Source organism: Madurella fahalii (assembly GCF_045866475.1).
Source record: "Madurella fahalii IFM 68171 DNA, scaffold_4, whole genome shotgun sequence".
NCBI classification, from domain to species: domain Eukaryota; kingdom Fungi; phylum Ascomycota; class Sordariomycetes; order Sordariales; genus Madurella; species Madurella fahalii.
In genome coordinates, this window is record NW_027263974.1 from 3,509,707 (window position 1) to 4,594,417 (window position 1,084,711).

The 1,084,711-nt window shown below is 54.3% G+C and overlaps 303 protein-coding genes and 9 non-coding genes across 312 annotated transcripts in view; 161 read left to right on the forward strand and 151 right to left on the reverse strand.

Moving 5' to 3' along the window:
* Positions 1–2,446: 2,446 nt before the first annotated feature.
* Positions 2,447–2,821, forward strand: MFIFM68171_08017 (uncharacterized protein; the record flags this gene model as incomplete). Its single annotated transcript, XM_071063437.1, has 1 exon — positions 2,447–2,821. One exon carries the CDS (start codon positions 2,447–2,449, stop codon positions 2,819–2,821), a length of 375 nt encoding a protein of 124 aa, XP_070919538.1.
* A 7,777-nt stretch (positions 2,822–10,598) lies between these two features.
* On the forward strand, positions 10,599–11,406 carry MFIFM68171_08018 (uncharacterized protein; the record flags this gene model as incomplete). The annotated part of the gene is made up of 3 exons (XM_071063438.1): positions 10,599–10,668; positions 10,788–10,885; positions 11,047–11,406. 3 exons carry the CDS (start codon positions 10,599–10,601, stop codon positions 11,404–11,406), a joined length of 528 nt encoding a protein of 175 aa, XP_070919539.1.
* Positions 11,407–12,630: 1,224 nt separating this feature from the next.
* On the forward strand, positions 12,631–13,160 carry MFIFM68171_08019 (uncharacterized protein; the record flags this gene model as incomplete). Its single annotated transcript, XM_071063439.1, has 2 exons — positions 12,631–12,770; positions 12,830–13,160. 2 exons carry the CDS (start codon positions 12,631–12,633, stop codon positions 13,158–13,160), a joined length of 471 nt encoding a protein of 156 aa, XP_070919540.1.
* An 814-nt stretch (positions 13,161–13,974) lies between these two features.
* On the reverse strand, positions 13,975–14,601 carry MFIFM68171_08020 (uncharacterized protein; the record flags this gene model as incomplete). The annotated part of the gene is made up of 1 exon (XM_071063440.1): positions 13,975–14,601. One exon carries the CDS (start codon positions 14,599–14,601, stop codon positions 13,975–13,977), a length of 627 nt encoding a protein of 208 aa, XP_070919541.1.
* Positions 14,602–18,547: 3,946 nt separating this feature from the next.
* Positions 18,548–19,813, forward strand: MFIFM68171_08021 (uncharacterized protein; the record flags this gene model as incomplete). The annotated part of the gene is made up of 1 exon (XM_071063441.1): positions 18,548–19,813. One exon carries the CDS (start codon positions 18,548–18,550, stop codon positions 19,811–19,813), a length of 1,266 nt encoding a protein of 421 aa, XP_070919542.1.
* A 1,302-nt stretch (positions 19,814–21,115) lies between these two features.
* MFIFM68171_08022 (uncharacterized protein) lies at positions 21,116–23,248 on the forward strand (the record flags this gene model as incomplete). The annotated part of the gene is made up of 1 exon (XM_071063442.1): positions 21,116–23,248. One exon carries the CDS (start codon positions 21,116–21,118, stop codon positions 23,246–23,248), a length of 2,133 nt encoding a protein of 710 aa, XP_070919543.1.
* A 464-nt stretch (positions 23,249–23,712) lies between these two features.
* Positions 23,713–26,577, reverse strand: MFIFM68171_08023 (uncharacterized protein; the record flags this gene model as incomplete). Its single annotated transcript, XM_071063443.1, has 1 exon — positions 23,713–26,577. The coding sequence occupies one exon, from the start codon at positions 26,575–26,577 to the stop codon at positions 23,713–23,715; it is 2,865 nt and encodes a 954-aa protein (XP_070919544.1).
* Positions 26,578–27,688: 1,111 nt separating this feature from the next.
* MFIFM68171_08024 (uncharacterized protein) lies at positions 27,689–28,346 on the reverse strand (the record flags this gene model as incomplete). The annotated part of the gene is made up of 2 exons (XM_071063444.1): positions 27,689–27,903; positions 28,049–28,346. The coding sequence occupies 2 exons, from the start codon at positions 28,344–28,346 to the stop codon at positions 27,689–27,691; spliced, it is 513 nt and encodes a 170-aa protein (XP_070919545.1).
* Positions 28,347–29,202: 856 nt separating this feature from the next.
* Positions 29,203–29,856, reverse strand: MFIFM68171_08025 (uncharacterized protein; the record flags this gene model as incomplete). The annotated part of the gene is made up of 1 exon (XM_071063445.1): positions 29,203–29,856. One exon carries the CDS (start codon positions 29,854–29,856, stop codon positions 29,203–29,205), a length of 654 nt encoding a protein of 217 aa, XP_070919546.1.
* Positions 29,857–31,409: 1,553 nt separating this feature from the next.
* On the forward strand, positions 31,410–33,099 carry MFIFM68171_08026 (uncharacterized protein; the record flags this gene model as incomplete). The annotated part of the gene is made up of 8 exons (XM_071063446.1): positions 31,410–31,598; positions 31,666–31,772; positions 31,832–31,991; positions 32,046–32,158; positions 32,217–32,400; positions 32,478–32,639; positions 32,737–32,926; positions 32,987–33,099. 8 exons carry the CDS (start codon positions 31,410–31,412, stop codon positions 33,097–33,099), a joined length of 1,218 nt encoding a protein of 405 aa, XP_070919547.1.
* Positions 33,100–33,963: 864 nt separating this feature from the next.
* MFIFM68171_08027 (uncharacterized protein) lies at positions 33,964–34,902 on the forward strand (the record flags this gene model as incomplete). The annotated part of the gene is made up of 2 exons (XM_071063447.1): positions 33,964–34,153; positions 34,211–34,902. 2 exons carry the CDS (start codon positions 33,964–33,966, stop codon positions 34,900–34,902), a joined length of 882 nt encoding a protein of 293 aa, XP_070919548.1.
* Positions 34,903–35,840: 938 nt separating this feature from the next.
* MFIFM68171_08028 (uncharacterized protein) lies at positions 35,841–37,394 on the forward strand (the record flags this gene model as incomplete). Its single annotated transcript, XM_071063448.1, has 3 exons — positions 35,841–35,969; positions 36,164–36,608; positions 36,700–37,394. 3 exons carry the CDS (start codon positions 35,841–35,843, stop codon positions 37,392–37,394), a joined length of 1,269 nt encoding a protein of 422 aa, XP_070919549.1.
* Positions 37,395–39,477: 2,083 nt separating this feature from the next.
* On the forward strand, positions 39,478–41,019 carry MFIFM68171_08029 (uncharacterized protein; the record flags this gene model as incomplete). Its single annotated transcript, XM_071063449.1, has 5 exons — positions 39,478–39,827; positions 39,881–39,977; positions 40,058–40,260; positions 40,494–40,897; positions 40,985–41,019. The coding sequence occupies 5 exons, from the start codon at positions 39,478–39,480 to the stop codon at positions 41,017–41,019; spliced, it is 1,089 nt and encodes a 362-aa protein (XP_070919550.1).
* Positions 41,020–41,568: 549 nt separating this feature from the next.
* On the reverse strand, positions 41,569–42,601 carry MFIFM68171_08030 (uncharacterized protein; the record flags this gene model as incomplete). The annotated part of the gene is made up of 3 exons (XM_071063450.1): positions 41,569–42,182; positions 42,232–42,494; positions 42,546–42,601. 3 exons carry the CDS (start codon positions 42,599–42,601, stop codon positions 41,569–41,571), a joined length of 933 nt encoding a protein of 310 aa, XP_070919551.1.
* Positions 42,602–43,373: 772 nt separating this feature from the next.
* Positions 43,374–44,714, reverse strand: MFIFM68171_08031 (uncharacterized protein; the record flags this gene model as incomplete). The annotated part of the gene is made up of 1 exon (XM_071063451.1): positions 43,374–44,714. The coding sequence occupies one exon, from the start codon at positions 44,712–44,714 to the stop codon at positions 43,374–43,376; it is 1,341 nt and encodes a 446-aa protein (XP_070919552.1).
* Positions 44,715–45,960: 1,246 nt separating this feature from the next.
* Positions 45,961–47,599, forward strand: nop56 (Nucleolar protein 56; the record flags this gene model as incomplete). The annotated part of the gene is made up of 2 exons (XM_071063452.1): positions 45,961–46,130; positions 46,192–47,599. The coding sequence occupies 2 exons, from the start codon at positions 45,961–45,963 to the stop codon at positions 47,597–47,599; spliced, it is 1,578 nt and encodes a 525-aa protein (XP_070919553.1).
* Positions 47,600–48,164: 565 nt separating this feature from the next.
* On the reverse strand, positions 48,165–49,601 carry VPS4 (Vacuolar protein sorting-associated protein 4; the record flags this gene model as incomplete). The annotated part of the gene is made up of 3 exons (XM_071063453.1): positions 48,165–48,386; positions 48,443–48,893; positions 48,961–49,601. The coding sequence occupies 3 exons, from the start codon at positions 49,599–49,601 to the stop codon at positions 48,165–48,167; spliced, it is 1,314 nt and encodes a 437-aa protein (XP_070919554.1).
* A 564-nt stretch (positions 49,602–50,165) lies between these two features.
* Positions 50,166–50,706, forward strand: YKE2 (Prefoldin subunit 6; the record flags this gene model as incomplete). The annotated part of the gene is made up of 4 exons (XM_071063454.1): positions 50,166–50,226; positions 50,281–50,351; positions 50,404–50,528; positions 50,589–50,706. The coding sequence occupies 4 exons, from the start codon at positions 50,166–50,168 to the stop codon at positions 50,704–50,706; spliced, it is 375 nt and encodes a 124-aa protein (XP_070919555.1).
* A 247-nt stretch (positions 50,707–50,953) lies between these two features.
* On the reverse strand, positions 50,954–51,689 carry MFIFM68171_08035 (uncharacterized protein; the record flags this gene model as incomplete). Its single annotated transcript, XM_071063455.1, has 2 exons — positions 50,954–51,579; positions 51,641–51,689. 2 exons carry the CDS (start codon positions 51,687–51,689, stop codon positions 50,954–50,956), a joined length of 675 nt encoding a protein of 224 aa, XP_070919556.1.
* Positions 51,690–52,705: 1,016 nt separating this feature from the next.
* On the forward strand, positions 52,706–54,356 carry MFIFM68171_08036 (MPN domain-containing protein; the record flags this gene model as incomplete). Its single annotated transcript, XM_071063456.1, has 3 exons — positions 52,706–52,846; positions 52,907–54,114; positions 54,173–54,356. 3 exons carry the CDS (start codon positions 52,706–52,708, stop codon positions 54,354–54,356), a joined length of 1,533 nt encoding a protein of 510 aa, XP_070919557.1.
* Positions 54,357–54,873: 517 nt separating this feature from the next.
* On the reverse strand, positions 54,874–56,900 carry MFIFM68171_08037 (Beta-lactamase 2; the record flags this gene model as incomplete). Its single annotated transcript, XM_071063457.1, has 4 exons — positions 54,874–55,813; positions 55,891–56,155; positions 56,203–56,319; positions 56,372–56,900. 4 exons carry the CDS (start codon positions 56,898–56,900, stop codon positions 54,874–54,876), a joined length of 1,851 nt encoding a protein of 616 aa, XP_070919558.1.
* Positions 56,901–60,551: 3,651 nt separating this feature from the next.
* MFIFM68171_08038 (uncharacterized protein) lies at positions 60,552–60,992 on the forward strand (the record flags this gene model as incomplete). Its single annotated transcript, XM_071063458.1, has 1 exon — positions 60,552–60,992. One exon carries the CDS (start codon positions 60,552–60,554, stop codon positions 60,990–60,992), a length of 441 nt encoding a protein of 146 aa, XP_070919559.1.
* A 280-nt stretch (positions 60,993–61,272) lies between these two features.
* MFIFM68171_08039 (Long-chain-alcohol oxidase) lies at positions 61,273–63,764 on the reverse strand (the record flags this gene model as incomplete). The annotated part of the gene is made up of 4 exons (XM_071063459.1): positions 61,273–61,914; positions 61,991–62,076; positions 62,136–62,220; positions 62,274–63,764. The coding sequence occupies 4 exons, from the start codon at positions 63,762–63,764 to the stop codon at positions 61,273–61,275; spliced, it is 2,304 nt and encodes a 767-aa protein (XP_070919560.1).
* A 1,616-nt stretch (positions 63,765–65,380) lies between these two features.
* MFIFM68171_08040 (uncharacterized protein) lies at positions 65,381–65,876 on the forward strand (the record flags this gene model as incomplete). Its single annotated transcript, XM_071063460.1, has 2 exons — positions 65,381–65,383; positions 65,451–65,876. 2 exons carry the CDS (start codon positions 65,381–65,383, stop codon positions 65,874–65,876), a joined length of 429 nt encoding a protein of 142 aa, XP_070919561.1.
* Positions 65,877–66,912: 1,036 nt separating this feature from the next.
* MFIFM68171_08041 (uncharacterized protein) lies at positions 66,913–67,623 on the reverse strand (the record flags this gene model as incomplete). Its single annotated transcript, XM_071063461.1, has 1 exon — positions 66,913–67,623. The coding sequence occupies one exon, from the start codon at positions 67,621–67,623 to the stop codon at positions 66,913–66,915; it is 711 nt and encodes a 236-aa protein (XP_070919562.1).
* A 3,083-nt stretch (positions 67,624–70,706) lies between these two features.
* On the reverse strand, positions 70,707–71,450 carry MFIFM68171_08042 (uncharacterized protein; the record flags this gene model as incomplete). The annotated part of the gene is made up of 1 exon (XM_071063462.1): positions 70,707–71,450. One exon carries the CDS (start codon positions 71,448–71,450, stop codon positions 70,707–70,709), a length of 744 nt encoding a protein of 247 aa, XP_070919563.1.
* Positions 71,451–73,575: 2,125 nt separating this feature from the next.
* AVO2 (Target of rapamycin complex 2 subunit avo2) lies at positions 73,576–74,592 on the reverse strand (the record flags this gene model as incomplete). The annotated part of the gene is made up of 3 exons (XM_071063463.1): positions 73,576–74,311; positions 74,384–74,458; positions 74,561–74,592. 3 exons carry the CDS (start codon positions 74,590–74,592, stop codon positions 73,576–73,578), a joined length of 843 nt encoding a protein of 280 aa, XP_070919564.1.
* Positions 74,593–76,898: 2,306 nt separating this feature from the next.
* MFS2_1 (MFS siderochrome iron transporter 1) lies at positions 76,899–78,738 on the reverse strand (the record flags this gene model as incomplete). The annotated part of the gene is made up of 2 exons (XM_071063464.1): positions 76,899–78,447; positions 78,509–78,738. The coding sequence occupies 2 exons, from the start codon at positions 78,736–78,738 to the stop codon at positions 76,899–76,901; spliced, it is 1,779 nt and encodes a 592-aa protein (XP_070919565.1).
* Positions 78,739–81,012: 2,274 nt separating this feature from the next.
* MFIFM68171_08045 (Acyl-CoA-binding domain-containing protein 4) lies at positions 81,013–82,456 on the reverse strand (the record flags this gene model as incomplete). The annotated part of the gene is made up of 2 exons (XM_071063465.1): positions 81,013–82,228; positions 82,308–82,456. 2 exons carry the CDS (start codon positions 82,454–82,456, stop codon positions 81,013–81,015), a joined length of 1,365 nt encoding a protein of 454 aa, XP_070919566.1.
* A 1,084-nt stretch (positions 82,457–83,540) lies between these two features.
* On the forward strand, positions 83,541–85,172 carry MFIFM68171_08046 (Protease PrtS; the record flags this gene model as incomplete). The annotated part of the gene is made up of 3 exons (XM_071063466.1): positions 83,541–84,302; positions 84,513–84,740; positions 84,834–85,172. 3 exons carry the CDS (start codon positions 83,541–83,543, stop codon positions 85,170–85,172), a joined length of 1,329 nt encoding a protein of 442 aa, XP_070919567.1.
* A 3,268-nt stretch (positions 85,173–88,440) lies between these two features.
* Positions 88,441–89,250, forward strand: MFIFM68171_08047 (pH-response regulator protein palF/prr-3; the record flags this gene model as incomplete). The annotated part of the gene is made up of 2 exons (XM_071063467.1): positions 88,441–88,850; positions 88,914–89,250. The coding sequence occupies 2 exons, from the start codon at positions 88,441–88,443 to the stop codon at positions 89,248–89,250; spliced, it is 747 nt and encodes a 248-aa protein (XP_070919568.1).
* A 1,527-nt stretch (positions 89,251–90,777) lies between these two features.
* Positions 90,778–92,676, forward strand: MFIFM68171_08048 (Transmembrane protein; the record flags this gene model as incomplete). Its single annotated transcript, XM_071063468.1, has 1 exon — positions 90,778–92,676. One exon carries the CDS (start codon positions 90,778–90,780, stop codon positions 92,674–92,676), a length of 1,899 nt encoding a protein of 632 aa, XP_070919569.1.
* Positions 92,677–95,623: 2,947 nt separating this feature from the next.
* MFIFM68171_08049 (Putative proline-specific permease put4) lies at positions 95,624–97,449 on the forward strand (the record flags this gene model as incomplete). The annotated part of the gene is made up of 3 exons (XM_071063469.1): positions 95,624–95,769; positions 95,834–97,173; positions 97,250–97,449. 3 exons carry the CDS (start codon positions 95,624–95,626, stop codon positions 97,447–97,449), a joined length of 1,686 nt encoding a protein of 561 aa, XP_070919570.1.
* A 1,141-nt stretch (positions 97,450–98,590) lies between these two features.
* On the reverse strand, positions 98,591–100,281 carry MFIFM68171_08050 (uncharacterized protein; the record flags this gene model as incomplete). The annotated part of the gene is made up of 2 exons (XM_071063470.1): positions 98,591–99,959; positions 100,013–100,281. The coding sequence occupies 2 exons, from the start codon at positions 100,279–100,281 to the stop codon at positions 98,591–98,593; spliced, it is 1,638 nt and encodes a 545-aa protein (XP_070919571.1).
* A 1,154-nt stretch (positions 100,282–101,435) lies between these two features.
* MFIFM68171_08051 (uncharacterized protein) lies at positions 101,436–102,287 on the forward strand (the record flags this gene model as incomplete). The annotated part of the gene is made up of 1 exon (XM_071063471.1): positions 101,436–102,287. One exon carries the CDS (start codon positions 101,436–101,438, stop codon positions 102,285–102,287), a length of 852 nt encoding a protein of 283 aa, XP_070919572.1.
* Positions 102,288–102,697: 410 nt separating this feature from the next.
* Positions 102,698–104,933, forward strand: MFIFM68171_08052 (uncharacterized protein; the record flags this gene model as incomplete). The annotated part of the gene is made up of 4 exons (XM_071063472.1): positions 102,698–103,298; positions 103,484–103,828; positions 103,958–104,080; positions 104,335–104,933. The coding sequence occupies 4 exons, from the start codon at positions 102,698–102,700 to the stop codon at positions 104,931–104,933; spliced, it is 1,668 nt and encodes a 555-aa protein (XP_070919573.1).
* Positions 104,934–105,472: 539 nt separating this feature from the next.
* On the forward strand, positions 105,473–107,593 carry MFIFM68171_08053 (uncharacterized protein; the record flags this gene model as incomplete). The annotated part of the gene is made up of 2 exons (XM_071063473.1): positions 105,473–105,710; positions 105,768–107,593. The coding sequence occupies 2 exons, from the start codon at positions 105,473–105,475 to the stop codon at positions 107,591–107,593; spliced, it is 2,064 nt and encodes a 687-aa protein (XP_070919574.1).
* Positions 107,594–109,452: 1,859 nt separating this feature from the next.
* Positions 109,453–111,372, reverse strand: MFIFM68171_08054 (uncharacterized protein; the record flags this gene model as incomplete). The annotated part of the gene is made up of 2 exons (XM_071063474.1): positions 109,453–110,530; positions 110,681–111,372. The coding sequence occupies 2 exons, from the start codon at positions 111,370–111,372 to the stop codon at positions 109,453–109,455; spliced, it is 1,770 nt and encodes a 589-aa protein (XP_070919575.1).
* Positions 111,373–114,819: 3,447 nt separating this feature from the next.
* Positions 114,820–115,218, forward strand: MFIFM68171_08055 (uncharacterized protein; the record flags this gene model as incomplete). The annotated part of the gene is made up of 1 exon (XM_071063475.1): positions 114,820–115,218. The coding sequence occupies one exon, from the start codon at positions 114,820–114,822 to the stop codon at positions 115,216–115,218; it is 399 nt and encodes a 132-aa protein (XP_070919576.1).
* Positions 115,219–117,132: 1,914 nt separating this feature from the next.
* MFIFM68171_08056 (uncharacterized protein) lies at positions 117,133–117,715 on the forward strand (the record flags this gene model as incomplete). The annotated part of the gene is made up of 2 exons (XM_071063476.1): positions 117,133–117,259; positions 117,345–117,715. 2 exons carry the CDS (start codon positions 117,133–117,135, stop codon positions 117,713–117,715), a joined length of 498 nt encoding a protein of 165 aa, XP_070919577.1.
* Positions 117,716–120,917: 3,202 nt separating this feature from the next.
* On the forward strand, positions 120,918–122,375 carry MFIFM68171_08057 (uncharacterized protein; the record flags this gene model as incomplete). The annotated part of the gene is made up of 6 exons (XM_071063477.1): positions 120,918–121,111; positions 121,172–121,334; positions 121,399–121,471; positions 121,524–121,897; positions 121,964–122,146; positions 122,220–122,375. 6 exons carry the CDS (start codon positions 120,918–120,920, stop codon positions 122,373–122,375), a joined length of 1,143 nt encoding a protein of 380 aa, XP_070919578.1.
* A 1,684-nt stretch (positions 122,376–124,059) lies between these two features.
* On the forward strand, positions 124,060–124,704 carry MFIFM68171_08058 (uncharacterized protein; the record flags this gene model as incomplete). Its single annotated transcript, XM_071063478.1, has 2 exons — positions 124,060–124,230; positions 124,285–124,704. The coding sequence occupies 2 exons, from the start codon at positions 124,060–124,062 to the stop codon at positions 124,702–124,704; spliced, it is 591 nt and encodes a 196-aa protein (XP_070919579.1).
* Positions 124,705–125,043: 339 nt separating this feature from the next.
* Positions 125,044–125,706, forward strand: MFIFM68171_08059 (uncharacterized protein; the record flags this gene model as incomplete). The annotated part of the gene is made up of 1 exon (XM_071063479.1): positions 125,044–125,706. One exon carries the CDS (start codon positions 125,044–125,046, stop codon positions 125,704–125,706), a length of 663 nt encoding a protein of 220 aa, XP_070919580.1.
* Positions 125,707–126,586: 880 nt separating this feature from the next.
* Positions 126,587–127,455, reverse strand: ARP2_2 (Actin-related protein 2; the record flags this gene model as incomplete). Its single annotated transcript, XM_071063480.1, has 2 exons — positions 126,587–126,624; positions 126,687–127,455. The coding sequence occupies 2 exons, from the start codon at positions 127,453–127,455 to the stop codon at positions 126,587–126,589; spliced, it is 807 nt and encodes a 268-aa protein (XP_070919581.1).
* Positions 127,456–131,727: 4,272 nt separating this feature from the next.
* On the forward strand, positions 131,728–134,406 carry ACE2 (Metallothionein expression activator; the record flags this gene model as incomplete). The annotated part of the gene is made up of 3 exons (XM_071063481.1): positions 131,728–131,964; positions 132,010–132,505; positions 132,572–134,406. The coding sequence occupies 3 exons, from the start codon at positions 131,728–131,730 to the stop codon at positions 134,404–134,406; spliced, it is 2,568 nt and encodes an 855-aa protein (XP_070919582.1).
* Positions 134,407–135,706: 1,300 nt separating this feature from the next.
* On the forward strand, positions 135,707–139,467 carry MFIFM68171_08062 (Deformed epidermal autoregulatory factor 1-like protein; the record flags this gene model as incomplete). Its single annotated transcript, XM_071063482.1, has 2 exons — positions 135,707–135,929; positions 135,995–139,467. 2 exons carry the CDS (start codon positions 135,707–135,709, stop codon positions 139,465–139,467), a joined length of 3,696 nt encoding a protein of 1,231 aa, XP_070919583.1.
* Positions 139,468–142,277: 2,810 nt separating this feature from the next.
* MFIFM68171_08063 (Cell wall integrity and stress response component 1) lies at positions 142,278–143,192 on the forward strand (the record flags this gene model as incomplete). The annotated part of the gene is made up of 2 exons (XM_071063483.1): positions 142,278–142,656; positions 142,720–143,192. 2 exons carry the CDS (start codon positions 142,278–142,280, stop codon positions 143,190–143,192), a joined length of 852 nt encoding a protein of 283 aa, XP_070919584.1.
* A 2,111-nt stretch (positions 143,193–145,303) lies between these two features.
* MFIFM68171_08064 (Enoyl-CoA isomerase/hydratase fer4) lies at positions 145,304–146,412 on the forward strand (the record flags this gene model as incomplete). Its single annotated transcript, XM_071063484.1, has 2 exons — positions 145,304–145,725; positions 145,800–146,412. The coding sequence occupies 2 exons, from the start codon at positions 145,304–145,306 to the stop codon at positions 146,410–146,412; spliced, it is 1,035 nt and encodes a 344-aa protein (XP_070919585.1).
* Positions 146,413–147,265: 853 nt separating this feature from the next.
* Positions 147,266–147,828, forward strand: MFIFM68171_08065 (uncharacterized protein; the record flags this gene model as incomplete). The annotated part of the gene is made up of 2 exons (XM_071063485.1): positions 147,266–147,464; positions 147,602–147,828. The coding sequence occupies 2 exons, from the start codon at positions 147,266–147,268 to the stop codon at positions 147,826–147,828; spliced, it is 426 nt and encodes a 141-aa protein (XP_070919586.1).
* A 932-nt stretch (positions 147,829–148,760) lies between these two features.
* NUP37 (Nucleoporin Nup37) lies at positions 148,761–151,094 on the reverse strand (the record flags this gene model as incomplete). Its single annotated transcript, XM_071063486.1, has 2 exons — positions 148,761–150,969; positions 151,045–151,094. The coding sequence occupies 2 exons, from the start codon at positions 151,092–151,094 to the stop codon at positions 148,761–148,763; spliced, it is 2,259 nt and encodes a 752-aa protein (XP_070919587.1).
* Positions 151,095–154,512: 3,418 nt separating this feature from the next.
* MFIFM68171_08067 (Zinc-ribbon domain-containing protein) lies at positions 154,513–155,076 on the forward strand (the record flags this gene model as incomplete). Its single annotated transcript, XM_071063487.1, has 1 exon — positions 154,513–155,076. One exon carries the CDS (start codon positions 154,513–154,515, stop codon positions 155,074–155,076), a length of 564 nt encoding a protein of 187 aa, XP_070919588.1.
* A 928-nt stretch (positions 155,077–156,004) lies between these two features.
* Positions 156,005–156,075, forward strand: MFIFM68171_t111. Its single transcript has one exon. It is a non-coding gene; the product is annotated as a tRNA-Gly (tRNA).
* Positions 156,076–156,347: 272 nt separating this feature from the next.
* On the reverse strand, positions 156,348–157,322 carry MFIFM68171_08068 (NAD(P)-binding domain-containing protein; the record flags this gene model as incomplete). Its single annotated transcript, XM_071063488.1, has 1 exon — positions 156,348–157,322. One exon carries the CDS (start codon positions 157,320–157,322, stop codon positions 156,348–156,350), a length of 975 nt encoding a protein of 324 aa, XP_070919589.1.
* A 620-nt stretch (positions 157,323–157,942) lies between these two features.
* On the reverse strand, positions 157,943–160,831 carry MFIFM68171_08069 (Thioesterase domain; the record flags this gene model as incomplete). The annotated part of the gene is made up of 1 exon (XM_071063489.1): positions 157,943–160,831. The coding sequence occupies one exon, from the start codon at positions 160,829–160,831 to the stop codon at positions 157,943–157,945; it is 2,889 nt and encodes a 962-aa protein (XP_070919590.1).
* A 2,218-nt stretch (positions 160,832–163,049) lies between these two features.
* Positions 163,050–165,730, reverse strand: MFIFM68171_08070 (uncharacterized protein; the record flags this gene model as incomplete). The annotated part of the gene is made up of 3 exons (XM_071063490.1): positions 163,050–163,330; positions 163,402–163,624; positions 163,808–165,730. 3 exons carry the CDS (start codon positions 165,728–165,730, stop codon positions 163,050–163,052), a joined length of 2,427 nt encoding a protein of 808 aa, XP_070919591.1.
* Positions 165,731–167,583: 1,853 nt separating this feature from the next.
* MFIFM68171_08071 (INO80 complex subunit B-like conserved region domain-containing protein) lies at positions 167,584–168,540 on the forward strand (the record flags this gene model as incomplete). Its single annotated transcript, XM_071063491.1, has 1 exon — positions 167,584–168,540. The coding sequence occupies one exon, from the start codon at positions 167,584–167,586 to the stop codon at positions 168,538–168,540; it is 957 nt and encodes a 318-aa protein (XP_070919592.1).
* A 565-nt stretch (positions 168,541–169,105) lies between these two features.
* On the reverse strand, positions 169,106–169,666 carry MFIFM68171_08072 (Cytochrome c oxidase assembly protein COX20, mitochondrial; the record flags this gene model as incomplete). The annotated part of the gene is made up of 1 exon (XM_071063492.1): positions 169,106–169,666. One exon carries the CDS (start codon positions 169,664–169,666, stop codon positions 169,106–169,108), a length of 561 nt encoding a protein of 186 aa, XP_070919593.1.
* A 712-nt stretch (positions 169,667–170,378) lies between these two features.
* On the forward strand, positions 170,379–177,303 carry POL2 (DNA polymerase epsilon catalytic subunit; the record flags this gene model as incomplete). The annotated part of the gene is made up of 3 exons (XM_071063493.1): positions 170,379–170,998; positions 171,053–171,198; positions 171,248–177,303. The coding sequence occupies 3 exons, from the start codon at positions 170,379–170,381 to the stop codon at positions 177,301–177,303; spliced, it is 6,822 nt and encodes a 2,273-aa protein (XP_070919594.1).
* An 862-nt stretch (positions 177,304–178,165) lies between these two features.
* On the reverse strand, positions 178,166–179,743 carry MFIFM68171_08074 (CCCH zinc finger DNA binding protein; the record flags this gene model as incomplete). Its single annotated transcript, XM_071063494.1, has 1 exon — positions 178,166–179,743. One exon carries the CDS (start codon positions 179,741–179,743, stop codon positions 178,166–178,168), a length of 1,578 nt encoding a protein of 525 aa, XP_070919595.1.
* Positions 179,744–180,990: 1,247 nt separating this feature from the next.
* Positions 180,991–181,527, reverse strand: MFIFM68171_08075 (CFEM domain-containing protein; the record flags this gene model as incomplete). Its single annotated transcript, XM_071063495.1, has 1 exon — positions 180,991–181,527. The coding sequence occupies one exon, from the start codon at positions 181,525–181,527 to the stop codon at positions 180,991–180,993; it is 537 nt and encodes a 178-aa protein (XP_070919596.1).
* Positions 181,528–184,215: 2,688 nt separating this feature from the next.
* MFIFM68171_08076 (Efflux pump FUS6) lies at positions 184,216–186,680 on the reverse strand (the record flags this gene model as incomplete). Its single annotated transcript, XM_071063496.1, has 5 exons — positions 184,216–184,877; positions 184,931–185,477; positions 185,548–185,889; positions 186,012–186,422; positions 186,480–186,680. 5 exons carry the CDS (start codon positions 186,678–186,680, stop codon positions 184,216–184,218), a joined length of 2,163 nt encoding a protein of 720 aa, XP_070919597.1.
* A 2,124-nt stretch (positions 186,681–188,804) lies between these two features.
* On the forward strand, positions 188,805–190,169 carry MFIFM68171_08077 (uncharacterized protein; the record flags this gene model as incomplete). The annotated part of the gene is made up of 1 exon (XM_071063497.1): positions 188,805–190,169. The coding sequence occupies one exon, from the start codon at positions 188,805–188,807 to the stop codon at positions 190,167–190,169; it is 1,365 nt and encodes a 454-aa protein (XP_070919598.1).
* A 706-nt stretch (positions 190,170–190,875) lies between these two features.
* Positions 190,876–191,521, reverse strand: MFIFM68171_08078 (uncharacterized protein; the record flags this gene model as incomplete). Its single annotated transcript, XM_071063498.1, has 2 exons — positions 190,876–191,263; positions 191,331–191,521. The coding sequence occupies 2 exons, from the start codon at positions 191,519–191,521 to the stop codon at positions 190,876–190,878; spliced, it is 579 nt and encodes a 192-aa protein (XP_070919599.1).
* Positions 191,522–193,549: 2,028 nt separating this feature from the next.
* MFIFM68171_08079 (Ribosomal protein subunit S4) lies at positions 193,550–195,776 on the forward strand (the record flags this gene model as incomplete). The annotated part of the gene is made up of 3 exons (XM_071063499.1): positions 193,550–193,741; positions 193,877–194,750; positions 194,806–195,776. The coding sequence occupies 3 exons, from the start codon at positions 193,550–193,552 to the stop codon at positions 195,774–195,776; spliced, it is 2,037 nt and encodes a 678-aa protein (XP_070919600.1).
* Positions 195,777–196,180: 404 nt separating this feature from the next.
* MFIFM68171_08080 (mitochondrial 37S ribosomal protein uS2m) lies at positions 196,181–197,499 on the forward strand (the record flags this gene model as incomplete). The annotated part of the gene is made up of 3 exons (XM_071063500.1): positions 196,181–196,211; positions 196,266–197,124; positions 197,202–197,499. 3 exons carry the CDS (start codon positions 196,181–196,183, stop codon positions 197,497–197,499), a joined length of 1,188 nt encoding a protein of 395 aa, XP_070919601.1.
* Positions 197,500–198,273: 774 nt separating this feature from the next.
* Positions 198,274–200,565, forward strand: SPT10 (the record flags this gene model as incomplete). The annotated part of the gene is made up of 1 exon (XM_071063501.1): positions 198,274–200,565. The coding sequence occupies one exon, from the start codon at positions 198,274–198,276 to the stop codon at positions 200,563–200,565; it is 2,292 nt and encodes a 763-aa protein (XP_070919602.1).
* Positions 200,566–200,843: 278 nt separating this feature from the next.
* CCT7 (T-complex protein 1 subunit eta) lies at positions 200,844–202,689 on the reverse strand (the record flags this gene model as incomplete). Its single annotated transcript, XM_071063502.1, has 4 exons — positions 200,844–201,982; positions 202,039–202,360; positions 202,421–202,587; positions 202,644–202,689. 4 exons carry the CDS (start codon positions 202,687–202,689, stop codon positions 200,844–200,846), a joined length of 1,674 nt encoding a protein of 557 aa, XP_070919603.1.
* Positions 202,690–204,028: 1,339 nt separating this feature from the next.
* Positions 204,029–206,567, reverse strand: MFIFM68171_08083 (Ankyrin repeat domain-containing protein 17; the record flags this gene model as incomplete). The annotated part of the gene is made up of 4 exons (XM_071063503.1): positions 204,029–205,126; positions 205,179–205,444; positions 205,580–205,826; positions 205,908–206,567. The coding sequence occupies 4 exons, from the start codon at positions 206,565–206,567 to the stop codon at positions 204,029–204,031; spliced, it is 2,271 nt and encodes a 756-aa protein (XP_070919604.1).
* Positions 206,568–207,549: 982 nt separating this feature from the next.
* MFIFM68171_08084 (Satratoxin biosynthesis SC1 cluster protein 4) lies at positions 207,550–209,137 on the reverse strand (the record flags this gene model as incomplete). Its single annotated transcript, XM_071063504.1, has 7 exons — positions 207,550–207,985; positions 208,060–208,155; positions 208,211–208,587; positions 208,647–208,714; positions 208,776–208,812; positions 208,864–208,883; positions 208,942–209,137. The coding sequence occupies 7 exons, from the start codon at positions 209,135–209,137 to the stop codon at positions 207,550–207,552; spliced, it is 1,230 nt and encodes a 409-aa protein (XP_070919605.1).
* A 1,734-nt stretch (positions 209,138–210,871) lies between these two features.
* On the reverse strand, positions 210,872–211,551 carry RPS26A (40S ribosomal protein eS26; the record flags this gene model as incomplete). Its single annotated transcript, XM_071063505.1, has 4 exons — positions 210,872–210,977; positions 211,123–211,225; positions 211,337–211,447; positions 211,512–211,551. 4 exons carry the CDS (start codon positions 211,549–211,551, stop codon positions 210,872–210,874), a joined length of 360 nt encoding a protein of 119 aa, XP_070919606.1.
* Positions 211,552–212,107: 556 nt separating this feature from the next.
* ubi3 (ubiquitin-40S ribosomal protein S27a) lies at positions 212,108–212,638 on the forward strand (the record flags this gene model as incomplete). The annotated part of the gene is made up of 2 exons (XM_071063506.1): positions 212,108–212,482; positions 212,549–212,638. 2 exons carry the CDS (start codon positions 212,108–212,110, stop codon positions 212,636–212,638), a joined length of 465 nt encoding a protein of 154 aa, XP_070919607.1.
* Positions 212,639–212,904: 266 nt separating this feature from the next.
* Positions 212,905–214,187, reverse strand: CHT4_2 (Chitinase 4; the record flags this gene model as incomplete). Its single annotated transcript, XM_071063507.1, has 2 exons — positions 212,905–213,726; positions 213,801–214,187. 2 exons carry the CDS (start codon positions 214,185–214,187, stop codon positions 212,905–212,907), a joined length of 1,209 nt encoding a protein of 402 aa, XP_070919608.1.
* Positions 214,188–216,488: 2,301 nt separating this feature from the next.
* On the reverse strand, positions 216,489–217,170 carry MFIFM68171_08088 (uncharacterized protein; the record flags this gene model as incomplete). Its single annotated transcript, XM_071063508.1, has 3 exons — positions 216,489–216,538; positions 216,601–216,786; positions 216,849–217,170. The coding sequence occupies 3 exons, from the start codon at positions 217,168–217,170 to the stop codon at positions 216,489–216,491; spliced, it is 558 nt and encodes a 185-aa protein (XP_070919609.1).
* Positions 217,171–223,802: 6,632 nt separating this feature from the next.
* MFIFM68171_08089 (Glycoside hydrolase/deacetylase) lies at positions 223,803–224,636 on the reverse strand (the record flags this gene model as incomplete). The annotated part of the gene is made up of 1 exon (XM_071063509.1): positions 223,803–224,636. The coding sequence occupies one exon, from the start codon at positions 224,634–224,636 to the stop codon at positions 223,803–223,805; it is 834 nt and encodes a 277-aa protein (XP_070919610.1).
* A 4,182-nt stretch (positions 224,637–228,818) lies between these two features.
* MFIFM68171_08090 (Monooxygenase) lies at positions 228,819–230,063 on the reverse strand (the record flags this gene model as incomplete). The annotated part of the gene is made up of 6 exons (XM_071063510.1): positions 228,819–228,964; positions 229,023–229,141; positions 229,198–229,327; positions 229,386–229,483; positions 229,552–229,844; positions 229,908–230,063. The coding sequence occupies 6 exons, from the start codon at positions 230,061–230,063 to the stop codon at positions 228,819–228,821; spliced, it is 942 nt and encodes a 313-aa protein (XP_070919611.1).
* An 820-nt stretch (positions 230,064–230,883) lies between these two features.
* Positions 230,884–232,645, forward strand: MFIFM68171_08091 (Pisatin demethylase; the record flags this gene model as incomplete). The annotated part of the gene is made up of 4 exons (XM_071063511.1): positions 230,884–231,091; positions 231,203–231,399; positions 231,469–232,470; positions 232,523–232,645. 4 exons carry the CDS (start codon positions 230,884–230,886, stop codon positions 232,643–232,645), a joined length of 1,530 nt encoding a protein of 509 aa, XP_070919612.1.
* Positions 232,646–232,926: 281 nt separating this feature from the next.
* On the forward strand, positions 232,927–232,997 carry MFIFM68171_t112. The gene has a single exon. It is a non-coding gene; the product is annotated as a tRNA-Gly (tRNA).
* Positions 232,998–234,651: 1,654 nt separating this feature from the next.
* MFIFM68171_08092 (Alpha-acetolactate decarboxylase) lies at positions 234,652–235,368 on the reverse strand (the record flags this gene model as incomplete). Its single annotated transcript, XM_071063512.1, has 1 exon — positions 234,652–235,368. One exon carries the CDS (start codon positions 235,366–235,368, stop codon positions 234,652–234,654), a length of 717 nt encoding a protein of 238 aa, XP_070919613.1.
* A 1,407-nt stretch (positions 235,369–236,775) lies between these two features.
* On the forward strand, positions 236,776–236,868 carry MFIFM68171_t113. The gene is made up of 2 exons: positions 236,776–236,811; positions 236,833–236,868. It is a non-coding gene; the product is annotated as a tRNA-His (tRNA).
* A 570-nt stretch (positions 236,869–237,438) lies between these two features.
* Positions 237,439–244,654, reverse strand: ags1 (Cell wall alpha-1,3-glucan synthase ags1; the record flags this gene model as incomplete). The annotated part of the gene is made up of 5 exons (XM_071063513.1): positions 237,439–238,065; positions 238,157–239,739; positions 239,795–243,788; positions 243,843–244,244; positions 244,301–244,654. The coding sequence occupies 5 exons, from the start codon at positions 244,652–244,654 to the stop codon at positions 237,439–237,441; spliced, it is 6,960 nt and encodes a 2,319-aa protein (XP_070919614.1).
* A 1,974-nt stretch (positions 244,655–246,628) lies between these two features.
* On the forward strand, positions 246,629–247,375 carry MFIFM68171_08094 (uncharacterized protein; the record flags this gene model as incomplete). Its single annotated transcript, XM_071063514.1, has 3 exons — positions 246,629–246,838; positions 246,902–247,024; positions 247,082–247,375. The coding sequence occupies 3 exons, from the start codon at positions 246,629–246,631 to the stop codon at positions 247,373–247,375; spliced, it is 627 nt and encodes a 208-aa protein (XP_070919615.1).
* A 774-nt stretch (positions 247,376–248,149) lies between these two features.
* Positions 248,150–249,236, forward strand: MFIFM68171_08095 (Galactose mutarotase-like domain-containing protein; the record flags this gene model as incomplete). Its single annotated transcript, XM_071063515.1, has 2 exons — positions 248,150–248,676; positions 248,735–249,236. 2 exons carry the CDS (start codon positions 248,150–248,152, stop codon positions 249,234–249,236), a joined length of 1,029 nt encoding a protein of 342 aa, XP_070919616.1.
* A 76-nt stretch (positions 249,237–249,312) lies between these two features.
* Positions 249,313–252,006, reverse strand: MFIFM68171_08096 (DNA ligase; the record flags this gene model as incomplete). The annotated part of the gene is made up of 2 exons (XM_071063516.1): positions 249,313–250,941; positions 250,999–252,006. The coding sequence occupies 2 exons, from the start codon at positions 252,004–252,006 to the stop codon at positions 249,313–249,315; spliced, it is 2,637 nt and encodes an 878-aa protein (XP_070919617.1).
* Positions 252,007–252,501: 495 nt separating this feature from the next.
* MFIFM68171_08097 (Eukaryotic translation initiation factor 3 subunit K) lies at positions 252,502–253,436 on the forward strand (the record flags this gene model as incomplete). Its single annotated transcript, XM_071063517.1, has 2 exons — positions 252,502–252,665; positions 252,884–253,436. The coding sequence occupies 2 exons, from the start codon at positions 252,502–252,504 to the stop codon at positions 253,434–253,436; spliced, it is 717 nt and encodes a 238-aa protein (XP_070919618.1).
* A 316-nt stretch (positions 253,437–253,752) lies between these two features.
* MFIFM68171_08098 (Programmed cell death protein 2 C-terminal domain-containing protein) lies at positions 253,753–255,177 on the reverse strand (the record flags this gene model as incomplete). The annotated part of the gene is made up of 2 exons (XM_071063518.1): positions 253,753–254,991; positions 255,052–255,177. 2 exons carry the CDS (start codon positions 255,175–255,177, stop codon positions 253,753–253,755), a joined length of 1,365 nt encoding a protein of 454 aa, XP_070919619.1.
* A 353-nt stretch (positions 255,178–255,530) lies between these two features.
* On the reverse strand, positions 255,531–257,434 carry CCT6 (T-complex protein 1 subunit zeta; the record flags this gene model as incomplete). Its single annotated transcript, XM_071063519.1, has 6 exons — positions 255,531–255,769; positions 255,826–256,825; positions 256,877–257,113; positions 257,167–257,188; positions 257,241–257,335; positions 257,393–257,434. The coding sequence occupies 6 exons, from the start codon at positions 257,432–257,434 to the stop codon at positions 255,531–255,533; spliced, it is 1,635 nt and encodes a 544-aa protein (XP_070919620.1).
* A 470-nt stretch (positions 257,435–257,904) lies between these two features.
* On the forward strand, positions 257,905–259,879 carry MFIFM68171_08100 (Prenylcysteine lyase domain-containing protein; the record flags this gene model as incomplete). Its single annotated transcript, XM_071063520.1, has 5 exons — positions 257,905–258,007; positions 258,147–258,670; positions 258,722–258,814; positions 258,874–259,451; positions 259,507–259,879. 5 exons carry the CDS (start codon positions 257,905–257,907, stop codon positions 259,877–259,879), a joined length of 1,671 nt encoding a protein of 556 aa, XP_070919621.1.
* A 472-nt stretch (positions 259,880–260,351) lies between these two features.
* On the forward strand, positions 260,352–262,923 carry vid27 (Vacuolar import and degradation protein 27; the record flags this gene model as incomplete). Its single annotated transcript, XM_071063521.1, has 2 exons — positions 260,352–260,370; positions 260,495–262,923. 2 exons carry the CDS (start codon positions 260,352–260,354, stop codon positions 262,921–262,923), a joined length of 2,448 nt encoding a protein of 815 aa, XP_070919622.1.
* A 487-nt stretch (positions 262,924–263,410) lies between these two features.
* Positions 263,411–264,172, reverse strand: MFIFM68171_08102 (uncharacterized protein; the record flags this gene model as incomplete). Its single annotated transcript, XM_071063522.1, has 1 exon — positions 263,411–264,172. One exon carries the CDS (start codon positions 264,170–264,172, stop codon positions 263,411–263,413), a length of 762 nt encoding a protein of 253 aa, XP_070919623.1.
* A 3,660-nt stretch (positions 264,173–267,832) lies between these two features.
* Positions 267,833–268,447, reverse strand: MFIFM68171_08103 (uncharacterized protein; the record flags this gene model as incomplete). Its single annotated transcript, XM_071063523.1, has 1 exon — positions 267,833–268,447. The coding sequence occupies one exon, from the start codon at positions 268,445–268,447 to the stop codon at positions 267,833–267,835; it is 615 nt and encodes a 204-aa protein (XP_070919624.1).
* Positions 268,448–270,092: 1,645 nt separating this feature from the next.
* Positions 270,093–271,877, forward strand: MFIFM68171_08104 (uncharacterized protein; the record flags this gene model as incomplete). Its single annotated transcript, XM_071063524.1, has 1 exon — positions 270,093–271,877. The coding sequence occupies one exon, from the start codon at positions 270,093–270,095 to the stop codon at positions 271,875–271,877; it is 1,785 nt and encodes a 594-aa protein (XP_070919625.1).
* An 835-nt stretch (positions 271,878–272,712) lies between these two features.
* Positions 272,713–276,586, reverse strand: MFIFM68171_08105 (uncharacterized protein; the record flags this gene model as incomplete). The annotated part of the gene is made up of 2 exons (XM_071063525.1): positions 272,713–276,093; positions 276,185–276,586. 2 exons carry the CDS (start codon positions 276,584–276,586, stop codon positions 272,713–272,715), a joined length of 3,783 nt encoding a protein of 1,260 aa, XP_070919626.1.
* A 423-nt stretch (positions 276,587–277,009) lies between these two features.
* MFIFM68171_08106 (uncharacterized protein) lies at positions 277,010–277,888 on the forward strand (the record flags this gene model as incomplete). The annotated part of the gene is made up of 1 exon (XM_071063526.1): positions 277,010–277,888. One exon carries the CDS (start codon positions 277,010–277,012, stop codon positions 277,886–277,888), a length of 879 nt encoding a protein of 292 aa, XP_070919627.1.
* A 1,426-nt stretch (positions 277,889–279,314) lies between these two features.
* MFIFM68171_08107 (Mg2+ transporter) lies at positions 279,315–283,253 on the forward strand (the record flags this gene model as incomplete). The annotated part of the gene is made up of 9 exons (XM_071063527.1): positions 279,315–279,880; positions 279,954–279,993; positions 280,084–280,507; positions 280,580–280,755; positions 280,817–281,593; positions 281,653–282,111; positions 282,177–282,454; positions 282,506–282,722; positions 282,831–283,253. The coding sequence occupies 9 exons, from the start codon at positions 279,315–279,317 to the stop codon at positions 283,251–283,253; spliced, it is 3,360 nt and encodes a 1,119-aa protein (XP_070919628.1).
* An 853-nt stretch (positions 283,254–284,106) lies between these two features.
* On the reverse strand, positions 284,107–284,403 carry MFIFM68171_08108 (Hypervirulence associated protein TUDOR domain-containing protein; the record flags this gene model as incomplete). The annotated part of the gene is made up of 2 exons (XM_071063528.1): positions 284,107–284,184; positions 284,251–284,403. 2 exons carry the CDS (start codon positions 284,401–284,403, stop codon positions 284,107–284,109), a joined length of 231 nt encoding a protein of 76 aa, XP_070919629.1.
* A 1,398-nt stretch (positions 284,404–285,801) lies between these two features.
* Positions 285,802–286,551, reverse strand: MFIFM68171_08109 (uncharacterized protein; the record flags this gene model as incomplete). The annotated part of the gene is made up of 3 exons (XM_071063529.1): positions 285,802–285,998; positions 286,098–286,343; positions 286,488–286,551. The coding sequence occupies 3 exons, from the start codon at positions 286,549–286,551 to the stop codon at positions 285,802–285,804; spliced, it is 507 nt and encodes a 168-aa protein (XP_070919630.1).
* An 839-nt stretch (positions 286,552–287,390) lies between these two features.
* On the reverse strand, positions 287,391–288,139 carry MFIFM68171_08110 (uncharacterized protein; the record flags this gene model as incomplete). The annotated part of the gene is made up of 2 exons (XM_071063530.1): positions 287,391–288,074; positions 288,137–288,139. The coding sequence occupies 2 exons, from the start codon at positions 288,137–288,139 to the stop codon at positions 287,391–287,393; spliced, it is 687 nt and encodes a 228-aa protein (XP_070919631.1).
* Positions 288,140–290,852: 2,713 nt separating this feature from the next.
* MFIFM68171_08111 (ATPase AAA-type core domain-containing protein) lies at positions 290,853–293,168 on the forward strand (the record flags this gene model as incomplete). The annotated part of the gene is made up of 4 exons (XM_071063531.1): positions 290,853–290,905; positions 291,071–291,743; positions 291,811–292,333; positions 292,408–293,168. The coding sequence occupies 4 exons, from the start codon at positions 290,853–290,855 to the stop codon at positions 293,166–293,168; spliced, it is 2,010 nt and encodes a 669-aa protein (XP_070919632.1).
* Positions 293,169–293,943: 775 nt separating this feature from the next.
* On the reverse strand, positions 293,944–294,935 carry MFIFM68171_08112 (uncharacterized protein; the record flags this gene model as incomplete). The annotated part of the gene is made up of 2 exons (XM_071063532.1): positions 293,944–294,758; positions 294,905–294,935. The coding sequence occupies 2 exons, from the start codon at positions 294,933–294,935 to the stop codon at positions 293,944–293,946; spliced, it is 846 nt and encodes a 281-aa protein (XP_070919633.1).
* Positions 294,936–297,372: 2,437 nt separating this feature from the next.
* MFIFM68171_08113 (DUF676 domain-containing protein) lies at positions 297,373–298,664 on the reverse strand (the record flags this gene model as incomplete). Its single annotated transcript, XM_071063533.1, has 4 exons — positions 297,373–298,094; positions 298,152–298,224; positions 298,293–298,524; positions 298,591–298,664. 4 exons carry the CDS (start codon positions 298,662–298,664, stop codon positions 297,373–297,375), a joined length of 1,101 nt encoding a protein of 366 aa, XP_070919634.1.
* Positions 298,665–299,173: 509 nt separating this feature from the next.
* Positions 299,174–300,925, reverse strand: MFIFM68171_08114 (Cytochrome P450 alkane hydroxylase; the record flags this gene model as incomplete). The annotated part of the gene is made up of 3 exons (XM_071063534.1): positions 299,174–299,750; positions 299,808–300,712; positions 300,788–300,925. The coding sequence occupies 3 exons, from the start codon at positions 300,923–300,925 to the stop codon at positions 299,174–299,176; spliced, it is 1,620 nt and encodes a 539-aa protein (XP_070919635.1).
* Positions 300,926–301,521: 596 nt separating this feature from the next.
* MFIFM68171_08115 (Nephrocystin) lies at positions 301,522–305,207 on the forward strand (the record flags this gene model as incomplete). The annotated part of the gene is made up of 3 exons (XM_071063535.1): positions 301,522–301,589; positions 301,669–302,778; positions 302,831–305,207. The coding sequence occupies 3 exons, from the start codon at positions 301,522–301,524 to the stop codon at positions 305,205–305,207; spliced, it is 3,555 nt and encodes a 1,184-aa protein (XP_070919636.1).
* A 4,388-nt stretch (positions 305,208–309,595) lies between these two features.
* On the forward strand, positions 309,596–313,053 carry MFIFM68171_08116 (uncharacterized protein; the record flags this gene model as incomplete). Its single annotated transcript, XM_071063536.1, has 8 exons — positions 309,596–310,976; positions 311,266–311,300; positions 311,641–311,904; positions 312,013–312,312; positions 312,445–312,525; positions 312,592–312,621; positions 312,744–312,869; positions 312,940–313,053. 8 exons carry the CDS (start codon positions 309,596–309,598, stop codon positions 313,051–313,053), a joined length of 2,331 nt encoding a protein of 776 aa, XP_070919637.1.
* Positions 313,054–314,081: 1,028 nt separating this feature from the next.
* Positions 314,082–316,223, reverse strand: MFIFM68171_08117 (Tetracycline efflux protein; the record flags this gene model as incomplete). Its single annotated transcript, XM_071063537.1, has 3 exons — positions 314,082–314,743; positions 314,798–315,724; positions 315,872–316,223. The coding sequence occupies 3 exons, from the start codon at positions 316,221–316,223 to the stop codon at positions 314,082–314,084; spliced, it is 1,941 nt and encodes a 646-aa protein (XP_070919638.1).
* Positions 316,224–317,049: 826 nt separating this feature from the next.
* TPS1 (Trehalose-6-P synthase/phosphatase complex synthase subunit) lies at positions 317,050–318,753 on the reverse strand (the record flags this gene model as incomplete). The annotated part of the gene is made up of 3 exons (XM_071063538.1): positions 317,050–317,953; positions 318,006–318,378; positions 318,447–318,753. 3 exons carry the CDS (start codon positions 318,751–318,753, stop codon positions 317,050–317,052), a joined length of 1,584 nt encoding a protein of 527 aa, XP_070919639.1.
* A 2,549-nt stretch (positions 318,754–321,302) lies between these two features.
* Positions 321,303–323,108, forward strand: MFIFM68171_08119 (Trichothecene C-15 hydroxylase; the record flags this gene model as incomplete). Its single annotated transcript, XM_071063539.1, has 5 exons — positions 321,303–321,356; positions 321,455–322,005; positions 322,084–322,351; positions 322,407–322,721; positions 322,782–323,108. The coding sequence occupies 5 exons, from the start codon at positions 321,303–321,305 to the stop codon at positions 323,106–323,108; spliced, it is 1,515 nt and encodes a 504-aa protein (XP_070919640.1).
* Positions 323,109–324,263: 1,155 nt separating this feature from the next.
* Positions 324,264–329,563, forward strand: MFIFM68171_08120 (uncharacterized protein; the record flags this gene model as incomplete). The annotated part of the gene is made up of 6 exons (XM_071063540.1): positions 324,264–324,318; positions 324,380–324,794; positions 325,007–325,539; positions 325,605–327,223; positions 327,693–327,842; positions 328,763–329,563. 6 exons carry the CDS (start codon positions 324,264–324,266, stop codon positions 329,561–329,563), a joined length of 3,573 nt encoding a protein of 1,190 aa, XP_070919641.1.
* Positions 329,564–329,593: 30 nt separating this feature from the next.
* Positions 329,594–331,114, forward strand: MFIFM68171_08121 (Isoflavone reductase IRL; the record flags this gene model as incomplete). Its single annotated transcript, XM_071063541.1, has 7 exons — positions 329,594–329,624; positions 329,845–329,883; positions 329,943–330,013; positions 330,075–330,107; positions 330,386–330,439; positions 330,504–330,792; positions 330,873–331,114. 7 exons carry the CDS (start codon positions 329,594–329,596, stop codon positions 331,112–331,114), a joined length of 759 nt encoding a protein of 252 aa, XP_070919642.1.
* Positions 331,115–354,162: 23,048 nt separating this feature from the next.
* On the forward strand, positions 354,163–356,079 carry MFIFM68171_08122 (uncharacterized protein; the record flags this gene model as incomplete). The annotated part of the gene is made up of 1 exon (XM_071063542.1): positions 354,163–356,079. The coding sequence occupies one exon, from the start codon at positions 354,163–354,165 to the stop codon at positions 356,077–356,079; it is 1,917 nt and encodes a 638-aa protein (XP_070919643.1).
* A 581-nt stretch (positions 356,080–356,660) lies between these two features.
* Positions 356,661–357,449, reverse strand: MFIFM68171_08123 (Cerato-platanin; the record flags this gene model as incomplete). The annotated part of the gene is made up of 1 exon (XM_071063543.1): positions 356,661–357,449. The coding sequence occupies one exon, from the start codon at positions 357,447–357,449 to the stop codon at positions 356,661–356,663; it is 789 nt and encodes a 262-aa protein (XP_070919644.1).
* A 531-nt stretch (positions 357,450–357,980) lies between these two features.
* Positions 357,981–359,096, reverse strand: MFIFM68171_08124 (Asparaginase; the record flags this gene model as incomplete). The annotated part of the gene is made up of 1 exon (XM_071063544.1): positions 357,981–359,096. The coding sequence occupies one exon, from the start codon at positions 359,094–359,096 to the stop codon at positions 357,981–357,983; it is 1,116 nt and encodes a 371-aa protein (XP_070919645.1).
* Positions 359,097–360,554: 1,458 nt separating this feature from the next.
* On the forward strand, positions 360,555–361,992 carry MFIFM68171_08125 (uncharacterized protein; the record flags this gene model as incomplete). The annotated part of the gene is made up of 2 exons (XM_071063545.1): positions 360,555–360,758; positions 360,823–361,992. 2 exons carry the CDS (start codon positions 360,555–360,557, stop codon positions 361,990–361,992), a joined length of 1,374 nt encoding a protein of 457 aa, XP_070919646.1.
* A 265-nt stretch (positions 361,993–362,257) lies between these two features.
* MFIFM68171_t114 lies at positions 362,258–362,357 on the forward strand. The gene is given in 2 exon segments: positions 362,258–362,294; positions 362,314–362,357. It is a non-coding gene; the product is annotated as a tRNA-Ser (tRNA).
* A 1,145-nt stretch (positions 362,358–363,502) lies between these two features.
* On the forward strand, positions 363,503–366,028 carry APL2 (beta-adaptin; the record flags this gene model as incomplete). Its single annotated transcript, XM_071063546.1, has 5 exons — positions 363,503–363,738; positions 363,818–364,455; positions 364,505–365,073; positions 365,127–365,303; positions 365,375–366,028. 5 exons carry the CDS (start codon positions 363,503–363,505, stop codon positions 366,026–366,028), a joined length of 2,274 nt encoding a protein of 757 aa, XP_070919647.1.
* A 359-nt stretch (positions 366,029–366,387) lies between these two features.
* Positions 366,388–367,857, reverse strand: MFIFM68171_08127 (Regulatory P domain-containing protein; the record flags this gene model as incomplete). Its single annotated transcript, XM_071063547.1, has 2 exons — positions 366,388–366,657; positions 366,724–367,857. The coding sequence occupies 2 exons, from the start codon at positions 367,855–367,857 to the stop codon at positions 366,388–366,390; spliced, it is 1,404 nt and encodes a 467-aa protein (XP_070919648.1).
* A 1,765-nt stretch (positions 367,858–369,622) lies between these two features.
* Positions 369,623–370,143, forward strand: MFIFM68171_08128 (Lipocalin-like domain-containing protein; the record flags this gene model as incomplete). The annotated part of the gene is made up of 2 exons (XM_071063548.1): positions 369,623–369,678; positions 369,735–370,143. 2 exons carry the CDS (start codon positions 369,623–369,625, stop codon positions 370,141–370,143), a joined length of 465 nt encoding a protein of 154 aa, XP_070919649.1.
* Positions 370,144–371,956: 1,813 nt separating this feature from the next.
* On the reverse strand, positions 371,957–372,427 carry MFIFM68171_08129 (uncharacterized protein; the record flags this gene model as incomplete). The annotated part of the gene is made up of 1 exon (XM_071063549.1): positions 371,957–372,427. One exon carries the CDS (start codon positions 372,425–372,427, stop codon positions 371,957–371,959), a length of 471 nt encoding a protein of 156 aa, XP_070919650.1.
* Positions 372,428–373,357: 930 nt separating this feature from the next.
* MFIFM68171_08130 (uncharacterized protein) lies at positions 373,358–373,765 on the forward strand (the record flags this gene model as incomplete). The annotated part of the gene is made up of 2 exons (XM_071063550.1): positions 373,358–373,596; positions 373,651–373,765. 2 exons carry the CDS (start codon positions 373,358–373,360, stop codon positions 373,763–373,765), a joined length of 354 nt encoding a protein of 117 aa, XP_070919651.1.
* A 3,178-nt stretch (positions 373,766–376,943) lies between these two features.
* Positions 376,944–379,759, reverse strand: MFIFM68171_08131 (uncharacterized protein; the record flags this gene model as incomplete). The annotated part of the gene is made up of 3 exons (XM_071063551.1): positions 376,944–379,137; positions 379,197–379,596; positions 379,729–379,759. The coding sequence occupies 3 exons, from the start codon at positions 379,757–379,759 to the stop codon at positions 376,944–376,946; spliced, it is 2,625 nt and encodes an 874-aa protein (XP_070919652.1).
* A 1,732-nt stretch (positions 379,760–381,491) lies between these two features.
* Positions 381,492–381,998, forward strand: MFIFM68171_08132 (uncharacterized protein; the record flags this gene model as incomplete). Its single annotated transcript, XM_071063552.1, has 1 exon — positions 381,492–381,998. One exon carries the CDS (start codon positions 381,492–381,494, stop codon positions 381,996–381,998), a length of 507 nt encoding a protein of 168 aa, XP_070919653.1.
* Positions 381,999–383,278: 1,280 nt separating this feature from the next.
* Positions 383,279–384,064, reverse strand: MFIFM68171_08133 (AB hydrolase-1 domain-containing protein; the record flags this gene model as incomplete). Its single annotated transcript, XM_071063553.1, has 1 exon — positions 383,279–384,064. One exon carries the CDS (start codon positions 384,062–384,064, stop codon positions 383,279–383,281), a length of 786 nt encoding a protein of 261 aa, XP_070919654.1.
* Positions 384,065–385,120: 1,056 nt separating this feature from the next.
* MFIFM68171_08134 (AB hydrolase-1 domain-containing protein) lies at positions 385,121–386,914 on the reverse strand (the record flags this gene model as incomplete). Its single annotated transcript, XM_071063554.1, has 1 exon — positions 385,121–386,914. The coding sequence occupies one exon, from the start codon at positions 386,912–386,914 to the stop codon at positions 385,121–385,123; it is 1,794 nt and encodes a 597-aa protein (XP_070919655.1).
* Positions 386,915–389,223: 2,309 nt separating this feature from the next.
* MFIFM68171_08135 (uncharacterized protein) lies at positions 389,224–393,188 on the reverse strand (the record flags this gene model as incomplete). The annotated part of the gene is made up of 10 exons (XM_071063555.1): positions 389,224–389,393; positions 389,444–389,458; positions 389,540–389,639; positions 389,703–389,834; positions 389,931–390,263; positions 390,328–390,584; positions 390,654–391,224; positions 391,300–391,368; positions 391,424–391,723; positions 391,881–393,188. The coding sequence occupies 10 exons, from the start codon at positions 393,186–393,188 to the stop codon at positions 389,224–389,226; spliced, it is 3,255 nt and encodes a 1,084-aa protein (XP_070919656.1).
* A 4,399-nt stretch (positions 393,189–397,587) lies between these two features.
* MFIFM68171_08136 (uncharacterized protein) lies at positions 397,588–399,715 on the forward strand (the record flags this gene model as incomplete). The annotated part of the gene is made up of 2 exons (XM_071063556.1): positions 397,588–398,555; positions 398,704–399,715. 2 exons carry the CDS (start codon positions 397,588–397,590, stop codon positions 399,713–399,715), a joined length of 1,980 nt encoding a protein of 659 aa, XP_070919657.1.
* Positions 399,716–402,637: 2,922 nt separating this feature from the next.
* Positions 402,638–404,941, forward strand: MFIFM68171_08137 (Tail specific protease domain-containing protein; the record flags this gene model as incomplete). The annotated part of the gene is made up of 3 exons (XM_071063557.1): positions 402,638–402,797; positions 402,855–403,304; positions 403,374–404,941. 3 exons carry the CDS (start codon positions 402,638–402,640, stop codon positions 404,939–404,941), a joined length of 2,178 nt encoding a protein of 725 aa, XP_070919658.1.
* A 1,680-nt stretch (positions 404,942–406,621) lies between these two features.
* Positions 406,622–407,220, forward strand: MFIFM68171_08138 (uncharacterized protein; the record flags this gene model as incomplete). The annotated part of the gene is made up of 3 exons (XM_071063558.1): positions 406,622–406,817; positions 406,891–407,132; positions 407,209–407,220. 3 exons carry the CDS (start codon positions 406,622–406,624, stop codon positions 407,218–407,220), a joined length of 450 nt encoding a protein of 149 aa, XP_070919659.1.
* Positions 407,221–407,465: 245 nt separating this feature from the next.
* On the reverse strand, positions 407,466–415,202 carry MFIFM68171_08139 (Nonribosomal peptide synthetase 7; the record flags this gene model as incomplete). The annotated part of the gene is made up of 1 exon (XM_071063559.1): positions 407,466–415,202. One exon carries the CDS (start codon positions 415,200–415,202, stop codon positions 407,466–407,468), a length of 7,737 nt encoding a protein of 2,578 aa, XP_070919660.1.
* Positions 415,203–416,341: 1,139 nt separating this feature from the next.
* MFIFM68171_08140 (uncharacterized protein) lies at positions 416,342–417,407 on the forward strand (the record flags this gene model as incomplete). Its single annotated transcript, XM_071063560.1, has 2 exons — positions 416,342–416,446; positions 416,499–417,407. The coding sequence occupies 2 exons, from the start codon at positions 416,342–416,344 to the stop codon at positions 417,405–417,407; spliced, it is 1,014 nt and encodes a 337-aa protein (XP_070919661.1).
* Positions 417,408–417,910: 503 nt separating this feature from the next.
* MFIFM68171_08141 (uncharacterized protein) lies at positions 417,911–419,413 on the forward strand (the record flags this gene model as incomplete). The annotated part of the gene is made up of 1 exon (XM_071063561.1): positions 417,911–419,413. One exon carries the CDS (start codon positions 417,911–417,913, stop codon positions 419,411–419,413), a length of 1,503 nt encoding a protein of 500 aa, XP_070919662.1.
* A 263-nt stretch (positions 419,414–419,676) lies between these two features.
* MFIFM68171_08142 (uncharacterized protein) lies at positions 419,677–420,537 on the reverse strand (the record flags this gene model as incomplete). Its single annotated transcript, XM_071063562.1, has 1 exon — positions 419,677–420,537. One exon carries the CDS (start codon positions 420,535–420,537, stop codon positions 419,677–419,679), a length of 861 nt encoding a protein of 286 aa, XP_070919663.1.
* Positions 420,538–422,950: 2,413 nt separating this feature from the next.
* On the reverse strand, positions 422,951–424,126 carry MFIFM68171_08143 (uncharacterized protein; the record flags this gene model as incomplete). The annotated part of the gene is made up of 2 exons (XM_071063563.1): positions 422,951–423,594; positions 423,658–424,126. 2 exons carry the CDS (start codon positions 424,124–424,126, stop codon positions 422,951–422,953), a joined length of 1,113 nt encoding a protein of 370 aa, XP_070919664.1.
* A 1,803-nt stretch (positions 424,127–425,929) lies between these two features.
* MFIFM68171_08144 (uncharacterized protein) lies at positions 425,930–430,579 on the reverse strand (the record flags this gene model as incomplete). Its single annotated transcript, XM_071063564.1, has 3 exons — positions 425,930–429,080; positions 429,175–430,047; positions 430,128–430,579. 3 exons carry the CDS (start codon positions 430,577–430,579, stop codon positions 425,930–425,932), a joined length of 4,476 nt encoding a protein of 1,491 aa, XP_070919665.1.
* Positions 430,580–435,358: 4,779 nt separating this feature from the next.
* Positions 435,359–436,116, reverse strand: MFIFM68171_08145 (uncharacterized protein; the record flags this gene model as incomplete). The annotated part of the gene is made up of 2 exons (XM_071063565.1): positions 435,359–435,812; positions 435,884–436,116. 2 exons carry the CDS (start codon positions 436,114–436,116, stop codon positions 435,359–435,361), a joined length of 687 nt encoding a protein of 228 aa, XP_070919666.1.
* Positions 436,117–436,856: 740 nt separating this feature from the next.
* MFIFM68171_08146 (uncharacterized protein) lies at positions 436,857–438,521 on the forward strand (the record flags this gene model as incomplete). The annotated part of the gene is made up of 1 exon (XM_071063566.1): positions 436,857–438,521. One exon carries the CDS (start codon positions 436,857–436,859, stop codon positions 438,519–438,521), a length of 1,665 nt encoding a protein of 554 aa, XP_070919667.1.
* Positions 438,522–443,316: 4,795 nt separating this feature from the next.
* On the reverse strand, positions 443,317–444,269 carry MFIFM68171_08147 (uncharacterized protein; the record flags this gene model as incomplete). The annotated part of the gene is made up of 4 exons (XM_071063567.1): positions 443,317–443,353; positions 443,417–443,679; positions 443,738–443,973; positions 444,056–444,269. The coding sequence occupies 4 exons, from the start codon at positions 444,267–444,269 to the stop codon at positions 443,317–443,319; spliced, it is 750 nt and encodes a 249-aa protein (XP_070919668.1).
* A 754-nt stretch (positions 444,270–445,023) lies between these two features.
* MFIFM68171_08148 (uncharacterized protein) lies at positions 445,024–448,535 on the forward strand (the record flags this gene model as incomplete). Its single annotated transcript, XM_071063568.1, has 9 exons — positions 445,024–445,061; positions 445,117–445,458; positions 445,526–445,740; positions 445,808–445,859; positions 445,914–446,101; positions 446,151–446,219; positions 446,272–447,624; positions 447,844–448,097; positions 448,344–448,535. 9 exons carry the CDS (start codon positions 445,024–445,026, stop codon positions 448,533–448,535), a joined length of 2,703 nt encoding a protein of 900 aa, XP_070919669.1.
* Positions 448,536–449,972: 1,437 nt separating this feature from the next.
* Positions 449,973–450,446, forward strand: MFIFM68171_08149 (uncharacterized protein; the record flags this gene model as incomplete). Its single annotated transcript, XM_071063569.1, has 1 exon — positions 449,973–450,446. The coding sequence occupies one exon, from the start codon at positions 449,973–449,975 to the stop codon at positions 450,444–450,446; it is 474 nt and encodes a 157-aa protein (XP_070919670.1).
* A 500-nt stretch (positions 450,447–450,946) lies between these two features.
* MFIFM68171_08150 (uncharacterized protein) lies at positions 450,947–451,633 on the reverse strand (the record flags this gene model as incomplete). Its single annotated transcript, XM_071063570.1, has 1 exon — positions 450,947–451,633. One exon carries the CDS (start codon positions 451,631–451,633, stop codon positions 450,947–450,949), a length of 687 nt encoding a protein of 228 aa, XP_070919671.1.
* Positions 451,634–452,841: 1,208 nt separating this feature from the next.
* Positions 452,842–453,855, reverse strand: MFIFM68171_08151 (uncharacterized protein; the record flags this gene model as incomplete). The annotated part of the gene is made up of 3 exons (XM_071063571.1): positions 452,842–453,222; positions 453,277–453,697; positions 453,764–453,855. The coding sequence occupies 3 exons, from the start codon at positions 453,853–453,855 to the stop codon at positions 452,842–452,844; spliced, it is 894 nt and encodes a 297-aa protein (XP_070919672.1).
* Positions 453,856–463,229: 9,374 nt separating this feature from the next.
* MFIFM68171_08152 (uncharacterized protein) lies at positions 463,230–464,785 on the forward strand (the record flags this gene model as incomplete). Its single annotated transcript, XM_071063572.1, has 3 exons — positions 463,230–463,724; positions 463,786–464,237; positions 464,308–464,785. The coding sequence occupies 3 exons, from the start codon at positions 463,230–463,232 to the stop codon at positions 464,783–464,785; spliced, it is 1,425 nt and encodes a 474-aa protein (XP_070919673.1).
* A 13-nt stretch (positions 464,786–464,798) lies between these two features.
* On the forward strand, positions 464,799–465,032 carry MFIFM68171_08153 (uncharacterized protein; the record flags this gene model as incomplete). The annotated part of the gene is made up of 1 exon (XM_071063573.1): positions 464,799–465,032. The coding sequence occupies one exon, from the start codon at positions 464,799–464,801 to the stop codon at positions 465,030–465,032; it is 234 nt and encodes a 77-aa protein (XP_070919674.1).
* A 1,757-nt stretch (positions 465,033–466,789) lies between these two features.
* On the forward strand, positions 466,790–467,926 carry MFIFM68171_08154 (uncharacterized protein; the record flags this gene model as incomplete). Its single annotated transcript, XM_071063574.1, has 1 exon — positions 466,790–467,926. One exon carries the CDS (start codon positions 466,790–466,792, stop codon positions 467,924–467,926), a length of 1,137 nt encoding a protein of 378 aa, XP_070919675.1.
* A 3,147-nt stretch (positions 467,927–471,073) lies between these two features.
* On the forward strand, positions 471,074–471,914 carry MFIFM68171_08155 (uncharacterized protein; the record flags this gene model as incomplete). Its single annotated transcript, XM_071063575.1, has 2 exons — positions 471,074–471,809; positions 471,865–471,914. The coding sequence occupies 2 exons, from the start codon at positions 471,074–471,076 to the stop codon at positions 471,912–471,914; spliced, it is 786 nt and encodes a 261-aa protein (XP_070919676.1).
* Positions 471,915–473,030: 1,116 nt separating this feature from the next.
* Positions 473,031–474,721, forward strand: MFIFM68171_08156 (uncharacterized protein; the record flags this gene model as incomplete). The annotated part of the gene is made up of 5 exons (XM_071063576.1): positions 473,031–473,264; positions 473,342–473,522; positions 473,586–473,712; positions 473,795–474,391; positions 474,499–474,721. 5 exons carry the CDS (start codon positions 473,031–473,033, stop codon positions 474,719–474,721), a joined length of 1,362 nt encoding a protein of 453 aa, XP_070919677.1.
* A 3,948-nt stretch (positions 474,722–478,669) lies between these two features.
* On the reverse strand, positions 478,670–480,597 carry MFIFM68171_08157 (uncharacterized protein; the record flags this gene model as incomplete). The annotated part of the gene is made up of 8 exons (XM_071063577.1): positions 478,670–478,744; positions 478,800–478,980; positions 479,060–479,626; positions 479,691–479,715; positions 479,769–479,939; positions 480,040–480,116; positions 480,175–480,378; positions 480,434–480,597. 8 exons carry the CDS (start codon positions 480,595–480,597, stop codon positions 478,670–478,672), a joined length of 1,464 nt encoding a protein of 487 aa, XP_070919678.1.
* A 2,191-nt stretch (positions 480,598–482,788) lies between these two features.
* Positions 482,789–483,868, forward strand: MFIFM68171_08158 (uncharacterized protein; the record flags this gene model as incomplete). The annotated part of the gene is made up of 3 exons (XM_071063578.1): positions 482,789–483,022; positions 483,085–483,728; positions 483,811–483,868. The coding sequence occupies 3 exons, from the start codon at positions 482,789–482,791 to the stop codon at positions 483,866–483,868; spliced, it is 936 nt and encodes a 311-aa protein (XP_070919679.1).
* Positions 483,869–484,994: 1,126 nt separating this feature from the next.
* MFIFM68171_08159 (uncharacterized protein) lies at positions 484,995–488,790 on the reverse strand (the record flags this gene model as incomplete). The annotated part of the gene is made up of 2 exons (XM_071063579.1): positions 484,995–488,613; positions 488,693–488,790. The coding sequence occupies 2 exons, from the start codon at positions 488,788–488,790 to the stop codon at positions 484,995–484,997; spliced, it is 3,717 nt and encodes a 1,238-aa protein (XP_070919680.1).
* A 970-nt stretch (positions 488,791–489,760) lies between these two features.
* MFIFM68171_08160 (uncharacterized protein) lies at positions 489,761–493,772 on the reverse strand (the record flags this gene model as incomplete). Its single annotated transcript, XM_071063580.1, has 7 exons — positions 489,761–489,805; positions 489,866–490,675; positions 490,783–491,146; positions 491,214–491,548; positions 491,780–492,101; positions 492,169–492,331; positions 492,395–493,772. The coding sequence occupies 7 exons, from the start codon at positions 493,770–493,772 to the stop codon at positions 489,761–489,763; spliced, it is 3,417 nt and encodes a 1,138-aa protein (XP_070919681.1).
* A 575-nt stretch (positions 493,773–494,347) lies between these two features.
* On the forward strand, positions 494,348–495,241 carry MFIFM68171_08161 (uncharacterized protein; the record flags this gene model as incomplete). The annotated part of the gene is made up of 1 exon (XM_071063581.1): positions 494,348–495,241. One exon carries the CDS (start codon positions 494,348–494,350, stop codon positions 495,239–495,241), a length of 894 nt encoding a protein of 297 aa, XP_070919682.1.
* A 547-nt stretch (positions 495,242–495,788) lies between these two features.
* MFIFM68171_08162 (uncharacterized protein) lies at positions 495,789–502,649 on the forward strand (the record flags this gene model as incomplete). The annotated part of the gene is made up of 8 exons (XM_071063582.1): positions 495,789–495,808; positions 495,881–496,247; positions 496,501–496,716; positions 496,812–496,944; positions 497,084–501,787; positions 501,843–501,975; positions 502,028–502,263; positions 502,405–502,649. The coding sequence occupies 8 exons, from the start codon at positions 495,789–495,791 to the stop codon at positions 502,647–502,649; spliced, it is 6,054 nt and encodes a 2,017-aa protein (XP_070919683.1).
* A 6,747-nt stretch (positions 502,650–509,396) lies between these two features.
* MFIFM68171_08163 (uncharacterized protein) lies at positions 509,397–510,257 on the forward strand (the record flags this gene model as incomplete). Its single annotated transcript, XM_071063583.1, has 1 exon — positions 509,397–510,257. One exon carries the CDS (start codon positions 509,397–509,399, stop codon positions 510,255–510,257), a length of 861 nt encoding a protein of 286 aa, XP_070919684.1.
* A 546-nt stretch (positions 510,258–510,803) lies between these two features.
* On the reverse strand, positions 510,804–511,679 carry MFIFM68171_08164 (uncharacterized protein; the record flags this gene model as incomplete). Its single annotated transcript, XM_071063584.1, has 3 exons — positions 510,804–511,076; positions 511,139–511,358; positions 511,441–511,679. 3 exons carry the CDS (start codon positions 511,677–511,679, stop codon positions 510,804–510,806), a joined length of 732 nt encoding a protein of 243 aa, XP_070919685.1.
* Positions 511,680–512,888: 1,209 nt separating this feature from the next.
* Positions 512,889–513,562, forward strand: MFIFM68171_08165 (uncharacterized protein; the record flags this gene model as incomplete). The annotated part of the gene is made up of 2 exons (XM_071063585.1): positions 512,889–512,986; positions 513,199–513,562. The coding sequence occupies 2 exons, from the start codon at positions 512,889–512,891 to the stop codon at positions 513,560–513,562; spliced, it is 462 nt and encodes a 153-aa protein (XP_070919686.1).
* Positions 513,563–513,954: 392 nt separating this feature from the next.
* On the forward strand, positions 513,955–515,946 carry MFIFM68171_08166 (uncharacterized protein; the record flags this gene model as incomplete). The annotated part of the gene is made up of 1 exon (XM_071063586.1): positions 513,955–515,946. The coding sequence occupies one exon, from the start codon at positions 513,955–513,957 to the stop codon at positions 515,944–515,946; it is 1,992 nt and encodes a 663-aa protein (XP_070919687.1).
* A 2,777-nt stretch (positions 515,947–518,723) lies between these two features.
* MFIFM68171_08167 (uncharacterized protein) lies at positions 518,724–519,695 on the forward strand (the record flags this gene model as incomplete). Its single annotated transcript, XM_071063587.1, has 4 exons — positions 518,724–518,746; positions 518,828–518,976; positions 519,040–519,222; positions 519,283–519,695. 4 exons carry the CDS (start codon positions 518,724–518,726, stop codon positions 519,693–519,695), a joined length of 768 nt encoding a protein of 255 aa, XP_070919688.1.
* Positions 519,696–519,911: 216 nt separating this feature from the next.
* Positions 519,912–522,846, reverse strand: MFIFM68171_08168 (uncharacterized protein; the record flags this gene model as incomplete). Its single annotated transcript, XM_071063588.1, has 8 exons — positions 519,912–520,396; positions 520,465–520,542; positions 520,601–520,722; positions 520,792–520,795; positions 520,863–521,108; positions 521,186–521,390; positions 521,460–522,485; positions 522,568–522,846. 8 exons carry the CDS (start codon positions 522,844–522,846, stop codon positions 519,912–519,914), a joined length of 2,445 nt encoding a protein of 814 aa, XP_070919689.1.
* A 2,649-nt stretch (positions 522,847–525,495) lies between these two features.
* Positions 525,496–526,682, forward strand: MFIFM68171_08169 (uncharacterized protein; the record flags this gene model as incomplete). Its single annotated transcript, XM_071063589.1, has 2 exons — positions 525,496–526,509; positions 526,566–526,682. 2 exons carry the CDS (start codon positions 525,496–525,498, stop codon positions 526,680–526,682), a joined length of 1,131 nt encoding a protein of 376 aa, XP_070919690.1.
* A 181-nt stretch (positions 526,683–526,863) lies between these two features.
* On the reverse strand, positions 526,864–528,008 carry MFIFM68171_08170 (uncharacterized protein; the record flags this gene model as incomplete). The annotated part of the gene is made up of 3 exons (XM_071063590.1): positions 526,864–526,937; positions 526,979–527,611; positions 527,735–528,008. The coding sequence occupies 3 exons, from the start codon at positions 528,006–528,008 to the stop codon at positions 526,864–526,866; spliced, it is 981 nt and encodes a 326-aa protein (XP_070919691.1).
* A 1,895-nt stretch (positions 528,009–529,903) lies between these two features.
* MFIFM68171_08171 (uncharacterized protein) lies at positions 529,904–531,604 on the forward strand (the record flags this gene model as incomplete). Its single annotated transcript, XM_071063591.1, has 3 exons — positions 529,904–530,484; positions 530,547–530,833; positions 530,916–531,604. The coding sequence occupies 3 exons, from the start codon at positions 529,904–529,906 to the stop codon at positions 531,602–531,604; spliced, it is 1,557 nt and encodes a 518-aa protein (XP_070919692.1).
* Positions 531,605–531,974: 370 nt separating this feature from the next.
* MFIFM68171_08172 (uncharacterized protein) lies at positions 531,975–533,449 on the reverse strand (the record flags this gene model as incomplete). The annotated part of the gene is made up of 3 exons (XM_071063592.1): positions 531,975–532,362; positions 532,436–532,787; positions 533,332–533,449. 3 exons carry the CDS (start codon positions 533,447–533,449, stop codon positions 531,975–531,977), a joined length of 858 nt encoding a protein of 285 aa, XP_070919693.1.
* Positions 533,450–538,277: 4,828 nt separating this feature from the next.
* On the forward strand, positions 538,278–539,234 carry MFIFM68171_08173 (uncharacterized protein; the record flags this gene model as incomplete). Its single annotated transcript, XM_071063593.1, has 1 exon — positions 538,278–539,234. One exon carries the CDS (start codon positions 538,278–538,280, stop codon positions 539,232–539,234), a length of 957 nt encoding a protein of 318 aa, XP_070919694.1.
* Positions 539,235–540,308: 1,074 nt separating this feature from the next.
* On the reverse strand, positions 540,309–541,923 carry MFIFM68171_08174 (TRP C-terminal domain-containing protein; the record flags this gene model as incomplete). Its single annotated transcript, XM_071063594.1, has 4 exons — positions 540,309–540,642; positions 540,746–541,501; positions 541,605–541,717; positions 541,771–541,923. The coding sequence occupies 4 exons, from the start codon at positions 541,921–541,923 to the stop codon at positions 540,309–540,311; spliced, it is 1,356 nt and encodes a 451-aa protein (XP_070919695.1).
* A 1,444-nt stretch (positions 541,924–543,367) lies between these two features.
* Positions 543,368–544,011, reverse strand: MFIFM68171_08175 (Cell wall protein PhiA; the record flags this gene model as incomplete). Its single annotated transcript, XM_071063595.1, has 2 exons — positions 543,368–543,636; positions 543,699–544,011. 2 exons carry the CDS (start codon positions 544,009–544,011, stop codon positions 543,368–543,370), a joined length of 582 nt encoding a protein of 193 aa, XP_070919696.1.
* A 1,097-nt stretch (positions 544,012–545,108) lies between these two features.
* Positions 545,109–546,142, reverse strand: NOP1_2 (Small subunit processome complex component; the record flags this gene model as incomplete). Its single annotated transcript, XM_071063596.1, has 3 exons — positions 545,109–545,319; positions 545,382–545,991; positions 546,052–546,142. 3 exons carry the CDS (start codon positions 546,140–546,142, stop codon positions 545,109–545,111), a joined length of 912 nt encoding a protein of 303 aa, XP_070919697.1.
* A 1,017-nt stretch (positions 546,143–547,159) lies between these two features.
* On the forward strand, positions 547,160–547,612 carry MFIFM68171_08177 (uncharacterized protein; the record flags this gene model as incomplete). Its single annotated transcript, XM_071063597.1, has 1 exon — positions 547,160–547,612. One exon carries the CDS (start codon positions 547,160–547,162, stop codon positions 547,610–547,612), a length of 453 nt encoding a protein of 150 aa, XP_070919698.1.
* Positions 547,613–555,164: 7,552 nt separating this feature from the next.
* Positions 555,165–555,932, forward strand: MFIFM68171_08178 (uncharacterized protein; the record flags this gene model as incomplete). The annotated part of the gene is made up of 1 exon (XM_071063598.1): positions 555,165–555,932. One exon carries the CDS (start codon positions 555,165–555,167, stop codon positions 555,930–555,932), a length of 768 nt encoding a protein of 255 aa, XP_070919699.1.
* A 2,217-nt stretch (positions 555,933–558,149) lies between these two features.
* Positions 558,150–558,937, forward strand: MFIFM68171_08179 (uncharacterized protein; the record flags this gene model as incomplete). Its single annotated transcript, XM_071063599.1, has 2 exons — positions 558,150–558,616; positions 558,817–558,937. The coding sequence occupies 2 exons, from the start codon at positions 558,150–558,152 to the stop codon at positions 558,935–558,937; spliced, it is 588 nt and encodes a 195-aa protein (XP_070919700.1).
* A 518-nt stretch (positions 558,938–559,455) lies between these two features.
* MFIFM68171_08180 (6-hydroxy-D-nicotine oxidase) lies at positions 559,456–561,495 on the reverse strand (the record flags this gene model as incomplete). The annotated part of the gene is made up of 3 exons (XM_071063600.1): positions 559,456–560,459; positions 560,513–560,904; positions 560,954–561,495. 3 exons carry the CDS (start codon positions 561,493–561,495, stop codon positions 559,456–559,458), a joined length of 1,938 nt encoding a protein of 645 aa, XP_070919701.1.
* A 1,937-nt stretch (positions 561,496–563,432) lies between these two features.
* On the reverse strand, positions 563,433–564,578 carry MFIFM68171_08181 (uncharacterized protein; the record flags this gene model as incomplete). The annotated part of the gene is made up of 2 exons (XM_071063601.1): positions 563,433–563,754; positions 563,893–564,578. 2 exons carry the CDS (start codon positions 564,576–564,578, stop codon positions 563,433–563,435), a joined length of 1,008 nt encoding a protein of 335 aa, XP_070919702.1.
* A 1,093-nt stretch (positions 564,579–565,671) lies between these two features.
* MFIFM68171_08182 (uncharacterized protein) lies at positions 565,672–566,474 on the forward strand (the record flags this gene model as incomplete). The annotated part of the gene is made up of 2 exons (XM_071063602.1): positions 565,672–566,375; positions 566,459–566,474. The coding sequence occupies 2 exons, from the start codon at positions 565,672–565,674 to the stop codon at positions 566,472–566,474; spliced, it is 720 nt and encodes a 239-aa protein (XP_070919703.1).
* Positions 566,475–567,254: 780 nt separating this feature from the next.
* On the forward strand, positions 567,255–568,625 carry MFIFM68171_08183 (uncharacterized protein; the record flags this gene model as incomplete). The annotated part of the gene is made up of 2 exons (XM_071063603.1): positions 567,255–567,649; positions 567,719–568,625. 2 exons carry the CDS (start codon positions 567,255–567,257, stop codon positions 568,623–568,625), a joined length of 1,302 nt encoding a protein of 433 aa, XP_070919704.1.
* Positions 568,626–571,755: 3,130 nt separating this feature from the next.
* MFIFM68171_08184 (Rieske domain-containing protein) lies at positions 571,756–572,355 on the reverse strand (the record flags this gene model as incomplete). Its single annotated transcript, XM_071063604.1, has 2 exons — positions 571,756–571,998; positions 572,068–572,355. The coding sequence occupies 2 exons, from the start codon at positions 572,353–572,355 to the stop codon at positions 571,756–571,758; spliced, it is 531 nt and encodes a 176-aa protein (XP_070919705.1).
* A 928-nt stretch (positions 572,356–573,283) lies between these two features.
* On the forward strand, positions 573,284–573,670 carry MFIFM68171_08185 (pyruvate decarboxylase; the record flags this gene model as incomplete). The annotated part of the gene is made up of 1 exon (XM_071063605.1): positions 573,284–573,670. One exon carries the CDS (start codon positions 573,284–573,286, stop codon positions 573,668–573,670), a length of 387 nt encoding a protein of 128 aa, XP_070919706.1.
* A 10-nt stretch (positions 573,671–573,680) lies between these two features.
* On the forward strand, positions 573,681–575,004 carry MFIFM68171_08186 (Pyruvate decarboxylase; the record flags this gene model as incomplete). Its single annotated transcript, XM_071063606.1, has 3 exons — positions 573,681–574,667; positions 574,771–574,860; positions 574,921–575,004. The coding sequence occupies 3 exons, from the start codon at positions 573,681–573,683 to the stop codon at positions 575,002–575,004; spliced, it is 1,161 nt and encodes a 386-aa protein (XP_070919707.1).
* Positions 575,005–575,850: 846 nt separating this feature from the next.
* MFIFM68171_08187 (Phosphoglycerate mutase-like protein) lies at positions 575,851–576,925 on the forward strand (the record flags this gene model as incomplete). The annotated part of the gene is made up of 3 exons (XM_071063607.1): positions 575,851–575,905; positions 575,971–576,183; positions 576,273–576,925. 3 exons carry the CDS (start codon positions 575,851–575,853, stop codon positions 576,923–576,925), a joined length of 921 nt encoding a protein of 306 aa, XP_070919708.1.
* A 1,566-nt stretch (positions 576,926–578,491) lies between these two features.
* Positions 578,492–579,997, forward strand: MFIFM68171_08188 (3'(2'),5'-bisphosphate nucleotidase; the record flags this gene model as incomplete). The annotated part of the gene is made up of 1 exon (XM_071063608.1): positions 578,492–579,997. The coding sequence occupies one exon, from the start codon at positions 578,492–578,494 to the stop codon at positions 579,995–579,997; it is 1,506 nt and encodes a 501-aa protein (XP_070919709.1).
* An 89-nt stretch (positions 579,998–580,086) lies between these two features.
* On the reverse strand, positions 580,087–583,094 carry MFIFM68171_08189 (Cora-domain-containing protein (Fragment); the record flags this gene model as incomplete). The annotated part of the gene is made up of 7 exons (XM_071063609.1): positions 580,087–580,403; positions 580,461–580,554; positions 580,636–580,767; positions 580,839–581,198; positions 581,261–581,493; positions 581,556–582,057; positions 582,111–583,094. 7 exons carry the CDS (start codon positions 583,092–583,094, stop codon positions 580,087–580,089), a joined length of 2,622 nt encoding a protein of 873 aa, XP_070919710.1.
* Positions 583,095–585,840: 2,746 nt separating this feature from the next.
* MFIFM68171_08190 (Carbohydrate esterase family 9 protein) lies at positions 585,841–588,787 on the forward strand (the record flags this gene model as incomplete). The annotated part of the gene is made up of 2 exons (XM_071063610.1): positions 585,841–587,037; positions 587,087–588,787. 2 exons carry the CDS (start codon positions 585,841–585,843, stop codon positions 588,785–588,787), a joined length of 2,898 nt encoding a protein of 965 aa, XP_070919711.1.
* A 1,541-nt stretch (positions 588,788–590,328) lies between these two features.
* MFIFM68171_08191 (Transporter) lies at positions 590,329–591,646 on the reverse strand (the record flags this gene model as incomplete). The annotated part of the gene is made up of 6 exons (XM_071063611.1): positions 590,329–590,735; positions 590,823–590,906; positions 590,981–591,055; positions 591,153–591,440; positions 591,502–591,579; positions 591,637–591,646. 6 exons carry the CDS (start codon positions 591,644–591,646, stop codon positions 590,329–590,331), a joined length of 942 nt encoding a protein of 313 aa, XP_070919712.1.
* A 400-nt stretch (positions 591,647–592,046) lies between these two features.
* Positions 592,047–592,950, forward strand: MFIFM68171_08192 (Sphingoid long-chain base transporter RSB1; the record flags this gene model as incomplete). The annotated part of the gene is made up of 2 exons (XM_071063612.1): positions 592,047–592,106; positions 592,159–592,950. 2 exons carry the CDS (start codon positions 592,047–592,049, stop codon positions 592,948–592,950), a joined length of 852 nt encoding a protein of 283 aa, XP_070919713.1.
* Positions 592,951–598,946: 5,996 nt separating this feature from the next.
* MFIFM68171_08193 (uncharacterized protein) lies at positions 598,947–599,855 on the forward strand (the record flags this gene model as incomplete). The annotated part of the gene is made up of 1 exon (XM_071063613.1): positions 598,947–599,855. One exon carries the CDS (start codon positions 598,947–598,949, stop codon positions 599,853–599,855), a length of 909 nt encoding a protein of 302 aa, XP_070919714.1.
* A 519-nt stretch (positions 599,856–600,374) lies between these two features.
* MFIFM68171_08194 (uncharacterized protein) lies at positions 600,375–602,049 on the reverse strand (the record flags this gene model as incomplete). The annotated part of the gene is made up of 6 exons (XM_071063614.1): positions 600,375–600,566; positions 600,625–600,756; positions 600,859–601,475; positions 601,540–601,721; positions 601,779–601,840; positions 601,894–602,049. 6 exons carry the CDS (start codon positions 602,047–602,049, stop codon positions 600,375–600,377), a joined length of 1,341 nt encoding a protein of 446 aa, XP_070919715.1.
* Positions 602,050–606,101: 4,052 nt separating this feature from the next.
* On the reverse strand, positions 606,102–607,476 carry MFIFM68171_08195 (Rhodopsin domain-containing protein; the record flags this gene model as incomplete). Its single annotated transcript, XM_071063615.1, has 5 exons — positions 606,102–606,511; positions 606,576–606,643; positions 606,701–606,818; positions 606,894–607,263; positions 607,327–607,476. The coding sequence occupies 5 exons, from the start codon at positions 607,474–607,476 to the stop codon at positions 606,102–606,104; spliced, it is 1,116 nt and encodes a 371-aa protein (XP_070919716.1).
* Positions 607,477–611,190: 3,714 nt separating this feature from the next.
* MFIFM68171_08196 (Beta-lactamase-like protein 2) lies at positions 611,191–613,415 on the forward strand (the record flags this gene model as incomplete). Its single annotated transcript, XM_071063616.1, has 7 exons — positions 611,191–611,541; positions 611,600–611,747; positions 611,809–611,819; positions 611,867–611,981; positions 612,044–612,392; positions 612,461–612,612; positions 612,751–613,415. 7 exons carry the CDS (start codon positions 611,191–611,193, stop codon positions 613,413–613,415), a joined length of 1,791 nt encoding a protein of 596 aa, XP_070919717.1.
* A 3,982-nt stretch (positions 613,416–617,397) lies between these two features.
* On the forward strand, positions 617,398–619,286 carry MFIFM68171_08197 (Glucose-methanol-choline oxidoreductase N-terminal domain-containing protein; the record flags this gene model as incomplete). Its single annotated transcript, XM_071063617.1, has 2 exons — positions 617,398–617,533; positions 617,587–619,286. 2 exons carry the CDS (start codon positions 617,398–617,400, stop codon positions 619,284–619,286), a joined length of 1,836 nt encoding a protein of 611 aa, XP_070919718.1.
* An 851-nt stretch (positions 619,287–620,137) lies between these two features.
* On the forward strand, positions 620,138–620,464 carry MFIFM68171_08198 (uncharacterized protein; the record flags this gene model as incomplete). Its single annotated transcript, XM_071063618.1, has 1 exon — positions 620,138–620,464. The coding sequence occupies one exon, from the start codon at positions 620,138–620,140 to the stop codon at positions 620,462–620,464; it is 327 nt and encodes a 108-aa protein (XP_070919719.1).
* A 267-nt stretch (positions 620,465–620,731) lies between these two features.
* Positions 620,732–622,001, reverse strand: MFIFM68171_08199 (BZIP domain-containing protein; the record flags this gene model as incomplete). The annotated part of the gene is made up of 2 exons (XM_071063619.1): positions 620,732–621,792; positions 621,863–622,001. 2 exons carry the CDS (start codon positions 621,999–622,001, stop codon positions 620,732–620,734), a joined length of 1,200 nt encoding a protein of 399 aa, XP_070919720.1.
* Positions 622,002–622,892: 891 nt separating this feature from the next.
* On the forward strand, positions 622,893–623,945 carry MFIFM68171_08200 (uncharacterized protein; the record flags this gene model as incomplete). Its single annotated transcript, XM_071063620.1, has 5 exons — positions 622,893–622,934; positions 622,993–623,151; positions 623,216–623,322; positions 623,383–623,699; positions 623,755–623,945. The coding sequence occupies 5 exons, from the start codon at positions 622,893–622,895 to the stop codon at positions 623,943–623,945; spliced, it is 816 nt and encodes a 271-aa protein (XP_070919721.1).
* Positions 623,946–625,452: 1,507 nt separating this feature from the next.
* On the reverse strand, positions 625,453–626,738 carry MFIFM68171_08201 (uncharacterized protein; the record flags this gene model as incomplete). Its single annotated transcript, XM_071063621.1, has 2 exons — positions 625,453–626,306; positions 626,369–626,738. The coding sequence occupies 2 exons, from the start codon at positions 626,736–626,738 to the stop codon at positions 625,453–625,455; spliced, it is 1,224 nt and encodes a 407-aa protein (XP_070919722.1).
* Positions 626,739–627,601: 863 nt separating this feature from the next.
* On the forward strand, positions 627,602–629,483 carry MFIFM68171_08202 (uncharacterized protein; the record flags this gene model as incomplete). Its single annotated transcript, XM_071063622.1, has 6 exons — positions 627,602–627,848; positions 627,913–628,079; positions 628,146–628,353; positions 628,428–628,759; positions 628,830–629,251; positions 629,318–629,483. 6 exons carry the CDS (start codon positions 627,602–627,604, stop codon positions 629,481–629,483), a joined length of 1,542 nt encoding a protein of 513 aa, XP_070919723.1.
* A 9,283-nt stretch (positions 629,484–638,766) lies between these two features.
* On the forward strand, positions 638,767–639,714 carry MFIFM68171_08203 (uncharacterized protein; the record flags this gene model as incomplete). Its single annotated transcript, XM_071063623.1, has 4 exons — positions 638,767–638,845; positions 638,932–638,978; positions 639,035–639,072; positions 639,135–639,714. The coding sequence occupies 4 exons, from the start codon at positions 638,767–638,769 to the stop codon at positions 639,712–639,714; spliced, it is 744 nt and encodes a 247-aa protein (XP_070919724.1).
* A 2,588-nt stretch (positions 639,715–642,302) lies between these two features.
* Positions 642,303–643,298, reverse strand: MFIFM68171_08204 (uncharacterized protein; the record flags this gene model as incomplete). Its single annotated transcript, XM_071063624.1, has 1 exon — positions 642,303–643,298. The coding sequence occupies one exon, from the start codon at positions 643,296–643,298 to the stop codon at positions 642,303–642,305; it is 996 nt and encodes a 331-aa protein (XP_070919725.1).
* A 7,653-nt stretch (positions 643,299–650,951) lies between these two features.
* On the reverse strand, positions 650,952–652,532 carry MFIFM68171_08205 (uncharacterized protein; the record flags this gene model as incomplete). The annotated part of the gene is made up of 2 exons (XM_071063625.1): positions 650,952–652,163; positions 652,257–652,532. 2 exons carry the CDS (start codon positions 652,530–652,532, stop codon positions 650,952–650,954), a joined length of 1,488 nt encoding a protein of 495 aa, XP_070919726.1.
* A 7,656-nt stretch (positions 652,533–660,188) lies between these two features.
* On the reverse strand, positions 660,189–661,068 carry MFIFM68171_08206 (uncharacterized protein; the record flags this gene model as incomplete). Its single annotated transcript, XM_071063626.1, has 2 exons — positions 660,189–660,839; positions 660,910–661,068. 2 exons carry the CDS (start codon positions 661,066–661,068, stop codon positions 660,189–660,191), a joined length of 810 nt encoding a protein of 269 aa, XP_070919727.1.
* Positions 661,069–662,757: 1,689 nt separating this feature from the next.
* MFIFM68171_08207 (uncharacterized protein) lies at positions 662,758–664,258 on the reverse strand (the record flags this gene model as incomplete). Its single annotated transcript, XM_071063627.1, has 5 exons — positions 662,758–663,068; positions 663,132–663,413; positions 663,481–663,589; positions 663,645–663,877; positions 663,931–664,258. The coding sequence occupies 5 exons, from the start codon at positions 664,256–664,258 to the stop codon at positions 662,758–662,760; spliced, it is 1,263 nt and encodes a 420-aa protein (XP_070919728.1).
* Positions 664,259–667,144: 2,886 nt separating this feature from the next.
* Positions 667,145–667,997, reverse strand: MFIFM68171_08208 (uncharacterized protein; the record flags this gene model as incomplete). The annotated part of the gene is made up of 3 exons (XM_071063628.1): positions 667,145–667,433; positions 667,489–667,853; positions 667,911–667,997. 3 exons carry the CDS (start codon positions 667,995–667,997, stop codon positions 667,145–667,147), a joined length of 741 nt encoding a protein of 246 aa, XP_070919729.1.
* A 3,196-nt stretch (positions 667,998–671,193) lies between these two features.
* Positions 671,194–671,829, forward strand: MFIFM68171_08209 (uncharacterized protein; the record flags this gene model as incomplete). Its single annotated transcript, XM_071063629.1, has 2 exons — positions 671,194–671,489; positions 671,568–671,829. The coding sequence occupies 2 exons, from the start codon at positions 671,194–671,196 to the stop codon at positions 671,827–671,829; spliced, it is 558 nt and encodes a 185-aa protein (XP_070919730.1).
* A 1,241-nt stretch (positions 671,830–673,070) lies between these two features.
* Positions 673,071–676,048, forward strand: MFIFM68171_08210 (uncharacterized protein; the record flags this gene model as incomplete). The annotated part of the gene is made up of 8 exons (XM_071063630.1): positions 673,071–673,401; positions 673,457–673,543; positions 673,608–673,970; positions 674,018–674,063; positions 674,133–674,292; positions 674,359–674,767; positions 674,848–674,956; positions 675,088–676,048. 8 exons carry the CDS (start codon positions 673,071–673,073, stop codon positions 676,046–676,048), a joined length of 2,466 nt encoding a protein of 821 aa, XP_070919731.1.
* Positions 676,049–677,655: 1,607 nt separating this feature from the next.
* MFIFM68171_08211 (uncharacterized protein) lies at positions 677,656–678,506 on the forward strand (the record flags this gene model as incomplete). The annotated part of the gene is made up of 2 exons (XM_071063631.1): positions 677,656–677,912; positions 678,032–678,506. 2 exons carry the CDS (start codon positions 677,656–677,658, stop codon positions 678,504–678,506), a joined length of 732 nt encoding a protein of 243 aa, XP_070919732.1.
* Positions 678,507–679,234: 728 nt separating this feature from the next.
* On the reverse strand, positions 679,235–680,215 carry MFIFM68171_08212 (uncharacterized protein; the record flags this gene model as incomplete). Its single annotated transcript, XM_071063632.1, has 1 exon — positions 679,235–680,215. One exon carries the CDS (start codon positions 680,213–680,215, stop codon positions 679,235–679,237), a length of 981 nt encoding a protein of 326 aa, XP_070919733.1.
* A 1,553-nt stretch (positions 680,216–681,768) lies between these two features.
* Positions 681,769–685,608, forward strand: MFIFM68171_08213 (uncharacterized protein; the record flags this gene model as incomplete). Its single annotated transcript, XM_071063633.1, has 1 exon — positions 681,769–685,608. The coding sequence occupies one exon, from the start codon at positions 681,769–681,771 to the stop codon at positions 685,606–685,608; it is 3,840 nt and encodes a 1,279-aa protein (XP_070919734.1).
* Positions 685,609–687,349: 1,741 nt separating this feature from the next.
* On the forward strand, positions 687,350–689,078 carry MFIFM68171_08214 (uncharacterized protein; the record flags this gene model as incomplete). The annotated part of the gene is made up of 4 exons (XM_071063634.1): positions 687,350–687,383; positions 687,678–687,861; positions 687,940–688,376; positions 688,459–689,078. The coding sequence occupies 4 exons, from the start codon at positions 687,350–687,352 to the stop codon at positions 689,076–689,078; spliced, it is 1,275 nt and encodes a 424-aa protein (XP_070919735.1).
* A 180-nt stretch (positions 689,079–689,258) lies between these two features.
* On the forward strand, positions 689,259–689,519 carry MFIFM68171_08215 (uncharacterized protein; the record flags this gene model as incomplete). The annotated part of the gene is made up of 1 exon (XM_071063635.1): positions 689,259–689,519. One exon carries the CDS (start codon positions 689,259–689,261, stop codon positions 689,517–689,519), a length of 261 nt encoding a protein of 86 aa, XP_070919736.1.
* Positions 689,520–690,338: 819 nt separating this feature from the next.
* Positions 690,339–691,760, forward strand: MFIFM68171_08216 (uncharacterized protein; the record flags this gene model as incomplete). Its single annotated transcript, XM_071063636.1, has 2 exons — positions 690,339–690,679; positions 690,743–691,760. The coding sequence occupies 2 exons, from the start codon at positions 690,339–690,341 to the stop codon at positions 691,758–691,760; spliced, it is 1,359 nt and encodes a 452-aa protein (XP_070919737.1).
* A 1,479-nt stretch (positions 691,761–693,239) lies between these two features.
* Positions 693,240–695,334, forward strand: HIP1_2 (histidine permease; the record flags this gene model as incomplete). Its single annotated transcript, XM_071063637.1, has 3 exons — positions 693,240–693,850; positions 693,957–694,166; positions 694,260–695,334. The coding sequence occupies 3 exons, from the start codon at positions 693,240–693,242 to the stop codon at positions 695,332–695,334; spliced, it is 1,896 nt and encodes a 631-aa protein (XP_070919738.1).
* A 1,211-nt stretch (positions 695,335–696,545) lies between these two features.
* Positions 696,546–699,138, forward strand: MFIFM68171_08218 (uncharacterized protein; the record flags this gene model as incomplete). The annotated part of the gene is made up of 2 exons (XM_071063638.1): positions 696,546–696,753; positions 696,818–699,138. 2 exons carry the CDS (start codon positions 696,546–696,548, stop codon positions 699,136–699,138), a joined length of 2,529 nt encoding a protein of 842 aa, XP_070919739.1.
* A 1,192-nt stretch (positions 699,139–700,330) lies between these two features.
* On the reverse strand, positions 700,331–702,249 carry MFIFM68171_08219 (uncharacterized protein; the record flags this gene model as incomplete). Its single annotated transcript, XM_071063639.1, has 3 exons — positions 700,331–701,215; positions 701,280–701,463; positions 701,537–702,249. The coding sequence occupies 3 exons, from the start codon at positions 702,247–702,249 to the stop codon at positions 700,331–700,333; spliced, it is 1,782 nt and encodes a 593-aa protein (XP_070919740.1).
* Positions 702,250–704,156: 1,907 nt separating this feature from the next.
* Positions 704,157–705,698, forward strand: MFIFM68171_08220 (uncharacterized protein; the record flags this gene model as incomplete). Its single annotated transcript, XM_071063640.1, has 1 exon — positions 704,157–705,698. One exon carries the CDS (start codon positions 704,157–704,159, stop codon positions 705,696–705,698), a length of 1,542 nt encoding a protein of 513 aa, XP_070919741.1.
* A 301-nt stretch (positions 705,699–705,999) lies between these two features.
* On the forward strand, positions 706,000–706,503 carry MFIFM68171_08221 (uncharacterized protein; the record flags this gene model as incomplete). Its single annotated transcript, XM_071063641.1, has 1 exon — positions 706,000–706,503. One exon carries the CDS (start codon positions 706,000–706,002, stop codon positions 706,501–706,503), a length of 504 nt encoding a protein of 167 aa, XP_070919742.1.
* A 58-nt stretch (positions 706,504–706,561) lies between these two features.
* Positions 706,562–707,686, reverse strand: MFIFM68171_08222 (uncharacterized protein; the record flags this gene model as incomplete). Its single annotated transcript, XM_071063642.1, has 3 exons — positions 706,562–706,698; positions 706,750–707,155; positions 707,216–707,686. 3 exons carry the CDS (start codon positions 707,684–707,686, stop codon positions 706,562–706,564), a joined length of 1,014 nt encoding a protein of 337 aa, XP_070919743.1.
* Positions 707,687–708,793: 1,107 nt separating this feature from the next.
* MFIFM68171_08223 (uncharacterized protein) lies at positions 708,794–710,128 on the forward strand (the record flags this gene model as incomplete). The annotated part of the gene is made up of 1 exon (XM_071063643.1): positions 708,794–710,128. The coding sequence occupies one exon, from the start codon at positions 708,794–708,796 to the stop codon at positions 710,126–710,128; it is 1,335 nt and encodes a 444-aa protein (XP_070919744.1).
* Positions 710,129–712,266: 2,138 nt separating this feature from the next.
* Positions 712,267–713,915, reverse strand: MFIFM68171_08224 (uncharacterized protein; the record flags this gene model as incomplete). The annotated part of the gene is made up of 5 exons (XM_071063644.1): positions 712,267–712,663; positions 712,719–712,785; positions 712,837–712,925; positions 712,980–713,005; positions 713,133–713,915. The coding sequence occupies 5 exons, from the start codon at positions 713,913–713,915 to the stop codon at positions 712,267–712,269; spliced, it is 1,362 nt and encodes a 453-aa protein (XP_070919745.1).
* A 472-nt stretch (positions 713,916–714,387) lies between these two features.
* MFIFM68171_08225 (uncharacterized protein) lies at positions 714,388–715,669 on the reverse strand (the record flags this gene model as incomplete). Its single annotated transcript, XM_071063645.1, has 2 exons — positions 714,388–715,323; positions 715,382–715,669. 2 exons carry the CDS (start codon positions 715,667–715,669, stop codon positions 714,388–714,390), a joined length of 1,224 nt encoding a protein of 407 aa, XP_070919746.1.
* A 784-nt stretch (positions 715,670–716,453) lies between these two features.
* Positions 716,454–718,738, forward strand: MFIFM68171_08226 (uncharacterized protein; the record flags this gene model as incomplete). Its single annotated transcript, XM_071063646.1, has 4 exons — positions 716,454–716,795; positions 716,845–717,572; positions 717,621–717,851; positions 717,925–718,738. The coding sequence occupies 4 exons, from the start codon at positions 716,454–716,456 to the stop codon at positions 718,736–718,738; spliced, it is 2,115 nt and encodes a 704-aa protein (XP_070919747.1).
* A 493-nt stretch (positions 718,739–719,231) lies between these two features.
* MFIFM68171_08227 (uncharacterized protein) lies at positions 719,232–722,530 on the reverse strand (the record flags this gene model as incomplete). Its single annotated transcript, XM_071063647.1, has 3 exons — positions 719,232–719,272; positions 719,325–720,317; positions 720,379–722,530. 3 exons carry the CDS (start codon positions 722,528–722,530, stop codon positions 719,232–719,234), a joined length of 3,186 nt encoding a protein of 1,061 aa, XP_070919748.1.
* A 575-nt stretch (positions 722,531–723,105) lies between these two features.
* On the forward strand, positions 723,106–723,188 carry MFIFM68171_t115. The gene is given in 2 exon segments: positions 723,106–723,142; positions 723,154–723,188. It is a non-coding gene; the product is annotated as a tRNA-Gln (tRNA).
* Positions 723,189–724,227: 1,039 nt separating this feature from the next.
* On the reverse strand, positions 724,228–727,995 carry MFIFM68171_08228 (uncharacterized protein; the record flags this gene model as incomplete). Its single annotated transcript, XM_071063648.1, has 7 exons — positions 724,228–724,560; positions 724,671–724,919; positions 724,990–726,612; positions 726,660–727,066; positions 727,136–727,328; positions 727,381–727,619; positions 727,680–727,995. 7 exons carry the CDS (start codon positions 727,993–727,995, stop codon positions 724,228–724,230), a joined length of 3,360 nt encoding a protein of 1,119 aa, XP_070919749.1.
* Positions 727,996–729,291: 1,296 nt separating this feature from the next.
* MFIFM68171_08229 (uncharacterized protein) lies at positions 729,292–731,469 on the forward strand (the record flags this gene model as incomplete). The annotated part of the gene is made up of 4 exons (XM_071063649.1): positions 729,292–729,574; positions 729,631–729,645; positions 729,697–731,077; positions 731,136–731,469. The coding sequence occupies 4 exons, from the start codon at positions 729,292–729,294 to the stop codon at positions 731,467–731,469; spliced, it is 2,013 nt and encodes a 670-aa protein (XP_070919750.1).
* Positions 731,470–734,638: 3,169 nt separating this feature from the next.
* Positions 734,639–735,607, reverse strand: MFIFM68171_08230 (uncharacterized protein; the record flags this gene model as incomplete). The annotated part of the gene is made up of 2 exons (XM_071063650.1): positions 734,639–735,190; positions 735,254–735,607. The coding sequence occupies 2 exons, from the start codon at positions 735,605–735,607 to the stop codon at positions 734,639–734,641; spliced, it is 906 nt and encodes a 301-aa protein (XP_070919751.1).
* A 3,967-nt stretch (positions 735,608–739,574) lies between these two features.
* MFIFM68171_08231 (NACHT domain-containing protein) lies at positions 739,575–742,000 on the forward strand (the record flags this gene model as incomplete). The annotated part of the gene is made up of 5 exons (XM_071063651.1): positions 739,575–739,975; positions 740,032–740,086; positions 740,141–740,249; positions 740,336–740,897; positions 740,950–742,000. The coding sequence occupies 5 exons, from the start codon at positions 739,575–739,577 to the stop codon at positions 741,998–742,000; spliced, it is 2,178 nt and encodes a 725-aa protein (XP_070919752.1).
* A 2,721-nt stretch (positions 742,001–744,721) lies between these two features.
* MFIFM68171_08232 (uncharacterized protein) lies at positions 744,722–746,406 on the reverse strand (the record flags this gene model as incomplete). Its single annotated transcript, XM_071063652.1, has 2 exons — positions 744,722–745,359; positions 745,422–746,406. The coding sequence occupies 2 exons, from the start codon at positions 746,404–746,406 to the stop codon at positions 744,722–744,724; spliced, it is 1,623 nt and encodes a 540-aa protein (XP_070919753.1).
* Positions 746,407–749,899: 3,493 nt separating this feature from the next.
* Positions 749,900–750,643, reverse strand: MFIFM68171_08233 (uncharacterized protein; the record flags this gene model as incomplete). Its single annotated transcript, XM_071063653.1, has 2 exons — positions 749,900–750,197; positions 750,282–750,643. The coding sequence occupies 2 exons, from the start codon at positions 750,641–750,643 to the stop codon at positions 749,900–749,902; spliced, it is 660 nt and encodes a 219-aa protein (XP_070919754.1).
* A 2,152-nt stretch (positions 750,644–752,795) lies between these two features.
* MFIFM68171_08234 (uncharacterized protein) lies at positions 752,796–758,322 on the reverse strand (the record flags this gene model as incomplete). The annotated part of the gene is made up of 3 exons (XM_071063654.1): positions 752,796–757,321; positions 757,514–758,094; positions 758,156–758,322. The coding sequence occupies 3 exons, from the start codon at positions 758,320–758,322 to the stop codon at positions 752,796–752,798; spliced, it is 5,274 nt and encodes a 1,757-aa protein (XP_070919755.1).
* A 1,735-nt stretch (positions 758,323–760,057) lies between these two features.
* MFIFM68171_08235 (Rhodopsin domain-containing protein) lies at positions 760,058–761,558 on the forward strand (the record flags this gene model as incomplete). The annotated part of the gene is made up of 5 exons (XM_071063655.1): positions 760,058–760,249; positions 760,316–760,547; positions 760,600–760,867; positions 760,931–761,026; positions 761,102–761,558. 5 exons carry the CDS (start codon positions 760,058–760,060, stop codon positions 761,556–761,558), a joined length of 1,245 nt encoding a protein of 414 aa, XP_070919756.1.
* Positions 761,559–762,699: 1,141 nt separating this feature from the next.
* Positions 762,700–764,171, forward strand: MFIFM68171_08236 (Beta-cyclopiazonate dehydrogenase; the record flags this gene model as incomplete). The annotated part of the gene is made up of 2 exons (XM_071063656.1): positions 762,700–762,891; positions 762,948–764,171. The coding sequence occupies 2 exons, from the start codon at positions 762,700–762,702 to the stop codon at positions 764,169–764,171; spliced, it is 1,416 nt and encodes a 471-aa protein (XP_070919757.1).
* Positions 764,172–766,284: 2,113 nt separating this feature from the next.
* Positions 766,285–767,324, forward strand: MFIFM68171_08237 (uncharacterized protein; the record flags this gene model as incomplete). Its single annotated transcript, XM_071063657.1, has 2 exons — positions 766,285–766,341; positions 766,398–767,324. The coding sequence occupies 2 exons, from the start codon at positions 766,285–766,287 to the stop codon at positions 767,322–767,324; spliced, it is 984 nt and encodes a 327-aa protein (XP_070919758.1).
* Positions 767,325–767,932: 608 nt separating this feature from the next.
* On the reverse strand, positions 767,933–769,877 carry PHO89_1 (Na+/Pi symporter; the record flags this gene model as incomplete). The annotated part of the gene is made up of 4 exons (XM_071063658.1): positions 767,933–768,135; positions 768,193–769,335; positions 769,400–769,726; positions 769,805–769,877. 4 exons carry the CDS (start codon positions 769,875–769,877, stop codon positions 767,933–767,935), a joined length of 1,746 nt encoding a protein of 581 aa, XP_070919759.1.
* Positions 769,878–773,101: 3,224 nt separating this feature from the next.
* Positions 773,102–774,918, forward strand: MFIFM68171_08239 (Putative HC-toxin efflux carrier TOXA; the record flags this gene model as incomplete). The annotated part of the gene is made up of 2 exons (XM_071063659.1): positions 773,102–773,478; positions 773,580–774,918. 2 exons carry the CDS (start codon positions 773,102–773,104, stop codon positions 774,916–774,918), a joined length of 1,716 nt encoding a protein of 571 aa, XP_070919760.1.
* Positions 774,919–775,301: 383 nt separating this feature from the next.
* On the forward strand, positions 775,302–777,284 carry MFIFM68171_08240 (uncharacterized protein; the record flags this gene model as incomplete). The annotated part of the gene is made up of 1 exon (XM_071063660.1): positions 775,302–777,284. The coding sequence occupies one exon, from the start codon at positions 775,302–775,304 to the stop codon at positions 777,282–777,284; it is 1,983 nt and encodes a 660-aa protein (XP_070919761.1).
* A 1,713-nt stretch (positions 777,285–778,997) lies between these two features.
* MFIFM68171_08241 (Subtilisin-like protease 9) lies at positions 778,998–780,277 on the reverse strand (the record flags this gene model as incomplete). Its single annotated transcript, XM_071063661.1, has 2 exons — positions 778,998–779,921; positions 779,969–780,277. 2 exons carry the CDS (start codon positions 780,275–780,277, stop codon positions 778,998–779,000), a joined length of 1,233 nt encoding a protein of 410 aa, XP_070919762.1.
* A 2,670-nt stretch (positions 780,278–782,947) lies between these two features.
* On the reverse strand, positions 782,948–785,106 carry MFIFM68171_08242 (Cytochrome P450 E-class, group IV; the record flags this gene model as incomplete). Its single annotated transcript, XM_071063662.1, has 7 exons — positions 782,948–783,135; positions 783,193–783,294; positions 783,374–783,675; positions 783,791–783,918; positions 783,997–784,328; positions 784,405–784,599; positions 784,683–785,106. The coding sequence occupies 7 exons, from the start codon at positions 785,104–785,106 to the stop codon at positions 782,948–782,950; spliced, it is 1,671 nt and encodes a 556-aa protein (XP_070919763.1).
* A 13,102-nt stretch (positions 785,107–798,208) lies between these two features.
* MFIFM68171_08243 (uncharacterized protein) lies at positions 798,209–798,561 on the forward strand (the record flags this gene model as incomplete). The annotated part of the gene is made up of 2 exons (XM_071063663.1): positions 798,209–798,445; positions 798,511–798,561. The coding sequence occupies 2 exons, from the start codon at positions 798,209–798,211 to the stop codon at positions 798,559–798,561; spliced, it is 288 nt and encodes a 95-aa protein (XP_070919764.1).
* A 557-nt stretch (positions 798,562–799,118) lies between these two features.
* Positions 799,119–799,599, reverse strand: MFIFM68171_08244 (uncharacterized protein; the record flags this gene model as incomplete). Its single annotated transcript, XM_071063664.1, has 2 exons — positions 799,119–799,182; positions 799,292–799,599. 2 exons carry the CDS (start codon positions 799,597–799,599, stop codon positions 799,119–799,121), a joined length of 372 nt encoding a protein of 123 aa, XP_070919765.1.
* A 316-nt stretch (positions 799,600–799,915) lies between these two features.
* On the reverse strand, positions 799,916–801,093 carry MFIFM68171_08245 (chitinase; the record flags this gene model as incomplete). The annotated part of the gene is made up of 2 exons (XM_071063665.1): positions 799,916–800,129; positions 800,198–801,093. The coding sequence occupies 2 exons, from the start codon at positions 801,091–801,093 to the stop codon at positions 799,916–799,918; spliced, it is 1,110 nt and encodes a 369-aa protein (XP_070919766.1).
* Positions 801,094–802,792: 1,699 nt separating this feature from the next.
* Positions 802,793–804,151, forward strand: MFIFM68171_08246 (Putative FAD NAD-binding domain-containing protein; the record flags this gene model as incomplete). The annotated part of the gene is made up of 1 exon (XM_071063666.1): positions 802,793–804,151. The coding sequence occupies one exon, from the start codon at positions 802,793–802,795 to the stop codon at positions 804,149–804,151; it is 1,359 nt and encodes a 452-aa protein (XP_070919767.1).
* Positions 804,152–804,228: 77 nt separating this feature from the next.
* On the reverse strand, positions 804,229–806,368 carry MFIFM68171_08247 (Putative flavin-containing protein; the record flags this gene model as incomplete). The annotated part of the gene is made up of 2 exons (XM_071063667.1): positions 804,229–805,472; positions 805,588–806,368. 2 exons carry the CDS (start codon positions 806,366–806,368, stop codon positions 804,229–804,231), a joined length of 2,025 nt encoding a protein of 674 aa, XP_070919768.1.
* A 955-nt stretch (positions 806,369–807,323) lies between these two features.
* On the reverse strand, positions 807,324–814,733 carry MFIFM68171_08248 (Lovastatin nonaketide synthase; the record flags this gene model as incomplete). The annotated part of the gene is made up of 1 exon (XM_071063668.1): positions 807,324–814,733. The coding sequence occupies one exon, from the start codon at positions 814,731–814,733 to the stop codon at positions 807,324–807,326; it is 7,410 nt and encodes a 2,469-aa protein (XP_070919769.1).
* Positions 814,734–818,029: 3,296 nt separating this feature from the next.
* On the reverse strand, positions 818,030–819,310 carry MFIFM68171_08249 (nitric oxide dioxygenase; the record flags this gene model as incomplete). Its single annotated transcript, XM_071063669.1, has 1 exon — positions 818,030–819,310. One exon carries the CDS (start codon positions 819,308–819,310, stop codon positions 818,030–818,032), a length of 1,281 nt encoding a protein of 426 aa, XP_070919770.1.
* Positions 819,311–820,661: 1,351 nt separating this feature from the next.
* MFIFM68171_t116 lies at positions 820,662–820,734 on the forward strand. The gene has a single exon. It is a non-coding gene; the product is annotated as a tRNA-Arg (tRNA).
* A 745-nt stretch (positions 820,735–821,479) lies between these two features.
* Positions 821,480–822,429, forward strand: MFIFM68171_08250 (uncharacterized protein; the record flags this gene model as incomplete). Its single annotated transcript, XM_071063670.1, has 2 exons — positions 821,480–821,697; positions 821,763–822,429. The coding sequence occupies 2 exons, from the start codon at positions 821,480–821,482 to the stop codon at positions 822,427–822,429; spliced, it is 885 nt and encodes a 294-aa protein (XP_070919771.1).
* Positions 822,430–827,599: 5,170 nt separating this feature from the next.
* MFIFM68171_08251 (uncharacterized protein) lies at positions 827,600–828,715 on the forward strand (the record flags this gene model as incomplete). The annotated part of the gene is made up of 3 exons (XM_071063671.1): positions 827,600–827,808; positions 827,862–828,485; positions 828,547–828,715. The coding sequence occupies 3 exons, from the start codon at positions 827,600–827,602 to the stop codon at positions 828,713–828,715; spliced, it is 1,002 nt and encodes a 333-aa protein (XP_070919772.1).
* Positions 828,716–829,169: 454 nt separating this feature from the next.
* TMP1 (Thymidylate synthase) lies at positions 829,170–830,279 on the forward strand (the record flags this gene model as incomplete). The annotated part of the gene is made up of 2 exons (XM_071063672.1): positions 829,170–829,303; positions 829,364–830,279. 2 exons carry the CDS (start codon positions 829,170–829,172, stop codon positions 830,277–830,279), a joined length of 1,050 nt encoding a protein of 349 aa, XP_070919773.1.
* A 634-nt stretch (positions 830,280–830,913) lies between these two features.
* Positions 830,914–834,142, reverse strand: MFIFM68171_08253 (uncharacterized protein; the record flags this gene model as incomplete). Its single annotated transcript, XM_071063673.1, has 7 exons — positions 830,914–831,694; positions 831,753–832,096; positions 832,286–832,488; positions 832,546–832,826; positions 832,883–833,268; positions 833,497–834,018; positions 834,095–834,142. 7 exons carry the CDS (start codon positions 834,140–834,142, stop codon positions 830,914–830,916), a joined length of 2,565 nt encoding a protein of 854 aa, XP_070919774.1.
* Positions 834,143–836,715: 2,573 nt separating this feature from the next.
* SOD2_2 (Superoxide dismutase [Mn], mitochondrial) lies at positions 836,716–837,587 on the reverse strand (the record flags this gene model as incomplete). Its single annotated transcript, XM_071063674.1, has 3 exons — positions 836,716–837,018; positions 837,089–837,354; positions 837,455–837,587. 3 exons carry the CDS (start codon positions 837,585–837,587, stop codon positions 836,716–836,718), a joined length of 702 nt encoding a protein of 233 aa, XP_070919775.1.
* A 401-nt stretch (positions 837,588–837,988) lies between these two features.
* On the forward strand, positions 837,989–838,662 carry PSF3 (DNA replication protein; the record flags this gene model as incomplete). The annotated part of the gene is made up of 3 exons (XM_071063675.1): positions 837,989–838,030; positions 838,108–838,476; positions 838,525–838,662. The coding sequence occupies 3 exons, from the start codon at positions 837,989–837,991 to the stop codon at positions 838,660–838,662; spliced, it is 549 nt and encodes a 182-aa protein (XP_070919776.1).
* A 570-nt stretch (positions 838,663–839,232) lies between these two features.
* BIO2 (biotin synthase) lies at positions 839,233–840,555 on the forward strand (the record flags this gene model as incomplete). The annotated part of the gene is made up of 2 exons (XM_071063676.1): positions 839,233–839,556; positions 839,632–840,555. 2 exons carry the CDS (start codon positions 839,233–839,235, stop codon positions 840,553–840,555), a joined length of 1,248 nt encoding a protein of 415 aa, XP_070919777.1.
* A 67-nt stretch (positions 840,556–840,622) lies between these two features.
* MFIFM68171_08257 (8-amino-7-oxononanoate synthase) lies at positions 840,623–842,057 on the reverse strand (the record flags this gene model as incomplete). The annotated part of the gene is made up of 2 exons (XM_071063677.1): positions 840,623–841,179; positions 841,235–842,057. The coding sequence occupies 2 exons, from the start codon at positions 842,055–842,057 to the stop codon at positions 840,623–840,625; spliced, it is 1,380 nt and encodes a 459-aa protein (XP_070919778.1).
* A 410-nt stretch (positions 842,058–842,467) lies between these two features.
* Positions 842,468–845,130, forward strand: MFIFM68171_08258 (Onanonoxo-7-onima-8-eninoihtemlysoneda; the record flags this gene model as incomplete). The annotated part of the gene is made up of 4 exons (XM_071063678.1): positions 842,468–842,658; positions 842,780–842,876; positions 842,929–844,235; positions 844,320–845,130. 4 exons carry the CDS (start codon positions 842,468–842,470, stop codon positions 845,128–845,130), a joined length of 2,406 nt encoding a protein of 801 aa, XP_070919779.1.
* An 827-nt stretch (positions 845,131–845,957) lies between these two features.
* Positions 845,958–846,470, forward strand: DIM1_2 (Dimethyladenosine transferase; the record flags this gene model as incomplete). Its single annotated transcript, XM_071063679.1, has 2 exons — positions 845,958–846,135; positions 846,217–846,470. 2 exons carry the CDS (start codon positions 845,958–845,960, stop codon positions 846,468–846,470), a joined length of 432 nt encoding a protein of 143 aa, XP_070919780.1.
* Positions 846,471–847,754: 1,284 nt separating this feature from the next.
* Positions 847,755–849,716, forward strand: MFIFM68171_08260 (Glycosyltransferase Family 34; the record flags this gene model as incomplete). The annotated part of the gene is made up of 3 exons (XM_071063680.1): positions 847,755–848,046; positions 848,120–848,717; positions 848,816–849,716. 3 exons carry the CDS (start codon positions 847,755–847,757, stop codon positions 849,714–849,716), a joined length of 1,791 nt encoding a protein of 596 aa, XP_070919781.1.
* A 1,131-nt stretch (positions 849,717–850,847) lies between these two features.
* Positions 850,848–852,243, reverse strand: MFIFM68171_08261 (Galactose mutarotase-like domain-containing protein; the record flags this gene model as incomplete). The annotated part of the gene is made up of 4 exons (XM_071063681.1): positions 850,848–850,935; positions 851,060–851,903; positions 851,965–852,064; positions 852,118–852,243. The coding sequence occupies 4 exons, from the start codon at positions 852,241–852,243 to the stop codon at positions 850,848–850,850; spliced, it is 1,158 nt and encodes a 385-aa protein (XP_070919782.1).
* Positions 852,244–853,682: 1,439 nt separating this feature from the next.
* Positions 853,683–854,764, reverse strand: ERG3_1 (c-5 sterol desaturase; the record flags this gene model as incomplete). Its single annotated transcript, XM_071063682.1, has 3 exons — positions 853,683–854,025; positions 854,081–854,147; positions 854,203–854,764. 3 exons carry the CDS (start codon positions 854,762–854,764, stop codon positions 853,683–853,685), a joined length of 972 nt encoding a protein of 323 aa, XP_070919783.1.
* Positions 854,765–855,298: 534 nt separating this feature from the next.
* On the reverse strand, positions 855,299–856,124 carry MFIFM68171_08263 (uncharacterized protein; the record flags this gene model as incomplete). Its single annotated transcript, XM_071063683.1, has 2 exons — positions 855,299–855,987; positions 856,040–856,124. 2 exons carry the CDS (start codon positions 856,122–856,124, stop codon positions 855,299–855,301), a joined length of 774 nt encoding a protein of 257 aa, XP_070919784.1.
* A 1,308-nt stretch (positions 856,125–857,432) lies between these two features.
* On the reverse strand, positions 857,433–867,477 carry MFIFM68171_08264 (ubiquitinyl hydrolase 1; the record flags this gene model as incomplete). Its single annotated transcript, XM_071063684.1, has 3 exons — positions 857,433–858,862; positions 859,018–866,883; positions 867,165–867,477. The coding sequence occupies 3 exons, from the start codon at positions 867,475–867,477 to the stop codon at positions 857,433–857,435; spliced, it is 9,609 nt and encodes a 3,202-aa protein (XP_070919785.1).
* Positions 867,478–869,839: 2,362 nt separating this feature from the next.
* Positions 869,840–871,566, reverse strand: MFIFM68171_08265 (Cyclic AMP receptor 1; the record flags this gene model as incomplete). The annotated part of the gene is made up of 3 exons (XM_071063685.1): positions 869,840–870,923; positions 870,979–871,245; positions 871,307–871,566. The coding sequence occupies 3 exons, from the start codon at positions 871,564–871,566 to the stop codon at positions 869,840–869,842; spliced, it is 1,611 nt and encodes a 536-aa protein (XP_070919786.1).
* A 4,454-nt stretch (positions 871,567–876,020) lies between these two features.
* MFIFM68171_08266 (Alpha-glucuronidase A) lies at positions 876,021–878,546 on the reverse strand (the record flags this gene model as incomplete). The annotated part of the gene is made up of 1 exon (XM_071063686.1): positions 876,021–878,546. One exon carries the CDS (start codon positions 878,544–878,546, stop codon positions 876,021–876,023), a length of 2,526 nt encoding a protein of 841 aa, XP_070919787.1.
* Positions 878,547–879,711: 1,165 nt separating this feature from the next.
* On the forward strand, positions 879,712–880,775 carry MFIFM68171_08267 (uncharacterized protein; the record flags this gene model as incomplete). The annotated part of the gene is made up of 2 exons (XM_071063687.1): positions 879,712–880,061; positions 880,121–880,775. 2 exons carry the CDS (start codon positions 879,712–879,714, stop codon positions 880,773–880,775), a joined length of 1,005 nt encoding a protein of 334 aa, XP_070919788.1.
* Positions 880,776–881,518: 743 nt separating this feature from the next.
* On the forward strand, positions 881,519–884,191 carry MFIFM68171_08268 (uncharacterized protein; the record flags this gene model as incomplete). The annotated part of the gene is made up of 6 exons (XM_071063688.1): positions 881,519–881,931; positions 881,986–882,519; positions 882,893–883,112; positions 883,180–883,233; positions 883,435–883,446; positions 883,514–884,191. The coding sequence occupies 6 exons, from the start codon at positions 881,519–881,521 to the stop codon at positions 884,189–884,191; spliced, it is 1,911 nt and encodes a 636-aa protein (XP_070919789.1).
* A 328-nt stretch (positions 884,192–884,519) lies between these two features.
* On the reverse strand, positions 884,520–885,662 carry MFIFM68171_08269 (uncharacterized protein; the record flags this gene model as incomplete). The annotated part of the gene is made up of 3 exons (XM_071063689.1): positions 884,520–885,002; positions 885,168–885,475; positions 885,593–885,662. The coding sequence occupies 3 exons, from the start codon at positions 885,660–885,662 to the stop codon at positions 884,520–884,522; spliced, it is 861 nt and encodes a 286-aa protein (XP_070919790.1).
* A 4,496-nt stretch (positions 885,663–890,158) lies between these two features.
* On the reverse strand, positions 890,159–890,862 carry MFIFM68171_08270 (uncharacterized protein; the record flags this gene model as incomplete). Its single annotated transcript, XM_071063690.1, has 3 exons — positions 890,159–890,334; positions 890,481–890,563; positions 890,624–890,862. The coding sequence occupies 3 exons, from the start codon at positions 890,860–890,862 to the stop codon at positions 890,159–890,161; spliced, it is 498 nt and encodes a 165-aa protein (XP_070919791.1).
* Positions 890,863–893,323: 2,461 nt separating this feature from the next.
* Positions 893,324–893,560, reverse strand: ANKFY1 (Ankyrin repeat and FYVE domain-containing protein 1; the record flags this gene model as incomplete). Its single annotated transcript, XM_071063691.1, has 1 exon — positions 893,324–893,560. One exon carries the CDS (start codon positions 893,558–893,560, stop codon positions 893,324–893,326), a length of 237 nt encoding a protein of 78 aa, XP_070919792.1.
* A 10,231-nt stretch (positions 893,561–903,791) lies between these two features.
* On the forward strand, positions 903,792–905,387 carry MFIFM68171_08272 (uncharacterized protein; the record flags this gene model as incomplete). The annotated part of the gene is made up of 1 exon (XM_071063692.1): positions 903,792–905,387. The coding sequence occupies one exon, from the start codon at positions 903,792–903,794 to the stop codon at positions 905,385–905,387; it is 1,596 nt and encodes a 531-aa protein (XP_070919793.1).
* A 1,226-nt stretch (positions 905,388–906,613) lies between these two features.
* On the reverse strand, positions 906,614–907,995 carry MFIFM68171_08273 (WSC domain-containing protein-like protein 6; the record flags this gene model as incomplete). The annotated part of the gene is made up of 3 exons (XM_071063693.1): positions 906,614–906,762; positions 906,845–907,251; positions 907,304–907,995. 3 exons carry the CDS (start codon positions 907,993–907,995, stop codon positions 906,614–906,616), a joined length of 1,248 nt encoding a protein of 415 aa, XP_070919794.1.
* Positions 907,996–909,950: 1,955 nt separating this feature from the next.
* MFIFM68171_08274 (uncharacterized protein) lies at positions 909,951–910,540 on the forward strand (the record flags this gene model as incomplete). The annotated part of the gene is made up of 2 exons (XM_071063694.1): positions 909,951–910,033; positions 910,084–910,540. The coding sequence occupies 2 exons, from the start codon at positions 909,951–909,953 to the stop codon at positions 910,538–910,540; spliced, it is 540 nt and encodes a 179-aa protein (XP_070919795.1).
* A 1,939-nt stretch (positions 910,541–912,479) lies between these two features.
* MFIFM68171_08275 (uncharacterized protein) lies at positions 912,480–914,006 on the reverse strand (the record flags this gene model as incomplete). The annotated part of the gene is made up of 5 exons (XM_071063695.1): positions 912,480–912,837; positions 912,906–913,411; positions 913,554–913,766; positions 913,823–913,945; positions 914,001–914,006. The coding sequence occupies 5 exons, from the start codon at positions 914,004–914,006 to the stop codon at positions 912,480–912,482; spliced, it is 1,206 nt and encodes a 401-aa protein (XP_070919796.1).
* Positions 914,007–914,186: 180 nt separating this feature from the next.
* On the reverse strand, positions 914,187–914,851 carry MFIFM68171_08276 (uncharacterized protein; the record flags this gene model as incomplete). Its single annotated transcript, XM_071063696.1, has 4 exons — positions 914,187–914,258; positions 914,329–914,567; positions 914,624–914,731; positions 914,794–914,851. 4 exons carry the CDS (start codon positions 914,849–914,851, stop codon positions 914,187–914,189), a joined length of 477 nt encoding a protein of 158 aa, XP_070919797.1.
* A 750-nt stretch (positions 914,852–915,601) lies between these two features.
* Positions 915,602–916,748, forward strand: MFIFM68171_08277 (uncharacterized protein; the record flags this gene model as incomplete). Its single annotated transcript, XM_071063697.1, has 6 exons — positions 915,602–915,789; positions 915,859–915,997; positions 916,058–916,096; positions 916,165–916,268; positions 916,451–916,698; positions 916,741–916,748. The coding sequence occupies 6 exons, from the start codon at positions 915,602–915,604 to the stop codon at positions 916,746–916,748; spliced, it is 726 nt and encodes a 241-aa protein (XP_070919798.1).
* A 371-nt stretch (positions 916,749–917,119) lies between these two features.
* MFIFM68171_08278 (uncharacterized protein) lies at positions 917,120–917,881 on the reverse strand (the record flags this gene model as incomplete). The annotated part of the gene is made up of 1 exon (XM_071063698.1): positions 917,120–917,881. One exon carries the CDS (start codon positions 917,879–917,881, stop codon positions 917,120–917,122), a length of 762 nt encoding a protein of 253 aa, XP_070919799.1.
* Positions 917,882–927,193: 9,312 nt separating this feature from the next.
* MFIFM68171_08279 (Glycoside hydrolase family 94 protein) lies at positions 927,194–929,572 on the reverse strand (the record flags this gene model as incomplete). Its single annotated transcript, XM_071063699.1, has 1 exon — positions 927,194–929,572. One exon carries the CDS (start codon positions 929,570–929,572, stop codon positions 927,194–927,196), a length of 2,379 nt encoding a protein of 792 aa, XP_070919800.1.
* Positions 929,573–932,194: 2,622 nt separating this feature from the next.
* On the reverse strand, positions 932,195–933,454 carry MFIFM68171_08280 (uncharacterized protein; the record flags this gene model as incomplete). The annotated part of the gene is made up of 1 exon (XM_071063700.1): positions 932,195–933,454. One exon carries the CDS (start codon positions 933,452–933,454, stop codon positions 932,195–932,197), a length of 1,260 nt encoding a protein of 419 aa, XP_070919801.1.
* Positions 933,455–934,303: 849 nt separating this feature from the next.
* On the reverse strand, positions 934,304–935,012 carry MFIFM68171_08281 (uncharacterized protein; the record flags this gene model as incomplete). The annotated part of the gene is made up of 3 exons (XM_071063701.1): positions 934,304–934,464; positions 934,529–934,565; positions 934,992–935,012. 3 exons carry the CDS (start codon positions 935,010–935,012, stop codon positions 934,304–934,306), a joined length of 219 nt encoding a protein of 72 aa, XP_070919802.1.
* A 466-nt stretch (positions 935,013–935,478) lies between these two features.
* Positions 935,479–936,631, forward strand: MFIFM68171_08282 (GMC oxidoreductase; the record flags this gene model as incomplete). The annotated part of the gene is made up of 2 exons (XM_071063702.1): positions 935,479–935,879; positions 935,932–936,631. The coding sequence occupies 2 exons, from the start codon at positions 935,479–935,481 to the stop codon at positions 936,629–936,631; spliced, it is 1,101 nt and encodes a 366-aa protein (XP_070919803.1).
* A 183-nt stretch (positions 936,632–936,814) lies between these two features.
* Positions 936,815–937,396, forward strand: MFIFM68171_08283 (Glucose-methanol-choline oxidoreductase C-terminal domain-containing protein; the record flags this gene model as incomplete). Its single annotated transcript, XM_071063703.1, has 1 exon — positions 936,815–937,396. The coding sequence occupies one exon, from the start codon at positions 936,815–936,817 to the stop codon at positions 937,394–937,396; it is 582 nt and encodes a 193-aa protein (XP_070919804.1).
* A 13,040-nt stretch (positions 937,397–950,436) lies between these two features.
* Positions 950,437–951,687, forward strand: MFIFM68171_08284 (uncharacterized protein; the record flags this gene model as incomplete). Its single annotated transcript, XM_071063704.1, has 1 exon — positions 950,437–951,687. One exon carries the CDS (start codon positions 950,437–950,439, stop codon positions 951,685–951,687), a length of 1,251 nt encoding a protein of 416 aa, XP_070919805.1.
* A 1,827-nt stretch (positions 951,688–953,514) lies between these two features.
* Positions 953,515–954,621, reverse strand: MFIFM68171_08285 (PHB depolymerase family esterase; the record flags this gene model as incomplete). The annotated part of the gene is made up of 1 exon (XM_071063705.1): positions 953,515–954,621. One exon carries the CDS (start codon positions 954,619–954,621, stop codon positions 953,515–953,517), a length of 1,107 nt encoding a protein of 368 aa, XP_070919806.1.
* A 1,374-nt stretch (positions 954,622–955,995) lies between these two features.
* On the reverse strand, positions 955,996–973,383 carry MFIFM68171_08286 (uncharacterized protein; the record flags this gene model as incomplete). The annotated part of the gene is made up of 2 exons (XM_071063706.1): positions 955,996–958,692; positions 958,753–973,383. 2 exons carry the CDS (start codon positions 973,381–973,383, stop codon positions 955,996–955,998), a joined length of 17,328 nt encoding a protein of 5,775 aa, XP_070919807.1.
* A 669-nt stretch (positions 973,384–974,052) lies between these two features.
* On the reverse strand, positions 974,053–974,568 carry MFIFM68171_08287 (SnoaL-like domain-containing protein; the record flags this gene model as incomplete). The annotated part of the gene is made up of 2 exons (XM_071063707.1): positions 974,053–974,180; positions 974,238–974,568. 2 exons carry the CDS (start codon positions 974,566–974,568, stop codon positions 974,053–974,055), a joined length of 459 nt encoding a protein of 152 aa, XP_070919808.1.
* Positions 974,569–975,569: 1,001 nt separating this feature from the next.
* On the reverse strand, positions 975,570–976,817 carry MFIFM68171_08288 (4-O-dimethylallyl-L-tyrosine synthase; the record flags this gene model as incomplete). The annotated part of the gene is made up of 2 exons (XM_071063708.1): positions 975,570–975,693; positions 975,754–976,817. 2 exons carry the CDS (start codon positions 976,815–976,817, stop codon positions 975,570–975,572), a joined length of 1,188 nt encoding a protein of 395 aa, XP_070919809.1.
* Positions 976,818–983,762: 6,945 nt separating this feature from the next.
* MFIFM68171_08289 (FAD-dependent monooxygenase cctM) lies at positions 983,763–985,273 on the forward strand (the record flags this gene model as incomplete). Its single annotated transcript, XM_071063709.1, has 6 exons — positions 983,763–983,814; positions 983,876–983,913; positions 983,966–984,262; positions 984,321–984,612; positions 984,677–984,970; positions 985,026–985,273. 6 exons carry the CDS (start codon positions 983,763–983,765, stop codon positions 985,271–985,273), a joined length of 1,221 nt encoding a protein of 406 aa, XP_070919810.1.
* A 197-nt stretch (positions 985,274–985,470) lies between these two features.
* On the reverse strand, positions 985,471–985,770 carry MFIFM68171_08290 (uncharacterized protein; the record flags this gene model as incomplete). Its single annotated transcript, XM_071063710.1, has 1 exon — positions 985,471–985,770. The coding sequence occupies one exon, from the start codon at positions 985,768–985,770 to the stop codon at positions 985,471–985,473; it is 300 nt and encodes a 99-aa protein (XP_070919811.1).
* A 1,568-nt stretch (positions 985,771–987,338) lies between these two features.
* AES1 (hormone-sensitive lipase HSL) lies at positions 987,339–988,579 on the reverse strand (the record flags this gene model as incomplete). Its single annotated transcript, XM_071063711.1, has 4 exons — positions 987,339–987,667; positions 987,743–988,209; positions 988,272–988,356; positions 988,411–988,579. 4 exons carry the CDS (start codon positions 988,577–988,579, stop codon positions 987,339–987,341), a joined length of 1,050 nt encoding a protein of 349 aa, XP_070919812.1.
* A 1,861-nt stretch (positions 988,580–990,440) lies between these two features.
* Positions 990,441–992,023, reverse strand: MFIFM68171_08292 (RGS domain-containing protein; the record flags this gene model as incomplete). The annotated part of the gene is made up of 4 exons (XM_071063712.1): positions 990,441–991,402; positions 991,473–991,648; positions 991,709–991,790; positions 991,852–992,023. The coding sequence occupies 4 exons, from the start codon at positions 992,021–992,023 to the stop codon at positions 990,441–990,443; spliced, it is 1,392 nt and encodes a 463-aa protein (XP_070919813.1).
* Positions 992,024–993,699: 1,676 nt separating this feature from the next.
* On the reverse strand, positions 993,700–994,271 carry MFIFM68171_08293 (uncharacterized protein; the record flags this gene model as incomplete). The annotated part of the gene is made up of 3 exons (XM_071063713.1): positions 993,700–993,841; positions 993,912–994,057; positions 994,116–994,271. The coding sequence occupies 3 exons, from the start codon at positions 994,269–994,271 to the stop codon at positions 993,700–993,702; spliced, it is 444 nt and encodes a 147-aa protein (XP_070919814.1).
* Positions 994,272–995,523: 1,252 nt separating this feature from the next.
* Positions 995,524–996,444, reverse strand: MFIFM68171_08294 (uncharacterized protein; the record flags this gene model as incomplete). Its single annotated transcript, XM_071063714.1, has 1 exon — positions 995,524–996,444. The coding sequence occupies one exon, from the start codon at positions 996,442–996,444 to the stop codon at positions 995,524–995,526; it is 921 nt and encodes a 306-aa protein (XP_070919815.1).
* Positions 996,445–997,008: 564 nt separating this feature from the next.
* MFIFM68171_08295 (E3 ubiquitin ligase complex SCF subunit) lies at positions 997,009–997,707 on the forward strand (the record flags this gene model as incomplete). Its single annotated transcript, XM_071063715.1, has 1 exon — positions 997,009–997,707. One exon carries the CDS (start codon positions 997,009–997,011, stop codon positions 997,705–997,707), a length of 699 nt encoding a protein of 232 aa, XP_070919816.1.
* Positions 997,708–998,546: 839 nt separating this feature from the next.
* On the reverse strand, positions 998,547–999,826 carry MFIFM68171_08296 (uncharacterized protein; the record flags this gene model as incomplete). Its single annotated transcript, XM_071063716.1, has 2 exons — positions 998,547–999,460; positions 999,523–999,826. 2 exons carry the CDS (start codon positions 999,824–999,826, stop codon positions 998,547–998,549), a joined length of 1,218 nt encoding a protein of 405 aa, XP_070919817.1.
* Positions 999,827–1,000,804: 978 nt separating this feature from the next.
* On the reverse strand, positions 1,000,805–1,000,899 carry MFIFM68171_t126. The gene is made up of 2 exons: positions 1,000,863–1,000,899; positions 1,000,805–1,000,840 (listed from the first exon to the last, which is right to left on the reverse strand). It is a non-coding gene; the product is annotated as a tRNA-Lys (tRNA).
* Positions 1,000,900–1,001,616: 717 nt separating this feature from the next.
* Positions 1,001,617–1,002,407, reverse strand: MFIFM68171_08297 (uncharacterized protein; the record flags this gene model as incomplete). The annotated part of the gene is made up of 3 exons (XM_071063717.1): positions 1,001,617–1,001,926; positions 1,001,996–1,002,128; positions 1,002,215–1,002,407. The coding sequence occupies 3 exons, from the start codon at positions 1,002,405–1,002,407 to the stop codon at positions 1,001,617–1,001,619; spliced, it is 636 nt and encodes a 211-aa protein (XP_070919818.1).
* Positions 1,002,408–1,003,126: 719 nt separating this feature from the next.
* Positions 1,003,127–1,004,951, forward strand: MFIFM68171_08298 (uncharacterized protein; the record flags this gene model as incomplete). Its single annotated transcript, XM_071063718.1, has 6 exons — positions 1,003,127–1,003,288; positions 1,003,354–1,003,619; positions 1,003,715–1,003,871; positions 1,003,956–1,004,067; positions 1,004,166–1,004,597; positions 1,004,671–1,004,951. 6 exons carry the CDS (start codon positions 1,003,127–1,003,129, stop codon positions 1,004,949–1,004,951), a joined length of 1,410 nt encoding a protein of 469 aa, XP_070919819.1.
* Positions 1,004,952–1,005,512: 561 nt separating this feature from the next.
* Positions 1,005,513–1,009,803, reverse strand: MFIFM68171_08299 (uncharacterized protein; the record flags this gene model as incomplete). The annotated part of the gene is made up of 3 exons (XM_071063719.1): positions 1,005,513–1,009,318; positions 1,009,373–1,009,674; positions 1,009,739–1,009,803. 3 exons carry the CDS (start codon positions 1,009,801–1,009,803, stop codon positions 1,005,513–1,005,515), a joined length of 4,173 nt encoding a protein of 1,390 aa, XP_070919820.1.
* Positions 1,009,804–1,010,276: 473 nt separating this feature from the next.
* Positions 1,010,277–1,010,632, forward strand: MRP10 (mitochondrial 37S ribosomal protein mS37; the record flags this gene model as incomplete). Its single annotated transcript, XM_071063720.1, has 2 exons — positions 1,010,277–1,010,385; positions 1,010,463–1,010,632. The coding sequence occupies 2 exons, from the start codon at positions 1,010,277–1,010,279 to the stop codon at positions 1,010,630–1,010,632; spliced, it is 279 nt and encodes a 92-aa protein (XP_070919821.1).
* A 1,574-nt stretch (positions 1,010,633–1,012,206) lies between these two features.
* On the reverse strand, positions 1,012,207–1,015,486 carry CDC24 (Guanine nucleotide exchange factor for Cdc42p; the record flags this gene model as incomplete). The annotated part of the gene is made up of 4 exons (XM_071063721.1): positions 1,012,207–1,013,726; positions 1,013,775–1,013,961; positions 1,014,030–1,014,815; positions 1,014,884–1,015,486. The coding sequence occupies 4 exons, from the start codon at positions 1,015,484–1,015,486 to the stop codon at positions 1,012,207–1,012,209; spliced, it is 3,096 nt and encodes a 1,031-aa protein (XP_070919822.1).
* Positions 1,015,487–1,018,642: 3,156 nt separating this feature from the next.
* MFIFM68171_08302 (F-box/WD repeat-containing protein 1A) lies at positions 1,018,643–1,021,834 on the forward strand (the record flags this gene model as incomplete). The annotated part of the gene is made up of 2 exons (XM_071063722.1): positions 1,018,643–1,018,835; positions 1,018,959–1,021,834. 2 exons carry the CDS (start codon positions 1,018,643–1,018,645, stop codon positions 1,021,832–1,021,834), a joined length of 3,069 nt encoding a protein of 1,022 aa, XP_070919823.1.
* Positions 1,021,835–1,022,232: 398 nt separating this feature from the next.
* VPS60 (Vacuolar protein-sorting-associated protein 60) lies at positions 1,022,233–1,022,883 on the reverse strand (the record flags this gene model as incomplete). The annotated part of the gene is made up of 1 exon (XM_071063723.1): positions 1,022,233–1,022,883. The coding sequence occupies one exon, from the start codon at positions 1,022,881–1,022,883 to the stop codon at positions 1,022,233–1,022,235; it is 651 nt and encodes a 216-aa protein (XP_070919824.1).
* Positions 1,022,884–1,023,559: 676 nt separating this feature from the next.
* Positions 1,023,560–1,024,474, forward strand: MFIFM68171_08304 (NmrA-like family domain-containing protein 1; the record flags this gene model as incomplete). Its single annotated transcript, XM_071063724.1, has 1 exon — positions 1,023,560–1,024,474. One exon carries the CDS (start codon positions 1,023,560–1,023,562, stop codon positions 1,024,472–1,024,474), a length of 915 nt encoding a protein of 304 aa, XP_070919825.1.
* Positions 1,024,475–1,025,378: 904 nt separating this feature from the next.
* MFIFM68171_08305 (uncharacterized protein) lies at positions 1,025,379–1,026,642 on the forward strand (the record flags this gene model as incomplete). Its single annotated transcript, XM_071063725.1, has 2 exons — positions 1,025,379–1,025,704; positions 1,025,772–1,026,642. 2 exons carry the CDS (start codon positions 1,025,379–1,025,381, stop codon positions 1,026,640–1,026,642), a joined length of 1,197 nt encoding a protein of 398 aa, XP_070919826.1.
* Positions 1,026,643–1,029,219: 2,577 nt separating this feature from the next.
* Positions 1,029,220–1,031,964, forward strand: MFIFM68171_08306 (uncharacterized protein; the record flags this gene model as incomplete). The annotated part of the gene is made up of 6 exons (XM_071063726.1): positions 1,029,220–1,030,060; positions 1,030,123–1,030,550; positions 1,030,615–1,030,706; positions 1,030,790–1,030,925; positions 1,030,973–1,031,415; positions 1,031,478–1,031,964. The coding sequence occupies 6 exons, from the start codon at positions 1,029,220–1,029,222 to the stop codon at positions 1,031,962–1,031,964; spliced, it is 2,427 nt and encodes an 808-aa protein (XP_070919827.1).
* Positions 1,031,965–1,032,448: 484 nt separating this feature from the next.
* MFIFM68171_08307 (Beta-lactamase/transpeptidase-like protein) lies at positions 1,032,449–1,033,907 on the reverse strand (the record flags this gene model as incomplete). The annotated part of the gene is made up of 3 exons (XM_071063727.1): positions 1,032,449–1,032,595; positions 1,032,657–1,033,732; positions 1,033,805–1,033,907. The coding sequence occupies 3 exons, from the start codon at positions 1,033,905–1,033,907 to the stop codon at positions 1,032,449–1,032,451; spliced, it is 1,326 nt and encodes a 441-aa protein (XP_070919828.1).
* A 1,957-nt stretch (positions 1,033,908–1,035,864) lies between these two features.
* Positions 1,035,865–1,038,450, reverse strand: MFIFM68171_08308 (uncharacterized protein; the record flags this gene model as incomplete). Its single annotated transcript, XM_071063728.1, has 1 exon — positions 1,035,865–1,038,450. One exon carries the CDS (start codon positions 1,038,448–1,038,450, stop codon positions 1,035,865–1,035,867), a length of 2,586 nt encoding a protein of 861 aa, XP_070919829.1.
* Positions 1,038,451–1,039,012: 562 nt separating this feature from the next.
* Positions 1,039,013–1,040,319, forward strand: MFIFM68171_08309 (Terpene cyclase; the record flags this gene model as incomplete). Its single annotated transcript, XM_071063729.1, has 2 exons — positions 1,039,013–1,039,599; positions 1,040,070–1,040,319. 2 exons carry the CDS (start codon positions 1,039,013–1,039,015, stop codon positions 1,040,317–1,040,319), a joined length of 837 nt encoding a protein of 278 aa, XP_070919830.1.
* A 12,413-nt stretch (positions 1,040,320–1,052,732) lies between these two features.
* On the reverse strand, positions 1,052,733–1,053,222 carry MFIFM68171_08310 (ShKT domain-containing protein; the record flags this gene model as incomplete). The annotated part of the gene is made up of 3 exons (XM_071063730.1): positions 1,052,733–1,052,806; positions 1,053,018–1,053,034; positions 1,053,098–1,053,222. The coding sequence occupies 3 exons, from the start codon at positions 1,053,220–1,053,222 to the stop codon at positions 1,052,733–1,052,735; spliced, it is 216 nt and encodes a 71-aa protein (XP_070919831.1).
* A 7,821-nt stretch (positions 1,053,223–1,061,043) lies between these two features.
* On the forward strand, positions 1,061,044–1,062,873 carry MFIFM68171_08311 (Factor for adipocyte differentiation; the record flags this gene model as incomplete). Its single annotated transcript, XM_071063731.1, has 2 exons — positions 1,061,044–1,061,707; positions 1,061,774–1,062,873. The coding sequence occupies 2 exons, from the start codon at positions 1,061,044–1,061,046 to the stop codon at positions 1,062,871–1,062,873; spliced, it is 1,764 nt and encodes a 587-aa protein (XP_070919832.1).
* Positions 1,062,874–1,066,788: 3,915 nt separating this feature from the next.
* Positions 1,066,789–1,071,395, forward strand: SIT4_2 (sporulation-induced protein; the record flags this gene model as incomplete). The annotated part of the gene is made up of 3 exons (XM_071063732.1): positions 1,066,789–1,067,454; positions 1,067,515–1,069,752; positions 1,070,364–1,071,395. 3 exons carry the CDS (start codon positions 1,066,789–1,066,791, stop codon positions 1,071,393–1,071,395), a joined length of 3,936 nt encoding a protein of 1,311 aa, XP_070919833.1.
* Positions 1,071,396–1,072,471: 1,076 nt separating this feature from the next.
* Positions 1,072,472–1,073,790, forward strand: MFIFM68171_08313 (Alpha/beta-hydrolase; the record flags this gene model as incomplete). Its single annotated transcript, XM_071063733.1, has 2 exons — positions 1,072,472–1,072,725; positions 1,072,797–1,073,790. 2 exons carry the CDS (start codon positions 1,072,472–1,072,474, stop codon positions 1,073,788–1,073,790), a joined length of 1,248 nt encoding a protein of 415 aa, XP_070919834.1.
* Positions 1,073,791–1,074,115: 325 nt separating this feature from the next.
* MFIFM68171_t117 lies at positions 1,074,116–1,074,203 on the forward strand. Its single transcript is given in 2 exon segments — positions 1,074,116–1,074,153; positions 1,074,168–1,074,203. It is a non-coding gene; the product is annotated as a tRNA-Tyr (tRNA).
* Positions 1,074,204–1,074,405: 202 nt separating this feature from the next.
* Positions 1,074,406–1,075,410, reverse strand: MFIFM68171_08314 (Retinol dehydrogenase 12; the record flags this gene model as incomplete). The annotated part of the gene is made up of 1 exon (XM_071063734.1): positions 1,074,406–1,075,410. The coding sequence occupies one exon, from the start codon at positions 1,075,408–1,075,410 to the stop codon at positions 1,074,406–1,074,408; it is 1,005 nt and encodes a 334-aa protein (XP_070919835.1).
* Positions 1,075,411–1,075,950: 540 nt separating this feature from the next.
* On the reverse strand, positions 1,075,951–1,076,262 carry MFIFM68171_08315 (uncharacterized protein; the record flags this gene model as incomplete). Its single annotated transcript, XM_071063735.1, has 1 exon — positions 1,075,951–1,076,262. One exon carries the CDS (start codon positions 1,076,260–1,076,262, stop codon positions 1,075,951–1,075,953), a length of 312 nt encoding a protein of 103 aa, XP_070919836.1.
* A 439-nt stretch (positions 1,076,263–1,076,701) lies between these two features.
* On the reverse strand, positions 1,076,702–1,078,638 carry MFIFM68171_08316 (Fluconazole resistance; the record flags this gene model as incomplete). Its single annotated transcript, XM_071063736.1, has 2 exons — positions 1,076,702–1,077,639; positions 1,077,705–1,078,638. The coding sequence occupies 2 exons, from the start codon at positions 1,078,636–1,078,638 to the stop codon at positions 1,076,702–1,076,704; spliced, it is 1,872 nt and encodes a 623-aa protein (XP_070919837.1).
* A 702-nt stretch (positions 1,078,639–1,079,340) lies between these two features.
* On the forward strand, positions 1,079,341–1,080,729 carry MFIFM68171_08317 (Ribosomal lysine N-methyltransferase set10; the record flags this gene model as incomplete). The annotated part of the gene is made up of 1 exon (XM_071063737.1): positions 1,079,341–1,080,729. One exon carries the CDS (start codon positions 1,079,341–1,079,343, stop codon positions 1,080,727–1,080,729), a length of 1,389 nt encoding a protein of 462 aa, XP_070919838.1.
* A 418-nt stretch (positions 1,080,730–1,081,147) lies between these two features.
* Positions 1,081,148–1,081,244, forward strand: MFIFM68171_t118. Its single transcript is given in 2 exon segments — positions 1,081,148–1,081,184; positions 1,081,201–1,081,244. It is a non-coding gene; the product is annotated as a tRNA-Ser (tRNA).
* A 929-nt stretch (positions 1,081,245–1,082,173) lies between these two features.
* On the forward strand, positions 1,082,174–1,083,655 carry MFIFM68171_08318 (Glycosyltransferase Family 1; the record flags this gene model as incomplete). The annotated part of the gene is made up of 1 exon (XM_071063738.1): positions 1,082,174–1,083,655. The coding sequence occupies one exon, from the start codon at positions 1,082,174–1,082,176 to the stop codon at positions 1,083,653–1,083,655; it is 1,482 nt and encodes a 493-aa protein (XP_070919839.1).
* Positions 1,083,656–1,084,102: 447 nt separating this feature from the next.
* Positions 1,084,103–1,084,711, reverse strand: part of MFIFM68171_08319 (Carbohydrate Esterase Family 4) — a gene marked incomplete at both ends in the record, with an annotated part of 875 nt that continues 266 nt past the window's right edge. Inside the window, 3 exons of the mRNA XM_071063739.1 lie at positions 1,084,103–1,084,179; positions 1,084,239–1,084,606; positions 1,084,658–1,084,711. The exon at positions 1,084,658–1,084,711 is cut by the window's right edge and continues 266 nt beyond it. Coding sequence (XP_070919840.1) covers positions 1,084,103–1,084,179; positions 1,084,239–1,084,606; positions 1,084,658–1,084,711 — 499 coding nt within the window. The remainder of the gene's footprint in view (positions 1,084,180–1,084,238; positions 1,084,607–1,084,657) is intronic.

The following is a 1,084,711-nucleotide window of genomic DNA, read 5'->3' on the forward strand; positions in this document are numbered from 1 at the left end:
ACAACCTGCCTAACGGATGAGGTACCTTACCCACACAGAACGAGGTACTGCCGGAGAGAAGCACGTTAGCACCTCCGCGATGCAGGAATGCCCATTCACACTACGCTCTAAAGTAATACGCTCTGAAGGCTGAATACGCTCTGAAGGGAATACGCTCATATCGTCCGCACGTGTCCAAGATCCCTCTCGTGTAAGCTGTAGATCTCCGAAGATCCCGCTCGTGTAAGCTGTTGATCTCTCGAGGAGGCTCCGTGCTGCGGCAGTCCCTGGATCCTAAGATTCTGTGACAAGAGGCTTGTAGATGAGAGTGCTACGACTGTAGATATATAAACTAACGTTCACATCTAGTCAAAAGCATTTCTTCATTCAGCAAAGCCAAACAGTTCCCAACATCATTGAAATCATTCTTCCAATCTTACATTCAAGAAAAGCATTCTTGGTGCATTTAACATCTTGAAAATGCATTTTTCCAAGCTCCTCATCGCCGCCGCCGCCGTCTTCATTCAAGGCAGCTCTGCAGTCAAGGTCTTGGTCTACGAAGGTTATGACTGCACAGGCGCGGTGACCGATGTCGTTGTCGACCATAGTGCAGCCTGTGATGGCCATGTCCCCCGATTCAGGTCTTACAGGGAGAATGGATTTGGACCGAGCAACGGGCAGAGAATCGCGTTCTATCAATCAGGCACATGCACTACGGAGTCATTTCTATACGACACATACTCATATGATGGAGATTACTTCCATTCACACCAATGCTACAACATCAACGGTCATTCGGTTTCGGACACCGCTGCGAGTATGAAACTCTATTAGCTCGGTGTGTTGGTTAGGGTCGGGCTAAGGGCGTCAACTCTGCGCATCAAGCAAGCCATCAACCGCCTTTCTAGCTCCCGCGCGGCCGGCATCGCCTCTTCGACCGCGGCCAAAAGTCCTGGAAAGGCTAGAAAATGAAAGTATTGTTACGGCCCTGGCCCACGCAGCTGGGGAGGGGGGATATCATGTGAGCAGTCATATGACTGAAGTTGGATCGTTTCAGGGTAGGCGTATAGACGCGCCCTCTTTTATGTTTACTTCATTCTGTCCTTACCTTACTATGTTCTGAATCAAGAGGTACTGCAGCTATGCCTCGTTTGACACTGTTACTAGATTCAATTAAGTCATTACCAATCCTGCCTTTACTGATCCTGTCCTCTCAATGCCTTCGGCGCGAATACAGTTTTTGCTCACTACGCGGCTAAAAACTGTCGCGGAGCGATATTTACGCTGAAGTAAGCAATATTTGCCGACACATCACACTCATCACAGGATCCAAGCCGCTTCAGGAACTTCTTCCATTGCGGCAAAGTAATCTTTGGCGAGCATCAACGTCCTTCGTACTGGCATACCCACCAGCCTGGGAGACGGCCCATGATCAGCCCGATCGGCATTGTGTCAGTCTCGACAATAATGGGAACAACCAGGAAGCCGCCATGCTTGAGCATGCTACACACGTGCTTCATTGTGTTTTCCAATGAGCACGTGGCGTAGAAGCAGTCCGATGCGAAAACCGAGTCGTATGAGTGCTTGTTGAAGCTTTGTTCTGCACTGTCCTTCTTAATGTCGAGGGTCGTGAAGACCATCTTGTCGGTCCATTTGTGGAACCTGGCAGAGGCATTGTCGAGAACCCAACTGAGTTGTTGGTATATATGTACGAGGTAATGGCACTTCGCGACTAAATACTTTGAATGTCACGCCGCCGGTGCTAGCGATGACCTCGAGGATGTCTATATGGGGAAAACTTATAAAAGCATACCTAATCAGGACTTCACGCTTCCCTTCCGATAGAGAACTTTCTTCCTCTCGGTTAGTGGACTCGTCCGCAAGTCTAGCTACTGGCCCGGTATCAAGTGCTGAGTACTTCACTACCTACGTCCCAACTAGACACAGACTCACACAGCAGACGCGGCGATTTCACTACTTTCTTGATGCTCTACTAAGTCTCCCATCTAACCCAGCCGTAATGGGCTTGCCAGACTGCAGAAGGGTCGCCCGAATTTACTAGTTGACGGTCCGACTCCTGTGGCATTTACAACTTTCTCAACAAAGGGCATATCACCTACAAGACTATAGCTACACACTCGAAAGAGCTCGAATGAATAATAGAACTGTGGCAAGTTGGACAAGTAGGCGCCTTGCCCGCATCACTTAGCGTCGATGGGACCCCTGGATTTCCCCTTAATAGACTTGCAACGCTTTGTGGTGATGGCAAGGCAGACTGATGTAACTGATACGACTTCTGCTGCACCTCGTACCCTTGACTCCATGAAAAAATATAGAGCGGAGCTGGCGACAAAAGTCCTTGAACTACCCGAAGCGGTCTCTCATCCCGGGCTTCTTAGTCTGCGTTGCTTTCATGACTATCCAGCCCTGCAAACAATCCCCTGCGTTGAGACCTCATCTGTCCCAAATGATCCTCCCTGACCACGCGGCATATCAAAAAGCCGAGCCCAGCACCACCTTCCCTTACTCCTCGCGCTGGCGGCAAGATGGCGTCGTCGACAAGGATGTCCTCGCGCGGCGACAGGAGAGGAGAGGAGGGGAGCCAACCTGTGAAGGCGGTCTTCGTAGGATATCACCCGTCGTCTCTGACTTGGCACACGGCGTCTCCGGAGGGTGTCTCATCCTCATGCTGCACCTGCATGATCTCGGTCCCTCTCGTTATCATGCCATTTCCGAGACCGCCAATGGCACGGGCAAGATCTCACAGAGATGCCTAGTACGCGCTATCGTCTCAGAATATCCAGCCCCTTACCACGGTCAAAATCTGCCTCACCGCCACTGAAGACACACCACCATGCGCAGGAGGTGCAGATCCGTTCACCAACGCTCCTTATCTCGGGATCCCTCGTCTCCTGCTTGCTTTTCGTATTGCTGCCTGGACGTCCTTCGTCTCCTCCCTAAGCGCATCCAATCGGACCACTCGTCAACCGAGGCAAATCGACGCTCCATGGAACAAGGGATCGTGAGCCGACTGGCCCTGCCAAGTCCAACCCAGCGCAGATGGCGCCACACGCCGGTTGCCAGCCCACGATTGTCAGGCCGTTCACCCGATACTAAGGGACTAGTCCCCTTTGGTGCCACCTCTACCTTGTCGATGTCTAGGCAACATTGTTAGTGTTCTGTCCAATGGTTCCCTGCGTCAAGAAGTTGGAAGTAGGTTGGCCGCCCACTTCATGCTTCGGCTTCATACCCCGTGCCAACTATGGTCGCCGTTGCCCCCCTGTCTTCTGTTCTCTCCCCTCTAGCGGTCTATAAACACCCGAATAGACAGTGCGGAACGGACATGGCAGATTTCGATAAGAGAGAGAATCGAGCGAGGGGACGCAAGTCTGAGTATCTACTGCAGGATGGCGCGCATGAGCTAAGAAGAGCCGCCTTACTCCCGCTGCGACTCTGAAGTCTCATCCCTCCCAAATCCCCCTTTCCCGAGTCTGCCTCGCCTACGTCGTGGTCGGCAACATCGAATGAGCGGACAGGGTATCAGGGCGCTTTACTGACGTGGCAGACACGAACAGGAGGTCAGCCTCAGTGTTACATACCAGGTCCCATTCGACATGGCATTTCATCCGTCTACCTTGAGCCACTGGAGTCAATTCCGAGCTGAGTATACCAGGGTGTGCTAGGGGATGTTGCCTCAAATCAGAGGTACATGCGACTCACAGGATATAGCCCCCTGAATGCTCCTATGCGGAACCGGAAAGACAGCCAATGAGTCTCCATGCGCAACTCCACTCGCTTGCTAAATTCTGCCTCGCCTGGGTGAACTGATGGATCGGGGACACTGAAGGGTCATGCGGTCCTTGATGAGCTGGGACATCTCACTGACCCCACTGTACCGCTATCTTATAGGCGAGGTAGACTGGGAAAACCGGGACCGGTGGGAACTTGGGTCGATACACAGACCGAATTCTTGAGGACATACAGCGGCAGAAGGATGCCCTCATGCCCGTTATCAGCGGGCTTCAACAGCGGCATCTGGCCATCAGCAACTCGCCACCCGCTCCAAACGATCCTTCCTCATCCCGCGCCTTAACATCCTTGTCGAGCTACTACCAGCACAACCGCCTGGTGGCCCTCCTCGGTAGCCACGACAACGGCGTCTGGCCGCACTTCGTATACTTTACCCCAATGGCAGTGCTCGTGTTTGATAAGTAGATCATCCTGTGGCCTTGGAGCCACGAGGGTTGAAAATGCCCCGAGGATTTGCCCGAGGTTTTTGGGCCCTGAGAACTTGGTTCCTGACGATATGGACCCCGAGGCCCTGATTCCTCTCTTGGTGAACATTTAGAAACGTTTTCATTCGAGGCTTTACCCGATTCAAAGACACAACACAGCTCTCAAAGATATAACCATAGCGAATAACATTATCTCCTGTTGATATATAGCTAGAGCCTCAGCAGGCAGCAGCCGATATCCAGACACTCTACAGCTGTTACTATCGCACACCGCCTACAGGGAGAGCAGGATAAGGACCGATTGGGACACCAATAAACACTAATATCGTTCCGCCGTACAAGAGATATAGCTTCGACCACAAGTATAGTCTACCAAAGCCAAAGGTACTTTACTCCTTAGCTAAAAGTACGTCTTCAAACACTTAGGTATCGCACAAATCTGAATAGGAAGGCAACGATATTTATTCCTGGATACGAAAGGGACAGCAAGGCAATCATCAATCCTAGTAGCGTTCGAAAATCGGATATTCAGGATAACTCCGTAGTAGTCTCATATTAGCCATTTAGTCTAGTGAAAGACTGAGTCTGTACCTTGAGAGTCACTCGGAACGATTCTAGTATCCGCTGATGACCGTGGCAACGATCCTACGAACCCGCCATGCGAATGTGGGTTTTCGAGCAAGAGACAGATTGCAGGGAGGGAGGGGCAGATTTCTCGAGGGGTCGTGCATTATGTTTGCCGGCTGGGCAATTGCAACTAACTCCTTTGCTGTGGCTAGTGACAGACAGGGTGGCCAGATGCGGTGTGAAGAAGACCTTATACCGGGATTGGCGGGCGCTCTCTATTATTTGACGATCATTCTATTGACTGTGTTGGTCCGCTTGGAGAGGTCGGGATGACGAAAATGCGGACAAACCAGCATTTGTTAATGTTCATATGATCGCTTACTGAAAATCTTTCTACCGCCGGCCGGAAGCATGCACAGATGATCTGTTGCCAGCTGCCTGGGGGAGTCCGTCACAATCATGGCCTCAATACACCAATATATGGTCTGAGGGTGGTCCTCAACAACGTGGGGATGTTTAGTATTAAAGGGCGGTAGTCATGAGCTACATAAACTCATCCAGATTTTTATCCATTTGCGCGTGCGAAGTTGTCCCTCTAAGCATGACTTCCTCTCCTGCCACTCTGGCCTTGAGTTCAGATGTGCAGGTCGGCGATAGCTGCGGGGAACAGTCAGTTTCGGAATATGAAGTCGGTTATCTGAGATTTGATTGTCATTTCTATCCAAGAGCGGACCCTAATCGTCCGTCCAAGGGGATGCTATCCGCGCGTGCGCTAACTTAGGAGCTACTTCTAGTCGTGGGTCTTTTCACAAGCTCTCGCGGAAGATCTTTCGAAGTAGGTGTCTCAAGACAATATTGCCGCCTTCTTGGTCGAACGTGTTGCGGAATATCTTGCCTGTCTTCTTGGTGTAGGCTCGTAGCTCTGCCACACTGCGGAAGGTCTAAACTTTTCCCTCACTTTCACCTCGTCCCCATTGAATCAAATCAACGATATAGACGTGTGTCCTTCGTGCAGCCCATGATCCACATCAGCATGCATCTACCAAACTACGTTCGCACGGTCTTACCTCCTCGCATGTTCACACGTTTCCGGAAGTGGCTCGACACCAATTGCGCGACAAAGCGCGTGCCAAGCTGCTAAATCGTCCTCTTCACCATACCACATATGCAGTTCGCTTTCCAGCGCAATTTGGTATCTATTCCACGCATCCTTTGCCTCGGCGTGGCCACGGTGCCAGCCCTTGGGTTCCCGTAAGTTGGCATATGAAGTAGCTGGGGGGAGAGAATGATCATAATCGAAAGTTGGGAAAGAGCGGAAAAAGACATCCAATGGAGTGTTCGGATCCTGTTGGTGAATGCGAGAGTCCCGCAGATGCTGCTGCAGAGCCCAATACCGTCCGCTAACCTCGCTGCAGGATTAACCTCGGCTGTATTGCGCTTCGTCATGAACCATGCATTACACCCCGTAGACCCTGTTGGTCACCGCAAGATTTCAAAAGTGGCATTTCAATACTTGATTTGGCTACCCTACAGTAAACCTAACTCTAACCTTAACCACGTGCATTCCGCTACGCTCCGTTGCATCATTATGTGGCAGAGGTTGAAAGCTGTCGCTCGTGGCCCGTTCGCTCGCAGCGGGACTAAAAGTCGTTGAGGAACCATCGCGCGAGCCACGTAAAGAGCACGAATCGGAAGTAGTCGACGGTCGCCGCGCCGACCTAGAAGCCGCCGCGGTCGTAGCGGAAGAGGTACTCCGCCAGCGGGATGCAAATCCACTGCTTGGGTCTGCGTCTGCTCCGTCCCATCCCGGACGTGGCGGTGTTGGACAGTTTGGCTGACTTATTTCAATATGCCTTACAGTACCTTGCAGCTGACTTGGGAGACAATCGGGGATTAGCCAGCGGAGCTCCTTCTACTCAATCACCAATGAGTTGGATGCAACCACATTAGACAGTCCTCCATATTCCTGACACAACACAACAAGCCAAGTGCTGATCGATCGTGCATGCACCCGTGGCCTTCAATCTGTTGGTGATGTGGACAGGGATGTACGACGAGCGGAGCGGGCCACTGGAGTACTGACCGAAAACTCCCCTTAGCCATCCGAAACTTACCTGACCCGTCTAGACACGACGAGACGGCTCTGAGCCGCGACTTCCTCTGCATTGGACTCGGGGCATTGAAATGGAGCGGAAAACACACATCCACTCCATCAACAAAACAACAAGATAACAAAACTAGGGGAGGGACAACGACTGAGAAACCCGACAACAAACCAGGATTCTCAGCAACGTGGCTTGGACCAAAGTAGTAACAAAGACAGGCAGGACTCCCTCTGATCAGAGGGAGGCCGCAAAGACAGCTCCCAATGGAGTAAGCAAATCGAAAGAAAGAATTGGTTGAACTGTTGATCTTGATTGTCCTTGACTGTAAAGGCCGACAGTCAGGACAGTCTTAAATACAGAAAAAAAAGTGGGTCCTCAGTCCGATCACCTGATCCAGCCCGGAGGGCCGGGAACTGTCAAAAAGGTTTATATGTCAAAAGGGTCAGGAAGCTGGATCCTGGATCTGCAAAACACGAACCCGGATCAGTGTGATCCGGATTAGTGCGACTCGGATAAGTGTGATCCGATCTCTCGGAGACCCGTCAACCCGGGTCTCCGTGGTCCAGGAAATTGGGAATAAGAAGGAAGTTCACCTCCGTTAGACAAGGAAGAAAACAGCACATCCTCAATTTTTCCATCCTGAATTTCCATCCTAAATTTAACTCCGAATGTTCAGAGGTGCTGTGCATCCGACAGGACCAGGTGGCCCAGATCCTGGGGTCCCCGTAACCTCTGAGATTCTAGAACCTTCTGCAGGTACTGGCCCACTTCCTGTCATATATTTCGGTGCTCCCGCACACTCTGCCCAGAGCTTTCTTAGACAGCGCGAATTTTATCTTATTTTTGAAATCCCACGTAACAGAGCTAGTAGGATCTTTACCTGTAATTTGTATAAGAGCAGCCTCCCGGTTTGTCGGCCTATCCCAATTCAGGATCCGTAGGTTGCTATTATAATCGTTGTTCATTGTAATGTCACGGACGGTCTGTATATATATTAGAGTCTTATAGGCCTGTAAGCAGAAGGGTGATAATTTATAGGCAACTGCATTATAGTCGTAATATGCTTTGTGTTCTTGGGGAACGCTGATACTCTCTGCTTGACCTCTTATACGGTATACCCGTTAGGCGGGGGGTTGCCACTAGGGGATGCCATTCTGTACGGGGACTGAATGGGCTCTCGGCTTTGACGGGTGCTGCACGATCTTAAGAGTTCCTCCTCGACGTCCCCGTAAGATTGTTCCTCTCCAGTCGTAAGATCTTCGTAGGGACTGTTGGTGTTATGGAGGTTATTCGAGTTCGTGATGGTCGAGCAAGTGGTCGATATCTGGGTGTTGACCTCGGGGTGTGAAAGCTCTTCTTTAGTGTGACGGGCCTGCTCCGGGTTCTTGCAGGTCCTGCTGCCCTCTGTAAGAACAGTAGGGTCGTCGACTTCAACTGAGGGCAGCGGTCCCTCGCAGTCGAGGAGCTCTTTGTCTGAGAGGTACGGTATAAACTACGAGGGAACAGGAGCTGTGTAACCATCAGCAGCGCCCGGAAAAAAATACTGCACATATAACTCGACTTACAGAATTGATTGACAGTGCCCGCAGAGCCGTAAAACGGGGGCGCGCGGTGGCTGTGACGGGCTTGGCAGTCGGTAAGTGAGTGGTTGTGGAAAGGAAGTAAGGTGGGGCGGCAGGATCGGCTAAAAACAGCAACATCACAACCAGCCCGCGAAGCGGGCTGACAACCACTAGTATAATGTACGTTATAACTATATTTATATACTATTAAGTTCTTCTTCTTTTAGTCTATACTACTCCTATAACCCATATTTATGGTATTAGAGATATCAGATCTCGAGTAGACTGGTCATTGTCTAATAGGAGAACCACAACCGGGCTGCTTTTTGCTGCGTAATAGGTCAGTCTCTACATTATTCCTCGTCTATCAGAATGCCTCAGATGGAGATGGAGGGCCTATAACCTTCGAGATGCGCCAGAGAACCTCGGTTCACGTGATTAGGTTGTACTCCATGTTTTGTAGGGTTGTCACCCCTGAAGCGGGGCTCCCCTTTGAAGTTTGAGGGCGTGCATTCACACCGCCACCATGTTGATCAACATTGCTGGTGGCCGTGAGTGAGCGTTCTAATTCCTCCCAACCCATCTCCTTCGTCCGAATACCATGATGACACGCTGTCATCGTGAGCACAACCTGAGAGCTCATCACTGAAATCATCGTCCACCTGAAGCCCTTCCCGCCTCGCGTACTACCTATAAGTAACTTATCAACACCAGGCAAGAGACGCCTCCTTACCATCCAATCAGACTGTGTCTTCGTGAAAAATTTTGTTACGGCAGACGTGTCGTCGTTATCATTGCCGTACCTACCTAAGGCGGCTAACTTTGAAGCTGCCCTCTGTTCCCGGGCAATGTATCACCAGTCAAGTTTCGGCCTGGCTTCATCACCTCAGAATGAAGACCAGATGTGTGCAATGTTTCGGCTTTACCGGAAACAAACAATCCTGACGTGCCACGATGATGACTGTAACATGCTCCCTTCCTGAGACGACCCCTTGGTATTGCCCATGCGTACCGGAACCATGTGCTCTGGAGAAAGGGAAGCATTGCAACCAAATTAACCAGGTCCATTGCTGGAGAAGATGATAGTGTCATCGCTTGCTTGCTTCCAAGCCCGGCGATGGCGCCTCCGGCAACCATGTCCGTCGACGCCCCGCATGGCGTCCGCGGCGAAATTGTCCGTAGACCCCAGCCAGACAACGGCGCGTTTTGGTCATCTGTGTACATTTCCCATTAGTCACCTAGAGAATCTCTCTCCAGTATGACATCCTAGCTGATCTCACACGGGACTCACCGATGTGTCTTAATTAACCTAAATAGTAAGTAGCAGCACTGTACGACTTGTTCTTGGCTACTTACCTACGGTATGCAAGGTCAAGCCCCGCGAGTCCATAAGCCCTATATGCAAACCTTAACTCCTCAAAGTTCCGGTGCAAGTCGAGGCCCTCCAAGCTAGGTGCCGGTATTTCTGCGATAGCGACGGGACTGCGTTTCCTAGGTTGTGGGGCGGCAAGTACAAAGTCGGGCTAGTTTGTGGACTGCGTCCCCTGCTTTGAATTTGAAGGTGGCAAAGCTGCGATGAAGAGTATGTCCGGATTCGTCCGGAACATACTTACCAATAAGGCGGAAAATTGTTGGGGCTGCACGAGGTGAATGTTGAGAGAGGAAGGCCTGCACACTTGATCGAACGTCGATTCGCCGCTCCATTGCTACACCGCTGTAGCGTCTCCGACTCTTGGTTGATTCGCGAATCGCGAACGCTATCGTCCGGGCTAATCGATGGGCTCTGAAAATCCAGTCTGTATTCAATAAGTAGCAGCCGTCGAAATGATACAGTCAGCTAATGAGTCGCCCACAGAAACCAGAAACAGATCGTCGAAACCAGCGTCCGGCAGTGATATCAGCAATCGCTCGGCACGGTTTTCGACCTTGACCCCCCTCATGCAGCCGATCAATCCATATCAACGAGGATCATGCTGTCGTTGTTTCCCATCGGGAATCTGGAAGTTTGCTGGTGGCCGCGAAAGGCGTTGTGCGCCTTGAGGTGCGAGAATTCCGGTTCATGCATCCTCGAACGAGCGCCTCGCAAAAGGATAAGTAAACTGGAAGGCATCCTACTCACATGCAACCGAGCTCTATTAACGTCGGGGTCCATGAACAAATCGAGCCATCGCACCCAAGCGCACCATTCGTCTCCGACCCGCCCCATTCCGCAGTGGACTAGTAAGACGCGCGTTCCCTAGTCTTCTCGTTTCCCTCGCCGCCGTTGCCGCCGCGTCAGCACGCCCTTTAGTGCTAGAGCCGCGTTAGGCGTCACGCGCCATAGGCTTCACTCGCCATAGGCTTCACTGACTGCTCCATTACCGAGAACGTGGCGCAGGGCCATGTGGCTGTGGGTGGGCAGCGCATGTGGAGCCCTTATGGCACCAGCGCAATAGTGGTCGGATCGTGGACCAACACAAACCCAAAGTCGTTGCCTTGTTCGACCGGCGGACGGCCGAGAACGGCAAGCTAACGTCGTTGTGGGTGCGGCTCTGCATCGTTACTCAGGCTAGTGTCAACCTGAGCGAGGTCCATCGACTGATCGCTAACGCTCGCTAGGACGCAGCCCCGGGCGCCACTATCTACATCGCGGGCCGGCAGTTGTACGAGCTCGGCCGGTCATACTTCCTGGCCGGCACCGGCAGAATCGAGCCGACGAACCGGCTGGCTAAGGAGGCCGCCGAGGATGCCGCCCTTAACGTCACTTATCCCGGCTCCTTCGTCCGGCGCAAGAACGAGGTGTCGGACGGATGCCACACCAATAGGGGCAAGCAGAAGTCTCTGGGCCAGCAGGCACTTGCTTTTTTGGAAATAGCCATGTTCACAGCCGCTATTAGGGAACGATTGTCGAAAGACAAATTGCCACTAGTCGATGGTGTGCGAGATGCAGAAAAGACAACTTCGACTGCATATATGTAGCCCGAGCAGTCACTAGTGGTACCATAGACGTGCTTGTACAAAGCACAAAGGTGTACATGTCCACGCATCCAACATACCGGTGTATGTTAGCCGATCGAATCTCAAGCTGCTTACAGCTACTGGGGCTATAGATCTTACTTTCGTCCCATGCCTGTCCTACTCTCCTGGTTGCCATTGGGTCTGTTTGCGTGCGCTCTGGTGCATCTGCGTTTCTTCGCCATCCGATCAGCAACCTCCCTGTCGGTATCATGATAAGCTAACATGATTTGTAGATCTGTGACCGGTTGTGGGCGGTCTACGTAAACATCTCTGGGAGAGAAGGATGTAATTTAACTCGAAGAGCAGAGTTACATACGCGACATGAAAGACCCGCACACCCTTTGACGGTAAAAGCGGTGTGGGAAGAATAAATAATCCTATACGCGATATGCCTGGGGCAGTATCAAGTTCGCTAAGCGCACACGTCCCATCAGACTGTGGATCATGTGGTCATCGCAGCTATTTGAGCCGTCCCAATACCTAAGTATTCCAGCTACTTGTGCAAACTGACTGTGCTTCCGACCCTTCCGGGGCGGCGAAGCAGTAGCCCCGTGTTAACCCCGTCGTCACTGCCATTGCGACCGGCTAGAGACGATTTCGGGAGCCATAAAGCAGTTGAGGGGATAGCTGTGGTTTCGGAAATAGGGTTCTATGATACCCAAGGTGCCCTACGCGGTGGGCAGAGGTAGACTTTTGGACAGGGCTTCGTCGTGGCTCTCACCTATGGTTCCGGGGCACGAATTATTCCCTGCCGATGATCAGCCCTTCTGTTGTGGTTGGCAAATCAAACGTAGTCCGAGTATTCGTGACGGAGGACACCGCCGTGCCGATCGGTTACGGGTTTTGACGAATCGGGGCATACCAGCACCAAGGGATGGGCTAATTTAAGCAACGCCGCTCCGCATTGGCTGGTACTGCACAGTACACCCGTTCATACGTAGTGTAGAATAGCGTGTGATCGTTGGGAATACGAGGCCCGCCAAGCATTTTTGACAATCCTTCTGAGCCAGAAACGGTTCTGGTACAGACGTCACCGGAAGCACAGCACTACTATAAATCAAGGGACTGAAGCGACCAGACTGAAATTCCACAGCTGGATCCGTGTGCTTGAAATATCCTAAATCACATCACCCCCTCATCAAGACAAATACTATTCGCAGCACACACAAGTGTCAAACCGCCGTCATGAAGACCATCTCTGCCATCCTCCTTCTTGTTGGTCTTGCGAGCGCCAACCCGCTGCGGCAGGAGACCCGGCAAGCCGTGGGACCCTACGACGTCAGCGGTTTCACCGCCAGCAAGGCGCACCTGAGCGCATACTGCCGGTAAACCCCCGGATCTTCCTTAGGGCTTCCTTGGTTCCCGACTAATCCGACCGCGCCAGGTACGATTTCCACGTTTCGGCACCTGCTCTTTCCGCGCCGGCTCACTGCTCGGCGTACCTTGACTCGGGTTTCTCGGGCGCGACGTGGCTGGCGTACGTGTACGAGGGCGCGGGGAACTGCGACAACGACGCCGTGACATGGACCTTCTTCCATCCCACCACGGGCGGCGCCGCGACTTTCAATGTGACTATCGATGGGGCCAGGGGCACGTACGAGGTGCCGGCATCGGACATCACGGTCAGCCTGAACGATGAGGAGAACCCGTTCGACAATGACGTGGCGTACACAGGGCCGAGGGATTTCCAGATCACCGACATTGCACAAGCATAAAGGCTTTTTTCGGGGTTTAGAATGGAAGTGCGGAGTCCTTGGTTAGCTGTGGACTTAGAAGACAGATAGTATAGAAGGTTCAGCGACAGATTAGTTTACATAAGTCGTCCCGAAAATATGACACAGCAGCATCTCTTACTCAGATGTTGCTAGGGTTTATTTAAAACAATGAATAATGGGAACAACCACATAGTATATCCCTGGCAGATCCGGGAGCTGTTGTCGTTGTCTTATCTGGAATCAATTGTTAACAATAGCTGAACCTTAAGATCCTACTTAGAATCCAAGTCCAGCTGCGATTGTCATTGTAGACACGGTGGACAAATAGTAAAACCTAGTGACTGGGGGATGCAAAGGCCCTGAAGCCACACCACATGCACTTCGAAAATATTAGTCAGGTTACTACCAATTGTGCTAAGAGTGCCAGGTGATGGTAATATAGTAATAACATAACAGACCACCTTCACCCAAGAAAGTATTAGAGCGAGTTGAAGGCTAAGGGACAACTTTATATTGCACTAGCGGTTCCTAGCCAATGATGAACTCGGTACTAATCTAGAGAGAGGAGGCTTGTGCCGAGAAATACATCATTCTTAGAGGGGGGAGAAAACGATCGTAGGAAGGAAACTTGATAAATAGAACCCAAATCCTCTCATTATCTCATCCACCGCTACCTTTCAATCCAACTGATATCCCCGTTACGCAACTTGCCGCCTCTCCTACCCGCCACGTTCTTCATCTCCAATGTGGTGTCGACGGCCGTCTGGCCAAACGGCATCCCCGTTTCTAAGCAACATCAGCACTCATTATTCCCCTAGGGCCGCAGGGTCAGGAGCAGTAGCGCATTGAACTTACAGCAAAGGATCTGGTTGCGGATATCAAAGACAAAGCGGTCATTGGAGAGGAAGCCAGAGGCGCCATTGCTCGGCTGCAGTTGCAACCGGCCCTGGAGGGTAAAGTTGACATTCTGATTGTTAGAATCGGGCCTGTCGTATCTGAAGGAGACGGCATCGCGGATGGTGTATATCTTGTCGATGGGACCGTTCCACTCCCGGTCGGGGCTGTCCTGCATGACATTCCCCGGGGACACGGCATACTCTCGGGCATGGAACTTGCCCGTGACGATGTCCGGCAGCGTGACCTGCCCGCTGACGGCGCCAAGCGCGATTCCCATGATACAGGCAGTGGTAGGGAAACGGACGGTTAGGGTAACCGAGCAACCTCTCTCACGATCGTTGGGAAGACTGACGTGGTAATCGGGCAGGGTCACGTTGGCGACTTCGCGGGTCTCGTCAAAGGCGACGCGCACGTCACCACAGCTTTGATCGGCCCCGAAGCCGTCGGTAAACTTGGCTCGCTGAGTAGGTTGGCGGACCGCGACCGTTGGATTGGCCAACGCCGTCGCGGGAAGGAGGAGAGCAGCAATGGTAAGATATTTCATGGTGATTGCTGGGTTGAAGTATGTGGTCTAGGACTGAAGTCGATGGATGATCGCGGGATACGTACTAGAGACAAGTGTTGGAATGAATGCGTCGAAGATGTGCGTGCTACGGATGGGAATGGAATGGATGAAGTCTGGGGCTTCGTGCTCATATTTATGCTCGAACGGAGTTGGGCATACGGTCATGTCTAACACCATCTCCGTGCAGACCGCTCCCTATAGCAGAGCCTCGCACTTCCGTGATCGCCGGCTTCGTTCGATTCTCGGACCTGGCGGCTACTTACGGCGAACCTGGGAGTTGAGGTACTCGTGTTACTTGCTCTTCTGAGTAGTATCTTGAAAGGAATCGCATATGACAGACGCTAGAACCGGTGACTACCAATGATTGCAGCCGACACCGAGCGTCAGTAGGGTGGCTAGTATAAGCCAACGCTCCTCAGGATGCATCAACGGATCCATCAGCCCGGACATTCCGAACGCTGGTATGGTTGGATACTTGCCACGGTGATTCTCTTAGCACTCAGATGATGATAATATGCATCATGTGGAACACGGCCGCGGAAAGAAGGGACGCGTATTGCTATGATGTTGCCACCCCTTAACGTTTGAGCTGAGCGTTGGCATTAACCTCGGACAGAGTCCCAGTAGCACCTGACTAGAAGGCACCGGCGCGATAGAACTGCGCACTCGCTGAACTACGAGTGGTGGCGTCATTCTACCATCTCCAGCACCAGGCTGCCGGCTTGCAGGCAGGGAAATGGTCTTTTCCTGCTTGGTATGGAACCAAACGAACCTTGGACGAGGACTTCACCACACCATTTCACATTTCGTACTTAGTACTAGGAGTACCAATTATCCCACAGAAGAAAACTAAGCCCGCGCTTGCTCACTCACCACGGGTGTAACGTTGACGAGAAAACGGGGCGTTACCTTCCCTTTCGGCCTGCCTACCTTAGTCTCACAAGATACTCTTCCTCAATTAACGCAGACGCGATGCAGATTCGGCCGCTTGGTAACCAATTGACTTTCAAGTAAGGTATCTTGTGACTGGGGGTGAGCGTAGTGCCTGCTCGTGTAACAGTAAGACTCACGTCCAAGTCAAGCAGCGCAGGCTGATGCCAACATGAGCCGAGAGTCATTTATTTGGTACGCAACTTGGTTCTCGCTCCGAAAGCGTGGTTCGGTTCCAGCCTTAATGCCTTGTTGGTGCGGAGTCCGACGTCCCGCGCTCACGTCTAGTTCATTCCCAGTACCTGGTCAGGACTGAAGAATGTCACAACCCACCGTGCCATCTTCGTAGTAGAACATCGGCACATGGTGGATCCATAAGTAGTGCTTGAACGATCATCTCAGAAGTCAGTTCGAAAAGTTAAATTTATGCCTATGGTAGACGCCAGGACAGACACATACTCGTTAACGCTGCATATGGGACAAAGTAAGATACCGGTTGTGGACAACGTAAGACAAGGCGAACTTGCCAAGGCCCAAATAGCCCTCCCAGTCACGTCGACGCTTCCATCCTGTGCTAACCTTTGAAGCGCTCTGGGCTGGACCGGCCCCTACAAGTCAGCCAAGCTATCTCATCGGCCTTATTCATCAACTCAAGGAAAAACCCTCCGAAAGACATATTCAGAACACGGATGGGTAGTTGAAGGGATCTGGTTCTTCCATCCCAGAACTCAATTTAACCGGGTTAGGCACCCGAACACGGGCTTCCATTTTAGTCCTCCTGCAGCTTGGTATGCTGTTGGCGCGAGTTCTGGGCTGGCTTATGCAGGTGATATGGTGGCTGTGGGAGGGCACTGTAAGATAGGAGGAACATGTAGGGTTGAGGGGAATGATTAAACCGACCAGAGCCTTTTTAGGTACTGGGTGGAATGGTAGGTGTGGAGGGTACGATTAGCTGGGACGCGGGAAGCGTAGCCGATAGGGCTGTCGAGTGCTACAGTATTTGATTACCAACCAACAATTTCTGAGGCCCCCAACGTTCCCCGTTGCATAGAGCCCCTTGGATTGCGCGTTTTAAAGTCAAGAGTGAGCACAAGGGTGGTGTGATCAACGTGCCGTGGCCACAAACCCATGCCATCCGGTACCGCAGGAAGTTGGTCTCAGATGAGGTTCAGTTCGTCAGAATCCTCCCCTCAGTCGGGTTCCCCAAGAGGACAAGTTCCTTTCCCGATGGGGTTATAGGCATACGCATGTCGGGTATCCCCTAGGAAGTCAAAGCAGTTACATAGAGAGTCGTCTATTCCGAGGTTAGGTTTGTATGCCATGGTATTGCACTGTCAGCCAACCTCGCCATACGCAGAGATGCAAATCAGAGCCGCCGATTAGTAGCCGTGCTCTGTTCACGCGGCGTGCATTAGGTAAGAACTACTTCCTAGGATCTCCCACTGCCTGTGGCTGTCGTCTTGGCTCATCATGGCTGTATGCGGACATCAGCACGGGTCCCAATCGCATCTAGCCCCGGGTACAGATGGTACTGCTAGCATAGGCTCGCACTATTACCCTAGACGATTTAAGTCTTTTTACCACTCTCGATCATCCGCATTATCTGCTCCTACCTGGGGTGTGTAGGTCAGCAAAGCCGAATGCTACACGTGTCTGAGGAGTCTGATCCTAGTGGAGGCCAGACGACCATTCAGGATGCCTTGGGAACACCATAGGACACCCAAACCAGGGCTCCAGGCGGGATTCCACGTGGTTAATAGGTTTAGAAGACTGGATTCCATTAGCACTAATCAAACAATAGAAGCCCGGAAGGCCTGTAGTAGCTGGAACTTCTACCAGGCCATCCCTGCGACAATTTTATGTATCACATAAGAGGCCCCGAACCCAAGAAAGGTAACTTAAGTCCTCAGCTCCAATGGAGTCATTTATCAGGAAGTTGGCACCACCACAAACCCTACCCCGCTGATCCAACTCCGTACCGCTTGCGTCCGTAGAAAGTTAAGGACTATCCACAAATCTAAAATACGGCTTCATCCAAAAGTAGGAAAATAATTGCCCTCACCACCGCTAACTATCGCTAATGATACTGTTCTTAATGACCAGTAAAACACTTCATTAGTAGCTCCAGTAAGCTGAAATACCCATAACTATTTATCAATCAATGCATTTAACTAGTAATCATAGTGATGTCTGGACTGGTGCGTGGGTGATTGGCTGATTTGCACTCCTACATATCCGGTTTGGACTATGCTCAGTGGTAAAATCGTACCCGGCAACTCGATCGGCGGTTAAGGTCCCGGCAATCCATCTACTCTGCGTTCCGTGGCTCAGGGGCAGTTTCAGGGGATACACATGCGGAAACTGCCCGGGGATAATAAAGCATGTGTTGCATTTCGGGGAGTTTCGGTACTCGGTCTATGGCACCCATCCGGCCTGCCCGCTGTGCATGGGCAAGGAGCTTTGTACCAGCCATCTGCAATATACGATCAATGACAGTTGGAGGGACGCAACTGAGGCAGAGGAGGAGGGGACGGAGCAGAAGATTCACGTGCGGTTGAGGGGTTTGGGTATCTCCGCTTCTATCAGAGGAGTCAACAAATAAGGTGCTTTGTTGTAGGCCTCATCGCGTTTTGTAGGCCTCATGCAATCCTGATAGGCCGCATGCAATCCTGATAGGCCGCATGCATCCCCGCAGGCCTCTATGCCTTAGGTACTAAGGTAGGTACCTTAGGTAGTTGGGGATTTGGTCTCTCGTACAGTACATTCTGATGTAGTCTTCAGAGCGGGATAGGAGACAAAAGTTCGCTGTCACAAAACTTCGAGGCTGGATCCACTCAGGATCTTCTTAACGTACTATACTAGTGTATGCCTCTACCCGACATTTTCCCTTGCGACGGTTTATATTATCCGCTTGTTGCAGCAACCCCCCCCTCCTCCGCATTGCTTAGCTCAAGTGCAATCGCCCACAGAACTGCCACACAGGTATTCACATACTATGGCGCTCCGCCAGAAGCTTAGAAAGCCATTTGTGGTCGAGCCAACCTTGGATCAGTGGGAACATACCCATACCGTCGTGTTCCTGCACCGCTTCCCCGAGTTTACACAAGACGAAGAACTGCCTGTCAAGGTGCTCTCGTCAAAGCGAACCAAAAATCACAAGACGCTGCGCGAACAGTTCCCCAGCGTTCGCTGGGTCTTCCCTTTCGCTAAGGCGGGCGCACGGCCCTACGCAAACCTCACCGCCGACGACAAAGCCGCTATAGGTCTGGTCACAACTAATCGTTCTCCCTACATCACCCAAATCCTTCTCCAAGAGGCCGAGCGGGTGGGTGGTCTTGATAAAGTCATCTTGGGCGGCCAGGGCGAGACCGCCGTCGCCGCCCACGAAGCCATGGCCTCGTTCCCCGAGATCCGCGCTGCTTTGCTTGGCCAGCCCGACGGGATCGCCAAATTCCTGCGCAACACCTTCCACACCCCGTCATGGACCAACGCCGCCACGCACCCACGCCTCGCCGGTTTTGTCGGCATGCACGCCGAGGCGCGTGAGGTGACGCGCGACATCGCCAGCTACAGCATCGCGCGCAAGGCGGCCAACGACCCGCTCCTGGTCAACACGTCCGTCGTCGTCAACACCCCGCACTGCTTCATCCACGGCGGGTACAAGGTGCAGACGGCCACGTGGGACGGGCGCCGCATCGACGACTTTGCCAAGTTCCTGGAGGTCGATCTGGGCGTCTACCGGGTGGCGGACGCGGCGGGGGGGCCCGGCGGAAACGAGACGCTCACGCCCCGGGACCGCCGCGTACAGGAGCCGGCCCGGGAGAAGGAGGAGCTCAACGACGCGCAGAAGTACGCCATCGAGCTCGCCAGGGACAAGAAGGCCAACGAGGCCCTGGTCGACAAGATCAGGCGGCGCATCGAGGCCGACAAGGTGGAGCGCAAATTCCGCCAGGAACGCGAACGTCAGGCGCGCGGAATTCTGCGGCGCGCGACTGAGGCCAAGGCTGGGAGCGGCTCTGCTGAGGGCGGAGATGACGGCGGCGTGACGTATAAGGAGGGCTTGGACGGCGACTATGCGGATGAAGTGCGCTCTCATACGAAAAAGTCCAGGAACCAGCCGCCCGGACGGCGCGCTGCTGATGGCATGAACTGGGAGAAGCCGGTCGAGGCCCGGGGAGAGATGAGCGAGGCTCGGATGAGGGCTTTTGGGTTGATTTCGGAAGAGAACAAGACTGTGGTCGAGAAGGCGGAGGATGCATGAGAGACGGTGTACGGGGTTGGGCAGTCTGGCACTCTGCTTGAAGGGCATCATTGCATCAAGTGAAGACTTTTGCGTTGTGCGTGGTTGCGTGCTTTTTGATAACACTGGATCATCTACCCATCATTACATAGCTTCAACAAACCCTCATCGAGCATCGCGTTACGAGATTCGTCACAGCTTGAGGACGAGCTCTTCGAAGGTATGAATGGATAGTAACTGCTTATTCTTGGCTCTGACTGAAACGCTGCTTGTAAGATAGGACTCCCTTGTTCTACGGTAAGCTATTGTAAGCTCTATTGAAGGTTTAGGTCGGTTAAAGGTTACGAAAACGATTTGCGCAAGTTAGAAAGAGGGTCATGCTAGGTTCTAGTAGCCCTGGATGGAGGAATAGTGCGGTCGGAATTATGACGCTAGAACAGGCTAGCTGCCTCGAATTATACGGACACATTTAGTACCTTAACCAGACTAATGTACCTAAATACGGAAACCGCATAGCTTGTATGGCGGCTGTGGGCATTGCTCCGTCCTAGGCATTTTCTTATAGCTTGGCCATCGTAACCCTTACCACGACACTCATCGATCGTAACACTTACTGTACTTCTATTTTAATTGTAACTGCTACATTTTTATATCAAGTAGTAGCCGTATCTTCCAAGTTATCAACCTATCCATTCAACTATGGAGTTGTAGATCGCTCTTAGGCAAGCTGTATAACTACTTTATTGTTATTATTCCTACACCATTTTATCCACTCGAAAAGCATTCGTAAGTGAGTGATGTGCTGCAGCTAAGCGTCGTAGGTGAGAGACAATGGATTTCATTCTAAACCTTTACGCATTCATTGCCCTCGCCAGCCCCCAGTCAATCACATCGTCTCCCTACTCATTTGGAGGAATCCTTACCTGATGTAAGTCATCCATTTTGCTGAGTTAAGAGCAGCAGAAACAAATCATCTTCCCCGTCTAATCGACCGAGCAAATCGGCGACAATTGCCACGACGATGGACGGTTGTTTCTACTCAGTGCCAAGTCGGGGCTGTGCAGATTGCTTAAATTTCGGGGCTGAACTTCCCATCCCCCGCCACCTGCGTCTTGTTTCAAAGAATGAGCGGCAGCTGGGTGCCTAATGCGCCGACATCCTGCCCTTTACAACGACTCTTGGATCAACCTACCATCTCTCAATATGTCTACCAACAGTGTCCCGAAGCCCGTGGCTTCGGCCCCAGGCTGCAAAGTGTGCACAGTCGCATCAACCCTAGTTCAAACAGGCTCAAATCCATCGCCATCCCAAATCACCCAAAGCATGCTCGGGCCAGCAGCCCTGCTTGGGACCGTTAAGGACTGTGCCCAAAGCGCAGCCGCATGTTTCGTCTGTCGAACTCTGATCGAGGAGCTTGCCTCGCAGTCTGCACATAACAAACTTCGGCAGCCTGCCGACGATGATATGGTAGAGATGGTCTACATTACGTTCATGGGTGTTTGGGAGATAGCCGTCATGCCACCAGAGAACTCCTTCAGGTGGCCGGGTCCGTCGTCAATAGCATCCCTGAATCTCATCCGCTATGTCGAGCCTCGAGATGCGGCCCGACCTACTTTACATAAAAGGGAGATGTCGGCATATTTGACGGACCGTTCAAGAACGGATTTCTCACGGATCAAGAAATGGAAATCTTACTGCGATGTCAACCATCACGGTACATGCTTTGCCATCGGGGACCCATGGAAGCGGATGGATTTGGCTGATAATCTGTTTCTCATCGACGCCGAGGCCGAATGCGTCTTGCGGCAGCCGGCTTTGAGTGCATATCTTACCCTTAGCTATGTATGGGGTGCTGAAAGCACGCCACTGGTGTCGACGACGGCTAACATTGGCGCTCTATCCAAACCGCACTCCCTGGCAGGATCGTCCACGCTAGGCAGGCGGCTGCCCAGAGTCATCAGGGATGCAATGATGGTAACTCTAGAGTTGGGTTACCGCTATCTCTGGGTAGACAGGTTGTGCATCGTTCAGGATGACGAACCTCATAAACAACAACAGCTGGCCGCCATGGCTGCCATCTACGCCAACTCGTCGATCACCATTATCGCTGCTCAAGGAGGTGACGCACAAGGTCTTCCCGGCGCCAGCCTAATGGAGTCGCTGGAACGGCGTCCCTTTAGCACTATTTCTCTTCCATCTGGCGTCACTCTTCTCTTGGATAAGCCTAAGCTGCTCGGAGAACCATACGAGTCGCCAAAAGATAGCGACTATCGTCGACGCGGATGGACACTCCAAGAGGAAATGCTATCAAACCGGACGCTGAAATTCGGCCATCAAGAAGTCAGGTGGATGTGTCGAAAGATGCGGTGCAGGGAGATATATGATGACGACCTCCAGGTTCAAGATAATCGGCGAAGCTCCAACGAACTCCAACTTTTCAAACCATACCCGGATATTCGCACCTACGGGCATTTGGCCGTCGATTATACTAGCCGGATCCTGAGTTACGACAGCGATGCGGTCCATGCCTTTTCCGCCGTCATCGCTGCTTTCAGTAGGTCCATGCGGGGAGGTATGTTGTATGGTCTCCCGGAACTGCTATTCGAGGGCGCATTACTGTGGCAACCGCGGACGCCCCTGCGCCGGCGACATTCCCCTTCTGCGGCACCGTCTTGGTCATTTCTAGGCTGGCAGGGCCCCGGCCTGAACCTGGGGATTTGGCAGGAGCTCTACCTCAACACGGCCCGCGACCTACAGGGCCAGTACTTGTACTTCAGATCAGTAGTCCGGCTTACGTCATGTGTTGACTACTACAAGACCGATATTCTAACCGGAAACCGCTCACTGGTCCTAAGCTCCTACGACAACGAGACAAAACGGAGACTTACCACGCGAGAAAGCAGCCCAGGGGGGAACCCAAGCCCCGTACGGCCCACTTGGACCGACGACAGCCACAAAGTCCCACTCCCTCGGGAGCCCTTCGCACCTATTACGGGCTCCTGGGCACCTACACTGACCGTCCGAACCCAGATGTGCAGCATCCTTGCCGGCGATGTTCTACCCAGCGATCGAGACCCACGTGAGGAGTCCTGCAAAGACATATCTCTCCTTGACAATAATGGCTCAGTCATCGGAGCCGTCACACTGAACAGCAACCATCACGGCGATGTCTCCGGAACAAAGCTATGCCTTGTGATACTTTCCAGGGGCATCATCTCGTGGCGTGCACATTCATGGGCGATGCCCGAGCTGGGTGTGTTCCATGCCGGGTGCCCACAGCCGTGCCCCGCCTCTCCATCGTGTCAAGCGGAGGAGCGGTTTGTGCCATATGATTTTTACAACGTCATGTGGGTGGGTTGGGAGGCGAATATGGCGTACCGGAAGGGCATAGGGCGGGTGCTGGTGAGCTACTGGGACGGGCTGCGGCCGGAGGAGACTGAGATCGTTTTGGTGTAGGCGAGCCGGGGCCGCTCCAGCCGTATGTATGGGTGTGGACGCCGCGCGATAAATCCCGTCATCTAACTACGCCGGCTCGAATTGATAACTTTCTCCGAGCGGTAGAAGGTCCTCAACCGGCAGCTGTTGAAAGTCCAACAGACACGTATCTACGGTAGCAGACATTGAGGAGGCAATCATTAAGATCAAATCACAGCTCTCGAGGGCTACGATGTTGACGATGTACTAATTATGATGGATTTTATCTCGTTGAAGACATTGCGGGAGGGATGAGAAAATGACTGCTTTTTAAATTCTACTTGTTAATGAAACTTGTACTAGGGCTTACGATGGATGAGAAGCCATGGTACACTTCAGTACCCTACGAACAGCGTTGCGTGAAACGATTAATTTGATTGGTACCCCCGGAAGCACAATGGCGCGGGCAGCACCGACGGATGCGCGCTATCTGCCAGGACGCTGACCTACTTGGGGACCTCAGGATCGGGCGCCTTGACCGTGTACTCGTAGTACACTACATTGGAATCCGCGGGCGCTAGCTCAGTAGCATCGACGATATGCGCCTGGAAACCCAACTTGATCGTAGCGTCGACCGCGACCACCGAGAGCTGTGCGATGGTCTTCTCACTAATCCGCGGTACATCGTCACGGCTCCGAAGCGCGAACGTAGCTGAAAACCTCCCGGCCCGACCCGTCTCCACAGCCTGGATACGATACAGTTCCTCCCTTACCCTCAAGTCAACACGAACCCGCTGCTTCGCCACTGCGGGAACCACCTCCCCTGACACCGAGATTCGGCCCGTGTTGGAGTCCTCCCTGGGAGGTTCAAACAACCTTATCCGACTCGCCCTCTTCGGTTGGACAACAGCCTGCAATCCACCAATCCTACGGTATACAGACGGGTAATCCTCCTCGTACTCCCTCGCTATCAGTCCCGTCACCCTGACAGCCGCCACCTTGCTCTCCAACTCGTGAATCTCCCTCAGCGGCACAACAATCAACTCCAACCTTCTTTCCCCCTTCGCCGCCACCGTCACCACCCGGTGCGGGAAATACACATAAAACCCCGCGGGCACCCCGGCCAGCTGCACCACCACCTGCGTCTCCACCGCCAGCGGATTCCGCACCGCCACAGGCACCTCCACCGCGTACGGCGCCGACCCGGAAGCGGGCTGGAAACGGAACACGTTCTCTTGCGCGCGGTTGTTCCCAAATGTCACCTCGCCGGCCTGCGGGGAGATGACCACCTGCAGGCAGGTATGCTGGCCGACGCGCGGCACCCAGTCGGCCTGGACGTCGGCGTGGCCGCCGGCTGGGATGGCGGGGAGGGTGCGGACGCCGAGCGGGGTCCAGGAGCCGTTGTCGCCGACGCCGGGCGGCTCGACGGCGTAGACGGTGGCCCGGACGTCGGCCGCGGCCACCGACCCGGCGTTGCGGACCCGCGCGTGGATCGTGTTCCGCTCCCCCACCACCGGCGGCTCCGCCGCGTCCCCTCCCGGCGGAACCACCCAGATGTCCGGGGTGGTGTATGTGGACGTCGACCACGGCGTGATCCAGAGGTCCACCAGCCCCGACGGGTCCGGGGAGAGCGGCTGCGACCATTCGACGCGGACGCGGCAGACGAGCGGCCGCGCTTGGACGGTGCTGGAGACGACGGAGATTTTGATGGTCCGCGCCGAGTCGGTGGCTATGTCCCCCGCCAGGAGGAGAGCAGCTTGGGATTGCAAGAGGGTGATGAGGCGCATTTCCTGGTTGTTATTTTGTGTGTCGCGGATGACGCGCGTGACCAGGACTCCGCCGTCGGCGGTGGCTTGGGTGGGGATGGAAGGGTCGAAGACTTGGGCGGTGCCGCCTGGCGCAACGGGCCCGGGCTTCTGGCGGACTTCGATCCAATACTCGAGGCCGGTGCCGATGGCGATCTTGACGAGGTGCGCACGGGCTAGGTCGGAGTTCTGGGCTTCGCCGTGGGCGACAAGGTCGAAATCCTCGGAGAACTCCTCCTGAGACCAACTTAGACGCCGGACGTTGTGCACATCCGGGTTAGTACTCTCGTACCAGCCAAGCTGGTCCATGAAGTAGGCGGAGAACAGTGGGTGGCTGTCGTGCTTGCCCATGAGGTCGAAATACTCTCCGGTAAAGTCGGACCCCGGGGGAAGGTCGGAGGAGTAGATGTCCTCGGGAAGCACTGACTCATTCTCAATTAGGTTATGGCCATACTCGTGCGCGACGCGGCCCCAGTTGGCCGTCTCAGCCACAATCATAGCAAAGAGCTGCTTGGGGATGTCAACCGTGTAACGGATGTCTTCGAGTTGTCTGGGAGGGTCTTTCGGGCGGAAGAGATCCCGCCTTCCTTTCTCGATCGTAATGTTGCCCCGGGCTCGGGCCGTCCGCTCTACATAACAGGCGACCATCAATACATCAAAAGTGCCCAGGTCATGGCCGTTGGTGGAGGCTTGGTGTGCGGCTTCGGTCCACACTTGCTGAAGAACATCCCCGCCCCTGAAATTGTTGATTCCTGTATCGTGGTAGTAGTCCCGGCCATCGGTCATCTCGTAGTAGTCTGTGACGGTGAAGTCTAGCGTTAGGGCGCCGTAGCTGGCTTGGCTGTAGTAGAGTTTGACGTCCTCGGTAATATTCACAATGACTTGTCTTGCGGCCGCTTTGTCGCTCGGCACGACATCCCAGGGGTGCAGACAAACACATAGAATCTTGGATACGCCTGTGTTAGGAAGCTGGTCGGCAAGCGTGCGGATGGGGCCAACAGCTTGGTCGGACACAGGAGATTTGGACTGGACGGATGCGTCAGGGGTTACCGGGTCGTTGCCGATGCCCTCGTACGAGAGTGGAGGGGCATCAAGAAACTGCGGCCCAGGTGGTGGCCCGGAAATGGGCGTAAAGTCATGCTTAGATTTGCCGATACCCTTACGAGTGCAAACTTGGACAGGCCCAATCTCGGCGAAGAAGTCGGAGATGACAACGAGGCGGTGTGGCTCAGCGGTGACGACAATGGCACTGCGCCCGCCGATAGTGACCTCGTTCTTATCCCGCCGAGGATAGAAGTTATGGCCCACAATGACGATAAGTGAGCCAGGATACGCAAAGTGCGGCGCAAAGTCGGCAATGATGGGGCGGCAACCTTTGGCCGGGTAAAGGCTCAGAAACTGCTCTTGTTTGGTCTCATCGAGCACATGTTCTGGCAGCGGCGGTGAGATACCGTCCAACTTGAGGCGAGGAACAGTTTCAGCATCCTTGGCCAAGCTGCATCCGTAGCAGCGATAGCGATGGAAGGGAGAGTGTAACGGGAAGCCGCAAATCCACTTGAGCGCCATGGTTAGGATAAGGTAGGTAGTTCAAGATACTAGTTATCGAGTAATGCCATAGGTCAGTCGTGCATGAAATTGGCATATTGGATGAACAACTGGGAATCCGCTACTCCACTGCGAACTAGTAGTAGTACTTATAAGTAGCTCCTTTACCAGAATGACTGTCTCCACAAACGTACTCATCCTAGACATCTTCCATCATCAGACTATCAGCCTTCGGGCATGGGGGCTTGGCGGTGTATGCGGGTTTGGTTAATTTTTGCTGAATTATTCGCCAGCCCTTCTCATCCTGCTTCTCACCTGACCACCCCGAACCGACGGTGGATGGCAAACTGATGGCGTTATTGGACGCCAGTCCGCGGGGCTGAATCCCGAAGTCAAGCCCACCCACACATAATGGCATACTAGTCCCGACCCCTTGTTGTAAAAGGTCTCAGAAAGGAATGTGAACCAATTTATTCGCAGATCCTACTGCGGCCGCAAAATTTATAGCGTCGTGCTGCTTGGAAACGTGTCCTGTGTCTCGGTTGCCTTGGCCGTCCGCACCGACATGACGGACAAATAACCGAACCAAAATGCCTTGTGATATGAGTACAGAAGCTTCCTACGGACATTGCGGCAGAGCCAACGGCGGAAACCGCGTCGCATCCCCAGCCGATTCAGCTGTCGCCGCTTTCAGCCGCCTCTCGTCGCGGTCCGATCCTCAACCGCGGCCATGGCACCAGACACGGTTCAGTTTCGCGTGGCCTCCTGAGCAATGCCTGTCAGCGCGTCTGTGACCGCCTTGCTCACAGCCCTCTCGAGGACGATGTCGACCAGATTGTTCTGAATTTGCTGTCGCTGAAGGAGCTTCGTGGCAGCTCATTTAACGCCGTTCACATCGAAGGCAAACTTAGAGATCCGGTCCAAGAGAAACTTCATCTGGTCCAGGTAGCCACGGCGACGCTAAACATGTTATGACGTGATAGGATAATCAAGATTGCTGTCCATTAAGAGAAGAGCGCGGACTTGTAGAGCTCCAGATTGTTGCGTTTCTTCTCATAATCAATTACTAACTAACTCCTGACTCCCAACCCCGTGCCCATGAATAACGCCATTTCATCAATAATGCTTTAATCTAATACCTCGCCTTTACTCTATACACATCATCCCCGGGCCCGGCAACCCATTCCTCAATTAAAAACTCCAACAGCTTATACATATTCATCGTCAGCTCCTTGGACGACCATTCCCGTGACCACATCTCTGCGCCGCCCACCCCATACTTGGCCAGCCACCTATCATCCGCCACCACCCCGACAATGAAGTGCTTGTAATGATCCTTAGCCGTCCCTGATATCCGGGGGCCCATCCCCATCATCACGTCAGCAAAACCGGACCTTTTTGATTTGTATAAACGGAATACGGAAGGTAAAAAGAAAAAAAAAAATTAAACAAATAAATAAATAAAAATAATGAAGAAAATTATTAAACTCACACTCAGTCTTATCCGGATCGAGCGCCACCTCGAAGCGCCTGGCCTCTAGCACGCTGATCCGCTCCTCGACGGCGCGCTCCAGGTCGACGAAGGCCACAAACCCCTTCTTATCGGGGACGATCGTGTAGCCGTGGGCGAGGTAGTCGCACAGGAAATTGGCAAAGTGGTCGATGACGACGTCGTCTTCCCAGCGCTCGAAGGCGCGGACGGTGGCGAAGCCGAGGCGGCGGGCCATGCGCCGGCGGGAGCGCGATCGCGAGTGGGAGCCAAAGGCTGATCCTGTTGTGACGGCGGGCATGGTGGGTGGGATGTGAAGTGTGGTTTGGCCCCGGTTGGTGAGAATTCTCTTGATCGATGGTAGTATTATTATGATTAAAAAGGGCAATAACGTTGGTGGCGAGGAGTTAAGGATGGTATGGTGTTATGGCTGATGGTCGAAGGCTTGAGGGAAGGGTCTTCGGATTACGAGTATTAGTAACATTCATGTGTAACATTTGAGAGGGCAGGCGTCGGTGAGTTGCGTTGACGAGAAAAGGGTATGACAGAGCGGGAACAAAGTAGAAGAAATAGTACAAAGTTGCGACCCTTTTTCCGGGCTTGAAGTCATGTGAATAGAGAAGGGATCAGTGTTTTGGTTTTCAGGCAGAGCGAAACATGCTCAGAGTAGATGACGGGGGCGCGATCACCGATCTCCATCCTGGCCGGCTTCATGAGCCAGGGTATTGCTGACTTGGGAATGGAGCACGTGTTTTTGGACTGGTTGATCAATCAGTCCGGCCTGGAGCTGGATGACCCCAAGTCAGAGGCCCGCGGGTCTGCTGCGCCGTCGTGTTTGAGGCGCGTCCGATTCTGGCGACGCAGGTCATCCAAAGTGGCCGGCGGCCCAAGCTTTCAGTGCTCATCATCCATCTCGAAAACAGATCGGCGGCATCCCCGTCAGCCTTGCAATGCATTTAGTATAGCGTAAAGAAGCGGCATACGCTCGATTAACGCACATACAAGCAAACGCTGCGATGCGGGACGCGTAGGGGCGTTTTATCGCGGAAAGTAAGATGCTAATTAATAGAATCGGGTGTCTAAGGTAACCTTGAGTTAAGTATTTTCTAATCTTGACCACCATAACTCCCCACTCCTTTGATTGCTCCAGTCTTTATTTACTTGATCTGGTTTACCAGATTGCACTCAAATTCAACGTGAACTACTTCTTGCATCACCAACTGACTCATGCCCTTATAAGTGAGAGTCCCGGCTTTCATGTGCGCCTCCAAAGATGCCATCAACTCGGAGCGAAGATCGGCATTTATCAATCCGTCGAGAAAGAGGGACTGGAGCTTCTTATCGTTGTATACCACTCCCAAGCCCCCGAGTCTCCAAACAAGCCAATCAAACCGATTAACGTAGGCGCGCAGGTCTTCGACATCGAAGCAATAAGGGATCTCGAATAACTCGTTCTCAAGTTTGTTGCGGCCCGCCTCTGGCACATCGAGAATGGCCTTCTTGATGACGTCCAAAAGGAGTTTGGCGTCGTACTGGAAAGTATGGTCATCGTAGCCAGTGATTTTGATAATATCCATGACTGGATTGACCGAGTTCCGCAGGATCGAGTATGCCATCATCTTGTTGCGGCGATAGGCTTGTTGCTCTTCGATTGTAGCGTCGGCTCCTGGTACAGCAGCAGTGCCCTCCACGAATTCGCGTACCTGGAACCAGTTGAGATGGAAAACCACGCCGTAATACCAGTCTTGGTAGTCAGCCGCCCCCCTCAGCGGCGGGATCGCGGGCAATTGGAACTCAGCCGAGGTCGCCATCTTGACTGTGTCTGTGGCTACAAGTGAGGAAAGTCAAAAACCCTGCGACACACCGAGACCGCAGTCGAGAGGCCGGGCGCAAACAGTTTCGGTGGTTTACACCGAGGAAGGAGTGGTTTAACTTAAGCGGTTCTGACTAAAGTAGTTCTAATATCGGGATTGATCGCCTACCTGACTAGGTGTGTTGCTTCCATTCTCCTTTTCTCCAGTTGCTTCTCCTGTTTATCTCATATAGTTTTTTCTCGCCCAGTTTTTCTTTGCCACGCCGCCTTCATCCCTTCGCATTTCCTTCCATCGTGTCCCATTCTCTTCTTGAGTCAACTCGTCAGTAGTTTTTTCCTCTTTGTTTCCACCTTACGTTTCATCTCGCTCTCTCCTGTATTCAATATCTGTTCAGAGTACACTGCTGGGCCAGCAAAGAACTGTCAACAGCGAACAGTGGGGTCTGCCGAAACTGGACTCCGCAGGGAATCTGAGTGCCGGGGTTGCACAGTGCACTATCCGGCTTCCAGTTGCACATTCGCCATTGTGTCGCAAACACTAAGGCAACCGTTAGAGACGGCAACGAGGAGATGGATTTAATCGCAGGCGGCACTGGGAGATACCAATCAAACCCGTCGAATTCCCACACATTCCTACGAGCACATCAATGCCCTCTCCGACTTCCACGTTTATCCCGGATCCCAGATGAACTGTAGGATGCCGGAGTTCTTAAAGTCCGCGGAGAATCTTGATAATTAGGTAGGTACTAACGGCACCTAGGCACCTTGAATGAACCCAGTGAGCGCTTGTGAACCCCAAAGCAAATTACGTCCCGGCCGTTATTCATGATACTCATGAGACTATTCTAAAAAAAAACCGGACCGGGCGGGTCGGTAGTTAGAGTCTAGACGCCCGTAACTCCACGCATCAGACCACCCCCGCAGCCGCCCGGAATCGGGCGGGAACAGTAGCATCAATGGATTAACACCTGTAGCCATTGCCAGCGAATGAGCAAGCCGCTAATTCTCAGGGATCATTGCCATTGGGAGACGGCACTGCCAAGGCCCGAAGCGCCGGGCGAAGTCAGTGCATATCCCGCAAACAAGGACCCGTTGCAGGAAAACGGGCAACTCGACGACCTCCGCGGAGGCGGGGATGTCAGATCATTTTGCGAACCCAGCCCGAGGCCCAGACGGCCCCTGTCATGGAGATGCAGCCGTGACGTGACGGAAGTCCGGGGCATTGAACTGGCGCTCCGCAGAGCGGCACCACATTGACGACGCACTGACGCGCCCGCTGTACTCCCTCGGAGACGGCACGGCATGATGCAGCCGGGCTGCCTGGATAGCTGCCGACACTTAATAAGAGTGGCGTGAAGCCTTAAGGAGCCCGGATCATTTGTCCCCAGCAGTAGTATATAGTAGCCTGTGTCTGCCATTATTCATTTCTACGTCAGCCAACTGAAAGAGATGTACGCAACTCTAGCCAGATCCTACCGGCCAACCAGCCTTGCATCCATTTTCCGCCCCGGTGCCAGTATTGCCAGCAGAAGCTTCAGCGCATCCGCCACCATGGCTACGGCTGACATGCCGAGTTTCCCCTTCAATCGGGCGTCCGGCTTGGACCCCCCGGCCGAGTTTGCACGGCTCCGCAAGACGGACCCGGTCTCCAAGGTCAAGCTGTACGACGGGTCTGCGGCTTGGCTGGTGACCAAGTATCATGATCTCTGCAAGGTGGCAACGGACCAGCGGTTGTCCAAGGTACCTATCCATCAAAGTTGTCTCCGGGCTTAATACAGGAAGTTGACTGGCATGTGCCGCGCGACAGGAGCGCAGAAGACCCGGGTTCCCCGAGTTCAGCGACAACGGCAAGCAGGCGGCTAAGCAGAGGCCGACGTTTGTAGATATGGACCCCCCAGACCACATGAAATACAGGTAAACGCCGAGGAAATGCATGTTGTCTCTACGATACCCAGGCTGAACAGTCCATCCAGGGGCATGGTCGAATCTTTCTTCACCCCGGAACACGTCAAGTCGATGCGGCCGTACATTGACAAGACAGTCAACGACCTGCTAGATCGCATGAAGCAGAAGGGATGTGCAAACGGGCCCGTCGATCTCGTGGAACACTTTGCGCTGCCCGTCCCGTCATATGTATGATTCTGTTTGCTGGCATGCAAACCATAACTCGATACTGACATGGGACAGATCATCTACACCATCCTCGGCGTGCCGTTTGAAGACCTCGAATTTTTGACGCGACAGAACTCAATCCGCACCAACGGAAGCTCCACAGCTCGAGAGGCGTCCGCCGCGGCCCAGTAAGCATTGATGTGCGGCGCTTGAATGCCAAAGAAACCCATCTGACCGCTCCTCCAGGGAATTGCTTCGGTACCTCTCCGAGTTGGTCGAGAAGCGCATGGAACAGCCCAAAGACGACCTCGTCAGCCAGATGTGCACACAGTACATCAAAACGGGCAACCTCTCCAAGGAAGACGCGGTGCAGATGGCATTCCTCCTGCTCGTCGCAGGCAATGCGACCATGGTGAACATGATCGCCCTGGTGAGTACCGCCGCCCCGCCGCCTTGTGGCACAAAAGACAGGAAGGCCGGCCACTGACGCGGCCACCATCCCTGTAGGGCGTCGTGACGCTGGCGCAGCATCCCGATCAGCTGGCCGAGCTGAAGGCGGACCCGGCCAGGTGGGCCGCCCCCTTCGTGGAGGAGCTGTGTCGCTACCACACGGCCTCGGCCATGGCCATCAAGCGCACGGCCAAGGAGGACGTCGAAATTGGCGGCAAGGTAACGATACTCCCGAAACCCCCGGTGAAAAGGCTACGGCATTTGATCACGGGACGAATTAGCTGCTAACCGGATGTTTCCTTCCCCTACGCGGCAGCTCATCAAGGCGGGCGAGGGCATTATCGCGTCGAACCAGTCGGCCAACCGCGACGAGGACGTCTTTGCCGACCCGGACAAGTTCGACATGCACCGCAAGTGGCCCAAGGAGGACCCTCTGGGCTTCGGGTTCGGCCCGCACCGCTGCATCGCCGAGCACCTTGCCAAAGCCGAGCTGGCGTCTGTGTTTGGTGCGTTGCGGCTTTGGGAGCTTGTTTCGGACCGGACGCTGACTGTTTTATTACGTCTAGAATCTCTATACAAGAAGCTGCCCGATCTCAAGCTGGCTACATCGATCGCCGATGTCGAGTACACGCCGCTAGACCGTGATGTCGGCATCGTCAAGCTGCCGGTGGAGTGGTGATTGAAACCTATTCCCCAACCCCCCACCCCCCACCCCCCTTTAAAATTTCCACGGGGCTTCGTGGTAGTGGGACAAGAGGCAGGGGCGAGGTCGCGACGCGTCTAACGAGCGCGGTGGTTCCTGCGTGCAACCATTCGGTGGATAACTACCTTATACCGTTGGGACCTGTATAGTTTTATGAAACTCGTTCGCCGCTCCATTTTTAGGAACCATATGCCGTACGACTCCTCTCTTGAGTGTCTTCTTTTGCCAAATAATTACTTACGAGTCGATCTTTTTGGAAAGCGAACCGCAGCCAGCTGTGACCACGGAAGGGACTGCATCTGCTGTCCTGAGCACGCTCAGGGGCGCAAGCTCAGGAGGCGCAGTTAGTATTGACTCAGGTCCTTGCTCCCTTGCAGGCTAGTAGTACACCCAAGACTAATAATTATTACGGTTGTGTACGAGGTACCGATTCTGAAAAGATGAGGAAATTTGCTTGAGCGCCGAGCCGCGTAAGCAAAGTACCTGGTTTACGCGACGTTCTCCGAGTCTTATTGGGTCTTATCTTGTGGCTTGCCCCACTGCCTCTTTGACGGAAGGGGGAAAACCAGAGGGACCCGAGAAACCCGAGCTGGCCCGTGCGTTGCGACCTGTTGTGCCCCACGATGCCATGGAAGAGAATAAGGGTATAAGAAGACGAGTCGTCCAGCCGGCTGGAGTGTGTGGGGCAGCTTGAGAGTCTCCTATTCTGTACATTGCTTCTCTTTTTCTTCCCAATTCCTCGGATTTCTGTGCCAGGTGCTGTATCGAGCCCGATCGAACATTCGAAATACTCCTCCCTATTCCGAAATACCTTAGCTTAGCCGCTAGCAACACTTCTGGATGGCGAACCAGAGTAACGGCACTCAAGCGGTCCCCGCTGAGTTTGACTTCCAGCTCTATCGCTACGAACCGTCACTTGCCGCCGCGGTCGTGGGCGTAGTGGTATTTGCCATCCTGACCCTGCTCCATTGCTGGCGTGTATTCCGATACAAGGCCTTTTATTTCACTGCCTTTACCGTTGGCGGTGTCTGTGAGTTGTTGAGTCTCTGCCACGGCCTGACCTGGAACTGATACACCCCCTTTCAAGTCCAAACCATCGGGTACAGCGGCCGCATCTCTTCCCACTTCGACCGCTACGCCCTTGGCGGCTTCATCACCCAGGCAATCTTCATTCTCGTCGCCCCGGCCCTGTATGCCGCCTCCATATACATGATCCTCGGCCGTTTGATCCGTACCCTCCGTGCCGATCACCTCTCGCTCATCCCCATCCGATGGGTTACCAAGATCTTCGTCACGGGGGACGTGGTCTCCTTCACACTACAGGCCGGCGGCGGCGGTATTCAAGCAGCCGGTACACTTGAGATGTACGATATCGGCGAAAAAGTCATCATTGTTGGCCTGTTCATTCAGATCGCCATCTTTGGCTTCTTCGTTCTCACCAGCATCCTCTTCCACCGCCGCATCCTCCAAGAGCCGACACGAGCCACCACCGACGGCGGGATTCCTTGGAGACGGCATTTGTGGGTCTTGTACTCGACAAGTGCCCTCATATTGGTGCGAAGCATCTTCCGAGTTGTCGAGTACCTGCAGGGAAACGGCGGCTATCTGATCTCGCACGAAGTCTTTCTCTATATTTTTGACACTCTTTTGATGGCCATTGTTATGGCAATCTTCTTGGTTTGGTACGTGAATGATTTGGAATCGGTATCTAGCGTTAAGGGCAGAGAAGAATTGGGTTCGGTCGATGGCGCCTTGATGGATGAGTTGTCAAGGTCATGAGCAATGGCGAGTCGCCCGGCATAGTGTTATAGACGATAGAATCTCCCTGTGGCGCAGTTAGCCAGTACCTTCAGCCGTTAAGGGATTTACCATGTATAGACGATAGAACAATGACCAAGATATGGTTGGGCAGACATTAGATAGGTACGTAGCGCTGGAATTCCTACATTACTCATCACAGCGCACGTCAAGATCTGGAGGTCGAGGAAAGAGTAAGAATCATGCCTTTACTTCAACACTAAATATTCTACTTGTCTCATGGGCACTCCCTTCATATGTGATTCCCTTTCACTTTTGGGTAACCGTTACCAGAATCCTTGACCGGGAATCCTATCAGAAGATGCGAGCTAAGAAACATGGGCAACATGGGTAGCCGAAGGTAATTGATATGCCAAATGGCAGAAAATTTCCAATAATAAAAACCATCAAATACTTAGATTTATGATAATAATAACAATAAAAAAAATGAATTAAAAAAAAGGCACATACCTCTTTGCTGAGCCGATCTTGACAAGGCCCCAGGAGCAATATCGGGTCAAATCGCCAATACGGGATTATATCCTTTTTACATCATGGTATTAGTGAGATAACCTGTTGGACTTTTAGGTGTTGGCCTCTGTACAAAAATGGGCGGTGACTGAACATATTTGAGTAGTATTTGATGCTTTCGTAGCAGGGGCGGGTACCTGGCATGATGAGCTCACACAGTGTAAAGAAAGCGCCGATAAAAATTCTGGCACTGCCAGTGTCAAAATTCTGGACTCCGTTGGCTCGCATCCCCGATTCAGCCCTTGCTTTGAGGCTCAGCCCCTGAGTTGCAAGCCAGGCGCTTACGCGGCGGTCTCCAAGACATTGAGAAATGCTTCATTCCCATCGGCCCCATCGTCCCCATCACCCTGTCGTAGCTCATGCCGTAGTGGTGCCTACGTGAGGTTGCCATGCCGGACCGCCCGCATTCCCATCAATCTCCGCTCGTCGCAGCGGATCGTGACGCGCAAGTTGTAAATGCGCGGACTCGGCCAAAGTCCAAGACAGGCTGCTTACCTTGCAAGAGGAGGAAGCTCAAGGCAAGTATTCACACTTTATATGCATCATGACACTTTCCCTCCATGTTGGTGGATAATGTCGGGCACGATAAGCGTGCGGTTCGGACTTTGGATTGGCACAACGGCAACTGGAATTGGTCAAGTGGCAACTACCTTACCCTGGCTTGCCTTACCTGCACACTTCCATTGTCCTTGTATTGACTCGCGGCCAACAGTGCGACGAGCAACACCCGCGATGCAAAAGATGCGAAAAATCCGCCCTCCCCTGCGAGTACCCCCCCGGCCGCTTGGTCGACAGTAAACCCCCGACCCCATCCTCAGACTCCTCACACCTCCTGGACCTCGAACTCATGCACTACTATTCGACCGTTGTCTACGCCGACTTCACCTGCAATGCCTCACTCCACCCTATATGGCAGCATCTTGTTGTCCGGCTGGCTCTCCGCAGCGATTACCTCCTCAAAACCCTTCTCGCTGTATCAGCCCTACACCGCGCTAGGAGAGCCGATCCCGAGAGCAGGGAATCCTATCTCTCTACCGCGTATTCATATCACCAAACTGCCCTGCAATCAGCCATGTCCCTCATGTCTAATTCGACCACTTTGCATGATGACGAGGCGGTTAATCTCTTCCTCTTTTCGTCTCTCACCATATATTTCGGTCCGTCCCCACCCCCCACAACAACACCCTCCAAACTCCCTCATCCGTCTGTCCTACTAACCATACAACGTTTCATTTTTTCACCACACAGTCCTCGGTAGCCCACTTCCGTCCCCAGGAGACGGCAGCAACAGCCTTCTCCTCTTTGGAACCCCGTTCGTCCCCAACTGGGTTTCCCTCTTTCGCGGCACCAAAGCCCTCATCCCGCTCCTCGCTGACGCCGGCGCATTCTCTTGGCCCTCGCCAAGCAACAGCAAGAACAGCGATAACGGCAGTAACGATGACATATCCATCAACCAGATGCTCCAGGTATACGCCGAGCGGTGGAGCGCAATCCGCCCTGCAACCCTGGCCCCGTCCCCCGAGCAAACGGCGCTAGACAACCTGCAGCGCCTGCTGGAGAGCACCGTCGGCCCCGACCGACCCGACGAGCTGAGGGTGTACCTCGCCGCCGTGAGCGAGCTGCGCGTGCAGTTCGACCTGTCGCGCACGGCCGTCGAGCATAAGTCGATGGAGGTGTCGGATGTGTTTATCTGGGTCTACACGGTGATTGACGACTTCGTCCCGCTGCTCAGGGTCCCCACCCAGGAGGCTCTGGCCGTCTTCGCGCACTTCTGCGCGCTGCTGAAGAGGCTCGAGTTCCATTGGTGGCTGGCGGGCTGGGCCGATCACCTGATGGGCGAGATTCAGAGGTTGGTCGACTACGAACATAAATCCTGGATCGAGTGGCCGGTTGCGGAGGTGGCAAGGGGAAACGCGGTTCAGTCTAGTTCAAGCCACGGGTAGTGCTAGTTGCCCTTACTACGCTTCGCGTTATCGACGCTAGCGAACTCCCTGTTCGGATTTTGCATGGTGTTGGTTACGATACTATCAACGAGGACGCCGCGGCTTTGCTGATCTTGATGAGAAGGATCGAGCTGGATAAATGTGTGACGATGCGTATTATTAGTTGAGGGCAGTAGTTGATGGACCTGGTGCTCAGACCGCGGGTGAATTCATGTGGAATGAGCGAATCGCCGACCGCGGCGACGCGGCCAAGGGACAATGTGTACCTGTGGTGGTCTGCTAAATTAAGAACTTCGTCAAAAGCTACATTGTTCCTCTCCTCCGGTCTCGTCGGACCTCTCAGGCACTACTTTCCATTGCCTGCTTAAACAGCCCCTACCTTCATATAGTTATCGCATGGATATGCATGCCCGAGACCGGGAGAAAATCACCTATTTGCTTCAATTCAAGATGTGTTCAACTCGCCAGCACAAGGTCTACTAGCCAAGACCTTATCTGGAGGCCGCTATGCGCTGTGTCGCAAGACCCAGCATCACTGGGATGGATCCCAGCCCGCTCGCCAAGTTTCCGTAGGCAAGGTGCCGAATAAATTAAAAGGGCATCAGACTAAGTCGCCCCCGATCGAGATGTGATGCAAAAACACTGGATTGAATGGTGGGATTATCAAGTTAACTGGACGGGCTCTACTTATTCTGATAAGGACAGGAAGCTGTTGTCTTTAGACCGACATTGGGTAAGGTAATTAGTAGGTTTAAAGGCAAGGGAGGATCAGGGATATTCGCTGTTTTGGGCGCATAGCAAAAACATTGTTCACGCTCCACACCTTGAAGAAAGGAGAATTTGCACACAACTGCCGCTTACTCCAATACTGGATCGTCATTGCTGTCGCCAGGTCGCGGGGCTGAGCGGATAGTCGTTGTATACATTACGGCACCCTAACCGCAAAGGCGTTAAAAATGACGAAGACAGACGGAATATTCTAGAAGCCGACGAAATTCGGGCCCATTACTATGAGGGATGTACATTAAGTCAAGAAGGTAATTTAGATAATGATCCTTTCGCCCGCCTCTACTCATCTAGTAGGCGTGACAAATACATTGTCCGCACACTTTCTACCCACCCCTGGCCATCGGCACTCCCTCTCCAAGCGGCCGGGCAATACATCTAGCCTCTTGACCACTCACGTCTCTCCGGTCGCTCGCTTTCCTTCCCTCAGCGACAGCGGAACGTGACGTGACACTGCGTAAACTCAACCTAGCCACGAGGTAGCAGGGGCTGCTGGAACTCGATAACCGGGTCGAGCACTCGTTGGGCCCTTCGCCCACACCTACATTCATACCCAAACATCCTACTTTGACCGGAAACATGGGATGAATCGCATCCTGCCAGTGGCGGTGCCCAACCCTGAGTGGGTGTCCAGACCACATGGCTTTGTCTATAGCACGCGGCGCATAACACGGCTGTCCCCCGGATATGTCGCCTTCGGCCCCTTTCGAAGGCCAAATTTGGCAGCTCGCTTTTCCCGTGCCTAGGCGCTCTCTTTATTTTTCTGGCGCCCGCCCTATTGGAAATCTGCCGCACTCTTAGCCTGCTCAAGGCCGCCACCCCCGGTGACGTCGCAGCAGCGTTTCCTACTCGCCAAGTGGGAATTTGCCGTCGAGACGCCCATATCACCCTGCCAGTTTATTTATTTACCCCACCAAAGCCCAATCAAGTCCGCCCGCCTCGCGCAATGACTCCGATAGGTCCCAACGTATAGCGTCGGAATCTATTTGGATATTGACCAATATACCACCCATTGTCCCCATGAGCTCGGCATTTCAAATGTCCGTGGCATGACGGCAGTTCCGAAAAGGGAGGGACATTTTCTTGGGCCGTCTCGTGCAGCCCAACATTCCCCTCCCAGTACTTATAAACCAGACTGAGCTGACCTCCGCGATCGCCTCGCCAGGCTCCACTACCAGCCGTTTCTTGTCGTCTTGTCTTTCAGCCCCTTGGCCACTTGGCGCATACTCTGTCCGAACGTCTTCCCCCCTGCGAGGCTGCCGATCTTCCTAGCTGCTAGTCAGTACAACGGCCCACAATGCTGTGGACGGCTCTCCTCGCCTTGTCGGCGCTCGCCGAGGCGGCGCCCTCGCCAAATCCCCAGTTCGGCGGATTCGGCCGCACGACTATGCTGCGGTTCGGTTGCGCACAGGTTGTCATTGACCGGATAGACCCCCTCGTCAACCCGGGCCAGATCCCGTCACCGCACATCCACCAGATTGTCGGCGGCAACGCCTTCAACGTGACCATGCCTACCGACGACGTCTCCAAGTACGCCGACTGCACGACGTGCGCCTTCGCCGACGACTTCTCCAACTACTGGACCGCAAACCTGTACTTCAAGGCCCGCAACGGCAGCTATAAGCGGGTTCCGCAAGGCGGCGCTGCGTATGTCTCGTCGGGGCATGTTCGAGGGATATGACGTGCTCACTGTTCTGCAGCCTGCAATTCAACGATAGGTTCAGCACCCAAACAGACGGTGGTATTCTCGTCTACTACGTCTCTGCCGATCCCGGCAGAATTACTGCTTTCAAGCCCGTAAGTTACACCTCCAGACCCCCCAACACTTCCCGGGTTTTTGGATATGTAGAGTAACATACTGACCAATCTCCCGCCAGGGCTTCCGCATGCTTGTCGGCGATCCCAACATGCGCTCCCGCCCGGACCAGTCCCTCCGCCGGCAAAACTGCTACCGCTGCTACACCGGCCCCAACTTTGGCGGCGACACTGGTGCGCCTTGCGCTGACGACCGTGTCGACAGTGAGAGGCTGCCTCAAGCCCCCTGCCCGGGCGGCATCCGCTCCAACATTCACTTCCCTACGTATGTTTCCCCTTCCCTCCCCTAAGCCTCTCCCCTACAAAAAGAAAAAAAGAGAGAGAGAGAAACAGAGAGAGAGAGAGAGAGAGAGAGAGAGAGAGAGAGAGAGAGAGAGAGAGAGAGAGAGAGAGAGAGAGAGAGAGAGAGAGAAGGAGAGAAAGAAAGAAAGGAAGAAGGAGGAAAGAAGGCCTGCCAACCAAACCCAAGCTAACCCATCTTGAAACCAAAACAAACAGCTGCTGGGACGGCAAGAACCTCGACACGCCCAACCACCAGGACCACGTGGCGTACCCGGTGAGCGGGCCCGCGACCTTCCTCCAACTGGGCGGCAACTGCCCGGCGTCGCACCCGGTGCGCATCCCGCAGCTTATGTACGAGGTGGTCTGGGACACGACCAAGTTCAACAACCGCGCCGAGTGGCCCGCCGACGGGTCCCAGCCGTTCGTGCTCAGCACCGGCGACTCGACCGGCCTCGGCCAGCACGGCGACTACGTCTTTGGCTGGAAGGACGACACGCTGCAGCGCGCCATGGACACGGCCGGCTGCTTCGGCGCCCAGTGCGCCAACCTGCGCACCCAGAGCATCGACGTCGCCAAGCGCTGCGCCGTCAAGCAGACCACGCGGGAGGACTACGATAAGTGTGAGTAGCATTCCCCAGATTTCCTTTCCCCCTCTCCACCCCTTGTCGTGGATGAGGAGATGAGCTGACGCTTGGATGACTGTACAGGGCTCGACAAGCTCCCTGGTGTTGAGGACTCGTAAAGAATCAAGGGGACGAGCACAGATGCTCCGGGAGGTAGTAGTAGTAGACAAAGTGTAATACTTGTGTGGACACGCTCGTTTAAAGAAACATCGCATGAACTTGAAGCCAAAGAACCCCATCAGAACGGAGAATCAGTGGCAAGAAAATCCGGTTCCGACTGCTGCAAGGTTCGGCATTTGGTGGCCGCGTTCAATTCACTTCTCGGTTGATCAAGTTACAGGAGGTGGTTATTGCTATCATTTCATTGCAATCGATACAGTTTGGATATTCTATAGCATGGCTGTAAGAGAGCATTCACAAGTCGTGGTCTTGCGAGTGACTTGAGGGCCTGTGAAGGGCTAGTACTCTATGTGATAGATTTTGGCGATGGCCAAGAGGCGAGCTGCGTCAAACCGCTGCGTCAAACCGCTGCGACTCCCAGCGGTCGGGTGAGGTTTTCGTCGAGTGTCCACGTCCTATCCGTCGCTGCGACCCCTAGTGACCAAGCGAAGCTTCTGTCGAGATATCTGTGTCCTATCCGCTGGAGAGCAGCATCAAAACCGCGGCCGCTAATGGTGCTGATAGCCCTGGAAGTGGCCTTCCAGGTTGGGATCCCCCGGCAATGCGCCGTCGCTGAGGGGGGCCAGGCCGGCTTCCCAAGTTCCTCTGGGGTATTGGGAAGCAAATGCGTAGTAGTTGGTGGGAGGCGCAGATGTGAAGAAGCTAGCTGCGTCCAATCCGATACCGCCACTTTGGGATGCTTGAGGCGCGTCGGGTGTGAACGGCGCGCTGCTGCCAAAGTCGGAATGGGCGAAACCGTGATCCATTCCCGCTTGGGCTTGTGTGGTCAAATAGCTGGTGGGCTGGGGCTGCCCATAGGTGTAGGTACGAGAAGGTGGCGCGTCCTGGCGGAAGCTCATCGAGGCAATTGAAGCCTCCCTTGTGGATACGCTGCTACTCCTCCTCGCCTCCCAGGTCCGGAATGCTTTTTGAAGCGAGTCCTCGATGATTCTAGGGATACTCTCCATCGTTAAGCCCTCATGAGCCTGGATGTGCCTTCCTGCGTGCTCCTCGGCCGTCTGGGTGAAGAGACGCGGCATTTCCGCTAGCAGGAAGTGCTGGAAATCGAGACAGACACGGGACTCGGACGATATGGGCCCAAAGTCCTCCGCGACTTCGGGATCTGGCCTCATATCAGCGACCCAGCCCTCATTATGTGATCTCGCACTTACAAGGCGATGGGATCTGTTCTTCATCGGGGAAGAGAAGTCGGTAGATATCCGCCCATTTTTCCTCTTCCGTTTGCCGGCGGGCGCCGTGCTTCCTCGATTTCAGCTGTTTCTCCTGGTAGGTGGTGATGTCCCCAGGGGGGTCAATGTCGATAACCTCGCATCCCAGGGCCGACATCTCGTGATCGGTAAGCTCCCTTGCATCGTTGAAAGTCTGTTTGCATCGCTGGCAGTGTATCTTGTAATGCCTGCGGTAAAGGTGTTCCCTGTTTGCTGCTTGTTAGCGTCTGTTCCGCTAGCATGTCTTCGCCACGTACTTCAGCCTAGAAATTGTCGGCCATGATCGTATCGCGCACACCTCGTGATCGTGCATGTTGTAAGTGTTCGGGTCGTGTTTCCGGAAAGGGCATGCAAAGTTCTTACTTGACCCTGGACTTTGCTTTGATTGGGAGGACGGTGGATGATGCCCGCCGGAGTCGTCGCCATCGTCTTCGTCATGGTCTTTGAGTGGGCGGGTGGGTGGACCGAGTCCCTTTCCGGGAGCCTGACGCGACGATGCGCCCTTCCGCGATCGGCTAGGAGCTTCCCGACGTTGTGAGGAATCGCGACTTCTTTCCCCAACGCATTGCTTTATCAAAGCATCCCAATTTTCGTTGTACCGAGTCCAAAGCTGCGCCATGCCTCGATTAATGGTCTGCTGAAAAGAACACTTCCAATGCCTCGATGCCGCGGATTTTCCATCGAACTCTAGCCAGGAATCTGACTCTGAAAGGCTATCATCTGACACAAGGTCACCCATACTCTCGTCAGACCCTTGCGATCCTTCGCGCGTGTGCGTCGATAGCGTGCTAGAGCTAGCGTGGGTTCTGACAGAGCACGGTGTGGCTACCTTGGTAATTGGTAGAGACTTTACGTTGTTGCTGGTGGGAGAGGAGCCCACTGACGCTCCTAGGAGCGGCGTGTCCGCTAGGTCTTGAACCGAGATTGGGGGGGCATGGAGCGAACGGAGAGATAAGGGCGCTCGTGGACCGACTGTTTCGTTCTGGGCGTCAACCCCCCTCCTTGGTAAGATATTGCTAGGGGCTCCAAGGTTCCGGGCACTGTCAATACGGCGGAGGGGGGTCTGCTTCGTGAACTTGAGCGAACTAGCGGGGGCCATCGTCTCCGTTGGTTTCAAGCTGACAGGTACTACTTATGCTGTTAGTCGAGGCACATCCCACGAACAGGGCAGCCGCACCTTGGGGCAACTGTGCACCAGTTGGTCGTCCTTGAGCTCTGGCAAGGGCTTGGAATGTTGGCGTGGATGAGGATAACGGCCTGTCTGAAGACTCTGGCGGAACGGTTGCCGGCCGCAGAGGAGCAGGCAGACGCGACAGCGGCGGGACCACGTCGTATACCGCACCCGGGAAAGTTGGGGGGGATTCTGATATAGTTTCATCCGGAGTAGGGGAAGATCGGTCCGGCTTAGTCTCCGAGGCCCGCAGGTAAACCCTGTTGACTAAGTCGCTCACGTTTCTCTCAAGCCGAACTTGGGCACTCTTGTAGGCCATTTCTGCGGCTTCGTGTGGCTCGGTTGTCCCAGTTGCAAAGAACTCTAGTACGTCTTGCAGAGAACGGCGCCCTTCGATATCAATGGATCGCCCGGTGGTGCTTGCGTCCCAAAGGAAGCGCAGCTTTGCGCCTCGCGCATGTTCCTCCCTGGCGATGAGTGCGGCCCAAGCCGTCTTAACCTTCGGCTGGCGGAGCAACCCCTCAATGACGCGGGTGTGCTGCCATTCGGCTTTCTCCTTGCCCTCGTCGTAGTGTCTGCCGACATGTTCCATGTAGTCGTCTCGTGAAGGGATGAATGCGACACAGAACCCACAGCCCCAAGCGCTTCGAATGGTGGAATACTGGGCGGCCTCGGTCATGTCAATCGCTGGCTTGAGACCGTGGTCTCGCTCGCAGTGCTCGGCGAGAAGAAATGCCCGCGTAAAGACAGCCGAGCAGCTGGTGCACACGTAACATTCTCGCTGATCATGCGCCTCCAGCTCGTGTCGTTTCCATTCCGTCTTGGAATCAAAGGACTCGTCACAAACGGTGCAGCAGTAGCGACAGCCGTGGGATATGCTATCCTTGCGATGCTCTTCGTACAAGGGACTCGTAGCCGAAATGGGAGATTCGATCGACGACTGACGCAGTGAGTACCGCGTCGAAGCAGACGCGGTTGATGCCCTGATGGAGAATATGCTAGGAGCCACCGAGTCTCTGCTGGCAGCCGTTGACGCAAACGATAACCACGAGTCCCGGACGACAGGGTCTTCCCTAACGGCTTCTCCCTGGACTGCAGCGATGATGCCGTCTTTGATGACTCCAGGCAGGCTCAGGGGAGGCCGATGGGCAGGCCCACGGACGACGGGCCCTACCTCTATGGCACCGGCGGCTGTGCTTATCTCGTCCGCATTTTCTGGGACACCCGGCTCGCGCTGGGAACGTTCTGAACTCATGGTAAATAGAGTCGGATCAGACCTGTCAAAGTTAGGATGGAGATCTTGATGCGGACAGCTGAGCACGAGCTGTAGACCAACCTTACAGTTCAATAGGAAACGAAAACTACAGGACCCTGGGGAGGGGGAAAAGCATGATGGACGACGGGTGTGTTAAGCAAGCGAAACCAACGTAGGTACGTGGATATTTTGGACGAGACGGCGAAGCAGGCAGTCTTGTGTTACAGCAGATGCCGTACTCTAACGACTCGGATCCGTAGGCTTCAATGCAGCTATTACGCGCTAGTGCCCGAGCTTGTTAAAGGGCATTTGGAGAAGTAATGGCTAGCGCAAGGCTGTTAGAAAATCGGTGAGGACTCGCTCATCGCAGCTGCGCATAACTTTTTAGGGGGGTGAAATTGGGCTTTGCCTATCAGGGCACGGCTGACAAGAACAGACCAGAAAAGCGCCGAAGCGCTGGATGATGTTTCGAGCCTGCGGGAGTTGCTGATTGGCAGAGCACTGTGCTCCATGTGTAAGCTCCAATTAGAATTGCGTTGCTGGTTGCCTCCGCCCAGACTCGAGTCCAACATCTTGGGTGGCGTGGGCGTGAATCTTCGCCCGCACCCGACTCTTCCTGAAGCGCCGGGAAGGATCGCATCCTACCGTCAGCGTGCCGAGACACTCCTGCAGCACCTGCCGCCGGTTGTGGCTCGATCAACGAGACACGATCGAGACATCCCCGTTGGGGAAGGAGCCCAGGAATGCGCAACCGGGCATGCCGAAGGACATTTCGTCGGTTGCCGATAACCGGGTGTGGTAGCCAATTGAGTGCACACGACAATCGAGACCGTGGTTGGTGGATCGGGACATGGAGGTTGTAGGGCTGAGACAACGGACCGCGGGGTCCGGTCCAGGAGCAGGCTGCCCTGGATGGGATGGCTATGGGGAAGACAAATCTGGCCGGTTCCAAAGGTCTGGAAGTGATCTGGACTGGCAGCTGCTGGCAGGTGGAATGCCAAAACGACACCGGGCACAAGCCGAGCAGTGAGAACCACCCCACATGGCTCGTGCGCAAGCTTGCCGCAAAATTTTGAAAACTTTCGCCGAGGAAAAAGAGGAAGATAAAAAAAAAGAGAGAAAAACAGAGAAATATTTGAAGCTTGCCCATTGACGACCCCCCGCGGTATTGGAGGCAGACCCGACACCACCAGCATAGTCACAGCCACTCGCCCTTCCTAGTATCCCGGACTCGCAGTCGGTCAAGATGGTGGCGGTCAACTACCTGCTCTTCGAGAGCGCCGTCGGCTTCTCGCTCTTCGAGGTGGTTCACCAGGCCGATACGGTCGGCTTGGAACTGCCCGAGGTCAAGGACGCGATGAAGAGCCTCGACAAGTTTGGCAAGATGGTCCAACTGCGCAGCTTTAACCCGTGGACGTGAGTGGTCTTCCCACACTATTTCCGCATCGGGCCGTCCATGCTAACTGACGGGGTTCAGCTCTGCCGCGCACGGCTTGGAGGCGATCAACCTCGTCTCCGAGGGTATCATGCCTGAGCATCTCAAGAACACGCTCGAACTCAACCTGCCGCAGACTAGCGGAAAGAAGAGCAAGATCGTACTGGGCGTGGTCGACAAGAGATTAGCGGGCGAGATCAGCAGCACGTTCCCCGGCGTCCAGTGCGAAGCGGCCGACACTTCCGAGGTGGTTGCGGCGCTCCTGCGCGGCATCCGTCTTCACGCCAACAAACTGCTCAAGGGTCTGCAGGAGGGAGACATCAACCGTGCTCAGCTCGGTCTCGGCCACGCCTACTCTCGTGCCAAGGTCAAGTTCAGCGTGCACAAGAATGACAACCACATTATCCAGGGTATTGCGACCCTCGACGCACTGGATAAGGGCATCAACCAGGGCGCGATGCGCGTGAGGGAATGGTACGGCTGGCACTTCCCGGAGCTCATCCGCATCGTATCCGACAACGGAACCTACGCCAAGATCGTCTTGGCGATCGGTGACAAGAAGACTCTGACCAACGAGAGCGTCGATGACCTCGCCAACGTTCTCAACCAAGACCAGGACAAGGCCGAGGCTATCGTCCAAGCCGCCAAGGTCTCCATGGGGCAGGATATCAGCGAGACCGATCTCAACATGGTCAAGGACCTTGCCTCCAACGTCTCCAAGATGGCCGACTACCGACGCATCCTCGCGGAATCCCTCGACAAGAAGATGGGTGACGTCGCCCCCAACCTCCAGGTTCTCCTGGGCACACCGGTCGCGGCACGCCTGATCTCACACGCAGGTTCCCTGACCAATCTCGCCAAGTACCCCGCCTCGACGCTCCAGATCCTCGGCGCTGAGAAGGCTCTCTTCCGCGCTCTGAAGACAAAGGGCGCGACCCCGAAGTACGGTCTCCTCTACCAGAGCTCCTTCATCGGCCGGGCCGGGCCCAAGGTCAAGGGCCGCATCTCGCGGTACTTGGCCAACAAGTGCTCCATTGCCAGCCGCATCGACAACTTCTCAGAACACCCGACGCGGCGCTTCGGTGAGGTCATGCGTGAGCAGCTGGAGCAACGGCTTGAGTGGTACGCTTCGGGCTCCAAGCCGATGAAGAACTCGGAGGCGATGGACAAGGCCATCAAGGCTGTCCTAGACGACGAAGGCGACATGGACATTGACACCGAAATGATCGAGCGCCCGGCCGCCGCGTCGGCGGCGACCCCTGCCAAGGAAAAGAAGGACAAGAAGGATAAGAAGAAGAAGAAGGAAGGCAAAGAAGAAAAGAAGGAGAAGAAGGAGAAAAAGGACAAGAAACGGAAGAATATCGGCAGCGAGGATATCGAGATGGTCGATGTCAACGGGGACGGTGAGCAAAAGAAGAAAAAGAAGAGAAAGTCGGCGGCCGCCGAGTAGAGAATCGGTGCTTGCCGCCTTACGGGTCTCAGTTTCCTCCTTTTTTATTTATTTATTTTTTTTTTTTTCTCTTGCTTGGTCTCACTTTTGTTTTCCGGAGTTCTCGTGCGGGTTGGGGTTCTGGTATTGGAGTTATCGGGTGGCATGTCTAGACGACTCACTTCCAGCGGAATGTATCATACCATGGCAGGAAATGGAAACAAGGAGCGTCTGTCTGATGTGATGTCGGAACCACAGTCTCCTTCACAGTGCTGGATTCTAACCCTGAAACGACAAGAATCGCTTTCGCCTTGAAGGAGCAAGCAGGGCCAAATGCCCCTATTCGTTTATGTCGATATCAGTCTACAGGAGGACATAACGCTCCCAGACGCACAAAATACACCTATGCTAGATGCTGAGCCGGTGTGTCTTTCTAAAACGCCGCACGCCAGCCTGCCCAAACGATACCCTTCCTTCCCACTTCTGTGGAACCCATTGCCCCGGCAACTCGAGAAATTGCCCGCGCCGTACAGTCACGAGCTTTGCGGAACAGAACTGCCCTTTCAGACCCCACACTGTAGGAAAATTATGCGCCCTCGCTGCCGAATTCCTTGGTCCATTCCTCGTTCCGCTTCAGGTCCGACTCGGAGACGGTCGGCCGGCTAGCTTTGATGGCCCTGATAAAGTCCTTCTTCTCAACCAGCGGCTCCAGCAGCTCCTCCGAGGCCACTTTTTCCCACGTCATTTCTATTGCTTCGGGATCCCCCGGCGAGCATGGCGTGACCCTCTGCTTGCCGTCAACCATTACCTGTGGGGGAAGTCAGCATACCGCAAAAGGTAAATGAGGATACAGCCATGACGTACCCGCTTGAAGTGTGTCGCCTGCTGGATCTTGCGCACGGGCTGCATCAGCGCATCCTGCACCACGATGCTGATGTCGGACCCGGAGTACCCTTCGGCCGCTTTGGCTAGCTCGCGGAAGTCTTCGGGTTTCAGCGCCGTGTTGGTATCGCCGACGGCGAGCTTGAACATGGTTGTCCGTGCCGGCAGGTCGGGCAGGCTGATGTGCACCCTGCGCTGGAAGCGCCGGCGGATGGCGGCATCGAGCTGCCAGGGAATGTTTGTCGCGCCGAGGATCAGCACGCCCTTGGTGTCCTTGCCTACGCCGTCCATCTGGACGAGCATCTCGGTTTTTATTCTTCGTGACGCTTCAGACTCGCCCTCCCCACGAGGCCCGCATAGCGCGTCGATCTCGTCGATGAAGATGATGGAAGGCTTGTTTTCGCGCGCCATGGCAAAAAGCTGACGGACGAGCCTGAAGGGTAGGGACAGGTCAACACATGATACGGAGGAAGAACGGAGGGAAGCATTCCTGTGCTTACCTTTCACTCTCGCCCATCCATTTGCTCACCAGATCCGAACTGCTCACGCTGAAAAAGGTGCTCTTCGCCTCGGTTGCGACCGCCTTGGCGAGGTAACTCTTGCCTGTCCCCGGCGGGCCGTACAGAAGAATCCCCTTCCATGGCTGCCGCTTGCCCTGGAACAAGTGGGGGAACTTGATGGGCAGCAGAACAGCCTCCTTGAGCGCCTCCTTCGCCCCCTCGAGCCCAGCAACATCGTCCCACCTAATGTTAGGTCGCTCCTGCAAGATGGCCCCCGCCAGCGCATTGCGGAGCTTCTTGCTATCCTCGTCTAGCTCCGGCCCGTCTTCGCCGGCCTCTTTTCCCTTGCCCGTGCCGCCTGTAGATGTCCCGTTGGCGCCCACCATCCCGGGCTTCTTGCGCTTCGCTTCCGAGTCTGCAAGATGTGCCTTGAGCTTCTCGGCTCGGTCCATGTACTCGCCAGTCTTGGCGCGTATCATCTCCTTAGACTTGGGGTTCTTTTCCCATTTGAGCGCCAGCATGAACAGCTCGAGCGACTGGTAATAGAGCTGGTAGGCCTTTTCGTACTGTGCCGCATTGTCGGCGTCGATGGCTAAGCGCACCTGCTTGATTGCGCGGTCGAGAAAGTCGGTGTTTGACATGGTGGACAGCGGCGCTGGTCGGGTCAGGGCTGTATCGAGTGTTTGCTTGGTGCTTGGAGTTGCAGCCGCAGGGAAAACTGGTTCAAGGCAAAAGCCCGCAGACCTCTGTCAGTGTGCCAGGCAGGGGCCGAGAGTGCGGTTGCTGGGTCGAGCCCTCGGATGCGCGTCGTATATCGGCTAGGCTTGCCGATGAGCGCGCTGGACAGGAAACGTTGGTGGATGGTGATTTTCACCACAGCACACTCGTCAGGTTCCTGGTTCTGGAGCTGCGGCTGTTGACCGGGGGAGTACCAGCGCGGGGCTGACGCCACTGGCTCTGGGACAGCGGGGTGGGGATGCCAAGCTGTTAATTCCTTAGGCGATAATCCGCACTGAACACTAACAGAGGTATCCCTGGCTCCCAAAAATTCCACTGCTGGGCATCACCTCTCCCAACCAAAGCATGACGGCATCTGCCTAAAGTGATAAACCCAGGCAACATTTTCCTTTCTGAGCCACGGCATCGTTATACGGGCGACTCCAATCGTTGAACGTTTTTCAGAGGTAAAGATTCGTTTGGCGAGAATGGACAAGGTTCAGGCCAAACTGCAAGGCCTCTCCGAGGAGTTTACCAAACTGCAACAAGGTGCTACCCCTCACAATACTTCCAATCTTTTCGGCATGAGCTTACATAGTGTAGATCTTCAAGAAGCTGTACAGTCAAGACAAAAGCTGGAGGCCCAGAAACAGGAAAATCTTGGCGTGCAAAAGGTTTGCCCCATTGGTATCCCTTAACCCAATGCGGTAGCTGAGTTGAGGACAGGAATTCGGCAAACTCAAGGAGGGTGAGACTATCTACAAGCTCATCGGCCCGGTTCTGCTCAAGCAGGAGAGGTCGGATGCCGAGGCCACCGTGAACGGGCGGCTCGAGTTCATTGACAAGGAGATGTAAGTGCTTGACATGGGCTAGGCTAGTAAAAGACTAACATTGTGCGTCTTGCTACCAAGATCCCGGCTAGAATCACATATTAAGGAAACCCAAGGGAAGATCGAAAAGAAGAAGGGCGAAATCATCCAGGCTCAATCCAGCGCACAGGCCGCGGGAGCGCAGGCAGTAAAGGGGTGATGCGGATTCACTGAGGAGAGCCACTGCTCCGGAACGCCACCGGCGTGGCATCGTGGGTTTCTGCTAAACTAGCCCTTCGGAAATCCAGTGGGATTCCGGACTGGTTGGTTCGTTGGAGTAGGGACTCGTGTGGTAGAGTGGAAACGTTAGTTGACTATATACCTTAGATACCCCAACGCCGCGCTGTACCCGGAATGGAGATGATGCCGCTACTTTACAATTTGCCGCCGGTGTCCCTCAAACACATTCAGTTGATAGTCATAATCGTGAAACCCCAGGGCAACCCCATATTCTTGCAAGGTCGGTCGCTAACCCACGTTACGCTGTTGCTCAAAAGATCCTCCCCAGCCTTGTTAAGGGGTAAGGTATCATAATGCCCAAGCTCCCGACCCTCGACAACCTCCACCACAAATTCGACGATGGCGCTCTTAGTATAGCACGAGCTAAGAAGGTGACTACCCGCGATCTTCTCGAGCACTGCCTGTCGCTGCTCGCTTTCGGCAAATAACTGGAGCTCACGCGAGAGCAGGCTGGCCGAGAGCTCACGGCCTGCTGAGCTCAGACGCCGGAAGATCAGGACCATGCCAGCCACGGCCTGTACATACAGGCATGACTTGTCGCGGTCATCGAGGCCAGCAAGAATCCTCGGAGACCTTTCCGTGACGAACGCGCGGGACGCGGTGTCGAAGACGGAACTCAAGATCCGTTCCAGGGTAGACGGCTCGGTGAGAATACCGTGGGGGTCTTCGAGATTGAAGATGCTCGTGAATCTGGCAAAGCATTGGCCGAGAAGGCTAAACAATGACGTCTCGGTCGGAACGGATAGCCGTCCCATGTCAAAGTTCAGGAAGCCCATGGATGCTTCGATGCTCGCTAGCTGGGGTTAACCACGCTGATCAACAGCCACTAATCCACTTGGGGTACTGTACTCTACCTTGACAACTAGGGCTTCCAGAGCCGGCGCTGGAGACAAAAGCAGCCATTGTAAAGTACTGGGATTCCAAGGCGGAAGCATGGAAACTCCGAGGGAAAACGGATGGGCACAAACGACCTAGAAAATTTCACAGACGGGAAAGGCCCCTTTTGATGATGTTATACGCGAGCCAAGGTTTCGAGCCGCCCCCCCCTGCTCGGCCTTACCGCCTCGCGATCAAAACACCGAGAGGCTGAGGGACACGGCCAAGCGTCGTGGCAGGGCGCGGTTTGTGGCACATCGTGACAGGGGCGGAGATTTTTATTGCATCCATCCCGGTAACTCCCGAATTGAAGCCTTTCGCGAGCAAATCACAATGTGTCGGACGGTTGAACGAGAAATTGCCATGCCCATGGGAGCAGGGAATGTTGACATCGGCATGGCATTCGTCCAATAGCTCATGCCTCAGAGCGTGGGAGGGCTATCTTACGTAATCGCCCCTACCAGGTGTAGGTCGCAGACTGAAAGTGCTCAAGAATGTAAACCACACACTCCTCTCCCTTGTTAGGCCCCTGCATTTCTTGAGAAAACGCTACGGACGAACAGGCGAGCCAGTGACAAAGAAAAAAAGGAAAGCACAGTATACAAGCGGCAAGGGAAAACTGCCGACCTGGATTTGGCCACCGAGCTTGGCTTTGTTGGTTTCGTGCACAGGTTGCCTGGCATCGTCTGGGCTGCGCGGCTGGTTTTACTGTAGCTGCCAGCCTGCCCCGCACTGCTGCAGCAGCGCCTACCAAACCCCCCCCCCAATGCGGTTGATGGCGGGGTCACACCTGCAGCCAGGCAACCCCAATGTGCGGCTCTCAACTACCTTACCTTAATCCCACGCAAATGGAAGAGGGACCCGAACTGTTCCTTTGTTGTTAAAAAGTTCATCAAAATTGGCCATTCATGCACCGCCATTCGTTGCAGAAAACAGTCCTGGCAATGATCGCGACCACCACCGCACCCATTTCTCGGTAATCCGCCGCGTGCCTCCAAGCAGTGCTTTCGATCGGAGCCGTCGCTGGTCGATGCAGAGTCACAATGATGAGCACCACGATGCCGACCATGTTCAGCAGGCCCATGAGTGCCAAAGAATTAACCTCTAGGGCCAAAGAATTCGATTGGAACCCGCGGATCGGACTCAAGTACTGGATTCGGGCCGCCGAGACCATTTATCACGAGGTCTGTCCCGCTCTGCCACTGCTGTCAGTCTTGATGGCGGTCTAACGATCGGACGAACAGGGTATAGGTTATTTTCGGGAAGGCAACATTTCCCAGGCCTATCTAGTCCTCTTCCGATACTCGATTCTTGTTCTCGAATATCTCGGCACGCATCCCGAGGCAAAGGAACCCGAGGCGAGAAGAGCCCTCAGGCCGCACCACAAGCGCATCCCTCGCGTCATCGAAATCCTCGAGAGCCTACGGCCCGACATCGAATACACTTACGACAAATGGCTGGAGCGTGAAGCCGCCCAACGGGATGCCGCGAGGGAAGCGCGTCGGCCGCCGTCCATGCCTTACGAGAGGCATGCGGCTAAGCATGCGGGCAACGGCCCATCACTCTTTTGGAACTATAATATTCTCGATGCAAAGGATCACCAAGACCTGGCAGTAGATATGGCAAAGGAGGAAATGCGGCGGCGCAGGCGGGAAATGGAAGCATCGGAAGACCAGCAACACAAGCGGCAGGTCCCCACGTACTCGGCCGAGCGGGAGATGGTGTCCGGCCGTGAGTCTCGGCTTCACCAAATGAATGATGACGAACTGCGGCGCAAAATGGAGGAGACTCGGCGTCATATGGACCTGTCTCAGGGCTATATAAAGGATGATGACGCCTATGGTGAGCCGCCAAAACCATCTACGTACCATTATCCTTCCTTCAACAAGCCGGGAATATTCCGATACGAGCCTTACGAGTTCGCCGTATCCGCTTCTCCACCTACGCGGGACGAGAGCCCGAGACCGAAACCTCCCCGCCCGCCCAAAGAGACGCCCGTGGAGCCTGCCCCTACGGTGCCCCCAAAGGTACCGAACAAGGATGGAAGTATTATCTTCGGGCCCGGTGCCTATCTCGAAAACGGCCAAGCGCTCAGGTCTATCTTTTTGCCCCGCGGGCTGCGCGACAGATTCGTGCAAATCGCGGCGGACCACACGGCAAAGGGAATCGAGATGCTCGGGCAGCTCTGCGGCACGTCGGTTAGAAACGCTCTCTTCATCACGCACTTGGTGATCCCCGACCAGGTAGGGACGCCAGACACGTGCGAGACAAAGAACGAGGAGTCCTTCAACCAGTTGTGCATAGACAAGGGCCTGGAGCTCATTGGTTGGATCCACACCCACCCGACGCAGACGTGCTTCATGAGCTCGCGCGATCTCCACACGCACGCCCCGACCCAGATGATGCGGCCGGAGAGCATCGCCATTGTGTGCGCGCCGCGTCATGAGCCTTCGTAAGCCTCGTAATATACCCAACTAACCGTGCCACGAGCGCTAATCTCGGTCTAACAGATGGGGCATCTTCCGCCTTACAAACCCCCCCGGTCTACCCCATATTCAGAATTGTCAGAACCCGGGATTCTTCCACGAGCACTCGATAGATAACCTTTATGTGCGAGCTGACCACGTTTATGAGTCGGATAAGCTAGAGTTTGATGTCTGTGATCTGCGGCCGGGGCACAAAGCTGGGAGGTAGGCTTAACGTTTAGAGATTAAGGGCCACTCAAGAAAACGGTGGCATAGCGATGGCGTCCTGGTTAGTTCGGAATGGGGGCATAGGGATTAGGAATGTGAATTCATCGTTGTTTTGCTTCGTTATAGAGTACTAGCGTCGAGATTCGTACTGTAGACCTTGCACATTTTCGATTCAGTGCGCGAAGGGAATTAGAGGCCGGCTCGTCTAGTTCGCAATACACAATAATTAGCTGAGTCAGGAGATACCGATGCTATGTACCCGTTCCAGCCAGTGGCTCCAGTCCCATTTTCCATATCGCTGTCCCACGTCTCGATGCCTCATCACGCCTCCATCGCCAGTAAACACGTCCTCTCGTTAACGTCTCGCTCGCAGAAGGAATCCTCCGTCTAACCAGTTCGACCATTACACAGCTCCTAAATGTACGACAATTACTCGAACACAAATGAGAAATACAGTATCCTCCTCTATCTACCAATTTCATCCTTCACGGCCGGGTGGATGCCTCTGATCCGTCCCTTCATCCCTGCCTCACAAGCGTAACCCCATAGCCCACCAGCTCAACCCCAGTCGCCTTGCCCTCCTCGTCCAAGTCAAACACAAAATGGTCCCTCGCCTGCATGTTGTACGTCACGCGGTCCATCTTCGCCCAGGTGATGCACGAGTTCATGAGCCAGGGGAACAGCGCGTCCCGCTTCTCCACGTCCTCGGCTGAGTCGGTCGTGCCCACCGCGCGCCAGGACTCCTGTCTTCTTGCGCTCCCGCCGCTCCCCTCGTTCTTCTTCTTCTTCTTCTTCTTCTTCTTCTCGGTCTCGCAGGTCGAAGACGACGACGAGTCGGCGGGGGACTCGATGGTGGTCGGGTACAGGCGGTAGCGCATGGGCGGGTCGAGGACGGGCGGGGTGGGCGGCGGCAGGGTGGTGCCGGGGTCGGTGCGCGGCACGTCGACGCCGCGGACGACCCACTCGGCCACGGCGAGCCCCGGCCCCGTGTCGGCCAGCGTCAGCGTCAGCGTCGAGTTGGTGTCCCGGTCCACGTAGGTGCCCGCGTGGCTGGCCTGCGCCTGGTTCTTGCCGGCTTGCTCGACCGCCGGGAGCAGGCCCTTGAGCAGCTGCGCGAGCGCCACGAAGATGGTCTGCCCCGACGCCTCCCCCCGCGCGCCCATCGGGGCCGAGACCAGGACGGTCATGACGAGGTCGTAGTCGGGGATCAGCGCCAGGACCGAGTGGTACGTGATGAGGTCGCCCGTCTTGGTGTAGATGTCGATGACGCGGCCGTCCGTGGTCAGGTTGCTGGCGCGGAAGATCTCCCAGGGCTGGCCCATGAGCAGGCCCGACGAGGAGGTGCCCGTTACCGGCTTGAGCCATTTGCGGGTTTGGACCGGGTTGAGGAGCTTGTGGCCGAGAATGGCGTCGCCGAGGCGGTGAAGGTCGTTAATAGTTGAGTAGAAGCCGCCTTCCCTGATTCGGGGTGAGCGAGGGTATTGCCAGCGGCATAGAGGTATTTTTTTTTTTTGGGGGGGGGGGGGGGGCCTTACGATACCGCAAAGCCCAGCTGGGCATCCCAGAAGACGTCATTGGCGGGAATGAAGCCCACAGTGTCGTTGGGTGTCGCCGCGAAAGTGCGGGTCATGTTAATAGGGTTTAAGATCTCGTTCTGGACGAAGCTCGCAAATGACTGGTTGGTGAGGGACTCGACGGCGAAGGCGAGGATTGGGAAGGCAATGTTGGAATAGACCGTCTGAGGAGAGAACGGGAGCTGGACCGGAGCCCGCTGGCCGAAGTGTTCAAAGAAGACTACCACTGTTAGAGTTTTATTGCAACCGTCAGGATCGTTAACCTCATCTTACCGTCACGGCCACAACCCGGCGTTCCAAGGAAACCGGCACAACCCAGAGCCTTGGAGGCGTTCGGCTGTGGGTAACCGTACACTGAAAAGTTGCCGAACGGGGCGATGTCCGTAATCACTTCCAATTGTTAGCTAGGCGCGTGCAACTGGTGGTGGAGCGGTGGACATACTGTCTGAGGCAATACCGCCGAGATGCGAGGCCAAACTACCCAGAGTGACATCGTCCCAGTTTACTGTCCAGATGGGGGTCTGCTCTCTCGCTTGGCGGTTGAGATCGCGCAGCTCAGGTACGTATTTGGTGATTGGGTCATCGAGACTGACTCCCTTGTCATGCAGTTTTAACAGAGCCAGCACGGGAAACACCTTGGTAAGACTCCCAAGCCGGAAGACCGTGTCTGAGTCCACCTTCTGGACACTGCGCGGGTCCATAATCGGGGGCGTGTAGGCATATTCGAACAATAGGTTGCTCTCATGGATAGACTTGACCCCAATGGCAACAGCAGAGCTGTTGAATGACGCCGTGAACTGCTCGAGAACATCGCTCAGCGCTGTCGCAGCCGACGGCACCGCCCGATGGGTGCTTGGTTGTGTCGGCTGGGGGAGGACGGGGCCGAGGGGAGGGCAGTGGCCATCTAGACCAGCAAGGACTCCGAGAAAACAACACGAAACCGCCAAGCCGGCGCTTAACCACCGGTGCATCATTGGATTGGCGAGATGACGGGACGACTAGGAATTACAAGCAGCGGTTCTGCTGAGAAAGAGGGATAGAGAAGCACGAAGTAGAAGTCCATTGCTCGTGGCGAGAACCGCATTATATCTCTGATTTCCTCAAGGGCTATGATGGTTCTCTCGAACCGCATCCTTCCGGGCCCCTGTGCTCTCCGAGGCTTGGATCAACACTGAAGGAAATTGCTGGCTGGCTATCAGAGACGCGCCGCTGGATGCTTGGTATCCGAAGCGTCTGGATGAGATGGGAGTGGCCTAGAATGCGGCGTAGCTGGCATACTCCCCATGCTACAAGGATGGGGTTTGCAGGGGCTTGGTAAGGGTTGCCGGGTCTGGCTCAGAGGCGAAGATCCGCTTCGGGCAAGTCACGTGAAATGTACGAGGGAGCTCTGTCAAGTTCAGGGTTTGAGCTGGGCTTCGGAGGAAATCTCATGAATGATCCGCGAGTTGATCCTGCCAGGCACCAATGTTGCAGGACCAATGTGCGGTGGTACCGTGGTCAATGGTAATGGATACCGAGAGGAGGACACTTCTTTCCCCGGGCTATATCACTGAGTTTCACACCCCACTGAAGCAAACAGGCATCGTTTCTTCGGACTCTAAAGTTACCTTAGGCTGTGACTGATGCGGGAACGAATGCTGCGAGCGAAGCAGATTGAGGTGCGGGAACGGAGGCGACCCACGTAGGACTCGGAAATGTAATAAACACGCATCCGAGGCTCGGAATTGGAATCGATGAAAACTGAGCGACTGTCAGTCCCAGGTGCGTTCCAAGATTCCGGATTTCGGATAAGAAATTAAGCCATGCGTAGAAGTTCCTATCGACAACTGAAAAGGGGGAGAGAGAGGCCCCGGGGGGGAGGGGGAGAGTGAGAACAGGAGAAGAGAGTGAAGTCCCCAAGCCTGCCAAGCACACACTTTCTCACCGGATAATTAGGGCCAACTTAGATCTCAGACCCTTTTTCGCCCAGCCAGCTTGTCAGCATACTTGCCACGGCCCGGCATCATGCCAGTAGGTTCTCCCTAAACCATCATAAAAGGAAAAAAGTGAGAACGCGCCTAACCGTTCCATTGGGGAGGTCGCCTTCTGTTGTTGATAACTTCTACATCGATAAATTCAGGTTCGACTCCCGCCCTCTGCGATGTTCCGAATTCGCATCGTTGTCATCTCTTGTCCTATTACTCCACGCTCAACGTGTTAGTCTCTAGACCTGGACAAGACCATTGACTACCTACTGTATGCCATGGTCCCATGGTCGAATCGAGATTCCCCGAACAACATATGAAGAAAGACCGATCGACGAACCCTACCAACCGAATCCTGCAGTGGTTACCGATTTTTCGCCATTGATTAAGTTATCCCATGGATGAATGTCGCTGTCCACCGTCGTCTCTGACGCCGCGCTAACGTCGAAGATCCGTGAGCACGAACTAGTTACACTGATACAATCGACGCTCTCCTGGCCCATAGGTTGACCGCAGTGAGTGCTGGAGGACTCCGATGATACGGCGCTATAATTACCTATCTACACCGGAGCGAGAGACACGGGAAGATAACAGAGAGACGACGCGAAACATATGTCGTGAGCTTTTGCTACGCGCGCAGCACATTCCCCTCGTCCTACGGACGTGAATCATGGAAGACAGTGAGGAGGCCCGGGAAACGATTGGACAACCTGCCGGTAGTGCGTGGTGAGTTCACTAGTGGCCAGAGGCAACAACAAGTGCACACGAACTGAGCAACTAGGAAAAACAGCCATGGGAAACTGGGAGTTGCGAGAGCTCATGATGGGCAACCAAAATGCTACATCGACCTCGACCACCTTTCACCGCATACGGAGACCTTCCCCTTTTATCCGCGGCTTATGCGATGGCAGCTAAACCAGGGCCTAGGGCTACAGACGGCCCAATGGACGGCTCCGACCACAAAACACATGGCATGTACTTCAGAGTCTGGATTTGCCGTCGCTGATGTTCGCCAAACAGGGTTGCACTCTACAACCCAGGCTGCCATTAAAAGCACGCCTAGCCCCTCGGTTCCGACACGTATCATCAGTCAGGATGGCCTCTTTGCGGCCGCTGCAAAGGCGCCAGCATGGCCATGACCAAACTTCTAGAGCCAGCCAGGGGTATCGATCCGACGCCAAACGTGGTCGCCAAAACCTTCCGGGAGATTTGCAAGAGCTTTGAGAAGCTCCTAGCGGTACTGAATCTTTGGTTCTCTAAACCGAGCTCTCAAACTGACCAGAAGAGTCTGTGTCGCTGGACTGCGGGATATTGAGTTCCCCGGAATCTCCAACCCGTCACCCATAACAGCTACCATATGGCGTATTCAACCCTGGAACAGACAACTGGCAGACGGGGCCAGTAGTGCATATTGCCTCGTCGGTGGGAAGGGGCTGAGCTTTTACCTACCCACCTTCAACTACTTCAGAAGTGCCAGCAGGAAATAGCTCGAGCGCACTTGGGAGGCAAACGTAGAGCTTCGGACTGCCGAGATGGAGCATGCCTCTCTCTCCCGACCCACTGTAGCTGGTGGGCAGGGCCGCCCCAGCCCGAAGCTTCGCGATGCGGGCCTTTTGAAAGTCTTGCAAGTTTCTCTCGACGCCATTCCATTGTGCTGTAAACGCGTGGCATAGAAGACCCTTTCTACATGCCAGCGCATCAGTCGTCATCGTGATCGACCCGGAGATACGTTGCAGACGAGTCTCCAGGGCGGCCAGCCCGCACGGCGAGATCTCAGGTTGGTACTCGAACTACTCTAATACCAGCACGGGCTTCGCGGGCTTCGCGGGCTTCGCGGGCTTCGCGGGCGTCGCCTGTCAACTTCATCTGCGAGTAGCGACGAAAAGTCATGGCAAAGGAGGTGCCGGCCAGGCGCGCTTTCGAGGAAGGGGCCAACCAATTCATCGTTCCTCCACCACCCAGGGTTTTGGCCCGGTGCCGGGACGGTTCCACGAGTTTTTCGTCACCCGTCCACCAGAGTTCCGGTGTTTCGAGGGGCTCATCGGGGACCGGGAGGGCTACCGGTTCCACTAGAATTGTGGGTATCAGCCTTGTCTAGATTGATGCGGTGATGCCTACACTAGTGCAGTTTATTTTACCGCATCGTTTGCCTACACTGGTGCAAAGTAATCCTTCCCCCTGGTTCTTGGCGCAGGCTGTCGTTTACTTCGCCGGGCTGGGCATTGAGGGTCGATGGGGTCGTTTGCTGGATGACAGCGGATCCAGGGCTTCACGTCCTCCGTTTGGGCGACGCGAGTGGGCCAAGACGCGCTCTGACTTTGATCGAGCAAGGAGCGGGAAGATGTGTGGGGCAGCTAAACTCCCATGGCGCTCATCGCGATATAAAAAAACACACTAGCGTAGGATGATGATGACGGCGTTCATTACGGGGCCGGGGAGGTGCTGGTTCATCGTGCAGATTATAAAGACACGCTCCATCGCCTCGTGTCTTGGAAGGGAAAAACAATTGAGGTCTGGATTTCTCATGCTCTGACTACCCCCTTATTCCAGCCGCTAGACTCGCACTCAGATCCCTACTAGTGATCGCGACTCGCCCCATCGAGCCGGCCGGCCAACATCCACTGCACCGGATCCATCAACCGACCAACACCAATTACCATGGTGGCCATCTCCAACCTCTTTGTTGCCTTCGGCCTCGCGGCAGCCACATCGGCCGAATACCTCGCCGTCATCGAAAGGAACCCCACCTTCCTCGCCGGCTCGCCCTTCTACAACAACGCGCAGTGCCAAAAGGGTCACCAGACATACGAGATCCACTCGTTCAGCGAGCACGTGGGGCAGGTCAACTCGGGGTGCAGCTGGAAGGGCAAGCAGATTTCAGTATCCGACAGGGGCCTTGAGGGCTGCAAAGGCAACTACAAGGGCGGGTGGAAGGTGTGCCTAACATCGTACGGCGGCAACGTCCACAACGGCAAGGGCAAGCACCAGCGCTGCGACAAGGACGACACGACGCTGCTCAACTGCCCCAACAACATGCCCTGCTGGACAAACATGATCCGCGTGCTCAAGTGCGGCGGAAAGTGGTACGATGACAAATGAGTGAAGGAAAGGAGGAAGAAGGGCGACGAAAAAGATCAACGCGGGTGCTATTAATTGTTGGATGTGATCAGGGCCCCTCCCACCAAGCCTAGTCTATAACTGATATACATATGCATGTGCTGTACTACAGCAACTCATTAAACAATAAAGAATACCCTAATTTTAAAAAAGTAAAAAAAAAAAACTTTGGCAACAGCCCCCCTCAAAACCGGGTACTGTACAGTATACAATACAACCATCACTCAGCTCGCGCGTCCACGCCGCCTCGCCTCGTCTCGCCTCACAACCTAGCCTGCACCCCGTCCCCCTTCAGATCCTCACAGATCCCTCGCGCAATCCAATCCGCAATCGCCATGACCGTCACCATGGGGTTCACGCCGCTGGCGCTGGGGAACACGCTCGCGTCCGCCACGTACAGCCCCTCGGTGCCCCACACCTTCCCCCGCGGATCCACCACGCCGTCCTTGGGCTGGGCGCTCATCCGGCACGTCCCCATCTGGTGCGCCGACGCGAACGGCGTCAGCGGCGGCTTGTTGCCGTGCGACTGTAGTTCGGCCAGCCAGTTGTCAAAGGCCTTCTTGTCGGCCTCGGCGGGGGCAGGACCGGCGCCAGTGCCGGTGCCGGTGCCGGTGCCGGAGCGGACGAAGGGCCTGAACCCCGGCACCGAAGGGTGTATTTCCCGCGCCCCCTGGGCGTACAGGATCTTGCACAGCTCGAGGATGCCGCGGAGGTTGTGGGCGCGGTCGAAGTCCGAGGGCGTGTACGCCACGCGCGGCCGGCCCGTGTTAGCGTCGCGGTAGATGTGGCCCGTGTCGCGGTCGCGGCAGATGGCGATGAAGGTGTTGAGGTGGCGGTAGGAGGCAGCGAAGAGTTTGTAGTCGATTCCCGAGACCCAGTTGGCAAATGGGAGGCAGAAGGAGGGCTGGAAAGGGAGAGAGGGGTGAGCGACAGGCGGATTGGAAAAAAAAAAAAAAAAAAAAAAAAGACGGGTAACGCACCATCATGGACATAGCTTCTAGCTTGACGCCGTGGCCTTTGCCGTCGAGGTTCTCAAATTCGCTGACAACCGATGTGAGACTGCCGCCTGGCGGGTTGTTAGTCGTAAGCTTGGAGGGGGAGGGGGAAGTAAGAGTGCTGACGTACCCTCCCATGGCCGGACATCCTCATCAAAGATACCCGACACAAAGTTAGTAGGGTGTAGATACAGATTTTTGCCGATCTGAGGGTTCTGTCTGTTGTCAGCAGAGGTTCCGATGCTGCTTGGGGCTGGCCACCACCCACTTTGAGTCCGCTGTTCATCAAGACGATGGGACTCCACAGCGTCCCGCAGCTGACGATGACCTTCTTCGCCCTGATGACGACCTCAACCGTCGCCCCTCCGTCCCTGGGAGCCCAGACGCCCTTGACGCCTCTCGCCACCTTCTTGCCCTTCTTCCGCTCAAAAAGCACCCGATCGACCTGTATCCCCTCAACAAACTGGACTCCGTTCGCAGCCGCCTCGGGAAACCAGCCGTTTACTGGGCCCTTCTTCTCGCCGCGCCAGCATCCCAACGTGCAGTACCCGCAATCGTGCTCACTGGTCCCGCAATTCTGCGGCACGATCTTGGCGTGATAACCCAACTTCTCAGCGCCGTCCAACAGCACGCGGTTCGCATGGTTCGGCGTCAGCCGGTCCCCGGAGCAGCCCATTGCTTCCCACACGCGGTCCAAGCACTTCTGGAACTCGGCGCCCTCAAAGAACGGCAGACTGCCGCCCCGCGCCCACTCCTTGCGCACGAAATCCTGCGTCTGCAGACTGGCGCTCCAGTTCACCGTGCCGCCGCCGCCAAACGTCGCGCCGGCCGTGACCGTCGTCGACCCGTCGTCGGCCTCAATCACGCCGCCGGCCTCGAACAGACTGCCCAGGCCGGTCGCCTGCGACAGAGGGTAGTGGCTCGCGTCAAAGTGCCTCCCCTTCTCGAGCACCAGCACCTTCACCGCGGGGCCAAACTCGCGCGCCACCCGGTTCGCGACGACGCCCGCGCCGCATCCCGACCCGACAATGACCACGTCGGCCGCCACCTCCACCGCGGGCGCGGCGGCCGGGGCGGCAGCGACGGCGGCGGCGGGCGAGAACTGCAAGAACTCGTACTGGTAGTTGAACCCCCCGTCGGCGACCCACGCGGCGGGCACGGGGGTAAAGTCCGTCAGCGGGCAGAAGGTGGCACTGCTGCGAACAAAGGCCAACTTGCCAAGAGTAGTAATGCTCTTGAAGAGGGAGCGGAGGGCCCATAGGGGCGAGGAACGCCAATGGGTGAGGACCCTGAGGCGCTCTTGGGCGGGGAGCGAGGGGAGCGGCGTCGCGGTGGCCGTGAGAATCAGGGCGCCGGGCCGGGTGCCGAGAATGGAGAGGAGGTAGCGCAGCTCGCGCTTCTTGTTGGGCGGGATGTTGGATAGGGCTGATTTGAGGACCGAAGCGAAGAGGGGGTTGTCGGAGGGGCGTTCGGCCAGGTAGGCTTCGAAAACCTCGGAGGGGTGGTCGAGCGGGAACGACGCTTTGCGGAGAGCGGCGGCGGTCTCGGAGTACTGGCTGCTCGAGAGGTAGATGGTCGCGGGGTCTTGATCGTCGGTGCTTGAGCCCTTGATGCGGATGGCGGGGGCGACGGCGTCCATGAGAGCCATGAGGACCTTCCACTGGCCATCGCTGAGGAACGATGGCGCCTCGGGGAGGCTGACGGGCGTCGGGCCCGTGGGCGGCGCGGCCACTTCGGCGGTGGTTGGGGTGGTGATCATGGTGTAAACTGTTGACACGGAGAGGCACGGAGAGGCACGGAGAGGCACGGACAGACGTCCTTCCAGGTGGGTGTTGTTTGCAGTATTAGTATGTACCTGCAGCGCCGGCACCTCCCGGTCCCGCAGTGAGTTGCCAACCGTGGGGAAGACATGGCACTGCAAACACCCTGCCATCCCCCGATCTGCAATCCTTGCGCAAAGCCCCTAACAACCAATCGCAGGCTGCAGCCCCGGTGGACTGGGGTATCGGTTGACAGTCCGTTTGATGGATCATTGCGGGGTCGCAGCAGTGGATCAATAAACTATCCGAGGCAGAGGACACAGTCCATGTGAAGCCCGGGGGTGTCCGGATGGGGCCAAGGTACCAGGCTCTTGGCTCGAGTGGACTGCTGCCAAAAAAGCACCTGCATTGGCGAAACAAAACCACCCCGATTTTGAGGTGAATCTGATCCAGGGCCATGCATGAGGGAAAAGTCAACATTGCCAGTTTGTCCTCCCATTTTGTCCAGACGCCGACAGAGAAAGGGCTGAAGAGAACAACTGGGCCACTTCTTTGTTCCTGGAGTGGAAATCCCGTTTGCCCAGTGACGTGGCACACACGACCATGTCTCGGATCAATGAAGGCGCCTCCTCCCTCTCGCTGAAGGTTGCAAGACCCTCGCTTGGGTCTCTGCGTCGCCTCTCTCCGTCTCGGTCAAGACATTTCTGCTCTTGTTCTCAAGCTCTCTTGAGATATTTCGGATCGGCCGATAGGGATCGGCGACTGGCTGGGGAGGTCTTAGTGCATGGAGTCCGAGCATTGAGGGCAGTTCGATACAGTACCAACCTTGTTCGTGGTTCGCTGGGCGACTATAGAGCCACATTGCGAACACAACGGAATCGGTGGCGTACTTTTCGGCTTTGTCTTCCACGTTCTGGAAAGATTCCACACATGGCGCATGGTGGGGTATGCACCATTCTGAGAGGGTTTGCCGGTTTCTCAACCTTGGTCCTGTCTCGGAGGCCGGCACCATTGCCAGCTTCACTTCTCAAAAGCCACTGTTTTCTGAGCCCATCCTCTGCTGCATGAAAGCCAAAGAGCGCAGCGCAGAGCCCCCGCCGCTTTTGCCATAAACCAACCCGAGGTGCTTCAGCAAGGTGACGTCCCTCCGCCGGGGCACAGATTCACTACGGCACGAAGTTCGGCGTCTTCTTCAGATCCTAGCAAACGAAGCAGCAGCAGAAGGATCTTTCTTAGTTCTTCTATTGTCTTCGTTCCCTCGTTCCCCTCTTCTTTTTGACCCAAGGTCTCATAATGCTCAGGTCCATTCTGCATCCTGCGGTGTCTTGGGCTTACCAAGCGGACCAAGACATGGCTGACTGCACTTTGTTTCTTTTGAAGACACAAGGAAACTGAGCGCCCACCGCCACTAGCCCCTGCCCGGGGTGAAATGGAGATGGATGTACATAAAAGCTCACATTTCCTGTTCTCTCCGCGTTGTCGTTGCTTCCAATTTATTATCATCCGTAGGCTAGGAGCCAGTCGCGAGAATCTTGACCGAAGGAAGACGTTTGAGTCAACCCCGAGCGAAGAAGAGCCCTTAGTGGGCAATTGAAACTACCCCGTGGGCTTAAAGATGGTCGGCATTCTTTTCCTTCCTGACTTTCCTAGTCTCCCCTGATAGAGCGCTTCTGACACTGCTCTAGGCCAGCAACACAACCGGGCAGTCTCCGGGTGACGAACCATCCGGCCCGTCCGTTCCTCCCAACAACGGCTTTACCGTCAACGGCTTCGTCGACAACAGCTCCGTCGACAACGGCTTCGTCGATAACGGCTCCGTCGTCAACGGCTTCGTCGATAACAGCTCTGTCAGCTCTGTCGACAACAGCTCCGTCGACAACGGCTTCGCCAACGACGGCGTCTTTGCCAACAACGGCTCCGCCAACAACGGCCCCAACAACAGCTCCGCCAACACTGGTAGGCATAACCCTCGGTTAACGATGTCGCCGATTCAGCAATCGAAACCGTCGTCCCTATATGCCGAATGCATGTGGTGTAGGACTGACGACAAAGTTCACAGGGGAGAAAAGTGCTCCAAATGCAAAAATCTTCGTCCAATTGATGACCCCTAGGAGCAAGAAGGAGGGACATAAGAGCGAGGAGTCGCTGTTGGGATGTCCGGAGATTGAGTTTCTAGGCTGTCTGGGGTTCTTGGGCTGGGGTTTTCGGCTACGACTTGGTTTCTGGTGTGGGGTCTGTTGTAGCTTAGTCCGGCACTTACTTGGCCCTTTGGTTTGCGGCTTAGTCCGTTCGCGCATCTTCCCTAAAGGGCTTGCTAGATTGGAGATTGGATTCATTGGGTGCTCGCACACGATCTCTGTGGTACTGGTTATGAACTGTTTATGTATCTCATGTTTGGCACTTTCTACGTTACGTCTAATCACGGCGTCGTATATGCTGTAACACTCCCTGTCCGTTAAATCACGCGGACAATTATTAACTGCGGACATGTTGACCTCATCAAACCTTAACACTCAGCGCGCAATATCTGAAGTTGTCGAGGCCACTTTTGGCCCTGACATGGATGGCTCTAGAGAGTAGCACGCACAATCAATTTGTTCAAATCTACCAGCCTGTTGCAGTCATTTAGACAGAGATTCTAGCCGTGTTGTCTGGCTTCCAACACTTCCAGCATGCTAAGGTAGAGTCCTTCCCTTTTTTCAAGGTACAGATGTATCCCCTCAGCCAAATCTAGCAACGCTGGGTCGGTGAAGACGGTGGACAGCCTCGCGTCGAGCCCCAGGCTCGCTTCGGCTTTACGAATAAGCCATATATATCCCTTCCGGTGGCGACGATAACGATCTAACTGATCGCTGGGCCACAGCATGGCCCACAACACTGAGGGAACAGCTTGAAGAGGCGTAGGGGCTACAATCCTCTCCCATGGGAGAACCATTGGCTTTCGCCAGCCCTGCACAGACGTGATATTGCCGTCACCGTCTATAAGGACAGTCCCGAGGTCAAGATTGGAATGTTGAAGCGGGAACGGGCCTTCTTGGAAGGGGAACCATTGAGCCAGATCGCGTAGCTTGGGAGCAAACGAACGAAGTTGACGAATGAGTTCGTCGGACAATTCCGCGTTGTTAAGCCCCCACAGATCGGGAATCTCTAATGTATCTCGAATCTCCCGCTCGGACCAGTAACCCGCGGCCCACATGTCGGGAATTCTTCCGCCAACGCCTCAAAGTATCCCTTGGCCGTGTTAAAGGGGCCGCCAAAGTTGGGAATGGGCCCAACGTCAAACCTGCCGTTACGGTAAACGAGGGCACCGATCTTGTTGAAACGCCGCGATGCGAGCTGTGTCTGGACGTTAGCAAGCTGTTGATTGAAATGCCATCGAATCCCGTCGGGCAGCCTCCCACGGTGGATACGGGGCCCGCCGAATGAATCTTCGGCGAAGTCGTAAGGGACGTACTCCATCAATATGACCACAGTACCGACGCCGCTTTCCTTCCCGGTCAAGTCGTAGCCGAAAACGCGCGGGACGGGTACATTAGTAGATGACCTAACGAACGCCAACGTGTCCAATTCGATCTGCACCCAGGAGGGGGAAGGTCTCTCGACTACATCCATCTTGGCAACCCACTGGCGTCCGTCCGCGAAGTCAATCCGCCTTATAAGCTCACCAGAGGGAGGCAAAGCGTACTGGTTCGAGAGTTGACAAGGGCAATTAACTCCATCGACGTCACGTCGGATTTTGCTCGCGTAGCGTTGCAGGGCCTTAAAGTCCCACCCCAGATTCGAGATAAAATTATCCAAGTTACGCCAGTTCAGCCGGTTTGGCTGAGCTGCATTCCCTGTGACATGGATAGAGGACATGGTCAAGCACCTTTGTTCGTTTAGATGCTAATCCGGCGAGAGAGATAAGTAGTGTACTTCAACCGAGACAAGCTGGTATTGTATTATTATGGGTTGCGTTGATGATAGTGTTTCGGAAGCGAGAGCAGGGGACAGAGGTGATATAGACTCCGTGCCATACGGTATTATCAGGCCCCTCATCCGCTTAGTTGAGAACAGATAGTTGAAGTTCCAGGACAGTATTATTGTTTTATGAGTAGCCTAAAGATATCCTTTGCAAATAGCTACCTAAAGGACAATGGAGTTGGGATAGGTAGGGTACAGAGATGATATTATACTCTGGGCTGTTCGGCATATCAGGCTCTTCATTCCGTTAGCTGAGAACAGATCGTAGAAGTTCGAGGACAATGATATGGTTTTGTGAGTAGCCTAAGGATATCCTTTGCAAATAGCTACCCGAAGGACAGTGGAGTTGGGATGGGCGGATATCTAAGTCTAAGACTACCCTACCCGAACATCGAACCACACAGCTAACTACACCTAGTTCGCCTACATCGGCACTAGCTTCTCGGGCATAGTCACCCGGAGCCGCCCTGCGCCAATAGTATTGCATCACCACCTCAGTCCGCCTCTTCTCGCGCATCGATGATCCCGGCGGCACCTAGCTCGTCAACAAGTAATCCAGGCCGCTCCCAAAACGTGCTCCGCGTCCCGTCGAGTAGAGGGCGAGGTGGAAGCTCTATCTAGTAGGAGAAGGGGGGGTTATCTGTCATTACCTAGACGATATAGCCCAGCGCCGGCAATTCCAAAATGCCGGTGGCATCATGTCGCCCAGCTCAGCATCAACATGACCTACTTAGGCCATTATGTTACCAGTAAAGGTGACATTGCCATCGCTGGGCGATACGGTCAGCGCATGGCAATATCATGACCAAGACCCCCCTGCCCCGTCTAGGCTAAATGGCCAGATCGAACCACTGAACTCACTCACCGATCACGGAAGGGTTCCGGGCTGAAGAAACGTGCCTATGGTTACGAAGCTGCAACAGTTTGTTGTTTACTTCCTAGCGGATCTGGACTGGAGACGGTTTGCCACGACAAATTCGGCCGAAAGGTTCCGGAAAAGGTGGCAGAAGGAGGTGGAGAGGTAGTACATGTGCTCGACGGCGCCCCAGAAGTATCACATCATGCTGATCCCAGGCTTCAAGGTCGGGTGCAAAGCGGCACATTTTCGACTCCGGAGTATTTGGAAGGTTTGCATGCCGAGAACCTTACCCTAGCAAACGAGCGGGTAGTTGAGGTTTACCCTAATGGGGTGCGCTTCTAGAGCAGCGAGGTGGCCAAGGCAGACGTGATCGTCCTGACCCAATGGCTTCCCTACTAATTAACTAGTATATAGGCGGTATTGGGATGGTTGGTACAAGGGTCGTGAGGACATGACGCCCGAGCAGCATTGGGACGCTTTTGGTGGGCCGAAAGCCAGGCACTTCGTATGAGTGCAACACCCTCAGCGGATTCCCAAATATATCCGCTCTGCTCGATTGGTTTCTCGACACATTTTATCACACGTGTGGTTAATCAACTCCTGTTATAAGTCGCCTGCGTGGAGCGGCTCGCGTCCAGAAAGCCGACTTCAGTCTTCTTTAGGTTGCCTTCCCGAAAACGGTGTGGATACTAAGATGCAACAAATAGTACATTCGCGGCCTAGGATATCATACATGGAACGGTATGGTTAATTGTCCGTGGAGACAGGCTTGCCCGTTCCCGTCATGGAAGGATTGGGAGCTTGAAGGAGTTTCTGTTCGTCCATCCTTCATTTTGCTTCAGCCAGGCTCACAGATAACGCCAAAGGCAAAATATTTTATCTAAATCATCCATTGTTAAGCGGAAGCGCTCTGGGACTTAGCTCTTGGTGTTTGCTGCCACAATTGTTGGTAGCTTCGCTGGATGGGTCAAGAATCACCCAGAGTCCCGACTTAAAGCCTTGGTAGAGTCTCGCGGCTGGTAAAGTTTCTGGCTCTGCGGAGGTTTGTAAGAGACAGCTTCCCCAGTTATAAGGGGTACTAGGAGCCTTTGGTAGAGTTACACTGATTAGACACAATTACTAGTAGATGCGCACTGGGTAGCTGCGTTGGTAGCAGCCTCAGAGTTTTCGAGCTCCATCTCCTGACGGCTACGGCAAATCAACATACCTGAGCAGTAGAAAACGCGGGATATGCAATATTGCGTCGGAAACGCTGCAATTGGCAGCCTGTCACCTGATGGGCTCCTGGTTGCAATACCTGTAAGGTCTATGCGATCGTAGCAAAGACGGTGCGCCAAGTGCGCGGCACTTGCGTCGATGTGACTTAGCACCGCGACTTTGTAGGTACTTAACAATGACCAGTAAGACGCTTACTAGCCCTGAGTTATTAAGAGGCTACCGACGGGCTCCAACTTACGGTCTGGGACACAGATAACTGACCCAATCAACAAGATCGGACGATTTTCGGTTAGTGCACCATGAACTAGAGTTGAAGAGACGATTCGTAGTATCAACAATAGGCCCGTCGTCTCAGCTAATGAGGAGAGACGGTTCTCGCCCCGTATGAACAATAAGCAGGACTTAACGGACGGTTTGTTGGTGCCTGGAACGGCTATGTAAGCCCTACACCTTAATCCAACCTACTGACTGCCTATCTTGGTGGATGGTATGAATCACCTGAACTTGGACATGCCAACAGAGGTTGCTGTGGGCGCTGAATACGACACTGGGCTGTGAAACCAGCTTGCCTTTACGGTATCACCGGGTGTACCATGTGACGATAGCGGCGTGCAACTGAGTGATCAGTACTAACAATCCAAATGACAAGCCGGCAACGAGATATGAAGGGAATAATCTCAAATGAATCACTGCCGGAGATGAACAGAAACCACCGCAATATACAGGTGCCAATGAATAAGATGGTCAGAGCCCAGAGACTAAACGAAGCTGAAGACTTGAAACGCTGCCTGATGCGCCGCGGACCCCCTGCCCTCCCAAAGCCACGCTCATACACGGGCGCATTTGCCCTTACACTTTTAGCTATCTCCCACCCCATCTCCACTGCCCTCATCAAGGCACCTCAATCCCTGGTGATCCACAAGTACACAGTTCCCGCCTCCCCGTCCGCCCTCTTCTCCACCCAACCCAACTCCCTGACCGTCTTCCGCATCATCACTTCATCGTCCCCCATCAGGTGCTCCTTCCAACCCCATCGGCCCCCGCCCTGCGGATATACCACCCAGAACTGGTTACGGCCTCTGTCCGGGTTGTCGGCCCCGAACCCGACGAGCAGCTCTGCCATGGTGACATTGGCCGGCACCTTGCACGCGTGGAACGGGATGTCCGGGTATGTGCCGGGGACGAGCTTCCAGGGCGGGACGGTGCACTTGAGCACGACGACCTTGGCGTGCTCGGTGGGGAAGAAGTAGTTGTATCCCGGCTCGGCGCCGGCGCCGCCAGTCGAATTGAGCAGGTTGGCCGCCGGGAAGGAAGAGTCCGTCGGGGGCGGCGGCTGCGGGAGGCGGTTTGTCCCGTTCATGTTGGACGTGTATTGGTACAGCTGGCCCGTGGGGTCGACCGCTAGGACGGTGCCCAGGGGAGCACGGGCGGCGAGGGAGGGCTGCTGGGGGTAAAAGAGGTAGTGCTGGTAGTGGCCCGGCGCGGGGTAATAAGCATGGCCGAGGTCCGCACGGGTGGTACCTGGGGGAGGAGAGCCCGTGTCAGGAGGCGGCCCCATGACTGGGATCATTTGAGTAGACGGAGGGGGCGGACCGGGATCGGGCCCGAAGGCCGGGTTGAAGCCGCCGCCAGCGTAGGCTGCCATGTTGCAATGTTGACGGACCGTTAAATTTGTCTGGTGCAATGAGTTAGCTCTCGGGGGCGGAGAAAAGCTTGTGGCAGAGAAAAGAATGCAAGTAGTAATAAGTTAGAACATAGTCATGCATGGTGCAGCATCACACCTCTTCTCATGTGTTCTGGGTAAAAGACTGACCAACGATATACGTCCAAGGGGCAGATTACTTGTTCGGGAGCGCTCCTGAAGGGTAGTGTAAAAGGGTCAGGTGTACGTGCTTAAGAACCGACTTCTCAGGAAGAGAAGCGGCCATTTATAGACGAGGGAAGCCGTGCCGTGTCCTCTGTGCCACCATGATCATGATGCTTGAGGACCATCGGACCATCACGATGGGCAAGGCCACGTAAACAAGGGCATTTATCAACACCAGATGAACTCGTTGTCACGATTAGGATAAGACTATCTCGGCATGGCCGCCTACCGAAGAGCACCTTGATGAACAACGAGCAGGTGCTTCCGAATGTCGATGGAGACTCCAAAATCTCCACGACATCTACAACAAGGTCGTTCCCATATATGTCACCTCGTTGGGAAGTATCACATTCCCTGGGATAATCGATCTACGTACGGCGAGATACGGCTGTACGGCATGCAAAAAGGAAACAGAAACACGAGAAAACTACGACTCAGGGTGGCGATCGGGAGCACACCATTGCTGCGAGAGAACAAGACGGATGCCTACGAAACGAACACGTTGATGTCAAGCGTTTCTCAATAAGGGCGGTATGAAACAAATTTACCAGGCCTAGCACAAAATTCATGTTCCCGCGTGTCAGAGCCTTTGGTGGGGGTTGAAGCGAACAAAGCTGCCTGTGACACCTCGGGTATGGCTCAGGGTCTGGCGACTCTTGGGTCATTGACGCAACAGGGTAATGTGCTGACGCACTGCACCCGTTACCAATCCATCTGATATCACGGACTCCGGCTTCGGGGTTGTCCGTTTAGGCAGCGCCGAAAGCCGGCCCCGAAAGCCGGCACTGAAAGGAGGCCCACGCCGACCAGACTCACGCTAAGGTATTGCCCAAATCTCGGCAAGTTTCGCTTCCGGAACCGGAGGGCAGCTGTCTCTGAGCCGTGCCACAGGGCGCCTTTACCCGATCGCTTATCAGAGTGATTTTCTACACCCTTGAATCTTCATCTGAACGTGAAGCAGCCCAGGTGGTGCCATACTGCGAACCGGGCTCGCAAACCAATGCGGTACGGACACTGTGGCTTCTATTAGGAGGCCGTTTCGATCTTAGCAAGCGAACCTGCGAATGACACCCTGCTTCTCCTAGTCGTGGTTTATTACCGTAAGGAAACCGCAGGACCGACTCATCCTGAAGCATAGATAGGATATTGGCACGTCTAGCCACATACCCCTTACCAAGATGAAGAAATTGACCGGGGCAGAAAGTCCAAGGGTCCACTTAGCGAGACAAGGGCACTACACGGTGGATTGTTTGCTTTGACCCGTTGTGGCAAACACCACGCCGCCGATCGAATCCGCCACTCATCAACCCTACGTTAGTCTGAGTATTTACCAAGTTAGAAGACTTATGACCGCATCTATCACGAACTATGGGGGTCGCCGCCAGCTGTTCATACAGCCATCTACACCTCGGGGGGGGGGGGGGGGGGGGGGCGCCAACTTGTTGGTGATGCAAAGGGACGAACAGAGGCCGTCCACTCACGCATCGCACTGGGAGTCTCTCACATCGTCTCGAGCACCTGCCCTCGCGATGGCAACTTTATCGGCTGCGAAAAAAAAACCTTCAGCCACTTTACACTCCTGGAGTGGCAACGTTTCTGCTCGTGCCCGCGCGAATAGCGCGCCCGAGCTAAACCTCGTCGTTGATGGGTTCCGCGGCGACCAGTCCCCGGCGGCTATCTTTACGCCGGTAAAGCACCAAGACACAAACAGATCTTATTGCTTGTAGCTGATGGCACGTCATTTGTTTGTGCTAGTGAGGCGAGAAAAAAGTTCAGTTATAGGTCAGGCGGGCGCTATGAGAGATAGGAGCGCTAAAGACCGATTACGGGTGGTGCAGACGCTGAGTACATACGAACTGTAGATGGTATTTCCTTCCCAAGTCCTCCCCCCCACCCCCAACCCTCAATCCCCAACATCCTTCCCCACCAACCTCACCGCGCCGCCCTTCTTGGGCCCGTCACCTCCACCAACAACCTTCTTCTGCCCCTCGTCAACCCTCCTGAGCTGAGCCTGGGCCATCTTCCTCCGCTCGACCTCAGCGACCAGCGCCTTGAGGTAAACCTCTGCCTGCACGGTAGCGCTGTAAGCCTCTGCCGTCCAATTCCAGACGTTCTTCCTACCAGCATCCGCGCCGGCGGCCAGCAGCGTGCGTAGCACGAGCAAGTTTCCGTTGGAGCTCGCAAAGTGCAGCGCCGTGTTGCCGTCGAGGTCGGCCTGCGCCAGGGCGGCGGCAGCCCCGCCGGGGGCGTACGTCAGCAGGATCTGCACCACCGTGTCGTGGCCCTGCAGACTCGCTTCCATGATGGCATCACGCCCGCGCACGTCTTGCCGCAGGATTGAGGAGGGGTCGTGCTCGCTGAGGAAGTGGACGACTTCGGTGTGTCCCGCGGCGGCGGCTAGCAGGAGGGCGGTTTGGTGGTCGTCGTTGAGGGCCGGAGTGCCGGTTTCGTGGCCGAGCCCGACAAGAAGTTTGCAGATGGAGAGGTGGCCGAGCGAGGCAGCGAGGTGGAGGTTGGAATTCGCATTACCGGTGACGTCGGGATTGTGGAGGAGGTGCGGGTGCGATTTGAGGATGCGCCGGGTGAGCAGCGCGTCGTTGGAATGGATTGCGCGACGGAGACGGATGGAGGGGTCGATCCTAGGCAATGCAATCAGCGTCAATGCTCGGCGCGCGAGAACAGCTCGTGGGATGCGGTTTACCTGCACTCACATTTCGCTTCGTGTTTTGCTGCCCGGTACAAAGTAGAAAACGTCGAGATGATGAGGATCCGTCACGCCGGCCGACCTGCTACAGCACAAAGCCTGCGGGGTACTGTACTGTACCTTAACTAATGAACTGTCCGCCCTGCCCCGCCCCGCCGGGGCCCGCCGCGCCGCAGTGCAGCACCGCAGGCGGCAGAGCTGTTCGACTCTGTTCATGACATAGCTGTGCCATCAGTGGCATAGCTGGCCCAGCAACGCTCGTGTTTGATAAAGGTGGATGCCCTGTTCGGAGGTTTAAAGACAAATTGAGTAGGTATGTTCTGTCATAATAGCCCTCTGTGCACAATCCTACCACTGTCTCTTAGTATTTAGGGATACTTCCATCCTCGTGTCAAGGCTACTAGTGAGTACCTATCGAAAGTTTGGAAAAGGTATAATTATCATCCTAGCCACCATAGCAATATCCTTTCCGATAGCAGAAAGATGGTTCCCGGGAACAACAAAGCCCTTCCGCCCCCCCCGGCCCCCCAGGCCACTTGGTACTCTATCCCAGTAGAGGTCCGATTTGAGATCTATCGCCGATGCTGGGAGCCGAAAATCGCCGTCCTAGATCGCGATGAGACAGCGGGTGTAAGGTCTGCTGGAAAAGACAAAAGAGACAACGATCTGTATTCCTCTTGCCTCCGCGTTTACAGCCCCCCACCCATCACACTTCATCTTAATGCGGAAGCCCGAGAGGTAACCCTCCGCCATTACCGCTCACTATTTGAATCCGACGGCGGCGGCGTCGCATATCTCAACCCAGAGATTGACTCCCTCGAGGTCAAATACTTCCCAGCTTTCCCCGTCTGTGGCGCGCCCGACGCTGAAAGAATCCTCAATGCGGTTTCCGTCGCCAGGCATATATACATTACCGCCCGCGTGGATATGAAATCGTGCCTGTTGGACTGTAAATACTCTGATGGCGACAAGTTCGCTAACGTCTTGACCATGGATTTCTGGGTTGTCTTTGAGAACCCAGCGCTGGGTAAGCGGACCATCACATGGTGGAGATTTTGCCACACCCCTGGATGTACCGTGCGGAGTCTTTACCCGCTTAAGGAGCCATGGCGGTACCATGTTCTTAAACATTTACCCAAGTGGGATCCGGCGCTGTTCTATTCCTTCAAGAAGTGTGAGGACGTCGCCGGAGGAATGCCGCCTTGTGATGTTAACAACCAGGCCAAAGACGCGTTAAGTTTGCCTCGCTGCCAAGAGCCGCACTGTGAACACAACTTCCGGTAGAACCAGCCACGATTTGAACTGAGAGTTGCACCATTGTTTAGCGCTAGTTCGCAGTAAAATCTAGTGAAATTCAATCAACTTCTTTTTTTCTTGAACATCCGGCCACTACCACTAACCATTCAACGGCCCTGCTTCCAATGTTTTGACAGAACAGTCACATGCGAGATGCCAGATCAAGCATTCGACCTGTATCGTACAAGAAACGAAGCCCTCCCTCTACTTACTAATCTCCCTCTACTCACTACACGCATCATACCTACCCGACGAATCCCTGCTAACTGAACTCCGGTTTTCGGCTTCATCATGTTCACTTGGAGCGCGAGACGGATCACCGTCGCCGGAGTGCTCTCTACAACGTTGCGTCTCAACGCCAGCGCTCGGGAGACACGGCCCGCTTTCATATAGCCCTCCTGGTAGCTACAGCCCATAGCGACGTCGTGGTTGTATAAATAGATCAGGCAAGATAACGCACCGACCTGCTACGTCTCAATCGCTGCAACCTCACTTCTCGCCCAGTTCTTGACCACCTTGTGGAGGAAAGACACATAATAAGCCTTGGGGATGAAATATTACTCTAGCGCTATTCATTTTTTCGGTCTGCCTTGCGCCCTTTGCTTTGGTGTACCGTACATGCCACGTAACCATCAGTAGAATAATCTTCCCCTACTCAACATCCCAAGCCTGCCCTAGCATCCTCAAGTGCTTGTGATTATATCATGTTCCTCATTCGTGACCTGTACAGCCTTCGATAATAAAGTCGCGCAAAACTTGTAGGCAAACGTTGGGCTGTTCCGCCAGCTGCGTTGTATTATGAGACATTCACTAGGTCACCAACCCCTGCATGGATGGACGCCATTTGCCGAACCAGAGACCGAGACCGTTTTCCTTTGCTCTCGTTTCCCACGAATATATATACACTAGCATACACTCACACAAACAGCCAGATATCGAACGGAATTCCGCTTGATGAGTAGGAGAAGAACTGTAAGGTCATAATTACAAACTAGTTAAACCGACTGTTGATTGATTAATAAGTAGCCCACATGCAGGAACATTGTATTGGGTACTACCTTAATCTAGCCAATGTTTCTGATCTGCAGACTCTTTTAACGGTTTAAGAAAGAAACGCAGATGGGATTCAACTGGCAGGTAGGTCCCGGGTATTTCAGCTTCTTGCATATTAGACGGTTCGACCTTCCATGCCCGACCAGACACCTCTCTATAATTAGGGACTCAACCTAGACAACCCGACCCTTCACCTGCTTGAAGTCCTTGACCTTGATATCCCTCCAAACCATCACTGACACCAGCGAGATGACTTGAACGACCGTCGATGCGATGATCATGATGCGCTGGGCATCGCCATACGCGTGCTGGATGGCCGTCCGCGTGGGCGTGCCGATTGGATAACTCAGCTGCACCGGTAACGAACCATAGATGGCCGTCAAGTTGGCTTGCGACTCGGGCGGGAGATACTCGGCCAGGCGCTGGGGGAAAACACCGTTCCAGATGGCGCCGGCCACAGTCGAGCCGACGGCGCCGCCGACGCTGGCAAACATGCCCTCGACGGCCAGCACAACGGCAATGTACTGGTGAGTGGTAGCGGCCATGGCGGCCATCTGTTCGCAGATGACAAGCGTACCGCCCGCCACAGCAATGAAGATTTGGCACATGACGATGTAGCCAATGTTGACGTCGGGCTGGCGGAAGGCGGCCATCAGGCCGACGCCGAGGATGGTGACGGGCACTCCGAAGTAAAGCGCGAGCCACTTGAAACGACCAGTCCAGCGGACCAGAACACCGACGATAAGCGACCAGAAGCATGAGCCGATGCTGTAGATGTTCATGATGTAGCTCGACTTGGTCATGTCAAGGCCGTTGACGACCTGCAGGAACGAGGTGAAGTAGCTGTCCCAGATGTAGAACGAGATGAACAAGACACCGGAGAGGATACAGGCCCCGAAGACGGTGCGATCCATGAGCAGGTCGTAAGGGATGAACGTCTTGGGCGCGACGTACTTCTCGAACAGGCCGAAGCCGATGAGCAGAAGGCCGCCGACGATGAAGAAGGCGATGAGCATGGGCGATCTCCACTGCTGGGCTTGGTACGAGTACAGACTGAACGGAAGCAGGAAGAAGGCCAGGCCAGCCGTGATCAGGAAGAGGCCAACCACGTCGAACTCGACAAAGTAGTGCTTGAGCGTTTGTGTAAAGGTGCGGCCGCTGTTCCGGTCCGGGATGAGCCCCTGCCTCCGGGCCTTGCGGTAGTTCAAGTAGAACAGCGCTAGCAGTGGCGAGCAGATGAAGGGCGTGATGATGGCAAAGGCGCCAAAGCCCCACCTAAAGCCGGGTCCGGTATAGAAGGCAGTCGCAAGAGGTCCGCCAATCCAAACCGTGATGATGTAGGGCGAAGATGCAAAGGCAAACATCAAGGCTCTGTTCTTCAGTGCCGACGTGTCGGCGATGAAGATGGAGATGGAATAAGTGATGCCGTTGTACCCCAGCCAGTAGAAGACTTGGCCGGCGGCATACGTCTCAACGTTATTGCAGCCTGCCATCATGGCTAGGCCGATGGTAAGGCAGATCATCATGGAGACGAACCCTTGGGGACGGCCCCAGATGTCGAGGATCTTGGCGAGCGGCAGCTTGAACAGACCTCCGATGAGACTGGAGAAGATGCTCGTCGCGGCTGTCAGGGAGTGGCTCTGGAACGAGCTGGTAACGTATGGCGTCAGGGAGACCGACATTCCCTGTTGCATAGCGTCGACAAAGTGGATGCACCAGATGCTGGAAGCCAGTCAGCAGCACGCGGAGACGGTGTCGAAGCGGCCAGCCGCTGCTCACTTACGTGACATATGCGAGGACGAGGTCCCTTGTCGTCCACACTTTGGCAAAGGCCTCGACGTCTTGCACACCAGCCTGCGCATTCACCGAAATGGCATCCGAATCGTCGGCATCTGAACCGGCGGCACCGTGAGCGACGGCGGCTTCTTTGTCGGTAGCGGCCTTCTCGGCGGGCACTTCCTGCTCAGCAACAGGCGCCTCTGAGGGGCGGGCCCAGGCCATGTATTTCGACATGGTGCTTGGGATTTTGGCGGACGGATGGCGGGATTGCAATGTCTTGCAGGCCTGTGGGCGTTGACAAGCCAGCACAGCCGACGGGGTCTGGAGGCCGCGGGCGCCGTCGTAGAGAATGCGGGAAAGGGCAAACTCAAGAGTGAGGCAGGAATGATGAGAGGATTTGAAAAGGCTCGGCGGAGGAGACCGAGCTTTATCAGATGGAGTTGCAGGGCAAGTGGGACAGAAACCTACCCAAGGCCAGGTTCCTTGGCGAGGCAGAAGCGGATCCCCCAGCGAGGGGGGTCGATTGGTCGGGAGACGGACCCAGAGTCTCAGACTAGTAGTTCCGAGCGAAACACCACACCCACCTCTGCAGGCAAGAACTGCAAACAGCCTTCTCAGCAATGCAACATTGCGTGTCACTGGGTGCAGGGAAGGCCTGGGGCTGGGGACATCGGGAAAGCGAGACCAAACGACCCCTCACGCTGTGGTCAAGGGTTTTCCGGCGAACCCAACCTTGTGGCGTGCGCAGGAGCCAATCATGCCGGATGCACCCCGCCAGGCGTCGGCGGATACCAGGATCATGGCCAGGGAGGAGGCTTGATCGGCTTGGCAACGTGGGTTAGAATAAGAAAATTTTTATCTGATCATCTTATCTGATTGATAAAACCTGGCTGGCGGACCGGACATCTTGCCCCTTGCCTCCCACTGCTTGGAAAATCCCGGACAACCATCGACAGACGCCCTTCCCCCTTTCGAATGGGCTACCCGCACTGGCGATGCGATATCGGCCAATGCTCTGGAGACGGGGCGTCACCGAGCCAATCCGCACCTCCATGAGTCCAATGGATCAACCCCCGGGAAGCCCGCCGACTGCACCATTGGCGCGTCGTCACCCTGAATCGGCTCTTTTGGAGGAGCCCTTGTCGCTTTCACATCGCCTTAGCATTTGATTCAGCGGCCTAGCACGCAATACTATGCAAGAAACCTTAGGGGGTTACGGAGCCGGCTGACCCCAGCGCCAGAAGCCACACTGCATTCGATGACTGGTGGTCATCCGTCGAGCGGGTTCAGGCGGCATGGAGAGTGTTATTACTGCACCTCTACTATGTATGGCAACTGCAGCACGCGGTAGCGCGCCCAGCTCCTCACGGTCAAGTCACACGCGTGACGCGGGAATGCTATGCGTTCCTTGTCGTGCTACGCGGGTATCCAGAATATCGGGTCAGGTCGGGCCCAGTCGCCACAGAAACTTCCCCACACTAAAAACTAACCCTGGTAGTGTATCAGGGATCCAGTATGGGCTGATCACAACCGGAGTTGGGGTGGCTCCCCCCCCGAAACCTCCAGCCCACATACCGTGGTACACTAGGACACCTGGCTTGTGGCCTAGCCCATTAGAAAATTCCCTCTCACAGTCGACCGTAAACCTCAGCCGGTTTAGTTCATCCCGCTATGGTCCTTATGCTCACCAAAAGCGAGGCACCGTTCGGTAAAGGGAGGGCCCTAGCCCACAAAGCCCCCACTCCCAATGACTCGGCCCACAAACTGGAGTCTTTTGCTCTCAGCCCATAAGCATCCAAACCGCGCACTTCTCGGCACGAAAATTGTGCTGGGAAGGATTGGATCCCTTGTTGGTAACGATAGCGGGCGAATGCCTCTTTCGGGATGACCCCGCTCGCAACGCTCTCGCCGACCGACTCCACTTGCTGCTGACCGAATGCGGGAGCACCCCGCGCCGGCCGAGCATGCAACCCGGTCCGGCCTCTACCCGACAAACGGCTCTGGGCTTCAGTTCTACCAAGTCTCCAACGGGGCTGCTTTGTCCATTGAGAACGATGGACGGGAAGAAGAATATCCTCGCCCGGGTTCCTCCTCTGCCATAGCAGCCCAGCATCTTCCGCGGGTGGACTCGTCGCAACCGGTGCGTCCAGGAGACTGGGAGTTTGGGACGATTATCAGCCCTGGAGTGCAGCAGCACCAATTAGGAGCATGTCTCGAGCATCCCAATGATCTACATTCTGGCAGTATGAGCCCAGCCACTGGCCGCCTAGAGTACATCAACTACCCTAATGAACTTGGGGTATACCAAGCAGCAAGTAGGTATCTTGACCTTCGCTAGTAATTCTTAAAGCGCAAAACTAGTTAATTGACTTGGACTAAGCCGTAGGCAAGTGGTGGCTGCCCCTACCAGGAAGCGAGGTGTAGGACGGGAGACCCCATCGTGTGCTCTGGAATTCATAGATCATACGAGTAGAACTAATCCTCCGCCGTCGAGTTATTCTCTCCTGCTCATTCCCATCGATCGTTATCCGCATACCCGTACGCCGGCCTCAAAATCCATCCATCACCCTCTTTCTCACCTTTAGCATTCACGCCTCCCCAGAGCACGACGCCCCGACCGTTTAGACACGAATCCGCGCCGAACAGGCCCCTCGGGCCAGGATGTACCTTCCCCTCTTCCGTAATCTGCTCCGTCGGGACAATCTCGGCCTCGGCCCATCTGAACTCGTCAGACTCCATAATGGGCAATTCTTTCCTGATTTTGTCCTTTGCCGAGGCCGGGTTGAAACCCTTTGTCGGCAACTGCAACGTCCACACATCCGAGTAGTACTCCCGGTTCCCTTCTCCATCGTCGGAGCAACCAAACATGTAAACCAAATACTCCCTCCCATACCCCGTTGTCATCGGCACCAGCGCGCCGCCCTCTCGCGGCTTCGGACCCGGAGCGAGCGGGTTCGCGGGGAAGTCGACAGTCTTCCAGGCCAGCGCGCTAGGCTTCTCCCTCTGGGTCGGCGACTCTCTCATATCGAGAAAGTGCACGGCACCGCCCAGCCTCCCCTCCCCATCCCCAACCGCCTTCGAAAGGACATAGACCTTCCCCCCGGCATAAGCAGCCGCCAAGGGCCTAGCCGGTACCGGCGGCAGCGCCGTCCAAGCGAGCGCATCGAAATCGTACATCCACGCCTCCGTCTCCAACCCCTCGCAACCGGCCGCCCCTCCGCGGCGGCCGCCCACGAGCACCAGAAACCCCTGCGCCTCGTCCACAAACATGTCGTGGCCCCACCGCGGCCGCATCTCCGCCCCGAGCTGGCTGTCCCCGCGCAGCTTGGCCCAGCTCAGGTTCTCCCAGTCCCACTGCCAGAGGCAGTTGTCCTCCTCGACCGGGCCGCCGTCGGCGCCCCGCCCGCCGTGCACCAGCAGGAACCGCCCGCCGCGCGAGCACGCCGCGTGGTCGCTCCGCGGGCGGGGCACCAGCACCTCGCCCGTCGAGGCGTCCTGCAGCGGGAAGGAAGGGTAGCACGTGTAGGCCGTCGGGTAGGGTGCCGCGTCCGCCGGGCAGGTGACCGCCGCCCCCGCGTGGGTCTGCGGCGGGGACGGCTCCGGGAGGGTGAGGGTGTGGATCCCCGGCGGGCAGAGCTTGCCCGACGAGTCTTGGCCGCCAAAGATGACGGCCTTGTTGTCGATGACTGTGAGGGTGTGGTGCGAGCGGTTGAGGACGGTGTGGCTGGGCGGCGAGTTAGTTACTGCCTTTTGCGCGGGCGTGTCAAGATAGGGGTTGAGAGGGTTGAGGCGGAGGGATTTACTCTGCTGGTCGCGGGGCTGGGTTTCGCAGTTGGGTTAGGGAGATCTTGAGGGGGAGTGTCGGCGCTGCGATGGCCACGGCTGCTGCTGCCTCAATCCCGGTCGCAACGACCTGTTCGGCAGCGATCGCTGCTGCAACAGCTTCCGCCATGGTTTTGCGAGTTGGAGAGGTTGTGTTCAGGTGTGTTCCTCAATTCTAACCAGCTGCTGATGTTTCAAGCGGTATGCCGTCGGGTTAAGGCAAGGTACCTTGCGAAGCAGGTTCACACGTAGGAGCTCGGTCGGGAATGATGACGTAGTGGTGGGGGCACCGGCCCGCAACTCTGGGACGTGCGAACAGAGCCTTGTGTAATGCGCATCGCAGCGTAACACGCGCCTGATAGGTTGGTAACCGAAGGAGGTTGGACTTCTTCGATTCAGTTGGTCTAGGCCAAACCGCTCCTTGAGCATCATCTTTTTCAGCCGCACTCCGAGCCAGATTTCCTGCTCGAGCAAAAGCAACTTACGCCGACCGACCAGGCACCGCTAGGCAGATGCGACTGCTCCTCATGCTGGAAGGTTATCCCACACTTCGTTACACAGCTTAATTTACTTGGGTAACCTGAGCTTATTTGTACGCGGTCCTGCGGCGGCGGTCATGGGGACGCCCACGGAATGGGAACAACTCATGGCGGGGTTACTTGGTTGCGCCAACACTGCCATAAAGGGGCTTATTGAGAAAGTGTTGGGTTGGGCAAGCCCACACCCGCCAATCCTATCATAATGCGACACTTGAGAGATCAGCTGGGACGAGCGGCCAGGATGCGCACCACGGAGATCGGGACCTGCCACTTTCGTCATCGTACACAACGATGGATTTGAGGTAACCAAAGAGAAGTGGTCTCCTCGCGGCCCAACTTTGTTGAGCTGCAAATATGAGACAGATCGAGAAAACGCGCGCGGGGAATGGCTGAGCGCCAACCAACTGCAAGGTGCAAAACTACGAGACACGCGTCACCGAGTAGACGACGCTGCCAGGGGGGAAGGAGACAACGCGCAATTTGGGGGCATGAAGAGGGGGTGTCTCTGCTGACTCCAAACATGCCCCCCACGAGCATAAATATGCCTAGAATCCCCTTCCGAGTGCCAGTCTCAGCCGCTTTCCCATCGCTGCCCTGACCAAGTCGCCTTATACCATTTGCCCCTCTCTCGCCCACTCTCTAGGCCCCACCACACCAAGACATCCCAACACCATCATGGATTGCCAACACTACGTTTGTTCTATCGTCCCCCGTTACCTGCTGGAAAGCCTTTGCGAATGCGACGACGAGGAGGTCCGCCACAGCGCACATACAACGCTCGCTGTGGCCCAAGCCCTCCACACCAACCGGCATGAGATTTTTGAGTTGAAGTGCAGCAGCCATGGCGGCAGTGGCGGACACCATAACCGTCCTCAGGGAATTGTTCCTGGCACGCTTCTCCAAGCCGTTGTCGACGCTCCTGAGGCAGACGAGGAGTCTAAGGCCGCAGCCAGAGACACTCTTGCCTTCTCCGAGCGGGTCCGCGAAGACCGGGCCGCTGTCCTTGCCGCAGCATCTGGCGCCTCCCCCACGGTCCCCCAACCCATCACTGGCATGGCCAAGGGGAGCCGGGACACGGAAACCGGCTTCATGCGCAGCGTATACGACATGCAAAACGGCGGCAACGCCGAGGACCCCTCGTCGTTTGATCTTCTGCCGGGCAAGGAGGCACGGATGGAGGGTCAGGACGCTACTAGCGACGAGGAAGTCAATGAGGCCTACGACATGGCGTTGCAAGTCCTCCAGTTCTACAAGAAGTTCTTTAACTATGACTCGCTCGACGGACAGGCCATGGAGGTCAAGAGCTCAGTGCACTTTGGTAAAAAGCTAGGTAACGCGTTCTGGTTGGGCGGGCTGGAGCAGATGGTGTATGGCGACGGCAACTCGTTTCTGCACAACTTTACCGGATGCATCGATGTTATCGGGCACGAAATGACTGTAGGTACATACCTTATTATCCCTGCATTGGTTTGCAAGCATCCTCGGGAGCTGGACAGTCTAGAAGCCTCGAAAGTCCTACAGCAATCTTCCTTTTTATTTTATTTTATTTTTTTTATTATTTACTTTTTTCATTTTTTCCCTTTTTTCCCCTTTTTCTGCTTCTCTCCAAAACCTTGATGCACACCCCTAACCCGGTCACTATAACAGCACGCCGTGATCCAGTACACCGCGGCCCTCGTCTACCGCGACGAAGCTGGAGCGCTAAACGAACACATCGCCGACGCATTCGGCATCATGGTCAAGCAGATGTACCAGAACGAAACCGCTGCGGAAGCCGACTGGCTCATTGGCGAGGACTGTCTCTTGCCGGGTGTCAAGGGCGTCGCGCTGCGCAGCATGAAGAGTCCCGGCACGGCCTACAACGATCCCCGCTTCGTAAGCAACCCACACCCCGTTGGGGCCTGGCGATTGACAGATGCCGTGCCTTTGTTTATACCTCCAATTAACATGAATTGCTTTCCACAATAGGGTTCCGACCTCCAGCCTTCACACACAGACCAGATCCCCGAGCTGATGAAGAAGCACGGTTCCTTCATCAAGGACCGCGACTACGGCGGCGTGCACGTATTTTCGGGCATTCCCAACCGCGCATTTCATATCGCTGCGGTCGCCTTTGGTGGGTACACGTGGGAAAAGGCGGGCAAGATTTGGTGGAAGGTGGTTTCGGAGCGGACGATCCCGCCGAACTGTACCTTTGTCCAGTTTGCCGACGCTACCGTGGATGCGGCTGAAGCGTTGTTTGACGAGGAATCAGCCAAGATTGTCAGAGATGCGTGGAATCAGGTCGGGGTTGTGAGAAAGGTTTGAAAAAGGGGGCGCGGGGGCCGAGAGAGGGGGTCTCAAGTTGCGACACAGTCAGGTCAGGCGCCAGCGCGGTGCTAGGTAGGCTAATGAAGGGGCAACAGGTAATAAATAATATGTTATGATTGCAGCACTATTCGTGTCTTGTCGTCGCCCCCGCACCCGGGTTTGAGTAACTCTCGCCATCCAATCGTGCTACCCTAGCAGATCACACAGGCACGGTTACAGCAGCGCCGGCAAGCGGCTGTCTTGCACTGACGCCAGCAACTTTCTAGGATATTCCCGGCCGGGCAATTGCGTGCTGGTATCATGTCAGAGTTGTGTATGATATCTTTCAAAGTCGCCGGCGAGGTTTGAATGTGTTTGTCGATGTCTGGGATTAAGGGGGAAACTTAGGATGAATCGTTCTACTTACCCTCAAGCTGCCCCATCTCAGGCTCGGGGAGGGGATTCGCGAAGGATGTAGCTACAAAGCCGAACACGGCGATGGCAATACTGAGTTTCATGTTGACGCTGTAAGTTTGACTTTTGAGGAGATGTTTCGTTGGCAAGCAGGAAAGGGTTAGGACGCTGTAAAAATCCTCATGTTGTTGTTGGTTCCGGAGCCTTTATATCCTTATTCCCTTCTACATCTCCCCTCGATCAGTGCTTCCGAAAAACCGCGAATGCGACGCTGACAAGCTTGATGTTTCGTTCGGTGGTGATATTAGTAACTTGCCTTCTTGGAAGACACTCATCGCTTCAGCGTTTCCCCAAACAAAGGGACATGCTTCTCTTCTCGCCTAGTTGGCAGAAACAGCTGCCGCACATAGAGCAGCCAATCGCTTCCGTAGCGTTCCCAAACTCTGCTTTTAGCTATGCCGAAAGGAACCTGGCTTCCGGTTCTATCGGGTAGATTGTTTGCCCGGATTATGAACCACGGAAAGGATGTGGGTTACAATGAATTGGGTGTTTAAACCATACTCACAATGTCCACCATGCAACACAGGCATTGTTCATGTGGGAGACGAAACAGGGCGAGATAGACTGGAGGTCAGGCGTAAACACTTCTCACCCTGTTCGGCCCGCTGACGGGCCGAGTCTGTCCTACGAATTAGTAGCTGTAGCTGCCTCCGTTTAATGTGTTTGCCACTTCAAATTATGTAATGGTATTACATTACATTGCGACCTGAAAGAACAATCAGGCGCGGTCCTAGATGGTTCCGGCCACAAAGCTCTGTCTCGAAGTAATATGGTTGATCCTCGATACGTAGTAAGGTAGGTATATAGGTGCTGCGGCGCATCTAGCAACGACCTTCCCGGATCCCCCAACGATCTTTTGCGGCGCCTTAGCGTGCAAGTCTCCTTCTTCGGTTCAAGTTAAAGATTACAACTATACCTGGGGCGCGATTTTTGGGTTTTCCGTAGTAATTAGGGTACCTCCGCGGCTGGTACAGCAAGTATTTCTGGCGAGATTCCTCCCTTGTTTACTGCTGCAGGTTTAATTAAGGTATTTTGATGTTATGAGAATTAAGGAGGTCTCCTAGGGCTACTTGGAGTGATGAATGAGGTAAAAGAAATGATTACAACTTATTATTATCCACAGTGCTATATCAACAAGGGGTGTTTTGCACTGCACAAGAATGAATTATTTTTCTTCTGTTATTACCCAGATCCTAGGTCGACATTTACATGTCCGAAAGGGTAAGACTACTTTCAGAGTTAATGGAGGCGCAATCGCACCCCTTGGCAAAAGACCGTGACTTCTGGATTTTTCTCGCTTTTTATTGTAAGGCTGTTGAAATGGTGAGGATGGTCGACGTCCTGGCCAAGCGCATGGTCGACACTGGAGAAGAGACAAGGTTGGCCAGAATATTTCGCCAAGTTGCAACAGTTTCGCCACCGCTGTGTGACCATCCCGGCCCACCCATTGTTCGCGCGGATCTATTGTCATCTCGACCATCACGGCAACCCTATACTTCCGGGACAGTGATCGGATTGCCGCGAGATTTGCGCACGACTGACTTCCCGCCGATCCCGGTTTCCACCTCTCGCATCCTTCTGTTAACATGGGTTCGAGCGTCATGCTTCTGGCGGTCATTGACAGCCATCTACGTAGTACAGCTCTCAGGGACAAGTTCGCGCTGATTGGCCGGTTCCCCGACCCGCGAAGTTGAGCTTTCTTCCGACGGCAACCAACACTGGCATGGAGGGTGAAAATGAACAAAACCGAGTATGGGATAAGCTGGATGGGAGAAATATACATTACTGAGTGGCAAGTGGGTTGGGAAGAAGCGTGAGAGAAAAGACCACCCCCCCCCCCCCCCCCCCAAAAAAAAAAAAAAAAAGGTCAGAGTGAAAGGATGTGGGAATGGATCCTACGCGTTTGGCAGAACTGCGTCGGTGCATGATGTCTCCAATAAGGTTATGCTGTGTGGCGGTGGCCACAGCAGCAGGCATGGATCCCCAGTCCCCGCCCCGTGCTAGTGCTTACTATCGGGGACAAGACCGCAAAAAGCTGCTGATCTGAGCTGGCGGGATTGCACAAAAGAAAACGGTTCAGAGGCCCTTTCCGTCGAAGGCATCGAGTGTGCCTTAGTGTGTGATTACTGCGCTGCCCTCGGTATGGTCAGTCGGTCATTTCCTCACGCAGCTGAGGTGAGACGATGCAGGACAGGGAACGGCCTTTCCAAAGAGCATGCCGGGTTTCAGGCCACCCTCGTTTCCGCATTTAGCAGCCTGTTCATTAGCTTGGGCGTCGCGCAGATCCGCAGCGCAGCGCAGCACAGCTTTTACCTCGATTTTCCCACACTAGATTTTAGGGCACAGGCACCAAGATTGGGCACCCCGGACATGCTTGGCGAGGCCAATCGACGCCTGTCGTCAACACCGTCTGGAGACGTGCCAAGCTCCTGGTCCCTGGCGGAGCGGTGACCTAGCTACGGACATGTGGCTTAGCTCACCTTGCCGCGCCTTGGTTGGCGTCCCGTGGTTGGCCGTGTCGTGCATCGCGAACGGGTCCCAAACGGGCAAGGATGCCTGGCAGGAGCTCGGAAATTTTGTGCGACTTGCGCTCCAACATTTAACAGCGGGGGGTTTCCTTCCTGTCGTGGCGGTCGGCACGATCCCGAACCCCTAACGCTTTCGGCTTCAACGTGCTGTGTAGCGAAAGTCGCGAAGTCGCTCCCGCTTCCGCTTCGGCTACCTTACCTCACCTAAACCAGGCCGCACACAGAAACCGGCAGACTCGACTGGGCCGAATCCACGACTTGCGACTCGACCGCGGCCCGCAGCCATGTCAGCCCCCTACGTCGTTGGCGACTCGTCGCCCTTCCTCAAGCGCGTTCTGATACCCTTTTGGGTCATCCGCATCATCATCATGATCGTCCATATTGGTCTCTACGGCATCGTTGTCGCAGGGCTCAGCGTCTTCAGAAACGACCGCCACCGGCTCTTCGAAGAATACCACTCCAGCCTCACCTACGATACTCTCCTGGCCGTCTCGGTCGTCATGATGGTCATTATCCTGGTCTGCCTGATCCTCGACATAGTCTGCATCGTCAAGCGCGCGAGGCGCACGCTCAGCCCTCCTTTTTTCCTCGGCGTCAACATCTCGCAGTCCATCATTTACACTGTCAGCTTCATCCTCGGAATGATCGGCGCACACAACGGCGTCGTCTCCATCGTCATCAGCGTCATCGTTTTGTGAGTTTTCACCGCCGCCGCGGCGGTCCTTTTCTCTCCGCAGATGCTAACCTTGTTTTCAAGGCTCTCCTTCCTCGGCCTCCTCATTTACGCGGCCGTTGTCTTCCACCAGTACCGCAAGGGCTCGCTTCGCGGCACCTATGCACCCACACACAACCCCGAGTTGCACAACCCCGAGGTGCACAACCTCGTCCAGGGCAACACTGCCTACGGGCCCCAGACGACGTACCCCCAACCCTACGCTCAGGACTACCCCCGGACCGCCGCCTTCTACGACCCCCAGGCCGCTTCCGAGGCTACTGCGTACGGCGGCCAAGGCTACGCACCTCAGCCGTACGAGTCCCAGCAGCAGGGTTTTGAGATGAGCCAGCGTCCCGTTGCTGCGGCTTCTGCCGTCTGAGGACTGAGTCCGTTTTAGATGAGAAATTGTAGAGGTTAAAATGTTTCGCATTGCATGGCGCGGCGCATTTCGTCTTGGGTTAGAGTTCTAGTTATACATGGGATGCCTGGAACCGGCAAGGGCCATGCGTAGATGAACATTTGTGAGAGGTGCCTAGGTTGTACATAGATGCCACCTAATGTTTGGAACATATTGCACTAGTATCCGTTCTGGTTGTGCTGAGTAGGTAGTGAGTCTCAGCTGTCAAACTGAATACCTCCGTAACAACGCCTAGGTAGTCTGCGGTGCCCAGCGACTGCCTGCTAGAAAGACGGACCGTGTATGATAATGGTTGAGGTAGCTACTTGGCTGGCTGCTCTACTGTGTCGGGATGAACCTGATAGAAGCAAAAGCAGAAACAGAGGCGGATCGCATGAACTGGCCCGGACCTGAGCATTTCCGTGCATACCGGAAACTACCTACTATTTCTGTACTCAGTCAACCAAAGCTCACCGTATAGATCGGTACTACTCTATGGAGGCGACTCTGCATGCCAGTGTAAAAAAACATGTCATGAGAAGGTACCAAGGCAGGCAATTTGAAAACGGAAGCCATGGTGTAGTTTGTTATTCAATTCTTCCAAGGGCTGATCGCATCAAAGCTCCTTCTAGTTTAGGTACCTTGGTAGTTTATGTCTCTTCGCACTCAAGCGTCAAGACCCAAGACAGAGTTTCCTCAACAAAGCTGTATTCTCTCTGAAGCACGGTGCTAATTAGTTTCAAAACAAATTGAGACCCCAGCAAAAATGCACAGAGACAAGTCGCATCCGGCGCTTCGCATCCAAACCGTCGGGCCAATCCATCGCCTGCGGGCCCTGGCACAGAGAAGCGGGACCTGCCCCTATTGGGCTCAACTCACTGAACCTCAAACCTCTGAGGCCAAGCCACCTGACATCACTGGCCACGAAGCCAGACACGCATTTTGCGAGTCCGGGATCCCTTCGTGGTGCCCAACTCTACCGTGGGGCAAGTCCCTGGCAATTAGGCTGCGTATGTGGACAGCCAAATCAACCGCAACGGAGCGCACATTGCAAGCTGTCAAGCCCAGCGACGCCTGTTATTGGCACGGGGCCCAGCCACGTAGAACTGCGGAGTGATAGGGCATTCGCCGCTAGCCAAGGTCCGAGGCGAGCAGACACCCGTGAAGTCGCGCTGGTTTTTTTGCTTCATTTGCTCGCCGTAGTCAAGTCATCGTACCTAAGGTAAAGCTTTTGCGCTTCGTGTTTCCCGTTTAATTCTTTTTCTTTCCTCACGCCAATCGCTTTTTCCGGCCTTCAATACTCCCCTTCTCTCTCTCTCTCTCTCTCTCTCTCTCTCTCTTATCAAGATATCCCTTGGGCCCATGTCCGACTCACCACAACCATCCTCCCTCGCCCGAACCCGATCGCACAGATCGCACTTGTCTCATAGGTCGCACCGATCCGTCTTCAAAGAGGAGTTTGATCCGCAGCATTCGTTACCGTACGTTGATCTTGGATCGTCGGGCGACATGACCACCGCTCCGACTCCCGGATATGTGCGACAACTGGCTTCTGATCATGACTTCGTTCTTGGCGCCCACCCGACGCCGAGACGACTAGGGTTGTGGCCCTTTGTGGCCACTCACCTTTCCCTTGCCGCCGCCCTGGGTGCTGGCGTCATATTTGTGGTCGTCGCAATCGCCTACACCAGCGTGACGAGCACGCAGATGCTCGAGTGCCCGTCTTGGGCGAACGCTTGCCACACGGCTGATGAGTGGACCATTGAGAATCTCGGGACGATCCAGGGAATCATTACCCTGGTCTACATGATCGGCTTGGTGGCGCTGGCATACGCCGCATTGGGGTTCTGCGAGACGGCCGTCTGGCCCCTGCTTCACAAGCAGCCGTTCACCATCGGAGGACTGAATGCCTACCTGTCGGCAACCCGGGGGTCCATCATGTCAGCTCCTGCGGCGCTGATGTCGGTGAGGTCACTGGCTGCCGGGTTCGTGCTGGCCTGCGCCCTTACAGTGGCTCTGGTCCCATTTGCTGCGCCTCCGCTCGTCGGCCACGCATATACCCCGACCTGGCAGCCTGTCCAGCTCCATAGCAACTACAGCCCGGGCGCGGGTATCGGCGAGTTATATGCGCAAACGAATCCACCCACATCCGTAATTGTCCGGATGGTGGCCGAGTACGATGCTTGGGCCACAGACCCGGCGTCCGAGCCCATGCCGGCATATAGGGACTGGTACATTGACCGGGAGGCCTTGAGCGAGAGGGGCAACTTCACGGCGAGGGCAGTGAGATTCCAGACATCCGTCTCGTGTAGTCCACACCAACTACGGCAGGTAAACAGGGACAATGTCTGGTGGAACGCATTCCTGACCAACATGACGCGTACGAACAACAATTCGACTCGAGCTGGAGAGAAGAACAGCAGCGCGGAGGTCTGGGTCCGTCCACAACAGCAGCTAACTATTTGGGCGGACGGCTTCGACTTTGTCTCCGACCGGCTCACACGAACGACCTTGGTGATTGCCGCGCTCAACGGGACGATTGAGGGCGGCAGCGCCACCCCACTAATCCTCGGGAGCTTAACCGGCGCATCCGCTATAGCGTGTGACGTGGAGATCGAAGCCCGGGACGACGTCCTCTCCGTGGGGTTTGACGGCCACGCCCCAGCGGACAACGAGGGTCTAGACCTCCCCGTCCTCTCATCGACATCCAATCTCGCCGTCAGCCCCGCCGCCTCCCGTCAAACTCGCATCAACGAGCTCCTACTCTGGTTCACCGTCGCCCCCCTCATGGCAAGTCCCAGCGTCGACGGCACGCAGCCCATGTTTACCAACTCGAGCTCGACCAACCGACCAGTGGCCTTGACGACCTCGGTGCCTCCCTCGGCCGGCAGCACCGACAGCAACACCTGGACGATCCCGGGGCTCGAGGAATTCATCCACCTCTCCATCGGCGCGCTCGCGCAAGCAACCTCCACCACCACCAACCCGCCCAGCGGTGACGCCAACCAACCCGGAGCCGAGGGGGGGGCCACGCTCCGCTGCACGGTGCTGAGCAGGAAGCTGTCGCCGGGGCGGGCGCACCTACTCGCGGTGCTGCCGGCGGCATCGCTGGCGGTGGTCGCGCTGGCGGCGGCGGGCAGCGCGCGGCTGCACGCGCGGCTCGCCATCCCCGTCATGCGCGGGGCCGGGCTCGGCGAGCTGCTCAAGAGCGCCCAGACGGCCTGGCTGCGCGAGCAGGCCGGGACCGACGCGGCCAAGACGTACCTCCCGCACGAGCTGGCGGCCCTGCGCGTGCGCTACGGCGTCGACGCCGACGGCCTCGCCGGCCTCGGCCCCGCCGCCCCGCCGAGCGCCCTCGCTGGCTTCGTGTCGGGCAATGGCAATGGGAAGGGTAAAGGGCGGGTCTAGTAGTTAATAGCTTCGGGGTTTGGGGCGGGTTAGGAGATGAGGGGCTGCGCGAAAAGGAATCACCTACCTAGGTATCCGCATGGGGGGTGGGGGAGTTGTTGGACGGCCGATGAGTCGAGGCCTGGCGTCTGACGAAAAGGCTGCTCTTTAATCAAGGCAGGGGCGGTTATGGAGGCAGTGGGGACGACACGGTAAGTTGTGCTGGGATGGAATGGAAAGAAGGGGCGGTCTATCAGCCTGTGGCTACCGCAGATTGTGGGCTCCCGAGTGATGCATCCCTTATCTTCTTCCGATTCAGCGGTTCGCATTCCCTTTCACTAACCTACCTTGCCAATGTCAAGCAAGGAACGTCAAGGTACTTTTGGGGGTGTGCGGTCGATCTTGACACTCCTGCTTTCGGGGAGTTGTTCTCAGACGATCCGCGGGGACATTGTATTCTTGTTTTGTTCAAGTTGCAGGCGCGCTGAGGGAATTGGGACTGGTCGGCGTTTTAGGTCGGGCATTGGTGATTGCATTTTCGGGCTTCGGAACGGTTACAATGACGACTATTATGTTTAAACTTGCCTTTGATCGTTTGCATGAGCCCCGTGGAGCCGTTGGGAACTATTGATAATTAGTTAGGAATAGGTTGCAACAACTTGGTACCCGGTTAGCTTTTGGGCGATTTATAGCTTTGCCTCTTGGTAGGCAACGAACATGTATATAATAATCACATGATGTAATGATGAAGGTCGTGTAAGGTACCTACTAGTGTAGGCAGCAGAGTGATCGTCATTCCGAATCCGATTTAGACCTTCTGGCGACCCCCGTTGGGGTCTGGGTACGACCCCTTCTTAGTCCTTCCGCCGAGTTTGCAACATTACATCGTATCACAGCTTCGCATTTCTCCTCCAAGATGTCGCAGACATCCTCGTCCCATAAGGTACTCTTTTCTTTGCTTCCTCATAGCCGGGTCATGATTCCGTCCCGCCCCAAACACACGGTTCATGGACCTTTCACGTGAATGCGGCTCGTGCTAGTAAACCTGAACCCCACCCCATGGTGCCCCCTGACGCTCGGTAATTCAGTTCCCTCAGGCAGTCGGTTGTGTAAGTCGTGTCAGTGTACGGCCGCCCGTGCGTCAGCTCCCTCTTGACAAGGGGACGAACGGCGCTCTGAGAGCTACCTGCAAGAACCCGCAATCCCCTTTCGTTTAGAAACATTTGGTAATCATACAATGTAGTTGTAGGTAAGGTACCTATGTTGCTTCTACCCGAAGATGGTCCGTCGGTCAACGAGGGAAATTTCTATTAAGAAGCGTACTATCAACAGCAGCGGATATCGGACACTCGATTTGCGCTTGCCATGCCGGTCACTACATACGCAGGTTTTGTCCTGCAAGTCCCTGACAGATCCTCCGCTCTCAGTGTTGCAAGCCTCAGACGCCGAGATGGCGGCATGCATCGAAAACATCGCGGGCGGATCATAAGCGCGGTTGGCATTGCTCGTCGGGTCAAGCCTCTGGCAAATACTAGGTATCTTGACAGTAGGGTGCTGGGTGTCTAGACCCGCATATAGGGAATACCCGCTGTCTAGGGAGCATGGCATGAGGAATCTGGGATATCGGTAGTAGGAATGACTAGTAGGGACGGACTAAGCAATGCAAGGAACGCTTTTTTCAACCACTACTCATGTGTAATAATGTACAAAGTATGGATATGGACGGGAAAAGCTTACGTTTGGGCTTTGGAAACTACCTAACCTTAATTTGGGGCGACACCGAGGGCTGCTCGGCTGAGGGGTGGGCAGACGCTGGAAGCTGTTGAAGAGCCGGATTGATGCAAGCTCAAACAAGAACCGGTACACGCACGATATTTTTGTCCCTGGCATGTAACTACGAACTGATCTTGGCAACGGTACTGTAGAGGCCAAAGTGCGTATCGCTCAACTTGTCGCTGATGAACTCGTCTTGCCAATTGCTGATAGTTAGCAAAGATAATCAACCCTCTCCGCAGAGGCTCATGTATCATGGTGTGGCCTAAAGATAGAGTCGCAATGGATGTGATCAACATAGTGAATCTGGAAGGTGCTAAACCAGCTGAGACCTACTGATGCGACCATGGTACTCGAGCTAAAGCCTGATTCGCCATGGGGGAGGTACAAGTGCGCATGTACAAACTTGGCGAGCATGTATCGCCTGGTTAGCGGTCCAGAACCCAGTTACGGATTTGGGCCGACGTGGCGAAGCGGACTTGTAGCCAATCATGAGTCTCGAGGGCTGCGACGGGAGGCGTGGGTTGATTTGCGGGGAGACGGGGACGGCAGGCTAATTAAGGGACGATCTCTTGGGTGTAAACTATGTGCCGGTGCGGGAGCGGAGCTGATGTGCAGCTTGGTCCTACAAATGGGCGGACGGCTGGACAAATCGGTCTAATACTGCTCCGTGTGAATGTAAGACAATACATTGTGGCCTCGTTGTCGCCATCCGGACGGTGGAATATAGGCGCACAACGTGAGATGCGGAACAATCCCCGGCCGCAAGCAGCCGAGCCCTCGTGGATCTGTGCAGTGTGTTGCCCGGGCCGGATGATGGGTGCTATTGATGTGACATGCATTGCAGACCAGGTTATCTCTACAGATTCCGTTCATGTCTTATTTTAGGAGCAGATTACTGCCCGCTAACGTTGTGCCACCATGGCTCTTGGAGAATCCCTACAAAGCAGCCTCGAGTGGGTGAGGGGTACCTCGACGGCGATGCTACCGTGGGTGCATGTTTCGCCGAGGGATGCCGCATATATTCGCCCCCCTGGGAACCCGATCTTAAAATGTGAATGTGCTCAAAAGTTTGCAGCTCCCCATCGTCGCTATGTAGTTGTGTTGCACCCGTCAACTCCTAGACTCGTTCCATTCCAACCCAAGCCGTCTTTGTTTTGGAGCTTCCGGGGATCCTTCGGCACCACGGCACAAGATGGCGCAAGATATTTCGACAGACTCTGAGAAGGGTCCCAACCCCGTCCATCAGAGCATCGATGACCCCAAGTCCGACAGATTCGAAGAGGGCGTAGCCGTCCTCGGCAGCGCGGCTGTCGAGCGATACGGATATGTCAACCGAGGGTGAGACCGGACGGGCATCGCGCCGGCCAGTGTACCAGTCTCTCGCTAACCGGCACGGCTTCAGGTTAAAGTCGCGCCACATTCAGTTCATAGCGCTGGGCGGAACCATCGGGATCGGCCTCTTTCTGGGAATCGGCAGCGCTCTTACTAGGGCCGGCCCGTTGTCCCTTCTCCTCGGGTACACTTTGACCGGCATTGCCATTTTCGCCATGATGCAGAGCCTCGGCGAGATGGCGACGTGGCTTCCGCTGCCGGGCGCCATCCCGCAGTATTGCGCCCGTTACGTCGACGAGGCGCTTGGCTTCGCGGTCGGTTGGAACAATTGGTACGCGTCTGCCATCACCATCTGCGCTGAAATCTCGGCCTCGGCAGTCATTATCGGGTATTGGCAGGGCGCACAAGACGTCAACGTCGCCGTCTGGATTAGCATCTTACTGGCATTCATCATCTTCCTCAACATTTTTGCCGTTGCCATCTACGGCGAGGCTGAGTTTTGTTTCGCGTCCATCAAAATCATCACCATCATCGGGCTGCTCATCATGGCCTTTATTGTAGACCTTGGCGGCAATCCGCGTGGCGTACGCCTCGGCTTCTACTTCTGGCAGGATCCGGGCGCGATGAAGGAGTACCAAACGACCGGGGACCTGGGTAGATTCCTCGGCTTCTTCGCGACCCTTGTCAATGCGGCCTTTTCCTACACCGGAGTCGAGATGGTCGCGGTGGCAGCCGGAGAGGCCGAGAACCCGCGCAAAAACATCCCCAAGGCTGTCCGCCGGGTGTTCTGGCGGATTCTGTTCTTTTACGTTCTCGGTTCACTAGCCATTGGCGTCCTGGTGTCTTCCAGCGACCCGCATCTCTTGTCGGCCCAGGAGAGCGGTGCGCCAGGAGCTGCTCGCTCGCCCTGGGTTATTGGTATCCAGAACGCTGGCATCACGGTACTTCCATCCATCATCAACGCCGTCGTCCTCTCGTCAGCCACCTCGTCCGCCAACGCCTTTCTATACACCGGCTCGCGGTACCTCTACGCCCTCGCCCAGAACCGGCAGGCCCCCCGCGTCCTCCTCACTTGCAGCAAGGCCGGAATCCCGTACTGGGCTCTCGTGACCACGTCGGTCATATGCCTGCTGACTTACCTCTCGGTTGACACCCAGGGCGGCGCGGCCGAGGCGTTCCTGTGGTTCCAAAACATCACAACGATTGCCGGGCTGTTCACCTGGTGCTCCATCTGCGTAACCTACATCAAGTTCTACTATGCGCTCAAGGCGCAGGGTGTTGATCGCGACACGCTCGTCTTCAAGAGCCCTTTCCAGCCGTACACAGCGTGGTTCGCCCTGATCTTCTTTGCCGTCATCATCGTATTCAACGGCTTTAGCGTGTTTATCCATGGCAACTGGGATGTTACAGGTATGCAAATCTCCGTTTGTCGGCTCCCGTACGACAATACTGTGCTGCGCTGCCACAGATGCTAATCTTTGGGTAGATTTCCTGGCCTCGTACATTGGCGTCCCGATTTTCTTTTTCCTCTTCGTCGTCTGGAAAATTTTGAAGCGTACGACATGGAAGGCGTCTTCTGAGGCGAACCTCTTCTCTGGCAAGGCGGCTCTCGATGCTCAGGACGGACTCTGGCCTCCGCAGATTCCTCGCAATGCATGGGAAAGGTTCTGGTTCTGGCTTGTCTGAAAACATAGGTGGGAACATGCGTTTGGTCGGCTTCCGCATCTAGAAAATGTGATGTATCTATGTTGATGCCTTATGCCTCCTTTCAAAATTTGTGAGCGGCTCTTCCTTACTAATTAATATGGAGCGCAACTTGATCAATCATGCTGTCACCAAGCAAGGGATAATTAAATCAATATTCCGCTCGGCGGACCCATTAACGGTACGAATAACGCGCTGACCCTCAAGGTGGCGGATATTGGGTATATTTAAGTGCAGTGCCTATGCCTCTAACGTTAGTTCCTCAACTTTATTAGGAGAGGACCGGAGAAACGTGTTTCTCCGAGGTATCGCCATGAGCTGCTCTCGCGTGGAGTTGTAGGAAAATTGAGAGCTTTGCACTGTTAATAGTGTACGAAGAAGTGAGCGATCCCTGAAGGCATTTTGGGCTTTGGCGAGCTTGCATCGCCTGATACGGCGGAGTAGACTTCGGAAGGGAAACACAGGCACCCCTCTACTCTTGCATTTCTGAGCACAACAGCACACTCTCCATCCGTTATAGAGAATAGAAACGATTGCCGCATGTGATTAGGCGCCGGGTTGTCCTATAGGGCAACGAATACGGAATACAGTCTGCGAGATTTACTTCCTAGTGCTGATGTTTGCGCAGAGGTTTGCACCACTTTCACATGAGGAAGGCATGGCTATATTGCTGTGGCAGTGGAATGCTGCGTTGCCAATGTCGATCCGGTGTGGAGGTTCTGTCCGGCCCGCCTGGCACCAGCCGCTTCACACCACTACGACTAAAGCACTCCCATGCAGTGATCTTAGGAAAGCGGGGTAGAACATTATTATACAGCCTGATCGCTAGACATTGCTCCGTGCGATGGCAGCGACCCCACGACTGCTACCTGCAGCGCACTTCTATGAGAACCTCCTCTACACCGCGTAGCTTTTGCGAGACACGATTCAATATCCTAGACATTGTCCCGAGGTCTGACGACATCTATAGACTAAACCATCCCTCACCACAATGACAACCTTTGAAGATAGACTGAAAGAGATTATGGAGATCGACGCTAAGATCGAGGCGATAACGGCGTGCAAGGAGAAGAAGAAGGTAATCGAAGAGAAGAAGGGGTCGATCGAGAAGTTGAAGGGCGAGTTAGAGACGCAAAGTGATCTCGTCGCGAAGGTCAACCCAGGTCTCCTGAATATGATATCGTAAAGCGCCTCTCGGTCGAGGGAGAGGAGAGGCGGGGGCGAAACGACCGATATCGACGAATCGGTTACCAAGGCTCAGGAAAAGATTCCAAAGATCAATAAAGAGATAGAGGAGGCGGAAGAGGAACTTGAGCTGTGGGAAGAAGTGAGCTTGAGAAACTAGAAGGGGATCTTGATAACGTGTCACTAGACGACCTTGAGAAGCTCCTGGAGGACAAGCAGCGTCTAGAGGAGCAATAATGCCGCCTGAATCGGAAATAGGCGGCTCCCTGAGTTCTTGGCTTTCTCTACACCGCTGGCTCGGAGCGAGCCCGTTCTCCTCCATATGATGAGTGAACCGTTCCGAGTCCCTCAATCGTTGTTGAAGGTCAAGGGAGAATTCCCCGTCCTCCCCATCGCACTCGAAGAATTTGTTGACTTCGTACTCCCGAGAGCCTTTGTAAAACTTGGGAAAGACGCCCCTATAGTATGCGTTGACGAAACAGCTATGATGTCTGAGCGTGACGGCTAAGGGCAAGTCGATTCGCGTCGGGAGCTTCCGGTCCCACTCGGAAGCAAGCTGACGGCAAGACTCAGATGTGCCTGCTCGAAGGGCGTCGCGAAACCAGCGGTATTCGATCTGGTATTCCACTCCTGACACCCTGTCCGGAGGAAGTCCTGCAAGCCATGTAGGCGGCAGGAAGAACTGCCGAGGCACCGTACTTGCCCATTCCCAATCGATAATGCCTTGGATCCGCAGGCTCTCGTCAACTATGATATTGGACGGACGAAGATCGGTATGGGCCAGTACGAAGGGGAGACGATTGTCGACATAGCTAGATAGCCTCTTCTTCAGGTCCGCCAACCCAAATATTTCGAGCTCTGCAACCTCTCGAGATAGCTTGTAGGCCGGGAGTTTATAATTCTGATCTAGCAGGTGGTACTGATGGAAGGCAAAGTCGGTGGCGGAAGCGAACCTGGCCGGCTGGATGGATAATTCGCAGTTTTGGAGCTGCAGCTCGTTTAGTTGTATAGAGAGCAAGGGACCAACAAGAGGAATTGTCCCGCCATCGGGGTCTGGCATCAAGGAACCTGCGTAGGGGAATTCTTGCTGGCATAATTGAGCGAAGATGTCGACAAGCTGCGAGTAGAAGTATTTCCTCTGTGTTGGGCCCTTCCTCCTGAAAGCTAGGATATCTAGCGATTGGCCGGGGATATAGCTCTGGATAATGTAGGCATGTCCAATAGGGTTCTTTTCGTCGACGATCCCACCACGGCCGAAGGCGTGGATACGGGGTAGGGGTATTGTGGTCTTAGTTTGGAGGTAGCTACTGCTTGGTTAGAGCCGGTCGGACGGCGAGGTCAAATATCAAGACCAACTCACCGGATTGTAGCAACTTCGCTCTGGACCTTGTCCCAGATATTGGAGATGTAGGGCTCCAATGGAATCCTCACAACCCACTTGGTACCGTCCTCAAACTCGACGAAGTAACAGACGTTATAGCTACCATTCGCAGGGTCTCGAAATATCCGGCAGGCTTTGGACGAATTATGCAGGGAAGCTAACTTGCAGACAGCATCTGGGTCGATGGAGTCAATGAAGGCCTTCAAGCCTTCTTCGATTTGCTTGGCCGTTGGCGGGAACTTGGCCATGGGCTGATGGACCTTATGATTTCGGTAAACAGAAATTCAAAGAGGCAGCCTCTCGACACCGGGGGAATCCAGAGATGGACACAGTGCCTGCACTCCCACGCTGATGAGCGAAGTTGATGCACGATGGTTGGACAATCGGATTTCCTGAGGATTGGACAGTTAAAACCAAGGGTCTGTGCACAAGCGGAGCCACTGGGCTGTGGCCGTGTGGCGCAGGTTGGATGGCGGTCTCAGTCAAGTCAACCCGCACCTCCACGTGCTGAGCACGTAGTCCTCACTAGGGTTACCTAAAAGCCTAATTAGTGACAACCCGTTCCACCTTGTTATACCCACTTTTCGACTACCAACCTAAATAGATCTTTCTCCATGTCGGTCTGTTACCTTGCCTTTGGCTCCTGGACGGCCTCTACGTGGCGGGGCAAACTGTTCAGTGACGCGGTTCTTGCGGGCGCTGCAGCGACAGTCCACAGATTGGTTGAAGCCTCGGGCGAAATTACGGTGTCTGGAGCAATGTACCGTTAGTCAACTGGGCCTGTTAAGGTACTCTTCTCGAGAGCCCGGGTCCATCCGGCTTTTCATGAGGCCGAGCCACTCGCCGATGATTACAACCCGGACCACACATGCAAGCCTCGAAAAGGGCAAACTGCAGACGTTTTCGGCGATTTCGCACGCTCCATTATCGATGACTGCGCCATATTTTCTGTGATATGAGAAAAATGTTTATCGAAATTCTCAAAGACGTATGCGCATAGAACAACCGGTTCTCGGCCCCCTTCCACTTATGTACACACCCCTACATTATCTTTGAAGATACTTAACCACCAGTTCTTCCACTGCAGTTCCGTTTATCTCAATTCGCCAGCGTAACCATCAATCCGAAGGTCACCGGTACGCTCCGCTTTCAAAAGTTAAAAAACGTCACCGGTCCGCCATATAGCCGAGCATTGTAGTTGGAGATTGGCCTGGCTCATTTCAGGGGATTCTGATCTCCGCTTGCCGGCCACATCCGGCTATATTATACATGCCGGTAGTTAAAGAGGCTCGTCAATAACATTTTCATTTCTCCTTATGTCGCTTCCACCGCCCCGATGCGGGTTGACACTACTTGCTCTTTGATCAGCATCGCGATTGCCCATTGAACGCAAGTAGGAATCATGTTTTGGGAGCTGGGCATCTTTGCATTGGGCTTCTGCCTGATGATTCATCCAGCAGCCGCGCAAGGGTGCAACCGGTCACTCCTCCGCGAAGCTACAGACCGTTACCTTGCGGCGCAGAGTACCGGCAACCTAACTTGGCTCGAACCCGTTCTATCTACCAACGCCTCCTACGTCGAGAACGGCAAGATCGTGGCCGACTGGACGCTCAACAGCACACTCACAGGGCAGCCAGTTCGTATCGACCGCACCTCGAGCATCTTCGACTTGACTCAGTGTGCCTTCTTTACGGATCTCGTTTCTACAGACCCTGAGAGGCCCCGTGTCATCGGTGCGCAAGTCTGGGTCGTTGAGGGCAAAGTCTCCAAGATCGACCGCATCGTCACAACACCAGGTGACTGGTTGTTTAACGCCACCGGTACTCTCTACTACGCGCTGGGCGAAGACTGGGGCGAGATACCCCTCGACAAGCGAGACAGCCGCGAGGTGATCAAAGCAGCGGCTGATGCTTACCTCGACGTCTTCAAGAACGCCAGCGTAGTGGTCCCATGGGGCACGCCGTGCGCCCGGCTCGAGGGTGGCGCATACACGGGGCGCGGCTTGCCGACAGACAGCTGCAATGTCGGGGTGATCCAGTCGTACGACATGCCCAACAGGCGCTATGTTATCGATGAGACGGTGGGTGTGGCTAGCTTACTGTTGGAATTTGGGAGCATTGGGAATGCGCCGGACAGCCACAAGTTCAGAGTTGAGGGGGGAAAGTTAAGGTTTATACACACCATGACATACTGCGAGGAAAAACCAAACTGCGGGTACACTATACCGAGCGGGGGACCTGCACCGGCGGATTAGATGCTTCATGTCAATTTCACAACCAGGTAGCTCCTCGATCAAATCGGTGATATCTTTTGGTCCTTTCTCTCTCCAACTCTTGAAACAATGACCGTGTTTACACAGCTTGGGAATTGACGACTCCCACCTGGAGATATAGGGTTGTGGTGGACGACCGGAGAAAAAGGACAAGATGGACGGGAAGGAAAGGTGGGCCCACTCTTATCAGCGTATTTGGCACTAACGGAGCACTCCGTGCTCAGCATCGATTCATCGAAATCATTCCGCCAGAAAGGTTTCTCCTGATCGACGACGTACCTCCAGTTTCCCAATCCCTGGAGAAAGCAAACCATGTACCCCTCTGTTGCATCCAATTCCAATCAGCCCTTCGTCCCAATACCATACTCTCAGCCTGGCAACAGCATCGCGCCATGCCGTCAACTGACTCTCTGGCAACCAGCGCCAGCGCGATTGACCGCAGAGCCCTCTATATCTCCATCCCCCTTGACCATCGGGTGAAGCAAACTCGGTTTTTAAAGCTACTACCGGGCGAAGATGACTCGAATCTCCGCGGTGAGCTCTTTGCCCTGTCGCTCCACAGCGAGCCAGACTTCACAGCGCTATCATATGCGTGGGCATCCCCAGGAGCCGGTCAAACCATCTCGGTCAACGGCTGCAACTTTCCCATCTCCGATAGCCTTCACCTTGCGTTGCACACCATCCGGCGCCGCTTTTGCGCCACGTCTTCTGTCACGCTGTGGATTGACCTGATCTGCATCAACCAGGAGGACACCACGGAGAAGAACACACAGGTCCCGCTCATGTCGGATATCTACACCGGCGCCTCAAGTGTCATTGTCTGGCTGGGCGCTGCGAGCGCGGTTGACGGTCTTGCAATGACTGTCATGGGGGACCTGGCGGCCCGCGGAGGAGAGGAGGAGGCCATGGCCATTGGAGATCCGAGCGTCGCGACGATGCAGGCATTGGCCGACCGCATACCCACGGGTAACTCGATTAGAGACCTGCTTGGAGGTCTTGCAGGGATCGCCGTACGGTCTTGGTTCCAACGGGCTGGATTCTTCAAGAGGTATCACTACCACGGGCAGCCCCTTTGGTGCTTTGCGGTGATTTCAGCCTTTGCTGGGAGTGCTTCTGTCTCGGATTGCGCTATCTCAACTGGTTTCTCAAGAGCCACGTTTATAATTCCCATGTTACAGCCGCGTTTCCCGACCTCCGCGGCCAGGTAAACGAGCTCCTAACGGCGACCCGTCGGGTTGACATTCAGCCCGTCCTACATTTGCGGGAGCGGGTGCAGGCAGGAACGGAAGAAGGAGATATGTCTCTTGAGACCATCATGTGGGAGACAACACAGGCGTTGGCGACAAACCCTCGCGACAAGGTGTATGGTGTACTCGCGCTCGCCCCCAAGGCCGCATGGGATCGGATCAGTGTCGACTACAGCAGGGAAGTCGAAGACGTCTATGCAGATGTGGTGCGGTATTCCTTTATCAACATGGGCGGCCTCGGCATCCCCGCTGATACTTTGGACACGATATGGCCAAGTTGGTTAACCCGATTCGACCGCCCACTCCGGGGCCCGTTGCGTCCTGTCAATCTAACACGCTCCAATCTCCGGCGTTGATCCCTATACAATGCTTCGCGAGATCTCCCCGACAAGCATAATCTCCCAGGTGACCGGCGACTCGTGCTCTTCGGCATCCCCATTGACGAGGTGGCTCATGTTGACACCAGCTTCCGGGAACGGGTCTCAGAACGTGTCGATGTTTGCACCTGCGTCACTGTCTTCTCTAGAGGTGCTAGGTTTTGTGGTAACTGTCGGCCTTGCCAAGAGGTTGGCCCCAGCCTAAATTAAAAAAAGGCCAGGATGAACTCGCGTTAGAGTCGTGCAATGAGCCCATCTCTCCTCGCATACCTCTGGAATTTCCGAAGGTAGAACAAAAACCAACGGGAAGTTCGATTCTTGTTCGCTGACGGCCAGATCCCACTCTTGACGCAGACTCTAGCCTTTGGATAAGAGAAGATAGTCGAGATTCTATCACCCAGGCAGTGGAATCGCACAGGCCGGAACGAATTCCTTGGGAATACAACATCCGCAAACCGTTCCGCGATGTCCTCTGGCGGGCCTTTATCAGTGATTACCTAGTCGATTACGACCGCAATACTACTGAAGACCAGGTACCAGCGCATCCTCAAGCCAATGAACGGGTACTTGAACTTCTCCTGAATGCGGCTGGCAAGAACGCTGCCGAGGTTGTACAGCAACTACTCCGGCCTGAACCGCCAACCGAGTATGAGACAGACGAACATGGAGGTGAAAAGGATGAACCTTCTGCCATACTAAAGGACAAGATTATCACCGGCCTCACCATGGTCCGAGTAGCCAACGGACGTTGCGCTTTCGTTATGGCGGGCGGGTGGCTCGGCTTCGATCCTCCGTCCATGAAGCCCGGGGACGTCGTTGTGGTATTTGCCGGCGCAGGCGTGCCGTTCGTCATTCGCCCTGATGGTTGTACCGGTGCGTTCCTGCTGGTCGGGGAGGCCTATGTCGCTGGTCTAATGCACGGTGAGCTCTTTGACCAATGCCCGGCATTCAATGCGCAAGACAACGAGTACACGATTGAGTTGCAGCGGTTCTGCCTGCGGTAAGAGATGAGAAGAAGACGAGAATCACATTGTCATACGGATCGTACAGACAGCCGTCGACTTGGCCCCTGCAACTCCGCCTGGGGAGAGAGCTCAAAGGTGGGGCTGTCGTGGCGTTCACAAGGCACAGCAGCGTAAGGACCGGGCCGATCGCGGCGTGGCAGTGGCCCAATACGTGGACGGCAATGCGCCCCAGCATCGCCATTAGACCTCAAGGCAGCAGCAAAACCCATGGTCGATCGTTCAAACAACTCCAAATAAGAAACACAAACTTGTCCTAGTGTGGAGGTGGTGTTGCTTTCGTAACTTCTGCCTCGGCTTCTCAGTATGCCGCACGTCTCTTCAAGGTGCACGAATGCTTCGGGAAGATGGCAACAGGGGTCTCAAACGAATAGCTCGGACTTTGGGCTATACTTGATACGATTCGGATTCCGACGCGCTTTGCCACCTGGCGATTGCCGGCATCCGCGTTTAATTTTGCAGCGCGACGTGTTCCTTCGTTCCTAAGTAGCAGCCGCCGGCGAAGAAGGAGGCCAAGGACAATGTTTGTCCCAGCGCGAGTGCTCAAAGACGCTGCCAGTCCGAATATGGAGGCAACATCCGAGTCAACCTCGGGGAAGTCATTTGTCTCACGAACGGAAAACACCGCCAATGCAACTACCCTCGGGTCAATCGCCGGCTGGCCTACAACGCCACGGAAAATCCAGACCAAGAGCTGGATATGGGCGACGACGCTCGCTGGTGATGTGATCCTGGCGCTGCTCCCGGTGGCCTTCTTCGGTAAGTGCCGACTCCCAATGAGCTTTCCCCCCTTCGACCTGCTGAGCATGTACGCAGCCTTGGCCGGTTTGGCTGTTTGTCTCGAGGGACGCCAGATATCGGAGTTTGGAGAGTCTATTGTAGAGGCTACCCGGCTTGGACCGTCGATATACCCCATCATTTTTGCCGCAGTGGCGAGTCGCTTTTACCGGACCCTGGCGCTATGGCGTGCTACTGGACCCAAGGGGATCACGATCGGAGCTTTGGAGCAGATACTGGGGAGTCAAAGTCTTGCCGGCACACTTCATCGCATAGTCAGCGTTCGGTCACATACACTTATCGGTCTTCCCATCCTGCTTACCTGGGCTTTGTCGCCTATTGGCGGGCAGAGCTCTTCTCGCCTCCTCTACGCAACTGAAGAAGTCACCGATTCCGTCACAACGGCGTACTACTCATCTACTGATACCCTGTCCGTCTTCCACAGCGCCAACATGGCATCTAAGGACTTTGTTACAGTTAGTACGCTGTATTCTGCGAGTCTTTCAGCTTCAAGGGCACAGAAGCAGGCAGGAGCGGACCTATGGCTGAGGCCAAAAATACCGCGCCTGCGGACAACTAACCAGATTGACGGAGCATGGCAAGAAGTCAATCAGACCGGAATGTCCGACGATGACTATGCTTCGTTGATAGGCATCAAGGTTCAAGGGTTGGAAGAGCTCTCTGTAGGCAAGAGCTACAACTTCTTGGCGGAGGTCTCGTATATCGATTTTGGGTGCTCCCTATTCCGCAGCGACATCTCCCGGGAAGACACACTTTCTCTTTTACCAAATTCGAGCTACATACCCGATGTCGCGAGGAGTTTTTCCTTCATCGGCGGTTCATTACCCCAGCAGGACCGGTTCACAGTTCAATCAAGCTTCTTCGTCACCTCGGATCTCCCGCGCTGGAATCGGACGCTCCCAACAAACTACCTCCACATCTACTACGGCTCGCGGAACACCGACCGCAGCCAGCGGTACACCCTCTTCAGCTGCACCGCCAAGCACGTCGCCCTCGAGATGGCCATTAGCTGCGTGCATCCCGTCGGCTGCGGCGTGACGCGCATCCGGCGGTCCCTCTCCCGGCGGAACGAGCCTGACAACCGGCCCCCCTGGACGATAGCAAGTCCCGCCATCGCCAACGCCCTTATGGACTTCCCGCTCGCCGCCCGGAACGGCGACGCGTACACCTTCTCCCCGACGGACAACTTCATCATGGGCGAGGAGTTCCCCCTGCGGTACCGCCAGCTGCGCGACTGGACCGGCGTCTCGGACGAGCAGTTTTCGCGCCGCCTCACCACGGCCTTCAACACCTTCTACCTGGCCTCTCTCGACCCCAACAACGGGACCGACACGGACGTGACACAGCGTCCCTCCTCCTCCTCCTCCTCCTCCTCCTCCGCCTCCGCCTCCGCCTCCGCCGATGCGGAGCACCCGCCGATCGGAGACGCAGCCTCGGCGGTCGGGGCGGACGAGCCGCGCCTGATCTCGACACCCGCGACCCTCGTCACGACGCAGAGGGTGTACCGCATCAGCCGGCCGTGGACGGGCGTCTTCGTGGCGGCCACGGTGGTCCTGCAGGTGTTCGCGCTGCTGGGGCTGTGCCTGCCGCGCCTGGCGGCGTCGCCCGCGCCCGAGATCTTCGACTTTGCGAGCTCGCTGACGAGGGAGAACCCCTGGGTGCCGCTGCCGCCGGGGGGCTCGGCCATGAGCGGGGCGGAGAGGGCGCGGGTGCTGAGGAACATGCGGGTGAGGGTCGGGGACGTGATGCCCCGGAAGGAGATTGGATACGTCGGGGTCGCGGCGGTTGGGGAGGGGCACCAGGTCGAGGTGGAAGGACTGAGCTGGAAGAGGTGGTATTGGTGATCGGAGTCCCCGAGCTGAGGTTGCTAGTACCGACTTAGTTTTGCACGGCGTATAAGAGGAGATTCTGATGTTCTTGCATAAACATAAAAGGCTATCTGAGGTCCTTAAAACCGGCCGCTGTTGTATATAGCAACACCAACAAGAGATTAACAACTCTGCCTATTAGGTCCCCCCCGACTCTCTCTTTGGTACCTTAACCATATTTCCAAGCTACAATCAGTACGTTCAGCACTCCAGTTTGACCATTAGCATCCTCAGCAGCCCGAGATTCTCAGCCAAGCAGAAGCAAACTGCACTCGGCGATCCGAGACCAATTTCACCAGGAGGTTCACTACGCCGTTCATGGCCCGTCCGCCAGTGGTGTGGGGTGGAATTTAGTTCGGGCATAGGTGGCATTGCAATTGTCTCAGGGGGCGATAGACGTTCTCGACTTGGGTGACGAGGTGTTAAATTTGGCGGTAGAAATTTGCAAACAAGGTTTATTTCCGTAGAGTTGTTTTAATTCTGATGCTTCGTAGTACACATGGGAAACGTAGCTAAGCATGAATCAAGGTTTAGCTTCTCTCTTTTCACGCTTGCTTCTGCGGCAGTTTTCCATCTCTTCACGAAGTACGGCTAGATAATTCTCAGCTCAGAAACATAAGATCAGATACGCTAAGCGGAAGAGAGGCAGCACATATTAGCCTACATAAGATACTCCACTTTGAATTCTCTATCTTCGCGCATCGTTTGCCACCATCTACCGCGATCTCCACAACGCTACGCCAACCGAAATCTGCGAAGGGCCACCTGAAGTAACAACACCACAGGAACGCTTCCTAATACTGAAGGGCATTACCGGGGCTCAGAATCGCCATCAAGGCAATATTCAAGTCTCCAAAGAACCCTCGCAATACCGCCTACACTCATCCTCATCCGGCATGCTGAAGCCCTCCACAACCTGGACAGTAAGCCGCTCGAAAGACCGCATATATAGTCAAAATCACACGCACTAAACTTCCCAAATAGAAGCCAGCCACATCCTCCCAGATCCAAGCCTCTCCGATCGCGGACGTAAGCAGGCCGCCGAGCTCCGCGAGCACCTCATGACGCACTTACCACCAGATCGCAAGGTGCAACTTATCGTAGTCAGCCCCATGCGGCGCGCCATCCAAACTTGCCTACTCGCCTTGGACTGGCTGGTGGAAGAAGGGGTGAAGATTGAGCCGGATGCCCGATGGCAGGGTAGGTAATTAAGCTGCCTTGGCCGGCGCATACTGGATCGCAAGCTGCGCAGTGTCCTAACCGGATATGAACAGAAAATTATTCCAAACCCTGCGACACGGGCACCCCGGTTTCCGAACTCGCTGCCGAGTTCCCCGAGATAGACTTTGCCCGCCTGGACCCGGTATATCCGGACAAGACCTCACCGGCGGGGGCACGATATCATTTCCGGAAGCATGCTGTCCTGGACAGGGCGCAATCAGCATTGGCCGACTTATACAGCCGGGCCGAGGACGTTATCATTATGGTATCACATTCGGGATTTTTGAGGACCGCGGTTGCTGGGAGGTGGTTTGACAAAGCTGATTATAGGATCTTTGATTTTGCTTCGAGGGGGGGAGAGCATGATCCGTACAGACTAGTGGAGTGGGAGTTAACGAACGGCAAGGGGGGCATGGGAAGGAGTGATTCTGCCAGGGTCGAGCTTGGGTCTGGGTTGCCCGAATGAAGAACACTGCGGTTTGGGTTTGTCGGGGTTCGCATTAGGGAAAGGAAGTGGAGACTATCCTCAAGAGGTGTGTGGCATACACCAGGCCACAAATAATAGGTAATAAAACAAACCTGTCCCATATCGACTCAGGGACAGTTGCAGCCTTTTAGTCAAACCCCACATCCTCCTTCCTCTCCCACCCATACGGCACACTAGGGGACTTCCACTCCGGTGTAACTCCCCTCTGCTCTCCCCCGTCCTCCCTTACGAATCTCATCACCGGCCTCAATATGCTCAGCTTCAACCCATCCCCAAACACACTCTTCTCCCAGCTCTGAAACCACCCCCCGTCCTCCCTGAGATAGCCCGCCATAAGCTCGTTCCCCACCCACCCCTTCCACACCGTCATCAGCAAATCTAGCACGTGATGCTCCGCTCTCATCTCGCCCCACCCAAACCTCTCCTGACACTCCTTGACGACCTCGGGGCTATACAACCCGACCTCTTCCTCGAGAGCAAACATGTTCCCCCTCACCAGCGAGGCGCTCACCACCCAGCTGCCGCCCCGGACCGCCCGCTCCCTCAACGCCATCATCGCCCCGACCGCGCCGACCACCCCGCACGTCATGTCGCTCACGGGCAGGGCCGGCAGGACGCACTCGTCGCCCTGGTCGTGCAGGCCCTGGGCGCGGCCCACGACGTAGGCGGCGCCCGCGGCGCAGTCGGCGATCTGCTGCCAGCCGGGGCGGGCGGCGTAGGGGCCGTCGCGGCCGAAGCACGACTCGTCGACGTAGACGACGCCCCGGCGGCGGCGGGCGGCGGCGGCGAGGACGTCGTCGCGGGCGAGGCCGAAGCGCGCGAGGCGGCCCGGGCGGAAGCCCTGCACGAAGACGTCGGCCTCGGCGAGGAGCGCGTGCACCCGGGCGCGGTCCGCGTCAACGCGCAGGTCCAGGGCGACGGTGCGCTGGCCCGCCGTCAGCGTCAGCTGCAGCGTGTTGACGTCGGCGAGGTGCGGCCCCGACACGCGGATCACCGAGGCGCCCAGCGCGGCGAGCTGGGTGGTGATCTGCGGACCCGCGATGATCCGCGTCACGGAGAGGACCTTGATCCCTGCGAGGGGCCGGTTGTCGCCGGCTGGGAACGAGGGGAAGGGGGTCGGTGGTAAGGGGATGGAATGGGCTGGTTGGGGGAGCACGTCGATGAGCGGGTGCGAGGCAGCGGCTTGGCCCATGGCACTGGCGGACCTGCACAGCAATGTTAGTTATATGTTTTCCTTTTCGGATGGTTTTGGGATGGGGTTCCGGGGGCAACCGCTCTGTCTCAGGAGACGTATCTTTATCGCTGGGTTCCCGAAACAGCCGTAAGGGGTGGGAAGCACCTCAGGTTCGACGTACCATGCGGCAGGTGTGAAGCAGATTGTGCCGCATTGCCCGGTGATGATGTTGGTGAGTTCGAGTTCCTCCGGGGTGTAGTTTATGGTGTGACTAGTGATGTACGCAGCGGCTTTCGCGTGGGTATCGATGCTTGGGTCGTCGGGGTTCATACCGAAGTTGCGGAGCATGGGCGGGATATCGAGCGAGCCGTGTAAGCAGTACCAGCTGTTCGGCTTTTTAGTCCGGTAGATGCCGGTCCCGCGCAGCTTAAGCGGGGTGGAGTGCCAGCCGTGCTCCCAGTCCGGGAGAAGAGATTTGAGCTTGTTTTGCTGTGCCAGAGATGCGAGGCTTTCACCTCCCAAATAGACGAGGCCGACGGTGGCTAACCATAGGGCCGTATGCGTTGTGTTAATGGTGACCCTCCGACCCTTGTCTTCGAGGCCGCGGAGCGCTAGGATTTCGTCGGCGACGACGCCCGCCATCGCATGCAACGCTGCCGCAACCGGGACGGCCTTGATGGGACCTGGAATGACAGGGTAGTTCTCGCCGTCAAACCGGACCTTGGAGAGCAGCGCTTCATCATGGCTGAAGCCCGGCGTCTGTGACACGAGGAGGCGGAAGATGCGCTCCGATTCCTGCGGGACCGGCGTGAACCTGCGGTCAGTGTAGGTGCCGGGTCCGTAGACGCCGGGAGTCCTCGGTTCCTGCGACATGGTCGGATATTGCAAATGTGTGTTGCGTGCATCAAACCGGGAAGGTAAAGGGCGAGGGAAACAGGGGACTGTCGTCGTTGTCACGGAATAGGGACAAGCCCGGCGTCTTTGAATAGCACCATGACGGCGTTTGCGATAGCCCCCGCTAGTTTGCCGGGCGGCAAGGAGTGAGCTCAGGATGCCCTTAATCCGGTTGTTATTAACAGCCTGAAATGGCATTCGGAAACGTGAGTGCTAGCAGTTATACCCCGCAAACCCGGCGTACCTTGAAATATAGTGCTTACGCCGTTGCCTGTGCCGTCTGTTCGACGCGATCTGAACAACGGGTTCATGCTCGCTGGACCACTATGAGACTGTGCGGCGTACGCGGCGTCGGCAAGGGCGGGGCAGCCGGCCACAATTTTTGGACCGGCGATCCCACACGGGCCGCTTCCCCCGGATTCCTCCTCCCGTGGAGAAGCGTCCCCCCTAAACGGCCACTCGGGTGGCACAGTGGTCAACGAACGCCCCAGAACTCCGTCTATGTCTGCCCAGTCCTCCGACACCGGTGGTTTTGTCGCCGAGCATCCCATCAATATCATATTCTCTAGACATCAGCGAGTCCACACCTACACTATCGGTCTGAAGATTAGTATTGTCGATTCGGCCCCTGTCCATTTGGCCCTTTCAACCAGTCATCACGGCGGCACAGAATATCGGTTACTACCATCATCATTTTGCGGCATTGAGCTGTCAAGATGCCGGGCATCACTTGGTCAGACGGAACATGGAAACCGGAGACAGTGATAATATGTGAGTGATAGATGCTGCATGAGGCTGAATCGGGACGAAGGAGTGTTCCCTCGCGCCGAATGCCACCGCAGGCAAGATCTCACACCATACGCTTAGCCAACAGTTGGCACAATTGCGCGAGACTACTTGTGGTCTTGGCCTCCCATACTTGGGTAGCTGTCCGTTCTCCACTCATCTCGCGCGTGGAGAAGCCAGAGGGCATGGTAGTCTCCGGTGAAACAACGATCATCCACACGCCAGATTCGCGCTCCTCACAGCATTGGGTGCTGGATTGAAGCAGAAAGTGACCCCGATTCGCGGCCAAGAGCAGTTGCCTTAGCTGGGAGGAGAGCTGCGACGTGGCGTCCACCTAACATTGTGTTTCAACGAGGCTTAGACTCGGAGTGCGGCCATGATCAACCTTTTGGTTGGTAATTACGGCGGCAATCCGTAGCGTAGGGTGATTCCTGGCGAACTCAATGAATGTCAAGAGACCAGCACACGAAACAGGGACGCCCGCAACCGAGCGGCCCCGCCAACATTCGTCGTCATCAACCATCCACTGCCAGGGTCAAACTGGCGAGTCGTCTGCGGCCTCAACGCCGTCCGAGCACCACAGCCTCCCGAACCAGCCTCCGAAGACCCCGGAGATCGGGCAGCATGCCGTCATGCCAAGACTCCAGGTGCGCGTCCCGTATGTACCACTGCGAGGCCGCGATTCGCCGATCACACCTGTGCACCCCGATGGGTCCGTTATCAGACTATCCATCGTAGGATCACCAAAGGAGCAACGGAACAAAGGACGGCGGATTGAGACATCCCACGTCGCGCAGGGGCGCAGCACTGTGCTGCGGAATGCCAAGGGACTTGATCAACAGATGTAACAGCTTGGCAGAGTCGGCTGCCGGGGGTTGTTGGATGCCAAGTGCGGTCACGACGGCAGATGGCGCTTGGCGGCACTCATCGCGAGTTGAATTTCGACTCGTTCGCCGGAATGGGTACTGTATACTTACAGGGTTAGGGCTGTGCGTGATTTCTTGCAGCGGGAATCGGGCGTCAAACGGACGCCCGGAATAATCGTGCCTGCATTGGCTTTCTCTTTCAGATACACAGTCGAAGCTGCACACTATCCGTTGGCGGATGTTGTTAACTTGGTCATACGCGCCTGTCGTGGAATCCGAACTTGAGCAGTGGCCGAGCGCCGGCGGCTTGGCGCTGGCAGGCGTCGTCCGAAATACCAGTGAGACGCCCACGGATGGCACCGTCTAATACGGCGCCAAGATGGCGCAGGGCGCAAGAGTTGTGAGAATCACTTCTTCTGCCACGGTGAGATTTGCCAAGAGACAGGTGCGCCTCGGAGCGGAACGGAGTACGGAATCGTGGCCGTCGACACTCGACATTCGACGCGCAACCGATCGCCCGACAGGACGCACCGCCAAGCTGCCATGGCCGGTAGCATGCGTATTGCGCAGACTTGCAGCCGAAATGCTTGTCGTGCGAATGCTCTCTGCTTGGCTAGAACGACAAAGGCTGGGGGGGATCGAAGCGCCTCCCAAGAATCGAGCGGCTTGGAGCTTGATAACTTCTTGGCGGGGCGGAAGGCAGCAGTTTGACGTTGCTGGCCGGTGGAGGCGCTGGTAGATTTGCGATTGAAGAGGTCAGTGGCTTTCCAGGTTGCGTCGTCTGGACGCGTGGTGCAGTTGCCGAATCGGGCCGGACTTTCGATGCCGAGACGATCTGCGGCGAGGATGAACGGCTTGGCGAGCGAGCCAAGATCCTGTGTTGGCACGACGAGGCAGGCCTTTTCTGGCGATGATGGAAGAAGATCAGGTGCTTTTTGCGAAGTCGGAAATCGTCGAAACTGCCCCGCGAGGCTGTAGCGGAGCTTCCCGCACAGCCTGTACTGTGCTCTACTGTACAGTACGTGCGGCACCACTCTAGGCTGTTCTTCCCCATGCCAATAACTGTAATCTTCCACGCCATGCTGAGTAGGTCCCGCGGGCGGCTCCACTCTTGCGCAGGGCAGAGTCGCCCTCTGCGACTTGAACACTGAACGATCCAAGACAACCCGGCTTTCTTTGCGGCACTTGCGACTCCGCAAGCTGCACTCCATTGGATGCTGGCAGAGATCACTCGGTTATGGAAGCAAAGCCGCCCAGTTTCTCGTGCGCCTCGTGAATTTGCAGTCCAATCTGATCTGCATTGCTCCCGCTTCTCACGTCGGTCGGTAAATGCTTGCCAAGAAGGCATGCTTTAGTGGGGGAACACTGCGAAAATCATATGCGTCGAGTGGCTCGACCGTTTTGTCCCACAGGGCACATGCTCCTGGACATAAATATCCCAACCAACTCTTTGCCGTGCCAGTCCATCTTATAAATGAGACCGCTGCCCCTTGATATTCCAGCATTCCTGCTTTACGCTCTGCATTTTTGACCACCAGAGCGTCAGGTTCGATTTCTGAATCAATCCATCTGCGCCGGCAGAAGCACCCTCCCTCTTACCCTCCTCTTCCAACCTGGTTTTGCGTCATTTTTGTCAGCCCCGGCCCGAGGTATATAACACTACTCGCCGCGACTCCCTGACCTGCCCCTCAGCGTGCTGAGACCACTTCCTCGGTTCTCTCATCAGCGTCCCTCAGACTCTCATCACCCTCCTCCTTATCATCATCTCATCATCATGGGGTCTGCGATATCAAGGTGCACCACGAGGAATTCAGGTGCAACATCCGGTCTAGCAGAGATCGGACAGAAGATCCTCGACAGGCAACCAAACTGGCTCATCACGCCTACCAGATGGAGATCACAAACCTGCGCCCACCAGCCCGTCCGCTACCGCACACCCACGCCGTACCCCAAGGACGACAGGAAACGGCTTGAGGAGAGCGCCCACGTACACATGCCGGAAAAGGCAGTCATAATCGAGACTCCGGTCGTGAGCCACCTGGAGCTCGCCGAACCACCCCACAAGCAGGCGCCGATGCGGCCGCACATCCCACACGTTCAGCTCCCGCAACCTGCCCTCACAATAACCTGGGAACTCCACCCACGGCTCAACCGCTTCGAGCGGGTTCCATAAGGGAACGAGCGACAAGCCTGGGGCGCATACCAGCCAAGAGCCACCGACAACACCAACACACCCACGCACTTTCGCTCACTCACACCCCCCTACTGAGCAACGGGTCGGAACCAAGGGAAACGCAACCGCCACAAACCACCGATCACCCCACAAAAAGAAAAAACAAGCAATCTCAACCGCCCAAGCCAAGACGGAGCCAGCGCCAGCGCCAGCGAGGAGCAGGGCGGCAACTTCGGGCGACAGGCAGAGTGCGGAACCACTCAACCGCTGAGAACAAACGATTGCCGAGCAAAGCAACCCCAAGACGCGCGCCAAGCGCCAAACACAGAGCACACGAGCTGTGGGGGGAAAGGGTGGAAAGCCAAGAAGTCTTATTCTGAGATTTAGGCAGATTAAGTTGCACAACCCGTTTCGCTGACTCCCGCCCCTTCCCTATACCTCTGGCTACTTGGCATACGGCATACACATCACACATCTATCAAACGTTACCCCTCCGGCCTTGGCTGCATGGGAGAAGGAAGGAAACGGATCGCCTTTGGGAGGGGGGGAAGGGAAGAAGAAAGGAAGCCGGGAAGAAGCGTCCCGTTTATTTTCGGCTGATGGTTGAAACGTGGAGCCAAGGGAAGTCGTACCCTGCTCTGGCTGGGCAGCGTTGCATCTCTGGGCGATTTGTGCTGTTATGAAGTCGCGTAGGCTCGCCATTGGGGGTGATTGGGTTTCTTATCTTACCTTTTTTTTTTTTTTTTTTTTTTGTCCCTCCCGTTGATGGCATGACGCCGTTGTCGATCTTCGCCTGTTGCTTATCTTCAGATACATACCCGACAAGTGCCCAGGCCGCTTGTCAGTTCGGTGTTTAGGCGCCGGACCGTTTCTCTCCTTTCGCTTCCTTTTGTAGTTTTTTTTTCCATATTTCTGCATGCACTAGGAATGCGATGCGTGTAAGGCGGACACGGAACGGGTGGTGGGTGGGAATCTCGGTTGGGTTCGGTCGATCGGCCATATCGGGCCTGATCGTGGATTGCACATGACAAACATGATGAGGCCGCAGACAAGAGGCAAAATGCTGCGGTAGAGAGCAAGCAAGCAACAACACATGCACATACTCGTTTCCTTTGTCGGCAGAGACGGGCGGTTCTTTTTTTCTCGAACGTAATGTATAGTAATTACATTATCTGATGCATCACACGGCGGTGTCGCGTTACCTCGAAAAAAACACTTGTCGATATGAGGAGCCAGAAATAGATACCCAGTTCTGGAAAGATAAACATTATCACTATTTGAAAGCAACAGACGTTGGAAGAGACTCACCCTAACTGGTAGGGCACGTGTAATACCCGGCAATGTGTCCTGTCCAGGCGTTCACAACGCTATACCTACCTACCCAGCGTTGGTAATTGGAATGTGTGTCAACAGGTCCTCGGAGTTGCTCCATCTAACCGCAGATCAAACCGCCAAGACCCGGCTGCATTGCAAGCTCCGTACTAACTGGCGGTAAGTTGCTTGGGTGAAGAAGGAAGGCGGCTCGAGATAGATGAAAGCAAGCGTACATACCTTGCCTACAATAAAACCACGAGCGAAATGCATAGCCCAGGTACAACGCGTCCACGGCATCCATCCTCCTCATATGATCTATCGCCAACCTCCTCCAGTGAGAGCTGTACAGAGTAGGCATAATCAAGTCGCCAAGCAATAGTTAGAACGAGCTACCTCGTGTAGTACAGGATAAAACCCCTGAAAGGTGAACAATGATGAAGGCGGCTGTTGATGCGAACTGCTGCCTTGGGTGACGTAACCATAAAACTGGCGGCCCCGCATCCCCCGTTCCATTCACACTCTTACTACCAATTTGCATCCCTCAGCTAATTATACCCCACTTAGTAGCTGCTCCCGATCAACTTAGCCTGCGTGCGTACCATGTCTGAGCTCAACGACAACACGGCCGTCTTTTGCGTTGCCGAGATACCCCAAGACGTGCTGAATGACTTCTTTTCCACGGCTTATAGCGCGCCCGAGTTCGCCAACGAGGGTGTCGACGACGTTGGTACTCACCTACTACTACTTACAACGTCTCACCCCTCAGACGGAAAGGAAATCATAGTAGGCCGTTCACTAACGAACGGAAGCAGGCGTCCTCATCAACACCACAGACCTCTCCACCATCACCGGACCAACAAAGCCGCCGGTCCCCGCCCAAACCTTGTTCCCCTTCCTGAACAAGACACCCGAAGAAATCTGGGACTTTGCCCAGCGCAACGTACGGGCCCCAATCTTCAACCGGGCGCTCGCCATCCTGGACGACCGCACCCGCGAGGACAGGGCGACGTGCCTGTTGGTGACGCAGTGGGAGAATCCCCCGCCGGGCCGAGAAGGCCGGCTTCTCAAGGTCCGGGCCGACTTCCGCTCGGCCCTGGTCATCCTCAACGTGAAGAACCTCGGGATCGGTGGCGATGAGCACTTCCGAGCCGGTGCCGAGGGGGTTATTCCGCTCAGCGAGTAGAGCATGAGCCAGCGGGATGGGGGCGGGGCGCACATTGCGTGATTTCCGTTGGCGGGCCGCGGGCGGAACGGAGAGGTGGTGTCGTTACTTCTACGCGGAGACTTGGGGACGGAGGAGATGATGGCTGAACAGGAGACTCGGAGCATTCCTGCCTGTTGAATGTGGTGATGTAGGAGAGCGTCTCTTAGTTCTTGTCCGTTTGTGTTACGGCGTAGCGGGCGGCAAATCGGTGGATAGATTAGCAGTTGAGACCGTCTACAGCCTGATGGCATAAGGCAGGGGGATAGGTGCCGGGGCGGGGCACGCGTCATCTTGACCAAGGTGATGTCAGCGTGGCCGCGTTGTTGAGACTGACGGGATGATAGAGCTGGGATAGAGGCGACGGCCTTCCTCGCTACCCGGGCGCAGACACACGTCTCCATCCAGAGCATACTTCATCCCTTGGCATTACAAATACTGTCTCCTTTGGGCCACCCAGCGCAATGGCTGTCTTCCAATTCACCTGACCTCCGCTTCGCCTAGCCTCGTATGTGATTTCTCCCTGTTCGCCGACTCCAACCCCAGCCCTCTCTCCCCCCAGCGATGTACATGTGCGCGCTGCAGGCATTAGCTTTGCCGGTATCTCGTCGTATTGATTAGATCTCAATGTAAACCCCTAATCGATAATTAGTGTAGTTCGAACAATCAAACACGGGAGAGTTGGGGGGTGGGGTGAACGCAAGAAAGGCAGAGCTTGCCTGCCTGGATGCTATGCATAAGGGACCTACCATTGTCTTCAAGTTCTAGTAATCCGTGCGTGCCGTCACGTAACTCATACGGAAAAGGAAATAGCTAGCGCTTACCGGCGGTCCAATATCATCGAATAAACGGCCGATGGCGCGTCCGGTCCCATGGGAATCGCCATAGAGTCACGGGCTCACCTCAGCTTGTGGTGGTTGACTCGAACCCTCGGGACATGAGAAGCATACCTAACCAAACACGTCAGAGCCCGGTAATCAATAACTCCTGAGGCTGACAGCCAAGATAGCACGCCTCACAAACACCGAAGGCACCCCACGCCCGGACTAGCAGAGGTTAGTGCCACTTAGGGTGACGACCACGGCTTTGGTGTCCAGTTGCGGGGTTCGCCCAGAATCAGAAACACCTTGGACTGGCTTGTGGACGGAAATGGCGGGTATGCAGAAAGACGGCGGGTTATAATGGAATCGAGGGTGAATAATTGCGACGAGGTGGCGCATGGAATAGGAAGAGCGAAGACGAAGTTTGGGGTAGCTCAGCCGAAAAGCTGGCAGCCTAGACGACAAGAAAGACGCTGTGTAATAGTCCATAATCCATCATCACCCATAGATAGAGTATCTAGGGGGGGTCCCACAAGTATGTGCGGTACTTATTACCATAAGTACATGCATAACCTAAGGAAACAAGTAGTTGTTAAGTCAATCGTTGATGGATCAGGGTTGCACAACAGATCCATTGTCGATTGTGTGCGAGGCGTTCCAGGCAGTGAACTGGCAGGGGCAGGATGTCTTGTAACCATAAATTATCGGCAAGCAGAGCCAGGCGCCATTTCATATTCCAGCCGTGTCTTAGGCAGACCAGGTTCACGAGACGGCCCGCGAGTTGTGCAAGCCACGGTATTAGGTGCATGCGAAATCGACTATCGATTTCAGCGTAGAGTAACGATTAATTCCTGGACGAACGTGGTAGGAGGCTTTCTGCAAGGTACTTGCGATCTCTGTCGGGGTTGCATCGGTGGTCAAAGGCCATCAGCCCACGGGCCCGAACCATGGTTGAGGCTGCCTTGGGCCCTCTTGGTCAGGCACGGGAACGGCCTGGGACGGAATCTGGCTGCGCGACTGCATGAGAAGGATATCAAGCAACCAACCAAGGCGACAGAAGTAGCTGGATGCGCCAAGCTGTTCCCAGCGACGTGGAGCGCCCGTGCCAGAGAGTAACACTTGGGGGATACGAGACCGACGTCAACCGGGTACGTGGCTCCGAAACGGTGACTGTTGGGCAATTAGCCGCTCTCGCGTAATTCTCCCGGTTTATCGTTCCCGCAACCGTTGATACCCTATGCACTACGAGTTTGTGGGAGCGAAGAAGCACGAAACAACTAGAAAATGGCCGCCATGGGGAGCTGCTTAATTACTAGTAGTTTCATTTTGCGTCCCGAGCGAATGGGAGGGGTACGGAAACGTCGGGAAGGCGTTCAGCCACGGCCCCGACTGCGGGTGGTGGTGGCCAATCCATCCCCAAGGCCGTGACACCCAGTGACGCTAAAGGGAGGTAGCTCCTGTAACCAGGTATGTACTGTACATACATTACATGAGTTCCCTACCCCTCTGGCTCAAAGATTCCAATCACTCAGCTGCCTATCGGACGACGTAAGCAGCCACATTTCCACCACGGCACTAGTTTTAGCGGAATTTTTATTGAAGGGTACAAGTGGCCGGGCGGCAACGCGGTAGAGCGAGCCGGCCCTCCCCGAGGCAAAGAACTTTTTTTCCCCGCTAGACCCTTGTGTAACGTTAGGCCCGACAATATGCAGCGTACCCACGCTAGTATCTATTACCCGCATGTCGCCAAGGTCACTACCAGCAATCATTCGTTCAGCCAAAGATCCCACATGGCCCTCTGTTGGCCCCCTCGTCAACCACAATGCACCTAATAAGCGAGGACCCAGAACACGCTAGTCCCGAGTTCCCTGGCCTGTCACCAGCTTTAGGGCAAAGAAAGAGAATAAAGAAAAGAAGGAAGGAGAGGAATAAGAGAGGAGGGAAAAGGAAAAAGAAAAAGAAAAGGACATCATCGTTACAGTTGTTATATGTTAACGCAGCATTCGTCGGTTTACACTAAGGTACACGTACTGTCGGGGGTTAAAGGCACTACTTCATCCTTACTTTCAACCGCTATGGTCCACCCATCCTCCTCGCTCCGTGTGCACGGGCAGGGTTACAGCGGCTTGCGAGCTCCTTGCAGCGAATTCTTCCCTCGGTTGTAGAATCTTTCCATTGCCATGTACCGCGACGAATTCCGTCAAGACCCCGGGGCGTGTGTTGAGACTAAGGAGGTTTTAGGGCGCGATCTTTGATGTCTAGTCATGTCACTCTGCTGTACGATGGCTATAAGACGCTGCTGGAACCCGGCCCGGATCGTTGGGATATGGCAAGTTTCAAGGCCAATCCGGGTTTGACGAACAATGAAACTCTTTTCCCTGTCCATCTCTCTGGCGGTGGCATTGGGAGTGCACGCCTTCAATATTCCCCAATTTGAGCAGTTTGCCATCGATTCTGGATTGGCACTTGCTGGCCTCAATGGCATTGCATTGCTGAACTCTGCGACAAAGTTCCGCGGGTCGTGTAATCCGGGCAATGTCAAGGTCCGCCGCGAATGGTGCGTCTAGATTGGCCTCACGGATCCACCAGATAACTAGGTTACTAACCCGCACCCAAGGAGAACTCTCTCCAAAGCCCAGCGTCGGAATTACATTGCGGCAGTCAAGTGCCTCGCAAGCAGCCCCAGCATTCTAGAACCGGGCCAAGCGGCCGGTGCCCATACGCTGTTTGACGACTTTGTCTTTGTTCACATGGCCCAGACGCCTTTCATTCACTACACGGTACGTTCCCCCTGGCAGTCAGCGCCATTCATATGATATTTATCGTCTAACCCCTCCCTCCCAGGGTAACTTTCTCATTTGGCACCGCTACTTTGTCGATACCTACGAGAAGAGGCTGCAAGCCTGTGGCTACAACGGTAGGCTCTTTCCCGTCCCTCTCGATACAACTCCTGTGCTAACCATGTGCAGGCGCTCTCCCTTACTGGGAGTGGGGCCACGACGTCAACTCGCCCCGCGACTCTCCGGTCTTCGACGGGTCCGACACGTCGCTAGGCGGTGATGGCGAATTTGTTCCACACCCAGGACAAGAGATCCTACTAATTGGTGCGACGGAACCTATCGTCCTAGCGCCGGGCACCGGAGGCGGCTGCGTCTACGAGGGTCCCTTTGCCAACTTCACCGTTCGTCTCGGCCCCATCACGCAGCCGAACCCAACGGCCGACAACCCGCGCTGCCTGAAGCGCGATCTGAACCCGGATCCTGCCAAGAGGTTCACTACCTTCCGAAACACGACCGAACTGATTCTGCAATCGCCGACGATCGAACTTTTCCGGACTACCATGGTAAGCCTTGCCCCCTCTGGCTAGCGGTTCCTTTTGTTCTTCCCTAACTCGATTTCTCTTATCCAGGAGGGTGACCCCCGGTACACTACTGCGTCGCTGGGCGTTCACGGCGGCGGCCACTTCACCATTGCTGGCGATCCTGGTTCGGACCCATTCATCTCTCCTGGCGACCCGGCGTTTTACCTGCACCACGCGCAGATCGACCGTGTCTACTGGATCTGGCAAATGCTGGATTTTGAAAATCGACAGGTACATCAACCCCAATCCAAGTTGTGCTGTACCCGTGAATCTCGGGGACTAATTGACTCGTGACTTCCTGCAGGGTGTGTTTGGCACCAACACAATCATGGATTTTCCGCCGAGCCCGAATACGACGGTCGAGGACAATGTCGACCTGTCTCCCTTGCGTGGACCGGTCAAGATTAAGGACCTGATGAACACGGTTGACGGAACGCACCTCTGCTACGTGTATCTTTAGGTTGTCAGCAACAAAATGGACTTTGTGCTAATACACGTTCCGTTCGACGACGGACGTCTGATTGGATGAACTTCCTGTCTTATGATCATTACTGCAAGGACTAGAAGTCTCGGATTTCCCGCAGCCTAGCAATATCATTTGTCTCGTGCGAAAAGTAGAAGAACGTGACGTGATGCGCCGCTGTGAGCTACAATGGTTCTGGCATTCCGTTGGGAGTTTGATAACGACTTGATACGTTAACGCCGCTTCTCGAGTCTCCCGATCCGAGCATGCAATCCAATCTCAGTCGGGTGTACCCAACTGTGCCACGGATCTCGCCTACTCTATTTTATCCGGGCAGCAGGGATCCGAGCCTCGGTTCAGGGCTCTAGTGTAGTATTCCGTGAGTGCACTGCAAAAACACGAAGGGAAGATATTTGTCTGTTTCTTGTTCCTTCAAGGGCATTTATTACACGCCTTGCGTATGCAACGTCTTAAACACGGACTTGCAAATGCCTGTCACTGGAAGCCTCCGTAAGAGAACCCCAAACCACCACCCTGGCTAGAAAAGACATGTCAGAACCTCGAATCATCGTCTCTGTCTGATGGATGAAACACGTCGTAATGCGTCAAGCCCGCTGGAACATGGTTGTTTTGGGTCGGATCGCGACATTGACGGCGGCCTCATTCGCAGCCCGCGGGATGTCGGCCCATGGACCGACCTACTGGCCAGCAAGATGCGGAACATGAAGTCGCGAGATCTGTCGATCCGTGCAATTCCACCGCGCCGGGGTCCTGGTCGCAACAGCTTTCTCTCTAGACCAATCAAGAGCGCATCGGCTGCAACCCCACGACAGCCGCGACAAACAAAACGATCGGGATCGATTCGAGACGTCTGGTTGGACAATGGAATCGAACACGACGCCAGGGCAGTGGGCCCCGCAATTCTTCCCGCGGTGAAATGAATCCCCTCCGATTGGCTGGGCCAGCGCGTACTGACTCTGGCGATCGTCGCGGCGGAAAATAGAAGCGGGAAGGCAAGATAGCCTCATGCAATTGCTTGGGTCGGGTGCATTGGGCGAATGAAAAGCTTGGGCGCTAACAGACGCGCTTGTTTGAGATTGCTAAGTTTTGAGATGGCCCGAATCGTTGACGCAGTGATCCGGATCGAGATCGAGACCGTCTTCCGGTAAACACATAAAGATGCAACATGCCCATGGCCATACCTTTCGCTTGAGATGTTTCTCTCAGCAGAACAACTCGACTGACATATCGTTTCCTTGGTCTTTCCTTGGTCTTCTTTTCCTTTTTTTCCTTTTTCCTTTTTTCCTCTCTTACGTCTTTTCCTTTTCCTTTTCCTTTTCGGATCTCTCTCCGGGATTTCTTTTCCTTGTCCACGGTATCCTTGGCACCCTCATCCGCCTGGTTTCTCGCTAGCTACCGGCAACTTCCTAGTTTTGGTCTCTCCGGGCAGTTGATCTGTCCCAGGTCTCCATCTCAAGTCTTCACGCTGTCCAGTGTGAAGCAACCCATACCATTTCCCAAGGATCCCCTTTACCGGTTGCCCACCATTCCCGTCAACACATCCTTCCCGCCTCCCCCGACGGTTCCGCTCCCGAAACCAAAGTTCCCTTTGCGCACAGCGAGCAAGCAGCGACCCTCGCTAAAGCTTGACACCAACTTTGAGTCGAGCGAGCCTTTGAAGATGCGGTTCCAGGCACCGCAGCTCGGCGCCCTGGGCGTCACCTTCAGCGTCATGCGGGCATGCCAGTTCGTGTCACTGATTGCGTGCATTGGCCTCTGCGCCAACTTCATCAACGAGATAGCCAACGCCGGGCACAATCCGCCGTCAGAGCTAATCGGCACTCTTACAGTGGTACGTTCCCCCAGACGCAGCCGCAGGGAAGCAGGCCTTAACCCAATTCCCTAGGCAATCACGGCTGTGATCTATGTTGTCATCACCTACATTCTCTACTACGACAACATGCTGTCTTTTCTCATAACCGGCGGCCTTGATGGCCTTCTCTTGATAGCCTCCATTGTTGTGGCCTCTTTGGTCGGCAAGCCCTTATCAAAGCTGAACTGCGCCGCGCTCCCCACCGCACCAGCAGCCGAAGTCCACACTCTTTTCTCGCCTAGCCCCTACTCTCTCCGGACATCCGCCATCACCAAGACCCTCGACTATTTTACCTTTGTCACGCTCGACCAGCCAATCTGCTACGAGATCAAGGCCGTCTGGGGTCTGTCCATTGCCCTGTGCGTGCTCTTCGCCTTCTCCGCGCTCGGCTGTATCAGCTTGTGGCACCGCCTCCGCCGGGACGCCGCCGGCGTCAAGGACATCGAAGGCTAGGGGCGCGCGGGCGCTTACGGGGGCAACACCAAGGCCAAGCCGCAGAAGCAACCTCGGGGCCCGGACTTGAACGCGTCCCTTGGAACCAAGGCCATCGCCGACGCCCCGCGCTTCCCGCCTCCCCCGCTGGCGCCCATCCGTGATCGAGGGGCTCGCCGACCCCGTGTCGGCAATAACAGCCCGCCAAACCCCCTTGCTACCATCTCGCCGCCCCGCTTCAGTTGCGACTCGGACGCGTCCTCCGACGACGCCGGCAGCAGCCCGCCCCAGCCGCGCGGCGGCGGGCTCAGGCCCCCTCCGCCGCCTCTCCACCTCCGCGTGGCGGCAGCGAGGGCAACGATGCTAACCATCCCTGCCACGCCGACTGATGAGCAGGAGGCGGACGGCATCTCGCCCCTCTTGTCCCGCGCCCCACCTCCGCGGCCGCCGCCCCCTCCCGGCCCTCCTTCATCAGCCATGAATTTCCTTCTCCCACCCCCTCCTCCTCCTCCTCCCCCTCCCATCAACGGAGACGACTCCCTGACATCCATCTACCCCCCGCCAACGAGCGCGGGCGGTGATAACAACAACGACAACGACGGCGACGTGATCCCCGACGAACACAAGCGCGTCCCTGGGTTGATCCCGCGCTCGCCGCTAAGGTCGCCCACCGAATTCCTCCGCGGGCTGGGCATCGTGGCGCGCAAGGTGCCTAGGCGGAAGGCGCCGCCGCCGCCGATCGTGGTGCACCCCCCGCCGCCGCCACCGCCGCCGCCGCTGCGGCTGGGCGGCGCAGGACACTATTACCTGGCGGAGGGCAAGACCGCGGTGGTGGAGATGGTGAGCGTGGCCGGGCCCGATACGGCTGCTACTACCACCACTCCCGCTACTACTCATATGCCGGGTCTGAGTCCGGCGGCTAAGCCGAAGCGGCGGACGGTGTGGGGCATGATTGAGGGTTGGTGGGACTTGGGGCTGCTGGAGAGGATGAATACTGTGCGGAGGAAGAATGGGCGGTCGTAAGAAGGGCCGAGAGAAGAAGGATTTAGTTGGGGACGACTTGGATTTAATTTTAATTTTGGGGGAAGCTGAGAATGGTGTTGGGCTGGGCTGGATTGCCCCGGGAGACTGAAAATCTAGATTGTTTGCCTCTTAGGTAGCTAGCTTGTTCTGGTAATGAGTAATTAATAGTCAATAAGAGTAATGATGTTTTCCTATGAAGATGCCCCCTTTAGATATACGTGCGCCTGTGTTCAGTTGTCTATCAAAACGGTACCAATGAACATTCTATCCCAAGCCATAGGGTTGAAACGGAGGTGAACGGATAAAACTTGCTGTCAAAACCGACGGGCCTACACTATGGTGTAACGCCTGTTTCTCAACATATGAATGCCGCTGATTCAAAACTGCAGTGGCAACCCAAACCTTCCCATTTTGAGTTCATATCAGATCTTCAACGATATGCAATTCACTTTTCAACCGGTTGTTTGTTACCCAGAACCTCAAATCCTATGTTCTATTTATAGCAGTGGTTTACCGCCGTTATTCTAATAATCTGTCAGCCTCCCTTGACAGGCGCCGAAAGGGGTCGCTGCCAAACCTTTTCTCGATGATTTTGATCAACATGTTGAATTCTGCGGCAAGTATCCATCGTCGAAAAGCAATACAACCGACAAGATAAAAACCCAAGAAACACGAGTCACGCAGTCCTGGCCGGGTCGAAAATGCATGTTCCCTAAGCTCTTTTCTTTACAAGTACCATGACAGCATCGTGCCCAAGCACCCTTCGCTTTCAACAGGGTGTGCTTATCGCCGCTTGGTGTATGTTCATTTCCGATTCTCCCTTCAATCCAGAGAGCCACCGCCGTCATCAAGCAAGAATGCCATGAACGTCACCGCAGAACTACTGCGAAGAGCCGCCAGAGATAGTGATAACTTGGCCTTCCAAACCGTTAGCATCAATGACTTGATTCGCTTAGCTAGGGTAGCAAGAGGAAACCTACCGTTAACCCAACCGCCATCCTCGCTCGCCAAGAAGGCCACGACACGCGCGACATCTTCTGGTACCGCACACCGCCCGAGTGGGCAGTGCTCGGCCATGAGCTTCTCAATCTTCTCCGCAGGCCAGTCAGGGGAGCCTCCAGGGATGTAGTGCCACGCGTTCTGGGTGAACATGTCGCTCTTGATCCCGCCGGGTGCCACGCCGTTCACCGTGATCCTCTTGACGCCAAAGTCGGTAGCGAAGGCCTTGACCATGCCGATGACGGCCATCTTGCTGCTGTTGTACAGCGCGTGGTCCTTGACGCCCATCAGGCCGGCGGCGATGCTCGTCATGAGGATCAGCCGGCCGCCGTGCTCCAGGTTCTTGAAGGCGGCCTGGCCGACGAAGAACTGGGCGCGGGCGTTCAGGTTGAAGACGTGGTCGTACTTCTCCTCGGTCACCTCCTCCGTCTTGTCCCACGACTCGGTGCCGCTGTTGGACATGACAATGTCGAGGCGGCCAAACGCCTGCTTGGCCTCGGCGAAGAGCCGGTTGATCTCGGGCACCTTGGAGACGTCGGCCTGGATGGCGATGGCCCGGGCCCCGTTGTTGTACGACTCGATCTCCTTGACCACCTCCTGCGCGGGGCCCACCGACGAGACATAGTTGACCACCACGGATGCGCCACGGCGGGCAAGCTCGAGGGCGACGCCTCTGCCGATGCCGCGGCCTGCGCCGGTTACCAGGGCGACCTTACCTTCTAGACTGGCAGTGGGGACGGCGATAACCATTTTGGATGATTGTTGGAAAAGTTGTATGAGAATGGGTATCTTAAAGTCAGGGGGTATGCACGTCTGGGCAAACAGATCCGAGGCGGTCCAGTGTCAGGAACGAAGAACGGAAGCAGGCAAGAAATACGCACAGAAGGCAGGGGAATCCATTTCCTCTTATTCTTATCCCAACCTGGGTGAATCAGGCCGCGAGCCTCGGGACTGCATGCCTTGGGCCTAAACGGCTGCGAGTTTCACGCATCGCGGTAGTCCGGATCCATTTCGGAGTGGGGAGGGGAAGCGCCGGACAGTCGACAGCGGGGCAGCGGGGTACCCCGCTGTGAGTCCGGCACCGTTCCAGGTCGTTGGCGCCTGGCGCGCGTAATAATATGTTCCGCTTGAAAGCTGGGATGTGCAAATGCACGCCATCCAAGCCTAGCCCACATGAGGTGCAGAGCTCTCGGAGATATTGGAATGTAAGCGCAGGGAACCTGGTAATCCGGGACCGTGGTTCTCGTCAGCCCGGCGCCAGCTCGGAGAAGGGTCCTGGCTCGGACAAGTAGGGCAATGGGCTCCCGCCTGGGATCAACGGAAGTTTTGTTTAGTATGATTTGTGATCCCCTTGCATAGCGTTCCATTGAGGCCGTGAGGCGTCATGGCCGATGCGGCCACACCTCCTGTGCCCCCTCCCAAGCTGACCCGAATTTTAACTTCGGGCCCGAGTCGAGCCAGCCCTCGCTGTCTATATGGAAGACCAACTTGTTCGACCGATGGCCCGAGCCGTTCGTACCGTGTATCCCAAGGGGAAACGGGAGCGCATGGCTAAACGATAGGTTTTCGAACCCTGCACCGATCCCACTAACACCGCCGGCGCCCGATACGGCCGTTTGACCCACAGCGCATACCCAACCATCCGCCCAACCCTTTCTCCCTCTCTACCCAACTTCCCCCAAATCAGCCAAACAAATCCCTCATAAACTCCGGTGCCCACTTATTCATCGAGACTCGCGTCGCCGCCAGGCGGCGAGTCCCGGCGATCCTATTCATCTGCCTCCTCGCCTCCGCCTCCGCCTCACCAACGAGTGGATTTCCCGGGCTCGTCCGGTACGCCATACCGGGACCTTTAAGCTTCAACCGACATAGGGCAACGAGATTCCGGAGCTCGACGTCAACGTGCGAGGAACTTGGGATCGAGGACGTAGCCACCGTAGGTTCCACTCCCTGCTGACGGTGCCGTCGGGGCCGGCGAGCTCAACTTCTTCTACCACCAGCGGGTATTTGGGATCTGAGAGAGTGATCATAGACCACATGATCTGTTCTATCCGGTTAGTAGTATAGTTTGTGCGGAACGGGAGGGGAGAAGGATGAAGCAGGTAGTGAAAGGCTTGCCAGGCCGATTTAGTTAAGGTTTGCTCACCAGGTGAAGTTGCCTGCCGTGTGCCAGCCGGCCGATTGAGGTGTTGTTGACATAGTCCCACTCCCCGCTGAATTGTTGAGTTCCGAGAGGAATTGGTGGGTCTGTTACTGGAGTGAAGATCCTTCAATGTCTTGCCCCGTCTCCTGGCTCTCCAAGTATCATATCTGCGCGGTAAAGCAATAGGGTAGATCTGAGCTTTTTGGTGCTAATGTGGTCTTCTTACACTCTGTGTCTGTATCCACCGCCAAAGACCATAAGCCCTAGACCAGCAATTTAGTAACGTCTCAGCCAGCTTGATCTGGGGTTTAGTAATGCGTAATATATACCTTGACGAGTGGTACCAGATGATGGCCATTTGGATCAAAGTCCCCAGCCAATACTACATCCAAGTCAGTCATTGTTACTATCGGGTTCACAGCCAGGAGATGCGCCATTCAGGGGATCAATGTCAAAGTGCAGATCGCATCCTGATTGCAGTGCGATGTCAATGGCGGGAATCCACCGCATGACTCGTTAATCTGCGGGAGATTCTCCGTCTTGGGATAAGAACCGACGGGTTGGAACGCATTCGGGTACGGAATATTATTACATTGATCAGTCCATGCCCAGCACTATTAAGGTTGAACGACAACCTACGGCAATCGAACACCTGCCACAGTACCAGATCCGGGAACCGCGTGCCGGAAACGGCCACCTTTCCGATGTGATCGTCGAACCTTCCACGGCGCATGAACTAAGTAAACAAAACCCTCTATTCAACATCAAGCTCTTCCCGTATATCGATTCGCATTTCTTCAGCCACTTGTTCCCTGTGCAATACTTGAGATCCCTTGGATATGCCCGTCGGGTCTGAGCGTCTTTGTTCTATCGGCAGGCCTATCCCTCCCGAGCTTGATTCCACGAACCCAAGGAAGGCGTCCGTACTCTGCATCTTCCCTAATTGCCCGGAATTTCCTCTCAGAACTACTCGCTGTATAACGTGCCTCTCCGCTGCAATTCTCTTAAAATCATCAACAATTATTAGCCGCCGTCCCACTGTTGTGGGATTACCCAAGAGGAATCTAACTCACCAAGTGCGCCTCAATTTCATTGGCGATTGCACCCATACTGCTTGTGCAAATCCATCTTGCACACCACCTTCACCCTTCCTTCTGCATCATTTCCCCTCCAAGACACTCGCCACGCCGCGCCCGGCCCAACCGAGATTCTTGACGAATCTGAACCCAGCCACCACCATGCGTATCTTTACGCTTGTTCGCCTCCATCACCAACCCCTTGGTCATGGTCGCGCCGGCCATGTTCCAGAACCTGATCTACGTTGTACCTTACCTTCAGTCCGCTCAAAACCGGGCCATTTGCCCTTGGCGGGGAATGATATCCTCAAGATAGCATCTTTGCGCGCTCGTGGGTCGTAGTGGTCCCCTTTGCCTTGGCGCCAGAAGTGAAAGTAATCAGTTTGTTGCCGCTGGAACGCACGGGTTTCTCGAATAATTAGTGGACATCCTTGATTACAGAGGAGGACGATATTGTACACTGGGCAGATGAATGGATTTTCCTGAACGTGTATTGAGTTGTGAACTAGTCTTGTCGACTTCACTTCTCATACATCAGGATCCTAAGGGCAAATCCCACCCCCCGATAGAACGCGGCTTACTCCTCGGCTGACGTGGACAAAGGATTTTTTTTTTTTTTCCTCCTATCCCGAAGATCCAAACAGAGAACATGGGCATGGGCCGTCGCCAAATCCGGCCGTTTATTGTGTGGGCCGCGCCTCGCGACCGTCTGACTCTCTCAGCGCTTGTGACAGACGCAACTAGGGTACTCCAAAACCAAAATCAGGACTCGCAAAAAGTAGCCGTTGTCAGATAGACAGGATCGCAACAGCCGTAACTCGCGGAAGCGTGAGAAAACAACAAAAATATATTGTCCAGCTAGACCAAACACCCCAGAGACAAAACGGTAGCACGACGCCAGATTGCGTGGGCTTTGGAGCCAATCGGCAATTGTCAAGGAAAAATGGGACTAGCAGCCATACGATTGATCGGGCGAATGCTTTGTCGCCGAGGGCAGCGGCAAGTTAGCATGAAAACAGCAAGCAGCCGACGCAGAGATAGCGTATCAGCTCGATTCGGGATTTAGGCCGGGCGGCAGCCTGAGGAAAATGATGGACAGTGGCTCGCTGGCCGGAAGTTGCAGCGTAGCAACGCGCTCAGGCTGATCCTCAGTGACGTGACCGAGGGATCTGGTTGGTGGGGTCGCCGTATCCAGAGGCTGCCAAGAAGTGGTGCCACTTTGGTTGTGCGCGCCAATGAAAGGCCCCAATCCCATCGAGCCAACAGCCATCCGGTTGGTTGCCGCTGGCAACCGTCTGAGCCGTCGCAAGAAAACAAAGCAGCGCTGCAACGATCAGGGTCGTCCGCAGCCTCCAACATCCCAGCAGGGCAACCAAAGTCCATTCTCCATACTTCTGCTTCATTGTCTGCTAGTGCCCAGCATTTTCAGACTCGAGAATCTTTTACCAGCAAAGCAGTACCTCGAGCACTCCCTCTTATCCCCGGGGACCCATCTCCAACCCAAAGACTACACAACCACCGCCAGCTCGCCTGGATAAGGCACCGCTCCAATAATCCAAAAGACGTGTAGGCCCGCCACTCACTGGGCAGAACCAAGCCAACTCGTCTCGCCCGGCCGCCTGGCTTGTGCTGCGTGAGGTGCGCTCCATCCATACCAATGGTAAAGCGGGAACAAGAGAACGGCGAACTGACAGACATGGGGGATACAGTCTCGGAACCATATCGGCCAGCGCTCTGAGAGTGCGGCAGCAGCAACACCGACAACATAGAAAGAACCTCTCCGAGCTCAACTCTGCATTATCAATGCTGTCCAACCCGCCCCCCGCGAGCGGGCTTCACTCGCGCCAACGTCACCATCAACACCGGCGGCAGAACTCGACGCCATCGGCGTTCGAAGCAGTGAGGATTGCGCCCCTGCCCTCCTTTCAGCCCCAACAAAGATCACACATGTCCCACCGACGAGGCCTCAGCCTGGACACGAGACGACAACAACTCACCCCGACATCCGCAACCACGACAACACGGCAGGACTACACGACGGTGAGTATCCCGGCAACTAACCCAGGATTAGCAACGCCGCCACAGCATATACTGCGAGAAGCGCAGCAGCAACGCACAGCACGCCCGGGCCCTGGCCAGCCTACCTACAATGACGACAGCGATGCCTACCTGCTGTCGCCTCACGTCACACCCCAACACCAACGCTTTGCCAACCCACTCTCGGGAAGAGCGCAGATGGCGGATATGGCAGGACTCTCATTCGAGTCCTACATAGGAGCCATCGACATCATCAAGAATCAGACAAATTTCGTCAACGGTTTGGACGGTTCAAGAGACTTTGAATTCTTCGGCTCCGACAGCGCCCTGTCCACGCCAACATTCATGACCTTCCCCGACTCTAGCCCGGCGAGCACAGGCCAGGGTTGGATCTCCGAGAGCGAAACTGCGAGCACCCAGTCACGCCGCGCATCGAGGAGGATAAGCGGCGGCATCATGGAGAAGGTTGCCAGGTTTGAAGCTTTGGGAAATGGGGATGTCTCGACACAAAGACCATGCACACCCGCAAACCAGATTGTCAACGGTGCGCAAGATTCCCCAGGAACCCCGGCGGCCGCGAAGGAATGGTACACTGATGGTGGTTACATAGGGTGCTTCCCTCAAACTCCGGTGGACAACCCGCACCAGCAACCGATCAGGGACGAAACAACGCCCCTGCAACCCGCGAACCGGTTTTCCGAAGACTACGACGAGTCCATGGAGGAGACGATTAAGCCTATCCGTGGCAACAAGCCCGGAAATCGTAACTCGGGCATTTTCCAGGAACTACGGCAGCAAGCAGAGGCCATGATTCAGACTCCGCCGCGTGCAAATACGATGCCCGTTGGGCTGATGAACCAGGGCCTCAGCACACCAGAGTTCATGAACATGCGCAACATCAGTGCCGAATTCGTCAAGATTGAACGCGCGTTCGACGGCGCTTCCGCCGGCCCAATGGCTCACATGCTAGCTAGGCCACACAGCGCATTCGACAACAAGCCAAACCTCCATCCCCCAGCGGATTCCGACTCCCAGAACACGGTCCTCCCCACAGGTGCAGCAAGCCCAGGCAGCAAGACGCCATCGCGGCGCAGCTCACCACACCGGCGGACCGACTCTATCGCCTCCATCACCAGCGCGGCCAGCATTGCCGATATCAACATCGAGGAGACCAAGACCGAGACGGGAGTAACACTCGACGACATCGCCGCCTTTATCCAGGGGCCAGACCCGTCCGACGGGAAGTGGGAGTGTCTGTACGAAAATTGCCACAAGCGCTTCGGCCGCAAGGAGAACATCAAGAGCCACGTCCAAACTCACCTAAACGACCGCCAGTACCAGTGCCCTACGTGTAAGAAGTGCTTCGTCCGCCAGCACGACCTCAAGCGGCACGCCAAGATCCACACGGGCATCAAGCCCTACCCTTGCGAGTGCGGCAACAGCTTTGCCCGCCACGACGCGCTGACGCGCCATCGCCAGCGAGGCATGTGCATCGGCGCGTTCGACGGCATCGTGAGGAAAGTGGTCAAGCGGGGAAGGCCGAAGAAGATCCGGCCCGATATGGAGGAGCGGCGCGAGAAGAGCGAGCGGACACGGCGCAAGAACCGGCTCAACTCGGTCAGCTCGGTAAGCAGCCAGTCCGGGTGCTCGGACAGCTCGGCGGCAAACTCGCCGCGGAACGGGTTCGACGGGCTCATGGACGAGGACCAGTTCCCGGACATCCTGGACGTGGCCCTGTCGTCGATCCCGACCTCGGCGGCCACCATGAACCCCACCAGCCTGGGCGTCTCGAGCGCGCCGATGCCCACCACCATCAGCGGGACCCTGGCCGGCGTCTTCGGCGCCGCCCTGTCGCCCGCGAACCACGTCTCCCCCTCGGCCATGAGCAACTACAGCCACGCGTCGCACATCTCCCGGCCCGCGACCGCGAGCAGCACCAGCCAGCACACCACCGCCGCCGCCGCCGCCGCCGCCGACCTCCACAACCCCGCCTCCCCCGCCAAGAGCGTCGCCAGCCACTACACCCACCTCCCCGGCACCCCGCCCGAGCTCTCGTCGAGCAGCTCCCCGCCGCCGACGGGCACCAGCGCCAAGTTCTTCGACCTCGGCGGCGACCCCAACAGCAGCGGCATCTCGGACACGAGCATCGGCCTGGGCACCACGGTGGCGGCGCATGCGGCCGTCGGTTCCATCGACTGCAGTAGCGGCGGCTCGGGAGCCGCGTCGTGCATGGGCCCTGGCGGCGGCGGTCTGGTGGCGGCGGCCATGCACGACAATGACATGCTGCTGCAGTTCGCCGACCACGAGGGCCTGGTGCCGCTGGACCATCACCACCATCACCATCACCACCACCCGGGCATGCTGTTGGGCAAGTATGACGAGGATTTTGACGCGGCCGTGAGTATGTTTACGAACGGAGAGGATGTCTTCTTCGGGACCTCTTGAGGATTGCGTGCTTGCTTGCTTGCTTTGCTCGCTTGCTTTGGTTAGTTTGTTGCTTGCTTCATTGGCTGTTCTTTGCTCTTCCGGCCAGGGTTAGATCTGGAGGGGGTTTGGGTGTCTTGGGTCATGGGCCTGTCTGTCGACGCGACTTGCCACTTGTTCTTTCTCTATTTTATATTTCGGGGACTCTTCTTATTGTGGGGCCGGTCTTTCTCTCGTTTCCTATTTCTTTTGTCTGGATGCCCGAATCCCATGATGCCGCTACTGCTGGCACTACTATACCCGCTGGTACTTGGCAGGCAGAGGATCTCTTCGAGGAGGCAGCACCCAAGGGCCCCAGCTACCACCCTCCGGACTCCTTACGAAGGTTATGAACGGATTCTCAATGGGGATTGTGTACTCCTAGGTTGCTTTTGTGGCAGTGTACAATTAGGTACTGGGTATCCTTTTGGGGTGTTGGGTAATGGGTGAAGCGGTTTGGGGGAAGCATGACATGCAGTGGATGGGACAGATGGGGTTTCTGCTTGGAGGGATTTTGCTTTGCCATCCTCATTTCTTTTGTCACTTCATTTCAGCGGGAGGACTCATGATGGATGCGATGTAGGAGGATTGGCGCTTTGTGAACTGCAGTCGTCCGGTGCCCTCGCATCTGCCCTACCGGTTCTCTATTTTTGAATGGTTTGGATTTTAGCTTGGGGAGCGGGAATGCATGTCATGGCTGGATCTTTTGAATCTATGGGTGCGTCAGGTCGTGAAAAATTTGGTATGAGCTAATAAGCCTTGTCTACCCACTGAGCCTATCTTAAGCTGTGTATTCTGAGCCCGTCTTGCGTGAACTTTTTGCAGTATCATCGTTATCGTTAGGTAATTAATTACCTCTAAACTCCCTGGTCTCAGCCCAGACGAAGAAGAGAAGAGGATATACTCCATATTCGTTACTTTTCAAATGCTAGCGTTAATTAGTTGAAGTACCTGCACCCGCGTTGGAGGAGGACTCAATCCTCCGGACTCTACCGAATATTCAGCCAGCACAAATTCACCCGTGAGTGTCGAGATAATCAATCCCCAGGAGTACATGTACACCGTGCGAGAACCGTATACGCACTCCGAGATCCCGCTCCTGCCTGGCTTCAACATTTATCTCAGCGACCTGACGGGAGCAAAGACGGGAAATCCTACCTTGAACTTCAACAACGACAGCAAGCGACCGACTACCAACATGTTGATCTTGCTCTAAAAACACAGCACAAATCACGGTTCCTTCATACTTTTGCTGTGAACAGGAACAAGCAAAGCCGGCGAAATGCACATGCCGACACCCATCGCCCTCTTGGCGCCATTCTCGCCGGGCAGCGGGATCCCGGCTGTTAGCCTCACCCAGGATCTGCCACAAGGAGTTGACGCCGATATCCTGCTACTGGGATGCGCAGATTTGCGCCACATCCTGTACACCTTGTATGCTGAGCGAGGATTCCCCCAGCGTAAGATTGATTTCACTGCTTGCGATGTCAATGAAAACGTCATCGGTAAGGCATCACCCAGCAATCGTCACATCCTATCATTGAATCAGGCAACATTAACATCGGCCCAGCGCGAAATATCCTGCTTTTGACGCTCATTCTGGACGGGAACGAGTCGGCCTCGCTGGCCCAGCTCTGGAATGTCTACTACCACTTCTATCTCGACGAGACTGACATTCAACTCGTCGGTGTACAGGCGAGGAAGCTGCTCGGCCTGTCGAGAACATTGCAAGACTGGCACGCAAGCTCCTATGGCGCTAGCCTTCGCTTCGGCGATGAGTCGACGCTCTCCATGGTTCATCAAGCATGGGCGAAGTATGCCGATGCTGTCCGTAGCAAAGACACGGATGATTACCAAAACAACTTCGAGGCGAGGTTGAAGGAGTCGAGATCAAGAGAGGCGGTGGCGCGGCGTGCGAAGGGAGTTACTGCGCGGTCATGCTCGCCTCTATCGGAGGCTCTCGCCAAGGACCTTTTCGAAGGCACCAACCAGCATTGGGAGACCGGTTTTTCCAGGCCTCCGCCGCCTTCATGCAGGGCTCCTGTAGCACAGATGGACCCGATGTTCCCGAATCCGGTGTTTGCAGTGCCACTGAACGGTCCGTCGATGCTCAAGTACCCGACAGATCCGCTTCTGAGTTTCCATCTGGCCGCTGCCGCGGCAAAGCTAACTGAACTGTCCCCTCTTCGGTTGGATGAGCAGAAGGCTGGGGACGCCGACGTGAAGATCAAGTTGTTTGAGATGGCGCAGCTACAGTTCAAGGAGTGGATCAATGCGTTCCGGGATGCAGTACCTAGAACCACGGTGCGCTTCATCGCAGCAGACTGTTTCACGCTCTGCTACACTCTGCGTCATTGCTTGAGAACGGGCGAGAAATGCGCTCACCGTTATCGACGCGAGACCGGCTTCGACGTGCTGAGTCTGGCAGACTGCGAATACGGCGTGGGAGCCAAAGCTCCAAAGCAATTTGATGTTATCGACACCTCGACCCTTTCGGACCGGACCGGCGTATTGAACTTGCTAGTTTCAGCCAGGCCTTTGATGAAAGACGTGCCATTCGCAGCCCTCTACACTCATACCCTGCGCCGGACGACCGTTGAAGGCAAGCCGCTAGCATTCGAGGATTTGCTCCACGGGTATACGGCAACTGTTTCAACCCTTCTTGGCCTTATACCCGCCGAGTATTGGACCAATGCCAAGACGCAGTCGCCCACGAGAGGGATCGTGGTAGTCGACGACACCCCACATGACGACCTAAATCCCGCGAGCCCTGGTTTCCAGCCTAGGGTGGCATGGAAGCACAGCAGACACATGTCAGGTCGGCAGCCACAGATGACAAAGTTGCTCGTCAAAGCGCCAGACCTTGCGCTTTTGGCCTACAAGATGTATGGCAACATGTTTGAGGATGAAGCGTCGACCTTTATGACAGTTAGATCCGGCATGTTGGTGGTCGAGCAGACCCAGGATTTACGGTACCATTGCGGAAGCTTCGCGGCATTCCTCAAGGCCCTATGCGAACCGTTAGAGGTTGACCCTCGCCTGGTCTGCTCCGACCTCCTCACCATGGCAGTCAAGACCAATAACAGATCCTCTCAACTACACCTCCCCTCGCTCGCCTTCGAACTGACCCATCGGCTCACGCCGCAAGACCCGTCGAACTGGGCGAAGAATTTGCTGTCAAAGAATCCAAATAGGCAACCGGTCGGATTCCGGAAGTGGGCTGATATTCCATCTGTCGTTGCCGTTACCTTGGTTGTCCCCGCTGATCGGTGGAAGACGGTGATGAAGCGCGTCACCGAGCAGTCGCTCTCTACTTGTATCCCGATGGAAGCCCGTGTGGGGATCGCGTCGAGCATGGAGGCTGCGGATTTGGACATTCAAATTTCATTCGGCACTGTCACCACACGCGGTTCTCACGACGAAGACGGCTATACTCTGATCGTGGAGGACGATAAAGAGGGCTGGAACGGATCGTCGCCCATGATTGTCTCGTTCAACGTACTGTCGGCACTCATCGACAACCTCTACTGGGATACCGACGTCGGCCTTTACCTGGTCCGGACGCCATTGATACTCTTTGACAGTGAGCTGGGCGAGAAGCGTGTGATCTTCCAGGCGCCGTTCCGAGATCAACATCATGTCTTCATAACAAAACAGCAGCCGGGCCAATCCGGTCTTTACATTGACCTAGACAAGTTCCGAGATCCGCGACCGGCGCAGACTGGTCCCGAGAACATGTCGACACCAGGACCGACTTTTTCGGCCGATTTCGACAATAGCTCCGGGGATATTGTCACAATCACGGGACATATCGACATCGTATCAGAGGAGGGCAAGAGATTGCTGGACGAGAAGGTGGCAATCGGACTCCAACAGTCGTCCCCATTCACCATCGACATTGTCTTTGGCAAAAAGACCCTCGTGCTGCCTCTCACATTCCCAGCCCCTGTCAGCAAGGACGGCAGCAAGACGCGCATCGCGCGCAAGTCATGCTTCATTGAAGTGGTCGCACCGCTCGCGAAGCCCGGGAGCTCACTCCTTGACGATTTCATGTTTCCCACCACGCTGGCCGAACCTTCCAACATCCCGGCGACGCTCAACATCCCCCACCTCAACCTCGACAGCCTCCCCATTCTCGCCCTCGACGACAAACCCCACATCCACTTCCTCACGACCTTGACCTCGCTAGGCTTCACCACGCGCGAGCGCCGCCTCCGCGAGGAAGCCGCGGCGGCGAACACGGTGGGCCTCAGCTCGTCAGCGCGGCTTAACTTCAAAGAGTCCCTCTTCACCATCTTCATGCTCGCGTCGGGCCTGCAGGGGGGGCAGACGGGCCTCTTCTCGCTGACGCAGCCGGACAACGGGGGCATCCACATGCTCCTGTTCGTCAGCGCGATCCGCCTGGACGGCGCCGAAGGGAGCGCGGTGCTCGACGCGGCCGTGCTGCCGCTGACCAACGCGCTGATCGGCTCGGGCGAGCTGGAGGGTTTCCTCCTGCTGCTGCGCACGCTCGAGTGCTGCGCGCTCACCGTCGACGACGCCGAGCTGGCCCTCTGGAAGAGGACGCTCCCCGCGCTGGCCGAGCGCTGCCGCACCTGGGCTCACGACCCGGCCGCGTGCGAGTACGCCCGCCGCGGCCGCGTCCCGCTCAGCCTGGCCATGGGCGAGCAGCTGCTGTGCGCCTGCGGCCAGGGCCGGCTGCCACCCGAGTTCATCCCCCTCCCCGAGTGGGACGCCGCGGCGAGGTTCGCCACGCGCGTGGCCATCAGCCCCGTGTACGCGTCCGGCTTTGTGGAGGAGCTGGTGGACCCCGCCGCTGCCGACGAGGAAGAGAATGAAACCGAGGGTGCAGGCAAGGGCGTTGCTGCCAAGCTCAAGGCGTGTAGGAACTGCGGGAAGAGGGATGGTGGGGAAGGAGGGGTCAAGCTGAAGAAGTGCATGCGGTGTCTGGAGGTGGCGTATTGTTCGCCCGAGTGTCAGAAGAAGGACTGGAGGAAGCATCGGATGGAGTGCGAGGAGGCTGAGGTCTACAACAAGGAGTAAAAGCTGCGGGCGTGCCGCGATCTACTGGGTTCTCCTCTCGGGCTGTATGCCTGGATATGTAGGTAGCTAAGGTAGTTCAGTGTGTACAGAATATCATCGTCTCGTAAGAGATGACGATGCATGTATCCCGGGTTGTGGGCGAAACGTGTCATCAGTGCTTTCCTTGCCCTTCTTCTTGACAGGTATCGTTTATCTGGAAGGGTAAAGCTCTTCCTGGCTAACGGATTGCTGTCTGATGATGCTGTATTCCACGGGTTTGGTCTTGGCCTGTGGTTACAAAATCCTTGGGTATTCTTATTTCAAAGTTTGAAACGAGGAAAAGTACGGACATTGTAAGACGGATCGGAATATTCATCAGTGACATGTAATATGCGACAAGTAAAAGAGGGTGAATGGGGGATGTGCTATGGCAACGTTATCGGCGCGGCCGCATGGGTTCATCCGTCAACTTCCGGTGCTTGAAATGTTTTACACCGTTGACACGATGCCGAACAATCCAGTCAAACCCTTTATACGTACAGCGCGCAGAGCTGACGTCCTACGCAAGCATCCGTCCTGCATGCCGAGCTGTCGAGCCACCAGGGTTCCATAGAGGTCAAGTTACAGATAAAGCATTTGTATGCGCGAGTTGGTGTTCCACCGCAGAATACGACGGTTGGGTACGTGCGAGCGGGCCGGCAAACACAGAAGGAAACGGAGAATGTGAGAGACAAACGGTATGCAAAGGTAGCAGAAGCAGAAATGACAGATTTTCTGAATCAGATCGGCCCAGGATATGTGGTGGCGGGAAGACTCGGAATTTCCCATCATGGATCGACGTAGATTCGGTGCTCGGAAGCGAGAGATCGCGAAGCCAGCGTAGGTACCCGGCAGGAGGCACGCAATCCGGAGGGACCTGAGCCCTGCGTCCAAATACCCCTACGCGATTGCGCAATAAGCCATCGGCGAGGGCATTCCGGAGCCCGTCAGGGAGCAAAACCTGCATTGGACATGTTTTCCAGGGTTTTGGTGTGCAGTCGTGGAGGCTGTGCAAGAGCAGTAATCTCGATTCTGCAAACGCTTGGCTGAGAGGCCCTCTTGTGCTGCGTTCTGGAACCACCCACACGTACCTTAACGTACTCGACCTGACATGATGCGGAAGGCCCGGCGCAAAAAAAGGTCCTCTTGTCAGCATGGCGCTTCGTATCCCCCCCGTCGCACGGGAGATGGGCTTCTCCCATGTCGTCGGAGTGGAAAGTGTACCACATTATGTATTGTACAGTACTGTACGTAGAGAACAGCACAACACCAAAAACACGTGTCGACCACAGAGGATTGGCTGCCTCCTGCAGTGCGGCTTGCCGTAGGAGGAAAGGGAAAAGACGGAGTGTCTAACGGTCCTCCCCACTGCACCCCCCCGGTGTTTCTTGTTTCATGTATGGAATCCCGGTCCCGCTGTGCACCTGCATCGAGGCGCACCGTGGGCAACCTAAAAAGTTCGCGCTTCTGCATTGCTGGCTGGCGCGTCGTCGGCCCCTCGCCAAGCTTGGCTTCGGCTGTCATGCCGCTTCCTGACAGCGATCGGCTGTCCTATTTATCCGGGGCTGGTAAGGGCGGGGACGGGCGCGGACCTGACGGGACTGATGACTGCTTTTTTCCATGATTGCCGCTTTGTATGACTACTATCTACACATGTGTACACCGTTGTGGCACAGTATCTAGGAGAATACGCAGCACACGGGGCAGGCACAACCTTAATGACCTGGTTGCGTGTGTTCGACATTTTGCTTAATTTAACACCTCCCTTGCCGAAATATCTGGCGCGATCGTTCCTGATATGCACCGATATCTGCAACCGTGAGAGACATGGACAAATCTTAGCATGGGTGGCAGTGTGCTAACAAGCACATTCTTTCCCTCCCAAAAGATCGGCGGGCGGATGCCGCCCCTGAAATTTGTGCGTGGGCAGCTCTCCCAAGGCCCATCTCGCTCCACCGGGTGAACGCGCTGCTCCAGGCCAATGATGGGCCGCGAGTCGAGGAATGGCGGCGCGTACGTGTCTTGATTGGCTGCTCGATCCGTGTGAATGCCCCAGCGAGCTATCCCCAAAGCGGGACCCTGCCAGGGGCTGCCTTGCTTTCTGGTGGTCAGGAACAGCCGAATGACAGGGGCCGACATGCAGGTACGTCCCCGGCGTCATCCCGAGGCCCAGCGCAATTTCGTTTCGCTTCCCCTTGTGGCTCGCGGGACCAGACTCTGGTGGGTTCCAGCGTTTCTCTCCTCGCCAATTCTCTCGACTCTGCAACAAAACCATCTGTCGTTCCTTTCCACCAGTCACTCCTTTGAGCCCTCGTGTGCGTTTGTCTCTCCATCGTCACTCCACCTTGTTCTACGTCGAGGATATTCTCTCCTCCCTCTTCACTCTGCATCCCTGCCCTCCACGTCGCTGCGAGAGCCAAGGCAAATGTCCTCTCGACAGTCGCCGGTCCGCTGAGAAAGGGAGACGCAGACCAGGCAAGCAAAGGAAAAAATAATCGAAAAACACTCCGACCACCATCACTCGTTAACCATTTTTTTCGCTTCGATTTCTTGGGGTTCATTTAACGCCCCTTTGCTCATTTCTCCTTTCACCTTTGGCCCTAGAGACCCATTTGGCAGGTCCTGTAGGCCTCTGGTCAGCAATACAAGCCCTCACCCGACGCGGACATCGCCGACCGACAGGTTATCGCCGACGCGAGGCCGCATAACAAGCCGAAGTCACCAGCGCCATCTTTCGGATCTCCAAGCCCCATTCGACCCCTAACAATCGAGCCGTTATAGTTAAATCCACGATGAAGTCGATGAGTTTGCTCGCCGCGGCACTCCTTGCCGCCGCGGATGCCCTGCCCGAGCGAATCTGGGAAGCGAGCCTCCTTGAGCGTCAGGATCCCGCGGTGATTCCCGTGCAGCAACCAAAGACACCGCCGACACTTTCGGGTTCCACCGTACAAGGATGCTTCAAGTCATCGGGCGATCTGAAGTTCCAGACGGTCATCCAATGGAACAGCATCGGCTCCTGTGGCAACGACATCTGCCGCGCGCAGGGCTTTCCCGTAGGCGGTACTACGAGCGGGAATCAGTGTTGGTGCGGCCAGACATATCCACCCAAGAGAGACGAGGTCGACCCTGATGAGTGCAATGTTGGCTGCACAGGTTTCGGAGAGCACGCATGTGAGTGTCGCAAGGTTTCTCTTTAACTCCTGGGAGGATTATCGCTAACTGGGGGTTGGCTAGGCGGCGGCATCGACTTTTGGACGATTTACAACACCGGCCTGGCGCTGAAGGTCGAGTATCTCGGTGGTGACGAGGAGAATGAAACGACCTCGACTACCGCGCCTGCATCAACCCCATCCCCGACAGCACCCGCAAGTACAATCATCGTAACCGAGACTCCCCAAGAGGAATCGACGAGCGGCGGTACCAACGTGGCCGGTATCGTAGCGGGTGTTGTGGTCGGCGTCGTCGTGTTCGTAGGCGTCCTTGCCGGCGGGTTCCTGTACATGCGCAAGAAGAGGAACCAGGAAATCGAGGAGGAGCATCGCCGCAATGCCGCCGTTAATGCTTTCATCGGCAAGCCGCCAGGCAGCAGTGGTGGCCTGTCCATGACGGACTCCCGGATGGATCCGGTGATGGCCCACAGGAGAATGAGCGACGGCAGCATCGCCGACAACCAAGACTACTCCAGGAGGATCCTTCGCGTAAGTTAAAGCCGTTCTGGGAAAGCGAGCCGAGGCACGAATTAACGCCTATGGCAGGTCACCAATGCATGAGCAGCCCCCCAGTGATGACGACAAACGACTCGCCTGTATTTTACTTTGACATCAGCATCATCGGCGTTGGGGGGCGGGGACGGGATATTCTACAGTCTTGTCACTGGCGGTGGGTCGATCACGCGACGAGCCTACCCGGGGTCTTTTTTTCGTTGTACGGCTCGGCGGGCATGTCGGGGCACGGATTTGGGTTGTGACCCTTGGGACGATGCGCCGGGCTGACTACGCTGTCCTCTCTTTTGCTACCTACTACCATTTAACACCAATATCATAGGCCCCGACTGGACGCCATCATCACGTCCGGGACCGGCCTTCCTTTTGAGACGAGTCGCACAAAATACCTGTGGGGACAGGTCCCGTCTTTTATCTCGATGAGCGCTGCTTCGAAAAAGTATTCCGATTCTTCCGGTGCCGGCTTTTATTGCTTCGACGCCTGGTGATGATGGCGAACCAGAGTCTTGCCCGCTTCCATGACGGGCGTTCTATCCTCAGCATGCGGTTTTTTTCCCCAAGAAACAGCAGGGTTTGGGCATGGGTTCGGTTTGGGCCAGAACAGGGGGTTTTCACTAGGCTCTGAGGCTCTGTGTAAATGGGTTCTGGATAAGGTTGAGGATTTCGAGGGAGACGGCAGGGGATTCCAGGAGACAAACGGAGAGAAGGGCTCTACTCGGTATAAAACAGGCAAAGGTTTGATGCTACAATCCGATTCTATTCCACCATGCGCGATATTCTTTTTGGTGATGTTTGGACGTGTGGGTTTTGTTTCCGGCGGACCAGGCGAACGATGATCTGCGGTCAGTAGATCCTATTGCAAGTATACCCGGGATTGTCCCGCATTTCGCGCATGCTCTCCTTTTTTTCTTCGCTGCTTTTGCGCTCCCAGTATCTCCGCAAGCTTTTGGGAAATACAACTTTGCCGATCACTTATGCTTAGCGCGATGGCTCTGCAATTCCTTGCTGGGGTAGAAGATCGAGATGCGCCGCGGGGCATCTTTGGGGGCGTTCTTTTCTTTTGCAAGGGAGGGAAGAGATAGATGAAATTTGCATTATTGCCTATGCGACTATTTCTGCCTTGTTTCTTCTATCATCTCTCATGGCATGCAATAGTCTCTTATTGAAGTGGGAATTGGGAGAATGGTTATGAAACGGGCCGCTGCTTTTGGGGGGGCTGGCGCCGGCCAAGCGTTTCCCGCATCCTTCGGCAGGGGTTTCTAACTTGGTCCCGGCCCGGAGGAACATTACGCTAGCGGTTTAGGGGTCGGAACGCCCATTCTCGCGTGCGGGGTTATCGGTGTTCTTGGGACGATCTCTTTTTTTGGGGTGCTCTGCATGCGGGATGAAGAAACAAGGGGTGGGGGCAAGTGGTTTTCGCCATGAATTTGGCTCCAGCGCTGCTGCTGTCGTTTCTTTGCGGGAATTGTTGCTAATGGCGAGGAGCGGTGAGAGTCAGGGACGCTGAATTGAGATGCCGAATCGGATTAAGCATTCTGGTTCGGGGAGAAACACAACCTGCTCCCATCAAGTGTTATACCAGCAATGGCTGCTGTGATGGGAGTGGACAGCCTCTAGCCCAAGGTCCGAGGTCCAATATTCGAAATTAAGATGTATCGAGCACGCCACTTTCTTGGTTTCTTTCTTTCTTTCTTTCTTTCTTTCTTTCTTTCTTATACACTGAGCAAAACGGCGTGATAGCTGAGAAACGCTCCCGGTTCCCGAATCCAGACCGTTAGTGAATTCTGAAGGCCTGGGCAGATGAAACCCAATTCTAGATATGGAATTAGTTTCCAAGGACTTACACTGTGATGGCCACGAATAATGTGGTATGTAACCACTTCCAGTATACTTGAATATGTGGCCTTCCATCAAAAGGAGCTGCCTCTGAACTGCTCAGGGGCGGGGTCGGCAGAGCAACGAACAAAATTGAGCTCGCTGCCGACGTTAGCCGGACCATCAAGGACGTCATCCCGCATCAGCAGCATTTGCGACTTTCCAGTTCAACTCCCGCCGCCGATTGCAAGACCGCATCACCGGGGCCATCACCATTCAATATGCCTCCTAGATTTTCTCTGGCGCTTAATGCGTCAATTGCCCCGCGATTTGGCCGATTGGCCGTCCCTCGTGCGTGGTACTCAACTGAGACGAACGCTGGCCCTTTGATCCGAGTCACGGACCTGCCCGCGCCCAACTCGGGCCACATCCGCATCCTCGAGCTCAATCGCCCGGCAGCGCGCAATGCCATCTCGCGCGCCTTGCTGTCGTCTCTGCGCGACGAGATTGACGCCGTGCACGCGCAGTATGATGCCGCGACGGGCGAGGAGCTCCCCACACCGTCATGGAACAAGCGGTTCGGCGGCATCGCAGGTGACGACCAGAAGGGCCCGACCAGGGCACTGATCATCGCCTCGGCTCTCAACACGGCCTTTTGCGCCGGCGCAGACCTCAAGGAGCGCAAGACGTTTACGCAGGAGGAGTAAGTCCCTTTGCTCCCACTCGGAGTCGAGCGCACGTCGTCCCGCTTGATGCTTACCGGCCCACCCGCTCCAGCACCGCCGCCTTCCTCCTCAACCTCCGCACGACTCTAACCTCCCTCTCCTCCCTCCCCGTGCCCACGATCTCGGCCATTTCCTCCATCGCCCTCGGCGGCGGCCTCGAGCTCGCGCTGGCCACGCACTTCCGCGTCCTGACGTCCAACGCGATCGTCGGCCTCCCCGAGACGCGCCTGGGCATCATCCCCGGCGCGGGCGGCACCTACCGCCTCCCGGCGCTGATCGGAATCCCGCGCGCGCGGGACATGATCCTCACGGGCCGCCGGGTGTCGGCCCCCGAGGCCTACTTCCTCGGCCTCGCCGACCGGCTGGTCGAGATCGCGCCCGAGAGCGAGGAGCAGGCCAAGGAGTGGCAGGCGCTGGAGGAGAAGGAGCGGGACAAGATGGTCATGGACCTGGCGCGGCGCTCGGCGCTGAGCGAGGCCGTCCGGCTGGCGAGCGAGATCTCCGAGGGAGGGCCGGTCGCCGTCCGGGCGGCGCTGAGGGCTGTCGAGGAGCCGAGGGAGGCGGTGGAGAACAACATGTATGAGCGTGTCGTGAGGACCGAGGATAGGGATGAGGCGCTGAGGGCCTTTGCGGAGAAGAGGAAGCCCGTGTTCAAGGGCAGGTGAGGAGGCCGCGGTTAGTGCCATGTTTGATGGGCCGGAATGGCGGCGCCTTTGTTTCGTGCGGCCATTGATCTGGCTGGCCCCTAGTGCGGCCGGTTCAGAGCTGGCAGGCCTGAGTAGAATGGGGCGCGCTGTACACTACGATCATGGATACGAATCGTGCCGTGGAGGAGCGGGACATCATCCGCTTGGTTGGTGTTGATCGGCCGTGTGGCTCTAAGTGATCTTTGAACAGGTTCATCAATGAGTTACATGCTCTGCTACATACACGGTTTACTATAGTAAAGCCAAGAATTAAAGCTATAATGTTTTGATGTGATGGCGAGTTGCTAATGCAAATCTAAGTGCTGAGCCTGGATGTTTTTTATCATTTATCTCCTCGATTGTGACCCCTTGCCGGAACCGCCGGCAGACAACGTAAAAGATATTCTGCAAACCTGCCTCGATGGTCTCCAAAACCCGTTTCAGCAATGCAGACAACCACATGTCAATCTTCTGGTCTTTCAGAAACCCCACCAAGGCACGTCATTGGCAGGCCGCCATGCAAACGTCGCTGCAGCACCAGCCCGCCAGGACAATCACCGAGCTATGACATCATCACCACTCTGCTGATGATCTCAAAAAGCTGTACACCGTTTTAAAGCCACCAAAAACCTCCAAGAGACTTGACTTTGACCTCCAATTCATTACAGTCCAAGCCCGGTGTGCTCGTCAAGAACCCGGAATAAATTCCAATTCCCACCTCTCAAGCAGCAGTAGCAGCAGGAGCAGTAGCAGCAGGAGCAGTAGCAGCAGCAGCAACAACAACCATCAAGTAAAACAAATCGCAACATTTACACAGCCCAACAACACAACAATGTCTTTCATCACGGAGCGAACCGCCCTCGCCGCGCGCCGCCTGGCGACGACGACAACCACCACCTCGATCCTTCCGCGCGCCGCCTTCTCCTCGTCCACCCCGCTCCAAAAATCGGCCGTCGACTCGGCCAAGGACACACTCAAGACGGTCGACCGCAAGGTCAGCGACAAGCTCGTCGACGGCATCGACATTGGCTGTGAGTTATCCCGCATCCCCGCCCCCGGTTCCATCCCCATCGTGTCACAAAGTAAAAAAAAAAAAAAAAAAAAAAAAAAAAAAGTTGTATAATGTGCGGCATGCTAACCAGAGCGACCCGGTCGACAACCAATACAGCCGCGGTAGCCAGCAAGCTCAAGGAAGCCACGGCAGACGTCAGCTCGGGCAAGGCGACGGGCAAGGCGGCCGAGCTGCGGGGAGAAGCGGCAGGCAAGGCCAGCGAGGTGGCGGGCAAGGCGAAAGGGATGGCGGGAGAGGTAGAGGGTAAGGCCAAGGGGGCGGCGGCCGAGGTGCAGGGCAAGGCGAAGGAGGCGAAGGAGGAGGCCAAGGAAAAACTTGCTTAATTTTTAAGTTAAAAACAAAACCAAAAAACTCTTTGTGATGGATGGGGTGGTGGGAGCAGAGGCAGAAAGGCCTTTGATACAACCGAGATCATGTGTATCATGGAACGGAGGCAGGGGGTTGGATGTATGATAAAGTCGACGACTCTACGGGGACGAGTCTTCGCTACGGAGCATGGTCTTTTAACGACAGAATTCGAATTGGTCCTTTCGGAGACCACATCACGGAATGGACATTCAGCATCACACGTTGCAGTGAGTGCAAACCACAGACTGGTCTGAGACTGTCAAGTGGTCTCGGGCAAAGAAAATGTACCGACACCACGGCCCCCCGACTTCTTGGCTTCCCGTCTACATTCCGTCCGGAGGACAGCAGGTAGACGGAGCGAGGCCGAGGCAGAACATTTGGTCAAATGTGATTTAGCTTTGCTGCCTCAGCAGTAGCTCAAGAGGTGCCGGCGGGGCTAGACCCAACGCGTTCAGCAAAGGGAGTAGGCCCCGTGCTTAATGTACCGCTCGGAATACAGAGCTGGATCAAGGATGGATCTCGCCTTGTGCTCCACCAAGCCGTGCGGACAATCGAGTGAGTGATGCGTAGAAGAGGGATGCGGGGACTTGCGAAGAGGCAATGCTCCTCAGCTATGGTCAAAATGCTTCATTTCCATGGTCCTGACAATCGTGGTATCTGGCGTTAGAGCCCCGTTGGGTATCCTACAACCTCATCAGCCTCTTGTCACCCGTCGTAATGTTGAGACAAAAGCAGACCCAGCGTCGCGCGGCAATCAAGGCGAGTTCCCCACCATGACGCGGCGCGCCTTGCAACGCTGTAGCGCCTCCCTCAGTAGTCCACCGGGCCGCTTACACCCAAGTGGAGAATATCCCGCGTCTTCCCCTTCCTTTCGCAGCTCCCTCTCGCCCATCTTTAAGCTGGGAACCTAGCCCTCCTCAAAGAAGACCCTCTTCGTTCCCCGCTCGCGCTCACTCTCCAATTGCTCCAGCTCACGGTCGATCTCCATGATATCCATCAGTTCCTGCTCAATGTCGCGGCCGGCAGCCTCGAATTCGTCGTCGGGCTGGTCGGCAGCGTAGCTGAGATCGTTGATGAACACGAGGCCTTGTTGGCTGGAAGGCGCTGACTGAGACTCATCGTGAGCTTCGGTCGAAGGGAGAACGTCCGAGGGCTGGTCAAACAAGCCCTTGACCGGGGGTCGTGCGCGCGGCCGGAAGACTCCGCCAACCCCTCTGCCTGGACGCTGCGCAATGCTGAGATTGAAGGCCACGCTATTGGGCTGCTCGGGACGCGGATAAGCCAGGATGGCCTTGGTCGAGCCAAGATCTGGACGCGACCTCCTGCGGGTGCCGAGAAGGCGGGTCGTGAGCGAGGTGGCATCCTCGCTCTCGTGTACGATAACGACGCGGCTTTCGCCTTGAAGGAGGACCTCGATAGGGAGGCCCTCGGTGAAACTGGAGCCGCTCTCCTTCGCCGGTGGCGAGTTAGATGTCGTGGCCGCGCTGCTGCGGTTGATTTTGGGGATGGCGGCCGCGCCGGTGCACCGCTCGCCGAGGAGTCCTGTCGCGAGATCCGTCAGACGTATCATGCGCGTCGGCTGCGCTCCGCTCCAGAGATTGACGCCGCCGCCAACGGCACGGCGAAGCTGAGAATCCCAAAATCGAGATATCACCGGGATAACAGAGACGATGGGGTCGGCGCCGCCCAGCCACAGAACCGCGCTCTCTTCTCCGGGGCCAGTTCCTTGCGCTGAGAGCTGTGCGACTGCGATGCCGCCGCGAACAGCTGCCAGCTTTTCCGACCCACCGGTAATGGCAGAGGTAATAGCATCGCGTCTGGTGTGTGGCGTCATGGGAACAAAGTCACCCCCCGACCCTGGCGCTGCGGGCAACTTCTGGGTCGCAGGGTTACGGAGTGGACTCGTCCCTTCGAGATGCCCAGACACGCAGAAAGATGTGATAGCTGAGCCACGCAGGCCGGCGTTTGCCTTGCCAAAGAGGCCGCTGGACGTCGCTGAAGGACTGACACCGTCGATATCCCAGATGCCCCATTGACCGTCCGCGAGGAGCGTCAGGACAGCACGCCCGTGTGCGACCCATTCGGATGCCACGATCGGTTTCCGCGCGGTTGACATGGGCGGCCCGCGGGTAAACGGGGGGTAGAGGGACAGCAACCAGGAACCTTGCGTAGGGAACGGGCCTTCGGAGGTGTCATCGGAAGGAAGCGACGCAGCCGCATAGTCGTAGATGCGGACGGCATGCGGTGAGGCAACTGTAAGGAGCTGGGTGACGTGGGATGGATTGAAGGAGATGCTCGTCAAGGGGGAAGGAAGGTATTCGGTCTGAAACGGCTCTACTCGGCTCGTGGTGCCGGGTTTTGCGTCTAGGGTGACATCCCAGAGACGCAGCGTGCCGCTTGCTTCCCTCGAGTGCGCGGCGACGATGGCGCGGGTAACTGGTACTGCCTGGGCTGCAGCGCGATCTAACGATCTGCTCCGGGAGCCCGGCTTTTGCTTTACCAGCGTGATGGCAAGGCCGCTGCAAGGACGGCTTTGGCCAGCAAGCAGGGTGAGCGTCTCTCCCCACACGCCCGTACCCGCATTGCCCGCTAAGAGGCTCTGACGTAGCGCCGGCCTCGCCTTGCTCTCGTGGGAAGGAGGCGTCAATGGGAGCGTGACCAAGTACGCATCCGTATTTGCACACGTTACTGCGATGACGATCTTAGTCTTCAGAATGTCCGCACCGTTCCAAGAGGCCTCCTCGGCCGCGCATGACGGCATTGGTAGTGCAGCGACATGTAGAGCCGCGGTTCCTAGCGCAAGGTCCAGAGACTGGACGATCTCGGGGATAGAGGAGCTGCTAGCGGTGGGATTGTCGTCAAATTCAGGCTTGTCGACGAAAGGAGTGGCGGCGGCTGCGGGTGACTCGTCGTCCGAATCGATAACCATAACGGCATCTTCAGAGTTCGCACCATTCCGTTTCTCCTTGATGGGCTGTTTCTGGGGTTTCAACCTCCGGCCACCGCGCCAGACAACTGAGATGCCATTTTCCTGGCCGTATATGATGATGGTCGCTCCCTGGGGCGATTGAACAGGGTATATCTTAACATCGTATATCCGGCAACTGAGAGAGTATCTATGGCATCGGATTCAGCGATAGGTTAGCCGAATTGTATATCAAAACTGCGAGACCGAGAACGACGCGGCGTACGTGTGCTGTGTGTTTTGCGGCGTGCGCCGAGTTCTCGGAATGGCCTGCATGGCCCTGAGTGAGGCGGGATCGGCGGGAGGCAGGTCACGTCGTTGCAGGTTTAATCTCTCGGCGACATCACAATACTCGGGAGCGTACGTTGGACCGATAATGGAGTTGGAAGCTTGTGCTGCGGGATCGTGTAGAAAATGGTGGTGAGGTTGGTGATGGGATTGCGACGAAGCTTCCCCTACAAATTTCGCCGCGTCCCACCGCTGCAGAAAGAGAGACGCGAAGGAGCTTTGACCAACTATCAGTCGCCTTACGCCCCACCTGTCCAGCTGCCCCACTTAGCTAAAAGTTGCCAAACAAACAAGACTCTTCAGTGTATCTCCATTCCGACTACCAAACTCCAACATCGACCCTAGACTGAGATGAATGACAGGGTGGCGGTATAGCACGGCCTAACTGGACCAGCTAAATTTACGTCGCTGGAGATGGTGTTGTGCATTACAGAAACCTCCCCAACCCCCCCCCCCCCCCCAACCCAAAAAAAAAAAAAAAAAAAGAATTCGCAAATCTTTGCAGCTGTTCAATCCAAAAGTTGCAGGCCAGGCCCACCGCCCTTCTCCTTCAGTCCATGTCCACAGCATGCCCTTGATTTGCTCCCGCTACATGAGTTATGCGCTGCATGAGTTATGCGCTGCGCACCCCGCATTCCACCTGAGCCGGAATGCCTTGTTGTTGAACAGGATCAGACATCTTAGCGCTACCTCGGTAATTTGCCATGTCGAACGGTTTGCCCTTAGCGCCCTTGCGCTGCTCTTTCTTCGGATTATGGTAGATGACGTCGAAAACCTCGCGGTTATCATCGTTGTAGACCGCTCGAACAGGGCCGGGTTGTTCGCGAGGCGTCCAACAGCGGTCGGGCGGCGAGGCCAGAATTGGAAACTCGACCCAAGGCCGCTTAGCCCGCAGCTGGTATGCCCCATCTCGATGCTCATGCCCGATATGTCGGTGAGGGTAATGTCGGTGAGGGTAATCCCGGCGAGCGTTCGGTAGGCTGAGAAGCTTCCGTGTCATCCGCGGTGCAGCAACAAGTTGATTCTTGACGCTGCTAACGGGGATCCTCCAGAATTTCTTGTTTTGGCAGTCATCTTTGAGGTCGGTACAAGAGTACTATGGGCAAAATCAGCGGCTGCAGCTTGGGAGAGGGGGACTCTGTGATATGAAAACAACTACAACCACTGAAGTATCAGATGGGGCACCTCCGCCGTCGTCGGCCTGGCAGCGAGCTTGAATGACGGAGTTAGACTGATCCAACTCAGCTGTATGTTTCCCAGTGGAATCAAGGGTGTCGTGCTGAGGGCGCGTAGCGCTCTTTTCGCGTCCAAGAAAAAGTCGGACTACTTTGCTCCAGGTCTGACGCAGTTTCTGTGAGTGCCCATGACGGTTATGGTGTTTAACCACTGACTCTTGGGAGGAATCGGAAGAATGCGGGTCCATTGAGTCAGGATGGCTCAAGACGCTGGCGACGAGCATACACTGCCAGAAAGAGTTCAGTCGGGGCGTATTTTGTTGAGATGGAAAATTATGTTCGTACCTGTGTATAGAGAGGCATATATATACACATCTACGATACTTAGAGCGCCCATCAGCGACGGCGACTATCTCCACATATGGCCCGTGATACAAAGAGACGGAGTTCCAATAACTTCCATTTGCAACGTGTTGGAGACTCTATTGCGAGAACTTGGTCATTCGTTGACTGGATCACAAACGACCACGCTGTTGAGAGATGCTCAAGATCAAAGAATAAGGTTCCATGCCCCTGTTATCGGCGGCCCAAGTAGCTGACGACAAATGCCGAGGTCTCTCAACTCCAGATAGAGATCTTTCCAGAAACGGTAGGTGGCAATTGGTTTATTCCATTGTTGTCCACATAATAAAGCTTTGATTGGTTTTTACTAATACGGATGACCGGCCTTTTTTTTACATATACAATGTCTCACCTTGTCTCAAACCTGGTCTAATCCACTAGTATCTGCGAAGTACGACTTCTTACGGGTTCTCTACCCGGTGTCTACGCGTAGGTGTGTCTGGGCGTCAGGCTCGCTCAAGAACGGGGTGGGATCCCAGCCGCTTGTACCTTGAGGCCCGTTACGCGCCATGGTTCTTGGACGTTTCAGGGTTTTAAACTTCCCTTCGTTCTGCCTTTAGGTTTTACTACCGTCCAAGTCTTTCAGTTCTACATAACAGAAGAACTCAATACCTTGAGTCCCTCCAGCAACAGCAAGCTAATGCCTTTCCTGACGCCGTTATCACTAGCACCGGCCGATGTGCAGCTGGTACGTCTTCAGACATCCAGCCTGTGTCTACAACGTCGTGGACCCATTCTTCATACACTGCCAGATGGGCTTTCCGGAAGAGGACCAGCCGGATGGTTGCGGCCGAGTTGATTCCGATCGTGACGACCCTATCGACTGGGCCGACGACGGGTACGCGGACGGAGCCTGCCTAGAATCAAACTCTCTTTGCGGACTCGAGAGAAGAGCCATGAGTGGCCGTGCCGCAACCGCCGGGAAACCAACGAGCGTACTTTTGGGTGCTGGGGTTGTGATAGGGAATTCTGTAGGAATTGTGAGAGAGTTGAGATAGAGACAGACAAGAGAGGCCAGGCAACACCACAACAAATTCGGTTCTTTGAGCCTAGACAAGGTCAAAACAATATATGCAGATAGAGCTCCTTCTAATCAGAGGGAGACCACCCTGCACGCAAAGATAGCTCACAAGTTGAATCTGCAATTGATGCGAAAAGAAGGGTGTTGAACTGTTTATCCTAGGTATATAAGGAATGTTAATCCAGACTGCCTTACTTGAAGTGTAAGAAAAAATAGGTCCGGCGCAGATCCAGCCCCCGGGTTGTCATCCTTGCAACTACCTTCCTCTGAACAGGGGACCAGGTCCATGGAACGGTTCTCCCCAACACACTGGGTAGCGCTGATTTTGCGTTACATGGTTTGATTGGCTGGTTTAAGGTGTGCAGGGTTGGGGTAAGACGAGGGAGGTGTGGCTGTGGCTTAAAGGCTGCGAGTGCTTATCACTGCCCGACGTAGGACAGACAAGATTGCCGTCTGACTGGACAACCAATCAATCAGCCAGCTTGCAAGGCATGTGGCTATGCCGGGGGAATGTTACCCGACCGCAGAGTAAGCGGCAGATCCTCGCAATGCGAACCTTGGAGAGCAGTCAGCTAGGCTTATTTTGGGAGATTTGGGCTGAGCGCTGAGACAGGTGCCATAAGATTCAATCCCATCCTCACCCATCAACGCAACGGGCGTGCTCTCCTTGATTTTTGTCTTCTCCTTGTTCAATTCTCTGCTGAGGGGAAACCCGACATTTCGGCTTCCAATTTTCTTTCTCCGTCCACGCTTCTTGCCGTTTATATACTCGATATCTGAGGATTTTCTCCTTTTTCCCAACAAAAACATGTCTTACCAAATGACGAGCGGCCCAAACATGACACACCCATACCCGCCACCCGCAACCGCCATCGCTAGTCCACCGCGTAGCCGATTTTCGAAATGGTGGCCGATATCCTTCTTCTTAGCGGCCGTCCTCTTCTTCATCATCGGCGGAGGCCTGCTCGGAGGGTGGACAGCCCACGCCTACGACTGTGTGGACAGCAGCTATTATTCCTCCTGCAGCAGCGTGGGCAACCTTGGCATGTGGTACGGCGCTGTCGCCTGCTTCGCCATAGGCGGAATCTGCAAGCTGGTCGCCTGGATCCTGTTCATCGTCTGGTGCGTGAAGCGCAGCGCTCGTGAGGCAAGGTCCATCGCGTATACCTACCAGCCTCTGGCGTATGCGAACGCGCCAATCGCTCCCACCGCTGCCGCACCGACTTATCAGAACGCTCCGCCTTATCAGAACGCCCATGTCCTGACTCCGGCTCGTTCAAAAGAACCGATGGAGATGGGGACGAGATATTGTGGCCAATGCGGCACGGGGGTCACGACACCATTCTGTCCGCACTGCGGTATCCAAGTGTGAGGGTTTAAGGGGTGTCATACTGCTGTGTGATGATTGCCCCTTTCCAGCACCTGAATGCTGGGAAATCGTTAGGATGAGGTGTAAGGGGGTTTGGGCCCATTCACCTGGTCTACATTGGATAAACACGGGTCTGCTGCATACGGGTAATACCAGTCTAGTTGCTGGGCTTGGGGGGCACTTGGGTTATAGAGGCGTTTTCTAACTCGCGGCCGAAGGAAGATGCCGGCCATTTGTTGAGGAATTGGCGATGATGGGTGCTCTTCCTGCTTTTTTTTATTTTATTTTTATATATATATCCAAAAGTATTTTAGGAGCTGTGTATGTCCTCCGAGGTGCCGTCGTTTTCAGTTTTCTCATTTATTACTAGTAACTACGTAATTTGTATGGCTAGAATCCGAAACCTAGAGATAGTCGGACAGATCGTTAGATAATACGGCAAGATTGGCTCACTACGGATGGAATAAGCCGAACGAACCTCCCGATTTAGATTTGCTCTTACTAGTGAGTTGGTGGGAACTGTCCCCAGATGACAGGGTCCCTCTGATCAGAGGGCCACACTGAAGTTACTGGGATGACGCTCTGGGGTCGTCCTGGCCATTGCTCCTTAGATAGTGTTGCATCTCTGGCTCTTCATTCTTCCGGCGAGGTGGCTGAGCTGGGGCGGGGCTTGTGCACCTGAATTGCCTCCGCCGGCGTGAGTTTTGTCTAACGACTTATTTTGCATCTTCTAAGTGAGTCGACAGACACAAGCGGCACCTCAGTCCAGCAAACCTGAGAATCCCCGACAAATGTGGCTTAGACTGCTCAAACTTGAATCCACGCGCCCGCCAAAACAGCAGCCAAAAACCATGGTATATGTTATCTGGGGGAAATTGGAAAAGAGATGATAAACTAGAAATACGGGGAATCCACTACCCAATCATACGAAGCGTCAGTGGTTTAGTGGTAAAATCCATCGTTGCCATCGATGGGCCCCGCGTTCGATTCGCGGCTGACGCATGACTTTTCTCTTTTTTTCTTTCATGCTTCGGATCACCGTCCTAAATAGAATGTTCAAATAATTACTTCTTTTATATAGTCCCTTTGTGTCTTATTTCAGCACCGTCCATGAGTACCCATGTTGAGATATGGAATGTGATTTTTCAATATTAAAGTTCTTGCTGTCTTGGGTCCTTCAACGATCCGGCTGAGGTTAAAACCGTACCCAGAGAGTCATCTGAAACCCTTCCTCCCCTCCCCCTGCCCCCTTTTCTACACTAGCAATAAGTTCGTCACACCCGACCCTTCAAAGGCACCAACCCAAACGTCTCCCAAAACTCCCTCACATCATAGCATCTCCCCAACGTCTCCATCCTCCTCGGCAACGCACGCACCCCTTCCTCCGCCATCAGCTCCCACACCCACCTCGCCTGCTCGCTCGGCTCCCCGCCCGCTCCCCCCTCGTCATCCTCCGCCCACCCCGCCAACAACGCCCACCAGTCATACACGAACCCGTCCGTGAGCATCCACCGCTGCCCCTTCCCGGCCCGCTCCCACTTGCCGTCCTCGGCCTGGACGACCGCCGCGATGGCCCGCGCCACGTCCGTCCCGTGGATCAGGTGTATGCTGGTCTTCTGCCGGACCGCCTCCTTGCTGCCCGTCACGCGCCCCACCAGGTGCCGCGGGTGGCGCCGGCCGCCCCACAGCCCCGAGAGGTTCAGCACGCACCCGCCCAGGGCGAGCAGCTCGTCCTCGGCGATGGCGCGGGGGTCGGAGGTCTGGTAGGGGCTGTGCCGGGTGAACCAGGGGCTCTTATTCTTGTCGTTGTTGTCGTTGTCGTTGTCGTTGTCGTTGTCATTGTCATTGTTTCGGCTGCTGTGGGTGAGTGCGCCGGGTCGCTGCTGCCAAATGCCCGTGCTGCCGAGCTGGAGGAACCGGAACTGGTGGCTGCCGGCGGTTGTGGTGGCAGCGGCAGCCGCGGCGAGGTGCGTCTCGTGGTAGGTTTCGACGAGTAGCTTGCTTTGGCCCTTCCCGACCAGGGGGAAGGTGACGAGGACGTAGCGTGCGCGGGGCAGGGCGGCGATGGCGGAGCGCGTGTCTGGCTCCGGAGCGGCCGGGTCGAACTTGAAAGGGAGGGTGGGGACCCCGGCGACGGGGCGGCCTGATGTGGTTGTCGCTGCGAATGGGATATTGCGGGATTGGAGCAGGGGGATGAGGAACTCGGCCGTCCAGCCTGCACCGAGGATTAAGAGTGCGAGTTCTTCCATATTTGTTATCCGGTGTGTTGTTTTGTTTAGCGGGAATGGCAGATGAGACTATTATTTGGTTTGGTGGAATGACGGCTGGTTTGCGCTATGATGGTTTAAAATGTGGATATTATGGTACCTAATGTTTAGCTAGGTACTGTACCTTAATACTGACTGATTGGGCTGGAGGGTTCCATGCATGCTCAATCTTTTAACGGAAGAACCGGCAGAACAGTCATCTTGCCATTTTGCAGCTTCAATTTGGCCAGTCCTCCCAGGCATTCGTCTCCGATAATATGATGTGAGGTGCAACTGAACCCCATCTTGAACCATGCGTCGTCACTTGCTTCATCACTTGCTCCGGCCTCATCATCCTGACTCAAGGTTATCCTGTAATATCAGGGTTAGGGTTATTGAGGTAAATCATTCTTCCCAACTCTCAATGTTTTCACATTTCCACTGAACCCGGCGGTTTGCGGTTCAGAAATCGAGTGGCGGCTTGTCATTACTGACCATTCAGATTGATATACCGCGGCAGACTTTTCGTCAAATCTCGAAAAGACCACTAGGCTATATGAACAACTTTAATAGCACCTTGTCGTGTTACAAGCGGGTTCCCACCAGCAAGCCAAGTGCCAACCTTATACTCCCCTGGCCACCAAAGCCTCCCGCAATATCTCTGCGAACGTTTCAACATGATCCGGTCCAAGCATGGTGTAGTGTGTCCCACCTACATCATGGAATCTAGGTACTTCATGGCAAAACTCACTCCATCGGCTCAGATTCTTCTTCACCCACTCCTCGCGTGAGCCCGCGACTACCTTTGGCGGCTCAGCATGAAAGATATCAATGCTGGCTACCATTCCTGACGGTTCGTAGTCGACCGCCATGCTCTGCAGTCCGTACGCAACGTCGACCCACCTCACCAAAGCCTCCTCGCTCAACCCCAGCTCCCGCACCCGCTCGTTATCAGCAAGCGCTAGCACAGCCACGAATGCGTCTTCACGAGGCAAACCACGATACCTATCCGGTGGAGCGGCTTCCATTTCTATACACTGATTCACAGTGATTAGACCGAGAAACTGGCTCAGATTGAGCAAGCATATGTTCCAGCCCAGCTGCCGCATGCGGCTCTTGATGTGTGGGGGGAGGTTGAAGCTGCCGAGGAACTTGACCCCTTCCTCGCCAAGGCCTGCTATAGCCTCTAGTTTCTTGGCCATCTCAAACGCTAGCATCCCGCCGTAGCTGTATCCGGCAAGGACATAAGGGCCATGTGGCTGCCGGTTCTTGATGGCGGAGACGTACGTATCGACCGCCTCCGAGATGGAGGTAAAGGGGAGCTGGTTGGACTCGAAGCCTCGTGGCCGGAACGCATGCACGGGCCGGTCATCGCTACTCAAATGCTGAGCTAGGGCGACAAAGCCCAAGATTTCCCCGATGCCCGGGTGGACGAGCCAAAGGGGCGGCTTCGTGCCGCTTGAGCGGAGGGTGACGACTGGTTCGTACTCGAAGGCTTCTAGGACGGGACCGGTCGGTAAAGACCGATTGACAATGTTGTTCAAGGCTGCGGCGAGCAGCCGGACATTGTGCTCCTTCAGAAAGACGACGGCGGGCACCGAGATGCCCAGTTGGGTATCGACGCGATGTTTCAGTCTGATCACGTCCATGGAGGTGAAGCCCAACTCGAAGACTGGTGTCTCGACCCCAACCATGACGGGGTCTGGGAAGCCCATGATTTCCGCAAAGTCTGCCCGGAGGACGGCCTCGAATCCACTCAACTCTGCCTCAGACGTCGTCGATTGGCCCAACATAAAGCGAGAGACAGCTTCGCCGTGGTATGTGACGTCTTTATCGAATACGCCTGCCTCAAACAACCTCGTCATTTTAGACCCGGATATCTTGCCCAACGTTGTAACAGGCAGCAGAGAAAGGGACTCCTCGCTCACAGCAAAGATAACGGGCCGGTTCGCTGAGCTGACCATCATGCATGACTGTCTCGTTAGCCTGTCGACCGCAGCCATGTCTTCCCCTTTAGGTGGCCATGTCCTGGGAAGGTAAGCGACTGTGATCTGTTCCGTAGCAGCCCGAGCCGCCCTGGACGGAAAGCATACAACGCGAGTCGCACAGGTATCCCGGAGCGCCGCGTCCAGAGCCGCTTGTACATCGGCAGTCACAATCTTCACACCGTTAATGTTTATGACGTCCTTGGCGCGGCCCGTAAGACACAGGTTCCCCTCGTCGTCGAGGTTGGCTTGATCTCCTGTTCGGAACCAGCCGTCGGCTGTAAAAGCCTCGGATGTCGCCGCTGGGTTACGATAGTAACCGTCAAAAACAACAGCTCCACGCACCTCAAGGCGACCCGACTCCCCCGGTGCCACCGGCTGATCTGACGCGTCGCTCATGATGCGCATCTCTATTCCGGGCATGCAGCGCCCCAGAGATGCGACAACCCGGCCGTGGGCAATGTCCAGCTCTGGGCAGTTGACGTTGTAGATGGCGCCGGCGCATGTCTCGGTCATTCCAAACCCGGGCATGATAACGCTTTTTGTAGCGCCGTACCGTTCGAGCAGCGCCGCGGCCGCGGTGCAGGTTGGGACAGGGTTGGCCTCGCCGCCGGATACAACGGCGGCCAGGTGGGACAGATCCCACCGACGAGGCGCAGATGGCTTAGCGCCGTGATCTTCATCATATGCCGCGACTAGCTTGGCGAGGAAGAAGTTCGGGGCAAACGTTCGAGAGATCTTGTGCCGGCTAAGTAGCTCAAGGAATAAGAGCGGTGACGCGACAAGGTCTGCCGCATGAGCATGGACTTGGTCAGCGCCTAGCCAGAGAGCCTGCAGGTGGATTTCAACCAAACCCGCGACGTGATCTAAACCGATCCAGTTGAAGAAGGAGGCGTCGGGCGAGGGAGGGCGCACCGATGTCTTCCCGGACACGGAGGCCATGAGCTGCTTGTGTGACAGACACACTGCCTTGGCGTTTCCCGTGCTACCCGAGGTCAACATCAGGACAGCTGAAGTGTTGATTCCACGTCCCTTCGGCTTGCGAGAACGTCTCAAAGCCACTGCTTTTGGGCTGAGCAGAGATTCGACCGTGTAAAGTTCCAGGGTGTGGTCACCGCCCTCGAAGAGATGAAGGGAAGCGGCTCGAACAATGCAGATCGGGGATTCGAGAAGTTGTGAGAGTCCCTGAAGATGCTTCTCTCGATGTTCTCCAACATTACTCAAGGGCGATGAGAGGACTGGGATGCCATTTGCGAGGAGGACTGCCCAGAACCACAACACGGCATCCCAATGATCATCCAGATGAAGAATCACTGGGCGGCCTTCAGCGAAGCTAGCCAGACTTGAGAGTCGGACGCTTAACTTCTTGGACTCGTGGTATAACGCGTTGTAGGAGACTCGCTTTGGTGTTGAAGCGATGCTCCCAAGAGAGTAGAAAATCAGGTATCTCCCGGAGGAGAGCTCTGCCTGCAACCTGAGCACATCCTGAAGGCATTCCCACACCGGTTGATCTTGGGTTTGATTCATTTGGAAGTGACTTGCTCTGTAGACCGGTTACTCTTTTTCTGGCTATTGTGACAAAGAAGTCGGCAAGACTCTTGCGGCTACTTATCGACATCTCCCGTGGCGGCGGCACAAGAGTATAAGGAGACACCGGCGAGTATTTATAAACAATAATTAGCACCTTTGGCTGCATTCTCCAATATATAGAGAGTTATGAACACAGTTCTGCAAGATGGCCACTGCAGAAGCTGCATCATTTCTCTGAACCGCAACATTGATTGGATGGTATGTTGTATCACCCCGGGAAGAGACCTATTCAGCAGGCGGCTTAGTTATCACCCGCCCTCCAAGGTAACCTACCGCGGATGCTGCATCGTTCTCTGAATTACAACATTGATCGGATAGCATGTTGTATCCACCCAGGAAGAGATTTATTTAGCAGTCGGCTTAGCAATCACTACCCTCTAAAATAGCCACCGCTGGAAGCTGCATCATTCTCCGAGCTATAACTTTGGCTACTATATTGTCACCATGGGAAGAGATCCGGTCTGCAGTCCGCTTCCTATTACGGCTCTCCAAAGTGCTCACCGCGGATGCTGCATCATTACCCCAGCTGTAATGTTGATTGAACGTGCCATATCATGCCTGCAAGAGATTGAGTCAGCAGCCAACTTCGTTATCGCTGCTCTAGCCTATGACGTCTACTCACCCCTCGACATCCCGCGTCGTCAATCATCCTTACAGAGAAGTGTTTGGAATCCGAAAGCCTGATAGCTAGCTTAAGACCTTAACAAGGGTTCTGGTTTTGAAATTCGAGAGATTGTATCTTGACGGCCAGAACCGCAACTCCGGCGCATAAAAGAATAGAACATCAGGCAAACCTTGTAAAAGGCGAGCATTGATAGGGTACTGTGGTTTTAGTCCCTCGGATGTGTTTGATAAGGAATAAAGCTTCTAACAGATGTCTCCAACCCGGCAGTTATACATTGATGGGACAATTGGGGTTTATGCTGTGCTGTACATACTAACTGTAGGCGACTGAGGCCGCTTACCGACATGGCATTCGACCATTTAAAGTAGAGTAGGATAAGTGTCTTACGTGACTAAGCGCCCTATCGGTAACACACCTCTTCCCGCCGTGAGCAGAGGAATCCGCAGGGCTGGATATGGTTTGGGAGGAATCACGTAGTGTACGAAATGCATGCGAATGTGGATGGTACTGTACAACATCACAGGCCCTTTTCATTCTGGGGATGAGTGTCTTTTAGGGGGTAGACCAGCCCGTTGCCGGTTTGCGTAGGCTTGCAGATTTGACGGAGGATGCCTACTCGACGATCCACAGAATTGGGCAAATGGTAGGATGATTTCAAAGGACTGTTATCACCAGGGTCATTTCCTTTACTCGCACGCCTCGGGGGTTAGGGAAAGCCATGCTATTGTTAGTTTTGATTTGGACCTCTACAGGTAAATCACATGCCGCGGACAAGGCTCTCGTTGTGTAGGATGTGCTTGTATAACGGCGATTGTCCATTTCATTATAGAGAATTAGACCGGGCACCATCATGCCTGAGGGAATGTGGCAAAGGAAGCGGATTATAAACGATATTCCGCCGGGATGATGAGCCTTGTTGAACCCGACGGGATACCGGGGTGCGGCGGGGGGGTATTGGCTGAAATCGTCGAGGGTTGCCGTTGATGACGGAGAGGGAATGCTAGGGAGCAGTGGTTCGAATTCAACCATTGATGAGGGAACTTGAGTGTGCGGGAGCATCGGTTTGAATGGATTTTCTATTATCGGCTGCTGGAAGCAAATTGGGCGCAGAGTGGTAGCTCAAGAGGGAGCCCCATACCGAGAGCCGCAAGGATATTGATGTCTGCCTACTGGTTCACCAAGTCTAAGAAAAGCGGGACACATGGGGTCCAGGCATTCTACGTTATATAAATAGGAACCGTTGAAAGTATGTCTGACGGCGAGGCCAGGTCTTGCTCTACGTTGGCGATGCAGTATTGCGGTCGCCGTCGCACTCGGGCGGGCTTAGCCGCAACTCCGAAGAAGGCAATAAAGCGAACACGCTAGCTCTCACTTCACAGCGGTCACCTGAGTCAAATGAGACGGACACATGCGTACAACGTATTTTTTTGGGGACTCTCAAGTACGTTAGATGAAAGCTGTTTTGCAAAATTCCCGGCTGTCACCGACAACTCCCGGCAAGTAGGAACCTGCACTACAGCCATCCAACCATCAAATTGGGGAGAAGTTGGATGGTTTCCAGTCGAACCAGGTGGCCATTCTTCGTCCAAACGTCCTCAGCATCACGGGGAAGATTGTAGAGTCGGGATGTGGCTTGTGGAACGTGATACTGCCGCTCCCATCCGTCGCGTGGAAGGTCACCGCCGAGCCCGCCCCTTCGGTGGGGATAAACCCGGCATCTTCCATCGCCGCCACAAACTTGGGCCATCTCTGCTTTGCTTGCGCCATCTCTGCTTTGCTTGCGCCTCCTGACGATTGGAAGCCCCGAGCATCTGCATGACAATGTTGTATGAGTCCCGTGGGAGCGCCTTCGTCCCCTGTATGTTGCCGGGTGCGGAGTCACCATCGGCCTCTTCTTTCCCGACTGTGTGGGCGGGCTCGAGGGCGTCGCTGGTGGTAGATGGCTCGTTTGTTGGGCTGGTTTGACTCATCATCATCTCGTCCCACAGTGAGAGAGACTTCACCCCACGCTCCAGGTCTATTGCAGGTAGCGGGTCCCTCAGCTGCCCCTGGAACGAGGAGCTTCCCCCAGCCGGGGCGCGGGGCTGGACCGTGGCCTTCGTCTCCTGGGTTTTGTGTGATGCTGGTTCCGCCGGCAACTTGCCTTTACCCTCGCTCGGTGGGCTTGTCTCCCGTGAGTTGGTGGTTGTGTCGGGGAATAAATTTTCAATATGCCGCTTTACATGATGTCCAGGTAACTTAGACTTCCTGAACATGCCTTTGAGTGCTGCTGATAAGGTATCCTATACCGCTATCAATGCGGCACACTGGGACTTGTGCTTCGCATCTGGTTCGTTCGACATTGAGTCGACGGTTGCATCCTCGACTGTAGCAAAGATCTTCTTCAAAAGCATCGCCGCTTTTCTCGAGAGCCTATCGGTATCTACCGCTTTCCATGCCTTCTGAAACTCTTCAATCTTGAGCCTCTCGTTTTCAATCAAACCGGGATTTGCGGGGCTGTGGTCGTCGAGCACACAACTATTGTGACCGCGGTAGCGGTCAAGGGCAGTGAGAATGTCATTGAGGCTTGATATATCCGTGATTCGCTTTAGCAATCGCGAGCTCACCCGTGACTTGGCTTTCTCGTTCGCGGCGAGGTAAGTCTGCAAGAAGTCTAGGGATATCGAGAGCGGCAGTGTGGCGTCCCTTCCCTCATCGTAGCCCATTGTGGTCAGGACCCAGAAGAGAGGATCGGTAGTCCTGAAGTCGACATGATACTCGAGATTGAGGAGACTTGGATCCAGCCCAGGTTCGTGAGAGAGGCTTCCGTACAGTTGGACGAGTTGTGTCACCAGTTGCTGAGTGCATGCTTCCTTCATGAAGACAAGGAGCACGTCAAGTTCTTCGCGCTTGTGCTGTTCGGAGCGGCCGACTCCACCTCCCCCTCCTCCTGCGGAAATGATGGCAGCATAGCAGTCGGCCGCCCTCTGTGCGCGACTTAGGACTTCGTCCCACCAGAGCTTGTTAAGGAGCGGCTGAACCAAGACGGTTTGTGACAGAAACGCCCAAACTCCCTCGTCGTCGAGAACGTCTCGCGCAAACGTTTTCTCGACCTCTGACACGAGATGATGTACATACTCGGCATCACTCTGAACAAGCTTGAGCTCATCCGACGCGGCCTTGTCCCGAGTGAGAATCATGTCTCGGAGTTGTGCCAAGGTCAGGGGCATCGGGTCTGTGAAGGTCGACTTGGGAGGCGAGACAATACCCGTATTTCCTCCACCGAAACTTGTAAAATTGTTGTTGACAAGGTTCGTCCAAGTTGAGAGCGCTTGGCCGACGTTCGGATTCGATTGACCGACGGTGTGTGTCTTGGCATGCTTCTCTGCCCGCTGGCGGATCTCGGCGAGTAGGTCATTGACTACTCCCAGCAGAATTTGTGATATGCGATGGCCGGCTGTGAGGATGTAGAGTCCCGCATTGAGCCCGAAATCTTCGTGACTGTGTACCCGTGCCTTGTCCCATTCCACTAGCTGGCCAAACTCATCGTCGGTGAGCCTGATGGCATGCCGGTTGTAATATCTTCCCAACACGCCGTATGTCAGGGCCAGGTCAGCCTGTTGATAATCAAACATGACCCACTGGGCGGGATGGCAAGATGTGCGGTGCTTCAAGAGTGCCAGAAAGTTAAGGGGAGACTCGGACAGGGTGCTGATGTCCAGCCATGGGGTGAGCCAAGTGTCGAGGTATCCGCCCGCGGTTTTCCGTGTCGTTTCCAGCTCTTTTGTATTGTCTCTGGCCGGCACCAGCGCCCGGATTCCGTGTTTGTCTGGGTGAAGTGACGAGAGTGACTCGAGGAGTGTCCGGCGCCTTTCCCTTGACCTCTTTCGCCACCGGATCGCGATGGCATCTGCGTGGCTGGAGAGGGCTTGCTGCAGTGCCGTGTGGTTCTCTGAGATCCCTCGGACGAGCGACTCGACCACGTCTTTGGCGGCTTCATTGCTCAGTCGCCGCGCGACGGGGAAATACTGGCGACTGCATGTCTTACAGTTTTCCGCACAGCTGTACGGAGGGGACGGCGGCGATTGTGGATTTATCTCGTCTCCCCTGATACCCCAGGGCGGGATGACTTCGACAGTTGACGCGTCCACGACTAAATGAGGTCGGTGTTTGAGCGCGATCAACGCCGTGGCAGTCTGACGCTCATCAAGATGGGTCATTCTGCTTGCCATGGTGGATTACGTAGTGGTTTTCCTCCGGTAAGCGTCGGAGGGTGCTCTGGGGACGGATGTCTGGTGTGTCTTCTTACTCTGATGTATGGGTATCTTTGCCGGTCAAACAACGTTATGGTTCGGTACCACGGAGAACATGGGTAGAATGATGGAAAGAAAGTTGTGGAGGGATAAAATTCTTTAAAGGATATTTATAACTGTTCTTATGGTAAGAGAATGGAAAGAGTGGGTAGTTGCACTATGGCGGAAATCGGTGAATGGGCAGGCCAGCGGGCAAAGGTTAGTGGGTAGGGGGCAACGTGCTCTCGAGGGCAGCCCATTTCCACCCAGTAACGCCGCGCATTATCTGATATGGAGGGAGATACCCAAGGATACCGTCATATGAGAGACCCGGCAGCTCCACGCGCTCGTAACATTGGAAATGGTAAAGACATTTCAGGGGCATTCTTGACTATGGTAAAAAGAAGGAGAAGATGATCTACTTCGAAACGATAGTGAAGCTCTTGAATGAACAGTCTGTTCGAACTGACGCTCTGGAGACAGAGGCGGCCAGTCTGCTACGTGTGATGGTCTTCTTTATATGCTACTGACTATTATCCGGCCTTAATTATGTTCCCGTGTTTGCTCCTGACCAGTAACTGTGTTGATAAGTCGACCCGGGGCCCAGCCGAACACCGAAATGTCATTCGCGGACAAACAAGGGGCCAGACAGCTCAACTTTACGGCGTCACTGCCCAAACCGTGTTGAAAACAGCAAGCTGGCTTACAATCGATGATGGCCTGTGTTGGGCAGATCTTTGTATTTCGCATTCACACATTGACACATTGACTAATTAACCGTGACGCCCTACCTTGCGGTAGTGGTGAGAGCCCGGGCTCTGACCCGGGGCGTTCGAGGCCTCCGCGGACTCACACAAATCTGGACCTCAATCGATCGCCCGCCAAACATTACCTGCACTCTCCGGCTGCTGATATTTGCTAGACCCGTGTACTGTAATGAGCGACATGGTTGCCATGACTTATCAAACTCTTTTATGACAGATGCCGGTTCTGGCACACTACTCCCACCCTCTCCCACCCCCCACAAAAAAAGTAAATAAATAAAAATAAAAGAATAAAATAGATCGGCGTTAAGAACCTTCGGGCTGGAAGTGACTGTACCTAATAGCCAAGAGGCCGTGACTGTCACCACGTGTTTGCTCTGAAGCTTGGAAGTGCAAGACGTGGGCTGGGTCAGCCCGGGCCAACGCCATCTTGGGCTCCCGACGAAGGCCTTGCCGATGATATGGCACGGCCCAATGCTTCAAAATGCGTGTGTTGACACGGCAGGTCCGCCAGCCCACGTGGCTGCGCGGCTGACGTATCGCCGCGCCAGGCCCCGAGGCGACATCCATTGGGCCTTGCTGCCCGTGAACAGGAGGAGAGGTCGAGGTTCGCAAGCCTGATCGGGTGAAGTCGCACGAGCGGGGCATCTGACGTGTGAAGATAGCGGGGCGGCTTGCCCCTGGCTTGGCCCGCTGATAGGCCCTTGTCCAGGCCCTTGTCCAGGCGCTCTGCTACCCATGGACGCAACCGACAGGCGCCGGCCCGTAACTGGCATTCTATTGTCAACGACGGAGGCCACGGAGGGTGTTTGGCAAATTGCAACGTCGCCAGCGATACCCGCCACATTTCGAGCTTCTCCCTCTCGCTCACAACTATTTCATCGTCCCGTCCTCGTTTGGCCGAGGATGCATTGCAACTGAATCAAGTGCACCGGCAACCGCAGCAACGTCAGCCCTACAGCCTCGCCGGGGCGCGGATCCAACACCGAATCAACAGCTGCCAAACACCATCAGCGGCCCATTGCAGTCATGGCCGAGTCGCCGTTCACAACACCCAAGCGGAAGCGCAGCCAGATGCTCAGCGATGGCATACCCATGCTAAACACCACGACGCAATTCACCTTTGACCTTCATTCCACCGTCGACGATGGCAATTCGAGTCCACGCTCGAGGGTCGCACACAGGTTCCGGGGTCTCGCCCTGAGTGGCGGGGGTGGGGGCGGTGGAGATGGCAGATGCTCACCACCGCCAGAACTGAGCACGGCTAGCGACGAATCGGAGGATGGATCACGCAAACGGAGAAGAGTACCAGAGGTCGACATGACCGATGTTGATGGATCGTCGGTGACCGGAAGCCCGGCGGATCCGGTCGAGGAGAAGACACAGCACACACAATCCCTCCCTACACAATCTAGTACAACGGAGGCGAGCTCAAGCACACGGCAACACTCGCCCAAGTCAATTAGGTTTGCTCTTGATGTCGCCATCGTGGGGTGTTCCGAGACGGCAGTCGATTCAGCAGCGACCGAGGACCCCCTCTCCCGGCAAAAGTCACCGGACCGCAACAAACCCCGCAACCGCGCGTCCGTCGCCAAACGAGCGGGAACGCCTCCCCTCACCCCGCGGCCCAAAGCCGCCTCCGACGTCAGTCATCAACCGGCCATTGCGGACCCGCTCCGCGCGTCACTGACCTGGCACGACGACGAGATCACCATCTATGACCCAGACGACAGCGACGACGATGGCACAGGCATCAACGGCATTGGGTTCAAGCCGACCCCCGCCATTGCCTATGCCCGCACTGTGCGGCGCAAGCAGCAGCTGGCCGAGTACAGGAAGAGGGAGGAGCGCGAGGCGAGGGCCAAGAGGAGTCAGCGGCGGAGGGGGAGTCCCGCGCCGGGGCTGGTGGAGATTAAGGGAAAGGCGAAAATGGAGCGGAGGAGGGTGAGGTTTCTGGAGAGTGCGGCCGAGTTGATTGGGGTTTGAATCATGATTTACTGTTTATGAGAGATGACATATTTCCAACGCAAGGAGTAATTTAGGGGTTTGGTTCGGATGATGCTCCAGGGGTCTGGTTGGACACGGGGCCGGATACGGTTGGGGATGGCGTTTTGTGGAAGGGCGTTCTAGCGGACAAAGGGAGAGCAAGCGGATGGAAATGCTTTCGATTTGCTTGGTATTGGACGGGGTCGGGCAAGATAATGGCTCACACCAGAGATATTTGCGCCGGATTTGATGAGCAATACGGCCGTCGCGGTCTTCACCACACTTCCCTTTGTCAGTAATACAGCAGTTTGCCAGACAATACTCCTTCGCAGGAGCGACGAGCCTAATTCAACACGGGACAATGGCAAAACATCCAACCCCGTCCCACAACTCGCACGGCGCTGACGCAGCCGTAATGACCGCCACACCCAATATCCCACAACCCAGATCTACTTGCACACACACACACACACACACACACACGGTCGTACTGTAAAATCCTTATTCATACAGCCCCTTTCCCAGCAACTAACCCACCAACCCAATCTATCCCCCACCCGGATTGTCACCAAAACCTCCACCACCCCTTGCTCCTCCTTTGCCTCTCCTCCTCCTCCACCCTCGCCCTCTCCTTCTCCTCCCTCGCCTTCCTCTCCGCCTCCTCCTTGGCCCTCTGCGCCGCCTGCTGCCGCCCGTACACCTCCACCACCCGCCGCACCTTCTCGCGCTCCTGCCGCCGCCGGAACTGGCAGTACTCGTACTGCGCCACCGCCGCCAGCGCCCCCGTGCCCACCGCCCAGTTGGCCGCCCGCGGCACCGGCAGCCCCATGATCCACCGGAGCGCCCCGGCCACGGCCCCCGCCCCGATCCCCGTGAGCAAGCCCGTGCGGGAGCAGGGCGCCTGGTGGACGGTGAGGAAGTCGGAGGGCTTGATGGATTGGACCGCCTCGGTTATGGTTGCGCGGTGGTGGGGGGGTTGGGGCGGTTGTGGTGCCGGTGGTTGTTGTTGTTGCTGTTGGGATTGGAATTGGGTCTGGGTTTGGGCTTGCGAGGGTGCGTCTTGGAGCCATGTTCGAGTGGCGTCCGCAGCGGGTTCTTGGTCCCGCGGAGGGGGTATTATGGTCATGGCAGAGTGCAGAGACCTGGTTGCTATTATTGGGGAGAGGGCGGTCCCGCGGGCGGCGGAAGGAGACTGTTGGAGGGGGTGGGAGTGTTCTGAGCGGGCTGTTGGCTGCTCCGGGGTAGGCTGGCGGGTGTGCTGAACCAACTCGGGTTCTGGATGTATATGTGTTAGCAGTCACTCTTAGTATTCGTCATGGCGCGCTAAGAGAGGAAGATATGTTACCTGAACAGAAGTGTAAAGAAGCTGTTCCCGAGCTTGGCTTGAGATGGAGAGCTCCAAATTCACCCTGCGGTTCAAGGTGGGCCGAGCTTCAAGAGAAAATAAGTGGGGCGAGAGATAAGACCGGGTTAGGGTTACGGTAAGTAAACAGAAGAGCCCTGTCCAATGCCCCGCCAAATCGCGTCGCGGAGGAAAGACGCGGTTGGGCGCGTCTCCGGGCCAAGCGAGTTTAATGGGTTTTGCCAACTCAGAAGCAGACCCCAGCACCACACCAATTCACACCAGCTTTGGGACTCGCAGCTATCCTAGATTGTCCCGACTCTCAATGTCGTCGATTACATGAGAGAGCCTTGTATTTACAACATCCACATCGCCTGCCTCTTTTCAGCAGCTTGGCGCGGCAGCGACACGATCTTTTGTATCCCAAGTTCCAGGAAATCACCCGAATTGGATCCCCTGTTGAGTTTGCGGGCAACGCTGGTCCCACTTGGCGACGATGTCAAACACGTCCCTTCGGCGGCCGCAGAAAGGCTACCGCCGCGGCGGCAAGGTCGCCTACCATGGCACCCGGACACGAACGTTCGCTGCTTCATCCAGCGCGCGGGGCGAGGCGACCTCGATAGACGAGAAATGGGAGCGGACAGCGCTCGCGCACCAGATCGACGAGAACATGGGCTTCGCGCGCTATGACGCAGGCCGGAAGCGCGAAGGCTGGCTCGTCAATGCCCAGCCGACCTCAATCGACGACCCCCGGGTGCCCGGCGGCGGCGGCAGGGCCGCTCTGGACTGCTACTTCATCGAGGAGGACGGGTCGACGTTCAAGGCAACCGTCGAGTATGAACCATATTTCCTCATTGCCTGCCGGAAGGGCCACGAGGGTGAGGTGGAAGAGTGGTGCAAGAGAGTCCCGGGCGACGGCGTGATCAAGTCGATCAAGCGGGTTGAAAAGGAGGATCTCAAGATGCCGAACCACCTGTTGGGATACCGACGGACGTTCCTCGAGCTGAGATTTCACAACGTACAGGATTTGTTGGCGGCTAGGAGAGATATCATGCCGATAGCCGAGAAGAATAAGAAGGGCATGGACGCGATGGATACATACGCCGAGGTCGCAACGTGAGTGTTTTGGGCCCCTTTCATCGACGAGGAATTTCTGACCCAAGAGCGCAGTGTGAACGGCAACTTTGATCTGTTTGATAACGATTCACGAACTGACGAACGACAACATAATGCCTCTTTTGCCGAGGCGAGCGATTTCATTGTTGATATCCGGGAATACGACGTCCCATACCACGTTAGAGTAATGATAGACCTGGGTAGGTCTAGAGGCCCGACATTGGAAAATGCATAGCTAACACCAGGCAGACATTCGTGTGGGTAATTGGTATTTTGTTGAGGCCAAAAATGGAGTCACGACCGTCATACGCAACGAGGAGCGGCTGGCCCCAGCGGACCCCGTCGTTATGGCATTCGATATTGAGACGTGCAAGGCACCCCTGAAGTTTCCCGACCCTGCTGTCGACCAGATCATGATGATGTCGTACATGATAGATGGCCAGGGGTTTTTGATCACCAACCGCGAAATCGTATCTGAAGACATTGCCGACTTCGATTACACCCCCAAGCCCGAATACCCAGGGCCGTTTATGATCTTCAACGAGCCCGATGAAAAGGCCGTCTTGGAACGGTTCTTCCTCCATATCAAGGAGGCTCGACCTACTGTCATCGCCACATACAACGGTGACTTCTTCGATTGGCCATTTGTCGAGGCCCGTGCCAGCGTAAACGGTATCGACATGTACCACGAAATTGGGTGGAAAAAGGATAGTGAAGACCAGTACAAGTGCAACTACAGCGTGCACATGGACTGCTTCCACTGGGTCAACCGTGACAGTTACCTGCCGCAGGGTAGTCGAGGTCTCAAGGCCGTCACGGTCGCGAAGCTCGGATACGACCCTGATGAACTCGATCCGGAACTCATGACACCCTACGCAAGCGAGCGGCCACAGACTCTGGCAGAGTACTCAGTCTCCGATGCGGTTGCTACGTACTACCTATACATGAAATACGTTCACCCTTTCATCTTCTCGCTGTGCACAATTTTACCTCTCGGTCCGGACGACACCCTACGGAAGGGCACAGGAACGCTCTGTGAGATGCTCTTGATGGTGCAGGCTTACCAGAAGGACATTGTACTGCCGAACAAGCACATCGCACCAAGAGAGTCCTTCTGGGAGGGGCATCTTCTGGATTCCGAGACGTACGTGGGTGGCCACGTAGAGAGTATCGAAGCCGGTGTCTTTCGGTCCGATATCCCAGTGAACTTTGCCGTTGACCCCGGGGCCGTCGATGAACTGCTGCGCGACTTAGACGCAGCCTTGACTTTCAGCATCACAGTGGAAGAGAAGAAGTCAATGGACGATATCACCAACTACGACGAGGTCAAGAAGCAGATCGCCGATAGGCTCGTCAACCTCAAAGAGACGCCCAACCGCAGCGAACGCCCGCTGATTTACCATCTCGACGTCGCGTCCATGTACCCTAACATCATGACAACAAACCGACTGCAGCCGGATTCGATGATCTCTGAGTCAGACTGTGCAGCGTGCGACTTCAACCGCCCAGGGAAGACGTGCGACAGGAGACTGCCCTGGGCTTGGAGAGGAGAGTACCTCCCCGCAAAACGCGACGAGTACAACATGATCCGGCATGCCTTGGAAAACGAAAAGTTCCCGGGAAAAGGGGTCAACAGTCCGATGCGCTCGTTTCAAGAGCTGAGCCTTGATGAGCAAGCCAGCCTCACCAGGAAGAGACTGCAGATGTACTCCCAGAAAGTTTATCACAAGATCCGCGATTCCACCACCATCGTCCGGGAAGCTATCATCTGTCAGCGAGAGAACCCTTTCTACATCAACACTGTGCGCGACTTCCGAGACCGTCGGTACGATTACAAGGGCAAGGCCAAAGTCTGGAAAGGGAAGACTGAGGCTCTGAAGAGCTCGGGCGCCGCTGCGTCGGATATCGAAAATGCCAAGAAGATGATCGTACTCTTCGACTCACTGCAGCTGGCTCACAAAGTCATCTTGAACTCGTTCTACGGCTACGTCATGCGAAAAGGGTCGCGGTGGTACTCCATGGAAATGGCGGGCGTGACCTGTCTGACGGGAGCAACCATCATCCAGCTGGCCAGATCGCTGGTCGAGCGACTCGGCCGGCCCCTTGAGCTTGACACGGATGGTATTTGGTGCATGTTGCCAGCCACGTTCCCAGAGAACTTTGCCTTCAAGCTCAAGAACGGCAAGAAACTGGCAATCTCGTACCCCTGTGTCATGTTGAACCACTTGGTCCACGCCAAATTCACCAACCACCAGTACCAAACCCTGGTGGACCCCAAGACGTTCAAGTACGAAACGCACAGCGACAACTCCATCTTCTTCGAAGTCGATGGTCCGTACAGGGCCATGATCCTGCCCACGTCCAAGGAGGAGGACAAAAACCTGAAGAAGAGATATGCCGTGTTCAATGACGATGGCAGCCTTGCTGAGCTGAAGGGTTTCGAGGTCAAGAGAAGAGGTGAGCTCAAGCTCATCAAAATATTCCAGCAGCAGATCTTCAAGTTCTTCCTGGAGGGCACCACCTTGGCAGAGTGCTACTCTGCTGTAGCGAAGGTTGCAAACAGATGGCTGGACGTCCTCCACAACAAGGGCTCGACCCTGGCCGATGAGGAGCTCATGGAGCTCATTTCCGAGAACCGCAGCATGACCAAGACTCTGGAAGAATATGCGGGGCAGAAGTCAACCTCCATCACAACTGCCAAACGTCTAGCCGACTTCCTCGGTGAGGGGATGGTCAAGGACAAGGGTCTGAATTGCAAGTTCATCATCTGTGCCAAGCCAAAGAACGCCCCGGTCACGGAACGCGCTGTCCCCGTCGCCATTTTCTCAGCAGAAGAGGAAACGAAACGTATGTATCTTAAAAAATGGTTAAAGGAAGAGCCCGCAGACACGGATCCAAGAGCGCTACTCGACTGGGATTACTATATCGAGCGTCTTGGGTCGGTGATCCAGAAACTCATCACCATCCCGGCCGCACTGCAGAAGGTGCGCAACCCGGTGCCGCGTGTACCGCATCCGGACTGGCTGCAGCGCCGAATCAACATCAAGGACGACAAGATGAAGCAGAAGAAGCTGACAGATCTCTTTGGGCCTACGACAAAGGGAGGCCCGCTTGAAGAGATCACTCATTCCAACGCCAGCAATCGGCTTGGTGATGTGGAAGACATTGGGCAGCTCCTCAAACCGAAAACCGTCAGTTCCGCCATCACGGCCTCTCAAAAGGTGTCAGCGGCGCAGAAACGGAAGTCTCCCGAGCCAGCGGCTGAGAGTCAAGATCCGTTTGCTGCTCTCCCGAAAAAGATGCCGTCCCCGAGCGAGGACTACCCAGCTTTCTTGGAGTACCAAAAGCAGAAGTGGAAGCTGCAAAAACAGGCACGAGCACGCCGGCGCCATCTCTTCGGCGACAGGCGCGGAAATATCCAAAGCAACATCCAGCAGACGTTCCGGAACCAAGCCGAGATGACCTTCAGAAATACCTGGCAGGTGCTTCAGCTCAGAGCCACGGACAGCCCCGGAATCGTCCTTGCTTATGTGCTCATCGACTCGAAGATCCACACTGTCAAGATCAACGTGCCCCGTCAGGTCTTCCTCAACCTCAAGAGTAAAGAACTACCAGACATTGAGATTGATGGATGCCACGTGGAGCAGGTTAACCATACGCTTCCCAACGGACATTCATCAGTGCATCTGTTCAAGCTCACTGTGCCCGAGGAGATATACTTTGCCGAGGCGGAGAAATTCTCGTTGCTCTTCAACCATCCCAGTGTTGAAGGGGTTTATGAGAAGCAGCTTCCGCTGAATCTCCGAGCGCTCCTGCAGCTCGGTAACCGTTGCACCATCGATGAGAGCCAGCCCGGTGTGCTCGGCAAAGGGCTCGATCACGGCTTCGATCTTGTTACGTTGACGAAACCAGCAAAACCCGGGCCGTACCTCGAAGGCGCTCGGATGGCGTACATCTACCTCTCCCACATCAGCGCGGGCGACCGCCAAATCTTTGGCGTGTTCTCCACCACGGGCAATCAAGCCCACATCATCATTCAGCAAAAGAACAAAGACGGCGGCCAAGACCTGCCGAATATCTCCAAGCTGTACTCGGATTTCTTCGCCCGTAGGAACAGCGAGGCGCCCGCCGACTCCAACTGGCAGGAGTGCTTCCCGTACCAAGAGAAGCTGAGCTTCAAGATCACCCAGGTCACGACGCGCCGGAAAGCACATCTCGAAGTTGGCGACATTGTCAAGAAGATGAAGAAGGAGGAATCAGGACCTACCATGATGGTAATCCAGTCTTCTCAGCGCAATCTTCTTGTGCATGATATCCCCATCTTGGGTGAATTCCCGGTTATGCCGCTGAGGTACGACCAAGCCGACAGCTCTTTGCCGCCTCTGGGATGGCAGACCGTGGTTGCTCGTCGTTTGGTGAACCATTACCTGAGCTTGGGCTCCTGGATCACACACTTGACTGCCTTGGCCAAGTACGGCGATGTTCCATTGTGCAATTTGGAACGCGATGATCCTCGCTTCCTCATCGATGTAGCATATGCCCGCCGCCTGCAAGCCAACAACGTTGTCCTGTGGTGGTCGCCCAGCCCGCGGCCCGACCATGCAGGCTATGAGAAGGACGATGTAATAGGGCCGCTTGACCAGGTCCAGATGCCGTCGGTTAACAACCCAGGCACCTATGCCTCTGTCTGTGTCGACCTCGAGGTTCGGAACCTTGCCATCAACACCATCCTGACATCTTCACTCATCAACGAGCTCGAGGGCGCCGATAGCATCTCGTTCAACCCGGCATCTGACGGCGCATCGGATGGAAACGAGGTCTTGTACTCGGAGAATGCCTTTGCCAATGCCGGAGTACAAGTCTTACGAGAAATGGTCAAGTCATGGTGGGCCGAAGCCTGCAAGGGTTCGACGATGGCCGACGTCATGGTTCAGCACCTGGTCCGCTGGGTCGAGTCACCGGCATCGTGCCTGTATGATCGGGCGCTGCACTACTATGTACAGATGATGGGCCGCAAAGCTCTTCTGCAGCTCATGGCGGACTTCCGCCGGGTCGGATCACAGGTGATCTACGCCAGCGCAAACCGCCTGCTCTTGCAAACAACCAAGTCCGAGGTCGGCAACGCCTATGCCTACGCGCAGTACATCCTCAAGAGCATCAAGGGGAAGCCCCTCTTCCACTTCATCGACCTCGAGATCAAGGAGTACTGGGACTATCTCGTGTGGTATGACGAGTTCAACTACGGTGGCAAGGCGTGTCAAGAGGTGGTCGAGAAGGACGAGCAAGACCTCCAACTGATCATGCACTGGCAAATGGCGACGTTCCTCCCCGTCCGGCTGCAGCCAACCTTCCGAGACTGGGTAGTCGAGTTCATCGAGCTCATGCACAGCATCAAGCGGCCAGCAACAGGGAGCGATCCCACCGCAACGCCTAGACTCACCCAGCTCCCCATACGAAATGGCAACGCCGGTCTGGCCGAAGACGCCCCGGGCCAGATCATCCTCGGCAAGGCGTTCGAAAAGCCGCTCAAAAAAGAAATCGCCAATCTCATCAACACCCAGAAGCGAGAACTCCTCCACCCGGAGCTGGCAGGCGACTACACCTTCCCTTCCCTCCCCGGTTCCCACCTCCCTCACCTTCTCCCCGGCAGCAAACGCGGCACCGGCGGCAGCAGCACCACCCGCCCCTCGGCCAACCCCGTCCTCGAGCTCGTCAAATCGCTCATGCAGGTCCTCTCGCTCGACAAGAACATCACCCTGGAAGCCCGCCTGCTCCGCAAGGAGCTCCTCGCCATGTTCGAGGTGCGCGAGTTCAGCAAGGAGGGCGCCTTCCAGAACCCGTCCGAGAGCCTGCGCATCGCCCAGCTGAGCTGCGACAACTGCACCGCGGCGCGGGACCTGGACCTCTGCCGCGACGAGGACCTGCTGCCCCCATCTGCATCCTCTGCCGCCGCCGCCGCCGCCGCGGGCGGCGACGAGAACCTCGCTTCCGCCTCCTCGTCGTCGTGGAGCTGGAAGTGCCTCGACTGCGGCGCCGAGCACGACCGCAACGCCGTCGAGGAGCGCCTGCTCGCCGAGGTGGAGGCGCTCGTGGCCGAGTGGGCCACGCAGGACCTCAAGTGCGCGCGCTGCGGCGCGCTGCGCGTCAACGAGTTCATGGAGCACTGCACCTGCAGCGGGGCGTGGGCCGAGAGCGTCGGGCGCGCCGAGGCGATGCGGCGGCTGCGCGTGTACCGGGGCGTGGCGAGGTTCTACGGGCTCCGGATGCTGGGGGACGTGGTGGAGGGCGTGTTTGACGGGCTGTGAGAGCCCGGTCCGCGTGGAAAGGAGGCGGAGTTGGGCATGCGTGCGGTTGGAGATAGAGCAACCCTGACGCTGCGAAGAAGAAGGAGAAAAAAAAAAAAAAGAAGAAGAAGAAGAAGAAGAAGAAGAAGAAAGAGGCGGAGAGAAGTCAGGATTGGGCGGCGTTATGGTTTGTTTGCATAGCATGATAATACACTCACCTTCAAATTCTGGGTGCTCTTGATGCGGCTCCTAGTGATTTGTTGGCATTGTACTGCGAATAACGTTATCTTCCGTGAACGAGGGAGCCCTACCCCAGAGCATGGCAAGGCAAGGAAGGGTCAACTCGCAAGACACACAACTTCCTAAGGTCCGCAAAGTGGCTCTCGAAATTGATATTGCTGTATTATAAGCTAATGCTATCTAGTCAAGCACAACCTGCTTATTAAAGGGGTTTTATCCATGAAAAAGAAGTTTAGAGTATCAATGTGGCAGTCCCTTGCCATCTCCCACACAAGTGAATCACTCAAGCTCCCTGCTGTTGAGGGACGCAAAAGATCCCAATTTTTTTTAAAGGCCGAAACTTGAAGCTTTGCGGGCTTCTGTTCAGACACCTACCAATAGTCCGTCCCAGTTTTCCCTGTAGTCGATTATATGCTTCTACCAGGCTTGATGTTAAGCTTTGTAAAGGCAAGCATCCCCCCCTGAGACATGGTATATGCCATAAACCCTCGCCAAGGAGTGGCCGAGTGCTTTGTTGAGCCACAGCAAGCGGGCGTTTATAAGCCGAAGGCATCCGTGGGCACCTCGGTGCGTCGCGCCGCGCCGCATCTGGACAACAGGCAGGCAATACGCCGCCTCTCTCTTACATTATCCGCGTGGCTTCTTAACCGCTCGTAGTGCTAGTTTCGCTACAGCCATTAGAAGTAGACGATTTGCCCCCACTCTTGCAGACGCTAGGGACAAAGTCGGCAACGTCCAGGTCCTCGAGGTGGGCGAGGTACGGCAGCTTGCAGTAGACTTTGCCGCCCCGATGCTTGCACTCTTTGCACTGGCAGATATGGCCGTGGGTGCAAGTCTCGAGCCTGCAGCCGCCGCGGCGCGGGCAGGGTTGGGAACGGGCAAGCGACTCAAGGGCAGGTAGAAACTCCTCTTCGAGAGGCTCGTGATCGTATTCACAGCGATCGCCGGCGTCGCAGTATCCATTCAGGTGGAAGCTGTTGCAGACCCGCTTCTTATCGACGCGGGCCTTGAGGCGACCGATGGTTTCCGCACTCACCGGCGGTAAGTAGGCATCCAGACGATAATTGGCCTTATTAACCGCGATGGTGCCCGGGGGGATCTCTTTTTTTCTAGGGAGCCGGTCCAGGGCGTGAGGGGGGGCCACTGACGTGCTGCTTCTGGGAGGCGAGGGCAAGTCTGCGTATTGCGGTAAGCCATTTGTGGCGCCGAGCTGCAGGTCGCGATGCAGATGTTTACAATTCTTGCCGTACCGACATTTTCCGAGAGCATTAAAAAGGCAGACGGGCTTCTGCTCGTCATTCGCAGTTGTCAGAGCTACGCCCCAGCCCGGCTTGACGGGTGACGAGGCGGGCGATGGGGCATCCGGTGCCCCGGGTGTGGCTGAGCAAAGAGCCAGTTGCTTCAAGTTTTGGATTGATGGCACCGTGGGGGTCTTGGCGTTGACGGCAGCCGTGGCGAGCGGCCAGTATGGCGCAGACCCGTCAAGGGGAGCGTGCCGGAAGACGCCGCGGAACTCTTCGATGCCCATGCCTAGCTTGGTAAACTCGTCGTGGAAACGGATCCCGGGTGAGTTGACGAGGGTGAACTTGGCGCTGTTGCCCACGAAGGGCATAAGCTCCGAGATGTAGCCAACGTCATGGCAAGCAGCGAAGTAAATGTGCTTGCACTGGGCACTTTCGGCATACAGATGTAAGAGGGCACGCAGTTTGAAGTCGGCATTCTCCTTCAGCTGGCCGGCGTCAACAAACTCGGTCAGGCCATAGGACCGGTTGAAACTAGCAATGAACGGGGCAAGAGAACGGCTCTCATTGCCGCTTAGGCCAGCCTTGGAAAGCGCCCTAGACAGACCAGCGACGTTGGCGTAGATGCGGACCATGACCTGGCAGTGCTCAAGACCCTTCCGTCGCAGGCTCGCCTTGACCTCATCGTTGAGCATCTGGGCCGCGCTGCTGCCGCCCTCGGCACGCTTTGCAATCAGGCTGTCGTTGAAGATGTAGCCATCGCCATCGACCAGGACGAGCACAAACGGCTTTCTTTCTCGGTCTTTTGCCATCTGCTTGTACTTCTCCCTAGCCTCGCGTTCCTCCTCGTAATCACTCTTCAAGCGCCTATAGCTCTCGATCAAGACTTCGTGTTGGTTTAATAATTCGGAAAGTGCGTCGGTCCGGCGGAATTCGGCGAGCTGGGCCGCAGCCCGGTCGATTTCCCGGTCGTTGAGCATGGCTTGTCGCGGCGGAACCAGGAGCTAGGGATGGGAAAGAGCTTGCCTGTGGGTCAGGTGGGTTCAAATGAAGCATCTCGGGGGACAAAAGTACCTATCTCGTCGAGGTTCTGGCGGGAAAGCGGCAAGGAATCCAGGCACCAACTATGCTGCTGGGCCGGATCAGCTCGCAATGGCCGCTGCCCAGCCGTCGCGAATTGATTGCCCCAGGAGACTATTGAGGGAGCGAGGTGTGTGACGGCAGGTTCCAGGAAATCCAGCTCTAGCGATTTGCAACAGAGCGATGAAACAGTCCGGTGAATCATTGGAAAGCAGAAGAAGCGAAAAAGCACGACAGGACCAGCGTTGCTGCCGTTGCAGAGCTTGTCGTTGCAGAGCTTGAACAAACGAAGCAAAGCTCCGATGGTATCTGACAAGGAAGACTAGGGGACTGCCAACCGCCACTGACATACCGCTATCCAATCCGATTGGGCACTAACGCGACACCGATGCAGCTCACCTGCAGCCAAGCTCTGCCACTCAAGCACCATGAGGCCGTGGCGGCCGATAAGATAAGCAAGCCATCGCACCAACAGGGCAAGACGCGTCGACAGGTATGCGCAAGCTAACGGCGGCACGGCTCCTTGGTGCTTGCTACGAAGCTATCTCTCATGTGTCGAATTAGACGCTAAAACTAAATTCTCACCGAACTGACCGCGCACCATCCATTCCAGACCGATCCCAAATTAACCGGGTCGCGGCCAGAAGCAGAACATGTCGAAAATGCCCAGCAACCCGGTCGTTGGGTTTCTTTGAACAGGACCCGGTCTTCAGGATGGCGGGCCCACAGGTCGCCGTGGCAGCGTCCCGCATACGGCATCGAGATCGGCGTGACCCTGGAAAGTATGAGCTACACGTAAGCGTACGGCGGTCAGTTCTACAGCGGCCAAAAGGAGGGTGGCTGACACGGCGTGGCCAACGGCCGAGTCCGCCATGTACAGTACAATCACAGTGGACGAGACGAAAGACGATAGCAGAGTGACAGGGAGGGTTCTACTCTTTGGCCGCCCAGCGATGAAGCACGGTGAGAAGAAAAGTATGAGAAGGTGAAGAAGGACTTTCTGCCCGGTTTGTCTATTGTGCATAAGACCATTTTAGAAAGCATATGCCTGACCCAGATCCATCAACGCTAAATGAAGCCCCGTAGGGAAAGAGAACGCCGGACCCGACAACCCATTATTAACCGTAACCCCCGCCAGTCCCCGCTTTTAGAGCATCATTGCCGCGTACCCGGCCACGGCGGCCAGGACACCGATTGTGACGGTGCCAGCGGCCTTGGCGTGGCCAGCGGCGTTCTCATCATCGAGGCCCAAGAGCCTGCCGAAGGCGTCGCCCGTTTCGTCGATGGCGGCGTCGACGCCGTCAATGGCCCTGCAGATGCCATCGAGGTCGACCTGATTCATGGCATTCTCGTCGCAGGCGCCCTGGGTGTTGTTGGAGTTGCACTGGGCCACCCGGTTGTTCCAGTTGACGCCTTGGTCGCTGCCGCAGAGGCAGCTGATGTCCGAGGGGCCGCAGTTGAGGTCACCGGCGACCCTCCGCAGGCATTCATGGGCGCAGTCGGGGAAAGCGCCGATCCTGCCTCCGGGGCCGTCAGGACCGAAGAACTCTGAGACGCTGTCGGCGGCGCTCGAGACGGTGTCGGTAACGTCGTTTATGACATCGCCGAGGTCCTGGGCCTGGGCCAGCGGGGCAGCGGCCAGAGGAAGGAGGAAGAGGAGGGTCTTGGTGATGGAGAGCTGCATCTTGGAAATGTTTGGATGGTTTTGGTAGGAATTAGACGGTTGATCGCGTGTCAAGGTGGACTTGTATTGTGAGAGAGGAGTGAGGCTTGATGCTGTTGAACAACGTCAATGTGTCGGGGAGTGGCTTCGAATTATATAGGGCTGCGGGCCCAACCCAAATCCCGCCACCACATCCGGGGGTATCGCCATCTCCAGGCTGACACTGGGGAGATTCCGCCCCCAGGCGGTGGCCGGCCTGTTGGGACAGGGCCTCGGTCTCAAGAATCGGTTGTGCCTCTCGCGGGCAGAAGACGGGATGAGGCACAGCCCCATGCGCCTTGCGGCAGGGTCTTCTTTTCCCTGCAACGTTGAGAAGATATGATTTGAGAATCAGCGGAAGGAAGACATGGGGCCTGGGATAGATGTGGGGCTAGCGGAACCAGTCAGGCATTACCGCCAAAGATGTTTTTTTAATGTTTTTTTTTTTTTTTCTTTCTGTTTTGTTTATCAGCTTTTTTTTAGTTATTTCATCTCCTTTTTTCCCTTCGTTGTTAAACAAGATAAAAATTCATCACTGTCAACAAGCGAATGCAAGGACGGGAAGTTAGCCGGTGTGCAGGAGGCTGAAACTTCACATTTCGTGTGCCATGTTCTGTCGGAATGAGGCTCAGTCCAGACGACTCGGAAGGGGGCGTGGTGAAGGAAGGCCTTGGCAAGGCTGGCAACGGCAGCGGAAGCGATAAAGCAGCAACTCCAGCCTTGCGGCCCGACTATTTTTGGCCGGGTCCCACCAAGCACATCCGCCACCAGTTTTGCGGGGCAGTGCAGAAAATGGCAGGTGGCCAGTGCATCCCGATCCGGGTTGGCTTTGTCCGCGTCTGGATCCACCTCCGCTATAAGTGCCCTCTACACTACTAACTGTACCTTGAGAACACGCTCGAGAGCAGACGGCGAGAGGATCGACCATCAAGGAGAATGCTAAGTGCGAGCTTGCAGTTTCAATTTACAAGACCCTGCATGTCATCCTGATCAGGTAATGGTTCCGCACCCTGTGCACCACGAATCCTTCAGCGGTCAGCATGAGCTAACCCTGGCCCCAACACTTCGCACCGTAGATCAGCAAGTCTCGGATAAAGTTGAGCTCACTTTTCGCTGTCGGGTCGACGAAATCCGCTGTGTAGCAGAAGAGGAATGCATTACACTAGTTCGATGCCAGCCGCAGCGAAACGTCCAATGTCAAAGGTTTGTCCTTTCTGTGGTTCGGGACCCCATCTCCCAAGCGCCCCACAACGGAGTTGCCAGTACATATGCATTCATCATCCATATTTGTTGGGCCCTTTGGATAAGGTGGATTACCAACTAAATAGTGTAGTAGTACCAGCAACCGCCACGGTATGGACTTTCCCTCTGTGTCGCTCCATAGTCCAGCCTCAACCCCTGCGTGTCACTAGGGGGGCCAAAATTGCACAGACCTGGTTCACGACCAACTTGGTTGGAGGACAAGCACATACCCTAGTGTATGGTGGCGTTAGAATGTATTGGGAATGCAGAGGTGCCTTGCCACGTGTTTGCCCTCTACACTAGCTGGCCTTGTACACTAGACGTATGAATTAGTTCTGGGCGGGACGGGACATGTCATGAATATCTCCGTTTGAGAGCGCTGCTCGTTCTGAGCAACAAAGGGCCGCAAACACTCAGCTAAATGGCATTAACAACGCCCTCCCTATATCATTTTGTCTGGTATATTCTCTTCTTAAAAAAAAAAAAAAAAATTTTTCTTTTTGGGTGGTGTTCCTGTCTAGTCCAAAGTATGGAGCCGAACGAAGGCGTTACTTCTACCACTCAATCCGGCCCTTGTCATTTCTCCCCTGGAACTGTTTGTGGGGTTTGAGAGCCACCCGAAACGGTTGCATCCCTCGACCACGGGCTTGCATCCGATTTAGGTGTCGCTCATCTCCTGAGCTGCAGGTAGCGAAGGCCCCTGGACTCATGCGTTGGATGCCTAAAAATGCAAAATATGTACCAATCTGGTTAAACCGACACCGCCATCCTGGACTAACAATTCCTTCGACACCGTTTGGTTTACTCAAGGGCGGTCCTTCCACCCGGGCTAGCCGGTTGTTGTGCCACGACACCCGTGCCGAACTCCTACTTTTTGGTAGTGTTGCTGCGGCCGCAGCAACACTGCAAACTTCGCCCGGGATTGGTTTCTTGCGGCCGACAATGTGCCCGACATTGCGGCACGGGACGGGACTGCATGTTCATCAGCCCCCAGCTTCGACCCCAAATGCAACCAACAAAGTTCCACCTTGTGACGTGTTGCCAGCCGTGCAACCTGCGCCCTTTTTTTTTTTTTTTTTTTTTTTTTTTTCGACCCCAACGGGCGACAACTACACAGTAAGAGGCAATTCCAAGCAACATCACTGCCTAGATAAGGTAGAACGAAAGGCTGACACCGAGGTCGTCGCACTTTCTCACCAGCTCTCATTTAAATGAGCTCAGCTTGTACTAGTATTACTAAACCCGGTTTGTAAACTACGTGGCATGGCAGTACAGTTGGGTGAAAATGCAGCCCCCATCCGGAACTCCCTATCCATTTTCCATGCAAAAAAGAAAGAAAAAAAACAAAAACTCCTAAAACAATGGGTATTGATCAATGCGCGTGACTTGATCCTCACTCACCATCTCCTTCATCCCCTTCGTTGTCCTTCAAGTCCGATGCATCCACGCTGGTGCTAGGTCCGCGAACATGGCTTCGTGCTCGGCCGCGTCCGGACGTACTAGCTGCCCGGACGCGCAGACCTTGGCGAAGAGCGACTCCGGGCTGGCCTCTTCGGGCACAAGCTCGGCGCGGGCAATCGCCGACGTCTCGAAGTCTGACTTCTCAATCCCACGTATCGATGCAGCCTGGGACCCCGGCCTGGAATCGGCGAGTATGTCCACTGGGATTATTCTGCCGCCGGGCTCGATGTAATAGGCCACGGCTGCTATCTCCTCGGCAAAGTCGGCGCTGTTCATGCCGTCGAGACTGATTCCTTGGTCCTCGAGCGATGAATCTTGTGGCTGTATAGCAGCCGAGTATGTGCTGGTACTTTCCGTGTCGAAGCTAGACGGTATCCGGCTGCAGGTTGTTATTGAGCCCTTGAACATAGGCACGTCAGCCAAGGATCTGTCATGCGCCTCGCCGTCCGGTCTGGCTGGTGTTGATGCCACAGCCATGACGGACGCGGCGGGAGCTTTGGCCCCCTGCAACACAAACTTGGACTCGAGAAGCTTGTCCATGTTGTGATGTTTGATAACGAGACTAATCAGAAAGGATGCAATGGCTGCCCCGGTGATCGTCCAGTAGACGCCGTGGAATCCCGCGAGATCTGCGTCGCTGTTATTAGTCTTATCGATCAGGCTCTATGGGACTTTTGCTTACACGCTTGCAACGCGCCCTTGCGTGTGGGGTCCGCCGGAAGCATCAGAGCCATTGTCTTGACAAATGCCTCGGAGTTGTGCACGATGCTATCCGGCAGGCCGAGCTCGTCGAGCTTGTTGCCCATAACATTTTGAAACACGGTGCCTCCAACTGCCACACCGAACGACATGCCCAAAGTCCGCATAAATGCGTACATAGCAGCCGCGCGTCCGGCGTCTTCCACGTGGCTCACGGCCTGAATCCCGACATTGACGCTGGTAAGGAGCATGCCGTGGCCGATGCCAAAGATTGCAAGGATGACAGCCCAGACAGCCGTCTTTGTGTACTCATCCAGGAGCAGTAGGAGACCGCACCCAATCGTCGTGATGACCCACCCGCTCCAGATGGCCCATCGGTAGCGGCCAATCCGGGTCGTAACCAAAGAGATGACAATGCTGCCAGGGAGAAGAAAGCATGTAACGGGAAAGATGTCCAAACCAGACTGTGTTGGCGGCTCAAACTTGATGGCAGTGAAGTAGAATGGTATGTAGTACAGCGCGCAAAAGAGCTAGAGTTGGCCGAGTGTTAGCGCTAGCAGGCCGTGCATGGGCGGCGTGCCTGGGAGCCGGGAGGCTTACAATAAATCCCTGAAAGAGAGCGCAGGCGTAGGTGGCAAGTGCTGACGTGGAGTGGAAGAGAGACGGCCGGAGAAACGGTTCCCGGGCGCCATAGCACTCCCAGATAACTGCGAGAATCACGCCTATTATGCCGACAACCATGGGCGTAATCGCTTGGACGCTTTTCCATTCGTATTGGATTCCAGCCCATGATATTCCCACCAGGAAACTGGTCAGGCCGCCAATGAATAAAAAGCCGCCTACCCAGTCGACCCGTACCAGCTTGGAAACGAGTGACGTCTTCTCAGTGGTGAGCTTGACATAGATTGGGACGAGGACAAGGCCCAAGGCACAGAACGGAAACTGAAGAGGGATTTCTGCGTCAGCGATGAAATTCAAAGTCCACTCGGGGACGGAATTATCCCCTGTAACTAGTCTACCCAAGGGCCGAGTAATCAGGTAGGAGTTGGGAACAAAGCACTCACATTAATGTAGAAACACCATGTCCAAATGACATGCTCAACAAACAGCCCTCCTATCAAGGGCCCCAGGACGCTGCCGAGCGCCCAAGCAGCCAGAACCAATGAGAAATACTTCGGTCGCTGCCGCAGCGGTACGATATCGGCGAAGATTACCTGTCCCATGGTGATAATGCCACCGCCACCGATTCCCTGGATCGAGCGACCCACGAAGAAGACGGTGAAGTCTTTAGCGATAGGCGCGCAAAGAACCGTCCCGATCGTGAAGAACAAGACTGACGCCAGGAGCATCTCCTTGCGCCCGAAGATGTCGGAGAGGGCGGCAATGAAGGGCTGGCACACAGCACACGACAGCAGGTACGATGTCCCCGCCCAGAACGCATCCGTTGCTGTCCCCCCCAGATCCTCTGCTAATGTCTGGTCCAGATAATCAGTTTCACGCCGTCCCCAGGAGAACCAGAGCGTCGCACTTACCGGCAGAACGGACACGAGGATCGTTGCATCCAAGGCCACCATCAGTGAGATGACGGCGAGCGTGAGCATCACGGCATACTCTTGCTTCCCGGGCGTCCAATCCACCTCCGCTTTCTCTCCCAGCTCCAACTGGGCACCGTCGAGGCCCGTCAGGTCGACATCTCTCCCCATGGCGGGGTATTCTCTGCCAGCCGAGGTCATGCCGGGGGGCTCTTGCTTCGCTCTTACTCTCCGGGACCGGGACTTGCTATATGAAGACGGACGACGGCGGGCTGTGGCCAACCATCGACCCTAGTGCGGGTGCGGCAGTCGCGGCAAGTAGAGAAGGGGGCGGTGATACGCTCACGAGCGAGAAACGAGCGGCAGCGGAACTGGCAGCACAACTCTCAACCGGCGTGCTGTATCCCAGAGCAGTAACGGTTACGGACAATACCAGGGTCTCATGGCGGGGAGTCTGGAGGGGGACATTCTTATGACCTAAATGAGGTGGCGAGGCTCATTGGGGTACAGGAGGAATCAGTAAGTCACCATCCGGTATTGGCCAGTTGCAGTGCAACATCTGACGCTTAGCTCGATGACTGCGGACATAGCTTCTCATGATCCGAGATTCACAGCCATGTCCGGACGCCCGTTGGCCACCAGGCATCAGATGTTGCGGCGCGCAGTCTGCAGCCAAGACCAGCTACGGCCAGCCACGCGAGCTTATTAACGCTAACTACACCAGCTAGAGAGAGAGTCGCCGACCTTGATCTTGATTTAGATCTGGGACTGCATCCCACCTGCGGAGCGCAATGGGGATAGCGTCCTGTCAGCTGACGGATTGCCTGGAATGGTAGCGCGTGGCCGGCCTCCCTCAACAGCCCTGTAGGCCAAACAAAGGACCTGACGGCCAGCAGGGTTCGGTTCCTTTCCGGTTGCATCAGATGCGAGCAATACCGGCACACAGCCCGACACTCGTAAAGTCCCAACACATGGCGAGAGAGCACAGGTGCGCTCGTAAAGTCCCAAACGCACAGGTGGAGGTTGCATCAAATTGGCGGCTGGCGGCTGGCGGCTGGCGGCTGGCGTGCTCGGGGGAGACGAGGTGGTTCGCGCGTAGTGCTCCTGACCTTAGTAGCACTGCCCACTTGTGAATGTCCCGATGCAACCTCGGCTTTGGCTGCTGTGTGTGTTGCAGAAGCAGGTTTCCCGCCAGCTGAACCAATTGTGAGGCCACCCCGCGCATCTTATCGACTTTGGGTTCTAGGGTTGCATCTCTCTAGCCAGCTCTCGACACCACCACGAGCAGCGGCAGATGCCGCCCCGCGGACCAAATGCCGTTCCAAGGACTCGCCTCCACGAGACAGCGGGCGGGGTTCTACCTCCCGGCCACTAACTGGTGCATTAGCTGATACTAATCTCAGCTGCAACCTGCAGCGAGCCCGCACCCTCTACGTCACGAAGTAGGGCATACCGTCTTTCTATCGTGGGGGGTGATGGGAGCCCCTCACATGTCATTGTCACACACGGAGACTAGATAGTTCGTCCGATCCGCCGGCCACCATCTCGACGAAGGCCGACTCGGGCATCACAAGAAGGCTACTAGTACCCGATGACAGCAAGCTCTAGCAATATGCCTTGCTCGCAGTGCAATGACAAAATCCCAACTTCAAATTGCCGTCACTTGCTGTCATGTCAGATCTAGGCAGACGACGAGTGCACCTGCTAATCGCCTCATGCATCGGTTTTTCAAAGGCCCCGTGTTTCCAACGCCACGCCACGCCTTGCACAATCACAGGTCGCGGCCTTGAACAACCTAGAAGCCTCACTGCTGGATTGACGATTCCTCCGTAATCCGATATCTGACCTCCAAAGGGACTGCCTGCTATTGCTCGGCAGATTCCCCCCATGGAGCCAGGGTCGCATCTGGACAGCGCCGCGTTGAGACATATTTCCCACCTCGACCTTCACTGCCTCAGCCACAAGTCCCACTTCCCACGTAACCTCAGCGGCGCACGGTAGGATCCGGTGTTGGCCTTTCGCACTTCGGGTTGCCAGGTGAAGAAGTCGGAACGCGACAGCGATAATAATAGATCGTCAAGTTCGACGGGGCAAGTGCACCAAAAGCTCAATCGTGATACTGATACCCAACAAGTATCTGTGCCCTGTCAATCTGTATATCTTGCGAAGCTGAGGGCGCTTAGGTAGCCAGCTGCTGCAGGGATTTTGTAGAAATGAACATCCCTTGAATATTGGCTTTGGCGTTATAGAGCGTTTGTCATTTCCCAGTTTGGAGTCGGGGTTTACTTTCTAAGAAATCCCATTTCCTTCCACAGCACAGCAACCATGGGGAAGACCAACCCAGAGCAGTCTCTTCCCGGTTTTGCTCGGGTTGCGCCGTCGATTTACATCCAAGACTCGCAGGTGAGCCTTGGCGACCAGCAGACTGGTCTAGGGCCATCTCCGTCGTTCGCGCCATCGCTATCCTCGCTGCCTTCCCGTCCGGCCCGTGAACTCAGCAGCCGGAGCAGCCAAACAGCCCCGCCAGATCTCATCATCATCACCTCCTGGACTGGCGCCGCACTCAAGCACGTCGCCAAGTACACGACATCGTACAACATCCTCTACCCCGGCGTGCCCATCCTCGTCATCACCACCGTCGTCTCCGACCTGGTGGTCCGCTCAGCCAAGCAAAAACTCAAGACTCTTGGCCCGGCAGTCGACTACCTCCTCTCCACCACCCCTTCTCCTTCTACTACTCCTTACCCTTATTACCACTACAACACTCCTTATTTCGAGCAGCAACAGCTACAGCTACAGCAACAGCAACAGCAACAGCAACAGCAACAGCAACAGCAACAGCAACAGCAACAGCAACAGCAACAGCAACAGCAACAGCAACCACCCTCCACCCTCCGCTTCAACTCCATCCTCCTGCACGCCTTCTCCGAGGGCGGCCTGCACAAGGCCGTCTGCCTGGCGCGCGCGTACCTGGCGGCGACGGGGGAGGCGGGGCGGCGGCGGCGGCGGCTGCCGGTGGAGGCGTTCGTGCTGGACAGCACGCCGGGGACGGCGCACTTCGGGACGGCGGCGACGGCGTTCCGGCGGTCGCTGCCGCACCAGGGGTCGGCGGTGGCGCGGGCGCTGGGGCGGCCGCTGGCCGCCGGCGTGGTGGGGCTGGCGTGGCTGGGCTTGCGCGTCTCGGGCGCCTACGGCGAGGCCGACGTCATCTCGGCCAGCCGCCGCGCCCTCAACGACGAGCGCCTCTGGCGCGTCCGCGGCGTGCCCCGCACCTACCTCTACGGCGAGGGCGACGAGCTCGTCTGGTGGGGCGACGTCCACGCCCACGCCCTCGACAGCAGCACTAGCACCACCACCACCACCACTACCAGTGCCGCCGCCGCCACGGCGACTGATGCTAGTGCCGGTGCGGCGCCGGGCGGGGAAGGGGGAGAGGAGGGCCTGGAGGGGCCGCCCCAGGGCCCCGGCGTGGGGAGTCTGATGGTGCGCTTCAAGCGGACGGAGCACTGCGCGCACGCCCGCGGGGAGGTGAACGGGCGCATCTATTGGGCGGCGGTGCGGAAGACGTGGGAGGCGAGGGAGGATGGGGGGTTGGGCTTGGGGCTTGGGTTGAGCAGGCGGTTGAGTTTGGACTCGCTCTGTGACTGGGGAGAGGAGGCGGAGGAGAGGGATGGGGGGAGTTGGTTGTGAGGGTACCTGAGGATACTCATGGAGAATGCTACGGAGATGAGATGAAGTTGTTGTTGGTGGTGTTATTCGTAATGATAAGGTTAAAGTACTCTCTTTCAACGGAAAAACAGAAATTTAAAAATGAAAAATAAAATCAAAATAAAATCAAAATACAAGTTAAAATCGAGCATGGTCTTCCTTGGAAGCGATGCTTCGAAATGGGCAGGAGAATAGCGCAATGACGCCTGTAACAGGCCCTGGAAACTAAGTCCCCTTGCAGAGGAGGTATCGTATAGCTAGAAAACCAGTATGACTTTTACTTCCGGTCTATGTGCGTAGGGCTCTTTTTGTTAAATTAATTTCTGCGGGTTGGAACTAACTCGTGTAACCTAGACAACTCCGAAGTGATAATCTACCTTAGGTTACAATCTAGAAGCATTATCTCCTTCGACTGCCGCATACCCCCGTCATGATTGGTGCGCCTGGATGGATCAGTCTTTCCCGAATGATCGCGGCTGGCCTTCAAACGCCACAGTTTGGTGTCTTAAAGACAAGTCAATATCCCGATAAGCGATACGTGCAAGTCGTAATAAGGTACCATTCACACCAACTCCGCCACAAGTACAAGGCTGCCGTCCCTCATCCTGGATATCATACACACTAGATATTCATTAACTCGTCCCGGCCCCATCATGACTCGTGCATCAGTATTCCGTCCAGATCCCCGTCACCTGCTTTGCGACGGCATATTTTGGTGACTACTGTTTCTCTTTGGCCACGCGTGGTTGACACTCGGCGGATACGACGACCCATTGCCGGATTGCACCGATCCCGTGTCATCGAATGGATTCAGGTGACCATTCAACTGCCCGCCGTGATATTTGGGCTCCGATCCCACTTGTAGGGGCTCCCGAGACCGCCTGCCGTGGCCATTAGGTGATCCGTCGTCTGACCGCATCTCGTCGTCTGGCCGCGGTTTCTTCGATGACGCTGGGTCGTCCAAACCGTAGTCTGACATCTGGAATCTGTCGTTCACGTCCTCACGCTTGTCCCGCTTTGCCCGCCTAAAATGGAGGAAGAGTAAGACGGCGAGCATAACGACCAGAATTACGCCGCTGGCATGTCACCAATACGTCAGCACATCCCCATTCAGGATTGTAGGGGGCCGAACGATGGACTTACGCTACGGTGCCGATGATGATCCACGTGACTGTTGTCGACGACATCCCCGGCTTCTCGCACAGGTTGATTCCCGGCTGGGGAGAGCAGTCCTTGTCATCCTGACGCCGAACAAGCATGCCTGCTACTGCCCGTCTCAAGTTTGTCGCGAACGAAGAGGTTGATGCTGCTGCGTCTCCCCGAGGCGGCGCCATTCCCCTTGATATCGCGGTCTTCGAATTGCTGGTAATCGCGATCGACTCAGTGTGCGGCGCCATTGAGTTCGGCAAAGTTGCGATCCCCTTTCGCGGCCTAAGTCCGAGCCCAACCGCTGTGTTGAGAGATCCTTGTGCTCCTAAATGTGCGCGAAAGAGGATTCTTGTTGGCCGCTGCCGTGGCCCAGATTGCGCTGTGTCCGAGGCCGGGACTGCTTTTGCTGCCAACGGCCGACCGAGGGACCCGGGCGGCTTTAAACTCTGTGCCGCCACGCGGGGGGCGCAAAGCGAGGACGCGAAAGTCGCGAAACGTCTTTGCACTGGCGGGCAGACACAGCATGTACGTGCTTCAATACCCTTCCTGGCCTTCTTACACCTCGCGCTTGTGTTCGGTTCGTCCGCGGCGCCTCCTCAGTGGTTATTCCGGCCGAGAATTCGGGCTTTCCCCGTGTTAAATGGAACGGATTTCGCGACTGGGGCGGTCGCCTGGTAAAATAGCGACTGCCTGGGTAAACTCCTGGAATCCTAAACGGCAAATTCAGGCAGGTGACGTAGGGATAGGAATCCACTGAGCGTGACGGGACCCACTGGTCCCTGATCGGATCGTGTCAAGGGGTAATTGCTAACGGCTTCGTGTAACATGATTGGTGCTTCAGGCCGTCATCCCAAGTCAAACCAAGGGGAAGCAAATGCCGCGGGTAACGTTCCCACCAGTGATTGGCCAAGCCTGTCCAGCAGAATCCTGTTTCACGCGAGACGCAGCCACACGTTGGCTGCAGCGGCTTTGATCTCGGCCGGTGGACAAGCTTTACTGTAACATGGATCCTTGTGTAAGGGCCGGTATGATGCAAAGCGGGCGGTTGATGATAAAAAATCCTGCTCGATGATTACCACCTGTTTTTTGTTTAATATCTGTACGTTACGTCACGGACCCGATACATCAACGACCTTCTCCCCCGGATTTCGGCGGGCCTGAGGTAACGGGGGGCTACCCGGGCCGCGCAATCCACATTGATGGTACGGTTGGCGGTACGGTTGCGATTGATATCGCTAAGACCGTATGGATTTGGTCCTCCGGAGGACGGGGGTGGGACAGTTACGCACCGTGTTGAATCGCATCCTGGCCGCTGAGAAGCGTTGAGAGGCGACTGTTATGGCTGGATGGGGCAATGGGGCAGTCTTTTCCGGGTTGCAAACATCGGTGATGAAATGTAAGTGTCAACGGGAACCTGCGAATTGCCGGGTAGCGTATCCGGGAGTCCGAATTGCGTGGCATGGCGCGTCTAACAACAGCTATGCATCGTGTATCTGCCACGGATCAGCCTAGACACGGTACTTTGGCAATGGCTAATGGCTGTGCGTTGGAAGTTGTTCTGTTGCAGATTGGATACCTCTGAACTGGTGCGTTTGCGCGACAGTAACGTTGTTGGTTCATATCGAGAGGAAATGCGGCGGCCACTTGCCATTGGGACGGGGGGTTGCTTGAGCAACCGACCGGATGGGGTGTAGCAATATTAGCAAAGATCATACAATACAGACTCAGCCGATGTGGCGTGTGGACTTTTAAAAGTATACATTTGCTCTTCAACCCTAATCTGGGACTTGGCACCAAGGACTCTTGAGGGACTAGCGGTCGAAAGATGGGCCCTCTGACTCCGTAGCACAGTATTTTGCAGGTTGTCAAGAAGGGAGATCCTATTTTACTTGATTAACTGAGGCTGTGGTGCTGGAGATCAGTGGAGTGTTGGCTGCAATGGCTGAACAACAAGATGAGATTTCGGGAGAGATTGAGATGGGTCCGTGCGTCGCTGAGATGCGGCCAATTTGAACCCGTGTTTTTCCTTTGCCCGCAAAAAAAGTTCCAGTCCCAGTCCTACTTATCATCTGATCGCCTCAGGCCATTGGCCAGAGCTTCGACGTGCTCTCACCGACCGCCCTGTCCACAAAATCCCGGTTACGCCGCAGCGCAGATTGACAACACGCCCGCAGACTGCACCGCACAGCAGAGACCCAAGCACCGACTTCAACATGTCAGTCAATCCGGGCACTTTCCGGGGCACCCCGAATCGGGCGCAAGGCCGTGGTGGCATCCCGTTCGCCAGCAGCCCAGCGACTTCGGGGATTCCCAGACCGGTCCTTGAAAACACACAGGGAGCCGGCAGTGAGGCCGGCGTCTCTTCGGTCAGCGCTAGCCGGCAAAAGCAGTCAAAGAGAGATGAGGTACGTTCGTTTGCCAGCCTCGATTAAGCCTCGTCTCACAACTTCCCGCGCCATCTCTCCCCCAAAGTCTGGCAATGCTTCCACCATGGCGTTGCCTCACCGCATAATGACTGAGGCTAACCAGGGGGTACACAGGCAATCCGTCGCAAGATGGAGAGCGACCTCTCCAAAAAGAAGCACCTCACAGGCCGTGCGCGGCAGTCCCGCAGGGCCCCTCCGGGAACCGTCCTCGCCCTGAAGCCGAGCCAGGCCCTGCAGATCAAGCCTTCGACCACCGTATCCGAAGCCGCCCAGCTCATGGCTGCCAAACGCGAGGATTGCGTTCTGGTAACCGACGATGACGACCGTATTGCGGGGATTTTTACGGCCAAGGATCTTGCCTTCCGGGTCGTCGGTGCCGGCTTGAAGGCGAACAGCGTCACCATCGCCGACATCATGACCAAGAACCCTCTCTGTGCCAGGACAGACACCAGCGCCACCGATGCGCTCGACCTGATGGTCCGCAAGGGATTCCGCCACCTGCCAGTCATGGACGAGAACCAGGACATCTCGGGTGTTCTCGACATCACAAAGTGCTTTTACGACGCCATGGAGAAGCTGGAGCGTGCGTATGCCTCGTCACGGCGGCTTTATGACGCCCTCGAAGGTGTGCAGTCCGAACTGGGCACCAGTCAGCCACAGCAGATCATTCAGTATGTCGAGGCTCTGCGTTCAAAGATGTCCGGGCCGACTCTGGAGACGGTGCTGAACGGCATGCCCCCGACGACCGTGAGCGTCCGGACCTCTGTGAAGGAGGCGGCCCAGTTGATGAAGGAGAACCACACCACGGCGGTCCTTGTTCAGGATCAGGGTGCTATCACCGGTATCTTTACCAGCAAGGATGTTGTCCTTCGTGTCATCGCGCCGGGTTTGGATCCCGCCACGTGCAGCGTCGTTCGTGTCATGACTCCTCACCCCGACTTTGCGCCCATGGACATGAGCATCCAGGCTGCTCTGCGGAAGATGCATGGTAGGTTGCAGTCTCAGGTGAATTTGGCGGCACGCGAGCTCACTGGTGTTTCTAGACGGTCACTACTTGAACCTCCCTGTCATGAACGACGGGGGCGAGATCGTGGGCATGGTCGACGTGCTAAAACTCACATATGCCACGCTCGAGCAAATCAACGGCATGGGTAGCACCGACAGCGAAGGCCCGGCATGGAACAAGTTCTGGCTTTCCCTCGACCACGAGACCGAGTCCATGGTTTCTGGCGAAGGATCGCACCACCATACGAATCAGGGGTCCCGATCGCTGGTGTCACCCGATATTGCACGCGGCGAGCGCGTGGTCACCGACAGTGTTGCGCCTGGTGATTCCGCTAGCCATGCCGGCATCGAGTCACCGCGCCACAGCGCCGTCGGCGTCAGCCCAGAACTCCCGCCGAGCGAGGTCCCCTTCCCATTCAAGTTCAAGGCTCCTAGTGGCCGTGTCCATCGCTTGCAGGTTACCGCCGCGCACGGCATGTCCGAGTTCGTTGCAAACGTCACAGCCAAGCTTGGTGCCGAGGTGGATGCCATTGGCGGTGCCCCTGTCGTGGAAGACGGCAAACTGGCGGGCGGATATGCGTTGAGCTATCTGGACGACGAAGGTGATTCGGTCTCTATCACGACGGACCAGGACTTGCTGGAAGCCATCATCATCGCTCGCCAAGGACGCCGCGACAAGGTTGATCTCTTTGTGCATGACCCCAAAGAGCCTCCCGTTGCACCGGCGCCCACGCAGGCACCGGAACCCGTCGTCCTGCCCACTCCGCCTGCTTCATCCGTCGTTCGCGAGCGCAGGAAAGCAATTGATGACGATGAGGACCAGGACGACGATGCCTCGGAGGATGATGAGACGCTTATCCGCCGCAGCAGGCCACGTACGCGCACCGTAGAGCAACCTGAGCAGGTTATTGCGGGCGTTCCTAATGAGCTCCTTCTTCCAGGCGCCATTGCCATGCTTGCGGTGGTTATTGTTGGCGTATTTACAATCTCGAGGATGTCGAGCAGATAAGCACACGTTGTTGTTTTTGGTCTTAGAAACAGGGGAGGGGAGGGGAGGGTTGGTGGAGTTGAGTTTCTGGGCGAGGGCTCCGGTCGTCACAATGCCTTCCTAGAAGGCGGAGTCCAGACTGTAGACTTTTGTATCAAAGCTTCATGAACTAGCTCTTGATTCCATAGATCATCTAATATGCATCGTCCCTTCTTTTGCTCACGAGTTTATTTCTTCTGTTATGGAAAGGGGTACGGAATAGTGATTCGTGGTTCGCGCATCCAAGTACCGGGTGGTCTGGGCGTTAGCTGCGAGCCCCCCGAGGCCATCTCGCACGGGCCACCTCAATTGATCCCGAGAAAAGTTGATCGGTTCATCCCGGGCGTTTCTTGCACCGCAATGATTACAGCAACGGCATTCCCGACATGATCATACGGAATTTTGGCGTACGGCACGGTAAGAAATGGAACGCCATGTGATATTATTCCTTATGCTCACTGCACAATGTAGGCCGTCGGGCCCTGGCGGCTCCGGTCTCGCGATCATGTCTCCGGACAATCTCGAATACGGCCACAGCAATGGCAACGGCGACGACGACAACAACGAAGACGACGTTTGCTGAACCAGCACCGGCCAAGCCGGGAGCAGAAACCGCCGGGATTTCGAAAGCCGACCGGGATGCAGCGCGACAGGCCGAGCTCGCCCAGATCCCCATCAACTTCCGCGAGTTCCAACACCAGCAAAGTTTCACGAAAAAGGTCGGTTCCTATGCCGAGTCACGATACCACCCGGACCTCATGCTGGACAATCCGCCGCACGACGCCACGCTCGAGATGCTCATGGCCGCCCAAGTGCACATGGGCCACCACATCTCGCAGTGGAACCCGGCCAACTCGCGATATATCTATGGCCAGCGCGCTGGAATCCACATAATCAGCCTCGAGACGACGGCCGCACATCTGCGCCGCGCGGGGCGCGTGGTTGAGGAGGTCGCTTACCACGGCGGCCTGATCCTGTTCGTAGGGACGCGCAAGGGACACATGCCGATTGTGGTGCGCGCGGCGGAGCTCGCCAAGGGGTGTCATCTGTACCACAAGTGGACGCCAGGGTCCATCACCAACCGGGATGTGATTCTAGCGACGGGGGAGTTGAAGATTGTGGACGAGCTGGACAGGCCGCTGCCCGGGTTCGACACGCACCTGCGCGACCGCCGACCCGTGCTCCCCGACTTGGTGGTGTGCCTGAATCCCGTGGATAATTACCCGTTGCTGCACGAGTGCGCGCTGGCGAACATACCCACCATCGGCGTAATCGACACGGATGCCGACCCTACGTGGGTGACGTATCAGATTCCGGGCAACGACGACAGGTGAGAGCCGGCCCCAGCCCGAGCTTTTTGACTAGTGAACGTGGTGGCTGACGCGCATGTTTTCCTGCCGGATACAGTCTGCGGTCCGTCACACTCCTCGCGGGGGTCCTCGGCCGGGCGGGAGAGCGTGGGCAGCAGCGGAGACTTGCTGCTGCTAAAGGCGGCGTCGTCACCTGGAAGAACCCCGCCGACGTAGCCAAATTCATCGACAGAGATGCAAAGCTCAAGGCTATGGAGCTAAAGAAGGATATAGCAGCTGCCAAGGCTGATGGGACCCTAGGCTCGAACCCCCTGCAGCGGGAGGACTTTTTGTCGGATGACGATCTCCTGTCCGAGATGCTCGGGAGCCCTATTCGTACTCCGCTGGACGACTAGGCATTATTACATAGCCAGTGTTTAGTATTGTACCATAGGATGATAGGATTTATTTATTGTACAATTATCTCGTTGTTTTCCTCGAGACCCCAATGCGCGCTTCCTCCGAGGAGCAACAGGGGTTTGTAGAGGAAATTGTTAGGGCCTCCCCGTCTCAATCTATGACTAAGCAATCTGAGCACGAGCCATGAATCCCAGAGCCCGGGGGAGCGAAATTCCCCTCTCCAGGCACAAATCATCACCACGAACATTTCAGCACAGCTACGCATTCCCGTCACGTCATTGCACCCTGTTCGCCCGCTCAGCGCGCCACACGGTGCATTCCTGTGATTGGTGTGCCTTATCGCCGGGTACTACCGCAGACACCAAACAAAAACAACGGGGCATCTGAGTCGTGCAGCTTGCCGGGTCGGAATTCGCGCAGGGGAGGTCAGCTCACGGGCCGCCTTTTCTTCGGTGGGCTCCGGAAGCAGGCCGGGCCCTGTACCTCACTTGCAGAGCCGGGACGAGGTATGCAGCACGGCCTCTCTTACCCCTGATCTCGATGCATCTCCAGATCTGGGCAAGTTTTGCCACACAGGGGCTGGAAGAGGAGGATGGCCGATATTGTCGATATATCTATATATGATTTAGGGCCGAGGGCTAACTCAAGGGGGCCTCTTCCAGGTCGCCTTTTTTTGCTCTGGTATTCTCGGTTTCCAGGTGCATCCTGTGCAGTTTGTGCATCTTTGGTGGTGCGCCACAGATCGCCGGCCGAGGACCGACACCGCCAAGATGCCCGCCATCCTGGACGACCCGGCAGCCCCGACCATTTTCCGTGTCTCGGGAGACCCGCCGTATCCGGACCCGGCTAGCCCGTCGTTGCCGCCAACCATCACACCCCGCCATGTAACGCTCCGCGACCGTCAAACCGTGGCCACCGTTGTCCCGTTTGCATCCCGCCATCAGGTCCCGGAGTCGCTCCTCCGTTACCTTAGTGACCAGTTCAACAAGGAAATTGAGGGCGGCGACACGTACCCGATGCTGGACCCCATACCCTTTGACAAGTTCGCCTCGTACTGGTTCCAGAACTTTGGCGGCATCATGCTCCTGGGTAATCTCGAGAGCGCGGCTGATGTCGTCGAGGGCAAGGACTGGTCCAAGGAATGTCTGGGCACCTTCTACATCAAGCCCAATTACCCGGGCCGCAGCAGCCACATCTGCAATGCGGGTTTCATCGTCACCGATGCCTCCCGTAACCGCGGCGTCGGTCGGCTGATGGGCGAGACGTACTTGGAATGGGCACCTAAGCTAGGATACAAGTATTCGGTCTTCAATCTTGTCTACGAGACTAACGTCGCATCGTGCAAGATCTGGGACGCGCTGGGCTTCAAACGCATTGGGCGCGTCAAGGGCGCCGGCAACCTCAAGAGCCATCCGGACCGGCTGGTGGACGCCATCATCTACGGGCGCGACCTGGGCGACGCGGCCGGCGGCGCGGGCAACGAGGAACTTGTGAGTGAAGAGCGTTTCGACAAGATCAAGTTCTACCTCAAATACGGCCGCTATCCCAACGGCGCTGACCGAGCCGAGAAAAGCAGGCTTCGTAGCGCCGCAACCCACTACAAGCTCCTGGACGGCGACATTCTGATGCTCAAGGACAAGGAGGTCATCTCGGACCCTCAGCGCCAGTACGAGATCGCCAGAGGCGTCCACAACCAGGCACACGCGGGCATCAACAAGACCACAGCCACCATCGCCGAGCGGTACCACTGGAGCCGTATTAAGGAGACGGTCTCGGATGTAATTAGGAACTGTGCTGAATGCAAAGATGCCGGGAAGGCTTCCTCGACCCAGAGCCAACAGCCCTCGCCCGGCGTCTCGACCAACGGCCTCAAGCGCCCTAATTTGAACCCTGCTCCTGGTGCGTCCACTCCCAAGCGGTCCTCGCCAAGTCCGCCGACCGCTGGACCAGCCCCGGATGTGACCGCCGCCACGGGACAGCCCGGGCTGCCGATGCCCCCGGTGCCAGACCCCGCCCATCTAGGCCCCTTTACCGTTCCGTCCCACCACCAGTTCACAGATCCAAGCGCCATCTCCATCCTCCATCCTCCAGTCCACGCCCTCCGGACGGGGCCCGATACAGCCATGACAGGCACCATTTCCCGTGACAATCCCATGCTCCAAGACACATCGCACGGGCCGCTCCACCCACCACCGCATGGCCATCATCATCATCATCATCATCATCATCATCATCATCATCCACACAACTCCCACACGCCATCCTCCCACCAGCAAGTTGCGCTCCCGGCGATTTCCCCCGGCCCGCACGACGTCCGCGTCGCCGTCTCCGTCCCCGTGTACCAGCCCATCGACCCCCAGATTATGAACCAGTCCCCTGCGACCAGCGAACCGCACGGCCACCTACACCATCACCACCACTACCCCTTCGACCACCCGTCACCGCCACCGCACCACGACGCGCACCCCGGCGCCCACGACCCGGACGCAGACGCAGATACCTTCCAGGCCCTGCTCAACGCGGCCGACGTGAGCGGCGCCGACGACGAGGACGACGTGGTCGTGAGCGTCGTGGTGGACATGCCCGCCGCGTCGACAGCCTCGCATCACCACCCCCACCCCCACCCCCACTCTCACCCTCACTCTCACGCTCACCCCCACGCTCACGCTCACACTCACCCTCACTCTCACACTCACCCCCATCCTCACCACCCGCACGGCTCGCATGCGCACCCCGCCAGGACGAGGGAGGAGGACGAGGCAGAGCAGGCGGCCGTGGACCGGGACATGGAGATGCTGATCGAGTCGCAGGGGGAGGACGACGACGAGCACGTGTCGGTGTCGGTGTCGGTGCCGGTGCCGGTGCCGGTGGCCGGGCACCATGCTTCGGGACGTCGGGGGTCGCGTATCGGGCCGGGGCCGGGAACAGGAACAGGGACTGGGTCCGCATCCGGGGCGATGGATGTGGATGTTGTTGACAAGGCCGTCAGTGGTGGGAAGAAGATGGATCTAAGTCGGTTACTGTCGGGAGGCGGTGATGGAGTGGGGGATGGGCCGGGCTGATTATGATGGGCAAAGGAAAAAATAAAAAGGTAGGGAGGGATTGGAATGTAACTGGCGTTTCGGGATAGACTTCATGCGATACAATTCAAGATGAACAACAAAAGGTGTAACCAATGTAGTGTGGGACGGTAAGAGGGACGCTTGGTCCCTGGCTGGATCGAGCTGGTTATTCTAACACAGGGCTCCGGACCAGGTATTCATTGTTTTATATCTACCCGCTTGTATGGCCGGACATGGACTCTTCCCATGCGAATGATCTAACCAGATTACCTCCCCTTTCACCGCCTGGGCATACCCCGGCCGCGTCCACGGAGCGCCCGCTGAGCCGCTCCAGGAGGCAGGGGCTTACCCGGGGCCTGGGGCGCTGCGCTTTCCTCGTTGCGAATCGTCTCATCCACGCCGAGGATCAGGCAGGCTGCTTCGGTCGCCGCCTGGATGGCATTGACCTTGACGAGGGCGGGCTCCCACACGAAGCGCTCCATCATGTCGGTGACCCCCTCGTTCTGGAAGTCGACGCCGGCCCACTTGTTGCCCCTCTTGTGCTCGACGCGCAGCTGGTTGAGAATATCGGTCGCGTCGAAGCCGGCATTGTCGCACAGCTGGCGCGGGATGATCTCGAGGGCCTTGGCGAAGCTCTTGATGATGGCCTGCTGCTTGTTCCGGACGTCCTGGTCGGCGAAGCGGTGCAGGTACGCCGACACCTCCATCTCGGTGGCGCCGCCGCCGCCGACGATGGTCTTGTTGCGGATGGCGCGCTTGACAATCATGATGGCGTCGTGCAGCGACCGCTCGACCTCGGCGATGAACTGCTCGGCGCCGCCACGCAGCACCAGGGTGCACGTCTTGGCCTCGGGGCAATCCTCGAAGAAGTTGAAGCGCTCGCCGCCGATCTGCCGCTCCTCGAAGTTTCCGCATGTGCCAAGATGCTCGGCGCGGATGTCGGAGCAGGTGCTCTGGATGGTGGCGCCCGTCGCCTGGACCACGCGCTCCATGTCGTCGGCCGACACGCGGCCGGCGCAGAAGATGTCACGGTCGGCAAAGTATTGCGTCGCGAGATCCCCAATAGGCAGCTTGGAGAGTACCACCTTGGCACCTGTCTTGTAGACAGCTTCGAGCTTTTTGTAGATGATCTGCCACTCGGCGTCGACGATGGCCTGGTACTCGGATACGTGCTCGACGCGGACCTCGGCGTTGTCCTTCTCGGCCTTCAGCTCGAGTTCGACGTTGAGGCACACAATCTTGGGCTTCTTGAACATCTTGGGCTGCTGCTCGAAGCCGGCGTATGAGAAGGTCTTCTTGAAAGCTACGCCGTTAACAAAGAGCGAGTCTGTCAGCGAGCCGCCGGGGATCTTCTTGATGCCTATTAACTTTTCGTTCAAGTCGTCTTGGTCAAGGGAGAGGACGGCGTCGACAACCACTGGCAACAGTCGGTTAGCACTCTGCAGGCCCCTAGCGCTGCCGATGCAGGCTTACTCTTGGTGAAGAAGTCGGTGTTGCGCTTGATCAGCTTGCTCGTCATGGCGGTCGCAGCCAGCTTGCTGAGCGTATCCCTCCTGCTCGCCTCGCTTGTGCTGATCTGGATCTCCTTGATCTTGTTGACGGCCAAGGCCGACGCTCTCCTCAAGCCCTTGATGATGATTTGCGAGCTGACACCCTGCTCCACGTGCTCCTTGATCTCCTTCAGAATCTCGCCGGCCAGGACGACCACCGATGTCGTGCCGTCCCCCACTTCGGCGTCTTGTGACCGGGCAATGTCGACGAGGATCCGGGCGGCAGGATGGACAATATCTAGCAGCTTTCATGGCGTCAGAACGTGACTGGGACAGGGGCTGTGTTTCCAGGTTTCCAGGCGCACCTTCATGACGGTGGCTCCATCGTTCGTAATGGTCTGCTTGCCGTTGGCGTCCACCATTAATAAGTCGCCGCCATAGGGACCGAGTGTAGACTTTATCGTGGCCTGCACGGCGAGGCAGGCATTAATATTCGAGATGATCTGGCCCTTGCCCTGCGACGTATCGGTCCCTGTGAGCATCGAGTCAGTGGGGGACTGTGTACTTTAGGAAGGAGGGGTTCCGGACCCTCTTTCAGGACGATAATCGTCGGAGTCTGACCCCCGAAAGACATGTTTCGGTCGGATGCAGACCACAGGTGGTATGCCCAGTTCGCGATGGAGTTCCAGGTGCAGTTTCGGCGGGAAGGGCAGGTATGCGGCGGCGTGGTGGTCGTTTCGCGGAAGCACGGCCGTTCGTCTTTTGCGGGCTCCCAAAAAAATATCGAAGCCTTTTTGCTTGGCTGGGTTAGAAGGAGCTTGGAGGCTGCCGCCTAAGCACGGGCTCTGAGAACCCCGCCGGGAAAGTCGCGTGACCAGTCAGGTGATAGCCGTCTCGACCAACAAGCCACCACGAATCAACGACGCCAATGATTAGTTATTGATTGAGATCGCCAGACACCATGGCTACAATCCAAACGCTTCCTAACGAGATTCCCCTATAATCCTGCCGCCTTACCTTGATGAGCCGGCCAAACTGTCACAAGCCGCGAATCCCGCGCTGTTCGCGGCTGTTGGCCTGTTGCTCGAGATACCAGACCAGCACAATGCAGTGGACATTATACTTCGCTGCCAAGAACGGATTCTTAGAATCGGCCCGCGTTGCTGTATCATGGATCGGATCCCAACGCTTCATACTGCACCATTTCTATCTCCCACGATGGTGCTTTCACAATGTCCCTTCCCGGGAGGCTTCTCGCTGATGGGAACCTCACGAACCCAGCATACATAAACCTGAACTGTCTCTTACGCAGTCCATTTAGTGGGGCCGAAGATGTGCGTGAATCCAACGGTTCCCGCTAGAATAAGATTCTGCATTGGACTATGCAGGTGCTGGGCGCAAGCCCTGTCCCTACCCACCCTATTCGTAGACAGCATTTCATGTTGCCGTAAAACGTGGCGATAGCGGGCTTGTCAAATTGCTTCTCAAGCACGGCGCCGAGATCCACCCCCTAGCTCATGAGGTCCACGATCCTGCTGGTGCAGTCGGACTTAGTTAGAGCATCGAACAAGAGGTACTCCCCATGGTCCAGTGGGTGCTTCCTGACTCCGCCCACGATACGGTATCATAGACTCCATTTCTCGAGTCCGCCGGTCCTACCGAGACAGAATATTCATCACGCACGAATACGGGAGGAGACGGAAGATATGGCGTAGTAGTAAGTAGTGATGATTTTGGCGGAGAGTGCAGCTCTAGCTATCGAGAACCCACGATGGGGTGCCGAGCAGAGCGCACGAATCGCACAGCGATTCCTCCTGAGACGATCAAATGATCTTTAGAATCTACTGTACATATCTCTTAATCCCACATGACTTCCGTCTATGCTCGCGGTCTACACAAACTGGCAACCAAGTCCGAGCAAGATGCACCTCCCTCTCACCACCAAAGTACCCCAACCAGCTCTTGACGATCGTTCATTCCATTGTCTGAATGAACTCGTCCATCAGTTTCCTGGTCTCTCGCTTGAAATCGACATTGATCTGATCTCGTATCTCCCTCAACCTGGAGATGGGGATAAGGAGACGACCGTCTGCGCGCACGCAGTGCTGTAATACCCAGCGCACCGTGTCCGGGTCATCCCTGTATCTGTATAAATGAGTCTGCCCGTCATTCAACGTCGAACTTAGGAGCATGCGGTTCAATGTGTCCTGGGGTAAGGGCGAAATGGGCCGGGCGGTCCACAGCATCTTGCAAAGCTGCTGATAGCCGGATCTGCTCGCCTCGACGATAATGTCCTTCCAATTTTTCTCTGAGGCTTTCGAGGCTGCACCATACTGCAGGAGCACCTCTGCGATGCGCAGCCAACCCTCCATGTTACTCTGGGAGAAATAGAATTCGCGCAGTCCGATGCCGGGTAAGACCTGGAGTACCGATATGCCATCGACATCATCGAGGGAGGCACCCCGATCGAGCAGTGTGTACATCGTCTGATGGTCGCTAGCGGCGCCGATCCATTGGACGTTGCGATGGAGCCCGTTCCAATAGGCCTTGTGCGGGGGCTCCCTGGCAGCGAGCATTACGGGCAGTTCACTTGGATCAATGATCGGACCACCAATCAGATTGCAGTCTGCTCCGTGATCGAGGAGCAGGTTGACCATTTCCGCGAACCCCGAATATGCGGCAATCTGGAGGGAGGTGCGGTAAACGGTGCTGCGCGACTCGGCTCCCAATACCTGCATCGCAGCCCTCGCAGGGACAAGCGCTGGGAGGTTAGGGTTGGCGCCCAGTTTCAAGAGCAGTCTGGCAAGCGACAGCCTAGCGCTTCGAGAAGCCTCTGCCGCCTGAATTCTGATTTCGCGCTGCACTGTCCACCTAGTATCACCCGCGGTGGCAGCGAGCAGCCGGTCTTGCTTCTGACGGAGCGTCAAAGTGCTGTATGCTACAGGTTTACGCAGAGAGCACAGGGCAGCGAGAGCTCGGCTATAGAGCTGCACCGTCCTGATTGGTGCCTCATCCGTGTACAGTCTCCGGCAGAACGACACAAGCCACCGCGCATCATCGTATTTGTGTTGCTGTACAACAGTGTCAATGATGCGTTTTTCTTTCAGGGGGCCTTCGACATACCATGCATAGCTGTCTTAGGGGGTCGTTGATAATGTGACGGGGTCTTGCCAGCCTTGGCGAGCCGTTGGGAACGTGACGGGGCCTTGCGTCTTTATCTTTGTAGTTGGGGAACAAGGCTCCATTCTCAAGCAACAGCTTTCCTACGGTCCGGATATGACCCGCTGCCGCGGCGTAGTGAATTGCGACATGGCCCCGGCGGCCTCGACGATCAATGGACACATCGAAGCCCGGGTGTTCAAGGAGAAGCTTGCACATCTGGACTGAGCCTGCCCCATCATGTCAGTCACCTTCCTTTCTGAGCGGTCTGAGGATGGATTAGGGAGGAACCAGGATAAAGGGGTGTATCTCTTCTTTGAGTCTGGGAAGACGGGCAAAGGAATAGATTGATTTTCGGTACATACCAAGCCATGCGGCGCTCTGTAGGGCGGTGATCCGAAGATGGCAGTTGAAGTAATTCCAAGGGATTTTCTGTCGCAGAAGAACGCCAACAAGATTTGACGCCCCGAGGGTGATGAGCAAGCGAGCAGTATCTTCATTTCCCGTGCAGATTGCCACATGCAAAGGTGTCCAGACCGGCCTGTTTTTATTAGGCATGATAGAGTCGCCGAAATCGTCTTCAACTTCAACGTCCGGCCCAGCGCAATCGCACTGTCCAACAAGGTCAGTTATGTGTTCTCGCTTTGATCCCTGAATCAGTCGTAATGAGGATATTGCGTTGGTTTGACGTACAAGACCAGAGCATCGGGCATCGATGTTAGCACCGTGGTCGAGAAGAAGGCGAACCGCGTCGTTGTCTCCACGCAAAACAGCAACGTGGATCGGGCTCCAGGACCAATATTTACGTGTCGCTAGTTCTTCAAGGCAGTCAACGATGCCGAAAGTCTCCAGAGAGCAGCCGTGATGATCGGCATACTCGTAATCTACGTGCCAATCGAAGTCTTGAGCCAAGGGGATTCCGTCGCGGTGCTTCTCATGCCGATGACGCACGCTCCTCCTCGTAACACCATTTCGGCAGTATTTTTCTTTCAGGACTTCGGCTTTGCGAAGTCTGTCGTCGCGCGGTGCGGCGGTGCCGCGCTGCCCCCCTTGGGCAGCAAAGAGATCCATCAAGCGCGACCTAAGGAGGGACGAGAGGTAGTAAAAGTTGGGATCAGTGCCCCGCTCGAGCATCGTCCGCAACACCTCATGATGGCCGGCTTCGACGGCCCACAGAAGAACTTCCTTGCACCTGGCTGGGTCTGTGTAGATTAGATCCCACAGAACCAGACTGGCGGGGCCGCTGAGTCGGCGGTTGGCCTGGGTGAGCGCTCTGAGGTCTGGCTCATCCAGATAACCGCAAATTTGAAGGAGAGTCTCATTAGGGAGACTCATGACGGTACCCTTGGGCATCCCGAACGTGGCCATCTCGTTCTCATTGAAGTCTAATCCTATTCGTGATGGTCGCGTAATTGTCGCTAGCGGATCTCGCCTGGGGAGCGGCGTGGACCACGTCAGTGACAAGGAAACATGGGAAAAGGAGAGAGATGGAGAGAGAGAAAGAAAAGAGAAGCACCGACTTAAGGTTATCGTACTCTGGTTACTTTATTCTTCGCTTTGCTCTCGGGGTACTATCGAGCAAAGTCGAATGTGCGATGTGGTAAAGCGACAATCGGAGTTGGCGATAATTGAACGGTTCGGGCAGCAAAACTCCACAAGGATAAAAGTCGGAAAGGGGAAAGGAAGGCGTGTGCTGAAAACACCGGCCAGTCGAATACAATTCACTGGGCAAGTACGACCTGACGCTAACAGTGAGTGACCGCTGCTCCATTACAGCCTACCTAATCAGCCTCTCGGGAAGTGAACTGAAGCAGCCCCACAAGAGGCTTACCCAAATGTGAATGGGACGAAAGCCTACATCGGCTAAGTGAATACCGTGACGACTCCTGGATCACTTAAGTAGTGAGACGACAAGGATAGAGGAAGAAGAAAAAGAAGAGTCGAAGGAAAAGGAACCTCTGAACGTCGTATTCAACCGTCGACATGTTTGAATTCAGCAGTAGCATCGACTTGCCCACCTGGCACGCCTTCTCCTGCAATCGCCAAACCGGCAGCACAAGTTCCAGCCCGTAGAGGCCCCATTCTCAATGCCACCCCCAAGCGATAAGAGACAATTTTCTAGCTGGATCAGGTTCATAACTAGCGGGCCATCCCACCACCACCACCAGCAGGAGCAGATACAGCAGGAGCATCGAGACGTGGAAACCATGTCATGGAGCATGGTTTTACATGGTAGTTTAATGATTAGCATGTTGATTCTTGCATATATGTAGACATCGAAGCCCATTCTTCCTGCCTTCTCCCGCGGCCAAGCTTCCCAAGGCTCCTGACCCAACTACGCATCCCTCTCCACGTCCGTCACCTCCGCCAGCTTTTTCTCCCCTGGCGTGGTCTCAGCTGATGCAGAATCTCGTTCCTCCCTAACTTCAATGTGTCCAACATCTGACTCTTTACTCCCCATACCCTCTTCCTTGGAACCGATATTCTCCACCGCACCCACCGCATCCACCGCATCCACCGTACCGTCCTCTACCACTGCCACCGCCGCCTTTCTCCGCCACCAAGCTCTCTTTCCATCACCGGCATTTGAGCTATTATTATTATTGTTGTTGTTGCCACCTCCCGAAGCGGTACGCGAGAACATAAAAGACGAGGTCAGGCGCTGCTCGAACGTTGGGTTGAACAGGAAAAGGTTGGGGAAGAAGTGCTTGACAAAGGCCTTGAGGCAAGGGAGGCAGGCGCAGATGACGCCGACGAATTCTTCGACGAGGCTGTTGGGCGTGAGGGGGGTGGGACGTCAGTATGGGTTGTCAAAGCCGAACGGGGGAGGGAGGTTGTCACGCACCACCAGATCAGGTTCGTCGGATAGTGCCAGGTGATGTCGGAGTTGTCGGCGCCGTTCTTGGCTGTCACCATGCGCATTGTGCTGATCCCACAGACGCTGCCGGCTGTTAGCTTTGTGGCCTGGCGCTGGGTATTAGTCGGGGCTGACGTACAAGCCTCCCGTCATGAGGATCAGTGTGATGCCGATCTTCTTCAGCAGCGGCCGTCGCAAGGGCCGGAGCATCCAGATGGGCAAGAGGAGAATGGCGTAGTCGGTCGTCATGTTGAGGATATTGGCCGCGTCAAACGTGGCCTGCTGATTGATACACCAGCCATTGATGGCCCAATCCCAGTAATAGGCCATCGGCTGGCAGATGTAGAGGAAGAGGAAGGCGTTGGGGATGGTGTATCCCACGGTCACAAACATGACGAAATAGACAGCCATTCGGAATGCCCGATCGATCGAGAAGCGAAGGTAGAAAGATAGAATGGACAACTTGATGAAGAGGGTGCAGAGATTGTAGGTCATCGCCCCGCCTATCATGCCGAGCTGTTGTTGGTGTTATGTCAGATCAAGCGACGGCGTGGTAGGCCGAAGAGCGTGCTTACTTTCATGACGGCCTTGAAGGCGTCAAGGGGCAGATCCCAGATGTGAATGCCCATACCCATGGTAGACTCTGTAACAGAGGTTAGCGCGACGCGTCTGGAAGCCCAGCTCACGTTCGGTCGGACACTGACGAACGATGCAGATGAGGGAGTTCACCAGGCCAATTGTCTAAGCAGTTAGCAAAAAGAATCATCCTGTAAACGGGCCGGGAGAGCGTACGAATCCAATCACAATCAAATCTGGCAGTAAGTGTCAGTAAATCCTTGGCTCACAGATCTCAGCGTCTAATCGTCTTACAATCGTCGGGGTGCCATTTCCGGATGATGAATGCAGCAGAATACAAACGTGGGATCAGGAAACAGAGCGCCAACACGGGAAACACCACACCGACAATGGTCAGCTGGTAGGAGATCGACTCCGGATCCTCAAAGTTTGGTGTTACGCCCGGGGGCGGAGGGGCCGCCGCCACGATGGTGCTGTCTCCTGAACTCATGGTGATTTGGGCCGCTCACCACCTGGTGAGACGATGATAATGTTCCCCGAACATGTGGAGAAAACCGGTCGGTGGGAACGAGCGGGAAGACGACGGCGGAAGTAGTCGCGGGCGACACGCTGGACCCCTGGTCGGCTACCAGAAAGAGCAGAGCCTGGAACCCAGAGCGGTAGCGCGTTATTGACGTCCACATCCTCGAGGTTCCCCGGCACGCGCCGCTTGGACCGGGTCCCTGGGATCTGTTCCCCAGAGATCGCTAAAATGGTCTTGGCGGAGCGGCAGTGGTCGGTAGCGTGCATGCAGAGGAGCCATGGTAATGGGAATCACAAGAGCCAACTAGCGACCAACCATACTTGACCCCGAACCGACCTGTCCATATCCCACAAAGGACTTTGAAATCCACTGGACAAACACTCAACACTAGGCTTTCCGCAAGGATATCAAGCATCAAGGCGTCGACATTCCGGCGTTGGACGGCTTCGATTGATGAGGCAACCCCGGAAAGTCGCTTCCCCCTGAATGCCGCAGCCCAAATTTGATCGCAACGCCACTCATCAGGACTAAACTAAATGTAACATAGGCGGACAGATTTACGCCACGCAAACGCCCCCAGCAATTCACACGACCAATCAGCATTACGGCGGCCTCGAGTAGAGAATTTCCGGGGCGAGATGGGAGTCCGGTTCGCAGCTAGGGCCGCCGGGGGAACTTCGCAATCGAAGCCGCACCAGGTACGCTACACTATTTTTGTGCCTTTTCTTATGTAAATCTCTCAGCCCGCTGCGCCAAAGCCGAGGGGCATGCTTGGCAACTCGCTGCGGGGTTTATGCATCACCCCAGGCTCCGGAGCTTCGTCCGGTCAGCAAACGAGCTACGAGTGATCGTGGTGGAGGCATCCCACCAAGCCCGTGTGAGCTGCTCGGAAGCTTTTGCTTCCTTGGGGGATCGGTGAAGCGCTTTGATGTTTAGGATGATGTGACGTTCCTGGAGGATCACCTTTCGAGGTTGAGGTTGCAACAAGGACACATTTGGCTCCACCAACCGGACCGCTGTGCTCGGTCATTTTTTCGGAGGTGAGGCAGCAGCAACATCTCGGGCCGTGCACTTGCTGTGCCGCTGTATCGTTGTATGGTGTCGGGAACTTCCGAGGAGACGTCTCGGGGGGGAAGACAAGGAAATACGAAAACGAAGACAACGACGGCTTGGGCGTAATAACTGGCGAATGGGTTGCCCCGGTTGGGGCCGAGTTTCTGGGATGATCCATGGTAAGGGAAAGGACCGTATAGTCCAGAGACGCCCATGCTGAACTCCGACTTGATACCGGCTGAAGCATCCAAGTGGACTTGCACGCAGATGTGTCGCGAATAAGAAACAGACTACAGTAGCCAGAATAATCCCCAAGGTATTCGAAAATGCGCACGACAGGGTCGAATTTCTAGAAAGGTGAACGTGATGCTACCGGGGTCCGCCGTGAACCTTTGAGAGCGGGCTTAGGGTTTGCGGTACCACACTGAACGGCACGTCGAGTTCCATTACAACAAGTGCTCTGAATTGGTGACTATGACTCTCTGACCTCCCATGGGCCGAGGGGAACCAAGCCATTCCGATTTCCGTGGTTGCCCGGATTGGCATGCAAAGCCAAATCATGACCTCATAACTTTCAGATCATCAAAACCACGTCTAAAAGCGAATGCCACCAACACGGAACGCCAAAGCAAGATGATGGAAGACCACTTAGGCGGTCTTTGGGCCCTGGGTCGTGGTCACCTTCTTGCCATCCTTGTTGTAGCGGACGCGCGGCGGGGGAGCACGGTTGCGGCGGCCCTCGCGGGAGCGGACACTATGGCACGTTTCGTCAGCGCGTCGTGTTCCCGAGTGCGCGGGTGGGGACAACTAAATGGCGGCAGTTCGACCAAGGATCTTCTCAGCCGCCCACGTCGCCAGGATGACGCGCGTGGTTGTCCCCGCCATGCGGACAAACGTACCGGACAATCTTGCCGTGGATAGCGCAAGAGACGCAGTACTGCAGCTTGAGGTACATCTTGGGAACTGTGTACTCGGAGAACACAGAGGCGTCCGAGATATCACCTGGAGGCATCCATCTGTTAGCTAAGTCGGGCCAACGCGCCTGCAAGGCACGAGGGTATGTGGGAGCCATTGGAAATCCATGTGGCCGATGCGCTTCTCAAAAGTACATACGGATAGCTGCAGACTCGACCATGTTGCGGATGGTGAACCGCTTGATGGCCTTATCCTTGGGAGTGCATCGTGAGCAGTTGGAGCACCGGATGGGCTTGACGTGGCCGCGACCTGCGAGATTCTCGAGTCAGTCTACGTCGGACATGCGAGTGAGGTTTGGGCGATGGACGCGTACCCTTCTTGTTGCGGCCGTTGTTCTTTCTCTTCTTGACCATTTTGTCGGTGTCTTGAGTGCACTGATTCTCAAGAGGTTGTGTGGTGGGAGGGCGAGGAGATTCCGAATTTCAGCTCGCATTGGAAAACCTGGAGGGCGCCCCACAAGTCCCCACCTACCAGTCAGCGTCTCGCAAAATCGGGGCCCAGGGCAACAGCCACGAGAAACCCTAATGGAAACTAAAATCAGCTGACCCGCATCTCGCAGTGGGGCCCACCCAAAAGTTCAAGTGCCCGAGCCGCAACTCAAATTCCTCCTTCCCATCAAGCGCATCTTCACAACATCTACAGATTGCTGAGGAAGACATTGTGTCTAGGTACGTCTGCGCGATGTTGCGAGCTGGCTGCGCTTCATCATCTGCCCTTTCCTTTGTTCCCGCCACGATGCCCAATCTGGCGTTTTCCGTCTTCGCCTTGCGCGACTTGGAAGTTTTGCAAATGTCCCAAGCGGCGCTGCTGCAATCTTCCAACCGCCGTCCCGCCGTCTTCTTGCCCCGCCACGAAGGAGTTCTCTCTTTTTGCGTCTAACACATCCTCACCACGTCTCAGTAGGCAATCATGCAGATCTTCGTGAAGACCCTCACGGGCAAGACTATCACCCTTGAGGTGGAGTCGAGCGACACCATCGACAATGTCAAGTCCAAGATCCAGGACAAGGAGGGCATCCCGCCCGACCAGCAGCGCCTGATTTTTGCCGGCAAGCAGCTCGAGGACGGCCGGACGCTCTCTGACTACAACATTCAGAAGGAGAGCACCCTCCACCTTGTGCTCCGCCTGCGTGGTGGCGCCAAGAAGAGGAAGAAGAAGGTCTACACGACTCCCAAGAAGATCAAGCACAAGCGCAAGAAGACCAAGCTGGCTGTGCTCAAGTACTACAAGGTCGACAGCGATGGCAAGATTGAGCGGCTCCGCCGCGAGTGCCCCAACGAGACTGTGAGTTGCTCCTTGTTCACAGCAAAAGATCTTGGATCGATCGTGCTGACTGATGCGTCTTCTCAGTGCGGTGCCGGTGTCTTCATGGCTGCCATGCAGGACCGCCAGTACTGTGGCCGCTGCCACCTTACCTACGTCTTCGAGAAGAGCGCCTAAGCGGTCGGCGTCAAAATTGGACTGGGCAACCTCGGAACGGGAAACGGAATTGCAATGAGCTAGGACGGGCGACTATCCTCACCATTAGCGTTTATGTACCTTAAGAGATGGACATAGACGGGCTCTGACCGGCAAGGAAATGCGATTTGGGATGTGATGACCACACTGGCGTAACCTCATAACGCTGGTGTCATCGCGTCCGGCTGGGTGACGCGGAATGCAGGCAGCTGCTATCTAGTCTATACAGTCCACGTTTCCGTCCCATCCTAATTGTTGGGGAAACCTTCCCTCAAGTTGTCGTACTTTGTGTACGGGTAGTTGATGCAGTTCTCCTTCCACTCGAGACGATTCGGTCCGCCCAACACCTCGACAACATTCCCGATCAGACTCTGCGGGCCTTCCCTGTCGGCACTACTCTCCCACCACATCCCGCCTCCCAGGCCGTGGTACTTGATGTAGTCTGCCTTTCTCCTCGCCATCTCGACCGTATCGTAGCTCACCATCACCCTGCGCCCGGGATGGTAGCAATAGCTGGCCCCAGCCTCCTCGTCGATAGTCTCGTACGCCCCGTCCAGCGGCAGCTTCTTGTAGTCGTGCACGCCGTTCTCCCACGTCCCCTCGCCGACCCCGCTGTACGGCGTGCCGGGCCCGTCGGTGCCCTCAAAGGCCCGGCCGTACAGCGGCATGCCCACGACGATCTTGCGGGCCGCCACGCCCCGCGAGACGTAGTGGGCCACGGCGGCGTCGGTGGAGAAGGGCGTGCTGGCGGGGCGCGACGCGCACCGGAAGAGGTTGGCCTGGTGGCCGGTGGTCGAGTCCCACGAGCCGGCGTAGTCGTAGGCCATCAGGTTCCAGAAGTCGAGGTACCGGTCCATGCCGGGGATGTCGAGCTTGTCGTAGTTGTGCGCGCCCGCCGGGCACGCCACCGTCAGCTCGAAGCGCGGCGGGCGCGCCGCGTCCACCGTCGCCGCGTACCGGTCCAGCGCGGCCCGCGTCTCGGCCAGCAGCGAGACGAAGTCGGCGGCTTCCGAGGCGTTCTGGGGGTATTCCCAGTCTATGTCGAGGCCGTCGAAGCCGAGGCGAGAGAGCTGGGTAAGGGGAAAGAAAGAGGTTAGTCTGATGGAGGGATGGATGAGTGTTTTGAGGGGAGAGTGCGACGAACAAGTTCTACTGCGGTCGAGGCAAAGGTGCTTCGCCCTTGCGGCGTCGACGCGGGCTGCCTGAAGTTGCTGCTGTATGTCCATCCGCCGATGGAGAGGAGCACCTTGAGGTTGCGGTTGCGTTTCTTGAGCAGGTTGAGCTGCTTCAGGCAGCCGTAGAGGTTGGTGCCCGTGTCATTCCAGCTGTCACCTTCCCAGTGGATGTCGGTGTCGGCCCACGAGTCCGTCATGTAGACCTCGCCCGAGTCTGGGCGGACATTGGCAAAGGCGTAGAGCACATGCGTCAGCTTGTCGACCGGCAGGTCCTGCGGGCGATGCTTGCGACCGTAGATGGCCCAGTTCACGAAGTAGGCGACCGAGCGGTAGCCCGTGGTCGGTCCGCCGCCCATTGTTGCTGCCGATGTTGGTTAAATCTGTGGAGGCAAGGCAGTGCTGGCTAGTGATGTCAGGAGGAACCTTCCACCTTTTGTTGTAAGAATGACGGTGAGAAGAAGAGTTGCAAGGCCAGAAGCAAAAAAGATGGATGTGTAAGATCTGCGAGACGAGGGCATACAACAACTGATGTAACCATCACTGTGGGAAGCTCGTCGGGCTCATTGGGGAGAGGCTGGCTCCGGAGAGGGCGCCCATCGAGCGCTTGGCATGCGAGGGGGAGGGGCCGCGTAGCAGGCCCACTCAAACGTAGATCCGACTGGACCTTCATCCTTTGACAACACAGCCAACTATTTGAGGTGTTGCACGCAAATTTACATAAAAAAATCAGTACTTCAAAGAATCTAGAACGGAACTGGGCCGCTAATTACCGCAAATCCCTAAAGCTAACGGCTCCTTGCTGTCGTGCTACTCGACATGCTGCGAGTAGCTGAAGGCGACGCCCTGGTCCCAGTGCAGTGGAAAAGGTGGGGCCGCCACTGCCGGATCCGCGACAGGTGTGGCTGGACCGGATCCTATCCCGGGCGCAGCTCCCGTCGCCACCACGACGCGGCGGCGCACGGACGGGACGAACCACTGCCGCTCCTTGGCAGTTGCCATTCAAAGGTGTCGCTGCACGCCAGCCTGACAATTTGACATGTGAAGTGCAGCCTAATTACTGAAGAAACTTCTACTTGCTCAGCCAGGCTCGATGTATTATACAAGACGAAGCGCTCTCGTTCTGTGTCGTCATAAGCTGGTCCGCGAAAACACCGTCGGACTTTACAGTCGTGTGCAATCATCAGGGAGGATCGCAATGAGCGAGACAGAACGAGCCTTAAACCTAACCGTTTCCGCTGATAGCGGGACATGTAAAATCCCGCGAACATCGTGTTGTTCATGAATTTTGTTAGGCGACCAATCATCCCCGCCCTGGCAAATTTCTCTGAAGATGTCTGTGTCCCGTCATAACAGGCCCGCTTGGCGACAATATAAACTACTCTCACGTACTGCGCTTGTTCAGATGGGAACTAGATTGATCCACGTTAGGACCCTTGGGTCGATGGACCCCATGGCATTTTAGTCAGACAAAACCCATCACAATCCCTCGGCCGAGCAACACGAGTTACTTGATGGAGGACGTGCCAACGCCTCGCATGGGTTCACGCTGTGCACGTGCTCCTACGACGGGTGGCTTGTGATATCTACGGCGAAGATGTATCTCCACAGAACATCTTAATCTATATGCTTCTGTTATAACTAGTGCAATCTTCGATGCCCCCTGGAGCCTGGCAATTTCAGGCTGTGCAAGACACCGACGGCTCTCCAGGACACCGCCCGTCCAACCAAAGCAGCCATGTGCACTAAATCCGAATCCGAACCGTTTGTGTGCGGCGACGGAGGATGCGCAGCGTTGATCAAGCTCCGCTCCCTGAAGGGGCCCTGCAAACAAGGCGCAGCAAGGCGGTTCGGAAAATGCGACGAGAGCGTGAGAACGGTCCCTGGGGCGCCGCTCTATGTCGAGCTGCTCAACACGGAGAGGGCGCTGTGAGATTTGTGAAGTAGAGAAGAGAGTTGCTAAAGAAGAAGGAAGAGGAAGCCAAGAAGAAGGCGGAAGTAGAAAGACAGGAGGGGATAGAGGCTAAGAAGGAAAGGAAGCGCGAAAAGAAAGAAAGATTGAGGAAGAGAAGAAGAGAATGAAGCAAGAGAAACGGGACAAGCGTGCCAGATCCGAGTGGGGATTGTTCTAGTTGCGGTTGGTGGTGTGTTGGTCGGCTGTTTGGTTTAAGCGGGCTTTGTCTGGGTACGAGAGCCGATCTCCCATTTTACGCCATGGGCTAGCTCGGCGAATGGGATATATGGTATGTCTATCCCCTGTATATTGTGTCAGGGAACCCATACCATGTGTAGTGCGAGAATCTAAAGAAACCCAAACCGGCAAGTGAGTTGAGACGCATACATGCGAGTATGCCCACAGTGGACGAGCCGTCAGCTACATACAAACAATGCAAGTTCCTAGAATTCAGTTTTGCGCGATCCCCCAAAGGCAGCGGCAATGCATATTAATCAATAGCAAAGCCCAGAACTGAAGCAAGATAGGCAAAATTGAGCCCAATGGGTTTATTTTCTGTCTACTATGAACTCCAAGATTTCTCAGGAATGTTGAATTCAGTCCATCTCGGCATGTCAGATCGACAGATCTCTCCACCTCTGCCTCTCCCTTCCGAATTCCCATTTTGCCGTGTCCAGGGGCTTAGAATACCCACTCACGAGCCCAATTACATCCAGAGACGGAAGCAGTTGGTAAGGGGGATGTTGGCGCATCCGGCTAGTTTAGTTAAGTTGCGAGGTTAGCAGAATATTAGTGTGCACTCCGAATGGGGTACTTACTTGTCGAGGGCACCGCGGCGCTGGCGACGTATTGACCGCACAGGTCGTTGTTAGCCCACCTGCTGAAGTCGAGATGCTCGCCGTTCCTAAGACCGCGGTAGCGGATACCGACAGCAAACATGTTGATATCGGTGACGTGGTGGACGTTGTACTGGACGTTGTCGAACCACACGCTCTCGCCTCCGCCTAGGTGCATCACGCAGCGGTGAGTGAAACTGCCTCAGAAAAGAAGATGCCGGAACACGTACAGTTGTCCTGGGCCCAGAGACCGATGCCAATGTTCGCCCACTGGCGCTTCTCGACCTGCTCGCCCTGAGCGGCCTCGTACTGGTCGAGGTCGATCTGTGCCCTCATCCAGGCACTGGCGCGGGACCCGGGCTGGGCAACCCAGTGGTCGCCGACCCTCTTAGCGTCGTCGGGAATGGGACCGTAAACGTCAACTCCGAGTGCGGTGGCGTTAGCGATGGACTCGGGAATATCGCGTGCGGTCAGGGCAGCTCGCTCAGCCGGTGCGGCAAAAGCAGCAACCGCGAAGAGGGCCAGAGAAGTGAAGGTAGCCGAGAAACGCATCTTGAGATGAGGTTGAGAGAAGGGCTGACGAGTAGGGGGTTGAGTTGTTGAGGTGCCTGGGGTTGGAAGTGCTGGGTTGAGGCTGTCGATCAGTTGGAAGAGGAGGGAGGTTCGCCCGTTAAATACTTGATCATCACACTGTCGAGAGAGATAAGGTACTGGTGTCTTTCGCGGCGTTCCCCTTTCCCGGCATCGGCATTCCACACGGGCAACGAACGCCGAGGAAAGTGGTGCCAACTCTCACGTCATCTGCGCCTGCCTAGGACGACGCCAGCGACTTCCCGCATCTCACCTTCCTCTTCCAAAGCTTCACAGCCCGGAGCCCACCGCAAGCTTGGACGACGTCAGCACTTGCTGCAGGATTTGTATGTGTAGTAAGCCATCATCAACACGAGGCTAAGGGAAAGGTGTAGGTACGGTTTACCGCACGGTCATGAGGAATGAGAAGAGGGTGATGGCGGTCGGCCGTTGGATACAGTCTCATCACGGAAGTTGGTGCTGTTGCCCGTTGCTCTCCTTTCAGCCCTACCCTCTTGGCAGCCCATTGTTTAGGTAAGGTAAGGTAGGTATTTTTGATGATCAGCAAGCGGGACTAATCGCTCAGACGTAGTTCGATACCTAACTCGACGCGCAAAGCGCAAATATTGATGACGCCGGGTACACGGTGCATTCTACCAAGCAGGTTCTCCTCTGGTCCATTGGGCCAGGATCGACTGCGGGCAACGAGCTGACAGTGCGGCCGCTCTCTCCCCGCATACATCTCAAATGTCCTGCCTATTTTGCAGCAAATGCCAATAAAGTGAGGCTCAGGGTTCACTTGCGGGCCTTTGCAACGTGCTACTACCCTGAGGCTGGTCAGTGGCCAGTTTCGGTACTAAACATCAGTTTTCGGCTAAATATTTTCTTATTCAGCGGATGACAAAGATGCCACGAAGGTCTGAATTAATAGAAACGCGTTGAGTCGTTCCATTAGCGATCCAGCTGCAATGTAACAATTTGCACGCACGATGCAAGGCACTCTTCCTTCGAACTAGTGCAACCGGGTAAGCGGTGAGGATCAATTAACACACCCCACAATGCTTGGGAGGAGTGAGATGCATCCCGGTCAAGATTAATATTCGCAAGGCAGAGAAGGCCGGGCGGTTGGGGTCCGGAAACTAGAATACGAACAACATGCAGTGCGTGCTTTGGTTAATGCCGACAAGCCACTTGCTGTAATTACCAGTAGTTATGTAACCATATCTTCAGATTAGAAGAGGTGATTGACTGCTTGATCGTCAATTGGGACCATGTGATAGAGAAGTTAAAATCTTACAATCCCAAATACGCCAAAATCCAGACCTCGAAACACAACTTACGCGCCTTACGATGTCTTTTGGGCAGCTAGTTAAGTACCGAGTTACAGTGCATGAGATGCAATGTCATTCGGTTGTGTTGGAGGCTTCCATACTTCTCGTTTCTGCAGGCAAATAACCAGGATTCCTAGAAATTCACTTAACGTACATTATAAGCGGCCCGTGGGTATAAGTGGGGCGTGGGCTTTCCACCGCGACGCGTCGTCTTTCCACTCAACATCAATTTTCTCTACAATTCAATATGCCTTCTCCTTCAAAAGAAGCCAGGGTAATCTTGGCCCTTGAAGCTCTTCAAAAAAAAAAGAAACTAAGGCTTGAGGCCGTAGCCAGGCTCTATAACATTGCACCTTCATGTAAAGGGGGTTGTTCTGGGAACACGTTGAGGGAGATGGACTACGATATCTCAGTACCGAAAAGGGTTCGATCAGTGGGCGATAGCTTCACGAACAGCCTCCTATTATCATTGACTACACAGAGACTGATCCTTTGCGGATTAGAAGTGCCCCCCGTAAGAGAGTTCCCTCACGGGGTTCTTATCTATCCTGTATCGTGACATCATCCAGCATCATTCGGCGGGTCCTCCTGACCTTCGTCTAGAGACTCTCGTTACACTTCAACTCTCCGTGACCGACGCGCCGGCCATCCTTCACAACGCAATACCATACCCAAGTCACGGCGGCTCACAAATTCCGAAGAGGAGGCAATTGTTCAATATATTATTGAGCTATGTGCGCGAGCTTTCCCCCTAAGACTACGTAGTATGGAAGATATGGCCAACCAACTACTACGCATACGCGACGCGCCCCCTGTCGGCAAGCTCTAGGCCCACAACTTTGTCAAACGCCAGCCAGAGCTCCGGATACGATGGACACGTCGGTACGATTACTAGAGGGCCAAGTGCGAGGATCTAAAGGTTATTGGTACGTGGTTTGCACTTGTACGGAACACTAAGGCCAAGTACGGTATCCTAGACGACGATGTCTATAACGTCGACGAGGTTGGGTTTATAATGGGTATCATCTTCGCAGGCATGGTTGTTACAACCTCTGATGGCCGTGGTAAGGCAAAGCTAGCCCAGCCTGGCAACCGCGAGTGGGCAACGGTAATCCAGGGCGTCAATGCCCTTGGCTGGGCGATCCCGCTATTCATTATCTTAGCTATGCAATACCTTAGCAACTGGTACCGGGAGTGTAACCTTCCACTTACCTGGCGTATTGCAACTACCGATAATGGCTGGACTACCAATGCTATAGACCTAGATTGGATCAAGCACTTCGACTACTATATAAAATCCCGTATAAAGGGTATATACCGGCTATTGATCCTCGACGGCTACGAAAGCCACTACTCGACCGAGTTCGAACTCTACTGCAAACAGAACAACATTATCATACTTTGTATACCTCCGCACTCTTCCTACAAGTGCCAGTCACTCGATATTGGCTGCTTTGGGCCATTGAAGAAGGCGTGCGGTCACGAAATCAAGAACTTAATGTGCATGCATATCAACCACGTCAGCAAGCTCGAGTTCCTCTGTACCTTCCGCGAGGCCTTCTTTGCTTCTATAACAGAGAGCAATGTCAAAAGGATCATGTGCCAAAGGATCAGGATCACAGGATCTAGTGTGGGAGCCAAACCTATGTACTCTATTGAGCTAAGGAAGACTGGCAGCTAACTACGCCACTGTATGGACGTCATCCTGTACGCGTATCTCGTCTATAAAAGGAGCAAACTCTCCAGCAAAGATAGACGGGACGGACGAAGGGAGACAAGGACAATCAACACAATCAAGACAACACACATAAAATCCTCAACTGTCATTTCCCAAGATTCAGAGGTGCCGTGTTTCAGACAAGCAATATACAGGGTAGCTTTGCAGGGGCTGGCCTTGTACCGTACGATCCACAGAGGGTGCTTTCTACACTGGATGTACAGCTTCGTACGCCAACACCCCCAGCCTCACGGCCTAGTACAGCACAACCTTGGGTCTTCCAGACACCATACAACCTCCGAGAAGCCGAATCGCAGTCAATGCTTATCAAGACTCGTATTTCTAGCTATCAAAATAGCTCTCCGACTTCAATATTAGGTGCTGTGGATCAACTTACCAAGGGTACAATGGCTATGATGCACCAGGTAGCTCTTCTTCGGTCAGAGGTCTCTTCGCTCCGCAAGGCCAACGAGGTACTAAGCAAGCGCCGGAGAGCTAAAAGAACACGTGTGCAGCTTGGAGGATCACTTACTGTACAAGATGCACAGGATCTACTGGCCCAGAAGGCTATAGGTAGGGAGGTAGTAGAAGAAACGCAGCCGGGAGGTAGTAGTATAGGGGGGAGTCGTACGAAGGTTCAGTGCTGTGGTGTGTGTGGCAAGCCTGGCCATAATGCTCGTACTTGCCAGGAGGCTATAGAATCCTCGGATTCAGCTGTTTCTGATGTAATTATAGTTGGCTCCTAGTGTTCTTGTGTTGTAATTGAGGATAGTATTTGTAGGGTAGTGGAAAGCCCACGCCCCACTTATACCCACGGGCCGCTTATAATGTACGTTAACAGTTAAACTAGTGCTAGGGATGCACTTGGTAGCATGATTGATGATCTTAACCGAGGTCTAGATCGCCGTGACGGGTGTGTAACCACCTCTCCACGTCCATGTGCAGAGCCAAGTGATTACAGGGCCAATTAGCCCAGTCCTCCCCAGCTATGCGCTACTATGTAAGAACATCTCAGCTTCCTGTGCCGTGTCGCTGGACCGCCCGATTGGCCCTCTGAAAGCCAAGCCTCCGGGTGCTGAGTAAGGCTCAAACCCAGACTCGGAGTTATTGGCTGCTCACTTTAAACAACTGTTGCAAGTGCTACACGTGGGTCTCTCGTAAACGGCGACTAGGACGGCGTAATAGGTATGGTGCACTGGGTACACGGTGTTAAAGATGACTCTGAGCTGTTCGTTGTTATCTTCGCAAGGGGAACCTGGATCGATGAACCATCTCGAGAAAACTTAGGTATATGTAAGGTATGATTCTCGCCCATTGAATTCGGCCCGCTACATATGACCGCCCCAGGAACTCGGTTCACGGATGACTTGCGTCTTGCGTCTTGGGCTGTGAGAATTTAGTGGAATCGACATTGATTGGCCAGAGCGGAATTCAACCTGCGGTTGACGCGAGTGTGTCGCGCCTCCTGCCCTGGGTTGCAGTTAATTAATTAACATCCCCAGTTCGGATGACCGCAGAAATTTAGACAGTTGTTAGTGGTTGATGGGACAGTGGCAGAGCAGCAAACGCAGTGAACCCTGACGGCCCTGAACTTCTGCATCCCGTTTCCGGCAAGTTGTTCTCACAGCCCAGCTTTGTCTCCTCATAATTATACCACACGTCCAGCGCAGTTTGCAGTTTCCTTGGCCCGTCATCCAAGACAGTTGCCTACACCCACTGTCAGCTGAGAGTCAAAGCCCTAAGTAGCCGCTGCGACTAGTGGAAGCTAACGCTTAAGAAAAGGAGGGTTTGTCACCTTACTAAATTGTGAGTGTGGCTATCTCGATGCCTGATTAGCTGTATGCTCGAACGATCGGTTGGAATACCACTCCACTCCTATGTGCATGCCAGTAAAGGACGTGAGTGTAAAGGGTAGTAGTACTGGTGAAAGTTTTTTGGTGCCTCGTCATCAAGGCGGTTGGGGCGGAAAAGCAGTGAACTTGGCTCAGCATTAAATGAGAAGCAATGAGTCTGGAAAGAACCCCCTACGGAGGAGGGTCGTTCTCCTAGTCAATATTTCCCATACGGGCCGTATCGTAAGGATAAAGGAAAGAAAGAAATAAGTTTAGGGTTTGACATAACTCGATTACTGACTTTCATTTCCTGAATTACTCTGAATCCGAGGATGGTGAGTCCTCAGGGGGAGAGTGCGGTTCCGCTTGGGCATCGCAGCAGCACCAAATCCCCCTTTCGGCAAAATACTGTTTCCCATAGGAAATCAACAACTGTTCGCTAGCCTCGATCTGCCTTAGAGCCCGAAAAGCAATGACCCTTACCTTGCCTACTTGTTCGGGCGTGGCCTTTACGTTTGGATTGCAGTGCGAGTTGAGGAAGCGTGTCCAGTTGCCGTGGATTTCGCCGTTGATCACCACATCCTTGATGCACTCTTTGGGGACACCGGGCAGCGTGAATGCGTAGTTGCTTGTCTCGACCTCGGATGCCGGAAGGGGCACCAGTTCACCGAGGTACTCACCAATCCACTCTTCGTTCTTGATGCTGCATCCTGGCCGAACGAACACGCCCAGACCCGTTGTCTTGGTCACTCAGATCTCGATCTTTTCGGATGCAGGGCCAAGGTATTTCTCCCTAAACCGAAGATAACACTCTATGGTACAATAGATGCTTCTGACATGATGCCCGCAGAGCAGACAGGTGTTCCGGAGCGGCGTGGTCCCGGGGTGGCTTGAGGATGTCGAGGGCCACTGGGTGGATGTTAGACTCGTTCGGCCGAGGTTTCGAATGTGGCATTTGTCCAGCGGATTTTGTTTTTGAATTTCCCCGTGTGCACTCTGCCTTGTTGAGCGTCGCATTTTTGCCGAGAGGCGATGCTGGGGGGGAAGTGGGCGGGGATACCAGCAGGGAAGCGGCCCTGATCAACCTTCCAGACGTCCTTTTCAAACCCCATCTTTTCGTATCAATCATGTAATCCCGAATTAGGTATACATTCTCCACGTAAAAAGGCTTCCCGTGGGCGTTGATTGCTCGGAAGCTGTGGTGGGTTGTGACCGACAGGGCTGACGGTGGAGATGTCATCGGTCTGAGATGTTTGCCCTCGCTTGTCGGTCCCTGACCCCTCGATCTTTCGCGGATATCCATACATAACAGTGTAGACCATTGATGGTGACAATGCTTCATTTTATTAAGCATCTGAAACAACCTAATGTCGGGTCAGAACAACAAGGCTGGGAGGGAACAGGGCTAGGTAGGTAGGCGGCATGGACTGGGCGAGTGTTCATGTGGATCTGAACAGAGTGACGATGGAAATACTAGCGATAGCATGATATGAAATGTATGTTATTCAGTACCCCTGGCGCCGTAGCTAACCGTGGCTGGTTGCTTAAGACGCCCGGGTACTTACGGATGTCGGAGAATTGAAACGATGGAGTTGGCAGAGGCCAGGAACTCCTAGGTACCTGAGGTTGTTGGTCCCTCAGTCTGAGCAGGAGGCATATTTCAGAGGAATTGGAGCCAATAGTATATCTTGACGCCCCAGATGAATCGCAGACTGATAGCGCCCATTATGAAAATCATCCCAACGATTTCGGCTCCATGAGCTCGCAATGATCCACCACCCATTCCGCGATTTCCTGACACGGCGCAACCCATATCTCTTCATCCCCGCTGATCCTCTTCAATACGTCTTCCAGAACCTCGAACTTCTCTTCGCTTGTCTGCAGAAATGGATGAAACAATATTGATAAGAACCCCGCAGTCTCCTTGGTCTCATCGATCCTCCGCATCAACCACTTCTTAAACTCGCCCGGGCTCAACACCTCCTCCACCTCCCCATACTCCTTCCTAATCCCGCTAAACTTCTCCATATACCAAAATGCATCCACCCCTCTCCATTCAAAAGGCAACACCACCACCCCCTCCCTACCAATCCCAAACTCCCCCAACGGCGAGACGTATTTCACCCCATATTCCTTTAGAAGGCCCCACGTCCGCTCATTCACCTTACCGCCCGGCGGCCTGAACCCAGCGTACCTCACGCCGGCCTCGCGAGCTGCCTCCCAACTCTTGCTGAAACTCGCCTCTTCCTCGGCGTCGGACGCGAGGCCGGACCAGACCTCGTGCTGGTACCCGTGCCAGGCCACCTCGTGCCCGTCTCCGAGGAGGGCGCTGACCGCGTCTGGGTAGACCCCGAGGCTCCAGGCCTCGGCGAAGTAGGTGGCGCAGACGCGGTGCCGTCGCAGGAGGGCGAGCATGCGCGGCAGCTGGGTGGCCACCGAAGGGTGGCTGCCGATGGGGCCCGTCCAGGTGCCCTTGTGCACATCCTGCGCTTCGCCTAGGTTGTCCATGGTGAAGGAGATGGCGGCTTTGTAAGGGCCCGGCCAGCGGGGGCTCCCGGTGGCGGCCATTGTGGGGGTTGAGCTGTTATGATTGTATTCGTAGATATTAGACGCTACGCTGGGTGGGGCGGGACTGGGAGGTTTGGTGAGAAGTGTGGTTGTTAACGGAAAAAAAGATGATGGGAGAGGGGATCAGTGTATTTGGAGCTTGGTAATCAATGGGTTAAACGGCGGTGGTAGTGCGCCCGCTTGGTCGGCAGTTGAGAGCCCGCTCCAAGTTTAATACCCCACCAATTTCTCCAACACCAGTGAAGATTTCGATCGGTTACCGTATTCTTGTTAAGGGAATAGTCACCATTACCAAGTGCGTTTCATCTGATTTTTTTCTTTTTATGCCATTGCGGTCCTACGTGGGAAAATACACACGCTTGGATTCGGCCTCCTTCCCCGCTGCGTCACTTGCTTGGCAAAAGTGCGTAAGATCATTAAAGGTTGACTAAAGGAAAATGAGGAGTCCTATAGGTACCCGTACTGCTGAGAATAATCGCTTCACTTGGTACGGATTTGGCGGCCACCATGCGTTATGTTAAGGACGCTATGCACGGCCTTGTTGATCGGTTGCCCCTACGCGATGTAACTGCAGAGTATGACGTCCATCGATGATTGGGATACCGAGGCACCGAAGCTTCTGCCAGTTAGTCACCTTAGCAGACCTTATTCCTTTGAAGGTTCCGTGGCTCCTATGGAGAAATAATTAGCTGGAGAATGCGGTGTTGCGAACCGACTGCAACTTTGCCACTTAGGTTTTGTTGCTGGGTAATGCCTCTGAGTCTGCGGGTGAATACTGTGTTGGAAGTAGACAAACAAAATGCTTTGTATCGCCAGGGCTTCGATTTGAGGCTAGTTTACCGGATGGAAGCGACACAGGCAGAAACCGCACAAAGGTCACTGGGGCGCCTGCTCTCCGCGCTGCGTCGATTGGTCCTCTCCTTCTAGCAAAGGTGTTTTTATAAAAAGAACGATATTGTCCCCTAATAGCTATTCTGTCATCAAAGAATGGAACACAGCAGATAGCCAGGGCATTGAGCTATCTATAAAGGTGGAGTGCTGATCTCAGGTTTCAAGTTTCTCGGCTTCGCTTCATCCAGACCAGACAAGCATTCAGTCCAGGTACGCAAACCAGCCTAGGTCAAGCCAAATCCAATCATGTCGGGCAAAAATCAACTTCAGGGCTCGAGAGGGCCAGAATACTCTGGCTCCCCGACGGAAAACCTGCAAAGCACTTTCCGGCGGGTTCCCACCACATTTGACGAGCTAGGTGTTCCTCCCGCAGTGGACGAGGCGCCGAAACTTAGCATCCGAAAAAAGCTTCAGCGGAAGCTCACCAGAACGCTCACTGGCCTGGATCGGCCCTCGAAAGATGAATCCTGCGATAGTGAGACGGAGCACACGGAGACCAACCATCGGCCATCCTCCCAAGCCTCCAACGAGCCAGGTACTCCGCACACCGGGAAAGGGTCCTCAAACTCTAGCACGCGACGAAAGCTTCAGAGAAAACTTACCAGGAAGCAAGCCGGTTCAACTCGGGCCCCGAAAGATGAGTCGCGTAAAGCCACACTTCGGCAGGATCATCTCTCTATCACTGGGGTTGCCCCGCCTAGAAATGAGGAGGACCTGGCTAAGGTATCCGAGGCCTTGGAACAACTAAAGGGCAGCAAGACGGACGGTTGTGGAGTGACCACGAGTCTCGACGCAGTTGCGCTGGAGTGCCGGGTCGCCTCTCAATCTGTTGCCTCCTGCCCTCATTCCTAAGGACAAAGCTCGCTGACTTCCCCTTCCACGATACTTGGCAACTAATTAAATTTATAACTCTTTAAACCCCAATTGCATATCCCCGCTTAAAAGTGTGAAGAGTGTGCGAAATTTCGCTTCGTGACCTGAGACCGGGCCATTCGACAAGGCGTTTAATGACGGGCTGGGCTGCCGTATGCGGTAGGAAGTTGTTGACTGGTTTTAATCGTACTACAAACTGAAGAATATCTCACGTATATTCATATCTTGTATACCTTAACGTACATTACAAGCGAGTCGCGCATATAAGCGAGTCGCGCACTGGCCAGCGCGACGCGTTCTCTCTATACTTAACCTCATATTCTCCCACCACCCAATATACCAGCTCCTTCAAAAGAAGCAAGGCTTATCTTGGCCATTGAGGCCCTCCAAAATAATAAGCAGTCAATCGTTAGAGCTGCAGCGAAGCTCTACGATGTCCCACTATCTACCCTTCGTGATCGACGCGTTGGCAAGCCTGCGCGACGCGATACTACGCCCAAGTCGCGCCGGCTTACCGATTCCGAAGAGGAGGCTCTTGTTCAGTATATAACTGAGCTATCTAAGCGAGCTTTTCCGCCGAGCTTGCGTAGTATGGAAGATATGGCCAACCATCTGTTACGTATACGCGACGCGCCCCCTGTCGGCAAGCTCTGGGCCTACAACTTCGTCCGACGCAAGGAGGAGATCCGAACGAGCTGGTCGTGCAGATACGACTATCAAAGGGCCAAGTGCGAGGATCTAGAGATCATTAGCGAGTGGTTCAAGCTCGTGTTGAATACTATAGCCAAGTACGGTATCGTAGATGACAATATCTATAACTTCGACGAGACGGGGTTTATAATAGGTATTATCTGTATAGGCATAGCAGTTACAACCTCTGATGGCCGTAGTAAGGTAACGTGGGTTCAGCTTGGTAACCGCGAATAGGCAACGGTAATCCAGGGCGTCAACGCCTTCAGCTAGACCATCTCTCCGTTCATTATTCTAGCCGTATAGTACTACCTCCTCAACTGGTATACCGAGTGCGATCTCCCGGGCGAATAGCGTATTGCAACCACCGACAATAGCTGGACTACCAATAAGGTAGGCCTAGATTAGATCAAGTACTTCGACTACTATATAGCGCCCCGGGTAAAGGGCAAATACCGGCTGTTAATATTCGACGGCTACGAGAGCCACTACTCAACCGAATTCAAGCTCTATTGCCAGTAGAACAACATTATCACGTTCTATATACCTCCGTATTCCTCGTACCTCCTCCAGCCACTCAATATCGGCTGCTTTAGGCCGTTGAAGAAGGCGTATGGTCGCCAGGTTAAAGACTTGATACGGATGCATATCACCTACGTAAGCAAGCTCGAGTTCCTCTGTAGCTTCCGTGAGGCCTTCTTCGCCTCGATGACGGAGAAAAATATACAGGGTGGCTTCAGAGGTTCTGGCCTTATACCGTATAATCCAGAGAGGGTGCTTTCTACACTGGATATGAAGCTTCGTACGCCAACACCCCTGAATTCCCGAGCCGGCACTCCATAACCTTAGGTATTCCAGACGCCACATAACCCTCGAGAAGCCGACGCGCAGTCAACGCTCCTCAAGACTCGCATCGCCAACCATCAAAATAGCTCCCCGACTTCGATGTTGGCTGCTGTGGACCAGCTTACCAAGGGTACGATGGCTGTAATGCACTAGGTAGCTCTCCTTCGCGTAGAGGTCTCTTCGCTCCGTAAGGCCAACGAGGCACTAAGCAAGCTCCGGAGAGCTAAAAAAACACGCGTACGGCATCGAGGATCACTTGCAGTACAAGATATAGGAGATCTAGTAGGCCCAGAGGTCGTGGTTGGGGAGGTGGCGCAAGAAAAGGAGCATGATGGTTGAGGTGCAGGGGGGTCCGTACGAAGGTTAGGTGTTGTGGTGTGTGCGGCAAGCCTGGCCATAACGCGCGTACTTGCCAGGAGGTTGCAGAAGGATCTGATTCATCTATTTCTGATGTAATTGTAGTTGGTTCATAGTGTTGTTGCGTTGCAATTGAGGATAGCTGTTGCAAGGTAGTAGAGAGTGCGCGACTCGCTTATATGCGCGACTCGCTTATAATGTACGTTATAGTAGTTCGCCGGGGAACACTCCACAACCCCCCCCCCCCCCCCCCCCCCCCCAAAATCCTGCACAGCACCATCCGCCTTTCGGGGGCATGAAAACCCATTGCTGGAATGTTTTCCGGCCAGGTAACTCTAGCATTAGAAGATCATTCCAGTGAAATGAATCGCAAATCTCGTATTGGTGAAACGTGAATTGGGTATGGAACTATCTGCCGATTTGCTGTCATGTCGTCTAACGCTACACGATCCGTTGTAGGACCGGAAGGTACATAGCGGGCGCCAAACTACACGGCACCTCCCGCTGTGCATGATAATCGGATATCTAATAAGGGCTCGGTCCATATTTCTCATTCTCCGCACCATCTCCGCGCCCCAAACGACCGAGCTGCGTGCGGAGACTGCCGCGATTAGCATCAAACAGTGGTCGTGCGGGTTGGCCGTCGATGGTGACCAAAGCATTAGTCTTGGCTGTAGCCGTGTCATGAGTACTTGCCTCGCATTAGAGCGCCAGATCAAGGGCACTTACCAATTCCTGTAATATGGTTGTTGCCGTATATGTTCTCCCAGTGTCCCTTGGGGGCGTGATAGACCTCATGCATGATGCTCAGATAAGGGTAGCTCTTGGTCACGCTATTCCACCAGTCCCTAAAGCATTGTCAGAGCGTCTTGCGGCCCAATACTGTACTCATCAGAATACATACCATGCCTTGCGATGAATGGGACTATGGGCGAAGGCGTGCAATCCCTCGATGGACCTGAAGTAGCAGAGCACCAGTACCTGGTTGTTGGTATGTCGCTCGTTGGCCGCGATATATGAGGTCTGGCCCAGGACTGTGCGGAGTATTGTTAGCGGGTACCTATCAATAGGGGTGAGCGGCCGACTGCTTACATCCGTACTTCTCTTTCCCGTTCTCCCACAGCTCGGCGAGCATTCCGTTGATCATATCCGAGATGTCGCGATAGCCTTTGCCGAAGAGTCCTAACGGGCTGCAGCGTCTCGCGGTCAGCACTGAAGACCTAATTAAACCCTGTCACAAAAGATTCCCCGCGCTCACTGGTTTGACCGCGCAGCGAGCAGTATGACGGCGATCTCCTCCTCGGCAGGTTGGGTCGGCAGGGAGCCATCTTTACGAGGAATCTGGGCAGTGTATTTGCCCATAATGACGCCATCCATCTGTGTATTAGGAATTACGCCGCCAGCCATCATGATGGCGCGCACAGCGCGATGCAGCAGCAAGTACAGCGCCGGCAACAAGGCATAGCGGGCAGGCAGGAGAAGCGACGCGAGACCTTGCAAAAGAGCACCGAGGGCGATCCACGTCGTGAGGCGGAAGTTGTCACGAAAGGCCTGTGAGCGATTTAGCAAACACCACAGCAAATCATTCAGCCGGCACGCGACGAGGGCACTGACTGAGTACCGGGTGATCTTGACGGCCTCAGCATGGTTATGCCGAGCGGGCGTGGGAGCAGCCGCCCCGATATGCTGCAGCTTTGCGCTCATCTCTGTAACGATGAACTCGAGTGTCGAGATTGCTGGTTGAGAGGCAATATCCGAGTAGCCATCCATTTGGTGGAGAGCGATGCTGACGGGGACGCGCGGGAACCCCACTCTAGGGCGGACCACCTACCCGAATTCGGCAAGCCGGCCGCTGCTGGATCCGCGGCATCCGAGCCGGGGCTTTGTGCTCCACAACCAAGGCCGAGGGGGCTGCGGGTCCGCGGTGTTCGGCAGCCGTACAAGTCACGTTTAGCGTTGTCCGAATCGGTTGGTGAATTAAATAGGCGGGCATCGGAGACATGATACATTACACGTAGGTTATGTGTGTGCTTCCCGATCAATGTTCGTGTGATAACCTTGGTCTGCCAATAGCCCAAGCCAATGATGGGACGGTACCATACATTCATGGCATGAAATTCAATAGTGGTTGCGGGGGAATGTGGGGTTGGCTGATTTGAGGACAGATAACGAGAGGGGAAGTGTCAATAAATATCGAGAATTGGTGGTGATCCTGCCCGGTTTGAAGACCTCGGGAGACGGGAGCAGACATCGTCGTCGAGCGTGCGTTACAATAGTCTAGGAACCGCGGGCAACTTTTGACTGGCCCGAGAGGATGTGCGAGCATACATACCGAAAGTCTGAAGTCTCCCAGATATTTTGTATATTGTAGTGTAAATTAAAGCTGGGCGGATCCCCCTCCCCCCCTCTTACCGGCTACCGTACGGTACCTGTAGTAGTGCTTACTGGTACCGCTTTACGGGGCTGAAGTGTTGCGATACCCGGCATTCGAATGCGAGTACTGAACCGTACAAAACTGAACGTAGCGCCTGCTGATCGGCTCTGCTTTCTTGCTGCCATACAACTTTCGACAAACCACTCCCAATTTGCTATGGCTATCTTGGACGAAGTAAAAGACCAGAGGGGGCCAATTCTGGTCGGCGTCGCGGCCATTTACTTTGTTCTCAAGATAGTGCAATATTACAAGCTGCGGTACTTCAGAGGCCCATGGGCAGCTGCCGTCTCTGAGATCCCGCAGGGTATCAAGGCGTATACTGGCCAGGCCCACGCTTGGTACAAAGAAGTCAGCGATCAATACGGTATGTTTTGCGTTCTCTTTTTCTCTTCCTCTCTTCCTCTCTTTTTATTTTTATTTTGACTTGATTTTTCCCTTCTCTTTTCAAGGAGGCCACTTTTTACCAACCACAAAGGACCCATCGCGCGCATTGGCCCGAACTCTCTCATCACCTCCGACCCAGATGTCTGGATCCACATCAACACAAAGCCCGGATATAAACGGTCAGAGTGGTACTTCAAGTCCGTTCGCATCGAGTACCGCCGGGACCATATCTTTAGCCAGACCGACACGAAGCTGCACGATGAACGAAAGAAGCAAATCATCCCGGGGGTAAGCGTCCGTCAGCGCCCACACTGATAACTCAAAACCACCTCACCTTACCCTAATCGACTCTCTTAGTATTCTGGCCGTGAAAACCTCGAACTAGAGCCTTCTGTCGATGACAGAGTCCAAGACCTCATCGACCTCATCCGCTCCAAGTACCTCTCCACCGACGACCGGAGCGTGGCCATGGACCTGTCCAAAAAGATCCAGTACCTCACCATGGACATCATCAGCACCGTGGGCCAGGGCAAGAATTTTGGCATGCTGCGCGCCGACACCGACATCGACGGCTACATCAAGTCGAGCGAGGAAGGCTTGCGCATCGGCAACGCCTTCATGGCCTGCGGCCTCACCTGGCTCACCCAAGCGCCCGTGGTCGGCCAGTTGCTCTCTCCCCGGACCACCGACAAGACCGGGTACGGCGCCATGATCGGCGCGTGCTACCGCGCCATCGAGGAACGCCTCAACGACCGCAACGACAAGCGCCGCGACATGCTGGCGTCGTTTGTCCGCCACGGCCTGGCAGGCGACGAGCTCCGCACCGAGATCGTCGTACAGCTGGTCGCCGGGTCCGACACCACCGCCGGCGCGCTGAGGGCCATCATGCTGTACATCATGGCCACCCCGCACGTGGTTGCCAAGCTGCGGAAGGAGATTGACGTGGCGGTGCGGAGCGGGAAGGTCCCGGAGAGCGGGGCCGGGATCATATCGCTGGCGACCGCCAAGCAGCTGCCGTACCTGCAGGCGGTGATCCGTGAGGGACTACGGGTGTACCCGCCGGTGCGGAACCTCTTGCCCAAGGACATCCCGCCGGGAGGGGACACGGTCATGGTGGACGGCAAGCCTGTGTTTCTGCCGGGCGGGGCGGACATTGGCGTCTCAGTTCTGGCCATGCATCGTAACAAGCGGCTGTTTGGCGACGATGCAGATTTGTTTCGTCCGGAGAGATGGTTTGAGGCCGATCCAAACAGGCTGGCTGCCATGTTGAAGGTCAACGACCTTACCTTTGGCCACAGCAGATGGGCGTGTCCTGGCAAGACTATCGCACAGATGGAGCTAAACAAGGTGATCTTTGAGGTAGGCGGTCTGCTCGACGGGCCCAAGTACAGACTGGCTAACCAACATGCAGGCGTTCCGATACTTTGACTGGGCAATTGCGAACCCGGCGTCCCCATGGGATGCCTTCAATGTGTTCGGTATATTTGTTATCAACGACCAATGGGTACAAGTCACAGCACGCCGAGACGTATAATGCAGCCCCCAAACCCCGTTCTTGTTTACAGGGTAGGATTATGGTGCTTTAGTACCCTGCGTTCAGTACCTGAGTCCAACAATAGTCGATAGTTCATTGTTTGGTTATGATGCCCTTACTTCTTAGCGTCTTTGTCTCAAAAGGAACGAGATATCAATCCATGTTTGCCGGCGTCACCGAGGACCTCGGAGGACGATGACGCATATATGGCAGATTGTGCGATGTTGAAAGAATCTTCACAATATATCAATATCATTTCCCTCGTTGACCAACTAGATACAGCGTCAGTGGTTTAGTGGTAAAATCCATCGTTGCCATCGATGGGCCCCGCGTTCGATTCGCGGCTGACGCAAAGCTTCATATTTTGCACCTTCTCTAAATTTTTGCTACGGTGATTCGCGTTTGTTAAGATGTAGAGCTTAATATTGTGTCCTGCGGGTGCATCCGTACAAGGCTGTGTATAAATCCCTCGGACTATCATCGACTAGCGGCTCATACCCTAGACCAGGCTACCCGGGCACTTCCCATTAACTCTTGTTCCACCACAAATTCGTGATGGCCGTAGCCTTTCCGCAGTTTAGCCGTCCATACAAGCCTTGTCGTTAAATGGGGTCAATGGGCAGGAAGCAAATTTCATCATGGCTACAGCGAGAACTGAGCTGGGGAGAACTGTCCTCAGAGAACAGAATCCCTCTGATCAGAGGGCTACGCTTACTGGGATAGCGCTCTGGAGATTGAGACTCGTCTGGGACCATTTCCTTTTTGCACGATTAGTAGGGTCATCCGGGCCATTGCCTCGTAGACAGGACATCTAATTTTCCACACTTGTTGTGAGCTCAAATTGATGAGTTTTCTTTGCGTGCCAAACGGTCTCCCTCTGACCAGAGGGAGCTCCATCTGCACATGTTGTTTTGACCTTGTCTAAGCTGCAGGCCGCCGATTTGTTGAGCTGTCGCCTGGCTTATCCTGTCTATCATTCTGTCTGGAATTTGGCCATCTTTGCCCTCCTCCTTGTTTTGATGGGGTATGTGGGTGTAGATGTGTGTTTCCGTACCATTACAGAGCACTCTTTCCACCTTTTCCATTTCAAGACATCCATGGGCTTTCGCAGCATCCCCTTGGCATCCCCCAGGGCCTCGTCAACAGCATTCCAATCGCCCACGACCAATTCCCGTACACGGAAGAGGACTGTGCAGATGCCAAACATTTCCATCTCGATAGCCAGGAGGACGAGCCCATCCCAGTACGTCCCAGGAACGAGTAACGCGATATAGTACCTAGTACAGCGTCCCATTGCCGCACCGGACAGTGGCGAGGTAGACGGAGGGCCCGATATAGTTGAGTGAGGAGTCTCAATGGCGGGGCCCGAGTACACGCGTTGCACATGGCGTGGGCGTTTGTCGAGCGGCGGCTTCGCTGGGCCCGAAGGTTCTGTTCTGGACGACCGGATTAGACTCTGCCGAGGAGAGTGAGGCGGTTGCTAGCCCGCACGTAATTGCGAATAGCGCAGCGGATAGCATCTACTTGCAACTGGCCGCCTGTCGACGCTGTTGTTACCGGAAGTCAAGTTCGGTGCAGAGGGATTGAGGACGGGCCACAGCGAGTTAGCAAAGACCGGAATCGATGAGAGAGCCAATAAGACATGTTTTCAAGTCGCGACTGCTGCACCGAATGATTGGCGCTGGGTTTTTGCAACTATGAGTGAGCAGCTAATCGTTGTTTCTTTTCGTTGTTGAAACGAGCAATGAACCGTCTGGTGGAAATCGGATATCACGGCAGAGCGGAGTGTACGTTACTGTGGGCAGCCACAGGCAGGAGGGGGATTGCCTCGGGCCCGTCCTTCGGAGTCGAAATCGGTTCGTCTATATGAACTAGGGCGCAGGGAGCGGTCAAGAACTAATTGGAATATGCTGGCATTTTCACCCATGTTGCTTACAGACTTCAGCATATGGATCCTAATCTAGGTTCTTGATGGGAGGCTGGGACACCTTTCGAATCGTTACCCCTTATCCCTCGACTGCCTTGATCCCCTCAGCCTGTAACATCAACGCTGCCTGATTGAATTCGTCGTCCTCGGTCGGCAGCTCCAAGCGGAAGTTGGACATCTGCGCGACACCAATATCCACGTCGCCCTCAGTCTCAAATGCCAAGATGTGCCCTCCGCGTTGCCTATCCTCGGTGATGAAATGCATATGATCCCCGGCAATGTTAATCCCCATCACGTACTGGGGACACCGAAACCCGACAATCACCCCCTTCACCCCTTCAAACGTATGCGTTGTCTGCCGGGAGCACACGTCCACCATCCCCTCCCTCGGCTTGATCTGTCCGCCGGCGGTCCTGACATTGATTTTCCGGAACACGCCGTCCATTCTGATAGCCAAAAAGTGGTTCCTCGCTGCAGGGAACAGGCGTGTCAGCAACGCTTCGAGATCCGCCTTCCCGGTGACAGTAGCCCTTATCGAGGCGGTGGGGCGGAAGCGCGTCACTGTGGCGAAGGGTGTGACGGTTTCTTCGGGGTTGGAGATGTGCACGACCGAGCCATCTGCTTTCATCTGGTAGACCTCCCCGTCGAGCACAATCATCTCCCCGACCATGTGACGGAAGGTGCCTAGACCGTGGTCGCCGTGGGCAAGGACTCTGGCGATGGGCGTGCCGTGCGTGGCCACGCCATCCATGAGGGCCGAGACGATGGAGTATTGAAAGACTTGATTGTAGGCCATCTTTGCGATGTATTACCAACTCAGAGTATATCGGTGGTTTCTCTGGTTAGAATACAGAGTAAGGGCCGGAGATGGCGGCTGCAAGTGCAGAGTGTCCTGAACGCCGGAATCGGAGAGCCAATGGAAGTCAGTGATTAGTGGGCTTTAGCGGAAACCGGTGGGACACGACGATTGCTTACTCACGACCGGACACAAGCTAATCAACATCTCAAAGCACAATGTGGAATACGAACTGATATCGCCTCTGGACTCTCGTGAAACTTACCCGGCATACAACCTGAGAGCGTTACACCACTGGTGTCACAACCCGTTCCCGAATCCATTGGGCGAGGTGTAGCTTCGATCAGTAAGTTTCTGCATAATATCCTTGCACATTAAGGTACCTTAATCACCACCCATCCGTGGCAACACACTCCTGCAAAATTTAGTATTGCGAGAAGTTCGACGGAGTTGACCCAAAACCGGCCAAAATCGCAGCCAGGGCCGGGCATTACTTCAAGCTCACTTTCGCTAGACGACGCGGGCCGCCGCTCCCAACCAGAGAGCTAACATCGTTTACTAGCAATATTCATCGGAAATAGTCTCAATCAAACAAATCCAAGGACCATTTTCTCGTTTGATTTTCCACCACGAACATTTATCACCTAACTAACTTAGTATTTACACCTGCCTACTCGTCCCTCGCAGCCGGCCGTTTGGCATCACCGCACCCAGTAATTACCGTCATCAACTCGAAAGTCCACCCACCTCCTGCCTATGCTTAGCCAGCAGTCCAACTCATGTCTTCATTTTACGACTCCAATCCGCCATGCAACCCCCAGTTAGCTCCCATACCCTTGCCCATCGATGCAAACGGACAATGAGCCCGCCCTCCTGGTTGAGCATGGGTTGACAAAGAGGAAGGATTCCTAGTCAGAGATGACGGCTATGGGTTAGCCACTAACTAGTTCAAGCCTTTGGCCCGTTTCGATATTTGAGAGTCCGCAATAGGCAGCTCCATGGAGGAGGGGTACGGATCGACGACATTCCATTCCTCTAGGTCCCGCACAACCTTATCTTACTGAGAAAGCCCAGTGTGCACACAAGGTTCCGATGTTGTGAAAACTTCGGCTTGCAATGGGAGTCTTTAGTTCAGCAACAGCCGGCAGCCCACCCGTTGGCACAAGCCCTCCTCCACTACCATACTCCACCACGCCAAAGACGAAAAATCTCTCGCACCGCTATCTATATCGCCAGCCACCTCTGGGTCGGCCCCCAGAGCATATGAGGCAACTGCTCTGGTGGTGTGACGCATGACTCTCGCTTAGGGCTCAAATCCTAAAGCACCACGCACTGCGAGAGGTGCCTGGTTCGACTCCCCGGTGGCCCCCTTCCAGCACCTTCCAGCCGTCCAACTGTTTTCTTCGAGCGCCGCTGGTCCAGTGGTATGATTCTCGCTTATGACTCACACCGTGAGCACTGTTCTGTGAGAAGTCCCGGGTTCAATCCCCGGGTGGCCCCCTGAACATCGGGTTGGTCGGTCGGTTGGATGACGGGGCCGGGGACTACTGTTTTCTGCTAACCCGCCTCACACGGTCTGTGTTTGAGGGCGTGTTGTCTCTTTTTCTCTTCAAGATGGCAGTGAATGGTGGGTTGTTGGCTGGTTCTGTTGAGAGGGAGTTAGCAGGAAGCTGCTGTTGGGTCAGGTTGCGACTTCGAATGGCACGGCTGTTGCAGCATTTTCTTTTCTTTCTTTTTTCCCGCGGGTGCCGTGTCTCGGACCGGATGGCATTAAAGAGTAAGGCTTCCAGGAACCCAGTAACCTAGTAGAGGTGAAACTCCAGCTAGAATGCGGGCATCTCATCCGCCTCGCCGGTGTGCCTGGAAAAGAGGTCGCCACAGCAAGCTTGTCTCTTCACAAAGAGAGATGGAAAATACCTTAATAATGAATATTACTCAGCCTGCTGCTTTAACATAGAACGTGAAACATGAATGCCGCCTCTGCCTCTATATCTTGTCTCAAAAAAAAAAAAAAAAAAAACGCAAACCTCCTATACCAAACTCCATCTCAGAAATCCAACCCTCAACACCTCACGGCTTACTTAACTGCTCTTTCCTAAAGAACGTTCCAAACATGACGCAAATCCCCAGCTGCATCAACAAGCAGACCCAGAACCACCCGTTCGCCAACCCGTCCAGGCTCAGCGCCAGATTCGGAAACACCGGTCCCGGGCCGACCGCATTCGGCGCCGTGGCCCTGCCCACAGCGGTAGCGATGGACCCCAGGACCTGCGCGGCCACCAGCGCAAAGTTATTATGGAACCGCGTCGTGGTCTGCAGCAGCATCATACCCACGCCGGTGCCCTGCAGGGCGTCGAGGACGCCGAGCCAGAGCCACAGGGCGCGCGAGAGCAGGGCGCCGGCGACGGGCGAGGCGGTCCAGGGGAGTGTGGTGCCGGCGCCGGACACGCCCCAGAAGATCTGGGCCCAGCGGGGCGCGCCGAGCCCGATGGCCAGCACGGGGAACAGCCAGCTGTGCTCGCGCGAGAGGTGGGCGAGCTGGGCGAAGAGGCCGGCCCACACGGCGCCGAAGAAGAAGAGGATCAGGAGCAGGATCTGCCACGGCGCGGCGTGCGCCGTCGTCCAGAGGAACCGCCAGCTGCGGCCGTAGACGGAGGAGAGCCAGTAGTTTTGGATTATGACCGAGATGAGGAAACACTGTGAGAAGGGGAAGAGGTTAGTATCTCCGGGGGGGGGGGGTGGGGGGTTACTAATGGGGGAGAGAATGGGGATCGGGCGGGGAGCTTACGATGATGAGCTTGCGGCGGAAGATGGACTTGAAGAAGGACGGGATGGAACCGGGGGTTTGGCGGTAGTAGTCCGGCAGGCCGAGGAATGTCAACACCGACAGGGCGATGAGCAGGACGGCGACGGGAAGGCAGACGGCGCTGACGATTGTGCCGGATGCGCGTGCTATGGGGATGCCGTTGCTATCGTAAGAGCTTAGCAGCGAGCCCCAGTACCAGAGGGCGCTGATGTAGACCTGTTGGACACCCTGCACGGCACACGCGCGGATGACCCAGGTCCGGACGGGCGCACCACCTTCATCGCCAAAGTTGAGGGCGAAGAACATGGAGCCGCTGGACGACGCTGCCGCGTACAATCCGGACGCGACCTTTTGCACCCACCCGCGAGTCTCGAAGGACGCAGCGAAGGGAGCACAGCCAGCGAAGATGAATGCGAGGGCATAGATGGCAAACGGCGTCGACAGCACCCAAACCGATTTGAGCCGCCGGAACGCAACCCACCAGACAATCGACGTTCCGGCATAGATCGAGGCAATCGTGTACAGCATGCCCGCTGTCTGGCCTTGCTCCCCGTTGAGCAGCGAGATTTGGTAAGAGTTGGCGGCAAGGATCTGCCCAAACGCCAGGATCAGGGTGTAGACGGGCCAGTCAAACACCTTGCGAAGCATGAACTTCTGCACCAGCGTTGTTTGGCTGGAGTTTGGATTGTCGTCCGTCTCAAAAGCAGACACGAAGCGCCTCGGTGCCACGCTCGCGTGCCCGTCGTCATTGTCGGCAGAGTAGTCAGACGATATGATGCTAGGGGTGTATGGGCTGGCCGGGCGGGAGGGCACATGCAGGAACCGTGGAGTGCTGGGTTCCGGGCCCGGTTCTGTAAGGGAAAGGGAGATCTTGGACGCGTTTCGTGACGAAGAGAGCCCGAACTTGAGGCTCTTGTATTCTTCGAACCACTGCTTCTCGGAACGGACGAGGTATTGCTCGATGCAAAGGTCCGTTTCGGAGGTTTTGGCGTCCAGCTGAGCGAGTTTCCGCTTGAATTCCTCGGTGTATTCGCCATCGGCATCGGTAAAGAAAGGGTCGACTCTCTGCAACGCAAAGTCTCTGCGGCCTTTCGTGACGGATGTAATAGAAACGCCTGAAAATCGGGGGTTGGTGGGCGGTAGAGGAGGCGGCAGGGGCCAGCTTCCCGTTTCTGCATTGGCGCTCCTTGCTGTTGATGGGACGGCCGAGCAACCTGGAGATAAGAATGATGTGGGGGTGGCAGGTCGAGCGTCGTGCATCTCTGAAGGTGACGGCGAGGCTGCCCGGGAGAGAATTGGCCGTGCTAACCCAGCAAGCCGCAGATGATCTGACCTATCCCGATGCTTTTGCGACTTGTGGATGGAAGTTGTATGCAGCTCACTGATCTCTTCCACCCACCTGGCCACTGGGAACCTTTGCTTTGCCGACACAGCCCTCATCTTCGCACGGGTTTCGCTGTCAGAGGACAAAGCGCCGTGAATAGCATCTTTGAACTGGCTAATAAGATGCTTGGCCGAGGTAGACTCAACAGTGTAGTACCATCCCGGCATATTTCCGAGACCACCTACAACAGGGTTAACAGAGAACATTTCACGCCGTGTCGTTTCGTCAAAACTTACCGACTCGAGCTCCGACCCCCAGCGCTCCCTTCCGGCCAAACTCCACTGCCACAAGGCCAAACGGTTCATCACGGGACGGAATGAGCGCAAATTCCGCGCCGCTGAAGATGTAAGGGGGCAGCTGAGTGAACTCGGGCCTGGAATACACACGGCCAGGGTATTGTTCCATCAATCTCGCCAATTTGATGGCGGCAAGGCGGCCATAAAGGTCAATCACAGGTCCCACCGCAATGAGTTGGACTTTAGGGTGGTCAGCGAGGATGGACGGGAACACATCCGCGATGATATCTACCCCCTTCTGCATGGACCAGCGGCCAACAAACACGAACAGCTCAGCGTCAGGCTTCTGCTCGATACCGGCCCATTCCTGGGCCTGCCGGCGCAGCTCAGCTCGGCTAGCCTCAAAGGCAGTGTCGACTTCAACTTCCTGGGTTTGAGAAGCCGCCTCAAGCTCAGGGGACCATTCGCCTGTGTCGGAGGGATCTGGGTTGGGAAGACTGCCAATCTTCGACAACCCCCAAAAGATGGGGTACCGGGCGAAGCTCCGCTTTCCGTACTTTTTGGAGACGCCAACGGCACCGAAGCCATGCTGGTATTCCCTCAAATAGCTTGCTCCCGCATGCAGAAGATTGAAGACTTCGCCGAATTGCACAAAGCGTTCGACCACCTTTTGGTCGAGGTTGAAGACTTTGCACACCTCCTCCTTCTCCTCTTTGGTTCCTAGACTCCACATGCCCTGGAACTCCGCATTGTGCAGGGACAGGCAGCACGGAATGACACGCGGGAGGAGATAGAGCGGTGCCAGTGCGCCGTGGAAATCATTGATGTGATAAATGTCCGGGTTGAACCGGTTTAGCGCCTCCGCAATGCATTGGTTCCAGGCGGAGTAGTAAATCGCACTGTCGAGATCATCCATGCGGTCAGGGTAGGGCCTGGCCGGCGTTTGGAGACGGAAAACCGGGGCATCCAGGAGGACGTATGTGATGTTCCGAAGCGTGTGATATTGAACATCAACGTTATATTGTGACCCAAGAACCGTGATCTCCATCGGGTCGGCAGGCCGGTCAATCGGGTAGCCGTTGGGATAGGAGTTTTCCAGGCCACCCACGCAGGGGACCACCCAGATGATGTCGAGGTGGCCCAAAGCTTTTCCCATCAACTGTGCCATCACGCCGAGGCCGCCGATCTTGATCTTGATCTTCCAGTCTTCGATGTCGTATTCCATGGTGGCGATGAGAACCTTCTTCCTGGGCCCGCCAATTTCCATGCGGAATCCCTCTCCGTTGGTGCCCGAGGTCGTGCCATGAGGGGTCCCAGGACGAGTTCCTGAATCGGGCGAAGAGACTCCCGAGGACGGTGCATTCGCCGCGAGGTAGCGCTTCTCCTTCATCTCGAACACCTGACGAAGCTTTTCCGAAAGACCACCGTTCCTGGCAACCCCCGAGACATTATGCTTGACTTTGTAGAACGATCCCGTGAAGATGAAGACAATGACCCAGCCGCCAACCAGTGGGAGCACCCACATCAGCGAGAATATAATAATCTGCCGGGCCCTGCTTCCAGCGGGCGATTTGCTGTACTTCATCGCTGCGTCATCGACCTGAAAGCGCCACCCTAAATATGGCGCTGGTGGGGATTCAGTGATATTCACCACGTTCTGTCTCAGAGACCCAGGCGGGAGACGGTCGAGGACATAATCAAAATTGACATCGCCAAAGATCCAAGTCTGATCCGGCAATCCGTCGGGATTCAGACCCCACACGTTGAACTGCAAGGCAGTTGGCCACTCTGCCATGAGGTCGAATGTCCATACTCCGTTCTGGAGTTGTTGGGTCATCTGATTGGGTATGCCAGAGTCAAAGCCAAAGGCGTTGAAGTGGCCATTGACGAACAGATGCGGAAACCGGCGAGGCAGGCTGCCTTCGCCCAGATCTCCTTCTTGCTGGTGATGACTGCTCCCAGCCAATTTGCTGTGGTACTGACAGACGACATGCTCCCCACGCCAACCCTGGAGGTCCGTGCCGGTCCAGTTCTTGGGCGGAAGTTTGAAGTCCTCCCCGGTGTAGTTCAACCAGGCTGTCCAAGAGGAACCCCACGTGTGAGAGCAGCGGAACGTTGTGGCGCCGGCTGCATGGTGGCGGACGTAAATGTCGTCGCCTTTGGCATATACGAGGTCTGTCGAATAGTTTGCATGTCGCGGAAATACGATCGGGTTGTCGCGCCTCCCCACCCGCAGGAGAAAATGATCAACCGAGCCAGTGCTACGAGTGTTGGTTCTATCGGTTGCATTCCTGATAGTGATTCGATGGATACCGTCTGGTATGTAATTGATGGTGGCGGCAAATTCCCAGACCGAGGGTGACTCTGCGACAAGCCTTGGGGAATCCTGCACAGCAAGGTTCCGGCATCGCAATGACGCCTGGTTGAATGAGGCAGTTTGGCCGCTCACCGTGTTTGACGTGACCTCGAGGGAGTCGAACACCGACTGACAATCCATCTCCTGGGAGAATTGGATCTGAATCTCGACCGAAGTGTTCCCGTCGCCTGTAGATTCTAAGCGATAGTCATGGCCAGGAAGGAATTTGGTGATAGTTGGAGCGGGACCGACCCAGCTCTCCTTCGGGACAAAGGCCTTGAACCCCCAAGCGGGAAATTCGAGCTCGCTGAGACATCCATGGAATAAATCCGGGTCGGCGCCTTCGATTCTCTTCGCCGAAGGCTCAAGGACATACTCCTCGTATGGGTAGAAGAGATTCTTGACTGTCGCGCCAACTCCAAATGTCGACAACAGCGCCGTCCGAGAATCTGAACAATTGAACTTGTAAGTTGTAGTCTGGTTCTCGTTCCCAGAAAGGAGCCACACCATATCATCGCCGTGTGGGAGTGATGAGAGATCCTGTAGGCCTTTGTGGCCCATCCTAGCATAGCTCCACAATCCAAGCTCAGTGCCGGTGCCGTTGGAGCCAGGGAGGTAGATCCAATGTGTATGATTGGACAGCTGGTACATGTCAAATCCATCGTTTAGCACCGGGTACGTTGCGCGGAGCTCTAGCATCCTCTTCACGATACCCCTCACAGGATGAGAAGGGTCCCGATGATCGAGACTGACGTTGGGATCATCGCAGCCATAGAGGGCCGCATCGAGCGGAAAGTTGAAGTACTTCTCCGACCCGACCTTGTAGCACCCGTGGCGCTCCCAGGAAACCGTTGAACTCATGGGTTGACGACCGTAGAGGTAATTGCCGGCAATGTTCTCCAGGACATAGAACGCCTGTTCTTCGCCCCAGTTGACAATTGGGATTCCGGGGTGCAACAGGGACATTATGAATGCTCCGACTAGGTACTTGTGCGTGCCGTTCTCAATCGAGGGCCATCGGAACACGTCCTGATTGGAAACACCAAACATATGCCGTGGATCAAACTTGCCAGTGTTGGCATTGACAAAGTCGGTTGTCAGAAGCATGTCCTGCCAACCGTCTGCCCAATTTGTTCTGGTATCCATTTCAGCTCCGTAAACACCGTCGATTCCAAGGAATCGTGTCAAGGCCCGGTACGCAGAGTAGTGGAAACAAGCTGAATCCAACGCCTGGATTGTGCGGATGTATTTTGATGGGCTCGTCAGGTTGGTCGAGTTGTAGCTCTCCTCGAGTGTCTTGGCAGCCATCTCCGGCGTCTTTCCCCGCCCGTAGTAGAGCGCACCAAGGGCGTTGCCACCGACAATTTCGCCGGGGATGAAGAAGTTGGTCTTGTTGAATCTGCGAGCGCACTGTCGAATGTACTCGGACCAATCGGCCTGTGCATCGACCGTGATGGTCAGACCCTTGTCGATTCGGAAACCATCAATGTCCAGAGCCGCAATGGTCATGCAGGAGAAGTGTTTGATCTTGTCAAGAACGCTGGGCCGCCATTCCCGCAGGCGGTCCTGGACGAAGCCGAACTTGGAAAGCTGTTTCTGCCACTCGGGATACTTTCCGAAAGACTCGACATCTCCATACTACAACGCTGTCAGTCAGCAGCCATCATTTGCCAGACAGGGAAATGATCTTACCTGATCAAAGTCGCTGGTCCTACATTTCGTCATCTTAGACATCACATCGTCTCCGACCAACTCCCCATGCTCATCCCAAAATCTCGGGTATTCACAATCGATCAAGTCCTCGCCGATATGGAAATCCCAATAACGCCTCGACGATTTCCAGACCGTGTTGTGCTCGGTGAAGCTGAAAGGGGTGGTGGTATTGAGGTAACCCTCGAAGCCAAGAAGATCACCCATCGTGGACATTGTGTTTTCAAAGATAACGTACATGCCACGTCGGTGGATCTCGGCGATGGCTCGGCGCCATTCAGCAATGGTACCGAAATGGTGATCCAGCAATGTCAGGTCCAAGGGGCTGAAGGAATCGGCGGACCATGGCTGGTTGATGAAGGGGCTCCCGCAAATGTAGATTGCCTGTCAAAACGGGAGAGTAAGTTGCCGTCGATACGACGGGCCAAGGTGTTACTTACTTTGATTCCCATGCCTTGCAGATAGTCAAGTGAATCGACAAGCCCGCTGATATCGCCGCCGGCCCGCAGCTGGGTAGAAAGCATGTCGACCTCGAATGCTGTGCCATTGCTATTGTCATTCGATGGGTCACCGTTGACAAATCTATCAAGAAAAAGAGAGTAGAATGGCATGCGCCAGTTTTCTGGCGACGGATGGAACACATGGTCTTGCCACTCGCCCCAGTACTCTAGCGGCGTGGTGGCCGTGGTATTCTGGTTTAAGTTGTATGCTTCATATCCTGGAAGATGCGGAAGAGAGAGTGAAGAGGCTGCAAAAAGAATGAGAGCAAGCCATAACTGTGTTAAAACACCCATCGTGGGCATGGAAAGAAAGATCGATATCCGGCGAACCAACGCAGGAGGAAAAAAAAAAAGAAGGGACGTGACAAGGTGCCACAGCGAAGACGGTGAAGGTTGAAGGCAAGAGCAAAACAAGAACCGGAAGAATCTTGCGCCCAACGCCGTGATAGATGTTCTCTACGTGAAGTGACAGCCTAGGAGGCCTTTCGAACAGCCATGCCAAGCCCAAGCACTCCTAGAGGCGGCGTGTGTATTAGACCGGGTCCCGATCCTGGCGTGGGACGCATCTCACTCTGGTGTCTCACTAGTCATTCATCAAACCCAATCCAAGGCCGAGCCACCCAGTAGCTTCTCCACAGCCGATAATCATCACGAATGCTTGACCCACACGTGGGTTGTAAGGCCGCAGACCTGCAGCTGTTCCATGGTGGTACGAACACCGCAACCGGCATGAGTCTCACCGTGTCCTCCAGGGGTGCTTGAATAGGACAAGCGAGGCGAAGAAAATATCTTTTCCCGTGCGTTGGGTTGTGATGCCCTGTCCAGTTGGTACCCTGATGGCCAGGATGATGCCGAACACCGGCCAGGCACCCGCGCGAGTGTGGATAAGGAACCCAGCATCACGGCCTCCAGCCTTCCAGCCATTCTGGTCTTCGTTGATGCAAATTGATGGCAGCCTTAAGTCACGACATTCAAGCAGCTGATGATATCGAGCTAGGATACTAGCCGTGGCGTATGACATCTGCGTTCTTCGTTTCAGTTCGTACGACCTCGCCAACGACCGCCAATGACCGCCAATGACCGCCAAAGCCTCTGTTGGTGTGAATGGCGGATGGGGAGGGGGGGGGGGGGGGGGAGCCACCAAAAGCGCCACAAGTAAAGCTCGACGCAGGGGCAGAGCGGCGGCGGCGCTAAATGCAGATCCTGCAGAAATGCGCAATCTGAACATTTTGACAGCTCGCGGCTTCCGGGTCCTGGTGATTCCGGGCCAGCCGCACCCGACCGTCCCGTGCGTGGGCAGCTGTGCAGCCCGTGGCCCTGCGCTCGGCAGGGAACCCAGGTTTCCGTCTGATTGAACCTTTTTGCTTTGGATACCTCATCACTCCGTCCCAGAAGCCGTTCAAGGTTTCTTGCCGTGCGATGGCAGATAATTCTCGGTCCCGATAAGCTTTGCCAAGGATCGCCAACTTGCAGCAAATTTTCAATGGTTATTGGCGGCAATGATACAGCTCCGTTTGCGGATAGCGCGTTCCCACTACGCCGGGCCCGGAACGATCCAGCCGTCCACCCTGTCAAACGGCAAGCCCGGTTTCAGATGGGTAGCGCTAGGGCTGACTGAATCCTGGTTAGCGAGGTTGTGTGGACGGCCTTCGTCAGCCGCAACTGCAAGGGCCGCAGAACCACAGTCCACAGATAAGAACCCTTGCCGTTGACTCACCCAGCGGCTAGCCGTCAAAGACGCCGCAGTGATAACCAGATTGGGTAATCACACCACTAGCAACTCCTAGCTGCCACCTATGGCGGCGGGGAATTTTTACATCTCCCGCTTCGGTGTGGATCCCTCCCGGCGATGCGGCTTGCCGCGTCGTCACGTCCGTGGGTTCAGTGCGCACGAAGGTGGGATATTGCCGACGAGTCTGCCTCGTCCAGAAAAGATTCCAGCCCCTGGAAGATTCCAGCCCCTGGAACCTACATGGTTCCCGACCTATCTGCACTAGTGAACGCATCCGTGGAGTTCTCACATTCTCCCGTGTCGGCCACCGACATATCTGAAATGATGGCGGGACGGAACCCCTTGCATGCCATCAGGCGGGATGCCCAACCCCCTCTGTCTCTATCACTCGAATCTCCGCCAGCTCTTCTCTACCGGCTGAAGGAGAACTTTCTGACACAAACACTGTCGTTCGTTGCACTCCATCACTCGTTACTGGAGGGCCTGTCGGTTGCCCTCGTCCGCTCATTTGTTGTTTCTTACGGTCGTTTGTCACAATGAGGGTCCGCTCCGTTTTGAACTATGGAGAGCTGGCCTCAGCCTTCCTCATGCTCCTCTTCGGGGCTTTGGTGTCGGTGACGCCTGCAAACGCCGCCATGTCTCCCCCGGAGATAACGGTTGCCTGTAACAGCCTCGCTCGTATGGCGTTTGACCTGAAGGATTTGATCAATGTTGTGGCGCTGAAAAGGAACCCGGGGCCCTTCCAAGTACCTCCCCGTCTCCGAAATATTGCTCTAGACCCCGTGGCTGTGCTGACAGTGCTCCGCTAGGACATCCTTGACGAATTCAATGACATCTCAGACTCCTGCCTGTCGAATATTTCAGTCATGATCCGATCCTCGATCGTGACCGACCAGAGCGACCAGCAGCTGATTTACGAAGCTTACTCCAACGTAAGTTTCGCAAATGGTGCGCTCTTCGAGACATCCCTAACACTTTCTTTTTGTTAGTTCGTCCAGGGTTTATTTGAGCTCATGGATGCGGTCACCGAATCTGCCCCCGCTTTGATCGTCCTGGACAAACAAGCCGAATTTCGAATTCCTGCTGCAGTCCGCGAGATTGCAGGTGTTGTCGACGCCCTGCTTTTGCAGGTGATGGCCGTCTTCCCGACCGACACCTCGTACTCCCAGCAGACTGCAAACCAAAAATCCCAGGTCGACACGCACTTTCGCCAGGCCGTCCATTCCTTCCATCTCGCCACGGCGAACACAGGGTCCCCATATTCCAATACCACCACGGTTTGAGTTGGTTTTCCTTATCTCCAAGGCTCCCAGCCCTGCGCGTGTATCTGTTAGACGGTTTGTGAAGGCAATCGAGGTCTTTGTCGCCCAACCAACAACTTGTTGGTATCCAGTCTGGGCAGATACGAACGCAATTAACATTACCGTTCGTCATCGTGTATAAATATTATCATTCAACTAGGGTTATTAATCAACTGAGATGGACACCTGCAACAGATCTGTTCACATCTCCGATGCTTATGCTTTCGCCCCCTAAACCCTTTGTTTAGCATGGACTGGTTTAGCGGGTTCCCGGGAGCCTTCACAATTTAGTTGGGTAAATAGCATATTATGAGAATCCCAACATCCCTGAGCTTCCGTTTTGTGGTTACTAGCTAACAAGCAATGGGGCATTCCCCTTTTGGCCATCTTCCTACAATAAGGAGCCCTAACCCTGTAAAGAACCCACTAAAGCCCCGGGAATTTACAGTTGAGCTAAGACGGGAGCTTTCCCCGCTGAAAGAGGGGCAACTCCATCGAAGTAAAATAGCCTGAATGAGATGGTCGTCATGTGTAACAGGAGCGCCGTTCCGTCTCGTCCGCATGGAACGATGGCCGGGCCGCTTCGCAAGCTGCCGTAGGGTCCTTTCTGTCCGTACTTTCTTCCTCCACCTGTTCGGGACCTTGAGCGCGCAGTATCCTAAAAGAAAGAGAGATCTCAACCCCTCCTCCCCCCAATCCTCTGACATCATCACACCTACACAACATACCTACTTTGACAATCACCACAGTGAAACAATGGCCGACGCGCCCGTTAGTTTCCTGCCCCTCGGGGCCATCATCCAGGAGCTCCGCGTCGGCGGGGTCAACATCGTGCAGGGCTTCCCCAATCAGTCGCATTACGAGAGCCACAACGACCCCTACTTTGGCGAGACCATCGGGCGCGTGGCCAATCGCATCAAGGGCGCCCGGCTCGAGGGCCTCAACGGCGGCAAGACGTACTCGCTCGCGGCCAACAATGGCCCCAATAACCTGCACGGCGGCGTCGTCGGGTGGGGCAAGAAGATCTGGAACGGCCCTACCCCCGTCGGCGTGCGCGAGCTCCCCGGCGTGGAGGGCCCCATCGACGGTGGCGAGAGCGTCAAATTTAGCCTGGTCAGCCCCGACGGAGACGAAGGGTTCCCCGGGACCGTGGAGGCGAGCGTGGTGTACACGGTGGGCAAGCAGCTCAAGGACGGGAAGGAGGCGGTGGTCCTCGGGATGGAGTACGAGGCCGAGCTGGTCGGAGGGGCCGATGAGACGGTCATCAACATGACGAATCACTCGTGGGTCCTTTGCATTGGGCGACAGGGGAGTTAGCGAGGCGACTGACCCGCGAAACAGGTACTTCAACCTCACGGGGGGCCCGACGATCGAAGGCACGGTCGTCACCCTCGCCACGAACACATACCTCCCCGTCGACGACGGAGGCATTCCGACGGGCGGCCCCAAGCCGTTTAGCAAGGTGGAGGGCAACAAGGCGTTCACGTTAGGCGCGCAAGAGCCGGATATCGATGACTGCTTTGTCGTCAACGAGGCGCCGGGCACCATCCCCATCGACACCCGCCCCTTGCCCCTGACGAAGCTGGTGAGCGCCTACCATCCCGAGTCCAAAATCCACCTCGAGGTGTACAGCACGGAGCCTGCGTTCCAGTTCTACACCGGCAAGTACATCGACGTTCCGGAGGTCTCCGGGGTACCGGCGCGCAAGGCGCGCAGCGGTTTCTGCGTCGAGCCGAGCCGGTACGTCAACGCCTGCAACGTGGCCGAGTGGAAGGACCAGATGCTCCTCAAGAAGGGACAGAAGTACGGCTGCCGTATCGTGTATCGGGCGTGGAAGGAGTAAGGGTAGCATGTATCCCAGTAGATTGTAGAGTAGCTTCGCAGTAGATGAAATTGACTGCTTCCGAGGATGATGATGATCAAGTTTCCATCAGCTCGTCCTCTTCTGCCTCGCCCTCGACGTCCTCCCGATTGTCATGCCCCGTTGGTGCTTTCGCCTCCTGCTTCCTCCACAGCCCCGCCAAAAACTCGCTCGTACTCGCCTCATCGATCTCTTTATCCTCCCGCTTCCTCAAGAACCTTGGAAACCTCAAACTCAACCCCTTATCTTCCTGCACGAGCCCGATGGCAGCCGTATACGTCGGACTAATCGTGATATCCGCAAACGCCACCTCCCACACCTCCTGCGGCTCAAACCACACGTCAGGATACCCCCCCGCGTACTCTACGAAGCTCGGCTTTTTCCCATGTGTGTTCTTGGGCTCGCCGCTCTCCTCCCCATTGTCGTAGAACTCCTTGTTGGCCTTATAGAAGGCGTCTGTGAAGCCAGACATGCACTTGCAGACGGCTTCGAGGCACCCCGTCTCTTCGTTGCGGACGGCCAGAAGGATAGGGGACCACCATTTGGCTTTGCGGCCTTGGCCGTGCCAACCGGCGATGGGGATCAGATCGAGGGTGTCGAAGCTGGAGGAGTAGTCCTTCTTAACCTTGAGCCAGGAGTCGAGGCGCTTGTCGGGTTCGTATGTCGCTAGAAGGGGCTTGCGGCGGGATTTCTTTTCCGGGGGCGCGTTGTTAGAGTCGGAGGGTTTGGTGGTGTTCTTGGTTTTGGGTTTGCGTTTAGTGTTTGTTGTACCTGGGTTCGGACCGGGCGGTGCCTGTTCAGCTTCGTCGCCACCATGGTATTCAAGTTGGGGGAGGTTGTCTAGAATCTTGACCATTATTCCCTCACATTTGCTGTCGATGGCCGACTTGAAGAATTCGAGAACGGCTTCCGAGTCCTGCGAGGTGGCGTCTAAACTCTTCACCCAGGTGAAGTGGTGAGGGATCTCCACAAATTGTGAGCGTAGCCTAGCGCGCCTCTCTCTAAACGGCTGATCTAACAGGGATTGCCCGTTCAGATACATGAGGTCAAAGGCAAACAGACAGACGTCGATTGTAATACTGCCAATTGCAACATCCTTGCGGGCACGATTGGTGAGGGTCTGGAAATTCTTCAGCTCCCCGGTGGTGCGATCTACAGCGACCACCTCGCCTTCGATGATAAAGCTATCCACGCCATCGCCCCGGATTTTTGGAACGAGTGCGACTAAGTCGGGGTACTTGTCTGTCATGAGCTCAAGATGCCGTGAAAAGATCGAGACTTTCCCACTGGAGTCACAGTGGACTTGTGCGCGTTGGCCATCGTACTTGTATTCACAAGCGAAGTCGCGGCCTTGGAGTTTTGTGAGCATCTCGGATAGGTCCCGGGTGATGCTCCCCAGCATGGGACGCAACGGGATATGCAGCGTGATACCGCATCGTACGAGAAGCTCTTCGGTAGTGCCGATCTCGAGAAGAACCGGGATGAGGTCGTTGTAATTGGGGTGGCGCGCATAGCAGGCTTTGACAATCTCCTCTCCTCTGGCCCACACTTCGGCAAGCTCCTCCTTTTTTAGTTTTGCCAAAGTCTGCCGGTCCCTTGTTGGGAACTCCGCACCCGGTGGCTTTGACAACAGGAATGCTCTTGACAGGGCGATAAGCATGGTAGTCTTGACGGCACCAATCCGTAACTGAATACTGTCAGCGGCCGACATTTGACGGATGCACAATTTCCAAAAGAAACTCACATGTTGGCACAATGTCCTAACAATGTACCGGCTCTCTTCGCCTCCGCGGGAGTCCTGCAGGAGTCTGTCGACAATCCGTTGCTTGACATCACCGCTGCCTTGCCCCTGAGTCTTCGCGATCTTCACCAAAGAATGAAATACTGCCTTGATGGTAAGGGGTTTCGGCTTCCGCAATGTAAAACTTTGTTTCTTCTTGGCTTCGAATGCCACATCGCCGGGGTCTCCGAGTTTGTCGTAGATGGCTTTAAGCGCCCTGTTGTCAAGGCCACAGACCTGCTTGAGTGCCTTTGAGATGGCGGAACCGCCTAGCCCCAGTTCCATGGAGATATACGGGGGGGATATAGCATTGGTTGCCAACCATACTGCGGGCAGCAGACTCGACGGGTCTCCTTCGATCAACAAACGGATGCAGTTGACAAGAGTATCAACAATCTTAATGCGACTTTGCGTGCCGTTGACCAGAACGAAGCATCGTGTGAGTAGGGCATACGATGCATTGCCTCCATCAGTTGCCCACGATTCCTGCAACTGAGGGATGTACTTGGCCGGGTCGAAGACCAGTGGGCTCTCGTCAAGGGGTATTGACACAGATATTTGGTCCTCCGTCGCGGCGGCCGAAGACAAGGATAGAGTCCTCGTGGCCGTTGTAGGCTGTGTTGTAGGGAACGAAGGTAGTGGCTGCTGTTGCTGACGAGATGTTGATGATCCAGGCGCAAACGACGCTGCACCTTGAAGAGTCGTCTCGTCTGGCTCCGGCTCCGGTGCAGCAGGGTTTAACGCCCCCTGAACCTCAGCATCCCACTCAGCCTGGAGCTTCCGTGCGATCTCTTCGTCAGTCAACGACTTTTGTGGCACCGGCTGCGGCGTTGCCGGCTGCGGACTCGAAGATGGCTTCGACGATGAGCCATTCTGTCTCTGCTTTGCAAAGAAATACTCAATCCCCCTCGAAGGAGTGGGACTCTGTTTGGAGTCCCGGTTGAGCTTCCGCTTCTTCGCCGGACTTGCCATGGCTGTGTGGATCTCGAGGGAGTGGATGCAAGTAACGACCGATCAAGTAACGACAGATCAAGCCCGGCAAACGAAAGAGTGCATTCGCCGCGCAAAATTCCTTGATCTATCATTGACATTCGCCCAGATTCCCATCGCTGGAACTGAAATCATGACCGAAGATGTATATCCATGCTGATAATTAGTGGCATGTTCCACTGGTCTTGCGACTTTTGGCAGTCACTTGGGCTGCAATTGAATGACGTTAACAGCCACCCTCGTGGCGCGTTCAACAACTCACGAGCTTGCCACGCCATCACATGACTAAGCCGTAGGAAATATTATCCCACCGCGCTACGCCCCTTTTGGCTCAGCACACACACAAAAAATGAGCGGGAAATCACTGCCCCACCATTTCTCGGCTTCGGTTTTGATTGGGGATGGCTTGCGCCAAAACCCTCACAGCGAATTTTCCTCTTGCAACCCCGCGAAACCAACCCGCCAAGTTCGCCCACCATGAACGGCGAAGACCCCCAAGAGCGGCCAGAGCAGATCCGCAACATAATCAACGGCCTTGAGCGGTACAACCCCCAGGCTGCCGACGTCCTCGAGACTTACCTGCAGCAACAATGTGAGGAGAAGTTCTGCGACTGCAACGCCAACCGGGCGCTGCTCAAGCTGTAAGTGCCCGTCGGTGTCGCCAACTGCCTTCTCATGTTTCTCTTCATGATGACTATGTGAACGTTTCCTATTAGCCTGAACCGGATTGGGTCTAATCAACCCACCGCGAATGAGGTCATTTTTATTAGCTCTATCTGACACTGGAGAACACGTCTTCCTTTCTACCTTACTCCGCCTTGACCGCACAGTAGCTTATGCTAACCACAATGGCCTAAAGCTACCAGCTCAACCCTGACCGGCTCAAGGATGAGGTCGTCACAAACATCCTCGTCAAGGCGATGACACAATTCCCCTCGGCCCAGTTCAGCCTCGCCCTCCACCTCCTCTCCCCCTCGCATTCTAACCCTGGGCCCAACTCTTCCTCGGACCTCTCCGAAGCTGTAGCCAAGCTGCGGGCACTAGACGCACAGTTGGAAGGCGCTCAATATTCGCGCTTCTGGGCAACCCTTGATAGTGACGACATCTATGCGGACCTGACGACCGATATCGCCGGGTTCGAAGAGATGATCCGGCTGCGCATCGCGCAGCTGGTCAGCCAGGCATACCGCGAGGTGCAGATAAGCGTGCTTGAGGGCTGGCTAGGGCTGTCCAGCGAGGACGAGGTCAAGAACTTCGTCGTCGAGACGTGCGGCTGGAAGGTTGGTGAGAACGGGCTCGTACAAATCCCCAAGAACCCAGAGAACGAGGCCAAGAAGACAGAGATCAGGGAGGATGTCACGGTAGACATGTTCAGCCGGGTCATTAAGAGGGCCTGGGAGGACAATGCATAAGGCGACGGCACTTCTCGTCCGGGAATGGTTTATTTAATTATTTACGATGGAAACGTAGGCCGCCCTGTTTTTCAGCGGCTGTTTCTCACTTGCATCTGGCGGTAAAAGCTTTGGCGTTTACGGGTTGTTACGGCGGGCATGGTCGCAAAGCTGCGGGTGGGATGCGAAGGGGTGTCTGTCTTCTAGATTACCACGGGTTCTATGCTTAGATCATAGCCTCATTGCTCGCGAGGAGATGCCAAACACGACGACATGACTTGGTTCTTTGTTACATGACTCTCACATCTCCTGGCTTCTCATCTCTCGACCTTACAGCCTACCTCTTCATAGTCAACTCCTCCCACTGCACCCCAGCCCACTCCTCTACATATCCCGCCTCCCCAATCTTGACCCCCCTCTCCTGACAATCCCTCTCACACACGCCCACGATGATGGTTCCCCAGTCCATGCCGTCCAGCCCGTCCTCGTCAATCTCCAATTCCTCGATCGCGTGCGGTGTCAACTGCACCTCAAACACTCTCCCGGCACCACAGTTCCCGCACCGCGGCATCCCCTTCCCACCCACCACCACCTTCTCACCCCCGCCGGCGGTACCGTGCAACATCTTCCCCACCGCGTCCGCCTTCGAGTAGAGCAGCGGCTGGCCGGCAAACTCGTACCGGATGCACTGGTCCGGGTTCTGGCCCACGCGGTCCGCGAACTTGTGGAACGTCGAGTCCATGCTGCTCTCGAACACGTCCTTGTCCTCCTTGCCCCCGCCGGAACCGGAACCGGAACCGGAACCGGAAGCGCCGCCCTCGCCCGAGTTAAGGTCCATGGCCCCGGCGGAGAAGCTCGTGGCGCCTGTGCTGGCCACGGGCGGCGGCGTCGGGTCCAGCGTCTCGTACTCTGCGTCGGCGAGCCAGCGGACGGGGTAAGGAGCTGGTTGCGCGGACTCTTCCGGCCATGGTTCGGGAGGGGGAGGCGGGCCGTGGGTGACTTCGGAGCGGGTGTTGTTCAGGTTGAGCGCGTCGGCGAAGGTTTTGGGGAGGTCCTTTGCGGTAATAGTAGGCCCCGGATCGGGTTTGGTGGCCTCTTTTTCCGGGGTAGCGGCCCGTTGGCTGAATGGATTTGTTGGCGCAGGAGAAGGTGATTGCTTGGGCGCGAAGGGGTTCGTTGCGGCGGGAGAGGAGGAGGAGGTAGCGAAAGGGTTGGCGCGGGGAGCTGTTCCAGCTCCCGTCGTCGCGGGCTTGACGCCGAAGAGTGCCTCGCCCAGACCTTGAGAGGCAGCCTTTGGCGCAGCGATCTCTTTCTCTTTCCTGTTCTCTTTGGTGTCGTTGCTAACCGCGGCATGCTGCCTATCAGCTGAGACTCGGATGCCCCTTATGGCGCGTACGCTTCCGTCCTTCCTGCGGCAGGCCTTCCTTTTGCATGTGAGAACGTATAATCGTCGTTCGTGGCCGGGGAATCTGTCCGGTAGCTCGCAGTTGAGTTGCATCAGGAGAACCATGAGGTCGTTGCACACCTTACATCTCGCGAGGGCGGCTGAGGGTGGTTTGCTCCCATCTAACCAGTCCTGAAACCAGAGTTAGAACCAAGCGATCAGCAGTGTGGAGCAGACGCTGGAGAGGCTTACGGGACGGCCTCCAAGACGACTGATTTCCTCGCCGTTTGCATCGGCGGAGGCATAGCCAAGTAACACATTGGTTTCTGTGAAATCGTCGTCTTCGGCACCCGAAGAGTCGCTATCGTATGGTGCCATTTTCAACCAGCACCTGCGGGGCGTGTGTTCCTGCTGTTGACAGCCCAATCTTTCAAGGTTTACAATTAAAGCTGAAGGATTAAAGTACTTTGATGCTAGTACTCGCAGAATTTCCTAGACTTAACCGTGTGTCGCAACGTTGGGGGGTGGGATTTTCCAGTCTCCAGTGGTTTCAAGAAAATTTTGGCGGGGTAATTCTGTTGCCCCGCCATCCATTTCGGCCGCAGCACAGTAGAGAATTAGGGGCTTGCTTGGACGGCTTTCCGGCTACGGCTGCCTCGCAGATGTATTCACATCTCTTGCCATGTATGCATGTCTAAGTAGATATCTTACAGCCGTAGATGGAATACCCTTTACTCCTCTGGGCCATCCATGCCCGGTCCAGGGCCGCCTGACCGGCCCATCTGTCTTGCCTTCAACAGCTCATCGCAGAGCAGGAGATTTGACGCGATACCGGAGCTAGAAGCGATACAATTCCTCAGCACCCGGAAGGAGTCGTATACACCTTCCAGTGTCGGGTCCATTGGCTGGCCCGTTGTCAAGTCGAGACCCACCACATTGCCATCGGCGTGCTCACCCTGGAGACCAGCAACTGTGGGGAGGATGTTAGCGCGTGGGACAGGAGCATCGATTGGGTATCACACTTACGGGCATCTTGGATATCGAGACCAGCATTCGCCGCCAGCGTCTTAGGAATGACCAGGAGAGCATCCGCAAAGGCCTCGACACCCCACTTGACCTTGCCCTTCACCGTCTTGGCGAAGGCATCACTCTTCAGGTGCGCGGCGCAAGCAACCTGGAAGGCGCCGGCGCCGGGGACCACGCTCTTGTCGACAATCATGTTGTAGACGCTGCGTAGGCCATCCCGGACCGCATCGGTAACTTGGGTGATAGTGTGCTGGTTGGGGCCCTTGATGAGCAAGGTGACCGACTTTGGCTCCTTCACGTCCTCGATGAACGTGTACTTCTCCTCACCAAGTTGCTGCTCGTAGACGAGACCAGCCCAGCCCAGAACATCAGGGCTGAGGTCGTCGACGCTGTTCTGCGCAATACCGCCGCAGATTAGCTGTAATCTCTCCATGTTCCTCCTCTTGGCTCTCCTCAGTGCCAGAATACCATTCTTAGCCAGGACATCCAGGGACAGAGGGTCGATACCCTTCTGGTTGATAATGACAAAGTTCTTCTTGCCGTCATTGCCGCAGACCTGCTTCTTAAGCTCGACGATCTTCTTGAGCTTGGCGTCCACAAATCGGCGCTCGCTCTCGACCAGCTTCTCCCGCTGCTCCGCACTCGAGTAGAAAAAGCTCGAGTTGATTTCGGTCTTTTCGTATTCGAGACTGACATTCAGCGTCAAGATGTAAGCATTTTCGACACGCTTTGGCATATCGGGGTGCCTTGCGCCGTGGTCCAGGGCAAGACCACGGATAAGTTGGGTGTCGGAGGCAGTGCGGTGTTGCATCTTCATGATTTCAACCATGTGCAGGTCGGGCTTTGCAGGGGCCTGGTAGATGGCAAGGACGGCATCGACGATATTGGGCGTCAGGGTCTGAGCCAGGCTTGCGCTAAGCTTCGTGGCAAGGGAGGTTCGGGCGACGGAGAGCAAGAGCTCGCGGTCGACTTCGCGGGGAAGCTTGAACTCGTCGAGGAACTGCAACTGTCAGAAGGGCTTTACCTAGTCTGGACGTCGACGGGAACGAACCTTCAGCGCTTCGTTCTTGGCAATCTCAAAACCGTCTGTGATGATGCGCGGGTGCAGACCTTCTTGGATATAACGATCCGCCTGCTTCAGCAGCTCACCCACAAGCAGCACCACTGACGTTGTACCATCACCGCAAATGTCGTCCTGAGCGGTCGCGGCCCGCGCGATCATCACAGCGGTTGGGTTTTGTATTTGCATTTCCCGGAGAAGGACATTTCCATCCTTTGTCAGTTTGATCTGTCCGCCGTTGTCAGTAACCAGCAGTCGTTCCCCGCTCGAGTGGTTCGTACCTGACCGGCGCCGTCAACAAGCCTGCATTCTAGGTTAGCCGGGGAATCCCAAGGTCACAAAAATTTTTGCGTACATCTTTACCGTGCCCAGAGGGCCTAGATTCGACTTGAGGACATCTTGGAGACCTTCGCCGGCGCTGATGTTGACCCGAAGAGCCTCCCCACGCCTCTGTAAACAGACCAGTCAGTATCCCGGTCGTGCGAACATGGGCTGGATTCGGCGTACCCTCGACTCGGCTTTCGGGTTAAGAAGCTGTGCAGCAGACATAGCCGAAACCTAACGAAGTACAACGACTCTCGCGGTTTGTCGGGGACGAGATAGGTGGAGGTGCGCTTCGCTGGAGCTGTCGCCGATCTGGAACTTTTTTTTCGTAGTTTTCTCTCCAGGCGGCGGTTTGGGAGGAGGGGGGACAGGCAGCGGACAGGGGTGTCCCACTAGAAGCTCGGGCCAGTGTCCGTGAGCCCACTGTTGTACAGTACCCTTGCAATCTTGGAAAGGAGTTTTAGTACAGTACCGTATTTGTCTCCTTTGGCCAGCGTAACAGATTGTATCGCACTATCAACCCTTGCCGATCTGACAGCGACAGCTGATGAAGAGCTGCCTGCAAGTCTCGTCAGCCTGGGACGGTCCTCACTTAATAAATTTTGGGGCAGCGGCAGTTTTCTGATATCTTCAGGAGCTACGTTTCCGGTTCATCGTAATATTTGTTTGTCTAGGTCTCGCCGAGACGCCATATCATGAGGCCCAGCCTGCAACTGGTGTCCGCTGCGGTGGCGTTTCTGAGTCTCTGCTCAGCAGCCGCACAGCCCGACACGACCGTCCGCCAGGTTGCTATTATCGGTTTGTTCCCTGACTGTTCAATTCAAATTCGTTATGCTTGAGTTATTATTCTTTCCGGATTATATGACGGCATTGGAACTTCTTTGAGCGCCCATCTGTTCTCTGACTCGGGGATCATGCCGACTAACGCAAGACAAAGGGGCCGGGGCCGCGGGCTCTTCCGCTGCCTATCACCTGCAAGACTACGCCAGAAGGGCCGGAATCTATGTGAACATCACACTCTTCGAGAAGACGGACCGTATCGGGGGTCGAAGTCTCACCATCAACCCGTACGGCGATCCGTCACAGCGGGTCGAGTTGGGAGCGAGCATCTTCATCCAAAAGAACCATATCCTTTATCGTGCACTCCATGACTTTGGCTTATCCAAAAAGATTCCCGATGAAGATGCAGAGGCTGTATTGGGCATCTGGGATGGCGATAAGTTCGTCTTCACCATCAATGAGCGAGCCTCGTTCTGGTGGAACGCCATTAAAGTCATCTGGAAATATGGGGTCATGGCGCCACGCAGAACGCAAAAGCTGATGCAAACCACCATTGACAAGTTCCTTCGCATGTATGAGGAGCCGTTCTTTCCCTTCCGGTCGCTTACCGAACGGGCCCAGGACCTGGGTCTAGTCGAGATTACCGGTGTTACTGGCCAGCAACTCTTACAGTCAAATAACGTGTGTCTCCCCCGTTGTGGACTTGTACTCGGCACTAACATAAAGTACCAGATCGATGGTCTCTACGCGCATGATATCGTGCAAGCCAGTACACGGGTGAATTATGCCTCCAATCTGGGGCACATTCACGGGCTCGACACGATGGTAGGTTGGCAGCCCCGCCGTATCATGATAAGCCATGGGCCATGGCTAAAAGTTGCTAGGTCTCGATGGCTCCCGAGGGTGCAATGGCTGTCCAAGGCGGCAACTGGCAAATCTTCCACAAGATGGTTGAGAAATCGGGGGCCATCGTGTCCTTGAATACGTCGGTAGTTGCACTCGATCGCTCCGAGCGAAAACATGGCAGTGCCACACGCCCGCAGTACATTATTCGAACAAACTCCCCTGAGTCTGAGCAAGAAGGAGGCGTGGTATATCCAGTCGCATTTGACGATGTGGTCGTCGCCAACCCCTGGCAATTCAGCGGCATTGAAGCTGCAGAGAACGTCATGCAGGATCCTATCGATGAGATCCCTTACGTGCAGCTACACGTCACCATCTTCTCAACCCCATACCGATATGACCCTTCCTTCTTTGGCTTAACCAAGTGGAAGGATGTACCCAGTACCGTCCTCACCACCCTTCCCAAGAGCGACAACGCAATTAAGGGCGACCAGGAAGCCGGTAAAGCTGGCTTCTTCAGCATAAGCATTCTCCGGAAAGCGGTCAACCCAAAGAACGGCAAGCATGAGTACATATACAAGATCTTCTCTCCTCGGAAGGTTACACCCGAGTTTCTAAGGTGCGTCAGTGTATCTTTCCTTCCATGCTTGGGCCGTTCAGTTGACTTTTTGTAGCCGCTTGTTTGGGGTCAAAGTCCCGGGCGATTTCGTCGGCGGAGGGTACGGATCGGAATGCGTCAGTCCGATTACATGGTACCATCCTCATGTTTTCCACTCGTACCCGAAGGCGCTTCCGCGCGTGACCTTCCAAGATCCTGTCATCGGGCCCGGGCTTTACTACACGTCGGGCATGGAGAGCTTCATCTCGACCATGGAGACGAATGCATTAATGGGAAAGAATGTCGCACGGCTTCTGATCGACGACATCTTGGGCATGACTTCCACGGATAAGGGATCTACGCGTATCGATGGCCTCCCGACGGATGACAAACAAAAGAGTCAGCCGACGGGAAATAATGATGCTCCAGACGCAATGAGGGACTTGTAAAGTTGCTTTGTCTCCTCTCTTCCGTGTTCAAAAAAAAAAAAAAAAAAAAATTTTCCCTTTTTTCCCCTCCCTTTTTCTTCAAAGCCATGTGACTGAACCTCCAGCGGGTTGCATTGTCGCGAAAACACGCTTTGTGAGTCAGCAGCTGCCTGTGTGGCGTCGTACCCCGGTGGAATCGCGTGTGGCGATTGGCTCTCCGCACCGCCACAGAACTGGTTCCCCTCCATTCTCCAAGGAATTTTGGGTCTGATTGTTATGACGCAGCTCCACTGTCCCTCGCACAAAGCCAAGATCCTGCCTGCTGCCGGGGCCTTCAGATAGGCCGCACGGGACAGTCATATCATTGCCGAGAGGAAGTTGACATTCTCCCGTTCTCCTTCTCTTACCATCCCCTTCCGAAGCTCTCTGTTTCCGCGGTCGCGACTGCGTCTTCCTGCGGTTAGTATCTTCGTTCCCGCAACAGCTCGGCATCATGTTCGTGCTCAGAAATGGTAAGCCGCCCGCCTGGCTCCGAGACCCCTCCATCACTGGCGATCCCTGGCGCCTCGTCGCTCGTTTTGCCGGGACAACGCCCGCCCAGCCTTCTTCAAAACACACTCACTGACCGTTTCGCAGTCGGGAAGCTCCTCTTCGGGTCCAGCAACCAGGAGTCTATGATTGAGCTGCCTCAGGGCCAATTGTACCTCGTTCGACCGCTTTCGCCCAAAGGCTACTCGGAGCTCATCTTCAAAGATTCGTCGGCCCGAATCCGACGAACGGCTCAGGACTTCCAATACCAACTCGTTGTGCAGCGTGTCTACGAGGAAGGAGAGGCCGAACTGCTTGCCGAGGAGGAAGGTGAAGACGCCGAGGCTGACGCGGATATTCTTGCTGGCGAGCGTGACGAGAGGACCTTTTTGCTCGACGAAGCCCTCCACTTCCGAGTTGAGAATCGCGACGGAAGCGAGAGAGTTCTCGCCTGGCGGGACTTGAGCGGAGACGCGGGAGACTTGTATGAGTTTGTCTGCGACCCCAACATCTCTCCTTCCCAGGTCGAGCAGTTCGAGCGCATCGCGCGACAGTGCCAGTACGAGCGCAAGTATCGGAAACCGCATACCACAGCGTCGGAGGACGATCTTCGCCAATTCGAGTTTGACGAGCAGCCCATTCCGCAAGCGAGCCCTATCCACAGCCCGACAGTCACGCGTGCGATCGATTCGTCCGACACGATGGTTCTAGGCAAGCCTGCCGTTGACAGCAGCGTCAAGCGGGAGAAGGTTGCCGAGTCGGTTACCACACCCATAAAGAAGGGCAAAGAGCGTGATATGAAACCTCCAGCTGTGTCTGCCCATCCGGAGGCACGCGAGATCCTGGCAGCAGAGGTTGCCGAGCTCCACTTCTTCGACTTCCCTTCAGGTGCATTCGTTCTCCAAGATGTTGCCGTCACGGCCACGGTGACCGAAATTGGCGAATGGAATTATTGGCTGCAGGTTGGCAGTTCTGACCGCGACTGGCTGGGCATTCCAGTCGTCGCAGACATCAATCCCGTCTTCAACTTCGAGTTCCTCTCCTTCATTTTCAACCAGTTCTCCGACGATGGCTCTGCCTACTCGTGGCTTCTCCGGTTCAAGGACCAAGCTACTCTAGAGCGCTTTCAAGAAGGCCTCCTCCAGGCCCTCTGGGAACAGCTCAATGAGATGAAGTGGTCCAAGATCAAGGACAAGGAGCGTGATTATGTTGCGGATGCCTTCAATGACTTGACCATGGAGGATACGGAGCAGCCTCAAGAAGAGGAGGAGGAGGACGAGCACGTTGAAGACGAGGAGGAAGACGATGACCGGGCGCGAAGCGAGCATTACGATAGCGATGAGGACGAGGACGATGTGGAGTACAAGCCCAAAGACGGTGATGTCAACAAGCAGATCGCTGTGGGTTACAAACACGACCGGTCGTTTGTCGTCCGTGGCTCGAAGATTGGCGTCTTTAAGCACACCCCCAACAATAACCTCGAGTTCAGCACCAACATTTCCAAGGTTGAGACGCCAGACGGCGAGCTGTTCTCGCCAAAGAAGGTCATGCTCCACAACGAGGACCGTAACCTCATCTTGCAGAAGGACTCAGATCCGAATAAGCTGTACCGCATGGATCTTGAGTATGGCAAGGTTGTTGACGAGTGGAAGGTCCACGAGGACATCCCCGTGGTGACGTTCGCGCCAGAGAACAAGTTTGCTCAGATGACCCACGAGCCGACCTTCCTGGGCATCAGCCGCAACGCCCTCTACCGCGTGGATCCCCGTTTGTCCGGCAACAAGCTCGTCGATGCACAGCTCAAGCAGTACGTCAGCAAGAACGACTTCTCTGCCATCGCGACAACCGAGAAGGGCTACATCGCGGTAGCCTCCAACAAGGGTGACGTTCGGCTTTTCGATCGCCTTGGTATCAATGCCAAAACTCACATCCCTGCCTTGGGTGAGCCCATCATCGGCCTCGACGTTTCCGCTGACGGCCGCTGGGTCCTTGCGACTTGCCGAACGTATCTCCTCCTCGTCGATGCGTTGCAAAAGTCCGGCAAGAACGAAGGCAAGCTTGGCTTTGAGAAGCCCTTCGCCGCCGATGCCAAGCCGCAGCCCCGCCGCCTTGCCCTCACGCCCGAGCACGTCGCGCAGTTCGCTTACGAGACGGGCAAGGGGGTGAGCTTCACGCCCGCCAAGTTTAACACCGGAGAGGGCGCCGAAGAAACCAGCATCATCACTGCGACGGGTCCGTACATCATCGAGTGGAGCCTTAAGAAGGTTCTGAACGGACGGAAAGCGCCGTACCTGATCAAGCGCTACACCGACGACGTCAAGGCCGATGACTTCAAGTTTGGCACGGACAAGAACGTCATTGTCGCTCTGCCTCATGAGGTTAACATGGTGAACCACACCCGTCTGAAGCGGCCGACGAGGGAGAGCATCGCTGGCGATTTCGGCATCGCTGCACGTAGGGGCTCTGGGCGCATCGGCACGCCGGCAAGTGGCCGGTATAAGTTGGGCAAGGACGATATTGTCAAGGAGGCGTATTAGAAGGTGCAATGGTGTTTCCTCCACATTGCCTGTTTGCTTTGGTCAGGGAGACACGCACGGTATGGCGCCTGCATTTTGCCCTTTTCATGGGTTGGATGAGGTTGGGGGCTGTTGCTGCCCGCGGCAAAGTTTTGAGACAGGAGTTCGGAGCTTTCGCCATCCTACGTTTCATGAGGATGGCTGGCTGGTAGTTACGTCGATACCTTTTCTGAATTTTGTAGGTAGCTGAACTTGAGATTTTCTCTCATCATAGTTCTCTCATTCAGGGGTTTCCTGGAAGGCATCCGTCCTCATCCTCAATCTGCGGGGTGTGTTTGAGAAACCCTTTAACACCATAATAAGACATCGCCTCGGCCAGGACATCAGGTTCTTCATAATTACAAATCATCAAAGCCAAACCGACCATTTACCGTCCCCGACTTCCCGCTCTTCGCCATTTAACTCGTGACTAGAAAGCCCCGTCCCAACTCATACACCAACCTCGAGCTCACACCCCCCGCCTCGTCTCCCCCAACCCCCCTTTCATCGCCCCCGTCTTACTATCCACCCTCGGGTCGAGCTTATTCATCAAGTCCGACCGGTGCGGTCCCGCCGTCTGCCTCGTCGACACCCCGCCGGCACCCGCCGCAGCGGGCACCGCAGCCGCCGCCGGCGCACCCCCCGTGCCCGCGGGCATGTGGGTCGCATCCATCCTCCCGCCGGTACCCGTGCCCGTGCCCGTTCCCATGCTCATGCCCATGCCGGGCTGCTGATGGTGGTGGTGGGACCGCCCCGTGTCCGCGTCGACCCGCGGGTCCAGCGCGTTAGCCGTGCGCGACGAGTGCGGGCCGAACGCGCCGCCGCCCCCGACCGCGGGCGCGCCCGACGCCGCCGCGCCCATCATGCCCGGCGGTGGAGGGGCTGGCCCACCGGCTCCGCCGACTCCCCCGACTCCCGCTCCGGCCATGCGTGAGCTGCCGTCCAGGTCCGAGTCGACGCGCGGGTCGAGCGCGTTGGCGAGGCGGGAGGAGTGCGGGCCGTAGGTGCCTTCGGGGATGTTGTTGTTGTTGTTTTGGTGGGTGGGCATGGGCTGGCGGTCGTGGGTGCTGTCGACCCGGGGGTCGAGCTTGTTGAGGATGTCGTGCTTGTGGTGGCCTGCTGTTGTGGGGGCCGGCCCGGAGGCCGGGGACTCGCCGTATGTTTCCGGGCGGTTGTGGGCCTGCCCGTAGGCGGCCTGGTTGCGGACGCCGCGCTCATTGTGGGAGTACATTGTGGTGTTGTGCAAATTGGATACACGCGTTGGTGGTGTTGATGGTGTGGTCAATGGGATGATAGCTGATGAGCTGGAATTTCCTCGGCGTGTCAGGAAAGTGGGTCGGGGTGGGATTCATATATGTATACCTCTACAAAACATGTTCAGGTAGACAAGTTTGGTGTTGGGTGCTATCCAGGGTGACCTCATTATGCGTCATACCCCTAAGTTTGGTGTAAGACGCGCAAGCAACCTTCGACCAGGACTTGGACAACAGGCCTACGATGCAACAAAACGTTTTCGAGCACTCTACTTATCTGAAACTGCCTAGAGGCCCCTTAGCTTTTGCAAATACCGGATCTACATTATTCGGGCTGCACTTTTTATTCACGTCTTGTGGATGACGAGGCCAGAAGCCGGATCGAGAAGGATGAATTCGCCACTCTTAGTGCACCTTATACAACTGTTTGGACTCCGGAAATACCGGGTATGTTGTACTAGAGTAGACATTTTCATGAGCAAACAAATATGATGTGTGATGAATCTATTTATGCAATCTACAGCATATTGTTGTAAAGCACGTGCTGGATCAGTATTCAGACTAACATGCCATGCACTCGCTATACCGCCCTGAATGGAATGCGCCGTATAACCCGTCGTATAAAAAAGAATATGCAACATCAATCATCTCAGATCTTCCCTGGGTCCATTAATAAGCCGGTTCAATACCAGCCCTCCGACTGCGGAACCCAAGCTACCAATCTTGCCTTTCCCGGTCTCTTGCTTCCTCTTTTCGGTAGCAGCGCCAATAACGCCGGCACCGACAGCAGCTGTAGCAATACGCCCTGCTTTGGCGCCCATCCACGGCCCAGGCTCGTTGCGGAGCCGGAATGCTTCTATCGCAGCAGCGTCTACAGCTGCTGTTATACCGCGGTCCCAACGGCTGCGGCTTCGTGTGGTTGTCCGGCGTGTGCTGGTGCTCACCGTGCTATCGCGGCGGGAACGGCGGGAGCGCCTGGTTGGGGAGCTACTATAAGGTCGGCGATGGGAGTGGCGATGTGAATGCGGGTGACGGTCCCGCGGGTGATCCCAGTCATAGTCGCGAGACCGGCGTCCCGTTGAGGAGCTGCTCTCGCTTCTGTCGCGCAGGCCGAGGCTGCCCATGGCATCTTCGAGCTTGTCTATTGCTTTGCGGCCAAGGGACCGTTGCCGAGGAGCGTGTTCGTAATTGTCGTAGTAATGTCCATCATCGTGGTGGCTGTATCTTCTCGCCCTTCTGCCTCGACGATGGTCTGACATGGTGCTGGAGAGCGATGGACTATTGTTGAAAATGATCGATGAATGTTGAATTCCAGATGTTGAATGCTCGAAAGAACCAGCTTTAGTTGGAGTGCTATATTGGTTCGGAACGAGATTCCGTTTCAAACCACGGTCTTATTGCTAAGCGTCTACATCCCAATCTTGATATTGGACCCTGTGGCGTTAGCCGGCCGGGAGGGTTGCGTCACAGGACATCCTGGCCCAGGCTTTCGACTTCTGGTTCGTCCGATGTCTCACCCCGTTTGAGCCACTTGGCCCCGTATAAAGTCAAAAAACTTACAGGTTTGCTTCAAAAGTCGCGCTACATGTAGTCGCAGACGGTTGAAGCCGCTACATCAGCCATTGAACGGTATTTTCCCCGTGAAAATCGGGCTTTTAATTTCCGCAAACGAGGAGAATCTGAAGCCGCGTCCACCGTGCAAACCCACATCCTGCTGGACCGCTACCTACCCGTTATTCAGCGGCCATGCCTATATCCGCGTGACAGCTTCAGAATCTCTCAACCATGTGACATTGGCCTGATTTAAAGCGCTGAGTGGTAAACTTAGCTTTCTGAGCGAGCAGCTCCTCAGCCATCGTCATGCCGGTGACGTCATCAGCCAGCAAGTCGGCGGCGTCCCCTCATCTGTTTCGGTCTCGGTTCCTGTCCGCCGAGTTACATTCTCCACAATTATCTCCTTCTGCTCAGCCAACCACATGAAATAGCTTCAGATGTTGCGGCTCCGTGCGACGCTGTCATCCCAAATGTCCACGCCTCAGCAACCCCCCACTCGAACCTGCAGGCCGAATCCCCTCCAATGTCGTCATGATCAGCAAGGCGCAAGCGCGGAAGAATAACATCCACTAGCCCGCTCCGATGAAGGTTGTATTATCATTTTTTCTTGTCTTTTCTGCAATAGGGCGACTGAAGATCTTTGATGCCGTCATGACGTCCCAGTCCGCTCTGCAGCTTGTTCCGAACGCCATGAGGCTATATTTGAGGTCACCGCTACCTCACAAACCCACAACATTCCTTATCCCAACCCATTCTCACGCTGCTTACGATCATATGATATCAGAATAAGGCGCTGTTCTGGAAGCCTGCTGGTCACCACCATCCATCACCGGGTAAGCGATCGACATATATGCCGTCGCATTTTGCCACGCCCTTCCAGCCACTCAGTCATCGCACCCTATCGACCACTCTCGCTCCGAGAAACCAGCTGCCATGGCCCCAACCAAAACACTTCCTGAGGGGGTCTCGCGCCTGCTTGCCCGCCAATCCACAGCAACGGTAACCGTCGTTCCTGATGTCCAGACGACACAGACCACGTCCAACTCTGGTCTCGACGGGGGCGCTATAGCGGGCATTGTCATCGGCACCATCGTTGGCATTCTCCTCCTCTGGTGGATTATTAGAGCATGCACGCAGCCCCGGGCCCCAGATGCGAGTAGACAAGGCTGGTACGACGACACGGCGCCACCGCCGCGTTCGCGTTCGCGCTCACACTCGCACCATCATCACCATCACCGGCGCCACAGCAGACATCGTTCATCCACCCCAAGGCCCGTAGTGTTGGAGGAAAAGTATGTCCCCAGGAGGCCCTCGGCTACCTACGCCTATCCCGACAGGAGGTCACGGAGCCGGTCGGCGGGGAGATATTATACCAGTTATTAACAACGGAGGGAATGTGGAGAGAGATCCATGTGGTTCATGACTGATGACTAATGTGTACGATAATCGAGATGGGTACACGGAAGTTCAAGGGTATTACATTTGGGGAATCACGGCGTCAGAGACGTGTGGAAAGATATACCGGGCAACGGAGCAGAGTACACGAAAATTATAATTATTGTCTAGTTGCATTGTCCTAAATTCATGCGGTAGATACGCTATCCCACTGATGCGCCAACCTTAACCACGGCCGAGTATCCCATAATAAGAGGCTAGAAAGTACGAAATCCGTTTGTCCCCTCCATAAGCCAATTCCAAAAATCCGGTACCAAATCGCCAACCAATGCCAACCAGAGACCAACCAGAACTCCAAGCCTACAGGTTCTTTAACAGGAGCCGGGCTGTGACGGATGGAAATACTAGGTGATAGTCAGAAGGGAAGCTCTGCCCAAGAGTCAGTGCACCTCACAGCCAGCCATGACCAGCACATTGGTCACCCACTCTCTCACCATCTCATCTTGCACCTTTCCCAAATCGGACGCCTTAACCCTCTTCTGGTTAAACTGCCCGTAAACGGGCTTTTCTCCGGTATTCATTGCCCACAACGTGACAGCTAGAGCAAAGTACTCATCAAAAGTCGCCGGAGGGGCAAGCCTGCCCTGCTGCTCCTTACCCGCCATTCGCTGCGAGGAGAGGTACGTGTCCTACTCGTCCCCCACGCACTGGTCGTCCCACAGCCGGGGGTCCTCGTGCAGGAACCGGGCGCCGGCAAAGTCGACGAGGCGCAGGCTCCCGTCCTCGCGGTTCCACACGAAGCTGGCCGGGTTGACGCTCCCGTGCACGATGCCCCGCCCGTGCAGCCGCCGCAGGAGCTGGACCATCATGGTCACCACCTCGCGCCGCATCTCGCCGTCCACGCACCACCACCGGAACCGCCGCCCCTTGTCCATGATCACGCCCACTACCGCCGTGGCGCCGCCGGGGCTCGGGCGCCCCGCCAGGCCTCGGACCACCAGGCTGACCGGCGGTATCGTCAGGTCGCCGGCCGCTCGCATCAGCGCGGCCTCGCGTGCCGAGACTTGGCTCTTGTAAACCAGGTCCGGCGCGAAGCGGTACAGCTTGCCCCCCGTGTGGGGGGTCATCGACGCGATCCACTGCTCCGGGGCGATGTCAAGGATGGGGTCGAGCTCGTCCATGACGGGCGCCAACGCCGACTTGACAATGCCTTGGCCGTAGGGGACATGGCTGTAGTAGGAGCTGAAGTCGCGCATCTGCTGGATTGCTGCGGGCGAAATAGGGGGAGGGCCGTCGTCCGCCATGGTTGGCTAGGGGCTTGATGCAGGTAGACGCGCTGAAAAGGGGAGTTTTGACGGGGATCGTCAGGCGTGGCGTAGCGGCTGAGGAACTCTTTATGTGGGGAGGATAAGGCGGTGTTAAATAAGTTACGATTGGTAAAGAAGGATTTGGCGCTGGTGGAGCTATGGTAGGTGAATGCGGGTTTGCATCTTGTGTGGTGGGAGCGGGTGTCGAAGTGGGCTGTTCAGGAGGCTTGATGCCGCGTAGGGCCGGTCATCACCACAGTTAATCCGGAACAACGATTGAAGGCGAGTGTCTAGCGGGACCACGATTGCACAACACTCAACCTGTCCCCGGAAGCCCCATCGAAATGCCTCAGTACTCTACACTGAACGATGCGCGTTTGGCAATATGCCGCCACGCTATTTGGTGGTAATGACTGCGTCGTTTCGCTGTGAATCAGCTTGTTCCCTCATCCCTTGGACAATTCTCTCCGCAGTCTAGGTGCTTGATGAGTTATAGGCCAAGACCACCTTAGTTCCGGGAACTTCCGTGCCTACCACGCTGTCTGCTCCTGCCACTGCGCAGAGGTTGATATTAGTGTGCTGGTTGTCTGTGGCGCTTAATGGGAAGTTGCCGTCGGTTGAGCCACGGAATCTGCGAATAGTTGCGCACCTGGCTTTCCCCTTTCCCTTGCAGACGGCTTCCGGCACTTCGCAACACCAGCGCTAACTTGCAGGACCCGGGGCCATGGAACGGGAGTGCCAACGTCTCAGACGACACGTCAAGAGGCTGATTCCCAATAAAAAAAAAAAAAAGGCTGGGCTAAACTTCCTCGGCCCAGCTGGTGTCTGTTCGAGCGGCTAGACTTATACTACCATCGCCTCATACGAATCGAGTAACCTGATCCTATCATTGCTGCTATCACTGACGGCATTATTTGACCTAAGTTGGGAAACTCGTCATCTCATTAACTTACTCCTTCGGGGGAAATTTGCAGAAGTAGGCTCTTTACACCCCGCCGTCCTTGTCTCTTTTGCCCTTTTCAGCCAAAAGCTTCTGCCAACGTCCTACTAGTAACCTCATCACACCGTCTTCTTTAAGCGCCGCCTGCACGTTCCGTCTTCGGTCGCTGCATATGCCAAGCCAATCTCGGCTGATGATGGGGCCGTGGAACCGAACTGTCGGGGTGAGCAGCCAAATCACACCAATCCGCGATCGCCAAGGTCCACCGTGATCGCCAAGGGCGCCAACTCCATCCTCTTTCGGAAAGACTCGAGGCTATTTTTACTTCCCCTGGCCAATGTGCAAAGACGGGAGTTGGTGATTGCTTCCTGCAAACAGGAGCGTGGTGACGGCGATGGCCCTCGGCTCCATCACGCAGTCGATAGCTCCGCACCTGTCAGCCGATTTTCACCTTGCAACATGCAGGCCATCGCGGAATCCGCACATATTTCCCCGATATCGTCCATCACCCGACACTGCACAGATGGGGCTGATGATTGTCCCGTTGCCTCACCTCCGGTATAAGGCCGGCCCACATCCTGGTCCCCGTCGACCTCAGGTCCATAGAGCGAACACATCTCGACAGTTTCAAGTTCCGGTGTCATGAGTCGGTGTTGTCAAGGCCTCTCAAATTCCCCTTAACTCCCGCCCACCGTGTCCAGCATGTGTACGTACGACTATACGCCCTACACCGGCTGCAAGGACGGCCAGCAGCATTTCTACATCCAGTGGGTAAAGTGCAACAAGGCCGTGGAAAGGAACCGGTATTGTTCCTTGGACGAGTCCACCGAGCTTGAGCATCTCAAGAAGTTGTCCACCAATGTCATTTCCTGCCCAATCCACGGCGCCGTTGCCGTCCAACAGCATGCCTTCGAGTTTGTCTATGCTCAAGCGGCCGAAGAACCGGCTACTGAGGATCACCATTCGGAGATGACTGAGAGGTCTCGAGCGCGGAATACGACACGGCGGGACGATACGGCTTCCAGGAATAGAGACCTCGGCCTCGGCCAGGGCATTCAGCAGCCCGTGCGCAAGGAAGTCCGAAAACGGAGATCGGCACGCCAAGTGCATCCTGCCTCGTCCGACACAGAGACCGAGCGTTACAGCATCGTGCGCCCAAAGACTGTCGAGCCGGTAAAGAGAACGGAGGAACGTGGTCGCCCTGGGAAGAGAGCAAGCTCGCTGGTCCGCGAAGAGTCACACCAGCTTGCCAACCCGGGCGACCTTGATTCGCTTTCCACCCGGTCCTTGTCACATCATGACCATAACGGCGCATCTTCACGTCTGACGGCGGGGCGAAACCAGCAGACGGAGGAAGAATCGACAGAGTCAGCAACCGGAAACGTTCAGACACGACTGAAGAGCAGCTTGACTATTCCCCCCTGTTCCGTTAGAATTGGTCTCCCGTCAAGCCCAGACATCCTCCGCCGCTCTAGTGGAGTCCACAAGAGCAAAAGCGAGATGCAACTGCAGCAGGGCCAGGAAAGCCCGTCCAAGCCCACCGCACATACCACCTCTCCCCGCTCCGCCGACAGCTCCCCAGACCATAACTCGGAGCTTCCTTTCGGCAACAGCACCCAGCACCGCGGACGGAGGTCCGGAACGCGCTCCACCCACAACCGCAGCGTTGACAGATCCATGAAGCGGATCGACGAGCACGCCATCTCAAGAGACGACGGAACCGGGGAAAGACAAGACACCCGATCATCCACCACCTCGCAAAGCACAACCATATCCCCCGTGGAGCCGCCCCAGAACACCGACGCTCCCTCGCTCCCCACCAGCCCCAAGTCCCTCCAATTCGGCGGCACCTCCGCCAGCCCCCTCAGCCCTACTACTAGCACCACTACCCACGGCGCCCGACCCAACGAAGACGCCGCCTCGGTCCGCAGCGGCCGAAGCAGGCGATTCTTCTTCCTCGACCATGCCGCCGAGGGACGCGGGCGTGCTGGCGCTGGCGCTGCATCGCCGAGGAGCCCGACGATGAGTGCTAGCATGCTCGCCCACCTGTCCGAGTCACATCTTCCTTGGGGTTCCAGGAGCGCGACGGGCCGGGAGTCGGTCGACAGCGGCTATCGGAGTCTGCAGGGAGGGAGTACCTCGCCTGGAGGAGTGGGGCTGGGGCTGGTGGGGTTGGGGATTACCGCGCCTCCTGGGGAGCTTGGGGGGGAGGGGACGGGTCCGTCGCAGAAACCCCTGCCTCGTCCGGGCCAAGGCGGGCTGAGCCGGCCGGTCCCGGCGCCGCTGGGGCTGGGGAACCGCGGGTTGCCGCCCTGTGCGCTGCCGGTAGAGCTTGCGCTGCTCTCGCCTGGGCATCGGTATGGTCAGGAGATTGACGGTGGGAAGGGCGGGAAGGTGCCATTGCTGCAGAGGATGGGGCTGAGGAGGAAGTTGAGTGGTTTGTGGGAGTGGGGCGGGCAGAGGCAGACTGGGCTTGTTGAAGGGTAGGATACGTTAGATGAGGATCCTGGGTTTTCTGTTAGTACCACGGCGATGAGATATTCTTCTGCGGTTATACCCTGTACAAATCATTCTCATAGTATCCTTTTCTTTCGGGTTTTTCTGCAATGGTGGAGGGGCTGAGCCCTTCTTCAACGAATTGACCAAGGAAATACTGCGGAATTATAGAGATCATTCACTAGCCTCTTTGTTAACCTAGAATGCTAGTGACTGGTAAGGACTGGCTAGCTTATGACAATGATACGAAGTCCGTCACTAGCACGCTGTGGCGTACCATCCGGGGCCGTTGAGTTGGCGCTGGAGGCTGAATGAGGTTCAAAGCGTGAACGGAGATACTGGCTCTCAGTAATCTCCTTCGTCCAGCAAAGGAAGGGCCTGGATGCATCCGCCAAATCTTGTAGTCGAGTAAACAATGGCCACTGTTCGATCGAAAGGAACAACTGGAATTAGTAGTGGAGGGCAACGTAGTTGTACTCGGAGGACGGGCTGTTCGGCACAAACCGCTTCTCAAACATCATCAACAAGCCGGAGCGTGGTCCCGTCTTGAGAGGCGGATTTCGATCGCTTTGGGGTGTATTATCATGTTTGCCTTGGCGGTTTTGATCAGGCCGAAATCGGCACACTGATTCGCAGAGTCTGATGTGATACGATTCGGCAGCAGGCCCTACATACGAGTCTGAACGGGAGAGAATTACTGTATCCTGCCGTTCCTAAGCTGGTTAGACATAACTACCCAGGATCCGGCTATTTGGAAACGGTCACTGAGTGGAACACGACGAGGCTGTAAGAACTTGAAGTTGGTGGACTTGACTAACTACCGTACTTAGAGTTCACATCGCCGACACATGATCCAAGACCCATGGAGAGCTAAAGACGCCCAATGATACGGCAGCTCGCCTTGCTCACTAGCTTTCAACTCCAACGTACTGCGCTGAAAAGCAAGCGCAAGGTCGATGATGGCTAGCCGTGACATATCCTCACCAAGGTGGCGTCGTAATGATGAAGCAAATCGAGCGGCAGTGTCGGCGCGGAGCTTCCACATGGTGCCAATGACCGAGGAGACGCCCGCGCAGAGGAGAGCAGAGATCAGCCCGGTCGGCTCGTCCAACCTATCGCGGCTCTCGACCGCAGACTCGCACGCTAGAAGCACAACTAGGGAAGTAGCCGGCATAAATTGCATCGCCAACACGTCGGCCGCCGTGTACCGAGGCGATGGCACTGACGCAGCGCCGGGCGCCGGGTTCCCGCCGTGTCCCGATAGGCGGATCCCCTGGAGCAGTTTATTCCCCGATGGGTGGTCATCGCCGTGACCGATGAATGTAAGCACAGCTGCGGAGCGGAGCCGACTCTCAATATCGGATTTGCCTATGCCGTCGCCATAGACCAGGCTTCTTGTATTGTCCTGTTTGTTCAAGTCCAGCATATCCAGGATCTCATCGTATCCCTGCTCTTTCTGCTCGTCGTTCCACGGTCTTCCCTTCTCATCCTCCTCGTAAACGACCACGGTAGCGTGAGGGGTTGACGGCGTGCGCTGACCCCAGACCTCTCTGGCTATGCTGTGACACAGTGTTGTCGTGCTGTGGCCATAGACCACCGGGTTCCGCTCGATCACCACTTTGTTAGTGTCCTCGTTTAGAACCGCAGCATGCAGAGGTATACCAAACAGATCTTGACTTGGGGAGAAGACCAGCAGGTCGCCTGGTTGCGATAGCTTCTCGAGTGGCTCCACCAGGGGTGACAGCCAACGGAGGTAGGCCAGATCAGTGCCGATGAGCCCCGACGATGCCCCTCGCTTCCGGTCCTGGAAATTGGATTTCCACTGCTCGGTGTGATGAACAGTGCAATGGGTCCGGAAGTGGTGCAATTCGCCGCCCGTCAGAACGATGAGGCAGTAGTATTTGTTGATGACGACCCAGTCAACGAAGACGGTGGATCTCCTGGTTTCGGGTTCTGGGATGGCTTCCATAAGCCGACATACCCTGTCAAGCGAGAGCGGCTGGCCTTCTCTGAGGTCTAGGACTTCCGAGACAACCTGGTTGCTTCGCATTTCTTGCCTCTTGCTCCACAATACCTGCCGCAAGTAAATGCTGTTCCCCCAGTTCACCTTTCCCAACTCTTCCTCTATCTCGGCCACAAGATTCGCTTCTTCCTGCAGCATCTTCTGCGCAGCCGGATCGTGTGCGAGGCTGTCCTTCAGATAACCCGGTAGGTTGACGCCCAGGCCGAGCTCGTCGCAGATGCTGCGAGCTTTTGACTTTTGCACCCAATGCCATAGGGTTCGTAGATCGTTGCGATGGTCGAATACCTGAAAGGCCACGTCGAACATCTCACGGCTTCCGTAAGCCTTGTTCAATTCCTGCCGCGCAGCAATAGCCTGCCTGCGGTCTTTGAGGGCGGAAACATCGTCCCTGTCCATGGCCGCGATGAGATCAAGCTCAGCGAGGCCTTTCACACATTCCTCAAGCGGGGACAAGGTCTCGATCAGCGGCTGCGAGACGTGAGACTGTGTGGGCTGAAGCGTGGCCAGGACTTGTGACACAACTCTGTGCCGGCTCAAGACGTTTGCTATGACCGGTCGGCTGAAAATAGAACTGGCCAGATTGCTAAGGGTATTAGACCCCGACGTCTGTGCCGCAGAGTCCTGCCACCTTCTCACTCTCACTCGCGTGATACCCTTTGTAACGGCTGACACCCAAACACCGAGCAGAAGTCGGGCATTCTGTCTAGACGACGCAAGCTCGCCACACCTATCAAGCAGGTCTTTTGCTTCCATGTGTAACGCAGCGGCCTTGGAAAAATCCGAGTCTTCCGAGCCTGAGTTGTCTCCGTGAAGAAGCCACAGGGTTTTGTGGCACACGGCGAGTTGTTGTCGAGCTGTCGCTGACAGAAACGCAAGGCCCTCGTTGTCGTACATGGATATGGCCTGGTTGTTAAGCGCCACTGCAAGGTTGAGATGGTGTTGCTTCTGGTTGTTATCTATCGACCGGTCGTTTCGAAGGTACTGGAATCTCGCGCGAATCTGCTTCGCGTGGCCGGCCCAAGTCGCCCAAGAGCGCTGCGGCAACTGGGCCGAATATGCGTCGACATCGTGTAGGATACGTTCAATCAGACCCTCGGTGTCATCGATGTCCCTCCTACGCTCCTCGGCTTGGGTGAGGTACAGGTTGCAAAGATTGCATAGCCTCTGCACCTGTGCTGATCTGTCTTCGCTGTCATGAAGGCTACCCATGAGCTGCTGTACCCTCCAGAGATCCGCCTCCAGAGTGGTTCGATCCGACATTGCCCCCCCAACTGCTGACTCGGTCTCCTTCCGCACACTTCTGAAGAACGCATCGTAGCCCAAGATTGCTTCTGCGCGGGGATGGATGAAGCCCGGTTGCTTAGCCGCCACTTCAGCCGCCTTGTCGATGTTTCCGAGTTTCTTGTAGCTGTCATGCAGAGTCTGATGGACAAGAAATGACAGTGCTGGTACCTCCATTCCTTTGCTCGAAATAAATTCTTGTAGCTTCTCGAGACTAACCAGCGTCCTTCCGACATTGGCTCCGCCCTTCAGCCACAGCATATGACGTAGCAGGTCCAACAAGACCACCACGACGGGGCTGCAGCCCTCGTGCCTCATTGACTGGAGAACGTGCTCAAGACGGACCTGAAGAGACTCATCGACGCCAAGGAACTCCCGCTCGTTGAGTTCGATAATACCCCTGATGCAGCTGGTGATGTCGTTCCAAGCGCCATATGTCTCCAGCTTGCTCTCAACATCAAAGAGGCCATCGGTCCACTGGTCCGGCGTCCCTTGACATAGGCCCTTCTGCAAGAGTTTTGCCTGTACAAGAAGGGGGCCAAAACGATGAGATGACCGCAAGTAAAAGTCATTGGCCGTCTTGAGAGTGGCATGGTACGATGACATAGCATCAGCACCACCCTCCCCTATACAATCGGCGAGGCTCATGCACGCATTTGCGTACACAATATCCGAGATATTTGGCGTTGCTAATATTGAACGGAGCACGCCACTGGCATCCAGGTCCTGGTGCCAAATACGCCCCTGAGTAGCAACACGCCGGGCTTCGTCGTACCGGGCGCCCTGCATCAAGTGGGTTATCAGGTTCTGGAAAAATGCCAGCGGTAGCACCGGAGGTACCGGTGTGTACCCCACTAGTTTCGCCAGAGCGCACAGTTCATGATACAACAAAACAGTTGATATCTGTACCGAACATGAGTGTAAGTGAATATATATTAAACAGGCGAAGCGATATTTATGGAAGGCCGGCAAGGTAGACACGGGGATGACAAACCATCCTTGGCTCAATGTTATGGCTGTTCACGAAGTAACCTGACGACAGCGGTGCTAGATATCTGTGGTAGACATGATTCACAGCCGGCATGGCTTGGCTGAACTTTCCGGTGCTGATTGCATATGCGCAGCCCTCTAGGAGCGGAAAAAGGCCACAGCTCTCGGGTCCGTCGATGAGGGTCGGGGCATACGCGGATGCCCGCAGGGGATGGAGGCGCAGAAGAGATTCACCGGCTAGGCCTTGCTCTAGCAACATGCCTGCGGCCTCTAGCGCCACGAAAGGCTGGCCGTCAATGGCGTCAAAGGCGGCAAGGGCGGCGCGGTAGTCTCCAAGATCCCTGAGCCGCCTGGCTTCTGAGACCATGGGATCGGCGTTAGGATAGTATGGCTGCATGTAAGTCATTGCTGGTACCTGAGAAAGGGGAATCTGGGGCTGGAAAGCCTCAGACATTTGCTGACGCCACCGCGCGGCTATATGTCATTGCTTGACGGTCTAGACCGTCATCGTAATTGCGCTGTGGCTGTTTCGTGTTCAGCCGCACCTTTGTATGCATTTTTACCGTCTAATAGTTCAATACCCGCCATCAACTCCCAGCGTCCAATAGTCCAATATCATGCAGACAGCTGAAACAAATACCCCGCTCCGCCCCCCCCCCTCCCCCCCCCCCTTCCCCCCTTTTCGAAGCGGCACCTTGGCCCTCCATTGTTAGAAAGATGTTTGCCGTGACATCTATCTGCCCTTGCCTCTCCCGTACCGTTGCTATTGACCTGGCTACCCTCAGTTGGCCCTGAATACGTGTAAATTCGTCCACATCGATCTTGAATCATGGCCGACCAAAATGGCGACGGTATCCAGGCGGAGATGAACCTTTTTACGAGGACATCTGAGCTCGCCATCGACCCGTTCAGCACTGAACTCGGATCGACTTTGTCTACATCCGCACAAGACATAACAGACTCGTCCAACCATTTCAGCGGGGCCAAAACCGGCAGCTGGCAGGTAACCGGAGATGTTATGGCCATCCGCCCAGTCACTTACGAGTGCCGGAATGCCATCCTTCTCGCTTTTCGCTTTCAGTACAGCTGGGACATTGGAGCCACCGACAGAATCATCCGAGCCGATATCGAGATAAGCTTCGGTCCGGCACGTCGGGATTCGGCAGACCGCCCGGTCGTAGTCAAATACGAGCCGAGCGGTCGCATCGCAGTCAATGCTACAGACACTCGGGTGGTGAAAGTAATCGAGACGGAGGCCACGGGCTCGGTGACGTCGGGACAGCAACCACTGCAAATACAACCGGGCGCCAGGACGGTGAGGCGTACGGAACGGAGCTTCAATAAGACAGACGCGGTTTCGGTCCTGGGCGGGTCAAAACGGAGTCGGGATGCCATGCGTATGAACGCGCCGATCGACACGGCGTTGTGGATAATCAAGGAGAATGAGGCGCTGAATCAGGGGATACCGCGCGAGATCAACGTCGCCGTGGTGGTCGAGCCCATGGCGAACACGCTACTGGCGGTTGTCAAGACCACGGTGCAAACGAGTTTTGGAGTTGGTCGGTTCGCCCTCCTCTGGCCAAAGAAATCACCCCTGCGGATCGCCGTCGGCGACCAGACGGCCTTTGGGCCGATACCAAGGTCAGGTAAGGTCGAAGAGTGGGAAGAGCATGATTGGAGTCCCTTCGCTGGTGTTGCCAATGTTTGAGTCATGCTAGGTCTTGTTATTGAGGCCTTCAATAAATAGGGAAAGGCTGCATCATCTTTGACTTGGACGGCGGTCTTGGACGCGATGACAGGGACAGATGCTGGGTTCCTGTGATGTAAAGGATGATTGTGCTGGTGATTGTGTTGAGAGGGACGTAGAGGTAGGTTGCTGGAGGGCTTTTCGGTCTATATCTCTTTAGCCACTCTGTCTGCTATACCTTCCTTTGTCAGATGGGGGAAGAGCCCAGATGTGGCCAGGACTGCATTGACCAGGACTGGATTGGCCAGGGACCCCCAACAAGGATCCGATCGAATGCTCATTCTTGGATTTTATAGCAAAAGCATCGACAACAAGGATTCAACAAGACGGACGCCAATAAGCGACAGGACTGCTTTTCTGGCTAGTTTTTACGAGTAATGACGAACCCTGGAATAGACGGTTCCAAGCCTACCTAATCCGGCCGTAGCTGGTGATATCTAGGCGCAGTTGTAGGGCCCCCCGTTTGTCTCAACAAGGTTATAGCTGTTGATCGGGCATAATTCTTCTGCAAGCGTATTTTCGGCCAGTGCCGTTGAGGGAGACGGGTATACGCAAAGGCATGCCTACCACTTAAGTAAAGCCTCGAATACCGTAGCCAGGTCCACTGCTGCGTTCGAAGTTAGTTGCTTGCTTGCGTATAGGAGAGCATAATTGCAAGCGCCGAGGTCTGCGAATCGATGGACCTAGAACTGTACTTATCAGCTTGCCAGCCAATCCTTCTCAGTCGACAATTCAGGTAAAGCCCACTACTGGTCGAAGCACACATGCCAAGCCGGTATCGGAATTTTACCGAGTACAAGTTTGTCAGCAGGATCAGTTAGAGCGGCCCCCGGCTCTCCAGGGTAGCAGTGAAAAAAAATCCTCCAATGTCCATGCATACACAGCCTCGTTTCCAAAACGCAGCTCAAGCCAGTGATGCAATTACGTGCTTGGAGGTGGGGACAGAGGGTGGCATGGCCTCCTGCAAAGTAATACAATAGAGCCAAGCCATCAGAAGTCTCAAGCTGGGATCTAGTTGTGCTTCATCCTCACATCCAGCGACACGGTCTCTTCACAATGTCTTCTCCGTTCGAGGACGATGATTTCCCTCGACCGATTCAACGCCGCTCCACTACGCCGGCTCGTCTCCCAACAATCAACACTAGCCAGCAACGCCCTCCGCCGCCGCCAACGATTGTTGATAGATTCCAGGTGTGATCCAAAATTCTCAAACCGACATCTAATATCTAACATGCCCAACCCATAGCCACCCCCATACTATGCCCCGGCGTTCTCGAGCGGTGTCCCACAGCCAGCGCCGATATACTACCAGCAGCAGCCTCCATGGCCTCCTTATCATTCCATTGAATCTGTCCGCCGGGATCCAGCGGCTGCAGCCCCAAGTGCAATGGGTATGTCAAACGTAAGCGTGGCGCCAACGCACATAAACAATAGCTTCTACGACGCGCCGCCACCCCACAGAACGGTGATTCCCGAATTCCCCTCTCCTGGGCGAAATAGGGTTCCATTCAGTTCCCGATCCCGATCCCGATCCCGATCCCGGTTCCGATCAAGGACGCCGCCGGCAGTAATTATTGAAAACCGCGTGTCCGAATTCTCGTCTGACGATGACGTTGAATCCGCGGCAAGGTATCGGCGGCGAAATCGGGTGCTTCGCGTTGATGCCGTTGCCGGCGACGTCGACGAAACCACCTCCTCAACGGTCTACTCGTTCACGCCCTCTCGCACGTCGCGCGCAGTATCTTCGTACGGCAGCAGAGCGGCCGAGGACGAGCTCTCAGGGAAAGAGGAGGATAAAACCGCCTTGCCGAGGGATGGACATCGCCTACCTCGGCTCTGGCATATTTTCGAGTCGCAGTACTACGGCGACTACATGCAAGACGGGTCCCATGGTGCGAAACTAACGGCAGTGCTAAGTGCAGAGACAAAGTACCAACCTCTGTTCCGATGGCTGTACGTCTACATCTCCCTGAAGTCGCCAGGAATGCTCAGGTTTTGAGGTGAGCAACGCTAAGATGTTCTGCAGTCACTGCACGCGGCAGTTTATGGATTTTGATGACTTCTCGGTAAGTAGCGTCTCACTACCTCAGCTCTCCCCGCCGAGTATACTACCTTACTTTAGGTTTTCGGCAACACTCGGCTGACCACGTCGCTAGAACGAAGCAACACGCTTGCCCAACTTAAGTTTGGCCGAGCAAAAGGGCATCCGTGATCTGCTTGCTGGTGTGAAGCAGAAGTTTGTAAAGGCGGTCCCGACTTCTACTGGGCAGAACGTTCGACACATGGAGCCCGCCTGCATTCAACGTGTCCTGCCGTTTGATGGCACGTTGAAAAACCAGAGCTTCACGCGCCGCACCGTCACCTGGATCTGCCTGCCGTACTTCACACTTGAGAAGTACTCAGGCTTGCTGGGAGCTGGCGGCAACACATCGGCGTTTCCCGTTGAGACGCTGTTGCAAGCCAAGTTCTCACGGGCCACCCGGGAGCGAGATATGCAACAGGTGGTCTGCCAGAACAAGAACACCCCGCCTGGCCTGTGTTTTCACGTCGCACAGATATGGTGTCTTGTCGTTGACAACGGTAGGCTCCTTTCTCTATCATCTAACACCCCTTGTCGCGGGAAGGACTGACGATGGTTGCTTGTCTAATTAGCACTCCTCTTCACATATTGCCAAATGGCCGAAGATGTACTCCGCGGGGAGTCGATTCGTATGTCGGTCAAGTCCCCGCAAGAGCTATCCAATTTCGGATCCAAAGCACTTATCACAGTCTCGTTCAAGAACTCTGTGATGTGGTCTCTCCCCGTCGACGAGTGCCAAACCTGGCTGGTATGCCCCCTGGAGAAGTACCATCGCACCAAAAGTGCTCCCTGCTGATGATGGAGCATAGGGCTTCCTTTCCCATTTCCGAGATTTTTGGCCTCGGCGTTTGTTGTTTTTCCGCCGGAAGCGCGCAGTTACGGCAGAAGATTGGCCGAGGATTTGGAACACAGCCAAACATGTGAGCGCGAAAATCATGTTGGAGATGCGATTTGGGTTAGAACCCCCTGCGTCATGGATGAAATCCAATACTAATGGCCAAGCCAGTCATGCCCCTGAACTGCCACCTACGGGTCTATTAATCACGACAGACAAAGGCAAAGGGGCCAGCGAAGACGCTGCGTCGAAATCGGATCATGTCTCACAGCCGCAGCCGGAGAGCACCAAAAGAGCTACAGCGGAAACGTCTGGGAGGCTTAGACCGGACCGGAACGGCAAAACTGCGCCGGTGAAGCCGAAATCTACGACCCAGTCCGCTGGCGGCATGTCGATTTTCTCCTGGCTTGTTGGCGTAACGCGTCCCGATTCCGACGAGATTGACCTGGACGCCCTCGAAGACCATCTACAGGAGGTCGAGGACTTCTTACTCTACGAAACTAGCTTCAGGGACCGCAGAGCTTATCGCGACTGTCCCGATGGTACTCGTGAAGATCTGGTGAGCCTCCTAGAGCAGAAGGGTGCCGACTTGTCCGAGTCGACCGAAGCCCAACACAGGCGACAGAAGGACTTCGAGATGCAGCTAGATCTGTTCAACGCTGCCGACCTTGTCTTCAAGTTTTTCTTTCCCGCCAATGTCGTGGTGCCAACCGTCCACAAATTCTGGGGCGCGTTGAAAGTTATCATCATCGTAAGTATGCCAACGGATTCCGTGGGGTGAAGAGGGGACAACTGACTTGGAGATACCAGGATGGTGACCTTGATGCGGAATATGGTGAAATGAGCCTCGGTGGATTAGCCCGTCCCCGCATCCAAAAGTCCGCCATGCGGCATCTCCGATCCGAGCTACAGCGTCTTTGCGTCCGTATGCAAACCTTCAGCGAGATATTCTCGCGCTTGCAGAGACAGGACCGGGTTAAGCTCGCCGTGCCCAAGGAGCTCGTGCAGGGATGGATCCACCTCCTCATGAGTGTCATCTACCTACCCAGGGACAGAGACAAGACTGAACAGCTCATCGACGATGGCAAGACACTAATCAAGAACGGGATGTCGGCTGTTGTCCAATCTCTGTCCGAACAACCGCTGTTGGACCACTCCGTCGTTATGCCGCTGGAACTTGTGTCTATGATAAGCCTGAGACTCCTTCAAGACATAACCTTGGGAATGCCAGACATGTATGACTGCTATTCGTCCCACCTGGATGCGCTGGTGAGTCAGGCTGCTTAATATGCACAGCCGTGCGCCTACTGGGCTGAGCTGATTTTGGTTTTCAGGAATCAGAGGTCTATACGAAACCGCCAGACAGATCTAGAGAGAATCGCATCAACCTCGTGCTCGAGGAGGTCGCAGCCGCGCTACGAATCATTGGCGACCAGGTTGAAATCTTCAACTCACTGATGTTCCTAGCTCAAACGGACCAACGGGCCGGGCCAGACACACCACGGTTTACAGAATACGTTGATGGCGGCGTATTAAGACGTCGCTCGCCGAGGGATTTCTCGAGTTATTCCTACTCAAGGACTAGACACTCGAACCCCAGGCACCGGAACGAGTATGCCAGAGAACCTGCGTCTCATCTATCAAACGTGACAGCTCGTACTAGTACTCGTTCATACTCGCGGGAGGATCCATATAATGATTACGACGACGAGGAAGAAGCGGATTACGTCGCCGCAGAGTCCACGTCCGACCTAAAGCTGGAGCCGACCGACACAGACGGCTATCGCATACTGTTGCTGAGCGAGTGCGCCCGATTCCTGTCCGGGCGCCGGAATGGCTTTACCGAACTCCATGGCTGGGCGACAACCCTGGCGAGGGCGGTGCGTGATACCCCAGCACTCTTTGAACCATTGTTTCTTTCCCACTTCGTCAATGCCGTTGTTTCGCGTCGCGCTAACAGATTGCCTTGCTTACCGCCGCGCCTACAGAATCGCGACCGGGTCGACACCACCAAAGACAGGCAAGACCGAGCCATCTACGCCTTCACCATCGTCACCGTCGTCTTCCTCCCCATCAGCGCCGTCGCTAGCATCTTTGGCATGAACACGAGCGACATCCGCGACATGGAACTCGGCCAGTGGGCTTATTGGGCCGCCGCCGTGCCGGTGACTACCATTGTTGTTTTCCTGGGTCTGCTGTGGACGGGAGAGCTGGGCAGCATTGTGCAATGGATTCAGTCGTTTGGTGTCCACCGGCAGGGTTACCGGTCGATCCCCGATGACGGGTATTATGTCACGCATGCAGGGCGCTCGCCATGGGAAGCGGCAAGGGTACCCTTGCCTCATTTCCTGCGCGAGGAGAACAGACGGCCCGAACCGGGCCGGCTGGTGATTACACAAAGAGAGGTTTGAGACGATTGAGCGGCCGCGGCAGAGGTCGCCTAGCCCGGTATACAGGGAGCGCAATAATCGAGCGGGCCCGGAGCCGCAGTCATAGGACGGGGACGGTTTGACGGGGATGTCCGCATTGTGGAATTGAAGCCTGGAGAATCTCTATCTACTTCAATACTAGGAAAAGACCGGACGTAGCGGGCATCATGCTGTTCCTACTCGAGTCACCGCGTTACTGGTGCCCAAGGACCACAAGGCGCCTAACTTGAGGCGGGACGCGGAAATACCTACCCACGGGTTCCCAAGGCGATCCAAAATAGCGGGGTAACTACCCACACACCCCACCGGTCAATGGGTACAACTACTGGGGCTACCTGTTGACATCTCTTCTATCCCGCGTTAAGAGCCCTCGGCGGAGGACCCCTTAATAACCCAAAGCTTCCGGCCGGTTAGATTTGCTTACCATGCTGCGTGCTCATGCCGCTGGGCCAGCTCACCGGTACAATTGAACTCGATCATGTACTACGCGTCCATCGACTAATATAAACAGGATCAATCTCGATAAGGAATAGTTCAACAACATATGGCTTGTCTGTGGCGGCTGTGGGACGTTGTTTTCAATCGTTTAGCGAGACGACGACTGGGTAAGGTAGGCAAACAACGGGTTATGTTCAAGTGGAGCGCAAATTAGGCGGCCCAAGTATAGAGCCTGGATTTCTTCGGATTTGCTTACTGCAGCGAATTGCCCTGACCTAGGCTACCTAAGGTAGGTAGTTTTACCATTTACACGATGCGTCGCCAAAATGTCTTAGCCACTCCTTAACGCCATCCTACTCCTCGCCCCGGGTACCAAGCCCTCCCTCCGCATCACCGTTTACTTCTTGTACTCGCCGTGTTGCAGGGATCCCGGATTATGCTGGACATGGTGGCCATGTTGGTCGGTAAAGAGGACCTTGAACGACATGATGCATTAGCCTGCAGAGTCCCGAGCTCGCCTGCTGAGGAGAATAATTTTTACCTTTGGTGGATGCTTGACCCCTTCTTGTTTGGCGTCCTCCTCTGTCGTGACAATCTTTTCAACCTCTCCCTCGTGTCTGCCGCCGCGGGACCGGGCAAAGACGTGGTCGCCTTCGTTGATCGGCTCACCGTTCTTATCCTTGAGTCCAGACATGATTCTGGGGTCGTGATTTATAAGAAGGTAATGTGATATCAACTAAGTGTCAGATACGTTGTGGTTGTAATTGTAGGCTGTGATGCTCTCGAACTTGTAACTGTCCATGCATGGACCAAACTTAAGACAAAATAAATATCTCTGGGTGACGTCATTCCATGGTTGCATCACTGTGACGAAACCGCAACTCAATCCAGTCTTGTCAAACAATGGAGCTTCTAATTAAGTTAGCGTACGTGATCCGCAAATGAGTCAGCTACCGGTGCAAAAGCAGCTTAGTAACGAAATACCCTAGATGCAGCTTAATCAACACTGATACGGGCAGCTTCGCAAACGGCCAGGCAAGCGCAGATGGTATCTCCTTCCTCCTCCAACAAGCACTGTCACTCTATTCTGCGTTTTTTCTTACTGTTTAATATAGAATGGAATCACAGGTGTAGCATGAAAGCCAAGAAGTAGAGAGCATAAAAACATGCGGGTCAAGGATCGAATCAGAAGCATTTGGCTTTGGTATATATTTTGGCACTGTTCTCTGCGATATAATCTCATCCTAGTCTGCAAGGTCGTCCTTCGTCTACGTAAATGGTAGAGGCTTTCGACGTCGTCGCGGCGTTCTTCAACCACTTTGACCTTCCAGGCACACCTGGAAGTTTAGGCGATAAATTTCCAAGATATACATACACGCACAAAAGACGATCATTGATATATCCATCGCGAGGAGTCATTAGTGCTGTCCAAAGAGACGTTTCGAGAACCCCGAGATTCATGGAGGAGGGCGGACAGCCACATAGAATATCTTGGTACCCTTGATTTGTGAGAGAAGGGAGATAGCCTTTAGCATAGAGATTATTTACAAGTAATTTACAAGTAACTCTACAAAAGTAAATAGCAAGAAAAAGAACCAGCGCGCTAGTACTAAGGCATAGGAGCTTAAGAAGGGGTGCCAACACTGGTCGACGCAGATCTACAAGCATCATCGTCGTTGCAGAGGAGAGTATCGCAAGGCAACAACCTAGCTTCTAGGCAGACAAATCACTATAAGCTACTACCAAAGTACCTAAAGGAGGGTTTTCCAGGGACGCCATCAGCCAGTTTTGGCGGCTTTGTCGACTTCGAAAACGGCTCTCAGTGGAGATTCCGGGGTTAGTCCAATTCAAACCAACCATTTCGGATGCCATGGCATGTTCTTTCGAATATGGTAGATGATCGGTACAAAATGGATGATATCACACCTAATTCAGGTATGTTCTTGCAGGTGGGCAACAATCAACAAGGCCGGGTGCGTTTCCTCAACGGCGTGGCCTCCGCATGCACACACATTCCCCGGGACAATTCTGGTAAGCTTTTCAGATTGGAGTGCCGAGTTCTAAATCACAAATCCATAGGCCAATCGGAGACCTAGACAGCACCTCCCATGGTAAAAGTCCCGTCTTCGCTCACCCGTATGTCCACGCCCGGGACGGTGATCGTGTTGAGCTGAACCCCAACCGTTGAGGCGCATTGCTCAATCATGGCGTCAATCCTCCTGGTAGGATTCGCTGGGGTCACGTGAACATTGTACTGCGCCTTATTGTTGGCAGTGGTCTCCTGCTTGACTGCGGTTCGGTCAGTTCGTCGGTTTCCAATCTTTTGCCATGAGCGACCTGTACCTTGGAGGGAGAAGGAAAAGGGGCAAGGGTGAAGGTGGAACGTACAGATTCTATACTTGTGCGCCTCCTTGCTCCCAGAAGGATCGTCCTGGTCGCCGCAGGGTTTGTTGTTGCTGGCTGCGGTCTTGTCAAAGACCTGCAGTTTTGCACGGGTCGGCAATCTCGTCACCGCCTCGTTATCGCCTGGCACACCGCCGGGAAACAGCACTGGGGGCCCAAACCCCACAGCGTCGGCAGACTCGAAGCCGAGGTCCCGCGCGACCATGGCTTTGAACTTTGCGATAGTCTCGTCTGAGCGTGTCTTGTAGCGTTTGGTAGCAAGGCTGCCGGTTTCTGCGTAGATGATGAGTGCCAGGGGTTCCTCGAAGTTTTAAGACGTAGGTTCGGAAGAGGGAGTTGGATTGCCGTGTCGTACCAATAAAAGCTGGGGCTTACCGGTGGCATACTGAATGTCAATGGTCGTCTCCATCACGGTAAATACGGTCGTCGGCTGCGGCATGTCGCTTTCTGGTCCTTCTATATCCGGGTTAGTCTTGAATGTGGCAAATACGCCTTGTAGGACTCGCTTGTTTGACCCTCTTTCGAGAAGCACAACTATTGGGGCAAAGGTGAGTATGTGGGAAAGTTGAAACGCGGAGCCTTCTCATTTCACCGACAAGGGTCGGGCGGTATTTGATAATATACGTAGCGGGCGGAAACTGCACTTTGGCTTGCTTGTTCCTTACCCAGACTTTCTATTGGATGCGTGATTACCACTCGTTCAAGTCGAGGTGGGGTTTTCGGGTACGGAGACATGAGGGAGTCGGGCGATTCAGGGTGGCTGTGATGCTATGAATGAGCCTGCATGCAGATGGGTAAGGAGTATATCTCTGGCCAATGACGAGTAGCTCAAGGGCGCTGAGGCTGTGAGCGAGAAGGACGAGCATTTCTGCAAGTCCCTCCAATAATCTCAAACGTGGAAAGCGAGGTACAAGTGACAACATCTCGGGTAAGAAAACTAGGAGTCAGCAGTTCGGTTTGCTATAGGATTGGAGCCGTTGCAGCCACGCGCCCGGACTAAGCTGCTTTGTTGTAGGGGCTGAGACATCCGAACCCACCCATGAAAGAAAGCAAATACTAGGGTCGGAATATAAGACCTTGCTGCTAAACATGTGTAATTAACTTGTGGTTGATGCTGGGAATAATAAGGTACATAGCTGTGGATTAATTAGCACCAGACCCCAGCAGCTGTACATCTTTCTCTAAGGTACCTACATATCTCGGTGGACGGAGTAAAACATCTAAATATATAACATACAAAATTGTAACATGTGAAACACATGAATCCATTCGAGACCACTAAGTATCTACAACCTTTAAGGGTCTAAATGCGGCCGGCCCCGCGAGAATCAGGTTTTTTTGCCGGCTGTTTCCGTATGATGCATTCCTTGCTACGCTCGCTGTTGTCGACACGCCGAGGCTCTCAAGCCCGAGGATGCCATTGACCTGATCCGAGTCTTCCATAGCCTTGTTTTCCTCCAGCCGTAGTAAATGGTGGTGATGCTCCTTTTTGACCGCCAGCTGTACTTTCTTCTCAATGTTCTGTACCCCTGCTGCCACTCTATCTGTCATCCTAACATGGGCGACATTTATTTCTATCCCAAGTTCAACCTTTGACCTTCCAAGGCGGTCCAAGACGTCGCGAAGTCTTGCCTCATCCCTTTGCCGTTTGATCAACATGTACACGTTCTGGTACATCTTGCTTCTCTGCCGTAGATTCTTCATGGCCATGAGAATGTGCACAAGATCCTGGCCAATGTCGACGATATGGGAAAGGACTGTTGTGATGGTAGGTATGTTCTGCAGACTCGGCTCGAGCGAGATATCCTTCACCATGCGTTCCAGGCCGAACAGTTGCATTTGCGCATCCTCTAATGTCTTTGGTGCGGCGCGGATCGCTTCGCGCACCTGGGAGACCTCTTGTAGTACCGCGACGGCCTGTCCGAGGACTTGCAAAACGGCGGCGGCAGAGGCAAAAACTTCCTGAAGCCCGGTAAAGGTGTCAATAACACATCGGGACAAGGCGGGGGGAAGAGTTTGCTAACCATGTGTGCCACTCTCCAGCAGACGCTGGAAATATTGCTGTCAATAATGAGACAGGCTCAAATTTCGACATGAGGGTGAGGAAGACAGATAGGGAAAAAATGCGAAAAGCGCGTGGCGAAGCCGGTACGGCTGGCAGGCCCATCTTACTCAGTTTCTTCGCCAATCGGCAGACTGGCTGGCTGTCAATGGAGCAGTAAAATGGCTGCAAGGAAACTCCTCAGCAAACGAACAGAAACTGCGGGACCACAACACGCCCAACATGAGCGGAATGGCAGAGCCGGCCAACGACATCCCGAAGTTGGAGACTATGGCAGCGTGTCGCCTCCTGGGTCGCTTGCGATGATAAAATCTCTAGCAAATCGCCCCACCAGCTTGCATATTACGTCAGGAGATGGTCTTCGAATGACCCGATAATATCGTGCCAAACCTCGAGAGTTTGACACGCCGTGACCGGGCGGGCGGTATCATGTCTCCCACGTCCCCTGGAAGACCACCGCTGGGATGGCCGTATTGGGTTTGGGGGCCGCAGTTGGCGCCTCATGTAGGTAGGCATGCAACTTCCAGGTATCGGCTTCCCGCATCATTTAATCTCTTTGGTATGGTGATTTTTATGGCGGAGCACCTTGGCTGCAGGTTTGGGAAACAGTGGTCCTTTACCGACTTTTCGGCCTTGACTATGGGAGCACTGCGGGGTCTGTGAGCCTTGCAGCCTAAACGGCGGCCGGCGAAGGTGCCCTTGGTTCGGTCTCGGGCAGACGCCCAGACTTTTCCACTGCTCCTGACTTGGGCTGATCGTTTTCGCAAAAATGACTCGTGGGAGCTCTGCAAGACGGACCACTCTTGCGCCACCACGCAGAGCCGTGATGGAGGGCAGGAGAATATGGCGGTGCCGAACCACCCTGAACTAGTGGGGTCCGGCTACGTGTGCTGTACTCCTCCCCGACATGCACGGGCGGTAGCGAGGGTCCTTGGCCAATGGATTCGGTAGGAAAACTCTTGGGCGCTCTATTTGGGCATACCAAACTTGAAGTACCTCAACGTGTTGCGATCTGCTAGGTGGGACTTGCTGGAACCGGTCAGCAAAAAGGTAGGTGGGGTGCTGATTGAGCGATGTGTGATGGCGCATCGTTCATTTGTGCGGACAACCGTTTCTGGCAAACTAATTCGGCTAGGAAGATAACTTGGTTAAAAGCATATGTTCCGTGATTAGGGAACTTCCGAGAAGCAACTTAGACCACAACATCTGTCTGTAAAGACGCATCTCTTTCTCACCCCAACTCCTGGATCCTAGCCTCTCGGTCGGTAGGCTTACTAGTGGCAAAGTGATGATAACCTGTGTCGCATTCCATCGGCAGGGTTAGCAGGTTCCAAACGCCGCGCTTCTAAAAACGGAAGCCGGCCTTCCTAAGGCAGGAGGCCCCATTACGACCGGGCTCTCGCGGGGCCAGCAACTTGCTCGGCTGGTACACTCTTCACCGATAACGAGGCTTGTAACTTTGCCATCTGCAGGCCACCAAGGTGGCTCCAGTCGTCTAAGCGCCACCCCGCCCGGAGGTACTAAGTGACAAGCACATGATCTCAGCGAGGGCAAATAACCAACCAAGGAGAACAGCGTGAGCAGACCTGCCTGGGAACCCGCCGCTAACGCCATCCAGAGGCATACTAGTAAACCACCGGTCATCATAGAGGTGTGTGTTGTCGCTTCTCTCCCCAAGGGCCGCATGGAAATGGCGCCCTTCAACTGGTCGAGTGACGAGGGTCGGCCAGCATGCCCTCCTCTTCGACCAGCACTTCACCGGCGTGGCTTTGAGGGGAGGGGGGGGGACGGCTGGGAATACCCCCGTTCTCCCCCTCGGGATGGGGGTGTGCAGCTGCATCAGCACGGCATGATGGCAGAGATTGTCGAGAATTCGCACTCGATTGGATATCTACCTGTCAAGCGACACTCGGACTAACCCATTCGGGCTGCTACGGTTGCGGTTGCGGTGATATTGCGACCGGACTGCAGGCGGTGTGACTGTCATTGCGTAGCCTTTTGTGGCGATTCAAGGCTGGCGGAGGCAGCTGCTGGGCGAATGCTTGCGTGCTTGGAGTGTGAGTGGAGGATGAGAGTGACGGGCGCCCGGCTAGAGGGTAAAGGAGGGAGTGGGGTGGTCATAGAGAGAGAGGGGAGGGGAGGGGAGAGAATGACATGAGGTCAGTGGGAGGGTTCGAGGTGTTATATGGGGATCAACGCACAGTCAGCGTGTGGGAAAGCCGGACTGCTTCCTTCTTACCTGACCAACAGAGCCTCTGGCCTCAACAGTCGCATTCCCAGAATAATCCGATCTTCGTCTCGGCTGTAAGTAGAATTAAAGTTGCGATACTGGGCACCTTAGAGGCCTCGACGCGGCCGGGGAGAGCAAAGTCGTTTAAAGAGAAATTCGGCGGTAAATTATTGCAACATGGGAATCTCACATTCGAAACCCGAGGAAACAGTTCCAAGAACGGAGAATAGTGTACAAAGAGCGCAAGGTCCTAACCAACACCCCAACTCAATATACACCGTCGCGCCTCCTGTTCCAGTGATCACCCAGATTTCGCCAAAAGCTGAGCAGGAGGTCGTCATGACAGAAGAGCAAGAGGGCATTGATTCGGGGAAATGGACTCAGGATTCAGTCGATATCAGCCGCAATTCCCTGTCTCCCGGTCTCTCAAATACTGCTGTCAGTTCGGATGATGACCAGCTTTCTCGCCCCGCTGGAGGGCCTTTCTCGACTGGTCACCAGGTGAGAATTTCCCTAGGCAAGAATTGTGCATGCGACTAACACTTGGCTACAGGTCTTTACACAAAATCGTTTCTCGCTCTCACCATCCACAGGCCTAACCACCGAGCTGTGCTGGCACCCTGATACGAAGAGGCCAGTCTTTCGGAGGGGTTCGGTCTGTGGCAGATCCACTCTCAGGATCGTTGACCCGTTGCTCATTGACGCACTGCGAAGCAACGTGTTGGAGGGATCTACTAGTCCTAACCTTCAGGGCATGTTTTTGCCCCCGACCGCAAGCATCAATGAGCCATTTGAGGCCCTCTTCTATAACAGGAGGAGGATCCTGGAGGTCGCGGCAGACGAGAACGAGCATGCCGGAAAACATGCTCGGGTCCTGCTGGACTTTATGGAACAAGAGTGCACCGCGACTTGGGAGAAGGCATTGCAAGTCGAAAATGAATCCTGTCAAACAATCGCCTTTGAGGACTCCTGGCTTCTCTATCACCCACATAATACCGTCTTTCGGAAAGATGAAGGCGGCTGGAGGGCGTATAAGATCTCACGGACAGAAGTCGGCCCTCGCCCGAGCCTAGACCCCATCCGTATCTACGCCTATTATCTCGACTTCGACAAGTCGGGGAAGATGTTGGTGCCACACTTGGAGATGTTCACTGCCTCTCCCTACCCATCTGAGCAACCGATTGAGAATCTGGAGGTAATACCGGCTTGGCACATTCGCAGGCATGCGGACTGGCTTCCCAGAAAACTCGTCGATCGCGGGAACAAGTACTGGGGTCATAGAGGCAAGCCGTTCTATCGCGAGTACCGGGGCGACGCATGGCCGACAACATTGGAAAACGTGCGTATATTCTTCAAAGCGTGACACTTAGTTGCCCGTACCTCCGAGCTAACATGCAACTGATCAGAATGTTTCAAGGGTCATGGTCGACCACGTAACATCAAGTAAGCACGATAGGGGTGGAGCTCTAGCTGATGTGAGCTACCCTCAGTGTCTTGCCTGTCTTGGCGAGGCTCTACAACTCGGCCCATTTTCCGAGGGCCCGTACTATCACGACCCCGATGTGTGCATCCGCACGAGAGGGATGGACTGGGTGAACCCCAGTAACGAGGGAGAAATCAGCCCCTTGCTGTATTGCCCGTCCATGACCTGGGCCTTCTCATTCCCGCACAGGACTTGGGCGATGGTCCGGGTCGACGATCTCACCGACGTGCGCTGCCAGAGCGAGGACTGGGATCGGCTCCAGATGGGCGAAGACTCAAAAGACAAGCTCGACGAGATTGTGTCCAGCTTTTTAGGTATGAAAAAACGTAGCGCCACCGCTTCTGCTGGTGAGGAGTCCGTTACCTGTCCCTACCCGTTCAAAAAGGGGAGAGGCTTCAATGTCCATCTCCACGGTAACCCGGGGACAGGAAAATCCTACACTGCAGGTAAGGCAAACTCTTGGATTCCCTGCTTGTTTCATATTACGCTTTCATTGACCGTTGGCTCGCGGAATGTCCAGAATGCCTCTCCGGGAAATACGGGATCCCCCTTTACCAAATCTCCTGCGGTATCCTCGGGACGGAGCCGACCGCGTTGGACAAAGAGCTGCAGGTGGCCATCCTCCGTGCGGCCAACTGGGGTGCCATCCTCATGCTCGACGACGCCGACGTATACCTTCAGGAGCGCGACCCCAACCAGCTGGAACGTAACGCGCTCGTGTCCACGTTTTTGTACCATCTAGACCGCTCCGAGGCTCTGGTCTTCCTGGCGACTACGTACAGGGCGCGGCCGGACAAGGCTTGCCTGTCATTCACGCACTTTGCGCTGCACTTTCCGGACCTGACCTTTGCCCAGCAGCAGAATATCTGGTGCCACTTGCTCAGCCAGATGAGCCTCGATATCGGCGACCGGGCCATTCTCGAGGAGTTCATCCGCTACCGGCTGGGCAAGCTTGACGCCAATGAGACCCCCAGCCAGGAGAAAGGCAACCAAAAAAGGCCATGGCACCAAAACATGAACGGCCGGCAGATACAAAACTGCTTGAGGGCCGCCATGGCCATTGCAAAGCGGGAACAGGTCAACAACACGGCCGCGGTAATCCGCCTTAAGGAAGACCACATCAAAAAAGTGCTTGGATTCGGGACGGAATTCAGGAAATATGTGCAGGATCTCGGAAACGCCGGCCGGTGCGGCGGGTCCAGTTCGGTAGCGCCGAGTCCGGAGGTGCTCGGTATAAACGGGCCGCCACCGCGGCCGCAGCATCAGAGGAGGTCTGAGTAGCACCATTCGTTGGTACCGTTATCACGGCGTCACGAGGTTACGAGGTCACTAGGTATATTACGATTTGGTAAGCTAAAGGTTTTATTCCATTTAGCCGAGTTTAATCCCTAGGGTAGAGATGCTATTCCACATTTAGGTTTATTGAGATTCGATCCCACTTTGAAAGCCTCTCGGTCATTCCCAGCCATGTCTCAGGTGGTCCGGATCGACTGGAATGACAAATCCCCCCACTCCTCCATCCACGATCCAAAGTCTGTTCTCTAATCAGTTTTCGAGGACAATCGGTGCCATAATGCCCCGTCTTCCTCGGCTTGACACTGCGGATACAATTTGGAGCAATCCTTTCCAGTGGGGTGGAGGTTAATTCTGACCCCGAGGACAGGATTGAACCCAGCCAGTCGATCGATTTCCCTCTGATGGTGCAGACCGATTTGGGAGGGGCATGGCATGGCAATTAGGCATGCCATGGCTCTGATGCTGGCTGCAATAAAACATTAATGCCTTGAGCTCCGTCGAGGCCTCGGTGAGGTACAGCACCTTTCTGTGACCAACTGGAATCCTTGACGTCTCGCCCGTGTTTTCGGGTTGGTAATCTGACCGTGATATTTTCCCTTTCCCTCTGAGTCTGTGGTAGAACTATTGGATGGACCATGAGAGAGAAAGGAGAGCAGTCGTGTCGGATCGAAGGCTTGGAAGCCAATATGGGAGATGTGGCGGTTGCCCGGCAGTGTGACACACGTGAGTGGCCCCTGTGCATGCACAACAGAGCTTAATGTCACCCGGGTTCATCATCGGGGAGAGGCAGCTGAAACCATTCCGCTACGTATATCTCCTCACACGTCACCATGATCTTGACCACAGTGCCGTCAAGCTGTGAAGGAAGCGACCTCAGATTGCGGACAAAGCATTGAAACCGGCTCAGCGCGCCATGCTCTTTGCACTCTTGAAGCAGGGCGTCGATCCTGTCTAGCAAGATCAGCAGATAGTCTATGCCAGCCTGCCGAACGTAATCCCGGAATGCTGCCCAGTGGCCGTCCAAGTCGTCGGTTTTTGTCACAAGACCATTACGGGGGCGTGGCTGCTCAGACGAGGCTTCATGTTGATTAAGGAGTTGGGAAAGGAGGTCCAGAGCCATGATCTCGGGCCTCGCACCCTTCAAGTTTGCCTTCACGCCGCAGAGGTGCGTAACGCGAATCGTTGCCGGGCCGTTGGCCCAGTGGTCAAACATGCGGGCGATTTCTAGGGTAAGGCGCTCCATCAAGTTCAAGTCAACATGCATCGGCAATATCCCGGATCTGTCTGATTTGAGAAAGTCGCCAATAGCAAGCTGATTAGACCTGGAGAGCTCCGAGATGATCAAACTATCCTTGGTGGGGTTGTAGCTAGCATCGGCGTCGGCGAAATCGTTCTCAAAGGGCCGAAGAATTGAGAAGTAGTCCTCGGACTCATCGCTGGTGCTTTTCTCGAGCTGGTCTAGAGGACTGTAGCTAGACGATGCCTCATGTTGCGGCAACACCCGTTGCTGCTCTGATGGTGTCCTGGCATGGATCGAGATAGAGCCTGAGGCTATGCTCTCGAAGAAACGCTGCACTGTTACACAGTTAACGTTTTGCGCAAAGGGTGGATACCAGAGCAATAACGTGACTTTACTTTCTGGCACACTCGAGTCGCTATCTTTAGAAAACGGTGGGTAAAGGTTGAACGTATTTCCGGACGACAGATAATTGACTATGTACTGTTGTGCGTTTCCCGAAGCGTTGTTGCCATGATTGACGCTCCGGGAGCCCTGGGGAGCGGAACTACGGGGTGGGTAATGGGAGGGACGGTGGAACCCAGCGTAGTGGCTGCAAAGATGCTGTCCTCTGCAAGAGGGATTCTCTTCAGGGCAGTGTGGGTAACGCTGATTAGGTTGGGAGTCCATGGCCATGTCGCTGCGGCCACTGGGGCATCTCCACGCAGCGATGCAGCGTTCAGGTCGCAATTGTTGTCGTAGGAGAAGACGTGGCATGCAAATAGGGCGGCCGGAGAAACCGCAACGAATGATTGCGGTAGACGATTTTGCCGTTTGTCCATGTCCATGCAGCGAAATGGAAGTCCAGGCGGGGCGGACAAATGAGAAGCCTAACGCAGAGGCAAGGCTGCCAGTAGCCGACGTGCTGCTCCCACCACACCACTCCAGCTGGAGCGAGATGTTTCGGTGAAAGCTGTACAAGGTAACCCCAGTTGAAGTGTTTGGGCGAGACCGCCAAACCGCTTGAAAACCACATATTCTCGATTGCATCCGCAGCAAGCCTAGTGTTCCGCGCTAACGATATATCAGGAGCAGCAGGTATCATCATGATAGGTAGTGTGGTGGGCAGAAGGAGGGGCAGTTGTAGGGCGCCAGGCACCACACCCTCCGACTCGACCCGACTTTTGCTGCTCATGTGCGAGCCCGCTGCGCTACCGGACAAGGCTTCCAGGGCCCACGGCCACAGATCCCTTGCGTCGGGCTAATTAGGTACCTTACCTTAGGTAACCTACCTACATTTTAGCCCGAGGAAGTTTCGTCGTGATCCGCCAACCGGGCTTAGCGGCTCCCGCTTCTTCGCCGCTGACCAACACAAGGAGTTCCAGGAAAGAACACAGGCTACAGATAAGGGAGGATTATATCTAGGTTCTGCTGTTTCGGTGGATCAGATATCTCTAGGCAAAGCCTGCTACGGATCCCCGTCGAAGCGCCGTAGGAAACGTCTCAATGCACTGTTTCAGACACATACAAACGCTCAAAAATAGGTCGTTTGACCATTCCAGATGAGAGTGAGACTCTCGCAGGCAATTCCGTTATCCTCTTTTGCTGGAGTAACCTAGGACAGTTGGCCCGAGCTCGGCGGCTTGGCGTCCGACAGCGGCTCGGCGGCTTCCCCGCCATTTCACATCCAATACCCCCTGCCTCTCAGCGGCAGTGCTACTGAGTTGGGAAAATTGCCCCAGGGAACAGGGTCCCTCTGATCAGAGGGCCACACTGACTAGGACAGCGCTGGAACTTGCCGGGACCAATGTTTCCCTTGCACCATATGTACATACCTTACCTTACCTTACCTTAAGTAGGACCGTCTTGGCCATTGCTCCTTAGACAGAACAGCCAATTTAGCACCTTTTTCCACACTTGTTGCTAGCTCAACTGACGACCTTTTTTTTGGCGTGCGAAACGGTCTCCTCTGGCCAGAGGGAACTCTATCTATACATGTTGTTTTGACCGTGTCCTGGCTGCAGAGTCCCAATTGTTGTTAGTGTCGCCTGGCCTGTCATGTCTACCTTGTCTGCCCGGTATTTGCCATTTCTGCCCCCCCCCCCATTTCAATGCCTTGATAGAGTCGCGTTTTGTGGCAGCAGAACCAATCGAATTCAGCCGAAAGTCCTTGGCCGGCGGCCGGTAGGGACCGATACCACACACTCTCTATTGTTGGGACCGGCCGTATGCATTGATCTTCCTCTCTGCCAATTCAAGCATGTTGCTTGGCTTAGTGAGGTCCTTTACTTGTAGATGTTGGAAGTACCGAATCCATAGCATGTGCAATTCCGGGACAGCAATTTCGTAGAATCGGCGTCGCCGGTCTTTCAAACCTCGAGGATTCCCGGGATAATCTTTGATCAGTGCTACTCGGAGTCGGGGGACTCGAAGCGGTCCGACGGAACAACCCAGCACACCACCCTCGTCTTTCGATGGGAGTTTGGGCAGAACAACAGGGTCACGAAATCGGCTCCATTTCCTAGGCAAATCTGAGCTGGATCGACCTATCAACGATGAAACTCTTACCAACCCAATACTAATTAGTGTAACAGCGCTGTGTGACCTAGGAACCGCTGGAACTTCTCAATATTGAAGTACCGGGGCACCTACGGCCGGGGAACTTGGGCGTGAGACCACTTCATCGAGCCAATCCTTTACCTTGCTGTGGCCACCTAATCCTTTCTCCCAGATTCCCTCGTGTCTGTCGGCGAATGCTTGGTTCAAGACGGATAGAGCGGGGTGATTGATTAGATTTCCGTATTCCAGGGCATAATTGTTGAAGCATTTCGGGCAGCTAAGTATGGCGCATCTTCTAAATATTTCCTCATCGGAAACCACCAAGCGCCGCTCAACTCAAGTTAGCGTTTTCCTTCCATTGTCTTAAATAATGGTAAGGGCCTGAGTTGCGTCCGCTCTAGAATCCCTGGGATTCTACGTCTTAGGGTCGCCGTCACCGTTGCTAGAACCACAGATGGAGGGCATGGGCCCAGATCTGCTGGTGCCGCTGATCGGAAATCCGTCCAACCCAGATTCAACTTTCGCCGGCACGTGTGGGGCCACCTCGCGGGGGTGAAAGTTCCTCCGGAGGGTCTCGGTCGCCTCTCGGCTTCGTTCCAACCCGAGAGACCTGGCAGCATCGACGCACCGCTGACGAATAACGCTTGGTGCCTCGTCGCAATACCGGAGAAGGGCATCCATCACCATTCGGAAACCCTGCGATTCGGGATTGTCGAACCTCACCATGCCGCGATGATCGGCCGCGATAGCCGCCCGCTCCGTCTCGTCGTATGTCGGGGCCGCGCTCTCATGAGTGACGACGTATACTCTCCCGAGCCGTCCGAGGCTTGTAGGTTCTTGTTCCCAGAAGAAAAAGATGTTGAAGTTGCGCATGATGGGGACGAAGTAATCGGTGATGTTTTGTAGGGTTTCGGATTCGTTTTCTAGGGCCGATACGAGATCTGACTTTGACATGATGCCAGCTGTGGCGGCAGCGCCTAGCTTTTTGACGTAATCTAGCCAAGATGCTGGAGAGGATCCGTGATGGGGGGTACCGAAGAAGAGGATGCCGTAGGTGCACGAGAAGATATGGTAATCGTGGGAGACTTTGTAGCCTGTTCTTGTTTGGGCGTATGTGAGGGCCCGTATGTTGTTAGCTTGTAGGTATATGTAATTAAGTTAGGTCGCTGAGAGCCGGCAATGGTGGTATACACCTACTCGTTTCACGATAATGCCGCCGAGGGAGTGGCAGAGGAAGATGATCGGCTTATCGGCGGTCCCAGAAAGCTAGGGTGTTCTCTCAGCCTTCCACCCCACCCCTTCCCTGCGAGATGCAGTGTTCGGGAGTTGCTTACCCGCCTGTCAGCCGCTAGGTTTGCGACAAGAGTGTGGGCATGATGGTGGATTCGATCCTTGGAGGGCCGACCGCCGTCCAAGGACGTAAAATCCGCGTTGTACCCCCATACCAGTACTCGAGCATTCTTAATGTACTTCGGGAGGAATTGGGGATGATCAAGCCAACAAACACCCGCTTTGGCTGTCCATGTACTCCTCGCTCCTCCGTTGAGACCGTGGACGGCGACGATACTAGAGGCGGTGGAGCTGTCAGAGTAAGGATAAACGTGGGGATTTGCTGCCAGGCAGTCGACTCACTCAACCTCAGGCTCTATTGGGCTCGGCGGACGGTAAACTTCTTCTATTCCAAATGTTTCGTTTTTATCGGCCATTTTTGGGTTTGGAGGACATCAATGTCGCTGCGGTGAAGAAGCCAGAGCTCTGAGGAGAACTCGGCGGGGAATGCCTACCAACCTGCCATCCGGCATGGCTGCCTCGCGCCAGCGTGTAATGCGGCCTCCTGCAACCCCTTTTTCCCGTTGAGACAGCAATTTTGTTGCCTCCCCGGTCTCGGTCACGCGCATGGAACAAACAAGGGGTCGGAGGGCAGACAGTACGAATACCACCTGCAGTCGGGCAGTGCTTTCCGCCTCGTCAGCCAATCGGATTTGGTTGCCCCGGCGCGGTGCTTCTGTGCCGCTGTTTACGGTAGATTCCCATGTCATGACGTTGGTTTTTGGCATCGGTGGTAACGGGAAAAGATGTTTAGGGGGGGTGGGGGGGGGGGGGGGGGGGGGGGGTTGTGAGATTGTAACAAATATCGGCTGCACCAGAATGTGAGACGTTTAGTGTGGTCCTTTGGTGATTAAGTGAGAAAGGTCTTCGTGCCCCGTGGCTACTGCTATCTCTTGACTGAGACCTTACAACCGTCGGTACTCGAGAGCACGAGAGTTAAAACTTGTCTCTCAGTTCCCACCGGCTCGATGGGTTCCCCGGCCGGCAAGTTTATGGTACCGAATGTCTGGAGAAGTCTCACGATTGTATACGAGACTTCCATGAGGGCAAAGTCCTCCCCGAGGCACTGCCTAGGGCCGCCGATAAAGGGGAAATATGCCCATCCAACATCGTCCAGTTCTCCAGTTTCCCATCTTTCCGGCCGAAAGTCGTCCGCATCCGGACCAAAGATATTCTTCTTGCGCGAGTTCACGTACTGTGAGAATACGACCATCTCTCCCTTCCTGACCATAATCGGGCTTGTTCCATCAGGACCACCTCCTGTCGGAAGGATAGTGGTCTTGACAGCCTCGCGATTGTTGAGTGGGACCGGAGGATAGAGTCGAAGGCTTTCCTTCACTACGCAGCCTAGGAAAGGCATGGCTCTGATTTGCTCTCGTTTCGGGTTGGCTAAGTTGCCCATGACATGCTTGGCCTCGCGGCGTAATCGCTCCATCACTGCCGGATGGCGAACAAGCAGCCGGCTATGCGCTATGTGAGCAAGGGCCGGGGGCCCAGAATGACGACGTCGGAGAACTTACAATGTCCATGATAAACAACACGCCGTGGTGTCACGGCCGGCGAGCAAAACGTTGAGTAGCTGGTCGCGAAGATCCGTCTCCGTGGCGGACTCCCTTGCAACTTGTTTGATGAACCAGGAGGCCGAGTCCTCTTGCGTTCCCCGTTCATCAGGCGACCTCTCGCCTTTTTCCAACGCCGCCGTATCCATGAATCCATGTTCGCGGATGTACCGCTCAACGAAATGGTGTACATTACGGCACGCCTTGCGGAAAGTCGGTGGGTTGTACAGGAAATGGAACGGGGCTAGTCGGAAGCGTTTGGCGAGGCCCTCCTGTGCAATGTTGAAACTCTCGGAAAACTCTCTGTTCTCGATAGCTTGGTCGATATCGGCCCGCAGACTGTAGACCGACCGGCCAAAGAGCAACTCGGTGGCGACATCGAGGGTGAGGTTGAAGAAGAGTGGCTGGAGGTCGACGTCCCCGTCGGCCGGCATGCAATCGATCAAGTTCCCAACATGCTCGTGGAAGTAGCGGAGGTCTTGGTATTGCGCCCGGGCGAACTGCTTCCGCAGAAGCTCCCGGGAGCGTCTCCAGGCCGGCCCTTCTTGGGTAAAGATACCGTTGCCCAGAAGGGGAGCGAAAACGGCGGGACGACAACCGAACCCATAATCATGGAAGTTTGTCGAGAGGAGAGCTTCGACGTTCTTTGGGTGTAAAACGTGATAGGCCCGAGGACCGATTAGCAGATATTGGCACAGGTTGTTTCGTGGCTCGTAGTCCTTGGCAACGGAGCACAGAAAAGACAGAAGGCGACCTTCGGCGTTGGAATCCCAAAGCTCCTTAATACGATCGATCCCCAAAGGCCACCGTTTGGGCAGCTCGGGCGGCAATTCGCATCCACGCCGGCGTCCGTAAATCGTGTCAGCCTGTCAACCGCGTTAAAGACAGCAGATAGGACAAGTGGCATCAAGGGTTGCGATTCATTGAAGGGGTATTCTTACGCGGTATTCCAACACTGCCCTGACGACGCTATAGAGCAAGCGGGCAATTGTGAAGCCCAAAATACTGAGGATCGAAACAAGAAGAGGCCAGCTTCTTGCCATCCCATCCCTGAGACCTCTGTCGAGTAGGACTTCCATGGTCTCCTGACGCTCGACGTCCTTTTCTCTCTCTCTTCCTCTCTTTTTTTCTTTTTCTTTCTTTTCTTTTCTTTTCTTTTCTTTTTTTTTTTTTTTTTTTTTCGGTTCTCGGACGATGTGGTGGGAGGAATGCGCTGTCCACCTCGCTCTCTGGCGGGGGAAATATGTGTAGGAACATTGCTAAATAAAACGGCTGCGCACTTCACCAAGAAAGCAACAGGGACGCTGGTCCGTCAATGGTCACAGTAGGAAGAAGAGCGAATAACTGTACAAGCTGCACGAGCTGAGGACTTGGCGGATGCAGTTGGCGCTTCAACGCGGTGCCGAAACACCACTTGCGGCCGGGACCAGCAGAGGTGAACCGCGGCGCGGAAACACCCAATTTATGCAGCGCAACACATCAGACGGCTCGCACGGGCCCTTTGCCGACGGGCATGTCCCCTCACAGCGATACGGTACAATCATCCCGCCGGACGCGCAGTTGCGAAGCTCGCTCCATCGTGACGAAGAAGTCGAAGGGATCATTTCCGTCGGACATGCCTCAGACGCATCCATGAATCGCCCAACACGCTTTCCGCTGCACTCGCGCCCCAAGCATGCCGCTCGGTTTTCATTGCCTTTACGAGGCCAGCCGCGGCGCAGGTTGCGAAGAAGAGCTGGTTGAGTATGCCCTCCCGGTTTAGCGTCCCTCGACCGGCGTGTCCAGGCTCGATAAGATATTCTAACCGTAGCCATTACCATAGCATCGTTTCCGTACACGATGTTCACGAGGACTCATTCGAGGCATGGACCGACCCAAAATCCGGCGTCAACTGGCTCAGCGACTTTCTCCCTCAAGACGTCCGCGTCGGCAGGGTGCTCGCGTACGGCTACGATTCGTCGGCATCGGCGATGTTTGCAAGCGACGCGTCCGAGACCATCCAAAGAATGGCAGAATCACTGGTCCAGGAACTCAGGGCGGATCGACAGTTTGCTGACGCCCTGAGGCGTCCCATGATCTTCGTCTGTCACGGTATGGGTGGGGTGCTCGTCAAAAAGAGCCTGGTGTACGCCTCGACACGGACGGCCCCGAAAGTTGCCCATCTATGGGACCATTACATTTCTACCTTTGCAATCCTCTTCTTCGGGACGCCTCATGGACATGCGGACAAATCGATTTGGTTGGAGTACGAGGCCGCGGCAAAGCCGCCACGGCATCCTTCAGCCCCACCAAGCGCCGGCATCAGGCCTACAGATGGGGGAGACCCCCAAATGCCTCTCTTGGTCGACAACGATTTTGCGCCGCTCCTGAAGCAGTTCCACTTGTTCTTCTTTTGGGAGGAACTCGCTACTCGTTTTAACGGCCGGTCGGCCTTCCTCGTCGATCACAAGTCAGCCGCCCCAAAACTCGACAACACTGAAGCGGCTGGAATCCACGCAACACATTCAGCCATGTGCAAATTTGGCTCTAGGACATCGTCTGATTATCGCACAGTTATCGCAGCGCTGGCTACATATTGCGAAAAGGCACCTAAGATCATCTCGCGTCGGTGGCGGCAGGCGGAGGACGCGCTTAAACAGCTCAGAATAGGGGAGGCGGAGGAGATCGGAGGGATCGGCTTTGACGTCCACTTAGAGCAGCCATTTCGAAGCCTCGGCATTCGCTCCCATGAGATACTTCACTTCTACATCCCTGAAGAGACTTCTCACACCTTCATAGGCCGCCAAGATCTGCTCAGCGAAATGCGGAATGCATTCTTCCCTAATGGTCGCCCAACCGCCGTGTCCACCCTGAAGTCATTTGTCATATTCGGGATGGGTGGATCTGGCAAAACTGAACTGTGCTCTAAGTTCGCCAACGATAATAAACACAAGTAAAGTCGCTTTGCTAGAATCATGCCTTTAATAGTTGCTGACTGAGGACAGGTACACCGCCGTATTTACCATCCGCGCAGCATCGCCAGAGACGGTCAATGAATCATACTGCGGCATTGGGCTTCTCGCAGGACTGCAGCCAACCGAAAGTGCCGGTCGGTATTTTCTCTCACAGCAAAGAGAGCCATGGCTCCTCATCATTGACAATGCAGACGATCCATCGTTGAATCTTCGGCGGTTATTCCCTCCGGGAGGCACCGCCCATATTCTCGTCACGACAAGAGTCCGTGACTTTCGCCAGGAGGGTACAATGGGGTTCCTTGAGCTCAAGGGGCTGAGGAAACCGGAGGCTCTCCAGCTACTGCTTACAAAGGCCGACATCCCACGTCCCTGGGACGTCCAGACTACGACAACGGGGAGTCGAATCGCCAAAGCCCTCGGCTACCTCGCCCTAGCGCTGATCCAGGCCGGAACCTGTGTGTATAGAGGTGTCTGCGAGCTGGGCGGCTACCTGGACATTCTTTCGTCAGCGAAACAGCAACTGCAAAACCAAGAGATAAGGGATGTGATGAGGGTCGTCTACTCCACCTTTGACATTTCCCTGGGGCATTTATCCAGAACTGTGGGGATCCAGAGCCAGGACGCATCCGACTTATTACGGATCATCGCATTTTATCATTTTGAGTTCGTCCCCCTTGAATTATTCTCCAGGGCACTCACGAGGCGGGATAGAGCTGTCAACACACCACGCCCAAATTCATGGTACTCGAGTGTTGCCGACGGCTTGCTCCGGCGCTTTGAGCCTCCAGCTGCCTTGCCGGGTTTCCTAAAACTGAAAGACAGAAAAGCTGCAGAACATCGCATCAAAGTCGCGCTTGCAAACCTGCAATCTCACTCTTTCATCCGCTATGACGGAAAGGCCATCTCGATACACCCGCTGATCCATTCGTGGGCACGAGACAGTCTCACACCTCCGCAAAAGCACATATGGGCATCGATCGCCTTCAATATCATCATGGAGTCCATCTCGCTCCCGCCGAAGGGCGATACAGAGACCGATGGTGAATATCATAGAGATATCATCCCACACCTCGAGACCTGTTTATCGGCGACTGGGAACCCACTACCGCAGGCCACGAGTGATATGGGTCGGGTCCAACTGCGAGTTTCTGGATTTCTGCAGCCGACGTTTCTCCTGATTATTCGGGGCCAAATTGAGATGCACGCGAAATGCGGTTGGGTATTCGCTGAGCGAGGCCATTTCGAAAAGGCGATGACACATCTCCGGATTGTTAGAGAAATGTTGGTCAAGCTGCGCGGGATGGCGGACGACAAGACAATGAGCGCGACGCTCGGTCTCGCAGGAGTGTGCTGGGGTTTGGGGCGCATGGAAGAAGCCATCGATCTCCAACGCTCCGTTGTGGAAACACGGTCACGCATCTACGGTCTCCACGATGCACGCACCCTTCAGGCCATGGACAGACTGGGACGTTCTTACTGGCTGCACGGCCAATATCGAGAGGCACTTGACTTGCAACAAGTCACGACAGATCGGATGAAGAAAACATTGGGAGAGAATCATCCAGAAACACTCGAAGCGCTAGATAACCTGGGAGTCACTTTAGGCGCCTGGTACCGATTCCAAGAAAGCCTTGAGACCCATCGATTCGTATTATCGGCTCGGGTAGAAGCCCTTGGGGAGACGCACCTCGATACACTCACTACGAAGGGAAACCTCGCCATGGCTCTCCTGGATCTCGGTCGCCTGAATGAGGCGAAAGCTGCGATGGCTGAAGTATACGGCCAACGGCAGAGGCAACTCGGCAGAGAGCATCCGTGGACTCTGTGGGCTCTTTGTTATCTCGCCAAAGTCGATACGCAACTCGGCTTACTCGCCGAGGCCGAAGAGATGCTCAACTGGGGCATAGCAGCTGCGACTAGAAGCCTTGGGGGCGACCATTTGGGCGTTCTCATGGGCCGCGGACAACTCGCCCAGGTCTACGCTAGGACAAATCGGCTGGACGAGGCGCAAAAGTTAAGCGAGGAGACCATAAGGATTGTAGAGAAGTCTCGTGGAATCGCGCATCCGGATTGCGTTTACGGGCTTTGGAAGTTGGCTCGATTGTATGTGCTTCAAGGCTGCCGCGAGAAGGCGATTCGGACATGCGAGTTAGGACTGCAGCGGGCAGATATGCGGATCACTCGGAGCCACCCGCTCGCAAAAGACTTGGAAAAGCTGTTAGAGGGACTCCGAGATCCGACTTCCACGGTTGCCCAGTTGCTGGACGTCAAGGGAAGTACGTCTTTCTCGAACTTGGCAACCCCGGCGGCGAGTACGACTCCCATGTTAATGCTGGGATGGAAACGCAAAGATCGCTTGGCTAGTCTAAGTCGACCTGTTGGCCTAGAGCGGGTTTCCACTTGGTAATTGAACGCATGTGGCAGGGCTTTCCTTTTCCCGAAAGCTATAAGTATTGCTATATTCCATCTTTATTCCCCGCTGCGACTTCCGGTCGTTGGCTGACAGACTAGGTTATTCTCGTTTCTGGGTCTGCCTATTAATCGACTGCTTGTCCCGTATATCTTACGGTGCCGCATTCTTCCGGGATACGTGTTATAGGTATGAGCTAGGCTTGCACAACATAAAGGGGTTATCATCTAGCGACTAGTGTGTCAATGGTGAAAGAATCTGGTTTATGCAACAACCCCTGGCATATAACATGGCCGGAAACCGGAAACTGCCCAAAACCGCCCATTATACTGAGCGTTGTCAGGGCAATATCAAGTACTGGTGCCCTAGGAAACCCTGTCCGCAGCCACGTACTCCCGGATTGAGTTTATTGCTTTGGAAACCAATCACAAGCTCCGTTCTGGATTTTACCTAGCAGGAGAATGGGGAGTACCTGTCATTACCTAGACCGTATAGCCCAGTGCTGGACAATTCCGAAATGTTAGTGACATTATGACGCCCAGCTAGGCACCAGCATGACCTACTTAGGCCATTGTGGTGTCTAGGTGGGCGTAGTTATGTTCCTAGTATAGGTGCTATTGCCAGCGCTGGGCGATACAGTCAGGGTAATTATAGCATCCCCCGTATCCCGGCTAGGTGGCTTGTTTGGCCACATGCCAATATCAGGGGACACTAGGACTACCGGCCCTCAATACTAAATGACTGACTTTGTTTCCTTCCCAGGCCTGTACCGTTGGACGGTTATATTTGGGTGGGGTCCCAGCACATACGGTATCCCGTTGCATCGGTAAGATCCACGATCGTTTATAGGAGGGGGAGCGATTGAGGACCAGAAATGATAGGTTCTGCTGCCTCGACCACCCAAACTCTCATCATCTATCTAGGCTCCGCGAGCACATGTGTCCTTCACCCTCCGCCACAAAAAGAACGGTAAAGACAGACATTAGTTGGACGGTTGATGCACCCAATAGCCACCCTCTGACGGATCGTAATCCACAGGCCCCTAGTTATCCCCGCAATCATTGACAGTCTGGCAAACGCTATTGCCGCCGATGATGCCACAACAATAATAGCCACCGCAGCAATGCGTGCCGGGCTGGTCTCTGCCGACACAGTTGCTAAGGTGGCCAGCGCATTGCCGAGGTTCGAGCTGATAAACATGATTACTTAGCTTCCTGCAATCGTTACGGAGAGGTTCTGCTTTGCGAACAATGAAGTGGCCGAGGGAGCCATGTACATACCTGATCCAGGAGAGGACTGGCAGTGGCCAAGGCAGCCAAAGTGATGGTAATGAGGCCAGTGAATTGCATGTTGACGGCTGTCGTGAGATACAGAAATTGGAAGTGTTGTTTGTACCGGATGGCAAAGGAGAGTTACTATGGCTAGATGTTGGTCTTATGGCCGTTCGTCAACGCCCTATTTATCCTAATATCGAGTCCTGGAGTATCGGTTTTCTTTCACGGACTTCTGTCGCTGTCATCGTCGTAGGTCACTGGACAGGTACGAGCTTACGTTGGACGATCTGCGTCGAATAAACAATGGCTACGTTGTACGAAGACATGGTAAGCTCGTTCTACGGAGTCAGAGTTGCAAGTAGAAGGCGGGACAACGTGTAGTGTCGTACATCCTGGAATCTGGGAGAACTTGACATCGCCATAGAAAGTAGACAGCAGGCCTTCCTACTAGACATGGTCTTCTCGAGCATCTCTTTGGTAGAATTGCCTTTCTTCTAGGAGGAAAGATTCCATATAATTTACATAGGAATACTTCATAATAGACCTAAGTCAACACATTCGGACTCGGCGCTTCGGGGCCCCGAGTGTTGGTTCAAACTCGACACTAATTACAACATCACTATTACAACGACCATGTAAGATGCGCATATTTGTGGAGTAATCGGACTTGAGGTTCGGACAACTCACTTCTGTGCGACGTGCGACGCGGCAAGACACCGCTCTTTTCAAGTTTAAAGCTTGCCCGTGCCTAATGTTGCCGATCAGGACGTTTCAAGTTGTCATAGTTATCACAGAGCCAAAAACGATCCAGAGCCAACCACACAGCCATACCGTGAAATCATTTTGCGGGCCTCGAAGGCGCTGTATTTATTTATGTACACGACTCGGTTTGCGGGCTCTTCATGTAGATCTTCCACCTGACGGGGCCGAGGAATGGCGCCTTGCGAGGTCTCCAAAAGCCTCAGCCGCAATCCTCGAGACTAATGACTGGGCTTCCCCTCTGCTGTAGTGGAACCCTTGATGACAATTGCGTAACAGGAATTTCTCATCTCCTCTGCATCGGACAGTCGTTCTGCTACTCTGAATGCGTCTGCATCCTCCGATCGGCGTTGATCTGCATGCTTCTCCCAAACGCGGATCCCACAACCAGCAGGTGTGGCTGGTTATTGCCCCCGGGGTCGCACTACAGTCCGTCCATCTCGGGGAGACTGATGGCCGTTAAGGAATATTGACCAAGGGACGCAAATCAAGACCCGTGATAGGCACTTATACATCCATGTAGGGCGAGGAAAGATTTCCAAGGGCAGTCAACTGCAAGCATTATCCCTTTGATAAGCCGTAGAGTCGAACGGTGGCAATTATTGCCACTGACCGCTATCAGCTTCCATGGGGCCAGCACTTTCAGGAGCAAGAACCCCAAGTACAGTGGCCAGTCACACCAACCGTCGGGACATATCACAGCTTCCTAACGCTAATATACCGCAACCGCACCCGAGCGCCCACGGACAGGTAGGTGTAGTTGCAAGCGGTAAGCGGAGACGGATGCTTTCAGAGGGGCCTAAGTTCAATTCCCAACGCGCCTTCAGGTCTGACGCTGTTCGATGTGGCAAACGAGACAGGCCCAGATCTATCCTACGCTATACCAGTTCAGAAGTCGATAAGCAACGCGCCAGACCATCTTGATCATGTTCTTAATGATCCCCATCTCGTCCGGCATACCCAACTCGACATTGCGCAGCAGAAGGGCATGACTCCCCCAACCCAGCTCGTATTATTGGCCTGCCCTGGTCAGGTTGTTATTCATTAACCATTCCGAGACACTACGCTGCCCGCACCTCTGCCGTTTACTGGTATGCAACGCCCTTGATGCCAAGGTTGTTTGATAATCTTAGCGGCTTTCATTCCAACCCTCTCTGAGGGGTCGGGTCTGGGCTGTCTTTAAGTCTCTGCCAAAGATCAAAAGCCACAAAAGATCGCGGGTCGCTCGTGAAACTAAGCAGATTTTGATACTGGGCTTGATGCACCAAAAAGATGCCACTTGAGGCCCGACACCACGAGTTTGATATGCTGAACCTTTCGTTTCGCAGTATACAACAGCCGCACCCAGCCTTTGATCACTAACCAAGACGTCCAGTTCATATCCGTCGTCGCGGCAACATTCCTGACCACTAACGAGCAACTAAAGAGCCCCATTCTTACAAAAGGATCCGACAGCACTGACGACGTCTTGGATGATAACCCTTCCCTAACGTACTCCCCCGCCCACTGCTCCAACCACACGGTTGCCATGCTACTCCCGGCGACGATGTCGGTCGTCGACAACCTCGTTGCGAACGGGTCGGTGAAGTAATTTATGGACACGACGTTGACCCAGGTGGCAATGCTCGAGTCGGCAACGTACATCGAAGACCGGTACGACCTGAAGCCGGGCCGTCAGCCGCCAAGACCAGCCAGGGCAACCTTTTTTGACAATGGGTTCAAGAGAGATGGCCTAATGTCCGTTGCTCCGTTTCCCGCGTTAGCAATGTGTCGCGCTCAAGAACGCGTCCGGGGAGCTCACCGCTTCTCTGCAGCGCCTACTAAGGTAACCCATCACGTGAGCCCTAACGAGCATTATACAAGCTTACACTACCAGCTGAGGAAGTGCAAGAGTACAGAACCCGATCAGGTCAGCAGCGCCGCTCTCTCCACAGCTCAATGAATTGAACCCAATCACCATATACCGAAAGCTGATGGCGTAGACTCCTCTGGAAGATGCGTGGAGGTCTATTTCACGTGGGTTCGTTCTCACGATGCATCCTCCCCAAGCTTGACACGTAACCACTGAGCCAATCCATTCATTGCTTGGCAGCGGGCTCTCTATCGTGATTGGCCGGCCCGGGCAACCCCCCTCAGCTGAAATGGATGTATCGGGCTTGGTGTGCCCCTCAAGCTCCCTGCTCCAACCCAGCCCCTGCTGAACCTGCCGTCAAGCCCTCCCACTCCCCTCCCCTTGCCCTTTGGTACCTCCGTCATTGCGGGCGCGTGGTTGACCATCCCACCTTACGACGCCGCCCTAGATAAACGATTCCACATGACGTACGAATCGTACTCCGCATCAACCGCCGCAAGATGGACGCTTCAATAAGCTTCAAAGAAGCCATCGAAAGGGGAGATATACATGCCGTGACTTCCTCTATCGACCAGGGCGTCAACCTCAACGAGAGGTTCACGTCGTGGACCGAAATATATTTCGACGGCGGTACCTTCAGTTTCCCGGCAAGCCCTTTAGAGCATGCTGTGATACACGACCAGGCGGAAGTCGTCGATATTCTGATAGCACATGGTGCAGACATTAACCTCAAGGGAGGATATGAGCCGGCCCTCCATCAGGCTGTACACAAGGGCAATGTCGAAATGGTTCGAAAGCTCATCCAAGCTGGCGCAGACGTCAACATGCCGACAGGTGGTCATTTCCCAAACGCGATTGAGACCGACTTTGGTTACGGAAGCTCCGGATGGGAGTCCAGCTCGGTTGCCGAAAGACGCGAGGAAGCAATTCGGGCGCCTGGCGAAATGCGATGGAGGGATACCACCGCCCTGTCAAAGGCTATACGGGGCAACGAAACGGAAATCATCCGACTACTGATTGCCAACGGTGCCACTCTGTATCCCCAGTGTATATACGACGCCGTGGAGTCTGGAAACTTGGATATTGTGCGACTCGTCTTGTCACAGCAGTCGGCTTCTCTCATCGACATCAACGCTGTGGCGGGCAGGCTCGGCAGGCCTCTTCAAGCGGCTGCAATGCGTGATGGCAGTACAGAAGAGCTCTTCTCCCTACTTCTTGATCGCGGCGCAGACATATACGCCAAGGGAGGCGGCTCTCCGCAGCCCATCGCCGCGATTGTGGCCAAGGGGTTAGTTGACATACTGGCGATGGTGATTGACCGCGGTCTTGTACGCGACGACGCCGCCATAGCGCTGCTTCCAGCAAAATTCACGATTCTCCACATTGCCGTTTGCTTCCGGAACCGAGCCATCCTGGAGCTTCTTCTCAAGAGTCGCGTTAAAGCTTCGGTCAGCTCCCAGGACGCCTTTGGCCGCACGCCACTGCATCTAGCCGCCTTGTCTTTCGAAGCGGCATTTAGGGCGGCCAATGACGCCCTCAGCGATTCTAATCTTTTCGAGTTCGAGATGCCTCCGGAGAGCCTACGCTGGCCGGATGGTGACCCCTCCATTGCCAAATATCTGGTAGACCAGGGCGCGAGGGGCGACATCCTTGACTTCAGCGGCACCACTGCATTGGAGATCTGTCTTCGCTTCACTTCCCCCGAGTTTGCTAGAGAAGTCTTCATAGCCAGTCCTAACCACAATATCACGGGTCATAAATGGAAGAACCTTCTTACAGACCTTACCCAAAAGGACAAGTACCGAGTTGAGTACAACCATATGAAGTTCACTGCACAGGCCTTTGAGTTCACTCAATCGCGGCTTTCCTGCGATGGGAATGGTGAATGGCTTATGAGAGAGCTTTATCAACATCAGTTCCTGGGTACCAAGAAACCCTGGGTGCCCCGAACTATTAACTTCCGCGATGACATGGAGCGATTTCTCTTGTACGGACTCGGCTTTCTCATTTCTCACATCGTACTTACGATCAAGTCACGAATTGCTAAGAGATGCCATAGTTTACTAGGAGAAGCGGACTTTTTCGATCCCTACGCGGAGGGGCTCCGATGCGCTTGGTGGCGCCGTAATAAGGGATCAGGTTACATGTTCGATCACATGGACATGCCCAGCCGTATGGCAGTCGAGCAAGGCCTTCCACAAATGGGTAAGTTCAAACTTTTTGATTCGAGTGACGACATATAAACATACCGCCAGCCGCCTACCATCAGACCCTTAACGTTTACGCTTCGTGTCCACTTCAAAGTTTTTGCCCCACGTACCTTAACCTTGACATCTGAACTCTACGACCAAACTGTCCGAATTTCCCTAAGACATGGTTTGATATGACAAGAGATGCTGACTCGTCTTGACGCTCAACACCGTTTAAAGGCTGTCTAATCTGTGGATTCGCCACGCGATGCCCTGTACTACGAGCCGAAAACGAAAATAACGATGAGCGGCGTTCGCATTCTCTTCGGCTCTCTGAACGTGTCCACGGAATCCAGTGGATGATGATAAAGCTTTCGAAAGAGGAAATCATGCCAAAGAACGATGACCTGGTGTCGGCCATTCCCAAAGACGATGAGCAGGCTTTGAAATTGGAGAGAGACACGAACGCGTTGGAATCCATAAATTTCATCACCACCTCCGACTATACGCCCGGACGTATCCCCCGAGCTGCTGTGTTTCTCTTCGTCCCGCTTGTGCTGGCAGTGCGGGATGAATGGACCAAGACTTTTCAAACGGCTAGTCAACGACAGAAAACAATGGTACGGGAAACTGCCCCTTGAGATATGGTGGGATGCCGGTCAGCCCAAGGAATACGTGTAAGTCGGAACGCAGCTGAGCAAGCCGTTAACTACCGGGCATATACATAGCGTTCTCGAATCCTACTCACAAAGGGGTCTGACCCACGAGTCATCGACACCCTTCTGCAAGACGCCTTGGTTTGGGTCAGGCTGGAGGCCGCTGTACAAGAGCAACTGCGCAACTTCCATGAACTTCAGGCCGGATACAAAGCTGATCCCCTGTCCAAAAACTCTCGAACGGCTCTGCACGAGAGGTTTCACGACGAGGACGAAATGACGAGGTTCAACGAGGCGCTTGAGAGCGTCACAAAATTTCTCAATAAAGAGTTGGACATGATAAAGACAACATCTAGGGAGCTTATCGAGCTAGTGGGTTTCCGCGCTGCGAACTTGGGTGGTTCCGCCGTACTCTAGCCCTCCGACAGGAATACCCATAGATCTTGTCATCGGGTTAGGAGGCCAGGCAAACAGCAGTCGAGCTAACGAAGTGCTATAAACCAGGAGTTCAACCTCACATCGATCAGAGAGGCGCAGAAATCGACATCGACAAGTCTGAGCATGAAGCGGCTTAGTTGGATAACGGTGCGAACTATTTGGCTCCCGTGATCGTGACATTCAATACATCCGCTAAATTAAACTGTTCACTAGTTCATCTACCTTCCCCTCACATTTGTCGCCGTACGTATCATCACGTACAAGTCCAATTACCAGTCCTAGAGTTTATCCGTCATAAACCCCGTATACCACGCACTCCGAACCGCCTGACCAAATGCTAACGCACGGCCGGCAACGGATGACAGAGCCTCTTCGGCATGAACATCGACGTCCTAAAATCCAACCCGCCTTGGTGGACCTACCTTCCCTTTGCCGTCGTCACTCTTGGACTCACAATCATTGTGTGGTCCATCTTCAAATATACTCTAGACGTACGTCCTTCGTTCTCCAAATTTGACCGGCGCGCAATTGTAGGCGGACGCTTCGCTAACCGTAGAATAGGAGAATCGTCAGACGGAACGCGAAGGATCTTTAACGACAAAGGCGAACTGGACTAGGGTATTAGCACTTGTCAAGAAGAGTAACTCGGGAGATGGCGAAAAAGATGATGTCTAAGCCGAAGTAGCGGACAGGAATAGAGAGATACGCGGGATCTCGAATGGGAAGCAGGTGCAAGGATCAAGTTGCCAGTATTTATGGCTCTACTGGATATGAGTGTCTTAGCTACTTAGCTAGGTCTGTATGAGAACAGAAGATCTATAGGCGTCTGCTGCAAATGGACGAGGTTGTAGAACCTGATACGGAGCCGTTGCGTTGAGGGAACACGGAGCCTGGCGGTGAGGAAGCAGTGAGCCCGGCGATGAAGCAGCGCTCTGGCACGGGATCATCAGGCTGGCGTCCTTACCTATGCGTTCGACGCCTTTTAACACTTGGTGCTAGCGTAATTCAAGAGCTTTTCTTGCTTGTAAAGTAGTCTCCTTCGATCCGAGGGAGCTCTATCCACATATATTATCTTGAGCTCATCTGGGCTACAGGGACCTAGTTTTTTAGGTATCGCTTGGTCTTGTCCATCTGTCTTATCAGTCCGGCCGCGAGCCATCTTTGGCAACCCCCCCCCCCCCCCCCCCCCCCCCCCCCCCGGGGGGTCTCCTTTACTCTGATAAGTATATACCGCTGGTTGATAGTTGTATAATGATCACGAGTTTGGTATTACAGTAGGATGTCGGTTCTTAATTATTACATGTGTCCTAGCTATTACTGGGGTTCTAACCGTCGCTACTAACGAACTTGCTAGTGTTTCTCTAATTACGTTGCCTAGTACTGGTTACTTATACCTATAGTGTACGTAGCTTGGCTGCCTTTGTTGGCCCACTGGGAGCAGAAGTACCATTATAGGCACCCTGCGACTTAGCTGTTACCTAGTGCCACTTTAGGGACTCGGCCGAGTTCCTAGAGCGGTGTTCGAGGAAGTCAAATGGACAGTCAAGGATAGAAGTACCTGCCATTGCGATACGGAAGAGGATTGAACGACAGTATGGTGTAGAGAGAGGGTGGCTCAATAGCAGGCTGGCGTATATTAGGTTTCTGTCCGTAGTAGCGTAGAGATGATCTTTGTAACTTCTTCTCTTTTATATACTCTAGTGCTATACACTCAAAGTCATCCTACCGTAGACGCCTCTTGGGTACCTCGCTCGGTCAATATCTGCCTCGGCCACCAGCAAAGTCGGGGCAACAGCCCCGAGGGGAACATCACTGTTATCATCGTTAGACCTCCCATCCTCCACCCTTGCCATCGTCACTCTCTCAAGGCCTTTGCCCCTGACGAGACTCCAAATCCACGCGCCATGAACAACTTCATGACTGCCATCCTTTCGGATCCAAACATTCCCTAGGAGTGTCGTGACCAACACGCCCGCCCACAGGATCGGAATCATCGCTATAAACGCCCAGACGATTCCAGTCCTCGGATCCTCGTGGTTCGGCCCACTCTTGTTGTTGAACACGGTAGACATAATCGTCAATGCGATTGTTCCACCAAAGGGGACGGCGAACGAGACCAGACAGCTGATGGGTGCTGTCATGCCGGGGAAATAGGCCAGGCCATGAAGCGAGCCCGGGTTGGTGTTCATGCCCACACCATAGCCAGCGAGCGCCATCATACCGTAAATGAGGGGTGTGTTGTCGGATTGGCAGGCCCACGGTAACACCGTAATGCCGACCGCCGAGCTAACGCTTCCGATGAGCAAAGCCGGGAGAGTCTGCCGCGGCCAGACGTTGATGAAGAACATGGCCATGTATACGCCACCTGTAACTAAATCAGCACAGCTCTGAGCCAGCGAGACAAATCTCCGAAACTTACCGCCCAGTCCAGGAAGAAAGAACAGCAGCGCCAGTCCAGCCCTGCTCGCGCTGTGGCCCTGCACCAGAGTGAAGTACAAGTCCATAAAGTACATCACCGAAAACATCGCCACCCCGATGGCGAAGTTGATGAGGAACAGCAACCCAATGTCCCTCTGCATCAGCAACCGCCAGGGCATCATGGCCTTTTGTCTCGGAAACACCCTTGCCATTGCCCGCCCAGGCGCCATCGCCCATTCATACACCAGCCACGCAACCGTCAGCACACCCCCGACCACCAACGACACCAGCACAGCAATCGAGTCCCAGGGAAACACCGCCCCTCCCCAGGTAAAAGCCAGCACCAGCAACCCCAGCCCGAAAAGGAACAGGACTTGCCCGCCATAGTCCACCGTCCCCAGCCTCGCCCAGAACCTCCCCGTCCTCGTCACCCCTCTCCCCGGCCCATATAACCCCTCATCCACCTCCTGCGCGGGCACCAGCTCCCCCCTCAACAACCACGCCACCAGCCCGATCGCGATCACACCAACAGGCAGGTTAACAGCAAAGCACCACCGCCAGCTGACCTGGGTGAGGTATCCGCCGACGACGGGGCCGATGCTGAAGCTGACGGCCGAGAGCAGAGCGAAGACGGACCAGTTCTTGGCGTAGTCGGCGAGGGAGACGCGGTCGGCGAGGACGGTGCGGACGCAGATGTTGATGCCGGCGGCGCCGACGCCCTGCAGGGCGCGGCCGAGCAGGAGGAGGGCGAAGGCGGTGGGGGCGGGCGCGGCGGTGCACAGCGCCGACCCGAGCGTGATGGTGACCAGGGCCGTCTGCAGCGCCGCGTGGCGGCCGAAGACGTCGGCGAGCTGGGCGAAGACGGGCAGGAAGGCGGCCGAGGTGAGGTTGAAGGCCGTGATGATCCAGTTCAGTTGGTGTCGTTCGTCTGTGCGGGGGGGAATCCCGAGTTGTTAGTGGGGTTGGGCTCTAGAATTTAATTTTTATTTTTTTATTTTTTTCAAGTCTTCCCTTTTTCCTTTTTTTTTTTCTTTTTTTTTCTTAATGGAGGGAGGGATGATGATGGGAGACATACCAAAATCATCGGCAATAAATTTGACTGCTGAGGCGATAATGGTTGTGTCGAGGGCTTGGAGGGTGTAAGGCGCGAAGAGACCGAGGATGATTTTGAGGCGGTATTTGCGACGGCGCTTCTTTTCGGCTCGCTCTTCTTGGGTTTCCTTTGGTGTTGCGTCTTTTGCCTTGGAAGAGTTGTCCGGGATTCGCGGCGCCGAGAGGGAGGGACTCGTCAGAGCAGTCGTATCGTCGAACCTGGCCGCACCCTGGCTGTGAGCTCCCCCGGGACTGGTTGGGAGCTGTTGCTGGGCTGCTTTTCTCTCTTGATATCCTCTGTACTGCGTTTTCGCGTATCGAACGGCCAGATACATGGTGATGTCCGTCTATTTCGACTGTGGTCAAATTATGCCGGGTGGTTACCTAGTGAGTGTCGGTCTGGCTACGATCGAGTCGTTGGCGGGTGGGAAGTCCTTATTTATTTACGCCATCTTGCTACACCATGGTTTGGAATATGATCTTCCCCATGGTTGGCCTACCCCTAGGCGAGGCAGAGTACCTACCCTGTAATGATCCCCCTGGGCATTGAACAGCCACGTTCAAAGCCGAAGTCCCCTTAGACGTGGCACGGCGTTCCATGATTGGCTTCCGAGACGATCGCGGCAATGGCCTTGTGGGGCCGATCCGACGGACCCGATCGGATTCCTCGCATTCGGATTCTTGGCGCCAAGTCCGGCTGGGACGTGATGTCAGGATCCGGGGGCACCGCTTCATGCCGGTCGTCGATGTAGTGTAGCTGTGGGTGAACCCGAGGGATGCGACCCGGAGGAAGATGTGAGGCCTCGCTTTTCGCCCGTTGCTACCTTGCTCGTTAACACCGGAGACTCAGCCACGGAAGGCAATCGGGGGACTTGCCGGTGCCAAAGTGTAATATCTTTGGACCGCATCTAAAATACAACAACGCCTTTACACCATGCATATATGTCTATCGTTGAGAGAAGGAATGATGAAAGATACAGCACACTGACATAAGCAGCAACACCTCCGAATAGATGTTAACTCCGCTAAAGCGGAGATCTATTCACGATTGAGCCGCAGCGGGAGAGACCCCGTGATGATCCATTTTCTCCAGCCTTCATAACTTCAGAAATCCACGATAAGTACCGGGAACCACGTCCTCAACGGAAGCATCCCCGCCCATCACTCCGGTTCCTTATTATCACCCGCAACACCAGCAACAACGTCCTGTGCTCCCTGAATAGCCCTGTTCGCTGCGCCCGCGACACCCTCAGCCGCATCCCGCAGCGCCAGCTTGGCCGACTTTTCAGGTTTCCCCTCCTCAGCCGCACTGATGCGCGTCAGTTCAGTAACGAAGCTCTGTCCCCACCAGGCGCTTGTGTACTTGAACACATAGCGCTCCAGCTTGCGAAAGTTTGCCTCGCGCTGCTCGGGCGACATGGTGACAGCGTCATGGATGGCGTTGGCTAGTTCCTCGGTGTTCCATGGGTTGACGATGAGGCTGCCGTTGAGGCTCTGGGCTGCACCGGTGAACTCGGACAGGATCATCACGCCGTGACGCTCGCGCTGCGTGGCAATGTATTCGTACGAAACTAGGTTCATGCCGTCCCGCGTCGAGCTGACCAGACACACATCGCTGACGGCATAGAGAGCCGTGAGCTCGTCAAAGCTGACTGACTGGTGGAGGAAGTGGATTGGCATGAACTCGATGGTGCCGAATTTGCCGTTGATGCGGCCAACTAGCTCGTTGACCACGGCGCGCAGGTTTTGGTATTCCTCGACATCTTGCCGGCTAGGAACCGCGACCTGTACCAGGACAATCTTGCCGATCCACTCGGGGTGCTCGGTGAGGAAAACCTCAAGCGCGTGGAGCTTCTGCGGGACGCCCTTGATGTAGTCAAGCCGGTCGACGCCAACGATCAGCTTGACGCCTTCGAACTTGCGCTTCAGCGCCGCAATTCGGTTCTGGACGCTCGGCTTTTTCAGGCCCTCAACGAACTTTTCCGGATCAATGCCGATGGGGAAGGCGCCGACAGTAACGAACCTGCCATTCCACTCGACACCATTCGGGGTTGTTGGAGTTGAACTGGCTCAGTGAGTTTTCGAGGTCCCACGCGGCGGAGTAAGGGGGTGCTTACAGTATTCTCGAGCAACTGCTTAGGAAGTGCCTCGCATAGTCATATGTATGGAAACCGATCAGGTCGCAGTCCAGGACACCTAGCAACAGCTGTTCTCTAACAGGCAGAATGCGGTAGATCTCGCTGCTGGGGAAGGGCGTGTGCAGGAAGAAGCCAATCTTGACATTCCTCTTGGAATCCCCGATCTCCTCGCGCAACATCTCCGGCAGTAGCATCAGGTGGTAATCATGGACCCAGATCAGATCGCCGTCTTGTACATCCTGAAGCACGGTCTTGGCGAACAGCCGATTGACCTCGCGGTAAGCAGTCCAGGCGGACTCATCGAAAGTGATCTCGCCGGGGTGGTAATGGAACAGTGGCCATAAAATCGAATCTGACAGAGACGGATCGATGGTTAGGGGAATGAACAACGAATTGGTACGGATTGGTAGCGCGACTCACTCGCAAAGCCGTTGTAGTGGCGATCGGCCAATTCATCATCGACAAAAACGGGAATAGCATTGTACTTTTCCTTCAGTTGCTGCCGCATCGGCCCTGCCTCAGCCTCGGGAACCTCCAGGCCGGGCCAGCCATACCATTGGAAGCTTGTGGTTTTAGACAGCCCGCTCAGGCCGGTAACGAGACCACCGGACGACATGGAGAAGGTATATTGGCCATCTTCAGAGCGCTTGATGGTGATGGGCAGACGATTGGAGATCAGGAGTAGCCTGCCTGGGGAGGCGCCTTGGTTTTCGACAACGCCAGGCATTGTGACTTTGTTGCTGTGGTAAATTGGCGGTGCTGGAGACGGTAAAGGTAAAGCGCTCGGCGTACGGTGCTGTGCTGGCTCTGTTTCCGGTGTCTCCGGGCGAATTACTCGGTCGGTCGGCGTCGGGCTCCCAAGGATTGCGGCAGGTGTAACACGGAGCGTTTAACGATTGCAGGCTATCCGTATCGCTGGCTGTCCAGTCGCCGTGTGTCGTGCGGGAGATGAATCGTTATGGTGGTGACGTTATGGCCGGCAAGTTGGCAGTGCAAGCTTGGAAGTCAGGCGGGGCAGCGGGCAGCGGGCAGCTGAGGGCGGGGTAGCAGCTGTCAATGAACCAAAGACCCAGCCCTGCAATTGAGTCCTCTAGCTGCTCTCTGGGAAGATCAATGAAAATGGATATTCTGTTCAGTCGTGTTGGCTAAGAAAGACAAGAGATGGAGATATGCCGGGCCCTTCTGAGGTGTATAAGAAGAAGTTGACGACACAAATGGGAGCTACTTGCACCCAACGACGTAATTCCGGTCGCGATTTCACTAGGATGCCAGGTGCGGGACGGTGCTCTCTTCCTTGTTGCAGCTTGGCGAATCGCATCGAAACTGCGCGATAAATTCCCGGCAACACCCCACCTGTTTACCAACAAATGCTTTTTGACCTTAAAGCCATTGCTGGGCTGACGATTTCACCAACCCGAGAACGCCCATTCCGACCCGTTGCATCGGACGGGAACGCAAATGGCGCATCATGCGAGCTGCGTGGTGGCATGCATGACGGTGCCAGACGGAACTCGAGTGGCTTAACGGCCTTTTTGTCCCCTCCCTTCTTAGTCTTGTTCGGACTTTCTTGTCCATCGGCGCGACCTGCTTCTGGTTTGTCAGAAGCCCCGGTCGAATCTCGGGCGACTTGTCTGGAGGCCGTCTTGGCAGAACAACGGTCGATGCTAGGCATCAGATGCCAGAGACCAAAGTACTGTCGCTTTGGTGGAAGGTCCATTCAAGATGCGCTGATTTAATCGTATATTCTGCCGTTCAGTTTAGCCGTCCAGGCAACCTCGTCTGCGAGTCATTGCAGCCCAATCAACCAGGCACAAGCCTCCCTTGTTGTCTCTTGTTGGATATCCGCCGCTGCCCGGACCGAGAAGCCAGCAGCCTTGCGGGCTCTGGCGCCCCACACTCAAAATCGAACCCGATTCACGGCACCCCTTGGCTCTTGGCGGCAATCAATGATGTGAAAAAAAAAAAAAAAAAAAAAAAAAAAAGTCTCCTTTTGTCTCCGCCTTTCTCTGCAGTCCCCTCGGAATACATTACGAAGCATGCCATGAGCTGACGGAAGGTGGCGCGAATACAGAAAGGTCTCTAACATGACGCATTATAAAATCATCGGCTCTAGCGACGTCTCAAGAGAGAAAGCTCAAGTTAAAGTTCCCGATAATACGTGTTGGTCAAGATGATCGCTCGCCACCGACGATTGGTTATGAGCCATGTGTGGTCATCGGGAGCATACCTGCTCTCACTTCCACCCATGCATATCATAGTAACCCCACCCGCTATTTTCTAACGTGTCTATCTTCTTTCAGCGATGCTTCTTCTTCGTCTTCAATGGCTTGCTGCGGTCTCTAATTATCGTGACGGCGACCGTCGGCACTAATCAGACACCGTCACTTTACTCTAAAGATTCTACTAGATCTAATAGTTGCGGGCCCGTTGTGGTTTTCGGCGGGAGGCCCTTCATGCATTTAGTCGACACTATATAAAACCCCTATTCTTCCTTCTCTTTTATTACCCAGCTGCCACTTCCACAACTTTCTACTTCGCAAGGTCCCGGCCTCCTCTTCTGAGCTGATTATATGCAGCGACAGCTTGCCGTTCTTGCTCACACGAGGGTCTCAGATCCAGCTAGACTCCGGATTACAGGTCCACCAGCAATTAGGAGTATGCTAATACGATCTGCAGAAGATCGAAGGAGCCGCGGTCTCGGATCGCTATCCTCCACTAATCAACTCTCGGTCCTGTGCTACGAATCCGGCCAGTCTTGGCGGCATGGCCAAACCCTCGGCTACGGGCAGAAACTGGAAAGTAGTGGTTTGGCTAGTCCGACCGGGCACCTCGGCCATCGCATACTCTTCTGTCAGATTACAATGTTTGGCGGCGGATTATACGTAGAGTGGTGTTAAACCGTCCTGAGGAATCAGATCTAGTCTCCTTTGGTTCTCAAGATCCAAGTGGGCGCTGTGGGGTACCCTATTAACGCCGCTATTGACCCCCATCGCTATCGCTATCGCTATCGGTAATGATGTGTTGCGATAGGTTAACCGAGGTCGGGCAATATGGAATCCAACGGTTCAACCACTGACAACACAATGACGCCTATCCCTTCTCGTACTCGTAACCGCAAAGTGTATGCGTATCAAGATTTCGGGAGGGTCAAACGACCAGTGCAAAATGGTCCGAGGCTAGGTACAAAATACGACGCTGCATCAAAAACTTAAAACCGTCAGGTGCCCGCCCATCCTCTAGCTTCTGCTATTTGCGACTGCATCACATGCCGCCAACATGGCGCTCTTAAGCCTCAGCCTAGTGCAAATCTTCAGCCTCAGCTTTACGTCGGTATGATTGCCCCACGGAAAGGGAAAAAAAAAAAATGAAAAATTTACACTTTTCCCAATCACTAGCAAGAAGACCCTCTGGTAACACAATCGCTGCAGCTCATTTTGTACATCGCCGGCTATGTCCTCTACAACCTCTTCTTCCACCCCCTGCGCCGCTTCCCGGGGCCGCTGTTCATGCGCGCCACGCGATGGGGCTACTTGGTACGACTCATGGGCGGCACCCTGCCCTTCGACATGCTGGACCTGCACAAGCGCTACGGCCCCGTCGTGCGCGTGGCGCCCAACGAGCTGGCCTTCTCGGACCCCCAGGCGTGGAAGGACATCATGGGCCACCGCGGCGGCGGCAGCGTCGCCGGCGAGGCCGTCGAGATGGAGAAGTCGCTCACCTTCTACAAGCCCGTCGACGACATGCCCACCGACATCGTCAACGCCGGGCGCGAGGAGCATGCGCTGCTGAGGAGGACCATGGCCCACGGGTTCAGCGACCGCAGCATGAGGGAGCAGCAGCCGTTGATCAAGGGGTACATTGACTTGTTGATACGGAAGTTGAGGGAGAAGGGCGAGGCGGGAAAGAAGGCGGTGGATTTGGCGGCTTGGTATAATTATACCACGTTTGATGTTATTGGGGATTTGGCGTTTGGGGAGAGGTAGGTTTTGGTTTGGCCGGCCCTGTTCGAGTTAGGAGTTTGGCGCCGTAATCTCTCGTACTGACTGACGGCGGGCAGCTTTGGTTGTCTCGACAACTCCGACTACCATCCCTGGGTCAAGGCCATATTCGAAGTTGCTCGCGCCGGCACCATCTTTCAGAGCGTCGCGCACTATCCGATTCTGATGAAGCTGCTTCTGGCTGTCATCCCCAAGAAATTCATGGAGGAGCGCGAGCAGCACATGGAAATGACAATGGTCAAACTGCGGAGGCGTATGGAGGCTGCCAAGGCCGGAAAGGAACGTGCTGATCTGGTTGAGGGAATGTTAAAACGGGCAGACGAATGGGTAAGTATGGCCACTTTGATACGACGCAGGCGAAACCCATGCTGACACGAACTAGGGGCTCACGCTCGAGAAGCTCCAAGCGAACAGCGCCATTCTTATCATCGGCGGATCCGAGACAACGGCCACACTCTTGTCGGGAGTCACGTTTTATCTCCTGACAAATAAGGAAGCGATGAAGAAGCTCACGGCCGAGATTCGTGGAGCGTTCAAATCCGAGGACGAGATTGACTTCACCAGCGTCAGCACGCTGCCATATCTTCTGGCATGCCTGGACGAGGCGCTGCGGATGTACCCGCCGGTACCAACGGGACTGCCACGTGTTGTGCCGAGAGGTGGCGCGAATATTGCTGGGAGCTACGTTCCTGAAAAAGTGAGTTTGAAAAGTCTAAACGCAGTAGATAGGGCTCGACAACTGACACGTCTGCTGCAGACGGTCGTGGCCATTCATCAATGGGCCATGTACCATAACGATGAGCACTTCAAGGACCCTTTTGTGTTCCACCCCGAGCGATGGCTCGGCGATCCCGCTTTCGCCGACGACCACAAGGAGGCATTCCAACCCTTCCACCTCGGGGCGCGGAATTGTCTAGGCAGGAATCTTGCTTACATTGAGATGCGGCTTATTCTGACTCGGGTGCTGTGGAACTTTGACCTGAATATTGCTGAGGACAGCTTGGATTGGGTTAGCGAACAACGGATTTACAACCTGTGGGAAAAGGGCAAGCTGAACGTGTATTTGACGCCCGTGGCCCGGTAGACCATAGCGTCTTACACATAGAAGCTGTGAAACCGGGTAAGGACGAAACCTTGAACGGAGCAGATACATAAGCCTTCGAATCTGGTACTTGGCTTGTCGGCAGTATTCAAGTTGCATTGCGACGGATGTGGAAGATTCTCCGCCGCGGCTACCTCAGCATCTATCCCCACAATCAGCTTGGGCCATTCTACACCTTTGAGTTTAATCTGACATGCACAAAATGGTGCTACCGCCTCTTGCCACAACCTAGCCCCTTCCTCATCCCTATAGCGCTCTCCGTGCAATAGGGTGGGGAAGAACATAGTACTTGTTGGCCAGTCTTTGACAATGCATCCCCCGCCCCTAGCTGCCTCAAATATGTCAATCCACAGGAAGGTATAGAGAGCCGCATGGGGTTTCCAGCCGGTGTTTCTCAGCCCCGAATGATTGATGTTTGAGTCTGAGAATTTGGCGGCAAGAGGACCCGGCCGATGTTCGACATCCAACTCGTAATTGCACAACGCCCTACCAAGGAGCTAGGATTAGTTTGTGAAAGGTACCTTAGGCATAATAGCCGGTGTGACAGTTGACCACGGGCAGTGAGGTGCATGAGCTGCTGTCCCCAACGATGGACGCATATGAGGCGAACGCCTAAGCGGCCCATTCAAATGGGAATGTAGCCGGTGTCAGATAAACACAGGAGAATATTGATGGGTTTGGATGTAGACGCCAAGTAACCTTTTGCACCGATCACCGCTGGTTAGCAGGCGTGACGAGACGTCGTTCGATTTCCACCACTGGCGGGAGAAATAGTCAACTGGACGGCTACAGGAAAAGAAGCGTGGCGAGAAGTTTGGATATGGTTGGGTCTTTCGGTTTTCGATGTTAGCAGCGACAGCAGAGCGCGATCATTTCGTGTTTGCATAGGGTAAGCATTCCAGCGCATCACACAGGGCTGCGGCGGTAAGAATCTGCGACCACCAATTATGGCCAGCGGAATAATGCCTCCTATCATTCGGAGGCACAGCTCAGCCTCCTGCTGCCCAAACGGACCAGAACTGAAAAAGAGCAGCCCACAACGCCAGTCAGACCCTTCCGCCTTCGAAGATCCTGCCATCAGACCCTGAACCGCACATTGACTCTATCTATTCCGGTACTGGGAAGGAATCAAACAAGATGGCCGGCAGCGGATCCACGGCTCGCAGCCCAAGCGACGCCATCCCAATCGATGGTAAGGAACCTAATGCTCCCGTGAAAACTACAATCAAACCCCTAACATTCACGGCCGACAGAGTCGATTGAGGAGATTCTAGATCAGGCTTTCGACCAGATCTTGGATGTGATGGCCCGGACTTGTCTAAAAAATTCTTCATCCATATTCTTCGTTATGTATGCTCACGATAACGATCAATTGCCTGACTACCCTGCGGGTGCTGCAATCGTTGAGCGATTCATCAACTGGTTCAAGAAGCTTTTTCTGGACGTGGACTCGGACAGATCACCCCATTGGTGGGGTTTAAGCTGGGGCGCCGAGGTAGGTGGTGTTAGCAACGACATTCTCATCAGTCAGATGTGTCTGCTGCCAGCACAATGGGGCATCCAGCACGTCGACTGGGCCCTTGTCTTTGGATCCGAACTTCTTGGCAAGTACATCCAAGACGAGCAAGACTGTCCCTCCGAAGCCGGCAAGACGTACACCCAACCATTGTTCGCAAATGCAAGGAACTTGACGATTCCTTTTGAGTTGCCGGTTGCCAGCACCCATCTAGAAGCGCCGTCTACGAGGCAATTTTGGGCATCCGAAAATGATTCTCTGCAAAGATGGACGACAAGTTCCATCATGTCCTGACGGAGCTCGCCCTGTTAGAGTTTAGGAAGTACACTTAAACATCGCAACACATCGTCCCTATTATTCTCAGCGGACACTACACCAAGTCTCTCCCAAATTTCATTGTTTCGGACAAAACCCTTCTTCGGATCGAAGCCGACCGCCATGACCTTTACGAGACCTTCTTCAGGATCCTCTTGCAGTTCGAGGCCATTGAGGGCGACAGGCATCTCATCGAAGCGTTCAAGGACTGCTTTAAAGAATGTAAAAAGGCACTGTTGAACTCCAGAGATAGTCAGGAACGGACTCGTCTCTATTGCTGGGCTATTATTCTAAAAACACTTCAAGCGTTATACTCGTCGGCCGCGTATCAGAAGTTGGAGAGGCATATCACTGTCCCCGAGATCAGGAGACTCCTCAACGTCCACTACCTATTAGATCAGTCGGACATCAGGCGAGTTTCAGGTGATCTGTTCCCCCAAAACTCGAAAGATATCGATCTCGTCGTTTCTGGCCAGCAATCCCGAACGGTTGTCGCGATACACGAGCTGTTTAAGCCGCGAAAATCCAGAACGGACAATGAACATGGGCCCATGTTAAACCCTAAGCGGATCCTCATTCAAGGTTCGCCCGGCGTCGGCAAGTCCACTCTGACCAGACGAATCGCCTTCGCGTATAGCTGGGACAAGACACTCCTCGGGAAACACGACTTGGTGATCCGCCTGCCGATCTTCAACAACTTCTGTTTGACGAGTTCTTCAAGCTCCAGCTCAAAGGCCGCCAGTTCGCTGAAAAGCTCAAAGATTTGATCTTGGATCTGATATCTTGCAGCAAGATCCTCCTCATCCTGGACGGCTTGGGCGAGATGCGAACATCAGGAACCGATAAGAACAATCTGTTTTCCAAGTTGGTCAATCAAGAGATTGCTGTTATAACGTCGAGGCCGAGTGCTTCTCAGATGTTAGCCATAGAGAACATTGATCTTCAACTCGATGCTATCGGACTTAGCATGGATAGCATTTGGGATTATTTGAACAATAGGGAGATCATCCGGTCCGAGGCTACTGCCGCAACCATTCGACAGGCAATCATGAATGGCTATATATCCTTGGAAATGGCACGAGTACCCATCCGCCTTGACATGCTGTGCTACAGCTGGGATGAGCTCGAGAGACAGCGAGAGGTAACATCACCGCATACCGATGGCGAGGGCTGGGCAGAACCGCCGACAGTGACCGAGATCTACCGAACAATCACGCAGAAGCTTTGGAAGAAGGACATTCCAAGTCTTGGCAAGTGGGACAGCGGCCGACCAGTCGACGAATACGTCATCAGGTCAATCCGGAACCCCCGACGCCTCGAGCGAGTCGTCCACGCCGAAGTCCGCCTGCGAGGGAAGCTAGCAGTGATGCTGTCAGCCCGTGGCCATGTACAATTTACCGACGCCGATGTTGACACCGCTATAGAGGAATTAGAATCCACATGCGGACCACTACCACTCAACCTGGAGAGCAACTTATCGAGATTGTCCTTTCTCCACCAGGAATCCCACAATAGCTATCAGCCGTCGTACAGCTTCATCCATCTCACCTTCCAGGAGTTCTTCACCGCTCATTATCTAGTCCAGGATCCTGCTGTCCTGGAGGAGCAAATCCGTACGCACAAGTACAGCCGGCACTACGAGTTTATTTGGCAGTTTGTTGCGGGCCTATTACCTTCTGAGCATACCGGCATCGATTACTTCTTCGACCTACTCGAGCGCGAGCCCCAGGATTTGGTCGGAGTCCGGCAATCACGGCTATTGGCCTGTTGCTTTAGCGAAGGGGGGACTCGTCTCAGCCAACCTCGGCAATCACACATCCGCTCGAGGCTTTTGGACGTTTTCCGCTTCGAACAGCGCCCGGAGTGGCAGTATAGGGGCCCCTTGTTCAACTATATGCCATTCTCCGAGGCGATCCTGCAGCCGGACCCAGATCAGCCTTGGTCTACCATTTGGCGAATAATAGAGTTTGCCTTGGGCATGAGAGCTCCGGAACGATTTTCGTGGCGGTTCCAACTTTCCGTTCTGGAGTATATTGAGAGTCTGGGCATTGAGGCTAATACATTTATCCCCTTCTTTTATTGTTCAGCTTTAGCCCCACAAACATACCAACGCCTTCTGGGCTACTGGCAGAGTGACAAGGACGGCACACTCCGGCGTTTTGCGTTGGCGGTCTTGACTACGAATACCCATTTGCTACCAGAAACCGTGGTCGACATGATCCTCGTCAATTTTGAGTCGGAGCTCGCTGCCGGTGACCGCGGAGAAGTGATTTTAACCCACTTTCGGTCTTTCGCGACCTCTCATAGCGCTCCCCTTTCTCCAGCCACCGTCCAGAGCTTATTGCGTATCCTTCACTTGGAACCAGGGTGGGAGGCAGAGACGTATGGGCCTAGACCCACAACTTCCTATGCCATCGTATGCCGTGCCGCCGCTTCGCTTTTAGCCCGGTAATCGAAACTCCCCCGGGATGTCTCAAATGCGCTTCTCGAGTTTGCTCTTAGCCGGAGCAACCTAGACGCTCTGAAGACCTGGGTCCGCCAGGCAAGGTTGGATTCTGAGACAACTCGAAAGCTGCAAGACCATCTCATAGCGATACGACACAAGCAGGGGGCTGATACGGATGTTACTCTCGCAACACTGGATATTTGGGCACCGCTGCCGCACTCCACGAGGAAGTGTTGACGGGGCTCTGCGCACAGTTTGACGATGACGAGGTACTTCCCACAAACCCCAGGAGCGGGCGCGGACCTTGCAAAGTCTTGGGTCTAAGATGACGCTCCAGTGCCAGGCACTCGTTGCACAGTTGCTAAGCCATAAGAATAAGCATGTGAGATTCTCTGCGGCGAGGCTACTGAGTAAGCAGTCCGCTTTGCACGAGGATAGCGTGCGTTTGGCAATGCTGCAAGCGTCCGAAGTTCATCCCTGGGTTGTTGTGGCTGCACTGAGAAACAAGCCAGGAGGTCGTCGCCTGGCTGTAATCAACAGCAATCCCGTTCACTGGCTAACAGCATGCAATAGGTATTTTACAGAGTTTCTGTCATCGGTAATGATTAACAAGCCAGGAGAATGTTGGTTTGAACGAGTGAAGGTTTGGATGGACTCGGACGGGTAATGGTTCTAGGTAATCTAGATGCGTCCGGCAACGCTTATTGCACCTAATATATAGAAGATCCACTCGATGTGTGAGTCGTTGAGCTTTGCGCAATGTTGTACTTGGACTTCCAGAGACCAGAACCTTGTTGGGGAGGGAGCCAATTGAGTGACCACCGTCGGGAGTTAAGAGCCACGTGATCAATCAGGTGACTGAGTTTTACCGAGTGCTCCGTCGGACTTCCTGCCAAGGTGCATCTTGGGGGAGCTTATAGGATCCACGAGATCATTGTTTGCTAATCCAAGCAGGAAGCTGCGTGGTCAAGTTCGTGAGAGGAAATGGCATCTGTACCGCCGAACGCGCCGCAGCTAACGCTGGGACGGAAACTGCGGTCCGCCTGTGACGCGTGCGGATTGTCCAAAGTCAAATGCGACCGTGGTCAACCCAGATGCGGTCGCTGCGTCCAACTCGGTATCGACTGCAAATACAGCATCTCGTGCAGGTACGGTAGACCACCGGTTGGGAGAAGGAAGTATGGCCAGCCCAGGGGGGCGTGGAACCTTTCTCCATCGCTCGAAGCGAATCATGAAACCCCATTATCCCGGTTACCGGCCGAAGGCAACGTGGCTCTCGGTGAATTTCGGCATGCCCATAGTCAAGCACTATGCGCCGGGGGCGAGAATTCACAGTCCCGAGTCGCCACTGACAGCCAGTTCGAAAACGTCCAGTGGCATTATGATCCGCCAAGATCGAGCCTATCCTCCGTTCTGCTTCCTGAATACTTGCCCCAGCTCGATACCCCAAACTCTTGGACTTACCTAGATCCCACTGCACGTGTGGATGCCCAACTAGATGCTGTTGAAGAAAGCCAAAATTCTCACAGCTGCGCCCGGGAGTCATACGGTATACTCAAGGATCTCATTTGTCCGGCTCCGGATCTTCATGCCCCTGACGCCAACTCCGTTACGGTTACAGCCCCGCTGGATCGAGTCCTTCAGTTCAACAAGAAAGCTATAGACCGTCTCAGTGGCCTTCTGCAATGTCCATCCTCCAAGCCGGGACATAGGGTCCTGGTTCATGCAGCCATCATCTCTCGCATCTTAATCTGGTATCAGCAGGCAGCTGGGTGGACAAGCAGCATCGCCCCGCTGACAGCGTCCGTGGCTGTCGGTCAGCTGGATGCCTCGACCGATATCGTCCCTTCCCATCTTTCATCTTCAAGCCCCGATATCGCGGCCAACCTGCTGTCACTGCCTCAAACTACCGGTTTCGTTGTTAGTGACGTGCCGGCTACCCTAGGAAAATTCAGCATCAACGACCAGAAGATGCAGGCCACGATCCGAAGCCACCTCGTTCTAGGCGAGCTGAGTAATGTCTCAAGTCTCATTGAGCTGTTCGGTTCCAGCGGCGTGGCTGGGCTCAATACCTCTCTTGCGGCATGGCTTCGGAGCGAGTACGATAGGACTATTAGCGCCCTCAAAACTGGGTTAAACGAAGATGTTGAGTCTACGTAACACATTAACGGTTTGCTTATCGGCAGGAACATGCTTATCCTACTCCCAATCTCTGATTTGCGTGTGGACCCCATAGACCAAATTTCCCGAGCTACCACTTTCGGGAACCGAACCTGGAACCCTGTTGGTCAATTCGCTTACGTTTGTTGAGAATATCCCCAAGAACACAGGGAAACTCTTACAAGTATCCGAAGAATTCACCATACGACGGATATATAAGAAATCATAAGATTATCTCAATACTTATGATCTTGATCCTCTTTATCTTTCTTATTTTGCAGTCATAATAGTCAAGATCTCTATCGCTGGCGGCTCAGGTGGTAAGATATCAATTCTAACAGAAGGGTCGGGGACGGTTACTAACAACTACTCTCTACAGAAGTTGCTCGGGAAGTCATTAGCGTCCTGGTTGCTGCCAACAAGCATGACATCACCATATTAAGCCGAAAAGTAGGCATCCCATTCCCGGCTCGGCCGCTGGAACTAAGCTTCACTCCTAACACAAATGCAGGACATCAGCACCCTTAACAGCGAATTTCATAGAGTAACGTGGCGCCGCGTCGACTATAAAGACGTAGACGAGCTGGTCCAAGCTCTACACGGCGTTGATGTTGCCTTGTCGTTCATCCAACTCTTGCAAGACCCCGAAAACAAAGCGCAAAAGAACCTAATCGAACGCCGCTGTCCTTACCGGCGTGAAACGCTTCGCACCTAGCGAGTGAGCTGGGTAAGAGGGATACACTCCTTCGCAGCGCCATTATAATCGTTCCAAGAGAGCAAGCTGACAGAAAGGCCGGCCGTCATGCGCCAATGTCCTAGTAGGCGGGCAAAGACGAAACCAAAGATTACTTGAAACGCGTCAATGAGAACGGAAAGGTGAGCCCCTAGATCGTTGCCGTCCTGCTTCCAACCACTTGGTCTCTGAAACATTACAACACAGGTCCTCGAGTATTGTCTATTCCAGCCGGGCTTGTTCGTAAACTACCTCGCAACCCCTCACAAGACCGCTGAATACGTGACGCCCCTAAATACCTTTGTCGACTTGCAGAACCGGCATGCCATCGTCGTCAACGGGCACAATCCGATCGTAACTTTTACCACGGTTCAGGACATGGCCGCTGTTGTAGCTCGAGCGGTTGACTTTGAAGGCGTGTGGCCAGTTGTCGGAGGCATTAGGGGCAATCATCTTGCCGTCTCCGAGATCATTAAGATTGGCGAGTCGATCCGAGGTACGTTGGTGCCCGAACCACTGCGGACCAAACAAAGATCCGAAACTGATCGCTATTAATTGCTGACTTTGGGGTCGTAGGCGGCCCGTTCTCGGTGGACGCGGTCAAATTGGAAGACCTCGAAGCCGGAAAGCTCACAGTGCCCTCAACGATAAAGGCGCGCCATTCTAGCGTCATGGGAATGTCGGAGGAGCAGGTAGAGGCCATGGCGAAAAGCGTCCTCGTCGGTGTGCTTCTCAGCAGCGCCAAGAGGGCCTGGGAGGTCTCGGATGAGTCTCTATATAAGAGACTACAGGACTGGAAAAAAAACAACGGTTCGTAGGATGGTTGATTTGGCTGTAAAACAGGGTCTTCCTTAACTAATTGTTAGTGTTTTTGTGTTTTTACGGGCTATAAACTGTCAGATCGAAAATTGGGGATTGCTGTGAGAAAAGGAGAGTGAAAGGATGATTCGCATTGAAGGAGCGGCGTCTGCGCAGCTATCGCTTCTAAGGAGGTGGTAGGTGACAGTGTTGAACTCTGAACGTTCCAAAACTTCCGGCGAAGCCGGTAATTTATAGGCCCCTGACCCTGGCAGTGCCCCGCCTGCACCTGACACCCTCCTGCACCTGACATAAACCCCTAACAGCTTAACAGGATTTAGTCAATTGCTGTTATAAATTTTCATTGGCCTAAAAAGTCTTGGCTGCCGATCCCACTTACGAGCCCCATATTCAATTTTTACGGGCTATTCCTCTCCTCCCAACTCTCTTAATTCTACAGTTCAGAAAAGCTCTCCAAAATGCCTCAGAAAAGCTCTTCAAAATGCCTCCACGTCGTCGTCAACGTACCTCCCAAGATCATTTTTGCAGTGGCTGTTGTGTATACCACCCTCTTACGGAGTTTCGAACTCGGTCGAATGGTGCACTGTATGCAACGTGTATACGTTGTTCTGGGACCCGTATACGCGCTGCATCACGCCGTCGAGCTGTAGCAAACCTTGCAGCACCTGCAGAAGCGGCTATAACGGTACCTGCACGACACCTTGCTATAGGTGAACCTCTTGGTTGGCTTCCTTTAACGGGTGTTGAATCTGTTATACCTTATAATCTCGGTTCTCAAACTGTTGAATGTACTGAGTGTGGTGCTTTATACTGGTTAGATGAGTGTCTTACGGTATATGTTGCCCCTGTATTCTTCTCTGTTAAATATACTAACAGGTCTATAGAACTCAACACCTGCAAACCTAAAGTTTAGGTCCTGTTGCTTGCAAGGCGATATTACCTTTCCTACTTGGTAGCCGTTGCCTCCTTTTCTCCTCTACTTATTAACCGATAACAGGTCCTATGCATCTATCTTTCGAGACAATTTATAGCGGTATAATAATGCCTTTGCTTTTACTTCCATCTCTGCAAGTCAGACTATATATAGGATTATAGGTAGCGGCCCAATGGACTACCAAATCTATAGTACCCTGTATCATCTATAGGGTCCGCTAGAACCTATCTTAGGTTAACCTCTGTAGTTTGCGTAACTCTATGTAACGAGAGTCTCCAGACGAAGGTCAGGAGGACCCGCCGAATGATGCTAGATGATATCACGATACAGGATAGATAAGAACCCCGTGAGGGAACTCTCTCACGCGGGGTACTTCTGATCTGCAAGGATCAGTCTCTGTGTAGTCAATGACAATAGGAGGCTGTTCGTGAAGCTATCGCCTACTGATCGAACCCTTTTCGGTACTGAGACATTGTAGTCTATCTCCCTCAACGTGTTCCCAGAACAACCCCCTTTACAATTCTGATCCTTCTATTCTACCGTTGGCCGAGATGGTACCTACGATGAGTACCTCCTGTGAGCTGGGAGCAGAGTCGAGTCCAGGGGAAAATACCCCCCAATTACCCACAAATCCTATGCGCCTTTATCGGTCGGAATTACTAGGATTTCGACCTCGTATATCTTCGCATACCCTTTCGGACTCCCGGGTTCCGCGTCAAGCTCCTTACTATGATAACCTGTTGGAATCAACCCGTCTTCGGATATAGTAACTGGAAGCGCTAAAACAACTGCGAGAATAAGAAGAGGGTTTGCTTCGGAAGCTAGGCATCTTACTAGGCGAATCCTTACCGAAATGTAGGCGATATCGTTTTCCTTCAGCAGGTTCTAGTGACTATAATGAGGACCGAAAGGCGATTAAGGTGAAGTATCTAATTTAGTTCCCCGACAATACTACCTATCGATGCCGTTTAGAATAGCTCTAAGATCTATAGTAAGTATTTATAGGAGACCTGAAACGGTTTAAAACGAGTATAAACTGGATCCTTTTCGCTTTAGATTAAATGGAAGAATGTCTTCGTAATCGATAGTACAGTTATTGTAATAATCTTCTAACAGATATACGATAAGAGGCCGAAAACGACTAGAAAACATTTGAAGATTGGATATTGAACTGTATTCGAGATCTTGTAGATTAAGAATCTACTGTTATAAAGTAGCTTAATGATATTAAGTAACGAGAAAACTAGTCTCCCTTAGACTTTTATTAGTACTTAGAATCCCTTAAGGCCTAATTCCCAAAGTAGGACGAAAAGGTTTATACTCTTATCTTTTATATAAAGCTTTCATCTATAATTAGCAACTATATCGACTTATATATTTATAATAAGCTAGAGATTCGGGAAGAGATAGTTAAATTCGCTATTTAAATTTAATATAGTTTCTAGTACTGAAAACCTTAGGAAGCCCCTAAGTATTCGTCCTGAAATCCTTCTTACTCTTCTCCTTTATTACATTCTTCCCTAACCTATAAATCGTTATTTTATCCTCGAAGAGCATTATCATCCCGTTATCACTAACGAAATATATAGTCAATAATACTATATACGAAACCTAACGACTACCCTATATCAACCCTATCTCATTTCAATTAGCTAAACTCTATAAATAGTTAGAGAAACCCTTTAACTTATTTTATTTATAATAGTAATACCCATTTTACTAATAACTGCCTACAAAAGGGAGTATCAGTGAATAAAGCTACTAGGTACCCCAGTTGCCGAGGTAGGGGATTACGCCTAAATCGGCAGAGAAATAGCAGATACCGGCGGATATAAACCCCGATTATATCGGTAAAGACGATATACCAGGGGTTCCAGTCAAAGAACGAATATATACTTCCGTAACCTTATTGAACTATACCCCTCAATCTATTATAGTCGATCTCGATACTAAAGTAGAGATTGATATTATTAGTCTAGAGTTCGTAAAGTAGAGGAAACTCCGATAGATCGGGATACAATCACCCCGTATTCGGTTTATAGACCATTATATCGTTAAAGCATTTAGTATTTATAAAGTTCCCTTAGAACTAACAGACTGCCAAGGAATCACTAAAAGAATATATATTTCTTATACCGCTATCAATCACCCCCTTATCATAAACGATTCCCCTATTCTTCTTAGGATACTAAGTTTAATATCCTATAAGATCTTATTATACCTAGAAAGGAATTTATAGTAGTTTATAACGGAATCGGAGTATATTCGGATTGAAAACCCGAAGAAATTCTTAAAAATATATCGAAAAGAAGCTTATATTTACTCCTTGATACAGTACCTAGACGTACCGGAGGCGCTTTTTCCGGAGGAGGAAGAGGAGAATACCCCCCGAAAACCTGAAGATATCCCTCCTAAAATCTCAGACTTTACGGATATTATAAACTCCAGTAACGCAGATATTCTACCTTCTTTCAAAAGTACTGATTATATTATTAATCTACTCTCTAATACTGTTCCTCCTATTGGACCTCTTTACCCTCTATTACGATATAAACTTTCGATTTTAGAGGAATATCTATACGAAAACCTGGCGAAAGGCTGTATTCGTCTATCCTAGAGTTCAGCTACAAGTCCTGTCTTATTTATCCTAAAGAAAGATGGTACTCTATACTTATATATAGATTACTACGGACTCAACCGGATAACGGTTAAGAATCGGTACCCTTTACCGTTGATCTTAGAACTCTTAGACCGAGTATCCGGAGTAAAGTATTTTACGAAGTTAGACCTGAAAGAGGTATACTACCGGATTCGCATCCGAGAAGGAGACGAATAGAAGACGGCTTTCCGTACCTGATATAGTCTATTTAAGTATCTTGTTATACCTTTTGGCCTAATAAATACTCCTACGACTTTCTAAAGTTATATTCAGACTGCTTTAGACGGGCTATTAGACGATTGTTATATATGTTATTTGGATAACATTTTAATTTTCTCCCTAGACCGGGAAACCTATACGACTTACCTCCGACGAGTCCTGGAACGTCTGAGATAAGTGCAGTTATACTGCAAGCCCAGTAAGTATTCATTTTATTAGGATAAGGTAGAATTTCTAGGTTATATTTTAACTCCTGAAGGTATCGGTATAGATTCGGCACGAATTCAGACTATCTAAGATTAGCCTGAACTACAGTCCTATCGAAACATCTAAGTTTTCTTAGGATTTTGCAATTTTTACCGTCGATTTATTCGAGGTTATTCGGAGATTGCATTACTGTTGAGTAATTTGCTAAAGGGGTTACAGAACGGACGAAAACCGGGAACCCTCTGGTTAGAGGCCGAAGAGCGTACGGTATTTATATAGCTTAAGAGAGTATTTTAAGATGCGTTAGTTTTGTATCATTTCGACCCCGAACTCCCTGTTATTATTGAGATAGATGCCTCTGACTTTGCAATAGGAGCTGTCCTATTGTAGGTCCCGAAAGGGGGCCGAAAACGTCTTATTATATTCTAGTCAGCGAAGTTTTCTGGACCAGCCCAGGACTATAGAACTCCTAATAAGGAGATAATGGCTATTATAGAAACCTTTAAGTATTGGCAATACTACGTTAAAGGGAGTCGCTATAAAGTTACTGTGTTTTCGGATTACAATAATCTATAAAGGTTTATAAAGTAAAACCAATTGAACGGCCGATAGGCTAGATAGTATATATATCTAGTAGGATTTGATTTTACTATCAAGTATTAGCCTAGGAAGCGAAATCCGGCCGATAGCCCCTCGAGAAGATTAGATTACGAGGATAAAGAACGTCCTAACAGACTTGAGTAGATGCCTACTTTTAAGAGCAAAATTGCTCGGGCAAACCGGATTAGAAAGCTGATCGCGGAAAGAAATAAGATCGCCTATTATATAGAAGAGAGCAAATTAGCTCGTATAAGAAACCCTAGCAAATCAGCTAGTACCCGGGTCGGAAAGACGACTATAGAAGGGGTCAAGAGAGCCTACTATGTACTAGAGAATAGTAAAAATGCTAGTATATAGGACCCTAGTAAACTAGCTAATTGGAAACCCGAAACAATGGGTTATCCCTTAGAAGTTACTGTAGGATCGCTAAATGTTTACCTGCTAGGACCTCAGGATTACTAAGAAGCCGATTAGCTTAGATAGGAATAGATTGTTATTTGTCAATATACGAGAGAGTATACTCGATTAGAAGCGGTTTATACTATAGAACCGTCGAAATCTATAAGAGAATTGATCTTAAAGCTGCAAACTACAGATCCGGTGACTCTGAAAATCAAGGAAAGGCTGGTAAGTCCAGTCCGAAACCAGAGAGTTTCGCCCGAATAGGCACTTGGATGTAAGTAAGAATTACTATATTAAGGACGATTGTTCGTCCTAGTAGAATAAGCCGTTAAGTAGAAGTTACTCCAGCTTTTTTATAACGATCTGTTAGTAGGTCATTTTGGTATCAAAAAGACTCTCGAACTGTTATAAAGAAAATACTTCTGGTATAATATAACTAAAGATATTAAAGACTACTATAGAACCTACTATACCTACTAAGTCAATAAGACAAGACGGTATAAGCTATATAGATCGCTCGAATCGTTGCCGATTCCTATACGACCTTAGAACGAAATTACTATAGACTTTATCGTAGGTTTTCCTATAGTAAAGAGTCCCGATAGCTCCGAGAAGGATGCAATTCTAGTGGTTGTCGATCGGTATACGAAGATAAACCGATTCTTCCCAATATCCACTACCATTACTAGCTAAGAATTGGCAGAGCTTGTTTACAAAGAGATTGAACTTAAGTATAGCCCTATTGATAGTTACGTCAGTAATCGAGGTTCTGTTTTTATATTACAGTTTTAGAGCGATTTGTATTACCTGCAAAAGGTATATAAATGGCTTTCGACCGCTTTTTACCCGTAAACCGACAGGCAAACGGAGCGAGTAAATCAAATACTTATTCAATACCTCCGTTACTTTGTATACCAAAACTAAATTACCTAGGTAAATCTCCTCCTAGAAGTAGAATTTATTGTCAATAGTACTATTAATTCTATAATTAAGATAAGTCCCTTTGAAGTACTAATAGGTTATTAACCTCCGATTTCCTACTATATCGAGGGCGATATATAAGAGAGGAGGATACCTAGTATAATTAAAAGAATTGAAAAACTTACTGAACTAAGAAAATAGTTAGAACAAAATTGGGCTGAAGCTATAGTAGTCTAGAAACGATATTATAACGAGAAGTATACGAAAAAGGAGTTTAAGAATAGAAGTTTAGTATTGTTATCAACCTGGAATTTAAGATTTAAGTTACTAAGGAAATTAGTACCTAAGTTTATTAGTCTATTTCGTGTTCTAAACCGAGTCGGATCGCTTGCTTATCGTCTGGCACTCCCGGACAAGTACGATCGTTTATATAATATATTTCCTATATTAATATTAGAACCGTAGTATAGCCGAAAAGGAGACGATTCGTCTGTAATGCCGATGCCAGACTTTAAAGACGACGGAGAATAGGAAGTTAAAGAGATTCGAGACGAGAGAAAATTCTAGGGTGAAACCTTCTTTTTAGTTAAATAGGCAGGCTGGCCCTCGGAGTACAATTAATGGGTATTAGAGGAGGATATAATAAATATATCTAAGCTAGTATTACAATTCTAAAAAGTATACGAAAACTAGTGAAAGTGTAGGTAATAAAATGTTAATTAATATCTATCTATATAAAGCTATATCCCGGGGTATACTAGACGCTAATCCCAACCGAAATACCCTAGAAAAACCCCTGAAAATAATATAAACCTCAGAAAATTGAAGTCGGTACTAGCTTTAAGTTAGGAGCTACCTCTACCTAAATCTACTAGGCCTCTATATCCTCTATATTAGTAGCGATCTCCTCCTTAATCTTCTTAAGAAAATGGTACTTAGTGCCTGACTAACCTACGAAACTAATATCGTTAAGCGATAGATAAGCAATAGACCGTACCTCCTAGGTATGTACCTCAGACTTATATTACAAAAAGTCAGTAATAACTTAGTAGAAATATAATAATTGAGACTAATATCGGTATTATAGCCGCAGTTCCAGTTAGGGCAGGACGACTGCTATAGGCGGAGTTGGCTATATAGTACGATTATAGAGTAATATACTATATAAACTTGCTATTGAGATATCAGCGATTTATATACGAAGATAAGTGAGATAAATATACTTATAGAAGACAGCTTGGTAGCGCCGGAAATACCGAATTAGTAGCGATAAGCGGTCTCAGCGGCATTAAAAGCCCCGACTAGATCTTTAGTAGCGGCGGCGATCTTCTTATAGCTACAGCGAGACAGTATAGAAACTTGAAGGCAATTACCCTCCTCGTCGAACTCGCCTTCGGCGTCCTCTATACGATAATCGACGATAGCGCGAGCCGCGTTGATAAGGATTATAAGGTCAACAGAATCGCCAACTATTCCGGCAGCGGCCTGCAATCGTTAGCAAATCCCCTACCAATCTACCGAAAATGTATATAACTTACCGGCGTATATAACTCTTTCTTTATATTGCAATAGGAGTAATATAAGGAAATCGACTACTCGAAAGAACAGTTAATCGTAAGGACCTTGCTGGAGTAAGGGTTAGTGTTTTTAAGCACCGAACGAATGTATTTTATATACGGCGTAACCTCGGTAGTGGAGGCGGCGAAAGCGTCTATCGCGATAGAAAAGTAGCTGAAGTGATAATAAGAAGAGAGAGAGAGAGAGAGAGGAAGAGAGAGAGAGAGGGAGAGAGAGGCGAGGATAGGTAGCGAGCTACGTATAGGAGTAGAGCGAAAAGCGAGCGAAATAATGTGTAGAAGAGAGCCTGAAGAAGAAAAGTTTTGGAAAAGGTAGGAAAGAAGAGGGGTATTTATACCCGAGGAGAAACAGCTAATATATATCTGTAAATTTGCAACTGTATACAAGCCTTATAATTGAGTAGTCGTATAATCTTTATACATTTTGAAGTTGCGAGGATAATATGTAAGTTCGGATGGAAATCCGGATGATTCGGCTGTAATTCGGATTTTAGGCCCGAACCGGGAAAGTAGGACCTCGGAGCCGCGAATCCTACTACAGCCCGACAACCGGCCGAACTTTTCCCGAAAACCTCCCGACTATAAGACGACTTACTCCTTACCCTAAACCATCGTTTCTCCTTTCCTACTATATAGTTCGTTAGAGTAGATAGACTATAAGGTCCACCGGTTCGGTACTTATCTATTTATACGACTACGAACAGCACTCGATGTATACCTGATATCTACCTAATATTATCCCAAGTCTTACCCCCTAAGTTCAGACGATCTTTAGTAGTAAGGAACCTGAGGACAGGTTCTATAGAGGGGAGGATAATTTGTAACGAGAGTCTCTAGACGAAGGTCAGGAGGACCCGCCGAATAATACTGGATGATGTTACGATATAGGATAGATAAGAACCCTGTAAGGGAACTCTCTTATGCAGGGTACTTCTGATCCGCAAGGATCAGTCTCTGTATAGTCAATGACAATAGGAGGCTGTTCGTGAAGCTATTGCCCACTGATCGAACTCTTTTCGGTACTGAGACATTATAGTCCATCTCCCTCAACGTGTTCCTAGAACAACCCCCTTTACAAAGAATTCGCTCGATTACTATAGCAGTGCTCTACAAACGCCCTAGAACCTAGTAAGATACCTACTTACGAGCCTTCCTAGGAGAACCCAGATTATAGGGTATAGAGCTACGAGCTCGTTGTATAAGAGCTAGCCGCTAGAGGGACCCGACCGGATTTGTATAAAGGGGGTTGTTCTGGGAACACGTTGAGGGAGATGGACTACAATCTCTCAGTACCGAAAAGAGTTCGATCAGTGGGTAATAGCTTCACGAACAGCCTCCTATTGTCATTGACTATACAGAGACTGATCCTTGCGGATCAGAAGTGCCCTGTGTAAGAGAGTTCCCTCACGGGGTTCTTATCTATCCTGTATTGTGATATCATCTAGCATTATTCGGCGGGTCCTCCTGACCTTCGTCTAGAGACTCTTGTTACAAATTATCCTCCCCTCTGTAGAACCTGTCCTCAGGTTCCTTACTGCTGAGGATCGTCTGAACTTAGGGGGTAAGACTTGGGATAATATCGGGTGGATATCAGGTGTACGTCGAGTGCTATTCGTAGCCGCGTAAATGGATAAGTGTCGAACCGGTAGACCTTATAGTCTATCCGCTCTAACGAGCTGTATAGTAGGAAAGGAGAAACGATGGTTTGGGGTGAGGAGTGAGTCGTCTTATAGTCGGGAGGTTTTCGGGAAAAGTTCGGCCGGTTGTCGGGCTGTAGTAGGATTCGCGGCTCCGAGGTCCTACTTTCCCGGTTCGGGCCTGAGATCCGAATTACGGCCGAATCGTCCGGATTTCCATCCGAACTTATATATTGTCCTCGCAACTTCAAAATGCGTGAAGATTATACGACTGCTTAATCGTAAGGCTTGTATATAGTTGCAAATTTGCAGACGTGTATTAGCTGTTTCTCTTCGGGTATAAATACCCCTCTCCTCTCCTACCTTTTCTAAAACTTTTCTTCTTTAGGCTCTCTTCTATACGTTGTTTCGCTCGCTTTTCGCTCTGCTTCTATATGTAGTTCGCTACCCGTCCTCGCCTCTCTCTCCCTCTTTCTCTCTCTTCCTCTCTCTCTCTTTCTTCTTGTTATCGCTTCGGCTACTTTTCTGTTGTAATGGACGCTTTCGCCGCCTCTGCTGCCGAGGTCACGTCGTGTATAAAATGTATTCGCTCGGCGTTTAAAAATACTAACCCTCGCTCTAGCGAGGTCCTTACGATTGACTATTCTTTCGAGTAGTCGACTTCCTTGCGTTGCTCCTATTATAATATAAAGAAAGAGTTGTATATGCCGGTAAGTTATATGCATTTTCGGTGGATTGGCGGGGGATTTACTAACGATTGTAGGCTGCTGCTAGAATAGTTGGCGACTCTGTCGACCTTATAATCCTTATCGACGTAGCTCGTACTATCGTCGATTATCGTGTAGAGGATGCCGAGGGCGAGCTCGACGAGGAGGGTAATCGTCCTCAAGTTTCTGTGCTATCTCGCTGTAGCTGTAAGAAGATCGCTGCCGCTGCTAAAGATCTAGTCGGGGCTTTCGACGCTGCCGAGACCGTTTATCGCTGTTAATTCAGTATTTCCGGTGCTACTAAGCTGTCTTCTATGAGTATATTGTTTCGCTTGTTTTTATATATAAATCGCTGATATCTCAATAGTAAGCTTATGTAGTATATTGTTCTATAGTCGTACTGTGTAGCCAACTCCGCCTGTAGTAGTCGTCCTGCCCTAGCCGGAACCGCGGCTGTAATACCGATATCAGTCTTAATTACTATATTTCTACTGAGTTATTACTGACTTTTCGTAGTACGAGTCTGAGGTATATGCCTAGGAGGTACAGTCTGTCACTTATCTGTTGCTTAGCGATATTAGTTTTGTAGGTTGGTCGGGTGCTAAATGCCGTTTTTTCAAGAAGGTTAAGGAGGAGATTGCTGCTAATGTAGAGGATATAGAGGCCTAGTAGGTTTAGGTGGAGGTAGCTCCTAACTTGGAGCTGGTACCGACCTCAATTTTCTGAGGTTTATATTGTTTTCGGGGGTTTTTCTAGGGTATTTCGGTTGGGGTTGGCGTCTAGTATATCCCGGGATATAGCTTTATATAGGTAGATATTAATTAATATCTTATCGCCTACGCTTTCGCTGGTTTTTATATACTTTTCGGAATTGTAATACCAGCTTAGGTACATTTGTTATATCCTCCTCTAATACCTACTGATTGTACTCTAAGGGCCAGCCTACCTATTTGACTAAAAAGAAGGTTTTACCCTGGAATTTTCTCTCGTCTTGAATCTCTTTAACTTCCTACTCTCCGTCGTCCTTAAGGTCTGGTATCGGCATTATAGACGAATTGTCTCCTTTTTAGCTATACCACGGTTCCAACATTGATATAGGAAATATATTATGCAAACGATTGTACTTGTCCGGGAGTACTAGACGATAAGCCAGCGATCCGACTCGGTTTAGAATACGAAATAGACCGATGAACTTGGGTACCAATTTCCTCGGTAACTTAAATCTTAAATTCCAGGTTGATAATAATACCAAACTTCTATTCTTGAACTCCTTTTTCGTATACTTCTCGTCGTAATATCGTTTCTAGACTGCTATAGCTTCAGCCCAATTTTATTCTAATTGTTTTCTCAGCTCAGTAAGTTTTTTAATTCTTTCAATTGCACTAGGTATCCTCCTCTCTTATATATCGCCCTCAATATAGCGGGAAATCGGAGGTTGATAACCTATTAGTGCTTTAAAGGGACTTATCTTGATTATAGAATTAACAGCACTATTAATAACAAATTCTACTTCTAGGAGGAGATTTGCCTAGGTAATTTGGTTTTGGTATACGAAGTAACAGAGGTATTGAATAAATATTTAATTTACTCGCTCTGTTTGCCTGTCGGTTTACGGGTAAAAAGCGGTCGAAAGCTATTTATATACCTTTTGCAGGTAATACAAATCGCTCTAAAACTGTAATATAAAAACAGAACCTCGATTACTGACGTAACTATCAATAGGGCTATACTTGAGTTCAATCTCTTTGTAAACAAGCTCTGCTAATTCTTAGCTGGTAATGGTAGTGGATATTGGGAAGAATCGGTTTATCTTCGTATACCGATCGACAACCACTAGAATTGCATCCTTCTCGGAGCTATCGGGACTCTTTACTATAGGAAAACCTACGATAAAGTCTATAGTAATTTCGCTCCAAGGTTATATAGGAATCGGCAACGATTCGAGCGATCTATACGGCTTATACCGTCTTATCTTATTGACTTGGTAGGTATAGCAGGTTCTGTAGTAGTCTTTGACATCTTTGGTTATACTATATTAGAAGTATTTTCTTTACAACAGTTCGAGAGTCTTTTTGATACCAAAATAACCTACTAACAGATTATTATAAAAAAGCTAGAGTAACTCCTGCTTAACGGCTTACTCTATTAGGACAAATAATCGTCTTTGATATAGCAATTCTTACTTATATCTAAATACCTATTCGGGCGAAACTCTCTAGTTTCGGGCTGGACTTACCAGCCTTTCCTTGATTTTCAGAGTCACCGGATCCGTAGCTTATAGCTCTAGGATCAATTCTCTTATAGATTTCGATGGTTCTGTAGTATAAACCACTTCTAGTCGAGTATACTCTCTTGTATATTAATAAGTAACAATCTGTTCCTGTCCAAGCTAATCGGCTTCTTAGTAATCCTAAGGTCCTAGTAGGTAAATACTTAGCGATTCTACAGTAACTTCTGAGGGACAACCTATTATTTCGGGTTTCTAACTGGCTAGTTTGCTAGGGTTCTATATACTAGTATCTTTGCTATTCTCTAGTATATAGTAGGCTCTCTTAACCCCTTCTACGGTCGTCTTTCCGACCCGGGTACTAGCTGATTTACTAGGGTTTCTTATATAAGTTAATTTACTTTCTTTTGTATAATAGGCAATCTTATTTCTTTCTGCAATCAGCTTTCTGATCCGGTTTGCCCGAGCAATTTTGCTCTTAAAAGTAGGTATCTACTCGAGTCTATTAGGACGTTCTTTATCCTCGTAATCTAGTCTTCTCGAGAGGCTATCGGCCGGATTTCACTTCCTAGGCTAATACTTGATAGTGAAATCAAATCCTACTAGATACATATACTATCTAGCCTATCGGCTATTCAATCGGTTTTACTTTATAAACCTTTGTAGGTTATTATAATCCGAAAATACAGTGATTTTATAGCGACTCCCTTCAACGTAGTATCGCCAATACTTGAAGGCTTCCATAATAGCCATTATCTCCTTATTAGGAGTTCTATAGTCCTAGGCCGGTCTAGAAAACTTCGCCGACTAGAACGCAACAGGACGTTTTCGGCCCCCTTTCGGGACCTACGATAGGACAGCTCCTATTGCAAAGTCAGAGGCATCTATCTCAATAATGACAGGGAGTTCGGGGTCGAAATAATACAAAACTAGTGTATCTTAAAATGCTCTCTTAAGCCGCGTGAATACTATACGCTCTTCAGCCTCTAACCGGAGGGTTCCTGGTTTTCGTCTGTTCTATAACCCCTTTAGTAAATTACTTAACGGTAATACAATCTCCGAATAACCTCGAATAAATCGACGGTAAAAATTGCAAAATCCTAAGAAAACTTGGATATCTCGATAGGACTGTGGTTCAGGCCAATCTTAGATAGTCTAAATTCGTACCGAATCTATACCGATACCTTCAGGAGTTAAAATATAACCTAGAAATTCTACCTTATCCTAATAAAATGAACACTTACTGGGTTTGTAGTATAACTGCACTTGTTTCAGGTGTTCCAGGACTTATCGGAGGTAAGTTGTATAGGTTTCCCGGTCTAGGGAGAAAATTAAAATATTATCTAAATAATATATATAATAATTGTCTAGTAGCCCGCCTAAAGTAGTCTGAATATAACTTTAGAAGGTCGTAGGAGCATTTATTAGGCCAAAAGGTATAATAAGATACTCAAATAGACCGTATCGGGTACAGAAAGCCGTCTTCTATTCGTCTCCTTCTCGGATACGAATCCGGTAGTATACCTCTTTTAGGTCCAACTTCGTAAAATACTTTGCTCCGGATACTCGGTCCAAGAGTTCTGAGATCAACGGTAAAGGGTACCGATTTTTAACCGTTATCTGGTTAAGTCTACGGTAATCCATATATAAGCATAGAGTACTATCTTTCTTTAGGGTAAATAAGACAGGACTTACAGCTGAACTCTAGGATAGACGAATATAGCCTTTCGCCAGGTTTTCGCATAGATATTCCTCCAAAATCGAAAGTTTATATCGTAATAGAGGGTAAAGAGGTCCAATAGGAGGAACAGTATTAGGGAGTAGATTAATAGTATAATCAGTACTTTTAAAAGAAGGTAGAATATCTATATTACTGGAGTTTATAATATCCGCAAAGTCTGAGATTTCAGGAGGGATGTCTTCAGGTTTTCGGGGGGTATTCTCCTCTTCCTCCTCCGGAAAAAGCGCCTCCGGCATATCTAGGTACTACATTAAGGAGTAAACACAAGCTTCTCCTCGATATATTTTTAAGAATTTCTTCGGGTTTTCAATCCGAATACACTCCGATTCCGTTATAAACTACTATAAATTCCTTTCTAGGTATAACAAGATCTTATAGGATATTAAACTTAGTATCCTAAGAAGAACAGGGGAATCGTTTATAACAAGGGGGTAATTAATAGCGGTATAAGAAATATATATTCTTTTGGTAATTCCTTAGCAGTCTGTCAGTTCTAAGAGAACTTTATAAATACCAAATACTTCAACGATATAATAGTCTATAAACCGAATACAGGGTAATTGCATCCCGATCTATCGGAGTTTCCTCTACTTTACGAACTCTAGACTGACAATATCAATCTCTACTCCAGTATCGAGATCGACTATAATAGATTGAGGGGTATAGTTCAATAAGATTGTAGAAGTGTATATTTATTCTTTAACTGGAACCCCTAGTATATCGTCTTTACCGATATAATCGGGGTTTATATCCGCCGGTATCTGCCGTTTCCCTACCGATTTAGGCGCGATCCCCTACCTCGGCGACTGGGGTACCTAGTAGCTTTATTTACTGATACTCCTTTTTATAGGCAGTTATTAGCGAAATAGGTATTACTGCTATAAACAAAACAAGTTAAAGGGTTTCCCTAACTGTCTATAGAGTTCAGCTAATTGAAATAAGATAGAGTTGATATAGGGTAATCATCAGGTTTCGTATATAACGTCGTTAACTATATATTTCGTTAGTAATAACGGGATAATAACGCTCTTCGAGAATAAAATAACGATTTGTAGATTAGGGAAGAACGCGATAAAGGAGAAGAGTAAGAAGGATTTCGGGACGAATGCTTAGGGGCTTCCTGAGGTTTTCGGTACTAGAAACTATACTAAATTTGAGTAACGAGTTTAACTATCTCTTCCCAAGTCTCTGGCTTATTATAGATATATAAGTCGATATAGTTGCTAATTACGGACGAAAGCTTTATATAAAAGGTAAGAGTATAAGCCTTTTCGTCCTACTTCGGGAATTAGGCCTTAAGGGATTCTAAGTACTGATAAAAGTCTAAAGGAGACTGGTTTTCTCGTTACTTAGTATCATTAAACTGCTTTACAACAGTAGATTCTTGATCTGCAAGATCTCGAATACAGTTTAGTATCCAATCTTTAAACGTTTTCCAGTCGTTTTCGGCCTCTTATTGTATATCTGTTGGAAGATTGTTGCAATAACTATACTATCGATTGCGAAGACGTTCTTCCATTTGATCCAAGGCGAAAAGGATCCGGTTTATACCCGTTTTAAACCGTTTTGGGTCTTCTATAAATACTCGCTATAGATCTTAGAGCCATTCCAAACGGCGTCGATAGGTAGTATTGTCAGGGAACTGAATTAGATACTTTACCTTAATCGCCTTTCGGTCCTTATTATGGTCACTAGAACCTGCTGAAGGAGAACGATATCGCCTACATTTCGGTGAGGATTCGCCTAGTGAGATACCTAGCTTCCGAAGCAAACTCTCTTCTTATTCTCGTAGTTATTTCAGTACTTCCAGTTGCTATATCCGAAGACGGGTTAATTCCAATAGGTTATCATAGTAAGGAGCTTGACGCAGAACCCGGGAGTCCGAAAGGGTATACGAAGATATACGAGGTCGAAATCCTGGTGATTCTGACCGATGAAGGCGTATAGGATTTGTAGGTAATTGGGGGGTGTTTTCCCCTAGACTCGACTCTGCTCCCAGCTCACAGGAGGTACTCATCGTAGGTACTATCTCGGCCAATAGTAGAACAGAAGGATCAGAATTGTAAAGGGGGTTGTTCTGGGAACACGTTGAGGGAAATGGACTATAATCTCTCAGTACCGAAAAGGGTTCGATCAGTAGGCGATAGCTTCATGAACAGCCTTCTATTGTTATTGACTACACAGAGACTGATCCTTGCAGATCAGAAGTGCCCCGCGTAAGAGAGTTCCCTCACAGGGTTCTTATCTATCCTGTATCGTAACATCATCTAGCATCATTCGGCGGGTCCTCCTGACCTTCGTCTGGAGACTCTCGTTACAATTTGAGCCTAGATCAATAGGGTACCCGGATAGAGGGATCGATCCTAGGCATACAGAAGGCTATAGAGAAAATCTATATAGAGGTACGGTTTAAGCCGCTTCTAATGCCGCCGCCGTTGCTACCAGCTGTAATGATCGCCGCTACATTCTACGGATCAATAGAAGTACTTAGAGATAGACTTATAGGCGATTAACACCAATCAAGTAGAATTAACTATACTCGTAGGATCAAGCTCTACCGTACTGAAAGCTGGAAAGCTACGTTCCTGGGAGGAACCTAGATAAGCGAGATCAACCAAAATGGCTATAAGCTCTTAAGAGTATAGACAGCGAGGAAGTCGATTAAAGACCCTCTATTGAAGAACCGGGTAACGATTATCTATAAGGAAGTAGAAAGAAGGCTCAGATTAAACAAATATATCTATCGTAGGGAACTCCTAGAGCTACCCAATAAGTACTACGATCTCAAGGATCATCCCTTAGGGTTATAATTCGAAGAAGCTGAGTGCGATTACCTCGAGAGCTACAACTATATAGAATCCTAGCTCGAGGTTGGAAAAGCTGAGGCGATAGGGTATAAGATCCTCGACTGCCGATAGGTATATATATACAAGTTCAATAAGTACAGCATCTTTACTAAAGCGAAGGCACGCTTTATAGTAAAAGGCGATTAACAGATCAAAGACCCGGATCAAGAGATATATACTATAACGCTCGCTAGGAGATCTTTCCGTACGATTATAGCGATCGCCGTATACTTCGATTTAGAGCTCCTACAGTACGACGTATTTAATGCCTTCGTTAATGCAGATCTCGACGAGGTAGTATTTATATATATAGCGCCTGGATACCGTAAAAGGGGGACTATCTTGCAGCTTAGAAAAGCCCTCTACAGATTATAAAGATCACTACTTCTATAGCAACGAATATTTACGACGACTATAGTCGCAATAGGATTTAATCCAGTTCCCTACAAGCTATATACCTTTATCAAGAACGGGATTATTATCTTCGTATATATAGACGATATCGTCCTGGTGTTTCCCGAGCGCCTAAGAAAAGCCGTCTTCAGTATAATCGCTAGGATCAACGTACGATATAAATTGATAGGAGGAAATCTATTATAGTGGTTCTTAGGGATCGAAGTTTTAAAGGATTGCGAGAAGCGCCTGATCTGGCTGTCCCCAATCTATATATATTGATAAGATCGCTAACCTAGTGTGATCAGAACAGCCTATAGCGACGCCTTTAAGCTGTAACGAACTCCTCCTATACAATAGAAGTACTACCTACGACAAAAGGCACTGATATATACGTAGAGTCGGATCAATCCTATATATAGCCGTAATTATATACCCGGATATTGCCTTCGCGATCTCGTACCTTGTATACTTCGTTATGAATCCTAGACCACTCTATAACAAGGTAGCTGATAGAGTTTTGCTCTACTTTAAGAGAATAAGCTCCTTAATGTTCTAGATAGGAGATGACAATAGCCTCTAAGTTACTAGCGACGCGTTATTTGCGGATAATATACTTGATCATAAGAGCTCCTAAGTATATACAATGAAGCTATTTGGTAGGATGATAGGATAGCGTATAAACAAGTAGGATATAGTAACAACGTCCACTATAGAGGCTGAGCTCCTCGCTCTCTTATAGGTAGTAAAGGAGTCGCTTTATATAAGCCGTCTGTTAAAGGATCTAAGTGTTTCCCTCGACGATGAGTATATTACGATAGAATGTGACAATACGTAGATGATATGACTGGTAAGTGCAGAGTATATAGCGTTCAAGATGAGCCTGAGATACATTGATATCTACAACCACTAGTTACGATAAGAAGTTCAGCGAGGCGCAATCAACGTCAAGTATATAAAGAGCGCCGAGATAATCGTAGACGGTCTTATAAAGGTACTGAGTAGGGAGAAATACAATTACTTCGTAGCCTAGATAAGCCTCGTAGATATAGAGGATAGACTAGCAGAGCGTAGGGAAGCAGAGGATCAGCAGCAGGAGCGCCTAGGCGTAGAGGAAGCAGTAGTAAAGGATTACGATAGAGATATCCTAATAGATTACGATTAATCTAATGGCCTACGATGGATTCGAGCGATTTAAGCGTTTCTAGGCGATTTAAGCTAGTTTTGCCCTACAGGCTCAACTGGGGAGGTATGTTGGAAATAAGGACTGTCGTCGCAAATGAGCGACCTACTTTGTACAGCTGGGGGCACCTGCCGACAGGTATCGGATCATATAACGGGTGCTCCCAGGGGTCAACTTTCTGAGCTCCCTGCTTTCTAAGCGATATCTGCAATGTAACTACATAACAACAAGATAGGGCGACTGCCCAGCCTATTGATAAGGACTTTCTAGATATATGTTGATCTATACCCAACGAGCCTGACTAATTAAATGGGTGCCACAGACAGTAGTTCCAACAGAACTCGCCAAAGATAACAGCGTCGCCGTACAGGTACTAGCGAAACCGACACTCTCTTATTGACAGATTTGCTTATATACCGCGATATAACACTTGAGGAAATAGCAGCTTTCTTCAAGATACCAATCAGGACAATAGATAGCTGGTAGGCTAGACGAGAAGCAATTTTGCAGAATAACAGCTATATAGGTATTCCCTAGTGGCCAGATCTTAAAGAACAGTTATATAGACAGTTCTGGGAGTATCGTCAGCAACATCTCGTTACTTCAATGGGATAGTTTCGTCGTAAATCAAGAGAGTTTTTTTCTACTCTCTACCTAGAGAGTTTATCTATCTTTATCTTCTTATGAAGGTAGTTTACCCACTTCCTTCAACAGTACTATATTACTCGACAACGAATTACCTATCAAGTATAAAAACCTCTAGAAGAACTACTTAATATAGTCAACAGCTTCCTCAGATTCATTAGATAGAATTTATAGTCAATATCACTAGAAACTACTATCTTTGTTCCAAGTCTTGAACATCTACTAGACTTACTACTACGACGCTTTCTAAAGAGCTATATCCTTAACCTTAACGAGATCCCTCTACCATTCGAGTTCCTTAACGGCTATACCTACGATTTCGTCGGTACCAAGTCAGTCGATATAAAAACCTCTTATAGTAGTTAGGGAAAGTGGTAAATAACCTTGATCCTCTATATCTTTGCTGACGGTAAGCTGCATTTATATCCAAATCTTATCTTCTACAGGTAAGGAAATATTACGGTAGCTGAGAAAGTAGCTTACAATTCTGATATTATTATCGAATTCAATAAAGAAGTATATAATAACGAGGACCTTTTCCTTCGGTAGATCGACAACTAACTATAGCTAATACTAGACGGCAATACAATGCTTGTTATAGATGTCGTATTATTCTATAAAACTGATATAGTCAGAGCTCGCTTGTAGAAGGAACTCCCTTTTTATATTCTACCAGCTATAATCCCAGGCGGACTTACTTGTCTTCTCTAACCTCTTGATACTGCGGTAAATAGTATGTTCAAGAAGCTTCTACAAAACGAGATTAATAGGTATATCATTAACTGGGAAAAAGAATATCTAGGGCAGGCTTAGGTAGTTAAAGACAAACGTATTATGATAACCTATACTGTGGCAAAGGTCTGGCAGACAGTTTGTACTAAGAAAAAGGAACTGATTGTCAAGTCTTTTATTGACAATAGTATTGCAATTCGACTAGATAGATCGCAAGACTACTTTGTCAATATCAAGGGTATACCAAATTCGTTACTGGTCTAGGATAGTTGGGAGAAAGCAGTTGATATCACAGTTAAGATAGAGGATCATAAAGAGGTCCCGGTAGCTTTTGACGACTTCGTCGTCTTTTATACGGCTACTGAGGATATAGGAGGACCTAATCGGTATAGTCTTATATCGAAGGATGAGCTTGTTAGACTGTATAAGTATTACGGCCTTAAAGTCTCTAGTACTAAGGCAAGCTTGATTGAACGGTTGAGAGCTCGGGAGGACCAAGAAAATCAGGATAGGAATGTCTGTGGCTGAGATCCACTTACTGGCAGGAACCCTAGCTTGGATAGGGGGTATGACGACGGCTTCAATTGGTGGGCGTCCGCTTGGCATTCGGCCGTAATAGGTATAGTGGTTAGCGAGTTTCGCGAGATTGTACGGTATTCTTGATAGTGCTATAGGTCATGAGAAGTCTCGCTAATTCGAGATCATGCAATGTACTTTCCTGGCCAAACAATGGCAAGTGAGAAAAAGAACGGGGTAAAAAAACATATAACACCAGGAATTCGCTGGTCGTCACCGACCCAACTACTAGTTTGGCAGCGAAAAGCTTATCCTTTCGGGGAAGAGGGGTCAAAAAAAACAGGACGTCTCGGGATCCGAAAACGGGCGCCTCTTTTCCTCTGTTTGTGTCGTCCGTTTGAAGAAAACGGTGAGGCCGGCTGTGCCGTAGAACCGTAACGCTTGGTGCGACACAAGCGGCCAATCGAGCAGTCCCGTCGCAGGCAGTCAGACACAAGCCCCCGCCCTCAGGAGGCAGCAGCAAAAGCCCCGCATTTCCCGTCCTTCGCCAACTCTCTTAGTCCAGATGAGCAAGCGGGAGGCTCATCCACAAGCTGCCCATGCTGACGAATATCTTCACCCCGCATGTCTCCACAATCTGACATGATATACATATTTGTGTTTGTCATTACCATCTTGAATGTATATCTCAAACGCAAGTATAAGATCCAGACTAATAGAGGGTTGAGCGCTAAGGTGCTCAATTAAGTCTTGTACACGTGTCCGTGATTGGCCCCTGGATGAGCACAAATGTGCTGTTGGTTTTTGTTCAGCTGCTGCTGTGCTGATGAGGGCTTGACAGCGCAGCCTGCTCTTATTGGGATTTCGCATTCGCAAAGTCTCAACCACCTTGCCCCAAACAATCTACGGACCGGGATCGCTCCTCTCGAACCGCGAACCTTTCACAACATTTTCAGCTCTGGCTTGACTGTCGATGAGTGTATCTATTGCATGGCCCTATGAAGTTTATCCGAGCTTCGTTGAGTCCAGTCTGTCATCTATATGCCGTGTTGAGATTACTCACTCTGCCTCCCTACCTCCTGATCTCTCGCCGCTCGGCCAGAAACAATGCTGGCAGGACGCTCGCCCTCCCCTCAAGCCTTGGACAATGGCACGGACTTGGCAGGCAGATGGCTCAACAGGGGCGCAGCGGAGGAGAACCTGCGCTCCGCCGGCCTTAGTTCCTCCGCCAATATCCCATCTCCGCCGAGCCGCAGCCGGTCGTTTGGCAAGCTCCCAGAGCATCTTTCCAAGCCCACGATCGATATGAACAAAGCCCCTGTTCTGGATCTGGTCCGCGACAAGGAGCATGATACGAAGCCGAGCGCTATGGCCGTCAAGGCTCAGGACAAAGTTAGATCGGCGGCACTCATCGAGGCCTCACAAAATGGCCACGAGGCTATGACGCGGCTTCTTATCGACAAAGGGGCGGACGTCAATGCTCAGGACAGTTTTAGATCGACGGCACTCATCGAGGCCTCACGGAATGGCCACGAGGCTGTAGTGCAGCTTCTTATCGATAAAGGGGCGGAAGTCAACGTTCGGGATATATCTGGATCGACGGCACTCATCGAGGCCTCACGGAATGGCCACGAGGCTGTAGTACAGCTTCTTATCGACCAAGGGGCGGACGTCAATGCTCAAGATAGATCTAGATCGACGGCACTCATCTGGGCCTCACAAAATGGCCACGAGGCTGTGATGCGGCTTCTTATCGATAAAGGGGCAGATGTCAATGCTCAGGACAGATCTAGATCGACGGCACTCATCGAGACCTCACGAAATGGCTACGAGGCTGTGACGCAGCTTCTTATCGACAAAGGGGCGGACGTCAATGCTCAGGACGGATCTAGATCGACGGCACTCATCTGGGCCTCACAAAATGGCCACGAGGCTGTAGTACAGCTTCTTATCGACAAAGGGGCGGACGTCAATGCTCAGGACGGATCTAGATCGACGGCACTCATCTGGGCCTCACGAAATGGCTACGAGGCTGTGACGCGGCTTCTTATCGATAAAGGGGCGGACGTCAATGCTCAGGACAGTTTTGGATCGACGGCACTTATCTTGGCCTCACGAAATGGCCACGAGGCTATAACGCAGCTTCTTATCGACAAAGGGGCGGACGTCAATGCTCAGGACGGATCTAGATCGACGGCACTCATCTGGGCCTCACAAAATGGCTACGAGACTGTAACGCGGCTTCTTATCGATAAAGGGGCGGAAGTCAACGTTCGAGATATATTTGGATCGACGGCACTTATCGAGGCCTCACGGAATGGCTACGAGGCTGTAGTACAGCTTCTTATCGATAAAGGGGCGGAAGTCAACGTTCGAGATATATCTAGATTAACGGCACTCATCGAGGCCTCACAGAATGGCCACGAGGCTGTGACGCGGCTTCTTATCGACAAAGGGGCAGACATCAATACTCAGGACAGATCTAGATCGACGGCACTCATCTGGGCCTCACAAAATGGCCACGAGGCTATAACACAGCTTCTTATCGATAAAGGGGCGGACGTCAATGCTCAGGACAGTTTTAGATCGACGGCACTCATCGAGGCCTCACGGAATGGCCACGAGGCTGTAGTGCAGCTTCTTATCGATAAAGGGGCGGAAGTCAACGTTCGAGATATATCTGGATCGACGGCACTCATCGAGGCCTCACGGAATGGCCACGATGCTGTAGTGAAGCTTCTTATCGATAGAGGGGCGGAAGTCAACGTTCGAGATATATCTAGATTAACGGCACTCATCGAGGCCTCACAGAATGGCCACAAGGCTGTAGTGAAGCTTCTTATCGACAAAGGAGCAAACATCCCACCCAGCAATGCGCCGGGCTCGCATCATTCCGCAACCATGGCCTTACACCCACGAGCCCTGAGCTCTGCCTCTGACTTCAAAGCGGCTGCCCCGGCTGGGGATGCTTTAGACAAGAACCCCTTGCTTTCAATGTCCGAACCTCTCGACGGCCATAGGCATTGGGACTTAGGTCTCGAAAATCAACTATTTGATGGCGCTGATCCTAGTCTCCGCCTTTGCCAGTCTCATGTCCAGCCGACATCCGAGTATGAAACCCCGGACACTCTGCAACGGTTCCGCCACATCAATGAACCATGTCACTCCACCAATTTTTCTCCCGGCGAGAGCGAGCAGGACCCCATGTCTCATGTGGGCGAGGCCCGTTCAGGGGACCAAAAGGCGTCCGACGGAGATCAACCGGATGACCCTCCGTTACCAACGGCAGCGAGAAGGAACTTACTAGACTGCGCAATGGACACTCCCGAAGAACATTCATCCGGGGAGTCGTCTATTGAAATCGAGAGTCTTTCAGTCTCCGGGGTTTCGGAGGACGAGCTCATTTGGGCCCCGGACCCTGATGATGGGATCGCACAGTTCATTGACGCAGCTGCTCATCGCTTGCTGGGAGAATACCGAAGGGCAACTATCTTTCCGCCGCCGAATGAGGCTGGGATTAGCACCAGGTCGCCGGCCACGCATAGAGAAACACCGCGGGTGACACATAATCCCGAACCTTCACGCTACCATCAATACCTACCAGGGCCCCACCGCAAGGGCAAGCGCGCAAAGAAAGGTCAGGGCCAAGACTCGGATGACGAAGAGTCGCAAAGACAGCAACCTAAAAAGCAAAGGGTCAACGCCACCACCGAAGGAAAGCCAACCCTGCTGCTAGCCTGTCCGTTCTGGAAGCTGGATTCGCAGACGCACGACAGATGCTTTAAGCTTATCCTCAGCAACACCTCACGAGTGAAGCAACACCTCCTCAGAAAGCATTCCCCGACCTACTACTGCCAGCGCTGCTACGCAATCTTTCCTAACAAGGAGACCCTTGACCAACATATCCAAGTCCAAGTCGTGACTTGCCCCTGCCGCGAGCACAGCTTCCCTCAAATCACCTACCAACAACGGCTCCAGCTATCAACCAAGTCGAAGACAAACCTGCCAGAGGCCGATCAGTGGTTCGCCATCTGGGATATCATCTTCCCCGGCCGGCCGCGGCCCTCTTCGCCGTACATTGATGCCGAGCTCTCTGAAGACCTCTGTCGGTTCAGAGAGTTTGCTGAAGCGGACGGCCCAGATATCATGACTGCCGAGATGCAACACAGGCTCCAAATGACTGAAATACCAGCGGAGCAGACCACCGCGATTCTTCGGCAAGTGATCTCACGCTGCATCACGTTGCTTTTCGAGCGCTGGCCCGCTGGACGCCCTCCACTCCCGCAACCTGGAGATGCTGCGCCGTCGTTGGCAACCGCCATGCCAAGCGAGTCTCCCCCGGCAGGGTCCTCGGGAGGCCAATCGAGCTCGAACTCGATTCCCGCCGTGCACAGGGAGACACCACCGAGCTCGGTGGTTTCCCTCGACCGCAACGCCATGATGCCTAGCAACATGCAACAGGAAGAGCCGTTTGTGGCCGTGTCGACTTGTGAGGCGCAGTATGCGGAGCCGAGTGACGAGTTCCAGATCCAATGGGAGGGTATATGGCAGTGGCCGTGGGACCGGGATCAATCCCAAGATATGGATCTGGGGATACCGAGTGGGATGCTGGGTGAGATACCAGACGTCACGCTGGCCGCGGCTGCTCTACTGGTCCCGCAGCCGACCATCGATGGCACCCGGCAGGTCTCTCAATCTGACGCAATTCCCGAAGCATCCACACCGCAAGCCAGGACAACCTCCGCTGTTCCTATCGCAGTCTCCGACCCCTGTCCCCAGGGCTTGGAGATCGTCGCGGAGGGCATCGACGCCTTGTAGATGTTGTGAGAGTTTTGTTTGGTCAGTCATGCAGGGGGTCGTTCCCGAGAAAGATCAGATATGGTCGTTCTCGATCATATCAGCGGGTCCCGTCGTTCCGATGAAGACCTCGGATCGGATCGGTGCGGCTGCATTCCACAGTGGGGCTCCTGCGCCGCTGCGCCGCTGTAACGGCTGAAAAGACCCGCTAAGCATGCGGAATGCAGCCGGAATGAGAGACCTTTAGTCTCCAAAACAGAACAGACAGTACCAGGCATTCGCTGGTCACCGACCCAGCTACTGATCTGGCGGGTCATTAGCTTGGCTAAGGGAGAGCGGATGGGATCCCGTATTTTCTACTGCCTGTGGTCGTATGTGTGTACGACGAGAATGGGGTATATCAAGGTCCATGGCACTGGCCCCGCTGGGACGGGAGTGCGGAGGTCGAGGAGTGGGGAGGGATCGGCCTGGCAAAACAACACGCATCAAAATAAGAAGTTCCGGTCGTTCAAAGCATTCATTTGCCACGCGTGCTAGGGTATCCAAAAAAAACTCGCTATCAACCATCCCAAGAATCCAGACCAGCTGCATCTACATGCAGCCTATATCCTGCAGAAAAGCCAATAGGTAACCAAGCTCATGGCCATCACCATCACCGCATCGCCCTTTGCAGCGTGAATGCTGCTGTTCTGGCTCAAGCTCAGAGTTAAAGGGGATCCCCCGCTGGAAACAACCTGGCCCGAGGAGGCCAAAATTCGATTCCCAGTCATATACTGAATGTTGTAGACCGGCGCGGTCGACAAGGCAGTCGGCGTTCCCAGCGTATTCGGGCAAGCGGCCTGGTTGGCGGCGGGCCAGTCAAGGGTGCAGACCTCGTCGTAGCCCCACGAGCAGATGGGGTCGAGAATGTTGTAAACAGCGTAGTTCCTGCCGACCCAGGTCTCTCCCGCAAGACAGCTGGCAAGGAAGTTCATGCTGTTGGCGGCGCTCAGCGGCAGCTTGCCGTCATGGGTGTGTATCAGGCTGGCGCAGGCAGACGGGTCCACGTCCTGGTATTCCATGGCCACGGCCCCGCCAGTCGTCGGTCTCTCGGTTGCCGAGTAGCCCGTGAGCAGGTAATTCCACGCATCGTAGCTGACGTCGTAGGCGCCCTCGGACTGGTCGATGCGCAGAAGGTGGACCGTCCGGCCCTCGTAGCTCAGCGAAACACAGATGTTGTTGCAATCCACCGAGGCCGGCCAGTAGGCGATGCGGTTGGTGTCGACCTTGCAACCCAGGACACCAACAGAAGAAGAATAACTTTCGTGCGGTGTCGCCCATACGGTCCCGCCAGCCGCGCGCGCCGTGGCGGCGGCGATCAGGGAGAAGGAGAAGTGAAAGAGTCGGCGCATGGCGTTTTGTTTCGCGAATGTGCCGAGAATGCTAAGGAATGGATCGCCGCAGGCCGCGATCGATTCGAACAAGGAATGTAGGCGATGTGTCAAAAGAATGGCGTTTTCGTCGGATGCGAAACTAAAGCGAAAGACATGGCACCATGGCGACAGAGCGCGGCGCCGACTGAGCTGGGTGCCAGAAGAAAGACTGGGAACGCGAGGTCTGCCGACGACAGGTTGGGTCGACTGAGGGAAAAAAGAGAGGGACAGCACTGCAGCCAGGGTCGAGATTATCCCCGGTTCCTGAGATTGGCGTCCCTGGTTGGAGCCTAGCGCGGGATAGGTGGGGTGCGCTAATTGGTTCAGATGCAAGCGATCCGCAGGAACCAGGGCAGTTCCATTCTGCACGGATGGGGTGATCCGGGATGGCGTAGGTTAAAATCCAGGGGGGTTAGGGTCGGACTCTCACTCTAACCGGGACGGATGGGGGTTTTGAAAAAAGACGGAGAATATCCATGGATAGGTACCTAACGTTATTGATGTATACTGCTATATTTCACCTGGCGTGCCAGCTCCTTCTTGGCCGTCAGAGTCGGCTTGTAATGGGGGGATTGTCACCACCTCAGTCGCATGCATCTTTCCGCCGCGGTATGAATACGTAAAGGTCCATCCCGATGCTGCTGCTCCGTGCTCACCCTTGTTGTTCACCACCACAATCCCGCTCGAAATGTTCGGATACTTCCGGAGCATTCGCATGACCGCATCCTCTGCCGCCGCCGTGGGATTCATTCCCCGCCTTAGATTCTCTACCGCTTGATAGCACGGCAAGAAGCGCATCATGATATCTCCGTCTCCCGTGGCACCGCAGCCCCCAACATCCCCGTCCACGTACGACCCGCTCCCGACGATCGGCCCGTCCCCAACCCGGCCCGGAACCTTAAATGACGCCCCGTTTGTCGATGTCCCCGCCGCCATCACCCCCGACGCATGGACCGCGACCATTGAAATCGTGTCGTGCGACGCCGCGCCCTCATCCTCAGCCACCGACCTCGCCAGCCGCAGCTCATCCACGGGCAGCGGCTCGTACGGCCCACACGAGGTGGCGGGATCCGGCGTGACATTGATGCGGTAGTTGCCGGGGCAGCCGCGGGCCCTCCACTCGTCGCACCTGCGCCGGCTCTCCGCCGTCGACAGGTCCTCCTCGGCGAAGCCGTTCTCCACGGCGAACGCCGTCGCCAGGTCGCCGACGAGCAGCGAGTGCCGCGTGTACTGCAGCACGGCCCGCGCGACCGCCGCGGCGTCGCGCACCCGCCGCAGGCCCGCCACCGCCCCGCTCTTCATGGTCGTGCCGTCCATGAGGAGCGCGTCGAGCGTCGTCTCGCACGCCTCGTCGGGCGAGCCCCCGAAGCCGACCGTCGTGTCGCACTGGTTGCGCTCGCACGTCGCGCACCCAATCTCGACGGCGTCGAGCGCCGACGTGGACGCGTTGCCGATGAGCGCCAGGTAGGCCGCGTCGGTGGCGGCGGTGAAGGCCCCGCCCCACGTGTTGACCACGATCGGGAGGCCTGCGCCCGGGCGGGGGCTGGCTAGGGTGGTGGCGTGGGTGAGCGGGAGCAGGAGAGAGCTCAGTACCGCCGCGATACGGGCGGGGTCCGGGCGTGCCATGGCAAATTGTAAGGGGATTGGTGAGAAGGGGAATAGGAAAAAGGAGGATGAGAGTGTCGGTTTAATTCGTATCGGAGGTTGCGTTGCTTGGGTAAATAGCTTATCAAGTTATCCCGGAACCACACCCTAACCCTGGCACTACCTATGAGCAGTCTACGGCACCCCTGGGCAACTTCGGCATCTGAAAGCTCGATGGTAGGGATATTATTCGATTTTAGGGATGCGTTCTAGATGCAGTTGATGCATTGAGTCGCGTATTTTAATCATAGAGCTACTTGACGCGCTCTTGGAATGATCGGTGGTATAGTATGCACTTGGCCCCCGATTTACCACCGTCAATTCTGTTCGAGCCGTGCCTGTCCGCATCTGCCTCTTTCGCATTTTCCACGTCCCCATTCCCTGTAATTACGCTTGTCATCATCGCATAGGAGGCATCAACATTGTTTGCCAAACCCTCCGGTGATTGGTAATACCTGGGCCGCTGTTAGTGCCTCATCAATCTTTGACCGATATCTCGTTATTTGGAGACAACCGGCCCTCTGCAACCGTGTCCGCTTCGTCGACGGCGATGTCGAGTACCCGGTCCATAATATCCTGCTGTTTTATGGCCTCGGCTTGAATCGCCTGTTGATGGCATACGCCTCCCGATTGTCCCCCTGACCTGATGAATGAAATGATATACGAGTACATCAGGAAGCACTGTTTCAGGCAAGCAGTTTTCCAGCTTGCCCCAATAGTTAACATTAGTGAGCAGAAGGCCTGCGGCGCCCCCGCCGTCCTGTTGACGATGCCAGGTAGTCGGGAACACGTACGGCGAAAACTATACCTACTATTTGAGAAAATGACTGACTGTGTGAATGTTGTGTTGATGTGTACAGTTCGAGTTCCACTTGCAACCATGCGCTAAGAGTTCTAATAGCAAATAACCTGAAGAATGGATCTTTTGAGGTTCGGTGACTTAATCGTAGAAGCAACGGAAGAATTTCAGGTACTTGACTTATAGAAGAAGCACTTGAAACATAAGCACTTTGCGATAATTACATAATTCCGGTTGGTTCGGCGGGCATTGGGGCATCGAGAGAGTTGCGCCGTGGGCATAACGCGTCCAGCGAGCCACCGCGGTTGCAGGGCGTATGACGTTAGGGCAGCGCAGCCTGCTATCTAGATTTTCGACAGGGTAGATTTCGCCTGTCAGGGTTTAGAAAGGACCGGCTGGGCTCGTTGGCCGGTGGAGGTTGAACCATATGCCGAGCGGGGAGAGATAACCAAGTCGGGTGTTGGCCCGGCGCACGGGCAAGACGGGCTATTCCGTCTGATCCTTGTTGTCCCCGCCGCACGTTCCCTTCGCGTCGAGGCGTGTCCTGCCCCACCTCGATCAAGCCACAAGCTGCGTCGCGACATCTCCCATCCTCAGTGTCCTTCTAAGACTTAAGATTATTTGCCTCATAATCGCCCGCGATGGCGCCGAACAAGTTGACGGACAGGATGATCGCGGCGGAACTAGCCAAGGTAGTACGAGAAATTTACAACAGCCCAGAAAGCGATCAATTGACAGTCAACTACGCGCGCCAAGTTGTCGAAGAAAAGCTGATGCTCGATGGGGGGTTCTTGAAGGAGGGACATTGGAAAGCAAAAAGCAAACAGATTATCCTGGACACTCTAGTAGGTGCTGTCGCAGGATCATGCGCCATTAGCAGAATTGACCTTGCTGACAATATTTTCGTAGAACGAGGTTGAAGGTGCAGAATCCGGTTCCATACAAGTAACACCGGCGGCTCCCGATCCTGCCGCTAAAAAGATCAGGGCTGGGCCTAAGAAAAGTACCGGCAGAGCCAATAAACAACAGGAAAAGGCTGCAAGCCCGGCCGAAGCCGAGTCTGAACGCAGCGATGCGGATGAGACTATCGAGATACCTGCGCGACCGGCCAAGAGGCGCAAGCTCGCGAAGAGGCCAAGAGCCAAAAGTAAGGTCGTCTCCGATGATGAGGATGGAGTGTCGGATGCCAGCGAGGATAAAGGGGATCCGCAGCCCCAACAGCCGCCCGATTCACGGCCGCCGACGCGGCCAAAAGAAAGCGAGAGCGAACTGTCCGATGTGCCCGACGAATCCACAAAGCCGATTGACGAGGAGAGTGAGCTATCCGACGTGCGCGACGGACCCCCTAAAAAGCGCAAGCAGAAGGCCATAACCAAACCGCCTGCGAAACCCAAGGCCCCGGTACCCGCATCAAGAGACGACGAGAACAACGACAACGACTCCTCAAGCGAACTCTCCTCCGTAATCGACGACTCTCCCCCGCCCCGCAAAGGTAAAGGCAAATCCAAAGGCGCCGCCGCGGCGCCCTCGCGATCCAAAGGCAAAGGCGCAACATCCTCCGCAGCCGGGGGAGCAGATGTCTCGCCGGACGAAGCCCAAATCAAGCTCCTGCAAAGCCAGCTCGCGAAATGCGGCGTCCGCAAGGTCTGGGCTTTTGAGTTCAAGAAGCGCGGCGACGACACGCCGAAAGCCAAGATCAAGCGTCTAAAGGAGATGCTGGCCGAGGTGGGCATGACGGGCCGGTTTTCCGAGGCGAAAGCGAGGGAGATCAAGGAGATGCGCGAACTGCAGGCCGACCTGCAGGATGTAATGCAGGGAGAGAAGAGTTGGGGAGTTGAAAGCACGGCGGGGAGGGGGACGAGAAGGAAGGCGGCGGCGGCGGTGATGCAAAAGAAGAGTATGAAGGAGGAGAGCGGGGATGAGGATGAGGAAGAAGTGATGGAGAGTGAGGGTGAAGCAAAAAGCGAAGGGAGTGATGACGATGATGACGAGGGTGTGAGGCCTACGGTTCGTGGGAAAGGTCCTGCGAAGCGGAGAGCCGATCTGGCGTTTTTAGACGATGAGAGTGAGTCTGAATGAGTGGTGTGCAAGCGTGTGATTGCGATCCCGCTCGTTCAGCGTTGATATTATTCTATGCCGTTGTCAGTAGGTCAGATACCCCTTAATAGGATGTTGCGGATATGGAACATGGGCGGAGAATAGTAATGCACGACACGGGGATTGTTTACATGTACCTCACTGGCCGTTAAGGGCTTTGGAATCGGCTTCCGAATCACAAGTACCAAGGTAGGAAGCACCTCCTGGTTCCGTCCATATCAGCGGAGCTTACAAAAGGGTTCGGTAAGTCACTTTGGCGGAGTGGTTAACGCGCTGCCCTGCTAATGCCTGCATTAGCTCCCTAGGCAGTTCCTTCGGGAGCGTAGGTTCGAATCCTACAGGTGACGGTTCTTTTTACTTTCTTTTCTTCCGCAACCCTATATCTGCCTCATATCTCTCTTCCATTCATTCACCAGTCTTGGCTTATCACCCCAGCGATCTGCGCCGTAATTGTATTACTAGACCACGCAACCTCGCCTGGCTCTATAGCAATCCGGACTTGATGTTAAAGATCGCTCTGTGGTCCCCTGACGCCAACGGCGGCCCGTTTCCCAATGGCGTCAGTTGCCTGAGACATGGTCGATTGCTCTTCATAGCATGCTTGCGCAACTTTTGATGTGTTGTCTCGCAGAGCCATATACGATGCTATGCAAGACCCAGTTGTCATGGATTATTCCTCCGAGCCTTGCCGTGCCAGCCCGGCGAGCATCATGCCCTCAGCTTACTTGGTAGCATTCATTCTCTGAGCAATCAAGCTAAATACTGCGACTGATCCCAGAAAGAGAACTGCATTATAGAACTGCAAGCTGCGGTCAACCAACATTGCTAGAAAACGAATGGTGGGCCGAACTTACTGCTCTCCTTGAAACCTCCCTCTCCTCATTGTCAGTTCGAGCTTCGATGAAGAGGCGCCGCAGATTCGGGAAATTGGCCTGAACATTGAAGTCAGTTTAGTCTCGGACCAACCATCGCGGAAACAAACACACCATATTATATTGGCTTAGGTGTTGGGTCTACGGGTAGAGCGCCAATTCCTCACAACGGAGACGCATCAGAGACCAGTCGTTGTAGGTATTGTTGGGGCTAGCAGGTTGTGCAGCGCATGGTGGAACATGGATGAGAACGGCACAAGTATCCACTAGACCGGTCAACCCCACCGACTGTGGCTGGAGCTTTATCGCCAAGCCACAGCCTTTCAGGGGTGCAAGGCCAGGGCCCACGGCAATATGGGAGTGCTGGCGCTCGGCCTGACCACAAACACCACAAACGTAGATCATCCCGCAACAGTGTCTCGGCAGGTCGCGCAGCGCCACGGGCGACCGACTAGGATTTGAGATCTCGCGACTGCGAATGAGTTAGGCGCAATTCGCGGTCAACCGGCAAGCTCTCCTTTGTCGAACCCCGCCAATTCACCGCCCCTCTACAGCTTCCAACTCGACAACTCGTCCCCGCCCTCGCCCAGCAACCGACCGGCTGAGCCGAGCTCTGCGAGATGGCCCAAACCGTGAATCGAATCCGCGGGGCCTTCGCTGCCCCACGAAAGGGGGAGACGTTCGAACTACGGGCGGGTCTGGTGTCGCAGTATGCCTACGAGCGGAAAGAAGCCATCCAGAAGACCATCATGGCCATGACACTAGGCAAGGATGTGTCCGCACTGTTCCCTGACGTCCTCAAGAACATTGCAACGTCAGACCTCGACCAGAAAAAGCTGGTGTACCTATACCTAATGTGAGATATCTCGCCGAATCGTTTACAGGCCTGGAGTGTGCCCCGCCTGACGGAATGGTGGTCCTGACAAGCTGTGTAGGAACTATGCGAAGTCCCATCCAGATCTCTGCATCCTCGCCGTCAATACTTTCGTGCAAGACTCCGAAGACCCAAACCCACTCATCCGAGCACTGGCGATCAGGACGATGGGCTGCGTTCGCGTCGACAAGATGGTGGACTACATGGAAGAACCCTTGCGCAAGACGCTGCGGGATGAGTCGCCCTACGTTCGCAAGACCGCCGCCATTTGCGTCGCCAAGCTTTTTGACCTTAACCCGACAATGTGCATCGACAACGGCTTCCTCGAGACCTTGCAGGAGATGATTGGAGATCCGAACCCGATGGTTGTGGCGAACTCGGTACAAGCCCTGTCCGAGATCAGCGAGACGGCGCCCGAGACCAGGGCCCTGGTCATTACGCCCAACACCTTGAAGAAGCTGCTCATGGCGCTGAACGAATGCACGGAATGGGGGAGAGTCACAATTTTGAGCACGCTAGCAGACTACCCTCCCACGGATGTCAAGGAGTCGGAGCACATCTGTGAAAGGGTCGCGCCGCAGTTCCAACACGTCAACCCTAGCGTCGTCCTAGCCGCGGTCAAGGTTGTCTTCATTCACATGAAGCTGATCAACCCCGAGCTGGTTAGGCAATACCTAAAGAAGATGGCCCCTCCTTTAGGTATGTCTCCCCCAGCCTCCTGTCTATTGCCTGCTGACATTGCCCGCAGTCACCCTTGTTTCCTCTGCCCCCGAAGTTCAATACGTTGCTCTCAGGAATATCGACCTCCTCCTGCAGGCGAAGCCTGACATTCTCAGCAAAGAGCTTAGGGTATTTTTCTGCAAATACAACGACCCTCCCTACGTTAAGCTCCAGAAACTAGAGATCATGGTCAGGATAGCGAACGAGAAGAATTTTGATCAATTATTATCCGAGCTGAAGGAGTACGCGCTGGAGGTCGACATGGATTTTGTCAAGCGGGCGGTGAAGGCCATCGGCCAGGTCGCCATCAAGATCGAAGCGGCAAGCGAGAAGTGTGTCAACGCCCTGCTCGACCTGATCTCGACAAAGGTCAACTATGTCGTCCAGGAGGTCGTCGTGGTCATCAAGGACATTCTTCGGAAGTATCCCGGATACGAGGGCGTCATTCCCACCCTTTGCAAGTACATTGACGAGCTGGACGAGCCGAACGCCCGTGGGTCGCTTATCTGGATTGTGGGAGAGTACGCAGAGAAGATCAACAACGCCGACCAGATTCTGTCGGGGTTTGTTGACGTGTTCGCTGAGGAGTTTACACAGGTGAGGCATCTTCCGTCACCACCATCAGTGTTGCTGGAGCTAACCCCTGGTAGACCCAACTGCAAATACTCACTGCAGTGGTGAAGTTGTTCCTGAAGAAGCCAAGCAACAACCAAGGCCTTGTTCAGAAGGTCCTGCAGCAAGCCACTGCAGACAGCGACAACCCGGACATCCGCGACCGCGCGTACATCTACTGGCGCCTCCTCTCGGGTGATCTCGACATTGCCAAGGTTCGCTGCCCCTTTTTACCTTCAAGCCCCGCTCACCTAACCTCTGGCCCCGCTAACGCACCGTCCTGAAGAACATCATCCTCGCCCAGAAACCCGCCATCACTACAACAGTGACCAGCTTACCCCCGGTCCTCCTGGAGCAGCTGCTGTCGGAGCTCTCGACGCTCGCGTCCGTGTACCACAAGCCGCCCGAGTCATTCGTCGGCAAGGGCCGCTTCGGCGCCGAGGAGATCCAGCGCGCCGCCATCCAGGAGCAGCGCCAGAACGCCGCCGAGAACCCCATCGCCGCGTCTGTCGCGGCGGCTGCGGCTGCCAATGGCACGGGCTCCGCCGCCGCCCAGAGCCACGTCGAGAATCTGCTGGATATCGACTTTGACGGCGCCGCTCCGGCGAGCAGCGCCGAGCAGCAGAACATGGGGACTCCGGAACGGGTGGCTAGTCCCGCGGCTGGTGGTGCGGCGGTGGCGGCTCCGCCGTTGCAGGCACCGAGCGGCGGCATGGCAGATATCATGGGCTTGTTCGATAGTCCGTCCCCGGCGGGGGGGATGGCGGTCCCCGGGCAGGCGGCTGGCGCTATGGGAGGCGGGAGCGCGATGGGGGATCTGATGAGTGGGTTTGCGGGGATGGACTTGAGCGGGACGAGCGCGCCGCCCCCGCCGGGCCAGCAGTTGGGGCATTCGCAGAAGGGAGGGAGTGGGGGGGATGATTTGTTGGGGTTGTTTTGAGGTGGGGTTTATTTTCCCTGTGATATGAGAGGGTGGGACAATGAATAGATGATTGTTATTCTTCTTTCTATTTTGATGTGTGTGGATGAGGGGGGACCCGTCCCTTGCCTGAGACTTTGATTTGTGTGGATTGCGTTGTGGAATGATTCCCGTGGCTCCCGCGGTTGAACATTTGGCAGTAATTACCTGACCATCAATGCCGGGTTGGTTCTTGGGTCTACGACACGACACGGCATCACCGACCACTAGTTATCATCCGCGATTCGGCTGAGCACAAAAAGTTCAAGTAAGACTATGATTATTTAATTATCGACCTGCACAGCTCGGAACAGCGCATTTCAACCCAGACATAACCCAGTTCAATACTTGGCCTTGCGACCAGTGTACTTGAGCGAGAAGATACCGCGCTCGATCGAGTTGAGAAGGATGTACCCGGACCTGAAGTACGGGTAGACAGACCAAGTGCCGAGGAATTCGATCACACCGTTAATGTCATCGTCCTCGGGGTGGCAGTCAAAGAAGCCGACCTCCTCAAAATTGCCGCCCGTGGGATCCAGCTCGACGCCGGACACGTCGACGATGCGCAGACCCGAGCCGTAGTTGGCTTGGTAGGTGAGACCGCTGACGACCTAGTTTGGGTGTTAAATAAAAAACTCGACCGGGGAGATACGGTAGATGGGCAGCGGCAAGCTTACATATTGGTTGTGGTCGATGGACCGGGCGGGGCTCTTGTAGTAGCCCGTGTTCAGGGGCGCCTCGAGGTTGGTGACGTTGAAGATGTAGGTGGTGGTGCGGCCGTCGGCGCCGGGGTCGGTGCCGTCCATCTCGTCGGCCTCGTCGTCCAGCAGGAGGAAGGTCATGGTGTCGTCGATGAGCCAGCCCTGGTGGGTGTAGGCGAAGCCGACGTAGGGCGTCCTGGAGACGATGACGGGCGCGGCCTTGTCGGTCACGTCCATGATGGTCAAGGCGTCCTCGTTGTAGTTGAAGCAGATCTCGCGGCCGCGGTACTTCTCGGTGGGGCCCTTGTAGATGACGCACTGGGCGTCGTGCACGTAGCCGTCCTGGGGGATGCAGCCCGGGGAGACAGGCTTGGCGGGGTTGGACACGTCGACCATGAACATGCCGCCGGCGCACGTCGTGTTGCGCGAGTTGGCGCCCGAGCGGCCGCCGACCGCGTAGATCATGTTGGTCTCCTCGTGGGCGACGATGTTGTGAGAGGCGCCGAAGCCGGTGAAGAGGGCCGTCAGGTCCGTGTCTTTGTTGAAGACTTTTGGCCGCCAGAAGAAGGGGTTCCACCAAGGCTTGACATCCAGCAGCTTCTCGAGGTCAAAGATTTGCAGGCCGTGGCCTTCAGACTCGGCACCGATGTAGGCGTAATGGCCGATGACCTTGATATCTCTCCAGCTCGTCGCCGTAGTCTGCGTGTCGAGACGACCGAGGTACTCGAGACTGCCGGTCTTGGTAATCTCGACGAAGCCGACGCCGTCTCTTTGGCCAACGATACCGAACTCGCGCCCAGAGCGCGACGTCCAACCCCAAACATCGTTGCCGGCTTTTTCGATGGAGCCAAGGTCCTCGTGGCTCAGGAAGCCATGCATATCAACCTTGTTACACCGGTACGAATTCTTGCCCCGGCCGGATCTTCCGTTGATGCAGGGCTGCCAGGAGCCAACCTTGTGGTACAACGCAGAGCCGCCGAAGAGACCTTTAGCCTTAGCGTCGGCCCATTGCTTAGTCTTGATGTCCATCACCCTCTCCATCTTGCCAGCCGACGCCGCGGCAGCGGCGCCGAGAGCGGCCGATACTGCAACCAAACCCTCGATCTTCATGGTGTGTGGTGAGGCAGGGAAGACAGTTGAAGGGGGAATTAAAGGATAGGCGCAGCCCAGCAGGCCGGAACCATACCTGATTACCTCGTTACTTATACCCCAGTATATGATCTCCCTCCACAGCCTGCAGCCCACACCTCGCTGTGCAACGTATCCCGCGAGCGGCGGTTCTTCAACTCGGACCCCGGCAAGTTGTTACCGTCGACTTCCAGATCAAGGAGGTAATAGTTTAACTCACAAGCTTACACATGCGAGGTAAGCAGATCCTATACCTTTTTAGACTGACGTGCCAAGCCAGGTCCTTAGCACTTCCCGTTCCCGGAATAAACCCCACGTACCGTCGCAGTAGAGTTGTGGAGCGTGCCTTGCTCTCGACCCAAGTGCCGTTGTAGGGCAAGCGTGGGCGGGTCGACAGAGGTTGGCGTGCCGGTCCAAGGATGACGCATCTGTTCCCTGCATCTTACGAATCGATTGGTGCTGCCGCTCTTCCAATTGACCGACTTGCCATTAAAATCACTACCCCGCTATCGGTCTTCGAGTCATTGGCGTCGACGCCACTGCGGATGTCGGTGTTAGGAGCTCGCAATAGGTGAGCGAAAACACCGGTAACGGAAGGTAGTATTCTGTTGTTGTGCGTGAGAAGGTACTGCACCTGAGTACACTTATAATTCGCTGACGCTCTCCGGGCGTGGGGCGGAGATCCTGCGGGGCGACCACAATGTTTTTGCCCATTTGCTAGGTTGCCTAGAGGATCGGTTGTAGAGATATTTCCCGGCGTACGCGAACCCATGCGCACAGGCGAGGGCTTCCAGACCTCGGGTCCGCGACGGTGATGGTGACAAACTCTAATAGGTGCTCGGGCCGCCAAGGTGGAAAGAAAGGCCGAGCTTGGGGGAGGGAGGGACATACCGAACTTGAGGGAGGGAGGGGTATGCCGAGCCGATGAGGGGATGGGCTACTCCTGGGTACCCAACCAACACTTGGTGAGTGGTGAGTTACCTTGGACGTGGGAGCCTGCGGTGCGCCGGTAACTCCGCGGGGGCGGGGTCTCTCGGGGGTGGGGCTCAGTCCTGGAATCGTATCAGCCTTGAACCTGGTGGATCGAAAACATATAGTAGATGCTAAGCGCTGCCGCCCGAGATCTGCTTAAGAAATTTAATTCACCTCAGCGAAATTCAAGTTGAAAACGCCGGCGTCGAGCGCGGGTAGGGCTCAATAGGAAAGAAAGCTCCAAGAGAAAAAGACCGGATAAGATACCTACTACGGAGTGGTGCCCCGACAATGATGAATTCTCCCAATGCAGCTTACCGTACACATATACGGTCTTGTGTGAGCAAAATCCGGGTCTTGGCGCCGAGCTCTTTGAGTGTAAGCTTAACAATGATCCTCGGTCTTCAGATTAGATAGACCATCCCGAGCTTCTGGTACTGTGCAGTCGAATTACACGCCGGTTATTCTCCCAGGGAGGCCATGGAGGGTGACATTATTGGCTTGGCCTGGCCATTCCTCGATCTAGACACATCGCTTCCTGCGTGCATAGTAGGTGACCTAATTCTGGAGGTCTGGTACTCTCACGTCAGCCATATAGTCCACCGGAACAAAAAGTCATGCTCCGTTCAGAGTCGAGAGCAACGTCCATGACTCTGGCTATAAATTGTACTATTCCCTGTCCCTATAGCAGCCAGATCCGCTGGGTGAGCTCGCCATTTCACCTAAATCCCAACTGACGACATCACTACACATCACTACAATACGCGGTTTCACCATGAAGTCGACCTTCTCGTCCGTCGTAGGCACCTGGCTTCTGCACAACTACACCACGTATGCCAGCCCCTATCTCGTTGTCTATTATGGCTAACGAATGGCCCTTCACGCAGCATTAGAGATGGCGTCCCCAGTCTTATCCCGCATTGGGGCAGCGGCATCAATGGCGTCATCAGCTACAGTCAATCCGGCTGGGTCATCACGAGCATGGCCTCGAATGATTCCTCCATTCTTCCGTTGGACCTGGCGTACCCACCTACTGACAACCAGTCCGATGCCGAATGGGCCATGATCGGCAGAAGCACCCTCTCATACTCGGGCCGGTATACTGTCTATCCGTCGACGCACTCGACAGGGCGCATTGAGCACGGCCCGCTGACTGGAGCCTCCGTTCCGACATTGATTGGCTCTTTGCTGCGTCGCAATTACACCATAGTCAAGAGTAACGACCAGGTTTTTGTGGAGTTGTCATTTATTACGGGACAATCTGAGCAAGTCTTGTGGTGGAGACGGTTGGATTGAGCCCCGGAGGCCCCGACGTCTTCCTGCCGGACAACTGGCTACCTTACCTTAGATAGTGAGGAAAATTCTGATCGGGGATTTCCACGGGCATTGCCTAGCCTATAGGGTTGTTGTTGTGCCATGGCCGTCCAAATACTAAAAGTCGGGTGTATTGTACATACCTTACCCACCTACCGGACAGCCCCACATACCGACACACCTCTAAGTTACATCGCTGTTTCACCTACCTACTCGAGCTCTCTCTAGTCATAATTGTGGTAGGACCTCTACCTACATAGTCGAAATTACTAGCTAACTTTCTCTAGAGGCATAATATCAGAGACCTCGGGGACGAAACTCAAGCGTACCAAAATCCATCTCCGTTTCTAGAGCTGAGCCGCCGCTGAGCGATGGCTGGGGCTCCCGGAGCTCGGGCTGAGCTTGGGTGAGCTATAAGACACCTATCTAACAAATCTCCTTAAGGCATCAATCCAACAAAAGCACGAATGCAAAAGATATATTAAAAACAAAGTAATGCGAAAAGCTTTAAACTTATCGATATAGCCCTTTATATATATTACCTCGGTCTAAGTCCTAACGCTCATTTTGCCTCCCTCGAGAGCCTCCCCGAGTTCGGCGGGCTTCGAGAAGGCTCGGCTGGGGTGACACGAATGCCAGCATTATTATTCAACAGCACTCGATCAGCGATCGAGACGGGAAGAGGCGCTTTCCTGGAATGCCTGGTGGATGACACCACGGCTTTTGCCAAAGAGGGACAGATCCGAACGATTCCCCTCAACGGCAAGGGAGAATTCGGCATCCTCGACAGAGAGTTAGCGAAGTCGCACAGGATCGCGGACTGCGACCCTCCATGCGCTGGAATTGACCGATGAGGACTCTCCCACCATTTGTCTCGGATACCGACAACTGCAACGTACCGCTATTTAGCTCTAACTACGTTTAAGAGACGTAGGGCGGCAAGTAATAAAAGGAGGTCAAAAAGAACAATAGTCTGGTTCTCGGACACCGCTATATTTTGTGGTCCCTTAACTGCATTGCTATCCGCCCAGCCTTTCAAATACAAATTATCTATTGCGCTCTTCCGGCGGCGCGGGTATCGGCACTCTTTCTAAGCAAGGACCGCCAATACCGTACTGCGGGGGCTCGCAATGGTATCTCCAACTGCCCTTGAGCGCTAGCAGAGCCTCGAGGTCGGCAGCCTAGGCAGGCGGATTCCGTCGAAGCCGCACTCCCAGTACGCTTAGGTGGAGATGAAGTGGACGGTCCGGCGGGCGAGCGCTCGCTCTTGTAGGACCCAGGAGAGCAGCTGTGGTCTTTGTCGCATGACTGGAGCCACAGACGGAACAAGTCGAAGCGGGCCCCGCTATTCCAGGCGTGTAGGACTGGGAACCCGGCGATGGCATCATCCTGGGAGGGTGTCGTGCTTCCTTCTGTACGAGGCACGGACGAGAAAACGAGCCAGGGGGGAAAGATCTTATTGCCTACCGTTAAAAGGGCGACGCGCTCTGTAGTATCATAGCAGCTGCAACACCGAAATCCAATCAAAATATTGTGACGCGACAGCCGCGATTCCCGCGAGCTAATCAAATGATAACAACATGAACTGGCTTATGGCCAGTACACAGAACCATGACATCCTCAGGGACGATGCCTCGCCCTTCGAATATGATACACGCAAGCTGCTATAGGCCACCTCAGGTAATAACAACATATCATCCCCCCCCCTCTCCCCCCCTCCTAAATCTACAGCTTCTTCCGCACCCTGCTACCTAACAACGCCACCGATCCCATTCTCCAAGACAACCCCATCCCTTCACTCCCCCTCCTTCTTCTCGGTGTCCTCCCTAGGAGGATGGCCCACCCCCATAAACGCAACCTCCCAGATATGGCCATCCAAGTCCGCAAAACTCCGACTATACATGCCCATCCCTTGCCCATACCCCTCCATGACAAACGGATCCGGACTTCCCCCCGCTTTGACCGCCTTCTCAATCGCCTCGTCAACAAGCTCCTTCTTGGACACACCCAACGTAATCAACGCCTCGGTAGTCTTGGTCGCGTCATTCGTCTCCGTTCCGGGGCGGATGAACTCCTTGAAGCGCTTGTGGGCGTGCAGCATGAGACAGAGGGCGTCGTTGGGAGCGGGGAGACGCAGGGTTTTGGTTTGCGCGTCGCTGTACTCTGGGACCGGGGTGAAGCCTACGGCTGTAAAGAACTGGAGAGAGGCTTCGGGGTCGGCGGTGTGTAGGTTTAGGAAGAAGGTTGGGGCCTTAGCGGGGTCCATTTTGGGGGTTTGCTTCAGGGTATGGACCGTATGGGCTTGGGGGTGGTTTGATGGAGGGGTGTTGTGGATGCAGTGGTTGAAGAGGTAACGTGTTTGATGGGTCTGGGGTTAAAAGATTGATTGGGCTTTGCAGAGCTTTGGGGATGAAGTGCTTGATGGAAAACTGGTGTGAAAAGAAGGAGAGGACAAAGCGAGGAGAAATCCCTATTTATCTTCATCCCTTCTCACTACCCCCTCATCCCCCAGCAAACGTGTAACCGTGCGCCTCTATTTCCATCCAACTCCAACACAAGCCCCTCTCTGCCTGAATGGCTGCCTGAACGCCAAGAGTCGAGGCGCGTCTGGGCGCGGAGGAAATCACGTCCGAGACGCGCTGTCACGGGCTGGAGACGGGCCATGCTTACATACCGCCAAGAACGCTGAAGCATTTTCCAAGCGGCGACTGCTCTTGTCGTTTCCGATAGGGCTATTAGACCTTGAAGATGGTTTGTTTCGATGACTTAAGTGATTACTCAACAGCATTAAACGGGCAAAGAGTTTTCATGTGCCAATGTCTTGAAGAGTCTGAAGCACAGGTTATCCTTGTGCAGGCATTGAATGAATGATAGCTATTATGCCAACAGGGGCGGGCATGTTTTCGCGATCTTCCTCCAGGCCGAGAAGTGCAAGTGAGCGGTATTGTACAGTACATGCAAAGCAACAGCCAATACCGACAACCACAGGAAGCATGCTACCGATTTCAAGCCAGACGTTCGTATTCTGGAAGAGACACGCTCGGGCTCTTCCGGCAGAGAAGTTACGGACCTGCCCAGTTAGGCCAAGCGGGGTTGACAACACAAAGACCTAAAATCCCTTTCAACCGCACACCCCTTAACCCGCATTCAGGACTTAACACTGCGCAATGAACAAGCTTGATACCCATACTCAACCATGACGCCTCCCACCCCAGAACCAGGCTATTTCCAAACCCTGGGACACCACTCCAACAACACCATAACCATCCACGACGACCTCTACGGCTCGCAGACCATCACAGAACCCATTCTCGTCGCCCTCCTTCACTCCGAACCCCTCATCCGACTCAGCACCGTCCACCAAACACAACCGAAACGTCACGTGAGGCATGCTGCGTTCGGCTTGAGGATGATCATAATGCAGTGGAGCGTCTTGTATGTCCGTACGATCCTAACAATATTGGTCATATTCTTGTTGTCTTGGTCTAGTCGCCTGGCGTCACCAATACCGGGCGTATCGATGAGACGGACGCGTGTGTCCTGCATATCGATAGAGTACAGCGAAGTGCGTGGCGTCGCCGACTGTCCACCGGCGCCGTCGTAATCGGCCCAACTCGATCCATGTGCCGTGTTCCGCAGTGAAACTGCGAGTCTTCAGGAGAGGGAAACGCCACAATCACAGTAAGGCTTTTCGTGAGGATTGATTGCCGTACTCGACCACCGACAGGCATCTGGCGCAGATCCAGGTGCATTGCAAAGTCGAGTCGCAGCACGGATGGGGACAAGGGATCTTGGGTTGCCGTCGATCTAACGGCTTGTCGGAAGCGGCAATATCAATAGCATCGTCGGGACAACGCGCGTCACAATTGGTTCAAGGATCTTTCTATGCTCCCATTGTGGTGGTGGCCAATGTGAGCCTTCTCCAACTTGTGGCCGAGGGCCTTGCCGAAAATGGTAATTTAATTAGGTGGGCAAAGGTGAGCAAGGCTTGATCAAGACTGAGCATTACCTCAGCAAGCTCAAGCCCTCTGTTCCAAGGCGCGCTAACCCGAATCGGCAAGACGCTCACAGAGGGCCTGAGATAAATTTGTATAGTTTTGGTGGGGTTGTCGTTCGTCGCTGTGTGAATTGCAGCAAGGCGGTATCCTCGCCATCAACGGCATCGGCCGCATAACCTCAATTACTCTTCGAATACTACAGTCGGGGGTATATATGGATCTCCGCTACAGATCGCTATGCTACATGCTCTATTGTGTCGCCCTGATCCTGTGTCTTTGCGCTCGACATTGGCAAACCTCCTCAACTTCCCTCCCCGTGAGGACTACGTAGAGGCAATACGGAGACTTGCTGTCGACCAGTAGGACCTAATCCTAATTGTACCTACAGGATGGGGTAAGAGCGTTGTATTCCAGGCGATTCCGCCCTTATGAGAAGGCATTTGTCTCATGATTATGCCTTTGAACCTGCTTGAAGAGGATCAGGTCAGTCGGCGGCGAGGTACATAGACGATTATGGAAAACAATGAAATAACTGATCTTAACTACAGGCCAAGTTCATTGCTCGAATATCCGGCTGCAGACCTTGCATATTAAATGACTAGTCGAATAAAGCCGTGTTGCTTAACGAGATCCGAGTTGGCAAATATACGTATGGTAGGAATTCCGGGTCGACAGCTATCACCGAATATCACGGCTCAACAGACGGACGTAGTGCTTCTGAGCCTAGAAATTGCATTGTTAGAGAAGTTCAAAACGGGGGTCTTATACGACTAGGCCTTCCAAGACCACCTTGTATTGGTAGCTATTGACGAACTATAGGTGGTCAGCGAGTGGGGTCTGCGCTGGAGAACTCTATACGGTCAATTAGCCTTGTTGCGTGATACGGTTAACAGATCCGTGCCTTGGCTGGGCTGTTCTGCGAGACTCGATCCAGTTACGCTGGCCGAGGTTCGAGATGTCGGCGGATTCGAGCCTTCAGTTTACGTTCAACGGATTTCCATTGACAGGCCCGACATAACGTTCGCAATCTAAGCAATTCAGCACCCGATAAACAATTTCCGCGATCTAGAATTCCTCGTTAAGCCGGTACAGCAGGCAATCGAGCAGACTGTAAAGGAGAGAAGGGAGAATATAGCCAGGGAGGCATTCAGGGATGGTGGCGGTAAGGTTGCTGCTCAAGTAGCGCTAACCAGTACTCGATATCAGCCGGTGGAAGCAGGATCTGACAGTCGTTCCTGTTGTAAGACAATTCTGAAGGCCATAGTCTATGTCGACTCGATAAAGTAGATTATGAAGGCGGTCGGGGTGCTTAGAATGCTGCTGATTCGGGCAGGCTGTTCAAAGATGGCAGCAGTCAATGCCATCCAGGCATATCATTCAGAGCTTGCAGAGTCCGATAAAAGGCGTATATCCGCAGAGTCCGCAAAGCCGATATAGAAAATGGCTCGGACAGCTCAATGCATCGTATCATCGTTGCTACAGACGCTATGGGAATGGGTATTAATAATCCAGATACTCGACTCGTCGTTCAGTGGGGGGTGCCACCGAGCATGGGCTCTTTATTGCAGCGAGCCGGTCGAGCTGCACGGGGTAAGGCAATCTGCGGTAAGTTCGTCTGGTTAGTTCCGGCTTGGTGTTTCGGGGAGAGGACAGAACACTTACCACTTCGACCCGCTAAGAAGCGCATGATAGAGTGCGAAAGGCGATCCGTCTTGCTACGTGGCATATGGGAAGAAGTCAAGGTGCCCGCCAGCAAGGCAGGTCAGCTTGTCAGGATCGTACAGTTTCAAAAACACATCGCCGAAGCGGTGAAGTTGGCATTGGTTGAGTGGCGAGAAAGAAAGGCAGCAGATGTGTTGATTCCGACATTTATCACAACCGCACCAGCCGAGCTTATCCTTCCAGATAAAGCTGTAACCATGATATCAAGAACGGCTGCGACGGTTACTTCTATCAGCTCATTAGCTCTGGCAGCCTAACCGGAGGGCAATAGCTGTGCTCTTAACTCTCCCCATTTTATAGGGTTAATTCAAAGGCAGAAATAATAGAACAAAGGGGGCGGTGGGTGTGAATGTTCTTGTAAAACATTCGAGGGATAGATACCAGGAGAGGTTTGAGAACGAATGGATGGGAACCAGCCATTTTTGAGGGGGATTCGAGTTTAAATACCAGACAGATGCCCAGGGCCCGAATAAGGAGAGGGATATGACAAAAACGTAAGGAGTATGGAAGTTGCTTTCCAACGAACCAGGATCAGGTCAGACGAGCAAGGAGAAGAGTCCGCCTCTCTGAGGCATCGAAGGACTGAAGGATTCCATCACCACAACAGGCCTCGGGCTGGCGTCCAAGGGGTCCAAAATTAGGACCCCTGGTCCAAACGGAGACCCACGGCTCCCTCCCGCTTGGAGTTGCCATGATTCTCAGAAATTGGGCAGGGTGACGGGAATGAACTGAGAGATGAGGGCCCAGGAATGGGATCAACGAGTGGGTATAGGGCTGCTCAGCCTGATGGGTGAGCTCTGCGCTGATGTGGGGCTGAGGGGGCCACCTGTGATGACTATGAAGTCACTTGAGTTTCGTCTCAGGATACCAAGTCTTCCACGGAAACCTTTGCTTTAACGAGCCGAAGGCGGCCCGTTATTAACTCTCTTCGGTATCCATCATGCTTTAAATATCCGCTACCTCATTATTCCATAGAGGGTGAAGTAAGAAGAAAAATCCCCAGCGGTGCTATGTGCATTGTGGCTTCTTTGGTCCCTAACACGACCTTATTGCGTGCTCGTGCTATGGGATGATCACGCCATTGATCGCCAGCATCGGAACGGTCGGCTCTCGCATGCATCCTCCCTCGCCTTTATCCATTCTGTACGTATTCTTAACACGCAACCAAGTTCGTCTACTGGGCCTCGGCCCGTCATATGGATAGTGGAGACTGAGGTTGGTCTCGGGAACAACAGCGAGTTGGAAGAACTCGCAAGGAGGCCCTGGGGTTTCGAGATGCTTCTGAACTGTCCTTTCCACAACGTTCGTCCTGTCTATCAACAGATTGTTGTAGAGCGCTTGCAAAGACTCATCTGTGCCACCAGTGTCAAGCGGTTGCCCATGGAATGCCTGCATGACCGCCAGGATCTGCGAGGCGGAAAAGCATCCCCGCGCGTGGGCTGCGGCCAGAAACGTCTCCACGTACGGCTCGCATCGGCGGAGGTACGCCAGAAGGAAGGCAGAGCGCTGATCTGCCCTTGTATTTGTGGACATGGGATTGGCTCCCAGATACAGAAGGGTTGACGCCATTGAGGGTACGGGCTGAAGCGTTCTGAGACGATCGACCGTGATGCTGGGCGTATAATGACGGCGCGGTGTGCGGCGCGTAGCCAAGGTGGCGGAAAGTAGTTGGAATAAGGCGACATCAAGCGAGGTCTGGAAAGCTCGTGGGCTTTGCGCCGCAGCCTTGACGGCTTCCATCAGGAGGTATTCTGTCAGAACATGGTTCTGGCTATATCTAACCGCAACGGGGAGAGGGAGGTGCCAGGGAGGCAATAGTATGTCCGGACTCGGCAGCACCTCAGCGCCCGCCCTGATGAGTCGCTGAACGATTTTCAGAGATCCAGAAAGTATTGCCGCGCTCAAGACCGATCCTGTTGATCCTAATTCGTTGGGATCAAAACCTCGATCGAGGAGTTGACAGACGACATCGTAGTTCCCGGCCGCCGCGGCATCATGCAGGCTTTCGTCTCGCTTCATAGACACGTTGATGAAGAACTTGATCTCGGCTTCTTCCAGAGCCTTTTCTGTGCGGGACTCTGCGTTAGTCTCGGGCCATGACTGGGCTTCCTGAACTTCCTCATCCTCAGGTTCTAATGGATTCGGATTCGCGTCCTGGGTTGAGACGGGATCGCTAGAACTTTCGTTACTTTGTTGGTCCAAGGTATCGGCGCTTTGAGCTTTGGGGAATTTTTCGCTGCTCTTATTCGACGGCTCTTGGGAATCCGAGCATGGTCTTCCCGAAAGAGACCCGGCCAACCAGGAGCGTATCGTCAACTCAAAGAGTTGTGCTCTCTGTGGCCAGAAGCCGGATAAGATTTGAAGTTGATGAGGTCTCCAAAGAGTCCGACTTGAAGCAGCCTTGTCAAGCTGTATTTGAGAGAGAAACTTGACCGAGGAATGACAAAAGAGTCCGCATCCCTTGCAGGTTGCGTGGGACGGCCCGAAGGGGGACAGGGTTGAGTTGCACCTGACGCACATTCTGTTGATCGTCTGCATCCGAGACATGACGATGGAGATTTTGAATCTCTTTCTCGGGCCTACTACATCGGTCCAATCGGAGGGCCGAATGGTGCGCTCCGGATCATGAACGTCGAAGATTCTGAATTGCCCTCTCTCTATCTTCAGGGCGCCAGGAGTGCCGTGGAAGTGCGTCTTGAGCATCGCTGCAACAACCTCCCAGTTCTTCCCGAAAGACACAGGCAACTGAAAACGACGTCCAAGGGGGTCCACCAAGGACAAGTTGTCAGGTAATAAAAGCGAAACAGAACGGGGAATCTCGTCGAGGAAAGGAACTACAACAATGGCGAAGATGCTGGCGTACCGAACCAGGTCGTACAGAAAAGTCAAAAGTGCGAGCACGAAAAGGGCATGAGGCTGTCGAGCGCTAGGCTCATTGTTGTAGGGAGTAAGCCAGTCCACTTGGAACCACTCTTCTTCGTTCCAATCCTGGGGCGTGCTCGGGCCTTTCCACGTGGCTTGTAGGTATGCTGGGGGTGTGGATGGTAGTGTTGTCGTGGTTCCGGTGCCGCCACCTTTCCCCGCCAGGATCGGATTCGGCGACATTAGAGTCGTGCCTTGGAGTTTCGGCGGAGCCGTAGTCATGGCATGCAAAGCTGTAGCCACGTCGGCAAAACGTTGTCTATCTTCCTCTGTCTTGGCCTGCAACAAAGCCAGCATTTGATTGCTCTTTGCTTCGATGGACCCGTTGACTTTGCTTTTGGGGCGAGGTGAGCTTCATGTCCGGTCCGACTTGATCTGGGGAGGTGGACGTACAGGATCAGCGCGGCGACGAGAGCTTTTAAACTAAGGGCATGGTTCTCGAGCTCTTTCCGATTCCCATCGATAGATTGCTGGGTCTTCAGCGCCCATTTCGATTTTGAGAGCGGTGCTCGGTACCAGCCCCTTGGTCGTTTCAAGCCGAGTTGCTCGTGGTGTGTCTTTAAATTGCTCTCAATCTTGCCCACAATCCTGAGCACCCTAGCGGTCTGCCCACGCAGCGCGTTAACATGGGCCGTATGTTCCGGACCGAGTCGTAAGCGGCAAAGCTCCTCTAGCGTCAACGCAATGCTTTCTACGTCCTCAACCGTCGACTGATAAGCCTGTGCGGCGCCATGATGGTCGCTCAATGCCCGCGCAACGTTTCGTAGTACTTTGATGGCGGCGATGATATCTCCTAATTCATTATTTGTATGTCAGCTAAGGTGCGGTATATCGACGCGCCGTCTAATCACGACTGGTAGCTGGCGCCCAATTGTGGCGTTAGGCAATTTGGGACGGCCCCAACGTTATCCAGGGGCTTGCTTACCGAAGCTCAAGCCGATGGGTACAGCAGACATCTTCTATCGTGTCATCTATACTAGACGCTTGGCGCAGACCCGGTATCGGTAGGCGCTGTGGGGTGATGCTCAGAATTGTGACGATTGGGATATTTGGTCCGGGGATCATCAGAAGTAAGGGCACGAACCAGAGGTTGAGACCGGAAAGGGTGCGGGGTGCTGCCTTAGGTGGTGAAACTAGAAGGGTACTACCATGGTGCGGTGGCTTGGGCGCAGTTCAAGGCACCAGCCGCGCAAGCGGCCGGACAAGCCGTAAGGCAACCCAGCAGGCGATTCGCTAGGCACCTAAGGTACTTTAAGGTAGGTAAGGTAGGCAGCTTTCGACTGTTGGGATTTCCCGGTTTTTCGTGTTTGCCAAGGCCTCGCAATCCAGTAATTTATAGCACTATCAACACTTCGCCAGGACACACCTTAGCCGTGCAGCGCCGGATAGCTCTCTAGCTATGACCTGTACCGCATCTCTACAACCTTACGCACTTGAGAGTGTGATGGGTAAGGTACCTTGCTAGCCAGGACAACTGCGAGAGAACTGGTCCAGCGGCATATTGAAATGGTACAGAAACACACATCTACACCCACACACCCGTCAAACCAAGGGGAAGGGCAAAGGTGGCCAAATGCCAGACAAACATGATGGACAAGACAAGCCGAGGGGCCACTCAGGACATATAACCTAGGTTCCTGCAGCCCCGACAAGGTCAAACGATATATGCAGATAGAGCTCCCACCGATTGGAGGGAGACTACTTTGCACGCAAAGAAAGCTCATCAATTAAGTTTGCACCAAGTATGGAAAGGGGTGCGTAATTGATTTCCTGTTTGAGGAGCAACGGTCAGGACGGCCCTGATTAGGTTCCTTAGGTATGGTGCAAAAGACAAATAGGACCCTCGGCAAGTTCCAGCTCCCGGAGCGTCATCCCAGTAAGTATGGCCCTCTAATCAGAGGGACCCTGTCCCCTGGGAACAGTTTTCTCCAACTCAATATCCAACATACACGCCGATATAGCCTGGTTCCCAGGTGCTAGTTAGGTATTCTGAGTTACAGACTCCCTCACTCCATAATAACTACGAGGCCCTACTACATGTATGAACGCCGTCATAAGCGGAGAATGGGACTATGTTGTAGGTATCCGAGTTCTGGAAAATCAACCATTGCTGAATGAAATATGGAGCCATCAACTGCAGTCACGCGGGCCCAGATAAATCCCATACCGCCGTCACCTTTTCGTCTGTTTCCTCGACTGCCATGAGCGTAAGACGGGCGTATTTGTTGCAATACTTACCTCCGGCCGGAGTAATATTCGATGTTTTCACAGTCCTGGTGGTGGCGCTCTGTGTGCATGGGGCTGTTCACCACTCAGGTGCCTCGGATGGGAATTAGGCCGGTTCACCAGCACACTTACTCTCATTTCCCGGACCCAGAAGCGCCGCGTTTCACCCCACCAGAGTCTTTTCCTCTTGGCTCGACGATTCTGCGCTCTTGGGGTAGCACCGACCAATCAATCATGAAGTTTAGCGAATCTGAAGACTACGTAGATTGCCCCCTTTCCATATTTTCGGCTCGATGCATAGTGGTGTATAAGTACGTTGTCACCCTCTTCCAGTCCTGTTGCAATCGTATGTTTCCCTTTTAGTTGCGGGTTTCTTCCAGCAATACATTGGAGGTATAGCATCAGTGGCGGCCTCTTCCAAAGAACACGCTCGGCCCTACCTTCGACTAGGCACGTCTTAGAATGGCCACCCTTCGAACCATCGCCATCGCGTCGCTGGGGCTCCTTCTCTCAGCCCTCCCAAGCACGCTCGCAAACCCAGCCGGCGTGGTCGAGGACCGTCAAATCAGCAAATGCGCCCTGGTCCTTTGCCCGGCCGGAACGGTGTGCACGATCATTGACGGCGGGCCGGTCTGTGTTCCGGTGCCCATTCCCGGCGGCACGCCCTGCGGTAGTAACGTATGCGCCAAGGGCCTCGTCTGCTGCAACGAGAGCTGCGGCACCTGCACCAAGCCAGGTGGCAAGTGCCTCGACGTCATGTGTCCCAAGGCCGAGAAGCGCCAAGAGATACCCCGACCTGGCGAGTGCGGCCCCAACCGGTGCCGCCCGAATCAGAGGTGCTGCGACCCCCTATGCGGGCATTGCACTTTTCCTTTCGAGATATGCCGACCGCGTATCTGCCCTCGGCCTGTGGAGAGGGGAGAGCCTAAGGGAGATGACGACTCGGAGAACATGGAGCGCGCCAACTGATCTTGTTTCCACCCCGTTGCGCTCGGCAGCCTACCTAGGGGGACTACGCTCTGCTTCGGATACTGGAATTCAGTTGACCCGGGGGGGGGGGGACAGGTGAGCCTGGGAGCTGAGGACTTGGGGAGGAAGATTGTTACACACTCGACAGGAAGGCGATGAACCGTGTGATGAGAAAGAACGACGGCCGACAGAAGGAAAATGAATCGTTTCTACCACTCTACTCTGGATGACTGGACTATGCGGAAGAACGTGTCTGATAAGCGGCGCTACAGTTCTCCACGTACCTAACCATACCTCCAGCCCTTTTAGGCTACCCAAGGCTCGGGTCTCATCCGGTAACGGTTGTCCCTTGCCGCATTAACCAAGAAGCTAGCCAACCGAGAAGTTGCTCAGCAGCACAATGTCACCATCCGCTTCAATATCCCTATAGAGTCGGTTCTTACACCACATCTGACCTATCCGTCGAGCTTGAGAAACTGAACGAGCTTAGCAGGGAGCCACCGAGAAACGGAGGGATCCGTCCTGCCACCCCTAACGATGCAGTGCAAAAAACGGTTACTCGGTTCTGAACCCTTTCACCACCCGCGACCCTGCTCATCTGCAGCAGCAGCCATCTGGAACAAATACCGGCACAATGGCTTCCGAATCGAGTGAAGTCTGCGAGGCGATTAGGGCCCGGACCGGAAAGAGGAATTTTAAGATGCAGGTCCGCGACCTGCCAGCCACCGCGTGATACTCCGACCGACCTCGCCGGCAGTGGCGTACGTAGCGGTATTGGCGGAGAATCTCGCGATCTACTGTTGATATGCGTTTGGGTGGAAAACGTTGGCTTCCAGAACGGGACGAGTGAGGGCGGGTCCTCATATTGGTAACCATCCTGGAATCCAGTTCAGTTCCGCTTCTGTCCAATCAAGGCTTCGATTTAGAGACAACAGAATGCTGCCTTGACGTGCTAGTTGAGAGACGTGTGGCAGTTAGAGAGGATCGAGTTTCCGCCCCGCGAATCGGACGACCTGCTGGCGATTTCCAGGTGGAGGATACCAAGCAGGCTGACTGCTGACCGCGAGGCGTCAGGACCGCTACTAAACCGACCCTTGAATTATTACGTCCTGTGCAGTGGGTGCCTCACTCGCCTCCGTGCGCTTTATGTTGTCCAGAATCCGTAAACAGGGCCAATTACGGAGCCATTATGACTTAAGTACTAAAGCGATAAGTCGCGGATATATGATGCAGCATTTTCGCAGTAGCTATCTACCTAAGGTATGAGTACAACCATGACTTCAGTGGATAGCGGCGACCTTATTGATGACATCTACAACCCCATGAGTGGCCGTCAGATTCGGGCAGTGTCCCGTCTCAAGCGTAAATGTCTCGACGCTGCAGCCATTTGCCTGCAGACAATCAACCATGGACTTTTGGTAGTCGAGTGGGATCATCATGTCATTGGTCGCGTAGATGTACGAAACAGGGATCTCCCGCCAGGCGGCATGCGCCAGCTCGTCGGACATGCATTTGGCGTTCCAGCGCAGCAGCGTCGACAGGTACGTCTCAATCTCGGCCTCGGTCGCGCCGTCTTCGCCAATCAGCATAGTCTTGGGATCTCTGATGATAACGCTCTGGTCGTCGGCGATATCAAGGGTAAGCGGCAGCAGGTGCTCGTGGTTGAACTCTTTGACCTTGCCGGCCATGGTGCCGCCTTCGGGCAATGCGAAGGCGCACATGTAAACGAGGTGTGAGACGCCACCGGGAAGGCCCCTTTCAGCGCGTGTTGCCAAGCCTAGACCGTGGAGGGCGTTGGACCCAACCTGGCCTCCGTACGAGTGCATGACGGCAATGATGGTGCGGCCGCTGTTGGCGAGATTCTCGACGACGGACCGGACCAGTTCTGAATCGGCAGAGAGGCCGGCGGTTGGCGGGCGGACTTCGCTCACCGAGGGAAGCCGAGGGACATGCACCTCGTAGCCGATGGTCCGGAGCGCGGTCGCAAGTTTCTCGTAAGTGTCTGGAACATGCCAGGCTCCGTGAATCAAGACAATGGCGGGCTTCATGTTGCCGATGGTGGCCATGGCTGCTGAGCAAGCGTCTCAAGGTGCCTAGTAGAATGGAACTAGCAGTCAATGAGTGATGTGGAGTATGGGCGAGACGAAGGTTCTCTTGAAGGCGTTGGGGGGAGGTATTCAGATTTCCCGGTACTGGTCTTGGTCCGGTTGGGGTGGGCCGGGGTGGAACGCAGGATTGCAGCTCTCACACCGCTCACTCGCTTTCATTCGCTTTTGACTTGAACAGCTGGTTGGTCGGCTCGCTGACGGCTCATTTGCGAAGCTGCAACATCCATCCTTGCGCTCATCGTGTAGCGTACTGATTGGGGCCATGCGGGTTTGTGGCAGAAGCCATGGCGTTGGTGTCGGGAGAGTGCCGGGCAAGCGTTCGCCCAATGGGTATCCTCGGTATACGTTACACATATATTATACTACAGATTTATAAATACCTTAGATGTGGTTGTTCTCGATCTTGCTCAACAGTGTACGTTGCGAGTGACGACACCACTGTTGCATTCCCCTGCAGTGTAATATCTCCGAAGTAGCCTTGCATTTCGCGGAGTCCCCTTTTGCGGTTCTCCTTTCGTGTATAGCAATACCTAGCTAGGGGAGAAGGGGAGGCGGGTTCTGACATCAATGTCACCGCGCTAACCACTTAAACCCTTGTACTCCGTGCTGATAATAGGGAAAATGATGCCCTAGCTAGGTATTAATTACCATTGTTATCGATTGCCTGCGTAAAGCACAGTCGAACTAGTTAAGTATGGTGTCATTAATGTCAAAGATCCCCCGTATCCCTACTAGGGTCTAGTACCTTACTTTATCCATCGTTCAATTTCTTACATTGAAGTGACATAGCTTGTCGCCTCTGGAATGCGCCTAGCGCAAGAAGGGAAGCGTTGGCCGTCGCAGTTTTGATGCTTTTGTTTTCCTCCATTGCCAATATATTCATTTCTGTGAACTCTGCTTAAAGTACCGCACCCTGTTCCCCATTGTTTGACTGGGTGGTTGAGAGCACCCGAGTATTATACACGAGTTCGCAACCACTCCTGAAGTCCCCGACGGGGCGCTCCAATGCCCTATTCACCATCTCCATGGCCCCAACCAGGAGTTCTCCGCGAGCTCCAGTTGTGCGAGGCGAATCCGCCGTTCTTCGTCCGCGGAAGAGAGCGCCTCTAGAGCAGCGATGCTCTCCTCTGGCTTCGAAAAATACGGGTTTCCATCCACCTCGCACTGCACATTCTCCGCAGGCAGCTTCCCCTCCATGAGATACTCGCGCACATGCCGTGCGACACACATGGACGGCACGGCCAATGAACAGTGTCCGTACCCCTTGACCTCGATGATACGTGAGCCCTCAAAGATATTGTTTGCTGACTTCGCGGATACGAGCGGACAGACTGGGTCGTATGTTGTCGATAAAAGAAGCAGCGGGTGTGCCGTCTTGACTTTGTGCTTTGGCACGTAATTGTGTGTCCGCGGTATTGTCCACGCCTGCTTGGAGAAGTAGTAGTCGTATGTGAAGCCGCTGAACACGGACTGGTTGGACAACGACAGTAGCTGGTTGACCAACCCTGCCCGATCCGTCGGCCAATTGGTGGGCCCGGACGTGCCATCGTTGTAGCTGACAAACTTGAGGGCCTCGCCCACCGTTTCCCAAGCCGGCCCCCGGCCGTAGGCGAGGAACGCCTCCGTCGCGTTGCCTCGGAGCAGCAAAGCCAGGTTTCTCGCGAGCTCCCGCCACTTGGCCGGGCGGTACAACACCGGGAAAATGCCCCTGTGCCACACCGTCCAGAAGTCGAGCACCCCGTGCACGCTACTGTTGATGTACACCCCGACGGGTTCATCCTTCAATTTCCCAACACCATCGACCAACCTCTCATGCAGCTCCTCCTCCGTCTCCCCCCCCTCCGCCAACGCACAGTCCTCGGTCCCGGCCTTGATGCACTCGCTCACAAACCCTGCAAACACCTTGTCCGTATCCGTCATCATCTCCCGATCAAGCAACGCCTCGTACCAGTCAAACTGGTTCGCGACGCCGTCGATAATGACCCTCTTCGCCCTCTCGGGGAACATGGTGGCGTAGGTCTGGCCCAGCAGAGTGCCGTAGCTGAACCCCCAGTAGTACATATCCTGCTGGCCGAGGGCGTCCAGGATGGCGTTCATGTCCGCCGCCGTCTGCGGGGTATTGATGTGGGCCGCGTAGGGGCCCATGGTGTCGGCGCAAGCCCGCACGAAGTTGCCCGTCCACGCCCACAGCTCGCCGCTGTCCTCGACGACCTTCTTGGCGCGCACCCGCGACAGCTCCTGCCGCGCCTCGTCCGAGGGGTAGCAGTCGGCGAGCGGGACCGACTGGTTGATGCCCCGCGGGTCGAAGCCGACGACGTGGAAGCTGTCGCCGAGGATGGTGCTCAGCTGCGCGCCGCGGCTGTGGACGAGCGCAGTGCCGCTCGCTCCGGGACCGCCCGGGTTGAGGAGGATGTTGGCGATGGCAGTGCTGGTGGTGTTTTTGCTGCGCATGCGAAGGAGGGGAATGGTGAAGGATTTGTTGTCCGAGGCGTTATTGGTGGTGTTGAAGTGGTCCATGGGGACGGTGATATTGCTGCATTCCAGCTCGTGGTCGGCTAGGGTGCCGCAGGGGGTCCATGAGATGTGCTCGCCCTCGTAGGTCCGGGTGAGTGGTGCGTTATGGTGCGGATTAGAAGGTAGATGGTAGAAGTGGTCAAAGGCGCGGCGGAGCATTACGAACGAGAAGACGATGAAGGCGGAAAGGACTACGGCGCCGCCTGTCGAAGGCCGGCATGACCGTTCGTCTCTCCGCCGGGCATTGAAGCCCGATCGGCGAGACTTGACGAGCTGATTGTGCTCAAATTCCATTGGAAGTGTTACTAGTGACTTTGGACAGCATCAATACGTCTTCGAGGGTGGGAAAGTCGAAGTAGAAGGCAAGCTGCTGACGACGCCCCCGAAAACGCTGGGCATTGGCTGATTCCGGTAGGTCGTTGATTAGACCGGCGCCCCACTTGAGAGAGTCCGACCCCTCCCTCGCTCTCGCTACCTACCTTACCTACCTGTGACCTTACCTTATGTACATAACCTCGGGATGGTACTGTGCGCAGCTAGAGAAAACCTACTGTCGCGCAAAAGCGACGCCGCAATTGCTGCCCAGCAATTGCACCTTAAGTATGACACCTACCCACGCGATAGTGCTTAGAAAAAATGGTATCGTTTCACGCTCAACTTAGCTAAGGTAAAAACGTAAGTTCATAGTTCCTACCACTCTACCTTGCAGCTCGCTGCAGCGAGGACACAGTCTAAGGTACATTAGGGGACTCAGGTCAGAAGCACGACTCAGTAGTTTATCCTAGGACTAGTGCCAATGTGTCTTAATGTATCTTCCCCTTAGACCAAAGAGCAGTCTATGACGCAGTCGTACACATAAGCTCTCGGCTAAGTGACTCAGCAAAGCCCCAGTCTCTGTAAGACCGACACCAAAATCTACACCCCATCTATTACCTTCTTTTTGCCCGGACTGATATACAGGAAGCTACTGAAGTACCACTAGTACTACTACTTTCTGACCCGCTCGTACAGCACTCTCGCCACGTCAACACAGTGCCTGTCCAACACTTCCTACAGCGTTCCGACAACTTGCCGGAAGCCCACAAGTCGGAATGCACTAACAAGGTGGATTCCCTCATCCGCAAGTTTCTCCGCCTCGTTCGCTCCGGTCGACCAAGCTAAGAGGTAAGCAAGAAACGGCGGGTTCTCATAGAGCTTACGGTTACGGAGGTCTCCTACAGTCAACGGGTCCGTCTTCCAATCGTCGAGGAGCAAACAGCTTCGCGAAGGCTCCATCGGATCCGACCGTCCGTGGCCAGCGGAGTGGAATATCTGGCACGACTACAGGTAGTGAAGAACGCTGTATTTACGCAAAACCGGGGTAACGGGATCTATCTTTAGCGGCGAGCAAAGTCGGTTCAACATTTTATCTTCATCCGAAGCAAATGGAAGGATCCTGTTCTTGGTCAAGCCTGGTGTCTGGCGCATAGCAACCAGGAGAGCATAGTTAGATTTTGGCTGTGTGCCGCTTCGACCCTGTTGTCCGCGTCCGTACAATAATGCCTTGACTGACCGGAATGCGCAGGTGTAATACCAGCGGAATGAAGACCTGCATGGGAATGGACATGTTGGGCACTTTGGGGGTCGCTGGAGGACGGGGTCAAGGGTTTTCCGGAAGCTGTCGACGGCGATGGATGTTTATCTTTGGCCATGAATTGAGACCATGAACGGAGGATCTTCTTTGCGTCTATATGTCAGCATACGTAAGGCTAGATGGCAATGTGATACAGAACATGGAGGTGCCTGCATGCCTGCTTGACAAGGCGACCAGCTTAAGCTCAGGTGCCGTGGCTGTGCTGCTCCCTCCCTTTTCTCTTCTTCCCTTTTCCCCTCCTCCCTTTTCTGTCAAGTCGGGGGCATTTCGGACGAGCGAACCGCTCAACAAGGCTTGAAGGCGAAGAAACACCGTTTGCTGCTCGGCAGCTGCGTCTATCGTTTCTTGACGGGCCAATCCCTCCTTTTACGTCTTCTCTTGCTTTTAATTTTTGACCTTTACTATTTTTTTTCTTTGCCTCTTTTCCTCCTTTCCCCGATTTTGAGAGTCCCCAGTTTGAATTCCAGGAAGTTAGCCAACAAACGATCCCAAAGAAAATAAGCAACGGGACAAACGCTTCAAATGTAAAGCAGCGGCGAATCCGCAGCGGATAACCCGACGAAGAAAGGGAGCGTGTGCATGGCGTTTCTGTCCTGGCACCATTGTTCGGGTCCAGGGTACTGCTTGATGAAGGACAAGACACCAAGGGTTGGCCAGAACAGCAGCATACACCGGTTTTGTTCTTCATTAACATCGTGTCTCTGGTTTGTCGATCTACCCGGCGGAACTTGGCCAATAGCCAGTCTTGTCATTTTGCCTAATTAAATGTTACGACTCTGCGAGGCGGTAAGTCGACCTCTCGGAGGAGCCGCTTCCAGATTCGCTCCGGCCACAAACAGGGTAGAAGAGCAGCGTTTCAGAAAAGTTTGGCAGTTAATAAATGTCGGTGTTATTTGGATATATGCGAGGACGGATTGAGGAACTCATAGTTACCCGTACTAGGACACTCGAATCGGGGTAATCCTAACCCTCAAACCATCGACATCAACACCCATGATGTCCCATCATTGAGCACAAGGACAAAGCCCGTCATACGGTAAGGAGTTATGACCTTCTTCCAATACGGTAACATCCTGACTTTAGCTGTGACTTGTTCCTTGTTCAAGATGATACTGGCTTCTTCGACTTCAATAGATGGTTCTGGTGTGTCAAGTACAAGGCCAGTCCAGCCGTGCACAACACCACCGTACCCAAAATGCTGCCAACTATGGCACACAACTCGATCAGCTAATGAAAGTTCATCTGATAGGTGCATTTTTGTGCGAAAGGAGAATGCAGAAACCTACCAGATGCTCCCGCTACCCGCGACTGCGACCACGACTCGGAGTCGGGGGTAAAGTCGTCGATCTTCAGCGCCATGAGAGCGGCAACCCACGACAGCGGCGCCTGTCCAGTTTTTGGACGTCAGAGGCCAGATACTCTAAGTCAGATGAGAGCTGGGGAACTCACAAAGAGCACAGTTGCCAAAGTAAATATGAACAGGATGCTGGACTGCTTGAAGAGCATGTCCGACTGCGCCTCGGAGCTCAAGGCCATATCGATGGTGACCTGGCGCTGTCGCAGGTCAAGGAGCGTCGTAATCTGGACAAGGTCCACCCGTTAGTGAGGTACCGGAACAAGGGGTGCGGTCAATAGGTTGTCTGCCAGGAGTCTGAAGCATCGAGAGCACACGCTTACCGATTTTCGGACCATCTGCGCATCCTTCTCGAGGTGTTTCAGCCTCGCGATGATGTGCTTATCTTCTATCGATCTCAACCCTTCGTAACCCCACTCGTGGGTATTGTAGTTGAGACTCGCTTCCGGCCCCGTCTCGTGGCGGTTCCCGGTCTTTATGGTAAGCATGGTCCGCCCCTGGTCTCGGTATACCCTCCTGATCATGGTGATCTCGCTCAGGATGTCGTCCACCGTAATGAGACACTCGGTCGCAAGCTTGATGGACTGAGAGAAATCCTTGACCAAATGTTCCAGCGCGTTTCTGTACTGTCTGTAGAGGTTTGTCACTTGGCGGGACTGCGCCACACATTAGCGCTTGCAACCTGAACCGACTCGACATTGGGCGGGACATAAACCGTACCACAAAGGCAATCTCAGATGCAAAGACATCCGGGTACGTGTACTCCCTGCCCATGAGCCTGAAAGATGGACGGAACTGAAGACAAGCCTTGGCAATCTCGGCCAGCAGATCATCCGCGTCGAGCTGGACTTTGCGTATCCCGTTCTTCTGCCCGTTCAACACCTTTTCAATCAGACCCATCCAGATCTCACGTGCTAGACGACCTTGACGGCCAGTCTCGTCCCAGAGTTGAGGAAACGACGTCACGACGGTTTGTTCTATAAAGGCAGCACCATCAGGCTTTTTGCGTCCAGTGGGTGTCCGGTTGGGTTAATATCCTCACTAACCGTCAACCTTCCAAATCCAAAACCGGGACACAGTTATGATTCTCTGGCAAAATTGGTCCGTCACGCGAGCAGCCCAAGGAGGATGCCCGAGGCCCGCTTCAAGCTCGCCCGGGCTGGCGTCGTGGTGCGGACCCTGCTCCGTCACGCCCGTCGAGACCTGATGCTCGGTGGTGGTTTTGTCCTTCTCGGCTCGTTGACGGGCTATGAAGCGAGAAATGACCTGGTCGCCGTTTCTCACGTTGAGCTCAGCCTCGCCAATGGATTCGTGGAAGTACTCGTCCAAAGAGACGGGTGCGTCAACCTGGTGGTCGTACGTGAGCCCTAACTTGGCCATGAGTTGCAGGTATCTTGCCTCGGCTTCCGCTGGCGCTCCACCGTCGCCGACCGTGTACTCCTTGATCCTCCTTAGGAATGCCGTTTCGGCATCTGCCTCCGCATCCTTTCCTCCCTTCGTCTTCTTGCTGTCAGTTGTCCCGTGCTCCGCTCCGTCCACGGCCGCCCTCCCTTCTACTTCTTGAGCTTTGGCGCGGTCATAGTAAGGCTGCCGCAGGTCTATGTCAATTATGGGAAGCTTCCCAGTGTTAGTGGCCCGTCGAAGTTGGGAATCAAGACGGTTGGAAAATCTATCACTGGATTTGTAGCCTACCGCCAAAGCAACCATATTGTCTGGTTGATATTTGTTGGGCGAGGAATGGATTTCGCCGTCGCCGGGCCCCTGGATTGCTGTTGGTAATTCAAACTTTCTCGTGCTCTATCTATCTCAATCTTACCTGCCCTGTTTGTCGTGAAGTCTCCGCTCGGATGCTGTTGAATTGGTTCTTGATGAAGGCAAGGATCGACAGCAGCTTCCTTTTCCTGTCAGCGTCGTGTGACTCGTCTGGTATTTCAGAGTCGGTCGAGCCGCCGGAGCTGCTGTAGTCGCTCAAGTCACTCGAGTCACTCAAGTCGCTCATGAGACTCGTTTCGGACCCTGTTTTTTCACCCTCGTCTTCCTGGGTTTCTTCCGCGGCAGCTGTAACGTGATCTTCTTCATCGTGCTGCTGAGAGGCGTACAAAATTTTGAAAACATCCTGGAGGTGAATGGGTTAGTTTCCAGATCTACTTACGTCAGTTTGCCTATGGCACAGGTTGGCGCTTACTTCCACCCATGCTCGCTGCAGTCCACGATTACCTATTAGCTTCAGAGAGGCACAGCAACCTACTGGTACGGATGTTTCCGGGTCTCACATTGTTTGCTGGGAAATGAACCCAAGTTGCGGTGGACCTCTTGGCCTTCCTAATAAGAGGGGAAGTCTTCTCGTCCAGGAGTTCTTGAACGGTCGGTGTGGCGAGAATGAAAGGCCTCGGCGGCCAGGGCCACACAGACGTTCGGAGACCCTGGCGCACTTCTCTCCCCTGGTTGTTGTCAGCCGACCCGGACAACCTCAGCTCGACCGTGTCTCTCGGACGCATAGCGTGCGAGAATTCGTCCCACGGTGGCTCCGCAATAGCTATCTGGTCCCCGCCGGAAGCCGCCGGCATGTCCATTGGTATGCTTGGCTTCGCATCGTGCGAGAGGAGCCGGTCGGCCGCGTGTGTTGCCCCGAATCGTAGGGCTTCATGCAAGGGCGTTGACCCGTCGTGAGCGACGGCGTTAACGTCAGCGCCGTGCACAAGCAACACGTCTACTACTCGAGCATAGTCGCGCGCGCTCGCGATGTGAAGAGGTGTCTTGCCCTTCTCGTCGTGCACGTTGACAGACGCGCCATTAGTGATGAGCTTCTCGACGATATCGGCATCGCCGCGGGCACTAGCTTCATGGATGGGCGTCCTCTTGCCGGCGTCTTGGACGTTCACTGAAGCCCCTCTTTCTATGAGCATCCTGACTGCCTCGAAATTGGATCCCATAGTCGCATAGTGCATGGGTGTTCGCTTCTTGTTGTCCAGGGCATCCGCCATGGCCCCCTTGCCGAGAAGTTTCTCCACGGTGTCTGCCCACCCGGCAGCACAGGCGTCATGGATTACCATCTTGCGGTGACCATCTGGGATGTTAACGTCAATGCCGTCCTGTTCAAGCAAGTGATCGGTGGCCTCGTGACTCCTACTGGCTGCAGCCAAGCGTAGCGGAGTCTGGTGAGACTTGTTGAGGACATTCAGGGCCGCCTTCTTCTCAAGAAGCAGGCCGATGAACTCGACGCTATTCTTTTCGGCGGCTAGATGCAGCGGTGTTGACTGGTCACGACGCACAGCATTTGGGTCGGCGCCGCGCTCAAGAAGAATCCTGCCACTGCCGACATGGTCCTTCCCCGCAGCATGGTGCAGCGGCGTCGACTGGTCATACCTCGAACGCGCATTGGGGTCGGCGCCTTTACCTAGCCACTCCTCAACTGCATCTTCGTCTTCGTCCCACGCATCTGTGACCTCAAGTAATTTTCGCTCCGCTTTGTGGTTGCGCTTCTCTCCGGAAACTTTACGAGTCGGTTCGGTTTCTTTGTCTCTTGCGAGAATCTCTTCCGGAATAGTTGATTCGTCTTTGCCTCCCTCGCCTTCCGACATAATTCTCTGTCTCTGTTTTCTTCCTTGAGTGCACTGTTTGTAGCGGATTGAAAGACCAAAGAAGTCGGGAAGGTCTAAAACAGATCAAGTCGGAGGGTGGTGTTGGAAGTTGTGGGACTTGGAACTCGGAAGTTCGGTTGCCGCGCAGGTATGGCTGCCCGACGTGGGGGTAACCAAGAGCTTGGCAACGAGCTGTTTCACAGGAGCTGGCAGACACCCACCATTGTTGAACAGAGAACAACAACCCTCAATTGACGATCGGCGAGGTTAGAGGAGCTCGGGCTATAGCGACAAGGGTGGAGGGGAGGGCGACGTTTTGGATTTACGGTGTTCTTAGAAAGGTCTCGAGATACTATAACTGTGACACTGCAGGGAGCAAAAGGGGACTCAAGAATAGAGCGTTGGTAGGAGAAAAGAAGAGAAAGTGTGCCTTGTTCTGATCCCAATATGTGAGAGGCTTTGAGCGGTATATATACAAAGGGGATCCCCCTGCAGCTAACTGCGCTCTAACTCTTGGCAGGGCTAAACCCTTTCAGATCGCAATAATAACGTATAGAAAATAGCTGGCTTTCTAAGCGTAAGACTAAGCCCGCTCTCGATGCGGCGTCTAGCTAATCATTATACGCCTCAATCACGGCACCGCATTCCGCAATTCTATCATCTAATGAGCGGCGCGTTTAGGCGCACGCGTTAACGTGAGAGCGGGGTTGTAATGCAAGAGTTGTAGGACCTTCGACACTCAGGAAGTAAAGGCTTCCCTATATAAACCAGTGCTAGAAATATTCTCTCTTGAACTTACCTGATTTAGTAGCTCGCGTCCCGAAAGGGTTGTATATATAGAGCAACACTACGTGGCTACGCCGCATCACCCGCTTGCTCACCCCCGCTCACCCCGCTCGTGCGAAGAAAAGCGGCGAGGCTCACCCAGCTCACCTCCCATTGGCGGGTGAGCCGGAGTCATACACGCAAGAGTGCAATTTTCCCGCAGCTGTCTTGTCTCACCCCTCCCTCGCACAATGCCTTGAATGGTAGGTAGGCGGGTGTTGCCGCAAGCTGTGTTTTCTTTCGCCTGACGTCTCTATTGATAAACGTCCGGTATCCTCGGTACAAGGGAGAGAGGTACAGCGGAGGGGGAAGATAAAGGGAGACAATGAATTGTTCCGAGTACCATGGGAAACTATTGCGGAATATGGTAACTGGCTGCTCTGTGCAATATAGAGCGGTATCCTTGATGGTACTGTCCCGACAACGGCCGATACAGAACCAAGACTGCGACGAAATCAGCTGGGAAATGAAGTCGAACAGACACCGATATACATTTTTTGTTCTTAGAGTAGGGGGTTCCGGCTTAAAGCTTCCTCTCAGGCGTTTAGGTGATTCCAAGAAACAGTACCGAGCGGAGGCAAAGGATATAATACCCCTATTCGGAGCTCATAGCAAGGTAATGCGAAATTTTTGGGGAAAATGAGCTTTACAGTTAGGGGCTGCATTTTCTTAAAGGTATCAAGGAATGTCTACACCGCACTAAATACAACAATGTATATAATACGTAGTCAACCCCTCTCTAAATACTTGAAACTCGATCAAATTTTTCTCCACAGATATACCCGCTCTATTCCACAACCGCATAGGATCCTACCTTTAAGGACTTGTTGTATCTCAATTACAACACCCTTGATAACTATACGCCGAATCCGTAATCCTCGCTCTCAGTGGCCCAACTGCCTGCCTTACAAACTCCAGCACTTGGAGCCAGTTACAAGAGAGCGTTAGGACAACTGCCGCCTACCTTCCAAGCGGCCTAAGCTGTAAGGATCAAGGATCCAAGGGTAGTAGGACCAGAGTGTCCGGGTACAAGCAGTGTATACGCAACGCAGGAGCAGAGTGCTCGTTAGAGGTAGAATGGTGGTCTTATTGAACTCTACCTCCTTCCTAAGCTCTGTCTCTTATCTTCCTCCTTATAACCCTTGATGACGGCTAGGGCTTATATACCCCACTCACTTACCCGTCTTCTTCCCTACTCGTATACTCCTTCGGTACTTATCTAACGCGATAATTGCATGAGTCTGGCTTAGCGTTGTAGTTACTTTTAGACCTGCGTTTATACTGCGGTTCCAAGGCTTCCGGTCCGTACCCACAGTAGCCTACTGAATATTGCAGAACACACACCTACACCCACATACCCATAAAAATAAGGGAAGGGCAAAGACGGCCAAATGCCAGACAGACAAGATAGACAAGACAGGCTAGGCGACACCACCACAAATTGGATCCCTGTAGACTAAACAAGGTCAAAACAACATGTGTAGATAGAGCTCCCTCTGATCAGAGAGAGATCACTTTGCACGTAAAGACAGCTCGTCAATTGAGCCTGTAACAGGTATAGAAAGAGTGCTGAAATTGAATGTAGCTTGTGATGTCCTCTAGCGAACTCTGTCTATGGGAACGATATAGTTTTTATCCACACTACCAAGATTCTTGGTGCCTGGCAGCCTTAATCCCAACCACCCGTGTATCCAACACGTGGCAACTCTACTAGCCGGGGGTGGCAGAATGTAGCTCCCTGGCTACACCTGTGTTCAGTACACCACGTACGCCGGCTGCACAGGCAAGTACACCCACTAATAGGTTAAAGCGGCGGCAACACAGGCGCATCTACGAATGAGGAAATTTTCAATGATTAGTATATTGGGCTGTTATCAGCATGATCCACGCCTCAGAGTTAAATCGCGCAAACCCAGATGCTGCAGCACCCTAGGTTCCAGTGAACAAGTCTGTTCGCAGCGGTAGACGTTGCGACGATGGCCTAGGCGCAAGTCGCGCTACGCAACGGAGCTGGAGCAAAGCGCTGCGTTTTGTGCACACTTGAAGACCGCGAGTATACCTATAACGGACTATCACCGTACAGCCCGGTTGTATGACGAATCTGGGCACTCAGCATTGCCAATCCCGCGTGCAGTGCTGAGCCACAGCTCACCGTGGCTGATTTACCCTGAGCTTTCCCTGACTCTTTTATGAGCTAGGGTGTCCTACACGTGGCCCGTTTGCAGTACCTCCAGCTAGAGTTGCCCTTCAATAGTACATAGACGCGTAATCTGCAAGAAAAGCTCCCAGGCAACAAGTCCAGTTGCAAATTTACGCGTATACTGAGTGTACGGCGACTCGTCCCGCGCACGCCAGAAGCCCCCATAAGCATATGTTACAGTCTTCAGCCGAGAGGGTTCAGGCTGCCAGCAATACACCTGGAGTGTTAGCAGTGTTGTACAAAGGTGGTCGCAAGCACTAGACATACAATCACTCTCACTATAAGTTGTTTGCAAGAAGCTTTGTAGATAATGAATATTGAATTGCTTGCATAAGGAGCCAAGATGTTATTCATTGGGTGTGCTGCTTCTATGTTTTATAATGTTCCTAGGAGCCTTATCCTATAACCCTATAGTACCCTGATCCCTTAGGACTTTGTACTGCTAGTCCTGCATATCCCAATCTCCACAACTAATTGGCTGTTACATTAAGTAATATTCAACTTCTCTTCTGGTATTTTATACTAGTACATTAGTATAGCCTAGTTCAGTACAATCTAGCACTAATATTAGTCGAGTAGGAAATACTAAGACTAAGTACTAGTGTACTAAAATCACAACCCTGGCTGTGACGCAACCTTGCGGCGGGCTCTGACTCTCTTGCTGTGCGGCTCTAATCTCTCGTCCTCAAGCTGCTCATTGCGTTCGGTATCCTCCCCGCATTCGCAGTGGCCTCAACCACGTTTGTCCTTGGGCGAGGTAGGTACTTCCACATGTGAATCGCTGCTGGTCAATCGAATGAAATAGAACTTGGGAGCTGTGAGGCTGGCCAGGACGGTGTCGATATGATGCGGAATGTCCTGTTGGTGTACTGTACATGCGCCCAATTGGGGCCACAAAAGCCTGCATATGCGCAAGGCAACTACAGGCAGTCGGGCCAGCTTGACAGGGCCCTAATTTGCAGGGCGTGCAGCTTTGGCACTGCTTGGCGAAGACAGTTTGGGAAAGGTCGCCATTCTCTGTATAACCAATGTCTGCAAGATGTGAGATGTCCCGTCCAGTAAACTGTGAACGCCGGAATGAGAAGTGCTTCACTTGTGCCAATTAGCCTCTGTGTGGCACAGAATGTCTCACACCTCCGCTTCATGGCTGCCAATGAGCTGGCACCAAGGGCGAGAGCCTGGTCAACATTTGCGGCGCTCTCGGCGGCTCGATTTATTTCTATCCTCTGCCAGTTGGCCAGCGGATGGGCGATCGAGTTCAAAAGCAGTGCAGCCGTTTTCGATTCAGTACCGATCCTTTCTGACCCCCCAATGATGTATCTTTCCTTGAGGAACGAGAGTTTCTAAGCTCACTCGTCGGACCTCAAATTCACCATGATTTTTGTTATCACGGCATTGTTCCTCGCTTCGCGGGTGTGGTCGGCTCCACTTCCCGGGATTGGCAATGTCACCGTCTCGGGGCCCGGTGTCTCGGATCATGGCAAGCCGAACCTTGTCTGTTTCCCCACGAGCCTCATGGACATCGCAATCTTCGTCTTCGTCAACTATCTCACCCACGCCGCCAGCGCTCGACTCCCGCACGGAGCTTCGACCGGGAGAACAGTCAAGGTGATTATCGACAGCCTCTGCTACCCGGTCCTTGGCATTGGATACGCACTCCCCGCCATCGCCCAATGGAGCGTGGGGCTCCAAAAGGGGTTTCCCTGGATTGTCCTCCCAAAGGACAATCTTAAGACAGCACACAGGGCCGGGGCCCTCATCACCGCATGCCGAAATGATGACTGGCTTCCGAATGAGAAAGACGAAAGCTATGAACAGGTGACACTCGAGGAAAACTCTTCGGGCTCGGAGTCTTCGAGTGGCAGCAAAGGCGGAGATCCTCCCAGTTCGAACCAGCAAGAGCCATCCACCACCGCTGCTACCTATGACTGCAAGCTTTCAGACGTTAGCCGGGATGAGCAAAAACGCTGGTTGCGGTTCGAGCCGCCCGACGAACACTTCAACATTTTCGGTGGACGCGAACTACCAACAGGCTACGGTTGGGTCTTTGTTCCATGGGATGCCAAGATCGAACGCCCAACGACGAATGCACCGCTTCCAGAGAAGTCATTGCTAAAGAGGCGGTGGTCGGTATACGGAGACCAGGACCTCGAGCTGCCAGAGATGCCTCTCGGAGCAGAGTACAGCCTCTTCCAGCCCATCGCAGCGGTTATACAGGCGATCTCGGCGGGTATCACGCTTTATAGGACCAGAGGTGACCAACTCGACCGCTATGGCTTCACTGCATTTGGCCTTACTGTGGTGCCATACCTGGTCATGAGCATTGTCAACTTCTTTGCCCAGTACGTTCAAGTTCATCCCATCTTCCCCCGTATTTCCCTCTTGCCCCAATCCCCCACAACTTCCTACTTCTCGTCCGCCTTTTTCACTTATGGTACCTTATGCGCATGGCCAAGAAGTATCTAACACACTGTCTCTCTCTCCTCCCAGCTTCGCGGTGCCCAAGTATAGCGCACTCTACATCGTCCAATCCGATATCCTTGATGAAGCGACATTGCGGCAAGGCGACAAGATACCCCGTCGCTGCGTTGTGGGCAGACTACCTTCCGAGAAACCATCCCAGGAAAGACCCCAGGTTAAGATCAAGAGGGAGACTCGTAAAGATGGACTGGTGGTGATTGAAATCGTCAAGTCCGAGGAAGCTGAGAGCGCCGAGCCCGAGGACGGGTTACCTATCCCTGGCAAAAAAATGTTCATCCCCTCAACCCCTACGGTTATACCGAAGGAAACATCCGGGGGCAGCGCCAAGGAGAAAGCTGAGGACAAGTCCAACGACGAACCCAACGTCAATGTTAAGCACGAGATCGAGCAAGTGTCTACGGCTAAGCCCGATGCCGGGCCTGAACCTTCGCCTACACACCGGATCATCCTATCTCGGTTCCCTAGTGTTCAGTTTAATGACGACGACCCAGGTAACAACGTAACCGACAGCGTGGCAAAGAGCGACAAGCCAAGGGCTAAAAAGAGACCCATTGGTCGCAAAACCATGGGGGCCTTGCACTGGGCCATCGGTCTATCCTCCCTCGTCATCATTGCCGCCGTCTCCCAGATGCAGCTCGGCACCGCAACCAAACCTAGGTGGAAGGACATATTCATCGTGTGGCTGGTCTTTAGTTGCCTCAGCGCCGTCGCCACCCATATGGTCCTTGGCGTCTCGAACCTCCTCCTCCTGGGCTGTTTGTGGGTTGTTCGGCAGGTCTATAATTTCATCCAGGCAACCTTCAGTGGCGTTGTGCACAAGTGTCTCGACATGTTAAGGCGGGAAGCCAAGGACAAGCGCCAGAGACTCAAGGCCATACACCAGAAGTCTCACGATACCTGGTGGTCATACACGGACGATGTCATCATGTTCATCCTCAAGTTTGCCTTCTTCTTTATTCTTCTTGTCATGGTCAGCCAGCAACTGTTGGACTACGGAGATTGCACCTACTTCAGGCCTTGAATGTCATCGAGTTGAAACTCTTTTTCCTATGTATTTGATGGCTCTTCTTTAGGGATCAATGTCTGGACAAAGGTGGGTTCAGGAGAAGGGGGGACATTTAGGTCATCACAACCAAACCCTCTGGAAGCCAAAGGCTTGCAAACCTGCAGGGACTTATGCAACTGCTTATGCTATTTTAAGTTGTATTAGTAGTAGTAGAAGGCTGTGGAAGCTCTTACATAGCCCATATTACGCCCTTTTTTTTCTGCATCCAGATTGCAAGCAACCAACTTAATATACTCTTTCTACTTCATAAGGCACAGTTTTCTGTATCCTTCGGCTCCTTGTCGTTTTGATTAGCAAACTGCTGTTGCAACCAATCAATAGGCTCCTGCTACTGTGCGGGCACTCCCTTTGTAACACCTACTAGTATCGGGGGGCAACCGTAGAACCTGAGGGCCTACAAAGCAGGCCCTCAGGGCTGTGGTGTGCCGTGCGTGGCATATAGAAGAAGAGGGATGCCGTAGGACGGGTCGTGGCGGATCAGGTGGTCCAGAACAAATGAGATTGCAGAAGGCGTTGATGTGTATAAAGAACCAACTGGGCCTTCCTCCGGAGGAGGAAGGCCAGGCTTCAATTGATTCACACACCATAGCCTAACACCAGAACCGACCATCTTGCCTTGTGATCCCCATCCTTGTTACCTACAAGGTTACAAAGAGTGTCACATTCTAGGCTAATAGCCTGGTAGTTTTAATTACTCCACATGACGCAGAGGAGTAACGAGCTCGTATCGCATGCTACAGGGTGGTACATAACGTCCCAGCGCAGTTTTAGGATGGTACACAATATACTGGCACGTTAAATATACTAGTATATGATATACCAGCCAAACATACTAGTACATATAACCCCATAGTGGCTACTGATCTCGCTTTTGGACTACGAAACCTCATTTCGGGCTACTTCTGGAACCTGAAATCACTTGTGAGCCCTGAACCTACTTCTTGGCTACTAAACCCATCCTAGGGCTAACGATCCTACTTCTAAGTCACCGACCCTAATTTTGGGCCACTGAACCAATTCTGGGCTACCAATCCCCCTTCTAGAATATGCTAGTACATGCCCTAGGATAGTACGTGATATCCTAGCTCGGGGTTCAGGACGGTATATAATAAACAAACACATGATAGCACTAGCATATAAGGATATCTCAGAGTATATCCTAGCTATTAGATTATCTACGTACCAAGGCATTTAGTTAAGACCCCTGACCGTAGTGTGGATAGCAGAGATTTCCAGAAAAATTGCCAAAGCCAGACAACTCTCCTGACACAACACAATACAGGCAATTCAGTCTATCTGCGTGCAAGTGATCCGATCCAACATCAGTCTATCCCATATAGGCCGAAGCATGACAATGCAAACCGAATTTTCCACTGCCTGCGCATTTTTTAGCCCAGAGTCTTCTTCCACTGCTTTATCACTTGTTTTAAGCTACTGCGCGGAACAGCGTGACCTACCGAAAGGGATCTTTAGCCGAGGGGACTGAAAACGGGCCTCTGAGGCTGTGTAGTAGCCGGGCGTGGGATTACCCTAGCTCAGGAAAGAATCAGGGAAATCTCAGGACAAATCCGCCACAGCTCACTCCAGCGCACCCTAGCTCAGGGCTACGAACGAAAAGGTAATTTCGCGTGCCCAGATTCGTCTCAGAGTGCCAGGCTGTAATCAGTACTACACTTAGGTTTTTTTGGGTTTCCTACTTACCACGCCGAACGGCCCCCTGTCACTGAGGATCGCAAATACAATTAATCCTGATGTCATCAATTGCCCAAGGCAGGTGCTAGGAATCCGCTCGCCTTGTAGCTCCTACATCCTGGTAGGTAGGGATGTACAGTACCAATGGAGAGCTATCACCGCCACGGCCACTTCGTCTACTCTGTCTCCTCTTCCTTCCTTCGTCCACGAGTCAACTACAACGTTTTGCATCACCATGTTGTTGTCTGCAGCTTAGCCTGTGCCCTTCATACTGGCCGGAGCGCCGTTCGCAGGGACAGACGATCAAGGAAACACGGCAACTTGATCACGAGTACCAGGACCGTCGGCCATTGACCATTTGGATTGCCAAGATGATTATCTGCCCTGAGCGCAGTGCACAGCCTCATGCTCCAGTGGAGGAAGCGGGGTCGAATCAATGGTGTCGCGCCGTGCCGGATATACGAGAGCCGTACAAGTTGAGCTTACCGCCGTCCGCCACCTATTCCACCCCCCAAAACAATCCATCGCAAGCGATATATTTTGGACGTCATACATTTACGCCTCGCCGAATGCCTAATGTGGCTTTCTCCAAGACATCACGCTGACATGGTAAGGCGTTTGGGTCAAGGTGCGCTCTGATTCGAGGGTTGCATATAACCGGTGGCACGGAGACGGATGGACGGCAGCAACACCAGATGGCAGCATGGTCAGAAGGATTCATAATTAGCGCCACGAAGATGCCAAGACCTAATATAACCCTAGGAAAGCCGCGACAGGAATCCAGCCATCCGCTCGTCGACAACCAGAACGAACGTGTTAACGTAAGACTAAGGGGGGCTATTCGAGACCATGTAGATTGATTTCAATGGATTCTTTACCTCCTCAAACATGACAGCGTCGCGTTTGAGGGTCGGATTTCCGGTACACCCATCCCTAACGTAAATCTTGAAGCTTACTACTTTACAGGGATTGGACCGTATGTACGGTACCTGTCGGCTGCCTCCCAATGTTACCCAACCAGCAGACGAACCTCATGCGGTGTTTGGCGTTGCTTGTATAAAGATCGGCGGCATCAAGTAAAGTACGGACGGAAAGCACAACGGTTTAGCGTAGTCCAGCTGTTTCCGTCTCGACGGAGCGTAGAAGACGTTGGTAGCGCTCTTATAGTTCCACCATTCTCCAACCATGAGCATAACCATCCTCAAGTGGATCGCAGCAGCGGTACTTGCTGGCGCACTCGAGTTTTCAAACGCCTACCCGCTTGGGTCTCACAAACGGAGCGGGCATGAACCATGCGGGAAAATTCGCGACCAAGTTGCGAAGTGGATGGCTGATAACAACATAGGCAAGCATTAGGACCAATGCGATCGGGGATGAGCGGCTAACATTTATGAAATCGAAGTGCCAAAGGAAATTGATCCGCCATTATTAGAACGGATCATTCCAGCAGTCCCTGCCGCTCCCATTCAACCCTCTCTTGCTTTTGCCTGCCTCAAGTCGATACCTCTCCACGCAGACACGGCGCTGGAGCACGTCGACTATCTCCACCCTCTGTTCGAATGGCAGAGCACCATCGACTATCTCAGGGAGCCCCCCAGGGGCTACCTCTCAGAGGCAGCTGATCTTCTCGGCGGTTTAGAAGACATCGCCACCACCATTCAGGCCGATACGACCAAGTACTTTAGCGAGTTCGACTACCTGGCCGATCTATACTCCCTTACAGCTCTCCGCGTCCGAGAAGCCCACTTCCACTACTCGACGCTGCTGTTCGATTTGTTTACATTTCAAATGGGAGTGAAATTCCTCTCAATATCCGACGACGGCCTGGCCACGCCAAATATTTATCTTTACGGTACGCACGCCCGAAATACGTTTTGACAACTTCGACGTTCCTACCCCCCCTAACATCCAAACTACGCAGACGACGTCAATCACACGCAGCATGGGTACACTCCGTCGCCTGTGTCCACCATCAACGGTGTCCCGGCGGTCGACTTCCTGCTCAGGGCATCTGTGAACAGCCCAGGAAGCCACGATCCTGACGCGCGCTTCAACACGCTATTCCCGAGCCTGGCGAAAGATGCCAACATTGGGTATGTTCATCCGGACGTGTTCCTGCTCGGTCTCGATGACACCACCATGGTTGAGTGTCGGAACGGGACCGTGTTGCGGTTTAGCAACACGGCCTTTGTCCGCGCCAACTTTACCAATGTAACCTCGGCGGCGGCTCTATACCAAGAGTTCGGGGAGTCCAGCGGACAAGCGCTAATGCCGTTGCCTTGGGGTTTTTATGTGGCGGCGGAGAAGAATTACACGGCAAGCCCCAACGGCTATCCCAAGCCCATAGTCGCAAACCCTGGTGAACTGGTCGAGGGATTCCTCTCTGACATGGACGAAGTAGCGGTCCTGGCTGTTCACAGTTTCGCGGCTAACATTAATCCGAACGACCTCCTCGCCATCATTGACGCACCCGAGAAATTCAACAACGCGACAGTTGACTTCATCCGCAAGGCTAAAGCCGACGGCCGCACCAAGCTCATCCTTGACATGCAAAGCAACGGCGGCGGCTTCATGCAAAATCTTGCCATGCTGTACTTCAACCTCTTCCCTACAAGTGGCGATATCATTCCCGTCTTGTGGCAGGCACGTGCCCACCCCCAACTGGAATGGCTCGGCCGAAGCCTCAACAATGACAGCACGGGGCAAGCGCCCGTCGACCTACCCTGGCCAATAAGCGACAACATGTATGTCCAACCCGACGGCTCGCCCTGGGACTCCTTCGCGTCTTTCTACGGCCCCCGCAGCGGCGCCCACGGCGTCGGCAACTTCACCAACCCGTCGATGCTTAATACGACCAATATCCTTGGCCCCAACCGCACCGTCCCCTGGACCGAACCCCCGTTCAAGCCTGAGGACATCGTCATCCTCACCGACGGTGAGTGCGCGTCGGCGTGCGCGATCCTGGTCGACATCCTGACGCACGCGCACGGCATCCGGACCGTCGCGGTGGGCGGCCGGCCGCTGCAAGCGCCCATGCAGGCGGTCGGGCAGACGCGGGGCGGGCCGGTCGGCAGCTTCAGCACCTTCCCGGACGACGTGGACCGCGCCGCCGCGCCCGAGGGGCTGGAGCTGGTCCCGGTCGCGCCGCCACCGCTGCGCGTCACCAGCAACGTGCAGTGGGCCGACCGGCTGCAGTTCAACCTCGCCAACACCCTGCCGCTGGGCGAGCTGGGCGAGGAGGGCGAGGACAAGAAGGTACCGATGCAGTTTCGGTACACGGCGGCGAACTGTAGGCTATTCTTCACGTGGGAGATGGCGAGGGATATCACCGCGCTGTGGAGGGCTGTTGCTGAGGTCGCTTGGGGTGGTGGCAAGTGTGTACCGGGGTCGACGGTGAATGAGGATGGGACGATGGGCGATGGGACGGTCGGGTATACGGGGGAGGTAGAAGATAAGTATAAGTTGCCACGGGGTGCCGGGTCGGTTTGATAGTATGATGTACTGCGGGATTGGGTGAGAGTCGGCATTTAGGTGTAATTTAATGCGCCAGGTGGGTCTAAGACTAGAAGAACACTACCCTACGAATTAAGCTGTTCTAATAAGACCCGCAGAATTCGAGTATTATAAAGGGGCTGGGGACGAAGGCACCTAACAAACCTACTCCTGACGGCAATGAGCATACCCCGACCATGTTACCGCTGCTGCCATTAAGTCTAGAAGGCAGACCACAGGGAATGCCAGTCGAGCTATTCTAGACGAGTATAATAGACTAATTAGTAACCAGCTATATAACGGACCTTTAGATTCCAACACTAGTAACCCTACATTACAACAACAAAAATATTCGCCAAGATCACACCAGCTACCTTTGTCTCCATGGCCGCCTTTCCCGGCGTCGCCGATTACCTAAACTTTAGCACTGTCGAGAAAACGGACCCCGTTACCCTCGAAGCTCATAGCACCTCGGCCGCCCCCTTCAACGGCATATTCACCCACTACTCCCCGGGCTTCGGTGTATGCAGACGGTTCCACTTGTTTTAAGACATTGTTGTTGTCAGAAGCCGTACTCTAAACACCCTAAACCCCGTCATTTTTTGGGTTCCCCCCCCCCCCCCCCCCTTTTTTTTTTTTCTTTTTCTTTTTTTTTTTTAAATTGCCTACTGATCACCAAATTTCAACTAACCCCTGAATTCCCAACCCTTCCCTAATTTGTCTTCAAACTTTCTAGCAAAGTGGAAACGACTCGACAGACTACGGTAACCAAGTACAGGCATTCTGTTCCATCCCCAAACCCCGAACGGCAACTCCAACAACGTCTCACTTTGCGAGAGCCGCCTGCGTGTTTCGTAAGCCGGCAAGAGCGTCATCCCAGTAAAGTGTGGCCCTCTGATTAGAGGGCCCCTACCCCATGGGGACAGTTTCCTTCAACCCCCTAAGCGATGGGCTAGAATTTTGGGGATGGTACTCTGAGCGATGTGCGGACTCGATACGATGCTTTCTTCTACTGCGTCGTAGCTACTTATTTCTCTTTGTAGCGATGACGTTCTGATCTTCCGGTCGGACATAGTGGGTTCTAAAAGACGGGTCCGTGATTTTAAACTGAGTTGTTATGAGGTCCCACGTCCACAGCGTGATGATTACCGACGTAATTGTTGTGTCCCGTGTTGTAACGCCAACCTTCCAATGAATTTTGAAACTCTGTCACATCCTAACACAGATTTGAGGCTCCTTGATTTCCTATACGGGAACGCAAGCCGGTAGAAGTTATCCGACCGAAGGGAATCAAGACATACGGAAGTAGTGGGGATATCTCTCGCATGGCCCGCGGATCGGACTAGGGGCGAGTCCGACGAGGGGGACGAAGATATTACATGCAGATACTCTGCACATTAATCCCGGCAGTCTCGAGGCTCGAGGACCTCGAGCCCCTGCATAATTCGTCAATTTAGATACATCATGATTTTTCAGGCAAAAGAGGGGCAGTTGCCATTGAGCTTAGGGTGACTTTAGCCCTTGGCGATATTAGCCGTCCCAACCTCAAGGGATGATGGTGATGACAGCCGTCATTAACCAGTAGATCATATAAACGACCTGCCTACCGCCAGACGTCGAGTCTTGTCGATCCAAACAAGTCCTAACAGCCTTCGTCCGGGACCTAACTTAGCCACAATGCTCACATTCCCTCTCTCTCTTTTCTCCTTCGCGGCCGTCGCCCTCGCCGCCGACCCAACGCCACCCCCGCTAACTTACCTTTACAGCGTCAACCTGACGTTTGCCGCACCCGTCAACATTGGCGAGGTACCCTACGGCACGCGCGATCTCCTGACCATCTCAGGAGGGAACGTGTCCGGGCCGAAAATTAACGGTACATACGCACACACACCCATCACTCATTCCTTCTCATCTTCCTCACATCGGAGTCTAACCCGCCGTCTTAGGCAGGGTTGGTACGGGACTCGATTGGGGTCTGACAGACCGGCAGGGCGTCTTCAGCCCCGACGCGCTGTACACGCTGCACACAAACGATAACGCGACCATCTTGGTGTTTGAGAAGGGCCATGCGCCGAACGTCCATATATTGTTTGAGACGGCGAGCTCCGAGTATGCGTGGCTGAATACTGCCGTGGCGTACGCGACCGGAGGCCCAAATGATGCGGGAATTGGGTTGGATGTTTGGCAGGTGAGCCAGCAGTGTTTTTGTTTGATGTTTGGCTATATCAATCACGCTGGTATCATGTTGCTGACTCTACTGACAGATCGGGGCTTGAGCGTTAACCAGGGAAGGACCGTACTATAGTATGCCATGATGTGACTGGGCTTAGGATGGGGTGGTTTTGGAAGCGATTCGAAAGGAAATGAGAAATCTAATGCTGGTGACGCACTCAACCCCATGCCAGTATTATCCGTTCCTTGCATAACCCATCACTATCCCCAAACATCCCATTCTCCTCTACACGCAGCGGCGCCTTCTAAATCAGGCAAGGTATCTTTGGATAGTTCCTTGGACGACTACCTAGGAGTTATTAATACGATCTAAGTACGCATTGATGAACTGCTCCCCAATTAATGGCGCGGGATGGTCGTCGCCCCCAAAGATATGGTCACCAGGTGGCAAGCCCTTGAACATGGCAGCCGCGTTTTCGTCCGTGTAGTTGTCCAAGACGGCAGTGATGCGGGCAAAGGAGCTCGCCGGATGCAGGGCGGCATAGTCTAGAGCCCGCCGCTTCCATGCGCTGAACGCAATTATCTCCTTTTGCTTCCCACCACTGGCCGCACCTACGAGCTTGAAGAAGTCGGTGCAAGTCGGCGCACGCGGGTTCAGAAAGTCAAAGTCACATCCCTTCTCATGTCGATCGCTGGGATCATGTGTCCCGGTCATGACGGCAAGAATGGTTTTGGCCAGGTAGTCGACAGGCAGCACGGCCGCCATATCGGCATCCACCGATGGGAATGCGCCCATCTCAAGGCCCCCGACAATCAGGTTGTGCAAGAAATCGCCGCGATCGTGCCTGAAGTGGCCCGTACTATTCGAGGCCGTGACATAGGGCAAACGGTAAACGTATGCCCTGGCGCCGCGCCAACGAGCCGCTGCCACCAGCCGCTCGGCAATGTACTTTGACGTTCCATATCCGTATTCAAGGTCGCCCTCGCGAAGGTCTAGACCCATGTGTTTGGGTAGCGTGGAGATGGTGGACACAAGGTGGACTACCTTGGCACGGCCGCGCGAGGCCAGCCGCAGAATCTCGTGGGTGCTGATGATATTGGGCCCGACGTAGTCGTGCAGCGGCCGCATCCAGTGAACCAGAGCGCCGGAATGGCAAATTGCATCCACCCGATCTGCCAAGTCGTTGAAAATTTGCTCGGTCAAGCCGAGCAACGGTTGCGCCATATCACCAACCGTCGGCTTGATCAGTGACGCAAAGTTGGGTTCCCAGAGATCGTAGTCTTGCAGAGTGCTCATCACGCGCTGCCGTGCCTCGTCAACACTGCCGGCGCGTACTAGACAGTACGTAGGAATGTTTTTCTTGAGCAGCTCGTACAAGATAAAGGCGCCAACAAAACCTGTAGCTCCAGTGAGGAAAACAGACTCTGGTCGTCTAGGGGGATGACGTGAAGAATCCCGAGTGAGGTAGTTATCGAACTTGAAGCTGTTGTCAAGACAGCCTCTGCGGACCGCCTCCGAGTTCAACTGAACACTGGTACTACTAGCAGTAGTAGATGCAATCGTGGTTGGCGACTTATCCATGTCTTGTTGCAACCGGAACAACAAGGACTCGCTGAGCGCTCTCAGATTCGGGTAAAGGAAAGCGATATTGACCGAGAGCGTCAAGCCGGTCAACGTCGTTAGATGGTTGCGCACCTGCACCGCGGTCAAGGAGTCGATTCCGATGTCTTTTAGAGGACGGTCAACATCCACATCAAGTGGGTGCGTGAAACCCAATGCCTTGGCCACTACTTGTCGGACCGTGTTGAGCATGATACCGGCATGCTGGCCTGGCTCAGCTTCCATCAACGATGCGCGCAGATCCCGTCTACGGCTGAGGGAGGGAGGGGCTTCGGTCACGGTGGCGTCCCAGCTTAGAAGTGAACCAAGCAATGGCGGAATACTGCCGCCATGGTCCTCGAAGAAGCCCCGGAGTCGTTCCATATCTAGCGCGGCTGCCACGGTTAACGCACGCGTGCTGACCACTGCCTGCTTAAGCAATTCCAGCGCCTCATCAGGTGGTAGAGGGTCAAGGCCGAAGTGGGCGAGGTGAGAACGGGTGTTGGAGCTGAGTCTAGACGCCATGCCGCCGTCGCCGGCCCAGGTGCCATATGCCACCGACGTGGCCGCCAAGCCCTGGGCGCGACGCTGGTGAGCCAGCGCATCTAAAAAGGTGTTGGCTGCGGCATAGTTCGCCAGGCCCAGCATGCCCATAACGCCAGAAATGGAGGAAAACATCATGAACAGGTCTAGGTCCATATGTCGAGTTAATTGATGGAGAAGCCAAGCGCCGTACACCTTGGGCGCAATCGCCGCCTCGCACCGCTCCTGTGTCATGGCTGAGAGAACACCCGAGTCTACGACGCCGGCCGCGTGGACTATGCCCCGCAGCGGTCGGTCGTTGCTGAATGTCGCCAGTATTTCAGTGACATTTGTTGGATCGGCAATATTCCCAGACGTCACAGTGACCCTGGCGCCCGACCTGGAGAGTTCGGTTACCAGCGCATCTGCCCCGGGGGCATCCATGCCATGTCGTGAGGTAAGGACTAGGTCACGGACTTGGTGGTCGCTCACCAACCACCGTGCTACGCATGCTCCCAGATGGCCAAGCCCGCCTGTTACCAGCACTGCGCCATCCGGTCGTACAAGGCGATGCTTGACTAACAATGGCTTTGGTATTGAGCTGACGCGTTCCATCCGCGGGACGAACACTCGGCCATGACGAACGGCGCACTCTGGTTCCTCATGCAACATTAGTAATGCTGATGGGATACATGCGCTAGTTGTCTCCTGGTCTAGGTCGACCAGACGAAGGCGCAATTCCGGATGTTCGCTCCTGGCCGTCCGCATTAGGCCCCATAGTAACGGCTCGGCCCCGAGCCTCATGGTTTGGTCGTCGGATTCGACACCGGTACCGACCGCATGATGAGTGACCCACACCAATGGGGGCAAAAACCGAGTCCGGGCTGCCGTCTGCAGCTGTGTCAGCGCCTTTGGCATCAGTTCTCGTGCCTGAGATATCACGTCGGTATCATTCGGGTCCCAATCCCACAGGCAGATCAGGCCATCCAGTGTTTCGGCCTCTTGGAGGTGCTCGGCTTGGACCAGTTGCACACCAGCTTGTGCCAGGGCGGCGGTCACAGATGTTGCCCACGCCGAACTAGTACCGACTGGAACTAAGAGAGCCCAGGTCCCGCTGGAACGAACATTGTCAGTCCTGACCGGATGCCACATTACTTCGAACTGGAAGTGCCCTTCATCCCCTCCAGGGGCAGTGTGAGTCGTGGCACTAATGATACTAGTAGCAGTACCATTGATACCATTGGTAGAAGCACTCGCCACGCGTGGCTGCGTGCCGAGACCGGGCCGGACAAAACGCTTGCGTTGGAAGGCGTAGGTTGGTAATTGCACGCGTCGACAGCCGAACGGTTTGAAAAAGGCTTGCCAGTTGATAGGTATGTGCCGTGTATGCAAATGGGCAACACTGCGTTGGAGGGTCAAGGCGCTGTCCTGGTGACGGATGAGAGATGGCGTCCAGGCAACCGGCTTGTCCTTATTATAGTTGTCCGCAAGACATTCTGCACCCATTCCACAAAGCACTGGGTGCGGCCCTAGCTCAAGGAAGATGTTGACACCATGATCATGGGCCAACGCCTGGATGCTGTCACTGAAGCGAACTGGTTCTCGTGCCTGCTTCAGCCAGTAATCTGCTTGTTGTAGCTGGTTTGCCTTTGCTGGTCTGCCGTCTAGATTGCTGATGATACTGAGTTGGGGAGGATGGAACCGTACCGTGTCGACTACTGCTCGGAAATCTGCTAGCATGCCGTCCATATGACGTGAGTGGAAGGCATGGCCAGCGACCACCGTCTTGGTCTTGCGACCTTGTTCAGCAAAGTGGCCCGCTATGATCCCGACGGCACGCATATCGCCAGATATGACTGTCTGTGATGGTGTGTTATAGAGGGCAACATCGACCTTTGCACGCTGACCCAACTGTTCCAGTGCTGTCGCTACCTCAGCGGGGCTGGCTTCGAGCGATACCATGCTGTAATCACCGGACTGAGCCTGCATCAACCGGCCACGCGCCGCAACTAGCCGACAGGCATCAGGCAGATCCAAGACACCCGCTACGTGAGCAGCCACAAGTTCGCCCAAGCTATGGCCAAGGACGAAGTCCGGCGTCACGCCCCAGTCTTGCCATAGCCGCCACAAAGATACCTCGAGAGCGAACAGAGCAGGCTGCGCAAAGTCAGTATGGCTTAACAGAGCAGCCGCTTTGCTGCCGGGGTCCGCCCACATAACATCGAGCAGTGGTATCTCAAGCTCGGCGTCGAACTCGGCCGCGATCTCGCGTATCATCTTGCCAAAGCTGGGGTAAACCTCGCACAGGTCCTTTCCCATGCCCGGCCACTGGCTGCCTTGGCCAGTGAAGAGCATGGCGAGCTTTGGCGGCTCAGCAGCGGTGTTACTACTAGCTCCAGTAGTACCGTTAGGCAAGGCAAAGGAATCCGGTTGGATGTCCGAGTCTAGCTTCTCTAGCAGCTCAGTCTTGTCTTGGGCTATCAATACGAGCCGTTTTCGGAGATGACTGCGAGTGGTTGCTAGGGAGTAGGCTACATCGACGAGACCGTCTTGGCTAATACCCGTAGTGCTGCTGCTACTGTTGCTGCTACTGTTGCTGCTGATATGTCGACGAAGCTTTTCGGCCTGCATGCGCAGGGCCGCGTCGTTGTCACCCGATAGGAGGAATGGAAGACTGCGAGGCAGTCGAGCTGCTGTCTTGACATTGTCGGCGTCTGCTGCCTGTCTCCGTGGTGGTTCTTGGACGATGACATGAGCATTTGTGCCACCGATGCCAAACGCACTGACACCAGCCCGGCGCAACCGGTTCTCTCGAGACGGCCACGGTTGTTTGTTCAGCACCGGCGTCATGTTGGCACGTTGCCAATCCACCGCCTGGGTAGGCTTCGTGACATGCAAAGTCTGGGGCAGCATGCTATGCTGCATGGCTAGCGTCACTTTCAGCAGACCTACGAGACCGGCGGCCGCTTGAGTGTGGCCAATATTAGACTTGACCGAACCGATTAATAGAGGCTCTGGATGGGTAATACGGCTGGGACCAAACACTTCGGCCAACGCAGCCGCTTCGATCGGATCGCCCAGCTTAGTCCCGGTACCATGAGCCTCAACGTAATCCATATCGTTCGGCTGTAGTCCGGCCGCAGCCAGCGCTGTATGAATGAGCCGTCGCTGGGCAGCACCGCTGGGCGTTGTCAAGCTGGCACTGCGGCCGTCATGATTGACGGCGGCGCCGCGTATCACGGCTTGGATCGGATCACCATCTCGTTGGGCATCGGATAGCCGCTTCAGGATGACGGCAACGGAGCCTTCAGACCATCCGGTCCCTTGCGTATCGGCGGAAAAGGACCGACAACGGCCATCCGGCGACATGCCCTGAAGTCGGCTGAATTCCACATGCAGCCCGGGATTAAGCAACAGACTTACACCCCCTGACACGGCCACATCGCATTCACCTTGACGCAACGCATTGCAGGCCAAGTGAGTCGCGACTAGGGAGGAGGAGCATGCAGTGTCTATGGTCATTGTTGGGCCTTGCAGGCCTAGTTGGTACGAGATGCGGCCGGACATGGTGCCGCCAGCCGAACCCGTGACCGCGTATCCGTCGAGGTCTGCCGGATCCCTGATGGCGGCTGGGTCGAGAGCGAGATGGGCCAAAATATTGCTGGTGCCGATGAACACGCCGGTCTGGCTACCGCGCAACTCTTCCAGGGTATAGCCCGCTCGCTCAAACCCCTCCCAACAAGTCTCAAGCATCAGGTACTGCGAAGGGTCCAGGCTGCGTGCCTCTCGTGGCGAAATTCCGAAGAAATCTGCGTCAAAGGAGTCGATTGAAGCAAGGAATCCACCACGACGGCAGTACGATCTGCCTTTTGCGTCCGGCCTGGCATCGTATAAGGCATCGGCATCCCAGCGGTCCTTGGGCACATTGGTGATAGCGTCACCACCGCACTCGAGCAGCTCCCAAAAGTCCTCTGGGGTAGTAATGCCACCGGGTAGCCGACAGGCCATTGACACGATCGCGATATCTTGGCAACCAGTATCATCTCTCACAGGATGTTGGTTGGTGTCGGTTCGGAGGTCCGGGCCAGATATATTGGGCAAGCTGGTAAGATGGGCCGCCAATGCGCTAATGGTATAGTGCTCAAATAGCTTGGGTACAGGAACTGGGCGGCCTAGTAGTCTCTCGAGCTCTTGTTGGACGCGAACGACACGTGCCGAGTCGCCCCCAATCTCGAAGAAATTATCCCTGACGCCGATACGGTCATGGCCAAGGATCTTGGACCAGATTGCGAGTATCCGACTCTCCAACCCGGTTGTGGCGGGCGTTACGGCGGTGGTGTGGGTTTGACTTGGAATTGCTGCCACTGGATCTGGGAGGGCCTTGCGGTCGATTTTCCCATTAACCGTCATCGGGAAAGCTTCTATTTCAACGAAGAATGCTGGCACCATGTAATCCGGCAACCGTTTGGCCAGCCAAGGCCGTAAAACACGGCCAAGCGACGCCGCGTCGCCTTGAGCTCCATTCCTGAACGCCTTCCCAGTCGCCTTCCGCAGGCAATAGGCTACTAGCCGATCATCACGGCAAACCACGACGGCTCCAGACATATCTTCGTGTTCGGTAATCGCCGCTTCGACATCACCCGGCTCAATCCGGTGGCCTCGGATCTTAACTTGCCCATCCATACGGCCCATGACGCTCAATCTTCCGGGCGCGAGGAAGCGAGCGAGATCGCCGGTTCGGTACATCAGGCCAGGGTGGAAAGGGTTGTCTAGGAACTGGGAGCGGCTGAGTTTGCTGTTGTTGCGGTAGCCACGTGCTACGCCGGCGCCTCCGATACAGAGCTCGCCGGGAGAGCCGAGCGGTACGGGAGATAGGTTTTCATCGAGCACATAAAGGTGGCTGTTGGCGATAGGACTCCCGATAACCACATCTTGGTCTTGACATACCCTCCAAATGCTCGCGTACACTGTCGCCTCGGTCGGGCCGTACATGTTCCAGACCTCGTCGCCGCAGGCCAGCAGGCGATTTGCAAGTGTTCGAGGTAGTGCTTCCCCGCCGCAAAAGATCTTTCCCAGTCGATGTTGGCCGCACCAACCGGAATCCAGCAGCATTTGCCAGATTGCGGGCGTCCCCTGCATCATGGTGATTCGGTGGTGCTCCATGAGTCCGACAAGCGCGGCCGTGTCTTTTACTTGGTGTTTTTGCGCGATGACCGTTGTTGCTCCGCAGAGGAGTGGCAGAAACAACTCGAAAACGGCCATGTCGAATGACACGGTGGTAATGGCGAGCAGCCGATCCGTTTCGCCACATCCCGGTTCTCTCTGCATCGATAACAGCAGGTTGGTGACACTCCTGTGCCTGATCTCGACGCCCTTGGGCCGGCCGGTTGACCCCGAGGTGTACATGACATAGGCAAGGTCGTCACTGCGCACTGTCACACCGACGTTGTTATCGCTACTGGATGTATCTTGGTCCATCATCTCCAGCACCTCATCGACGCTCAGGCAGCACAACCTTCCATGGGAGACGAAGGGCTTGATGAGCGTGCTAGCACCGGCGATGAGTAGTTTCGGGCGGGCATCGTCCACCATTTGGCTGATGCGTTCTGCTGGCAAGGCTGGTTCAATAGGCACGTAGGCGGCGCCAGTCTTCAAGACGGCTAGCAACGCCGCGACTAGCTCGACTGAGCGATCCAGGGCCACACCAACAAGGTCACCATTTCCGACCCCTCGTTGAATAAGGACCCTGGCAAAACGGTTGGCAAACGAGTTAAGTTCTCCAAAGGATATCCTCGCGTTGCCGCAGACCAAGGCGACACTGTTGCTGTAGTTCTCAGCGGCCCTCTCGAGTACCTCGTGGAGACACAATCCCAATCCCGCGGCATCATCAGTGTCGTCGATTCGGAGCTCGTTGAGAGCCAGAGTTGCCCGATCCCGGTCGGCTTCCGCCGAGATAAGATGCATTTTTTTTTTTCCGGTGATTGGCTCTTAACAAGCTTAGCGGCAGAGGAGCCTGAGAGTTCGCTTTGGCAAGATGAATCCAGAAAGCCCATCAGAAGATAGCCTTAGGAGAGAGGTTAACTAGGCCTAGGTGGCTAAAGTATTTAGTAATTTATGGGGTTGAACTCTGGGCCAGGGGTTAACCATCCTTTGCCTATCTTAACCGCTATCATCACCACAGACCACTGCGCGTTACGTTGTTTACGAAATATTTGAACGCAGGGATTACGTTGTACAGTACAAGACTAGGTAATTACCAAGTAAGTATATGTCATCACCACGGCTACTGATACTAGGGGACGAGATAACCTCAAAGCTGCGATTGCGTGCAAGCTCGGTGAGTACGAGACCGTAAGTAACACCCAATCGCCTATGAAGCAGACCGGGAGCTGAAGACGCAGTGATGTTGTTACGTTGGAGTGGGTTCGTAAGCTAGATCAGTTAGGGACCTTATCCCCGGAATGTGAATGGTACCTAGTGTCACATCCCGGTTAAAGATAACCTAGCTACTTCCTCTCGGCCGTGGTGGGCGATGGTGCAATGCGAATAAACTTCTTGTTTGCAAGGATCTGCGCGTCCAATCTATTGTGGAGATGGCCGATGTCATATGCGTGTTAGGGCTGCTACACCGCCTGCACAGATCGCATCTCATCAGCGCTGCTGTCGCTGGGTACTACGTAGAAGCATGAAGTCCGAGCGGGAGGTTAAATCGGAGGACTGTGCGGTCCGAGGAGCGTAATGTCCCAGTCGAATATGAAGCCCGGGTAGGAGTGTGAAGTAGGATTGTGAAGTCCGAGTAGGATGAAGCCGAGGAGCCCGCGTAGGAGTGTGAAGTAGGATCATAGAGGGGCAATAATGCGACGTCCATACATACACTAAAGGTCCTCGTGCATGTATAATTCTGGTTTTGAAACTGTCTAGGCCAGTAGCCAAGACTGGACAGGGGCCGGAAATAAGGATGCCTAAAGCGCGGTGAGCGACCTGAGATCTTCATCTTGCCTGACAACAGCTTGTTGAGAATCAAGTTCTCAAGAACGTCACGCGGTCTTTTGATAGTTGCGTAATACACTATCGAGTGTGCCGCGTTTGAATCGCCACGAACCATGACTGTTGTTGCAATCGCAGGCGGCCTGGGCGACCTCGGTCGTCTTATCACGGATGCCCTCTTCGAGACCGGCAAGTATGAGGTCTACATCATGTCGAGAAAGGTAAGAGAAACATCCTGTGCTCTATCCAACGTCATTGACCATGTGCATGCAGGGTGTCCGCAGCGGCTTGACCTCGGACCGCACATCGCCGTTGACTGGCGAACGCTACTCGCCTCTCATACAGACCGACTACCTGTCTGAGGAATCTCTGGTCGATCAACTCAAGGAGAAAAATGTCAGCATTGTGATTTGTGCTTTCATCATGGACTGTGATTCCGCGTCCAACGCTCAGCTGCGCCTGATCCGCGCCGCCGATCGGTGCATTTGCGTCAAACGCTTCATCCCCTCTGAATTCAATGTCGAGTATAATGTTGGCGACGACGTCCTCCCCTACCCGGAGAAGCGGTTCCATCTCGCCGCTCGCCAAGAACTGGACAAAACAAGCACGCTCGAGTATGCATACATCTACCCGGGTATGTTCATGGACTATTTTGGCATGCCGCGGGTGGCAAGCGCCCTGCGTCCGCTATGCTTCTTCGTTGATCCGGCACAAGGACTGGCGGTGCTGCCAGGGGATGGAGAAGCAAAGATGAGCATGACTTTCACAACGGATGCTGCCCGGTATATAGCGCTGGCGCTCGAGTTGGACCAGTGGCCACGAATCATGACAACGGCAACAAGCACCATCTCGTTGAATGAGCTCGTCAGGCTCGTCGAGAAGAACCTCGGGCGCAAGCTCCAAGTCCACTACCAGCCAGTCGAGAAATTGCTCAAACATGAGGCAGTCGACCTTCCAACGAATGTAGAGATAGGGAATCGCTATCCTGAGAGGTTCCCTCAGGGATTGGGTCAACTACGGGCACTCATCGCCGATCTTGAAGCAGGTGTTGCACTTGGCGCTTTTGATTTTAGCAGATTGGATGGACATCTCGATCTTGCCAAAGCGTTTGCGGGGAAGGCACCGGAGCCTATACGCATCGAAGGCCTGATAGAAGAGGCTTGGAAAGCGGATTTGCGTTAATGAGTGAGCGGGGAAGGAGTTGGTAATGTGAGCACCCGCAAGAGCGCCCTTCAACGAGAAAAGCACCTGTGACTTGATCCCCTTATCCTGCCGTTACTGCCATGTGCCTCTCACTCTCAGTAAACGAAAGCTCCTGGTAGTACTTATAGCAGCCGTGTTGGTAGTGCTAGTGCCGGGCACAAACTGTTTCTCACCCCGGCTCAACAGTGTCGTAAAAAACAGCTCTTATGCTTCGAGCCCCTTTTCCACACCCCATTCTTCTAAGAGCGGGGTTGCGGCACGACGAGTGGCTCAGTATCCTAGGTCGCATCCTGACTACTGCAGGTGCTCGGTTAATTTTCTCATAAGCTGGCTGACCATATCTACCCCTGCGCGTCAGGTCTCTCCCCTGTTAAGTCGCCTCGCCGCTTATGGCTGTATCAAATATAAGTAACAATGGGAATTCCACTTGCAACCAAGTCTCTCACCAAAGGTCAACAACCATTCTCTGATGAGTTGTAAATATGGCATCCACAGATAATGTAAAACCCCACTCATCATGGGTTAAAACGGGCCCCAACACATACACCCAGCCTTACGGATTCCAAGAGGTCCTTTATAACGCTATTTCTGTTCCACCCGGATCCCCTGGCCTCTTCCTGATAGGCTCATCCGTCACCTTCAGCTACAGACCTTCCGCTACCGGCAGCGAACTCTCCTCTCACGAGTTAGCCGCTCTGCTCCGCAACGCCTGGCTGCAGCTGCGCCAGAAATACCCAACATTGGCAGCGGAGAACCTTCCCCAGGGCAAAGTATACACATCCCCATCTTCCCCCGCCGAGCTTGAGGAATGGCTTGCCACTACTTTCATTGTAACGCCGGGAAAGACATGGGTCGAACTTTGGAAAAACATGATCAAGACAAGGCAAATGACGCTATACTTTTGTCCCGAAGTGCGTCAGCTTTTCCTGCAAGGGGAGCACCACATCCTCGACGGGAGAGGGATGATGAATCTCTGGGATCGGTTCTTCAGGGCGCTGGCATCACCGGCAAGAATCCAAGATCTCATGAGGGCAGACGGAAGCGAAGTGTCGCGGCTCCCTCCGCGATCCGACGACCTCCTGGACATGCAAGAAAAGAAACCCGGACGCGGCCAGCAGCGCGCTCTGGAGCTCCTCGCTCCGATGGCCACGATGAAGGCGCCCATCACCATACCCGTGTCTCGTCCGCTGCCACGTTGGTCTCCTGAAAACCTGGCGCTGGAGCTCAAAGCCGACACCCGCACCGCCGAATCCATCGCAGCCGCATGTAAAGCCCAGCGCCTGAGCGTCACTGCAGCCTGGCACGCCGCCGTGGCCCTGGCGACGCAGGCGATCCAAGCAAAGCGCAACTCGTCGGCGGCGGCAGCGGCGGCGGGAGGGAAAAACACGGGACCGACAGCAGGTACGCAATACCCATGCCTTGGCAACTTCGACCTGCGCCGCTACTTCCCGGCCCCGGAACCATCCCCGACGGATTCCGATGACGTGGACGCCTACGCCTTGGGCAACCACCACTGCGTGCTGCCGTACGTGCTCGCGCCGGACGGCAAGACCTTTGCCCAGATGGCCCGTGAGCTCGCCGCCTTCTACCAGCAAGACATACCCAAGGCGGACCCGGAGGCGTGGAGCGCGCTGGCGCCCATGATCCGCATGATGGTGCCCGACTTCACGCGGGCGCAGCTCGAGGAGACGACGCCGGCCTTGTCGAGCCTGGGGGTCGTGGATAAGTTCATTGCTTCGTCGTATGCCGACGCTGCGGGGAAAGGGGGCGGTTGGCGGGTGGAGGACGTGTGGTTCGGTGATACCGTGACGGGCCCGTGGCTGGAGCATTTCATGTGGTCGTGGCAGGGGCAGCTGTGTCTGAATACGTGCTATAACCCTGCGTATTATACGCGCGCTGAGGTGGACGAGTTCAACCAGCTTGTGTTGCGGAAGATGCTGGATGGGCTGGGAGTTGTGGGCAGCGGGCCTGGGAGCAAGTTGTGATTGAGAAGTAAAGTACAGCACCTTAGCTGTCGGCTCAACGGATAGGTCAGGAATGGGGATTCTTCTTTCTAAGGATAAAGACTCCCAGCACATCTTGGTCGTATCTTCTTCACATGCGCGTGTTGGATCCCAAGGAGTGTCTGCCCATATTTTACTACTAGTACTGCTGTCAAGAGATGAGGTTCAATCTCTTGCCTCTTCTGCAGTGTTCTGTCTGATGTCATCAGTACTGTTATCCAACATGATACACAAAGAGCCTACTCCTAACAGTAAACCTCGTCCACCTCGCCGTAATTACCCTTCCATACTCCAGGGCTGTTCTTCAGAAATTGCGACCGGAAGCCAATCATGCGCTGACCCCGTGGGCTAAGTGTTTTGGCAATCTCCTTGTCAACAAGGAACGGATATGCCTCTTCAGGGGTGAGGTATGAGCATTGAAAAACAAGAGTAATACCCCTTCTCGTGAGGTCCTTGGTCCTGTTGGCACCACCTCCGTGCACAACTTTTCCGGTAATGAAACAGGCATCGCCCGGTTCCATTTCGGCCGGGATGGTGTCGTCTGGAGTTCCATTTTGCCGGAAATCATTCCACCTGTGGCTGCCGGGAATGACTCTTGTCGCGCCGTTCTCGTCGCTAAACTCGGTCAAGGCCACGACAAAGTTGACACTAGCCTCGGGCGCATCAGGGCCGCAGAGCGTAAAGATTGGGAACTGCCATTGGTCCCGATGTAGCGGCTGGGCCTTGCTCCCCGGGCCGATATCGATGACTTGAGCCGAGTTCATCCAGTAGCCGCCTGCGTCTTTCAGATAGATCTCCTCGCACAGTTGGTGGATCAAGTCATTCTCTAGAATCTCGTGCCGGAAGGTCTTGCTCAACGAGACGACGTTGTTCAAGCGCTTGGTATTGTCGCCATGAAAGTCCTTGACCCATTCTTCCGTGTGCTTTGAGCCAACCGCGAGCTTGTCCATGGCGGGTTGCACCTCTTCGTTCAGACGGCGAACTTGGTCCCTTGTAAATAGGCCCTTGATAATGACTGCCCCATCCTTACGGATTGCGCTGAGGACGGCGCCGGGGCCTTCGGAAGCCGAGACTTGTTGTAACTTGGTCGCAGTGGTTGTGGACATGTTGGGAAGAATGGCCTGCGGGATGATAGCGGGATGACCGGCCGAGGTAAAGTAGGTACCTAGATACCAAGCTTTACAAGGTTTTACTAACTGCGTTGAAATTTCAAGATAGGTACTAGGTAAGGTAAATAGGACGGCGTGAGGGACGACTTCCTGTAAGCCAGTCGAGGGTGCAGAACTGTTCGGTACATGTGAAATCAAGGACGGCCTACAGGGATGTAACGCAACCAGGCTCAAGGGTATAGTCTGGTGGGTGCACTCGGAAGACGTGGTTAGGAGTCCGAGTGTTGCAAACCGAGGACGGGCCCATTTCTTCTTGGCCTGCTCCATTCTACAGGTGGCAGTTCGCGGGAATTACCGGATTGGGCAGCGCCTCTTGGCGAGGGATTCGATTCGGCGATCTGCGTGTATAGTCGGCCTCCAGGTACTCATGATCAACGTTCCTACGAATCCTACGGATACAACCCTCCTTTCCGTCTGAGGACTTTCCTACCTTATCACCAGGATCAAAGCTCACTACGCGCAATTGTGCAATATTGACCATGTAATGGCGAGTTAATAGTGCCTGCGACCGGACTTTACCGTAGTAGGGTTCCGAGTTTGCGGGGAATGGCTACCGATTCGCATCATTCGTGTATACTACCAAGACATGCTGTGGGCTATCATGTCCATGTGTCTTGGAGATCAGAGCTGGGCCGTCAGTATCACTTGTAAATGGGGCATGCTCTTGTCAAGGTTGGTCTAGATTCAAGCGAATTCTGCTGATTCCTACTTGTAGACGTAGGAACAGATGCCGGGCGAAACGCACTGCTGGGAGAGAGACATCTGGATAATGACAAAGACGAACTTGATCTAAAGTAGAATCCCACGGCCTTCCTCCAAAGAAGCTCATAACTTAAAACACTTTTCCCACCGAATCATGTCTCCTTCCACGTCGTGATGATTCCTCACCTGTTCCAAGCGAGCGCCGAGGTCCGCATCCAGTTTCTTCCATCATCCTAGCCACGCGCCTTCCGAGACATAGGAGAAACTTTCAATCTTAGGACGGCTTTGCTGTAGTCAACACCAGCGTCGTAACCTAGGATGACTAGGGATAAACGAGGAAGCCCTCCGTTAGCGATATATTATTCGCCGAAATCAGAGATCAAGACGGTTAGCATATTGATGTGAAACAGGCGAAATATAGTTGCCGGAATATATAAGATAATTATACTATTTATTGAATCACACCTTTCTTGTGGATTGCCTTTGGTTCAATTTTAGTGCATTAGATTCTCAGGCACTTTATTTATAAGTACGTAAAGGTACTTGTATATCTTCCCAGGCCATATATATTCCACCACATGCACCCACCTCTACAAGGCCTTAATTCCCTCTCGATGCTCCGGCTAGATTAGTCTCTACACACATTCTAATTCTTCTAGATATTAAGGCAGTGTCGTTATGGCCAGAGGGTAGTACAGAGGCTGCGGCAGAAATGATGTACACGCTCCTATTAATGAGCACTTAGCCTACATATGAATAACTCAGCGAGCAATTTAGTTGCACTATATTTGTATCCGCCAGCCCTCTATCGTAGAGCAGATTAAGGTGCCTACGTGTATTGTGTAGGGGCGCAGTCCACCAACTTATCTAGGGCTGGTAAGGCACCTTAGTTATGAGATTTCATTATTGATGAGTGAGATTAAGAAGCAAATACGGTGTGGTCACTGTGTAACCCACCTGGAGTGTTCGCTTTTTTTTGGCCGCAGCCTCCGTATCAGGACCCATTTTGGCATCTACCTTGCTTTCACGGTGGGATATGTAACCCTGTGATTTGATTCAGGTTGGCTTATGGACGTGAGTCCCGTGAAATGCGAGTCAACGGTACAAATCGTACAATACAATCATTATATGGGACAAGAATAAGCTGCCGCTAGTTTGCTTGCGAAACCATTTCAGTTGATTTGAGTTGTTTATGAGCCCTGAATGGTCCCAGATTGGTTCCACACCAGAGACCAGCTTGCCATCTGACGGTCGACGCCGTGCGGCCTCCTTCGTCCTGCAGAGAGCGGGGTCGCCATCGACGGGGAAGAATGAAAGCATTTGGACAAGAAAACTTTTCGATACTACCAAATTTGCCTGATCGAACTACCAGGTAACAACTCCGATGTACAGCCCAGAAGTTAGGCTTTACCGCGTGCCGATCCGCCCAGCCCAGCGGGCTTAAAGCCTTGCCGAGATAGGACTTCAACCCCTCGGTCCCCGTAGCTAACCCAGATTCTTTTGAAAGCACCGTCTGGGAGCCCGCATTATAATTACAAAGCTTGAGCCACAACAGCAACACCCCCCCCCTCTTCTTACTTCGCGACAGCCCTGACCTTTTCCATCTTCTTGCACAGATACTGCCGAGCGTAGGTGTGCGACCCAACGTTCACTGCGATCCAGAAATCCTCATGAAGTCGGAAACTGCCCCCAATTGCTGCTCCCACAACCGGGCTGACAGCCGAGATGGGGGCGACGCACCATCCAACAATCCGCGACACGACCTCCTCCCCGTGGACTGGATCATCTTCGGTCCTGGACGGGTCCAGAACCGCAAGGGATTCTCAACCACCGGCCTCATGGCGTTTGGAGTCCGATTGACGATGTCGTAAACCGTCAGCCTTGGTCCGAGCTTGTCGAGGATATGCAGCCTCTCGTCTGGCCGGATGTTGCCGAGCACGCGGGCAGGCGGTATCGTGATGCGGGAGAGCAGGCGACGGCCGCCGGCTAGGAGACGATGATAGAGAGCGTTACCTAACGCCCCCGTGAAGGTGGCCATGACGTTGAGTAGCTGCATCACGCACAGGCGGTTCTCCATCCAGTCTTTGTCTTTGAGGTGGTATTCGTGAGGCGGCCGCAACAAGTGAAACTGGAGGAGAGAGAGGCTATCACCGGGTAAGAGCCAGAGCTTGTTTAGGAGTGCCTGAGACGATAGGTCGGTGGGGGAAAACTGGCACAGACGCGTAAGAGCCTTGGAGTGGGACTCTGAGGGGCTGCCGGCGCAGCGGCCGATATATTCAATAATGTCGTAATCTACGACGGGCTTGCTCTGATTGTACTAGGTCATGAGACAGTTTGGCTGATAGAGACTCTTACCGAAGCCCTCGATGTGGTTCCCGAAGCTGATGAGGTAGCGCGGCCACCGGAAGCTCTCCTCGTTGAAGTCTTCGGGAGGTAGTAGGATGACGTGCTCAAAGTCGTCGCCGCTCAGAAGCAGGTTGACCAAGAGCTGGCTATCGTTGGTGAGGATGCTCCACTCGCCTCTGTCTTTTCTCCACAATGAGATATTGACGATGCGAGAGAGATGTTTGTCCACCTCTCCTCCGAGGCACATCATAAGGCTTGATTGCAAATCCTTGGCCAGCTGTCTGAGCCTAGACCGTCGTTCAATTGCTGGCTTTCCTCTGGGAAGACTCATGTAGCTGTTGCCAAGTTGCATTAGACGTTGCACGACAGCGTCCTCGCGTGGCTGCGCCGGCTGGGGATACCCGGAGAATGCGGCGCCATAAACTCTCTTGAGACAGGCGAGAATCGGTCTGGCCCTGACAGCGCGCTCGTCGGTCATAACGGCTCGATGGGGTAGCCCAGTATCTCTGTCCCAGTAGAAAAAACGGTCGCGGCTCCGTCTTAGTCCGTGAAATGTATAGATTACCTCAGAGGTCTAGAGCAGCTGCCGCACTTACCTGGGCACGCCGGACTCAAATATCAGAGTCCCGAACATCAAAGACAGGTGGAAGTTGCCGGATGGGGCGTAATGGCCTTTCATCATGAGACCAACTGTGCGGAAGAACAACCGCGGGTCTACCGGCCACAGTCCCTCGGTTGATTGGAGAGTGTTTTCGATCAACTTTGCCTTTGCAGTTCGACTGGCTTTCTTTTCGAATGGGGGTCCCTGCAGCGATCATGTTCTTTTTGTCGGTGAAGCTCCGTCTTGATGAACTTTGAGCGGAGGACGTCGAGGTCTAGTCCAGTCCCAAGAGGATAACGGAGTTAATGCCATGATTGCGTACCTAGTTACCCCACATGCAAGATGTCAGAGGTATCTAATTAACGTAGGTCACACTTACCCTTGATGTTCGGGTTGCTGTACGTTTCCTCATGCAAGTGATTGAGATCACAGCGATCTGGGGCATCAGGGTTGGGTGTGCTCATGCAAACCGAGCAAACTCGATATGCCGGATAGCGTGTCGAATGAGCCTTGTCTTCAGTCAACTTTTCATCGAGTGAATAAAAAACCGGAGCACTAGGCTCTTCCGGTGGGCACTCGTAGAAGCAAGAAGATTTGCAGCTCTCCTTGCACTCATAAAATGTTAGAGATTTAATCAGAAGCCAGCATTGACTGCAGGTAATCCCGCGGATAGCCTGTACTTTTCAGTCCTCTTTGTAAATCTCGAAGACTTGGGGGTAGTGGTCCGATTTCCCTTTTTCCTCGATACTGTAGTAGGAGTACTGAATATTCCCTGACGCCCAGATGAGGTCAAGGGTTAATGGCCTGCTACGCTGGTCCCCTCGGGGGTAATCGACCTTATATAGTTAAAGAAGAGTAATAGGTAGAGACCTATATATACTAGAACCAAAGGAATAGCGGAAAGAATATAGTTAGCATCAAGCTAAGAGGTCGAGAATGTATCCTAAACAGAACAGTTAACTAGACTGATACTAGTATAATCGCGATTCTCTATCTTAAAGTTAGCTACTTTGCCAGCTACAATAACACCAGGATCTATACCGTAACAACATACTAGTTTTCTATAGCTACCGTGCTGTGGAAAGACCTTGATTATTCCGTCCGAAGCTTGGAGAGACGAAACGGTAGCTATAGAAGAAACAAGGTAGAGGCCGTAGTAGAAAGAAATTTGACGGATATATGATAGCATCAATCTCGGCTTTACTGAGGCGGGTTCAATACTTTGATGGAAAATGGGGAAAAAAAATTTTTTTTTTTTTATTTTGGTTGTAGTTGTCCTCTACACCATTGGAAGAAAGTACACGTCGGGTCGCAGCTTCCAGTTTCCGCCTAGTCGTCTGCGGAGCAGAGGATATATAGACCGACGGATGGATCAAGGGGGCGCCGAAGAGGTTGCAACACTAGTAAAGCTGGGCACACGAGCACTATACTACGAAGCGGTGCAGAGTGACAAAGAATGCCAAGTGCGGCCGCGCAGAAGGTTATGCGGACATGTCACCCAACGTTGGTTGGATTTTGTGCTGATTCGATCTTGTTAATTACCTGAACCTCAGGTTTGGCTAAAACGTGGCTTTATTACTCGTTATAGTTAATCAACATCCTCTCTCAGCGTAAGGTACCTAACGAGTGAGACCGGCCCAAAGTGTTTGCTAAGCAATAATCACCGGAGACGGGCATTGGCTAGTTTGGTTCAATGCTCTCGGGGCTGACCGCATTCTCAACAGACAGCACAGTAGTCCTAATGTTCAAGCTCTCCGGGAACAACTTCAGGGCCGCCTTAACTCGATCCGCCCCTTCGGGCCAGTTACGGCGTGAGACAAACTCTCTAGTCCTCGCAAAGAAGTCGTCCAGTGCATTCGATGGCTCCGAAAAAGCACCACAGACCTCCCGACGGATAAACTCGTTAGCCCCAGGATGGGCCGTCCTCCGAGCAGCAGACAACAGTGTGGAGATGACCTCGACAATGTAAACCGGACTCGAGTCGACCTCGTAGAACCGCGGTAGCAATCTTTGTACCTGGCCGCGTAAGGCATACCCGACGATCGTCTCATGCGCATACGAGCGCTGGACATTTTCAAAAATGAGGTTGCAAAGCTCCTCGATAGCCGCACGCTGGTTATACTTCACAGCCGTGTGAACGACGCTTAGTAGCGCACCAAGCATGTTCCACATCCTCGTCCCTGTCACATCCTCGCCGTGCTTGCCCGCCATCTGCGTCGTAGCCCTCCAAAACTCGTGTTGCAATTCGCTCAACAACACGTCGTGAACCACCTTCTCCCCCCCCAAGTCAACTGCGAGCTGCCAGCCCTCCGTTATCACCTGAGACACGATGTGGGCAACATGTGGGCTCTTGTCTGCCACGACCCCGATCAGGACCTCAACCATAGCCGGGCCCAATCTTGTGATTATTTTCCAGTCCCCCTTTGGGAACCCAGCTGTGAAGTCCCTGAGCAGTCTCCGCAAAAAGTGTTCTAGCTCGGCATAGTCGACCAAGTGCCTCTCAACAAGGTTGTTGAGTGTCAGGGACCAGATCCTGGATAGGTCCAAGGCCAATCGGGCTAGTCCTATGTCGCTTTTCCGCTGTTGGATAGCTGCTGCTATAAGCTCAAGGCCGACATTTGCTAGGAGGACGGCCTTTTCCATATCACAGTCCTTGAACGAGGCTTCAAACTCCTGGGCATGGCATTGCACCAACATCTCCATCATCTTGTCGCTGTCATCGCCTGGGAAGAAGGCGTGCCGGAGAGCAACGACCCAGGACACTGACAGCATACGGACAATATCCCCATCTCCATTTTGGATTGCATCGCTCAGGATCTGTAACCCGGCCGACGTCATCAGCTCCAGTTTGGAACTGGCCGTGTCCGCGGCGTGGAGCAGTCGAGGCCGGTGCTGTCGTGCCAGTTTTCTGTTTCCGGTCCGGATTCCCATGATGAGGTTGACCAGGGATGCGATCATTGCCATCAACAGCGCAACGCACCACTTGGAATGGGACTTGTAGAAGGTGTTGACGGGCAGTTCTTGGGTTCCAGGTCCCCGGTCGCCTCGTGCGATGTTGACCATCTCGATGAACGCTATTGTCGAGACCATTGATAAAGTCTTTATGACGGTAGTGTTCCCCAACTTCACTGCCTCTTTGAACGCCGAGATCTGTAGCGTGGCGTGCTCGCGAATCATCCTCTCGTTGCCCATCAGGATGGCATTGATGAAGTGCTTGGTGTGTGACTTGAGACTCGGAGGCAGAAGCAAACTCGAGCTACCGACCTGCGTCGCGTCGGCTTGCGCCATCGAAGGGCTTTCCTGCGTTGCCCTTGGCGAATTGGTCTTGAATGCGCCTCTGCCACGTAGAAACTCTTCTAGGTCGTGGCTATCGTTGTCCTTAGCGGCATCTAGAGCCGTCCCGAACCGGCCCCCGGACGCATTGACGTCTGCACCACGGTCGACCAGCAGCCGTACCACTGCAGCTCCGTCTCTCGAACGCACTTGTTTGTGGTGCCCTGCCACAGCAGCCTGCAGCGGGGTGCCTGAACCGTCCACGTTTTGGTTCGGATCGAATCCCGCATCGAGGAGCTTCTCGACAATCCTCGGAGAACCGCGGTGAGCAGCGTCGTGAAGTGCGGTCCCGTATTCGGTCCTTATATTTTTCTTTATGCGTTGGCGACCGTCTTTGAGAAGTAAGTCAACACAAGTCTCCGACTCAGCCATGATGGCGGCCACCAAAGGGGTCCCCAGTCTGCCTCTGACGTTGATCTTGGCTCTTCGGTCGAGCAGCTGTTTCACCACATCCACGTGCCCGCTCCAGCACGCCTCTATTAATGGCGTGTTGCCTGCCTTATCGGTGCTTCTAGTTCTCGCCCCTCGTTCGAGCAGAACCTTGACTACACGATTATCGCCTAACTTAGCCGCCCAGTGGAGCGGTGTACGGCCCTCGACGTCAGCGTAGTTGATGTCGAATTTCAGACCTAGAAGCCTCTCAACTATATCCGGCGCGTTGTCGTCGCGTCTTGCTACGGCCCAGTGCAAAGCTGTCTTTCCATCGCCGTCGGCTTCATCTCGCCTTAACAGGTCCTTACGGTGGAGTGTATAGACTAACTCAGAGTTCCCGAGATAGCTTACGACGTGGGCGGCTGTGATGCCCCCTGAGAAGTGTATACGGGATTTGACGAGGTGGACCTGGAATGACAGGGATAGATTTCCCGGAGAATCGGAGAGCATGAGGAGAAGTCGTTCGTTTTCAGACGGCTCTGCTTGGGACAAGTGGTGGGGCCAGTTTGAAGAGGCATACCCTAATAGGGGGTTCTCTCTCAGGAGATTTTCGACCTTACCAGGCCCAAACCACTCGATATCCTGGATAGGGCCATGCGAGAATTCGGGCAGGCAAAGATATAAGATGCAAGCCTTAGCAACGGCGACCTTTGCATCCCTCCCAAGCGACTTCTCTAAATATTCCTTGGTGGTGGAGTGGGCCAGCTGGAAGATGCTCGTCTTCTTGTCAATACCAAGAAGCCCGTAACACGCCTTGACAATGAGGTCGGTTTCTGGAAGGTCATCATCCGTTGGGCGCTTCGAATCTGCAACAACTGATAGTGCGTGCCGAAGCTCAACCTCTGTAAGGGGCCGAGTTGCAAAAGTGACCCACGCCAGTGCCTTGAGTGCCAAGACCTTAAGAGGCTTCTCCTGCTTCCCGATCCTTTCCATGGTGTCCTTGTACGCAAGATCTATAGTCTCTGAAGCATCGTTACCCGAACCGAATGATTGAAGCTTCCGTTCCACGCTGCGCCGTGTTGCTTGGCCGTTTAATGCATTCATGAAAAGACGTGCGAGAAGAAATCTGCGGAGGGGAGCAATGTACAATAGACGCATCAGCCACTGTTCGCCAAGCCAGTCAAGGGTTGATGGAAGGAAACGCATCAACTAGTACTTACACACCATCAGCTTTTTTAACAACCTCGGATCTGATTTTTTCTTTCAGCTCGGGGGCCCCCGCAGGATGGTCCGCCAACTTGACCATTTCCTCTTCCAGATACTTCTTAATGTCTTCGCTCTGCGCCCGAATTTCCACAGAACGGCAATTGCTTCCAGGCCCGTCGACCCACTGGGACCAGCTATCAAGTCTGGACGTAGCAAAGATGCGCAAGTCGAGATTGGAGCTGGACTGCAGGGAGCACAGCTTTTTTAGTAGCTTCTTACGCTCCTCTGGCTGGCGACACTCGTCAAGCGCGTCAATGACGATGAAGATATGTCTATACCATTTAGCAATGTGGTGAAACGCATCGACTATCTCATCCCAGGTTGGTGTCGTGACGCTATGGTGCTGTCCGTGCAGCTTGTAAAGTCTCTGGACGTGGTTAAATTGTTCCAGGGCGTCCTCGATCTGCTGGAGAGGTCGAGCGAGCTGTCCAAGGAGGTTCTTGAGCAGACACTCAGCCGTGTGATCCGTATCTGGATGGCTGTGGCTGATATACAGGTACGCAATGCCGATGGCAGGACGAGGCATCTGACGAACCATACGGTCGATATCCTCGACAACGGTTGCTGCAATGACGGTCTTGCCAGACCCAGCGATTCCGTGACAAAACAGTGTCCCTCTTTCCTCGTTCCGCCATTTGAGGTAGCTGTCTGATTCGACTAGCCACTGGCAAGTTTTGGCTGTCCTCTTTCCGATATGCTCTCTCTGATCTGTGGCGTAGTTTCTGGGAGCGAGCCAGCTAATTGCGTCCTTCGGGATCACTGGTGCATGGTTTCTGTACGGGGCCACCCCTTTGCTGACATCCCTGTACGTCGAGGATGCCAAATGTCTGCATGAGACAAGTCGACAGATCAGTTATTATATTCCTTAGTCAAACAAATATCATAATAATAAGCAGAATGTACGCACACAGTCCCCATTAGGACTGCCCGATCAATGATCTTGCAGAGTCTTTCCAGTTCCCGGTGAAGATCCTCGGCCTCTTCAATCCATGCTACGTTCAATCGTGCCGCCTTGGCATATAGGGGCCCCCACCAGCTCCCCTGGGCAGTTGACGAATGGCCATCTTCGAGGTGTTTGGCAATGAGTTCCTTCAAATTGATTATGACGGCCTCACATGCCTTCACCTCCCCTCCAGGCGCCAGAATTCCGGCAAAGGATGCTGAAGAACCCTGTCGCGGCTCGCCTAGGTTCAGAATGTCCCCTAAATTTTTCTCGAGTGATGATACTGTATGTTGGATGCGCCGGGCCCAGTCTGGAGCATCCTTGACGGAATCGACGTAGCGCTTGCATGCTTTGCCGAGGGCTTTGGAAGCTTCGCAAAGGGACACCACACTTGCCACGGCCCCCAGAATTTCCATTATATATCGGTTTCTCTCTTTCTCTGTCTCTCGGTATGTCCGTATAACAATGATATTGCGCACACGTTGCTAACAGAAGGTTCCAGGGAGTCATAGGCTTGGCCCGGTTGGTGGTTAAGGGAAGTCGTGAAGACGGTTCGGGGGATACAGCAGAAGCAGACGAAAGCACGTCGAGCCGCTGAACGCATTGCCGCGTGGCCAACATCCTTGCTCCATTCAGAGTCCAATGATGGCTGTCAACGAGACGCACACTGTGAGTGGAGCCAAAGCCGTGAGCACAAATGGCACGGAGGACTGCTATCGCGGTTGTTGAAAATACGTGATAAAATCTTGAGCCAATAGACGCTCGCAGTGAGACACTCTGGTTCTGGTGCTGGCGTCGGCATCGCCCGCCAGGCCGATCTGGAGATGGGTCATGGCGCCATGGACTCAAAGATCAAGCCTCCTCGACGCCCAGCCGCGTGGCGATTGGCGACGTCCTTCAGGCTGCAGGCTCATAGCGCTTTTGAGATGGGCTCGATAGCGTATAGGTAAGTAGGATGAAACGGCAAGAAGTGATCCCGATCGCGCCGGTTCGAACAACGGATGTACAGTACATGTCGGAACAGAAGTCCCCGAGCGTACATGTTATTGGTAACGGCAGTCTCTTAGAATTGAACAAGCGAGCTCTACTCTTACCATACACTCACTAACAATAGCCCCTACAGTTTCACTCGTCGAGCTGAACTCAAGTATGTAGGTAATCGTACTTATATACGAGGTGCATCAGCACTCGACCTCCTGTAGGAATATCCAACAAAGCACCGGGAATACCAAACAGAACCTCTGGGCCGAGTCGTGCATCCAGTCCTCAACAAACTGGCCAATCGGATCCCCCGTACAAGCGTCAATTCTTCCCCCATGACCAACGCCACTGGCTCAGTCCTCGGCCACATTCTGCATCTCCTTTATTCGACTTCAATCTGCCCACCTCACCTTTGCCGAATTCCCTGTTTTCATCACGACAACGACGAAAGCCGCGGCGGTAAAACGTTTGGGTCTACCTTATGCAAGCGGAGGTGAAATTGATCCAACGTAACGAAATTAGCCCGAAGAGAAAGGAATTTGTGAAGCATTAGTGACTTTTCCTGTCTCCGAGGGCATCGTTGCGGTGGTAGATGACGAGTGGACTCAGGGGCCAAGACACTCCAACAGGTAGCTTTGCTGTTGCGCCAGCTTGGCGAGGGGTTTTTGAAAATGAAGTTCGCACCGGCAGTGGAGTGCTCCCACTCCTGGAATGGCTTGGGGGTAAAGGCGCGCAGGGCGGCAGTGAGATACACGTATGTACTTACCGGAAGGGCTGCTTTTGCTTGGAAACTTCTCGTCAGCCTACGGTGATCCCTATTTGCATTCCTTTGTCTGCATTGAGGCCCAAAAGCCGCTGTCTCCTGCTGGGGTGGCGGTCACCTCAGCCTCATTGCCGATCTTGTTGAGGAGGATTATGAAATTCTGCTTCGGAGAAACACAATCTGGGAAAGAGGTAGTACAGGCCGGATATCCCGGCTGACGTGGCCTGTGATGGGATGAATGATTGGGTGCATCATAATGTGTGCGAATAAAAGGCGCCGCGTTTGGCTCGCTGGGGCAGCAGGCTGCCTAAAAATGAGCCCAATGTTTTGTTTGTCAGAAATCAGTTACACGAAGCTGGCAATGTTATTAGTAAACGTATATGTGAAATCGGCGTTTACGTAACCAGATATAGCACGCCAATTAGCACATTCGTAGCAATGCAAGAAAGGACTTTGCAAACTCCAAAGAAAGGAACCGAGTCCCCGCAGTATCGAGCCAGCATCATGGGTACAAAGTCAGCGAACCGCCGTTGCCAGCCCGGGTCCACACTTGCAAGAGTACTCAGTATTAGAATATTTACTACTCAGAGTACACATGTGGAGACGACCAGCGCTCCCATGCTGAACAACAGCGCATCTGTCTCAGCCCCGTCCGGCTCTGCACAACATTCGGCGGGAACTTCCAGGGCCTTGGCCCCGGCCTCAACATTCCTCGATACCCTCCCCACATGCAGTGCTGGTTGGTTCTAACCCTCCCTTTGCTTCCACTACGATGATTGCCGATCGGTTTCTATTTCTCACTAGACATTAATTCTGGCTGTCTCTAGTCACCATGTCACAGCAGAAGGTCCTAGACCGGTATCTACAGCCATCGAGAAACAAGGGACCCACAGGGTCGAGAGCGATGAAACGACGGTGTTCAAACCGTTAAGGTTTCTATCCTACGGGTCTGTAATGGTGTATTCGGGATGAACCGAAGTTCTAACTTCACGCTACGTAATTAGAACCGAGGAGACGTGGCAGCTCATTCGTCTTGTCTCTCCCGAGCTAAGAGCATATACTCGGACCAGCCTTACTCGCCGTGCGACACAATGTTGAGCCCGACAGGCTACTCAAAGAAGATGACGATATCTGACGACGAGCTGCCCAACCGAAACCATGCCATGTGTCGTGACTATACGCGGCACGGCGAATTTTAAAGATGAGCTGGTGAACTTCAACGGTGCTCCAATGCAAGCCGTGATGGAACATGAATCACTCGAACCGCCTCGGCCATGCCATCGAGGCTTTCTCGCCGTGGCAGAAGGCATGCAAGGGAAGGTGGGGAAGGGGATTGCTGAGAAGCTTGACGGAATGGCCGACACCGGAATGGCGTTGACCTCCTCTTCACAGGCCACTCGGCCGGAGGCGCGATTGCAAAGCTTTTCTATGCCATGAGCTCATCGCCTGGCAGTTTATTCTCTAGTGTCATCCCAAGTAAGTCAATCATTTATGTCAATCGCCACCACCAAGGCTGGCCTGAACTAACATCGCGTGTCCCACTTTTGTCTTAGGATTCCGCCATTTCCACTGCATCGTCTTTAGTGCGCCGCCCGTAGTTACCTATCCCATCTCACAACCCCAGTCTCCACCTTTTCGATCCGGCTTGTTTCTGAACATGGTCAATGAGAGAGACCCGATTACACTCGCCAAGCAGGAGTACATCCACCTCTTGCTTAAATGTTTCGTCACGGCCCAGAGGCTGAACGGGGCCTCCAACGGAAAGCTTGAGGTGCCTCAGCCGATGCTGCCGCTCAGCGGAACCTGCGTTGTCTTTAGGGATGTCTGTGAGAATATTGAACACACTAAGTGGAGGGCCGCGATAGTTGCGCCGGAGGTGTTGGAGAGGAAATTCTTGGAGACCCGACGATGCATCTTGTCAACAATTACGTGAAAAGAATTAAGGCTGCGCATCAAGCCAGCCGTTTTGAGAGCAATATGTAATGGAAAGCTCAAGACATCCTATTCGGACATTTTAGTAGCAGGAGCCAAGGTTCCACTAATTATCATAAGCTACCGAGCCTTACGCAAGAAGGGCAGCATTTGTGCCGGCTGTGATGCTTCCCCGCCAGATAAGAGGCTCGTTGGCGCAGAGCTCGTCAAAAGTTGGTCATGGTCACGATGTCGTCGACAAGAAGCCATTACCACTTCTCTGCGAAGGTAGCGGGCAGCCCCCCAGCCGCAGTGATTCCCATGGGTGGCGGTCCCAGCATGTGATACCGGTGCTTAGTAGGTCGTGGTGCAGGATGGCGAGGATGCGGCCCCGCACGGCCGCAAAGGGGATACAGTCAACAAGGGCGTTGTGGACTACTGCGATTTGCCAGTCGATGTGCCGCAGCGTGGTGGGTTGCACAGCGTCAGCAGCGTCGGCGGTCCGCAGTCGAGCCCCAGCGTGAACACGTTCTGCCACAGCGCAGCTGCCACATGGATGAACTAGAGCATCAGGCGGACCAACGGAATCAGAACGGACGCCGGCGGGTCGGGATCGCCGACCCGAAGCCGCGTCGGCCGCTCTGAGCAGTTGAGGACATCTAGCATTGTTGTTGTTGTTTTTGTTGAAGAAGTAACATGGCTTACTAGCATGATTAAGTCTGCGGAAGTCGGACTGAGATTCCCACTCGGACTGTCCATAAACAACAGGTGGTCGCCATCCGCTTGAACCGGAGGTTCGGCAGATCCGGAGCGTACAAACAACTGGGCCTGTAGCAAAAGAAACCGTTGTCGCGCTGGAAATCGCACTTGTAGAGCTCGGCCCCTAACCACTGAGCTCAGCAGCTCATTATATAAGCTCGCCCAGACTATTTCCTTTGTATTTAAACCAGCTTTTCGGTCTCCTACTCCAGTAGATAGATCCTTAGAGACTTCAACCTTTCCACCCACTTCCTACAACCTCTACTTAGCTCCTGTACACGTGACAACTATAGGCGTTCTAGAAAACTTTTCCGCCTTCCTGTGCTCGAGCACCGTCGTGAGGGAGGCATCTTGACTGTATAGAGTCTAGATATCGATTTTAAGGTATCATAATTATTCCCGCCCACTTATGACCATTGCTCACGTCTAGTGTAGCGGAACCGGTCCGGCCAGCCGGTGACATCAAGTGGGATCTATCCACTTTCCTTAACCTAGGAGAATGGCTAAGGAGTTACACTCCCTAACTCCGCGCGTATGACCCTTGCACCCATAAGTACCTACCTTATCTATGCTCACCCCACACCTTGGGCCTCTTCTGATTACACGTAGAGAAGAAATGAGGTGCACAATATGGCAATGGCAAACTGGAGATTCCTGGAGTGTCCGTCAGCCCCTGAGGTCGGGCGTGGGATTGGGGAGGTCGGGCTGGGGAAGGGACTAGTTGGCTTGGCCTTTATGCCCGTTGAACGACGGTCAAAATTAGTTCATGTTGCGTTTTGGATTAGGAGCGCTCAAAACTCACCGTCGTAGGCCCGATTATTGGGATGAAAGGCTCGCCGCCCGTAGCCGACGGTATCGTCGGCGTCACAGAGCAGTAAATGGCGCCCCACATCGAAGCAGGATTTGGTGTCTGCCTGTAACAGCTCACCGAGCCATCGACCTCGCATTTAGATGCGAAGGCAATGATGTCGCTACGACAGAGGCATGACGACAGCTCTGCCAAGGATGTGTGGGAGCTAGAGCAAGACGAGTCTGCCGCGTCCCACATCATGCAAAGATTGAATGCCGACTGACAGCTCCCCCCGTCGTGGGTCGCAGTCAGGCGAATATCAGCTGGCGTGGTCGGGGTGGCTGTGAAGTAAGGCCGACAGGCTTCGTTCCACTCGGCGATTGTGGTATCCCATTCGGCATCAAATTCAGTCGTGAGCATACACTGGCGGATATCGTTCTTGCAGCTGGCGATTTTGGCGCCGTTAAACATTGCCTCTCCAGCAAGAGGATCGACAACGGTATAGAGATGGCCTACCCAACATGCGCGTTAAGAATGTCTTGCGTGCAGACGTATCTGGCCAGCTCCTCGTCTGAGACCTGCTGATTGCGGAGTTCTTGGATACGGGTCTGCATGACCGCTAGATTGTCGCAGTTTGGGAGGCTCGTGATAGTACCTGGCAAGCACATCGTGGCTGGGTCAAAGTTCTGTCGGCGAAGAAGGCTCCCCGCCCGAGAGCCGAAGAAGTGCCGGGGATAATACATTGCCATGGCCGCTGGAGATATCAACTGTAGATATGATCAAGGTAGGTATGGTGGTCTTCAGCCTCCTATAAGTGCGAAGTGCTCGGTGGCAAATTGTGAACCTCCCAAGTCAAGAGCCTTGGGTGCTGCGAAGGCCAGACCCAGGCAGATGACGGATATATATATGTATCCACCCTTCTTCTGAGACTTGGCCAAGGCTTTTGCCATGGACGATGTGTCGCGGCGTTTCCCGCCTTGGCATGAGCATGCCCATGTCTGAGCAACCTCTTGGATTGGCACTCGGTGATGCCAAGTCAGCCACAAGCTCACGAAACCCGGAAACTGCTCACCCACAGGTGACACCACATGAAGCTCAACACCGATTGGTTCATTGTTGTTTGGGAACAGGCAAAAGAACGGGACTCCACGGAGACCATATGCCAGAGGCTCGGCATGCCAATGGAAGACAAGCCAAAGCATTGTTGTCTGGTGTGCTGCCCATCACCCCCGTCCTTCAGTCTTCCCCGTCGTTTATGTCAGCTCAAGGGAGATATTGACACCCATTACCTTTATATAATATGGCAAATCACAATGTTGGCAGTGATTCGGCTCAGCCACCGTCAGATGTCGCAGCCGAACGCAGTGGACATGAAGCCAGCCCCCATTCACATGAACATCCAAACCCGACGGAAGAACCCGGACACGGCCCACGACAGGAATGGTTTCCAATTCCCCTCAAACCATGGTCTCTAGGCCTCTTTGCCGCCATGGTCTTAGGAATGATTGGGGTGATAATTGGTTTGCTAGTCCGATCTCAGAGAGCAAACGGCTTCACCACCATTGATGGATACCTCACCGTGCTTGGCTTCAACGCGCTGCACCTTCTGTGGACAACCCTACCCACTGGTGCATTCACCCTGCTCAATATATTCTGGGGTGAGATTGTCAGCTCTACTTCGGAGCGCCAGCCGTTTATCGACTTAGCGGCGCCTCACGGTGGGACGGCGCGACAGACAGTCGCGCTCTCGTACAGAACACAGTTCATAGCCTGCAGAATACGGCTGGCATTTAAAAATCATCATTGGGTTGTTGGGCTTGTGGAGTTAGGGAAGCTGTTGTCCAGCGTGCTACCCCCTCTGTCGTCTTCACTGTTTCTCGCAAAGCCGGCCCTGTTCGCTCAGCAGGCTTCGGTCCTCTTCAACAGGACCTTCGACCTAGCCGCCATGAGCGCTTCCATGGACAGCCGCGCCATCATCGACACAGCTACAGCGATGCTTCTGTACGGAGCAGGCCAAGTCCCGTGGACCGACCGGGAATATGCCTTTCGTCCCTTCTATCCTGTTAACCTCACCTCCGAAATGCGCATAAACAGCACCTCCCTTACCGCTCGCACTATTGGCCACTCAGCGGAGCTCGATTGCTCGGTTCTGGACCCGAATAAGGACTATCAGGTCAGTGCCAGGTCCCAAACTTCCCCACCCAATGTTGTGGTCGATCTGCGCTTCACAGCTATCGATCAAGGCTGTCCCTGGCAGCAAGACATGACCGTCATCCAAGGCGAGGGCGCATACCTCAGCACATCAACCATAACCACATGCGGTGCTGCTGCTCAACACGGCCGGCTTGTCTTCATTTACGGAAGCTTTTCCGAGTCGTCGCCGCCCACGTTCCTCGCCAACACGAGCGTGGTGTCCTGCATCGTCAAATACCAGAGCACGGAAGGCGATCTCACCATCTCTGTCCTTCAGTCCCTTGAAGGCACCCCGGGCACAGGTGCCGGTTGGCGAGTCCAACAGTTCCGCCCGACCAGCCCGGCCCGTGACGCGCGCGACGACTGGCGCGGGTCCTGGCCTCTTTTCGAGCGGAAACTCTTCAGCTCGCAGTCCTTCTCGTCACAAACGGCGTGGAAGACAAGTGACTTTGGAGCGCTGGTCCTCTACCGCGCCATACAACGGCAAAATGGGGACGGCTATGGCAGCGCAAGCAGCACAGACACGTCTTTGGTGGTGGACGGAGATGTTCTGGCGGATTCTATTTCGGATGTGTTTTCCTCGGTGTACACGATGGCAATGGCAACGGGTGGACTGGTAGGGCTAGGAAATGGTAGGACGGAAATCCAGACGGGGTTTCTGGGGAGAGAGCTGACTCGGTTGTTTGTGGTGAACTGGGTTGCGTATGTGATTTTCGCGATTCTTGGGGCGGTTTTGGCTTTGACGGTGCTGGTGTATGGACACGTTCATGCCCGTCACGGGAGAACGTACTTAGCTGAAGAGCCGGCTACGTTGGAAAGTTTCGCGCGGCTGCTTAGCGAGAGTGAGCTGGCCAAAGAGGTGAAGAGTAAAGAACAAGTCACTGATGGATCGCGCTGGAGGATGGATCCGATTAAGTATTTCACTGTTGTCAAGTTTGTTTCCGAGCCAGAGGCTATATAGCAAAGGTCAGTCACAGGGCAGGCCTTATTACCATCAATATGCGATCCCATCCCTGTATCTAAAGTATTGCGGGGAATCGTATTTTATTAGCGAAAAGTCTTCCGTTCCTTTGCAGCTAAGTTATATAGCTTTCTTTTACTAATATTTCCTCTTGCTTGTCAATATTGATTTTCCACCCCGCCTATCGAGTTGGGGAAACTTGTCCCCTGGGATCTGGGGACTCAAGTCGGGATAAGGGTATCTACTTTTTTACTCTCATACTCAAGTAAGGCCGTCTAAGCCGTTGTCCACTTTTACAGGATCTAATCAATCATGCACATCTTTCGCACTTGTTGTTCGCCAAATTGTGTGCTTTGCCTTAATGATTTGCGGAGTGGTCTCCCCCGATTAGAGGAACTTCCATTTGTCGATGTCGTTTTGAGTTTCTCTGGGTTGCAGGAAATGCTTTTATGATTGCGCGGCCTCGCCTGTCTTTGCCCCTCCCCTTGTTCAGTAGATATGGGTATATATGTGTGTTTCTGAGCCATTTCACTAGGCTTTCCTGGGAGAAGCTCCCGGGCGGTGGGAACTGCTGGAACAGCAATAATCTCCTGCTCCGGCATGGCGCGGACATCACGACTCTATGCAGAGACCCAAGGTAATAACCCACCGAACTTGGAGTTGTGATGCATGTGCCTCGTGTCGCCGCTTAGTAGTCCCTATTTGGGACGTATTGTGTCCCCCAGGTCCTTCTCGCTGAGTATACGCTGGATTTCAGGTTCTTTAAGGAGTCCATCACGGGTATATTCTGGAACCCGTTCAATGCCGAGGACTGTCTCAAGAACGCAGAGGGACAACATGGCTTCGTCCTTCTCGGAAAGCAACTGGTTCTGGAGGTATTCATTCCAATATCATGTATAAAGAGGTAAACCACGAGGTTCATCTAGGGAAATGTGCTTACATCTTGGTATTAAAACGCTGCTGACCAGCTTCGTCAAGTTGTTTGGGGCATTCCTTAATCCGGCTGTGCATAACAGACAACTTATCGTTGGCTTTATTAGGGGGGTGTGGTGAAGTTTTGAGCTTTGCTAAACACGATGATCAACCCTGGAAGAGTCATTTTGAATGGGCCTATACACATCCAAGATAGACGAAATAACCGGCATGATAGAGCACCAGGGGCAATCATGTACAATACGGATCACGGTTTATAAAACCAACCGGCGTCCGAGAGACCTGGCCTCCGTGGGACGATAAGACGCTTGGCTGATGTTGGTTCATCTGCTCGGAGTCGGTTGCACATAGTTGGGTCAGTTCCCCGTAGACCCCGTGTGATGATCTAATAAGTCAAAGAAACGTCAGTGCCTGAGTGGGAACGGGTCTGCAAGGTGTCGACCATTGCATCCGGTCACCGGAAGGTAGGCTCTAGTGTACCATGGAATGCAGTTATCCCTTGCTGCAGCTGCGAAGGACAAAGTACCGAAGTCACAGAGAGCCATCAAAGGGGGTTGGGCGTGAATGGAGAAGAGTGAACATGACGTTCTAGTGATACAGAAGCTTTGGACATGAAGTTTCCGATCAAGATTTCTGTGGCGGGAGGACCAAAATGCTGAATTCACCTACTAGCTATATATCGCCATGCCCAGCAGCCGAGCAACCCGTCTTGCGCTGGCACCGTACAGGCATAAAAAAACAACACGCAGCCAAATTTGAGGCAAGAGAATTGCTGGATACTGGGAATATGAACCTTACGGGATAATTGGCCGGACAGTGTGTGACGAGCGTAGGGTACAAAGGCCTCTAGCATGCAGGGCTCTCCCCAATGATGGTGGTTAAGGCATAGGATTAAGTGAAGTCGATATAGGACTGCCCGTAGTCGACGTATATAGACGATAATGGCAACATCAGAATCAGGGGGAGTGGGCAGAGAGGGCTTTCCAGGTTGGTAAAGAACATAACGGATAGTTCGCAGCTGGTATTAAAATAGTTGAGTCCTGGAAAAGGAGGTTTATTGTCGGATAAGGTACGTTGGGAGTTTGCCTATTCCAGGTTACTTGTAAATGGTCTGGAGATGTCAGAATTGCCACCTTATCATGGTATTTCGGCGCAGAGTATGGCGGGAGAAAGTTGGATAGACAGCTGCTCGCCTGGTGCTCCATCGCTGCATAACGCGCCAGCCAGAATTTCTGAAGACAGACCCCATCATTATTTGTATTAATCTCTTGCTCAACTACTCCTCCTCTTATCTCAACTGTCCAGATACACTGCCGTGGTGCCTCGTATCCATTATCGTATGCACCCTGCAACGCTGTCGATGTGTCGATGGAACTGCCAAAACTGCCAGTAGAATCAGGAGATGGGAGTTCCAGATAATCCTACGGATCCGGGTTAGAGGTGACGCTCTCATCCTCCGTGGGTTCCATTAAGTTGGCGCCGCTCTCAGTTGGGGGTGTGCAAGGAGGCCCGTAAGACGAGCCACTATCGCTATCTCCCGACCCCGTCGAACTGGTATTCTGACTGAAGTTGATTTCAGAGACCGGGCACAGCACGCCCCCCGATCGTTGCTGTTTGTAGTAAATGTGAATGAACGGACATTGCACCGTTATCTCAACGGTTCGCCTGACCCGAATTATCCCGTGACTATCGACGCGTGAGGACTGCATCGCGCTAGATGGAGTGACCTGAGGGAGGATTGAGAAACTAGTTCGCGCTCTTTCTTCGCTGGCGAGTGCGAGGCGTGAACAAGGAATCGGACTCAAACCCTCTGCCCGTGTTCCCGGAAGTTCAGGACGGAGAACATAACCTCCCACCACTTACAGCGACCCAGCAAAACAAGCTAGCTCGATTAGGGGGCATTGAGGGGGAACGTCACAAGGCCGGTTCTCGTGCAACTTCGCACGGCGGGCGGCCGTTCCGGATTAGCGGTTTTGTGCCCTTCCCTATTTCTGGCTTAGTGGGGGCGGAGTTGCAAGCAACCCAAGATAAGCGGGATACTGGTCACCTTCTCAAGCCCGGAACGGATCCGGAGCGCCCTTGGGAGTGTATAAGCACCGGGACTATCAGTCCCTTGACACCTGTGCAGACGTAGAGGAGGGGTGTACATGTGGTGGCTAGAAGCAGCCTCGGTATCGCAGATCGTTTCCTCTTGTCAACGGATGCCTTGCAACCACCTTGGAGCAGGACGCAGATATATAATCAATACCATTTTCATATCACGAAGCGGATCCTGTACTATCGTAGTACACGGAGACCATCCTACACGCCGCGCACCCCCTCCTGCGAGGACGGTCCCCCATGCTCCTTGGCTTGCTAGGTGCTTTGGACACTTTATTATCCCAGCGGCGGGATCTAAAGCTTGCTGACATCTGGGTAGTATCCAGCTGCCTGGACAAGTTCCTCGAATAAATATCGCGGCCGTCCAAGACATTGATATCCTTTCAGTCAGAGCCCTCCTGGGCAGAATTGTTGAGATTTATAAAGAGAGGCTGAAAGACATCGCTCGGATCGCTACAGGAAAAGGACGGCATAAAATCAGCGAGATAAGTTCACAAAGTTCTCCTAGTATCCTTCTATACGTATGGATTTGATAGGTGGTCCTACCCGTTTCTACGTTGATGCGCGCTACTTAGGGGACGACAGGGAATGATTGCTGTTGATAAGATGCTCCCCTGATAGAAGTTTGAGATTGCATTTGCTAGTTCCTGTATAGGAAGCATGCTATATTAATATATCCTACAGATCCAACTGTCCCTTGCTTTGTTTTTCAGGCCGTCCAGGCTTAAAGGGCTGTCTTACCATAATTGCCCTGTGACTACCGTCCAGTCCTCTTCGAGCGGCCGAACGTCCGTCTGTGAACTGCCAGACGACCAGGAAGTCACTCAACCGGCTATGGGAGTCTTGTGCGTGCACTGAAAATCCACGCACCATCTCTCCTAACGCATTGAGATCGTATGGATCTCTGTGCAGGATCACTAGTATCTTTTCGCGGCCTTGGGCAGCATCGGCTGGTACTGCGTGAAGTTTCCCCATTTGTACTGCCTTGTACTAGCTCCTCCAAACTCGGCCACGACGACCTTGCCCTCGCCCAGCCCATATAAACCTTTTACCACTAGGGCGATCCCATTGGCCTCGAAAACCTACTTCCAATCTTCAACAACTTGAGGTTTACTAGCACGTGGAACCTATCTGGATCCTAATAGCTATTTAGTCTGGATCTCCCTTCTTTTAGTTTCTCAGCTTCTTCTCCCACCCACTACCTACCATTTTACCTTCCGAGGTTTCCGAACCTGAACCCAGCGTCGTCGCATTTTGTGCACTAGAAGAAGTCGACGTTCCAGAATATCGCCCTCCATTAAAATTGGCCGTAGCTGGATCTACAGGTTTTGTTTCAGATGAGATCTTTCACCAAGCCCTCGTAAATCTAGCTACCATATCCGACATTGCCGTTGGCCGCGGCCCGGCCCCCGAGCTAGTAGATGCTACGGGACCGACTACCGGCGGCACCAAGCGCGAATCAGTTATCCTCCGGGACTTTGATAATCAGTACCTAAAAAGTATAAAAAAGGAGTTGCCTGGGACTGATTCTCGTATCTAGTATTGTAATCTCTGAAGATACTATGCTAACTTTGTTTTTGAAGTAGTGCTAAGTAATTGGAAATTAACCTAACTTATAGGACCATCGCTATTAATTATACTGATAAGATTGGAAGTAGTCCCTTAGGAATAGATAGTCAAAGTTCAGCAACCGCCATTCAACCTAATAACAGACAATCACCTCTATTAACACTCCGTGACATGCTATACCTGATGCCAGTTGCTATTTATCTGCAAAAACAATCAGAACAGCAGCGTATCTGGCACGGCAGACATGTTAGCTAGGTTCTTCCGGACAACATGTGAGGGAAATCTCCACTTACGCAGACACAGCCATGATAATCTCATGGTCTCGACACGCTGTAGCAACCGCCATGACCACAGCCATAGCGGTGCAGCACAGAGCCACAATGGTGATTATCGTCGACCTGTCTTCAACGGTCGAGAGAATCCCGATGGGCACTAAAAGCAAGATGGACGACGTCGCTGTCACGACTGCGCGCATGATGAGCCTGACGTTGTCGTCGTCGTAAAGGTAGATCTTCCCTGTGTGGGAAACGGGGACGGTACGGCCGCCAAATGCTGGCTGCATCATTACGCCGTGTCAGTGTCTCATTTCTGCGTCTGAGAGGGGATTCACTCACCATGGAAAGTAGCCGCCAGGAAACCTGTTCGGTTAAGCGATAAAGCCAGTTCTTGTTCGAATCAAGGCCCGAAAGGGACATAAGATCATCCCCACCATGTCCCTTCTCTTCAAGAAAGTCGATCTCGACGTTACCCGATGGCATGTTTCGCGACGCCCAGCGGCGCAGGTCAGAGATTGGAATGGGCTCCGGTCGTCCCAGCTTGGACAGTTGAGAATACTGTGTCACCGCTTCGTCTGCTTCGGCGATAGTCGCCAGGAGATGTCATTAGTAACACGGGGATCCCCTGAACTTGGGTGTTTTGTATAAAATGCTTACTATATGCTGATAGACGCGCCTCAATTATGTCCTCTAGCGAACCAGAGCCGGAAGCCTTTTCCGTTTCTGTCTCCAGCCTTTTCTCCAACTCGATCAGCTCCGTCTGCATCCGCAGTATATTTCGGATGTTCAGGGTCGAGAAACGACGGAAGATGAGGTACGCGTTGTCTTTGTTCATGAACCTAGCAAGTCGGTCGTGTGTATCATCCGCCATTTGAATGGTTGTTGTACCACTTGTGATAGCTGGGGAAGACACAGAAGTTGCAGATGAAAAGGTGGTTGTTCCGCTGGCAGTGGCAACTGGGAGAATCGGTCCCTGAGAGGGGACTTCAGGTTCTTCTTTCACCAGTCGTGTGCCATAGGTTCGGCCGCGTCTGCGAAGTGCTTGTTGGATGCGCAGATGCTCAGCTGCATGCTCCTCCAGCTCAGCTCTAGCCGTTGTCAGCCCTGGTCATTTGGCGGCGGGAGTCAAGTAGCACTCACTCGCTTTCAAACCTTTTCCCTGGACAGTGACGGCAAATCATCATGCTCTAAAGTTTGAATCGGCAGCTCACAGGTTGGTTCAACTTGGATAGTGATTTTCCGCGTGTGGAATTGGGCACCGCGCAAGGCTACGAGGGTCACAATCGGTCAGCCAGGGTTTGATTCAGAAACTTGGCGTCTCTCCTGATGCAAGATTCAGCCGCGGCCAGTAGTTGCGCCGCTGCAGCAAGCTGACCGGATCAAACTACCCCACCCTCCCCCTCCCCAAATGAACCAATAGGAGGGCAGATCAAGTCACACCTGTTTTTTCACAGCCACAATCCCATCCCGCACAGATGGCGAAGAGCTGGAAGACAAATAACGTGGGGTTCCCATGTCTATTAGACCCCCGGGAGAGACGGTATTTCGTTCCTTTTCAACAAAACATCCTGGCGAGATAAAACGGCGTCGCTTTATCCGTTCTCTAGAGCCACCGATATTAGGCAATGGAGTGCCGACATTGTCAAGAGAAATTCGAACAGGAGTGGGCTTATTTCCTGATCAACAGTTGACTAATTTAACCCTGACTATGATGACAGAGCCGAATTTGCAGCCCACCGCTACAAACACGCCAAAATCCAGGAGCAGCTCAAGCGGACGGGCAAACGCACCTACGGTGCTCGATACGCAGAAGATGGGTCGCCTAAGGGCAAAGAGCTTGAACTCAAGAAGCTGGAGCAGCCAAAGGCGCAGCAAACGACCCCACCAGTCCGGAGCAAGCCAGAGTCGACGCCTGCAGCAAACTCTGCCAACAAGATCGTGCTCGAGCGGGTCCAGGGCATAGTCGCCAGGTTCGAGCCGTATGAAGATGGCGTCGAAATCAAAGTACCGCAGCCCGCTGAACTGCCGTGTCCGGATTGTGATTTCAAGCTCCGGAACAAGTAATTTTATCCCCACTGGCCTTCAGCCTGTCGAGAGCTAAGTTGCAGATGTCTAACTTCATCACAGAAAAGAACTCGACGAACACATCCTCTCGATCTACTGCCGCGGGAGTCACATCGTTCAGTATCCGCTATGCATCGACAGCTCGAAACCCCGGGGCTATTATGTGGAAGAGGTGCTCGTCCCGTTTGACGAGCACGCGCATCCCTCCGAGTTTCAGTGCTGCAAGTGCGAGGAGAAATTCCCGTCCCTCAAAGCGATGGAAGAGCATGAAGCGACTCGTGAGTATACCGTTTAACTACTCATGGGATACCTATGTGTAACTTGAGCTAATATACAAGACCATAGACCCCATGTTGCCGCAGATATGCCTGCACTGCAGTAAAGTGTTTGGTACGGAGTGAGTTGACTGCTGATTCATCACAGCCAAAGCTTTCAAGCTCACAACACTCAGATACGAGCTGGAAAACCATTACGACTGGCACGATGACATGGAGTATAGGCAAATGCTGGACAGGCTTCCCGCCGAGCCGCGAGTCGCCGATAATCAGAATAAAGAGGAGGACGTTGTCTCGGCCGATGTCCTAGACCTCGGGAATGGTCTCTTGAAGATTCCCTTTGACTATTTTGTTGGGAAGAAAGGTGTGTACTCATATCCCAATCTCGTGATTATACGAATTAACAGATATAGCTCCCGGCCTCCCAAAAGACGGGACACTAGCCGGCATCAGCTCGATCAGCAGAGAAGATGTAGAGATGCGTAAGTACAATCCCCAACCTCCATAACATGCATTCTCTCACCGCCTCATCAGGCTTTGCTCCTCGCGGTCACCTAGTCAAACCAGACACCCACTATTACTCAGTCCCAACCGGCATGACACAGGAAGCAGCGGACAGGATCATAGCACAGCAGGATGTCAACCCGAACCGTCTCTTGTTGCTCAACGGTGGACGGATGAACAAGGTAGGCCCCGGGACGCCCCCAGAAGATGAGACTTCTGCGTCCAACCCCGACAATTCAGAGCCTCTGGTATTACTTGCGCACGGCTGTCCGACTGGAATTCAAGTGCGCGATCTATCCGGCCGCAAAAGGTGGATGAGTGGAGACGCCTTTGCCAAGGTCACGATATTTGTGGTTGGGTCGTCAAACTTTGACAAGAAGTTCGGAACGGCCCTCGACGAGGCCGTCGGATGGGAAGAAAGCGGGAACCTCAACAAGGCTCTATCGTCATGGAAGCAGGTGCTCGAGCTGCTGACGGGTCCCGACGCAACACATATTGACCGCCAAAAACCCTTCATGACACTGACGAAGCTAGCTCTGCTGTCGTCACGGCTGAAGCGGACTGATGAAGCCATCAGTTATTGGTGCGATGCGCTGGAGTTGTCGGAGAAGTTATATGGCATCCACAGCATCAATAACTTCAACATCATCAACTCGATCGCCGTCATCTTTGACGAACGGGGAGACTATGCCCAAGCAGCGCCTCTTTACCGTCGCTCCCTCGCCGGCCGGCTACGAATCAACGGCCCAGGCCACGCCGACACACTGATGAGCATGCAGGAACTGGGCATGGCCAACATGCGGCTGGACAACCTAACTGCCACCCGCAAACTCCTCGAGAAAGCCTGTCTTGGCTACGAGAACCTCCGACCGCGAGACGACAAGATGGGCTTCACGGTTCTCCAGAATCTCGCGTCGATTTACGGCGTCTTGGGCATGAAGAAAGACGCGAGGGCGCTCCTAATTAACGGCATCCCTCGTATCCACGCCGCTCTCGGCCTCGAGGATAAGATCCTTGCTTATGCTCTCAACAACTGCCTCCAACATCATGAAGGGGCTGTTCTCCCTACTGTCATATTCGATACTATCCAAGCTCTCCGCCAGTCCCGTTCCGAGCACTGGTTGGTGGTAACCGAGGCCTTTGCAGCTTTCTATTGCAACAACCGTCGATACCGCGACGCTCTCCCCCTCTACCGAGACGCCATCCAACGGCGTCGCCAGCAACATCTTCCCAACGACTCCAGCCTCGTCAACAACGTCCACGCCGTCGCCCTCTGTCACGAACACCTTGCCGAATTCGTCAAGGCAGAAACCGCCTACCGCGAATTGGCATCCATCACTGCTCCGGGGACATCACTTCATGCCTTCGCCACGCAATCCGTGGGTATGATGCGTTATCGACTGGACTGCATCTCCACCGAACGTACCAAATGGAATCTCCCTCCTTGCTCCTCCCCCTCGTCTCTTAGCGATCCCCGCCCGTGCGCAGTCTGCAGGAGGCACACCAACCATTTATGTCCAGACTGCCAAATCACCCCCCTGTGCCGACCTGAAATCTCCGGCTCCCCTTCCTGCGCCGAGAAACACAAACACAATCTACCAGTAGCAACAGCCACCAGACCAGACAACCAAACCGATGCAAGCATATCATGCGTCCCCTCCCTCCTCCCCTCCGAATCCCTCACCGCAATGCTCGAGCAAGATTACCCCGCCCCGAACCTCGAAGCCCGGTTCCAAACCCTCTTTCCCCACGACGACAACCTCCGCAACCTCCTCTCCGCCTCGGGGAAAACCCAGCCTAAATTATTATCTTCGCAAGCGCTGTTCGTCGCTAAAAGGCCGCAGTGTATCGCTACTGTACGTCTGCCCAAGCGAAAGGATAGGCTGGTATCACTTTGGTTCAACGGTCGGTGTGGTGCCGATGTGAGGACACGTTGGTTGGGTCGCGGGGCCGTTGTGGGTGGGTGGAAGGATTTGGGGGATTTGCAGTTGGGGATGATGTATTTGTATCCTTCAGCTAGACGTGATGGTGATGGCGGCGGGGGTGGTGATGATGATGATGATGATGAAGGAGACTGTTGGTTGTTGGTTGCGCCTGGGAAGGAGACGCTAGACAACGCGAAGAGAGAGAGGGAGGGGGTGTTTGCTGATGGAAAGGGGGTGACGGCGGAGGGAGTGCCGGATATGGAAATGCTGGAGTGGCTGCAGCTGGTGGTTGCTGAGAAGTGGAACCAAAATGGCGGGAAAGGGCCCGAGTTGGAGCTGGCGCTTATCATGATGGATTGGGAGTGTTGAGAAGGGCTAGACATTGGGATTCTTGTGCTTATACTCCTTACTCACGTCGTTGCGTTGTTTTGATAATCAATGGAGCTGCCATCTGCGCTTCGGTTCTTTCAAGTTACTCTTAGGGCAGTGAATGGAGACGTTGCAGAGTTGCATGGCCGGGGCCACGATGCAAGTACACTAAACGAAGAAGTCCGATGCCTGTGGCTATGCACCCAAAGCCTATAAAGATGAATTTTATCGGCCTCAAGACTGTCCCATAAAGAGCTGCCTACTTTAGTTTCCATCACCAAGAGGTCAAGTATGGCTCCTTGAGGCGCTCTACGGTTGGGACATGATTTGTCTACGTAGTTTCTTCCAGCCTCCTCGAATCAACCAAGACAGCCACGTCTTTTATCACCCCTTTAGAACCAACGATTGGGGAGATGGAAACATAGCTTCCCAATGCATGCGCCACTGACAACAAAGCCTAGAAGGCCAAAACGCCGTATCTGAACATAACGACATAACACACTAGCTCTCTCGAGGGATTTACCGCCGTCCACTACTCCACTACAGAGTCATCCACAAAGGACGCCAGGGCCGTAACTGCGCTGAAATGGCCCCCAACCATGATGTCCAAGCAGGGATGGGCCTGATTCCTAGTTTTGATCAATAGCTATAGTACAACGGAGATGTAATTCGGTTCGAGAAAGTGTGATTGCGGGACTTAAATACGGAGTACGAAGAGGATGGATCCGAGCTAAAATCCTTCGTGGCTTTTATCGTCCTCCTTCAACTGCGCGACGCAACTTTCAGCCGAGAAGTGGATCTGGACCCTTTCAAAAGAATGGCATTGCAAATCTGGACGACAGAGTCCGACTCGAAAACTTCCCCTGAGGCGGTTTACTGAGATAACTTCGGCGACGGCAGCGTCTGGTTCGTTGCGACGGCGGCCATCAAGCAGAAATGCGACGTTAATTAGGTACACAACGATACAGGAAACCGATTCCTGACGGCCGGGGACACTGCTGCCTACCTGCTTACCAACGAACCTACTTAAATTCGATAGTTTGTGTGGATTGAGTACGAGATTAGCTGAAAGCACCCAAAATGCCCCCGCCGGAGTCGTATCCATTTCACCCCACCAACGGCACAGCAACGAAGCGAAATGTGTGTAAGGCTGACAGTGACCAAGAAAGGAAAGTCGAAGAACCAACAGAGACTAAACTTTGAGTCACCAACGACATCCTCAGCGGTCGGGATCCGGGGTTATTAGTTGTCTGCATTATCATGGACAAGGGAGTTTGCCAACGATATGTAAACGTCGATCACAACTATAAGAACGGCTGCTCAATAGCCTCTGCACGATGCCAGTATGAAACACTTTTCATCACTTCTTATCAAGCAATCATCAAATCCGAAGAAGAAGAGGGAAAAAAAATTCAAGTCTTTCACCCCCTTCACGAAATGAAGCTCTTATCTGTCTTCGCAGCAGCCCTCGCCTCTACGGCGGCTGCAGCCCCGACCGCCCCAATCTCCAGTGGTGCCGAGCACAACCTTCTCGCGCCGAGGGCCGGCTTCTGCTGGGCAAACAGCATCAATGCGGCAACCACAGCAACGTCTCCTCTCGTCACGGACTGCCAGACGCTGTCCCAGTCCAACCTCGCCGGGCCCTGGACTCCGTCCGAAGACAACAACTACTCCTTCGACCTCCAAAGTGGGACTTGCGGCTTCAAAGGCGTGTTCAACCCCAATAGCGGTAGCATGGCGGCCAGCGACGTGGCCATCGGGCCGGCCCTCGTCAGCCTCGCGATAGACCACGCCATTGAGTACATGGCTGTGGACGGCAAGGTTGCGGCAAACGGTGCGTTCGGCTGCATGATTGCTGGCCCACAGACTAAGACAGGCTGGACGAATTGGGAGATTTACACGGTCGAGTAGGATATGGCATGGGACTCGGTGATTGTGTTTAAGATTTAGTTAATTACCTAATTACCCAAACTTGGTAATCCAGTCGGATGGGACCCCTAAAGAATTAATTTACCACGTTAGTTTCATCCGGCTGATTGCATCCCTCCGTATTCTTATGTGTCTTGGACGCAGATGTTTCAATATCTACATGGTACAGACGGCTGCTGGAATGCTGGCCCGCTTCTCTCCGTGCGGGCCCTGACCACTGAAGCTCCTGCAGGGCTGATGGTGGTTGTACTGTACATGCCTCGATTGTTCTGGTAATTGCTGCCATCATTTGCTGCACGGCGCTACGTCGTTGTTGAGTCGTTCCTTTTAGTTACGTCGCATGGTAGAGAAGCCAGTTGTAATAAGTGATGCACCATTAAACCCAGAGCTAGTAGTCGACGCAGGAACAAATTAACAAACGCTATCTTTAAGTAGTATTACCCATGCCGCAGCCGTCCACATACAACAACATCCCCTCCACCTCAAGCCCTGAAACTCTCAGACCGATTCAGCACCCCGACCAACGTCAGCATCACCACAATCTCATCCACCCCTTCTTCCCCCTGCCCAGCCACCACCAACACCCCATCCCTCGCACGCGCGCCATCCCCCACGAACCTCGCGATTTCCACCTTCTTCCCATCCATCGCGCGATACAGCTTGCACAGCCTCCGCCCATCCACCACGTCCCAAAAGTACGGCACGCTGTCCTTGACAAACTCGTCGGCCCTCGTCGCGACGCCCGCAGGGCGCAGCTGGATGTCGTGTCCCGAGTGCGGCGAGCCGACGGGGAACTTGATCGTCCACTTCCCCAGCGACCAGAGCGGGTTGGACAGCTCCGCGACTGCCGTATTGCTGGAGCGGGAGCCGGAGCCGGGTTTGGTGGCGGTCCATGTGCGGGACATGCGGTTGGGGCGCGTGAGTTGGAGGGTGATCAGTGAGGCGGTGGAGGCGCTACGATTAGTAGATTTGGCTGCTTCCAGGAGGGGGGCGGTTGTGAGGTTTGGGGAAAGGAGGGCGGCGACGGCGGCGGTGACGTCGGTCATGGTCAGGGTGAGGGTGAATTCTGTGCCCTCGTGGATGTAGATTGCTTTGGTCGCGTGGAATGGGGTGGTCTCGTCGACCGGGAAGGATGCCGCTACGTCCTTTTTGGAGAAAATGGTAGGCATTTTGGGGCAGGGTTTTTGTGAATGTGAAGGCCGCAATAGAGTAATATGTGATCAAGAACAGGGGAGTCTTCAATTCGGGGGTGATTAGGAGGTGGCTGTCATTAAGTTTATTTTCATTCTCCGTTAGTCGCTCTTTGCAGTCTTTTGCACATGAGCGACAGGAACCGTCCATCACGTCACTACAGAAACACTAGCCACTTATGAGCGTCCTCCAGGTTACATCCGCACCAGGGGTGGTATTATGTATTAGTGGCTTAGAAAAAGAGTAGCCCCGGCCACATGTCGTATTTTCAGATTGCTTAAGGTACCTACGTATCACCAAGTGATCTTGAGATCAAGACTCGCTGGCATCCACCCACTCACGACGATATACTAGCTAGTCCTCCTCGCCACCACCCTCGCGGCAATCACCAACCACGCCGTATGCAACGAGTTCATTCTCGGCGAAGCAATCGACAGCTACTCGGCCTCGCAATCCACCGGCTCACTGTCGTGGCTGTCCGAAATCCTCTCCACCAATGCAGCCCATCTCGAGAACGGCAAGGCCCTCTCCATCGAAGGCTTCCGTGGACTAGGAAGAAAAATGAAGGTTGATCGCTGGTCTACAGGGTTATCTAATTATATCCTAGGTCCATTGGGAGTTCCTATTGAATCAGCTGCTACACATACGACAATACGAAGAAGGATACCGGCATAGCGGTTAGAAACGCGTCAAATACTGCAATCTGAAGATTGTGAGCTGATTTTATGATAGAGTAGATATCACTCTCACTCTCCCCGTCAAGATCCTGCCGTGGTGGTTGTTGTCCTGGAAGAGGGCATCCCCAAGACAGCCAGAAAGTCTCTGGAACGCCCACAACTAATGAAAATGCGGCTACCGTTGTGGTGTGGCCTAGTGTTTGTCCTCAAGGTTTATTGCACGAGTTACTCCGCTATTATGGCTGCTGAGGGTATTCAAGCACAGCGGGATTCACTCATTGTCATTCGTTTACACTATCATATATGTGATTGGTGGTCAAAGAGTTCAAATTGATTGCACCCGGCTTAGATGAATTGGCGCACGTAGGTATGCCATGAATGACTGTGTACTAAAGCCCATCAAAGTCGATCGGACAACTTCCTACAAGGTAGCCGCATTTCCCCCGATTAGAGCTCCATCGCCCCATAAGGACCCTCGACAACACCACCTCTTGTCTCTCTATCACCATTTATCCACCAATCGAGTCAAAGTACGAGGTCATTGCCCCTTGTTGCGCTAGCACATCGTACTGGGTATTGTAGTAAGCCGTGTCAGCCTCCTCTCCCTGACCAGTCGGGCTGATGACAACCCGCTCCTTTGGCTCTAGCTCGACGGTGTAGCTGCTCTTGTACAGAGCTGGCCCGACTGTCGGATATGTCTCGTTCGATTTGACATCGAAGTGAAAGCCTGGCTCATCGACTTTGTAAGCACCTGGGAACTTTTCTCCCTTAGGAGTCGCGTCGCCATTCCCGGTGATCTTGAAGTTGAAGCAGGTGAGGTAGAACTGCGGACCGATTGGGGACCATTCGAACCCGGGTGTTGTTGAGACAGCAAAGTGAAGGGCGATTATCTGCTCTCAGTAAACATCTGACAGCAAAATGTGAATTGTTACGGCTAAGCTTACCTCCTGGCGGATAACATAGTTGCCAGGCTTGATGTCAGCCGGAATGGTGGCGGTCCAGGTTCCGTTCGTCTCGTCCATCAGCTTAACCGTACCCCAAACACCGTTATCGTCAATGGTGTCCTCGGCGAACTTGACGAACTCGAGTTGGTTGACGTCCACGTCACTGATGTTGCCTTCGTAAGGAGCCATCCATGCTGTGATTGGACCCTTGTGGCTGTACAGCCACCGTGACCAATGGAACGTGATGTTGCTACCGGCACGGACTTCCGCGATAGCGCCGGGTGCAGGGCTATGAACTTTAGCACAGGCAATGTCGGCACTATTCATGTCGAATATGGGACCGACATCCCCACCACCGAAGGCAATACGGGCTGGGGCGGGCTCGATGCGAGGGTCAATGTAAACATCCCAGCCTGGGTATCTGGACAATAAGCCGGTGTGAGGAGGCATGAAGCTTGGAAATTATTGCGTGGGTAAAAGAGCTCACATGGTGTTGTCAGCAGTGACTCGGTAGACGTAGCCGTGGGCTAGAGCCTGCGTCGCAAACCCTAGCGCCAGCACCGTTGGAACTGTCTTCATCACGAACTATGTCTCAGCGTGGTTCGTGTTCCCTGAAAAATGGAACGTTAAAAGCGGCGGCAGAACCAAGCTTTGTGTTGTAGCGCTTGGCCGTAAATAAGCTTCGGGCACTTTCGCAAGACTTCCCTTTTATGTTAGCACCGCGAGCAGCAGAAGTCAGTTACTCGTACACCTGATCCGCCCATATTAGCCGGAGCATTCAGAAATTTGACTTCGTCATCTGTATATATCGTTGATGAGTTGAGTACAGTAATCTTGACTCGCTGAATGGCTGATTTGCGGAACTGATATGCTGAGATCCGTAGCACGCTGTTGATATCGGGACCTTCCCCGCATTCCTGGTCGCAGTCGGCAGGATCCACGCGTTCCCAATCTCACTCGGCAAGAGATGTCGGTAATGTCAAGTATGCATTGGTATCCAATTGTTCGGACGTCACTTTAGCCTATTCTGCCGTGGAGAATCGTACTGGGAGAAGGGGTGTCAATATTACAACCATCACCTTGTCTGCCTCGGTCTCCGTCCTTCCGTCGCTTTGGCAATAGGAGAATTGACAACAGATTCTAGGAGCTAGATATCATGTCGTCAACTCTGGTTTGGTATGGTGTCCAAAGGCAGACGTACTAGTTGTGAGGGCAACAATAGAAACCTCCCCCTTCTTCTTGCTAGGGTTTAATCTATCCTAGCAAGGTATCAAATGGGCTGGAGCCCACCTTCCGGCCGACCGGACCGATCCGAACGGTGCTCAAGATGATTACAGCCACCAAGTCACAAACAGAAGACCGTGGTGAAAGTGGACTACCACTGCTATTGTGAATCACAATCGGACTGGAGTAATAATTAGCACCACAATGTACTACTCGTAGTAGAATATTACGACGGTTTAGACACGTGCGAGAACGTTTTGCTTGACAGCTGGGTCTTAAATACGGCCAGAATTTGATACTGAAACTCTTATTGTGCAGAGGAGCATACACGGTTCCGGTGCTGGGGTGATGCAAAAAACATACATCTACACCTGCATGCCTTACCGACCGAAACAAGGGTTTGGGAAAAGACAACAAGACACTGGACGGATGAGGTTACCGTAGGCAACCACAACAGTAGATTGCTACAGCCTAAACAGGGTCAAAACAACATGTACAGATAGAGCTTCCTCGGGCTAGAGTGAAGTACCTTGCGTGCAATAGAAGCCACGAATTGGGCGAGGAACAAGCGTGGAAAAAAAAAAAATCGAATTGGATGTCTCGTCAAAACACGACGGCCAGGGTTGCCCCACGTATTCATAGAGCACCGGCCTAAGCTCGGGCACCGGACGTCCCAGTCTTGGGGGAAGAAGGCCCCTTGACAGGACTGTCTTTGCCACCTAATAGATACACATCTCGACATTTCAAGAGGAGCCGAAGGTATCAATGAGATTCTGATACCCATTTTCGGGCTGGGCCTCCAAGACCTTGAGCGATACTGTCTCGAGTCTGGTGAATCAAGACGGCTGCTTATAATAAGTACAAGCGGGTCTCGATGGATGATCGGCCAGAAGCTGATAAAACCAATACGCAAGCGTCGCAGTAACGGCGGCAATTTAGCCGGTAAATCCGCTGGCGCAGTCATCAAGAGGCTGGTTTCGGTCGGCTCATCAAGAGCAGGGAATACCGCCGGCACGTAGAGTACTCCCTGCCCCAGCTCCAGCTCCTCAAGGACCGGGGATATCGAGATGGACAACCCGAAGTCGTATAATCCTAGATTGCTATCGACGTCCTCAGCAAAATGGACCTGCCGGATATCTTCGACGACATCTCGTAGATCCCCATCCATGATTTGGGCGATAATCGCGGAGTAGCATAAACGGCGCAACCAGTCTCCGATGGCGCCCAGGTATCGCTCAGGACTCGTGCTGTCATTGTTGAAGAACCTCAAGTCCTCGAGCACAGGGCATCAGGAGAAAATTTTGGCCACATCGGGCCTGGAAATTTACTGTAGCGACAGCTTTCTGGGCCCCGGAAAGGGCAAGTCCTAGGGTATATAGCAATAAATGCCTCTGATGTGGCCTCTGCAGGAACTTACTTTGCCCCAGTAAAAGCGAGATACGTTGCGTTCGCATGTCATAGTTCCAGGTGGTCCAATTGCGCGAGGGTTCGACGATGGCAAGCACGGGGTGGCCTTCATTTGGAAGACCAGAAGCCAGGAACTTTTGATGGGTTGGATAATGGGGTATGCTGTGAGTTCTCGACGACGTGTTGGCTGCTTCGATAGAAATTTAGCTGCGATATACGACGGGGAGAGCGTTCTCTATAAACAGACAATTAGGCTCAAGATATGGTATTCACCTAAGGTATGACGTCGGAAATTTCAGCTATCGCCATTGCATTCGAAAATTCGCATCTCATTGTGAATACAAACCCGGCAACTGTGATACCACTAGCGAGTTGCAGACTCGTACTTCACTGTAATGTGGAAATCAATGGTGTCTCTAGTGAAGAGCCCCTTCCGGTTAGCTAATATCAAGATTTATCCCAAGACGGTAATACATATGCAAAGTTCACAGCTCGGTTGGTATGTACGTTTGGGTTTTGGGTTTGGTGTACCTATATCGGTTAATCAACTGTCTGCAATTGTCTCTTCCGTCCGAGGGAGTCCAACAGCTAAGACCGAAGGCAAGCGAAAGTGAGTCTGAGACCTCAACTTACCGCATTGTTCCTCATTGGCTTTAATCTAACTCGCCTCTTCCTCACTCATTGTACCTGCTGGTAATTGATATCAGCTCTGGAGCGAGACACTCGTATATCTTTTTACGTGATAGTAACTCTATAATTAACACCCACCTACCTGCTTCCCAGAGACAAGAGTTTAGAAAAATTTGTCAGATAAGTGAAATTAGGTCTCCCTGTCTGTGGCCGTCCGCTGCTTAATTTGTGTAACCTTGGGGAACACAGCTTCTAATCCGACCTGTTAGCAACCAAGACAAGGGTCATGGGGTGACATTGTACAAGATAATCCATCTATCCAGCTACATCCCGAACTACTATCAGTAACGTTACTCTGGAATCGGCCAGGACTTAAGCCGGGCTCAACATCCTACAAAACTGTTACTGCATAAGTACGGTATACCTTAAATTATTCAAAAGCGTTTCTGCTAGGCATTTAATGATGTGGGAAGCGCTAGGCTGGCAATGGAATCTGCAAAGGTAGGGGCTCCTCTTACTGTGACAACAGCCAGTATTACTACTTATCTAGGAGCTGTAGGTAGTGCCCCAACTCGTGTAACAATCATCGTTTACCTTGATGAGCCGCTTTTCCTTTGGCACCTGACCAATCTTATAATACAGAGGGTTATCTTCGACTCTTCAGCTTCCTCCAGCAAGTGCTAACCAATCCCGGCCTTCCTTGGCCTGTCCCGCCCGACTAACGGCAATCCAATTCAGCTCCTGTAGGCCGTGTAATTAACCCTTCGCCCCAGGTTCAGGGTTGGTGGCATCAGAGCCATGTGAGCCACCACAGGATCGAGCGCAGGTTGCTTCCCCGCCATCCGCTTCCACGCAGGCCTTGCGTCGAGAATCCCCCTAATCCCCCTTTTCTTCCGTATCTTTAAATTCGTACCATTCAATAATATCTACTAGCAGCGTGACTCTCGTTATATTTACTCGCTCATCACACTTTGGAAAGGGACACTGCTACATATATAGACAGGACACACAATTCTACAGCTCTTTCTGTGCTTGCTAAGAATTCGATTAAGAGCTCTCTTTACGTACAAATTGTTTCCCTCTTATCAGACGGAGCGCCATCCGCACATGTTGTTTTGACCTTGTTTAGGATACAGGGACCTGATTTGCTGAGATGCCACCCGATCTTGTCTATCTTATCTTGTCCATCTTGTCCGTTCGGCTGCAGGCCGTCTTTGCTCTCCCTGTGTTTCATGGGTATGTAGATGGAGATGTGTCTTCTGCGCTGTTCTAATAGCAAGGTAGCTTTCAACAACGTGGCCATAGGATATTTAGAAATGTATAACCCCATATTCGCCAAACATAACACCCAAGGAAAACGAGTAACCGAAATATAAAATTGAACATCAACAAACTCTTGTCGGGGGACGTTCGGTAAAGTGAAGGGGAGGTGCGCCTCAGTACTTTGATGCGACGCAATAGTCGCTCTGTTTTAGCTTGTACGGATGTGCCACGGGGCAAACCACGACTTGGCTCAGACCCGGTAGCTTAAAGGTTATCCCATTCTCAACACCATCCTAAGATCAACGCATTGATCAAGCTGATTCAAGAAGCTACCTCTGTCATACACATAGAACTCCAACCGCCAACGCACGTACCTATTATTGCAGCAACCCAACCCCGCACATCACCTGATACGCCCGAACCCTATGTAGGTAGACAACATCACAATGGCTAACCTAGCCCAGTCCGACGCCTCAACATCCGGGTCTGAGCCGACGGTACCGCCAAACTAGGAGTTCCCGCTTGGCCCCGGCGGCGGCTGAGTTTGACGACACCGAGGAAGAGCACGAGATTCAGATTACCCGTGACATCATGAGCGATGGCGTCTGGCAGGAGACCGAGCGCATGCTGGGGCGGCCGCCGCCTGCCCTAGAGAGAACTGGCGGGCTCGCGCAGGCGGTTGGGGGGGCTAACTGCCGGTGCAGGAGAAGAAGCAGCAGAGGAGGAGAACCGTGTTCCGGATGGCGCTGGTGGCTGTCACGCTGGTTCTTGGGCGGCACATCATCAAGGCGTGGCAGGGGTGAGAACTTGATAGGTAGGTAGGTACTACTATAGTTTTGAGGGGTTCGGGATGCCTGATCTGAAGGGTTGGCTTGTACTTGAATATTGGTCTAGTAATTCAATAGGTACTGTGTCATGGCATACACTCAAGGTACCTAAGCAGCTAAACCCCGTTATTCGGGTTGTAGTCGCAGTTTGCCGTTAATGTCTCTCACCGGGAAGCTAGGAGCTGCTAGTTTAAATCAAGGTACGCTCTATTAGGATACCGATATGGTCCACTAGGTCACTTCTATTTCCCGGTCTTTTGGCAAGGCCGGGGGGATGCAAAGCCACAGACCCAATTCATGCCATTTGAGCCGCATTTATCAACATCTCCGCATCTGACTCCGGCTGATACAAGACATGAATTGCAGCCGCGCACGTCGATTCCCTCGGCAGGAAGCGTGTTTCCGGGCTTCAGGTAATCGAACAAAGTAGTCTTCTCCGAAGAGCGTCCTAAAAGGATCAGTCGGGGAATGTCCTTGAGCTTCTGCATTCATGCAGGAGTCTTGGCATCTCCGCAAACCTCTTTAACTGGAAATTCCAAGTCAAGTTTGTCGGCGGCTTAACATACTTGAGTTCTTCACCGTTCCCGTCCGCTCAGTGAGTCGGCCAATTCTCTCACGGATATTATGCGTTAGCAAAGCGCTCTGTACGTCCAGCAGGAGCTTGAGACGAGTTCAGGTGGCAGGGGTAACAAGATGGATCCAGCGACAGGGGCCAGCCCGCGCCTTCATGGTGTCACAGCCCTGCAAGCTGTGAGGGTCTCAATCCTGCCGAACAAAACACAGCGCATGGTCTGCGAGGCAAACAGCGGCGTTGGATGAGATTTGGCCAGTTCATCTTGCAATTTTCGATGAGCAAACGGACCACCCCCAAAGACCCAGCAAGTGCGGCCTCGGCGTGGCGGGCCGCGATCGGCGGGCATGGCCGTCAGCCGGTGATAACGCCATTGATCGGCAGACGCCCTACCGGGTTGAGGGGTTGTTAACGATCGCAACAGGAGGGCTTCTTGTTCTCTTGCTGCGATATTTTCTGCGACCATCAGGATAACCGCGTGCGTCATGAAGCAGTGCATGTGGGTAGGGATCTGCTGCGTACCTCAGCATATTGTAAATTTTTGTAGTCCATTCTCATCGTCCTCAAGTTTATCACGTGTGTCAACATTTCCTCCGTCTCCAGCGACGCGCGTGATCACCACGGAACACCATCGTCTTTTGAGCTGCGGTGCGGAGGTCTTTCGGTCTTGCATTCCTCAACCTCAGGGATGAATGCCCTGCCTGTTGCGGATGACAGCCACCTGCCGACTTGGCCAATCGACCCCATGCCTTCCCCGCAATTGGGGCACTCGTTTAGCGGCCGTTACGGCTGCCAAGTTTCTTTTCCTTTCAACGCTTTCCGACGCGGCGCCCGGCCAGGTTCGGCGCCACCGTTACTGTGGCGTTTTTAGTTTGGTCAGGGTGGCAGACGATCAAGTGGAATCGGAAGTCGAACCAAGCAAATGCCTCGCTACGATACTGGTCAGATCCGCTTCCCCACCGTGCGGTTTATGAGTGGTTGCTGACATGGCGCAGGCCACGAGGCCCGCTGATGACAAGACAGAAAAGGCCAATTGCCGTTTCTACAGAGAGACAAAGTCTCACGAAATCTCTCTCAGGGGCGTTCGCGTCATTGGACCACTCCGTAAGGAACTTTCATTTATTTCACCGACGAAGCGACGACAGCGACCAGAAGACCCGAGGGACTGGAACAAAGGCTTGTGATTCTAGACGCCGGAAATCTCAAGCGCACGTGAGAACCGTCGCTTTGTGTTACCCATAATGGATTGGGGCCGACACGTTACTATAGCTGCCGCGCGGTCCGGCCAACGAATCGCAGGCTCCGTGTAGCACACCTTGAAGTCGGTTTCGGGCCGATCCCTCGACAAGCTTCGTTTGACAGGCTCGACAGACAGAAGGAGCGCGTTCGTTGGCTCTTGGGTTTGCCAGTCAGCAGTGCGTGTAGGCTCCTGTGAGGTATGGACGAAAAGTGGCATCAGACCAACGAAACGGCCCGGTTGCGATGGATGCGACCTGTGGCCGGCCCCTTCGAATTCGCTTGTGACCTTGGACAAAAGCGCGCCACGAGGTTTCCTCGACCTCGTTGGCCGCCGAGACAGAGGGGTAATCTGAAGGTTTAATTGCGCTGTTGTGCTGCACAAGATCCGTACGCAAAACGAGAATCTAATCTCTAAAGGGCCAAAACGCTGCGCAGCCCAGCGATTCGAGTCGCCAAAATCAGGGGTTTTTGCAGCCGCGGATGCTGAGATAGAGTGGCACCCAAACCCTTTCGCGGGGCGTCCGCAGGCGTATGCGCAGTACATCAAAGATGGAGCTGCCCTAAACCCAAAGTCAACAGCGGGGAAGCGGGCAGACCGCATCGCAACACGCCCTGCCCGGGAGGGCACCATGGGGTGCGGGCGCATGATCAGCTGAGCTAGCAGCGGACACTGGCAACGACTGTAACGCCTGGCGGATGGAGAACCTGGGGAGACTTTTGGAGATACGTTACGTTTGTTAGGGATGGTGAGTCGCCGGATTGAATGGAGGGGGCCGAAGAAGAAAAGAAATGGAACAAAAATCCCCGTGCGGTTCTAGCCAATTGCAAACATTACAAACCGCCATACGCCGCTGATGCCGCAGCCACACATGTCACTGAGCATGGACAGTTGGCGGGGCAGGGGTGAGTGCCCAGAGAGCACCGAGCATCGAGAAACAGTCTGGAACTACACCGGCGGCCCTGCGCTTCGAACAGACCACGCGACGAAAGGGCTGAGAATCGGAAGCGCACGGTGGGCACGGCTATGCGGGAAAGTTCTCTTCGATCCCCAGGCCGACCAAGCGGTCGGGATTATATGGGGCCCCGATTTAGCGGAGGAAGCTACAAAAGGGGAAAGGTAACGAGGAAAGTCCCAGAAAAGGACCGTTTCCAGCCGGCGAAACCCTGCCTTCGCAAGTTAATTCAGCAGAACCTAAGCATCTGCCCCGCCTAACGAGAACGAAAGGTGGTCAGTCGGCGGCGACGGCCTGTGGCTGTTTAACTTTCTGGGCAAACGACTCGCCACGCTCGCGGACCATGGGTGGGTCAACTGACTGACTGGAGGAGAGCCAAGATCAATGCTCTCCGCCAAAATAGGGCCGCGCCAATGGCCGAGCTTGTGTCGTCGGTGGCGTGAGAGCCCCAGCAAAAGAAAGTCCTTGGTGTGTCGTGCATGCCCCGGCGATAACAAAAAAAGCTCTGTGGCTGCCACGAATGCGCCAAAACACCCGCTTGTGGGGAGTGATCCGCGACATCCTCTAACGACCGAGACACGGGAGCGGATGACGAAAAAAGAAGAATGGAGAAGCGCCAGATGCACTAAAATACCATGTAATTAGTGGGGACATCGGATGCGGCGAACGGCAGCAACGCACAGCGAACGGCAAAGTTTGTAGCTAGTTAAGTGATCGTTGGCCTGTTCCGACCAGATTGTTCTGAGCGCAGCACCGTATCACTGGCTTGCGTTGATGGTTTGCAGCATTCCTCTCTCACACTCAATTTTCTTTCCTCCTTTTGTTCGCAGCGCCGGATTAGGCCCCGTTGGCCGCGCCGTGACCATCTGGGTCCTCGGCAGCCCCGGCCATATTAGCACAAGTTCCGTATTGTACCGTAATTTACGATTCTGTTGGCGGCAGCAGCGAACACCAACAGGCCGCTTCCCGCTTACATCCGTCGTCGTGTGCAACCCTCCAACATGCGAGGAAAACGGCCAGCGAATCGAAGTCGGATCTCGGGATGGCAAGCCAGAAATGCACCATTCCGGACCGACTCGGCCAATTTACTATGTGTATGCGATGTCGAGCCATGCTTTTCCTTGGTGACCACCTCGATGCGGTCTTGGAGAAGCGGCGACTGTTACCTAACACTGCAGCGTAGGCCGTTCCAAGTGGACCTGGAACGCTCATGGACGGAGAAGGGACAGTGCAACGGGGGGGGCTAGTGCCCTCGGGCGCGCCCGGGGGTTCGGTAGGAACGAGTTTGGAAGAGCAGAACGCTGCCTGGGGGCGGCCTGGGCGGCCTGGGCGTCTCCGGGCGTTGCAACGAGCCGGGGGGGTGCCGCGGATTCTCGGCGGTATTCTGCATGGGTTCCCATCCCCCCCGCGGGGCCATGGGTCCCCGCAAGAATCCCAATGCACCTCCAATGCACTCGATCCGGCGGGACAGCGGCGAAATACCCCAAGCACGCCCCTTGCCAAGTCGGACGTATCGACCTTCCCCCCAAACAGGGGGCCCAGCGCTGCGCCGTTCCTGAGTGGTCGGCATGCGCTAACACGCAACTTGCCAAAACCTGGAACACTCGAAAAAAACAGATGTAACCGTTGTTCTCCAGGAAGGTGCCACTTCCTTCACCACGTTCTTTTCAGATCCGCTTTCGCTCTTTTAATTTAGCCTCTCGCCCTTTCTTTTCCCCGTCCCATTCCGTCCCTCGTTTCCTTCTCTTCTTCTCTTCAACCCACCTCCAGGGCATCCCATCGACGAGACTAGAGAGATCGGCATCGTCAGCACCGAGAGCAGACAAGACGGTTTCCACCATGTCGTCAACCGAGAAGGAGGCCGGCGCCCCTGGCGCGGCCCACATCGCCGGTCTAGCGACGACCCGGGATGTTGAACGCATCGAGGCGCCTGTTACCTGGAAAGCCTACTTGATCTGCGCCTTTGCCTCGTTCGGTGGTATCTTCTTCGGCTACGACTCTGGTTACATCAACGGTGTCCTGGGCTCCAGGATCTTCATCGAGGCCGTCGAGGGCGTCGGTGCCGAGGCTGTTGCCGAACACAACTCCTCGCTCATCGTCTCTATCCTATCCTGCGGCACCTTCTTCGGCGCCCTCATCGCTGGTGATGTCGCCGACTTCATCGGCCGCAAGTGGACCGTTATCTACGGCTGCTTAATTTACGTCGCCGGTTGTGTCGTCCAGATGTTCACGGGTATGGGCCACCCGCTCGGGCCCATCGTTGCTGGCCGTCTCATTGCCGGTATCGGTGTCGGCTTCGAGTCTGCCATTGTCATCTTGTACATGTCCGAGATTGTGAGTGGAAAATCCCGGCTGGCCCTCGATTGGTTTTATCAGTGCTAACCCCGCCTTCAAGTGTCCCCGCAAGGTTCGTGGCGCGCTGGTCGCGGGTTACCAATTCTGCATCACCATCGGTCTCATGCTTGCGGCTTGCGTCGTCTACGCCACGCAAGGGAGAACCGACACCGGCTCTTACCGCATCCCGATCGCCATTCAGTTCCTCTGGGCCATCATCCTGGCGGGCGGTCTTCTGTTCCTTCCCGACTCCCCCCGTTACTTCGTGAAGAGGGGCAACCTGGATGCTGCCACCGATGCCCTCTCCCGCCTCCGCGGCCAGCCCCGCGAGTCTGAATACATCCAGGTTGAACTGGCCGAGATCGTCGCCAACGAAGAGTACGAGCGGCAGCTCATCCCCTCGACGACGTGGTTCGGTAGCTGGGCCAACTGCTTCAAGGGCTCCGTCTTCAAGGCCAACTCGAACTTGCGCAAGACCATCCTCGGCACCTCTCTGCAGATGATGCAGCAATGGTGAGCACATTTGGAACCCCCTCAATCAGGCGTGCTCCTGGCTCCCTTGTACTGACTGTCTCGCCTCCAGGACTGGTGTTAACTTTATCTTCTACTTCTCAACTTCTTTCCTTCAGTCGACTGGCGCCATTGATGATGAATTTCTAATCTCAATGGTATTCACCATTATCAACGTCTTGTCGACGCCCATTTCTTTCTGGACTGTGGAGAGGTTCGGCCGGCGCACAATTCTTTTCTGGGGCGCTCTGGGCATGCTCATCTGCCAGTTCCTCGTCGCCATCATCGGTGTCACGGTCGGTTTCAACCATACCCACACCGACCCTGCCAACCCCGAATTGAGCATTGCCAACAACGTCTCGGCCGTCAACGCCCAGATCGCCTTTATTGCGATTTTCATCTTCTTCTTCGCGTCAACATGGGGTCCTGGCGCGTGGATCGTGATTGGTGAGATCTTCCCGCTGCCGATCCGCTCGCGTCGGTCTGTCGACGGCATCCAATTGGCTGTGGAACACTATCATCGCCGTCATCACACCGTACATGGTCGGTGAGTCTCGCGGCAACATGAAGTCATCCGTCTTCTTCGTCTGGGGAGGCCTCTGCACGTGCGCCTTTGTCTACACGTACTTCCTGGTTCCCGAGACCAAGGGCCTGTCGCTTGAGCAGGTTGACAAGATGATGGAGGAGACAACGCCGCGCACCTCGGCCAAGTGGAAGCCCACCACGACCTTTGCCGCTACTGTCGCCGCCGATGATGGTTACAACCTTGAGAAGGCGGGCACCGACAATGCGGTCTAGGCTGGGCGCGGGGCTTTCTGAGCTTGCACTTGCTCGCTGTGCCCGCTGTCCCCGACGTTCTTGTACTGGTAAACTTATACCCCGCACGATGGAATGTGCAAACGATAAAACTACAGACTACGGCTTGACGAAGGCAACGAGTGTCGGTTCGGATGACTTACGGTGGAGGCGGGCTGCTGTTGTTTCTGTTGTTAGTTTGTAGCGGGAGGTATTGTTTAGAGGAATGATGCCATCAGACTTTCCTTTCTCAGGCACTCCAGCTAACTCTGTAAATAATTCCTAATTCTCAATCCCGAGCAAGAATCTCTTAAAAGGAGTTATCACCCCACTTCTTTCTTCCCCACATTTCTGCCTACAATCGGCGACGTGCCGAGGGTTTGGAATCTCTGTTGTGCAGCGGAGCCCCTAGAAGGGCGGGGCGTGCAGAATCCGCAAATGTCTCAGGACGAACGAGAATACCTCCAGGGCCTTCGTGGGCGGGCGGCCAGGCACAAGCAATCAAAAGGCACCACACGCCTGCCCTTGTCCGATCGTACGCTGATCAACAACCGGCTGCGGAACTGCCGGTGACTCGCGCCAGAGTCGGGAGCTGGGCCAACAGCCGCCGACGATCATTCGACCCTAAGCCCGAATGAATTTTGGGACGGCTCATGTCGGACAAGTAGAAATTCGGCAAATTTTCAGGTTGTTCAAAATGCCCGGCGCGAAATGCCCGATGCGAGATGAGTAAAGGGGGGGGAAAACGGGGGAAGTCATCAATCCCCAACAAGCCTGGCCCGTGCTTCTGGTTTCCCCTGCCAGAAATTGCATGTGACTCAAACCCCAGCCAAGCCACACGGAAACAAAAGAAGAAAGAAAAGAACGAAACAATCCGGGGAGCGAAGAAAAAATAACCAAGTAATGCTTGTCTGGTCTGCTACAAAAAAAGCCGCGCGCAGCCACCTCCACAATTCCTCAGCCAGTCCGCATTCGGCAAGCCAGGCCAATTGCGACGAAGAATTGAACTGCCGGGTCGCGTCTGTCGCGTGTCGCGTGTGCACCTTGCTCGTATAATTACCGCGCCATCGCCTCTCGGCAATCCGGTCGAGCTTCCGTGGTGCCGCGGTGCCGCGAATAGGCATCTCGGGGGACAGCCGCCAGCATGAGGGGAATCTATTTCCCCGACACGGCATTTTGCCCTGCGCCTAGTTCCCCTCTTCAGCTCGTTGCCACCCCATTTACCCCGCACACTGTCGTCAACATGTGGACTTGGGGGATGGGATGGACTGCTGCCACGCGCCCGAGGTTGGATGCTTCGTGTTGCAGAATGGACCAAGGCGGGCCCAATTTGCGGGCGGTTCCTGAGGGTGGATGCAGAGAAAACGACCTATTGGCAAACGTGGCAGCCGGCAGGTGTCCGTCCCTGCACCGATCTGCCGGGCGCCTTCATTATATAGCATCAGACGCACCCATCCGAGCCGCTGGTACCACTGCCCCTCCTCCCGAAGAAAAATTACATTGTATTGCATTGCGAGGGTAGCACAGAGATCGTCCGCGTACCACTCACTCCAGAGCCTCGGACTCGGGACTGCAACCCGCCCGTTCATCTGAGGGCTTCGTCATACCGTACATCAAACCCACGGATCGCCGCCTGTGCCTCACGGTATAAAATAAAGTCGACGGGCCGGATTCCGACCGTCGCACCCGATCCTCGCCGAGAAACATTTAAAAAGTTGTAAAAAAGGAAAGAAAAACAACAGTCAACGCCGTAGCACATAATGCCTCTCCCCGCTGGCGTCTACCGGGCCGATCATGTCGGCTCCTTCCTCCGCCCCAAAGCCATCCTCGCCGCGCGCGAGAAGCTCGACACAAACTCCATCTCGGCAGCTGAGCTGCGGCAACTCGAGGACGAGCACATCGAGTCGGTCGTGCAGAAGCAAATCGACAATGGCCTGCGGAGCGTGACCGACGGCGAGTTCCGGCGCGCCTGGTTCCACATCGACTTCCTGCAGCACCTCGCGGGCGTCGAGCGCCACGGCAGCCTGTCGTCGACCAACGTCACGTCGCACGGCGTGACGCCGCCCAAGCTGGTCGTCGTCGGCAAGCTGGGCCACCCGCGGGCGATCCAGGTCGAGGACTACAAGTTCGTGGAGAAGGCGCGGGCGGGCAAGGCCGGCGTCACCACCAAGGTGTGCATCCCCAGCCCGACCATGGTGCACTTCCGCGGCGGGAGGGACACCATCTCGACCGAGGCGTACCCGACGCTGGACGGCTTCTTCGACGACCTCGTCAAGGTGTACCAGGCCGAGATCGCCGACCTGTACGCGGCCGGCTGCCGGTTCGTGCAGCTCGACGACACCAACCTGGCCTACCTCTGCGACGAGGGCATGCGCGCCGAGGCCGCCAAGCGGCACGGCGAGGACCCGCAGAAGCTGACCAAGCAGTACGCCGCGCTGATCAATGCGGCGATCAGCGAGCGGCCCAAGGACATGGTGATCGGGATCCACCTGTGCCGGGGCAACTTCCGGTCGCAGTGGTTCGCCGAGGGGGGGTACGAGCCCGTGGCCGAGGTGCTGTTCAAGGAGCTGGACGTCGACGTCTACTTCCTCGAGTACGACGATGCGCGGTCGGGCGACTTCTCCCCCCTGCGGCACCTGCCCGAGAACAAGACGGTTGTGCTGGGCGTCATGTCGAGCAAGAAGGCCGAGCTGGACGACAAGGCCGCCGTCATCAAGCGGTTGCACGAGGCGGCAAAGTTCTGCCCGCGCGGCCTGGACCAGCTGTGTCTGTCGCATCAGTGCGGGTTCAGCTCGACGATGGAAGGGAACGACTTGACCGAGGAGCAGCAGTGGGCAAAGGTGCGGTTAGAGGTCGAGATTGCCAAGGAGGTTTGGGGCTCGGATTTGTCGGTGTAAGATGAGGCTCGGCGGTCTTTCAGTTGCGGGATGGGAAGAAGAGGGAGTCCGTTCAACATCGATACCCATCGCATTTTCAACAGCGAACGAGTCGAATACAATATGATGTCTATACGAGCGAGTTAGGTTGGCGGCATTCGGGATGGGTGGGGCCTGGAGTTGAACGGTGGACTTTGGGGCGAGGTCGGAGCCGGTTCGTCTGCTGCAGCATCAGTCGGGTGGGTAGGGTTCTGGTTGATACCGTGACCTCATAGAAGTATGTACATAGTCCGCGCCTTGCTCATAAAACCACGATTTTTCAGTCCTCGACGTTACCTCCTTCAAATTCTGTCATTCCACTGCATGCTTTGATGTTTTAAATCGACCATCCTATCCAGCAGCTCACACCGCCTCGATCGCCTGTAGGAATGCCACGCTTTTGCTCCCTTCCTGAACCTTAGCGATGGGTGTAAGGTATGCGTGGATACCCGAATCCCCGTGGGAACGTCAGGTTTTGAGTCTTCATATGACGCTACTATTGCGTTTGTCAACTCCTCCGCAGGATTTCACACCCATCCTGCTCTAATCATACGTATCCCAAGACGAGAGACCTCCGCAAAAGAGTCCCCCTCATTTGTCAGCACTCTTCTGCGCCCTGCTCAATGTCAACTTCGATCTCACAAGTTCTGAGAATCGTTATATTGCCTATTGGCAAAACGGTGAAAGACTCAGTGGGCCCTCCTGTGCAAGAGACTGTGCACATTGGCTGACGTGCGTGTCCGCCGTTCGGCATGGAGGGGATCGATTGCCATAGTTGCTGCTTTGCTTGGGACTTGGTCCACCCTTTTGGCTTCCCTTTCGTTTTTTGGGATACTTCCTTGATGAAGAGCCGAAAATAAGGGACTGAGGCTGCCATAATGATGACTGCTGGTTCGGCAAACGTCCAGACCACGAGGGGAACAGAATCGTCTGCTTTTATCAGTATTGAATCCAATTACTAAATTTGTCGGGAAAGAATATACCCACGGGTGATGTCTTCTTTAAGGTATTTGCAATTGATAAATGTGATCTTGACTATGGCCAGGACGCCCGAACTAGTTGCCTTAATGTCAATATGGCACATGGTTCAAGTGGAGTGGGCCAAGTTTTGGATGGATCTAGCCTACATTATACCGAGGCTCAGCGTGATTCCCAAGCCAGCCTTTTCAGCTTTTCTCATTTGGAGGTTCCAGATCATGAACCAAGGGACAATCGCGAGCACAAAATCCGTTGCAGCTGACCACACTAAGGTTGAGGGTTAAAGTTAGCGGTGGCAGGGGAATACCAAGGAACTTTTCGACTTGCCGGAAGAAAACATGGTTAACTCCCGTAGGCCGATATTCTTCCCGATACTACAAGCTTCCTCGAGATTCCCATTCCAAATGATGACCCAGAGATATATTGCGGTCCCCCATATGAGAATATTGACAGACACGGCGATTCCCCAGATCAAGGTCGACTGCCAGTGCTTATTGGCTAGCCGTAGGAGGGTGATTGCAACCGAAGTTTTGCTAAGGGCAACGGCTGTGACAGCGAAGAACTCGGATACAGCAACAAGGCGGACCGCGTGCCTGTACGTGGGGCCGGTGTCGTAGATGTGCTGGCCATATCCATGCGCAACGGCAGCCAGAACGAGGAAAAACGACACCAGGAGGAAGCACTGCCTGAAAGTTAAGAGTTTTGCATTTGCAGTTTCCAGGAGACATAGTACCGCCGTGAGACCGATACGTACCAGAGACACGATCAATGCGCAGTCGTCCCAGTCGACAGGCCGTTTGTAGCGGTATTTGCAACGAATCCTGAAGAAGGCCAAGGAAAACGAAAGTATAGTTAAGGTGGGAAACGTCGAAAACATGTATCTGATGGTCGAAGGGAGCGGCATTGTCGCGGTTAATGCAGCAGTCCACGAACAATTGCTCAAAGGCTTCCTGGGGGAAATCACTCGGAAGGGGTCTACTAGCGTAGTCCTCCGAGCTTGTGGTGGTTGACGGAAGGGGTGTTTCGGCTAGCAAGCAACGAAATATGATACATTTTATGGGCAATTTCCAAGGATACTGATGGTTGAGGAGAGGAGAGGACCTAAAGAAACGCGAACTGAGTGTCATGAAACAACTTGTAATGAGACGGAATCCATCTGAACGTCTTGCCTCGTGCCTAACTGGCGAAACAACACGTGAATTGGTAGCGCTAACAGTACACGTGCCCCGTTGGGAATAGTCTAAAGTGGTTACAGCTATTTGTTGTTTGTTGTTCGTTTGGTATTTTTTTTTTCTTTATCAGTTTTGAGCCTACTTGAGATACAGTCACGGGGTCATCAACGAGCCTCTTTTATCCCAGCATCAGACTGCATATTTTAACAGAAAATTAGGACAGCTTGGGTCCCCACATTAGAGGGCGGTTCCCGTTTCGTCTCGCGAATGAATTGATCAGAGCAGCCGCCCTCATAGTAGTACACGGCTGATCACGAGCAGCCACCTTGTCTTCTGTATGGAAGCGGGTGCCTACCTACACAGGGTATCACTTAGTATGGCTTATCTTGAAATTGCAGCATTATGTAGTGTCCTAAACTGAAGAGATTGATTTTGACAAAATTCTGATTTAAATGCAGGGTATTGCGCCGGGAAAGAATTTTACTTTCTGCGTGCATTCAAGTACCTTAACTCAGATAAGTTATGTACAGTGCTTTAGGTAAACAAGGTATCTTACGACTTAGCCACGCACATGTATGAAGAGAATGCGTGGAATATGAAACAATAAGGTCTATGCCTCTGTGAAAAATAATTTTCTAGAGCCAGAGCGACGTCTTATTCCAGGAAATTGCCAACCAATATCGGTGCCGCCCTGAGAACGCCTTGGGTTAAGTAAGGCATGGTTGGAAACCGAGGCGCGTTGGGTGAAGTTTACCTGTAATTACCCGGACTTGTTTGTTAAAGCCGGAGCGATGTCACATTTGGGTCTCACCGTGCGAATATGCACGCTTAGCCGCGGGTTGGCTTGAGATTGGGATGTAAAAGGAATTGGTGTAATTTGCGTAAGGCATGATCTCTATCCCGGCTACTATCCCTCCTGCTCGTCTGGTTGCTCGACATCGTGCCAGATCCCGCATCACCAGCTAGCCGACTGCCCGATATGTTCGTCGGCGGCCATTTGCTCGCACTTATCTATGCACTTGCGGTTACCGCAGGCTTTGTTGTCGCGCAAGAGCACGATACCAGCGTGACATACCCGGCGACAATCGAGCTCGACCTCGTCTTTCCCCGCAACGACACCTACGCCCCAGCTCCTGTCTTCCCCCTTATCTTCGCAGTGCAGAATCTGGCTGCCGCTGCCCCTTCAACTTCATTATTTATCGATTGGTTCGTTGCTAAGCCGGGCGATCAATGGCTCGCGAGCGGGTCCGTCAGGCTTGACCTGGCCGTTTGGGCCAACACTACGGAAAACCCTCACTTTGTCGCTCTTTGGACCGAGAAGCTCAACCAGGCTGACTCTGCGGGTATCTACAATCTGCTATGGATGCTTAGATTTACAAACTGCACGACGGGCCCTGGGTACTACGGCGGCGCGGAGGCATCGTCCGCGTCCGACGTTCGAAGCACCACTGTTTTCACCGTCAGGGAAGGTGCCCAGCGACCTGACTTCGTGGATGGACCAGACAACTGCCCGGTACACGGACTTACCATCGGGATTACCGGCACGATGGGGACAGATGGTTTTGATTTCACAGGCCAGGACAACGGCCACCGCGGAGCTTGCGGGGTCATTTCTGACTCGCCACCGCCCGCGAACCCCTGTGCCGCCAAGGTCAACGTCGCGGCAGCATCCAGCATCTCGGCAGAGCTAACAGCGTCCGCTTGCTCTGGGTCTTGTCCCGTCCTTACAACAGGTTGTCCACCTCCGAGTCAAACGAATATGGGCTCTAGGCTTCGCTGGGGCGGTGCAGAAAGGGGCTTGGAAGGCATCCTTGTGTTGATGGCAACGGCGTTGGCCGGGATTTTCCTTGTCTAAATCTCATAGTGTGTAATGTTGTTGGTTCTGATGACCCTCCGCATAAGTGTTACGGCACGTGTCAGCACCAGGCGGCGTCCTGGCGTGGCATTCCGTAAAGTGGTCATATTTTGTAGGCAACGGCAAGAAAAGCCAGATATGGCCAACCCATATTTCTCTCTCTCTCTCTCAGCGCCGATACCCCAAACGATGCGTCGCAAATTCGCACGTAACTTAATGATTAGTAGTAGCAGATTTAGCACTGGCGGAGATAGTGCCTCGGGCACCCCACCATGAGAGGAATGGCAAGCGCAGAATATGGGGCGACAAAGGTTCGTGATGAGACTATTGGTGCTCCACCGGGCCGTATTCCAGCCTATAGGCAATGTCGGATTTGACACGGAAGCCATTCTAGGAAGCCTGCCAAGTCTGCCTAGCAGGCCTGTAAGCCTGTAGAATCTCAGCGCCTGCCAAATTTGTTTCTTAGCGTTGGGCGCTGCACAAGGATTCCAGTCCCAAATAGCCGGAAAAGGGGGAAGCGCCCTCGGCGGATATCTGGGACAGAACCGGCAGGATAGTAACCACAAACGTTGGAAGGAATTGTTGATTCGGTCTCTACACACTCACTGGTATAGAAAAGAGATACTGGCGTTTCCCCCGGTCTTTGATGAGGCTGAAGCAAGGGCCCGGGCTAACGAACACGAGGACAATACAGTACATGCTCGTCCCAGGAGAACCTAACGACATAGGTGGCGCTCTCGTTGTAAATACTACCATAGTCGCGATTGCAACCAACAGTCATCGCATTGCAATCTCGCTAACCGAGTACTGCCGAGTTAACCTGGGGCCTAGTGTAGTGTTAATGGGTCATGCAGACAAAGACCTTAACTAGGTATAATTAATGCTGAATCCGGTCAGTAGGCAGCTGACTTCCAGTCTTATTCAACATATCATGTCTTCCTTCGTTTTGGCCGTCGTCCTTAGTTTAGCGTCCGTTTGCCTCGCACTCCGTAGCGATCGGACGGGAAACTGGTCGACACTCCACTGCACCGAGCCAGCCATTTCAACCCCGTTTTACTTCACGCCAAATGAACGATGGGAAATGCTGGACTGCGACCATGCATGGAGTGATGCCTTGAACATTTGGAGAACATATGATAGGGGAAGAATCCCTTTCAGCGAGTCCATCTTTGATACATTCCAAGGTCCAAGGCGCGCCCAGTGCAACACCCTCTTTGCGACGACAACATGTAATCGGGTGCTTCCGTGCTCCGAGGGCGAGGGTATTGGACCTGCGGCGTATGGGATTCTGAATTCATTGATTGATATCCACCAGGTGTGTTTGAAGTCTAGCTGCTGGATGCCAGTCTGTCTAACGTAAATACTTTGTGATTTTTTTTTTTGGGTGTTTAGATCTACAGCGCCTATTTCGAGGCCACCCTGCACGCAGCAGACCAAATATATAATCGATTCCGCTACTTCCAGCACGACTTCGCCCCGCTGCTTGAGCCCGAGAGTGCCGCCGCATCCCGTCTTCTCGCGAACCTTGTGGGTCTCGGCGCTGTCATGACAGCGGTACCAATTTTGAATCCATGTAAGCGGCTGAGTCGGCTGTTCCAACTACCTATCTTATGAGTGCTAACAGCCGTTTTTCAAGATCTTGAAGAGAAGGCTTTCTTCGTTGCAAATCAAGAATCACCAAAGGATGCCACCTATGGTTTCCTGTCAGCGTTTATCTCTACGCTTAGGGAACTTGACACTGACTCCGGACAGCCGCTTAAAGTGTGCGTGCACGTCTATGGCTTATATCACTACAGGTAGTTATTATTGAGAAACTCGCTAATACTGCTCAACATTCTCCGTTAGGCACGAATGGAGCGAGGAGAAATATGATGACTTTGAGTCTTACGTGGCTCAGTTCCGGTGGTCATGGCCGAACGCAACCGAACTCGCTGTCCGAAAACTGTTTGATGGTTCCGACGAGAGCATTCAGACGTTGACAACCATGATATCAAAAGGCAAGATGATGGAGGGCAGCTACGGCGGCCACGAGCGACCCACTGACCGGGGCTTCTTCTCGGCCACGATGAGGTCCTCGGCGCTGAAAACATTCTACACCTTGGCTATCCCGGCCACATGGACTCAGCCTGCCGTGGGAGCCTTTGTGATGGACTCGGGCGTTTCTTGTGACGATGGCAACCCTCTGGCGCCGGAGCTGAATGCGGAGACGGGCCGGTTCTTGTCCGCCGACACTGCTAACGCCACATGGGCATGCTACAACAACAAACTGTACTATCTTGTCCATACTGGGGGCGAGGCGCAGGGCTGCCAAAGCCAATGCGGTGATGTTGGCTGCATACCGCAACCACACTGCAAGAATAATCGCTTCTCAATGCCGCCCGGAATTGACGAGCTGGGCACCGCGGAGTACGGATATATCACGGTACGCGATTTGATTATGGGGTACGTATCTTTGTCCCCCCGCTCACTTCACTTGCATACATAGTCCTCTTTCCTGGAACCGAGATTGGCTAGCTCCGAAGCTCCTAAATACTAACCTCTCTCGGTAGGTCCGTCAGAACCTACGAGCGCAATGGCAAGCGGAACGGCGGACCTACAGCACAAATCTCGGACAAGGACACGGTGTACAGTCTGATTGACCAAGATATTACCGCCCCGGGCATCGTGAATATTCCAATCTGCGGCCCTGCGGAGGCGTTCAGCAACTGGAACAATCCTGTCTACAGCACGACTCGATACTCCACCTTCCCATGTAACAAGATGGACTCCTAGGGCTATAGACTGGGGGAACCCCGTGGATATGCTCGACCATAGCGACTGGTGATAGTGCGGGTTAGATCACTGTAAGTCATAAGGTCCAGAAAGCAGTAGAACGCTAGGGTATACTAAGATAGCAAGGCTGGTTTGGTGTTCAAGTTACATCCAAGAACCAACAGTGCATTCATTTCAGGTATCAATAACTTTCATTATAGCCTAGTTGTATGAGACGAATATAGGCACACAAATTTCTATTTTCGTTTGTAGTCCTGAGCTGGGGTGAGCTGTGGCTAATCTGTCCTGAATTTTCCCTGATTCTTCCCTGGGTTAGGGTGATCCCATACCCGGCCGCTACACAGCCTCAGAGGCCTGTTCTCCCCCCCCCGCGGCTAGAGGTTTCTTTCGATGGAAAGTAGGTAACGCGTAATTTATAGGAATTCTGATCGGATGAAACGAGTGATGCTGGCCGACGTCGCCGAGATGGCAGAGAGCATGTGGTCGATCTGGATGGAAAGAGCAGTGTCGCTGACTGTTGGCCGTCCGACCGCGAATCCTTCTGCGGCAGTATCTGGGAGATTCGCTCCCCGGAAAGCAAGGAACCCTTAGTGAAACCAAACAATTACTATTGCCTCGAAGTCGCAAATTGAAATCCGGTGATCACTGAACTGTTGTAAACACATTTGTCGTCAGGCCCATTCGCGAACAAAGAAAATAGCTGGTATAGCGGCTCGTGCAAAGAAGTTGAGCGGGGCTCAGAAGGCCCTTGCCAAAACATCTGGGCCAACGAATGAAGGGTCTGCAGGGCGCGGCTCAGCGTCTACGCCAACCTGAACTCCATGCTAGCCGCGGCACATACAAGAAAACGACTGACATTTCCAACTACCAGCTAAGCACTTCAGCGACAGATAAATGGCAACTTTCGTCCACTAAGAATGGAACACGGTGATACGGCCCGACATGGTGCATAGGACAGTGACATATCGTGCGTGACGGGGATTCGCCATGTCCCAGAGCTCCGCCCACGCCACGCGGCTCAATTATACGAACCTAACCCGAGTATGGACCTCAAGTGAGGATCCAATCTCACCCGGTCATTACCGTTGATGCCCCCCAAAATGCGTTGTAAAAGATTGAAAAGGCTCGCTATCAAATCGGTAGAACCTTTGCCCCCCCGACCCCCACCCCCCCCCCCCCCCCCACCCAACTTCATCACGTAAGATGGAAGATACGTGGTTGGCGGTTGGGTAATTGAGTAATTGAAGCTTGCCCTTCGCTCCCTGGCTCTGGAACTCTTATACAACTATCGTAGGGTCTATCTCACGTTCTCGTGGTAGCCCAGCCCGACTGCGTCCTGGCAGTGCTAGACAGCTAGTCAGCCTGACGAGCTCCGCTGACTAGATGCCAGGCTGCGTTGTCATGATTTTGTACCCTGGGCATTTCAATTCTTTGACGACTGCACCCTCAGGGACCCCTAATTATATCGACTAGCACAACAGGTACTCATTCCCAGCGATATAACTCAACGCCAGCGTGACGACGTAGAAGGAAAATCATGGCCTCCTGGCCAGTCGACTCGGCCATATCAAGGGCGACTTGGCCGTCGATATCCTTGATGGTGATATCCGCCCCATTAGCGAGAAGATGCCGAGCAATTGCGACTCTCCCTTCTGAAACTGCGTAGTGAAGCACGGCCCTTTCCCTGTCGCTATGCCGGTTGTTGATGTCAACACCATGCTCGAGAAGTAAATCAAATTACGGGTATTGATCCTCCTTGGATTGCCTTTCGCAGGGGGGTCGACCCATACCGATCCACAGCGTTTACATCCGCCCCAGCCTCGACGAGTAGACCTGTAATCTCCACCGAACCGACTTCTGCTGCAGCGTGGAGTGCTGTGGCATCATCTAAATAGGACGTCCGACTGGCGGGTCCATCGTTCTTCACCCTGTTTACCTGGTTGACATTCGCGCTATTCTCCAGAAGAAACTGGACGACTCCAACCAAGCGAGACTGTGCTGCTTTATACAGCGCAGTCTGGCCATCGCCACCTAGCGCTGACACATCCGCCCTTTTCCCGAGCAGTCGCCCTATCGCGGCTATCCTAAACTCGCTCTCATCGAGACCCCAAGCCCTGACGTCTGTAAGACAAGTCTCCCAATACCGCTGTACAGTGCCCGGATCGGTCACTGTTTCCACGAGGAGATCAAACACAGCTAGGCTTTCCATGAATCGAAACCCTTCAAGTTCATATTCCCCCGTCAGAGGCAGCATAGTTTTGAGGCGGAACATCGATATCACTGGTGTGTCTCCATCATGGTCGGTTGCGGCGTGGTTCGCTCCGTTTTCAAGCAGCCGCTTCACAACGGAGAACCTTTTAAATGACGCCGCGTTATGCAATGGTGTCGATCCGAGGCAGTCGACCGCTTGGATATCCGCACCGCGCTCAAGCAACAATCGCACGCAATCATCGTGGCCTGCCGAGGCCGCGCAATGCAAAGCAGTTATGCTGGAGGGACCCCTGAGATGTACGCTCGCTCCATTGTCCAAAAGCAGCCGCAGGACTGTATCATTCCCGCGCAAGGCAGCGATGTGTAACACGGGGCGGAATCTAAAAAGATAGCCGGTTTCGACATTAGGGTCAGCCCCTTTCTCCAGGGAAGTGGCCACCTCCTCTTCTTCGCCTCCTTTGGTCGCAGTGATGAGGCGGTCGGTTGCAAGCCATCGATAGGCCTCTTCTTGCTTGCCAGTGTGCGCAAGTAGTCTCTGTAGGATGTCCCCGTTTCCGGTCCCAGTAGCGTATTGGAGTGCCGTCCGCCCGTCGAGGTCTGTGGCCAGTGCGTCGGCGTTGTTTTCCAAAAGCTTTTGGACTACCTCCATATTCCCGACTTCGGATGCCCCGTGCAGCGCGGTTTGACCCATGTCATCCTTGGCATTGATAGAAGCACCTCTCGTAATCAAGGCTTCCGCGAGGTGAGTCTTGTGGTTTTGAACGGTATGATGGAGAACAGTCGATCCCCCACAGTCAACTGCATGTATATCCGCCCCGTTATCTAGGAGCAAAAGTGCCAAATCCTTGTGGCCGCGCTCAACCGCGTTGGGCAAAGGAGTACAGCCTAAATCCTCCCTCAGCGTTGTTAGTTTGCGATGCTTGCCATCGAGTCTAGTCGGTAGGCACTTGCCTTCAACGTCACTTCTCCGGTCAATTTCCGCCCCGGCCCCGATTAGAAATTGCGCTATGTTAAAGTGGCCAACGCTGGCTGCGAGGTGGAGTGCGGAATTGAAAGGTGGATTTCGTCTTATGTTGCATTCTGCCTCTGCATCGATAAGGAGTTGCAGTACAGACTCATGTCCATAAACAGCAGCAAAGTCTAGTGCCGTTCGGCCATTGTCCGCCGCGGCTTCGATATCAGCTCCCACTTGTAAGAGCACGCGGACCATTTGCGTGTGACCCCCTCGTGTTGCCATATGAAGAGGCGTAATTCCGTCCATTGCTCTGGCACCTACATCGGCCCCGTCTGCCAGAAGGCCCTCAATAATCCTATCGAGCCCAAAAGCCGCAGCTACGTACAGTCGAGTTAAATTCGGTACTGCACCCCATATCTCGCAGAAACCTGCCAAAGACGGTCTGGCGTAGCGGAACGCTTGGTGGGCACTGAAGACGCTGATGCTATTATTCAGAAACACAAAGACACGTTCTTTGAGACTGGAGGACATTCCATCACGCAAGTGGTCTCCCCAGTATCCGGCAGCGTACATTAAGAAAGGATATCTTCGAAAGCGGATTCTGAGTTCGAGTAGGTTTGCGCAGGGCGCTTCGGCAAATGGGCGGAATAGCAGACACGTCAAGCATGTCTCGGGGATAATCATGGGCGGTACTCGCAGCTGCTTTATACCGATGCGCTCAAAATAGCTTTGAGTTGTGTAATGCACAAGCCGTATCTCATCGCTTTCTTCGTCGACGGTTACTAGGCCGGCACATGCCAATACCAGTTGCTCTGCGTCGAAAAGACCGTCCTCGTCGAGATCCTCGTCGCTCGACTCTATGGCTACAGCATGCCGCAATTCTTCCGTTTTCATGGGTCGTAGCGAACACACTATCCAGTACAAAATTCTATGAGCCAAGGTGGCTCGAGTATCGTCCTGTTCCTGGATTCGCCCCATAACTTGATTGTACGTGTCGTCTAGTTCATTGGGAAGACTGGCCAGCGCCGACCGGACTTGGCGAACAGTGAGCTTCTTCGACAAGCTGTCCATATGCAGTTGAGAAAGAAGGAACCTACAGCCCACATCTAATATAAGCCTGAGCCAATAATGAAGCGGGAGTACAGCAAGGGGGAAAAAAAGATGAGGCGCACATTCCCTGGCTTCTCGCCACGACGGTGTCAATGATCTCTTCCTTTAGAGCTTGGTTCGAACGGATACGACCTGCCAAGGACATCTCCTTGTCATATCGGGCTACTACATATCGTTTGACGTCTTCGTCCGCGGCGCGAACCTCAATGTAAGGGACGCCCTTGAATCTCTCATCGATCCTTTGAGAGTGCCTAGAGGTGATCAAGATCCGGACATTTTCGGGCAACTTTTCGATCTCATCGAAGAGCGTACTTCTTCTCAAGTCGAAGTCGGAGTACTCATCAAGAGCGTCGATCACCACAAATATGTCTGAGAAGTTCTGTGCATGTTGCGTGATGAGGCGAGTGAGCTCGTTGAGGTCTGGGCGCGTCCCCTTCTGGCGGTGTTCGTCATAAAGATTGAGCAAGCCTTCTGGTAAAGATGGCATATGCTGAATGAGTTGTTTTAGGAGGCTTCCTATTACGTTCTTGGCGGTATGGAGCTCTCTTTCCTTGTAGCTGCAGTAAAAATAGATTATGGCCACTTGCTGGTCTGGATACCCGCTCGCTAGCCAGTCAATAACCATGGCGCTACGAGATGGTGTTAGGTACCCATAGCTGCTAGGCATTCGTACCCAAATGAGGGAATTCTTACGATAGAGTCGTCTTGCCAGCGCCCGCTTCGTAGTATCGTCAGTGACATGGAAAATGCGTGGGAGGTAAGGGGCCATACGCAACCCTGAGCACCACAAGAGCCTATTTTCTCCAGAAAGCCAATACTGGAACGTAGGGTCAGATAGGAGCCATTCCCCCGTTCCGGCCCGTCGGCGATGAAGGAAGTCGGCGTGCTTGGCTGCAAAATCGATACCGGAGAGCCAGTCGGTGACAGCTCGGAAACCTTTATCTAAATGACGGATAACGTTAATTATGTTGCAAGGTCAGATTCCATACCACAGTGAGAACTTGATAAGCAGTAGATCTTATAGGGGGTAATAATAACAGACCCTTCCGTTTCACCACCGCATCGCTAATAACCCCTTGTAGGTCCTGTAGATCCCGTTTCACGGCTAGAGTAAGCCGGCTGGGGGGAAGTATTAGTATACAGGTTAAAGCCTATTCAACTGAGAGGGGCAACTCACAATTGATCATTCTGAAAAGCAAGCGAGACTAGAGCTTCGACCCGCTCGATCTGCGTAAGGGCCTCCTCGATCTCCTTCTTGTCAATTGCCCAGATCAGGGCTCGCCCCATCTTCTTCAGCGGCCCGGACGGCGGGGCTAGCTTCATCGTCAAACGCTCCATTTGGTCGTGCAGCTGATCCAATGGACCGCCTTTACCCCAAGCCCTTGCAGTGCTGTGAACCATGGGTCCGACGACGATTGGCCTCTTCCACCCGAAACCTCAGGTCGGTGAGCAGCGCAAGAAGGCTCGATGCATGTCGAGCAAACTGCGCACGCTCGGCTGGGGCACTCTTGACAGCGTTTGCATAGCCGATGATCTTCACTGTCGTCTCAATGAGTTGAATGATGGACGCCCCGAGTCCTATAACTGAAGCCGGATCCATATCTACAGTTCATCGGCGTGTGTTGGTTCTCTTGTCTCTGCGCTCTTGAGATCTTGTAGGGAACCAAAGGGTTCAATTTTTGGCAGCAGTCATATTACGGCCTGAATGCGTTCAATCTTTAGGCACCCAACGTCACGGGGATTGTCACGTTGGAACTGACCCATTGTGGCTGTTGACTCCAGTGTGTTGTGGTTGGATGAACCCACCACTGCCCAATGAGAATGAATATTAAGCGCAGTGAGTTCCCTGGGATTTCATGGAACCCCGCTCAGCTGGAGCGTAACGGAAGACGAGGAGCCACATGGCACATCATGTGATTCTAGTGCTAGCTAGATCCAGTTGAAGTAATGTTTCTTCGCGACCTGCGACATAAACTTCTACCCGAAGCTCTCTCTTCTTTGCGCCGTTCAAGAGTAATTAGCATGTCAAGAACACGGCACTGCGTTATTGTAGGATGCGAAAGTGATTGATTCTATGTGTCTTGCGTGGCCCTCTAGAGCATTGCTAGAGAGCCTATATTATATGAGTGTGTAGTGAAAGATGTGTATTTGGTTAACTCAGACACTTCACATACCGGCACCTCTGCACCGGCGTCGCCGTACCCTTCATTTTGACAGAGGGCAGAGGCCGACTTAAGTCAGTCTCCAGCGGTCAGGTAAGCAACACGAAAAAAGCAAGAGGTAAAGGCACAACTGCTCATTTTCAAAAATGGGACTTATTTTGACCATCTTTATATATTGGACCAACTCTAAGCCTGCTCCGCTAGTGTTGAAGCAATTCAGCATGCTACTACGCAGCTTACCAAAAATATTCATTAGAGTGAGCAAAGATGAGCAAGCTTAAGCAAATTCTGAGCAAAGACTGAGCAAACACCGAGCCGAGCCTGAGCCAGGATGAGCAGTGTCACGTGGGTGAGGTAGGAAAATGGAAATTTCGTAGCTCAGATCCGTCTCAGAAAACAGGAAATGCACCGAAGGGTTTTTGGACACCGAAGAAGAGTGTGATCAGCATTCAGGCAGGGGGCTATCGTTGCTCATGGGAATCTTTCTGTCCCGGCGCGACTGTGTCTAGAATGAATGGGCTTCAGGGACGCGAGTCTGGATGAGGACAAGCTCTCAGCGATCTCGGCACTGGCAGAGATTTTTGGAGTAATTACTAATCCATGACGAATAACGGGCTGGAATTTGGCGAGCAGACATTCTTCGCGGGCTGTTGTGATCAACGTACCCAACACTCGACCTCAGCCGGCTCAGTTAAGGGACTGCACTGCCATGGTCCTGGGCGTTCAACAAGAACGCCATCAACTATGACTCTCTCCGGACGGGGAAGTCATTGAAGGCCAAGCTGAGGCTTCTCAAATTATGAACCAGTGGAAAGGGGCAACTGTATCCATCGTTTGAAGTCGCAGATGCTAGTAAATACTATGGTCTCGACGTCGCGAGAGGTCTCGGGCAAGCCGGGCGTCAATTTTTGTGCGGAGGATAGTTTTATCTGATACCCTGGTCGGTATGGCTGCGCTGTCATCACACTCGTTTCGGCCCCCAAGACCTGCCAAGTCGAAGAACAGTGCCCTTGTCTGGTCTAGCAAGCTGCTGCGGCCGAGAAGTCTGACCAACGCATGAACGACCGTCTGGCGCTTGCCCTTTGAAGGTAAGGAAATTCGCAAAGGAATTGGGAGATTGGGCTCCCATGTTCCTCCACCAGGTTGATTGAACCCAACCTTCAGCCCTGTGCCGCAGGAACCCTGGGGCATCTTCCCATTGCGAGGCACCGGAGCGCGTATCGAATCCTTCGCAAGTCAGAAACCGGGTTTCTGGGAAATTAAATGTGTGAGATTGAACCCCAACTCCGGTACGCTATGTCTTCTGACGGAAGGGTTCAGCATTAGTTTGCAGCGCCAACGTCATGCGTACTAGCGCCAACCACCCTCGTGATGTTCCTTCGTCGAATGACCACCAGAAAATAGGAAGCAATTGCGTAAAACTCACCGGAATGCCGGAGATTCATAGCGCGATGACATTTTAGGTAACTCAATCCACTGAACTACATCTATCTCGCTTGGCATCTTTGGCTCTTGATTAAATACTGCGAGCCCCCGTGGCTTTGCTGTCTATGAATCAACGATCTCGTACTGCATTGCAAAAACAGTTCGTCAACAGAAACACCGGTGCCTACACTATAACCTGTCCTCATGTATTTCCGACAGCTCGTTGCCGGTCTTCTGGCCGCTTCCCCCGCCCTGGCACAAGAAGTCCACAAGTGTGGCGGCCACAATGAACTAGCGGAGCTTCAGGCTCAGGTTGGAAACCTTGGAAGCCGTCTTCGGTCGCTGAGAGCACGACAGGACTACCCTGTGCCTCCTACAGTGGATCTTGTTGTCCACGTCACGGCCCCCAGCACCCGCCGCGAGGACGGCTACCTTTCGGTACGCTCCCACTAATGGCATCTAGAGTACAACGCGGATTGTATACTAACTACCACTGGCAGAAAGCCGAAGTAGCCGAGCAAGTCCGCATCATCAAGGAGCTCTACGGACCCACTAAGCTCACCTTCAACTACGACGAGACAAAGCTGCATTACCACGTGGACTCGCGCTGGCAAGGCGAAAAAACAACCATCTCGCAGTTCAACCCGATTCTAGAAGAATACCACATAGGCGATTACCGCACGCTGAACCTCTACTTCTACAACAACACTCACCAGGGATACGGCGGCGGCTGTCGCAACCCTTGGACCGAAGCACAAAAAGGCGTCCCACCCGAAACGCGTCTCAAGCAGGATGGATGCGTCATCTCAACCTACACCATCAACGGCAGCTCGCACCCGTTCATGAACCGCGGCAAGACGGCTGTGCATGAGATCGGCCACTGGTTTGGCCTGTTCCACCCCTTCGAGGACGGCGGCATCCAGGCTACGCCTATCAGCCCGCCCGATACGTGTTGGGCTGGCAACCCAGACGATCATGTCGTTGACACGCCCAAGACGAGGCAAGGCGTTTCTGGGAGCTGCGATAATACGAGCAATACTTGCAACAGGAACGCAGAGGGCGATAATCCTATTCTAGATCCGATTGAAAACTACATGATGTATACTTCGGATGATTGCCAGTCAAGGTTTACCGAGGGGCAGATGTGAGTACCCCTTACTCCACAAAACAACATGGTTCATTAAATTTCTCTGGAGCGGCTGACTGACTTGGGTGCTCGCATACAGCAAGCGCATGTACCAGATCTACCACGACTACCGCGTCAATGCTACAATGAGTGGATAAATTTCCTTTTCGTTGTCAAGAACTTTTATATTAGAACCATCCAGCCTATCATGGTTGTTTCACTTCTCCTTGCTGCTTTTTGAGGCGAACTTTTATTCTTGAATTTAGACCAGGGCACTCAGTGTTACACTACTTAATTAGAAAATACACTCACGTGTGATCCTAATCACTGGCTTCATTGAAACTCTGAACACACAATTGAAGGCGCCCAGAAATTTAAACCTCTGCCATTCACGCCACACCCGACGAGGACCTAGGTGAGGGGTTCGTAATGATTGATCCCACACCCCAAGCTTGAATATTTATATTTCGGAGAAGGGCTGCCGAACGAAATTTATTGGATAACGTCAAACCTTTTCCTTTCTGATAAAAGTTTGGAAGCCCATGACTGTCGGCTTCGTTCAAACAAAAGGCTAGTGCTCGTGAATTGTGTGAATTGTGATTCATTTCGCTGCGGTTCTTTTATCATTTAAACGCATTATCTTTTAACTTATAGATTCAACATCACCGCCAACCTAGTCCTTACTTTGCGAGAACTTGGAAGCTGCCCTACCTTCTGATCTGAAGTGCCTTTTCCATTATTGATCCAAAGTGTGCCTCACTGAGGTAATGGATGTAAAGGTGAGTGAAACGTATCGCCATTTATGAGTAACCACCTGGCAACCCTAATGAAGGCGGTATTTCCCCAAGCGGGTTGCTGGCACGCTACTGGAACTTAGGACAATGGATTAATTATAGTATTGGATCAATAGCGTCTTTTTTCGAATCGTAGGAAGAGGTCTGAGTTATAGGGTCACCTTACTACATTGACTACCTAGGGTCTAGTACCTCTTAGGATTCACCGGCATTTAACCTGTAAGGTTAGAAAGGCCTTTCCGACAAGGACTTTGGATTAGCTAAATTATAGCAGAAATGTAGTAAGCGAGGAAGTTGGTAAGTGGAACAATCTCGGATGCCCCTCGGGTTTGGCGAAGTTTTGGGTCGGAGTTGGAGCTGAAGCCAAGAACATCTCTATCGACGACGGAGCGACGTGTCCCATATTATCCTATGTAGTCTAATCTTATATCCAACTTTATGGTCGCAAAGACCTAGACATGTACGCTGGTTCGACTTGACAGACTCAACCTCATAAACTAGGCTCTTTTCCTCGCATCTCGTCGTCCAACACGCCTTTGACCGTAGTCATCTTCACAGGCTTCGTTAGGAATAAGTCAAAACCACTTGCAGACGCCTTATCCCGATCCATATCACTGCTCAGACCTGTCAGTGCAACAACCTTGCATCTGCTCGTCCCAGCCTCAGTTTCCAGCCGCCTTATCTCCCTGGTGGCCTCGAAGCCGTCCATCACGGGCATGTTGATATCCATAAAAACCAAGTCGAAACGGAGCCCTCGCCCCTCTAGTGCGCTCTTATATTGCTGCACGGCCTCCAGTCCATGGCTTGCCGTAGCAAACGTGTGGTTCAGCTTCCGTACAAAATGCATGAGTAGTTTAGTATTGATAGGGTTATCGTCAACAAGGAGAAGGTGTAGGATCCTCGTGGGCTGCGGTGGTGATGCGGCGGCTGTCTTTGGCGGACTCGTTTTCTTCTCCCATTTTCCAGTCGTATTAGGAGGCAGCAACAGCGCCGATTCCTTCAGGCTCGGTGCCGGCATAGCTAGAGAGGGCAACGGATCCTGACTCCCACGCAAGTCATCAGATTCCTTCAGTGCCGCACCGCATGCCTGTTTGTTGGTCTGGGTCTGCACCGAGTCACTGTTGAGCTGAGCTGCTTCCAAAGCTGATCGGAGAACCGAGGCGAGCTTTCTCGGACCGATGGGGTGATGCAAGTGAATGTTACCACCTTTCCCGACCTGTTGCTTGAGGCACGACGATGTCCCTGAACCCGAGCAAAGCAATACTAGAGGCGCGACACGTGCATGCCATGTCTGCAAGACGTTGTCGCGACGTTGTTTCGCTGTGCCGTTGAACAGCTTGCAATCCATGATATAGAGATCTGCTTCCGGGACTGGGCGATCCTTGGTTCCAACGATCAGCTTCATCCCAAGAGACGTTTCTGCGATGACTTTCAGAGCTCTCTCGACAATTGCCGACCAGTTCCGGACCTCCTTGGTGATGTAGAACTCCGTATCAGCCATGGCTGCATAGGCATCAGGAGTGATGAGACACAAGGTCCGCCCACCGAGCTCAGAAAAGTGATCATCCAAAGGGTGTTGCTCATCTGCGCTTGTTAGTGGTGTGGTGTTGGTGGTTAGAGAATTTGGAATATGCTTGCGAAGAGGAACCAACACCTCGACGAGTGTCCCTATGCCCAAGGAGCTTTTGATATTAACGGTGCCACCGAGGTCACTGACGAGCTGCCGAACAATGCTCAGACCCAAACCCATGCCGGGGGTAATACTGTCTTCCTGCGAGAATGGCGTAAACAGATGATATTTTAGATAATCCGAACTCATACCCGAGCCAGTGTCCTCAACTGTGAACGAAATGTAGTCAGACGCGTTGCCTGTCCTATCCGTCCTCTTGACGACCTTCAACCCAACTTCGATGCGACCGGCGCTGGTGTGCTTTAAAGCGTTCCCGAAGATGTTCATAACAATCCGTTTCCAAGCGCCAACGTCGACTGGTAGTGTCCACTGGTATCTTGCAATGTTCACGGTAATGAGTAATGAACAATCCGGCAGGTCGTGTCCTAAATTGGGGAGTTCTGTAGGATACGTTCCTCTTCGGTGTGTGGATGGTGATATCTGCAGGTGGGCGACGTTTTGCGATAGATGCCCGACTCTGACTGCTTCCACGACCTCCTCGACCAATACCGCAAGATCGATGTCCTTTATTTCCGAGAAAGGCGAGGTTAGGAACCCGCGGTCGCGGCCGGCGTGTGTCACAATAGCATGATCGAGCAAATTGTTGAAGGTATCGAGCAGAGTCGTAGCGCACGAGTCAAGCATATCCAGGGTCGACAAAAGGGAGCAGTCTGATATGGCCTCGCGGAGTAGCTCACTACTCGCCATTATACCGTGGAGCGGGCTTCGTAGCTCGTGGCTGAGCGATGAGACAAAGTCTGACTTGGCGCGGCTTGCGGCCAATGCTTCCAAGCGTAACACTTCGGCCATGACAGAATTACCAAAGGCTGAAACCAGACCAATATCGGTAACACCGATTGCACGTGTTGGATCCTCTACCCAGCCTAGTGCGGCAGCGTACCAACACTCTCGTTGGAAATGCCACAGCGGGAGGAAGACGACATATCTGGCAGCAGGCAAGACTCGAAAAAGCGCGGCGATGTCGTTCGTCAGACGCAAGCTTTTAGAGTCTGCTGTGGTCTGAGACTGGAATGGCTTCCCAACGCCGTAGCTGTCGTCAATCGGGCCGAGCTCGTCGGCGGTGAACACATGACCCTCCGGGTACGCTCGAATGAACCTTTGAAGTGACACTTCCGGAAGCTGAGTCTGGGCTGAATGAGTCGCAATCTCGCCTTCTGGACCGATAACAGATTTGACTATTGCCGGGCAAAATGGTCCTTCGACAAAGGTATGTCGTGGTTCTCCGCGCACGTCGACCGGTTGCTGGTCTAGCCTATCCACATAGGAGCTAGGCACGGCATCAAGGAACATGAGACCATCCAGGTCCATGGACCGTTGAATCGTGGCCGCCGCTCGGAAGAAAGTGGCTTTAATGTTGACCGAGCTGATGAAACCGTGTGGCTCTGAGGCATCAGAGCGGGTGCTCGATGGGCCTGGGCGGGTGGCACTCGCATCTGTCTGGAGTTGCTGTTCTATCGGGTTCTCGTCTAGCTCATCCCGTGGAGTCGTTGGAGGCGTCTCGGAACCTCCCTGGGGTGGCGTAGAAGAGAGCGACAAGGCAGATTGTGCGGATTCAAGGGACGACGAAGCAACGTTTGGGGGTGGTTGACATGCCGAGCCACCAGATGATAGCATATCTGTCGAGTCGTCGCTCCCACCTTGCCTACCTGCCGTGAATGAGCCCCGAAGGTCAGTTGCCAGTCCTACGGTGGGAGGGATCGGGTTACCGGGCTTCCTTGCGCCCTCCGGTGGGGCAGTGTCTCGAAATGGTCCTGGGTGTTGAATTGGCGGCTGGTGTCGAATAAAGCCGCTCAGCCCTTGAATCAGCTGCTGGGAACGGTCTCGGCTCTGTCTTATCTTCACGTTTTCCAGATGGGCCATGATAGCAGAGGCAGCCTCATTCATGACCCCAACGATGTCGTCGCTGTCGAAGTCGTTATGCTTGCTGTCGACGACGCAGTAGCTTCCCAAAAGATAGCCCAGCGGAGACACGAGAGGGACTTCCAAGTACGAGGTGAAGTACGGATAACCGGTCACGTAAGGTCGGTCCTTGTAGTCAGGGTGCGTCCGGAAATCGTTGATGATGTATCGGGTCCTATTGGCGATGACGTCGGGGCCGGTCCGCACCCATTCTCCCGTCTCATCCATGAAAGCCTTCATGGTGGCGGGGCAGACTCCGTCGCAGTTATTTAACTTGCAAACCCCTATCGCGATGCTGTCGTCAGGGGCGCACTTCATCTCGGCGAGCGAATGCGATCTTGTAATCTCGGCGACAACATACTGATATTGACGGTCGATGAGGGACACGAATGCGCGGTCGACTCCCAGACGGAGGGCTCCTAACTGGGTAAGGGCATTGAGGGTGGGATCCGTGTTGAGAAACGGCTTCTCCTGGAAAGCAACGGGTAATCCGGGCGGAAAGGAGGCAGCAGAGAGGTAGCTGGATGGGATAGCATGGGTTAGCAAGGGTGTCGGCTGAAGTTGGGTCAAGTGAGGCAGGATCAGGCATGGCGGCTTACGCTGCGATTTCGCGCTGTCTCGCGCGCTCCGAGCTCTCTGGTTCGACACAAGCCGCCGCCGATGCGACCCCATCGATGCTATCGACAGGGATGAGCATGTTGATGGTGGCACCCGCAAATGACGTCGTCAATTGCAGCGGCGCTGATGGAGCGGGGTGGTGGACGTTCGCGGTATTCGCGAGGTCCCTTTCGTAGAAAGCACAATGTTCGACGGGAAGTCAAAACTAAGTTGCTTCGATCGGTTGAGGGGGGCCAGCTCAGCGTGGCGAACACCGTGCCAAGCTTCAGCCATGCACAAAGTTGTGTTTGAATTGGAACATGACCATCGGATCCATCCGAGTGCCCCACCTGCTGCTGTCCAATCCCGTCCTCGATCTGCACAATTCCGGGCGGAGATTCCGCTCCGGGAGAGTTTTGCTACTAACATCACAACGGCCTGCTCATCTCTTACGCCAAGTGCAGAAGTAGGGCTAATAAAACTGTCGTGTTAAAGCAGTGCTGTGATTGCGGTCGAGCAACTTAAAATTAATGCTACAGAGCGAGTTTACAGAGGCTTGCTCGAGTAGTAACATACTACGGACGCTGGGGTCAAAAGTGAGTGAGCTACTCTGTTATAGCCCCAAACCAAAGAAAAAAGCTCCTACGCACAGACCACACAGTATCCCAGACGGAGACTCGGATTTAACTGCTCACTATCTTCGTTATCGAACCAGTGATCACACTTCTCAACTAGCGCAGTTCATTAGTGGGTTTGTAGGGGTATAATGCCTGAAACCTAGCGGACAGTCCTTAACCCATCCAAAAATACAGTGCGATTACGGTTCCAAATTCGCACGCCATATTTTCGCCTAATTTAACAAGGCAGTTCACTCACTTTTGGCCCCAGCCTTTTCGTACTCAAGCTGGGATACTTCCAGGACGTAAGTAGCATCAGCAGCAGTACACGCCTTCGGTAGACGGAATCGGAACTGTACGGCTACCGTACTGTTGAGGTTTTATTTTTTCATTTTTTTTCTCGAAACCAGGCTATTAGTCACAACTGAGTTCTGGCTCAAGAGAATCGCCGGTTCAATCTTGAAAGTTCTCATCGTAAGCCGCACGAGTCGGTGTTTCCTCGAAGTGATACAATGGTTAGCTATTTGATCCTTGAGAAGGCGAAACAAACAAGCTTACTGTCAACTGCTGCATAACTTTTCGGAGAGCAGCTTCGAATTTTGCATCCCAGTCCAGTTTATCAAGCCCTTTCCCCTTTCGCTTGAGGAGACCCTTCAGCCTGTCGATAAGGAAGGTCTCAGGCATGACGAGGAGCGTTTTGTCCTTCCCGGGAGGAATCGACATCTGATCGAAGACGTTGTACATGCGACTCCGATCCCACAGGATCTCTTCGTCCTTTTCTCCTTTGGCAGACCCGTTTTGGCCACGAGCAGCACCGTTACCCCGACGCGGCTGATCATAGGATTCTGCGTCGGATTCAGAACCGCTCTCCTCGCTAGAGCTGGTCTCATTTTCCTCGTCATTGGCTACCTCGGAGTGGCCGAGACGGGCATTCTTGACTGACGGAAGGATGCCCGTCCCAAGCTGGAGAGAGCAGTACAACATAAGCCCTCCCAAGCCGGCTGCAACGGCGGTGGCGAAGGAACTTCCTGTCTGGCACTCAGATGTTCCGTCGCTGTTGCGTATGACGATATTCTCTCCGGGTAGCAGAAAGTCTACCTGTTTCGGGTTGACCCAAACCGACGGGACATTAGAGGCCGAGCAAGATCCTATGCGGATGGATTTGTTGCCCTTAAACGCTCCGGGATAGCAGCGTACCATCGAGCTCCCCCCCTGATCGCTAGCAGAACAGAACATGATGATCCGATTCTTATATGCTTTGTCGATGGCCTTACTGAGGTTCGGGAACTGACGATCGCCGTTGGGGTCTTCGATCGTCCAGCTCATGCAGATGATGTCTACGCCGCAACCCGTCGCCCACATGATGGCCTGGAGGATTTGGATTCATTAGCATTCCGTATTTCCGCATTATCCCAGAAAACCAGAAGGCGGTTGGCCAGTAGTAACTGGGGCCGTGCGGGTACCGGGGCGCTTACTTTCTCGGCCGATGCCGGGTTGATAACCCTATTTCCGGATCTTGTGTATTGTTCATCCAGCCGTGCAATGTAGAGGTCGACTTCGGGGCAGATCTGGCAGATGATGGATGCAACTTGGGTGCCGTGATTGCCCGAAGGGACATAATAGTTGTTCGTGTACCCTGTATACGAAGTGCAGAAAGACTGTCCGGCCACGACTCGGCAATGCGTACGGTCAATTATGTAGAGAGACGAATCAAGGCCGTCGTCGATGATGGCGATCTTGACTCGATGTTGCGGCTTGGACAGGGATTCTTGTTCATTGCGTTTAACGTTGCGGAAGAAGCTGGTTAACTCCTTTATCCGGCTGATTCTTTCGCCATCGCTATTTGTGTACACCAGGTTAGTGCTGTTTGCCGTCTTGTTAAGTTGTTTCCGGATCTAAACCTCACCTTGAAGTCGCGATTCGTGTGCTCCTTGACACATTCGCCCGCATCCCAACCGGCACTATGCTAAAGTCCACGTGTAGTTTGTCTTCTGACAAGGGGGCTGGCTTCAAGTTGTCAATCTGATTTCTTAGGTCCCGTATCTTTCCCTGCATGCCTTCAATGTCGAGAGCCGTGGTTGGCTGCGTCACTTGCTCGATGAGATCAACGGCTTCCAAGGCAACTGCTCTAGCCTTCTCGGAGAGCCTTGCCTTGTGTAGCATGATTCCAGACTCCCGGGATTCAAGACTTTCTTTGACCATGTTGCCGCGGCGCTGAAGGGTTTGTTTATCCTCTTGACCCTACTCAGTTAAATCGTTATTTAGTAGCTTTCTCACTCCGCATGCAGGCCTTGACGTGACACAAACCTCGTGTAGATATATGTAGATTTCTCGGAGCTAGGAGCGTGCAAGTCAAGTAGAATTCCATGTTAGTCTGCCAGGTACTCGCAGAAAGGGAATAGCTGTTGGGGGGGGGGGGGGGGGGGGGGGGGTGGGTTTAGCAGCCACTTGGGTTTAGGTGCAGTACTCTACCTTTGGAAATTTCTCTTTATTACCGAATCCACCTGGCGCACACCAACCCTGTAGAACAGCCTCATTTCCCGAAGCTTGGAGTGATATCTCTCGAACAGAATTTGACGAAGCGGCAAAAACCACCTCGCTAGAGAGATCCATTTTGTCCCAGTCCCATTCCTCAACGTCGAAGCGTTTCAAAGCTTCGACGATTTTGTCGTCAGTGTGCGACGGTAGCTCGCTGTCGAACACTGTGACCTTTTGAATCTTTCTGACATACCTCGTATGCAGCCACTCAAAGATAGTTGTCAAGTCCGCGGCGGGTGTCTTTTGAGTGAGAGCGCTATCATATGGAAGCGGTTAGTCATACCATATCTTGGCTGGCCCGGCAACTACCTGAATCCACCTACGACCCGGTTTGTGAAGAGCCACCGGTTGTCTCGACAGCCAGCCTCGGCAGCGCAACATATTTCAGCGTCCTTTCAAACCTAACATGCGTTTCGAGGCTCTCTAGGTAGTCTTGAGTAATCTTCTGCCGTGGGAACCCCAAAAGGTTGAACTCGATAGCACGTTCTGGATGGTGGCGGTCAATGACTGGGGTCACAGAGGCTCCACCGGCTTTGCGGTTATACGAACCTTCACCTCTCCGATACAGGTAGTCCATTGCCTTCTCCCGGGTCATGTCCCGAGATGCGACGCAGTAATGGCTGATGTAGGATGCGATCGGATCGGAAATCACGAATTTCCGAAAGTTGTCATCCCCATAATACATCCGTGAGAAGGAGGATTCGGTTGCGTCTTTGTCGAGATCGGGCTCACACTCCTTCTCGGCGTCGCTCACGTAACCGGCGCCATCCTCCGCCGCTTCCATCATAGCGCGGTATGGTTCTGCGGTGTCGTTGGCATTTGCAGGAGGAGGTATGGCGGCGGTGTTCGCGGATTGACGGGTTTTCCATTTGTGGAATTCAAACGCGAGTTGGAATATGCGCTCTTGATACGGTGTGCGCCCCTTTTCTTCCGAGTTTTCCCCTATACCGTTCCTCACCCCTAATGCAACGGGACACGCTTCTACAAGAACTTCAATTAGCTTCTTCGCGCGCTGCATCCTGCTCGCAACGGAACCTGCTTCTGCAGAAACGGATCCGGAGTCCGCCAGAGCTGTTGTGTCGACGGGCGCTTTCTTGACGGCAAGATGTAACGGAGTGTTGCCTTCGCTTTTCTCGCGTTCCTCGAAAGGAGAGCGCTGTGGCTTGTCTCCGGTTCTTCGGGGCGCAGGGGGCTGGTACTGTCGCATGTGTTGGACCATCTCATGGATGTGGAAATCATCATCATGTACGTCGGCATTGTCGATGGCTGCATGTAGACAGTATCTCCAGGTACTCTTCTCAGACTCCATCCAAAAGATTTTACCCAAATTAGAGGGTGGCGGGTCGAGCCGTAGGAGCTCCTCCACAAATGGTAGATTTCGGTGTCGGCCAGACTTAAGCGCCATCAAGATGGGCGTCCCATCGTTAAAGTCCTCTTCGAGAAGTTCTTCTCCAGCAAAGGCATCCTTTTTCGCGCTGCGCTTCTGGTTGGTGGCTGTGGCAGCCGAGATGGGATCATCTTTGGGCTTCTGCAATATCCGAGCGAGAACTTTGGCGATGTCCTCTCTGGGCCATTCTTTGTCCTTGCTCTGAAGGACGAGCTCGTGGAAGATGTTCGACTCTGCTTTGGCGGTGCTTGTTGTGGCCCTCGCCTTGAGTCTCTTGAAATACTGGGACTGCGCTTGGCGCTTCGGGTCCTTCAAGAACCGGCGGTAGCCATCGTCACTGGGGTCCTCATTCACCAACTGTCTCAGGTCTTCGCAGGTTTCGCCTCTCTTAAACAAGGCAGGACGATGGTGCTGAGTGGGCTCCGCTCCGCCTCTCCTTGGGCGATCGGCAAGGTTGGTAGAGGACCCTTGCCTCCTCTTCTTCTGGTTACTACTCTCTTGATCACTGCCATCCTGAAATACTGGCAACCGACGTGACATGATGAAGGCAACAGCAAACTCTGACCGGTCCGTCAGGGCGGATCTCAGAGGATGTGAGGCGTGAATGAGAGAGCAAGCTAACCTTGCCAAAAAGTTCCGACAGCCAGTCGGTCACCTTGGCCGCTGTGCACCTAGAGTCATGCACGGGCCGGCACGGGCGGAGGTGTACGTGTACATCAGGTACGGTTTGCGTGGGGGCCTTCCGAAGGGGGATTGATCGGCTCGAAGGGCCGAGGTGACGCATACTACTAGGACCCCGGCCTGCATCAGGCTCGATACTACGACCGTGCGAGTAGCACGGCCACCACCCCGGGACGTAACGGGGAGTACGCATTCTAGTGCTGATCGGATAGTCCATGTGTTGGATAAACGACTATCTAGGGTTTATTATGAGGAGTACTGCATGGGCTCGGCAGTGCTCTATAATAATCGGCACGAGCTGGCTTCTTCCAAGACCCGAGCCTACCTACTCTCGTTTGCGCCTCTTTCCCTCCTTTTTTTTTTTTTTTATTCCGATCTCCCCTCACAATTACTACGTTGCGTCAAGAGACTTACTGTTCTACCTTATCGTTGTGATGGAGTTCGAACTTGTACTTGAGCCCGTTGTTGGAGCTGACGGTGGGGACGGCGTCGTGGTCGGGGAGTTCCGCAACCAGAACAAGGCGGGCGAAACATATCGGCGAACACTGATCGATACCCCGAGGTTGAGCCTAAAGGTCGCTTTGCTAGGCCACGGCAAGATCCTACCAGGCGGCTCCGAGGCAAGCCTGCTGGTGTTCGACTTTCGGCTCACACCGTCCAAGACGACTCAGAGATTCAAGTGGGCGTCATTTGAGATCCTTTTCCATGATACCGAGGGAGATGACCTCGCGGACCCCGAAGTATATCGAATTTCACCAGAAGGTACATTTGCCGTCAACCCGTGGACCTTGTCGGCCAATGTGAAAAAGACATTCGAGCTTGGTGGGAATATCGGGCTCCCGCAGGCCGGACTTAATGCCAAGGTTGGGCACGAACGAGAAGAGGCATGGACAGCCGAATACTCCGTCACCGTTATCGGCCGGTCCATCGTGAGCGAGAGGGTGTCTGGCGAACCCAACGCCGTCTACTGGGAGATGCACGAGGACAAAAAGAAGCGCGCAGGGACACCGACCTTTCTTCGCACCGCTGTCATCCTAGAACGGAAAAAGCCGGGGCGGAAATTCACCTTCAGTGTCAAAGCCGAAGCCGATGCGAAGGTCACGCTGATAGACCAAGCGCGCAGCAAGACTATCAGCTTCCTTGGGCGCACTGGGCGGCCGCAGCAGCCTGCCCTGGTCGGCGATGTGGAGATCAACCCTCACACTGATACCCTAAAGGCCCAGGACGAGGTGCTTTCAGTGTACGCGGACAAGATTGTGTGGGAGAAGCTGCATGAGCTGAATCTGCGGGGCGATGTTGTGCAACACACCGAGAAGGAGGTTCTCTGATCCTGCCAATCACGGGGGGCAAGGCTCCAAAGTAGTCGCCGATAACAAGGGACTGCGGGTGAGCAGGACTCGTTTCTGTTGCGTAATTTGCTACCATGTCATTCAATGAACAAGGGGTGAGGGCCCGATCTGCAGACTGCACTGTCAGCTTTTGATTTTGTGATCGGTGGGTGACCTCGAGTGTGACGCCAAGGCCTAGTCCCTGCAGGCTACATGCGTATATGTGCCAGAACCGGACACTGGATAGAGTTGACGCGGGACCGCCAAGAACCAGAGGCCTTCGGGGAGCGGGAGTAGTATCTACTCCTGACTACCTGCTTTGGTGTCAGATCCCTTGCGGGGTCCTAGTCAGGGTTCTTTACTCTTGCGCACTGTTGGTGTGTGAGTAGTAGGTACGCGTAACAAAGGCCAGCACTTCATTGGAGCTCAGACTCGGTGTCCCGGGGTCTCCCACAAAGAGCATCATCTCCACCAGGCTCGCCGACCTCGAGGGTGTAAAGTTCATCTGTTGGTTCGACAGTGTCGAGAACGAGCCAGAAACAGCCAGATGGAGAATCAAGCCACAACGTTAGTAATTTTCCCAATACTGAGAGTAACTTTTAGTTATGACAGCTAACCAGAAGCTCCGGGGTAAAATAGCCTCATCATCGTGACTGGCATCATTGATCGGCCGCAGTGGCTCTCTGCTGGGTCCGAGGATGGGGACGCGAAGTCTTACAACGGACCGTTATGCTTCCTAACAAAAGCGTTTCCGAGCCTCCGAATCAGCGTCTTTCATACGGTCGACCGCTATCCCAACGACGAGGAACGGGATACCATCATCGACCTTCCAGATATCAAGCAGCGATCCGTGGACCTTCTGCATTTCGTTGATCGAGAACACAGACAGGGTGACCTAGTCACGCCGCCAGCTGGCAGCCCAGGTCAACCAGGCGATGGGTCTTCTGGCGTGCCGCCAGTACTGATCTTTGCTGGTCATGACTTGGGTGGAATTGTGGTGAAACAGGTACTGCTCCTTCCTGGTCCCGTCCAATTTTAACAACCTCATACAAGAACAAGACACCTGGTGTGACGCTAAACAAACTCGCGGCGTGTCTGAATGTAGGCGCTTCTAACGGCTAGCACCAAAGCTCACCTGGACTGGATTGCGAGCGCCACTACCGCGGCGGTAAGCAAGCCTAGCCCTCAATCCAAGTTACAACGCAAACGGTTACCTCCCTATGATTGACTGAAAAACTAACAGAGTCCATCAACCCCAGTTATTTGTCGAGACACCCCACTATGCACCAGACCACCACGCGTGGGAACGGACCATATTGCGGATGTTGAGTCTTGTACGGGATGCTAACTTGGATTTTGTATCCTTCTTCAAATATCTGCCCGCATTCGCCAGCCGGGTCGAGGAAGAGTTCCGTGATGTTTTGGGAAGCCTGCCGGTCATAAACTTCTATACCAAGGCATCTCCGTTACGATTTGTACGTCCTTCAACCCAACCTCCAGGCTTACTAGTATCCCCTCCGTGTTGGGTAGCAAACGGAGAGCGCTTGTCTTAACATAGTGGGTTGGGCAGGTCACCAAGGAGACAGATGACCTTCTGCGATTCACCGGCTACAACAAGACGGAGCTCCTTGAGTGTGATATCGCCGAGTCATGGTCCATTAGAGAACATGAATCAGCAGCTGAGACAATCCGCAAAATCATAGGTGAAGGGATAGCGAGCCGCGCGAAAGGTACCTTAGATTTCCGTTCGGGCCGGGCGTCTTCTTTCCCTTTCCCTACATTATTGCTTCTCTCTTTCGGGCATTTTGCGACAATACTAACTTCCTTGACTCAACCGGACAGCGACGGCGAATGATGGTGACATCAAGAAGCTCTTACTGTGCCTGGCTGAAGTAGCCCCCAAAGTGCGAGCGCTTCGAAGCTTCGTTGACAGCACAGTGTCCTCAGCTTTTCATGACTGGATCTGGAAAACCGAATGGTATGGTGATTGGGTGGCGAACACGGGCGACAGTGTTCTCCATATTGCCAGCCCGAGCGGCTCTGGAACAACCGCACTCGCTTCCAATATTGTCCGCAGATTACGAAGGAACGGGGCAATCGTCCTCGGATTTTCGACGCTTTCAGTTCCTGAGCATGTTCGCAACGACGGGGAGGCATCCAGCGCAATCCTTTTCTCTGCCCTCTGTCAACTCCTACTACAGCAGGCTGCTCGCAAAGGATTCACCCCGAGCTATCTTTCCTTCTATTTACGGCTCCGGGAGGAGCTATTCCTCACCAAAACGGTTCTAAGAGGCCTGCTATCGTCCCTTCTCTCCTCCCAAGACTCAGGAAGCCCGATTTTCTGCGTCATTCATGGCATCCACTTGCTTCCCGACGGCGGTCAAAAACAGCTTTTCCGGGATCTAGACACGATCATGGCATCGTCCCAGTCATCCTTCAAGCTCCTCATTACTACCGACGGCCAGCCTCCGTGGCAAACGATGCCAGAGCTGCGGAGCGGCGTCTCGGTGCAGCTGCAAGAAGCACAAGACAACCACGATGTGAAAACAAGGTTCTCCGCCGCGAGAATTGAGCATATTGCGCGTTCTCGGCCGGTATGGAGATTATCAAAACCAAACTTGAAGAACATGCTTATCACCAAACTTTGTGCTGAGTCTGCTACGATGCTCGAGCTGTCCTTGAAGTTGGACTTGATCGAGCTAACAGACACGCCCGAAACGACGTCGGACGTGGAGTCCATGATTTCTGATCTTCCTCCTTCGCTTACAAAAACAATCGACACCATTTTCCAACCCTGTGCTCATCTTCACTCTGTGGTCTCCACGGCTTTGAAATGGATTCTGTCCTCTTCAAGACCTCTCAGCTTGTTAGAATTGTCAGTCTGCGTCGGATTGGGAACTGGCCCGGCACAGCCAAACGGATGTGGAGCCCTTCGGGAAAGGATCTCGTGGAATCCGTCCAGGGATCTACAACGAGCTCTTGGGCCCGTCATCGACGTTTCAGATGATACTGTGCGACTACGACATCACTCGTTAGCAAAGGTACTTCGAGGACGGCAGTACTTCCAGATGGCCTCAGATCCTCATTGCGTCCTCCTGTCGGAATGCCTCGGTTACCTTCAGCTAGTGGCAGATGCTTGGAACGCATCGACCCCTGAGCGGGAGGATTCAGAAGACAGTCGAGAGCTGCTCTTGGTCGAGTACGCGGCGGTTCATTGGCCAACTCACGGTTTTCTCAGCGATGACCAAGAGAAAGCTACGAGTATAATCTTCGATTTTCTGCAATCCACTTTCTTTGACACCTGGGCCGCCATGTTACGGTACTACTGCACTCCCGCGGCGCCCTTACAAAGGAAAGCTGCAGTTACCCGGCTTCCCCGGTCATCCGTGGAAGCAGCGTGTTACTTTGGATTCCTAGGGGTCGTCGACAAGTTTCTCGAACAAACACCGCTCTCAGAGCCATTGCGCAAAGACCTTACCACAGGCCTCGATTTCGCCGCGGAAAGAGGCCATGTATCCATCGTACAACGCATTCTAGATAAGGGAATTCGAAGCAATGAAGTGTCGAGAATCGCGGCTAGGTTCGGACAATCGAGCGTGCTGGAGGCTTTGGTTGTCTCGTCGGCGCTTGACATCGAGAGTAAGGACGAAGCTGGATTTGACCCACTTCTCGAAGGTTGTCGCGGCGGTCACCTCGGAGTGGTCAAGCTTCTGATGCAGCAAGGTGCGAACGTGAAGACTACAAACGTTGGGGGCCTCACTCCGCTGCATCTGGCCTGTAGGACTGGCCAAGCAGAGGTCGTTGACGAGCTTATCACCTCTGGATATGCACCCGTTAACTCCAAGGATGGGTCGGGCTATACGCCTTTGATGTACGCCGCCGAGGGAGGCTTCCAACACATTGTCCGCAACTTGATTTCAAAACTCACGGAGACGCATTCTGACCCAGAGGACGAGTGGTCACTCGAGACTGAGCTCGATCAAAATACGTCAGAGGGTAACACGGCTCTGCACTTGGCAACATCCAGCGGCCATCTGAAGATGGTTGATTTATTACTGCAGAGGGGAGCCAGCCCGACCAAGGAGAACGAGGTTGGCTACACTCCACTCCATCTAGCAGCTAAGCTGGGTTTACTGGAGGTTGCCAAGCTCCTGATCAAAGCATCACAAGAAGCCGCATCCCAAGAGGACGACGTGACAACGATGTCGCGTTCCTCCCAAGTCGACGCAGATAGCCCCATAAAACTTGCTGTGGCAAACCGGCACCTCGGCGTCGTCAGAGAACTTCTCCGTTCGCAGCAACACAGGAGCCCAGAATCCGCGTTCCGAGCGGTGTTGCACGCATGCAAAGCGGGCTATCTCGATACCGCCATTGACATATTGGATTGGTACCGAGAGGCAGAAGAGCTTGATCGTAGTAGTCCCGCACTGCGGGATGAGGACGGCACCACGGCGCTACACCTCGGAGCTCAGTTCAAACACCTCAAGTTAGTTGAGGATATTCTCACCAGAAGCCTGGTGCCAGTGAACGCACCGGACAAGCAGGGCTGGACGCCGCTTCACACCGCGGCCAGATACGGAGACGACGAAATCATCAAGACCCTCTTGGACTGGGAAGCCGCAGCGCTGAGCAAGACTGTCGATGGCTTGACAGCGCTTCACTTGGCCGCGCGGCATGGGCACGCGGGTGCGTGCACGGTGTTGGGAAACAAGTGCGAGGACTTGCTTCGCATCAAGACAAAGGATGGCGACATCCCGGTCTTCCTCGCGGCCAAGGAAGGTCATACGGACGCGGTCTACGCACTTTTGCGTTTCGCTCCTGAAACGGGACGGGAAGGCCTTCTCCACCTCGCTGTGGAAAGCGGCTCCCAGGAACTCCTGGAAATCGTCCTGGACACAAAGCCGGACCTGGATTGGGTAGACAGCGACGGGGACACTGCTGTCCACCTGGCTGTGTCGGGTGGGCATATTTCCATGATGCAAAGTTTGCACAAGGCGGGCGCAAACATGACAAAAAAAGATGGAAAAGGCAAAACCCCCCTATTTCGTGCTGTTGAAGAGGAGAACGTCGCCATGGTCAAGGCCCTCTCTGACTTGGATGCGGACCTCGACGCTGATCAGCCAGATGAAGAGGGCCTCACGCCGTTGCTCACAATTTGTGCCTCTGAAACCTTCTTCGACGAGCCTGACATAGTCGTCGAAATTGCCCGTGTGCTCCTCACCAAGTATGGTGGCAAGGTGAACATCAACGTTACTCATCCCAACTCGGGCAAAACACCTCTACACTTTTCTACAGACTCGGACTCGGAGGACTTGACGATGCTCCTTCTCGAACACAACGCAGACCCGAATATCCGGAACAAGAGGGGCTCGACACCCATCTTCCTCGCCGCTGAGTTGGGTAAGCTCAAGAGCGTCGAAACGCTTATCCGGCACGAAGCAGAAGCGTCCATAAGAAACGGCAGCAATACGACTCCTCTCCACAGAGCTGCGGGAAACAACCACGCCGAGTGCGTCAAGTTGCTGTTAAAGCACGGAGCCGGCGCCGACCTGAACCACAAGAGCGACTTTGGATACACGCCACTTGCCTTGGCTGCGGTGAACGGCTACACGGAAACCGCTAAGACGTTGCTGGAGAACGATGCTGACTGGAATATCGAGAACGACGACGGGCTTTCACCGCTAGGGATAGCAGCGGAAGCCGAAGAGGAGGATACAGTGGACGAGCTCCTCAAGGCTATGGCATCTAAACCATCTGACATCCACCACACCATCCGACGTGCCGCGGTAAATGGTCACGCAGATGTTGTGGACATGCTCGTTCGCAAGATTGACGAACCGAATATTGACGAAGAGACGCACGGCTCGATCCTCGGGCTAGCAATCGCGCGGGAACAGTACGACGTCGCTACGATTCTCCTCGACGTCCCAGGCATCAATGCCAATATTAGGGATGCCGTTTGGAGGACCCCGCTCTTCATGGCAGTGGAAAAAGAAAAGCCTGAGCTTGTCCAGGCGCTGACGGAAGTTGGTGCTGACCCGAATACCAAAGACCGGGAGGACCACTGGCCACTGAGCCACGCGATCACAAAGCACAGCACAGAGATGGTGGAGCATCTTCTCAGCCTCAAGAATATCGACCTGGCCGTGGTAGACGGCCGCGGCTACGGCACCTTGTACTGGGCCTGTCGGCGGGGCACTGATGAGATCTTCACGCTCATTCACGAGGCTGTCAAGAAGCACCCGGACTACGACACAATGCGCCAGTCAGCAATTCATGGCGCAGTGGCCTCCGACAATCACTTTGCGTTCGACGCCTTGGCAGAATCGGGCGTCGACTTCAACAAACCCGATCCCGATGGCTGGACGCTCCTGTACACGGCGAGATGCTATGAGCTCCCGAGCATGGAAGAAAAACTTATCGAGAAAGGAGCAAAGAACGATGCCCGGCCGACGAATATCAAGACACCCACGGCGTGGCACAGTACGGACAAGGGCGTCGGGTTGTCAAGGGACGAAGCATCGCCCAACATAATTGTAGTCGAAGGTGAGCCACAGACGTTTTTTTTCTGGCCGCTGCTTACAAAATGGGGGGTTCTCAGAGATAACTCGCCAAATGAGCGGCGATTTCTTCCGATACTGCGTGGCTAGGGCCGACCATCCACTCCCGGGAGACGAGGACTGGTACTTCGAAGTCACGGTCCAGAAAGGCTATGACGATGAAGAAGATGCGCAGTAGGTCAAAGTTTTCGGAGATGAACTGGACAAGATTAACCAAGACGGACAGGCCATTGGGTGTTGGCATTGCGGAAGACAACACGGACCGCTGGCAGCTGCTTGGCTTGCGCAACGACGGCGAGGGGCAATCGTATGGCTTTCACGCCGACGATGGCTATACATATCCGCAAGACCAGGCGAAGGAATCGGATGCAAAAGAGCTGTACGGCCAAGGCGACACAATCGGATGCGGCTACGTCCGGAGAAAGAAGGCGGTTTACTACACGCGGAAAGGAGAGCGGCTAGGTCAGTACCCTTTTGACTACTATGGAATTAGTTCTTTCCCGGCCCCGATTACCCACCTTCCGTATTGAAAAGGAGAAGAAGGACTCTACGGCATGAAGTCGGAAGGATGAGGCTATTCTAACCCGCTCCGTCCCGCTACAGGGCTAGCGTTCGAGGACGTCAAAGGGAAATTTTACCCTGCTGTGTTTATGCTAGCTCGGCAAGTCGGCGTCTCTATCTCAGCCAACTTTATGAATTCTCCGCCGTGGATGTTTGATCTCAAGTCGCCGAGACTGCTGCCAAGCAGACCGCCAGAGCAACAGAGCAGTGGTGAGGATTCAAGTCGAACTGGCTCCCCGAAATCGGCAGGCGGCGATTCGTTATACAACAGCGATGACGATGAGTAGAGGGTGTACCACAATTTCACATGTTGTTAGACTTGGTCATATTCCGAATCTCATGACAATTCAATTCTTTGCCGGTTGCTTGGGTGCTTCGGGTTTACCTCTCCGAATCGCTACTATACAAATCTCTGTCTGTGCATGTATTGTTGATACCTCCCTGTAATGTGCGTAACAGGAGAAAAAGTAGTACAAGTAATATACGATGGCTGTTTCCTATCTACTCCTTCACCTATCATCGCACATTCGATGCCAAGTTTCCAAGCCTACTAAGTCAGCAGATCTACATCTCGGACACCCCACATCTCGGACAGTCTAACACACCGCAATTCCAACCTACCTAATTCGATTTACGATAACGCAGTCAATTCTAGGCCAAATTACACCATGTTTTAACTAGTTCTTCGTCAATTACTTATAATAGCATATATTAATGTAACGAATCCTTCAGGGTCCCTAACGTCTGAGAGGATTTCGCAAGGTCTCTTAGCTAAGGGATGGTGGATTCGGTGAAGCCCAAAGGTTCACAACAATCGCGCAAGTGATATCTCAATGGTAGCAAAGCTAACAAGTCGTATTGCTTACTGGAGAACTCCTCGAGTCCTCCAGGTGTACCTGTCGGAAAGCACGGCACCTCTGAATCTTGGGAAATGACAGTTGAGGATTTTGTATGTCTTTTCTTAATTGTGTTGATTGTCTTCGTCTTCATTGTCCTCTGTCTGTGCTGGAGAGCTTGCTCCTTTTATAGACGAGATGCGCGTACAGGATGACGTCCGTACAGTGGCGCAGTTAGCTGCCAGTCTTCCTTAGCTTAATAGAGTACATGGGTTTGGCTCCCACACTAGATCCTGTGATCCTGATCCTTTGGCACATGATCCTTTTGACAGGAGACAGACGGAGACAATGAAGAGAAGACACAAAAACCCAAAACTGTTATTTCCCAAGATTCAGAGGTGCCGTGTTTCCGACAGTTCGTATCAATAACGCGACCGCGTCGCAATGATGTGGCTGTCGGAAACACGGTACCTCTGAATCTTGGGAAATGATAGTTGAGGATTTTATGTGTGTTGTCTTGATTGTGTTGATTGTCCCTATGTGTCTCTATCTGTGTTGGAGAGCTTGCTCCTTTTATAGACGAGATACCCGTATAGGATAACGTCTGTTCAGTGGCACAGTCAGCTGCCAGCCTGCTTTAGCTGACTAGAGTATATGGGTTTGACTCCTGTTGGAACTACTGTCTGTGGCACCCACTTAATTAGTCAGGCTCGTTGGGCACAGATCCACACGTATCTAGAAGGTCTTCGTCAATGGGCTGGGCAGTCGCCCTGTTGTTGTGTGGTTACATTGCAGATATCGCTCAGGAAGCAGGGAGCTCAGAAAGTTGACCCCTGGGAGCACCCGTCACATGATCCGACACCTGTCGGCAGGTGCCCCCAGCTGTACAAAGTGGGTCGCTCATTTGCGACGACAGTCCTCATTTCCAACAACTCCTGCACTAGATCCTATGATCCTGATTCTTTGGCACATGATCCTTTTGATAGTGGCTAAGTGTGGCTGGTATCCATCTATCGGCGGGGTAATCAGGGGTCTGGCGATGGCTTCAATTGGTGGGCGTCTGTATAGCACTAGGCCTAATCGACTTAGCTTTGTTCCAATTTCTCGAGATTGTACGGTATAGAGAGGTCGGGGCCAAAAGTAAGTACCCTCTCCTGTTAGCGAGAGCTCGAGCCATCCGTGCGAAGAACTTACCGAGAACGTCAAATGTACTGTATTTGTATGGGCCCACAGTTCCCAACTTGTTCCCTAATTTAATGCCGCACACACAAAATTGCTGTTGTATCTTACCCGCCAAATTAGCAGTTGTGATACCGCCCAGACGGTTTGTCGCAGTAAGTGTGGAATCCTGATATAACGTAGCATTAGCTAACCGCTGTAGACTATGGTAACAGTCCACCGCAAGTATTCCACGCCTGCCGAGCGAACCGAAGCCCTCGTTTTACACGCACATGGCGCAAAATACAGCGAAATCGAAGCCCAGACTGGCATCAAGAACTCAGCGTTCAAGGCGTTGTTGAGGAGGGCGAAAGAGAGGGGATACGTACCAGACGACCCTGTCAAACAAGAGCATGTGCAAGATGCCCTTAAATCTGGAAGGCCGTTAGTTATCGGCCCCTCTTGCTGTCGAGATAATCGAATCCATCATCACAAAGAACAGTATAATACGCCAGTTTTCTAGCTATGAGATTGCTGATGAGCTTGCCCGTCAGATGGCTGATTCCGGTGTCAAGATTCCAAGCCGTCGGTCAATCGTACGGTGGCTCAAAAAGAATGGGTGGAAGAAGGTTAAGCTCTCTACCAAACCTGGCCTGAATAAGGCACAGATGATGAAGAGGCTTGAGTTTGCGATCCGGGTTAAGGACTGGACTTTGGAGGATTGGAAAAGAGTGGTCTGGAGTGACGAAACCTCTGTCGTTCTTGGTGCAGTGCGTGGGAAGAGGAGCGTTTGGCGACGTCCCTGGGAGAAGTTCCATAAGCACTGCGTTGCGCGTCGCTGGAAGGGTTATATGAGCTTCATGTTCTGGGCTTGTTTTACCTGGTGCGAGAAAGGTCCTTGTTATGCCTGGCCCCAGGAGTCGGCGAAGATGAAGGCAAGGTATCAAGCTCTGATGGATGTGTATAACCTCGTCCACGAAAAGGAGGACCGTCAGATATGGGAGCTGCAACGTGGGATGGAGAGGATGGGCCTTAAAGGCAAAAGAGGTCGAAAACCACAATGGCGTTATACTGACAAGACTGGTAAGCAGGTGCGAAAAAACGACAAGGGAGGGATTGACTGGATACGGTATCAACAAGAGGTCTTGTTGCCCAAATACTTACCATTTATAGAGCGCCTCAGGCAGAAGTATGGGCCTGTCTATATTGTCTAGGAGGATAACTGCAGCTCCCACACTTCTCGATGGAATCGTTAGATCTGGGCCCAGGAAGGTTTTAAGGTTATTGACTGGCCAGCGAACTCCCTAGATCTCAGTGCAATTGAGCCGCCTTGGGCACGCTTGAAGTGCTCGTTCAGGAAGCGCAAGGTTCCAAAGTCGCGTAAGGAATTGGAAAAGGATTGGAATCGTCAGTGGCGAGAGTATCCAATGGAGAAATTGCAGCGGTTTGTTGAGCGGATTCAGGGCAACGTTCAATGGGTAATTCGATTAGCGGGTGGTAACGAATATCAGGAAGGAACAGTCCCTCCACCTCTACTTGAAGGCGAAGAACTTGGGCTTGTTGTTTGGCGAGAGTGGGAGAGGAAATCGCAGTTGGAAAAGGAAGCTGAGTTGGGCGTTGAAGAGGTTGAAGTCGAAGAGAGCGAATGGGAACAGGATGATCTGGATGGCAACGAGTTACTACAGTTACTGGGATGGAAATAGTCAGGATCTTAATTTACTTACCTGGATTCAATTCGCCTGATTCTGGGTATTTTAAAGCAGTTGAAAGCGTTAAAACCCAGCTTCTTTTACGTTGTTGATGATGATACTGTTGGAATGACAGTTGCACTACTTTGGAGGGTTAGGGTTGAATATAGCCCTGTTCACGCTTACTGTGTTGGGGGCTTGGCAGTCTTGGCTAACAAATGAGGGCACTTACTTTTGGCCCCGACCTCTGTATCCGGGTCGGGTTTTCGGTCTGCTCCTCACCCAAGCTATACGCGATGTAACACAAAATTGAGGCTGTGCTCCTTGCACTAGCCCTACTTTTTGCATCGCCGCTTGACTACCATCCCTTGAGCCTTTTCCATCATCAGTTTCCCTCAGCTACGAACTCGCACTTTTCGATTCTTCTCATTACTCGAAGCGACAAAGCTGCTGACCCCTCATAGTCGAGGTGCTTCCGCGATGGATGGGCTTCGAGAACTCGCTCAATCATCCCTCTTTCCCCTGGACTTTCGAACCCGACCGGAGTACCAGTTCGCATCTATTTCTATCACATCTACAGCAAATGGATTTGACGTAGGATGCGCGAACCTCACAAGAACAGAATTACAGAATTTTTTTCAAGCGAATGCAGAGAACAAGCGTGGGGTACCAAGCATTCCTTACAACTTAAAGCTTGTCTGTGTACCGATGGACGAGTTGGGGTTAATTTATGTCAGCCGCCATGACTTCCAGGACCTCCTCCAGACAATGGAGCTTGACCCTTGGATTCAGCACTTGATTCGGGCTCGAGCCTATGGCTTCCATCACTCTGGTCGTGCAACAGCCGATCATGGCGTTGCCTCTTTTTTCTTAGGAACCACATTTCTCTGGACCGTTTGGACCTGCCGCCGCCAAGAATCGGGGTCGTTTACCACAAAGTGCCTCATTCTCGATCCGAGATGTGAGCCATCACCTGACCAAGCTATTCTGCACCGGTCCAATGGCCTACTCGGGTATTTCGAGGCCTTCAAGAAGGACTCTCGCTCTGCGCTTTTCCTGCCGTTTGTTTTCTCCATAAACGCGCTCCGATGGAGGGAGCGGAGCATTCTACATAGCCTTCAAGTGGTTCGATCTGTTGAGTGGAGGACAGGGCATGGATCTTGGGGTGATGGCCGCTTTGAGGTTTCTCGGGATGTTATCCTGGGCGTTACAGCTGATCTTGGGAGTGAGCTCAATACTGTGGGCAATTCCTCTCGGCATTTGGGTTTTGTTGAGTCCATTCTGGATTACCTGGAGTGTCTGCCCAATGAGTTGGAAGAGCTTGGAGTGCACCGTGATGAGGCAACTCGCATCAGCGATAATAGCATCTTGTCTGCTGCACGCATTCTGCGACAGCAGTGCTCAAGCGCAAAAGATCAGTGCGCCTACCTCGAGTCACGGATACGCAAGCAATCCTCTGTGGTGAGTGGTAACTGTGATATAAGGATAGCATGAAAGGCCAGATAACTGACGAGATTTGGGGGCACAGCTCTTTGCGATCCTAAGTCACGAAGACTCCAACATCAACATCCAAATTGCACATGCAAGTAGAGCCTTGGCAGAGTCAGCAAGGCAAGACGGCCTTTCTATGAAGACAATCGCGGTTCTCACCATGGCGTTTCTGCCCGCGACGTTCTTGGCCGCACTCTTCTCCATTCCCTCCCTGGGATGGGATCAGCCGGACAAATTTGTCCTCTACTGGGCCTGCACAATCCCGATTACAATTGCTACGTTTGCTCTTTGGGCTATCCTTACGAAACGTCAAACGGTTCTGCAGATGATCAAACGTACAAAAGGCCTTTCGAACCGCAAAGAGGCTCAGAGAGACCTTGAATCTGCTCTCACACGGTTCTGATGGGTAAAATTGTGGCAATTTCAGAATAATCACCCATACTGCTTACCGTCATGACCTCCGGGCAGAAGAAACACCAGCCACATTGAAGGGCGCGTGGATGGTGGGGCAGCCTGCTACTGAGGATATCCGCAGTCCAACTGTCCAACAGGTCTGAAGTCATGTGATGGCTATGGAGCGGTCCTTTGAGCGGGATTGCTTGAAAGGGTTGAGGGAGGAAAATGGTATGAGCAATAAGATCCGGAGTGTCGCGGGCTAAACGAGTGGCTGAGCGGCCAATACGTTGTCTGCGTGAGCGCTGGGACTAAACGACTGTAACGTACAACGCTACAACGCAATAGCTTTAGCACTAGGAAACGCGGTGAGGATTCCTTCTCCGTCCGGCACCCAGAATCGTCCCACTCCGCCCTGCTGGGATGCGAGGCAGTTAGCAGCAAGTGTTTACCGACGCGTGAGAGAATATATCATGTCGCATCCCATCTCGGATCTACAGAACACAAAATTACTGGTCAAGGAGGTGATAAATATGAATTTGAAAGTAAAAAACTTGGCAATAGGGCTTTTCGATTACCCAGACCTGGATCAAGGAGTTGCTCAGGTGACGCTCCGGTTTATTGCGTGCATAACTGCCGCAGAGATATCAAGTACTACCTACCTCTACAATTTGTCTCTTCATAATCTTGTCCTTGATATGCTGATCTGTGTCTAAGTAAGACCTGTGACCCCGGTTCATTGACTGCACTAAGAGCAAGGGTCTGGTAGTCTCCTTAACTCCGTTTTCATGATTGCTCAGAGGTGTGCTATTGAGATTGATCTATCCATCAACTATACGGTAGAGATTTACTTGAGACAATTTCTCGAGAATAGGAGCCTACATCAAGTTTAGTAGGACGCTAAACTAGTACCAGTACCTTATGCTGCATCCCGGTTAATGCAGGTAAGCCTGGTGCTCGGATATATTTGCTCCCAATGGAACCTTAGTTCGTGGCAGATATAGTACACCCTCGTACCAAAATTGTCCACTACTAGTAAGCTGTCAGGTGGCCCCAAGAAACTTTCTCAAATCCGCGCACAAAGTACAGTTAATACCAGCAGGTCCTAGTACTACCTTGAACACGTTCGTGAACCTGCGAAGGCACTTTATTTATGCAGTAAACGACCCTTTGTGCCACGTTCCTGTAAAACTAGTCGTCACTGCCGCTATGTTGTATTCCGAGGGGCGTCGGAACTTACAAGCGACTGACAAGAATTTTGGGGTGAACAATATACTCTGGCGGGGCCTTGCGATCTTGATGAACGAAGTCAGAGAGGGGGACTTTGACGGTGTATAAAGAAGGCGATGATTAAGGCGTTCGATGGGGTTGAAATCCTCAAAACATCGCCACGGAACTTACACTGTTGAAAATCCCAAGTCTTTTGATCGCAAAGTCAGTCGTATCAACCCATCGGTATTGCCTCAAAATGCGTCTCCAAGGACCCCTTTACTCTATCGCCATTTCCACATTCCTCACCCCCGTTTTCGCAAGGCCAAAGTTACCACCGTTGCCAACGAACGTCACGTTCCCGACACACTACGCCATCGTCGTCTGGCCATCCATCGCCTCGGATGACGCCTTCAACCCCATCAACGTCCTCAACGCGCTCACCTACTGGTATCCCCAGCTCGGGATGCACTTCTCGATCCTCTCGGCCACTCTCAACCCCGTCTCGACCCGCCTCCTCAGCCGCAGCACCCTGCCCGAGGCCAACGCGACCACCGCCCCGCCCAGCGACTTTGGCCAAGCCATCGTGCCGACCGACACGCTGGAGGCGGTGCTGGCGCGCAACGGCACCACCTGGGTGGAGCCGTACCCCCCCGACGAGGATCCGGAGCGGCCGCACGGCGGGAACGTGACCAAGGTGCTGAGCCCGATCGAGGTCCTGCTGGTCCCCGGCGGCGGGACCTCCCGGCCGGATAGGTCCGTCGAGATCGCCTTTGTCCGGCAGATCTACCCGCGGCTCCACTCCATCTTCAGCGTCTGCACCGGCGCCACCGTCCTCGCCAGGTCCGGCATCCTCGACGGCCGCCGAGCGACAAGCAACAAGCAGGGTTGGGAACGAGTCATCAAGACGGGGCCGAAGGTCAAGTGGGATTACCAGGCGCGCTGGGTCCAGGACGGGAATATCTGGACGACCGCCGAGCCTGCTGCCGGCACCGACGGTGCGTATGCGTGGGTGGAGAGCGTCTTTGGGAGGGAGATTGCGGATTATTTGGCGGCCACTGTCGGATATACTAGGTGGAGAGACGGCGCCAACGATCCGTTTGCGGACGTCTGGGCTTGAGCTGGCTAGCGCCTGGAGGGATGGTGCTGCTGAGCCGCGAAACCCGGTTGCTGATAGTCAACTTGTCAATGCCGCGCGCTATGTTAATCTGGTGGTTTGTTACGCTGATCAAGGTGGATTTTGTCGGTGGCTTCTCAAGGTTGATCTGGCGGTGCTCAATTAAGTGCAGTACTGGCAATGCTCAAAGGAATCACGGAATCAGAAATCGAAATATATGTCTGTGGGACATCAGGAGCCATATGTCACTAGCACTTGGCCCCGTAAGGGGGGCTCGACCCTAGGTGACCAATTCTGTAATATCGGCCCCTCACGGGTTACCTCGGACGGGGTGACGGTAGTGCGACTGGCAATGGACGGGTTTAGTTGTTTGACCATCGTGGCGACGGTGAAAAGTAAAAATGCTAGATAATTCCATGGGTATTTGGAGCCGAGCACGCGATTGCCAGGGCCGATGGCGGCAGTATTTGTGATTGCGATAGCAAGGCCGTTCAATCCATGATTTTCCGTCTACCCGGCGGATGCGGCCACCGCGTTGAGACGGATAGGCTATTTTTGTCCTTCCAAGACTCCCTGCGAAATCCTCACCATATCCTCATTCAGCAACGTCTCTTTCTCAAATCCATTCACAACCTGGTGCACCAGGGCCGCCGAGACCTCGCTAACCTTGATCCCCGGCACGCCGATGAAGGATAGGAGGACGCGTTGCAAGATCGCCGCCGGCTTGCCAGGACCGCTGATCAGACCAGGCTTAGCCACACATGCCTCGACAGCGCCGTTGGACTTCTTTGCGAATTTGAGGATACGCGATTCAGCTTCGCCCTGTCACGCGGGCAAGAGAGGTCAGTACTACACAGTTTTGGTACGCCACGGGGGAGCCATACGCGCATCAGGCAGTAGTCGCCCAGTATCATGGGTTTCTTGCTCTGGTCCCGCTCGGCATTGCTGCCACTGATGTAGACGAACCGCAACGGCGCTTTTGCTTGGCCATCGCGTGGCAGCTGCGAAAGAGTTTCGATGCATCGGACGGCGTAATCACGGCAGACTTTGACTGTCTGCTCCCAAGGTGTTGCCTTCGACTTTGACGGTGTAATGGCAATCGTCCTGTTAGGCGGCCATCCAGGTGAGTTACTACCAGCACTGCATTTGGAGGCAGGTCGGGGCGGGGCTTGAGGGGTTACGATACCAGATGCAAGCATCAGCCCCCGACAACTCCTTCTTTACGCTTTCCGGGTATTCGCTGTCAAAGTCCTGGAGGATAACCGACTTGAGCTTGGTGGCGTCAACAGTCAGGCCCGTATTTGTTGACTCGGGGGCTGGGCGGCGGCCAAGTGCGATAACTGAGGTAATGGCTGGATTTGCGAGAGATTGGCGAATGATCTCGCCCGCAACAAAGCCCGTAGATCCGGCTACTATTAGTTTCATGGCGGGCGGTATCCTAACAAATTCGATAGTACGACTTTGGTTCGTGATGTGTGGCGACGCGAGGCGTGGGGTTCGGCAACCTCGGAAGACAGACGGTTCCATTGGCGTGGTGGATTGGCTGTCATACGGCAGGGATCAAATCGGATGGTCTTGGCTGAAAAGCGGCACAGCGCACAAAGGCCCAGGGGCCGGGAAGCGGACATATGAGGTTACAATGTCCGTTCTACAGGCACAGAGGCGCATATGGGAAATTGTTTCGCTACACAGCAGTTTGTCTATGCTAGGCACTGCACGGATTTCGACTTAGAAATTCCGCTACAGTGTAATTATTCACCGGGAACGCGTTGGCAGCCTCGCCGCGACAACGCGCCGTAAGGGTACGCTTGGTTCTCTGTAACAAGGTAGCCCTACAAATGGCCGCTCATGCGAGGGAGGATCTGCTCCAGTGGCCAGGGACTGGGGGTCCTGACCTCACGGATTCATGCTGTATAGGTACGATCCGAACCGGCAGGCCGTTAGCGTTAACGGTTAATCCCCCGTCATAGAACAGGCCATAGCCAGTCGCCCCAGCCGGCACTACAGTACGGGATAGTCGCCGACCGGAAGCATGGAATCGTGAATTGGAACCAGCTCAAAGTATCTGGTGAGATTCGGAAAGCGAAAGAAGCGAGTGAGGCTGGAGACGGGTTGAGACATCAGTCAGGAGATTCGGGTTTCGTGTTGGATGGCGGGCAGAACATCTCAAAGACCCTCCTCAACCTTTTGGTGAAAACCGCTCTGCAGATGCGTTAGACGATCGGGACAAAGGTCTACTTCCCCATCTCACTGGCAGTCGACACTGGAATCCTGGACATCGAACCAAAATACTCTCCAAGCAACCTAGCTCAGAAACTGTACCGAGATATCGCAGCCGCCCATATCGAAGCGGGACGAGGCATCGATGTCCTGCACCATGTAGGTCTGCCGCAACGTCTAAGTAGTCTCCCGTCCCGGGTCTCTGACTGGACCACCAAGTCCCGCCAGCCGCTACATTCGTCGCAGTATCGCAGCACCCGCGACACCCTCCCGCGCTTACAACTGCTTCTCAATGTGCACCTGCGAGTCCGAGGTGCCTTCGTTGGCGCGACCCACGTGTTACTTCTCAAGTTCCCTCTGCAACGACTGGGTCCTATGACGGATGTGGAAGCTGTGCGAGATCTTAGCAACAAAATGTGGCAGCTGGAGAACGACCCGATAATACCGCCGCTGCCGTTCACACCAGACTGCAACCGAACCTTTGGCGCCATTGGTCGGCCGCCGAGCAAACGGTGCTGACACTGCTGTCACCATACCCGGCGGGCGAAAGTATCCGTGCCGCCGTATGGCGAACCCTGGCGGCTGGTTGTGGTTGGGTGAAGCCCGACGACCCGGATGGCGAGCGTCGCGGCTCGACCCCTTTGACAACATGTTCTGGCCGCCAGGCCCCCCCAAACGATGTCACGCGAGAGGCCATCTGGCCCTTCTAAGCTGTGGCCCTCAGGGCTAGCCAGGGCTACCGCTTCGGCACTACCACTTGCGACTACATGGGGATGTTCCCTAAGGAGTGCGAGCAAGGCGATCTTATTGCCATCATCGCGGGGGCGAGCACGCCGTTTGTTTTGCGGCCTACGGACCTGGTGCTCCGCTTTGGCCAGTGCTATGTTCGCGGTATGATGCGCGGAGAGCTGTTGAAACCGAGTCATCACGACGACGTGCAGGATGCCCATTGTATCGACCTGTGGTACCGCATCAGGCAGCGTGCTTGGGCTATGTGCTGCACTGAGACTGTGAAGCGGCTTCTAAGGCGGTACTTTAATCCCGGTGTGAGCCAGTTTGAATCACTTCGTGGCATTGATATGAATTGACGCGAAGTTTCATACTAGGACTACATCAACGGAGGGCATACCGTTGGGAAAGAATTCGTTCTCGCTATATCTATTATGCGTTTACTACTAGTACACAATGTGAAGCTGCTTTGCTTGGGCACCTCGCTATCGGGCTGCCCTGCTACCACGTAACGCGGGGGAGTTCGGGAGGAGTTGAAGGAGGGGTACCGGGACTTCCCTAACAAAGTCCCGTCGAAAGTAGGGGGCTCTCGGCGCGGCGGGACAGTGGCTCCCTCAGGGCTTGAACCCGCCCACAAGTGTAGTGTCGCAAGCTTTCCCCCCCGCAGCCCCGAATCGGCCTCCCTTGGCCTCCATACCGCCCTCATGATTACTACGCTCACAAGACAGAAAAACCAATCGCGGCCTCCAACATGTCCTTTGTCCATTTAGACTCGATTTTCTCCGGGGACTGTTCTGAATGCCGCTTTGAAATCAACGACGACGAGAAACGCCTCTGTGTCTGGGATCAGCCGACCACTGTTTTCAAAGAGTGGGAAATGCCCGAGATTCCTTCCAGGGTACTTCCGACTCCGACTGAGGCCGTTGAGAGACTCGCAGACGCCGCGCGTGGATGCAAACGCTGCGCATTGCTCTGCTCTCTTCTGCACGAGCGTTTGGGTCCCCTCGACTCAAACGCCCGGTACGCGGACAAGGTCATGTTCCCTGCCTTGACATGGGATGGGGGTACGTGTCACTTCTGGCCGCTCGCCATAAGCAATTTAAACGTCCGGTTTATGTTGTATCCCACCGATCGAAGGGGCCCGAATCCGTACAACCTCGGAAGGGGCCAAAATATGCCGGGGAAGACATCGTCCGAATCGACGTTCAAGACGATCCGTGGTTGGATAACCGATTGCATCGCGAACCACAATCGGTGCAAGCGCTTGTCCGAAGACGGCCCATTCTCCCCAGATCGCGTCCTTGACTTGAGGTGCGATAAGATTCGACTGGTCGACGGGCTGAAGTGTCAACAATATGCTTGTCTGAGTCACTGTTGGGGACCCCCGGAGAAGCTGACCAGGATGACCCACGCGAACTTGAGGGACTTCCAGAATGAAATACCGCCCAATGCCCTGACCAAGACATTTCGGGACGCCATTGACATTGCTCGGCGACTTCGGATCGACTTCATCTGGATTGATGCGCTGTGTATCATCCAGGACAGCGAAGACGACTGGCGGACGCAGTCTGCTCTGATGGCCGAGATCTACGAAAACGCATTCCTTACCATCTTTGCGAGCAAAGCACGGGAAAGTTCTGAGGGGTGTTACCATGATTACTCCAACACCGATGTGGGACAGGAGGTTGGTGGTCTGGAGAATGTATCTATGCGCCTTTTCACCGACGAGGATCTCTACCCGTACGCCGCCGGAAATTCCTTTTATCAACTCCAATCCCGCCACTGGCCGCTTCTGAACCGGGCGTGGGTTTTTCAAGAGCAGCGTCTGTCGAGAAGGAGGCTGCATTTTGCCGGCAAGGGAGTCTTCTGGCACTGCGACACCCGAATAGTCTCGGAATCTGGTTCCCACGACGAGTACACGCCGGAGACTCCACTTGTCGAGAAATGGACTGAGACCATTAACCGATATACTTCAATGAAGCTCACGGTAGAAACCGACAGGCTTATAGCCCTAGCCGGAATCGTCAAGCGAATGCAGGCAGCGCGGCCAGGGGACAGATATCTTGCTGGTCTGTGGGAGTCGACCCTGCTGACTGACTTGGCATGGAAGCACTCCAGGTCGTCGAAGAGGAATTCTGAAGCGAGATCCAAAATGAGGGCTGTTCACCCACTCCCTTCCTTCTCCTGGGTACCCAGTAACGCTCGGGAGCCTTATTGGAACCACAGCACCAATGTCCCGCTCAACACGGCGACCGTGCTGGAGGTTCATTACACCCCATTGGGACCGGTTGAGTTTGGGCAACCTGCTGAAGCGCATATCACCATCAAGTCCCCGGTAATCCAAGGAACATTGAAACCTGTTCGTCCTCCCCCGGGAAACCACACCCACGATGTCATGCCTTTGGAGTACGCATTGGAGATTGGCCTGCCTGACTTCTTCGGTCTTGCCCGTTCGGAACCAAGGAGCGATTTGTTCCAAGAAATATACCCGGATTACTCGTTCGACGCTCCGGGTGACAAGCATCTACCATTTGGCTCACAAGTCCTGGTCATGTTCACGGCGTGTTCCATGTCCACCTCGTATAACGGAAGGCCTTGCAGTTTTTCCGGTGTGGTTATGAAAGAAAGAAGAGACGGATGGTTTGAACGCGTTGGAGCTTACAACTTCCAATCACGACGATGGGGGGAACACTTCTTGCGTTGTTTAGAATCTTTCCCTGCGAGGACAATTACTCTCGTCTGAGGCCAAGACCTATAACTGTCTTCACACACCTAGAACCACTCACGCGCATTTGTAATTCAGCTGCTGTGTAGAGCATAGCAATGTGGTCGGCAATGCCACACTGCTTACCAACGCGGCGCGATTGCATTAGGAAAGCGAGTGCCATTCAACATTTCTTACTCGTTTTGCCACAATAAGGTATGCTGGATGAGACGAATCTCGGCACCCGCGCCATAGCTCGGCCCACATGACATTACCCACTCTGCTTAGGATCTGTTCAGTCTTTGCTCACCTTTGCTCACCTTATTATATAATTACCTAAAGATGGCAAATTGGGTCCCGTTGTCGAAAAATAAGCAGTTTTGCCTTACTTTCTTGCATTTTTCGTGCTGGCATTCCCGACCGCTGGAGACTTACGTCAGCTGTGACGACATGGCACTATTCTAATTTCTCGGGTCACCGCTGCGAGCAAGAAGTGTTATTACCTGACAAAGAAACAATTTACAACTAAAGCGGGGCTAATGGCAGAATATTGTGAAGCCTCGCCCGCCGGATTGCGCTCCGGGTTGGCGGTGGTGTGTATTGATAGGCGTGCAGTGGAACTCTTGTTCCATGTCGGCTTGGCTCGTAGTGGTTTTTTGTAGAGCATTTCAACTTTCGGAAGGAATGCGGGGTGGCTGCAGGCTGCTTTGGGGGTGCTCACACCACTGAACCTCAGGCATTAGCACATTCTCCAGCAGCATGCTCCAATCGCATGCCCAATTTCGCAGTTGAGAACCGTGACTTGGCTCCGACCACGATTCATTTCGATTTCTTTGTGGTCCCCCGCGAACGGCAAAATCAGCTAAGAAGCCCGTCAATTTTCTTTCCGCAACGGAAAGCGTGCGACGCCAACTCCTGTCTATTTCGTGCCGATTTCGCTGCCATTCACTATGTCGACCAGTTGCTCGCTGGCTCGGGCGACCTCCGGAGCAAATGCGGCAAGAGTCTTCCAGCCGAGTTGTGGGCTATGATCCTCGACCTACTGGCGGCAGATGCAGCTGAACCCAAGGGCCGGTACTCGTTCGTCAGAGCATCCCTAGTTCATACTGCGCCGGCCGAGAAACTTGTCCGATGCGTCCAATACGGGTTCGATTTGCCCCCGGCGAGGGAAGGCTTGCTGGCAGCATCATGAACCCTGCCGGCATTCAGACATTTGATTCATTTCTAGCCGACGCCACCCAAGAAATGGCCGCGGAAATCAACGAGGCAAGTCGCAAAGTCCTCTCCGAGCTGGGAGAACGGGACGTGACCGACAAGTCTTGTGTCGAGATACCCACGCTGCGCAGACCTTCCAGGCCTACAGAGTGTCTTCTACGTGTCCCTACGTCCCCGATCGGTGTCGCGATACCAGCAACCAAGCCTGTACAGCCATGTCACGGTCCCAGATGTCATCTCCCGTATCGACAATGGATCCTGCTGGGTCTGCTTGGGTAGCCGTTTCCTTTGCCCTGGTGGTCGATGTCCAGGGAGCGCCAAGGACCTGTTCAACATGGATCGTATCGGCTGCGGTGTGTACCTTTCATGCCCGCTTTGCAGTAAGTATTGGACACCCTCGCTCATTGTAGGAGTCATGCAAACAGTGGGGGAGAAATTTTCCGCAGAACACCTGGAATTTCTGCGGAGGACCTATCGGAATCCGGCACCTACGAAAGATGAAAAGAAGATGGAGAACCAGATCCAAGCACGGCTGAGGGAACTCGGGTACCCCCCTCCGCCGATTGAGGACTCGGACTCGGACTCCGACCCGGACCCAGATGGGTTGTTCGATCAGCCAGGTCTCAACTTCATGCACATCCCAACCTCAAGTTCGTCGTAGAGCATCACGGTAATTGAGCACATTAAAGTACTAGAACGAATAGAATAATTCTCGGGACCGAGTTACCTTTAAAGAGTTAAATTTGAGCAGCATGGTGCTCTTACCCAAATGAAGATAATGTAGGTCTAACGGTTCCTTTAACGTGTAAGGGGGCTGCCTTCGTGATGGGGGACTTTCGCCATAGCCGAACGTGACATCTCGTGCCTCGGAATTGTTGTCAACTTCATACACTATTGGTTTCCAGGAACTCCGTTTTCCTCGATGGCGAAGACGGTGGTATAGTCCTCGTCCCTTGAGTTCTCGTCAATGAAGTCATTGATGCGCAGTCTGGCCCGGCACCCCAGATCCGGGTTCGACTGAACGTGGGCACGGGGAACGGATTAACTGTTGGCTGAGGTGGAGCGCGGGATGAGTGCGATTTAAGTAAAGCTGGTGGTGGAAGAGACGCCGGGGGGGATGAGAAGTTCTTTGATCGGGTCAGGAAAATGGGTTGGGGCTTTTGCCGGGATTCCGAGAGCCTCACAATTCGCCATCCCGGCCTGGCCCTCAATATAGGGAAACACAGAGCGCTCTCATGGTTGAATGTTACCCCGAATGTATTGCTGCTGTCTGGTGAGAGATCGGGCATTTTGCCCTTCTTTCGGCGCTTGTTGGGGGACATTGACGCTCGGCCCGGCAGGCAGGCAACCTCCGCCAATCAGAACACCGGATTATCGCCCATGTGTAACTCGGACGGAAAGAAAGTCGGACCATCGCTGCTTTGTTCATCCAGGGGCAGAGTGCTATGACGCGGGATCTCCGCGGGGTTGCGGGGTGAACAACTGTAAAGCTTTTCCCAGATGCACGGGATAATCCTGTGGCCTCTTGCCTTCTAAAGACAAGTCGATATTATAGTATACCTTATTCGAGGCGAAGACAACTCGTTCCCTAAAAATCGAGCATGGACCTGCAGGCAGAACCAGGGTAAAATGGTGCCACCTCGGGCCTTTTGACGCACCTCTGTTTCGGCGATATCTTGCTGACATGCATCGTCCGCCAACACAGTTTTCCTAAGCGGGCCGAGTCCGGAGACAAGATCTTCGCGAAAGGGCCTTGGAAACAAGAACCTACCAATCGCCGAGTCAGGGCACTCGTCGGCGGCCAATGGTTATTTGATACGCTGCAAGCCGAGTACGTGTGGGAACACCCGTATTGTGCGTCCGACTCCGCTATTGTGCCTTTAAAACCCCGCCTTAATTAACCCGTCGTTACGCCAGTCCCGACTTTCTACGTTCCCCTAACGGCCATCGAGGCAGGCCCCGGCAACGTTACAAAAGAGACCTACGACCACGGAGGCCGCTGGTCAGGGACGCTGAGCGTAGGAGACAGGGCGATTCCCATGACTGGTTATGACCAGGGCACACTTCGCGGGCTTGTGCATCTCCCCCCGAGCGCCATGGGTAGGTGCTGGCGAGCGTGTGCCATTGGCTTGATTGTTCACTGGCTAATACGATGCAAAGATGCATGGTTTGAGGAAGACGAGCGACTACTCGGGTCGCACCCGAAAGATCCGTACAAGCGCATTGACTGCCTTCCCAGCTCACGAGAGGTGCGCATCGAAGTTGACGGCGTTGTGGTTGCACGAAGTACAGATAACGTGTTCCTGCACGAGACTGGGCTGAGAACGCGGTACTACCTCTCTCCCACGTCGATCGTAGATTGGACTATGCTGTCGCCCAGTAGCACGACGTCCGTCTGCCCATACAAGGGGGAGGCAAGCTACTACCATGTCAAGGTCGGCGAGAAGGAGATCAAGGATGCAATCTGGTACTACAAGTATCCTACCACTGAGTCAGCCCGGATCCAGAACCGGCTCTGCTTCTACAACGAGAAGGTCGATGTCTTCATAGACGGGGTGAAGGAAGGGAGTTAGCTCAGTTAGATACGTTGCGGCTCGCTCAAACAACAGAAACATTGGTCCGTACAACCGAGTAGAAAGTCTGGCAGCATCTAGTGGAGTAAGAACTGCGGCAGAAATCGCACTCGTGTCGCAGCGAAAGAGTTCATAATTCCTAAACGTGACACTGATGGTACCTAAAAGCACATAATAAAAAGCCACAAAACCGAGCGAACCACTCCAAGTCTCCCTCTAGCCACGGGATAGTGGCGGGAGCCCGCGATCGGACTGATTACGGATGGCTGCTGCCCCCGAGACGGTGGTCTCGGTGTCCATAATCCACTCTTCATCGGTCAGAAACCGGGGGTTGTGTAGGTGCTTATCAAAATCGCTAGCCGCGGAAATCGCCTGCTCTAGATGATCCCACGCTACTGTGGTCTTCTCGAACATAGCGAGCTGGCGGGCCGTCATGACGACGTTGCGAATCTGCCGGCCGTTCATCTCTTGATCAGCCAGCTCGTCCATGTGTGCGGCAATCCCGTCAAAGTCGATGTCCTCGTTGTCGGCTCGGAGAATCTCGAGGAAGTTCTGCCAGATCTGGTGGCGGCTTGGTCGATCGAGGACCGGGTAATGCAGTGCGACCTGGATCCTGGACTTGAAGGCTGCGTCGAACGTTCCGACGCGGTTGCTGGTTAGGATGAGGACTCCGTCGTAATACTCTAGAGTTCGTAGGAACACTGTTACTGTATCAGCGGTGCACATTATCGTAAGAGGATGCGGAGGGCCTGGAGGGCAAGAGATTCACCTGAAACTAGGCTGTTACGCTCAAGGTCAGAGAGGCTTCTCTGCTCCAAGAAGACGTCTGCCTCATCGAGCAATAGCACTGTGGCCGTGTTAGCGGTCACAGTATGAAAATAGAACAAGACCAAGCAATCGCGTACCGCAATTCCATTTCTGCCCAAGATGAAGGACCGAGTTCAGATACTGCTCGACGGCTTCCGGTTTGGTACCAATATCTCCACAGGTCACGTTGTACAGGGGCATTTCGGCAAGTTCCGCCACACTGTTAAGATATTTAGTTTAGTTCCGCGAAAGAAATGATCCAGGAGCGGTCAGGGATCTGGCAGTTTACCTCTCTACTAGCTGGTTAGCGACTACCTGAAGTATAGGAAGGAGAGTGAGTGTAGACAGGTCAGGACGTACCAGCCGTAAGCGTTTTTCCGGTTCCCGGCCCGCCATGGAGGAGCATGATGAGCCCGCCTCCCTTGCCTCTGATCAGGTCGGACCGCATTCCCTTCAACCCAACATTGACCGATGGATCAACTGCATCTGCTTTCCGGACCAACACCAGCGCTTTTACCAGGTTCTTGATACGTCGAGGCAGCACCAGTCTTTCAAAGGCTTCCTTGTTCCAATGGACAGGCCTAATATTCTCGACAAGAAGATAGACTTCGTTCAGCAAGCCGTCACAGTCAGCATGCAGGGAAAACGATTCTCCGGCGGGTCGGAAATTTGGTTACACGCACCCCACTTCTTGTCCTTCAGGAAGAAGCCGTGAATGCCTGGTGGAAGCAGCATCAGGTTGGAGGGACACAGCTTCGTGGTGACGCTAATCTCCTGCGGCCACTGGTCGAACATCGCGGCTGGACGGGTTGAGAAACTGAAAGCATCTGCAAGAGCGTGGAACTTGCGATACATCTGGTAATCTATCATGCATCTCGAATCCGGGGGCTGCGAGGATGCTCCGATCAGAACCGCTGGCTTTTGTCACATCAAAGCGCGGACGAAGGATACACTCACATAGATTCGTTCACCCCGGTAGTCAAGCCCTTCATACGCAACGTGTGTCTGGTTCATCAATTCTGAAAATCGCGTACCCGTCTTCAACAACTGCTGCTTTGTCCGCCCATCTGCATAACGCAGAGGGTATACCGGCAGCTGTGGGATTGGGATCGCATCGTACGTTGGCGCCGTCAACCTGAGATTCTTGTCTTTTCGGCGGAGGAAGTTCCCGTCGTAGCCCCAGTTCCAGCAGTCCAAATCGATGCCATTAGATTCACTGCCTATCGAGGACCATCGGAGGACATAGGCGACGGCGAGTTTGTCTTCCTCGCACACCAAGACCTCATTAGGTCGGAACAACCATGGCAGCGTTTCTGAGGTAACAAGCCCCTGGCCGAAAAGCTCGTCACACTTGTCGTACATTGGATCGGGGCGAGTCTGTAGATATGAGAAAAGAGGCCTAAAATCACGAGCACAGGGATTCTCCACTGCTGCTTGGCGGATGGATTCTAAATGATGATAAAAGAAGTAATGCGAGTACTCGAATGGCGACCGAGACCCGAGGGATGACGTACCCTGCTGCATGTGAACTCCGGGAGGTCGATTGCCCGACGGATAGGCGGCATCATCCGGAGCAAAAGTCGAGATTTTCTGGATGGCTGCATGCAGTTCTCTGGAGATGACAGAAATTACCTCTCTGACGCCTTGGGTCCCAAGGGTACTCGTCGATGGTCGTTGTGTAAAGTCCACCGCGGCATGACTGCCGCAGTAGGAGTCTCGGTAAACGATGAATGCTGTAGGGCCCCGGGCAACGATGAAAGCGCTGAGGTCCGCAACCAGGCACTTGCCAGCGAGGTGTACGTCACCGTCAATAACCACGTTTTGAGGTTCGTCTTCCCAGACGCGGCGGCTGCATTTCATGTGGTTCCGGTGGCAGACCACCCGGTAAAGTACGACGTAGCCGTGGTTGGTCCCAAGAAGGTGAGGCTCGCCAGTGGCGTCTGCAGCGCTGGCCGGGGCCTGTCCCTCGTTTCCCTTGAGCCGCTAATTACATGCAACCTTGGTCAACATGGTGATGCAAAACATGGAGGATAGGGCGCATCAGCGTCTGTTCGTGGAATCCTACCCCTTCTTTGAACACCACATCCTTGATGGCTATCATCGCTTCGTTCTCTTTTTGCAGCTGTATTGCCTGCGCGCGTCGTCGTGCATCCTCATGCAGTTGGCTGGCCTTGTGTACCTGCTCGTTGTACTGTTGTTCCAACATCTTCATTGACGCTTGGTAGCCCGGGAGCTGGTGTCGAGGTGCAGCAAGTCCACTGAAGCCTGATTCCGCGTGGGCGGCATGGCCGGCGGTGCGGTCCTCGGATATGGTGCGTTGTACGGTTGCGGGTGGCTGCGGCATTTGAGGTATTTGCGGCATCATTAGCGGCCGGTTCAGTATCGACGTAGCTAGTTTCGCGTTGGCTGATGTAGTACTCACCGCCGAGGCGGCGAAAACAAGCGGATGAGGATGAAACTCGACTAGATGCGTAGCTTTTATGCGAATACCCAGCATCCTCCGTGCCTGGGCTGGTTGCCTAATACACACGTGACCGGCACCACCACCCTGGCGGCGTTTGTGTGTTGCATGATAAGGCAGTTTTCCGAAAGCGTAGGATTGTTACTGCTCGGGTCTTGGTTATATGTATCAGCTTAAAGTTCACTAAGGCGTTGCGTTCTCAGGCTAGTATGGGTGCTTCCGAGGCACCTTGTAGCAGTGAACAAGGTAGATACTACACGAACAACAAATCGAAGGCTTATAGTCTTAATATATAGAAGAGTCCTAACTGACAATATCTAGTGCTGTCATTCTTGAGTATTACGTCGGCTGTCTGTTTCTCACGACAAATCGGGTGGTCGATTTCGACGAGGCATTTGTATCGCGGATTCACATGACTCTATATCCCCCCCATAAATCTGGAGTTCCACCCAACGCGTTTTCACTCTGAACCTCGGTAGGGTTGAGAAGCGTCTCAAGCGAAAACAGACCAAGCTGAAGGTTGACATGGTGTCCATTGACGGCTTCATCGCCAGCTACCGGCACAAGCACCCCCGAGCGCGCTGGAACGGGCGGCAGATTCGTAATGCATTCCAGACAGCTTTAGCTCTGGCAGAGATCGAGTCCAGCGAGACAGATATCTCTCGGCTCGCCGAACAGTCTCCGAGTCCGCCCCATCCGTATCGCTCGAGGTCAAGCGCTTCCAGAAGGTGGCCGACGCGTATCTCGGGTTCATTGAGTATCTCAAGGACATATACGGGGTCCATGCCGACGAGAGGGCGAAAGAGAACTTCCTTCGGGCGAGCGTAAAGGATCCCGCCACAATGTCTAGAGTTGCGTCAAATCCTCTGCCAACGCGGAGAAATCCGCAACCCCAAAGCACGCCATGATCACAATCACATCCTGTACGGACTGTCGGACCACAGGGGAGGTATGGAGGCAACAGTTACCAGCCAGGCCCATCCAACTATCCGGTCCAAGATTACACATCCACTACCAACGACGTGGGCAGTAGCTACGGTAGTGCCGGCTACCATCACCAACCGCCATACGACCACCAGCGACAGGGACTTGGATCATACACAACTTCAAGTTCCTATCAGCAGTATCCAGATAGAAGGCAACAACACGAGCCCGAAGTTCCGTACCTGAACGACGGTGCGCCACAGAGCGGGGCAGACCCCCAGGACAGGATGGAATACGACATTCACCATTGGCCTTCGCGGCATGGGGTCATCCCGAGGCACACAGGGAGTGAGCAAAGAGCCGGGCGTGCTAATAATGGAGGCCTCCATCCACCCTTGGGCAGGCCTTTGCAGTGATAAGGGCGATTGTGAATGCCACAGGCATGTTCTAGAGGTCTGTGTCTTGCAGGAAACTACCTGACGTAGCATATCTGATCCTCTTCATTTTGGCGGCCAGTTGTAGATATCACGGACCGTCTGCGTGCCAATCTAATGGGGGGTAAAAATCCGGTTCTGGACCAGAGATGCCAAACGCACCCTCTGAACAGAACACGTACCTACCTGCTTGAAGAATCTAAAACGTACAGTCATGTAAAACCAGGGCCGTTGATGGAATTCGTTCACGAATCATATGTGGAGACAGGCCTCCATAAAATCCAAGCGTCCTAAGGTAAGGTACGGTAGGGAGATGAAATGGAGTTCTCGAGTAACATGTCAACGCAGGGTATTATGTTGGAAAAAAACTCCTTTTCCCGTATGGGTTTGTTCATTTATATACGTTACCGGTAGCTTATTTCAGCTGGCTCCCTGTAGTGACAAAGCACCTGCCATGCAACGCACGCCAACCCATCTATACTGACTGGTGTTAAGTATCTTAATAAGGCAGGTGAGCAGCCAATGTAACCCCGTCAACTACGACATGCCAGAATGCATGGTGTTGCCGACACCCAGTTGATCAAGCCTCTGGCGCCATCGCCTGGCTTCTCGTCCGGTCCAGTGTCAGGATATGGCGGATAAGTAAGTCCGGCCCTTTCGGGCCCTTACTACCTAAGATGCCTTAGGTATCCTCCACAGGTATATTCTCACCCCCAACCCTCCTCATCAATCCGCAAGGCTTACCTAGCTGAAACGGTGAATCCTGAGTTCCTCCGAATGCCCGAACATGGGTCCGTTGTGTACATAGCAATTCCCTAGGTCCCTGGAATTGGCCAGTTATAAGTGGTCGGTACGAGGATGATGGTTCTTGTCCCTGTCTCGGACATATTCCCCAACCACCGAATCTTCCGTCCCCGGTCCAGCGGCTACAGTGGGCCATGCTACAGGACCGAATAATCCGATATCGACACCGAAATGGGAAAGGCAGTCAACCAACTTCAGTGCAAAAAATGCAGCCTTTCGATTCCAAGTGGAAAAATGGAACTCTGCGTGGACTTGTATAAAAGAAGGAGGGCGCGACTACAACTTGGGTACTAGGATATCCCGTCAACCAGCGAACAGAAACATCAACCGTCATTCACCTCTCAGCTACTTAAATCACACCAACGCGTCCATGGAGATCAAAACTAACGCTGTGGCCGTGTTCGCCACCCTTTTGGTACAATCCGGATGCGCTTTAGCTCACAGAGGTATGCACCACGCCCTCGGCGGTCTCTCATCTATGATGAAGCGGCAAGACCCCCCAATCCCTGTGACGGAGCTCCTTGCGGACCTCAAGACGCTACGAGATGACGAGTTAACTTCGGCTGGATGGACCATTAAAAACATTCTCCTCATCAACCGCACCGCGGTCCTCCCGCAGGACCTCACCACAGTGTACACGGCACCTGGCCCATTGGAGAGCGACGAGTGCCGTAGAGAAACATGCTGTCTGTGGAAGTATATCGCGGATGACATGGCTGCAGCCTTCACGGACACCTCAACGGGCGAGTGCAACACCCTGGCCCGCCAGGCCATCCGCCTCGGCTTCCACGACGCGGCCACCTGGTCCAAGACTGCCGGCGGTGGCGGCGCCGACGGATCCATCATTCTCGCCGACGAGTGGAAGCGCACGGAGAATCTCGGCGTCGAAGTCATCGCAGCTCAGATGAAGGAATGGTACCGTAAATGGCACGGCCACGGTGCGGGCATGGCGGATCTGATCCAGATGAGCGCCAACGTGGCCGCCGTGTCGTGCCCGCTCGGGCCGAGAACCCGCTCCTTCGTCGGCAGGAATGACAGCTCAATCCCAGCGCCGGAGGGCCGCCTGCCCGAGGTGACGGACGACGCTGAGACGCTGGTAGCGCTCTTTGAGGACAAGACGGTGGTGCTGGGCGAGCTGATCGCCCTCATCGGCGCGCACACCACCAGCCGGCAAAGCTTCGTTGACATATCCAGACCTGAAGCCCCGCAGGACACCACGCCGGGCGTGTGGGACGTGTCGTGGTACAACGAGACCATTAGCGACAATCCGTCTCCCGACATCTTTATTTTTGAGAGCGACTTGGCTCTGGCACGGTACCCTGGTGCGGAGGTTTTCTGGACGACCTTTGCGAATCCCGTCAACAACCAAGGCGCGTGGAACAATGTAAGTGAGAGATGCCGGTAAAACAAACTAGTGGCAGTATTAATGTGAACTCTTAGGGCTACGCCGGCGCCTATGTTAGGCTCAGTGTGCTTGGTGTGGAACACATCAACAATCTTGTTGAATGCACGGGCGTGTTGCCCCTACGCATCAGTGATTTTCCAGGCTCTTCTTGAGTCAAACAGACAATCATACGCGCTGCCGTATTCCTTGGTTTCGGGCGGGGACTGTATGCGAAGAGTGGATATATTCACAAAATGTAGCCATCCTGTACTCGTTGCCCACGACAGTCACCTGGTGGATTAACTTGGGACGATCCCTTGCGGCTTCGAGAGAACATGTACGTACCTAGTCACCTCAGCTCCAAAAGAGTCTCTCCTTCAACCAACGACCCTCTGCCGGTTGCAGCACCACAATCGTCGGTTCGGTGTCTCGTGACCTGTCTGATCCGGCCCCTTCAGAATCCTCACACCTCGCCAAACCTGGCCCGGCGCAAAGGTGACGTAGCCTATGGCATGGTGATCGCAGATGATGCGAGCGTCAGTTGTTGTGGTGTTGTAGAGGATCGAAGCCTTGACATGCCAGAGGGTAAGGATTTGCGGGATTGTTGTTATTATGCCGTCGGCGCCCTCCGCTGCTGGGTCAAGCGATAGCGACTTCAGGAGTCCACTGCCGTATCCTCCGCCGATCCTTTGTCCATCGTTCTCCAGTGTAGCATAGGCGGGCCGAGCCGTCTCTTCACACCCCAGCCACTTCACGTTCTGTTTCCTGATACGTAGTCCGATCTTACTCGTAGAACACGCATTCTTGTCCAATTTCTTCGGGATGGCTTTGGGAACGCGTTCCATCGCGGCAATGGGACCGAGGGTTCGGGCTCCACGCGGCGCTGACGTTCTGGAAGGCTCTCCGGCTTTGAATAGGGGGATAGAGCCGTAAGCTCCATCGCCGTAAGCCAGAACTGTGACTCTGTAGTCGAACCGGGCAAATTTGGTAGTATCAAAGAGTTCCTTGTCCAAATCAGCCAACTCTTTCTCGTCGATAGTCGCCCCCTTCTCTGCAAGAAGAAGGATGGGGCGCGGCGTCGACCGCCAGATGGCAAGCCAGTCTTCAGTGTGGAATCAGTCTCGGATCTTCTTGACAAATCCTGACAATGAGACACCGGCAACACCGCCACCGACAGAAATTTCAAGGCTGAGAGTCTCGTATGTCGCCAGCGTTGTTTCGTGACGGGCTTCCACGAAGTTGCTCGTGCCCGCCAACGGATGCTTGCGGAACTGAGTCCACTGCATCAGCGGAATAGGGTGGTGCGAGTTTTCTGTGGCGGTCTGGCTTGATGATGTGGTGCTTGAACTGGTTTCAGGGCCATCGCCGGAACCACCGAAGGCCGCGTTCCAAAGATTTGTCTGGAGCAAGGTGAGGATGGGGTTTGCAAGTTCCCCCAAGGGCCCGTCATCTACAGTAGGTTCCTTTATGTTCAAGCCGAGACTGTCGAGGAAATTCATACAAAGAGGAGGCAGAATGGTCCTGTCCCTCCTGATCTCCTGCAGTTTGGTCTCCACCCGAGCTCTTCGATCGTTATCTTCAAGTATGGGCTCGAGAATAGCCCGGAGTCCTGGCGGATAGCTAAGTATTTCTTGCAATATGCCTCTCGAACACGGAGCCTGTTGTTCAGGTTCTCGGTCGTAGCGTTCCCTGCCGTGACGGCGTGCCATTCTGATTTGGTCATTTATCTGGGCGCTACTAATAGAAGAGCTTCGGGATCGTTGGACGTCGTAATCGCCATGCTGCCAATTCTGTGAGCAAGTCTGCTTAAGGGATAAAGCTTGATAAGACTGCATCTTTTGTGTTTGTTCGACCGGGTGTTTGACTTTGTTTCTAGGTGTGTTTTTACAGCATCCTGCGCAAGATTGACAGTGAGCAAGAAATGGCTGGCACGCGGTAACCGCAAGCGTGGGCTGCCTCAATATGGTCAACCAGTACCTAGCACTGCCACCGCCACCTAAGATGCGGAATGCGTCTGACCAATAGGAAATGCATTCGTTACCCTCCAACCCCCCCCCCGGGGGGCGGCGGGTTATACAAAGGTGGGTAGCATTGTTGGCACTAGGGCCAAGGGGGTTGGCATTGGACAGAGCCCGATGTAATTTGAGGAATAATAACAAGTCATAAACGAAGTTAACCCTTCCATGACCGGAGCCATTCAGTACTAGATCTCAGGGTGGAATCCCGCATGCGTTTACTTCGTGATGCCGGACGGGGTTGGGCGTGGGAGATACTGATTACAGGCGGTATTAAGTAGTACTTGAAAGCAAGTAGAGTACCAAAGACCTAAGATATCATCATTGCTGTGGCGCGAAGCGCATGCAGTGGCGGACTTCAGCACTACTGATTACCTTAAATATCGTTCCTAGGCCGGCTGTTGGCATTGGTAGACACCGCAGTGGGTACGACAGTATCAACACGCCGTATGGTGCAATGATTTGCAAGGCAATTGTACGCAATGTGTGCTATAGGTCAGGATCCCCGGGATGACTTGTTTGTTAGGATTCAACACAGCCACGAGACTGGCTGTGAAATTGATATGCCTTTCACTGCCCCTTGCGCGGTTCCGCTCTCCATCAGTCACCAGTTACATTATTGTCAGTCGGCAAACGGCAAGCCCGGTGGCACCTACATTCGGCGATAGCGCAGGTAAAGGGAATACCCGAAGTACGTATCCTGCGTTCCACCAGTTGGGGGCCTTTTGCTTGTAGCGCATAGAAACCTGCAGCGGATCCGCCTCTCTTTGACCCCTGGGACACGCCAATTTTTGTGTGAATCCTATTCGATGTTCACATCCCTCGACCTTCCTTTTCTCTTGCTGACCAGGCCGTATCGGGCCGCGTCATCGACGATCGGACTCTCAGCTCGCCAGGGGCGGCAGTCCGAGCAGGGACCCATGCATGTGTCGGGCCCCTCGGGACAATATAAATTATCCGAGAACCTTCTCAACGATGAGTTTCTACTGGAATCGTATCGTTGGTCCTCAACTTATGGCTCGAAACGTTGCTAATTCCGAAATGGCGACACCCCATCAAGAACCGTATCCAAGGAAAAGGAGGGCCTGCTTCCACTGTGCAAGGTCGAAACTGCGTTGCGACTGGCCCAGAGCCGCAGATGATCCAGATACCTTGACGTCTTCACCTGTCTGCGAAAGGTGCTCTCGGCAGGGTAATAAGTGCTGGGTTACCGAGCCCGCCAAACGCGGGCCCCGGCCAGCCAGGGTTAGCACAGCAAAGACGTTAGTTGTAGCAAGCCTGATTCAACAAAGATTTGAGATGCGACACCGGAATACTAACCACGTCTATCTAGCGGTCACAAACGGGTTGGTCAACTTGAGAGAAAGCTTGACGGAATCATGACTCTTCTTGAAGCCAGCTTTAACTCCCGAGTTAGAGAGACCGGATCTTCTCTCCCCGCAGGCGTTCCACCACTCGCCGAAGAATCATCCCAGCCTATCGACATATCTGTCTCTCCCGGCTACAAGGGGGCCCCCGACGATGTAGAGAGCATCCTAGAGCACTATCGGAGGATCCTCGTTCCTCGTTTTCCTTTCGTCCCGATTCCAACGTCTTCATCCGCACATGAGCTTTCCCTCAAGGAGCCTTTTCTGTTTAAAGTCATCACCCGGATCGTGACAGCTCGAAAACGCATGAGTCACGATTCAGACCAATCCGCTTTCTATCGATGGTTTCGCCAATGCCTCGCCGACGAGTTGTTACGTGAGCAGCGTAAGACGCTCGAGATGCTGCAAGCAATCCTAATCTTCACGGCCTGGGGGGATTATTACCTTTGCGGGGAGTCGCGAGGTTCTGACCTCACACAGTTGGCAATATCTCTGGTATCCGACATGGGTCTGGACAGGCCACCATCGCCCGCGACAGAGCACACCCTGCAAGAGCAACGCGCTGCTTTAGGGTGTTTTTACATTAGCTCAGTGTAAGTCAGAAACGAATAAACTTCAGCAAGCCAAAGGGATTAGCTTACAAGGGGCTATGTAGCATGCGCACAGTTCTCCGACAGCCGGCGAGTCTGTCATTTACGAAGTACATGGTCCAGTGCTGTGATCGGCTCGCCAAAGCTCGCGATGAGCGGTCAGACATATACCTGGTTGCACTCGTTCGTGTGCAGTTGTTGGCAAGTCAGTGGTCCGCAGCTCTGCCTCGTGAGTCCGTTGTTGGATGGCCAGTTGTGCGGTTCGACGAAGGGACGTACCAGGCAATGAGATCGGTTCAGACCGAGGCGGAGCACATCACTTACAGCCTATCCAACGATATCAGAAGTGACGGTGAGGCCACCTCCTTTTTGGTTTATAAAACCACATCGGAAACATTTTATAAGATGGAGAACTAACACGTCTGAACTAAAAGCCCTCCTTTGGAATGTTAACTACCACGCCGTTCTAGTCCGCATCTCCGAGGCAGCCATCCACACCCCGTCGGGCGCTGCTTCCGCTCATCACCGTATCCAAGCTCTTTGTAGCTGCCTCCAATCTTGTCTCAACGTCATTGATTCATTCCTCGCTATCCCAGTCGCCGACCTTACTACCGGATGTCCTCTCACAACTATGTGCGGACTCGCGCTGGCGCTGCTAAACATCCGCCGGTTACTTCTCCTTCAGAACGACCCCGACTGGGATCCTACAATCGCGCGGCAAACCGTTGATTTCCCCGGTCTGCTGACGAAGTTGGGTGGGAAGTTTGAGGAGGCGCACTGCGTTTATTATAGACCGCATCCGGAAGGCGCCTTAACCGAGACGGACATGGTTGCGGTAACTGACTATAACTTGGGCTATAACCCAGACAACAACGACGTCGCCGCCCCTGACCATGAGACTTGGCAGGGCACGGGCAGACCTGCCGTCTTGGGATATTTGAAGAAGGTTAGGCAATTAAAGGCGTGGTATCTATCCGATGTGTCTACCCAAGAAGGCCCGGTGCTTGGCAATTCCAGCTTTGATACCATCGATGCCGGAACGCTGTTCGGACTCGAGCTGGCAACTGGGCAAGCTGAGTCCTGGCTAGCAGATACAGCCGGCAATGACGGGTTCTTATTGTAGTCCACAGAGGCGGGGAATTACGTTTGAAGCGTACTGAGAGTAAGATAGCAATTGCTTCTAGGATGGGTCGGGGTAATAGAGTATTGTGTGGTACTTTTATCCACCGTGCTAGCTCCAAGCACTTGAATCAATGCAAATACGGCATTCCGGTCAACCAGCGTTCCATATAGTTGCGTTGTAAACCTCTGTTGAGACCTCGCGGGATGCACTCCCTTCAGTTTCACTTCAACCTCCCATGTCAAGTACACCACAGCGATTCGCCCCTAATTACCGTTCACCAGCCGGCCTCCCTCTCCTTCCCCACCTCTGCCTCTACTCCCAATTGCTCTTGAATTCGTTCAAAACGCACTCCTCCCTCCAGCGTCTCTATCTACGCCATGTGTAGTAAGGTGCCCGACACATTGTCAAACACCTTCCTGACCTCAACCGTCGGTTGCGGGCTCATAAGCAGCAGCTTGAACTTGGCTCTCTCGGAGTGCTGTCCACCATCCTCATCCACCGACTCAAGAAGCGCCAACACTACCGCATCTATCCCATGCAGATACTCCTCGCTCTCGTACACGTTGATCCCGCCGATCAAGCAAAAAACCGTCGTCGAGGCTGGCAGCTGCTGCACTAAGTACGCAAACAGCCTGCACAACAGCGTTATATCCTCCCTCTCCACGTCCGCCATCGTCACCCCGGGGTCCGGCTCGATAATCCCCGCCGGGAACTGCCTCAGCAACTGCGCAATCAGCGACCGGACCATGGCCTCGGCCCTACGGAACTCGTCGTGGGCGGAGATGGTAGCCGTAAAAGAAGACTAAGCCGATCAACGCTCTCCATCCGGACGTCGTCGCCGTCCATGCCGGGCCCGACGGCGATGACGATAGCCGCAGCGCCTTCACCACCTCCGCGCACAGCACCGGGAAAGGCGACACCGGCCTGCTCCCGGCATCGGTGCTGTCAAAGTTGCCGTGCACCAGCAGTCTCGCCGAGTCCGGGCTGGCGAGCCAGGTGCGGAAGAGCGGGGTGGCGACGACCTGCTCGGCGCGGCCGCGGTCTTTGAGAATGGTTTCGCCTGCGCTTCGGAGGACACGCTGGAGGTCAAATTTCGTCGAGATGGAGGATGTGTATCGTGGGCCAGAGCTCGCGGGGGTCGAGGGTGGTGGGCCGCTGGCGGCGGGTAGGAGGAGCCGGGTACCTGGGCGGGAGGAAATGGGGAAACCCCAGGGCGAGTGTGAGTTAACTTCATGAGCGAGTGTTTGGGGCGCAGAGGGATAGGTGGAAACTATATTCTCTTAATGGCTAAAAATAAGAATCCAAACTAACCAGCCCTACGAAACCAAATGCAACTACAAACATATAAACACCTCATCTCTCTCCCTCCCCTTCCCCCGGCCCTCACAATCCTAACCATCCCCCTCCCCCTCTCCAGGCTCACCACCCTCACCTTGCCCCGACGTCCTAACCGCACCCACACCCGCACCCGCCACCGCTTGAATTCCAACAATCAAGCCGTGACCCGCACCCCGCCCCTAATCACCCTCCACCCTCCTCTCAGCAGCGCACCTCGTCCAATTCACCCTAACCGCCATCCTGGCAACCCTCTTCATCCTTCCCCCTCACCAACAACGAAGAACAGCAACAAAAACGACGCGATAACCACCTGCCTCCTCCAGAACAAATGGTCGAGCTTTCTACCGCGCCCCACGCCGCCCGCCACCATCCGCACCCATTCAGGATACCTTCGGGCTGCTGCGGCTTCCGTGCGACGTTCGGCATGGCCTGGCCGTTCCCCGGCAAGGACACCGACAAGAACGCGTGCGAGAGGCAGTTCGCGGCACGATTCCTGTCTGGCTCCATGGCGAGCCGCGTTGGAGCGGGCGAGCGGCGTCGGGCTCGGGGTGGTGCTCTTTCTCGTGGTAGTGCAGGTTATTGGGTGGGGGGTTGTTGTTTATCGTTCTAGGCGGAGGAGAAATCGGGGTAGTGTTGGTGAGGATGATGGTGATGGTAGAGCGGGGAGGGGGTGGAGGGGCTGTTGGGGATTGTGAGGACCGGGGAGGACGGGAGGGAGGGGAGAAGGCCTCTTTTGGCGGCTGCATCTGAGGGGGATGGGGAGACTAGTGTGGAGGGCGGGTACAGAGACCAGGTGAGGGGTGTTGGCTAGGAGGAGGACGGGCATGGGGAAGGAGCGCCGAATAGGGAGAGGTATGCGGATGGAGAGGCTGAGCGGCAGGGAGACTCGGGCGGATATGGTAGGATGGGAGGAACCGGTCTGAGGGTTGAGCCATCGCACCACGACCCCTGGGCTAGTGTTGAGCGGGAATGAGGTAGACGTTTCTAAAGCGGAAGGATGAGGAGGTGATGGCTGTGCTGCCGGAAAATATATACCTCAAGTACTTGCGCACTAGTAATGTCTCATCCCCTATATTTAGGGCGGTGGTTACATAACATCTTCTCTGTGCTGCCGAGTGATTTCCAACCAAATCCCCAGACCATTTCAAGGGAAGCCACGACACACGCCAGGTCGCCAACAACAACTTAATCCCCTACGACATTACCAATAAGGGCCTGCGCATCAGCTTGCCCCTCTTGGGCCCCGATGACAGCGGAGACCGTTTGGCTATTTCATCTTGCAGCCGCGAGGAGAGTGGCTTATCACGTCTCCGCGTGGAAACTGAGGAGGATGTCGCCCGATGGAGCTTACACTCGGATCAGTATTGGTCAACTCCACCAACACGAAGGCTTGGCCAGCGCCACCGAACTCTACGTCAAGGAAGAGGTCAGACCGAGGTTCAAGATTAAGCAATATGTAAGACAAGTTCCCTCATATACCTGCACGGTTGGACGCTCGGGCTTCCGCGTCTCGGACAATTTTGCTTGGACACGGAGCAGTGCCGACCCCCCCTGGGCGAGTGAAATGTGACACGTCTTGGTCTAGTGGAGTCGATGAAAGAGACTATCCGGTGTTTTTGCTTAGATCCTGCACGAGTAGCCACTCGAGCGTCCTTGTCTTTCCCAATACCAAGACGAACAATTCGGTCTACGTCGGCGTCGGCGTCCACAACTATAACCCGTGGTACGGCGTGGTGCGGCGTGGTGGAAAACCACGTTGGCTTCGATTGTTTTCGGAATGACAAAGGAGTTTCGGAATATCCGGTGGCCGAATCTGGACTGCATACATCGCAAGCTCAGTCAGGACTGGAAGGTCTGCATGACTATGAATAAGGGATTGCGAGACTCGGACAACGGGGCAGGGAGCATCACAGAAGGTTTGGCATGTGAAAATCCATTTCACCCGACCAGACGGCTCAGATCAATTTGTCGGAACGTACACCGGACGACTCATGAGAACTGCTGAAGCTTGCGCTAGCCTGTTATTAAGTTTATTTGGCGCAACCGATCATTCACCAAGTTCCCACTTGGCGGATTATAGTGAAAACGCAATTTGCTCGTATAATAGTACCCTATTTGCACTTATATATATCTTTCTCACGGAGCACCCACGCCGGAGAAATCCCCTTGTCCTCCGTGCCGCCGGATTCTGGGTGGTCCGCCGAAATTGAGCTCTTTGCTCACCTACCTAGACAAGAACAACCGTCTCAATCTGTACTCCCATACTCACCCAGTTAGCCATAGAGACTTCCACAAGACCGACCCGTTGGTAGCACCCATTATCACCCTTGCGAATCCCCAGGCCCCGGATGAGGGGATACACCCACACGTCTCCGTACGCAGATTCGGTCCCATCATATTCGCGCTCTTTTGTTTTCAGTCTCCAACAATGTGGAGTATAACTATATTCATCAAGTGCTGCAAGGACGCATGAAGCTATCACAGTGAGTGTATTCCTATTTTCGCCAGAATATGCAGTGGATGGATCCTCTGAGGTTGTCGTCGGGCCAGAGTCGTCCGACTTCCCATCCGTATTGATTACGAAGCAACCAGCTCTTATTTCCTTGGCCGTTCCTAATTTGCTCGGGTGGGCTGTCGCTGGGCTGCGCATCGCCTTGGCCTTCCTCGGTCCTTTCCTGTGGCTTTGTGCTTATGAGATGATGTGGGTCTATTTGAATATCGTGAAGAACTGCTGTCCGCGTCATCACAACTCCGTCTTGCAGTCCTTGTTTCATTATCCCTGCAAGATCCATAGCCAAACGTTGTCGAGTCTTCGATAACACGTCGGCAAAGCGGAAGATCTCTTCCCACTCATCAACCAATGCCCATTTGGAAAACGGGAGATTTTTGTGTTGTTTTTGCGCGTGTACATATCGAGCTCCATACGGAAATCCTCCATCTGTAAGTCCTCAACATGCTTCGAGAAGTATTTAGTCTTGTCTAGTGAGAGCCCCTCGACCATCCCAAAAAAAGGTGGCTATGAATGCGAAGACCCGTTCAACTGATTCGCGTCCGTTCGTGAAATCCCGCCAGCGACACGGGAGAAACGGTTGGAGGTCACCCAATGAGTATTTACTAGGTGAGAGACGGAACCACAAACAGAGTGACGCACCGTAGTTGCCAGCGCCATAGTTTTGGATGGACCTCATGAAAGTTTGATCGCTCTCAAGCTGGAGTGGATGGTCCCGATAGGCGATCATGTTTGGGCAGGAGGCCCAGGACCATGACGGAAATCTGGAGAGGGCCTCAAGGTTATCCTCGGATATGCGAGATTCTTGAGCACTCGTATCTCTAGATCGCGTCGCATTTCAGAGCAGGGCCTGCGGGAACACCTCGGAAGGAAGCCCAAAATAGGTCGCACCTTCGGATCCCGGATACAGAGTAGAGAGAACGCCTTGGAAGGCGCGGATCGTATCAGACAGAAAGGTGAGAGACCGGCCGCTAAATGCCGCAACGTGCCTGGAGTATGCAAGAAACTGACCCCCTGGGTCTCCTGGCGATTTATAATAGGCCGAGTTGAAAGATGCACCTTGGGGGATATCAGATTCCACATGCCGCAACTCCTGACAAGCAAAAACGACGTGTTGGTCCGTAAAGAACAACCTGCGGGTCGCGAGCTCATCTTCCTGGTATGTCAAGCCCCGTGATGCACATGTGGTGGATTGGATCGTCCTAAAGGTTGAGGGTACGACGTGGATATACAGGCCCGAAACCTTGCCATGGATGGGTGTCCGATCTCGGCTCACACCCACCAGGCCGTGGTCCATGTTGTCTCCAGCGGCAGCCACAAGGACAAGCCTGGCGGTAGAGTAGATGGTACCCATAGCCTGGAGCTGGGGGAGTTTGTCATCCTCGTCATCTTGGCAGATGCACAGCCTATCGACCCAGAGGTATTTCTCGCTTAGCTTCCGGCAGACTGCTATGGCGTCTCGCACAGTCGTAGGTACGGCTGTCTCATCCAAAGATGCGTAAAGCAAGTCTTTGTTCGATCTCACTAACCACGACATCGAATAACTGGAAGTGTGTCCCCACACATAGCTCAACGCCAAATAAGGTGGCATCTTGAAGAGTTTGGCTAGTTTGCCGAACTCCACTATGCGCTTGCTCTCCACGTCGATGAGCCGAAAGCGACCTGGAAGCCTTGAATTTGGCAGAGGCTGGCAGTACGGGTGTGAACGCTCGCAGTTGGAAACTAGAGATGCGATCTTCGCCCATTGATCGAATCTAGCCCTGATTGGTAATATTGACAGCAAGTTCGACTTTGAGGTGCAGATTAACAGTTCGGCTTCCGAATATCTGCTGGCTTCATAGTGCGAGCCATATATGTCCCGACTGTGATTTCCAGCCGGGCTGGTGAGCGAAATCGAGTTCTCGTTAAACCTGACGACGGGGCCTGATTCATGAACGGAGAGGGCCCGCACGGCTTTGCATAGCAAGCAGTCTCTGTCAAGTTTTCCTCTCGCCAACCCCTCTTGAGCTGGATGGCGGAATATGACCTCCCAAAACCATTCCTTGGAGTATTCATGAGACCACGCTGTGGACACACAGGAGAAAAGATGCCGCAGGCGCAAATGTTTGACAGAATCCGCACAAGGATTCGGGGGTCTCTGTCTCCTGGACGTGATTAGAGCACGACAAGCAGGTTTCATGGAAAAACTCCAGGTAGCGTGGTTTCAAGGCAGGATGGGCAGCCATCAACTGGCAGTACTCGCAGCCATCGGTAGCCTTGCTGTGGACGCCGGAGCCGTGCTGCTTTGAGGATAGGCAGTCGCGCTGTGTCGAGGGCTGCCCGGACATGATGACAAGGATTCCCCTTGACGATGTCCGCGGAGACAGGGGAAGTGTGTATCAGTTCGCTAAGTCGAAGCGAAAATAGGGTTTTGTCTGGGGGGGAAGGTTGTGATTGGAAATGAAGAAAATTTGTCAGCGGCCCTGTAACAGTTTTTAGTAATACGCGATGGTCGGGCACTTCCTGCAGTGTTATGCCTACTAGGCAGCGAATATCCAATCAAATCCAAAGCGGCAAACCGGCAGTTGCGTTCAAGTGGGATCCCATGGCGTATTCTGCTGATTAATGCTTCAATATTGACAAAATACGAAAATTACGCCCATATACGAAAGAGTGTGTGCGTACCTAGCAATCGGCACACTTGGCGGTGCATCCTGAGGTATGGGGCCGAATGGTATATGAAGGTGGTTGTTTGCCAATTCTTGTTCATGTATCTTGTCCACGTTGTCCATCGGAACTGAGTCTCAGTCATTTGCAGCCGTACCGAAATTTAGAGTCAGACTCACCATGCGCCAATCACTATCCCTTCTCGCCCTCAGCCTGAGGCTCTCTCTCGGCCTCGCAAGCCTGATCAAGCGAGATGCCACCCCGGAAGTGACCGAACTTCTCAAGTTCCCCGACGGAGCTCGGCTCGAGAACTTCAAGGTGCTTCCCGACGGCCATCTCCTCGTCAATACCCTCTCGTCCAACACCGTCTGGGACCTCGATCCCACCGTCTCAAACCCGCAGCCGGAAAAAGTGGTGTCACTCGCCTCCGTCGACGCGCTGTTCGGTGTCACACCTCTCGACAAGGGTCTGTACGCCATATCAGGCGGCCTGCACGCAACGACGCCGAACCGGTTCGTCCCGGGCAGTTTCCGGATCAACGTCATCCGCCCATCCTCCAAGACCATCGTCGATTCCTTTTCGGTCCCCGACACGGAATTTCTAAACGGCCTCGCGACGCTCCCGAAAAAGCCGCACGTCGTGTTGGGAGCAGACTCCTATGCCGGCCGTATTCTGAGGATCGACACGCGAACTCACGAGATCACGACTGCGTGGTCCCACCCGGCATTAAGTCGCGGGGATAACACGACCGGTCTCCAAATCGGCGTGAACGGGATCCGGATCAAGGACGGCCATCTGTACTTCAGTAACTCGCGACTCGGTACCTTTTCCCGAGTCCTTATTGACGAAGATGGCATTCCGACAGCTGAACCGGACCTTATTGCTACTCTCCCGGGGTTCGAGGACGGCGCGCACCTGCTTGACGATTTCGATTTTGATGCCCACGGCAATGTCTACATGACGGCGCATCCCTCGTCGCTTGTCAAGATTACGCCCGATGGAAAGTTGACGACTGTAGTTGGTGGGGATGGGACGACTACGTTGGTCGCGCCGACCTCTGCTGAGTTTACGCACGACAAGAAGACGCTTTATGTCATGTCGATGACATCGCAGGTCCTCAGGGTCAGGTTTTGTTGAGTACCCAGAGACGGGCCGGTTGATGGTTTTGGATCTCAAGTTCTAGAGGTCTGGTTCTGGTCTAGCTCTGATTGTGTTTTACACAAAAGGTGCCCTGATTACCCCCCAGCCACTTCCACCACCCCTTAACACCTTACACAGGCGCTACTCAGGCACTACTCTGGATATAATCAGGGAAACTACCAAACCTGGTTTAGACAAGCAGGCAGTACTCTGTAACTCAGTGGAGTTCTAGAAATTCAAATAGCAACTTTCCGCGAGGTAGCAACCTATGTCCCAAAACTGGCTACAGTAATGTTCAGCAGGGCCCTAGTGCACACAATCACATGTCCGGAGACGGCCCATCCATACAGCCGCCATTTGGGGGTGGAATAGGCGGTGGACATGGGCGAGTGTTGGACGAGGGGCGGGGGGTTTCAGGAGATCCAAGCACCCGTTAAGATCCAACGGGTAAGGTAATCAAATTACCGCTAGCCAGCCCGGAGTCATAGTGTCAAGGGGACAGAAGACGTTACATTTCAGGAAACCTGCCGGAAAAACCTGGAACTTTCCCGAATCCATGTAGAGCCATCGCAAACCTGCGTCTGAACCGCCACACCCCGAAATGCCAGTGTGTGCAACGAACCGACCCCCTACAGCGCAAAGACACATCAAGATACTTGTATGCCAAACGTCCCTACCACATCTTTCATCACATTATGTCCCATTAGCCACGTCCTATGCCCCCGCAACGCCGCCCTGCCGTATCAATCCGGCGACAACACACAAGCAACCACTTACCAGACGGCCGCACTTTACACCATACCGCATCCCTCCCCTCAGAAACCCCTCCCCCACCCACCCTAACAACAACTTACCAAGCAAACAAGTCTTCCCTGGTGGTAGCGTGGCATCCCCGTGGGGCGCGTTCAGCTGCGCGTCGTCCTCGGACGAGCAAGCCGCCCGAGCTCCCCCGCCGGGCGCGGACGCCGCCTGGTCCGCCCCCAAACCCCCTCCCCCTCCCCGCACACCATCCGTATCACATGCGCCGATCAAGTGAGGGAGCGAGTGAGTGACTGAGTGCGCCCGGCCAGACTACGACGACGACGTGCTTGGCTGGGGCGGCGCAGGGTCGGACGCGGGCTTGTCGGACGGGCGGTCGTAGGCGGATTTCTCTGTCTCCTCGACCACCATCTCCTTGTTGTCGGAATCGCGCGACCCCGCCGCGGCGGCGGCGGCGGCGGCGGCCAGCTCCTGGGCTTCTTGGTCGCGCCGCTTCCATGCCTTGCGCCGCGTCCGCCGCGCCTCGACCTGCTCCGATATCACCTGGATGAAGGTGTACAGCGTCAGGGACATGAGGAGCAGGGGGACGAGCTGGCCGAAGGACCACGGGTCATTTTCGGGGTTGAGGTTGCCGCTCCGCTCGATCCTTTACGGGTTTTTGTTTGGTTAGGTACGCATCTTTCTACTGTAAGGTACAGTAACCCCCCCGGGGGGAGGGGGTCTAGGATGAGGGAATGGTAGGTACACACCATCCGGACTTGTCCACCCAGTCGCGCAGCGCAAAGACGTAGTAGCTTGACGTGCCGACCGTCCAGCCGCTTATGGTGACGCCGACCACGAGGTAGATGCCGTAGACTAGGCGGAGGATCCACTGCGCCGAGGGCGTGTAGAGGAGGCTGAAGGTTTTCTTGGTCCAGCCCACCAGCCTGGCCCGCCGGCCGCCCTTGTTCCTGCCGGCGCGCACAACCCTGCCGCACCGCATCAGCACGGCGGCGATGTAAAAGAAGAGCATGACCAGGAACTGCGACCACCCGGGAATCCTGCTGTCGAAAAAGTTGCCACCGGTCGACAGCGACTGCTGCACCGAGTTGGTGAAGCCGCCCTCGCCCGACTGGAAGCAGGCTGCGTTCAACAGCATATCGCTGTAGTCGTGATCTGCAGGTGGGATTTGCGTCGGGAAGCCGGCGCCGGCAGCGCTTTGGTTTGAGAGGAGCATGCCGGTGACGAGGAAAATAAGGCTGGTGACGACGACGCGGATGACGCCGAGTACTGCGTGCTCCCAGTAGTTCCGCGTGACGGTGATGGCCATGAGATGCGTGGCGCAAGTAATCAGAAGCATGTTGGCCACGATGTTGTAGTGGTAGGCCGAGATTTGGCAGCCGGTGACGTAGCGGAGCGTGATGGCGTAGGCGCCCCCTGTGAAGATTTGCTGGTCGCTGCAGGTAATGACCAGGACCTCGAAGATGGCCGTCACACTGATGGCGCCCGGCCTGACGGCTTTCTCCCTAATTATCGCAGCGTTGGGGATACGGTTAGAGCCTATGATACTAACGTACTCAAGATATCCCGGGTAGGTGAGGCACGTTTGTCTCGTCGGCGCTAGCTTACTCTTCTCGGAACTTTTTCTTGACGTGCAGAATGTTCTTGGCCCACCACCAAGCCATACTCAAGACGGAGAGCACTAGAGATGCGACGGTAACGGCGAGGAACGCACCGAGCACCTGGCCATGTCAGCAACCGAAACTGTGTCTCGTCTTGTCGAGGCGAATCTTACACCAATGCCGGCAATATCTGGGTCGGTGGGCCATTGGCCGCGACGGTATGGCCCGATCTGTTCAATCCTTGAGCCATTCGCCGGCAACGTGTCGCACCGGATGTCAACACCGTAATGGGCTAGACAGCCCTCTCGAGATACGTAAGCACCCATAATTTAGTACGAAGTCTGGCTACGGTAGCCGAGAACGACGCGGTGATTCTAAGGGAAAGATCAAGGTCCCCCCGGGTGATCTTGCAGACTCGCACCGCGTGATAAGGTCGGATGATGAGACCAACGCCCAAAGTGCCAGTCCCAAGCTTTTGTGGCATGCAGATTTGGCAACCCTGACCCTTGATAGTTTGGCGATCGGCAGTCCACGATTGGTTGTGAGCGATGGGGGGCGGATAGCTGTGTTGGCCTATTTCCCGAATTACACTAATGCTGCATCAATCCACCAAAATATTCATTTAGTGGCGTCCAATGAGACCTCCAACTTAGGGCACACTAACGCGAAAGGGCCTATCATAAACCCCGGATCTTCGTGTATGGGGCGGCTGGCTGGTCGTCAGGGTCGGGCCGATGCCGTCAGCTAGAAAGGTCCTGCATTTCAACGCAGGAAGCCGGAGTGCTTCGCTCTCTGTGTGGGGGGGGAGATCTTTACAATTGCGCGGTTGTCTCGTGCGCTCCGCTAATGACGGAGCCGGGTGAGAGGCATGGCGCTCGCCGCTTTTGCTAGCCGCAAGAAACGCAGCTATGCAGTCTTACAGTTACAGAAATAAAGGGAATAGACGCAGAACCGACCTACTTCTCTCTAAATCCTCCGGTGTATTGCAGGGCTGGGTGATAGTTCAGAGTCGAATGTCATATTCGCTTGGGGATTAAGCGACGGCGATCGATGGCATTTTTAGATCATCATCCCTTGCGTCGTTCTTCTACCCTGACGGCTTGCCACTGCATCGTGCTAGGATCCAAAGTCGGCAACGGTAGGTGCATTCGCTACCTAATTATATGCCCAAGTGCGTTAGGGAAAGACTGTCCTCAGGTGTCTAATTAATCCCTCTGATCACAGGGTGCGACTTATTGAGACGACGCCCTGGTGGCTAGATCCTGCAGGAAACCTTTTTTTTTTTTTTTTTTTTTTTTGCACATAAGGCCTAAGGTATCTAGTCCATTGATCCTTAAATAGAACTTCCAGTTCCACATTGTCTTTCTACAACTTGTTGCTTACCCTACTTGACGGCTCTCCGCGTAGATGCTCTCCGTCATATTGATGTAACCAGGGCTTGCGGACGGGGAGACACTCGTCATGAGGACCATAATTATGGGAGCAGATTAAGCGAAAAAAGGGTTTACGGGATATGGCAGAACTGGAATCCTGTTCGGCGTGATTGGCGTTTTTTTCTGTTCTCGTATCGAGTATATTGACATGCCCTATGTAAACTCTAAAAGTCCCGCTCACTATGCCATTAGAATTACGGACGATATATACAGGGAATGTTTGACAGCCAGAAACCCCCTCTTCTCCTTCCTTGGATCTCGGCGCATGAGCCTAATTTGACCCTCACAACGGGAATGCATGCGTGCCGAAAGTGGGAAGAGTGCTTGTGCCGGGTTCTCAAGCGAAGTTGCTGTACGTGCACTTGACGGGGTCCGCAACGGTGACTGTGCGGGCGGTAAAGCCTAGGCAACCCTCTTGGCCTGCGGGCTTGTCGACGCCTGCCGAGACCCAGACGTTCCAAGAGCTGTCAGTGGTGCTTGGGCAAGCCAGGAAACCGGAGCCGTTGAAGGTGAGATTGTCGTTTTCGTCCACAGCCCAACCCTTAACCTCAAGTCTGCCGCCTGGGGCGGTCTCGCCCCTGGTGAAATATTGGAGAACGCCCTGGCCTACAGTGTTTTTCGAGTTAGTAAGAATACTGTCGTTTGAAAGTGCCGTCTTCGAGCCTTACCCATGCCGGAACGGTCGACCAAGAACTGCTGCACATTGTCCTCGTTACCGTAGAGGTACAGTTCGCCGTCTTTGATGTAGAAGATGGCTTCTGCTCTAGGTTGTCCGTCGGCGCATTGGGCGTCGAGCCTGCTTTCGGGGAGGTTCAGGGCCATTTTGTTCTGAGAGGCGCCCGCTCTGGCAAAGTGGATTGGGGAGGCTGATCGAAGGGCCATGATGCCGAACTTGCGCGTCGGAGGCTGGCATGACCCGCTCGTGGGGGCTGCCGAAGCCGCGGCCGCGAAGAGAGAGAGGATGACGGTGGTGAGCTGCATGGTCGGCGTAGTAATGCTGGTGGAAATTACTGTGTATGTAGATGGCAGAAGAGCCTGAGAGATGTTGCAGGTTCGAGAGGAGAAATATTGAGATTGATAATGCTTGTGAAGACCGAAGAGTGAGAGGGATCCAGACCTTCCGGCCTTGCCTTTATACAAGCAGCGTTTCCATCCTTCTCCCATGTCATCGGGTGGCATTTGTGGATGTGTTACCAAAAAGATCTGCGTGCTGTCCTGGGAAGGATACGAGAAGCAGCCTGTCATCGGTGCATAATGTGAGGTTGAACTCAGATTGGTGGAAATGCCGAAGGGAGACCCACTTGGGCCCTCGTATTTGCCGCTGCGGGAACCGAATACTCGTGATCGGTTCCGGTTCTCTGTGTCGGCTTCTGGGCATTTCGTTGACATAATTAGTCAAACCTGGACATGCAACCAGGTAATACGATCGGCCTGCGGCTCAAAAATAAACCCTGGCTTATGTGGCGACCTTTGATGCTGGGAGCATAACTAATCCAAACAAAGCGTCGTTGACTGAGCTCCATCCCAAGTCGCGTGTTCAACACCAAATGGGCGCGACGGAGTGTCCGTGAGCGTCTCACCGGCCATTGGATGCCATATTTATGCTAGCGGCCTTGGCTGCATCTTGGCGCACTGCGTCACTGATTGTACAGGGCCTCTCTCACCCTCCCCTTTTCGCTAATTAAGGGCCAGGATCGTCCAACGGTTGTTTTATGGCTTGGTGTATTGTGCTCCTTCGTATCCCAAACAACCGGAGTAGTATAACCTCTCAAGTGAGCCGCTCCAAGCTCGGCAGCTGAAAACAGAAACGTAATGCATTACTATCACTTGATCTAGCGCTTTTGTTCGTAGGCATAAGGAGCGAGAACGGTAATCCATGACGTTGTTTGTGATGATGAAACTCCCGAGCTCCCAGTTTCCTAACTCTTCCTGCCCTACAACACATTTGAAGAAGCCAATCCTGCCATCATACTTACGCAATCCCTCAAGATCCGACTTCGCCCACTGTTCTGTCACCGCCGTTTGGGTTGGGGGGGAGTTCCGCGGTGAACTGCATGTCAACCACCAGTGCGCCGGAGTTATTCCTCGTCGCCAATGCGAATCCGGCCCTCGGAAGCCAGGCCCTGCGACCAGTAGCCCGCCAAGTCGATGTTCGTCTCTGCGATCGAGCGATGGCTGATGAGCAGCCAGAGCCCCAAGATAGGCTTAGCAAGTACATCCAGCACGGTATAGATGACAATCTCCGTGTCGACGGTCGTCCTGCGCGCGAGCGTGGCAATGCCCCAGACACTGAACAGCAATCGTCAGTAACCAATTCAACACGCAGAAGACGCACCATCTCCGTCACTTACATAGGATAGATCGTCCACAGAATGAGCGCGGACCCAGCTAGCGAGGCAAACAACTTGGACGCGCGGTTTCCCTTGGCCTTGACCATCCGCGAGCCGTGCAGTCCGACGTGCCAGATGACAAACACGTACGACAGGCACGAGATGACGAACCACCCCCACTTCTGGGCGGTCCGCTCGGCCCCGAATGACGCAAACAGCCCGCTCAGCACCATGATCACGTCCGCCACGATCGCCATCAGCGTGTGCGCCCCGTCGACGCCCGCCAGCAGGCAGAGGTTGAGCAGCAGGAGCGGCGTGGTCAGCGCCCAGTCAACGTAGCGCGCCCAGTACACCTGGCGGCAGACGTCGTGGAACGTGTCGGGCACGTGCTCGTGGCGGTCGCGCACCGACTCACAGTTGAAAGCCGACGCCTGGCCCGAGGCCATGGCGAAGTAAGCGAGAGCCGAGACAATGGGGATCAGCGTAGTGGAGACGTGGTAGACGCGACGCGCCACGGGCACGCGCCACGACAGGAGGGCGAAGATGGCCGACGAGACGACCATGATGGCGAAGCCGGCCCATAGAGTGCGGTGGCCTGTTTCGGCGGCTATTTGATAGTGCGTTGGGGTTGCTGCTGGCGTGTTAAATTAGGTTGTCCAGACAAGGAATTAGAGGGATGGAAGAAACGTACGGATGACCGTCGGAATGGGCGCCGGGGAGGCGGTGGAGGCCGACGTGGTCTTTGGGTACAGCATCTCGGCGACTTGATCGGGGTGAATCATCTTGGGCTACACTTCACTGGACGAGATATTCGATTGCCTATCAAAGATGCATACGGGGAAGAAAAGCAAAAGCACAAAATTTTAGCAGCAATGGTTCTTGTACTAAAAGCGAGTGTGAAGCGGGAAGTCGCCTCATTCGATCGGTCACATGGTGCTGTTGCGCAAGCTCGAGGTGTAAGAGCGACGTCATCCATTGACGGCGTGCTACTGCGACGCGCCAGCTTGGCTGTACTGTACCGATTCCAAGCGAAGTACCGATCCTGACTGGGAACATGGCAGAGGGACATTGGGAGAAGTCCGATCCAATCGTTTTGGGGAATACCGGACATCTTAAGAAGAGCTGTCCAATCGTAGCAGCAATATGATGGGGGAGCGTCGGAAATGTCGAGGTCGGAATCTGCCGTCTGCACTCGAAGCCAAGTTTAGGCCCCGGCCGGGATAGACATGCGTTAGGTGTCTGCGGGGTAGCTAGCCACATTGAGAGCAATCCTCGAACTGTGAAGTGAAACTTTCCGTGGCGAAGCTGCCAGAAGGAGCTTTGACTCCCAACACCGCTCACTTCAATCACAGTGGCAGTTGTGGACGGGCCGCCAGAAACGCCTGACCAACCAATTGGACATGATTGGCTGGTTTCTTGACGTTTGGTCTGGACCACGCCTTTGGAACCCCACTGTTCTCCACTGACTGCTCACGAGACAGCTACTAATTGGGCCTCTTGGGCTGCTCTTGGCAGTGTCTTCCCCATGACGTCATAGCCCGGCCATTTGTAACTGCTGCGGGAAGGCCCAAACACACTTCGCGGCCTCTGTCTGGGCCAACAAAGAGGATCGGCCAGCGGGTTAATAGAAAGACAACCTGAAGCATCTGCAGGGCTCTCCATCAATACTTAGAACCGTTTCGCACCAAACGCATTGCAGTTGTTGTTATTTTTTTTCCCTTAGCCATACCGTGCACGCGGCAGACAGCAAACCATACCAGAACCCCCAAAACGAAGCGAAGCAAGAAAACAACACAAACATGGCAGCCGCCCAAGTGAACTGCCCTGTCGTCGGCACCACCAACTCGACCCTTCCCCCCTTCCACCCGGACATCGACCTCTCAAAGCCGGGGCAAACCTGCCCCGTCGTCGGTGCGACCACGGACCACCACCACAACCTGCACAAGCACCCCAAGATGCCACCCCCGCCCGACCGCTCTGGCATCGACGCCTCAATGTGTCCTGTGCTGACGAACACGGTGGTCAACGAGCCCAAGAGCAGGGAGATGGACGACGATGTGTGCCCCGTCGTCGGGACCGCCACGACGGTCCTCCCGCCTGACCATCCCAGCACCGAGGACAAGGCCGACGACGCTGTCTGCCCGGTGACCAAGGCACGGGTGGGCCACCACAAGAGAAAGTTGGTGGAGCATCCACCTGTGAGCGAGGCCGAGGAGGGGGCGGTTTGCCCGGTTACCGGGGCTAGAGCCTGAAGAGGTTGGCGGAATTGGGATGGGAATGGTTGGTTTCTATATCGGTGTTTCGGATACCAGGAAGGGGGTGTTCTTTGCTCAGTGTGGAATTCTAGCCTTGGATCAGCTCCTGAATGCTAATTAAGACTCGGCCGTGTCGCGTCGTAGGATGTACCTATGGTGGTGCGGACCCGCGAACGGTGTTGTCTTTCCCCCGTGTGGGTTGAGACGGTTAGGGACGAGAAGGTCGCTGGTCAGCGCTCGCATATTCTTCGCTGTTGCAAAATGAATTTTGTATCCCATGTATCCCATGTTCTCTGGTGGCGGTTAGCCCTCCTTTCTTCGTCTCCCGCGTGCCCGCGCGCCGGGCATCGCAGGCCCCGCTAGATCTTAAATTAAATCCCCAGAGCCTTGATGAGTGGATAAATGGAAACGTTGCTCACTCTACTGTTCATGTAGGTGCTGGATAACAAGCGAAAATGCATAATTAAGTCACTGCTGGGACTATATCGAGAAGCGTTGGGTTCCATTCCACTGCAACTCAGCTGCCTTTCGTCGCGCCACCGACTGAACAGGATATTGTCTACCTAGTTTGCCTCGGGCGGACATACTTTCCGAACAAATCCGAATGCAGCAGTACCTTGACACTTATACCTGGCAATAGCATATCTACGAACGCATATTCACGAACGCATATTAGCCTACATCCAGACTAGTGCTGGGTTGACCAGCGTTTTATATCCTCATCCGGAATGCCCTTGCTTATGTGGATTGGGCGATGACTTGCAACAACACCTTAGGGATATCCACAGCATTCAAGGATATATAGGGGCGGAACGCAAATCAAGCCAGAGACAGAGGTACGGTAGAAAATTGAGGTTATATCGCCCCTTAACCGGGCGGCAACCATGCTTCTAGTAGGCAATATATCGTGCCCCGTCTACGATTCTACAGATTTAGATAATGCCAATCTAATTGACCTCGTAATGCCGGATCTCGAGCCAAGCCCGATGAACCTTGCTAGGACCCCGTTGCCATTTAGCAGGTCGATGTTACCTAAACGTAGTAAAGAAAACAGTTCTAGGATTAGCAAGATAACTCCTTAGGTGTCTAGTCGGATGCTATAGCGCCTATTATGTATCTTAATGCCGGGGACCGTTACTCCCCCTTGATAACTCCGTCCTTATCTATCATTACCGATATCTTTGGCGAACCTGAACCTTAGAGCTCGGAGTTCGTCAGATCTATAGCCTGTCTCCTGAGGATTGCAATATGGTACCGCCTAGCGAGCATACTAGTGTAGTTCAGTAGGTTATCCGGAGTTATTGTGGTCCGACGGGTACCTATCAAACCCTATTGCTCACCTCAGGTACACACTCTGGATTCGGACCTAGGTTCCAGATATAACGAGCCCAAGCTATATGCATCATGCAAATCTCCAACTGTTGCCAAGCAGCTTACTCTCTAGAATCCGTACATTCCTCTTAACAACCATATGTACAAGAGTGCACCAAGTTTCCGCATACTTCGGATCAGCGCCCTGACCTCTGGTCTAAACCTACAAGATATAGACAGGCATCCAATGTCCCCACAACTCGCTTGTCCGTGCTCGCTGGAAATCCTTTTCATCAAAGTCATGCAACAGAAGCCAGCATATCATGCGGAATACGGGTGCATGCCAGATTTCCTCGTAAGTGCCGCATCCTTCAATCCTATTCCAACCGCTGGTCCTCTGTGCCTCAGCCACCACCCTCGGGCAAACACTGTTAAAGTAGACTTGCATCACACTGGATTGCTTCTCATCGTGGGAGGCATTGTACACACAGTTGAAGGATAGCTCCTGATACCTCAGGTGATACATTTCGTCATTATATTCCTCGTTCATGACTGCGATTACTTCCTCGAGGTGAATGTGGATGATGTCCTGCGTGCTGTATTCGGATACTCCTGGATTATCCCCGGATGAGGCGTTCGGACCATGAAACAAAACTTGATCGAGTTCCGTTATGATTGTGTGAAGGAGGTTGAGAAGGCCAACCTTGTTCGGACCTGGTAGGTCGGCTGTCGCGTAGGGGTCCGTATGGGCGGATAATGAAAGTTTCTTCGACTCTAGTTCCACTACGCGTCGTATGATTGCATTATTCAGAGCAGATGCACCGGTTTTACCCTGGGTGGCAATTCTCTTTACCAACAACTGTCGGTAGGGCGCTAAAAGGGGCCAGAGGGAAGAGGATCCACTATCCCAGACATAGAACGTTGGGTTTGGGAGACGACGGAGCGGTAAATCCATTATATAGAACGTCGGGCAGAACATCCCGATGATTTCAAACGCCACTGGACATGAGTCCGGTCAGAGATAATCACATGATATGTGATCAATCTTTCCGGATATTACTCACCTGCGAAAATATGCTTGTCCCTGCGAACCTCGCAGAGTATAGATTTCACCGTAGAGAGTTTGCAACCGAACTTCGGTAAAGTATCTGCCAACTCCCTTCGACTGGACGGGTGCATGTACTCCACCCCTCTACCGTCGACCAGCAGCCGATGCAAGTGTGATGGCGTACCGTGGAGGCGACGAATAGTCGGGATTGAACCGAAGAACAGGCGCTTCACATGCTCGGCGGGAATTATCATGTTGTGGGGTCCTTGGACGGGCCCGACGATGCTGAACTCGAAAGCAACTCCTAAACTTGGAAATCGTCGGCCTTTAACCATCATGCCTCCGCCTCGGGTAAGGTAACGATCCTCAACACGATCAAGCTCAATCCAATACACTTGCAGCAAGCCCAGTATCTCGACGACGTGGGTTTATACAGTGTAAGCAAACGGCTTCGAAATACCAAGGGGATGGAATCCCAGCTTTTCACTTTCTGTATGGCGATTGCGAGAGTGTTGGATGATAGAAGTGGCGACTCGGAAAGCCCAACCGGCCGCATTTCTTCTGCTTCACCATTCCTTCGCTGGATCTCTGCCAAAAGCAAGACCCATGTTGCGCGTTGACGATCCTCCACTCGGACATCTCCGTAGATCCCTTGTAGGCCCTCAGAAACCACTGATTTGACAAAGCTCTCACGCGTATCATCCAGAAACGTGATACTCGCGCCTTGAAGTGGGCCTCGTGCGTTGCTCCGAGGGCAGACGAAAATGTAGGGAACCTCGAACAGCGTTTCGAAGCGAAACTCAATCGGTCGCCAGACCCGCTTTGTCCAAACGGACCAAGGCCCCATGGCATCTGTTCCGCAGTTTGGAACCATCTGGACTTTTTGTTGGGAAACAAACATTTGGGAAGAGCCGCGTGTATCCGATGATTTTCGCCTGCGAGGAACTAATACGCTGAGAAAACGACTCTGTCGGGTCTGTTCGTTCTCGACGGCCGTATAGAACTCTGGGTGGCGGAGGTTGATCCGATCAATGATAGGGTAAAAAGAAATAACGGACGCGTTATCGGCCAGACTATAGGTCGTCATGATGGTCTGAGTGACGGAACGATCATCGCTGGAATGAATCGAAAGGGCCTCAAATGGGCGCTGGGCACGTCGATAAACACCGGTTTCGGCCAACGTCTCTTCAAACTTGAGCTTGATCATAGGTATGCGGCCGGAGTCTTGTGTTGATCCCAACGCCTCGATCGCAGTGGACTCCGCAACGGCTGAGGGTCTTTGAGCTTCGGGGGATGCTAGAGCGTGTCTCGCCGGCAACGTCACACTGATTGATCGAATAGAGATTGCATCTGACTTTGTACCGGCAAACTCGAGCATATTCCTGGAAGGTTCATTGTGGACGGAGGCCTCGAAGAGACGCTTCATTCGCTCCAGCCGCTACTGGATTTTAATGTTACCTTTAATGACCGTATTGATTCCGTTTTCGAGAGCCAAGCGGGATTCCACGGCCACGATATCAGACTCGCTGCAGGGACAATTAGAAAGCATTCATTTTACCTACTAATTATAAAGCGAATAATAGGGACGCACCGCTGAAAGATGTTCAGCATTAGAGGAAGAGAAGTCTTACGAGTCTGAATCCCCATAATGACCCTCGCTACATCATCTTGCCTCCGAGCCCACTTCGTTCTATCCCATGTCATCATCAATGCCGGGTCCGACAAACCAAACGGCTTGAGAACATCGACGAGATCGTCGAATGACGTGACCAGCTTGGACACGGTAACAGCTGCTTCCCGAACCCGTCACCATAGCCCGCGCTTCTTGGGGAATCGAATCTACATGTTCAAACAAGCCATGCAACCTTGCAATGGCCGAATGGACATCGGTGACTTCAGCCAGGGCCCAAGCGACCGTTCTGGGGGCATCTTGGATGGTGGAGTTGACAGCGTCGAGGAACCTGATAATCGTCGCGGCTGTTCCGAGAAGTCCGAGGACCCCAGCCGCAATGCTGAATGGTTCCATGATAAGGCGAGACAAGGTAGTGTCAAAGAGAGTTTAAAGAGCCATGCGGGGTTGAGCCTGAATATTGGGGCGAGGAAGCATTTTCGAGGAGGGGTTCTGGAATCTAAGGGCCAGGCATCAATGATTTCAACCCTCCCCGCGCTAAACACACTGGGACTCAAGAGCGAGTACGAATAGTCTCTAAGTTTCATACGATGATATTGGGACTATGTACAGATGGGAGCCCTTACCTTTTCGACACTGTACCAACTTGTAATCTACTTACCTACGATTCAACATTATTCTTAGCCCCTCACTCTACTTTTCGAATGAGCGCCAAGCTTCTTTTGCAGAGGAGGACAAAAGTAGAATTTATCAGTCAGGCATCTCAGGCGAAGCGCCACCTAGATGAGTTGCGCCGAGGCGGGCGCACCCATCACCCCTCGAGAGTTGTCGGGCAAGGTAGGAGCGGCAAGGTAGGAGCTGCAAGCGTGTGGTTAACTACATCACTTGTGTTAATTCTGTGCTCCTCCGATTTAAAGGACGAAATCAGAAGTAAAACATCATCTGTACCTCAGACCTGGCGCGGATGGCAATCACGGGGACGGGTTGCGGGGGTTGGAAATACGTGCCGATTAGGAGGGCCGTTCCTTAAGATCCTCTACGTCGCCATAGGCGCTCTGCTGCACGATGCGGATGGTACATCATCGGCTGGGACAAACGGTTCCCGATTATAGTGGTGACGCATGACGACAATGCTTGTGGTAACAGCGATGGTAATGAGGTCTGGGGTTGGGCTACTGGATTCGCAATTGCAGCGCGTCGGATTGAAATACGCCGCCCCTCCATCCACGAAACGCAGAGCGGAAGCATCGCAAAGGGAAAGAGGAATCGCCCCCTTGGACAAGGGACCCGCCGGAAGAGCACCCCTCCAGTTCAGTCCAGCCCGCGATTCCCCCTGCAAGCCGACATACACTTAGCTACCCCGCAACTTTCAACTTTGCCTTCCTCAACAATTATACCTTCTCCGGGTTATTTAGCTATGTAATAGTGACGTTGTAAGGTCGTGATGACGGTAGTAAGGCAGAACGGCGCTTAACGGCCAAAGGGCTTCGTCGCTATATTCATCGTTCTAGCTTGTGGGTACCCCGCATAGCTTCACGCGTCACGGGCGTAACTTTTTCGGTACATGACGGAGCGCTCTGGTACAACCTGGACCAGTCGTCCCTGACTAAGATACACCGCTTTGGCAGGCGGCATACGTTGTTGACCTAAGGCGGCCCGCTACATGCCCCATTTACAGGTACCACAATCGTTTGCCGTAGTAACTAGGACCGATACTCTTTATATTTCCCTGTTACAACTAACCCGCAAGAATGCCAAAATTGACAAGAACACGGAAGTCAAGGCGGAAAGGAAGAGTGCAAGGCCGAGGGGCTTCCAGACTCAAGAGTTGATTAGTTAGTTATAATTAATAGGCTAGAACATTTATCGAGGGGGCATAGTACAAACCAGAGACCAGAGTGTGGGTGCACATTGGGAACTTTAGCTTCCTGAGGCAGCTTCAGCAAGTTGATTAGAATTCAGATCGCCTAGGAGGGGCTACCAAGCAGTCTAAGCGAAGGGGGGCTGTGAGTGTAACCCTACGGTTAGAGTGGAGGCCACCCACGCTGACTGACAACACCGCAGCGCATGACAAGCGATGAGCACAGAATAATTAAAGATTACGGCTCTCTGTAAAGGCATGGTGAGATATAAGCTGAGACGGCTAGTGGATGATTCCTAGCGGGTTCGGTAAGCAGGCACGGTTAACTTAACCATATATGAAGGGGGTGGTAGGCCCAACGCTGGGTATAATGCTGGGGAAGAACTTTTTCTTCTGCATTTTCGATATCATTGGGCGAATAAACCAGATGTGGAAACTAAGAAGAGACAGTCGTATGTGGCGCAAATGCATTGAAAATACGATTCCGACATGACAGCCAAGCGCTCGCTTGGAATTATGTGCCACCCCAAGAACCCTGCGTACAATTTGTATTTCTCAATTCTAGGACAGCCTTGAAGCCACTTACCCAACAATCACAGACAGGACATTCTCAAGCCGGATCGACGTAGTGTGGGATATCCATTGTATTGACGGGCGTGGCGGTTGTTAACCGATGTACGATCGATCGAGTGGATGTGCTCAAGTAGCTCAGGCATCCACTAATTATGAAGAATGATCTCATGTTGGCGAACTATAAACCCCTCTAGGGAAGCGAAGAGGGTCAATACCACACGCCCAATTACCAAGTGTGAATAACTGCCACAATACCTGCACCGGGCGACCATAGTGAGCGGAGCTAATATTATACGCCAAGACATCGGCCAGGCACATATAACACCGACGATGAGAATACCAACCCGAGTATTGCATGCAGAACAGTGCGCTGGACGTCTTACCGATACTCACAGTACGTTAGCGGAGAGTTTAGTCCTCCAGCTCAGCATCTGAGCGCAATCGCGCAGTATCCCTCATGCACTGCCGAGGTATGTACAGTGCCTGATGTTGCCGGCGGCACGTCTGGGGACAGTAACGACTCGGACTAGTATGTTTATAAGGCGAAACATGGAAACAGACAGTGGCAGTAATTGAGGTGAAGTAGTACTCATGTATTACGTTATGGTCCCGGGAACCTGGCCAACAGCGCTTCCTCTTGCGGCAGCCCAATCTGGCAAGCTTTGGGGTAATGCCGCTGGCTAATTATGCCACATGCCCAAAATGACAATCCCCGATTGAAACGTCGGAGGAACAGCTGTTGGTGACTTTAGCACCAGCTGATTCGACGAGACGCCCCAGCGCCACATGGCCCTTTGAATGCTGACCCAAACTGGCGGGTGACCCCTAAATTTAGCGCCCGAAACACGTTTTGGCCGTGGGCAGTTGCCGGCCAATGAATGCCGGCCGGGACCGGGGCCCGTGACTGGGGGGTGGCATCAGGTCCATTAAAACACCACGACACCAGTCAGGTCGCCGTGCAAGATGACCTTGAGGTCTGTCAACATGGTTTGTCTGTTGCTGAGCCCGCAGTCGCGCCTTTGAACACGGCAAAAACGATTTCCTCCAAGCGCTGGAATCGCTCCGTACCTCGGATCAAACATCTCGAGCGAGTCGACTCTGGAAGCTCTCTCAGCAACCAGCCAAAATGCCCTCCTTCACGAGCCGACAATACGCCACTGAGAGCCTCAGCTCTCTCTCCAAAGACGATGGCATGATGGAGGACATTATCCACCACACCGTGGGAGTACCCACCAGCAACCCCAAAGAAACCGCCTCGCAAATCTCCAGCTCCCTCACCCTGCTCCCCTCGGACGGCGGGTCCCTGCTCGATTACTTCGACTTGCCATCCCCGCCGAGCACTCCGCAACAGCCAACCTACAGTAGCCTGAGCTTCTCCTCGCTCAACAGCTTCCCGAGCCCCGCCACTAGCCCGGAGCTCGTCTCCCTCTCCCGCCGCAACAGCATCAGCAGCACAAGCACCACCAGCAGCCCCAGCGCCAGCCCTCCTTCGTTGAGCGCCCCGCGCTGGCCGACCCCGTCGCAACGGTCGCACGCGAGCCGCCTGCCGATGCGCGCCCGGTCGCGGAGCACCAGCTCCTGCTCTTCGTCGTCGGGCCTGTCGTCGACGACGCTGGCCGACGACGTCGACGTGGACATGGCCGGGGTCGGGGTCGCGGGCGGTAGCACTAGCGGCAGCGCCGGCGCCGGCGCGGAGAGGCACCAGCCGTACGTGGTGCGCCACGCGCGCCGGACCCCGTACTACCCGCCCAACGCGTCGCGCAACATCGACCGCGCGCGCGTCTACATGAACCGCGGCCCGCATTACGTCCCGAACTGGACGCCGCTGTCGAGCCTGCCGAGGCATGTCCAGCTGCAGATCGAGGAGAAGATGATTAAGTTCACCGCGCTTTAAGGGGGTTAAGCAAGGTGTGGTGGTAACGAGGGTTGGTTGGAGTCTGGTTGGAGTCTGGCTGGGAGGGGTGGGAATAGGTCATGGTGTTTTGGCGGCAGGTTCGGGTTCATGGTGTTAATTATGCTCTTCTGTGTTGGTCAGGCATGTTTATTGGGGCGTTTGTGGCGTGTGAGGAGTTCGGTTTCATAGTGCTAGAACTCGGCTCAGAAGGGGATCAAATTCTTTTCTCATGGCAGTCTCAAAATTCCAATCCTCCATCATCAAACGCTGGAGAAACTACGTATGCATCATACAGTAGGGTGGTCGCGAACCGGGAAACTGGACTCGGGAGTCGTTAGTACCTGAGAGATGAAGAACCTCTAGACGCTCTTCAACGGATTTCTTCTTCGTTCTACTGTTGTAATATTCTGCGACTTTTCAACATCTCGTTTCGATGGCTTTGTGGGATGATTGGCGTGACACAGGTTAATCTGACTACTTTACCTTACCTTGGCTAGGTGGTGCATCCGTGACTGCGAGTGCCAGGAGATCTTGAGTAAGGTAGGTAGTAACACGCGAGGCCGGGACCGCAACCTTGTTTCAGATCTACCTCCAACCGCTGATCGCGGCCACGAGCCAATTAAGGCTGTTGGCCGCTTGGTTAGATCGAGAATGGTACGCTGTGCCACAGGCTATGGAGTAGGCCGCTCGTAAGGATCGGGCACCGTCGTTGTTGCTGCGCCCGAACTAGCTTAGGTTAGTTGTAAATTCAGGCTTCTCTTATGTAGATAAAAACAAGGATCGCGGGGAGAGGCCAGGGATCGGTTTGGTACGTTTTATGTGTACGATACAAGATGCATGGTGGAATGAGGTAATCTAGTGATTATGATTTGAAACTGCGAGTAGCCTGCTCAACAGTCATCGACTTCGTTAGATACAAGACATGGCCTGCATGCTAAACCCTCACAAATTGATCGTGGAGGAACCCCGCGCAATGACCTTTCCAACGAAGTGGGATGAATACCCTGCAAAGAACATCCATATACAACCCGCTCACGCTCTGCGTGAGCCAGTTTGGCCTTTATAGAAGGGAAGTCTTGCTAATGAGAGGCGCCTGAGGTGAATGTAAGAGATTCGGGCGTATCCCATAGGAATCCTCTCCCATCATTGTCATTATCGGCGCGGTCTCTTCACAGCCGAAGAATTGTTTGGATTTGCCTCGGGTGACTGGGCGGACATCGTCATCATCCGTCCATTTGATCTCACGGAATCTGGTTCTTCTAGTCCGGGACTTGATGGAGAGGCGTACTATGGTCCGTTGGAACCACATGGACTGGGTTGGTTGAGGCTGCGGCTTGAATTGGGGGCGAAATTCAGGGTCTGGAAGGATGCAGTGTATAACCAACTCAAAATGCGGAAAGGGATTTAAATAGACGCTTGGCCCTGGCACTGGCTTTTCACTGACCTGTTCTTTCGGGCTGTCAACATTATATCCTGCGTCGCCGGGTCCTACACCGGAAGCCTGCAAGAAGTTGCTAACAGCACTGGAGCAATCAAACGTCGCAGAGCCGTCAGAGTTGATACGGCCCCGACCAGTCTATGATGGTTGATTGCTTGCCGATCCGTCAGTGAATTAATATGGGTTTCAAAAGCTTCTGTTATGCACGGAGATCTCCGAGGGCATCTCTCCGGGAGACACCGATGTAATGGATCTAAACGTGTTCCGTGCCGCACAAGTAGTGGAGCGGGTCCGGCCCGGCCCCGCCCCGGCCCCGACCCCACCATCCGGGATGGGTATATCGAGGCCTTCATTCTCCGACCGAATTCTGAAACGGGCATACGGACAGGTTTCAGACAGCAAAGGTCCGCAAAGAAGCCCTCGCCTGGCCGTCAACCCATAAACCACGCAACGTCCACAACAATGCCCTTGTTCTTTGGCCACGATCAAAACAACGAGCAGGCGGTGTCCACGCCCGGCCACGTCGGGGAGCTATGGAGTAATTGTCTGACGCCACGGTCCCGAACGAGCCTGGTGCGCCGCGCCGCTGACTTTGGGACACGAATATAAGGTCCTGTACGTACACCTCGGAATCCTGGCAACTGTCCATCACATCCTTCACATTTTGCCTCTGCTCGACTTCCAATCCCGCGATAGTCGGCAGATCAAAATCGCATCACTGCGCATCATATCACGTTACAACAAACTTACTCCACCGTAATCCTCCCATAATCCAAGTCATGAATCGTTCCCGATATGTGCCGCAGGCGTACCCCATCGGCTCCTACCAGCCCTATGGCTCCATCCCAACGACAACAGCACCACCGGGCATGATGCCAACGCAGCCGATGGCCATGCCCCCTCCCAGCTACGGCAGCATGAGCTCCCAGCAGGGCATGGGGCAGTCCCCCATCCCAACCCAACTGTCGCCTAACGCCATGTGGACCACGACTTTCTCCAACGGGCCTATCATCGAAGATCTGGTGGCGCCTCCGATGGGCATTCCATCCGCCTCCCCACCGCTGAACGCCTTCCCGCCTCGCATGGCCGCCATGACGCAGATGCATCCCGGCGCCATGCCCCAGGTGCAAAACGTCTTTGGCGTGCGGCAGCCAATGCCCCATCAGTTTGCCGGGATGCAGGGCCTCGGGATCCATATGCCGGGAATGCATCCGCAGCCGGCGCGCATGATGGGCACGTATCCGCCGTATGGTATCGCGGGGCAGCTCCAGCTCCAGCACCACCAACAGCAACAACAACAACAACATCAGCAGCAGCAGCAACAGCAACAACAACAACATCAACAACAACAACAACAGGCGTACGCGCAAAGAGTGGTAGATCCGTCGGCGATGTTGGCGAGGCCGAGATTGGATACGGGGTTTCCTACAGCTGGTAATGCTGCAGCTGCGGGAGGGGTGCAGCAGATGGCTTCGCCGCCAATGGGAGGCAGCCCGGGCGGGCAACATGCGGTGTTGGCGCCGCTGACGCCGGGGGAGAGCTCGTTGGCGGGGTTTTTGTCGCCTGATCTGGGGCAGTAATCCGGTAATGGAGAGGAGGAGGATATGAGGGGACGGAGTTTCTCGAGGGATGGGATTGCATTCATCGGCGTTTGTGGCTTCTCTTTTGTCCAGCGTGTTTTGTGTTCCAGTTTCCTTGTGTACGGTTGGGATGTCTGAAAGGTCACGACCGCTATGATCAAGTTACGGGTTGATTATTGTCGGAAAGCGGGCGTTTAGCATCTTGTTAGCAACTCATCGAGCGTCTCATAGCAAAAGATATACATTTTCGAGTCTCCGCTTACACGGCGCTAATGGTCACTGGCAATAGGAACTTTGTCTGAATGACGTGGAGACCAAACGACATTTCAAGCAATTGCGCCATGTTTATTTTGTCCATCCGTGTACTACTTTTTTGAGGACGATACCCCTAAGCTGTCAGACTGCGATTTTGGGTGAAGGGAGCATTACTTTTCCTGGAACAACCTCAGGTAAGCAACCGAAAGCGGCACAAAAACCGGTTAGGAGCCCTCCCTCACACCCACCCTCAATCCCGCACCCTACACAACCGTCCATTCTGCCCCGCCGGATAGCCATCCAAGTTGACCACCTCCCACCCCTCACTCCCCACCGTGGTCTGGGCCCAGAACACCCCCCACGGATCCCACCTCCTCTTGATGCCGAGTAACCGCCGGTAATTCGCGCCGTAGAAGCTCCACTGCCAGCCCTTCTCGGCGGGGTCGCCCTCGTTCATGTAGGCGCCGGCGCCGGGGGACAGCTCCTTCCACCGCTCGACGTAGGCCTGGACGCGCTCGTCGCGGACGCGCGCCTCGGCCGCCGACAGGCCGGCGGGCTGCACCTCCATCAGACAGCCGTGCAGCGACGTCTCGCGCCAGGCCGGGTTCACGGCGCTGTCGGCGCCCGGGTAGCCCGCGACCTCGGCGGTCGGCGAGTAGGCGATGCCGTGGAAGCTGTAGCCGCCCTCCTCGACGCCCGCGCGGATCGACGCGAACGCCTCATCCCACACCGTGTCGTTCTCCCACAGGTACGTCGGGAACAGCCGCGACCGGTACCGCGTGTTGATCACCCCGGTCGCGCCCGTGCGCCGCCCGTTGCCTGCGTACAGCCGCGGCGTGATGTCCTCGGCCTCGGGCAGCGCGGCTGGGACCGAGAGCGCGTTGAGCGAGGTGTAAAGGGGCTGGAGGAGGGTAATGGCTTCTGGGCCGGTGATGTTGGGGATGAGTTGGGACGAGGTGAAGGAGAAGGAGTTGTTGCCGTGCGGGTAGATGTAGCTGTAGCAGTAGCCGCCAGCGGCGATGACGTGGTTGCAGTAGCGGTAGGAGAGGGAGACGCCAGCCCAGAAGGCGGTGGCGTTGGTCATGGAATCAGGGCCGCCGGTTGGGGGTGGGTTGCCGGGGAGGTAGGTGGTCACTGGGGACGGGGAGGTGTTGTTCGTTGGGGTGGGGTCGACAGAGAAGCTGAGGCCTACGCTGGTGATGTTGATGGGAGGGTATGCTTTGGCGACAACGGAGGTTATCACGCCGAAAGTACCTGGCGAGGTCAGTTTCCCCACCGCTCGTTCTACTTCCAGCTAGCGCACTCACTTGGCCCGCCGCCCCTGAGAGCCCACCACAGGTCCTCATGGTTGTTGGGATCGACCGTCCGGAATTTGCCATCTGCGGTCACGACATTGATTGCTAATGCTTGGTCTGCCCCCAGGCCATACTTGGATGTCAAGGATCCATGGCCCGCGACGGAAAACCATCCGCCGACGGCTCCGACGGTCGGACCGCCCGGCGCAACTAGAGAGATGTTGTTCTCCGCCATGCGATTGAAGAGCTCCCAGCTCTCTATCCCGGCCCCGATTCGGGCTGCCGCACCCGAAAAGTTGCCAACGGTGTAGCTGGGGAGAAACTCAAAACTCTTAAGGTTGTGTACCCAGATACTCAAGGAGCCCGCGCCCATGGATCGCCCCCCAAAGTCGTGGCCGGTATTTCTGTGTACCGTCAGAGCCGATGTTTTTGATACGCCGAAGCAGAACTCACTTGATCACAAGACGAATGTTCTTGTTCCTGGCAAAGTTGATCGCAGCCTGGATGTGCTTTACCGTCGTGGCATTCACCACGTACTCGGGGAAACCTCCGCGTGTACAGGTCCCTTGGGCGTCTAACGCCAACACGCAAGTGCTCCCCTGAGGCCATTGGGTCAGCGTCGACAGAGGCTCATCAAGCCAGAAATGAGTGCGTCCGGATTCATTGACGAGCCACCGACATGTCGTCTCGTTATATAGCTCCCCTTCGTAACATGCCGCAGCTGCTGGCATAGGTCTCAAAAGGGCGCCTCCGAGGGAAGCGTTCAGCTGCTTCCACTCGGCATCGCTAGGCCAGTCATGGCTACCCGGCCAAGCACGGCATCGGGGTCTGTCGCTGTTAATTGGTGGAGCTCTGTCTCTGTCACCAAAGCGGATTGCGGAGAAGCGCCGGACATCGGCTTCAGTGAGCTGGACGGACTCGAACGGAAATGTTTCGCCCGCAACCACTACGTAGGAAGCCGCTAGTATTGCAGCTGAAAGGGAGACCCAATACATGGCGGGCTACTCAAATCGGTGCCTGTGATACAGTACAACAGTGGAGCAGCCGTCGGCCTACTTGGTAGCTGGGCTCTACGGCTTCATATCATTCGCGTGATGTCCAGAAAAGACAGCCATCCCCGGCATGAGCAGCATCTGACAAGGCCACCAGTCCGTAAGGTATCCCCGGTAATAAGCTGGCTAAAAGGCATTTGCCAATATTTGCTGTAGTGCGGGTTACATCCTGGTTCTGCCCGCTGAATCCCGATGTCCTGGATGAGCGGGTGGTGCCCGCAGTGGCTCTGGCGGCTTAAATACCACCAGCAACTGCATGATACGTTTTCTGGGGGAAGGTGACACGAATCAGTGTTACTCCGCGTTACACCCGCGGCCACCTTGACACGCACGGCTGAGGACTGAGGCGGCACGGAGGTTGGGGACATGCGGTTCAGCTGCACCTCGCATTGGCGCGGGGTATGGGGGTCCGGCTTACAGGGACACTGCATCGGAAGAGACTAAACTAGCATCATCCAAGGTGAGCCGGAGCATGGTGCCTAGGGAACTTTCATGGTTTGGGAGACTTGTGGCACACGAAATCTTAAGAGTTTAAATTGAGCAACTGAAGAGAGTTGGCAACAACTATTGTAGTAACGGCGTAGAAGTGGTCTCAGACGCGACATGATTACTAGGAATACCCTTTTTAATGTAGAAACTAGAAAAATAGTTAGCGACAAGGTCAGGAGCGGGAGAGAAGGTTCTTCCCACCCCTTTCTCCGCGTCACAAACTCCCATTGCCGCCCCTCCCCCCGTCCACACCCCACTCGGCGCCCAAATGAAGCTGCGAGTTCTCGTTTTGTAAGGGTATGTCCTCACCATGGCCCTCCGCTACAACATAGGTCAGTACTGATATTCCCGGCGGGGCTCCACCTTATGGTTTTGGGAGAGAGGGTGCAGCCATCTTGGTAAGGTTCATAAACATTTTAAGTTTGGGTACGTGTCCAAATATACCCACGTGATATGCATCTTTAGGTGTCGGTATCAGATGTAAGTCCAAGCTTGGACCCGTGTCCCTGCCTTGGAAGGTGACAGCCCCTGAAGATATGGAGAGGGAATATCCAGATTATGGTGTAAGTTAGGTCATTGCTGCCTTTGCTGATGCTGACGTATTCCCCGCCGGAGCCACAGCCCCCCGTGTAACCTGTCCCGCCGTCTTTCGGCAAGCCCGCTCTCCCCCCGTCGTGAAGATTGCTAGAGCTTCATCCAGGATGACACAGCCTTTGCTGAATGCAATGTTGACTTTGTTTACGCCCGATGATACCTGAAAGACACGATGGGTCTCGAACTGCTGAAAGTCTTGAATTGAGGTTCTCGTTCTTGTGCAGCTGCTTGTGTGACTTCACCGTACTTCGATATTGGGTGAGCACAATATAAGAGTTTCGAAAAGGAGGACATGCGGAGTCAGCCCTTACTCTAAATCGGCACCGATAGCATTCATCTAGTGAAGGGAGCAAGTGGTGCTCTAATGGGTTGAGCCCTTCCTACTCATTGTCCTCGCCTATGAATAGGGGCATAGAACTTTAAGCCGAGTTGATTAGCCTATGTAGCTAGAGACCCGGGACACAGAACCCGAAGAACAGCTCTCTGTTTTACACAACAGTTGCCCTCCGCAACTTCCATGTTTGTGTGTGGCCCTGAGCTGCCCTGCTCCAGGGTGAGCCATGGGTGACTTAGCCCTACACTGCCGCGTGGCCAAGTTTTAGTGCCTCGACTAAGGTTGCTATCTGGAAATACCTTTCCGAACGGCCCAAATTAGGGAACTATTCCAGCTGTCCCCTGATCGTTAAACTAAGTCCAGGATTTAGATTCAGTATATTAACATGGTGGCTGCAGGAGGATCGGTCCCGGTTCAGGCCGTGACATGGAACTGGGGCTCGTCTCTTTTTTACGTTTCCTCATTAAGCACTCGCCATCTGTATGTTGAGAGCCTTGACGCTCGCCCAAGCCTGAACGATAGAAGCAATGAAGGAGCCAGTTGACAGTAGCAACACAATAAGGGCAACCCAAAAGGTATAATACTGGTGTGGATTCCTCCTGTCAATCCATAACTGCCTCCAGCTGTCGGCCGGCGCGAGGTATATCTCCTCGTAGAGCTCCAGCAAGTGGTCCCTCCAGAAATCGAACTCATTGAGATCAAATCTGCGCGGTCCGTGGAATGGCCTAACCGAGTGAAAGATTTGGCCGTGTTTGCCTAGCAGGCTTTGTCGCCTCCGGATCCCACTGCGGGAATAGCATGTTGAGAGTGATGATGGTTTCTCGAAGTAAAGGGGGGGGGGGGGAATATTCACACTGTTCAAGACACTAATCAGCACCGCTTCGTCTCTCTAGAATGATGAGTGACATTAAGTATGGACATACCGCTGGCTGTCGACGGTTTTTGAGGTGCTTAGATGCGCAACTAGAAAGTCTTTGAATGGGAAGATCCACAGCGTTTTGCTCCGCCGGTCGAGCCTCAAATGGGTTTCGAGACTGTCAGTCCACTCGAGATGCAGGTTGCACAACTTCACCATGCTAGCAACGGTGAAAGAAGGGCTCAAGCGGCTCTCCCGTACTCCGAGCTTGGTGGTCGAGGTGGGGAACTGTCTGTTGACAAACTCCATCAATTGCAGATCGTTGTCCCATTTTATAGACAGCCTCTGTGGGCTCAGTAGAGACAGCTGGTCGTCTTGAGTGTTTAGCATCAGCCATAATCGTATCGTCAAGTCCACTGAGCGGTCGATGGCAAGATCGTCGACACCCGGAATAAGGCCCTTGATCTTAGCGATCACTGCTGATTTGAGATCATTTCGCTCCGAAGCGAGAATATTGCAAAAAGTGAGGACATCGGCGTGAGTTTGGACTGCCAAGCTGTTGATTGCCCATGAAGATTTAGATACTCCGATCCGTAGTCGTTTCAGTTCCCTTTCGTAGTAGTTAAAGTATGGCCCGTAAAGATCTGGCTTGTAGCCGGTTTCGCCGTCACCAAAAAAAGCCAAGCTGATTTGGTTCCTCGAGTCGTTGTTTGGTGGGTTTAGAAGATTGTTCGGCATGGACTGAAGCTCCATGATGCTTCTGATTGCGTTGCTAGTTTCTGGCGATAAGTTTGATGCGATACAGCGCACCTCGATGCCCCCCCGCCTGTCACTTGGTGGCAGGTTACAGCGGTAACCGTAAAATTGACTGTTGATTGACTTGATTGAGGGAGTGTGTGGTGAGGTACGTCCGTGGGGCCTCCCTCGCCGCCCAAGGATCCTGTTGTCTCGTATAGGGGCACGTTGACTAGCCTGACACTTGATAGTGGCGGAGCCCAACAAGGCATTCCCCTCCCCGGCGAGTTGAGGAAGCTCGTGCTTGCTCGGGCATAAGTGGAGCAAGCACATAGCGTGCTACCAATTTTCGCACTGCGTGCTAACGCAGGTAAAGAGAATTATCGCTTAAAGGTGAGCTCATATTCGTAAACACCGCATCTGAAACACCTAGCTGCTTATCAGAAGCCTTGCAGTGCTCGCGAACAAATTTTACTCAAAAAACCCAGTCAAATAGTAAGCAAAGACGGAACAAAATATTTCTGTATAAGTTAGTTTTCAGGTTCCGCTTGTGTTAGTGAGTCTAAGGTGGGGGGCAATGCGAGCGGAGAAACAGGCTCGCAAGGCTCTGAGATCCTTGTCGGGAGGCCTCGAAATCAACCACTTCCAATTTTTACCCCTCTATTCTTTCCGAGTTCTTGCCCCAACAAATTGGTACTTCCGCGCTTATGTCACTGCTATTGAGTTGGCACGCGACAATGCATGAGTGAGAAACGGCAATGAATCGACCTGATGGGGCTCCTACGCTCTTGAGTCTCCTCAAGCACGGCGGCGCAGCCATTTCTCTCCTTAGGTTACCCAGTCTCAAGGCGCCCACCCATACTCCTCCCCTCGATACCCACAAGATAGGAGAAGCAGAAAAAGAAGCCGACCTTCAAGATCCCGCCCCCTGCTCCACCACAACTTCGTCGACTACAGCGCCGCCTACGGTTAGATCAGCACGGCTTCAACATCACAAAAAGCTTCCATCTCGTCATCAACGCTGACGTCTGCCTGTAACCTCAAATCCAATACTACGAGTAATGTGGTACTTGAATATACCGGAGGCGTGTACGCAGCACCAGAAGCCACCATGGCCCACGATGACAAAGAAGCCTGGACGCAGATTCGGAGCCGCTTGGAGAATACGCTTCGACACATGTACCGACCGAAACCGGGACTAGACTCAACCATTTCAATGGAGTTCATGATGGCAGGCCCCTCCCCGTCGAGCTTAAAACCGGCCGTCATCCTCGTGTGCTGCAGCGCGAGATGCCAGAAACAGCTGAAGAAGATCCTCAAGACACAAAAGTGGATCGCCGACCACGACTACCACTTTCTGGTCATCGTTGATCCTCTTCGGGAGCTCTCTGGAGGCGATGGCGGGTCTGCCACTGAGTCTGTTGTAGAGGCTTGGAATGTGACCGCGGATTCAGCGCTGGGAGGCACGCTCGCCCGCAGCAGGGCCGGTGACGGCACGATCATCACCTTCACTCTTGGAGGCGTCGTTACGGTCAATCGGACCCTCTATGCACTCACAGCCGGCCACGTCTTTTGCCAAGGCGCCGTCGATTCTGGTGTTGGAAGCGAGGCCTCAGAAGGCGGATCGAGCTCGGGCGAGGACGACGATGGCTCGCCATTTGTTGTTTTTAACCGGGGTTCCAACACCTCTGAATTGGATGCTGCGCCCGAATACCGCCCTCCCCGGCCCTCACTGGGTCACCAGAACATTAACTCCCAGGATCGTCCGCTTCCCGTCGATGATATTATGAGTCGAGAGGGTCCGGTCGTCCTCGGGTCTGTCTACGCGCCTCTAGGCGCGCCAGCGGAGCCAAGCTTAGATTGGGCTTTGATCAAAATCAATGGTTGCCACCCACCAGCATGGAGTACAAATGAGTTTCGTCCCCCTGGAAGCTCGCGAGGCCAAATCATCGTCGGTTCAGTCGGCGACACGGATCTGCAAAGCCCGGACGCGGGCTGCGAAGTTTGGATTAATTGCGGCGTGAGCGGCCCTAAAAAGGGACGAGTTTGCACAACCCCGGTCTCCCTGTTTTTACGCAGCAAGTTTTGTGAGGCGTGGCAGGTTCTCGTTGACAGCCCCCTAGGTAAGTGCGGAAACATCAGCACTACCCGACACGCTTAACCTTTTTTTTTTTCTTTTTGGTGGTGGTGTACAGCTTCTGACTTGGAAAAGTTCCCGGTGACTCGGGCGCGTGGGTTATACATAATGGCAGGGCTTGTGGCCACATAATAGCGGGACGGGGGGTTAGCCCCCTGGCGTACATGCTCTCCATGGACGCGATCCTGAACGATATCAAGACGCAACTGGGAACAAATGACGTTCAGATCTCTGTCTGTAACGGTTCCCCGAACCGGCAAACGAGCACTGTCGGCGATTCTGAAAACCTCGATCCTACGCTGCCTACCCCTTCGATGCAGTGGACGTCACTCGATCCCAGCGAAGGCCAGGACGAGCCAAATATGAAGGCAGGCGCGGCGCTGTCGTCAAAACAATCAGCCCATCCCGTGGGAGAAGATTCCAAGCGTCGCCGACCTCAAAGCCCAAGCCCAGTTCGGAGCACGCTGGGATCAGACCCGCACCCGGCGAGCTTCACCTCTTCCCCTCTGAAACAGGTCCTCCATCCTCCCGACATTCGGTCAGCTAACCCCTCCGAAATGAGCTCCGGCGAAGGGTTTGATGGCCTCACGCTCGTGACGAGCAGCTGTTGGCGTCTGTACAAGGCGTGCAAGGACTCGTCCGAGGGCTTTGCTAGGCTTTCGACCGAGTTGATCTCTTTGCATGCGACCCTCAAGGAGACGCACGACATCTTGGTCGAGAACGGCGCTGAAACGGAAGTATCCCGATGGTACCGTCTTTCGATGCTGTGCGATGGCTGCCGCGCCACACTTGACGAGCTTGACGCCATCATCACGCGCTACGACAGTCTCGGCACCCAAGCCCAGCGGGTTTGGGACCGCGTAAATTTTGGGCTAGAGGTGTTGTCAGATATAAGAGAACGATTAGTATGCAGTGTAACGCTATTGACAGCGTTTAATATGGCTATAATTAAGTATGTTGTGGGCCCGATACCTCAAGGTGGGAGTGGCCCCCCTTAGCTGACAAACCACTAACCTTCCAGCTCTGCTACTTTACGTATCGAAAGGAAGATCGACAAGCTTCTCGCTGAGGTACAGGAAGGCCTCCGTGAGGGCTCCGTTATAACATTAGAGGACTCCGCGCAGGCTATCTCGACAGACGACGTATGGATGGAGCTACGCCGTGATCTCGAGGACGTCCATATCAGTCCCTCCGCGGCCGAGCAGAATCGGAAGTTTATACTGGAGCATATTCAAAATGCACTAGCGGCTGGGAAGATGGAAGAACTCGCTCCGTGCGATCCACCGGCACCGATAAGGTCAGAAGCAGGGTTGGAGATGAAAGCACCGGTTCCTTATCCTTCTAGCGACTCCGGATACGGTGGAAGCATCGCACACGCCTCAGAAAGAGGAAGCATATCCGTTCCGACACATACAGTAATCGCGGCGAACAATGCATTTGAGGAGCTGCGGCGTCAGCGTACCGAATGGTGGCCCCGCAACAATACCGAGTTATTGACTCCAGGCCACTCAACCCCCGCTACGACAGCCGATAATATCAATGCGGCATTCCCTAAAATACGTAGACGTGCCCGCCCAATTAGTTTCATTAAGAAGCTAGTGGTAAGGGAAAAGGCCATCATCGAAGCGGCAAGTAATGGCGCTATCTACAAGGTGGCTGAATGCATCAGTCTGGGAATGGATATTAACGTCCGGGACCGCTGGGGATGGAGCAGTTTGAGCATGGCTGCATACGGTGGTCATATGGCAGTAGCTCGACTGCTGTTGGATCACGGCGCCGACTTGGATAATATGGACGTTGACGGTGAGACGCCAACGAGTCTGGCTGCCCAGAGAGGACATAATGAGCTTGTAGCAATGTTTGATGAGGAGAGGGAATTGAGGGACTCAAGAGTCAGGAAGTCAGATAAAGAGGTTCCGAGAAGGTAAATTGATCTGAGTCGTTATCTCTTCAGTATCTCTTCAGGTTGGGATGCAAATACAAGTCAGTATGATTAGATGGGGCATTTCTTATGTTGTACAACCCGAACGAGTGAGGAGTGCTAGACGGCTCGGTTCAGGGGTGCTAACGCTGGATCTCATCCGAATTTTCTGTATTTGTCCGTCTCTATACGGAGTATGTTTTACATCTCTTTCTTTTGTGTCGCGGGCATTCGCCGTAGAGGGAAATTGAAATGTTAAGGTGACTATTTGGTAGGCAGGCAGTTAGAAGGGCCTAGATTTCTTCGGGCCGGTAGTGCATGTTTGTCTTGTTGCGTATGAAGGGGCAGACTGGCTGACGTGGCATGGTAAGGTGTCTGCTACTGGGTTGATACCCCAGAAGACCGCGGGAACGTAATTAATACAATTTTACGGAGCTAGTCGTAGGGTAACAAATCAACCGCGGCTTGTTTCAATCATGCAAACAATCGACGTTTCAAGCGTCTTCTCCCTTGTGGACGGCATGATGCCAACGGTGGGCCGGTTCTGGCGAGGCGTAATTGCCGTCTGTTTGGTTCTCCTCGAAAAGCAAATTCGGGCTTTCCTTTTCGCCGTTAAGTCCACCCTCCAGAAGACACTCTGGTTTCTACCAAATGGGAATCTGTTGGCTGACCGCGTGCATCATCTCGAAGACGAGCTGATTGGTAGCATCCGCCCGCAAACGATTCTCTGGCAGATACCGCGCGTAGTGTTTAACGTTTGGTACGCCTTCGTGATTTGCGCCTCGACACCAGGATAATTATATGGCTTATACTTTTTCTTCCGAGGTCTAGTCACTAGATACAGCCCCATTCCTGAGGTTTCTCGGGCAGATTCAGCGTGTTTCCGCAGAAGGTGAGCGTGTCCCTAGTATCCATTGGGAAAGGGCCAAGCTGTGGTGGCCATCATCGGTGAAATGGATCAAAAGCGTTCTCGAATTCTGCGAAGTCATGAAGTATCCCTTATTCCTACCGCCCGAGCTGCGGTCACAATCGTCGGCCGTAAACTGAATTAAAAGCCGTCCGATACTACGCAAACTCGTGGAGGATCTATCATTCCTACCACTAGTCGAGACTGTAACACCTAGAGTCTGTAAGGAATATCTTGTAATTGGATGCAGCTTGTTGTTGCGCATAGTTCTTTTAACCGAGACAAGGCCAGTCGGCCGTTGCCTGGAAAACATGAAACTGGCGGCTTTATCCAAGACTCTCTCTTGGCTTCTCGCAGGTTTCGTTTAGTCAAGTCGCTTAATGGGATACTCAGGCAGGCTGCTCGTCTCATGCTCAGTTCTGTTGAGGTTCGCTATTTACTGGTCGCCAAATGTCTTCCATCTTGACAAGGCGGGCGAGCCAGTTGCATTTCAAACCAGCATGTTCTGGCTTGGAGTCGGGTACTATCTCCTCATGTCCTCTCGCTTTCTAGACATTGCCGTGAGATCCTCGGCAGCACGCTTAGACCTTCGTAAGAAGCAGGAGAGCTTCAACATTAGGAACACGCTAATAGGGAATATGGCTACAAACGGCGGCGGAAGATTGGCTCGATGCGAAGATTGAGCCCCATCGTGAAATCTACGAGGGTGAGTGTCACGATTGGCAATTCATGGCACTGCTCCGGATCATGGAATGTGGCCCTGGACTGCATCCGTCCTGGCCGGCCTGGCCAATGTGGCTATTCGGCATAACGATACGATTGTATTTCTTTGTTTCCCACGCCATAATCGGGGGTTGGTTTGAGGACCCGGTCACTATCCAGGAGCGGCCATCCCGCGTAAGGGCGGACTAATTAATCTGCGGACATTAACGATAGATACGAATTGAAGTTATGACTGTATCTTCTGTGAAAAACAAGATGTGAATCAATGGCCTTTAAATTTCACTCGGGGCCATTGGAGTTAATTAACTTATACGTTAGCTCTGAATTTTTTTCCACACACTTGCTTCCCAGTTTCACGGAGCCGCGTCAACGCAAGATAAGGTATTGCGTTTGAAAAGGACTTTTCTTATACGCATTATTCAGTGTACCGCAGGCCTTATTGACTGTCTTCACTCATGAATCCGCTACTAATATCTATGGCACCCCCTATCGGGGTTCATACCAGAATTCGCATTTCAATCGCTCTTATTAAAAATGAACGCAATATTCTACCCACTTACCGCTATAACGGCCTCAAGTGGTCTATCGCAACTGGCTAGGCACTCTACGAGTACATTGAACTTGAGGGAAATGACGAACAGAAGACTCCGGAGACCTGTGGACTGTCTGATTGGAGCAGGTGCAGTGGTCGGGACGCGTCATGGGGCGCGTTCTAGGATTAGCTTCAGTCAGGAGTATGGTGGTCTGAGCTCCATAGCAACTTGCCAAGGGTCGCTGAGCCAGCACCGGACTCGGTTCGTTATGAAGAGGACGAGTTAGTTGATTGAGACTTGGTCAGATCCTGGAGGGACCTGACTTGAGGGCCTTTTTTTAACGCTGTGGACGGTCCCGGGCCGTCACCCCTGACCAGTGAAGCAACCGCCGCGAGGGCATAGCTCCGGCGTCAACGTCGAGGTATTAGAACAATCAACATGGAAATATGCCGTGATAGACGGCGACGATGAGCGACACCGCTAGTAATGTTCAGCTTTGAGACAGGCTTCCGTGGCAGGTAATCGAGGGCATTGGAGTCACGACATCAGACTGTTCGCCTATCAAATCGACATTTTAGCAGGCCTCCGCCATGTCCATCCTCAGCTCTACAATCCCAATAAGTGCTTCCAAGTCGTCGGCATGCCTCTGCAACACGATCCATGTCACACCGCAGGCAGCCAGAGGGAGCTGAATTGTGGCTCGAAGATAGAGCGTTATTGATTAGGAGAAAAGGAAGAACTGATGTGCCCTGTGGACCCCAGAGATCTGGGGGGAATGAACGGTGTATATCATACGCAGGGCAGGTCCCCTGCGGCTAATTACTAGTAGCGCTCAGCTATAATAACTCCTGGCATCGCCAAGATCCTCCTGGTCACAACAATTCAAAACCTCGCCATTCCTCTGTTCTACCAATTTACTGTAGCTAGTGCGACTCCTAATCAATGACGCTCACAACTTCCCCCCTGAACTTTTCTCAACCAATTCTCGGCTTTCGCCGCACCCATACCTCCTTATCTTCACCCTGTGTCTCTCCCAGCTCGCGCAGCTGAACCTCCCATACTTTGAGCCTGTAGTTACCTCGATCCGACCTGCCAGAGAACAGGTCAAAAGACCAGTTGTGCTTCGGGCATGTCAGTCCCGCGCTAAGAACGATGCCAAAGTCTTCGATATCGAACGGAATCCCCTGGGAAAGGGGGTATGAGAAATGAGGGCATTGCTGGGGCAACAGTCAACTCTGCTTCGATGTACATTTCAGCATTTGGAACTAGTAGTACTAAGTACCTACGTGGTCGATTGCGTGGAAATTTCCACGATACTGGAATACGAGAACCTGGTCTGTCAGGTCCTGTGTTACGTCGTCTGTGGGGATCCCAACCTCGGTCGGCTGGGGGCTGTCTGTCTTGGGCGCGTAGAAAACCTTGCATCCTGGTTGTGCAGCTGCGCCGTGGTTAGCGCACAGCCGAAGCTCGCTTTCGTCAAGGCCGACGTCAGGGAACGATGAGGCTAGGCCAACAGAGAACCATTCTGTCCCTTTCCGTGAGGGTGCACGAAACGGATTTAGGAGGGTGTTCATTTCGGGGCGTCCCTAATCGGGGACTCGAGGGATGTTGGGACAAGTGTGTATTCACTGGACACGGTGAGAGATTTGGGCGTTGCCGGTGGAATTTGGGTCTCTGTGGACCATCACGTGCCCGGTGTAATGGCAAAAGGAAAAGCTCCAACGGGATATTTATGTATCAACACGACTTTTCAATTCATTTTACGGTAGTTTGTCGGGAAATATAAGCTCTGGCTGCCAAGCCATCGTTATTAGACCTGAGCTGCAATTTGTACGTTGGAGAATCCCGCAGTTTTTATCTTTCCGGTTGTATAGATCATACAGCTAAGGTAGGTAATTACCTTAAGGTATGTTCGTCGTATGGATCCAAAGGTAAGGTAATCACTGGAGGAACAGGAATAACGCTCACAGTCCGACATCGCAAAGGCTATTGTTAGTTGCCAGGTACCCTTGTCAACCCTGGTACCCGTATCCTCGCATTTCTGCTGTCGCGAGAACCCTGCGGACCACGGCCACCCCGGCCATCTTGTGGGCTGATCGGGGGACAAAGACGGGCCGGCCCGGAGCGACACGAGCCTTGAAGCAAGAGACCCGGACAAAGATGAGCTGAGCCTAATGCATGGTGATCCACACGAAGTCTTACCGCCCAACTTCACGCCACCTTTGTCACGCAGTATCGCTATCCGGCATCGTTAGGGGTACCCGTAATGACCACACACTTGCCAGCAGCGTGGGGCGATTAGGCATGCCGTGAGCGTCTCGAGATGGATCATCGACAACATGCTATTGACAATTGTCGCACCTCCGACAAAAGAGATAAAAGCAGCCTACGACAGCAACATGACAGACAATTAGAAGACCGGCTAATTATCTACCTACCCTAGGTACCTATGCAGACTGTATACAGCCACTTCATTGACCGTACATCGACATAACTATTGCCATGGCCATGCCTAACAGGAACTATACTGTAGGCGATTGCCTTGCCGAGCGCTTGGCCCAGGTCGGCATCCGACATCATTTCGTCGTGCCGGGTGACTACAACCTTGTCCTCCTTGACAAACTGCAGGCCCACCCCGATCTGATCCAGATCGGCTGCACGAATGAGCTCAACTGTTCCATGGCCGCCGAGGGTCACGCCCGCGCAAACGGCCCGTCCACCTGCATCGTAACCTTTAGCGTGGGCGCCCTCTCTGCCTTCAACGGCACCGGCAGCGCCTACGCGGAGAACCTGCCCTTAATCCTCATCAGCGGCTCGCCCAACACCAACGACGCTGGCGAGTACCACATTCTGCACCACACCCTCGGCTCGTCCGACTACACCTACTAATTAGCTGGAGATGGCTAAGAAAATCACCTGCTGCGCGGTCGCGGTACCACGCGCCGAGGAAGCACCGCGCCTGATCGACCGAGCCATCCGCCAGGCCCTGCTGGCCCGGAAACCCTGCTACATAGAAATCCCGACCAACCTCGCGGGGGCCGGCTGCGTGTGGCCGGGCCCCATCAGTGCCGTCACGGACCCGGTCGCCAGCGACAAGGGCGCCCTCGAAGCCGCCGCCGACTGCGCAGCCGAATACCTGCGGGGCAAGCTCAAGCCCCTGATCCTCGTCGGGCCGAAGCTGCGTCGCGCCGGAGGGGGCACCGAGCAGGGCCTCGTGCGGCTGGCCGAAGCCATGGGGTGCGCGGTGGCGGTGCAGCCGGCCGCGAAGGGCATGTTCCCGGAGACGCACCCGCAGTTCGCGGGGGTCTTCTGGGGGCAAGTCAGCACGGGCGCGGCCGACGCCATCGTGCACTGGGCCGACGCCCTACTGTGCGTCGGCACCGTCTTCACCGACTACAACACCGTCGGCTGGACCGCCCTGCGGCCTGCGGACGTCCCGCTCATGGCCGCCGAGATGGACCACGTCGCCTTCCCCGGCGCCCACTTCGGCCGTGTGCGCATGGCCGAGTTCCTTCCGCTGCTCGCGGCGCGCGTCGCCTTCAATAATGCTACCATGGTCGAGTACGCCCGTCTGCTGCCCGATCCTCCGCGGCTGTATGCGGCTCCTGCGGAGGCGCCGCTCTCGCGAAGGGAGGTCGTGAGGCAGGTGCAGGCCATGCTGGGCCCGGAGTCGACGCTGTTCGTGGACACCGGGGATAGCTGGTTCAACGGCATGCAGCTGCGCCTGCCGGAGGGCGCGCAGTTCGAGATTGAGATGCAATGGGGCCATATCGGGTGGTCGGTCCCCGCGGCGTTTGGGTATGCTCTGCGTCAACCGGAGCGCCGCACGATTGTCATGATTGGAGACGGGTCGTTCCAGGTGACGGCCCAGGAGGTATCGCAAATGGTGAGGTACTGCCTGCCGGTTACCATCGTGCTGGCGAATAACCAGGGGTAAACCATCGAGGTGGAGATTTACGATGGGGCGTACAACAAAGATCAAGAACTAGGGTTACGCCCTGCTGGTGGAGGCGTTCAATGCTGGCGAGGGCAAGGCCAAGGGGTTGAAGGCCGTTACGGCGGGGAAGTTGGAGAAGGCGGTGAGTGTTACGGAGCAAAATCGGGAAGGGCCGACGTTGATCGAGTGTGTCATCGATTAGGATGATTGCAGTAGGGAGCTGATTACATGGGGGCATTACGTTGCTGCGGCGAATGGCAGACCCCCGAAGCATGGCACTGAGTAGTACTGCTGGTGCTGCGGGAGGAGGGGAAGTTAGATGCGGGCTGTAGGAGTCATGAAAGAATCACTAACTAGAACTTAGATAGGTAAGTTTGGCACGGAAAGAAATTCTTTTCCATAATTATACCACATCAATTCGCTACCTATATTACCTCAATTTCCACCCGAAACTTAGGCCTTGTTTTGAAGAACCGTTCGCGCGGAACACCCCGCCTCATCAAGCCAACCCTTCTGAACCTGGTAATATTTTCCTCGAGTACCAAGCATACCTCATCTTCTAATACGCCACCTTCATCATTAACGCTTTTCTCAACACAAAGCTTGAAATAGTAAAAGTCCTTAACCTCATTGAGAGCCTGGACATGTGCGGGGATTTTGTGCGGCGAGTCGAAGGCGACCACCCCTCCCCGGCAACTGAATTCAGCCTGCTCGAGTAGGCTCTTGATCCAAATCAATCCCTTGTCTCATTGCTCTAACCAACTTGGATAGGTCACGAGCTGGCAAGTGGCGTGTCAGAAAGCCGACGGAGAAATAGGTGAAGATTGGACTTGACGAGCCTATAATTATCGGGTATCATTTGCGAAAAGACCAAACTTTATACGAGTATACGTATGTTCATTTCAGCTGGTTCTGGCGTTAATAGATGACCAGTAATATACGAGCTGGCCAGCAAAGAGAACCCAATCCCTCTGGACCAACTACCCAACTAGAAACTACCGTAGATTTGAACCCCAGTGTCCACTGTCAAAACCGGCTCGGAAAGACGGTAAACTGGGCTTTATGTTTCTTACTTAAATATTCTTTCCCCAACGCTTAGATATTCTACCTACCATTCTTACTAAACAATACTATGGCGCCTAAGGTAATCGTTATCAGGCATGCGGAGGGGTTACACACCGAGGACGGCATGTTTCTTGACTGAGTCATTCATAATAATAGGCAGCCGCAGAGCTAACACTAGACCGTATAGAACGTTATGCGACATCGCCCGACCCAAAGCTCTCCCCACAAGGTATCAAGCAATGCGCCGAGTTGCGTGCCCACCTAAAGGAAAGTCCCCGCAACACCAAAGTCGGACTTATAATCACGAGCCCTATGCGTAGGGCACTGCAAACGTGCATGCTTGCCCTGGATTTCCTAGTACAAAAAGGTACCAAAATCGAGGCAAATGATCTATGGCAAGGTAAACAGCAATACCGATGATTACTTTCCCAGCCGCGCTTCTGCATACGCTCCATATATTAGTACCTAACCTCTTTGTCATGACGGTAGAAGTCTACAACAATACCTGCGATACCGGCACACCTCTCACCGAACTCACCACCTCCTTCCCCCATGTAGACTTTTCCCGTGTCGACCTCGTTTGGCCGGACAAAACCTCCCCGGCCGCCGCCAAATACCACTACTCCCGCGACGCGGTCCTCGCCCGAGCACACGAGGCGCTTAGGGATCTTTACCACCGCAGAGAAGAAGTCGTCATCGTGGTCACCCACAGCGGTTTCCAGAGAGCAGCCCTCGGCAGCCGATGGATTGCCCATGCGGATTACCGCGAGTTCTGGTTTCGTTCGCGGCATACACGCAGCGACGAGCTTGGGCAGCCGTATCAGCTGTCGGAGCACCGGGCGAGTTTTGGCCAGGAGAGTGGGTGGATGGGAAGGGCGGTGACTCAAGAGGCCAGGCGTGGGGTAATTCTACCCGAGGAGCAGCCGTTGTTGGACGGGAACAGGGCTGGAGAGAGGTTGGGGGAAGCGTGGCGGATGAGCGGGGCGATTCCGGAGGGGGCGGATGTTCCCCAGCTTCCCGCCGGTGAGGACTTTGATGCGCTGGTAGTGGTGGAGGAGCGGGCGGAGGGTGGTGATGGTCATCGGGAGCTGAGTGAGGCTGACAAGGAGGACGCGTCCGGCAGAGGCTGTGTTTGTTGCTGATGAAGGGTTGGATACGCTAAACAGGTAGTCCTGATGAATCCCTATTCGGCGCGGGTTGTTGGTTTGAGTGGGATCGGGCAGGTTGGTCATACTAAGGCCTTGCATGAGATTAGGTAGTCGCGTGAGTCCGGGAACTTTCCGGAAAATCCGATCCCAGAGGCAGCAACACCGGTCCCCTATCTCTTGGCTGCCATTCCTAGTTGTCCGGCGTGACTGACCGCTCCTTCTCCCCCTCCCCACAGTTTTGTATACCATCCTTCCACGTCAATGTTACCATCTCCATGCCGGGCTCCTCACGACAGCCGATCACCCCCTTCGCGCAGTCTCCTTATCCGCTTTCCTAGCCTCTTTGGGAACTATGACCAGTTTCCGGCGATTCTTGACCCGGGCTTTCAGGGGCTGGGGGCTGAGCATCTCAAGCGACCATGCCGTTTGTGACTTGCCGTGACAGTTCCTATCAATATGCTCAGCCTCTGAAAGGCTTCTGCGGGCCATATCCAACCGCGTGCTAATGCAACATAATGCCCGGGTTGACATGGGGGCCGACGCCACCTGGAACCGACGTCTGGGGAACGTCACTCCCTTGCACAAAAATGGAAGAGCTTGGTCTACTCCATGCAGCACGCGGTTGACGGTTCCGCCCTCGGACCTAGGCAAGTTGGAGGCGGATATACCATGGGAAGACCCCGAAGAGTCTTTTTTGGTAATTGATTGTCAGAGCGCGCGGATCAATCCCATCAGACCGGACGGTTCTTTATCGCAGATTGATAGTAGATATTGCCATGGTGATGCTCAACGTGCACGCGATAGTGCTGAAACATGAGGTGTCGACGACCTACCCCAAAGTGAACTTGCAGAAACGAGTGATGGGCTCAACGCAAGGCTTCTTTCACGCCCCTGTCCCCAACACAATGGTGGCTTCAAACTAGTGATTCACCCCTGTGAAGGGCAATGAGCAAAGAAGAATGTGGGTGAGATAGAGGACCAGTGTGTGTTCCCTGCCATTTGAGATAAAAGATGTTATTTCGCGCCGCACTAACTGGCCTGTCACAAAGGCGGCCTCTGGCCATTTATTGGCTCGGAGTTTGGCGACTCTTTCGCCAACCCTGCGCCCCGTGCTTCGCCACGCATTTCGCAGAGACATCGACCCCAACCCACGTGGCGAGCCAATAAGGGCACCACTCTGTGACAGGCTCGGCTGACTTGGCCTCGCGGGTCACCGACAGTGCGCAAATGGCATGAGGGCGCGTGTGAAAAGTTGAGAGGCCAACGACTCAAGACTGCGAACGAACCACCGCTTCGGTCTGTGACGATATATAACCTTTGTGGTGACGAACATCAGACCATCATAACTTCTTGAACAACCCACCACGTCCAATGAATTCACGCAGTTGTTCGCGACCCAATTCGCCACGGTCTCGCCTCATCCTTACTCTCAGCCACAAGACGCCTCAGCTCCTGCACCGGACTAGTAATTCTTTAAAAAATAAAACCTCCCCCAACCTCGCTGATTCGGCGCATTCACGAAAAATCACAACAACAACTTAAGGAGCAAGCACCGGCAAGATGGGCCTCAACTGCCAAGCGGCCCGCCGCAAAACAAGCCAGCGGAGTCGCAATGGAGCCACCACCAAATCAACCAACTTAACTTCCATAAGAGATTCGACCAGCAATTCCCAAGTGGCGCTCCCGGCCGCCAAACCATACGCCCAGGAGCTACTCATCGCCGAGCTCGCCGTCCAACGCGCCGCCATCGTAACCAAACGCGTGCTGCGGTCACTCAACCTCACGCAAGCCCCCGTCACGGGCGGCATCAACCAGTATCTCTCACATCCTCCCTCCCCGCTCACACCCTCCCCTTCCTCCTCCTTTCCCCCGTCCTCGCCCACCGTGGAGGGGGTCTCGCACGCCAAACTCGACAAGACACCAGTGACGATCGCCGACTACGCGGCGCAGGCGCTGCTGATCTCGGCCTTCAGCCGAGCCTTCCCCGCGGACGCGTTCAGCTTCATCGGGGAGGAGGACGCGGGGGAGCTGGGGCGCAACCCGGGCTTGGCGGCGCAGGTGTGGGGGCTGGTGTCGGAGACGCGGCTGGACGACGCGGCGGCCGAGGCGATGCTCGGGCGCCCCGCCAGCCAGGACGACATGCTGGCGCTGATCGGGCGCTGCGGCAAGCGCGACGCCCCCCGCAAGCTCGCCGGCCGCTGCTGGGTCATGGACCCCGTCGACGGCACCAGCGCCTTCCTCCAGGGCGGCCAGTACGCCGTCGCCCTCGCGCTCGTCGAGGGCGGCAGCGAAAAGGTCGGCGTCCTGGGCTGCCCCAACCTCCGGTTCGAGCCGCCCGCGCCCGCAGCAGCTGGGGACGAGGAGAGCTACAGTGGGGTGTATCGTGTGGAGGAGTCGGTGGTGGATGTTGACGGGATGGGATTGATGCTCGCGGCTGTCAAAGGCCAGGGGGCGACGGTGCGGCCGATGGGGACTGGTGCGCTGGCCCCGGCTGTCAGGGTCGATCGGAGGAGGTTGCCGGCGCCGGCACTCCGGGATCTTAATTTTGTGGACTCGTCGAATAGTCCGGCCACGTGGACGCGCAAGGTCAAGAGGATGGCTGAGCTGACCCAGGGGGGTAACCCGGGCACGGATATCTACTCGTCGCATATGCGGTATGCGGCCATGGTGCTTGGAGGCAGGGAGAACGTGCAAGTCCGCGTACCACAGCTTCTGCCGTCGCACGCGGGGGCTTTCTGGTCGATATGGGATCACGCCGGGTCGCAGCTGATTTACACCGAGTCTGGGCCCGGCAAAGTTACCGACATTGCTGGCCGCCCGATTCAGTTTGATGCGGGCGCTAAACTCAAGGCCAGTTGGGGGGTTATCACCGCTGATGAGCACGTCTATGAAGACGTATTCTCGCTCGTCACCCAGATGCAGAGTGAAGACGAAGAAGTAGACGCAAAGATGGCGGAGCAGTTGACTGCTGCAGAGACGGCAAAGAAAGCCGAAGAAGCGGGAATGGCGGAAGGAGCAAAGAACACAGACACAGCGAGGAGGCTAGTAATGGCATCAAACCTATAGACGGGGGCTAGAGAGGGGGAGAAAGGATGGGACCCCGCCTTCTGCTGCTCTCCGCCGGACGGTAGACGTCGGCAATAATATTAAATTGCTCATCCTGACTTTCGCCGCCACAAACGTGCAATTCCACTTGGGGTCCGTTCCAGTCTTCCCTTTTCCTCGTGTAGGGGCAGAGCCCCGCTGGCAGTCCCGTTGGCATGGACCTCCCACTCCTTCTGCTTGGCCAGCATAAACTCCCTGATTGCCGATGGTGAAGCAGCGGTCAAATGACTTGCCCCATAACCCCGGGGTCTCAAGGGCTGGCTAAGGAATCGGAAAGTGCCGCCGATCACTGCAAACACAGCCGTCCTTGCCCAGGCGCTGAAGGCGATAGCAAGGGAGGCTATTATGACGATGCTCGATAGCACGACTGTGACGTTAGACTCATGCGAGATAGACCATCATTTGGTGGGGTATGTCGACTTACACATCCAGATAAGCTGCGTGCTTAATTGCATCGTGCCGCTGTTGAACTGCTCGGTGTTCATGCCGAAAAAGGTAGCAAAAAAAGAGAGCGGCAACTACACAAGCAGAGGTTCAACTGGTTAGAATCGCTTACTCGACACATACCATGCCGTGACATATAATTAGTCCCCACTTACGAAAAAGATGGTCACCACGGTAAACACCACGATGGACCTCCCTTGGACAACAGTTTCATCCGCTCGGCGGATCGCAGCCTTTGCTTCGATGATACCGGACTGCTGCTGCTTCATATCCAAGAGTTCACGGAGCTGCAACGACAATTCCGGATTAGTACCACAGTAGTAGTTATGCAACATCGCTAAGACAATGCTTTACTCACCTGACTTCTCGTATTTGCCTGGCGCTTTTCCAGATTGGCAAGCTCATCTCGACGCAGTTTCATCTCAGCGATCAGGGCTGTAGCTTTTTCCAGAGTCACCTTGAGCCCATCGTGAGACTCTACGCTCATAGTCCGCAGCGCCTTCTCAAAGTCTCCCATGACCGTGATTTGTTGGGTGAAAATCTCCTGCATGATCTGCAACTGATCAATGACATTCTGCGCTTCCATCAGCACCGACCACTCAAACTTGACGTTTAACGACTTTCGCAGCAGCTCCTCGGCCGTCTGCAGCGGATCCTGGGCGTTCATTCTCTTGACGTCCCGCCCAAACCGTTCATAGGCTTCCGTCTTCTTCTCGGACTGCGAAGGGCAAGTCAGCATCGCCCCTGGCAACATTGAAATCAGAGACTCGTGGAACTTACAATACTCGATATTGCAGACCCATACATTTCGACTACCTCGGGCCGCAGGTCTGGCTTCGTTCTGTCAAAAAACACCTTGGAGCACTCGTCAATAACGACGAGGGCAATGTCGAATATGGAAGTGACGTGGGAGTTGTCAAGAGTGCCCAGCTGGTCCCGGATTGCCCGGTGCACGGCTGACGGATCGGGCTTGTTGCGGCCCCATCGGCGGGGAAACGCAGTAAGAATGGTGTCTGCAGGGCCAATCCTGTTAGTTTCGTCGACAGCACACAGTTGAAAGCTTGGCAAGACACACTTTCGTCGAGTATCCAAAGCCAGAGCTGGTCAACCATGACGACTCTGGCGATCGCCTCGGGGTCGTTCCTCATCCGTGTCCCACGGTAGACGATCTGTTGGCGGTCTCTGTGGGTTGTATCCTCTGTAGTCCAGTAGTAGTACTGTTCGAGGGTTCGCCGAGGATGAAGCGGCGACTGCGTGTAGAGGTGCTGGTTGATCAACCGCCAGTCCGCCGCCTCGTCGATGAGCTGAAATAGCTTGGAGGCTTTCCAGAGGTAAATTCCGAGAGGCGACTGGGGCTTCCATGACGGGGGCTCTTCATTCAATTCGCCAAACTCGGAGTTGGTGCTGTTGGTGCGTATCGCCAAGGACCTGGCCCGTTGGACCACGCTGCCCCATGTCCCTTTTCGTTTACTGAGGCGCTCGAATGCGGATTCTTTCTCCTTCATTTGCCGTGCCTTCCGCATCACATTCGTCATTCTGACGAGGCGCTTCTCCATCTCCCAGTGCAGATAGGGCATCTGCGAGCACGTCAGTAGACAGGCTAGTGCTATTACGAACTCGTACCACTCACGAAGAGAACCATGTCCTTTCGCTCGGCTGAAGATTGGAAATACTTCGCGCCGCCTTCCTTGGGCGTCTCTCTAGGTGGAGGTGGTGGTGATGGCATGACGGCGCAGCGTGGGCGTATTTGTCGGGAATGGGGGGGCATACGGGCGTCGCCGCCAGCCCGATCCTGGCCGTGCCAGAGCTCGCGTCTCAAGAGCTTCTCCGTGTTGGACTGCGCTCTCGAGGGAGGAGGCTGGTAGAGCCTCCGCTGATATGACCCTCTCTGCGTTTCCAATTCGGAGCCGTCCTCGTCGTAGTACCGTGCGATGGCGTCCTCCACCCACTTCATGTTGTTAGCCTGGAGATGGAAGTAGCGGATCTGTGTCATATCCGACGAGCGCTTCAAGGGCGTCTGTTGCTTGGCATAGAGCAATTTCTGCATCGCTATCTTCTGGTGCGGGAATTTGCCGTGGCAGAGCGGATGGTTCAGCGTCACGCCCCCTTCGTCCTTTTTGAACGCCATGACCCAGCCGTTGTATCCGTAGTTGGACTCTTCCGGGTCATCGTCGACACCGTCGTCAGCGTCGCCAAGGCCGTCAATGTAGCTCTCCGGCGCTATTGACTGTTGCAGATCCACATACTGCTGCGTCGGCCATTGCTGCACCTGGTTGAGGATCAGGCGCTTGCGGTCAAGGTGCTGTCTTTGAGGGCCGCTGGCTTTTGCAATCTCAACCTCGCAGCGCGGTAGTTCATCCCTGCATTGGCGCCTGGCCCGCTCCCGCCAGAGAATGTGTGACTTCTCCAGCGAAGCGACCAGTGCTGCAAAATAGTCCCTCAGATAGCGAATCCGGCGCAGCTCCTTCTTCACGATTTCCTTCTCGTGGCTGGAGAAGTTCTCGTAGAGTTCCCTGCGCTTGGCGAACCTCGTGGCCAGGAAGGCTGCCCAGGCGTCATTGGGAGGGACGGGATCGGCATAATCGTCCTGGACAGTATACTCATATTGCTGCATCTCTTGCCGATGCACCTCGGACGAGCCGCTTTGCAAGCATCGGCGTCCGGGAACTGGGGGAGTTGGAATTTAGAAATGGCGAAAAGATTGGCGAAGGCGAGCGCAGTTGCGGGACGCGCAGGCTGACGTACTAATGGGGTGAAATACCTTGGGTACAATACCAGCAGCAAGAACCTGCCAAATTGGATGTGAGCTGTCTTGAGCCGGCCCGGGACAATCCGTAGCTGCGCTGTCAGTTCCGTTGCTGCTGGTTGCTCGCCCAGTTGAGCTTGACAAGCGTCCCTCCCGCAGATCGGCACCAATCAACCGAGGCAACCTGGCGGGGACCCACGAAGGTGCAGGTCACACAGCTTTGAAGTGGGGTGTCGTCTCGATCCGCTTAGGGCTTGCAACTGCTTGATGCCGCTCACTCGACACCCAACCTTTTTCTTTTTTTTTTTCGCTTTGGGCGCTGGTGCTCTATCACGCAATGCGCCGAGGGCGGTGAACATTGGCGGCGCGTATCGCACGACACTACTGCATCCAGTGGGTCTCTGACAACACGATAAGCCTCATGGACCATGGCATTTCTTACCGCCCAAGCCGTGGCGTGCAGAGCACTGGGATTCCCACTCTGGGGTTGAAGGATCCTGAAGGACCTAGCTCAACAGCGGCTGATTCTGCAGAATCAAGCTCGTGCTGCAGGCGGTGCCGGCCTATCGGATTTGACGACATCAGTATCCGGGATCGATTTAGAAAGAAATAGTAATCCTGGCCTTCCCTCTCTCCTCGGCTATCGCTGCCGGACTGACACTCATCACACCGTAACCTCTTCTTGAAACCTATCGCATCGGGCGTGGGTTCCAAACATTCCATTCGCCCAGGGCGGCTTCTGCCGTTTTCCTCCCTCTTCTTCCGTGTGCAACAACCCCTGCTTCGCCAAGTAGACACTATGCTCAAAACGGCTCATACACTCCTCGCAGCCGCTTCACCGACACTGATGAGTGGCATAGCGAGTCATCGACTGCATTAGTATCGCCGCCGGCGGCAGGTGACGATTGGGAATTGAGCCGTCTTCTGATTCAAATTTGGGCCGTATCGTCAAGCATATTTGGCACGGCCGGCGATGCGGTGCGAACTGGTCAACTTTGCAAAATCCACTGCACGATCATCGCGAGCATTACCGTGTCGAGCTCCTCGTCGTCGATCGCTCCGGCAGCATCAGTCTTATTCAATATCACCGCAACTCGTACGAACACGGATCACCAAAACATACGTCGCACGTAGAAGACTTGGCCGGTATCGTGGTGCACCTTTTGCTCAAGGTTCCTCCGCACTTCTGGTTCCCCCCGAATGTCCGCTTCGGCTGCCGGCGGTGCCCAGCCCAAACCACGTCCGAGGCGCCGGGCTTGGCGGCGGCAACAGCTAGCCACCAACCCAGAGGATGCTACGGCCGCAGCCGCCGCACTATGCAGGGTCATTTTACCAGCCCGTATTGGTAGTTTAGAATTCCCCACGTGGCTACCAGAATACCTGTAGTGTAGCTAGGTAAACAACAACCAAAACCATACGCAGAGTCCCGACCAATCATGTATTCCCGCCGAGCCTTGGATGTCTGGGCGGCGTCTTGTTCAATCAGAAATCGTCCAAGCGGCCGTTCGCTCCCGTCTCGTCGTTGTCAAGGAGGGGGCGGAAGAAGAATAGCCCCGTTGTCCGCTTGCAGTAGAAAGCCGGGCCCGCCCAAGTTAGTAGGACGGTATTGATCCTATAACATCCATTTCGTAAGCATGGATCCGGTAGCTATAGTTAGATAGCCATAAGCCGGGAAGGAGGAGTTATTGATGCCCGAAAATTTACAGTCACCTCACTTTATCCTCTCATTTTGGTGAGCCATAGAGATGTAGTTCGATGATCCTGGTTCTTTGTCGGGGTGCTTGCCTGGCCTGGGACCTTGGCAACCTGTGCACAACGATAGTCCAGCAACCGTTTGGACAACCAGAAGAACGCAACGGCAAAAGCCAGGCTTCCCAGCACAGCCACAAGAATGACAAGCGCCGGGTGGTCATGTGGAGGGGCTGGGGGCGGCATCGAGGAGATGCATGGGACGCCCGTCACGTGAGGTAAGGCAGTCCGAGTTGAATTTCCATCGGGTGGGATTCGCATGGCAATCGCGACGGAGCCGTCAAGATCAAAAAGCATCTGGATGATGAAAATTTGGCTTAGGAAATCTGAATGGGGGCGATAACGCCAATTCAGTGAACTAAGATATGTTCTTCAACCGTGATTAGCGCATGCCCGGTAGGACAGCTTCGATTCAAGTTCCCTGCCGATGTCTGAGGCGGTTGCTAGACCATGAGAATGGAAAGCTGTGCTCTGTAACAAGCGGCCTACAAGCTGCTGACACCTTCTGGGCCGCGGCCCAACGCCGCATATTCACCATGAGGTAATGAACCCGGGCTTCCATTTTGCATTCACAACATGTTAGGTTCCTAAACTTAGAAACATGCACCAAAAAAAAAAAAAAAAAAAAAAAAAAAGACAAGAATGAAGGAAAGAAAGAAACCTCTCGCAATCACAAACTGGACCTGACTGCAGGTAAGCAAGATCATCCATGCAACCTTCCCAATCTGTGCGTGAACGACTGGTTTGCCTGCAACGCGCCCCGGGCCCCGCTTCCGTTTTCACGTCATCGCCAACGACCGCGTTGTCCTCGGATATTCAGTCCCTCTTCCCACGACGGTAATTTGGAGATGCAGGTTGCTTGGAGATGGATGATAAGAGCGGACCACCCCCATACCGCGCCGTTGCCGATGCCCCTCGGTGGGTGCGGCAGCGACTGCGAAGATCGAGGACGCTGCATTTCTTGGCGCTGGGCTGTCTGTGTTTCATCGCCTTTGCGCAGTGGAAGCAGCTCCCGCAGCACTTTGTGCTGCCGCCAAACGCAGACATCACGGTACACGGCCTCTCGGTCAGGCGATTGCGCGACGACCTTGCCACGTGTAGCAGGTTGCAAAAGAAGCCCCAAGATCCGATTGGCCCGGGACGTGATCGCAACGCACGCTACGTCGACGGCCACGCGCCTACGCTTATCCAGAATGCCAGTGTTTGGGTCGGCGAGCCCGCCAAAGGCGCTTCGCCTGAAGAAGCACGCAGCGGCAAGGGCTTTGACTGGCTCCGTGCGGATGTGTATCTGGAACACGGTCTCATCAAGCGCGTCGAGAAGTCCATCGCTCTGTCCTCGGTCGCAGAGGATACTATCGTCTTCGATGCCAAAGGGCGACCGTTGACGGCCGGCATCATCGACATGCACAGCCATGCGGGCGTAGCCTCTCTCCCTGTGCTGACGGGGACATTAGACAGCGACGAGGCGTCATCTGACATCACTCCGTATGTGCGGTCCATCGACGGTCTCCAGCCCAACGACCCTCAGATCCAGGTCATCAAGTCTGGTGGGGTAACCACAAGCCTGGTGCTGCCAGGTTCTAGCAACAACATGGGCGGCGAGGCGTATGTGATCAAGCACGCCGTTGGCAAGGCGGACGGTCGGAACGAGACGAGTGCCGCAGATATGCTTGCCGATCCAGATCACAATTGGCGGTTCATGAAAATGGCCTGCGGCGAGAACCCTAAGGTGACCTTCGGCAGGCCAGGCGAGGGCGGCCCAACGAGTCGTCTCGGTGAGAGCTGGGAGTTCCGGCACGCCTTTGAGCAAGCCGCAACATTGGTGAGGCGGCAGGATGACTGGTGTAACGAGGCCGCCGTATCGGGGTTCAAGAATATGAAGAGCTACCTGCCACAGGAGATTCGATGGGAATCACTGGGAGCACTTTTGCGCGACCAGGTGCGCCTCAACACGCACTGTTACACCATACCAGATCTTGAAGCCTTTGTCGACCACACCAACGAGTTCAAGTTCAAGGTTCGAGCATTCCATCACGCTCATCAGGCCTATCTGGTTCCGGAGGTAAGTTGACACATCACGGATCTCTTGCTTGGCTAAGAGACTCGTCCAGATTCTCAAGCGTGCGTATGGCGGAGAGTATCCAGCCTCGGCCATATATGCCGACGTCATGTGGTACAAAGCCGAGGCAAACACGGCATCCGAGTACGCCGGAAAGATCCTGTACGATAACGGTCTGACACCCATCTACGTCAGTGATAATCCGCTCTTGAACGCTCAGCATGTGGTGTTTGAAGCTGCCAAGGGATACAGATACGGCCTGCCGTATCATGTAGCCCTGGCGGCTGTAACTAGCGCGCCGGCCGAGAGGCTTGGGTTTGGCAAGAGACTAGGCAAGATCAAGCAGGGGTTTGATGCCGATATCGTGATCTGGGACAGCGATCCGCTTAGCATCGGAGCAACGCCCGTGCAGGTTTGGATTGATGGAACAGCGCAGTTTGAGCACCCTATCGAGCTCAAGAAGCCCCACCCTAAGTTGATCGTGCCCGACGATAGCCTCTCCAAGATCCTGATAGGGCCGGTGCTGATGGGGAATGTTGTCTTTACCGGGGTCTCTACAGTTCTGCTCCGGAAAGAAGTCAAGGATTTGGCTCCAGCCGGTGAAGATAACGCCGTGGTACTTTCAAACGGCAACGTGATTTGCATCGGGCCATGCAGGGCAGAGCTACAAACTGCCCAGAAATCCAACATCCCTATCATCAACTTCAAGAACGGCTACCTCACCGAATCGTTCACCGCATTTGGCTCCAAGGTCGGACTAAATGCCATCGACTCCGAACTGAGCACGGACAACGGCCCCAACCCGACGGCCTTCACCCGCGCCGAGGACGGCCTCGCCCTCGACAACCAAAAGACGAACGTCGCATACGCCTACGGCGTCACAAAAGCCATCTCGGCCCCCAAGTTCACAGAGCATGGCAACCACCACGGCACAAGTGTGGGCTTTCTCACCGGCGCTAAGACGCCCGGCGATAAGAGCGCCATTTTCATCAACGACGCAGCAGTACACTACACGCTCGACAAGACCGCCAAAGCCGACGACTCCGGCGGCGCCTCCTCCATTTCCGCCGCCGTCGGCGCCCTCCGCCGCAAACTCCTCACCGCGGCCTCTACCCTCAACGAGACCATCCCCGACGTCTATTCCGAAGCCTACTTCCTCCAAAAAGTAGCCAACGGCTCCCTCCCGCTGGTCATCACGGTCCACAGCGCCGACACCATCGCCGCCTTGCTCAGGGTAAAATCCGCCGTCGACGCGGCAACCGCCACCATCGCCGACGCCGACGCCCACGCCCACGCCAAACTCCGCCTCGTCATCCTCGGCGGCGCCGAATCCCACCTGCTCGCCGACGAGCTCGCCGCCGCCCAGGTCGCCGTCGTCCTCGCCCCGCTGCAGGCGTACGGCTTCTGGTGGGATCAGAGGCGCGCAATGACCGGCGCGCCGCGCACCAACGGCACGTGCGTGGACCGCCTGCTGGATGCCGGCGTGCTGACGGCCATTGGGCTGGACGCGGACTACTTGGTGAGGGATCTGGGCCTGCTGGCGGGAATTGTCTACGCCAACGGCGAGGGGAGGGTGGACGAGAAGGGGGCGTTTGAGATGGTGGGCGGGAATATTTATAAGATCCTTGGGGTGGAGGAGCCCGGGGTGGAAGAGGGGCATTTTGTGCTGTGGCAGGGGAGCCCGTTGGAGATTGGAGGGAGGGTGAAGGCGGTTGGCGGGGGGTTAGAGCGGGGAGTTAGTGTGTTTTTATGAAGGGCATAAGGGACTATAGTTCGGATATTCCGGTTGAGGTTTCAAGGGTTAGGTATACGGATCTTGGGTCAATTATAGAGGTATCGGCATAAACACGACGCTTTACCCTAGAGCTCGACCTGAAGGGTTTAGAATGGTTGGCGTTGGCCGTACTGCCGATCTTGTTACTGCGAGAAGGGGACTCTCATTGTCTAGATCTCACCTGTGGCGCACTGATGGTTTACATCGCGACTTGTCGAGCGGAAATGTCTGATTACTACCCCTAGTTTCTGCCGCCATCTCCCAATGCTGTATTATAATGTCATGGCGAATGCAACTTAAGAGTCCGTTCAAGTTCGAGCGACAGGTGGCCTATCTAATTCCAGCGATCCGTGAAGGGGTTCCGTGGCAGCATAATCGTTGGGGACTACCAGCAACGCCCAAACTAATACTAGCGTGGAGTTCCCCAGTCATCCGCTCATGAATTAATACGCCCTCTCAGCCATCGCCTTGCTCATGTCTTCAAGCCTCCTCTAACATTCCGTAGCCCTGCGTTCCAGTCTCGGGCCTTGCTGCTCTACCCAATCTCACCAACGAAACGCCATTCGTTCCTAAACATATACGCTTCTTACGCGTGCAAACTTCCGCAATCTCGTCGCTCACGAAACAGTACCTTAACTAATACTGTCGATCGATCTCTATAATGCTTAGGGCATACCCTCCACGACCTCACTTTCGGCCAAAAAGAATATGTACTCGGATAACTGGCAAAGTCAAACCATAATCACCATGGGATGTGATTCCTTGAAACCGAAGACCTCGAGAACAAGTCCTGAAGTCATGTTTTCGGGCTCCGTGAAATGTCAGCAGTTTTATTACCCTGGTGCGGATATGAGGACCCTATGTAGAATTTGGCAATTAATAAAAAAAATGTTGAGGCCGGGAAAGTGGACGCGTTCCGCACGCCCCGTACCACATGATTTTGATGGGGATTCAGATTGCCAGAGAAGAGGCGTCCGCGTTGAACTGCCCAGATTGGGCGTTTGCTGGCCTTGGGTCCCTGAAGGAGGGGAGGATTGGGCATGAGTATAGGTTTCCGGCAGTCATGGAAAATTGGTTGAAGGAATGTTGAGGTTGAGACACTGCTGTCGAGGGCCTGCCAACGGTACCAAATGCATAGCTGGGCGACCTGTAAATCCCTCGCGTTCTCCTCTACCACATCCGTTGATTAGGATACAGGGAAAAGAGCCGAGGCATATGTGTTTTTACTACTCTCGTCTACTGGACAAAGATGTCGTATGAATAAAAGATGTGTCTTGTTCCAAGGACGGTGTCGCTTTACTGACCAATTAACGCAGATATCGATAGAGGTCCTTGTAAAATCCTGGTTATCCAGTTAAATACCTTCAGTTGCTGGGCCACATCCTCTATTATCACTAGCTGTGCTAAAAGCTGAACACATATCGCCCTCACGCCGCTGAGCCAACGCCCTAGGACTAGTACCGACCACCAAGATTGTGTGCCATTGGATTCTCGGGATAAACTAGCGTCTTCCGCCTTGGTCAGCGCATCACAATTGTTGTATAATTGGAATGGCCGGTCGACGTGGTAGTGTCACGGGACGAAGACCTGGACCATGCAAGGCCCCCGTTGACCACGCCAGGATCCCAATACACTCCAATGCCATGGAAGCTGTTGTACACATTTCCGGCCGTGTGCGTCGTCGAGGACCCACTGGTCCCAGGCCCCCCCAAATACTCAGTCGTGGTGGAAGAGACGTAGACACGGTTCCCACAGCAGCCAGCAGACGCATAGCCGCTCGTGGACCCTCTACCAGCGGACCGGTATAAGGGTATGGTCCTGCTTCGCCCGATCACGCAGCAACCCAATAGGGTTACAGCAACTGAGAAAATGGTTCCAAACACAGCGCCGGCAACTAATGCAGGTCTCGTAGGGCAGACGGGGAAGCCTGTAGATAGTGATGTATGGTCAGCGTTTGACAGTAGTTGTAGAGAAAGGAGAGGGACCCGAAGAGCGCGGGATCGTTTGGTATTACCCAAATTATCAGCCATCCTTACGAACGTATACGCTCCGAGAACGTCAAATGCAATGGAAGTGAGCGTAATCGGCACTCGGAATGCTGGTATCGGATTCGTGCGAGTCAGATATGGTTCTACTCCCAGACCAGAAGGTTCGGGGGAAGAGCGGACTAACCCCCGTAATAATACACGAGGCAGAAGGAAAGCGGCAAGGACGCCACCACGGCCGCAACAAGAAGCTGAGTGGGTGCTGATTGGAGTCGAAGGCTGTCAGCTTCAATCCATCGTAGCAGACTATACGGGGATATCCCGGATCGGTCTCGTAACCCGGAAACTCGTGTGCTCACCATATCCAAGCACCCTGTTCGCCACGGCGGCTACTAGAAGCACGTTGGTCGCGATGGATGTTCCTAGTAAGATCGGCAGTACGATAAATGGCGTGTTTTGCGGCGCGAGCATAACAATGCCAGCGAATGCCATCGCTCCCGCTTTGACTGCTCCGCCAACTGCGGCGTGCTGTAAGATGTCGGAGCTTAATGGTACGCTTGATATGTGTGCTGCTGCTGCTGCTGCGGCCACGGCTGCAGCTGTGGCGAGAGCGACATCGAAGACGCGGGTTACGGCGAAGATAGCCACTTTGAGCGCCGCGTTAGATGCGGAACTTGACACAAACAAGGCGGCGGAGAAAGCTCTTACCTTGCTCCCCGAACGCACGCTGGCGCTGACTGCGCAAGGAGTGCCTTTGGATCTGGCTGTACACGCACTGGCTGATGGCTAAACATTGTCAATCAATTTAGTTTAAGGAACGCTACGCCGGCTGAAGCTCCTTACCTAGACTCATGATTCTGATCAGAATACCGGGAAGCAGGGGGTTGCCCGAAGTGGCCTGGGATGCTGCTGCGTTGGAGCTGTTTAGTTCGATTCTTTCCTCGTTACCAAACTTGAACGATGAGGCGGCCGAGAGCCGGTGATGTCGCTGATGGATTATGTCGATCACGCTCGTCCTCCAGGAAATTATGCAGCGCGTTTGGTTTGGGCTCGTGCTGAAATTGGTGTTGCACCGCCCCGATGCACCGCCCCCGTCCAAGACACGGCGCGCAGCCCTATTCCCCCGCGCTTATTACAGGGGGGCTTCCCCATGTAATTCTAGCGTAGCTGATCATTTTGACAGACAGCCGCATGTTTACTGAACATTTAATTAGAGCATAGCCATCCAGGTTGCCAACCCTCTGACCGTGACCATGGAAGCTTCACCTGAGCCATGTCTCCTTGATCCTGACCCGGATGTGGTTGGAGTTGGGGTAAGTTTTCTGTCACACTGCTTTTGGTGCTGCGCCAGACTGATTGTCTCAGATCCGCGTCTCGCTCTACGTGCTCGCCCTGTCGGGTCACATCTTCCCGTACATCTTCGACTCGGCCGAGCTGTCCGATGCCATTGAATCATCCCTCGGCGTGACCGGACTCGCCATCTTCTTGACGACCTTAATTACAACGGCGCGCCAATCGCTCAGCCTCTTCCAAGCCTTGTGCATTTTTCACTTGATCGGCATCGTGGGCATCTCCGCCCGGCCTAGGGGCCGTTACGCGTCCGGCCTCGTCCGCAAGTACGTCTTCACGACGTTCTACGTGTTGGTGACGGCCGGCTCTTTGGCCTACCTCATTTACGTCTTCGCCACGGCGCCAACGTTTGGCAGTAACCCCGAGTGCAACGATAGCACCGTCTATGTCCTCTTCGGCGTCGACATTCCGGCTACCAGCCCAGTTCTTTGCTGGATGCTTGTTGCCGTCCTCGCGACACTTCTCCTCGGCATTTGTTGCTGGTTACTCATCGTCGTCTGCATAAGCGCAGATGTCATATTACGCCGTGAACCCGATCTGCATGAAGGTCACAATGGGCACAAAGATGGGCGCAAACAAGTCCCATACGAACTTATCGGCCGCCTGGCTGGCACGATATATCTGGCGGTGATGCTTGAGTTAATGATGAAGAGAAACGCACTGGCCCCTGGGGTTGACCTGTGGAGTTTCGGCCAAGTCCTGGCCATGACAATGCTTGTCGGGCCACTCATCGAGCTTGCTTCCCTCATTCTTGGAAAGGTAGACGAAAGGCAGCATAATGAGCTTGCCATGACCCGTACTGCATGAAGACAAAGAGTCAAAGTCAGTTAGTGCAATCTACATGTCATCAATCAGCGCAGGAAGATGTCAGTATTTGCATGGGATTCGGGCTCCGGTCTATAGGTAATGGTCGATTCTGAAATACGCGGGCATAAAGATTCGGTACGCAGAACGGTAGTTGCCATGGCGTCAACAAGGTGGCCACAGATGTCGGTTTATTAGTAATGCGGCATACATGTACGATCACATTCAACGAAAGCAAGCAATCTGCTGAACCGAGCTAATATCTCTGGAGGACGAGCAACTGGGACTAGAGGATCAAGGCCTGTCGCATGGGATGTTCTCAGCCTAAAGTCTGTTTCGGGACGATTTGGGATGGCAGTCTTGTTGCGGGTCGGATGCTTAAGGAAAAGAATTTAACGAGGCAAAGCCTTACCGTGCTTATTGCTCTAGCCGTGTTTCTTATAACAAAACCCTACAGCATCATCTACATAACCTAGGCCTTCTATATCACTTAAATCCATCTCTCAATGACAACGGCACAGGCATGACGATGAGTGGGACCCGACAACGAACCAGATTAGCGTCTATACCGGCAGGGAGAGGCTCATTGAGTCCCAAGGTCCGTCTTGGTTCATTAGCAGCGGCTCGGAGCACAACACTCTCAGTTATACAATGTTAAGAATGCAAGTGGACAGGCCACGCCACCCTACGCTGCTGCTTCAATTAACGAAATTTGATACACGACGAAACCTCAACTACTTGATCTCAAACCACCTTGTACTGAGCGTATTCGTAGCGACCAAAGCCTCTCCATTCATAAAACCGTGGCAATATGCCTCACCAACGTACGTCCAAGGGTCCTTGGCGGTTGACCCTGGACGTAGAATGACTGGCATTGTCGCCCCTAGAGGTACTACCACTACATCTCCGGGTCGCGTACCAAACTTTCCAGCCGGTCCAAGGCCCACATGTCCATGCCTCGAGGCAAAGCATTTCCTGCGAGTGTGCCGATGGAGAACACTCTTCAGAATGCCAATGTCAGTTTTCTGCACTCCAAAAATGCCATGGTACACCATATCCTCCGAATCTTTCCTTAGATATATATATGGCTTCATGATAAGAAATCTATACAGCCAGTATAGGTGGAAGACCTCGACAAGTAGTCTGCTGGCCCAGTAGACGAAAGAGGCATGCAGTGTGGAAAGGAGCGGAAAGCGGTTCCCCGTGGATCGGTGTGTATTCGCAGCCCAGGTAGTGGCGATCGACGCCAGGCCATCCCGTCGCCTCTTCATAATGGTAGGAAGGACATCCATCTGTAGCTGAAAGTCCCATAGATAACCCAAGAGTGGCTTTCCATCAACGACCTGGTTCCCCAGGAGGCTCTGCTCTTCGGTTTGCGTGAATCCGTGGCCACCGGTGGTAGTGACCCAGATTACCTCGTCCAGGTTGGCAGTTGGCGGAATGCTAGCAGAGTTTGGTCGCCTGGACGCCCATTCACACAGTTCTTGTACCTCGCGAAAGAAGTGGAAAATGCTCCGGGGCAGCACTGTTGGTGGTTCCATTGGGTGGGCCGGTCGGCTCAAGGAAGGCTCCATGAAATATATGCCTACCCTATCGATTTCGCAGAGAAGAACGGCCTTAATACCGAGAACGCCTGGACTTGACGTATCTACCTCAGGAAAGGTGTACGGCTCTCTATTTCCCCCTCCTGCATTGAACATGGGAAAACATCCGGAACGGTATCCATGAGGGATGACTAGATCTGCGGACCAGTCTGGTACCCAGGAAGGGAGCCCACGTATTCTCTTCGTCTCCATCTGGGAGAGTAATAAGGTGTCTATAGCCGGGGTTCCAATGGACGCATCGAAGAGTAGGCGGGTGAAATCGGTGAAAACCGTGGCGGGAGGCAAGCCGCAATCCATCACCAGGTGCTCTGAAACGGGATCACCGTCGGAGACAAGTCCCCTTAAGGCGTATATACAGTCTTTGGGATCCGAGGATCCAAGTCGAGCCCACGGGCCTTGTCCCATGGTGTCGACGTTGAACCTGGTGACGAGATTCGCCAGTCCCCGGCGCGTCACAATGTTTTGTCCACCCACGGATACTCTCTGGGTTGCGGAACGTTCCCGAAGGATGCGAAAAAGAACCGTAGTGGCTCTGAGGGCGTTGTGCACTGCCTCCTTATCCCACTTTGTTTGGCGATGCTCCAGCGGCCTCACCCCTTCCAAGTGCTGGACACTGGACGCCAGCATTTTGAAGTGGTTTACAACTTCTAGTTCTTCAACTGAGCAACTGCGTCTTCCGCATACAAATACCATCTCTGGTCCCAAACAGGCTTCCTGGACAATCCATACGCGGCGAAACCAGCGGCGTTGGCAAATATCTAGGAATCCACGATGAGGGAACTGACTCCAGTGATCTCGGGTCAACCCAACCATGATTTCGACGTCCTGCCCGAGCATCTCATTATCACTGACGTTGGTGCGCTTCTCCATCGTTGTCTTGAGAATGCGAGATTGTCGCTGGGGATCCTGGATGATTTGGAGAAGAAATTTGTTTCTGGCTATTCGGGGAAGAAAGTCGAAGAATGCATCAGAGTATTTGGAGGCGACGTCAAGCCAGGCCACGACGCATGTGCAGTTACGATAGATGTCGCCCATGAGATTTATCTGCCGGTTCTTCTCGCTGTTATCTGCCTGGTTGATGCAGATCTGGTCAACGAAGAGCGGCAGGGACTGGCCTCGAGAGCGAAGGTAACGTAACGCGGTAGAAAGCGCCGGAGTGATTAGCAGCTGACTTAGGCTTCCGTCTAGTTCTTCAATCAGAATCCTGTCCTTCCTCTGGCGGGTGTATGGACTCGGTTCAATGGAGCCTTCCCAGCAGTATGATAGGGCATCGTAGCGACAGCCCTTGTCGATGTTCATGGTCTCAATACGGCCGCGTAGAACGCCGGAGAGATCATCTCCGGGCGTTTGGTCCCCAGCTCTCTGAGGGAACAGATGGAGGACTCGGAATGACCTGGTGTTTGGCGGCAGGCTGCGGTACTGAAATGTCATATAGGATTGCACTTCTGGACGAGGCACAGGCGCAAAGTAAAGCGAGACCCATTTTCGGGACACTGGGAACATGGTGGAAGCGGTGGAAGCGACCTTGGCGACCGAGAAGAGAAGAGAATGTTTTGATGGGATGGATGCAAGGCTTCGTGCTGGATCGTCTGCGTTCCACGGTTTGCGGGGGGACGGGACGTTCCGGGATACCCCACGTTCCGGACAAATTGCTGTCGCCGTCTCCGGAGACCTGGGTAGCCTATCGCCTGGAATACTGGTGCAGATTTTCATCCGACCATTCGGAGTACGGTTTCCTGTACAATAAACAGCAAAAGGGCCGGCACACCCTATAGAGAGTATATCGGAGTAGGAAGAGTAAATAAATATTTAGTAAATATTTATAACTAGGACTGTATACTTAGACGTATTTTTTGAAAGTCATTTGATTACCGTAGGTAGAAAGGAGGAAGTACACAATGCGTATTAGAGTTAAGTCTTCTAGGAGCTAATTCTCTAGTTTAAGGTTCAACAAATATATTTCACTATTGTACAATACTACAACCAGACTGCTTCGCGGGATGACAACCACTAGTATATATACGCTTCTGCTAACAATTGCCCGCGCCACGCGACCCTCTCTCCATCCCTCACCTCCTCCCCTACCGCCATCACCATGGCCCCGTGCCTCTGGACGCTGCAGTTCACGCACCTCTTCCGCAGTACTTTTTCATGTTGGAGGACGGCGCCGGCAACGCCTTTGGCTATGTGATTGGCGCGCCTGACGTATTTGCCGTCCCTTGTTTGGTGAAGATGGCGTATAAGGTTGAGTGACTTGTCCTTGAGGAGGTGGCGGGGAAGAAGGAGTTGGTGCTGAAATAGGGTGATGTTGCATATTGATTTGTTGGAGGGGTGGCAGCGGTAGGGGCGGGGGAGGCAGATGTTGAGGTTTGTCGAGAGTGTGAAGGGGTCTGGGGAAGATGTTTGGAAGGAGATCCAGCTGCGGCTAGCGGGGGAGAATACGAAGGTTGTCAAGATTCATGAGAAGGTTAGGCTTAGGATTTATCCGGGGGTTGAGAAGGAGAGGAATGTGTGGATGGTGGGGGACCTGTAGAGGGATGTGAAGGGGAGGGTTAGGCAGCGATGGTTTGCATACAGAATTGGTGTGTTTGCGTGTGGTTACTTGGAGGTCTAGTCGTTCTAATCGGCACTTGCCTCAAACAAGCGCGATGAATCTTTTATGGACGAGAATCATTCTGAATATTGGTATCAAGGTGTATATCTATCATGATGCTCCAACACGTGGCCTTGATATTTACTCTTTGCCTCAACTTCCTACTTCCCTTCTCTCTTTCCTTTTCGCCTTTGGGAGAAAACAGGACAAAGGCATCTCCAAACCTCGACGGCTTATCACAACATCGAATTAATCATGAGCGGCGGTTTTAAGCAAACGACAGAGATATGAATATCCATAACCCGTGATCCAAGCTACGTTATGCTATCCAGGAAACCCCAGTTGTGCTACATTCCTATTTCCCACAGTCCTACTCAGAGCTGGGTCTTTTCGGCTTTTGCCTCCAAATCCTCCGTATCTTGTTCCACCTTCCATCACATTATCGAGAAATCCAGCATCCTGGGCGGGATCAGTTGTTGGCAGAGGACGGCTGAAGCAAGCACGGATGGCAGCGTACCTTGATCAAAATCCCCATCCAGCACTTGCCCAGGTGTCTGCTTCTTCGTACGTGGCAACAAAGTAGTTGACGAACTCCTTGGTAGCTTGAGGAACCTCTTCCGCTGTTGGGTACAGTATATGCGGTTCATGGTGCACCACTCTAGAAGGAACACGATGTCCATGGCATCTGTGTTCCTCTTTGCGTCGCTGGAGCGAGTGAGAACGGAATCGCACCTTGCATTGAGCAACAGCGTTGGCTTGAGGATGGCGACCTGGCTGACCAAAATGACGGGGGTTTCTGATGTGACGGATTGTTTGGACAGGGCGGGCGGCGCGAGAATCTCGATTCCGATTGGAGGAGAGCTCTTGAAGTAACGCGTGGTTCGTTCTTCTCTCAACCTCAAACCAATCATCCAATGCTTTGAGTAGGGCACGAGCTGCTCTGGTGTCCCCTTGGGGAACAACGAAGTCAACGTCGCATGTCTGGCGCCGAGAACCGAGAGCCGAACAGGCAGTACCGCCGACAACCGCGTAGTAGTTGTTGCCCCATGGCGCGGGCAACAGCTTCAATGGCTTGGCGTGCCTGCTGCGGAGTTGGCTGATTAGATGACATGCTTGCTGGTTGGAATGCGAGGATGCGGTAGTCCGTAGTGCGGAAGGATTCGTAGGGAGCTGAAGTCTTGAGTCTCTTGAACGGAATGACAGAGGGAAGACAACGTCATATTATACGTCTTGAGAGAAGCCCTCGCCTCGCTAGTACTGCTTGGCTGTCGTTCCCCATCATCAATTTGTTTCATGGACTCGGCAAGCACTGCAGCAGTGCCCAATGCGCGCGTACTGGCACACGCAAGCGCCGTGCTCGCACACTCGGTTGTGCCATTAGGTTTTCCACTGTGGGAGACACCAATCGTCAGTCCGCATCAAGCGCTGGTCATGGTGGGCTGGTAAATGCACTTACCCCAACCATAAGGAAAGGCTTACACGGTGGTTGACTTGGGTGCTGCTCTAAGTGGAGATGGTCAATGCCCGCAAGTGGAAGATGGGCCACTGCAAGTACAATATCTTGTAGGAATCTTCCTGAAAATTAAGCTATGCCAGTCAGTGTTTGAGCCCATGCCACCGGACCTTCACGTGATACGTATCAACCCCAACCCGCATCGTTTCTTTCTGCTTCGGCATCTTTCAAACTCAACAACACCAACACCAACATCAGCATCAACATCCACATCTGCTTTGACACAACTTTTGGCCGAGGATTCCCACTTCAATTCTACCGTGTCCCTTTCAGTTCACTCGCTGGCCAAATGGCCCCGCCGGAGAGATACGAACCAGCTTCAATCCTACACAAAGAGGGAATCCCATGCGTCGTTTGGTTCGAGGACGCAGTCGCGCATTACGGTGTGCCGACTGTGGTATTCGACCTTCATCTGCTCGTGTTGGACATTGATGCCGCTGCCAGAGTGCTCAGAAAACATGGGTGGACTCAGGCAGAGGCACAGTCGGCTGAGTACCACTTCTTGGGCCGCTATCAAGACATACAACGCTGCCGCTTGGATCTACCAGTCGGTACCGCGCCGGGCACAGCGGAGCTAGGACTCGGATCATCTCCGCCGCTGGCTCCTGCTAATGAACCACAGAGCCCGACCACCACTGTTCTTCTCTCTGCTGATGACTGGAAATACTCCTGCGAAAAGTTGGCGTCATCTCTCAAGGAAGGCCCTATACCGCAATTACACGACCTCCTGGACAGCCTGATTAAGAGCGTCCTTGACTGGGAAGGCCACTCCCGCCTCGAGAACAACGTCTCCGTTTACATCTCATGCCTCTACAAATATGTTGCCCAAGTCAAAGAGAAGACCTTCGCCGAAGGTCTAAAGTACGAAAACCGCCAATTTCACTACGACGCGCTCGCAGGCCTCGCAATTGGGACTGTCAAGTTCCGCGCCCATGAGCGGCGAGTTCGGGCCGAGCTGCGCACAGGGACACGACATTTGAGGGATTGTTCTCTAGAACGGGTCCCAGAAAATCTCGAGTATTTCTCGGACTATGTGCCTCCTGCCTTGCGGCGGACCAGAGAGGTACAGCAGCCGGATTCCGTTCTGCGACCTGCCCGTACCGCCCTATTAGTGGGTGTATCGTTAACTGTGGTTTTGGCGTCTCTTCTTTACGCTCGATATTCTGCTCCGAGGGGGTTGAGGGCCTTTAGGGGATGAAGAAATTCGGCCCAAGTGTCGAGCGTCGCCGAGTGGACAGGATGAACAGCTTCGTGGTTCACAATGAACCACGGTCTTCTGGCTCACCATCCGGCCGGCGGGAGAGGCGAGATTGGGATCAGTGTTTTTAAACTACGTTACTGTTTCTACGACCACCCGAAACTTCTTGTCTGGACTGCAGGGGCCTAATTTGTTCTGGTGCCGCCTAGCCTGTATTGTCACTTGTCTATCTTGTCTGTCCAGATATTTGTTGTCTTTGTCCTCCTTGTTTTGTTGGGTATATGGGTGTAGATGAGTGTTTCTGCATCATTTCAATATACATGCTGTACACTATACCATTGTTGCGTCTCCCATACCCCTTTGCTACATCTCTCAGCTTCTTAACCCTATCTTCCTTAGTTCTCACAACAGCAAATGTAGAGATTAGGATGATACTACTAAGAGTACTGCTACTAGCAACTAGTACTAAAACATACCATTTAACCACATAACCTTAGTTTCTAGCCTTAGTTACACTTCTCAAGCGGCAGAGAAGTTTAAGTTTCCAATTGTGGCACGGATAGGCCAGTGCTTCCCCTGGCGCCTCTTTGACCACCGAACATAGAGCATCCAGCCCAAGAAGACTAACAGCGTCAGCACTATACTGGCGCCTAGATATGCCTGCCAGTTTCGTTCGCCCTCGATATGGATGATATTGGTTGTCCAAATGGTCTACCCATTCTCGTTAGCATGAGAACTATACAACATGTTCTGTAAGGTACCAACGTACCGCTATCAACGTCGAAGGTAGAAATAACAATGTCAGAACCGCAATACCTTTCACCGTCCGGCTGTCATGCGACTGCAGCCGAGCGACTGTTAGGTTGACCTCACTGTCTCTCCTATCAATCATATTGTATACCTATGATGGTCAGCGTGATCTATCACAGTATGAAGAAACAAAGAAAGAAAGAAAACAAGGAAACAAAAACAAGACGCAAAGAAGAAATAGCAGGCTACAAACCACATTAATCTGACCCACCAACCTCTCCTTCAACTCGATCAACCGATCCCCAACAGCCTCAAACCTCACCCTCGTCGTCGTCACGCTCTCCTCCCACACGGCCCTCTCTCGCCTCGTGATCTTTCTCATCTTCACCCCCTCCAAATCTAGCTCCCCCCTTTTCTTCTCCAATTCGTCCATCGCCTCACCGCAGAATGTCCCCAGTCTCCTTGCAAACGTCATTACCGTCTGGCTATGCGTCATCTCCAGGTTTATCCCGTACAGATGGGCTAGCAGCGCATTAACATTCGACAGGGTCCGTACCCGCTCGGCCTCGATGTCGTCAATAACCCACAACGGGTGGCCCATCTTGGTGAGGGCCTCGATCTCGGCGATGTCGCGCCATAGCTCAGCAAACCAGTCGGACCACTTGTGGTAGCGGTGGGAGTAGAGCAGCGGCAGGAGATGGAGTGGGTGGCAGCGGAGGAGCGGCGAGTGGCCGAGGAGGTGCTGGCGTAGGGAGGTGGAGTCGGAGGGTTCGAGGCACGAGAGGAAGACGAAGGTGTTGAGGGTCCGGAGGTGGATGCGCATCAAGCAGAAGATGTTTTCTCTGTGTCGGGGGAGACGGAGGACTATGGCTGTTATAAAATAGAGTTAGTGAGATGAATTGGAGGAATCGGAAGGGGTCGGGGGGGTGCAGACTCATATAGCATGGTTTGTCGTTGTCGTCATACCCGTAACTATAGCCGTGAAACGGAAGCCAGTTCTTGAGGAATTCCTCGGTTGAAGTCTTTTCGAATCCGGCAAGGTCGACGAGGTATTGCAGTGTATCGCGCTGGATTTGGAGAGGCGACGTCGCTCTTGTGGTCGCCCCGGAAGTGGTGCTATTGCAACTCCATCAGCACCCTGATCATATCATAGTTGCCACACATAGGACTCACACGAGCACGAATCTCGCATCCACCCCTGCTGTCATCTCGCCGTCGTGTTTCCATATCGAGGACTGTCGAAGTCAGTCGTCTACCGTACACGGCCAAGTTGGGGGTCATGAATCACCAGACTTGTCAGCCTTTGCCTCAGGTCGTCGTTGTTTAAAACCTCTTCCTGCTCACCGGGAAGGCTGCTGTCCCAGATTAACGCCTTCGTCTCGGCTGCTGCCACGAATGTTTTGTTCACCCTGTAATGGTTGACGATTGGCTTGGGGGCAACCATGACTGTGATTTGTGAGAACCAAAAGGATTCCAGTGAGCTTGAGGATATCAGCGAACTGCCTGTAGCACAAGCTGTGCACCGAAAGTCGAAGATTAGGAAACAGGGCGCAGGAAGTGGGGACGGTCTTATACTCTTGTAGGCGCCAAGCCCTCCGGGCAGTGCAGATGACCGCTTTAGTTCCAGGCGGTTCGGGCTGCATAGTAGGCGAGAAGAAAAGACGAGGCTACCAATCCGGGGACGGATATGAACCTTCACTACGGAAGAGGCTTGGCACTGGTCTTTGGTGCAGAGGAGATGTAACGATTGGCGGAGAACACACTTTTGGGTAATGCCTTTAAGGAACTTGCTTTTACTTATTACGTGTTCTGCATCTACGAACAGTGCACGCCACCTAGCACACCCCTCTGAGTATTCCACACTATGCGGACTTGTTATTGGGGTCTTTAACAACTACTATTCAGTATTTATATAACATCACAATACAGACGGAACGGTTAACGCCTGCTAATTTTCTTTGAGCGGATATTCCCGCTTGCCAGGGCTTTGCTGTTAGTGAAGCGAAATTCGGCTTGGGTGTCCCCTGGGCAGGCGCCAAAGGCGATATTTCGGACAAATAAGTTCAATTGGAGAATCGTAGGTAAGTCCATAGAGTCAACTTCGTGTTTCCTTTTCATTGTCTGTTTATATTCAACTGGATTATATTCAACTGAATGTCTTCACGATGTGTGCAGGTGAAGGAGGGGGTACCCTAGCTCCTTCCACCCAGTGGTCAGCCCCTGAGATTTCAAGCATAAAATTAGCTAGTGTGACCCAACTTTTTGATAGGGTCTTTAGTAGTGCAGCTAGCTACAATGTCTTTAACTATAACTAAGATGCTAGAGAAATCTTGAAATGTTATAAACGGGATGTGTTCGTTCTTATAGTACGTTGCAGGATCTCGTTCGTAGTTGGTAATATATCCTTTATAGTAAGAGCGGCTGTTTAACTTACGATAGCCGGCTTTAACAAACAACAGATTAGATACTGTAGCGGGAAAATATAGAATGTGGCATTAAATGCTAGCTCTGGTAATCGTGGGCATTGAATGCCAGGTCAACATTCAATGCCATCCGTACCCCACCTACTCCACTACCTTCTGACACTTCACACCTTCCTCCTGCTCAAAGGATATAACCTCAAGGAAGGAACAGTTTAAAGCAACTTAGCGTAATGGCCAAGTGGTCGATTTGTCAAGTGACAACGCTTTATTATTTAGAGTTCACCTGCTCGATTTACACTTGAATAAATTTCTAGACCTAAGTTTAAGTCTTCAGCCTCTTTAAATTGAACCTACAGTAGATCTATTTATTTTGACTGACTGATCTAGATCTAGGGTTAGGGTTATTAGAACTAGCCAACCAGATCGAAGAATCTCAGGAATCTGACCAATCAGAACCTTCCACTTTAGTCTTGTGGGGCCCTCTGGCATTCAATGTTGTGTGGCATTGAATGTTGATATGGTATTGAATGTTGTAGTAGCTACAATGACTTTTGGCACATTGAATACCCACTGTAACATCTTATGCCACCCTCTATAGAACCCGCTGCGGTACGTAGGTAGCAGAACTAACCCTATTTTGCTTTAATTACACCGTAGTCAGCACACCACACACATCCGCTGCACAGCCAAGCACACCCACTAAGTAGGTTAAAGTGGCAGCAGCACAGGTACATCTACGAAAGAGGAAATTTTCAATGATTAATCTCGCCTTTTATATTAAACTGTTAAGCCCTTGTACCCTGACTAATATCCTTTCTATTAATGCAGGCAGCTTCGCCGCCAGCATGCTCGTCACCAACTCTGCCACAACTGTGCTCAGAGCGAAGGCATTCTCCAGGTGCTTCGCCGACGGCGAAGGGCTGCACCGCCACAAGGCGTCGGCGCATGGTGACATCCCCGAAACCTTCATGCGGTTCTATCCCTTCCCCGGTTACAGTTACCACGGTCGAGAGGATAACGTTTCGCGGCACTATACGAAAAAGCATGGCGAGCGGCTTCGGTGGTGAAAGGGCAGGGCGTACGACGTGGGTGCGATTTCCAATGCATTCGGCTGCTTCTTCTTGCGTTTTGTCTCCAGCCCTCTAGGTCTATTTCACAAGTGATGCATTTCTTTTGGCGATAGACCAGTGGATCAAAATCAACAAGCTTTGCTTTTACCCAGCGTCGGCAATGTTTGGCCACTGAAAATGTACAGCCCCGAAATTTACCTGAAGATAGCCGTTTGGGTTACTCCAAACAAGCATCCCTTTTCGCTCCACAACCCCGACATCTGGTACGTCGATCACGAACCTCACTTGACAGTCCCCATTGCGGTGCTCTAACTGCTTTATAGCTTCCCCTATACAGTTCACGAAACGGTCCTCCGTTGGCTCTTAGTGGTCTGCTGTACCATCGTGCCGGTTGTCATAACGGCCATCATCTCGTTGATCTTTGCCCCCGAACCGACGGCCTCACGTGGCACGCCAAAAGTCCTTGGTCTGGAAACTAAAGCTATGGGAACTTCATACCGGCTGGCTTGGTCTTGCCTTGTCCCTCATTCCGACCTGGCTTATCACGAACGAATTAAAGAATACATTTGGCAAACCACGGCCTGATCTCCTCTCGAGATGTCAACCACACTGGGCCAACCTCGGCGACTACATCGTAGGCGGAATCGTCTCTTCCGGCGGTAACAATGGCCAACCTGTTAGCGCCGATATCTGCAAAAATACCGACAAGTTCGTGCTGGAGGACGGCTTCCAAAGCTACCCTAGCGGTCACGCCAGCTGCTCGGCTGCCGGTAAGCGCTGTCACTCCGTTGCCGTACGGCTTTTTTTCTGGCAAACGATGAGGCCTCATATACCTGTCCCTCTTCATCTGCAGCAAGGTCGCCATCGTGATCCCGTTCTGTGCCCCTGTTGGCTTCGTCGGCGCGCCCGCTCACGCCGCCTTTCCGTCTCGCACGTATGCAGGCTCCACGACGACAAAATACCATTCGGGCGAGAACGCCGGGCAGCCATCCGCTCCACTGAATGCCGTATCGCATAGCCGTCAGGCCCAGTACAATCAGGCCGTAGCAGCAGTGCGCCAAACAAGCAGCGACACCGCCGCTGTATCTCCTGCGCATCGCCGTGATCCTATTCTTTGCTGCCGCCTTCATCTCGGGCTCCAGGTGGTTCGACTATCGACACTTTGGTTTCGATATCCCTGTCCGAATTCTTCATCAGCATCGTCCTGGCCTTCTTCGTGTTCCGTTACTACCATCTGCCGGCTTCGTGGGGTGCCGGCTGGGATTGGAGGTCGCGGAGCGTCGACAAGGCCTTTTGGGTCGGCGCCTGCAGCGCCAGCTATGCTGCGGATCGGATGCGGTCGGGTGATGAGGAAGAAGTCCTGGGAAGGTGTAGAAGGCTATGGCCGTGGCACTAGCCTGCAGGTTGCTGATGGCCACAGTATGGTGTCGCACTGAGGGGAGCGAAAAGGGCGCTCAGGAATAGAGCGTTGGAAGTACAAAAGAAAGAAAAAGTGTGCCTTGTTTTGATTCCAATATGTGGGAGACTTTGAGCGGTATATATACAAAAGAGATCCCCTGCGGCTAACTGCGCTCTAACTCTTGGCAGCGCTAAACCCTTTCTGATCGCGACATATGGGAAATGGATACATGTCGGAGAATAGGGGCAGGGATACGGTATAATAAGTAGTCTTGGAAACTGAATTCAGGTAACAGGGGGTCATTAGCAAATGGTGGGCAACTGGAATGTATGCTTGAAGTATATTCGAGATGAATGCGTGCTGATCATTGACCCTTCGCAGAATTTTGATTTGGTGTTCAGCGGAGAACCTTCTTCATAAACGGACAAGTGCGATTAATGGGTGCCGGAGTGCAATTTTCCAGTGGGCAAGAGTGTCAGGCGAAGTACAAGTGTAGAATAGATGAAGTATTGTCCTATCATTCGCCAACTTCCGCGCTCCACAATAAGCGCTCCTTGAAAGAGATTTATTCTGAAGGGATAAGTGCAGTGACATGTCCCGGTAGTCAACAGGATTTATTTCCCCCAAATGTCCCACAGTCCGACCTTTGGCTTTCCGCATCGCCGTCTTCGTAGTTGACCGTGATCTTTTTGGTCTGCAAAATGGCTGCTTTCCCCGGCGCTTTGGCGTCCTTTACGAGTTCTTTGTCGCTCCAGTTGTCCCAGTTTTGCCGGGCAGATTCCACAACCACCGTGCAGCCAGTCCGAGGCTGTGACGCCCGAGTACCATGGTTTCTCTTGGATGCTAGACGCCGTGCCCCGCTGGTTTCACTTAGCTTGTAGCCGCTCTGTTGCTGTCGCGATTTCGTCCTCTTAGCGATATCCCTAAAGGCAAGTCTGTAGTAAGGAATCGAAGCGCCCATGATCGTCACGGCTGTTTCACAACCAGCCCAGATGAGAAGATTCGCGGCCATGTCTACCGCGTTGTTAGTACTATTAGCATAAAATGAGATGCGGGACCACAGTTGTATGATACTCACAGGTAAAGTCCGTTGAACGGGCAATGTCATTTAGGTATGATGTCTTGATGATGGCCGCTATTCCAGCCCTGCCGTCGCGTCTCCGTGTTAGTGTACGAATGCAAACGGGTCGCAAGGGGACTTACAAGATGCCCAAGCTCATAGCGACCGCGACTCCGAGTTTTTCCCGTCTGTCCATTTGGATATTCCACATGAGAACCCAAGGGACTAGAGCCAGCGCAAAGTCCATTGCGGCTGAGTATGCTGTGGTTGCGCCATAGTTGATGAGTCTTGCTCAATTTGACCAGAAAAGTTGGGCGAGGGCAGGGTGAAACGTACAGCCAGCGAATATTGCGTATCGTACTTGGATCATAGGGTCCCAGCAGGTGCCAGGGACATCGAGATCCCACAGTTTGTTGACAGGAGAGCATTGTATGTACTGAAACAGGCCGCAGAGCCACATGAACACGTTGACGGAACCGATAATGTACCACAGCGCGTATCGTTGCCAAGGCGAGGTTGCCAGGCGGAGAAGTGTAACGGCAAAGGATGACTTGCTAACGGCGACCGCGATAATGGCGAAAAACTCCCCGGCATAAAGTAACTTGACAGCTGCCTTGAAGTCATGGAGAGGAATGTCGGTCATGTGGTTGCCAATGCCATGCATGGTTGATGCGATGGTCAAGACTGCGTACAGCAGCAGGCAAATCTGTTGATGAGCATGGTTAAGGCAAGGACAGAAACGCTCCGTTGCTTGGGAGCTGGCACCTACCCACGATACAAAGAGGATCATATCGTCGAGGCCGAACTGTTTCCCATATCTCCGCTTACACAGAAATCGTAGGCCCATCAAGATTAGCGAAACGGCTGACATTACCCACAGAGAGTGGATAATGCGAGGGGCGGTGGTTTCGGCTGCCATGGTGGGAGTGAGCGGGACAGAGCCCCAAGAACGGAGAGACACAGGGAGATTGGCGACCTCGCGCAAGAAGCATTGCACGCAGATGGGCCATAATGGGTTACTCTTAACAGACGCAAACAGTCAGTGACGCAAAGATTTGGCTGACCAGTTGTGAAGAATAGAATGAGGTGGCGGAAGCCATCAAGTGGACCTGACTCGCAATTCACACCGTGCTCGCGCCTAGTCCAAAACCTCCCGGCAACTACAAGGGCTGTTTACAGCCGTCGGGCGTGAACAGACATGAGCGACGCATCTTGAGCGCCTCCCCAAGGGAACGTGCTCAAGCCCTGGAGGGTTAGACATGGGCTAAGAGGATCGTCGGCACTGAATTTTCTACGCTAGTGTGTGGAGTGCACAATGTCGTCTCGTCAACCCAGTAAGTCTGGAACCGGCAATGGAAACAAGCTTAATTGCGGATGCACACCGCTGTCTGTGCACCCAGACGTTAATTAGAACCGGGGACCATCCCAAGCACGAACCTTGTCCCCACCGTTCTTCACTACTCATCCCCGAGAAAAGACGGGATTCTCTCCCGGACTTGCGCCAACGCCATCGACTTTGATGGCATCTCAATCTTACCGTCCAAATTACCTGCCATGGGAGCTATTTCACCCAGACTATCTTGGAAGTCAGCTCTCCTTGGCCAGTTATCGACTTTGCTGCCTCTCTCCGGGCCATGTTGTGTGCTTCCAGGGGGAGACTCCGTAACCCCTGCAAATTCTTTTTTGCGCTCTCTCACGGAATATGCCGCACGCCTTTGTCGGGGCGCAATGCTAACCACGAATCGGAACGAAGGGTGTCATGACCCGTCCCCTCACCGGTAAAGGTGAGGTCCCGGCCTGGTGATGCGCATTCGTCCTGGTCGGGGCCGATTCCGGTTTCGTTTCCCCAGCCTTGCCCGTTTGGATTCTGGGCTTACACGATGGGGCGATCTAGACGCGTCTCTGCAGCCACCTCTGGTTGACACTAAATTTTGAACGTAAATTAGTATGTATTGACAGACGCCTCTCGGTGTCCCTTAAAATCACATAAGAGGCCAAAATATTCGCAATGTCTACAGACTTCTTTCTGAAGGCTTTGTCACATGACCTACCTCTACAACGATCGGGCCACAACGACCTGCTCGCTTGAGAGAAATTCTCTGCTCTCCCGACAACATCGAGCTTGACTGATACGGGAGATGACATGACTATGGATTAGTCATCAGTGGAAACATAGATTAGTTAGTCGTCGACAGGCCGTCAATGGACGGAGCCATCAATCAACTATCACAAGATTTGCCCTCAGTAAAGATTCCGTACCATTGACGAAAGTACTGGCAACATCTATGCAACATCAGGATCTCGCAGAGCGGCAGCTTTTGAAATCCTCTCCAATAGCGACAATTTCGCTATTCCTCTGTATACATTAAAGAACAAGATAGTCTGGACCAGAATGGTAGTGTAGATATTTACAGAGGAAACGGAAGTATGCTGTATCATTTGCAAAAGTTGAGGGGAATGGTAATCTCGTGAAAATGTTGGATCGCTGACAAAACAAGACCGGAGATGTCACGCCTGGACAGCCAGGACAGCCAGGACAGCCGGCACCTGCCGTCCCTTCCTTCATCTTTAGTTAGCGCCCATTCTGCATGGTCCTGGCCCTTTGGGCGACCAGCCCAGGCAAAATTGGACGTGACGCTGAGCAGGCGAACAAGAATTGATTGCACCTCGTTCGATGCGCGAATGTACCTGGAATGTGAGTTCAAAACCTCCACGGCAACGTCAGATCCACGACCCTTCGTTGGGAGGATTGTCATGCAGTAGCATTGCCGCAATGTCGTTAGGAGGGATTTTCTGGAGGTATCAACAGCCATCACAGTTACTGACACATACGTGTGTCAGCGCATCGGACGGCAAGACGTTGGAATAATCGTCCATCGAAGTAGGTGGTGGTGCTGCGGCTTCTTCCGTTGCCGGAACATCAAATTTGGTTTGCGGTTGCGATTGCGGGCGCTTTGGCGGTGACCGCTCCGGGTTGGCCCCTGCTCCTTCAGGGTCACACTGCGGGACGCTACCCACGTCAATCTCTCCTCTCTGGCTCGGAGCGCGGACAGAACTCAGCCTCAAACGTTGCCTATGCTAGAGACGTCGTATCATCGCTATCCTACCGCACATAAAGCCCAAGTCAATCGACAAGAGTCGTTACGATACTCGAACCGGCTGAGAGCGGCCAATCGCGGCGCGCCCTACTCTTGCGACCGTTCTAGCGACCCGTGAATATCTTCTCCCGCCCCGTCCAATCTACCTACTTCCCAATCCAAGGCATCTAGATTGAATAAAGCCAGATGCATTTCCTTAGTTCCTCTGCAACACACCTCGCCAACTACTCTGTAATGGTGTTGGCAGTCTCACGCAAAAGGCCCACTGACCCAGAGAGAGAAAAAGATACCCCGACTAGAAAATGCCAATTAGTTTATTTTATAAACAACGTACCTGCATTCCGATCTATAGTATATAAAGTGCGTGTTGTTCTTTAGTTTATATTGGGGCAATTTTGCCCCATTACATCTTAGTACTTTTTATCAAATCAAGTAAAACCCAAGTAAAGAAGTTCCAGAAGCTTTTTAAATTGCGGGGTATTCAGTGGGTATTCCTTTTAATGGGTTGGGTATATAGGATGTCGTCTGAATGGAAGCAAATGTCTTCAGCCACTTGCCTATTTACTGGCCTTATAGTTCAGTGGGCGACACTCGAGGAGAAGCATAGTATATTTGATCTTCCGGGGTTCTGAGTCCGATTTTGGGATGGTCATTCTTTTTGTCGGAGCTGATTTTAGTATGGTGCAAATTATCTGGCTCTGGTCCTTGGGGTATATTGGTGCTGTCCGAGAAGAGCTAGCAGATTCGGAAGCCATCTACTGTGAAGTCGGCTATTATAACCGGTCGGCTAGTAAGTTCAGCATCTGGATCTTCACCAGCCACAAACTCGGTACTGGACCTAACCGTAGCAGTCAATTGGTTAGGAGTCTTACGGTTACGGTGTATCCGAGTCGGAGCTGTATGTTTACCTAGAAAAGAGGTAAGCCCCTAAACCTAAAACTAGATCTCTTCGGCTACAACTTGGTGCTTGGAACTGACCAGAAAAGTGGACTTGTCGTTAGTGCCCATTTTTCTGGACCCTGTGGAAACCAGAGGCACGCGATTGCGTTCCTTGTTGGTAGATGGGTTATGAATTGACCGTCGCTGATTAATCGGTCGTTTGAGCGAATGAGACACTTAATCGTCGTAAACTATCACTGCACTAAAAAGCATGCAGATCCTTACTTCTCCTACAGCGGTAATTGCTGTCATATCTGACAGATTCGTCGCTCGCGTATTACGCACGTTAGCTCATTGCCTCCTGATACCCGATGCATGCAAAACCAGCGGGTAAAGCTATATTGGCCAAGATGCTATCTTTGCCTCGATGCCATCTTGCCTTAACCGCTTCCCTCAGCCAATAGGAAGCAAACCATTTGTAGAGTTGCAACCCTCGGCTGCAGCACCGGTAATTGAATTTGCCGGGACTTCGCCAAACCACAGGTATTCATACCTTTGCATCATTCACGACTATAGAATGGCGTGGAGAGGGTTCCTACGGCAAAAGACTCATACGCAACCACTGAGTGTCCTCGAACAGACAAGCTACGGCGACGATGCAGCTATTCAAAGTCTTGGCCATTCTTGAAGTGGTGGCGCTGACCCTCGGATGTCATCCCGAAGGTCCACCTGTGCCCCGCCCTCGAAGGCTCAAACAGTCGACCACCTTTCAACAGGCGCTCTCCGGTCTCTCCAAGACCCTCGACAACGCGCTTGCTGGCAAGATCAAGGCTGGGTTCGATATCCACAACATTTCCTTCTCGATTGGGATTACCAGCTTCGATCAGCCCCAGTCCGACCCGCTAGTTTGGGAGTACCATCACCTTTCGCCAGCCAACGTCAACGGCACCAAATCTATCGACAAGCACTCGCAGTACCTCATCGGGTCCATATCCAAGGCCATCACCGTATGTTGGACGTGACACATAAAGCCGGGCCGAATGGTACTGACTTCCAATTGTTTAGGACACCCTCCTGCTGCGCAGCGGCATCAACTATGATGACCCTGTCACAAAGTATCTCCCGTCTTTGGCTAACAACGAATCCTTGATCGCCTGGGAAGATATTACGCTTCGCGCGCTAGCGGGACAAGTGGCTGGCGTCGTCCCGAATTGTAAGACTCCCGCCCCGGAATTAGAACCCCTTTTTTCCACATAACTAACCCAGCAATATAGATGGCTTCTCAGTTTGTACCCTCTCCTTGCAACCATATCCGCTCCCTAACCAAAACAGGAGTTCTACTATCTCAAGGACTACTTCGAATACCTCGGTTTTCCCCTCCTCACCAATAGCAGCTATCCGGAATGCGGCGTCACAGCCATGGATACCGGGGGGTGCAACAAAGAGCGTACGTTTGAAGCCCCTTAGAACATTCTTAACTATCTCCTAGCCTGCCTGACCGCAACCCAGAACTCCTCCAGGGCATGCTCATTTCCGACCCCGTCGCACCGCCACAGACGCGTCCGGTCTATTCCAACATCGCCTTCACCCTCCTCGCATACGCCGTTGAGGAGTATACCGGCAAGACCTACAGCCAATTGATACGGGAGCTCTCTCTCGCCCTTAACATGCCCTTGACGCGCCCGAGCCCTGGAAACGACACACTTGCGGTGATCCCAGCTGTTCCTAACAACTGGGGCTCCGACTACGGCGACGGGGTTGCCGGCGGCGGTCTTGTCTCAACAGTTGCAGACCTCTCGAGCTACATGCATGCAATCCTCACCAAGTCACCTGCACTTGCTACCCCTACCAAAATCCGGTATGTCTCGCCATCATCCCGGGCCCAGCCCCCATACCCGGCGATCGATACTGACACAAACACCACAGCGCCTGGCTCAAACCTCACACCTTCACCGGCGCAACCGGCTTCCAAGGCTCTCCCTGGGAGATCTTCCGACCTAATCCAGCCCTCCTCTTCCCTACCACCTACAACGCCACCTCCCACACCGGTGGACACACCGTGACCATCACGGGCAAAGGTACGTACTCGGAAACGTTCCTCATCTGAGAAAGCATAGAAAGGCCATGGATAAAGGGCGCGGGTCCTCTCCTGCCTCTCCGGCGCCTGGACCAACAAATTCCGCTCTCCATACCCACTAACACTCAACCGGCCCCAGACGGCGTAGCCTACAACTACCGCTCCCGCATCTCCCTTCTCGACACCTACGGCTTAGGCCTCACTATCCTCACAGCAGGTGACCAATCCGCCCTTCCCATCCTCTTCAAAGCCGTCATCAGCACTCTCATCCCCGCCATCGACGCTACCGCCTTAGAGCAAGCAGCGGAGGAATACTCTGGAGTTTACGTCGAGAACAACGCCACCTCAAACCTCACGGCCAACGCAACGGTCGTCATGGATGGTCCGTCTCTTCGTCTCCTGGGACTAACGCGCAACGGGAAGGACATCATCCTCGGTCTGAATGAGATATGGAAGTATTCACTTTCCCCGCTTCTCGCGGCGGAGATGGCCAAGACGACGGGGGTGTATCGGATATATCCAGCTGAGATATACCGCGAGGAGGTCATCAACGGGAGGATGGTGGTCAAGGAAGACTGGCGGTTTGAATGGGGGTTGGAGGAGAATTCGGAAATGGAGACGGATTTGCCTGGGAGGGGGATCAGCGAGGGGGAATGTAAGAGTTGGAAGTTAGTTGATTGGTTGTATTATGGTGGGCAGTCGGTGGATCGGTTGGTGTTTGTGAAGGATGGGGAGACGGGGGAGGTGGTTGGGCTGGAAGTGCCGTTTTTGAGGACAGGGGTGTTGGAGAAGAAGAGGGGGTAGGTTTCACGCTGAGGGCTGGAAGCTAGTCACACTATCATCGCACATAGAGGCGGTGTTGAGATGGCTTATAGGGTATCTCCCAAAAGGATGCTTATTTTCCCCTTTTTCCTAGTGTGTAGATGTGACTCCTCCCGACCCTATCAAAAGGTGAGCCGGTATCAGCGGTAACCAGGTTCTCACCAGAGTGTTAAGAGCTGCCAGAGAGGTCCGCAGGGATCAAAACGCCATCAAGCCATCATTATTAAGCCGTCTCGGCATATAATGCTGACGCGCCGAACTTGAATGCTTTGAATCTGTATGACTGGATGCGGTGTAAGTTATCGGGATGATTGATGCGCTTGTTGCAGCGGCAGGCGGTGTAAGTGAAAGTGATATGGTAATGACCGTCAGACAAATAAGTTTGTTAGATTCCATTCTTCTACTTGTTCTGATGGAGCTGGTGGTTGGATGAGGTAAGGTGCAGGACACGGTGTCATTTTCCAAACTCAACTCTTATGAAACGCAAAATTCAACGTTGAGTCTGGACGTGATGGGATAAATTTTACACCTTTGAACGCAACGAAGCACTCACCAAGGTTATAAGATAAAGAATGCCCCTTCGCAGCAAGGTAGAGATCCTTTGATAGAAGTATAACGGGCGTAGGGTATATGTACTTTATCGCCGCCACCACTTCGCTCCTTCGCTGTCTCTAGAAGTAGGGCTGAGAAGGCCGGTTCGACGCTACAACACCCTAGCAACTAGAGCCAGCAACTAGCTAGGGCCGTTAACGACTACAGGGTCCGTACCGGCCAGTTGCACCGTTTATTTCAAAACAAGGTAGGCTATAGAGGAACTTTAAGGGCGACCCATAGCCCTTGGAAAATACTGCCTACATCGAACAATACGTTTTATTACTCCAAACGTTTCTATATTCTTTTCGTTTCCGCTTTACCCTTTTCCTCAGCTGATTTACCATAGGTATTAGCTTAAAGCTAAACCTTATATATATCAAAAAAGAAGCTCGACTATAGAGTTAATCTCTGCTCTCTAGTTAGAAAAGCTAACTTATAGCCTAACGTAGCCCGGTTATTATATTATTAAGCTGCTATTTATATATAACCTAGTTCATATAACTAGGTTTATTAAGATGGCTATTTAAGCAAAGGTAAAGTATTAATGATTAGATCTACAGCTATAAAGAAGGGAACAGAGTAGCGAAGAAGAAGAAATATTACTAAGTATAATACTAGGTTCTTTAAGTATAGTAACTAGAGCTTTATTAGGTATAATGCTTAGCTTAGTTAGATATAACAATTAGCGTCTCGTCACGTTGTAACGAGAGTCTCCGGACGAAAGTCAGGAGGACCCGCCGAATGATGCTGGATGATGTCACGATACAGGATAGATAAGAACCCCGTGAGGGAACTCTCTCACGCGGGGCACTTCTGATCCGCAAGGATCAGTCTCTGTGTAGTCAATGACAATAGGAGGCTGTTCGTGAAGCTATCGCCCACTGATCGAACCCTTTTCGGTACTGAGACATCGTAGTCCATCTCCCTCAACGTGTTCCCAGAACAACCCCCTTTACACACGTATTGGCAGCAATCTCTTTATCGGCGTTCGGTTGAAATAAATGCTATCGAGAGTAATGCCAACTTACTTGGACGTGCCTACTAGAATCTCGTTATCTACAGCTATTTATATCTTGAGTCTCGCAGCGCTCCAGCGGGCTAGAACTTTCTACCCTTCCGAAACAAGAACATCGCTAGCCACTTGCTTAACGAGCGTCTTAATTAGTCGAAGCCTCAAATGAGAGCATTCGAAAGTTTCAAGGCGGAAACGGCTTGCGACTCATCCTATGAATCTTCGACTTCGCAGATTAGTTTGTAATTTCTTGCCTCTAAACGCACATACCCGGCGGAGCGCATCATGGTGACAACAAGTCTTCCTCCTCTTGCTCGAGGCGCTCCACCTCAATCATTTCTAGCGAGCATCTATCACACTCCTCAGGCTCAGCGTATTAGAGGGCGCCGTATATATATCCAGTGTCTTTACATTCTGAACGCGCTGTTCGCCTAGCCGATTTGTTGCTTTCTAAAACCTGAATACAGATACTGTTACTCTAAGGTCGCAGTCCTTTAAAAAAAGGTGCCTAATCTCATCTTTTCCTCCCCTTGCTTTTCCTAAACTAACAAACCTGACTATGTCCGTAGGGTTGCTGTGGGTCCCGATCAGAATATAGCCCGGAAGAATGGCCGAGCCTTGTGGCAACGATTTATATCACAGCCGCCCTAGCACCCCCAAAATAGCCCACTGTACGAACCATTTAGCTCAGATGGAATCTAGAGCGTCTTTAAGAGTAAATAATACAACTATGGGGATCTTAAAGGTGGCATTCAACAGCCCTCCAGACCTTGCCGCTACCATCGTTGCTGCAAGCATCATCATTGCCGCCACCGTGGAAATAATTTACCTTACTCAAGCCGCAGCTCCATTTACAAGTCGTATTTATCCTTGGGGTAATCCAAGACGTCCCGTGGGATGGGATCGTCGTTAACATCCGTATCATTGTCATTGAAGCCATTCTCCTCAGCATGTATCCTTCTCTCCTCTGCCGTTCTGTTCTTGCCCATTTTCAGAGTCCGCTGCCACTGGGTTGAGATGAGAGGGCCACTTTTAATAAGCGAATGGATAGAGACAAAGCAATCCGTCCGGGGAGTGTCTCAAGCTACGGGTTGAGATATTGAGATTTACCCGCTTTCGTAGATGAGAAGACGGAGATGGGGACTTGATAGGGGATGTAAACTGGGTTTAATATGACCACGGGGAAAAAGGAAGAGGAAAGGAGAGTGGGCTTGGTGGTCCCAGTTTTGGGACACAGATGTCCCAAAACTGTTTCCTCGTGAAAAGTTGCCATTTGAGCTGCAAAAGTGCTGCCTACTCGTCTAAACCATATTGGCGGCTTCCCGGATCATTTCCTGAGTAGCACCTGAGTAGTGCCTGAGCAAGGTGGCAAGGGGTATTGTGAGTGACTGGGGATTAAAAGGCAACTTCACCCGCGGGGTGGGGGGGAATGAAAACGGACATCTGAGGCTGTGCAGCGGCCGCATATAGGATCACCCTAGCTCAGGGAAGACGGGAATCATGGAAAGCTCAAGGCAAATCAGCCACAGCTCACCCCAGCATAGGATTACGAACGAAATAGGGAATTTCGTGAGCCGAGATTCGTCTCAGACAACCAGGCTGTTTTTTTGCTACAGCGACGGCCGTGCTGTAGATGTTGGCATCCCTCGAACCTAGTGGGACGGAGGAAGACACGCTCCGCGAAAACTTTACGCTCCGTGATGAGTACGGATTCGATACCGGCAACAATGCAAGCCTTGGGCTTTGGATAGCTCTGACATATTAGCCAGGCATGCAACGGAGATGCATCCTTGTAGGAAGGCTGTAAGAGAAGCTTTCTTGATCGGCAACATGCCAGGAGTTCCAAGTAACCATAAGCTCTCCGAGCCTTCGAGTTGTGCGGTATTGGCCCCGCTTCAGTTAGCTTGACCCCACCATCAATCCCTTTCTACAATGTATTCTAAACATCATCAGCATGTTTAATACAAGACCATTAATGGCCAGGGAGATGGAATTAAGATCTGAGGTCGCGGTATCAAGCGGAATATCCACACTAAGTACTAGTAACTACCTACCATCCAGAACCGGGGTTGCCTTGAATTATTTTGCCTTCATACCTGGGCTCTCCGACTCAATATCGATGCGGAGGGCGAACTGGGCGGCCCGCACTTGCATGCTGTGATAATGCAACTCGGCAATAATGCATGCAGGTGCGGGGATGCTACTGGACAACCCCGCGCCTGAATCCGAGCTCTTTGTATATAAAACATCGATTGACTGTCGTTCTGAAGTTCTATCACTGCTTCTAAAATATTCCGCTTTTTGCGGAACCAAGGCACGCCAAGCCACAACAATCGCTCAACACGGCAAGACATAACCATGTTGACCACCAGAGGCTGTGTTGCTACGCTTATTTGGAGTTTCACCTTGACCTTCGTAGCCGGGGCCAGGCGTAAGCGACTCCCATCAAGCGCGTATGCGACCCCTGGGTTGAATGCTACGTTCGATTACCTGGGTATATTTCGCTACCCTTGAACCCATAACCACGTCAGACTGATGATGGTGTAGTTGTTGGAGGTGGCACGACTGGTCTCGCGATGGCATCTCGCCTGGCAGAACATGCATCAGTTGCCGTTGTCGAGGCCGGTGGCTTCTTCGAAGTCGACAACGGCAACAAGAGTGTCGTCCCCTTTTACGCCTTCACTCAGGGATTTCTCAGTGTCTCTGCAGAGTACTCCCGGAATCCTCTGATGGATTGGGACCTCTTAACCGTGCCGCAATCTGGTGGAAACGGGCGGATCATCCACTACGCTCAAGGCAGGACACTAGGAGGGTGCTCGGCGCATAACACCCTTGCATACCTGCGCGGGACTAAAGGCAGCCATGAACTGTGGTCAGAGATTGTCGATGATGACACTTACAGGTGGGAAAACTTTTTGCCATATTTTAAGAAGTCTTGCACCCTGTCGCCGCCAGATTGGCAGAAGAGGAACACGCCCAATGCAACATTTGCGTACGACAAGTCAGCGTTTGAGAAGAAGAGCGGCGGTCCAATCCATATATCATGGGCCAACTTTGTTGATCCTTCCGCGACATGGCTTGCCAGGGCGCTTCAGACACTCGGAGTCCACTTAAGCCCCTTGGGTCTCAATAGTGGTTCGACTTCAGGCTTCGGCGCCTGGACAACAACCATGATCAACCCCATCTCGGCTGAGAGGTCAAGCTCAACCGAGTACCTCAAAGCCGCCATCGAAAATACCGAGATCATGGTCTACCACCACACCCAGGCCCTCATGATCAACTTCGACTCCTCCAGAAAAGCTACCAGCGTTCGCGTGTCAACCCTCGGTCTTGAATACACCCTAGCCGCAACCAAAGAGATCATCCTCTCCGCAGGCGTCTTCCATACCCCCCAGCTCCTCATGGTATCTGGAATCGGCCCCCCATCCACCCTCCAACACCACTCCATACCTATCCTCGCCCCCCTTCCTGGCGTCGGTCAATCCCTTCAAGATCAACTCTCCATCTCGGTCACCTCGGGCCTCAACACACCCTCCGCCTCGAGCCTGATCAATAACCCCGCCACCTACCCCATCGTCCTCGACCAGTATCTCACCTCGCAATCTGGTCCGCTCAGCTCTGCAGGGGGCTATCTCTCATTCGAGAAGCTCCCGTCCCCCCTCCGCGCCACGCTAAGCAACACCACCCTTGCCGCCCTCGCAAAGTTACCAGACGACTACCCGGAGCTGGAATACATAGTCTCCCCCTTTCCCGGCCCGAACGGCACGACAATCGGGTCCATCAGCGCAACCATCCTCCACCCCTTCTCACGAGGAAGCGTTACCCTCTCCAGCAACAGCATGGCCGACCCGCCCGTCATCGACCTCGGCTGGCTTACCGATCCCGCAGATCAGGAACTGATGGTGGCGGCGGTGAAGAGGATCCGGCAGTTCTGGAACGCGACGGTGCTGGGCGAGGTGAAGGTGGGTGGGGAGATAGCGCCTGGGCAGGATGTGACGGACGACGGGGAGATCCTGGAATGGGCGAGGAGGACGTGCAACCAGATCTGGCATGCGTCGGGTTCGTGTGCGATGGGGAAAGAGGGGGATCCCATGGCGGTTGTGGATGCGCAGGGGAGGGTGTTTGGGGTGCAGGGGCTGAGGGTTGTTGATGCGAGTGTGTTGCCTTTTGCCCTGCCGACACATCCGACGGGCACGCTGTATGCGCTTGCGGAGAAGGTTGTGGATGACATTTTGAGGGGGGTATAAGGAATGGATAAAAGATGGACTATACTCGAATGAACAATGGGTGATGCTCTAAACAAGAATGATAGCTCGATTCCACTTAGGAATAGAGGACATCAAAGGCATAATTAAGGTAAGTAGGCCCTATTCGGTGATATGGATTTGTCTCAGACTTTTAAAACTGCATTAACGGCGTCTGGTAGCCTAGGGAGTCTTTCCAAGTATTTTGGCCTTCGGATTATGCGGTGATGGTGTTGGCGAGTCTCAATCCTTTCGTCTTGAGAGTGATAGGGCTGGATGAAGGAAAGGGGCGTGGTTATGGGCTGGTATAATTAATTAAAGCTTCTGGAAGTTTTCTGGGAGTTCCCATCCGGTTGGTTCCATTGCGGATGTTTCGTGAACTGGCCTTTGTCGTTGAGGACCATGAAAACAGTTAGATCTTCCAGGTTTCATGTTATTTAGATGGAAGAGTCCAATCCACGGCGGAAATAAGCGTATTTCTTCGCCAGATGCCACATAGCATGGGAAACCATCTAGATCAACTTGAACGGTATATGAATTGCCTTCTCTATGGACGAAGACGATTCTAGACTGCGATCATCGTTAGTTGTGTTACGTTACCTTGCAGTGGAAGTGTACGTACTCCACGGTAGCGTGTGTTGCACTGGGGAGTAGTTTAAACCCCCCTTAACAGGTCTCTGGGCTGTCTATATGGTCCGATCCTTCCGAGGTATACCCGTCGTCTCGGAGGTCGGTATCGGTTGGCCCGGGAGTATGTACAAGATTGTGTTTAGAATCACGAAATGTGGAGTAGGGGTGAGGGTTCCAACTTACGCAAAGGTGTGTTCTTCGACGGATTGGGGAAGCCAAAACCCATGATCACCCGTGGGAAGCTGTTCGCATCTTACGCATTATGGAGCTGCTGCTGGGAAGTCTTGGAGCAGCCTGTTGTCACGACGCTCGCAACGATAAAGCAACACTGGACCGGCGGTGTGTCCGGGCTACCCCGAGGCATTGAAGACGCCATTACCTCGATACGCAAGCTCGGCCTGCGCTATCTTTCGGTAGACGCTCTATACATCATCCAAGACTCGGAGTCGGACAAGACTAGAGAAATCGCTCAGATCGGCGACATCCACGAAAATACAAACGCGACTACTGTCGCAGCCAGCGCCGCGAGTTGCCTCGACAGATTCCTTTAGTTTTAGGAACCCTGGACAGCAGTTGATGGTCCCCCTCACAAACTTCCATATCTCTCCCCGGATGCCTCAGCCGGCACCGTACTCTCTCGTTAGAGTCGGTAGCCCTTGATACTTAACGTTACTATTGTACCAGTATATCACCAACTACAGCTACATGTAAAAGACCAGTATCATAATATATATTTTGTGCTAACGATTCGCAGAGTAAGCATGGCTCCAACTCGCTCAACTTCGGACAAAGCCAACACACAGGACATGCCCCCCTTATCACTGCGCTCCCGCAACCCTCAAGGGCTCCGCCCCTCTCTGCCTCCTCCAACGATTACTCATCGCGACAACCCGCTTGTCAAACACAAACCACCACCTCTCAAAAACGACCTGCCCAACCTCCCAGTTCGCCTCGTCATATGGATCCGCACCCCAGATCCTGATCCCTTCCGCCCCATCCTCCATGTCATAAATGAAATCTACGAGCCGTGACCCAGTCCCAGAATCAGCACTAGAGCCACCCTCGCCAATGTCATTGCCATTGCTATCACCATCGCCGTCGCCAAGACTCAAATACCCGATCATCCGATCCCGCACCCCGGGCCAAGGAAGCAGGTCTAGCACGGGATGGTGCGGTACCGTGATCTGGGTGGACGTCGGATGCCAGGCCAGCGGCAGCTGGGACGGGTCCGGGCCGGTGCCGATGTTGAAAGGTGAGGCGGCAGTCAGAGACCAGACGAACGGCATGGCTTTGAGGCGCGTGGCGATGCGTACGAGGGCGCGCAGCAGGGTAAGCGGTGGGACGGAGAGGTAGTAGCTGTCTGCGAATGACTCGGTTGCAGTGGAAGAGTTGGTGATGTTGTGGTTGGGTGGGGAAGTGCCGCTGTCATTGGGTGGGTAGCCGGAGTGGATGGTTATTTGGGCAGGCGAGGAGGTGTAGGTTGAGGGGTTGGAGCTTGATAGTGTGTTGGATGTGCCGCTCAATAGGACTAGGGATAGAGGCTGGACCTCGTTGGTAAAGGCGAATGGGAGCGAAGTCGACACATCTGGTTGGCAGTCTGCATCCTCCGGGCTATAGGTCGGCCACTGCAGCGGCATCTCATCCCGCTGGCCGACGTCGAATGAGCGTGTGGCCGCATTCGGGGACTGTATGGGGAGACTCAAGTTTTCAGGGGAGAGGAACGGAAAGTCAACCACATCTCCGGTTGCAGCTTCCGTGGTACTGATGCCATCTCCCGGGTGAGGCGATATCGCATGCCGTGGTTCTTCTGGGCTTTGACTCTGCGCGGGGCCCTCATGTGGTCCTTGAGTTCCAAGGCGGGCTTCCCTCTTGCGTTGTCCTAGGTCGCAAGACGTCAGTTACTTCCAAGCCCTTTGTCGTTATGCTCCGCCGCAAGAGGATGTGCTTACGATATCGGCGCTGGGCAAGCACGTTTAACACACGCTTTCTCCCAGCCGCATCCTCATCAATATCGGGGACGGTCAGCGTTGGAGGGGGCCTGTGCACCCTCTGCCGGGTCCGTAGCCGGTCAGTTGGCGTAGACGGCATGGCTCAGGGCAGAAGTTAGGTATGCACAAGCTCGACACAGCATTGGTTTCTTTTCTTAGATTCTATCAATGAGAGGCAAAACGGTCCGAAGGTGGAAGTTAAAAAGCGGTTCCAATTGTCGTCCAGTGGGTCCAGTGACGAGTCATTCGGCCCGCCCAAACACACTCTCTCAGTGGTTCTTACGGTGGTCCGAACCAAACCGGTTCTGGACTAATTAGCCGTTAAAAGCAACACGATGTACAGTACAGGACTGTACATACGAGCATGGGTCAGAAGCAGCTAATCTGACACTGCGGAGCAAAGCTCGGCCGGTCCAGACTCCCATGTCTAATTACTGTATAACTGCAGACGGAGGGAAAAGATCATGAACGGAAGCTGCGTGCTTTAATATAGACGGACACCCAGACTTATATCGACAGGGAAAGACGCAGAGTAGGATGGCTGCAAGTTGTATGAGAGGAAAGATGATCGAGGCAATTGATTGCCGAATTTGGAAATCGTACGGTACTGCGACCCACCAACCATAATGCATAACCATAATGCAAACCATAACGCCCGCAACCGGAATTGTAATGACCACCGTGCCAAAAGCCGAGCCTGGCGGTAAGCAATACCGATAGTTACTCTCCGGATTGGCCCAGACAATCTGCCTATTCCGTATTCGGCACGCAGCTTTTCACACCAATAGTCCTTTAACCCAGTAGCTCCACCATAACCATCAGCATAATCCGTAAGCTCCACACACTATGCAGTACAAAAGAGCTCGCCAGGCCCGCCCAACATGACAACCTCACTGTCGAAAAGTCCAGCATCTACGGGCTCTACATATCACCGCAAAGGGTCTGTTGATATAGCATTTGCCGTCTTTACTCTGCTTACTACCCGCCAACAATGTCTTCATATGTGATCACAGGTGTCTCCGGGGTCATCGGGGTAAGTGCTAAAGCTATTACCTCACTGAACGATTGGCGAGCTGACAGGTGACACTTAGTTCGAGTTCCTTCGCCAGATATCCCAATGCCCAAGCAATACTGTCATCGGTCTGGTTCGTGACAAGGTCAGCACGGAGAAGAAGGTCTCGGAACAACTGAGCGGGCGCTCCAACATCCACATCTTGCAAGCTGATCTCACAAACTACGAGGCCATGCGGGTAAGTTACTTACGCCGGGGCGGACTGGTCGTGTGGTCCCGTGCTAACAAAAATGCGCTGGTAGCTCGCCGTGCAGGACACTGCCACTATCACCGGAGGAACTGTCGACTACCTTATCGCCAACGCCGCCTATGTATCAACTTGGGATTCCTATGATCCTATCGGAGTGCTGTATGTTCCTTCCTTGCTGTGTAGAAGCTCAAGCCGGCACTGACTAGGGGAATCACTCAGAGGCAATACACCCGAGAAGCTTGAGGAGGAAATGCTCAGGTGCTTCAAGATCAATGTCGTTGGCAATGTCCATCTCTTCAATCTTTTCATGCCGTTGGTCCTCAGAGGCCGAGCCAAGAAGGTTGTGTCAATAACCAGCGGCAGCTCAGACTTGGACCCGATCCGACAGCACGACATAGCCGTGTTTTCTGCATATGCGATCAGCAAAGCGGCTATGAACACGGCAGTCGCCAAGTTCAGTGCCCAGTACAGGAAGGACGGCATTCTATTCATGAGCATCTGTCCGGGAGTGGTCGAAGCCGGCCACTACGCGAATGGTAATGGCCCTGTTCCGCATTTTTCCATCCAATAACGGTCTAACCTTTCCCATAGCAAACCCGGAGCAACAACGAAAGCTGGAAGACGTCTTCGCTAAGTTCACAAAGTATGCCCCTCACTTCACTGGCCCAGCGCGTCCAGAAGATGCCGTCCGGGATGTCATTTCGGTCTGGGACAGGGCCAGCGTGGAGAATGGAGATGGCGGTTCTTTTGTCTCTCACCAGGGGAACAAGCAATGGCTGTAGGTAAGAAGAAGAGCGTGATGGGAAGCCCATGGTATGTACCAAGAATGTGACTTAGATTGATATCCTTCTCAAGGTGTTCCGTGTTGGTTTCATAATTATAGGAAACTTTAGATATCTTATTAGTTTGATCTGTTCCTTTTTGGGTATTCACATCGTTTGGGGATTTTCTGTAGCGCACCAGCATGTGTCACAACAACTTCAACTCCTGTAACCCACCATCATAATCCCTCCACACATCAGTATTCCACTTCAGTTTCCACACAGCATTCCGGATCGCTCGCGGGTCCACAATTCCATCCCTAGTTTGCCCACAACATAGGTTCCTACTCTCGAGCCCGGGTGACTGTGCTCGAACCTGGGATAGGTAGGGCGTGGTATGGCTATCGCCCGCTTCGCCGGCCAAACAAGCTTCCCTCCTTGACCCGACAGGTGCCTTATTCGTGTATACGGGAGACAGGTGGGTGGCTGTGCTGAGGTAGCTGATGGTTGGGTGTACTTAGTACGTGAGAGGGATTGCGGCGCAGTCTAAGAGCGGCTGATCGGCACGGGCTGTGATTTTGGGCCTTCTGACGCGCGCGCCTTTCACCATATCATCAGATACATGACCAGTCATTAAGATTTATAGGGTTTTGAAAATTAGGGATTGACAAATCCAAAGTTTCAAAAAAAAAAAACAACACCCGCCTTCCAGGCTCGGGTTGTCGACAATGGAATTGCACAACTCAGCTATTCAATCTAGTCTCGACCAATCTCTCAACCTGCGTGTGTGTCACTAGAATGGGACTTAGGTAGGAAGGGCGTAGGCGTTTAGGCCGAGATAGAGTAATTAGGTGCTACTCCGTTTTCTTTGTCGCGGCTCGCAACTCTAGCACGCCCGATCCTAGCTGCCTTCCCCACCACCTGCGAGTAGAATCCAACTTCCACACTTCGTGTCAACCACTACAGGCAAACTCGATAATGGCCCATCTCGAACCACGGGTGGATCTTCCGTTTTTCCCGCAGTTACTTGGCCACCACAATTATCAACTGATGGATACGAAGGGTTACCAGAGCAGCGGTTCCTCTTCCACCATTATCTGGTAAAGCGCTATTGTAAGTGGATTCTGGACCCGTGGGGCACTGTCAATCCGGTAACCGCTTGCGGGCTGAACGAGTGAATGAGGGTTGAAGTCGTGGTTTTGATAGCCACAGAGCTGGACACCGGGGCCCGACCACGTCTCCTATTTCTTCTGAGATGAAAATTTTTGCACATATCTGTTGTTGCCAGCTTTCGTATATCGCTGGCGTTACCGAGCACCGTTGTATATACAAGGACTTCGACTTTAGCCATCAACTTGGCTAGTACAGTGCTTTCTACCGCTCTTTTCACCCCTCTATTTAATAAAACGAATTTGCAGCGTCGCTTACGCAAACGCACCCACGTACACCCACCGCAGCCGAAATTGAAATAGCCTACTGCTAGGTTAAGTAAGAGCGCAGACACCGCTACCGTTCCGTTGCCACCGGATCACAATTGTTTCTTGCCTCGGTAGCCGTCCGCTGGAATAAAGATGTCCATCTGGTAAAAGCCCGCGGCCGCGCACCATATCCCGCCTAGGTCGAACCCATCGAGTATCCGAATCTTCTTTGTCACCGCTTCAGTTACAGGGGTGGATTTCGGGCGGCCCTTGATCGGCTCGCTCCCTAGCTTGTCCAACCTGTCATACTCGGCCTCTCCCACGAATCCCTTGATGAAGGCTTCGTTGTACCCTCTTTTCTCCATGGCAACCACCCAGAGATTTTCCCTTGTCGAGATGGTCGCGAACGACAACCGCGTGTCCGTGCGACTGAGGTTGACCGTCTCGGACTTGTCGATGTAAACGTACGTGCACTCAATGAAAAAGTTTGGATAGGACTGTTCGAGGGAGCAGGAGATGCGAAGACGGCTTCCTCGTCGAGTCTTCTCAAGGATGGGCTCGGAGAAGGTCATATGCTGTGCAGGCAAATCACCTGTTGGTCTCGCCCTGTGTACCACCATGGCGGTTGACGGAGCGGCGGATGCGGCAGCTATTTTCCCGGCCTCACTGCTATCGCGAGCGGCTTCGTTTCGGTGGCGATCATTCTGAGCGAGAACCTGCAAGTCAATATTCTCTGTAGTACTACCGTCGCGCCTGGTACCATTGTCATCGACAGGTCCGGGGCTGTCATTGGCCGCTCTTTGGGCATCTTGAATGAGAAGCCGATCATTGGTCTCCTCAACCACGGCTGCCTTTCCGTCTTTCTTATTTTTCCAGATCTTCAACGCTTTCCTTGCTGCAGCCGGCGCCTTTAGTTTCTCGTAAAGTAGTGGATATCGAGCTGCCTTTATAGCGTACGCCGTTGCTATCAGAAGACACTGATCAGACCGCCTGAACAAAGAGCCAGGTTCCCTACTAGGATCATACACATATCGGATCTATAGCTTTGTGCATAACTACCGCCGGCTCCGTACCCGCTCTTGGAAGAGCTTCTCGTATGCCGCTGATTATTGTGCCGGTTGATCGAGTAGTACAGAGGGAAAGATCGTGGCGAATTTTCAGTGACCATGGAGTTGCCAAGCAGACTAACAGGGCTCTTGTGCTGCGGTCTCTGAATTATGCCAGATGAAGGTTCCCGCCAACCCGTTCCCTCGTCCGAACGCCCATGCAAGAGATTAGATGCAAGTATTTCTGAGCTTTGTGGCGCGCCGTTAGCGTTGAAAATATCTTCGGCCGAGTCCGAAACCTCGTCGTCACGCGGACTGGCAAACACCCGGGGCGGAAGGATGTTTGGCATAGGAAATTGATAAGGAGGGAAATGGTCCATGATGGCATATACACTTAGGAGCTGTGGTTTGTCCGATAGTGATTCAGATTCAGGTGTAAAATAAATTGCCCGGCAGATTGGGATATACATAAGGTACCTTATTTGGTGACATGTCCGTTCGTGTGGCTGTGCCGTGACAAGTCAAGCTTGGGTGACGGAAATCAAATGATGCACGGGCAACACAGCCACCTTGTGACCCAGGTAGCGAGGGGCATGTCCAACGTAGCCTCAGGTACTCAGACCTGCTAGGCAGAGCGTACCGCTTGTACCCTTCGATCCACTTTTTGTAGCCCTTCTTTGACAAGCCAAGTAGATTGCTTGTTTACACGCAATAAACCGCGCCAGCTTGTCTAGAGCCCCACACTCTACAACGCACACGCCACAGGGACTTCCCAGTCACCTAGCCGGAGGAATGAGGGCTGTACAACAGAGTACTATTTGCAACGAAATTTCTAAGCGGGGCTACGGCTCTCTTGGCGGACTCCGGGTATGACATAGTAAAAAATGGTTGTGAAATCTAGATTTTTTTTTTCGATTAATTTGTATTTATGGCGCCATACTCACGTCAACGTCCTGGGGTAACAACCAGGGTGACCAATCCGAAAAGGAACCGTAAGTGAGGGGTATCCTCTGCCGCCGGGTCTGACTAAGCTTCCCCCCCCGGGGAACTTACATATCTCATGGCTTGGAGAAGAAACTCCTCGCTCCCGTTATAACTACATTTAAGTGGTGAACAGACTTGCCAACTTCGGTGGGATAGCTGTTCCAGATTTTCGTCTCAGTCCGTCTGTAAATTAGCGTTGACAATCTCACCACAGTCGGGGACCTCCACCATGCCGTCCGCGTTCGGCATCGAGGGCGCTTTGGCCTTTGCAGCGCTCCACAATGCCCTTCGTCTCTTTGGTCTGTGGTTCGGATACCGTTTACTCCTCGCTCTTTATAATATATCGCCATTCCACCCCCTCTACAGGTTTCCGGGGCCAAAATTGGCCGCGGCGACATACCTTTATGAGGCGTGGTACGACCTGGTAAAGGTTGGGAGATATAGTTGGGAAATCAAGTCTATGCACGAGAAATATGGTGTGTCCTTTGAGGTGGAAGGCTAGCGATGTTTCACTCATGAAGCTTATTAACACGGCCCAAGGACCGATTGTACGCATTAACCCGGAGGAACTCCATTGCAATGACTATGACTTTGTCGATGAGATCTATCCGTCGGTAGCCACCCGAATTCGTGACAAGACGCCTCATTTCTTGGCAGCATTCGCTGGCTCTCTCACAGTGTCTACGTTCGGAACTCGTGACCATGAGGTAAGGTCTTTCCAGAGCATACACTTTTCTTTCAAGTGGCAGTTATTAACACTTGGGTGTGAAAAGACCCATCGCATCCGAAGGAGCGCCATCAGCAAGTTCTTTTCTCGGCAGCGAATGCTCCGGTATGAACCAGAGATCCACGAGATGGCACAGAAGATGTGCGAAAAAGTTCTGCGATTAGCCGAATGCGGCCAAATAATAAACGCCCTGGATCCATACAACTGTTTCACTGCCGACGCCATCTCCCAGTATTGTTTTGGCGAGCCATTTGGTACGCCTCATCTCTCCTTCCAAGCCTTGCTTAACACTGGAGTTATCCTAAATCCCCAGTTTGGGTGCAATTAGGATTTCTGGACAGACCCGACTTCGAACAGAACTACAAGCGGGCATTTGAGGTCCTGGTTGCCACCAGCCATATCTTCCGCCATATTCCAATCCTCCGACACTCCGTCAGCTTGATGCCCGCCCTTGGTCCTTACTTAGGACCTGATATCGCCTACATGGTCAAGTCTATGCACGAGACAATTCCCAACCATGTCGTCAAGGCGCAACAGCAGAAGAAGCCAAGTGTCTTCACCGAGGTCATGGATGCACCGATACCCGATCAGCACAAAACCATCTACCGTCTTTCCGGTGAAGGCTGGTCCTTGGTCGCCGCTGGTTCTGAGACTACTGCTGTAAGCACATATATGTCAAGTTTCTTGAACAAACTGCGCGACTTAGTACTGATTGGTGTATTCTTCCCAGGGTTCACTCGCCGCGATTACATTTTTCCTCTTGTCCCAGCCCGAGAAACTTGCACGTATAAGGGAGGAGCTCAAGCACGAAGATCCGCAAAAGCTGAGTTGGGTCCGGTTGGAGAAATATCCATATCTTCATGGAGTTATTTTTGAGGGTTTCCGCGTTGCCTTGGGAATACCCGGTCGACTTCCCCGTGTTGCGCCTGATGAAGACCTTGTTTACAAAAACCGCGGATTCCACTACGTCGTCCCTCGAGGAACTGCGATTGGGATGAGCGCCCTCATCAACCACAACAATGAAGAGCTCTTCCCTGAGCCAGAGAAGTACGAGCCTGAACGGTGGATTGACTCCGAAGGAAAGCCTAATTACGCAATGGAGAAATATATCATGTCTTTCTCCAAGGGGGCTCGCCGGTGTCTTGGCATGCAGTGAGTAATCACTCATGATTATAATTACCTTCAACTAGTGAGATTGATCCTAATTAACATGCATAGCCTTGCATTCTGTGAGCTTTACTTGGTTACCGTGGCTATGGCCCTCCGTGTCTTGCCTCACGTGAAGCTGTACGATACTGTGTACGAGGATATCAAGTATGACTTTGATGCCATTACTCCTCAGCCCAGGAAAGGGGCTCGCGGCGTGAGGATTACAGGCATTTGAGTCGCTCCTCGAGCAATGCACACGGTTTCCGGCCGAGTGTATCCAGTTACTTGGAAGTTAGTTGCAATGCGATAAGATCCTATTGTCGGTGCGTGATAGGTAGCCAATTCAGTTAGTAATGAGATTGCCATTGGATAACGTAATCCATAAGCGAGCCGTACACCCAAGCGAGTCGTACAGTCCCCACTACCCTATAACAACTATCCTCAGTTGCAACATAATAATACTATCAACCAACTACAATTACATCAGAAACAGCTGAATCAGAGGATTCAATAGCCTCCTAGCAAGTACGGGCATTATGACCAGGCTTGCCACACACACCACAGCACCGAACCTTCGTACGACCCCCCCCCCCCCCCGGTACTACTGCCTTCTGGCTATGTATCTCCTACTACCTCGCTACCCACAGCCTTCTGGGCTAGTAGATCCTGTACATCTTGTACAGTAAGTGATCCTCCAAGCTGCACACGTCTTCTTTTAGCTCTCCGGCGCTTGCTTAATGCCTCGTTGGCCTTGCAGAGCGAAGAGACCTCTGACCGAAAGAGAGCTACATGATGCATTATAGCCATCGTACCCTTAGTAAATTGATCTACAGCACCCAATATTGAAGTTAGAGAGCTGTTTTGATGGTTGGTAATACGAGTCTTGATAAGTATTGACTGCGATTCGGCTTCTCGGGGGTTATGTGATATCTAGAAGATCCAAGGTTATACTGTATTAGGCTCTGAGGCTGGGGGTGTTGGCGTACGAAGCTGTACATCCAGTAACGTACATGATAAGCGAGTGACCCAGACAAGCGAGTGACCCACCTCCCACTACCTCATGACAACTATCCTCGAATATACTACAACAACGCTAGCAACCAACTATAATTACATCGGAAGCAGCTGAATCAGATAATTCTACAACCTCCTGGCAAGTCCGTACATTATAGCCAGGCTTGCCACACACACCATAACACTGAATCCTCGTACGAGACCCCCTTGCACCACTACTATCCGGCTGCGTTTCTTGTACTCCCTCCTCACCCACGGCCTTCTGGTCCAGTAGATCGTATACATCTTGCACAGTAAGTGATCGTCCAAGCTGCACACATGTTCTTTTAGCTCTCCGGCGCTTGCTTAGTACCTCGTTGGCCTTGCGGAGCGAAGAGACATCTGACCGAAGAAGAGCTACCTCGTGCATTACAGCCATTGTACCCTTAGTAAGCTAGTCCACAGCAGCTAACATCGAAGTTGGAGAGCTATTTTGATGGTTGACAATGCGAGTCTTGATAAGCGTCGACTGCGACTCGGCTTCTCGGGGGTTGTGTGGTGTCTGGAAAACCTAAGGTTGTGCTGTACCAGGCCGTGAGGTTGGGGGTGTTGGCGTATGAAGCTTTACATCCAGGGTAGAAAGCACCCTCTCTGGATCGTGTGGTATAAGGCCAGCCCCTGCAAAGCCACCCTGTATATTGCTCTCTATCATAGAGGCAAAGAAGACGTCGCGGAAGGTACAGAGGAACTCGAGCTTGGTAATGTGGTTGATATGTATACGCATCAGGTCCTCGATTTGGCAACTATACGCCTGCTTCAGTGGTCCAAAGCAGCTAACATCGAGTAGCTGGTACTTATAGGAAGAGTGCGGAGGCATATAGAGTGTGATGATGTTGTTCTGCTTGCAATAGAGCTCGAACTCGGTTGAGTGGTGGCTTTCGTGGCCGTCGAGGATTAGCAACCGGTATATACCTTTTGTACGAGATTTTGTATGGTAGTCGAAGTGCTTGATCTAATCTAGGCCTACCGCATTAGTAGTCCAGCCATTGTCGGTGGTTGCGATACGCCAGGTAACTGGGAGGTTGCATTCCTGGTACCAGTTAGCGAGGTAGTAATACCCAGCTAGGATAATGGATGGTGGGGTAGCCCAGCCAAGGGCATTAACACCCTGGATCACCGTTGCCCACTCGCGGTTGCCAGGCTAGGCTAGCTTTGCCTTGTTACGGCCATCCGAGGTCGTAACAACCATACCTGCAAAGATGATCCCCATCATAAACCCGGTCTCGTCGAAGTTGTAGACATCGTTATCTACAATACCGTACTTGGCTCTAGTATTCCATACTAGTACAAACCACGCGCTAATAACCTTTAGATCTTCGCACTTGGCCCTCTAGTAGTCATATCTACGCGTATAACACGTATGGAGCTCTAGCTGGCGTTTAACGAAGTTGTGAGCCCAGCGTTTACCGACAGGGGATATATCGCATTCGCGTAGCAGATGGTTGGCCATATCTTCCACACCACTCAGTCTAGGTAGGAATACGCGTACAGATAGCTCAATTATATATTGAACTATCGTCTTCTCTTCCAGATCCGTAAGCTTACGCGAGTTGGCTAGAAGATCGCGTCGTGCAGGCTTGCCAGCGCGTCGGCGCGCTAGGGTCTTACGGTCGACCCCGTAGATCTCAGCTGAGGCTCGTTCGCTTAGATTCTTGTCGTTTTGGAGAGCTTGGAGAGCCAAGATTATCTGGCTTTCTTTTGAAGTAGAGGGCATCTTGGATAGTAGAGAAAATTCGTTGTTGAGTACAAAGGTGTTGTGTCGCGTAGAAAGTGGGTCACTCGCTTGTCTGGGTCACTCGCTTATCATATACGTTATAGAAAGTACCCTCTCTGGATCGTACGGCACTTAGCCCTCTGGTAGTCGTATCTACGCGTCCAACGTGTACGGAGCTCTAGCTAGCGTTTGACGAAGTTGGAGGCCCAGTTCTTGCTAACAGTGTGCACGTCGTATACACATAGCAGTTGGTTGGCCATATCTTCCGCACTATATAGTCTAGGTGGAAATGCTGAAATGGTGCAGAAACACACATCTACACCCACATACCCACCAAAAACAAGGGGGAGGGCAAAGACGGCCAAATGCCCGACAGACAAGATAGACAAGACAGGCCAGACGATACCACCACAAATCGGGTCCCTGCAGCCTAAACAAGGTCAAAATAACATGTGCAGATAGAGCTCCCTCTGATCAGAGAGAGATCGCTTTGCACGCAAGGAGAGCTCGTCAATTGAGCTTGCAACAAGTGTGAAGAAAAGTACTGAATTGATTGTCCTGTCTAAGGAGCAATGGCCAGGACGGCCCTACTTATGGTGCGAAAGAAAAATGGGCCCACGGCAAGTTCCAACCCCCGGGGTACCATCCTGGCGACTGTGTCCCTCTGATCAGAGGGACCCTGCCCTCTAGGGACTGTTTTCCTCAACTCAATGCATATACAACTAGCTCAACGATATATTGAACAACAGCCTGCTCTTCAGAATCCGTAAGCCTACACGAGTTGGGTATAATATCGCGTCGTGCAAGCCGGCCAGCGCGTCGGTTGGAGAAAGTCATAGGCGGTACGTTGTAGAACCCAGCTACGGCTCGAAGGCTTAACTTTTTGTTGTTTTACATAGCTTCGAGGGCTAAGATTAGCCTTGCTTCCTTTGAAGTAGAAGCCATATTGGGTTGTAGAAAAAATTGATATTAGGTGCAAGGAGAACGCGTTGTGGTGGGGACTGTACGACTCGCTTGAGTGTACGGCTCGCTTATGGATTACGTTATCAGATCTGGAGTCTTTTAATACTGTGTTTATTTCAGCAGTCTCGAGTTTTAGTCTCACCCGATCCTACGCGATTTAATATAACTCAGTTTATACCTACTAGGTATTAATATATAGGATTTCATTATATATATGCATTATAGAGACGTCTCAACACCGCAATAATCATAATTATTAGAGGTGTTAGCGATAGAGAGCCTAAGCGTCTCTCTCTATGCCTAACCGAATACGACGCCTTTAAGATTTGGAAACCTCGTAAATAAACCAACTGGCAATTCGTCACTAGTTATAAGATAGATCAAGTATATTACCGGGTCCAAACGCTTGAGAATTCTGTAGTGTAAACGAAATAGAAAGACAAAGAATAAACAAAATAGAGGCGAATAACGTATTTGATAAGCGAGTCGTACAGATAAGCGAGTCGTACAGATAAGCGAGTCGTACAGTCCCCACCACCCTACAACAACTATCCTCAATTACAAAGCAATAACACTAGGAACCAACTATAATTACATCAGAAACAGCTGAATCTGACGATTCTACAGCCTTCTTGCAAGTACAGACATTATAGCCAGGCTTGCCACATACACCACAGCACCGTATCTTCGTACGACCCCTCCTGTACTGTCAAAAAGGGTTATGTGTCAAAAGGGTCAGGAAGCTGGATCCTGGATCTGCAAAACACGAACCCGGATCAGTGTGATCCGGATTAGTGCGACTCGGATAAGTGTGATCCGATCTCTCGGAGACCTGTCAACTCGGGTCTCCGTGGTCCAGGAAATTGGGAATAAGAAGGAAGTTCACCTCCGTTAGACAAGGAAGAAAACAAGACATCCTGAATTTCCATCCTAAATTTAACTCCGAACGTTCAGAGGTGCTGTGCATCCGACATGTACTACTACTACCCGGCTATGTACCTTCAACTACCTCTCTACCTCCATCCTTCTAGGCCAGTAAATTGTATGCAGCCTGTATAGTAAGTGATTCTCTAAGCTGTACGCGTGTTCTTTTGGCTCTCCGGCGCTTGCTTAGCGCTTCGTTAGCCTTACGGAGCGAAGAGACCTCTATATAAAAAAGAGCTACCTCGTGCATTACAGCCGTTGTACTCTTTATTAGTTGGTCTACTACAGCCAACATTGAAGTCGGGGAGCTGTTTTGGTAGTTGGCAATGTCGGAAACACGGCACCTCTGAATCTTGGGAAATGACAGTTTAGGATTTTTTGAGCGTTGTCTTGATTGTGTTGATTGTCCCTGTGTTCTTTCGTCTGTCTATCTTTGCTGGAGAGTTTGCTCCTTTTATAGACGAGGTACGCGTACAGGATGACGTCCGAACAGTGGCGCAGTTAGCTGCCAGCCTGCTTTAGCTGACTAGAATACATGGGTTTGACTCCTGCACTAGATTCTGTGATCCTGATCCTTGGACTAGCGCCTGACCCTTTTGACAGGCAATACGGGTCCTTATAGCCGTTGACTGTGCGTTGGCTTCTCGGGGGTTATATAGCGTCTGGAAGACCCAAGGTTGTGCCGTACTTGGCCTTAGTATTCTGTACAAGTGCAAACCACTTGCCAAATAACCTTTGGATCTTTGCATTTGGTCCTCTGGTAGTCGTATCGACGTGCCCAACGTATATTGAGCTCTGGCTGGCGTTTGACAAAGTTGTAGACCCATCGCTTGCCGACAAGGGACGCGTCGCGTACGCGTAACAGTTGGTTGGCTATATCTTCTACACTAGACAGTCTAGGCGGAAATGCATGTGAAACTAGCTCAATGATATATCGAACAATAGCCTCCTCTTCAGAATCAGTGAGCCGGCGTGAGTTGGTTAGAAGATCGTGTCGTGTAGACTTGCCAGCGCGTCGGTTAGAGAGGGTCATAGGCGGTATATCGTAGAACGTAGCTGTAGCTCGGAGGCTTAATTTTTCATCGTTTTGAAGAGCTTCGAGGGCTAAGAGTATTCTGGATTCCTTTGAAGTAGGAGGCATATTGGGTTGTGGAGAAAATTGATGTTAGGTGAAAAGAGGACGCGTTGTGGTAGGGACTGTACGACTCGCTTATCTGTACGACTCGCTTATCAAATACGTTAGCTATATACATACGAGATATGCCGTTTGTCCTAACGGCCTCTGCACAGGTATCAGTAGCACGTTGAGGATGGGGAAGCGGCTTCACAACAAGCTAAGACCGCACTATAGGGCAGACATCGTCAAGAAATACAACACAATCCTCCGAGTAGGTAGTAATTACGTATTATAGCAAAAGACTCCAGAATCTTGAGGATAGGGCCAGATCGTATGACCTCGGACCCTTTCCGTACAAAGCAGATTTCAAGCCAAAGCTTAAATATAGGCAATAGTCATTAGGCAGTACATATGAAGATGAGGTAATAGGTAACAACATCCCCTTTCCCTTAATAGGAAATCAGGATTGTCTAACCTGGTAATAGCGGTATACTCTACATTAGGTACTAAAGTATATCCCCTTTAGAAAAAACCACCTCCACCTCATGGACGGAATTTTCCCAAGAACAATAATGAGCTCCTACAAGCTGAAAATAAACCTCCAAAAGGCGACTAATCAACGCGATACTGTGGATACGTGACTATTGGACTTTCAACATATGGCTGGATAGCGTTCACGGCATGCAGCCCAATATGAGGGTAATTAACCAAGGTCTGGGCAACGAGCTATTTGACAGGGTCAGGGCGACACCCACAACTGTGAAGGGGAAAGTTCTGGGACAATCATCACTGTAGTGTGTTGCTTTCTCGTGATGCTTCGGTCGCCAGGCCCGACATGTTGGGGCCACTGGTGGTAACCCGTCTTCGTTGCTCTTCAGCTGCTTCCCGGGAACTTGCTTCTGATGATCCTCGATATAAAGCATTGAATCGGTGTGAGCTGCAGCCGAGCCATATCAGCGCATGCCCTAGACTCGTGAGATAAATGGGAAATAAATAACATGCCATCCTCCGTAGTCAGCAGGTTTCTCCGAAGATGGGAGCACCAAGAGGCCTGTGACACTGAACTTCGATTACCTTGCCAGAGCCCCATCGGGAATCCACGGCCCAGATAACGCGCAGCCCCGACGACTCGGGAACCACTGATGCTCAGCCCGCCCATGCGGAAAAGAATAGCCAAGTATCCGCTGCTCGGCGCGGCTGAGCTCGAGCTTCCTCCGCCGCTCGCAAGCGGCAGGTTAGCTGGCCGCTTGACATGAAGTTGGAGTGCCAGTTGAAACCCCCTGAGCGGCACCGCAAGCCGTGGTTCTGGGGGTCGCACATGAGCACCTACCAGCACGACCATTTGAGATCTTCGCCGTGCGAACCGGCCTGGTGCGCGTTGCCGGCCTTGGTCGTCCCCCCAAGGCCCAAGGTGCCGCGCCTAGAGCGTGGCCGCGCGGTTGGTGATGTCGATGGTGCCCGCAACGTCGTACGCTTTGAAGCGGATATACCCAAGCTATTCCTTGTTGTCGTTTTCGGTACGAAGCACCTTGTAGTAGGATCTCAGTGCTTCGACTTCTTAAAACTGGGAGGCATCCTAGCAACGGGAATTGCTACTAACATGCTCATTGGGACCAGTTTTCCCCGCGAAACAACCATCTCATGCTTTTGTTTAGCGTTAGGTTTTGAATGCTGATATCTTTGAGCCGACTCTGAGCAGTACTTTTCTGCCCTCTGTCGACGCAATATCCACTTAAATACATAATTGTACTACAACCTTGACAGCTCAGCCTGGCAGATCGGGTTATCAACTTTCTTCTATTCGGTGGACCGAATGCGGGATTCATGGCAAACTACAGAAGTCCCTACCAAAAGTCTTCGCTCACCGCCTCCCAATTTTCTGCCCAGCAGAATTACCCCTCTTTTTTGCCCCCTATTTTTGCCCCCTCCTTTTACCCCCTCTTTTTCCTCCCCTGATTTCCCACCCATCCAACTACTATCCTTTACTATGGTTCATCACGATATTGCTACACGCGCGCAAGCGCTTACTCTTAAGCTAGTTTTACAGCTTGACAACAAACAGATTGAAGCTATTACTGGCTTGAAGCCCCGTACTGTCGCTAGTATTGTTGAAAAAGCCCTCGAACGTGGTTTCAATCCGGAGGCCTCCCCCCCGGTTATCCTCGACAAACACGTCTGCGATGCTCCACGTTCCGGCCGTCCTTCTAAGCAAGATGATTATAAGGATGAGATCCTAGAGAAGGTCTGTAAGAACCGCTATGGCCGTGAGATGACTTGCGCCTATATTGCGGACCAACTAAATAACGTTATCTCCGCGATGACAGTCTGGTGTATCTTGCGTGCTGCTGGAATGAAGAAGACTAAGCTAACGTGTAAGTCCGGCTTAATAGAGAGGATGAGGCGAGAGCGCTTCTAGTTCTGTCTTCTCTACTAAGACTGGACTCTCGAAGATTGGAAGCGAGTTATCTGGTCTGACGAGACGTTTGTTATCCTTAATCATCGCCGTGGTGGTTACCGCATTTGGAGGACATCTAAAGAGAAATTTGTCAAGTCTGTGATACGAGAGCGATGGAAAGGATTCGCCGAGTTCCAGTTTTGGGGATGTTTTACATACGATTCGAAAGGGCCGTACTACATCTGGCACCTAGAGACCGCATAAGAGAAGAAGGCAGCTAAAGAAGATCTTGAGAAGATAAATGCTCAACTCGAACCTATTCTACGAGAGGAGTGGGAGTTGGAGACTAAGATGAGGCGCTTGAAACTTCGAAACCTCGGTGGTAAACAACCACAATGGAAGTAGGATGCTAAGTACGGCAAGCTAATGCGGAGGGAAGGCTCTGGGGTAGATTGGTACCGCTATTAGAAGGAGATCTTAATGGACAAGCTTATCCTATATGCCAAAGAGTGTGGCTACGACGCAATTGTCCAAGAAGATCTTGCTCCTTCGTATGCATACAACGCCTAAGGAGCTATCTACCAAGCTGCAGGTGTAGCTCGACTTCTGTGGTGCCCCAACTCCCTAGACCTCAATACGATTGAGCTATGCTGGCATATCTGAAGCGTCAAACTACAAAGAAGGGAGCTCCTAAGAGTAAAACGGAAGCTGAAGAGTGGATGAGGGCGTGGGCCGATTTGGAACAGGCGAGAATACAAGCTTGGATTAAGAGGATCCCATTCCATATACAGAAGGTTATTCGGCTGGAAGGGGGAAATGAATATAAAGAAGGAAGGCCAAACAACCGCCAAGAAGATATAGTTTCAGGGCCGGGACCTAGTACTGAATAACCTTACGATTGCTAGATGTGGCTTCCATTTACTGTATATAGATGTCAAATCACAGGGCAGTTCAATTACAGTGGCTTACAGGGCATGGCTAATTAATATGTTCTTGGCACTGAAGGCGGTGAGCGAAGACTTTTGATAGGGACTTCTGTACTATAGCGATCGCCGAGGGCGAACCTTTCGTGATGATGTGGGGGAGAGGTACGATAGTCAACAGGCCCACGTACGAAAGTCAAACCGCTCGGTACAGCTATACCGTTAGATTCAAGCAAGGTCCCATTTTTAGCCGGAATCAAAGGCGCGCCCTGCAATCAGACATGATTGGTAAGCGGGAATGCAACAGGGCGGCGTATTATTAATCCGACTTCTGAGTCGATCCATAAAATCATTCTGATCCAGATTACAGATTACTGTGATTCCTGAGACGTCATTCTATAACACACGGTTGATCTACTCCCAACAAACATGCCTACCGAAGAGATCATCCTTTTCGACCTCGCTTCCAAGCCACCCGTAGCGTCGTGGTCATTGAACCCGTGGAAGAGTGAGCACAATTTACCGCCATGTCGTCATTCATCAATGAAGACACCTCCACTTTGTCCAGAATTTGCTGACCTTGACTGTAATTAGCACGACTCCTTCTAAACTTCAAGGGAGTCCCTTACAAGACGGAATGGGTACTTCATCCCACCCCGTGCCCTCAGTGCGGCTTTCAGGGCCTAACAGTCCACAGCTTCACTATCCCGAGGTCGAGCCGCGACTGGCTGGCCAGTAAGTCCCTCCTTCCTCTCCATCCCTCGGGCTAGATCCCAATTGCGGACCCCTCATTGCAGCGTCGAACCAAACAAGCCCGGGGAGGCCATAGCAGCATACACCATCCCGACAATCCGGCTGCCTGACAACACATACGTCATGGACAGCCGTAAAATTGCCGACGTCATGAACGAACGATACCCGTCCCCTCCGCTTCCGATCGACTCGCCGCAGCTTTCGTGGTTTACCGAGAACTACGACCGTATCATGGGCCCCTTCCGAGGCGTTTACCTTCCCTTGGTTCCCCGGCGTCTGCTCGCCGAGGAGAGCATTCACTATTGGTACGAGTCTAAGGAGAGGCTGGCCGGCATCCCTGTGGATGTGATTGAGAGGGAAGAGGGCGGGGTTGTGGCGTATGATCGGCTTGAACCTGCGTTGAAGGAGATTACAGCAATGTTGAAGGAGAATACGGCTGGGCCTTTTTTTAACGGGGCCGAGGTGGGCTATGTCGACTTCTTTTGGGCTGCCTTTTTGTTATTTGCAGAGAGAATCGGTGAGGATGTCTGGGAGGCCCTGTTGGAGCGGTGTGGGGAGGATGCGAGGATTCACAAAGACTTGCTCGAAGCGGTTAGGCCTTGGTCGGAGCGGAGTGATTATTAGTCTCTCGCAACTTACTCAATAAGTCATCCCCAGCTGGATTGTTATTTTAAAAATATCTCTAAGTGACAAAAATATGAGCCAAAAGGCACTACCAATAACGCTTAACCTTGTGAATTGCATGCTGAAAGGTATGAAGGCAGTTTCCCTGAGTCTTGTACCGGATGTACCGATAGGGGGCGGGACTGCACGCACCACATGTACATATTCAGGGCGATACCCATCCACTGCAGCAGTCCTCTACACAGGCAATCAAGGCCGTTTCTCTCGTCTTTTGGCATTCGGAAAAAGTAGACCAGTGAGAGCTGATGAAGTTTGCACTCGGACTTTTAATGTGCATTTGCGGCTGAGCAACAGACGGTCAGTTCCGCGGAGCTTTTGACCTGAAATGAAAGCCACTAGACCGAAGGTGATGCTGCAGACACTAAGTTGTTATTGGCGGTTTAATTGTTTGGTGCTTAATCCTACAATACTTGACAAATGGAATTGGTGAAGATGGCCGCGAAGCTGCTGACCGGACTGGGACCCCGCGACGGGAGCGGTCTGTTCAGGCTGCGGTGCGAAAGAAACTTTAAACCTATTAGGACCTGAAACTGGATCTGGATCCGTATGAGCCTCTTAGAGTACAGCCCATCGAAGCCGTTGGGGCTATGTTCAAAACACGAAACAAAGGGCGCTTGGAAATTGAAGCCATCCTATGACCTGCAAACGGGTACTAAATCACTCGTCCCCTCGGTCATAGCTACCCAAATACACGATGTAGTATTTATAGACGCAATCAGATCTGCATTAGAATTCCAAAAGTTGCAATGGCGCCGTCTCTACGCCATTTGTTGCGTTGACAATTTTCCTTCCCGAGATCGCCTCATCCGACTCTTCTAGTCCTACCACCCTAACTCTTCCTTTAGGTGAATACAACTTCCCCATGTCAGATGGAACAACGCAAGTTACGGTGTATTCATGGGGCCTCTCCCTTCTGGTTCATGGTACTCCTCTCTGTGCAACCATACCGACATTCGCCTCCATAGCGTTTTCCAGTTCAGACCTCGCATGTTCGTAAAGTCGGTGGGGGAACTCAACCTTGGCGCAGTGCAGATCGCGCCGTGGAAACTTCTTGAACTCTACATGTCATGACATCACACCGGCCGCCGAGATTGTGGGACGAAACGACGATATAGAGCATTTCGGCATCAATGTTGAGAAGCAGACCTAAGCTCTGGTCCAGTTACAATCGGACGACTCCATACGGATTCTGTCAGGCGTTATCACCAACAGAGAGAACCATACCGACTCTCATTTCCAATAGACAACAAGTCAACTGTTCTCCCAGAGCCGAAGAGGTCTGAGATTATTGGGTCGGAATCGTTTGGTCTTGGAGGATAGCAACTCGCGATGTCCAAGCTACCCATGGTAGAGTATCAGATGAACTATACCGAAATAATCGAGGGGAGGCTGTGCCCGCTCCAGGTTGAAGTCAGGCATGTCGACATTACGATTGGAGACGAAATTATTCATCTCATCTCCAAGTTAAATACAAAACCTGAAATGAGCCGTGAGAATACCAAAACGAACCGTGACGGGGAGGCGCTGACAATTCTACCAGATAGGATAAGTATTTTCGCCTTCGATCAAACGTATTCACGGGCTGGAGGAGGCCAAAGATTACGAAGGCCTCCCCGCAAGACGCTACGGAAACATTCTGAACCTCGAGCCCGGTCTCATTTATGAAAATGAAATGACTATCAGCCCGCTGGTCTCACGGGTTCATATCACACTACATCGTGGGCTCAGGGTCGACTTGACGTTAGATGACTTGGTCCATCTCCTCTCTGGTTTCAAGAGTACGGGTGTGCCTACCGTCAACAGAAACTTGACTGAAGTGAATATCTACCGTGAGCCTGGTATCGGCGAGCTCCCGGTGCTAGGCAGAATTTTCTTGTCAAAGGTAAGACATCGGAGCGAACCTGTCGCATCCAAGGAATTGCAGTACTGATTGTTGCGGATGGATAAACATGGTCGCTGATTATTAAAGGAAGCTTCTCAAGCTCAGCTTGCTTGACGGCAAAGCGGCCCCGCAGCCTCCAGTACCCCTGGGAACGTGTGATGATGGGCAACAAGGCTCATAGCCAGCTTGAGTGTCTTGGGTAGTTTCATAATACTCCTATGCCTAGTATTGCGGTTATAATATTTCTCTTCCGGTGAAAGCTATAGAGATAGAGAACTCCATGCACAAAGAGAAAAGCTTGAAAACACCAATAGGCGCCTCGTACATAAGAAGAACGATATGAATTTGAAGTCAGGAATCTACGACAATTAAGGAGCCGGGACAGAACCTCTGGATATAGGAATGCAAACGAGACTATGAGTAGTCTGTTACGGGACGCCAGCAGGTTCTGGGCACCGACAGCGGCGACTAATGATAGGATAAACAGGAGATGCCGGACATAAAATGTCTCCTAGGCTAGATTAATCACCGCCAATATCGTTCAGTCTCCACTGGCTGTTGACAGCACCCTCGATCGACTGTTCCTACCCACACCACGAAACATCATTTTCCTGCCACACCGCACGAAGTCGCCATTGATCGCTTGCTACTTCCGAGGGTCGTTATCGCTGCCATTCCAATCAACAGAAGCGCCTTGCAGCTGGTGGGGCGGCTTGGACTGCTGGTAAGCAGCGTCTGGCCCAGCTTGACCATGAGCCTGTCGATGACTCCCCTGAACCGTCTCGAATATCGTGTACCGGCCCCACACTGCGAGGATTGCGGCGAGAACCCCAAAACCAATATAGACACCACCAAAAGCACTGGATCTCAGCTGGCAAAATGGGAAATAACCCGATTCCGCCAACGCCGCTGCGCCGAGCCCGCAAACGCGGAACAGAACACCGTACGCTGCGCACAGGAGCACCATCCAGAGGTTGTTCCAGATAGCGACGGGTAATGCAATCATCACATACCCTACCACCGAGGCTATCCACAAATTGCCAGGCCTGGTGACGGCTGACACAAGGGCTAGTGGTAGGGCAAGAGCAACGCCGACGACGCAGATCATGAGGAGGCCGAGCAGAATGGTCCACCGCCTCCTCCACTTGATGACCGAACAGAGAAGCAGCCATAGACCGATGACAGCCACCGGAAGAGAAGGGAACATCCACAGCGAGGAGTTGAGTCCGTGGATATCGGTTCCCTCGGGAAGTTGACAGGCGTTGTAAATGGTGACAATCGTGGAGATGACGGTGAGGGTGTCAAGGGTCAGCGCCTTGACGAACCCGAACCGGGTAAGCCTGGGCGGGGATCGCTGCCCCTCTGGAAAATCCCGACTTATCGCATTGTAGAACGGCCCGGAATAGTAGATAAACGGTTCCTCTGCAGAGTTCCTGGCAGCCATTATGGCGTAGATGGCTGCACAGGACGGCATATGAAGTCGGAAACACTGCCAAATAACTGAGCTCATGTACTGCCTAAAGCCGTACTGCCAGAGGAGAGGAATATCAAAGAGCCACCAAGATACATTGGTGGTAAATATGGTAAGGATGAGGGCAGTCCATTCGAGGGACGATGTCGTGCATAACGTAGCTTCCACCATTTTGGTAGGAAAGAACCAACTTTCGAACAGCGATTGCCTTTTACTGAGAAAATTTGCCCAAGGCTTTAAGTGATGCCAGAACAACAGGCGTTGTTATAAAAATCCCTACAGCCAGTAAGACGGGCTAACTATTAGCCGCTGAGCCGCAGGGATATGGCACAGGGGGTGGGAGGTAATCCGCTCCAAGACAGCTCGCATCGAAAAGTGATAACCAGTGTACGAAGCACACGCTGTAACCTAAACTAGTAGAATGATTGTTTGCTGTACTAGGTCCTGACATGAGACGAATCCTGCAACCTACTACTTCTAAGATTGTTCACTGAACTTATAGAAACGACACTTAAGTAAGATTTGGTGTAGCCACAAGGCTCACAACAACACATAATCCGATGTCTCTCTTCAAGTATTGAGTTGGGGAAAACAGTCCCCAGAGGGCAGGGTCCCTCTGATCAGAGGGACACAGTTGCTAGGATGGTGCCCCGGGGCTGGAACTTGCCGTGGGCCCATTTTTTTTCGCACCATAAGTAGGGCCGTCCTAGCCATTGCTCCTTAGACAGAACAATCAATTCAGTACTTTTTCTTCACACTTGTTGCAAGCTCAATTGACGAGCTTTCTTTGCGTGCAAAGCGATCTCCCTCTGATCAGAGGGAGCTCTATCTGCACATGTTATTTTGACATTGTTTAGGCTGCAGGGACCCAATTTGTGGTGGTGTCGCCTGGCTTGTCTTGTCTATCTTGTCTGTCGGGCATTTAGCCGTCTTTGCCCTCCCCTTTGTTTTGGGGGGTATGTGGGTGTAGATGTGTGTTTCTGCACCATTTCAATATATACTGTTTGTACCTAGATACTCTAGTCCTACTACTCTTAGATCTTTGACCCTCATAACTCTAATAGCTTTGACGTCTCTAACTACCTTAATAACTCTGACAGCTCTAACTACCCTGGTTACCCCGATGACGGTTTTGACTATCCTGACTAATATAACTAGTAATGGGTAATTACTACGGCTAGTAGTAGTCGAGTTATAAACAATGTGCTACAGAGTTGTAGTTATAGCGTTATTTAACTCTAGCAGTCCATACCGATAAATATAGAAGTTCTAATAGCTAATCGGAAATGCTGCCTGTTTAAAATAGCATGTTTAAAGAGCTTAACGATAAAATATGAATAATGCCCCAAGGCCAGAGGAAGTAATTCAAGATATACCAAAAAGAACGAGTAAGCTGAAGCCTTATAGGGCAATTATCTGAGTTTGGGTCGTTATCAGGACGAGTTGAAACGCAGTCACTCTACAAAGCCTCTTTACAACTTTCGAACATATATAAAACGAGCAGACCAGGTGCTCGTAACTGCGGGCTATCGAAGAAACCAATAGCCAAGGGCGCAAAGCCTCAAGAGATTTAAAGTCGTGACAAGCAGGGACAGGCCGCTCGAAGAGATCAGCGTGTGACGGGCTGGGTCTGTGGGTAGGTTTGGCGATGCCAGAACCTGGGCCCATTAGTGGGTTCGAGCCCTACATGGTTAGGTTTGCTAGAACCTTATACCTGTGTTTCAGTTACTCATTAAAAGCTGCTTCCGTTTCCTCCTGTAAAATTAGTTTTTTCTCTTTCTCTCTTCATTCGAAGCAATTTAGTCAATTCTGCCTCGCCTTGTGCAACACCAACGCGTGGCCCGTTACACGGCGAGGGGATTGAGAAATTGAGAATCCAAATGCTAGTACAGCGGGGTAGATTATAGGTGAGGAGCCGCGTCAAGGGTAAAAAGGCGTTTATGGCAACAATAACTCAGGTTTGAGGACTCTGATTGTGTGAATGCAGGTTTTCTCGCACTCCTTTTTGTGTCCTGTGATGTCTAATCGGCAATTAGATGTTCCGTACCGAGCAACGGGTTGAGTGGCCATCAGGCCTTGCGGGTTTCTCGGAGGGGCCCCAGCCCCGAGATAGCAGCCTAACGGGGCCTTCCTCAACGAGGTTATCAGAAATGCTAAGGGTTAGAGCTACATATCCCAATGTGGTACCTCAACGCCGAAGAGCTCGAAGAGATCTGGCCTGAATCTACAAAACGCAAAGCCCAAGAAACCGAAGGAGAGAAGGGAGTCCTCAGCGCGCTCATCACTATCATTGTCAATCACAATTCTGCCATCATGACCCGCGATCTGGGGATATAGGTGAATTGGAAGTTGGGGCGGATGTCCAGAACGTAGAAATCCCGGAAAGCACTGACCAAATGGACGACAGCATCCTCCTAGGTAGCCATGTCATGGTAGAAAGGCCCGTTCTCCTTGCCGGTGATTGTCGAGCTGGCCGAAGCATGTTTGTGATGGTGCCTTGAGGAGTCTCAACATGACCGACAATCTCGAAGCCAAACTTGGTATACAGCCGAACCCCCTCCGGTGCTGCGAGCACATACGCATATCGTCCATGTCGATCCGTCTCTTCGCAAATCCGCTGCATCATCATCGAATCGATCCCATGCCGTTGATGGTTGGGATTTACCGCCATAAACGTCAGGCCTGGATGCAGAACCCATCAGTGGACTATTATAATACCATAAACTGAATCAACTTACGGCATATATCGTCGAGATCGTTCAAGACCCGATCACGCTCCGCCTTCAAGGCTCTTGATAGAGTGATCCAGCCATCTATGTCGAGTGCTTCTGGTATCCAGGTTTCCTTCTTCTGCATTTCCTGTTTCGCCCGTCCGTCAGACTGACCATTGTTCGCTTCATTTTGATGTTGACGGTTCCGTTCGATAATAGTCCACCCGCAGAGCCCAACAGGAGTGCCATCAGCCGAGCATGCTTTCAAAAAGCTTTCCCATTGATCTTGGAAGACATCTCTCAACATGTCGGTATACCTACGAATTTCTTCATCCCTTTCCGCTTCTGTTATTGCGGCGAACCGAGGAAACATCGTCCGGTACAACGGACCGTTTTACATTGCGGGTACTTCGACATACCGCGCAATGCTCTCTGCGTCCGAGACGTCGACTTCAGAGAGGGTGAAGGACATTTGCGATATTGGATTGGATTTGCAGAGTTCATGAGGTTGCTTCGGCGTTAGAAGGAGACGAGTAGAAGGGGAACTTGAAGGAGCGGACGGACCAGAAACTTGCGGGGTTTCGCCTAAAGGGCACAAGCGTCTAATTGCATCACTATGATTTGTCACCATGTTCTGCCTCGGGCATCAAGACTTCAACATACCGGTCTTAAAGCCACTGGACTTTGCCTGCTGGCTATACCTTGAACAAGCAAGGCTCAGTCTTCGAGTTCCCCTCTGTGCTTTAACAGGTAAAATTCACGGATTGGTCATGGATTGGGATTCTGTCCTTGCACTGCAACCTCGAGGCCCTCCGTGATCGCGACGAAATGCTGGAAAACCCAGTTGGAAAACGGTCAATGTTCTCTATTCAGAGCCAATCGATGTCTCATAACAAGCCAGGGATGGAAACGAATGACTATAGGTTTATGACTCCAAGTGCTGGTGGTTTGAGCCATCGTAAAAGCTTTGCCAGCCTCCAGTTAGCAAAACCCAACAAACAAGGGTCTACGGCTGCCCGTTCCCCTGCGACATACGCGTAAATAAACCAAAAGAAACAGCCCGAAGCAAAAGCGCTAAAAGATCTAGACTCTCCATCCTCACCCACTACGAACAAAAGCCAACGTTGTGCCTTCCCACATGAGTGATTGCTCCCGAAGTGAGTTCCCTTGCTGTCTCGGCGGCAAAATTCCCGGCAGTGGCACGCCTGATCTTCATCCTTGGCAAAGACCCAAATCGCCTGAATTAACTCATCCTCAGGGACAATGTCCCGGCGGATCATGATATTCATATTACCTTCCGTGACTTCGACGGTGAGCTCTGAATCATGTTTGTCTAAAACTCGGAGACCCAAGATCTGGTCCAATCCATGCTGATATAGCAGGGATGATAATTCGGACAAGAATTCCTGATCCATCCGCGGAGGCGTGTCGGCGTCCGAGAAGTCGAATTCGTATGGCACGAACTTCCCCTGGTCGAGCCGGAAGGATCGTGGCAAGATGGGGCTGTCGTATTTGTGGGTGACAGCGTCGCTGACGTTGCCTACGTCCCATGGTGCCGAGATGTTTCTGCAGTCGACCAGCCGTTCCGTCGGTCGGATCGGGAAGTGCTTGTGCAGCAGGGCAATTCCCAGTCGTTTGTGGACCGTGTGCTTCAGGAAGAGGTCGCGGATAGGACCAACGACGACGGTTTTCGCATTGAATTGTCGAAATTGCTCGGAAGCAATGCGGAGGCTTGGAAACGAATTATACGGCTCCGGGTCGTATGGAGCACAAACTAAGTTGGGAAATTGGTACGGGACTAATATTGCGGAGAAAACAACCCACATAGAATTGTTTGGCACTCAGTCGAGATTTGGCAGTGCGCCAAAACCTGCGATGAGTGACGCCATTGGAATGCCTGAGCCTGAGAACTGGCGGGAGCAGCGAGACTAGGATTATCAACAGAAACAGAACTAAGGAATGATGAAAGAGAATGGCAACGGGGAATATTGAATAACGGCCGAAGAGAAACTGCCGACCAGACAGGGGAGAATGGTAGTGAAAGATGAGAGAGCTAAACAAAAGAGCAGAGGGAGCGCCGGTTTTTACCTTGACACCGTTAGCAGCCTGTTGGTCGCCTCGCCAGCTGGGACGTCGGGCGCGAGACTCCAGGCCGGCGGTGGGTCACTCTGTTTCCCAAAAGAATAGTTGCCGGAGAAAGTATGTACAAACGCTAACGCGGTTATAGGTCAGAAGTAGGCCACTTGGAGAACGGTCGGGTGCCAGCTCAGACCGGGAATTATGGGGTCCAGAGACGTGACATATTGCTTCGCCGCCCGACCAAGCCTTGACAAAGAAGAACATCAGGTAGTTCAGTATAAGTAAGTGATACCTTACCTTCTTGCGTGAGGTACTGTATACCTTGTGTCTCTTTGTGCGGAACCGGGTGTCCTGCTATTATGGATACCGAGTCCAGCACTATTGAGGTGCGATAATGCCTATTAGAGTTGACCATGGATGTTCCTTATGCTCTGCTTGCATTAAGGTGCTCCGGCCCACCTGTTAGCCCGCATTAACATTGCACACCTACGGATTTGATTAGGTGTCGGCGCTCGACGACTCACCACCGGGCAAACATGCATCGGGCAAAAGCGTTCGGTCACCAGCGAATAGGAAGGCAAGATGCTTAGCCTGCAGCGCGGTTGGTAAGTCATCCAAGCAGAAGATCTGCCTGATTAGGTTGCCAGACGTAGTTACACTTGTTGGATGTGGTATACATGATTAGTGTTCTAATTTGCTGTTTCTTGGACTACGCATGCTTGTGAACCCCAGCAATCCCAGGCAAACGAGTGGCTGGAACAATGATTGGTTCGAAAACTCTCCACAGGAGATCGTTTTTGCGACATATCACCCAGACGTGGACGAACATCACGTCCATATATTATTTAATATGTCAGGGTCGCAACTTCTCCGCCGGCCGGCCGGCAGCGGAAACACCAGGGACAAGGGCTCAGCATGTCATGATATCTTGGGAAGGAGCTTCTGTATAGCAGAAGTTGTGCTCTGGTCGGGCCAAGCCTATTGCGCATCCCCCCTCTTGAGCTACACTCCTGGTGTTGGCAATGCGTTTGCGTTTCTACGACTGTATGGTCGCGCCTAGGCAACAAAAGCACTCTACCAGGCTCCCTTGCCATCCATTAACCCTCTAACCCTCACACCGCAGCCTATGTATTAAACTCCGCCCCAACATGCAGAGTGTGTGTTTCGTATAACACTAATAGATATGGCTACAAATATCGAGTCATCCATTGTCCGATTTACAGGTAGGGAGAGTCGCAGTGGACTCCTCCGCAGGCCTACAACTCGGCGAAGACACCGAAAGTTGTCGCTTTCGAAAGATCTGGGGCATGATGCGCGGCGTTGCATCACACAGCACCCTAACGCTGCATGAGACAACGCAAGACACATCGGAAAGAGCAGGAAATCCGAAGGCTCGCGGGCAAGCCGCACGAGTTTGGGTTGTAGTTAGGACGAGTTGAAACCGAAGCCTCCCGACAGCCCTTGGTCACGCTTAAGACAAGGAAGCCAACAGTCGAGGGCGCGAAGCCTCAAGGGACTCCAAATTCTGGGTAAACAGGGACAAGCCGCTCAAGGTGGTCGGCGTGAGGATCAAGGGGCCGAACATACTCAACAGGGTAGAGTATGGCGAGGCCAAGCCAAAAAAAGAGTCTCGTTTTGCTAACAATAAAGTTTGAGGACCCTGTTCGTGTGTTGTCGTAAAGCCCTCGAGCACATCAGGTTTGGACAGGCCGCGCCTTCGGCCAGGTGGCAGGGCTTCTGCACGTGTCGGCGCAGACTGTCGGGATCGAGTACCGAGGCGACTACCGCTTTGTCTCTGTGGTGTGTTCTTTGTGATTCGACCGCTGCGAGTTTTGTGACAGGTGCCTTCGTCAAACGACGGTCGAGACTGCTGCTCCCCGAGTCCTCGAGGTCCGTCACATCCTTCTCGGTTGGCTGACTTTTCGTCGAAGCCATACATGCGAGCCAACCACTCCTGCTCCTCGCGGCTGATTCTCGAGATATCGACCTAACCGCCGGCACCCCCGAGCTAAAGCCTGCCACTGACCGGAAGTGGAGATGTTTCATTGTCCAGATAACTTAAAGTTGGCCGAGCAAACGATTGGATGTAGAGAATTCTTATCTAGGTACCACCGCTTGGTTGCCTGGAACAGGGCCTCATGGTTCGACCTAAGGCAATTCCACATCACTGCCGCGGAATGGAGTGGCAAGAAACACTACAGCATCTGCAGCGCATCTTCGAAGTAATTTGCATTGCAGTCGTAGGTAAATATGCGGGCTTTCGGTGGGACCGCTGGCAGCATGTCACAGTCCGACCGCCAGTTCACGACCCCGCGCCTTCCTTTCATTTTGAACTCCTCTATCCGCGGCGAATTGGTGCCCAAATCGTGGATTGCGATGAAGGGCCTAATCTCCATCACGGCGCAGACTACGGGGGCGGTGCTTGTACTGTACCGCGGCCTTCTGGCCATCATATCGCGCTTACAGGCATTGAGAGCTGGATTTTGTGTCTTAAGTGCCACCATCTTAACTTCTATTGACCATCTTACAGAGACTTGCTATTCCCGAGATGTACAGTACCCAAACAAAAATGGTTCCACCACGAGGTGGGCATCCTTCCGAACGACTCCATTGCGGAGTTGCAATCTGAAGAACATTCTCGTCAACATCGTGATCCTGATCGACACCCAGCTGATAGGCCAGAAAATCGAGGCGTGGGATGACTTTGGGACCTTCAGCGGCTACATGTTCTAAGCACATTTTCTTATTGCTTAACTCAGCCCTGATCGGGGATAAGGTATACCTCTCTTCTTCCCTTCTATCAACATTCTATTCTTAAGTACCCTTTTCGCTACCTGCAATGCCACAAGTTCCTTTTCTGAGAATTCTCAAGGACATATTTGTCCGACAACTTGGGCGCCAATCGTAAATCTTAAAAAGTGTCTACGGTGCAAGAAGATTGGCTAATGATACTAAGGAAGTGCTGGGAACAAGAAAAAGACAGGCCCCACGCATAGGTCATCCCATTGACGAGTAACGCCGTCAATTACCATATTTACAGAGTGAACCTGAAGCTGGGGTGCCAATCACCCATGTTGGTCCTGTCCTTCTCGGGCAGGGCGAGCCTGTCGTCGCGCTCGCCCCGCTCCCTCTTGCGGTTCTCCCTCCACATGAGACCGGCCATGGTGGTGGCGCAGAGGACGCCGAACCACATCATGCCGAGGGCAACGCCGTAGCCGGTCTGGTAGGTCGGCGCCTCCGCCTTGATGAAGATGAAGGCGCCGATGATGCCGGCGATGTTTCCGATCATGACCTGCGCCGAGGCGCTGAACGAGCGCTTCCAGTGGCCTGACACGTTGTTCTGCAGCCAGGCGAGACACATGGGCGTGATCATGTAGGCGCCGCCGAAGACGAGGAAGACGCCGGCGAACTTGTAGTCGCGCGACTTGCCCTCCTGGGCGAGCAGCATGACGTAGCCGACGGTGGAGAGGGAGGCGCCGCCGAGGATGAAGCCAAAGCGGTGCTTGAGGCGGTCCGAAGCCCAGGCGCCAATGATCATCATGCCGGCAGCGAAGACGTAGACGGGGATGGTGCGGATCTGGGCCTCCTCGGCTCTCCACTGGAACTCGAGCAGGATGGTGGGAAGGAAGAAGGTGCCCGAAAGACCGGCGACGGAAACGCCCATGTACATGAAGGCGGCCAGCCAGATTTTGTAGTCGCGGACGATGCAGTTGAAGGCAAATTTGTTGAGCGTGTCCATGCGGCATACGTCGCGCACATCGGCAGCCATGCGCCTGCGAAGGAGCTCCTTCTCCTCAGTATTGAGGTAACGCGTCTGATCCGGCCATTCGATGATGACAAAGGAAGCGATGATGGCGAGGAACGATGTGACGGCGCCCTCGATGATGAAGATCCATCGCCAGGCGGCCATCTGTGGGGTGCCGATGTTGGCAATCGCGTACGCAAGCAGGCCGCCAAACGCGCCCGCAACGACGGTACTGCAAAAGAAGAACGACAGGCGCTTCTGGTACTCGTGGCGCTTATAATACATAGAGGTGACGTAAACAATGCCGGGCAACACGCCGGCCTCGAAGACGCCGAGGAGGACGCGCAGGGCGACGAGGGCCGCGTACGAGTGGACGAAACCCATACACATGTTGATGATGCCCCAGGAGAACATGAGGGCCGAGAGATAGAACGAGGGGCGGACCTTCCTAATGATCATATTAGAGGGCACCTCGAGTAGGATGTACGAGGCGTAGTAAGCCTGGCATCCAGTCAGGTCAGCAGGACGGCTTATTTTTCAGCGTTCACAATGGCGCACACACTATGGATTGGAAGGGGGAAGCAGGCAACATACAAAGAGAGCGACATTGAAGCGGTTGCCTTCGTTGAGTTGTAGCTCCTCAGTCAGTCCCTGGATAGAGGCATTGCTGATGTTGATGCGGTCCAAAAAGGCCAACAGGTAAATGACGAAGAAGACAGGAAAGATAACCAGGTCGAGCTTCATGACGAGCCTGCGCTCGGCCTTGGGGTCGATTGGCGCATCGGACGTCTCCGAGCACGACGACTCAGGCGGCGGCAAGACGTCTTTCGCGCCTGGACCAGCGTGCTGCTTCTCCGCGGGGGGCGACATGATGAACGTTAGGAGCGTGCCGCGCGCCTCACCCGACACGATAAATAGGTAAGATGGTGCTGGATCGCGAGAGGGGGAAGGACGAATAACGCAGCGTGTATGAGAGCGAGGGAAAAAAAAAAAAAAAAACGCGGAGACGAAGAAGGTTCTCTCTCTCTCTCTCTCTCTCTCTCTCTCTCTCTCTCTCTCTCTCTCTCTCCGACTCTCGTCAACAAAGCTCAACGACTGCCAAGCTATTAATTCATCTCGAGCAACGCCTGCTGAGTACGAGGACCAAGATGATGGGACACTGGAAAAGGCTTGAAGCCATCTCGACTTGCCACCACGCAACGGGCTAGACTTTACGTCTACGTAGCTACCTTCTCGGCACAGTCTCTGGCATACAGCCTCTTTCCTCCGGCTAAGTGGCTGCTGTGCGTTGCAAGCACCAGGACCGCCCCACTTTTTTTGGGCTCTCCCCCCCCCCCTCTGTCAGGCCAGACCGCCAGTCTGGCAGGATAGTTGAATCTGTAGATACTGAGCAAAACCGCCCAAAGACTCGTTTTCTGGGGTTTTCGTCGATTTGATGCGATTCTGGGGCATTAGAAGCCCCTACCTACCCTCTCACGTGCCTGCGCGCCACTTGCGCGCTGACCAGGCGCCGCCTCCCTGTCGCCCTGCCCTATCGCCCTGCGTGTCGCCCTGCGTGTCGCCCTCCTACTACGAGATACTATGGTCAACTATATCAACAAGCTTCAGAAGGCGCAGATAGCTGTAATGCTTACTGCAAATGAGCCTCCTGAGGCTATCGCGAAGGAAGTAGGTGTTAGCCCACGGCAGGCCCGGCGATATAAGCGTATGTTTGATCTGATTGGGGATCCATTCCCGCGTCCAAAGATACCGCAAAATTCCTGTATACTCGCCCCGTGGGCGATGGAGGTTAGTCCTTCGGTCTATCAGTACTGCCTTGATTGCCCTGACTGTTGATAGAGGTTGCTAGATTACCTGTACGAGAAACCCGACTTATATCTCGACGAGATGCAGTGGTTTTTGGTAGAGGAGTGCCAAATATACGTATACAAGTCGACTATCAGTCGGCGCTTGAAAGAGGAGGGTTGGACTAAGAAGAAGGTACAATTGAAGGCATTATAACGTAGCGAACCGCTATATGTCGACTGGTTGAGGAAGATATCGTTGTTTACTGCTGAGATGTTCGTCTTCTGCGACGAATCTGGTACGGATAGACGTGATGGCGTTAGACGAACTGCGTGGGCGCCTAAAGGAATCTAGTCGAGCCTCAATAACGTATTCGAGCGAGGAATCCGATTCTATATACTACCTGCGATATCAGTCAACGGTATCCTTGACGCGTTGGTCTATGAGGGTCATACTGATAAGGACGGTTTTATCTAGTGGTTGAAGGAGGGAGTCTTATTAAAGATGAGGCGATTCTTAGCGCCTAACAGTATCCTGGTAATGGATAACGCCTTGTAGTATCGCGACCTTCGCGTTGTATAGTTATGTAGAGAGGTTGGGATCCTGTTGTAGTATCTGCCGCCTTACTCACCTGATTTTAACCCTATTGAAGCGGTTTTCAGTGATATCAAGGCGTACGTTCGACGATACTATCGTTATACGGGCGGCGACGAGATGAGCCTGTACAACTTCAAAGACTTCCTATATCAAGCAGTTGATACTGTCGGTAACTGCGTAGAAGTAGTACGCGGCTACTATAAGCAAGCGAGACTGACCTTCAGAGAAGAGAGTAAGGGAGTAAGGACTATGGATTATCATCAACTGTATACCACTGAGTTTACCGAGTATCTGGTAACTGGGACTGTAGCTTAAGTACAGCAGATAGTTCTTTAATAGTTGTTTTTCTCTGTTGCACGTTATCTATCTTGCTCCTCAGAATATCCAGACGCAGTCTTGTCCTCATCCTGGTCTTCGTTACCCAATATCTTACCTAGACTATCGCTATCCTCAGTATATTCGTTAGTGCGTAGGATTGTACAGCCGGTATCAAAGTCGGTATCAAGGATATTACTATGCATTGATAGTATCGGCGAGCGCTGCAGTAGCGCAGTAGAAGACGAGGACCTTGGTATAACATACAGTTAGCTAGCGAATTATCCTCTAGGTAGGTGACAAACCTATCGATAGCTGTATAGGATCTTCATCTAACAACGCTAATTGCATCTCTGCCTTCAGGAAGCTCTTCGCGGCATGGCATAGTAGAAGGACAAGGCGCGTAGCCAGATCTTGCTTAACGAACTAGGATTCGGGAAGACGGCAGATATTATCAACGTTACGCCTGTCCTTAAGGAACGTACACTTGATACGCTATATCGCATCGAGAGACTAGCTTTAATCAAAGCCCAGGCAATAGGACCGCACGAAGCTCTTAATAAATTCGCTGATAACGTCAGCGGGGTCTCTATAAGGCGGTAGCAATAGTGGCGAGGAGGAGCGAATTAGTAGGGGAGGATCGTAACTGTAGTTACTATTAGTAATAGAAGGAGGCCCTATAGGTAAAGTAGGCTCAGCGATTGTAGACATCGTCTGGCTTAATAGAAAGGATCTATACAATGGAGGTGCTGACGGATAGCTGTAACCCTGCTGGAACACTGCGTTGTAGAGTGTCGGATTCTAACGACGTATATATAGCGCGAAGCCGCCCCAATGCCCGATATCACTAGTATTATTGCTGTTGTTGTTGATGGTGATATTGGGCATTATATATCGAGATGGGAGGCGCCCAGCAACGCACGGCACTAGATCGCCATTTGGCGCAATAGCGGTATTCGCTATAACTGATACAGTTACCTGTCAAAAGGGTCAGGCGCTAGTCCAAGGATCAGGATCACAGGATCTAGTGCAGGAGTCAAACCCATGTATTCTAGTCAGCTAAAGCAGGCTGGCAGCTAACTGCGCCACTGTACGGACGTCATCCTGTACGCGTATCTCGTCTATAAAAGGAGCAATCTCTCTAGCAAAGATAGACGGGACAGAGAGGAGAGCAACAGAACACAAGAGGGACAATCAACACAATCAAGAGAAGACACACATAAAATCCTGAACTGTCATTTCCCAAGATTCAGAGGTGCCGTGTTTCCGACATTACCTACTTCTTGACCATCGTTGGCGGTAGATTGTCAATCGTTGCTATTCCTTCTATAATAGCCTTGCCCTAGGACGCTATCTCAGCTAAAGATATAGGGTAATATGTCTTGTCGTTAGGCATTAGGAAGTAGAAGTTCAAATCTTGACCTTTACGGTAATTCTTACACTTTACGCCGTCCGCGTAACGCTAGCGACCTGTTAATACGTACCAATTTACTTTCTTTGGATCTTGAACTTGGCAAGTCTCTAACTCCTGTAGTATTGTATTCGTCGTTGTCTTTCGCAGCTTCTTCAGCGGCTTCTCGCTCGTAGTAGGTGTTATCGCGATCGCAGGCGTTGTCGAAGTCGCAGGCGTTGTAGAGATCGCGGGTACAGGCGCGGGCGTAGGTACGGCTTGCTGAATCGATGGCGTGGTATTGACTGACTGTACGTCGAAGGGAATCGATAATCCTCGTGATGGCGTTGGCGTACCAGGAATCAAAGCGGTTATACCTGGGCACGGTCGGATAGGGCGCTGAGCGAGCTCAAATTCGAGGGTAATATTGATAATGTATAGCAACGACTTGCTTAACAATTCTTGTAAGATCCGAGCTGTATCGATCTAGCTAAGCGATCCAGGATGTTCTTGCGGTATAGGTACTGACAACGCGATAAGTTCGTCAGTCTACTTGGAATTGACTGTTGCCAGACCCTGTATCTCAGTCTGGATGAGGGTAACCTGTCCCTCTATACCACTTCGCTCGAAGTTACTGATAAAACTTGAATATAGGTCATAGCGAAGCTCAGATATTATCAGCGATAGGTCAGAACCAAGGTACCTATCGTCGAAGTCGTCGCCATCGCATTCGACCGCCATACTACGTATTGAAGTACGCTTTTATGGGAGAGGCGGCCGGATCTTAAGACTACCTAGATACAGGTTCTGGAACCATCTCGCCAGACAGGTAACCTTGATGTTAATACTGTTGGGGATGGCTCTAGCTAACAGCTTGTCAGAAGGCTTATTGGATCGCGATTGTGACTGCGATTGCGACGGTATAGGCGTGGCGGGTATAGCAGGCGAGGCAGGCGCTGTAGGCGATGATAGGAACTGTATAGGCGAGGAGGGTATTACGATAGACGGCAATATCGTCGTCGTCGTTGTCGGCGGATCAGTACGATCGCGGTTACGATCGCATGGAGGCGGTTTCTCGACCCTCGCTTCGCCCTAGGAGTCAGGAACCTCGGTACGGGCCCGCGATCGCGACCGCGATCGCGTCTCTACTACAGGAGGTTTGAAGGTTCTACTTCGATTGGATATTAAATTCGATACTGACTTCGATATAGCCGATACAGTACTATCGCTATCAGTCGCCGTAGTTAGGCGAGCTTGCAAGCGGTTACGTAGGCGGCTGACAGGTACATTAGTGGATTCCTGCGTCGCCCCCAAATCCACTACGCGATTCGATTATGGGGTTATATCTAACGTTGCCGATTGCCCACTGCTACCGTATAAGCGAATCCTGGTGATAGGGCGTTGGGAGGGAGTCTCAGGGACTGTATCTCCCTAATTCGTTACTAGACTGCTAGTTGATCTGGTTAGGCGTATACAGGGTAAGCGCTGGGGCGGCTCGTCAACACTGCTTTGCGTAGGCACCCTATTACACTTCGAACCTCGCGATGGCATCGCTGTAAAGCATACAATTCGACGAAGGAACCGACGTTATGGGTAGCTGGCTCGCTGGGCAGTACCAGGAAGCTTCAGGATCGACTTTGGGGCGGTGAGGTCAGCCATCAACAGGCAGGGCGACAGGGCTGGGCAGCTGCGCGCAAGTGGCGGGCAGGCACGTAAGAGGGTAAGTAAGGGCTTCAGGTAGCCCAGAATCGCTTCAAATTGACGAAACCCTCAGAAAACGCGTTTTTAGGCGGTTTTGCTCAGTATCTACAGATTCAACTATCCTGCCAGACTGGCGGTCTGGCCTGACAGAGGGGGGGAAGAGCCCAAAAAAAGTGGGGCGGTCCTGGTGCTTGCAACGCACAGTGGCTTAGGGTGAGGGGGTGGGGCTTCAGTGCAGATCGATGTAGCCAAAGCATTGTAGATGCGAGTCATGTGACAAAGCCTTTAGAAAGAAGTCTGTAGTTAGACATTACAAAATATTTTGGCCTCTCGTATTATTTACCCTATAAAATATAAAATCAACATTTTCAAACATCCATTCTTGGCCGACTAGTGAACTTGGTACTGTATAACGTATATACTGAAATTTGCTTTTAGAAGCTCTAGGTACCTAATGAGATATAGATTAATTACTGCTTGGCCTCTCTAGGAATCTAGATTGGGGGGCAGGGGGGCAGTTTTTGCCTTCCCCCCTTGCTTGATGGGTATGTGGATATAGATATACGTTTCTGTACTATTTCAGTATCAATTCTTTTAATGGACGGAGAATTTATGCTTAAAAGTATTGATACTATTTTTATATAGGGCTTTGTGACATGGAACTCGAGAATGTTTCGTAACGTCTCTAAATCTTGTTCTTAAGGCAATATCTCGGATCTAAACTTTACCACGCTCGGGCTACAACGACCTCACCCCCGCCTCCCTACTAAGCCGGAAGAACAAGACTATGTACCGGAGGCTATCTGCAGTGGCTGGTTCTCGTCGTGCAGTGCGCTCGATAACGAAATAGAGGATGGCTGTAACATGACACCCCTTGAGCTCACGCGTCTCCTTGAAGTGGTTTCCGCAGCCCACATCGGCTCGAGCGTGGTCAACCGCATTTTCATTGCATTCATGGCGCACAGGAATGCTCTTAGGCGGAATCTAGAAGGAATGGATCGGGGCTCTGGCACGGGGGCCAAAGAACGGTGCGGAACGTTTTTCTATACTAGGAAGTTGACACACACTGATGCTAGACACCTTAGATTAATCCACCGTTCAACACAGTCTAGGAATTAAGTGTGGGTGTTAGCGGGCGGAGAAATGCCGCATATATTACGGCTTGTAACAAGGGACAAGAACCGCTTGATTAGTTGGTAAAACTACTTAAATGTTCGTGTTTATTATGTATGGGAAGCAGTATAACAATTTTCTTTTTCTACAGAAATAGGTAACATCTTGGCCAGCATCTCGGGGGCCTCCCATTCCCAGCTCACTGATTGAGGCGCTGCCCGCTCAAGTACCTTCATCTAGCAAGTTGGTACTGTACTGAAAAAGGGTTGCGTCATCGTAGCCTTCCATTCCTGCTGTCCCTGCATCATTTGGGTCTTGACCTCCAAACCAGTCCGATGGAGATAGTGTAGAGAGACCGGTGAGTTCGTTCATAGTCGCCAACATATCGCTAGGCTCCGGTTGCATCTCCTCGATCACTCCCTCCTCGATCACTCCCTCCTCGACTGTTTTGTCAGCGAGAAGTACCTGATTCTCAGTCGTGCCTTCATCATGTAACTCCACCAGCGTCCTACCGGCTGTCGATGGCGCAACCCCAATTACCGATGTCGAGCCGTCTGAGTCAGCCAGGTGGTTTGTCCCGTCATGTACTGACCGAGACTCGTGCCACCGCCGCGCGATGGAGGCCAACGATTCTGCAAGAAGGATCTCCCGGAACACGCCGAGGTCATGCTCAGGGTTCGCAACCTGCACGAGACTAACACCTTGTCGACGCAGAGTATCCAGTATTATGCGGGGGCCTTCCACACGCTCGAAGTCCTGGTAGTTTTCTGTCTCAGCTACCAGCTCTGCGTTGATATATGCACTAGTCGGACGAGGGTTGTAGCCTGGGAACAGAATATCGAAGATTTCGAACCACTACTGCTCCTCAGGTGCCGTCGGCGACGCACGTCGTTGTAGCTGTTCCTTCTGATCCCGCGTCAGACTCTCATGTACAACGCCAGTGCGGAGTTGGCAGCTCCGCTGTTCTGCGTGGGCATCACGTTCGGCCTCGTTAGGAAAGACGTCTTTGCAAACGGGGCAGTAGACGGGCAGCTGGTGGGTCCGCGAAAGGTGCTGTTTTAGGTATGAGATTGAAGAGATAATCTTGCTGTGGCAGTCGTAGTACTGCAACGGAGCTTTCTTGTAGTAGGGACATGCCAGACGTGGGCGGTGCTGCCTCTCCCCGTGCCGCGGCTTTTTGGCGTTCGTTGCTTTCGGATCCTCCTCGCTGTTTCCACGGCTCGAACTTCTCTTCCCACTGCTATCTCTTGCTCTTTTGTTACGGCTCTGGGATAGCTTTTCCCGATATGCCTGCCGTGAACTGTGGCTGTCTGGTGCATTATGCCCATCGCTTGCGTGGGTTGTCGGCACCGGCCAGCAGTCAAAGTGCTGAAAAAGGCTCATCAGGACTGTCTCTTTATATTGCATGAATAGGTGTGCGTCACTCATGTAGGGGACATCCGGAGTGTAATCGGACCAATAATCGCCCTCATAACCCTCGGTGTCGGACGAATCGCCGGTCTCGTCGCTATTCTCGTCGGTTTCATCGGTCTTGCCGACTGAATTCGCTGGGACTGGGTACGTTGATGGTGTATTAGCGTTAGGATCACTGTCTTGACTGCGTCTCTCAAGAGCTGGCACTCCCGCTATTTCGGGGCTCCTCGTGAAGGGGGATTTGGTATTCGAAAGACGACCAGGCCCGGCACCAACTTGGCCTTCTCAGACAAGGATGAAGGCTGTCTCAACGGTGATTCGAGATATTTGAAGACATCCGCTGCGTCAAGATTTGTCAAGAGGCTGTCGATTTCGGCTTCGGGAGCAAAGATTCTGACTTCTGGCAGTGTGCCATCGGTCAGGCTCACGCCCTTGGCGGTTCGATCAGAGGAATCTGGCCGACGGCCTACATCGTAACCCGCGATGCTCTCGGTGTCCTTGGTAGAGCCGGTCCAGAGTGATGGGCAGGAGGTGTGTTCCATGTTCCGGGCACATGCAAGCTTGAGCTCGGTGGGGTCAATCTGAGAACCGCACAACATCTCTCGGAGAGACGGAGACAAAGACGCGCAATGAGTGCGAACGGTATTCCTCGTTGGTTCGCTAGGCTCGCCGTCGAACGCGATGACCATCTCGTCTGGGTTGTCGGGCGTGGTGTTGGGTGCGACAGGGAATTCATGCTGTGGTGGGTTGATGCCGTCTCTCGGCCACGTCTGAAAGAGTATTGGGTTTGGTGGTGGGAGCCTGGCCCTAGCGCCGCGGTGTTTCTTCGCACCCTTGCCGGGTAGATGCAAGCGGTCGGCCAGCTGGGTCTCGTCATCCACGATGTCGAGCTCTAGCGCCGGGCGCTTCTCGCCCGAGATTGCTTGGGCCGACCCAGACAAACGACCCCAAGGCGCTGAGAAAGATGGAGTCTCCGACGTCGTTGTCGCCTTTTGTGCTTGAGCTGATGGGAAAAGTGGTTGATTTTGGTGTTCTGCCCTCGAAGGCATCTTCTCTGCTGATGGCCGACTCGAAGCCATCGTCAACAACCATGGATGATAAGACACTCGCCGCAAACCCCCGCAAACCCCCCCAATGCACACTGAACCAATCGTCGGCGTGGATATGGCAACCGAATCGGCGGATTTTGGCTAGAACGATGCCCAAAAACTCCCGTCGTCCGCCACTCTCATTCGAATTTGCTAGACTTGAAGTTTTATTGAGAAAGCGTCGGTCACCACTCTAAATACCGACAAGGAACTGACCGACACTGGAAGTGCACCCCGCCAACCCCAGTGCATGCTGGGCCGGGAACGCACATTTGTGCGTTCAGCTCACAGCCGCCTGTGGCTTGCGGCACTCATTCCCTTGCGCACGCGCCACATACTAAATCTTCAGATCTTGTGGGTTCGATGGACACATACATCCACGCCCACACGCACACTAATGGCTCCGCGAGTGACGCCAAGTCTCACATTTACTCTCCATATATAAATAGGGCATACGCCCAAGAATGTCCCTACAACGGTCCTGCTAATTTTCGCAAGTGAAGCTCGCGTCTCTTCCTTACGGCCAGAATACCGCTGCTAAGCCACACTATCCGTTCTCGGTATTGCATGTATTTGCTGCGAGTGTACCAACCAGACAAGTCCACCGCGCCGGAACATAGTCAGCAATGACAAATTCTGTGCCCTCGAAAGGGGCTACCGATGACTCCCGGTATGCCTCCCGTCCTTGTTACGACTCCCACCACCTCTTATGCTTTGGCTCACCTCCTAATCAGGTCCAACGATGTCACTGGCTCCTCGCTCACACCGGGGGAGATTCCTCGGAACCCCGCCGTCCGAAGCCCCGGTCAACGAACGGATGTGCGCGGAAAGCATAGACCCGAACCCTAGATGCCAGAAAATCAGGAAACAATTGATAGAATGGGATCAAAAATGGGCTGAGCTAGAGGTTAGAAAAAGTCTCTGAAGAGCCTACCTGTATGTATCACAAGAGTGCGATGGACTGTTCCCAGTGGATGAATAGCTATCACAGCACTCCCAAGCATTAAACGTCGGCAACAAGCCCGGCTAGCTCAGTCAGTAGAGCGTGAGACTCTTAAGGAGTATCTCCAAGAATTGAAGATTGGTTGGTTCGGCCCCCACATCGTGTTCAGGCCCCGTCATCGTTGTTGTTTGCCTTCCTTTGGAGGTTATTTGGTACGACCCAAGTTTTGCTTCTCCACACCAAGAGCATTACTACACTTCAATGACTCGTGCGGGGAGTTGTCCCACTCTCTTGTGAACAGTAGAGAAGCCCAATATGGTGATCGTCTATAGTTGTAACTCGTACGCAGGCTGAGAGTATCGTTGCCAGTGATATTCAGTCAGACATGGACTCAAAGTTTCGTGGTACGGCCGTCAAACGCACCTCAAACTTTGGTAAGTGATTGTGTATTTTTCATGAAAGCGATCTGACTGTCATAGAGCTTGGTCATAGAACGAATGTTTGAACGATTTACATAGTATTAAAATGGGGGCTGTTGGACACCTAGTTTGCAGATGTTTACAAATCACCTTCTTGGACATGGCGGTCGGGCCTCAACACGTTCGGACGGCCGCTCAGACTCAGAAGACATCAGGCATACTGAGAACTAATATATTATTATACGCTGCCCCCGCCTATCATCCATCCATCTCACTTATGTTCTTTCCAGCCCGGGGGCGTGCAGCCCCCACCAAGCTCACCTCGTTCTACTCACCTCATATTCTGCAGCAGATACCTCACCCCAGCATACGCCTCCTCGCCGCTGGGCACGATTTGATTCGCCGGCAACACGAAGCCGTAGTTACCGGTGTCGCGCAGTTCAGCGGCAAAAGAATAGTCGGCGCCAGCAACGTCGATAGCATAGTCCGTGCTGCCTCCCGAAACCCTGTAGATAGTCGAGCAAATCGGGCCCGTCGTAAAGCTAGTGCCGTGAACCGCCCTGATGGCTGCCGCTGCACCGCGGGCGAGAGACTGCAGCTCTTCGTTCCTTGAGTGGAGGGCCGTGCAGGAGTATCCGTAGGCTAGGTAGCCGGGGAACGGTCAGTATACTTCGGCGTCACAAGACTGGTTTCGGGCAGGCCTACGGGTCATAAACAACTGCGAGTACGAGTGCCAGTCGATGTACAGCTTGAGGCCCTGGTTGGCTCTGATCGTGCGCAGCCATGACGAGAGAGCGGCCGTCTCGGGGGCGTCGCCCTCCCTTCTGCCCCTGAAGTCCTGAGCGCAGGGGCTCGTGGAGGCCCCGCCGCTGATGGACCATTGGTAGGGCCAGTTGCGGTTGATATCGTGACCCACGCAGCTGCTGCCAGAGACGGTCTGTCGGTTCTTGCGCCACATCCGGTCGTTCGTCTGGCTGTAAACAAAGCCTGGCTCACTAGTTACCACAAGCGGCTCCGGGGGATAGATCGAGATGTGGGTTGGCGTTTGCCTTACCATCTGGGTTGACCACGGGGAAGAACATAAAGTCGTACTTGTTCAGGAAGCCCTGCACCTCAGGAGTGTCCGAGTTCGTCAGGAGGTTGTAGGCGAGGTATTCCACAACCTGCTCTCCGCGTTAGCGAGTTCCCGTCGTCGATGTCATCCCGAAGCTTACGTACCATCGTGGTTATCCACTCCCGGGCGTGGACAGTCCCGTGGAAGACAACCGCGGGCTTGCCCTTGCCGGAGCTTCCCCAAAAGTGTATGCCAGTAATGGGCCTCCCGTTAAGCGAGTTTCCAGAGGTGACCACTTCAGACTGCGTCGGATATAGCGCCTGAAGATCTCGCAGAAACTGGAGGTGGTCATTGTAGCTGTGGTACGAGTTAAACCATGTTGCATTGGCCGACCCGGCTACCATCATTGTGAGCGAAATCAAAACTGACTGTTGCCTAGACTCGACATACCGGCGTAGGTACTAAAGGTCGATTCCTCTGCGATTGACGCGCCCAGGTCCTCATGCATCGTGATCGCGTTCATTCCGGAAATTTCAGCTTCGAAGGCAGCGACTTCGGATGGGGGGACGACAATGTCGGCCGCAGCACCGGCCCGGGGCGCTCCTTTCCATGTCGTGAGACCAAGTTTGCCAATGATGTTGTTGACCTTGGCCACATCTTGCTCGACTGATAGACGGAAAACCTTGTACCCGCCGTACGACTTCCTCTCTTGCGACTGAACGGCTGCGGCCGAAGAAAGCCCAAGAAGGACGGACGAGGCGAGAAGAGCGAACCTCATCTTTGCAGTAGCAGGAGTTATTGCCTTAGGTGGGCAATACTTACTGATTGAATGGCGCTGACCACCGCCATCGTGGGGACCCGCGGTATCCCTGACTGTTTTTATAGCATTGACGATAGGGGACGTCCCACGGCGCGTGATTACTGCGGACGACGATCACTTGACGGGCAAACGAGAACGTTTCGGACAGAGTGTGGTACGACCCATCAACTTCCGTTTTGGGGGGTGCGGAGCCGCGATGCGAGCCATCAAACGGTTGTGGGCGCTGCTGGCTTTGCTGTGACCTTCCTAAGATCCTAATCGCTCCCCCGCCACCTAGTGAATCGCATGCTACCCTAGATCCTACCACATGTCAGCGCGGGGGCAGTTGGTAATGCTGATAGGATGCATGGGGTTAGGAGCTGGCGCAGCGAGCTTGTACGTGCGTAAAACTTGTGGGTGACGTGGACGGAAGCTCGTCCATGGATCGCCGTTGCATTGAGCGGGCCAAATGCCGAACCGGGGAGAGTCGCCACCGTCACCTTCCGCATCGAGGGCTAGTGCAACATTTACCTTCTATAACTAGTCCAGGCCTAGAACGTGGAGATGGTGCTGTGGTGGTGATGAAGCACTGGCATTCGCCCGTTCTCCAGATAAGGTACTGTATCTTATTGAAGCTTGGTTCTGCCCTGGTCTCCGGGTTGGGATATTACAGCGAAGACGTGATTAAGTGCCCTACCGCATATTTCCCGTCCTGCCGTCGCATCATCAGGCACCCGCGGTTGGCTGGAATCCGCCGCATAAACCATTATGCGTCTGCCTGCCGACGGATTTAAGAGTCTCAAAGGGAAGGTAGCCATTCATTCGGTCTGCCCGCTGGTTATCGTCTCCCGGTACCTGACCAAACCAATTCAATTATCAACAACGTCATTCGCGGTTTTGTAGCCGACAAAGTCTATACCCAACTTACTCATTCCAAGTCTGCAAATTTCCCCATGGAACATGTCTGTCGCCGTTTGAAGATTGGTTTAGTGCAGCAGTCTCAGCACCGCCCCCGGTGGCTTCAATCTCATGTCGTCCATGCAAACGGGAAGATGCCCGCCGGTGACGGGGGTCCTCCGAATATTTAGACGGGACCTTGCGCGGGAACTCTCTAAGCGAGGGCTACTGGCGTTATAAGCAGTGCACAACGCAGCTTACTAAGATCCAATCACTTATGTGCCTTTGCTGCAGAAGTCTCGGTTGGCCAATTCAACTTTGACCAAGATACATTGCGGCAATAATCAGCGGCTTAGCCAGTGGCAACACCTGGTGCCTTTGGTGTATAGCCTCAGCGCCTCTTGATGTAAATCAATAATGTCGTTGTATTTGCCTTTACCGAGACAGTCGGTCCTGGCGGCACATCACTCCGTCGGGGCACGCCACGCTATGTGTTCGTCGCAATCGATTTTGCGACTGTAAAGATATCATACTTATAGCAAGACACTGTACAAGGCCGCTAAACGGAATTGCAAGGTGGTTGGGCTGGTACGCAATGTTGATGGCTCTTCGGCTAGCCGTGAACCCCCTTGAATCGCTAGGCACCAATGGGGTTCTGAAGGTTGGTAGTAATCCTAGTCTTTTCCATGTATGGCCGTCCAAACCATCATATTAGAACAAATTCAAACTGATATTGCAGCCGCAGGCTACGGAGCTAAATGATCGGAGGTACTTATCGCTCTCTCAATCGCCGTGATACGTGAACTTCGTAAAATGCCATATAACCATCCCCAATGCAAACTTGAATTCCTGAATGATGACTAAGGTAATTACTTGTCCGTGGTTATTCGTTTTTAGTCTAGTAATCCAAAGACAGCTGGATAGAAAAGATAGAAAGATCTGACCTATCCTCAGCACCGTAATCAGTTATGTATACATATCTATATCTCCCCAAAGAGAAGTTTGGTGAAGCATCTTGGAAGCATTTTGTAATCTCTTAACCTAGCGGGGCTCTTGTCTTTATATTCCAAGCATTCCCTTCGTCTGCATTACAGTAGATACAATTCTTCAACCTTTAGTCCAGGAAGTGTGCTTAATACACCTTGTAACGAGCCTGTGTAGAGCGCAATCTCACTTAGTTCTATTACTACGTATTATGAAACACGAAAGTAAAGGTCCTTAGCTAAGGATTGGCTTGGGAAGGATGCGGGTTGTAACCGAGATCAAGAAAAGCATATTTTGCATTATGACCAGGTCCCGAGGATTGAAGCGTACCAGTCCCTCGTGCTATGTCCTCCTCGATGCCTCAGAATTACCCTCCAAATCAAATCGAACCGTACCTCCACTCTACTCACGTAATTATACAGAAACACAAAATTCTACAACGCATGATTCTGGTTCGGCTAACCGAAATAGTATGCTGGTAAGGATGCCTCGTTCACGCTATGATTCGTAGGGGTTGATATGATGACCTAGCAAAGAGTAATAGAAAATACGGCCCGGGTATGTGATGTGGAATACCGCTGCAAGGTCCATTCCAGGGATTATGGCTCATCACGCACGGAAAATGAGATTGCAGATGAGCGCCAGAACGTACTAGTAAGGGGCTCACGCCATCCGCTCAAGCTAGGATTACGTTCTACGACATTTGCATCGGATTCTACGATTACTCGGGTTGTTCTAGTCAGCCCCCGCTTTGGTTGCTGATACTGGATCAATAAGTAGGAGTTGCGACCAGGTTTCATTCGCATTTTAAGCGCATACCAGTTACACAGATGCAGGCTTGGTCGTTCCAGGTGGAGCCTGATGACGATATCTTTTACCGTTAGAAGTTACTCTAATCTAGCAGTGCTGAACATCGTCCTTCCGCCTGTCTGCCCACATACAGGCCGTCTTGCGTTTGGGAGACCTTTCTAACCTAGTCTCCGGTCAATAGTCTTGGACCTCGCCGTTATATAACACCACCTTGCCACCGTACTTTTCCTTGGTCGCCATCGTGAGGACATTGTACATGCCATTTACGGAGTCTTCTTGCTTTATGGGGGGCTCAGCGAATCCAAATATACGGGCAGCCATGTGTCCCATGTCAGTCTGTGCCCAGCCAGGGACCAAGACAAAGGTGTTCAGCCACTCGTCCTCAGCGTTGATTCTCACGCCAAGCCATTCGAGGACGGATTTGGTAGGGCCGTATAGCGCATTCGGAATCGCGGGTTGCCGTCTGCCATGGGATCAGTCTGTCGGGTCCTCAACCGTCACACGAAGATTTTACCCACCGCCGGGCACCGGCCTCAGATCCAACGAATGCAAAGATTGGTTTGCCGGGAGATTTCTGCAGTAGATCTCTAGTAGCTTGGTAAAGCGTTATGGGGCCAAGCACGTTAACTTGGTAATGCTCCAATATTTCGCTGCGCTGAGCGTCCTTCACTAGAGGGTAGTGTTTGACGATAGCAGCGTTGGCGACGACAATGTCGAGGTGCGTGACTCCTTGCTCCTGGATCTGCTTCGCAACGTCAAACGCATCCTGCTCGATGGCAGCATCGTACTTGACTACGACCATCTTGCTACCATCGCCCTTGGGAAGGTCGGAGAGTGCTTGCGAGGTGGGATGGGTAGGGTCTCGGTTTGCGGCAATGACGGTCTATTGGGCGGTTCAGCAGAGTCCAGCAGCGGTAACACCTCAGGTGGCGAAGCGTACGTGGTTTGGCAGCGACAGAAATTTTTTGGCCATTCCCAAGCCCAAGCCACGATTTGCACCAGTGATAAGGATTGTGGTGGGTGCCATGGTAAAAATGCCGGAGCCGTAGGAAATAAAAGTACGATGTATATCTCTTTGTGGTTGAACGGGAACACAGAGAGCAGATTTGTTGTCCAGTGTACCGGTGTAGTTGGAGTGTGCTTGGATGACAGCAGCAGTACTTATTATAAGTGAGGCCGAGCGGGGTTTCTCACCGCTCCTACTCAGGGACACTGCGGTTCCGGCCTGAATGCAAATCCATTGAGTGTTTGCTTACATTTGTCAGCAGGTAATAGATAGCTGTTTGTTACATGATAAATGTGAGATCTTGAGGTCTCATTACGCGCCGCAGCCTGCCCAGCGTTGCGACCGGCTTCGTCGTGGCTGCGGATAGTCCTTGGCACACGTATTTAGGAGCAAATAATCCCAGCGTGGCATCGATCTGCTGCTAGAAATTGCTAGAAAAGGTATAGCCGTAACAGAGAGTCACCCCTTAGCATCAGGATTATTACCCGGCAATAGGTGAGAGTGAGTGCGAGCGTGAGTGCGAGCTCAAACGTGGCGCCCGGAGGTTAACTCGGACTTAGGGAACCGGTACACCCGATGGAGATTAGGTATGGCGTTGTAATTACGACAGCCATATTCCGCTTGTGAGACCAGGAAGGGTCATGACCAGGTAGCCCATACGGTGCCCGGAATTCTATGCGTAGAAGGATTCTCGAAGGCAGCCGCTTCTAGGAGATATGTATGGTAGTCTTGGAGCCAGAGTATAGGTAATTACGTGCACCGGTACCCCGGATGACTAGCACAGATAACCAAGTACAAAAGGACTGTACTATACAACCTACTTCGTTTTTGTAGGAGTTTGCAACTCGCGAATGAAATCCTCCAGTGCACCCTTCACAACCTGGTTGGGTATGACCCAAAATACTAGGTAGTAATGACTAAGCTGTTGTGATAGGAGATCGGCCGAAGAACACCTGTCGTAGGTTCTCTAACTCCGTGCTTGGATAACGTAAGCATTGCAGTAACTGCATCGTTGGATAGAAACTGCTATGATTGGGGTAAACTGAATTCTACATCCAGAAAAGAAATAGTCCCTTTCAATGCAATAACCTGTGGCTATGATGTACCGCCTCATCGGATGTGCTCCATCTGCTAGCTGCTGCCCGAACCGCCAACTCAGCTGTATTCAAGCTCTATTCCGACCGGTCGCTATGATCCGCGCAGGCGCCGTCTTTAAACTGTAAAACCTGTGATACCAGGAACTTCCGTTTCGAGCTGCCTGAAGGTAAACCTCCTCATATTATCCGCTCACCGTTAAGTAGCTAACATGTCAAAAACGTGTCTCCAAACGCTGGAGCAATTTTCAAACAGGGGCGCATTCCAGATGACCTGGAGTAACGTTAGTCGTTGTGTCTGTGAAGACGAAGACGAGAGAGCACCACATTCAAATGTTTCTTGGCACCTTCTAGGGGCTGAAGGGTGTGCCCTCCCGTGCATGTCGACCGCCTTCTTAAGCAGGTTCGTGATCTCTAGCTCCCTAGGTTTATAGGTGGGGGGCTCCATATTAGACAGAATTGTCTACAAAACCGTGATCACAACATCGTAGGTAGAGACTCTAGAATCCGTGATGGGCATGATGAGGCGTTCGAACTCGGCATCTACTTCGCTCCAAGGGATGTGAAACAACCACGAGCAAGCTAGCCAACCTGAGTGGCAGCGGGGGTTGTTGTCAGTTTGCCATGGTCTCCTCCGGGGAGAGGGGATAACTGAACCGGTTGGTGATCAGGTCAGACCATCGAGTTTACAACGGCGTATGAGTGTAGAAAAGTTTGCGGAAAAGGCAGCAGGCGCAATGTCAGCACAAGACGTCAAACGCGAAATTCGCTTTTCCGCTACGCTCCTCGTCACATCCCGTAAAAATTGCAATGAGAGGTGCCGCAAGAATTCGCAATACTATTGACTACCTTACCTCGGCCACCTATACACAACATACCCCATGCGATATCGATCATTTAGGGCGGCGGGCGGTTGCATCGCATAGTAAGGATACCTTATCATTTACGACAGGGCTGCGAGTTGGATGTTGGTAATAATGCTTGTCCCTGCAGCTTCTAGATTGCAGTTCACCCTAAAGCCGGCTCCGAACCAATAACCTAAACTCTCTCCGTTAGCATTTTATGATCCGGCGCACATCTCATATTGCCGGCAAATATGGAGAGCGCCGGAATAATGTCGCACTGCGTGCATAAAGCGCCAACACCGGGGCATGAACAGAGGCATAACCAACAATTGTTTACTTTTTACCCTTGAAAGTTCCCTATCTGCTTAGAAGGGTAAGCACTGGTAATGTAGCTATGAGGATAAGAAACCGCATCCTTTACCGATTCTTCCCCATCCCCTTTTCCTTTGGCTCCTACCTTTATCCTCCTTTACTTATCCCTCTTATATCGTCTCGCCGGTCACTTTGAGGTCACGACTAACGCTCTTCTTTTTACTATCATTGCCCTCCAATAACACCAGGACGATGGCTAGCTATCTTGTTCAATGTAGTTAGTTCGATCAGATACCCGCTCAGCCCGTTGAGCAAGAGCAGGCTCTCCAAGGGCTTTTCAAGGATGTTAAGAGCCAATCAAAAAAAAATGGAAGAGTCCTCTTATCAACAACTCCATAAAGTATTAAAGGGAATAGAGAAGTTCAAGGAAGGATAAGCAAGCTGTCTTTAAAAGGGGTAACCATGAATCTACTAAACCAGTTATACAGCTTTATCGTTCAGCTAAAATAATTAAACTTCGCTCATGCCTAGAAAGACTTTCTTCTATACTGGGATATAGTAATCGAAACGATCTAAGTATTCCTATAAGCTAGGTACGGAATTCACTACAAATAGGCTTCATTTTCAACCCACACGAGTACGCAAAGGAATAAACAGTTAGACATGCTTCAACCATTATAGTAATCTAGAAGAGGCTTGTTGTCGCCACTGATTTCTAGATTATAGAGCTGTTGCGTGGCAAATAAGACAAAGACGTGATGATTGAACTACACTAGCTTACAAGGTCTATATAATGAGGCTTAAATTTAAGTAGCATTCTTATATTATTATCCCTGCGCAGCGAGCACCTTGCTGAAGACGTTTGGTGGCGAGTTCCGCTCCCACCGCCTCCCATCATCCCCTGATCCCATCTTAGCCACTGGCATGGACGCTCAGACAAATGGTCGTCTGATTCCAGACACCGACATGTCCAACACTAATGTCATTGGCACCGGTAGCGGCCACAGCAGAACGACCACGAGGGCTCTGGGCCGGCTGCTGCGTGACGAAGATGACCGCGTGGACAACGAGATGCGCGATGAGCAGAGCCATGTCACGCCCAGGTCAGCCACGGAAATCCACAGCCCGCCAGCCCCTGGGTATATCGAAAACCAGACCGCCGCCGTGTCAGGCCCTGAATGGGAAGCCCTGCGTCTAACCGTCTACCATGTCGACGACGATTCCCTCGCCCCGCATGGCGTCCCCGTCCTCGACTGGATGTGGTAGTCCAGCGCCACCGTCATCGTCGTCCAGCTCGGCATATCCATCATCCCGTAGATTCTGTACCGCGACTAGGGCAGCTTCTTCGTGACCGCCGTAGGCATCGCGCTCGCGTTCTTTGGCGGCTCACTGCTGCCGCAGTGGAGGAACGAGAAGTGGGCGTGTCTGAAGAAAGGCGGCGCTACTCTGGCAATCACCCGGGGCAACGGCAGCCGACACTGCATCGTCATTATCGGTCAAAGGGGAGTCGGTTTCGACCTCGAGATATTGGCACAGGGGGACAAGGACGGCGCGGCCCATATGTTCACTCAGGTCGTCTTGACTGTGCGAGCGCTGTTGTGAATCGTGCTTCAGATTGTAGTCTGCAGGCTAGAAGAGAACATCTGGTATATGTCATCCCCCCTTCCTCCGGCACTGTGCTCAACACATCTAACAATGCGTGCTTCCCTGTAGTTCTCCTCGGCATCGGCCTCATTGGAAGTATCTAGAACCTGTACTCCATCGGCGCGAGCCGCAGCCCGAGCGCGCACGGCATCCATTCCCGCACACCGAGAGGATCCGGAACAAGAGGGTCACGGGGGCTCTCAAGGAGGCAGAGGAATGGTACCCAGGGCTCGGCACTTCACTCGTTCCTGTCTTTTTCGCGGGCTCGCTGTCCGTAAAGGGCAATGACCTTGACTCTGGCGCGGCGCACTGAAAGTCCGGACGGCTCCGAACAAGTATGGCACTCGGATCGATGATAGTGAACCTATGGGTGAGGTTGAGAAGGAGATCCCTTTTGAGGACATACGGGAGGTTTGGTCGAAGTGAAGGTAGGTGGCCGTTTGTATATGGGAGAATTACCCCCTATTTCGCTCATACATACCCCCTAACCCTGACCACATCTGATCCCCTGAGCCTCTATATCTATAATTCTACCAGTCAACCACACTTCCCATTACCAGGTTACGATTTGAAGTCAAGAACGTGAGAGCTAGTCATAAAAGGGATGATTGGATGAAACGGCCGGGCTGACTCTCTTGCAGCTCGTCTCATTACATATACGCTGAGCTCCATCTCTTCCGATTCTCGGAGGATGGGTTGCATTGAGACGTCTTGTGATTTCGAAGAGAAGACATCTTCCGGGTTGCCGCCCTTGGTTCCGATTTGTTAACAAAAACGGGAAACGTGACTGGTACGGAACGCGAGACACGTCCATATCCCCGTAAAGTTTGACGTGGCTGCCCAAACAGCACCCCTTCGTGTAACTTGGTGCTGGTGAAGGTGGGCGGGGGAGCAAGGCCATTGGCTGGTCTTGGGACGAAGGCTGTGCTGGGCCTCTTGATTTGGTACCTCTTATCAGGACATAGAGTAACCCCTCTTTCCGAACGCAGCCTTCCCATCCCCGTTTTGGGAACAATCCCCGCCAGAGGACTTGGTGGTCATCATACTTCCCAGTTCAACCCATTCTATATTGAGCCTCCTAATCGTCAACTCCAAGTATTCATCTTCGATCTCTGATCTTTCTTCCGTCCCGACTCCTCGGCCGGAACACACGTGCTTTAGTTTCTGCAATAAATGATTGCTGCTTTGATCAGCATTCAATGGACCACTTTCCCCTCCCAAAGGGCAAAGCACACCTCCGAATCCCCAACCTCACGCTCGGGGTGTACACCCGCGGGCCCGGGGACTTCGAGGGCTACCCCTCCCGTATGGGCTGGACCGCTGAAGAGGTTGCGGGACACAGTTCCTTCGGCAGACGACCGCGCGAGGAAGTCCAGTCCTTCTTCCAAAACTGGCTGTACTTCGGCTGCGCCGTCGAGGTGCTCGCCGTCGCCGGCGTCCACCTCGAGCCGTCCGACCTCGTCGACGAGACCGGCCGCTTCGTGTCGACCCGACGACTGCCCCGTTTCATCCGCCAAATGGCGCAGCCAGGTACGGCAGCTGGGCGCGAAGTCTACTCCCACCTACATCGAGTGGGCGACGAAAGCGGCCCTCATCCTCAAGCGGGTCTCGGTATTCGTCGACACGTACTGCCTGCCCCGCAACGTCGTGGCGGCCTCCTCCGGCGGCCTAGGTCGGCGTGGGACGAGTCGCTCGCCCGTGTCGGAGCTGACGTGGGTGTCAATCATCGCGCTGAGGCACACCCTCGGCGCGGCCATGCTCGCTTACTACGACATCCGCCGCACCGGCAACAACTGGGGCGCCTCGCCTCTGTTCCAACGGCGCCTGCTGGGCCAAGGGCTGGTGTCCGATGGACGTCGAGCGCAGCATGGTCGACATGGGCATCGACGGACACTACTACCTGACGCAGATGGAGCGGCCGGAGGGTCACATCTCTCATGAGAGCTGCAACTCGAGCCAGTGCACGGCACGCAACGTTGACAGGGAGACGTACTGTCAGAAACACGTCTCGGGCGAGAGTGATTGCGGCGGCGGGGTGGCAGCCGATATGGCTGCGGTCATAAGTATCATAGAGACACCGGCTGCGTACCTGTCTTCAGGTGGGATTCACGACGAAGGTGGCTCGAAGTCGTGTCTTCACGCATAGTGAGGAGGGGCTTTTCGGATCCTCCATTCGTTTGCATATCCCATGTGTAAGTCATAGTCTCCCATTGGTTACTACATGTAATGTTCCTGGGAGCCTACGACTGAGCCGATCGCAGGTGGAGTGACGGGCTGGGCAATCTGGACGAGAATTCGCTGCTCGAGTGCCAGCTTGACCGCATCCAGAACGCAGTGGACGCTGTAGCCCAGTCCAAAGACATCAAGGGCCACCGCCGCCCAGAGCACTTCTGGCTCGACACCCTCTGCGTTCCCGTGGGGGTAGAGCGGAGAGCGGTCCGGCGGAAAGCCATCTGGAAGATGGCCGACGCGAACAAGGCCGCCTAGGCCGTGCTGGTGCTGTCGTCGACGCTTGAGGCGGTCGCCAGCACCGACAGCGAGCACGACATCGGCCTGGCCTTCTATCTCGCCAACTGGAACCGCCGGCTCTGGACGACGCAGGAGGGCATGCTGACTAAGGTGATTATGGTGCAGTTTGCGGACAGGCCCGTAAACAACGACGACATTCTGTACCCCGACGTGGACAAATCTGTCGCCAGCGACCACTGCGTGACGTTCCCCCGCGAGGCTGGCAACTCCATCATTGGCGACTTCGTCGTCCTGCGGGACTTCCTACGGGACGATCTCTTCGCGCCGCTCGGCCTCGTGTTCAAGCGCCTCGGCCCCCTCACACCCGCCATTGGCATGGTCAAGATGCGCTCGACGTCGTGGTGGAGCGACGAGACCATCTGCTTCGGTACGTTGATGGGCCTGAATCTCAAGCCACTCCAGGACCTGGAAGAGGTCATGCGCAGCGAATACCGTCTCGGAGGACAGATCTGGAGCTTGCGAAGAGGCGGATGAGGACGTTCCTCAGCATGGTAAAAGTCTTTCCTCGGGACATCATCTTCAACACGCATCGACGTCTGGACGAGGAGGGGTTCCGGTGGGCGTCTGCCTCGTTCTTGGGAATACCAGGGCGCGGGGTCCTGAGGCATGTTGAGGGCAAGCCCGCGATTCTTGACAAGAACGGCCGTGGGCTCCGCGTCACAGGGGCTGGTTTTGTCTTTAGGACAGCCGCAGACGTTCCTACTGCGGGCTTGCCATCGGCCTTGCTGGTTACCGTTCAGGAGACCACGAGAACAGCAGCCTTGAGCTAAAGATCACCATCATCGAGCCCAAGATAACATGGAAAGCAGCAACGGAATATGGCGTCATCCTCGACCAGTCGCCGACGGAGCTTGCGCGGATGAATGTGCGACGGGCTCGCATCCGACCACCCATAGACCGGATGGAATTGGAGTTGTGGTTCGAAGGTCTCCACCAACAGTCGGACAGTAACGACATCGTTACGGCCGATGCCGTTGTTGGATATACCACCAAACCGTCCATCGCCAGGGACACTCGGATACAGATCCAGCATGCCTGTATCGCGATTGTGACCTTTCTCAATCCGTTCTCGGTGTCCCACGGCAGCGAGACAGATTCCAGTTGGGAGACTGATGATGATGAAGAAGATGGTGACGATTATGAGGACGGACCGGATCTGTTGACGGAAGAAGACCTGTCCGACACGGACTCCGCCTTGGATTCAGAGGGTGAGGGCGAGGACGAGGTGAGCGGAGATGACGAAGAAGGTGACGAAGACGACGATTCTCTAGACTCGGAGTACCTGGATCCCATAGCAACGGACGACTTCATCCCCGAAAACCTTTCTCCCTCTGAGCCCGAAGACAGTGAAGAGCCCGAGCCTACCTCTGAACAACGCTTGGAAAGCCACATCAGCGACGAACTTGGCTTGGGCCCAGAAACGAGCGAGAAATCGAAAGCTCAAGAGGACTATGAGACGGACGAGGTAGAGAGTGATCCTGAGGTCGGTGATGGGGAGGAGCTGCATATGGTTGATGAATGGGGATTTGTGCTTGAGGAGGGCCCCCACCATTCTGAGGGGAGTCAGTCTCCTGGGGAAGGGGATATTTTTCTTGCGGCTGATGAAGTAGGAACGTACATTGAGGAGGGAACTTGGTTCATTGTCTGAATGGCTCGACGGATTATGCTTGCTAGCTCAGCCCGTCAAACCAAACTTAGATCGTTTACCCGTGCGGCATCTAGAGTTGGAACACCAGGGTGGTGATGCGCGCTGAGCTGGGGCTGAGCCTTCGGGTATGGTTACAGAGGCAGACAATAGGGTGAATTGGGCGGCGTAGTGGTTCGGAGCCCCGCACTACAATGGGGTTCCGCCTATCTTCATCATCCCCGCGTAACATACGGCCTCGTCCAAAGCAGACCTCCTTTTGTTTGACACCGTCCACCTATGCGGCGAATGCTCAGACTCATAGCCGGGATGTTCGAGACCCTGAAGCCTCTCCTCACGCTGTTTACCTCCAGTCTGAACGAGTTACGACAGTTTGGTTTATGGTTACAATGAATATTATGCACGAAGGACAATCTTGTACACTGCTTGCACCTAAGCACTCCGGTCTTTCTTCCCTCGAGGAACCCCTTGGTCCTCACAGTACTTACCTACCGTAGTATAGAATCTAGATAGCTATTAAGAAGAAGCTAGATTAAGAAGAGTAACATTTTTACCAAGTGTAGACCTATGCCCGCGATCGTAATTATATACTTAGGGCTTAGCGATGTCTATTGAGGTTTAACTACCTCCCCCAAGAACAAACCTGCGCCGAGGTTGACGATACCGCCATGTCCACATTCGACGATGAGATACGTATACACACGAGCCAGCAAATATCTTCGCCACAGCCAGCAAGACCGTAGATGATGACTTGTTAGTGATCATTATTCACCGGCAGGACCAACGCCTTCACGCGATACTGCATGTCGAGCGCCCCTCATGCATATGCTAGCTTGCTTCGATGTAAGCCCTCTGCCCGACAACGAGCAAGAACCACGCTAATAAACAAAACTGTGTTAGACTGTACAAAACCACCGCAGACTTTGAGATAGCCGTCAAACTAACCGCTTCAACGGTTGATGAAAATATAAGACGGAAAGTCCCGACGCTTAGCGTCTCGTTTAGCGAGACACAAGATAGTGGCCATGTCAGTGTTAGACAGCAGGAGGGCATGTGACAAACTCACCATAGTCGCTCCCAATTCCACAAAGTTCAGGAAACCTAACTGCTGCATAACCTATACCTAATCAAATCTGAAGTCAACGCGTCCATCTGGCACAAAACTTTTGAAAATCGAAAGCCATGACAACCCGTTTCCAATATCCCCAGTCCGTCCCTCTGGCACATGTCGAGTTGTAGGGTGGCTCAAGTCTGAAGGTCCGCTGCCCAACCTGTGGCGAGATCCACAGCCATGGCTTTACAGGATACGGGCCAAATAGTCAGCGGCGACAATCACACTGCGCCGATGCTTGGTTTCGGTGTGATTACCGGATACACTACCAGTTTGGCAAAGTAGATGGCGAGGCATTTGCCAATCACGAAATCGACAAATAGAGAGGGATCTTTGTAACTGCTGGGGTGGATCCATCCAAACACTTCCCCAGGAGAGATGATGATCTCTTCGATGTGTGCGAGAAGCCAACAGCCGCCGAAAGTGGAGTGAAGCGACTGCTACGGTGGTCGTATTCGAGGATGTGGTCATAAAAGCCGTCCCATATGCCTTGAGCCGTATGGTCCAGGGCCACTTCTACTATGTCTGCGAATACCTCTATCAATCGGCAGATGCCGATCTATTTCTCACTGGCGTTGAGCACCATTCCTTCAGGTTCAAGCCGACCCATCCCGAGGATTACGACGATGACGAGAAGGACAAAGATGGAATCATCACGGACCACACGGTGACCGGGAGGACGGCTTTGCACTTTGCCTCCTGCGAGATGTATCCCAGGATTGTAGAGCTGCTGTTGAAAGGGGAGCGGACCCGAATGTGAGGGATGTCGAAGGTCGCACTCCCATATCAGAGGCCGCGTTGTGGGGCAAGCTTGAGAACGTCAAAATTCTCCTCAAGCATGGAGCCGATCCTCTGCTGGCTTGTATACAAGATAGGAAGAGAGTTCCGGCTATCGACTTTGCCAAGGACGACGAGGTGAACACAAAGCAACGCAGCCGCGCTATTCTATACACGAAAGACGTCCATGAAAGGAACCTCGACCGCAGAGCTATAGTCAATCTGCTCGTGAGCCAGGCTGACACGACGGCAACCACGGCGCAGGAAACCCGCAAGCTCGGAGGGTTCACGTTTACTAGGGCTACGACTCCCGGAAGCTTCCTGACACTCGTCGCCAACTTCGATGTTCCGGATGCCTGGAAAACAGTTGGTGTCCTGTACCGTGGGCTTCACTTCCCGCCCGTCGCCGCCATGAGCGGCTGGGCGCACAGGGACGACCTAGCAGCCAACATCCAGATTGCCGGAGAGGAATGGACGGATGCAGTGCGCCAAATCTACGATTACATCGGACATGGCATGGCCCCACTGTGTTACATTCTACAGGAGTTGCCTAGCCCCCTCTATAGATCCTAGGCCGCCTAGAGAGTACCGGCTTCTCCAAAATATAGCCGTCGTCTCGGAGGTCGATATCGGTTATGTTCCCGATAATCGGCCAAAACAACGAACCGGAAAAAACCGCTAGAACTCTGATACAGAAAAACTTGAGCGGCTGGGAGCTGGGACCGAGGCTAAGAAAAACCCAGGGTAGAGCGATTGCCTAATAAAAGCTGAAAATAAATAGGAATTAGTAGAGCTGATGACTTCTAGGGGTCCTGAGGCGATAGGGTTGAGGGATAAAAGGCCTTGGTATTTGCAACTAACCGGATTTCGTGGAGCGGAGGAGCCTGAAATATCTGGTGCAGGTTTTTACGGTCTTTCAAGGTACGGTTTCCTGTACTATAAGCAGCAGAAGGACTGGCATACCATATATAGAGGGTATAGTGGAGTAGGAAAGAATAATAATAGTTTATTAACTCTCTATCTGCTGAAGTTTCATGTTTTAATAAGTCGGGGTTCACATGTCTCGACTTGAGATACTTCTCTATGTACTACTCTAGTTGCGCTTGAACTAGAGGGATTAGGCATATATATGCTAGGTTACGCATGAAGTGGGATGGATATGTCGACACCAATAGAAGTCTCTGTATCTGGAGAACTATACGAGGGCATGGAGGAAGCAATATCCTTCAACCGACAATCATACTGTCCAGCCGACTCACACAAACGTCCGGACCATATCGGACCACTAACTTCCGACTCACTCAAGGTGTGAAAACATCAAAAACCTCTGTCGCCCCCTGTCCCTGCACAATTCCACCACCCGGAACGTAAATCTTCCCCCCCACCTCGGCAGCCGACATACCATGCCTCGGGAGTTTCATAGCCGGCAATGTCGCCCAGCTATCCGCAATAGTATCATAAACCTCGGTCTGGTTAAACACCCCCCTCGTGTTCGGCGCCCGATTTCCCTCGCCACCAAACGTATAGATCTTCGTCCCAATCGCCGCAGCAGCCAGCCCTCCTCTCGCGGTCGGCATCTTCGCGGGACTAGTCTTCCACCCGGCGGCCAGATCAGCCATGTCAAGAATAAAGACGGTGTCCTTTACCGCATTCACTCCGTTCTCCCGTCCTCCAAGGATATAGAACTTCGTCCCAACCTGGGCGTACGACGCATGGTCTCTCGCTCCGGGGAGACGGGTTGCAAGCTCCGGGAGGTCGACCCACGAGTTCGACGCAATGTTATATGCTGAAACAGTATCAACAGTCCGCCCGCCACTACTTGGGATTCCACCGGCAAGGAAAACCGTCCCGTTATAGACCGCTGAAGCAGCACTCCCCCTTGCCGCCGCGGCCGGCATCGCAGCCAGTGCAGTCCATGAATTCGCTGCGGGATCGTAGACCCACGAGTTGGCCGTCGCGCGCCAGCCGCTTACACCCGTAAGACCACCAAGGAGGTAAATTTTGCCGTCGTGGACGGCTGCGTTGGGATGATTCAGGGCGGTGGGCGCTGGGGCGCCTTGTTTCCAGGTGTTGTTGGGGATGTCGTAGAGGAGGAGGGCGGGGATTGTGCTGCCGGCTTGGTCCAGGCCACCGACGGTAGCGAGCTGGATTGGGGAGAGCGCAAGGGTGATGTGCTCCTGGAGTGTGCCGATGGGGATGCTGGAGAGGTCGGCCCAGGTTTGTGCTCTAACGCCGGGGGTGAGCGCAAGCACTCCGGCGAGTAGGTTCCTCAATGAGCGCATTGTGGACCTGTACTGCAAAGATTGTCCAGCTAGTGGTGATTTGGGAGAATCATGGACCACGGACACTTGGTCGATTTCGGGAGCAAAGCTCCTAAGCAATATAGATTTCTCAGTGCGTTTAACGTACCCAAGAGGTTCCCCTCGCTCTTGGCTCGCGGCACAACCAAGACGGACATTGATTTCGCCATTCACCAGTATTGCCGGCAAACCGGATCAATTCCCGACGTCATTCCACTTTCGCGAGCTTCGTCGTGGTTCGCTGGTTTCCGGTTATCGATAGAGGTGCCATCTGCATTTCCTTGGCCCTTGGCCTCTGTCGGGTATTCGACCGTGAAAAGCATCGACACCCCACTCTAGGCAAAACCGGGCATCACGGGTATCCAGGCGCTTTGCTTTAAATGGCAGAGGACTGTAGTTCAAGACAGAAGGGGACTGTCGATTAAACGATAAACTCGACAACCCAGGCCATTGACGCTATAGTTATTTAGCCCTGAAACCAGCGTTGAGGTGACGATACAGCGCAGTCGTCAACGAGGTTAAATTCTGCACCTAAGGCGTCAAAGCATTTGTGGCTTTGCTTTAACTACCGCCAGGAATCGACAGGCTGGGGTGGAGGTTCTCTTCCCAAGCTGGTCCATGCCCGTTCACTCCCTCTCGCCGCTTTTGCTCAGCCCAAGTCCGCTCCAGGTCAACCCCAACCAATAACCACTCATGTTACCTTAGGCTCCGCACCACACGTTGTGGTTTAGCAGAAGGTGTCGACTCTTATGATGGTCCTAGGTAGTCAGCCCAGTATCGAGGTCAACACTTCAGCTCTTGAGATCAATATAGCCACGCCGGCCCTGGCACGTACATGTATTGCGACCGCCAAAAAGGGGAGGCAGTTGGCTCAGGTTTGCCCTAACCCGCCTCGTCCAATTAAAGCAGCTGATATATTCATGCGGGCCGCGTGGCTGCATTCAATAATACCTAATTACGTATAGCTTCTTCCACTTCGTTCCCTGTCACGCAACCCCAGCCCACACTTCGCGGTCGCCTCGCTGGAAGCCCCCAATTTCCATGTTACGGAAGTCAGCGGCTTTCTTTCTTAACTTGAGCAAGGGCATGTAGGGGCTCAGGCGGCCTCACGAGGCGCTTTCAATCGCGGCGGATAAGTCTTCAACGTTGTCCCTGCCTCGACAGTGGTTTAACTCATTGCACCTAGAACTCAAACCCGGTCTCGGGTCTAGTGTCTGGAGCAAGAGTGCAAGCCCAGCCATCACCTGACAGTGAAGACAACAAATCACCGTGACTGTTGCGACCGAGCCAACGCATTCGGCCCTTAATCCGCGGACTAATTAGCATCGACCGCATCACCGGGTTTTGAATCAACGCCCTGAGCTGTCAAATCAGAAGATCCGGAAACCTCAGCTACGGCCTCCCTCTCTAGATATGGAGCCCATCTTTCCGCTCCGGGTCCCGCCGACCTGCCGCGAGTGCGGAAAGCCCTGCACGCGTTCTGTTACCAGCAACTCAATAGGAGCGGAAATGCAGACCGACCCTTTTACACCTGCATGGACAAAGAACTCCACACGGGAAGGGTCTTCGGCTGCTTCGACGACGCCATCGGCGTGTCCCGCGACAACCCACCCTGCGCGTGCGGGTATACCAGTCGCCGAACCAGGAAGAACGACGGCGAGTCGCACTTCTTTTCCTGTCCCGTCGGTAGGTGCGGCTGGAACTTGACAGACTATACGTTAGAAAGTAACCCCTTGCCGGGGGTCTCGGCCAGCCCTACGCCTAGCTGCGGTCAGGCGACGGTCGATACGCTCTCTTCCCTCCTGCAGTCCGTTGCATTGCAGCCGAACCTATCGCCGCCGCGAGTGTCCAGCCCCGCCGAGGCTGCGATAAGATATAACACGATCTCTATGAGCATACAGGGGCCCGCGACCTCAATTGCTTCGCCTTGCGCCCCAGCAACTACGGCAAGCTTGGCGGGCGACGGACTCTTTGAGTCTACGCTAAAAGGGTTTACAGGCCCTTCCATACCTGCAAGACTGCCAACCCAGTCCGGTAGCCCGGCGGTTGTCTGGTCATCTACATCTGGGGCTCAAGCTGCCGGGCCAGTGGCCCAATCCAGCTCCCGCATGGCTAGCGGCGTCTTCGGAGCTACAACCCTCGCGTCGACAAGCCAATCCGGCACGCCGACACCCAGCAACACGTTTAGATTCGGGACGGCTGATGGCTTCGAGTCCACAGCTCCTAAATTCGGGTTCACGGCTGGTGGCTTTGGGTGGGCTGCTGGATTCGGGTCTACGCCTTTTGCATTTAGGCCTACCACTGCCGGCTCTAGGTTTACGAGTACTGGATTCACACCACAGCGCAGCGTTCCAACAACCAGAGAGCTCTTCGGCTCCATGACGGCGGCATCCACAACACAATCTAGCATTCCAGCGGGTGGCTTCCTTGAGTCTAACCCTCCGTTCAGCATCCCAACAACGGGAAGGCTATTCGGGTGGCCGACGCCGTCGAGGATCCCGGAAGCTGGAGGTCTCTTCGGATCCACAACTTCGGCATCCACGACACCATTCAACCCCCCAGCAGGCGGACTTTTTGGGTCAAATCCCCCAGTGGCGACGGGCCAGGAAAACAATGCAGACTACGCATCTGATGAGCCGCCAGATACGTTAGAATGGCTTAGCGATGAATGCGAGGACTTAGCGAGTACCGGCCTATGCAACGACTGTGGAGGACTCAACCTGGAGGCGAAGTTCCACCGCGCATACGACCTCTACGAAGGTGCACGTCGAGGCGAAAACACCAGGAAGCTCAAAGTATACCGATCTTACCACGACGGCCCACCGTATCTCGCCGACTTCTACTACGTTACGTCTCTAGGTAATAGGCTATCGCACCATTCAACATGCCAGCTCTGCAACTTTTTGAGGACGACTATTCCAAACCCGGAGTCCGGTACATACAAAATCCTTGTGTTTTGTAGCACCGAGAGTTACATTTTCGAGCCGCCCCAGAACGACAAGCGTGGCTCGCGGCCATGGGGTCAGTGGGACCACAATGTTTTCATGGCCGTGGTTCCGGACGTGCCGGGGGTGCCGAAAACAGGCGTGCCACTACGATGGTTCGAGACTGATCTTCCAAGAAGCGGATCGATATATCGACTGACCGAGCCGGAGGAACTGGAGTATGACACCAGGGTTACACTCCCATATCCCCTCGACCTAGAAGTAGATTGGTCTCTACTAGACTACTGGCTGGGATGTTGCAGAGACTTACATCAGTTTTGCACACCCAAGAAACCGGCTGGTGCCTCTTTACCTGGATTCCGCGCTATTAACTGTACGAAGAGCCCCCCAGTTGTTGAAGTGAGACCATGGGCAGAGAGCTACGTTGCTCTTAATTACGTCTGGGGGCCTTCGGTCGAGGAATGGCCTCCAACAATTCTGGATGCGGTCGAGGTTACGAAGCGGCTTGGAGAAAAGTATCTGTGGGTCGACCGGCTATGTATCGATCAATCCAATCAGGAAGAGAAACAGTTCCTTATCTCCAAGATGGACGCTATCTACGAAGGCGCCGAATTTACCATCATCGCCGCCTCGGGTGATGCGAGGATCGGGCTTCCCGGTGTCGGGAAGACACCCCGTGCCAAGCAACCGGCTATTGGTCTAAGAAAGGAGCGAACATGGCCTAGCGAATTCGGGTACTATGATGGGGAGGGAGTTTATGAAGACTATGACGACGAGGCATTGACGCTCCTTGGCATTACCGAAAAAGAGCTCCTCGAACGAAGTGAGGATGATGAGTGGCTCGATATACATCGTCATGGGTTTCGGTCCCGGGATCGACCTGATTTCGTCGAGACGATGAAGGAATTACGACTGTGCCAGAAGTATAACATATCCCATGAGCACTTCAGGATCTTCCAGGTGTTTGCAGACGAGTTGAACCGGCCTATCGATGAATGGATGGTGGCAATGGAGGAAGAGTCACGAAAGACACAAATTCCACTGCAGGAGTTGGCGCCACATATCTTGCGAGAACTCTCTACTAGCGCTGGAATCCCTCCTGATATTATCACAACCGCGGAGGATATTCCGAGAGTTGTCACACCTAGCAGCAAGCCAAAAGCTGGCTTACCCAAGATAGCGGACGACTATGTTATCCTGGTGTCTAGCATGGAAGACCCCAGGATTACCATCAGGGATTCTGAATGGGCTACACGCGGGTGGACATATCAGGAAGGCATGCTACCCAAGAGACGTCTGGTTTTTACGGCGAAACAAGCGTATTGGGAGTGCTGCGGCATGGCGGTGCACGAGTCTCTTCAGCTTCCCTTGTCGCTCCTCTATCGTACGGACAACAACCAGATGCCGGATTGGTGTCTATCTGGTGTCTTGGATGGCGACATTCATCACGTGCCGGAGCTGCAGTACGGATTCAAACCGGTTCATGCCCAAGAGGTCTTCGAGCAGATTGTAAAGCTGGATGGTCATATCAAGGCATTCACATCACGGAACCTCAGCCACCCAAGCGACTCGTACAATGCCTTCCTCGGCGTTGCTGCTCGTTACTCGGTCGACGACGGTCTTGCTCTTATTCTGGGGATGCCAGTCTGGACGGGGACGCTTGCCAACGGTAGACGGGCGCTGGATATCACTTTCGCTCTTTCGATATCGACTTGGGCACACGAAGCGAAGTGCAAGGAGACGGTGCCCGGTCTTTACACGGCAGACTGTGCGCGCCGTGACCAATTTCCGTCCTGGACGTGGGTTGGATGGGAAGGAACCGCGAGTTTCGGCACTAGCGCCCACGCGGAAGATGATCCAACGGAACCTTTTAGCTGGAGCAATGGTCTTCATGTCGATCTTTTCGAGGCAATGACCAACAAAGGGTGGAATGATCAGGCACACCGTGGCGTCTGGTGTGCCGACATGGCATTCCATTCAAGGGATGGCGGAGACTCAGCGCCTTTGACTGGCTGGGAGTCGGTACGAAACATGGTAGTCGACCAGGGCAAGAAGTGGCTGTTGAAGATCCGCAAGCCTCTGATTCTACGAGCCGAGCATCTGACCCAGGTGGATATGGAAGGCGAACGAAAGATGGAGCTCCACAGTTCGGTCCCAATGACGATAGGAGAGCTGGAAATGGATTCTCGTGACCGTCGTGTTATTGCTGTTCTCTTATTTGTGGCCTCGGTAACGCGTACATTTGATGGTGCGTTGAGATTTCTACTTTTCCGGAAAGTTGATAATGGTGGGAAAGATTCATGTTGGGAGAGAGTTGGGCGGCTGGCGGTAACGATTGAAGAGTGGGCAATGAATAAGTGGAAGAGAATTGCCGATTTTATTGCTGCTCTACCGGTAGACAGATTTGAGGAGGACATTGTTGTGATTTAGCAGTAGTGCAATTCCTAGCGCTCTAACGCTCATAAAAACTTCGTCGTGTGGGCCATGATCGCCGAGATCGATGAGTTTCAGTTCAACGTCAAAGGTCGAGAGGTCGGGTGAGCACTCTAATTATCTATCACCTTGATCAGTGTATTCATTGTTTCCATCTACTGATCCGACACCTCGCTGTTCACCTCCAGCGCCTTGATGGTCTTCTTGTTCAAGTCTTGCGGTGCCCAGGCGAGCTAGATCCCACAAGATCACGCCTCATCCTGGATAAGCCGGACTCCCCCCCCCCCCCCTTCCCGATGTGGAGGCCAGCAACCCGCCGACCGTGAACAGCCCGCCCGAAATTGATTAAAGAACCCCCATTACCCTATCATGAAATCTTTCTACCGGCCCTGGTCCCCTAACCAACAGAGTATGCACCAACTGACTATCCCCATTCTGATCCGAACCTAAATATCATATCCCGATCGTCGCCATGATACTGTCCATCCCCAAATTCATACCACAATTTTCCTCTACGTCATCAAATTCCCCGAACCACATTGCCGGCGTAAACCTGGCTTCCACGTTCCCCAGTTGAGTATGACAAAGATACGCTATGGGGTCAATGCTATATAGTATACCACATGCCACGGATGGTATGTTGAGGCAAACAACTGACAGCGAGAGAAATGCGGGAAACTGGCCGAGGGCGGTACTACTCCCACTACTCCTGCTACTCCTGCTGTTGCTGCTACTGCTACTACTACTGACAGAACTGGTGCTAACGGCGGACCCTGCGATTGTCCCCGGTCTCATCGTCACGGCAGGGCTCCATACATAGGATAAGTGGGCCGGGACTTGCTGGGCTGTCGTTTTGATGACGGCTTCGCTGCTACTGCTATAAGAAAAGTCGGGTATCATGATGTAGTCAGTTCCTGGGGTTGGGGAGGAGAGGCGAATGCCGCGATGTTGTCCACGGCTCCAAAGTCCCCAAACTCAACCTCCGCATTGTGGCCTCTGTCACACGGATACCTGTTCTGGACAGGCCCTATTGGAAGGATTGGCTGCTGTTGTTCAGCTTACGCAAGCCCTATTGGAGGGGTTGGATGCCTTATCTAAGAGGGATTCCTGGCGCCCAATGCGGAGTTTGACTCGGAGTTAGGCTACAGAGATAATTTTATGCCCAGACGTAACCTACCTGAGTTACTGCATCGTTGGTAAGTAGGGTAATAAGTCTTATCGTTGGCTAATCTGGTTAGAACCTTCCTATCATAAGATTCGCTGTTAGTGTGAGGAGCGAGTACCTGATTCCTAGGCCCCTTAGGCACTAGCTGTAGAGCATCTCAGGTTAGGTAGGGAATCTGGTATCTATAGTAGCTAACGCCAACAGTAGTGGGAGAGATTGAGAGAGCGGAGGCATCACTGGCGCAGACCAATGGAGAAATTCGCACACACCCAAGTCCCCGTGCCCTGGTGAACTTGCAAGTCGGTCGTGTCTCATTCTCGCCCTCTAAACCAATTTCGGAACATTTTCTCAGGTCCAAGAAACCGGTCGAAGCCTATTGGACATCCAAAGGGAGTGCATATGCTGTTGGCTCAAATCTCTTCCCGGGCCCAAAGTTTTCATTCCTACGAGTAATTAGGGCAGCGAGCTGCGATTTCCAGTCGACTTCGGGAACTCCGGAACCCAATCCGGTAAACGACGCCGAAGCAGTCGCCACGGCTCAATCCTTTGATGGATGATATTTTTGGGCAGACCATGAATTGGACAGTTCACAACAAGGCAAGCTGCGGTGCGTAGACTTGGATGAGCACCGTATCAATGAAGTACGAGATTACAACGCCTCGTCCAAATTCGAGCCGAATGCGCCTGCACCATCTTCACGTCATTATCACCAAGGTCCAATTGAGACCCACAAGTTGATGATTGATTGTTTAGTCTTGCCTTGACCCAGGTGCTTCATTTCCCTCAGCTTCATCGAGGAATGACTTGATCTTACCATTACCCAGCCGAGCCAGCTCAATCTTCGGAGAGACCCTACAACCCATCACCCATCTCACTCAACCTTTGCTGGGAAATCTCCTAGAATATAACTATGGGCTTGCTCAGCTATTTCAGTACGTCCTGGACGCCTGGCTCGGGGCTTTCGCCTGGATCACCATTATATATTTCGCGACGAACTCAATCTACCTCCTCTACTTCCACCCTGCTGCCAGATTTCCTGGCCCCAAGTTGGCAGCTATCTCATATGTCGTGTATTGTTATCACTGGTGAGTGCCGCGGATCACATGCACACAACTGACGCCGGCCAAGGCAAAATTCTGGAGGTTCTTAACACGTTCATGCAGGGTACACGGCCGCTATCCGTGGTTTCAAGAGTCAATGCTGCACAAGTATGGCGACGTGGTCCGCGTGGGGCCCAACGAGATCGTCTTCTTCACGCCGCAGGCCGCCATGGACATTTACGGCGCGGCTGTGTGGAACCAGGAGCTGTTTGTCAAGACGGACCTGTTGGACTTTGCTGCCGGCGACCTGGGCTTCATCTGGGAGTCAGACCCGGCGAAGCGCAAGGCTGTCGCCAAGAAAGTTCTGCCCGCCTTCAGCTCTAAGGCCGTCAAGGCGAAGGAACCCCTCGTGCATGCCTACCTGGACCTCTTCATCTCGCGTATGAAGGCGCTCGGTGGGCGCCCAGAGGGCCTCTTGATGAATGACTGGCTTCTCTGGCTTGGCGTTGACATGGCTGCTGATCTGGCGTACGGCCGCGAGATGGACCATCTGAAAAACGGTAAATAGAAGCGGTTGCTTTTGCTGACGATTTTTGTCGTGTTTCAATGGGATTTTAATGCTGATGTTTTTCTTCTGTCAAGGTATAACGTCTGACTTTGTTGAGACTCTGCGTGGCACGAGCTTCGCTGGGACGCTGGTGCAGCTCTCCAAGAAGCTGCCCCTGATCGGGTTGCTGGCGCCGCTCTTCGTGCCGATCCGGGTCCTGCGCACCATCCCGGCCGTGTTCAAGGCCAATAGCGCCGAGGTACAATCTCGCATCGACCGGCGCGGCAAGACCAAGCATCCTGACTTTATGGACTTCATGATCTCTCCCGAGGACGCGCCGCCCGCCAGCAAGCGGGAGCTTATCCACATCGAGCAGGTTGCCTTCCAGATGTTTATTGCCGGCTTCGACCCCGTGCAAATTACATTTTACGCCGTCATGTTCTCTCTGCTCAAATACCCCAAGACCAACGCCATTCTGACCAAGGAAATCCGCGGCAACTTTAGAAACTATGAAGACATTACCCCGGACGCTCTGGTCCATCTCAAATACCTGAATGCCTTCATATACGAGACTTTGCGTGTGCACCTCACCACCCCCACCGGCATGCCACGCATCAGCCCGGGCGCGACAGTCGACGGCGTCTTCGTCCCCAGGATTTATGGCCACCCACCCAAAGCAACAAAGGGTGGGCAATCTTACACAGAACGGTACTGACACAAGTCAGGTTGTCGTCCAACTTAGCTCCTTCACGGCTACGCGGCACGAGCGATACTTTGCCGACCCGCTCGAGTTTCGACCGGAGCGCTGGCTGCCCCGGGATCACCCGCTCTACGACACGCGGTACGCCAACGATAACCTCAAAGCTTTCTTCCCCTTCAGTCTTGGCCCGCGTCAATGCACGGGCGCGAGATCGCCTGGTCACAGACTCGTCTCTTCCTCGGCAAAATTTTATGGACTTTTGACCTCGAGGGCGTGCGTGGACACGAGCGATCCATCGACAAGGACTTCAGCGTCCACGTCATGTGGAACCGCCCCGAGTTGTATGTGCGCTTCCTGCCGGCCAAGGGCCAGGATGTTGGTGCCAGTGGCGCCGATGATCATCCTCACCAGGTTGGCAAACGGCCGTTCATGAGGGATTGGAAGGTGCGGGGATGACGGAAGACAAAACATGTCTGGTACCTTAGCTTAGTACCTAACAGCCCGTGCCACAATGATGGACAAGGATGCCTCAACGGCTAGCTGGTAGGGGTGGAGCCACGCGAGGAGTTCAATAGCAAGTGGCGGGCTTTCCCAGATCGTCGTAACGCTAATGCACATCAGTCGAGCGTGTCTTGTCATTTTTTGTAATGCGATAATCGATTCTTCTGTATCCGAGGGCTCAGCTTGCTCTTGATACCATTAGTAGAAACCGGTGTTAATTCTACTCCAGATGATTGAAATGGTCGACCAACCTGTAGGCTAGATGATCGTTTTACTGAATCTGGCTTTCGTGGATAATTGCATGGCTTGTAAAGGTGTGTTCTTATGGTTACACGGGGGTGCAAGGCTAATAAAAATGGAACGACGCAATTTGAATTTGAATTTGGAACAATTGTAACTATCGGCTTCCGTACTCACGGAAGTCTGAACGGCAACAAATGAATTCGGGCTCGGATAATACGACTTGTATTTTGTTCACCCTCAGACCAAGACACCCCGACCAATCATGCCAATAAGTGGAATTGCCCCTGGTGCGAGACCATGCATGAGGGGGAGAGGATTCGGGGGTGCCCCGAGCCAACGTGCCGCCCGGTCCACCCTAAGTGGACCTCGAGGCACACCATTCCGCTCCCCCGGGCCTGCATCTTGTCAAACGGCCAGACTTCTGACGGAATTGAATGACAAGATCTGAACGGCGATGCCTCCTCAAGATAGACCGCGTCCACAACATCGATGGAGAGAGCTTCTTCGGCAACCGGCATGAGCCGTGTGACCATGGCATTGTACACTTCACCACCACCGGCCCGCCCGTTCAGCGAGGACAAGCCGACGCTCCTGACATCTTGGTGGATCACGACGCTCTGCGCTGTCATTATCGTCCTCCGCCTCATGGGCCGCTATATCCGCGTCGAAAAGCTGTTCGGGGAGGACAAGGTAGCCGCCATGGTTCTGCTCCCGCTCTTCTTGCGCATGGCATTCGTTCACCCAGTGTTGCTCTACGGAACCAACAATGTGTTGCTCGTTGACGATGGGTCGCCCTTGTCTGAGATCGAGATTTGGCGCCGGTCCATTGGCAGCCGCTTGGTGCTTGCTAGTCGCTTTATCCAGCCAACGATGTAGGCGGTCACAGATGTCTCGCATCATCGCATCATCATCCTGACTCTAACGCAAACTACTAGCCTCTGGCTCCTAAAAGCCGTTACGCTCCTGTTCTTTGACCGCCTTGTCGGGTCCTCGGGCAAGAACCGGTACACCCTGCTCCTCCGCTTCATGTGGGCGGCCCTGGCGGTAACCTTCCTCGCCGTCGTCATCAGCGACCTGGCCGAGTGCACGCCGTTCCATCGCTACTGGCAGGTCGTGCCCGACCCGGGCCCGCAGTGCCGCCAGGGCCACGCCTACCTCATCACGGTGACGGTCTGCAACGTCTTGACCGACCTGCTCCTCGTCGTCTTCCCGGTCCCCATCGTGATCAAGAGCCGGCTCTCAATAGGCCGCAAGACCCTGCTAGTCCTGCTGTTTTGCTTGCATCTGCTCACCGTAGCCGTCGCCATCTACCGGGTGCCGGGCATCTTGGCGGAGGGCGGGTACCAAGGCACGCGGACCATGTGGGCGTCGGCCGAGATCTTGGTGGCCACGTTCGCGGCGAATGCGCTGACGATCGGCACATTCGTGAGGGACACGGGCGTCAAGAAGAGGAGGCCCAGGTACAACCCCGATGCGTCCACTTCGAGCGCCCGGCACGATACTTCGCGCGTCGCAAAGAAGGTCTCCTGGGACGACCCCAACTCGGACGTCGAGCACGACGAGGGTAATGCCGGCCCAGCGACCGGGGCGTCTAGCAGGGTGGGCTCCAGGAATATGCCGCGGAGCGAGCTGACGGATCCGAGTAGCCATGGGAAACCCGTTCTCAGCCGTACCGAGAGCCGAGATTCGCTAATCCCCAGGGGCCGCTCTACAACGGCGTCGCCTGATGGCGCTGGTGGGGTGGTCAAGACCACGACGATCCAAGTTACGGTTTCTTCGGCAGCGAATCCTGGTGAGGTGGAACATGCAAACGCGATGAACGGGTTGGTGCTTCGACCGGCGGATGGAATTGTGACGGCGAGCGCCAAGGGGGTGGCGAGAGGTTCGAGCGTTCTCCTTCAGGATATGCTACCCCTACAGGATAGTGATGGCCAGGGAGGCCGGCATTGGTGATTACGTTTTGTTATTGTCTTGGCCTAGGATAATCATGACTGGTCATCCTTTCGTCTCCGCATCCGATATCTTGTGATCAGCCCGATCTGGCGGTACAGAACGGCCAGCTGTGCCACGAGTGGGCGCTTGCGGCGCAGAACGTGAGCGAAGGGGCGGCAACTTGGGGCCCTACCGCAACAGCCTCCAGTGGCTCCGCGTTATCATGCTGCCAAGTTGGCCTAGTGAATGCGCAACTCATTCCGCTCCTTGGCAGCGCAGCCGGAACCCGTCGTCAGTAACGGAAACAACAGACCATCTCGGTTGCAATATGCGGGTGTGGTTAGCGTTCCCTGCTCAAGGCGTCGAGAAGGTTTGCGGGGCGTTGCACGCAATTCCCGAGTATGGGGTTCTCGGCGGGAGACAACGCGTCCCGTCGTTATCTCTCCTGCTGGATGGATTCCGGCGACAGGCTCGGCGGTACTGTGCTGTACCTTAGTTGGCAGTACGATAAGCCGTCCCGTGTCAAATTTGCTCGAAAGTGGCTTGTGCCTGTTAGCATTCTCGGCGGCAACCGGTTCCCTCGGTTGTTGGCAACCCCAATTGCACCTCAGTAATTCTCGCCAAGCCGCATCGCCCAGGCGGCCACAGACACTGGACGAGCCTGAAAACCGCACCATCGGTTCTGAGGATGGCGCTAATGCAGCCACTGTTGGCCCTTGCAATATCGCGGCTTAATTGCGGCCAAGAGCCACCTAGCATTTGGTACTGTGTAGGTACAGTATAGTACTGTACAGTACTCACGCATAGGTTGTACAGTACCTTAGACACGCATGCATGCGTCGTTGGTTGCGTGGCGCGATGGCAAGTCTTGGGTGGGGCCTGCCGCTCGGTGCCTCTGCTGACAATCCAATGACAGCCTAGACAAAATACCCCAACCGTTCGTTCAGTGATCACTTTACGACGATCGGATGCAGCGTCGATTTTCTTCCCTCGCCTCCCACGCAATCAACGCTTTCCATCGTCCGCAGCATCAGAGAACACTACAGATGAGTGCGTCCCCAATAAGCGTCACAGCGTAATGAGCGGCCAAACCACGCCAGAGCGCTCCGGCATCCACTGTCCACGAAGTTTGATTGGGACTGCGATTCTGAGACACTGCGGGGCACAAGCACGCGAGCATCGGCAACCGGATGACTTGCACCGTGCATCGCATCAGGTACCCGTTTACGCCTGCTTATGATCCTTATTTACGACAAAGGCCCGTCTCAAACCTTTTCTATCGGGTCGTTGCGACTGCTCATACACTTAGCAACACTTAGCGCAGCTACACGTCAAACCTCCCTGTCTTCCGTCAAAGGCGTCTCGGAAGTCGCTGGATCCACTCGGTACCCGCCGATCGACGATCAAGATCCTCATGCCCGGCTAGCGCTTCTACGGTGGAGCGAATCGAGTTATTTGACACCCGCACCTGAATCCGTCACTTCAATGACATAAGGCAGGATGACTGTCGACCACGACATTGAGATGAACCAGCTAGGGCGTACCCAAAGCCTGGCCGAGGGTAGCAGCTTCACGGTCCGGGGCCCCAGCCGGTCCTCATCCGATGCCGGCCGCTCCGCCGCCGCCGCCGCCGCCGTTGGCGGTATCACGGGCAGGGTCGGACGTTTCCTTGACTCTTTCCGCCGCGACGACAGCAGCGATTTTGCCTTTCATGTCACCGATGTAGATGCCGACACGGCCAGGAATACGTTCAGGACCGCATCTACCGTCTCAGTCGCCCGCGAGCACCAGGGGAGTCGCTACTACGACCTGCGCTCGGCCAACTCCAAAACCGCAAGCACATTACTGGCTCGGGAGCTCAAGGGCCGCCACCTGCAGATGATCGCTATCAGCGGATCCATCGGCACGGGGCTCTTCGTGGCGTCCGGGAAGGCGCTGAGCGACGGAGGGCCAGGCTCCCTGTTGCTTGCCTACCTGATTGTTGGCATCATGCTGTACTGCACAGTGCAGGCGCTCGGCGAGTTAGCCGTCGTGTTTCCGGTAGCTGGGTCGTTTTCGGCCTTCTCAACAAGATTCTTGGACCCTTCTTGGGGATTTGCAATGGGTTGGAAGTATGTGTCCCCCTCTCCCCCCCCCCCCCCCCCCTAATGCCGTGTTGTTACTACAACAGGTCCCCCGATCAACTCTGAGTCACCCTGCAAGTTAACACAAACAAAGTTATGCTCTGCAATGGATAGTGGTTCTCCCGCTAGAGATCATTGCAGGCGCCTTGACGATAGGTTATTGGGACCCGTATCTGCCCAAATCTGTCTTCGTGACAATCTTCCTCATCATTATCGTTGTGATCAACCTATTCGGGGTAAAAGGCTATGGTGAGGCCGAATTCGTGTTTGCCATCATCAAAGTCACCGCAATAGTAGGATTCATGTGAGCTGCCCGTCGCCATTTCAACAACTACTTTTCTACTAATTATTTTGCTGCCCTTCACCTATCCAACCCTCAATGCTAACTCTCCTATAGCCTCCTAGGCATAGTCATCAACATCGGCGGCACACCTACCGGAGGCTATATCGGTGGCACATACTGGTACGACCCAGGGGCCTTCAACAACGGCTTCAAAGGGTTGTGCTCCGTTTTCGTAACAGCCGCCTTCGCCTTCGCCGGCACGGAGCTCGTCGGCCTCGCCGCAGCCGAGACGGCCAACCCCCGCAAGTCCCTCCCCACTGCGATCAAACAAGTCTTTTGGCGCATTACCCTCTTCTACATCGTCTCCCTCACCCTTGTCAGCCTGCTCGTCCCCTATACCGAACCCCGCCTACTTGGCGCCACAAATGTAGCCGACGCCTCGGCCTCGCCCTTCGTCATCGCCATCGAATCAGCTGGCGCCACCATCCTCCCGTCCATCATGAACGGTGTCATCCTCGTCTCCGTCATCAGCGTGGGCAACTCGTCCGTCTTCGGCTCGTCGCGGACCCTCGCCGCCCTAGCCGAGCAAGGCCAGGCGCCCGAGATATTCGCCTACGTTGACCGCCGCGGCCGGCCGCTCGTCGCCATCCTAGCCGCGAGCAGCGTCGGCCTGCTGGCGTATCTCGCCAACGTCGAGGCGCACGTCGGCGTCTTTGACTGGCTGCTCGCCATCAGCGGCCTGAGTACCATCTTCACCTGGGCGAGCACTTGCTTGGCCCACATCCGGCTGCGCAGCGCCTGGCGCCACCGCCACCGCTCCGTGTCCGACATGGCGTTCCGCGCGCAGGCCGGCGTGGTGGGCAGCTGGGTGGGGTTTGTGTGCAACCTGTTTATCCTGGCAGCCCAGGTGTGGGTGGCCGTCTCGCCGCTCGAGGTGCCCGGCCAGGGGCCCAAGACTGCGCAGGACAGGGCATATGACTTTTTCATACAGTGCTTGGCTCTGCCAGTCGTTTTGATTTTTTGGCTGGGGCACAAGCTGTGGTACGGGACTAGTTACGTTAAGGTGGAGGATATGGATATTGATACCGGGAGGAGGGACTTTGGGAGGCTAGGGATTATCAAGGCGCAGGAAGAGGAAGAGAGGCAGAGCTGGCCAAGGTGGAAGAGATTTTATAGGGTTATTTGTTGAGACTTGATGAGATATGCCGAATATTTGGTGGTTCTAATATAGACTCATTTCTTGTACAACAGTACGCCCTCCTTACGGAGTTCAGGAGGAAATGAAGTACTCAAACTATGCCTTGCCGTTTGAGCCGCCAGCAAGCGAAGCAGACAGAGTCGCCTTGCACTGTAACTAATGGTTTCATTAGTGACTGAGAGTAATTGAAAAGGTGATGCAGATAATAGGCACGCGATACCCGCAAAGTCCTACCACCATACTGCACAGAACTAGAGAAGAACAGAGACGGATCGATGACCTCAACCCGTAGGAGCCGACTAATTATCTCACTCGGTAGCCAGCACCTGCATCGGGGGGGATTGTTCTTGATGCATTGCAGCTTCGGGTCGCAGATCGTAACGAGTCGCACCTTGGCTCTGCCATGAGGAACGTTACTTTTGAACGACAGACCTTTACCCTAGGATTTTCGGGGCACAGGCCTCGCTGCGTACATATGGCCAACTTGATCCTACACAATATAGTGTCAACAAACAGACATGATCGTCACGAACCCCGCGACTACTGACCGCCTGGTCGGGCGCTGGCCCTTGTTGCAACGCCGTCGGTTGCTAGGTCCCATAGAGGAAGGTTGCACAAGAAACGACCCAATTCCTGCAGTCTTAGTTGGGCATATATAGCCCGAGAAACGGCAGTTGCCAGCAAAATCCGGGGAACCCCGCGATCTATTCATATAGGCGTGATTACGTTGTAGATCCCACGTGTCGGATCCAGTGCCTAAACAGGAGAATCACTTGGCCGTTCGAGTGGTATCTTCCCAGTTCTTGTGCCATCCACTCGTTGAAACGTTTCCGTGTGTCCCCACATGTTGCGGGACACGACGTGAGGGGGGTCATGAGTGCTGCCAGTTCCAGGTTCAGGTGCTACCTGGCCCTGGGATACAGTCCCTGGGGCTGATGATCAGCGCTGCTGTGTGCACCCCATTCTCAACCCGCAGGGCGGATGACCGCGTTTGCTTGTGTGCCGAAGCCAACGAAGTGAAAGCGGCCGCTGTCAACCCTTGCCGCAATATCAGACGAAATGGAGTGGGCAAGGGTAATTCTTCTCCGCGCTTTCTAGCGCCCAAGTTCTCGCCCACGAATAAATTAGGAGTGTTACCGACCAACACGGCAACAGAAACTGACCACAACAGGAGTGCAAAACATCAATGATTGGCCACAACCATGTCATCTATCGTTTTGTTTCTTTCGCTGCTCGCAGCTACGACCCTGGCACAGCTTCCTTCGCCGGCGTCGGAATGCCCCGGCTATCGAGCCACCAACGTTCAGCAGGGCGATTCCTACCTCGTCGCGGACCTCATCCTTATTGGTAACTGCAGCTCTCACAGCGAAGACATCACGAGTCTGAGGCTGCTTGTCGAATATCAGACCGGTAAGCAGATTTCTCCCAGGCGGCTGGGCACGAGTTTACGACTGACATCATTGTTCCGTGTGAGACACTCGTCTGCATGTCTTGATCGAAGATTCCGATCACCAAGTCTATCAGGTCCAAGAACACGTGCTGCCTCGAGTTCGAAGCCAGAATGCCACTGCCGAGAGTGCTGCTCTCAAATTCGGCTTCACTCGGGACCCGTTCACCTTCAACGTGACGAGGGCATCCACCGGGGAGGTCTTGTTTGACACGTCGGATACGCCCCTGATCTTTGAATCGCAGTATGTCCGACTTCGCACGACCCTCCCACAGAGTCCCAACATCTACGGCCTGGGTGAGCACTCGGACGACTTCCGGCTTCCAACCGAGAACTACACGCGTACGCTGTGGAACGCCGAGTCCCCCTTCATTCGCAACCGCAATAACCTGTACGGAAGCCACCCGGTTTATTTTGACCACCGCGGAAATTCGGGCACACATGGCGTGTTCCTCCTAAGTGCCAGTGGCATGGACATAAAGCTGGGGCGGACGGAGACGGGAAGCCAGTATCTGGAGTACAACATAGTGGGTGGGGTCCTCGACTTCTATTTCCTTGCCGGCCCCGAGCCTGCCTCGGTCAGTAAGCAATACGCCGAAGTCGTGGGACTACCCGCCATGATACCGTTCTGGACATTGGGTTTTCACCAATGTAAATACGGCTGGCCAAACATCGACCATGTGGAGCAAGTGGTCGCCAACTACTCGGCCGCCGGCATTCCGCTCGAGACGGTTTGGGGAGACATTGACTACATGGACGGCAAGCGGGATTTCACCACCGACCCCATCCGTTATCCCCTCGACAGGGTGCGCGCTCTGGTCGACTCCCTCCACGCCAACAACCAGCACTACATCCAGATCCTGGATCCCGGCATCAGCAATACTGCCAACTACGGCACCTACACTCGCGGCGTAGAGAAAGGCGCCTTCCTCCGCGCCGCCGACGGCTCTCTCTACCGCGGGCTGCAGTGGCCAGGCGAGGTAGTCTGGCCAGATTGGTTCGCGCCTGGCACCCAGAACTGGTGGGCCTCGGAAATCCGTTCTTTCTACGACCCGGCCACGGGCATCGACGTCGACGGCCTCTGGGTAGACATGAACGAAGCCTCCAACATGTGCCCGGACACGACCTGCCTCTCCTCTGCATCGGACCCGGAGGAGTCTTCCGGCACGGCCATGCGCCGGCAGACGGACTCCGCCTCGGGCCCCAAGCAGGGCCTCCCGGGGCGCGACCTGTTCGAGCCGTCGTACCGCATCGCCAACCACCGGGGGGCGCTGTCGGGCCACACGCTCTTCACCAACGTGAGCAACGCGGACGGCACGCGGCAGTACGACACGCACAACCTGTACGGGACGATGATGGCGGGGGCGACGCGGGCGGCGCTGATGGGGCGGGCGCCTGGGAAGCGCCCGTTCGTGCTGACGCGGTCGACGTTCGCGGGGGCGGGCGGGCGGGCGGCGCACTGGTTCGGCGACAACGCGTCGACGTGGGCGCACTACCGCACGGCGATCCGTCAGCTGCTCGCGTTCGCGGCGGCGCACGCGACGCCCATGGTCGGGTCCGACGTGTGCGGCTTCAACGAGGCGGCGCGCGACCGCCTCTGCGCCCGCTGGGCCCTCCTCGGCGCCTTCCAGCCCTTCTACCGCAACCACGCCGACGTCTCCGCCCCCGACCAGGAGTTCTACCGCTGGCCCCTCGTTGCCGACGCCGCGCGCAAGGCCATCGACGTGCGCTACCGCCTGCTGGACTACCTGTATACCGCGATGTGGAGGGCCAGTGACGACGGCAGGCCGGCCGCGAGCCCCTTGTGGTTCTGGTATCCCGGCGATGGCCAGACCTTTGGCGTGCAGACGCAGTGGTTTCTGGGCGACGCGCTGCTGATCTCGCCGGTTGTGGAGGATGATAGTCAGAAGGTGGATTTCTACCTGCCCAGGGATGTGTTCTATGATTTTTGGACGGGGGAAAAGGTGGAGGGGACGGGCGAGGTGCGGACGGTGGATGGGCTGGGATGGGCGGATATTCCAGTGCATGTGAGAGGTGGAACGGTGGTGCCGATGCGGGTGCGGTCCGCGAATACTACAGCGGAATTGCGCAGGCAAAACTTTGAGATTATGGTCGCCCCGGGAGCGGATGGGAAGGCGAACGGAGAGCTCTACCTCGATGACGGGGAGAGCTTGGATGTGAGTGGCCGGCATTCGGTCATTAGCTTTACCTGGGATGGGAAGGAGTTTGAGGCGAGCGGTACGTTTGGGTATGACACGGAGGTGGTCGTAGAGAGGGTGGTGGTGCTTGGTATGGGGACGAAGGAGGGGACATGGGGACTGCGTGAGGCGTTCAACTTTACACTCTAAGCATTGCATCTGAAGGAGAAGTGAGCGATAATGTGCGGTCCGTGTCCCGAACTACCCTTCACTTAGAGAGGCTTCCGGGGTTGGTTGGTAGCAAGGGTGGCATAGCTGGGGTTAGGAATAGGACAGACGTGCGCGTGCCGGCATTTCATCAGTACTTAATCGTTTGGTGTGCCAGGCCTAGCTAGCGGGGAATATGGTTTCTCTGATGACTATGTCACCACCTGCTAGCCTCTATTACAACAACGTTGCATGTCTTATACTTAGTACACAGTTGATCGTTACGACACCTAGCCTTAAATCTTTATTCCACGGCTGTAGGCACTGAGTGTTAATGCACGGGTAATGGTAAATAACCCCGTTCCTAGTACCAAGATGATGAGAGTCTGAACAGAGACAAGTCTATTGAGATTGCTGCCCGAGGTACCTAGAGAACCTCTGAGGATACCCGCCTCGCCTCGGTCTCCCGCCCAGCGCAAGAGATTAATGTTTAATCGACACCCCACCAGGCACCATCCTGGAATCGGTCCATAATTACTCGTTGGGGCTCAATGGTCAACCGGACACTACAAACAACCTTATACGGGTTTGCATTACCAGCCCCAGCACTCTGTGTAGGCTTCAAGGGGTGGTGGCATCTTGATTCCTTCCCGGCCGGGGTTTTATAGAGAATTTTAAGTAACAATACGCAGGCATTTACTCTTGATCAAGCATCCATCGAACCAAAATGGGTGTAAGTGCAACGAGTAGCAGAGTCAAACGGAGCCATGTAGTAATCACGATGGCAGGTCTCTGCACCGACACGCCGAACACAGCACAGTATTTTACGCAAGAGACACCTTCAAGCTAGACGTGCAACAGTAGAAACAATGGCTGAATTAGATGACACATCCAAACGAGTGGACTGACTAGGACGGCCCTACTTAACAATCATGCCTCGTGACTGCCATTTTGGCCAACATCCTGTCCCGGATAAGGGGGGGGGGGGCCGATGCCTCGGAACAGCCTTCCCTGACATCAGTAGCCGTCTTGCTGTGCTTCCCAAAGAAATTGCTTTGCTTAGAGTAAAAGACGCGCGGCCCGGACCCGAATCGAAGTCCCGACCCCGTCTTGCCGTATACCACTCCATGATTACCGGGCCTTGGGCCTCGGAAAAGGACCGTAGAGAGAAAGGAGAATTGCGGTAGGGGTGCTATCATGCTTGCATCTGAAGAATCATGTCGCCGGGGGTTGGCCAACAACCGCCTTGCCCAGTTTTGCCAGGGAAAGGCCAGCCGTTGGGGAGTGGGAAAGTGTTATTGGCGCTGTTGCCGGCGCCGCCGCCGGTGCCAGCAGCCAGCTGACTCTTGAGCTTGGCAACCTCGTCCTCGAGCTCCTGGATCCTGGCGCTGCTGGTCTTCTTGAGCTCGTCGTAGGCGTGCTTCTTGGCGTCGCGGTCCTTCTTCAAGGACACGATGCCCGTCTCGAGGCCCTCGATGATGTTGTCCTTCTCATCGCAATCTGCCTGCGCCTGCTTTAGGTCCTCGGAGGTGCGTGCCAGCGTCTTCTTGGTCGCCGCGAGGTCCGTATCTAGCGATGACACTTTGGTCTTCAACTCGCTCACCTGCTTCTGGAGTTCGTCATTGTGCTCCTTCTCGACCATGAGCTCGCCCCTGAGCTCGCTGACGTCGTGGGTCAGTTGCTTGATCATGTTCTGGAACTGCTGGATCCGGACCGCGCCTTCGGCCAAGGCGAACTGCAGCTGGACCACTTGCTTCACGAGGGCTGCCTTCTCTTCCTGACCTTTCCGGATCTGCTCGTAAGCCTCATCCAGGGCCTTGTGGTCCTCTGCATCATGCGCTTTTTCCTTGTTCAAGGTTGCTTGCAGCTCCTGGATCGTCTTCGTGAGCTCAGCTTCCGTCTTTGCCGCCGAATCAAGTGTCTCGGTAAGCTTCTTCTGGAGGCCGTCGATCTGTTTCTTCTCATTCTCGCTCTCTCCCTCAAGCGCGGTGAGTTTCAGACCCAGATCGCTGATCTGGCCCTTCAGGACGTTGTTCTGCTGCACCACTGCGTGGTACGATTTGTCCAGGGCACTGTATTGCTGCACGCGGAATTGAGTCAGTATGAATAGTACTCGGCCACGGAATGTTGCGTTTTGTACATACATTGACAGCATACTTGGCCTGATATCCGGCCTGGTCCAGATATGATGCCGTGTACGTCAGCGTCTCAACAAGCGTCCGCGGGAAGGGCATCGGCGAGTGGATTCGAGAGAGAGCGGGCTCGGCTTGGGGGAGATAGAGGTCGAGCTCGGCCTTCCCGCTAGGAATCTCGGGCGGGTTGATATCGCTTTCGGTAGCCAAGGTTGTGAGCGATGCTGTTCCCGGGCGTAAAAACCGCGCCGGGGAAAAGAAAGACTTACTGCGAATGGAGCTTGATAGAAATTGCCAGGTCGAGCAGCCCAAGGTCCACGTGGGACTCACCCTGCCCTAGGCGAACAGCAAGCTTCTTCGTCTTCTCGTCCCAAGTGCAGGCCATAGTAAAATCACCCGCGACGCTGAACTTGACGCAGCCGCCCGAGGCGGTCTCGGTCTGTTGGGAGCCTTTGTAGGTGTAGTTGACCTTGGACTGATTGTCGGCTTCGGACCACTGCCAGAAGGCCAAGATGGGCTTGTCAGCACCGAAACCATCAGGCACAATGGCCATGAAGGGCTCGTTGTCAGCCTTTTTGGGCTGGTTGTCCCAACTCAGTTTCCCGGTCCAGATGCGGGCCTCGTCCATCGACACATCACCACTGGACGTGTACGTGCGGTCCACGCTCATGGTTTTCTTAGAGCCACCGGGATTTGACATGGTGATAGAGAGGGCTTGATAACCTTGCTGAGCTTGGACCGCATAGGAGTAGTACCCCTTTCCGAAGTAGAACGTGTCTTCCCCATTCTCGGATCTGGTCACCTTGTCGATGGTCTGGCACTGGGACCAGTTCTGTTTCCTGTTGCCCCTTGAGTCAACAGTCCACTGGGAATGAGTGAATATGGTGTCCCCTGCGCGGGCGGGGCCGTTTGGCAGGACGACGACAAGAAGCTCATTCACGCCATAGGGCTCCCAGTGAAGTTTTCCGGTGTAGATGAACATGTTTGCGGTTGAGACCAGCTGAATATGACTCAGGAAAATGGAGCCAACGTGATGAACAAGAAAGAGGATTTTGGGGTTGCTTAGAAAGTTGTAAGGACAGAGGATAAAGAAATACTGCATCTGCTCAGCCGGCGCCTCTGTTTATAGTCGTGGATCCTCCGGGCCTCCAGTCATTTTTTGGTGTCGACGCCGTTGAGGCGGCAAGTCAACCCCCACCTCTCGGCCACTATGCTGCAGATCTCGCAGAACTGTTTACCAGAAGATTCGGCCAGTCAGTAACTCTCCTACAACATGTGTCGTTAGGCGCCAACTGCGATATTACAGTATTCGATTGCTGCTCATTGGTTACGCTAGTATTCGATCTACTACGAGCAGCCGGCGCTTGCTGCGCTTGATACAAGCTGAACGACAAGAACGGAAATGATCAGAGTGTGTCGGAACCTGATATTAGCTGAAAGCCGCAGTGCATGCATTGGGGAACACTATTGAACTGAGAGGAGTGGGCACAAGTGTATTCCGATCTCGCGCAGGCCTCCGGGTTTGCCAACCAGGATAAGGCTAAGGAAGGAAAGGCAGGTGTTAATTATATGTCCGGCGTTGCTGCAAGAATTTGAGGATGATCGTTTGCATCCCATCCCCCTGACCACTTACCCGCGAGATAGACCAAGAACGGGGCGGAGCAAATTGTTTGAAGGAGGCGACAGCATGTTTACCACAACACGCACGGATTGTATTGCTATCCCTAACAGTGGCACCCTGTGGCAGCAAATCGAACTTGGATACCTTAAGGTTGCGGCAGTGTCCAACAGTAGTAGCCCAGTCACGTCGACCGTTATCATGGCCTCCATGAAGCGAATGGGTAGCATCAGGGCATTGTTGGTAACGCCGGGCAATATGGAGGGGCAGAAATATCGTGAGAGAGACCGCGCCTAGCCTTGCTAGGCAGCACTTCAGCGAAGAGACGAGACGCCGTGGCCTGCAGATATGTCAGACAAGGCGATGCTGCAAAGCTGAACCTCAACGCAAAGGGTAGTGTGCATCACTAGCGCAGCAAGTGGGCCCCTGAATGCTAGGCCCCCTGTCCAGTCGTCTGTGGCGGTTCCTACCTAGCAGTCTTACTACCTAGCCATCCGGCCTCATCTGGGCTCAGCGTAAAAGTGGAGACGCGCATTAGCTTGGCCAGCACGGTAGTTTGATACCAGCCCTGGGCGGCCTTCTACAGGCTCGTTCGGCCCCGTTCATGCAGGCCTCCGATGGGCCCCGTGAAAGTCCGGTCCCGCGACGCTCAGGCTCGGAGGCAGGTGCGCCAAGGAGCTGACAGCTCAATCTTGACAACTGTGGCACGCGAAGGCAACAGAGTCCAATTGCAGGTGCGCGTTGCACGTAACGCGAGACAAGGAGCGAGGCGGCGAGGGGCGCGAGGGCGGGATGAACGGGTGGCATGCGGGATGGCAGGGGCTCGAACTCGCCATACCTGACCCAACTCACCGACGATAATTTTTTTCTTGACCATCGTAACCCGCAACCAATCATGGTAAGAGGCCAAGAGACCCCTTGTCCTTCGGGCGAGGATGTAGCGCTCAGGACCATTGAGCCGCTTCACGTCACTTGAGGACAACCCCGATCGCCGACCTTCATCTCCGGGGACCTGACCGCTGACGGCACAGAGAGGAACTGTGCAGCTACGTGTGCTTCTCCTTGACCAGAGGAAGGGGTCCAGGGAAGCGGATCCAGGGAATTTGTTCCCCTTGGCGGAACCCGGCCAGCGAGCCTAAAGTTGATGCTGTCATGGACTAGTCGACTATATGTAAGGCGCCTAGCCTCCGTGAAGAGCTCATGTACTGCTCTGATCATCACATTGGATAATCAGCATCTTCGTGTCTTTGCGCCCCAGGCTTTGAGCCACCATGCCGTCAAGCATCCCCTACGATCCCAGCCTTGTGCTGGGCAGCATCGTCAAGAAGGAGACGATCGAGAGCGTTGTCAAGATTTCGCAGGCGCAAGCGGGTCCCGATGCTGCTCAGAATCATCTCAACTCTCTGCTGGCGACAAAGCGAAGTCTTGACATGACCAGGACCGAGCTCCGCCAGCTGGGGATCCCAGACACGGACGACTCCATGAAAGAGCTCAACGCGGAAATTCAGCAGCTGGACAAGGATGTTGCTGCGGCGGCCGTGAGCTACTGCAGGGAGAAGATCGCTGCAGAGAAGGCCATCCAGGACCTCCGCAAGAACATGAGTATGGTACACGACGAGTACGAGAGTCCGGTCGACTACGTCAAGACGCAAATAAAAACCATGCCGCTCGCCGCCGACTCGATGAACATGGACGTTCAATACTTCTCCAGGGACGAGAACAGTCAAGATGCGTCGACGTATGCCAACAACATATCGTCGTTTGTGTCGGCGAGCACAAACTGGCTAGGCAAGTCGGTGTCTTCTTCCATGACCGAGGCCGCCCAGAAGCAAGCCACCCAGCAGACGTCCAAGCATAGCATCTCCGGTACGCTGGTGTTGTCGGTTACCTGCACGCACAAGAATGCGGCCATCATGGCGCCGCTGATCCTCAACGTCGACAAGGCCGTCAAAGCTTGGAACCACTTCTACGGCAAAACCGACAAGCTAGTCCCCACCGATGGCGCTTCTATGATGAAGCTAGCGAACCAGGACGATCCAGACACGGACGGGAGCGGCGACAACATCAACAAGTTCAGCATCATCTCGGGCATGACGTTCGGGTCCAGCTTTGTCGGCATGGTCCACGTCTTGAACACGACCGACACCAACGTCAGCGAGTCACTGTCCACCCTGGCGAGCTCGCTGCAGGCGCAGATGGACGCCGGCGGCTGGTTCGCCAAGGCGTCGGGCGGGTTCGGCGTGAGCGCGAGCTTCTCCAACAGCGTCAAGAACCTGCTCAGCACGCAGAACATCTCGTCGCACGTCACGCTCATCTGCATGGGCACGATCCCCTCCATGGTGGCCAGCGAGGTCAAGATGGGCGTCGAGAAGTTTGCCCAGTTCGACCCCAAGACGAGCATGGACACCATCGCGACCATCCAGAACGCGACCGTGGCGGACCAGGGCAGCGTCACGCAGGCCGCCGACGCGGCGCGCACGGGCGGCCAGATGGTGACGATGAAGGCGAGCGAGATCAAGTCGGCCCTGTCGGCCCTCGCCGAGATCGATGACGGCTCCAACAAGATCCTCGACGTCAACTCGATGATGACGGCCCTCGACGATTACCTCAAGAAGGCGTCCGAGGGCTCCTCGGGCGTCCCCATCAACTACTACCTGAAGGACATTACGAAGGGCATGCTGGCGGAGATGTGGGTTGCCAAATACTATCCAGGAAAGTATATGAAGATCCAATGGGACGACAGTGGGAACGGTGGAGGCGGTGGCGGCGGTGGCGGCGGCGGCGAGGGTGGTGGTGGTGAAGGCGGCGCGTAGACAAAGCTGCGGATATAATCCCACCGACGACAGAGAAGTTGTGGGTCGATAATGAAGCGGGATAGTTGATGTGGAGTTTGTAGTAGTCACTCTTTGTAAAACAACCAACTCGATTCCATCGTTAAATCCTCCGACGAGTAATTCAGTAAACCATGCCGACTGCAGACATTCCCAGGCTCGGTCATCGGGCAGCATTTAGCTGTAGCGGGCTTGTAACGAGTTCGACGTCGTTGTCACCAACCATATCGACCTGCAAGCGATATTCTCGAAAGACAAATCTGTGCTGGGCCGTATCGCTAAAATGGGCGGTTCTCTGGACATTCTCAGCAAGTTTCGTATCCGGGTATATGCAAAGGAGTTGCTGAATTGCGTCAGCCTTGAGCGCAATGGGTTGGTCGTAGTCCAGGCGGGAGACCTTGGCTGTCTTCTTGTGTCTCACCAGCTCCGGAACCTGTGGCTTCCGCCCGCCCACACAAGAAGCATTAAGAATAAAGACATTATCGACGGGGCAGAGAGCATGTTTGTCGGGGCACTTGCGTACGCGATGGCAACCGGGAGGCTTGTAGTCGAAGCGGCAAAACTTGCTATGGTTGCCGCCAGCTTTCGACTGGAATGTCCAGCGCCAGAAAAAGAACGACCGAAAGAGTCTCTTTGGGACTGGGAGCGTTATGCTTGGGAGCGGGCCAAAGCAAAACCCCCTTCAGTTTGGGACCTTCCTCTGGAGCAGCGGGAGGGCAAGGAGTACTGGTACGGACAGAACCTAGCAGAGAAGCTTGAGGCTTATGATAAGCTTCTGAAAATGTAGTTCGCTAGACCATGGTAAATTATAGGCTCACGTTGCCTTGTCAGAGTATACAGGACGATCAGATTTTCCCTATGCCAGCTCCCAACTTAACCAGTGGTGCGACCAACAACAGTGGAGTCAACTTGTACTTGTACGGCGCCTTGACGAAGTCCCCAACTTGTGTGATGTTTACCCCGGCACCTCCCCAGTCGTTCCCTGTGGAGCCGTGTAAGCAAGCATGTCACGCATAAGAATCAGAACACTTACTCGCTCCGAGATTTGCATAGCCATCCAACTCCTCATCACCGCACGTGCACGTATTGGGTGAATCGTCGGGAATGACCAGACCGTAGGTGCTGAGCGCCTCACGGGTATTGCCCCTGAACACGTTTCCTTCCACAAGAACCTGGTTGTCGGAGCGAGAGTGGATTGCTTGGTAGAGGAAATCGACATAGAGGTTGTTGTAGACGTGCTGATGACCGAAACGGCCGGCAGGGCCGCGCGTACCCTCGTTACGCCAATAGTTGTGATGGTAGGTGATGTGGAGATGCCCGAAATCAATGTCTCGGAACGTGGCGTCGTTGCCGACAAGAGAAGACTTCCAGTGATCATGGAAGTAATTCCACGAGACGGTGATCCAATCGGATCCTCGGATGATGTCGACTTGCCCGTCCTACATGCAGCACGGGTTAGTATGAGGGTGAAAAGAACGGCCTGGTGCGATAATACTCACAAACGCGTCGGGGCCTTGCGAGATGTCCGACGTGAACTCGTTGTGGTCTACCCAGACCCTAGTCGAGTTCCGGATGGTGATGCAGTCGTTATCCCGGATAAAGCTAATCTTCAAGTTCCGGATGATGACATTCGTGGAGTTGTATACATCAAGGCCGCTCCCTGTGATGTGGGCCGTCCTCCCAACCCCGATGACGGACTTGTTGGATCCGATCTTGGGACGAGAACTGAAATTGAGCTCCCCTTTCACCCTGACGATTTTAGGCTCGTCGCCAGCAACGGCTGCTGTGAAGTCATCCACATTGTCGACAACCACAGTTGCGCCGCCCTTTCCGCCCGTGGTAGTGCCGATCGGATTGTCCTTTGCGAATCCCTCAACATCCCACGATGCAAGGCCGAACGATCCCAGAGGGAATGCCCTTGTCAATGGGGCGGCGGCTGATAATAAGATGATGAGGTTGTTGAGCCGCATGCTGGGCAATCCTGGTACCTGGGTATCCGGATGGAAAAGGGAGGTGAAGACGCCCTACAAAGGTGGAGATGATATACAACTTAATATAGACAGGCCAATGGCTTGATGTACTCGATACTACTGTAGGAACGCGTACACATAGCGTAAGTTCGCAGCTTCAGCGCAGCTAAAGCGAGTGGAGAAATGGATTTCCAGCGGGGAACCCTGTCGTCCATGTCGCACACCAATGAAGCTTTGGTCTGCTCTGAGGATTTACCCGTCTTTCCAGGAAAACCTGCGCCAAGCCGCCACCGGTTAAGGAGAGGTTGTCCGTGAGTGGTGGAAATATGCAATCCGCCAACAGCGTGGTGGCTCCCGAAGCTACCTAACCCACGATAAACACCTCGATCGTCATGCACGGTAAGCTTAACAACATGGCCAGTCCTCTCAACATGTAGTGGTCCGGGTGAAGGGTTATCGGTGAGTTGCCAAGCGGTGTAGTCCTGGTACTGTACGTCAACACCCTTTGCGAATCGACAGATGATTACTACAACCGAGATTTTCCCACCGAGGAAACCATTCTTTGCGTTGTCGCTCTGCTAGCTATAGTATTTTTGGTCGGTTGGACAATAGCCATCGCAACAGTTCTCGGATGGCAGGGAGGGTTATAGTAGTATAACCCCAATCCTTAGAGAGCCTTCCTACCAGGAGAATTGTTTTGTTTGTCATTAACAGACCACAGTATCAGCGTTAATGGTTAGGTAAGCGCAATGGGATGGAGCCACCATAGTCTCCGATCCGGCCAGGGCAAATGTTAAAGTGGCAGACAATTTAGAACAGTCTCTCAACCGTAATGTCCATTTAGTGGTCAACAAATACACTTTGACAGTGAACTGGGTGGTAATCGTAACCCTGATTCCATCGCGGCTAATTCAGTCCGAATAACGAACACACCAACCGCCTTGTGATCTAAAAATACAGAATATTGTCGCAGACGCTTTTCCTTGACTATGATGTAACCTTCCTCCTCGACACTCTACCTACCCATCCATCCTCGCCTTCAGTCGACTTCCATCACCTAACGAGCCTCTCAAGGCCACCAGACATCCACCGAAGCATAGCATCGCAATGCAGCTTTGCCTCCCCCTCATATTCCTCCTCCTCCACCTCACATCCGCAACCCCCCCTCCTCTCCCCCATCTCAACCTCACCATCACCACATCCAAAACCTACCAAACCATCCGCGGCTTCGGCATCGGGCTCTCCCCATCCAGCCCAGACGCCCTGCTCAGCCTCGCCGAGCCCCACCAATCCGACGTCTTCTCCCTGCTATTCAACACCTCCTCCGAGGGACGGGGCGCGGGAGCCGGGTTTTCCATCCTCCGCTTGGAATTGGACAGCAGCGCTAGTACTAGCCCCCCGAACCGGAAAATCACATGGGGCGGGCCGCAGGTGTGGGTTGCCCAGGAGGCCATTCGGAAGTTTGGATTGCGGTCGTTCTACGCCAGTGCTGGGGCTAGTGCGGGCGGCGGCAAAGGGGAGCGTTGGGCGACGGGCTACGGGCGGTATCTGGCGCGGTTTGTGAGGGAGTATTGGGAGAGGGCGATCCCCGTGGCCTGGATCGGGTTGGTGGATGACCCAGAAAAGGGGGATAGGCAACGGGCGTTGGATGCCGCGGGTGGGGTGAGGGAAGAGCTGGATGAGATCGGCTTGGGCGAGGTGGGGGTTGGGTGTTGCGAAGATAGAGGGTGGGCGGATGTGAACGGGGTGATGGCCGAGGCAAAGAGGGCTGGGCTGGATGTGGTTACGGCTTGGAGGAACAGCGGAACTAGTGTTGCTACGGAAGAGCTGGTGGATACGGCGCTGCCGGTGTGGGTGACTGGCAAGGGCCCGGGAATGGGACCGAAGGGAATGTCTGATACTTGGTATCGGAACGGGGATGAGAATGAGGGTTTGGGTTGGGCGCTCAATATCCATTATGCGCTGACAGTCGGTAATGTGGGAGCTTACATCCACCGGATCGGAATCTCGCGAAACACGGAAGAAGCACCGTTGATCAGGACTCTGCAGGGTGTTACGAGCGCGGCCGTCCCGTATACCGTTGGACCCGCATATTGGGCAGCTGCACAATTCAGCAGATTCATCCGGCCGGGGGCAAGGAGGATCCGGATTGAGCAGCACAGCGACACTGACGAGCTGACGATCCGGTCGAGCGCTTTCGAGAATGAGAACGGGGGCATTGTGGCTCAGGTGATCAACAACGGTGATCAAGCTGCCACAGCAAGATTTTCATTTCCGGGTCTGTTAAACACGGAGCGGGTGTGCACATATGAGACCTGGCTCACAGATGATGAGCGCAGACTTGCTCGGATTTCTAACCCGAGACCACTGCATCTGTCCGGTGTTTTCGATACAACCCTTGCCAGCAGATCTTTAACCTCCGTAATTCTAAAATGCAACTGAGCGGGAATCGAATTATGGAAAAAAGAATTCTTCGCACCTGCTGCCTTCCGCCTGGTTGAACTTCCATCGCACGCTGGCCCTAGGTCCGCGTCCATCCGCCAGATACGGCTCCCATTCACAAATACAGGAAAGGCAGCAGAGCCGTACCAATTGCCTTAGGCCGGAAACAGGCACAGGGCTTTTATGTTAACCTTAACATGAGCTTCACCAATCAAGACGCTGAAGACTGGAAAGCGAAAATGATCGACTCTAGTCGCTCAGAATAGATCAGCACCTTTCTACTGAGAAGAAGGGAAAAGGAATTAGAGACGCCTATCAGTCCATTAGAAAAGAACCTTTTCCCGTGTTCATTACAGGAGTAATTACCATACACACATACCTGCTGTAAGTACCTACAGTAAGGCACCTTAGGTAAGGTATTAATGCAGCAAAAGCTCCGAAAATCTTTCAGGTTCATAGATTGTGGACCTGGTTGGGTCACATCGGTCCCCGCCCGCCTTCCTCTCGCAACACGCACACACACCCTCTATTTCCCTCTTTCCCGCCAGCAAGGCCCCGGCTTGAGCTGTGGCTTGACCCCGCTCAAGCGGATGAAACCCTTAGACAGCTTTCCCTGTCTCTCAATCATTTGAGTCCAAACTGAGGAGGTACAGTACTGCTCGCTAAATGACTGAGGATGCTATAATCCTCGAGGGCACGACGCTTACCGATTGGAATCGGTACTGATGATCGCTGATTTTCGCCTCTGAGTCCTCCGTTGACCCTCTTCCTCGGGTACTTTCACGTGTCCCTCCGCGGCATGCATGTGGGTTGCAATCCCTGGTACTGGGTTGGTACGTAGTTGAACATTATACTTGATACAGCCGATCGTTCCCGTTTTGGTCGGTGCGGCGCTGGCAGCGCTGTGTGCACCAAATGTCTAAATTTGTAACACAATGCCATCTTTACATGTTCATTGGACGGGTGCTTTACAGTTAGCTTCAAGGGTAAATTGAAATGACCAGTCGATGTCGCTTTGGCGGTTCAAAATCCCTCCGGTGAGAGTACACAGGCGTATAATAGGCCGGCTAGGAATAAGCACTTTCCTTAGCGGCACATCGCTGTGTTACAGGGCATCAACCATCGGCCCGGGTCTAGGCCCATCGAGCCGAGTACCTACTGTACTTGTACCTAGTTGCCTATAAGAGTACGATGATCCGCCCTAGTGTCGGTGATCTTTCCTCCCCGACGCTTTTTGTTCCCCTCCTGCAAAGGATTCATCTGACCAGGATCATTGAAACCATGCGGTCGTCTTTCCTCGTCGCCCTGTGCAGTCTCACGGCAGTCCTCAGCACGCCCGTCGCGCACACGGCGGGTGGCAAGGCTGAGAGAGAGATCCTAGATCCGCGAGACCATTCCTGCGATCACACGACCACGTGCTGCACCGACGGTCACTGCAGGAGCTACTGCACACACGGTAGCGGCTTTCTGAACTGCTACAGGTCCAGGGTGAGTGAGCCAAACAGCCCACTCCTCCCCCTCGGAGGGTTCGAAGCGTAATGGCTGAGCTTCCTACAGTGCATCCCTCGACAGTCGATTCCCTTCGGTACTTGCGAGTGCATTTGCAGCTATGGTTCGTAATACTATTCAGGGTCCAAGCAGAGGCACGATTCAGACGCTGGTGCCAGAACTACAATGGAAGTGACGCCAAGAATAATTAAAATATCGGACCGCACCTTCTGGCGCAATATCCCTGTTCTTCTTGTACGCTCAGCCCCGTAGCAACAAACGTGCTTGGCGTCCTGTTAGCTTGGAACCGTGTTTATCCGTGTGTATGGGACCGAGTGAGGTGGTCAATTGATCTCCTGTAATACATGCAGCGTCCGCATCTGCTTTGTAGCTTCGTGGCTCTGCTTGTCTTACATAGTTTCAAGGCAAAGTCCCCCGCATATGCGGCTCAGATTAGCGTGATGTAATGTATTGGGTGGCGTCCTGGAGGCCTGCGCGGTCCGGGACTGTGAATTGATACATTAAGCTTCTTAGCAAAAACAGAAGATGACTAATAACGCCCTTATCTTGGTGGCCCAGATGTAGACCTCTACATTTCGATCCATCATTAATTAAGGTGGTTAGAGTCGCGAATGTAGGGAGTGAAACGTCTAATTCGAAGACGCTTCTTTTCGCCTCTTTTCCTCAAGCTCTCGCTCAATCCGCTCAATAACCCCCTTCAACATCTTGAGTTTCTCTGCGCCAAATTTTCCAGGCACTCCAAAACCGTCAATCTCGTGCTTAACCTTCAGCGTGTACTCCAGCGCTTTCTCAAGGTTGCCGACGTGGTAGTACAGTCGCGCTGGAACTTCGTACATGCCACCCATCTGGTCAGTTAGGCCTTCCTCTTCCACGATTTTGAATAGAGTCTCGGCTTCCTCGAGAGCCTTCTCAAACTCTCCTTTCTGAGCCAGCTTGACTACCTCTTCCTGGAGCAATGGGATTTGAGTGCGGCGGGCGTCCGATGCATTGAGGGCCTCGGGGGACGCCGTGCAGAGGGAGCATTGGCTACACAATGTGAGTCATTCTTAGTTTGAGAAAGTTTGGAACGGTGAGTGCGTACCACTTGAAGCCCCAGATCCTCTCTAATATCTCTCGTCGCTCCTTCGATGGCATACCAGCAGCCGAGTCTATTGTCCACGTTAGTGGCATGCGATAGAGTCCCGTCAAGGACGACGTACAGGTGATGGTGATCTCCTCGCCGGGCTCGATATCCTCCGCCGTCCAAACCGTCATGGCCAGCGTGGTTTCCGAAAAGTGAATGAAAGCACTAAACCATCAGTCATCACTTCTCGATTAAGAATCACTATAGGCGGACACTTACTTTGGCTTACAAGCATGATTAAACCTCTTTCCCGCACCCTCGTCAGTCTTTCGTTTCCGCACACGAAAAGTCATACTTAAAAAAAAAAAAAAAAAAAAAAAAAAAAAAAAAAAAAGAAGAAGAAGAAGAAGAAAGAAAAAATAAGCAACTCACCGCCAAATCCGCAAATAACGCCATGTACTCCTTCCCCTCAATCCCCACAGCGAACGTATTCGTCAACATGACCTCCTCTATCTCGCTCGCGGCCCTTTCTTCTCCCTCCTCCTCTTCTTCCTCCTCCTCCTCCGCGTCTTCTTCATCCTTCTCCGCCTTCTCCGCCTTCTCCGCCCGCTCCCCATCTCTCCTCGCCAACCTCGCCAGGCCCGCCACCTTCTGCGGCTCGCTCAGCCGCTCCACCGCCACCCTCAGCAGCTCCTGCACCTCCTCCCGCATCACGTCCGCGGGGTACTCGACGGCCGCGATGACGCTGGCGTGGTCGACCAGCACGACGCGGCCCTTCTCCAGCCTCCGCGTGGCGACCGCGCCCTTGCCCTTGCCCGGCACGTCACGCACCTCGTAAGGGGGCGAGTGGTATAGCTTGCTGGGCGCGAAGAAGGGGGTGTCGACGCGGTGGGCGAGCGGGTGCAGGAGGGAGGCGGCCTGGTCCGGGGTGGTGATGACGCTGATCCCGTGGCCCTTGGGCGCGGCCGCGTTGGTGAAGACGCACCACGGCTCTTCGTCGGCCGGGATGCAGTGCGGCCGATGTGTCCATGGGAACCAGGCGCGCGGGGTGGAGATGGGGATGTTAGAGTCGACGCAGAGCGAGAGGGTGTTGTAGTCCAACGGAGACAGAGGGGTGCCGGGCCCGCATTGCTCTGGTGCGGGTGGCGCTTCTGAGGAGGCGGCGAGATGGGTTAAGGAAAGGGAGGTGAAGGCGAGGGTTGTTAAGGAACGCATTATTTTTTGGATGGTGAGATTCGCGTTGGGAGGTTGTCGACCAGCCATGTGAAAGTCTAGCCGGGGAGAGGATATTAAGGATGAGGTTGACACATGAGAACAGTGTTGAAATTGACAGCTTGCATTGTCAATGCTGTTGCTACAGAAGTACTTGGTTATTTAGCCGGAGTAGGTGAACGTGGTGTCTCATGAGCCGCCAAGCGGGAGCAGGGCAGTTGTTATATTCTGGTACCGCGGAGATTATCCGCAGCGTTGCACCGAAAAGCTACTACCTGAGGTAAGGTTATTACAGCACTACCGTGCGCTTCTGTTTTGTTAAGTTGCCACTAGACGAGAAGACCACCACCGGTCGGCTGTAAAGTTGCGGACCACAAACTCCGAATGTCTCGTAGAACGGAGATTTCTGTGTTAACATCGTTGAATTTCCTCAACGTCCACCCCCCAGCAGCTACTAGTGGCAATAGGGCACACCTCAAACAACAGCCATGTGCACCTCCATCCCGCTCTCAGTCTCCCACTTCACCCTCACCCCCGGCGCGACAAAATAGATCGCCCCCTCTCCCAACTCGAACATCTTCCCATCCGCCTCCATCTTCCCGCTGCCCCTCGTAACAATCATAACCCCAGGTCCGTCGCCCTCTTCAATCTCGTCCGTCTCCCCGGCCTTCAACGCTGCCTTGAGCATATTAAACTCGCTCATCGGTGGCGCATACACCCTCGTCTTGCCCGTGTTGCTCTTCGCTGTCTTTACGTCCCTCAGCAACACGTCACCCGTCGAATGCGCCTTGAACGTTAGCGTATCGGTAAACATGTCAATGTTATTCCGATCCGCGGGTGGGCAGAACCCCGAGTTGAGCACATTGTTGCTCCGCGCCATGCACTCGACGATGTCTCCGCTCAGATAAGCGTGGATGCCGTCGGCGGGGATAAATAGCGCCTCTCCTGGCTCTAGGGTCATAAAGTTCATGCATGTCAGAGCAACCAACGAGCCCGGGTCCTCCGGGCCGTATTGTTCTTGCAGACGTTGGAGAAGGTCGGGGATGTAGGCTGCTCGGGCTTGGGCAAAGTCGGATTTCGGGGTCTTGAGGAGAAGATCCTGGGTGGATTTGACGGTAGCCTCATCGGCTTTGAGGAGGTTGCGGGTGACTTCGCGGAGTGTCTTGTCGGTCCATTGGGTGGCATGTGTGTCTGCTGGGACGAAGGGGCGGAGCGCGGGGAGGTTAAAGAGCGGCGCGATCTCGGCGAGGGGCTTGAAGCCGGCAAAGACTTCAAATTTGGAGAGGGCGACGGCGATCTCAGGTTTATGATTGGGATCGGTGAAGTTGTCGGGGTCTCTGACGTGCAGTTGCGCTGCGAGATCCTTGTTGGGGTGGATCTGGAGTGGAAGGGCCTTGGCGATCGAGAGGATCTGCGAGTTTTGTGTCAGAGGATATGATGCTCGACCAAAATCAGTTTGACGGGCCAACCTTGGGCAGGAACGGTAACTGTCCTCCAAACTGCTCAATCACCTTCTTCCCAAGTAGCGTCTCCTGGTTCTTGTCGAGCACGTCCTTGAGCAATTCGCCAGTCTTCAGCACCCGGGCAGGGTAGTCGGGGTAATCCCCAAACCACATCTCCGAGTAGAATTCATCGTCCTTGATTTGGAAACTCGGATCCGTCTTCTTGCAAAGCTGGGCGGCGAGCGACTGTTGCCCCTGTTTACCCCATGGGTAATTGTTGCAGCTGCCGGAAAGTTGGAAGACGCGGTCAGTCATGATGGGTGTAATGCCGGTCGGAGAGAGCGTGAGGAGGTGAATTGACCGTGCGTTGATTAACTACCTAGTAGATAGGCCATCTTGGGCGGGTTTTTGGCGAGGGTTTTGAAGAGTTGTATATCTCCATGTCGTCATGACATCATGTTGTCACCTCCTATCGGCTCGTGGAACCGGCAAAGTGGAGACCAACGGCCCGGTTGCTCGGGTGGGACCGAATGCCTCCCCTGAGATCTGTGACAATAGAGCAGTCCTTACCTCGCAAACTCAGGCGTAGTTCATATTGTATTTTAGTGAATATTGTGTAGTTTCTACTATGTTGAATAATGCTCCCGGCAACATCCGGCCGCATCGAGTGTCCACCAGAAGAACTCTGCCAACTGCGAGCAGCCGGCAGCAACGTGTAAGTGACCCCATTTGTCTCCATAACTCTTCTGCGCTTTCTCGAGCCGAACATCTAAAGGCAGAAAAGGAATGTTTGACCCGTCTCATTCCTAGTCAGAATCATCGCAGCGAAGAAGAGGAATGCGTCAAAGTTGGAATTTAGCGCCTAAGCGGGCGGCCCAGTGTTCTGGAGGCTGCGTCACTTCTCAGGTTTGCCAGCTGCTGATTGGCGCCATTGATGTCATGGTTCCTTTGAGCAACACCCAGCTCCGCTTCCAACATCAGATGCTCCTTAAATGGTCCCAGAACACCCCAGACTTCGGACGAAGCCATGCTCAATGCAATCCCGAGCGCATGGTAGGGAACCGGGCTATAGGCATACTTCCCACGAATTAATGTCAGCATGGATTCCGACCGCCCGAATGCGGCTCCGCCAAGCACCAGCGCAGCTGCAGACACTGGACCTGGCGTAGGTGTCAAAGACTACCTCCCCGTCCCGGCGTCAAATCCCGCGAATACCGCCGGCCGAGACAGTCTAGGTACCGCAGACGACCTTCAAGGCGGGCAGACTCTATCACACGCCCTGGCCGCAGACAACCAGAGAGAGCAAGGGCGCGCCCAGCAAGAGCACGATCGCCAAGTGCTTGACCTCGGATGGAATGAGAAAAAGCAGGATATCGCCGCCCCATTGGTGGCTGGTATGGACAATGAAGAGCTGTGGCTGCTCGTTCGGCGTTTCAACAAGGCAAGCTTCGTCGAAGACTTGGGAGGCAGAGCACACTAACACGTCTCAGCAAATCTACCACGTCAAGTCCACCCCTTATCCAGCGCCCGGCGGCTTAGACCTCAACATTGCCGATGATGAAGAGTTCTCTCCGGACAAGATGCGCGCCAACATTGAGCGACTCTACATGACTGTGGGGGTCGGATTGCTTGCTGGTGTCAAACACATCGCCCGTCTCCGGTCTTGGCGCGAGACGCAACGCACGGCATGTTTCGCAGCAGCCTACTTCACCGCCTGGCTGTTTGACCTTTTGGCTCCTCTTCTATCGGCCATGCTTGTCGCACTCATTGCGGTTCCCGAATCGCGCGGCATCTTGTTCCCTCCAGCCCCGGTCTCTCTAGTCGACAGCAAAACCGGTGGCGTGCAGAAACCAAAGGCGGGCCTCCTTGGCAGCCGCGACAGCGCTACGGGCGCGCCGGAAAACCACAAGGGCGAAGCGGTCGAGCAGGAGGCTAGTAATTTCGTTAGCAGCATCGCCTCGGTTGCCTTGAGCAGTGCCGCCGGGAAGCACCCACAAGGCGATCAAGACTCAGATGAGAATGGGGCAACTGACGCAGCTCCTGATCCAACCGCCCTTGCTGTCAAGGCCGCCGACGCCAAAGATAAGGCTGCCGGGTCCAAGCCTAGCGCCAAGCACGACAAGACCAAGGTCCCCGTGGAGACAGCCATGTGGTCCAAGATGCGCCCCATCATGCATACCATCGGCACCATGGCAGACACCTGGGAGCGTTTCGCCAAGTACGTCTACCGCTTTTCGTATTTCCAAACCTGACTGACATGCCCCAGCGCGCTTACCCCGATCCCCGTCTTCCCCTCCGAAGTCTTCCGTCTGCGTCTCGTCGCCCTTCTCCTGCCTCTCGTCTTCGGCGTCTCCCTCTTCGTCACGCCCTACATCTTCCTCAAGTCCCTTTCCCTCTTTATTGGCCTCATATTTTTCGGCGACCCCCTCATTTCGCGGGGTCTAGATTGGCTCAACCGCACCATTCCCAACTGGCAAAAGCTTCTCGAGCCGCGCAAGTACGTCTCCCTCACCTAGCTTGTATGATAAATAAAAACAAAACAACTCCCGCTAACAACCCCTCTCCAACAGCACGATCCTCAAAGGCGTCCCCACAAACGCCCAACTGACCCTCACCCTCCTCCGCCGCGGCGAAGCCAACCACGCCCCGCTGCCCCCGCCGCCGCGCATCTCGTCGCCTCCGCCGTCGGAGCCCGCCTCGGTCACCGACGCCCACCTGCGCGCCACTGGCGCCGGGCCACCCCTCAACGCATCGCAGGGGGAGCTGGACGCGGCGATCGCGCAGCCGGACCCGGCGACGGCCCACGAGACGGGCGGCGCGGACGTGGACGCGGCGCGGGAGACCAAGCACGGGAAGACGGGGAGCCGGCTCCTGGGCTTCTTCCGCGGCACCACGCGCGGCGTGGTCAAGACGGCCGTGGGCACCGACACGGTCCGCGCCAAGGCCGGCAGCGAGCCCGCCCGGAACCGCCTCGGCGTCATCCCCGCCCGCCACGCGGCTGCGCCGGTCAGCGGGCCGGTCGAGTTCGAGGCGCGCTACGAGGGCCGCAAGGGCTGTGTTTATCTCAGCGACGCGGGCACGGTGCCGGTTGTGGCGTTTGGGGAGGGCAGTCGGTCGAGGGTGAAGATTGGAGGCGCCGAGAGGGAGGACGTCCACCCCGTTTGGAGCGTCCCTGTCGGCGATGTGGTGGAGATGAAGAAGATTGGAGGTTACGGGTGGAAGGCGAAGCTGGTGGTGGGCTGGTCGATGGAGAGGGAGGTGAAGGATGGGTTGGAGATTAAGACGGTGGATGGGAGGGAGTTCAAGGTCACGGCTGTGCCGTTGAGGGATGAGCTGTTTAATCGATTGGTGGCAATGGGAGCACAGAAGTGGGAGGCGTGGTGAGCGGCATGACCTGACCCGAGTCAAAGTTTGGAAATCTTTCTCAGAGGCAGTGCGTTGATTTTGTTGAGCGATGTCAGTTTGGCGGGGAGATCCCGGGCGGGAGAATTGTGTTTAATGAAGCCGTGTCACTATTTTGGAGACTTGCCTAGGATTTCAGGAGTGACCAGCCACGACGCCGTTGAGGATACAGAAAACAATTTTTAACGCTTTCCAATGTCATAAACTGTGTTTATGGAACCCGTGAAGCATCATAATGGTGAAGAACGCAATTGTTGGCCACAATTACAGATTATGGAAGTACTTGACGATACCCAGGTATCCAACCTTGTTCCAGAAAGTGAGTTATTTCCTACGTCGTCTCAAGTTGACAGATTCACGAGTTTTTATATTGTAGCCAAGTCCCCACAGCTTGTCGTTGACAACTTAGAGCGCCATAAAACCACCAGTTGCCCACCCTACTAGCCACCAATGCGTTGTTTGTAAAAGTAAGTACCTAAAACCCAAACATATTCTCATCCTCCACATATCCCCAATCTAAGCGTCGCGGTTAGCACCGGCACGTAGCACCAAACGCAAGATAACATACCTCTCAGCGCGGGCAACACAACCCCCTGCACCATCCCGGGTGGTCCGCACAGGAACACCACGCTGCCCTTTTCGGGCGGGAACAGATACCGCCTCAACAAGGCGGCATCGACCCTGCCGCGCTCGCCCGCCCACCCGTCCCCGGGCTGGCTCAGGACGTGCGTGATCCGGACCTGGCCGCGAGAGCGTTCCTCGAAGCGGTCCAGCTCGTCGCGCAGGAGGATGTCGCCCTCGGTCCGGTTGGCGTCCACGGCCCGCACCTCGGTCGGGTCCCCCTCGTCCAGCAGGATCCGCGCCATCAGCGCGTACCCCGGCGTGATCCCCGACCCGCCCAGCACCAGCGACACGCGCCCGAACCGCATCCGGCGCGCCGACGGGCCCGAGATCCAGAACTCCCCCCGCCCCAGGTACGTGATGTCCCCCGTTGGCCCCCGGATCTCGACCTCCTCGCCCAGCGGCATGCAGTCGAGGAGGTTGGAGAGCGCGCCGCCCGGCTGGTCCTCGGTCGGGAAGTAGGTCTTGATGGTCAGGTCGAACGTCCCTTCCGGCGCGGTGGATTTGGATTCGAGGATGGAGGGGGGGGAGTCGCGCCGCGGTTGGTTGGTGGAGGGGTTTTGTTGCCGCTCCTCTTCGTTGGATCCGGGCTCGGTTTGGGGGACTGAGGTGTTGCCGTCTTCAGTGAGGATCGGGCGGGTGGGCGTGTAGGAGCGGACGAGCATCTTATCTTGGAGGTGGAAACCGAGCTGGATGTGTTGGCATGTGCCGAGGCCGAGGGATGATTTGCCCGCGGGGAGCTCAAAGGTGTAGGTGCGAGTGTCCGGGGAGACGACGCGGCGGTCGACCAGTTTGACGGGCACCCAGCGGTGTTTTTGGAGCGCTAAGTGATCGCCTTTGCCTTGCTTCTGGGCGTTTTCGGCCCGCTCCTTGGCTGCTGCCTCGGCGCCCTGTTTGATGAAGCGTGCTGTCTTTTCGGTGACTTGGCCGAGAATGCATTCTGCGACGCATGGTTAACACACCGAGACATTCCAAAGGATGAATGTGAGGTATTGACATACCATGCAGCTTGTTGTAGGCAAAATCATCATGGATGCTGGAAAACTCATCGGTTGTCTCGTGATGGCACCGGCCTGCATGCGTCATGATGGATGATTTCCCCCCGGGATGCCACGCCAGCACGCTCGTTACATCGTACACCTTGTTGTCCACCACAATCCAGCAGTCATCTTCCCTGTCGTGCTTCTCGATCTCCTCGCGAGTGAACTGCTTCCGCGGTGTACCGCCTTCCTGTTTGGCTTGGGCAAGCTTGGCCTCCTGGGACGGCTTCATCCATCCACCACTCAACGACGCCGCCTCAGTGGGATGCCGGAACAGCACTGCAGGCGTATTGTCCTCGTGGTCGGTGATTGTCTCAGTCATGACCGTGTACCAGGAGTTGTTCATCATGCCCATGACATTCCAGGTCAACTCTCGCGGTTGCGTGTTCTTAGCCGCATCCAAGCATCTCACAACGACACTCGGCGCCCGCACCAGATCCGCCAATTCCACATCGATCTGCCAGAATACCCACGACCAAAATTTGCTACCGTGTCGGATGGGAAAGTCAGGGAATCGCCGAGTCGCAAACAGCCATCCTTTCCCCCCGTCGAGCGACACCTCAACTTGTTGGACTTCGTGCCCGGCGCCGTTGTGTGCATATCCCTGTATACGGTAGGTCTTTCCCGCCTTGACATCCTTCATTGGTATCACCTCACCCTGGACAGGCTTACAAATCACCGAGTTCACATTCTGCTGGTTGATTGCCGTGCTTGGATGATTGAACAAGACCTTGGCAAACTCACTGTCCTTATCTGTTACAAACGGCGGCAGCAGACGATTGTCCCAGATGTGGTAGTAGCTCTCATTCTCGTGGTCACTGATCCATATCCGCCGGAGCCACTTGACACAGCGGGCGGCGACGTAGCCGGGGATTATAAGGCGTACGGGGTATCCATGATCAGGGGGCAATGGGAGGTCGTTCATCTCCATAGCGAGGAGGATGTCGTTGGTCGGGTCCATCGCGTACTCAAAGGGAATCGAGGTTTCGTAGGGGCCTTCGCTCGGCATGTCAGCGCCTGCAAAGTTGACCCAGTATCGGGTGCCGGCGGGGAGGCTTTCAGGAATTCCGGCGGACGACAAGACGTCCCGCAGGAGTGGGCCTTTCCAGTACGCGCAGCCGATCGACGCCGCAGCATTGTTGGCACCTTTTGTCTTGCGGAGCAGGTTGAGCTCCTTGCGCCGGTTGCCAGTGCATGCGATGGCGACGGGGATGCTGATGGTCGAGTCTCGGTAGCGCGTCTTGAGCTGATCCATGGTCAACGACAGAGTGTTGCCGTTGTATTCGATGTCCAGTTTGTGAAACTCCCACAGCAACCGCGGCACCGGGCCGTGGTTGCGGATAAAGTGCAGCTCGTTGGGCGTGATCAAGCCACCCTCGAACAGCTGTATCAGCGAGGGTTCAGCGTTCATCGGATGCTTCCCCGTAAGACGAATCAAGCCGGGATACCGGGGAAGCCAATTGTCCGGGGTGAATTGATCTTGCTCGTCGATGGTGATGGACGACCTGTTATGTGTCTGGGGGGACTTCCCTTTGCCGTCATTTTCTTTGAGGCTTGCTCTGTGATGCCTCTCAGCTTGGAGAGTCTCCAAAAAGGCGCGTTCCTGGACGGTTAGTTCCGGTTTCTCGCCCTCCTTGTGATGTCGTTGATCTTGGCTGTCGCCACCAGGGAGGCTACCGCCCTGCTTTTCATGTTCCGCTTGCTTCTGTTCCTCCGCTTCCCCCGCCTTTTGCCATTTCCGCACGTTCGCTGGCCATCTCTGCTTATTCTTGACCCAGTCCTCGGTCGTTTGTAGCACGTAGCGCCAGCCTAGAGACCTGTTCTCGGGATGGCGCAGATGAAACGAGGGTTGGTGCTGTATCAGATCGCGGAAATTGACTAGGGCGCCAGTGTCAATCTTTCGGCGCAGCTCCTCGAGCTGACGGCGAGCGTCTTCGATCTCGCCCTCATGGTCTGAGTCCCGGTCGGCATGACCTGGTCGACGGCCGTCTTTGTTTTTGAACCCTATGCTATGAGAGTGCCGCTGGACCCAATCCGGTTCGTCCCTGATGTCCTGCTCAGAAGACCCTGGTTGGTCTTTGATATTGACTTCCCAGGGCACGTGGTGTGGCATGATCGGTCATGGCCAAGAGAGCTCGAAACCTAAAGGTAGGCAGGGTACTTGTTCCGAGCAGGAGACAAGGAGCAGATTACTGGGCCATGACAGAAACTCGGAATTTGATGAAATATCGGCTGCCATGAGCACCCCAGACCAGTGACGTCGTTGGCATGTGATTTGACTCGCTAGGAGATTTGCACGGTCGGCAAGCGAAGTCTGACACAGAGAAACCGGTTATTGGCCATCGCTCATTCGACATTTCTCCTCGGAACACTGTGCCGAGCAAACAGAATTGATAGTGACTGAGAGCGCAGCACGCTCTCTCTCTCTCTCTCTCTCTTTTGCTTCAAGTTGGATTCATTTGATTTGTTAACCTGTTTTTCGCGTTTGACATGGTGGGCAATCCATTCCGTGCAAGGCCAACGTAGTAGCTGGGATGTACGTGCGTCTGTTTACAGACACGCTTTAAATGTATCCGTGATTGCACAAAAACCGGATTGGTTGTCGATAGGATCAGAACTCGCGAGTTATAGGAGGAGCTATTCTCCGTGTGGCGCCAAGAACGAAGCCCTTAACCACCAGGGTCAACAGGTTCTATAGTGTAGCGGTTATCACTCCGGATTCTGAGCATCAGAGTATTCCGACAACCCCGGTTCGAGTCCGGGTAGGACCTATGCTTTTGCCCTGTGTTTGCGCCCTTGTTTTGTCATATTCCGTTACGCCCATTGAGTCATGGCAGTCCAGGCTCAGGTGTTCTCGTTTGCCCTCTTCCAGTACACCTCGCAAACGCTATCGTGGCAGTATCCACATTACCCCTCCTCCAGCACATACAAGCTACGTGACACCGTGGAAACGCTAAACATCCCATGTTACCGGTGAGATGGAGTAAATCTGAGCACCTGTAGTCATGTAATGGAGCGTCTTAGTGCCACATCAACGCGGGGTAATTATTGCATTAGAGAAGGATACTTCTTCTATGCCTATTATTCAGTTTGCCCTACGCATATCACTTGTTAAATCCTTGTATCCCGTCACGCGAGGATTAACGAATCCATCCGGTTCTGATACACTCGAGGTCACTCGGCCGATACAAGTCGCAATTGCCTGTAGTTCTCCTTTGTTTCCTCGGTTTTCCGCTTTCTCGTCTCCGTTCCATTACGCTTTTATCGTCATTCTCATCACGATCTCGCCTCTGAGTATAGTTTATTCCCATCTTGTCTCCCAATAAACGCCGCTTAGACGCCGGTAGCAAAAGAGACAATTTGCGAAAAGACGAGGGTCTTCAAGCATTCATGTCATCGCCTTGACTACCTAGGCCTGTGTTCGGTGCTGGCAATGGGGAGAATGATGATGCCTAGCTAGGTACCGCCGTGGTACAGGATGGCCGCTAACTGGGTGTCATCATCTGATCGACCGGCAGCGAAAAGTACAGAGGCCTAGGTAGTCGAGGTGATGGCATAAATTCAGAGAAATGCCTTCCCTATGTTAGGCAAGCAGGCACAGCGACACAAGAGGACCATTACTAATTCTCTTCAAGGACGAAGGTACCAAATTAGCATGTTTGTCAACGAACGATGGGAGCATCGAAACAAGAACCAAATATTAAAACCCCTCATGCAACCAACCATAAAATTGTTTCCCGCCAACCGCAAGGCATCCCTCATCATCCATCCGCAGTCCGCCTTCTTCCCCAGCGAACCCCCAACCCCCGATCACTCCTCATCCCAAACAACCTTCATAGTAACCGGCCACGGCCCCAGCGAGCCCCAGTCCTCCCGCAGGTACTGGACCGCCCCCGTGCCCTGCCCGTCGCCCGTCCTCACAACGACCTTCTTCAGCTGGCCCTGCGGGCCCGGCGCGCGCCGGACGTGCCGGTGCTTGAACAGCGCCCGGAACATCTCGGTCAGCCCGGCCCCGCTGATCTCCCTCCCCAGCAGAGCGTTCGGCCCCGCCGCGAAGCCGAGGTAGCTCTCGACAGGGCGGCGCGGGTCGACGGTGTCTGGGTTGGGGAAGACGGTTGGGCTGTGGGTGGTGTTGTTGTTGAACTATGTTAGGGGGGTTTGTGTAAGTGGGTTTTGCTCTGCGAATATGGGAAGTTCTGAGGGGGGCTTTTTGCGGGAAGAGGGGAGTGGTTTAGGGATGTGGGAAGACTTACGAGGTTGACCGTGACGTGGTCCCCGGCCTGGATCACGATTTCGGTGCCGTCCTCGGCGCGGAGCGAGTCGGCCGTTGTAGCGTGGAAATGGAACCTGCCCCCCGAAGCGGAAAGGCGCACGCCTTCGAGGGCGTACCCTAGTAGTAGGGCGTCGTTGGTGTTGGAGGGCTCTTGGGAGGCGAGGAGGTGGATCTCAGCGAGGTGCGGGGAGCCCTGTGGGGAGAGGTAAAAGTCGGCCGCTTCGGCGAACTGTGAGGTAAGTTTTGTTAGCTACGCTCCTAGTGGGGGGGTTAGGGGAGCGGTGGGTAAGGAAGCTTACTAGCTTCGCCTGCTGCGCGGCCACGCCTGCGGCGGTCGTCAGTACGTGACCCCAGGTGATGTCGTGTGTGCTCAGTCCGGCCTTAGACAAGCCCTTGATGATGCCGATGCCATAGACGCTCAAGGGGTCCTTCTTCTTTGCCTTGGGACTCTTGACCGTGCGCTCAATCGACGTGGCCAGCTGAGCTGCCACCGTCTTGGCAGCCTCCCGCAGTGGGAACATCTTGACAGGGCTGACCTCGGTGAAAACGGCCGCCGCAATGGTCGACAGCACAGCATACAACTCATGCTCCGTGTAAATGCCTTTGCTGTTCTCCTTCGTCCGGAGAGGAAGGTTGAAGATGCTGGACACGAAGAGGGTTGGTGCAATGTTCGCCACATCGCGAACGAGATCGACCATCCTGTTGCCCGCCAGATCGTAGCTCTTGACCTTGAGCAACTCCTCCGTTGCCTTTCTGTAAAACATCTTGACATGGGATAGTAGGTCAGCAGTGCACAGGGGCTGGTTGACCTCCCGACGATGGCTGTCGTGAACTGTCGCATCGCCCGACAACTTGGACTTGCCCTGTCCAGCAAGGGGTTGCAAACCACCATGCCACAACCCCGTGTACTTGTCTTGATTCTCAAACACGCGTCTAGCGGCATCATAAGAATTGACCTCGGTCTCCTTCAGGACCCGACTTGGGCGGCTAAAGTCAAAGAGATGGTCGCGCTTCAGGTCCTTCAGAATCTTCTCCGTTTCTGATGGGACAACCATGGGGTAGTGCGCGTAGACAGAGTTGTAGCTGAAGTGGTTCGGGAACGCGCGGATGAATAGCTTGTAAAACACGCAGCCATGGTTGATGTTCAGATCGTACTGAACGTCGTTGTAGCCCCAGTTAGTGAGGTTGCGGGGGCTGTAATCTACCGTGTAGTGTCGATCACCCCTGACAAGGCAGACGGCATCCGATAAAACAACACGGGAAATTGTGTATGTCGGCGCGATTCCCACGCCGGGCACCATCGGCTCCTTGTTCTCCTCGGCAACCAATCCGGGATACAGTTCCACAAAGTCCGGGTGATCGTACAGACGACGAAGCGACTCGGCGACACCTGGGTCCGAGTTGATGTCCTCGAACGACTCATATGGTTTGAGACCAAAGTGTCTCCGGAACTCATTCAAGCCTGCCACGTTCCACTTCCGCCCCTGAATGATGCCCAGGATCTCGATGGCACGCATAGATGTCGGCACGTTACGTGCACCAAAAGAGCCGGCGCAGTCCTCGACAGCCGATGAAATGCACTCCACAAGCTCATCGTCATTCAACCTCCCGTCAGCGCCCCGTGTGAATTTGCCAATTGGCCGTTCAAGCGGATCTTCGGGAATCCTGCCATCGAACTTGGCGAACCCCATGATCAGATCCGGAACGGTAACCTCGGAGCTCGGCTTGCCGAATAGGTCGTAGTAAAAGTCCTCGATCCACTTGTCGTCCTTTTCCGAGATGCAACTGTGCCAGCGGTAGCAGAGGTTGAACTCGGCAGACACGACGTTGCCTGTCCCGCGCTCGGCACCTTGGTTTGTGCCTACGTCGATGCCCGTATTCACGCGGGGGTCGAGCGTCCAGTTGGTGTCGACTCGGTTCAGCTGCAGATGTCAGCCCCGGTACGGCCCACAGTCCAAGAACGACTTACGTTGACAATGTTCCGCACGTAATCCAGAAGGGTGATGTTGATGTACAAGCCGGAGGTGATCAGCCGTGCGGTCTGGAACAGGTCATTGTCGTACTTCTCCCATGCTGCGGCGGCCCTGTCTCGCTCCAGAGCGGGAGACGGCGGGGTGAACTTCCCATCCTCGTTGATCGCGATAAGGTTTTCGCAAACGTAGTTGTGGACGCGGTTGAACATGATCAACAAAACACTGACGCCTGGCGGCATGCCTAGCAGGCGCTTGTCCGCATAACAATCAGGCTTCAACTTTCCATCCCGGAACGTCCTGATCGTGTCCTGCATCTCTTGGTTGCTCCCATAAAGCGGAGAGAGGTCGAGGTACGATGACGTCTTGGACTTGGTCATATCGCGGTGGTCCGTCCAGAAGAGGTCTGCAAGTGTACAAATGTCAGGCATCTCCCCGGCGGGATCGGCCATTCAGCAACAGGTTCGAAACGTACCATGAATGATGATGCTGGCCCAGTACCATAAAATACTCGAGACGTTGTTCGGGTGCTTTTTGTACTCGGTGCGCTTCATTACCGAGTCGTAGATGAGCGCCGGGTCCGGCAGGGCGCCTTGCCGGAGAACGGTGGTGTTCACCGACCGCGCATATGCCGTGCCAGCTGCTCCAAGCTGGGGGAACATGATGTTCTGCAGAGTCTTAGCTCGTTGGATGCAATCCTGCTTCCGAGCAATAACCTACATTGCATGATCCGTCGGCTTGCCGGTACTGGTACTTGTCACCAACGTACAGGGATGGCGGGTGCTCCAAGGTATACCAGAGCTCGCTCAGGAAAGTGTTTGTCAACTCGACCCGCAACTTGGAGTTGTTTGGCAAATTGGAGACGAGCTGAATCACGCGTTCCATGATCATGGTCTTGTCGTCCGTCAGCTTCTCGCCCTTGATCTTGGCCATGACCATGTGCTTGAGTGTCTTGTAATCTGAGCATGCGCGTCAGCCCGCAGGCACTCTCTTCCCCGCCCAAGTACCTCACCACATACCGGCAGACCGCAGGGTCTTGATGTCCTCTCTGAGCTTCCCCCATTTCTTCGCGTCGCCAAATGTGCCTGCACCTCCTTGGTTGGGTAACGGCTGGACGGTCGCGTGGATGATTTGGCCGTATCGTTCGAGGGCATTGGCGACTCCCTGTCTGTCCGCCTTCGTCGGCTTGAGCTTCCGTAATGTAGGTTTGGGCTTTGCCCGGCTAGCAATCTTCTCGCCAACATCGATTAAGGTTGTCGAGCTCGAACGGCTCGAGCTATTACCTGCGCTGGCGCCATTGGCGGGCTTCTCCCCGTTTTGGTGGATATCTGACATGGTGATTCGACAGGCGCAAAGAATATTCGCAGTTGAAAAGACGGGTTTGGGGGAACCAAGGAGGAACAATCCAGCTGAGGACACAGCGAGCGGAAGAGAAGCGGGGTGGGAGCAACACGCACGGTCAAGGGAATTCAGTGACCTTTCGGCAATTCATAACGGAGCGCTCAAGAGCTCTTGTGTGATCGGCCACGCATGCCGAAGCCATCTTGTGCTCTGCCGCTGCCCACGCAACCGACAGTGCGGCCAATGCCTGGCGGGAAATCTGGTGGAGCTCCGTCCCACACAGGGGTGTGTCTCGGTCAGGCCAAGCTCGAGTTGAATTACACTACTGCAAACGCTCAAGAGACAGACGTGCGTCGCGAGATAGCGTACTAGGCGGTATGAAGAGATGACGGGGCACAATGTTGTCCGGGGTATTCTCTGCGGGCGACCATAGCCTACGGCAAATCGGCGAATACGAACCCAAGACGATCCAGACCCTCGTCGCCGACGTATGCAGTGATCGACCATCCGCCAATCACTGGCGTCTGGGTAGGGTGGACTATTTCGCCGATCAGCGGAGACATGGCTGAAAAGCCGCAATACAACAGGCCGCTTGCAACCCTAATTGAACTTGAGATCGACTCCCGGTTCCGGTTCCGACATCAAGGGTCCACAGACGAGGACCACCGACAGCAACAAGAGCGAGCCTGACAAGTCTAGCGTCGATCCGAGGCTGAGACAAGGCCAATCAACTCCCCCCTCGGTGACTCGGGTCGCCGCTCTTGCCGCCCTTTAGCGTCTTTTGGGCTTCCTCTTTGGTCTCCCGTGCAGACCGGATGCCAGCTGAGGGCTGGGCGTCGGGCTTCGCTCCATGCAACCCTCCCCCAGTCAGTGGTCGCCGAGGATCCGGGCCCAATGATCCTGGGCCAAGAGTCCATCGTTGATAGGACAGTCTGCTAGACTGTGGGTTTCTCGCCCGACCGGGCAGGAAATACCATTTTGCATTGGCAGGGGATCGGCGTCCGGCAGAATTCGAGAGCAAATCTTGTCTTGCTCGGAGGGAAGGGCGTAGGTGGCTGACTTGGGAGCGGGGTTTCCTGCTCATGGTGGGACGTTGCAGGGCTGTTGCAAAATTAGAGAACGGCATTGGCCCTGACCGGGCAGTCGATAAAGAGCGCATCGAGGGCGTTCGAGTGGGGCCGTGATAGGCTGGCAGCGTCTGGATGTTGTTCACGACCACCTCTGTCACTTGTGATACCCCCCTTTCCCAGATCTCCCCTACTCACCTTTCCCACAGCCCAAGGATAAGCCATGGATAAGGTTCATCTGGCGTCCGGTGGACCGGAGAACCACGTAGAGCAGCCCAATCCGGGGATTGATTCCCAGACAGATGTCCCAGAGTTCTTCTCAACCCATCCCCCGTCTCGTCCTAACACGCCAATGGGGCCCGACAAGGATTCCCACTCTCACCATCGGAAGCCCCGCAAGATAGTCCTGTGCTTTGACGGCACCGGTAACAAGTTCCATGGCGATGATAGCGACAGCAATATCCTAAAGATCTTCCGCATGCTTGACAGAACTGCCAGCGACCAGTGTAAGCTCCCTTATCCCATGTCGGAAGCTCCTAGCCCATGCTAACCGTGTACTCAGATCACTATTACCAGCGTATGTTTTGTGCTAACGGTAGTCTTGTGTTGTAAAGCTAACGCGGAAAAGCCGGGATCGGCACGTACGTGGTGTCCAACAGCCTGAGCCGCACCGGGACAGTAGCTAGGTTTAAGTCATGGTATATGAAGGCCAAAGACTCGGCCGTCGGGTCGTCATTCGATCAACATGTGGTGGGCGGATACCGCTTCCTCATGCGTTTCTACAACCCCGGCGATGAGATTTACATCTTTGGCTTCTCGCGCGGCGCCTACATTGCTCGGTTCCTCGCGGAGATGATCGACTATGTCGGGCTCTTGTCGCACGGCAACGAAGAGATGGTCTCGTTCGCGTGGAAAGCCTTCTCCAACTGGCAGAGCCGCCAAGGCAGCACCACGCCCGAAGGGATCAAGAAGAAGAAGGAAATGTACGCGTTTATGAAAGGGTTTCGGGAGACGTTCTCTCGCCCGGTTCGCCGGATTCGATTCCTGGGGCTCTTCGACACTGTCAACAGTGTGCCTCGCTTCGAGACGGCGTGGATGGAGCGGAGCAAGTTTCCGTACACGGCGCGCACTTCAGCAAAGGTGATCCGGCACGCCGTCAGCATTGACGAGCGCCGCGCTAAGTTCCGGCAAGATCTCATCTATCAGAGTGAGTGCGGAAAGAAGCAAAAGCGGTCCAAGCAAAGCCCGGCCCATCAGAAGCTGCACGAGTTGCACGAGAAATACCGCAGGAAGCCAAGCGTCGCGCCGGACCACGGGCGACGTGGTCGGAGGACAACTCTAGAAGTGCCAAACGACGCGGCGCCCTACCGCGCCCGTTCACACTCGACACGGTCCCACAGGACGCACATGACAGGTGGCTCGGCGAGGAACAGCATGCACTGCGACGCAAAGTCGGACGTCTCTGTCGGCCCTCACCCGCATGACGAGGAGCACGACGACATCAACTCCGTTGCAGAATCTGAGGACGAGACGGACCAGGACATTGACGAGGTCTGGTTCGCGGGCGGCCACGCCGACATTGGCGGAGGGTGGGAGATGCTTCCAGACTCCAAGCCGGCGAGCCACGTCCCTCTGACCTGGATGGTGCACGAGGCCATGAAGGCTGGGCTGCACTTCGATCTAGACAAGGTCCGCGAGATGGGCTGCATGGAAGCGCTCGAGGAGGGGTGCATGCCGCCGGCGGGCCGCCAGACCGACGCGCCAGACACGCACGACGGCGATGCCTCGCGCCCGATCCCAAACATCATGGTCCGGAGCTCCAGCACCAGCACGCCGAAGCTCTTCCAGGATTCGACATTTGGCCAGTCGGCTGGGAACAGTTCTCAGAACGACGGTCCGCCCACCTTCAAGGAGATGATGCACAAAGCCCACTGCGCCCGAATCCACGACTCTCTTGAGTTTGATTGCGGCTTGAGCTGGGGGTCAGTAATGGTTTGGAAGATGATGGAGTGAGTGCTTGGAAGAAGCCCCCAAGCGATGGAAGACGGCTGACAGTTGAGCTTCCAGGTACTTGCCGTTCCGCCGCATGGATTTACAGGGAGACGGCTCGTGGAAACCGATCCGCTGGCCGCTTCCTTGCGGCGAAGTACGTGATATACCCGATAATGCGCGCGTTCACGGCAGTGTAATCCGGCGGATGCAACTTGACGAGAGTTATCGGCCGGGCAACTTGATCATCGGCGGCGGAGGCCGAGGTGTCCGTATTGCTTCGCGGGAGCATGGCATTGGCGATTGGGTCTGTGTCGAGCGGGATGGATGTCCAATTGGTGAGGTGTGGATGAAGAGGAGCGCGCTGGAGAAATCTCAGAAAGACAAGGAGAAAACCAAAAAGGGCGACTAAGGAGACACCGTTGAGTGAAATTTGCGGCCTATTCTAGGCAAGGCTCATAGGCCAACCTTCTTTATCATTAACAGCTCCATAGACGGCATTGTGCCAACCTCACCAAACACTAAGCAAAGGCATATGACTAAGGTACTCGCCAGACCCAGCCTGCAGTGCGAGTAAAATCACTTGAAACAAGTTGGGCAAGAGTTGACGCGCCCGGACACAGCGCAGTGTTTAGGGAGAAAATCTCACAGGAGAATGGCACATTCGCATCCCAACCAAAATACTTCGAAAACTAAATCGCAGAGAGACAATAATTGTGACGGCTGTTGAAGTTCGCCACATTTGTTGGTTGTTCCGCTTGCCCTGCCTCACCCTTAATCGCCCTAGCCTCACTATATTCGAACCTCAAGAATTCTCCCCTCTCTCTATTTCCAGCTTGTCCACAATCTTTTGGGCGGCAGCGACGGCGAAACAAGCCGCAGTAAGAGTTGGGTTGCACGCGGTACCGGTGGGAATGACACCACAACCTCCAAGAACATGTTGCGATGCTTCCAGACCCTACTATATTTATCTACGACACTCTCGCTACTTGCCGTGTCGGCCCTGTATGTACCGCATATGTGCAGCGCTGTACCCGGAGCGAGGACCTTTGGCTCGGCCCGGGGAGGAAGCCTCCGAGGGTTCGTGCCACGTTGACCATGCTAATGTAGCGCATTACGCGTCGAGGCCGGCACGGGGCATACACTGTAACGATTCCCAAATGGAGAGCGCAAACCGCCGTAGGTACTGCTATGCTAGGTAGGGACGGATGGTTATAACGTACTCGAGGATCATGTTGTGGGAGCGCTCGGCATCCTTGTCGCTCGAAGTGAAGTGGAACGTTGGCTGGAGCAAAGCTTCGGATCAGGAATTCGTGGGAGGGTGGCACACCACCCTGCCGGCAACTCTCTGTTAGAGAGCTAGTTCGTGGTCAGTACTAAACATCGCGACAAGGTAGCTATGTTCGGAGAAATCGATGGAGTTCAGATAGGGCACGAGTTAACGCGTACAGTCGCGTTTCAGCTAATTATTCCTCAGAACAGCTGTATTAGAAACAGAAAAATATTTTGCCAAGTGTATAGCTGTACCTATGTGTAGAATAGTAAGTTGGTTGATATGCGTCACCTTTCGCCCTAAGTCCCACGTGTTGGCCCTTGCCTCATCGATATCGAGCTCCAACAATGGACACCACCATTATGTCAAATCACCCCTCGCATTCCGCAACCCGGCTTGGCCCCTACATTCTTACAACAGCTGCAATATAAACACTAACGGAATCGTTGAAATTAAGCAATGAGACTTTCCGCAAACGTTCCCAAGAGAGCATCACTAGCCTGGCAGTGAAGGCACCCAGTTGTCCAAGAAAGCCCCCGCAAGAGACGACATTAGACAGCCATTGGGAGCGGATCCGGGGCTATACTCCAGATTCACATGTTCACCGTCACAAGAGGTTACCGACGGCACACCTTCGTGCCAAATCGTCGATCGGCGCAACAGAAGGCGAGATTCCCGAGCGCGAGATGAAAAAGCTCATGCGGAGGGTCTTGGTGCCGGAGCCCGGGCAAGAGACGGCCGCACCAGAGCAGGGCCAGAGTGCGGCAATCGGGTGGGTGTTGGGAGATAAAAGCCCGAACGAGCTGCTCGATGGTTTTTGGGAGCTGTTATTGGTGGATGGCTTTCCTGGGCACACCTTCATCAGGGTATTCTGTTTCACAAGCGTCAACATCACCCCGTTACAGTTCGAAACGATCTCAACGCCACCCATCCCTTTTGAACCTTGCGCGAAAGCATATTCAGAATGAAGCGGTGGGAGAAATTCATCGGAACAGATTGCGTTGGAGGTGCTGATCTGACGCGACCTGGCACTACGTACTTTAGCCAAGTACTAGACACCAGCGCTATTCTAAACTTGAACGGTTCGACCGGCCTCCTTTCGCGTCAAGCGTTGCAGCTTTGAATCCTCTGCTCTTTCCTTGGTTCAATCGGGATACCGAGAGGCTAACAAAGTTGCTCTTGTCCCGTGGCTACGCCCTCGCCCTAGATTCGAAGCTTGTCATAGTGGGGTTTACCATGACAACCCCGGGACCTCTTACCTCCAGCTTTTTATGGTTCTGCTTGTGGCGTTGTGGGCGATCGCCAGTTGCGTCAGCTCGTAGTTTTGTGCCCCTAGTTACCGGACGTCGTCTTTCCTGGTCAACCTCTTGACCACTGTTCACATCCAGGACAAGAAGGATCTTAGAATTGTTTGTCACATTCCTGATATCCACCTTGATAAGCAGGATGGCAGTGTAGAGCTTAGAACAGACACTGGAGTTTTTACACACCAGGTGGACGATCTGCGAAATCGCATAAAAAGACTTTAGGTAGGATGCCGCTAACTGCACGTAGGGCGACCTCAGACCTAGGGAGTGGAAGTGTAGCCCAAAGGAAATTTGCGCACACCCTCTGTTCCCCATATCCTGTCTTGTGATGGCTTGTCCGGGCCCGTACCCTCTTGGCCTTGATCATACTTTGTTAGCCTCCTGCTTGTGCGCTGCACCGTTATCGAGCCTTTTGCGCTTAGTTGCTGAGCCTCTCTGCCTCTGCCTATTCTACCCTCTGTGCATTCCCTGGTTCTCACAGATCACATTTACCCCGGCAAGGCAGTGCTATACCTGATGTCAAAGGATGCTATCCCGGTGTGCGTAGTGGCTCATTTTTGGGTATTCCAAAATATAAAGACACGATCTGTGAAGGACCGGTTATTTAAAAATCACTAGACGTTGCATTGGGTGGAACTATGACAGTTGACAGCCCCCGCTCCTGCTCCCGCCCTCTGGACGAATGCTGCAGCCTCCGTCAGTGCATATCCTGCCAGTGCCGGGATTGAACATACAACGACCTCAACACGGAAGAGGCTACGATCGTAGATACACATGAGAAGATCTCTGTCTCGCAACATGAGACATGGATTCAGTTCCGGTGTGACCGAGTCCCAATCGAATGTCATCGCCCAACACCATCCGGATACTAGGTATTGGCAGATAGGGGCACCTCGTCGATGCGGGTCTAGACGGGGCTGTGGAGAAGGCCAAGGTCATATCGGCAAGAGAATATCATAACATTGCGATAAGCTCGGTAATCTAGGCATTCACCAGCCTACCTACACTGCGAGGCTGCTGCAGTCTACAAAGTCGTCATCCACAAACGGCGAGCCAGTCCGGATCCCATACACTTGATTGTCCCACATTTCACGCCCCCCTTTTATCAGCTTATGGAGGAATTCAAACGACCCGGTAACATTCACTTGTCCCGACGTCTCCTCCTCCATCACAGATGTTCCCCAGAATACCTTGGTGCGGCCACAGAACATCTGACCATCCTCTCCTATGTTGAAACGCGGGGAGCTTACGATATTCTTCATATTCTCACGCCCGAACGGACGTCCCTCCCGGGTGACTTGCATAGGTGCCGTCACCACGACAGATTGGCCCCTCCAATCCACTGGAATCCCCTTCAGAGCATGCGGGTATGGCCCGTACGCGTCGCACTCGGGTTCGAAGACGGACGGGACGATATGAGGAACCCGGTACCGCCGGGCGACGTCCATGGCGTAGTTTGGGGTCCCGGTTCGGATGAACTGCGCGTATACGTAGCGGAAAGGCGTCTTGCCGTCGTGCAGGGCGTCCACGAAGGGGAACTCAAACGAAATTAACTGCGGAGGGAATGTTCCCAAGTTAGTGAAAGAAATAGTACAGAAGATAATTACTTATCTGACCGAGTATGGCGGCCTCCACATGTCGTCAGGGGCTCGAATGTCGTGCACATAGAGTGCGCGGACTAGCAAAGGGATGTAGCCGTCTCTATACAATTCATACTCGCGGTTATAAGCCGCGTCAAGGAATCCAAGCCCCTCAGGCAGTAGAGACTCTGCAATTTCACGAACGACGAATATACTGGCGAAAGTGCCGTTTGCCATGCCAGTAATGTTGAGCGGGTAGTCTTCGGCGATTGGGTTGTAGCTAGACTGGGTCCGGCATCCTGGCTGAGCTAGCATAAGTGGCATGCTGAGTAGGAAGACCAGGATCCTAGTCAGGGCCACTGCCGGCCGTTTGTGGAGGAGTGGCGACATGTCTAAGTAAATATGGAAGAAGCTGCAGGATTGGGAGCGGAGATGTGGTGTGGGCAGGGGACCTGTCAGATCGATCGCGTCTGCTGCATCGTGCCGTTTTATACACGTACTAGAGGGATAAGGCACGGCAATACGACCAATACGACAGAACCCCCTAATATCGAAGACATCTCACCGTGGCGACCCGGAATGAATTGTCGGCCTCTCTCCGGGTGCTCCTCACAGAGCGGGTTGCATCAAACGCGGGGTCGTCTTCGAGAAGGGTTACAGTGCAACGAGACGATTAACAGAAAATTGCCAAAGGGAGAGAGAGCCCGGGAGTGGAAGCATGCAACGTATAGTGGAATTTCTCCCCCTATTTCCAGCGGTCGGAAAACTCCGACCGTGAATTACCCGTCTCGGCGTCCGGGGCGTAACAGGCGATATACCGAATGACCGAGGAAACCTGATGCCACTCGGTCATGGTCGGATCCATCGATAGCACTCGTCACCGACTTAAACAATGTCCCGAATCCGATGGTCGATGGCCACGCCAAGCTTACGGTTAATCCTTTCTATGTCAAGGTAATGAGATACCCTCCGTTTCGCAATTCGGACCACCCTCCGTCACCGTTCGTTGGCCGACCGATCGGCGGCAGGAATCAAGATGAGAGATATGGCATCAGCGTTCTCCCTCCTCTCAGCAGTGAGATCGGCTGGCCTCAGATAGCAAATGCGAGCGGTATCGGACCCCATGGCAGCACGCCGATGGAGCGACATTCCCGTCCGGTGCAAGCAACGAGATCTTCGACATACCGAGAGGCCAGCTGAGGTAGCCATATAACCTAGTCCTTCGCTCGTGTTACTCAAAACCAGGCTTGTTCTCATCCTGAGTGCCTCATAGCCCCCATCTTATAGAACCTGAAGCCCCCTGTTGGTCCTTCTGGGGACTTGTTAAAATTTTGAGTCCTTTACCACTGAATAATGGTTCAGATCGATGGATGAGCTGGTGATGATCGGACTGCTTCCCAGATCAGGGGCCCAAGCATACGGGAAAAATATTTGTAAAGGCGAACGATCTGTACAGGTGGTAAGGAGAGAGCTTAAAGCTTTTTGGACTGACTTGAACCCTAGGTAATGGGAAAACTGAGGCGAGATGTGGGTTGCAAGACAAGTCAGGCGACCACAACAAATCAGGTACTTATAGCCCAGATAAGGTCAAAACAACATGTGCAGATAGAGCTCCTTCTAATTAGAGGGAGAGTACTGTGTACGTAAAGACAGCCCTTAAGTTGAGCATGCAACTCATGTGAAAGAAGGTATGGAATCGAGTGTTCCGTCAAAGAAAGATGGCTTAGATGGACTTATTCAAGATGCAAGAAAACTGGGTTACGACTAATTATATAACGTTATCCAATCTAGGCGTAATAGACGAAGACGAGACGAGGTTCAATCTACGGCTGATATGCGGGTCTTTGGTTTCAAGCTCCAGGCTATCCGTGCAGGACCACCATCCGACTTCTGGCAGAATGGTGCCGAGAGGCCTGATACCTGACCTGTTAAGTATGAGGATGTTCTGGGGAACATTCCCCTGACGGAGTGTAAACCCAAGGAATTACTTCGTATCTCTCCCTATAAACCCTAGTAGTGCTGAGAGGGCTCTAAACGATCCTTAATTCTGACTCGCTTCCGCTACTAGCAAGCGGGTGCTAATGTCGGATGTATAGAAAATGAAGATTCTCCTTCTCCAATTCATCCGGCGCGAGGGAGCAAGGTGGGAAGTGAGGACGGCGCTAAGGCGAGTAGCAGAAGCACGACCAAGCAGCGAAACCAAACGCAGAGAGTCGGCCATCCCGTACTCAGCAATACATTTCTGGGTTAGCGTATAGCCGGCCTATAGACGAGAGCACTCGTTGTTGCGGCACGACAGGTTTCGTCGAACCATGTTTGGGCCTTCTGAAAGCGGCGCACGGTGCCACACGCGGTCGCAGAAAGATTAAACGCGCCCCAGAGGCGATGGAAAGCGCCGTCTACAGTGGGATCCGTTAGGGTGTAGGGAGGGACACGTCTCGGACGGGCCAATCCAAGGACAAAGACGAAGTCACCCCAACGGCTGCCCGGAACCACAGGGCAGGGGCAGCAACCGGGGGAGGCCGAAACAGGCCATCACGGACCTGGGGTCTGAACGGACGCCCAGTTGACGGTCGACGTGGGCAGCAGAGGCACCTGGCGGTCCCGAAGACGAGATCGAGGGCGTTGTCTGCAAATGTGGGTGGCGTCGCGGAGCGGTGGGTCAGCACCAAGATGAGCGAAGCCGTGGAGAATAGCAGAGCTGCCAGAATCGCAAAGAGAAGAGCGAGATCCATGCTGTCATGCGGGATTGCCGGCGTTAAAGTCTGCCGTCGCAAGGAGGGAGCGGGAACCACGGTGGGGGAAACATTCGAAGGCGGTGACCCAGTCGAACGCGCCTAAGGGGGAGATAGAAGTTGGCTACTACTACCTGGCCCACAGGGACCAACACAGCGGAAGGGGGCCCGGGAAGCTGGTAGCAGGGGAGGTTCTTTTCGACGTAGGTGACCACGCCAGCTGGGTAGTCAAGAGCCGCCCAAATGTTAGCTGAACTGTTACCAATAACTGAGCCCGGTATAGCAGCTCTATTGTCTCCGCCCGCCAGAAACGAACCTTGATTTAGAATGTACAGGCTTCTATACTGGTACATTAGGGAGAGCACTTGTACCTTTAACACTATAGGAGGCTAGGTTTAAGCAAAAAGCAAGGTGGAGATTCCGAGAGAGAGCGTTTTACGAAAGAACAATGAGATAAATTATACCTTAGTGAGCGCAAGGAAAGATCGAGAAAAAAAAATACATATAATAATACAAAGATAACCTGTAAGCGTAATGGAGGGTTGGCTTCGCTCAGCTGGAGAAGATCAACGCAACGAAAGAGGGATAAGGGGATTTTTGGGCACCCCTTGGCCGACAGGCTTGTTCCCCGGGCTTACGGGGTGACACAACATGAGAAATCAAACGAAAGTAGCGTCGCACACTTATACCAGAAAGCAGCGAGAAACTTTCATGTCAGTGAACGTCGCCCTTCCAATACTTTCGGGCACTCAATCTGCCGAGCTGAGGATGTACCTTGATGGTCGGCGGGACGTCGCTGATACACCAAAGACGACCTAATCATTACCTGTGCCGAGCATGCTGTGTAACGTTAATGATAAGCGTGCCGGGAGATTGCGACATCCTCGGGAGCGTCTCTGGTGTGGTTGATTTCATTGGATAAAGAAGAACAACCAAATATGGAGAGCCCTATACTCGTATGCCTTCAGTAGGGGCTAGTTTCAGTGCCGCGCTCCATTGCTGGTTATTTTTCCTAGAGAGGTCAAATGTTGCGCAGTGCAGGGACGTGGCTACTGCTTTGCAGAAACAAGTCGGGGAACGAATGGGGAATCGCGAGGCTGGTGGATATTTCGTTCATCGGGTGACTTTGTTATGTTTCTTCCCCGGCGATGGGACTCAGCAACAGGTGACAGGCGCCTCAAGAGCGTTCCCCAATTGGAAGCTCCATCAGATATACAGCCGGAACTGGCATCATGTTTGATATCATTGTTTCCGACTTTGTTAAATGGGCCATTCCCTGCTCGGGATATGTCCAACAGCCTAGAACTAACTGGTCCCAGCCAAGTAACTGTGCCCGCCTTGACTAACAATTCACCATAGCAAAGCAACACAGAGCAGCTAACATCCAACTCGCGGGTGCAAGATCATTTTCAATGGGTTCGGTCCCGGTTTTTCCTGGCAGCATCGGTGCTTGCAGAGCCCTGCAGATATGGGAATGGTTGCTCTGCTATCACGTGGTGATGTCGTGTCACAGCGTGCGTGAGCGTTCCTATTGGGGCACAGGGTTGTCAGGCAGCCAGCGATCAATATTTGTCCATCCCCGCATCCCTTCCCCCGACCTTGGATGTCAAAAGGTTGATGAAATGGCGGACCCTCTATCCGTTGGAGCCAGTCTCTTGGCTTTTATCGGGCTCGCGGATCGCATCATCCGGCTAAGCAAATACTGTATCGATGGGCTCCAAGACGCGCCGAGCGACTTCCGCATGATCCACGGCGAAGTGTCGTCGCTCCGAGCAATTGTTGACGACCTAACAGAAACCGACCAGCTATCTCTCTTTGCTAAGGGTGGTCCCCTCGAAGCCTGTCACCGCTGCCTCTCTGACCTCGAGGGCCTTCTTCCTGCCGACACGAGCCAGGGTTGTCGCCGCCGCCTCACTATCGCTGAGCTTGCTTGGCCGCTGAAACAGAGCAAGGCCAGAAAATTCCTGGCTGAACTCTCACAGCACAAAACTACTCTACTCCTGATGCTGTCGGGTGACGTTATGTGAGCCGCTCATATTGAAGATCCAACCTTAGTGCTGATTTCTCATTATGTTCTAGTCACGAGCTGCAAGGTATCAAAACAAGCATCCAAAAGTTGCAATCGATGTGTCTGGTATGGCTTCTTTACCCCACCCACACGCCTTATTCGTCTGACTAACTGGCCAAGAATCCGAGCGCCGGGATATTCACATTTGGCTGGAGAGGACAAATCCGTCACGGCTACACAATGCCGCAATCAGCAAACATGAACCGCACACATGCGCCTGGCTCGCACGGTCCGCCGAGATGAAATCGTGGATGTCATCAACATCCCCCGATCGAATGCTTTGGATCCATGGAATCCCTGGCGCCGGCAAGACAGTTCTAGCATCTTTCGCCATCGAACAGATGAAGCTCCTCTGTGAAGGCACCACCAACCGGAAGTATGCCTATTACTACTGCCATTACTCGAACGACCAAGACGAATCCCTGCCGCTCCTGAGTTGGGTTGTTTCCCAGGTATGTCGGCAGTTGAGGTGGGCGCCATCTCAACTCAAACAGCTCCACGATCGAGGCTGTGAGCCCACCCTCCCTGAGCTGCAGTACGTACTGGAGCTTGCTCTAGTGCGGCTCGAGGGCCTTTTCATCATTGTAGATGCGGTCGATGAGAGCACACCTAGGGACGAGCTGGTACATCTGCTCGCTATTATGACTCTGGATAGCCGATTCCAAAAGGTCCGTATCCTCGCAACGAGTCGGAAATACTGGGATATTGAGCGCGTCTTTTCTGGGATATCGACATCTATATCGATGAAAAACCGATATGTTGATACCGATATCAAGCGCCACATTCGTACGAGGCTCAACTCTAGCTTTCGTCTCCGGCGATGGCGTGACTCTTTCCAAGAAATTGAAGATGCGCTGGTAGGAAAGGCTAATGGCATGTAAGTTGAGCCTTAGTGGACTTTGAATGAGCTTCTCCGACTAAAAGAATAGGTTCCGCTGGGTTGATTGTCAACTCCACAGCATTGAGAGGCTTGGTGACAAGACGAAACTCTTCTCCATTCTGCAAGACTTGCCCCCAGACCTGAGCGAGACCTACGTCAGAATATTCGACGCTATCCCAGAAGCTGATCGGCAATTCGTCTCTCGCGTTCTCCTATGGATCTATGGCGATTCCAGAGCACCTTGGCCAGTCCGTCGAGCTATCAACGCAAAACTGCTACTCGAGGTAGTCACCTTTGACTTGTACGGCAGTGTCCCAGCTAGCGAAAACGAAGTCTTTGACTGGGATTACCTCCAAGATCTCTGCAGCTGTCTCATCACGGTTCAAAGCCAAGGCCCCCCCACCGATGCTGCCGCTTGCTCCATCACACTTGCACACTACACCGTCTGGGAGTTTCTTACTTCCTCGCATATCCTTTCGACTCGCGTTTCTCGGTTTGCAATATCGACACAGGCCGTTTGCCGAGATTTTGCCACAAGCGTGCTCCGTCAGGCTCTTTCGGCGGATCCTGAAGGCGAAGGGACGGATTGGCGGCGCGACCGGGATGCATATTGTCTGGTTCTCGGATGTGACTTGAAATCGGACAGATACCTCCAAGCCCCAGAAGACCTAGAGCTGTACTTCCGGTTCTTGGACCCCTGCAGCCATCATTACCGCCGATTTCGGGCCATCCAGACACGTGCTCTTCACAAGCTTTCGGACCGGGGATACCGATTTTCTATTTTGAAGATTCCCGCCGCGTTCCAGACACCAGAGGGTGCTAGAGAGCGAGACAACATGGCTGAGCTTTTGCTCAACGCTCGCCTGCTTAACGATTGGATGCCCGGGGAGCATGCGCCATACAAGACTGATCTACCACCGGTCAAGCGATTGCCGCAACATGAGATCGAAAAGCTTAGAAACCAGCGGGTAGCAGGTATCTTCATGAGCCTGGATAGAAAGGCGCATGACCAAGAGATCAGATTCGACGGAAAAGTTTGGGATATCAAAGCTCCTTCTCGAAGAGATCTATCCAGCATAGTACAAATGTGGGCGCACTAGACTGTGGTATTCAGAATATTTACATGATTCAACCAGGTTCTCGGAGTGTCACATCGTCTTTCCCTTTGCTGCAAAGCTACAAACGCTGCCATGAGAGACTGCCGGCGGCGAGTCTACCCGAAAGGAGAGAGAAAAGTGACTCTGAATGAGAGCTATGATACAGCAACGGTGATAGAAACACACAGCTTCTACGTCTAGCGTTGCTCCTATAAGGTTTAGGAACAACGGGCGTGTTAGAGAAACCACAATATAAGGCCAGGCGGTTGACTCGCCAATACGCCGCATCACCACCATAATTTATCACTAGACACTACTACCTTAGGTATTATAGTGTTACACAACAGGATTAGCTGCTGCCCTGAGAATCGCTGATGGATGTTTTGGCGTTTGAGGGGTTGAATCACAGGTCGCGTTCCCAAACCTCAAAAAACGGACAGCTGCCAGGTCCATGTTTCGGTAGAGATCTCCGTGCAATGGCTCGGTGCAGACATGTGATGCCTCGAGTTCCATCGAATTATACTCGACCGGCGTCACGACTCCTCTTTATCGTCGACCACAGCCGCCGGGAGCTTGGGAGGCCGTTGGGTAGGTATTTTTATACCACGTCACTCGCTTCCAAGGCGTGCTTTGCCCGGTTCCTCAGCCCAGACAAGGCCAAAGCAACATGTGCGGATGGAGTTCTGCCTAATCAGGATTACTTCGCATGCGAGAAAAGCTCCCAAAATGCACGAGCAACAAGTGTAGGGAAACATGATGTAGAATTCAATGTCCTGTCTAAGGGTCAATGGCCCAGACGGCCCTGATTACTTAAGGTGCAAAATAACATTGGCTCTCCGCGAGATTCAGTCTCCGGAGCGTCATCCCAGTCATGTCACCTTCCGATCCGAGGATCCAAAATCCCAGGGGACAGTTTCTCCCAACTCGCTGTAGCAAGGAAGTTGTAGCTCGTTGCCTTTAAGCCCCCCTAACCTGCGCGGTAACTACCGTACCTTAACCAAGTAACCAGTTTAGGAGACGTATGCTCCTTGTTTGCTATTTGCTTGCCTTGTGGTGGGCTGTAAGCCTCGGCTACCTTTGTTACTCTTCTTGTAACTACTGGATGGCCTCCTTAGGCCTCCTAGGAAACCACACTAAGCTCGACACACCTCTGAAGCAGGAGTGCCAGAACCCTGCACAGTAGCTACCCACAAGCCTTCAGAAGGCCCGTACGTGGTCGTTGTCTGGGGCCTTCCAAGGCGAAGCCCTAGATAGGACCTCTCTGAGATCTTTAGGCGTGACAGCCTTGCTGATTTCGCACGTCGACCTCAGCATTGATTTTGCGAGCTGCAAGGGTAGGTATTCCGCAACCCTCCAAGTCCAGAATCGGTGATTCGATAAAACCAGCTGCGGCAGCAGGAGCAAACTGCCGAGTGCATAATTGCCAGCAAGAACCGCGACCCAATCTAAGAACAAAGATACGACGTAGAGGACATAGCGCCTCCCCTCAGGAAGCTCTTTGCCGCAGCGGGTTAAAAGTGAGTGATACCTTCACGGGCGGAAAGGACTCCCCAGTCGAGGTAAAGGAGGCATGGAGGCTGTTTGCGGAACCAAGATATGGGAGATGTGACGCCTGCTGAGATTGCGGCCATCAATGTTGACGGGGGCGGGTATGATCGCGAGGCATGGGTATGACCTGTCGGAACAAACATCCGGCAAGTTTCGCTTTTGCGTCTTCATAGGGCATTGGCAGCGGATAGCGGTTGACGAATGCATCGGTGGTACCGATTGCTATTGGACGGGAGAAGGATTAGTTTGTTGTGGAGATGAGCGGATGGAGCAAGCTTGATATTAGGTTTAGAGGGATCGGCAGAGCCGGGTTTGGTACTGCCGTCGTTCCCGCCAGCGACGACGCGTGTCACTCCCTCAGCAGCTCGCAAAGAGATGGGAAGGATTCATATCAAGTGGGATTTAGACACTCGGTGTTGGATGGCGGAGCTAATGGACTGAGGCGGCTTCATTACATAGTATTATTTGGTTCCGACCCGCCAAACGGACGGGACCGTGAACGTACAAGTGCATGAGAGTCCTGCAAATACTGCATGCGAATGGCTGCCCAATGTCTTGAATGGGTAACTTGCGGGATAAAACACATCCGCAGCTGCTCCGTCCCCTTGTCTTTGATCGTCCACTTCGCACCCCGTTTGGCCCTGGTCACTTGGAAGAATGAGCGGGTGCTGCGCCTTCGTGAAGTTATAATTAGCCGCGAGACCGTGCATAAGCAAGATGGCCCTAACCATGGTCCACTTCAAGGGGAAGGATTTGATCGGATTGAGATCAAGGCACACTAGCGGTTCGCAACTATATACATGAAACATTAAAGTGATAGGTAAACTGCGGTACAATACATAGTAAAAACAAGAATGTGGTACAGAAGGAATGAGGGTATACGGCTAGTCCAACAATCTCAGGCTGAGGAAGTGGAAATTCCAGAAAGATGGATAGCAGTGATAGTGATTGCAAGGCTGTAGGAGCATTTTCCGGGTCTTGCATATCGGGAGAATCGTGAGATGTACAGTTCATGTACTTGTACAGGAGGCTTTTCCACCGTAGTAGGTCCTATCAATTCATGCGGACATCGTGAAACCCAGCCCCAGCTTGACATCCCACCAGCCAAACGCACACCAACGTCTTACACCATGTTTTAAGTTGCAAAGAAAAGAAATCATCGAAAACCCGGTCCACTCAATCCCAATTCGGTGGCCTTTGCCAGTTTGAGGGTGACGATGGCGTCAAAGGGCTCAGGGCCGGCATGGGCGGGTGGCGAGCTGCCGTTTCCGCGCCATGGGGGCTAGGAGGTCGTGAAGTCATGATGCTCTGAGCTTCAGACGGCGGTACGCCCCATGAGAGGAGCGATGGCGAGAATATGCCGCTGCTGGCGATGCTGACGCCGCCGAGTGAATCTTGGCTGGAGCGTTTGGCCACTGTCGGAGGCGGAGACATTGGAAACCCGGGCGACAGGGGAGAGACGTCGATTAGGTGTGGGCTGATTGGCGTGGAGACCCGGTTGTTGGCAATAACAGTGTTTATCACAGGAGGGCCATCGGGCCGTTCAGGACGAGCCATAGCTCGATTTGGGTGGGTGACTGGCGGCGGCAAGGTGGTGCCGTAGTCCATCGTGCCTCGCTTCTCGTTCATCAGGGCATCTCCCAGCAGGCCGTCCGTGAACAGAAGACCAGCGCCCATTGAGGATCGCTTCTTTTCGGATTCTGTATATGGCGAGATCTTGAAAGGAGTGAACTTCCTCAGGAAAGCCTGGACGTGTCGCGTACGTCGGTACCTGTAGACCAGAGCAGCAAGGACCAAGAGGACGACAAGAATAGCTGGAAAGTCAGCAGGGAGTTCAATGGATTGGGGAACCGGGGCCGAACGGGGCCAAACATACCAACAATAGCACCGATGATTCCGCCCAATGAGCTTGGATGTTGAGCATTGGCCGTGCTGCCATTGTCGCCATTGCCGTTACGATCACCGCCTCTATCACCACCCGCGGTCACGGTACTCCCGCCTCCCGTGTATTCGGACCCTGCGCCTCCTTGCAGCCCATCAAATGCGTCGGGATCAAAGTTGTCGCCTGTAAACGAGGGTGAGCCGGTGGCTCCCGGTGCAAACCCGTTAACGGGAGTGGGATTGACGCCCCCTCCGGCTCCGGCAGTGCCTCCAGCACCGGCAGTGCCTCCAGCAGTACCTCCGGCGGCACCTTCACCATTGTCGGATGCGCCCGACCCCGAACCAACTGCCGGCGTGGGCTGCGACTGCCCGCCCTGCCCCGAGGTACCTTGCTCGACACTCGCTGCAGCGTTCGATGAGTGGTTGTCGATTCCAGATCCATTCCCATTGCCATTGGCTCCTGATGTGTTGCCACCTCCTTGGCTTCCGCCTTGAGTAGGAGTGGGACCCGCTGCACCACCGCCGGCACCGGACCCTGACGAACCTGAATTACCCGTGCCAGTGCCAGCGCCCGTGCCCGAGCCCGAGCCGACGTCTGTCCCGGAGTTTGATGAACCCGAACCCGAGCCTGAACCCGAAGAGCCCCCGTTGGAGCCAGAGTCCCCGGAATCCGATCCCGCACCGGGAGGTGGTTTCTCGGTTGGGGGATTGGGGGTGTCCGGTTTGCTTGTATCCTGCGGGGGAGGCGGGTCGTTTTCGGGCTTGTGCGTTGATGCCGGTGGGGTCGCCGTTGGCGTCGGGGTTGGCACGGGAGCCGGAGGTGTTGGGGGCGGGTCTGTGTCTGAACATCCCGGAACACCTGGAAGTGTCTTGCACACGGGATTCAACAGTGTATCAACGACTTGGCCGAGTATCCTTTTCCCAAGCCCTTTCTCTTCGAAAGGCGTCCCCTCGCGGGGCCCGAGCACTGGAAGATGCATTTTGGCTTCCAGTTGGTGGTGGGTGAGAACGAATGGTGGTCAGTGCAACATGGCGGTCCCGTCCCGGCCAATCCCCGGCGAGTCTTGAGGTCTGTTAGTCGAAGGAGCGGCGACGATAGCTTTGTCCTGGTATCGGAGCACGAGCCGTCTCCAGAGCCAAATGAGTGAAGGCTCCAGACGGGTCAGACTATCAGTGAAGGAATGCACGAGCGGCCGCAAGAGAAGAGGAGAGAACGGCGAGGGAAGAGTCGAGGGAAGAAAGAGAGAGAGAGAGAGAGCAGGGCACTCGCTGCACAAAACAAGGCAGGCTTGCAGATGGGACCCGACATAACGGGAGGTGGCCCATGTTGACGCCAAGCGAGCCATGCTGTGCTCACCAGTGCGGGTTTATTGAAGAGAACTTGTCAATTCGCGTGACGGGAAGGCCAAAAAGCAGGACCCTGCTGCCCTCTCCACAACAGTCAACTGTCGAACCCTTGTCGAACCCTTGTCGAAGCTTGCTTTGGGAAACGATCAGCGGACCGGTTCCTGGGGCTTTTCCCAGTTGGGGCAAGCCACCGCCTCTGAGACTCCCCGTCCACGGCCCTACAGCGGGCCGGCCAGGGGGCCTTCGCACGACCCTAATTTGTGGCTTGATAGTGTAAATCGGAACGCCAGACACAGCCCAGGCAGAATTCGCAGAAGGGGCTTCTGCACCTACCGTCCTGTTGTGATGGCCCTGCGAGCGAATTTTACGTGCCTTGCACTCTCCCCAACGGCCGCAACCGAGAAGCGGAAACATTGAAACATTCATCGCGCCCTTGCCCCCGGCCCGCCGTCGCATACACTGTGCAGTCGATGTGATTCCCGCGCAGCAAACCTGCAGCTGGGTAGCAGCCGGCAATCAAGGATTCTTGGTACAAGCGCCTCGCTGACTTCTGTTTCGAGCAAGATGACTGCAGATCTCGCCGACGCCGCCATGACCCCCTCGCCCGTTTCCGGCCGTCAGAAACCAGAAGAAGGAGGAGCAAGGATGGAAAGCTCCGCGACTCGCGACATGGGGAATGCATTGCGCTCTGATGAATAGCGGTATGGGGACGTGGTAAGCCCAGCGGCTCCACCGTGTTTGCGTTCCGGATCGGCGGAAATCGCACATCAAGGGCTGTCGAGATCGGCGTGGATTCCGGACTGGTCTGGGCTTTGCGATGGTGGAGACTGTCTGGTGCAGTTGACGGCGACGCCCGCGCTGACGAAGTCGTCGCGTCCCGTGGTGGACGTCACGCCCATGAGAAGGATGTGTGGGAATCGCGGGCGCGATTGGTGAGCCAAGCGTTGCGTGAACAAGGCACGCATCCCTGTCCGGACCTCGTTGTCTTCGAGATTACAGGGGCGCGTCGACAGCCGCTAATGTTCCAGTGTTACTGGAGGGCTGCTGGTTATCGCGGCACATCAGCCAAGTGTCTGTAAACGTGGATGAGGAGGACGCTGGTTTTCATCGGTAATGATCGCGGATGCCCCCACGGCTTCTTGACCGAACACCAAGACTGCTTAGTACGGCTATCGCGCACGTGGCTCGACCATGATGCGTCCCTCCTGCGATTTGTTGGGTTTGCGTTCGTCGCTCCCCCGGTGGCCAATTGACAAAAGACCACCCGTGGGCACAATGTTAAGAGCCCGAGGACAATACCAAGCGGAATGTCGGTTCCTGAGGCGCAGCAACGTTGTGTCGCCGGTAAACAGGGGTGGTTTCGATCCTTACCATTCCAGTCCTGCATCAGAACGGTAATGCAGATGGAGAATCAAGAGCGGACACGCGCCATCGGCCTGCCTGAACTGCTCTTAAGGACTGGCCTCTTGGCACTCAAGGTTTTGATTCCCTTGTTGTGGCTCCAGAGCCGGCTCTCGTCCGCTCAGTTCTTTGTGGTAGGCACCACCTTGGTCATCGCGGCATTTCTTCTTGATTCCTCTCCACACCACGATGCCCACCAGGCAGACTCACGGCTCAACAATCCGGGACAGAAGGAATCTACAGCGGTTTCAAAGGAGTCAAGCTGGCTTATTAGGTGAAGTTCGTATCCAAGCCCACCACACTGTCCCCGGAAGAGAGCTGTGGGAAAGCAACAAGATTCTAACTGCTTGAAACGAGCAGCTGCAATATCACGACTTTCTCATTGCCGGAAAGCAGCATTACGGCCGATGTGGCCCACCAATATGAAATACAAAGAGATGGGATTCCAGTAGTGACCAGCAGCCCTTCGTGCCAGACCTAGGTTTTAACCATGGGGTGTAGCTGAGAGTTTTGGCACGCCGGTATCCTGGATGGAATTCCAGCAACCTTTATCAACTTTTATTTTAATAGATGGAAACTTTACTACCGGTCAGGAGCGACAAGGAACTTGGGCAGCTGAGCCACCAGCGTACCCACCAACGCCACGAAAGCAAATGAAACAAATCAAAGTTAAGAAGATGGCAACGTTGCACCGCCCAGGGGTAGCCAGTCCACTAATTAATGAGCATGGCTGATACGGCTGCGGCGGATCTCAAGTGCTAGGGTAAAGCTGTAATGACCCATTCCCACGAATAATGGGCAGGGAACCCGCTCCAGCTCCCACCCAGACACAGAGGAAGGAAACGCAATGATGATGGCTCGTCGAGCCGGACAAGTAGTAAGCCATTACTGCATTTAGCGTACTTTACATTAATATTACCGCGTAATACCATATGGTTTGGAGCTTGCTTCCAGATCCATACGCTGAGCTGGTATTACCTGAGCTGTGTTCTAGCAGTTGCATTGCAGTCATTGACATTGACCAAGGGATTTCGATATCCCAAGACCATTGACAATGCACGATTCGTGGTAAATGCTATTCTTAGTTTCCTACTGTTTCCCATATCAGTGCGATCATGATACTCTCATGTCATTATCGATTCAAGCTAAGCAATAATTATCTCAGCATGCGCGGCCAGAACACAGCGCAGATATTAGATTGGGAGGCTTGCGACGACTAAATTTATCCGGGTTTGAATGGGTGACACACATCATTCATCAGAAGACGAAGGGCTTTCGTAGAATAGCATGCCAATTGGAAATCCAGAGTAGCCGCCCCGAGGCGATATAGAGAGCCATGATATCCCATTTCTCTATAGGTTGGCAACTCTTACCCCTCGCCGCTCTCGCATGGTGCTGTGTGGCCCACACCGCGCTTGATAAGTAAGGTGCCTACCGTAATTTAGCCCTGGCGATGATGCGGACTATCTTTCGGACTTTATGGCAGCTGTACTTATCGGCAAAGCTACAGACAGCTAGGGGAGGAAGCCGGCTAGAGGTTCTTGCAGAGCGCCAAATCCGCTCATAACGCGGGGAGGAAGGGGAAGGAGAGCATTCCCCGATCGATTTTAAGCTGACATCTATAATTAAGGTACTAGTTTCAACGGTCGCCCAAATACCAATAAAAGTAAAATTAGGTATGAACCAGCTCTACAACAAAGCTTTCGAAACCTTGCCTTATTCAATCTAAAGCATAGCTATGCCGCCAATGATGGCCACAACACCGGCAAGCGTCGCCTGTTGCGTACTAAGCTTACGAGCTGAGGAAGTCTGGGTCGGTATGTTTACGCCCGTCACGGGGATACGGATCGTATGATGCGCAATATCCGCAATGCTAGTCGAAAGGGTTTCGGTCACGGCTGTGCTCTCTGAGCGTGTGACGGATTCGGAAACGCTCATGGTTGTTGGGAGGCTGGTCAAGTGGCCCTCGCACACGGCTGCGGTGGGACCGGTACCCTCAAACCTACAGCTCGCCGAGCCCGTTCTGTCGAAAAAGAAAAAACACCAGTCAGCACTTTTGTTTCTTTGATGGAGATAATACGCGTATGATAGGTTGACTTAGACTTACACGGTGATGTAAGTTTGTGCGCTGTTATCGAGGATCGTCGATCGTCGCGTAACGTCCAACGTCATTCCTCCGGTGCCAATTTGCACAAGGGCATTGTGGAGGTAGTCGCAAGGCGGGGAAGGCGGAGAAAGGGTTTGTGTACCACCATTCACAGGGCAGTCGACTTCGTATGAAATGCTGTATGGTGCCTCAGCCCCCCCAACGCCTGCGAAGGTTACCAAGATTGGTGGGCCGCCGGCGTCAGGGGCTGGTGTCTGCATAACGAACAAGTCGGTTGTGATGGTGGTCAAGTCGCCCACGGCTTGTGCTAGCGCCGGGGTAATAGCACCAAGGACGGCGAAGAGAAGCAGTTGGGGGGCCATGGCTGGTAGTGGGTTGCAAGGTAGTCGAAGTGGCTTGCTGCTGTCGTCAAGATTCCAGGATTGTGTGTGCGAATACTGATCCAAACGGGCGTTCGGTCTCGGGGCGGTATGTTAGGTTTTATTACTAGTTTGAGACCCCTATCCATCCATAAAGTCCTAGGCAGGACATTGCAACAATGGCGATGCTCACGCTCAAACAGGACTAGTTTGTTTGCAGTCTGGTTACACCTCGGAACTCTCTCGGACTTGAGTTTATTTTCTGAATCCGGCAGATTGGCGCAGCTGCTTCGCCGCAATCTAGGCGCCTTTGCACGCCTACTATTACAGAGTCTGACAACCTACCTGGCTAAGGCTATCTCGGGCTAGCTGAAATCTGCCGTCTTATGCGTGTACTAACAGAGCTGCTTACCAGCAGCTTCCGATGCCAAGCCGGAATTTGCATTCATGGGTCTCACAGCGCCTGATGAGTCAGAGCCGGGTTCCACAGCATTTAAACTACCGGCAAATAACGTGAGAACGCTCAAGAGGATGTGGCAATTCGACCCACGATCATGGAACTCTGAGTGTGGCGTGGTCAATAGAAGCTTCCATGTCTACAGGAGTCTGGCGGTTTTGAACCTTCGCCGAGGTCTCGCCCCTCTATCACGCTCTCCGTGGGAACCTACCTACTTAGGTAACTTGGGCGTGTTGGGTAAGATGGGTTGAGAGATAATTGGTACTCGTGGCTGCCAAACCATGAAGAGGGCGTTTGCAAAGTGCAACTATTGATCGAGCGAGCGTCCGGCAACCGCGATCTCAATTGCCCTGGCAAAATGTTTTGGTTCCGCTGTCGCAATCGAGGCTTGTAGACGCGTGATATAGCAAACAGCCGCCCGGCAACCGCCTCGCCTAGTTCCACCCAACCGAGGGGCATAATCTTCCTATTCATTGTAGAGACGCATAAGATGTTGAAGAGTGCCCGACCCCAACTTTGGCGAGGTAGCATCGATTAGGGGGCTATTTCGTGGGATCATATTGTCCGGTGACTATTGCGGGTGCTAACCATGCTTGCTAGAAAGTTCCAATGGCATGCACCTTCTTCATATGACGAAGAATCACCAAGGCAACGGAACCCGCTCAGTGGTCTATCTAGCATTCGAGCTGCGAATGATGTGGCGGTGGATGACGATCTCAGTCACGAAGTATGAGAGTTTCAAGGGATCCATTTGGGTAGGTGTAAACCTCACAGGTTCTGACGTCTTCTCACCGTACGTCGCACGGCATATCGTTTGCCTATCTTTGAGCTTGACGGACCTTGGCTTCACAGGTTTCTGGTAAGCCTGGGCCGTATAATTAACCCCACCCGCAGCCTCGGCGCCGCACTTTGCAGCTCACTGAATCTGACTAGCAATGGTGGGGTTATCTTGGCTGCTTGTATAAGGTAGCCTTTGCTGGGTCCTGGATTCCTGGATGCGACCAAGTTGCGCCGAAGAACGGCCGCAAAGGAACGGGGGTTTTCGGGGAAGCCCATTGCTCTCCTGACCACAGAGCAATTGCTCCCAAACCCCGTGCCAGCTATTATTGCACTTGGGCCAAGAACTCTCCTCCGTGCAACCAAATAACTTCATTTCGAGAGCACTGCCGTCTTAGCTCCACCTTTTGATGTTTCTATGTTGAATAAGAGAAAAACCATTCGCCTGGGGGAAAACGGCGACGTTTAGGTTGCGGACCAGGGTGGGCGAGGGCAATCAGTGAGGTCCGACGATTTCTGACATCCCCGGTTTCATCGATCCTTAAGCTGCTAGAGAGAGTCCTTGCAGCAATGTGTCGTTGGGTAAACGCGAAGCATAAATCAGATAAAGGCATATCTACCGCGTCTACGTGCATTGAGCTTGCGGATCCACAACGCCCAGGTTTTCTTACAGAGCCTTAGGTATACGAATTCCTATTTCCTTGCGGCATGTTTTCAGAAGCGCTGGGAACAATAATTAGCGGAGAACTTTGGCTTGCGCAGAAATTTGGTATCTAGCGAGACCCAGTATATCGTTACTCCAAGACCGAAAACTCCATGTAGCCGATAGCGCTCAAAGACCATTCCCTCAACCCCTTGTTCTACCTACCTTATATAACCTCTCCTCTCCTACGGTGCGGACTGATCTACTTATAGCCAGCCTCACCTATTCCTCGTTACAACCCCGAACTGATCTATCTCTTCTTGCTCGAGTTGATTAATCGCCCGGTCCAACAACTCCAACATCTCCTCCTGCTTCTCTAATTCTGCCAAGTCCCTGGGTGTCTTGCCCTCCTTGTCCTCTTGCTGGAGCATTGTCTTTAGGCGCCCAGGTGGCCCTGAAAGGTTCACACTCTCGATGATGGCTCTGGCAATCTCCATGTTTCCGTCACTTGCTGCCCTGTGCAGTAGGTTTCGGCCATTTTCGTACACCACGCTTATATCGGCTCCCTGCTTGACGAGCTCCAGGAAGATTTCCGTTTCCCGATATTCCACAGCTAGAGCTAGCGGCGTCCGTCTCATATCATCTTTCTCTTCCAGTAAACGCTTCAAGATATCGTCTCCCGCGCTTCTACCGGACTCGGACGCGGCGGGGGGCGGTAGCTCCACTGTTGTTCCTGTGGATGTAAGCTGTCCTACTTTGAGAAGGGCCTGCACGGCGTTCAGATTTCCGTTAGCGACAGCCATGGAAAGAGCCGTGAAGCTGTAGACGCCGGCCTTTTTCAGAATGCCTTCCGGGGCGAAATGGAGTTTGTTCGCCTTGTCGATCATTGCGACTATGATCTCGGGGTTCCCATACTCGGCTGCCACATGAAACGGGGTCCTGCCGCTATCGTTCGTGGGAGGCCAAGAATCCCGATCCATGTAAGTCATGAGGAGCTCTGCCGCCTCTACCGCGTTGGAAATGGCGGCATTGTGAATCGGCAGAGACCCATCAATATCTCTGGGTTCAACATCCATGCCAAAGGTGTAGAAGGCCTTGATAGCCCTGCAGGAATTCGCGGATGCTGCCCCATGAAGCGCAGTCCCGCCACGGGCATTCCCGGCACCAACATCGATAGACACAGGCGCCCCTTCGGCGGTACGTGCGTGGAGAAGAGCCTCGATGCCTTCATAGGAGTCATAGATGCTGGCCGTGTAGAGCGGCGTTGCTCTGAAGCGGTCCTGGACATTTGGGGGAGCGCCGCGGCTGATCAGCTCATGGATAGACTCCGCGGCGCCGGACATGGCGGCCAAGTGAAGCGGTGTCCGGCCAGCCTTGTCTTGGGCCTCGATATGTGCACCAGCGGCTAACAAGTCTAGAATAAGTGACGCCACATCCGTCATTGCAGCTAGATGTAGAGGTGTGCGGCCCTCGAAGTTGGCTGCCTTCGCATTGCCTCCATGTTCAATGAGCAACTTGACCAATTCTGGACTTCCGCTCGATGCCGCGCAGTGCAAAGGTGTGGAGCCGTCGAGGCCCCGGGCATTGACATCTGCTTTGTGCAAGATCAGGGCTTTCGCTCTCTGTCGAGCTCGTGGTTGGTAGAAAAACCCGTCTACGAACGAGTCCACTCCAGAGGCAGGCTTGAGGATTCGGCAGGCATAGTGTAGCGGGGTCAAGTGATCCAAGTCTCGGGCGTTTGGGTCTGCTCCATTCTTCAAGAGGGATCGGCAAGTTTGAGAGGGAAGGGAGATGGCCGAAGAGAACTCGTCCGACCAGTCCATTAGGTTTAATGGCAGATTGCAACTCTCTTGCACAAATTTCTCTGTTTCGTCGGCGTACCGTCGCAATTCGGCATGAAGCGCCGATAGAAGATCTGGGCCCGGTTCCCAGCCGCCGCGGAAGCCTGTTGGCCGCAAGTCCCGGATAGCGTAATCATCAGCGAGTTCTGATATCTCTTGTCGGCTCAACAATATCGCTCGATTCCCGACGTTGCTTTGCATCGCATGATGAAGCGGTGTACGGTCAAAGACATCTTGAGCACTCTCAAAGGTTCTGTAGGCAAGACGTTCGGAGGGCCACGAGTCTGGAACCTCCAGCCGGGTCCCGATTCCACGTTTGGGGGACTTTGATTCCGTGTCGGGGGAGGCCTCGAAGGGCGCCAAGCCCTGGTGAACCTTGAAAAAGCGGTCCAAGTTGTTCTGTACCCAAGGGTGCTGGGACTTCTGTGCTTGTAATCTCTCTCGAGTGATCTTCATCTCGTCCTTCAGACCGTCCCCCCTGTAGTCGTACCCATCGTCTCGGTAGGAATAAGAGGTCCTCACTTCAGGACCCTTCATCCTTGCGTAAAACCTCATCATGATGGCGACAGACTTGATGTAAATGTGACTTGTTGGTGGAAATGTCATGGCTATATCGAACAGCCATCGGTAGATTGCTCCCGCCTGTGGCCAGATCTGTTCTCTTTCGGGACCGGAAGCATTCTCTTGGACCAAGTCGATCACGGAGTCTAGCCCGGGGAGATTGTTCGTCGCACTCAGGGGAGGGATGAAGCTCAGCCATGTTTCTCGTTCCGTCAAAAGACCCAGCTCCGCTATACTCTGTACGAGTCGTGAAAGATGCTGGTTTCCGAGAGAGAAGTCTTTCCAGGCTTCTGAGCCTGTGGTGTTACCAGCTTGAATAGTTGCTTTCAAATTTCTGCTGATGACCGAGTGTTCGAGGTGACTGGCCAGTGACCAGACAAAAGCTGAGAACAAGTCCTTGGCGTACAGGTTTGCCAAGGGTTCTTGAGACTCCACGATTAAAGGGCAGCAAATTTGCGGCTTCTGCTCCTGTTCGCGCTTGGAGTTCTGGCTCCGTATATCCGCAGCGGAGCGCCATTTCCAGAGTGTTAATTGATCCGCCTTACAATCCGGCTGTTGCTTCCAACCCCTTTTGCATTCTTCGCCGCTCAGGGTGTCTCCTGCATCAAGGAAGGGCGTCATCTTGCTTTCGTTAAAAATGGGCCATCTCTCGCCGCTGCGACCTATTCGTTCCACCCTAACCTTGTGTGGGAAGCTCTGGTCTTCCTCCTCTTCCTGCATTAGGTCCTGTCGTACCTCCGCTGCTAGGATCCCATCAAGGCCATTCGGCACCCACCATTCCAGATCGCGAAGGAGGCCGACCGTTGATGGTCCGAGAATCTGTAGACATCTCTGCTGCTGAATCTGCCCGCCACGTATCCAGCGGTCGTTACCGGAAGGAAATCTAGGATCCTGGTTCCCCTGCCGTCTCTCTTGGACAGAGTAGAGCCACAGTGAAAGTGCCGCATCCAGCGCATCGACAGGCGCTGTCCAACCGCCATTCGAGTACCTGACGCTTAAGGTGATGTTCTCTTTGCCATTGCAATCGCCGTCGTCATTGCCGTTGCCCTGGCTTTTCCTCCACGTGTTCTTGACACTCAGGGTCCAGGTAAAACAGTGACCGTCCTTGACTTGCTTTCCTGAATGAGACATGAAGAAGCCCATAGTTTGCTCAATTGCTTTCGCGACAGCTAGGGACTGTGTTACAGCCGGACCTTGCCACTTGCCTAGCTCGCCTAGGTATCGCCGTAGATCAAGAATACTCTGTGCTCTGGACAACTCAGAAACCTCTCGAAATTTCCGGCCCAGTAGATTTCTTTGTTCGTGGTTTGCTGCCTCCTCGTCGAGAGCCTGCGGTATGTCTTCGGCGTGTCCGGTCTGGATTATCCAAGTAGGATCATCCGTACTATACTTGGTTTGCATTTCAGAATCGCCTTTCCCTTGTGGTAACTTTCCTGAGGGGGAATGACTATGTAGCTCGACGATTTTGGCTAGCCAGGCTTTCAGCTTCTGCCAGCCGGTTGGGTCATTCAGCTTTTCCGGGAGCCAAGGGGCGTTGTCAAGAGCGGTAAGAGACGTGATGAACCATTCCAGTTCAAATCCTGATGAGTGCTTGAGGTCCTGATGTTTCATCCCTTGAGCGATGTGGCGGCTGACTACAGCCCTAAGAATCGTCATGACGATGATGGCGCCAAGTTGGACGATGGTGGCAAGCCAATGCATGCCCCTGAGGCCGATGAATTGGCATATGATACCAATGAGACTTGCGACAGTTCCTATGATTGTCATTCCTTTCAGTTGCCAGTTTGTGGTACTTAACGGCTTCTCTCTTCTGATCGGAGCATCATCGGCCACGGTTGATGTTGACACTGAAAGGCCCCTTATCCGGTCCTTGCGGTCCTTTTGCGTGTCCGGTTCGTGGCCCTGTCGATTGTAATCGCTGTCGATGGTGCGCTTGGAGGTGTAGACGCTGTAGCGTTTCATTCCGGGAAAAACGGCTGCCGACTCAAAATGTTGCTCGCTCACCGTCTTTTGCTTTTGAAGCCAGACGATAGCTACGGCAGCAGTGCATTCGTTGCCCTTCTTGATAACCTCATAGACCACTTCTGTGCTGCTCTTTTCCACGACGTGCGCGCAGATGAGTATCCCCGCCACAAGCATGAGGGTGCCGACGGTCGCCGTTGGCATGGCGTAATCCTCCACGGGCTCGCCGTCCTTTTCGAATCCCAACGTCCCGTGCTCAGTCAGAAAGCCGAAGAAGATTACGACGCCCGCCTGCATGATGATGCCGATGCCTGCGCATACCCAAAGCTGCCAACGCTTATGGTCTGCGCGGCAGTTTAGAGACATGTTCGGGGCAGGATGCGTGGGGTTGCGAACAATCGCCATCTCATCGTCGCCGAGCTCTTGCTCTATCGCTGCGGCTGTGGTGGGAGACGCCTGCTTCGCTCCGCTGCCAGGTACACCCAGTGTCCCGTATGAGAAAACGCTTCTGATCCAGGACCTGGGGCCCTGAGCCGTTCCCGGCCAACTTAGAAGTTTTGAGACGCCACTTGCTTCACATCTGATTGTTAGAGTTGAGCGTCTGGCTAAATAGCCGTCAAGGGAATTCTTACCAATACTCCCACGTGTCCCCGAATCCTGTATCCGAAGGTAATGAAACCGAGATGCGTTGGGATCAGCTTCGTCAGCAATATTCTGGTTAGAGACTGGCTTGGACTCTACGTCTTCGTGTTTAGAATCATCTGTCTCAGTACCGGCGTGCCCAGTTGATTTTGGTTTATCTGACACGGTGGCCTCGTCTATTTCCATGATGCGGACGGACTTGATGGAACCGCATTTGATGGCGTGTTTGCCTTTCTCTGGTCCTTCTTTCTTCACAGCAGTAGGATAAATGCAGATGAATTCGCAAATGTCTGCAGCTCCGGGACACCGGACAACAGCCCGGGTTTTCCCGTTCCAGAGCTCGCAGGCTTCCGACGACGTGGACGACATGACTTCGAGCTCAGCGGCAACAATGTTCTCCCTGGCTCGTCCGATAATTGCCTTGAGCCACGGGGGACCGGCGACGCGGATCGCGCTCACAATGATGGTGATGATGCCCACCGGAGCCATGGCGAGGACAATACAGTCAGCCCAGCCGGTGGACTGGCTCATAAACTGGGTTGTGACCCTCTCGCCGAACAGGGCCAGCAGCCTGTTCATTTGGGTCAGCAACTCCCTGGGTAAGGTACATGGTTTTTGTTGCGGGGACGTGCGGTGCGAGGTCTGATACTAGGTTGTTGCTGAAATCCTCTCCATCCTCCAGCAGGCTTGCCGTTACTGGCCGTGGAAAATTGAGGAGGAGACCGGTGAGACAGATGATGCGGAATGAAATCAAGCCCGACGCCATGCCGTCCAGCATGAGTGCAGCTTGGGCAGTCATTGCTAGCTGTGTACCTGGCCGCCTCGCCGCCTCGCCAAATGGGGCAAAAGAGCACAAGAATCAGGTACTAATTACGAGGTGGTTGTGAGCCGGAGAGGAACCCCGCGCACTGCTCAGCTGGGCGGTTAAGAAGAGAGAGCTGGCAGTTGGGCTCCCATTCTGTCAGAAAAATGCGGTGCCGAACGCTGCATGCATGCGCGGAGCCGTTCGCTTCGGATTTAAGGTAATTACCCTAGTTGGGCACTGTTCTGATTCGTCACTCAGAAAACCGAGGGCCACGTTTTGATGATCGATCGGGATGAGCAGCAACTTGTCTGAGAGCTTAAGAACGCGATAAGTCGCGAAGTTTCTCCCTAATAGCCCAATGAAACGGTTCGTAGGTACCCTCCAAACCCGGGTAGGTCAGAAAGGTACTGGACAAAGGGATAATTATAGGTACTTGCCTTAACAGACGGCCGAGACCCGCTCTTTTCCGTGAACCTGGCCATTGTGACTGACTTCATACTAGACCCTACTTATGAGGAAAACAGAAAAAGTTCTTTTCCCATGCAAATCCACTCTTCACTGTATTAGGTAGGTAGTAGGTGTTAACGTCATGCGTACTCTACTAGTATTATACATACCTTAACAGGAGCTGTACTGCTAGGTAGGATATGAAAAAGGGCCATCCAACAGTGCTAGTGTTATCTGACCTTGTTAACTATTTTTTATTTCGCTGAGGTACAAGGCCGGTTTGTTTGATTGACTCGTTGTGAGGGTCTACGAAGAGTGGGTCGACCGGACAAGCAGTATTGTACAGTACATCCCGCTTAACAGATCGACAGAGTAAGCAGCAAAGATTTTGTGGCTTCCAATGTTGGTACATGCAACGTGTCGTATATTACTTGGCAAATGCACGCGAGCTGCTCTGTTGCAATGTGAGCATGAGTGCATACCTTACAGATCTCTTCAGCTTGGCTCACGTGCTGAAGAATATCGGATTTGGGAAGAATCCGAAGGGGGAAGGAGGGGATGATGAGACTGCAAACGGGGGAGAAAAATAATAAAATAAAATAAATAAAAAAAGACGCAAAATTACCTGATGCGAGAGAGACCTCTTGGTCCTACACAACCTAACCTAGAATGCCCAAGCTTCCGGCGCTAGTGGACAGCAACCTGCAGCCGGGGAAGCATTGAACCTCGCTTCGTGGGGGAACATTCGATGGCAGGCAGATGAAAAATCGGGGTGGGCTGTGCCTCTTCCCGGCGTCAGGAACCCCTGCAAGGCACGAGCCTAGTCTGCTTCTCGCTTAGCGTGCGGGCGACCCGATCCTACGAGCTCTTTGCGTCTTTCTTGGTGCTCAGCGCATTCGCCATCGGGAACCGCGACCACGGGGCGATGAAGCGACGAAGCCGCAGAGTCGCACTGCGGCATCTCGGATCCAAGAGAATTATGTGGGTGTTGCGGCTTGATCTGGGGGAAATTGGGGACCGCATTCGCGATCCTGGTTCCTGTCCCCTAGGCTTGAAACCGACATGCGCGTCTCTGGCGAGGTTACCGTGAGGGTGGGATAAGAGGAAGGCCGCTGCCCTCCTTCGCCTTTGGTCACGCCCCTCCCTGCCCTGTTTTGCAAATCCTCTTCCTCCCCTGAGGCCGGATCTATGCGGGGCCTGGGGCCGACTCGATTCCTCGCCGATCAATTCCACCAGCTGGGATCTGTCTGCCGCTGACGGCCAGATCGACGGGAGATCCGCCATGTCATCGTCGGGCGCGCCGGCGCCCAAGATAGACCCCGCCCGGGCAGCTGAGAGCAACACGGCCCTGCTCCTCTCCGTCTTGACCGTATTCCACGTCATCGCCCTCACATTCGTGGCACTTCGAGTCTACGCGAGGGCCTTCGTCATCAGGACGTTCGGGAAGGATGACGTTTTTATGGTCTTGTCTGCGGTATGCCTTCCATCGCTGCTAAGCCTCGGACGACGGCCCTGCTGACCCTTACCGAAACAACGACAGCTATGTGCAATGGGAGGATGGGCCGTGTTCATTTTCCAGTCGTTCTACGGCCTAGGCAAGCACCAGGAGACCATCTCCCAGGAGGACATGGTTATATTCCAGCATGCTGGCTTCTGGCAATCCGTCATCTCGGCCACATGCGCCCTGTGCTTTCTCAAGATGTCGATTGGCTTCAACCTCCTGCGGCTGAGCACGAGCAAGTGGTACAGCTGGTGCCTCTGGGTGACGATAGGTATGTTTTTTCCTCGGTATATTTGCGCAGTCCGAGCCCGGGAACCTGACAGCGCGGGTAGTGTTTGTCATTTGCTACTCATTCATGGGCGCAATGACTTTCTTTCTCCACTGTTCGCCGATGGAGGGTCACTGGAATCCGGCACTCAGGCCAAACTGCTACAGCATCCAGCTGTTTGTCACGTTTGCTCTGATCAACACGTCGTTCAACATCACCACCGATGTTCTGTTTGCCAGCTTCCCAATTCCCGTCATCTGGTCCCTGCAGATGAAGCGGAAATTAAGGTTGTACCTGATTGGAATCCTGAGTCTTGGATACTTGTAAGTTTTGGTAGTCGTCTTCCTCATCAAGCGTGCGCAAGCTGACTCGGCGTGTTCTTGCAGCGCCGTGGCGATGGGCATCGTCAAGGCCGTCTTCCAGATCGCCTTTGCCAGGGAACCTGACAAGACGTTCAACCAAAGCATCCAATTTTGGGGATTGTAAGTGGATGGCCCGTTCCGCGTGCTTTGCTCCCTGATTGTAAACTCACGCGTTTCCTCTTCCTCCAACCTCAGCCTCCAACTAAACATTGGCATTATTGCCGCTTGCGCAACTTCCCTACGACCGCTTGTCAACCGTATTCTCAAGCTTTCGACAGCCGATGCCTACAACACGCCCAGCAAGTACGGATACGGCAGCCGCTCGCGGGGCACACGCGGCGGGCGGCGTGGTACAGGACTTGGTGATATTGCCGGGTCACGGCTGGCACGTCTAACGGACACGGAAAATGCGTACGAGATGCAGAGCGAAATAGGAGGGCCCGGGAGGCTGGGGAGAGATCGGGACCTGGCCAACGCAAAGGGCGAGACAATCAGCACGGCGACGAGCTTCTATAAACACGGGTCGGCAGATGGATCGGGGAGCGAAGAAATGATTCTCCACAGTTCACCGGTGCCACCACACGCAATCACGACGGATGAGGCTGGGGCGGGCATTTTGCGGACGACCGAGGTACGGGTCACGGTGAAATAACATAATCGTTACATATTAGGCAGAGAGTACCATTGGGCTAGCGAGAAAAAAGCGAAACAAAGTCAATGGCATCGTCAATGCATCCGGGCTTCGTGTGACAGGGGAGAAGGGACCAGAGTTTGCCCCCAAGTCTGCCGGCAGGGATTCGACCGTGCTATATCTCACAGCTGCCTACCTTAATCCCGCACCCTCTCCCCGCCGTCGCGGAATACCTACACTACCTGACCTACTTGGCGGCTCTGTCTCATATGATTTGCTCGGCAGGCCAGTGGAGCCCGGATTTCGGATGACGAGCCCGGTTCCCGCGTTGCTGTGATGAAACAAGGAAACGGCGCACGGCCGATCCGACCATTTGGATTCCATCTGCATGTTAGCAAATAATTAATTACTCGTTAAGTAATGCGGCTTCCGGGCATGCAGGGTCCTAGGCGATCATCACCCGGGGAAACATCTCGCAAGGCAATTCCTACCTCGACTTCGACCCTATCGCACACGGCAGTCAGCGACGGCGGACCGCTTGTTGAAGAGGCGCCCCGAGGGGGTGGAGGAGGGCGAATTCGAAACCTGGAGAGGCGAATCAATCCAGAACGTTACCCTTGGGTGGGGCCGCATCCTTCCGGGGCCGGGGAGATCCAGGGCGGGAACCATCGCCGAGCCGCTAATTTTCCCTTTTGGTTCTCGCTCCCAGTGTGTGCTTTGCCTCGCTGCAGCACCTGGTCTTTTAGGCTCTTAGCCGGCTGCCATGCGGACGGTGGATTCCCCAGTCGAGACGCCCCCCTTCCGCAGGATTGCCAATAGCCAGAACGCTGTAAATTGGCAGGACAAGACGACCATGCCTCTCTCGAGCCTCGGCAGATGTTTTCTCGCCCCCAGACGGTCGCTAGCGGCCCACGAGCGGAGAATGTGGGTGGCATGGGAGGTGCGAGGGCCGCAGCCAACCAACCCCCCCTTTCCACCCGCCCGTCGGGAACTTTCCCACGTGGCTGGGCCCTCAATAAGACTGCGTCGTCTCCTTCTGCCGCCGGCGATCTCCTGCAATCGTACCTCACCGAACCACCAGTTGACTCTGGCAGTTGGTTGACTGCGTCCACTCCTTTTCGAGTTTCCCGTCGTAATCAGTAATTCCTGGTCGTTGGTCAACATGAGCCCCGCGCTGAGAGTCGCCGGCGGGTTTCTGGCCGCCGCCTCACTGGTCGCTGGCTCCTGGTTCCCGGACGTCATTACCAGAGATGTGGCCATCATTGGCGGCGGCGCCAGCGGCGCATACGCCGCCGTCCGATTGAAGGAGGACTATGGCCAGAGGATCGTCCTCATTGAGAAGGCCGGTCGCTTGGTATCTAGCAACTCGTCAACTGCTTCCCCGTTCCCATGCTAATGCCGACACCACAGGGCGGACACGTCTCGACATATGACGACCCGGTCACAGGTCAGCCTTTTGATTTTGGCGTCCAGACCTTCAACGACTACGGTCCGGCGCGCGCCTTCTTCGAGCGCATGGGCGTCCCCGTCGGCGCCGGCGCGCGGACCCCTCTGGTCTCCCAGTATGCCGATTTCTCCACTGGCCTGGCCGTCAACTTCACCCCGCCGGCCAACGCGGACCGCACCGCTGCCCTGCAGCGTTTCCTGGACGCGACCGCCGCGTACGAGGACCTCTTCCTCCCAGGCTACTGGAACTTCCCCTCGGGGAACCAAATTCCCGAGGATCTTCTCCTCCCCTTTGGCCAGTTTGTCGAGAAGTACGACCTCCACGCCGCCGTCAACCAGGTCTTCCAGGTCACGGGCATGGGCGTCGGCGACATGATGAACTCGCTGACCCTCTACGTCCTGGGCGCCTTCGGCCCGCCCATGATCCGGTCCTTCCTCGGGCAGGCTGCCTCCTTCACGCCCACGTCGCGGCGCAACATCCAGCTGTACGAAGCGATCCAGGCCCGGCTGGGCAAGGACGTCCTCTACAACAGTCAGGTGGTGCAGAGCCTGCGTACCAGCATCGGCCACACCTTCTGGGTCAAGGACGCGAGCGGCAAGAGCACCATCGTGCTGGCGCGCCGAGTGCTGATGGCCATTGAGCCGACGCCGGCCAACATGGCGCCGTTCGGGCTGGACGCCGCCGAGCAGGCCGTCTTCGCCAAGTTCCAGTACTCGACCGTGCACGCCGGCATCGTCAGCCACCCCTCGCTCCCCGTCAACGGCAGCGTCGTCAACACCCCCGCCGCCGCCTCCCCCGCCAACTACGTCGCGCTGCCCCAGCCCGACTTCAACGTGCGCTTCGACTACATGAGCTCCGGCTCCGACCTCTTCCGCGTGCTGGCCGTGGGCGACGAGGCCTTCACCAAGCAGAAGGCGCAGGCTCTGGTAAAAGCCAACTTTGCTAAGCTGGTCGACGCCGGGACGCTCCCCGCCGCCGCCGGCGAGCTGGAGATCCGCGCCTGGGCCGACCATGGCGCCATGCACATGCATGTCCCCGCGAAGGAGCTCAAGGCCGGCTTCATCCAGAAGCTGTATGCGCTACAGGGACGGAGGAGCACGTGGTGGACCGGCGGCGCGTTTTCGGTGCAGTTCCAGGCGATCCTGTGGGCGTTTGATGACATCTTGTTACCTAAGATGATGGCGTAGGTAGTGAGGGGAGCGACGGGGGAGGGTGCGGCTGTAATCTATTTTGGGTTGGATAGACACCGGTTGTAGTAGTACGTAATATGCAACGAGCCACCTAAGCGGGTTGGGAAGTTGGGCGTTTATCTTGAGATGCAATGAGAGCAAAGGCAAAATTGCCACAGATCCTCCTCGGGCAAAAGGCCAGACCAAATTCTCAAAGGTACTAGCCTGAAACGCGACACCCACTGCCACCACGACGGCCATTGAAAAGTTTGCTATACGTTTCAGCTTGATATTACATGTTCGGAATGGAAGGTGGTGTGCGACAGAAGAGGAGAATGACGCCGCTCGGCACAACAAAGAAATCAAGCAAATCCTGAGATAGTCGGCTAGGCGGGACTGCCGATAGCATATAGAGATCCTGGGAAACTTACCCCTCGACCAGTCACGTCTGGGTCGGTCTCAAGGCCACCAGGCAACACACTGTCAAATTTGATCTCATCTGCTGATGATCCATTGCATACATGTCGGCAAGATACACCCAGGTCTGATCGATTACAGCTGCCTTTTTGCCTCGAGAGTAGTCATATTAGCGCCCATTTTGGGAGGCGCCAATCAGAGGAGAAAGGAAACTAGTAATGTGAAGATGTAAACTGAATGAAGCGAAGAGCGCGAGCAAAATTGTCGACAAAATCCAGGGTGGGCTCTTAGGCTACATATGTCGTGAAGTCAAGGGACATGTTGTTAGGAGCCTCGAGCGTGTCTTGAACCAAAGGCCAGGTGAAGGCTCGAATAGTTACGACCGATTAAGAAAATAGATAAGTGTCAACTCCGCTCCTATAGACACGGTGCGGTAGGAGTTAGACGAGTTTGTGCATAGACGAATAGGCTTTGTCCAGAGCGTATGCATGTGTAGTTGTATCACAGCGCCTAGCTATTTCGCTCTTCCCAGCTGCAGGCGACTCTCGCAGCTGAACATCTAGCAGAGCATCCAGCAAACGGCTTCTGGCTAACCTTCGACTGTTATTGGCAAGTCAATGGCCGGCGACACAGAGCTTTGTGATCTGTCGTCACCCCACAGAGCCCCTGAAGCCAAAATCTATTGTCCTCCACCACCATCCTACTTCCCCACTTACACGCTGAAGTCTGACTGCAAGTGCAGAATTGCGTTTCATGTGAGTAGAGTACACGAACCTGTTCAAAGGGTCTCACGCCTCCCATCTAAGAATATCTTCAAACTCTTTGACACCTGACCGTTATCAGGAACCCGGCATTTGTGTTTGGCTGTATAGATGCGCACGCAGCAGTGCCAAACAGTTCGTCGGAAACAGACAACTATTTGCTCCGATACGTTTACCTCTTTCCTCCCACCAAGTATCAACCTTGCTGAATAGTGATAATCGCGAACGATATACACGACTTGGTGGCTTTCACGTTGTTGTTGCGTGAGTCATGGAATATATGGTGACACACATCCAAGCATAAACACAAGTTCACGTTTTCTCCTATCATCAAAGGGCTGAAGTCCGGGAATTCTAAGAAAAATGTCAGTCAAGACTTGGGCTAAATGTTTCAATCTTTCGCAAATACCTTGGAAAGGTGAGAAAGCATGTGTCACGCTCTGCTCCGGCCTGGGAGGGAACTCTGGGAGCGAACTTGCGTGGTTCCTACCATAAGAAGCGTGGTAAGCCCAAGGTTCCGCGGTATTCTGAGCCAACAAAGATAACTTACGAAACTCACCCGCCTGATACGCGTCGTGACCGTCGCCATACGGCATCAAAGATGGGCCAACGGACCCGCCATGAAAAGGTCACACGCAAACCCGCAGACACGTCAACACAAAACCTTTGCTCCTGCGACTGCGGCACAAACAACAATACCATCAACAACCATAGCATTATTGGCAAGCTACGTGGCCGACAACATGGACAATCATCGTGTGAGTATGCCTAAGATGGACGACACTCGTAAGATGGATTTGGAGTGAGTCGCTGAGTATTATTTGAAGGCTGCCACTCGGCCGACTAGAAAACCTGGCCATCGCTCCGCCTTTCCTCAGTACGGAGAGTCAAATCAGACCCCACAGGTAAGCCACCAGAGCCAGCCTACCGGGGCGACAGCCAACTCCGCAAGCATGGGAGCCGAAAACGAGAATATGAGCGGCGCGAATTGCCCCTCCGCGTGCGTGACGGTCCGACGATCGACCCGTCATATCTGGTTCCACATCAAGCTAACGGCTTGCCTCAGCAGGGCGGCAGCGGCAGCGGCAGCGGCGGCAGTGGTGGGGGTGGAGGAGGAGGAGGAGGAGGAGGCCAACACCAAGTTCCCACCCAACTCTACTTCCCCTACCAACAGCCGCCTCCATACCTCGACTCCATCCCGGGTATCGACACCAGCAAGACGCCGCTCAACCTGATCTCGGAGCCGGCCTATTACAACCCGGCGCCGATGGTCCAGAGCACCGCGACGCTGCACGAGCTCAACCTCGCCAAGGAGTGCTCCGACCTGCACGACAAGATGACCGCGTCGACCGACGCGGCGGGGACGATGCACATCGCCAAGGCCGACCTGGACCGCTTCCTGGAGCTGTTCCGGCAGCTGTCCATCCCGAAGCGCTTCCACTACCAGTTCCGCCAGCCGCCCGGCCTCGGCAACGGGCCCGAGGACGGCATCACGGCCTCGCAGGCCAGCGACCTGTTCCACCAGGGCTACCGCGCGGCGTACGCGAACGCGTTCGAGCTGGGGCGGCGGTCGGCGGGGTCGGTGGCGTACAAGATGCACGCGGGGGCGCTGGCGGCGCTGGGGGACCGCGTGTCGGACCTGCGTCTCGCCCTCGACCTCGGCGGGCTGCCGCCGAGGGCGGCGGCGGCGGTGACGGCCGAGCTGGCCGAGCTGGACGCCGCCGTGCAGGGCCTGCTCGCCCAGGCGCGCGTCGCGGCTGCCACCGAGGGGCTCAGCTTCGACGACATGTTCCAGATGGCCGTGAACGGCAAGTACGCCGAGTACCTCGGCCTGGCCGGGGCGGATCCCACCGTGGAGGGCTGGGACAGCAGCGCGGCTGCTATTGTTGCTTCCGAGGTCGCCACTCGTCTTGATGCGGATGGTACTGGTCAGGGTGGCGGAGGTGATATGATGGAGGGTGGATGGCAGACGGGAATGGATACGGGAATTTAGATAGGATGAGTTTGGTAATGATAGCGCGCGGGGTGTCGGAATGTAAGCGGGAAAAATGAAAATAGCAAAGCGATGAAAGACCATGGCACTTTCAAGGTGGCATGGATTGAAGTGAAGAATGATCAATAGGGGGGCCGCTTTGTTAACTTGGTCTTTATATACGCGGTCGGTAGCATGGCGTTGGGTTGGGTCCGGCGTGGGATGGCGCTCTAGCGATGGCTGCGGACTGCGAGGACCCGATGCTGATATCCCTTGTCTAGAGTATCTGTCTGCCCGGTCATACTTTCACAGTATCCATGATATCTTCTCTCCTCTACCGTTCTCGTGTTACTGAAGGGCTAATGATAGTGATTGGATTTGGCCGTTTCGGGTGCGTAGATTAGTTGGAGTCGGACGAGGCCCCAGCGACAAACGACCATGTCAGAAGTAATAGAAAATTTGTCAATCTCGTCTGCAACTGGCAACTTTGTATCGACATTTATGCTATCGCACCTCCAGGGTATTCAATAGTGCAAACCACACATCCAGCTCACCGTCCGCTCCACGCTCATGCAAAATTATAAGAATATCTTAAAGAAGTAGTTACCAGAGAACGCCCACGTTATCCTCTAACCCTGGTAGCCCCATCGAGGAGCGTTGATGATAATGCCCATCAAGCAGCCCGAGATGATGCCCGTGACAGGCAGAGTAATGATCCAACCGGCGTAAATCCATGCGACCATGCGCCAGTTGATTGTGCGCCAGGTGCCCGAGCAGAGACCGACGCCGACGGTGGCGCCAGTGATGCACTGCGTAGTGGAAACTGGGAGCTCTGCGGAAACTAGTTAGCGTTCTGCGCTGGGAGCCTGAAGAAGCGGGCAAGACCTACTCAACCGGGTGGCCATGATCACGGTGATAGCAGAGCCGAGCTCCATGGAGAAGCCGCGTGAAGGCGACTGCAGGGTAAGGCGGTTACCCAAGTTCCTCATGATGTTATAGCCGTACGTCCAAACGCCGATGACCAGGCAGGCACCTCCGAAGACCAGGATCCATACAGGGACTTCGGACTTGCCCTTCTCGGGGAGTCTGCCATCGTTCCAGACCTGGAAGACGGTGGCGTAGGGACCGATGGCGTTGGCAATGTCGTTGGCGCCGTGGGTGAAGGAAGCCGTCGCAGCAGTCATGACTTGGAGAAAGCTGTACATGTACTCGGCCTTGTTGTCGTAGTGGGCGGCGTGGGCATGCACCTCGTCGAGATTGCGGGCAAGGGCGCTCTTGTTGTCTTGAGACTTCACCACGTCCTGGTCGATGCCGCGCAGCAACGCCCACTTGAAGTACCAGAAGAGCACCGGGCTGCTGTACCACACACCCTCAGGCTTGGGCCCGACGAGCTTCTTACGGCCCTGGCTGACCTGGGTCGTAGCGGCTTGTTCGCCGGAGGCGGCATCAGAGTTCTCGACATTGGCCATCTTCTCGGTGCCGTCGACGGCACTGACTCCCTCCACATCGCCACGCTCGGCAGCCTTGCGAGCCTCAAGCTGCTCCTTGGTGAGACGGCCCTCGTAATAATTCTTGACGGTCTCGACATGGTCGGGCTGCGGAGGAGGCGGCGGCCGGCGGAGCAGAAGAAGACCCAGCGGGATATGCCACCAGCGGAGCTGCCAGTCGTCGCAGAGGACCACACGATAGAGCCACGGCATGAGCGTAACGCACATGAAAAGAGCCCAGGCGGCACCGACGCCAATGATGGTGCCGACGATTTCAGGATCAGTCAGTGTGACCTCGTAACCGCCGCCCTTCCACAGCAGCAACATGGTGAGCAGCGAGGCTGTGAGGCCGAAGTAGAATGGGACGTAGAAGAAGGCCTTCATGACGGGGTTTTGGCGCAGCATCACGCCATACTTGGTGATGAGGAAGATGATAGCACCGAAGCAAGCGGACAGGCCGGGTGCGATGATCCAAGCAAGGAAGACCTGGACGACACCGGAGCTGATGACGGCGGTTCCGGTTCCTTCGGCGACCCATGTCACACCTGCACGCCGTCCTCTGTTAGCGCGAGACAAAATTCCGGAGGCGGGGGGTTCGGTCAGCCTTACCGCTGGCACCAACGGAAGCAACACCCATGCCGATGACGCCGCCCATGATGGAATGCGTAGTCGAAACAGGCATACCGACGCGTGTGGCGAAGGTCAGGTACAGGGACGAGGCGACGACGGCGCACACCATCCCGAGCATGAGAAGGCCAGGGTCGTTTTCGAAGAGCGAAGTGTCGACCACCTTGGTGCGAATAGTGTCGGCGACGCGGGCACCGACACCGACGGAACCGGCAAACTCCATGATGGATGCGAGAACCATGGCCTGAAGGTAGGTCACTGACTGTGAGGCGACGGATGTCGCCCACGAGTTGGCCACATCGTTGGCACCTGTTGCACGCAAAGCTCGTTAGCCGTCTGTACCTGCGGACAGAACAGTTAAAAAGTCCGCCAAAAGGTGCTGCTCACCAATATTCCACGCATCGAGCGCGGCAAAGATGGTGCCAATGGCAAAGAGATAGTCGAACTGGTGGAGAGGCATCTCGACGGCAGTGCCCTGGCGTCTCCCTGTCGCGTGCTCGGGTGAAGCTGCAACTTGGACGGGATGAGTTGATCGACCTGGCAGGGAGGGACTTGCAGATGCAGGCCGACCGTCTTGTATTTAACCAGTCGAGAGGGCTGGGGAGGCGCTTTTTATTTTATTGTATTTTATTGCATTTTTATTCCTAGTTTTTATTTTTGGGGGACGAAAGGACCAGGCACACACGTGGGTGCTGAGGTGCCCACTGCACCCTCGGTTGCGGAGAGGGTTTAGGGTGCCCCTCCTGCTGCGACGACGGGAGCCACCTGCCCCGGCAGGGCAAAGGCTGACCGGAGGAGACAGGCGATGGACTAGGCCAGGGCAGCAGTCGCCATCCTTTCGGGAAATGTTGGTGTCAATGGGATGGCCCAATCCCGCAGGCGGGTGCTGGGTCCAGGAGCCGAAGGCGTTCTTGGCGATCAGCTTGCGACGAGGGTGTCTGTTCTCGCCAGCCTCTCAGAATTTCGTCTCCAAAACGTGCCCCGGGGTTGCCACCAGCGCGGGACATCCACCCTCGGTCAAGATAAGCGGAAAAGCCTAAGCGTTTGCGCCATGAAAGGCATGGTTCCGGTTCCATTTGCTTGCATCCATTACTTCCAACGCACACACCCCCGGCCATCTGAGGGTGGGGGGCTGCGACTAGAACTAACTGCCACAGCTCATGCTGCAGCTGAGTACTTTACTTCGCATAGTAGACCGGCAGGAAATATGACCCCAAGCGCAAGCTGAAGCTGGCTTGAGTGCCAGTTGACCCTGTTTCTGCTTCCTCTCACCGAGCAGATGGTGCCCACTGCGAAGATTGCCACGCCTGGCGCTCCAGATTTTCACATTCTCCCGCGTTCCGCGCAGTGGCGAGCACGGACTCGCCGCTAACCAACGAACCTGACCCAGACCATCGGGGCCGGCATCGGCACCTACTGGGCCGAATGTCGAGCTAAGGATTACATTAACAAAGACGCTCCTTCGAGCCTGCAGAGGCTGCAGCTGCCAACAGCCCATCACGCACCCACCGTTGGGGCGGCCCTCGAAAAGCCTCCCCTGGCGGGCCGGCAGAGGCTTATGGGGACGACCAACGCTCGCCAGAGGTACCGCATGTACCCCATGTCAATATATAGACCGGGTTCCCTCCTGCAACAGTGGAAGCCGCTCAAACGGGATTTCAAGGGTCGAAGCATCCACATTTGACGTTGCCGTCCACAAGGAGAGGTTGCGAGGTCGGTTGGTTGTCATGCACGCCAAGAGCGGAATCTCGACTTGGCAAGGCACAGGGTTCTCGAGGGGCTCAAAACCGGCCAATCACCGGACACAGATCCGCAACGTGCACCATCCACTCGCTCTCCATCAACCGGGGCAAACGTGGGGTTCTACTGCAGAGTTGACTCGTTGGCAACCCCGCCGAACAGGCCACCGATAGAACAAACCACAGAATCGCTCGTCGGAGGGCAGCATGAAGATCCGTCACGTCACATTCGTCTGCGAAATCCAGAACTGGAAAACATACCCGAGACGTAGGATCGGATTCCCCCAGCGGATATGGGAGGTAAGAAAGCGCATACTCGGGCAGTTTATGGGACTTCCGAAGCGGACGCCATACACGGCAGAGAAAAGGCGAGGGCAACCATTTACGAGATCACCCGTCAAACAACTGCTCGTGACGGGCTACAGATAGCCTGTGCCACCCTCCTCTCCTCTATCCTTGACCGAGCGGGGACAATAAAGGTTTAACATCTCTGTACGTGCATCGCCACCGCGGATCCCGTTTAAACAGGCCGCTATGGAATGATGTTTCCAAGTCGATCACGGCCTGAAGATCGACAAGTTACCGATTCCCAGTCCCCCACCCACCGTTTCATACCGGGGATTTCGAATATTAGACCTTTCTGGTTTGCTATAATTTCTTCCCGCTCTCCCCACAGAGCTTCTTGGGACCCAAAAGCATCCAAGACATTCCGCAGAGGCGCACATGGCGTGCTGGTCACCGTCGCACTGCATTGTTTCTGTGTCTTGTCCCGGGGTCACTACCACGGTATCGGGACTCTCGACTGTATACCCCACACTTGGGGAGCGTGGGTACACGCAGTAGTCGATGTTGTGCAGGCATGACACGCCTCGACCAACCGATTTGTTGGATGGGCCATTTGTGGTGTCTCAGCTAGAACAGTCGCCAACCTGCGAGGTCCGGTGCCTGTCAGTAGCAGAGCAGTCTCCAAAACTGCCCTTCAGCGCATGTTTGAGTCAGAGTGCGCTGTTCCTGTGTGTCTCACTCCCGCATCATAAACGCGTGTCACGAGTTACCAATGGGTATCGCGGGGCCGAGACATTGTCGCTTGCCGCTTGCCGCTATCTGGCGCAAATTGGAGTGAACTGCTTGCCGATTCGTCGCCGTCAATCAACATTCGATTGGATACATCTTGGACCGGTTTGCAGAGTCGGGTGCCAAATTTGGATAATATGGCATGATTGCGCTGGCTGGCGATACCTTGGGAGCCTTCGATCTAACGTTTCCCTAAAACTCCAACGGACGAGATGATAAGCTTTGCGCTAATAACCAACTACCTCTTGCATCGGTGCTGATGGTGATTGAAGCTTGGAACGAGGTTGAGCTTGGCGCCGGAGATTTTAAGCGGCAATTGGGGGCCGGAGCAGCCGATTTGGTGCTTGCGGCAGGTTGTTCCCCAGGGTGGCCCGTGCACCGCTAGATCTTCGGCAGAACAGTGACCGGTAGAACTTCGGTCGCTGGGCGGCAGAACTCAGTCACAAAACACCATCCCATTGCCAACTGGCAACGGCAGAATTCCGGCTTGTCGGAGGGACTCTCTGTCGAGCAGCCATGTCGATTTGTCAACACCTAATTTCAGAGAAAGCACGGGAGCCACGGTTCACGCTCACAGTCGCGGCGATGGCGACGATACAAATAGCCCTGCCCTTCGTCCAGCGAGGGACAGCTGGGAAGGGCGCGCAAAAAGTCAAACGACCATCTTCGACTCTCTTGATTCTTCGCCGCCGGGCCGGCCATCACAAACCTGCTGACATTATCCCGAGCCGAAAGGTATTGTCTCAACAAATCTGTTAGTAACTTACCGCGTTGGTCGGTACCTACCTGATTCTCCACTCGATTGCCTCACGATACCCTAGCGTCCGAGGGACTCTTCATAGACCAGAGGAGAGCGGCTGCATTACCAGCCATGGATCCAGCCATTGTTGACCGCAGTACATCCGATACGAGCGGAGAACCTACGCCCGACATGAACGGAGTCCTGGCCACCGAGAAGAGTGGCGAAGGAGATGCCCGGTCGGCCAGCCAAGTGCCGGTGCCTCGCGACACGGCACCTGGCGGCAGAACCATCCACGGCTTCAAGTGGTTCTTGGTGTGTGCCGCTCTCTTGATCATAGCCTTCCTCTACGGTCTCGACACCACCATCGCTGCTGATATCCAGGGCCCAGTGGTCCAAGACTTTGGACGGGTCGACTTGCTGGCCTGGATTGGAGCAGGGTTCCCCCTCGGTTCAGCTGCTGTCCAGCTGCTCAACGGCGACCTCTATGGCAACTTCAACATGAAATGGTACGTGATCAGGATCTTCCACTCAGAGAACAAAACCCTCATACTCAAACTCGCCCCGAGACCGCCGAAAAGGAAGCAGGTGGTTGACATATCTGGGATAGGATCTACATCGGTGGCATCGTGGTGTTCGAGATCGGCTCCGCCATTTGCGGTGCCGCGCCCAATATGGACACGCTGATCGTCGGCCGCGTCCTGGCAGGTGCCGGCGGTTCGGCCATCTACATTGGCGAACTCAACTACTTCACTCTGCTCACGGACCCCACCGAGCGGGGACTCTACATCAGCTTGATCGGCCTCTTCTGGTCCGCTGGCGCCGTAATTGGTCCAGTCATCGGCGGCGCCTTTGCCGAGTCCAGCGCAACCTGGCGATGGGCGTTTTACATCAACCTGATCGTCGGCGCGGTCGCAGCACCCGTCTACCTCTTTTACCTCCCGGCCCTCCGCTTCGCGCCACACAAAACCCCGATCCGGGAGCGCATCGCCCGCATCGACTTCCTCGGCCTCTTCCTTATCGGCGCGACCTGGGTGCTCTTCACGGTAGCCTTCACGGTGGCGGGGGGCCCATGGCCGTGGTCCGACGGGCGCACCATCGCGGTCCTCACCGTCTTCGCCGTCCTCCTCGTCTGCTCGGTCGCCCAGCAATCCCTCTGCATCTTCACCACCCCAGCGGCGCGGGCGTTCCCGGCGCGCGTGCTCCTCGGAAGCCGCACGCAGATGCTCCTCTTCGTGGCCACGGCGTGCGCGCAGACGTCGCTGTTCGTCACCACCTACTTCATCCCCATCTACTTCCAGTTCGTGCACTCGGACAGCGCGGTGCGCGCCGCCGTGCGCCTGCTGCCCTACATCGCCGTGACGGCGGGCCTGAGCGTCCTCTCGGGCCACCTGCTGTCGAGGCTGCGCTACTACATGCCGCTGTACCTGGCCAGCGGGGTGCTGCTGACCGCCGGCGCGGCGCTGCTGACCGTCTACCTGGGCGACCCGGCCACGCCCGAGGGCACCGTCTACGCGGCCACCGTCGTGCTCGCCCTGGGCACCGGCCTGGTCACCACCGTGGGCTACACGGTCGCGTCGCTGACGGTGGAGGCCGGCCATGTCGGGGACGCCGTCACCCTGCAGAACGTCAGCCAGCTCGGGAGCACCGTGATCTGTCTTGTTGTGGCGGGGCAGGTCTTCCAGAGCGAGGCGGTCAGGAACCTGAACGGCGTGTTCGCCGGCATGGGCTTCGGAGAGCAGGAAGTCAGGGATGCGGTCGCGGGCGCGCAGAGCGCGCTGTTCAGGGAGCTGACTGGGGATATGAGGGCCGCAGCGATCGGGGCGATCGTGCGGGCTATACAGAGAGCCTTTGTGCTGGTTATTGTTGGGGGCGGGGTTATGATTCTGACGGCGGCGGGGATGAAGCGAGAGGCATTGAGGTTTGGAGACGTGGTTGCCGCGCTGTGAAGGTGGCTGTAGAGGTAGTTGCAAGTCCCTTGTTCTCAAGGCGCCCTCGGAAGGCTTCTCTGCAGTTCGGAAAGCGGGGTCAAGAGTCTTCCTGCCGCAAGTCCAGTTATTTCTTGCCGATTTTCTTCGCCCGAGGGCACCACAAGCATTGTAGGGTTCTCCTTCCCGGCCGGGCAGCCCAATGCGAGTCGAGGTCGAAGCCCAGCGACCGGTTTCTGGGCCTGAGGTTGACGCCAGAGATCTCGTCGCCGTCGCCAAACACAATTACCTGGCATATCGTGAATTTAGTACCGTTAACGTCTAGTCGTTGACGCTCTGTCTCTGACCCTTTTGCGAGCCACGCCAAAAAAAAAAAAAAAAAAAAAAAAAAAAAAGTGGATGCCATGGACGTCGAGTTGGAATTAGGATCGGCCAGTTCCTGGCGGGATCTCGGGCCGGGAGTGATGTCGGGCTGGGTTGAACTTCTCACGACGCTGACGTCGAAGGCAGAGGCCTGGTGCGCCGGAAGGCCGGATGTGGCCTCTCTGGACCTGGAAGCCATCTACGATGAGCTGCGCCAGCTTGATACCCAAGAGAAGTCGATGCTTCCGAGACGAGTCCACGCGGATGACTATTATAATCTCTTGGCTGATGAACATAAACCGGCAGAGATGCGGCTGCGGGAACTGAAGCGGGAGGCCATCACCAGCGGATTCGACGCCCGCCGGCTCAGCCTTCGATCGAGAGCAATGGAACTCTCGCGACCCGGAGTGAGGCCCCTCAACATCTTGGACCTACCTTTGGATATCATGCGCGTCATATTTGACAGCTTTCAGGAGCCGGCTGTTGGGGAGGACGATCGTGTGGTTTGTTGGGTTCTCTACTGTGAGGATTTGGCTTTGAAGCAACGCCAAACCCTTCACGAGGCACGGCTTGTCTGTCGCCTCTTCCACGAGCTCGCAACCCCGCTCTTGTTCCCGATTCTTCGGGTGCACATCAGCCAGTCGTCCCTCAATCTCGTCGACAACATCTCCAAAAGCCGTTGCATGGCCGCCGGTGTCCGTGGCGTCCTGGTTTCCGTTGCATACCGGCCCAAGAACTTAGCCGACGACATTGCCGCATTCAAGGCCGTCCGCATCCGGAAGCTGGAGCAAGTACAGCAACAAATACAAGGTGAATTCGAATTCGGCGGATGGAGCCAAGCCATTCAGGAGGCAGGCCGTGGCGAAGAGAGGGTTAGGAAGCTTACAACGGCTTGGAGCAACATGCAAGCACTGCGCAAAGAATGGGAAGCGCACCTAGCCGCGCTCAACGAACAGGATCTAGCCGGGCGGCCCATACAACGGCCGCTTCCTGAACTCCAGCATATCCTCTGTCGAGGCTTTGAGTTTCGGCTTCTACATCAGGAACAGTTCCGGCTGCTCACCAATGGCGACTTTGTGAGCGGTCTCACCGCCGCACTTGCTCGGATGGGCAATGTGCAAGCTGTTAGATTTGTTGATTCGTTACATGCGGCGACCGCATTGGAATACTTCGGGGACAATACGCATATGCTCACCGACGCCGAGGTCCTTTCCCGATTCATGACCGCTCCGCTGGACTGGAGGACGATCCATGAGAGACACGGCGGACCACGCGACCTAGAGTGCGCAAGGATCATGTCCGAGTTACCGATCGCGCTCCACAAGGCGGCAGTCACGCTGAGAGAGCTGGATTTTAGTGTCATCCCGTTTCGCAAGAACTTAGCCACTTTGGGGGGCCCGGGGTGGGAGCCTCTGAGCGATGCATGTGCGAAACTCGAGGCATTTAGCCTCTCGCCAAACAACGGCCCGATGAACCGACACGGCCCTCTCGCGGACGAAGACAAAATCCTTGTCGATAGCTACTTGGGATCGATGTTGTCCAAATGTGGGCCGAGTCTGAGGCACCTACACATCGATTGTCGGCGTTTTTATAATGGCTTCTATCCCGCCGGATCGTTCCTTGGTAAGCTGCAAGGGCTGCCCCAATTGCGGGTCCTTGATATCAGGGAAATCGAACTCACGCAGGCGGAGCTCAAAGCTCTATGCAATGGGCTAGCCAACAGAATCCGCCGCCTCAGTTTATATGCAGTTAGACTCAGCGATGGTCGCTGGGCAAACGCGATCGACACCTTGCGCGACAAGACTGCGGCGTACCGCTCGACGATGCAATGCCTCATTTCGATAGTAATGCTCTCTAGGGGTGAGTTCGATGAGGTGAGATTACAAGATGAGCCCAGCGGGTTTTCCTCTCCGTTGGCCATGTCGTTGTTGCGGGAGACAGAGAGATATGTGCAAGGCATCCGGGCGGACAATCCGCTAAGGGATCCGATGGGAGCTGTCTTGAGCCAGATTAGCGGGACATGATGCAACTACAAAGCTCGGAAACACTGTTATCCTCCTTGTCTTTGGTCAGAATTGGGCAGACACCAGGCGCAAAGCTGTTTTTGTGGTTCGTTGACTGGGTAGACTAGCGTAATATGCGTTAGCTGTGTCTATCCTGTTGTGAAAGGAACAAGAGCGAATAGCAGTATCTTCCAGTGCCTAATTAAATCAGACTTCAAGAAGGGGCGCATGTGAATGAAAACAATAAAAGCACCCGCCCCGTCTGACCACGACAATCTTCAGCTTCGCCATTGTCGTTGTTGCAAAAGTATCCCCAAGTCACAGGCCCGAGATAGCTAGACACCAGACGGCTAATTAGAAGCAAACATGTCAAACCTACCGAGCACTCCGTACGAAGCACCATCTCTTTATCCCGGAAGCAACACCATTCCACCGTAAAACTCTTACCACGGCCATTCCAAGCATCTCCTCCACCACCAACCAACCCCATCTGGAGCCAGAGCACGGCCATTCCCTCTCAACCGGCCTCCTTGGCTGGGAATCTGCCAGCCCCCATACCCTCAGCACCAACCACACCGGCCCTATCAACACCCCAGCTATGGCCAAACCAGCAACCAAAACCACCGCCCGCTGGCCCACCGCGCCAGCCCTCGACGTGGGCCTCGCCGCAACAATAACAACTCACCATCAACCGCGGGCGGCGCCGGAGCTAAGCGGTGCCGTGTTCCACAGCTTCGCCCCCGACAAGGTCCACGTATACTACCACCACGCCAGCCGGGCAGGGCGGGGTGGGGAGGACGGAGGAGTGCCGGTTCGTAAAAAAGGCTTTTGAGAGCCCCGATGGGGCTGGGGCTGGGCTATGGGGGGAAGGATGGTTTGGACGGTGGACAAGGGGGGATGGGGTGGGTGGGGTCCCGGAGCGCCGGCGCCGGCGTTGGTGCTGAGAGATGGCGGCAAGGATGGGTCGGTCGTGGCGCGCTGCGTGGCGGCGCGTCCTCGCCCTGGAGAAGGCCGGCTGGATGTGACGAAGGTCGGGGGACTTATTGTAGAGCAGTTTGAGGGGGGTGTTTGTTACGCTGGTGGGGGGGACGGAGGGGAGAGGAGGGCCAAGGCGGAGATGGAGATTGTGGGCAAGGTGGTTTTTGTCGGCTTTGGGCGGTAAGGGAGGGGGTGGTGAGGAGGGCGGTTCTCGGCTGTGAAACGGTGCTGTTGAGGCTGCTTCAAAATGATCCGGTCGGCAAGACAATGCACGGTATTCGACTTGTCTGCAGTGTTGCATCTAACCATCTACTGTGCTTTCGGTGCTGCTACCTTCTAGGCTTTTATTCCCTTCCAAGCCATAACCCGTCCCACACTGCACTCGGCCGTAGGAGTAATTATGCTCAGCCGCGGTTACAAGAATACTAAGTTATCCTTCGCCTTCCATCTCTGATTCTTTCAATCAGCACCGAGGCGCTTTCCTTCATGAGAGATTCGCGCTTCGTCTTCGACATTAGACCAAGTGTACTGTATCCTGATAATGTGCATCACATCTGACTTAAGAACATCGTTTGTGAAGTAAATCTACAGCTGCACATTCATTAAAACTGCACACTAGGTTAGATGCTAATTTAAAGGGGTTGGTCAACGAGTGCCTGACGCTCTGTCACCCTCCCACGCTCGGCAATTCTAAAGCTCCGATCTGATTGTCGCCCAACTGATCGACCTGGACGTTAGGCCTGCGGTTCTCCTACGCTACTCGTTTCCGTTATAAGCGATGCGGTTGGGGCTCCCCTCCCTGTCGCCGACACCCTTAATGGCAACGCTCCGGATGTGCTTTGTCACGGCGGTACTACCCCTGATATTTTCCGTGATCATGAAGTAGGCGGCTAGCCCCGCGACGTGTGGGGTGGCCATGCTGGTGCCACTCATGTACTCGCTTCCGCTGTCGCTGCTATGGGACGCGCTCAATATCGTGACGCCCGGCGCGAAGATGTCGACCGACTTGCCCCAGTTGGAGAACGATGCGCGCTGGTCTTGATCGTCGATGGCGGCGACAGTGATGGCGCTGGAGGCCGACCCCGGGGAGTAGTGGGTGGCATTCGCGCCTTCGTTCCCGGCCGCGACGACGACGGTAATGCCCGCATCGGTGGCAGCCTTGACGCCCGCGTTGAACGACGTGGATCGCTCGCCGGCAAGAGACATATTGATGATGGACTTTTTTTCCATGCCTCGCTTCTTAGTGTCGGAAATGACCCAGTTGATGCCGCTCAGCGCCCGCGAGACGCTGCTGGTGCCATTCTCGTCGAGGATCTTCACGGCAACCACGGTGGCCTTCTTGGCGACGCCGTATGTCTTGCCGGCAATGGTACCGGCCACATGCGTACCGTGGCCTGTCTCGTCACGATCGGACGTGCCCTCAACGAAGTTGGCGCCCCATTTGGCGCGGCCCTCAAATTCCTCGTGCGAGGTCCGGATTCCGGTGTCGAGGACGTAAACTCGCACGCCCTTGCCTGCCGACGAGTCGTAGTTGTAATTTTTCTGGCCCTTTTTGAGATGCGAGATGCGGGCTAAACCCCAAGGACTGTCAGACTGTCTGGTCGTGGAGCGTCTGGCCAAGGCGGGATCAACCGCAACGGCAGCCGTTGTGATGAGGGTGTCCTTCTCAATGTAGTCGATCTGGCCAAGTCAGCCATGGGTACAAAAGCCCGTCCGGAAGCGCTTACCAGGTCGCATTCAGACAGAGCCTTGACTTCAGAAGACGGCATCTGGATTACATAGCCCTGCAGACCGGGGATGTCGATCCTGCCAAGAAGGCCCAGCATATTGCCTTTCCTAGCTCTACTGTCAAAGTCATCTTCGTGGTCCTTCCTTTTGGACGGAACGACGTCCGCCTTGTACGCGACGATATACTGGTCGGGAACAACGAGCTCGGGCGGAACTTGGTCGTTCTCAAGCAACGCTGCCGCAAGGGCCAGCGGTGCCAGCGAGGTGGTGATGAGGCCCACGAGGCCACAGAGAGCCGTGAGTTTCATGATCACAGAGTGTCGCAAATACCTACTAGAGACAAGGTCTTCCGAAGGAAGTGAGAAGCCGTGAACATAAGTAGGTAAACGTGTCTCAGACGCTTAATTAAGGAGAGCCGGTCAACAGACCCTGGTAATTCAATTTCCATCACCATGTCGTGACTTTCTTTGTTTTCATGGTGAACTGCCAACAACAGGGAAGCTTTCTCCAACAGAATGTCGGGAACGGGGGAGTAGCGCGTCGAGGCTTAAGATCCGGTGACAATCCCTCGCTTGGCGCTTGATTGGCGTGGGCCCTCGGTCCCGAAATTGTGTTCCAGAATGGAGCTGGTTGAAAGCCATGTTTCATTCACGACCAACCAACCACGTGCCGTGATGTGGTCGATGCGACATCCCTGTGATACTACAAACGCTTCGCTGTAAGAAACAGTGATCCGATCTAACGCTCCCACGAGGCTGCCATTTTTTTGGGGCCTTTCATGTGCATTGCAAAGGAACTCGCTTGCAAAGCCTTTGAAAACCTTTCGAGGGCAGGGTTCATGGGCGATCGCTGGCTGCGGCTAACTGATCGGAGAAGTTGGCTTGTCGATCGCTTACTTTGGGAATCAGACCTCCGGCTATCACGTATTTCACAAATCTGTGAATCCTGAAGGTGTACGCTAGTGATGTGACACTGTGAGTGCTGAACTTGAAACAAGCCGGGGTCCGCCATAGCTAATTAAACCACTTCACAATGTGCAGAGTGAGTAAGGCAGAGACCCGGTTATAGTTTAGGCGGTTATTATGAACTTACCAGCACCTAAATAATTTGAACTAGCCGTTGACTAACAGATATTGCTCGTAGTAATTACCCGAAATATTCAGGTGACATTTGGGTGATGGACCGTTTATCGCCAGGTCACTAGAGCGGCGAGGAGCTGGCAAAATCAACTACGCTATTCGATTGCGTCTGGCAAGTTAACCTGGCCTCCTTCATGTTCCTGGTATGGGCCTCGTGATTGGCGGGTTGAGGGGTCGGGTAGTGTGCCAACACGATGCAGGCGAATGACGGGAAGCAGTCTTCGTCGTCATCCCAATTCTTTCTACGCACAGTTCAGAAACAGCCCGGCGAGGGCGCAATGAAATGGATTATAGATGCAGTACTGACCTGGGGAGCCGGGACTGGCTGGCGACCTGAGCACTCAACTCCTTCTGTTATTGCCTTCCTCGCCTTTCCATTCCGAAAAAGAGAAAAAAAAAAAAAAAGGAAAAAGAAAAAAGGCCACCGCTGGTAGTCCCTAGATGGGCAACACCCCGGGGCCCTGCCAATGCCGATTGGTAAGTTTTGTTATTTATAACATCGGGCTAGCTTCTGACGGCTCCAAGAAGACGCGAACAACCGAGTAGTTGGCCGCTGTAACTACCGACCAATCTCATGAGTGATAGAGCAGGCTCACGTGAAAAAATGGTGACACAAATATTGGCTCAGATATCTTACCATTACCCCGCTTGTGGTGATGGCAGCCTTTTTTTCCTTCGAAACTCTCATGATATGCAATCCAGTCTCTCTGGACATTCTCCGCGGTTTCCCTGCAATGATGGAAGAGGCGGAGTGCTTCAAATGTCAATGTGTTTTCGTCTCATACAGGGCTCTGGAAGTCCATCTTATAAGCTGCACAGCCACCTTTGAGCCGAGGAGGTCGGCAGCGTGGGCTTTCATTCCTCCGCCGGAGTCATATGATTCATTACGTGAGCCGCGATATCGCCCTCGAAACCCCCCGAGCCGCAGTCAGCCGCCTCAACGAGCAGGCTCCGATGCCGTACACTCTTCTCCCGAGACCCAGAGGGACGGGGCGGACGGACACCGACGACGCCCAATTACGAATAACGCTACAAGAGTCGAATGCACCAAATGCGAGATGTCATTTCCAGACGCGACGAGACTCGGCGAGCACTTCATCGAGTCTCCCGCTCACCCTTACTCAGTTCGGGCGCCGCGCTATAGCCGGGATCCCCCTGTTTCCAAAGCTGGGCCAGCGCCGAAGGATCGCCCGGCTTCTTCTGCTCATAAGCCGTGCCGTCCTGCCCACACACCGGGGGATGCGAGTGCCCCCAACCTAAACGTGTCGTGCGAATGTGGGCGCACTTTCAAGACTAGCTCGGCTTTGGCGCAGCATAAGAGGTGCTCGATGAAACATAAAAGGATTGTAGATGGTGGCGTGGGAACCGGGAAACAAGACTGGAATGAGGGACTTCCGGGATTGTCGCAGTGCCCGATTGGGGATGGTGGCCGGATTGACGACGTTACTGCTGCGTTCGCAAAGCTCGATACGACGGGATAATGTTGCAACTTGCTATCTAGAATAACATGAATGGTTTACCACTTCCATTTATTCAGCTATGCTCTAAAGGCTATCTTACTAGGTCAAGGTTAAAGTATGTTCGGCACTAACGTTAAGTATCTGACGAGCCAGAGAAAGGGGGCAAGTCTTCCACAGGTACTGTGGCTACCCCTTGAGGTTTACGCCTAACACTTCCAGTAACGGATTCACGGCATCACGTTGCGGTCCCTTCATCAAAGTTGGTATTGCCGGTGCTGGGCGCAAGTGTCGGTGGTTGGCGACATTACGGTCGTGATTCTTCCTTTCCCCCGCTGGCTTGTCCTCCCTATGCCATGGCTCGCATCACCATGCCCGAACATTAGTCTCGCTTGGTAAAGACAAGCTTTAGCGGCCCAGCTTTCAGAATAAGATTGTCCTTTGCTTGTTTGTGGATAGCCGTCCCATCTTCTCCAGGCGCGAATTCGAACCTGTAGCGCAAAACGGTGTAGCTGAGTACGAGTCGTAGGACCATCATAGCAAGGCGCTTCCCTACACAGCTGTACGGGCCTGGCTTGTGTTAGCGTTATTTCCTCGCACAAAGCGGCGGCCCCCGTGACGGCTTACCCGTGAGAAATGGGAAGAATGCAGTTCGGTCGATTATGAGGTCTTCCCTGGTTGTCCAGCGCTCGGGGATGAACTCATCCGGCCTCACGAATGCCTTGCTGCCTAGCGCGAGCGAATAGTCTGTTAGCATACACATGTAACTTCTAGCTGTGTGACTGGGAAGGAGCGGGGGCTGGCGTACTTCGTTGCATTGGATATCCAGGCACGCGCACGCAGACGCCCCCTGGGATATAGACACCATCCACGACGATACCTTGGGGTGGTGTAACCCTGGGCCCGTTGTTGGCCACGGGATTCTCTAGTCTCATTGTCTCGTTTATAACAGCGTCGAGGTACGCGATCTCGGATAGGTCTGCGTTTGCAAGCTCGCCGGGTAGACTCTTGCCGTGGACCTCTGCAACCATGGCGTGGAGCTTTTCTTGAACATAGGGATTCTTGGAGAGGTAGAAAAAGGCATACGACAAAGCGACTGCGATGGTATCTCTGTAGTTATTGGAGACGTTGTGTTAGCTACCTAGGCTGGGGAGAAGAGTGGTCGAAGAGAGGGGGGGTAGAGAGAGAAAGACAGAATCGCGTGAGTCAACGAGGCAAAACGTACGTTGCGCCAGTCAAAATTAGGGCGGCATCTGCATACAAAATATTCTTGTTAAAGAACGCCTTTGGTTGTGGTGACCGGAAATCTTCTAGCAAATGTTTGAAGATATCCTGCGAGGCCTGGGAATCGTTCTTTAGGGGTATTAGTGTTGTTGGGTTCAAACTGGCCTCCGTGGAGAGGTTGGAAAAGGGGATATACATCACACTCACATTTGCTCTCCTATCCGCCATGGTGCGGGCGAGTTCGTCGAACTCGGCCGCTTCACCGCCGACGTTCAAGCCTTGCAGAACGGACAGCGGCCAGCAGACTTCTCCAAGAGCGGCGATCTGGCCGAACATCAACTCAAGGAGATGGAGCATGCGATTCTCCTTGCCCGCCTCGAGCGTGTTAAAATCATGCGAGTACCCAACCTTGCCCATGTTGTCAAAAGTGATAAGGAGCGAGAATAGCGATGTGTCAATCGGTTGGCCTTGGGAAGAGGCGAGTTTCCGAAGCCATTGATGCACCACGTCGCGGGTGCGGGGCTCATAGTTGTCGATCTCTATATGTGGTGCTCAGTGTCAGCCAGTTGCAACTTCTGGATGCCTCCCTAAACGGTTTCAAATCCCATGTGTCACCTTTTTTTGTCATGGCGCGTTCCCATACCTGCCGTCTCCAACGGTGCTCCTCGTGATTTAGCATCGAGACGAGGTTGGATTCTCCTTTGTAGAGGATCACGTCGTAAATCCCAGTGTCGCGCTTCTTGCATCCGCTTTTGGAGGCGTGGATTTTTGGGATGGCTTCGCTCGATACGATGAATAACTCGTTCGGCGCTTCATTTTAGTTAGCTAAGGTACTTACTAGGCACCCGAACCTACAGGTGATCTTGCCGACGAGCGGCATAACTAGCAAGTACCTATCCTCACAATATTGCCGTACTTTGCAAGCAGCTTGTTCTGCTCGACATGGATTTGCCCGTTCACTCCTGTATATAAACCGTGGAGTTTTGTAATCTTCGCCGCGAGCGGTCCCGGGAAGCGGCGGAGCGGATGGAAGAATAGTCGGTAGGTAACGATGCTGGTGAAGAGAGCGACGAGATACGAGCCGAATACCATGGAGGATGCCAGGAGGCCCGCGGAGACGCCGCGCTGTGCCATGGCAAAGGCGCACAGCATGACATATGCAGAGCCATGAACAGTGATAATGCCCAGAGCGCGAGTATCGTGAAACCCTCGAATGAAGTACAGGATATGCGAAAGGATGCCAGTTATGGCTGCAACAATGCAAACTTGACTCAAGTCATTCGGGGCGGCAGCCCAGGGGTGGAGGAGAATGTCCATGATATGTCGCCTAAGTAGCAGGATTGAAACGGCCGGAGGCGATGGTGTTCGATGGGACGGAGGGCTACAGGCTGGTGACAGCTATCTGCTGCATACCTTACCTTTTATAGCAGCATCTAATCACTGCCCCGCATTGCGTCTTGTGGCTGAGTGACATCAAGTCCAGAGCTCGTGGCGCGTGGGGCTCGATCGCATACCATATTAAGCAAACGATCAACTTCTACACTAAGGTAGTTTGCCTCTGATTGCTACATGGCTGACTACGCCATACGTGCGACGCTGACTGAGTTCCCCGCGCGTAAATACTCGATCGACACGACCTTATAAAGCGGATGTAACGTTGAATAACTCGAGTGCTCGACCTCTACCGGCTGACAAAAGTTCCACTAATGCAATACTGACAGAGATAAGTGACGCCATCGAGACGGATTAGGCATACGGCGATGCAACCTCTCCCGACATCTTACCACTTTTGTCACAGGACACAGGCAGTTAAGCGCACAAGCAGGAGCGCCGTGTTGTACAGTACCACGAAACTTGCGATGTGGGCGATGAAAGCAACCCCCGTAGAATGCCCGGAATATTATCGTGCCTCCTTTTGCACGCTGCCGCCTGTTGGGGAGAGAGTCGACTCTCTCGTTTCTTGACTCCTTTCGACGGCGGAGCCGGCCCCAACCTCCACAGGCCGCTTCTCATTCCCTGACAAGTGGGGAGATGGCGCCAAGAGCTATTGGGCGATGCCAATGTCAATCTCGGGATGCACTGAAGATCGCGATGGGTGGGTGCTTGACTCGGTTCTCGTCCTTTGCGCCGAGTTTTGGTCCCAAAATGCAGCGAAGCGGCGCTGTGATGGCAGCACGGACGGCCGCAACCCCCGACCAATAAGGGTGGCTGCTGGTGATGGGCGTTGTTCTTCTTGGCTCGGCGGCTTTGCCGCGAGCAAGTACCGAGGGCAATGTGCGCGGTGAGCACTGTCTCTCATTGCTCCCTCAGCTCTAGAGCTCGGCTGGCAGACGCCTTGAAATCTGGGTGCGGCTCGAGCGGTAGCATTGTCTGAAGGTTGCACACAAAAGCTGAGCCATTGCGGTACCTATGACGGGACTGAGTGGTCCGGATTATCGAGGCTACGAAGCCCACCAACTCCCAAGACATCTCACAGTCGCCCCAAACCACCGCTGTTCGTAAAGGCGGAGTGCATGCCACCAGCGGGGATCAGCTGCTATCATGATCGCAAAGCTGCCAAGTGTGCTATCAGCGGCGAGGCTGGACAAGTGTTCAGGAATGTATGAGCCTGTATCCTAGCTTGTGTTGTGATGGCGTATTGCTCATGTCTTTGCGACAGTGCAGATTGCAGACAAGTTTGATCGCTTCACCCTCATTAGAATCCTTCTCAGACCAGCAGAGGCGGTTAACGCCACGCCATACTAATGCCTGAAAAGCATTCGCGTAGATAGAGCCCATCCTGCGAATCTGGCTGCCTTTTTCCTTGTCATTTGCCTGGTTGATGCAGATCTCATCGACCCAGAGAACTCCGGACGTCGTTTCTCGCCGTAACTTCCGTATCGCCGCCACCAAATCCGGCGCTGAATCAAGGCTAATACCGTTATAGATGATGGATCCCCTACCCGGTAACATGTCAGATACGTGATCGGTTCGCCAGTCTTCCCACGTATACGAGAGCGCCTCGTAGCAATAGATGACATTTGTCAACATGGCACACATTGAGACATGCCTCAATGTCGTCATCGTGAGGGGCTGAAGGCAGGATCTCAAGGGGTCGAATGAAGCCGGAGGGGGGTAGGACTGTGTAGGGGTGATTGGTCTCTAGTGTTCGGCCAAGCTCGGGGGTTTGACAGGAAAGTGGGAGAAGCAAGATGGACTCCCCCTCCCTGACCTCTGGGGAGCTGATATATTCTTTTCATTCGAGTAATCCAAGGGAGGAACGCCATTTGCATCACAATCTCCATCACGTCGCGATTCTCCATGGATTCCCCAAGTCCATCAAGTCGAAATCTCTGTGCTGGTAGTTGAGTACGAAGTGAGAATATAATGGGAGAATGGATTCGGGCTTTCCAATCGAACGGTGCGGACACATACACTGAACAGAGCCTTGCAGAGTCTAAACATAGCTGAAACGTGGTGAGGACGTGCGCGGAGTGCTCCCGAAACGACATATTTGATGGTTACTCCGCCTTCGCAGTTTGGGCATCTTGATGGGTACCCATTTTGCCGTGGACTCGAGAACCTCAACCAGGAGACTCGAGATAAAAAGAACATGTCAAGAGTAAGGGGGGCGGGAATCCCCCGTCAACTGGACGACTTCCCACCACCCAACAGTCGCCGGCCAGGCTCGTAATCGTACTGACCAATACGGACTCTATGTTTTGCTGATACGTCATTTTCGGGACCATGGGTATGCGGCTGAGATGCATGGGCGAGAAGGAGTACTCTGACTAGAGCAAAGTGTCAGCGGTGAACTGGAAAGAGGGGTCGAACTGGTGGCAATACAGCCAAGGCAAATGCGACCAATACGGTGACAAGACACGTGCCGCATCGTGACAGGCAGCTCTCCCCCGATGGGTAGTCAAAAAGGGGAGAGGGGGAGGGGGAGGGGGAGGGGGAGGGGCCAAAAAGTCGGAAGATCTCCCCATGCATCGAGTCGTGAAAATAGCACTCATCGACCAACGAGAAGTTATCCCCCGCCCGTCGTATCTCAAACGCCATATCAGCCCTGTAGAGGACGCAGATGAAGAGGGAGCGGTAAGCGCACGCTGTCTAACAGGCGTCAAGGAAAAGGCTAACGTTTCCGTGCCCGCTCGTTCCCGCCATAGGCTTTATCGAAGAAGCGTTTTAAAGTTCAAGTCGTATGCTCTGCCTCGCTTAGCCATTCCAAACGGCCAAACTACAATGCTAGACGCCCATCTACCTAAGTATTTGGCAGGCGTCTCTAGCCAGCCGAGAGGCATGTCTAACCATCTAAGAGGGCGCCTCAACCATTCAAAAAACCGGAGATAACCATTGAGAAGGCCGAAACAGCCGGTCAGGAGTCTCGAAATCGGGGCGTAGATATCTGGTTCTAAGGACTTATAGGCCGAATAGACGGTTTAGCTCAGTGCGCACCTGCACTACATGTATGCTATCCATTCGCAAAGGCTTGGCCGCATCCAAGGATGGTTTCTTCAAGGGTGGCGTCTAGGCGTTCGATGCCGGTTCCCGAGCCATTGGTTGCATCGACGAGGGTGTCCTTGACAGCGGAAGGGCGTACGGTGTGATGATATACCGTCTGTGACCCCGTGGTGGCTGTACGGTTGTCGTACGAGTCCGAGACCTCGCTTCCATCGCAAACAAGCAAAGTCTGGTAGGTGATTGCTAGCTAGTGTATGACCAGCAAGGTACCTTAGCGTTGAGCCATTATTACCTTGCCATCTGGGCTGGGCACCTCCAGCACCAGCCAAACAGGAGCATGAGCCTCCCACCTGAACCTCCTACCATCGGAGTGCAAGCTCGGACTGAGTATGCTGGCCACGTCCTGAACTTGAAATGGATAGGGCGTCTATCCGAGGGCAGTTGCAAGGTTGTGTGTATACCTCCACCAGGCGAATGTTAGCGCGGCAAGGGCCCACTGTTAGTATTTACTGAAATAGTATAGTGTAGTCAAATAATGGGCCCCTTTCCGCCCTAACGTTACCTACCCCGGAGGAGGATGTTCCTGAAGGATGAAGTTAGCTAAATCAGGGTCCCTTAACTCCGTGCCTTCCAGTCGTGGTGAAGCTTGGGTCAGCCATTCAGAGTTACAGGTTCACAGAGTGCATGACACCCACGGCCGTGTAATGAAGGGATCGAGGAATCACTTTCTAGCACATAGGTCTTAACTCTATAAGGGGCGTAATATTGCGCCGGATATCGGAATCCGCGGGATGCAAAATTCTTTCCACTGACGTTGCATGAATTCGCACAATATCGCACTGTCGTGCCCATCACCTCGTGTAAGGTGGTTGACTCGCACTAATTATCTCGCATCGCATACCCATGTACTCATTGCTTGACAGTGACCTCAACTTCTTCGACCTAGACGATGTCAAGCATGTGTCCTTCCACTGCGCTAAACTCTCTTTGGTACCTTAATTTCGAGGATCCAGTCACTCCCTTTCGCCCTTGCTCTCCGTCAATCAACTGGTCTGGTCGGATATCGATCGGACTACCGGCTACTACATGAGTTGGTCTTCACGGTATATAAACGCTCTCAGGTCTCTCGACTCGAAATCACGAACTTTTTTGTGAACCATCCTCCTCCCCACGAATTGCACTCACCCATCGAACCAACATCCATCAACGTTAGGACCTTGACCAAAATGAAGATCACCGCACTATCGCTCGGACTCGTTGCATTACTTGGCGTGGGGTAAGTGGCACAGACAGTACGATCCCCTCACGTTCCTGAAGCAAAGGCTGATACCCTTCATCGCAGCGACGTTATGGCGCAGAATAGCAGATGCAGATGCTTCGTAAATGGAAACCCTTCGGCTCCAGGCAACTACGGGGCTACTGTGGGTTGCTGCAGGGACGGCCCGGGCAGCAGCACGAGGGGAGTGATGGAGGGTGATCTGGTAAGCCTTGGACAATCTGTTTGGCCAAATAATATATGATCCCATAGGAATACTGATCAGGTAAATCATGAGCAGTGTCGCTTATTCGACTTACAAGCTGGTGGGTTTCGGCAATGCTGCGTCCAAATTGGGTTGAGTTGGAGCTGCTTTTAGTCATTCAGCCACCATACCTACGCTGTACTTAAGTCATGGCATTCCTGTATTGGATTTTCCTTTCTCGGGCGAAATGATATGAGTTGAAAACCTACTATGATGCTGCGGAACGTGCGTGATAAACAAGTGCGTGCACTCAAGGACAACAACTTTTGCTCAACAGGTACATGTAAGAACTGGCTGGACACCGGTAGTTCTACCACTGCGTTCTACGCTTACTGATGCTTTCATTGGGCCTGATCGCCACAGGACCATCCCTCACTGTCATGGGGATGGGTCGGTAGGTCCGACCCCATGAAGTTGCCTCAAAGACCCCAAATTCCGCCTCATTGGCTACTATCGGGTGTCCTTAACTTACCTATACCAAATACCTCTTTTACCTACACATTGCATTGGTTTCATATGACATGATTGATGACATTCCTGTCCTTTGAGTTCCTTCTTCGAAATACCATATGGTTGTAACAGAGATTTTCCTACAAGCTTCTTATTGTTCTCTGTTCTGGTTCTCATCACCGGGCACCTTATTCCACAGGTACCTATATATTGCCCAAGAAAATAACTCCAGCCCAAAACCCCCTACATAGGAAAACCCAACTTACAACCCCAGAAACGCCTTAAACCACCTCTCCTTCGACACCACCTCCGTATATAATCTCTGTCCTCCTCCCCCTTCTCCGGCATCGGCAGACTCAACCTATACCCCTCCCTCTCACACGCAACCGTTGCAACCCCACTCATGCCAATCCAATCGAAGATCGTACACAAGTGCTTAATCTCCGGTGGCTGATGCCCCTGCTTTTGAAACCCCACGTCCGGAATCTTCCTCACGGAAACACTCCCGTCTCCAGCTCGATTCCACCCGGTACGGTGAGGGATTGGTTGGAGGAGCGGCAGGTGTTTGGCCTCGTAGCCGGGTTCTTTGAGGGGTGAATCTGCGGCAGGATCAGCAGACGCGGGCAGTTGTACGGACGGAGACGAATACGGAGTGGGAGTTGGAAATGTCGGCGAAGGAGAAGATAGTTTTGCCGTAGGGGCCGCGGAAGCCGTGGGGTGTTGGGGGGAAGAAGGGTAGGAGGGCGGGTGTTGTCGGTTTTGGTCCTTTTGGAAAGGGGGTCGACTATGAGGTGGCCGTTTTAGAGGTTGGATTCTTTTTCGTAAGCATTTTAGGTGGGCACTAGAAAGACTGGGATTGGAGATTACTTCACTTGAAGAATCGATATCTGCTAAGGCGGTGGGTGGGATGTCTCAGCGGGCTAAGTTGACGAAAATGAGATGAAACAATAGCATCGGGCTTGATACATTTTTATATGCTCTGTCGACGGTCATGGTACCTAAGGTAGTCTTGCATTATTTTGTTCAAGGCCTTTGTCTCTCATTCAACGACTCGAGCTCAACTCGCAGCCCTCTCCATACATGAACCTCCCAACAAAATCATATACCAAATCATCCAAGACGTCACCTGGTCCATCGTCGACCCAGCCCCTAACCCCAACGCCCCATCCCCACCACTTTACCCAACTCCACCCGCGGCCGCACGCGCCCTGCAAACCCTCTTCAACCTCTGCCTTACATCCCGCCTCCTCTACACCATCACCCTCTCCCCCGTCTACCACGAATTCTCCCTCAGTTACAACGACATCCACGGTGACCACTTCGGCCCTCAACTCGCCCAACGAGTATTGATGTACGTAGCTGCTCGAGGTATGGGGAATTTCGGCAGTGTGACTCTAAGACTTGACCCATGTGTATCAAGCATATAGTAAAATAAGGGAGGAACAAGATGCATCTACACTAGGCAGCATCGGACTACTAGAAGATTGGAGCTGGCTGAAGGTAGGGAACGGGCGATGACAGAAGGGACTGGTGCCGTGGATGACTGGTACTATACAATCCTGCTCTCTCTAGATTCAGCCTACATGCTTTCCGTTTTGGATGTTTCCACATTGTTGCAGGTGCTCATCGAATGAAGCTGCTGTGAATTGTCGTCTATTATGAAGAGGCAGGCGGCTGGATTTCTTGTACCCAGTGCAATGAAACCCGCATTCTACTTCCCCCGATGTCCTGTCCAACCATGGCGCACGAACGATTGCCACGAATCGAAGCGGATTCCCTGACCGTCCATCACGGGGATCTACCACACGAGGGCTTCGCGGACGTCGTGCAACGGATCCGGGCTGCTGCGATGCCGCTACCTTTGCATGGTAGGCTTCAAGCTCTTGGACTTTCATGTCCGCCACGTATTTGTCCATGGCGCTCGACGACCCATGGAACGCAATGGCGGCATGAAGAGCAGATTCGTAGTCGACCAGTACGGACTGGTGAGGGATCTTTTCTCGTTTGGTGAGTACGTGCCGGGTATTACTCTCATACGGGGCAATCGTTCAATAAGCTGGCGGTCCAGTCCAAACTTCCGGCTCGCATGCCTTGGGGATAGTGGCAAGTACAACTTATCCTGCGATAGACACAGGAAGCAAACACGTTTGCAGGTAAGGAGATAAAGGTAACCGCCGAAGTCGTCGCACCGTTCGCATTTAGGCATGCATAGTTTATCGTACAGAGTGCTGCAGGTAATCCAACTGCCAGTTCCGATGCCTAGGATACCACGCAGTGCATTTCGTGCGTGCATGGTAATCGCTCGGTATTGGGGGAGGAACTCAACCAACGCCGTGGCACGTCTGTTGACGCGTCGGAAATCGGTGAGAGTACGCAAGTCAAGTTGGCAGAGAATGTCTCGAGAGGGAGCGCATCGAGGGCACCGATATTTGTTGCGGGTGCTGGATGGAAACGGTCGCCCCCTTGGGGCTGAGATGGGCCGGTCAGAAGATTGCTATCCAGAGTGTGATCGTTAAGACGTAAGCGAGGGTAAATAAGATGCGAGTGTTCTTTCATCGTGGTTAGGTATTCCGTCGTGGCGGGATTGCGGGCCTCAAATAGTATTTGGCGCGTCTGGTTCAGACATGGTTTCCCTATCACAAGCGGCGCGAAGTCGGTTCGATCAAACGTTTCGTGACCTGGCCGGCTCGCAGTATTGAAGCAAAGGCCGCAGAAACCGATGGATACTGGAAATTGAGCGTTGGTCCGTGACGCACCCGGGCGAGCGGTTAGCTGCACCCGTTGTCAGGTGCAAGATCAGTCGACATCCCTAGGCTGCCTTTTTAGCTCCATACCTAACCCAGCCTACAGGAAGAACAACACTCCATGTTCCGCGGCCTGATCTGGTCGAGTTCCCAAGACTCTCAGCCACCGACGGCAGTGCGCCGAAGACAGTGGCTACGTCGTGCATGAGCCAGTGCCGCTCGAAGACCCCGAAGAACATAAAAGGCCCTCTATGTGCGACGGTTACCGGTAATTATTCCAAAGACGGCAAGGACCCGGGAATGAACATGACAACGGGCACTAGTACAACATTACACTGACATACTCACAAGAGCCGATGATTTGGTTGTCGCCTCGGAGAATACCAGCGGGTCGGAGGGGGACCGTGGGATGAACGGGAGTGTTACGGAGAGAAGGTCCAAGCATCAAGGTAGACTGAGACGAGTTTCACTTGACTGCTTTTGTTAGAAAGGGGGCTAGGAGCTCAAGTCGGGTCACATACCACAACCACCTACCTGCAGAAACCCCACACAGACACGCGGTTGCACAACCTGCGTCGGGCACAAAAAAGAGACCCATTCAAAACGAAGATGTCCCATGCGATTAACACGTACCTTAGCAATTTAAATAAGGTAGTTATGTGGCTATTACTGAATCAGAACGCAGTAATCCTATGGAACGCCTCTAACTAACGTAGGATAATGTAGGGCACACTGGTCTAGTCCCTAAGTTTTGCCCTTTCCTAAGTACTACTCTCCGGCAAGAGTTGGAGGCGAATAAAAGCACCGACTACATTTAGAAAGTAGAGCAGGTCACTGGCCCTTGGCCTTCTCCTCCCCGTTCGCCCCGCCTTTCCCTTTTCCGTTCCCTTTTCCTTTTCCTTTCCCTTTCCCTTTGCCTTTCCCTTTACCCTTACCTTTTCCTTTACCTTTTCCTTTGCCCTTACCACCGGCCTTCGCCGTCCGGGTTCCGAGTAGCCTCTCGCCGCCGCTTCCGCTCCGGTCTTGGATGTTACTTGTAGTAACACTCACAATAGCATCCTCGCAAGCCGGGTCCGATGAAGTTGAGCGTAACGCTGCATGACCCGTTGTGGCTGGATGCAGCAATGTTACGGATGGCACGCTGTCCACTCCACCAGCATGGTTGGCTGCAGAAGAGTCAGACCGTTGTTGTGCTACCTGGTGTAACGTATGCTGTACTCACCGGATCCAGCCGAATTGGTCTCGTGATTGCTACCTGCGGCATGGTCTCGCTCGTACAGAACGGACTTCTTGTCTGATCTGACAGGGTCCCAGGAGCTGTGCGTGTCATCGATGCCCCGCATAGGCCGCAAATGATATGCCGTGGAGGAGCTCCAGAGGAGGAAGAAAGGTAGGATAGTAGCACGGAACGAAGGAGAGAAGCGCATGGCTGTCGGGACCGGACCAGAACAGATTCGGAGACTAATGCCGGAGAGAAGCTGAGAAGTCAATGCTTATTACAGTTAAGAGATCCGGGACAATTCAAGGAGCGAAATAAGAGCCTGCAAATAACGGGGGAAATGATCAAGGCAGAGACGATTCTAAAAGCGCCGGAACTTTTACCGTTATATAGGCATCTGCCGTGCACAGTGCAGCATAACTCAACGGATTACTGGAGAACCTTCAGCTCAATCATGTCTCTTTCCAAAGCTATGGCAGTTGTGGCGCGCACCCTGAGCGACACCGGCGGGAGCCCATACGTGGCGTTTGTTTTGGAAGCCCAAGTTAGTATAAGCCGCGATTCAATTTGAGACACAGTCAAGAGAGATCATTGTGTCCATTGGTGCTACAGAGCACCCAGCCGTCGTATGCAGGGGCACTTGTCCAATCCGAAACGCCAGGGGTTCAGCCTCGAGTTATGGAGTGGGCGATACGCTGCGCGCGTGGGCGGCAATACATTGTAGCGCCGTTTCCTCAAACTAAAAGCAGGGGGTTTTGAGGCTAGTGTTTTGGTCCACTTTAAGGCGATCGAGGCAACATTTTCCGCTCGAATCTTGCACTGCCCCCTGGTACCGGAAGTTTACACCATCACGGCACGACAACACTAAACATTTCCGGTACTGGAAAAACCATGTCGGATGGCTCGGTGTTTTGTGTCGGCCAAGCGGGGCTGGCAGCGATTCCAGGCACTCCGGCTTATCAAGAGTTTGGTGTGTCGCTGGCTGCAGTCTTCAAGGATTTGACCCACGTCGTCGGGGCCGTGGCATGGAACAAACGGTGGTTTGTGAGGGAAGATTGGCTGAAGAGGATGGACAGCGGTGGGACGAGCCTGTTTCAACCTATAGTAACGTGCTTGTACGGCATTAATGCCAACATAATGTGCAGAAGCCTGATGGATTGGACATGGGCGGGTAAGCGGGTAGAGGGCTTTGTGACGGGGATCGGGATGGTCCAAGAATGATGACCTCAAGCTAGGTCTGTTCTGGCATTATGTGCCATTGGAGGAGAAGTCCTGCGCTCACCCGCTGGCAAGGTTTGAACGATGTCGATGGAGGACGTCAGTGAGTATTTCTGGCCTCTGGGAAACTGGTGTGTATACTAAGCCAAGAGTGGTGATGATCAGCCATCCTCTCTGCAGGAATGAATTAATGCGGCTGCACCCCGATCTCGATCGCAGGGATCAATCTCTGCTGACTGCACAGCTTCCCCAGGGCGAAGCAGATCTTGCCCGTTCTTGGGCTGGCTCGATAGCTTCAGGAAATCGTGAACGGTCGCGTGTCGATCTATCACCTTTAAGTGCCCGTTTCCGCACGGTTGGTACCCGCCTTGCTGTAGCCTCAAAGCCCCGGCAGTAATATACCGTATGTTCGGGATTTAGATGGCAGTGGAGAGGCTCCTCTTGGCCGTGGGTGACTAGACGCTGAGAGATATGCGACGGGCCTAACTGTCGTAGGATTGCGTAATCTATGACACATCTCTCCGCGTTAGAGCGGAATGAGCTACATGTGAGGCGTTACTATGAAGGGTAAGATCAGGACAAGACGGATATCGGTGGGCAATATGGGGAGTGGCCTATCATCGCTTCGACTTGGCAGTGAACCATGGGGAGAGGGCCGAATTGGGTGGACGGCATCAACTTGGGCGCCTTAGGTTCAATAGCCGGGACCAAGAAGGAAATGTCAAAGGCGTGAGATGGCCGCCGCTCTCTTCTCGGCCCTTCTAGCTCGCGCGGGCAGCACAAGAGCAATGCAGGATGACGGCGAAGCTGAGTTCGCTCTCGATGCCGTGCTGGACAGAGAGGATGGTCGATGATGCAGATCGTCTCCTGAACAAGAAGTGATTAGCGAGCATCTTGAGGTTGTGATTGAAGAGAGGGGGTTGCCCGGTCTGGGGGCGAAAGGGTATCTTGCTGTCAATGGTTAGCAGATGGTCGGTTATTGGGCCTGAGGGAACAGGCTGCAGGTCGAGCCAGCCACGCACCTGCGGGTTTCTGGGGCAGCTGAATCGGATGACAACATTCGCATCTCCGAAGTTGCAATCGCCCAGATTATGCCAATCATCGGGCTTCGGGCGAGCCGCTATCGAGCATGCTTCGTTTCGCTCGCATGGGCACTCTGCATTTTTTGCAAGGTGTCCGGCAGACGGCAACTCGGGTACCTGCCAAACCGTGGTGAACGCGTTTACACTTGTCACCGAATGATCCTAATTCCAGATTGCGGTTCTTAATGTTCAGGTGAAATACGATTGCAATCTTAATTCTGTTCCCGCCCTGCAATGCAACACGCTCGCATCGTCCCTTCAGGGCCGGCCATTGCGGCCAAGACTCGCCTGGTGCATGCTGCCAACGTGGGTACAATGGGGCCGCCAAAAATAATTAGAAGGGCCGTTGTTTGTTTTACCCGGCATTCTGGGAACAAGGGAAAAATGCCAGCCGATCACGTCTAGACCCGGGGGGGCCAGCTATCCAGCGAGAAGTGGGCATGTCCAGGACCTTGGATCGGGAGCGACAGGAGTGTCTGGGGTTGTCTGGGGTTGTCTGGGGGTGTCTGGGGGAGGACGTGGTGGAGGGTGTTTTGTGGTGGACTGGCTGAGAATCCAATTGGCAAGAAGCTGAAAGTGGCTTCCAGCGCTGCTGCACCTGTGGTTGGCCGCTGCACCGGGGAAGGCAACACCCGCCTCCTAGCTTCTTGGGCTCGGTTGGGACGCCAGGAAAATGAGATCAGATCATGTCCGTCATTGGACACACGCCAGAGACGAGAGGGCGCATCGCTCACCGTCTTTCGCTACACCCGCCAGCCCCCATGATGCCCAGCCTGTCCTATCTCCGGTGGCGGGTGTCCCCGTGCGGGAAAGACAAGGAGACGATTCGGTTTCTGTTGCCGAACGCTGCCAGTAGACGCTCAAACAACTTCAACCATCCTATTCAAGTGCCTGGGTTGCGTAATATGGCCAGGCCTTTTCTCTACTTTCCAGTGTCGTGTCATTGAAACCAAAGCCTTCGGATCTCTTATTAACGGCCTGTGCTTGGCACGGGCTGCCGACGACCAACCCACTCGCGGAATTCTCCGCTTCTCATTTGAGCCACATACGCCGTCGTGTGGCACCATACGTGAAGAGAACTCTAATCTGAGCGGGGGTGGCACCCCTAGAACCCGAGGCTGTCCTCATTATGGCAGAGATGCCGGCTGGAGAGTAGTAGATCCGGCACCAGCCTCACGACACTCAGGGGGTGGGATTGACTTACATGCATATCTCACCGAGCCGACATTCAAGCTCGCATAGTGTAACCATACCGACGAATCGTATCGACCCAAGGATGTTGGACCTGGCATGATTGCCTTGAATGTCACGGTTACCACGCCTAGTATGCCACCAGGACCGTACAATCCTCAGCCGGTCTCCGCAGAGTATGTAGAGTGCCGGATTTTGAGTCCTTCAAGTTGTATTTCCCACGGCACCGCATTGTTAGCGTAGCCCGGAAAGGAAAGGTTGATGCCGACGACTACGAAGACCGGCATCGCAACCAAGAAAGCTGTCTACGTTGAAGCATCAAATCAAGGCAGAGGAGCATGTGGCTGCTTATTGTGATAGGGGTTGGCGAGGGGGCCATCAGCCATGACCCTGGAGAGCGTCATCCAAACACGGTGAAGCGTCTATAAAGACCTCGTTCCCTCCCGCCATCAACACTCTAATCCTCGATTCCTCTCCAGACACCAGCCAGCCCAGCAACCGACCAGCAATCAAGAATTCATCTGCTTCCCCAAGCAACCTCATTTTTCAAAGATGCAACTCTCCAACCTCGTCACCGTCCTGGCTGTCGCCATGACCGCCACTGCCCTCCCCTCCGCCGGAGTCGTTGCTCCCCGCACTGGTCACCCTGTCACTGAAACCGAGTGCATCAACAACAACCACAAGCCCGTCTGCTGCGCTGGCCTGTTGGGCTCCCTCCTCTGTCTCATCAACTTGCTTGGTGACAACTGCTCGGCGAACCAGTATTGCTGCAACATCGAGGGTGATCACGTGAGTTGGCTCCCACTCTTCAGCACTTCCGCTTTGATGCCGGCTAACCAATCCTCAACCGCTAGGGCCATTCGCTAATCAACATTGACCTCGATCTGTGCGTTGACATCCTCTGAACGGATCAGGACAGGGATTGGAGCTTGCCAAAGGGCTGGCTGCCCGGTGAAGGTGAACGGAGAATAATTATGTAACCCGCCTTGCAAGACACAAAGGCTGGGGGTTGGAGGATGCCAGAGACAACCTGTCCTGGCGGGCCCTCGCAACTAGGGTCTCACTTTTTTAGTTTCTTTCCGTTCACTCAGGCCTGGGGAAGACGCTCATTCTTCGCTGTTCAATTCCGTAGTCCTTTTTTTTGAATATGGGTACTTGTTGCTAGCTACTACAAGTTCACCTCCTCGCTTCGTCCATTGAGTTCTGTTTCCCCTACGTTACAGCTAGTAGCACCGTTGCCGTAATCTAAACCGTGAGAAGTGACGCAAGAACGCTCGGCCCTGCCCCCTCGTTATCTCTACGCTACACACAAACTGATGAGCAAGTATTGCTCTCGACTGGAAAGCAGAGCCACCAAGCTGCGTGCCAATCAATAGAGGGCGAGGAAGTCTTGGCACCAAGCAAGCCCTCGCAAATGAAGTGATCCCTCCCCGGCTACCATCCGCCTTCTCCCTCCCTTCTCTTACTCATCCACCTCGGCTTGAGCCTGCAGACTCAGGACTGCCGAGTCCGTCATGTGCGATCCACTTTGATAGGGGCTAGTCAGTAGCTGCATGCAAGACACGGAAAGGGAAAAAAAAAAAAAAAAAAAAAAAAAAGAAGACTGTCTCTTGGGGGGAGGGAGGAGCGACGCACTCCACGACCGGCTGCTGGGCCTCCTGCGGCTGATCCATTGACTGGGGCTGCTCCTGCGCCTTTGGCTGTTTCGCCGTCTTTGCCTTGGGAGTGGCCGGGTTCCCAGGGTTCTTGGGGGGGCGGCCGGTCCGCTTGGCAATGGTGGGCGTCTTCTTTCGGATGGCATACTTGATCTGGTACGGGCTGTAGCCCGTGATCCGCTCAATCTCCTTGGGGCCCATTTTCGCGTCCCGGTTCAGCGTTTGGATGCGCAGGAGATCCTCGGGCTTGAGCTGGCTCCTTCCGCTCGTCCCTGGTGGCCGGCCCATGATTGTTATGAAGGTTAATTTAGTAGATAATGGAGGTTTTTGATCGATCTTGCGGGCGTGGAATGGAGGATGCCGTCGGTGTGTGTCGGACAAAAGTTTTACCCCGCGGTTGGGTTTAATGGGGAACCTCAGGGAGATCCAATCCGGCTCAGCCACCGGGTACCCAGCTGCTGTCAGCTGTCATCATGCCCCTTTTCCATTTTGGGCAAATTTTCAGCCCGGCTCTCTCTGGCAAACTCGGAATTTCTATCTCGTGGAAGCAGCTCTACGAGTTTAAGTACACAACCATTCCACTTACGTGGCATCATCTCGTTTCTCACGCATTGACTAATGCTATGTAGTCAACGCCTGACCCGGATCGGCGGCCTCGGCACTTCTCAGCATCGACCGTCTCAGAGCGAGCCTCTGCCTTTTCCACCAGTGTGCCTTCCTTCCACGCTTGCATCAGCGCTCTGGCCGTCTCACGTGTGATTGTCAGTCTCGGAACCCTGTTTGGCCTCAAGATTGCCGTCATGACTTGCGCCCATTCCCTTCTCGGCAGTGTCAGCCCAACGCCAGTTCCGGGACCAACGCCCGGGGGTGCACCCTGATTACCTACCAGGGACGCGCGGGTCCGCCAGGAGAGCTATTGAAGTACTCCCAGCCCATGATACCGCCAATCTCTCCGTATCTGCTCCGTAACGTGCTGATGGTCTGGTTGAGCTGCGCATGTGGCACGAAACCTGAGCCGTTCTCCGGCGACGTGATTTGCCCAACCACAATCTTGGTGGCCGGCCAGCCGGCGCCAACAATGCCGTCGTAAGTCTCTGTGCTGGCCATCGTGCCGAACCCGTTGTAGAACTGCGTGTTATAGAACTGGATGTCGCCCCCCACGTCGTACTCCAGCCGCCGGTAGCTGAAGCCGCTCAGGCCTCCGTCCGTCGAGAGCAGGGCCGACGCGACGGGCGCTAGCGAGATCAGAAAGTCGGGCCCGAAGTCGTACCGCAGCTGCCGCACCAGACGAGCGATGCTTTGCTGGCTCATGCGTTCTTCGACGTCGAGGCCCATGCCGTCGAGTTTATACGTCGTGATTGCATCACGCAGCTGGCTGTAGTACGCCGCAAAAACGCGAGCGTCAGCGTTGTCGAGCGTATGTCGGGAGAAGGAGCCTGGTGCAGCGCCGCCCACCATGCCCATCACCTTGACTCCGGCAGCTTGCATGATGCGAGTCTCATTCCAGAGCGTGTGGAAAAGTGGAGTGTGGGGAGGGTAATCATTGAGGTGCATATTCCCCCCGGCGTTGATGTGGAAGGAGCAGACAATCAGGTGCGTCAGCGCAATTTGATTCTCAGTAATTAGGGGCAGCATAGATATCGGGCGCCCCAGCGAGTCGTGTGTCGTCTGGTAGTAGATGATCAGTCGAGGGAGGCCAGGGACGACTGGCAATCGATGGAGTGGTGTTGCTGAGAGGAGCGATGGGAGGAGTGGACAAGATAGTAGTAATGCTGTTTTCATGATAACAATGTCTCATAAGTTTTGGCCGACTGCAGTGTTAGAGATGAGGTGGCACAGAGGCGACGAGACATCAATGGTCCGAAGCGGGAATGTGTAGCAATTTCACCATTTGCACCTGCTGTCTTATTATCTCGCGGATGGAGAGAGCGCCTGGCAATGCGGTTGCTGCGGACACGGCAAGTCCGGCCCCGAGCATGCTCAAATCTGCATCGATGCGCTTCCAATGTCCTGGATTCTCTCCGATCAATGTTTTGGGAAACCCGGGGCCATCATCAGGGCTATTACCCCAGCAACACATCCAGCATTCCAGTTGCAACAATGAATGTCTTGTCTGGTTCACTTGCGTCTCCTTTTCCCCTTTTCTCACCACAGGGGAAACTTCAATGCCTCAAGCCACGCCGGTCTCCAACATCTCTCACCTCTTCAAGGGGCGAAGCGGGACTGAACCCCCCAGTCTACGACATACACGCAGACAGACCTTCCTTTGCCATCATCGTGCGGCTAGGTACAGTGATATCGATCATTGGCAGAGCCACCTTTCCGGGGGGCATTCCCTACGCCTAACTATCTCGCAAATTAGTCAGGTCTCGGGATATGAACATGCAGCCGGAGAGCGTTGACTAAGAAAGTCAGGTCGAAATGCACCGTGCAACCCTGCAGCGGCACTCTCTCCCCCATTTCGATAAGGACGTGCTGGCGGTTGTTACGAATATTCCCGCTGCGATAGCTGCACCTCCCGTCATTCGGTTGCTACAGGAGAGCCTCATTGTCTAATTAGCACGGATCGGCCGGATCTCGGTAGAACCAATTGGGCCGGTCAAGCAGACATGTGAGGTGCGCTGCACACTCCATGAAGCAGCGTCCATCCTTAACAATGGGTTGCTGGCTTGCTTCATCCCCCTTCTTGGCTTCCTCAAAGCCTGGCAGTGCGCAATGCTAATTGTGAGGCCGAGATCCCTAGCGGAGCTAACAATGAGTCTTGCAGAAGTTCTAATAACGCTAGAACCCAGCGCATCCTCCGTCGTGAGAACCGTGACGACTGACCTACTCATACTTAGTGCAGAGCATGCTGATCACCGCCACCGTCGTCTTAACACGCGACTTTGGCAGGAAGGAGGGTTCCCTCAAGAGGTCAGGCAAGACCGTCAAGCCTGCTAACATAACGACGATGCGGAAATTGTTACATTGCAACCTAATTAGAGAATAGTACGGGCCGCCGGGACCTGCACTCCGAGGCTTAGAAAAATTAAGGAAAGGGCTAAACGTAAACATATCATGAATGATTAAACGTACCTTAACTGAGTATCGACGTTAGCCCTAAAACCTTTCTATAAAAGTAGGCCGATGACGATAGGAAGTAGTATGAGCTTAGAGTTCTACTGAAGAGTACTTCCAAGAATACAGGTAGTTACAATAAAACCGTTGCCCAGGACTGTTAGCCACGAGCAGGCTGTGCCTTGCACGGCAAGCCTGTTCCGCTTACGAGGCCCACTTCTCTACGACCACGAGCCTGTTACGTGACTAACAATGGTTCGGCGCTTTGTTCAAAGCAACCCGGCCCCATCCCTCCACGGAGTTTCAGATCGGCTAGTGCTGGAAGATATTTAGGGTTCTGGTTCGGTCTCCACATACTCGGCCATGTCCCCCCCGGAGTTACACTCTTTCATCAGAGCTCTGCGTTTCAATCAAACATCCCGCCATGGACTCTACCGGCCGAGCCATTTCTGTGGCTATTGTCGGTGGCGGCATCGCCGGCCTAGCCCTCGCCGCTGGGCTGATCAAGAAACCACACCTCGACGTTCATGTCTACGAAGCCGTAGCCTCCCATAGAGACGTCGGCGCCGGTCTGGCCCTGCACCACAACGCCCTTGAGGCCATGGTTCTGATCGGCCCAGAGGTTCGCCAAGCCTACCTCGATAAGGCTATCTCCATCGCTTCCGAAGAGGACGAGGTGATAGCCACCGAGGTCTATATCGCACACGGACCGCACGCGGGTGACCTCGTGGCCGAGCTCGGCCGCGCCAAAGGCCGCAAGAGTGTGACCCGGGCGGATCTGCTGAAAGGCTTGCTTGGCCTCATCCCACCTGATCGCATCTCCTTTGGCAAACGTCTTTGGAAGATCCACCCCCATCCCAACAACACCCGCAAAATACACCTCGAATTCTCAGATGATAGCTTTGCCTCGGCAGACTGCGTCCTCGGGGCAGATGGCGTCCACAGCGTTGTCCGCTGCCATCTCCTTGGGCCGTCTCACCCAGCCACCACCCCGAAAAACCACGACCGCTGGCAAATCTACCGTACATTAGTCCCCTCAGACTTTGCCCGGCATTACATCGATGACAAGTTCACCCGCACCGTCCCGATCCTCCTCGGGCCCCGCGGACACATCAACTGTATCCCCCTGAACAAAGGCACCCGCCTCAGCGCGGGCATCGCGGTCCGCGGGGCGGCGCCCCCCGCCCGCCACGACGAAAGCGGCCACCCCGTCCCTCCACCGACGCTCGACCCCTCCCAATACAAGGATTACGACCCCGAGGCGCAGAGGATCATCTCGCTCATCGCGCTCGACCCTTCCGCCTCCTGGCAAGCGCTCGACCACGACCCCGCGCCGTACTACGTCCGGGGCAAGATCGCCATGCTGGGCGACGCTGCGCACACGGCCCTGCCGTTCGCCGGCAACGGGGCCGGGCAGGCGCTCGAGGACGCGGCCGTGCTGGACCGCCTGCTCGGCGAGGTCCGCGAGGACGGGGACATTGCGCTGGCGCTCGAGGCGTACAATACGGCGCGGCTGATGCGGACGCAGAGGGTGGTGGAGCTCGCGCGGATGTTTGGGCGCGTGTACGCGTTCGCGCAGGAGGGGATCGGCGCTGACCCGGACAAGATTGCCGAGTTCTTGACGGATGCCGGCGAGTACATGAACGACTATGATGTCCGTGGGATGGCGGGGCACGCGGTGGAGATGCTTTCGCTGTTGAAGCGGGAGCGGCAGGGAAGGCTGGACGAGGACTTGGAGGGGGATTTGGGGATGGCGTGGGTGGGCGGTATGAAAACTCTGTGATGCAAGACAGCAACATTGATGACTACCTTATGTAACCCGAAGTCAAATTGACTTGTTATTCCCTTCCCTCGTCCATACTAAGGCCGTATGTCCAACCCCTCGAGCCTCGCCTTGATCTGCAGCGCCAGCAGCCTTGAAAAGTACCTGCACAGAGCCAAATTGCCTCCATGGAACCAAAACCCCGGGTGCCCGCTCTCCCTCCAGATGGTCCTCATCTCGCCTTCCTCGTCCAAACCCCAGACATCTCCCACCTGGCCTACAAGCTCATCGCCAAAGATCGCTCTCGCCGTCGTTTTCATGTTGTCATACCCTGTGGCAAACACAACCTCATCCGCCTCCAGCTCGGTTCCGTCGGCAAACTTCAACCCTTTCGGCAGGACTTCCACTACCTCCTGTCCCTGCTTGACCTTGATCTTTCCGTCGATGATCAACTGGGACCCGCCAACGTCAATATAGTAACCTCCGGCTTTCTGAATATACTTTGAAAACACGCCGGATCCATGCGGCCCCGTGTCGGTCTTGAACCCAGCTTTCTCCAGTCCTTCCAGCATCTCCTTGTCATGCTCCACCATGAACTTGGTCAGATCAACCTGGATGGACTTCAAGACCTCGAACGGCCAGCCTTGCACCCAGAGATCGCTGTCCTCGGTCGGCGGCCCGCCCTCCTCGTACAGTACGCCGAAGGTGATCTTCAACGCCCCGTCGCTGGAGGGAACGCAGGTCGAGGAGCGCTGCACCAGCGTCACATCGTACCCCTTTTCGACAAAGTCCTGGCAGATGTCCATGCCGGAGTTGCAGGCTCCGACAACAACAGCCTTCTTGCCTTTGGCAGAGACCTTGGCGCCGTCGAACTCGGTCGAATGACAGAGCCTATCGCCCTTGAATGCCTCCATCCCCGGGATGATCGGCATGTTCGCTTTGCCGGAATGGCCTGTGGCAAGAACAATGTGTTTCGCGTGGAGCGTCCTGGTCTCAGTCTGGCCATTGTCCCCACGGACGCGCTCAATGACAACAGTCCATTGGTTCTTGGCACCGTCCCATTTCTGAGATACCAAGCTTGTCGACGTCCACACATTGAGGTCAAGAGTTCTGGCATAAAACTCCAACCAGTCCGCCATCTTGTCCTTGGGCGTGAACACGGGCCACGAGTCGGGGAAAGGGATGTACGGCATATGATCGTACCAGACCGGGTCATGCAGCACAAGTTGGGAATAGCGCTGCCGCCAGTTGTCGCCCACAGCAGCATTTCGCTCGATAATGAGGGCCGACACGCCCAGCATCTTGAGCCTCGCAGCGATGCTTAGGCCACCTTGGCCAGCCCCTGATGGTCGTCAGCATCTCCAAAGCAGAGAAAGGAGAAAAAAAAAAAAAAAAAAAAAAAAAAAGCCACGAACCCCCCCAAGATCCCCATCGAACATAAAGGTACTGTTACTTACCGATAATCAACACCTCCGGCTCCTCCGTCCCGAACTCGGCCTCCTCCCTCCGCCTCTCCTCCCAATTCTTCCTCCCCACCACGCTTCCATGCTGCACGCCCACCTCCCGCCGGGGGCCCCTGGCCTCCTCGAACCCGCGGAGCTCCTCCAGCGCCGTGTACAGCGTCCAGATCTTCCACTGACCCTCCCCGCCGCTCTCCACGAGCCTGACCACCCCGCGGCCCGTCCCGACCCCGTTCTCCACCTTGACGAAGAACCCCACCCCGCGCACGTCGCCCCCCGGCCGGAACCCGGCAACCTGCGGCGCCCGGAACGCCGAAGACCCGTCCACCTCCAGCTGCAGCCCCTTCAGCGCCTGCGCTGGCAGGCTAGTCAGGTAGGCGCGGATCGCGGCGCGGCCTCTCAGCGTGCGCAGGGAGAAGGCGAGGGCGAGGTGGTCGCGCCAGAAGGGGGTGGGAACGGTGGTGGCGGCGGCGGCATTGCTGTTGGGGGTTCCATTGGGGTTGGGGTCGGGGTTGGGGGGATTGTTGTTGGTATTGTTATTGTCGGGGTCATCCGGAAGAAACAGGTTGGTGATGGCGTCGAGGTCGGCTTGTGCGAGGGCCGCGTTGAGCGCCGAGATGGTGCGCTGCGCGACGCCGGCCGCGTCGATCGAGGCCGTTGCGGAGACGGCGGTCCGCGGCCAGGCGGCTGGGGCGAGGTTCACCGAGCCCGGCACCACGCGCTCGTGCGAGGGGAGGTGCGATTGGTCTGCTGCTGATGCTGCTGCTATGGTCGCCATGGTTGTGGACAATGTTGACTATGTTGGTGGTGGTGTGGCCCCGGCAGAAAACGGTGGGAACTGCTCGGGTTTTTAGTTCGGGAGCTGGGTCTTTCGGAATGGGCGGAGGGAGTCTATTGAGGATTGGGAGGGAAAGGATAAGTTGACCGGGTCGGTGATCTATATCTTAGCGGCCGGGGCGAGCTTAATTAGGCGCTCTCGCCGCTCCGATCCATCTCTCCAATTCCCACTCACCAGACTCGGATCTCTCGTAGTATAAGTACGTAGATGGATATTGCCACTACCCCTCACCCCCCCCCCCCTCACGATCATCCCCTTCCCATGCGAATAACAGACCGCAACACAAAACACGAGACCCCGCATCAAATGTGCAACTCGAGACGTATGCGGCCGCTCAGAATTGGCCAGTTCGGTGCGTGGGCCGTACGTTTTCCGGCTCGAGTTCCGATGGCGTCGAACCAAAGGTCGCACGGCCCGTTGCTCAACAGAATCTAGCTTGGTTCTGTTGAAACGGCGTAGCACCGGATATTACGTGATCTACAAGATCCTGCATAGCTCATTGGATGTCGGAATGAGAATGTGAGCCGATTGCTTACTTGCTGAGTAGTGTCATGCAGCAGATTTGAGCCGTCCACAGCGAAACACCGGCAGGCCGTCGCCGGCTTCGGGACGCCCATCAGCTCTGGGCATATTGCATGTATGATTACATGGCCAAACGTCAAGTCACCAGCGGTTACAGGAAGCAACCTAATATTCACAATAATCAGATTTCTCTAATACTGTACAAGCCCCATGAATGGTCATGCTCTCAATACAATTTCTGAATCCATCAGAGAGGCCCTTAAAGATCCTCTTCGTTTTCCCTGTCGACAAACCCCCCAAATAATTATCCATATTCCCTCCCCTTTGCCCTGTGTCTTCTCCTCCGGGCACCGTCACCTCCATTTTCTCTCCCTTAGTCCTCCTCCTCCGTCTTCCGCCCTTGCATAATCCTCTCCGCGATATCCTGGCACAGCTTCCGGATCGTCGTGCCGCTCAGCATCTTCATCACGGCCACATCCTGCCCGAGCGTCTTCCAGACCCACGAGCGGATCTCCACCGCCGCGAGCGAATCCACCCCCAAGTCGCCCACGCTGTGGTCGCCCGTGACAGCTCCCTCCTCCAGGTGCAACTGGCTCTGCAGACGGGCGATGAAGCCGGCGACCAGCACGTCAACGAGCTCGTCCTTAGTCTCGGCGGCGTCGGCGAGCTCCTTCAGAGTCCGTTTCTGGGGGGCGTCGCCGGTGGGCGCGTCGCCCGCCGGCGCGGGGGGGTCCTGCCGCCGGGTGAAGTGCGAGAAGCGCGGGTCGTGGTGCCAGGCGAGGGTGGGGCCGTCGGCGTCGAAGCGGCGCAGGCCGGTCGTGATGTCGTAGAGCTGGCCGCGCACGGGCTTGCCCGCAGCGATGGCCTCGGCGAACATGTGGTGCAGGTCGCGCTCCGAGACGGGCGGGTAGCCCTCGCGCTCGAGGCCCCGGTACAGGTCGTCCTTCTCGCGGTGCAGGAAGCCGAGACCGTAGATGACGCCGATGTTGAGCACCGAGCCGGGCAGCCCGCGCCGCCGCCGCGACGCGGCCAGCCCGTTCATGTACATGTTTGCCGCGGCGTAGTTGGACTGGCCCGCGTGGCCGCCGATGGCGGCGAAGGATGAGGTCATAATGAAGAAGTCCATGTCCCGGCTGTCGAAGACGGCGTCGAGGTTGCTGGAGCCGACCGTCTTGGGGCGCATGACCCGATGCAGGGTCTCGACCGTCATCTGGGAGAAGACGCGGTCCTCGAGGACCATTGCCCCGTTGACGACACCGCCGACGGGCGGCATGTCCAACGCCAGCTTCGACTTTAGCGCCCTGACTTGGTCCAGGCTCGTGACGTCCAGTGCCTCGAAGCGAACGTTGATGCCCTTGCGGATGAGCTCGGTCTGCCACCGGAGCAGGTGCTTCGGCGGGTTTCGGCTAGACAAGACCAGGTTGCGAGCACCCTGTTGGACCAAGAAGGTGCACAGGCTCTGGCCAAAGTCACGGGTCAGGCCGACGAGGACGTAGGTCTTGTGCGGGCTCAGCATGCGAGTCCCGACCAGCGGCTTGACAATCTGCGATACGTTGCGCTCCGCTTTCCAGTCAACGATCTGGAAAGGTCCAACCGACTCCGCGGATTGAAGCAAATCAGGTACCGACATCATCTTGGGAGCAGCACGGTACGGCCCTTTGAGCGTGACGAGGCGCGCAAAGTTGACAGCCTCTTTCCAGAGGTGCTCAAGGGCTTTGATATCTTCACGGGCGAGCGGGAGTTCTGCATCCACGAGAGTCGTGCTAGGGTTGTACTGGCAGTTCCCGGGCAGCAACCGGACAAGAGTCTGCGAGATTTGGCTCGTCTTTGGCAGCATGTCGATGACCACGGCGCCGTCGGGAGGGAAAAGCGCCTTCACCTCGCGAACAGGACTGTTGGGGTGGAGATAGATCGTCCCAGGGTGGCTGCTCCAGGTGTTTTCATCAGTTGTGTAAACGCGGAACTCGATCCCAGACTTGTTCAGAACGTGGCCGAGGCAGTGGTGGAACATCTTGTCTGGCTCAATCAACAACACCGGCTTGTCCTCAGCGGCCTTCGCAACCCCGAGAGCCGAAATGTACCGGATCAGGAGAGCAACGAAGACCGGTTGGTTCAGCTGGCCAGACCCATTGTCGATGTTGGCGACGCAAACCGAATGTGGGATGACGAACGATGCATTCGACTTTGCAAGCGTGACCTGGGTCTCCCGAGTCTGGTGGGCCTGTCCGACGCAGATGTGGGCAGAGTAGGCCTTTCCTACGATGTCCACTGGATCCGCCGTGCTATAGTTGACCTGCTGCAACCCGGCAGAGTGCTTCTCGACGACCGCCTCGTACCGGGTGAATCTGCCCTCGGATACGGCAGACACAACCTGAACGACATTGCTCAGCGTGTTGACGACGTTCGAAACCACACGCCGAGGCGCATTGACCCGGTCGTTACCCTCTTTCCATGGGAGGACTCGAGCCACAAGACGGCGCCTGTGCTCGATATAGACCTCTGGCTCGTGAGTCCAGAGCGACTTGGGGCCCTTGTGGTCGCCTGCGGGCTTCCGCTTCGTGAGCTGAGCAAAAGCGGCGATGATAGCATCGCCCGCGGTAATGTCGTGCTCCACGTCAATTAGTTGCAGCACCAAACCGGGGGTCTCGGCGGCCAAAGTCCGCGCGAATCCGAACGACGCAGCCTGGTCAGGGTTGTGGAATCGGGCGTTGAGCGTGACCCACAGCACCGTCATCTCTGGCCTGAACATTGCGCGGAGAGCGTCCATCTGTTTCTCCGTCATATTGGCGAGAATCGGTTTGTAACAGTCGCAGAGGATAATCACTGCGGAGAACGACGAGACAGTTTGGATGGGTAGATCGTCCAGCGATTCGATTTTCGTAACCCTGTCACACAGGGCTCCCAGATGGTAGCAGATATATCGCCGCCTGTCCGGCTTGCCGATAACCAAAGCGTGATTGGTCAACGTCGCGTTGCTGCCAGGAGGGTTCATAGTATAGCGGAGTGCCACGGGGTTCTCAGGGCAATTGTGCGTGAGTTGGTGGAACACTGGGCGCTTCTCGGGGCAGTCGGCTTGACGGACGATCATTGACAAGCCGGACGGGTAGGTCTGATGCGAACCCGTCATCGAGGTGCCGAGTCCGACTTGGTCAAGTAGAGCACGCCAGTCTGCCGGTGACACAACGTCGGCGGCTTTGGCTTGGAGGCCGGCGAATCGCCGAATCCGATCCTTGAGTGGAGTGCTGGATAGGTTGATCAAAATGAGGAAGCCTCCCGGCCGCATCATGCTCTTGATCGCCTTGAGCACCATGTCGGTCTTGCCGGGCTCAATCAGAGAAGTGGCAAGAACGACGAGGTCGTACAGCATCGCATCGTTCGACGCCTTCTCCAAGTCAACCTTGTCCACCATGATCTTCTTCCTGAGCGAGTCGCTGAGGGGGATACGGCTCTCCAGGTTCGTTTCCGGTTCGCCCCCGAGTCGATACGACATGAAAGAATCTCCCAGGCCGGCGAGAACATGCTCCGAAAGGCCCAGCTCAGGATCCGTCAGCCCCAGGACGTTCATTCGCGGGTACTTGTGGGAGATCTGCCGGACGACGCGGGCGATATGCTTCTGGAAACCGACAAGATTACGGGCCTCCGCAAGGACCACCGGGAGCATTGCCTCGAGCACGTCCGGCAGGTTACCGCCCAGCCGGCGGATGAAGTCTAGGGCACCGGAGTAAGGAGATGTCCGGATGAACGCTTCCAGCGTCTCCTCCGTCTCTGCAGGCCAAAAGCTCACCAGACGGTCACGGAGGTAGAACGACGCAACCCGGTCGCAGCTCTCATCCAAAATGAGTGAGTCGTGATTAGGACCCACGGGTTCTGCCTTGACGATTTCGTAATCGGGATCAACGTCCCACCTCGTCGTCAGATACAGCTCGTAGTCGTCCTCGGGCTTGGTTGAGCTGAAAGACCCGACGGTCAGCCCCTGCACCTGGACCTCCATGTCGCCCTTGGCGTTGAAGATTTCGATGTCGGCCGTGAACGATGCCGGCGCTTTGCCGTCGGTAGGTGTGGCTTTGGTTATGTATGCGTCGACCGCGAGGGTGTCTCCCTGGTTCTCGATGTCGCAAATGGCCAAGTTGAAGCGAACCAAATCCATGTGCACAGGCAAGAACGGGGTCCAGATGGCGCCATCGCCGGGAGATGAGATGGTGGCAAACGCAGTCTGCAAGCAACTATCCAGCGTCGCCGGGCTGATGGACAACTTGGTTGCATCCTCTGGATGAAGCTTCCTCACCATTCCCGACGCGAAGTTGTAGCGCCGCTCGAGGGTCTGGAGTCCCTTGAAGGGCGAAGTGTACACCAATCCGGTTCCTGCCATCATGTCGTAGAAGCCTTGGGGGCTGGCGTGCAACGTCTCCGCTCTCTCCTTCGGCCGGCCGGGCAACGTCCGCGCAGACGGTTGGCCAAGGGTAATGACGAGCTTTCCGCCAAAATTCTTCTTCATATCCGTGCGGCCGTCCGCCACGGCAGAAGTGAGGGTAAAGGACGCCTCAATGGTGTCTAGCAGCTCCTGCTCCATCGTTATTGTGAACAAGATCTCGACCCCCGGCGTGTTCGGCTCGAGGATGATGCCGCTGGGGAACGTCAGGTCCTGAAGCTCGACGGTGGAAGCCGGGCGGCCGGCCAAGACGAGCCGTGCGGCATCCAGAGCCATGACCAGATAGGCCGATGCGGGGAGCAGAGCCTGGCCTTGGAAGCTGTGATGCCTAGCCCAGAGGAGTCTCTCGAGCTTCAGGATGTTGCGCCAGCGAAGGTGGTATTGATTGTCGTCGCGCGTGCGAACACCGAGCAGCTCGTGTGGCTTGTCAGCCTTGAAGTGGTACTGTCGGGAGATGCGCGATTCGCGGTAGTGTATCTGGGAGTGGTCCCATGGGTAAGACGGCACACCCGTCACACCCGTCACACGGCTGTCAGCGAGTTCGAATTGCGAACTGGTGGCGACAAACGTGCCCAGATTCATGCTTGAAAAGCCAAATTGATACCACATCCAGCCAAGGAAGTCGGCGAAAGACACGCGGTCATCCTCGTGCCGGCGCAAAATGCCACAGTACGGGATTGCGCTGCCGTTTTTCTCTTTCATAGTCTGGGTGACGGGTCCTCTCAGCGCAGCATGCGGCCCAACCTCAATGGCACAGTCAAAAGGACCAAAGGTTTCCAGCGCAGTGCCGACAGCCTCGTAGAATAAGACCGGCTCGACCATGTTGTCTTTCCAGTAGATGGCTGTGAGCTCTTCGCTTGGGGGCTCGCCCGAACCGTAGACACTCGAAACCCAGTTGATGCCGCTGTTACAGGTCACAGGCTTAATGTCGCAGTCATATAACGCCTGGAGGTACGTAACCGCGGGACCCTCCATGTGCGGGGAGTGGTAGGCGGTGTCGACAACCAGCTGTCTGGCAAACTTTTTCTGCTCAATCAGATAGTCGCGAGCATGCTCTACGAGGTCTAGGTCGCCCGAGAGAGTGACGCTGGACGGGCCATTGTGGGCCGCGATGGTGAGGCCATGGCGGTATTCGTCCCTTGCACACAGCTCTTCAGCCTCGGCCTTTGTCATACCGACGGCAAGCATTCCGCCTTTGGCTCCATTCTCACCGTGTGCCCTGTGCACGCTCAGGCCGCGATAGTAGGAGATGAGAATCGCATCGCGGAGACGGATCTTGCCCGCGGCGTAGGCTGCGGCGATCTCACCAGAGGAGTGGCCAACGACGGTGTGGAAGCTCTTCTCGAGACTCCAAACAAGCTCCACAAGGGCAAGCTGGACGGCGGTACAAAGCGGCTGGGAGACTGAGGCACTGTCCAGCATTGAGTTGTCCCCGTCGGCCAGAATCTGCTCCTCCAAAGTCCAGAACGGGGGATCCGGGCAGGCTTGAAGGATCCCGTCGAGCTCACGGATAATAGAAGCAAAAACTTGGCTAGTTCTGAAGAGGCCACGCGACATGGTGGCCCATTGAGCGCCCTGACCTGTGAAGATGCCCAGGATCTTGGGGGATTCGTTGTCCGGTCGGGCTCGTGTTAGGGTGGAGATCGCAGATGAATTCTGCGTCTGGAATTTGGAGGTGATCAAGTCGAGTTTGCTGACGAGTTCAGGGACAGAAAGCCCAGACACCGAGAGCCGGAACGGGAACGTCGTCCGTCGCGTAAGGAGGTGCCAGGCGAGCTCACCAACAGGTGGGGCCGATTGTCGAAGGTAGTTGCGGCAATTACGAACAGCTGCGGCTAGCGACTTTGGTGAGGCGGCGGACAAGACGAGCGGCAGACACACTTGGGCCGGGGAGTTGTTATCGTTGCGGATCAGAGATCCAGGGTTCAACAGCCTCTCTACATCAGGGTTCCAGAGAGACGCGACATTGTTGTGGACCTCAGGTAGGTATTGTTCAACAATGACGTGCGCGTTCGTGCCCCCGAAGCCAAACGAGTTGACACTTGCCCGCTTTGGATGGCCGGCCGGGGGGTCCGGCCAAGGCAATACGGTAGTAGGGACAAGTAAGTTACTACAGTACTGCTGTACGTCAGGGTTGAGTGCCGTCAAGTGAAGATTAGGCGGAACCGAGTTGTTGCGCATGCTCTGCACAACCTTCAGTAGACCGGCAAGACCAGCCGCACCTTCGGTGTGGCCGATGATGGTCTTGACGGATCCGACGAGAAGTTTTGTAGGTTCACCCAGCGTCGGATCGACATCTTGGCCGGAGGTGAGTGCCTCGCCCTTGTGAAAAAAAGCGTCCTCGATGGCGCGCGCCTCGTTAGGATCACCAGCTCTAGTGCCGGTGCCGTGAGCTTCAAAATACTGGCAACGATCCTCGGGGATCTTAGGATCCAGACCAGCCCGGGCGTAGGTGTCCCGGATCAGCTGTGACTGGGCGGTCCAATTGGGCATGGTGATACCTCGGGAACGGCCGTCCGAGTTAACGCCAGTCTCGCGGATGATGGCGTCAATGCGATCACCATCCCGGATTGCCAGGCTCAGGGGCTTGATGAATACAGCAGCGACACCTTCACCGCGTGCGTAGCCGTCAGCGTTGGCATCCCACATACGGCAGTGGCCGGAGGGGCTGAGCATGTGCAAGCTAGACTCGGCGATGAATTGCTCGGGGGTGATGATAAGATTGGCACCGGCCACGCAGGCCATTTCGCATTCGCCCGACCGCAGACTCAGCACAGCTTGGTGAAGGGCAACAAGGCTGGAGGAGCAAGCGGTATCAATGGTCATTGACGGGCCAACAAAGTTGAAAAAGTACGAGATGCGGTTGGACAGGATTGAACGCGCATTGCCCGTGGCGTAATACTGGCTGGAGTCCAGTTCGTCGCGCTGCGAGAGGGTATCGTAGTCCGCGGTCATGATGCCGGCGAACACGGCAACTTTCTTTCCCGAGTAAGTGCGCAGGGTGTAGCCAGCATCCTCGAGAGCCTCGTACACAACCTCCAGAAGCATACGCTGCTGGGGGTCAATGGCCTCGGCCTCCTTGGGAGTGATATTGAAGAAGCCAGCGTCGAAAACGCGATGGTCCTGATCGAGGAAATATGCTTTAGGCGAGTTGGTCGTGCCGTGATACTCGCCCTCCGGATGAAAGAAAGCGTCAATGGTGAAGCGCGCCGCGGGAATCTCCCGACTCAGGTCGGTTGGGTTGGCGAGCAGTCGCCACAGCTCGGACGGATTGTTGACCTCTCCAGCGAAGCGGCAGCCCGAGCCGACCACTGCGATCGGCTCGGAAACAGGCTTCTTGTCGATGTATGGCATGATGACCGGATTGCTCGTTCCTGTATTCACCATTGGGATCAGCGGTGTGAAGGGATGTACTGAGCGGGCCAGGGGCAATTACCTAATGATGAGAGATGGTGGCTCGCGCTAGGTGCGATGATGATGGAATGGCAAGACACTAGTACGATAGTAATCGCCAATTATAGATGCTTCTTCTGTGAGCTGGATGCTAGTCTCTGGGGGAAAATAAAACGCGCGCTGATAAGTGTGATGATGGTTATCCAGACGTAGCAAGCAACTGCTAAAGAAGACTGATTTTTTGTCGCCCGTGAACGAAAGCGACGATGATGGTATCGAGTGATAGTAGCTGCCTCGAGTAAGTTAGCTCTTTTTGCTAGAAGTAGGTAATAGTCGCTCGAAGGAGTGGAATGTAGGCGAGAGACAACCACTACAATGTTACCAAAGTAGTGATAATTATCGCTCGCTGAACAATGATGGAGATGACAGCCTGGGTTAAGTAGAGAATGAGTGGAGAATAAATGAGGACAACAAATAAGCAAAGGGCTCCTCGGCGGAGGACCGTAAAATCGCAGTGGGCAACGGTCGCTCACTGCTGCTGTTGCTACTGCCGCCGTTGTTGGTAGTGGTGTGGTTTGAAAGTGGAAGGAATACAATGGGGAGAGAGGGCGAAGATGGATGGATTTTATAGAGCAAAGGAAGGAATTGGCGGGAGAAAATATGCCCGAAATTGAATTGTTTGAAGTGAAGTTGATATCTTAGCAAGTGAAGGAGAAGATCACGTTACAATTTGTGGGTAGAAAGGTGAGGGCTTGATCAGGGGATGTTGTTGAAGGGTTATACCTTAACGGTCAAGACGGAGGCCTAGAGTGCCTTCCTCCACTGATGAAAAACCCACGGTAACCTGATGGAAACGAATTCAGACGAAATCAAATAACATTAGGTGAACGCGCTTGTTGAACTAGACTCACTTCTTCACGCGTCACAGTAACCGATTCCTGGGCCGAACTCCCCGAGTTATCTCAAACAATGGACCAGTAACCCATCGGTTCAAGGTCACTTGATAGCATGCCTACATTTAACCTCTGGATGACGCCCGCAATATACATCGTATCAACACTCAAGTTGGTACGGAATCCGTGAGGTACTTGGCCAGCTTAGGAGCGTATATTATTTTGGGACTAATTACACGGGGGAAATTGCAGAAGCATGCCATATAGATACCCTCTACGGTCCGATGTGAACGACTGCTTGAGTGCAAACAACGTTGACTTGAAGATGACTGCTCACCGACCAGCCCCATAGCCGGTTGGGCCAGTACCTCGACGATCGATACTTGCCCGTCACGAACACCAGCATGCCACATCTTCTACACAATTACATTCGATTTACGTCACTCTCAAAATACTTTTAGAATTTTCATGCATTGTTTATAAGTCCAAATGGCTATGGTGAAGTAAAGCCCCCAAGATCCGAAACCTAGACCTGTTACACGGTAGCCGCTCTGCATACAACCTCCGAGGAGCCACATTCACCCCGGTGTAACCTCAGGAGTCCGCCGCATTCTGTTATCGAGAATGCCCCGCAAAGCCACTGTGCTTGCATTCACAGTGAAGTGACCGTCAGACTGAATGACAGAAATTGCTCCTCTGCGCTCACCCTGCTCAGGGGCCGTGAACTACATCATCTCCCCCATGTGAACGGTTCCAAAACGGATTCACTGGGTGTTAATCGCCGAACAGGGGTTAGTGCAATTGCAATCCGTCAATAATACTGCTATAACGATTGCCAATAATACAAGTCACACATTGGAATACTATTGCAACACGTGCGTTGATTGCTCCCGCGGCTGTGATGCTGCATCGAAAGCAGTACTGCCACAAGGATGTTGATATGCTGGACGAGTGAGTGATACATAAGATAAGGAATTTAGGATGACTGTGCTTATGCTGTAGGTTTGGGACTTGGGGCAACAGCCTTGACTGATTAGCAGCACTCCCTTCTTCAAATGCCCTGCCGATGTCACAATTAGTTGACTACCTAAGCTTGATGTACAATGGTATCGAATCTACAGCGTCCTCCCGATGGACCAGCTCGGGCAGATGAGCCTTGGCGAGACCTTGCAAAACTGAAGTGGCGATGGGCAACTGGGGTAGAGATCATGTAGAAAATCGGGCTGGCCCCTATCTCCAAGCGCCCGCATGCTCGCCTCCCGGGGCATCAGTGTTTGGACTCTGACACCGATTCCCCTGCTTTTTATCTCCGGACGCATGCCGTCCATTGTCGATACCACCTCGTGCCTAAGCATTCCCCGCCCATGATGCTGAACCTAGCTAGTTGTATGCAGAGATATCGATCCCGTATCTCTCTCTGTGCGAGAATCAGACCTCCGGGCGGTCAAGATATCGATAGATAACGACCGATAGTCTGGCAGAACCGTTATCAAGGTCAGCTCAGTGCAAATAGATATCGAGACCCGGAATTCCCTACCGGGTTATGATCGTCGTTTCCCGCAGCCACATGCAGCCATCCCGGGGCGGGATGACGGGGGGAGCTGTGCGACGTTGCCCCACGCCGGGAGCGAAGGGTCGATACTCTTATCGGCTTATCGGTGCACTCCGTGACCCTCGGCCAGACCCAAGTCCCCTCCGTCTATGGTCAACATCCCGCTACACAGAGTGCCCAATACGAAGATCAGAAGGGTCGAGTGCGGATCACTGCCGAGTGCGACAAAAGTTGCAACTTGCGGCGGTGGATAAGATTCCGAAAGGAACAGCGTGTCAAGACGGCGGCATCTGCGGGTTCGGGCGGGAGCAGCCTTCGAGATTCAAAAACACAGAAAGCGGTAATCGCGGAATGGCATGTGGCAGAACACCCGATGTACTTGAAACGTGGCGTGGGCGGAGGAGATGCTGTGATTGGCGCGGGCGCTCTCTTGCCATTTCGTTTTTCCATGTTGCAGCCTTGGCCTTGTGGTGGGAGAAGGGTGTCCCGGACCACTTGCTCCCAGGCATGTCATGAGAGAGGGTGGAGGAGGTACGGTGCGCTGGCGGCTTGATCCCCCTGGGCACTGTTCTTAATGTTGAGCAGAACGGGTCCTGATATGGTTCGGCCTCAGCATGGCGTCTAGAAGGAAAAAGGAAGTTGCAAATTCATTGTCGAGAGAGAGAAGAAATCCTGGTATTCTACATAATTCCTCTAATTATGGAAATATAGTCAAAGAAGCAATTGATTGACCAAACCAAACTCCAAACCCCATCCGCTGTCACAAAATGCCGCTGTAACTAATGCTCCCAGCCCGCTCCCATGCGTCCCTTCTACGCGTCATCAGCGACGTCGCCAGTCGCAAACAATTCAAGGAAGATCCTGCTCTTGTCGACGCCCATGCCAACCAGTGTGCGCCGGATGTCAATCATGAATTGCTCGGGGCCGCAGATGTAGTACTCGGCCCTGGGGTCGCTGGTGAAGAGGTGGCGGTCCTTGTCCAGCTTGGCGAGATCGAGTTGCATGTCACCAAACTCGTAGTTGACGCCCGAGACGTCGTCGGCACCCACGCTGAGCAGGAAGACGTTGGCCGACACGTTCTCGTTCTCGCGGCAGATCTTCCGTACCGCCTCGCCAAACGGCTGCATGGCGCTGGAACGGGCCGCGTGGATCCACGAGACGGGCCTCTTCACGGCCGGCTGCTCTCCTGCCGGGGAGACGACGAGGCTGTCGAGGATGGCCTTGAGCGGCGTGGCGCCGACGCCGCCCGAGATCAAGACGGCCGGGACGCCCTCCTTACTGGTATCCGAGGGGTCCAGGAAGAACTCGCCTTGAGGGTGAGACAGCTCGACCTCGTCGCCCTCGTTGTACTTGTCGTGCAGCATGTTGGAGATGATGCCGGGGATGTTGTTCTCGACGCCGTCCTCCTTCTTGACGCTAATGCGGTAGTGGCCGGTCTTGGCGCTCCAGCCCTCGCTCAAGCTGTACTGCCTGCTTTGCAGATAGCCGAGCTGGGGCACAGGGACCTGCAGGCTGACATACTGGCCAGGCAGGAACTTGGGCAGCGTGGTAGCGCCGTCCGTCGGTTCGAGGTAGAAGCTCGTGATGTTGGTGCTCTCGGGCACCTTCTTGGCGATGCGGAACTTGCGCCAGCCGGCCCAATTCTCGGCCGCATTGGCCTGGTACATCTCGCCTTCGCGGTTGATGAAGACGCTTGCGAGGACGCCGTAGGCGGCGATCCAGGCGTCGACGATCTCGGGAGTTGCCGCGGGGCCCAGCACCTGGCCGATGGCTTGGATCAGGTACTTGCCGACAATGTCGTACTGCGCAGGCGTGACCTGCAGGGACACATGCTTGTGCGCGATGCGCTCGACGGCGTGTGTCAGCTTCGGGAGGTCGTCAATGTAAGTCGCATACCCCAGGACGGCGGCGGCGAGGGCGCGGGGCTGCCGGCCCGTTACCTTGCTGGTCGAGCTGAAGATGTTGTTGAGCTCCGGAACCTCGCGAAGTATGTTGTTGTAGAAGGTGGTCGTGATGGCGACGCCATGTTGCTTGAGGACAGGCGCCGTCGCCTTGACGATACCAAGCTGGATCTTGCTAAGGGGGGCAGCCATAACGATGGGGAATTTGCAAGAGTAATTGAATGCGTGTGTTGTGTGTGTGTGAGGGTGTGGTGTGTGTACGTATGGTATATGTGCGTGTGAGTGTTGGCTCAGGGGGCTGTTGTTGTTATTGTCACCAAGGGGGAGGCCTTGTTAAAGAATATATAACTTGTAAATTCGGCTCCCAGTTTTGCCAGTGGGGAACTGCGGGTGAATGTCGATGATTGCGATGTCGACCCGCTCCCTACCGCTGGGCACGGAACTGCTGGGTATTTATCTTGGTCCAAACACTCTTCCCACCCTCGGTCGACTTGTCGTCGTTTTGCTACATGGCCGTATAGGATCCGTCGTCTCGGTCGCCGCAGATTGCGGCGCTAGCTAGCCTCGACTGATAGCAAGGGCGGCTGTGGTACGACATCGTTGTACCGTAAGATCGGCGCAGAATCTGCATCTCCGAGGGCCGATGCCAGCTCTCTGCCGGATCTTGGCTACTTTGGTTGGAATTGACGCGCCCGCAATTGGCCCGGCTGGGCGTCCTTCGAATTTTTTTCGCATGCATAATTGCATAATTGCAGCGCCCGATTCGAGCGATCAGCTCACAATTGCTAACAGAATCTGCTGAGTCATCCGGTCCAGACAGTGCAGGCATCTCCGCGGCGGGATCACCCGCACACCCCGGGTTCTTGCGGTGCCATCTGGTCTTGTCCGGGAAATCCAGGCTTGTGTCTGGGCCCGGCGAGGGCCCGCAGAGCCAATAGCCGCGAGAATCCATGCCTGAGGAAGACTGTTTGGGCAGAGAGTCGTCTGATGGGAAATTTTTCAGGCCCTATCGCATTTCCAGAGCTCTGGGACACTGGGCGGAGCCAGCCGTGAACCTGGTTTTCCCATCGCCCCCCAACGCACCATCCCGACTTGCATCGCAGTAATGAGCCCACCAAATAATCACGCGTCATAGCCAGATTTAAAACACCCCTACTCACAGAGTCTAGATCAAGGCGACTTTTTCGGGCGTGAGCCATCCATCGGGAGGACCCAAGATACTGGTTAGTCGACATTTCAGGGTTAGGGTCATGTACCCCTGAACCCCACCTGAATCAGGGGATGTCTCGGGGAGGAGCCACATGCTGGATATCAATGTTCCGGGTGCGTGCCGTTATTTGTGAAACCCCTGATGGCACTTTTAAAGTTTTCCGGTTCTCCGGTTCTCTGTTTCTGCCACGTGCGGGCTCTTATTTCCCCGGAGTTCCCCTGACTTCGGAGTCCGGGCAACCCGGCTGAAACCTGACTCAGGTCCGCCGAATCACGAGGACTCGTCCCATTGCGGTTCAAAGAGACCTCGACATCCCAACTCTCCTCCCAACAAGGTCCGCTGGCGTAATTGGAAGCGCGTCTGACTACGAATCAGGAGGTTCCAGGTTCGAGCCCTGGGTGGATCGTGGCCTATGTTCATCGATTGACAGATGAACATTGGTCTGTGAACCATTCGTTTTTTGCCTCGTACGTAGAAGAACGAAATAGTTATGGGCACTCCTGCATTTTCAACGTCTAGGGCCGAGTTATAGAAGTTGCCTTTGGAACATCAAGCCCGTAGGTAGTGATTCTGGACGGATATGTTGAGTTCGCGGATCTGCTTTTGTCCAACATATTGCAAATTGTCTGTTCCTATCGAGTTTAACACCTTGCATTACCTTTGTGTGGTTTTTAGAGCCACTGCATATGTTCAGATCTCCGAACTCACTGACTTACTATAAAGCTGGAATTTTGTCCCTCCATGTTCCCAACAAGGTAAACAGACAGGGTGTCCTGTCGGAGCCCAGCACCCTTAATCCATATTCACCTCAGCTCAACCGTTTCATATCCGCTTAAGGTGCTCTTGTTGATGCCGTAGTCAGCCTACCTACTCTAGAGATGCCGAGCTTCTGACCGGTCGGCTTCTGACCGGTCGACGTCAATTACAGCGTCATCTTAATAAATGCTGGCCAAACGCGCCGAGGTATAAATACCAGGCTCCCTTGACACTGCATGTTACTACTCTCACCCACCGCATACCGTAGGTTGAAATGGGAGAGGCTTACTTCGTATCCAGAAGTTGTATTTGTGTTAAGAAGGGTAAGCTTTTACTTCAAATCTTGCTATCTCCGCGACTTTTGAGCTTGCCCACAGTAAACAACACCGTGTCCAATGACCATCGAGCTCCTGAGCGACCTGCTGTTCACGCCCCTACAGGAAAACCAACAGGATACGACACGTAGCCTTACCAGTAACAGTATGTCGGCCACCAACATCATAGCCATCAGGATCTTAAGAAACGACATGGACGTGCCTCCGGATATCTCATCACTAAAAGACCTCTTCGAGCAATTAAAAGCCGCACATGGTAAAACCCCCACCGAACTAGAGTACGCCGTCAACCTTTTCACAGGCCTCTCCCCCCTCCCTTACCACTTCCTCCTAACGCGCCCAGGCTCTTCAAAGCCCTCCTCCACCAGCCGATCCCCCAGCCCCTTACCCCCGGCCAAACATGGATATCTACCGCCCCCATCTACGGTTGCGTGCATCACCACAACACCACAGCCGAGGACGACTGGTTCGCCGACGCCCAAACCGGCCTCCCGGCCCTCCTACACATCCTCTCCAACCTAAACCCAAGCAACAGCCCCACTATAACCAAAATCGTCTGCTTCGGCCTCTCCAGACCGCTCAGGTCCCACTCCCGCCACGTGAGGATCCTGCAAGCCATCCAGCATTGCCCCCTCGGCAACTCCCACATGCCCATATACGCCCACTATGACAACCCCAACCGCGCCCCAGCCGAGCTCCTCGGCGTGCAGGCTACTATCCTTCCCGACCCCGTCGAGGTCGCCAGATTGATCGATGACGCCACGCTGGTGCTGGACGCCGGGCTGAATGGTGCTGTGCTGCAGGTGATGATGCGGTTGGCGGTGACGCCGGCTGTGGTTGTCAAGTTGTTCCGGCACTGGGTTGATGGCGATGACAGCGGGGGGTTTGAGCCTGTCACTAGCCAGAGGTGCCGTTCCGCGTACCGCTGGAGGTCGTTGCTGCTTCTGTGGATGGTTGTGTTGATCGTGAGGGTAACGAAGTTGATTATGGGCCCGGGAAGGGAGGTGTGAGGACAGTTAGAGCTGTACTGGGGGAGGGGGATGTGTAAGTTTGTACTTTTCGCTGGTCATTCGACGAGCGGATAATTACTGACAAGTGGTAATTAGGGCGAGGATGCAACGGTGGCTTGAGCAGTGTTATGCTGTCAAGTACCGCTGGAAAAGCTCGGGGTTTTTCGTCATGTTCAATCCGGTTTTGTATGCCAGAACCCCAGACGTGTGAAACTCGCCGGTAAGAGGCCGTGGCTGTCTTTGCATGATCCGCGTGTTTCTCAAGTTTTAGTGTAGTCTAGGGGATTTGGGTGACCATCCGATTGCCGAACTTGACGAAACCGCGAAAGCTACCTTAGTTATCCCCCCACTCACCAGATTTCTGTTAACTCAGTTGGCAATGACTGAATCTAGTTAGGTAGGTAATCGGTCTAACAGAGATTCTAGGGCAACGTTCGAGCTGTTGCCGAGGGTCGATATAGAACACGCGGGTGTGAAAGCGCGTAAGGTGCGTTGATTTGTGGTCCAGAAGAGTGGATATGGTAAGTCCACCAGCTTAGGAAATAAATTAGGTTACATGACTTTGTGAACTTTACGGTGTTTAGTGAAATGAGATTCTGCGGTGTGTTCTTGTACGGAGCGGGCGAATGCGCTACGTCGATGTAAAATAAAAGCAACAGCCTTGCTACAAGCTTACCTGCCGTTAAATGGTTCGTGACCGCCGCATTGCGATCTCGTTTTGCCCAAATGTTTGGCAGGGGAACGGCGACGTCATCTGTCATACTTAAGGTGCAATTGCTGGACAGCAATTGCGGCGTCGCTTTCGCGCGACATCATCAAAGCGAAGATATTTCTGGCGAGAAACAGCAAAATGCTCGCCGCTGAAAACCCCGTCGATTCTGTTACAATAGAGGTCAGCGGCCACGAAAATCCTTCCTTCCACTTAGAGCGGTCGAAGTTGCGTGGAGGAACTGGCGAATTGATCACGAGTTGAACTCAACCCTCTTGGGCTCAACGGGCGGTAGGGACTTTACTTTGGATTGCAATCTCTGGCCTGCTCGTGAGGAAGATTTGCAACCGGATCCTGGTAAGCGACCGAGCGGTGGTAAGAACCCTGAGAAAGACTCGGATGTCTCTCTCACTCTCGCACTCGTCCATTGCGTCAACGGCAAGAAAAATGGCTGGTGGAGGAGAGTTGCCATGGAGTTGTGAGAGCGGACCGATGATGAGTTGGTCGCACTGGTCCCGGAAGGAGTGCTCCGCAATGTTTTTCTGTCGCATGATGGCCTCGCAGATGTGGCGTTTTGTCGACAGTATTCGGGTCGCTAGCTGCTGGGCAATGGTCGTGATCAATCTGTTGGCATTGCTGAGATCACCACCCCCCTTAGAGAAAAAGAAGCTTGCTCCCAGTATGCCCCGTTCGTGGCAGATTCTGACGACTGTACGAGCGACCGTTGACTTCCCAGTGCCCGCTATTCCACCCCGCCCAGTTGATGCACTTGTCGTCAAGGCTCCCAGGCCATTAAGTGATTTCTTGGAGAAGCTCTGTTCAGGTATTCAAGAGACAGGTTGACCCATTCTGGTTGTGGAAAGAGTTGAAGGCTGCTTCCGCCGCGACAGGGAGTGCTGAGAGAATTTCGTCCAGCGCTTGCATTCTCGGCGTGTTTCTTGTCGATCTCTTCTCGTAGACGAGTGAGCGCCTAGTCTCCCTCGCCGTAAACAAATAAATAAAAGAAACAAAGATAGAAACGTCAAGCTAAAACCTCCTCAGACGCTGAACTGCTGACTTGATGATTCCATATTGATTATAATTAGGTAGGAAGACATGGAACTGATCACCGAGGTCCGCCCACGCTTTGACGGTGCTACTCTCCCCTTGATGCGGACTAGTAAATAACGCGCATATTCTTGACGGTGATGATGTTGTTCTCGAGCAGATCAGGCGCCTGACTAACGGTCGAGACGTACAGTGGGCTGAGAGCACGCATTGTAGCCAGAGCTGGAATAGACACTTGGTGTATTGGCTTGGCGTTCCGGGGACGGTCAGTGTAGTGATACGGGATGGGGGTTGGTAATGTTGGGATAGGATGGGGAGCGACTGTCTGCGCCACGCAGAAAAGATCAGGTACACCTGAAGTTGCGCAATATTGAGCCGAATGCCAAAGTCAGTCTACCAGAGCGTCACTTCATCCATTGCGCCGCGTTGAGGCGACCGCTGAGCCTCAAAGGCAAGCTCGGGCCCGACCGTGATAGCCTACCAGAGTTGCATATAGCCTTCGATTTCTACATCACGCCCTGAATCAAATCATATAGCAGGTGACCTACCGATTTCTTGCAAGGCGTCGCTTACCTTGCGAACTTCCATGTATCCACTACTGTACCCACATCACCTGCCTGTAATCACAGCCGGAGCCGGCATCGCGTCCCTCGCGCTTGCGCAAGCTCTGACGAAATGCGGTATATAGTTCCGTATCTATGAGTGTGACCAATACCTTCACGCAAGGTCCCTTGGATGGGGCTTATCTATAAACAGGGCTGCTCTGGAAAGTTGTCTAATGGATGATTCGATCGAGTGCTATGCTCGATAGAGGTTGATCCTGGACAGATGCCTACCAGTGTGTTATTCTTGCATCCTGATAATGTTCTGAGTTGTTCTCTTAAATAGTCCAGCTAATCAATAGAATAATCACCAGACACTGGAAGCAGGTTTCTCAATCTCGAGACAGCAGAGCCTTGGCTCACCATCCCGTCCAGTTTTCGCCGCCATGTGAACCGCGGGAAACTACGGGAACTGTTGATTACAGGCGATGATGTCAATTGGGCGAGAAGGTGGTTTCCGGCTTCAAGCCCACCGAGGATGGCATCTCCGTATCTTTTGCCGACGGCGCCGAAATTGAAGGCTCCTTGCTAGTCGCAGCAGATGGCAGCTGCAGTAAGATTAGGCGACTTCTTGTAGGAGACGAACTGGGACGCCTGAACCAGCTGCCAGCACACTTTTTGGCCATCACCGTGCGCTTAACGGAGGACAAGCACAATCGGTTGTTTCATCATCTCTTGTTTTAGGGTAGCCATCCTGACACGGGATAATTACTACATGTTCTTTGCGACCCTCTCCACGCCAAAGGTGAATGGCAACTATGAAACAGAGACCCCGTACTACGAGGCGCAAACTCGATGTGAGCTGGCTTGTCAAGGGGCCAGAAGACGATGCGCCGCTAGCAAATTCCGACCGGATTGCCAGATTGAAGTTTATGGCAGCGGCGGGAACCGGGTTTCACGGCGTCTTGCGAGAAATTGTCGACGATATACCTGATGATACCGAAGTCCGCAGTATCGTCTTGGCGGATTGGCCTACGGTACTCTGGCATGGCTTTGGCGGTAGGGTCACACCGTCTGGGGCGCGGCTCATCCTATGACCATGTGTAAGTGATCATATAATGCGCAACTATCATTCTACAACTCGATGCTAATCAACGCCAACTCGTATGTAGACCGAGCCGAAGCAGCAAACCAGGGGTTCACGGACGCCGGAAACCTCATGCAACAGTTGAGGCTACGGTATAATGGCGGCAAAACTCGCCAGGAAGCACTGGCCGAGTATGAGACCGAAATGATGCAGCGGGGCCGCGAAGCCCTACTCCTGAACCAATATGCTTGCTTGAATGCGCATGATCTTCGTAATTTAACAGAATATAGCCCCTTTATTGATAATTAGTAAAAGAACCGGCCGATCTGAGCCCAGATAAGCTGTTTGAGAAGCTAGTCTCTAGGTTGGTGGATTTTGTTCGTACCATAAGGTACCTTTACAGCGTTTAAGGCCTGATTGATTGCCCGGCCTGCTGAAAGTAGAAGTTCGATGGCTACAACGTAGGATTTCTTTTCGAATGTATTCTTGCAAAGCAGCTATAATTCTATACCAATAGCTTTAAATTTATATTTTTGATAAGTTACGCATAACGGGAAGTATACATAGCGCTTAACTGTCTCTTCTACCACTCGTCAGTCAGCTACAGAACACCCAGCAACTTATTATCCGTCTTCAACGTAGCTCCCATATCCTTACCCCCACAAAAACAGCCGTGATGAACTTCATCATAATTGGAGCTCTTCCGGGTTAGGCCGCTAATTCTTCAGCCCCGTCTAGGCTTCCCATTTGAACATTGGTAACTTTAACATATTCTTCGCTTTCGCTAACGTAGTTTACGACCGAAAACTGCATATTACCAAATGCCACACATTATCATGTATATACATCTTACCACACACATGTCCCGCTTGGCGCTGGTGGAAATGCCAGTTTCCAGTATTTCCTTTAGTCTAGTTAGAATGGAAGATGACAATCTTGGATAAACATCGATAGGGAAGTAACCGGGAAGTTGGCTGGCACATTTCTTTCCCGGTATGGTGATACACGCCCCCAATGCGCCGTCCGAAGCCGGAAAACCTATTCCGCGAATGTGGTCTTTACGCGAGGACACCTCCATAAAACTACCTTACCTACCCTAGGTAATTTACTCCTTTTAAAAGTGCTTGCTGTCGTGTCCCGCCCCTCGCTTGGCAACCCCATAGTTGCCAGTGACCGTTTTGAACGGGTTGCCAGGATCCCGAGTGCACCAGTCGGAGGACATAGATAATGTCCAGTCAAATTGAGTACAAGCCAAATCGAGAGAACCGACAGCAGCGAGAACGATACGGTTGTGAGTTCATTGGCGGTGGCACAACAAGCCCTGAAACACGGCAGCGTTGGGCGGCGGACCCTAACCCGAGCGGTTGCCTCAGTTGCCAACGCACAAGCAACACGCCAGGTCTGTGCTTCACACTGAGATCTTCGTCATTCAAAAAGGAAGTGCCCAACCGGCAATAGGTTGCACTATGCGAGCCTTGCTCCTCGTCTTTGTACGCTGAACAAGGGGGATCAGGTGCCGAGCCGCGAAATTCGGTCATGAGCATTAATTTATTGTAATTCCTTTGCGAACCCACTTCCTCGTGAGATTCCAAGCCCCCGAACCCACCAATAACGTCACTGGACACCGGTCCCATGCCACCAACGCAGGAAGCCTCGGGCGCTAACGAGATCGTTGCGGCACATTCCATTCCCAGAAAGTACGGCCTACCGCGCCGCTCCTTGCTTTCCTTGCCTCCCGGATGCTGATTGTTGGTTCTAGTTAAACTGGCAGACCTTCTCTGAAAGATGGCTGATAGCGGCGGCCTGCCTATCCGGCCGGGAGACCTTGACGGTTTCTGGGACTACGAGAAGCATGACATAATTATTAAAAGGGCCAAGTTTTTGGTGAATGGCGACTTGGAGGTGCCTCACCACATCAGGGAAGCGCTGAGGATTATCAAAGAGAGGCAAAGGAAGAACGGCGGGCCAACATGGTCCAAGGCGAACGAGAAGGAGTAAGTCCCCTTAAGCCCATGAGAGGGGCTGCTAGGCTGATGTGGACCCGTAGGATCTGCCAAATTGTTGATCAAGTAGCGTGGGACCTTCACGACAAGCAGATATGGAAACGGAGTCCGAAGCCGTCGCCTGATTCCGATCCTTACGAATTGACCAAGAGGATCCTGATAAGCGAGTCCGTCTTTTATGGCAACGACAGCGAGTCCCCCGGCAGCCGTCTTCTCTACATGATCAGAGACGCCAGGAAAGATCCCAATCCCAAATCATTCTTGCATCAACTGAACCAAGCCGGCGTGACCATCGACAAGGTGGTCAACTTCACCAGGAAGACGTTACTGGGTGGCGATCCGCAACACCTCTCTCTACCATTACGGCTAGATGAAAGGAGGGAGCTTTTTGTCGCTGACTTGGCGAGGTTCATGAGCGAGATGCGAGGCGGCCGTCGCGGACTCCCTCACGCGACCTACGAGATCCCCGCCAAGGACGACAGCTACATCGAGGATGCAATCATGAAAATCGATAGCCACACCCTTGTCTTCGACACAACACTCAACAGCACCATCCTTCAGACCATCCAAGAGGCGGGCTTTAAGCCCGGTGTAATCATGATGCAGCTAACCTTCTGGCCGGACGGGGCTGACGCGGACCCTGAGAGTGCGAAGAGTGTTTCCCCGATGTAAGTAACGGTCGCACCGCGCGTCATTTGGGAGATGGCTGATCCGTGCCCTTTGCCCTAGGAATTACAAAGTGTACCACTGGCTGAGTGAGCACTACAACGTCTTTGCACGGCACCCGGGTAGCGGCTTTGTCACCTGCAACCCGACAATCTACATCCTCAAGAAAGACAAATCCCTGGGGGGGACGCTGAGGCGGTCCCTATCCCGAGGCGATCCTAAAAAGGGGTGATGGAGATATCGCCTCCCACAATCCATGGGCATTCGATATACGGATCAGGATCTATCGTCTTTCCGGGGTTCTCTCGAGCAATAGGTGGCGCCGGTGCTGGAAGAGGTTGCTTGGATGGAAGGAGCATTGTATAACATACCTTAATAGTTCTTGCGAAGACATTACCAGCATTGATCCAGCTGGAGTTGAGTCCGGTTTTTGACGTGACGGAAACACAATGGTGCCCCGCCAAGACGGCCGCAGCCCCCACTTTGGCGGGGGCGGGGTCAAGAACAAAGCGTAAGGTAAGGTAATTATCGGTCGCGTCGACGCGTAAATGGATTTTGGACCGCGTTTCCGGGACATATCCCACACCCAAACGCCGCTACCTCCACGTAAAAAGGCTTCTAAATCAGCTTAAGAGTCGGCCTACCATTAAACTACCAATAGAGTAGCAGTCCAGCACGATTCCACAATGACAGTATCACAAACCGAACCGCCTGCCGCAGCACCCGCAGCAAAACCCTCCTCTGCCCCGCGACACGAGGAATACCAGTACCTCGACCTGGTGCGCGAGATCCTCGACCAAGGTGAACTGCGTCGCGACCGGTAACATCATCCTTTTGCCCTCTCCGAATAAAACCACCACTAACTTCCCCGGGTCTCCAGAACTGGCACAGGGACCTACTCCATCTTCGCCCCGCGGCCCCTAAAATTCTCCCTCAACCGCTCGGGCACTCCGATCCTCCCGCTCCTCACGACAAAGCGCGTCTTTACCAAAGCCATCATCGCCGAGCTCCTCTGGTTCATATCGGGCGATACCTCCTCGCAGACGCTCTCGTCTCAGGGCGTAAAGATCTGGGACGGCAACGGCTCGCGCGAGTTCCTCGACAGCCTGGGGCTGACGTCGCGCGAGGCCGGCGACCTGGGCCCCGTCTACGGCTTCCAATGGCGGCACTTTGGCGCGACCTACATCGACGCCAAGACGGACTATTCGGGCCAGGGCGTTGACCAGCTGGCGCGCATCATCCACACGCTCAAAACCAACCCGTTCGACCGCCGGCTGGTCCTCTCGGCGTGGAACCCGGCCGACCTGCCCAAAATGGTCCTCCCGCCCTGCCACATGTTTGCCCAGTTCTACGTCAGCTACCCGTCGCGCCGCGCCCGCCGCCGCGCCGACAACCAACCCCCATCCACAGAACGAGAACAAGAACAAGACGAAGAAAACGGGCCCGACCACAGGCCCCAAGGCCACCTGCACTGCCAGCTGTACCAGCGGTCGTGCGACATGGGGCTGGGCGTGCCGTTCAACATTGCGAGCTACGCGCTGCTGACGCACATGGTGGCGCACGTGTGCGGGCTGGTGCCGGGGAGCCTGACGCACGTCATGGGCGACGCGCACGTCTACCTGAACCACGTGGGCGCGCTCGAGACCCAGCTGGGCCGCGAGCCCCGCGACTTCCCCGAGCTCGAGATCACCCGCCGCCCGGACGACGAGCGAGGCATCGACGGCTGGATCCCGGACGACTTCGTCATCAAGGGCTATAACCCGCACAAGGTGATCCCCATGGAGATGTCGGTCTGAGGGCGTTTGTGGGGTTTGGCACGGGTAAAAGCGGAGGGATGGGAAAGGGAAAGGAAACGGTCGTAGTGGTAACGACGGAGCACTTTGCTGATATACGCAAGTGGGTCCATCAATAGATTCGTGATAAAAGTAGATGGCTGCGGGTACTGGGCGCTTGGATAGCAATACAACGTGGATTTTTTACGGGGAGACGGTTCCTATCGTACGAAAAGACACCCTCTTTCTCTCTCTCTCCCCTTTCCTTTCTTTAGTAGTCGCCGAACCAGGTCTGTTTCCCGCGCAACTGCTGCGACGTCTCATTCAATGACAAACAAAAAACAAGAGTTAGCGTAGTGATACAGAATCGCTATAGTAGATTTCACTTCAACGCATTATGGGCGCCAAAACCTCTAGCCATGGATTCATTGCTATAACCGCATGTCTATGTCTGGTCATCTTCAGTCCGTCGTCTCTCGTGACCCGTATCAGCCGTGCAGAGATCCCGCGTCTCTTCTACGCACCCGTGTTGAAGTAAATCATCATCCCTTCATCTCCATCATCACGCCGTCTTTTCACAAAGCAGCCATCAAGACGTCAAACAGTATGCTGCGCAGGCTAGCATAAATCCCCTCAATTGTTTTGTTAGGTTGTTTTGTTACGCAGCCGGCTTCGGGTGGACCGGGACGTCCTTGACCTCCGTAAAGTGTCTGGGCAGCCGGTTCTCGCCCTCGGCGTACGGGTATCCAGCTTCCTCGCGCGCCATGTCGTTGACCCACTTCTCATTGCCCTTCAGGCCACCTTTGCCGTGCTTCTCGACGCCCACTTCGTTCCACTTAGCAGCCAGGTAGAACCAGGCCAGCGCATTTCCGACCGTGCCGACTTCGTCCGAGACACCGGTCGCGGCGGCGTGGCTCATCTTCTTCCAAAGCTCGTCGTCGGTGAAGAGGTCCATCAGATGAGTGGCAACTGCCTTCCAATCACCTGGGGTGACGAGGAAGCCGTTGACCTTGTCCTTGACCTGTAGGGGGATACCGCCAGTGTTGGTGACGATGACCGGCCGGCCGGCGTGGAGAGCTTCCGACACCTTGACCTCGAAACCCTCGCGGGTCGATAGCTGGAGAACCACGCGTGCATTGGCCAAGAGAGTGTTGATGAGCTGGTCATTGGGGTCCAGGCGCATGACGCTGACATCCTTGATGAGGTCCGGGTAGTACGTCTCCAGCTGGCTCATGGTCTGGTCGTAGATTAGGCTGGCGTCGGGGTCATCCACCGAGCCATTACCGCAGACCACCAGCTGGGGAACATCGACGATGTTCGCCTTCTCACACCGGCGGCGGAACTCGGCGTACGAGTCGATGACGGTAGGGATGCCCTTGGCTGGATCGAAGCGGGCAACCTGGATGATGTATTGGCGGGCGGGCCAGTTGAGTTCAGTCCTGCCCTTGTCAGCATGGTTGCAGCCGCCATTTTGGGGGGGTGGGGATAGAGGCCTACATGCGCTGCGAGTGGCAGGCAATGTTGTAAAGGTTGCCGTAGTATCCAGAATCCCACTTGTTGAGATGCTTGTTGAGGCCGTCCAACCAATCGGTGGTAGCGGGGAGATAGACGACCTTGTCACGAGGGACGTTGTGGGGGACGAAGATGGGGATGGGGTGGCTGATGAACATGTCACAACCCTGGATGTTGCTCCAGAGGAAATCCCAGATGTCGGCCTGCGGCGAGCCGGCCTTGGCGACAAGGTCGCTCCGAATCTGGATGTGGGACCGGTAGAGGACCGGGCGATCCGGAGTCGCTTTCTTGATCAGGGGAATGAGACCCGGCATTTGCGGGTCGTCAATCTGCGTTCGTCAGCATGCGTTGTCACTGCAGGTCGGACAAATCCCTCCCCCACGCAGCCCGTGGCGTGGCCGTGGTCATGTGCCATGTTATGCAGCAGCCGCACCACCAGGGACCATGGATGAAGGAGGGGCACAGATTTGCTATTTGTGAGGGGAAGCTTCAACGTGATATGTAAGAAAATTACTCACAATCACAACATCCGCGCCGCCCTCCTCAGGGGACCGCAGAGGGCCGCCCTCGGAGAACCAGTATCGGTTCGCATTTTCGGTGATCCAGTCAATGATGGCCTGCTTCTCCTCGGCCGAAATGCGTTGGTCCGGGTGGCTGACACCCTGGAGGATATTGTGGACGTTCTTGGTGATGCGGAATACGCCGGGCCGTGGCTTCGGTACTGCATGGTGTTACCAGGAAAATCCCAATTGCTAGGAAAACAGGATATTGCACCCACCATACCAAGTCAGGTCGACGCCCATGAGACGTGCGAATCGCACCAATGCGTGCCGCATAAGAGCAACACCGCCGCCCTGAGGAGTCGAGCTGAAGAAAGCAATCTTGGTCTTGTTGCCCCTGAGCTTCTTGGCGTACGTCAACATGGTTTCCCATGTCGCGGTGCTGCACGTATCCTTGTGGTTCTGGACGGTGGTGAGGTGAGCACGGAAGCCGGCGTCGGTCTGGACTACGCCTCGCCATCCGACTTGGAGAAGAGGGACAAGAGAGGGACCGAAGTTCCTTTTCGGTCCATGTCAGTCGTCTTGAAGTTTAGATAGCGTCAGGTTTCAACCTACATGATACACTTGCGTGCCATGGAATCGGCTTGCTCGTCGACGCGCTTCACATCCCAGAAGGACTTTTCTTTGTGCTCGTCATCAGGGCGCATCACGATGGGCACAATATCCAGCTCCAGCCAGAGACGGGAGCAGAGGCTGGGGCTCATGTACTTGAGCGTCGTCGGGAGACCAGCGCCGACGAACTTGGAAAAGTTCTCATGCTCGTACTTCTCCACCTCGGAAATGATGTAGTCGGCGATAAGGTCAGCGCCCATCTTCATAGCATCGTCAAGGACAATGTGTTTGACCGAGAAATCGACGAGGTAGACGGTATCGTGGATAGCCAGGGCGACAACGGCGGTGTGGTCATCGGAGAAGACGGCAGAGATACCCAGGTAGAGCGTCTTGAGCGCGGCCAATTAGTATATCATTTGAAGATAGGTCGCGAACGAGGTGAGACGCCTGGTAGCCATGTTTGGGATACACGAAGAACTCAAGCCAGCGTTATTATTCCATGGCATACTGGAGCATGCACCGATGGCAGGAACAGGTGCCATGGAAGACTGGTATCATCCGCCGCGCAACTCTCGACAGTACAGCAAGGAGACGACGATGGGAAAGCGAGGACGTACCGTGAGAGAGGGACCAAAGTGGCCCTCCTTCTCAACCAGGGTGCTCATCTGGCGCTTCCGGTGCACCGAAGTGCCCGTCGAGAACTTGCGACTCTTTTCGAACGCCATGATTGCGTGTACTATGGGGCGGATGCTCCTGAGATGGCGGTGGTGTTGGTTGTTGCTGAGGTTGCTCTGGTGGTCAGGCGTAGCGTACCCGCTCGAGACTGGTGACGGTTCGCCGCTAGCAAGAGACCGGATGCGATCTCGGTCGACAATGTTGGGTGGATATGGTTGGAGGTGTGCCTCTGTGCTTATAGCAGTTCTTAGTGCCTGGGTGGAGCGGGGCGACTCCAGCAGGTGAGGTTCGGGTGTGTTCCGGGGTCGGGATGATGGGACGTCGGTATGGGAGAGAAGCAGTGCTTCCTGGCGCTGAGGGCGGCCAGTGGCCGAGTGGCGCTGCTCTGGGTTGGTTGTGGTAGAGGTGCCTTGTCCGAGGCGGTGACGCAGGTCGTCTTGCTGCAGCTGCAGCTGGTGCGGGGCCTGGAGCTATGAGTACTCTGGACCTTGTCTAACTCAGGTTTGGAATGGAGGGGAGGCGGGGTTGGGTATCAGCTACCTCCTCAGTCGGAAGGCCGCGCTTATGATCTGTAGATCGTTTGGTCATATTCTTGCGATTTCCGCTTTTCCGTACGAGGACAGAGTACGTGTAGCACCTGCAACATTGTCAAATCCCTTTGATCCGATACTTTTGCGACACGGGCAACGCGGAAGACAAGAGAGGAGAGAAAAAAAAAAAAAAAAAAAAGGCCGTTGTGCGTTTGCCCCTTGCTTGTGCCACCTCGAGGTTGGACAGGGGCTTCCCACACAGCGGCTATGTCACCGTCTCGTCGGACGGCTACTGTTCTCTGCATGCTGATGCAAAGCCGAGAACTTCAGTCCGCTATCGGTACGACGCTGTCTGTCCTCTGCCGTATCCGATGAAGAGCTCCAGAATGCCATTGGCCACGGATGGCCATGTCACGAGGTATGCACGAAGCCCTGGACCTCCGTGCATGGGGATGCGGCTAACGATGTGGGCAAATGTCCACCATCAAACCGTATCGTGACAGCTGCGGTCCGGACTCGCTGAGGGTGACTGCACCGGCAGCGGGTCCGGGCTTGCCCATGTTCAGGGCCGGGCATACAGAGAAAACAGAGGCTATTGAAACCGGGGGTGAAAATGCAACTCACTCTATTCCCAAATAGTTGGCGGTAAAGAACTCGAGCAAGAAGGTGTGATGGTTACCCAGTCGGACGTTCTCCCAACTTGTTGCACAACAGATGGAACAGAAGTACTTGGTTACGTTGGGATTGACTCTTGACACCCCACAGGATGCCGATGAATAGCGGTCTGCGTCGAGGCCAATAAGAGACGTATTGTGGTTCACCTGATCCCGGTGTATATTGTCTACCTAGACATTTGCCATTTGGCAGCGTCTGCTCTTGGAGCCTGGTAGTGATGTCAATGTCGAAGATCGGCCTGGCGCCGTGCTGTGTCGTGCGTTTTGGTGGGGTAATCGCTTGGGTTGGGCCTGGCTCTGGCTGCGCTCTGTGGGGTAAAGTGGGATTCTGGTGATTAGCGCAAAACGGCAAACGGACCCGCTGTGGAACTTGCCCGCCGAGCTCATGGCAAGGGTTCGAACAACGATGGATGAACTCGAAGTAGGCTGGTCGATAATGGACGGTGATGACAATGACGGGAACAAAGAAGTGTCAGATAAACTACGTATGGGATGAGATCGTGCAGAACTCGTCCGGTATCAGCTCTTTATGGAAACCGACTCGGCATTATGTGGGAGAGAGCTTGGATCATACGAGCACCGCATCCGCAGAGCTAGAGTTGTGGATTTCCAGCTCAACACGCCATGGCCACATGTTTTAACGATTCAAGAGCCACTTTTCGGTCCCGCCATCCCACCATGGCGCCAGTGCCGGGCGGCGTTGTATTGTTTATTACGACGGGCTCGGCCCAGGCCACCCTAATAGCTCAGCTACGACAGATACCAGGGGCCGTCTCAGCGAGAGAACGTGATACCAACAGAGATATGATGGTGCCCAATACGACATGGGGGGGGGGGGGGGGGGGGGGGTGGAAGGCGAGGTGGCGGGCAAGGCACAGGGTCCAGGCTCGTGTGCTACTAATGCTTCGTCTCAACCATTCCGCTTCCAGAGACAAACCCCCAAAGGTCTGAGCTGTTGACGGAGAATCATGGGCCTTGTTCTCTTAGTGCGGGCCCTTTTGGCCTTTTCTAGAATCAAAACAGCTTCATGTAATCGGTGCCTCACTGCTCTATGGGACATCACCTGATGCGGTCTTCTCACAAGTTCGCCGTTGGCAACCCCCGACCGGCATCAAAGGCCGTCCAAAGATCCGGTGGGGCAAACGGGCACGGGTCCCCACTCAGCCCCGCCAGTGCCGAGCCCTTTGGATCCCGGCCTAATCTCGCAACGCGATGAACGGTGTTGTGCGCTACATTTGTGTTGCATCATATGAGATAAACTAATTTGTTGGGATGGCAGCGGCACTACACACATCACCAATGACAGGTAATTTGCATCATAGCAGCGGGAACGGGTTGTAGAAGAGCTGCCAGGCACTCGAAAGAACAGGGCATCAACTGCCCAGATCTTGGCGTGAGAACCCGAGCCAAGTCCGCGTTTTGCCTGGAGTCATGACGCCGGGATTCTACAGCGTTCGTCTCCCCATGGTGCCACAGAGGGAGGGAAAAGGAAAATGCGCTACGTTGTAAATAATCCGTTACCAAACAATCCAGAGCGAATTCAGTCACTTCTTAAGGGCCCTCTTGCGGACGGTGAGTCGGATAAGATGCATCTCTACCGCTCACTTCAGCCTACCCGAACCGCCAGTAACCGAGAGGACCTCGGAAACTGGAACTACCCGGGAGTTGGGCAGGGTCGCAAGCACCCTCCAACACAGCAGCAGTTTCCGCCATCAACAAAATCTCCGATGGTTCACCTCTGATGTGCCCTACTGCTCTATTCCTATCACTGCCTGGAACCAGAACCTACCAGTTAATATCTACTGGGTATATGCACTGCCGTGTTCTCTGTCTTGCAAAGTATCGATCCTTAAATTCGCCCTTAGCATACAGAGTAAACGAAAAGAATGAAGAAGAAAACTAGAGGACGCTAACATTATACGCTTAAAATCTCGTATATTGTCCTACCGGTATCAACCTAAGCCTTGTCAAACCGCGAGGCAACGGTCTTCCAGTTGATGACGTTCCAGATGGCCTCGAAATACTCGGCCTTGCGGTTCTCGTACTGGAGGTAGTAGGCGTGCTCCCACGCGTCGATGCCGAGCAGGGGCGCGTACGGGCCCGTAACCGGGTCCTGGTTGGCGCGCGTCGCCAGGCCGAGCGTGCCGCTCGTCTTGTCCTTGACCAGCCACGCCCAGCCGCTGCCCTGGATGCCGGCCAGCGCAGTGTTCATCTGCTTGCGGAACGTGTCGAAGGAACCAAAGTCGGTGTCAATGGCTTTCTGTTGGCGCGTGGTCGTCCAGGTCAGCAATGCGCGTCCGTTCTTGGGGGCTTCGGGTTTGGTCACCCACCTTAAGAGCTCCGTCCGGCTCACCGCCGCCCTCCCGACTGGCGGGGGCAAGGTTCTCCCAGAAGAGGCTATGGTTGAGGTGGCCGCCGCCGTGGAAGTTGAGCAGGGGCGCCACCGACGCCGCCTTAGTGAAGTCGCCCTTGCTCTCAGCTTCGGCAATGGATTCGAGGGCGCTGTTCAACCCGTTGACGTAGGTTTGGTGGTGCTTCTTGTGATGCAATTCCATAATTTTGCCCGAGATGTGCGGTTCAAGAGCGCCGTAGTCGTCTGCATAGACGGATGGTTAGTAGCTTAGCTCTGGCGATCTCGGCCACCGGAATGCGCTGGCCCTCGATGCGGTAGATTGTGCCTGTCACATCAGACTCACATTGCAGGTCCGGTAGTGTGGCCTTGCCGCGCACAAAAGTCGTGCTGGCCAGGGCACTGGCGGGCTTCAGAGCTCCGGAAGCTCTGACAGCTCCCCGCAGGACTGGAGCAGCGCGAAGGAGGGTAGAAGACATATTTGCGCCGGGGCTACTCTGCGTTGAAGTCAATTGAGCGTTGCGGAACCAAACAATGAGGCTTCTGGCTTCTATATTTGATGCAGGGCTGAACGTGCTGCGGAGCGAACGGTTAAAGATCGAACTGGTTGGATCCGAGGTTCTTGGTGGAAGCTTCGGCAACTTCACAATTTCGTCATTGCCCCACACCCCCCGGGCCCGCCGGTTCAGAAGAAGCCCAGTGTGGCGCTCACTAATCGTGGCTCAAGCATCTCCATTCTTAGCCACATCGCGTGCCCCTCCAAATCGCGACCAGGATCCGTTGTTGCCCAGTGGCGCAGCCTTACCCTCGGGAAACACAAGTTTGTCGTGATTCTCCTTGTTCCCTTCGTCCTTCTAAGTAGCGCGATAGCACCTTCAAAATGTCGTACTACGACATAGACTCCATACTCACAGATGCGGAGGTAAGACCCCCATGAGTCTGCCTAATCTCACGTCTCTATGCAGGTCCGCATGACTGACAAGACTACCATTGGGACAGAAAATCCCCTGCACCTTCCAGGTCGACATCCCCGACTTAGGCTACCTGGATAACACGCCCGATCAACCGCTCAAGGCTGGTACCAAGGTCAACCTCCCTCTCTGGCTAGCCGAGATGCTCGCCATTGCCAACACCGGAGACCTCGAGGGCAAATCGTTCGTGACATTCGATCTCCCACCGGCACTAGGAAACGATGTTGTACAAGCACTGAAAGCCGACCCCCGCGCAGTGCCGCTTCGCGACCAAAGCGCCCACTTTTACGGCCTGGCTACACACATGATGGAACTGTCTGAGGAACAAGAATTGGGCGCCGTCCTCCGCAAGACGTTTGTTACCAGAGCGACGGAGATTGCGTTGCATGCGCGTAAAGTCGGCGGGATCGCTCACAAAGTCAAGGGCAAGGGCCCAGCTGAGGAGGGCAGTAACCTCGGACTCGGCGGCGCGGGCGAGGAGTTCCTCAGGGGCCTCGATGAGTGGGAGAGGAAGCTGTTCCGCAAAGCGCATGATGGGGCAAAGGCCGGAAAGGAGTGGATGGAAGGCATCAAGAAGCATTGAGGGACTCTCGGCTCAATCTCGCCCATCGCTAGCACCTCGCTGGTATCGAGTGTGGATAGTATCCACCTTATCCCGACGACAAGCCTCTACTCAAAACAATGGTCGATATGCCAAACCCGTGTTACAGGGCTCGTTCTCGACCTCGGGTTTCGGCGGGGCTGGCTTCTACCCACGAACGCGGGCCCGGTGACATAGGTGGTGCTTCCGGGAAACTGCTGTAGCACTGCGTATCTAAGGCCCGGTTCCCAGGCCCCGAGCGTCCGGGAACGCGGAGATGCACGCCTTCGCCTGGTTTATCAGAGACGTACGGCAGATATTCGCGTTTTTGCGGTCTACCGCATTTTGACGAGACATCGCCGTACGATGCTGCACTATCTGCTGTGTGGGGCGTTGACTCAAGAATTTGACTCAACGTGGGGGAGGGGCTTTCAACAGCCGAGCCTGCATGTTCCCAACAGGCATTTCTGGCTCTGAATTGGACAACCGAATCTTCACGCACCGTACCCATTCTCTCAGCAAACAAAGCCAATCTCGAGTAGAGCCAGTTCCGTTAACTGGCCATCCCTAGACATGGGTGTCTTGGTCCAACGAGCGTTGCTGCGGACCGACCGCGGGCAGCACATCTGCCGGACGCGGCTTCGCACCTTCGTCCGGCGCCAGGCACCTCTGGCCTGCATGTCCACGATTGTTGCAGATCGGAGTCTTCCATCATCGGTGCCTCCCCCGCCACCTCCGCGACCGGCCGACCGAGCAAGAACCAACGCGGAACGGAGCGAGAGAGCGAGAGAGATTCTGCGAGGATCAGTTGCGGCGACTGCGCCGAGGCATGATTGGACTAGGGAGGACATATCAGCTATATACCACTACCCCCTGATGGAGTTGGCATACCAAGCTGTAAGCCTTTTGTTCCATTCTGGCTGCGGCCCGACTTCCATACGCCTACGGCCGGGCTGATGCCGTCTCCAACAGGCCAACATCCACCGTCGTTTCCACAACCCTGCCGAGGTCCAGCTCTGCACACTGATGAACATCAAGACCGGCGGCTGCACGGAGGACTGCTCGTACTGCGCGCAATCCACCCGCTATCAAAAGGGCACAGGCCTCGAAGCGAAGCGCGTGGAGAGCGTTGAGTCAGTCCTGCAAGCCGCCCGTATTGCCAAGGAGAATGGTAGCACCCGTTTCTGTATGGGCGCAGCGTGGCGCGACATGCGCGGCCGCAAGAACAGCCTCCGTAACATCAAAGAAATGGTCTCTGGTGTGCGAGCAATGGGCATGGAGGTCTGCGTGACGCTGGGCATGATCGACGAGGAACAGGCGAAGGAGCTCAAGGAGGCGGGACTCACGGCGTACAACCACAACGTCGACACCAGCCGTGAGTTCTATCCCAGCATCATATCGACACGCACCTACGATGAACGGCTAAAGACACTGGGCCATGTTCGCGACGCCGGCATAAACGTCTGCTCAGGAGGGATCATAGGGCTGGGCGAGACGGCCGAGGACCGCATCGGCTTGCTCCACACAGTCGCGACATTGCCGAGCCACCCCGAGAGCTTCCCCGTCAACGCGCTTGTGCCTATCAAGGGCACACCGCTGGGTGACCGGAAGCCCATCGCCTTCACCAGCATGTTGCGTACAATCGCCGCTGCGCGCATCATTATGCCCGCCACTATCATTCGCATTGCTGCTGGGAGGAAAACCATGGCAGAAGAGCAGCAGGCGCTCTGCTTCATGGCAGGCGCGAACGCCATCTTTACTGGCGAGAAGATGCTGACGACAGAGTGCAATGCGTGGGATGAAGACGCCGCTATGTTTGGCCGCTGGGGCCTGGAGCCGATGAAAAGCTTTCAGAAATCGTCACATCGCATGAAGGACGCCTGTGCTGAGGCATGATGGCCGCAGCAATATAGCTGGTGAAGAACGCATGGAAACGCTGGCATCTGGGAGGCTGATTGCCTACTTATATCTTGACTCTATTCCTTCTACTTCCTATCAATGACAATGGCGCTATGTCTACGTCTTCCTGGTTGCGAGACTCTTGCTCCATAGTCCCCATCATCCGCATTGCAACCCACGCCTCAACCGCCCCGGCCAGGCCTTTGACCTCGTCTAATGTATTCCCCGCATGAAGGCACACCCTTATCCTCTCCTTTCCTTTAGGCACCGTTGGGGCGACAATCGGACGCACCATGAACCCCTTATTCTGGCAGTACGCTGCTAAACTCCGAGGCAGAGAAGTAAACACGGGGATGATGGGAGACTTTGGTTCGGTGGCGTCGATCCGCAGCAGCTCTAAGGGAGGGCACGTACGACGACAGATTCCCAACAGAACGCTGTGCGCCTCTCGAACCAGCTTACGCAGATGGGCGGAGAGCGGCCCCGCTTGCCCACTCATGACGAAATCGTACGTGACTTCTATACTCACGAGCGATGGGAAGCCCATGGCTGTCGTATAAATTAGGGTACGAGCGTAGTTGATGAGGTAGAGCCGGGCGATCTCGGAGCAGAGGACGATCCCTAGTGACCATCAGCCCTGCTTCACCTAGATATGGTACACCTAGCAACAACATACCTCCTGCGCACCCCATCGCCTTCCCAAACCCTAGCACCCTCGCCCAGACCCTATCCTCCAACCCCAGCTCACACACCAACCCCCGTCCCCTCTCCCCGAATATCCCCACCGAATGGGCCTCGTCAACAATCACGTACCCATTCCCCCGCGGCAAGCACCGCTCCACACAATCCACCACCTCCCTCAGCGGCGCGACATCCCCGTCCATGCTGTACACGCCCTCCACAACGACGAACACGTTGCGCTCCCCGTTCCTGTACGATCCCCCATCCAGACCCAGCAAGCCTTCCAGAACCCCGCGCAAGCCCTCGACGTCGTTGTGTGGGAACGCCTTCCTCCTCTCGGCGCGGACCCGGCTCAGGCGCATCCCGTCGTGCGCGCTGGCGTGCGCCAGCTCGTCGTACACGACGGCGTCGCCCGGCTGGGGCACGCAGCCGAGCAGGCCGACGTTGGCCTCGTAGGCCGAGTTGAAGAGCAGGCCCGCGGCGGCGCGGTGGAAGCGGGCGACGCGCGCCTCGAGCGCCTCGGCGAGCGCCGAGTTGCCGTCGAGCAGGCGCGAGCCCGTCGCCCCCAGCCGCGGGGCGTTGGGCTGCTGCTGCTGATGCTGCTGCTGGAGGCGGGCGAGGAAGGAGGCGCGCACGGCGGGGTGGGCGGACAGGGAGAGGTAATTGTTCGAGGAGAAGTCGATTGTTCCCGGGCTTGCGGGGAGGGTCAATTGTCGGAGGAGATTCCGGTCGCGGCGGCGGGCGAGGACGGTGGCGAGGGTTGTGTCGAGGTTGGGGTTGCGCGGGGTGGTGGACGGTGACGGTGGTTTGTGGGACATGTTGGCATCCCGTGCGGTGATAGGGTGTGCTGTGGTGTTGGGGATTGAACCGGTGGGCGGAGGAGTGTTGTTGTTTATCGGATAGACCAGCCGCGGCAACAGATAGCGCCCCTGTAAATTCCTCGGTATTGAGGGATTTTCGTTTTCTTATTCCTTTTTTTTCTTCTTTCATTTGTTGAGCTCAACCGTTGAGAGGGGTTTCGCGGCTCCAGCTCAAAATGCAACTCGGAGCTACCTCATTACTTTCCCCGGGGTCTCTTCCGTCTCCGTTTCCCGCAGCACTCGGTTAACACGAGTGCCTACTTTAGTGTGTACAGGAAGTCCCGCACAGCCAAGTGATCCGCAAAAGGCTTGATCCCTTCTACTATGGAAGGCTTGGAACGAGAGAATAAAAACAGACGCAAAATATGATGCCTCGCCCGCCGGTGGGCGCCCTGCTGCGGCCAGATCTCCGTATCTTCCAGATCTTTGGTGCCAACACTGACGTGGGAAAAACTATCTGTTCCGCGGTCCTCTGCAGAGCATCCACCTGCAAGAGCGATGGAACTACGCGGTACCTTAAACCTATCTCAACGGGTCCAGCCGCTACTACAGATGCTAGGTGTAAGCCCCCTTTACGTTGGTCCTTCAGGGGCACTTCCACTACTGACCATGCCTCCATTAGAAGACAAGCCACGTCACCGGGATAAAACAACGGATCGCTGATTCCCGTCCCTCTTTAGTCATGTCGAGAAGTACGCCCCTAGAGTCGTTAGCAGGACTCTATGCCAATATGATCTTCCAATCAGTCCCCACCTTGCTGCCAAAGCGTCAAACCGAGTAAGTCTGACTATGATTTCCTTACTATGCACGAGATTCACATGCGTCTCAGGTGATTCCCTCGGATGAGGCTCTCCTAGGACAAATTCGTGCCTTTGCATTTGACGCTGCCGCCGGCCCAGGCTGGCTCTTTGTTGAGACAGCCGGCGGCGTACACTCTCCGGGTCCCTCAGGTTCGACCCAAGCCGACCTGTACATGCCGCTTCGTTTGCCCGTTATCCTCATCGGAGACCACAAGCTCGGCGGCATCTCGATTACCATTTCCGCATTTGAATCTCTCCGAATGCGTGGGTACGATGTTGCGACGGTACTGTTGTTAGAGAACAAGGAGTACCTGAACCACGAGTATCTAGCGGATTACTTTCGGGAGCACCATCGGGTACAAGTCGGAGTGATACCGCCACCCCCACCCATGGACGCGGACCACAATGCCATGGAGCAGTATTACGAGACTGCAACTGCCAAAAGTGGAACGGCCCAGATTCTGAGAATCCTTGACGAATTGCACAGTGGCCGAATCGAACGTCTGCAAGAGATATCTGCTGTTGCCTGTGAAAAGATATGGTTTCCGTTCACCCAGCATGAGTCTCTCGCGCCGGGGAATGTTACCGCCATCGACTCCGCGTACGGGGACTACTTTCAGACAGTGGAGCCGCAGGTACCTACCTCCTCTGATAGAAAAAGCCTGCTGCGGTCCACGTTTGACGGATCCGCTTCCTGGTGGACGCAGGGACTGGGCCATAGCAACCCGAGGCTCAGCCTTGCTGCCGCCTATGCAGCTGGTCGCTATGGTCACGTCACGTTCGCGCAGGCCGTGCATCAACCGGCGCTTGCCCTGGCGAAGGCGCTGCTGAAGGGTCTGAAAAATCCACGGCTGACGCGCGTCTTCTTCTCGGACAATGGCAGCACCGGCGTAGAAGTGGCCGTCAAGATGGCGTTGCGAGCCACGTGCAAGAGGTACGGTTGGGACACGGCAAAGGATGTGGAGGTGCTTGGTCTTCGGGGGAGCTATCACGGAGACACGATTGGTGCGATGGACTGCTCAGAGCCGAATACCTTCAACAAAAAGGTCGAATGGTATAGCCCCAGGGGAACGTGGCTCGAGTACCCAACGGTACGGTGCGTCAATGGCAAATGGACAGTTGAGATCCCGCCTACAATGGGTATTGCTAAGCCCGAAGAGCTCGAATTTCCCTCCCTCGGCAACGTCTTTGATCTGAGCGGCCGGGGGCCGGGCCTCGGGGCGCTATATGAGCAGTACATCGTTGACACACTCGACGACCCCGATTTCAGGAGGCGCAAATTTGGGGCTCTTATTATAGAGCCTATTGTCCTCGGGGCTGGTGGCATGGTCCTGGTGTAAGGTTTTCCTCTTGCGTATAACATTCTTTTCGTTCGTTTCCTTCCCCAAGGAACCAAGGCTGATGATCTTGATCATATTAGGGACCCTCTTTTCCAGCGCACGCTCGTCGACGTAGTGAGAAGAAGTGGCGCCTCATTCAACAAATCCGAGCTCCCCCCGAGCGTGCGTGTAGATAACGAGAAGGACTGGAGCGGCCTTCCTGTGATCTTCGACGAGGTATTCACCGGCCTCTATCGCCTAGGCCAGTTCAGTGCCGCTTCGTTCCTCGGTGTCGACCCTGACATCTCTGTCCACGCCAAGCTGCTGACAGGGGGTCTGATGCCGCTTGCTGTTACTCTCGCTTCGGAAACCATCTTTGACTCGTTCAACGGCGTCGATAAGAGCGATGCACTGCTTCATGGACACAGCTATACCGCCCATCCAGTTGGGTGCCAGGTCGCGCTCGAGAGTGTCTACGAGATGCAGAAGATGGAGTGGGATGGAAGATGGGAATGGGCCAGTGGACCACAGAACGGCTGGAATGTCGTCCGCGAGGTCGACCAAAAAGAAAGCTCTGTCGACGGCCCCGCCATCTGGTCGGTTTGGAATGCCGATTTCGTCGAGTGGTTATCCAAACAGACTACCTGGCCTTCGAAACGGGTGAGGGGTTCTTGGGCTCTCGGAACAGTCCTGGCCATTCACTTGGAGAGCGAGGATGCGTCTGGCTACGAGAGCAATGCGGCTGCCGCACTTCAAGCGGCTCTGTCCAAGGCACGTGGCGGGGATGAAGTCTGGAATGTGCACAGTAGGGCTCTGGGTAACGTGTTTTACCTTATGGCCAGTCTAATGACGAAGAAGGAAGATATCGAGCGCTTAGAATTTCTCCTGCGAGGCTTCTTCAATGGCAGTTAAATGGCCATCGAGGATATCGCCCGAGATGCGGGTAGCATAGCAGCGCAGTGGCCTGTCGAGCTGGCATTTGTCCGTAATGCTAATTGGGTGGCAAAATGCCCGATTATTGAATTATATCACTGTGCACCATTTCCTAGTGTACTCAAGTCTCGAGAACAGAGCGAGATGGAGGAGCTGTACACCTACCGCGCCTGGGACACTCTTGCGTATCACTATTATTCTGAATAGTAAAGAGATGTACTTGGTTCACGATTATATGGTATAGTTAACCTATATATTTTTATTTTATTTTTTTATTTTATCTCTTTATTCTTTTATCATTTAACGTACATTATCAGCGAGTGACCCATATCACTGAGTGACCCACCTTAACAATTTTAGCAGAGCTACATCCAAATATGTGATAAGAAATTGTTATCCCTCCTAACAATTTTCTACCGAGTTTTAATGTACAGCTCTGATAAAATTGTTAAGGTGGGTCACTCAGTGATATGGGTCACTCGCTGATAATGTACGTTAGTTATTTTATTTTTATTTTTTTATTTTTCCCGGTTAGTTACATGTCGCTCCTGTCACAGAAATGCGGTGGTTCGTACACAAACTGACCCGGCCATTACGTCAGCAAAATTCACATCAGCCGGGGTGTTCGACAGGCTTCCAGAATACGGCCTGTGAACTTCCACCACTGGACTCCGTTTCCAAACCGCAACCTCAAGGCAACAACCCCTCCATCGCAGGCTTGAAACCTTCATCTTTCTCCATCACGAAGCACATTTAGCATCGAAGACTGTATCCTTCTCGATCGCACATCCTCGTTCGCGGCAATCATGGGCTCCATCGTGTTGCCCCACCTCGAGACCGGCTGGCATGTTGACCAGGCCATCCTGAGCGAGGACGAGCGCCTGGTTGTCATTCGGTTCGGCAGGGACTACAGCCCAGACTGCATGCGGCAGGACGAAGTCCTGTACCGTATCGCAGATAAGGTCAAGAATTTCGCCGTCATTTGTATGTCGCCTTCCCCGCGCTATCCCGGCGCGCAAGCACTGCAAGCGGAGCAACTGGTGTTAACTTTGACTGCTTTGACAGACCTCTGCGATATCGATAAAGTGCCCGACTTCAATACCATGTACGAGCTCTACGACGAGTGCACGCTCATGTTCTTCTTCCGCAACAAACACATGATGATTGATCTGGGCACGGGCGACAACAATAAGATCAAGTGGGTGTTGGAGGACAAGCAGGAGCTGATTGACATTATCGAAACGGTATACCGCGGCGCGAAGAAGGGGCGTGGTCTGGTGGTAAGCCCCAAAGATTATTCGACGAGGCATCGGTATTAGGTTATGGTTGCGGTCAGGGCTTCTCCGTTGTCGAGCGGACATACGGCCATGGCCTACACGTGGCGGTTTTACACGGAGTGATACCGTGAGAGAAGATCACAGCGATGGGGGGCCAGACACCGCGGTGGGACGCCGTTGCGCAGGATTATGACATCGAGATCGTTAGGGCCTGAGCGACCCGGGAAAGTCCATCCTTACCGGGGCCAGCTGGGCTGATGGCCGTATGGATGACGACATGGCGTGCACTAAGGACGATGTCATACCAGACTCCCGACACCACAGAAAGGCAAGCGCAACTGAATCGAGCGAGATAGTGGAATGGCTGGCTAATACTGTTTACCTCAGACCCGTGCTGCAACTTACCATGTGTGACTGGTGAGCAAGGTATCTAACGTGCCTCTTGTAATCTAGGCGTGCCAAGTGCGCTCGGAAGGTTGACGCCTAAGAGGTGTTAACATCCTGAAGAAATGTACGCAAATGCGTACTGTAGTACACTCTTGCAGGGTCGACACATCAAGAAATTGAGTGAAACAGTGTTTGCCCCATTCCCCGATGTGATTAGTTGGCCAAGACTCGAAAATCGCATATTCGGGTCCAGGCCCGGTAGCGTGGGGGGGAGGCGACTTGCTACTGTACTGTACATACTTACCCCTGACCAAGTTGATGGCCATTTTTAGCCGTTAGCGGCCGAAATGCCCCTCATCCGAACTGGGGAGCACCAACACGGGGTTCAGCAGCTTGACAACGGACAGACGAAGCAACCAACGCGCCATGCTGATTCCCTGCATATGAAAGCTGTTGGGTCAACCCCAAAGAAGGATTCGTTTGCATTTGAGGCCAAGTTAGTGACTCGGTAATCTACTGTTACACTTCCAGGAGGTTTGACCAACCCTGGGGAAACGGTCTTTCTGACTGGACCTGGTGGGGCCAGTTGCAACAGATCATCGGGGGAAGCCCTGAACGAAGATTTGGCGAACACAGCCCCTGTCAGGAGAGGGAGTCCAAGCCTCTCCAGCGCGGAACTTGGCAAATCTCAATTTTCTGATGGGATCTGTTGCTCGTTTCCTACCCTCACTCATTCAGAATTTCTCCTAATTCCCTTGCGCTTCATTTCCACCATTTCGCTCGTTTTCCCTGAAAATCGCCGGTTTCGCTTTCCGAATGTCGTGCTACACGACTCGATAATACCCGGTTTTCCCCCCGCTCTTTTTTGTCCATCCGGCCGCCAACCTGGAGGCCATCACAGACCTCAAACCGGGCGCGAAGTCGTCCACGGTTGCAAGGATGAACTGCCTCGCCCTGGCCGGCCACCGGCGCTTCTTCAATCGCCAGGTGCTCTTCGTCGGTCTCGCGATATGCGTCCTCTGGTTCCTCGTCGTGCAGTTGCGCGGCGATGCTGCGCAGCAATGGTCACGGCTGGGGATTCACCTCCCCGACTCGCGGGAACAACCCCAACGCATGCCGACCGAAAACATCCTGCCACCGCTCGCTAAGCGCGTGTCCTGCTATGGCCCTCGTGGCCATCTGCTGGGGAACAGCTCCGACGACGATCTGCTAGAGACAGAGATGAATGGCCGTATGTGATCCTCGACGATTTCTGCCTCCCCTTCGCCCACGATCCCGTCATCTGACCTGTGGGACTTGTATAGCTTATCCGACTCCATGGGCCGGCTCCTTCGAGGAACTAGGCCTTGACTTGACCATCATGACTGCCGACGGCCGGTACGGGCCGTACGGATTCGGCGAGGAGAAGGAGGACTATGGCCGGGAAAGAGTGGACTGGGACAAGGTTGACTGGGGGAAACTGCAGAATGACTGCTTCGAGAGGAACAAAGAGCGCTTCCCCGCGGCGGCGAAGCCGCTCGCAGATACTCGCCTGGAGGTCCGGTTCAGTTACCGAAAAAACTCGCAGATCCCCGCGGTCCGGCATTGGCACGAATTTCAACCCTCGAGACGGACGGCCATCGTTGTGCGCGTGTGGAGGGGATACAAGTACATGCCCGAAGACCTGTACTACCTGCGCTCGCTTGTCGCCGAGACAACCCTCAAGAGCGGCGGCGAGTATCAGGTCATCTTGTTGGTGGACATGAAGGACTATGACGGATACGAGAATGAGATTTTCGCTTCCAAGGAGGCGTACGAGCAAGGGCTACAGGACGCTGGCGTTCCCCCCGAGTTCCAATCGATTACGCTTCTGTGGGATAACCGCTTGCTGGATAGTTGGTATCCGGAAGTCACCGAGCGCAGGTAAGACACGGCCCCGCTTCGATGCCGAGACATTTTTCTTCATCTTGAGCTCGGCCAGACATTGCTCGGATATTCGATTACTGACGCTCATTTTCTAGGACCATGTGGCAGGTCTTCCAGCCGATGCAGCTGCTCGCTTTGCACTACCCCGAGTTCGACCATTTCTGGCAGTTGGAGATGGACATGCGCTTCCTGGGCGACGCGGGCAAGTTCCTTGATAGGATGACCATGGTGGCCCGCAACGAGCCACGCAAGCAGGCGCTCGAGCGCGCCAACTTCTGGCACATGATTGCCGAGACGGGCGACTACGGCGAGTTCTCGCTCGCCGTGGACAAGGCCAACAAGGGTGGATCACGGGCGTGGGGCCCGATGCGCGTCCGCGAGATCCTCCCCATTGGCCCGGAGCCGCCGTTTGCGGACCCGGTCAACGATACGTTCCAGTGGGGCGTCGGTGAGGAGGCCGACGCGATCGTGACGTCGTACTGCAACGACGCGAACAAACCCAACAAGTGGCCGTTCCGGGATTGGATTTACGGCTTCCGAACAGGCGTCAAGACGCCACGCTTCTACTGCCCGCCCGCTATCTCTCGCGCCAGCCGGCCGCTGCTGCTGGTGATCCACCAGGCCCAGCTCGAGCAGGCCATCCAGGTACCCAGCGAGGCGACGCTGCCCAGCTTCGCCGTGTGGCACGGGCTCAAGCTGAGCTTCCCCCAGCACCCCGTATTTCACCGCGAGAATGATAACGAGGACATACGCTCCAAGTGGTGGAAGGGCGGGCCGCGCGCCAGTTCCACGGGCTTGGGACCCGACAGCTTGGACCACCCTCGCGGCATGGGATTGACGTTCTGGTGGGAGTCGGACTGGCCGCGGCAGATCTTCAGCGCCTGGACCGGTGTCGAGCTCCCAGAGGGCACGGAGAGGCCTTGGCTCATCCACGAACAGGATGGCCAGCTATACGTACCTAATATTGTACTGCATCCGATGAAGCACATCACATAGTAATGACGGAGCACCAGCATGTGGGAAGCGATCATGGTGGCATATAGAGCCGGATAGAACGGGAGGCATCGGCACAGCACCATTGGAACGGCGCAACAGGGGGGGATCTTTGGAGAAGGAGTTACGGAACCGGTTTGTGCATTGATGTTTTGGTTTGGCGCGACCCACTCGCCAGTCTTTTTTTTTTTTTTTTTTTTTTTTCCCTTGCTCTGTACCCATATCACATAATATCTTGAGATCGTCTCGACCGTCGGCCGAGTAATGAGGCATTCCAGTTCAATGTTACATATTACGCTTTAGCACTGAGCACGCATGTCATACAACCCTGATTCTCTGCATGCCCGGTCTACGTCACCCTCTAGAAGTGATATTTTCCATCCGAAGTCGCTGACTGATCCGAAGTGGGGGGTTGAAGTTTAGACTTATGCAGGGGGAGAGTCAACAAACGTGAAACGTCATCCGAATTGAACACACTGACTCGGATCGTCCCGCCGCTGCCGACGGCGATCGTTAAACGGCCAGATCGTGGTTTCAGCGCCGCAGCAAACTTTGTCCGGACTTGTTATGACATGGATGGTAGGAGATGGGATGTGGCGTACATTCGAGTTTGTTGGCATACAAGAATATAGGGGGCGGGAAGTCTTGAGGGCTACCAATATAAAGGGCTTCCTGCGCGTAGGACTTGGACTAAGTGGTGAGCTAAAAGGTTGCGAGGTATAAGGCTTCGCTAGTAGGTGTGTTTCGTCCAATATCAGACAGGAAATGCGCAAGAAATACTGGATTAGCTTAATAGCGTACACTTGGGAATCTGATATGTTCCTCAACCCTCATGTAAACTTTGAAGCATGTTCATGATTCGCGGTTTCCCACGTTGAAATGAGGGAGAGGAGGAAGCAGGAAAGGGATGATGGTCAGAAATACTAGTGTGTCCCGTTAGGCTCAGCAGGTAATATCACGCTTTTGCTGGTGAACCTCTAGGGCAATGAATCGCTTGTGCTATCAGAATCAAGCCTATATATTTTTTGGCATCTGACCTCTTTTTTTGCGTAACTACTAGTATAAACATTCACCTGTTACTTACTTATCCCTCCCACTTTTGGTTCCCACGCTTCTCGAACAGAACCGTCGCCCTCAGAGCAGTCCAAACGTCCACGAGCTCTCCCAGCTGTACGTCTGCCCGGGCCCAAAGATCTGCTTGTCCATCCGGTTCCACTCGGGCCTGCATCTCGAGTCAGCTTTCTGTGCTTTTTTTCTTTTTTCGTTTTTCTTTTTTCTTTTTTCTCTTTTCTTTTTTCTTTTTTCTTTTTTCACCACGTTTCATATCAAAGAAGGAAGACACGTACTTGTTGATTCCATCGGGCCACTCCTGGGCCTCGATGGCGACGCACGAGCTGCGGGCGACGGTGCGCTCCTCGCCCTCGGCCAGGCCCTGGGTGCTCTTGAGCTGGGCGCTGCCGTCCATCCAGGCGCACGAGTAGAGCACGACGCCGGGCTGGTCGGTGCGCAGGTCGGCGCGCACGCCCGAGAACTCGCTGGCCAGCGACACCACCACGGCGCCCTCGGGCGCGTCCTCGATCAGCCAGTAGCCGTTGTACCCCTCGCAGGCGCCGTCGGCGCCGCAGTTGCCCTGGAAGCCCGACGCGTTGCGCGCGTGCCCGAACGGCATGCCCGCCGCCGACGCGAAGTCGTTGATGGACCCCGCCGCCGCCGTCAGGATCTTGCCCGTCGGCAGCGCCCCCTGGTCCGCCTCGAGGTACCGCGACGAGTACGGCATGTGCAGCGTGTGGTCCCAGATCAGCCCCGTGGCCGGGTTCTTGTACGCGTCCAGGTTGAAGTAGGTGTGCTGCGTGAGCAGGATGGGCGTCTTCTGGTCCAGCGATTTGGCCGTCATCTTGATGTGCCACGTGTTGTTGGTCACGCTGTAGGTGACGGACGACTCGACGTCGCCGAGCATGCCCTGCGACGAGTTGGACTTGTCCAGGATGGAGAAGGTGATCGAGTCCTCGGAGAAGGCCGTCACGTTGAAGACGCGGAACGACCAGTTGTTGGTGCCGCTGTGGAGCGTGTTGGGCCCGTCGTTCTTCTCGGTCCGGTACGTCACGCCGTCGATCTCGTACTGGCCGTTGCCGATGCGGTTGGCGTACCGGCCCGGGATGGCGTTGTACACCGGGTGGCCGGGGTCCTCGGCTGGAAGGTTGTTAGATTCTGCTCTTGGGCGCGACAACTAGGATACGAGATAGGCACTGACGGTAGTAGTCGGGGTCGTCGTATCCCAGCACCACGTCGATGTCGTCGCCGTTCTTGTCCTTGACGAAGAGGTTCGTCAGGGTGGCGCCATACGGGATGAACTTGCGCAGGCGTTAGCTTCCGAGGCCCCCTTTCATTCCTGATTCATTCTTACCTGTGCCTTAATGCCCGGTGCGGAAATTGTGTAACGCCCGTCCGCGTCTGGCTCGGGAATCGTGTCATCGCAAGAGGCCGCAACCGCCTTCGCCACGATGGCGACGAACAATGCAGAGAACCTCATTTTCTCTTACACGGGGACCTGGCTTTGCGGAGGGATCACCGGAATGGCACAAAACAGAGGCTCGGTCACAACCGGGAACGTCGAGGTTTCTCCCCCCCATCCCCGCACATGCTTAGGTTCCCATTCTTATATACACACGGTGGTTCTCACTCCGCACGCTGACTGCTAGTCGGGCCCTGCGCCGCTGTCTGGATCCTTCGTAGTGCCGATACCCCGGATACAACCCCAGATTGAAGCATATGGGCATGGGGTTCCCCGCTGGGCGAACTGGATACGACGCATGCTGAGTGAGCAGCGCGACCCGCTGATCTGGGCGCGTCGGTTTATTACTGCATATCAGGCTGAGTTGCGGGAGGGACTGGCCAAGCTTACAGGCTGCCACCGGGCTCCGCCGCTTCATGCAGGAACCCCCGACGAGGCGGATGGCCGCGCGCCAATCACTTCCCGGAAGAATCGCAAAGGGATGCGCGGCGTCATCCGCACGGCGGCTTCTGCCCCTGTTTTGGGGGGTTCTTGGACGCATGCGAAGTGGTAAGCAGGCGGCCACCCCCTTCGCTGCTACGTACGATTTGAGCTATCCGGAGCGACCGGACTCCGATCCCGAGGGCCCCGCGTAGCCTCTAGCGAGCCTATATTGAGGCCTTACTGGTAGGATTCAGCCTACTAGGTGTCGCTGTGAACCTTTGCGTGCTCACCTCTCTCGAGACGGAAGACCATCTCATTGGTTCGAGGCTCATGGTCAGAAAGTAGGTAGCATCAACTGCTACGGGCGTGGATGAAACAAGACGATCCTAGGGAGGTAATCCGGGTTCAGGAACGACCAAGACCGGACATGATTTAAGCATACCTTAGCCCCTTTATTTTCTGATTTACTGGTATTCAATTTCCATCTCGGCCAACCCCAAGATGCAAAGTTTTTGCTCAAGCTTGCTGTTTCCATCATTGATCACAAACACCAAGGACTCCACCCCCGGATGCATGCTGCGGAGACAAACAAAAAGGCCGGGCTACCCCGATCAAGATTACTTGCTCAGTCAATTAGATCGTTAGCATTTGGCTACCTGAACTCGACCCTAAGTTTATTCAACCGTGATAAACGATCAACACAACAGCTACCAAACCAGGAAGCGGTCAAGTTACAAGTTTGTCATCGATGTCTAGTGATATTACAAATCTATACACTAAAGGCCTCGGCGCGCGTGAACCGCGCCGGCCGAAGCCCCAGGAATTAGATGATCGCAGTAAATAGGTACCGATACTCGATCCCAAACAAAGTACTCCTTTGATGAACCCGTCCCAGTAGCGCGCTTGCTTTCGTCGTCTCAGCGTTAAACAAACCTCCTCGATCGCCATATCCTCCTCATTAGTAGTGCTCTCATTGTTCTCATTGCCCCTCACCCCACCCCCATGAATGGTTTGATTTTCCCAAACTCATCCTTCTACTCATCCTTCTTCCCCTTGCCCTTCTGCTCAATCGGCCTCCCCTGGTCGTCAACCAGTCCCTTCTCCTTCATGGCGCGCAACGCCTCGATCAGGGGATCCAGCTCGGGGTTGGGGGCGCGGTGCGAGTTGAAGTAGCTATCGGCCCAGGTGAAGTATTGGCCGTAGTTGACGGTGAAGTACATGTGGTGTAGGGTGTGGTGGGCGGGGCTGTTGATGTACTTCTCGAGCCAGTGGCCCGAAATCATGTCGCCGTCGTGGATGAGGATGGTCCAGATCTGCACGAGGATGAAGAGCACCAGGTAGAGGTACTTTTGGACGGGACAGATGAAGACAAAGACGCTGTATCGCTGGTTAGGATGCGGTAGACTGGGTGGGGGAGGGGCGGCAGGCGTACTGGTACGGGAGCGATTGGACGTAGCCGTCGAGGGGGTGGAAGGCGAGGGCGGCCCAAGGGGTTGGGACTAGTTTGAATTAGCACTTCTGGTGAGGCCGAGGAGCCCGTGAAGAATGACGAACCAATCCACTTGTGGTGCGGCTTGTGAATGTACTTGTAGATGCTGGGGTGGTGCTCCAGGCGGTGAATCCAGTAGATCATGAAGTCGTTCCAGACCATGAACAGCAGGGTCGAGATGCCCATCCAGGCCCAGCCGTACTCGTCTATCCTCGAGTACAAAAGGCTCTTGCCGCGCACCTCGGCCAGGAAGAAGGGCAGTGTCAGGATGTTGATGAAGGGAACCGCTTTCATGGATGAGATCATTTCCTGGCGGATCTGGTTCTTGAGGAAGCGCGGGTGGTGCTCGAGGCGGCGGTCAAAGATGAAGTAGTACGACAGCGCACTGAATATCCAGTATAGCGATGTCGCGCCGAGCTGTGTGATGACCAGGATTGAGATGCACTGGCGTAGGATGTTGTCGCGCGACCATGCTGATGCCGAAGCGTATGATGATGGTGAGGAAAACTCGGGATCCCACCCCGAACCGGCGTGGGCCGTGGCATTGGTGGACAATGGCGCCGGGACGAAGTAGGCATACGCCTTGTCCAGAACAAGCGGATCGAGGATCTCGAGGGCGACGTCCATGGTGGAGGTTATGGAGGCATGAATGCGCGGACGGGGAATTGTCGTGTGTGGGTTTTTTGTGAAGTTTTGCGATAAGAAAATCGCACGAGCTTCGATGCTCGAAAGTGGCGCGTAATTCTATGCTCTCTGCCCCACTTCGGTTAAATTGCTGTGGGCTGATTGTGGTACCTGAACTTAGCGTTCGGCCCCCTGAACTTCCGGGCCTAGCGAGCGGGGCTTTCCGCAAGCAAAACTCCACTCCACCGCTCTTTTCCTGTCCAGGCCTTCATTGCTGAGTAATCGCTCGGAGGCCGAACGGAGAGGGGATTCTTGATCTGGCTCATTTCTCGATAATCATTCGATAACGTTACGAGGACACTACAATCGTCGCGGCAAGACACATGGTCTCAACGCCCTAACACCCAAACGCCCTAACGGTCCAGTGTCCCAATGTCCCTATGTTCCAATACACACGCGTCCTCCAAGAACGTCGGCGGTATGCAAGACAATAGAAAGCTGCCCCGATAGCCTCCCCCTCCATTGCGGCTATCGCCCCTACGCCATCATCTCGTGATGCAGCCGTCCCCCCCGATCTCCCGAACTCGCAATCTCCACGGGGCTGTTGACTGAATTGAGTTCCCCATTGCGGGGCCACTTCGACGCGGGTGACGCACCGTAGTATTGCGCCGTCCACGCCGCGTCCCCACCGCCGCCGACATACTGCGGGTACGGCCCGCCCATCATACCCGGCCCCGGCGCCGCCCTCCTCCGCCGCCAGCACCAAAACGCCCCAGCCACGAGCACCATCGCGCCGACTCCCGCCCCAACCCCGATACCCGCCGATGTGCCCACGCTAAGCCCCCCGCCCCCGGCCGATGTGTTCTCGTCTGCGTCTGAGCCTCCCGTCGCGTCGCCGCCGCCGCCGGTGTTGCTACTGCCTGTGGTGGCAGGCGCAGGGGCTTCGCTCGCCGATGACGATAACGATGATGACGATGAAGAAGCGGTCGGCGTTGGCAAGGACGTGGATGACGAAAGCGATGATGTGGTGTCCGGTACTGCTACTTCCAACCCAAAGGTTCTCCTCCCCGTGGTACGCTCCGCGGAGGCAAGGCTAAACATGGCGCTGTTCGCACCGTCCACACCGTCTCTTCCCGTCCGGACGTTGAACCAGCAGCCCGTGTCCGACGTGAAGTTGAGCAGTACTGGCACGGTGGCATTGAATCCCGGAGCGCGTTGCTGGTAGACTGCCCATGCTATTAGTACGCGGCCGTGAGGCGATGGGTGGTTTGCACTGACCGAGGCTGCCGACTCCAGGCTGGCAGAAGGTGTAGAGTTCGGCCGTATCGTAGAAGCAGCTGTAAGTGACCATGACCGTGTCCATCCTGTGATAAATATTACTCGATTCGTCGGGAGGATACACAAAAAATGGCCTTCTGCTCTCATCCTGGGCCCCCACACTCACGACCATGACCATAGCCGCGAAAAGGATCGTCTGTATCCTAGTTAGGGAACCCCGCCGTCTTGATGGATTTGAAGAGCCGGCGCTCCATGTCGCTGCCGAAGAGAAGCCCATCCTGCGACGCGATACCCATGCGTTGTCCTTTATGCCTTGGGAGCAGTCGGTGAGACGATCTTGGAACCATTCCTGGGAGGAGCACAGTAGACGGGAGGGGCAAAAAGACGTGCGAGAGCGAGAGAAGCGGAGCTGGCACCGGACGAAACAATAAGAGAGAATCCAGAACCGACAGACTGGCCAGGCCAGCACCGCCGCTATGGTACGGTGTTACGGTACACCAGCCCCCACTGGGAAATGGAGAAAGCCCGAACCTCCCCGGCTGTGTTCGTGTCCGCTGTCGCCGAAGCCAACCACGGTCGACCAGCTGCGGCACAGCGCGTAGTGTAACCCGAGAGCATGTTAGCATGCGGCGCATGTTACACTAAGACTGTCAATGTCGTCGTGCGTTTCGCTCATATGAGAATTGTCCACTAAATAAACGCTGGTTTTGCACCGTAATTTCACCGGTGGGAGACGATCGATCTGGAAGCGGGCTGGCATTCATTTTCCCTTTCGCAGATCGCCGATACTTCGCGGCTACCTCGTAAGGAACGCATCGTGCTCTATACGAGCATCGAACAGACGCCCTCTCCAGAGGGCTAATGGGAATCTATTGGCATACACGCAGCGATAGCTGCACCACGCCGGGCGCCAGAGGTGCGGCAAAGGACTTCCTCGTCTGAACACAAGGCATTGGTCACCAGTCCCTTGCACCACCACAAAGTTCTGGCATATCTGGTCACCGTGGCAGGTTCAATGATCAAGCGGATGAAACCGCCCCCGAACGGCGCGAGTATGCCGGGGCCTTGTGCAGCGAGGAACCGGCCAATGAGCGCGGTATCCCAAACACCCCTCCACCATGCACGGGATTCCTCGTCAACAATTGCCATTGATAGTGTAGACTTGCGGCACATGCCACTCCCGCAATACCAGAATAGTGTAAATCAACAACAGCCAAGAATTCCCGCCCAATGTTTCGGGTAGACTCGGTCCCGCGCCCAAGATCCAGTCCGGCATCTCCTTTCTCACGTTCCCGTCGCCGTCCCGCCCCGGTCAGCCCCAGCCTCGCCGCCCTCATACACGCCCCAAGGCGGGTATCAACCGCCGCACCCATCTCCTCCCCGCCTCACGTGCTCACCCGCCTCCACCGTCAGCTCCCTCAAAATCGCTCCCCCTCAGAATCTCCCCGCCCAGCATCCGCCCTAGATGCGTCCTCTCAATGCTCGTGCAGTCCCTCCTGATCCGCTTATAGAGCCCCGTTAAGAACGCCACGGGGCTCCGCTCAAACTCGCACTCGGCGTACCGCTTCCTCCCCACAAATCCGTCCGCGGCGAGGCCGCTGCCGCCGCCATCATCGTCGTCGTCGTCGTCGTTGTCATTGTCGTTCTCGGCGTACGACAGGCCCAGGTACCGGCATGCGCGCTGGTAGTCTGCGTAGCTCCGCAGGTAGAGCTGGCCCGCGAAGAGGTTGAGCTGGAGGAGCAGCTCCGGCGGCGGGGGAGGGGGCGGCGGGGCGGATGGGGAGTTGGGGGGGTGAGGAATCGTGTAGGTCATGAGATCTTCGAGGGTACGGAACGAGAGGCTTGAGCGGGGGAGGTAGGCGCGCAGGAAGACGCGGCCCCGCGGGCCCCGCACTGATGCCGACCGCCGGGGCGCGGGCGCGGGCGCGAGCGTCTCGAGCCGCGCCTTGAGGCGGTCCGCCTCCCACGAGCTGACGACCACCATGTGCATGCCGTAGCGCGCCTCACAGCGGTCGACGGCTTGCGTCAGGATCCATTGGACCGGCCGCTGGTAGGCGTCCGAGTACGAGGCCGTCGGCTGCCCCTCCGCCTCGACGGTGCGTGCAAAGTCTGCTGTCACGAGGAGCTCGCTGGGGAACCCTGACGCGGGGAAGTGCGCGGATGCGCTGCTGTCCGCTAGGGTCTCGAAGGCTGGCAGGAAGGCGGCGCTGTTGCGCGTCATGACGCCGGATGTGGCGAACTTGACAACATCGTCGTGGAGCTCATGGGACGCCGGTGTCTTCGGGGGTGGGCGCTGGACCTGACGTTCCTGCTCGGCCTCTGGGGCGAGCTCCCGCTCCTGCTCTTCCTGCAGGTTGGCTGTAGAGTCGAGGTTGCCGAGGCCGAAATCGATGCATTTCTGTTTAATCTGGGCAACCTGGGACTGTCGACCCTCTAGCTGCATGGCTGCGTCGAGCTTGGATGTCAGGCTCTCCGGATCTCTGGCTCCGTTAATCCCCGATCGAGATCGATATCTCTGTTCTAATGTCTGCGCCTCGTTTTCTAGGTAGTCGCGGACGTCTTGCACCGAGAGATTACCCGTCTCGCCTAGCCGGCCCCAAACAACTTCCTGGCGCTGATGGCGAATGCCTTGTGTTGCCCAGAGCGGAACGCTTCGACGTGCGTCGTCCCAGGTCTCCGTAATAGCGCACAGGAGGATGTCGCTGACCGTGAGGGGTTGGGTGGCGTCCAAGTTTGCCGACCTTCGGATTCTTCTTTGCATCTCGGGAGAGACGCAAAATGTGACGGACTGTCCGTTACCAAGCTTTCGCATTCTCATACAAGCTGCCATTACCAGGAACGTCAGCGGAATTTCATCAAGGGGAAATATAATGGAAGAGGGGGGGTGGGCAGGGAGAAGAACAGGGGCACAAAGATAGGGAAGAAAAAAAGAACGGGAACAAGATATCAGGAACGAAACAGGAAAAGCAAAACCGTACCCTGAACCAAAGTATCCTTTGTCACACCAGGTCCCAGGGTGACGGCAGCACGGTAATCATCGGGCAACCTTAGATCAGTGCCTCTTGTATGTGCCTGATCCAAAAAGGCAAGACAGTGGTCTGTCTGGGCGGCGAAGGGCGATGTGAGGAACGAGTCGACCATGCCGTTGCGTGTCAGGACGGAGAGCTCATCATGGTCGTTGAAGAAGATTACAGCGTCTGCTTCGTCATGGGGAACTAGGTCTAACCATCGCTTTGCAACCTGGAGGTTGCTGAGCTCAATGATCTGTGCTCCGACGTCTAATATAACGCGCATCGGCGGGCTCGAGGTGGTTGCTGAGAGGAGCATGTCCACTGTCAACGCGGACGGGTGGGGGGAGCAATCCCCGCCAAGCTCCAAGACCGTGTTCTCGTTCCGGAGGAGACAAGCCAAAACTGCCGAATTCGTGTGGCGTTGTTCCGGGAGGTCGAGAGTCTCAATAGATAGCGGTAGGGCATACTTTGAGTCCGTGGTCCCGCTGAAGCCGGTCAGGGGATGCGGCTTGGGCCTTGCCAGATCCCACCCGGAAGCCGAGAGCTTCAACGGGAACTCCCTCATTTCCTTGGGAAACACAATGTTGCCAAGGTAGAAATCCACCGCAGGCTTTGCAAATCGCAGTGCAGGGAAGATCTGCTGCGTGCAGAGAGCACTGTCTTTGAGATTCACGCTGGGGAATTGGCGAAGGGACGAGGGGAGCCGTGGGGAAGCGGAGGCCCATCTAGTATATTCCTGCTCCGCTTGGTCCGATTTGCTTAGGGTTTCGAGGGACATGCGCAGTTCGTCATCGGACAAGCCTTGGTAGTAATAACTGAGGCAAGTCAGCACGATGACGACGTCGGGATGACTGAACTCGGAACGTGGTGCCGGTGAGTCCTTCGCGCGGTAGGGAACAGAAAGCTTAGTGGGAGGCCTGCGGTCAGGGGCCAGGCCATAGTTGACACGGAACCGTTTCTGACCGAGTGCAAAGTGGAGGATACCGCTGGCCAGCAGACCGCGCAGCAAAAGAAGTGCATTCTTGGTCATCTCATTGTTGAAGAAGCCGCTGCTTGTGTTCTCAGCCGCTGCAATGTGCTCCGGTCCAACGTTCGGGTTCAGCATGTATTGCAGCGCCACTCGCCGCATCTTCTTCGACTGGTGTTGGATTGGAAACCCCCTGAGCCCAGTTCTACACACGTTCTCGGCAACCGTGGTAACTAGACGAACGCCGGCGGATTCCTCCAAGACGCGAATTGTGGGGAATCGACCTCCTGCCTCATCCTCCACGAGAAGAAGCCCGTCTCTGGTCGATGAGGCGGGGCCGTTTACCAATTCCCTGGCCACGTCGACCACAACATCCATGAGGTCCTGGATGAGTGCCCACCTATCAGGACTCATGTCCACAGGCTGCTGTCGGCCCATCGTGTACATCAATTCGAATTTCACGCTGAAGTTCTCGTCACTCTCGTCCACGATGTCCCGGGAATCAGCCTCGAACTGGCGGTAAGTGTCGAGAATCTTCTTCCCTACGGAGTTGGCCGTTGCCCCTTCGGTCCAAATGCTCTCCAAAGCCATGAGTTTGAATGATAGTAGGTGCTCCGGGTGCACTAGGAGAATTCCGCCCTCTTTCTTGCATGTGTCGAGCATCCGTTGAACTGCTTGGACGCCATCATCAGATAGACGGACTGCTCTCGAGATGGGAAGGTGGAAGATCCGTCGATTGATCAGGCCGCCCAATGCGCCAACGAGGGTGTGCATCATCTGGCTGGATTGTGGCTTTGCAACTACGACGCGGACAATACGATGCCCGTTTGCGAGTGCTGCCGAAACAACGGGGACGATCACCGAAGACTTGCCCTCGCCCATGTTCAACTGCATTTCGCAGCTCTCGCCACCCGGTGGATCTCGCATGACTGCCGCGATTCTCTGTTGGATCGGGCGGATAAGAATTCCTTGCTCGAGCTCGAGAATGAGGTTCTCGGGGTAATCTAAGGGATCGCCTTCGTTGCTACATTCGTGGCTCCCCGGGTTGAGCAGTTCTTTGAGGAAGTCCGTCCGTCGCTTAGGGCGTCTGCTGGCGTTGGCTAGGCGCTCTGCCCGCAGCAGGTAAACCAGTGATAGACCATAGTTCACCAAACACACTTTCCAGTCAGTAGGTAAGTTTCCCCAAAAAGCTCGCGAGAGATGCTGTAGCAAGAAAACAGGTGAGATGCGAGGGTACAGCCCGGAAGCATGGCAGATGTCTTCAGCAATGCAGCGTCCTCGGAGAGCTTCGTCAATCGACTTGCGGATCTGCTCCGCTTCGCATCGGCACCTAATCAGGTATCCATCAAAGACGCTCCTCAAGTTGACATGTCCTTTCGCCAGCTGACTGCGCGGGATGGATGCGCTCCTGGAGCTGTTTCGAAGTTCCTTGACATAAGCTGCTTGATATGGCTGCTGGCCGCTGAGCTGTGAGAGATGGTCAAGGAGACGTGAAAATAGGTGGTTATCCTCGCTTCTCTGCGTGGCTAGTTGGCAGAGGTGGGTGAAGTCCTCAAGTTGAGGGCGGCGTGCCGACGGAGCAGGCCTAGAGAATAGAGCGGAGTGTTGTACAAAACCTGGCCTGGAAGAATCCGGCTGTCTCTCGCTGTGGAGAGAAGGGCAATCCTGACTCGGGCCATCTTGGGATTCATTACTCGAAATGAAGCTCATCCGGTCCAATTCCTCAGTTAATAGGTCCAGGTAATCGCTAAAATGGGCTGAGCTTTGAGCGAGCCCGACCGCATCGCGAACTCTGCACATGATGGAGTTTACGTCCATGTAATATTGATACGCTTCGTCCGTAGGTGTTGTGACTGTCCATCCTCGAGACCATTGGGATTCCAGCTTGGAGACGAAGGCAGCCACCAATCCATTGGATCGGGATTTCCATATCCGGCGACGCCTGGATTGAGCCTCCTTTCTTGTTTCTCCTCTTACCGCCGGCAGATCTTTCTCCGGACAACGTTCAAATCTGTACAGATCCCTATCAACAATCGTCCGAACGATTCCGCCCAATGACTGCTTCGTGTACTTCAAATTATATCGCAGGTCCATGGGAGGCGTGATCGTATCCCGAAATTTGGCACGAACGTTCGAAATCGCCATCAATGTCTGCACGAGATCCCAGTTTCCATCTTGAGCATACATCAAAGCGGAGAGGAAGAAGAGAATCTTGTATCGATTGGGTTCTTTTACCAGAGTTCGATGCAAACCGCACCAGAGACCCTCCAGCGACGTCGAAGGGGGTTGGAGGTGTTTCAGAGTGAACGTAACGTCCACGTGAGGGTATCCTGGAAACTCGCAACCCGTGGTCTTCAGGATTGCGCCGCCCAATCGACTAGAGGGACGGTCCACGAGTTTCTGGCACCCTGTGGCGACGCAGTTTGCTATCGATTTGGTTCGTGTACGCTTCTCACGGCCAGAGCGATTTTGGGTGCGGTGTCTCCCGAGATAGACGGCGTCATGACCCGAAGTGTGCTCTTCTGCGCCGAACCCTGAGACGCAGAAGATGGAGTTTCTGATCTTCGCCCGCTCAACCAACAAGCTAGACGATCGATCGATGGGTTCAATGGCAAACGACCGCCCGCTATCTCTGCTGGTCTGATATAATAGTTCGCAGTCTTGAGCGTGAGCAAGAATGGACTCAGCGGCCGATAGGAATCCGTCTTGCTGAGAAAGCACTGGAAGACTGTCTGACCAGCGTATCTGCTCCATGCCTTCAAGATGCGATGGGTAAAAGCGTCTGCAGGGAGAAAGCTGTAGGATCTCACGGAGAAGGTCGTGAGATTCCTCATCCAGTCGCTGGAACGATTGAACCGATGCCGAATCCAGAATTCTCAAGGCTTCCTCGGTTCCAGTTCTTTGCGTCAGCAGATCCGGCAGACAATGCGAGGTGAGCGCGTGGAGGAGGCAGAGGTACAGTTTGCTGCGAGGCGATCCGCTTCCTGTGATGCAGCCAAGTTTCGAATTAACTGTAAAGGTATCGTGCCTGACACTAATGGTGTCCGAGACATGGACGGTGACGCTGACATGGTCCGACGTCTTGCTCGTCAAGAGTCGCCCACGCGGCACGAGGACGATTTTCTGGGGAGTCAAGGGCTCTGAGACTCCTTCCTGCCTGAGAACAAGCTTGTTCTGAAGCCCGACCAAAGTATCAAGTCGCTGGTATTCATCAATACACATCCCTGAGTAATTTTTGGACCTCATGTTGGACTCGCCCTCAATGAGCATGAACGACAGAGTGTACCTGGGGAGGTCGAGTACTACAATGCGGTTGGCCCGGTGGAATATGATGTCCACGTTCTCCTTGGATTCGATGGGCTTTAGCATATTCGAAAGCGTTATCGCAGTGGGGCTATGAGGGTCGATCAGATAGCACTCGTCTCGCCGCAATACATTGCGACCGTTCTCCTTTGTTACAGCCCAGTTTGTGGCGGATGTTGCCCAGGGTTCATTCGCAGGCCGGAATTCGATCACCCTTGTGCCAAGATGCAACCAATGAAAATAATTATTGGCAAAGGATGTAGGCACGTCGCCTATCAGTTCGGATGGTGGGATGAACTCGCAGATCTCGGTCGCGACTCCATCACGGACAGCTTGTATGACAAGCTTGGAGTCAACCATGGCGAAATGTACCACCCAGCCATGTTGGTCGCGGCAGGCCGAAAACCGCATGCCCTCACACTTGGATGGCATGACTTCCAAGATCCGCGACCCGAAGAGTTTGGTATACGCTGGATGGGCCTCATACTCCGGGGGAAGACGTGATAATGGGTGTCCATCAACAAGAAGGCGTGCCTCTAGGAGGTTGAAGGTGATGTTGATGGGATCGCTTTTCTTCCTGGCTATGCTCGCCTCCAGAATGTGCTCGTTCTGTCCTGGTTGGACGGACCAGACGGCCTCCGACGAATAGTCTGCCCAAAACCTGCGAATGGCGTCGTGGAAACCTGCATTCCTCTGTGCAACAACCTCCCCTGCCACGAACTGAGAGGCCGCGTGCATGATTCTACGCCAACGGTGATGCAAAAGGACGAGAACGGGGCTCGGGAGGTTCCTGTTCGTTGGCATGTGGGTTTGAGCGAGAATAGCGGTTTCCACAAACGAAGAGAGATGAGTTGGAGAGCGTAAAACAGCTTCCATATGAGCCGGCTCAATATCGAAAGTAGATATGCTGATCAGTGCCGCCATCAGCACTTTCTGACGCAGCTCATCCCGAACACTGGCGGAGACGCTGCTATTAGCCACCTTATCAAGGAGCTGCCTGGCCCACAGAATCGTCACGCCCCTCACCCGTGCGAGGAGTTTCAGGAGCGACTCCGTGAGAGCGAGAGAACTGCACGGGGACAGATGCAAAACCCGAGTCGTCAAAGATGCCAGAATGCTGACTGCAATATCGTTTTGCCAGTTCTCGCCGAATCGGCCAAGAGCATTTGTGAGGGCCTCGACCATACAATTTCCAAATCCGGCATACAGCAAGTCCGAGTGCGCTCTTCTGGCGACCGAGCCGTTGGCGCTGGGGGGCCCTGCCTCGAGACACGCCTGCAAGACCAAGAAGTAGGTCGACTCTTTGTTCCAGTCCAATGAGGGAATAGTCAATTGGCAGAGGACGTTTGCCCACTGGAGAGAGACACCGGATCTGAGATGGCCAAACGACCGGAACTCATCAAACGACATGGTCAGGGGGCAGTCCGACTGAGCTGCAATCACGGCGTTGGACGTGTGGCCCGTTGACTCTGTCCAGGCCTGCAGCTGAGCAACACGCTGGTGGTTGGCGTGAGAATACTTGGCTGGGATTCCGGGATCGCAAAATACCACGCTGCTACTATGTATCATCGCAGTGCCCTCATAGTAATCATAGCTGGTCGACGACTGTTGGACCCATACATCTTTGTCAGTGACGGTGCTGATGTGCTTGGCGCGGTAATGCGATGCCTTCACGGGCTTGATACGGGATGCGAGTTGCACTCGGCTGGTCCTGCTCTTGAACTTCTTGAACTTGTCGTTGACACCGAATTGGTGTGATGCATACCACAGCCGATCCACCCTATCCGGGATGTGCTTGTCCCCAAAACGGTACAGGAGCAGATCTGTAGTCATGTCCCGCCAAACGACCACGGCCTCGGGGACATTGATCTCAAAAACAATGGCCTTTGCTTGGTTGTCATTGTTTGGCAACGGCCACTCGAAGATGTCAATCTTCATGGAGGCTAGTTCATCCTTCAACGCACAGGCGTTGCATATCCGGGTGCATTTCATGTCGTATGCTTGATCGTCCCACGTCTGATCGTGGACGGATGAGGCTTGGTCTTTGAGGAGTTCCTCATATCTGTTACGCAGCGTATGATACTCGTCGACTTTCTCGGCCTGTGTGCGTTCTGCGATCGCACGTATCTCTTGGAGGAGAGACCGGTGGCAGGCCGACGAGTTAAAGTATCGCACTGCGAATGACGGCTCCTTCCCGAAGGCGGAATATATAAGCGGATAACCGTTCCGGGCTCGCTCCCTTCTTGCGGATAGGTACAGTTCGACCTGTTGCAGACGAAGCATTTGTCCCTGAGTGGGCAAGATCAATGGATACAGAAAGTTTGCTGGGAAGCCAGGGTCGTAGTCTCGTAGGAGAGGAATGTATTCTCTGGCGAGTTGGTCCATAGTAACCCAGAGTTCCATGACATTCAAACACATCAAAGAAAGAGCCTCTGGATTTCCATTGTACAAGGCACCAGCCCTCTGGTGGTAATGTTGTTCAAGCGCTTGTAGCTTCTGCAGATCGGCAACAATCTCGGTCTCTGGGCGGAAATTGACTCGCATCTGCTGCAACCGGCGAGCGACCCAAGTGGCTAAGTTTGATTCCATCCATGTCTCAAAATCCAGAAGAACAAATGCCTCCAATGTGCCAGAGCTGGAAAGGTCGGGGAGCTCGCTGGCCGGAAACCTTGTGAACTTGGTCTTGTCACCTGATCCGGCTGTTCCTTGACTGTAGAGGCATCGAGATTGGATCCAGGCGAGATGCTGGCTCAATCTCTTGAGGCGGAGGTTTGAATCCGGTTGGAAGCGGAGTTGGCCAAGATGGCACACCTGGTTTGGGACAATTTCCGCCTGAACGCGCTGCCATCGGAGCTCTAACGCGGTGTAGTTTTTTGCAATGATTTTTCTGGCCTTCCGTAACCAGGCGAGCTCTTGTTGGGGGTTCAGCTTGACAAGTCGTCGGACCAGCTTGGCACTCATGGCAAACCGAAGATCGCTGTCGAGGTGGGCCAGTATAGCTTGGTTTAACAGCCAGCTGTGGTGGAACGTGGTGACAGCTTTGTACAACGACCGGTGTCCCTCCTGGCTAGGTTGCCTGTCGAGCATCAAGCGCAGAGCTGCCCGCACGAGCAACCAAGTGGGCGACCTGTGAAAGGGAAGGAGAGAATTGTCCCAGTTCACCTGCTCCCAGCTTCTCTTGGAGATGCGTTGGGGCTCAACACCCCGGCCAACTCCCGAAAGAGTTGCCATCAGCATGTCGGTAACGAGAATGGGTGAGACTGTCTCGCGTTCCTCGCCGTGGGCCACGCCAGACTTCATTACCCGGGGACGAGCCACCGAGCTTTTCTCCAGTTCAAGGCGACAGAGCACGTTAAGGAACTCGTCGAGGAAGTTGGAGTCATGCAACACGGTGTGGCTGATAACCGCAGCGCAGTCGGGAAATTCTCGAATCAAGCGACCACGACAAGACATGACGTTTGTGTTGGGCGCAAGAAGCTCGAAAGCCTCAATAAGAGTGTCATCCTCCCGAGCGGTCAGAAGAAGGCCGGCGTTCTGGGCTCTGATGTGAAACAAGGCGCATTCTGCGAAGAGAAACGGTGTTAGCAAGCAACTATCGATGGGAAAGACCGAGAAACGCTGTCAGCGGGAACGGAATCTCAGAGGCTTGAAGTATGAGCCAAGGCTGTCAAGAAGCGAGGCGGCCTTCCCGTCTCGGTTATCCAACCCACCGAACGGCTGGCCGAGTGCAGGTGCAGTTCACGCTCACTCAGCGACTCCGGCCCGATTTGCATGCTTGAATCTCAGATGGAGAAACAAGAGAGTGTACTACTATTGGGTACGATTAGGTGGATAAAAGACATACTGCCGCAGTTCAGCTCTCGGATGACTTTTGCCATGACAGTTCCCTTATCGCGAAACCCGGAGCCCGGCTGCGTTGTCAACAGTCGCTGAAGCATCTGGGTAGCTCGGCCCAATAGCGCCGACTCTGTCGTCGAACACTCCTTGGAGAATTCCATGATTGAGCAGAGAAAGAATCTGACAAGGTCTCGCTCGTGGTCAAGGTTCATATCGTCCTCTCCCGGAGTCTTTGGTGGCAGGAAAACATGGTTGATCGAATACATGAGCGATCCAGCCTCCACGGCGATACGCTCAGGCCCAACACTCGATTCATTCATTCTGCACAGCAGGAGGCAACGGAAGCAATAACAGAGGTGTCAAAGAAAGCCGTCTCGAAGTGCACCGATCAAAATGAAATGGAAAAGGAAGGGCTGCGGGGTATACTCCGGTCGGTGCCCGTCGTAGAGGAGAGATGATCTCATACTTGTCGGGCCTCAGTACATCATGCACATGCACGGAATTACTTTGCAGCCGGATATCGCATTCATAGGTGGTAAAATAGCTCGCGCTCACGATTATTGCTGCTGTCAACACAGCATACCCGCCCAATGCTCATGATTCAGCAGATCTGGACGCTAGTATTCGTTCGCCCTTGCCAAACGTTATACTCGGTTGGTGCAATATATCTATTCTTAATCCACCCCTAATCGTGATGGTGGAAGATGAGTGTAAAGCGGGATGCGGATGCCCATCGCGAAGCACACCGGGAAAAGCAAATCTCTAATTTAAATTAGTTTGTTTGTTGACTACGTGGGAAATTATCACTTGAGTCACGATATAATGCAGGACGGCCGGCGTCATGACGGATACCCAAATGCACAGAGCGATGATCATGTCGCTCCCGCAGATTGTGCAGAACAAGTCGATGGCCTAGTATGGCAGTGACCTGCTGCTCACCAGGTTTGACGAATAAACTCGTACACTAAAGTCCCTAAGTCCCCCCTTCACCTACCACAAGAAAGTCAAGTCATATGCAGCTGCAGGCAATCTTCTTCGAGGGTAAATGCTGAATCATGTCACCCGCAACTCGGACAGCCTCCGGTCCTAAGCCAACTTCAATGTCCAAGTCTGTCGTCTCTTTGCTTTTGAGCCTCTTCTTCTCGAGTGTGCTAATTAATCTTACCGTTGACGCCAAGACACTACCATCAACTTCCACCGAAACTCTGCCCTTTGGGATATGAACATCAAAAAGCACCAAGTACCGTACACTTTTCATAATTAACATGCCGAGCGCGGGACGCTTGGAATGCGGTTCAGCAACGTAGACCAAAAACTCTTCGTATCCCACATCGTCAACAATAATTCTGGCAACCTTGACAATAGCAGCAGCGCAGCCTCACCAATTACCTCCACACTCAGTAAATTAAGGGTCTTTGAACTTGGTAATCCTCGAGTCCGGATTCAGCCATGTCAACAGCGCCGACGGCGACCAGGCTCGCATCTTTGAAACAGAAACGGCACGACAACTGCGTCTTTACCATCGCCTTAATAGCCATGAGTGCTTAAAGATTCCGCTGCGTCTCTGCAGCGGCGGGTCAGGGGCTGCGGACTTGGGAGCGATGGGGACTCGATGTCGCACGATCCGGCGGCCACGCATATGGACTAGAGGTCGCCGGTGAATTTTAAGGGAATAGGAAGCGTCGCTGTATGCGAGAACTGATGCTTCGGATCGTCGGTGTTGTAGCGGAGGGAGATATCGGATGATGTCGGTGTGCCAAGTTGGAAAGGGCGTGAGAAGGGCGTGGCTAAGTGAGTAAGGTAAATTCGGAAGCGCCGGGTTTTGTGATGCTGTGGCGTATCTACCAGAGAAGGAGAGTGGTGGGGATGGGCAATGCGAGGGTGGGTTGCTGTTGGTGTCTCCTCTGAAAGTGCCTTGTTCAACTCAGATACCGTACCCTGCGTTCAAGTTACACATGCGGAACTAGGCAACCCATACGATATGTCCCAATGCCGCGGGTTCGGTCTCAAACGCCCGGCTCAGCCTGTTTACCACACCACCTCAACAAACTGTGCCACTGGCCACGGCCGGTGGTGTTGTTGCAGCCTAGTACCCACCGCCCCGGTTCAGCTGCCCACACGTGCCTCCCCTAGCTCGTTTCCGCACGCGGCTCGGATTGCAACCCACACACGTGGCGACCGCTGGGTGTGAAGTGGAGGGTGACACGGAATGGCTGAGCAGGCTGGCGGAGGAGAGAGCTGGAGAGAAATAGCCAAATTCTCAGAGAAGCTTTATTGAAGGGGATGGGAAATTTAAGGAAGCCGTTGAAGTGGCAGTCAACTTTTCTTCGGGACTACTCGATTTATCAAAGAAAAAGTTGAAGACTAGTGATACCATTAAGGTGTTTGGTAATAAGTAATGAGACAAATTTTCGTATGGCAACGATATAAAATCTAGGAGCACTCGGCTCCACAAGGGGCAAGTATAGACATGACAATGTGAAGACGCACACCCAGCATATATGCACCAAACCAGCCGATGCCCACCATTCCACAGCCGTGGCCCACGATTCGCAGCAGGGGTATCCTTATCCATAACAAGTATCCGGTCGTCCACAACATCAAACTAACCTAGACAGAGCGGAAAAAAAAAAAAAAAAAAAAAAAAAAAATAACGTGAGCCATGCACCCGTGCACAACTTACTACACGGGCGACACCCTGTCGGCCCTCCCTTCCCTCGTTAGATCCTCCATACTGGTACTCTCCTCCTTCCCCTCCCTCCTCCCGACCGCCCACATGCCGGCCATGACGCCGGCCTGCTTCGGCCGGGCCATGGCATGCGCGGCCGCGGCGCGATGGATGGGGTGGTTCTTCTTCTTGTTCTTGCGGGCGTCGGCGATCTCGACGAGGCTCACGCGGCGCCGCAGCCTCCCGCCGGTCGCCGCCCAGCAACCTCGCCAGCCGCCGCCGCCCGCGACGACGACGAGGCAGTGGGCCCACAGGCTCTTGCATGCCGCCCACGAGGTGACGATGTAGATGATGGCGTTCCAGAACCCCTGCAGCGGCAGCACAAAGGCCGACGCGAAGAAGAGCGGCTTGGACACGTCGCCGTCGTTGATCATGCTGTACACGCGGTTGCCCGACGACGGCAGCCACGTGATGAGCAGCACGGCGAAGAAGAGGATCGCGCACTTGGTGTAGGACCACGTCGCGTTGTTGATCTCGTAGTTGCGGCGGCGCATCTGCGCCGTGTTCGCGTTGCCGCTGCCGCTGCTGTTGATGTTGGTAGTATTGGTGTTCAAGTTACCATTGTTGTGGTTACCGCTGGTGATGATCGGGCCGGCCGACATGTGCGTGATGCTCGCCACTCGCGTGCTGCGCTTACCCCCCGGAGGGTTGCTGGTGACCGAGGTGAGGGTCGCCTCGGCGGCGCTGTCGAGGTCGTCTAGAGAGTCGGCGCGCGGGTAGCTGTTCTCGTTGTCAGGGACCGGGGTGGCGGAGATGGTGACGGAGTAAGAGACGTTGGGGTCTCTTTGTGGGGCACCGGATGAGGCGATGGTGCCCGCTGCGGCGACGGGGGCCGGAGGCTGGATGATCTCGGTTGTTTGGGTGACCTCTGTGGTCTTAAAGTTGAAGGCTGGGGAGAACTCGGCTAAGGGGGAGAAGGGTTCGGACCCGACGATGGTGCCGGTGCCGGTCGAGCTAAAGTTGAGCATCCTACGGCGTTTGAGGTAGATTTGACGGCCGGCGCGGATGTAGATTGTCATGGCAATGACAATGGCCACCCTAGCAAGTCCTAGTCAGCTCCAGACTCAAAAAGCTACGTGTTGGCTAGCCATACCAGATGGGCCCGTAAAAAGTGGCAATCCTGTAGACCTCCCACTCGCCCTTAAGCCAGCACCACAAGACAGCGTTCCCATACGGCCTGCCTGCAGATTCGGTCGAGACGAAGAGAAAGGTAAATCCGGGAATGAACGGGAGACCATAGCAGCACAAGAAGTAAGGGATCTCCATCCTCCTCAGCATCCTAGCGTCGTACTTGTGGTAAAATGTGAGGTAGACGTTGATGGCCATGGACAAGGCCCAGTATGCGTCGCCCTGCATGAACCTGTAGAGAGAGGGAGACGTGAGCAAAACAACCCCCGACATCGCGCGCGAGAGATCCTTACACTTGAATGAGAAACGCCTGGAGCTGGCATCCAAACGAGTCGACGCTGTGCGTGTAACTGGTCGTCATCAAGGTCGCAACGTTTGTCAACATGTTTCCAAAGGTTGCGTAGAAGACCATCCGGTTGATGGCACGCTGACGGAAGGCGTCCGAGACTGCAAAAGTCACCAGCACGAAGATGCATCCCATCAACGAGATGGCCGAGCAGGCCCGCTCAATGGCGATGACGCTCGCCGCATCTTCTGCTGACAAGCCGCGCATGGCTGCCGGCGTCCGGGTTCACGGGGGCCCTGAATGGAACTTAGGGATCACACCCACCACTTATGGGCACAACATCGAGGGGGTGGGATCCTGCATATGTATGGCTCCGAGCCGGTACCCGGGGAACCCCCGTACTGTAAGGTACGTTGCGAACGAGGCACTTAGGCCCCGCGCAATAGTGCGGAGGCGTGCACGGCAAAGAAAACAGAAAGGGCCAGAATAAGAGGGCAGGAGGAGGAAGCGCGGATGATGCTTAGGTTTCCGTTTCAATCCTTTTGGGCAGCTTGGCTAACCGGGGTATCCATCTTGGTGTGCGGAATGAGACGCTGAATACCAGGAACCAGGAACCAGAGTTCAGAGGACAGGTCGATGTGATTGGCCATTTCTAGGGAAAGGGGCGCTCTGGATCCCGCCAGGTCAAATCCTGACTCAAGCCCTGGCTAGTATACCGGGGAGAGCGTGTCATTGAGAACGTGGTGGCCAAGCCTAGGTAGTCAGCGAAAGGACGCCATTCTGCCGCTAACGACGCCACGCGAACCGTGGAGCTTTTTCGAGTTTGGGGGTATCGTCTGATCCCGGGCCGTGCGAACGCCTCTTTCTCTCCCTGTTGCCCCCCCTCTCATCGGATTCAGGCGAGAAACCGGGCTACTGCGTGTTCTCTCCCTAGCTTCGGCATACGCAGTAGCGCCAAACGGTAGTTACTGAGTGCTGTACATTAGGCAGGGTAGCGTAAACTGGGCTTGGCCGCCGCCGCTGTCCAACATGAGGGGGGCGTGTTGACGCGCCGGAGGGGGTCGGCTGCCTCGGAGAGAGAGAACGCGCAGACGGACAAGATCGAGCAGGACATGTTGGCCCCGCCAGAGAGCGGGCTCTGGATAACCCGTGGTCCAAGCAGTCATTAAGCACGGGGGTTCCCCAGATAGCGGACCCAAAGTACTATCATCATTGGATACCCTTCAAGTTGCGAGTACGGGAGATGAGATGACCTGAACTTGGTAAAAGCTTGTCCGTTGCTCTTCTCTGTTGGTGCTCTCCCGCCCTGTCACACCATTCTCGACAAATCCTGGGGCCTAATCTGCAGGCGGTGGTGACACAAGAAGCGCGCTGCTGGTTGATGCTGTTGAGCTAAACCGTGTTGAATAGGCGCAGTGCTAATCACCTGCACATGACGACCGATTCGCAACAAGCCAAGAGGACGCGGTTCGGTTTATAAGCCGGATGCATCCTGGTCGAAGATTGCGCATTGTGCTGCCCCTCATCGTGGCGGGCTGGCACCCGCCTTGCCGTAGTGATCGAGTCCGCAGCCTCTTGGCTTGGAAAGGGGCTCGCATCCCGGCGTGGTCGGAGTTCCGGCTCGCAAAACACGACCTTTAGGCTTTGGCAGGGATGCTGCACAGGCCATACTGCGTCGTGCACGAGTACCTTCGTACTGTACAATACTGAACACCATCACCTCGGACCCTGGTAAGCAATCCTTGCGGCGGTCGCGTCCCGCGCTGCATGTGTCTCTGGTGGGGCGGCCAGGATACCATGTGGCTGCTCGACGCCAGCCTCAGCCTGTCTCACCGCCATCCCTCGAAATTGCGTCAATGCAGCAGCCACTGCTCGGGCCGCTGCAAGCGAGAGGGTAAGCTTGAGAAGCCCGAATCCTGACGGCGTTGACGTTATCCCGTCAACCGGCCAGCTCTCTTTGGGGACAACCGGACAGAAACAGATTGACAGTTGCAAGTGGCAGGATGGCGCAAGTGGCTGATTCCTACTGCGGATTGGAGCAGAGCCTGCGACGGACCCGCGCAGGAAATATAAGATCTATGCCTGGGCAGGAGTGAGATATTGGTTCTTTGCCCGTGATGTACATCGCTGTGCCTCAAGCAGACTTTGCTGCCCTTCCACCAGAAATGATCACTGCAGACTACCCATCCAGGCGGCGTCAGCTGACATTTCCGAGGAGAGGGCCGCAATCTCGCGGTTATGGTTTCCCGCGCTTATTTGCCTTTGTTTTTTTTTTTTTTTTTTTTTTTTTCATTCTAGCTCTTCGACCACAGACGTGGGCTTTTGCGAGCCCCATCATCCATGGGCCAAGTTGCCAACCCGGTGGGGACGCTTCGCCTCTTGTCTGTTTCCGGGTCATAGCCTAGCCCGGCATTGCAAATCCGGGTTCGAGAGGTCGATCGAAGTGTACTAGTAGAGTGAATCACTCGGGAGCTGTGGACCGTTTGTTGTCTTGACGTTGCTCTCTCGTGTCAATAGCGCTTTTGCACTCGTACTGCTCTCGAATCAGTGAAGTTGGCGGTCGTGTTCCAGGCCAGGGAGCGGTTGCCACCATGCATGCGCACAGACAGTTTGATGCTGGCACTTCATCCCGCTAATCTGCACAGGGAAATGACTCCAAACAGGTTAAGGTAACCAACCCGCACTTTCTCCACTTCTCCACACCAACAGCCGGCAGGCTTTTCTTGCATTTCTCTCGCCATGCTTCGAAGGGTTGAAATCCGACTCTTCAGCTAACGGTTTGAGAGCGCTGGTCTTGTGTAAGCTTGACGAGATTATTCCCTCAATCTCATATGCATCAAGCACTGAACCGGGACCCGACACTCTCCGCAGTCGGCAACGGGAGGTGACATCTGCCAGGTTTGGGACAACTAACTACGTACTGTATAATGCCCAGAGAATGGTTCAGTGATCGGACGGCTCGCTTAGTAGTGGGTGCGGTAGTCTCGTATCCTGCAGAGCTCATGTTACAGTGACCGAACGACCGTCGTGCATCGGGTCACCGTACACTATACGTTACTGCGGCTTTGACAGCAGCGTCACATTGTGTGGGTCAGATTCCGGTACCTGGCGTAGCGCGCGATACGGATTGTCACGCGCGCACTCACACTCCCACACACACGCGCAGAGAGAGGTTCTCAACTCGTTCCTACCACGCATCCGAACAATCGACCTAATGATTGAATAATAGCGGCTGCTGCCTCCATCTCAGTCTCCTTGGGCATTTGTTCTCTCCCGAACCTAAGCCTGAATCATCCTGGCCCAGTTTCATTTTCCCAAAGGCCATCCTAGCGAACTTGTCTGTGAACCACTATCTGACGAGAACTGTTGATAATTACAGTGAATTACCCCTCGAACAGAGCCTTTGCCAACTCGCGCGGTCAATCGCTCACAGCTCGGAATTTCATATGCGGTGAACCAATTTTACTGGCCGACACCGTCGTCCTCATTAGTACTATCATCGGCGATCGTGATTCCGAGTCTGTTTCGATTTGGAGAGTCGGGCGACGCGCTAGTACCGGGTGGACCAAGGGACCTGGACCCATGCTCCGTAGTGGCCCAGGCCCATGCGACGGTCCAGAGGGCCGGGGATGTCTATTGATCACTGACGGCCGAGGTCGGGCTGCTTGAGAAGAATTAGTGCCACTATTGATGGCAAGGATCTCTGCTACCCATGTGGCTATCAGGGTGCTTGCTAAAGTGAGATAGTGTTTGTGATAGTTGTGAGGCAAGGGTGCAAGTTACTCCAGGTTGCAGCTGTTGACGACGGGCTATTGCAAAAACACAATTGTAACATGGGAGGAGGCATCACCTTGCATGTTGCCGGCTCCCGTTGTCGGTTCCCATTGTCAGCTTTCGTTGTCAACCATGGCGGGGCTAACACAGTGCCTATCTCGACCGAACTAAGGCATTCGAGTCGCGAGGGGACTCCCCGGAGGTATACGACCACCGCTCGGAACGCTCGCTTAGAGGGCTGCACACACAGTACCGGCTGTAAGGTCGCCAGGCTGGTTGTTGTTGTGTTTCCAGAAGAACCAACAGCATGCTGCCTGCCTGTTTGCCTGCCCCGCACGCTTTTACGGGCTCAGCCAAGGGACCTTGACCGGGCCAACGCAGGCTCATGCCCAGATTCTTAATATCATACAAATATAGCCCTAAACGAAGTTTTCCAGTGCGCACTGGAGTGGTTACCAAAATCTCATACGTTAAATAGGGTAGTTTGGTGTGCCTGTAGTTATTTGCACAGTACCTATTCTATTTCGGTACTCCGACACTTGACCCTGCATTGGCAGAGAATCCCATACGTGGCATGCTCTTTATTATACCGCATCTTACTCGCGGAATATTTTTCTACAACCAGTGACGGCCCAGCTATTCAAGCGCGGCAATGCCACTGATCTGCCATCTATACCCGGCCCAATGGGACGGCACCCGTAAGGGACATCGGGAGGCAGGATACCGGGAAACCGGGAATGCACTTGACAACTCTCTACAAGGAAACACGCCGCTTCAAGAGTTACATCAACCACGACGGATAATCAAGTAAATTCGCGACGCTTTGCGAGAAATTAGGATGTAGCATCCCATAGATAATTATTAGAAAATACACCAACGGCTAGAGCAAGGTAGCTTTTTTTAAACCACCCCCTTTTAACCCTCCGAGCTTCCCTTCACCACCTTGCCTAGTCAATTACCCCCTCAGGCAGAATCGAAATGTAATCAACCGGCGCCGGCTCCAGCCCATCAGGCGTGCCCACAATCCTGAGCGTGCTGCCCTTCTCGACCTGCACGCCCTTGAAGGTGACCCTGGTCGCGGTGTGGCCGTCGATGTAGGGTGACGGCGCCCGGCCAATGATGTACTCGAGGTCGCCCTTCCACTGGCCCACCAGCTCGTCGCCCACGTACAGCTCCCACGTCGAGTTGCCGAGCGCCATGTCGTAGTAGTTCACGGCCAGGTCGTACGTGCCGCTCTCGACGGCGAGCGTGGTGGACGCGACGCCGCGCGTCGAGTTGTCGGCCGTCACGATGCAGTGGAACTTGCTGGCGGCCTCGAACGGCGACACGAGGTAGCTCCTGTAGCCCTCCAGGTCCATGTCCTCGGCCTCGATGCGGTGCTGGTGCTTGCCCACCCGCCCGGCCTCGTCCGGGATGCCCGACTTGTTGAAGTAGAACATGTTGATGCTGTCCCGCCAAACCAGCGAGTGGCCCGCCTGGTAGACCAGGCGGAACAGCACGTGCTCGTACCGCTCGTCGTCGATCTTGCCCTTGAGCGACTCCCAGAGCGGGACAAACGACTGCGCGGTCGCGCTGCCCTCGTAGTGGGCGTCGTAGAAGTGCTGGATGACCGTCTTGCCCGACTTGAGGACCTGGGTGTAGGGGACGTGGTGGAACCAGAGGAGGAGGTTGTCGGGCGTCGTCTCGATTTCTTCGTACATGGCGGCGATCTCGGGCGGGTATTGACCGGCGAAGCCGGTGCCGTTTTTGACGGTGCGGTCCATACCGATCGTGTCCTCGTCAGCCCGCGTCCACTGGCCCCACGGGTTGCCGTCCTGGGAGGCCGGGTTGGGCCCGTAGTGTCCCAGGAGGATGTCGGTGAGAGTCTGAATGCCGAGATTGCCCGAGTAGTTCTCGTAGGCGGGCCACGACTCCATGGACATCTTGGTGATGACGTCAATAACCTTCTTGTCGTGGCTGAACGTGAGCTTGATCCACTCCTCGAGAATGCCCGTGGAAGTGGCCGACGGGTCCCAGGCGAGCTTGCCGTACGCATAGAGATTCGACATGGCGAGGTGGCTGCCCAGCCAGGTTGTGTTAGTCCCGACGTTGACGACACCTGCGTAGCCGCCGAGCTTGCGATTGAACCGCTTGCCGTTGAGGATGTCGGAAACGACCGAGGGCTTGCCGTCGACGCGGAGATCAAAGTCCAGGATCTCCTTCCACATGGGGGCCAGGTAGACCAGATGGGCCTGCTGACCGAGGTATTCCTGGGTGATTTGCAGCTCGATGGCAGATGGCGTCTCGATCAAGTGGGCGAAGAGAGGGGACACGGGCTCCCGGACTTGGAAATCGATCGGGCCGTACTTGATCTGGATGACCACATTGTCTTCGAACTGGGAGTCAAGGCCATCGAAATAATCGACCGCGGCGTTGGCGCGGTCGGCCTTCCAGTCCAGTGTCTGATTGAGGTTCCTGTGGTCGTAGACGAATGCGCGGAAGAGGATGATGCCGCCGTGAGGCTGCAGAGCACGGGCAAAGAGATTGGCCCCGTCCGCCAGCGTCCTGTTGTAGGTCATTGGACCCGGCTGTCCCTCGGAATTGGCCTTGACGAGGTAGCCCGCCATGTCGGGGATTCTGCTGTAGAGGGCGTCTGTGATGTTTTGCCACCAGCTGGCAACTGTCTCGTCCAAGGGATCAAAGGTAGAGAGCCCGCCGAGGAGTTCCGGAGCGGCGAAGTTGAGAGACAGGCCAAGCTGGACACCGTATGGCCGGAAGACATCTGCGATCCTTGCCAAGCCATCCATGTTCTCCGGGGTCAGAATGGAGGCGTTTGCGTTGACGTTGTTGACGACGACGGCATTGATACCAATTGAGGCCAGGAGGCGGGCATATTGGCCAGCCCGGGTAAGGTCATCGCGAACCCAGCCATCCCAGAAGAAGATGGAATCGCCACCATAGCCTCTCTCGACACTCCCATGGGTGCCGCCGTCTTGCATATTGTCCCACTGGTTCACCCATCGGATAGGCGCATCGGGATTCGAGGTCAATGACAGATCTGAGACGTTGCCTTGAGCGAGCAGCGAGAGGTAGTGGAAGGTGCCATACAGGGCGCCGCGTTCATTCTGACCGAGGATCAAGACGTTCCCGCGAGACACATTGAGGAAGAAGCCGTCCTCGATGAGCTCTGGGAGGCTGTCGGCGGAGCTTGGGTTCTCCTCGACGAATGCACGGACAGTTCCCACCGTGGCGGTCGGGCCATTGGCTGCGCCGGAAACCAATTCCTTGCCAAAGATGCCGCTGATTCCCTGGGCCAGTTCCTCGCCGGCGGTGTAGACGGGGGATCCCTCGGTAGCATTGAGAGCGAGGACGCCGGAGGGGAGTTTCTTGTGGTAGCACTTTGCGTGGGGGATTCGAGCATAGCGCAACCAGGCGTTAAGGCCGTCTTCGGCGGCGACGAGGCCGAGGGCCGCGAGCCACAGGAAACTCCGCATAATCAGCCGCTTGCGAAGGATGTCGAGTCGAACGCTCGCCGATCACTTTGGAGACGCGCCGGTGCCATTGTGTCGGTTTATCAACCCCCCTCGCGACGAGGCCTCGGGGTAGCATTGCCCCTGGACTCCAACTCGGCGATTCCACAATCCAATTTATCCAGAAATCCAGATGCTTGGTTCCCCTCTGCCAAGGGGATACACCGGCCGCCCAAGGCCCAGGGTTCTTGCCCGCAACTGATGGGCCATGCTCCACGGGTGCTGGCACGCTGCCGAATCAGGATGGCGACGGTGACGGGTCCCGCAACCCAATTCAGCCTGTTTGTTAACGAGGAAGATTCCCGGCTCGGCGTGACGGGGACCCAATTCATAGTCCACTGTCGCCTCACCTGATGCCCAGCTGCCTCCGTCTTGGTGTCTTGGTATAGGGGATCACTTGGTCCGGCGGCCAGTTTTGGGGGTTGTGATAAGAAGGTTCGCTCAGCAGATTTGGGGCCTTGGAGCTGCAGCAGGCGCTTTGGGTTAGGCACTGTACTGTATCTCACTGCACACTAGGGTGTTTAAAGAGAGCAAAGTGCTGAAGAGGTCTGCGGGGCAACTGGTGGCCTGTGCGTCGTTCCCCCGCATGAGCAGTCTTCCCCACATCCTCGTGGTTCCAAACCACTCCACCTCCCTTCACCGTCTGTTTTGGACCGTGGACCGTGGACCATGATCCATCGGCTGTGCCCGGTTCATGGTGCCCGCAGACCCATCCCATACCCGGCTTTACTGTGATTACAATGCGGATCCGGCCCATTCCACCCTTTTTCAGGTTTCAAGCTGCCAAACGCCACACCTGGTGACAACTGCCACGTGCGGTCTGCCGCAAGGGACCACCATGTGTTTGTGGCGTCCAGCCACAAGCTGTTAGAGGAGACGCTATTGATGGGAAGACAGCACCTGGACCATGGAAATCCTCCTGCGCCCCCGCCAGCAGCTGCTCGAGGCAGCGCGCCTTGGCAACCTGCAAGTTTCAGCTGGTGCGATGGTATCGACCATTGGTAGTGAAGCACATGTGCGCCACATGTCCGTCGCGCAGTAACTTAAAGGCATGAGCCGCCGCTCGGGAAGGTGGAAGCTGAGCAAACCAGCCCACTGACTTCCTTCTGGACACCACGATTTGTGCAGGATGACTACGCCAACACCAACTATCTCTCTCTACAGCGACCTCACGACTATCTTTACGCCCCCGGCAACATGCCTGGAGAATTTCTACGCGGGAGGCAGGTCGAGGTTGGTGGCATCGCTGGGCGCCGATGATGGCCACGGACTCGTCCACATGGAGTGCTACCCGCCGAACCACAATCCGAACCGCATCGGTAACCCCGTCGGCTGGTACTCACCCGGCGTCTGTCCATCGGGTTATTCCAGCGCTAGGACCGCAAGAACGAGCGACCCTTATCTCGAAGAGGAGTACAGCTGGTCCAAGTTCAGCCGGTCCACCATCCACGACGAGACAACTGTCTGGTGCTGTCCGACGTAAATGGCCCCTTTCCAAGAGGCAAGCTGAGATGGCAAGGGGCTGACGCTGATTCCAGGGGCTTTGGCATCGCTCCCTCTGCCTTCCGGTGTTCCTCCTTGGCTAGCAACTTCACGCTAACGAGCTGTTTTAACGACCGGTTCACAGTCGCCTACACTGCAAATCCATCGTTGGGAAACGTCATGTTCGTGACATGCTTCGATATCGTGTCCTACGCGATACTGTCCACCATCCCCGTCTATGCGCTTCCGATATACGTGAAATACCGATCCTCTGATCTACCGGTTCTCCAGACAGCACCTACTACGGACTCGGGGGGTTCCAACGAAACGACACCGCCAGACAGTGACGCATCTTCAGAACAGGCGGGTTTATCCCAAGATGCGAGGATCGCAATAGGGGTAGCTGTACCCGTCATTCTTCTATCGTTCATGCTCGGACTGCTCGTCGCTGTGAGCTGGCGGCGGGAATCTCGGCTCGTTCCCCATGTGCCGGATAACATCGCCAAACCAGAGCTCCACGGCCACTCGGTTATTGCCTCGACCTGGCCTGCGTATCAGCCCGAACCAGAATCCTCTAACATGGCTCCGGAAGGGCACAGTATGCGCGAAATGCCCCTCGAAATGGATGCAATGCATACCCAACGCCCTGCCGAGCTACGGGGAGCCCAAGTGGATGAAGGGCGAGATACACGCGAGACGGCGAATAATTAGTAGGTAGCAACCGATGGCTTACCGGTAAGTCGGCGGGACGGGAACCTGAGAGTAAATATAAGCATCGGACTTTAAAGGGTGCAAACTCCCGATTAGCCAGTTGAAATATACCATTACCTAATAGGGAGGGTGCTCAGACTGCGACCGGCTTGGATACTACTCAGAACTCCTAATGAGGAGTTGATAATACACCGCTCGCAGAAGCGTACCATGCAGCACCCCACTTACCGATCCCATGAAGCACCGGCGGACCTCCGAAGACCATTATCGAAAAGGGACGCAAGGACCCTTGATCCAGGCAGCCCGCAATAACCGGCCTGGAGTCGTGTTTGACTTCGCCGTTCTGTCCGAGTCTGTGTTTTCGGCCAAATTTCAGCTGAGTTGTTTCCATCAAGTCAGGATGTTTGAGACTTAGCTAGAGTAGTCATAGAATCTTCTTTGCAATATACAAATGCGTCGTGCCATAGCTTGAGGCTGTGCCTTTTCGGTGTGCGGCAGCAGTGGCCGTTGATTGGGTAAGAGAGGGCGGAATAATTAAAATGCATGTTGTGGCTGACCACAAGGCAAACCCCCGCCGCCGACGAAAGGGGCCTGGTCTGAGATGACGGTTGCCTTTTCGTTAAACATCAGAAGTGTCTGTCGTATCCTCTATGTTTCAGACGCGTTTCACCGTCCTTGTCTAAGCGCGTGAAAAATATTCATCAGCTCCCGGACAGTGCACCCTCTTATTCCATTGTGATGCAATGGAGGCCGTCGGCGCTGTGGCCAGCGTCATCGCTGTTATCACCCTGGGCCTCAAGAGTGTCAAAACCGTCCACGAAATTCTCTCATCGGTAAAAGATGGAAGCGGACAGGTCGGTCAAGCTCAAAGAAACATTCGGGGTCTGCAGTCAACTCTAGAGAGACTTGCCCGATGCCGTATCATAGAAGAGCGGCGTGACGAGGCGCTTACAGCTAAGATCAAGCAATGCTCCGACGACATGGAAAGATTCGCCAAGAAACTGCAGAAACTCACTATCGATGATAGCGGGTCGCGTCTGGGGGGGAAGTGGGGAAAGATCAAGGTCTTTCTGAACGAGAAAGACGTGATAAGAATGGGGTCCGTGGTTGTTGGGCATACGGCGGCCTTGAACCTCCATCTCAAGGCGCTAGAAAGGTACGCCTCCTGGCACAGACACGTCCATTACCGCTACCAACTCACCCATTCTAGTGACACTCTTTTTGAAGTCCGAGATGAGTTAGGCGTTGTCCGCCAGGAACTCTCAACGCACCGGGCCATCCGAGAAACCCAATATACCATAGTCGCGCAGCAAACGGCCGTGACGACAGCCGTACACGAAACGATGGGGCAGCTCACCGCTGAGTCACGCAACATACGAAACATGGTCCATTCCGCTATATCTGAAGCAACAACTCAAGGAGAACAGATAATGCAAATGCTAAAACAGCTTGTAGAGCAGGTCCATGGGCCGTCTCGGGAGGATAGCGTGTGCGGAATGATTGCTGAACAATTCAATCATGAAAGGCAGCTCGTGGACGGCCCGTCTTACGACGAAAACCTACGTTACGCTACGTTAATCAACAGTATCGATTACATTCTGAGAGCAACCAGGGACAAACAAGGCATTTTTGGACCCGACGAAACCAAGTCCGTCACCAATGCCCTACTTGCGCTCCTAGGGACGGTCATGGTAAACCAGTTCCTAGCGTCCCCTACGGATTTCCTGTCGATAAGCAGCGGCCGGTACGAAAGGTCTACCGGGGATAATGTTGAAGGCCTTCGACAGAACTTAACTGCTATGCAAAGCGTACTTTTGTCTGCACAAACGATCGCGGTGAATCAGCCAGGTAGTGGAATACCAACAAGGCAACTCCCGATTCAAATTGAACTGACACATTTCAGCGCGGGGCAAGATAAGGTGGACGACAGGCGGTGGTGCTGTCGTAACCAAAGCACAGGTAGAATTATACGATGTTGGGTTCGGCGTGGTATCGGTCTTGCTATGCAAAAAAACCCTGGTTTGGCCATATGCGCCGTCCATACCAGCCACGACATGGAAGTCGGTAGATGAAGTTGAAGAGATTGCCACACAAATCCGGTTCGTTCCTCGGATTAGGTCGATACAGCAAGGGTTCCATGCAACGACATGGCAGTACCACAACCGCCAAGGGACTTTCAACGTCATACCGAGGCTTTTCATCAACAATATCATCCCGTATGGGTCCCGAGTCTTCACTCTCGTTGAGGAGGGCCGAATAACGGAATTCAGAGAGATGCTAAGGCTTGGCCAAGCTTCACTAAGAGACCATGATGAATTTGGGGCTTCCCTCCTCTTCGTGAGTTGACACTGCTAGTAATCAGGTGCTAAGAGTGGACGGGCAATAAATGCTAATTAGAGCCAAGTATGCGAATAGACAGCCGGATATTTGCAGTTTCCTCATCCAGCATGGAGTGGATGTGAATCATATCGCTCCTCGCCCACATTCGGGATATTACACAGGGTCAGCCTTTCCATTTTTCCAATATACGGATTACGACGAATGGCTTCGCAACCTTGAATGCCGAAAATTACTTCTAGAAGCTGGGTGTGACCCTACAATCCCAGATTTAGGTGAAAATGGGCGGGACCTAGGGAACGCGCTAAGTTTCACATTCCAGTTCGGATCAGAGGTAAGACGAACTCGCCAGCTAGGCCGTACTAATCTACGAGATAACTCTAACAAGAGCAAACCGATAGGAAGAAATAAGGATTCTCTTGAACCATTCCGTCGACTATTTCACAGTCGAAACCCCTGTTAGTATCGAACTTTCTCCTTCCAAAGAGGGTCCGTTGCTCACATACTGCGGCAACCCACTCGTCACGGCCAAAGGGCTCTCGATCCTCTTGGAAAAAGGCGCAGATGTACGCGCTCGGAATCTGTTCGGCGAGACATGCTTACACATAATCATCGAAAACCTCCACAGGCGCTGGGCACCCCGGGACGACACGGAACATCCAGCGCAGGCTCGGAATACACTGACGTACCTTATCCAACACGGAGCCGATGTGTTTGCTGTTGATAACTTAGGTCGCTCCGTTGCGGAAGCTGCTTATACGATGCTGGACTACTTCGACACCAGCATCCATGGGGATCTGTGGGACGTCGCGCTCGCCTATTGTGGGTTCGATGTTGCTCGGTTTCGGGAGACGTACGGGCGTCGGGTGGCTCGCTATAACCATGAATACACACGGCAAGTATTCGAGGAGCTCTGGAAAGGACTGGAACACCTCTGCCCGTATTACTTCGATGGCGATGAATTGCCGGCTTCCGGTGGAGGACCCTATTCAGAAGCGGGGGCTGACCTGGATGACGCATCGGATCCAGAGGACGATGGAGGTTGTATGCTTGATGACCTCAATGGTTCTAATCTGTAAATATACGGTTACCTGCTAGAGGGACGCCTGACTTTCTCTGGCCCGGGAGTTAAAGAAGAAGCAAGAGACACTCCGCTTATGGCCGGGAGAAGAGTCCTTCCAGTTATAGGCGACAAGTCGATAGCAGGGGAGCCAGGGCATGAGGCTAAGTGGTTTGTAGCCGATTCTCCGAAGGCTCTGCACACGGGAGGGTATGTAACACATATAGTCTGCCACATCCAGTCCGAGAGCCTAAGAATATATACAAACTTTGGATTATCTCTGTTGGTGTGGCTCCTCCGCCGTGCTATTAAGAACCTAATATAAGAAGCCTTGCGACCTAGTAGTCTTATCGATGTCCATGTCCTGTCGTTCCATAGTGGTCCGCGGGCACCTCCAACTCCGCTGTCTCTCTTGGATTGCCGTTTAACTCAAGCGGGACGGTATGAGACTGTTTCCAGTAGGTCTCCTGAGGGATCGGCTCAGCGACCGGCGGGCCGATTGGTCCAGGGGCAGACAGAACGTTCCTTAAACTCCTCCGATGCAGCCACAGAACAACAGCAAGCCCAAGCACCAGAGCCGCTATCCCACCCACCACGATGCCGGCAATCGCCCCCGCTGAGATTGAAGAGTCATTCGCCTCGCCATTAAGCGGACCACTCAACTCGGTTGATCCTCCCTGTCCGACTTGTGTGGCCGACGACGACCCATCGCCCGTTCCGTCCGCGGGCTCGTTCGACGGGGTTGGCCCTCCTGCCGCGGCCGACGTGGTCGTCGACGTCGATGACGACGTTCCGCCGCTCGCATCATCATCCGACCCGATCGATCCACCCTATCCGATCAGCGCGCCGGACTATCAACAACCCGCCACTGGTTTCAGTTCCCACGATCGTAGCAACAAAGGGGTGGCACAGCCGGGGCGGGAAAGCAAGGGGAAGGGAAGGCGGGGGGAGAGGGAAATTAGATACGGGGGCTGCTGTGTTTAGTAGGTACTTACACACCGAAACGAGCGGATCTCGCTGCCGATCGACACGCAGGCGTTGATGCGGTGGACCAAGGACCGGACGCCCTCGCACGAGGGGCTGTCGAACAACTCGCAGCTCTCGCCGAGGCCGACGCGCACCGAGTTGGCCCGCAGGGGCCCGCTGCAGGGCTCGTCGGGCGCGCCCGTCTCGTCGTAATGCGCGCACGACACGCCCGGCATGGCCTGGCCGATCGTGTAGCAGTCCGTCTGGCTGCTCCCGCCGCTCAGCACGCGGTTCGGGGCTTCGCTGCCACAGCCCTCGCTGGCCTGGTAGGTAATGACTGCGTTTTGGAGGGGGCGGGGTGTTAACAAGTCGCCTTTTTTCTTGGGGTTTGGGGGGGGGGGGTTTGCAATTGCGGCGCGAATACAAGATAAGGGCTTTCTGTGGGTTTACTTACGTTGCCATGCAGATGTGATTTGGCCCGCTGTGAGCAGGGCAAAAACCGCGGCCGTGACGGTGAACCGCATCTTGAAATGCCAGCCGGGTTCGCCGACGAGCAGTTGCGTGCAACGGTGTGTCGCTCCAAGCGAGCGAGATTCAGACGAGCCGAATGAAGACGCTGACACGTCGGCAGGGAAGGTCCTTGGCCGTATTTGTATTCGATCAGGCCCTGGTTCTGTGCCTCATCGTTTGGTGGAGAAGGTCTCAGGCGGTAACGAATAGAGTCGAGGTACGAAGCGTCGGGGCGTCTAGGACGCTTGATCAGCTCCACTAAATTGCCATAGTCTATGCCGTGGAGACCCTTGATGGGCTATGATTCCTGGGCCCCAGAGTCCCAAGCTCCCAACGTGCATGGGCCCAGCCCAAAAGAGTTCATTTTTCGATTTCTGTCTCACCTACTAGTCTCAGATGCTCAGACTTGCTGGGCGTGAGGTACCGCTTGTACCTGTTGACCCACTTTATAGACCCACTTCAATAAGCCAATCAAATCGCATTGACAAAAACTCATGCCAGCTGGTCTGAGGCCGTTGCGAATAAAATTAGCCCTCACGTCACAGCAAAATAGAAGATATTAAGTAGAATAGATAATATTTGTACCGTTAGATAGCTCTCTTTACGGCGGTTCTATTGGTAGTAGTCTCGTTGAAGTGCAGGCAATATTGGTAGAGTTATAGAGGTTAACTCTTTGACTTATTATAAGGGGGTTGTTTTAGGAACACGTTGAGGGAGATGGATTACGATGTCTTGATACCGAAGAGACCTGGACCAGCAGGGCGATATCTTGGTAAACAGCCTCCTATCAATTATAGAGAGACTGATCCTTATAGATTAGACGCTCCCCGCATTAGAGGGTTTCCTACGGAGTTCTTATCTACCTTAGTATAATAATATTATCCACCGTTTTTCAGCCGGTTCTCCCGGTCTTGTCTAGTAGCTCTTATTACAATTTATCCTCCCCTCTGTAGAACCTGTCCTCAGGTTCACATCATCTGGAATTAGGGAAGGGTAGTAGTTGGGATGACATCGAGTAGGTATCGAGTGCTGTTCGAACTGCGTAAAGTTAGATGAGGGTTGAAGTGCTGTACCTTATATAGCTCCTTTGCCCTGGAGGTTGTGTGGTGAGAAAGGATTGTGACTTTGGTGAGGAGTGACAAGTTTGTATATTCAAGGGATTTTCGGTAAAATTTCGGTTGCTGCCCGGGTTTAGTAGGTTGTACGGCTCGCAGTACCGGTACTCCACTTTTCCGGCTCCGGTATATGTTCTGAATTATCGTCAAATTGTCCAGCGGGGGCCGCCGTGCGAGGGGCCGTCCGGGCCCGGCACACGTGTCACGGGCCAGCGTTTCGGGGAGAATGGACCGTGAAGCTTCAAGAAAGTACCCATTCGTCCTTCCAATTCGCAGTTTGCCTGGGGGGTTTCGACAACGGGAACTCGCCAGATCTTCTTAAGCGGAGGCGTGGTAAACTTAGTCCAAGGGGAAGGTAAGTTATCTTGCAGGTTAATAAAGGCCCTGTGGATATCGTCATACTGATATAGATGCCCTGAGACGGGCAGGTTTTCGTATGCCAAGACCAGTGACCCCGGCGTCAACGCCTGCTGTCCCCAACCTGGTTACAGAGCCCAACCACCCGGAAAACAGCATACTGGTGGCAATGAAAGTGGCAAAGGCCGCTAGTTTGCCGCCACCCAACTGAGTGCCAACGAAGCGGCGCGAAACCACTCCCTACTCCTCATCTCCACCCAGTATAAGCTTCGAATCCCCGGTGTCACCGGACCCCATCGGTATCACATACACCCCGCACCTCGGCGCCACTGTGGACTTGGACACGTCCTGGTCTGCATTGATGAGCCCCTCTTCCAATTAAACAGGCAGCAATGCACGTCAGTTTCAAGCCCCTGAAGCAACGCGAACAGTGGTGGGAATACCCGGCCTGCGTGCGCCCCCATCTTCTCCAGTCTGTCACCGGCCATCAGGACATCCACGCCCCACTTGTATGCCCGCCAACGCGGATATGGGGAATTTCACAGCCAATCATAGACGCAGCCGAGAGGCATCCAAATTGAATGTTTCGGCACGTCCCCGAGAATAGATCTCTCTCGATGCCGATCTCTCTCTACCCCCACCATGTCGGACGGCAAGAAAGTCGAACCCCAAACTCCTCCACACTTCCCAGTGATTCCCGAGAAACGTGCCATGCCGGCCAATCATGTAGTTAGCGCCCAACAACTTTCAGCGCAGTGAGTCACCCAAGCCCAAAAACAGAATAGGCAGGCGGTGAGATGGGGAGCTTGCACCTCGGGATTTGTCAGTGGCTCAGCACTGTGGTTGGTTGGCTGAGCGACTAGTGGATATTTCCGCAAAACGCCAAGTGCACGAACACAGAGTTTCACATCCTCGCGATACGGGCGTGTCAACGCGCTGTTAGAATAACAGCCACTCCCATTCGTCACACGGTGAAAAGCTGCTATCGCTACTAGTCTGAGGAACAATCGCTATAATCACCTGCGTCCTAGTCACCTGCCATCACTATCATCCATGTCGCCTGTCGGCGAGAACGGCGGAATCATTGAAGTTGAGCAAGACGAGCAGATCCCTAATGCTTGATGTTCCACTTCCACTTTTGAGAATGAAAGAAACGGAAAGCGGGGAATTTGGGACTTCCTGGACATTCCACAGCGGCGCACAAGCAAGGATAGGATGATTGGGATGTGACGACCGCCCCCAGCATCTAACCTCCTAAAATAAACCCTACAAGCAGAAAGTGGCAGCTCAAGGAGCCGAAAATTTATTCCAGAGGTGTGTAACCTACACAGAGGAAGCCAGAAGTGGCCGCAACTAGCAAGGCGCAGTAAGTTGCGTAATTAGGAGTAGTTTTTATTTACCGAGGTCTCCTTTGTAGCAGGCCCGGGAGGCTTGAAATGGCACCCCAGGGAGCCAGACATGGCTCACCTTGGATGGCGTAGTTGAGAACCGGATCTCGGGTAGCTGGACATCAGTGTAGCCTGGAGTCCGGATGATGCGGTCCACATGCACGGCAGCGGTGCAGGTTGACAAGCGAGCGGTAAACTACCTAAGCGTGCCACAAGGAGGCAAAGGCGCCAAGGGCGCCAAGGGCGCCAGAGGTGCCTGAGCCAGAGGTGCGAAAGGCACCAACAGGACAGATGCCAAATGTTGGGTTTGATGTCGCTTCGTCACATTCCTGGATAATGGTCCGAGATCTGAGATACGCTATCTGACCGCCGGGCTAGGGCAGTAGTAGGAGCTGGTACCGCAAACACCAGGGCGAGGTCCAGAGACTGCTATGGGAAAATAACGAAAAGGCGTACTCTGGCACATTTCAAATATGTTGAGAAATAGTTTGCTCTGCCGCTCTGGTGTTCGTATCCTCAGCTCCTTGATCTCCTCGCCGACCTCTTCGAGCAGCTTGTCCCTGCTTGCCTGTTGGCTTTTTCGACAGCCGGCCGTTACGAGCGCCTGGGCTGCTCGCCTTGCGTATGTTCGAAAGTTGTAAGAAGGCTTCGTCGGGTGACTCAGGAGGCAGCCCCGCGAGCCTTCGGCTTGTCCGCACCTTCTTGTGTGTCTTGCGTTGTCTCCTGCGGCATTAGGGCGCTGTTTACGTGTTGTCGCTAAGCACCTCGAGTATGGGCAGTGCTTCTGTGCTTGTCGACGCAGACCGCTGGGATCGAGTAGCAGTGTGATCGTTTCGTCTCCGTGGCGTATTCTTCTTGATTCCCCCGCCGCGAGCCTTGAGAAATGTCCTTCGCCATCGGAGTAATGCCTGCGTCCGTGGCCTGCTAAAAATAAACCCAAGAAGCCAGGTTCGAATTTCAACAACCCTACCGTCTTCACTTGAGAATCTATAATCTGAATCATTTGGCATCTGCCCGACGCTGTCTTAGATCATAGACAACTCGTAACGACTCCCCAAGGAGGTTATGAAATAAACACCTTGTCATGGTTCGTAGAGACGCCGGCCACATCGTCGAGGGAAACGAGTGTAAGTTGATACAGCAAGCACGACCTCCCGCATCGTTTTATCGAGTACGGGGGAGGGGGCCCACATGCGTTGGGACCTCACTAGAAGAGGGCTCGGATATTCCAGGGACACTCAATGCATGTCTGTTGTGCCTTTTGTATTAATCGTCTCCATCTGCTGGCTGGACCGGCAAGATGTCTCGTCTGGTGGTAGGCGGGTGGCAGAGCACTTGGAGCACGCGATGGGGACGTGCCACCATAGCTCACGGCCACTGCGCCTTCGTCCCGTAATCGTTCGAATGTCAAGCTAGAAGACCACAGTGCTCATTTGCCTTGCATAGGATGTCAGTGATGTCTCTGATAGTGGACCGCTTGGTAAGCGGCTAATTAATTATGCACCGCAAAACTAACCAAGCTGCCCGTCCAAGCCGTCGCCATAACTTGTCGCACGGTCTGTTGTAACTTTGAGCTCCGCCGATGTGTGCCATTCCATTCAAAGCCACATCAGATGTTACATTATTAGATAAATTTGGCAGAGCCACTGCTTAATTATCCCCATCCTCCTCTTCCTCGTCCTCATCCTGGCTGACTGAGCTGCTGAACATTGAGTTCGTAGTTGGGTTTGCATCCGATGACTTGATCATGCTCACAATCCAGAGCCGAGCAGCCCCGGTGATGATCTCCGGCGCCAAAGCCTTTCTCTCCTTGAGGCTCCTCTCAGCTAGTTCACCAAACGAGGCCAAAGTAGGAGAGAGATGGTCTGCTCGGTGAGAGATCGGAGTGAAGGGACGAAAAGAGTAAAGCAGACAAGGAGGACGAAGAGGGAGACAAGGAAGAAGACGCCTTTCATTTAGGGGTTCTAATTACCCACGCGGCTCTGCTGGGCACGCCAATTATCCTCAATAAAACGCCGGACACAGATTACATGGCGAGGCCATCTCTGTCCCCGTCTGTGTTTCAGCGGGCTTTAGCCTTCCAATACTCGCATATAGAAAGGCTTTGTTTCGGACCCCTGTGGGATATGACTGTCGGTGGTGGGGGCGCCGATGTCACGTAGAAGAACGCTCCATGTGCTTCTGAGGCCCTGCTGGACTGTGATCGATGACTCCCCAGAAGCAAGTGCATCCAGATGGGCATTGAGCCGGGTGAGCATGACGAGGATGCCGAACAGAGCACCGAGCGCAGCGAGCTTGACGAGGAAGTCAAAGAAGGCGATGATCTTCAGGAATGAGGATTCTTTTTCGGGCATTTTGACCGGATGTATCGGCTTTGGTATGACTCTGGAGAAGCTCGAGTAAGTTCTTCGACGTCTGGTAAACGCTTAGGGGATTAATTATAGTCGCCTTACTAGGCTTCGCTGGGAGAGAAAGAAGCGAAGAACAATGGCAGTAAAAGGGCGGAGGAGGATGACGCAGTATGAATTGGATTGTCGGGCAAAGGCGTCGGTCCATTGGAATAAAATAAAGAGGTCCCAGATCTCCTGACGCACCAATTATTGATAGGGTCCCCTGGACGCGAGTAGCGCCGCAACGTACTGAGGATGCATGTAAGCTGAAGGTATACCTAATTTTAGACATAAGCCCGGGCTGCTGTCCCTCCGATGAGTTGGTAGTGGACCAATCGCCATTTGTTTCAGATACTTCAGCTGCAGCCGAGGAGAGGGCGTTTATTAGCTGTCCAGCTGTGTGTAATGAGACACCTCAAATCTCGGCAGCCTAGCGTATGCCAACTGGTAAAACTATCTTGCTTCAGTGACAAACTAATTAGGGTTAAGCTGATCCTAAACTCTCTTCTCAAATTCGGATGATGTTGTTTAGAAAAGTACAGCAACAGCCAATCCGCCAGCAGCCAAAAGTTTGGCAGCGCCATTCATGGCCTTTTCTGCGCCGTTGGTCGGCTCTGGACTGTTCGTCATTATCGGGCTATCCTGCTCTTGGGCGTTTGTCGGGAACTTCGGGTTATTCCCGCCCCTAATCCGACGCCCCCGCCGGCGTGTCCGTTTCTTTCCTTCCCAAATATGAACGTGGAACATCAACTATTGGAGAGCTGCTCGTCTTGCCCAACTTCAACGATTCGACCGTTCTCGCCGATTTATCAGGCGCACAATCTCGGATGGTGGCCTGAGCAGCAGAATCCTGGCGTTGCGGCCTTCCCTAAAGACTTCAACGATAGGAGTCGGTATTCTTGGTTCTATGGCTCTTCAATGCCAATGCCTTGCTGGCAAATGCTATTAAACCAAGAATGGTGAACAAGTGGGCGGATTAAACGCGCTTTGAGACTGGGCAGCGCCGGGCTTTTGTATTCTAGTTATGATTCGTAGATGGGAAAGCCTTGACGCTAGCACTCTCCTTCATCTTTCATGCCGCTTCTCCGCCCGCCGAAGTTGGGAGAAGTGCACGTGCGCCTCTTTCGGTAGGCACTTCCTTGCGGATGCAGTGCTGGTAAATCCAAGAAGATCCCTGGACTCCTGTCGCACGAGCGAGCATCTGCGTGCACCAACGGGTCCGGCGCATCGCGTTATTCGCGATGCTCCGTGCACAGCACGCGTCCTACGGAACGGAGGCCCATGTCACTGACATGCCCGATACATCCGCATGGACCGGGTACAGGGGTTTTTTCGACGAAGGGGAAGGTGCCTTCGGTAGCGTGTGCGAGCTCAATGATTGGGCACTTGGGCCTCTGTGACATCGACGGGGTTCGATGTGGAGCTTGCCCATAGCCGTCGAAACCCGGTCAAGGTGCTGGGAGTTTTGGCCAAGTACAGGCAACGCGGGCGAGCACAAGAATGTCTGGCACGCACACAGTTACATACACCAAGAGAGTCTGTATATTTGATGCCCTTACGCGTTGGGTAGTACTTTATGAACCAGTGGTACGTGCATCGTGCCGCGTTCGAGATGGCTGCGCAGGCTCATGATGTGAGATATATCATGCCAGTGCGGCACGCTCCGTACCAGGGCCCAAATATCACCCTTGTACCTGGCTGCAGACAAAGTTCTGGCTGGCCTCCATGATGCAGATCGGCCCACCCGCGGCATCAGAAGCGTGAGACTCCATTATACCTGCAAAATAATATTCGACATTCCTTCAGGCTTCTTTTGCTCTGTCCCGCCCCTTCTCGGCCCTGGAAAGGGAGGTGGTTTGAGGTGAACTGGTACCGGCAACTGAATCGTGGCGAAAGTTTCCGCTTGTGTATCTGCATTGGTCGGCGGCGGAGATGACCTTAGGCTCTCTATTACATGCATTGTCCAGTCCTCAGTCTGAGAATGAATCAAGCCCCCTTACAAGTCCCTCCGGGCGGTCCTCCTCCCTACGTACACCCAGAAAGCGCGCTCCAAAACGACGACATTACAAATGAAACACTGGATGCTGGGCTTTCCAGGCACGAACTGCACTGCAAGACCGACGATGCAATAGATGATGCAGCCACCACAACGCTAACTGCTATCCAGCTGCAGAATCTCCTAGGCTTTGCCTTGATCAACCCGGGCTGACCGATAGCAGCGAAAACGGCATGGACGGCGTTACCAAGATGGAAAGATACTGCAGACCCCCATAAAAATCCGAGTTGTGCCCCATCAGTTGCCAAATACCTCCCCCAGACAATGGCCACGGAGTGGACTGCCAATGCGACCAAGGACGAGTCATGCGAAAGGGCAACCGAGGTGACCCAATTAGAGACGTCCATGAGCTGTTAGTGCGAAGCGTAGTTATGTCTTAAGTTGTAGCAGCCTCACGACGGCCTTATGCCCTTTCTCGGCGGCAATGTGTAGTGGCGTCAAGCCCTCATTATCCTTCGCCTCGACGTCGGCGTCGTTGTCGAGCAGCCGCTGTATGATAGCCTCGACCCCGTTCTCGGCGGCATGTTGGAGGTCGATAGTTCCGGCTGCTGCTGTTTGACTACCGCCACCACGTTGGGTTCTGCTGTCAGCGAACAGCAGCTGCATTTCGTCCGGCGCGGGTACTGTCTCCTTGCGGTTCGGCGGACCGTGGTCATCTGGGCGGGGTAGATCCCAGGCGTCGCACAAGGGTCCATTTCCAGAATCTTTCCCAATCTTTGAAGCCCGATCAGGGCAGATTTGCTTTCGTTAATTTTTAGCCGCCAGTGCGAGCTGGCCAAAAGCGTCCAATGACGACAAGCCGGAGCGGTTGTCGGACGCAGCGTCCCGCATGGTCAGCGGCTTTTGGTGACCGCCTTTCAATTGACAGGATGTGCGGGAAAGAGGCTAAAAAAATTTACCCTACTTCGTCGCCGCCAGATAGTTGTACACAGGGGTACTGCTCAATCCCGGAAAGGGAGTAACTGAAAACCACCACCACCACCGCCACCATCGCCGCCACCATGACAAATTCAACCTGAGCTGGTTTATTTTAAGATGGCATGTTGTGTAGCTTATTGCATAGCCCCTTTGTACCATAATCGCCGTTATGCCCTGCCTAATCTACAGTCTGCGTGTTCTGAATAGGAACCTTTCCAAGGGGGTTACGTGGGACAGAGTGTCAAATGCGGCCAATTGCCGTCATCATTTCTGTTCACTGGTACCTTGATCGCTTGCCACTAGCAAGATGCACTATCCGAAGCTACTACATAAGCAATTGCGAACGTAGAATTCGTTTTGTGTCCTAGCTACAGTAGAAGTTGTTTGAGCTGACTTAGTAGGTTATGGGGATTTTTGCGCTGTCTTGTTATGTTTCTCGTAGGAGATTCTCCCTAAAACTAGAAACATCGAAATAGGAGGAACTTCGGATTACGGTGGCAATCTTCTGATAATCCTCTTAAGATCCGAAAGTTCATATTCTGTTCCTTGTCCGAGATTTTCTATTAGAAAGTTCAACTGACAGCAGCCTTAAATTTGTGGGAACTTCTAAGCTCTTGTACGAGATTTAGTCTAAAATTAGATTTCTAATTTTAGAGGGAATCTCATATGAGAAACCTAATCTGAGCCCCCAGTCCTTAAGAGGATTGTCGGAAGAGCTATATTTCTCGTACGAGAAAGGTCGAATTAGGGGGGACTTCGGATTATAGTAGCAGTCTTCCGATAATCCTCTTGAGATCTAAGAGTTTATATTATATTTCTCGTCCGAGATTCTCTCTAAAATTAGAAAGTTCAACTGACAGCAGCCTTAAAATTATAGAACTTAATGCTGGTCGCGGCTGGATACTTTCTGGCCCCTACGCGCAGCCGTTTGCAGCTAATGATGGAACCATTTTTAGCCCCTAGTTTGCAATTTCGGTATACTTCAAGAGAACGCACCGGCTCTCCCGACGGACATGGAGGAGTGGATGGTGCCTTGCGAGGATCCTAGCCGTTCTCCTGTAGATGCGGGTTGTTGAGCGGGCTGGCGGTTAGACAGCAGAGTGAGGAGGGCGAGAAATCGGTGGGGAGAGCCCGCCGGCCTGTTCTATATACACCGAAGTGGATGCCCGGACCGCCGCTCAAGAAGCATAGCTTGAGAGCCCGTCCTATCGTCCAAGCGATGTGGATACCTATCTGTACGTGACGAACTCTCACAGCGAATATATAGCAGACAGGCGGCACAGACCGATCCAGAGCGCAAGAGAAATCTATCTAGCCTCCGCCGGTCGAGCTTGTCCTCATACCGCGATATCATCGAATCTCCGAGAGCGGGGCATCGAACTCGGTGCGGTAAGCTACGTGGGGCTCGGTAGGGCGCGTCAGCATTGTCAGCGCCACCGCCTTCGCAGGCCAGAGAGAACGGAGGCGACTGCGTACGCTTCGTTAGCTCGGCCTGCCAACCTTAACGCATAATACCATAGTTAGATGCCTAGATCCGTAACCCTCCTGTCCCTCCGTTTCAAGAAGCTTTTCCACACTGCACGAGATCGACGCGTCAGAGGCTGTTTATATATAGCAACGAATGGCGATTGTTTCGTTCCCGGCGCACACATGCTGCTCACTCTACTACGCTCGTTAGGACAGTACGCGTCCGAGACATTTGGTTAGTGTACTACCCTTCGCGCTGTTAGCCGACTCGTTTGCGATAAGAACACGCTGTGACTGCAGTGTTGCAGCCCGACCCGGGGCGCCGAAATGATTGGCTGTAGGCTGGGTTGGGAGGGCGCTAGTCACGCTCCAGACCGGGAGGAGGCTTACAGCATTCAGCTCCCGCCTTTCCTCACCCGACGACATTCTCTTTTCTCGAAGACGACGCAGCTAATCCGTTACATACCGTGATAATCCGCATATTGGTCAGCGTTCGCCATCCAAGCTGATTCGATAGCGCGCTCGAGACGATGTATAGATTCCTAAGGCTGAAGAAGCATAAGACTCCTCATGATCCTACTACAAGAAACCAACCGAAACCTGACTTTGCCTAATCCTCAATACGCCAACACAGACCCTGGTCCGCCCGAGAGCCCGCTGATCCCCTCATTCCCAGACGGAGTTAAGGTTCTACACGAATGCCCCGACGCCGCAGTCGACATTTACTTTGTCTACGGTCTGACCGGGGACCGGGAGAGCACATGGACTGCCGACGGGCAGCCCGCGCCCTAGCCGAAGACCCTCCTCCCGCCGAAGCTCAGTAGAGCCCGCATCCTCATATACAGCTACGACGCATATATTATGCGAAAGGGGGTTGCAGGGTCCAACCGGCTGATCGACTATACTACGAACTTTTTAAACGACTTGACGATAGACAGAAGCAGCAGTAATGCATCCTCTCGTCCTCTTATCTTCATCGCCTACAGCCTCGGCGGCCTCGTTTGCAAGAAGGCCATTCTGCTCTCGCAGAATAATCTAGAGGCCCATCTTCGGCGTATATTCGACTGCACTATAGGCATCGCATTTCTAGGCACTCCCTACAAAGGATCCTGGATAGCCGACTAGGCCAAGATCCCTACGTCGGCTCTTGGTCTAGTGAAGCCCATCAACAAGTCGCTGTTGGAGATCTTGCAGACAAATAACCAGGCCCTCGAGCTCGTTCAAGTCAACTTCTGGTCTATGATACGGGAATGACAAAGAGCTAGTTAGCCTCCCGAAGTCACGTACTTCTTTGAGGAACTGCCGTTACCTGGGGTTGGGAAGGTCGTGTCCAAGGAATCCGCCACTCTAGAGGGCTACAATTCCATTACCATCTACATCAACTACAGCGATATGGTTAAGTTTGCCTCGGCAGAAGAGAACGGATTCAAGAGGTTGTTAGGAGAGCTAGTCCTATAGGAATCGTAAGTCGGTAAGGAGAACTAGTAGGTTGCTTCTGCGAGAATGATGTACTGGGCTAAATCTATTCTGAAGGCTAAATCCTATCCCAGACTGCGTACTCTTGCCTCTAATCGCTGGCGTCTTTCCGTAAATGCAGAATTGCTCCCTTGATATTCGTAGCGCCGTCGAGGGGATATGCAAGTGGCTGCCCCAATATAAGACGTACAGGGCCTGGGCCGCTTACGATCGAGGCCTGCTCTGGATTAAGGGAAAGCCGGGCTCTAGGAAGTCGATACTACTAAAATAAGCTCTTAGTAATCATGGAGCTAGAGACAGTGCCCTTGTTCTCTCGTTCTTCTTCTATAGCCGCGGCGACGAACTTCAAAGGACTCCTCTTAGCCTCTTCCGGTCCCTCCTTCATTAGATTCTTAGGTAGGCCTCCGACGTACTACAGGATCTCGTCGACAGGTTTGAGACAAAAATATAAGGAGAACGGCAAGCCGGGTAAAGACTGGCACTAGTATAAGGAGGAATTGCGGTTCTTCTTCACATCGTCTCTTCCGAAGATCCTTAGGGCTCGTTCTGTCTGGTTATTTATCGATGCGTTGGACGGATGTAGCAAAGACAATGCGGTCAAGCTTGTCGAAATTTTCAAGTCCTTACTGAAGGGTCTCCTATCCCAGCTCATTAGCCTCAGACAGTTTCGTATCTACTTCTCTTATCGTCACTACCCAATCCTGGATCTAGACGGTATATTCGAAATCTACCTCGAATATGAAAACTGCAAGGATATTTCGACTTTCGTAGATAACGAGCTTAGTACGTTCCGTATGCGAATATGTAAAGGGGTTGTTCTGGGAACACGTTGAGGGAGATGGACCACGATGTCTTGATACCGAAAAGACCTGGACCAGCGGGCGATATCTTGGTGAACAGCCTCCTATCAATTACACAGAGACTGATCCTTGCGGATCAGAAGTGCCCCGCGTGAGAGAGTTCTCTCACGGGGTTCTTATCTATCCTGTATCGTGACATCATCTAGCATCATTCGGCGGGTCCTCCTGACCTTCGTCTGGAGACTCTCGTTACAGACCGATAAAGGCGTACAGGATTTGTAGGTGATTGGGGGGTATTTTCCCCTAGACTCGACTCTGCTCCTAGCTCACGGGAGATACTCATCGTAGGTGCCATCTCGGCCAACGGTAGAACAGAAGGATCAGAATTATAAAGGGGTTGTTCTGGGAACACGTTGAGGGAGATGGACCACGATGTCTTGATACCGAAAAGACCTGGACTAGCGGGCGATATCTTAGTGAACAGCCTCCTATCAATTACACAGAGACTGATCTTTACGGATCAGAAGTTCCCCGCGTGAGAGGGTTTCCCACGGGGTTCTTATCTACCCTAGTACAGTGACATCATCCACCGTCATTCGGCAGGTTCTCCCGGTCTTGCCCCGTAGCTCTCATTACACAAAGCCACCCTGGATATTTTCTTCTGTAATTGAAGCAAAAAAAGCTGCTCTAAACCTACAGAGAAACTCTAGTTTGCTGATGTATGTAATACTCATCCGCATCAACTGCTCAATTTGGCAGCTATATACCTTCTTCAACGGTGCAAAATAACCAACATCCAATAGCTGAAGTAGGTATGAGGAATGCAGAGGTATGCAGAGTATGATAATATTGTGTTCCTAGCAGTAGGTCTCAAATTCCTCGGTGTAGTGACTATCATAGCCATCTAGGATTAATAGCCGGTATACACCTTTCGTGTAAGATGCTGTATAGTAATCGAAGTACTTAATCCAATCAAGGTCTACTGCATTTGTAGTCCAGCCATTATCGGTTGTTACAATATGCTAGGTTGCTAGAAGGTTGCACTCTCGATACCAGTTGGCAAGGTGGTATTGCCTAGCAAGGATAATGAATAGTGGAATGGCCCAGCCTTGAGTATTTACCCCTTGGATAACCGTAACCCACTTACAATTACCAAGTTGGGCCTGTTTAGCCCTACCACGGCCATCTGAGGTAGTAACTACTATAGTTGGGATAATAATGTCTATCATAAAGCCGGTCTCATTAAAATTAGACGAGTCTTCGTCGAGGATACTGTATTTGGTCTTAGTGTTTTATACGAGTGCAAACCACTTGCGAATAATCTTTAGATCTTCGCATTTAGCTTTCTGGTAGTCGTATTTATGCGTAAAACGCGTACGAAGGCCTAGCTGGCGTTTGACGAAGTTATAAGCCCATCGTACGCCAACAGGGGGTACGTCGCGTTCGCGTAGTAATCGGTTGGCCATATCTTCCACGTATGCATGCCGGGGATGGAATGCACGTATACACAGCTCAACTATATATCGTACGATTATTTGCTCTTCTAAATCCATAAGTTTGTACAAGTGTGAGGATCAAGGATCTAAGGGTAGTAAGACCAGAGTGTCTGGGTACAAGCAGTGCACGCGCAACGTAGGAGCAGAGTGCTCGTTAGGGGTCGAGTGGTAGTCTCATTGAACTCTGCCTCTCTTCTAAGCTCTGTCTCCCGCCCTCCTTCTTATGCCCATAACAGTATCGCTAGGGCTTACTTCCCCGCTCTGCTGCTTTGTCGTCCTCCTTGCTAGTGCGCTCCTTCGACGCTCATCTGACGCGCTATTTATGCCATTCTAGCTTAGTGCCATTGTTACTTCTGAGGCTCGCTTACGCTGCGGCTCCGAGGCTTCCGGACCGCGCCTCACGCTGGCCCCGCTCAGCCGGTCCTCACAACGAGTTGGCCAGCATATCGCCTCGTAGAAGTCGGCCGGTGTATCGGTTTCGAAGTGTATTCTTATTGACGTTGTAGATCTTCGCTACAGCTTGATTGCTAAGCTTTAGATCTTTTTGAATAGCTTTGAGTGCTAGATTTACTCTAGCTTCGTACGAAGGAGTTTCTATTGTTAGTTGTGGAAGAATTTGGTATTTCGTACAGAGGGGACACGTTACGTTAGAAAGTGGCCAACTCGCTTATCTGGCCAACTCGCTTATCACGCACGTTACTCTAATTCTATAAGGTAGATATAGTATATGGTTGAAGTTCTAAGATAAAGTTTTACTCTTAAGTGCTTATAAAAGTAATAGTAAAAGTGTAAAAAAACAGCTGAAATAATAATATCACATTTCTATAACCTTCCTCGCTAAGTACTCCCGATAAATTATCAATTTACTACTTAAAATAGAGATTTTAACCAATTTTACATCCTGTAAAGGATTTACTTTTTAAATTATTTACTTTGGCTACTGATTTGTTAGTAAGTGAAGAAGATGAGACTTAGCTGTTTTTGTGAGCAATTTTAGAGTGTGACCCAACTTTTTGATAGAAACTGTATATTTAAGCTAGTCTTTCAGTCTCCTACTATGTAGATTGATATTTAGAGACTTTAACCTTTCTATGCACTTCCTATACCTCTGCTGATCATCTATACACGTGATACTTACGTATTAGCGTAACTTTTCTGTCGAGCTGTCTGGAGTAGCACCTTATTTTACTAGTAGAAGTAGCGGGACAAGTAAGTTAGAGTAATATTGCTCTATAGTAGGTAAATTCTAAAGATTGTTATATGATGCTAGTCGTTGCAGTTTCTTCATTGCACTCAGCTGGCCTTTAAAAGTGTTGGGAATAGCTGACATTTATCTATAGAGTATCATCTTACCTTGGCGCTTCTTGTTATTTTACTCTAAAGTTGCCCTTACCAACCCCTAGCCATCCATACCACCTCTCGCCACCTTGCTCAGACGCTGTTTAGACGCTACTTAGGATATAATCAAGGAAACCACTAAATGTAGTTTAGACGAGTAGGTAGAACCTGTCAAAAGGATCATGTGCTAGTCCAAAGGATCAGGATCACAGGATCTAGTGCAGGAGCCAAACCCATGTACTCTATTGAGCTAAGGAAGACTGGCAGCTAACTGCGCCACTGTATACACGTCATCCTGTACGTGTATCTCGTCTATAAAAGGAGCAAACTCTCCAGCAAAGATAGACGGGACGGACGAGAGAACACAGGGACAATTAACACAATCAAGACAAGACACATAAAAATCCTAAACTGCCATTTCCCAAGATTCAGAGGTGCCGTGTTTCCGACAGAACCCTGTAACTTAGCAGAGTCTTTGAAATTCAAATGGCAACTCTTTCGCAAGGGAACAATTTAGGCTACCTCTGTTTTAAAACTGGGACTACCTAGTATCCTCTCTCCTTCCTTTTCCTTTCCCCTAGGGTTTTATTAAGCCTAGTTTACGTCCCCAGTCCTTATTTTCATTTACGGGAGTGGGGAAATCTTACTACCTAGTGTATTCGCCGTTCGGGAGGAGAAGCAGAGCTTTTAAGAAAAAAATCGAGACTGTCACGCGTACAAGAGCTCAGCAGAGGTCGTGGGAAGTGCGCGGAAAAGTTGAAGTCTCTGAAGATCTATCTACTGCAGTAGGAGACTGAAGAACTGGCTTAAATACACAAAAGAAATGGTCTGGGCGAGCTCACGTGACGAGCTGCTGAGCTCGGCGGTGAGAGCCGAGCTCCACAAGTGCGGTTTCCAGCGCGACAGAGACTATATCCTACGAAACTTTGTCAGCACAGTAGGACTTGTCCTCACGATTTTCTAGCCAGGGATATTTGTCTCAGTTAGTACACCATCCTTGAAGACACTCTAAAGTCGTGTTCCGTGCTCTTTTAGGTATGGTCTGTCGCTGTTGTCCCAGTGAGCGACTGGACATGCAACGCGGCTGTAAATGCGGCTGGCGTTCATGATGTCTTGAGCTGCAGTGTTGAGTTTGGTGACGAGCTCCTCGAGAGTCGCCATGTGTCTCTCGGTCGCATTTTTGTGCTGCGGTTGACTAATCTGGACATCTTCGTCTTCGTTTTGGGTCCCATTTGTGGTTGCGTCAATATTGGGAGGTCTAGGGGTTTGTGAGGTTGGGAAGGGAGGGAGAATAATGATGGGGTAGAACCTTGGAAGTACGCCGTCGATTTCGTTTGAGCCTGGGATGACAGCTTCGTCTACGACCACCTCCGTGGGAGAGGTCATAGCGGCACCGATCAGACTTTTGGTTTTAGTCTTGTTTCTGGTGATTTTTGGGGCAAGCCTGAAGAGCGGCAGTGGAGATGCGGTCGAGAGGGTGTCGTTCGGAGATGGCATAAGAGAAAGGCACGCAAGTCGAAATCACGATGGTACTGAAACTAAAGTACGGAATGAAATTCGCAATCCAGGCAAAACAGCCACAAAAATCTCGACTACCCGATTCGCTATCCTCGCGGGCACAGCGCCGGCACATCTCGCTGCCGAATCTTGATGCCATGCTGAGTCCTCAGATGCCTCACCATGTTGTAGTTTCTCGTAGCGCTGCTCTCGCAGTTAGGAAAATAACAGCGAAACGAAGGCAGGGGTTGGTGTGTTGCCACATGTCTCTCCAAGTCCCGCCGCTGGGAGAAGCCACCGGGAATTCCATCCTTGCTGAAAGCACAGCCTTCGACGGGGCATTTGTAGGGGAGGGTGTGTTTCTTCTTGTGCTTGCTGCTTTTGCAAAAGTTGCTTGTCAGTTTTTGATGCCTTCAGTTAGGAATGGAGTTCGGTGTTTCAGACACGTACTTCAGCTGCCAACTGTGTTCAAATGTCTGCGGATCTTGAGCGCAGAAATCTTCTCTGCATGTCAGTGGTTCAGGGGGCCGTGTTGCTGGGGGCGTCCAAGATTCGGCGGATTGCATTGTTGCTGGCAAAAGAGTCGGAAGACGAGTGGGAGTGGGAGATCGCGGAGAATACTGAACAGGCTGCTGCGAAAAACCAGGAAGATAACCCGACGAATGAGAGAAACTAGACTGTGACGCCCGGGCTGGACTCAGGGAGCCAGACCCGCCACGCCGCGGCACCGATCTATCCCTCTAAAGAGGGTAGACCGAGTTTCCCATATGCATCGAGGTCTCCCGGCTGTTCTGAGCAGTCTCCGTCAGGACACCGACTGTGTCACCGGACCAACTGCTGGACGGTCGATTCAGGGGCAAAATGACTGGGACAGAGGTGCGTGACCCGGTCAGCTGTAAGCCGTTGGCCTGGAGCGTATCCTGGGGGTTCACGGTCGTCGGGATTTCTGCGTGGTGACGGCCTGGGTTGAACATGGTGTTAGCACGATGCAACGGCATGGGTGGTGGCAGAGCCTACCAGAAAATTCAGCCAGCCCGTCGTCCGCAAATGGGCCTGGTGTGGCACGGACTTGGTGGAGGGGCAGTCAGTAGGTATCACCAATATCCACGTCAAGGCAAGTAGCATGCCACTAACCATCGAGCCACCCTTGATCCGCGGCTCCGTCGTCTGAATAGTCGTCCATCCTGACCGTGAGAACTGTTTCTTCACCTTGACAGGCCCGAAAATTCAAGAGGCTGGAGAGAGTGAGCTCAGATTCAAGTTGTGGTAGGCCTCCTGCTTAGATACCCGTGGAAGCGACTGCTCCTTGGAGCCCAGGCTGTGAGTACCTTGGCACAAGACAACATTTCTCCGAACAAGCGCCCTTGACGGCGCTAACCAATTGTATCTCCTGCTGCCAGGAGGCCGCCGCGAGGTCGTCGGTGAAGCCACAGCACTGGTTCATGGAGCTCCGCAATAGTACTCTTCTCCTTTCTCGTGTGGTAGCACCGCGGGCATGGAGTGGCAGATCGGGGAGCCTGCTCCAATCGCCGCCTCATAAAGTCCAGTCAGCGAATCAGAGCCGCAGAGTTGGAAGGCCTCACGACATACTAGGCCCCGCTCAAAAAATGAACAACCAATACGGTGCACACATGTGCAAACGTCGGACTCGCCAGCTGGTAACTAGGCTGGGCATGGGCATCTTGGGCATTGCGACTTTCCCCGCCAACTCCCAGCGTGGCCCTAACTTCCAGCTGAGCCTACCAAGCTCCAAACAGAGCCATTTCCGGGAATTTGGGGCACCTCCTTCGAGATTTCTGCCTCCAACACACATCCGGAATAACTGCCACTTCTCCCAAGACACATATGGCGGTCCTCGATTTCCCCGGCGATATCTTGCCGCTCGACAGAGACCAGCAAGCAAAGCTACGCACCTTTCTCCATCCAGCACAACTTTTGCTCGTCTGCCTCAACGATATCTGCCCCCGAGGGCCTCCACAGAAACCATCGGAGCCACCGCCCGACCACAACCAAGCCCCCGAGGAGATGTTCCACACTTTTGTGAACAAACTCGCCCACGTCCTCAATTTCAACACCAATGGCGACACAGTCACTGCCTTAGCTGTGATTTTGCACAACGGAAAAACAACCTACGTCTTCGCGTCTAACAACAGGTCTAAGGTCCCTCTCAACAACGCTCGCAAAGGACTCGGCGAGATTCTCAACATCCTCAAGTCAAACCTCGAGGCGCCGTCCAAAGAGCCAGATCATGTCATCGAACGACGTCTAATAGACAAGATCCTCTGGTGGAACCAAGTCCGCTTGCGAGCCTACCTGAATACGCTCGCAAAGGAACTACAAACCTGCATGGACCGGTGTGACAAGAGCACCCCCGAAGGCATAGCCGCCATGAACAGCCTGTCCACGATGGCAAGCACCATACCAGACCTAAGCAAGAAAACCGAGGAGTGTGCGTTCCCCAGCCCCCCATCACCACCCTCCCCTCAACACCAACACCCTCCCCTAACCAAACCAGGCATCCCAGGCGCCGTGCAATGCATCAAAGCCATCCAAGCCAACCGTAACACCCCCTTCCAGCGCTTCATCTCGGCCCGCGCCGCCGAAGACCACCACATGGCCAAAGGCGGCAGCTGGTCCAACCTCCAGCACGTCGCCGGCCGTCTCCTCTCCTACCAATACGCCGTCGAGGTGCTCGTCTACGCGCACCACATGTGGGCCGACACCGATCTCTTCCGCGACTTCGAAATCGAATCCGTCCGCTCTAGCACCCCCTACCAAGGGGTACCCTCCGACTCGCTGCTCAACCCCGTCCCCGAGACCGCCGAGACGGTTCTCAACCGCGCGCCGGGGACTGCCGAGCAGCGAAAGGCGCTGAAGGGGCATGCGACGGAACTAGAGAAGTACCGCCTTGGAGATTCTTTGCAATCTCTGTGGGCGGCGCAGGTCCGGAAAGGGATGAAGCCGATTGTGCACGCCGAGATATTGCTGCATTCCTGGTTGCTGGCTACCGAGGGGGATGTTCAGCGAGCGAGGTTTTTTCAGGGGTGGCAGTACATCGGTACGTCTAAGCCGCTATGTCGGATGTGCACCGAGTACTTTGCGAATGTGATCACGACGCCGGTAAGGTTTAGAGCAGGACATCCGAATACGTATCTGAATTGGAGGTTGCCGGATTTGTATGTGGATGGGAGGCAGAAGGGGAGGGCGGATAGGGAGAGGGATGCGAGGAAGAAGTGGTGTGAGGACTTGGGAAAGATGAAAGGGAGGGTGTTTGCGGCGGTGGGGAGGGTGTTGGAGGAGAAGGTGGCGGAGTGGAAGAGGTGGGATTCGAATACGTATACGAGCAAGGTGAAGAGTGTGAAGGAGAAGAGTGTGAAGGGGGATGTAGAGATGTTAGCGGGGTGGTTGGGGGATGTGGGTTTGCAAGTAAGGAAAGTGTGAAGAAGAGGGGGAATGGGAAGGGTTGGAGAAATCTGAAAGAGGTAGGTGTAGATCTGGAAGCATGTTGGTCGTGTAGGTGTGCCGTGAGTTCAAGCATATATGGGTCCAATTCTCACTCTCGAAGGCGCCTAACCTCGTTCTGTCACCTGTTTTGGCTATGTGCCTAGACAGTTCTAGAGTAGATTATTCGAGACCCGGGCCTTGTCCGAATATGGGAATATGGGAATATGGCTACGGTCATTATGATGAATGTGACTTATCGCTCCCTGGCAATGGCCTGATCGATACTGGTTTTTGGCTCGGCCAGCAGAGTCAGACGTGGACTTGTTGACACCTATCATACGTGGTCACCAACATTTACCTCTCTATACGGCTGGTGTAGCTTCTAAACCGGCCGATAATTCCACATCGTTACCGCCGAGAAGCATACCTTCGGAATCTAACGGTTCCGTTTTACGGCCGTCGGGGATCTCCTCTTAAACCGGGCTAACCCCCTCGTCTGCATCCCACAGAGGAGGCACTCTCCGGAACCGGAAGTGCCGCCGGCAAGACGAAAATAACGAGGGCGGCGCACCGAAAGAGCCAAAAGACTAAAAAAGAACGACTTCTTCGCTCTCGTAAGGGTAAGAATAAGGAGGCTTCGGAGGTGGGAGAAGTGGAACAATATGTACTACCTCATCCTTCTTCCCGAAGTAATTAGATCTAACCTGTCTTCCTGGTCCCTGTAAGCCCTACCTCGCTTTTACTAATAATCCTTAGAAGGCTAATTTTACAGACTGTGAGTACTCGACTAAACTCGTACACTCAGACCGCCCGGCAGCGAGTTTATCCAGTACGAGTAGCTCCTCCGTCGGAAACTACCCGGTCGCGTTGAATAAGAACTCGACACTCGAACGCCGTATGCCAGTTTTCCTCGGACCCAAATCCTGGACTTAGTTCAACGATTAGGCGATAGCTAGAGTGGTTCCCGAATTTGGGGCGTTCCGAGAAAGTATATCCAGATGACAACTTTAGTTGAGGCACTAAAACTGGGCCACGCGGTAGTGCAAGTTACCCATTGCTCGCCCTGGAGCAGGGTAGCTCAGGGCCACACGCAGATATGGAAATTGCGGAGGGCAACTTTTGTGTAAAACATAGAGATGTTGCTTTGCGTCTCGCTTTCTCACCCGAGACTTCCAATCATAACGCGTGATTTGACGGGAAAACATGTTACGGGAGGGACCATACTACCAAGGATAACCCTTACCTTTCCCTTTGCCCTTGCCCTTGCCCTTGCCCTTGTCCTTGCATTTGCCAGGCGGTTTTGTTGGACGAGGTGGCTGGGCAGAAGCCGTGATGGGAGGTTGTGGTGGATTGCCGGGGAGCGTGTCAAGCCCTGTTGAGCCATTGTCGTCAGTACCTTAATTGCTACCTAGTCGGCCCGAGACTTTTTGAGTGGGTGGAAGACGGAAACCTACAGCCCTCATAATTCTCTCCTACTAATTCCGGCACCACGCATTCTGCTGCTTCCTCCACCGTTTGCGTGTTGAGGCCGGGGCAGTTGGCCGCAATGCATCCGGCATCCATCCCGCGTTGCAGCGAGTCGCCCCGCCACCCAAAGACGTAGTCGGCGTGCTGGCTGTACCCCGTCGTATCCCCCGTACTTAGAACAAACGGCTGGGATCCGTCCTCGGGCCACTCGTTGGGGTCGTTGAATCCCGTCGTGTCCCAGATGATCTCCAACATGACCTGTGGGATTTTGACAGGATGGGACGACGGGCACTTGTTGGCCGTGTTGATGGCATCGAACACGTGCGGTCCCTCCTCGGGGTAGGCAATGTGGGAGATGTGATCGGCGCTATCGAGGTTTACGCCGTCCCAGCAGCTTCGCGTTTGTCAGCAGTCAGTAGTGCGCTTGGAGAGACACAAGATCTTACGTCGGAAAGACAATATTCGACCGGATACCGTAGCATGGGCGGTTAGGTAGATGTTGAGTATCTACGGCAGGATCCTGGCACGGCGCCCGGTCGTCCCCCCCGAAATCGGGGCCCGTGTAGCATCGGAAGCACGTCTGGGTCGACAAGTTCCAACGGCCCTGGGGCTCGGAGCGTAGGGCGGCGTTGCCGACAAACATGCGAAACCCGGGCTTGAAGGCTGTTACTTGGTCCTTGCCAGGCGACACATAATACGCGACCAGGCCGCCGTCCGTTCTGGTAGTAAACTCGTCGCCGAAGAGGAGGCGGTTAGGTATCTGCGGCACACGCTTGTAGCTCCCGTTCCGCGCCCTGAAATACAAGTTGGACGTCCAGTAGTTGGAGAAGTCCTCGCTGTAGCTGCAGCTGGTGCAGGTCGACAGGGCGCTGATGTCGGTCAGGGGCATGGAGGCGTGGAAAGCATCCCCGCCAACGATCTGGTGCTGGTGCGGCGACGGGACGGCCCCGGGATTGACAAGAGGATCGATACGGTCGATCACGAGCTGGTGGCACCCGAAGCGGAGCATTGTGGGGCCCGTTCCATTGTAGGGCGGTAGTGCAGGTGGGGTCGGCGTCACCGACGGCTTCGGGGGACTCGCCCGGGCGAGCGCTCCGAGCGTAGCGACAACGACAACGCCAGCAATGGTTAGTGTCATGGTGTATCGTAAAATATAACCCTAGTACTGTGATTGAGTTGAACGCTAACGAGAGAACGACGGAGCAACGGATACCTCAACGTCCTCTATCAGAGCGGCTCTATTTGAACCCGTAAGGAGTACGGTCTGGCCGGTACAACCATCCCCTCCTTGGCGCTGTTGGTGCCAAACATTATCGAGTCCAGATGCAGGTAATTAATTTCACGGTTGGTGGCAGCCTATGGGCAGCCGATACCAGACTTCCGTCTGTATGGTCATCCATTTGATCGTCGGGCGTACCCGTGATTACTCACATCTCACCTCATTCAATTAAGACGAATGGTAGACAGCCTCGCGTGGGATGTACAGAAAAGGAAGTTGGGATAAGCACCATTATAATTCGATACGAGAAGGTCTGGTTCAGTGGCACTCTAATAAATCGGCATTTCGACGAGGAGACATTACCGCATTAAAATTAGTCGTTCTGTGGTAGTTTTGGTGTGCATCCACAGCCTAAGAATGCACGGGCAAGCGGAGGATTGCCAGGGAGTGAAGTGGAAGAGCGGGATGCAGTGTATATAAAAACCAGACTCTATAGTAGTAGTAGTAGTAGTAGTAGTAGTAGTAGTAGTAGTAGTAGTAGTAGTAGCCCGTCCGGCTGACGCAGATCGTCATCACTTTAAAGACCTGCATATAGCGCGGGCTGGTGCCGAATGAGATGCTCGTTCCATTGCCAGTAAGCCCGGTGTAAATTTTCTTCCAAACACAGGGCCACGAATCCAAAATCCGCTACCGCACTTGTTTCTGCAGGATGTTTTTCCCCAGCTCGGAATCGTTGGGCATGACCCTTCGAAGACGTTGGTTAGCATAATTATGGATGGCATAGGACTCTCCACTAATCTTTGACTCTATTACAACCCCATAAAGCGCGATGGTTTTCCGGTCAGAGATAGCAATTATGTTGTCTGAAACAAGAATGATTATTAACTACTGCAAAGTGTATTTAGTTAGCGTGCAAAGCCAATCTTCGGTTGGTTTCTGCGAACCGGCCTCGATGTAACCGACGGTATTGTCGGGAATTTAGCGGATCAACTTCCATGGCACACTCTACTATGGATGTGGTGATTAGAAGATTTGAGAATTCTAAAACAAGTGTTGGGCAGGGCTAGCGCTGATATGTCGGTGTTACCGTCTCGTTTTAAACTATCTCTTGAGTTTACAGGTAGTAATAACACAAGATATCATCCTCACCGTCCCTCCACAGCTCAGGGGACTGTGCTCCAAGAGCCCCGCCGCCTCAACCCGGACATGCACCGTTACACCCTCGCCGCCATGCCGGACAACCTCCGATCCCGAAGGGAGGCGGTTTCTCCTCCCAATAACAACCTCAATTCGAAGAACGAGCACAGTTTCATTGTTCCATGAATTTTCCTGGTCGCTTCGATTGGAACACAAGTTGGCCAACAATTATACTAGCAATAGGATTGGAAGGGTGTGAGACGGAGGTGTATCTAAACCTTTGTAGACTAAGGTAGCGGTGGTTCTTTGTACGGATGAGAGAAAACGGTGGTTGCGTGTACCGGTGTCACAACAGGCTCAGGAACATATCTTCGTAACAACATCGCCTTATTTTAGATCACGGAAGCTATAGTCGAGGTAAACTCCTTGACTCACTTCGGCTGAGGCGGCGCTAGCTGTGCCTCAGCCCCCGCTCAGGTTCTGCGACTAATACGGACTTGGCCGGAAAGAAATATCGGGCGTGACTATATAAGGTTGGTAATTTGTTTCCGAAGGCTTCTCGTCTGTCCAGTTCCCGTACCTGTGAGATTTAAAAAGTCGGGTATGCCTTACTAATTAGTGACTAAAACTGCCAAGGTCCACCTCCTTCAGATTCTCCCTCAGTTGCTTCAACGCTATAACGACATCCTCCAAGAACAGCATCCGCTCTAGCTATAGGACGTCCCTAGGTTTTTTCAATGCCGGATGCTCCAGACGGCATATTCGACTGTCCAATTAGCTTCTTGCCAGTCACCGACATTCAGACCAGGAAGGAGTGGAAGTAGGTGCCCTAGTGTTCTTTCAAGTTTGATAGTTGGCTAATCTGCCAAGGAAACACGTCTTTAATGACCTCCGACCATACGTCTACACTACTAAAGCTTGCACAAGGGCAACAGTACTCTTTACTCACAGCCGAGTGTGGGCCGAGCATGAAGCATCCCACTCTGAGCCAGAGTCACTGTCATCAGAGTGGTGCTTCTGCTCAGCCTTGTATCAAGTCAAGGGCCCATCCTACTTCAAGCATGTGTCGGCTCACCTCCGTGAGATCTCCTTATCAGTCTTGCCACAGCAAGTTGACGACGACTATGAGTCCGACTCCAACGACGGCGATCTCTTATCAACATCGACTAGTAGCCTGGCAAGCAGGCTTTCCAAGGAGGCAAACGATGGCGAACGCTCCATGGGCCAGCACCGAATCAGCCTGGCAGACCCTTCGGCACTATGGCGTCCGCGAAACCTGGTCTCGGTGCGTCCCAACTCGTGCCTTGGGCTCTTCCTATCCAACTAAGCTCGTTCGTCAACAGGCTGCAGCAATCACAACCGCGACGCAACCTGGCCCTCGCAGTCAAGCAGTCGGTGACCTCTGGATGTGAGCTTCTCGTCGTGGTTAATGTTGTCTGCTCCCACAATTCAACCAGTAATTATCGATATTCTTGGTCAGCCACGTTCCGCAATGTACGACCGTCTACAAGGCCTCGTGCGCACTGCAGGCAACACCCTCACCGACATCGGCCCAGGTATGGACGGAGTGATCATACCTCAGTATTACGGACATATGCTGGGGGTGGCCACCGCCAACTGTGTGTGGACCACTGCGAATGCGTTGCTAAGACAAAATATGTCATCGAGCGCATAGGCGATTTCGAGTTTCAGATTGACGATGGTAGCTTCGGAGTCGATTTTGACCTCTCAGGCCCAGATGAAATTCTCGAGGAAAAGAACAGGTCCATCGCAGACCCGATTCACCCAATAACGTCACTTGGGTCCTCGGATATTGATATTCCAGATGTGTTCTAAACTTTCAATGACGCCGTCCTCCGTTTCATCCCTCCCGAGCTCAATGCGCCGAGAAAAGAAGAGGGCAAGCGAAAAACGGGCAGGGACCAAACAAAGAAACTGAAGAGAGCGAGTGATCGATTCCCGAGCTGGAATGGCTTGATCAATACACCAAAAGCCCACAGAGCCCGTACTCAGAAAATCTCGACCCCGCCACAGAAACCGTTCATTCAACCATGGGAAATCCCCAAAGGTGCCACTCCTGCTGCTACCATCACCACGCAAACCGGGGCATCAAGTAGTCCTATGCAAGCATCGCTAGACGGTATCTGTTTAGATTCCATCATTGACCGACTCTTTGAAGTAGGCGGGTCCCGGCCTGGGAAGCAAGTCTCCCTCCCGGAGCATGAACTACACTATCTGTGTATCGAGGCCAAGAGGGCATTCCTATCACAGCCAGTGCCGCTGGAGCTAGAACCTCCAATACCGGCGAGTCACCTATATTCCCAAACCTAAAATATGGCCTTTTGGCGTCCGGCTAACAATAGCAGGTTATTGGCAATCTCCACGACCTGCTACGGTGGTTCTACTATGGCGGGTTCCCGCCTGAACAGAATTATCTGTTACTTGGTAACTAACGAATCGCTTTTGGGTTCGTTCCGGGTATGTCTGCCAATCTCGCGTCTTAACCTCAAGACAGTGACTAACCCAATGGGGTCTTTAGATCTTTAAGCCTCGGAAAAAGAACAACCGTCCCCAGAAATATACAACCGCTTAGAAAGGTACGAACGGTTGCCCTTCGGCTCAAAGAAAAAACCTTTTCCCTCGGATGAGCCGTTCTTGAGTATAAGCTGGAAATTCAGGGCTCGTTGCCGCGAGCGAATTTGTTACCGATTGTGAGTCACCGATTACCATAGCTAAGTAGTAGATAGCGACGGAGTTGGATAGTGGGAAATAGGGAGTTAACCTTCGGGTGGAATTCTAGATCCCGCACGCCTTTGCTTGTCTGCCAGGCCTAAAAGTCCAACTTGAAGTGCTATTGCTTGTGGATAGCAGCTATACGGAAGGCGGCTTGGAGGATTGTGTTTGTATAGGTGTAAATAGCATTGGCAATTTCGAAAAGCTGGGAATATCGACGAAATATTATCAAGACAGTCTTCTCAGCCCTTCAACCGCTATATATATTCCATAAGTTAATTAGGTAATTAGGTACGACCTACTAGTATCAAACGGAGCAGATGACAATGGGGGAGGCTACAGATTCGTTTTTTACAACTTAGTACTTGATTTAGGGAATACTTAATCCGGAGAATTACTAACCCCGTGCTATTCTGGATCGCAGCTCATATACCGCAAAGAAGGCATGGACAAAGAAATACACATAATGTAGTGTCACATGGTCTAATTAAGTCGCCAGTGCCTCACATCTTGGGGCGCCTCCTCCGAGTTCCTCAAGCGTTCGGCTCGCCACACCCCAGCTTCGTTGTCCCCGGCTCATACGTCTCACCACCTGCCCGGCGCGCCACCCAGTTATTCCTAAAACATCCGATTGCAAAGTAAACGGGCGCATTGAACTCAGCAACCCGCTCATAGTCACCGCAATCATCACGGTCATGGCAATAGTTGAAAGTCCAGCCCGTGATGGCGGCACCGCAGGCCCGGGCCGAGTCCAGGAGTGTCTTCTGGCCCCAATCGTGCGTCGCCCAGCCGCGGCCGTAAAAGCGGTACAACGTGAAGAAGAGCTTCCACCAGCCCTCGCAGGTACCATCCTTCTTGGTGAACATCTTGCGCTCTCTCTTGGGGTTGATCCTATCTCGTGTGTCAGCAACTGAGGACGCGTATGGGAAGGGGAGAGCAATCGGAGGGAGGGCGCGAACTGGTAGTTGTAATTCCCGCGCACCCAACGGCCACCAAACTTGAGGTTGAGCGGGTTCTTGGGGTCATTGCCGTCGCAGCTGTTGATGATGCGGTCAAACGACTCGAGGCACTTCTCCTTGTCAAAGCTCGACGCGCCGTCCGTCAGCTTCAGTTTGAACGTGTGCTCGTCGATTGTGCCCTCGTGGTACGTCTTGGAGAACTCCCAGTTGATGGTGTTCCTGGGCGGCGACACGCTCCCGCAAAAGTCTCTGTAATTCTCATCCAGCCGCTCCCAGGCGACAAAGGCCTTACGGCCTTCCTTTTGCCAGCAGGTGAAATCATCACGCGTCTGCGCGCAGATGCCGTCGTCGACGCCGAGGATCTGCGCTCGCAGGTAGACGAGATTTTGCAGGGCGTAGGCCGCCATAACTTCGTGGCCCTCCTCGTTGGGGGTGGAAGATGTTGGAAAAGGAATCGGGGGCGCCCAGGCCGAGTGGGATACCGGGCATGCCATCACCGGGGCAGCCTGGGGGCGAGGGAGCGCATGGGTTCAGCTTGTGTAGAACCTCGGCACGCGGATCAGCCGAGCGCCAGAGCAGCGAGTTGTAGATATGCTCGCGCGTCAGGCGACCTCGGAGCTTGTCTCGGTAGGCCTCGAGGTGCCGTACCATCTGCTCACTGTCGTCGATGTTTGCGGCATCGCCCCTGCTGTCAGTAACCCCATGGACCGCGGTGTCATGGACGCTGTCGCCACTATGATTGTAGTAGATGGTATCAAGAGAGTCGTTGTCATTGTCGTTGTCGATCCCTCTCCGCTTGAACTGGTTCGGGTCATGACTCCGTTTGACCTGAGTGTTGAACTTGATGAAGAGCAGGTCCGGCTGGTTTGGATCCGGGTAAACACCGGTAGAATCCGAGAGCAAAACTCTCCATTCACAATCGACGGCCAGCTGCTCCAGTCGGAAAACGTAGCCCGGTACTTGATATCGGCGTCCTTGTCGTATTCTTCAACAACCTCGGATATGGCCTTGTTTATATCCTCGACGAGTTTGTTGAACTTCTTGCGACGCTCGACGGTCAACTTCAACGAAGGAGTGAACCACTTCCAGAACTACCACCATTTGAAAGCCTTGAGAGCCCACTCCTGTTCGTCAGGGTCTGCACAGTCTCCGTTCTCAGTGTTGAAGTAGGGGGCGTAGCCGCTGTAAATGAGAGCTCCATCCTTTTTGATCTTGCCATTCAGCTTGTCTAGGATCTGCCGAATGTTGGGCTTCAAGATGGTCTGGATATTCTCCTGAGCCTTATCGATGATTTCCTGGCAGGCTTTCCTCGCCGTCAAAAGGCATAATGATGCAGGTTTTGATCATAGCACCCTGCGGAGAGGAAGGTTAGTGATCAGCTGTTCGTCTTTTGTTCCGGAAATTATGAAATGATATCACTTACAAGACACAGGTCATTTCCTCCCGCTGTCATCATGACCAAGTCCAAGTTTCTATCTAGCTCATCAACCTGGTCGTAGATGCCTCCTGTTCTGTCGCCGCTGCAGGCTTCGAACTGAAACTTGTCGACAGACGACCCAAGGGCCTGATTCACAACCTGAGGCCACGAGTAGTCATATCTGGAGCATTTCCACGCCTTGTCGAGCAGTACCATGTTACCCAATTGTCGCCCAGAGCCGATGCCTGGGAAGGAATTAGTATATAGCCAAGCCTCTTTAAAGCCGTCGTACAACACTTACCGGCTGTAAATGAGTCACCAATGGCTGCCCATTTTTCGACCCATCCAAAGTTCATTGGGTCTTCAGCTCTCCTAATCAACTGAGGCGTCGTCAGGGCGGTTGATACGCCTTGTGATTCAAGAGACGCCCCCGCCTCTAGGGCTGAAGTCGCAGCCGTACGGAAACCAGACAAAGAGCAGCGATTCGGAACAAGAAGCCGCGCCGGCAAGTGGCCGACCCTGAGCCCATCTTGACCATGAAGTCCAGAGATTAGGCCAGTGCAAACAACCTCAGAGCAGGCGGTGACGCACCGAGGCCGATGGTGTACAGGCAAGTCAAAGAGAAAGGACACCGGGAGTCGCGAGGTACCGGCAAGACGACTAGACGGCAACCTCCAAAGCCACGGGTAGAGGCCCTAGGCTCCCACGATCAAGACTTCAATCCCGGATACATAGTAACTGAATCTAGCATGGTGTCTCCTTCGGCGGCAAGGATCAAGTTTATCAAACGTAAGTCCTACTCCACCGGCTCCAGGTCAGAAGGTAATCCGAACAAGAATACACTATCACTTCTATGTTGTAACATTGGACTGTAACGTCAAAGGTGGTCCCACGCCCACCCCCTGAATTCCCAAGAGACGTGCGGAGTCGCACACCATGGATCCATTGATAATGGCCTTGGCATTCCCACACGCTAGACCCATCCATGGCAATATCGCCCGAGACGGCCCCCAATGCAATATCACAAGTGAATGTACCGGTACCTTCCTCTCGGCACGCGCCGACAACGCTAAGTTAGCACCGGACGAGCAATGGTTGGATGATAGATCCCTCTGCATCCAGGAGCCGGGAGTCGGGAGCCCAAGAAAGGGGCAGCAAAGCGTCCTTCCCTCTCATCCTTTCCGTCGCGGCGCAATTTGGAGCTGTCCCTCTCCGCTTTCTTCGATCTCCTTTCTCATTAGATCGTCCCCTCGCGTCTGAGAGTGATAGCCCTAGGACCATGTTGACGACCGGCCCGGCCACCGCCTTCACGGCTGCCATGCTGCTGCTACCGCATGCTTTCATCCGGCCCGTGATCGCAGCCGCATCAGCAGCACAGTTCCGGTCCCAGGCAGAGGAGGCCGGCGTCGTGGCAGGTGCGGAAGAACCGGACTATACCTGCTCACGGACAAAGCCATGCGCACTAGGGTGATGCGGACCGCTGTAAGTGGTATTGCCCTGTTAGTAGTTCCGGGACCTCGTCTAACCAAAGCATAGTGATGATACTGGAGTCGGTGCGTGTGGCGCCGGTCCTGACTTCTGTGGTGAGAAATGCACCTCGCAGTGCGGCTGGAAGAGCGAGTGTGACCCAGGTTGGGGGCTTCAGTGGAGTAATGCGTCGACCTGTCCATTGAACGTAAGTTAACTCTAGCCTCTTCGACTTTCTGTCTCTTCTGGCGCCTACAAGACATGACAGGTCTGTTGCAGCAACTTTGGTTTCTGCGGAACTACCGCGGTATGTCATAATTAAGATATCTACGGTTGCGTACTACTACTTGATCACTGTAACTAACCATTTCCCAGGAATTTTGCAACGGCAACGTAGTCTCTAAGCCCAAGTGCTCTAGCCGCAGCTCTGATGCCAAAACCATCGGCTATTATGAGGGATGGAACGGGCCCTACTCATGGTACTGTACATGTTAACTGACCCAACGCAGCACCGGCACGTGCCCGTCTATCGCGGCGCAGAACGGCATCTCGGAAGCCAACTTCCTGAGCTGGAATCCCGCCGTCGGCAGCGCGTGCGGCAACCTCCTGACGGATTTCTACGTCTGCGTGGGTTGACTGGCACATCCACGAGTTCGAGCAGCGAGGATCCGACGAGCACGAGCACCGTGGATTCGACATCGGTCCCCCCGTCCTCGACTTCCCCGGTGTCGCCGTCGAGCACGAGCAGCGGTGGCGTTGCGATGCCGTCACCGATCCGGGATGGCATGGTGTCGGGGTGCAAGGAGTTTTACTTGGTCCAGGCTGATGATGGTTGCTGGGCGATTGCTAATGCTCATAACATTGCACTGAGCGACTTCTATGCCTGGAATCCGGCCGTGAATAACGGGGGTGAGTGTTGGGGCCTCTAGCCCGACGTGTATGTATGCGTAGGGATATGATGTAGCACTATTAGCGGAAATGTATGGGTATCTGGAACGGTCCGGCGTGTATGCGTACAATGTTGCCCAATCAATGCTTATCCCCCCTTACCCTACTAAAACGGCATGCCCCGCATTGATCTGGCCTTGGATGGACCGGGGGTTGCTATCACCATCCCAGAAGAGATCGCTCTCCATGCCCTGCTTGATATAGTAAAAGAGGCCGCCGTTGTCTGAGCTGCTGCTTCCATCCCATGTTTTCTCTTTCTCACCCTCGTGAGTAGGCCGAGCACCAGGCACCGGATACCGTAACCAAATGCCTCTGCCATCACCCCACTCGTCACCCCTCCGTTCCGCTTCCAGTGCGAGACCCGGTGTCCCGTTGAGACCATTTAGGTCGCCAAAGACATTTTCGACGGCAGCTCAACCACAACGCTCTGCTGCTGTGCTCGCAATGGCAAGCGTGCAACAGCTTCCGCGAGGGGTCGGAGGAGCACACGGTCAATCTCGTCCAACGCTTGTGCAGGCCGTACGCGGCGATCATTGTAGAGAAGATCGGAGAACGAAAGGACGAGGGTCCGCAGGTTCGGGAACGCTGCGCACAAGTGGCGGAGGTGCGAGGCCAGATGCGCCCTGTCCTGATCCGACCGGTGCTCTTGGTTGTCCCTGCCGAAGAGGAGGACCCGCCACCGCAGCTCGAGGGAGGTGATGCTGGCCAGGCGCTGGGGAAGGAGCAGATGCCGTGAGCGCGGTACGGGGCAGAACCAGGCGTCGAAGAGGGCGGCGCTCTCGATAAAGAAAGTGTTTGTCGAGTAGAGCAGGTCGATTCCCTCTGCATACGCCTGTCGACAAGCTAGCAGGCACCCCAGGGCGCCGACGGTGCATTTACCCGGCGCGCCGACGACGTACTCGGGCGGCCATATCGGGCAGAACATTGGCTCGCCCGCGAGACAGTTATCATGATGGGGATATCTGTGGGTCGCCGTTCCCGCAGCGAGCGAACGCCACTCTAACCGGGAGCGCGGCGGGATCAGGCGGTGGCACACGCAGCTATACCAACGCCAGGTCTTGGGAGCGGATGTGTCCGGGTCGTAGTACCGGCTTAAGGGCGCCGAGCCGAGGCCATGTTCATACTTGCGGGTGGCAAGTAACATCTGCGGCCGGATGGGGTCGCCGCGGGTGGGCGAGCCGCAGGTCCAAGTGCAGGGTTCGTCCACCAAATGCGGCAATGAGGATGTGGCGGCGCAATTCTGGTGGAAAGTTGGCTAGAGTGCCGAGTGTGACAATGAGGCGGGAGGGGCTCGGGGTGAGAGGCCGTGGTCGCTGATCAGGGAGAAAAGGAAGTGCTGGTTCCGTTTCTTTGCCATTCTTGTCGCCATTCTCGTCCTGGCTGTCGCGACCGTGGTTTCTCCCTCGAATGCGATGCAGTTACGCGGCGAATACGAGAAACCGAGCTGCAGTTTTCTCCCGCCATGAGAGCAGAAGTTAGACTCTAGTTTGATGAGCAGGGACAGGAAACTGTCGAACCGAGGACGGTACGGTGCTCTTACGGAAACCATGGTCTTATAAGTGTAACTCTACTAGGCCCGGTGGGGTAAATTGTGTTTGCAGACCCCTGGACCTTGAGCGGGGCCAAATACCCCTGAAAAAGGCTGGGCCCAGATGTCTTTGAATCGCGCAGCAGCTCACTAATTGAATATTCACCTAAACCAACTTACTATTATGTTAACCCTAACCCACCTGTTAGTCTCATAGGGGCCTCGTTAACAAACGTCGGGTCAGCATCACCTGCCCAAACCAATATCCCGACACAACTCCATGTAATTGACACCGGCTGATAAAGCCACCGATGTCTTTACGGCCGAGCCTACCTGATCCGCCACAATTACGTCGACTCCAGCCTGGACCCGCAACTAAATTCTACTTCTCACAGAGGGACTAACTGCTCAATGATTGGCACAGCCAGATACCTTGCGGTAACTCGACGAGGATTGGCCTCTGGTATAGAAGTGTGTGAGGTGTCACCTACCTGCGTACGGCGGCTTATTTGCAATGGCCACCCCGAATGGCGATCTTTCCTTCACTAACCTGCATTCTCCGTTGTAACCTAGTCGAGGCCTATTACAATGATCAAGGATGAGAATGAGCGTTGCCGAGAGCAACAACCAGAATGATGGTAGTGCATAATTATAACGTCCATATCGAGTAACACAAATAAATGTTGGAGCTATATTGCACGAACCAGTCAGTGGGCATGCTTTATACATATATGCATCCCTCCGGAGGCATATCATCCGATGAACCCACAATGCTCTCCGAAGCAGAGGCTAGATACTAGACGTAGGGCGATCACCGCATTCCGTTTGGCTTGCGCAGAGGAATAGCCCTGGCGTCTCTGGTCCCTGTTCGTCGCGCGTTGTTACAGCTCGGGGCCTGAGCACTGCCTCCCGTATCATTTCTGGTCAGAGTCAAGAGTCTCGCCGGCTTCCCCAGCTTGGGTCTCCTGTGAGTCTGGGAATTGAACCCAGGTCTACCTCGCAGCCCGTGGCAAGCTAACAACCTAAGCACTCAGGGTGACAGTTGAGTTGCTGGGCTATGTTGTTAGAATTAAGGGTCCGGTGGCAAATACAAATACCCAAGGTATCACAATTTTGAGGCCCCGGCAGATGTTGCCCTAGGATTGAGGCAACAGTGTAATGCTTCAAGTTGGTTGGAGGCTCGGATAGAAGTCATCTCATTCAGCACTAGAAATTCTTAATCTTGAACAACACTGTGGCCAGATCTGCAAATTGTCCAATCCGCACCGTGAATTGAGAACAAGTAACTGGTCGGAAATTTGAGTAGAAGTTCGAAGCAGAGCGAAATTACTGAATAATTATCGTCCTCTCGTCAACTATCATCTAATTAATCAAAACAAAACAAATCGCTAAGGACAATCAAAACGCAAAACGAACAAATGTTGGTAGAGATGCGCAAGGCGTTCGATCGGATACAGCATTTGGGGCAGCTAGAACTGGTCCTCATCCGTCTGCCAGACATCGATCTGCTTGTGGCAAACCTAGCGCAGGTGGACAAGGTAGATAGGGGCCGAGATCAAAGTCGCCCATGTTTGCAAACGATCCACCAGTGAACCACCCATCCATATCACAGAGAACGTTTTCCATTTCGTCCAAGGGGTCGAGTCCGAGTCCTTCCACTGCGGGGAACCCGTCAATCTCTGGTGCCTCTTGCAGGCTGTCTGGGCACAGACCGTAACCAATGGATGTATCGGCTCCCGCCAAGTCGCTTTCCGTTGACGGCAGTTCAGGAGTTGATATCCTGTCGCTCTCACCAGATCCCAGACCACTACCGCCGACGCTTTCATTGGGCTGCTGCAGAGCTCGCTGACGGGAGGCTCTATACTTGCGAAACAGGTCTAAATGAACATCCCTCACTAGTCCTGTAAGCTGTTGAAGAAGTTCATGGCAAACCGGTTCCGGCAGGCCGTGAACCCGCAAGATTGAGTCATTGTCAGTGAGTCGTGCTCTCACTTGCAGTGCCGCCTCTCTCTGAACATATTGTTGGTATTGGTACAACTCCTGCGTTGACGAATCCTCGGTGTGGTCTGCTCAAGAGATTAGCGGATATAGAAAGATCGAGAGGTATCAGGGAGACGGAGTTACATGGCTCAGGGACGGCCTCGGGGTCGCAGTCTGGGAACAACAAGATATACAACTCTTTCCACCTCTCTTCCTCCGAGAGCCCACGAGTTTTGCGGCACCTCATGGCTTTCCCCTGATCAGGAGTAAAGCCCTCGATAGGTTCGCTTGCATTAAGCTCGCAGATCTCGTCCTTAGCGACGCGTATGTGAACGGTCAGTTCAGCGTCAGTATCGAATACGACGCGGCATCTACTGCAGTGGATGGGCATTGCGTGGCGCCTGTAGATGTGTTCTCTGTTTGGTGATTACAGGTATCAGTCAGCAGCATATCCTCGGGTGTAAGTTGGTGCGCAATACATACTTTAAACGGTGGATTGTTGGCCAGCCTGGACCCCGACATGACCGCTGGAAACGGTATTTCCATGGATCTTTCTGGTAAAACGGACAAGCAAGTTTGCGGCGGCTTGTTGCATCTTTTCGCGCTGCTGCTCTTGGTCTAGATGGCTGTCGTTCGTCTTCCCCTTCGTCACTGGGATCATTCGGGTCTCTAACACTAAGTCTCTTGCGTTTCGGGCCATGGTTGCTTGGAAAGGTCGATCCCGAGCCCAAACCTCCCGAGTTACCTGCGTTTACGGACGTCGAACGCTGTGTTCCGCCCTCGTCGGCGCAAGTCGCCGAGGATGGAACGTCCTTAGGGCGAGACCAGAGCTCACTTTTTATGGCTTCGATAATGATTCGATTGGTATCTTGTAGGGCATGTATCACAAGCGTCCTGAAACGGATCTCATCCACCCCGGATGTGGTTGAGTCAGTCGATGATTGGGAAACGCTTGATCCTGTTTCCGAGAAAGTGCAGTCTGTGTCAAGTTCCTTGCTGCTATGGGAAGACATTTCTAGGGATTCCCCTGCGTTGAATCGCGAATGAATAAGCGGTCTTCCATCGTTCAACTGGCGGCCAATTCCAGCAGATCTAACCCTCTCTCGCTTTAGCACGAACTTCCACGCTATAGAGGAGTTAGTCTTACCTGGCCCCATGTTCGAAGCGTTCAGGGATAGGAGAAGGCTCCGGGAAACCATAGGAGTTCTTTCGCCGTTCAAAGCATGCCGATGACGGTGCCCTCTCATGGTCCAAGTCATTCCCCAGCGTCAAACGTTTTATCCGTGATGTGTTCTCTTGCTCGAAATCATCTAGAATTGCCAACCGACCGACGGGCCGTCCTGGATTTGAAGATCTCGCACTATCGTGTGGTTTCGATGCAGAAAGTTGTCTCGGATAGAAGCAGAGTGTGTTGGCCGTAGTGCAACGAGCGCAAGGCTTGCGGCCGTCACATTCAAGTCCATTTTTCACCTTTTGAACAGTGAGCTTGATAAGCGCCATAGAGCCCGTTGCATTGGTAAACGTACACAGAGGCGGCAAGATTTCTTTGCGGCGTCTAAAGCCGGTGCCTTGAGGCTAAGCTCAGCCTCACGGATCATATCTCGGAATATATGGGAAACTTTCGGGAATAAAGGGGCTGTGACCGGTAAAGCCGTCTGGAAAAGGATCGTCGACAAGCGCCGGGGTGGGACAGGCCCTGCCGACATCAAACTTGGGGCTTTGATATAATTGGCGTGAATAGGTTGGCCGAAGAGATCATGCCGCTCCATTGAAGTCTTAAAAATCATGTTTCTCTCCGTTTCGAATCCTCTTCTGCCATCTTCACCTCCGGCTGCTGAGAAAGAATCGCCTATTCCCACCGATACGGGAACAGCAGCCGCCATCGATACGGGCGCGGCAACTGCGGCGTGAGCGCCAGCAAAAGCGTCTCCAGAACTACCAAGGCTTCGGACCCTGCTATCGTGAAAATTCTGGAGATGGCGGATCGATCTCACAATATCTGTCACATCATCCCTGGTCTTGCGAACCGTTTCCGTCCTGCGCCCTTCTCTTGTCCATCTTTCCACGTCTTCTGTCATCCTCCGAATCCGCCGTTCATTCTTCTCAATGCGGACGCAGACTTTGCATTCATCGGGCTGGAATGTCGGTGTGCCATGAACGAGCTTCAAGCCGCACGTCTCCGATACGCGGTACTCCTTGTTGCAATGCGCACGGAACCGGCCCCATTTCCAATAGCCGCAAGCCCATTGCGTCTGATCAAAATAGCACATATTTTGTAGGGCGTATAACTGACAGAAGAAGTGAGTGTATTTGATTCGAAAGGAATTTTTGCAGAGCCGGGAAGCTGTAATTAAGAAGCGATGAATTTGAATCGACCAGGTTCAATATTGCGCAGTCGCGCAAAACCTACCTTCGTCTCAAGTTTGCTGGGTGTTGCCCCACTTTTGTAAGATACGGTAGATAAGATAAGGTACTCTACGTAGCCCCATTTCGACAAGCCAATAACTTTCTACCAAAACCCTCGCGAAGCGTTGCCATTCTCATTTGATGGACTCCACTGACATGCAGAGCACTACCTCCTTGTTAGCCTTTTCTGATGTCCCCCTGAACAATCCGAACACCGCCTGGCAGAACCTGAGCAGAAGCCCGAGGGATGTGGTGGTGGCTGTGTGTGGAAATGCGATTGATTCCGCTAAAAAAAAAAAAAAAAAAGAAAAAAAAAAAAAAAAAGCAAGAACACAACCCTCACGACAGCACCTCTGAACACCCTAAAATTTTACCTGCGGCGTTGCAGTTGCACCGGTCGTGCCGCCGCACATTTTATGAGCCATCACAATGTAATGAAGAGGAACATGTGCTTTTTGGAGTTCGCTAACGTGATGGGTGTGGTAGGACATGGCTAACTGTTGCATCGAAGGCGTGCCATGTCTGGCCGGTGGCTTCATAAGGAGTAACGTATATTATAAGCGAGCTGACCACTTCCCACCGCGACGCGTCCCCCCTACACAAAATACCAAATTTCTTTACAACTAACAATGGCAATATCTTCGTACGAAGCTAAGATAAACCTAGCAATCGACGCTCTCAAAAACAATCCGAAACTTAGTATCCGAGCTGTAGCAAAGATCTATAGGGTCAATAAAACCACTCTTCGAAGCCGACGTAAGGGTATACCTGCACGACAAGATGCTCGACCCAACTTACGGAAACTTACGGATCTGGAGGAGCGTACGATTATTCAGTATATAACTGAGTTATATATACACGCATTTCCTCCTCGGCTTCGTTTTGTGGAAGATATGGCCAACCGATTGCTACGCGAACGCGACGCGCCCCCTGTCGGTAAGCTCTGGGCTCACAACTTCGTCAAACGCCAACCAGAACTCCGGACGCGTTTTATACGTAGATACGACTACCAGAGGGCCAAATGCGAAGATCCTAAAGTTATTGGCGAGTGGTTTACACTTGTATATAATACCAAAGCCAAATACGGTATCCTCGACGAAGATATATACAACTTTGACGAGACCGGGTTCCTGATGGGTGTAATTACCACTGGTATGGTTGTTACTACCTCCGATGGCTATGGGAAAGCCAAAAAAGTTCAGCCTGGTAATCGCGAATGGGCTACAGTTATCCAAGGAGTAAATGCTCAAGGCTGGGCTATCCCACTATTCATCCTTTTAAAAGGGAAATACTACCAGGAAAGTTGGTATCGAGAATACAATCTTCTAGCTACCTAGTATATCGGTATAACCGATAATGGCTGGACTACCAATGAGAAAGGCCTAAATTGGATTCGGCATTTCGATTTTCATACAACATCTCGTACCAAAGGCAAATACCGGCTCCTAGTTCTCGATAGCCACGAGAGCTACCACTCTGACCAATTCGAGGCCTACTGCTAGGAACACAATATTATCATACTTTGTATGCCTCCACACTCTTCGCACCTAGTCCAACCATTAGATGTTGGTTGTTTTGGACCGTTGAAGAGGGCTTACGGCTACCAAATCGAGGAACTTATGCATATGTATATCACACATATCACCAAATTGGAATTCCTTTGTGCATTCAGAGCAGCGTTTCTTACTTCTTTTACTGAAAAGAATATCCAAGGAGCCTTTGCCGGAGCAGGTCTTATACCGTACGATCCAGAAATGGTCATTTCTAAAATGGATATACGTCTCCGAACCCCAACTCCACCAATCTCGCAGCCAGATACGGCACTACCTTGGCAATCTCAAACACTATAAAACCCCCGAGAGGCCACCTCACAGAAAGACTTTATCAAAAGCCGGATATCCAACCACTAAGGCAGTTCTCCGACACCTATACTAGCTGCCGTAGACCAATTAGCCAAAGGTACGATAGCTGTAATGCACGAAGTGGCTCTTTTACGTACAGAGGTCTCGGCACTGCGAAAGGCCAATAAGGGGCTTAGTAAGCGACGGAGAGCCAAAAAAACACGTATACGGCTTGGAGGGTCTTTTACCGTACAAGAGGCACAGGATCTACTGGATCAAAAGGCTACAGATGAGCAGGTAATCCACGAAAGACGACAAGAGAGTGGTAGTACAAGGGGGTCTACTACGAAGATTCGGTGCTGTAGTACGTGCGGCAAGCCCGGTCATAATGCACGTATGTGTCAGGAGGCTGGAGAATCGTCCGATTCATCTATTTCTGGTTCAGTTATTGTTATTTCCTAGTGGTGGTGTTGTAATTGAGGATAGTAGTGGTGAGGTAGTGGAAAGTGGTCAGCTCGCTTATATAGTCAGCTCGCTTATATGGTCAGCTCACTTATAATATACGTTAATCTGTGGTTGTGGGTGGATAAGTCTTATTAAGAACTGGAAATGGGTGGATGCCTGGTTCATCGCATAATTAATACCTATTAGTACCTCCTCGGCTGCACGCTGGCAGAGTTAGTAAGTAATTACCTTAACATAATTTACGAACCTTGCCTCCCAAATCCGATTATCATCCAGCCTCGGGTATGAAAAAAAAAAAAAAAAAAAAAACCTGCCGCCTGCGGTGAATAGCTGCAAAGGCATGCAGCTGGCTTGAATTGCAAACACAGCAAAAACGAGCAGGAGATGCCATTATCACAATCCACGCTACATTTGCGCGCTGTAATACTAGTTTGATAGCCCAGTCTTACCAGCTAACTCGCATACATGTGTACCACACCCATTCTACTTTTTCCCTCCTCTCCTGGCTTAAAAGACCATTGAAATATACCCCACCCCCCTCCACCAAAGAAGAGCATGCGATCCATCCTCAAGTGCAGTAGACGATGGAGCAGCTGGGGAAGCAGGAAACCGGCAGCATGCAGTTCTCCATGCATGTAGAGAAACCTTCGTAATCCTTGCAGTCGGCTTGTCTTTCGACGAGTTTTGTGAGCGCTATTGTGACAGTCAGAAAACAGGGCACAGGGAAGTGGCGACAGAGCGCGTAGTGTAGTCCCGTGGGATGTTACGTACCTCGCCCGGAGAGCTCATCTATAGCCCTGGCTTGTGGCACCGAAGCGGCGTGAGTGCCCAGGACAAGAGCCATGAGGGCAGTAGAGATAGTAGTGAAATGCATTTTCGGAAAGGTCTTGAAATAGGCTAGCGGGAGGGGTTGGTGTGCTTTTATCTGTAGATATAACGATATTTGCTTTCTGTATAAGTAGCTGGGGTATGTGATGTGTAAATATCAAAACTTTGGAATTCTAAACGGATACCAAAGGGCATACTTATATGTTGAGTAAGACCTTCACGACTTAACTGCGTGCTGGATGTCGGTCCGACCTAATAACGAATCACAAGATATCTACCTGCATCATCATCTTCTACACAGTACTCGGAATAATATCGGTGGAATGTTAATGGTTCGCCTTCGTTCCTCCTCGCCACAAAGGATTCGTGGCAGTGATGTAGATCGCCAAGCCGCGCCTATCATCTACGCTTAGTCAAGCACCTGGACGTAGATATTCGGTCATAATCATAATAGAGCCTGCCGCGTACAGTGACTTTAAACGATTAGAATGATGTAAAACTGTCTTCCGATTCTACTCGGAGCATTACGACGTCGCATTTGGGTGCCTCTACTGACCAATCACGTGCAAATTGTGAACCTTCATCTTGCACCTCAAATAGCCGGTCACGATGAGTAATCCAGAAGCCCGGATAGGGCAATTCAAAAAGTTTTCTCTTCTACAAGAACTTAGCGTTTGTGGCAAAAGAGGGAAGCATATCGACAACAACATTAGGGGTGATGCCGACCCCAAACTTGAATAACGCATCGATCTATATACCGCCTATCCACGGATTAATTACTGGCGAGCACCTTCAGGCGGCCAAGGGAGGCCATACTTAGGTCGCCTCTGCTATCCAAGGCAACAAATGCCTTGTCCCCGGGATATCCCTCTCACCAAACGAAGAACACAGCGCACAACAAAGTCCCGCCCGAAATGATATTATTATTGCGCACCGTCCAGCTGTCTAACTGGAGCTATGATAAAACTCGAATTCGACAAAAGCCGCCCATGTCAACGATTGATAGAACAGAAGCCCAGACCCTCGGCAAAATGCTAATCCCAAGTTGAGTTGCGATGCCTCGTTTGACCTGTTAGGTCCGTGTCGTCGCCCCGTTTGTTCCCTTTTCTCACGATGTTTGCCACCTCGCGAAGGTGTTCTGTCAGGCTGTCTAACAATGTAAAGGAACCGGGTCTTTGCGATCCGAAAAAAAGAAATCAAACACAAAGTCCAACCCGTTGCCGCGGCCCAATGACCCAACCCCGTAGCGATTAGTAGTTTCCCCGGTCCTTTCCAAACGAAGGCTGGGAGAATGAGAATGATTTTCCTTTGTTGCTTCGTCGCCTTTTTTTTTTCTTCTTTCTGGGTCGCCTGTCTAACCCCGCTCGTCCCATGGGATACTTCTGTCAACGACCGATTTTGTCCCTCATTAGTACTGGGGGACCAGCACAGTGAGGTTGTAAGTCGCCCCGGCCTCGATGTTGGTGACCCGGGGCTCGGGGAGCGTCTTGTTGCCGTGCTTGACGGTGACATCGTCAACATCGGCGCGGCGAATATCGAGGTGGAACGTGGCGTCGCGGAAGATGCGCGTCACCTTGATGGCATTCCACGCACTAGGCAGTTGCGGGCGAATGGTGAGCCCGTCAACGTCACCGCGCAGGCCACACAAGCCCTCGATGAAGCAACGATACGCCCATGAGACGGTGCCGGTGTTGAACAGCTGGCTTGACCGGCCCGCCGTCCGGGGGAACTCGCGCCAGGCGCCTCGGTAGTAGTTCGGAATGTAGATGGGCAGCTGCCCCCTCTGCCGATAATCAGCCTCGCTGGGACCGGGTAGCAGCTGACGCAGAAGCGAGTACGCGCGGTCCTGCTGGCCACCCATCTTGTACAGGCTGTAGATGTAAAAGACGCCGGCATGGTTGTACACGGCGCCGTTCTCGGCCGACCCAATGGCTTTTTGCGTCACACGGCCAATGTCCTCGCGCATCTTTGTGAACGGTGGCGCGAACATGAGCACACCATACGGGGTGCCGAGCTGCGTGTCGATTTGCGGCAGGATGCGCGCGATCTGGTGCCGATTCGCGGCACCGCTGAGGATGGCGAAAGTCTGCGGGTTGAGCCAGATGCGGCCCTCGGGGTCCTTTTTGACGCCAAAGACGACATTGTCATCAGTAATGCCGCGGGCAAACCAGTCGCCATCCCAGAGGAACTTGTTGGCTGCTGCATTGCATTCGTCGGCACCCGCACGGTACCGCCTGGCCAAGTCGGGCATGCCCTCGTGGCTGCAGATGTCGGCCCACAGCTTCAACGCGTAGGCGGTGGCAAGCGTCAACCAGCCAGACACGCCCTTGCCCTTGTACCCGACCATGTTCATGGGGTCGCACCAGTCGCCCTGCGCAATGTAGCTGAGCCCGCGCTCGTCGCGCAGCTTGAGCAACCAGTCCATGGCGCGGCTGAAGCGCTCAAAGACGGTAAAATTGTCGCCGTTGGCGGTGCGGACCCGCTCCTTCAGCAGATCGTAATCGCCAGTCTCGGCGAGATACACATCCAGCGTGACCGGCAGCCAGACGCAGTGATCGGTGTGGGGGATCTGGTTGATGTACTTGAGCTCGGCGCCCTCGGCCAGCAGGATGCCGTCGGGCATGGAGCCATTGGCCTCTTGTTGGGAGACAGCCGTGATGAAGGCCCTGCGGGCCACCTCGGGATTGATGTAGTTCATGCCCATGTTGTCCTGGAGGTAGTTGCGCGTCTGCGGGTCCGTGGTCAGGCGATTGACGTCGCCGTGGTAGTAGACTTGGCGGGGCAGCCAGTTGTTAACAAAGTTGTCGAGGTCCTTGTCGGGTGTCTCGATGCGCAGGCAGCCTCGCCCGCGGGCCATGTAGGCGGCGTACTCGTCGGCCGTCCGCACAAACGCCTGCTTGCTCAAGTAGCGTGCGCGCATGGCGCGGATCTCGGCCTCATCGTAGGCGGGGCCGAACATGAAGCGGTACTCGCGCTCCTCGCCGGCGCTTAGGGCGACGCGGTACTGCACGGCGGCTGTCGGGGTCTCGTAGCGGGCGTCGCCACCGCCGAGCTGTGGCTCCTGCAGGGCCGACGGGTTGTGGAGCCCGCCCTCGCCCTCGAACGCTTGCTGGTTAGCCTCCCACGAATCGGGCGGCGTCTCGCACAAAAAATACGTCTTGTCCTTGAGGTACTTGTTCTTGAAGTATTCGGTCGCCTTCTGGTAGGGGGTGACGCTGCTGGCCACCACGCCGACCAACTCCCGGCTCCACTCGGCCGATTGGTTCATCCATGACATGTAGCCGATGGGGAAGTAGGGCGTCACGCTGATGTGCCGGGGCCGGCCCGAGATGTTGGTCACCTTGATGGTCCACAGCTCGGCCACGTCGTGCGTCGGCAGGCCCATGACCATCTCGACGCGGATGCCGTTCTGCTCGACGGCCCAGGCGACATCGCTCTTGCCCACCGAGAAGACGAACCGGTCTGCGGTGGCCCGCACGGGTTCGTAGGGCGCCGAGAACAATTGGCCGCTCTCGAGGTCCTTGATGTAGACGAATCGGCCGGGATGGTGGGCGTAGTAATTTTGCTCGGGTTGCATGAACGTCTTGGCTTCGATGTTGGGAGCATGTGCGTACTTTGCGGGCTCGGGCTGCATGAATTGCGCCGTGGCATACCCTCGGCAGGTGATCTGGATCATCATCTTCTGGTTCCACAGGAAGCCAGCGGCCTTGGGCATGGCGGTGGGGTTAATGAGTTCGTAGCGGTCCCCATTGTTAGCAGGGCGCAATATTGTGGCTTCTTTCCTCATCTTGGCGGTGGTTTGCACTGGAACGGGAGCGAATGCGTCAGGGAGAGAGCGTGGGTTGGCGTGGCGCGAATGGGTATGGATGTACGGATGGGAATGTGGGCGCGCGTGTGTGCGTGTGTGCGTGTGTGTGCGCTTGTGTGCGCTTGTGTGCGCTTGTGTGCTTGGGTGCGTGTTTGATTTTACTAAGTGGTATATCTTAGCAACTTCGTGTCTCTCTCTTTCTCTCTCTTTTTTTTTTTTCTTTTTTACTTTTTTCGGTGAGAAAGAAGAAAAATAGAAAGAAAATGGAAGGTTTGGGGGACCCAAGTTCGGAGATCGGATCCTGGGACGGGGCTCTATTTTGGTCCTCCCCCCTGTGGAAGTGTTGCTGCGAAACTCGGAAACGGGAAGGAATGCCAACGTCATGGGCGCACACGGGGGTGTCGGGTAGTCGGTGACGGTGGCCCGGGGGGCGTGGGTAACCCACGGCCTCTCAGCTGACCTGCCGTCCCAACAATTCCCATCTGCAGGGGCGCTCAACCGGGAGAATTGCTGCATGAAAACAGCTCACCGCTCCTTCACTTGGCGCGATGGCAGCCCAGGACGCGACAACCAGGGGGACTTGGCTGCGAGCTGTCATACAGCACGGTGGAGACACAGAGCGAACGTCGGCCCCCCGTTCTGCCGTTTTGGCGGCCATCGTTCTTTGCCATTCCACGGCGGCAGGGCGGGGGTGAAAAAAAGGGGGGGGTGTCCGGTTTGATGATCTGCCCCAGCTCGAGGCCATCGCGAGTTTGTCTTGTGAAACGGCCGAATTCGCCCATATTAGCCCGTGGCTGCCGATGGCTGATGGGTGTGCTGCCCTGCGGATGCAATGCCACCTTCCCCGACCCTCAAGGCCCCCACACCGCCCACGCGGGGGCCCGGTTTGGATCAGACCTTCCACCGTGTTCCGTTGCCCTGCCGGACTTCGGAGTGGCACCTGACACGCAAATTATTGTGCATTGGCCGTCCCAGATGTCGGACCTGTGCCTGGCCAATTGGCGGCGGCCAAGACAGGCAATCGCCGCCAACGGTCAGATGATGGGGGGAGACTGCAGCCTGAACTGGCCGGCGAGCGCCTGTGACTGGTCTACAGTGGCCTTCGGCCGCGGCGTCTTTCTCAACCGAAGCTGCACTAGGCCCAGAGCAGAAGTTGTAGAGAATCTTGGCCAGAGATTCCACCACAGTCGCTCAGATCGGCAAATAAATTGCCTCAATCCACCGGGTCCCGCCTCGATATTAAAGGTTGGGTAAATGGAATGCGGCAGAACAATCCGGGTTTCGGAGGCCGAACCACAAATGACATCACCTGAAGCCTGTCAGCGCTGCGGCATTCCCAAGACGAGCCCACGCGTCGCAAGCGGGACCGGCAGTTCTCGCCCAGGTGCGCCTCTGGGGCCACCCGCGGACTTGCTCGGCTGGCGACCTCGGCATCTTTTGCCGTCCGTCACCGGCACGGCCGTCCGCCGCCGGGTCCGCGCCAACAGACCGTCCTCGGGGATCCGTCCGGACCCTTTCCCGATACCGGGCAGGTCCAGCAGCCCAGCGGGCATTGAATGGAGCTGGGGGGGTGGTCCCGCCAGGGGGGGCGGTTCCGAAGGTCTGGAGCAGAACGGCTCGCTAATCTTCCCCCGCAAACTCAGCTCTTGGCATCTGAAAGGTTGCAACCGGTACCTTGCAGGCCCCCGATATGGTTGGTGGTGTCGAGGGGAGATGGAGGGTTGAATTGGGCAAACATATCGGCCTATAGATAAGAAGACCACCATGTGCGACCATCATGGCTTCCTGTCCCGGACGAGTCGGGCCCGCTGGCTGTTTCAGAGGCGCAACAGCACGCCATTGGCTGGGACCCTTGTCTCACCCGGGCCCCGAGCGCGACCGATCTTGGCGTGTAGATCACAGGACGGGATGACGACGCGGACGAGTTGCTTTGGACTCTTACACAATGCGGTTCTGTCCCCGGTGTGTCCGTTCCAAACAAAAATGCCGAGATTTTGCAGCCAACGAATACGCCGCCTGAGGATAATTAACCCAGCTGCCCTCCTCGGCCCCCCAGTGAATTGCGTCACGATAACGACAACCAAAGAGCATGGACTCGAGCACAAGATGGCACCGTTTATAGACAGTCGTGTTAATGGTTGACCACAACGGAGTAGCCTCACCGGCAACGTGAGGACTGCACATTGAGCTCTCGCACTCGACCTCGCTTTTGTATAAATGAACTGCTGGTGTGACTTCGTTGTGCAGCACTAGCCGTATTACATATGAAGACGCAGAGAGTTGAAAGTGATGTAGAGTGGTGTTGATTACCTTAGTCCCACGTTTTGAAGTCCGGGGCTTCCATCACAAACACACAGGGCAGTTAGGTAAGGTACCTGTCTTGCCAGCTGATAGCCAGCTCCTTCAGGCGGCTTCCGCTGTTCAGTGTTCCCGAGCGACCCGCCGTATTTGCGCTCGCCCAATAGCTTACCATCATCGTCATACAAGTACAGAGGATGCTGTGATGTCAATGGAATGCAGGGAGTATAGGAGTGCTGACCATTCATCAAGGCTATGCCCTTTGCTAGAGCCCTCTCGTCAACGCTACACTGACCTGAGCCTTTACTTGGGGCAAATCCTTCCGGTACGCCCTCCACAAGTCGAGACACACCTCCGTGAACTCTCGACACAGCGTAAATCGACACCGAAACACGGCGGCTCCCCCTTCACGCATTGCTCATTGACGCACCTCTCGGCCCCGTTGCAAAATACCCCATCACTACAGTCACCGTCCCCGCTGCAGTATCCCGGCCTCTTATCCGGCAAAAAGACATCGGCCCCAACTCCAAACCTGCTCACCAGGTCCACAACCTCCTTCCGAATCACAAAGCTCCTCTCCCCATTCGCGTCCAGCCCCAATGCGTTCGAGACGAGCGCTCTCAGCCGCTTCTCCATCTCGCCCGAATACTCTTGGGCAACACTCCCCTGCTTCTCATCCACATACGCTTGGGCCAGTAGCTCGACCACATTGTCCAACAAGTCGAACGGTATACTCAAGACGCCTCCCACGGCACCGTCAATCACGCTCCTCTTGATGTCGTCCCACACGCTCCCCAGGCTGTCCCCCTTCAAGAGATGGGTCACGGCCTTGAACACGGACGACGTGCCGCCCAAGACGGCCGTGAGCAAGCCGCTCAGGAAACTCACCCCGCTGATGTTGAAGTCGATGTCGGTGTTCTCCAGCTGGGCCGCGACCTTGACGATGGGCCGGATGGTGAAGACGTAGTCGCCGGCGGCGTCGGTGCGGACCAGGGCGGGCGCGAAAGTGAAGAGGACGGCGACCCGGGCCCGCGTCTGCACCCCGCCGGCGACGACGAAGCTATCGGACCCGAGCCCGACGCAGCTGCCCAGCACGCGCGAGCCGAAGCGTTGCTTGACGTCGATGCGGGCGGCCAGCTCGACGGGCAGCTCGGCCACGAACAGCGCCGGGTCGCTCACCGCCAGCGGGTTGCCCGAGAAGTCGAGCGAGGCGTCGGCCAGGAGCTTGGCCTCGGCGTGCGTGTGCTGCACCGACGCCGTGACGGTGCAGCTGTGGCCCGTGTCGATCTTGCGGTCCGCCGGGTCGTCGTAGGCGAAGAGGATGCCCGTCCGGTCCACGCGGACGTGGGCCGCGGCGAGGGCGGCGCTGACGCGGTGCGAAACGACGCTGCAGAGGGCCTGCACCGTCGCGTCGCCATTGGTGCACTCCAGGAAACCGATGACGGGGTCGAGGATCTCGCGGAGGCGGAGGTCAGGTTTGGAGGGTCGGACGGAGATGAGGGATTGGCCTGTGCCAAGGGAGGCGATGGAGAGAACGACGGCGGGAAGCAGTGCGAGCTTCATTTTTGAGAGAGAGAGACTCGGCGATGGTTGGGTTTCTCTTTGGTTTGGTCTTGGGGCAACGGGTCTGGGTTGAACATGGCTCAGGTGCAGAGGGGACGCGGTGAGTTGACGGCTTTATATAAGGTAGCTTAGACACCGACGAACCTACCGTCACGATCATGGCCAATGCAGTATGCAGGACGCTTAAAAACCATGCCCCAAGGGTTCACTCCGGAGATTGTCCTGCTTTCAGCTTCCTACCCAAGAGAAGACTCAGCCGCAGCGATACAGCGTTGTTGCTGCACGTTTTCGCTTACAGATATTTGGGAACCAGGCGGGGCAGGTCGTACCTCGGTAGCAACGTTCCTGGGTGCAACCACAAACGTTGGGGTAGACGAATCTCAATGTTACTCTCCGGGCTGGTGGTCTCAATCGGGGAATGAGAGGCGAGGTTGTGCTGCTTCGGCTGCCCTCAACATCCGATTTTCAGCGCAAAAGTATTGATGAGATTACCCGGGTGCAAGGCAGATTCCGGGCCGTCCTCTTGCCGCCTGTGAGCTCGGCGACACATTGTTCGTGGGGAGCCAGGGCCGTATCATTCCAATAGGGTAGTTCCCCAGTCTCTAGTTTTAGACAGGTCTGCGGGACGCCGGCTCTATTACTACCCGCGCCTCTTGATCGGTACCATCTCACACGCCCGTCGTCCGTATATGGAGGTGGTGATATCAAGCTTCGGGTGGGTATCATGCTCATCGCGCCCGTCGCCGAACCGATCCATCAGTTGTAGTGATGCGGGTTAATTCAGAGTTCCAGCTTTTGAGAAGCAACGGCAGATTTAATGCTTATTCCATCGAGTACACCGTGGGTGACTCAATTGTTGTGAGGCACGTCGGCAGTGTGCGTCTTGCGTGAGACGTATTCCATGCCTTGCTCCTTGCCCGTGTTGGCGCCGCTCTTGGAGTGCTCCTTGCGGGCCTCATGTTCCTCCTGAGCCATCATGGCTTTGGCTTCGCTCTTGCTCGATGGATCCTCTGTCGATTGTTTAGCCGGTCTATGGTACATGTCAATCTGCGCCTCCAGAAACCTTGGACATACTAGTGATGTTCGGGTCAACATTCGGAGCATTTCCACCCTTCGGAATTTTGAAAGGAATCGAGTGCGCCGCCAAGTAGATTTAGATGCGTTGTGCTGTTGGTTTAAAGGAAAAACAGGCCTATAAGACGAGGTCTGTTCATGTTGCTGCCGCAGCTGGTATATCTATGTAATGGGAGTCCTCCATGACGTACAGACTATCGATATTAGCTATTCATGACGTAGTTGCCGTATGGTAAGCTGCGGGGTTGAATCATGATGGATTGTTTCTTATCACTCATGCGTACCCGCCTACAAGTAGAACCCTACATACGGGGTAGATAGCTTAGGTAACTTGTGGGTGTCCCCTATTGCTATCGTCGCGCCACGTCTAGTACATAGTGATGGATAATTACAATTTCTTTCCATTGCTTTCCCGTTAATCCCCATTTGATATTGGAAGTTTTTATTTGATCCCTAACCCTACCAGGATAGTGTACCCTACCATGTCAGCGACGTGCGCACCTTGGATACCGGGCGCCTGGTCAACAGTGTCCTGATTAGACCAGCTTCAGCCGACGGAGTTGGGTAGAGGTTCAATATTTCATGTCCCTGTCTTGTTTGCATGCTGCACTAACCCCGCCTATACGCGCCGATATGGCAGTGATCGACATGCCCAGAACCCCGGGCGGCTGAATGTCGTCAATTCACCTCGGCCCTAACATCATGATGGGCATTCGAGGACCTACCATAGTACAAGTGGTCACAGAAAACCTGGCTTTAGTGGCTTGAGCTGCGTGACATATGCATAAGCGGGAATCTGTCCGTGGGATGATGGGCCCCTAAGTCTCTTGGCAAACAGGGCGATGTAGCGATTAAAACGTCCGGCAGCCTGACAACCAGCTTCTCTTTCTCTCAGAGCCTGGTCTCCTTGAATCTCCCATGCGTCTTTCGTCAAGTCACATCCTTGTATGATGCGACTCGGCCTTGCGCTCTTTCTCTCGGCGCTGGGAGCGGCAGCGCCCTCCGAGAATGTTGAGGAGCGTGCGATCAACGACCTTGGCGATCTGGCGGGCGAACTTGGCATAACTGCTACCTTTGACTATGTCATCGTAGGCGGCGGCACTGCAGGTTTGGTTCTTGCCAACCGACTCAGCGCTAATACGAGCATCAGCGTTGCCGTTGTTGAAGCGGGCTCCTTCTACCAGATCACAAACCCCGTCCTCGGCCTGACGCCCGCTGGCGATATCCTTTTCGCTGGCGCCGATCCTACAGACACGAACCCCCTCGTTGACTGGAACTTTGTTACGGAGCCTCAGGCTGGGGCAAATAACCGGAAAATACATTATGCCCGTGGGAAGTGCCTCAGGGGTAGGTAAGTGAAATTCCTGACCAAGTCGTGATGCTTGCAGATTCCAAGTTCCTAGCTCTGCTCGCAACTTCATGATCTACCAGCGCGGAAGCAAGCAGTCGTATCAGCAGTTGACTAATCGTCTGGGCGACGACAGCTACACGTGGGACAACCTGCAGCCGCACTTCAGGAAGAGCGTCCAGTTCACTCCTCCGTCCAACACACGCTTCGTGAATGCTAGTGCAGAGTTCGTAGACTCTGCTTTCTCAACACAAGGTGGTCCGTTGCAGGTGTCATATGCCAATTATGCCCAGCCGTTTAGCACCTGGCTAGAACCTGCTCTCAACGAGATCGGCGTGCCGCATACCGACGACTTCAACAGTGGCACTCTCATGGGCGCCCAGTACTGTGCATCAACCATTCGGCCAGAGGATCAGACCCGTGATTCGAGCCAGACATCATTCCTCAATGACGCCAGGGGAAGACAGAACCTAAAGGTCTATATCAATACCCTCGCCACCATGATCTTCTTTGACGATGACAAGCGCGCCACGGGGGTCAGAGTAGAGAGCAGACCTCTAGGCTTGATCCAATACACACTACACGCCCGGAAAGAAGTCATCCTCTCGGCTGGCGCCTTTCAGAGCCCCCAGCTACTGATGGTATCCGGCATAGGCCCGCGAGCCGAGTTAGAAAAGCATTCGATTCCAATCATCGCCGACCGCCCGGGGGTCGGCCAAACCATGGAAGACCACGTCTTCTTCGGTCCTACCTAGCGCGTCAACGTTGAGACGGTTACGCGTGTGGCCAACGATCCAGCATTTGTCCTTAGCCAGTTCCTCGGGCCTTATACCCTCTAGAAACAAGGACCCCTAACCAACCCGGTGTCTGATTTCCTCGGTTGGGAAAAGATCCCTCGCGCTCTCTTGCCAGACCGTGCAATCTTGGTCCTTGACGCTATGTTTCGCCCCGACTGGCCCGAGCTGGAGTACATCACCGCTCCGGGGTACGTCGGCGCCTTCTCCAACTTGTTCACCACCCAACCAAAGGACGGTTTCAACTACGCTACCATCCTCGGCGGGCTTGTCGCCCCTTTATCCAGCGGCACCGTCACGCTGCGGTCGGCTGACGCGAGGGATCTGCCGGTTATCGACCCAAACTGGCTGACCGACCAGACGGATGTTGACGTGGCTATTGCGACATACAAGCGGTTGAGGGCCGCATTTGCCTCGGATGCGATGCAGTCCGTGTTGTTGGGCGGCGAGGAGTATTTCCCCGGCCCCGAGGTGGAGACGGACGAACAGATCTTGGAGACGATCAGAGAGACAGTCATGACGGTCTGGCATGCGGCTTGTACGTGCCGGATGGGTAGGACAGAAGACCCGATGGCCGTGGTGGACAAGGACACGAAGGTGATTGGGGTGCACGGGTTGAGGGTTGTAGATGCAAGTAGCTTTGCCTTGCTGCCGCTGGGGCATCCGCAGAGCACCGTGTATGCTTTAGCCGAAAAGATTGCGGCGCAGATACTGGACGGGCAGTAAGGTAGTCAGATATGGAACTGAGCTGAGCTATCTTGATGGAATCACGCATGAGAAGTTACAAGAACATAACCGAGCACCGGCCAGTCTAAACGTTCTTCAGGGAGAGATACGCCCCCAACACAATACTAAAACAACCCAAACAACCCCTAATAGCGGCTTATCTAGTACCTTATAATGCGGAAATACATCTATTTCTTTCCAACTCCACGAGAGCTAGGGCGATGTCACTGAATCAACGGGATATGGGATTTCTCGTCTATTAGTCTTGGACTCGGAACACCGTTATTAGAGACAGGGCTGTGAATTCAGCGATAAGGTGGTCAGAGCCACTAAGCCCGAAACACGAGCCAGCGGCCCAGCAAATACCCATTTAGTCTCGTTTCCACGTAGCAGCCGCCACGGAAGAGAATGACTACCTTATCTCTAGGCGGCGACAGCGGCCAAAAGGGTCAGCGGCAAGCACTCCGCCACTGTCGAAAAAGAGATGTTGGAGCGGACGGGAAATGCGATTCGTTTAGGTACTTGACAACAGAAGCAAACCTGGGCTTTAGGGTCTGGATAATGGTTCGGCCGACGAGCGAGAAGGTTCTGCGAGCCCGTCAAGAACATGCAGGGCATGAATGACGAGTCATGAGTATAGTAGACCTGGAGGTGCGCGTCTGTTTGCGACCAAGTATCATTATGGAAACATCTAATCATCTCGTGTCGTAGGAGCGACGTCATAGACTTTTTAGTTTAAACCCCTACTCAGAGCGGTGGGGATATCCATACCATCATAGAATTCGGGAGCATGCAGTGTAAACATGACTTCATCAAGCCGCTGATTGTTCAGCATTGAGCATCTTTGAGATTCTTCTCTTAGGGGTAAGGATGGTGCATTAAATAGTAACTAAAGGAGTCCAGGGGCCCTGGCCGAGAGGCAGCGGTATGAGTGTTAAGTTGGCTTGGTAGTCTGCATACTAGCGGTCGGGTGAAGGCAACGCAAAGCGACAGCAGCAGTTATCCCAATAATACGGGTTCGACAAGAGTTGTAACCTGAGTATTTGTTACATTTCGGTTAGATGAGCGGCGCATCACCTAAGGGGTTTACCCCTGAGCAAGGTTACCCCGGCAACGCACCGACCCCAGGCATTCCCTCAAATCGAGTTAAGAGGAGGTCCATTTCACTGCACCAAATACTACTTAGCACTACTGAAACCTTGGGCGAATTTCTTCCGTCTTAGGTGGAACTCCACGAAGTTGGTGGAAGCACGGATCAAACCATATCGGGAAACATTTCTCGGGATCTCGATCTATCTTCGCTCACTTCCGACCAATTCTATAAAACCCCGCCACGAACAATATTCTACGCCACGGGTTAGTCCACTCGGGCCCGTGGGAATATCTAACCGCGGCGCCTGGACGGGTCCGGCTGGGAATGACTGGTCCTCTAGATTGGATGAGATTGTAATAGCGCCTCATGTCAAGTCATGTTGAGGAGCAAGGGCCCAGTAATCTTGGGCTAGGACGACGCAACAATTCTCTCACCTGGGAGTGGGCATGACGTGGAGCCAACAGCAAGATACTAGAGCTGTGCTTGCTGAAGGAACCGATCGCGCTGGTTCGCTATGGTGTGAACACAACTACAGGATCGAGGGCGATTATATGGCCTAGAAGAAGAAACAAGCGCGGCCTCTAGTAGTATCCACTCGTTCTTAGTCTTGGATATATGGCGATCCCTCCCTCCCTCCCTCCTCGACACGCAAAATACACTTTATGCAATTCCGAATCAAATTCGGCACGCAAACAGTCATCTCTCTGACCTCGCAGCTAATCCACCACTGCTATGAAATTGACGGCCCTGCTCGCATTCTTCCTTCCCTTCTCTATCGCACTCCCCACGCCCCAGGCACACATCAACAAAAATCCGAACACTATCCAAAGCCCGGCTGCCGATCCTAATCCCGACCCTGCTAATGCTGAGCCGGCGTCCCAAGTCGTCCCGGGCCCCGATTCCAATGCCGTCGCAAGCCCCGCCATCCACCCGATTATGCCCCCCTATTTCCCGGGCGTGCTATCTCCCTGGATGATACCCGGAATACTGTATGGCATGCTGTGGCCCGGCATGTTTGGCGGACTGATTCGCGGGTACGAGGCCGTTCCTGCCGGGTACAGCAGCGGCACAAAGGGAGATGGAGGAGCTGGGGGAAGCGATGGAGATGCTTAAGTGAGTGGAATGGACTTGGATTGGTGCGGACTCGACTCTAGTTAACGATGAAAGGGCAACAACGGATAGAAGCAGACGCCGTTGGGTATTCTCTCGTACGTAAGCGATAGCTGGAGGGGCCAGGAGGGATAAGGGAGATGGCGGCAGGGGCCTCACCTGTTAGAGAGCACCCGCCCACTCCACTTTTGCTTCTTATTGTTGAATGCGTTTGTTTTGTTGTCATTGTTGTTGTTGTTTCCCCATTAACGCCCGGGCCGGTATCATCTATATAATCCGCCTGGCAAACGTGACAAGGCCTGTGAGGACGTGCTAAGCTACGTCTTATATACAATAATGTACTGCCTATATAGCAACTCGAGTCAAATGGCATTTCGGTAATATAAAAATCAGGATTACAGAGCGCACACCCTCTCCTCCCTTTACGAGGGTACATAACTATATACCCAACCGTATACTGTATTATATCCTTTTAAGCCATTCCCAGATTCCTAGGAACCTTCCTTGCCCTGGGTTTCCTACGTTGTGACGCTTCGGAATGCTCTTAGGTTGGGTCGGTCGGCCGAAAAACTACTCGACTTGATCGAACTAAAAACCGGTCGAGGAGGAGATGTCGGATGCACAGCACCTCTGAACGTTCGGAGTTAAATTTAGGATGGAAATTCAGGATCGGAAATTGAGGATGTCTTGTTTTCTTCCTTGTCTAACGGAGGTGAACTTCCTTCTTATTCCCAATTTCCTGGACCACGGAGACCCGAGTTGACGGGTCTCCGAGAGATCGGATCACACTTATCCGAGTCGCACTAATCCGGATCACACTGATCCGGGTTCGTGTTTTGCAGATCCAGGATCCAGCTTCCTGACCCTTTTGACACATAACCCTTTTTGACAGATCGGACTGAGAACCCACTTTTTTTCTGTATTTAAGACTGTCCTGACTGTCGACCTCGACAGTCAAGGACAATCAAGATCAACAGTTCAACCAATTCTTTCTTTCGATTTGCTTGCTCCATTGGGAGCTGTCTTTGCGGCCTCCCTCTGATCAGAGGGAGTCCTGCCTGTCTTTGTTGCTACTTTGGTCCAAGCCGCGTTGCTGGGAATCCTGGTTTGTTGTCGGGTTTCTCAGTCGTTGTCCCTCCCCTTGTTTTGTTATCTTGTTGTTTTGTTGATGGAGTGGATGTGTGTTTTCCGCTCCATTTCAATGTATCTCCATCTGCGCTGGAGAGCTTGCTCCTTTTATAGACGAGATACCCGTATAGGATAACGTCTGTTTAGTGGCATAGTCAGCTGCCAGCCTGCTTTAGCTGACTAGAGTACATGGGTTTGACTCCTGCACTAGATCCTGTGATCCTGATCCTTTGGCACATGATCCTTTTGACACACCCCCTCAGATTCAACCCGTCAAGAGCTTGAATCTGGACTTCTCTCCTGCAGACTGGGTATCTACGTCAGTCCTAGCTGCTTGATGAATCTTTGGTGTAAGGGGTAGTTAAGAGCTTTGGTTAACCCGTCTGCTATCATCTTGGCTGAGGGCGTGTATTCCACCTTGATTTTCTTGCTTGCCACTTCCTGGCGCAACCAGTGGTTGTGAATATCCACGTACCGTAGTCAGGTCTGGAGGGTAGCTACTTCAGCCGTGACAAGTCGTATAGTTTGCTGGTTGTTATATTGAATCTTGATGTGGTGGTCGTCCAGTTTGACTGATAGGTCGGCCAGTAGTCAGCTTACGAAGAGAGACTCTTTGGCGGCTTGTGCCAAGGCTAGTAATTCGGCCTCTGTAGTAGATGTGGTGACGGTTTCTTGCTTGTTGGCCCTCTAACCTATAAGCCCATTAAACAACTTCATGGCGTACGTCTGAGAGCTCTTTCGATCAAGGCTGTTATCAGCAAAGGAGGCGTTGCTAGCAACAACGTAGTCGTTGCCACCCTCTAATTGCAGGGCCATTTTGCGCGTGTGATGTAGGTACTGGAAGACTTAGTCCGCGGCCTTGTGATGCTTAGGCCCAGGGTTGGTATTGAATCTGACTAGCCGTGATACTGCAAAAGCTATGTCGGGCCTCGTGATCATAGCGGCATATAGAATAGATCCAGTCTTCTGCTGATAACTGGTAATTAACGAGTGCTCTACTTTACTATCGTACAGCAATAATTCGGCTGTAGCCATTGGGATCTTAGCCGTTGGGCTTGTTGTAGCCAGGTTGACAATCTTGTTAAGGTAAGCCGTTTGCGACAGCTAGATCAATCTTTTAGATCGATCCCTTATAACTTCGATATCCAAGAACCATCGTAAGTCATCCCCACCTATAAGTTGGTACTTTCGTTGCAGCAAATTGATTAGTTTCTAGGCGACGGCTGCCTTTTCTTTCTTATAACCTAAGACAATATCGTCGACGTAGAAGAAAATCAGGATTCCGTCCTTAATTAGGATAGGGCTCGTGTGAGACGGCCTGGAACCCTAGGGTCGAGAGAGTCGTCTTGAGTTCTTTTTGCCAAAGTAGTGCTGACTCGCGGAGGCCGTATAGGGCTTTCTTCAGCCGTAGAACTTTGCCAGGACTTTTGTAGCCGGGAGGTATCTGCATATAGATGGTATCCTCTAGAGTAGCGTTGACAAAGGCGTTGACTGCGTCGAATTGTTTTAATTCGAGGTCGAATCTGGCTGTAATAGCTATGACGATATGAAATGATCTAGTAGCGAGGGTAGCCGCGTAGGTCTCCTGTGCTGATGGTCTTTATTGGTCACCCCTAATAACCAGCCTTGCTTTGCATTTCTTGAAGGTTCTGTCTTGGTTGAACTTATAGGTATATACCTATATACACCCCAAAACGTACTTATCTTCCTTCTACGGCTCTTGCCGGTTGACCTCGGTCTAACAATCTATTTCGGTATTCACTCGCAAGTGATCCTTTTCGGCTTGGATAAATTGATCCTTAAATGGGTGGCCTTTGAGCTGGTGGTGCCACCTCGGCAGTGGAGGTAAATCTTAGCTGTAGAGAGTCTGTAGACCGTAAGGCTATCTGGTAAGTCGTTGTACTATTGCCTTCGTAAATGTCTGACCATCGTGTATACCAACCGGTTGTTGCAACCGTCCTGCTATAAAAGTAGCTATCCAGGGTTTGAAGATTGTTTCCAATACGGCTTGATGATCGGCTTGTTGGATCGAAGCTACAAGTAATGCAGCCGGCGGCGTCAAAGGAGGTGTAGGATACGGCTTAAATCTTGAGGATGTATATGGAAATTATACCTCTTCTTCGGCCTCTTCTTCAGCCGCTTCTTCGGCTACTTCTTCAGTTGCTTCTTCAGCCTAGTCCTCGTCGATATCTAGTATCGGCTGTTCGACAACTTCTTCTTCTAGTGCTGTGGATCTTGGTATCTCTGTGTAACGAGAGTCTCCAGACGAAGGTCAGGAGGACCCGCCGAATGATGCTGGATGATGTCACGATACAGGATAGATAAGAACCCCGTAAGGGAACTCTCTCACGCGGGGCACTTCTGATCCGCAAGGATCAGTCTCTGTGTAATTGATAGGAGGCTGTTCACCAAGATATCGCCCGCTGGTCCAGGTCTTTTCGGTATCAAGACATCGTGGTCCATCTCCCTCAACGTGTTCCCAGAACAACCCCTTTACACTCTGGTTCAGGTAGTTATATCGTTGCAAGGAGGTGGCTCAATTCGTCGAGTTGGAGATACAGGCAGTTGTCCTTTAGGGTTTGGATGTCCCCGTTGAAGATCTCCTTTTCGTTGAATATCATATCCCTTGTGCTGATTACCTTGTTGGTTACCGGGTTCTAGATCCTATAGATATTTGAAGAGCTGTATCCGATAAGGTAACTGATCCAGGCTCTTGGTTCCAGCTTTAGGTTCCATTGCCGAAGATTTTTCGGCTTGTTGAATATCCCTTTTTAAGCGCTTGTTGTTAAGGCAAAGGTGTGAGGGTCAAGGACCCAAGGGTAGTAGGACTAGAGTGCTGTCAAAAGGGTCAGGAAGCTGGATCCTGGATCTGCAAAGCACGAATCCGGATCAGTGTGATCCGGATTAGTGCGACTCGGATAAGTGTGATCCGATCTCTCGGAGACCCGTCAACCCGGGTCTCCGTGGTCCAGGAAATTGGGAATAAGAAGGAAGCTCACCTCCGTTAGACAAGGAAGAAAACAAGACATCCTCAATTTCCATCCTAAAAATTTAACTCCGAACGTTCAGAGGTGCTGTGCATCCGACAAGTGCCTGGGTGCGAGCAGTGCACGCGCAACGTAGGAGCAGAGTGCTCGTTAGAGGTAGGATAGTGGTCTCATTGAACTCTGTCTCTCTCCTAAGTCCTATCTTCCACCCCCCTCTTTATACCCTACGATGACAGCGTCTAGGCTTACTTACCCTGCTCGCTGCCCCGTCATCGACCTTGCTTATACGCTCCTTCGACGCTCCTCTGACGCGATATCCTCGCTCTTCTGGCCTAGCGTTGTTGTTGCTTTTGCGACCCCGCCGGCGCTGCGGCTTCGGGGCTTCCGTCCTGCGCCTACGCCGACCTTACCCAACCGGTCCTCACAAAAGGCTTTACAGCTGTAAGCTCGGAGGTGAGCTTGGTCTGGCTTCCTATCTTCCACTACTATACTATCTCTGTAGACAAGGTAGGTATGGAATCGATCGTACGGAGTCTTCTAGTTGTACCCGTATTTGGGGGTCCGGTTGTATAGGTAGACTGCAGCTCTAGCAATCTCTAGCCAAAGTATTGCAAGAAATTTGGCACCGGCTCGTATTGCCCTGATATTTTCTGTGATCATACCCTCTGAGCGTTCGGCGCCCCCATTTTGCGCTGGTATATTAGGTGCCGAAGGCTCGACCTTGATGAAGCGTCGTGTGAAGATGGCCTTGATAACTGGCTGATGGAGTTCGTTGTCGTATTCCACTACCTTAGGCTATAGTTGGTATTGTTGCTCTAGAGTACCAAAGAAATGATCGAGTGCTGAAATAATGGACTCAGCCTCCCTGTCTTGAAGGTAGTAGTCCCAGGCTAATCTGGACTATCTGTTAATTATCAACAACAGATATCGGTAACCGTTGTAGCCTTCTTTGAAGTCGAAGAGGTTAATAGCAAAGCATATACCTAGACCTTCGTCGTAGACTCTGGGTTGTCGCCGGATTCGAAGCTTGGCCTTGGAGACTCTACACGCCTCATATTCGACTGTGGTAGGCCCCTTGATCCGTATGCCTTATATATGCTGGACGAGTTGCTCTAACGCCTATGAGCTAGGATGGCCAAGCTGTAAATACCATAAGTTAGCAATTGCTTTGCTGGGCCGTCTTTTAGTGTAGGTATTGAACCTGTTGCGGCGTACGACGAAGGCTGTATTGGAGTAGGTACGAGGTAGGTCTTCTAGGACAAACTGGTTGTATTGATCTACTAGGTAGCTAAGGACGAGGTCGTTGGATCTCTATAGGCAGTTGTTGCCAGGACTTATATCCTACTAGATCTCTTGCTTTCGTAGTTGCCGTAAAGACACCAGGTTGCAGACAAATCCAGGGTAATACACCACATCTCGAAGCCGTAAGATATAGGTAGTTTGTAGTCGGCGTTGCTGTATCTGTTGCCATCGAGGTCGTGATGGCTAGTACCCCTGAATCTGGATATCCATATCTCTGTACCCTTAGATAGGCACTGGGCTATCGCCGACCTATACGTAGTCGCCAGGCTCGGCCTTCTTATAATTATTGAACCTATGTCTTTGGTTAAAGATGTAAATAGTAGTTCTAGAGTCTAGGATAGCTGAATTTTTTAAAGGATACTCAGCTGTTAAGAAAGCTGTCTTTACAACTAGAAAACTGCTAGGGCAGTAGCCGATTTTCTGGCCTAGTTAACTCTATAACTCTATCTGATACCTCAGCTTCTCGACTTCTTTTTGCAACGTTAGATCCTTAAGGGCCTTGTCGACCCTAATCCGAACGTAGTCTCTTTCAGTAAAATCTTCAGGTGCTAATTCTGGAAAGACATAGTAGTATCTCTACAAATGGTAGAACTAGCTATAATAGGGACATGTGGTTGTAGCTGTGCCTAAGGCCTTCCTTAGTCCTATTTTAGGTCTTTGCCCTCTGGGGTCTCGGCCTTACCCGGAGCTTTACTCCGCTTTTTGGGCTTGCTACTGCCAGAGCCACCCTATTGCGTTCGTTGACCATTGTTTTGTTTCCCCCTATTACTACCATGGCCGACTTCGCTATCAGAAGCGTCCTCCTAATCGGCCTCTTTACTACCTTTTATGGCAGCGAAGGAAGGGCCAAACACGCCTTTTGCTATCCAGTGGCTACCCGGTCTACAGGCTCTCGTTGACTGCTTTACCTCCTCCCGAAAGTCGTTAGCCATCTCTCGGTAGGTCAGGGTTAACTGCGATACCTTTACTCCTTTTACTAGCTTATAAGCCGTAACCCAGTAACTCATAATCAGCTTTATTGCATCAGTGAAATCCTGGAACTAGGTACTTGTCGATAGAGCCTTAGGAACTTTCTTCCTTTGGGAGTTAGAGAGTGCTTACTCCTAATTTTCGGACCATCTGATTAGGTCCTTAGGGACTCGTATAAGGGGTTTAACGGCTTATCGATAGACTTCGCGAGTGTCTGAGAGTATCTTGTGTCGGATGCACAGCACCTCTGAACGTTCGGAGTTAAATTTGGGATGGAAATTCAGATGTAAATTGAGGATGTCTTGTTTTCTTCCTTGTCTAACGGAGGTGAGCTTCCTTCTTATTCCCAATTTCCTGGACCACGGAGACCCGGGTTAACGGGTCTCCGAGAGATCGGATCACACTTATCCGAGTCGCACTAATCCGGATCACACTGATCCGGGTTCGTGTTTTGCAGATCCAGGATCCAGCTTCCTGACCCTTTTGACAGTAACTACTATACCCGCATAGATAATGCCTATTATAAACCCAGTCTCATCGAAGTTATAGATATCGTTATCTACAATACTGTACTTTGTTTTAGTATTATATACGAACGTAAACTACTCGCTAATAACCTCTGGATCGTCATACTTAGCCCTCTGATAGTCATATCGACGGGTATAACGCATACGGAGCTCTAGCTGGCGTTTGACAAACCGATGCGCCTAGAGCTTGCCGACAGGGAGCGCGTCGCATACGCGTAGAAGTTGGTTGGCCATATCTTCCAGACTATACAGTCTCGGCGGAAATGCACGTACAGATAGTTCTATTATATACTGAACTATTGCTCTCTCTTCCAGATCTGTGAGCTTATGCGAGTTGGGCGTGGTGTCGCGTCGTATAGGTCGGCCAGCGCGTCGGTTGCGGAGGGTTGAAGCTGGCACGTTATAGAGCTTAGCTACGGCCTCAAGCTTTGGCCGCTTGTCGTTTCGAAGAGCTTCAAGGGCTAAGATAACCCTGGCTTCCTTTGAAGGCGGCGGCATATTGTGCTGGTAGAGGAAACTGATGTTAGGTAGAGAGGTATGGCGTTGCGCCAAGAAAGCCACGACCCGCTGATACCCACGACTCGCTGATAATGTACGTTAATAGGAAGGGAGGGAACTAACACATTACCTCTTCCATTTTTACAGTATACCGGCGATATTGATCTTAGTATTATCGGTATAGTCGGGCTGGAGGAACTGAATGTCGTTGAGCTACTTGTAAAGAGCCGCATGCTGCTCGGCCGTAAGGGCCTCTAGTCGTTTCGCAATCCGCCTCTCGGCTTCTCGTTACGTAAAGCGGTGGACGAAACCCGCATTGTAGCGCTTGTCGTTTGCGAGAGGCTGGGAGGGGCAGCATAGCGATGAAATTGAGTGCCGAGGACTACCGACTCTATCGCAAGAGCCGATAAGAGAGGAAAGTGCGAGGGCTGCTATTTTATATCGCGCTGAGTAGGGGAGCCGAAAATGGATGCCCGGTAGAAGAAAACGGTTTCCTGGATTACGGACGACTGTTCTTCGAGCGTCTGCCCAGAGCTGGGCCACCTATTGGCGCTTGGAGCGCGGTGGGGTCGCGTCTCTGCAGCATAGACGGATTGATTGGAGGGCTGGAAGCGCGGAGAGGTACTGAGTACTCGACAGTGACCAGCGCCCCGTACCGTCAAGGCCGCTGAAAATGGCGACACGGCCCAGCCAAATTCGGCGGCCAGAAGAGCAAATTCTCGACTTAATCTGGAAATAATTTCTCAGCTTCCCACACAACTCCTCAACCCGGGCCCTAGCTGCATCTCGATAACTCATTTCTGAAATGCGGGATTGATGAATTATAAACAACCACCTATACTTGCCACTGTTGGGAATCTATCAAGCTCACACTTAGCTAAGGCGATTGGTAGACCTGTAGAAAAAGGGGGCCAAGTTTGATGCTGCTGAAAAGAACGCGTGGATGTGACGGGTCCAAACTTTGAGTTCAGCTCCGGAATAACGCACACCGTCCAAGATGAACCATCGATTCCCGAATGCTCCGCCAACTCACACGGGACGACGGAATCAAGCGTCGAGTCACAACCTGTATTGATAAAGTGGAAGCCGACTTCTACTCTACCCCAGGCCGCTCCTCATTTTCTAGGAGGGAGCAGCGCACAGCGTGGTAAACGCCCTGGAAGGACGCCAAGAGTGGGATTCCGATTGCCCCGTTCCACTCTCCTTCACTCGATCTGGCGCCACCGGTCCCCTTTTTTCCCACGAGATATCCCCCCACGACATCGACATCGACACCATCGGCACCTGCAACACCCCGAAAGCCACCATCCCCTACCCCCCCCCCCCCCCAACAATCGCCTTCCAAGGGGCCGCGTGCAACCCCAATCCCCTCTGCATCATCCCCCCCCCTCCCCCAAAAAAAACCCCATTCCCCGCGCATCGAACGCCATATCCGCTGTGGCTGTATCCTAACGCCCTGAAAATATGTATCCGTCAGCAGCCATACGCAGCCGGTGCCTCTCGAGGCGAAGGATGACAATGTTGGGTTGCTTACCATTCCTGCACTGCTGGCAGTGGCCTATGACGACGACCGAATCGACTTGAATGAGCTGCAAGAGTTGATAGCAGGCAACGACATTCTCACTGGCTTGGGCCAGCGTCTGGCCGCACAAGAGCTTTCGAGGTGCAGAAGCGATATGACCGCACTCCCAGATGAAGACATAACGGCCGCAGTAGCAGCCCCTGAGAGGCCCTACTAAACGTCTCCATACCGGTGAGCACCTGTTTACCTCCCGCAAGTGGATGTAGCGTGTCATGGTCGCCGTTGCGGTTGCGGTTGCGGTTGCGGGTGTTGTTTTGCGAAGAGACGTGTTGAATCGATCAAGCAGGTACGTCCCAAAATGAAAGGTTGCTGTGAAGAAAGTCTGGGTTTTGGTGCGCTCTTGTGATCAAGTTGATTTCTTTGGACAAATCATGGTTTGACGAAGCCAGGAAATGCGAGGGACCTGGTGCCTTTTATGCTTTCTATTCCACAGAGTTTCCTACCCAATCCTCCTCCCCCCCGGGGAAAGAGGGTTCAGTCCTCATTTGTTTCGGAGACTCTCTTGGACTTCCCGGCTTCTGGCTTCCAGTGTTGCGCGGAGATCATGCGGTGGCAGTCCGTGAGGAGGAGACGCCACCGGAAGCGGCCGATTACAGCTCATTGCCGCCGCCGTTTCTGAAATGAGACGGCTCTGGTGATTCATTTTCCGTTGACGCCTTGTCCGCTCACCGCTAGTTTAGCGACCCAAGCCATCTCGTCAGAGCTGTCGCAAAGGAGGCGGTGATGTCCGCCGGCTTAGGGCCGCAGCGTCATTTCAAAGGAGTAACATGAATGCCGTGCGAGATGTGTGTCAACTGTGTCTTAGGCACGCCATCTAGGCGCCTACCCATTGCGCCACAGCACATCTGGTCGGTATTCCTCAGAAGTGGAGCCGGGGACGTGTTGTTGACTGCCAGCCGGGGTTGGAAATAACCCCAATGGAATGGTGTATATACCGTGTGAGAGGTGAAGATCATGGCCCTAATCACACCCCTTAAGCACCTACCGTTGCGGTAATTTTGGCCACCCAGTCCCCCCGGGAGTGCTACAGGTAACCCAGGGTTAGCTCTCCGCTGGCCTGGACAGGCAGGCGGCCGAACCACTGCCCCGCTACGGGCTTTGTGGAAGGCGAAAAGGGGGCAGTGGGAAACGTGAGACACTGGTCGTCCGGAAACAAAGAATGGGAAACCCATCAGCAAGCACCTACTTACCCGCCGGTTTTACAGCCCAGTGGCAAAACCCGTCTTGTAATTTCCCGTAAGCGTCGTCCCACTTTTCTCTGTTCAAGCTGCAACATTTTTCTCGAAACCAGGAGAGACTTAATCCAAGTAGCCAGCTCAGTTCTGGATTGGAGGCCGGCGAGCTGTGTCCCACATCCAGCGAAATTCTCCTAAGAACTAAAGAACAGAGTAGACACCCTTGTCTCGTTTAGGCAAACGAAGCTGGGGCTACTCCGTGGGTTGAGAGTTGGCTCGAACAAAAGAAACCGATCAGCGCATCGTCCCCTTTCTCGCTCCCTTTCTCACATCTTCGTTCAGCGGTACCTCTTGCAATATCAGTTGTCAAACATCAATTTGCTAATTGGTGAAGACTTTCTATCTGAACCCCCCCCCCTTTCATTTGGGTATTTTGCTGCCATGGAGAGCACAGCGAGACTCAACGGTTTCTCATATATGGCCTCTGTTTTTCCTTCGAAATTGGAAGACATTGATAAAAACACCAACGTTTTCTTCGACTGGGACTCGTACCGATGGCTTCAGGTCGTTGACTACTCTGACGATTGTCTTGATGATTATCTCAGTGATGAGACGTACGATCGGGCAGAAGAGTGGTTAACAGGCGTTACGGCTGCTTTGCGTCGGATCATGGACGACCTGCCACCGGACGTGCTCACGATCCGCATGAGCGCGTCGGGGAAGCTCTTGTGGACAAGCACCGAGCTTTGTTACGACACTACGCACTGTACGTACTACCCCTCGGTCCATGAGTACCAGCTTCCGCAAGAGCGGTCATTCGAGACCTTGCCACGATCGGACCTCACCGTCCTCGACCGCTTGGGGCCCGGGGTGGTGAAGGCTGCGTACACATGTCACGCTTCGGCCGAGGAGAAAGTGGTCGCCTTCAAATACGGACCTGCTAGCTCGTACTACGGCGGCGTTTGGGATGAAATCCAAATCCTGTCACGGCTGCCTTCTCATCCCTACATCATCCCGATTTACTCTCTCGTCGTTGAGGAGCTTAGCGGTTTAGGGGTGGTGGGTTTTACTATGCCTGCCATCGCCGCACGCACGCTGGACAAGCACTGGCCGAGGCCGTTCAAGCTGCGATGGTTTCGAGAGCTCGTGGGGCTTGTCGATGAGCTGAATCTTGACTTTGGCATTTCCCACCAAGACATCGCCCCTCGGAACCTCTTAATCAACCCGGATACCGACTCCATCCTGCTCATCGACTTCGGACACGCTGCGCAAATCCACCAGGACCCCGATCTTGACTTAACCACAGAGGGCGGATACAGAACCGTCTATCTACCAGAGGTGGACGACGTCAAAGGCGTCATGTACTTTCTTTATTGCGTCGTCACGCGCGATCCTAAGTACAAGTTCCTACCACTCAACCAGGTAAAAGAGGAAGAATTCGAGGACCCTAAAAGATGGGTCCAGCACCCCGACGTCGAGTTGGACAACGACATATCAACTTTCTTTAACGAAATGATGGCCTGGGTACGGAAACGCCGCGATGGTAGGCACTCCGGTAACCACGCCCGCGAGCCCCGGCACATTGAATACCCCGATGCCCCCCTCGAGCTGCCCGTGGACAAGGTGAAAGTTATCTCCTTGATCGATAGCTACATGCGACGCCAAGCCAGGGTCGAATATGGCCGACCCGTGCTTAACTGGCAGCGGCCGCCCAAGTCTAAAGTGGACAAAACTCGACGGCTGCTCGCCACCGGACGATACGCCGATGAGGAGGTTGAGAAAGACTTTATCCTTGTCCCCGATCCGAAGCGGGGTTTCCCTCAACGGCCCGTCCGGGTTACACGGTCGATCCTTAAACGGCAGCCGTTTGTTGGCCGCCGTCGGCGCGAAGAGGACGTTGAACGCGTTGGTAGAGAGTAAGCGGGATGCAATCAAGGCGCCATGTTGGTTGAAAGGGTTTTTTCCTTTTTCCCTTTTCCACTCTTTTCCTCTCCTTCATCTTCTTTCTCTTTTTTTTTTTTCCGGCTTTCCCTCCTTTCCCTTTTCATTTTTTTCTTCTTCTTTTCCTCTTGTAACTGATCACATTTGATTGCACCCAGACTCCTTCTCCAAATCTCTCTCGCTCTCTCTGTTTCATTGATATTTGGTTATATATGGTTGTCATATTTCAGAGACTGCTTGGCGAGCTCTTAGATGAGAGAGAACGCTTAATTAGCAGGGCAAATCATGTAAGCTCCATTAGCAATTTTCTTTTTTACCACCTATGTAACTTGTCTCGTTTTCTCTCCTGTAGTAGATAGATCAAACCCCAAGGCAACAAGCGTACTTCCCACAAGCTCTATGAGTTCCTCGCCGCCGCGACACCTATTCTTTTTTGCATCATCTGAAACTAACTTGAATGGTATGGCCAGGCGAGGCGGCTGCCAGGTGCTGGCCTCCTCTGAGTTATCCCTGTCATCCGCCATCGGCTCCTGCATAGCTTCTACAAAGTCTCCTCTGCATCCAAGGCTGTCACCTGTCGCCCGGGAGCCAAGGGGGTCCCAAGACAGCAAGTGCCGGGGAAAAGTAGTGGGTCTGCGGTGAACGCAATCTGGATGTTTGGCTGGTTGATTTACCAAACGGAGCTGACCGAAAAGGATCATCTCGTGCAAACGGATCCAGAATGTTAGCCCGCATCCGTGGGTCCACTGTTGTCATTCAGGTTCTTGGATGAGACCTGCAAACGACTGACGTCCTGTCACTGTCCCATTTCCCTTCCGCTTGAGAGTGTATATCTCGTTCGTAGGTTACAGGCGTCAAAAGCCTTGGCAGGGAGTGGTGTGCTGGGCTGGTTGTGGAAACGTAATTACAGCACTAAGGCTGCCGACCGACATCCGGCATCCGGCAGGCGGCGAGGCTGTCTCACATCTGCGCGCTCCAACAGCGGTGGCTGGATTCTGTCGGATGCTACCGAAGTGAGCCCAAGGGTCTCCCATGATTTCGGCACGTCGGCGAGAAGAAGATACATAGAGACAGATTCAGCTAATGCAGCAACCCTTCGGCAAGGGCTTTCAGCCACTTCAAGCGCTGCGGCACCTTGGGTTAGATGATGTGCGCGGCAGCGCCGAAGATGAGAAATTGGCTTTTCATCGGCCCTAGCGTGTGGAACAATTGCCTACTAGTTCGGCAGCCATGTCTTGGGAAGTCTTGGGTGGCAGATGGATATCAAACCGCGCGGGAGCTTGCATGCCCACAACCCGCCCAAACACGAGCCAGGTGCGGGCTGCTCACCGGCAATGTCTGTGCTCACTGTGGACTTGTTGATAGGTTCGCAGAGCTAGACCAGGCCGTACATGGCACTTATCAAAACGAAGCAGGGTGGCTACCTGCAACCAGCAGATTCCATGAAGGGAGGGATGGATCTGGGATCTGGATATGGGCCAAGACAAAGAGAAACTCTCGGACTATCGAAATTGCAAGGAGGACAGAGAGGCTAATGATATCAATCAGCGCCGGGGCTTTCTAGGCCGCGGGCGCGAGCACACACTGCGACCAGCTGTCGGTCCTGCGCTGCCCTGGGGTGCTGTCCCTGCGCGATCTCTCATTTCTGCATACCTCTGATTGCGAGAGGGGCAACCTCCTGTGGCGCAAGCCGTTGCCCCGCTGCACCCGCTCCGACCGCTGCATCGTCGAATCAATATTTCGATTCGGGGGGGGAGGGATGGAGGCATGGGGTGTTGTAAGTACACCGGCACCTCACCACTGTCCCTACAGGGCTTGTTCAGCCGCGGCCTCTGCGGCCGCGGCGACGAATGCCGTGGCAGCTTCCGTGGTCGGGATTGCCGTAATGGATGGAGATGATGCGCTCGTACTAGTAGTAGTAGTCCTACTACTTGTCGTCGAGCCCGGCAGGGTCGTTATCGAAACGTTAGGGCCGCCCCGACCCCACGAAAAACACCCACTCGTGCAGTTCAGCTGAAAAAATCCCATGACCGTATCCTCCTGCACCTTGATGTCATGGGGCACGCCTTCAGCACTGTACGCCTCCAGCCACCCACTCTCCCCATACACGCTCTTCGTCCAGCCGCGCAGTGGCGTATTGCTCACCACCCTGACCGGTGTGCTCCCCAGCCCCAGCACCTCGGTCCACAGCTTGACGCCCTCGCCGTGGTTGGTGTAGCTGACCACCTCATCCCTGGTCCCGTGGAAGATCTGCACCTTGGGCCGCCACCCCTCATAGCCGGGCCACGCGGCGTCCACGAGCGCGGCCCACTCGACCGGCGTCTTGACCACCTCGCCGGAGGCGCACTCGCCGCTCCAGTGCCCGTACACGCCGGCGTTATCGCGCCCCGCCGGCGCGTAGCACCCGAACGGCACGCCCGCGAACGCCGCGCCCGCCGCGAACACATCCGGGTACGCCCCGAGCAGCACCTGCGTCATCATGCCGCCCGAGCTGACGCCCGTGACGAAGACGCGCCGCGCGTCGGCCCCGTGCCGCGCCAGCGTCCACCGCACCATGCTGACGATGCCGAGGCTGTCGCCGCCCCCGTCGTGCGTGAGCGTCTCCTTGGACGACACGTCCCAGCACTGGTCCGACGACGCCGGGCTGTGGCCAGGGTAGATGACGATGAAGCCGTGGCGCGCGGCCAGCGTGGCCCACTGCGACCCGGCGTACGCGGCCTGCGCCGTGCCGTGGCACCAGTGCGGGTTTACGAGGATGGCTGGGTTCGGCGGCAGCGTGTCGGGGACGAGGAGGTGGAATGTGAGGTTGCGTGGGTTGGGGCCGAAAGGAGTGGTGATTTGCCGGAGGCTGGCGGCCTGAGTGATGGGGAGGAGGGCCGAGAGCAAGAGGGTTGAGAGGGATACGGGCTTCATTTTGGCGGTTGGGAGGGGGATGGTTGACGCCTGGGAGGGAACGGTACCGAAGGTAGGAGAGATTCGTTGGATCAAGTTGCCATGGTATCTTTCAGGAAGACCAGTTTGAGTAAAATAACGGACTTGAGGCTGGATTAAAGTGGATGAACCATCTCGGCTACTGTATATACCTTGTGGGTGTTAGGCGGCTTCTCTTCCGGGCCGCAACTTCGGCGCCGTTGCTCGGAGCGTGGCCGCCCGTTGCCTGATTGGGAGCTGCGGTGCTGGGAAGAGCCGATGCGCGGGAATTTAGGTGGGCCAGCTAGGGATTCGGGGGGTTTTCAACGCTATAACAGCAATACGAAGCGATGTGGTATACAGCGAGCCCCAATGGCCCCTCATGGCAAAATGGAATGATATATGCTCGCCCGAATCCCGCTCACGAGGTATGTACTAGGCCAAAGACGAACGACGTTGCAACTAGCACTACTGAACTGGGGCTAGATGATGGACTAGCCCACAATCGATTCTCCGGCGATCTTGATACGTACCACAGCTGTGGTGGTCTAGTTAGCAGCTACGAAACGCCCGGTTACTAAGTACCGACCGCACGATTTACACACTAGGCCCGGGTGCAAGCTGTTGTAAGGGGGTCTGATTGTTCGCCGTGGCCACGTAGGAGACAATGTTCAGCACCATGCAATGAATTGGGCAATGTGTAGGCTAAGAAGCTGCGGTGTGTCTTTGATGCAAGGTGTTGTGCGAGCGGACCGCATAACGGAACTTGCCTTGAAAGGGCCGCTTGACTCCATTCACCTGACAGCTGATGTCCTCGCCTCCATCCCTCCAGGGGAGCAAAGGAACATTGACCGCGACGTAGTAATGCGTTCGCCGTAGTCTGTATTTTTCTTGTCCTCCCGAAAGATGCTCTTGAGCCTCTTGCTGAGCGCAGCCCTTTGCCGCTTTTGGCACGGGGAAACAAAAGCACAGGGCCGTACGGCAAGAAATTCTGTGTCACGATTGAACCATTAATTACAAAGAGATGGGAATGGAAAAGAGACGAACAATAAAAGTGTCGAAAGAGAAGTAAGATAGCCACCTTCCGGGGCGTGGCGGGCAAATACCCGAGGGTTGAATTCGATATACATCTACTCAAGCGCCTTGTACTTAGCAACCCCAAGTCCGCTACAATAGTATCGGTACTATACCAACGCCTACAGCGCTTTGCAAACAAAACCCCGAGTTTACCTTTTCGTCCCCTTTTGTTCAGCGCTTCCATGAAAGAAAAGACACACATTTCTACCATCTCCCCCTGAGACCCGACAACAAACCAGCCACCCACCCACGACCCCAGGACCCACTCCGCCCTCTCAACCCGCCACTCAGGTCACGAACTCACCGCACCGGCACCCACGGCGTCCGTATAGGTAGGATTAGGCTAAGAAGCGAAAGCGGCGCCGCAAGGAGCAGAGGGAGCTGCAGACGCCCGGCCAGCAACACGCCCTGCGCCAGCATGGTAGGATGCGTCATCACCTCCTCGACAGACACGTGCGCGACCAGTCGCGCATTGTAAAAGTCGGCGAATTGGGCCGCCGCGATGAGGCTGCTGCCCCAGACGTCGTAGAAGCGCGTCACGGGGGTGATGGTCGTCTCGCGGCGGGCGGGGAGGTTGTTATTATTGGGGTGATCGTCGTCGTCGTCTTGGCCGGCGATCGGCTTGAGAATGTAGTTCCATGCCTCGACGACGAGGTCTCGTACCTGTGAGGGCATGTCTTCGAAGCGATAGCCGCCTATTTTAGCCGCGGCTGTTTGGTCGGTTGCTGACGTGGGGTTATGGATCGTGATAGGCCTAGGAATTTGCGGTGGCGATTGTGCGAGGTTGGGGAGGGGGTGCTCGTCTGGGTTGGGAGTAGAGGAGAGCATAGCAAGGCTGGCAAGCAGGCAGTCGAGCAGGTATTCGACAAAATCGCGTGATAAACCCCCTTCCTGGCCATCGTCATTGAAGTACAGCGTGATTTCGGTGCGGGCGCCGTCGTGTTTGGGAGTGGCGAGCACGAGGAGGTCAAGGGCTTCGTCCTGGCGCTCAGATACAGTCATACTGCAGCGTGCGTCGCCGAATTGGAAATCTCGGAGCGTCTCCTCGACGCCATCCAGGTTCTGGTATTGTACTACGGTGCTGAAATGCGTCCATAACGGCCAGTCGGTACAGCGCTCAACGATCGCGTCCATGCCCAGGGTCTCAAAAGGGATGGACATAAGGTGTTGGTCATGGACTTGGCGCAAGATGTCGCTGATTGTTCGTGCTCTGTGGGATCCCTCACCCCCCTGCAGCCTTACCCGTACCGGGATAAAGTTGAGGCACGGCCCGAGGATTTGATCGACGTTGAGACCCTCAACTGACAGGTTACGGCCTGAAATGACGTGGCCAAATACGACGTCGCTGGAAGAAGAGATCTTGGCCAAGACTAGAGCCCAAGCTGCCTTCAAGATCGTCGCGAACGTGAACCGAGCACCTTGCTGGGGCGGTGTCGTGATCTCCCGCGAAACCATTCTACGTTCCGTTCTCCGATATCTTGGAGCCCTAAGCGAGACGAGCTCTGTCATGGAGGCTCCTGCAAGTAGTGTGCGCCAGTACTCCTCGGCGCCCTGATCGTTACGCTCGCGCGCGGCGTGGACAAAGTCGAGAAAATCCGGGCCGTCAGGAACGGACTGACCTAGATAGAGCGCGCAGAGGCGGTTGGTCAGAGTCAGAACCGACATGCCATCGTACTGGGCGTGAGAGATGCGCATCACGAGCGTGCTTCGATTCTCGTCCGCGAGGAATAGAAAGCGGGGAATAGGCTGTCCAAAAACGAACGGCTCCTCCCGGTCGGCCTCCACTAGCTTGTCCGCGAGCTGTTTCTGTTGCGATTCGGGGCAGCGATAGGAGCAAAACTCGGGGGCTATGGAGCGCAGTACGACCTGGAAGACACGACGCTTGAAAGGGACGAAAGTGGTGCGAAGGATGGGATGCTTCGCTACCAAAGTTTGACAAGCAGCTTGAAGCCGCGACTCGTCGATCCTTCCCGCAAACTCGAAGATGAAATAGTTGATGCTACTGCAGCCTTTCATAGCGCCGTTCGCAATGAAGTTGTTCTGCATAGTAGTCGCCTCTGCAACGTCCTCGATGTTGGCTGTGCCAGCGCCTACCTGGGCACATATGACGTTTTCCAGGAACTGAGCATTGTTGAGAGGCCCGAGCGAAGAAAAAGGCTTCCGTACGACCGGGAGAGATTGCTTTGAACTCTGTTTCTGCTCGAGACTCTCGAGAGGTTGACACAAATCCGCGAGGCTCTGGTTGCGGAGGACATCGGCTACCGAGACCACGAGGCCCGAAGACCGACATGCGCTGACAAGCTTGATGGCGAGGATCGAGTCGCCCCCTTGTTCGAGGAAGCTGTGTTCCAAAGTGATCAACTCTGGATCCCTGTTCAGAATTCCAGCCCAGAGTTCTCGCATATGCAGCTGTACAGCTGTTAACACGGGACCCGTGGATGGCAGCATGAATGGTGTAGGGCCACTCTTGGCGGTAAATATGTCATTGGCGACACTCCTCAGTTGTTTTCGGTCAATCTTGTGCGATGACAGTAGCGGAATCTCCCGCAGAGGAATGACAGCCGAGGGAACCATGTAGCTCGGCGAGGCGGCGGCGATGGTAGCTTGAAGCCGGTGTCGAGCGTTGAAATCGAAAATCGAGCGCCTGAGGTCTTGGGTACTGCTAGTGTCGTATTCATTCCCAATGGCAGCAAAGGCTACGAGCCTGACGTCGCTGTCGACCTCGACAACTTCTGCAGCGACCTGGTACTTGCCCTCTAACGCGGTATAGACGTGATGCTCGACCTCGCTCAACTCGATTCGGTTCCCGCGGACCTTGACTTGCCTATCCCGACGTCCCATGTACCTGTATGAGCCATCCGGGCGCAGCTGCACCAAGTCCCCAGTCTTGTACATCCTCCGGATCTCCTCTCCGCGCCGGACTGCCCAGGCAGGGTTTGTGATGAAGGCCGCAGAAGTTCGAGCAGGATCGCCAAGGTATCCACGTGCGAGAGTTGCCTGCGTCCCAGTCAGTTAGAGTCCACTCATCATAATGTGTAAATCTTAGGCGGCACGTACTCCCTCAATCAAAAGCTCGCCGATAGCTCCAGCCGGTACCAGGACGTTGTGGTCAGAAGTACTCACAACCCAATACTTGCACACTTTCGGGACTCCGATATTGCTAGGCTTGATTGCGTCAACAGATGGGCATGCCGCAGCACTGCTCTCGACGGAGCACTCTGTTGGTCCATAGGCGAGCACGAGGCTTGCTCGGCCGCACCATCTGCGAAGCTCGTGTTCGGGCGCCGACTCTCCGCTAACGATCAAAGTCCGGATTCCGGGAATGTTCTCCGGCTTCAGGACCCTGAGCAGAGAAGGAGACACATTGAGCATGTTGACACGCATTTTTGTGATAGCCGCCTCGATGTTGTCCAGACGCTCCGTCTCCGATGGGATGCAGAGACAGCCCCCTGCCATGAGCGTGGCAAGAATGTCTCCAATAGCGGCGTCAAAGGCGTGCGAGGCGAATTGCAACCTGCGTGTGTCCTCATTCATCCCGTGCGCCTCAATCTGTCCCGGGGCACTTGAACACCAGGCTCTGTGCTCAATCACCACGCCCTTGGGTGTTCCAGTACTGCCTGAGGTGAACATGACATATGCAGCATTCCCCGGATCTCGGTGCCGATGCATGTGAGAGAAGGTTGTGCCCCGGGGCAACTTTTGCATCAAATTCTCATCGACAGGGAGCACGGAGAGTCGGTTAAACAGAGAGAATCCCCCCTTAAGAGAGGGGGAAGTGACCACCAGCTGGGCAGCTGTCTGCTCAATGACGGTTTGGAACCGGGCCGGCTGGGTGGCGTCCATCGGCACAAACGCCCCGCCTGCCTTTAGGATGCCTAGGACCGAGACGACGAACCAAAGGCTCTTCTCCATGCAGACGGGAACGAGGACTTCCGGGCCGACACGGTAATTGGCAGCAAGGTGACTGGCGAGGCGAGCCGAGAGGTCCTCGAGCTCCCCATACGTTAGCTGTCCATCCCAGGAGCAGATGGCTGGTCTATCAAGGCAGTCCTGCGCGCGGGCTGAGATGAGTTCGTCAACGTAGGCGTCAGCCATGCCGCCGCTGGAGTACCGGTCCAGTATCTCCCTGCTTGGAACTGGTGCCGAGAAACCAGGGAAGCGGCCCACGTCGCTCTCCACGAAGAGGCACCACTCGCTCAGGCGGCGATCGCTCATCTCCATGATGTATTCAATAGCCCTGGAAAAGGTATGGACTACGTTCTCGGCCTGCGCCACGGTCATGTGCGACGTCTTGTAAGTGTATGATCCGCAGAAGTTAGCGCTGGCCGGTACCCTCCAGATGCTCATGACGGCGTCGTATTCAGAAACCCCGCGACCGCCGAGGAAGTCAAAGACAAGCGAGGATTGTGAGCTTTTAGCCTCCCCTCTTCCGCTCTCCCAGACGCATGAGAGCCCGGTATTGAAGAGCGCCTCAGCATGTCCGGCGTGCGTGGAAGCTGCGGCATGTTCTTTACGGTGATGCTGGATGTCTGCCAGTGAGACGAACTGGTGCTGGACGCTGTTTGCCCAACATTCTTGCGCTTGTAGAAGTAGCTCAATGCCAGTCTTGTTTTTGCCCAAGTGGAGTTTCAAAACTAACATGTTGCAGACGACACCGATAATGCTGTCGATGCCGTGCACCGGGGCGTCCCGTCCGGAAGCTAGATAGCCGAAGCAAACCTGGTCCAGTCCGGTGTAGAGCTGCAAGACGAGGGCCCAGGCTACTTGGAACACGTTGGCGGGCGTCAGACCAAGCTCAAGACAAAAGTCGAAGATGGACTTAGATGATACGCTGAGTTCGATGGGGAGAGACTGCGTGTCTAGTCCCTCGTTACGCGAAGCGTCCCGCGAGCCCTCTCGTAGGACCGGCAGATGGCATGGCAGTACGCTTTCAAGATACTGTGCCCAGTAATCTATCGAATCTTTCGTTGAGATGTTCCTGATGTGGGAGACGTAGTCCCGGTACATCGGGGGATTCGCTTCGTGTGCCGGCATCAGTGGGACCCCGTCATAGGCAGCCGCAATGTCGCGGAGAAGTATACGCAGCGAAGCCCCGTCAATTAGCGCATGGCTAATATCGAGCTCCATATAAACCTTGGTCGCGGTGCGGCAGAAGATGATGCCGTGAGCCGGCTCGGTCTCGCTGCGTCCGGATGTCGCGGCTGTAGCGGCCGCCATGTTGCGCATCCGTTCAACTGCAGTGTCTTCATCGTCTTCAGTACAGTCTAGATGGAAAATTCGGGGCAACCAGGACTTGAGAACTACCTGGTAGTACCCTTCCCCGGTGGCGAACGGGTCTTCGATGATGACAGACCGCAGAGATGAGTGATGGGCAACCACACTCTGCCAAGCCATGGAGAGTTTGTCCAAATCTACATTCCCCGATCCCCGCAAAGAGACAGAATAAATGAAAGATTCATTGTAGGTACCGGTTGAGCGTGCTTGGCTGATCAGAATGCCCTTTTGCGCCGGTCCGCAAGGGTACATGTCAGCAATGTCGTTAGGGCTGGAGAGATTAAGCGTGGGGACCACCTCGGTCTTGACACGCTCCAGATGCTCGTATGTGAGAGGCATCAGGGGGAAGTCGCTCAACGTCGGCTCGGGAGACATGGCGGTGAGTTGATCGACGGCTTCCAGCAAGGCATGCTGGTACTTGGAAATCCATAGGTGAATCTTGGGCTGATGGAATGCCCGGCGGCTGAAGGCAAAAGTGAATGCCGCCCTGCCATCGTTTCCAACCTCGACGTTGATATCGAACACGGCCAATCTCCGGCACTGGGTGCCGACGTCAGCGGTGAAGGGAATTGCGTGGTGAGAAGACGATGGCGGACTGGTCAAGGGCACCGGCACGAAAAGTGCGTTTTCTCGCTCATGTTTCTGGTGGCCGCCGACGTAGTTGAAGAGAATTTCCATTGGCCAATGGTGCTTGAAAATGCCGTATCCTCTCTTCGTCAAGAACCTGGACGCGAAATATGACCAAGCCTTGCCCGAGATCCGAACACGAGCATCCTTGGTACGGCGGACGGCATCTACAACACCGCCCCCCCCGTCACGCGCGAGCTGTACCTGGAGTGGATAGATAACGGTGAACCAACCCACGGTGCTCGACAAATCAATGTTGCTGTCCCACACACACTCGCGGCCATGCCCTTCGCAGTACGCGGGAGGAAGCTCTCTGTCCGTAAAAATGCTACCAAAGGAACTGAGCATGGCAGCGATGAAGAGGTCCGCAGGTTCGGTCCCGAAGCATTCATTGCAGGCCCCCAAAAGGGCGCTCGTTGTTGCAGCATCCAGAGTGAAGCCGCTAGTGACCGTGTCACCGAATGTGTTGGTGATGGGCGAGATTCCCCAATACCCGTAATCAGCCGGGGCGGCAATGAACAACCGGGCCAGCTCCTCGGGGCTCTGCAGGTTCTCGGCGGCATACCGCTGTTGCGTTTCCGCCCATGCCCGGAAAGGGAACGGATTCTTGCTCAAGAGCTTGCCGGTAGCAAGGAACTGTTCGAGGTCCCCGAGGATGATGCGCCAAGAGACCAGGTCGATGACTAGGTGATGAGCGGCCATGAATAATAGCTGCTCTTCGTTTTGATCTCCGCCAGGGGTGGATGCCACAATCTCGAGCAAGTCCACGGAAAAGACGGGGCCGTTGACGGCGTCGAGACAGCGTTGGCTAGCGGCGAGGGCAGAATCTATGTCATCCTGCGATGCTAGAGTGTGATGCCGAAAGACAAAGGCCTCGTCGGTTGCAGATTGGGTGTACTGATTCCAAGTGCCGTCAAGGTCATCTTGCATGAAGCGTGCCCGCAACATGGAATGCTCCCGCACGAGCGTCCGAAACGCCCTAGCTAACTCTTCGACCGCTACTTCTCGCTCGAGACGCAAGAGAATACTCTGATTGAAGTGGCTCGAGGCGGTGTGCTCCGGTTTCACGTGCATCTGCCCGATACCGGCTTCAAAATACAACTTCTGAATCGGCGCGAGACCAAAGTTGGTATTGTTGACGGATTTGTCTTGGGCTTGTTTCTTATCTTCAACGGGAGTGTCAGCCGCCGTCGCGCGTTCGGCAAGCTGCACTATGGTCTTGCTCTGCAGGATGTCTTTAGTTTTGAGGGAAATCTCCTCGGCGCGGCAGCGGGCCATGACTTGTATTGCTGTGATGGAGTCACCGCCGAGGCCAATGAAAGAGCGGTTGGGGGAGGCTTGGTCGGCCGTCAAACCCAGAACATCGGCAATGATGTCCCGTAGCCGGTGTTCCATTTTCGTAGTTGCTGTTTCGTGGCGGCCCGGCTCTTCGGGATGGCTAAGATCCATGACTTGCCCGACCATCTCGTCGCTCATAGTCTCGAGCCAGCTTGTAACCTCACGCTTGCCGGCCTTTAGCGAGCTCGTCAACGGAACTTGGTAAACCGGGGCCCATATTGACGGAACCATGTACGAGGGAAGGAGGCCTTCCAGATGCCCCCGTAGTTCGTTAAGCTGCCGGACGACGACGGCCTTATTCGATGACTCCACCAACTTGAGATTGCCGTTGGCATCGATGTTACTTGTCCTCTTAGCGGCCGTTGACTTCAACGAGAGTGTTGCCACCAACTTATCCTTAAATCTGCCCGCCTTCGGGAGAGTCACAGTGGCTGCCCTCACATGTTCGTGAGTGAAGAGGTGATGCTCGATCTCTCCCAACTCCAGTCGTTGACCGTGGATCTTGACTTGTGTATCCTTGCGGCCTACGAAGAGGATGGTTCCGTCGGCAGGGTCGTATCGCACCAAATCTCCCGTTTTATAGAGGCGGCTGTTGGGTCGGATCTCTTGTAGCCACTGCGGGCTGTGGATAAAGACCTCAGCCGTCTTCGTGGGTTCCTTGAGATAGCCACGCGCCAGGCCGGGTGATTCGAGCAGGAGTTCGCCGATATGACCTACTGGGGCAAGCAGGTTGTGATTGTAGGGCTCAACAATCCAGCAGCGGCTGCCCACGCCCCTGCCAATAGGCACGTTGTCAGACTCGGTCATGACGTTGTCGTTCAACGCGGACACGACTGAGCATTCTGAGGGCCCGTACGAGTTCATTAACCTGACCTTACCCGACCAAGATGTGTCGACCCGAGACATAGTTTCTCCTATAAAAACTAGCGTCTTAAGGGTTGGTACGCAGTCTTTGGGCAGAAGACGACCGAATGAAGGCGTCATCGTCGCCCAGGTAACGTCAAGCGCGCACATCGCGTTGGCCAGCTCGGCTGGGTCGGTGCGTATTTCATCCTCAACAACGCAGACACAACCACCTTGGATCAACGTGGAGAAGGTTTCCAGGATGTACGGGTCAAAGCTGAAAGCCGCATGCTGCAGCACGCGGGAGGACTCCGAGATGTGCATTGCGGCTGCATAGGAGGCCGAAGAAGAAACAAAAGCTCGATGCTCGGTTATGCTTCCCTTGGGTTTTCCCGTTGTCCCGCTGGTGAAGACGATGTATGCGGCGTTGTCGGGACGAACAAGCGGAAGGGAAGCGACGCAGTGGGCGTCAGAAATGGATTGTACCATGGAGGCACCAATGGACAGGATGGTCCGCCCATCCCGCTGCAGGAGTGATGAGTATCTCTCAGATGCCAGGAGCAAGTCGGTGTCAGCGGTGTCGATGTTGTCTTCCAGCCTCTGGATCGGATGTGACGGATCCAGCATGCACATGACGCCGCCCGCCTTGAGGACGGCCAGTTGTGCCACGATCGCCCACCCGGACTTCTCAAAGATGGCCGGCACGGGCTTCTCGGGCCGGACGCCGAGGTAGGCCAGGTGCCGCGCAAGCTTTGTTGACAAGAGATCAAGCTCAGCATATGTCATGTTGAATGTCCTGGAGCAGACGGCAGCGGCCTCGGGCCTGCGCCTCGCACTCCTGCCAACGAGTTCGTGGATGCATTCTTCAACAACCGTGGGGCTTTGATGATTCCAGCCGAAAATGCAGGCTTTGTCCTCAGGACTGCAGTAGTCCAGAGTGCCAAGGGGCAAGCCATCGTCGATAGGGGCGGCGAGCTGTTGGATGAGCAGCTCAAAGCAAGAGCTTAGCTGCACTACGTAGGGGACTACACCCGAGTCGTATGTCATGGACACCTTTATCCTATTTTTAGGCATCAAAAAGCACTCGACAACGAGCGCGTAGGTGTAGTAGCTAGAGTGGGTATTGCTGGCCAGGCTGAGGCCAAGCGGGGTGCACTCCGTATTGTGTTCACTGGCGTGGTGGACGATGAGTAGATTCCGAAACGCCGTATTTTTGCTCACTTTAGCGATGTTCTGGAGGCCCCAGTGTTCAAAGGGCATCATGTCGGCAGCTTGTGCCTGGACATGCTCGAGGAAGGTTGAGATGGGGAGCTCTCGATCGAGATGGATCTTGACTGGGACGGTGGCCATGGTAGGCCCGCTGATTCTGTCAATATGGTGAACGGCGGCGCTCCGACCGGATACGGACGCGCCAAACACGATATCCTCGGCGTCTGCATAACGCCCTATAGCCAGTGCCCAAGCAGCACGGAGAATAGTCGGGATGGTGGTGTGTGACTCGGTTCTGCTCACAATGTCCACGACTCGCTCATGACGACTCTCGGCTCTCGGGTTGTATGTGCTGGATGGGAGCTGCGGAAGTGTAGCAGCATCACCAACCAACTGGGCGGTCCAGAAGGCAGCGCAAGCGGCGTCGTCGCGACTGGCGATGTATGCGATGAAATGGTTAAAAGGCACAACGCTCGGCAATGCCTCACCGTAGTATGCCTTTTCTAACTGCTCAAAAATGAGGTTCCGGCTCCACCGGTCAAATAGTGCATGATGCGCAGTCCAGACAAGAAGAGCCTGTTCTGAGCCTGCAGCCGCCAGCACCGCGAAGCGATTCAGGGGTTGACCCCAGGCGAGAGGGGTGTTCAGGTCGTTTGCGAGATACTGCTCTTTGGAGCATGTCGGGTGTAACCAGGTAATGGAATCGTCCAGAACCGCTTGAAAGCATCCTGCCGTGTCGGCGTTGATAATCCTCGTGCGGAGGATTGGGTTGGCAGCAACAACAACGTCCCAGGCGCGCTTGAGACGGTCGACATTTAACGTCTCAGGTAGAAGAAACACGCTTTGGCCAAAGTACGCGCCCTTCTTCTCTAACGACAGTGTCATTAGGCCTTCCTGCAGCGGGGTGCAAGGATAGAGATCGAAAATGCGGCCCTTAGCCACACGACATTGCATGGCCGCCACGGACACCAACCGGTCAACTGCCTCAGCTTCGCCTAGAAGCGTAAATGGCATGATGGCGGCCATGGATTGCACGCCGTTATTTTCGCCACGGTCACGATCTATCAAGGCGGCCATGTCGCATAACCTTGGGTGCTTGAAGATATCCGCCACAGTGAAATCCAGGCCATAGTCGTTGCGAGCGATGGATACGAGGCGCATCGCACCGAGAGAGTCTCCTCCGAGACGAAAGAAGCTAGTTTCACGGCCGATGGTTTCCAGAGGCGCGCCCAAGACCTTCGCCCATGCGCTTTGTAGCATCTCCTCAGCCTTGGTTTCGACTGCCTGCTGGCTAAGGACCACTGAGAGAGAATATCGGTTGAGTAGACTGGCCGGAAATTTTGCGGCTGCTTCGCGAAGGAACTTCCGATCTAGTTTGCCTGACAAAGTCGTGGGGAAGGTCGAGAGCGGAATGAACATGGTAGGAACCATGTACGAGGGCAGGACGTCTGCCAACGAGTCCCGCACCAGCTGCAGCCGAGGGGTGACATTGTCCGGAATGTCCAAGAAGACGCCCGAATCATATCCCTCCACAGGAGGAGCGTGAGGGCAAGTATTGTCTCCCACTTCGTCGAATGTGAAGAACACCGCCAAGGTCTGATTGCGCTGGCGCGCGTCTGGCTCAATGACCTCGACGGCAACGGCCCCCATCTCGGCGCATCGGGACAGCAAATGATGTTCAACCTCACCAAACTCGATTCTTTGGCCGTGGATCTTGGACTGTGTGTCTTTTCGGCATATGAACCTTATGCTCCCGTCCGAGTTGAATCGTACCAAATCGCCTGTTTTATACAAGCGACCCGAGACCTGCCCGCTGTCCAAGCGCCTCCCAGCAAGCCACGATGGCGGTTCGATAAAGACCTCGACCGTCCTCGCCTCGTCGTTCAAGTAGCCGCTCGCCACGGCGAAGCCCTCCACAACGAGCTCGCCGATCGCACCGATCGGCACCAGGCGCTCAGTGTCTTCCGGGTCGACGATCCAGCACACGCTGCCCGCTGCCTTGCCGATGTTGCTTGGATCGTCGAGCACAACAGGGTTCATGGTACAGGCAATACTGCATTCGCTCGGCCCATAAGCGTTGATCAACCTGACATGGCCTCTCCAGCGCACCAAGTCGGCCGCGGACATGGCCTCGCCGGCCAAGACGAGCGTTTCGAGCGTCGGGACGTCGGCCGGCGTGAGAATGCGGGCGACTGATGGCGTCAGAATTGCGAGGTTGACCATCATTTCATTGATGGCCCCGGCAATATCGTCGGTTCTCTTTTGCTCAGCGGGCACGCAAACACAGCCTCCGAACAACAGGACGACGAGTATCTCGGCAAGACAGGCATCAAACGTGTACGAGGCGTACTGTAGAACGCGCGTCTCTCTCGACAGTCCAACCCGCTTTCCATGAGCGGCCGCCGCAGTACAGATTGCCGAGTGGGTCGTGACGCTGCCCTTGGGCTTTCCTGTCGTTCCGCTCGTGAAGACGATATACGCGGGATTCCGAGAACTGGACGTAATGGGTTTTCCGCCCTGCAGCGATCCTTCTCTGTGCTGATGGCAGGCGGGGCATGAACTGATTGTGGACATGCATTCGCCATCGACAATGACAGTGGTACGCACCGTCACCTTGGCGGGGAGCAGCGTGGATTCTTTCTCGCCGGCTACGAGTAGCGTAGCTCGCGTATCCCGGATGATTCCCGCAGTCCTGTCGGCGGATATGTGTTTTGGGTCGAGGAGGACAAACGCGCCGCCGGCCTTCAAGACCGCCAGCATCGAGACGATGGTCCACGCAGACCTCTCAAAGCAGAGGGGGACGATGGACCCTACCCCGACGCCGAGGTGCGCTAGATGATGGCTGAGAATAGTGGCTGCCTCGTTTAGTTGCCCGTACGTGAAGCTGGCGTCCCAGGACTCGATTGCCGGTGTGGTAGGGCGGGCTGCTGCGTGGCCGGACACGACTTCGTGGATGGACATATCGATTCGCGAAGGAACAATGCTGTTCCAGCTCCAGATTTGCTTGCTGTGGCTCTCGCTAAACAAGCTCGTCCGATTTGCTGGCATTGCGCCGGGCGACTGAAGAATGGCTGCCAACGCGGCGGCAAAGGCACTGGAGAGGTTCTCAGCCTGTTTACGGCACACCAACGAGGTCCAGTGCGCAAGAGAGATTTGAAGATCTTTCGTTCTGACGGCAATGTCTATAACGCAGCTAAACTCGGTCGGCTCATCTGTGTACTCTGCTTTCAATTTAATAGATGACTCTGCGGCAGCGCCGGGAGAGTGTACTTGAAAGTTCAAGATGGTGTTGAATATTGGCTGTTGGTCGGCAAGCTTGCGGGAGCTTACGGTCCGCTGGACGTGCGCAAGTGAGCAGTACTGGTGTTGGAGGTCGCTCAGAGAATCTTGCTGAATGTCACTGAGCACAGACGCAAGCGTGTTAGAGAGGTCGGCGCGGCAAGTCAAGATATTTGCGAACGCTCCGATGGCATTCTCTTTGCCGTCAGGGTCGAGGCAGTCCCGGCCCGAGACGAGGTAGCCAAAGCATACCCTGTCGGAGCCGGTATAAGCCCGGAGCACGAGAGACCACGCGAGCTTGAAGACTGTTGGTAGGGTGATATTGTTTGACTGACAAAAGCGGTTTAGAGAGTCGATCGAAACGGGCGACTCGACACAGACAGCCTGGAGCGACCTATCCTGAGCAATGCCGTCGTCAAGCAGAGGGAGGTGACAAGGTTCGACTCCGGCGAGGCAGCATGCCCAGTACTGCAGCCCCTTTTCCAGGTCGCAACTCTGGACGTGGGAAACAAAGTCGCGGTAGACGGTCGGCTCCGGGAGCCGGATGCGTCCATCGTACAGGGCAACGAGATCTCTGATGAGAATCTCACCGGAGACGCCATCGATAGAAGAGTGATTGATATCGATCCTGATGTACGTCCTGCCATCGTTGACCTCGAAAATTGTCAACCTGTGAGGAGGGATGGCGTCCTGGAGCGGGATGAGCGCTTTCTCCTTTAAGGCAGCATCAAGTTTGCTGGCCGGGCAACGAATCCGATTGATCCTCACATCTGCCCTCCTCAGGACAACCTGGCAAAATGAATCGCCATTGGAAACGTCAGGGACAAAGATTGTTCTGAGGGAAGAATGGCGGTTTACAAGGCACTGCCAGGCGTCGCTCAATCGTTGCAGATCCACGGACTCAAAGGGCGATGTCCCTTCGACTTGTAGTACTAAGGAGCATTGATACAGGCCGGGATCTTTGGCCTGGCTCAACAGAAGACCGGTTTGCATGGGAGAGGTATCGTACGTATCTTCCACATTATCCACTGAGACGCCGAGGCGAGGGAGGATGGTGGTGAATAGGCCGTCAAGACCGTCATATCCCATGTTGAGAAGCGGAAAGTCGCTCAAGGCCTGCATGTATAGAGCTTCGCGCTCGATGCGGGCCAATTCCATCAAGTCCTCCTCGCATTTATGGACCCATCGCATGAGCTCTGCCTGGCGGTTCATCATCTTGTTGTATTCGAACTTCAGTTGTAGCCTTCCGCGGACCAGCTCAGCCGTGATCTCGAAAAGTCCAGGACGATGGAATTCCGGCCCGACGTCAACATTGTCCCGGGGTTCCTGCTCGAACAGGCCTTTCTCCCTCTCGAGCTGCTGATAGAGGCCTAGGAAATCAAAGATGATCTCCACGACAGGCGGCAAGCCGAATTCCTTGATGCCCTCCAGATGATGGAAGCGCGAGGCAAAGTATGACCATCCATTCCTGGGGACCCGTCTCTGAGCATCCTTGACGCGACGAAGGGTATCGATGAGATCTCTACTCCCGCCTTCCACCTGGACGGGATACATTGTAGTAAACCAACCAACTGTCGAAGAGATGTCGATTGAAGCGTCCCATGGCTCTCTGCCGTGTGATTCCCGGAAGATTGTTGGGGGCCTACGGTCCCGAAATGTGCGCGCGAAAGAGTGTATGACAGCGGCTAGAAACATGTCGATGGGTTCTGTCCGGAGTGTCTGGTGGCGCTCCGGGCTCATGAGAATGGATGTCATCTCGGCGTCTAGCTGGATACTGGCTCTGGCCGTGTCCTTGAACGTGTTGGACCTGTTTTCCATTCCCCAATACTCTAGGTTGGGGGGAGAAATACTGTTGTAATGTGGAAAGGCGGTTCGGGGCGGCAAGTGTTGCCGTGCGTAGTCGGCCTGGAACCCGCACCAAGCCTGCCAGGAGAGCGACCTCTGTGGCGCCAGGACTGCACCCTGCAAAAGAAGCTCTAGCTCTTGCATGACGACGCGCCAAGATACCAGGTCTATCACTAGATGGTGGGCGATCATGGAGAGCAGCTGTCCATGGGGTTCGTTAACCAAATCGACGATGAAAACGGGTCCATGAATCATATCAATGTCGGACTGGCTTTTGAGAATGATGTCTCGAGTCCCGCCCGGGCCCGAAACCTGGTGCTCCTCGAAACGAAACGAATTGCCCGCATCCCTGTAGATGATTTGCCGCCACTCGTATCTGTCCCCTGAAGTCGGTGATTTAACAAATCGGCAGCGGAGCATCGGATGTCTCTCAGTCACAGCTTCCAATGCTGTTGCAACGGACTGTGATGAAACGCGCCGCTTTACCCGCAATAGGAAACTCTGGTTAAACCTGTTGTCACCTCCACTACGTGTCCCTTCGGGTTCCCATTGGAAGAAAAGCCGTTGGATTGGCGAGAGGTCAAAGGGGACATCGTAAGACTCTTCGACTTCAGGGACACTGTTCTGCTTGAAGCCGGACTCAGCACAGCAAACAATCTCGTTGACGGACTTGCATCGGAGAATGTCGTGCACGGTGACGGCTATGTTTTGTGCCCGGCATTGAGACACGAGCTGCAGAGCCGAGATGGAGTCACCCCCAAGGCCGATGAAGCTCTTCCATGGAGCCACGGAATCGGGTGGCAGGTTGAGAACAAGACTGATTGCGTCTCGGATTGTCTCTCCTAGCGGAGTGACCAGCCCGCTCACCTCGCTGGAGGCTTCTTCGACTGAGCTTTCATCCGGCAAGCACTCGTTGTCCCCGAGTGCATCCAAATCCATTCCTTCGATCCACTCTCTGACTTTGCGTCTGTCGATCTTGCCCGACGGCATCAAGGGAAACGACTCCAGGACAAACCAGGAGGTGGGTATCATGTATCCTGGCACCTTTTCCACGAGGCGGTTTCGAGTATCACGGATCGATTGACGCGCCAGTTCCCTCCCAGACCCGGAGCTTGGAAGCGCATTCAGGACCCCGTCCGGTTTCGTGTGCTCTACTCCTTTGATTGATACCGCCGCGACAAGGCGACTCTTCCGAGGTCCATTGACGGGGACTATCGCGGTAGCAAGCCTAACCTGATGGTCGGCTAAGAGATGCTGCTCGACGGCACCAAGCTCGATCCGCATCCCCCTAACCTTGACCTGGGTATCCTTGCGACCGATAAAAAGAAACGAGCCGTCGAGATTACGTCGAACAAGATCACCCGTCAAGTAGATCCGCCGCTTCCGTGAAGCAGGAAAATCGGCTGTCCACTTGGGCGCCTCGACAAAGGCCATGGCCGTCTTTTTGTGGTCATGTAGGTAGCCCCTGCCTAGATGAGGACCTTCGATGGCGAGCTCGCCGACGGCACCAACAGGAACGAGTTGATCATGATCGTTCGCGTCCACCACCCACAACACTCCGCCCACCGGCCATCCGATATTTGCCGGTTCTATGCAGGTATCGAGCGAGGGATGCGCGGCCGAGGCGATGCAGCACTCGCTCGGGCCATAACCGTTCATCAGTTGGACTTTGTCGGCCCATGTGTCCACCTCGGCCTTGGACGGAGCCTCGCCAGCGAGCAAGAGAGTCTCAAGGGCCGGAACCTCGGCGGGGCTGATCGATTTTACCACGGATGGAGTAAAGAAAGCCCAGGTGACGCCGAAGTCGTTCATAATATGGGCGATCCCTTTGCTTCGGGCCGCTTCGTCCGGGATGCAGACGCAGCCACCGCAAAGAAGTGTGGTCAAGTTTTCTAGGATACTGGCATCGAAGCTGTATGAGGCGAACTGGAGCACGCGGCTTGAGGAGCGCATGCACGCGACTCGGGCGAAGTCGAGGGCGCTGGAGAGATAGCTCGCATGCTCGATGCAGACGCCCTTTGGCTTTCCCGTGCTGCCCGATGTGAAGATGAGATACAGCAGGTTTGACGGATTTGTCGAGGTCTGCGGTGCGTCGGAGAAGCGAGGCAGCGCCGCGAGGCTTTTAGCGCTAACTTCGTGGACTGGGAGGCGGCTGTCCCACATGGCCATGGTGGACTGCGAGCAGAGCAGGAACTTGGCGTCGGCCTGTTGCACAATGTTCAAGAGAGTCTCCATCGGATACGAAGGATCCAAAAAAGTGAAGGCGCCGCCAGCTTTGACAACCGCAAGCATCGAGACCGGGGCCCAGGCCGACTTTTCGAAGCAAAGCGGAACCACCACTTCAGGTCCAACACCCTTCTGGACAAGATAATGAGCCAGAACATTGGACATGGCGTCAAGCTCCCAGTAGGTAAACGAGCCGTCGGATGCGCAAATAGCCGGTGCATTCGGATGTGAAACAACGCTGCGCTTGAAGAAGTCGTGGACGAGGCCGTCGACAGCGCCCGGACAGGTCTGGTTCCAGTTCCACGTCTTGGCCAGATCTTCGGGACTGAGTACCGGAAGTTGACCTAGTGTGCTGCCCAGGCCTGACACGAGATTGGTGACGACGGCCCAGTAATTCGCGGCGACGAGAGCTGCAGCCGAATCCGAAAGTAGGGACGGGGAGTACTGCAAGTAGCAAGATTCGGAACCGGACATTGAAGACTTGCACAGAACCAAGACTAACCCGAAGTCTGCGCATTCGGCAAAAGCATCCATGTCTGGCCCAGAAGCGGAATCTGCGAAATCACGGTCGGCGAACCATATAGCAGTGTTGAATCGGGGTTGGTCGGGAGACGTTGTTTGTCGGATGAGCTCGGCTGCTGACGAAAAGCAATGTCGGCGACAAACTTCCACCGATGTTCTGCAGTCGATTACTGCAGCTGCCGCATCGCGTTCCCTTGCCAAGTGGACTCTGCATGCCAAGTAGCGTCGTGTCAGCTTGCTATCAGCTCCAGGAACAAAGGTTGGGACCAGTGACTCCTCAGCCACACCGAAACAGACCTCGTCTGTGCCAAGGTAACGACTGAGGAGTATGGCCCAAGAAGCCGTGTGGATGTCTGCGGAATCGGCATTTGGGATGACGCAAGGCAGATCGAGGGGCAGCGTGGTCGGCCTCTGCCGTTGTAACTGGCCGGTTGTATGTCTCGAATCGTGACCGAGACTAGGAAATGTGGAGGAAACGCCGGTGAGATAATCGGACCAGAAAGATGTCTCCTGAGTGTCGGCCATGGACCAATGCTGAGGCATGAATGCTGTGTGATGGGGAATACACGGGGTGATGGATGTGTGGCAGTACGACGGGTGTGGTTGCAGTTTACTGATGGAAGGAAAAAGAGAGCAGAGGGACAGGGGAACGAGCGGAATATAAGTACCGATCTGAGCTGAATCCGAATTCGGCACTTAGTAAGGTATGTACACGTCGAATCTTGTCCCGACGGGGCCCAACCGAGGTTAGCAACTCAGGTAGAATATTTCTGGCCTATTTGAGGCGCCTGTTGGACTCTAGACGTTCGCGGAACGGCTGCTTCATGCTTCCCACATTCCCGCCCATCCCCGGTCGCCATCACGGCCATCCCTTGGATCCGATCAAGAAGTCTACACGTACCATTTACACAGCCATGCCTACACGGTAGATAATTGTTTTTTTTCTTTGTTTTTCTTTTCTAATTGACCCGGCGGAGAAGCGAAAGAAGGCGGGATTCTCAGTTGCAGTACGCCACAGTGCCCAATTCACCTGGCAGAGCGCGTCGAAAGGGGCTGTAGAAGCCCAAGTCTGGAATTTGCACGACTCGCTACATAGCTACCTCAAACCCCCCCCCCCCTCTCTCATCCATACCACAGATACATGTTTCACCTCATCAGCCTGGAATCAGGTTGTGTATCCTTGTGCACTAATTTCTAGCGGGAAGCATGGGCATCGATGTGCTCGTGCACATGCTTGGTGTCAATGTAGCCCCGCAGCAGGTCGATCTTGTTCTCGGCGTTGAAGTGCATGAGGGCTACCGTCTGGTGGTCCCATGCCTTGCCTGTCAAAGCCCAACTGTCAGCGAATGACGCTCGATACCAACATGCTTATCACTTACCCGAGTGCGTCATCGCCTTGCTGGTGAGGATAGCAACGGCCCACTCGTCGTCTCCGCCGCCGATGACGTGGGGAGGAAGGGTTTCGACCGGGTGCTCGGCGTTGATGACATCGGTCATGGGCGGGATCTTGTGGTGGACGTCCTTACTGGTCATCTTGTCACGGCCCTTGATTTCGACTCCCAGGCCGGGAATCTCGACGGTGACGTCGTCGGCCAGGATGTCTTCCAAGCCACCCAGGTGCAACATGGAACTGGATTTGCCTGACTTGATATGCTGATGCAGCGGCTGCTGCTGGAGGAGCGCTTGGATCTGTGCTGCGGTCGGGGCCATGGTGTCCGGTTTCTGGAGAAGTCAAAGGCTGTGGCAAGTGAACTTGGGATTAAGAGTCAAAAGTTCTTCAGTTTCTGTTGGTCGGGGAGAAGATCAAGTCACAATCCAGGGGGAGATGCTTCCTTCTTATCCTCAGCTCCTGGGCGGAAACACCACTCAACAGAACTTTCTCCCCCGCCTCCCCTCCTCTCCTGCACATATCCCATCTCTTTTCCGCCTCTGCTGGCTTCGTTGAAACTCAGCCCCCAGCCTTCTGCTGCCGGCCGATGAAGGGCTTCCATATCGGTGCTGGAACTCACACATCAGCGAATCAAATCACTGTTGCCCCAGAACAGCATTGATCTGCATTTCTCAGCTCTGTCGCGGCCCGCCAAGCCACGCAATGGAACGATAGTTAGTCTTGTGTGTATGCTACCTTACCCACATCGGCGACCTTCGTCGATCGCCCTGTTCGTTCAACGTGTGGGATGAGTGGCACGAGATGGCCCGCGCTGGAACTGCCTCGAACCCTCTACGCATGTGGTAAGAAGCAATAGATACCAGGAAAGGTTTTCAATTTTTCAAAGCAGTACCCCGCGTTGAAGCCTGAACCTTCGATATCAGCGGCTATCTCGGGATCCCGTATATCGCCGAACCGGCCGCACTTGCAAGCCCAACCAATCCATATCCAATGTACCATTGCAGCTTGCCATTTACAAGAGGCGCCAGTACTATTACGCCCATGAAGCAGGCAGCAAACCGTGTTGGCGAACGTTCTGGACGAAGTGCCCCCGCAGAAAATGCGGGGGAAAGCTGGATATTGGGCCTGCTTCGCTACGTCGTTGATGTGAACCGCGTCCTGCACTAAAGGACCGAATAGATTTCAGAAGTGAAGCGTCCACACAAGCGCCGGGGTGGACGGAACACTGCATGAAGCTATGCTAGCTACCGTCGGCGTTGATTCAAGGTGCACACGGTAAGGGACAAGGCATGTTGTTCAAGCACTGAAGCTGCTCTACATACTATGGCTGCGACTCCTGAGAGATGATGGGGTTGAAGTACGCTGTGACTGCCAAGCCGTCACCGTCCACCGCACAGGTGATGTAGGTGTGGAATCCCAAACCGTCCTTTAGTTCTCGTTGTCCGCTGTTTCGTCAGCGTCAGCATCGTCATACTTGCAGGTCTCAAGACGAAGTAGGCACCCACCAAAGCCTGGTTACACCGTCGTCGTAGGACCCGCCAGCCACGCCCTTGCCTCTCCTTGCGAGAAAACTGGACAGCCCTCGGGCTATCTGCTCGTCATCCTGGGCGTAATGCCTCACTGGGAGGTACACTTTTGGCTTTGGGCAGGGTGAGCCGGCCTTCAGTTCAAAATAATACAGCAAGCCGGCCGTCCGATGCTTCCGTTCCGGAAGCGGATCCAACAGCGCCTTTGTGTCGTTCTCGAGGCCGAAGGCGGCGCACCAGAGCTCGGCGAGCCCAAGCCGCGCTTGCTCTGGTAACGGCGTCGTCCGGCCTCCCAGGGTCATGGCATCTACCATGCTGGCAAAGTCCGCCTTTCGGGAGCGGACGTAGATTTTGATGCGTGATTTTGACGGGTCCACGCAATCAATGCCGACGATTTCTACCACCGGCCTCTCAGGTTCGTTATGGGAATTGATGTAGTCAGAAAGGGCGGTCAAGGCGGCCTGGTAAGCGCTACCGACCTCGGGGGCCTCCCTGATAGCCGCCTGAACCAACTCGAGAGAGGATATCCCTGAGAATCGCGCCTTTAGCGTAGGCATGAAGTAGTATTTCACCACCATGCCATGCTGCCCAAGATCAAAGGCTATGAATGTCTGGGACAAGGCACCGTCGGTATTGGTGAGCTCGTCTTCACGCTGCCCTGAGCTTGCAGCAACCGAGACCGTGAGCGCCTTTAGAAAGTAGCTATAGAGAGAAAGATCAAGAGTCGGAGCCAGCATGGGCGTTTTTGCTAGCAGCTCTACCGTGGCGCGGGTATTGAGCGGATCAAACCTAGTACCAGCCGCCCACCCGATTGGTTCAGCAGAGTAGCGTACTACTGGGTTTCCTTGCCTTGATGACCAGCTCCAGCTCAGTTCTAACGGCGTATGGTTGTCTGTCATGAAGCTTTGCCAGCTGCTTGGTCTCCCCCGAGTTCCTACGGGGTAAGGACCGAGCGAGGATGCTACGTTCCTGGCGAAGAATTCTCGGTGCGCAGTCTGACAGTGTTCTGCATAGCCCGCCATCCGCATCATGGCCGAGAGCATCTCCCCCGGGCCGCTATCCCAGAGAGCGCCATGGAAGTCCCTAATGGTGGCCGAAGGGGGAAGTGAGTGCGTTGAGTCCTTGATTGAACGCGGCGATATCCCAGGCCCCTGGAATATGGGTCAGCGGCATGAAAATGCGAATACAAATGTCGGAAAAATATGGCGAACCTGGCGGTACCTGAGGGCCGCAGGGAGCAACGCTTCATCATGGTCGCGGAAACTGTGTGTGTTAGGGTTAGTGTTAGGGCTCCCCGTGGGTCACGGACTGGACGACTGACAATGAGCGTATCCAAGAGATCATGGCGGGCCTGGCTAATTTTTTTCTTCTTCTTTGTGATGAGTTCTTGAACCGCACAATGCCCTGATCATCGGGAGTCTACTATATCAGAGACTGTGATGTTCTATCACAGTGTCTACCGTATTCAGTTGTAGCACGCAAACTATTACTACTTCTGTCCTATCTTATGCGGGCCGAATGCCAGCTGCTTTGGCTATGATTAACCTATTACTGGTAGCTGAGGTGAACGGGTAAGGTATCTCGGAAACCTTGAAGCCGCGAATAAGGTAGCGAAGCGCCTCGAGCGCCGGTCGGGCATTGTTGCACACAGCACCTACAGCGCAACCCTACCCACCAAGTCTCGGTGGACAATGGCCACAGTCGAATGGAGAGACGTACATGCCCAACCTTGGATTGTCCTCCACCTTTCCCTGCCCCCTGCTGAGCTGAAAGGATTTAATGTGCGGCAACGCGGGCTTCACATGTGTCAGGTCAGGTAGACCGCCGAGCAGCGGAGCTTGCAGGTAAACTACACCTACCTAGTTAGGTAACAGCGCATCTGCGTGGGTCGGTGGGATGCAGAACCAGCCAGACTTGCTCCCGGAGGCTCGATACCTTATTTGTATCTAGGCGTAATTATCATGCGGTTTGGGAGGAGCTGGGAGGTGGGCTCGCCATATTGATTTACACGCCGTCGTCTCATTGTGTGAGTCCGTCACGGGGTAAGACCAAGTTCCAATAGGAGGTTGGTCTGACTTTCTCTAATATGTCGACACCCTTGTCACGGATCGACCCGTGGACGTCTGCCTGTGGTTTTGCTGGACCAGGAAACATCAGGAAGGGTAGCGATGGAGACGTATTTCGACCCCGCCACGGGCAAGACGGCCTGGGTAGGGTGCCTTGCCCGACATACTGGTTGGTGTTTGTGGTTCGGTTCGGTTCGAATCGCCGGGAGTCGGCGACCATGAAGTCCAGATTGCCTTGGCGGCTCCAAGGGCTCTGCGGCGTCTCTGTTCGGTTCACCAGGTTCGAGTACTTGAAGGTCCAACCTCCCTGCAGAAATCGGAGTGTATCATCCTGCCCCGCATGTGCACTATATGCTGCAGGGAATCGCCCATTGCATGCCCTCTAACAGTTGCTGCAGGCGCTGACTGGTCGTCCGTAGAGGAGAGGCGCTGCATCAACAGCTCTCTCTGCAACAGAATTGGACCTGGAATCTTCGTCGTTGATTACCCAAGTGGACCAAAGTGCCACGGCCTCCGAATCATTGCCCGAGATTACGCTGAACGCAAGGGGATGAAAGTGGCAAACGAACGTTACCACCCCGGGTCGAGACGATAGAGCGTTGACCATACAAGTCCTGCCACAAAGAGCGACATCGCCGTCGATCCAGGCGAAGCGCGTGTTAAAAAGCGGGACGCGGGATGGGCTATGGCGCAGCAAGCATCCAAATCCGGACAAAGATCGAGCTCCGAAGCCAGCTGAAAAGGCGGTTCCCGCGCTCCATCATTTATCATTACACAACAGCTGCAGAGCTACAGAGCTGCAGAACTGCCGACGCCGGCAGCAAAGTTCACGATCAATGCTTGGCGGAAACTCTTTAGGCTCTTTGCATGTTCGAGTTGTTAAGGCAGCGGTAAGGCGCGGCAGACAATAACACCTTGATGGGTAAATCAGGCCCCGCGGGGGGCTGGACAAGGACTAATTATTCGTTTGACTGGCATCAGTACGTGCATGCTACGTTCGATCACATCCAGGCCAACTAATTACGACGTAAGCGGCATCAAGACCTATGCTCACTGCTCTCTTTACCCTAGCACCTCCTAGCTTTACCTTGCCGGCAAATATGGCGCACAGTGCTCGCCCCGCGCTCGAGAGTCCGCTTCGGCTGCTATACACTGGGCATAGGCCGCTTCCTCAATTCGCAGCCCTGGCCACTCACCTTGTCTCACATGCTCTTGGACGAGAACCATGTCCCGGAGGACACGTCCCTGGGCGAGGAAACCACTGAGTCTCTCTCCAAGCGCCCAATTTTGGTAAGTACCGCATCTTGGCTTAATTGCAAGCAAACTCTCACAGATAGCCCTCACGAGTCCCCCACGTTGACTAGTCAAGCTGACTTTCGTCCCCATATGCGCCCATCATCTGATCTTGCGCTCTTGCTGGTCCACACTCGCAGCCGACGCATTCATGCTTCGCTATCACGTTGCAACCTCGTAGCCGTCTTTTAAATCGTCGACCGTGTACCTGCTGCCTTTAATTAATGCAGAGAATGCCCCGTGATATCTCGTTCGGAGTACCGTCAGGTACCGTAGGCTATGGCTCTGCACGCTTCTTGGAGCCCACATCCGCTTTTGTGAGTGATTACACCTTTGCGGCAAGGCGCGATGCCTACAATTAGTGTTCATAAGACAGGCACGAATAAGCCGCCCGCTTGGGATTTTACACAAACCAAAGACCTGGCCCGCCCAAGCCGGTCGCGTGATTGCCTCACTGTATTGTCTCAGCAATAGGCCTGCGTTCGTTACCTTGATCATATTGTCAGTTTATACTATGCTTTCTCTCAATAACAGTACGACTAGGCAATATGGCCATATTTGCACACAACCTCACCAGCCATACGTACTACTTACTAAGAAACCATCTGGACAGCCATCCCGCGAGGAGGATTTGGAGCCGCACGAAATCTCTCACACCAAGAGTGACCCTAGTTCCTAGCATCGTAGTTTTGGCGGAATTATACCGACGCGTAACAGAGACGCAAAGGTACTGTACGTAACAATGCATTGGTTTTGCGGTGGCTTCGAGCCGGGGGGGTAAAAGTTGGCCTAAATATGTGGTAGTGCACACCTTTCCCCCAATACAGGTCATGACATTGTTCGATTGGTCAGAAGGAAGCATGATCCCGTAGTAGGGAGCAAACGGGGATGCTTAGCCTGCCCCAAATGTCAAGTAGTAGTACTAATTAATTACCTTACCGAACTACTTACTAGTACAGCGTCGGCCGTGGGCATTTCGGGGATGTTGCATCTGTACGTACAAGAACCCTGTCGACCGCTTGCAAGGCAGCTCTCTACGGCATTCCAAACCAAACGGCATATAAGTACCTAGGTAAACACGTCTTCAGAGTCTACCTCAACCACAGTATCGTCCAAGCATCAGTCACGAAGTTGGTGAACAAGTATGGACCATGCTCCACGCGTGGTAGAATCGGACATGTCATGGTGGTATCAATCATGGTATGACCGAATCTGTCTATATGGTCAGTACTTAAACGACGCCACAATTCCGTCAGAGACTCCCAGTGTCATGCTCGTAATTATGCAAAGATACTATGCACCGATTAAAATGCCTCTTTGCCCATTTCATGAAACCGTGACGGGCAGACCAGTACGATGTAAGCGGACGGATGTAGCAACCAGTAGGTAATGGTATGACAAATGTAACCCCAGGAGAAATGTCCGACGACCAAGAGCTGCGCCGTGCGAATCAACCGTAGTGGCACTTGCACACGCATTCCGGCTGGCCGACGTTGAAATACCTGCACTGTTTGTTCATCTATTAGCTTATTCCGTCCCATCCAATCAATCCATCGTTTCCGAAGATCAGTCAGGATGAGGAACGTACATAAGAATCGGCACAGTTCATGAGGTTGCATCCTCCCACTTTCTTGCAACAAATGCTAGTGCATCCGTCTAGTAATGAGTTATGATATTGTCAGCCAAGTGCTTTTACTGCAGAAGCCCCGATGGTACGTGTCGGGTGCCCGGGCCCATTGAACTCACTAGGGAATGCCTCCGCGCAAGTTCTCCATTTCTGTCTCACAATGTTAGAAAGGCGGTCGGTAAAACGGGAGTACGTATAGCTTAAATCGGTCCACCTCTAGGGAGATGCCATTGCCCTCCTGGTCTGCCGGAAGAGTAGCGACCGTAGCTGCGAGGAACGCGAGAACCGTGAGGAAACGCATGATTACAGGGATCCAAGTTGGAAACGTCGTAGCTTCGGTCGTTTCGGAGCTCTGTTTCTTGCATCGTGTTGCTGGGAATGGGGCATAATGCTCTGATATTTATGTCCGGCGACCAAGCGTCGGTAAGAATGGGGCTGTTACATCGGTCAAAGGGCGGCGGGTTCCAAACCGTAAGACGGGCAGTCTTGCCCTCCGCCGCTATTCAAACGAGTGCATAACACATTCCCTTTGTGAAGACGTCGGGCTTCGAGGACAAGCATCACAACCCGCCTAGTACTCGCTCAGAGTTGGGAATCTCCGCACAACGTGGCGCACCCCGCATCCAGCACACGTATAGGCCAATGGCAGCTTTAACAACAGGGACGAGGATTGCCAGGCAGCCGGACGCTAGCACGACATGGGTGGCATGTCAAGGCAAAATATCAGGGGGGTTGTGGAGGAATCAGACCCGTGGTTACCACGAATAATCATGGCCGTAGTACCGTAAACACACGGAAATCCGCTTATGACCAAATCCCATCTAATTAGTAGCACCCTGGTCATACACAAAGAGGGACCTTAGACGGGGCTAAAGGCCGAATCAGTCCAAGCGCTTCCTTCCCCTCGGTAGAACTTTTAGAGCTATCACAGACATGCGCGCCCGACGGTTTTAAGTGGAATCTCGTCAGCTGTGCTAGCCCTGCTCATCCAACGATGCTATGCCCGGACGCACTAGGCCCTCATCAGAAATGTTAGTGAGGCTCGGTTCCTCGTACTCTCCATCTTCTAGACTATGTTGATCTAATGGGCCCACATGAGCGCGCCATTGGGGTTCATGACCGTATCTATCACGTACGAGATTGGACTGATGAGCTGGTCCCAACCGGTTCACTAAAGCCGTGAACCAAGGTAATGGAAAACTACCACGAGCACCGTAGTACCGGTACCCTGGATAGTGCCCGATATCCGCACCCTGCCACGGCATCAGGGAGAAGCGGCACCGTACAAGTCCCCTTTTAGAAAGCAAAGTAGAGCTGCATCCGCCTCTGTCCCATCCAGGCGGCACATAGTAGGACTCGCGCGCCATTTTCCTGCTCTCCTCTCTAATACTTCCCATACTTATCTTATCCCTCTCCTCTTTCACATCTTCCCAATCCTCTATGACACGCTCCACCATCCGTCTTCCATATTACATCTCCCAACCGACACGCCCCAGCCCATACACCGTGCAGTACCTAGTATACACAAGACTGTACACTCCGTCATACGGGACTCTAAGTAAGTAGTATATGCATCTTCGTTTCAAGGAACGGGAAATAAAAGAACAGAAATAAAACGACACGTGGATCACGCCCAGAGATACAGCGATCCCTTTGGCCGTTGCCGTACATCGCATATTTAGGTCCGCAACCGTGGATTCTCCATACGGGGGATCCCCCAAGTCTTGCCCCGCCGCACGCCCAGCCACCAGATTTTCTAAGTGATGCACCTACGACGCGGGCTAGTTTCTGGGCATTACCGAGACCGCCGTGACCGGCGGCCCAATAGATAGCAGTTGTAACTATGGTTTGGACGTCAAGGGTATAAGGTGCAGGGCCAAATAGTGGTGAATGGGGCTGGCGAGCATGGGAGAAACAGGGGAGATGGGCGTGGGGGAAAAGGTAAATAGATGGCCGCTTGGGGTGGACGTATGAGGCTTGTCCATTAGTTTGGGTGGTGGAGGAATCGAATGAAGGGGCCGGAGTTGGTGGTGTAATTAAAGCAAACTGTGTAAGGCAAGCCCTTGGGATCTACAGTTCTGGAAATCATGACGCATTTGCAGGGCGAGCGGTGCCTATTGGAGGCCAAAGGGCACAGTACCTAATGAGGGCTGTTCAGAAGAGATGGAAATTCTAACCAAATCTCTATTTGCAAGGTAAGTAATGTAGGTAGATTGTATGTCAACTCAGCAAAGATGTCGTCTCGGTTGACGCAGTCTGGAAACGGCACACGAACTGTGAGACACTTGAGAAGTTATCGTATAACGAGATTTGTGTCTGTTCCTGTGAGTCCTCCTAGCATTGACTGCGAACTCCCACCTTATCGCTGATCAGTTTCGGATGGACATGAGAAGCAATATGCCATCAGCCATCAATCTGGACGACGCCGGTTGCCCAACCCTCACTCCCACCCATGCTCCGTGTAACCCTACCTAAGGCAATTAAGGCCTCAAGGCTTCGAGGTACAAGTGGCTCGCCATGTTAACTGTAAAACACGATACGTTCTAGTTAGCAGCCACTGGTGGTAAGGTGTCAATGCCCCGGCGTAATCCCTCGAATGGAGTGATGCGGCATCCACAGGTTGCTTGCACGCAGATTCTGAGACATACAGGCCACCGAGTCGGAGCTCTTCCTCAATTGGTTGTATTGTCGGCCGGTGGTTATCAGAACACGACCAATAAGAGGCAAGATCGTCAGGCTATTTGCGTAGTTCCGCATGCTGTGTATCGTTAAATCGACCAAGTGACCCTGTCTTGCGGGAGCCTGCTTATGATGCTCATGGGTGAAACCGGAGTAAAGCACCCGCTAGCGCAAAGTGAGAGAGCATAAAAGGCTCCCCTTGACATCTCTCACCATGACGTATCTGGCTCTCCCTCCTAGGAACAGCCTCTTCATTATCACCCAATGGTAGCATACCTGGCTCATCCCTACTCGACATTTGACGCTGTGCAAAGCCCTCAACCATGGAATCTTACAACGCTCCAGGGGGGTTGCGTGTGCTGGTAATCGGCGGAGGTATGAGCAAACCCCAGGCTCCGTTTTCGGGGTTACTATTAATACCCTAAATTTACTCCAGGGTCCGCCGGGCTATTGATGGGTCAGGTATTTAAGAATGTAACATGGCACAGCACCTTAGCTAAGTGATGTATACAGGCTGACGAGTCAGGTCGGCATCGATGCAGTCGTCTTCGAGCAAGACGAATCTCCCACAGCCCGTCAAAGGGACTGGAGCTTTGGCATCTACTGGGCCCAGTCCCGCATCGTAGAATGTCTGACTCCTGAGCTGTATGCGCGAATAGACACCGCTCAAACGGACCGGGCGTACCGTCACGCCGAAGGATCCGTACTGCCGATATATAATGGAACGACAGGGGAGCCGCTCAAGGAGCTTCCAGCTCCCCACGCTATCCGGCTGCGAAGGAGGACATGGTTAGAGCTTATCAGGACTGGTCTTGACGTCCGTGTTAGTGGTCCTCGCCACATGGACTCAGCAGGGACACGGTAGCTAATCGAAAACTCAGTACGGGAAGAAACTTGCGTCCATCGCAACCACTGATCGGGGCGTCACCGCAACCTTTGAAGATGGCACCATCGAGCAAGGCAGCCTGCTCATTGGCTGTGAAGGCGCACATAGTATTTCACGAAATTGGCTCTTCCGCTCGTCCCCTATGGACGCTAACTTGGTTGAGCTTCCCATCTCTTCATTCAACACAATTACCAAACTTGGTCGCGAGATAGCTCTCGCTGTAAGGAACATACACCCTACATACTGGATTACCTTGGACCCTACTGGGGTATTCAACTTCTGCAGCGGTATATCCAGACGCCCTGTTCAAGTTCTCTCTGTGGTCTAAGCTGACCATATTCACCGTCACAGTCCATGATTGCGACTCTGAAGACCCAGCCGACTGGACCTTTCTGATCATCGTCACCTGGAAGTCGGAAGAGGACACGGGCCAAACCGCCATGGGTGAAGACGACGGTCTCCTGTTGGCTACTGTGCTCCGTCGCACAGAGCACCTAACCTATCCCTTCAAAGACGCGCTACGGGCCATTCCCCGTGGCACCAAATGCTGGTACGGCCGCATGTCCTACTGGCCGACCAAGCCGTGGGATAACAGAGGGGGGAGGGTGACTTTGGCGGGAGATGCGGCGCATGCCATGACTTTCCGTATGCTGGAGCCCTTTCTTTGCTGGTGCTCTATCGTTTCCTAACAGAGACGCAGATCGCGGTCAGGGCTTGGGAAACGCCATCACCGACGTGGCTGAACTGCAGACGCACCTGCGCGCCATGGAAGCGCACACTAGAGACGAGCTGGTCAAAGCGGTGGGGGCATATGAGAAGGAAGTATGGGTCAGAGGGCTGGACGTGGTGATGCAAAACAGGGACAATACTCTGGCCCTGCATGATGAGTGGGATAAAACGACGCAAAGCGCACTAGTAGTCACCGGCGTTAGTAGAAGTGATCATTAGTAGTATCTATGTCCACTAGTAGTAGTAGGCAGTCATGGTCGAGCACCCCTTTCTTTCTTTCTTTAACTAGCTGTCCTCCTCAAGGAATGCTCTTGCATATGCCATAATTAGAAAGTGTTTGGACGACTGGCTACCAACCTAGCTGACGACCACATATCAGAAGAGCCAATTCCAGTTGCTTACCTACACCTCTTCCACTACTCCTCGTCCTCGGCGCCCGAATCCTTCCTACCCCCATCCAGACGTCGAATCCAGTCATCGACCTTGCAGCACAATTCCGTCATCTCATCTCGCTTCCTAAAATCATCCGTCTCGCTCAGCCGCCCACCCTCTGCGGGCTTTCCCTCTCCAGGAGCTACAACAGAGTCATCCTCCAGCCACTCCACCTGCTTTGAATACTCCCACGGATAATCCCCCCGGCTCATTAACTCCTTCACATACAACCTCCTCGCAGCCATCATAGCATCGACCGCCTCGCGCACCACGTCAATGCCCATGCGCCGCGCACAAGCACTGACGTCGGAGTTCTCCTGGTCGGTCTCGGTCTGCCCTCTGTTTGCCAAGACTCTATGTGCATAACAATGGGGTCACTGTTGTTCCTGGGGGTGTCGTAGGTCATGGTTCGGAAGAGAGTGCAGAAAAAGTGGGTTGCCTTCCAGCTGCGGTCTATGACAGTAGACTCGGTGTCGAGAACGACTAGATCAATAGCCTGCTTGAATTTGTCCGCCTCGAATGGGCCGGATGGCGGAGTTGTTCTAAAGGTGAAGCAGGGAGGTTGGAAGAAGAGTTTGGGGGCCATGCTGGGGGTCGTTGGCTAATGGCTATTAGCAGTAGATGAGCTTGTTTGTTGCGTTGAAGTCGTAGTGATATGAGGTTCCTGCAAGAAAACTGCAGGTGGTCTCAGAGGTGCCAGGTCACACCCCTTAAACGTAAGTGTCCCAACAAGATTTCCTTTGTTCGCGCATACAGAACAGAATTTCCCGAGTATCAATCTGAACGAAACAATGAAGCGTACGTACAAGTCACACATGCGTTGGAAAGATTGGAAGTCTGTGCCGCAGCCGCTGTGTCTGATGGACCAACACATAGACAAAGATTTCTGCAAACCTTGGCACAAGACACCTAAAAGTATCTTGTATAGTGATTAGCAGTAGAACGCATTATCGAATAAGTTACATCTCTAAATGCGAGATGCTGGGGAGTAAATTTAGGTAGCTCTTATTTTCCCGTCAATGGTGTATTCTTTACGCAAGTGCAGATGAATTCAAGCTACAGAGGAGAATGATTAGTTCATCTCGTTAATCTAAGCCAGAGTTCTAAGGACATAATTAAAACCAGGGCTGCGAGAGTACTGAGGATGCACTTATGCTGTACTGATGGCCGGTTAGATTATTTTCTGTCAAGAGAATTCTAACCAGTAGTCTGTCCAGGTGGGGGAACTAGGTGTGAACCTCGGAAGAATGGCGCAGGGCAGAATAACGAAAAGTGAGAGCATTTTGGTAGATGTCGTAGCATCTAGTTAATTTGAAGCCAACGTAAGCCTCACTCATTTTTCTATGTTCACCAACACTAATATAGAGAACCAAAGACATTATATCTCATCAACACAACTGTACACTATGAACAAACCATGTATTAGGGAATAACATTGATGTATCGTGCCGAATACCGCCCAGACCATTAGTAAATTAAAGGCAATAACACTCTGCGAGGTCATTATTGAAGATCAGTCGCATGCGAGGCTGCTAAGCCATCCAGCCCGCATTGCGAGACCCATTGCTGTTCGCTCTTCGAGAGGAACATGCACCCGCCTTCCGCATAATCGGCGGCGTGGCACAGTCCCGGACCATTGCGACCATGATTTGTGACATGCCGTGCTCTTAATGCTTAGTGATCACGCCTAGGATGAACCTGCCGAACCGCACAGAGTGACTCGGTGAGATTCTGCCGCAAATGAGTGTGATATGCTGCTCTAAGCTACAAGATGTGAACATCAGCAATCGCCATAATTAAGGCGAGCAAGGCTCGTATTGTGCTAATCAGCAGTGACAACCTCCGTGCCACCTCAGAAAAAGATCCCCTGCCACGCGTCCACCACAGCCTGTGCAACAAGCCTGTTGATCTCAACACCGGGGTGGTAGTCGTTGAACCACAAGCACGACGTGCCATCTTCATCGTAGCAAGTAGCATTAGGAGCGCCATACTCGATTGGACTATCGAGCGCCGTGTTGAATGGCACAGAAGTGTCGATAATCTTGGCCGTAATCCCGCCGTTCTGCGACTTGAAAGCCTCGAGCCTAGTGGCAATCGCGTCGTTGTACTGGGCGATAGCAGCGGCCTCAGCCTGCTGAGACTCGACCGGCTGGCCAAGCATCAATGGAGTACGGTGGATCGCTTTGTGCAGTACACACACAGTCAGCCAAAAACCTCGAAGGGGAATAGAGGCAAGGTAAATACGGTAAAACTCACGCGGCACAGTCAACAGCACAAACATCCTCGCCCCAGCGTCATACAGCACCTGCAGCTGCCCGAAATAGCTGTCCATGATCTGCTCCAATAGCTCGTCGTACTCGGGTCTCCACCACGTGTTCCCAACATCGTTCACGCCCATCCACACGCCAAAGAGCGAGTTCTCGGCCGTCCAGGGCGCGTACTCTGGCTTGGAAGCAATGCTCTCGCTGAACTGCTCGACTTGGTCGATGAAGCTCAGCACGGTAGGTTGCCACGGCTCCACGATCGTGGCATTGGTGGTGGCGCCGCCGTAAGCAAAGTTGTAGGCGAGCAGCGTCGAGGTGTTCAATTCCGAGGCGAGGAATCCGACCCAATTAAGGCCGCCGCTAGCAGTCCAGCCCGGAAGAGGAGGGTTTCCGAGAGGGTTGCCGGGGGAGGGTTTGGTGGAAGAGGGGTCAAAGCCTGTTTGGGAGTAGGAATCGCCGCTGAGGGAACAAAGTCAGCAGAGTGGGAAGGAAAAAATCTTACCAGGGGGGGGGGGTGTTACAAAGTGATAAGGTACTTGACCTCAGGGTCGGCGGTGTCGGCCAGGGAGGTACTCCTAGTAACTGTCTCCCCTGGTACGCATTGGTCTGGGTTACTGTCAACACCTGTGAATCACATGGGGGGAGAGGTTCGTCACCGACGGTAACTGTCAGTCCACGGCTTGCAGACGGCGCCAGCAGCACATGTTATCGGTCCTGTGTAATCAATACCGCCGCATTGTCGCCACAATCCAGCCTCCGCAGCAGCGGCGAGCTTAGTAGAAGCGGCAAGAAGGGCTAGGGCCGTAGCTTTGAGCAGATGTTGTCCCATCTTTGCAGGAGATAATGAGGCTAAGGATAGAAGGCACCGATTTGACAGAAAACCACTGGGCCAACCGCCAGCTTATATTAACCTGCGGGAATGCCGCTCTATAGCAATACCAGTTTGTCCCGGCTCACCGGGTTAGAGTTGTAATCCCCATGGCTGATCTGTGTAAGATAATTGGTGGAGGTTCGGGAGGCCAAGGGAAGTGGGACTCCCGAATGCAGGAGGGCGGAAGGAGAGGGCGCGGAATACCACCCCGAACAGCCGCGAGACGGGAATCTGGGTGGGATACGGAAAGACTTGGTTCCAAAGCTTTTTAGTGCAGGCTAAACCCCGCCGTCAAGTGATTCCAAGCGGGGATTCCAGACCACTTATCTCTGCATCGACGACCCGTGCCATGCGCAAAGTATGTTGTCTTCCAGTTACATAACAATGGCCCCCTCCCGCCGTATTCCAATCCATGGCTTGCTTGATACCGCCAAGATGATTCAGGGCCCTCGCTGTATCACAGTACTCATAATACCAGCCATAACCACTTTCACTCTTTGTACAGATAGCAGATCGTAGAGGGGATGTTTCTGCCGCCTTCATCGCCAGTTTCGGGTAAACCGAGAGCCAGCTTTTGCTTTATCTTGAAGTAGATCCGTGTGGTAGCACAAGGGTGACTTGGTGATCAGTTATGATCACGAAGCCGTGATGCCCCCCGGAAGAGCACACACGATGTAGGTAATTAACGCACGGAGGTGGAAAATCCCCCACGCCCATAATGCCCCTTGATATTGACCCCAGCCCCGGCTTTCCATCATGTTGCAAAGAGTAATCTCATTTTGCGGATCTCCTGTCGGGATGTAGCGCTCGACACTGCTATCTTGGCTGTAATACTAGTAGCACGCCTCGACAAAGTTGTCGATGGTGCACCGGGTGGCCGGGATCCTAGCTCGCCACAAACCCGGGCACGGGGCACGGTGCACGGGAGGTGCCGCCCGCGGTCGTACTCGATATGGATGCTGCCGCTGAGCTAATTGTCCCAGTCGTAGTTTTCTGTACGATCACGTCATAGCCATTCCACTTCCCCCATCCCCGCCTTATCCCCCGGCCGCGGTCATCCCGGCCGTGGTGAGTGGTACCACGGCCGTAAAACATCCACAATCATCACCCAGCCGCCTCGGGCTCCGCCAGCATAATGTCCTAAACGGAACCATGTCCGTGACTTTCTATACACTTCGGCTGTAAATTCGCCACAAACGCAGCCGCACCGACTATGGCCTGCTCTTTAGCGCATCTAGAGACCCATCCTTACAACAGAACCAGCTCCTATCTCCTTGTCTAGGTACCGACAGGGTGGAGTTACCAGTTTTCAAATCCATACTTGGTCTAGATTTCCCGGTACATCTTATATGAGGCTCCGTCAAAAAATGCCTTTAATTAATATGTCGACGCGGATATCAGCGAAGCCACCTAGCAACTCCTTGGTGAACATATGACCCTTGTGCCCGCCCATGTTAGTCCACGTGTTCGGACGGAGGATTACCAGGATACTCTGAGAGGAGAGTGCGTATATGCAGCGATTACATTTAGGCAATCTCCAACTGACATAGACAGCGGTACTACTAAATTACATATTTGCATAAGTCTTCTATAGGTACATACAAGACTCATGATTCAACGAAGACAGACCGTTTCGTATTAGCGAGAGCCTCCTCCAAGATGTCCGGTACAATGTGTTCCCGCCACGATGCCCCCCCCGGCAAAAAAAAAAAAAAAAGGTATCATTTCATCATCAGACCTCTCAGCCGTCGACCCAAATCCGAAGTGTAAATAAACAACCACACCAAAACTTCCAGCACGGCCGGAGAATAACCCCGTGTTACACCGTCTCTCGCCAAACCGGCAACCAGATAAACACCCCCACGCAAATCGTGGCAAACACGCTCCCGCCGACCAAGCTCTGCAGCACAATCTTCCTCTGCAGCCTCCTCAGATTCCTCTCCTTGACCTTGATCCTCCTATCAAAAATCATCAACCTCCCCACCGCCCTCCCCAAGCTAAACCCCTTAACCTGCTTATTCGCTGACATGCCGCCTGCTGCTACTCCTCCCCCTGCCCTCCCATCCCCGCTCGCACCAGGACCACCACGATGAGCGGTAGTGCCATCAACATGGGGATGATTCTGATGCCGATCATCATCATGATCATCATCATCATCATCAAACCTCTCCCACGGCAGGCGCTGGCGCCTGCCAAACAGCAGCAGGAAGAAGCAGCTGCCGCGCAGGCCCGAGAGGACCAGGCTCACGCCGAGCCACCACAGCGGCCAGGCGGCCCAGACCTCCCAGCGCGAGTGGGCGCCGCGGTGCGGGGCCACGGCCCGGCACGCCACCAGCAGGAAGCCCGCCAGCAGGTTGGCCCAGCCCAGCACCGTCGCCACGCACACCGTCTCGAAGGTCCCGTTGCCCACGCCGAGCCGCACAAAGTTGCGGTGCGAGCAGTTGCGCAGCAGCGAGTACGCGTGCTCCGCCACCGGCTTCAGCGCCGCCGGGTGCGACGTCCGCGCCAGCGACGCCAGCGCCTGGTCCCGCAGCGCCGCCGGGATGTTGAGCTCCTTGGGCGACGACGGCAGGAGGAAGAGCGAGGTGATGGTGGGCAGGTCGTGGAGCAGGTTCTCGGAGGGGTTCAGGATGTTGATGGTGGCGCTCTGGGCGGCGCTGCTCGGTGCGCCGTGTTTCGTGGCGGCGGGCTGGGGGAAAGAGAAGGGGGCGCAGGCGGATTTGGAGGTGCAGAGGGCCGAGGTGGAGATGAGTTGGGAGATGCGGTGGAGGGTTTCGTTGGCTGTACGGGATAGATGAGTAATCATTGAAGAGAAATTGAAGAGGGACTGAGGAGAAAAAGAGCGACTTACCAGCTTCTGTGTCTGAACCATCGTTGTCGTCGGGGTCTTCGATCCAGGAGCGATTGTCTTCGGCCTTGATTGGGGCGACGGACGAGGTGGAGGTGGTAGCGCTCGGCATGGAGCCGTAATCTTTGTCGTCGATGGCGGTCAGGCCCTTGGCGTAGGCCGCCTCGTAGTTTTTGTACCTTGCTCCCTCATCAGTGACTACTAGTTGCGTTTGGGCGGCGGGAGGAAAGGGAACTCACCAGATGTAGAACTCGAGGTTCTCGGCCGAAAACTCAATGTATTTGAGGTACATGTAGAAATCATACAAGGACATGGGGCTGCCTGACTCGCAAAGCCGCGTCAGTCAAAAGGAAAACAAGACAGCTGTAGGAAGGCCACGCACACGTCTTGTTGGCCAGAATCCGGTCGAGGCGTAGCCGGCTCGGAATGGCGCCCTTGCGGCCGTCCGGGCTCAGGGCGCGCTTGCCGGAGCTGACATTGTTGGCATATTCCTTGAAGTCCCGATACTCGGGCTTCTTGTACCAGCTCAGCCACGAGGGCAGGGTGAGGCGCATGTTGGGGCAGTCAGGACAAGCCAGGGATCACGTCAAGGCTTGGGTGGCTCCACGTGCATTGCGCAGAGGCAGTCAGTCTTGCGTACCTCAGATGAAAACATGTAAGAGAACAGGTGGGAAACCAAACGAGCTCCGCAGCGCCTAGGGGGCGGAGGGGAATATACGATATATGCCTGTAGCCCAGGGCCCTGACCCGATCACCTGCAGTTCAAGAGTGGCCCGGCCGGACGGGAACCACTCGGCGGTATTGGCGGTGGTGAACTGACACCTCGCGCCGGTCTGCGTGGGTGCGATGTGCGTGTTTGCTTGGACCCGAGAGTCACATCGCGTGCAGATGTGGACCCGTGAGAGTTCCGTGCCCTGCAGACGCGATATCAGATGGCGGCATTGTTTCGGCATCTCTGGGAAGCAAAATATTACGTCTCCCATTCCGGTATATGAGCCGCCCGCCAACCTTGCGCGGCTGTCTCCCGAGTGCAGCTGAAAGACCCAGTCCTCGCCGCATGGCGGCATGCAGATGGCTGTCCGACTGTTTCTCGCCCTTGCATCCGGGATACACTGGAGCTTGGTATTAATCAAACCGACATTTTTTTTTTTCCTTTCTTCTTTTTTCTTCACTCCTTCTCACTTCCGGCCTCCCTGCGTCAACCCTCTGCCAGCAACTTGACAGGATTGGCCAACGCCAACTGCCGCTCCCATCACAGACGACGCCTCCGTTTCTCGTTCCGAGGTGCGGGCCGAGAGTCTGTCAATGCGCTCTCGGCAGCCTATAGGAAGCGGCGGTCCCCAGATACGAGCAGCACAGAGGCAACCATCCGGTCTAATGTGTAGCTTAGTGTTGACAGGAGGAGCGTGCGCGGCGACAGTACATACACTACCTTACTGTACCTTCACACACGGTAGCTAGGCAGGGTTCTGTGTGGGAGCTCGCGAACCACCGGAATCCGGCGCCGATCTCGCCGATTGACAAACTTATCAGTCACACGTGGCAACGTCGGGTTTTACCCAAAGTCAGTGGCGCTCAGATCTCCGGAGCAGGGGGGAGTGGCCGGGGAGAGCAGCCAGGGAGAGCAGCCAGGGAGAGTTGCCAGGGAGCCCTTTTAGGGCTTCTCGCAGCGGGATTGGGTGCGATTGGGCGGGATTGGGCGGGCCCCTCCCTGGCAACCCAGCCCGCTGGCTGCACGTCGATCACTAGCGCCATCATTTCAGCTTTGCTTGGACCCCGGATGCACCCCGCGAATGCTCTCTCAGGGCCAATGCGCACCCTCCATGCCGTGATGGCGTTTCCCGTTTCCCGTGTGCGAGAGTTCGGATAAAACTCCTTCACTTTCTCCCTTGCTTCGCCCATCTGCCCCCTCCCCCCCAAATCGTGCCGCTCCCCCGCTACCCACGTTAGCAGTGTCCTCGGTGCTCTGAACCAAGCAAACCTAAGCCAAAGGGCCCGGCCGTATTTCTAGCAGCGTTGCAGGCACTCGATACAAAGACGCGGCAGACTGGATGGACCAAGAAAGGTCAATTTGTCGTTCTATTGTTGCTATAGAGAACATCTAGCCAAGTGGTCCCGTCGCCATGCTGGATAAGGTAGGCTCGTAAGGTAGGTACCTTACTGTTACTCTTGGCCCCACCCCAACAAGCACTGCCCGCGCAGACACCCCCATTCCTCTCCTCCTATCGCTCTACCAGCAGTTTGTGCACTCATTGCACTTCCAGTACCTAGCCTTGTATCCCGGGAAAAGGGTCGGGAAGTACAGATTGCTGTTCCCAGGATACTGCAACTGGGCCAGCCCGGAGCCAGTGCAGGTGGGACTGCTGTCATCGCTTTGAGTGGAAGAACCGAGTTAGCTCGAGACCTTCATCGGTTCCTTTTCTGCCTGCGATTGAAACTCACAAGAGACGGCAGATAGCGCCCTGGTCCGGGCCAACAGACCCAGCATTATACGCATATGGGCTTGGAATCGACCAGCATGTCCCAGTGATGCCGAGCGAGAACGTGTCGCAGGGCGGCGTCCAGTTGGGTCCTGTGCATATATGGACCTGTATCCGTGTGGTCAGCCCCACGTCAACCGTAAGAAATCAATGGAGCAAGACTCACGTTCCCGGGGGTGCGTTTGGCAAGTGCGGTTTCGTTCGCAACCGGGGGAAAGGGCGGGATAGTAACCTCAGCAGCCTCAGGAGCCGGCGCCGGAGCTGCGAGGACCGGAGCGACGAGCGGCATAAGAGACACGACGAGGAGCGAGAGGAGCTTCATAGTGAATATCTTCTGCGGACGATTTGCAACTCAGGAAGGCTCTGGATGATGATGCAGATGAGATCCCATAAACCTGGGGATCACACGTCCTCTTATACCTCGACCAGCAGCCTCTCTCTGCCACGATGTGTTTGCCTTTCGGTCGAAGTGGTCCTCTACACTGGACTCTCTGCAACATGGACCAATATGGTGATCCGGCTACGCTCCTTGCGGCTTCTTACAGACACCATGAGCCGACAGATTAGGCTGTTTCTGGAAGCCCTGTCGTCATATTGTGGCGACCAGGATTCAACCAGCAATACATTCGAGTCTTCACCAGCTGATTGGACACCAGCTGGTGCCAAGCAAGGATGGATATACTACTAGCGGAAGTTTGGGTCACTTGTAGACCGCCGTTGCCACATTAACCTAGGCGTCAGCGTAACGCTTGATCAGACTATTCTTACTTCGTGATGCTTTTGTGTGCGGACCGTCAGCACTATTTCCCTAGTAGTGTCACGACAAGTAAGCAATGTGCAGCATCAGTCAGACCCGACCCCGGCGATATCGCCTCTGCAACGCCAAGTCGTACCATGACTAGGCCCTCCCATCAATACGAGTAATCAATACATGGCATTCGTTTCCGGCACCCAGCGGGATCTAGGTGGAAGGTGACAACTTTAATCATATGACAACCGTGGTCGACGTGGTGCCCAGTAGTAACAACCCATCGTTTACGACATGGGTGTCTTGATTGGTCCTGATTAACTCTCAACCTAGTCAGGCCAAAAGCTCATAGGAAACAGAAGGCCGCATAGTTACAATCTCATTAACTTACATGCTTTGTACTATTTTGGGAATTAGCCACATAGTGCTTGGTATGTAAGATACCTTAGGTAACTACCTTAGCTAGGCAACACCGTTGGACATGACAGCGTTTGGCACCCTCCATTGTTGGCGTAAATCATGGCGGTCAAGGTCATAAATGGCCAAGGTAGTAAGTAAACACCCTGGTTGGTGAATGGTCAAGGGGTCAATGGCGACTTAGAGTGATGGATGGCGATGGATGACTTTCCTGGAAATTGAATGGCATCAACGCCCAACAATGTGCAAACAGCAACCGAGCTCTCAATATGTAGCAACTCGTACACCGCCATGACATCACCAATGTTTCCTGCGCCGAGTCCCAACGGTCGTGTCTGCATGGCCAATCCCAGGTCCCGCCTCAACCACAGCCGCAGTCTCCTCAGCCGCCTGCTCCACCAGCCCATCCTCAAATGAAATACAACGAAGGATGAAGCACCCTCAGGACTCCTAACCGATCACAGCCATCCCCATCCCCAACCCCATGCCCAGCGGCACCTCCTCCCTCCACATCCCTTGCCGCCGGCGCCACATCCGCCAGTTCAATCCCGCCCTTCCCGTCCTCCCCCCTCTCCCTCCCGGCACCATCCACAAAATACCAACCCGCCAGCCCCAGACTCTTGACAACATGGCACCCAGCCATCCCCGCCATCCCCGCGGCCCCGACGACATCCACGCCTCCGCTCCGCCCCCCTAGCCCAGCCTTCACCATCCGCCCCAACCACACCCACCCGGCCACCATGACCACCAGGTGCAGCCCCACCATCCCCGCCAACACCACGAGATACCGCCGCACGCTGTTCCGGTCGCCGCGGATGAACGGCACAGACCTGGGGACGTCGCCGTCGTCAGCGCTGCGGATGGGCTCCGCGAGGCGAGCGCCGGCGTTGACGAAGTGCAGCGCGTAGGCGAGAGTCCAGAGCACGAGTAGGAGGGCGGAGACAACGGCGAGGGTGGCGTCGGCGGCGGCCGTGGTTGGGGTGGAGGCCGGGTGCTGCGGGGGGTTGTTGTTGTTGTTATTGTTGTCGAAGCCGTCCTGGCGATGGAGGGGGTGGGAGTAGGAGTAGGAGGAGGAGAAGTCTTTGGCTAGGTGGAGGGCCCAGATGGCGAGGGTGGCGGAGACGGCGGTCAGCAGGAGGTTCTTGAGGGCGCCGAGGAAGAGATAGACCCGGTTCTGCTGCCGCCGGTTGCGTTGCGGGGCCGGGGGCGGAGGGGATGGCGGCCGCGATGGGATCGTGGGGGCTGGAGGATATGTCGGTGTGGGTGGATAGGGAAGCCCATAGCTCGGCGACGAATAGACGGCGGAGGGATGGTTGGTTGGGAGATCCATGATGAAGCTGTTCTTGGCTGTTCTGGTGTTTGTTGATGTGATGGAGAGTCGGGGGTTGGTTGTGAGCAACTCTCATGTTCAGTCTGTTCAGGATTGGGATCATCTTTATACCCGGGGGTGGAATTGTTCGGATACCATTTTGCACCTCAACTCGGGCCCGACTGAGCTTTCTGGCATGTTCTGAGAATAATGGGCGGTGCAACGCAGATCCAGGTGGGCAGACATGCAATCGAGCCCAAAGGAGGGTACGAGACTGTTGTGCTTGATGCGTTCTTTGTCTCACTGTCGCGATCTACAATGGGCTTGTTCGGGGTAGTCCATTGTCGCCAGCATTGATGCCCATTCTGTGTTCCATTCTGTATTCTATTCCATGCGATACCGCCGGAACCGGCAGCAGAGCTTTGTTCAACCGCCGATTGGAGATTTCACCTGGTTTGATAATGTATATAAAGTAGTCGTAGGCACTGGTTTGAGACACTTATTCTCATCATTCACAATTCGCAGAGTCTGAAGAACAACCACACAAACACAACACCGACCAACGCAAAAAGTAACTAAAGCACAATGTCTCCGTCAACTATCAGGATCCAAAACACCACCGGAGGTAAAAGCGGTAAAGTGTTTGAGATTGACATTAAAGCCGCGAAGCACTCAGCCGTCATCAACATGCTCCTGCAGGACTTTGCGGATCAAGAGATTGATGTTCTCCCCATCTCGGTCGAGGCGAGCGATCAGGGTCTGGCGCAGGTTTTTGACTGGTTGTCTTACCACAAAGATGAAGCCCTTGTACCTGATGACGTCGACGACCACCAGCTGGATCCTATGGCCGTTCGAAACGAGACACCTACGGCGGAAGTACTCCAAGAGCACAAGAAGAAGTTCGAGGACGAGAAGAAGGACCGGGACAAGAAAAATGCCCCCATTTTGAGGAACGAGCCCGTGATCATTGTCGGTTGGGACAAGACCTTCTTTAACTCGCTCAATTCTTCTCTATTGTACGAGGTCCTCATCGTCGCCAACTACCTAGAGATCAAGAGACTGCTTGACATGGGTTGCCAGGCGGTGGCCAACATGATTAGCGGGAAGTCGGCTGCGGAGATCCGTGAGTTTCTCGGCATCGAAAATGACTTCACCCCGGAGCAGGAGGCGCAAATCCGCAAGGAGACCGCGTGGGTCTTTGACTTGAGGGGAGTTGACGGTGATGGTCCAGAAGGAGCAGGTCCATCTGAAGAGCCTTCTCGTGGAGCTCCCAGCAGCTTCTGAAAAGCTCAAAGGCGTGATTAATCAAGTGCCACCAACCTCGTAGTATCCTGGGTACATTATCATGGAAGCAATAGACTAAGTACCTAGCCGGATTGTCACCTAGTAGATCGTGATACAATCTGAATAGACTTGTGTTCCTTCTGGACCCAACAGTATTAATTGAGTCCCTACACAGTGAAGCCTTGGAGAACCCAACGGGCAGTCATTGACTGACAAAGCCGGTGACTGCAATGTGGACTCCAATGATGACTAACCCAACCCAAATGATCCCTTTGGGTACATCCCTTGACTGTTCTGCTGTCCATCCGAGTCAATCCTAACGAAAAACTTACATAGCCTCACGACTCCAGCATGCTACCTAGCAGGAGAAGGGGGTTTATCTGTCATTACCTAGACCGTATAGCCCAGCGCTAGCAATTCCAAAATGCTGGTGACATCATGTTGCCAGTAGATGTGCCATTGCCAGCGCTGGGCGATACGGTCAGGACATGGCAACATCATGATCAAGACCCCCCCCCTGTCCCGGCTAGGTTGTTAGGGTACGGAAAGTCTAGTATTGCTAGGAGTATTACATGAAGATATCACGGCCGTCAAACGTTTACGCTAATTATTTGTTATTCCCATGTACCACGATCGCGCATGTTTCATCCACCACCCTCCTGAAGCCTGCATACAAACACGGGACGCTAGATTCTCATTATCAGTACAAAGACTATTATCCTCCAAGACAGCAATGGGCACCGTCAAGCACATATCCAGTCGCCTCGCCAGACCACTATTCATACAAATAATACAAGACATCCGCTCCAAACCTACACAAATCGTACAACAAACCGTCGCTACATCTTCTCCCCCCTCACACCCCCTCTCTCCACATCGACATCACTATCCGGCAAATAAACAGGCAACTCGACCTCCTCGGCCACCTCCATAACCTTGACCCGCACCCCCACCCCGTCCGCGCCGTCCACCGGCAGCTCCGCCACCTTGACGGGCGTCTCCCTCCCGCCGAAGCCGGCGCGGGAGCGTGACCGCGATCGGCACCGCCCGTCCATCTCCTTGGGGCTCGGCGGCGGCACCATGCCGATGCCGGCCGCATACTCAGCACCAGCAGCAGCAGTAGAAATATCATTAGTATTAAACGGCCCGGCGCCGGCGCGCGCCCACGCCGCGATCGCGGCCGCGACATTCCCGGCGCCGTTGGGCGGCCACGCGGCGCTGGCGGCGGCGGCGGACATGGGGTCCCAGTGGCCGTCGTCGCTGGGCGGGCCGATGTTGGTGTCGACGCGGCCGAACGAGTCGCGGCGGTTGCGGGAGCCGGCGGTGTGGCGGCGGTTGGGGCCGCGCTTCTCGTCGTCACCGTCGTCGTCGCCGCCGCCGCCGCCTCCGTTGATCCCATGGTTGCTGCTGCCGCCGTGGCGGCGGACGTGGTAATGGCCGCGGGGCCGGCCCGAGAGCGGCCGGATGAGCAGGTAGGCGACCGTCAGGAGGGCGAGAAAGATGGGCAGGCCGATACCCAGGCCGATGCCGAGGGCTAATCTGAGGGGGGAAGAGGTGGGAGCGGCGGAGGAGCCCGCGGCAAGAGCCGTTGGGTCGCCGATGATGCGGCCGGTTGGGATGGCGATCCAGGAGGACGGGGTTTCGCAGCATGAGGAGGCGTCCGGGCCGCAGCAGAATCTGATGTTGTCGATGGGGTTGCCGAAGCTGGCCGGGCAGGGAATCAATGGGACCGCATTGGTCTCCAAGTCTTGTTCTGGAATGGACGTGTTAGTTGGCGATGTCGTTCCCTGGATAGTTGGTTAGGGGTAGGCATACGGCTAGGCGGGGTGCAGAACTTCTGGCACCCCCCGCCCCAGTTTTCGTCTGTACAACCTTGCTGCATCATGAGGTTGTTGTAGTCTGGACTTAGACACAGACCGTTGGAGAGACAGTAGTCGCCCTTATTACAGCACCATGTTGTCGTGGTCGTGTCGGTTGTCTCGGGCGCAAAGCACGGCACCTGGTTCGAGTCTTCGTTGCCCCAGGTGTCGTAGCATGCTGCCCTGACGCTGGCCAGCAGCAAACCTGCACCGGCCAGCAGCGAGAGCATAGTGCTTGATCTTGTCCGCTCCCTCGCCATGGCTCCGGGTTGAAGCACCCCTGGAGAGCGATCCGGTAGCTGCTCCGAGAACTTGGTTCCGACGAACAATTATAGAACACGCCGGAGGGGAAGCTAAGAAGTATAAAGCCCATTTTGGCCCCTGTCTCGAGCCAAAATCATGGCAGGGCGCAGCCCGTATGTTTCAATATTTCGTTGTTTGGTTTCTGCGGCACAGCTAAGAACCATCCCGCAACAAGATGGAATGCAACCTTCCCAAGGTTGCACCAACAGTCACGCATCCCCGCCCCTTGCATAAGGTATGCTGCAGCCTGTCGCCTGCTACCGCTTCCCAGGACGAAACACTTTGGCCTACAGAACGTAAAGGATCGGCCCTCTGAGCTCACTTTTCGCCATATCAAGACCCATTGTGATGTGGCACAACTTCAGCTGGGCCCCAGGCTGCAGTTTGAAAGACGAACACCGGCGCGGATCTGAGTAGCCTGGCCGTGGATGCTCACAGAGGCAACAGGTCTTGGGGGCCCGTGGATGCAATCTCCACATCTACACGGTGATCGACCAACAAAGGCACGGGATAGCCGCACGAGATGCAGAGGCTGCACTAACGCCGCCCCCGCTCCTGAGCCAGGAGGCCATTGGGTGCTTCCAGGATCCAATTACTGTGCCGCCTGCACCGCCACGTACCTGCATCCGCATATTGCCGCTCTTGAGTGTTTCAACTCGGCAATCCCGTGCCATAGATGCTAAGAAACATGCCGCAAAGGCGGAAACCAGGAGGGCGAACTGATTAAAACTCACTTGTCGCTCCTACAGTGCTCAGCGATGCGTGTCCGGTGGGTTGGAAATTCAGATTGGACACTTGAGCAGTCTCGGTCTGCGGGTGCTCGGTGGTCTCATCATTGACAGGAGGGTTAGAAACTCAGTCAAGCTCGACTCCAAATCATCACAATCTGGAAAAAAAGAAGAAACAAGGCGAAAGTCAATCGAAGACGGGAATTGAGCCCGACGTAGGGGTCGAACCCACAACCTTGAGATGTATTTTCTCGGGAGAACCCCTTAAGAGTCTCACGCTCTACCGATTGAGCTAGCCGGGCGGACGCCTTGTGGCTTGTTTGTCCAGGTGCTGAACCCGGCGCATAGTTTTGTTTGCGAGATCGTCCCGGTGAAGACTGTGGATCCTGTCAAGGTTTGGCCTGGGCTGTCAAAGACCGAGGCTCCGCAAGATGGACTCCATGTGGAGTTTGAGAGCAACCGTTGATGTTGGATCGTTTCGCGTGGCAGTTTACCTGAGTTTACGAGGAAGACGTTCCCTTCTAGTTGTATCAGTATAACCTCGGAAGATACCGCTAAGATGTGCAGGTAATACGCGGGCCCCAAGCTATGGCTGTGCTCGGTGTTCAGATCCAACCGCGTGCATGAAGACGCCGGGCCGTGCACGCACTGCTAGCGAGAAGGAGGTAGTAAATTTGGGGATAGCCGTCCCCAGGGATCACGGCCCCTCTGATCAGAGGGAGCTACTTACTGGGATGAGGCTCTGGTTGCTGGAACTCACGGAGGAGCCATTGATCCTTAGACAGAACACACACTATTCGACACCTTTTTGCACACTCAATACGGGAGCTTTTCTTGCGTGCAAAGTAATCTCCCTCTGATCAGAGGGTTGTACCTGCGCAAATTGTTTTGATCTTGTCTGGCGGACCACCACATTCCCTCCGATCCGAGAGTCAAGATGGCCCTTCAGCCCCTCCTTTTCTCCTCGAACTTAGTGTACTCGTGAGCGGCCGTTAGAAGAATTAATGCTAGCCGCTAGATTAGACCGACTCGTATCCAGATTCCCATGGAATACCCCCCCACGTCGCATCGTTGAAGCACGCGGTGTCCTGGACTTCAAGCCCATTTTCCACCCTGGTCTCGATAATGGTGAGGTCTCTCTTCAAATTCCGGGTCTCTCCCAATCCTTTCTCAAAGTTGGTGATATTGTAGGCCGCAATGGGATACGCATACCACTGGAGAACACTCAAGACCGGTCCCAGGCGGGCCCTCGGCGTGGTCCAGGCAGGGAAGAGATATGAGATGAAGACAGGCAACACCTTGATCATGAAGGCATGACTCAGGATTGCGCTGGGAGATTTGTTAGTCGGCACCCTCGGTTGCATTCAATCAACGGACCGCGGATTGGAACATTCTTACAGCGACGCGTGGACGAGCCATTTCCCTCTCCGCCGAGCAAGCAGACGGCGCTCGAGATCTGCTGTCAACTTGGAGAGCTGCCGGAGGTCTTTCAGTAGGGCGGCCTGGGCCGCGGCGAGGCGCATGGCAGAGACTGTCCCATCCGTTAATTAGCAACCTGCGCCTACAATAAAGAAGATAGTGCGACGACGCGCTAGGTGGATTAGACGGGTAACAAACCATTTCCAGAATCGCCGCTTTCGCTTCGGTGCGGGAGAGCAGTCAGGACATTGGTATACCATTCAAGCCTAGTCAGGATGGAGTTCCTGAGATCTCCGGGACGAAGCGGCGGGGGAATCGCCAAAACTTGTCCGTCCAGCTCGTGTCGGTAATAAAGGTCCGATCCACTCATCCTAGGATTCGATGTGGCCATTTTTGCAGGGGTGGAAATACTAAATCATTATACCCAATTGTGTTTCCGGGCTTATTTTTCTTTTTCCCTTGTCCTCTTTGTGCTCGCCTTTTGGGGGGTTCTCGCGGTTTTCGAAAATATGCCTAAGCGCTGATTGCGCGACGCGTCTTGACCTGATTGGGGATCACCGCAGCCCCTGTGTAACCGTTTCAACTCACCAGATTCAGGGATCATCGCCGGTTTGTTCTTCCCCTTTCTGTTCTCCGAGATAAGGAGACTAAGAAATCTATATGGCCGCCGTTCGCGAAGGATCATTGCCATTCCTCTATACTATAGAACGCTCAGACACGCTATCCGCGGGTACTCCGAGAGGTGGTTGGGCTGGCTTTTACTTCATATCTCTGTTCTTGGAGGAGCCAATCATTACTCTACTCCCAGCGGTTCCTGACGTCTTTCCAGTTGGCTGTCGACGGCTCTCTGCGAATCGAGAGTTGCATGACGCTTGCACCTAATCCTCATGGGCCCACGGGGCTTGTCGGTGCAACGAATAACACCCGCAGGCAGCCCATGTGGCAATCAGACAGCCCTGTTCTAGTGGTATACAAATACTAGGCTTGACGGCCGGCACCATCTCCACCCGCCCAACTAACTCGCAAGCAAGGGTTATTGCTGTCAATATTGCAGCTAATTATCTCTACAGGTTGACCGCACCTACTCCCAGCGCAAAGCAAAACGCGTCGATGGCTGGAGATTTTGACTTCCAGATCCGCAAGCCCGTTATTGCTAAGAGCCATGAAACCTTTCACGGTAACCTCCGCTTCTGTCTTAACAACATTACCGAACGTGTGGTCGTGGCTAGGTGCGAAATTGTGACCGAAGCCGACAACACGGTCGTTGCCATGGTTAGCAAAGCCGGCATTCACTCCCTTTCTCCCAGCGCTGATCATTTGGTGAACGAGCTATGCAGGTCAAATTACAGCTGGCCTCCGGGCAAACCTCGACATTCGAAACGGCCATCCAAGATACGTGCCGAGCCATGATGGACGAGCAGAACCAGTGCTGGGTGAACTGCATGAGCGAGAGACACGTCTGGGGCATCATACCCGTCTCGCGCGCGTTTAAAGCGTATTGGAACGCATTCTTCTTTGAGCGTATGCTCTCTCTGCGCCCTTCGGACATGAGGAGGATAGCACGGGAGGTGACGAGAGAGAGCCGACCGTATTTCATCCCAACGTGAGTGGTACCGTGTTCCGAGATTCCCGAGTCCTGCAGTCGCCGCTTCAAACTTCTGTGTCCTGATTTCGTTTGACCCTGGGCGGGGCGCTTAGATTCGCCGTCTTCGGCTTCGCGGCCTTGGCCGGAGCCATTGACTCGTTTCGTATGATGAGCTCCCTTGTGGGCACCACAATTGCGGACAATTTCGACTTTGCCGGCTTCCTCGCAGGCGCCTTGCCGACGGTCGCTATGGTATTCAGATGGTTCACTGTGAGGATGCCTGTAACAACTATGCGCCTGCTTCGCAACGCTGTGTTTCGATAAGACCAATCTAACCGCATGCCATCACAACAGCGGCCAGATCGAGGAAGGAATTTGGATGAACTCAGAGAAGATTATAGGAACCACATGCAAATCTTCGGGAACGGGTTGAGCAATGTTGTGAGGCGATTCGGGGATTCCGACGGTTCGTACGATGCTCTTCCGTAGAGCTCGCCCTGATTGATAATCCCTTAATTATCTGATCGATGCTGACATGAGGTCTATCCTGCATCCCGGGAATAGAGAGCTTACGAAGATTGCTCCGCGATAACGAGTGGATGATCTCAGTATGCAGCGAGCTTTGCGACCTGTCAATCGTCGCTTCCGAAATCATCGCGCTGCAGCCGCATTTCCTGGGCTCGTTGGAGAGAGCCGTGACCCAAGAACGAAGCCTTGCGATCGCGCGTGGTGCCTTTACTCTTGGGGTTTTTGGCGCGGGAGCTTTGATCATACCCGGAGCTACTGACGCGGATGTCGTTGCGGGACGTGCCGGGGGTGCGGATGGTAATGCTGTCGGCATTGGTGCTGCCGCCGCAATTTTACGACTGGTCACTAGGTTAGGTACCAGCGCGTCAATACCTCCCGTTGCCGTAACAACGTGGGCCGCAACTCAGACGATCGATGCATCCCGAAACCGCCGAGAGCTCAGAGAGGAATACGAGAACGCAGAGAAAGGTGAGGTATCTAGCCCGGCTAGCCTGCGCCTGCTGCCGTCCAAATATCACTGGCTAACATTTCACTCTATTAGCTTTTACCGTCGTGAGAGTCAGCTGGCAGAGCGCTTTCACTATCCGGCTTCGCCTGGAGTTGTTCCGGCTGCGTCAGGGCCAAGGCTTGCCGGCCCTCCGGCTCGATGATGTCGCGGCCCGGAGGGAGTGGAACAGGTTCGTACATGAATACAGGCAACTGCCCGAAGACAGCGAGGAAATGATATCACAGTTCAGCGTTTTCCTGGAGGGGGAAGCGAACTCGATGGCAAGGGGACTGCAAGAACTAGCCGAAACCGGGTTGTGGGTCGAGGGCGAATAATAACAGCGCCTACCAAAGTACAGCTTTAGTTACCGCGTTCTTTCTTCCGTTTCTCATTCTCACTAGACACCACCCGTTAGTTTTATTAGCTTTCCCACGCGGTTTATAAGATCAGCTGTGCCGCCGATTACTCCAGCACCTCTTTCACCCATTATATAGCGCTCTTACCCTATGACCGGAAACACAAGACTTCCGGAGACCCCAGACTGTGCTCAGAGGCTTGGATAACACCAATAGCAGGCATAGTGCGATGTTGTTGCGTTGGAATCACTGGAGTTAGAGGGGTGCCGTCAACCGCCATACATATACCAAAACAAATGAGGGCACGTACACCAGTGATAAACAGCGCAACATGCAATCCCCGGCCCGTAAATAATTCTCATGTAGCAATGCTCGATAATAAGCCACCTCCTGGGACAGCACTCTTTTCGCCGGGTATTTCTGCTCCCTCTCCACTCCTGTTGTAGAACCAGGCATCTAAACCAAGACCACTCTTCGCTATGAAATGGCAAAACATGAAACCAAGCTGTAATGGTCGTCTATACCACCCGACGATGCAGCTCAGGCAACAGCCCGACCCCTACGTTTCGGCGCCGGCGTCCCGTTCACACTCATCCCCAACTTGGCAATCTTAGACCGCCTCGTAGTCATGCCCGTAGTGCGCGTCGAAGTCGCCGTTAACGACGAGCTACCCGCTGCCGCAGCCGCAGGAGCAGCAGTAGTAGCAGGAGCAGGAGCAGGCGCTAGCTTGGGCAGCGCCCTCGTCCTCGGCGCCGGTGCTGTAGGAGCAGCGGAGGGAGCCGAACCCGCCTTCTCATCACCGCCATCTCTACCCGTCATCTTCTTTACCGGTGTCGGAGCCTGCAACCTAGATGACCTCCTTGTACTAGCAGTGGTAGTAGCAGCAGCAGCCGCTGACGTGGCCGCCCGCCTCGTTGACCCAGCGCCCGACGCCGGCGCGGTCACCACAACCGCCTTCTTCACCGCCTTCGGCTTCGTCTCGGCCTTCATGATCGGCTCAGCCTCGGCAATCTCGTCCCCCTCCATCACCCCATCCACATCCTCCACATCTCTCATAACCACATCCTCCTTCCCCACCAACACCTCCTCACACTTCTGAAACCGGACCAACTCCTCCGCCCACCGCACCCCTTTCCCCTTCTTCCCCGCCGCCTCCCCCTCCCTCTTCTCCTTGGCCTCCCTAGCCTCAAAAACCCCCTTCAGCTCCCTCATCCGCCACCCTTGCGGGTCCTCGGCCTGCTTCGCCAGCACCATCTGCGGCGGGACCGCGCCGGCCTTGTTCTTCCTCGTATTCACCCTCGTCACCGTCGCCAAGTCCTTCTCCTCGCTCCGCTGCTGTCGTGTCCTCGCGCTCGCCGCCAAGTGGGCTTCCAGCGCGGCCTCGTCGTCGACCGTGCCCATGCCCATGCCCGAGAAACGGACGGGAATCATGGACAGGGCGATGGAGTTTGCTGATGGCGCTGTGGGCCGCAACGCGACACGGCTGCGGGTGCTGCGCGTGGCTGTGCGGGTTGACCGGCGGGGGGCTGCGGTGGTAGCGCCGGGAGAGGCGAGTGACTCCGGTTCGGGAGACGGGGAAGGCGTAGGGTCTGCGAGGACTGGGTCGAGGCGGCGACGGCGTCGCTTGTTATGGCGGTGCCCATTGTTGTCCTCGTTGTCTCTGGCCTTCCCTTGAGAGTCCGTAGAGTCCTTGCGCTTGACTGGGAAATCTAGTAGATCCTCCAGCTTCCGCTTCTTGGCGGGGCTCGGACTATTGGGGCTCTTCTCGCCGAGGGGTTTGCGCCTGGCCGGGGTGGCAGACTCTGGCTTGGCCATTGGCATAGGCGAACCTGATGACGAGGTCATGGAGAAGGCTGAACCGGAGCGGCGCGCTGGGCGAGCAGCCTTGTCCGCGAGGGCTTCCGCTGCCGCTTTGGCGCTCTTATCGGCCGCCACCCGCGTGACAAACTTTCTGAGCATCTCCATTTCCGAGTCATCGTGCATGGCTCGAAGTTGGAACGTGTCGTTCTCGACACGGGGCACGTCTTCCACCGTCAAGGTGAAGTCTTCGTCGACGGCGGCGGCGGCCTCTTCGGCCATGTCCTCCTGGAGTTGTTCCTCGATTAACTCGTCCTCATCGAGGTCGTCTGATTCGGTTGATTCAGGTCCGGTACCGCTACCATCCAACTGGTCCAGCACCCTACATAGACTCTGTGACGGTGAGGCCTGACGGGTATTAATCGGGGTGAACCCTGGGCGCTCATGCTGTGCCATATCAGTAACTGAACCTATCCCCATCTCTGCCGTTGTGGCGGGCGCTGGGGCTTGCGCGGCAGTGGCGTATGTGAGAGCTCCGATGAACAGGGGGGACGAGGATGCGGCCCGGGACGGTGAGTCCAAATCCTTCGCTAAGGGCGATGCGAGTAGAGCCGAGGCATCATGCTCGGAAGCAACCATACCCTTCGGTGCTTCGTTGACTCTCATTCCCTCAGATTCTTCGTTGCATACCCGGGTGCTCGACGTCGTCTCCACATCGATCAAGAATGTCCCACAAGCGCTGTCGTCTGCCGTTAGCGGGGCGACAGAATCCTCCGACGGATTAAGCAAGCCATCATCTTCGTCTAATTTGCTCGTTGGCGGTTGTTGAGGATCCCCGTCGGACCTTGTCTGAGGCGTCTGATCTGGCGAATCAGGAGAGGACAAGGCATCTCGCGTAGTGATTACGTGTTTGGCGGGTATGTCGAATGTGCCGTCCGGTTCTGGCATGACCTCTGCGGGTCTTTTACCATCCTCATCTGGCTCGTTACATGCTGTCATCTCACTTGAAGGCGTCGTCGAGGCTTCGCCAAAATCTCGCTGCTCATCAACGGAGGATGCGGAACTGGCCTCAAGGGCCGATTGATGAGGTTCCTCAACTTCAGATTCCGATTCCCTTGGGGGTGGGATGCCGACAATGGGGGTTTCTTCGTAAATGGTTGACAACCCTTCGGGATCGTGTGGTGTAAACATGGTCTTAGCTTGCGCTCCATCAGCTTCCAAGTTTGTCAATTCCTCAGTTGTGCGGGAAAGTGAGCAATCCTCCAGGACGAAGGTGTGGTCGCGATCTCTTATGTCGGCTGCGCATGCATCGGGACCGGTTGCTGCCTGATGGAGAACTGCGACTCCCGGTCCCGCATCTGCACCCTCGGTCGCACACAAAGTGTCAGTGGCCGATGAGCTCGGCATGACGTGGGGTGGGGCAGTGGCAGGTTCGGCAGAGGAGACGACCGTCTTAGATGGAGCCTCTGGCGCGGAAGCCGGCCGCTCTCCTTCATTCCCACTCCCGGGGTACGGGCTATGCCGTTGGCGTGCTTGTTCGGCAGTCCTGTGCTGCTGACCGAAGATGTCGAGATTGCTCTTCATGTCGATCTCAACCACCTCATCGGCCATGCGGTGAGGCGCAGCCCGCTCGGCGCTATCCTCACCGCTGGACACGATATCCCGAATCCCTTCGGGGGCTACACAGAACACGTCCAAGGTATTCCGTCTTCCTTTGGCGCCCTCCCGTACATTCACCGGCCCTCCATCTATTGAGGTGAAGCTGTGTCGGCGGCTGGGACTACCCCGCCCCGTCTTGAGAGCGAGCAGCCGCGAGGCGCCACTGGGACCGCGGTCAATCCGGCGGGCTGAATAAAGTGAGACGCGTCTCCGAGTCTCATGCTGAGGTTCAGCCTGAGCATCGGGAGTGGGCTGGTCGAAGATGAGAGGCGCGGGGCTCGCAGGTGTATGCGATGAGTTAGTGGGTGGAGCCTTGGTAACTGGGGTGGCCGTAACATCTTGGGTTTGTGCAATGGGCGAGGCCTTCGACGGCGATTGCTCTGGAGGGCTAGTCTTTGGCGATTCGAGAACAACCTTTGTAGGCGTGGCGTTAATTCTGAATGAACGTAGCGGTGAATCGGCAACTTTGGTGGGTGAGAGGGTAACTGGTGGCCTCTTGACTGGCGACAGCACTGGTGCAGACGTCTTGGCGGGTGACAGGGCTATCATGGAGAGTTTCCGCGGTGAATCCTCATACGGAAGGAGAGATATGCGTCTGCTGAGGCGACGCGTAGACCGCCTCTTCATCTGCGACTCGTCGATCTGCAGCGTGGTGTCAATAGGCTGGGGCTCGGCCGGCACTTCAAACTCGATTAGTGGCTGCATATCTGCCACCATACGACCACTAGGAGCTTTCTCCCTCCTTGGTTCAATCGGCCAGCGAGAGTTATGCCGTTTTCTGGGGATCCATCTTAAGCTCTCTTCTGGGAAAGTCGAAGGCTGCGGCTTGATGCTGTCGTTCATCCGAGCAGATGCCGCAGCCTCCTCTTCCTTGACACTGGAAACGGTAACTGCGTCGTTCTCGTTAGCCGCACTGCAATAGCAGCAGTTATCAACGGACATACCTCGCGCCTTGGCAAGGTCTTGCTTTCCATCGTGACCCTCCTGGTATCTAACGTCCCACCGCGCATCTCCCCACGGCGGGATATAGCTTGCCTGCCGCGCACGCTTCCTGCTTCCTTGGCCTTGCTGCTCAAGCTCTGCCATGGCACGAAAATAGTCGTAGTTGGCAGACCCGAGACCGCCGACTCTTTTCCAAATCTTGCGCTGTCGTCTCTGACCGGGGATGGGGTTGACCGCAACACGCTGCCATGGTCGAGGAAACGAGACTCGTGGAGGCAGGAAGCACTCAGCGGTAATGGGGTCCCTAAAGGAAACGGGTAAGCCATTCCCAGTCTCGGTAAGTCCATGGTTGCTCAGGGGATATTTACTGCTTGCGCAGGAAACCGGTGCCGTGCAGCACGTGGCCCTCGCGACCACCTTTGAAGTCGAACATGGTGTACAGATGTTGCTGTAAAAAGAAGGGGTATTAATCGTATGCAACCAAGGGAAAAAATACCAAAGCTAGCTCATGTCAACGGGAGCGCGAGTACGTGGTGCTCGAGTCAGTAGATGAAGCAACGGGGAACGCGTTGCCGCTCTGGAATAAATCGCGAAAGTCGTGTCGGTCTCCATCGACGCCTCCAAGTCACCCGACAAGGGTGTCGGGATCCCGATTGTTTACATCCCCAAGTGACAGCCAATCATCTCGCATTGTTCCCCTGGGCTTTCCGCAACCAGGATAGGACTGCCAAGCTGAGCCCCACTCTTGCCTTGACAGACGGCTGCCGGGTCGCAGCTTATCGCCACGTGACCAGGAATATCTCGGTTCATGCAAAGTTTCGAGCCATTGGCCAAAGTCGATCTCGACTCCAGTGACGAGAGACGGCGGCCGAGACTCCCAACACCCGAGGAGCGACGACAACAGAGATGAGCAACAAGAACCCGATTCGGCTGCCGCCGCTGCGCAGGCTGCGCGTCCGCCATCCGACACGCGCCGAGCCGAACCCCTGCCTGACCGTCATGTCCTCCGTGCTAGGTATGCCTTTCCACATTCTCCGGCTGATCTAGGCGCGCCGGTTCCCGTATAACTAACGCCTTGTTTTCCCCCCGCAGCCTGTTGGGCCTCGGCTGGCTACCACGGGAGGGGCTGCAGCACAGTCGAGCAGGCCCTGCGCGCCTGCATGGATGCCCCCCAGGCACCCAAGAAACCGAACAACACCATCAACTACCACCTCGCCCGGTTCTCCAAGAGGTTGATTGCCCAGGGCAGCAAAGGGAAATAAGCGGATGATAATGTGGCGACGGATATATGCAGCGTCAACACGACTCTCCACTGTCTACGGTGGACCGCGCAGCGGAGGAAGAGCAATGATCGCACTCCCGCGTCAGTTGGAATTGGACTCTACAACCGTTGGCCCTGACCATCCTGTCCAAGAACCATGCGGCTGATAGAGGCAGCGGAACGGATCCAATGTATACTATCCACCGAACTGGCTGAGCGATTATATGTCACATCAGCGATGCATTGGGGTAGGGAAAGGGGCGTTAATCGGTGATTCGGAGGCTCGCTCGGTCGTGTATATGTATAAGGAACATCACAGGAAACCATAATCAAGACGATGAAATGCAGTGTGCGTATCGTTGACAGGACTCTGAACGTGAGACTGGCATGGGCAGCACCGAGCAAGACACCACGGAAACGGGGCACTAATGCAAGATCAAGACACGAATGCTCCCTGGGTATTCATATCTAGCAAACAAACAGACAGGCAAAGCAACAATATACTACCAAGGTCAGCCAACAGCCCATCTCGTCTTCCCACCTCCTACATCATCTTCCTCCACCGATACATCCCCTTTGTTTCCGTCTTAGAGCACACCACCAACCAGTCAGCTCAACGGATTCGGACGGAAACAATTATCAGCGAACAAGATCACCGAAACGAGCCTTTGTCCCACGCGATCCCTAAAAGGAGCACCAACTAATAGGGATTTTAGGGAAACAAAACCATGGATTAGCGGCTTAAAAGGAAAAATAAACGGCACCAAGAATTATCTCCAAGAAGAAGGGGGAAGAAGACTCAAAACAGACTAGAGTAAGGAGCGACACGGGCATCCTGACCTGCCCCGTCCTATCTTCATAACCGGGTTCAAGCAATGCGCCGAGCCCAAGCAACCACCCAGCAAGAACCAAACAAACTAAAAGGGAAATGTGGTGCGCGATCGCTCCTCTATTGTGTTGTCGTCAACGTGAAATGGAAGGGAAAGAAAGAAAGAAAGAAAAGATAAAAACATAAAGGAAATGCCAAGGACGTAAAAGAGAGGGTATGAGAGGATCAGATTCGGCCGTGATGGGATATGCGGGAAATGGAGGATCGGCAAGGAGAAAATTGGAGGTAGGGCCGTGTGATGAAGTATACGAGACACCACCCTCCATGCGAAATGGCCCGGTCGGTTCGGGGGGGGGGGGGGGTAAAATTAAGCAAGGGTTAAGGAAACTGCGGTAAAGGAAGGTGAGCTTAGGGACCGTCGGGGAAGTAGATGAGATGTAGGAGATGATAGGGTATCCTATGCCTGCGCGTTTGCAGAAGAAAAGGTAACAATTATGCCCTCCGCGACTCCATGCAGCCAACTCGACGCGGAGAGACAGCAACTGCCGATGGAGATCGGAGACTTATGCGGAGAATAATGTCCGATGCAATAAACCCGAATGTCGACCTTGGGTTCCGGTGCCGTCTAAACGATGAATGACCATTTTCTTTTTTTTTTCTTTTTTTTTTTTTTTTTTTGTTGTTGTTGTTGTTGTTGTTGTTGTTGATTTGCTCTCCCCGTCTTCCAACGTAATGTGTCGGCAAGCTTAATTGAAGTCACCAACACAGAAAAGCTCAATCTCCCCAAGATTCTGTGCGTTGCCCAAACCTTCCCGCCATTCAGAGATGGCGATCTGGATGTCGTCGTCGCTTTCAATTGTTACAAAGTCACCGTCCTCGTCTCGGTACCGCAGCTTGAGATCGCCCCTAGCGATGCTGCTGTTGGTAAGCCGGGCCAGCTTAACGTCGATCCGATCGACGAGGCTCTGGTATGTGATGTTATACTGCGCGACGAGGGTGAAGTAATTGCCTGTTTCGTAATTCACCTTCACCTTGAGCTGGTTTGGGACGGAGATATCCGGGGTTGGAGGTATCATGCTCGATGCGAGTGGCGCCGTTCCGAGCCCCGGAGTCACTGTCCTGGACGGGTCGACAGGGGCGAGGGGTGCCAGCCCGGGCGGCGGAGGCCCGGGCGGGGGAAGGTTGGTTGAACTGCCGGGCGTTCCTTGTCGTGCGTAGATGGGCTGGGTAGGAAACTGCGCCATGGTGGCACCATACTGTTTGGCGCGTTGTGTACCGGGAGAACCTGTGTTAGTCCGAAGAGGGAGGTCATTTGCGGGGCTGCCCGTATTACTCCGCGGGATGTTGGAATCGTGTCGTACGTGTGTCGGATGCGGCGGATGGCCCTGGTGGAGGTGGGGCGGGATGCCGGGAACCGCGGGGACAGACTGCCCGCTGCGCGCGCCTTGGCCGTTAATATCGGGCGTGCTGTAGCTCCGACTCCTTTGTTGCTGGAGTTGGGCCGACTGCACCGAGTCACGGGGCATAACTGGCATGGAAGGTCCCCGAGGGTTACGCCCGTTCGCCGTCACCATGCCGTAGGCGTTAACGGGAGAAGGCCCGTCCCGGGAGGGCGCTCGAGGCATCGCTGGCGCCGTATACCGGTTGCCGTCCTCTGGGGCCCATGGCTGAGGAGTGCCAGTTTTAGGGAAAGGGTATCCCGAGCCGGTAAAGATACCGCTTGTTGTGCTCGTCCGGCTAGACGCCGGGGACTCGGCAACCGGTGAAAAGTACGATTCGGCCGCGCGCGGCAACGGCGACGCCTGAGTTTGAGTTTGAAGACTGAGCGGCGTGGTAGGATTCATCGGAAAACGTGGAGGCGGCGCCCGGGCAATTCCCGCTAGGGAATGAGCGCTCTCGCTCGTAGCGGAGCGCTGCCGCAAGCTGGTGCTCGAAGCATTGCGCTGCATCGTTCCCGGCATGGCCGCCGGCGCGTTGTATATCGAAGCCGTCGGAGTGGGTAGGAGAGTATTTCCGGAGAGAGCGTCGTCGTCATCGTCGTCCTCTTGCTGGGCATAAGGGTTTTCCAAACCGCCACCCTGGGACGCTATCCACGCGAAATTTGGTGGTGGTTTATCAGGGCTGGTCTGGGTTTGCGGAGCGTTCTCCTTACGCTGCTGGTCAAGACCGGCCGCCCATTTCTTCATGGTTTCCTCGTTCTGGAACTTGATCATGAAATTCTCCACGCCGGGGTCGCCCTTCCACCAGATCTGCACCGTGTACGAACCTGCAAAGTCAGTCGCTGAGGCAAGGAGACCCTGGTCAGGACCCTTACCAGTCTTGGACATGGCCACCACGTCGGTAACATTGGTCATGAATATTCGGCCTTTCAGCTGCAACTTGGCGTTCTTGTTGCGTACTTTGGGCCCCGTCGACTTTGTCTTGTCTTTCTTATCCTTGCTCTTTGCCGGCACGAGTTCCTTGCAGCATAGCAAGATGCATTGGAAGAGATAGATCTCATACTAGAAGAGGAAGGGTTAGCGGATACGCCAGCTCAACTCGAGCGCTTACTGCATCGTCCGAAACTTACGTCCTTCTCTTGGTCGCCCTTGCCGGTGATGACAGTGTAAACCCCGTGTAAGAGCAGCTTTCCAAACTGCTCGACGCGATGCTTCTTCCAGTCTTCGACTCTCGCCATCAGATCATCCACTGCTTCATCTAAGAGGTCGCGGTCGACAGCCTCGTTCGCCTTCTGTAACACCCGCTCCGCTGACTCGATACCAGCAGTAAGATCTGCCCTAGTCGCTTCATCATCACACTTCTTCAGTAGATCCTTCAAAAGAAGCGGATATTTGACGAGGCGCTGCATGGGTTTCAAGAGGAACCCGTCAAGCGTGTTGAAGTCGCAGGCGACCGGGTGATCTGCGGCCTGGATCTTGTCAAACACCTGGCTGGCCAGTTGCCCGGCCTTGCGTTGGTTTGCAATGAAAGGCTGATAGCACGTGTTGAACGTCTCCTCATACGCAACAAACGGCGCACCCCACTCCTGTCTTTCTTGCGGCATCGAATTTGTTGTTTCTACCCTGATAAGAAACTTGCGCTGGCAGTCCAGGATCGCGTTGATGTTGAGGAAGATGTTGTGGACGGCGTCGCCGGGGATGATGCCGTTTTGCTCCAGGGTCTTCTTCAAATCGTGCAAATTCTCCAGGTCTTGGACGTATTTCCGCTCCGTGTCCACCAGCTCGCGGACGACGTAGTCTCGGTAACTCATCTGCGACCCGGGCTGCAGAGCGTCGTCTTCGGGATCGGGCTGCACCTCGAGCAGTAGCCCTTTCTGTTCGGCGAGATCGAGAACATGGTTGATAACCGAGGTGACCTGGGACTGATGTTAGTAGTGTCCCCGTGCGTTCAACACAGGCCGCAGCGAAAGAGACAAAAACATACCTTGACGAAGCCTGTGGTATCGTTTCCAGTGAGGTCGGTGATGATGAAAACCTCTGTCGTCGGGAGCATGAGCTTGGACTTGCAGGCTTCGACAAACCTCAGAATCGCGACCTTTGACCGCTTCGCTTCGGACGTATTGGGCGGCTCCTGGACTTGCAGAGGTGTCTCGGGCTGCAAGGCGTTGTAGATGGCGAGCAGCGGATATCCGGTGCGTAGCAGCTTCCACAGCGACTCGACAGGGCCGCCCTCGTCCGGGTCCATGGCAATCTGCTCAAGCTGGTCCAGATATTCTTCGAAGCCGGGCACCTTGGCCAATCTTTGCTTCAGTGAGACGCATATTTGGTAGAGAGACCGAGAGGCGTCGGCCCTCTGGTTGATGATGTTGCTGGTAGCCACGACTTGGCCATTTGCCGGCGCTGCGATGGTCGTGGCGGTGGACAACGAGTTCAGCGAGGTGGAGGAGTTGGCGGCTGGAAAGCTTGCCGAGCCGGAGAGCTGGCTTGCGCGCACCGCGCTCGGCACGCTCATGGTGTTCAATCTGTCGACGACGTCCATGGCTGTGGTTGGGCCCGTGTTCATGCGAAGTAGGGGAGCATGGGCCATATCCTAGCTCTCCATTCGCAAAACGCCGGTGGGGAGTCCACTGGGCGGGGGGGTGGATGGGGTCGAGTGCAATCCCAGGCGACGGCGAGGCTAACTATCAATCGGGGCTTTGCACAGAAACGGGCGAGCACTGCAAGGCCTCGAGGGACCGGTGCGGCGCGATGACGATGACTTGGTTCGTGTTAGAAATGGTGGTGGTCAAAATCAAGCGGCTTGGGACCACTCTGATTTTGGTTAAGCCTAGCGTCGAGGCTCTTTCGGTACTCGCCTTGTCGGTCCTTGGGCGCTTGCGGTCGCTCTGGGGGCTTCTAACGTCGGCAAGACGAATGGTGCCTTTCGCGCTATCGATCGCTGGTGCTGTCAGTGTCGCTGCTCTTATCGCTAGCTACCGCCTCGGTCTGCGACGATGCGTGTCGTTGCCTGGGCTTCCGTTTCCTCCCTATTCCTCTGCTGCTCTGACTAGCCTCCTCCTCCTGTAACGGGATGCCAACAGCTCGTCCGCGTTTCTCTCCTCTTTGCAGGTGGCTGTGCTAGCAGGCCGTTATACGGTCCTGCTGTCTCGCAAAATCGAGGCGAGCAGCTGCCGTGGTCTTTGTTGAAGGCTGCGGCAAACCTCTGGGTGGGAGCGGGAGCGTGGTGCTGTGATGTGGTTTGAAACGGAGGGTCGTGGCAAGTGGACCGCTCTCGGAGGTGGTTGGTTGGATGGGCAGTTCGGGTTCGGGGGATCGCTGCGGTGGGTTCGCAGGTGGGCGTAAAATGGGGGCTACCTTAAAGCGTGCGGCGGGGGCAACGGCCAAGTCGCGGGCCACTCTGCTGGCGCTGCTGCGGGCTGGCGTGTTGCTGATGGCCAACGCCGGAATTCCGATGTCTGCCTACCACCAACAAGGCAAGAGGGGTGTCGCAGCAATAGAAATGAGGCGATGCAGGTTCAACGGCGCAGCTGGCTTTCTCCTGATACCGACGCACCTCAGTAATCACTCTACGCCTAAGTGCCTAACTCATTAACCGTCTAGGCGCCGTTGCGCATGATCCATGGGCGACGTGATTTCCCTGCCGGAGCAACCCCCCACCACCTGAGAGGACAATACGCAGTAGAGTATCGGGGAGGCAAGTAAGACAAGGCGAACGCGCGAGCGGGCAGTGAACCCCATCCAGGACATCCCGCAGCGCGCACAATACAGACTGGATGCCGACTCCAAGACGCCAGAACGGATGCAGCCTCCACGTGTAGGTCGATATCGCTCGCATCAACCCCGTCTGCGGCACTCGGGCGCAGAGCGGCGGGACTGCATGAACACTTCACACGCTGCACATCCGAGCTTGCATCGTATCCAGCTTTCCCCGCCGGCTACGCAACTCCTCCGATCTCAAACACCACAACCGGATCTTCCCATTGTGCATAAGATCGGGATGGCTGGCTTCTGGCTATCCCTGTGGTCCAGTTGGACCTCGTGTGGGGTTGTGATCCTAGGATCGCCTGCCCCTCCATTCAGGCATGATTTCTGATGGGCCAACCCGTTTCAGAACTCCCACAACCTTCCACCCTAGTCCGCTTTCGGTGGAGAGCGCCAGTCAGCACGTGGACCATGGACCGTGATCCTCTCACAGAACCTTCTGTCAGAGAGCCTGGTTCGGCGCTTCCCGCATCATCGGCTTGTCCCTAACATCCAGCAGGATTCATCGCGGTCTTAAGATTATCTCGGGCCGTTATCGCGGTGCAGTGGCGATTTCTCTCCGCAAGGGATATTTTGGCTGATAAAGGGAAAGCAACATTGCCAACACGGGCCAGCCGGCCCCGGCCAGTCAAACATGTTGGTACCCTAACCATCTACCCGTCTTGTAAATCTACTATACTGCTGTACACAAAACTGAATTATGCCGTATAGGTAGACATTTGGACCTATGACATCATTGTAATTTTGTTTGCTGAACGGCCCAATTGTACTAAACTTGGCCGACCGACGTGTGAAGCCTGACAGAACCGTATAGATGTCATTCACAAGTGATCTCTCAGCTCGTGTCCACTTTTACTTGGTGACGCGGTCGGTTGCGAAACCAGCTTTGCGACCGTTGCCCAGATTTTGGGTGCCCACCCAGCAACACGACTTGCTCGGATTCCGCGAGCAATCTTCAACGGGGTTGCCCCAGGACTGGGATACTGCGCGTGGTGCTCAAATTCTATGTAGTTTTGGGTTGGAAGGGTAACACTGAGATATTCTGCTGTTCGGCTGAAGTGGTCCCCACAACGAGTTGCAGAATTATCAGGACGCTTCCAGCGGCGTGCCAGTGGAATCTGCAGCGTATAGCTTGGTGGCGCCAAAATAGGCGTCACTTCTCTTGAACATCCTCTTTTCGGCCGCCCGTTCCCCTTGGCCGCTGCGTCAATCAAAATTTCATGTTTGCCTCCGTACCTAGCACTATGTAGCACCTAAGCATCAGCGTTGCCGTGGCCCAAGATGCCGTCTCCAGCAGACAGCCAGTACAATACCGGTCCGGTGGCAGCTGTTGCGCGGTGCAAGCGCCGAAAGGTTGCGATTACGTCCATTTCGTGTACATCATACCAAGCCGGGTGACGAAATGGTCGACTCTCGTGCACGGCAACTTGCTGTTACGCATACCTGTGTTGTTGTTGGGCTGGATCGGGATGTTCCCGAGCGCGGCATTCAAAAGGCCCTAATGCACTTTGAGGAGAGCCAAGTCCCACGCTCCTGCTTTCACAACCACCCCCCGTCCCGTCTCTCCACTCCCTTGTTTGTCAGCCGCCGCCTTCGTCGCGATCGGCCCGTTGAGCCTCTTGATCACCATCTCCATTTCTTCCCAGCATTCCATTCCTCCATCCCAAACGACATTTGCGCTGATACCGCTGCGTCAAGGAAAAGACAAGCATTTTTTCGAACTTGTGTTTGACTCAGCAACCCCGCGCCACGGAGTTGCGTCCGGACGATTATCATCAAGCCGAGACTCGTTACACAGCCCTGTCAACAACAGGGTGCCCACCTTGGCCGTTCAGGATTCCCCAGGTCCAGGCCGTAGCCGGTCTCTCCGCGTGATTGCGTTCAATTTCGTCCTTCCAACTCCCCGTTTCCATCCCCGGATGCTTGGCGGTAGCGACCAGGATCGCAATATTTGACCACGGATCCGCGCCTCTGGCAAACAATGGCCGGTTTCACTCCGCAGCCTGACGAAGGTTATTCCGAAGATCCTCTGACCGCCTTGTCCGCCTCCACGTCTTTTTCCCTCAAGCCACGTGAGGACACCGTCACGGCGTTAGGGTCAGCTCGATCAGCCGATGAGTTTCCGGCATGGTTGGTCCAGCATATTTCCAATCTTTCGATATCCCGCAAGACTGGTAGGTTTGCCCGTCATTTTCCTCCGGCCAAAGACGGTGGCCCCTCCGCGTGGATTAGACATGCCATCGGGGGTTTGCCTCCCCTTTTTCCACATTCGGAGTACTTATTTGTTTTCTGAGTAGAGCTTGCCATGGCCCTCCTCAACGACCTTCCCACTACTGTGATATCACAGATAGTCGAACAGCTGAACCCCCGTCTCTACATCGACTTTGTCCGATACTTGCCTCCCGAGGTGTGCCTCAAAATTCTGGGCTACCTTGATCCCCTCTCGCTCATCAATGTCGCCCGGTCATGTCGAGCATGGTACGACCTCGCGTTGGATCGGAAACTGTGGGAGCAGCTGTATTATCTAGAAGGGTGGAAGGCAATACGTGAAGAGATTGAAGCCGCAGAGCGCGACGTCAACAGGACTTCGTCTTCCAGCCATGGGGTACTGCGACGGGGTCTATCGCAAGACGATGGCCATGCCCACAAAAAGCGCGCTATCGCAGTATCGCCGACGGTTGATGCCGATATGGACATGGTGATGCTGGACGCCTCGAGTTCGGTTAAGCAGGAACCGGCGGAAATGGAAGGGACAGAGAATAGCATTTTCGGCGGGCCACGGAGGCCTTCCATGAGAACGGGCATCTCGCAGCGGATGGGCGACCTCGACATGCAAAGCCCCGCCTCCGGATCCGGGTACCGAGTATTAGACAAAGGCAAGGGAAGAGCGCTCTCGCCCAGCCCGCCCAACACGGTACGCAGCAGAGACGAGTTCCTTCGGACCGTTCTGGCGCCACCCCCCCTAGCCAAGTCGACCCTGTGGGTCTGGGACGGACCTTCGAGAAAATTCAAGATAAACTGGAAGTATCTCTATACCATGCGCCGGCGGCTCGAGTCCAACTGGGAGCGGGGTAACTACACCAACTTCCAACTACCACACCCCGACCACCCCGAAGAAGGCCACGGAGAATGCATATACAGTCTCCAGTACAATTCGAAATACCTAGTCAGCGGCAGCCGAGATCGCACGCTCAAAGTGTGGGATCTCAAGACGCGGCGTTGTCTAAGGACTTTAACCAAGCACCGGGGATCGGTGCTTTGCTTGCAGTTCGATTCCGATCCCGACGAGGATCTGATAGTGTCGGGCAGTTCGGACTCGGACGTTATCATCTGGAAATTCTCGACGGGGAAAGAGATCCAGACTCTCAGGCATGCGCACCGAGAATCGGTGCTCAATGTCAAGTTCGACAAGCGGATCTTGGTGACATGCTCCAAGGACAAAACGATCAAAGTCTTCAACCGGAGACCGCTTCGACATGGTGATCTCGGGTACCCGGAAGTGGACCCCGTACCACGGAATATCAAGGATTATGGCTACAACATTCCCATGTCTCCAGACGACTTCCCGGAGACGCCGCCATGGACCATGATCGGAACTTTGGAAGGTCACGGTGCTGCGGTCAACGCCGTGCAGATTCATGACCGAGAAGTGGTCTCGGCGAGCGGCGACCGCAACATCAAGGTTTGGGACTGGCCGACACAGGCGTGCACCCGCACGATTGTCGGGCATACCAAGGGGATTGCATGTGTACAGTACGATGGCCGTCGGATTGTCAGCGGCAGCAGCGATAACGAAGTCAAGGTCTTTGATCGTCAGACCGGCCTGGAAGTCGCAAATCTCCGCTCCCACTCGAGCCTGGTGCGCACAGTCCAGGCGGGCTTTGGGGACCTACCTTACAGCGTCGAGGATGACCTCGCCGAGGCGAAGAAAGTCGACGAGGAATACTTCAAGGCGGTGGAATCCGGCTTGATAGACGAGACGGAGCGTCCCAGGGCCCGCCGTCGCAATAATGCCGGATCTAGGAGACCAGAGGACATTAACGCGTACGGGGCGAAATTACCACCTGGCGGCGGAGGCGGCAAGTACGGCAGGATTGTCAGTGGCAGCTACGATACCACCATCATCATTTGGCGGAGAGACAAGGAGGGCATCTGGAAGGACCAACATCACCTCAAGCAGGATGAGGCTGCCGTCGCCGCTATGCGCCAAGGCCGAGCGCAGACGCTCATCCCCTTGCATCCCTCAGTGCAGGGTCTTGTTTCTCGCGAACCAGCTGCCGCGCCGTCAGCAGCCGTGGGGGTAGGTGCAGCAGGGACAGATCGCTTGGCGGCAACACCATCAGCAACCGGCTCGTCTCGTTTGCAAACCGTCAGCGCCCCTTCCGGCTCGGCAACCGGTCCAACATTGCCCCCCCTCAGCGCGCTCACGATGCAACTGAGCCAGGAGGAACCGCCAAGCTCGTCAGTTCTCCCGCCAGCAATGTTCCCGGCAATGGTGCAGGTCATCGACAATGCCGTACAAGGCGGTCTGCAGGCATTCTCGCGTGCCATTGCAGCCCATCCCGCTATCCTCACACACCGCGGGCTCGTGGAGTCGGCCATCGAGAGGCTGCAAAACCCCGTCACGAGAAGCCAGCTGCGGCAGACGTACTCAGCCGCCTTGATCAGGGCCCAGTTTGAACAAGCGCGTCAGAGACGTGAGGCGCTGCGCAACCAAGAGACGTACCCGACCTCATCACCGGCAGCCGCGGGTCAAGGGCCGTCGCACAGGACCGCCGAGCCAGCCCTCGCCACGGGCACTAGCAACCCCAGGGCAAGCGCACAGGCTCAGTCGGCCGGCCAGTTGACGCCCGCGCAACTGGCGGCGGCGGCGGCGCACCAAGCGCACGCCCAGGTCCCGCACGGGGCGATCTTGCATCAGGTACTCTCTCCCGCTCCTGGATCTGTCCCTTCCGCTCCTCTTCCCGCCCTAGCCCAAGAGCATCACCCGCACATTGCCCAGGCGCCCCTGGAAATCCACGATGCCGCTAACCCCGCACGGGTGTTTAAGCTGCAATACGACGCACACCGCATCATCTGCTGCAGTCAGCGGAGCGTTATTGTGGGATGGGACTTTTGCAACGGCGACCCGGAGCTGGAGGAGGCCAGCCGGTTCTTTCAGCATGTGGAGTGATCTACCTTGAGCTGTTGCGGTGAAAATAGGCTCGAGCTGTGCTGGGCTATAGTCTCCGGCCGTGGGTCTGGCTTGCGGCAGAGTCAAGTGGATTCAACAGGCAACGACGATTGCGGGCTGATCGCTCACGACTGAGGATACATTATGGGGGACCTCTGTATATAATCTGTCGCAGGTGTCGGGGCCTGTATACCTAAGATGCTGCATGGGCTGTGGCAGACTGCGCGAGCTGTTCAGCTAATAGCCCCGGGGCAGTAGATTCCAGACGGTGCACAAACGACTTTGCTGTTCCCGCGATGCTACGGACCGCGCAAGGAATGATATGATGGCCAAAGTAGACGACGCTTCAAAATCCCCCAACTCCAGATAATGCCAGAAGTAAGTCATGTCGCAGCTTCCTAGCCAACGGCTTCCTTCACCTGCCCCGCCGGAGCCGGCGGCTCGTCAATAAACTCGGGCACCTCGTCCTGCATAAAACTCGGCAGCTGGCCTTCGGTCTGCAGCCCCAGCTCCCTCTCGAGCTCGACCTCCTGGCCCAGCGCCTCCAGCTCGGCATCCAGCTCGGCCTCGTCCACGTCCTCGGGCACGTCGTAACTCCTCGCCAGGCTCTCTTGGATCTCGTTGCCCACGTCCAGCAGGTCGGCCATCTCGTCCTGCAGCCTCTCGATCTTGTCGATGTCGACCTTGCCGTACTCCTTCTTGAGCGCCTTGTTGGTGCTCTTGAGCGCGTCGATGGTCACCATGGTGTTCTTGAGGTTGTCCTGCATCGTCTGCGCCTGCTCCATGTTCCACACCTGCGACTGCAGCTGGTCGCGCTGCGCCTCGTACTGCTTGCGCCGCTGCAGCACCTTGAGCGCCTTCTGCTTGAGCGCCGTCTTGCCCGGCCCGTCGCGCATCTTGGCCAGCTTCGCCTGGTACCCCGACAGCTCGGCGTTGATGGACGCGAGCTTGACGTCGATTGACGAGATGCGCGTGTCGAGGTTGGAGATGGCCGAGTTGAGCGTCGCTTTCGGCGGTTTGGGGCCGGCGGAGCCGAAGAGGCGGTTCATTTTGGCGGTTATTGTTGTTGTTTTTCTTTCGTTTTGTTTTTTTTTTTTTTTTTTTTCTTTTTTCTTTTGAAACGTTTGGTCTGGTTGGTACCGAGAGCGATGCTGGGGATAGCTCAGATACTGGCGATTCTGATGGTGGTGTTCTCTGTTGCGATAACGGATGACGACGCACTGTGGTTCGTAAGGCTGCAAGTGGGCAGCTAAGGAGGGGCATCGAGGCTGGGCGGCGTCCTGGTGGGGTTGGGGCTAGCGAAACCATCTCATGCACAATAACTTAATGTTACTTGTACTCCGTAATTACACTGGACACTCACACTGTCAACGGCCACGCCAAGCCTGGCAACATCTTTCTTCCCTTGCATCCGTGCTCGGCCCTTACACTTGCGTGATGTCAGCTCTCGGCGCATGACTAATAAACCAAACAATCAAGTGCTCGTTTACAAGAAGAAGTGCGAGGCGGCGCAGACCTCGCTCTTCGGTCTTGTTTCTGACGCAATCGCATTGCTTGACCAATGGAGTCCATTAATCAGCACCATTGGACGTCGGCGATTGCATTTGTAAATCACGGAATGGCCCAGCAGGCGGACTTTACCACCCGTCTTCGTTCCCATAAATTCCAAGCTGCCCATGCTATCCAGGGTGAGGTGCAGTTGAAACGCATTAGACATTGTACACCATGGCTTTGCAAAATATTCTCGTTGTCGGCGCAACTGGCCAACAGGGCGGTGCCGTCGTCAGGGCCCTCCTCGACCTTCCCAAAAGCGAACCACCTCTCCATATCCTGGCGCTGACCCGCAACGCGCAATCGGAGAGAGCCAAAGCACTTGCCGAGTCCCACAAGGGCGTTATTGAACTAGTCGAGGGCGACAGCAGCAATCCCAAGCCAGTCTTCGACTCTAAAGCGAAGGGGTCCATCGATGGCCTATTCATCGTCACCACGCCCGGTGGCAAAGTCAATGAAGAGCAGCAGGCCATCCCACTGATCGACGCCGCCGTCGAGCATGGGGTCAAGCACATTGTATTTACGTCGGTCGACCGCGGCGGCGACGAGAAAAGTTGGCACAATCCCACCAATATCAAGCACTTCCTCGAAAAGCACAACATCGAGCTACACCTGCGTGACAAGGCCGAGAAGGAAGCCGGCAGGTTCACGTGGACCATTCTGCGCCCCGCGGCCTTCCTCGACAACTTCAACCCAGGGACGATGTGCTCTATGATGACGGCCGCGTGGGCGGCTGCGCTGAAGCCGGAGACTAAGCTCCAACTGGTGAGCGTCAGAGACATCGGCATCTTCGCCGCCAAGGCTTTCGCCGATCCCGCGAAGTGGGCGGGCAGAGTGGTTGGGCTCGCAGGCGATGCACTCACGCTCAACGAGGCCAAGGCCAAGTTCAAAAAGGTCACGGGCAAAAAGATGCCCCAATCCTGGACGATTGCCGGCAAGTTGATGCTGTGGGGTGTCAAAGAGCTCGGCGCCATGTTTGCCTGGTTCGAGAAGGAAGGCTATGGCGTCGATATCGAAGAGAGGAGAAAGGATGCTCCCATGCAGGACTTTGAGACATGGCTCAAAGAAGATAGCAAATGGAAGGTTTAAGGTGATGGACGATGATGGGCCTGGGAAAATGTTTGCTGCTTTGTTATTATAATTGCTAATTACAGCAAGATTGCAATGTAAGATACCAACGTGCATGTTGTTTTTCTTTCTTCCTATCTTCTTCCCCCCCCCTCAATTATACCAACCAAGAGCCAAACGTGGTAAAACAGAACAGAGCAAAAGTGCTCTCGTACAAATACAAGATCGTATAACTCGAAGAGCCTTCCCTACCGTAGTCAAGACAACGCAGGTTATTAGCACTGTCCTGTACTCCTGGTGTAAATCATCAACACGAAACATCGTGTCCGCTCAACACCGAACCTCTAGCAAATAATCTCACCATGTGTAACTTCTTGCAGTGCGTGCTCTTATTCAAATAATACAGCGCGTATCCACAGCGCGTGCTGCGCCGTGTAGATCGACCTCCGCTCGATTAGCAAAGTTGGCGGCGCAGCAGGATTCCATCGCATGCAAGGAGGAGTTCCAAGGAACAACTTGAAACCAAACGTCGCAACCCTCAATTCCCAAGGCAGCACTCCTCTCACTATTGACTAAGCACCGAGATCCGATAAAACACCCATAATTAGCAATGTCGCCCCTAAACCGCGCCGCCGGCCTCCGCTGGGATGTCTCACCACCACCCTGCCACCAACTTTAACCGCTGACAAGTGCGAACTGCGCCGTGCACAAAAGTGCGGGAGGATGTCTGGAGATATTTAAGAATGTCGCCGCGCGCAGGCCTGCAGGCCTGGACAGCCAACGGTGGCGCCAACCCCAACGATGTCATCGACACCAATGCCAAGTTGACCCAGTGCCTCCGATGAGGTCTTCCTCGACACTCTTTCCATCGCCGAATTGGGAACCGACTTTCAGCGGACCACATATACACGCGAATCCGGAAAATATGGGGCGATCAGACAGCCGACCCCCAAGCCTCCCGTGCATCCCCGATGTCGACCCCCTCGACCTCGACGAGAAATCACCTCTCCTCCCCATCGATATTGACGATGTCCTCAGTTCAACAGGCTGCGAGGACAGCACCATACACGATGAAGACTCCTCCTCAGTCCGCCGCACCGGCAGCACTTCCACCCAGCTCCAACGCCGAATTCCAGCCCGCCGCTTCCCCTCCAACAGCAGTACCAGCAGCAGCAGCCACACCTACAACGCCCTGATCCCATCTCCCTCCCGTAGCATCAACCTAAGCTTTGGCGGCCAGCCCAAGCCCTTGTACGTGTGCTCTCTCCCGCCGCTCTCACAATCCCCGAACCACGAGACTGACCTGTTCCAAACGCAGACAACTACCGCCCTCGACCAAAACGATCCTCGAATCCTGGACCATCACCTACCACCTGCCCACGCAGCGCACCTCGTCATGGTTCCAGGTCCTCGGCGTCACCTGGTGCCGCCGCACCGACCGCGAGGAGGGCTACGTCGTGTCGGTCGTGCCCAACCCGCACTTCAGCCAGGCCGAGCTGGCGTCGACCGTCGCCTGCCACCAGCAAGCCGCGACGGTGGCGACCCGCAGCGCCAGCAAAGGGGCCGCTACCGCTACGGCTGCTGCTGCTGCTGCTGCTGCTGCTGCTGCTGCTGCTGCGAACGACGATGACGCGGCCGCGCTCGTGTACGCCGCCGACCTGGAGCGGCGGCTGCGCGGCCTGGACTGGAAGGTCCAGGACGAGATCTACGAGCTGCTCAGCGACCGGGTGCAGAGCAGCAGCAGCCCGTTCCGGCGGCGCGAGTGGCGGGTCGTGGTTCTGGCGGCGGTCCCCGGGGGCGAGATGACCGACGCGCCTACCGGTGGTGTCGCGGCGGGGCCGGCCGGCGGGACTCGGGGGAGGCGGTTCGAGAACGGTCCGCATCGCTCTCCCGGGCTGGGGTTCGGTGGCATCCGCCGGCGGGTGGGCGTGGCGTGGCGGAACGCGAAGGAGAGGCGGATGAGGAGACGGGCGGCGGCGAGCCAGAAAAAGGCGCCCGCGATGCCCATCACCGAGTACAGGCTGATCCTGCGCGGCACTGAGACCAAGGCGAATGACCAGGGTTGGGGGTACTACAACCGGTATAGCAAACCGTGGAAGGCGGCGGAGGAGAAGGAGCTTGGGGAGAGTGGGGTTAGGAGGAGATGGTCGAGCATGTCGAGGGCGAGTGAAAAGTATGTTGATTTCTAAGCATGGCTGGCGGGCGTTGAGGGGTTTCTTGGAGTCTGGATGGGCATCTCTGCGGCTATTTTGCGCTCCTCGTTTCGATTTTGCAATGGGAGAGTTTCAGTATGTTGATGACGGTTTCGGATCTTCCCTCATGCATGTGTAGAAAGGCTACCATGTCCCTCACCGTCCCAATGAAGCATTTAGAGGTCTTCCACCTACTCTAAGTTGGAGTTCAAAATAAACTGGAATCAGAAACTCTCGGATTTGTGGCTCGCCTGCTGGCCGCGAAGAACTTCTGTTCGTAGTGTTTCGGTGCATCTAAGTTGGAAGAATTCCTGTATCTCATTCGTGGCAACCAAACTCTGACACCGATGACATGGACGCTGATACCTGAATCTTAGTGCGGGGGACTGGGGAGTAGTTATATAAATGGTAATTATACTGAATAAATACCAGGAAGTATATTTCTCTACCGTCCATATTGTACAACACGGACATGCGGTGGACACCACCTTGTAGCTAGGAGTGGAAGCTGGTGCAGAGTCTGGATAGCTTGCCAGAGGCGAATGGGCAATGCCATTAAGACCACGGGTATCGAAGCAACATGCTTATTGGGTATACGTCGGCTAGGGTTTCTCTGCCAAATTAAATGAAGTGTGCAGACGAAATGTCTGTGATTATGTAGTCGGAATAGACGCCTAGGGGCAGGATATCTGGGGTGGAAAGTAACGGACCTCTAGACGACATATTATACCCGAGTGACCGAGCTCTGTGTTCACGCCACGGAAACGTAGATCGAGTTGATTAATATGATCTAGCTATCAAGATTGTACGCATACTCGGCAACCCCCAGGCGAAAAAATACCACCCAGCCCAGCCTTCGCATATCTTCCTCATCCATATGTAAAACCCTCGTTACTACGGTCTTAGATTGGAAAACGGCGGTCTCGCATCTGGCCCAAAAATGTCACACTGATTACCAGGCAGATGCGTTGAACCCCCACAGTTGCCCACAGCAAACGGGATATAATCACTCCTGCTCTTCTGTGTGATCATGATTAACATGCGGCCCACGGTATCGCGGTCCGTCCAGGTCATTTCGTATCCATCGCACTTGGCAATATCCTGGGTGCCTTGCGAATTCTCATAGTTTTGCACGCAGCTGCCGGCCCACGACACGCTGCCGTGCTCGCAGTTAGATCCGGGGCCGAGGTCAAGGTTGGTTTCGCTGCCAGGGGTACAGCAGGTGTTGAAGCCGCAGCTGGACGGGCAGGCTCTCTCCATCACCCGAAGGGTGTAATCCAGCTGACGCTTCTTGGGTGCGGCAGAGACCCGGGATGAGGTGTCAGGCACTCGTCACGTAACTCGAGATACGAGGATTTACGACAGTGGCTATGGTGAGGCAGATCTGCGAGCAGGGTTTGGAGATACATTTTTTGATGATGTGAGTGATGAGACTTCTAAATGCTAGGCCGCAGGAGCTAGTAAAAAGAATGGAGAAGCAACAGGAGAAGAGGTCTGGGCAGTATCTACTCTTTTTATATCCATTCCCCAGTTGGCCCCCAAGGCTCTCCGTTCCCAAGTCCTCGTAATCTCCAAGAAACGTGATTGCTCTTATTGCTTGATTGCCTCCGCTTACTCCTAGGTTTCCGCGACGTCAATGAGTACGAGACTAGTCGCGTTGCCTCCGTACTCACCATAGGAGGGTCGGGCACGGGATCCTTAAGCTCCATCTGAGGTCAAAGTGTGCACTCCAACAGCCTTATAGATGCGTGCCTTGCGGCTACAGGAATTAAGGCAGGGAAATACGCATGGGCACCCAAATGTTTGTGGGTAGGTATGGGTAAAACCCACAACCCACAGGCCCAAAACATTTTGGGTGGGTATAACCCAAGTATTGTAATCACCCTTGTAATCATCTAATTATACTAATATACAATTATTCAATTGTCTTAACTACCTTATATTTCTATATGTAAACCTATAGTTAGGGCCAGCTGGGCTTTCCGCTTACCCGCCTTACCGAACAGAGAGGAACGAACGAGGACACTACGTAAAAAAGCGCTCCTCTTCCCCCTGGGGATTCGGAGATAGAGAGGGTCCGAGGTCGTTCCTGTCAAACAACGATTTGATATACGCAAAGTAGACAAAGATATCGCCTTTTCGCGTCTGTAGATGAAGTTGCCCTCAGCTTTTTACCTTCGAAGTCTATAATTTACATATTTCCAGTGTCCTTTCAGAGAGTATTACCAAACCATGGCTGGATTCGGTCAACCTTTTGTGATACGAGCACGTGACAAGACGAATCAAACCTCTGATCTCGAAAAATGCAGCTTGGGCTGAGGAGGCCGCCAGTAGCAACCAGCATCGAGCCTGGGCGCTGCCCGGCTCAGGGGCTTATGTACAGTACTTTCGGTCGTGCAGGGCAAGCCACTCGGAGGCGCAAGGCAACTGTGGGGGCTCTCCACGAGGCTCTCCACGCAGGCGACAGGATCCCCCAGGCACTCCCATTTCGCAACCACGGTTCACCAAACGTCTCTACGCCCTTCCTACTCCGGCCACATCACGCTTCGACGCTGCTGTCGACTCAATATCCAGATGGACCCTGTCGGTGCAGGGGCCAGCGTTCTGGCCTTTGTCGTACTGGCTCTCAAATCGTCCAATGCTATCCACCAGGTGCTCTCGACAGTAAAGGATGGGCACGAGGTTCTGCGCCATCTCGTTCGCGACATCGCCCAGCTGCAGGGCATTCTGAAGCGGCTATCATGCCTGCAACATGGATCGGTTGATGAGGGAGACGTGAAGAACTTGGAGATGTCGGCGAGCCAGTGCGCTGACGATGTGAAAGACATAGAGTTAAAACTCCAGCACCTCAACATACAGCCCACAGGCCGGCGTCTCGGCAGGCTCTGGAAGCGGCTGGTGGCAGTTGTCGACGAAAAAGGTCTCATACAGATGCAAAGCATCGTTCGCGGTAATTTAATGATGCTCAACGTTCATCTGGGGTTATTACAGGCCGTTCAGATGTCGGCGTCACAAAGCCAGTGGTCCGAAATCCTCCAAGGTCTCGATCAGCTCAAGGAAGAAGTTTCGACCCTCCGCGCGAGTTCGGCCTTGCCAGCAGATGCTCGAACCGTCGCGCCAGGTGCCGGCGGCGTTAGCAAATCCACAGAGGCACAGCCCATAGACTCAGAGTTTGAGCAAGCCATTTCCCGACTCATGGGGCTCATTGGCGAGAAGGAGGGCGCGGTCGCGTCAGACGATGCTCGGCAAATGCTTGATGATCTCCAACTACTTCTGCAATCGGCCGAGAGGGAAGAAGAAAAGGCTCAATACCACCACTACGGCCGATGTGACGAGAGGCAAGATGTCTCTCGAGACCTGAAGCTCGTTCGCCGCCTGCTCCTCTCAGCGCCCACAATGGCCTTCAATGGAACCCGTATGCTTACCCCTTTAACATCGCAAGGTTGGCTTATCCCGAATTTAACACTACCTCTACAGGCCCATCTCGAGTTATCTCGTTAGATCCACCGGGGATGGTGATACGCCAAAATCGAAAGCGGAAATCTATCGAAATTTCTGGCGGCAGCCACTTGGCTGTGTCCACAAATCGTAGGACCAGACGACGTCATGATGCTTTTGGCCACCAAGACGGCGACCTCGAGACCAGTACTGTGGAATTTATCGCTAGGGTTGTTTTTCGCCCTGCAGACCAAAGCTCAACGCTTGTCATATCAGTCAACCAAGCTCAGCTCGCCGCCGGCAGCTTCTTGTCCATTCCGAACCTGTCCGTCCACAACATCATCCCGAGCGATTCGCCAGTCTTCAAGCTGGCTAGACAGGGCAAAATCGGAGATATCTTGGAGCTAGTCGCAGACGGCAAGGCAAGCCTCCAGGACCGAGATGAGCGAGGCTGGTCTTTACTTCATGTAAGTCTTTACATGTCATGGTTACTCCGAGCCGTTCCCAAGACCGTTGACAACCCCTGTTTAGCATAGTGTCAATCACTCGGAGCTCTGCAAGCTGCTCAGTCAGCATGGTCTTGATGTTGACGAAGTCGTAAGAGACGATTATGGTACCAATGAGTATGGCTGCCACGCCCTCGACGCATGTGCAAGACATATTCTGCCGTAAAACTGAGTCGTTAAGTCTAACAAATCATTTACAGGATTACCCCATTGCATCTGGCCATCCGCGGCAACCGGGTCAAAGCAACCCAAACACTCTTGCAAGCCGGCGCTGACCCCACGCTGGATGTTTCTAGTTCCCTTCCTGTCGTCTTTGGTTTAGTGGATGACGAAGATGTAAAAACGTTCTATTCTGAGATCGTACAATTCTGACAATCTCTTAGCGCTATGAACATCTCCAACATATCTTCCATATCGCACCGCATTTTGTCGACCCACGAGAACAGATTTGCGGTAACACGGTCTTTTTAGCTTCCTGCCGGCAGATTGTTGGATGGTCTCGTAGGTCTCGCACACTCGACCCCGAAATCAATATCAGAACGCTGGTCCTCCTGCTCGACAATGGAGGGTCTGTCCACGACCGGGACCACAACGGCTCAACGTGCTTACACGTATTGTTTTCTTACTTTTTCGATCCACTATCACAGCAAGATTTGCGAGACTCCCTGATATATATATCATCGGGCGAGGGGCAGACGTTTACGCTCAAGACCGGAATGGAGCGTCTGTCTCGCACATCGCCTACTCCCGCAGCTGCCGAGCGATCAATATGGGATTCTACCGAGGAGACCTTTGGGACTCCGTCCTGGATGCGTGTGGCTATGATGTTCGAGAGTTTAGAAAGGGCTACCCACGTACGGCAGCGTATACTCCATATTACCGCGACAGAGACTTCCGAGCGCTATGGAATGGCCGCGAGGACCGATGCCCCTACTGGGGCAATGCGCATTGGTCCAGTCCGTACGATGAGGACACTTACGACAAATTGGAGGATCTGTGTCATTGTGGTGGTAGTATCTGGTGTGATTTGAACAATGAGGATTTCGAGCTCCGTTGCTCGAATGACGAGCCCGTTGAGGAAGACAGCGGCGTGGAATTTGACTCCGCACCTCCTCTAGACGACGAGGAGGATGAGGGGCCTGACGGAAGTGCTCTTGGAGAAACTACGCCTTCACAGCCACGGGTGCCCGAGAGCCCTCAATCTCGAACAACCTCCCCCGACTCCGAATCCGAACTGTCCCACGTGTTCTCGTCTACCATCAACGAATCGAACGACCACACATTCAACGAGGAGGCGATGCACACGCACCTATGGAGGAGCACTGTCCAATACGACGACTTGTTGGCCAATCCTTGGCTACAAGGCGGCTCCTAAGGATACGTAGGAGGCGTTAGGTAACACGTAATGGGAAGTGACGCGTAGCGAGGCGGGAGAAAGAGGGAGCCTACAGTGAGCCAGATGAAGTCATTGAAGTGGTTCCGTATGACCCGGGAATATTGCAGAAGTCGTGCCAACGCCTACCTCCCGGAGAAGCAGCGGGAGGATTGTTCGCCTCCCCAGAGTCAGGGGCTGACAGCTCGACTATATGGGTACATGTTGCTCTTGCGGAAAGGAAAGGGAGCGTATTTCTGGGACCACGTCACGGGAACCATCACCTTGTGCAAAATTGAATTTGTTTTTCTTGTTGCAAACCACCTCCTAACTGGCCTGTACAATTTCAAAATGACTTTCCCTGATCATGCTCTGATGGCCAGGGGTGATGTGATTGATGAGGGGGCGGCGAGGGCGATCCATACGTAAACACTAAGGTCAATCGATTGGAAGTGACCCAGTCATAAACCCTGCATGCGTCTACGTCTTAAGCGGATACTCCAGTTCCCTTCGGCACAAGCTCCGCATACACAGCGAGCTCTAGCTCATGGTACAGCTTGGTAACGACCGCGTCCCCGTAGGGAAGGACATTCAGAAACAGGGTTGCTCCGATGCCTGTCTGGGGATCAATCCACTGCGAATGCTTTCAGCAACCACACAACATCCAAGTCACCAAAGGCAAGAAGACGACTCACCCAACGGGCATTGCACTGGCCAGCCCACATCATGCTCCCCTTTCTCCTCTTTCCAGCGACATCCTCGGTATTCATCACCCCACTGATTCCGTGATCCATCGGCGTACCAGCCGGAAACTCGGGCGCCATCCCGACCGCCACAACAATCTCCCCCAACCCCTCCCGCTGCCTCTCATCAAGCTGCGGCGTAAACATCTCCTCCGCAGCCCTCTTACTCACCATGCCGTCCCCCTCCCCAGCCAGCGCCCTCAGCAAGCCCTGTACAAACCTCGCATAGTCCGCCGCGCACCCGTACAGCCCCGCCCCGCCGCTCTCAACGGGCGGGTCGTCGACAATGGGCGGCCTCCCGTCCGCCAACTCCCCGGTCTCGGGGTTCCGCACCGAGCCGGGCACGTAGCGGAAGCGCCGGTCTCCACCGCCGTCCCCGCCCCCGGCCCCGGCCTCGCCCAGCACCTCGCCCAGGCGGAACCCGGTGCGTGCCATGCCGAGCGGCGCAAAGACGTTGGCGCGCGCGTACGCGCCCAGCGCGCAGCCCGCCGCGCGCTCCACCACCTGCCCGGCCCAGTCGAGCGACGTGCCGTAGCACCACCCGTCGCCGGGCGCGAACTTGAGCGGCGCGGTCCAGCTCTCCAGCGTGCACAGCAGCGAGTCGAGCGGGACGGCGGCGGCCGGGGGGGATTGCGGCGGCGGCGGCGGCACGCTGCGCGCCCAGCGCTGCAGGTCCGGGTCGACGGCGGCGTAGGCCAGGCCCGAGGTGTGCGTGAGCAGGTGGTGGAGGGTGATGGGGCGGGGGTTGTCCTGCAGGATTGGGCGGCCCCCGTCCCCGTCCCCGTCGCTGTCGCTGTCATCGCCGTCGCCGTCGGTAAAGCCCGTGAGGATCTGCAGCCCCGCGAGCTCGGGCACGAGCGGGCGGACGTCGTCGTCCAGCCCGATCCGGCCCCGGTCGACGAGCTGCATGGCGCAGGCCGCCGTGATCATCTTAGTCATGGAGGCCATGTACGTGACCGAGTCGGTTTGGAACGGCGGCGAGTCGACCGGCTGACGGGTGCGTCCGGCGGCGCCCTCGTAGAGGACCCCTTGATGCAATAGTGCAGTTAGCATGCCCGGTTTGGCTAGGACTGGGTGGAGCACATTGGTTGATTAATTACCATCCTTATTCACAACGATAAAGGCCGCGCCGAGCAGCTTGTCCTTGGTCGTGGCGTCGTGGGCGACGTGCCGTCTCAAAATGTTGTTGAGAGTCTCCGCCATGGTTGTAGTTCCTTGAGCGTGGGAAACGGGGTTGTGAGAAGAGAGGGGTGGAAGACTGATCGTGACAATGGGCTGGAGACTAAAGTGGAACGGGGTGCACAATTCACTACGAAACCTCCAAGCTATGGGAAATCAAGCGGTTTAAATACACATGATCTACGAAAGGAGACCTGATCCGAACCGTGACATGGAATAAAACTGATTCGAGACCAGATACAGACAAGGCCTGTCGCTAGACGCGCGTCAGCTGGTTCTCGATAAGCTGGCTATGAGTTAGTGAAATCTGGCTCCAGAACTGAAGACACAGTTGCGGAACGACATCAACCAGCATCAGAAGATTACACGTGCTGTATTTATGCTTGTTGCCTGGGAGGATTATTTACAATTACCAAATGAGTGATGCGCGTCACAGTGGGGCTCAAAACTTGTGTGGAGATTGCATCGCTCCCCGTCCGTTTCGCCCCTGCACTTCACAAAGACGGTGGAGAAAGAAACCACAGATGATCACGGCGGGTATCTCGTTTCCGTCTTGCTTCAGCGCGAGAGGCAGGCTGAGGTTAGGTTATAGCCAACGGCACAAAGGACAGAAACCAGGGTGGTAAAGGGAAGCGCCTAAAACCCTGATTTACATGTCTACGTCGGACGCTCACTCTTAGAGTTCTAAGTCCTAGCAAGACTAAACTATCCTGATGTGAGTACGTTGGTTTAGTAACAAATGGTTTATATAGGGCAAGCAGTCTCAGATATTAGTATATGAACAGACACACGATATTTTGAGAAGGGACATTAACCCCAAGTTGGCATCACACCAGAACGTCGAGGACTAGCTTAAGCCTGGTCAATGGCACCGAGTTACGTTACGATAATGGTCCACAACGACCCCTAATGTTACGGTATTCTAGAGCAACGTCATCTCACATGGTAGCTAGTTAGTTCGGCAAAGATCGAATGAGCGGCTGGGAAGAGAAGAATGCGGAAACAGACAGGCACCACGTAACAAATTCATCCTTCCCCGCTAAGAGATAGTTGTATCACACACGGCTCGACATTCAACATATGCTGGATGCATCCAAGAGTGCCGGCGAGCTCATCGGGCAGAAGTAAAAGACAACTCGAAACTGAAGCCCTTAAGGTAGTTACAATGATGCAATACCGCTCCGTACGCCAGACTGAGCATTACCGTTTAGGTATTCGGCCAGCCGTCCAGCCAATAACCGGCAACTTTACTAATAGCGTTGTTAAGCTGTCAGGCTAGATTTGCAGTGACGGAAACGTCGGCCTACCACCAGCTGTCACATTATCACTCTGCGCTGACGACCTGGCTTAGGGCTGCAAGAACCAGGAAGATCGGTTCGGAGAGGGTCTTTGCCGTGGCAGTGCGAGTGTAAAGAGACCCCGAGGATTACGGATAGGCGGGAAATGGAGGTTGCTGAGGCGTTGGAAAGAGGATATGTATGTACCGCCAGCGGCTTCTGTGAAGAGTACATTCACAGTCTCAATCCCGAGACTGGCTCATGCAGCACGCTGACCATCTATAAGCAATGTCACGGCTCCTAAAGTCTATTTGGATGGAGGCTTCAAACATTCCGCATCTTGATGGCCACAAGCAAGGTTGCCCATATCATATAATTAGTTCAGCTTAGACCCTCCCACCACAACATGATATCCACACCTAGCGTCAAGAGTTTACTTCCAACGTTGATGAGGTTTCCGACGACAGTAACGGATGCGGTGTTATTGATGTCCCTCCTTCTTGGGGAAGGAAGGGGTTGCTGACACAGAGATAAGTCGCAGGAATATCATATTAAGATGAGGCAGAATCACGTAGAGGTCCGTAACAGAAACGATCACAAGATAACTATTGAACAGCGTAGTTCGTAGGGGGAGCGATGAGGACTCTGACCCACGGTGCCATCCCGCGAAAGCTATCGGGCACTCCCCCTCCGCCCCGGCTCTGTCAGCCCGATCGCGGATGCCCCTGTTTTGCTTGGAGAACCTTTGTGCAGCACTTGACCACCGTATCCAGAATATCTTCCCCCGCGAGATTCGGAGATTGATTGAGATCCTCCGCAAGGTATCGAGGCAAGCGGCCAAGGTAGGCGGGCGAGCCATTGTCTTTGGTCCCAAGGCGATCCTGCAACTCTGGTCCGAACGCGGCGCTGACAGCCTCCAGGAGAGCGACCGAGTCATCAAAGAGCTCGAAGTAGTCTAGCGTCAGCAATCCCTCCAACTGGGATGTGACCGCGTCATCGAGCAGCTGCAAGAATTCGAGTGGTGAAAGCTGAGACAGCGTGGCCTTGCGTCGGGGCTCCTTCTCGGCCTCCTGGCCTGGCCTTGCAAGCCCGCCCTGACCCTGGTCCCGGGCACTTCGCTCGATCCCCAACCGGAGCGCCCTAAGTTCCCGGAGGTACTGTGGGGGGCCGTCAGAGTGGATACGCTTTTCGTCGAAAGCATACCGGTCATAAAGAATATGGCGCATGCGAATGGCTGGAGTGAAGGTCTTGTCGGCATCAGCTAGGCCGGCGCTTCGATCCTCCGTGGGCTGGGTAACGGGCAGCGACTCAAAGTTGCGAAGAATGGTAACTGGGTCCTGCCCTTGGCGGAGCCCCAACTTGAACTGACTGTCGTCAACATACGTGTCGACATACTTCATCATTCCCTCCCATGGCGGCAAGCTGGGGTCCCGAGCAAGGACCGCATGATACACGTACGCGGCAGCGTCCACAACGGAGCTGAGCATGACAAACTCGTGTCCCAATTGGCTGTTGACGAGCCTGGCGCGAAAGTCGAGCAGGCCAGCCCACACCGGTTCATGCTTGAGAAGGTAGAAAGGATCGGGGTCCTCCTCGACGCCTATCGCCCTGAACCGGGCCTTCTTGTCCTCGAATGTGAAGTCTTCCAGCATGTAGTGCTTGGTCTCCCAGATGCGTGCAATCCAGCGTCTCTTAAAGGCGTGATCCTGGCTAAATTTAGTCGGGTTGTGGGTTTCGAGTGCTTGCTTGAGCTGCGTCGCGGTTTTCTGGAGCTGCTCGAAGGGCAGGACATGGTCCGTCTCGATGATGTTTCGGATGTCTACCCAGAGGTGGAGGGAGAAAATGAGCGCAGAGGTATAGTCGTACCTCCGCAGACAGTCCTCGAAATCCATCAGAAGCTGGGGCTCGCCGGGCAAGATGGGCGGCTCCTGTTCGTTGGTCTTGAGTGCCTTGAGGTGCGCGCCCTCCATAATGATCTGCTTCGTGACGCTAGACTCGAATTTTTGCCAGGCGTCCAAGGTGGTGGCGCCGTACTCTGTTTTTCCCTTTAGTGACGGAGCGATCATAGGTACCTTCCCAGCGGGTATCATCTGCAGCGTCTTCTCCAGGGTGCAAAACGACGGAAAGGCAAGCCAATCCGCCTCGTCCTTCCAGATGCGTTCGTTTGTCTCTTCTTCGGTGAGGCCGTCGTATGAATCGTAATCGATATGGTCGATGCCAACGTTGATGAAGAGCATGTTCATCATGAAGTCGTATCTCGCTAGCCTCGGGTGTAAGGGCCGCAGCTCCTTGATGAGGTCCGACTCGAGTTGGTGGAAAAGCTCAAAAGCGGCATTGGTGATGACGGCCAACGTGTCGAGGGGGACTGACCGGTCATACCAATAGTCGCACCAACGCTCGGCAACGTGGTTCCGGATGGCGTTGAAGTCTTCGAAGAAGCAGTAGACCATCATGTAGAGGTCGAACTCGTCGTCCTCGTCGTCGTCCTCGCCCAGACCGAAGTCGATCTCGTCCACCCAAGAGCCATCGCCATTGGTCTTGGGCCCGGACCCGGACCCGGTCGCAGGCCGTTCCGGCCGTCTCTCCGACTTTCCGGCCTTCGGCGGTTTCTTTGTGGCCTTCTTCTTGCGTGCTTTGTGGGACGGTTGGCTAGTTGCGGGGCGAGTCTCCTCTTCGTCGGAGTGGCCGTCGGCGGCATCTGGCGGGGTTTGTACCTCGAGGTGGGCAAACATGTTGTTCAGGTCAGAGGTGTTGATCTGAGCAGTGCCCCTGGGCCCCTTCTCGCGCTCCCTGCTTCCCCTAGCCGCCACGAGAGCCTCGAGCTTGGCCAGGACGCGCTCAAGCACGCTGATAATGTGTGCGTGGTTTGCATTGCTCTGCCTGACCTTCTCGTCCTTGGTGTCCTTGGTGGCACTGCTGAAAAAGTTGTAGCTCTTTTTGCGCAGGCCGACAACGTTGCGGAGGATGTTGAGAGCGGCATCGGGGACGTCCTCTGGGTCGGCATTGTCGGCGATATCTTGGGCGAGAACCTCGAGCTGGCTCCAATGCACAAACTTTTCGTTTGCGGGGTCCGAGCTGATGGCGATGCCAGCAGCTGCCGCCGCCTTTGCCTTCTTCCTCTGGCGACGCGACTGTTGCGGTGCGGCATCTTCGTTTGCTCCAGCGTCGGGCGCTGGCTTGCGCGTCACAAGTTTCTCTGCCGTCTGCTTCAGCCAGCTGGTGAACTGTGCCTGGCCCAGCTTATATCGGCGCCAGGTTCCGATGCCCTTCAGCTTCCCCGGTTCATCCATCTCAACTTGGGTCGTCGGGTTGGGCCTCCAGTGTCGGGTCCCGGGCCCGTGTTGACGTGGGGATTATTTTGGAGAAACAGTGGGACCGAAGCCCCCTTGCCCTGCCCCGCCCCGCACCACAGCACTGCAGCCCACAGCTCGGGGCTCAGAAGAGGCCGGGTCATCCCAGTCGGCAACCGCTGGAGCCTTCGACTGACAGCTGACCCCACAATGCACAAATAAATTGATGTTGTACGTGTAGAACACCATCGAGATGCCAGGTTACGCCCAGAAAGCTTGGCTTGTCACCGCCTTGTGTCACCGATGGTCTTTCGATCTTGCAGCTAAAGATCGGTGTGGCCGATGCTCGGGCCGAATCAAGATCGCCAGAGACCCCCCAACCGCCCAAGCGGATTCTGCAGACCAGCGGCGCAACCGAACAGCCCCGCGCCCGGTCTGGAACCCGGTCCCTCTAGGGCCCTCCTGAACCGTTTGCACAACCGCTCCTTCGAAGAAATCAGCAGGAAAAGGGCCTGGTTTTCCTTCCTCTCCCGCCCAAAGTATCGCCAAACTTAACCTGAGGATGGGCTCGCTCGACATCCCCCCGGCGCACACGCCGCAGTGGGTGGTACCCGTCCACAGTGCCTGTCTCAGCACCGCGTTTGTCCTCTGGACCGCGACCTACGTGTTGATGACGCGCCTCTCGCTGGCCACAAAGTCGTACGGCATGCCGCTCCTGGCCCTGGCCGTCAACGTCTCGTGGGAAATCATCAACCTCTTCCACGTCTGCGAGATGCCGCTCGAGAAGGCCGGACTCGCCATGTGGCTGCTGTTCGACGTCGGCCTGGTCTACACGACGGTGCAATTCGGCCCCAACGACTGGAGCAGCAGCAACCCCTGGGTGGGGCGCAACATTGGATGGATCCTGGCCGCGTTGACTGCCGTAGGCTGCTTCGGCCACTGGGCCTTCTCCGCCTGGTGGCTAGCGGAGCCCGGGAGGGGGTACGGGTCCGGCAGCAAGGCGGGCAAGTGGTGGGGCGGCCGCGAAGGGTACGACACCACCGAGCTGGCCTTCTGGTCGTCGGGCGTCTCCCAGCTCATTCTGAGTTACGGGAGCCTTTCCATGCTTCTTGCGAGGGGCCATTCCGGCGGCACCGGATATGCCATATGGTGAGTTCGAGCTGCCTTTTTTTTTTCTTGTCATAAGCGCCTTGCCTTCCACGTCAACTCTATCGGATGCACGACGCATTTCCTCCCCTTTCCCCCCCACCCCCAATGCCCATTACTAATTCTCCCGATCTGGACTGCTGCAGAGTGGCATGGCGGATAGACCTGGGTTTGACATTATTAAACATAAGCCAATCCGCCAGGCCTCGCATGAATCACACAAGCAACACCTCGGATATGGGCGTGCCCAGTCGGTCACGTTGTTCTCATGACGGTGTTTGTGATGGTCTATCACGGCATTGCCGCGTTTTCCCCGCAGTGATAGATAACGCTCCAGGGAACAACAAGCCAACCGGGCTAAACATCCGCCCTCCAGAACTCAATGCCGGCCAGAACAGCCTATCTAGAATTAGTTCGCATGCACTGGACTCTGTCTATCGTGTAACTACGTCACTGACCGAAGTTGATGCCAGGTTTTCTCGAGCCCTGGGCACCATCGTCGGTCCTGTTATAGGCTACATTCCCATGTGGTGGTATTGGCCAGAGGCGCACGGTTTTGTTGTGAGCTCGGCCGCCTTGTTCCTCTGGGGCTCAGCAATTGCATGCGATGTCGCCTACCCGTTCGTGCTTCGCAGCGTTCGCCGATCCGAGCTGGTGCTCCCAGACGGGACAGTCATCAGAGGCCGTAAACAAGGAAAACAGTCAGACAAGAAGATGATTTAGTATGATAAGAGGAAACTCTCCTTGCCTTCCATTTCGTCTATGGAAATGGGCAGGGGGCTTCTCCGCGTTCCACATGGCAACGCATGCACGCACCACAACGCATGCGTGTTGTGACCCTTTCGGGGACAGCCTCCTGTATGCACACGGATCATTATTGGCCATCAAGGTATGATGAGAGAAACCATACGATTCTCGTTGGCCGTTATTTTTTCCGCAGTGGTTGGTTGGGGATGGCGGCCGCTGTAAATGCAAGCCATCTCAACAAAGCCCGCGTTAGATAGACACCCCCCACACAACTCGCGACTTTGACGTATCATCTTCTACGCATGTAACCCATCCTAGCCGGGTTCAGGTTTACCTGGTTGTTGCTTTCCGTGGAGATGTCATCGCTCGATACCACCCTACCACCGCTCAGACTCAGGGACATGCTCACCTCGGAGCATCGGTCCGCATTCTTCTCACCGGGTTCTACCTCGGCGCAGGTTTAAGGGAAGCCGCCTTCGCAGAACAGGATTTCAGACAACCCTCCACTACACTCGCGCGGATGGGGCACGGCGCCGGGCCCAATCTCGATGCGAGCGCCACGGTCCACGATCTGCCGAATCGACACGTTGCAGAAGCGCCAAGGATGGGCGCCATAACCAGGGTGTCTACCACGCTGTCGGGTATGTCTCTCATATGTAGACTGCTGGATCCCTCCCACGCTGTGCTGCAGGAGGACGAAAGGGGAAAAAGGAAAAGGACGCCTGGGCAAAACGGAGGCCAGCTCCACCAAAAGACATACGGAGAGCGAGAGAACGCGGGAATATGCAAGACGCCGGTCCGTTTGAGGGATTTGTACCTTTGAGATGTGTCCACAGTACCCTCGGCCGACACTGTACGCCCGGCCTCGTCCACATGCGCCTCGGCGCCGGAGCGTCGGATGTTGCACCCTTCCAGTCTAACTTTCCAGAGGAGAGTTTCGGCAGGAACTAGCCGAAGACTTGGATTTCGAAGCCAACCCGTAATTCGACAGCCTCTTCGGGGAGAAGGCAAACACATGTTTGGATCGATGTCATTTGACCCCTCCTATTCCCCAAATTGCGTCGCCTGTTTGCACTTTGCAGGCTGTCACCTAGCCGGCAACTTTTTATGCTGTTAACCGGGAATATCCGGAAAGCAGTGAGATGTTCGGTTACCGTCCGAAATGTCTATCATCGAACATTCCTCGCCAGTCTGCTGATGTAAAGAAGGAGTTGCAGTAGCCATACACACCGACCATGACGGAGAATCCTGCCATGCCATACTCGGGTGCAAGGTCTCTTCCGTCTCCTGCGTCTATGTCATTGTGGATAAGTACTTGAATCACATCGCCATTAACTACCCGAATCTCGGGGTTTGGTGCGGCAGGCCAAATACGCAAAACCCCAAGACGGAGCACACAACTCTATCAGTCAACCACATGCATATACGCGATTACTGCTGAAATATCGATCGAGTACGGAGACTACTCAATTCGACGCTGAATTACCCGCTCAGCCCACCAGCCCCCAGCCCCCTGCGAGACCTCCGTGTCAGCGTCTGGTCACGCCATTCCGTCCAGGTCGTCGCCTTGAACACTACTGGAATTATACTTGCGCTGGGAGCCAAGTGGCATAGTGCTGACGGCGATCGTAATGCCCAACCACATCCGTCTCTAACAGCTACCGTTGTATAGGTAGCCGGAGCGACCCGACGACGGTTTGGCGGATGATGCAGGGCGGTATATTGAATGCAGGTCTGACGCTTTTTTTCATTCTGCCTCGAAGCAGCCCAAAATGTTGTCCATTCATTCGGCGTATGCTTAGGACCATACACCTAACCCGAATCGAACCGTTGATTGTTTGACGTTGAGACAAAGCCGCGTTGTTCTAGTCACATGAGCTCCGCCCCATGCGGCCCATCCAGGGAATAGCAAACTAGAACCAGGCACAGCAAACAGCATTATTTCTTGTCGAACCGGACGGACTGGAACTTAGAGACCGGAAATGGTCCCTTGTTAGAGTTACCGTTACTCTATACCGAGCGGTGTTACACCGGAGGTCCCTAGTCTACCCAGCTCCGAGGAATGCCATGTAGTAATTGGGAGGCATCTTGCTGCTGTTGCTATGAGACCCACCCATACAACAACAAACAATAGGTGGCGTTAGCTCCCATCTTCTTGGCACACGATGCTACTCTAGAACTTCACCGCTCAGAAAGAAACTTGTAACCTATAGATTCTATCAACTCATTGTTAACAACGAGCTCTTTCCGTCTTAACCATCAGTAGAAAGATTCCATCCCGGAAGCTACTGTGGGAGACGTCGATATATCAACGGACTACGCGGACATCCAACGGGGAATACGAGGGATTTCGAACTCCCCTTCTGATCATGTTATTTTTGAGACGCTGACAACTCCTCTAACTCTCGCAATACAGCTCAAAGTCGACTGAACCCAACAGTTCTGGCAACGTCGGTTCCAGACATCGGCTATCCATCGGTGATTGTCTAACGAAGTACACTATGCAGGGCCAGGTGCATGTACTTGGATACTTTGCAAGTACCTATTGTAGTAGACCAAGTCCTGTACGATCCCATAGCTATTGCTACCCCATGCTGATGCATTCAACGCGAAGGGTCTAGTTCACAATGCATAGACACTCACATGAAACTCGTAGAAAGAGCCTTTTTAGGCTCCTAAAATAACCGAATGTCACCTGGTAAATTCGGCGAGCACTTTGCATCATGAGGAGAATCGGCCAGAAAAGCCGAAACCCCAGAAGCAAGACGCAGCAGCAATACAACCCATGTACATGGAACGAAGCCCGATGCGGTCATCACCGAGGCACTAGCATGCACCAACACAAAACGAACAGATACAGTACTACCTGCCGTGTGGGTAAGCCAACCAACGCAGGCACCGGTTGCATGGGAGTCCTCCCGGAGGACGGAACCGTCGCCGGGGGTGGGACTCCGGCCGAGTCGTGTTAGCCGGGGCTTGGCATTGCCGGAGCCAAATCAACCACCCCCGGACAAGAACCGAGGAAAAACGGAGGAACACAAGAGTGTAAGAAAGAGGAAAAAAAAAAAAAAAAAAAAAAAAAACCAATACACAATCATGAGGACCACCACCGAATTGCCGACTTCCCGGAAGGATGGTCAGACAGATGTCTTGTCAGACTGACTGCGTAGCGCAGTCAGAACCCCTCAAAAACCACTCAACCTCCAACTGCCGACCCATCACTATCTGCCAGTAAACGCTCTCATCACACAAGCGACGGCCCCAACGAGACCGGCAACAACACAACGAGGCGGTGAGCGACGCGTCCTCCTGCAGGGTAGGGTACATACCTACACTGCCCATTGATCGCCTCGGCGCCTCAGGTCGGCCATGCGCTTGGCACGACCATCGGCCGCACGTAGACGTTGCACGTGTACATACCGTAGCCCGTACTCCGGTCTGCGCGCGGGCGCGCGGGCTGGCGCGGGGAGACGTCTGTCCCACCGACCCTCAAAGTAACGCAGCACCGTCAGTTGTACGTGTACCTTCGTACAGTAGACGAGATCGAAAAGCTCTGCTCCTCAGCAACCACCCCCACGGAAAAAAAGCGCATGCATGGCGGGATGCATGGCGAGCAGGTCATCATCTCCCGGCTGACACCCTTGATCCCTGGAACGCCATCTCAGTTTCACCCCTAACTTAACCCCCCCCCTTCACCTTTCTCTCGCTCTCCCCCACCCCCGGGCCTAATGAGAAACCCCCAAACCCCAGACCAGACCCGGATTTGAGGATTTGAGGAGGGGCGGGGAAGCGTCCGGCCGGGGGGGGGGGGGGCACGACAGCTCGTCAAATAGCTGCGCCGTCAGCGCGCAGCGCGCACAGAGGAAGCCACCTCCATCCTGCAGGAGCTCACCGGCCCAAAAGGTTCGGAACGCTCGCGCTGACCTGGAGCAGTCCAGTCGAGTCCAGCACATTCCATTCCACTACACGTGTTCTGTTTGTTTTGGGAAGAATGAGTATCCTGTTTCGGAATTGTGTGGGGGAGTGGGGGGGGGGGGTGAGGGTTTGCTTCGTTCGCCTGGCCAGTCGGGCAAAGAGCTGGGCCATGGCTGATACTTGAACCATGAAGATGACGATGCGATGCGGTGTGGTGCGCTAGGGGTTCTCACTAGTATAGTGTCCGTCGGATGAGGATCCCGTTCCGAGATCCGAGAGTCAGAGGAAGGAAAAGAAAGAAAACTCCCTGCTTCTATGCTTTGAGTGTTTGTTGATCTTGTGCTTGCGGGCCATACTGAGCTGTTCCCCGACGGCGCCACCAACGGCAAGCCCTGCTCGGGAACTTTTCTCCCGAAGAACCTACGATACGCACCAGGGCTATGACAGTTGGAGTTAGAGCCCGCCACCTTTCTCCGGAGACCGAACTTTGCGTGGGGGCTGACATCAGCCTACCTGCTGTGCAGTGTGCTACGTGCGTAGCACGCTGATGCTGAGTGGGTTCTCGTTCACAGTTCGATTGATGAGTGGGATCTGGACCAGATGCAACCGGCGATCATGAAGAGAGATGCAATATGTGAGGCGCGACTTTGCATGAACAGGTTGCGGTGAAGATGGAGATGATCGTACGAGGCCGGGGCCTACCGGGTGTGGGGGGTTAGCCAGCTTCAGCCTCATGTATTGTCCAGTGCGGGAAAGCAGACAACCGCTGGAAATGCATCTACACTAGATTTGCGATTGTCGTCGTCGACGATCGATTTATTTTCACCACATCTATCCACCATGACCGCCCTTAAGAAGTGTGGCCAGCGGGCTGGTAGACTCTAACAATAGCACAATCATCAAAGCTGCAAACAAGATTGCTACCAGGAATCCCTCCTGAGTGGTTCTGCCGTGCTGCTGTCGCTTGTTAAGAGCTTGATATGACGGCAAAAGAAAGCAGGGTCGAGACTCGCACTGAACTCGCAACCTTAGCCGGTTGTACAGATTACCGCATTGCCGCGCCTCGTCGTATCTACTCTTCCGTTTTGGTGCTCGATCCTCAACGACACCCAAGTACCGCGCACACTCACAGGGGATGCCGTTGTCTGGACCCAACTGGGAGGGACCCCGGTCGGCGTCGGCCCCAAAGGAGCCTTAGCACGGTCGTGTTATAACTCGGTGAGCCGGCTGCTTGGATGAGCGCTACCTCGATGAAGATTGTGGGGCCTTAAGACGGGTTGCATTAAGATAGATGGGTGCAACGGTTGCCATTTGGATCCCCGCAGACCTGCCTCGCCTGTAAGTAGTTTGACAGTTTCACATGATACCTACCATAACCTACCCGCCCTTCCAGCGGTTGCCGTTATTGCGTGATTTCCGCCCACGAAATGGCTGCCAGTGAGACTGCCAGTGGGAGAAGCCTCGAGTAATAGCGCGGCGACATTCCGAAGAGTTGCTGACGGGGGACAGGGATACCAGAGCACTGCGGCTTTGGGACAAAGACCTGCAGTTTGCCCGCTGGAACCGTATCTAATGAGCAGGGGGTTGGGGATGTGCCCAGAGGCGATTGACAGGTTGGCCGGGGTTGGCTTGCAACGGCCCGCTGCACGCCAATCGCACTGATGTTTCAGCGCCTCCACACGTTCCAGTGGCGCAACTGGAACCGAGGACACCAACTTCTGGAGAGGCTGACAACAAGTGTCGCAACCGCCCGGTTTCCCTGCTCTTATAACTGCACGAACGCCAGGAATCATCGTATAAGCGCGTTGGGAGAGGGTGTGACGGAGTAGTATCTGATCGTATGTGGTATTAGCAGCACACCCACGACGAGAACAATCGGGGTCAGAACCAGGCTTGGACTTCTGGGGACCGAACCCAAGAGCGGAAAACAGCAGAGGCAATTATTGAGCGCCGTGCCCAACATTCGAGAATACAACATCTTGGATCTACCTATGGTGTTTCGGACACGGCATTGCTGCTCGGTCGGCGGCAGCAGATCGAGAACGCCTCGGAGGCAGACACCGAATTGTCGTCGTATCCCGGTCTAAAGAGCCGCGAGGTGTGAGGTGTGAACCGTCTGGTTAGCACCGTGCTTGGGAACAGGCCTTGGCGGGAGGCGCCGTCATGGTGTATTCTCCCGTCTGAGGTGGATGCATGCTGCCGTTTACATTGCGGGCTGGCCGTTTCGGGGGTGAGCTGCTGGTCGGCACACAGCAAGGTAGCATTGCGACAACGTCGCCTTGGAATGCCGAAACTCAGGCGTCGTCTCCACCCTCCATGGTGGAAGCGAAGCGTTTATCCAAAGATACCTAGGTAGTAAAGCTAGGGATGAACCATCGTGGGCAATAACGGTGCGTAGGATGGAAGAGCGCTAGGATGACAGATCCGTTGACAAGAGGTAGCGGTACAAGGCGTGAAGTACACCGGGGCTTTGGGTGAGCGAGCGTGGCCACCTACACACAGACCTCCGGCTTCTCGAGTTCGGGCAAACGGACCGAACAAGATGAGATGCCACGCATTCTATACAGTGGCTCATGGCGCGCCGGCAAGTAAAACATGCTAGGGGACGCACTGTGTAGGCTGCCTGTCAAAATCCGTTCGACGCACGATAGTTTTCGGCCAGTGGCAGATGGAAGGATGGGAAGAACCACACGGGAGCTGGGATGCAATTGCGTGGGCGGATCCACGGAATGCTGGCGTCGAACATTCTGCATGAATGCTGCATGGCTTCCAGACTCTGTCGGAGAGGGATGCAGGTTGACCGCAGATTCCGTCATCTGTCCCCCTTCAAAGGCCCGTTCGGAGATTTTTGCCAGCCTACACTACCTTAATGTCCTGATGACACGGCGCTTCGGGCGTTATCGACCGCTTTGCCCTGGCCTCGAGATTCGATCTTGCCGGGTGCACTCCTGCGGAGATGGCCTTGCCGGCAGGTGCTAATATGCGGCCGTATTTAAACGCCCAAAGGGGGTACGTACTATACCAGCGGCCAATTGAGGGGCGACGACCGTTGCGAGGGGTTTAGCCACACTGCAGCAGCATTCAATCAGGTGATCCGTGTCGTCTCTGATCACCAGGTGGGAAACCGCGGTGGTTGTTGTTGGTCAAGCCGGTGCAGCAGCGTCACGGACACTTTCGCACCCGTCCAGAGGCCAGGATCTGGCAGCCGATTCCAAGATGCTCGAGACGCTGCCCGTCCATCGGCAACACGAGACCAAGAATCACGGCCTGCGGTTGGCCGGATCGTGCGCAGCAGAGGGTTGCACAACGATCTCCACGGGACATGGGACGAGAGGAAGGACCCGAGTGTTGGCTGCAACCGCAATCAACCCGCCGCGATCGATCTGCGGGAATCTTCTGTCATTTGCGACAACCCCTCACCGGTGAGAGATCTAGGCGGTCCGCCCAGCGCTTGGATGGGGGAGCTGGGGTGGCCCCGCGATGGTTATCTGTTGCGCTCGGCCGCTTCTGTCCTGGATAGGTAAGGTGCATCACCTTCACGGCACTTGCGAGCACGGATGGCTCGCTGCCCGAGAGTTGCCAAACCTGAAGCGCCCCGCATGGAAATTAGAAGGACGCACCACGTTCTGAGCCCATGTTGCTGGCTGCTTTGCTCCAGCTCGGATGGAAGGCAGCTGTGACACGCGGTCGCGCTGAGAACCAGCCGTTGCCGGCTTCTCCAGCCCATTGATGTTGGGAGACAACGGAGACAACAAAAATAAAACAGTAAGATGCCTAGGTGCCTAGGCACCGTACTGGACAGTATTGTACTGTACACAAAATACTGTATCTTAGGTTACCTTGGGAGCGGAAATTCGCCGCGCAACACAAGCTCGCCGCCGCGCTGGCAAATTTGAGGCGCCAGCTTCTCCGTAGGTACCCGCGCCTTTTGTTTCTAGTATACTCCCCCGTCACCTAAGGTACAGAAGATACCTGTATGCAAAGCAATCTTTCTGAGTGTGAACCAGGTGGCTCGCGACCTTGGTTCTCTGCCGCTCTCCCAACTCCACAAATTTGTCTCTCCACTAACACCGTAGTAACCGTATGCTTGCGCCTGAGCCGCCAGGGCAAGCTGTGACGATGAGGTGCCCCGCCTGCTGCAGCCAGCCGAGCGCGACCTCAGCATTGGGCGCTTCCAGCTGAGAGGTCTGTTAATTTGTATTCTACAATTATTAGTTTCCCTTAGTGGCACTGCGGCAGACTCCCCCCAGGACCCAGCTATGGGTCCCGTCCTTGCTGACGGGTCCGTCAACAAACGGCATCTCTTGTCCCGTGCTTGTGCTGCAGGAGCCAAGTTTGCTAAAGCCACCAACGGTGCCTCCAACCGCAGCGTGACCCGACGAAGGAGCCATTAATTGCGCCTCTCCTCCCCTGTTCTCCTGCAATCATGATTGCCACATCCGGACCACACGCCGGCCTCCACGATTGAGATAGGTCTCTCCTCTTGCCCAAAGGACTGATGTACTGACCTGCGCACTTCAGGAATGGAAAGCGGCGAGCCCCGACCGACGACTTAGCTAAGACTTGCTACGAAACTTTGGCCCCACCCCCTGCCATAGGCTGCGGCAAGTGTCGGCGGGGCACCAGTTCAGGTGGTGGGCAGGCTTCCGACGTCGCCTACGGCAGTCTGAGACTGCGCGGCTGAGGTGGGATGACCAGGGCAGTGCGGGAGGGCGAGAGAAGATGCAGCAACCAGCCTCGGTACCGGAATCGCATCGCAACCAGACGGCTGGCTTGATGGTGAGACAGATAGACGCTGCAATCGTTCAGCTCGAGCACTCGCGCTCTCGAGGTTCACACCCGTGCCAACGACGACAATGCCGTGTCTGCAGCTAGTGGATGCTATTTTCTTGACAGCAGATACAGATGTACATATAGGAAGCGCAAAGCACGGCATATCGCGTTTGTCACCATCATCCCAACCCTTGCCGGCTACTGTCAGACATCCCCAGTTCTCTGGAATCGGTTTCGGCGGGGGCATTGGCGGGAGATGTCAACCATTTGCCGAAGCACGATGCCTGTCAGGTAGCCAGCTGACGCCTCGACGGCCCGGGCAGTACGTTCCGGGCTTGGGCCACACATTTGCACGGACCGTATGCCTTGCCCACCGGAACGTTCTCGAACAGGGTAACCGCTATTGCCTGTCGTGCCACTTTGATCCGAAGCAAAGCATTGCTGCCCTGCGGTCGACAGCTAAGGGGTTAGAAGAAACCCGCAAACGCCTCGTTCAAATTCGACATGCGAAACCCCCGTCGATCCGCGGTGGACGCGCGGTACAGGCGACCGCTGTGTAACGGCCGCGGCATATGCAATACTTGGGGCCCCAATGATATCCACGCTGTGCCTGACGCTCGTCAGAAGTGCAAGCAGGAAGCGGCCAAGGCGTCCACGAGGGACACGGCCAACTGGCTTGTGCTGTTAGACGATCCAAAGTGGTGATTTGGCACTGCGATTAAAGCAACTCCCGGCGTCCTTCCGGGGGTTGTTTGCGGCCGAGATCGGGAGTCTACTTTCGCGGTGAAAGCACGTATGCCCAACTGCCAGTGTCGATATGACGCGGCACCGGGGTTGTTTCTCGGACCTCCCGTCAACCACGACCCGGGATTCCCATCACTTTTGAGATGTGCGCTTGGCCCCACGATGCGATTTCAGCTCCGGCAGGCTGTTGGGCGCAAGGGAAATTCGCCCTCGGCTCGGTACGCGAGGAGGCTGCAGGCCGCGGCTGCCAGTCACAGATAGGCTGTCGAGGATCCCTCGGAGTTGATGATCTGGGCGCCCAGGCTTTGTCGGACAATTGGCCGAGGGCAGAATCGTCACCTCAGGACCACCATGACTTGCATTAACAATACCCCAGACAATGAAGAAAGCGCAACGGCGGGTGGAAAGAGACGAATCAAATCGAGGCTTCAATGTGCCCTCCAACCCGTCTGACCGGCTGCGTCTGTCCTGTTGCCCAACCACCTCTCTCCCGTCTCTGCAACTCGACGATTCGGCACTGGTGGTACGAGTCACACGCCTACGGCCATGTAAGCAGTGGCAACCAGCTGCCGTAGTTTTGTGTCACCGCCTTTATTACGCCCACGCGGATGCCGAGTTGGGAAAGATAGCCGGGGGGCGCGGCCTGGAGCGAACGGCAGCCACCGGCACCTGTACAAGCCCGGAATTGACTGATCCCACCGGCACCCATTCGTCAACAAGGCCGGGACCGGATACGCAGGCATCGGTTAACTTTGAACTAACACACACAGTATCGCCACGCTAGTGAGAGTGGGGGTTTTTTACGAAACTATTGGTTTACCTTCTTGCTTTCTCGTGTTCAATGGATTCCGCTGCGGCATGGGCGGCAAGCCCTGTCCTTGTCTTTCTGGCGAGCCAAGCTGATGCCAATAGAAGCTGCTGCGGACACAACCTTTTGCGAGTCAGCAACAACGCCGCTCGTCGGTACCCATCAGGCCGGACAGAGCCTTTTTGACAAACCCACAAATTCCCCGACTCTTCGCTCTTTTTTTTTTTTTTTTTTTTTTTTTTTTTTTTAAATAGAACGGCGGGGCTTCGGTTGTCCTATTTTGGTAAGGTTAGATGGTGATGAATTTGGGGGGGGGGATGGCCGAACCCCTGTTCATGATCGGTCGGTTACAGCACAGGCAGCCGTTGTCAGACGAAACCCCATCACACGTGCTCTCCTCCATCACACACATGTTCCAGAGACGAAGACCGCATGGGCTAGCGAGTAGTCCGGGCAGGGACAAAAGTTACTAGCTTGTCCTGAAGAGCAAGTTCAGAAAGCAAGACACTGGCTCCTCGAATAGATCCTCTCACGCATACCAAATGTAAGGAATATAGGGAAAAGGTAACCCACCCCATCTCATCAAACGCACGGGTCTGCATCTCGCTTCGGAATTGTGGATGTGGGTGTGCTGGGTGCTCCAAAGATTTGCCCAATGAGATGAGAGTGATGCCCGATGGTGACGATGATCATGATGGCATCCACCATTGGGTGATGACAGACGGGCTTCCCGAAAACGACGTGATGGGTCCGGTGTCCAAAGGGGTAAAGACGCACCCAGAACACAATGGGAAATAACAAGCCCGCAAGAAGAGCAAAAAAGTTGCACGCACTTTGTTGGCGGCTTGGAATACGTTGCACCAATTTCAGGGCCGTATCCGAGTCAACAACACAACGCCAATGTCCTTCGGAATCGGGCATTTTTGAACTCTTTTTTGTAAATCCCCCTATTGGGTAGTAAATAGTAATAGTAGATCCCCCATTCCATCCCCATTCCTGTTCCCGTTCCCAGTCCCATTGTTCCCACCCGCTTTCCCTCTGCTTTGGGCAGTGGCCAAATAACCGCATTGGTATCCTGGATCCATCCCTCGCCTGTATCTATCAAAAAAAAAATCGATCCGAATCCCCCAAAGGCAAAAGTTACCCCACAATAATGACAGTTGGATAAAAAAAAATTGATCACTCCGGAACCCCTCGAACCCCATTACCTCCCTTCTGTATGGTAATAAAAAAGAAACGTACACCTCCAATGATAAAGCCAATATGTGAGGACGGAGGGAGAAAAAAAGACCAAAGATGTACAACCCCAAAGAGGAAGTCGCCTGCCGCCAGAAATGGGATGATTGACGAACGGGGGAGGGGGGAGGATGCGGCTGGGCCTGGCGGGCGTTGGCAGGACCCAAAAAGGAGGAAGGTAACGGTAGGTAGGATTTGCAAAGCCGGCAGCGTTGCAGCGTTGCAACAGGGCGGGGTGGAGAGGCTGGGGGGTTGTTTTCTGGTGCCGAAGTTGACAGTTTCCTCTTTGTCGCTGTTTGCCCTGTTGGGCGATGGGGGGGGATTAGCGGAAACGGGAACCGAAAACCGTTTGGCCGTACCAGCCCCAAGGGGGGCGGCCAACTCGCTGCTACGGCGGTTGGGCTTGGCTCTTCCGAGGGGAAGGGAAGGGGGAGGAGCAACAACAACTTTGCAGGTGCGGGGGGGAGAAAAATAGAGTTGTTGGACTTTGCGTCCCGCCCCTTTTCTGTTGTTGCTCCTCGCTCCGGCCGGTTGGTCTGGTTCTGTGGTTCTGATGGGGATCCCGTGATGCTTGTTTGTACCAGTCCACTGATCGATTTGTGTCACGGTCCATATCCCCCCATCCGCCCGGCGCGTGGAAATCTCCCCACCCCCAGAAATCGCTTAGATCCCAGCTGGGGAGTGTCGATATGGCCGGGATGCATCCATTCCGTTTGTTCTGCCCTGCAGCGCGATAGAGTTCGTCAAACTGTGCTTTGTCATCATCGCACCGCCTGTGTCACCGCGCTGTGGCTTCCTTTGCGCGGGGTGTGTCCGTTTCTCCTTCCCCAACGCATTCCCGTGTTGTCGGCGCTGGGTTGGCCATCGTCATCCTCCTCTCCGCCTCGTTCTTCTCCAGAGCGGCCAAGGCGATTTAGTAGGTCTGCTGCTTATTGGAACGCTTGATCATGTTCTCCCATGGCGGGTACTCCTTCGGCTTGCACTCGCCTGTGTTAGATGTCAGCGTTGCGTTCCCGGTGGTGGCACGACAGGAAGGGAGAAGGGTCTGCTGAAGTCGGACAAGAACTCTGGGTAGGCATTGGCGCGTGTGTTGCACCGGACAGACCAGGTGATTTTGCAGGGTAAAAGAGGCCGATGCTGGGGGATCGTGCAACGAACGGGCGTGTTTTTTTTTTTTTTTTTTTTTTTTTTTACATACCGCAAAGCTCCTCGGCCCTATACATCAACCCGGCGTCAGCAATTGGGCCCCACCCGGTTGGGTTTGACGAGGCTGCTCACCTGTACTCAAAATGTGTGACGTTCGGCTGGCACCTTTTGTGGGTGATTGTGTAGTCCCGGCACCACTTGGAAGCGATCCACCGGAAATGGCCGCACGAGTACTCTCGTTGCGTGTAATCGCACATGTTTGCTGTTGTGTATGGCTTGGGTGAGGATGACGAGAGTTGGGACGCGATAACGAGACGACGGGTGTCGTTCAGAAAGACGGTTAACCTCGGAGCGGACGACTGATGATGTATGATCTGCACAAAAGTGGGAGGTGAAAGTCAGGGGTGGGACAACGAGTTGATGTGTCAATGGACGAGTGATGATTGTCGGTTCTGGTGGGCACTTATAGAAATGTCTGTCAAGAGAAAGGGGAGCCAACAGATGGTGGGAAGATGTTGTATTTAACTTATCCTGGGGCATCGTGGAAGTCGGTCCAGACGAAGGGCCAAGATCAAGCGGAGGAAGCTGTCACTCTGAGAAAGCCAGGAACCCATGCTTGCACTTCATGCACAGTCGAGGATGTCTTGGAAAGCTGGCTTAGGGGTCGGGGAATAGCTGGGTGTGTGCAGGGTACAAGGGAGCCGACGCGACAGGGGAGGCAATGAACCGGGCCGAGGGGTGTGCGAGCAGAACTGGCAGGGATTGTGGAAGGGAAAGGAAGGGTTCCAGACATGTCGAGTTCGTCGAGACATTGCTTCCCAATGCCTTTGCGGGACCCCTATCGGTCTAACCAAGACAGGTATCAAAGTTCGGGCAGTGAGTGCTCGGGCATTTCAGGCTCTGGGCCACAGGTTGTGTCAGAACCAGGTTCATCTCGACGCTGTTCGTTCGTCCTTGGTTTTTGATGGCAGCCCAGCTCCGTCTGGGCTCGAGGACAACGGAACATGAAGGCCTCCGTGGCAGCACGGATAAGGAGGTGGTCAGTCGCAGGTACGGTACATAAGGTAAGGTACTTTTACTAAATTAATTACCACCAGCTCAGAAACGGCCGACCGTTGATATCCACTTCAGGTCTCCGCAGCGGGCTTACCACCTGGCCAGACCCATTCCGCTGTCCACGCCGACCGCGACTGGTAAAAAGGAAGTGCCGTTTGAGGAGGCAGTTGAGGCTGCAGTTGCCGGTGTTTTTGGCGCGGTTGGCAGGCCATTCATTGGTCAAGACAGAGCAGGTCGGTGCGGGCACCAGAAGATGCAACGGGGAGGTGGATGTTGAGGCAAAAACGGAGGGTCAGAACGGCGGGGGTCCCGCTGGAAGCCCTTTGGCTGAGGTACCCACTACCGAGCCAGCCAGTACCTGAGAGACAACTCCGGGCAAAACCCAACCCTCGCTCAAATCCGAAGAACACTCTTCCCGCATCGCTCGGGCAGTTCTGCTCCGTGCTCTTATTTTCTTCTCCCCGCTCACCCTCAGTGCCCCTGTCCGGATGGGCCATTTCCTCTCGCCAATGCCCCGGAGAGCACGCCGGGTCTGTCGTCTCAGGTTCTCAACGCTACATCCCAAGAAAGCCGCGCGCGGGGAGCTCGAGGCACTCTCGGTCACCCGACTCGCCGCACGTGTTCCAGGCCGCCCGAGGCTCTGTCGACACCGGAGATAGGCCCGGAGGTTCGCAACAGAGCGGGAATGCGTGACGAATGAGCGCGCTGGGATCATCCCTACAGAGCCAGGTAACGACACGCGAGTGTCTGGGCGCACCGGGGAAGAGGCACGTGTTGGCCCTTGCTGGGCTCTGTAATCCGTTCAATCCATCGCGACTGCGACTGTGGCCCAGATCGCGCCCAGGTGTGGTAGGGTTGGGCCTTCAAGGGTCTTCCTCCATCCGTCCGTTGGTCCGTGGAGGCCACAGCGCCTTGGGACGGACACATACACTACGACCCCATCATCCCTCGTGGCGCCCCGCTGTTGTCAGTGATACTTAAAACAGCGTGGTACATTGCTTCCGTATATTTACCTTACCTACTCATCTGCAACCACAGAAACAGGGGGAGATCTCGTGCTGCAAGACCGTTGGTGCACCCTCCGCGACCCGCACCGGTGAACGACATGTTCCATCACCCACACGTTCAAGGATCTTGTTTTCGATGCGTGCTCGGTATCCCACGGTACACGTACTGCCACCGCATATACCATCGTATCCATACCTGTGTTGCGGTCGCAAGGATCTGCCTACCCTGGGTTCCCAGTCATCCAATGTCTTGGGTGTGTTGTGACAAAGTCCTCCGAGGTCCAGGGATGAACTTTACGTACATTTCTACCAATGTTCCGGCGACTGGACGGAGAAATGATTTTCTCATACCGAAGGAAAGAGAGAAAACCACCTGGAAAATATAAGGACGCAACGCAAAAGGCAGGGATATGGCTCGAGGCGGGGATGTCGGTTGTTGACGGGTGTTCTCCTATGGTTTGGTAAGAAGCGGCGGTTGCTGCGGACAAGCTCGCGAGGGTCTGATCAGGGCCCGTAGTCCCGTTTTGGAAGTTTCCAACACGTGGAAATTGCCTCTGTCAAGGGTGTTCCAAGCATTTTACCCGGCGGACGGGCGAGCATATTGGGTCTGGGAGGATTCCAGTTCCACTTTGGAAGCGTTTTTAGAAGCTTCCGAAAATTGGCCAAGCGGCTCCCCTGGTCAAACGGCCAAACAAGTCTTGAGCAATATCCAGGGATGGGGTTTTGGGATGCCGCCTTCCTGTTTGCGTGACATGCGGCGTTATCCACAACTCGTCGGCTGCTTTTTGCAACGAGCCCCCCGAAGCGCGAGGTTGAAGAAGCATGAGATGACATCGGTTACCAGCCACACAATCCGAATCAAACCCGAAAGGTACCGAATGCCCTTCCGCACACGGTACGAAAAAAAGAAAAATTCCTAGGCAATAAGGGTGGGATAAACAAACAGCAGCTCCACAGCCTCTGGCTGCTTCAAAAAACGAACATTCCCCCATCTTCTCGAGCCCCCGGCTGAACCCATTCGCCGCAACAAGAGGCGCTAGGGGACACCATTGGCGTGCTAAGTTGTCCTCTTGTCCAATCACTTTGCGGCTTGGGTGCCTCATCTCGCATCGCCGGGTCGAGAAACAGCAAAAAGCACTGAGCGACTTGCTCTTTCCGGACGGCTGCAGCGCCCGGTTCCATGCCTCCGGGTCTATGGAGCTTTCCGCTCCTTGGTCCTCAGGTCCCCTCATCTGATCCCCTTACCCGGGCAGGATGACGACAAGGGGCAGCAGCACAACAACTCCTCGGTATGGCCGAGGCTAGGCGCTTGGCCTGCGATCTTCTCCCTCTTGCTATTACGCCGTCATGGGATTCCTCCGTCTGAGCGACTGGCCGGTCTGAGACCTGATGCCGGCGTCAGTCAAGGCAATGGGTGCGGAAGCGGGCGACAAGGGCGCTACAAGGCTCAGGCCACCAACCGAAGCACCTGGCTGCGAGCTGAGGAACTTCTGGCTAAGATCCCCGCAACTATAAGCAACACTGAGTACGTCTGCAACCAGCACCTGCAATCCTGCGCTTCCCGGGGTCGGGACCCCTTGTGGCGCGCGCTAAGGTCGTGGATCCATGTCCTTGGGGTTGGGGTGCGTCATTGCCTGTTCACCGGCTTCGATGAAGGTGAGGTCGCCGGGACGCTCTGACTCGAGTACACCCGGCCGAGTAGCTTCGGGATCCCGCGGGAGCCGGGCAGGCCAGTAACGGGCACACAACCTGAAAGCAACCACGTCCAAGCCAAAGGTTGATGTTGCGGCTCTCCATTCCATGCCGTCCGAGAATAGGAAAAGTACGTGAGTAAGGAAGTCAAATACCTACCCCCAAATCCCTAAGAAGAAGTCCATCTCCACATCAAGAGCAGGAATGTTAAGAATCCACCTGCTCTATGTCTACTTAGCAACTAATTTCCCGGTACTGATGTATCTAGATGGCTACTGAGTTGCAGTCTTTGGAGCCTTGACCCAGGATCCAGCCGCAGCTTCCCGCTAATTAATACACCAGGGTTGCACAATGTTGTTCGTGGCGAGTGTCGAATCGTACAGTACCGTTGGTGTCCCAGTGTTGGGTAGCCGGTTCCAGGCTTTGAGAACCTTCGCGAATTCGAGATGTTGTCGCAAAGGGAAAACGACCCCTGAAGCCTCGTCGCGCCAGTGGCTGCCTTTTGGGGCTGAAGCGAGGCGCCAATCGACCGGTCAGCCAATCAGGGCGGGCCCAGCTAGCCGGCGCCGGCGCCGGAATGGAAGGATTGGGCCACGAGCACGCAACAAGAACATCAGATCAGCGTGTTTCCACTCCACAAGCGAAAAGCCACGGCGAACCAAGTCTCACAATCTGCTCCTTCACTTGCATATCGAAATCGCGAGAAGGCGGGGGATTGGCTTGACATGTCATGGACGGCCCGGCCGCGTTTCATCAGGGTGCAATCCACATGACACTTAGCAGGACCCCGGCCTCCAAGGCAAGAGGCTCTTTGACCGCGTTCCCCCTTCCCATGTCAGTGCACGCGGGGAAAGCTAGTGAACAAGCCAACCGGGTAAGCGGGTTGACCTGGAGCCTGGCGCTTTCGAAGATCAGAGATGCCGATGTTGCGGGGCAGTCACCAAGAACGACCGCGGGCTTTGCAGCGCCCGCGACGTCAACACAGTATGCGGACGGAGCCGCACCCGACGGGTGTGGCTGAACAATTCGTATTTGCGATGGGCAGTGCCGTACAGGAACTGTTGGGTATGGAAATTAACGCGAGCCAAAAGTTCTCAAAGGCGCTGGGGTTGGCGTCCGCACGAGTTACGCCACTGGTCTCTGCGCCCTAGTGTTGTTGCTCTCCGGAGTTGGGTCCGGCCTCTTGACCCCGCCTTGGCCCCGAGCGGCAGCCATGTCCACCTTACCCCCACCCCCACACCCCTCCAACTCCCAGGTTCTGTTATGAGGGCCTGGAGATGATCACCAGCCCCAAATGCCACTTGCGAAGGAGACATGCGGCAGACACGAGAAAAGGGGCTGATACAAGCCTGCTTGATAGGAAGCTTTGCCCCAAAGAAAAGAAAAGAAGAAAGGAAAAATAATAATAATAATAATAATAATAAAAGAAAAAAAAGGAAGTATGCAACGCTCTGCAAGCCCCCTGCCGCTCTCGATTGGCGTAGCGACAAGACTTGGGCCCTGCTAGTCAACCCCAGGGAGCGGCTGCTGCCCCGTGTTTGTTCCCGCTCTTGGCCATCTTGCCCTTTTCGTATCAACATGCATATAGCATAGCAGAGCGGGCGCTTGTGGCTTGCTGTGCGGTGGCCCATGGGTTAGTCGAAAAGTCGACCAAAGCCGGCCAGGACTCCGTCGAGGCTTCTGACTGACCGCCCCGGTGGGAGAGGGTGGAGCTTCCGGGCATTGCGTGGTATCCGGGTCGTTTTGCCGCATCGGGAGGCGCACGCGCGGATCCTCCCAGTCGAGAGTTGTCATAGAATTAGACAGCGCAGAGCTATTCTGTTAGCGGCGCCGACACGGTGAAATAAGGCCGAGTGCCCGAGATAAAGATGGGTTTTGAGGGATCGTAGGTACATACTAGTGTACCAACTACAACCCTCCCTTGCTCTCTGCTATTATACCGGGAAAGGGGATGGCCTGGCAAACACGCGTTTTTTGTTGAAGGCTGGTTGGTCCATCGGAACTGCACCATTCAAAGTGATGATCACTCGGTAACGGACCCTCGCTAACCCTATCCCAGCCCGCCAAGAAGGGCCATTTCCCTCGACAACCCGCTAAATCGTTGATCCCCAAGCCTTTGGCGAATCGCCGTTCCCGGGGAACAGGTTTGCTGGCCACCCCAATGTGCTGCCGGCATCGAGGCGCATCGCATACTGCATAGGGTCATGCGAGTCGACACCCGCTCCCAGATACCGTGAAGACGCTAATGCACGGTATAGTGGATAATGTACGTGTAGTGTAATGTAATCGACCGAGAGCAAACGCGGGACCACTCTGGTGGATCTCGTCGCACTGGAAGAAACACCACAAAGGCCGGCCGCCCACCACCGTCGCGGCGCACATGTGCAGTTACTCCGGCTCGGCTTTGTCCGGGGTTGTCGGGACGGCACCGCATGGCACGGCACGGCGCATTTGGCTCCTCGCAAACGACAATGGGGCTGTTGTTATCGACCCGAGTCCCCGTCCGGCTGACGCGCTAAAGGTCCGCGTCGGCCCCGTCCTGTCCGATAGGTATCGGGAAGGACGCTCCGATAGAACGCCCAACACCCTCCCTTCCACTTGCTTCCTCTCCCCGCCGATCTCGTGACCTCGAACGGGAACGGCTTCAACACTTGGGAACACCCCCCGCCCTCCCAAATCTCCCAGCGTCCCGGCTGGGTGGTCCCGTCGCGCTGGTCTGGTCTGATCTGGCCTGGGTTCGGCAAGCGCGTCTTGGCGTGGCCGGCTCGGCCCTTTCTCAAGTCCTATCCGCTTAACCGTAGAGGGCGCTGGAGACCGGACCTTTGGGTCCGATCATCCTCGTTTGGGGCTCAGGACTGGACCGTTTACGCTCTCGCCGGTCTCTTGAGTGTACACGCGTCCAGGATTCTCCCTCCGGACGGTATGCCGGAATCCCGTGAAATGGAGGGGGGCCAGGGCTTTGTCCATGAGGACATGCGCGCCTCTGCTCGAAGCCGGCAAAGCTTGCCTCTGCTGGGTGGAGTCTGTCGTGCGATCCTTGCTTGAAGCGGCCTTGGGGAGTCTTAGGACCAAGCCTAGATGCCCGGGCAGGCTCGTTAATCCTCCTTTTTGTCTGGGGAAACCGTCCCCATGACCCGGAGATCGTCATGAATCCATTGCTTTGGGAGCGCCCCATTCCATAAGGCGATTAGGAAGGGTATGAGAAGGGGTTGCGCCGCACCGCGCCGTCTTGCACCGCTAGTTGGCAGTTGGAATGCGGCTCATGAATAGAGGTAGCCTTGGCGGAGTTGTGTTTATCCGCCCCTAACCTCACCACCGGGTAATCTGGATATAAAGTGGACGTACGAATTAAATGACGAGCTGCCTTGGCCGGAAACGTTTCTAGCTTAAGGAGTTGAGACCGCCCGCGGTTTGCTGGATGTGTCATTTTAACTCAGTCTGGCCGAAGGTACGATGCTTGGGGTGTTGTTTGCCGTTGTTGCCGGTTGTTCAGATGTGACGGGCCATGATGCGCCCCAGTGCGCTAGTGAATAGTCCAAAAACAGCCTACAGGGTTCCTTGCGAGTATCCCAGAAGCTGATGTCGTGTGAAGGTGTGGGCTAAACACCCAACTCAGTGGGCTCTCATTGTAAATCCAGAGCCAACAGGACACAGAACTGCTCTCCCAGTTCCACAATCTATACGAACTGCTTGTCACGCAAAAATGATGTAATCAGACACCACTTGGATCTTGGATTAAGTCGGGAAATGAGCAGGAAATGCAATAACTAAGTACCTCAGTACTATGGACATGCCTCACGACACTACTAGTTTCAGCTGCCCCATAACATTCAAGCCCCCTCTCAATTCAGCGACAGAAGCCAGTCGAAAAAGCAAGTGCTGGACAAGCGCAAGATAACAACCGGGGACTTCTATGTCGAGTTATGAGGTTACCGACGCACAGTTGATTGCATGCACAACCACGGAGGAGCACCAAAGGAGGGAGAGGATGGCCCTGGATATACAATGCCCGTATTCGACGTACCGTGGCCTCGACGTGCTTATAGATTGTGAGTGTTGCTCATTGATTGAAACATTCTACACCCAGATCCGAACCCGTGACTGTCTGAAGAAATTCATTCGGGCTTGTTTCAGTGCGTTAGCGGCCAACCCTAACCCCATGCCGAGTGCCCCGCAATCGGATGACAAGCACCTAGGTGCTTTCCGTGGCAAAGAGCCGAGGACTCAACTGGAAGAGGAGCTTTGCCTAACAATTCCTGACTGTTGAGACGCCGGCTCAATTGGGGAGAGCTTTCCTGCTTACATTGCTGTTTGTCCACAGCCATGGCCCCGCCGGTGGACCGCCAAGGTGTCGATGACCATGTGATCAAGGTCATGGTTGTAGGCGACTCCATCTCTCATGGCCGTGAGGGCGACTGGACCTGGCGGTACCGGATTTGGGAATGGTTCTGCCAGCAAGGCATCCGTGTCCTGTTCGTAGGACCATACAAAGGCACCGTTCCTCCGGACGAGCCTGAGCCGCCGCGCCCGCCCCCGCTTGCCTCGGAGCCCTCTCAGCATCCGCCCCCGCTGCGAACCGGTGGGGGTTATGCTGCTGATGTGGCCCACGAGTTCCTCGAGCACTCGAACCACTTCTCGGCCAGCGGACGGCAGGCCTACCATGCCCAGTGGCTCATCGGTGAACAGGTCGCAGCGTACGAACCCCACATCTGCTTCGTCCAACTCGGCTTCAACGATCTAGCCTGGCGCAAGACCGGGCCGAAGGATACACTCGAGAGCATCAAGCACCTGATTGACGAGGCGAGGTCTGTCAAGCCGGACCTAAAGTTTGCCGTTGCCAACGTGCCGCATCGTACGGATCTGCCTGGCAGGCCCGACTTGCCTGTGAACACCGACATCTACAACGCGCTGCTTGCGCGGTCGATCCCCTCCTGGAACTCGCCCGAGTCACCCATCGCGCTGGTGCGCTTGTGTGAGAATTACTCTTGTAAGTCCGGCCTGCGAGCCGCCGCCGGCTAGTCTCCTTCCCACCCCCAACTCTGACATCCTCCAGGCGGCGGTACCACCTCCGAGGCCGCCTACGACGGCCTCCACCCGAATGCCCTCGGCGAGTATCAGCTCGCCCAGGCCTTCTCGCGCGTCCTCGTTTCATCCCTCCACCTCGGCCGCGCCGAGCTCGTCATCCCAGAGCAGATCCCGCCGCGCCCGATCCCGACACCCGCCAACTTCCTCGCCGTCGCTGCACCCAGCGGCATTGTCGTCACCTGGGATCCCGTCTACGGTGCCTACGGCTATGACATTCGGGCGCGCCTCGCCGGCTCCGCCGATTGGCCCCCGGGCTGCTACGTAGCCTGCAACCGCTACGACACGCGCTACTGCGTGGCGGGGCAGGTGTGGGAGTACCAAGTCCGCGCGTGCGCCGGGGACGGCGTCAGGTCGCGGTGGAGCGGCGTCGCGTCGGCGGTGGCGCGCCCCGAGACGGCGCCGGGCCCGCGCAACATCGTGACGCACGCCACGCCTACCGGCTTCACCATCGCGTGGGAGCCGCCTCCGCCTCCTTCTCCTCCTTCCCGCGGCGAGTTCGCCGGGGAGGTTGACCGGTACGGCGTCCTCGTGCTCGACACGGATACGCCGGGGAGCTTCCCCCGCGCGGAGGGCGTCAGGGGCGAGCGTGCCGAGCTGAGCGGGCTCACCCCCGGGCATCGCTATAACGTCGCTGTCGAGACGTGGACCGGCGTCGGCGGCGGCCTCCCCGCCGGCGCGAGGTCCGTCGCGGTCGGCAGGGGTACCCCCCCCGCCCCGCCTTGGGTCCGCGCCGTGGTGGTCAACGACACGGCCGTCGAGCTCAGGTGGGTGGGTGATCCCAGCGCTGCGGGGTATGGGGTGTGGATCCGGAATGTGTGTGCTGTGGGCTGCGAGGCCCGCCGGCTCTGCGACGTCTCGCCAGACCCCGAGCCGTCGGACCCCAGGTTGCGGAAGTGCCTGCTATCGAACCTCCTGCCGTCGGTCTGGGATTTCCGGTTTGCCGTCAGCGCATATAATGGCAATGACGACTCTGGCTTGTCCGAGTGGGTGGTCGCTCCGTTCCTCGCGCATGAAGAGCCATCCGTGGGAGAACGGGACTCGATACGCATAACGGTCAGATACGCCTAACAGAAGTTTGCCTGAACGGAACAACTTCTGCTAGCTTCTTGACCGACCAAGATGTATGTTCTTTATATACGCCCTGCCATTGCTCAATATCAGATGCGGCATCTTTTCTCTCCCCATGCGTCTCGCACTGCCACTATTGTCGCCATGGGCAATCTCTTCTGGGTTCGGCTTCTGCACGGACTTCGGGCTGGGCTTGTACCCGTGGAGGCGGTGGAATTCCACGTGGGATGGTCGCCTGCGAACCGGTTCATCGTCGGCCCGTCTAGACCCGCCGGAGACGGGGCAGCACATAAAACTCGTTCGACCCACGGTACTGCCTCCGCAGTGGTCGGGCCATCGCCTCTCGTCCCGGGCGGAGAACACGCTCTTGACCACCCCCACGCGACGTTCATTGCTGTGCGCAACTTCGCAGGAGCAGCCTATGTGGCCAATTCGCATGGTTCATACGGCGAGCTTCCAGGGCGCGGGAAGCAGTACGAGGTTTACCTAAAGGCGGAGTTGCCCCTGGAGTATGGGAGACGGTTAGTGCGGTTCGAGGTGCCGTATGAGGTACCAGAGAGGATTTGGGCAGGGGCATACTCAAAGCTGCGGGATTCCGCGATGAGGCCGGAGCGGAGGTTCGGAAGCAGGCCCCAATTTGTGCACTGGGGGACTTTGGCGATGACGAGGTCGCCTGACACGTCAAGCGTCTAGCCGTGCTGTCGTAGAGTTCACGTTTGATGTTGGAGAAGGGGAATATACACGAAGAGCATCACGTCGGAGCGGTTGTTTAGTTAGGAAGGATCGATAGGAGCCATACTTGTTGATATATTAAAGTTCAAGTTGAGATTGACACTACTGTCGGTGTTTTGGTTCTATTTGTGGCTAGTTTACAACGGGGTCGATGTTCTCGTCTGGTAGCGCTATTACGAATCCTGTGAATACTCTTCGGCCCTGCCTTGTTTCCGAGAGCAGTCCTTGCGGACACTGTCTAGGTCATAATTATTTGCGCCATGTCATCTTCGCAGGAGAGTAATTACGCCATCACGACGAACGGCGGGCTATCACTGCTCAGGAAAAGACTGTATAAAATTCTAATCCAATTGTGTGCCAAGACTACGAACCCAACATGGGCGAGATATCCCATCGAAACTGAAGGCTGGCTACCGCGGGCTCTCGATGCTGTGGCAGTTCTGTCCGTTGATGCTGCCGCTCGCGACAAGGCAAATGAATTCCCGCAACGGAAGTCGCACTCCTGAGACACTCGAGTTATCGAAACTGCTGGAGCCCCAGAAGTATAGAGACAGGGAATAGTCCCGGAAGCTCATTACCAAGCGCAATTATTACGTTGGCAGTCCCGTCGACGGCTGGTCGGAAGAGTGCAGCTTTACCATTGTGCTGACGGTCCAGGCAGGAATCATGTTCCAGGACAATTGGAATAACATCGGGTTGTGGTTGATAGGCACCAGAAACGCCCAAGATCGGTAACATCCCGGTTATGTGGGCGGACACGCTGGCCTCGGATGCGAAGATACAGACGAAGAAACGCAATCCAGCGATGGTCGGGATCCAGTCCCCTTCGCAGTCTGTAAGGTCTCCTGATACTTTATAGTCCTTGCGAACGCTGCCGACAACAAGACCTACCGTAGTATCTGGCTTTCCCTTAGCAACCACGCCGAGGAGTACACCACATCCAGGGCCGGGTATGACCATAAAGCGGTGACGTCAGCTGCACACGCTTGTCCTTTCCTCTGTCTCAGTCCTCACTCCTGGTGGAACAAGGGGGAAAGCCACGGACGGATTCCACATTTTGTCTGTCTCCGGCGTCCTCTCCGCGTCCCTCTGCGCTGCCAAGGCTGACCGGCTCCGTGTCGCTCGGGGCGGGTTGAGTGCACAGGGGCGCAGCGACTGGGCTGAATAGGTGGCTGGCATTCAAGTGGCCTTGGCTAATACGAGCCTAGGGGTGACGGCGGGCGCGTCCGAGGCCCCAGGCACAAAGGCTAGGACGAGCAAAGCCGGGCTGGACAGGTTCTGGAAGGATATTGGGCGCACACGCTGCATGATCTGGGGGTGTACAAGATTTGGAAGTTGGTGATGGACTTTCTGCTCCGGGAGGTTTTCAAGCAGAATTGATGCATTTAGAGTATAATCTTGGGCAGAAAATAGAAAGTAGCGCGACAGGTTCTGGATTTGGTCACGAGAGGGGTTGTTGGTTGTTGGCTGTTGTTGGAAAGTGCTTCCCTTCCCGCCGCTTGAGTCTTGGTTCTTTTTCCATTTCTTCCTTGCCTGATGTGGTTTACAGAGACAGTTACGGGTGTTGGCTAGGCAGGTTCATGCCCACAAGGCTTGTCCTACAGTGCTACTGGCTCGGCGCTGGGGTAATTCGCATTGACGTGTTTCCGGGCGAGATTGTGGCACTGTGTGTCGCTACATCTCTCGCGTCCGTGTTCGGTGGTGTCGGGGTTATTACCAGAGCTATGGAACTCGATCATCTCGAATCTCCAACTACACCAAGGTCCTGCGGTTCTTAGTCAGCGTGATCGGAAACCGGTTCTCCGGCATAAATTCCACGCGAAGTCCCATGTGCGGCGTCACACGTGCGGGACCGGGGCAAAAAAAAAAAAAAAAAAAAACGTGGCCAGGACGGGTCGATGCGGGAAGACGATCGACGACTTGGCAGACTCGAATCCGCGAGACTGCGACTGCGTCGAGCCAAGTTCAATTTGGCTTCAACTCTGGTCAGCGCCAGACCGCGATAATGAAAACGCGGGGCGGTAGGTTAGTTAAGGTAGGCATCTGGCGTCGCCATCCGGTTGGCTGGCCCGTGGCAAAGGGACTCTCGGCAAAGGCAGATCTGGCCGTAGAACAGGCGGAGATCGGAGGGGCATGATGTCGTGCTTGAGCGATGGCCCATTGCGGTTTGTGGTTTGGGCTGGCCTGGAATTGGGCTGCAAGCAATCTGCTCGATGTTCAGTGGGAAGCCAGCCCAACTCGACCCCGTCGAGCTAGCCCGAGTGGGAACCTGGTCCAAGCGCCACCGAACATCTGGACCCAGCGAGGGGCGGCCGAGACCCAATCACAAGCCGCGGGCTGGACGGCCTCCCTGGAACAGGCAGTCAGCAACCACCCTTGGGCAGCTGCCGGAGAGCGGCAGGCTCCAGGAGGGACGGACCGAGGGGGGCCCTCGGGCGCGCGTCCCAACCTCATTTCTTCCATCGAGCTTCGCATCGAATCCGCTCCAAACGACAACCCCGCGCCTCCACTGTCGTTGGTGACGCCGGTGGCAATAGAGCATCTCTTATGTTATCGTCCCCTCTCCCGGCGCGACCGCACTTGTAATTGTAACATTATTGGCATTCGACGAGATTCATGTACGTGGTCCCCTAACTAACCCCGACGCGGGCATCGGGCGGGCATCCCACTCCCCCCTCAGGCCGCCGATGCGCACACTTCGCGTCGAGGTTCGACAACCCGCTCCGAGGCCTGGCCCGGCAGTCTGGGCTGGCGTCTCTGCGCCGCCGGCGTGTGCTGCTTTAGCTGCTGCGTTCCATTACGTGCGGGCTCGCACCTCGTGCACTCATCGCCCTGCCCTGCACCACCCCACTTTCAAGCCTCTCCCCCACCACAGCGCCTAGCTAACCGCTTCGGCCCGGTCCAGATACTAGACATTGAGATACCCGTCCGTTGCTGCGTACCAAATCCAGCATTCGCGTCACTGCCGGACAAGCCACCTCCCACCATCATTCCGCAATTGAGCGTCCCCTCAGCCTCGCGGGGCGCCACACTCACGAGATATTTCGCTAAGCGACATTTGGCCGACGCATTGCTCTTGCTTGAGACCTGCGGAAAAGCTGCCATAGCTGCGACATTTCGGTCTCTTCCCCAGGCCGCTCTCACCGGCGCAGTTGAGTTGGGAGCCATCGATTGTCGCCCAGCATGTTCTGGAGATTCGGCGGTCTCGCTAGCGCGTCGACCATCGACACGATCCTCGAGAAGGACAATTTCCAACTCGAAGAGCTCCTGGATGAAGGCGACCTCGTCCAAGAGCTGAAACAACACAATGCAAAGCTTGTCGAATACCTTCGCGAACCGCAGGTACTCGAACAGCTGCTCAAATATGTAGTGGCCCCAAAGCTCGAGCCCGTCGCCACGGCCGACGACGACGAAGATGAGGAGGACGAGAAAGGCAAGGGCCTGGCGCTGCCGTTTACAAGGTCACGGAGCAGCTCGAGAGCGACCGACCCGGGCAGCCAAGAGGACAGCGAGAAGAAGCGCAATCGATATGCCTTTGTAGCCGCAGAGATTCTGTCCTCGGATAATTGGTCCATGTACGAAGCTCTGATGGAAAGCAAAGACCTGCTCGGTGATTTCTGGCAGTTCCTGAAGCGCCCGGCTCCTCTGGACCCCCTTCAAGCGAGCTACTTCACAAAAGTCAACGAGTCCCTGTTCGATAAAAAGACGGAGGAGATGTTGCAGTTCCTCAAGTCGCTAGACGGCGCAGTCGCGGACATCTTGAGACATGTGGATTGCCCTATGATCATGGATCTCCTGCTCAAGATCATCAGCCTCGAGCGCACCGAAGCTGGGCAGGGCATCGTTGAGGCAAGTGGACATCTTTGGCCGATTGGAGAGACTACCCACTGACCATGCGTTTTTGTACAGTGGCTCTACACGCAGGACGTCATGCCGACCCTGGTGTCGTTCCTCGGGCCCTCACACAGCTGGTCGACACAGACCTCCGCAGCCGATTTCATAAAGGCCATCATCACGGTCTCCGCCAACGCGTCGCAAAACGAGCAGACGTGTATCGGTCCGAACGAACTCACGCGCCAGCTAGTATCGAGGCCCTGCGTCGAACAACTCATCAAGTTCATGCTTGGAGGCGGCAATTCGTTGACCTGCGGGGTGGGGATTGTGATCGAGGTCATCCGGAAAAACAACTCTGACTATGATCCCGAAGGTGTTGACCCGGCTGCCGCCCCCTCAAGCCGCGACCCCATTTACCTAGGGTCGCTTCTTCGTCTCTTTGCTCAACACGTTCCGGACTTTATGAACCTGATCATGAATGCGCCCGCTCAGAAAGAGCGCCTGGACTCGACTTTCGGGGAGAAGATAGAGCCGCTCGGCTTTGACCGATTCAAGACTTGCGAGCTCATGGCCGAGCTTTTACACTGCAGTAATATGGCGTTGCTCAATGAAGTCGGTGCCGAGGATTTCATTGCCGCCCGTGATGCTCAACGGCACCGCCTGAGGGCAGAAGGTCGGCTGCTGCCCGTGAGCATTCGCGAGGAGGTGCCGTCCTCGGTTGAAGATCTCACAATGCGGGTTTCACGCCTGCCCACTGTGGACGAAGGGCGGAAGCTGGAGGTTATGAACATATCTGCTGATGACGACGGTTTCGAAGAGGTGTCTCCTGCTGCCGACGAAGAAACATCGCATGGTGTCCTGGAGCTTCCTGATGCGCCCGCGCCGGCGACGTCGTCGCTCATCGATAAGGACGACGAGGACTTCGTCGACGAACCTTTGAGCTCACCAAGGCTCAACCTCCGCGAGATTGGGGGAAACCCACCTACCCAGCAGCAGCCTTTGGAGGAAGCTGACCTGGTGGTGGCTCCCCTCTCTCCCAAGAAAGCAACGGCCAAGACGGAGGGCGATACTTCCAAGAAGGATACGGCAGTCGAAGAAACTACCCAAGGTGCCGCGAGAGTGCCGCCCCAATTAGAGAAACCAGAGCCGCAGCACACACAGTCAGAGCCCGGAGGCGACGGGCCGCACAAGGGTGAGAAGGCAGACATTCCGGCCCCGGGGCAAGCCGTTCCCGAGCCCGAGTTGCCTGAAGCGGGCCGAGACCCAATCCATCCAGTGGAAGATAAGCCGCCACCAAGCGAAGAACTGTCCCCGCACCCGGAGGATACTCCGGCGCCCCTGTTCTCAGGACAAACCGCCGCGGTAGCGTCGCGAGAGGAGCCCGAGAGGCCTGCAGAATCCGATGCGATGTCATCTGGAGTGCCACCCGCTACGGCTCAAGGGGTCGAGGTATCAACACAAGCCCGAGAGTCGGGGTCCGACGCTGCGCAATCCGAGGCTTCGGGTGCGCAAGTCGCCGATGAAACAGGGGACGCCTCCATCGTCATTGCTCATATCGGCGAGACGGGTGACGCTCCTATCAATCCGAAACCTGTCGTTGGAGACTACCTAAAGATGCAATTCGTCGAGCATCGTGTCGTCCCCACCATTCTCAGCTTCTTCTTCAAGTACCCGTGGAACAATTTTCTTCACAACGTCGTCTACGACATCGTACAGCAAGTTTTCAACGGGCCAATGGACCGAGGCTACAATCCGATGCTTGCCGTCAGCCTCTTCGAGAAGGCCGACATCACTAACCAAATCATCAATGGTCAACTAGCCAGCGAGAAATCTCAGGCCGAGAAAAAGACGCGCCAGGGATACATGGGTCATTTGACCTTGATTGCCGAAGAAGTTGTCAAGTTTACTGAGCGCCACCCTCCCGAGATTCTTAGTGAGGTTGTGCTGGAGAAGGTGATGGCGCAAGATTGGAGTAATTATGTCGACGGCGCACTCGCCGAGACGCGCGAGCGGGACAATGCCATCCTCGGCGGGGTCCGGCCAGAGGTGGCTATGAGCAACCGCGCCAATGCATCGGGCCTCATGGGCGTCGGCCTCTCCGGACTGAGCTCAATTGGCCTAGGAGGTGGGGGAGGTTCGAGTGCCCTCGCAGATGCTGGGCTGAACGGAGGCTCGGATCTGGCTGAGGGCTCTGCTAGTAGCGGAGTTGGGCCGTTTGGGCTCAGCAGCGGAACTCTTATGAGCGGCTTCGGAAGCTCTAGTGACGAAGACGAAGACGAGGAGCAAGAGAGCGAGGAGGATGTCAATAACGAGGTTGGTAATGTTTCATTTCCCCACGACGCGGACGAGGGGTCGGGCTCGGACGACGATAGCGTCTGGTTCCCGGCTTACGACGATGCCAACGCCGTTCAGAGCGGCGCTGGAATTGTCAAGCTAGCTCATGACTCATGCTTGAGTTCTGGCAATGGACTGAGTCCATGCTTAGAGAAGATACTGGCACCACGGACAAGGGCCCTGGGTGTCAGGATTCTACAGCGCTTACTTGCTTAGGCAGTATGCTTTCGTGGTATAATAGCCAAGCGAGCACCTTCTGGTGGCTTTGGCTTTTCAGTAGTTGTGTCTCTCCTCGGCTGTTCGGTGTTGGGGCGGGATATTTCCTGGTTTCCTCTTGTTTCCTTACCTGTCAGGGGGGCCAAGTCCTGCCTTCTGGTCGGGCCCATCTTACCAACGATCCCGGCCCGTCTGGCCATATTCCGCCTGCTCCTTCTTTTTTCCCCGGGAACCCGCTGCCCAAGCTCTGTTTCGTTCTCTTTAGATTCACCCGCTCTGGGTCGTGGTGATCTCCTCTCGACTTTGCTTCCGCACTTACCTTGGTTGCTTATCTTCCACGCAGGCACAACCAAACTAACAGGTATTCTCCACAGTTCCGAGCTTATACCGACCCGCTGAACGCCAACTCGTCTAACGCCGCAAACCCGCCCTCGATTCCCCCTCCACCTCCGCCGCCTCCGCCTCTCAACATCCCCCCGTCGCGCGCGCGCCTCCAGCTTGCCGCCCGCCTAGCCATGAATAAGCGCAACGCTGCGGCCGCCGCGGCAGCCAATGGAGGCGGCGGGCAAGAAGGCAGCGACGCATCAGCGGACGACGCCACCGGATCGGGCATCTTCAGCTTGCCTAGCATGACGGCCAACGAGCGTCTGCGGAATAACCCGAATCCGTTTGCGGACTATGAGGACGAGGATGATGATGAGGAAGGGTCTGGGAGTGATGATGACGTCGCAAACGTGGGAGGGGTCGGAAACGACGATATGACGATGAACCTGGGGGGATGGAACCGGGGTTCGTGGTGGAGAGGGGTTGTCCGCAGTGCGAGGAGGAAGACGAGTGATGATGCCCACCAGGAGACGGAGAAGTTTGGGGACGGGAGGGACGATGATAGCGAGGATTCTGACGGGGGCGGTCTGCGGAGGGAAGAGGAAGATGACATCGACGATGAGGAGTTTGGAGATTTCGCCATGCCCGAGGTGGCGGCTGCTCCTGGGTCGGAGGGACGCGGTGGGGGGCTCGTTTCGGGCATTGATCCCGCGAGGGAAAAGATCCTGGTCAAGCCCCTGGCTGTTCACCCGCCTACTTCGACGCTCAAGAGTAGTGTCAGTCCGTTTAGTAGCCTGTGGCCGTTCTCAAGCCCGGGATTTGGGGGCTCCAAGGAGAAGAAGGAAGAGGCGGGCGGGGAGACGGGGGCCGGGGATGAGGCTGGAGCCGGTTCTGCGGCGGTGATTACTGAGGAGCCAGTTGAGCTGACCAGCGAGGAAGAAGCTATGCTTAGCGAGGATGGGAAGAAGATTAACCGAGCAGTAGAGGCGATGAGGAGGACAAGCATTGAGGATCCGGATGAGGATGAGCCGGGAGTCGGAGGCGAGGAGATTATTGTGCACAAGGCTGCCGGGGTTCATTAGAGGGGAACGGCAAGTGACGAGTCGAGTGATGACTGCATATGTTTGTCTACGACAGGATGGGATGGGTTGAGAGATATCCTACGGCAAAGGGGCGATGCGGTTATGGGATGGTGGTGTTCTGCTTGGAGGGAACGAGAGCGGAGGGGGGCCATGGTGCTTGGGCCATGCATGTACTTGTACTTGAGTTATTTGTATTTATTGTCTTTGCTTGCTGTCATGGTAAACGGTGGCCCGGCGGAGAAGATTGGCATGCATCCCCTTCGGGCACGGGGTCAGATGAGCGAGTCTTGGCCCGGCGTACCTCGTCGAGTGAATTTCGTCTCTGGTCTGCTCTGCCTTGCCCAACTTTCTCACATTTACGTTTTTGACCTCGAAATGGCGCCAACTGCTAAGCCTGATGAATGCGGCTCAGGAAAGCCGGCACCCGACAAGCAGACCGGTGGGGTTCTAGGCTCTTGGCCGGCACTCCGGACGGAACCCCGCGATCCTTGGCAACTTATCGACTTGTGCAGTTCAGTCGGCCTCGATAAACCGTTCTAACACATCGGTATTACCGCAAAACAGGGAGCATTGGCTGCGCTGTCTTGTGCAACAATATTCTCGACAACGACAGGTCAGCCCTGCAACTTCCAGGACACATCATCAGACCAGCAAACGTGGCTTCGTCAGAAGCGCTCCCTGTCTCGTGACGCTGGCTTGCCGACCCGGGCGCCTGGTCCCCCGGGTAAAGACACGCTGTTGCCGTCGCTCTGCCGCCGCGGGAAGCTGCAAGCTGTCAAGATGCTCTCCCGAGCTTTCTACGCCCTTTGGGTGTTTCTCTATGTGTCCGTCTACTTGAGGGTGAGTTTCGCTTTCTCGGATTTGCAAATCTTGTCGCGATGCCCGCCAGCTACACTGCTGCTGTTGCACAGATTGACCTGACAGCAACGCAGATAATTGGCCATTACCGCCCAACACGCAAGGTCCGATCGTAGTGTCTAGGGGCAGTTCACCTCCGTCAATAGCTATTAGCCGTTATCGTTACCGGGAACTACTGGCCGCTTTATCCACCCGCGCATCGAGCGTCGAGATCCCGGATGGCGCGCGGGAGCTCACAACCGCCGCACAATGACGGCCCGACCGATGGCGGGCGGCAGAACGACGGAGCCGCCCTGAAGCGACAGGTGCCCCCGTTGTTGTCCAAGGTCTCGCTCGCAAGCTATATCTACGGCATCAAGGGCATGCTGGCCCCTATTCACTGGCTGCGCGACTGGAGGGAGTACTTCTCCCCACCCGAGGGACACCCCAACATCGTCAAGGCTTACGAGAGCCGGCCAGGCCTCCCCGTCCGGTGAGGCATCCGTCCAGCCATTTCCATGTCACCCCCCAAAACTAACCAAGCCAACCCCCCCACGCCACCAGCATCTTCTTCCCTTCCTCGTACGACCAAACCTCCCCCACCACGCTCCCCACCCTCTTCACCATCCACGGCGGCGGCTTCTGCATCGGCTGCAGCCGCGACGACGACGAGTGGAACCGCGCCTTCGCCGACGCCCACCACGTGCTAGTTATCGCGCTCAACTACTCCAAAGCGCCCGCGGCGCCCTTCCCGGCGGCGCCGCGCGACGTCGAGGCGCTCCTCCTCTCGGCGCTCGCTGACGACTCGCTGCCCATCGACCACAGCCGCACCGCCATCCTGGGCTTCTCCGCGGGCGGCAACCTCGCCCTGTCGGTCTCCCAGCTGCCCGCCGTCCGCGCCCACCGCTACCGCCCCCGCGCCGCCGTCAGCGTCTACGGCTGCCTCGACCTGAGCGTCCCGCCCCCGGACAAGCTCCGCAACCGCCCCTGGAAGCCCGCCCTCCTCCCCCCGCCCCGCGGCGACCTCACAGACCCCCTGTCCCGGCTCGCCCCAGCCTTCGACTGGGGCTACATCCCCTACGGCCACGACCTGCGCGACCCGCTGCTCAGCCCAGCGCACTGCGAGGTTGGCGAAGCGGGGGCGGCGGCGCTGCCGCCGTTTGTGTGCCTCGTCGCGGCGGAGCTGGATATGCTTGCGCACGAGAGCTGGCGGCTGGCGTGTCGGCTGTCGAGGCGGGGGAGGGTGGTGCCGGATCGGGAGAGCGCGGACGCGCGGTGGCGGGTTTGTGGGAGGGAGGAGGGGGAAGGGGAAGGGGTGGCGACGGGGTTGTTGGAGCTCGGGGACGAGCGGTTCGCGTTCGAGGAGACGTGGGCCGCCGGCGGCGGCGGCGGCGGCGTCAAGTGGCTGCTTGTCCCGGACGTGCTGCACGGCTTCGATAATGTCCACATACGCAGCGTTGTGGGCGGGAAGGAGGCGATGGACGACGCCGAGCGCAAGACGGCCGCGTACACGGCCGAGCTAGCGAGGTGGTTGAAGGAGGTTGTTTGGAAGCTGTGAGAGAGCGGCGGGCCGCGTCTTGTCCCGGCGATTGCCCCGGCGAAAGGGCACTTGTGGCGCGAGGGAGCAGAGGAGTCATGATGCACCTGCTGGATACTCAACGATGGCATGATGCATCCTCCGATGCGCCACGAAGGCAGACTGCCCGTGTTTGTCGGTCTCCCACAGCCTGCATTTTCCTATGAACCTGTCGCATTCTTCGGCGGAGTTCCGATGCTTGCGGACATGGTTCAGGCAAACATGGTGCTGACGGTCAGGGGTTTGGGCGGCATTGGATGCAACGTAATCAACTGTTGTTTCGGCTCCCAATTATAACAAACCAAATCCCCTTGTGGTGTAGTTGGCTATCACGTTCGGCTGTAAAGGCATTTATTGATACCGAAAGGTCACCGGCTCGATTCCGGTCGAGGGGACTTATCTTTTGCACTTTTTCTTCGCCCTTTTCCATGTCCTTTTTACCAGTCCCCCATGGTAAATGCCATACGGAATGTTAGTGAAGTATACATCATATTATTAACCCATTTGCAGTCGGTGACGTATGTACATTTAGCAGTATCATCGACTCCGCCCTCCCAGCATCTTACATGTCATCTCACCCAAACTCAACGCCCTTTCTCAATTCGTGCCCTCAACCACCTGCCCCTCCAATTCCTTCTCAGTCCACTCCCACAGCCTCCGCGCCAACTCCTCATCCTTGGCCCACGCACTGGCGAACCCGGCTACGCCAACAGGGTGGTAATACTCCCCGCTCTCAATCCCCTCCTTCGCGGTGGCCGCCCAAAGCTGCTGCCTCACGGCCTGGTCGGGAGTCGCCAGAATCCACCCGGCTGCGTGCAGCGCCAGGCGCGCGGCAAGGTACTGCTGCGAGAAGGGGCTCATGAGGTTGGTGTTCACGACGCCCGGGTGCACGGCCACGACGGTGAGCTGGGGGTAGCGCCGGGCGAGTTCCTTGGCGAAGAGGATGTTGGCGAGCTTGCTCTGGCCGTAGCGCGCCCACGTCGAGTAGAGGTTCTGCGGCCCGGCGGACTTCAGGGTGGAGAAGGCGATGCCGCCCGGGGCCGTGAAGCGGTGCGCCATGGAGGTGAGCACCACGACGCGCACGTCTGGCCTCCCGCCGGTCTCTTGGCCTTCCTGGAGCTGCGCGCTGGCGGTCCTGAGGAGCAGCGGCAGCAGGAGCGTGGTCAGCAAGGCATGGCCCACGTGGTTGGTGCCGAACTGGATCTCGTAGCCTTCTTGTGTGGTGGCGGCCGGCGTGGCCATGATGCCCGCGTTTAGCATCAGGATGTCCAGGCGCGACGACTCCGACAGGACCTCTTGGGCGGCTGCTTTGATGGAGGCGAACGATGTGAGATCTAGGGAGAGCGGTTTGATGATGCTGCCCGCGGAGGGCACCGCGCGCGTGATGTCGGCGATGGCCGACTGGGCGCGGGAGGCGTCGCGCGAGGCGAGATAGATGCGCGCCGGGGAGTGCGCGGCGAGTTGTTGAATGGCGCTCTTCCCTAGGCCGGCGTTGCCACCTGTTACGAGGATTACTTTGCCATTGAGCGGAGGGATGTCAGTGACAGGGTTGAAGGCGACGCCGCCGCGGATGGCGTGGTAGACGGTGGAGATGGCATTCATTTGCTACCCCTGTGCTGTGCCTTTGGCGATGGTGTTGAAGAACAAGCAAGGATGAATGAGGTTGAGAACATTGGCTTGGCTCTGAAACTTGGGCGGTGGAGCGGGGCTGGTGTGGTTCTCCTATGGGCATGGCGCGGCTTGCATTCCCTTTCTGGTTACTACCTCCACTTTGAACATCTGCCGTGTCTTAAGGCGGGGATAGAGTGTAGAACGGTACCACGGCGGACACACTTGAGGATCACTAGGTGCTCACAGCAGATTCTGCCATTCTCAAAGAGACCAGCGCTCTATCGCTGCGCAGTTGTCGTAATCGAAAACATCAGCTAAACCCCGGCAACCGTTCAATATCGCGGTATGTACCTTGCAGTTGTGTTTTGGCGTTTTACCTGGAGATATGAGCGCAGTGCGGTTGTATCTAGTCTCAGGCACCTGAACCTCCATCTAGCCTCCCTCGCCCAGCCAATTCTTCATTGTCCGTGAATCAGTCACCCTTCCAACAACCCCAGAGCACCTAACCGATAATCCTTGCCGACCAAATCCCTACTTGGGCACCCTGTACTCCAACTCATTGGCAATGACCTGCGGATCTACGCCGCGATGAAGCTTACTTTCAATAGTGGCCTGGTATCTGCTCGGTATTTCCCAGCCGCCGGTCCACACACTGAAATCGCCATCGGCCGGGTGAGTCTTTGCCCACTCGACATGTTGTGCCATATCCTCTTGCATGCGTGTCACTGCCTCTTTTAGATCAGGCGTATCCTGGACTTCCTTCCTGTTCAAGAGTCGACCGAAATCGTCTCTGATTTGCTCGAGGGTTTTGACCACCATTTCTTTGGTGTAGCGGGGCGGCATGGTTGGCTTGTCGCTGCGGAGGTGCTGAGAGGTCGATGCGAGAGGACGAGCCCGTGGCAGGTCGCGGAGTGTGAGCGGATGATAGTAAGGAATGAAGATTCTGAAGCGTACTGACGGTGGTGTTTTTATGCTTGATGAGCCCGATGAGCCGGTCAACGAGTACTCGCATGGTACGTAGAAACTGCCGGCGAGCAGAATTTATGTTCGTGTACGTTACAAGGATTGTTGTCTTCTTCCATTGTGTGACCTTCGCAACTAGTACTCTCCAGTGTTCTGTGCAAGCACAGGTTATGTGCCGCTCTTGTTGACCAGAATTTAGTAGTCAAGCGAAAACGACCTAACCGCAACATAAATATGGGACGGAAGCGGTTTCGCGAAGATGTTTGACCAGCATGAATTTGTTGATTACAATCCTATATATCAATAACCTAAAACGCACCTAAGTGCCCTTTTCCCCCTTGACTCCCTCATGAACCGATGCCCTTGACCACTTTGACCTCGTCCTGATTTTCTTTCCATACTTGAAAAACACGAACGGTACGGGTATTAGCAGCACTGCGAAGCCCGCCGGAATCGAAGACCCCGGCCCAACCCCGAGATTGTGGTACATAGGCCCGACAACGAGCGGAAACGCGCATGCAAAGCACGATCTGAGGAACGTGTTGGCAGCCACAGCCGAGGCGGCGTATAAAGTGAAGGTGTCAACTAGGTAATTCAGCGCAGCTTGGAAAATGGTGAAGAACCCCGTGCCGAGCATGACCAGCCCGATGGCGGGCACAATCCAGTGAAGCTCGGGCTTCGACGTCCACCCAGTTACGAACTGCCCTCCGGCGAACAAAACCGACCCAGCCATCATGGGTGGCAGCCGCCGCTCAGGAACGGCCTTGTTTCCGGCAGCCCGGTAGACCTTGTTGTAGAGCACCTGGTTATATACGTTTGCTCCGCAACCGAGGATGGCCCCGACGAAAATGCACAGGAACGGCAGGCTGGCTTTCACCGGCGCCCAGCCGCGCACCTCACCAAATATGATGGGGATCGAGCCGAGTTGCATGTACAGGATGCCGTAGCAGAAACTCGCATACAGCGCCACGAGGAAACAGATCGGGGTACAGAGCAACTGCACAGGCCGTACTAGGAACTTGCGGGCTAGCTCGGCCACGTTGACATCCCACTCCTCGAATTTTGCGTGGAGCGCCCAGTTGCCGCTCTCGATGCGCAGCCGACGGGCCTTGTAGACGAGGAGCTTGGGAGGGTACGATTCGTCAATCATGATGACGGCCAAAATGAGCATCACGCTTTGCAGAATCCCAGCGAGGTACTCTGTCCAGCGCCAGCCTCCACCGGGCGCTACCACCAGAACAGTCGACACAATGGGTCCTTTTACCATCCTGATCAGCACAACGCTTTTAGTAGCAACTTTCCACCCGGAAACTTCAACGTACCCAATGCCGGCCCGGCAACGACCGCCATGGCATACCCAGCCATCGCGATGCCCCGCTGTGCGGGCCCGTACAAATCGCCCAGCACACCCCCCGTATTGGTAACGGGCGCGCTAGCAAAGAGGGCGCCGAAGAAGCGCGTCAGCATCAGCGCCTGGAAGTCCTTGCTCGCCGCGCTCCCGAAACTGAAGCAGACGGCCACGAGCATGGGCACGAACACGGCCAGCCTCCGCCCGTAGACCTCGCTGAGCGGGGCCCACAGCAGCGGCCCGACGCCGAAGCCGGCCATGTACAGCGACGTGCCGAGAACCGAGACCTGCTCCGACACGCCAAACTCGGCCGCGATCTGCGCGGTGCCCGGGGAGTAACACGACGACGCCCACGTCGCCGTCATCGTGACAAGGCCGTAGAGGAGGGTGGTGACGACTTTCTTCTTGAGGGGCCAGTTGAGGGGCTTGTACGGGTCCGAGGGGGAGTCGAAATCTACGAGGACGTCGGGGGTGGTCGGGACGTGGGATAACGGGTGGGTGAAGCGGTAGATGGCCGTGGTCGGGCGGGAGCGGATGCGCGAGAGGATGGTGCTGGAGCGGCGGGAGAGGGTGCGGCTGAGGCTGCTGCTGGTGAGGGAGTTGGCGTTGCCGTCTAGCGGGGCGGCGTGGATTGTGGTCGCCGTGCTGCATGTTCGGCTGCGGGTGCGCATCTCGAGGCGGGTCGGGCGGTGGCCATCGTAGTCACCGTCGCTGCTGCTGTTGTCGGACGCGTCGTCGTCGTCGTCATCATCATCGCCATACTCGGATGTTGGAGAGCCTTTTGCTTCTCCGGCCGGAGTTGGTGCAGCCGTGGTGGTGGTGGTGGTGGTGCTGTGGGAATGGGATGACTCTGCGCGGCTGGATTCGGGGTCTGGCCCGTTGGGGGTGGAATCCGTCTCATCCGTCATTCTTCAAAAGCCGGCAATAAATCAAGGCTGTCCCTCGCGCCGCACAAGGCAGAGCTTGGGGCGGGCTCTCTTTTAAGCAGTGGTCTTGTGGAGACGGTTTTTGCCCGATGTTGGAGTGCCACTCAGTGAAGACGTCATCGCTCGATGACAAGGACCCGCAGCACGCAAGCTTCAGAATTTGGGATGGAACTCAAGTCTGAACTGCAAGCACGTTGAGCATGTCTATGATCCGATGTTATGAGAAACCCCAATGCAATGACTGCAAATCGGATGCTTTGCTTTCACCCTATGAGCATTGGCCCCTATGAGCATTGGCCTTCCGGGGCATCGCGGCTCGGTGCAATGGGCTCTGTGGGACCGGGCCCGGGATCGCCAAGCCGGGACGCATCCGTGATTGGGATGCGTGACCATTGCTGCGATTGTTCTTGTCATTATGATTGTTGGTATTACAGTAGTCCCTTCATCCATATGTATTATGTACAACTACTGACAACTTTGATTAGAAGATTGATGGCCTCTGCAGCCCTTTCCTCCTCTCGTCCATCCGGTTCTATGCCCTGAGTCGGGCAGAAACGAACTAGGCTGACTAAGTTGGTCCCCTCACAAATCCAAATTTGTGCGGCAATTGAATGATTCCACTGTTCAACATCTTTCTGCAATGGAACCGCACATCGGTCCACTTTTTATCGATACGAACCCAGCATGAAGGAGTCAGACCAGGCCCGTTTCAAGAACCTCGTTGCGTGGGCCTGCAACCACGGCGCGGAGTTACATCCGTATCTCGAGGTTTACCACGACAATGTTTCCAAGTTCTCACTCAGAGTCAAAAATTCTGCTACCGAGCCCCTCGAGCCCAACTTCACTGCCGCCACCTGCCCCGTACCCATCACGCTCTCATACTTGAACGCATTAATCGACTGCACCATTGATATTTCCGCCTCCGTGTACGACCGACCGGCCGCTTTTTCACCCCGCTTCATGTCGTCGATACCCCCACATGTCATTGGCCGCTTCTTCTTGATCAAGGAGTACCTCAAAGGCAAGGACTCGCACTGGCGGCCCTATATCACGACGCTGCCGCAGCCTGAGAACACGAGCTCCTGGGCATTGCCAGCATTCTGGCCTGAGGATGACATTGACTTCCTAGAAGGGACAAACGCCTACGTCGCCATCCAAGAGATCCAGGAGAACGTCAAGCGCGAGTTCAAGCAGGCAAGAAAGGTCCTCAAGGACGAGGCTTTCCAAAATTGGCAGGACTACACGCAGATGCTATACAAATGGGCCTTTTGTATCTTCACGAGCCGCAGCTTCCGGCCGTCTCTTATCCTCTCCCAACCGGCCAAGGAGCATGTGTCCATGTTACTGCCTGCCGGTTGTGAGCTTGACGACTTTTCCATCCTTCAACCGCTCTTTGACATTGCCAACCACTCAATGACGGCAAAGTACGAATGGGACGTCACTTCAGACCAGAACTGCTGCCGGCTCGTCTGTGGAGACGCCTACCGGCCTGGAGACCAGGTCTATAACAATTACGGCCTCAAGTCGAACAGCGAGCTCCTCTTGGGATACGGATTCATCTTACCGGAAACGGAGCAGCTGCACAACGATTATGTCCACGTCAGAAAGAAGCAACAGCAGGGCGATGGCGCCTCGGGCGATAAACCAAGGGATTTTCTTATCTCTCTGCGGCCCATGAGCCATCCAAGCTCGTTGGTGGGCAGGGCGAGATTGTTCGGTTCCCCCAGCCCCATCTCTTCCTTGTCCGCATTCGCCCACTTCGAGCCGGCTCTTGTGGAAGACCTAGCGTCTGCACTTGCATCTCCCGATGAGAGGCGGAACATAGACAAATGGCAGTCTGGCGGTGAAGAAGGACTGCCCGAGGAGCTCGCGGAGTTGGTTCAGCGCATCAATGAGGCATTGGCTGGTAAGCTGCAGTACGACTACCAGAGGCTCATGGAGGCTGGGATGGGAGAAGACGAGGCCGAAGAGAGCCGGCTGCAGCCAACGAACCGGAATCAGGAGCTTGCAGTCGAGTATCGGCGGCAGTGCGAGAAGGTGCTCCTTGCTGCGATTAAGGGACTCGAGATGTAAGACGCAGCCCCATCCTATTGAGATGAGCTAGCGTCACGGCTGAGAAACTATTCCTTTGCTGAATACTCGGTTCACTAGTCCGGCGTGTTTAAGTAGTCGTGCCTGCGGCTTGGAGATATTGGGGCAGCCTGACTTGCACGACTGACATCCTTGGCGACGTGTTGAAGCCTGCATCCTCTTGGGAGGTAGCTCCTAGGCAAAAACGTAGGTCCTGCGTTCAAATCTCGTTTTCATCTCTTGGAAATCTCTTTTCCCGCTCGCGGCGGTTCATTTCCACCGCTCAATCCTTTCCCAATCCGTGTTAGATGTAGCAACTACCTCCTGGTGACTCACTCACCGAGCCCCGCCTTTTTCAGCCGCCCAGGGTCTGGGAGTGTCTGGCCACTCTTATTCTGATTTAATAGCATCATCACGCATCGACAACTTGGCCGAGTGGTTAAGGCGACAGACTTGAATTTCTACATTCACGGTATCTGTTGGGTTCGCCCTCACAAGTTCGAATCTTGTAGTTGTCGTAGTTCATTCTTTTTTGGCTTCGACTCTTCCACAATAGCGGCCTTGATGTTACTACCATGATGTTTTCAACACGCGGTTAGGTCTGGGTTGACGGCAGCTTAAATACGTACATGCATGTTGGGTCCTCGGGCGGCGTTGCGTTATGCGGGGTCCGGAGACACCCACAAGCTTGGATTAGGAAGAGATGGCCACTGTGCTGGCAGTGCATGGGGGCCATGACAAGAAGGCTCTCGCAGGACTCATTCTCGATGTAGGCGCGGACTCGATCGGTCCCGAGAGAGCAGTCCGGGACACTCTCGCTTCGGGATAAAGACTGTGAGCCAGGTTTGGCTGGACCGCTCGGTCTGCGGCGCAATCCGGCTAAACGACAGTAGAACCCGGGTGGTTGGTACTTACTATAGGGGGCTGCGGGCTCGGAGTGTCAGCCGTCTCCGTTTCCTCCCCCAACTCTTGTACTCCGTTGGCGGGAATGGTCGGGTCCAACCGAGAGCCTGAACAGGCCATTATTACCCGCAACATTTGTGAAGTACCATAACTCCCAGGAGGTGTCGGTGACACGAGCTCATGCATCATGGGCTTGACGCAATTGCCGTACAGTTGCCGCACAGAGACGCTGGCACTGAGCTGGTATGTACCTCTCCCAAGTTCCCCAGTTCACACCTGGGTAGTACAAGCGTGACTTCGCGGCCTAGGTGTTCGCTGGTCATAGAACTGTTGCATCCGTCCCTATGAAGTGCATCGGGGCTCTCCACATGTCCGAGATCACCTCCGATGGTGACGTCCGGAGGTAGTAGGATCCGCCAAGGGGCGTTATATCCCACAGCCTCTTGACCCTACCATAACGCTTCTTGTACGGCCGCTAGCCGACCTCCAAACTCCAATCATCCACTTCACCTCTCCCAAACATATACAGTATACAGATAACACTATGGCCTCAGACACCGCCAACGACACCGCCAACGGCAGCGCCAAGCCCCTCCCGGCCATCCTCATCCTCTGCACCTCGTCCACGGCCCCGGGCCACGTCCTCCCCCTGACCGCCATCGCCCGCCACCTCGTCTCCCTCGGCCACCCAGTCACCTTTGTGGGCGGGACCCAGCACCGCCACCTCATCGAAGCCAGCGGGAGCGACTTCTTCCCTGTGCACGCGTCGCTGACGCTGGAGCAGGGGCCGTACCGGAAGTGGGGCATGGAGCGGGCGCGGTACGCCGAGGGCCTGCCGCGGATGGTGCAGGACTTCAAGACCTTCTTCGTGGGGCAGGTGCGGGGCCAGTTCGAGAGCACCAAGGCGGCGCTGGAGGAGGTGCGGCGGCGGCACGGCGGCCGCGACGTGCTGGTCGTCAACGAGACCATGTGGTTCGGCTACCTGCCGTGGAAGTACGGCGCCCCGCGGCCCGCCGGCTGGGCCGACGCCGACCCCATGCCCCCCAGCCTCGGCATCAACGTCACGCCGCTGATGCTCGACGCCGACGCCCTGCCCGTCTTCCCCCTCGGCCTGCTGCCCGGGGACGGCGAGGCCGTGAGGGCCCGCGACCGCCTCATGAAGGACTGGTACTACACCTACGTCGTCAAGGAGGCGTACGATATGTTCCGCGACGAGATCCGCGCCTGCGGCGGCGGCGGCGTCCCCGATGATTGGATGATCAACTTGAGCGTCACCGCCCATGACGTGACGCTGCAGCTGTGCGATCCCGTGCTAGAGTATCCGCGGCCGGACCTGCCCGCCCACGTCAAGTTTGCAGGGAGCTTGCCGCCGCGCAAGGGGGGCCCGCCGGGGTTTGTGTTCCCGGACTGGTGGCAGCGGGAGGTGGTTGATAACGCAGGGATTGCCGAGGGGGGTGAGGGGAGGAGGAGTGTGGTGGTGGTCTCGCAGGGCACGCTGGCGAGGGATTACAGCATGCTGCTGGCGCCGACAATTAAGGCGTTGGCAGGGAGAAAAGACGTGCTGGTTATCGCGCTGTTGGGGAGACAGGGCGCCGAGGTGCCGCCCGGTATCTTGCCTTCGAAGGAGGAAGGGGTCGGCATCGACAACGTCCGTGTCGCCGACTTCATCCCCTACGACGCGGTGCTCAGCTACGCCGACGTCATGGTCTTCAATGCAGGTTATGGTGGGTTCACACACTGCGTTGTCAACGGAGTGCCCATGGTAGCCGCAGGTCTCACCGAGGACAAGTGCGAGGTCGCGGCGAGGGTGGAGTGGACCGGGGTTGGCATTAACCTCCGCACAGGTCGGCCGTCCCCTTCTGCTGTGGCGGCGGCTGTGGATGAGATCCTAGGCAGTGGGAGGAAGTATCGCAACCGTGCGAAAGAGTTGGCCGTTCAGGTCACCAAGGGCAACCCGCTGGAAGTTGTCGAGAGGGAACTGCGTGCATTGACTCGTGCCAGTGCTCGAGGTGGCGTCACTCGGTGAGGTTCACGTTGCTCTGCTGTTCCTGGCTTTCGAGGTCCGATACTGCATGTGCAAGTAGCCAGTGGGCTGTGTACATGTAAATAAGTTGTTACAGGAGCGAGGGTTTCACTGTTTCTTTAATCCCCTGTTCTACGTAATAGCAGGGCTTGGATAGGGGAAGCACTTCCCCCATCCTGTCCAGTGTCTTGAAAGTTTCGTTGGCGGTTTGGGACTCCGTGCTGCTGCCCATCCCTGACAGGGATTAGCAAGCCCTAAGACACCCCTATTATACGATCATGTTCACCGTGCTCCAAAGGTCTTGATCAGCGCATGCGCGATACGCGCATTCAACATTGCTATGTACGCGTAAACGCCTTATATACGTAACCGGCGCCGTGGAATGGGGTGGCTACCCGGTGACGGACGAAACGATGGTTCGGCCTTAGCCTGCCCCTTCTTCCCGACGGACTAACAGTTATGAGGACCAGTGCTGGGCGTAAAGTTTCCAGCCTGGTACATGCCGTCCGCGTCGCCGAGGCACTCCGCTGTGGTCTTCGTCAGTCACACCCCTCGCATGTGCCTGTCACGATCAATCGACACTCACCGACAGTGACCAGCTTCAGATTGTTCTGCTTAGCCCAGTTGATCAACCACGGCGTAAGCGTGTTGACAGTTCCGGGGTAGACCTCGTGCATCAGCGGGATGTGGCCCATGCCGCCGGCACCGGCGCGCTGGAAAGCCTGCTGGCTCTGCTGCGGCGACTGGTTGTTCCAGTCGCCCGAGTCGATGTCGTTGGTAATGACTTTGTAGCCCATCGACCGCATGGTCGAGAGGAACTGGCCGCCCGTGTCGAGATAAGGGGGGCGCATATAGGTCGGCTTCACCCCCACTAGGTTGACGAGTGCGTCCTCAACCCTGGTCATCTCGGTGCGGATCTGGTTGGCGTTCATGCTGCCCATGCGACCGTGGCTCCTGCACTATCTATGAGTGGGATGTTTTCGAGTCATACTAGATTTTGCCTACCATGAGTGTGATGCCACCTGGTGACCCGAGGCAAATGCCTTCTTGACAGCGTTG